Here is a 1135771-nt window from a genome sequence, read left to right as displayed (position 1 = left end):
AGACAATGGCAGGGCCAGGAATAGAACTCAGGTCTCCTTACTTGCCCATTGGCACTCTCCTTAAAAAATGTGACTTTAAAATAAACAAGAAATGCAAACACTCTCATAGCAACATTGACCTTCCTTCTTTAAAGACCTATTTTCTAGCCTGACTTCTATTTTTATTGGTAGTTTTGCAGCTGCAATAAATTGTGGCTACTGCTTACTAACTGCCTTTTCCTAATCTCAGAGGTGTAGCCATGTTAGTCTATAATTTAAAAAAACAAATAGCACCTTTGAAAAGAGCAAAGTGGGTGCTTCCCAGTGGCCTAATGGATAAGGCATGATCCTGGTACTGTGGGTTTGAGCACCACACATGTTCCTGCCCCAGGAGCAGCTGGGTAGTTGCCACCAGTTTCCCCAAAAGGTAATGCCTCATTTGGCAGTAAAGCCCCCTTTATATTGCAATGTGACAAATTAACTTCTACTCTCAGGTGCACCCCTGCAAATGAGGAGTAATTATGCTGACCTCACTGTCAGTGGAGTTACTTTGAATTTGTGCTGATGTACATGGGATCAGTATTTGGGTCATTAGTTTTGAGATACCCAGAATACCTCATTTCATATTCACTTTTCATTCTTAATTAATGTAGGGTTTGTTTGCCTTCTCCCTGTCCTAACCAGCAACTTTACAATTTCCCCTCTCAGTTGTGCTGCTGTGCATTTGTGGGCCGTCACTGCACGCATCATGAAGCTGCCGGCGTGTTCCCGAGTTTTCCTGCACTTTCTATTTCTCTTTCCTCTCACACTTGTCAGACGTTCCCTAAAGTGTGTGGGGGCGTGGGGTGGGGTTGGCGCTGCAGCGCCCTAGCCGATAGATAGGCAGCGCCCTCTGCTTCCACTTCCTGATGCCTGCAGCAGACATGCAGAGAATGCTGCCCCGCCTCCCGCCAGGCCCTCTGCTGCTCTGTGAAATCTCTGCATCCGGATCCCTCTGGCTGGCAGCCCACTCTAAAGGCAGCACACACAGCCTCGGCCACAGCTTCACCTGTCCCCCGGAGTTAGTGCTCCTGTGGGACTGGCTCCCTGCACAGCTCTGCTTCACAAGTGACATCTGCTAGAAGAACAAAGCCATCATGGCAAAACAGCCCACGGTCACACAGCCCTGTCATCCTGGAGAATGGAAACAGAAATGTTCTTTTATTTGGCCCTACCTCATGACTGACAGCCAGCTATGATTGCATTGCCTTGGTGTTTTCACTCATCTCTTCTATTTTCTTAACCCTAAGGCAGTGGTTCTCAAACTTTTTGGCCCACTCCCACCCCTCTCAACACAAACCTTTCTGTGGCCCGCCTGCCAACCACCCATGATGACAAAACACATTTGCTTAACTCTAAATACCGTAATAACAGAGAGTAGTGATAGAGATGCAGCCCTGTTAGTCTGGTCTAGCTAAAACAAAAGACAAAACTATGTAGCACTTTAAAGATTAACAAGATGGTTTATTAGGTGATGAGCTTTTGTGAGAAGTGGGTCTGGCCCAGGAAAGCTCATCACCTAAGAAACCATCTTGTTAGTCTTTAAAGTGCTACATAGCTCTGTCTTTTGTTTTAATTAGAGAGAGAGACACACCTCAGAACTTTTATTTATTCTAAAATTCGATGCGTTGTGAATGGGCCTTAATTTAGATAAGTACCTTACACATTACAAAGACAGCCTCCCCACCTTTTGATATGCCTAGTAACTCCAGATTAGCCAGTTAATTGATTTTTACAATAAGCAATTTCCTCTTTCCTTGTCTCTTCCTGGTCCTCTTGCCCTTACCTTCTATTCTATGTACCTGATTTGTTTAGTTCTTCATTGTATCCCTCTGCTATATAATGGTCATGCCATTTCACTTTCAGAATATGATCTGAAGAAGTGGGTCTGTTCCACAAAAGCTCATCACCTAATAAACCACCTTGCTAGTCTTTAAAGTGCTCCATGACTGCTTTTTTTGTTTTACGAAGTTCAGACTAGCACGGCTACCTCTCTGTTACTAAATTATTCATATTAGGCGACTGAAGCATAAAAACTGCTATAACATAAGAGGGCATATATGACCAGTAAGAAGGGAAATATTATTAATCAAAATCATTTCATAGATTAAGCACTTTATCTTGTTAGTTTACCCAACTTAATTTTAAATAAAAATATTAATTTATGTCCATACCAAAAGTTTTCAATATTGTCTTTATTTATGGCAGGTGTGAGGAACCGTTTTTTGGGCCGGGGGCCACTGATCCACAGAAAAACCAGTCAGGGGCCACACAAGTGAGAAGCAAAAAACAACAAGCAAACAACTTCCTCCAACTCTCACTTATATGGCCCCAGATTGAGACACCTCACTCCTCTCATGCTTTAGCCCCATGGGGGCAAGAGAGGGGAAGGAAGGACCAAAGTTGAGAGCTTCCCAGGGGCCAGATTAACTCTTCTGGGATCCCAGGGCTAATAGATTTTGTGGGTCCCCCAAGCTCTAGGGTGGAGCCAAAAATGAAGAATCCAGTGTGTGGGGGAGGGGTGGCTGCTGCAAGCACAGGGGCGGCCCATCAATATAGGCAAACTAGGCAGTCGCCTAGGGCGCCAAGATAAATGGCCGTTGAGGGCTTTGGAGGTGGGGGTGCTGATTGTGCGTTTCGCGTAGGGCGCCAGTTGCCAGCAGCTCGGCTAGGGCTGCTCCTGTGCAAGCAGGATAGGGATGAGGTGCAGGGTCTGTGAGAGAGGTGGAGTGTAGGAGGAGATGGAGATGTGGGGTGTGGGTGGGAAGTAGGGTGGATGAGGGGGTAAGGCGGTGAGGTCTGCTGGGGGTGGGAGGTCTGGGTAGGAGGTGGGTACAGATGGGAATACAAGGTCTGGGTGGGAGGAGGTGCAGGGTCTGGGGAGGGGAAGGGTGCAGGAGCAGGCTTATAGGGTGTGGAGTCTTGGTGGGAGGGAGTACAAGAGGAAGATGGGGGTAGGGGTCTGGGCATGAGGGGTTGGGAGGTTCTTACCTGGCTCTGTGCACCCCACCGCCCCCAGGCACACCCCCCCCTGCTGCTCCCATGGGCCACAATTCAAGTCAATGGGAGCTGTGGGGGAAGATTCCAAGTGAATGATTTCCTGTACTGACATTCCCCCAGCCTGGGGCTGGGAGGAGAGAGGCAGGACTGCTTCCTACCCCTGAGAGCTGGATCTGCTCCACCAGGCTTGGGGTTCTCCCCACTTCCACTGCAGGGAGCTAGTGCTGGCACTCCAAGCATGTGGAGGGGGACCATGGGGCTGGAGCACATTGGGGGCAAGCCCCGAGCCTACAGATCACCTGCAAGATGGTCATGGCCACAGACCATACTTTGAGAACCACTGCCCTAAAGGGAGAGGGAGACGTAACCATACTATAACCGCAGGGTCTCTTCTTCCTTAGTATATGGGTGTAGCTTGGAAACTCAAAGTCTTCCCTGTGAAAGAACATAGCTTAGGGTATGTCTATACTAGCTCATTAGTTTGAGCTAGGTAGGGTAATGAGGGCAAGCGGAGTTGCAAATGAAGCCCAGGATTTAAATATCCCAGGCTTCATTTGCATATTCCCGGGCGCCACCATTTTTAAATGCCCCTTAGTCCAAACTCTGTGCCCGCGGCTACATGGAATGAGGAGTAACAGTAGTTCGAATTAGGATCTTTAATTCGAACTACCTACTCTGTGCCGTGTGTAGCCGCGGGCACGGAGTTCGGACTAAGGGGATTTAAAAATGGCGGCGCCCGGGAACATGCAAATGAAGCCCGGGATATTTAAATCCCGGGCTTCATTTGCAACTATGCTTGCCCTAATTACCCTACCTAGCTCAAACTAACGAGCTAGCGTAGATGTACCCTTAGATATTATTTGAGGGGGAAGGAGTAAATGGAGTAAGGTTATGGCTTTCTGGGCGGTTCCTAGTCTATATTTTCATTCTTCCTAGAAGCTTTTAACTCTATTTCCCTAGTGATGTACTCTGTTTTTCCTTTTTTCATTCCTGGTGGTTTGACTGCATCTGGGAACTGCATTTCAGCAGCATGAATGTGTGTACTGAACTGTTAGACAAAAACTCCTTCAGTAAAGGACTTCGGCTGACACCACGTGATATTTGACTTCTCTCCTTTGACAGCTGCTAGGTTTGCCTTTGACCGACACTCTGGCTAGGCCCCCATCCTACAATTTAGGAACTCTGTTTGGGAGACTACTGCGCCCATGTGAGCTTATTACAGCAGCAGAACCTTAAGTGGTAGTGCTCTTACATCTAGAAACAGGAATGGATGAATTGTGGGATGAGCATGATCCCAGTTATGTTCTCCCTGCCCTCTCCACCCCCACACCATTCCTTGCTCTAGAAACATTGTTTTTATAAATCATAAAGTTGTCTTCCCCACAAACTTTACAAATGTTAAATATAAATTTGGACATTATTCATACATGTGACAATGTGGCTGAAAAGAATCAGGAATGTGTACAGATACCATGGCATGGCATTGCAAATCTCAAGAGATCAAATAAGTCAGTCCTCAAAAAATCATTAGGTTAGCCCCCCAAATCATGAGATTTTTTAAAAATGCATTTTAAAAAGTATTTCTTCATGGTTTAACTCCCTTTTACTCCTCTGTCAGAGTGAGAGAGAGACTTTCAGGTTTAATGCACAGCAAAAATACACTCCACTAGCAGGCTGCCCAGATGGAAATTTGCAGTTACTCTCACTTCACCCCTAAGAGAGGAATTGTCATTCATTCCCACTTACTATGTTGTTCTTTCCTGGACTCACTATTGCCTTTGACAGAAGAAGGACTGATTGGTAAATACTGTAGTTTAAGAACTACTGACCTAATTGAAGCATCATGGTTCATGCTTACACACAGAACTGATATTACTTCAGAGGGTTGAGTTACAGCTATCCATACTAAAGTGCTTTACAGTAACGCTGCTATCTGAATTTAGCTGAACAGTAAATAGAGGAACATGTCAGTAGAAAGAGGGCTTAGATAAAAGTGTATATTGTACTATGTAGGCAACAGAAATATGCTCTGTTATGATATACAAGTAAGTGCATGTTTATGGACTGCAATAAAAGAACAACTGACATAGTCACAAAAAAGTATGAACTAACTATTGTTAGCTATTGGATAGCTAACTTGTAATCCGTATCCATAGGGACCACAGTGTTCTGTAATTTCTGTTCATTAAATATTTCAAAAATAATTAAGTGTTGAAAGTAATTGTAATGTTCCAAAAATGATCCTATATAGTGACAGTATTTCTACAATGTATATAAATCATTCATGTAAGAGACAATGTCACAGTAAACACACAGTGGGACTGGTTTACCCTTTTGCAAGAAGCAGCTTCTCCAACTGCCTCCGCCTTTTTCTGCCCTCCTCAGTTTTTCAGGGATTCTCCTCTGCTCTTCCAAAGGAAGTTCTGGAGCAGCGTGAGCTGTGTGTGAGCAATGGTCATTAGGGGAATGCTGCCAAGGCTCAGGTGTGGCAGGGATGACTGAGGCTGCAGTAGTATTGTGCTACTGCTGTTGGATGGACACGCTTCTCACATCATTGTGAGAGCTCCTCCTGCAGTCTCCAAAATGCAGTGACTTGTGATTAATTCATGCACCACTGAATTGTTGTGTGCTTAGAAAAGGAGTTTAAAATATTACCAAAAACTGATACTTCCAGGAACTTATGGGAGATTTAAACTTTAGACTGTAAACTTTGTACCCCAGGGAAGAGAACATAAGGGGCGCAGGCTAGAGGCAGAAAAGGTACCAATTTAATGAACTTGGTTTGACATGCTAGAAGTGGGAATTGAGAAAAGATAGACATGAGGGAGAGGAGAGGAGCCTAAGTGTGGTACGATTGTTCCAGATGTAGAGAATGTCATGGGAAAAAGCATGGAAGCAAGACTGCTAGTAGAAAATAAAGGGGGCCTTGCAGCTGGTGTCATTTTGGCATAGTGAAAAAGATGGCATGGTCCTCCTACACATTACAACTGGTTGAAGGCCTGTTTATATTGCCAGAGCATTGTGAAGGAGCTTTACTGTAAAAAGAGATTCAGGACCACTGTGAAAGATACAGGTCAGAGATGACTTATGTAGGGCCTCCAAAACAAAAGGCAATGCAAAGGCAGCCAGAGGAGGTGTTCGTAGAGGGGAGAGGACTTGAACAGAACTCTGGGTGAGAACGACGAGTTTGGGAGCTGATTTTGGACAGAGTAGAAGAGGAGCAAGGTAATACCAGAGAGGACAAGTGTGCAGCAATGACTAGATTTAGGCTGGAAATGAGAAAGTTACTGACTACCCAAGGAATGAAATTCTAGTATAGCCTCCCATCAGAAGTTGTAGAGGCAGAAAATCTAACTTGTTTTAAGAAGTAGCTTGAAAAGTTTATGAAGGGGATTATATAATGGAGGTGCCTGTGATAACAGAGTACTGGACTCAATGACCCAGGAAGATTCTTCCAGTTCTATGTTCAAAGTGGAAAAGGACTGGGATGTGGGCAAGTGCTGTAAACACTGGAAAAGTGAGGAAGGGACAGACAATAAATACAGTATTTCAAAAGATGAAATATGTTTTGAAATACTTTGATCTATTACAATACAAAATACTGTATATATGAAGGAAACTATATTTGAATTATGCATCAATTTTTAAGATTTTTCTTTATTTCTAATTGCACTTTGCACACTCTTTTCCTGTCCTGCACCTTTTGCAGAGATTCAGCTCTTTCCAGATCCACAGCAAGTCATATCTGTCTTGATCAGCAATGCAAAAGTAAGACAATAATTACCACTCTCCAAAAGGGTGGTTTACCAATAAGCAGCTGTGTGGAGAAGCTGTGCAGGAGACTCAGTCATACCCAGGAGGGTGCAAGAAAGGGTGGGGAATGTTGGAAACATAACCAGTGGCAGAGAGGCAGAGAGACTACTTGAAACTGGCACCACATAGTAGCTTGGCAGCCAAAAGAAGAAACTGCCAAGATGTGGCGTGCAGTGCACAGTAGTGCTGACTACAAAGAGGCCCAGGGGGACTGTGCTCCCAGCTGCTGAGTGGTGGGGTGGGATTCTGTCCCTCCTAAGTAGCTTGTGCAAGTTTCCTCTGGAATGTGTCTGTGCTCAGGCATTGGGAATGAACAAGTGTGACTCAGATAACATAAGCCAGGGGTTCTCAATCTGTTTCAGACTGTGGACCTAGGCTGATGGGAAGGGGCCTCTTGCTGGCATAGTTCCTCCACCTCCATAGCAGGAGTTTGGTCTGCATAACAGCATTGCTCAGGGGCATGGAAAGTGACGTAGTTATACTGACTTAAGTTGCTAGTGTTATGTAACCAAGCCTCACACGTTGCGGCCCTGGCGTGCTTGTTGATATCTCAGCTGCAGTTGCATGTGTGATATATTTGGTAGCCTGTGGCAGTTTCTTCTCTTGGCTGCCAAGCTACTATGTGGTGCCAGTTTCAAGTAGTCTCTCTGCCTCCCCTATCTGTGCTTCCCCTGCTGGCACAGTGCTAAGTGCAGGGTGAAGATAACCGGTAGAGAGGTAAGGTGAGCAAGTCAGAGAGGCTGGGGGAAGGCTGTTGGGAATATGAACCGAGAGAGAGGGGCTGTCAAGATTCAATCCCCACTCTGGCATGATGAATGCAGAAGTGGGGGCCCGCAAAAGTACCCCCAAACCTTATCTTTCCAGGCTTTGGTATAAAACTTCCCCCCAAAATCTTAAAAAACCTAGATTTTGGGGATAAAAATCCACTGCCAACACCCAAGTAATGATAAGGAAACCAGGGGGGAGAGCGCTTGGAAAATCTCACCCCTAAAATAAAATCAGGACACAAAAAAATTAACCAATACCAAGTTAATAAAAAAGAGAGAGAACTTTTATTATTACCACAATACTCCTGTTACAAGCATAATGACTAGATCAAAAAGTCACCAATTAATATACTCATGAGGGGACCCTCTATGGGCCAAGAGCTTAGTTACAAAGGACAGGAAATTTTTAAATGCACAGACATCAAATTCCCATTCCCAAACCATAAAACAATAAAACCTATTGGATTTATCTAAACTTTACCCTACTTACAGATAGTGAAGAGTATTTTCTTGGACAGAGAGACGTGTCTGTCCCCCTCAGTAGCTGGAGAGAAACTGCCCAGAGACAAAGGAGGGAAAAACTCAAAAATTCCTTTGTCCCAGTTTGAAATTCCTACCTACATTTCTATTGGCTGCCGGCTACCTGGTTAGGTAAGGGACATAGTTAACCCTTTAGTCCCTAGGCTGCTGGCTAACCCTCATGGTCATTACAGGGGCTATTCTTGTTTCCGCCTCACCCCTAATAATCTCCAACGGCTCTCTCCAGCTAACTCAGTTTAGGGTTGCCAGGTGTCTGGTTTTGAACCAGACAGTCCGGTATTTGAGCTTTCTGTCAAGGAAACAAATTGAGAAAATACCGGACACATAAATGTCTGGTATTTTCTAATTAAGTAAGTTTTATTATTATCATGAGTATCAATATGCAGTTGCATACTGCCTGGCTGGTAGACACCGTCACACTGCATAGAGAGGAGGGGGGAGGGACCAGGGCGGGATGGAATCCCCGAGGTTGGACTTGCCTGTGCACCCCGCCGGGACTATGAGCGAGACGGGCAGCACTCTGAGATCTGAGTGAACCCGGGCCAGCCCCGCTCTACGCCAGCCAGTCCCGCCCCCCCAGCAAGCCCCACTACCCCCAATCCCCTCCCAGCCAGCCCTGCTTCCCGCCAACTTTCCCACTCCCACCCCCAATCTCTCCTGGCCAGCCCTGCTCCCCCCGACCTCCTCCCAGCCAGCCCCACTCCCCTCCCGGCCGCCTGCCGCCCCCCATCTTAGATCAAGTGTGTCAGGTATTTTTTTGAAATCATCTGGTAACCCTAACCCAGCTCCTTTCACTCCACTGACTCTCCAGCCTCTTCACACGACAGCCCATCTTTCAGACTCTTCCAAAGCTCCCCCACCTAGGATTGCAGAAAACAGCACCCTTGCCTTGACCTCCTCCCCACCTCTTTCCCATCCCTTCCTTGAGGTCCTGACTTTCATTCACTCCATCCTCTTTGCCCCCTCCATCGCTCGCTCTCCCTGGCCTTGCATACTTGCTCATTTTTACTACAAGGCCCACGTAGGCATGAGGAAAAGGTCAGGACAGGAGCTACAATAGATTGAATGTGGGAGATTGTGATGGGATGGACCAGACCCCAAAGCTCCTTGCTGGAGGCTTGTAGCCTTGCCTCCCATTACCCCAAAAAGACAATATAGTAGTCCTCCAAGGAGGCTAGAGTGGCTGCAGAAGTGGTCAATCAGAGGCCCTATAAAAAGCTAAAATGTTCCCCTGCTGGTTTCTGTTTGTTACCATTTCTGTTGTCTGTTTTGTGTCCATTAATCCTTTGTCCTCGTTTGGCCAATATACATGGCAGAGGGGCAATGCTGGCACTTGATGGCATCCATCACATTGATGGATGTGCAGTTGTATAAGTCTCTGGTCTAGTGGTGTATGTGATCAGGTCCTGCGATGGTGTTGCTAGTATAGTTTTGCGGATCGAGTTGGCAACGGGGTTTATTGCAGTGGTAGGTTCCTGGGTGGGTGGGTGTGATGGGCGTCTGCTTTTATGTTTTTCTTTAGTATATGAAGTTTCAGTCTAGAAGAAAATTGAAAATGAACTGCTATTTTTTACTTTAAAAAAGTTGTTCACTCATATTAAAATACCCAAAATATTAAAAATGCAAACTTCTCACTGGAGGAGTGAGAAGTAAGCAAAACAGTCCGAGAAAACCCTCCTCTTTTAAGTGACGTGCTTTTGGGGTGGAGCTGGAGAGACTGGAAATCCAGACTCCTCCTCTCTGAATCTGGCTCTCTCACTGCCTCCTCTTCCCCTCCCCTCATTTCCTAGTAAAGAGGACTGCGAGGGATCTGAAGTCCAAAACATTCTGACTATTGGATCGCAGGCAGCAGACTTGAGTGAATCCCCCTGCTGGGACCCGAGTAGGTGAGAAGGAGCTGAGATTGTTCTTCTGTGTACATGGGAAGGGCCAGGAGAGAAAAGGGCTGTGTAAATATTTATTAGCTGATTACTTTCCGAAAGGCAGAGTTTGTGTTAGAACTGGTCTGCACAAAGCACTGGGCAGTACTCTGCCATGCAATCTTACCCTGGCTGAAGAGGGGAAAGGGGCTGCACTTGGTGTGATTTAGGAGTAAACCAGCTCACTTTCACACTTCTGGGATTGTGTTGTCTCAATCGCTGGGTGACTTCTACATATAAGGGGACTGTTGTTCCCCTCCACCCCCTTGCTAAAATTCAGCAGGGATTGTTGGTTAGTTAACTCCCAGTTTCTAAGGGGAAAGGTCTCTGAGAAATCAGGGTCCTGAGAATGACAGCCCCCAGGAACAATGGGAAGAGGCCAGTACTACAGGTCAGCCTGATTGACAAGTGTGGGTAGGCCAATGAGGGAGTGAGGAGTCCGGGGAGAGTCCTGTCAAACCTGTAAGCTAAATTTCTTGGGTCAGATTGAGTGGGGCTGAGCTAGGGAGATAACATGGGCGTGAACTGAGAGGAGAGCTACAGCTGGGGCCAGAGCAGCAGCTGGATGCAGCACAATAGAGAGTGGAAGTGGGTGTGGTGAGCAGCAGTGGGAGAGCAGGGGGGGACCCTGGGGAGAGGTGCATGGGGATTTCACCAGCCAACAGGCCTTTCAAGCCAGGCTGGGGAGGGGCTGATGCTGGGGAGAAGGGTCCTGCCACCCAAAGCAAGCGTCTGACCCGCAGCATCCCTGCAGCACAGCCAGGGACTGGTCAGGAGGCTTGTGATGTACACGGAACAGACTGTGACCTGCCCTGACGTTCCCGGGTCTCTGCGCCATAGAGCGGAGAGAGGTGTTTTCCGGTCACTTTTCCTTATTTTCTTTTTAACATTTGATTGTTTAATAAATTGCATTTGCTTTGAACTGTACGTAACCGTCAGTGGGCCAGGGAGGCCTTCAGTGTGAAGAGAGCACCCCAGAGTGGGAACATTCAGCCCCTTCCTAGGTGACCACAATAAAGTTAGGGATGGAGTTTACTGCAGCTCTCAAGGTCAGGGAGGCCTCTGGGTAAAAGAAGAGGGAGCGGGGACTTGGATCCTTTCACTGGCCCATTTCACGTGAATAGTGTAGAAGTCAGGAAAGTTTCTATCGAGTGGGGGGCCATTCCCCCCTCTTACATATGGCCAGGCTGAATGACAGACAAATGGTTTTGGCCCATTAAGGTGTTTTTTTCTTTTCTGACCCAAGAGTAGAACTGACCTGGATGAGCTTGTGCTTCATCAAAAGATTCCCCTGTTGTTGTTCGGGACGATTGCACCAGGAGGGCGATGCTGCTGCTGTCCATCTGCCCCTTCTTCACTCTGTGCACTTCCTAACCCATGCTACATGGTTATTAATAAGACCGTTACAATGCGGTGAAATAGCTCATCAAGTAACCACTGAAAATCTCAGCAGTTCCATGCTGTGGGCTCTGCAGTATAATGCTCATTTAAGCTTTTTTTTTCAGCGCCTGCAGCAAAGCCTCCCTGAAGGTGGGCTCCTGGGGAGGCGGCTTCCCTACTGCAACAAAGCCTACTCCCCAGGAGTGGAACAAGCAGCTCTTGCCCGCCAGGCTCCTGGGAAGGAGGCTTCACTGCCCTGCTGAGAGTAACCAATACCATTAACCGATAAGCATCAGCAGCAAGCTTAGAGGTTGACCAAGATTAGGGCTAGCACCAGCCTATAGATTAAATGGTTAGTCGGTTTCACTCTAACATCTGTAGTTATTACTTATTATTTGTATTTCCAGATCAATTGGGAACCCATGGAGATTGCAGTCCTGCATCCATTTTAACAAAGGGGGTGGGTAAAGCAAATGCAACATTAAAGGTATCTTTTTACATATATGAAAGTCAATAAAACTAAGTTATGATGATAGAGTAATGGAGTTACTGTTAAGCAGTTCCCAACTTGTCCACGCTGCACTGACATGCAGTGTTTTGGGTAAGCGTCTGGGTGTGCAGATCCCTTGGCTCTGGAGCAGGCCCTTGATGCCATTTTGTATTCCTTAAAACAGGAAGAAGCACAGACTAAGGATTTAGGGCCAAATATTGGCAATTGTACCCCAAGATGGTGAATACTTTATGAGTAGTTGCATACAGTACTCCTCAGTTTGGATAAGGCTACATAATCTGACCACTGAGTAAATGATAGGGAGCTCTATTCTCCTCTCACTTATTCCAGTGTAAATGTCAGTGAAGTTACAGCCATGTAAAAGTGGGGTGACAAAGTGGAGAATCCAGCCCAGAGAATGATGACTACTTGGTTGCCTTCCAGTCCCTAGCTCTGACACTGGCTCATTGTATGACCTTGGGCAAATCACTTAACCAGAGTTATGCAAAATTTGCTGGTTTCAGTCACAGATTGTGTCAAACTTTTATCCTGTTATATCAAACCCTGGTATTTACCATTCAGTTTAGGGTTCATTGAAACACAGCGTGGCAAAGGTGGAGTTCAGAATGACATCCGTAAACATGGTCAAACTCATGGATTGGGCATGGTTTCCCTAGGTTAATTAGTACTACAATTACTGAATTCACTTTGCAAAGGTTTGGAATAGCAAGAAGATCTCTGGTATGTTTGTGCAAGATGGGGAATGTTCCTTGCACGTCCAAGGACAAGCAATGAGTTAATAGTCCCATGACTCTTGGCTGGGACGCCATTTCCCTAGGAGTGAGTGATAAATGAATCCGGGTAGAAGATCCTGCTCCTCTACCCAAAGCCAGTTCTCCTCTGTTAGCAGATCAGTGACTTGCTTTCAGGGAAGCCAAATATTACATGACTGTTCAATGTTGATTGTGAAAGCCATCTAGGCGCGGCTTCAGTGATTTGTTGGCACACCACCATAGACTAGAGTGAGGGGGAGCAGCCCTGCTCGGAAGCCTGCTGGTCTCTCCCTCTCCATCATTCCTTCACCCTGCACTGAGTCAGCACTGAGGGCTCCTGAGTGGCAGGAGCTGATTGGCACTGACTAACACCCCTAAGTTGTGCTGTTTGGACAGTTGGGTGAGAAGGAGCATTGGCATAGCCAGGAGTGTAAGTTTGATTAAGACTTCAGCCAAACTTTCCTAAGTTGAATGCCTATATGTAAGGGATTTAAATAAGGGTCCTGCAGAGGTGCAGACCACAGCTCCCATTGTCAACTTCAGGAGCATTTGTGGGTGACCAGCACTGCCTGAAAATCAGGTGGCTTTTATTTAGGTGCCTAACTTTGGACGCTCATGTTTGACATTTTACGTCAGTTCTCTACTGCCTGATACAGGAGGAAAATTTGTTAAATTTCATGTAGGTCCTACAGTATGTCTCCTGGGGATTAAGTCTTTAACTGCAGACAGCTCCATCTGGCTCTCTATCTCTTTATCTAGCTCCAGGGTTTAGACTGCCACCTGGCAGTATAGTATCTGAGTATCTTACATGTAAAATCAATAGCCCAGTCTCTAATGCAGTCTTTAGTACCTCTCCCCACCACAGTCTGAATGGGAAATCTTCATTGCTGCTTGGGCTTATTTTTTGCTTTACCTCTTCCACACTGTGTAATGGGATGAGTTGTGTCAGTAATTTTTTCCATGTCAAAACATTTTTCTCTGGTTAGAATTGATTCTTTTCTTGTCATGTCTTTCTGTTTCAGTGACAAACATCATGCTTAAAAATAACCCAAACAGATAAAGAAAATCCCCTTGCCCACCTGCTGAAAAAGGTGTTGTGCTCATAAAGTGCTGGAGGAGCAGAAAGCCAGAAGGCAAAGAGAAGATGGCAAGCCTGAGATACGTCCAAACAGCACTTTGAAGCCTACAGGAGCAAGCTTCCCTGTCTGAGCTGAGCAAGTCAAGCTAGCAGGGTTCATGCAAGTGCTCTAGAATTAGCTGCATAGACAGCCTTTCAAAGTTGTGGCGAAGGCACTGAAATCCACCTCCATCCCTGAACTTCAGGGCCTGAGCCCACTTCCATGGGTTTACGCAGCTATTTTTAGAGCCCTTCTGACCCACATCTGTCAGACTAGGTGGGGAGGCAAGCTGCTGTGGGCTCCAAAATACTGTGTACACACTCTCTGGGCTTGTCTACACTCAAACAGCTAGAATGGCACACAAGGTCTCTGCTGTAGCACTTCAGCATAGATACCACCTCTGCCAATGGGAGAGAGTCTGCTGTCACTGTAGGAATGTCACCTTGCTGAGAGCTGTGTGCGAGGTTAACAGAAGAATTCTTCCATCATCTTAGTGCTGTCTACACAGGGCATTAGGTCGGCTTAACTATGCCAGTGGGGGAGGTGGCTTTTTCACACCCCTGCAGAACTAATTTTTTTCTGCTGTAAAGCAGATCCCAGTGTTTGCAGTGCTGGCCCCTCTTTTGTAAACAAAGCCCATTTGCTGAGGGCTCCCTGTGGGACAGTTAACTGGTCATGGACAGTCACTTTTCAGTGTCGAACTGCAATGTAATATTCCTTTTCCTTCCCATCAGATAAAGAAAACTGAAGATGAAGCCCTCTGCCACCTATGAGCTGCTTGTGGATGGAGTTGGGCAGTGGAATTTTACTGGAGGTTTTGTTCCTTGTGAGCTGTTGCTCACAGGAGATGCTGCGTTCCCGGTGTTGGTAGGCCCTGAGAAGCAGGTACTCGTCGCTGTCTCTCAGTATGGAAAAGGCCGGATGGTGGTCGTTTCTCATGAGGCAATCCTGAAGAATGCCAACTTTTCACAGTTCCTCAGGAATGCTGTGGACTGGCTCAGACCCTCCGCGGAGGCACAGGTCGGAGTCCATAAGAGCCTGGATCCACTCTCTCAGCTGCTCCTCAAGTCCAGCACTAATGTGCAGCCGGGCGTGGGGCTCAATGCCTCCCTGGGGGTTTACTGTACAAATGCCTATGATGACACTCAGACAGAGGAGCTGGTCCAGTTTGTAAAGGGAGGTGGGGGCTTGCTTATTGGTGGTCAGGCCTGGTACTGGGCTAGTCAACATGGGGTGGAGAAGGTGCTGTTCCAATTCCCTGGGAACCGAGTGACCAGTGTGGCTGGCGTGTACTTCACAGGCAATACAGTAGAGCCAGGGATCTTCAAAGTCTCTGGGAAGATACCAAAGATGCCCTTGATTGTCCGGTAAGTAACACTTACCTTTCTCATTAATGACTTTGGCCAAGTAAAGTACAGCCATCAGAGATTTACATAAATGCCCAGGAAAGGAGGGAAACACCCCCATTTCCTGATAGCCTCTGAGGGTGCAAGTCATTATCCCAACAGGGAAGCAGGGATCCTTTAGTTAATCAAATCCTCAATGGAAAAAGAGCAGAGATGTTCTGGGTAGTCATTTGGCACTGGGTTAATCTATGGAGTCTAGAAGGACTGCTTCCCACCCAAGAGAGATTACCAGCAGGGCCATGAGAGGGTCATGTCTGTGGGCCCTGAGCACTGACTGTCTGGAAGGCTCTTGTAAGCCTACTGCACATAGGATGAGGTGAGTACTACCATGGGTGGCAGGTTAATATAGTTTTTGGTGGTGCCCCATTAGCCACGCCCCCTGGCAACACCCTCCTCCCCCTGTTAGTCATGCCTCTGGAGGTAACACACTCAGGGCAAGATGGACAGATGACCAGAAGTAAAAGGTGTCATGTCACCCCTCTTGAAGGGCTTTTCCCACCATCCTCCTACCAACAGGGATTAGTTTGGCCCCCACCAAACCCCCCCGCATGCAGCTATCCTGCAGTTGTATTAACCCAATGTGTGTGACATTAACTCGGGGGCAGAGAGTTGGGGGAAGTGTTCCCTCCAAGGCTATGTCTACACTCGCGGCTTCTTGCGCAAATACAGCCGTTCCTGTGCAAGAACCCACAGAGCATCCACATTGCCCGCCTGCTCTTGCACAAGGAAATTTACAGTATGGAGTGGTAAGAGAGGGTGTCTTGCGCAAGAGCTACGCTCTTTTCTAACAGGTGTAAGCTCTCTTGCGCAAGAGGGCAGTGTGGATGCTCAGCAGGGATTTCTTGCGCAAGAAACTCCTATGGCTAAAATGGCTATCGGAGCTTTCTTGGGCAAGAGAGCATCCACACGGCCGTGGATGCTCTTGCGCAAAAGCACAGCTCACACGTGGTAGTGTGGATGTGTTCTTGCGCAAGACTTCTTGCATAAGAACCTTTGCGCAAGAAACTGCCAGTGTAGACATAGCCTAAGAGTTTCCTCCCATGAGCAGAATGAATTTTGTGTTGTGCACAAGTACTGAGTTCATGTGGCTTGTTTGGATGTGCCACTGTGGCACCCAAGTTATTAATAAATATCGTATAAACCTCTACCTTTTCCCTTTGCTGCCATGTCTCCTCCCCTTGCTCCATCAGCTCCCCTGGTGCCTGCTGACCCCCCCCCCAAACCCCTCACCCTCTTCTGCTGTCCTGACTCCTGCCCTTCTCACTGCCCTCAGCCTTCCTGAGACCTGCCCCCTCCATCAGCCCTTCTCTCCCGCCAGTGCCCACTCCTCCAGTAGCCCCACTCTGATCATGTGAGCTACCCCTCCTCATCCCCTCTCCTAAAACATCCCTCTACACACCTGCCCTGCCTCTCTCCTCTGGTGCTGGTCCCTCCCCTGCAGGTGTCTGCCCTTCTGCTTCACCCCAAAATCCCCTGGCGCCTGCATCTTCCCTTAGCCCTGTACCCTCCTGGTGCCTCCCCCTTCCCTCACTGCCCTGCCCCCTTTTTTCCTGATGCCCACCCCTCACCACCCTCTGCCCCCATTCCCCTCATGCCCCTCTGTGCCCTCACACATGACTTGCTCAATCCCCACCTTCCTCATGCTCACCCCTTCTTTCAAGCCTTCTCCCAGCACCTCCCCCTTCCTCCTCTAGCCCCCAGTGCCCTTACCCTCTCCTCTCCCAGCATCACCCTGTCCCCCTTCCCACTGACACCTCCTCTCCTGGCCTTTTCCTCATTGTCTCCACTTGGTCCCCTGGCATTTGTCTCTCCTGCACCCTGTCCCTTGGTGCCTTCCCCTTTCTTCTCCTGCCCTGCCCCCCTCTCCTCCCCTCCCTTCAGCACAAGCCCCTTCCTTCCTATTTTTCCCCTTCCCCTCCCCAACCTTCTGCCTTCCAGTTTGCCGGGGTGGAATCTGTGGAGCTGCTCCAGCTACTGGCCCAGGGCCAGGCGGAAGGTTTCCAAGAGACATGTGAAACCGTAGTAACCACAGAGCTCCAACGCTCTGAGCAGGACCCACACACAGAGGCACCGGAAGCCACATTTATCCTCCAGGTTCAATATCCCACCTGCCCAGGAAATGTAGCTCCCCAGAGCAAGCTGTGTGGGGCCGAATTGGTGACTCCTGGTTGAGTCTGATGCTTTGGGGTGGAGGAGAAGCCCTGTCCCATCCCGAGTGAGTTGTGGAGCTGCCGCCGGACTCACTCATGATTTGCCGGGACCATGCGCGGGACTGACAGTGTCCCAGGATCAGCATGTACCGGGGTCAGTCCCGCTCCCCACTGGCCGATTTGCTTACCACCCCCCATTGCTTTCCCCGACCCTTCCCAACCAGCACTGGTGCCCCCAACGCCCTCCCAGCCACCCCTGCTTCCTGCCTCCCAGTTCTCCTCCCAATCTCCCCTGGCCAGCCCCGCTGCCCCCGACCCTCCCCCCCCATATCTCCTCCAGCCAGCTGTACTGCCCCTCCCCCCCATCTTCCCAGGCTAGCTACACTGCCCGCACCTGCCAGCCCCGCCCCGCCCCCCCATCTCCCCTGCACAGCCACGCTGCCCCCCCCCCACCCGGCTGGTATTTTTTCCCTGGGTGGGCTCTGAGCAGCGGGCCCCCACCATGTGGGCAGCTCTGGAGCCCGGCCGCCAGCAGCCCAGCTTGGGGCCGATCCCAGCGCGCAAGGAGCGGCTGCTGCTGCCCTGCCCAGCCAGTCAGTCCTTCCAGCGGCGCGGCGCAGCCCGGCCAGTGGCGAGACTCCGGGCTGTAGAGCCCCAGCACCGAGGGGGCGGCTCTCGGGCTTGGGGTGCACGATTGGCCGCTGGGGCGCAGGCAAGCGAGGGGCGCTGGTGAGGTAGGGAGCCCGCCTGCCCCCTGTGAGCTGCTCCGGAGACGGCTGCCAGCAGTAGGGGTACAAAGGTGAGGTGGGCCCACAGGCGGGGAGGGGGAAGATGCGGGGGTGCGCACGGGAGGGGGTGGCCGGCCGTAGGGGGCACATGGGCAGTGGGGAGGGGCCGCACTCACCCGAAGGCCTCCCACGTCCTGCACCGGCTTCATGGTGTGTGGCCCCGGCTTTTGAAGTGCCCGGGGCCGCCAGAGCATGTGCAGCAGCGCCGAGGCGCGCCGGGCTGCGCAGTTTCTGACACCTCGGCCGCTGGCATCTTCTTGCAGGGGTGGGGGGGATAGGCAGTTTTCAGAGCCAGGGAAGAGACCCAGCTCCAAATATTGGTGGAGTAGGGCCCCTGGCTCTAAATATTGCGGGAGCCTGGGCACCACGAGCCCATATAACTCACCACCCATGAGAACTACAAGTTGTTTTTGGACCTGACTCTTTTCTCAGCTGTGTACTCCAGGACTGTGTGATATTACAGGAACCTTAGATGGAACAGGGAGTGTTGTTGGTAGGGTCTCCAGATAGCAAGAATGAAAAATTGGCACAAGGGGGGTAAATAGGTGCCTAAATAAGACAACGCCGCAAATATTGGGACTAATTAAAATTGGGACATCTGGTCATCCTAGGCCTGAGGCATTCATAGTGCCCTAAGCTGTCCCTCAGCTTTGGGGTGCCCTTGCTGCTGCTGCAGCTCCCTTGCCAAAAACAGGCAACTAGCTGTTTCCCTACTCAGCTTTCAGGCCAATTGGTCCCTTGAACTCCACCTGAGCCAGGCCCTCTCAGCTCTCAGGACACTGCTTCCTTCCTTCAGTCCCCACTCTGTTGGCTGAGTACTGAACTGAGTAACCCAGCATCCCTCACTGAGCACCTCTTTCTCTGCAGCTCAGCCAGGGAGAGGGGAAGGTGCTGAGTACCAAGCCAGCAGATTCATTGCAACACTTGTTTAAACCACAGTTGCAAGAATTAATGGGTTTAATTGGCTGCAAGGGGATTTACATTAGATGATAGGAAAAAACTTTCCAGCCATCAGGATGGTTAAACATTGCAAGAGGCTTTCAGAGGAGGTTGTGGAATCCCCATTCTTGGTGGTTTTTAAGAACAGGCTAGACCTGTCAGGGATGGGCTAGAGAGGTCCTGCCACAGGGCAGGGAACTGGACTAGATGACCTCTGGAGGTTCCTTCCAGCCCTTCATTTCTATGAGTCTGTGTTTTAAAAATCCAATCAATGAATTTGCTTTAGAAAACAGATACTGAGAATTAATTGTGTTACTTAGATAATGCACCATGCTTCCAGAGTCCCAGTCATCTCCACTGAAGTCTACGGGAAGTCTCCTGTTGGCTCTGGCAGGAGTTGGATGGGGATTTTATGTGATGTGATGACACATGAAATGCAGCCATCCTATGGATGGAGCTTGGACTGTGTGCAGCAGCAGGCTAAGAACAATAGGTGTAAAGCTTTAGGCTTGTACCACAAACCAGACAAGCTCCCAGCTGGCTCCAGAATCCAGGGTATGTCTAGCCATTTTCTTTCTGCCCCTGCTCCCAAGTTGTGCCTGGCATACTGTAGTTCAGAATCTGGGCTTTTGACTTAAACAAAGTGCAATGGGGTCTTTAATGACCACAGCTGTTGCTTTGCTTCCATAATGTGGCCACTTCATTTTGCTGTAGTTGAAACCACAGCAGTTGTAAGAATATTTTCCTCTCAAATTTTTGTCTCCCCAGTCCCTTCCCCTTCCCACATCTCTTTTCCAATTGGGTCACTGCTTTTGTTGCTCTCTAGATGCTGGGTTTGTTTTGCTACAAAGGTAAAAAATCTTTCCAGTAGGATGCAGAAAGGTGCTCAGAACATAGCTACAAATTAATGCAATTAGGTTATTTATTACAAGTTGCTGATTGCCATGTTCTCACCTGGAGAACATCTGCAATAAGGTGGGTATGAGGCTTTCCTCTTAGGAAACTTATATGGAGATTATCAAAACCAGTGAGAATTCCTTTGGCACCTTAAAGACTAGCCGATTTAGTTGGGCATAAGCTTATGTCCAAATAATCAGTGAGTCTTTAAGGTGTCATAGGACTCGTTTCTGCGGCTAACACAGCTACCCCTCTGATACATGGAGATCATCTTGTTTTGTTAGGATGAAATTCACCCTATTTTGAGAGTTAAAGTAGGGCTTAAATGCTGCTCGCACCTGGTTCTGGCCCTTAGCATAGGAATAAATTTCATCCATTGCAAATAAAACTGAGCGTTAAGGCCACAGACATGCCACAGGAATTGGTGCCATGTGTGACAAAAGAAGCTGGGGGAAGAAATCAAATGAGGAGCCCTGAGATTTTAACTTCTGCCCTAACGACAATTGAACATTATTTATTCTCACACTCTAAGCATTGTTTGTTTGTTTGTTTGTGTGAAAAATTCAGATGTTCCAAATAGCAGAAGATTCCTCACAAGTGACAAAGAGACAATGAAGTTTGGTAAAGTTGTACAGCAGCACTCCTTAGAACTTTAACTGCAAGAGCCATGCAAGGGCAGCAAAGGGTAAAATGATACGTATGAGTGATGCGAAATAGGAGTACTGGGGAGCAGAGGTTAATGGCTAGGAAAAGTGGCTTATACTTTACAGAGATCGAGCTTTGTTTCAGCTTGAGTCACTGATCTATATATAGAGAGAGACAGAGGCAGTCATCTCTTCTGAGCAACAGTAGCCACAGAATAATTAAGGAAAAGGCGCACTGGCAAATCTTTCAGGCTGGATTTAGAGGATGCATTTTTGAGATGGTTTAGGCATGTTATGCCTCTGCTATAATGGTTTTGCCAACCCCAGGGGTTCAAAAATCTTGAGTAAGGCCAGAGGAAATTGGCTTAGACATCAGAGTTAAAACAGCCGAAAACACAACGTAAAGATGGGGTTCTTTTTCTTTGGTCTCCTGGGTTCTGAGCTTCTTGATCACACTTGACACATGCTTTCAAGCTCTTCTTTTCAAGCTCTTCTTTATCCCTGGTATCCCTTATGATCCTGTGATTTATACAGGATGTCAGTATTGGGCCTAAGCAGGATGCCCCTTGATTTTTGCAGGCACGGGGCTAATCTCAGCCAGGATGCAGAGCTTCTCCTCAGTGGTGTGTCGGAACTGGATATAGTGACGGGCGGGGTGCCCTCCTCACTGTTGGTGCACGGGGTGCTGGCCTTCCCCCTTGGCCTGGACAGCTCCCATCGTTGCTTCCTTGCTGCAGCACACTATGGCCGAGGCCGGGTGGTGGTGGCGTCTCACGAGGGCCAGCTGTGTGCCCCGAAGCTGGCAGCATTCCTGCACAATGCTGTACGCTGGCTGGACGCTGGGAGGCAGGGGCTGGTTGGGGTTGCTGACCACCTGAAGGGGCTGTGCTCCCTGCTGTCCCAGGAGGGGTGGAACCACCGGGTATCGGGGCTGACCAGCGACATGAGCGTCTTCTGCTGCTCTTCTCACAGCGACCACGAGGCAGAGAAGATCCACACCTTTGTGGCGGAGGGGGGAGGGCTGCTGATTGGGGGGCAGGCCTGGTACTGGGCCTGCCAGAATCAAGGCCAAGCTGCTGTTGCTGGATACCCTGGCAACAAAATCCTCAACCCCTTTGGGATCAGCATCCTGGGCATGAGCATGAAGGCAGATAAATACCCAGTGCTGCTCCCGGAAGAGCTTCTCCGTCGCTACCACTTCCGCCAGGCACTCTCCCTCTTCCAGAGGCATGTGGACAAGGAGGAGGCCCTCGGAGTCCCCTTGGCAAATTGGCTGCAGAAGCTGGTGCAAGACTGTTCTGCCTTCCTGAGGATCCCTGCTGAAGACTGCCCCGCATACTCCTCGTTCCACCGCATTCTGCGCAAAGTGCTGCGCAGAGGTGGGATCCCGCAGGTCAGCAAGAAGAACCCAATCAAGAGCAACTCCAAGGAGGCAGCCCTGCTGTGCCTGGCAACACAGCTCTCCCAGACCATGACGGACTGTTCTGTTCTGCTGCAGAACCCCGACGATGGGGTCTGCATCCTCCCGTCCCCCTCTCCTATCACCCTGGAAATTGATGGCACAAATGCAGGTGAGAGGAGCATAATTCCACTTCCCCCAGGTAGAATCACATGGAAAATGTAACTGCAGTCTCTCTCTCTCACTCACACACCCATGCACTCCCACGTTTCTGAGATGGCACTTTAACACCAACTGCATGCTTTCTCATGTGCCCATAGCACGCAACCCCATTCCACCAGACAGACAGGTTTGGTGTCAGACCGGGGTGTTTGCACGTGATTTTGGGGAACCGCATGAGTGCACTGTGCATGGTGCCATATTAGAAGTGACAGAGCTGGGGAGCTGCAGTCTGTGAGTGTGTGTTGTGTGGGTTGTAAGGAGTGTGAGTTGTGCTTCCTAGAGGTGTGAATGGTGGCTTAGTTGGCAATTGCATAAGGATTTTTTTGGGGCCAGATGTGCAATGCTGTGAATAAAGTCTTCCCACTTGCACAAGTAATCCAGTTACTCTCAGTGAAGTGGGGTCGCTACAATCTGGCCCTTAGGGCTATGTCTACACTGCACGCTTAACTCAAAATAAGATACGCAATTTGTGCTGCGTAAATTGTGTAACTTATTTCGAGTTTATTTCAAAATAAAGTGCTATTTTAAGCATCCCTTAACCCTCGTGGAATGAGGGTTACCGGTGTTGTTTTCTTCCACACCGGGATGCCAAAATAGCATGCCTGTTATTTGGAAAAATATTTTAAAATAACGGGTGGCTTGTGAAGATGTTGGGGTAGCTATTTCAGGATACCTCTGGTATTCCAAAATAACTTTGATGTGAAGATATACCTTAAGAGTCTTGCTGAAGTACACTTGAATAACCTTAACTGCAAAGTAAGGGAGGGTTTCTGCTTGAGCACTATAAAGAGCTCTGTGAATTCAGCTGCTTATCACAGCTTTACCATCTCTGCTGGGCAGCTGATGCTTGCAGCTCACTAGGGTGGCTGTCCAGAAACAAGTCTCGCTGTAGTGAAATGCTAGGGTACCCATGCTTTAGTTAGGGCTAGAAAGAACAAGTCCTTTATGTTAAAATGTCTTCTGTGTTCAGCCAAGCAGCACATTGCCAGCAGGTCTGGTAACAGGCTACTTCTGAGAGTTTGGAGCAAGAACAAAATATTGGATTCTTTCTTAGCATTCTGGAAACCCCAAACTGCATGACTCTAGCCAGGCAAATGGGCAGGGGCGGAGAGTGCCCAGTAAGGCTCAGGTTGTCAAGGGTATTTTGGTGTCTAACTCCCATTATTTTCACTGTAAGTTAGGTGCTTGCATGCCTTTGAAGACCTGATCCGAAGTGCCCTGTAATCAAGCCTTCTGCCATTCCCTACAGGTGGAGCAGCATGGCTGAGTACAGGACTTTACCTACCTGATGGGAACACAGCAGTGATAACGTTTCCTTGCATGGCGATCAGTGCTGGTCTGCAGGTGATTTCTGTTACACTGGTTGACATGTGTCAGGGACCTACACAAATGAGATGAGCTGAAACTGTCCTCAAGAATCGTTTTGTTATGCCTAGCCCTGCTCCTTTCTCATCCCTTATCTTCTGCTGCCATTTGCTCACTGTTTCATGCCATCACATTTTAAAAAATCAGTTCTTCTGCCCTCTCTCTTGACTGTCATATTCCTCCCCATTTTGCCTTGCTGGTTAGAGTATTTCACAGCTCTTGCTGCTCCTTGGGGTGTTGTGCTCTGCACTGTGCGTCTACTTCATGATAGCAGTGCACAGAAGTCGGGGAGAGGATCAGGCAGCCACTGATGCTGCTCCAGGACCTTTTGCTGTAATAAATTGCAGTGCAGACATCAGTGCGCTATGTTACTGGAGTCTGAGATTGGGTCAGTGTTTCTGGAGATGCCAGAGGCAGCAGACTGTCAGCATCCCCCTCATCTATTGCACTTTCTCCAGCTTGCATCTGCTTTGCTCTCAAGGGACAGGGGCATTCAGTCACTACGACTGTGTCAATCAGTGGCCTCTGTGCTGAGGTTCTGATGAGGGAGGCATTCCAGCCTGGGTCCCCAAAGGTGCCAACACCTAGTGACAGCAATCAAGCCACCTGAAATACCTTGAAGGACCTTAGCCTCAGTGCTGGGGAGGCAGGTGGCTTTGTGAGGGGCATAGCTGCCCTGATAACTGCACTGAGCTTTATGAACCTGCTTCCTGTGCAGCAGCCAGACAGCAACTGCTTTTGGGCAGCTCAGGGCAGGGCTGCAATCAGTGCCCTGCAGCTGTGTGAGTGCTATTGCAGGCAGGCCTTAAGAGGGGGTGGGGAGGCTGTAGTTGGGAGACTGGAGTGCCTGACCCTGCTCTTCCGGCCCTTCTATTCCCCAGGTGCAGATCGGGTGTCACTCGGATGACCTCACTGCTGCAACAGAGCTGAAACGGCCCCCCATGGTGATACACAAGTGCCAGGTCAGCTGCCAGAAGCAGTCAGTCTCCTGCCTCTGGGGTGGCCTCATTTACATCATTGTGCCAGGAGGAAGCCGCCTGGGCAAAGTGTCCATCACAGTGCAAGGGGCAGTCAAGGTTCCCTACTTCCGACTGGGTAGGTGTTTATCCCATGGGGCCTGTCCCCGAGTCCTCCCTCCAAGCGCTGCGCAGGGACACCCAAATCAAAATGCACAGCTTTACATAAGACTGGAATCCAACACTTACAATCCAGATTGACTAAAAAACAACAAACTGCGACGGTCATTTTTTCCTTTTTTTTTTAAAAACTTTGCTGAAATTGTCAAAATTTTGTATTGCCCTTTTGAAAGATTTCCACCAGCCCTAGGTTAGCATTAAACAGATCTGCCCTTTCCTTATTCCTCTCCTCTCCTGCCCCTGTGTGGCAATTTCATGTCACTACAATAGGAATCAATAACTGCTCCTTTAATGTGCTCCATTTTTCACAGCTGGGTATTTGCTATTTAAATACATGATGGGAAAATCAGTACTAGATGTGGATGCAAAGAACAGCGGTTCACGTAAAGGTAGGAGATAATCCGAGGTGAAAGTAGGCTGATGGGGTGCACCAGATTCTGGACCAGCCCACATACAGCTGACTTTTTGCTCCTCCTTGTTGGTGGCCATACTAATAGGGTCTGGTAATGTTGCCATGGCAGCACCTTAACGTCACTGCTCCTGCAGCGCTTCCAGACCCTATTGGCCGGGCAACCAATGTGGGAAGCTAAAGGGACAGCTACCCCAGGGCCCAGAAATTTAAAAGGGCCTGGGGATCCCAGCCATTCGGCAGCATCTGGAATTCCCAGGGTCCCAGCCTTCTGGCTATGAAGGACTGGTGGGAGGGGTCTACCCCAGCCATGCCCCTTGGGCCCAGAGCCAACCCCCTGCCCTCCTGCTAAGGATACTAGGCCCAGTGCAGGGTGCACTAGTAAGTCCTGGTATCTAATTTCACTCCTGGAGATAATAACTAGACAGGAGGCTCAGCAGCAAAATGAGCCAGGATGATCTTGCACTTAAGCCTGAGAAGTGGAAAATTTGAGTACTGTCCTTGGCTCTGTCAGAGCTTTACTGTGTGACCCTGGGCAAGTCACTTAATCACTCTGTGCCTCAGTTTCAAGGGAGAATAGGCAGAAGGGATGGATCAGTCGATGATTACCTGTTTTGTTCATTTCCTCTGGGGCCTTGACATTGGCCACTGTTGGGAATCAGGATACCGGGCTAGCTAGACCGTTGTTTGACCCAGCATGGCCGTTCTTATGCTACTACCGGGGGTAAGAGGATAATGATACGTTTTAGGAGCATTGTGAGGATTGAATGATTAATGCACTTGAAAGTGTGAAGTGCTCTATACATGCCAAGGACTGCTCTCCTTCCTGAGAGGAGCTCAGGGTGAAGTTGCACATTTGCAGTCCATACTCAAGGCATGTAACTGGGAGACTGGGGTATGTTTAATGTGGTTTCCATGTTGTTACAGGAGATACCTGTAAATGCCAGTGGCTGGCCAGCATCCGGCACTACCCTGCTCCTTGGGCCGAGCTAGCTACTGAGAACCTTATCCTGACGGTGCCAGCTGACAGCATCCGCCATATAGAGAACCCAGAGCCTCTTCTGACCATCTGGGACCAGATCATGCTGGCTATAGCTGAGTTGGCAGCAGCCCCCACCAAGTTCCCACGGCCAGAGAGGATTGTAACAGACGTCCAGATCTCAGCTGGTGGGTCTATGGCCATGTGGTCTGAGCAGGGTTTCCAAAAGAAGTGGCCTTAGGCAGTAACTTAATTCATTCAACACTTTTGTGTTAAACCAAAAGTTCAGACAAATGCAGCGAGTCAAATAAACGTGCAGCATTGCACGTTTCTAGTCCCTCCTAGTGCTTCTCGGTGTCCATCAGGGTGTCCAGGATGGATCTGCTGAGGCAGAGTTCTGTTTGGCTTTGACGAGGGACTGTGACCCTCTTCTTACCGGGCAGTTCTGCTCCCTGGGCTTGGTCAGAGTCAGAACTGCTGACACTAGTGCTCAGCTACATAGTTGTTACTACAGTGCAGCTTGGCGCGAGCGCTCTGGAGTCTGTTTCCCCCATCTGTCTCAGCAACAGGATTGTGTGTTAAATGTCAGCGATGGGGCCTTCCCGTTACACCTGCCAAACCTACTGAAAATAAGGTTCAGCAGCAATGTCACCGAGAGAAGAATATTTTTTTGCCTCTTTCTGGTCTTGATCTCTTGCATAATGTTGCTGGGGGCCATTGAACAGCTTTGCGCGCTTCCCAAGAGGTGATAGAGCAGGAAAGGAAGCGATTCCTAAAATGCAGATATAAGGAGTGTGTGTGGTTTGTGAAGTACGTCAGGACCCATCCGGAAGACACCTTGTCCAGGGCTCTCAGAACTGGACCTGGGTCTTCCTGCTCTGCTACAGACTTTGTGTGACCATGGGCAAGTCACTTAGACCACATGGCAGTCAGAGGGTATGATTGCAGCTCATGCAGACATACCCGCACGATCATTCATCTACCTCGCTTAAGTACTGAAGCTGCAAGCAGTACAGAAATTAGTGTGGGCTTTGTGCGAGCAATAAGCCGGAGTCAAGAGCCAGCTTGTGAAGCCTGCAGCAAAGCACGTTGTGGTGCAGCCTCATAGTGCCAGTACCTGCCCTAGGGAGATCCCAGCTTGCTAGGGTATGCGCGCATAAGCTGCAGAGGCATGCTTCAACTGCAGTGTAGTTTCTGTGTCTGAATTCCCATCCATACAATGGGGATCACAGTCCAGTCCTGCCTCATGGGGTGTGGTGCAGAGAAAAACATTAGCGAGGGTTGGGGCTCCTATAAATATCTGACCTATGTTAAAGGCGCTATGGATATGGGCAGGACCTGCAGTTTAAAATAATTGCATCCACAGTGATCAAATGCACCACAAGCATAATACTGGCCATACCGGGTCAGACCAAAGGTCCACCTAGCCCAGTGTCCTGTCTGCCGACAATGGCCAAGGCCAGGTGCATGTCTAAGATTGATCTGGGGGTGAGCTCTCACACTGCCTGTGGTACTATGTCTTCCCTCCAGGCTGGATGCATGCTGGCTACCCCATCATGGGCCATCTGGAGTCAGTGGAGGAAATGGTGAACACGGAACACATGCGAGCCACCGGCCTGTGGGGTCCCATCCATGAACTTGGGCACAACCAGCAGCGGGCAGGCTGGGAATTTCCCCCTCACACCACTGAGGCCACCTGCAACCTGTGGTCTGTCTATGTGCATGAGAAGGTGCTGGGGATCCCCAGGGACCGGGCCCACCCAGCCCTCCAGCCGCACAGTCGGAAGGAGAGGATAACAGCTTATGTGAAGGAAGGGGCACAGCTGAAGGACTGGAGCGTGTGGACTGCACTGGAGACATATTTGCAGGTAACCAAGGGAAACACGGAGTTGGAGATGGAGGGAAACACCTTCAGGGTGGAGTCTGCAGCTCATGCAAAGATTGGTCAAGAGCTTAGGTCTGTAAAACACCTGCAGGCACATGAATGGACCAGTCTGCCCTAAGCTTTCATGGGCAAAGACCCACTTCATCAGATGCATGTAGTGGAAATTTCCAGAGGCAGGTATAAATATGCAGGCCAGGATCAGGCTGGAGATGACGAGGTGGATCCAATCAAGGAGGATGAGGCCCACTTCTAGTAGCTGATCTGGAGGTGTGAATTCCAAGAGAGGAGAAGCTGCTTTTGTAGTTAGCAAGCCATTCACAGTCTTTGTTTAATCCAGAGTTGATTGTGTCAAACTTGAAGATGAAAAACTGAGCTACAGTTCATCTTCAAGTTTGACACAATCAACTCTGGATTAAACAAAGACTGTGAATGGCTTGCTAACTACAAAAGCAGCTTCTGCTCTCTTGGAATTTACACCTCCAGATCAGCTGCTAGAAGTGGGCCTCACCCTCCTTGATTGGATCCACCTCGTGGCCTGCATATTTAGACCTGCCTCTGGAAATTTCCACTACATGCATCTGACGAAGTGGGTCTTTGCCCACGAAAGCTTATGCTCCTACACTTCAGTTAGTCTATAAGGTGCCACAGGACTCCTCGCTGCTTTTGCAGATTCAGACTAACACGGCTACCCCTCTGATACTTGACAGTCTACCCTAGTGTTTCTCCAGGCACTCCCTCTGCTGCTGGACTTTGGCAGACAGCATCGGCTGCTTTCCTTTGGTGGGCAGGAAAACGGGAGCTGTTGGTCTGGTTCTTTGAATGTTATGCTCTATGGGTGGTTAGCACCTAACTACCTTTGAGGACATGGGCCTGGTTTGTGTGTGCCATCAGTGAGATGGGCTAGCACCACTGCCTTCCTTCTCAGGGCAGAGTGAGGAGAGACACACAATGATTGTGAGGTGCTCAGTTACTAGGGGAGTGGGAGCCAGATGCATATTGTGGGCAGATAAGAGTGGAGGAGCTGCAGAAGATCTGCCTTTCCCTTCTCCCTTACCACACCTAGAGTGGCCTGAAAAGGAGCCATTGGTTGGACTGGGGGGGAGTAGTGGTGGCAGGTCTTCCACAGCTGGGCGAGGAACATAAGCCAGTGTCCTTTGCAGAAGCTGGAGTCTGGCCTAGGTAAGAGCAGCTTAGGTAGTGGGGACAGCTGTGGGGAGTCATGGACCCTCCATCCACCTGGGGTGGGGGCGGGGGGCGGGGAGCGGGGAGGACATGAGAGCAGCCCCAGCCAGTGTTTTCACCCCTTCCCTAGGACAGATGGAGGGTCTGCAGCTCTCCACAGCTGCCTGGGTGTCTCTTAACATGGCTTGGCTGTGGTCCTTCAGCACCCAAGGCCCCACCCCTACATCTGGCCAAAAACTGGATCTGAATTGGGATGAGGGCTACTAGGTGTCTGGTTTTTTTACTGGAATACAGGATCAAAAAGGGACATGCTAACCAGGCCTTTATAATTGTGGTTGGCGGTGCAGCAGGATCCCCGGGCTAAGGCAGGATCCGGTCCCTCCCTGCATAGGCTCCACACGGCTCCTGGATGGAGAGGTTCCAAGGACCCCCCTCCAGCTCCACAGCTCCCATTGGCCAGGAACTGTGACCAATAGGAAGTGTGGGCGCAAGGGCGGTGCGTGAACACTCCCTCTGTGGTTGTCTGTGTGTCTAGGGGCCACAGGGGCCGGACGGCCACTTCCAGGGAGCCACAGTAAGTGCTGCTAGGACCAGACCCCAATCCTGAAGTCCCTGCCTGCACCCGTAACCCCTCATGCTTGGCCCAACCCCAGAGCCTGCAACTCCAGCTGGACCCTGCCCCCCAAGCTCCTGCCCCAGCCCTGTGAAAGTGAGTGAGGGTGGGGGGACCAAGCCATGGTGGGAGGGGGGATGGAGCAAGTGTGGGGTCCAGCTGGGGCAGGGGTAGAGTCTCAGGGAAGGGCGGGACGAGGGTGTTTGCTTTTGTGTGATTAGAAAGTTGGCAACTTTAATAAGTGTGAGCGCCAAGTGAGCAGCTCTGAGGAGCAGCAGATCCTCCATGTGCTCTGGGGGTGGGGGGTCCTGGGTATGGGGACACAGGCCAGGGACTGCTTTGCTCCCCCAAGCACATAGAAGGGAACCCAGGCTTCCTGGTGTGGGTCAGTTTCCAGCTTGTCCAGAGGGGCAGGGCCTTGGGGGGAGGGGGAGGCAGTGGCAGACCATGGAAGGGGTGGGGCCTCCTGGACCCCTCTACCCAATTTTAGGAAGAATCCATCATCCCTGTCCTGAGGCTCTCATTTGTTGAGGTTCCTTGCCTTTGTGAGGAGTCGTCGGAGTCAGGGCTCATGCATAGCCCTCATCTGAAAACCTACGACTTGTCATGCTGATCAGAGCTGAGGTCCCTCATGTGTGGTGCCCTGTCTCTGACCTGGGCCTCCCCAGATGCTACAGAGGATGGTGTAACACCCCCTCCCCCATCATTTATTGCCGTTTATTTATATAGTGCCCAGGAGGTGCCTTACACATATATGAGAAGACACGTATGGGCCCCAAAGACCTATCAGTCTCTTTTCCTTTACCTGGGCAGGGTCTGTTTAGGAGAGGATATGACATGCTTTCTGTATGATCCCTGCTATCACCCAAGGATGTGAAATTGCGGTTACCAAGCTAATCGTATAGTCAATACAATTTATCACGGATCGTGTCGGTTCTGGGAGCCACCCGCGCTGTGGCTCTGCATTTTAAATGTAGTAAGAGCTGCCGGGCTCTTCCTACGTTTAAAATCCAGAGGCGCAGCATCCCGGACCAGCGCGAGCCAGGACTGCTCGGTCCCGACTCTTGCTGAGTGCAGCGGCCTCGGTTCACGGCAGACAGCCCTGGCTGACAGGAACAGGAGTTGCTTGGCGGCAGCAGCCCCTGCCCGTGGGGGGGGGGGGGGAGAGCTCCCCACTGTGACCCCAATGGACAGGGGCTGCTTCACAGCAGCCTCCCTTATTTCTGCCCCCTGGTGCCTCTGATAGAGGCAGTGGGGGAGAGGGAAGACAGCACCCTGGAGACGGTGCTGGGGCTTTTAAGCTAGCTCCCCCCAGCACTGGGCTCCTGTTCCCCCACCCTGCTGCTGTGGGGGGCAGGGGAGAGAAAGACACAGCCAGGAAACAGCACGAGAGGAGACTGAAGCAGTCCCTGTTTGCCCCATGCTCCCTGCGGCGCTTTTGCTTTTGAAATATAACAAAAGCCCCAGGGGGCTCTTGCTGCATTTCAAAGGCTGAAGCCCCACAGTGGGAACCAACATGAGTGGGGACTGCTTCAGTCCCCTCTCGCACCTTTCCCTGCTGTGCCTCTGCCTCTCCTGTCCCCACAGAGACAGTGGAGGAGGGGAACTGGCTTTTAAGCCCACTTCCCCGTCACCCGCGCCTACTTCTCCCACCCCTTGCTGCCTCTCTCTGATAGAGGCAGCAAGTGGGGGGGGGGGGAGGAGTGACTGGTCGAGTCACTACTCCACTGTCTGATAAGCTTATGCTTATCGGATAGGTGACTAGTCACTTACATCCCTACTGTCACTTCTAATTTAACCTAATCTTGATCATTTACCCAGCCCATGCCTGATCACCCTTTTCTTTGTGTTAAATACTCAATCATTTTTATTTTTGAAAACAAGCCCCCAAATTCCCATTCCATGCCAAGGTATTCCCCATCTAATTCTGCCTTCCTTTCCTCTCTCTTCCATCCGCTATCCCCCTACACCCAGCCTTTGTACTACCTCCCTCTGACAGTCCTCTCCTTCCCTTGTGCAAATCACCTTCCATTGTACGTATTAGCAGTGGGCCCAGAAGGCTGCAATAGATTTCTAGGGCTAGGAAGCCAGGTCACTGCTGCTTCCACCGCAGCTTGGACGGAGGATGTTTCTTCCTGTCCAGAGCACATTGTTGTATGCCCTGAAGATTTGTCACCCTTATAAGTTTTTCTCTTGCCTAAAGTATCTGCAGGTACCATTTTTAAATGAAAGCTTCTGCCATGGTGGAATAATTCATGCCTGTGACGTGAGAAGCACACATAATCACAGAGGTTCCATTTAGATCAGCAAAGAGTTCCTTCTTCATATTCATGAGGTGTTCATTAATATTGCTGATTGCATTTTGGGATCAAGTACAATGTCTCATGTTACAGTCTGGGACCACTATGATATTTTTAACCCTCTTCCTTCTTGCTTCTCAGCTGCAAGAGGGCTTTGGCTGGGAACCATTCATCCTCCTCTTCTCTGAATACCAGGCAATGCCCAATATTCCCCAGGACAACTCTGCCAAGATGAACCTGTGGGCAGAGAAGTTCTCTCGTCAGGTGAAAAAGAATCTGGCTCCTTTCTTTCTGGCCTGGGGATGGCCTATCAAGGAAGAAGTCTCCTTGGAACTGGCTTCTCTACCGAACTGGGAGGAGAGTCCAATGAAGCTGTATAGACGTGAGAAGAAATAAAATCGGGGCACGTACAGGAAACCTTTGCATTACAACGGACTAACTTGCGACGCCCCGCACTTACGACCATTTTTGTAAGCCGACTTATGTCCTCAGCCCGCATTGTCAACGAGGGTTCAAGTTATGATGCCCCTGACTTGCGACGCTTCCCCAGGAATTGATCGCATCGCAAGTCGGGGGCTGCCTGTAGTCTCTAAAATGAATCCAACAGCCTCTTACATTTTTTAAAGATCTACCACAATTTGCATTAGTTTAGATCAATGGTTCCCAACCTTTTTTATGCCAGGGACCGGCAAATCCATTCACAAATCTTTGGCAGACTGGTAACATTTTATTTGCATATTTACATATTCATTATGCAAATAATGAATATGCAAATCAACATTACCTGATCACCTAGCCCCAATCCAGCCCCTTGTTCCCCAGTGCCTAACACCCTTTGACCCGCACCCCTACACCCCATGCCCTTTGACCCTTTAACCTCTGACCCCTCTTGCCCTGTGACCCCACTATGCCCTCACCCAACACCTATTTGGCTCCCCACCCCAACACTCTCCAGAGCGAGGCTGCCCACCCTAAGGAGTGTGGCTGTTACTGCCATGTAAAAAGGGGAAGTGGCTATTGGCAGCGCACGCACTCCTGCCTCTTGTGTGATCCTTCCCTTCTCCAAGTGCGTCTTGTGCCCCCATGGGTAGAGGGCGGGGAGCATGGAGCCCCAACTGGGCTGCCATTACAGAGGGGGGAGGAAGGAGAGAGGCGCCTCCTCCCCTGCCTCCTCCTGCTGCCACCAGCAAAAGTGGTCACACGGGCGGAACACGGAGCCCTGACTGACTGCCATTTCCAAGGAGGAGGGAGGTGCCTCTTCCTCCTGCCGCCACCTCAGGCGTAGTGCTACCGACGGCAAAAGCGGGCAGGGGGAGGGGCTGTTGGCAGTGCACATGCTCCCTCTTCTTTCACACTCCCTCCGTCCCCAAGCATGGAGGAGAGAGGAAGGCACCTCCTATTCCGCTTCCTCTTGCCATGCCTCAGCCACCATGGCTGCTAGAGAGGAGCTGCTGCGAACAGCTGGCTTGAGTTTCCGCAGCTGCCATGGCCCAGCAGGCAGCGGTCTACAGCCCAATGGTTGGGAACTGCTGGTCTAGGTAGCTTCTGCTGCCTCTGTGCAGTGGGGTGGTCAAGATGACATCTCAAGGTCCCTTCCACCCAAACGTTTCCATGATCATGCCAGCACACTGACTGATTCTGATTTTATACCCACAACCTTTGTCCTTTACTGAATGGTGGGACATATTCTTGCTATGCCCTGAATTCTATAGTTTGTTACTCTCACTGTGTAAAGTTCCCCCTGTGTCTGCAAACATCTAAATGACACTTAACGTCCACATAAACCCTAGTTTGAGGACTTAGAGCACAGGCTTTGTGCCAACCCTCTACCTAGGAGTGAATTTAATTCTTACTGTGCTTACTTGCTGCATAACGTGTCTCACCATGCTGATGGGTGGAGTAATCATGGGGTTCAAGGATTACACAAAAGAGATTCATATCCTTAATGCTAACAATGGCAAAGACAATATTGATTTCTAGTGTATTGTTTTTAATGTAAGTAGCAATAGACCTTCAGTATACATTTCATTGTTCTTAGTTCTTTTTAAGACTGTATTTCTCTAATACTGAGTAAGATTCCACACGCAGTCAGAAAATCGCATATGTTTTTACAGTGGCCCTTATCTGAAATCCCAGATACTCATAACTCCTTTCCACTGTGCCTTGCTGATTTTCATTTTTCTTCTGACTTGGATGAATTCCTGATTTTTCTGGGATATCTTCTTGGCAATGCGTTGGCTTAGATTTCTGTGTCATGTTCCAAAGTTACTTTCTATTCTTTTTCTTCCAGACTGATATGAAGTGTTCTTCCAGTAGACCATTACCCCTCGTTCTCCATGCAAGAATTCAGCCACTGAAATCATACTTTGACCTTGTTTTTAAGACTCAAAATGCAATTTAAATGGTGTTTAGATTTTTGTGCTGACTCTACATAAAGGGATACATTTCACTCTTTGTGAGTTAATAAGCAGAAAACAAAAAATGAATGGATATAAACAAATTGCTCACAATTCTGCCAGTTGTATTATAGGACTTTCTTGCTTAAGATGGGATTATTTATTTTTCCTCACCAAAATGAGCTTGAAAATTCAAAATAGAACAGAGCCACATTTTAGCTGATATGAATCAGTGTAACTGTTCATTTCAATAGGGCTATGACAAATTATGCCAACTGAGGGTCTGACTTGAAGTGTTTGGAGACTTACTTGGATGAAATCCAAATTTAAACTGACCGATATCATTCTACCCAAAGAGAGAGATCAGTTTTTTAACCAAAATATGCTATACTACAAAGTGGGGGATAATTCTGAGTAATACTGGCATATCAGGGAGTTGAACACTGAAGTTCAAAGATGCTTTGCTGAGCACTCCCAAGTGCAGGATTGGGCCTTTGTCAGGAAAGCAGGAAGCCTAATCAGTAATTGCAGCAACAAAACAAGAAAATGTTGGGGTAGCAGCCAGTCTCAAATAATAAACAAACATTTTATAGCTACTATGAAACACTACGTTAGGGAGTAGGATCAAACCAAATAATGTGCTGTCCAGAAGAAGACTGCATTCCTGCTGAGAATAGCCCTTTAAGGAATTGAAATGGACAAAATAAAATTGAGCTAGAGGCTCCATTAACTTCAGACTAAATAAAGCCAGTGACTAAAGACCTTACCCTTCCAATAAACTCTGCAAACCAATACGTTCACTTATGAGCTGTTCAAATTAAATATAGATTTACTGGCTTCATTCGTACAGTCAGCTTGACTTTGTTGAAAGATTACTTGCTAGTGTCTGTTCTTGGTACCTATTCCCTTGCTACCAAAACAAACAGTACCTCTTGATACTGGCAAATCAAGGTTGATTTTACTTCCATAGTATAAATCAGAATCTAGCCAGTACGCTTGCTGACTGATGACAAAATATATAGGCACACTAATTCTTCAACACCAGGGCATGTAAAACAAAAAAATCTTTGAGACCAACAACATTAGAACTCTTATTAGATTCTTTCCTGGCAATTTTTGGCTAGAAACAAATTGCACCTAAGCAAGGCTTTCCTCCTTAGTGATTGTAAAGCATTTGATATCATTGAATGAACTGCTGCTTTAATTATAGTTCTAAGCTCTGTACCATAAACCTCAGGTATCCATAGCCTCAGATTCTGCTCATTCAGGTGAATCTAAAATAAGAAGGCAAAATTCCTCCATTTTTCCAGTTGATTACTCCAGTCCTTGAACTTCTGGCAAGAACCATAGAAAAGGATCCTCAAATTTAAGGTTTAGTAGATGAAAGAGTTTGCAGATTAAATTATTATACCAATCATCAGATATTTGAATAATTTATACATCCATTAACCATTTCCCAAGTCCTTCAGGGCAGGGGGCTGGCGGTGTGGAGGGTGCAGGACTTAGGGCAAGGCCTTGGGAATGTGGTGTGTGTGTGTGAAGGAGGCTGAGGGTGTGTGTGTGAAAGAGTGAGTGTTGGGGAGAGGCTGATGGGGGGGGGATGTCCTATCAGGTACAGGCCTTTTCTCTCCCCCCAGTTCCCTTCCTGGCTGTTAGGGGCATCTTTTCTCCTCCCCTCAAGTGCTGCAGCCAAGGCCCGAGAGAGGCAAAGAAAGGATTTGGGGCAGGGGAGCTACTTACCCAGTGTGCTGTCAGGCAATATGGTGGAGCTCCAGCCCTGAGGGCCACTCCCTTGTTGGTACAGCTGCCCCCTGTGGACACTCTGGAGCAGTGTTTCCCAACTGGGAAGCAAAAGTAAGGGTTCCATGAGAACTCGGCACTCCCGCACTCCTGTTATTTTGGAATAGACATACCCTGATTCCCCTGTGCTAGACCCCATCTAACTCTGATATTTTACTGTGGACCAGAATCACAAGATGGACTTAAATGCCATGCTGTCCAGCAGAATTCACAACTCTGACTTAGACACCCCAGCTCGCTATATATTCAATGGGGAGAATAAGTCAATAAAAAACATATTTGCAGAAGCCAGCATGTTGAGCAAGGAGATGCCTGCCACCCATCCTTAATTCTTATCCCTTTACCATCTGGGTACTGTAGTTAAATACAGATTGCTGATGTTTTAACTTTTCAGGAGTTGTCCCCCGTTCTTTTCTATTGCCTTATTAAATTCAACCTCTCCCATCAGAAAGTTAGTCATTGCTTTTTGTGTATGTGTTATTGGATGGTGTTTTTATTGCACTCAGGATAAACAGAAAGGGTATGTCTAGACTACATGCCTCTGCCGACAGAGGCATGTAAATTAGACTACCCTACAGTCAATGAAGCAGGGATTTAAATATCCCCCGCTTCATTAAAATAAAAATGGCCACTGTGCTGTGCCGTCTCAGCTGATGGTCAGCACAGTGTGGCAGTCAAGGGAACACTAATTTACTTTGTGCAATCTCCACAACATTAGACATGTTTATGAAATTTTATGTTAAATATGTTTCCAAAGATTTTAGGCATAACAAAGGCTTTTATATGTTACTAAGCTATTGATTTTGGTGGAGGCTTTTCTTAAAATTAGTTAATCAAATAATCAAGTATTGTACCAATGTGGACACAAGAACAAATGGATATAAGCTGGCTATTAGGAAGTTTAGACTCGAAATCAGATGAAGGTTTCTAACCATCAGAGGAGTGAAGTTCTGAAACAGCCTTCCAAGGGAAGTAATGGGGGCAAAAGACCTGTCTGGCTTCAAGATAAAGCTAGATGGGTTTATGAAGGGGATGGTTTGATGAGGTAACATGATCTTGGCAATTAATTAACCTTTCACTATCAGTGGTAAATAGGCCAATGGTGGGAAGATAGGAGTTGCTATAGAGAACTTTTTTCTGGGTGTCTGGCTCGTGAGTCTTGCCCACATTCTCAGGGTTCAGCTGATCACCATATTTGGGGTCGGGAAGGAATTTTCCTCCAGGGTAGATTGGCAGAGGCCCTGGAGGTTTTTCGCCTTCCTCTGTAGCATGGGGTACGGGTCACTAGCGGGAGGATTCTCTGCATCTTGCTGTCTTTGAATCATCGTTTCAAGGACTTCAATATCTGAGATATAGGTGAGAGGATTATTCTAGCAGCGCGTGGGTAAGATTCTGTGGCCTGCATTGTGCAGGGGGTCAGACTAAATGATCAAAATGGTCCCTTCTGACTTTAAAGTCTATGAGTCTAAGTAAAAAGAAAGGAAAACTTATTTGTCCAGCTATCTGGAAGAAAAGGGATGTTGTCCCTTTTAAGGGCTTTCTTCAACATGGGGGTGGAAGGAGAGCAGGGATGGACAGAAAGGACAGGAAGACTTTGGAAGCAAGTTTTTGGACTATAGTAATTAAAATTAAAATGTGTATTTGTTATATGGGCGGTCTTTTGAAGAATTTATTTAAAAAGCTGTATGTCTGAAGAGCCAAGCATTTAAGGCTAACACTGAATATTCAAAGTGTGCATCTAAACATCTAGAAATGTGCTTTTTATAATTTTCAGCAACAAACTAGTGAAATATTTAAAGTGAGGTCCGATAGAAATATTGCAATAATGCAGGACTGCACAACTGTTTTTGTCAGTACATTCAGAAACTGATAGTATATACACCTCCAGGGGGGCACATGCCTGTTAAATGGCCTAATTATCATTTAGTGTCTCTTTCACAGCTTCATTGTTATGCTAATAGATCTGGCAAGCTGGAAGCCTTTTCGCTTTTCAGTTATAAATCCACTCTGAGGGAAGACTCACCAGGTTAGAACAGCCTGCTGTGGGAGCCTGTAGGAATGGTCATATCAGGGATAGGAAGGGGTAACAGATAGAGCACTAAGATGCAGGGAAGGTAGTGCCTCCCCTTTCCTCTTATACCCACCACCCCTGAAGGGAGATATGGACCAGAGTGCCCTCCTCTGGCAGCGTCACGCCCATTATTACCTGTCCCTTTCAAGATCACCGTCACTTGGGGCCCACGTCCCTCCCAGACCACAGAACCCCTTTCTTCTGAATACTGCTGTAGGGCGGTGCCCACATATACATTCCTCCCCTCCTGGGAGACCTAATTCACTTAAGCCAACCACTCATCTCAGGGTACGTCTAGACTACCGCGTTTTGTCGACGGAAGTTTTGTCGACAGATACTGTCGACAAAACTTCCGTCGACAAAGAGCGTCCAGACACATTGAGTTCTGTCGACAAAGCAAGCTGCTTTGTCGACAGAACTCCGTAGTCTGGACGCAACGTTACAGGCAATAACACTTTCTGTCGACAGAATTCTGTCGACAGAAGGTGTTATGCCTCGTAAAATGAGGTTTACCAGCATCGACAAAACTGCTGAGTTCTGTCGACGTTATGTCGACAGAACTCAGCAGTAGTGTAGACGCTGGTATAGTTTTGTTGACAAAAGTCCACTTTTGTCGACAAAACTAGGTAGTCTAGACACACCCTCAGTGACCTTCTGCTGTCCTTCATCTCGCCCCTCCTCTCAGGGGCAAACAGCAGTCAGAATTGTCTATTCTCGCTGGCCGAGGGGGTGGAGCCTGCTGCCTATTTCTTTCGCTAGCTACATCTCTGCAACCCCCAGCAGCTCTTGGGTCCCTGTGTCAGAGCCGGAGCCTGGGTGCTAAACTCTCTGGAACCCTGCTGGCTTGCTTGCCTCTCCCAGCACTGCTCTGTCTGTGGTACCTAAGGTCCTTTAGGCAGCAAGTCCATCTCTCTCCAGCCCTGGAGAGAGATTTAAGTTCCCTTGGCCCTGCAGCATTTTTTATAGGGCCTAGCTTGGCTCTGATTGGCTGTCATCTGCCTCGTCCTGATTGCCCCCCAGCCACAGCCCTCTCTACGGGCTGTTTTAGCCACCTATGTTCCAGTGTGGGGCAGCTGTCCCATGTTACCCCTGGGGCCTGGATAAAACTCAAAAATAATCTGATAGTGTAACCCCAGTCAAAAGAAAACAGCTCTGCCCCCTCCCTCAGGGTCTATCACCTGTGAATTAGGCAGATAAAGGAAAACGGACTCCAATTAAAGGTGAAAACAAAAAGAAACAGTATTAGGGATATTATACAATATCAAGGGAAAAGCAGGGGAGTAACCCGATGCAGACGAATAACCTTTAACAAAACTGTGGACGTGAACAGTAAAACCCTAATGTCCCAACTGGACTGCGTGAAAATAATTGGTAAGTTTTACCCCAAATACAAATGGTCACTTTACTCTTCTGGACTGGAGTGGCTGAGCCAGAGAGTGTGTTGCCCACGACCTGCAACTTTTGGACTGATTGAGAGCCCTCTGGGAGGAACGCTGGGCAGTCCCTTGCCGGTGGTACAGGAACCTTGAAGAGGACGGCTGGCAGATGGCACTCGTGTAGATGGAAGACAGTGGACGGGTGCCTCTTCTATTCCTCCGCCTGGTTTGCAGCTGGATCAGATCCCTTGGTGATCTCAGGAGAGAGAGAGCTGACGACCTGCGCAAACAGTGCCACTCAGATGGACAGCACCCCCCGTGGGCTGTGTCTTGGCTTATAAAACCTTCAGGGTGGGAAACCCCTGAGGTGATGTTTACCACATGACCCTTCAGTGGGGACCAGTTCTGAGGTAAATATGAAAAAGGCCGGAAATTCTGGTCTATGCCAGTTCTTGTTTATCACTCTAAGGAGGAGAGCCTCTCCCTGACCTGAGGTCACCTGGTATACAGACTCCATTTTGTTTTTCACAAACAGCCTAGAAATATCATTTAACATTATCAAATAAACATACAATTAATGTAATTAACATATTTAAATAATTGATTACCATCACCAGAAGGTCAGCCTACACCCATCTTACATTGTCTTGCCCCCTATTCCCTCTCCCTCCCTGGGACCACCTCTCCTATAACCCCGCTGGGATTCCCTTCTGGAGTCCCCCTCTGTAAAGGCCCCCTCTTGATGTAACCCACACAATGAGAGAGAATGTGGCTCTTTGTTCCCCTCTAAAAGGTTAATTAATCAGGCTGGAAACTTGCTGACCAAACTCTGTGTCAGGAAATGCCAATCTGTTGAAATTGAAACATTCGGTGGGTTTGCACATGCTTATTTAAATGAAACTCATGATGAAAGTGGGCAGATTTCCATTGGACACACTACCTGGTTCCTGCCAGTTGGTCTACCTGCTCGTCTGCCTCCCTGTCACCTGATAAATCTGGGCTTCCAGACTCCCCAGCTCTATGGACTCTGGCTTCTCTGCTACCCACACTCTCAAGCTCTCCAGCCACTTGGCAGCCTGCTTTGTGGGCTGCGTCAAAGCCAGGGCCCCCTGGCTTCCCATCTTCTTACGTTCTTGGTAAGCTGCCTGGCAGGCCACTGGGGAACCTGATCTCTCAATCTCTCCAGCAACCCCCAAAGCAAGCTGGTGCCAAGCCTGGGCTTTGTGGGCCGAAGGCTGACTCTTGGGGCTCCCTGAGTGGCTAGCTGCTAAAGGCTCCTTGGGCTGCTCATCTGGAGGTGGGCTGGCTGCCCCGACTGACTTGGCACCTAAAGAGCTGGCCAGCTGTGTATGAAAACCTCCATTCTGGGTCTTCCAAAACAGAATGTTTCGAACTTTTCTCCTTCGTGGGAAATGACCTACAAACATAAGAACAGCCATACTGGGTCAGATTGCCCAGCTGCAATAACAAACACTGGGTCAGACCAAAGGTCCATCATACCCAGTATCCTGTCTCCCAATGCCAGGTGCCCCAGAGGGAATGAACAGAACAGGGAATCATCACGTGTCACCCATTCCCAGCTTCTGGCAAACATAGGCTTGACCATGCAACGTGGGATGTTTATCGGCTCTGCCCTTCCTGGCTTTGTTTTCTGGCTGTTCTGCTTTTAAGGAAGCAAAGAGCAGCAGTTCCTGCAATTTGATCTAAGCAAGCAAACAGATGAAGAAGGATTTGTATGGAGCATTAACAGGAGATTTACTGGTCTTTTTTGTTATGGTTCATCTTTCCTTTGGTTTTCCCTTCCGCACAGAGCATGCCTTATGCAATGCAATTGAGGTCACCTTGATCTTTTGAATAGTAATAAATAATTCAGTGCTCACCAATGCTGCCAAACTGAAATCCTTTATTTAGTCACAGAACTGATACAAAACAGGCACTTTTATTGGTACACTCACAACTAGAAGGTCCAGCTGAGATTAAGATCCTTGTGGCAAGTGCTATACAAACATGCTGTTAGAAATATTTAAAAGGATTTAAAATCTGAAAAGACAGGACAACGGTGGGAGGGGAAACAAGCACAAAAAGCTAAGGATAAGGTCACTAGCAGAGTCAGGAACAGAACCCACATCTCTGAAGGTTAGAGCCCTGTCCATTAGAACAGCTACAATCTACCTGCTGTTTTTAGTACTGTGCTCCAAGCACATTTTTCTCAAAGGACTAAATCTAGGAGTGAGCTGGGAGGTCAGGCTCAATGGCACATTCAGTCTCTGTGCTGATGAAGCTGCCAACAAGAGACCACCTGTGATGTATGTTATGGTGCTTTGCACCCTTGTCCCACTATGAAATGGATTTAGACCAACTTTTTATTTCACAGAGGTCACAAAGGACAAGTGTCAGATGGCAATGCCATTCCCTTACTGCTAAACTGGGGTGGATTTGAACCCATGTCCTAGAGATGAAAAGCTATCGGAATCTAAGCTCTGTGGCTACATACTTGTCTCCATCACTGTACTATTTCCAGCCCCATCTCTCTCTTTAAAAAATAAATGACCATTACTGAGTGCCTGCATGTGTCTTTAAAACACATGAATTTCTCAAATTCTAAAGTGAGAGGTGACCTAATGCCCAGTCTCCTGAGCCTTCTGTCCTTCCTTTCAGCTGCTTTGACAGCAAAGTCATGGTGGTATTTTTTGCCATGGGGTGGAATATTTCTGAGTGCCAGGCTCTGCTCCCTAATTGACATTGGGGGACCGCTTAGCCAAAAGGCCTCCATTGATTTCATTAGGCCTGCCTACTTTACTATAGTACTACTCAACACCAGAGACACGCTGACCCTAAATCACTCTATTGATGCAAATCTACCTTTTGTTGCCAGTCCCTCCCCTTTGGGCATTCAGCAGTAGAGCCTACTGCCTCCACCTCTCTCTCCAGGTGAAAAGGGAGATCCTGCCATCAGAATCCCCTCCCCAAGCCAGAATCCAGGGGCAAAAGATCAGTCTGGTCCATTCCCTCCCCGTCCTGATGCTTTGTCACATGGAAGTTGGCTGGGAGTACAAGGGTTGTCCCCATCACAGCTCCACTCTCTGGGCACATATGTAAGTGTGCACACACAAGCGCTGGCTATGGGCTTGTTTGGGTTCCTTTCAGATCCATGCGCTTCCCTGTCCCCCTTCTCTTCCCATGCCATGTCCCATCATATAAGATAATAAGTTGTCACTCCACCACATGACTTCATACAGTGAATTGTGGGCACTATTGGTGAGCTTCCCTTCCTGTACTCAAAGTAAATGCTGTACTCAAAGTAAATGCTGTAATTTTGGGGAGAATATGATGTGTTTTCCATGCTCAACAAAGTGGTCAGAACCCTTCTGTAAATGGCAAACTCAACTCCACCATAACTGTGAAACTGCAAATGGAGCTTCTGTAACTGGGATCTACTTTAGCGCCGTAATGTGACTCCATTTGCATCCATAGAAAAGCTCTTCTATCATCCCACCTGTTTGCCCACCCATGTCCTTTGGCCATGCTGCCTAACTATGTTTCTACCCATTCATGCTGGGAAAATCAGGGGACTTGCCCCATGGCATATAGCAGAAGAGGTGGCTCAGAGGACCTGGCTGCAGAACAATGCCAGCAGGACAGGGGATGCTACACACCCAGATGTCCAACTGCACACAGAGCTGGGAGGACGGTGGTCAGATCAAATTGGTTATGTGGGCATGTGTACGTGAACCCAGAACATTACAAAAGGGTGGTTGCTGTCTAACCCTGCTGTGTTACATACAGTGCATTTCTTCTTTAGGGGACTGACACTTTTCTCCCACCCAATACACATTTTGTAAACCCCAGTGACTCCACTGGTGTCTGAGAGAGAAGAACCAAGCCCCAGGATCCCAAAGACACCTGAAAGCTTTTGTCTCAGGGTATGTCTACACTACCCTCCTAGTTCGAACTAGGAGGGTAATGTATGCATACCGCACTTGCTAATGAAGCCCGGGATTTGAATTTCCCGGGCTTCATTAGCATAAGCGGGGAGCCGCCATTTTTAAATCCCCGCTGCTTCGAACCCCGTGTAGCGCGGCTACACGGGGCTCGAACTAGGTAGTTCGGACTAGGGTGCCTATTCCGAACTACCGTTACTCCTCGTTTCACGAGGAGTAACGGTAGTTCGGAATAGGACCCTAGTCCGAACTACCTAGTTCGAGCCCCGTGTAGCCGCGCTACACGGGGTTCGAAGCAGCGGGGATTTAAAAATGGCGGCTCCCCGCTTATGCTAATGAAGCCCGGGAAATTCAAATCCCGGGCTTCATTAGCAAGTGCGGTATGCATACATTACCCCGCTAGTTCGAACTAGCGGGGTAGTGTAGACATACCCCCCGTGAGTAGCTCAATGTTCAATGTAAACACTGATATGTAAACACAACAACCTGGGGAAGGTGGGTTACAAGCTGTGGTTTGCAAGGATGTAGATTTTACTAATATTTAATTATAATTGTTTTTCTGCAACTCAGTGGGCACAGTGGGTGACAAATCAATGTAATTGGTCTTTGACCATGGCAAAGCTTACTTGAGGTTATCTTTATCATGCTGTGGAATTGTCTCATGGCCTCTGTAGGTGTGTACTGCATGGATGGTCATGATGATGTAAAGGGAGGTAGGGGACTGTCCATTGGTGGATAGGCCTGGTACTGGGCTAGTCAGCACAGTGTAGAGAAGGTGCTGTCCAAATTCCCTGGGAACTGAATGACCACTGTGGCTGGTGTGTACTTCATAGGCACTTTAGGAGAAATTGGGACCTTCTGTGTCCAAGGACATGCCAAGGGTCCTCTGATCACCCAGTGAGAATATTAATCTACTGCCCCACATGTATTCTTTCAGGCGTTACTAGAGCAAAAATTCAAGGAAGGGGGGAAATGTCAGGAAAACAAAGCCTCCCTTTGAAGAGCAGCCCTACTGTGAAAAGTAACTGTGTCAAACAGCCCCATCTTTATTGACCCTTGGTGAATCCAGAGAAAAGGTGCTTGCTTGATTTACAGGTAAAACAACTGCCTCACAAACTCAGCTTAGGATCTGAGAGTCAAGCTGAGCTTTTCCTTCTCACCCATCAGCAGCAGTAATTAGTATTCTACAGACAGGCTGTGTCTACACTGGGCCACTTATTCCAGAAAAGCAGCTGCTTTTCCAGAATAACTTGCCAGCTGTCTACACTGGCCACTTGCTTTTCCGGAAAAGCAATGACAATCTACTGTAAAATTGTCAGTGTTTTTCCAGAAAAACTATGCTGCTCCCGTTTGGGCAAAAGTCCTTTTCCGGAAAAACTATTCCGGAAAAGGGCCAGTGTAGACAGCACAGTAGTCTTTTCCGCAAAAAAGCCCTGATCACAAAAATGACGATCGGGGCTCTTTTCCGGAAAAGCGCGTCGACATTGGCCACGGACGCTTTTCTGGAAAAAGTGCTTTTCCGGAAAAGCATCCTCCCAATGTAGACGTGCTTTTTCCAGAAATACTTATAACAGAAAACTGTTCCGTTTTAAGCATTTCTGGAAAAGGGTGCCAGTGTAGACGTAGCCGTAAATTCTACCCTCAGTGACTCCTGAGGAACCCAAGTGTAGTCAATAGGGAGGACACGTGTACGTATGGACAGAATTTGGCCATGCAGTTAGAGCGTAGAGCAGCTAGCAATGGTGGCGACAGGCACAAGGAGGGAGAGACTCCTGCTCCCTCCCCTGGAGCTGTGATGGCTCAGCAGCCTGAACAGGAATAAAGACCAGTGCCATTACAATAAGCAGATTGACCTCTGGATATACTCCAGGAGCAGATTTGCTGAATTAAAGGGTGCTATTTTTTCAGTCACTTTTCAAAGAAAAGGAAGAATCCCAAGCCTTGTTACAGGCTGGGGACCGACTGGCTAAGTAGCAGTTCAGCAGAAAAGGACCTGGCGGTTAAAGTGGATGAGAAGCTGGATATGAATCAGCAGTGTGTCCTTGTGGCCAAGAAGGCTAATGGCATATTAGGATGCGTTAAGAGGAGCATTTCCAGCAGCTCTAGAGAAGTGATTATTCCCCTTTATTTGGCACTGGTGAGGCCATATCTGGAATATTGCATCCAGTTCTGGCCCCCTCACTACAGAAAGGATGTGGACCCATTGGAGAGGGTCCAGCAGAGGACAACCAAAATGATTAGGGGGCTGGAGCACGTGACCGAGGAGAGGCTGAGGGATTTGGGCTTATTTAGTCTGCAGAAGAGAAGAGTGAGGGGGGATTTGATAGCAGCCTTCAACTTCTGAAGAAGGGGGTCCAAAGAGGATGGAGAAAGGCTGTTCACAGTAGTGACGGATGACAGAACAAGGAGCAACAGTCTCAAGTTGCAGTGGGGGAGGTCTAGGTTGGATATTAGGAAAAACTATTTCAGCAGGAGGGTGGTGAGAACTGGAATGGATTACTTAGGGAGGTGGCGGAATCTTTTCAAGAGATTTTTAAGTCTTGGCTTGACAAATCCCTGGCTGGGATGGTTTTGTCGGGGTTGGTCCTGCTTTGAGCATGGGGCTAGACTTGATGACTTCCTGAGGTCTCTTCCAGCCCTAGGATTCCATGAAAGCAAAACCACATTCAAGTGACTATACAGCTGAGGAGAGGTGCTTGTAGGAGACCCCAAGCAGCAGCACTACAAAAGTCTCTCAAATAGCATCTTTCACTGGTGTGTTCCAAATTGTAGGGAAAGAGGCCATCTATAGCACAGGTGGGCAAAATACAGCCTACGGGCTGCATTTGGCCCTTCAGCCTTTCTAATATGGCCATCTAGCTCTCGCTACAGAGTGAGGTCTAGGGCTTGCCCTGCTCTGCACACTTCCCGGAAGCAGCAACATGCTGCCTCTCTGGCTTCTATGCACAGGGACAGCCAGAGGGCTCCGTGCGCTGCCCTCACCCCCAGCACTGTCCAGGCAAGGCTAATTGGCTGGGAACTGTGACCAATGGGAGCTGTAGGGGTGGCACCTACAGACAGGGGGCATGTGTGTGCCTAGCCACACCTCCTTATAGGAGCTGACCTGTTACCAAAACCGGCAAGCAAGGGGTAAAGGGAAGAGTTCAGGCCAAGCCTTGCATGTGCCAAAGCCCTATACAGTGCAGGCATGGGCAAGCTTCTTCGCCCCTCAGCTTCCTTCCTACCACTCCAGAGCTTAGCTATTTCCAGCTTGTGTGCACCCTAATGGTGCAGGCCGGGGTGCTTAGAACCTGTTTACATGCTGCCCCTCTCCTAGGTTCTCCCCTCAGGGTGTGCAGGGCTGCTCTGTACCCTAGCTACTCTTCCCCTCTTGAGCCACCTCTCTGGCCAGGTTTGCTGAAGCCCCTGCAGCCAGGCTCTTGGGCTGGTGCTCAGTGCATCCTTAGGGCTTATTTCTTTCCTGCTGGCACTGTCACCAGAGCTTAGGAGGGGACTGAGTTATGTCTGTGGCTAACTGCAGTTTGGAGGTGTTAGCTGCATTTTGATACTGTATGGGCAAGAAAGGGACAAGCTGTTTGCAGCCGTAAGAGAGCGGGGAAGGGAGGTGGTGGCAGGAAGGAAGGGATGACCTCTGGAAAAACATGGGCCAGGTCATCCCCACTCAGACCCTTCTGCAGCTGGAAGTGGCTCCTATCCCTTCTCTCCTATACAGTGCTGAAAGGCTGCTATTTGTCATATGCTGGTTTGAACCCCAACAGAAATCTAGGAAGGAGGAAGAGAGGTCAGATCATTAAGTCATCCCCATTCCCATGTGAGAGAGAGGCACGGGACTATGTGTGTGTGTGATTTCTCCCCTTGGAACCTTAAAGAAGGTAAATACAAACTCCAGCCATGCAGTATTTCTTTTTGACAGGAACTCAGTCAACTTGATGTTAGTTTGAATGTTTGTGCTGCAGAATTCTGATTGTAATTGAACTCGCTTGAATATGAGTAATTTTACCAGGTGTCATGTATTCAGCACAGGGAAATATGGTTAACTTACTCAAATCCTGTTTCCACCCTAGTCCTTTCTTTGTGTTTCTTAACTTTACCTACACTTGTTATTCTTCAGTGGTATGGACTACATACACTCCCCAGACAATATTTCCCAGTGGGAAAAAGTATTTACCAGACTCCTTAATATTTGGTGGCAATGGCAGTAGTACGGAGATGTAGATTATACTAGCTCACTGAATACTTAGCAGAAGGGAAGAGAGATGCCTGTTCACACCCTTCCCTTCATTAATGTGCAAGTGGGACCAAATGTTTCTCCTATTCCATTTTGACACCTATTAATCACTAAATTTAAATCTACCAATCAGAGCACAGGGCTTCCCCCTGATTCCCGCCAATCAGAAGGGAGCATGTTCCAACGTTCTAAACCCCTTGCTCCTACACAATGCGGAATCCTCATATTCAAAGAGACGCAGTGAGGCCAGGCCTTTGGGAGGGGTCGTTATAGTCTCAGCCCCAGGGAGAAAGATGGGGCAGAATAACTCCACCGAGCTACCAAACCCACTAAAAACAAGTGCTGCCCCCAGCTCACCCCAGCAGGTGGGAATTTCCATGGGAAACAGTGGCTGGCAGAGGCTGTGCTGGGAACCAATTCTCATGCCCTCAGGAGAGGAAGAGATCCCTGTGGGAAAGTATTGGGGTCTCACAAGGGAGAGATACATTTGTGCTGAGAGGGAGGGTAGGAGTCCCACCCAGTGGATTTAGGCCAAGTTACCTATATGTATATTGGGGAAAGATCCCAATGGAGAGCACTGTGAATTAGGGCTGCGAACAACAGGCTCTGGGGTGGCTGGGACGCTCTGTGGGTGGTTTATTGGGACCTGTCAGAGGAAAGGTGCCAGTGTGGCAGCAGTGCAGGCAAAGTAGGAGTGGGGGTGGGGTTTCAAGCTAGAGACCCTGCATTGAGCTACGTTGAGCTTCAGAATTACATTTCAAAATTGCTCTTTCTCCCAGGAGTTGGATTCTTCCCAGGAAGAGCCCTCTGGCTCCCCTCAGACCTCAGCTTCCTCAGCCAGTGGAAGTACCATTCCCAGAAGCCCGCCCCAAAAACGCAGGCGCACGGCCAAGGGAGAGACTTCTCAGAGCCAGAAGGAGACCGGCATGTATCTGGGTGGTGACAGTGAGATGAGATTTCACATTCATCCAAGAGATGGGATTAAGATCTGCGACCACTTCCTGCTGGGGCACTGCACTAAGAGGGAAAGCTGCCCCCTCCACCACACCCGCTATCCCTACCATTGGCAGATAAGGCAGAGGGACAGCAAAGCTTGGCAGAGTGTCAGTGAGTCAGCGCAGCGGCACCTAGAGAAATTGTATTGTGACACTGGAAAAGAGCAGATTAAGTTTGTGGACAAGTGAGTGATGCAAAGCCAACCGCCAGTGCTGGAGTCTACCAGCAGGAGGAGCTGTAGCAAACAGTGCGAGAGGTTCTGGGGTGGGGAGCTCGTGGTGTCTCAAGTCCCAGCCCCAAACCCAGCATAGGGAATTCCTCTCACATGTCCCTCTTTCATTCATTCAAGTCCCCTGTGTCCTACACGTGTGGGACTCCCCTCACTCTTATTGTGGAAAATTATTTACATCAGAAATAGACTCAAGAAACTAAGGTTACAGAAGGGGTCATTTGCATTAGAGGTGCAGATCCCAAATTGAGGACTCTGGGGTAGGCCACAGTGCTGGCTGCTAGGAACTCCCACCCCACTGTTGTCCTGGCTTTGCCTTCCAGGAGGTACGATAGGGAAGGTGGCAGGAGCACTGGGTGCAGGTGGCACTCCTAGTTACTCTGGTCCTGGCCTCTCGTAGTAGGAGATAGTGAAGGAATTATTTACTGTTTCCTCCTCTTTCTCACAGGGACGGTGCTGTCGGGAGCATTTTTCTGCACTCTATGAAGCTGGTTTGCTTTGGACCCTACGACAAAGTGCGGCGGCTTTCCAACACCAGTGATCCGAAGGAGAACCCCCACTTCCCCACAGAGTGGGCAGCCTATTGGAACAGAAGTGGCAATTGGAAGAAGTATGAGGAGGTGAGGAAAAGGGAAAGGCAATCCAACCTGCCTCCGGAATCTCGTACTATGCATTCCCCTAAAAATGCCTCACTGCAGCACACAAGGGAATTACATACAGTAGTTAAACCAAAAACAACAGCCGCAAGCGAGACACACCGAGGGGCTCAGGCAGAGGCGAGAAGGTGTGTGGGGTCAGTGGCACAGCGGGGGGGCCATGCTAGGGAGGCACCAATTTAGTCCCCCTCCACTCCCCTGTCATCGACTTGCCTGTTCCTCTTCTGCCTGCTGCCACCGGCTGGAGCCTCCTTCCCACCTCTCCTCCTCCAGCCTGACCCTTCTCCATCTCTGCCAGCGGGTTAGTGCATGCAGGGGCCTGGCCCCAAACTGGAGGGGGCAGGGGAAGACGCAGTACAAACTCCGCCCCTTCCTCCCAGGGTTGGGCTCAGTCATGTGCCAGGTTCGGGGCCCCGTCGCATGGCAGTGGGAGGGTGGGGTGCAATTTTTGCCTTTGTTCCAGGGTGCATAACACCCTTGCTACTCCACTGTGTGGGGGGAAATGCTGAGAAAGGGGAAGGAGCCTTCATCAGTGGGAAGTGAAGGGGCTATTTCGGCCTTAGGGAAAACCAGGCTGAAAAGGATAACGGGTTCTTTAAAGAAATGAAAGTTTTGAAACCTGGTCCTAGGTCAGGCATGTGTAAAATATGATCTGCGGGCCAGATCCGACCCGCCAAGCCACTGGATCCGGCCTGCGAATGCTATGGGGAACCCCAAACAGGCTCCCTGCTTGCCTTGCCCCAACCAAATGCTACTCAGAAATGCAGCCGTGGGGCATTTTTTCTTTAAAAGCTGTGAGCCCGGAAAGGAGAGGGGAAGCTTTAGGAGCTGTTCCCATCCCTAGCACAATCCCACTGGCTGGTTTCTGGCCAGAAACTGGCCAACGGAGCTGCGTTGTTCAACAACAGGCAGCCATGAAGCACAAGAGGCCTCAGAGCACATGGCTGCAGCCTGTGCAGGGGGCAAGGCAGGCAGGAAGGCTGATTTAGGAACCACCGCTGGCTAGTAAGTCTCCTTGCAGAGCCTGCCTCTGGCACCCCAACCCCTTGTTTCCCCAACCCTCTGCCCCCCACTCCTACTCCCTACTCTACATACCCAAATCCTCTGCCCCTCTCCTGTACCCCAATTCCCTGCCCTAGGTTACAAGCCAATCCCCTGTATCCCAGTCCCTTGTCCCAGGTCACAACTGCCTCCTTCACCCAAACTCCCTCCCTTACCCCAAGCTCCCTTCTGCACCCAACCTCCATCCCAGACCCCACATCCATTACTACCATTACTACCATGGAAGAGTGCGGCCCCCGGCCACTTTCCAAATACTTAGAGTGGCCCTCAGCAAAAATTATTGCCCACTTCATCATAGCTAGTCAGGATTGAAGAGAAGCTGGATTTTTGCAGAGCTTTGCCTCTGGTTCCCCCATGTGTCTAAAGAATCATTGATGAAGGTGGCAGCCTAAGGAGCCGTGTGTGTGGGTCCTTGGCCTTCCTCTTTGGAGCACTCTCACCGTACACCTCCCCTTCCTTTCCCTCTTTCTGTCTGTGATCAGCCCATCTCCCAAGGTCTCCTGGCTGCCTACGAGCAAGACAAGGACAACTACTCCTTTGAACACCAGGGCCACTTCTTCACTGTGGATGTGAAGCGTCGTGTGCAACGTAATCGGGACAAGGGATATGTCCGCCTGGTCCAGCGCCGGCCTGCCTATCGCTCCCTGCTCAGCATGGTGCCACATCTGAGGTAAGTGATCCCCCCCAGCAACCATGTTTCTAACAGAACGCAAGCAGCATTCAGAGGAGATCAACTCTTGTCTCCCTATCTTCTCAGGACGCTCCCTAGAAGAACCTGGGGAACTGACATCCTTGGGGAGAATCCAAGGGATGGCTACTGTGGCTCCTACCCTGCAGCCTCGGTCCCAAAGCCCGCAGATGGGCAGGCTTTCCTGAAGATGGAGGTGGCACCAACAGAGGTTGCATACCACAGAGTTTGTGCACTCTTCCACCAGACTCTCTCAGAGGAAAAGACACTGGTGCTGGGGGTGTACCGAATTCGGAACGATGATCTCTGGGAAAAATATGCCAGGTACAAAGAGAAATGTTATTGGGGGGGGGGTGTGTGTCTGTGTGTGGAGAGTGCTGAGGAGGGAATGTTGGCACTAGTGCCTGCACTTGTGGAGCTCTCTGTAAGTGTAAACTTAATGCCAGTGCCGTGGAGTGCAGAACCCATAGTGCTGGAAGCCTATAAGTGTGAGCCCTGGAGCTAGTCCTCTAAGGTCTGCACTTATAGGAGTATGGCTGGAGTGAGTGTTCTAGGGGATGAATATTAGGGCTTGTTTCCTCCAATGGGGTTTTAAGCACACCAGTGTGAGCATGACTGCTTCTTGTCTGACTGTTCCCTGTGCTGTTGGGTAGGTAGCTACAGCTACACTGGAGTTTGCATATTTGTATGCATCCTCAGGAACGGGTGCGTGGATCCTAGTGCACTGGGTTGCATGTATTTGTTTGCAGTGCACAGATGTGAGTCTGTGTGCTGTGATGGGTAGAGCCTAATGTATTCAAATTACTTTGAATGAACTAGTGTGTCATTATTGGGGCTGGGGGAAAACTAACTCCTCCCTAACTCCTGGCAATTCATACTTTTGGCGCTTATCTATTGAGTAAGTGGAGATGGAGGCAGGGTGGGTGGAGCTGGCCTCTAAGTTTCCCCAAATATCCTCACTGTGCAGGAACTAACCCTGCTTTTCCCCCTGGCATCTCATTCAGACAGAAGGCTGCCATGTCCCAGGCATGCTCACTGCAGGAGAAACACCAGCTGGAGAAGCACCTCTTCTATGGGAGCGCTGCTGACTTCCTGGAGCCCATCTGCCAGAAGAACTTTGACCCCAGCTTCTCAAGGCTGCAAGCCCCCATCTACGGCAAGGGCTGTTACTTCTCCAAGAGTGCCCTCTATTCACACCGCCATGGCCTGGCGTGCAAGGCTGGGCTACGCTACATGTTCCTGGCCAAAGTGCTAGTGGGCAAGACTGCTGTGGGGAATAAACTTTTCCGGCGCCCCCTGCCTGTGGTGCCTGGTGGGCAGCTCTGTAACTCCCGGGTCAACAGCAAAAGCAATACCAAAGTGTATGTGGTCTCCGACAACTGCCAATGCTACCCCTACTTCCTTATCAAATACAAGATGCTATCTGACCCTGTGGCAGTGGATGGCTGATGGTGCCAGGGGAAGGAGCTGCTCATTACAAAAGATTTGCTGAAGCTGCTTTTCTGTTCAAGCGCCACTTCCCCAGGTGGAGATAGGGGTCACTTTTTGTTGTCACTTACAGCCGTCCTGTGCTACTTGCTCTGTAAAAGCCCCTTGTGCATCCAGTCTTAGCCACAGCTGAGCCTCCCAGTGTATGGGGAAAACAAGGCCATGTAGGTTCAAAAACACTCTAGTTTCTGCCCCACCTCATCCTATTCCATCTCCCCAAATGTCCCCATTCTGTGGTCAGCTTCACCCTGTCATGTTCACTGCCTGTCCAAATGCAAACATCCCTGCAGGCTGTGCTGTCAGATACTGCTCCTGGCTCTGAATGAGAAGCTGCTCCATTACACCAAACAAGTCATCACCCTCCATGACCTCCCATTGCATTTGTGGACTATAATATATGATTCACAAAAAAAAATGCCTCTTTGTTCATGGCTCCTCTTCTCTTCCACCTTCTAATGGAGCCTTCTGCCCAGGAGTAATTGGTTTGTCAAAAACTGTTTACATGGGGACTTGCTGTGGTGGATGCTAAGTTTTCTAGTAATAATTTAGTATTCTAACTTATACTGTTAGAATACTCCCCCTGAATCAGAGCACTCTGGTGTGTTTGTAATTATTTAACTTATGTTATACAGAGGCAGGGTGGCTGTGTGCATCTGCTATGTCTAGTCTATTGCATGAAAGTCCCCAGTGTCAAGGGTCAGGGGATGGCTATTTAGGCTTTGCTCCCAATGAGAGTATGTCTCCTGCCTCTGAAAGAAACCCCTGTGATCCTGTTTTTGGACCTAAGAACTGGTCAGTTGTTGGTGAGTTAATATGTCCCAATGCCTATGAACCTGCAGATTGTTCATGTATTCATATAAGCAATAATTGTTTGATTTTGCATTGTGTTATTAGCATAATTACTGTTACTTTGTTTGCTGAATTGCTTTGCCTTCCTAATTTGAGATCACTTGCATTATACTTTCAATTATTTTTCTTGTGTTTAAAATTAAAGAAATAAGAATGTTGTTTACTACACCATATCCATGTGACTTGGATAGCTCAGTGGTTTGAGCAGTGCCCTACTAAAGAGAGGGCTGTGAGTTCAATCCTTGTGATAGGCCATTTAGGGATTTGGGGCAAAAAATTGGCAGACATGGTACTTGAGCCTACTGTGAAGGCAGCAGACTGGACTTGATGACCTTTCAAGGTCCCTTCCAGCTCTAGGAGATAGGCAATCTCCATTAATCAATGATCTTGGTTAATTAGACCATTTATTTAACTTGGTTAAACACCCCAGCAATCACAATTAATGTAGTTTAAGAAGTTACTCTGTATATAATTATATAAATGATTGGAAGGAACCTCAAGAAGTCATCTAGTCCAGCCCAGCATGACCCACACCACACCACACACCTGCATTTTCAAAGGTGCAGTCACCCGAGATGTTAAGCAGGTGACACCCTTTTTTTAAAAAGGCCTGATTTTCACAGAGCAATGGCTCATCACTTTTGGAAAATTGGCAACCTCTTAAAGTTTCAAGTCACATAACTAAAAACTAGTACACTCAGAGCATGTCTACACTACACAGTTTTGTCCACAAAAGTCAGCTTTCATCAACAAAACAATGGAGATGTACACCCTGAAATGCTTATCTCACTGATGTAACTCTCTTGCTATGCTGATATAAGCAGCAGGTTTAAAACAAAAGGAAGTTTTTCTTCACTCAATGCACAGTCAACCTCTGGAACTCCTTGTCAGAGGATGTGGTGAAGGCTAGGACTTTAACAGGATTCAAAAAAGAGCTAGATAGATTCATGGAGGTTAGGTCCATCAATGGCAATTAGCCAGGATGGGTAGGAATGGGGTCCCTAGCTTCTGTCTGTCTGGAAATGGGTGACAAGAGAAGGATCAAGTGAGGATTACCTCTTGTATTCCCTCCCTCTGGGGCATATGGCATTGCCCACTGTCAGCAGACAGGATACTGGGTTAGATGTACCTTTGATCTGACCCAGTTTGTCCGTTCTTATGTTTTAAAATAATGAAACCACCTTTATAAGATATAGAGCTTTTTGTGACATAGAGTAATGCAGCATTAGTGTAGACACTGCTTTGCTTATGTCACCCTAAAGCAGTGGTTCCCAACCTTTTCAATCTATCAAAATTTCAGGACTCACCCAAACAATCCATTTTTCTAACAGCCCAGCTAAACCCTTCCCTCCACTCTTAATAGCTTTTGAACATTTAGAGCAGGGTGACTTATTCAAAAAAGTGAAAAAAATGGTAAAAAGTGACTGACCCGTTGATAAACCAACTCCAGAGTTGCAGCTTGTCAGCTTCAGTGTGGGCTGAGGGATGTGCAGACTGAAGAGCATGGAGCTTCTCAGATACCATTGGCTGCTGTTTGCCCAGGCTGCTTCCTCAGCTCCTGGCCCCTCTGTCCTCTGCCTAGCCATGGAAAGAGTGGGCTTTCATGACCAAAGGGAGTTCTGGAGCTGCCAACTCCTCAAGGGCAAAACTTTGGGAGGGTAGGGGGCAAGGGCGGAACTTGGGGAGCTCAGGGCAGCAGCTGTGGGCACCGGGTCATGGCTTGAGGGGAAAGTGCTTGCATCCTCTGTATGCCTCTCACACACCAGCCAGGTGTGAGAGGTATGCACAGCATGCAAGCACTTTCCCCATGCTCCGTTAGCTTCCAGAGAACGAGGTCAAAAGCACGTCACCACCTGGCATGCACTGCTATTGCTTCTCCCCTCCCCTGCACTCCAGAAAAGGGGAGGCGGGGAGGTGGAGAAAAGAAAACGAAAAGTAAGGATCAATGGGCCTGATCTTTACTTTTAAAAACTTTCCGCAGACCCCAGGTTGGGAACTGCTGCTCTAAGGCATCACCAAAAAGAGTCCCATGATGCCCATTGTGACTGCTCTAGTTACCAGTTTGAACTAAGCTAGCTGGAAGCCAGGTACACAAGCATGTGTCTCTCCCTCTTTAAAGGCCTGGCAATTTTTGAAATTCTGCTTCCCGTTTACTTGGGCTAGAGAGCTTACATTGTGGCTTCCTGCTGACCAAGCCCCACTGCAACTGTACTGCTGCCTGGCAAAACCCAAGTTGTTGGAACTTCTGAGTCTACCGGGAGAGGAGGCTGTGCAGTCACAGCCAAAGGAACTTGGAAACCTATTGGCAGATTGCTCATGGCATGGTGGAGAAGGGCGCAGAACGGACAGACAGGGTCATCCTAAGATCAAGAAGCTGAGGCAGTTGTACCTGAAGGCCAGAGAGGTCAATCATCAGTCTGGTGCATCACAGAAGACATGCTACTGCCACAAGGAACCGCACACCATCCTCAATGGTAGCCTCCCATCCATTGCCAAGAGCCCCCTGGGGGGCTGGAGGCCGCAGCAAGCATGAACCTTAAGGGAGACAAGGAAGTGGAGTTGGATGAGGATGAGGAATGGGTGACAGGAGCATCCAGGGGCATGGAAAGCCAGGACCTCTTTAATGCTGGAGGGATTTAGTCAGTCGCAGCACTCTGGGATACCCGACGCAGGAGAGGGGACTCTGCTAAGGACTCATTGTGCTTTGATATTGCAGGGAGATATGAGCACGAGCTCAGTTTTTTGTTTTTTTGGTCCCAGGAGAGGTGAAGGTAGCCAACACTAGCACAGTATGCACCTGTTTCTCATTCCCCTCTGCAACTAAGCAGCTGGGACCCTGTGGAAGTGTGTTGATGTGCGCTGGGATTTCCTGGGAACCTTTAGAGAGAGCTCTAGGACTTTCCTGGAGTTACTCTGCAAACTTCTGCTGAAGGTTCCTTGGATAGGCTGCCTTGTTTCTTCCTCCATGGTAGAAGACTTTGCCAGGCCTTTTGGCAATTCCTTCTGTAGGGACCAAAGCAGCACCCAGGCAAGCAGCATACAGACTTGGTCTGTAGCCGCTCCACACATGTAGGAGCTGCATCACTGCATTTTCAGTTACCCTCGGGAGTGAGATACCAGCTGCTATCACCACTGCCCGTGGAAAAGGTGCCTCTTGTCATTCCGTGTTCTGAGCCCAGGCGCCCAGCTCCCCGCAGCCTGCCTGGTACTCCGCTGGCCCTTACGCCGGGGCAGCAGGGCAAAGCAGAAGGTAAATGAATCACTGGTGAAAGGTAAATGAATCTTGGCAGTTCCAGGTGACTTTGAACTCAGCCTGCGGATCAAATGTTCATTGATCCAATCACAGACAAACCCAATCACGGCCCAGGGGACGCCCTCCCAAACCGCTTTTCTAGTAAGTTGTGCAGGTCGATACATCAAGCAATGGAGAGATTTAAAAATGCCAGAAAATCCTGTCAGTGACTAATCACAACCCACTTCGAACCGCCCTTGTCTTGACTGGCCAGAGCTGGGCAGAGGGCGGGGCTGCCTTTCTCACCTCCTTGAAAGGAATGGGAGGCAGAGTTAACACGGCATTGGGGGAGACAAACCGTCCCCTTTCCAGCTGCTGTTTAAAGTAGGACAATGTCTGAGGAAGCCCCGTTTGCAAAGTGGAGGCTGAAACGCTCCCTGTATTTCATAAGGGAAACCGAGACGCTGCAGAATCAGAAGGGTTGCAGCTGCACAAACACCGAGCAGAAAGGATCGATGGGTTTTTTTCCTTTGCTGCAGTCAGCTGCGCATCCTGGAGTCCTTTTTCCAGCGGAAGAAATACCCCAACCTGCCTGAGGCTGAAATGCTGTCGGGGATGAAGGGAATCACTTACCAACAGGTACGTCCAGCCCCGCACTCTCGGGCTCTGCTTTCCTCTCTCTGCGGCAGGGACAGTTTGCACGTGCGGTTCCTCCAGCCAGGGCACAGTGCGGAGCCAAGGCCGAGCGCGGGGGCCGTGCTGGGCTCTCAGGGAGGTGCAGACGCTGGGGCTGGGCGGACAGTCACTGGGACCTGGAGGGAGCAGGGGAAAAGGTCTGGCGGGACAGAGGATATTTCATGCGCGGGGACAGCGGCGAGGGATCCTTCCTTCTGTGCTGGCCTCCCGTTACCCATCCAGGGTCATCGCCATCTGCAGTGGTACCCGGGCCTCTGCCCTTCTTCCCAGGGCCTGGGGGCGGGCGGGAACAGGGCCCTTCACAGCCCCCCAGGAGGAGGGCAGAAGGGACGGACATCGCGGGGTCCCTGAGGTTCCTTCTCCTTCAGCCCCTCTTCTCCCCCCTTCCAGATCCGCGTCTGGTTCCAGAACAGGCGAGGGAAGCACCGGAGACTTTACGCTGGAGACAGGACCCCTGGGAGCAGCCTCTCCGCCCTGCAGGTGAGACCCCCCCCCCCACTCACGCTCAGCGCCCCCCGCTCCGCTCCGCGCACACACACACACCCGCACCTGCCCTCCAGCAGGCAGGCGGGGCGCCCTGGCAGGGAGCGAGGGGAGATCCCCGGGTGTCTCGGCAGCGCTTTGCGGAGCCCAGCCCCGATGCCCAGCGTGGGGAGGCCGCGCAGGGCCAGTGAACGCGGTGCAGCTCGGCTGCTCGCCAGCGGCTGGGGCCTGGCTGTGGTGCGCGGGGACCTGCCGGGCTCGCAGCCTCACACGGCCCTGCCCTCCGGCCGTGGCCGCTTGCCGGGGGGGGGGGGCTGGTTTCTGGGCTATTGGACCCGGCTTAGGGGTCAGGTCTCCCCTCAGAGCGTCCCAGGCGCAGGCAGAGTCGCCTCCTGCAGGTCACTTTGGGCTCCTCGGGGGCAGACGCTCCTCCAGCGCCGCCCGGGCGGGTCTGGCAGTGCGGCCGGCAGCGAGGGGAGCTGGGCCCCGGGCATCGGGGCGGGGTCTGGGCTCCCTGAGCTGTGACTGAACGTTCTGCTCTCTCCTCCCTGCAGCCCCGGCCCTACGCAGAGCCCGCACACGGCCCGTTCTCCCCGTTTGACTGGCCAGCAAACCCTGTGTGCTCGGGGCCTGACCCAGCCCTTCCGTGGGCTCTGCAGGGACCAGCGAGCTCTGCCTTTGACTCCAGAGTTCACCTGCCTCCTCGCCAAACAGCTCCCAGCCCTGGTTCCATGAGTTCAAAACACAACCCCCAGAAGCCAGTAGAGGGACCTCGCCCCCTGCTGTGCAACCTGTGGCTAGTGACTCTACCTCCTTGTAGCTTCCTCCACTCCCTCAGGTCCAGGCCCTGGAGTATCTGGAGCCTTGTGCTGATTAAACTCTGCTCTCTTCAGAAGCACTTGTGGCCACCCTGGGTAACGTTACCTTCCTGTCTCTACTCCTCCCTGGCTCTGTTTCCCTGCCTGGGTCAAGGAGTTCTCACACTTTTCCATTCCTGAGAAGTCTCTGACGCCCTTAGCTCATGAAAACACCACGATTTCTTCAGACTCCAAGCTGAAAGCTTGAGAGAGGGTGGGGGGAACGCTAAGGTCTCAGTATTTGTAGAATGTTGTGCGTCCTCTTTTCAGTGATGCTTTTCTGCTGTCAGGATGAATTCATTATCTTATTTGCTAATTTATAATAAACCAGTTTAAAGTGATCTGTACAGTGTCTGAGCTGTAATCAGTTCCAACTCTCACAAGCTCTCCTCACCATGAAAAAATTACCCTCCTGCCCCCCATTCTCCTAAAACCCACGAACGGACCAATATAAATTGTGTGGGATTACCAAACGTGCCGATAACCCTTCTCTAGGACAGAGGTTCAGCTATAGCTGGAGGGAGGACCTGTCACACTAAGAAAGAACATAATAATCTGCGGCCCTTACAGGGGATCGAACCGGTGACCTTGACATTATTATCACGCAGCTTTAACCATCTGAACTAACCACTTAATTTTCATACACACGTGATATTTACTGGTCATATTAATCTTCCCAAAGACTGTAACAGCAAAGTTGTTTCACTGAGGCTCTGACCCACAAACTTCATAGGAACAGCACCAATAGAGCTGGCAGCAAAGGTCCTGAACCAAAGTGAAACAAAAAACAGGACTGTGTAGCACTTTAAAGACTAACAAGATGGTTTAATAGGTGATGAGCTTTTGTGACAATTTTCTTCCACTATTTGATCTGAGGAAGTGGGTCTGACCCACGAAAGCTCATCACCTATTAAACCATCTTGTTAGTCTTTAAAGTGCTGCACAGTCCTGTTTTTTGTTTCAGCTGCACCAGACTAACATGGCTACATTTCTACCACTGAACCAAAGTAACTGTCCTGGGACGGGGCTCTCATTAATTTCTGTAGCTAGCACTGTGCTCATGTGCAAGGGAGCAGGGCGTGGTCTCTAAATAGAAAGGGACTTTGGACCCGAGCTTCACACCACTCAGTGATCTTATTAACAGCTAATGTGATTATGCTTCTCCTTTCCCAGGGACTGAAATTCTGCTTAGTCACATGCAAGGGAAGCTGCCTTGGTGCAAAAATGTATCTCTGATAATTTTCTTATCTAAAAAGAAACTATTAAATAAATTAAACTTGTATTACTTACAAACTGCTATTCCAGTGGACGAAATCAGCACTGATGAGAATGCTAAACCCGTCACTTCCTTTATTAATGTGTGTCCCTAGTTTTCTCATGGATTTTAATGGGAACTGCATTCCCAAAGTCCCAGCTTTCATTCTCATAACTGTGGGATGGCAGGTGCTGGTCCAGATTCAATATAACTAGAGCCCCATTTTAGAGAAGGCTTTATATTTTGTGTCCCTACAGCATCAGACTGTAAACTCGCTGGGACCGTCTCATTTTCTCTTTGCTCAGATCCCAGCACTGCAGAGCTTTAGGCATCTACTATAATATAAACAGTAAGCCAATGATGTAAGCTTCTAATTCCTTTGAGGTTTACACACAGCAGCTGTCAGTCTGGTTCTGACAGAATCACACTTAGCAGGGGAAGAAAATATTTTTTCACTCCCAAGCAGCGGGAATCGTGCTGTGGGCTGAAGCTGAAAAGGGAGGGGGTCTATGTAGAAGGAGGACCATATGCGAGTCCCTCTAGTTACAGTATAGAAAAATGCAGGACAATGTAGCACTTTAAAGACTAACAAGATGGTTTATTAGATGATGAGCTTTCGTGGGCCAGACCCACTTCCTCTGAGGAAGTGGGTCTGGCCCACGAAAGCTCATCATCTAATAAACCATCTTGTTAGTCTTTAAAGTGCTACATTGTCCTGCATTTTGCTTCAGCTACCCCAGACTAACACGGCTACATTTCTATCATTACAGTATAGAGTGAGCTTGGTTCCTGTGGCAAGGGAACAGATGCTGACTGAATACATGGCGGGGGGTGAAATGACCAGTATGAAGGGTAGCACCAGAATAAGATGGCTTCTCCAAATCCCTCCGCAGCACGTAGTTTCCCCGTGCCCTATCCTAACTTCTGCGCCTAATTCACAGGGTCCCCCTGCAACTTCCTTCCTGGGGCAGTCTGTGGGCATTACCAGTTCTTATTGTCCGCGCAGGACAAGTCTGGGCCCTGCCGTAGCTAACGCATGTTATGTATGAGTTATCCCCTCCCGGATAGAGAACGAAACCTAAAACTGCTGGTTTTGGTAAAGGACTTTTCCCGACTCCTCCCTGCTCTCTCTGTGTCAGAGCCATAGGAATGGACAGCGCTGTCTGGGCGCCATATCAGATACTTGGAGAGAAGTCAGCAGACTGTGTCTTCTAACGCTATGTGGGCTGCATCTACCCGCAAAACAGCCTTTGGCAGCTATGTTGTTGTTATGGATATACCGTGCAGGAGCTGAGACCACATGAGAGGACTAACTGGAGTGCATCATGCTCATAGCATTATTATCCAACTAAAAGCCATTCCCTCCTTTTTTGTTCTACCCACAATATCCCAGTGCATCCACATCACCAATAGCATGGCATCAATGGCACAAAATTTAAATGTATCATTTAAATCTTGCTAATTCCAGAGATAGATGTTAGTAAAATAAGCTGTAACAATACATAAACTGACATCTATGGCATTTAAATCTTGCAAATAGAAAGAAAGAATTTGGCTGCTCACTTTTCTTCTCAATGTTATCTGACTGTACTAGAGCAGTTTCCATGACCTGCACCCAGGCAGAATTTCAGTTACTGGAAGAAGAAATGATCAAGCACAGTAACAGACAACAAAACCATTCTGCAGAGGGCTGTGGGGGCTCCTTGTCAATTCCTTCCTGGCTCCCATGGTAAGTGGCTCTCAAAGGAAAGTGGAGCAGAGTTCAAGAGGTATGTGGTTCTCTTCAGTTCCTGACCTAACTGATCAGCAGGCTTAGCCTTTCCCCTGAAGGGCCCCTTTCAATAGAAGTCCAATCTTCATGGCCTATTAAATTCTCTGCCTCTCTTTGGTGTCTGGGGGAGATGAACTCCTGGAAGAACCCCTCTTGCTCTAGCAGTGTGAAGCTCCTTCTCTTGAAGATAAGTGAAGCTGCACAACCCTCCTGTGAGGCAGATGAATATTACTCTCTCCAATTCAGAGTGTGAAAATGAGGCACTGAGGGGTGAATGATTTGCTTAAAGCCACAAAGCGATCCCATATTAGAACAATAAATGAAACCAAGGGTTCCAGCTCTCAGCCCTTGTTCTAAGCACTACCCTACACTCCCACTCTGAACAGATGATGAATATCCTGACAAACATCTTCTGGATGATGTCAGTGGATCCCTTCTCTAGACCCCCATTCTGTTGCAGCTACACTCAAGTGTGCAGCAAATAGCATCCGAGTTGATGGAGGAGCCTTTTTAGACCAGGTATCCCATTAGTCCTCAGTCTCCACAAACCCTACATTGAATTTGGAATGTGAACCAGGCACTGGGTGGGGAAACAGGTGTAGTGTTGAGCACATGTGTGCAGGATCAAGTTGGGTCTGTATTTGTGAGGCACAAGTGTAGTGCACTTCTGGGACGGGGGATACATTTACAAAACAGACCGTTCTATACCTTTGCTTATACCACCAGGACTATCCTAGCTGAAGAAATGTTTAACCCAGGCCATGACTGGTCTGGCACTGATCCCAGTACAGGTAGGGCCTTAATCCATTATTCCTTCTCACTTGAGAGGTAGGAGCCATCTTGAGCTGCTATTGTAAATTTGTGTCTGAGGGCAAATCAAAGCCTCTCTCCCTGGCTGAGAACAGAGAAAACCAACTGGAAGGCCAAAAGGTTTCCCTGGAAGCAGAGAGCTCATGGGGAAAACATTGGAAATGTGCAGGAAGAGATGTTAGAGCTCTCAAGGCTAGAATATTTGGTTCAGAACTTCTGCTCTGAGCCCCATTGATGTTACTCCTGTGCAGTTTGTGAAGCAGGGCCTTAGTAAAAAAAAGCCCAGCTCCCACAGCCTTTGGCAGCTTTATTATGTTCAGTAACTGTCTGGGGATTAAAAACCTGAGTCACTTTGACACTCTCAAAAATATACCCGGTCCCACCATTAATATAGAACCCAGCCTTAGCCAAGGGCTGGGAGATGGGCTAGGGCTGCAGGTTGGGAAATGATCTGGTCCTTTCTGGGAGTAGCAGGGACATGAATTTAATTTTTTATGGCGATAAGAGGTTCTGGAACTTGGGCCTGTTTATAGCTCAGGAGTAGTACCAGAGACACTCTTGATTAGTTAAAATGGCTTCCTTGGAAAATAACACACATCAATGAATACAATAGATTCATTCTAATATTAGGAAAATATCACACGTACAACATTGTCCAAGCATTGAACCCACAGCTTTGTCTGTCTCTCCCTGTCAGGTTTTCACCTTAGAGTGCAAAGGCATCTTGGCAGTTTCACTAGTGAAGGATGCCAGCTATTCCTCAGGAGTGGAGGAGCCTAAGACATATATGACACAGGCTGGGAAACAGCCAGAAGGGAGTCCAGACATGTACTGAAGTTACTCTTTCTGTCACCAGGGCTTAAATCCCCATGGTTAGACTCCCACTGTGAAGTCCCCTGGGAGTCCACACAGAATGAAGAATGAGTCACCAGCATTGATTAACTGTGACAGCTCCACACTCCATGGACTGAACCCCAGAGAAGTGGAGGAAGCTGGAGTTGATGGTCACAGGTTGCATAGCAGGGGGCGAGGTTCCCATGATGCTCTGTGGGGCCCATGAGTTGTAGGCCTGGAAATCCGTCGGGCTGGGAGCTGTTTGGCGAGGAGGCAGGTGAACTCTGGAGTCAAAGGCAGAGCTCGCTGGTCCCTGCAGAGCCCACGGAAGGGCTGGGTCAGGCCCCGAGCACACAGGGTTTGCTGGCCAGTCAAACGGGGAGAGCGGGCCGTGTGCGGGCTCTGCGTAGGGCCGGGGCTGCAGGGAGGAGAGAGCAGAACGTTCAGTCACAGCTCAGGGAGCCCAGACCCCGCCCCGATGCCCGGGGCCCAGCTCCCCTCGCTGCCGGCCGCACTGCCAGCCCCGCCCGGGCGGCGCTGGAGGAGCGTCTGCCCCCGGGGAGCCCAAAGTGACCTGCAGGAGGCGACTCTGCCTGCGCCTGGGACGCTCTGAGGGGAGACCTGACCCCTAAGCCGGGTCCAATAGCCCAGAAACCAGCCCCCCCCCCCGGCAAGCGGCCACGGCCGGAGGGCAGGGCCGTGTGAGGCTGCGAGCCCGGCAGGTCCCTGCGCACCACAGCCAGGCCCCAGCCGCTGGCGAGCAGCTGAGCTGCACCGCGTTCACTGGCCCTGCGCGGCCTCCCCACGCTGGGCATCGGGGCTGGGCTCCGCAAAGCGCTGCCGAGACACCCGGGGATCTCCCCTCGCTCCCTGCCAGGGCGCCCCGCCTGCCTGCTGGAGGGCAGGTGCGGGTGCGTGTGTGTGCGCGGAGCGGGGGGCGCTGAGCGTGAGTGTGGGGGGGGGGGGGGGGTCTCACCTGCAGGGCGGAGAGGCTGCTCCCAGGGGTCCTGTCTCCAGCGTAAAGTCTCCGGTGCTTCCCTCGCCTGTTCTGGAACCAGACGCGGATCTGGAAGGGGGGAGAAGAGGGGCTGAAGGAGAAGGAACCTCAGGGACCCCGCGATGTCCGTCCCTTCTGCCCTCCTCCTGGGGGGCTGTGAAGGGCCCAGTTCCCGCCCGCCCCCAGGCCCTGGGAAGAAGGGCAGAGGCCCGGGTACCACTGCAGATGGCGATGACCCTGGATGGGTAACGGGAGGCCAGCACAGAAGGAAGGATCCCTCGCCGCTGTCCCCGCGCATGAAATATCCTCTGTCCCGCCAGACCTTTTCCCCTGCTCCCTCCAGGTCCCAGTGACTGTCCGCCCAGCCCCAGCGTCTGCACCTCCCTGAGAGCCCAGCACGGCCCCCGCGCTCGGCCTCGGCTCCGCACTGTGTCCTGGCTGGAGGAACCCCACGTGCAAACTGTCCCTGCCGCAGAGAGAGGAAAGCAGAGCCCGAGAGTGCGGGGCTGGACGTACCTGTTGGTAGGTGAGCCCCGTCAGCCCCGAGAGCATTTCAGCCTCAGGCAGGTTGGGGTATTTCTTCCGCTGGAAAAAGGACTCCAGGATGCGCAGCTGATTGCAGCTGTACAAGTTCCTCTTCCTCTTCTTTCTCCCCTGCTGCCCTCCCCCCTGAGTGTGGGGATGATCCCTGTCGGGGGCAACAGATACCGCTCGGGGGCCAGCAGCCGTGGTCGGGAATGGGGGCAAAGCCATGGCATCCATCCCTGCTGTAGATACAAAGGGAAGAGTCAGAGGAAGGTGCAAACCCCATGGAGGCGGAGACACGGCCTAGGGGGCTTGAGCAGGTAGGGCAGGGAGGAGGAATCGCCCACAGACTGCCCCAGGAAGGAAGTTGCAGGGGGAAGTGGTGGGAGACGCGTCATAGAGAGTCTGGCTCTGGCAGAGTTACAGCATAGCCTGTGGCGCGACGCGGCCAGAGCAGCCCGGCCAGAGCAGCCCTGAAGAAGACCTCCTTAGCCCCAGCTCCAACCCTGAGAACCAGCCCCGGAATCGCTCACCTGAATCCGCCAGGCCTGGCTCTGCTCCAGCCACCGGGCCATGCCTGGAGTTAGCGGGCCCCGCAGAGAGAAGCTGGCTTGCAGCCCAGTCGCTATAGCTGTTGAGATGCGCTCGGTCCAGCGCGAGTGGGATGAGTTCCCATAGCTCTGGAGTCATGGCTGAAAAGGCTTCCTGCAGCTCGGGGGCAGAGTCCATCTTCCTTCTTGGTGTGTCCGCTGCGCTCTGCTCCCCGGCTGCTCGGGCCCTTATAGCCAAGAGCAGGCCATTGTTCTCCTAATTAGGGAGGGGCCAAGGGGCTCCATCAAAGGACCATTTCAAACGGCTTCTCCTAAGGCGCGTTGGCCAGGGAGGCTGAGTCACCCCAGCCCAGCCGGCCGAGGTCATTGCAGGGAGCAGGCGGTGAGGCGCTGCCCAAATTCTGGCGGGATCACTCTGGGGTTGGGATTTCAGGGCTTTGAAAGAGAGAGGAACCTTGGGGCCCGGTTCCCACCCCTCAATTCCCAGCCCTTAGCATGTGTTCATGCTGCAAGGAGCCCTTGAGCCCAGGCCCCCAACGCATGGCTGCGGAGCCAGAGGGCTCCAGTCCCAGGTTCCAGCCGCGAACAGGGCTCTCCCAACGGGCCAGGGTCAGGCACGGAGCCGTGGCTAGTGACCCAAGCGCACGCAGCTGGTGCCTTCGCCCGGGCGCGCACAGACTGGCCGGCTCAGTACCGCGGCCATCTCCTCTCTCCCGCCTGCTGCTGCGCCCTGTCAGCACTATGGCCAGCTCCCGGGGCGTGCGGCAGGGCCCAGGCATGTCCGCAGGGAGGCCCCCAAACACAGCTCGACCGGCCCCGCCCGGACACTGGCAGGGAACCGACGTGTCTGCTCTCCGCGGCGCGGCGCGCTCCCAGCCAGCCCTGCCTCTGCGCGCCCCGCTGCCTGGCAGGGCACCCAGGGCCAGGCTCTAGCCGCCCCCCCAGGCCTGTAGCCCGCCGTCAGAGGCCGCTGTCGCTTCCACAGGCCTGTGTTTGGTACAGTCGAAGGAAGGCCCGGTGCTCGGGGCAGGGGCAGTGTATTGCAGCAGGAGCGGCCCTAGCCGAGCTGCCAGCAACTGGCTCCCTCGGCGAAACCGCGATCGGAGCCCCCGCCTCCAAAGCCCTCAACGGCCCTTTATCTGGGCGCCCTAGGCGACCGCCTCGTTCGCCTACATTGACAGGCTGCCTCTGGCAGTAGCGATCACACCTGATTGCGCCGATGTATGTGGCCAAAGGCGGCTGTCGTGCCATGCAGAGCTGAGGAATGCAGCTCCCATTTGATGCCATGAGAAAACCAGGGCTCCATTGTAAGAAGGCAGCAAATAGCAATGGACAAACCCCGGCCATCTCCATGCCAATTGATAGTAGGTGTGAAATCAATGCATTAACCCAGGTCTTTATTTTTCCGTACAGCTCAGTGTTAGGAACCCAAGATCCCTTCTCAACACTGCAGCGACCCTTTCATTCCGCTGACATTTGTTTCTGGGAAAAGGACAATCACACCAGCAGATTAATGAGTCACCGGTTCAAAGTCTGCAACAGGTTACACTGCACTCACCTTGTGCATCAAATACTCATTGATTCAATCACATGCACCTGAGCACATTCCAATAGCTGTTCTCATTACATCCAAATACTGCCACCTGACTAGTAAATTATTTAGGCTGCCAGGCCAAAGCATTGGGGATTTGATAAATGTATCATTTGTGGTGGATTGTGCAACCTTAATTTCGTTCTCTTGTGCATATGCATTATGAGACAGTTGGTTATTGTGTGATCACTATTTTTTCCACACTGGGCCCACAAGTAAATGTATTAAATGTAGCAGGCTGTACATTTTGTGTGTCAAGGTCACACAGTTCAATGTTACTTATTAGATAGTTCAGTCCTTTGGGTGGACAGTTCTCAGGCAGTTAGACAACTGTGAAATACTTGTGATGGACATAATTCAATGTTTAGCTCCAAATCATATTGAGACTAGTAACTGTTGCAATATCTGAGTCTTAGGATACTACACAGCACTTATTTTGAAATAGAGCGCTCTTCCTCTGACTTCCCTTACTCCTTGTACAATGAGGATTACAGGAGTCGGAGTAAGACGTCCTCCAGCTTGACAGTATTTTGACACTATATCTGCTGAGGGTAGCATCCTGCAGGGGTTCAGTCCATGGTGACCTGAGAGGGCAGCTGTTAAGATGGCTCAGCGCCTCCCCCAGTCCCAGTCCCCACAGGTGCAAAGACTTGAAAGGCATTGATCCCCCCCCAGCTGTGTCCTGTGTGTGCAGGTTCCTCAGCCCCAGTGCCACCTCCTTCCCCCTGCTACACAGCCTAACCTTCTGTGGGGGAAGGAGGAAGGGGGAAGGCACTGGCCACTTGTGCATCAGGAGAGCCTGCCCTGCTCAGTCAGGCTCTGCACAGCCCAACCTGCTGCCTGCCCCACAGGAGCAACTGAGGGAAGGGCTGGTGTTACCATGGTGACTGTTAGCTGGGTGGGGCCTAGGCAAGGTGGACTCCCAGTGGCAGGTGGGACTTTCTTATGGAGGGAGGTGGGGTGGCACTCCTTCACCTGTAGCTCCATGGCCCACATGGGGGGGGGGGAGGAATGAGTTTGCTTTCTTCACCTCCCCCTACCACCTCCCAAGCTGGAAGCCGGAGCTGGTGCTGCAGCCTCCCTGTGCACTGAGTGCAAGCTCCCCCCTGGTGGGGAAAAAAGGGGGGGGGGACTCAGCTTGAATCACAGACCACCTGGTAGGCAGCAACAGACCACTAGTAGTCCCTGGACCACACTTTGAGAACCACTGCCCTATACCCAGGGGCAGCTGCTTAGGGGATGTAACTATAAACCTGAACATATTGCTCTGAAATTGATATAGCAAAACCTTCAAACAAATTTTTTAAAGGCAATGAACAAACAAACCAATACGTTCCTGTTTGAGGATCAGCAGACAGAGAATATCAAAATGAGAGAATTGTAGATTTTTTCTGTTAAATTTGTTTGCAACATTAGGTTCCTTCGAATTCTGCCAATTCTAAATGATCATTACAAAATGAAATGTAGATGTTTCACTTTAAAAAACAGCTGTGTGCTGCAAGGTTTATTTGACCTTGAAAAAACTGTTCCTGACTGAAAATAGGAGCAGGAAAGGTGATAATTTGTCTCACATTCATCTTACTTCAGTGTTAATTCTGCCTCCTAATTCATTTCCGTAAGGTGAGAAATCCAGCCCTACTACTCTTCACCAACACAACCATATCAAGAAAATGGAGAGTTAAAACTGATTATTCAGGTATATGCAGTGTAGTTGTCACTCTGTCGATTCCAGAATATTAGCAAGACATGGTGAATGAGACTTGAGTTCTGTGTGGCTCAAATGCTTGTCTTTATTCGTATATATTCACACAAGGTTTTCAGGCATTTTTAAACTTCCAAGCACCTGTAGACTACAAATTGGTTCTTTGTTTCAGTACAGCTCCTAAAAAATGCAGTTTCTTTGGAAGGGTGGAATGTTATACCCTGGACTTCTTCATTTCACTTCCTCAAAGTTCAGGTAGAAATGAAAGGGAAACCAAGGCTGTTTTTATTATCTGAGTGAACCAAAAAGGCTATTGAAATACTTGAAGAAAAGGACTAAAGGACAGAGATGCATTATCAGGGCAAGTACAATTACCAGGAACTTAGGATGGAGAGAAAGGTAGGTTATCAGTGGCAAATGAACATTGTTATGGAGGTGACATCTTTCTTATTAATGTGTATCTTTAGATATTGGACAAGTCAATTAATCCTTCCATTTACCCTTCACACAATGGGAATACCTTTTCCTTCACTGCACTTCTTGTCTATTAATTTGCAAGCTCTTTGGGGAAAAACTGCCTCTTATTTTGTATATGTACATCTCTGGGTATGTCTACGCTACAGTGTTATTTCAAAATATCTTATTTTGAAATACCGTATATACTCGAGTATAAGCCGAGTTTTTCAGCACAGTTTTTGTGCTGAAAAATGCCCCCCTCGGCTTATACTCGAGTCAGCATCTCGAGAACTGAGGCGGGCGGGCTCAGCGCGTCTCTGCTGCTGGCCGGGTCTAGCCGGGTCTAGCCCCGGAAGTCGGGGCGAAAGCTGCTCCGGTGCCCCTGGTCTGCTGGAGACCGTCTCCAGCAGACCAGGGGCACCGGGCGGGTTCCCGCGCTTCTGAGGCTTTGCCAGAGCAAAGACTCAGAGGCTCTGCTCCCCGTGTCCCTGGTCTGCTGGGGAGGGGGGGGGTGCAGCTAGTGTGCTCCCCGCCCCCAGCAGACCAGGCTTTTGTTTTGGACTCTGGGGCAGAGAAGCTGGGGCGCTGCCGATTGGTCCTGCAGCGCCTGCTCTGGGCACTACTGGACCAACCCGGCAGCACCCCAGCTGCTCTGTCCCAGGTCCTGATTCAGCCGCTGCTGATCAGTTTCAGCAGCGGCTGAATCAGGACGCCTGGGGCAGACCAGATGGGGTGCTGCTAGGTTGGTCCAGTAGCACCCAGGAGCGGAGCTACTGGAGCAACCCAGCAGCACCCCAGCTGCTCTGCCCCAGTCGTCCCCAAGTCAGCTTCTGCTGAAACTGACCAGCGCTGACTACAGGAAGCCCCAGGCAGAGTTGCTCTGCCCCGGGCTTCCTGGAATCAGCTGCTGATCAGTTTCAGCAGCAGCTGACTTGGGGACGCCTGGGGTTCTTAAGTTGATTCTGTATGTAAGTCAGAACTGGCGGTCAGTTTCAGCAGCGGCTGAATCTGGACGCCAGTTCCGACTTACATACAGATTCAACTTAAGAACAAACCTACAGTCCCTATCTTGTACGTAACCCGGGGACTGCCTGTACTGTTTTATTAAAAATATTTAATCTGTCAAACTGCTGAATAGTTTCATATTAGTACAGTAACTTACGCCAGATTGTTAGTGCACTAAACACAAGAAAGACTGAATACTAGGACAATTGTCTGAAGAAATGTATTTAATACAACTGAATATTGGAAGGTACGTAGGAACAATTAAAGGGTTCTACTTTAAAAGAAATTACTGCCCTTCCCTGGTGGATTTGACTAAATGTTGTAGATAGAAATTCATTATACTCTTGGGTCTCGTTTATATACCAGTTGAATGACAATTGGTTTTGCCAGTATTTCACAATAAACTTTTAAAGAGAATTTATAATCCAGAGCATATTAAAAGTGCTCAGTTCAGTTCCTAAAACTTGTGAAAAGAAATGAAATGCCACATGTAGCTTTATAGGAACTTTTTAAAAAATGATATATTAAAAGGGTATAAAACATTTCTAAGATTAAGTTGGAAGTGTTTTACTTAAACTTTCATGTACTTGAATAGCTGCTGTAGATTGGCAATGATGCTACATTAGGTGCTATTTTTACTTGTTGTGGAAGAGGGCAGATTTACTATATTTTTCTTTCAACTTTTTCTACATACTGCATTTTGATGTTCGTAGAGCTGGGACTGCTTCTAAGTGAGTTAAATACATTCCAATATGCTTTCTTAAAAAACTACTCCATAATAGTTTGTCAGTGATGATGACAATGTCTATGCTGATAACCTCACACCAGCTGAAGCTCTGTTTGGACATACAGATGATGAGGAGGAGGACTCCAGTTTTGAAGGATTTTAGCTCTTGTGTGTTAGCTTGGTTGCTGATTGAGCTAAGGTTGTTGTACTTTTAAAGTTACGGTATTTTTGATACCATATTGTTTTTGTTGACCCCCTTTTGCACTTACAGAGCTAGGTTATTGTTTTTCTTTGAAATAAATATTCATGTAATTTTATTGGTATCTATCTTCATTTTTTACATTTACCAGTAGCTGCCTCATTTCCTACCCCAGGCTTATACTCGAGTCAATACTTTTTCCCAGTTTTTTTGGGGTAAAATTAGGTGCCTCGGCTTATATTCGGGTCGACTTATACTCGAGTATATACGGTAGCTTATTTCGAAATAACGCATCTACACACAAAATGCATTTCGAAATAGCATTTTGCTATTTTGAAATACCATGTCCACACTGAGTGGACACTGATTCGGAGTTAAAGCCGGCTAGAATCAGGTCAGGGTTAGGGCATCAGGTGAGGAGTTTCTTTGTGTGGCTGTTGCCTGAGGCTATCTGAGGCCTGTGCTTAAAGGGACACTCTCCCCCCCACGCCCCGGGCAGCTGGTTCTCAGGTGTCCCTGCTTGCTTGCCTGCCTTCCACTTACTCCTCCCTAACCCCCTTCCTGATGTCAAATAAAATACACGTATTTTCAAAAATATAAACTCTCTTTATTTAACAAAACTGGGGGGGATGAAACTCTGGGGAGACCGGGGAAAGGAGAGGGGAGACGAGAGGGTGGGAGAGGGGAGGGGGAAAACTGGGAGGAGGGGGAGGGGAAGCTCAGGACTCAGGGGTGGGGGTCTCGCTGGGCCAACTGTCTCCAAGCATGGCGGGTGCGGGGGCCTTGGAGTCCCTGGGGGAATGGGGAGGAGGGAGTGAAGGTTGAGGTGGGGGGGTGTGGAGATTGAGGAGGAGAGTGTGGAGGTTGAGGAGGCAGAGGCAGGAGGGGGAGAAGGAGTGGGAGGAGGAGCAGGAGCTGGGGAGACAGCAGGCGCTCGTGTGGCATAAGGCAGCACGCTCTGCACCAGGGTCTGCAGATGGGCACAGATGGCACGACCCTGGGCAAGCAGCTCCCACAGGAACTCCTATTCGTCCTGCACCCACTTCCCCATGGTGCGGTGCAGGGCTCGCAGGGCCCCCAGCTGCTGGTCTCGGTAACCCTGCAGTGTTACGGTGGACCTGCCAAGCCCTTGGGTGCGGGAGGATGTCCTGGGCGGGGTGGTGCGCCCTGCACGTGCAGCTGGTGCGGCTGTGGAGAAAGAAGAGATGTGGTCAGTTCTCCCTGGGGACACAGTGGGTGAAGCCCAGCCCCCCTCTGCGAGGTGAGGATGATCGTGCCCTGCACCATCAGAGCCGATGTGCTTGCACAGAGGCCATGGTCGGAATGTCCAGATATCCCCGGGAGTGGGAGCTGCCCCGAGACTGCACCCATGCCCCTGTGCTGTGTATAGTGTGGCCGAGGTTGAGGGGGGAGGAGCTGTCCCCTGCCTCTGTGTAGAGGAGGCTTGTTAAGGGAGGGCATCCTGCTCTGTCCAGCCCTGGGGTCAGGAGCATGTCAGGTCTCTTTACACATGCGTGTGGCTATCAGGCCACGGCCCCTGTGTACCACGCAGCTGGAGCCACCTGCTCAGGGGTGGCACGGCATGTGCTCGCACGTGCACAGGTTGCTGCGTGATCCATGGTAAGCAAGGCTCACGTGCGCGGTCCCCGCTCCTCCACCCAGGAAGGGGATAATGATGGCACTCACCTAGTGTGGCCTCCCCGGACAACCCTGGTGACTCCTCTGCTGGGACAGTTTGGGAGTCCTGTCGGCATGGCACGCTCCGTGGCGGCTCCTGTGGATCCTCCTCCACACCCTGATCAGGGCCCTCTGCTCCCAGATTGCTGACCTCCGCAGTGGCATGGTCCCACCCCCCATGATGCAGTCCAGGGTATCAAAATATGGGCAGGTGTTTGCCCCTGTTGAGGAACTGCCCCGAGTGGCCCTTGTGTACGCCTGCCGCAGCTCTTTAATTTTCATGCGCACCTGTTCTTAGGTGCGCATGTGGCCTTTGGTGGCCATGGTGGCAGCTGTACGGCTGTATATGGTGGTGTTCCTCTGTCTAGTGCAGAGATCATGGACATTAGAGGCCTCCCCCCAAACCTCAATGAGGTCCATGATCTCCGCACTAGTCCAGGAGGGCGCCCGCCATCTCTGGCTCCTGGCTGGCTCCTGGGAGCTGGGGCACTGGGCGGGGAACTGCTGGCTGGCTCTGGCTGCCTGGCTCATACTGGGGCCACTGGGTGAGGATCAGTGACTGCTGGCTCTGTGCTGGCAGGCCTGTAGCTGGCACATGCACTATGGCCAGAGTCTACCCCTTTAAGGGCTCTGGGGCTGGGGGAGAGGAGAGGAGAGGAGTTTTCCTGGTTTGGCCCAGAGTGGCCACCAGGGGAAACTGTGAAGGGCTGGCGGCCCCCTATTTCGAAATAAGCGTCTACACAACACTTATTTCAAATTAGCTATTTCAAATTTGGCATTATTCCTCGTAGAATGAGGTTTACCAAATTCGAAATAAGCGCCCCGCTATTTCAAATTTATTTTGAAATAGTGGTTTGCCTGTATAGATGATATTAAAGTTAATTCGAAATAATAGCTGTTATTTTGAATTAACTTTGATGCGTAGACATACCCTCCCAGCCCAGTGAGGTCTCAATCTCAATAGGTACTATTGTAATACAATTAGTAATAATAATGAAAATCTCTTGTCTACTTATTTCAAAGGACAATCTCATTGGTTTAGGGCTTGACAAATAGTGTAATCGATTTACCCGTGGTGAGTAGATTACACCCGGAAGAGCCGGCGCAGAGCGATCTGCGCATACACAGAGCACAGAACTGTGTGCCTGGCGAGCGGGGCTTGCTGCCGCTCGGCGAGCCCTGTTCATGATTATTTCCTGGTAACACAGTCCCGCACTGACAGTATCGCAATTGCAGTGGGCCTACTGATACCAATACCAGACTGCCTTGTTTTCTTTCTCTGCAGAATGACCACTGAAACACACAACCTGAAAATGAGTCTCAACAAGTGGATCAAGCCACCAAATCCCATTTTTGGGAAGCCTGTACAATAAATGGATCGGCATATGGACCAATGAAACAAGGACACTGGTGCATATTTGATATGAACGGTTGTTCTCTTTATGTAGCTATACATGAATAAGAACTTGAAAATGAAATAAACGTTGGTACTTAAGTTCACATTGTTAGTCTCAATGCTTTGGACTCATAGCTTAAAAACAACTGATTTCCGAAAGAAAAAAACAGGGGGAAAAGTGTAGAGATATGTGATTTTTTTTTTAATTATAACAAAAGCAGCATTATCTCTCATGACTAATGCCTTGTGTGCTGAGCTTGTCATGGTTAGGGGAAGCTTTTAGCATAATTTTGAAAAATATGGCACTACCTATTGTCCTATGTTTCCGAATATTTCCTACAGCTGAAATAGGGGGTTAACAAGTAGCATGGGAGAAGGCTAGTTCTAGTCCAGGAACATTTGTGATGTGCCAGAAAAGAGCCACAAAAAAGAAACAGAAGCCGCTTTGTCACCAAGGTATCTGTGAAATTATTCATCCAGTTCAGCACTAGGCTGGCACTGCAGAGATGATGCCATACTTTGGTTTGCTATGTCACAGAGGACAGGACCTTGTTGCACAACACCCTTGCATTGCAGAGTGGTCTGTAGCAGTAAGAACTATGTTCTATCTCAGCATCATCGTGCTGGCATCACAGAATGTAATCCTGTCATGTTTTATAATCCTGTCAGCCTGATTGCACTGCCCTGACGGTGGCCCAACACCCATTGTGCTATTGCAATTTCACTGAGCTGTGTGCCTTGTCATCAGTGCATTAGCAGGTTGCAGCACTCTCGTGCTGACATTATGTTGAGGATTAGCAGTGTGATCTGCACAGCATCATTGCAATGAAGTCTGACAAAGGTGTGAGCTGCTTGTCACAGCTCAGCACAACTGCACCTGCATTTCCCCTCTGTGGCCAATAAGGGCACTCAGTCTAACTCCTCACCCATCACCTCTCTTGGGTGGGGACCTGCATCTCTCTCCATCCTGACCATGTTTTTTCCAGGCTGCACAGCTCCCAACCTATATTGTGACTCCCCTCAGAAAATTCAGGGACCCATCTCAGTAGGGCTGGGGATGGTGTCAGCATTGACAGTCTTTCCTGAATTGATGACTGTGTTAGAGAGTGTCTCAGCTTTGAGCTGGAATTCTCTCCATCCTTTGTCCTTCCTGAGGACTTCAGTCTCCTGGATGCTATCTTCAAGTGCCTCTTCCTCAGTACCCAGGAGAGCAGCTCAGCCCCGAAGGCTTAGCTGATGGATGCAGATGTTCACAGTACCTGCTCTGAATGAGAAGACTCTGAAGGTGGCTGCGGAGATCCTTCCATCAGAAGAAATTCAAGTCTGACCTCCCTGTCGTTCTTGGTTCTAGGCTTAAAGTCTCTGCAAATTTTACACTAATTACTGACAGTAGGTCCCTTAAGATACTTCAGGCAACTGGAGTGTGAGTCACTCACTGGCATTGGCTTTTTACAGGAGTAGCATGACTGGAACCCCAAGGATGAGGCATACCATGGCACCAGTACCAGTACCCTGCAATGTGTAACATTTGACAGACACTTGAAAAGAAAACTACAGCTGTATGTGCTGCCTTGATGTGTACTGATGAGGGAAACTCTCTGACAACTGCGTGATGGGTGTGTGTGCTCTAAAAGGGGAATGGACATATGCAGTCACTCAGAGAACATATCCCTTGACCCAACAGTTCTTAAACGGGGCCACATTATCATATGTGGTCAGGGCCATCCTTAGATTTATAGGTCCCCACATAGTACTATGAAACTGCCCCATGACTGACTTGCTCTTAGCAACTGTGCAGCCCGAAATCATAGGGCTGCAGAAACCTGGTGGAAGGCAGGTACAGGGGGAGTTGGGTATGGGGGTTTATGTTTCCTGAGTAGGCTGCCAGAGACTGCAGCCCAGCCATTTGGACACCTGAAGCCCATCTGGAGTCAGCCTGGAGGGAAGCCTGATTAGAGCACCTGCTGCCAGTTAAGACTTATGAGCACAATAAAAAGCTTCCCTCAGGAAAGGCAGGGGGAAGGAGAAAAAGGATGGACTAGAGGTAGGGCCCAAACCCTGAAAGCAGCAAGCTAACAGAGCCTGTTTGAAGACACCAGGGAGGAGGTACTGAGGGAGTGGTTGGGGAAGTGGCCCAGGGAGTGGCTGCTATTCAGTAAGCAAGGGCCAGGTCTCACAGCTCCACTTGGGGCTATCACATTGGGCCCTGGGCTTGACTCTGGAGCATGGGGGTTGGAGCATGTTCCTCCCTCCTCCTCCCAGCTAGTGGGATGCCAGCAAGGAAAGAAGGATCCTTGGACTATCAGAGGGACTGATGTCCAAACCCCTGACTTGCCGATGATGAAAAGGGCTTCTGGTGTGAGGTATCTTTGCCTTCTTGGCAGTGGTAGGGACACCGCAAGTCTCTGAGGCACACACAAAGACCCCACCAGGAAGCACAGGAGCATAGCCCAGACTTGACACACAACATAAACATAAGCTTACAGTTAGATCCCTTGAGACACTCACATCTACACTGGAATGATTTTCTGGAAATGCTTTTAATGGAAAAGTTTTCTGTTAAAAGCATTTTTGGAAAAGCGCATCTAGATTGGCAGGATGCTTTTCTGCAAAAGCACTTTTTGTGGAAAAGCGTCCGTGGCCAATCTAGACGTGCTTTTGCGCAAAAAAGCCCCGATTGCCATTTTCGTGATCGGGGCTTTTTGCGGAAAACAAATCTCTGCTGTCTACACTGGCCCTTTTGCGCAAAAGTTTTTTGGAAAAAGACTTTTGCCCGAACGGAAGCAGCATAGTATTTCCGCAAAAGCAGTGACAATCTTACATGAGATCGTCAGTGCTTTTGTGGAAATTCAAGTGGCCAGTGTAGACAGCTGGCAAGTTTTTCTGAAAAAGCGGCCAGTCTAGACACAGTCACTACAGGGTGTTTTTTTTTTTTAATTTTTAAAAAATTTTTTAAAGTGGCTTTTTTTTTAAAAAAAAAAAATCACCTGCATCTAGACTACTGCTGCATTCTTTTGAAAGCAAATTGAAAGGACACAGCAGTTTTTTTGACTGTGGAAAACCTCATTTTATGAGGAATAATGCCTCTTTTTAAAAGCGCTCTTTCAAAAAAAGGTGCTATGTAATGCAAACTGTGCTTTTTCGAAAGAGATCATCCAGACTGCCTGGGTGCTCTTTCGATAAAGTGGCTTGCTTTTTTGAAAGTACCAGTTGTAGTCTAGATGCTCTCTTTTGAAAGAAGCTTTCAAAAAAGCCTCTTTCGAAAGAGGCTTGCAGTCTAGACGTAGCCTCAGGTATTATGGTGAGGGCTATATGAAATGAAAATAGGAGAGAGGGCTCACCAGCTCTGGAGATTGGATGTTGAAGTAAGATGGAGTAGCTTGTGATGGGACATATCATAGGTAAGTGAATGTGGGGGGAAAGGAACAGAGGAATCTGGAAAGGGCCCATATCCTCAGGCAGGTTTGTGGCCATGCAAATACCTCTGTGTGTACACTGGTGCATTCAGAGTGTGGAACTTTGTAGTGAAACATTCCTTGAATGCCTAACCCTCTTCCACAGCTGTAGAATTTCAGAACTGACAGGGCTAGTCTTTCCCCCCAGTATCACCAATGCAGCAGTGCGTACCAGTCTGCAGAGAACCTGAAATAAGTAGCTGAGAGATGTGACACTACCCCATTCTCCTTAATAGGTTACTAACTCTAAAGCCAACTGCTCTGGGTTGTACCTTGCCAACACAAACCCAAGCAAACGACAGGGTCACAGGATAAGAGGCTTCATGCTGCAGGTTGTCTAATACCCTGGATTGCATTAATCCAGAAGGGGATCTTGGAGAATGCCTGAAGGAGGGGAGCTGAATTCCTATCAACCCAGGAGGAGAGGGTCTCTCTCAAGCTGCAGTTTAGCAGAGATTACCATTTTATCTGAAAGTTGAGAGACCTTCCTGCTCTCTCCTGCCATTCCCAGCAGGCTCCCCATTCTGGGAGCATTCTGAAGGGTAGTAAAGTTTAATTACCAATTAGAAATAGAAGTTTTCCATTCCTTCAACCCCGCCCCCCAGCATTTTTTACACTTCCTTAGACTTTCATCTTTCAGGGCAATATCAGCCACCTCTACATTTATTTATTTATTTAATTTTCTTTTATTAACTATACCCCCCTCAACCGAGCTGAAGATCTTATTCATGCTGCGAAGGTATATTGAGGCATCCTGGATTGTATGCACCCACAGTATTAGGCACCCTGCAGCATGAAGCCTCTTATCCTGTGACCCTGTCGTTTGCTTGCGTTTGTGTTGGCAAGGTACAACGCAGAGCAGTTGGCTTTAGAATTAGTAACCTATTAAGGAGAATGGGGTAGTGTCACATCTCTCAGCTATTTATTTCAGGTTCTCTGCAGACTGGTACGCACTGCTGCATTGGTGTATAATGATCACTGTACTATTAGATTAGAAGGAAGGATGATCTTGTTGAGTCAGAAGACATGGGATTAGGTTCTGAGTATGCCATAGGCTTCCTCTGTGACTTTAGGCAAGTTGCGTAGTCCCTTCAACAGGAGTCAGGCACCCAAATAGCTTTGAAGATCTCAGTCTGAAATGCCGTGTCTCAGTTTTTCATCTGTAAAATGATTGTTTGCCTTGTCTATATCAGTGTTTCTCAACCTTCTTTTTTTTATAAAGTACCCCTTTTAAAAAAAATATAAGTACCCCCTTTAAAAAAATTGTAAGTACAGTTTTCAGACACACAACATTTTTTTTTCTACCATTGCAACACATTTGTTTAATCCACTTAATTGTAGTTGGGCAGGCGAAGACATTTTTGGGTGTAAAAAGGACAAAAATAATAAAGTGCTCTAAAACTTAAAACAAAAATTCAGTCTTCTACAATTTTCAGTTGTGTTGACACGCCCTCCAGACTTCTCTTGAGTACCCCTAAGAGTACTGTACCACTGGTTGAGAAACACTGGTCTATATGAACTGTAAACACGATGTAGCAAAGGCTGTTTTCTTCTAACTATGTGTAGCTCAGCTAACACAGTAGGACCCTAATTTCAGTTCTGGCGTCTAGGTGTGAGATAAGTAATAATAAAAACAATAGATTTAATACCCAAAGGGTGATTCCCTTAGAGGAATGCAGTGCTAAATTTTAATTCTTTATGATCTCTTTTGCTGTCTACTCAGACAGAAACAAGCCATAAAAGTACATCCTACATCTCTAATCTGACATACTGTGAAATTAAGTCAGAATACATTTATCAAGCCATATCAATCCTATACCGATCATATTAAGTATTATCTATTTGTATGTGGTGGGTCAGGGAAATAAAAAGCTTCCTGAAAAAGGAATAATTGTGTCTTGGTGTAATGATAGAGACACCACTTTTAAAAACCCATTCTATGATATATAATGACCTTGGAATAATCAGTCATACAAAATAAGAACTAATCTCATTACAGAATACCTCAAATCTGAATTTAGCTAGGCATAATTCCCACTGGAGAAATATCCTCTGGAGTAGTAGCTTCTTATGAGAGGAATGAATCTGAGACACACTTAGCGTATGTCTTCATGTACGGCAGAGCAGCTCTGCCACTGTAGTGCTTTAGTAAAGAGGTTCCTATGCTGGTGAGAGAACTTCTCCTATCGGTGTAGTTAATCCATCTCCCCAACAGGCTGTAGCTATGTTAGTGGCTTCATCATAGCACCCTCTGTCTAACAGGGGGATTAACTAGGTATAACTAGGTCGCTTCTGGGTTGTGATTTTTCAAGCCCCCAATCAACACAGTTATATTGATATAGGTCTGCTGTGTTGGTCTCTCTTGTACTATCAAGGCCCAATCCAAAGTCAACGAGAATCAGTGGGAGTCTTTCCATTAATTTCAATGGGTTTTGGACCTGTCCCCTGGAGAGCATCTTGCCAGGCTAAATATGGTATTTGAGTCAAAATTCTGACTACCTACATTTCTCTTGTTTCCAAACCTAATACTTACCCTGCCCAATAACTTGTATTTCACAAATTTCTTCTCCAATTTCCTCTCTTGACTTCTTCATTGCTCTCAGAATTCATGTGATAAGAGACTACCACACAAAGCAGATATAGGCTGGATCTCCCTGGTCTAGTACTCTTGGGACCTGACCAGTCCCAGATGAGGGATTTTGCTGGACCACGGGAGGTCATTTCTGGCTCCCCTGCCATCAGACCTTGCAGCCCTGGCCTGGCCTGCTGGCCTCTCCACCTGCTGCTAGGTCCCAATGAGCAGCTGTGCATTGCAACTCTCGACCACACTGTGCTACCGCCACTGCTGCTCCCAGCCTCACCAGGCAGCCATGCACCAGGTATCTCAGCCTCACTGGGAGGCTCCATTGGCAGCTTGCTGTGGGCAGCCCCCTGCCCTGCTGGCCCAGCAGGGCTCCCTGCTGCTGGACCTCCACTGGGGCTCTCTGGTCCTGCAACAACCATGCCAGCCAATGGATGTTGCTGGAGCACAGTCCTGGTTTAGAGAGTTTCAACTGTGGTGCCCCTGGTATTTGCTTATCCCTATATTTCCACTGCTAACAGAAATAAAATGGGGGCAGGCCAGAACCATGGCACAGTGGTTATCCCCTTTTCTAAAACATAACCCAAGGTGAAAATTATACACCACAGCACAGATAAAGTGATTTCACAAATTCAGACTTTTGGAAGGATCAAGAAATATCACTTTACAATATTTAGCTAATGGTACAAACACAGAAAGGAAGAATTACAAGAAACAAAACATCAAAAAATATCTAGTTAGCAGGGTTTGCTCTCACTGGAACATTTGTGACCAACTGGATCTGCCTTTTCAAGATCCATAAGTAAAGCTTTTAGAGGGCCCAATCTAATGTTTATTGCGTTCAACAGAAGTCTTGCTGTTGATTTCAATGTTATGTAGAACTGTGCCTACAGTGCGCTTCTACTTTGAAAAGTGTCTATATAAAAACGGCACCTTTTTGCCCCACATATCTGCTCCCTGCATGTGTTCAGAAACATAGCTGCTGACCTGCATAATTAAAGTAAGTTTGTACTGCTCTTTACTTGTCTTGGTACAGCAGGGCAGCAAAATGAATCTATGGGAGAGTTAGCTGGATTCTCTTCTAGTTTGTGCAACAACGGAATTGTAAACCAAGACCTGACCGCAGAGCTAAATTCTGACCACAGATACTCCTTTGAACAAAATGATCTGATTGTGCAAGCATAACTGAGTGCACAATCTGGACCACAGAATTTTTATTACCAATGATAATTATGATGTACAAATCAGAACTCAGATTTGCTCACATATACCACACTGACTCTGCAAGGCTAACAGAATAGCCACTTTTCAACTTGTAAATGGAGCAAATTTGCTCTAAAATCACTGAAAGACAATGAGCATGGGACCTCATAATACCATTTTTATAGAGACACTTTTCAGAGCAGAATCAGATTTGAAATAAAACCTTCTGTTGATATTTTCGCTTATGGCTCTCCCATCCCGGAATGCCAAACTCACCTCGGCACAACCTCTCAACACAATATGGAAGACTCTTGGAAGGCCAACCCGTTACACGAAACAACTGCAAGGAAGTTGAAGAAGGAAAACAGAATGGGTTTGTGGGTAGGATGGAGACAGGATGTGCAGACTCCTGACACTTTTCTAGGACAGCACGGTAATGGAATAGCTACTGGTGAAGCCCCTCCACATTATTCAGAAACTCTTACATTGGACCAGCAAGGTAGCGTTGGCTCTGGGAGAAGACGGGCTGAATGGATTTCTCAGATTCCCTCCCCTCCATTCACATCACTATATACACACACACACATAGCAGACAGCGAGGTGCATTCCAGCCTCCTACGGTTTCAATCTCTGCTGAATCCTCTGAAGTTTCACCAGAGATGATTTTTGGATGAAGCTTTTGTCGCTATGGGGCATCTGCCTCGGGTGAGCTTTCAGGTGCTCCACCAGGTCCAACTGTTCGCTGAAGGTCTTGTCACAGTCAGTACATTTGTAGACTCCTTTCCCTATGTGGCTTCTCTGGTGTGCAGAGAGGTGTGAGATATGAACAAGGCTCTGCTTGCTGTGGGGCCAAGGATCAGGCCTCTCTCCTGGGTGAGTTCTCAGGTGCTTGGCCAGATTCGACTGCTCGCTGAAGCTCTTGCCACAGTGTGGACAGATGTATGGCCTCTCGCCTGTGTGGGTCCTGCAGTGGGTGTTGAGATTGGAGAGCTGGCTGAACCGTTTTCCGCAGTGGGGACAGGGATAGGGTCTCTCACCCGTGTGGGTCCGGTGGTGCTTCCTCAGACTCGACTGGTCACCAAAGCTCTTCCCGCAGTCAGCACAGATGTAGGGCTTCTCCCCCGAGTGTGTCCTGAGGTGGGTAGTGACATTGGAGAGCTGGCTGAAGCGCTTCTCACAGCCAGGACATTTGTAGGGTCGCTCCCCTGTGTGTGTCCGCTGATGCGTAGTGAGGTGGGATCTGTGGATGAAGCTCTTCTGGCAGTGGGGGCAGGGGTAGGGTCTTTCCCCCGTGTGGGTTCTCTGGTGCTTGGCGAAAGTCGATTGGTCGCTGAAGCTCTTCTGGCAGTCAGGACACACGTAGGGCCTCTCCCCAGTGTGGGTCCTCAAGTGGGTGGTGAGGTTAGACTGGTCCCCAAAGCTCTTCTCACACTGGGGGCAGGTGAAGGGCCTCTCCCCTGTGTGGGTCCTCAGGTGGGTGGTGAGACTGCTCAAGTTACTGAAGTGCCTCTCACACTCAGGGCAGCTGTAGGGCCTCTCCCCTGTGTGGGTTCTCTGGTGCCTAGTAAGGTTCGAGAGGTGGCTGAAGTGTTTCCCGCACTCAGGGCAGGAGAAGGGCCTTTCCCCCGTGTGGGTTCTCTGGTGTACAGTGAGATGGGAAAGCCGACTGAAGCTCCTCTCACACTCGGCACAGGGGAAGGGCTTCTCTTCTCCATGGACTCTCATGTGTGCTGAGAGCTCCTGCTTTTGCCTAAAGCTCTTCTCACAGGCCCTACAGGTATACATTTTCTTTCCTGTGTGAATGATGCTCTTGTGGCTATTCAGGTCTTTCTGCCCCTCAAAGCTTTCCTCACACACTGGACATTTGCATGGCCCCTCACTCATCTCTGGCCTCTCTGGCACAAGAGGCTTGCGCAGTTCCCTTAAAGTCCTTTCACATTTCTTTGTGGTTCCTCCCTCATCTCTGGCTGTTTCTCCCTTCTGCTTTTGTGGCTTATGCTGCCTCTTGGAGATAGTTTCCTGGTCCGGTCTCTTGGAAATTTTCTCCTTGGATTTCCCCAATAACATTCCCAGCAGCTTCAGGTTCTCACAACCTTCTCTGTGATGCTTCTCAGTTCTGCTCAGGATCCCACCATCTGCAGGAAGGAGAAAATCTAGATGTGACTTCCTGTGCTGCTGGCAGAGGGAAACCACTCACCATTCTCAGCAGTACAATCTGATGGAGGCATTCCTCACTTCCCCCAGGATATTCCCCCAAAAGGCCCTTACTCCAGCTGGCATATTATGCAAGCGGCTATTGGAATCTTTCATGCCATACTTTTACAGTTATGCTGTCCTCCCTGTTGGAAGTCTTTTGTTCAAAGGGAGATATGTTGCAAGATGGGAGCAACAACATGATCTTAGAGTCCACTTCTGCATTAGTGGGAAATGACTTCAAGGGAAAGCTGTCTCTCTTCAAACTAGCTGTGCTTGGTTGCTTCTTTTGGCAACACACTTCAAAAAATACAACATGCTCTTAGGGAAGAATTGTGTTGCCTCATATCCTACATGCATATTTTGACCATGGGAGACACAACTATGGGACCCTCCCATTGTGATGTTATCTGCACAGTTCAGTGTTGTGTTTCAGCATGAAAACTGGATCAAAGGAAGAAACAAATGCTAGGGACTGGGAAAGATGAATACTAAGGCTCCATTTCCTCAAATGATATAATCACAAACACAGAAAGATGACGGCAAAAATCTCTTCTGGCACGGTGCTAACAAAATCAATGGAATTACACCTGAAGACTTTGACTCACTAGGGGAAAGGAGGAGTGTGAATTAAAAGAGAGATGTGGGATGCTTGTCAGGCATTGGCCAAAACACAGTGAATCTTATTAAGGAAACCCAGTGCAGCATCTTAGAAAGGGTCTCTCTCTTCACTCTTTTACCTGAGTATTTTGAGAAAATGTGACTATCACTCACCTGGGGAGGGGCTTTCAGAAACAGCTCCATTCACTGATTCCTGAAGATCCATAACCCGCAGCTCTGATTCCCTTTGTTCTATTGGAGATATCCATTTTGGTTTTGGACTTTTATAGCCTATTTTTGGAAAATGAGATTGGGAGACATTATAGTCTGTTGTTGGTTCCCATGAGCTTATTATAAAAGGCTGTCAATGGCTTTACACCAGCACCCTTTGCTGGAGTAGATATGTGCTCTGCATAACTCCAAACATGCTAATGGAGGCCATAAGGACAGGGAAAGAAGATGATCCAGTGGACGGACACAAGTCTAGAACTTGGCAGATCTGGGCTCTTGCATAACCTTGTGCAAATGTGTGCCTCTGTTCTCCATCTGTACAATGGGGACAATAGCACTGCCATGCCTCATGGCATGTCATGAGGCTACACGCAGTAAAAATTGTGAGGCACTCATATATATGTTAATGGAGAGCAATGTAAATAATGAAGAGACAGAAAATCCAGATATTTAGAGCTGTGTGTACTCTGAACTAAAAGAAAGAAAACCTACATTTACCCAGTGAAGGCAACCTTGTACATTCTTCTCCATCAGGCATTGCTACAGCTCCTTCTGCCATTCCTTCAAAATCTCTCTCCTCACAGGAGAGGCAGAGGAGACATCACCAGACTTCAGCAGGCTCTGAAATGACAAGTATTACAATTTCAGCACCTTCTGCTTCCATCTTATCCTGACACCTGCAGCCCTAAGTCTCAGCTGGAGTAATGGTCCCCATGGGAGTAATTCACAGTGATAACTCACGGATAGAACAGAGGATTTATCTATCTCTTGGATATTTCATCTGTGATGTGGGTAATTTCAGCATTCTATAGGAAAGTAACAGGAGCTGCCCTTTTGTTCCCATGCAGATTAGGAAGTAAAATCTGAAGGGCTCTGGATAATTCCAGATGAATGAGAAGAAACAAGCTCCTTCTTTCTTTCCCTTTCTTCACTACCTTCCATCTGCTTCTGGGTGAATTCATGGTGGTGGTTTTTTTTATTTGTAGCGATCTCCCTCTTTGGAACCTAGCTACCTTAATGGCTGTGTCTCTGTTCATGCATCACCACAACATCTTAGATCATGTCTTCCTTTGCTTTTGTTACCCTTGCATTCCTGGGGACAGGGAGCAGGATGTCTCAGAGTAAAGTTTCACAGCTACAGAAATGCTCCTCTTCAGTGTCACATCAGAGCTTAACTTTACTGTCCTTCAGAGCACAGTGCAAGACACATCATCTTGGACAAATATTTCCTTCACTATGGACCATTAGCAGGTGGGTGTCTGGATGTTTTCTTAAATGATATCCTTAAACAGGAACTATTTCTGGGAAGTCCTTACACATGTCAGATTAGATGATGATAGTAGTCCCATCCCAAACTGCTCTTAAAACCTATGAATCATTAATAGTTGGCTGGGTCTATACAAGGAAGAGTGGTGCTGCACAGGTGTAGACATATTGAGGTACGGACCAATTTTGTTCAGCATAACTCTGCATACCTACTTTGCAATCACAGTCATGTAAGCTGAATAAGGGCCTCAGTTTGTACATGGTCTTGGGTTTCTGTCTTTTGGTTCTTAAATGTCAGAATTAATTTACTTTATGCTATGAACCCAGATGCTATGCTGCTGTGTACCTAAAAAAGTCAATAAACGAATAACCTCATATTTCTGCACTAGTTCAGTAATTACTTATTTAATATGTGCCCGCTTAACATGTTTTTGCAATAGAACAATTTTTTTTAAGGGAACATTTTTTGAACTGGACCGTCCCCGAAATAACACGAAAATAATCAAGTGTCCGACTATTTAGCATGGCGGTATAAGTTGGTGAAAACAGTGGTAATATACATGAGCAGATAAATACACATGGTCACAGTGCTCCTACACTCACTCGTTTATCTTTGTGTTTTAACAAATCGTGGTGACTAATGTTGATGTTAACGACCCACCAACAACAAAAAATTGTCTTTGCCACCACCACCTGCAATGCCACCCCCTCCTTTTCCATTATTTTTAATGGAAAAATTGACCATGCAGAGCATGTTTTCACTTAGCACAAACATTTTCAGAAACACATCTATAGTGTTAAATGAGGAATTACTGTATTATCAAAATGGGGGAGAGAGAAGAGAACACACAGAGCCCTTGGCATCGTATGAAGACTGTGACACAATGGTAGATGGGGTGGCAGATCCGGGGTGCACATAGAGCCCCTGGTATATGCCAGAGGTTACTGGGGGGGGGGGGGGGGCAGTATGGTGAGAAGGGAAGAAAGGGGAACGATCAGAGCCCAGGCATGAGGAAGGAGTAAAAGGGTTGCAGAAGGTCCCTGAGATAGAGGGGATGGCAGGGTGGGAGCTTGTTTGGGAGACTGGAGGGATGAAGGAGCTGCTGGCGTGTGCAATGAGCGTTGCCTACCCAAAATAAAAAGCCTGCAACCCTCCAGCTACCCCGACACTTTCCCACCCTTGTCTTCCATGAGCCAGGCCTTCCTCCTGCCTGGGAAGCAGCAGGGGGGACGGGACAAGCATTTCCTGTCAGTTCAGCGGGCAGCTCAGCCCCGCCCCTGCAGATGACCGGGCAGAGACGGAGAGGAGGAAAATGGAGAGGCGAGCGAGCCGGGCGGAGGGAGACCCCGGAAAGAGCAGCAGTGACTGCCGGAGCGGCTCTGGGCCCTGGGCCCCCCGCGCTGCCCTTAAGGAGCCACTCACTGGGCCACGGCCCTGCAGATGAGTGACCACGCGGCGTGCCGGGCGCGCTGCCCCTCTCCTGCCCGCTGGGTGACAGTCCCCGCGTCCCCCCGGAGCGCCCGCCCCCCTCTGCCCCGGCCGCCCGCCCCGCGCAGCTGGGCTCACGCACACGGTACCTGCGCCCGCCCGGAGCCCCCGGCGCCCCGAACGCCATCAGCAGCTGGCTGCAGCGCCGCGCGGCTGTCCCGGAGCCAGCTGGCCAGGCGCGGCGCTGCTGCCCTCTGCGGGGGAAGGGGGAGCTAGGCAGACCCAGGGATTCCCGAGCCGCCGCTCGCGGGAGAAGTGTCTGGCTGCAGCTGCCCACACGGGGCAGCTCCCGCCTCCCGCCGCGGGGCTGTAACTGCCCTGCGCGGGCCAGTTCGCTGCCCCCTTTCCCTGCCAGCCCCACTGCAGGCTGCGATGCCCTTGTCCCGGCGGGGCTGTTTTGCTGGGATGCAGAGAGCTGCTACCCCTGGCACTGTCTGATTCCTACGCTCCTAAGGAACTGCTCCTGTAAGACATTGCTGCTGGACGTAGCACAGTCCTACAGGGAGCACTTCCCTACAGTTCTTTGTGTAGAACTGCTCCTTGTAGGAATGTGCTATTGGTAGCAGTTACTGACACACTGGATCGTAATAAAAAACTGCTATTGTAAGGCTTTGCTACCGAATGTAGCACAACCCTTCAAGGAACAGTTACATACCTATAAGTAAGAAACAGCTACTGTAAAACACTAGTACCAGGTCTAGCAAATTCCTGTAGACCTAGTGATTGTTACCATGATTCAGGCTTCTCTCCCAGTGCATAAGAATTACGTCTTTGTGTCTTGTTTACAACACTGATGTTGGCTTTTTTATGGGAGTTTTACACTGTTGACTCATATTTACCTTGTTATTCAAAGCACTTGCAAACCCCTCTTAATGTACTTACAATAGGATTATCTGGCTATATTGACTCTCTCAGACCCTATGCTGCCAGCACTCTTAGCTATCTTCCAGACACCGCTGTCTTCTTGAGGAAACTACAGAACATCAGTAATCTTCCTCAAAATACCATCCTGTCCACCCTGGACATAGAAGCTCTTTACACCAACATTCTACACAAAGAAAGATTACAGGCTATCAGGAACACCATCCCTGATGACACCACTGCACACCTGGTTACAGAGCTCTGCGACTTTATCCTCACCTACAACTACTTTCGATTCAGAGACAATTTGTATCTTCAAGTCAGTGGCACAGCTATGGGCACCTGCATGGCACCACAATATGTGGTCTTTATGGCTGACTTGAACAACATTTCCTCAGCTCTCACGCCCTAGTACCTTTACTTATGCTACATTGATGACATCTTCATCATATGGACCCACGGGAAAGAGATCCTTGAAAAATTTCACAGGGATTTCAACAACTTCCACACCACCATGAACCTCAGTCCGCACGAGAGGTCCACTTCCTTGACGCTACAGTACAATTACATGACGGACATATTTCCACCACCTTATACCGGAAACTTACCGCTACACTTACCTTCATGCCTCTAGCTTCCACCCAAGACACATTTCTCAGTCTATTGTATACAGCCAAGCCCTAAGATGTAATTAGATTTGGTCCATTTCACAGACAGAGACAAACACCTACAGGATCTATATAGAGCATTCTTAAAACTGAAATACCCACCCGAAGAAATGAAAAAACAGATTCTACAACCTATCCTGGAAAATGACCCTTCACTCTCAGAGGCCTCGGGGGAAAGGCTAATTCTCGCTTACAGACAACCCCCTGACCTCAGACTAATTCTTTCCAGTAACCACGAAATGGTTTTGTCCACGAAAGCTCATGATACCATCTACATGTTTTGTTAGTCTTTAAGGTGTTACTAGACTATTAGTTGTTTTTTAAGTTTTTCCTGTTACAGACTAACTTGGCTACCCCTCCGTAGCTTTTTATCATTTTTATAGTTGGTGGAAATTCAGTAGTCTAAAGATAAAAGACACACAGATGCAGGTTAATGGTTATATATTTTTAAATTCCTTGGTCTGAGATTTAATATCATAAGCACATTCTTTTCTCCATTCTATTTAAATTAAACAGTCACATGTAAATTTGGCAGAAAAAGCCAGACTATTCTTTGAAAACATGGCAATTCTCAATACTGTACAAAAGTATTTTCTAAATAGCTCTTTCCAATTAAATATTATTTTGTTTTTCCCTGTTCTTAACAAAAGAAAATTGTCAAATGATAAACATACCTGGGGAAACAGAAACTTCAAAAATCAGCAAATCCATATCCTGGTAAGCAATAAAACTTCTACGACAGCTGTGATGTACTATGAGTTGGCAGTTTATATTTAACAAAAATCTGATAGCTGTATATCATTTGGGGATTTGCGATGTCATTATATACTATTTATTAATCCATAAGGTCTCTTACCTTATTTTAAAACTATTTTTAAGTAAGTAGCAATATTTATTTTACTAGCCCTCAATAAACACTAACTTTTCAGACTGTCAGATGAACAGACATTGTTCGGCGGGCATACATGTACAGTAGCTCTTTTTGCTAACTTTATTGTTGAAAATACTTTCTCGTGGCAAAATATATTAAAAAATGAAGTGAAACGGTTTTATCATTCCAAACCAAATAGTTTTAAATTCTGAAGATCATTGTGTAAACTGAATGGACTAGTGATAAAAGTTTCTCAGAGGGGTAGCCATGTTAGTCTGTAAACTTGAAAAACAAGTAGTCCTGTGCACCTTAGAGACAACTAAAACATTTTCTGTTATAAATTCTGATAGTCTCCCTTTTTTCAGGCTGGATGTCCCCCATTCATCACATTTGATGTGGAAATGCAAATATAAAATTGTAATTTCCCCCATCTTTGATATTCACATCCATCCTGACTTAATCAGCTTCATTAACATTGGCCCTACAATAGACAGTTAATGGCTTTTGCTGTTATATGTGCCCTGGAGTCTGTAATTTCCACTCCAACTCATCTGATGAAGTGAGTTTTACCCACAGAAACTCATGATCTAATATATTTTTTAGTCTATAAGGTGACACAGGACTTTAATTTGTTTATAAAGTTACAGACTAACATGGCTACCCATTTAAGACCATCAACTGGAAAAGAGCAACTTCATAGATAAACACATGTACAAAATATTCTACCACCTCCCTTTCATCCTAGCTCATGTGAAACAATTAGGCAAAAAAAAAAATTGCCTTTTTGCCTCTGAATATACTTGAAATATACATCAGTAATGATTCTTGGAAAGTCATTTCCTCCCAATTTTACAAAGCACCTGCTCCAAAATCAGGTGATGCGACCAGATCCACATTTATTTAACAAGAAAAAAATCTTTAAAATGCCTCCATAGGCTGCTTCCCTTTCAGTCGGAAAAACAAAAATCAACTAAGTCCAAGCCAAGCCTCTCAGCAGTTTCCCATACTTAAGTACATTCATAACTAAAATCTTTGATAAAGGAACTTTCCTCCCAGCTGCTGGGAGAGAGTAGATGCAGCTCTTCCCACTCCTGAGTATATCTGGCTCTCCATTCCATGTGTCTTGCTTTTGTCCCAGTTATAGGAGCATCTGTAGGGTGGTAGAGCATAAAGGGGCAGAAAAAACATTTTTCCTCTTTCTCATGGCTTCTAGATGTGGAATTTTCCCTCATTTTGGATCATGGCTACTGTTAAGAAATATTCTCTGAAAGTTACTCCAGAACATCTCTAGCCTCACAGCAGGTCTCACTTTACATTTTCCCTGTACTCCCCATTGGGCCTGATAAGCAGTGAGTTCATCATGTCTATGAGTCACATACATTTCAGCAGGGTAGGTTGATTTTAAATCAAGACCTTTTAAATCAGAGATTTAAACACTAAGTGGAAAGCCTTGATTTAAACTTTTGATTTTAATCAACTTTACCATTTGTGCATCAGTTAAGGCCTGGTCTACACTAGGGCTGCGTCTAGATTGGCAAGTTTTTCCGCAAGAGGGCCAGGGTAGACAACTGAGAACCGTTTTGCGCAAAAAAGCCCAGGTGGTGAAAATGGGGATCGCGGCATTCTTGCGCGAAACCACGTCTAGATTGGCATGGACGCTTTTCCGCAAAAAGTGCTTTTGTGCAAAAGCGTCCATGCCAATCTAGACGCTCTTTTCCGCAAATGCTTTTAACGGAAAAGCTTTTCCGTTAAAAGCATTTGTGGAAAATCATGCCAGTCTAGATGCAGCCTAGGAGTTTATAGCAAATTTAAGGTTGCATATGGTCGATTTTCTAAACAATGAGTCCAAAAATACAGGGATTAATCCACATTAAAGGCTACCATCTTGGAATTTGAAAAAACAAAATAAAGTGTTTTTTAAACTATAGAACTAAAGAAAAGGGTGTTAAAGTATCAAGATGAAGTTCATTATTGTTTTGCAATACCTAGATGGATATCTTTTTTTCCAAAATTGGTAAAATAATTTGTTTCCCAAGTTCCAGCAAAGATGTTGCTATAATTCAGCTGTATATTCTAGAACAGTGTTTTTCAACCTTTTTAAATAAAGTACCCCTTTAAAAAAATACATATGCCCCCTTTAAAAAAAAATTATAAGGACCCCCAGTATCTACAGTTTTCAGACACACACAATTTTTTCTACCATTGCAACACATTTGTTTAAACAACTTAATTGTAGCTGGGCAAGCAATGAAATTTTTGGGTGTAAAAAGTACAAAAATAATGAAGTGCTGTAAAACTTAAAATAAAAATTCAGTTTTCTCCAAATTTCAGTTGTGTTGATGTACCCCCCCAGATTTCTCTTGGGTATACCTAGAGGTACTTGTACCACTGGTTGAGAAACACTGTTCTAGAATACCTCCTTTTCCTCCCTTCAAGTCATGTTTTATTTTTTTTAAATAGAAGATGTTATATATTTCCTCTGTTTCAGCTTTGCTGACGTATTACAAAGCTATTTTGTTCTTAATTTTTCAGAGGGGCAGCAGAGTTAGTCACATGTTTTGTTAGTCTTTAAAGTGCTATACAACTATTTGTTGTTTTTAAAGTTGTTCTTAATTGATTATTGAAAGCAATTTTGTTTTTATATTTTTGAGGGTTTAATAAAAATTGTTCTGTAAAGAAGTTTAATGTTGAGGATTTTAACTGACTTCTCACATCCTACATTTTAACCTCTTACAAAGTGCTTCACACACTTGGTTATCCGTGTCTGAGTCTGTGACTTCCATAGTCCCATTTCTAGATTATAAGGTTTTCTTGTATCACTTCAAAACAAGAAACCAGATTCATCTCTGATGATACAGGCAAATTGTAACTTAGTGCTCCAGCTCCCCTTCTTTTGTTATTATCACATTAAAGGTTTCTACTGGCAGAGGCAGATTAAATCAGCGCTGTGGACTGCATAGGAACTCCATACACAGAAGTTGCCTTGGAGAATATGCTGCCTACTTTTGGGGCAGGATTAGATGGTTTCTTTGCACAAGGACGCTATACCTGGGAGAGGTTGACACCTTAATTCCAGGGCAGAAACTCTGCTGTTTGAGGCCCTGCATCAACATCTGGGTAAACTAGATATTAATTCATAGGGTCAGATTATTTCTTACAAATTGACATCCCTGTGCAAAGTGGGGCCCAGAAAACAGCTGGCTCTGGCCAGCTAAGAATTCCATTTCTATAGGGGTGATTTCAGCTGATGTAATTGTCTTTTTTTTTATAACACCCTTGTATGGCCTTGGCGTAGGAGCAGTATTTGAGGGGTGAGAGGGAGTAGAGAAAGTAGAGAAGAGGCATGGCTTGCACATGGGTTTGCCGTTTGCACTGATAATCTTTGATGCTAGCTACTCTAATCTGTGCTGCAATGGTAAAGTTCAACCCAGAGGATCTGAAAAACAGAACTGGCTCCCTAACACTTTTGCCAGGCATAACTCAGTACAGGAAAGAGACGTAGGGTTCCTTTTCTTATTCTTTATATGATAATCACATGGTCATTTTTATTTTAATATAATGTGTGTCAAAGAAGAGATAATGTTGTAGTTTACAGTTTTTGAGCCAGGAGAATTAATGTTAATGGCATTAGAAAACCCCCAGCAGCAGCGGTCTACTCACCAGCCAGTGGCGCCAACCCTGGCAGCCTTGGTTCCCAGCAGCAGCCACCAGTCAAGCTCACCAGGCAGCCACAGCCTTGGTCCCCAGTGGCAGCTGTCCACTGAGCCTGTTACGCCGCTGCAACTTCTGTCCCGATGGCAGCGGCAGCCACCCGCCGAGCCTGCCACGCAGCCTTGACCCCTGGCGGCAGCCACCCACCGAGCCCACCATGTGGTAGTGAGTTCATCCCACAGTGGCAGCGGCCTGCCAAACCTGCCACATGGCCACAACTTCGGCTCCCGGCAGCAGTGGCAGCTGCCTACTGAGCCTGCCACACAGCTCAGTCTGCAGTGGGAGCAGCTATCCCCCAACGTGGCTCCTGTCACCAGAGCAGCTGCCCGAGCAGCCACCCTCCAACGCAGCCCCACCTCTGCCAGCCATGAAGCCCAGGCCCTGCAAGTAGCCACGCCACTCACCTTCCAGGTCCAGCAGGAAGGTGAGTGCTGCAGTGAGGCTCTGGGAAGGAGGTGGGCAGGCTTAGAATTTTTTGTGCAGACGTGCATTTTAGAGGAAACACTGCCCAGGAAGCAAGGCCAAGCTCAGCAAGTCTGAATATTGGACTCCTGAAATAATAATGACAACATTAGTAAAAGCATGATTAAGAAGGGGAGTGTAACATATGTTTTTTCTGAGCCCTATTGGAAGGCCTAAAGACTTCCTCTACAACCAGATTGAAGAGCAGCAACCATTAGCTGTGAAGCTTAGAGTCACATACTCCTATTCCATCTAAATTGCACTAAAATAGTGTCACACAAGGCTGTTAAGAAGGAGACCTGTCTTAATCGCACCCCTGTCACCAGATAAAGAAACAGATCTCAAGATGGGTAAAGAAAACTTAGTTTAACAGCATTGCATCTGTCAAGAAACTATTTATCAATACTTGAGGTTGTGGAATCCTCATTCTATGATTATGGTCCTCACTTTCCTATTGTTAGTCTGTATAGGTGCAACTACACAGCAAAGTTATTTTGGAATAATGGATGTTATTCTGAAATAACTATTCAAGCATCTACACAGCAATTCCGTTATTTTGAAATTATTTCAAAATAACGGACGGCTTATTCCAACATCTGTAAACCTCATTCTATGAAGAATAACACCTATTCCGAAATAGCTATTTTGAAATAAGGCGTGTATAGATGCTCCACTTTTGCTATTTCGAATAGCCCCTCACCAAAGCCATTCTAAGTTCTTCCCTCTGGGGGTCTAAATCAATATAGCACATCTGCATTAGGGAAGCCTGCCTCAGATTAATTTTGAGGCTTCCCTGCAGCGTAGATGTTATATTTTGAAATAAGCTATTTCAGAATAACTATTCTGGAACAGATTATTCTGAAATAACTGTGCAGTGTAGACATAGCCTATGATCTCTGTTTGTTTTTTAATTGTTTCTGTCTGCTGTATAATTCATTTTGGTAGGTGTAAATTAACTAAGAGTGTGGAGTATGATTGGTTAGGTAATTCCGTTACAATAGGTTATGGTTGGTTAGTAAAATTTTACTAAAATAATTGGTTAAGGAAGAGCTAAACAGGACTCAGTTTTCACTACATAAACTGGGACCCAAAAGGAAATTCCTTGGGAACCAACTCCAGGATACAGCTCCAAGATCAGAGCTGCCAGACCTCAACCCTGTGCCAATGACATCGCACAGAGACTGGAGTCCTCCAGATGGACCTGATCCTGACTGACCTTGAAGATGAGTTCATCTGTCTCATTGAAAGTAATGAGTACTGTCTGCCTGGTATGTATGTAAGGGTGGGTGCCCCATGCCCTGCAGGCACGCCCTCCCCCCAGGCCCTCAACCTGGGTCCTATAGCCCACTTGGGCCTGCCTATCCGTTTTACAATTCAGTACTCCAGCATTCGTATGGAGGAAAAAGTGTTTTAATATCATCAATAGTTCTCTGACTCATACAAGATCGCTCCCACCACGTTTCGCCTCATGCCCGTGGGACAGGAGGTAGGGGGACCCGGGCCCACCCACTCCACTGGGTCCCAACCCGGGCCCTGAAGGAAGGGAGATCTCTCTTTCTCTCCGCTCCCTATGGTCGACGGTGCAGCCGTTCACAACACGTCGACCCACAGGCTCCCTGCCTTGCCCTGGGACACTTCCTACCCCCTTCCTCCTGGGCTACTTCACCCCCATTCCCAGTCCCTGCTGCTTAGCTCACAGTCACAGCCTGACCGCCCTGGCGTTGAACTTATTCCTCCTGCTCCTTCTCCCTCTCTGCTCTCCCATCCAGCAGCCTCCCCCTCCTGACTGGCGGCGTTCCGTTTTGAAACGCTGCACCGCAGCGTCGCCACGCCCCCCTGGGGTGTGCGTCGGCATGTTGTACACCCCCATTCCCCTTACATGGAGGAAGGACAGGCCACACGTAAGCGCCCACCCCGACATGCATGTGTGGGCAGCCCCGGGCTGTGCCTCCATCCTCATCTCTGCTGGTGCTGCTTCATTCTCCGGTGTGTGGTGTCCGGCGGCTCCGCTACAGGTGGCCGCCGCTCTGGGAATGCGGAGCCCTCTGGCTCCATCACAATGTGCATCTGTTTTTGACGATTTTTAATAAATAGAAATTAAATACGATATTACTGTTTAAGGCTCTTTCACAGGTAAAAGACCCTGCAAACCCACAAAGTATAAGGTTACGCCTAAGCCTGCAGAAGGGTAAGAGTGGGTACCTATATTGGAAAGGTTACACCTGAGCCCTAGGAACAGGTAAGGGTGGGTGCCACCTAGAGTGTGTGAGTATTTTGTGTGGGTAACAGCCCAGTGTAAATAACTGTTATGGGAATGGGGGTGGGAGAGCAGCCACTGTACATATCTCTCATTGAGAAGAAGGTGGACTTTGATCTTTCTCTGTGTAAAACTTTTACACAGGGTGTGATGGATAGGAGGAGTGCTGGCTATCATTCGGTGACTAAAGTGCAGCTAGGGAGTGTTGGCAGGGAACCAGGAGAGCCAGTGGGAGAGGGTGTTGAAATTTCAATTGAAAAGATATACCTGCCTGCTGTTTTTCATTGGGGAAGTTGTAAGCTAGGAATTGGGGAAACAAGATGAATTGAACCAGGCAGAACTATCATGCCTACAAGAAATACTGGGCATGGAAATGGACTGAGCCTTGAAGTACAGATTATAAGTAGATAGGAAAATGTCTATTTAGTCATGATCAGGTTATTTTCTTTGTTTTGTTGTTTGGTTAAACTTCTCTGTGCTAAATCCATGTTCCTCTCCATACCTAAGTATCTAAGCTGTAGCCCAGAGATACCATTTTCTCTGTGTTTTAATCTGTTCTTTTCTCAGTTGCTATGTAACACCTAACAACAAAGTATGCTTTACCAAGTATATCTTTTTGTTTTGTTAATAAAATCACTTTTTTTTAAGGTGATGATTTGATACTTGTGTTTTGGAAGGTAACAGAAGGTCTGTGTGTGCTTAAGAATGAGAGGTCAGTTACCAGAGACTATAGTTTTTCTCTTTTTATTCCCAGCTCTCGTGTGATAAAAGAGCTTGGGAGTACCCTTCTGGAAGAAGTCCAAGTGCTTCCTTCCTGGGTTCAAGAAGAAAGGGGTTTTGGGGTCACTTGGTGGTGGCAGCTACCTCCCAAAGCTTCGGAATCTGTGATCTTGGGACGCCTTTTAAACAGAAGCCTATAAAGGCAAGGCAAGGTCTCTTGAGGGTCCCCACCTTCTGCACTTGGAGTTCTAGAGTGTGGAACAGTCTTGACACAGGGTAAGTGATTTGTGTGGAGTTTTGGTCCCTGTTGGGGTTTGGTTTCCTTAGAGCTGAGCCCTCCTGGAGTTGAACTGGTTCAGTGTCTGTGTTGCTCTGCAAGGGAGGGGTGGTAACTCCAACTCTGTGCTTTGTCTGGGGGAGACCAAAGGATTTGGCCCAGTGGGACAGGTGGGGAGCCTCAGACAGCAGGAAGGCAGGTGTCAGTGGCATGATCAGTACACCATGGGACAACCCCATGGGGACTTCTGTTATTCAGCCCATCACAGGGAGGTTTTTGGTAGTAGTGCCTGTTCAGACCTGACATGTGCCCGGCACATACTCGTGCCTGCACCAAGGTTACATGGGGCTGTGACGGACTGGGCCGGGTCTGGGTGCAGCTGAGGGCATCCGCTCAGGGAAAATTGCTCAAACTCAGGGCTCCTTACAGCCCCAGACTGGAAACCTTCCCAAATAGGTCACAAACCAGTCAAACCGAATGCTTCAGCTGCCAATCTGGCCCACCAGAAGCCTCACGAGCAAAACCCCTCAGACACCTCAGCTCTTCCTGTGCCCCAATAAGCCCTGGGCCTGCACACAGGTGAGGGGTTTTAGAACCCAATCTCACCTACTCCGAACAGGTTCTTCCGGTCCCAAGAAACCAGCCACAGATCCCAATCAATTTACATCCTGGATCTTACCCACAAGCCCACGCTGAGCCAATCCTTTAGAATCTAAAATCTAAAGGTTTATTAATAAAAGAAAGAAAAGCACAAGAGTAAAGTTGTTAAGGAGAATACATTACATGCATCACATCACCAAGTTCTCAATGCAGGCTCTTAGCAGAGATGTTACAACTGCTATGTTAAAAGTCTCTCGCGTACATCCTATGTCAGGATGGGTCCACGGTTCTTCCCGGCTCATTGTTCCCTGCAAGGCTGCATCTGGGATCAAAAGCTGAACTCAAGACAAGATGTAGGGTGCCACATGGCACTTACATACCTCTCCTGGCATCTTCCAAGCTGCAGCAGGTCATATGGTCAGTGGCCTATCCTTGTGTCCCAAGTCAGCAATCATTATTCTGGCTGGTCTGCAGGCATCTAGATTCATTCCCCAGGTGTGTCTTTGGCACCTAAAGATCTATTGTCCCTGGAGCTTTGCTAATTAGCATAGCCATTGAACGAACATTCCTGGCACATTGCTCTGTGTGATGGGGCGGCCCTGCCCCCACTCAAGCCCAGGGAAACCACCTGGCACAGGAGGCTGAGAGGGTCCCACCCACGCAGCCCTACTGAGTATGCTCCCAGGGGAGCCAAGGTATAAAGGGCTGCAGGCCTGCTCAGAAGGGGCAGACCGCTGGCAGAGCTGGAGCTAGCACCCAACCTCCAGAGTCACAGACTGGACCGCGAGAGAGGGAGTCACCAGGGCTGCTGAACATGCTGCTGCCAGGCCCACGCCGGGCTCAACTCCAACGATGGAGCTGCCGGCCAACCCCCTGCAACCCAGGCACCGGACCGGCCACTGCAAACCCCGACGCTGACTTCGGAAGTGCCACTACCGCCACCCGACTCACGCCAACAGGTGGGACTGTTACGGGCTGGGGGAAGGAGGTAGGAAGCGACCCAGGGCAGGGAGATGAAAAAGCCCCTGGGGGCTTGGTGCGTTGTGGGGAGGAACACCCGCTGAGCCAGTGGTAGGAGCCGCCCGCCATTGATAGGGCCCTGGGTCGGGGCCCGGTGGAGAGGGAGGGCCTGGGCTCCCTTACCCCTTCTGCCCTGAACCCCGGTGAGTGGGGGCTCGGCTGAAGGAGGTGTACCGGTAGTACGGATTAGAGAGCCTAATCCGAACTACCTACTCTGTGCCGCGTGTAGCCACGGGCACGGAGTCCGAACTACCGGGGCTTTAAAAATGGCGGCGCCCGGCAAGATGCAAATGAAGCCCGGGATATTTAAATCCCGGGCTTCATTTGCAACTTCGGTTGCCTATATTAATCACCCTAGTTCGAACTAGGGTGGTAGTGTAGACATACCCTAATAGATTAGTAAGACAGGATTTCCCTCTTTACAGAAACCATGTTGACTTTTGTCCAACAAATTATGTTCTTCTACATGCTTCACAATTTTATTCTTTACTATTGTTTCGACTAATTTGCCCGGTACTGAAGTTAGATTTACCGGTCTGTAATTGCCCGAATCGCCACTAGAGCCCTTTTAAAATATTGGTGTCACGTTAGCTACCTTCCAGTCATTAGGTAAGGAAGCCAATTTCAGGGATAGGTTACAAATTACAGATAATAGTTCAGCAATTTCCCATTTGAATTCTTTTAGAACCCTTGGATGAATGCCATCTGGTCCCGGAGATTTGTTAACATTAAGTTTTTCTATTTGTTCCAAAATCTCCTCTAATGACACTTCAATCTGGGACAGTTCCTCAGATTCATCACCCACAAAGGATGGTGTAGATTTGGGAATCTCCCCAACGTCCTCAGCCGTGAAGACTGAAGGCAAAGAAATCATTTAGTTTCTCCGCAATGGCATTATTGTCCTTGATTGCTCCTTTTATAGCTCGATCATCTAGGGGACCCACAGGTTTTTTAGCAGGGTTCCTGCTTCTAATGTACTTAAAAACATTTTGTTATTTTTTTTTGAGTTTTTGGCTAGCTGTTCCTCAAAATCTTTTTTTGCTTTTCTTATTACATTTTTACACTTGATTTGACAGTGTTTATGTTCTTTTCTATTTATCTCACTAGGATTGGACTTCCACTTCTTAAAAGATACCTTTTTGTTCCTCACTGCTTCTTTTACATGGTGGTTAAGCCACGGTGACTCTTTTTTAGGTCTCTTGCTATGTTTTTTAATTTGGGGTATACATTTAAGTTGGGCCCCTATTATGGTGTCTTTAAAAAGTTTTCATGCAGCTTTCAGGGAGTTGGCTCTAATCACTGTGCCTTTTAATTTTTGTTTAACTAACCTTCTAATTTTTCTGTAATTCCCCTTTTTGAAATTAAATGCCAGGGTGCTGGACTGCTGAGGTGTTCTTCCCACCACAGGAATGTTGAATGTTATTATATTATGGTCACTATTCCCAAGCGGTCCTGTAATGGTTATTTCCTGGACCTGATCCTACGCTCCACTCAGGACTAAATCAAGGATTGCCTCTCCTCTTGTGGGTTCCTGCACCAGCTGCTCCAAGAAGCAGTCATTTAAGCCATTGAGAAATTTTATCTCCACTTCACTTCCTGAGGTGACATGTATCCAGTCAATATGGGGGTAATTAAAATCCCCCATTCTTATAGAGTTCTTTATTTTGGTAGCCTCTCTAATTTCCCTCAGCATTTCAATGTCAGTATCGCTGTCCTGGTCAGGTGGTCGTTAATGTATCCCTACTGCTAATTTCTTATTATTGGAGCATGGAATTATTATCCATAGTGATTCTATTGAACATGTTGATTCACTTAATATTTTTATTTCATTTGATCCTATATTATCTTTCACATACAGTGCCACTCTGCCACCTCCCCAGCCTGCTCTATCCTTTCGATATATTTTATATCCCGGTATGATTTCCCACAGATTTTCCTCATTCCCCCAGGTTTCAGTGATGCCTATTATGTCAATCTCCTCATTTAATACGAGGTACTCTAGTTCACCCATCTTATTAGTCAGACTCCTAGCATTTGTGTAGAAGCACTTTACAAATTTGCCACTGCATATTTGTCTGCCCTTCCCTGATGCATTGGATTCCTTTGTATGCGGTTGTTTGTCAGCTCTGGCCCATGGTTTGCCCTCTCCCCTTCTCTCTTTCTGGATACAGCTTAGAGAATCTCTATCAATGGATTCTCTTCTAAGAGAATTCTCCCTCCGATTTACGTGCATCTCCACACCAATCGGCTTTCCCCCATCTTTTAGTTTAAAAACTGATCTACGGCTTTTTTAATGTTTAGTGCCAGGAGTCTGGTTCCACCCTGGTTTAGGTGGAGCCCATCCTTCCTGTATAGGCTCTCTCTCTCCCAAAAGTGTCCCCAGTTCCTAGTAAATCCAAACCCCTCTTCCCGACACCATCGTCTCATCCATGCATTGAGACTCTGAAGCTCTGCCTGCCTACCTGGCCCTGCGCATGGAACTGGAAGCATTTCAGAGAATGCCACCATAGAGGTCCTGGATTTGAGTGTCTAGGAGTGAAGGGGAACTGCAATATGACAATACCAGTAAGAAACTTATTTACTTTCACCCTGCCCTCCCCCCCAGGGTAGTCAGATTGCGATAGGAAAGTACCTGTAAGAAATTTAAGTTACTTGCACCCTTGTTCATAAGGCTGTTAAGTACTAGGCTCAAGTTGCAGCTCAATGTAGGATCTCTGATTTGAGGGGAAATATTCAATAAACTGTTTAAGAATTTTGTCTTCATTGATTGAACTGTGAGACCCCCTTGTGAGTGACAAGCTGTTCTTCGAGTGCTTGTTCAAGTTGATTCTAATTCAGGTGTACAAGTGCCATGTGCACGAACGTTGGAAACTTTTTCTCCTAGCAGCTCCTGTAGGGTCAGCTGATTCTAGTAATCAGAATGAATGAACTTATGTATTTTATGAAAATGCGAGGATGGCTTTTTTAAAACGGTTTTTACCACATATTTATTCTTTTACTAGTTGCACAGTAAAGTTCTAACTTTTAATGTATTTTAATGTACTTTAACATCACCGCCTCTATTATTTAATTAAAATATGCTGCTATTATCGAGTAAGCGTCCGTCTTGTCTTCCTGTACTTCCTGTATGTTCAGTAAAAAAAAAACCCTGTATAACACGCAGATGCGTATACCCACGGGGGAGGCAGGGCGGGGTTTGTAAAACTTTGCATAACCCACGGATTATATATGCTAAAACACGGTAAGCAGGGAAACCTGAGAAATGGCTGTCAAGGGAGGTCCCTTTAAGCACGAGCTTCAGATACCTTCTGTGGCTGTTGCTTGAGGGGCAGCAATACTTGGGGAAGTCACAGACAGCAATACAGTCTAAAGGCCATTAGGGCCTGCAATGGGACATACAAAGCCTCACCTCCCCGCTGGTGGCCTTTCAGTACCCTGACTAGCAGCACGAGCAGTGGAGAAGTCCTCCGAGCAGGGTAGAGGGGCAGTCCTCACTGCAGCCAACCAGAATGCGGCAGGCTGCTATATAAGGACCTGTTTAAAGGGGAGGAGAGTTAGCAATGGCATTGGGGGCTCAGAGACAGCAAAAGAGACTAATGGTCATTAGCGGCAGCAATGCTTGGGGAAGGCACAGATGGCAATAAGGCCTAAAGGGAATGACTGACCGCAGTACAGCCTAGTAGCCAGTAGAGCAGTGGTCTCCAACCTTTTTACACCCAAGATCACTTTTTAAATGACAGAACAAGCAGAGATCTACTGCCCTGCCCCCTCTAGTATCCTCCTCTCCATCACTTGCGATCCCCAGCCATTATACTGCTGCTTTTTCCCCCCAGTTCTTCTATAGAAAGAAGTTTTTCCAACATTTGGCCTATGTAGACTTGACCGAATGTCAGAAAAACCCCTTCTTTTGGAAGCCCCTTATTCCTTGTGGAAAGAGGAATATAGGGGTGACCGAAAGCTCATGTTTGCTCTTCCACTAAAAGAAGTGGACGAACAAACGCATCCCTGGATGAAGAAGAGTTTTTCTGGGATATCTCTGGACTCCTGAAAAACTCCTGCAGTCTAGCCGTACCCTCACTGGGTTGAGACAGGATGTGTAGGCTCTGGGGTGGGAATGAGGGATTTGGGTGTGGGAAGGGGTGAGAGGTGCAAGCTCTGGGAGGAAATCTGGATGCAGGAGGAGGTGTATAAGGGAACGCTGGCTCAGGGAGGGGGCTCCAGGTCGCGCAGTGTTGGGGTCAGATGTAGGGTTAGGGTACTAAGTAAGCTACAGACTTCTGGATGTGAGGGTTCAGAAATTTGGGTTGGGGTATGTGAGGGGCTCAGGACAGGGGGTTCCCGTGTATGATCGGCTCAGATGTAGGGTCTAGCGGAAAGGGGAGTGCAGGAGTGTTATGAGGCTGTGGCCAGATGGGGGCTTGGCCCCAATTTGGGGTTTGTTGGCCAGGCTTGATTTTCAAATAAAATACCATGTCAAACACAAAAAGTCTCTGCATTGTCTTTATTTCTGAGAAAGGCAGGGAACCTGTTTTGAGTCAGGGGTCACTGACCCACAGAAAAGTCAGTTGGGACCACACAAAAAACCCTCCTCCAACCCTCCCTCCCCCAAATGTGTCCCCCAACAGTGTTGGTGGGAACAGGGGACATAGTACTGAGGAAGGGTGCTAGTGGGTGCTTCGGCAGGGGACAGGGTGCCAGTGTGGACAGAGTTCTGTGGCTGGGGATGGGAGAGGGGACAGGGTGCTAGTGCGGACAGGTTTCTGAGGCTGGGGAGAGGGAACAGGGAAGCTGCTGCATTCCTCCTCCGGGGCCGACGCCCCCGCCTGCAGCACACCACAGAACTGTGGGAGTGGAGCAGCCAGTGCACTTCCAGAACCCCCGGAAGTGGCGCAAAGCTGCAGGCAGGACTTCTGTCCACCCTGTGGGAAGCCGGCATTAGGCTGGAGGTAGGTAGTGGGGCTTCTCGGGAGTTGGGGGGGAAAACGAAAGGTGGCGGTGCCCGAACGCCTCATGATCGACTGGTCGAGGCATCGCGATCGACCGGTTGGTGACCACGGCACTAGAGGCAGCAGTGCTTTGGGACAGTAGTACAGCCTAACGGACACTAGGGGCAGTAATGCTTGGGAAAGGCAGAGACAGAAATACAGCCTATTGTCCATTCGTGGCAGGAATAATTGGGGAAGGCACAGGCAGCAATAGAGCCTAAAGGGCGGGAGGAATAGCAATGGCATTGTGGGCTCAGAGACAGCAATATAGCCTAACGGCCACTAGGGGCAGCAATGCCAGGGAAAGGCTCAGACAAACACACACCCATTGTCCACTAGTGGCACGAATAGTTGGGGAAGGCAGAGACAATAATAGATCTGAGGGGTCACATTAGCAGTGACGTTGGGGCCTCAGAGATAGCAATACAGCCTAATGGCTGATAGGGGAGCAATGGCTGAAAAGGCACAGACGGCATTAAGGCCTAAAGGGCACGACAGACCTCAATACAATCTAATGGCCACTAGGGTCAGTAATGCTTGGGGAAGGCTTAGTCAGCAATAAACTCGAAAGGGGATGAGGTACAGCAATGGCGTTGGGGGCTTAGAGACAGGAATACAGTCTAATGTCCAGTAGGGGCAGCAATGCTTGGGGAAGGCTCATAGAGCAATACAGCCTAAAGGGAACAAGGTATGCCAACGGCATGGGGGGCTCAAAGACAGTACTAGGGGATGTCTGTATTGCATTCCTCCTTTGAAAGAGGACTGCAAATGCAGACAAACATAATTGCAAATGAAGTGCAGATTTGAAATTCACGCGCTTCATTTGCACAATCATAGCCAGCCGCTTTTCCGAAATACCCTATGTTTAGGAAAAAAACGGGGTTATTTCGTAAAGAAACCTTTCCTTTAAAATAACCCTTACTCATTAAAATATGGGGTTTAAGGGTTATTTCGAAGGAAGGGTTTCTTTTCGAAATAATCCCTTGTGGACTGTGTGGTTTTTTCTCTCAGAATATGGTATTTCAGAAAAGCGCTCAGCCACAATTATGCAAATGAAGCAGGGGAAATTCAAATCTGCGCTTCATTTGCAATTTCATTTGTCTGCATTTGCATTCCTCTCTAAAAGGAGGAATGCAAGGTAGACATACCTATACAGCCTAATGGCTAGTAGGGGCAGCAGTGCTTGGCGAAGGCACAGACAACCCTACAACCTAACGGCCACTAGGGGCGTAGAGGTGACAATGGGTAAAGAGCTGTTTATATTGCACAAAGGCAAGGAGGGGCAGGGTGTGTGAAGTAGTGGGGCAGCGATCCGGGGCTCTGGGAAACTGACAATGCTGGCATTGGGGTTTGTGGAAGTGAAGTGCCCCGAGATGCCATCAGGGCACATTAGCAGGCCCTGCTCCTGTCATATTCTGCTGTATGTAATTCCACCAGGCCGTCTGTGAGTTAGGCTGTTCTTAAACCAGTACTCTTCCTTGGAGCCTGCTAGCAGCTGTATTGGAAAGAGCCTCTTAACAGGTGTGGCTGGGTTTTTTTCCACTGCATACTTGTACTACTTGGCATACATGTTTTCCCGAGTTTGTTCTAGAAATAAGAGAGAGGGGAAGAAAGAAAAAACTGCCGGTAGAAGAAAAGAGGATGAAGACCAAAAGGAGAGAGTAAATGTAGCGCGAGAAAACTTCACAGTGATAGAAACAGGGTGTTTTGGAATGTAGAGTATACTGAAAAAAGAACCGCCTGCAGAAATTCCCCGGGGAGATGAAAACAAGCTGGGGTATCAGCAATTCATTAAATCATTGTGGACTTGAAGACGAAACTGCAGCATATGCTAGTGAGAGATACAAATATTGGATATAATCTGGGAGGGAGAGCCAGACCCTGACTGATTACTCTCTTAAATCAATGATTTAAGGATACCTGTTAGTCTATAACTAAACCCCCTCCACCCTCCACGAATAGTCCTGCAGGACCTTAGGGAGTAATAACATTTGCAGATGGTATGATTATGAGCTTTCATGGGCACAACCCTCTTCTTTCATCAGAAGAAGTGGGCTGTGCTCCCAAAAGCTCACGCTACCATCTCCAAATCTGGCAATCTCTAAGGAGCTGCAAGACTATTCCTCATTTACGGTTTTGTTTAAATAAATGATGCTAGACCGCAAGGGACAAAGGGCTTTTAATTACACTGATGTAACCCACTCCAAATCGGAGGAGCTAGTTCAGATTTATACCAGTGTGGGAGAACAAAATGTAAAGTCCGAAAGATTCCCGCCATTTGACTCTTCTCTGGCAAGGAAGGGGCGGCTAGACCATCTCAATGAGCACGAGACATTCACGTGACCTAGAGACGCGTATGCAAATCGGCCAACGCCCGAGGCTCGGCAAAGCAGCCAATCCGAGCCCAGCAGGGAACTATAAAAGGAGCTGCAGTAGCACCCGAAGCCATTTGCTCGGGGGACGCCGACAAGGAAAGCGTCCGTGCTCGGAAGGCTCAGAGCGGTAAAGAGTTTCCAAGGCGTGTCTGGGAATTAGAAGCGCCAGTTCCCATCCTGCTGTTCGGTGAGTGTTCCCGCCCCCGGCCCCGCCCGCGGGTGGGGCCTAACCCTGCCTGGCTCCGCTTCGGCCGTGCCCCCCTCCAAGGGCCGGGCCCCGCTTTGCTCTCCCCTGATGAGCTGGGAGCGCCGGGGGCCGCGGCGGCGTTCTCCCGCCCTGTGTAGGGCGTGGCCCAAGCAGAAGGGGTGGGGCTCAGGAGCCTGTTGGGGGCGGGGCCCGTGTAAGCGGCTGTTGCGCCGTTCAGCCTTTCCTGTCCCGCTCCCCCTCTGCCGCCCCCAGAGTCCTGTGATGCTGGCTGCGCCCACCAGCTATTGCTGCTCTTGGAGACCATGAAGCGGGATCGCTGTCCCTCCATCACAGCGGTTGCTGGCCGGCAGGGTGCTTGTTCAGCTACATCGCTGTCCCTTCTTCCCCAAGTCATTGCTGCAGTACTTAGACTCCGTTGCTGCGCCTCGCTCTTCCCCCTCCCGCTCCCCCATTACTGTCTCCAATGCCCTTTTGCTTGTATTTGCTCTCCCGGGCGTTGGCATGCCTATTACCTGTTAGCGTTATTGCTGCTTCTAACCCCAGCCGTTCCTACCTCTAGTGCTTGTTAGGCATTATTGCTGTCTGTGCCCCCAGCCATTGGTGCCTCTAGGGCCCATAAGACAGTGTTGCTATCCCTGACCCCTAGCCGTTTATTCCCCTAATGGCCATTAAGACATAGCTACTGCTGCCCCATATGCCTGTTAATGCAGATACTTTTTGTTTCCCACCATTTGTTCTCCACAAGAACTAAGCCCGTTTTTTTAAGTATTCCCTCACAGGTGCTATTTCTAGGTCTTCAGCCCCTGGATCACTGAGGACTAGACGAGAATAATGATGCTAAGGCTGCTTCTTTTCACTCCTTTATTCTATTGCTGTTAATGACCTTGAGGGGTATAGCTTTCTGCTCCTTCCTGTCTGACATCCAGTGCCCCTATTAGAGGCTATAGCCACCCCTTTCATTCTCTGTCACTCCTGTACTTATGTGGTATTGGTGATCCTTTCCCAAGTTCCCGCTTCACTTTTTCTCATGACCTTCTTCACTATAACTGCCCTTTACCTCTTTAACCCTTTGTTGCTGTTGGTGTAATTAACAGCTGTAGCCATCCTTTCCCCCTTGTCTCCCATAGTGCCGCTCCTGCCAGTAGAGCTGTCTGTTTTTTCCATTTCATGTGTAATATCCGTTGATCCCCTGGAGGGGATAGGGCAGCTACAGTCATTGTTTGTGGTGGGTGTTACAAGCAGCAATGTACTAAGGGAGACCTCCCCTTTCCAAGTTTTCTACCCATATTGGTGTCCCTTGTGCGTTAGAACTGCCCCTTTACCCCCCCTCTTGTGTCTGGTACCCATTGTGCAGCATAGCTGCCCCTTTTCCTCCTCCTCTCCCTCCTGTTGTCCTCTGACCTCCCTTGTTCCCATTGTATGGTATAGCCACCCTTTCCCGTCCTCAGTCTGCTACCTTTAGTGCTCATTGGCTGTGAAGAGGGACATGGTGGCTGAACTGCATAACATCCACAGGCATGTAGAGAGTAAAATGTGTGTGTGGGGGGGAGGAGGGGGAGTCACTGCACAGTGTACACTAGGAGCAGTTAATATAGTAAAGGGGCCTCTTTCTCCTCTTAACTCTCTGCTGCCCCTAGTGCCCGTTAGCCACCCTTTCCCCTCCAGTCTGCTACCTCTAGTGCCCGTTGTGTGGTGTAGCAGCACCTTCACACACTGCTGGCTATTAACCAAGATGGCCACTCCTTCCCACTTATTCACTGTCTGCTTATCCCTAGTGCATGTTATGCCTCCTAGCCTTCTCCCCTTTACTCTGCCGGCCGGCCCTCGTGTCTTTCATAGGTTATCGCTGTCTCTTCTTCCCCCTACCCTTTCCTATACTTGCTGTTTTGGGTGTTACCCAGCATAGCCTCCGTTTCAGCTCCTCCATCTCTGTTGCCTCCAGGGGATTTTGTCCAGTTTAGCCACCACTGTTTCCTTTTACAAACTCTCCTGCCCCTCCTGTGCATTTTGCAATCTCCTTGTCCCATTCCCTCTTGTAGATTTTTCAGTCAGTTTTGTTATTCTTCTCTAGACTTCCCGTAGTTTGTCAGCATAAAATATCATGCCCCCAACTGGGCACAATACTAGAATTGCCACATAAGCACTGTGGACGAGAGCCCAGAATTTTGGTAAGGCTTCTCTTTTCTTAGCCTTACCATTCCTGCTAGTTGTACCCATTGGGAAGTATAGATGCCCCCTTCCGCTCTACAGAATCTGCTACCCATAGAGCCCCTGTTATAGAATGTAGCCGCCCCGTTCCCTCCTTGCATTCTTTCTCCCCTATTTTGTGTTGTGCAGTATAGCTGCTCCTTCACAGTTTTCCCTTCTGCTGGTCCTGATGCCCTTCAGCATAGCTCCCCCCTTGCTCCTTTCACTGTTCTGTGCTGCTCATGCCTATTAAGAACTGCAGCCATCCTTTCCCTACTTCTTCCCTTTACAGCCCCTGAGGCCCACTATTCAGTGTCTCTGCCTTCCCCTTTTCCCTCTGTAGCTCTTTGTGCCCTTCTGTGCCGTATTGCTACCCTTTCCACTTTTCAGTCTCTGTTTCTCTTTATTGCATTTTAGGCAGTTTAGCCACTCCTCTCCACCTTTCGTCTTGGCTAATGCTCGTGGCTTTCACAAAGCATAGCAGCCTCTTGCCGCCTCTTTCACCCTCTGCACCTTATGCAGAGTGCTGACTGCTCCCTCTCCCTGCTTCGTGTGTTCCTTCCCTTCAGTCTGTTATGCATTTTAAAGCTGCTCCTCTTCTTTCCATTGATGGCCTTTTATGCTGTTTCCCACCTGTAACCCTCCTTGGCTCTTGCCTTTCCCCACTATTTGTGAAGAGAGATAAGTGCCCCTGTCGCCGCCTTGCTCTCTGCTGCTCCTTAATGGCTATTCTAAAGTATAGCCTCGCTTCTCCTCTTGATGTCTGTTAGGCAAAATGAGCGCACTTTTCTCTTTTGACATTGTGCTATCCATGCTGTCTGTTAGGCATTACAAATGCCCTGTCCCAGCTTTCATGCCCTGCAGCCTTTTGGTGCTTAGCAGGGCAACAGCATAACGCTGTTTTAACCTTCATCTGTCCCTGTTGCCCTTTCTCCTGGACACTCTCCTTCCCCTCAGAGCCCTTAAGCAGCATTACTGCCTTCCCCAGCCTCTTTTCCCCTCTAGTGTCCATTAGGCAAAAGAGGCGCCCTTTTCTCTTCCACATTACTCTTTTGTCTACAGTGCCCGTTGGGTGTCAAAACTGTCCTGTCTCTCCTTTTACTCTCTGCAGCCCCCCTTTTACTGTCTCCTTACAGCTGCCCCTGTCAGCCTTCCATCTTCTCTGGCCTTTAGAGTCTGTTACGTAGGTCGGCCACCTCTTCCCCCCCGCTTGGACCTTCTGCCACCTGTAGTGGGTTTTATGCAGTGGACTTGCACTTAGTCCTTCTCGGGGTCAACGGGCATTAGGGGCTGTGGATTGGCAGTGTGGAAAAGGGCAGCTATACTTCACAAGAGGGTTTGGGGGCAGCTCTGCTTCCCAAGAGCTAAAAGAGGCAACGGAGGGTGAAGAGACCACAGGAGCGTCCAAATTGCCTAATGGCCACTAGGAGCAGCATCATAGTGAAGGAGGGCTCCTTTGTCTCCCATTTCCTCCTCCAAGTGTTGGTCTGGAATTCCGCAGGGCCCTGTCACCTACTGCCACTCTGCTGCTCCTAGTGCCCGTTATTCCGTTCGGGTGCCCCCTTACTCCCTTTCCCCCTTTCCGTCTCTTCTCCTACTTGTATTGTGTTCCTTAGGCGGGATAGGCATCCCCTTTCCTCCTCTTCTGTGATGCCTTATTGTATCCATATACGAGGCACTCTAGTTTACCCATCTTATTATTTAGACATCTAGCATTTGTGTAGAAGCACTTGAGAAATGTATCCCTATTTATCTGTCTGCTGTTTCCAGTTGAGTTGGGCTCTTGTTTTATGTGACTTGTTTGTGTCTCGTGTGATCTTAGTCATACTTTGCCATCTTCCATTCTCTCTTCTGTATTAATAGACCTTCCCCTAAAGAGATGCAGGACAATGTAGCACTTTAAAGGCTAACAAGATGGTTTATTAGATGATGAGCTTTCGTGGGCCAGACTCACTTCCTCAGATCAAATAGTGGAAGAAAGTAGTCACAACCATATATACCAAAGTATACAATTAAAAAAAAAAAAAGAACAAATATGAAAAGGACAAGAAACTGTTTTCTCTTTGTGATCTTGCCATTTTAACCAGAAAGGACACTCTCTCAATGACTTAACCACCTGCATTCTGCTACAAAGACCTTTTACATCTGCACTTGAAAGGGAATCGTCTGAACTGTCATTCATGTTAAAATTCGACACTTTCCAACAAGGACTTAACAAACATTTGAACTATCTCACCCATTACCAAGACAGTTTCCCCAATTATCACCTCTAATACCATTAACTCACAAACATCCCACTCTCCCTACCTCTAATATCATCAATTCACAGACACTTACCTTCCTTCCTCCCCCCCCCCCGCAGCCCCCTCCTGTTCTGCAATGTGATTTGTCCTTTTCATATTTGTTCATTTTTTAAATTGCATCCTTTGGTATATATGGTTGTGACTACTTTCTTCTACTATTTGATCTGAGGAAGTGGGTCTGGCCCACGAAAGCTCATCATCTAATAAACCATCTTGTTAGTCTTTAAAGTGCTACATTGTCCTGCATTTTGCTTCAACTACCCCAGACTCACACGGCTACATTTCTATCACTACCCTAAAGAGATGTCTGTCTGTCTCCGTGTGTTTCACTTGACTGATGCTCGTTGCAGGAACTGCGTGACCACGTGTGTGGCAGGCTTGAAAAGTGTGAATTGGTAGCACTTTGTTGCAGGTGGAGTCCTTCAGGGTTTGTGTGGATTGGAGGGAAGGCTTGGAGACAGCAGACTTATGACCAAGGCAGCCAGAGCGAACCAAGTGAGCCGCGAACAGGGCGGCAGGCCTGAGGAAGGTCTGAGAAGAGCTTGCGTAAGTGAGGCTTTTTTGGGGGGGGCTGTGTCGTGACCTGGCTGGGCTACGCATGCAAGTGTCTGTCTTTGGTTTTGTTCACTGGTGCTGGTGCATGGACTGTTTGAATGCTGTGAATTGGAAGTGCTGTTTTTCAGGAGGCCTTTCAATGGCTGGTTGAATTTGAAGCATGGCTTTGAGATGGGAACGTTCCTGAGCCAGCAACCTTATAACGGAGGCAGCCTATGGAACGGAGCGAGCAGTGAACGTGAGAGTCGGCCTGGGAAATGTGCGAGAGGAGCTCAGGTAAGTGTGATTTTATGGGGGGAGGCGGGCTGTGCCGTGAGCTGGTTGGGCTAAGTATGCAAGCGTCTATCAGTCGGTCTATGTGCGATCGCTTCCTTCACTGGTGCTGGTTCAGGGACTGTTAGACCATGTTTTTAGCTGTTGGAAAAGTATTCAATGGCAGGTGGGCTTGAATTGAGTGCAATACTTGGAGCAGGATAATTTCTTGTAGCCAGCGGACTAACAGAGGCAGCCAATGGAACTGAGTTTGCAGCCAACGTGAGAGACTGCTTGGGAAAGGGAGTACAGATTCGGTAAGTGTGCCTTTTGTGTGGCAGTGTTGCGAGCTGCCTGGGCTAAGTATGCAACATGTGTCTTTGTTTTTCTTTGCTGGTGCAGAGACTGGTGTTTGAATGCTGTGAACTGGCAGTGCTTTTTAGGAAGTGGCTGGTTGAATTTGAGGTAAAGCTGCAAGCTGGGCACATTGTTGGAGCCAGCAGCTATTCTAACGGAGGCAGCTGAGAGAACTGAGTGAGCAGTGAACATGTCAGCCTGGGAAACACTGGAGAGGAACTCGGTAAGTCTGTAATTTTGGAGGGCTGTGCCATGAGCTGGTTGGGGTAAGTATCCAAGTGTCTGTCAGTCGCTTTGTGTGCAGTCACTTTTTTCACTGGTGTACTGGTGCAGGGACTGTTTGACCATGTGTTTAGTAGTCGGAAAAGTATGCAATGGCAGTGCTCTGTTGCAGGTGGGCTTTCAAAGACTGATTGAATTGTGGGCAACGTTTGGAGGCAGACACTTTCTTGTATCCAGCAGATTAACAGAGGCAGCCAAGGGAACGGAGTGAGCATCCAACGTTAGACGGCTTGGGAAACATTGGAGAGCAGATCCGGTAAGTGCGGCTTTTGTGTGGCAGTGCGGTGAGCTGCCTGGGCTAAATGTGTCTTTAGTTTCCTTCACTGGTGCTGTTGCAGAGACTGTTTGAATGCTGTGAATTGGGAATGCTTTTTAGGAAGTGGCTGGCTGAATTTGAGGTAAAGCTGCGTGCCGGACACATGCTTGGAGCCAGCAGCTATTATAACAGACAGCCGAGAGAACCGAGTGAACAAATAAACATGAGAGTTGGCTTGGGAAATGTTGGAGAGGAGCTCAGTAAGTCTGGCTTTTGTGGGGCTGTGCTGTGAGCTGGTAAGGCTAAGTATCCAAGTGCCTATCAGTTGGTCCATGTGCAGTCACTTACTTCACTGGTGCTGGTGCAGGGACTATTTGATCGTGTGTTTAGCAGTTGGAAAAGTATGTAATGGCGGTGCTCTGTTGCAGGTGGGCTCTCAAAAACTAATTGAGCTTCAGGCAAGACTTTCAGCCGGGCACTTCCTCGCAGCCAGCAGACTCCCTCGGCTGCCTCTGTTAACTGAGTGAGCAGCCAACATGAAAGTTGGCTTGAGAAACTTAGGAGAGGAGCTCGGGTAGGTGTGGGATTTTGGCGGGCTGTGGCCTGAGCTCGTTGGGGTAAGTATCCAAGTGTCTGTCAGTCAGTCTATGTGCGATCACTTCCTTCACTGGTGCTGGTGCAGGGACTATTTGATCGTGTGTTTAGCAGTTGGGAAAGTGTGTTGGGAAAGTGTGTAACGGAAGTGCTTTGTTGCAGGTGAGCCTTTCACGGCTAATCGGAATGGAGGTAAAGCTTTGAGCTGGGGCCCCCTTTTAGAGCAAGTAGCTTTTCAACAAAGGTAGCCGGAGGGCATCGATTGAGCAGCCAGCAGTGGAGTTTGCCTGGGAAATGTCGGAGAGGATCTCAGGTAAGTACTGCTTCTGTGAGGCTGTGCTATGAGCTGGCAGGGCTAAGTATCCAACTGTCTTCTCTTTAGCTTCCTTCACTGGTGCTGGTGCAGAGACTGTTTGAATGCTGTGAATTGGGAATGCTTTTTAGGAAGTGGCTGGCTGAATTTGAGGTAAAGCTGCGTGCCGGACACATGCTTGGAGCCAGCAGCTATTATAACAGACAGCCGAGAGAACCGAGTGAACAAATGAACATGAGTCGGCTTGGGAAATGTTGGAGAGGAGCTCAGGTAAGTACTGCTTCTATGAGGCTGTGCTATGAGCTGGCAGGGCTAAGTATCCAACTGTCTATCTTTCGCTTCCTTCACTGGTGCTGGTGCAGGGACAGTGTGACTGCTGTGAATTGGGAGTGGTTTTTAAGAAGTGGCTGGTTGAATTTGAGGGAAGGCTTTGAGCCGGGCATATTCTTGGAGCCAGCAGGTTTTACAGCGGAGGCAGCCGAGAGAAGTGAGGTGAGCAGTGAACGTGAGTCGGCCTGGGAAACATTGGAGAGGATCTCGGGTAAGTGTGGTGTGTGTTGGGCTGTGTTGTGAGTATCCAAGTGTCTGTGTCTGTCTGTTTGACTTGACTAGTGTTCGTTGTAAGGATTGCATGACAATGTGCGTGGCAGTCTGAAATATGTGAATAGAGAGCACTTTGTTCCAGGTGGGGGCCTTCAGGACTTGTATGGATTGGAGGCAAGGCTTGGAGGCCAGTAGCCTTACGACCAAGGCAGACGGAGCGAACAGGGCAGCAGGCCTGAGGATGGTCTGAGAGGAACTTGGGTAAGTGTGGCTTTTTGGGCGGCTGTGCCATGAGCGGATTGGTCTAAGTATGCAATTGTATGTCTTTGGTTTCGTTCACTGGTGCTGGTGCATGGACTGTTTGAGTGCTGTGTATTGGGAGTGCTTTTTGCAGGTGACCTTCCAGTGGCTGGTTGGATTTGAGGCAAGGCTTTGAGACGAGTATATTTGTAAGCCAGCAGCCTTATAACAGAGGCAGACTACGGAACGGAGTGAGCAGTGCAGATGAGAGTCGACCTGGGAAACATTGGAGAGGAGCTTGGGTAAGTGTGGATTTTTGGGTGCTGTGCTGTGAGCTGGTTGGGCTAAGTATCCAAGTGTCTGTCAGTCGGTCTGTGTGTGATCGCTTCCTTCACTGGTGCTGGTTCAGGGACTGTTAGACCATGTTTTTAGCTGTTGGAAAAGTATTCAATGGCAGGTGGGCTTGAATTGTGTGCAATACTTGGAGCAGGATAATTTCTTGTAGCCAGCAAAGACTAACAGAGGCAGCCAATGGAACTGAGTTTGCAGCCAACGTGAGAGAGTGCTTGGGAAACGGAGTGCAGATCCGGTAAGTGTTGCTTTTGTGTGGCAGTGCCGTGAGCTGCCTGTGCTAAGTATGCAACGTCTCTTTGGGTTTCTTCACTGGTGCTGGTGCAGAGACTGGTGTTTGAATGCTATGAACTGGCAGTCCTTCTTAGGAAGTGGCTGGTTGAATTTGAGGTAAAGCTGCATGCTGGTCACATTGTTGGAGCCAGCAGCTATTCTAACGAAGGCAGCTGAGAGAACTGAGTGAGCAGTGAACATGAGTCAGCCTGGGAAACATTGGAGAGGAACTCGGTAAGTCTGGCATTTTGGAGGGCTGTGCCATGAGCTGGTTGGGGTAAGTATCCAAGTGTCTGTCAGTCGGTCTATGTGCGATCACTTCCTTCACTGGTGCTGGTGTAAGGACTGTTTGACCACTTGTTTAGCAGTTGGGGAAGTGTGTAACGGAAGTGCTTTGTTGCAGGTGAGCCTTTCATGGCTAATCGGAATGGAGGTAAATCTTTGAGCTGGGGCCCTCTTTTAAAGCAAGTAGCTTTTCAACAAAGGGAGCCGGAGGGCATCGAGTGAGCAGCCAGCAGTGGAGTTTCCCTGGGAAATGTCGGAGAGGAGCTCAGGTAAGTGTTGCTTTTGTGAGGCTGTGCTATGAGCTGGCAGGGCGAAGTATCCAACTGTCTTATCTTTCGCTTCCTTCACTGGTGCTGGTTCAGGGACTGTTAGACCATGTTTTTAGCTGTTGGAAAAGTATTCAATGGCAGGTGGGCTTGAATTGTGTGCAATACTTGGAGCAGGATAATTTCTTGTAGCCAGCGGACTAACAGAGGCAGCCAATGGAACTGAGTTTGCAGCCAACGTGAGAGACTGCTTGGGAAAGGGAGTACAGATTCGGTAAGTGTGCCTTTTGTGTGGCAGTGTTGCAAGCTGCCTGGGCTAAGTATGCAACGTCTGTCTTTGTTTTTCTTTGCTGGTGCAGACACTGGTGTTTGAATGCTGTGAACTGGCAGTGCTTTTTAGGAAGTGGCTGGTTGAATTTGAGGTAAAGCTGCAAGCTGGGCACATTGTTGGAGCCAGCAGCTATTCTAACGGAGGCAGCTGAGAGAACTGAGTGAGCAGTGAACATGTCAGCCTGGGAAACACTGGAGAGGAACTCGGTAAGTCTGTAATTTTGGAGGGCTGTGCCATGAGCTGGTTGGGGTAAGTATCCAAGTGTCTGTCAGTCGCTTTGTGTGCAGTCACTTTTTTCACTGGTGTACTGGTGCAGGGACTGTTTGACCATGTGTTTAGTAGTCGGAAAAGTATGCAATGGCTGTGCTCTGTTGCAGGTGGGCTTTCAAAGACTGATTGAATTGTGGGCAAAGTTTGGAGGCAGACACTTTCTTGTATCCAGCAGATTAACAGAGGCAGCCAAGGGAACGGAGTGAGCATCCAACGTTAGACGGCTTGGGAAACATTGGAGAGCAGATCCGGTAAGTGCGGCTTTTGTGTGGCAGTGCGGTGAGCTGCCTGGGCTAAATGTGTCTTTAGTTTCCTTCACTGGTGCTGTTGCAGAGACTGTTTGAATGCTGTGAATTGGGAATGCTTTTTAGGAAGTGGCTGGCTGAATTTGAGGTAAAGCTGCGTGCCGGACACATGCTTGGAGCCAGCAGCTATTATAACAGACAGCCGAGAGAACCGAGTGAACAAATGAATATGAGTCGGCTTGGGAAATGTTGGGGAGGAGCTCAGGTAAGTACTGCTTCTATGAGGCTGTGCTATGAGCTGGCAGGGCTAAGTATCCAACTGTCTTCTCTTTAGCTTCCTTCACTGGTGCTGGTGCAGGGACAGTGTGACTGCTGTGAATTGGGAGTGGTTTTTAAGAAGTGGCTGGTTGAATTTGAGGGAAGGCTTTGAGCCGGGCATATTCTTGGAGCCAGCAGGTTTTACAGCAGAGGCAGCCGAGAGAAGTGAGGTGAGCAGTGAACGTGAGTCGGCCTGGGAAACATTGGAGAGGATCTCGGGTAAGTGTGGTGTGTGTTGGGCTGTGTTGTGAGTATCCAAGTGTCTGTGTCTGTCTGTTTGACTTGACTAGTGTTCGTTGTAAGGATTGCATGACAATGTGCGTGGCAGTCTGAAATATGTGAATAGAGAGCACTTTGTTCCAGGTGGGGGCCTTCAGGACTTGTATGGATTGGAGGCAAGGCTTGGAGGCCAGTAGCCTTACGACCAAGGCAGACGGAGCGAACAGGGCAGCAGGCCTGAGGATGGTCTGAGAGGAACTTGGGTAAGTGTGGCTTTTTGGGCGGCTGTGCCATGAGCGGATTGGTCTAAGTATGCAATTGTATGTCTTTGGTTTCGTTCACTGGTGCTGGTGCATGGACTGTTTGAGTGCTGTGTATTGGGAGTGCTTTTTGCAGGTGACCTTCCAGTGGCTGGTTGGATTTGAGGCAAGGCTTTGAGACGAGTATATTTGTAAGCCAGCAGCCTTATAACAGAGGCAGACTACGGAACGGAGTGAGCAGTGCAGATGAGAGTCGACCTGGGAAACATTGGAGAGGAGCTTGGGTAAGTGTGGATTTTTGGGTGCTGTGCTGTGAGCTGGTTGGGCTAAGTATCCAAGTGTCTGTCAGTCGGTCCGTGTGTGATCGCTTCCTTCACTGGTGCTGGTTCAGGGACTGTTAGACCATGTTTTTAGCTGTTGGAAAAGTATTCAATGGCAGGTGGGCTTTCAAAGACAGATTGAATTGTGCGCAAGACTTTGAACTGGACAATTTCTTGTAGCCAGCAAAGACTAACAGAGGCAGCCAATGGAACTGAGTTTGCAGCCAACGTGAGAGACTGCTTGGGAAACGGAGTGCAGATCCGGTAAGTGTTGCTTTTGTGTGGCAGTGCCGTGAGCTGCCTGTGCTAAGTATGCAACGTCTCTTTGGGTTTCTTCACTGGTGCTGGTGCAGAGACTGGTGTTTGAATGCTATGAACTGGCAGTCCTTCTTAGGAAGTGGCTGGTTGAATTTGAGGTAAAGCTGCATGCTGGTCACATTGTTGGAGCCAGCAGCTATTCTAACGGAGGCAGCTGAGAGAACTGAGTGAGCAGTGAACATGAGTCAGCCTGGGAAACATTGGAGAGGAACTCGGTAAGTCTGGCATTTTGGAGGGCTGTGCCATGAGCTGGTTGGGGTAAGTATCCAAATGTCTGTCAGTTGCCCGTGTGCAGTCACTTCCTTCACTGGTGCTGGTACAGGGACTATTTGATCGTGTGTTTAGCAGCTGGCAAAGTGTGTAACAGGAGTGCTTTGTTGCAGGTGGCCCTTTTATAGCGGAGGCATCTGGAAGGAACTGAGTCATCAGCCAATATGAGAGCTGGCCCAGAAACATTAGAGAGGAACTCGAGTAAGTATTGCATTTCCTGGGCTATGCTGTGAGCTGGCTGGGTTAAGTATCCAAGTGTTTGTCTGATTTGTTTGAATGATTAGTGCTCGTTGCAGGCATTATGTGCATGGCGGTTTGAAAAGTGTGAATTGAGAGGGCTTGGCTGCAGGTGGGGGCCTTCAGGGCTTGTATGGTTTGGAGGCAAGACTTGGAACCAGCAGCCTTCTGACCAAGGCAGCCAGAGCGAACCGAGTGAGCAGCGAACAGGACAGCAGTCAACAGGGGAGTTTGCCTCGGAAGGGTCTCCGAGGAGCTGGGGTAAGTATCCAAGTGTCGGTCTGTGTGCAGTCACTTCCTTCGCTGGTGCAGGGATTGTTTGACCATGTGTTTAGCATTTGGGAAAGTGTGTAACAGGAGTGCTTTGTTGCAGATAAACCTTTGATGGCTGATCAGAATGGAGGCAAGACTTTGAGGTGGATATCCTTTTAGAGCAAGTAGCTTTTCAACAAAGGTAGCTGAAGGGAGTTGAGTGAGAAGCCAGCAGGTGAGTTTGCTTAGGTAACATTGGTTATGGTGTTTTGGGGGGTTTATGGTGTGAGCTGCCTGGGCTAAATACCTGTGTGTCTATTTGTGATGTCTCTCTACTGTACCGCAGCCTAGTGGCATTTGCAGCCTTTTCCTCATCCCCTCTGTCAATGGCATTAAGGGTGTTTACCTCGCCCATCCCTCGTGGCTCCTTGGCTGCCTATCGTCTTTGTGAGGCCATCTCTGTGCCCCTGTTGCTCTCTGCGCACCCCTTGTGGCCATTTCCAACTAGAGCCTCTTTCTCTACCCCCCCGCCCTAGTGTCGATGAGGCAAAATAGGCGCCCTTTTCTCTTTCATGTTGCTCCTTCTTTGTCTCCAGTGCCCATTGGGTGTTTACAATTGTCCTGTCCCTGCTTTCACTCTCTGCAGCCCCCCTGTACTTGGCCCTGTGCTTGTTGTGCAGCATTGCTGCCTTTCCCCCCTTTACTTTCTCCTTAGGAACAGACCTTCCCCTAAGAGATGTGTCTGTCCGATCCACGTGCTCCTCTGCACTCGTGTGCTTTCCCCTAGCCCATAGTTAAAAAAACTGCACTATGACCTTTGTAATGTTAAAGACCGGCGATTTGATTTAGGTGGAGCCCTTCCTTCCTGAACAGAGTCGCCCTTTCCCAAAAGTTTGCCCAGTTCCTAATCAATCTAAACCCTTCCTTTCTACACCATTGTCTCATCCACGCATTGAGACTCTGATGCCTGCCTGCCTGCCTTGGCCTGCGTGAGGAACTGGAAGCATTTCGGAATGAGTTTGCCTGGGAAATGTACGGGAGGAGCTCGGGTAAATGTGACTTTTTGGGGGGCTGTGCAAAGTATCCAAGTGTCTGTCTCTGTCTGACTTGATTGACTGACTGGTGCTCGTTGCAGGGACTGTGTGACCGTGTGCGTGGCGGCTTGAAAAGTGTGAATTGGGAGCGCTTTGTTGCAGGTGGGGCACCTTCAGGTCTTGTATGGATTGGAGGCAAGGCTTGGAGCCAGCAGCCTTATGAGCAAGGCAGCCAGAGCGAACCGAGTGAGCAGCGAACAGGACGGCTGTCGACGGGGGAGTTTGCCTGTGGAAGGTTCGAGAGGAGCTCGGGTAAGCGTGGCTTTTGTGGGGCTGTGTTGAGAGCACAGGTAGGGCCACCCCAGTCGTGTTTTTATAGCCCTCTCTCCTAGCCTCCCTTAGTCATCTCTTTGTCTACGCTGAAGAGTCCCAGTCCTTTTCATCTGTCTTCTTATGGGACCCGTTCAAAAATCTCTGCATGCATGCATAATAAAGTTTTCCTTCTAGATTTCTCTCCTGCCTCACTGCTTTGAGCTCCAGCCTCGGACCCTTATGGGGACTCCAAGGGAGCGAGATTTCCCCAACAATTTGGTGTTAGAAGTGGGATGGCTTGGCACTCCAGCTGGAAAGGCTGATGGGGAATGGGAATGGACTACAGCGCGCATCTGTAGGGTAAGGGATCCATTTAAAATCCCCCAGTCCGCCTCCCTGTTCTCACCAGCTGGACCTGCTGGTGGTAAGAGTCATCTTTTGCTCCAAAATTTTCTTTAAGAGGCTTGAGGGAGATTTAAAAGGAAAACGCTGAGTATAGCCAAATAGGGGTTGGATTTTGTTGCTGACTGATTGGTGGCGAGTCCAAGCGCATGGTTTTGAGTGAGTGAAGTCCGGAACGGGACCGCAGCCGCACCGGTGCTGTCAGTGTCACTGAACAGTTGCCGAAAGCAAGGGCGGTTTCCCCCGGCACATAAGGAGTGTGTGTGAAGCTGACAGTTTGTGTGGACTCCCACACTGTCCTTGGAGGAGGGTAGTGTTGCTGGACGCCTGTGCTATCCTTGGAGAGGGTAGTACTGTTGGGCTTCTGTGCTGTCCTTGGACAAGACAGTGCTAACATGGGTGGGATTGCTCCCTGAAGTATGTCTCCGACCGAGAGGAACGGTTTCTCTCAGCCTGGGACTCCCTTGTCTCAGACGATAAGAATTTACAGTCAGCTAGGTAAATTGGCAGCAGGTTTGAAACTAATTTCTTAAGTCTCCTTAATGAGCATTTGGAATGGCTATACTCAGGGGAATTCCCAGAAAAAATGGCCACTAGAGGGTAGCTTTGACATAGTAAAGCTTGCTTATCTTAAAGATTTCCTCGAGGAAAAACATCCAAACCAGATGGAATAGTGGGTGCCTCTGGGAGGATATAGCAGTAAGAAAAAAGAATCAGAGCATAATGGCTAGCCAAAAAGATTCTATTGAAAAGCTGCAGCAACAATTGGCTACTCTAAAGAAACAACATGATTCCCCAGATGTGCCATCTGCACCCCCATCCCCTTTGGACCCTTGTCAGCTGAACATTCTTTCCTGTTATCTCCCTGTTCTCCTGTAAACCTTATGGGACGTGACTTGTTGTGTAAATTGGGTGCAAACCTTCTCTGTAGAGAGGAAGGGATATTTGTTGACCTTCCTCCCCTCCCCCATCAGGCTCCAAATTTGATGGCATTACTACTCTGAGGAATCTGATGAGGCCTCCAGACATACATCCTTCCTGGACCTCTCAGATGTCCCAGAGACATTGTGGGCAGCCCATGCGAATGAAGTGGGGTTGCTAGCCTCTGCAACACCCGTGCAAATAACATATAAACACAACAAGTCTTTCCCAAGGGTACCGCAGTATCCATTGTCTAGGGAGGCACAAGAGGGCATTAAGCCTGTAATCTCTTCCCTCCTTGAACAAGGGATACTTGTTTATACAACTTCACCATGTAATACACCTATATACTACCTGTGAAAAAGGAGGAAAAATTTGACAGCCAGGGTAAGCAAATCTATAGATTTGTACAAGAGGTAAGAGCCATTAATAAGTTTGTAATCCCTAGATTTTCAGTAGTACACCTAACCCTGCTACTATTCCACCCACTTCTACATGGGTCTCTGTAATAGATTTATGTTCTGCCTTCTTTTCTATTCCAGTGCATAAGAATTCCCAATTTCTCTTTTCCTTTTCCTTTCAGAGTCGTCAATTAACCTGGACACGTTTTCCCCAAGGTTATTGTGAAAGCCCTACTCTGCTTTCTCGGTTTTTAAAAGCTGACCTTAATTCTGTCCCTCTTCTCTGCAGCTCTGTGTTGGTTCAGTATGTTGATAATGTGTTAATTGCTAGCAAAACTGAGACGGGGCGTAAAACTGATGCCTTGCATGTGTTAAATTGTCTTGCTGGAAAGGGTCACAAACTTATCCCTTTAACTCGTGCTTGCCTTTTAGCTTCCGGACAATCTGCTGCTATTTATACTGACTCAAAGTATGCTTTCTTTGTCTGTCATGCCACAGGACAAATTTGAAAACAACGAGGTTTCCTTACGTCTTGTGGCTGCGCTATCTCTCATGGTCCCCTTATCTCCAAACTTCTTGATGCCATTCAGCTATCCACATCCCCCTCTATTACCCATTGCCCAACCCACACAGGTGCCACCGCTCCTGTTTCTGTGGGTAATGTGAGTGCTGATGCAGCGGCCAGACATGCAGCAGCACATGGATCTCCGGCTCCCTTTCAGATTCTGGTCTGATTGTTTGGTTCATTTAAGGTTTTTACTTTACTTGATTCTGCATTTTTTTGCCTGTCCAGTGCCGCTGCCCCAGTAGCACGAGCTGTTCTGTCCTTCCGATATGTACCCTGGTATGACTGTGTCCCATTGATTGTCCTCTTTCCACCAGGTTTCCGTGATGCCTATTGTATCCGTATCCTCCTGTAATACGAGGGAGGCACTCTAGTTTAGCCATCTTCTTATGTAGACGTCTAGCGTTTACGTAGAAGCTCTTGAAAAATGTGTCCCTGTTTTTCTGTCTGCCGTTTCCAGTTACGTTGGGCTCATTTTTATGTGACCTTTGTTTGTGTCTCGTGTGATCTTAGCCATACTTTGCCATCTTCCATCCTCTCTTCTGTATTGACAGACCTTCCCCTAAGAGATGTGTCTGTCCGATCCACGTGCTCCTCCGCACCCGTGGGCTTTCCCCTAGTCTTTTAGTTAACAAAAGAAAACAAAACTGCACTACAACCTTTGTAATGTTAAGGACCGGCGATTTGATTTAGGTGGAGCCCATCCTTCCTGACCAGAGTCCCCCTTTCCCAAAAGTTTGCCCAGTTCCTAATCAATCTAACCCCTCCTCTCTACACCATCGTCTCATCCACGCGTTGAGACTCTGAAGCTGCCTGCCTGCCTTGGCCTGCGTGTGGAACTGGAAGCATTTCGGAGAGAGTTTGCCCGGGAAACGTGCGGGAGGAGCTCGGGTAAGTGTGACTTTTTGGGGGGGCTGTGCGAAGTATCCAAGTGTGTCTGTCTGTCTGTCTGTCTCTGTCTGTCTGACTTGATTGACTGACCGGTGCTCGTTGCAGGGACTGTGTGACCGTGTGCGTGGCGGCTTAAAAAGTGTGAATTGGGAGCGCTTTATGCAGGTGTGGGCCTTCAGGGCTTGTATGGATTGGAGGCAAGGCTTGCAGCCAGCAGCCTTATGAGCAAGGCAGCCAGAGCGAACCGAGTGAGCAGCGAACAGGACGGCCGTCGCCGGGGGAGTTTGCCTGGGGAAGGTCCGAGAGGAGCTCGGGTAAGTGTGGCTTTTGTGGGGAGCGGGGCTGTGTTGAGAGCACAGGTAGGGCCATCCTGGGTCAGACCAAAGGTCCATCTAGCCCAGCATCCTGTCTTCCGACAGTGGCCACTGTGGGATGTCCCAGAGGGGGTGAAGAGAGAAGGGAATCAAGCGATTCCTCTCCTGTCCTGTCCTCCATTTCCAGGCTGTGACTGACAGACAGAGGCTAGGGACGCCCTTCCTACCCATCCCGGCTACTAGCCTTTGATGGACCTAACCTCGATTGACTGTATGGAGTTCTTTTCTGTAGCTTGTTAAAGTCCTGGTCTTCACAACGTCCTCTGGCAAGGAGTTCCACAGGTTGAATGTGCGCTGCGTGAAGGGAAAAGCTTCCTTTTTGTTTGTTTTAAGCCCGCTGCCTGTTAATTTCATTTGGTGACCCCCTAGTTCTTACCTTATGGGAACAGCTTTTCCGTACTGACTTTTTCCACCCCAGTCGTGCTTTCATAGCCCTCTCTCCTAGGCTCCCTTAGTCGTCTCTTTGTCTACGCTGAAGAGTCCCAGTCCTTTTCATCTGTCTTCCTATGGGACCCGTTTCAAAATCCCTCCTCATTTTTGTTGCCGTCCTCTGAACTTTTCCAATGCCAGTTGATCTTTTCGGAGATGAGGCGACCACGTGTGTTCGCCATCTGCCAGATGTGCCCGTACCACGGGCTTAGCAGAGGGGCGCTAAGATAGTCTCGGTCTTCTTCTCTATCCCTTGGGAAAGGATTCCTAACGTTCGGTTTGCTTTTTTTTTTTGCATGCTTCTGCACATTGCGTGGATGTTTTCAGAGAGCTCTCCACAATGACTCCAAGAATCTCTCCCTCGAGTGGTTGTAGCTAAATGAGTCCCCGTCATTTTGTATGTGGAGTCCGGGATTCTTTTTTCCAATGTGCATTACTTGACGTTTATCAACATGAGCTTTCATTTGCCATTTGGTTGCCCAGTCACTTAGTTTTGTGGGATCGTTTTGAACTCTTCAGTCTGCTTTGTTCTTAACTATCTTGAGCAGTTTGGTACACCTCACTGTTTACCCCTTTCTCCAGATGATTCCTAAATAAGTTGAATAGGATTAGTCCGAGGACGGAGCCGGAGGGGGAAGAGAAGTGTGTACCGCTAGTTACTTCTCTCCAATCTGAAAACTGACCATTTATTCCTACCCTTGGTTTCCTGTCTTTTGCGGATTGATAACTGGCTAAGAGAGGACCTTCTCTCTTATCCTGTGACAACTTACGTGACTTAAGAGCCTTTGGCGAGGGACTTTGTCTCCCCCGAGGTCCTTTAAGGGTGTTTACCTCGCCCATCCCTTGTGGCTCCTGGGCTGTCTGTCTTTGTGAGGCGATCTCTGTGCCCCTACCGCACCCCTGGTGGCCATTTCAAACTAGAGCCTCTTTCTCCCCCTTCACCTCCCCCCTCAGTGTCGATTAGGCAAAATAGGCGCCCTTTTCTCTTTCACATTGCTCCTTTTTTGTCTCCTTTGTGCCCGTTGGGTGTTTACAATTGTCCTGTCCCTGCTTTCACTCTCTGCAGCCCCCCTGCAACCGTCTTTTGGCCCGGTGCTCGTTGTGCAGCGTTGCTGCCTTTCCCCCCTTTACTGTCCCCTTATAGCTACCCCTGTCGGCCTTCTGTCTTCTCTGGCCCCTAGAGTGCACTAGGCAGGTCGGCCACGCTTGAAGGGTGACGTGTACGCTTTCAATATGGGAATAGTTGAGATCTCCCGCTAGTATTGAGGTTGTTATTTTTATAGCCCCCCCCCCCCTTCTGTCCTGTTGCATTTCTTGGTGACTATGGCTATCCTGGTCAGGTGTGGTGGATAATAGATCCCTACAGCTATATTCTTCTCCTTAAAGCATGGAATGACGATCCAAAGAGATTGTTTGGTTCATTTAAGGTTTTTACTTTACTTGATTCTGCATTTTTTTGCCTGTCCAGTGCCGCTGCCCCAGCAGCACGAGCTGTTCTGTCCTTCCGATATGTACCCTGGTATGACTGTGTCCCATTGATTGTCCTCTTTCCACCAGGTTTCCGTGATGCCTATTGTATCCGTATCCTCCTGTAATACGAGGGAGGCACTCTAGTTTAGCCATCTTCTTATGTAGACGTCTAGCGTTTACGTAGAAGCTCTTGAAAAATGTGTCCCTGTTTTTCTGTCTGCCGTTTCCAGTTACGTTGGGCTCTTTTTTATGTGACCTTTGTTTGTGTCTCGTGTGATCTTAGCCATACTTTGCCATCTTCCATCCTCTCTTCTGTATTGACAGACCTTCCCCTAAGAGATGTGTCTGTCCGATCCACGTGCTCCTCCGCACCCGTGGGCTTTCCCCTAGTCTTTTAGTTAACAAAAGAAAACAAAACTGCACTACAACCTTTGTAATGTTAAGGACCGGCGATTTGATTTAGGTGGAGCCCATCCTTCCTGACCAGAGTCCCCCTTTCCCAAAAGTTTGCCCAGTTCCTAATCAATCTAACCCCTCCTCTCTACACCATCGTCTCATCCACGCGTTGAGACTCTGAAGCTGCCTGCCTGCCTTGGCCTGCGTGTGGAACTGGAAGCATTTCGGAGAGAGTTTGGCCGGGAAACGTGCGGGAGGAGCTCGGGTAAGTGTGACTTTTTGGGGGGGCTGTGCGAAGTATCCAAGTGTGTCTGTCTGTCTGTCTGTCTCTGTCTGTCTGACTTGATTGACTGACCGGTGCTCGTTGCAGGGACTGTGTGACCGTGTGCGTGGCGGCTTAAAAAGTGTGAATTGGGAGCGCTTTATGCAGGTGTGGGCCTTCAGGGCTTGTATGGATTGGAGGCAAGGCTTGCAGCCAGCAGCCTTATGAGCAAGGCAGCCAGAGCGAACCGAGTGAGCAGCGAACAGGACGGCCGTCGGCGGGGGAGTTTGCCTGGGGAAGGTCCGAGAGGAGCTCGGGTAAGTGTGGCTTTTGTGGGGAGCGGGGCTGTGTTGAGAGCACAGGTAGGGCCATCCTGGGTCAGACCAAAGGTCCATCTAGCCCAGCATCCTGTCTTCCGACAGTGGCCACTGTGGGATGTCCCAGAGGGGGTGAAGAGAGAAGGGAATCAAGCGATTCCTCTCCTGTCCTGTCCTCCATTTCCAGGCTGTGACTGACAGACAGAGGCTAGGGACGCCCTTCCTACCCATCCCGGCTACTAGCCTTTGATGGACCTAACCTCGATTGACTGTATGGAGTTCTTTTCTGTAGCTTGTTAAAGTCCTGGTCTTCACAACGTCCTCTGGCAAGGAGTTCCACAGGTTGAATGTGCGCTGCGTGAAGGGAAAAGCTTCCTTTTTGTTTGTTTTAAGCCCGCTGCCTGTTAATTTCATTTGGTGACCCCCTAGTTCTTACCTTATGGGAACAGCTTTTCCGTACTGACTTTTTCCACCCCAGTCGTGCTTTCATAGCCCTCTCTCCTAGGCTCCCTTAGTCGTCTCTTTGTCTACGCTGAAGAGTCCCAGTCCTTTTCATCTGTCTTCCTATGGGACCCGTTTCAAAATCCCTCCTCATTTTTGTTGCCGTCCTCTGAACTTTTCCAATGCCAGTTGATCTTTTCGGAGATGAGGCGACCACGTGTGTTCGCCATCTGCCAGATGTGGCCGTACCACGGGCTTAGCAGAGGGGCGCTAAGATAGTCTCGGTCTTCTTCTCTATCCCTTGGGAAAGGATTCCTAACGTTCGGTTTGCTTTTTTTTTTGCATGCTGCTGCACATTGCGTGGATGTTTTCAGAGAGCTCTCCACAATGACTCCAAGAATCTCTCCCTCGAGTGGTTGTAGCTAAATGAGTCCCCGTCATTTTGTATGTGGAGTCCGGGATTCTTTTTTCCAATGTGCATTACTTGACGTTTATCAACATGAGCTTTCATTTGCCATTTGGTTGGCCAGTCACTTAGTTTTGTGGGATCGTTTTGAACTCTTCAGTCTGCTTTGTTCTTAACTATCTTGAGCAGTTTGGTACACCTCACTGTTTACCCCTTTCTCCAGATGATTCCTAAATAAGTTGAATAGGATTAGTCCGAGGACGGAGCCGGAGGGGGAAGAGAAGTGTGTACCGCTAGTTACTTCTCTCCAATCTGAAAACTGACCATTTATTCCTACCCTTGGTTTCCTGTCTTTTGCGGATTGATAACTGGCTAAGAGAGGACCTTCTCTCTTATCCTGTGACAACTTACGTGACTTAAGAGCCTTTGGCGAGGGACATTGTCTCCCCCGAGGTCCTTTAAGGGTGTTTACCTCGCCCATCCCTTGTGGCTCCTGGGCTGTCTGTCTTTGTGAGGCGATCTCTGTGCCCCTACCGCACCCCTGGTGGCCATTTCAAACTAGAGCCTCTTTCTCCCCCTTCACCTCCCCCCTCAGTGTCGATTAGGCAAAATAGGCGCCCTTTTCTCTTTCACATTGCTCCTTTTTTGTCTCCTTTGTGCCCGTTGGGTGTTTACAATTGTCCTGTCCCTGCTTTCACTCTCTGCAGCCCCCCTGCAACCGTCTTTTGGCCCGGTGCTCGTTGTGCAGCGTTGCTGCCTTTCCCCCCTTTACTGTCCCCTTATAGCTACCCCTGTCGGCCTTCTGTCTTCTCTGGCCCCTAGAGTGCACTAGGCAGGTCGGCCACGCTTGAAGGGTGACGTGTACGCTTTCAATATGGGAATAGTTGAGATCTCCCGCTAGTATTGAGGTTGTTATTTTTATAGCCCCCCCCCCCCCCTTCTGTCCTGTTGCGTTTCTTGGTGACTATGGCTATCCTGGTCAGGTGTGGTGGATAATAGATCCCTACAGCTATATTCTTCTCCTTAAAGCATGGAATGACGATCCAAAGAGATTGTTTGGTTCATTTAAGGTTTTTACTTTACTTGATTCTGCATTTTTTTGCCTGTCCAGTGCCGCTGCCCCAGCAGCACGAGCTGTTCTGTCCTTCCGATATGTACCCTGGTATGACTGTGTCCCATTGATTGTCCTCTTTCCACCAGGTTTCCGTGATGCCTATTGTATCCGTATCCTCCTGTAATACGAGGGAGGCACTCTAGTTTAGCCATCTTCTTATGTAGACGTCTAGCGTTTACGTAGAAGCTCTTGAAAAATGTGTCCCTGTTTTTCTGTCTGCCGTTTCCAGTTACGTTGGGCTCTTTTTTATGTGACCTTTGTTTGTGTCTCGTGTGATCTTAGCCATACTTTGCCATCTTCCATCCTCTCTTCTGTATTGACAGACCTTCCCCTAAGAGATGTGTCTGTCCGATCCACGTGCTCCTCCGCACCCGTGGGCTTTCCCCTAGTCTTTTAGTTAACAAAACAAAACAAAACTGCACTACAACCTTTGTAATGTTAAGGACCGGCGATTTGATTTAGGTGGAGCCCATCCTTCCTGACCAGAGTCCCCCTTTCCCAAAAGTTTGCCCAGTTCCTAATCAATCTAACCCCTCCTCTCTACACCATCGTCTCATCCACGCGTTGAGACTCTGAAGCTGCCTGCCTGCCTTGGCCTGCGTGTGGAACTGGAAGCATTTCGGAGAGAGTTTGCCCGGGAAACGTGCGGGAGGAGCTCGGGTAAGTGTGACTTTTTGGGGGGGCTGTGCGAAGTATCCAAGTGTGTCTGTCTGTCTGTCTGTCTCTGTCTGTCTGACTTGATTGACTGACCGGTGCTCGTTGCAGGGACTGTGTGACCGTGTGCGTGGCGGCTTAAAAAGTGTGAATTGGGAGCGCTTTATGCAGGTGTGGGCCTTCAGGGCTTGTATGGATTGGAGGCAAGGCTTGCAGCCAGCAGCCTTATGAGCAAGGCAGCCAGAGCGAACCGAGTGAGCAGCGAACAGGACGGCCGTCGCCGGGGGAGTTTGCCTGGGGAAGGTCCGAGAGGAGCTCGGGTAAGTGTGGCTTTTGTGGGGAGCGGGGCTGTGTTGAGAGCACAGGTAGGGCCATCCTGGGTCAGACCAAAGGTCCATCTAGCCCAGCATCCTGTCTTCCGACAGTGGCCACTGTGGGATGTCCCAGAGGGGGTGAAGAGAGAAGGGAATCAAGCGATTCCTCTCCTGTCCTGTCCTCCATTTCCAGGCTGTGACTGACAGACAGAGGCTAGGGACGCCCTTCCTACCCATCCCGGCTACTAGCCTTTGATGGACCTAACCTCGATTGACTGTATGGAGTTCTTTTCTGTAGCTTGTTAAAGTCCTGGTCTTCACAACGTCCTCTGGCAAGGAGTTCCACAGGTTGAATGTGCGCTGCGTGAAGGGAAAAGCTTCCTTTTTGTTTGTTTTAAGCCCGCTGCCTGTTAATTTCATTTGGTGACCCCCTAGTTCTTACCTTATGGGAACAGCTTTTCCGTACTGACTTTTTCCACCCCAGTCGTGCTTTCATAGCCCTCTCTCCTAGGCTCCCTTAGTCGTCTCTTTGTCTACGCTGAAGAGTCCCAGTCCTTTTCATCTGTCTTCCTATGGGACCCGTTTCAAAATCCCTCCTCATTTTTGTTGCCGTCCTCTGAACTTTTCCAATGCCAGTTGATCTTTTCGGAGATGAGGCGACCACGTGTGTTCGCCATCTGCCAGATGTGCCCGTACCACGGGCTTAGCAGAGGGGCGCTAAGATAGTCTCGGTCTTCTTCTCTATCCCTTGGGAAAGGATTCCTAACGTTCGGTTTGCTTTTTTTTTTTTGCATGCTTCTGCACATTGCGTGGATGTTTTCAGAGAGCTCTCCACAATGACTCCAAGAATCTCTCCCTCGAGTGGTTGTAGCTAAATGAGTCCCCGTCATTTTGTATGTGGAGTCCGGGATTCTTTTTTCCAATGTGCATTACTTGACGTTTATCAACATGAGCTTTCATTTGCCATTTGGTTGCCCAGTCACTTAGTTTTGTGGGATCGTTTTGAACTCTTCAGTCTGCTTTGTTCTTAACTATCTTGAGCAGTTTGGTACACCTCACTGTTTACCCCTTTCTCCAGATGATTCCTAAATAAGTTGAATAGGATTAGTCCGAGGACGGAGCCGGAGGGGGAAGAGAAGTGTGTACCGCTAGTTACTTCTCTCCAATCTGAAAACTGACCATTTATTCCTACCCTTGGTTTCCTGTCTTTTGCGGATTGATAACTGGCTAAGAGAGGACCTTCTCTCTTATCCTGTGACAACTTACGTGACTTAAGAGCCTTTGGCGAGGGACTTTGTCTCCCCCGAGGTCCTTTAAGGGTGTTTACCTCGCCCATCCCTTGTGGCTCCTGGGCTGTCTGTCTTTGTGAGGCGATCTCTGTGCCCCTACCGCACCCCTGGTGGCCATTTCAAACTAGAGCCTCTTTCTCCCCCTTCACCTCCCCCCTCAGTGTCGATTAGGCAAAATAGGCGCCCTTTTCTCTTTCACATTGCTCCTTTTTTGTCTCCTTTGTGCCCGTTGGGTGTTTACAATTGTCCTGTCCCTGCTTTCACTCTCTGCAGCCCCCCTGCAACCGTCTTTTGGCCCGGTGCTCGTTGTGCAGCGTTGCTGCCTTTCCCCCCTTTACTGTCCCCTTATAGCTACCCCTGTCGGCCTTCTGTCTTCTCTGGCCCCTAGAGTGCACTAGGCAGGTCGGCCACGCTTGAAGGGTGACGTGTACGCTTTCAATATGGGAATAGTTGAGATCTCCCGCTAGTATTGAGGTTGTTATTTTTATAGCCCCCCCCCCCCTTCTGTCCTGTTGCATTTCTTGGTGACTATGGCTATCCTGGTCAGGTGTGGTGGATAATAGATCCCTACAGCTATATTCTTCTCCTTAAAGCATGGAATGACGATCCAAAGAGATTGTTTGGTTCATTTAAGGTTTTTACTTTACTTGATTCTGCATTTTTTTGCCTGTCCAGTGCCGCTGCCCCAGCAGCACGAGCTGTTCTGTCCTTCCGATATGTACCCTGGTATGACTGTGTCCCATTGATTGTCCTCTTTCCACCAGGTTTCCGTGATGCCTATTGTATCCGTATCCTCCTGTAATACGAGGGAGGCACTCTAGTTTAGCCATCTTCTTATGTAGACGTCTAGCGTTTACGTAGAAGCTCTTGAAAAATGTGTCCCTGTTTTTCTGTCTGCCGTTTCCAGTTACGTTGGGCTCTTTTTTATGTGACCTTTGTTTGTGTCTCGTGTGATCTTAGCCATACTTTGCCATCTTCCATCCTCTCTTCTGTATTGACAGACCTTCCCCTAAGAGATGTGTCTGTCCGATCCACGTGCTCCTCCGCACCCGTGGGCTTTCCCCTAGTCTTTTAGTTAACAAAAGAAAACAAAACTGCACTACAACCTTTGTAATGTTAAGGACCGGCGATTTGATTTAGGTGGAGCCCATCCTTCCTGACCAGAGTCCCCCTTTCCCAAAAGTTTGCCCAGTTCCTAATCAATCTAACCCCTCCTCTCTACACCATCGTCTCATCCACGCGTTGAGACTCTGAAGCTGCCTGCCTGCCTTGGCCTGCGTGTGGAACTGGAAGCATTTCGGAGAGAGTTTGGCCGGGAAACGTGCGGGAGGAGCTCGGGTAAGTGTGACTTTTTGGGGGGGCTGTGCGAAGTATCCAAGTGTGTCTGTCTGTCTGTCTGTCTCTGTCTGTCTGACTTGATTGACTGACCGGTGCTCGTTGCAGGGACTGTGTGACCGTGTGCGTGGCGGCTTAAAAAGTGTGAATTGGGAGCGCTTTATGCAGGTGTGGGCCTTCAGGGCTTGTATGGATTGGAGGCAAGGCTTGCAGCCAGCAGCCTTATGAGCAAGGCAGCCAGAGCGAACCGAGTGAGCAGCGAACAGGACGGCCGTCGGCGGGGGAGTTTGCCTGGGGAAGGTCCGAGAGGAGCTCGGGTAAGTGTGGCTTTTGTGGGGAGCGGGGCTGTGTTGAGAGCACAGGTAGGGCCATCCTGGGTCAGACCAAAGGTCCATCTAGCCCAGCATCCTGTCTTCCGACAGTGGCCACTGTGGGATGTCCCAGAGGGGGTGAAGAGAGAAGGGAATCAAGCGATTCCTCTCCTGTCCTGTCCTCCATTTCCAGGCTGTGACTGACAGACAGAGGCTAGGGACGCCCTTCCTACCCATCCCGGCTACTAGCCTTTGATGGACCTAACCTCGATTGACTGTATGGAGTTCTTTTCTGTAGCTTGTTAAAGTCCTGGTCTTCACAACGTCCTCTGGCAAGGAGTTCCACAGGTTGAATGTGCGCTGCGTGAAGGGAAAAGCTTCCTTTTTGTTTGTTTTAAGCCCGCTGCCTGTTAATTTCATTTGGTGACCCCCTAGTTCTTACCTTATGGGAACAGCTTTTCCGTACTGACTTTTTCCACCCCAGTCGTGCTTTCATAGCCCTCTCTCCTAGGCTCCCTTAGTCGTCTCTTTGTCTACGCTGAAGAGTCCCAGTCCTTTTCATCTGTCTTCCTATGGGACCCGTTTCAAAATCCCTCCTCATTTTTGTTGCCGTCCTCTGAACTTTTCCAATGCCAGTTGATCTTTTCGGAGATGAGGCGACCACGTGTGTTCGCCATCTGCCAGATGTGGCCGTACCACGGGCTTAGCAGAGGGGCGCTAAGATAGTCTCGGTCTTCTTCTCTATCCCTTGGGAAAGGATTCCTAACGTTCGGTTTGCTTTTTTTTTTGCATGCTGCTGCACATTGCGTGGATGTTTTCAGAGAGCTCTCCACAATGACTCCAAGAATCTCTCCCTCGAGTGGTTGTAGCTAAATGAGTCCCCGTCATTTTGTATGTGGAGTCCGGGATTCTTTTTTCCAATGTGCATTACTTGACGTTTATCAACATGAGCTTTCATTTGCCATTTGGTTGGCCAGTCACTTAGTTTTGTGGGATCGTTTTGAACTCTTCAGTCTGCTTTGTTCTTAACTATCTTGAGCAGTTTGGTACACCTCACTGTTTACCCCTTTCTCCAGATGATTCCTAAATAAGTTGAATAGGATTAGTCCGAGGACGGAGCCGGAGGGGGAAGAGAAGTGTGTACCGCTAGTTACTTCTCTCCAATCTGAAAACTGACCATTTATTCCTACCCTTGGTTTCCTGTCTTTTGCGGATTGATAACTGGCTAAGAGAGGACCTTCTCTCTTATCCTGTGACAACTTACGTGACTTAAGAGCCTTTGGCGAGGGACATTGTCTCCCCCGAGGTCCTTTAAGGGTGTTTACCTCGCCCATCCCTTGTGGCTCCTGGGCTGTCTGTCTTTGTGAGGCGATCTCTGTGCCCCTACCGCACCCCTGGTGGCCATTTCAAACTAGAGCCTCTTTCTCCCCCTTCACCTCCCCCCTCAGTGTCGATTAGGCAAAATAGGCGCCCTTTTCTCTTTCACATTGCTCCTTTTTTGTCTCCTTTGTGCCCGTTGGGTGTTTACAATTGTCCTGTCCCTGCTTTCACTCTCTGCAGCCCCCCTGCAACCGTCTTTTGGCCCGGTGCTCGTTGTGCAGCGTTGCTGCCTTTCTCCCCTTTACTGTCCCCTTATAGCTACCCCTGTCGGCCTTCTGTCTTCTCTGGCCCCTAGAGTGCACTAGGCAGGTCGGCCACGCTTGAAGGGTGACGTGTACGCTTTCAATATGGGAATAGTTGAGATCTCCCGCTAGTATTGAGGTTGTTATTTTTATAGCCCCCCCCCCCCCCCTTCTGTCCTGTTGCGTTTCTTGGTGACTATGGCTATCCTGGTCAGGTGTGGTGGATAATAGATCCCTACAGCTATATTCTTCTCCTTAAAGCATGGAATGACGATCCAAAGAGATTGTTTGGTTCATTTAAGGTTTTTACTTTACTTGATTCTGCATTTTTTTGCCTGTCCAGTGCCGCTGCCCCAGCAGCACGAGCTGTTCTGTCCTTCCGATATGTACCCTGGTATGACTGTGTCCCATTGATTGTCCTCTTTCCACCAGGTTTCCGTGATGCCTATTGTATCCGTATCCTCCTGTAATACGAGGGAGGCACTCTAGTTTAGCCATCTTCTTATGTAGACGTCTAGCGTTTACGTAGAAGCTCTTGAAAAATGTGTCCCTGTTTTTCTGTCTGCCGTTTCCAGTTACGTTGGGCTCTTTTTTATGTGACCTTTGTTTGTGTCTCGTGTGATCTTAGCCATACTTTGCCATCTTCCATCCTCTCTTCTGTATTGACAGACCTTCCCCTAAGAGATGTGTCTGTCCGATCCACGTGCTCCTCCGCACCCGTGGGCTTTCCCCTAGTCTTTTAGTTAACAAAACAAAACAAAACTGCACTACAACCTTTGTAATGTTAAGGACCGGCGATTTGATTTAGGTGGAGCCCATCCTTCCTGACCAGAGTCCCCCTTTCCCAAAAGTTTGCCCAGTTCCTAATCAATCTAACCCCTCCTCTCTACACCATCGTCTCATCCACGCGTTGAGACTCTGAAGCTGCCTGCCTGCCTTGGCCTGCGTGTGGAACTGGAAGCATTTCGGAGAGAGTTTGCCCGGGAAACGTGCGGGAGGAGCTCGGGTAAGTGTGACTTTTTGGGGGGGCTGTGCGAAGTATCCAAGTGTGTCTGTCTGTCTGTCTGTCTCTGTCTGTCTGACTTGATTGACTGACCGGTGCTCGTTGCAGGGACTGTGTGACCGTGTGCGTGGCGGCTTAAAAAGTGTGAATTGGGAGCGCTTTATGCAGGTGTGGGCCTTCAGGGCTTGTATGGATTGGAGGCAAGGCTTGCAGCCAGCAGCCTTATGAGCAAGGCAGCCAGAGCGAACCGAGTGAGCAGCGAACAGGACGGCCGTCGCCGGGGGAGTTTGCCTGGGGAAGGTCCGAGAGGAGCTCGGGTAAGTGTGGCTTTTGTGGGGAGCGGGGCTGTGTTGAGAGCACAGGTAGGGCCATCCTGGGTCAGACCAAAGGTCCATCTAGCCCAGCATCCTGTCTTCCGACAGTGGCCACTGTGGGATGTCCCAGAGGGGGTGAAGAGAGAAGGGAATCAAGCGATTCCTCTCCTGTCCTGTCCTCCATTTCCAGGCTGTGACTGACAGACAGAGGCTAGGGACGCCCTTCCTACCCATCCCGGCTACTAGCCTTTGTTGGACCTAACCTCGATTGACTGTATGGAGTTCTTTTCTGTAGCTTGTTAAAGTCCTGGTCTTCACAACGTCCTCTGGCAAGGAGTTCCACAGGTTGAATGTGCGCTGCGTGAAGGGAAAAGCTTCCTTTTTGTTTGTTTTAAGCCCGCTGCCTGTTAATTTCATTTGGTGACCCCCTAGTTCTTACCTTATGGGAACAGCTTTTCCGTACTGACTTTTTCCACCCCAGTCGTGCTTTCATAGCCCTCTCTCCTAGGCTCCCTTAGTCGTCTCTTTGTCTACGCTGAAGAGTCCCAGTCCTTTTCATCTGTCTTCCTATGGGACCCGTTTCAAAATCCCTCCTCATTTTTGTTGCCGTCCTCTGAACTTTTCCAATGCCAGTTGATCTTTTCGGAGATGAGGCGACCACGTGTGTTCGCCATCTGCCAGATGTGCCCGTACCACGGGCTTAGCAGAGGGGCGCTAAGATAGTCTCGGTCTTCTTCTCTATCCCTTGGGAAAGGATTCCTAACGTTCGGTTTGCTTTTTTTTTTTTGCATGCTTCTGCACATTGCGTGGATGTTTTCAGAGAGCTCTCCACAATGACTCCAAGAATCTCTCCCTCGAGTGGTTGTAGCTAAATGAGTCCCCGTCATTTTGTATGTGGAGTCCGGGATTCTTTTTTCCAATGTGCCATACTTGACGTTTATCAACATGAGCTTTCATTTGCCATTTGGTTGCCCAGTCACTTAGTTTTGTGGGATCGTTTTGAACTCTTCAGTCTGCTTTGTTCTTAACTATCTTGAGCAGTTTGGTACACCTCACTGTTTACCCCTTTCTCCAGATGATTCCTAAATAAGTTGAATAGGATTAGTCCGAGGACGGAGCCGGAGGGGGAAGAGAAGTGTGTACCGCTAGTTACTTCTCTCCAATCTGAAAACTGACCATTTATTCCTACCCTTGGTTTCCTGTCTTTTGCGGATTGATAACTGGCTAAGAGAGGACCTTCTCTCTTATCCTGTGACAACTTACGTGACTTAAGAGCCTTTGGCGAGGGACTTTGTCTCCCCCGAGGTCCTTTAAGGGTGTTTACCTCGCCCATCCCTTGTGGCTCCTGGGCTGTCTGTCTTTGTGAGGCGATCTCTGTGCCCCTACCGCACCCCTGGTGGCCATTTCAAACTAGAGCCTCTTTCTCCCCCTTCACCTCCCCCCTCAGTGTCGATTAGGCAAAATAGGCGCCCTTTTCTCTTTCACATTGCTCCTTTTTTGTCTCCTTTGTGCCCGTTGGGTGTTTACAATTGTCCTGTCCCTGCTTTCACTCTCTGCAGCCCCCCTGCAACCGTCTTTTGGCCCGGTGCTCGTTGTGCAGCGTTGCTGCCTTTCCCCCCTTTACTGTCCCCTTATAGCTACCCCTGTCGGCCTTCTGTCTTCTCTGGCCCCTAGAGTGCACTAGGCAGGTCGGCCACGCTTGAAGGGTGACGTGTACGCTTTCAATATGGGAATAGTTGAGATCTCCCGCTAGTATTGAGGTTGTTATTTTTATAGCCCCCCCCCCCCTTCTGTCCTGTTGCATTTCTTGGTGACTATGGCTATCCTGGTCAGGTGTGGTGGATAATAGATCCCTACAGCTATATTCTTCTCCTTAAAGCATGGAATGACGATCCAAAGAGATTGTTTGGTTCATTTAAGGTTTTTACTTTACTTGATTCTGCATTTTTTTGCCTGTCCAGTGCCGCTGCCCCAGCAGCACGAGCTGTTCTGTCCTTCCGATATGTACCCTGGTATGACTGTGTCCCATTGATTGTCCTCTTTCCACCAGGTTTCCGTGATGCCTATTGTATCCGTATCCTCCTGTAATACGAGGGAGGCACTCTAGTTTAGCCATCTTCTTATGTAGACGTCTAGCGTTTACGTAGAAGCTCTTGAAAAATGTGTCCCTGTTTTTCTGTCTGCCGTTTCCAGTTACGTTGGGCTCTTTTTTATGTGACCTTTGTTTGTGTCTCGTGTGATCTTAGCCATACTTTGCCATCTTCCATCCTCTCTTCTGTATTGACAGACCTTCCCCTAAGAGATGTGTCTGTCCGATCCACGTGCTCCTCCGCACCCGTGGGCTTTCCCCTAGTCTTTTAGTTAACAAAAGAAAACAAAACTGCACTACAACCTTTGTAATGTTAAGGACCGGCGATTTGATTTAGGTGGAGCCCATCCTTCCTGACCAGAGTCCCCCTTTCCCAAAAGTTTGCCCAGTTCCTAATCAATCTAACCCCTCCTCTCTACACCATCGTCTCATCCACGCGTTGAGACTCTGAAGCTGCCTGCCTGCCTTGGCCTGCGTGTGGAACTGGAAGCATTTCGGAGAGAGTTTGCCCGGGAAACGTGCGGGAGGAGCTCGGGTAAGTGTGACTTTTTGGGGGGGCTGTGCGAAGTATCCAAGTGTGTCTGTCTGTCTGTCTGTCTCTGTCTGTCTGACTTGATTGACTGACCGGTGCTCGTTGCAGGGACTGTGTGACCGTGTGCGTGGCAGCTTAAAAAGTGTGAATTGGGAGCGCTTTATGCAGGTGTGGGCCTTCAGGGCTTGTATGGATTGGAGGCAAGGCTTGCAGCCAGCAGCCTTATGAGCAAGGCAGCCAGAGCGAACCGAGTGAGCAGCGAACAGGACGGCCGTCGCCGGGGGAGTTTGCCTGGGGAAGGTCCGAGAGGAGCTCGGGTAAGTGTGGCTTTTGTGGGGAGCGGGGCTGTGTTGAGAGCACAGGTAGGGCCATCCTGGGTCAGACCAAAGGTCCATCTAGCCCAGCATCCTGTCTTCCGACAGTGGCCACTGTGGGATGTCCCAGAGGGGGTGAAGAGAGAAGGGAATCAAGCGATTCCTCTCCTGTCCTGTCCTCCATTTCCAGGCTGTGACTGACAGACAGAGGCTAGGGACGCCCTTCCTACCCATCCCGGCTACTAGCCTTTGATGGACCTAACCTCGATTGACTGTATGGAGTTCTTTTCTGTAGCTTGTTAAAGTCCTGGTCTTCACAACGTCCTCTGGCAAGGAGTTCCACAGGTTGAATGTGCGCTGCGTGAAGGGAAAAGCTTCCTTTTTGTTTGTTTTAAGCCCGCTGCCTGTTAATTTCATTTGGTGACCCCCTAGTTCTTACCTTATGGGAACAGCTTTTCCGTACTGACTTTTTCCACCCCAGTCGTGCTTTCATAGCCCTCTCTCCTAGGCTCCCTTAGTCGTCTCTTTGTCTACGCTGAAGAGTCCCAGTCCTTTTCATCTGTCTTCCTATGGGACCCGTTTCAAAATCCCTCCTCATTTTTGTTGCCGTCCTCTGAACTTTTCCAATGCCAGTTGATCTTTTCGGAGATGAGGCGACCACGTGTGTTCGCCATCTGCCAGATGTGCCCGTACCACGGGCTTAGCAGAGGGGCGCTAAGATAGTCTCGGTCTTCTTCTCTATCCCTTGGGAAAGGATTCCTAACGTTCGGTTTGCTTTTTTTTTTTGCATGCTTCTGCACATTGCGTGGATGTTTTCAGAGAGCTCTCCACAATGACTCCAAGAATCTCTCCCTCGAGTGGTTGTAGCTAAATGAGTCCCCGTCATTTTGTATGTGGAGTCCGGGATTCTTTTTTCCAATGTGCATTACTTGACGTTTATCAACATGAGCTTTCATTTGCCATTTGGTTGCCCAGTCACTTAGTTTTGTGGGATCGTTTTGAACTCTTCAGTCTGCTTTGTTCTTAACTATCTTGAGCAGTTTGGTACACCTCACTGTTTACCCCTTTCTCCAGATGATTCCTAAATAAGTTGAATAGGATTAGTCCGAGGACGGAGCCGGAGGGGGAAGAGAAGTGTGTACCGCTAGTTACTTCTCTCCAATCTGAAAACTGACCATTTATTCCTACCCTTGGTTTCCTGTCTTTTGCGGATTGATAACTGGCTAAGAGAGGACCTTCTCTCTTATCCTGTGACAACTTACGTGACTTAAGAGCCTTTGGCGAGGGACTTTGTCTCCCCCGAGGTCCTTTAAGGGTGTTTACCTCGCCCATCCCTTGTGGCTCCTGGGCTGTCTGTCTTTGTGAGGCGATCTCTGTGCCCCTACCGCACCCCTGGTGGCCATTTCAAACTAGAGCCTCTTTCTCCCCCTTCACCTCCCCCCTCAGTGTCGATTAGGCAAAATAGGCGCCCTTTTCTCTTTCACATTGCTCCTTTTTTGTCTCCTTTGTGCCCGTTGGGTGTTTACAATTGTCCTGTCCCTGCTTTCACTCTCTGCAGCCCCCCTGCAACCGTCTTTTGGCCCGGTGCTCGTTGTGCAGCGTTGCTGCCTTTCCCCCCTTTACTGTCCCCTTATAGCTACCCCTGTCGGCCTTCTGTCTTCTCTGGCCCCTAGAGTGCACTAGGCAGGTCGGCCACGCTTGAAGGGTGACGTGTACGCTTTCAATATGGGAATAGTTGAGATCTCCCGCTAGTATTGAGGTTGTTATTTTTATAGCCCCCCCCTTCTGTCCTGTTGCATTTCTTGGTGACTATGGCTATCCTGGTCAGGTGTGGTGGATAATAGATCCCTACAGCTATATTCTTCTCCTTAAAGCATGGAATGACGATCCAAAGAGATTGTTTGGTTCATTTAAGGTTTTTACTTTACTTGATTCTGCATTTTTTTGCCTGTCCAGTGCCGCTGCCCCAGCAGCACGAGCTGTTCTGTCCTTCCGATATGTACCCTGGTATGACTGTGTCCCATTGATTGTCCTCTTTCCACCAGGTTTCCGTGATGCCTATTGTATCCGTATCCTCCTGTAATACGAGGGAGGCACTCTAGTTTAGCCATCTTCTTATGTAGACGTCTAGCGTTTACGTAGAAGCTCTTGAAAAATGTGTCCCTGTTTTTCTGTCTGCCGTTTCCAGTTACGTTGGGCTCTTTTTTATGTGACCTTTGTTTGTGTCTCGTGTGATCTTAGCCATACTTTGCCATCTTCCATCCTCTCTTCTGTATTGACAGACCTTCCCCTAAGAGATGTGTCTGTCCGATCCACGTGCTCCTCCGCACCCGTGGGCTTTCCCCTAGTCTTTTAGTTAACAAAAGAAAACAAAACTGCACTACAACCTTTGTAATGTTAAGGACCGGCGATTTGATTTAGGTGGAGCCCATCCTTCCTGAACAGAGTCCCCCTTTCCCAAAAGTTTGCCCAGTTCCTAATCAATCTAACCCCTCCTCTCTACACCATCGTCTCATCCACGCGTTGAGACTCTGAAGCTGCCTGCCTGCCTTGGCCTGCGTGTGGAACTGGAAGCATTTCGGAGAGAGTTTGCCCGGGAAACGTGCGGGAGGAGCTCGGGTAAGTGTGACTTTTTGGGGGGGCTGTGCGAAGTATCCAAGTGTGTCTGTCTGTCTGTCTGTCTCTGTCTGTCTGACTTGATTGACTGACCGGTGCTCGTTGCAGGGACTGTGTGACCGTGTGCGTGGCAGCTTAAAAAGTGTGAATTGGGAGCGCTTTATGCAGGTGTGGGCCTTCAGGGCTTGTATGGATTGGAGGCAAGGCTTGCAGCCAGCAGCCTTATGAGCAAGGCAGCCAGAGCGAACCGAGTGAGCAGCGAACAGGACGGCCGTCGCCGGGGGAGTTTGCCTGGGGAAGGTCCGAGAGGAGCTCGGGTAAGTGTGGCTTTTGTGGGGAGCGGGGCTGTGTTGAGAGCACAGGTAGGGCCATCCTGGGTCAGACCAAAGGTCCATCTAGCCCAGCATCCTGTCTTCCGACAGTGGCCACTGTGGGATGTCCCAGAGGGGGTGAAGAGAGAAGGGAATCAAGCGATTCCTCTCCTGTCCTGTCCTCCATTTCCAGGCTGTGACTGACAGACAGAGGCTAGGGACGCCCTTCCTACCCATCCCGGCTACTAGCCTTTGATGGACCTAACCTCGATTGACTGTATGGAGTTCTTTTCTGTAGCTTGTTAAAGTCCTGGTCTTCACAACGTCCTCTGGCAAGGAGTTCCACAGGTTGAATGTGCGCTGCGTGAAGGGAAAAGCTTCCTTTTTGTTTGTTTTAAGCCCGCTGCCTGTTAATTTCATTTGGTGACCCCCTAGTTCTTACCTTATGGGAACAGCTTTTCCGTACTGACTTTTTCCACCCCAGTCGTGCTTTCATAGCCCTCTCTCCTAGGCTCCCTTAGTCGTCTCTTTGTCTACGCTGAAGAGTCCCAGTCCTTTTCATCTGTCTTCCTATGGGACCCGTTTCAAAATCCCTCCTCATTTTTGTTGCCGTCCTCTGAACTTTTCCAATGCCAGTTGATCTTTTCGGAGATGAGGCGACCACGTGTGTTCGCCATCTGCCAGATGTGGCCGTACCACGGGCTTAGCAGAGGGGCGCTAAGATAGTCTCGGTCTTCTTCTCTATCCCTTGGGAAAGGATTCCTAACGTTCGGTTTGCTTTTTTTTTTTGCATGCTTCTGCACATTGCGTGGATGTTTTCAGAGAGCTCTCCACAATGACTCCAAGAATCTCTCCCTCGAGTGGTTGTAGCTAAATGAGTCCCCGTCATTTTGTATGTGGAGTCCGGGATTCTTTTTTCCAATGTGCATTACTTGACGTTTATCAACATGAGCTTTCATTTGCCATTTGGTTGGCCAGTCACTTAGTTTTGTGGGATCGTTTTGAACTCTTCAGTCTGCTTTGTTCTTAACTATCTTGAGCAGTTTGGTACACCTCACTGTTTACCCCTTTCTCCAGATGATTCCTAAATAAGTTGAATAGGATTAGTCCGAGGACGGAGCCGGAGGGGGAAGAGAAGTGTGTACCGCTAGTTACTTCTCTCCAATCTGAAAACTGACCATTTATTCCTACCCTTGGTTTCCTGTCTTTTGCGGATTGATAACTGGCTAAGAGAGGACCTTCTCTCTTATCCTGTGACAACTTACGTGACTTAAGAGCCTTTGGCGAGGGACTTTGTCTCCCCCGAGGTCCTTTAAGGGTGTTTACCTCGCCCATCCCTTGTGGCTCCTGGGCTGTCTGTCTTTGTGAGGCGATCTCTGTGCCCCTACCGCACCCCTGGTGGCCATTTCAAACTAGAGCCTCTTTCTCCCCCTTCACCTCCCCCCTCAGTGTCGATTAGGCAAAATAGGCGCCCTTTTCTCTTTCACATTGCTCCTTTTTTGTCTCCTTTGTGCCCGTTGGGTGTTTACAATTGTCCTGTCCCTGCTTTCACTCTCTGCAGCCCCCCTGCAACCGTCTTTTGGCCCGGTGCTCGTTGTGCAGCGTTGCTGCCTTTCCCCCCTTTACTGTCCCCTTATAGCTACCCCTGTCGGCCTTCTGTCTTCTCTGGCCCCTAGAGTGCACTAGGCAGGTCGGCCACGCTTGAAGGGTGACGTGTACGCTTTCAATATGGGAATAGTTGAGATCTCCCGCTAGTATTGAGGTTGTTATTTTTATAGCCCCCCCCCCCTTCTGTCCTGTTGCATTTCTTGGTGACTATGGCTATCCTGGTCAGGTGTGGTGGATAATAGATCCCTACAGCTATATTCTTCTCCTTAAAGCATGGAATGACGATCCAAAGAGATTGTTTGGTTCATTTAAGGTTTTTACTTTACTTGATTCTGCATTTTTTTGCCTGTCCAGTGCCGCTGCCCCAGCAGCACGAGCTGTTCTGTCCTTCCGATATGTACCCTGGTATGACTGTGTCCCATTGATTGTCCTCTTTCCACCAGGTTTCCGTGATGCCTATTGTATCCGTATCCTCCTGTAATACGAGGGAGGCACTCTAGTTTAGCCATCTTCTTATGTAGACGTCTAGCGTTTACGTAGAAGCTCTTGAAAAATGTGTCCCTGTTTTTCTGTCTGCCGTTTCCAGTTACGTTGGGCTCTTTTTTATGTGACCTTTGTTTGTGTCTCGTGTGATCTTAGCCATACTTTGCCATCTTCCATCCTCTCTTCTGTATTGACAGACCTTCCCCTAAGAGATGTGTCTGTCCGATCCACGTGCTCCTCCGCACCCGTGGGCTTTCCCCTAGTCTTTTAGTTAACAAAAGAAAACAAAACTGCACTACAACCTTTGTAATGTTAAGGACCGGCGATTTGATTTAGGTGGAGCCCATCCTTCCTGACCAGAGTCCCCCTTTCCCAAAAGTTTGCCCAGTTCCTAATCAATCTAACCCCTCCTCTCTACACCATCGTCTCATCCACGCGTTGAGACTCTGAAGCTGCCTGCCTGCCTTGGCCTGCGTGTGGAACTGGAAGCATTTCGGAGAGAGTTTGCCCGGGAAACGTGCGGGAGGAGCTCGGGTAAGTGTGACTTTTTGGGGGGGCTGTGCGAAGTATCCAAGTGTGTCTGTCTGTCTGTCTGTCTCTGTCTGTCTGACTTGATTGACTGACCGGTGCTCGTTGCAGGGACTGTGTGACCGTGTGCGTGGCGGCTTAAAAAGTGTGAATTGGGAGCGCTTTATGCAGGTGTGGGCCTTCAGGGCTTGTATGGATTGGAGGCAAGGCTTGCAGCCAGCAGCCTTATGAGCAAGGCAGCCAGAGCGAACCGAGTGAGCAGCGAACAGGACGGCCGTCGCCGGGGGAGTTTGCCTGGGGAAGGTCCGAGAGGAGCTCGGGTAAGTGTGGCTTTTGTGGGGAGCGGGGCTGTGTTGAGAGCACAGGTAGGGCCATCCTGGGTCAGACCAAAGGTCCATCTAGCCCAGCATCCTGTCTTCCGACAGTGGCCACTGTGGGATGTCCCAGAGGGGGTGAAGAGAGAAGGGAATCAAGCGATTCCTCTCCTGTCCTGTCCTCCATTTCCAGGCTGTGACTGACAGACAGAGGCTAGGGACGCCCTTCCTACCCATCCCGGCTACTAGCCTTTGATGGACCTAACCTCGATTGACTGTATGGAGTTCTTTTCTGTAGCTTGTTAAAGTCCTGGTCTTCACAACGTCCTCTGGCAAGGAGTTCCACAGGTTGAATGTGCGCTGCGTGAAGGGAAAAGCTTCCTTTTTGTTTGTTTTAAGCCCGCTGCCTGTTAATTTCATTTGGTGACCCCCTAGTTCTTACCTTATGGGAACAGCTTTTCCGTACTGACTTTTTCCACCCCAGTCGTGCTTTCATAGCCCTCTCTCCTAGGCTCCCTTAGTCGTCTCTTTGTCTACGCTGAAGAGTCCCAGTCCTTTTCATCTGTCTTCCTATGGGACCCGTTTCAAAATCCCTCCTCATTTTTGTTGCCGTCCTCTGAACTTTTCCAATGCCAGTTGATCTTTTCGGAGATGAGGCGACCACGTGTGTTCGCCATCTGCCAGATGTGCCCGTACCACGGGCTTAGCAGAGGGGCGCTAAGATAGTCTCGGTCTTCTTCTCTATCCCTTGGGAAAGGATTCCTAACGTTCGGTTTGCTTTTTTTTTTTGCATGCTTCTGCACATTGCGTGGATGTTTTCAGAGAGCTCTCCACAATGACTCCAAGAATCTCTCCCTCGAGTGGTTGTAGCTAAATGAGTCCCCGTCATTTTGTATGTGGAGTCCGGGATTCTTTTTTCCAATGTGCATTACTTGACGTTTATCAACATGAGCTTTCATTTGCCATTTGGTTGGCCAGTCACTTAGTTTTGTGGGATCGTTTTGAACTCTTCAGTCTGCTTTGTTCTTAACTATCTTGAGCAGTTTGGTACACCTCACTGTTTACCCCTTTCTCCAGATGATTCCTAAATAAGTTGAATAGGATTAGTCCGAGGACGGAGCCGGAGGGGGAAGAGAAGTGTGTACCGCTAGTTACTTCTCTCCAATCTGAAAACTGACCATTTATTCCTACCCTTGGTTTCCTGTCTTTTGCGGATTGATAACTGGCTAAGAGAGGACCTTCTCTCTTATCCTGTGACAACTTACGTGACTTAAGAGCCTTTGGCGAGGGACTTTGTCTCCCCCGAGGTCCTTTAAGGGTGTTTACCTCGCCCATCCCTTGTGGCTCCTGGGCTGTCTGTCTTTGTGAGGCGATCTCTGTGCCCCTACCGCACCCCTGGTGGCCATTTCAAACTAGAGCCTCTTTCTCCCCCTTCACCTCCCCCCTCAGTGTCGATTAGGCAAAATAGGCGCCCTTTTCTCTTTCACATTGCTCCTTTTTTGTCTCCTTTGTGCCCGTTGGGTGTTTACAATTGTCCTGTCCCTGCTTTCACTCTCTGCAGCCCCCCTGCAACCGTCTTTTGGCCCGGTGCTCGTTGTGCAGCGTTGCTGCCTTTCCCCCCTTTACTGTCCCCTTATAGCTACCCCTGTCGGCCTTCTGTCTTCTCTGGCCCCTAGAGTGCACTAGGCAGGTCGGCCACGCTTGAAGGGTGACGTGTACGCTTTCAATATGGGAATAGTTGAGATCTCCCGCTAGTATTGAGGTTGTTATTTTTATAGCCCCCCCCCCCCTTCTGTCCTGTTGCATTTCTTGGTGACTATGGCTATCCTGGTCAGGTGTGGTGGATAATAGATCCCTACAGCTATATTCTTCTCCTTAAAGCATGGAATGACGATCCAAAGAGATTGTTTGGTTCATTTAAGGTTTTTACTTTACTTGATTCTGCATTTTTTTGCCTGTCCAGTGCCGCTGCCCCAGCAGCACGAGCTGTTCTGTCCTTCCGATATGTACCCTGGTATGACTGTGTCCCATTGATTGTCCTCTTTCCACCAGGTTTCCGTGATGCCTATTGTATCCGTATCCTCCTGTAATACGAGGGAGGCACTCTAGTTTAGCCATCTTCTTATGTAGACGTCTAGCGTTTACGTAGAAGCTCTTGAAAAATGTGTCCCTGTTTTTCTGTCTGCCGTTTCCAGTTACGTTGGGCTCTTTTTTGTGACCTTTGTTTGTGTCTCGTGTGATCTTAGCCATACTTTGCCATCTTCCATCCTCTCTTCTGTATTGACAGACCTTCCCCTAAGAGATGTGTCTGTCCGATCCACGTGCTCCTCCGCACCCGTGGGCTTTCCCCTAGTCTTTTAGTTAACAAAAGAAAACAAAACTGCACTACAACCTTTGTAATGTTAAGGACCGGCGATTTGATTTAGGTGGAGCCCATCCTTCCTGACCAGAGTCCCCCTTTCCCAAAAGTTTGCCCAGTTCCTAATCAATCTAACCCCTCCTCTCTACACCATCGTCTCATCCACGCGTTGAGACTCTGAAGCTGCCTGCCTGCCTTGGCCTGCGTGTGGAACTGGAAGCATTTCGGAGAGAGTTTGGCCGGGAAACGTGCGGGAGGAGCTCGGGTAAGTGTGACTTTTTGGGGGGGCTGTGCGAAGTATCCAAGTGTGTCTGTCTGTCTGTCTGTCTCTGTCTGTCTGACTTGATTGACTGACCGGTGCTCGTTGCAGGGACTGTGTGACCGTGTGCGTGGCAGCTTAAAAAGTGTGAATTGGGAGCGCTTTATGCAGGTGTGGGCCTTCAGGGCTTGTATGGATTGGAGGCAAGGCTTGCAGCCAGCAGCCTTATGAGCAAGGCAGCCAGAGCGAACCGAGTGAGCAGCGAACAGGACGGCCGTCGCCGGGGGAGTTTGCCTGGGGAAGGTCCGAGAGGAGCTCGGGTAAGTGTGGCTTTTGTGGGGAGCGGGGCTGTGTTGAGAGCACAGGTAGGGCCATCCTGGGTCAGACCAAAGGTCCATCTAGCCCAGCATCCTGTCTTCCGACAGTGGCCACTGTGGGATGTCCCAGAGGGGGTGAAGAGAGAAGGGAATCAAGCGATTCCTCTCCTGTCCTGTCCTCCATTTCCAGGCTGTGACTGACAGACAGAGGCTAGGGACGCCCTTCCTACCCATCCCGGCTACTAGCCTTTGATGGACCTAACCTCGATTGACTGTATGGAGTTCTTTTCTGTAGCTTGTTAAAGTCCTGGTCTTCACAACGTCCTCTGGCAAGGAGTTCCACAGGTTGAATGTGCGCTGCGTGAAGGGAAAAGCTTCCTTTTTGTTTGTTTTAAGCCCGCTGCCTGTTAATTTCATTTGGTGACCCCCTAGTTCTTACCTTATGGGAACAGCTTTTCCGTACTGACTTTTTCCACCCCAGTCGTGCTTTCATAGCCCTCTCTCCTAGGCTCCCTTAGTCGTCTCTTTGTCTACGCTGAAGAGTCCCAGTCCTTTTCATCTGTCTTCCTATGGGACCCGTTTCAAAATCCCTCCTCATTTTTGTTGCCGTCCTCTGAACTTTTCCAATGCCAGTTGATCTTTTCGGAGATGAGGCGACCACGTGTGTTCGCCATCTGCCAGATGTGCCCGTACCACGGGCTTAGCAGAGGGGCGCTAAGATAGTCTCGGTCTTCTTCTCTATCCCTTGGGAAAGGATTCCTAACGTTCGGTTTGCTTTTTTTTTTTGCATGCTTCTGCACATTGCGTGGATGTTTTCAGAGAGCTCTCCACAATGACTCCAAGAATCTCTCCCTCGAGTGGTTGTAGCTAAATGAGTCCCCGTCATTTTGTATGTGGAGTCCGGGATTCTTTTTTCCAATGTGCATTACTTGACGTTTATCAACATGAGCTTTCATTTGCCATTTGGTTGCCCAGTCACTTAGTTTTGTGGGATCGTTTTGAACTCTTCAGTCTGCTTTGTTCTTAACTATCTTGAGCAGTTTGGTACACCTCACTGTTTACCCCTTTCTCCAGATGATTCCTAAATAAGTTGAATAGGATTAGTCCGAGGACGGAGCCGGAGGGGGAAGAGAAGTGTGTACCGCTAGTTACTTCTCTCCAATCTGAAAACTGACCATTTATTCCTACCCTTGGTTTCCTGTCTTTTGCGGATTGATAACTGGCTAAGAGAGGACCTTCTCTCTTATCCTGTGACAACTTACGTGACTTAAGAGCCTTTGGCGAGGGACTTTGTCTCCCCCGAGGTCCTTTAAGGGTGTTTACCTCGCCCATCCCTTGTGGCTCCTGGGCTGTCTGTCTTTGTGAGGCGATCTCTGTGCCCCTACCGCACCCCTGGTGGCCATTTCAAACTAGAGCCTCTTTCTCCCCCTTCACCTCCCCCCTCAGTGTCGATTAGGCAAAATAGGCGCCCTTTTCTCTTTCACATTGCTCCTTTTTTGTCTCCTTTGTGCCCGTTGGGTGTTTACAATTGTCCTGTCCCTGCTTTCACTCTCTGCAGCCCCCCTGCAACCGTCTTTTGGCCCGGTGCTCGTTGTGCAGCGTTGCTGCCTTTCCCCCCTTTACTGTCCCCTTATAGCTACCCCTGTCGGCCTTCTGTCTTCTCTGGCCCCTAGAGTGCACTAGGCAGGTCGGCCACGCTTGAAGGGTGACGTGTACGCTTTCAATATGGGAATAGTTGAGATCTCCCGCTAGTATTGAGGTTGTTATTTTTATAGCCCCCCCCTTCTGTCCTGTTGCATTTCTTGGTGACTATGGCTATCCTGGTCAGGTGTGGTGGATAATAGATCCCTACAGCTATATTCTTCTCCTTAAAGCATGGAATGACGATCCAAAGAGATTGTTTGGTTCATTTAAGGTTTTTACTTTACTTGATTCTGCATTTTTTTGCCTGTCCAGTGCCGCTGCCCCAGCAGCACGAGCTGTTCTGTCCTTCCGATATGTACCCTGGTATGACTGTGTCCCATTGATTGTCCTCTTTCCACCAGGTTTCCGTGATGCCTATTGTATCCGTATCCTCCTGTAATACGAGGGAGGCACTCTAGTTTAGCCATCTTCTTATGTAGACGTCTAGCGTTTACGTAGAAGCTCTTGAAAAATGTGTCCCTGTTTTTCTGTCTGCCGTTTCCAGTTACGTTGGGCTCTTTTTTATGTGACCTTTGTTTGTGTCTCGTGTGATCTTAGCCATACTTTGCCATCTTCCATCCTCTCTTCTGTATTGACAGACCTTCCCCTAAGAGATGTGTCTGTCCGATCCACGTGCTCCTCCGCACCCGTGGGCTTTCCCCTAGTCTTTTAGTTAACAAAAGAAAACAAAACTGCACTACAACCTTTGTAATGTTAAGGACCGGCGATTTGATTTAGGTGGAGCCCATCCTTCCTGAACAGAGTCCCCCTTTCCCAAAAGTTTGCCCAGTTCCTAATCAATCTAACCCCTCCTCTCTACACCATCGTCTCATCCACGCGTTGAGACTCTGAAGCTGCCTGCCTGCCTTGGCCTGCGTGTGGAACTGGAAGCATTTCGGAGAGAGTTTGGCCGGGAAACGTGCGGGAGGAGCTCGGGTAAGTGTGACTTTTTGGGGGGGCTGTGCGAAGTATCCAAGTGTGTCTGTCTGTCTGTCTGTCTCTGTCTGTCTGACTTGATTGACTGACCGGTGCTCGTTGCAGGGACTGTGTGACCGTGTGCGTGGCAGCTTAAAAAGTGTGAATTGGGAGCGCTTTATGCAGGTGTGGGCCTTCAGGGCTTGTATGGATTGGAGGCAAGGCTTGCAGCCAGCAGCCTTATGAGCAAGGCAGCCAGAGCGAACCGAGTGAGCAGCGAACAGGACGGCCGTCGCCGGGGGAGTTTGCCTGGGGAAGGTCCGAGAGGAGCTCGGGTAAGTGTGGCTTTTGTGGGGAGCGGGGCTGTGTTGAGAGCACAGGTAGGGCCATCCTGGGTCAGACCAAAGGTCCATCTAGCCCAGCATCCTGTCTTCCGACAGTGGCCACTGTGGGATGTCCCAGAGGGGGTGAAGAGAGAAGGGAATCAAGCGATTCCTCTCCTGTCCTGTCCTCCATTTCCAGGCTGTGACTGACAGACAGAGGCTAGGGACGCCCTTCCTACCCATCCCGGCTACTAGCCTTTGATGGACCTAACCTCGATTGACTGTATGGAGTTCTTTTCTGTAGCTTGTTAAAGTCCTGGTCTTCACAACGTCCTCTGGCAAGGAGTTCCACAGGTTGAATGTGCGCTGCGTGAAGGGAAAAGCTTCCTTTTTGTTTGTTTTAAGCCCGCTGCCTGTTAATTTCATTTGGTGACCCCCTAGTTCTTACCTTATGGGAACAGCTTTTCCGTACTGACTTTTTCCACCCCAGTCGTGCTTTCATAGCCCTCTCTCCTAGGCTCCCTTAGTCGTCTCTTTGTCTACGCTGAAGAGTCCCAGTCCTTTTCATCTGTCTTCCTATGGGACCCGTTTCAAAATCCCTCCTCATTTTTGTTGCCGTCCTCTGAACTTTTCCAATGCCAGTTGATCTTTTCGGAGATGAGGCGACCACGTGTGTTCGCCATCTGCCAGATGTGGCCGTACCACGGGCTTAGCAGAGGGGCGCTAAGATAGTCTCGGTCTTCTTCTCTATCCCTTGGGAAAGGATTCCTAACGTTCGGTTTGCTTTTTTTTTTTGCATGCTGCTGCACATTGCGTGGATGTTTTCAGAGAGCTCTCCACAATGACTCCAAGAATCTCTCCCTCGAGTGGTTGTAGCTAAATGAGTCCCCGTCATTTTGTATGTGGAGTCCGGGATTCTTTTTTCCAATGTGCATTACTTGACGTTTATCAACATGAGCTTTCATTTGCCATTTGGTTGGCCAGTCACTTAGTTTTGTGGGATCGTTTTGAACTCTTCAGTCTGCTTTGTTCTTAACTATCTTGAGCAGTTTGGTACACCTCACTGTTTACCCCTTTCTCCAGATGATTCCTAAATAAGTTGAATAGGATTAGTCCGAGGACGGAGCCGGAGGGGGAAGAGAAGTGTGTACCGCTAGTTACTTCTCTCCAATCTGAAAACTGACCATTTATTCCTACCCTTGGTTTCCTGTCTTTTGCGGATTGATAACTGGCTAAGAGAGGACCTTCTCTCTTATCCTGTGACAACTTACGTGACTTAAGAGCCTTTGGCGAGGGACTTTGTCTCCCCCGAGGTCCTTTAAGGGTGTTTACCTCGCCCATCCCTTGTGGCTCCTGGGCTGTCTGTCTTTGTGAGGCGATCTCTGTGCCCCTACCGCACCCCTGGTGGCCATTTCAAACTAGAGCCTCTTTCTCCCCCTTCACCTCCCCCCTCAGTGTCGATTAGGCAAAATAGGCGCCCTTTTCTCTTTCACATTGCTCCTTTTTTGTCTCCTTTGTGCCCGTTGGGTGTTTACAATTGTCCTGTCCCTGCTTTCACTCTCTGCAGCCCCCCTGCAACCGTCTTTTGGCCCGGTGCTCGTTGTGCAGCGTTGCTGCCTTTCCCCCCTTTACTGTCCCCTTATAGCTACCCCTGTCGGCCTTCTGTCTTCTCTGGCCCCTAGAGTGCACTAGGCAGGTCGGCCACGCTTGAAGGGTGACGTGTACGCTTTCAATATGGGAATAGTTGAGATCTCCCGCTAGTATTGAGGTTGTTATTTTTATAGCCCCCCCCCCCCTTCTGTCCTGTTGCATTTCTTGGTGACTATGGCTATCCTGGTCAGGTGTGGTGGATAATAGATCCCTACAGCTATATTCTTCTCCTTAAAGCATGGAATGACGATCCAAAGAGATTGTTTGGTTCATTTAAGGTTTTTACTTTACTTGATTCTGCATTTTTTTGCCTGTCCAGTGCCGCTGCCCCAGCAGCACGAGCTGTTCTGTCCTTCCGATATGTACCCTGGTATGACTGTGTCCCATTGATTGTCCTCTTTCCACCAGGTTTCCGTGATGCCTATTGTATCCGTATCCTCCTGTAATACGAGGGAGGCACTCTAGTTTAGCCATCTTCTTATGTAGACGTCTAGCGTTTACGTAGAAGCTCTTGAAAAATGTGTCCCTGTTTTTCTGTCTGCCGTTTCCAGTTACGTTGGGCTCTTTTTTATGTGACCTTTGTTTGTGTCTCGTGTGATCTTAGCCATACTTTGCCATCTTCCATCCTCTCTTCTGTATTGACAGACCTTCCCCTAAGAGATGTGTCTGTCCGATCCACGTGCTCCTCCGCACCCGTGGGCTTTCCCCTAGTCTTTTAGTTAACAAAACAAAACAAAACTGCACTACAACCTTTGTAATGTTAAGGACCGGCGATTTGATTTAGGTGGAGCCCATCCTTCCTGACCAGAGTCCCCCTTTCCCAAAAGTTTGCCCAGTTCCTAATCAATCTAACCCCTCCTCTCTACACCATCGTCTCATCCACGCGTTGAGACTCTGAAGCTGCCTGCCTGCCTTGGCCTGCGTGTGGAACTGGAAGCATTTCGGAGAGAGTTTGCCCGGGAAACGTGCGGGAGGAGCTCGGGTAAGTGTGACTTTTTGGGGGGGCTGTGCGAAGTATCCAAGTGTGTCTGTCTGTCTGTCTGTCTCTGTCTGTCTGTCTGACTTGATTGACTGACCGGTGCTCGTTGCAGGGACTGTGTGACCGTGTGCGTGGCGGCTTAAAAAGTGTGAATTGGGAGCGCTTTATGCAGGTGTGGGCCTTCAGGGCTTGTATGGATTGGAGGCAAGGCTTGCAGCCAGCAGCCTTATGAGCAAGGCAGCCAGAGCGAACCGAGTGAGCAGCGAACAGGACGGCCGTCGGCGGGGGAGTTTGCCTGGGGAAGGTCCGAGAGGAGCTCGGGTAAGTGTGGCTTTTGTGGGGAGCGGGGCTGTGTTGAGAGCACAGGTAGGGCCATCCTGGGTCAGACCAAAGGTCCATCTAGCCCAGCATCCTGTCTTCCGACAGTGGCCACTGTGGGATGTCCCAGAGGGGGTGAAGAGAGAAGGGAATCAAGCGATTCCTCTCCTGTCCTGTCCTCCATTTCCAGGCTGTGACTGACAGACAGAGGCTAGGGACGCCCTTCCTACCCATCCCGGCTACTAGCCTTTGATGGACCTAACCTCGATTGACTGTATGGAGTTCTTTTCTGTAGCTTGTTAAAGTCCTGGTCTTCACAACGTCCTCTGGCAAGGAGTTCCACAGGTTGAATGTGCGCTGCGTGAAGGGAAAAGCTTCCTTTTTGTTTGTTTTAAGCCCGCTGCCTGTTAATTTCATTTGGTGACCCCCTAGTTCTTACCTTATGGGAACAGCTTTTCCGTACTGACTTTTTCCACCCCAGTCGTGCTTTCATAGCCCTCTCTCCTAGGCTCCCTTAGTCGTCTCTTTGTCTACGCTGAAGAGTCCCAGTCCTTTTCATCTGTCTTCCTATGGGACCCGTTTCAAAATCCCTCCTCATTTTTGTTGCCGTCCTCTGAACTTTTCCAATGCCAGTTGATCTTTTCGGAGATGAGGCGACCACGTGTGTTCGCCATCTGCCAGATGTGGCCGTACCACGGGCTTAGCAGAGGGGCGCTAAGATAGTCTCGGTCTTCTTCTCTATCCCTTGGGAAAGGATTCCTAACGTTCGGTTTGCTTTTTTTTTTTGCATGCTTCTGCACATTGCGTGGATGTTTTCAGAGAGCTCTCCACAATGACTCCAAGAATCTCTCCCTCGAGTGGTTGTAGCTAAATGAGTCCCCGTCATTTTGTATGTGGAGTCCGGGATTCTTTTTTCCAATGTGCATTACTTGACGTTTATCAACATGAGCTTTCATTTGCCATTTGGTTGGCCAGTCACTTAGTTTTGTGGGATCGTTTTGAACTCTTCAGTCTGCTTTGTTCTTAACTATCTTGAGCAGTTTGGTACACCTCACTGTTTACCCCTTTCTCCAGATGATTCCTAAATAAGTTGAATAGGATTAGTCCGAGGACGGAGCCGGAGGGGGAAGAGAAGTGTGTACCGCTAGTTACTTCTCTCCAATCTGAAAACTGACCATTTATTCCTACCCTTGGTTTCCTGTCTTTTGCGGATTGATAACTGGCTAAGAGAGGACCTTCTCTCTTATCCTGTGACAACTTACGTGACTTAAGAGCCTTTGGCGAGGGACTTTGTCTCCCCCGAGGTCCTTTAAGGGTGTTTACCTCGCCCATCCCTTGTGGCTCCTGGGCTGTCTGTCTTTGTGAGGCGATCTCTGTGCCCCTACCGCACCCCTGGTGGCCATTTCAAACTAGAGCCTCTTTCTCCCCCTTCACCTCCCCCCTCAGTGTCGATTAGGCAAAATAGGCGCCCTTTTCTCTTTCACATTGCTCCTTTTTTGTCTCCTTTGTGCCCGTTGGGTGTTTACAATTGTCCTGTCCCTGCTTTCACTCTCTGCAGCCCCCCTGCAACCGTCTTTTGGCCCGGTGCTCGTTGTGCAGCGTTGCTGCCTTTCCCCCCTTTACTGTCCCCTTATAGCTACCCCTGTCGGCCTTCTGTCTTCTCTGGCCCCTAGAGTGCACTAGGCAGGTCGGCCACGCTTGAAGGGTGACGTGTACGCTTTCAATATGGGAATAGTTGAGATCTCCCGCTAGTATTGAGGTTGTTATTTTTATAGCCCCCCCCCCCCTTCTGTCCTGTTGCATTTCTTGGTGACTATGGCTATCCTGGTCAGGTGTGGTGGATAATAGATCCCTACAGCTATATTCTTCTCCTTAAAGCATGGAATGACGATCCAAAGAGATTGTTTGGTTCATTTAAGGTTTTTACTTTACTTGATTCTGCATTTTTTTGCCTGTCCAGTGCCGCTGCCCCAGCAGCACGAGCTGTTCTGTCCTTCCGATATGTACCCTGGTATGACTGTGTCCCATTGATTGTCCTCTTTCCACCAGGTTTCCGTGATGCCTATTGTATCCGTATCCTCCTGTAATACGAGGGAGGCACTCTAGTTTAGCCATCTTCTTATGTAGACGTCTAGCGTTTACGTAGAAGCTCTTGAAAAATGTGTCCCTGTTTTTCTGTCTGCCGTTTCCAGTTACGTTGGGCTCTTTTTTGTGACCTTTGTTTGTGTCTCGTGTGATCTTAGCCATACTTTGCCATCTTCCATCCTCTCTTCTGTATTGACAGACCTTCCCCTAAGAGATGTGTCTGTCCGATCCACGTGCTCCTCCGCACCCGTGGGCTTTCCCCTAGTCTTTTAGTTAACAAAAGAAAACAAAACTGCACTACAACCTTTGTAATGTTAAGGACCGGCGATTTGATTTAGGTGGAGCCCATCCTTCCTGACCAGAGTCCCCCTTTCCCAAAAGTTTGCCCAGTTCCTAATCAATCTAACCCCTCCTCTCTACACCATCGTCTCATCCACGCGTTGAGACTCTGAAGCTGCCTGCCTGCCTTGGCCTGCGTGTGGAACTGGAAGCATTTCGGAGAGAGTTTGGCCGGGAAACGTGCGGGAGGAGCTCGGGTAAGTGTGACTTTTTGGGGGGGCTGTGCGAAGTATCCAAGTGTGTCTGTCTGTCTGTCTGTCTCTGTCTGTCTGACTTGATTGACTGACCGGTGCTCGTTGCAGGGACTGTGTGACCGTGTGCGTGGCAGCTTAAAAAGTGTGAATTGGGAGCGCTTTATGCAGGTGTGGGCCTTCAGGGCTTGTATGGATTGGAGGCAAGGCTTGCAGCCAGCAGCCTTATGAGCAAGGCAGCCAGAGCGAACCGAGTGAGCAGCGAACAGGACGGCCGTCGCCGGGGGAGTTTGCCTGGGGAAGGTCCGAGAGGAGCTCGGGTAAGTGTGGCTTTTGTGGGGAGCGGGGCTGTGTTGAGAGCACAGGTAGGGCCATCCTGGGTCAGACCAAAGGTCCATCTAGCCCAGCATCCTGTCTTCCGACAGTGGCCACTGTGGGATGTCCCAGAGGGGGTGAAGAGAGAAGGGAATCAAGCGATTCCTCTCCTGTCCTGTCCTCCATTTCCAGGCTGTGACTGACAGACAGAGGCTAGGGACGCCCTTCCTACCCATCCCGGCTACTAGCCTTTGATGGACCTAACCTCGATTGACTGTATGGAGTTCTTTTCTGTAGCTTGTTAAAGTCCTGGTCTTCACAACGTCCTCTGGCAAGGAGTTCCACAGGTTGAATGTGCGCTGCGTGAAGGGAAAAGCTTCCTTTTTGTTTGTTTTAAGCCCGCTGCCTGTTAATTTCATTTGGTGACCCCCTAGTTCTTACCTTATGGGAACAGCTTTTCCGTACTGACTTTTTCCACCCCAGTCGTGCTTTCATAGCCCTCTCTCCTAGGCTCCCTTAGTCGTCTCTTTGTCTACGCTGAAGAGTCCCAGTCCTTTTCATCTGTCTTCCTATGGGACCCGTTTCAAAATCCCTCCTCATTTTTGTTGCCGTCCTCTGAACTTTTCCAATGCCAGTTGATCTTTTCGGAGATGAGGCGACCACGTGTGTTCGCCATCTGCCAGATGTGCCCGTACCACGGGCTTAGCAGAGGGGCGCTAAGATAGTCTCGGTCTTCTTCTCTATCCCTTGGGAAAGGATTCCTAACGTTCGGTTTGCTTTTTTTTTTTGCATGCTTCTGCACATTGCGTGGATGTTTTCAGAGAGCTCTCCACAATGACTCCAAGAATCTCTCCCTCGAGTGGTTGTAGCTAAATGAGTCCCCGTCATTTTGTATGTGGAGTCCGGGATTCTTTTTTCCAATGTGCATTACTTGACGTTTATCAACATGAGCTTTCATTTGCCATTTGGTTGCCCAGTCACTTAGTTTTGTGGGATCGTTTTGAACTCTTCAGTCTGCTTTGTTCTTAACTATCTTGAGCAGTTTGGTACACCTCACTGTTTACCCCTTTCTCCAGATGATTCCTAAATAAGTTGAATAGGATTAGTCCGAGGACGGAGCCGGAGGGGGAAGAGAAGTGTGTACCGCTAGTTACTTCTCTCCAATCTGAAAACTGACCATTTATTCCTACCCTTGGTTTCCTGTCTTTTGCGGATTGATAACTGGCTAAGAGAGGACCTTCTCTCTTATCCTGTGACAACTTACGTGACTTAAGAGCCTTTGGCGAGGGACTTTGTCTCCCCCGAGGTCCTTTAAGGGTGTTTACCTCGCCCATCCCTTGTGGCTCCTGGGCTGTCTGTCTTTGTGAGGCGATCTCTGTGCCCCTACCGCACCCCTGGTGGCCATTTCAAACTAGAGCCTCTTTCTCCCCCTTCACCTCCCCCCTCAGTGTCGATTAGGCAAAATAGGCGCCCTTTTCTCTTTCACATTGCTCCTTTTTTGTCTCCTTTGTGCCCGTTGGGTGTTTACAATTGTCCTGTCCCTGCTTTCACTCTCTGCAGCCCCCCTGCAACCGTCTTTTGGCCCGGTGCTCGTTGTGCAGCGTTGCTGCCTTTCCCCCCTTTACTGTCCCCTTATAGCTACCCCTGTCGGCCTTCTGTCTTCTCTGGCCCCTAGAGTGCACTAGGCAGGTCGGCCACGCTTGAAGGGTGACGTGTACGCTTTCAATATGGGAATAGTTGAGATCTCCCGCTAGTATTGAGGTTGTTATTTTTATAGCCCCCCCCCCCTTCTGTCCTGTTGCATTTCTTGGTGACTATGGCTATCCTGGTCAGGTGTGGTGGATAATAGATCCCTACAGCTATATTCTTCTCCTTAAAGCATGGAATGACGATCCAAAGAGATTGTTTGGTTCATTTAAGGTTTTTACTTTACTTGATTCTGCATTTTTTTGCCTGTCCAGTGCCGCTGCCCCAGCAGCACGAGCTGTTCTGTCCTTCCGATATGTACCCTGGTATGACTGTGTCCCATTGATTGTCCTCTTTCCACCAGGTTTCCGTGATGCCTATTGTATCCGTATCCTCCTGTAATACGAGGGAGGCACTCTAGTTTAGCCATCTTCTTATGTAGACGTCTAGCGTTTACGTAGAAGCTCTTGAAAAATGTGTCCCTGTTTTTCTGTCTGCCGTTTCCAGTTACGTTGGGCTCTTTTTTATGTGACCTTTGTTTGTGTCTCGTGTGATCTTAGCCATACTTTGCCATCTTCCATCCTCTCTTCTGTATTGACAGACCTTCCCCTAAGAGATGTGTCTGTCCGATCCACGTGCTCCTCCGCACCCGTGGGCTTTCCCCTAGTCTTTTAGTTAACAAAAGAAAACAAAACTGCACTACAACCTTTGTAATGTTAAGGACCGGCGATTTGATTTAGGTGGAGCCCATCCTTCCTGAACAGAGTCCCCCTTTCCCAAAAGTTTGCCCAGTTCCTAATCAATCTAACCCCTCCTCTCTACACCATCGTCTCATCCACGCGTTGAGACTCTGAAGCTGCCTGCCTGCCTTGGCCTGCGTGTGGAACTGGAAGCATTTCGGAGAGAGTTTGGCCGGGAAACGTGCGGGAGGAGCTCGGGTAAGTGTGACTTTTTGGGGGGGCTGTGCGAAGTATCCAAGTGTGTCTGTCTGTCTGTCTGTCTCTGTCTGTCTGACTTGATTGACTGACCGGTGCTCGTTGCAGGGACTGTGTGACCGTGTGCGTGGCAGCTTAAAAAGTGTGAATTGGGAGCGCTTTATGCAGGTGTGGGCCTTCAGGGCTTGTATGGATTGGAGGCAAGGCTTGCAGCCAGCAGCCTTATGAGCAAGGCAGCCAGAGCGAACCGAGTGAGCAGCGAACAGGACGGCCGTCGCCGGGGGAGTTTGCCTGGGGAAGGTCCGAGAGGAGCTCGGGTAAGTGTGGCTTTTGTGGGGAGCGGGGCTGTGTTGAGAGCACAGGTAGGGCCATCCTGGGTCAGACCAAAGGTCCATCTAGCCCAGCATCCTGTCTTCCGACAGTGGCCACTGTGGGATGTCCCAGAGGGGGTGAAGAGAGAAGGGAATCAAGCGATTCCTCTCCTGTCCTGTCCTCCATTTCCAGGCTGTGACTGACAGACAGAGGCTAGGGACGCCCTTCCTACCCATCCCGGCTACTAGCCTTTGATGGACCTAACCTCGATTGACTGTATGGAGTTCTTTTCTGTAGCTTGTTAAAGTCCTGGTCTTCACAACGTCCTCTGGCAAGGAGTTCCACAGGTTGAATGTGCGCTGCGTGAAGGGAAAAGCTTCCTTTTTGTTTGTTTTAAGCCCGCTGCCTGTTAATTTCATTTGGTGACCCCCTAGTTCTTACCTTATGGGAACAGCTTTTCCGTACTGACTTTTTCCACCCCAGTCGTGCTTTCATAGCCCTCTCTCCTAGGCTCCCTTAGTCGTCTCTTTGTCTACGCTGAAGAGTCCCAGTCCTTTTCATCTGTCTTCCTATGGGACCCGTTTCAAAATCCCTCCTCATTTTTGTTGCCGTCCTCTGAACTTTTCCAATGCCAGTTGATCTTTTCGGAGATGAGGCGACCACGTGTGTTCGCCATCTGCCAGATGTGGCCGTACCACGGGCTTAGCAGAGGGGCGCTAAGATAGTCTCGGTCTTCTTCTCTATCCCTTGGGAAAGGATTCCTAACGTTCGGTTTGCTTTTTTTTTTTGCATGCTGCTGCACATTGCGTGGATGTTTTCAGAGAGCTCTCCACAATGACTCCAAGAATCTCTCCCTCGAGTGGTTGTAGCTAAATGAGTCCCCGTCATTTTGTATGTGGAGTCCGGGATTCTTTTTTCCAATGTGCATTACTTGACGTTTATCAACATGAGCTTTCATTTGCCATTTGGTTGGCCAGTCACTTAGTTTTGTGGGATCGTTTTGAACTCTTCAGTCTGCTTTGTTCTTAACTATCTTGAGCAGTTTGGTACACCTCACTGTTTACCCCTTTCTCCAGATGATTCCTAAATAAGTTGAATAGGATTAGTCCGAGGACGGAGCCGGAGGGGGAAGAGAAGTGTGTACCGCTAGTTACTTCTCTCCAATCTGAAAACTGACCATTTATTCCTACCCTTGGTTTCCTGTCTTTTGCGGATTGATAACTGGCTAAGAGAGGACCTTCTCTCTTATCCTGTGACAACTTACGTGACTTAAGAGCCTTTGGCGAGGGACTTTGTCTCCCCCGAGGTCCTTTAAGGGTGTTTACCTCGCCCATCCCTTGTGGCTCCTGGGCTGTCTGTCTTTGTGAGGCGATCTCTGTGCCCCTACCGCACCCCTGGTGGCCATTTCAAACTAGAGCCTCTTTCTCCCCCTTCACCTCCCCCCTCAGTGTCGATTAGGCAAAATAGGCGCCCTTTTCTCTTTCACATTGCTCCTTTTTTGTCTCCTTTGTGCCCGTTGGGTGTTTACAATTGTCCTGTCCCTGCTTTCACTCTCTGCAGCCCCCCTGCAACCGTCTTTTGGCCCGGTGCTCGTTGTGCAGCGTTGCTGCCTTTCCCCCCTTTACTGTCCCCTTATAGCTACCCCTGTCGGCCTTCTGTCTTCTCTGGCCCCTAGAGTGCACTAGGCAGGTCGGCCACGCTTGAAGGGTGACGTGTACGCTTTCAATATGGGAATAGTTGAGATCTCCCGCTAGTATTGAGGTTGTTATTTTTATAGCCCCCCCCCCCCCTTCTGTCCTGTTGCATTTCTTGGTGACTATGGCTATCCTGGTCAGGTGTGGTGGATAATAGATCCCTACAGCTATATTCTTCTCCTTAAAGCATGGAATGACGATCCAAAGAGATTGTTTGGTTCATTTAAGGTTTTTACTTTACTTGATTCTGCATTTTTTTGCCTGTCCAGTGCCGCTGCCCCAGCAGCACGAGCTGTTCTGTCCTTCCGATATGTACCCTGGTATGACTGTGTCCCATTGATTGTCCTCTTTCCACCAGGTTTCCGTGATGCCTATTGTATCCGTATCCTCCTGTAATACGAGGGAGGCACTCTAGTTTAGCCATCTTCTTATGTAGACGTCTAGCGTTTACGTAGAAGCTCTTGAAAAATGTGTCCCTGTTTTTCTGTCTGCCGTTTCCAGTTACGTTGGGCTCTTTTTTATGTGACCTTTGTTTGTGTCTCGTGTGATCTTAGCCATACTTTGCCATCTTCCATCCTCTCTTCTGTATTGACAGACCTTCCCCTAAGAGATGTGTCTGTCCGATCCACGTGCTCCTCCGCACCCGTGGGCTTTCCCCTAGTCTTTTAGTTAACAAAACAAAACAAAACTGCACTACAACCTTTGTAATGTTAAGGACCGGCGATTTGATTTAGGTGGAGCCCATCCTTCCTGACCAGAGTCCCCCTTTCCCAAAAGTTTGCCCAGTTCCTAATCAATCTAACCCCTCCTCTCTACACCATCGTCTCATCCACGCGTTGAGACTCTGAAGCTGCCTGCCTGCCTTGGCCTGCGTGTGGAACTGGAAGCATTTCGGAGAGAGTTTGCCCGGGAAACGTGCGGGAGGAGCTCGGGTAAGTGTGACTTTTTGGGGGGGCTGTGCGAAGTATCCAAGTGTGTCTGTCTGTCTGTCTGTCTCTGTCTGTCTGTCTGACTTGATTGACTGACCGGTGCTCGTTGCAGGGACTGTGTGACCGTGTGCGTGGCGGCTTAAAAAGTGTGAATTGGGAGCGCTTTATGCAGGTGTGGGCCTTCAGGGCTTGTATGGATTGGAGGCAAGGCTTGCAGCCAGCAGCCTTATGAGCAAGGCAGCCAGAGCGAACCGAGTGAGCAGCGAACAGGACGGCCGTCGGCGGGGGAGTTTGCCTGGGGAAGGTCCGAGAGGAGCTCGGGTAAGTGTGGCTTTTGTGGGGAGCGGGGCTGTGTTGAGAGCACAGGTAGGGCCATCCTGGGTCAGACCAAAGGTCCATCTAGCCCAGCATCCTGTCTTCCGACAGTGGCCACTGTGGGATGTCCCAGAGGGGGTGAAGAGAGAAGGGAATCAAGCGATTCCTCTCCTGTCCTGTCCTCCATTTCCAGGCTGTGACTGACAGACAGAGGCTAGGGACGCCCTTCCTACCCATCCCGGCTACTAGCCTTTGATGGACCTAACCTCGATTGACTGTATGGAGTTCTTTTCTGTAGCTTGTTAAAGTCCTGGTCTTCACAACGTCCTCTGGCAAGGAGTTCCACAGGTTGAATGTGCGCTGCGTGAAGGGAAAAGCTTCCTTTTTGTTTGTTTTAAGCCCGCTGCCTGTTAATTTCATTTGGTGACCCCCTAGTTCTTACCTTATGGGAACAGCTTTTCCGTACTGACTTTTTCCACCCCAGTCGTGCTTTCATAGCCCTCTCTCCTAGGCTCCCTTAGTCGTCTCTTTGTCTACGCTGAAGAGTCCCAGTCCTTTTCATCTGTCTTCCTATGGGACCCGTTTCAAAATCCCTCCTCATTTTTGTTGCCGTCCTCTGAACTTTTCCAATGCCAGTTGATCTTTTCGGAGATGAGGCGACCACGTGTGTTCGCCATCTGCCAGATGTGGCCGTACCACGGGCTTAGCAGAGGGGCGCTAAGATAGTCTCGGTCTTCTTCTCTATCCCTTGGGAAAGGATTCCTAACGTTCGGTTTGCTTTTTTTTTTTTTGCATGCTGCTGCACATTGCGTGGATGTTTTCAGAGAGCTCTCCACAATGACTCCAAGAATCTCTCCCTCGAGTGGTTGTAGCTAAATGAGTCCCCGTCATTTTGTATGTGGAGTCCGGGATTCTTTTTTCCAATGTGCATTACTTGACGTTTATCAACATGAGCTTTCATTTGCCATTTGGTTGGCCAGTCACTTAGTTTTGTGGGATCGTTTTGAACTCTTCAGTCTGCTTTGTTCTTAACTATCTTGAGCAGTTTGGTACACCTCACTGTTTACCCCTTTCTCCAGATGATTCCTAAATAAGTTGAATAGGATTAGTCCGAGGACGGAGCCGGAGGGGGAAGAGAAGTGTGTACCGCTAGTTACTTCTCTCCAATCTGAAAACTGACCATTTATTCCTACCCTTGGTTTCCTGTCTTTTGCGGATTGATAACTGGCTAAGAGAGGACCTTCTCTCTTATCCTGTGACAACTTACGTGACTTAAGAGCCTTTGGCGAGGGACTTTGTCTCCCCCGAGGTCCTTTAAGGGTGTTTACCTCGCCCATCCCTTGTGGCTCCTGGGCTGTCTGTCTTTGTGAGGCGATCTCTGTGCCCCTACCGCACCCCTGGTGGCCATTTCAAACTAGAGCCTCTTTCTCCCCCTTCACCTCCCCCCTCAGTGTCGATTAGGCAAAATAGGCGCCCTTTTCTCTTTCACATTGCTCCTTTTTTGTCTCCTTTGTGCCCGTTGGGTGTTTACAATTGTCCTGTCCCTGCTTTCACTCTCTGCAGCCCCCCTGCAACCGTCTTTTGGCCCGGTGCTCGTTGTGCAGCGTTGCTGCCTTTCCCCCCTTTACTGTCCCCTTATAGCTACCCCTGTCGGCCTTCTGTCTTCTCTGGCCCCTAGAGTGCACTAGGCAGGTCGGCCACGCTTGAAGGGTGACGTGTACGCTTTCAATATGGGAATAGTTGAGATCTCCCGCTAGTATTGAGGTTGTTATTTTTATAGCCCCCCCCCCCCTTCTGTCCTGTTGCGTTTCTTGGTGACTATGGCTATCCTGGTCAGGTGTGGTGGATAATAGATCCCTACAGCTATATTCTTCTCCTTAAAGCATGGAATGACGATCCAAAGAGATTGTTTGGTTCATTTAAGGTTTTTACTTTACTTGATTCTGCATTTTTTTGCCTGTCCAGTGCCGCTGCCCCAGCAGCACGAGCTGTTCTGTCCTTCCGATATGTACCCTGGTATGACTGTGTCCCATTGATTGTCCTCTTTCCACCAGGTTTCCGTGATGCCTATTGTATCCGTATCCTCCTGTAATACGAGGGAGGCACTCTAGTTTAGCCATCTTCTTATGTAGACGTCTAGCGTTTACGTAGAAGCTCTTGAAAAATGTGTCCCTGTTTTTCTGTCTGCCGTTTCCAGTTACGTTGGGCTCTTTTTTATGTGACCTTTGTTTGTGTCTCGTGTGATCTTAGCCATACTTTGCCATCTTCCATCCTCTCTTCTGTATTGACAGACCTTCCCCTAAGAGATGTGTCTGTCCGATCCACGTGCTCCTCCGCACCCGTGGGCTTTCCCCTAGTCTTTTAGTTAACAAAACAAAACAAAACTGCACTACAACCTTTGTAATGTTAAGGACCGGCGATTTGATTTAGGTGGAGCCCATCCTTCCTGACCAGAGTCCCCCTTTCCCAAAAGTTTGCCCAGTTCCTAATCAATCTAACCCCTCCTCTCTACACCATCGTCTCATCCACGCGTTGAGACTCTGAAGCTGCCTGCCTGCCTTGGCCTGCGTGTGGAACTGGAAGCATTTCGGAGAGAGTTTGCCCGGGAAACGTGCGGGAGGAGCTCGGGTAAGTGTGACTTTTTGGGGGGGCTGTGCGAAGTATCCAAGTGTCTGTCTGTCTGTCTGTCTCTGTCTGTCTGACTTGATTGACTGACCGGTGCTCGTTGCAGGGACTGTGTGACCGTGTGCGTGGCGGCTTAAAAAGTGTGAATTGGGAGCGCTTTATGCAGGTGTGGGCCTTCAGGGCTTGTATGGATTGGAGGCAAGGCTTGCAGCCAGCAGCCTTATGAGCAAGGCAGCCAGAGCGAACCGAGTGAGCAGCGAACAGGACGGCCGTCGGCGGGGGAGTTTGCCTGGGGAAGGTCCGAGAGGAGCTCGGGTAAGTGTGGCTTTTGTGGGGAGCGGGGCTGTGTTGAGAGCACAGGTAGGGCCATCCTGGGTCAGACCAAAGGTCCATCTAGCCCAGCATCCTGTCTTCCGACAGTGGCCACTGTGGGATGTCCCAGAGGGGGTGAAGAGAGAAGGGAATCAAGCGATTCCTCTCCTGTCCTGTCCTCCATTTCCAGGCTGTGACTGACAGACAGAGGCTAGGGACGCCCTTCCTACCCATCCCGGCTACTAGCCTTTGATGGACCTAACCTCGATTGACTGTATGGAGTTCTTTTCTGTAGCTTGTTAAAGTCCTGGTCTTCACAACGTCCTCTGGCAAGGAGTTCCACAGGTTGAATGTGCGCTGCGTGAAGGGAAAAGCTTCCTTTTTGTTTGTTTTAAGCCCGCTGCCTGTTAATTTCATTTGGTGACCCCCTAGTTCTTACCTTATGGGAACAGCTTTTCCGTACTGACTTTTTCCACCCCAGTCGTGCTTTCATAGCCCTCTCTCCTAGGCTCCCTTAGTCGTCTCTTTGTCTACGCTGAAGAGTCCCAGTCCTTTTCATCTGTCTTCCTATGGGACCCGTTTCAAAATCCCTCCTCATTTTTGTTGCCGTCCTCTGAACTTTTCCAATGCCAGTTGATCTTTTCGGAGATGAGGCGACCACGTGTGTTCGCCATCTGCCAGATGTGCCCGTACCACGGGCTTAGCAGAGGGGCGCTAAGATAGTCTCGGTCTTCTTCTCTATCCCTTGGGAAAGGATTCCTAACGTTCGGTTTGCTTTTTTTTTTTGCATGCTTCTGCACATTGCGTGGATGTTTTCAGAGAGCTCTCCACAATGACTCCAAGAATCTCTCCCTCGAGTGGTTGTAGCTAAATGAGTCCCCGTCATTTTGTATGTGGAGTCCGGGATTCTTTTTTCCAATGTGCATTACTTGACGTTTATCAACATGAGCTTTCATTTGCCATTTGGTTGGCCAGTCACTTAGTTTTGTGGGATCGTTTTGAACTCTTCAGTCTGCTTTGTTCTTAACTATCTTGAGCAGTTTGGTACACCTCACTGTTTACCCCTTTCTCCAGATGATTCCTAAATAAGTTGAATAGGATTAGTCCGAGGACGGAGCCGGAGGGGGAAGAGAAGTGTGTACCGCTAGTTACTTCTCTCCAATCTGAAAACTGACCATTTATTCCTACCCTTGGTTTCCTGTCTTTTGCGGATTGATAACTGGCTAAGAGAGGACCTTCTCTCTTATCCTGTGACAACTTACGTGACTTAAGAGCCTTTGGCGAGGGACTTTGTCTCCCCCGAGGTCCTTTAAGGGTGTTTACCTCGCCCATCCCTTGTGGCTCCTGGGCTCTCTGTCTTTGTGAGGCGATCTCTGTGCCCCTACCGCACCCCTGGTGGCCATTTCAAACTAGAGCCTCTTTCTCCCCCTTCACCTCCCCCCTCAGTGTCGATTAGGCAAAATAGGCGCCCTTTTCTCTTTCACATTGCTCCTTTTTTGTCTCCTTTGTGCCCGTTGGGTGTTTACAATTGTCCTGTCCCTGCTTTCACTCTCTGCAGCCCCCCTGCAACCGTCTTTTGGCCCGGTGCTCGTTGTGCAGCGTTGCTGCCTTTCCCCCCTTTACTGTCCCCTTATAGCTACCCCTGTCGGCCTTCTGTCTTCTCTGGCCCCTAGAGTGCACTAGGCAGGTCGGCCACGCTTGAAGGGTGACGTGTACGCTTTCAATATGGGAATAGTTGAGATCTCCCGCTAGTATTGAGGTTGTTATTTTTATAGCCCCCCCCCCCTTCTGTCCTGTTGCATTTCTTGGTGACTATGGCTATCCTGGTCAGGTGTGGTGGATAATAGATCCCTACAGCTATATTCTTCTCCTTAAAGCATGGAATGACGATCCAAAGAGATTGTTTGGTTCATTTAAGGTTTTTACTTTACTTGATTCTGCATTTTTTTGCCTGTCCAGTGCCGCTGCCCCAGCAGCACGAGCTGTTCTGTCCTTCCGATATGTACCCTGGTATGACTGTGTCCCATTGATTGTCCTCTTTCCATCAGGTTTCCGTGATGCCTATTGTATCCGTATCCTCCTGTAATACGAGGGAGGCACTCTAGTTTAGCCATCTTCTTATGTAGACGTCTAGCGTTTACGTAGAAGCTCTTGAAAAATGTGTCCCTGTTTTTCTGTCTGCCGTTTCCAGTTACGTTGGGCTCTTTTTTATGTGACCTTTGTTTGTGTCTCGTGTGATCTTAGCCATACTTTGCCATCTTCCATCCTCTCTTCTGTATTGACAGACCTTCCCCTAAGAGATGTGTCTGTCCGATCCACGTGCTCCTCCGCACCCGTGGGCTTTCCCCTAGTCTTTTAGTTAACAAAACAAAACAAAACAAAACTGCACTACAACCTTTGTAATGTTAAGGACCGGCAATTTGATTTAGGTGGAGCCCATCCTTCCTGACCAGAGTCCCCCTTTCCCAAAAGTTTGCCCAGTTCCTAATCAATCTAACCCCTCCTCTCTACACCATCGTCTCATCCACGCGTTGAGACTCTGAAGCTGCCTGCCTGCCTTGGCCTGCGTGTGGAACTGGAAGCATTTCGGAGAGAGTTTGCCCGGGAAACGTGCGGGAGGAGCTCGGGTAAGTGTGACTTTTTGGGGGGGCTGTGCGAAGTATCCAAGTGTGTCTGTCTGTCTGTCTGTCTCTGTCTGTCTGACTTGATTGACTGACCGGTGCTCGTTGCAGGGACTGTGTGACCGTGTGCGTGGCGGCTTAAAAAGTGTGAATTGGGAGCGCTTTATGCAGGTGTGGGCCTTCAGGGCTTGTATGGATTGGAGGCAAGGCTTGCAGCCAGCAGCCTTATGAGCAAGGCAGCCAGAGCGAACCGAGTGAGCAGCGAACAGGACGGCCGTCGCCGGGGGAGTTTGCCTGGGGAAGGTCCGAGAGGAGCTCGGGTAAGTGTGGCTTTTGTGGGGAGCGGGGCTGTGTTGAGAGCACAGGTAGGGCCATCCTGGGTCAGACCAAAGGTCCATCTAGCCCAGCATCCTGTCTTCCGACAGTGGCCACTGTGGGATGTCCCAGAGGGGGTGAAGAGAGAAGGGAATCAAGCGATTCCTCTCCTGTCCTGTCCTCCATTTCCAGGCTGTGACTGACAGACAGAGGCTAGGGACGCCCTTCCTACCCATCCCGGCTACTAGCCTTTGATGGACCTAACCTCGATTGACTGTATGGAGTTCTTTTCTGTAGCTTGTTAAAGTCCTGGTCTTCACAACGTCCTCTGGCAAGGAGTTCCACAGGTTGAATGTGCGCTGCGTGAAGGGAAAAGCTTCCTTTTTGTTTGTTTTAAGCCCGCTGCCTGTTAATTTCATTTGGTGACCCCCTAGTTCTTACCTTATGGGAACAGCTTTTCCGTACTGACTTTTTCCACCCCAGTCGTGCTTTCATAGCCCTCTCTCCTAGGCTCCCTTAGTCGTCTCTTTGTCTACGCTGAAGAGTCCCAGTCCTTTTCATCTGTCTTCCTATGGGACCCGTTTCAAAATCCCTCCTCATTTTTGTTGCCGTCCTCTGAACTTTTCCAATGCCAGTTGATCTTTTCGGAGATGAGGCGACCACGTGTGTTCGCCATCTGCCAGATGTGGCCGTACCACGGGCTTAGCAGAGGGGCGCTAAGATAGTCTCGGTCTTCTTCTCTATCCCTTGGGAAAGGATTCCTAACGTTCGGTTTGCTTTTTTTTTTTGCATGCTGCTGCACATTGCGTGGATGTTTTCAGAGAGCTCTCCACAATGACTCCAAGAATCTCTCCCTCGAGTGGTTGTAGCTAAATGAGTCCCCGTCATTTTGTATGTGGAGTCCGGGATTCTTTTTTCCAATGTGCATTACTTGACGTTTATCAACATGAGCTTTCATTTGCCATTTGGTTGGCCAGTCACTTAGTTTTGTGGGATCGTTTTGAACTCTTCAGTCTGCTTTGTTCTTAACTATCTTGAGCAGTTTGGTACACCTCACTGTTTACCCCTTTCTCCAGATGATTCCTAAATAAGTTGAATAGGATTAGTCCGAGGACGGAGCCGGAGGGGGAAGAGAAGTGTGTACCGCTAGTTACTTCTCTCCAATCTGAAAACTGACCATTTATTCCTACCCTTGGTTTCCTGTCTTTTGCGGATTGATAACTGGCTAAGAGAGGACCTTCTCTCTTATCCTGTGACAACTTACGTGACTTAAGAGCCTTTGGCGAGGGACTTTGTCTCCCCCGAGGTCCTTTAAGGGTGTTTACCTCGCCCATCCCTTGTGGCTCCTGGGCTGTCTGTCTTTGTGAGGCGATCTCTGTGCCCCTACCGCACCCCTGGTGGCCATTTCAAACTAGAGCCTCTTTCTCCCCCTTCACCTCCCCCCTCAGTGTCGATTAGGCAAAATAGGCGCCCTTTTCTCTTTCACATTGCTCCTTTTTTGTCTCCTTTGTGCCCGTTGGGTGTTTACAATTGTCCTGTCCCTGCTTTCACTCTCTGCAGCCCCCCTGCAACCGTCTTTTGGCCCGGTGCTCGTTGTGCAGCGTTGCTGCCTTTCCCCCCTTTACTGTCCCCTTATAGCTACCCCTGTCGGCCTTCTGTCTTCTCTGGCCCCTAGAGTGCACTAGGCAGGTCGGCCACGCTTGAAGGGTGACGTGTACGCTTTCAATATGGGAATAGTTGAGATCTCCCGCTAGTATTGAGGTTGTTATTTTTATAGCCCCCCCCCCCCCCTTCTGTCCTGTTGCATTTCTTGGTGACTATGGCTATCCTGGTCAGGTGTGGTGGATAATAGATCCCTACAGCTATATTCTTCTCCTTAAAGCATGGAATGACGATCCAAAGAGATTGTTTGGTTCATTTAAGGTTTTTACTTTACTTGATTCTGCATTTTTTTGCCTGTCCAGTGCCGCTGCCCCAGCAGCACGAGCTGTTCTGTCCTTCCGATATGTACCCTGGTATGACTGTGTCCCATTGATTGTCCTCTTTCCACCAGGTTTCCGTGATGCCTATTGTATCCGTATCCTCCTGTAATACGAGGGAGGCACTCTAGTTTAGCCATCTTCTTATGTAGACGTCTAGCGTTTACGTAGAAGCTCTTGAAAAATGTGTCCCTGTTTTTCTGTCTGCCGTTTCCAGTTACGTTGGGCTCTTTTTTATGTGACCTTTGTTTGTGTCTCGTGTGATCTTAGCCATACTTTGCCATCTTCCATCCTCTCTTCTGTATTGACAGACCTTCCCCTAAGAGATGTGTCTGTCCGATCCACGTGCTCCTCCGCACCCGTGGGCTTTCCCCTAGTCTTTTAGTTAACAAAACAAAACAAAACAAAACTGCACTACAACCTTTGTAATGTTAAGGACCGGCGATTTGATTTAGGTGGAGCCCATCCTTCCTGACCAGAGTCCCCCTTTCCCAAAAGTTTGCCCAGTTCCTAATCAATCTAACCCCTCCTCTCTACACCATCGTCTCATCCACGCGTTGAGACTCTGAAGCTGCCTGCCTGCCTTGGCCTGCGTGTGGAACTGGAAGCATTTCGGAGAGAGTTTGCCCGGGAAACGTGCGGGAGGAGCTCGGGTAAGTGTGACTTTTTGGGGGGGCTGTGCGAAGTATCCAAGTGTGTCTGTCTGTCTGTCTGTCTCTGTCTGTCTGTCTGACTTGATTGACTGACCGGTGCTCGTTGCAGGGACTGTGTGACCGTGTGCGTGGCGGCTTAAAAAGTGTGAATTGGGAGCGCTTTATGCAGGTGTGGGCCTTCAGGGCTTGTATGGATTGGAGGCAAGGCTTGCAGCCAGCAGCCTTATGAGCAAGGCAGCCAGAGCGAACCGAGTGAGCAGCGAACAGGACGGCCGTCGCCGGGGGAGTTTGCCTGGGGAAGGTCCGAGAGGAGCTCGGGTAAGTGTGGCTTTTGTGGGGAGCGGGGCTGTGTTGAGAGCACAGGTAGGGCCATCCTGGGTCAGACCAAAGGTCCATCTAGCCCAGCATCCTGTCTTCCGACAGTGGCCACTGTGGGATGTCCCAGAGGGGGTGAAGAGAGAAGGGAATCAAGCGATTCCTCTCCTGTCCTGTCCTCCATTTCCAGGCTGTGACTGACAGACAGAGGCTAGGGACGCCCTTCCTACCCATCCCGGCTACTAGCCTTTGATGGACCTAACCTCGATTGACTGTATGGAGTTCTTTTCTGTAGCTTGTTAAAGTCCTGGTCTTCACAACGTCCTCTGGCAAGGAGTTCCACAGGTTGAATGTGCGCTGCGTGAAGGGAAAAGCTTCCTTTTTGTTTGTTTTAAGCCCGCTGCCTGTTAATTTCATTTGGTGACCCCCTAGTTCTTACCTTATGGGAACAGCTTTTCCGTACTGACTTTTTCCACCCCAGTCGTGCTTTCATAGCCCTCTCTCCTAGGCTCCCTTAGTCGTCTCTTTGTCTACGCTGAAGAGTCCCAGTCCTTTTCATCTGTCTTCCTATGGGACCCGTTTCAAAATCCCTCCTCATTTTTGTTGCCGTCCTCTGAACTTTTCCAATGCCAGTTGATCTTTTCGGAGATGAGGCGACCACGTGTGTTCGCCATCTGCCAGATGTGCCCGTACCACGGGCTTAGCAGAGGGGCGCTAAGATAGTCTCGGTCTTCTTCTCTATCCCTTGGGAAAGGATTCCTAACGTTCGGTTTGCTTTTTTTTTTTTTGCATGCTGCTGCACATTGCGTGGATGTTTTCAGAGAGCTCTCCACAATGACTCCAAGAATCTCTCCCTCGAGTGGTTGTAGCTAAATGAGTCGCCGTCATTTTGTATGTGGAGTCCGGGATTCTTTTTTCCAATGTGCATTACTTGACGTTTATCAACATGAGCTTTCATTTGCCATTTGGTTGGCCAGTCACTTAGTTTGGTGGGATCGTTTTGAACTCTTCAGTCTGCTTTGTTCTTAACTATCTTGAGCAGTTTGGTACACCTCACTGTTTACCCCTTTCTCCAGATGATTCCTAAATAAGTTGAATAGGATTAGTCCGAGGACGGAGCCGGAGGGGGAAGAGAAGTGTGTACCGCTAGTTACTTCTCTCCAATCTGAAAACTGACCATTTATTCCTACCCTTGGTTTCCTGTCTTTTGCGGATTGATAACTGGCTAAGAGAGGACCTTCTCTCTTATCCTGTGACAACTTACGTGACTTAAGAGCCTTTGGCGAGGGACTTTGTCTCCCCCGAGGTCCTTTAAGGGTGTTTACCTCGCCCATCCCTTGTGGCTCCTGGGCTGTCTGTCTTTGTGAGGTGATCTCTGTGCCCCTACCGCACCCCTGGTGGCCATTTCAAACTAGAGCCTCTTTCTCCCCCTTCACCTCCCCCCTCAGTGTCGATTAGGCAAAATAGGCGCCCTTTTCTCTTTCACATTGCTCCTTTTTTGTCTCCTTTGTGCCCGTTGGGTGTTTACAATTGTCCTGTCCCTGCTTTCACTCTCTGCAGCCCCCCTGCAACCGTCTTTTGGCCCGGTGCTCGTTGTGCAGCGTTGCTGCCTTTCCCCCCTTTACTGTCCCCTTATAGCTACCCCTGTCGGCCTTCTGTCTTCTCTGGCCCCTAGAGTGCACTAGGCAGGTCGGCCACGCTTGAAGGGTGACGTGTACGCTTTCAATATGGGAATAGTTGAGATCTCCCGCTAGTATTGAGGTTGTTATTTTTATAGCCCCCCCCCCCCCCCTTCTGTCCTGTTGCGTTTCTTGGTGACTATGGCTATCCTGGTCAGGTGTGGTGGATAATAGATCCCTACAGCTATATTCTTCTCCTTAAAGCATGGAATGACGATCCAAAGAGATTGTTTGGTTCATTTAAGGTTTTTACTTTACTTGATTCTGCATTTTTTTGCCTGTCCAGTGCCGCTGCCCCAGCAGCACGAGCTGTTCTGTCCTTCCGATATGTACCCTGGTATGACTGTGTCCCATTGATTGTCCTCTTTCCACCAGGTTTCCGTGATGCCTATTGTATCCGTATCCTCCTGTAATACGAGGGAGGCACTCTAGTTTAGCCATCTTCTTATGTAGACGTCTAGCGTTTACGTAGAAGCTCTTGAAAAATGTGTCCCTGTTTTTCTGTCTGCCGTTTCCAGTTACGTTGGGCTCTTTTTTATGTGACCTTTGTTTGTGTCTCGTGTGATCTTAGCCATACTTTGCCATCTTCCATCCTCTCTTCTGTATTGACAGACCTTCCCCTAAGAGATGTGTCTGTCCGATCCACGTGCTCCTCCGCACCCGTGGGCTTTCCCCTAGTCTTTTAGTTAACAAAACAAAACAAAACTGCACTACAACCTTTGTAATGTTAAGGACCGGCGATTTGATTTAGGTGGAGCCCATCCTTCCTGACCAGAGTCCCCCTTTCCCAAAAGTTTGCCCAGTTCCTAATCAATCTAACCCCTCCTCTCTACACCATCGTCTCATCCACGCGTTGAGACTCTGAAGCTGCCTGCCTGCCTTGGCCTGCGTGTGGAACTGGAAGCATTTCGGAGAGAGTTTGCCCGGGAAACGTGCGGGAGGAGCTCGGGTAAGTGTGACTTTTTGGGGGGGCTGTGCGAAGTATCCAAGTGTCTCTGTCTGTCTGTCTGTCTCTGTCTGTCTGACTTGATTGACTGACCGGTGCTCGTTGCAGGGACTGTGTGACCGTGTGCGTGGCGGCTTAAAAAGTGTGAATTGGGAGCGCTTTATGCAGGTGTGGGCCTTCAGGGCTTGTATGGATTGGAGGCAAGGCTTGCAGCCAGCAGCCTTATGAGCAAGGCAGCCAGAGCGAACCGAGTGAGCAGCGAACAGGACGGCCGTCGCCGGGGGAGTTTGCCTGGGGAAGGTCCGAGAGGAGCTCGGGTAAGTGTGGCTTTTGTGGGGAGCGGGGCTGTGTTGAGAGCACAGGTAGGGCCATCCTGGGTCAGACCAAAGGTCCATCTAGCCCAGCATCCTGTCTTCCGACAGTGGCCACTGTGGGATGTCCCAGAGGGGGTGAAGAGAGAAAGGAATCAAGCGATTCCTCTCCTGTCCTGTCCTCCATTTCCAGGCTGTGACTGACAGACAGAGGCTAGGGACGCCCTTCCTACCCATCCCGGCTACTAGCCTTTGATGGACCTAACCTCGATTGACTGTATGGAGTTCTTTTCTGTAGCTTGTTAAAGTCCTGGTCTTCACAACGTCCTCTGGCAAGGAGTTCCACAGGTTGAATGTGCGCTGCGTGAAGGGAAAAGCTTCCTTTTTGTTTGTTTTAAGCCCGCTGCCTGTTAATTTCATTTGGTGACCCCCTAGTTCTTACCTTATGGGAACAGCTTTTCCGTACTGACTTTTTCCACCCCAGTCGTGCTTTCATAGCCCTCTCTCCTAGGCTCCCTTAGTCGTCTCTTTGTCTACGCTGAAGAGTCCCAGTCCTTTTCATCTGTCTTCCTATGGGACCCGTTTCAAAATCCCTCCTCATTTTTGTTGCCGTCCTCTGAACTTTTCCAATGCCAGTTGATCTTTTCGGAGATGAGGCGACCACGTGTGTTCGCCATCTGCCAGATGTGGCCGTACCACGGGCTTAGCAGAGGGGCGCTAAGATAGTCTCGGTCTTCTTCTCTATCCCTTGGGAAAGGATTCCTAACGTTCGGTTTGCTTTTTTTTTTTTTGCATGCTGCTGCACATTGCGTGGATGTTTTCAGAGAGCTCTCCACAATGACTCCAAGAATCTCTCCCTCGAGTGGTTGTAGCTAAATGAGTCGCCGTCATTTTGTATGTGGAGTCCGGGATTCTTTTTTCCAATGTGCATTACTTGACGTTTATCAACATGAGCTTTCATTTGCCATTTGGTTGGCCAGTCACTTAGTTTTGTGGGATCGTTTTGAACTCTTCAGTCTGCTTTGTTCTTAACTATCTTGAGCAGTTTGGTACACCTCACTGTTTACCCCTTTCTCCAGATGATTCCTAAATAAGTTGAATAGGATTAGTCCGAGGACGGAGCCGGAGGGGGAAGAGAAGTGTGTACCGCTAGTTACTTCTCTCCAATCTGAAAACTGACCATTTATTCCTACCCTTGGTTTCCTGTCTTTTGCGGATTGATAACTGGCTAAGAGAGGACCTTCTCTCTTATCCTGTGACAACTTACGTGACTTAAGAGCCTTTGGCGAGGGACATTGTCTCCCCCGAGGTCCTTTAAGGGTGTTTACCTCGCCCATCCCTTGTGGCTCCTGGGCTGTCTGTCTTTGTGAGGCGATCTCTGTGCCCCTACCGCACCCCTGGTGGCCATTTCAAACTAGAGCCTCTTTCTCCCCCTTCACCTCCCCCCTCAGTGTCGATTAGGCAAAATAGGCGCCCTTTTCTCTTTCACATTGCTCCTTTTTTGTCTCCTTTGTGCCCGTTGGGTGTTTACAATTGTCCTGTCCCTGCTTTCACTCTCTGCAGCCCCCCTGCAACCGTCTTTTGGCCCGGTGCTCGTTGTGCAGCGTTGCTGCCTTTCCCCCCTTTACTGTCCCCTTATAGCTACCCCTGTCGGCCTTCTGTCTTCTCTGGCCCCTAGAGTGCACTAGGCAGGTCGGCCACGCTTGAAGGGTGACGTGTACGCTTTCAATATGGGAATAGTTGAGATCTCCCGCTAGTATTGAGGTTGTTATTTTTATAGCCCCCCCCCCTTCTGTCCTGTTGCATTTCTTGGTGACTATGGCTATCCTGGTCAGGTGTGGTGGATAATAGATCCCTACAGCTATATTCTTCTCCTTAAAGCATGGAATGACGATCCAAAGAGATTGTTTGGTTCATTTAAGGTTTTTACTTTACTTGATTCTGCATTTTTTTTGCCTGTCCAGTGCCGCTGCCCCAGCAGCACGAGCTGTTCTGTCCTTCCGATATGTACCCTGGTATGACTGTGTCCCATTGATTGTCCTCTTTCCACCAGGTTTCCGTGATGCCTATTGTATCCGTATCCTCCTGTAATACGAGGGAGGCACTCTAGTTTAGCCATCTTCTTATGTAGACGTCTAGCGTTTACGTAGAAGCTCTTGAAAAATGTGTCCCTGTTTTTCTGTCTGCCGTTTCCAGTTACGTTGGGCTCTTTTTTATGTGACCTTTGTTTGTGTCTCGTGTGATCTTAGCCATACTTTGCCATCTTCCATCCTCTCTTCTGTATTGACAGACCTTCCCCTAAGAGATGTGTCTGTCCGATCCACGTGCTCCTCCGCACCCGTGGGCTTTCCCCTAGTCTTTTAGTTAACAAAACAAAACAAAACAAAACTGCACTACAACCTTTGTAATGTTAAGGACCGGCGATTTGATTTAGGTGGAGCCCATCCTTCCTGACCAGAGTCCCCCTTTCCCAAAAGTTTGCCCAGTTCCTAATCAATCTAACCCCTCCTCTCTACACCATCGTCTCATCCACGCGTTGAGACTCTGAAGCTGCCTGCCTGCCTTGGCCTGCGTGTGGAACTGGAAGCATTTCGGAGAGAGTTTGGCCGGGAAACGTGCGGGAGGAGCTCGGGTAAGTGTGACTTTTTGGGGGGGCTGTGCGAAGTATCCAAGTGTCTGTCTGTCTGTCTGTCTCTGTCTGTCTGACTTGATTGACTGACCGGTGCTCGTTGCAGGGACTGTGTGACCGTGTGCGTGGCGGCTTAAGTGTGAATTGGGAGCGCTTTATGCAGGTGTGGGCCTTCAGGGCTTGTATGGATTGGAGGCAAGGCTTGCAGCCAGCAGCCTTATGAGCAAGGCAGCCAGAGCGAACCGAGTGAGCAGCGAACAGGACGGCCGTCGCCGGGGGAGTTTGCCTGGGGAAGGTCCGAGAGGAGCTCGGGTAAGTGTGGCTTTTGTGGGGAGCGGGGCTGTGTTGAGAGCACAGGTAGGGCCATCCTGGGTCAGACCAAAGGTCCATCTAGCCCAGCATCCTGTCTTCCGACAGTGGCCACTGTGGGATGTCCCAGAGGGGGTGAAGAGAGAAAGGAATCAAGCGATTCCTCTCCTGTCCTGTCCTCCATTTCCAGGCTGTGACTGACAGACAGAGGCTAGGGACGCCCTTCCTACCCATCCCGGCTACTAGCCTTTGATGGACCTAACCTCGATTGACTGTATGGAGTTCTTTTCTGTAGCTTGTTAAAGTCCTGGTCTTCACAACGTCCTCTGGCAAGGAGTTCCACAGGTTGAATGTGCGCTGCGTGAAGGGAAAAGCTTCCTTTTTGTTTGTTTTAAGCCCGCTGCCTGTTAATTTCATTTGGTGACCCCCTAGTTCTTACCTTATGGGAACAGCTTTTCCGTACTGACTTTTTCCACCCCAGTCGTGCTTTCATAGCCCTCTCTCCTAGGCTCCCTTAGTCGTCTCTTTGTCTACGCTGAAGAGTCCCAGTCCTTTTCATCTGTCTTCCTATGGGACCCGTTTCAAAATCCCTCCTCATTTTTGTTGCCGTCCTCTGAACTTTTCCAATGCCAGTTGATCTTTTCGGAGATGAGGCGACCACGTGTGTTCGCCATCTGCCAGATGTGGCCGTACCACGGGCTTAGCAGAGGGGCGCTAAGATAGTCTCGGTCTTCTTCTCTATCCCTTGGGAAAGGATTCCTAACGTTCGGTTTGCTTTTTTTTTTTTTGCATGCTGCTGCACATTGCGTGGATGTTTTCAGAGAGCTCTCCACAATGACTCCAAGAATCTCTCCCTCGAGTGGTTGTAGCTAAATGAGTCGCCGTCATTTTGTATGTGGAGTCCGGGATTCTTTTTTCCAATGTGCATTACTTGACGTTTATCAACATGAGCTTTCATTTGCCATTTGGTTGGCCAGTCACTTAGTTTGGTGGGATCGTTTTGAACTCTTCAGTCTGCTTTGTTCTTAACTATCTTGAGCAGTTTGGTACACCTCACTGTTTACCCCTTCTCCAGATGATTCCTAAATAAGTTGAATAGGATTAGTCCGAGGACGGAGCCGGAGGGGGAAGAGAAGTGTGTACCGCTAGTTACTTCTCTCCAATCTGAAAACTGACCATTTATTCCTACCCTTGGTTTCCTGTCTTTTGCGGATTGATAACTGGCTAAGAGAGGACCTTCTCTCTTATCCTGTGACAACTTACGTGACTTAAGAGCCTTTGGCGAGGGACTTTGTCTCCCCCGAGGTCCTTTAAGGGTGTTTACCTCGCCCATCCCTTGTGGCTCCTGGGCTGTCTGTCTTTGTGAGGTGATCTCTGTGCCCCTACCGCACCCCTGGTGGCCATTTCAAACTAGAGCCTCTTTCTCCCCCTTCACCTCCCCCCTCAGTGTCGATTAGGCAAAATAGGCGCCCTTTTCTCTTTCACATTGCTCCTTTTTTGTCTCCTTTGTGCCCGTTGGGTGTTTACAATTGTCCTGTCCCTGCTTTCACTCTCTGCAGCCCCCCTGCAACCGTCTTTTGGCCCGGTGCTCGTTGTGCAGCGTTGCTGCCTTTCCCCCCTTTACTGTCCCCTTATAGCTACCCCTGTCGGCCTTCTGTCTTCTCTGGCCCCTAGAGTGCACTAGGCAGGTCGGCCACGCTTGAAGGGTGACGTGTACGCTTTCAATATGGGAATAGTTGAGATCTCCCGCTAGTATTGAGGTTGTTATTTTTATAGCCCCCCCCCCCCCCTTCTGTCCTGTTGCGTTTCTTGGTGACTATGGCTATCCTGGTCAGGTGTGGTGGATAATAGATCCCTACAGCTATATTCTTCTCCTTAAAGCATGGAATGACGATCCAAAGAGATTGTTTGGTTCATTTAAGGTTTTTACTTTACTTGATTCTGCATTTTTTTGCCTGTCCAGTGCCGCTGCCCCAGCAGCACGAGCTGTTCTGTCCTTCCGATATGTACCCTGGTATGACTGTGTCCCATTGATTGTCCTCTTTCCACCAGGTTTCCGTGATGCCTATTGTATCCGTATCCTCCTGTAATACGAGGGAGGCACTCTAGTTTAGCCATCTTCTTATGTAGACGTCTAGCGTTTACGTAGAAGCTCTTGAAAAATGTGTCCCTGTTTTTCTGTCTGCCGTTTCCAGTTACGTTGGGCTCTTTTTTATGTGACCTTTGTTTGTGTCTCGTGTGATCTTAGCCATACTTTGCCATCTTCCATCCTCTCTTCTGTATTGACAGACCTTCCCCTAAGAGATGTGTCTGTCCGATCCACGTGCTCCTCCGCACCCGTGGGCTTTCCCCTAGTCTTTTAGTTAACAAAACAAAACAAAACTGCACTACAACCTTTGTAATGTTAAGGACCGGCGATTTGATTTAGGTGGAGCCCATCCTTCCTGACCAGAGTCCCCCTTTCCCAAAAGTTTGCCCAGTTCCTAATCAATCTAACCCCTCCTCTCTACACCATCGTCTCATCCACGCGTTGAGACTCTGAAGCTGCCTGCCTGCCTTGGCCTGCGTGTGGAACTGGAAGCATTTCGGAGAGAGTTTGCCCGGGAAACGTGCGGGAGGAGCTCGGGTAAGTGTGACTTTTTGGGGGGGCTGTGCGAAGTATCCAAGTGTCTCTGTCTGTCTGTCTGTCTCTGTCTGTCTGACTTGATTGACTGACCGGTGCTCGTTGCAGGGACTGTGTGACCGTGTGCGTGGCGGCTTAAAAAGTGTGAATTGGGAGCGCTTTATGCAGGTGTGGGCCTTCAGGGCTTGTATGGATTGGAGGCAAGGCTTGCAGCCAGCAGCCTTATGAGCAAGGCAGCCAGAGCGAACCGAGTGAGCAGCGAACAGGATGGCCGTCGCCGGGGGAGTTTGCCTGGGGAAGGTCCGAGAGGAGCTCGGGTAAGTGTGGCTTTTGTGGGGAGCGGGGCTGTGTTGAGAGCACAGGTAGGGCCATCCTGGGTCAGACCAAAGGTCCATCTAGCCCAGCATCCTGTCTTCCGACAGTGGCCACTGTGGGATGTCCCAGAGGGGGTGAAGAGAGAAAGGAATCAAGCGATTCCTCTCCTGTCCTGTCCTCCATTTCCAGGCTGTGACTGACAGACAGAGGCTAGGGACGCCCTTCCTACCCATCCCGGCTACTAGCCTTTGATGGACCTAACCTCGATTGACTGTATGGAGTTCTTTTCTGTAGCTTGTTAAAGTCCTGGTCTTCACAACGTCCTCTGGCAAGGAGTTCCACAGGTTGAATGTGCGCTGCGTGAAGGGAAAAGCTTCCTTTTTGTTTGTTTTAAGCCCGCTGCCTGTTAATTTCATTTGGTGACCCCCTAGTTCTTACCTTATGGGAACAGCTTTTCCGTACTGACTTTTTCCACCCCAGTCGTGCTTTCATAGCCCTCTCTCCTAGGCTCCCTTAGTCGTCTCTTTGTCTACGCTGAAGAGTCCCAGTCCTTTTCATCTGTCTTCCTATGGGACCCGTTTCAAAATCCCTCCTCATTTTTGTTGCCGTCCTCTGAACTTTTCCAATGCCAGTTGATCTTTTCGGAGATGAGGCGACCACGTGTGTTCGCCATCTGCCAGATGTGGCCGTACCACGGGCTTAGCAGAGGGGCGCTAAGATAGTCTCGGTCTTCTTCTCTATCCCTTGGGAAAGGATTCCTAACGTTCGGTTTGCTTTTTTTTTTGCATGCTGCTGCACATTGCGTGGATGTTTTCAGAGAGCTCTCCACAATGACTCCAAGAATCTCTCCCTCGAGTGGTTGTAGCTAAATGAGTCCCCGTCATTTACTGTCCCCTTGTAGCTACCCCTGTCGGCCTTCTGTCTTCTCTGGCCCCTAGAGTGCACTAGGCAGGTCGGCCACGCTTGAAGGGTGACGTGTATGCTTTCAATATGGGAATAGTTGAGATCTCCCGCTAGTATTGAGGTTGTTATTTTTATAGCCCCTACCCCTTCTGCATTTCTTGGTGACTATGGCTATCCTGGTCAGGTGTGGTGGTCTCCAATCTGAAAACTGACCATTTATTCCTACCTTTGGTATCCTGTCGTTTGCGGATTGGTAACTGGCTAAGAGAGGACCTTCCCGCTTATCCTGTGACAACTTATGTGACTTAAAAGCCTTTGGCGAGGGGTCTTGTCTCAAAGGCTTTCTGGAAATCTAAGTCCACCGTTTGGACTGGCTCCCCCTTGTCCGCATGTTTGTTTCACTCCCCCGCTTTCCCTCCCTCCCCCTTCAAAGGACTCTAGTAAGGCAGGATATCCTTTTACAGAAATCATGTTGACTCTCCCCCTCTCCTGCTCCACCGACCTCCTACAAAAGGTGTTCACCTCTGTGTCAGACGGCTTTATTCTTGACCATAGTTTCAACTAATTTGCCCGGTACTGGCATTAGACTTACCGGTCTGTAATTTCCAGGATGGCCTCTAGAGCCCTTTTTAAAATAGTGGCATCCCATTGGCTATCTTCCAGTCATTAGGTACGGAAGCCGATTTAAGGGATCGGTTACAGACCACACTTAACAGCTGCGCAGTTTCACATTTGCATTTTCAGAACTCTTTGGCGAATGCCATCTGGTTCTGGTGACTTGTTACTGCGGATCAGTTGATTCCAAAACCACCTCCGGCTTGATAGCTGTCCAGCATGGAGAGTTTCCAGAGGGCTATGGCAACATGCTTCTGGAGGGGAATGGCAGGCCTCATTTGCATGTTCCGTCACCTCAGGGTAGGGAAGGTGTCCTTCTTCATCCTAAATCTCTGGAGCCATTGTTGGTCTCCCCAGCACTCCAGAACTATGTGGTCCCACCAGTCAGCACTGGTGCCCAGATGTGGTGGGGCATGCCAGTGTCCAGATTCTGTATCCGCTCTACCACATACCCCAGGAGGGTCTGCAAGAAGGCCTGGGGTTGGTGTTATGCAGAGCCTGTGAGGTAGCCTGCACAATGTGCCGAATGACTTCCAGCAAAATCTCCAGCAGCTGCAGAGTGCTCAGGGGCAGCTCTGGCTTCATATCAGAGTGTACTGTGGTGTCCTGAGTCAGGGCAATCAGAGAAAATGCTTTGCTGTCCTTCAGAGAGGTCGGCAAGTACCATAAATTTGTGCATATAACCCACACACGTGTATTCCCCGCATCCGTGCATAACCCCTGGGTTTTCCTGATTGTGTTAAAAAAGTCTTAGATAACCTGCACACGAGTATAGCCCGCAGGAGGTGAACAGCACCTGTAATGAAGTGTTAATGATCCACAGCTGATGACGCTGAGCAATAAGTACGCTACAACTCTTATTGCTGATATATAACCCCTTTGAACCACACCGTTTTATCATTCATTTATTCCTTTAGTAGTTTTAACTTGTACTGAATTTTAAAAAAGTATTTTAAACTTAAAACTTTTTAAACATGCCTAAGCGCAAATCCTACACAGCCGATTTTAAATTCTGTGTTATGACATATGCAAAGGACAATGGAACAGAGTGGCAGGGAGAAAATACTCTGTCAATGAAAAGTCAATTTGGGAGTGGAGAAAGGAAGAAGCAGAGCTTGAGAAATTACACCCTAGGAAAAGCAACAGTCTGGGAAGGAGTATGGCAGAAAGGGATCTAGGGGTTATAGTGGACCACAAGGTAAACCTCATTCCACGAGGACTAAGCCTAGTTCGAACTTACTAGTTCGAATTAAGGGGTGTATAGCCCCTTAATTTGAACTAGTGGGAGGCTAGCCCTCCCCAGCTTTCCCTGGTGGCCACTCTGGCCAACACCAGGGAGACTCGTATGCCCCCCTCCCGGCCCCGGACCCCTTAAAGGGGCACGGGCTGGCTACGGTGCCAGTGACAGGTGCAAGCCTGCCAGCACCCAGCTAGCAGACCCTGTGCCTGGCACGGCTCGAGCCAGCCACCCGATGCCCCCCCAGCCCTCCCCCTCTTCCCGGGACCAGGCTGGCGGCTCCCGGGAGCTTGCCCGGGACTGCAAGAGGCGGGCACCCACCTGGTCTAGTGCGAACATCGTGGACCTTGTCCACGACCTCAGCACTAGGCACAGGAAAGTGGCCGTCTAGGGCAGGAGAGCTGCCAGCCTGGCCACCCAGGAGCAGGTGTGCATGCAAATCAAGGTGGTCCACTGAGACCCCCGACCCTTAGCCCTAAGCTTACAATGGCCGTAGTGGGTCAGACCAAAGGTCCATCTAGCCCAGTAGCCTGTCTGCCGACAGCGGCCAACCCTAGAGACCCTGGAGAGGATGGACTGAAGACAGTGACCAAGCCATTTGTCTCGTGCCATCCCTCTCCAGCCTTCCACAAACTTTGGGCAGGGACACCACTCCTACTCCCTGGATAATAGCACTCCATGGACCCAACCTCCATGACTTTATCTCACTTCTCTTTAAACTCTGTTCTAGTTGTAGCCTCCACAGGTTGACTCTTTGCTTTGGGAAGAACAATTTTCTGATACTAGTTTGAAGCCTGCTACCCATTCCTTTCCTTTGGTGTCCTCTAGTCCTTCTATTATGGGAACTAATGAAGAACTTTTCTGTATGCACCCTCTCCACCCCACTCATGCTTTTATAGACCTCTATCATATCCCCCCTCCATCTCCTCTTTTCTAAGCTGAAAAGTCCCAGTCTCTTTAGCCTCTCTTCATATGGGACCTGTTCCAAACCCCTCATCATTGTAGTTGCCCTCCCCTTTCTCTTCCCCTCTCCCACCTCCTTTTCCCAGTCTCCCCCAGTTTTGTTCAATAAAGAGAGATTCTATTTTTGAACACAATTGTCCTTTATTTTGTACATCAGGAAGGGGGGCTAAGGAGGGGTAAGTGGAAGGAGGTGAGGGAGGAATGGGGTATGAGCCCCCGATGGGGAGAACTGGGCTGGCTCTGTGGGCTTCTGGGGGTGGAAGCTCTCCTGCAGCCCCGCAATTGCCCCCTCTCCCCAGATGGCAGCCTGCGGCAAGTGCAGCCGGTCTGATGGCCGAGTGCTGTGATGTGCCCAGTGTGGGTACTCCGGGCAATCCAAGCAAGGACTGTTTTGCAAGCGGGGCACCCCTGAGAACTGTCTGTCTGGGGTGGGGGTCGGGTCCCTTTAAGCACAGCCCCCGGCTAGCCTGAGACAGCAGCTCCACGCTCTAAGTCCTCATCTGATGCCCTCCCGGCACTGTTTCCGGCCATCCTTAACCCCGGTTCAAGGTCCACTTAATGTGGACATGCTAGTTCGAATTAGCGAAACGCTAATTCGAACTAGTTTTTTAGTCTGGATCCGTTAGTTCGAATTAGCTTAGTTCGAATTAACTAATTCAAACTAAGTTAGTTCGAATTAGCGCTGTAGTGTAGACATACACATAAGGAGGAGGGAGAAAACTTGTTCATCTTGGCCTCTGAGGATAGAACAAGAAGCAATGGGCTTAAACTGCAGCAAGGGAGGTTTAGGTTGGACATTAGGAAAAAGTTTGTAACTGTCAGGGTGGTCAAACACTGGAATAAATTGCTGAGGGAGGTTGTGGACGCCCCATCTCTGGAGATATTTAAGAGTAGGTTAGATAAATGTCTATCAGGGATGGTCTAGACAGTATTTGGTCCTGCCATGAGGGCAGGGGACTGGACTCTATGACCTCTGGAGGTCCCTTCTAGTCCTAGTATTCCATGAAAAGAATGCAATGCGGAAAGAAAGCCAAGTGGCCAAATCTATAAGAAAACCTGTTGAAGTGAATTCATGCACAGAGAGGGGACAAATGGGCGGTGTCAACGGTAGCCATACAGCTCGACTTATAGCTATGGAACAGAAAATCTATGATTTTAAGGGGGGCTTGGGAAGTTGGGTGTACAAATTTATGCAGAGAAACAATCTGTCAGTTCGTGCACGGACATCTGCTGGCCAATGGCTTCCCAATGAATGGGAACAGAAAATGGATTATTTTAAAACTTTTGTACATAAAGAAATTCACCAGCTGGGCTTGAAACCAAGCAACGTTATTAACGTGGATGAGGTGCCCATGTCATTTGATATACCTGCTACTCGGTCTGTTGCGGAAAATGGATCAAAAACAGTCTGTGTAGCAACCACTGGTCATGAATGCAACTGTTTTACTGTAGTATTGGCATACATGGCTAATGGTGATAAATTAAATCCAATTGTGATTTTTAAGAAGGCAACTATCCAGACATATGTTGGGAAACTAACACAGCGAGGCACAGGCTATCCAATAAGTTCTGGACTGCATTGGAGACAACTTTCTGTTTCAGAAGGTTGAAAAAGCTACCAGAGGAGAAGCTGTTCTGGATTTGGTTTTAACAAATAGGGAGGAACTAGTTGAGAACTTGAAAGTGGAAGACAGTATAGGGGACAGTGATCACGAAATAATAGAGTTCATGATCTTAAGGAAAGGTAGAAGGGAGACCAGCACAATTGAGGTTATGGATTTCAGGAAGGCAGATTTTGATAAGCTCAGAGAACTTGTAGGTAAGGTCCCATGGGAAGCAAGACTGAAGGAAAAACAACTGAGGAGAGTTGGAAGTATTTCAAAGGGACGTTGTTAAGGGCCCAAAAGCAAACAATTCCGCTGTGTAGGAAAGATAGAAAATATGGCAAAAGACCAGCTTGGCTTAACAAGGAGATCTTGCATGATCTCAAAATAAAAAAGGAGTCATATAAAAAATGGAAACTAGGACAACTAACAAAGGATGAATATAGGCAAGCAACACGGGAATGCAGGGGCAAGATTAGAAAGGCAAAGGCACAAAATGAGATCAAACTAGCTACAGGCATAAAGGGAAACAAGAAGACCTTTTATAAATACATTAAAAGCAAGAGGAAGACCAAGGACAGGGTAGGCCCACTGCTTAGCGAGGAGGGAGAAGCAGTAACAGGAACTTGGAAATGGCGGAGACGCTCAATGACTTCTTTGTTTCGGTCTTCACCGAGAAGTCTGGAGGTGTGCCTAACGTAGTGAATACAAGCAGAGAGAGGGTAAGTTTAGAAGATAGGATACACAAAGAACAAGTTAAAAATCACTTAGGAAAGTTAGATGTCAGCAAGTCACCAGGTCCTGATGAAATGCATCCCAGGATACTCAAGGAGCTGATAGAGGAGGTATCTGAGCCTTTAGCTATGATCTTTGAAAAATCATGGCAGACAGGGGAGATTCCAGAAGACCGGAAAAGGGCAAATATTGTGCCCATCTATAAAAAGGGGAATAAGAACAACCCAGGAAATTATAGACCGGTCAGTTTAACGTCTGTCCCAGGGAAGATAATGGAGCAGGTAATTAAGGAAATCGTATGCAAACACTTGGAAAGTAATAAAGTGATAGGGAATAGCCAGCATGGGTTTGTGAAGAACAAGTCATGCCAAACTAATCTGATAGCTTTCTTTGATAAGATAACGAGCCTTGTGGATAAGGGAGAAGCGGTGGATGTCATATACCTAGACTTTAGTAAGGCATTTGATACGGTCTCGCATGATATTCTTATTGATAAACTAGGCAAATATAACTTAGATAGGGCCACGATAAGGTGGGTGCATAATTGGCTGGATAACCGTAGTCAGAGAGTTGTTGTTAACGGTTCTAAATCCTGCTGGAAAGGGATAACAAGTGGAGTTCCTCAAGGATCTGTTTTGGGACCCGTACTATTCAATATCTTCATCAATGATGTAGATATTGGGATAGAGAGTACTCTTATTAAGTTTGCAGATGATACCAAACTGGGTGGGGTTGCGACTTCTTTGGAGGATAGGGACATAATTCAAAATGACCTTAGCAAGTTAGAGAAATGGTCAGAGGTAAACAGGATGAGGTTTAATAAAGAGAAATGCAAAGTGCTCCACTTAGGAAGGAACAATCAGTTCCATACATACAAGATGGGAAGCGACTGTCTAGGAAGGAGCATGGCGGAAAGGGATCTAGGGGTCATAGTGGACCACAAGTTGAATATGAGTCAACAGTGTGATGCTGTTGCAAAAAAAGCAAATATGATTCTAGGTTGTATCAACAGGTGTGTTGTAAGCAAAACTCGTGAAGTCATTCTGCCGCTCTATTCTGCACTAGTTAGGCCTCAGCTGGAGTACTGTGTCCAGTTCTGGGCGCCACATTTCAAGAAAGATGTGGAGAAATTGGAAAGGGTACAGAGAAGAGCGACAAGAATGATTAAAGGTCTAGAGAACATGACCTATGAAGCCAGGCTTCATGAACTGGGCTTGTTTAGTTTGGAAAAAAGAAGATTAAGGGGGGACATGATAGCGGTTTTCAAATATCTAAAAGGGTGTCACAAGGAGGAAGGCGAAAATTTGTTCCTCTTGGTTTCTGAGGACAGGACAAGGAGTAATGGGCTTAAAGTGCAGCAGGGGAGGTTTAGATTGGACATTAGGAAAAAATTCCTAACTGTCAGGGTGGTCAAATATTGGAATAAATTGCCAAGGGAGGTGGTGGAATCTCCCTCTCTGGAGATATTTAAGAACAGGTTAGATAGACATCTGTCAGGGATGGTGTAGACGGAGCTTGATCCTGCCTTGAGGGCGGGGGGCTGGACTCGATGACCTCTCGAGGTCCCTTCCAGTCCTATGATTCTATGATTCTATGCCTAGGGAAAAACTGCCGGCTGGCGTTTGTCTTGTTTGCAACAAAAAGGGCTGGATGAACACAGCTGTTATGAAGACATGGACAGATAGCTTCTGTCATGGATGAAAAGGTGGTTTTTTTTTTTTAAAAAAAAATCTTAAATCTCTGCTGGTTTTAGATTCCTTTGCCACCCAAAAAGAAACTTCAGTTCAGAAACATATAAATGCCATGTGTGCACATATCACCATAATTCCAGGTGGACTGACCTGCAAGTTGCAACCACCTGATGTGGCTGTCAATCACCCGTTCAAGTGCTTCATCCGAGAGGAATGGGACAATTGGATGACAAATGGGGAACACACATTTACTCCGGCATGTTGACAGTGCTGTGCACCTTTCGTGGAAGTTTGCAAATGGGTTTTGGCTGCTTGGGACTGAATAAAACTGGCTACTATTCTAAATGGGTTCCGTAAATGTGAACTTCTTCCCAATGTTGACTCTTCTAGCTCTGAATCTGACTACAATAGCAATTCTGATTCAGCACCACAGACCTCAACTGTCACCGAAGCCCGCCTAGCCTTGGTTATGGATTTAATGGATATTTTTCAAGACAGCGACTATGACGAAAGTTCTGACGGTTTTGAAAACTCAGATGCTGAGGAGGATGCTACTGGCACTGATTCTAGTAATCAGAATGAATGAACTTATGTATTTTATGAAAATGCGAGGATGGATTTTTAAAACGGTTTTTACCACATATTTATTCTTTTACTAGTTGCACAGTAAAGTTCTAACTTTTAATGTATTTTAATGTACTTTAACATCACCGCCTCTATTATTTAATTAAAATATGCTGCTATTATCGAGTAAGCATCCGTCTTGCCTTCCTGTACTTCCTGTACGTTCAGTAAAAAAAAAAAAACCCTGTATAACACGCAGATGCGTACAGCCCATGGGGGAGGCAGGGCGGGGTTTGTAAAACTTTGCATAACCCACGGATTATATATGCTAAAACACGGTAAGCAGGGAAACCTGAGAAATGGCTGTCCAGGGAGGTCCCTTTAAGCACGAGCTTCAGATACCTTCTGCGGCTGCTGCTTGAGGCTAATCACTGACCTGATGCCCTGTCTGAACTGGTTCCAGGTGGCCTTAAATGTGATTCAGCTTCCAATCAGTGTGGACGCACTATTTCAAAATAGCAAAACACTATTTTGAACTGCATTTTGTGTATAGATGAGTTATTTTGAAATAAGAAATTTTACTTCAGAATAACGCTGTAGTGTAGACATGCCCTAGGAGACCAAAGGGTGGGGTGAGGGATAGCAATGCAAACAGGAACAAAGGGCAGCAATGGTTGGGAGTCAGGAAGAGCAAAATAACCCAATGGGCACTAGGATGAGCGATGGCTGAGGCCCTGGGACAGCAGTACAGTCAAATGGCCACTAGGGGCAGCAATGCCTGGGGAAGGCGCAGATGGGAATACAGCCTAACTGCCACTAGGGGCAGCAATAGCTGGAAAAAGCACAGACAACAACACAGCTTATTGGCCAGTAGGGGCAGCAATACTTGAGGAAGGCACAGACAGCAGTATAGTCAAACGGCCACTAGGGGCACCAATAGCTGGGGAAAGCACAGATAGCAATTCAGCCTAACGGCCACTAGGGGAAGCAATGCTTGAAGAAGGCAGAGACAGCAATTCAGCCTAATGGCCAGTAGGGGCAGCAATGCAGAGGAAGGCATAGACAGTATTATAGTGGACTGCAATACAGGTTAACGGCCACTATGGGCAGCAATGCTTGGAGAAGGCACAGACAGCAACACAACCTAACGGCCCTGTAGGGGTAGCAGTTCTAGGGTAGTTCTAGGTAGACAAAAACACAGCCTATTGTCCAGTAGTGGCAGGAATACTTGGGGAAGGCACAGACAATAATAGAGCCTAAAGGGGCTGAGGGGTAGCAATGACGTTGGGGTCTCAGAGACAGCAATGCTAGGGAAAGGCTCAGACAAACACAAACCCATTGTCCACTAGTGGTACGAATAGTTGGGGAAGGCAGAGACAATAATAGATCTTAAAGGGTATGAGGGGTAGCAATACAGACTAATGGCTAATAGGGGAGCAATGGCTGGAAAAGGCACAGATGGCACTAAGGCCTAAAGGGCATGACCGACCACAATACAGCCTAATGGCCACTAGGGGCAGCAATGCTTGGAGAAGACACAGGCGGCAGTACAGCCTATTGTCCACTAGTGGCAGGAAGACTTGGGAGAAGGCAATGACAGCAATAGAGCATAAAGCAGCATTTCTTAAACTGTGTTCTGCGGCACACTGGTGTGTGGTGAGGTAGTCGGATGCGTGCCGCGGAGATATGGTGACTATATGTCCCTTTTTTTCCGAGGTAGTCCCAGATTTAAAAACACCCAGAGCTAGCGCAGCGCAGCACCTCCCCGCCTCCACCCAGCACATAAGTGCTTTGCACGGGAAGCCAGGGCTGCTGCCAGTGGTGCACAGTGTCCAGAGCTCCCATGAAGCACGCGCTGCTGTCCGGCAAGCCCCTCCCCCCACCTCATGGCCTTCTCTCCCACTGTGTGCCACCAGCCCGGCCTCCTTCATTCACAGGTGGCCACCACCACTGCAGGATGGGAAGGGGCGCTGTTTGGAGCCAGGGATCTGCTCCTGGGAGCTGCCGCCAGAGTCCAGGCAGAGACCATGCAGCACTTGGCTGGAGCGCTGCAGAGTGGGGTACACGATACACTGAAAAAAGAGAGTTCAAATGGCTGTTCATAAAAGGGGCAAACTTCCTTTTTTCTCTCAACAAAAATCCTTAGCGTTCCCCATTAAAAAATTATTATTTGGTGTTCCTCGGTTTTAAAATGCTTAAGAAACACTGACTTAAAGGGCATGGGGGATAGCAGTGGTGTTGGGGACTCAGACAGCAATACAGCCTAATGGCAAGTAGGGGCAGCAATGCTTGGAGAAGGCACAGGCAGTAGTACAGTCTATTGTCCACTACTGGCAGGAAGACTTGGGGGAAGGCAAAGACAGCAATAGAGCCTAACGGGCACAAGGCACAGCAATGGCAGTGGGGGCTCAGAGGGAGCAATACAGCTATGTGTGACTCATTTGTGACTTGTTTGGGAAGGTCTCTGTTCTGGGGCTGTAAAGAGCCCTTGTTTTGAGCAATTTGCCCTAAGAGGATGCCCTCAGCGGCCCGGTCCGTCACACCATTAGAGGCAGTAATGGTTGGGGAAGGCATAGACAGCAATACATGTTAAAAGGCATGAGGGACAGCAATACAACCTAACAGCCAGTAGGGCAATTGCTGGAAAAGCAATACAGCCTGACGGTCATTAAGGGGAGTAATGCTTGGGGAAGTCTCAGACAGGAGTACAGCCTAAAGGGCACAAGGAACAACAATGACGTTGGGGGCTCGGGCTCAGCAATACAACCTAATGGCCAGTACGGGCAACAGTGGCTAGAGAAGGCACAGACAACAATACAGCCTAATAGCCATTAGGGGCAGCAATGTTTGGGGAAAACACAGAAAGCAATACAGCATAACGGCCAGTAGGGGCAGCAATGCTTGGGGAAGGCACAGACAGCAATACAGTCTAAAGGCCATTAGGGCCTGCGATGGGACATACAGAGCCTCACCTCCCCGCTGGTGGCCTTTCAGTACCCTGACTAGCAGCACGAGCAGTGGAGAAGTCCTCCGGCAGGGTAGAGGGGCAGTCCTCACTGCAGCCAACCAGAATGCGGCAGGCTGCTATATAAGGACCTGTTTAAAGGGGAGGAGAGTTAGCAATGGCATTGGGGGCTCAGAGACAGCAAAAGAGACTAATGGTCATTAGCGGCAGCAATGCTTGGGGAAGGCACAGATGGCAATAAGGCCTAAAGGGAATGACTGACCGCAGTACAGCCTAGTAGCCAGTAGAGCAGTGGTCTCCAACCTTTAGATCACTTTTTAAATGACAGAACAAGCGCAGATCTACTGCCCCGCCCCCTCTAGTCTCCTCCTCTCCATCACTTGCGATCCCCAGCCATTATACTGCTGCTTTTCCCCCCCAGTTCTTCTATAGGAAGAAGTTTTTCCAACATTTGGCCTATGTAGACTTGACCGAATGTCAGAAAAACCCCTTCTTTTGGAAGCCCCTTATTCCTTGTGGAAAGAGGAATATAGGGGTGACCGAAAGCTCATGTTTGCTCTTCCGCTAAAAGAAGTGGACGAACAAACGCATCCCTGGATGCAGAAGAGTTTTTCTGGGATATCTCTGGACTCCTGAAAAACTCCTGCAGTCTAGCTGTACCCTCACTGGGTTGAGACAGGATGTGTAGGCTCTGGGGTGGGAATGAGGGATTTGGATGTGGGAAGGGGTGAGAGGTGCAAACTCTGGGAGGAAATCTGGATGCAGGAGGAGGTGTATAAGGGAACGCTGGCTCAGGGAGTGGGCTCTAGACTGCGCAGTGTTGGGGTCAGACGAAGGGTTAGGGTACTAAGTAAGCTACAGACTTCTGGATGTGAGGGTTCAGGAATTTGGGTTGGGGTTTGTGAGGGGCTCGGGACAGGGGGTTCCTGTGTATGATCGGCTCAGATGTAGGGTCTAGCGGAAAGGGGAGTGCAGGAGTGTTATGAGGCTATGGCCAGATGGGGGCTTGGCCCCAATTTGGGGTTTGTTGGCCAGGCTTGATTTTCAAATAAAATACCATGTCAAACACAAAAAGTCTCTGCATTGTCTTTATTTCTGAGAAAGGCAGGGAACCTGTTTTGAGTCAGTGGTCACTGACCCACAGAAAAGTCAGTTGGGACCACACAAAAAACCCTCCTCCCACCCTCCCTCCCCCAAATGTGGCCCCCAACTGTGTTGGTGGGAACAGGGGACATAGTACTGAGGAAGGGTGCTAGGGGGTGCTTCGGCAGGGGACAGGGTGCCAGTGGGGACAGAGTTCTGTGGCTGGGGACAGGGTGTTAGTGCGGACAGGTTTCTGAGGCTGGGGAGAGGGAACAGGGAAGCTGCTGCATTCCTCCTCCGGGGCCGATGCCCCCTCCTGCAGCACACCACAGAACTGTGGGAGTTGAGCAGCCAGTGCACTTCCGGGACCCCCGGAAGTGGCGCAAAGCTGCAGGCAGGACTTCTGTCTACCCTGTGGGAAGCCGGCATTAGGTTGGAGGTAGGTAGTGGGGCTTCTCGGGAGTTTGGGGGGAAAATGAGAGGTGGCGGTGCCCGAACGCCTCATGATCGACTGGTCGAGGCATCGCGATCGACCGGTTGGTGACCACGGCACTAGAGGCAGCAGTGCTTTGGGACAGTAGTACAGCCTAACAGACACTAGGGGCAGTAATGCTTGGGAAAGGCAGAGACAGAAATACAGCCTATTGTCCACTTGTGGCAGGAATAATTGGGGAAGGCACAGGCAGCAATAGAGCCTAAAGGGCAGGAGGAATAGCAATGGCATTGTGGGCTCAGAGACAGCAATACAGCCTAACGGCCACTAGGGGAAGCAATGCTTGAGGAAGGCAGAGACAGCAATTCAGCCTAATGGCCAGTAGGGGCAGCAATGCTTGGGGAAGGCACAGAAAGCAAAAAAGCCTAATGGCCACTAGGGGAAGCAATGCTTGAGGAAGGCAGAGACAGTATTATAGTGGACTGCAATACAGGTTAACGGCCACTATGGGCAGCAATGCTTGGAGAAGGCACAGACAGCAACACAACCTAACGGCCCTGTAGGGGTAGCAGTTCTAGGGTAGTTCTAGGTAGACAAAAACACAGCCTATTGTCCAGTAGTGGCAGGAATACTTGGGGAAGGCACAGACAATAATAGAGCCTAAAGGGGCTGAGGGGTAGCAATGACGTTGGGGTCTCAGAGACAGCAATGCTAGGGAAAGGCTCAGACAAACACACACCCATTGTCCACTAGTGGTACGAATAGTTGGGGAAGGCAGAGACAATAATAGATCTTAAAGGGTATGAGGGGTAGCAATACAGACTAATGGCTAATAGGGGAGCAATGGCTGGAAAAGGCACAGATGGCACTAAGGCCTAAAGGGCATGACCGACCACAATACAGCCTAATGGCCACTAGGGGCAGCAATGCTTGGAGAAGACACAGGCGGCAGTACAGCCTATTGTCCACTAGTGGCAGGAAGACTTGGGAGAAGGCAATGACAGCAATAGAGCATAAAGCAGCATTTCTTAAACTGTGTTCTGCGGCACACTGGTGTGTGGTGAGGTAGTCGGATGTGTGCCACGGAGATATGGTGACTATATGTCCCTTTTTTCCGAGCTAGTCCCAGATTTAAAAACACCCAGAGCTAGCGCAGCGCAGCACCTCCCCGCCTCCACCCAGCACATAAGTGGCTCCCTTGGTGCTTTGCACGGGAAGCCAGGGCTGCTGCCGGTGGTGCACAGTGTCCAGAGCTCCCATGAAGCACGCGCTGCTGTCCGGCAAGCCCCTCCCCCCACCTCATGGCCTTCCCTCCCACTGTGTGCCACCAGCCCGGCCTCCTCCATTCACAGGTGGCCACCACCACTGCAGGATGGGAAGGGGCGCTGTTTGGAGCCAGGGATCTGCTCCTGGGAGCTGCCGCCAGAGTCCAGGCAGAGACCATGCAGCACTTGGCTGGAGCGCTGCAGAGTGGGGTACACGATACACTGAAAAAAGAGAGTTCAAATGGCTGTTCATAAAAGGGGCAAACTTCCTTTTTTCTCTCAACAAAAATCCTTAGCGTTCCCCATTAAAAAATTATTATTTGGTGTTTCTCGGTTTTAAAATGCTTAAGAAACACTGGCTTAAAGGGCATGAGGGATAGCAGTGGTGTTGGGGGCTCAGACAGCAATACAGCCTAATGGCAAGTAGGGGCAGCAATGCTTGGAGAAGGCACAGGCAGTAGTACAGTCTATTGTCCACTACTGGCAGGAAGACTTGGGGGAAGGCAAAGACAGCAATAGAGCCTAACGGGCACAAGGCTCAGCAATGGCAGTGGGGGCTCAGAGGGAGCCTAATGGCCACTAGGGACAGCAATGCCAGGGAAAGGCTCAGACAAACACACACCCATTGTCCACTAGTGGCACGAATAGTTGGGGAAGGCAGAGACAATAATAGATCTGAGGGGTCACATTAGCAGTGACGTTGGGGCCTCAGAGATAGCAATACAGCCTAATGGCTGATAGGGGAGCAGTGGCTGAAAAGGCACAGACGGCATTAAGGCCTAAAGGGCACGACAGACCTCAATACCATCTAATGGCCACTAGGGTCAGTAATGCTTGGGGAAGGCTTAGTCAGCAATAAACTCTAAAGGGGATGAGGTACAGCAATGGCGTTGGGGGCTTAGAGACAGGAATACAGTCTAATGGCCAGTAGGGGCAGCAATGCTTGGGGAAGGCTCATAGAGCAATACAGCCTAAAGGGAACAAGGTATGCCAACGGCATGGGGGGCTCAAAGACAGTACTAGGGGATGTCTGTATTGCATTCCTCCTTTGAAAGAGGACTGCAAATGCAGACCAACATAATTGCAAATGAAACGCAGATTTGAAATTCACGCGCTTCATTTGCACAATCATGGCCAGCCGCTTTTCCGAAATACTCTATGTTTAGGAAAAAAACGGGGTTATTTCGTAAAGAAACCTTTCCTTCAAAATAACCCTTACTCATTAAAATATGGGGTTTAAGGGTTATTTCGAAGGAAGGGTTTCTTTTCGAAATAATCCCTTGTGGACTGTGTGTTTTTTTCTCTCAGAATATGGTATTTCAGAAAAGCGCCCAGCCACAAGTATGCAAATGAAGCACGGGAAATTCAAATCTGCGCTTCATTTGCAATTTCGTTTGTCTGCATTTGCATTCCTCTCTAAAAGGAGGAATGCAAGGTAGACATACCTATACAGCCTAATGGCTAGTAGGGGCAGCAGTGCTTGGCGAAGGCACAGACAACCCTACAACCTAACGGTCACTAGGGGCGTAGAGGTGACAATGGGTAAAGAGCTGTTTATATTGCACAAAGGCAAGGAGGGGCAGGGTGTGTGAAGTAGTGGGGCAGCGATCCGGGGCTCTGGGAAACTGACAATGCTGGCATTGGGGTTTGTGGAAGTGAAGTGCCCCGAGATGCCATCAGGGCACATTAGCAGGCCCTGCTCCTGTCATATTCTGCTGTATGTAATTCCACCAGGCCGTCTGTGAGTTAGGCTGTTCTTAACGCAGTACTCTTCCTTGGAGCCTGCTAGCAGCTGTATTGGAAAGAGCCTCTTAACAGGTGTGGCTGGGTTTTTTTCCACTGCATACTTGTACTACTTGGCATACATGCTTTCCCGAGTTTGTTCTAGAAATAAGAGAGAGGGGAAGAAAGAAAAAACTGCCGGTAGAAGAAAAGAGGATGAAGACCAAAAGGAGAGAGTAAATGTAGCGCGAGAAAACTTCACAGTGATAGAAACAGGGTGTTTTGGAATGTAGAGTATACTGAAAAGAGAACCGCCTGCAGAAATTCCCCGGGGAGATGAAAACAAGCTGGGGTATCAGCAATTCATTAAATCATTGTGGACTTGAAGACGAAACTGCAGCATATGCTAGTGAGAGATACAAATATTGGATATAATCTGGGAGGGAGAGCCAGACCTTGACTGATTACTCTCTTAAATCAATGATTTAAGGATACCTGTTAGTCTATAACTAAACCCCCTCCACCCTCCACGAATAGTCCTGCAGGACCTTAGGGAGTAATAACATTTGCAGATGGTATGATTATGAGCTTTCATGGGCACAACCCTCTTCTTTCATCAGAAGAAGTGGGCTGTGCTCCCAAAAGCTCACGCTACCATCTCCAAATCTGGCAATCTCTAAGGAGCTGCAAGACTATTCCTCATTTACGGTTTTGTTTAAATAAATGATGCTAGACCGCAAGGGACAAAGGGCTTTTAATTACACTGATGTAACCCACTCCAAATCGGAGGAGCTAGTTCAGATTTATACCAGTGTGGGAGAACAAAATGTAAAGTCCGAAAGATTCCCGCCATTTGACTCTTCTCTGGCAAGGAAGGGGCGGCTAGACCATCTCAATGAGCACGAGACATTCACGTGACCTAGAGACGCGTATGCAAATCGGCCAACGCCCGAGGCTCGGCAAAGCAGCCAATCCGAGCCCAGCAGGGAACTATAAAAGGAGCTGCAGTAGCACCCGAAGCCATTTGCTCGGGGGACGCCGACAAGGAAAGCGTCCGTGCTCGGAAGGCTCAGAGCGGTAAAGAGTTTCCAAGGCGGGTCTGGGAATTAGAAGCGCCAGTTCCCATCCTGCTGTTCGGTGAGTGTTCCCGCCCCCGGCCCCGCCCGCGGGTGGGGCCTAACCCTGCCTGGCTCCGCTTCGGCCGTGCCCCCCTCCAAGGGCCGGGCCCCGCTTTGCTCTCCCCTGATGAGCTGGGAGCGCCGGGGGCCGCGGCGGCGTTCTCCCGCCCTGTGTAGGGCGTGGCCCAAGCAGAAGGGGTGGGGCTCAGGAGCCTGTTGTGGGCGGGGCCCGTGTAAGCGGCTGTTGCGCCGTTCAGCCTTTCCTGTCCCGCTCCCCCTCTGCCGCCCCCAGAGTCCTGTGACGCTGTCTGCGCCCACCAGCTATTGCTGCTCTTGGAGACCATGAAGCGGGATCGCTGTCCCTCCATCACAGCGGTTGCTGGCCGGCAGGGTGCTTGTTCAGCTACATCGCTGTCCCTTCTTCCCCAAGTCACTGCTGCAGTACTTAGACTCCGTTGCTGCGCCTCGCTCTTCCCCCTCCCGCTCCCCCATTACTGTCTCCAATGCCCTTTTGCTTGTATTTGCTCTCCCGGGCGTTGGCATGCCTATTAGCTGTTAGCATTATTGCTGCTTCTAACCCCAGCCGTTCCTACCTCTAGTGCTTGTTAGGCATTATTGCTGTCTGTGCCCCCAGCCATTGGTGCCTCTAGGGCCCATAAGACAGTGTTGCTATCCCTGACCCCTAGCCGTTTATTCCCCTAATGGCCGTTAAGACATAGCTACTGCTGCCCCATATGCCTGTTAATGCAGATACTTTTTGTTTCCCACCATTTGTTCTCCACAAGAACTAAGCCCGTTTTTTTAAGTATTCCCTCACAGGTGCTATTTCTAGGTCTTCAGCCCCTGGATCACTGAGGACTAGAAGAGAATAATGATGCTAAGGCTGCTTCTTTTCACTCCTTTATTCTATTGCTGTTAATGACCTTGAGGGGTATAGCTTTCTGCTCCTTCCTGTCTGACATCCAGTGCCCCTATTAGAGGCTATAGCCACCCCTTTCATTCTCTGTCACTCCTGTACTTATGTGGTATTGGTGATCCTTTCCCAAGTTCCCGCTTCACTTTTTCTCATGACCTTCTTCACTATAACTGCCCTTTACCTCTTTAACCCTTTGTTGCTGTTGGTGTAATTAACAGCTGTAGCCATCCTTTCCCCCTTGTCTCCCATAGTGCCGCTCCTGCCAGTAGAGCTGTCTGTTTTTTCCATTTCATGTGTAATATCCGTTGATCCCCTGGAGGGGATAGGGCAGCTACAGTCATTGTTTGTGGTGGGTGTTACAAGCAGCAATGTACTAAGGGAGACCTCCCCTTTCCAAGTTTTCTACCCATATTGGTGTCCCTTGTGCGTTAGAACTGCCCCTTTACCCCCTCTCTTGTGTCTGGTACCCATTGTGCAGCATAGCTGCCCCTTTTCCTCCTCCTCTCCCTCCTGTTGTCCTCTGACCTCCCTTGTTCCCATTGTATGGTATAGCCACCCTTTCCCGTCCTCAGTCTGCTACCTTTAGTGCTCATTGGCTGTGAAGAGGGACATGGTGGCTGAACTGCATAACATCCACAGGCATGTAGAGAGTAAAATGTGTGTGTGGGGGGGAGGAGGGGGAGTCACTGCACAGTGTACACTAGGAGCAGTTAATATAGTAAAGGGGCCTCTTTCTCCTCTTAACTCTCTGCTGCCCCTAGTGCCCGTTAGCCACCCTTTCCCCTCCAGTCTGCTACCTCTAGTGCCCGTTGTGTGGTGTAGCAGCACCTTCACACACTGCTGGCTATTAACCAAGATGGCCACTCCTTCCCACTTATTCACTGTCTGCTTATCCCTAGTGCATGTTATGCCTCCTAGCCTTCTCCCCTTTACTCTGCCGGCCGGCCCTCGTGTCTTTCATAGGTTATCGCTGTCTCTTCTTCCCCCTACCCTTTCCTATACTTGCTGTTTTGGGTGTTACCCAGCATAGCCTCCGTTTCAGCTCCTCCATCTCTGTTGCCTCCAGGGGATTTTGTCCAGTTTAGCCACCACTGTTTCCTTTTACAAACTCTCCTGCCCCTCCTGTGCATTTTGCAATCTCCTTGTCCCATTCCCTCTTGTAGATTTTTCAGTCAGTTTTGTTATTCTTCTCTAGACTTCCCGTAGTTTGTCAGCATAAAATATCATGCCCCCAACTGGGCACAATACTAGAATTGCCACATAAGCACTGTGGACGAGAGCCCAGAATTTTGGTAAGGCTTCTCTTTTCTTAGCCTTACCATTCCTGCTAGTTGTACCCATTGGGAAGTATAGATGCCCCCTTCCGCTCTACAGAATCTGCTACCCATAGAGCCCCTGTTATAGAATGTAGCCGCCCCGTTCCCTCCTTGCATTCTTTCTCCCCTATTTTGTGTTGTGCAGTATAGCTGCTCCTTCACAGTTTTCCCTTCTGCTGGTCCTGATGCCCTTCAGCATAGCTCCCCCCTTGCTCCTTTCACTGTTCTGTGCTGCTCATGCCTATTAAGAACTGCAGCCATCCTTTCCCTACTTCTTCCCTTTACAGCCCCTGAGGCCCACTATTCAGTGTCTCTGCCTTCCCCTTTTCCCTCTGTAGCTCTTTGTGCCCTTCTGTGCCGTATTGCTACCCTTTCCACTTTTCAGTCTCTGTTTCTCTTTATTGCATTTTAGGCAGTTTAGCCACTCCTCTCCACCTTTCATCTTGGCTAATGCTCGTGGCTTTCACAAAGCATAGCAGCCTCTTGCCGCCTCTTTCACCCTCTGCACCTTATGCAGAGTGCTGACTGCTCCCTCTCCCTGCTTCGTGTGTTCCTTCCCTTCAGTCTGTTATGCATTTTAAAGCTGCTCCTCTTCTTTCCATTGATGGCCTTTTATGCTGTTTCCCACCTGTAACCCTCCTTGGCTCTTGCCTTTCCCCACTATTTGTGAAGAGAGATAAGTGCCCCTGTCGCCGCCTTGCTCTCTGCTGCTCCTTAATGGCTATTCTAAAGTATAGCCTCGCTTCTCCTCTTGATGTCTGTTAGGCAAAATGAGCGCACTTTTCTCTTTTGACATTGTGCTATCCATGCTGTCTGTTAGGCATTACAAATGCCTTGTCCCAGCTTTCATGCCCTGCAGCCTTTTGGTGCTTAGCAGGGCAACAGCATAACGCTGTTTTAACCTTCATCTGTCCCTGTTGCCCTTTCTCCTGGACACTCTCCTTCCCCTCAGAGCCCTTAAGCAGCATTACTGCCTTCCCCAGCCTCTTTTCCCCTCTAGTGTCCATTAGGCAAAAGAGGCGCCCTTTTCTCTTCCACATTACTCTTTTGTCTACAGTGCCCGTTGGGTGTCAAAACTGTCCTGTCTCTCCTTTTACTCTCTGCAGCCCCCCTTTTACTGTCTCCTTACAGCTGCCCCTGTCAGCCTTCCATCTTCTCTGGCCTTTAGAGTCTGTTACGTAGGTCGGCCACCTCTTCCCCCCCGCTTGGACCTTCTGCCACCTGTAGTGGGTTTTATGCAGTGGACTTGCACTTAGTCCTTCTCGGGGTCAACGGGCATTAGGGGCTGTGGATTGGCAGTGTGGAAAAGGGCAGCTATACTTCACAAGAGGGTTTGGGGGCAGCTCTGCTTCCCAAGAGCTAAAAGAGGCAACGGAGGGTGAAGAGACCACAGGAGCGTCCAAATTGCCTAATGGCCACTAGGAGCAGCATCATAGTGAAGGGGAGGGCTCCTTTGTCTCCCATTTCCTCCTCCAAGTGTTGGTCTGGAATTCCGCAGGGCCCTGTCACCTACTGCCACTCTGCTGCTCCTAGTGCCCGTTATTCCGTTCGGGTGCCCCCTTACTCCCTTTCCCCCTTTCCGTCTCTTCTCCTACTTGTATTGTGTTCCTTAGGCGGGATAGGCATCCCCTTTCCTCCTCTTCTGTGATGCCTTATTGTATCCATATACGAGGCACTCTAGTTTACCCATCTTATTATTTAGACATCTAGCATTTGTGTAGAAGCACTTGAGAAATGTATCCCTATTTATCTGTCTGCTGTTTCCAGTTGAGTTGGGCTCTTGTTTTATGTGACTTGTTTGTGTCTCGTGTGATCTTAGTCATACTTTGCCATCTTCCATTCTCTCTTCTGTATTAATAGACCTTCCCCTAAAGAGATGCAGGACAATGTAGCACTTTAAAGGCTAACAAGATGGTTTATTAGATCATGAGCTTTCGTGGGCCAGACTCACTTCCTCAGATCAAATAGTGGAAGAAAGTAGTCACAACCATATATACCAAAGTATACAATTAAAAAAAAAAAAAAGAACAAATATGAAAAGGACAAGAAACTGTTTTCTCTTTGTGATCTTGCCATTTTAACCAGAAAGGACACTCTCTCAATGACTTAACCACCTGCATTCTGCTACAAAGACCTTTTACATCTGCACTTGAAAGGGAATCGTCTGAACTGTCATTCATGTTAAAATTCGACACTTTCCAACAAGGACTTAACAAACATTTGAACTATCTCACCCATTACCAAGACAGTTTCCCCAATTATCACCTCTAATACCATTAACTCACAAACATCCCACTCTCCCTACCTCTAATATCATCAATTCACAGACACTTACCTTCCTTCCTTCCTCCCCCCCCCCCCGCATCCCCCTCCTGTTCTGCAATGTGATTTGTCCTTTTCATATTTGTTCATTTTTTAAATTGCATCCTTTGGTATATATGGTTGTGACTACTTTCTTCTACTATTTGATCTGAGGAAGTGGGTCTGGCCCACGAAAGCTCATCATCTAATAAACCATCTTGTTAGTCTTTAAAGTGCTACATTGTCCTGCATTTTGCTTCAACTACCCCAGACTCACACGGCTACATTTCTATCACTACCCTAAAGAGATGTCTGTCTGTCTCTGTGTGTTTCACTTGACTGATGCTCGTTGCAGGAACTGCGTGACCACGTGTGTGGCAGGCTTGAAAAGTGTGAATTGGTAGCACTTTGTTGCAGGTGGAGTCCTTCAGGGTTTGTGTGGATTGGAGGGAAGGCTTGGAGACAGCAGACTTATGACCAAGGCAGCCAGAGCGAACCAAGTGAGCAGCGAACAGGGCGGCAGGCCTGAGGAAGGTCTGAGAAGAGCTTGCGTAAGTGAGGCTTTTTTGGGGGGGGGCTGTGTCGTGACCTGGCTGGGCTACGCATGCAAGTGTCTGTCTTTGGTTTTGTTCACTGGTGCTGGTGCATGGACTGTTTGAATGCTGTGAATTGGAAGTGCTGTTTTTCAGGAGGCCTTTCAATGGCTGGTTGAATTTGAAGCATGGCTTTGAGATGGGAACGTTCCTGAGCCAGCAACCTTATAACGGAGGCAGCCTACGGAACGGAGTGAGCAGTGAACGTGAGAGTCGGCCTGGGAAATGTGCGAGAGGAGCTCAGGTAAGTGTGATTTTATGGGGGGAGGCGGGCTGTGCCGTGAGCTGGTTGGGCTAAGTATGCAAGCGTCTATCAGTCGGTCTATGTGCGATCACTTCCTTCACTGGTGCTGGTGCAAGGACTGTTTGACCACTTGTTTAGCAGTTGGGGAAGTGTGTTGGGAAAGTGTGTAACGGAAGTGCTTTGTTGCAGCTGAGTCTTTCACAGCCAATCGGAATGGAGGTAAAGCTTTGAGCTGGGGCCCCCTTTTAGAGCAAGTAGCTTTTCAACAAAGGGAGCCGGAGGGCATCGAGTGAGCAGCCAGCAGTGGAGTTTGCCTGGGAAATGTCGGAGAGGAGCTCAGGTAAGTACTGCTTCTATGAGGCTGTGCTATGAGCTGGCAGGGCTAAGTATCCAACTGTCTATCTTTCGCTTCCTTCACTGGTGCTGGTGCAGGGACAGTGTGACTGCTGTGAATTGGGAGTGGTTTTTAAGAAGTGGCTGGTTGAATTTGAGGGAAGGCTTTGAGCCGGGCATATTCTTGGAGCCAGCAGGTTTTACAGCAGAGGCAGCCGAGAGAAGTGAGGTGAGCAGTGAACATGAGTCGGCCTGGGAAACATTGGAGAGGATCTCGGGTAAGTGTGGTGTGTGTTGGGCTGTGTTGTGAGTATCCAAGTGTCTGTGTCTGTCTGTTTGACTTGACTAGTGTTCGTTGTAAGGATTGCATGACAATGTGCGTGGCAGTCTGAAATATGTGAATAGAGAGCACTTTGTTCCAGGTGGGGGCCTTCAGGACTTGTATGGATTGGAGGCAAGGCTTGGAGGCCAGTAGCCTTACGACCAAGGCAGACGGAGCGAACAGGGCAGCAGGCCTGAGGATGGTCTGAGAGGAACTTGGGTAAGTGTGGCTTTTTGGGCGGCTGTGCCATGAGCGGATTGGTCTAAGTATGCAATTGTATGTCTTTGGTTTCATTCACTGGTGCTGGTGCATGGACTGTTTGAGTGCTGTGTATTGGGAGTGCTTTTTGCAGGTGACCTTCCAGTGGCTGGTTGGATTTGAGGCAAGGCTTTGAGACGAGTATATTCGTAAGCCAGCAGCCTTATAACAGAGGCAGACTACGGAACGGAGTGAGCAGTGCAGATGAGAGTCGACCTGGGAAACATTGGAGAGGAGCTTGGGTAAGTGTGGATTTTTGGGTGCTGTGCTGTGAGCTGGTTGGGCTAAGTATCCAAGTGTCTGTCAGTCGGTCCGTGTGTGATCGCTTCCTTCACTGGTGCTGGTTCAGGGACTGTTAGACCATGTTTTTAGCTGTTGGAAAAGTATTCAATGGCAGGTGGGCTTTCAAAGACAGATTGAATTGTGCGCAAGACTTTGAACTGGACAATTTCTTGTAGCCAGCAAAGACTAACAGAGGCAGCCAATGGAACTGAGTTTGCAGCCAACGTGAGAGACTGCTTGGGAAACGGAGTGCAGATCCGGTAAGTGTTGCTTTTGTGTGGCAGTGCCGTGAGCTGCCTGTGCTAAGTATGCAACGTCTCTTTGGGTTTCTTCACTGGTGCTGGTGCAGAGACTGGTGTTTGAATGCTATGAACTGGCAGTCCTTCTTAGGAAGTGGCTGGTTGAATTTGAGGTAAAGCTGCATGCTGGTCACATTGTTGGAGCCAGCAGCTATTCTAACGAAGGCAGCTGAGAGAACTGAGTGAGCAGTGAACATGAGTCAGCCTGGGAAACATTGGAGAGGAACATTGGAGAGGAAAAGTATTCTGGCATTTTGGAGGGCTGTGCCATGAGCTGGTTGGGGTAAGTATCCAAGTGTCTGTCAGTCGGTCTATGTGCGATCACTTCCTTCACTGGTGCTGGTGTAAGGACTGTTTGACCACTTGTTTAGCAGTTGGGAAGTGTGTAACGGAAGTGCTTTGTTGCAGGTGAGCCTTTCCTGGCTAATCGGAATGGAGGTATATCTTTGAGCTGGGGCCCTCTTTTAAAGCAAGTAGCTTTTCAACAAAGGGAGCCGGAGGGCATCGAGTGAGCAGCCAGCAGTGGAGTTTCCCTGGGAAATGTCGGAGAGGAGCTCAGGTAAGTGTTGCTTTTGTGAGGCTGTGCTATGAGCTGGCAGGGCGAAGTATCCAACTGTCTTATCTTTCGCTTCCTTCACTGGTGCTGGTTCAGGGACTGTTAGACCATGTTTTTAGCTGTTGGAAAAGTATTCAATGGCAGGTGGGCTTGAATTGTGTGCAATACTTGGAGCAGGATAATTTCTTGTAGCCAGCGGACTAACAGAGGCAGCCAATGGAACTGAGTTTGCAGCCAACGTGAGAGACTGCTTGGGAAAGGGAGTACAGATTCGGTAAGTGTGCCTTTTGTGTGGCAGTGTTGCAAGCTGCCTGGGCTAAGTATGCAACGTCTGTCTTTGTTTTTCTTTGCTGGTGCAGACACTGGTGTTTGAATGCTGTGAACTGGCAGTGCTTTTTAGGAAGTGGCTGGTTGAATTTGAGGTAAAGCTGCAAGCTGGGCACATTGTTGGAGCCAGCAGCTATTCTAACGGAGGCAGCTGAGAGAACTGAGTGAGCAGTGAACATGTCAGCCTGGGAAACACTGGAGAGGAACTCGGTAAGTCTGTAATTTTGGAGGGCTGTGCCATGAGGTGGTTGGGGTAAGTATCCAAGTGTCTGTCAGTCGCTTTGTGTGCAGTCACTTTTTTCACTGGTGTACTGGTGCAGGGACTGTTTGACCATGTGTTTAGTAGTCGGAAAAGTATGCAATGGCTGTGCTCTGTTGCAGGTGGGCTTTCAAAGACTGATTGAATTGTGGGCAAAGTTTGGAGGCAGACACTTTCTTGTATCCAGCAGATTAACAGAGGCAGCCAAGGGAACGGAGTGAGCATCCAACGTTAGACGGCTTGGGAAACATTGGAGAGCAGATCCGGTAAGTGCGGCTTTTGTGTGGCAGTGCGGTGAGCTGCCTGGGCTAAATGTGTCTTTAGTTTCCTTCACTGGTGCTGTTGCAGAGACTGTTTGAATGCTGTGAATTGGGAATGCTTTTTAGGAAGTGGCTGGCTGAATTTGAGGTAAAGCTGCGTGCCGGACACATGCTTGGAGCCAGCAGCTATTATAACAGACAGCCGAGAGAACCGAGTGAACAAATGAATATGAGTCGGCTTGGGAAATGTTGGGGAGGAGCTCAGGTAAGTACTGCTTCTATGAGGCTGTGCTATGAGCTGGCAGGGCTAAGTATCCAACTGTCTATCTTTCGCTTCCTTCACTGGTGCTGGTGCAGGGACAGTGTGACTGCTGTGAATTGGGAGTGGTTTTTAAGAAGTGGCTGGTTGAATTTGAGGGAAGGCTTTGAGCCGGGCATATTCTTGGAGCCAGCAGGTTTTACAGCAGAGGCAGCCGAGAGAAGTGAGGTGAGCAGTGAACGTGAGTCGGCCTGGGAAACATTGGAGAGGATCTCGGGTAAGTGTGGTGTGTGTTGGGCTGTGTTGTGAGTATCCAAGTGTCTGTGTCTGTCTGTTTGACTTGACTAGTGTTCGTTGTAAGGATTGCATGACAATGTGCGTGGCAGTCTGAAATATGTGAATAGAGAGCACTTTGTTCCAGGTGGGGGCCTTCAGGACTTGTATGGATTGGAGGCAAGGCTTGGAGGCCAGTAGCCTTACGACCAAGGCAGACGGAGCGAACAGGGCAGCAGGCCTGAGGATGGTCTGAGAGGAACTTGGGTAAGTGTGGCTTTTTGGGCGGCTGTGCCATGAGCGGATTGGTCTAAGTATGCAATTGTATGTCTTTGGTTTCGTTCACTGGTGCTGGTGCATGGACTGTTTGAGTGCTGTGTATTGGGAGTGCTTTTTGCAGGTGACCTTCCAGTGGCTGGTTGGATTTGAGGCAAGGCTTTGAGACGAGTATATTCGTAAGCCAGCAGCCTTATAACAGAGGCAGACTACGGAACGGAGTGAGCAGTGCAGATGAGAGTCGACCTGGGAAACATTGGAGAGGAGCTTGGGTAAGTGTGGATTTTTGGGTGCTGTGCTGTGAGCTGGTTGGGCTAAGTATCCAAGTGTCTGTCAGTCGGTCCGTGTGTGATCGCTTCCTTCACTGGTGCTGGTTCAGGGACTGTTAGACCATGTTTTTAGCTGTTGGAAAAGTATTCAATGGCAGGTGGGCTTTCAAAGACAGATTGAATTGTGCGCAAGACTTTGAACTGGACAATTTCTTGTAGCCAGCAAAGACTAACAGAGGCAGCCAATGGAACTGAGTTTGCAGCCAACGTGAGAGACTGCTTGGGAAACGGAGTGCAGATCCGGTAAGTGTTGCTTTTGTGTGGAAGTGCCGTGAGCTGCCTGTGCTAAGTATGCAACGTCTCTTTGGGTTTCTTCACTGGTGCTGGTGCAGAGACTGGTGTTTGAATGCTATGAACTGGCAGTCCTTCTTAGGAAGTGGCTGGTTGAATTTGAGGTAAAGCTGCATGCTGGTCACATTGTTGGAGCCAGCAGCTATTCTAACGAAGGCAGCTGAGAGAACTGAGTGAGTAGTGAACATGAGTCAGCCTGGGAAACATTGGAGAGGAACTCGGTAAGTCTGGCATTTTGGAGGGCTGTGCCATGAGCTGGTTGGGGTAAGTATCCAAGTGTCTGTCAGTCGGTCTATGTGCGATCACTTCCTTCACTGGTGCTGGTGTAAGGACTGTTTGACCACTTGTTTAGCAGTTGGGAAGTGTGTAACGGAAGTGCTTTGTTGCAGGTGAGCCTTTCATGGCTAATCGGAATGGAGGTAAATCTTTGAGCTGGGGCCCTCTTTTAAAGCAAGTAGCTTTTCAACAAAGGGAGCCGGAGGGCATCGAGTGAGCAGCCAGCAGTGGAGTTTCCCTGGGAAATGTCGGAGAGGAGCTCAGGTAAGTGTTGCTTTTGTGAGGCTGTGCTATGAGCTGGCAGGGCGAAGTATCCAACTGTCTTATCTTTCGCTTCCTTCACTGGTGCTGGTTCAGGGACTGTTAGACCATGTTTTTAGCTGTTGGAAAAGTATTCAATGGCAGGTGGGCTTGAATTGTGTGCAATACTTGGAGCAGGATAATTTCTTGTAGCCAGCGGACTAACAGAGGCAGCCAATGGAACTGAGTTTGCAGCCAACGTGAGAGACTGCTTGGGAAAGGGAGTACAGATTCGGTAAGTGTGCCTTTTGTGTGGCAGTGTTGCAAGCTGCCTGGGCTAAGTATGCAACGTCTGTCTTTGTTTTTCTTTGCTGGTGCAGACACTGGTGTTTGAATGCTGTGAACTGGCAGTGCTTTTTAGGAAGTGGCTGGTTGAATTTGAGGTAAAGCTGCAAGCTGGGCACATTGTTGGAGCCAGCAGCTATTCTAACGGAGGCAGCTGAGAGAACTGAGTGAGCAGTGAACATGTCAGCCTGGGAAACACTGGAGAGGAACTCGGTAAGTCTGTAATTTTGGAGGGCTGTGCCATGAGGTGGTTGGGGTAAGTATCCAAGTGTCTGTCAGTCGCTTTGTGTGCAGTCACTTTTTTCACTGGTGTACTGGTGCAGGGACTGTTTGACCATGTGTTTAGTAGTCGGAAAAGTATGCAATGGCTGTGCTCTGTTGCAGGTGGGCTTTCAAAGACTGATTGAATTGTGGGCAAAGTTTGGAGGCAGACACTTTCTTGTATCCAGCAGATTAACAGAGGCAGCCAAGGGAACGGAGTGAGCATCCAACGTTAGACGGCTTGGGAAACATTGGAGAGCAGATCCGGTAAGTGCGGCTTTTGTGTGGCAGTGCGGTGAGCTGCCTGGGCTAAATGTGTCTTTAGTTTCCTTCACTGGTGCTGTTGCAGAGACTGTTTGAATGCTGTGAATTGGGAATGCTTTTTAGGAAGTGGCTGGCTGAATTTGAGGTAAAGCTGCGTGCCGGACACATGCTTGGAGCCAGCAGCTATTATAACAGACAGCCGAGAGAACCGAGTGAACAAATGAATATGAGTCGGCTTGGGAAATGTTGGGGAGGAGCTCAGGTAAGTACTGCTTCTATGAGGCTGTGCTATGAGCTGGCAGGGCTAAGTATCCAACTGTCTATCTTTCGCTTCCTTCACTGGTGCTGGTGCAGGGACAGTGTGACTGCTGTGAATTGGGAGTGGTTTTTAAGAAGTGGCTGGTTGAATTTGAGGGAAGGCTTTGAGCCGGGCATATTCTTGGAGCCAGCAGGTTTTACAGCAGAGGCAGCCGAGAGAAGTGAGGTGAGCAGTGAACGTGAGTCAGCCTGGGAAACATTGGAGAGGATCTCGGGTAAGTGTGGTGTGTGTTGGGCTGTGTTGTGAGTATCCAAGTGTCTGTGTCTGTCTGTTTGACTTGACTAGTGTTCGTTGTAAGGATTGCATGACAATGTGCGTGGCAGTCTGAAATATGTGAATAGAGAGCACTTTGTTCCAGGTGGGGGCCTTCAGGACTTGTATGGATTGGAGGCAAGGCTTGGAGGCCAGTAGCCTTACGACCAAGGCAGACGGAGCGAACAGGGCAGCAGGCCTGAGGATGGTCTGAGAGGAACTTGGGTAAGTGTGGCTTTTTGGGCGGCTGTGCCATGAGCGGATTGGTCTAAGTATGCAATTGTATGTCTTTGGTTTCGTTCACTGGTGCTGGTGCATGGACTGTTTGAGTGCTGTGTATTGGGAGTGCTTTTTGCAGGTGACCTTCCAGTGGCTGGTTGGATTTGAGGCAAGGCTTTGAGACGAGTATATTCGTAAGCCAGCAGCCTTATAACAGAGGCAGACTACGGAACGGAGTGAGCAGTGCAGATGAGAGTCGACCTGGGAAACATTGGAGAGGAGCTTGGGTAAGTGTGGATTTTTGGGTGCTGTGCTGTGAGCTGGTTGGGCTAAGTATCCAAGTGTCTGTCAGTCGGTCCGTGTGTGATCGCTTCCTTCACTGGTGCTGGTTCAGGGACTGTTAGACCATGTTTTTAGCTGTTGGAAAAGTATTCAATGGCAGGTGGGCTTTCAAAGACAGATTGAATTGTGCGCAAGACTTTGAACTGGACAATTTCTTGTAGCCAGCAAAGACTAACAGAGGCAGCCAATGGAACTGAGTTTGCAGCCAACGTGAGAGACTGCTTGGGAAACGGAGTGCAGATCCGGTAAGTGTTGCTTTTGTGTGGCAGTGCCGTGAGCTGCCTGTGCTAAGTATGCAACGTCTCTTTGGGTTTCTTCACTGGTGCTGGTGCAGAGACTGGTGTTTGAATGCTATGAACTGGCAGTCCTTCTTAGGAAGTGGCTGGTTGAATTTGAGGTAAAGCTGCATGCTGGTCACATTGTTGGAGCCAGCAGCTATTCTAACGAAGGCAGCTGAGAGAACTGAGTGAGCAGTGAACATGAGTCAGCCTGGGAAACATTGGAGAGGAACATTGGAGAGGAAAAGTATTCTGGCATTTTGGAGGGCTGTGCCATGAGCTGGTTGGGGTAAGTATCCAAGTGTCTGTCAGTCGGTCTATGTGCGATCACTTCCTTCACTGGTGCTGGTGTAAGGACTGTTTGACCACTTGTTTAGCAGTTGGGAAGTGTGTAACGGAAGTGCTTTGTTGCAGGTGAGCCTTTCCTGGCTAATCGGAATGGAGGTATATCTTTGAGCTGGGGCCCTCTTTTAAAGCAAGTAGCTTTTCAACAAAGGGAGCCGGAGGGCATCGAGTGAGCAGCCAGCAGTGGAGTTTCCCTGGGAAATGTCGGAGAGGAGCTCAGGTAAGTGTTGCTTTTGTGAGGCTGTGCTATGAGCTGGCAGGGCGAAGTATCCAACTGTCTTATCTTTCGCTTCCTTCACTGGTGCTGGTTCAGGGACTGTTAGACCATGTTTTTAGCTGTTGGAAAAGTATTCAATGGCAGGTGGGCTTGAATTGTGTGCAATACTTGGAGCAGGATAATTTCTTGTAGCCAGCGGACTAACAGAGGCAGCCAATGGAACTGAGTTTGCAGCCAACGTGAGAGACTGCTTGGGAAAGGGAGTACAGATTCGGTAAGTGTGCCTTTTGTGTGGCAGTGTTGCAAGCTGCCTGGGCTAAGTATGCAACGTCTGTCTTTGTTTTTCTTTGCTGGTGCAGACACTGGTGTTTGAATGCTGTGAACTGGCAGTGCTTTTTAGGAAGTGGCTGGTTGAATTTGAGGTAAAGCTGCAAGCTGGGCACATTGTTGGAGCCAGCAGCTATTCTAACGGAGGCAGCTGAGAGAACTGAGTGAGCAGTGAACATGTCAGCCTGGGAAACACTGGAGAGGAACTCGGTAAGTCTGTAATTTTGGAGGGCTGTGCCATGAGGTGGTTGGGGTAAGTATCCAAGTGTCTGTCAGTCGCTTTGTGTGCAGTCACTTTTTTCACTGGTGTACTGGTGCAGGGACTGTTTGACCATGTGTTTAGTAGTCGGAAAAGTATGCAATGGCTGTGCTCTGTTGCAGGTGGGCTTTCAAAGACTGATTGAATTGTGGGCAAAGTTTGGAGGCAGACACTTTCTTGTATCCAGCAGATTAACAGAGGCAGCCAAGGGAACGGAGTGAGCATCCAACGTTAGACGGCTTGGGAAACATTGGAGAGCAGATCCGGTAAGTGCGGCTTTTGTGTGGCAGTGCGGTGAGCTGCCTGGGCTAAATGTGTCTTTAGTTTCCTTCACTGGTGCTGTTGCAGAGACTGTTTGAATGCTGTGAATTGGGAATGCTTTTTAGGAAGTGGCTGGCTGAATTTGAGGTAAAGCTGCGTGCCGGACACATGCTTGGAGCCAGCAGCTATTATAACAGACAGCCGAGAGAACCGAGTGAACAAATGAATATGAGTCGGCTTGGGAAATGTTGGGGAGGAGCTCAGGTAAGTACTGCTTCTATGAGGCTGTGCTATGAGCTGGCAGGGCTAAGTATCCAACTGTCTATCTTTCGCTTCCTTCACTGGTGCTGGTGCAGGGACAGTGTGACTGCTGTGAATTGGGAGTGGTTTTTAAGAAGTGGCTGGTTGAATTTGAGGGAAGGCTTTGAGCCGGGCATATTCTTGGAGCCAGCAGGTTTTACAGCAGAGGCAGCCGAGAGAAGTGAGGTGAGCAGTGAACGTGAGTCGGCCTGGGAAACATTGGAGAGGATCTCGGGTAAGTGTGGTGTGTGTTGGGCTGTGTTGTGAGTATCCAAGTGTCTGTGTCTGTCTGTTTGACTTGACTAGTGTTCGTTGTAAGGATTGCATGACAATGTGCGTGGCAGTCTGAAATATGTGAATAGAGAGCACTTTGTTCCAGGTGGGGGCCTTCAGGACTTGTATGGATTGGAGGCAAGGCTTGGAGGCCAGTAGCCTTACGACCAAGGCAGACGGAGCGAACAGGGCAGCAGGCCTGAGGATGGTCTGAGAGGAACTTGGGTAAGTGTGGCTTTTTGGGCGGCTGTGCCATGAGCGGATTGGTCTAAGTATGCAATTGTATGTCTTTGGTTTCGTTCACTGGTGCTGGTGCATGGACTGTTTGAGTGCTGTGTATTGGGAGTGCTTTTTGCAGGTGACCTTCCAGTGGCTGGTTGGATTTGAGGCAAGGCTTTGAGACGAGTATATTCGTAAGCCAGCAGCCTTATAACAGAGGCAGACTACGGAACGGAGTGAGCAGTGCAGATGAGAGTCGACCTGGGAAACATTGGAGAGGAGCTTGGGTAAGTGTGGATTTTTGGGTGCTGTGCTGTGAGCTGGTTGGGCTAAGTATCCAAGTGTCTGTCAGTCGGTCCGTGTGTGATCGCTTCCTTCACTGGTGCTGGTTCAGGGACTGTTAGACCATGTTTTTAGCTGTTGGAAAAGTATTCAATGGCAGGTGGGCTTTCAAAGACAGATTGAATTGTGCGCAAGACTTTGAACTGGACAATTTCTTGTAGCCAGCAAAGACTAACAGAGGCAGCCAATGGAACTGAGTTTGCAGCCAACGTGAGAGACTGCTTGGGAAACGGAGTGCAGATCCGGTAAGTGTTGCTTTTGTGTGGCAGTGCCGTGAGCTGCCTGTGCTAAGTATGCAACGTCTCTTTGGGTTTCTTCACTGGTGCTGGTGCAGAGACTGGTGTTTGAATGCTATGAACTGGCAGTCCTTCTTAGGAAGTGGCTGGTTGAATTTGAGGTAAAGCTGCAAGCTGGTCACATTGTTGGAGCCAGCAGCTATTCTAACGGAGGCAGCTGAGAGAACTGAGTGAGCAGTGAACATGAGTCAGCCTGGGAAACATTGGAGAGGAACTCGGTAAGTCTGGCATTTTGGAGGGCTGTGCCATGAGCTGGTTGGGGTAAGTATCCAAATGTCTGTCAGTTGCCCGTGTGCAGTCACTTCCTTCACTGGTGCTGGTACAGGGACTATTTGATCATGTGTTTAGCAGCTGGCAAAGTGTGTAACAGGAGTGCTTTGTTGCAGGTGGCCCTTTTATAGCGGAGGCATCTGGAAGGAACTGAGTCATCAGCCAATATGAGAGCTGGCCCAGAAACATTAGAGAGGAACTCGAGTAAGTATTGCATTTCCTGGGCTATGCTGTGAGCTGGCTGGGTTAAGTATCCAAGTGTTTGTCTGATTTGTTTGAATGATTAGTGCTCGTTGCAGGCATTATGTGCATGGCGGTTTGAAAAGTGTGAATTGAGAGGGCTTGGCTGCAGGTGGGGGCCTTCAGGGCTTGTATGGTTTGGAGGCAAGACTTGGAACCAGCAGCCTTCTGACCAAGGCAGCCAGAGCGAACCGAGTGAGCAGCGAACAGGACAGCAGTCAACAGGGGAGTTTGCCTCGGAAGGGTCTCCGAGGAGCTGGGGTAAGTATCCAAGTGTCGGTCTGTGTGCAGTCACTTCCTTCGCTGGTGCAGGGATTGTTTGACCATGTGTTTAGCATTTGGGAAAGTGTGTAACAGGAGTGCTTTGTTGCAGATAAACCTTTGATGGCTGATCAGAATGGAGGCAAGACTTTGAGGTGGATATCCTTTTAGAGCAAGTAGCTTTTCAACAAAGGTAGCTGAAGGGAGTTGAGTGAGAAGCCAGCAGGTGAGTTTGCTTAGGTAACATTGGTTATGGTGTTTTGGGGGGTTTATGGTGTGAGCTGCCTGGGCTAAATACCTGTGTGTCTATTTGTGATGTCTCTCTACTGTACCGCAGCCTAGTGGCATTTGCAGCCTTTTCCTCATCCCCTCTGTCAATGGCATTAAGGGTGTTTACCTCGCCCATCCCTCGTGGCTCCTTGGCTGCCTATCGTCTTTGTGAGGCCATCTCTGTGCCCCTGTTGCTCTCTGCGCACCCCTTGTGGCCATTTCCAACTAGAGCCTCTTTCTCTACCCCCCCGCCCTAGTGTCGATGAGGCAAAATAGGCGCCCTTTTCTCTTTCATGTTGCTCCTTCTTTGTCTCCAGTGCCCATTGGGTGTTTACAATTGTCCTGTCCCTGCTTTCACTCTCTGCAGCCCCCCTGTACTTGGCCCTGTGCTTGTTGTGCAGCATTGCTGCCTTTCCCCCCTTTACTTTCTCCTTAGGAACAGACCTTCCCCTAAGAGATGTGTCTGTCCGATCCATGTGCTCCTCTGCACTCGTGTGCTTTCCCCTAGCCCATAGTTAAAAAAACTGCACTATGACCTTTGTAATGTTAAAGACCGGCGATTTGATTTAGGTGGAGCCCTTCCTTCCTGAACAGAGTCGCCCTTTCCCAAAAGTTTGCCCAGTTCCTAATCAATCTAAACCCTTCCTTTCTACACCATTGTCTCATCCACGCATTGAGACTCTGATGCCTGCCTGCCTGCCTTGGCCTGCGTGAGGAACTGGAAGCATTTCGGAATGAGTTTGCCTGGGAAATGTACGGGAGGAGCTCGGGTAAATGTGACTTTTTGGGGGGCTGTGCAAAGTATCCAAGTGTCTCTCTGTCTGACTTGATTGACTGACTGGTGCTCGTTGCAGGGACTGTGTGACCGTGTGCGTGGCGGCTTGAAAAGTGTGAATTGGGAGCGCTTTGTTGCAGGTGGGGCACCTTCAGGTCTTGTATGGATTGGAGGCAAGGCTTGGAGCCAGCAGCCTTATGAGCAAGGCAGCCAGAGCGAACCGAGTGAGCAGCGAACAGGACGGCTGTCGACGGGGGAGTTTGCCTGTGGAAGGTTCGAGAGGAGCTCGGGTAAGCGTGGCTTTTGTGGGGCTGTGTTGAGAGCACAGGTAGGGCCACCCCAGTCGTGTTTTTATAGCCCTCTCTCCTAGCCTCCCTTAGTCATCTCTTTGTCTACGCTGAAGAGTCCCAGTCCTTTTCATCTGTCTTCTTATGGGACCCGTTCAAAAATCTCTGCATGCATGCATAATAAAGTTTTCCTTCTAGATTTCTCTCCTGCCTCACTGCTTTGAGCTCCAGCCTCGGACCCTTATGGGGACTCCAAGGGAGCGAGATTTCCCCAACAATTTGGTGTTAGAAGTGGGATGGCTTGGCACTCCAGCTGGAAAGGCTGATGGGGAATGGGAATGGACTACAGCGCGCATCTGTAGGGTAAGGGATCCATTTAAAATCCCCCAGTCCGCCTCCCTGTTCTCACCAGCTGGACCTGCTGGTGGTAAGAGTCATCTTTTGCTCCAAAATTTTCTTTAAGAGGCTTGAGGGAGATTTAAAAGGAAAACGCTGAGTATAGCCAAATAGGGGTTGGATTTTGTTGCTGACTGATTGGTGGCGAGTCCAAGCGCATGGTTTTGAGTGAGTGAAGTCCGGAACGGGACCGCAGCCGCACTGGTGCTGTCAGTGTCACTGAACAGTTGCCGAAAGCAAGGGCGGTTTCCCCCGGCACATAAGGAGTGTGTGTGAAGCTGACAGTTTGTGTGGACTCCCACACTGTCCTTGGAGGAGGGTAGTGTTGCTGGACGCCTGTGCTATCCTTGGAGAGGGTAGTACTGTTGGGCTTCTGTGCTGTCCTTGGACAAGACAGTGCTAACATGGGTGGGATTGCTCCCTGAAGTATGTCTCCGACCGAGAGGAACGGTTTCTCTCAGCCTGGGACTCCCTTGTCTCAGACGATAAGAATTTACAGTCAGCTAGGTAAATTGGTGGCAGGTTTGAAACTAATTTCTTAAGTCTCCTTAATGAGCATTTGGAATGGCTATACTCAGGGGAATTCCCAGAAAAAATGGCCACTAGAGGGTAGCTTTGACATAGTAAAGCTTGCTTATCTTAAAGATTTCCTCGAGGAAAAACATCCAAACCAGATGGAATAGTGGGTGCCTCTGGGAGGATATAGCAGTAAGAAAAAAGAATCAGAGCATAATGGCTAGCCAAAAAGATTCTATTGAAAAGCTGCAGCAACAATTGGCTACTCTAAAGAAACAACATGATTCCCCAGATGTGCCATCTGCACCCCCATCCCCTTTGGACCCTTGTCAGCTGAACATTCTTTCCTGTTATCTCCCTGTTCTCCTGTAAACCTTATGGGACGTGACTTGTTGTGTAAATTGGGTGCAAACCTTCTCTGTAGAGAGGAAGGGATATTTGTTGACCTTCCTCCCCTCCCCCATCAGGCTCCAAATTTGATGGCATTACTACTCTGAGGAATCTGATGAGGCCTCCAGACATACATCCTTCCTGGACCTCTCAGATGTCCCAGAGACATTGTGGGCAGCCCATGCGAATGAAGTGGGGTTGCTAGCCTCTGCAACACCCGTGCAAATAACATATAAACACAACAAGTCTTTCCCAAGGGTACCGCAGTATCCATTGTCTAGGGAGGCACAAGAGGGCATTAAGCCTGTAATCTCTTCCCTCCTTGAACAAGGGATACTTGTTTATACAACTTCACCATGTAATACACCTATATACTACCTGTGAAAAAGGAGGAAAAATTTGACAGCCAGGGTAAGCAAATCTATAGATTTGTACAAGAGGTAAGAGCCATTAATAAGTTTGTAATCCCTAGATTTTCAGTAGTACACCTAACCCTGCTACTATTCCACCCACTTCTACATGGGTCTCTGTAATAGATTTATGTTCTGCCTTCTTTTCTATTCCAGTGCATAAGAATTCCCAATTTCTCTTTTCCTTTTCCTTTCAGAGTCGTCAATTAACCTGGACACGTTTTCCCCAAGGTTATTGTGAAAGCCCTACTCTGCTTTCTCAGTTTTTAAAAGCTGACCTTAATTCTGTCCCTCTTCTCTGCAGCTCTGTGTTGGTTCAGTATGTTGATAATGTGTTAATTGCTAGCAAAACTGAGACGGGGCGTAAAACTGATGCCTTGCATGTGTTAAATTGTCTTGCTGGAAAGGGTCACAAACTTATCCCTTTAACTCGTGCTTGCCTTTTAGCTTCCGGACAATCTGCTGCTATTTATACTGACTCAAAGTATGCTTTCTTCGTCTGTCATGCCACAGGACAAATTTGAAAACAACGAGGTTTCCTTACGTCTTGTGGCTGCGCTATCTCTCATGGTCCCCTTATCTCCAAACTTCTTGATGCCATTCAGCTATCCACATCCCCCTCTATTACCCATTGCCCAACCCACACAGGTGCCACCGCTCCTGTTTCTGTGGGTAATGTGAGTGCTGATGCAGCGGCCAGACATGCAGCAGCACATGGACCTCCGGCTCCCTTTCAGATTCTGGTCTGATTGTTTGGTTCATTTAAGGTTTTTACTTTACTTGATTCTGCATTTTTTTGCCTGTCCAGTGCCGCTGCCCCAGTAGCACGAGCTGTTCTGTCCTTCCGATATGTACCCTGGTATGACTGTGTCCCATTGATTGTCCTCTTTCCACCAGGTTTCCGTGATGCCTATTGTATCCGTATCCTCCTGTAATACGAGGGAGGCACTCTAGTTTAGCCATCTTCTTATGTAGACGTCTAGCGTTTACGTAGAAGCTCTTGAAAAATGTGTCCCTGTTTTTCTGTCTGCCGTTTCCAGTTACGTTGGGCTCATTTTTATGTGACCTTTGTTTGTGTCTCGTGTGATCTTAGCCATACTTTGCCATCTTCCATCCTCTCTTCTGTATTGACAGACCTTCCCCTAAGAGATGTGTCTGTCCGATCCACGTGCTCCTCCGCACCCGTGGGCTTTCCCCTAGTCTTTTAGTTAACAAAAGAAAACAAAACTGCACTACAACCTTTGTAATGTTAAGGACCGGCGATTTGATTTAGGTGGAGCCCATCCTTCCTGACCAGAGTCCCCCTTTCCCAAAAGTTTGCCCAGTTCCTAATCAATCTAACCCCTCCTCTCTACACCATCGTCTCATCCACGCGTTGAGACTCTGAAGCTGCCTGCCTGCCTTGGCCTGCGTGTGGAACTGGAAGCATTTCGGAGAGAGTTTGCCCGGGAAACGTGCGGGAGGAGCTCGGGTAAGTGTGACTTTTTGGGGGGGCTGTGCGAAGTATCCAAGTGTCTGTCTCTGTCTGTCTGACTTGATTGACTGACCGGTGCTCGTTGCAGGGACTGTGTGACCGTGTGCGTGGCGGCTTAAAAAGTGTGAATTGGGAGCGCTTTATGCAGGTGTGGGCCTTCAGGGCTTGTATGGATTGGAGGCAAGGCTTGCAGCCAGCAGCCTTATGAGCAAGGCAGCCAGAGCGAACCGAGTGAGCAGCGAACAGGACGGCCGTCGCCGGGGGAGTTTGCCTGGGGAAGGTCCGAGAGGAGCTCGGGTAAGTGTGGCTTTTGTGGGGAGCGGGGCTGTGTTGAGAGCACAGGTAGGGCCATCCTGGGTCAGACCAAAGGTCCATCTAGCCCAGCATCCTGTCTTCCGACAGTGGCCACTGTGGGATGTCCCAGAGGGGGTGAAGAGAGAAGGGAATCAAGCGATTCCTCTCCTGTCCTGTCCTCCATTTCCAGGCTGTGACTGACAGACAGAGGCTAGGGACGCCCTTCCTACCCATCCCGGCTACTAGCCTTTGATGGACCTAACCTCGATTGACTGTATGGAGTTCTTTTCTGTAGCTTGTTAAAGTCCTGGTCTTCACAACGTCCTCTGGCAAGGAGTTCCACAGGTTGAATGTGCGCTGCGTGAAGGGAAAAGCTTCCTTTTTGTTTGTTTTAAGCCCGCTGCCTGTTAATTTCATTTGGTGACCCCCTAGTTCTTACCTTATGGGAACAGCTTTTCCGTACTGACTTTTTCCACCCCAGTCGTGCTTTCATAGCCCTCTCTCCTAGGCTCCCTTAGTCGTCTCTTTGTCTACGCTGAAGAATCCCAGTCCTTTTCATCTGTCTTCCTATGGGACCCGTTTCAAAATCCCTCCTCATTTTTGTTGCCGTCCTCTGAACTTTTCCAATGCCAGTTGATCTTTTCGGAGATGAGGCGACCACGTGTGTTCGCCATCTGCCAGATGTGCCCGTACCACGGGCTTAGCAGAGGGGCGCTAAGATAGTCTCGGTCTTCTTCTCTATCCCTTGGGAAAGGATTCCTAACGTTCGGTTTGCTTTTTTTTTTTTGCATGCTTCTGCACATTGCGTGGATGTTTTCAGAGAGCTCTCCACAATGACTCCAAGAATCTCTCCCTCGAGTGGTTGTAGCTAAATGAGTCCCCGTCATTTTGTATGTGGAGTCCGGGATTCTTTTTTCCAATGTGCATTACTTGACGTTTATCAACATGAGCTTTCATTTGCCATTTGGTTGGCCAGTCACTTAGTTTTGTGGGATCGTTTTGAACTCTTCAGTCTGCTTTGTTCTTAACTATCTTGAGCAGTTTGGTACACCTCACTGTTTACCCCTTTCTCCAGATGATTCCTAAATAAGTTGAATAGGATTAGTCCGAGGACGGAGCCGGAGGGGGAAGAGAAGTGTGTACCGCTAGTTACTTCTCTCCAATCTGAAAAATGACCATTTATTCCTACCCTTGGTTTCCTGTCTTTTGCGGATTGATAACTGGCTAAGAGGACCTTCTCTCTTATCCTGTGACAACTTACGTGACTTAAGAGCCTTTGGCGAGGGACTTTGTCTCCCCCGAGGTCCTTTAAGGGTGTTTACCTCGCCCATCCCTTGTGGCTCCTGGGCTGTCTGTCTTTGTGAGGCGATCTCTGTGCCCCTACCGCACCCCTGGTGGCCATTTCAAACTAGAGCCTCTTTCTCCCCCTTCACCTCCCCCCTCAGTGTCGATTAGGCAAAATAGGCGCCCTTTTCTCTTTCACATTGCTCCTTTTTTGTCTCCTTTGTGCCCGTTGGGTGTTTACAATTGTCCTGTCCCTGCTTTCACTCTCTGCAGCCCCCCTGCAACCGTCTTTTGGCCCGGTGCTCGTTGTGCAGCGTTGCTGCCTTTCCCCCCTTTACTGTCCCCTTATAGCTACCCCTGTCGGCCTTCTGTCTTCTCTGGCCCCTAGAGTGCACTAGGCAGGTCGGCCACGCTTGAAGGGTGACGTGTACGCTTTCAATATGGGAATAGTTGAGATCTCCCGCTAGTATTGAGGTTGTTATTTTTATAGCCCCCCCCCCTTCTGTCCTGTTGCATTTCTTGGTGACTATGGCTATCCTGGTCAGGTGTGGTGGATAATAGATCCCTACAGCTATATTCTTCTCCTTAAAGCATGGAATGACGATCCAAAGAGATTGTTTGGTTCATTTAAGGTTTTTACTTTACTTGATTCTGCATTTTTTTGCCTGTCCAGTGCCGCTGCCCCAGCAGCACGAGCTGTTCTGTCCTTCCGATATGTACCCTGGTATGACTGTGTCCCATTGATTGTCCTCTTTCCACCAGGTTTCCGTGATGCCTATTGTATCCGTATCCTCCTGTAATACGAGGGAGGCACTCTAGTTTAGCCATCTTCTTATGTAGACGTCTAGCGTTTACGTAGAAGCTCTTGAAAAATGTGTCCCTGTTTTTCTGTCTGCCGTTTCCAGTTACGTTGGGCTCTTTTTTATGTGACCTTTGTTTGTGTCTCGTGTGATCTTAGCCATACTTTGCCATCTTCCATCCTCTCTTCTGTATTGACAGACCTTCCCCTAAGAGATGTGTCTGTCCGATCCACGTGCTCCTCCGCACCCGTGGGCTTTCCCCTAGTCTTTTAGTTAACAAAACAAAACAAAACTGCACTACAACCTTTGTAATGTTAAGGACCGGCGATTTGATTTAGGTGGAGCCCATCCTTCCTGAACAGAGTCCCCCTTTCCCAAAAGTTTGCCCAGTTCCTAATCAATCTAACCCCTCCTCTCTACACCATCGTCTCATCCACGCGTTGAGACTCTGAAGCTGCCTGCCTGCCTTGGCCTGCGTGTGGAACTGGAAGCATTTCGGAGAGAGTTTGCCCGGGAAACGTGCGGGAGGAGCTCGGGTAAGTGTGACTCTTTGGGGGGGCTGTGCGAAGTATCCAAGTGTGTCTGTCTGTCTGTCTCTGTCTGTCTGACTTGATTGACTGACCGGTGCTCGTTGCAGGGACTGTGTGACCGTGTGCGTGGCGGCTTAAAAAGTGTGAATTGGGAGCGCTTTATGCAGGTGTGGGCCTTCAGGGCTTGTATGGATTGGAGGCAAGGCTTGCAGCCAGCAGCCTTATGAGCAAGGCAGCCAGAGCGAACCGAGTGAGCAGCGAACAGGACGGCCGTCGCCGGGGGAGTTTGCCTGGGGAAGGTCCGAGAGGAGCTCGGGTAAGTGTGGCTTTTGTGGGGAGCGGGGCTGTGTTGAGAGCACAGGTAGGGCCATCCTGGGTCAGACCAAAGGTCCATCTAGCCCAGCATCCTGTCTTCCGACAGTGGCCACTGTGGGATGTCCCAGAGGGGGTGAAGAGAGAAGGGAATCAAGCGATTCCTCTCCTGTCCTGTCCTCCATTTCCAGGCTGTGACTGACAGACAGAGGCTAGGGACGCCCTTCCTACCCATCCCGGCTACTAGCCTTTGATGGACCTAACCTCGATTGACTGTATGGAGTTCTTTTCTGTAGCTTGTTAAAGTCCTGGTCTTCACAACGTCCTCTGGCAAGGAGTTCCACAGGTTGAATGTGCGCTGCGTGAAGGGAAAAGCTTCCTTTTTGTTTGTTTTAAGCCCGCTGCCTGTTAATTTCATTTGGTGACCCCCTAGTTCTTACCTTATGGGAACAGCTTTTCCGTACTGACTTTTTCCACCCCAGTCGTGCTTTCATAGCCCTCTCTCCTAGGCTCCCTTAGTCGTCTCTTTGTCTACGCTGAAGAGTCCCAGTCCTTTTCATCTGTCTTCCTATGGGACCCGTTTCAAAATCCCTCCTCATTTTTGTTGCCGTCCTCTGAACTTTTCCAATGCCAGTTGATCTTTTCGGAGATGAGGCGACCACGTGTGTTCGCCATCTGCCAGATGTGCCCGTACCACGGGCTTAGCAGAGGGGCGCTAAGATAGTCTCGGTCTTCTTCTCTATCCCTTGGGAAAGGATTCCTAACGTTCGGTTTGCTTTTTTTTTTTTTGCATGCTTCTGCACATTGCGTGGATGTTTTCAGAGAGCTCTCCACAATGACTCCAAGAATCTCTCCCTCGAGTGGTTGTAGCTAAATGAGTCCCCGTCATTTTGTATGTGGAGTCCGGGATTCTTTTTTCCAATGTGCATTACTTGACGTTTATCAACATGAGCTTTCATTTGCCATTTGGTTGGCCAGTCACTTAGTTTTGTGGGATCGTTTTGAACTCTTCAGTCTGCTTTGTTCTTAACTATCTTGAGCAGTTTGGTACACCTCACTGTTTACCCCTTTCTCCAGATGATTCCTAAATAAGTTGAATAGGATTAGTCCGAGGACGGAGCCGGAGGGGGAAGAGAAGTGTGTACCGCTAGTTACTTCTCTCCAATCTGAAAACTGACCATTTATTCCTACCCTTGGTTTCCTGTCTTTTGCGGATTGATAACTGGCTAAGAGAGGACCTTCTCTCTTATCCTGTGACAACTTACGTGACTTAAGAGCCTTTGGCGAGGGACTTTGTCTCCCCCGAGGTCCTTTAAGGGTGTTTACCTCGCCCATCCCTTGTGGCTCCTGGGCTGTCTGTCTTTGTGAGGCGATCTCTGTGCCCCTACCGCACCCCTGGTGGCCATTTCAAACTAGAGCCTCTTTCTCCCCCTTCACCTCCCCCCTCAGTGTCGATTAGGCAAAATAGGCGCCCTTTTCTCTTTCACATTGCTCCTTTTTTGTCTCCTTTGTGCCCGTTGGGTGTTTACAATTGTCCTGTCCCTGCTTTCACTCTCTGCAGCCCCCCTGCAACCGTCTTTTGGCCCGGTGCTCGTTGTGCAGCGTTGCTGCCTTTCCCCCCTTTACTGTCCCCTTATAGCTACCCCTGTCGGCCTTCTGTCTTCTCTGGCCCCTAGAGTGCACTAGGCAGGTCGGCCACGCTTGAAGGGTGACGTGTACGCTTTCAATATGGGAATAGTTGAGATCTCCCGCTAGTATTGAGGTTGTTATTTTTATAGCCCCCCCCCCCCTTCTGTCCTGTTGCATTTCTTGGTGACTATGGCTATCCTGGTCAGGTGTGGTGGATAATAGATCCCTACAGCTATATTCTTCTCCTTAAAGCATGGAATGACGATCCAAAGAGATTGTTTGGTTCATTTAAGGTTTTTACTTTACTTGATTCTGCATTTTTTTGCCTGTCCAGTGCCGCTGCCCCAGCAGCACGAGCTGTTCTGTCCTTCCGATATGTACCCTGGTATGACTGTGTCCCATTGATTGTCCTCTTTCCACCAGGTTTCCGTGATGCCTATTGTATCCGTATCCTCCTGTAATACGAGGGAGGCACTCTAGTTTAGCCATCTTCTTATGTAGACGTCTAGCGTTTACGTAGAAGCTCTTGAAAAATGTGTCCCTGTTTTTCTGTCTGCCGTTTCCAGTTACGTTGGGCTCTTTTTTTATGTGACCTTTGTTTGTGTCTCGTGTGATCTTAGCCATACTTTGCCATCTTCCATCCTCTCTTCTGTATTGACAGACCTTCCCCTAAGAGATGTGTCTGTCCGATCCACGTGCTCCTCCGCACCCGTGGGCTTTCCCCTAGTCTTTTAGTTAACAAAACAAAACAAAACTGCACTACAACCTTTGTAATGTTAAGGACCGGCGATTTGATTTAGGTGGAGCCCATCCTTCCTGAACAGAGTCCCCCTTTCCCAAAAGTTTGCCCAGTTCCTAATCAATCTAACCCCTCCTCTCTACACCATCGTCTCATCCACGCGTTGAGACTCTGAAGCTGCCTGCCTGCCTTGGCCTGCGTGTGGAACTGGAAGCATTTCGGAGAGAGTTTGCCCGGGAAACGTGCGGGAGGAGCTCGGGTAAGTGTGACTCTTTGGGGGGGCTGTGCGAAGTATCCAAGTGTGTCTGTCTGTCTGTCTCTGTCTGTCTGACTTGATTGACTGACCGGTGCTCGTTGCAGGGACTGTGTGACCGTGTGCGTGGCGGCTTAAAAAGTGTGAATTGGGAGCGCTTTATGCAGGTGTGGGCCTTCAGGGCTTGTATGGATTGGAGGCAAGGCTTGCAGCCAGCAGCCTTATGAGCAAGGCAGCCAGAGCGAACCGAGTGAGCAGCGAACAGGACGGCCGTCGCCGGGGGAGTTTGCCTGGGGAAGGTCCGAGAGGAGCTCGGGTAAGTGTGGCTTTTGTGGGGAGCGGGGCTGTGTTGAGAGCACAGGTAGGGCCATCCTGGGTCAGACCAAAGGTCCATCTAGCCCAGCATCCTGTCTTCCGACAGTGGCCACTGTGGGATGTCCCAGAGGGGGTGAAGAGAGAAGGGAATCAAGCGATTCCTCTCCTGTCCTGTCCTCCATTTCCAGGCTGTGACTGACAGACAGAGGCTAGGGACGCCCTTCCTACCCATCCCGGCTACTAGCCTTTGATGGACCTAACCTCGATTGACTGTATGGAGTTCTTTTCTGCAGCTTGTTAAAGTCCTGGTCTTCACAACGTCCTCTGGCAAGGAGTTCCACAGGTTGAATGTGCGCTGCGTGAAGGGAAAAGCTTCCTTTTTGTTTGTTTTAAGCCCGCTGCCTGTTAATTTCATTTGGTGACCCCCTAGTTCTTACCTTATGGGAACAGCTTTTCCGTACTGACTTTTTCCACCCCAGTCGTGCTTTCATAGCCCTCTCTCCTAGGCTCCCTTAGTCGTCTCTTTGTCTACGCTGAAGAGTCCCAGTCCTTTTCATCTGTCTTCCTATGGGACCCGTTTCAAAATCCCTCCTCATTTTTGTTGCCGTCCTCTGAACTTTTCCAATGCCAGTTGATCTTTTCGGAGATGAGGCGACCACGTGTGTTCGCCATCTGCCAGATGTGCCCGTACCACGGGCTTAGCAGAGGGGCGCTAAGATAGTCTCGGTCTTCTTCTCTATCCCTTGGGAAAGGATTCCTAACGTTCGGTTTGCTTTTTTTTTTGCATGCTGCTGCACATTGCGTGGATGTTTTCAGAGAGCTCTCCACAATGACTCCAAGAATCTCTCCCTCGAGTGGTTGTAGCTAAATGAGTCCCCGTCATTTTGTATGTGGAGTCCGGGATTCTTTTTTCCAATGTGCATTACTTGACGTTTATCATTATGAGCTTTCATTTGCCATTTGGTTGGCCAGTCACTTAGTTTTGTGGGATCGTTTTGAACTCTTCAGTCTGCTTTGTTCTTAACTATCTTGAGCAGTTTGGTACACCTCACTGTTTACCCCTTTCTCCAGATGATTCCTAAATAAGTTGAATAGGATTAGTCCGAGGACGTAGCCGGAGGGGGAAGAGAAGTGTGTACCGCTAGTTACTTCTCTCCAATCTGAAAACTGACCATTTATTCCTACCCTTGGTTTCCTGTCTTTTGCGGATTGATAACTGGCTAAGAGAGGACCTTCTCTCTTATCCTGTGACAACTTACGTGACTTAAGAGCCTTTGGCGAGGGACTTTGTCTCCCCCGAGGTCCTTTAAGGGTGTTTACCTCGCCCATCCCTTGTGGCTCCTGGGCTGTCTGTCTTTGTGAGGCGATCTCTGTGCCCCTACCGCACCCCTGGTGGCCATTTCAAACTAGAGTCTCTTTCTCCCCCTTCACCTCCCCCCTCAGTGTCGATTAGGCAAAATAGGCGCCCTTTTCTCTTTCACGTTGCTCCTTTTTTGTCTCCAGTGCCCGTTGGGTGTTTACAATTGTCCTGTCCCTGCTTTCACTCTCTGCAGCCCCCCTGCAACCGTCTTTTGGCCCGGTGCTCGTTGTGCAGCGTTGCTGCCTTTCCCCCCTTTACTGTCCCCTTATAGCTACCCCTGTCGGCCTTCTGTCTTCTCTGGCCCCTAGAGTGCACTAGGCAGGTCGGCCACGCTTGAAGGGTGACGTGTACGCTTTCAATATGGGAATAGTTGAGATCTCCCGCTAGTATTGAGGTTGTTATTTTTATAGCCCCCCCCCCTTCTGTCCTGTTGCATTTCTTGGTGACTATGGCTATCCTGGTCAGGTGTGGTGGATAATAGATCCCTACAGCTATATTCTTCTCCTTAAAGCATGGAATGACGATCCAAAGAGATTGTTTGGTTCATTTAAGGTTTTTACTTTACTTGATTCTGCATTTTTTTGCCTGTCCAGTGCCGCTGCCCCAGCAGCACGAGCTGTTCTGTCCTTCCGATATGTACCCTGGTATGACTGTGTCCCATTGATTGTCCTCTTTCCACCAGGTTTCCGTGATGCCTATTGTATCCGTATCCTCCTGTAATACGAGGGAGGCACTCTAGTTTAGCCATCTTCTTATGTAGACGTCTAGCGTTTACGTAGAAGCTCTTGAAAAATGTGTCCCTGTTTTTCTGTCTGCCGTTTCCAGTTACGTTGGGCTCTTTTTTATGTGACCTTTGTTTGTGTCTCGTGTGATCTTAGCCATACTTTGCCATCTTCCATCCTCTCTTCTGTATTGACAGACCTTCCCCTAAGAGATGTGTCTGTCCGATCCACGTGCTCCTCCGCACCCGTGGGCTTTCCCCTAGTCTTTTAGTTAACAAAACAAAACAAAACTGCACTACAACCTTTGTAATGTTAAGGACCGGCGATTTGATTTAGGTGGAGCCCATCCTTCCTGACCAGAGTCCCCCTTTCCCAAAAGTTTGCCCAGTTCCTAATCAATCTAACCCCTCCTCTCTACACCATCGTCTCATCCACGCGTTGAGACTCTGAAGCTGCCTGCCTGCCTTGGCCTGCGTGTGGAACTGGAAGCATTTCGGAGAGAGTTTGCCCGGGAAACGTGCGGGAGGAGCTCGGGTAAGTGTGACTTTTTTGGGGGGCTGTGCGAAGTATCCAAGTGTCTGTCTCTGTCTGTCTGACTTGATTGACTGACCGGTGCTCGTTGCAGGGACTGTGTGACCGTGTGCGTGGCGGCTTAAAAAGTGTGAATTGGGAGCGCTTTATGCAGGTGTGGGCCTTCAGGGCTTGTATGGATTGGAGGCAAGGCTTGCAGCCAGCAGCCTTATGAGCAAGGCAGCCAGAGCGAACCGAGTGAGCAGCGAACAGGACGGCCGTCGCCGGGGGAGTTTGCCTGGGGAAGGTCCGAGAGGAGCTCGGGTAAGTGTGGCTTTTGTGGGGAGCGGGGCTGTGTTGAGAGCACAGGTAGGGCCATCCTGGGTCAGACCAAAGGTCCATCTAGCCCAGCATCCTGTCTTCCGACAGTGGCCACTGTGGGATGTCCCAGAGGGGGTGAAGAGAGAAGGGAATCAAGCGATTCCTCTCCTGTCCTGTCCTCCATTTCCAGGCTGTGACTGACAGACAGAGGCTAGGGACGCCCTTCCTACCCATCCCGGCTACTAGCCTTTGATGGACCTAACCTCGATTGACTGTATGGAGTTCTTTTCTGTAGCTTGTTAAAGTCCTGGTCTTCACAACGTCCTCTGGCAAGGAGTTCCACAGGTTGAATGTGCGCTGCGTGAAGGGAAAAGCTTCCTTTTTGTTTGTTTTAAGCCCGCTGCCTGTTAATTTCATTTGGTGACCCCCTAGTTCTTACCTTATGGGAACAGCTTTTCCGTACTGACTTTTTCCACCCCAGTCGTGCTTTCATAGCCCTCTCTCCTAGGCTCCCTTAGTCGTCTCTTTGTCTACGCTGAAGAGTCCCAGTCCTTTTCATCTGTCTTCCTATGGGACCCGTTTCAAAATCCCTCCTCATTTTTGTTGCCGTCCTCTGAACTTTTCCAATGCCAGTTGATCTTTTCGGAGATGAGGCGACCACGTGTGTTCGCCATCTGCCAGATGTGCCCGTACCACGGGCTTAGCAGAGGGGCGCTAAGATAGTCTCGGTCTTCTTCTCTATCCCTTGGGAAAGGATTCCTAACGTTCGGTTTGCTTTTTTTTTTTGCATGCTGCTGCACATTGCGTGGATGTTTTCAGAGAGCTCTCCACAATGACTCCAAGAATCTCTCCCTCGAGTGGTTGTAGCTAAATGAGTCCCCGCCATTTTGTATGTGGAGTCCGGGATTCTTTTTTCCAATGTGCATTACTTGACGTTTATCAACATGAGCTTTCATTTGCCATTTGGTTGGCCAGTCACTTAGTTTTGTGGGATCGTTTTGAACTCTTCAGTCTGCTTTGTTCTTAACTATCTTGAGCAGTTTGGTACACCTCACTGTTTACCCCTTTCTCCAGATGATTCCTAAATAAGTTGAATAGGATTAGTCCGAGGACGGAGCCGGAGGGGGAAGAGAAGTGTGTACCGCTAGTTACTTCTCTCCAATCTGAAAACTGACCATTTATTCCTACCCTTGGTTTCCTGTCTTTTGCGGATTGATAACTGGCTAAGAGAGGACCTTCTCTCTTATCCTGTGACAACTTACGTGACTTAAGAGCCTTTGGCGAGGGACTTTGTCTCCCCCGAGGTCCTTTAAGGGTGTTTACCTCGCCCATCCCTTGTGGCTCCTGGGCTGTCTGTCTTTGTGAGGCGATCTCTGTGCCCCTACCGCACCCCTGGTGGCCATTTCAAACTAGAGCCTCTTTCTCCCCCTTCACCTCCCCCCTCAGTGTCGATTAGGCAAAATAGGCGCCCTTTTCTCTTTCACGTTGCTCCTTTTTTGTCTCCAGTGCCCGTTGGGTGTTTACAATTGTCCTGTCCCTGCTTTCACTCTCTGCAGCCCCCCTGCAACCGTCTTTTGGCCCGGTGCTCGTTGTGCAGCGTTGCTGCCTTTCCCCCCTTTACTGTCCCCTTATAGCTACCCCTGTCGGCCTTCTGTCTTCTCTGGCCCCTAGAGTGCACTAGGCAGGTCGGCCACGCTTGAAGGGTGACGTGTACGCTTTCAATATGGGAATAGTTGAGATCTCCCGCTAGTATTGAGGTTGTTATTTTTATAGCCCCCCCCCTTCTGTCCTGTTGCATTTCTTGGTGACTATGGCTATCCTGGTCAGGTGTGGTGGATAATAGATCCCTACAGCTATATTCTTCTCCTTAAAGCATGGAATGACGATCCAAAGAGATTGTTTGGTTCATTTAAGGTTTTTACTTTACTTGATTCTGCATTTTTTTTCCTGTCCAGTGCCGCTGCCCCAGCAGCACGAGCTGTTCTGTCCTTCCGATATGTACCCTGGTATGACTGTGTCCCATTGATTGTCCTCTTTCCACCAGGTTTCCGTGATGCCTATTGTATCCGTATCCTCCTGTAATACGAGGGAGGCACTCTAGTTTAGCCATCTTCTTATGTAGACGTCTAGCGTTTACGTAGAAGCTCTTGAAAAATGTGTCCCTGTTTTTCTGTCTGCCGTTTCCAGTTACGTTGGGCTCTTTTTTATGTGACCTTTGTTTGTGTCTCGTGTGATCTTAGCCATACTTTGCCATCTTCCATCCTCTCTTCTGTATTGACAGACCTTCCCCTAAGAGATGTGTCTGTCCGATCCACGTGCTCCTCCGCACCCGTGGGCTTTCCCCTAGTCTTTTAGTTAACAAAACAAAACAAAACAAAACTGCACTACAACCTTTGTAATGTTAAGGACCGGCGATTTGATTTAGGTGGAGCCCATCCTTCCTGACCAGAGTCCCCCTTTCCCAAAAGTTTGCCCAGTTCCTAATCAATCTAACCCCTCCTCTCTACACCATCGTCTCATCCACGCGTTGAGACTCTGAAGCTGCCTGCCTGCCTTGGCCTGCGTGTGGAACTGGAAGCATTTCGGAGAGAGTTTGCCCGGGAAACGTGCGGGAGGAGCTCGGGTAAGTGTGACTTTTTTGGGGGGCTGTGCGAAGTATCCAAGTGTCTGTCTCTGTCTGTCTGACTTGATTGACTGACCGGTGCTCGTTGCAGGGACTGTGTGACCGTGTGCGTGGCGGCTTAAAAAGTGTGAATTGGGAGCGCTTTATGCAGGTGTGGGCCTTCAGGGCTTGTATGGATTGGAGGCAAGGCTTGCAGCCAGCAGCCTTATGAGCAAGGCAGCCAGAGCGAACCGAGTGAGCAGCGAACAGGACGGCCGTCGCCGGGGGAGTTTGCCTGGGGAAGGTCCGAGAGGAGCTCGGGTAAGTGTGGCTTTTGTGGGGAGCGGGGCTGTGTTGAGAGCACAGGTAGGGCCATCCTGGGTCAGACCAAAGGTCCATCTAGCCCAGCATCCTGTCTTCCGACAGTGGCCACTGTGGGATGTCCCAGAGGGGGTGAAGAGAGAAGGGAATCAAGCGATTCCTCTCCTGTCCTGTCCTCCATTTCCAGGCTGTGACTGACAGACAGAGGCTAGGGACGCCCTTCCTACCCATCCCGGCTACTAGCCTTTGATGGACCTAACCTCGATTGACTGTATGGAGTTCTTTTCTGTAGCTTGTTAAAGTCCTGGTCTTCACAACGTCCTCTGGCAAGGAGTTCCACAGGTTGAATGTGCGCTGCGTGAAGGGAAAAGCTTCCTTTTTGTTTGTTTTAAGCCCGCTGCCTGTTAATTTCATTTGGTGACCCCCTAGTTCTTACCTTATGGGAACAGCTTTTCCGTACTGACTTTTTCCACCCCAGTCGTGCTTTCATAGCCCTCTCTCCTAGGCTCCCTTAGTCGTCTCTTTGTCTACGCTGAAGAGTCCCAGTCCTTTTCATCTGTCTTCCTATGGGACCCGTTTCAAAATCCCTCCTCATTTTTGTTGCCGTCCTCTGAACTTTTCCAATGCCAGTTGATCTTTTCGGAGATGAGGCGACCACGTGTGTTCGCCATCTGCCAGATGTGGCCGTACCACGGGCTTAGCAGAGGGGCGCTAAGATAGTCTCGGTCTTCTTCTCTATCCCTTGGGAAAGGATTCCTAACGTTCGGTTTGCTTTTGTTTTTTGCATGCTGCTGCACATTGCGTGGATGTTTTCAGAGAGCTCTCCACAATGACTCCAAGAATCTCTCCCTCGAGTGGTTGTAGCTAAATGAGTCGCCGTCATTTTGTATGTGGAGTCCGGGATTCTTTTTTCCAATGTGCATTACTTGACATTTATCAACATGAGCTTTCATTTGCCATTTGGTTGCCCAGTCACTTAGTTTTGTGGGATCGTTTTGAACTCTTCAGTCTGCTTTGTTCTTAACTATCTTGAGCAGTTTGGTACACCTCACTGTTTACCCCTTTCTCCAGATGATTCCTAAATAAGTTGAATAGGATTAGTCCGAGGACGGAGCCGGAGGGGGAAGAGAAGTGTGTACCGCTAGTTACTTCTCTCCAATCTGAAAACTGACCATTTATTCCTACCCTTGGTTTCCTGTCTTTTGCGGATTGATAACTGGCTAAGAGAGGACCTTCTCTCTTATCCTGTGACACCTTACGTGACTTAAGAGCCTTTGGCGAGGGACTTTGTCTCCCCCGAGGTCCTTTAAGGGTGTTTACCTCGCCCATCCCTTGTGGCTCCTGGGCTGTCTGTCTTTGTGAGGCGATCTCTGTGCCCCTACCGCACCCCTGGTGGCCATTTCAAACTAGAGCCTCTTTCTCCCCCTTCACCTCCCCCCTCAGTGTCGATTAGGCAAAATAGGCGCCCTTTTCTCTTTCACATTGCTCCTTTTTTGTCTCCTTTGTGCCCGTTGGGTGTTTACAATTGTCCTGTCCCTGCTTTCACTCTCTGCAGCCCCCCTGCAACCGTCTTTTGGCCCGGTGCTCGTTGTGCAGTGTTGCTGCCTTTCCCCCCTTTACTGTCCCCTTATAGCTACCCCTGTCGGCCTTCTGTCTTCTCTGGCCCCTAGAGTGCACTAGGCAGGTCGGCCACGCTTGAAGGGTGACGTGTACGCTTTCAATATGGGAATAGTTGAGATCTCCTGCTAGTATTGAGGTTGTTATTTTTATAGCGCCCCCCCCCCTTCTGTCCTGTTGCATTTCTTGGTGACTATGGCTATCCTGGTCAGGTGTGGTGGATAATAGATCCCTACAGCTATATTCTTCTCCTTAAAGCATGGAATGACGATCCAAAGAGATTGTTTGGTTCATTTAAGGTTTTTACTTTACTTGATTCTGCATTTTTTTGCCTGTCCAGTGCCGCTGCCCCAGCAGCACGAGCTGTTCTGTCCTTCCGATATGTACCCTGGTATGACTGTGTCCCATTGATTGTCCTCTTTCCACCAGGTTTCCGTGATGCCTATTGTATCCGTATCCTCCTGTAATACGAGGGAGGCACTCTAGTTTAGCCATCTTCTTATGTAGACGTCTAGCGTTTACGTAGAAGCTCTTGAAAAATGTGTCCCTGTTTTTCTGTCTGCCGTTTCCAGTTACGTTGGGCTCTTTTTTATGTGACCTTTGTTTGTGTCTCGTGTGATCTTAGCCATACTTTGCCATCTTCCATCCTCTCTTCTGTATTGACAGACCTTCCCCTAAGAGATGTGTCTGTCCGATCCACGTGCTCCTCCGCACCCGTGGGCTTTCCCCTAGTCTTTTAGTTAACAAAACAAAACAAAACAAAACTGCACTACAACCTTTGTAATGTTAAGGACCGGCGATTTGATTTAGGTGGAGCCCATCCTTCCTGACCAGAGTCCCCCTTTCCCAAAAGTTTGCCCAGTTCCTAATCAATCTAACCCCTCCTCTCTACACCATCGTCTCATCCACGCGTTGAGACTCTGAAGCTGCCTGCCTGCCTTGGCCTGCGTGTGGAACTGGAAGCATTTCGGAGAGAGTTTGCCCGGGAAACGTGCGGGAGGAGCTCGGGTAAGTGTGACTTTTTGGGGGGGCTGTGCGAAGTATCCAAGTGTGTCTGTCTGTCTGTCTGTCTGTCTCTGTCTGTCTGACTTGATTGACTGACCGGTGCTCGTTGCAGGGACTGTGTGACCGTGTGCGTGGCGGCTTAAAAAGTGTGAATTGGGAGCGCTTTATGCAGGTGTGGGCCTTCAGGGCTTGTATGGATTGGAGGCAAGGCTTGCAGCCAGCAGCCTTATGAGCAAGGCAGCCAGAGCGAACCGAGTGAGCAGCGAACAGGACGGCCGTCGCCGGGGGAGTTTGCCTGGGGAAGGTCCGAGAGGAGCTCGGGTAAGTGTGGCTTTTGTGGGGAGCGGGGCTGTGTTGAGAGCACAGGTAGGGCCATCCTGGGTCAGACCAAAGGTCCATCTAGCCCAGCATCCTGTCTTCCGACAGTGGCCACTGTGGGATGTCCCAGAGGGGGTGAAGAGAGAAGGGAATCAAGCGATTCCTCTCCTGTCCTGTCCTCCATTTCCAGGCTGTGACTGACAGACAGAGGCTAGGGACGCCCTTCCTACCCATCCCGGCTACTAGCCTTTGATGGACCTAACCTCGATTGACTGTATGGAGTTCTTTTCTGTAGCTTGTTAAAGTCCTGGTCTTCACAACGTCCTCTGGCAAGGAGTTCCACAGGTTGAATGTGCGCTGCGTGAAGGGAAAAGCTTCCTTTTTGTTTGTTTTAAGCCCACTGCCTGTTAATTTCATTTGGTGACCCCCTAGTTCTTACCTTATGGGAACAGCTTTTCCGTACTGACTTTTTCCACCCCAGTCGTGCTTTCATAGCCCTCCCTCCTAGGCTCCCTTAGTCGTCTCTTTGTCTACGCTGAAGAGTCCCAGTCCTTTTCATCTGTCTTCCTATGGGACCCGTTTCAAAATCCCTCCTCATTTTTGTTGCCGTCCTCTGAACTTTTCCAATGCCAGTTGATCTTTTCGGAGATGAGGCGACCACGTGTGTTCGCCATCTGCCAGATGTGCCCGTACCACGGGCTTAGCAGAGGGGCGCTAAGATAGTCTCGGTCTTCTTCTCTATCCCTTGGGAAAGGATTCCTAACGTTCGGTTTGCTTTTTTTTTTTTGCATGCTTCTGCACATTGCGTGGATGTTTTCAGAGAGCTCTCCACAATGACTCCAAGAATCTCTCCCTCGAGTGGTTGTAGCTAAATGAGTCCCCGTCATTTTGTATGTGGAGTCCGGGATTCTTTTTTCCAATGTGCATTACTTGACGTTTATCAACATGAGCTTTCATTTGCCATTTGGTTGGCCAGTCACTTAGTTTTGTGGGATCGTTTTGAACTCTTCAGTCTGCTTTGTTCTTAACTATCTTGAGCAGTTTGGTACACCTCACTGTTTACCCCTTTCTCCAGATGATTCCTAAATAAGTTGAATAGGATTAGTCCGAGGACGGAGCCGGAGGGGGAAGAGAAGTGTGTACCGCTAGTTACTTCTCTCCAATCTGAAAACTGACCATTTATTCCTACCCTTGGTTTCCTGTCTTTTGCGGATTGATAACTGGCTAAGAGAGGACCTTCTCTCTTATCCTGTGACAACTTACGTGACTTAAGAGCCTTTGGCGAGGGACTTTGTCTCCCCCGAGGTCCTTTAAGGGTGTTTACCTCGCCCATCCCTTGTGGCTCCTGGGCTGTCTGTCTTTGTGAGGCGATCTCTGTGCCCCTACCGCACCCCTGGTGGCCATTTCAAACTAGAGCCTCTTTCTCCCCCTTCACCTCCCCCCTCAGTGTCGATTAGGCAAAATAGGCGCCCTTTTCTCTTTCATGTTGCTCCTTTTTTGTCTCCAGTGCCCGTTGGGTGTTTACAATTGTCCTGTCCCTGCTTTCACTCTCTGCAGCCCCCCTGCAACCGTCTTTTGGCCCGGTGCTCGTTGTGCAGCGTTGCTGCCTTTCCCCCCTTTACTGTCCCCTTATAGCTACCCCTGTCGGCCTTCTGTCTTCTCTGGCCCCTAGAGTGCACTAGGCAGGTCGGCCACGCTTGAAGGGTGACGTGTACGCTTTCAATATGGGAATAGTTGAGATCTCCCGCTAGTATTGAGGTTATTTTTATAGCCCCCCCCCTTCTGTCCTGTAGCATTTCTTGGTGACTATGGCTATCCTGGTCAGGTGTGGTGGATAATAGATCCCTACAGCTATATTCTTCTCCTTAAAGCATGGAATGACGATCCAAAGAGATTGTTTGGTTCATTTAAGGTTTTTACTTTACTTGATTCTGCATTTTTTTGCCTGTCCAGTGCCGCTGCCCCAGCAGCACGAGCTGTTCTGTCCTTCCGATATGTACCCTGGTATGACTGTGTCCCATTGATTGTCCTCTTTCCACCAGGTTTCCGTGATGCCTATTGTATCCGTATCCTCCTGTAATACGAGGGAGGCACTCTAGTTTAGCCATCTTCTTATGTAGACGTCTAGCGTTTACGTAGAAGCTCTTGAAAAATGTGTCCCTGTTTTTCTGTCTGCCGTTTCCAGTTACGTTGGGCTCTTTTTTATGTGACCTTTGTTTGTGTCTCGTGTGATCTTAGCCATACTTTGCCATCTTCCATCCTCTCTTCTGTATTGACAGACCTTCCCCTAAGAGATGTGTCTGTCCGATCCACGTGCTCCTCCGCACCCGTGGGCTTTCCCCTAGTCTTTTAGTTAACAAAACAAAACAAAACAAAACTGCACTACAACCTTTGTAATGTTAAGGACCGGCGATTTGATTTAGGTGGAGCCCATCCTTCCTGACCAGAGTCCCCCTTTCCCAAAAGTTTGCCCAGTTCCTAATCAATCTAACCCCTCCTCTCTACACCATCGTCTCATCCACGCGTTGAGACTCTGAAGCTGCCTGCCTGCCTTGGCCTGCGTGTGGAACTGGAAGCATTTCGGAGAGAGTTTGCCCGGGAAACGTGCGGGAGGAGCTCGGGTAAGTGTGACTTTTTGGGGGGGCTGTGCGAAGTATCCAAGTGTGTCTGTCTGTCTGTCTGTCTGTCTCTGTCTGTCTGACTTGATTGACTGACCGGTGCTCGTTGCAGGGACTGTGTGACCGTGTGCGTGGCGGCTTAAAAAGTGTGAATTGGGAGCGCTTTATGCAGGTGTGGGCCTTCAGGGCTTGTATGGATTGGAGGCAAGGCTTGCAGCCAGCAGCCTTATGAGCAAGGCAGCCAGAGCGAACCGAGTGAGCAGCGAACAGGACGGCCGTCGCCGGGGGAGTTTGCCTGGGGAAGGTCCGAGAGGAGCTCGGGTAAGTGTGGCTTTTGTGGGGAGCGGGGCTGTGTTGAGAGCACAGGTAGGGCCATCCTGGGTCAGACCAAAGGTCCATCTAGCCCAGCATCCTGTCTTCCGACAGTGGCCACTGTGGGATGTCCCAGAGGGGGTGAAGAGAGAAGGGAATCAAGCGATTCCTCTCCTGTCCTGTCCTCCATTTCCAGGCTGTGACTGACAGACAGAGGCTAGGGACGCCCTTCCTACCCATCCCGGCTACTAGCCTTTGATGGACCTAACCTCGATTGACTGTATGGAGTTCTTTTCTGTAGCTTGTTAAAGTCCTGGTCTTCACAACGTCCTCTGGCAAGGAGTTCCACAGGTTGAATGTGCGCTGCGTGAAGGGAAAAGCTTCCTTTTTGTTTGTTTTAAGCCCACTGCCTGTTAATTTCATTTGGTGACCCCCTAGTTCTTACCTTATGGGAACAGCTTTTCCGTACTGACTTTTTCCACCCCAGTCGTGCTTTCATAGCCCTCTCTCCTAGGCTCCCTTAGTCGTCTCTTTGTCTACGCTGAAGAGTCCCAGTCCTTTTCATCTGTCTTCCTATGGGACCCGTTTCAAAATCCCTCCTCATTTTTGTTGCCGTCCTCTGAACTTTTCCAATGCCAGTTGATCTTTTCGGAGATGAGGCGACCACGTGTGTTCGCCATCTGCCAGATGTGGCCGTACCACGGGCTTAGCAGAGGGGCGCTAAGATAGTCTCGGTCTTCTTCTCTATCCCTTGGGAAAGGATTCCTAACGTTCGGTTTGCTTTTTTTTTTTGCATGCTTCTGCACATTGCGTGGATGTTTTCAGAGAGCTCTCCACAATGACTCCAAGAATCTCTCCCTCGAGTGGTTGTAGCTAAATGAGTCCCCGTCATTTTGTATGTGGAGTCCGGGATTCTTTTTTCCAATGTGCATTACTTGACGTTTATCAACATGAGCTTTCATTTGCCATTTGGTTGGCCAGTCACTTAGTTTTGTGGGATCGTTTTGAACTCTTCAGTCTGCTTTGTTCTTAACTATCTTGAGCAGTTTGGTACACCTCACTGTTTACCCCTTTCTCCAGATGATTCCTAAATAAGTTGAATAGGATTAGTCCGAGGACGGAGCCGGAGGGGGAAGAGAAGTGTGTACCGCTAGTTACTTCTCTCCAATCTGAAAACTGACCATTTATTCCTACCCTTGGTTTCCTGTCTTTTGCGGATTGATAACTGGCTAAGAGAGGACCTTCTCTCTTATCCTGTGACAACTTACGTGACTTAAGAGCCTTTGGCGAGGGACTTTGTCTCCCCCGAGGTCCTTTAAGGGTGTTTACCTCGCCCATCCCTTGTGGCTCCTGGGCTGTCTGTCTTTGTGAGGCGATCTCTGTGCCCCTACCGCACCCCTGGTGGCCATTTCAAACTAGAGCCTCTTTCTCCCCCTTCACCTCCCCCCTCAGTGTCGATTAGGCAAAATAGGCGCCCTTTTCTCTTTCACATTGCTCCTTTTTTGTCTCCAGTGCCCGTTGGGTGTTTACAATTGTCCTGTCCCTGCTTTCACTCTCTGCAGCCCCCCTGCAACCGTCTTTTGGCCCGGTGCTCGTTGTGCAGCGTTGCTGCCTTTCCCCCCTTTACTGTCCCCTTATAGCTACCCCTGTCGGCCTTCTGTCTTCTCTGGCCCCTAGAGTGCACTAGGCAGGTCGGCCACGCTTGAAGGGTGACGTGTACGCTTTCAATATGGGAATAGTTGAGATCTCCCGCTAGTATTGAGGTTGTTATTTTTATAGCCCCCCCCTTCTGTCCTGTTGCATTTCTTGGTGACTATGGCTATCCTGGTCAGGTGTGGTGGATAATAGATCCCTACAGCTATATTCTTCTCCTTAAAGCATGGAATGACGATCCAAAGAGATTGTTTGGTTCATTTAAGGTTTTTACTTTACTTGATTCTGCATTTTTTTGCCTGTCCAGTGCCGCTGCCCCAGCAGCACGAGCTGTTCTGTCCTTCCGATATGTACCCTGGTATGACTGTGTCCCATTGATTGTCCTCTTTCCACCAGGTTTCCGTGATGCCTATTGTATCCGTATCCTCCTGTAATACGAGGGAGGCACTCTAGTTTAGCCATCTTCTTATGTAGACGTCTAGCGTTTACGTAGAAGCTCTTGAAAAATGTGTCCCTGTTTTTCTGTCTGCCGTTTCCAGTTACGTTGGGCTCTTTTTTATGTGACCTTTGTTTGTGTCTCGTGTGATCTTAGCCATACTTTGCCATCTTCCATCCTCTCTTCTGTATTGACAGACCTTCCCCTAAGAGATGTGTCTGTCCGATCCACGTGCTCCTCCGCACCCGTGGGCTTTCCCCTAGTCTTTTAGTTAACAAAACAAAACAAAACAAAACTGCACTACAACCTTTGTAATGTTAAGGACCGGCGATTTGATTTAGGTGGAGCCCATCCTTCCTGACCAGAGTCCCCCTTTCCCAAAAGTTTGCCCAGTTCCTAATCAATCTAACCCCTCCTCTCTACACCATCGTCTCATCCACGCGTTGAGACTCTGAAGCTGCCTGCCTGCCTTGGCCTGCGTGTGGAACTGGAAGCATTTCGGAGAGAGTTTGCCCGGGAAACGTGCGGGAGGAGCTCGGGTAAGTGTGACTTTTTGGGGGGGCTGTGCGAAGTATCCAAGTGTGTCTGTCTGTCTGTCTGTCTGTCTCTGTCTGTCTGACTTGATTGACTGACCGGTGCTCGTTGCAGGGACTGTGTGACCGTGTGCGTGGCGGCTTAAAAAGTGTGAATTGGGAGCGCTTTATGCAGGTGTGGGCCTTCAGGGCTTGTATGGATTGGAGGCAAGGCTTGCAGCCAGCAGCCTTATGAGCAAGGCAGCCAGAGCGAACCGAGTGAGCAGCGAACAGGACGGCCGTCGCCGGGGGAGTTTGCCTGGGGAAGGTCCGAGAGGAGCTCGGGTAAGTGTGGCTTTTGTGGGGAGCGGGGCTGTGTTGAGAGCACAGGTAGGGCCATCCTGGGTCAGACCAAAGGTCCATCTAGCCCAGCATCCTGTCTTCCGACAGTGGCCACTGTGGGATGTCCCAGAGGGGGTGAAGAGAGAAGGGAATCAAGCGATTCCTCTCCTGTCCTGTCCTCCATTTCCAGGCTGTGACTGACAGACAGAGGCTAGGGACGCCCTTCCTACCCATCCCGGCTACTAGCCTTTGATGGACCTAACCTCGATTGACTGTATGGAGTTCTTTTCTGTAGCTTGTTAAAGTCCTGGTCTTCACAACGTCCTCTGGCAAGGAGTTCCACAGGTTGAATGTGCGCTGCGTGAAGGGAAAAGCTTCCTTTTTGTTTGTTTTAAGCCCGCTGCCTGTTAATTTCATTTGGTGACCCCCTAGTTCTTACCTTATGGGAACAGCTTTTCCGTACTGACTTTTTCCACCCCAGTCGTGCTTTCATAGCCCTCCCTCCTAGGCTCCCTTAGTCGTCTCTTTGTCTACGCTGAAGAGTCCCAGTCCTTTTCATCTGTCTTCCTATGGGACCCGTTTCAAAATCCCTCCTCATTTTTGTTGCCGTCCTCTGAACTTTTCCAATGCCAGTTGATCTTTTCGGAGATGAGGCGACCACGTGTGTTCGCCATCTGCCAGATGTGGCCGTACCACGGGCTTAGCAGAGGGGCGCTAAGATAGTCTCGGTCTTCTTCTCTATCCCTTGGGAAAGGATTCCTAACGTTCGGTTTGCTTTTTTTTTTTTTGCATGCTTCTGCACATTGCGTGGATGTTTTCAGAGAGCTCTCCACAATGACTCCAAGAATCTCTCCCTCGAGTGGTTGTAGCTAAATGAGTCGCCGTCATTTTGTATGTGGAGTCCGGGATTCTTTTTTCCAATGTGCATTACTTGACGTTTATCAACATGAGCTTTCATTTGCCATTTGGTTGGCCAGTCACTTAGTTTTGTGGGATCGTTTTGAACTCTTCAGTCTGCTTTGTTCTTAACTATCTTGAGCAGTTTGGTACACCTCACTGTTTACCCCTTTCTCCAGATGATTCCTAAATAAGTTGAATAGGATTAGTCCGAGGACGGAGCCGGAGGGGGAAGAGAAGTGTGTACCGCTAGTTACTTCTCTCCAATCTGAAAACTGACCATTTATTCCTACCCTTGGTTTCCTGTCTTTTGCGGATTGATAACTGGCTAAGAGAGGACCTTCTCTCTTATCCTGTGACAACTTACGTGACTTAAGAGCCTTTGGCGAGGGACTTTGTCTCCCCCGAGGTCCTTTAAGGGTGTTTACCTCGCCCATCCCTTGTGGCTCCTGGGCTGTCTGTCTTTGTGAGGCGATCTCTGTGCCCCTACCGCACCCCTGGTGGCCATTTCAAACTAGAGCCTCTTTCTCCCCCTTCACCTCCCCCCTCAGTGTCGATTAGGCAAAATAGGCGCCCTTTTCTCTTTCACATTGCTCCTTTTTTGTCTCCTTTGTGCCCGTTGGGTGTTTACAATTGTCCTGTCCCTGCTTTCACTCTCTGCAGCCCCCCTGCAACCGTCTTTTGGCCCGGTGCTCGTTGTGCAGCGTTGCTGCCTTTCCCCCCTTTACTGTCCCCTTATAGCTACCCCTGTCGGCCTTCTGTCTTCTCTGGCCCCTAGAGTGCACTAGGCAGGTCGGCCACGCTTGAAGGGTGACGTGTACGCTTTCAATATGGGAATAGTTGAGATCTCCCGCTAGTATTGAGGTTGTTATTTTTATAGCCCCCCCCCCCCCTTCTGTCCTGTTGCGTTTCTTGGTGACTATGGCTATCCTGGTCAGGTGTGGTGGATAATAGATCCCTACAGCTATATTCTTCTCCTTAAAGCATGGAATGACGATCCAAAGAGATTGTTTGGTTCATTTAAGGTTTTTACTTTACTTGATTCTGCATTTTTTTGCCTGTCCAGTGCCGCTGCCCCAGCAGCACGAGCTGTTCTGTCCTTCCGATATGTACCCTGGTATGACTGTGTCCCATTGATTGTCCTCTTTCCACCAGGTTTCCGTGATGCCTATTGTATCCGTATCCTCCTGTAATACGAGGGAGGCACTCTAGTTTAGCCATCTTCTTATGTAGACGTCTAGCGTTTACGTAGAAGCTCTTGAAAAATGTGTCCCTGTTTTTCTGTCTGCCGTTTCCAGTTACGTTGGGCTCTTTTTTATGTGACCTTTGTTTGTGTCTCGTGTGATCTTAGCCATACTTTGCCATCTTCCATCCTCTCTTCTGTATTGACAGACCTTCCCCTAAGAGATGTGTCTGTCCGATCCACGTGCTCCTCCGCACCCGTGGGCTTTCCCCTAGTCTTTTAGTTAACAAAACAAAACAAAACTGCACTACAACCTTTGTAATGTTAAGGACCGGCGATTTGATTTAGGTGGAGCCCATCCTTCCTGACCAGAGTCCCCCTTTCCCAAAAGTTTGCCCAGTTCCTAATCAATCTAACCCCTCCTCTCTACACCATCGTCTCATCCACGCGTTGAGACTCTGAAGCTGCCTGCCTGCCTTGGCCTGCGTGTGGAACTGGAAGCATTTCGGAGAGAGTTTGCCCGGGAAACGTGCGGGAGGAGCTCGGGTAAGTGTGACTTTTTGGGGGGGCTGTGCGAAGTATCCAAGTGTCTGTCTGTCTGTCTGTCTCTGTCTGTCTGACTTGATTGACTGACCGGTGCTCGTTGCAGGGACTGTGTGACCGTGTGCGTGGCGGCTTAAAAAGTGTGAATTGGGAGCGCTTTATGCAGGTGTGGGCCTTCAGGGCTTGTATGGATTGGAGGCAAGGCTTGCAGCCAGCAGCCTTATGAGCAAGGCAGCCAGAGCGAACCGAGTGAGCAGCGAACAGGACGGCCGTCGCCGGGGGAGTTTGCCTGGGGAAGGTCCGAGAGGAGCTCGGGTAAGTGTGGCTTTTGTGGGGAGCGGGGCTGTGTTGAGAGCACAGGTAGGGCCATCCTGGGTCAGACCAAAGGTCCATCTAGCCCAGCATCCTGTCTTCCGACAGTGGCCACTGTGGGATGTCCCAGAGGGGGTGAAGAGAGAAGGGAATCAAGCGATTCCTCTCCTGTCCTGTCCTCCATTTCCAGGCTGTGACTGACAGACAGAGGCTAGGGACGCCCTTCCTACCCATCCCGGCTACTAGCCTTTGATGGACCTAACCTCGATTGACTGTATGGAGTTCTTTTCTGTAGCTTGTTAAAGTCCTGGTCTTCACAACGTCCTCTGGCAAGGAGTTCCACAGGTTGAATGTGCGCTGCGTGAAGGGAAAAGCTTCCTTTTTGTTTGTTTTAAGCCCGCTGCCTGTTAATTTCATTTGGTGACCCCCTAGTTCTTACCTTATGGGAACAGCTTTTCCGTACTGACTTTTTCCACCCCAGTCGTGCTTTCATAGCCCTCTCTCCTAGGCTCCCTTAGTCGTCTCTTTGTCTACGCTGAAGAGTCCCAGTCCTTTTCATCTGTCTTCCTATGGGACCCGTTTCAAAATCCCTCCTCATTTTTGTTGCCGTCCTCTGAACTTTTCCAATGCCAGTTGATCTTTTCGGAGATGAGGCGACCACGTGTGTTCGCCATCTGCCAGATGTGGCCGTACCACGGGCTTAGCAGAGGGGCGCTAAGATAGTCTCGGTCTTCTTCTCTATCCCTTGGGAAAGGATTCCTAACGTTCGGTTTGCTTTTTTTTTTTGCATGCTTCTGCACATTGCGTGGATGTTTTCAGAGAGCTCTCCACAATGACTCCAAGAATCTCTCCCTCGAGTGGTTGTAGCTAAATGAGTCCCCGTCATTTTGTATGTGGAGTCCGGGATTCTTTTTTCCAATGTGCATTACTTGACGTTTATCAACATGAGCTTTCATTTGCCATTTGGTTGGCCAGTCACTTAGTTTTGTGGGATCGTTTTGAACTCTTCAGTCTGCTTTGTTCTTAACTATCTTGAGCAGTTTGGTACACCTCACTGTTTACCCCTTTCTCCAGATGATTCCTAAATAAGTTGAATAGGATTAGTCCGAGGACAGAGCCGGAGGGGGAAGAGAAGTGTGTTAGTTACTTCTCTCCAATCTGAAAACTGACCATTTATTCCTACCCTTGGTTTCCTGTCTTTTGCGGATTGATAACTGGCTAAGAGAGGACCTTCTCTCTTATCCTGTGACAACTTACGTGACTTAAGAGCCTTTGGCGAGGGACTTTGTCTCCCCCGAGGTCCTTTAAGGGTGTTTACCTCGCCCATCCCTTGTGGCTCCTGGGCTGTCTGTCTTTGTGAGGCGATCTCTGTGCCCCTACCGCACCCCTGGTGGCCATTTCAAACTAGAGCCTCTTTCTCCCCCTTCACCTCCCCCCTCAGTGTCGATTAGGCAAAATAGGCGCCCTTTTCTCTTTCACGTTGCTCCTTTTTTGTCTCCAGTGCCCGTTGGGTGTTTACAATTGTCCTGTCCCTGCTTTCACTCTCTGCAGCCCCCCTGCAACCGTCTTTTGGCCCGGTGCTCGTTGTGCAGCGTTGCTGCCTTTCCCCCCTTTACTGTCCCCTTATAGCTACCCCTGTCGGCCTTCTGTCTTCTCTGGCCCCTAGAGTGCACTAGGCAGGTCGGCCACGCTTGAAGGGTGACGTGTACGCTTTCAATATGGGAATAGTTGAGATCTCCCGCTAGTATTGAGGTTGTTATTTTTATAGCCCCCCCCCTTCTGTCCTGTTGCATTTCTTGGTGACTATGGCTATCCTGGTCAGGTGTGGTGGATAATAGATCCCTACAGCTATATTCTTCTCCTTAAAGCATGGAATGACGATCCAAAGAGATTGTTTGGTTCATTTAAGGTTTTTACTTTACTTGATTCTGCATTTTTTTGCCTGTCCAGTGCCGCTGCCCCAGCAGCACGAGCTGTTCTGTCCTTCCGATATGTACCCTGGTATGACTGTGTCCCATTGATTGTCCTCTTTCCACCAGGTTTCCGTGATGCCTATTGTATCCGTATCCTCCTGTAATACGAGGGAGGCACTCTAGTTTAGCCATCTTCTTATGTAGACGTCTAGCGTTTACGTAGAAGCTCTTGAAAAATGTGTCCCTGTTTTTCTGTCTGCCGTTTCCAGTTACGTTGGGCTCTTTTTTATGTGACCTTTGTTTGTGTCTCGTGTGATCTTAGCCATACTTTGCCATCTTCCATCCTCTCTTCTGTATTGACAGACCTTCCCCTAAGAGATGTGTCTGTCCGATCCACGTGCTCCTCCGCACCCGTGGGCTTTCCCCTAGTCTTTTAGTTAACAAAACAAAACAAAACAAAACTGCACTACAACCTTTGTAATGTTAAGGACCGGCGATTTGATTTAGGTGGAGCCCATCCTTCCTGACCAGAGTCCCCCTTTCCCAAAAGTTTGCCCAGTTCCTAATCAATCTAACCCCTCCTCTCTACACCATCGTCTCATCCACGCGTTGAGACTCTGAAGCTGCCTGCCTGCCTTGGCCTGCGTGTGGAACTGGAAGCATTTCGGAGAGAGTTTGCCCGGGAAACGTGCGGGAGGAGCTCGGGTAAGTGTGACTTTTTGGGGGGGCTGTGCGAAGTATCCAAGTGTGTCTGTCTGTCTGTCTGTCTCTGTCTGTCTGACTTGATTGACTGACCGGTGCTCGTTGCAGGGACTGTGTGACCGTGTGCGTGGCGGCTTAAAAAGTGTGAATTGGGAGCGCTTTATGCAGGTGTGGGCCTTCAGGGCTTGTATGGATTGGAGGCAAGGCTTGCAGCCAGCAGCCTTATGAGCAAGGCAGCCAGAGCGAACCGAGTGAGCAGCGAACAGGACGGCCGTCGCCGGGGGAGTTTGCCTGGGGAAGGTCCGAGAGGAGCTCGGGTAAGTGTGGCTTTTGTGGGGAGCGGGGCTGTGTTGAGAGCACAGGTAGGGCCATCCTGGGTCAGACCAAAGGTCCATCTAGCCCAGCATCCTGTCTTCCGACAGTGGCCACTGTGGGATGTCCCAGAGGGGGTGAAGAGAGAAGGGAATCAAGCGATTCCTCTCCTGTCCTGTCCTCCATTTCCAGGCTGTGACTGACAGACAGAGGCTAGGGACGCCCTTCCTACCCATCCCGGCTACTAGCCTTTGATGGACCTAACCTCGATTGACTGTATGGAGTTCTTTTCTGTAGCTTGTTAAAGTCCTGGTCTTCACAACGTCCTCTGGCAAGGAGTTCCACAGGTTGAATGTGCGCTGCGTGAAGGGAAAAGCTTCCTTTTTGTTTGTTTTAAGCCCGCTGCCTGTTAATTTCATTTGGTGACCCCCTAGTTCTTACCTTATGGGAACAGCTTTTCCGTACTGACTTTTTCCACCCCAGTCGTGCTTTCATAGCCCTCTCTCCTAGGCTCCCTTAGTCGTCTCTTTGTCTACGCTGAAGAGTCCCAGTCCTTTTCATCTGTCTTCCTATGGGACCCGTTTCAAAATCCCTCCTCATTTTTGTTGCCGTCCTCTGAACTTTTCCAATGCCAGTTGATCTTTTCGGAGATGAGGCGACCACGTGTGTTCGCCATCTGCCAGATGTGGCCGTACCACGGGCTTAGCAGAGGGGCGCTAAGATAGTCTCGGTCTTCTTCTCTATCCCTTGGGAAAGGATTCCTAACGTTCGGTTTGCTTTTTTTTTTTGCATGCTGCTGCACATTGCGTGGATGTTTTCAGAGAGCTCTCCACAATGACTCCAAGAATCTCTCCCTCGAGTGGTTGTAGCTAAATGAGTCCCCGCCATTTTGTATGTGGAGTCCGGGATTCTTTTTTCCAATGTGCATTACTTGACGTTTATCAACATGAGCTTTCATTTGCCATTTGGTTGCCCAGTCACTTAGTTTTGTGGGATCGTTTTGAACTCTTCAGTCTGCTTTGTTCTTAACTATCTTGAGCAGTTTGGTACACCTCACTGTTTACCCCTTTCTCCAGATGATTCCTAAATAAGTTGAATAGGATTAGTCCGAGGACAGAGCCGGAGGGGGAAGAGAAGTGTGTTAGTTACTTCTCTCCAATCTGAAAACTGACCATTTATTCCTACCCTTGGTTTCCTGTCTTTTGCGGATTGATAACTGGCTAAGAGAGGACCTTCTCTCTTATCCTGTGACAACTTACGTGACTTAAGAGCCTTTGGCGAGGGACTTTGTCTCCCCCGAGGTCCTTTAAGGGTGTTTACCTCGCCCATCCCTTGTGGCTCCTGGGCTGTCTGTCTTTGTGAGGCGATCTCTGTGCCCCTACCGCACCCCTGGTGGCCATTTCAAACTAGAGCCTCTTTCTCCCCCTTCACCTCCCCCCTCAGTGTCGATTAGGCAAAATAGGCGCCCTTTTCTTTTTCACATTGCTCCTTTTTTGTCTCCTTTGTGCCCGTTGGGTGTTTACAATTGTCCTGTCCCTGCTTTCACTCTCTGCAGCCCCCCCTGCAACCGTCTTTTGGCCCGGTGCTCGTTGTGCAGCGTTGCTGCCTTTCCCCCCTTTACTGTCCCCTTATAGCTACCCCTGTCGGCCTTCTGTCTTCTCTGGCCCCTAGAGTGCACTAGGCAGGTCGGTCACGCTTGAAGGGTGACGTGTACGCTTTCAATATGGGAATAGTTGAGATCTCCCGCTAGTATTGAGGTTATTTTTATAGCCCCCCCCCTTCTGTCCTGTTGCATTTCTTGGTGACTATGGCTATCCTGGTCAGGTGTGGTGGATAATAGATCCCTACAGCTATATTCTTCTCCTTAAAGCATGGAATGACGGTCCAAAGAGATTGTTTGGTTCATTTAAGGTTTTTACTTTACTTGATTCTGCATTTTTTTGCCTGTCCAGTGCCGCTGCCCCAGCAGCACGAGCTGTTCTGTCCTTCCGATATGTACCCTGGTATGACTGTGTCCCATTGATTGTCCTCTTTCCACCAGGTTTCCGTGATGCCTATTGTATCCGTATCCTCCTGTAATACGAGGGAGGCACTCTAGTTTAGCCATCTTCTTATGTAGACGTCTAGCATTTACGTAGAAGCTCTTGAAAAATGTGTCCCTGTTTTTCTGTCTGCCGTTTCCAGTTACGTTGGGCTCTTTTTTATGTGACCTTTGTTTGTGTCTCGTGTGATCTTAGCCATACTTTGCCATCTTCCATCCTCTCTTCTGTATTGACAGACCTTCCCCTAAGAGATGTGTCTGTCCGATCCACGTGCTCCTCCGCACCCGTGGGCTTTCCCCTAGTCTTTTAGTTAACAAAACAAAACAAAACTGCACTACAACCTTTGTAATGTTAAGGACCGGCGATTTGATTTAGGTGGAGCCCATCCTTCCTGACCAGAGTCCCCCTTTCCCAAAAGTTTGCCCAGTTCCTAATCAATCTAACCCCTCCTCTCTACACCATCGTCTCATCCACGCGTTGAGACTCTGAAGCTGCCTGCCTGCCTTGGCCTGCGTGTGGAACTGGAAGCATTTCGGAGAGAGTTTGCCCGGGAAACGTGCGGGAGGAGCTCGGGTAAGTGTGACTTTTTGGGGGGGCTGTGCGAAGTATCCAAGTGTCTGTCTGTCTGTCTGTCTCTGTCTGTCTGACTTGATTGACTGACCGGTGCTCGTTGCAGGGACTGTGTGACCGTGTGCGTGGCGGCTTAAAAAGTGTGAATTGGGAGCGCTTTATGTAGGTGTGGGCCTTCAGGGCTTGTATGGATTGGAGGCAAGGCTTGCAGCCAGCAGCCTTATGAGCAAGGCAGCCAGAGCGAACCGAGTGAGCAGCGAACAGGACGGCCGTCGCCGGGGGAGTTTGCCTGGGGAAGGTCCGAGAGGAGCTCGGGTAAGTGTGGCTTTTGTGGGGAGCAGGGCTGTGTTGAGAGCACAGGTAGGGCCATCCTGGGTCAGACCAAAGGTCCATCTAGCCCAGCATCCTGTCTTCCGACAGTGGCCACTGTGGGATGTCCCAGAGGGGGTGAAGAGAGAAGAGAATCAAGCGATTCCTCTCCTGTCCTGTCCTCCATTTCCAGGCTGTGACTGACAGACAGAGGCTAGGGACGCCCTTCCTACCCATCCCGGCTACTAGCCTTTGATGGACCTAACCTCGATTGACTGTATGGAGTTCTTTTCTGTAGCTTGTTAAAGTCCTGGTCTTCACAACGTCCTCTGGCAAGGAGTTCCACAGGTTGAATGTGCGCTGCGTGAAGGGAAAAGCTTCCTTTTTGTTTGTTTTAAGCCCGCTGCCTGTTAATTTCATTTGGTGACCCCCTAGTTCTTACCTTATGGGAACAGCTTTTCCGTACTGACTTTTTCCACCCCAGTCGTGCTTTCATAGCCCTCTCTCCTAGGCTCCCTTAGTCGTCTCTTTGTCTACGCTGAAGAGTCCCAGTCCTTTTCATCTGTCTTCCTATGGGACCCGTTTCAAAATCCCTCCTCATTTTTGTTGCCGTCCTCTGAACTTTTCCAATGCCAGTTGATCTTTTCGGAGATGAGGCGACCACGTGTGTTCGCCATCTGCCAGATGTGGCCGTACCACGGGCTTAGCAGAGGGGCGCTAAGATAGTCTCGGTCTTCTTCTCTATCCCTTGGGAAAGGATTCCTAACGTTCGGTTTGCTTTTGTTTTTTGCATGCTGCTGCACATTGCGTGGATGTTTTCAGAGAGCTCTCCACAATGACTCCAAGAATCTCTCCCTCGAGTGGTTGTAGCTAAATGAGTCGCCGTCATTTTGTATGTGGAGTCCGGGATTCTTTTTTCCAATGTGCATTACTTGACATTTATCAACATGAGCTTTCATTTGCCATTTGGTTGCCCAGTCACTTAGTTTTGTGGGATCGTTTTGAACTCTTCAGTCTGCTTTGTTCTTAACTATCTTGAGCAGTTTGGTACACCTCACTGTTTACCCCTTTCTCCAGATGATTCCTAAATAAGTTGAATAGGATTAGTCCGAGGACGGAGCCGGAGGGGGAAGAGAAGTGTGTACCGCTAGTTACTTCTCTCCAATCTGAAAACTGACCATTTATTCCTACCCTTGGTTTCCTGTCTTTTGCGGATTGATAACTGGCTAAGAGAGGACCTTCTCTCTTATCCTGTGACACCTTACGTGACTTAAGAGCCTTTGGCGAGGGACTTTGTCTCCCCCGAGGTCCTTTAAGGGTGTTTACCTCGCCCATCCCTTGTGGCTCCTGGGCTGTCTGTCTTTGTGAGGCGATCTCTGTGCCCCTACCACATCCCTGGTGGCCATTTCAAACTAGAGCCTCTTTCTCCCCCTTCACCTCCCCCCTCAGTGTCGATTAGGCAAAATAGGCGCCCTTTTCTCTTTCACATTGCTCCTTTTTTGTCTCCTTTGTGCCCGTTGGGTGTTTACAATTGTCCTGTCCCTGCTTTCACTCTCTGCAGCCCCCCTGCAACCGTCTTTTGGCCCGGTGCTCGTTGTGCAGTGTTGCTGCCTTTCCCCCCTTTACTGTCCCCTTATAGCTACCCCTGTCGGCCTTCTGTCTTCTCTGGCCCCTAGAGTGCACTAGGCAGGTCGGCCACGCTTGAAGGGTGACGTGTACGCTTTCAATATGGGAATAGTTGAGATCTCCTGCTAGTATTGAGGTTGTTATTTTTATAGCGCCCCCCCCCCTTCTGTCCTGTTGCATTTCTTGGTGACTATGGCTATCCTGGTCAGGTGTGGTGGATAATAGATCCCTACAGCTATATTCTTCTCCTTAAAGCATGGAATGACGATCCAAAGAGATTGTTTGGTTCATTTAAGGTTTTTACTTTACTTGATTCTGCATTTTTTTGCCTGTCCAGTGCCGCTGCCCCAGCAGCACGAGCTGTTCTGTCCTTCCGATATGTACCCTGGTATGACTGTCCCATTGATTGTCCTCTTTCCACCAGGTTTCCGTGATGCCTATTGTATCCGTATCCTCCTGTAATACGAGGGAGGCACTCTAGTTTAGCCATCTTCTTATGTAGACGTCTAGCGTTTACGTAGAAGCTCTTGAAAAATGTGTCCCTGTTTTTCTGTCTGCCGTTTCCAGTTACGTTGGGCTCTTTTTTATGTGACCTTTGTTTGTGTCTCGTGTGATCTTAGCCATACTTTGCCATCTTCCATCCTCTCTTCTGTATTGACAGACCTTCCCCTAAGAGATGTGTCTGTCCGATCCACGTGCTCCTCCGCACCCGTGGGCTTTCCCCTAGTCTTTTAGTTAACAAAACAAAACAAAACAAAACTGCACTACAACCTTTGTAATGTTAAGGACCGGCAATTTGATTTAGGTGGAGCCCATCCTTCCTGACCAGAGTCCCCCTTTCCCAAAAGTTTGCCCAGTTCCTAATCAATCTAACCCCTCCTCTCTACACCATCGTCTCATCCATGCGTTGAGACTCTGAAGCTGCCTGCCTGCCTTGGCCTGCGTGTGGAACTGGAAGCATTTCGGAGAGAGTTTGCCCGGGAAACGTGCGGGAGGAGCTCGGGTAAGTGTGACTTTTTGGGGGGGCTGTGCGAAGTATCCAAGTGTGTCTGTCTGTCTGTCTGTCTCTGTCTGTCTGACTTGATTGACTGACCGGTGCTCGTTGCAGGGACTGTGTGACCGTGTGCGTGGCGGCTTAAAAAGTGTGAATTGGGAGCGCTTTATGTAGGTGTGGGCCTTCAGGGCTTGTATGGATTGGAGGCAAGGCTTGCAGCCAGCAGCCTTATGAGCAAGGCAGCCAGAGCGAACCGAGTGAGCAGCGAACAGGACGGCCGTCGCCGGGGGAGTTTGCCTGGGGAAGGTCCGAGAGGAGCTCGGGTAAGTGTGGCTTTTGTGGGGAGCGGGGCTGTGTTGAGAGCACAGGTAGGGCCATCCTGGGTCAGACCAAAGGTCCATCTAGCCCAGCATCCTGTCTTCCGACAGTGGCCACTGTGGGATGTCCCAGAGGGGGTGAAGAGAGAAGGGAATCAAGCGATTCCTCTCCTGTCCTGTCCTCCATTTCCAGGCTGTGACTGACAGACAGAGGCTAGGGACGCCCTTCCTACCCATCCCGGCTACTAGCCTTTGATGGACCTAACCTCGATTGACTGTATGGAGTTCTTTTCTGTAGCTTGTTAAAGTCCTGGTCTTCACAATGTCCTCTGGCAAGGAGTTCCACAGGTTGAATGTGCGCTGCGTGAAGGGAAAAGCTTCCTTTTTGTTTGTTTTAAGCCCGCTGCCTGTTAATTTCATTTGGTGACCCCCTAGTTCTTACCTTATGGGAACAGCTTTTCCGTACTGACTTTTTCCACCCCAGTCGTGCTTTCATAGCCCTCTCTCCTAGGCTCCCTTAGTCGTCTCTTTGTCTACGCTGAAGAGTCCCAGTCCTTTTCATCTGTCTTCCTATGGGACCCGTTTCAAAATCCCTCCTCATTTTTGTTGCCGTCCTCTGAACTTTTCCAATGCCAGTTGATCTTTTCGGAGATGAGGCGACCACGTGTGTTCGCCATCTGCCAGATGTGGCCGTACCACGGGCTTAGCAGAGGGGCGCTAAGATAGTCTCGGTCTTCTTCTCTATCCCTTGGGAAAGGATTCCTAACGTTCGGTTTGCTTTTGTTTTTTGCATGCTGCTGCACATTGCGTGGATGTTTTCAGAGAGCTCTCCACAATGACTCCAAGAATCTCTCCCTCGAGTGGTTGTAGCTAAATGAGTCGCCGTCATTTTGTATGTGGAGTCCGGGATTCTTTTTTCCAATGTGCATTACTTGACATTTATCAACATGAGCTTTCATTTGCCATTTGGTTGCCCAGTCACTTAGTTTTGTGGGATCGTTTTGAACTCTTCAGTCTGCTTTGTTCTTAACTATCTTGAGCAGTTTGGTACACCTCACTGTTTACCCCTTTCTCCAGATGATTCCTAAATAAGTTGAATAGGATTAGTCCGAGGACGGAGCCGGAGGGGGAAGAGAAGTGTGTACCGCTAGTTACTTCTCTCCAATCTGAAAACTGACCATTTATTCCTACCCTTGGTTTCCTGTCTTTTGCGGATTGATAACTGGCTAAGAGAGGACCTTCTCTCTTATCCTGTGACACCTTACGTGACTTAAGAGCCTTTGGCGAGGGACTTTGTCTCCCCCGAGGTCCTTTAAGGGTGTTTACCTCGCCCATCCCTTGTGGCTCCTGGGCTGTCTGTCTTTGTGAGGCGATCTCTGTGCCCCTACCACATCCCTGGTGGCCATTTCAAACTAGAGCCTCTTTCTCCCCCTTCACCTCCCCCCTCAGTGTCGATTAGGCAAAATAGGCGCCCTTTTCTCTTTCACATTGCTCCTTTTTTGTCTCCTTTGTGCCCGTTGGGTGTTTACAATTGTCCTGTCCCTGCTTTCACTCTCTGCAGCCCCCCTGCAACCGTCTTTTGGCCCGGTGCTCGTTGTGCAGTGTTGCTGCCTTTCCCCCCTTTACTGTCCCCTTATAGCTACCCCTGTCGGCCTTCTGTCTTCTCTGGCCCCTAGAGTGCACTAGGCAGGTCGGCCACGCTTGAAGGGTGACGTGTACGCTTTCAATATGGGAATAGTTGAGATCTCCTGCTAGTATTGAGGTTGTTATTTTTATAGCGCCCCCCCCCCTTCTGTCCTGTTGCATTTCTTGGTGACTATGGCTATCCTGGTCAGGTGTGGTGGATAATAGATCCCTACAGCTATATTCTTCTCCTTAAAGCATGGAATGACGGTCCAAAGAGATTGTTTGGTTCATTTAAGGTTTTTACTTTACTTGATTCTGCATTTTTTTGCCTGTCCAGTGCCGCTGCCCCAGCAGCACGAGCTGTTCTGTCCTTCCGATATGTACCCTGGTATGACTGTGTCCCATTGATTGTCCTCTTTCCACCAGGTTTCCGTGATGCCTATTGTATCCGTATCCTCCTGTAATACGAGGGAGGCACTCTAGTTTAGCCATCTTCTTATGTAGACGTCTAGCGTTTACGTAGAAGCTCTTGAAAAATGTGTCCCTGTTTTTCTGTCTGCCGTTTCCAGTTACGTTGGGCTCTTTTTTATGTGACCTTTGTTTGCGTCTCGTGTGATCTTAGCCATACTTTGCCATCTTCCATCCTCTCTTCTGTATTGACAGACCTTCCCCTAAGAGATGTGTCTGTCCGATCCACGTGCTCCTCCGCACCCGTGGGCTTTCCCCTAGTCTTTTAGTTAACAAAACAAAACAAAACAAAACTGCACTACAACCTTTGTAATGTTAAGGACCGGCAATTTGATTTAGGTGGAGCCCATCCTTCCTGACCAGAGTCCCCCTTTCCCAAAAGTTTGCCCAGTTCCTAATCAATCTAACCCCTCCTCTCTACACCATCGTCTCATCCATGCGTTGAGACTCTGAAGCTGCCTGCCTGCCTTGGCCTGCGTGTGGAACTGGAAGCATTTCGGAGAGAGTTTGCCCGGGAAACGTGCGGGAGGAGCTCGGGTAAGTGTGACTTTTTGGGGGGGCTGTGCGAAGTATCCAAGTGTGTCTGTCTGTCTGTCTGTCTCTGTCTGTCTGACTTGATTGACTGACCGGTGCTCGTTGCAGGGACTGTGTGACCGTGTGCGTGGCGGCTTAAAAAGTGTGAATTGGGAGCGCTTTATGTAGGTGTGGGCCTTCAGGGCTTGTATGGATTGGAGGCAAGGCTTGCAGCCAGCAGCCTTATGAGCAAGGCAGCCAGAGCGAACCGAGTGAGCAGCGAACAGGACGGCCGTCGCCGGGGGAGTTTGCCTGGGGAAGGTCCGAGAGGAGCTCGGGTAAGTGTGGCTTTTGTGGGGAGCGGGGCTGTGTTGAGAGCACAGGTAGGGCCATCCTGGGTCAGACCAAAGGTCCATCTAGCCCAGCATCCTGTCTTCCGACAGTGGCCACTGTGGGATGTCCCAGAGGGGGTGAAGAGAGAAGGGAATCAAGCAATTCCTCTCCTGTCCTGTCCTCCATTTCCAGGCTGTGACTGACAGACAGAGGCTAGGGACGCCCTTCCTACCCATCCCGGCTACTAGCCTTTGATGGACCTAACCTCGATTGACTGTATGGAGTTCTTTTCTGTAGCTTGTTAAAGTCCTGGTCTTCACAACGTCCTCTGGCAAGGAGTTCCACAGGTTGAATGTGCGCTGCGTGAAGGGAAAAGCTTCCTTTTTGTTTGTTTTAAGCCCGCTGCCTGTTAATTTCATTTGGTGACCCCCTAGTTCTTACCTTATGGGAACAGCTTTTCCGTACTGACTTTTTCCACCCCAGTCGTGCTTTCATAGCCCTCTCTCCGAGGCTCCCTTAGTCGTCTCTTTGTCTACGCTGAAGAGTCCCAGTCCTTTTCATCTGTCTTCCTATGGGACCCGTTTCAAAATCCCTCCTCATTTTTGTTGCCGTCCTCTGAACTTTTCCAATGCCAGTTGATCTTTTCGGAGATGAGGCGACCACGTGTGTTCGCCATCTGCCAGATGTGGCCGTACCACGGGCTTAGCAGAGGGGCGCTAAGATAGTCTCGGTCTTCTTCTCTATCCCTTGGGAAAGGATTCCTAACGTTCGGTTTGCTTTTTTTTTTGCATGCTGCTGCACATTGCGTGGATGTTTTCAGAGAGCTCTCCACAATGACTCCAAGAATCTCTCCCTCGAGTGGTTGTAGCTAAATGAGTCCCCGTCATTTACTGTCCCCTTGTAGCTACCCCTGTCGGCCTTCTGTCTTCTCTGGCCCCTAGAGTGCACTAGGCAGGTCGGCCACGCTTGAAGGGTGACGTGTATGCTTTCAATATGGGAATAGTTGAGATCTCCCGCTAGTATTGAGGTTGTTATTTTTATAGCCCCTCCCCCTTCTGTCCTGTTGCATTTCTTGGTGACTATGGCTATCCTGGTCAGGTGTGGTGGTCTCCAATCTGAAAACTGACCATTTATTCCTACCTTTGGTATCCTGTCGTTTGCGGATTGGTCACTGGCTAAGAGAGGACCTTCCCGCTTATCCCGTGACAACTTATGTGACTTAAGAGCCTTTGGCGAGGGGTCTTGTCTCAAAGGCTTTCTGGAAATCTAAGTCCACCGTTTGGACTGGCTCCCCCTTGTCCGCATGTTTGTTTCACTCCCCCGCTTTCCCTCCCTCCCCCTTCAAAGGACTCTAGTAAGGCAGGATATCCTTTTACAGAAATCATGTTGACTCTCCCCCTCTCCTGCTCCACCCACCTCCTACAAAAGGTGTTCACCTCTGTGTCAGACGGCTTTATTCTTGACCATAGTTTCAACTAATTTGCCCGGTACTGGCATTAGACTTACCGGTCTGTAATTTCCAGGATGGCCTCTAGAGCCCTTTTTAAAATAGTGGCGTCCCATTGGCTATCTTCCAGTCATTAGGTACGGAAGCCGATTTAAGGGATCGGTTACAGACCACACTTAACAGCTGCGCAGTTTCACATTTGCATTTTCAGAACTCTTTGGCGAATGCCATCTGGTTCTGGTGACTTGTTACTGCGGATCAGTTGATTCCAAAACCACCTCCGGCTTGATAGCTGTCCAGCATGGAGAGTTTCCAGAGGGCTATGGCAACATGCTTCTGGAGGGGAATGGCAGGCCTCATTTGCATGTTCCGTCACCTCAGGGTAGGGAAGGTGTCCTTCTTCATCCTAAATCTCTGGAGCCATTGTTGGTCTCCCCAGCACTCCAGAACTATGTGGTCCCACCAGTCAGCACTGGTGCCCAGATGTGGTGGGGCATGCCAGTGTCCAGATTCTGTATCCGCTCTACCACATACCCCAGGAGGGTCTGCAAGAAGGCCTGGGGTTGGTGTTATGCAGAGCCTGTGAGGTAGCCTGCACAATGTGCCGAATGACTTCCAGCAAAATCTCCAGCAGCTGCAGAGTGCTCAGGGGCAGCTCTGGCTTCATATCAGAGTGTACTGTGGTGTCCTGAGTCAGGGCAATCAGAGAAAATGCTTTGCTGTCCTTCAGAGAGGTCGGCAAGTACCATAAATTTGTGCATATAACCCACACACGTGTATTCCCCGCATCCGTGCATAACCCCTGGGTTTTCCTGATTGTGTTAAAAAAGTCTTAGATAACCTGCACACGAGTATAGCCCGCAGGAGGTGAACAGCACCTGTAATGAAGTGTTAATGATCCACAGCTGATGACGCTGAGCAATAAGTACGCTACAACTCTTATTGCTGATATATAACCCCTTTGAACCACACCGTTTTATCATTCATTTATTCCTTTAGTAGTTTTAACTTGTACTGAATTTTAAAAAAGTATTTTAAACTTAAAACTTTTTAAACATGCCTAAGCGCAAATCCTACACAGCCGATTTTAAATTCTGTGTTATGACATATGCAAAGGACAATGGAACAGAGTGGCAGGGAGAAAATACTCTGTCAATGAAAAGTCAATTTGGGAGTGGAGAAAGGAAGAAGCAGAGCTTGAGAAATTACACCCTAGGAAAAGCAACAGTCTGGGAAGGAGTATGGCAGAAAGGGATCTAGGGGTTATAGTGGACCACAAGGTAAACCTCATTCCACGAGGACTAAGCCTAGTTCGAACTTACTAGTTCGAATTAAGGGGTGTATAGCCCCTTAATTTGAACTAGTGGGAGGCTAGCCCTCCCCAGCTTTCCCTGGTGGCCACTCTGGCCAACACCAGGGAGACTCGTATGCCCCCCTCCCGGCCCCGGACCCCTTAAAGGGGCACGGGCTGGCTACGGTGCCAGTGACAGGTGCAAGCCTGCCAGCACCCAGCTAGCAGACCCTGTGCCTGGCACGGCTCGAGCCAGCCACCCGATGCCCCCCCAGCCCTCCCCCTCTTCCCGGGACCAGGCTGGCGGCTCCCGGGAGCTTGCCCGGGACTGCAAGAGGCGGGCACCCACCTGGTCTAGTGCGAACATCGTGGACCTTGTCCACGACCTCAGCACTAGGCACAGGAAAGTGGCCGTCTAGGGCAGGAGAGCTGCCAGCCTGGCCACCCAGGAGCAGGTGTGCATGCAAATCAAGGTGGTCCACTGAGACCCCCGACCCTTAGCCCTAAGCTTACAATGGCCGTAGTGGGTCAGACCAAAGGTCCATCTAGCCCAGTAGCCTGTCTGCCGACAGCGGCCAACCCTAGAGACCCTGGAGAGGATGGACTGAAGACAGTGACCAAGCCATTTGTCTCGTGCCATCCCTCTCCAGCCTTCCACAAACTTTGGGCAGGGACACCACTCCTACTCCCTGGATAATAGCACTCCATGGACCCAACCTCCATGACTTTATCTCACTTCTCTTTAAACTCTGTTCTAGTTGTAGCCTCCACAGGTTGACTCTTTGCTTTGGGAAGAACAATTTTCTGATACTAGTTTGAAGCCTGCTACCCATTCCTTTCCTTTGGTGTCCTCTAGTCCTTCTATTATGGGAACTAATGAAGAACTTTTCTGTATGCACCCTCTCCACCCCACTCATGCTTTTATAGACCTCTATCATATCCCCCCTCCATCTCCTCTTTTCTAAGCTGAAAAGTCCCAGTCTCTTTAGCCTCTCTTCATATGGGACCTGTTCCAAACCCCTCATCATTGTAGTTGCCCTCCCCTTTCTCTTCCCCTCTCCCACCTCCTTTTCCCAGTCTCCCCCAGTTTTGTTCAATAAAGAGAGATTCTATTTTTGAACACAATTGTCCTTTATTTTGTACATCAGGAAGGGGGGCTAAGGAGGGGTAAGTGGAAGGAGGTGAGGGAGGAATGGGGTATGAGCCCCCGATGGGGAGAACTGGGCTGGCTCTGTGGGCTTCTGGGGGTGGAAGCTCTCCTGCAGCCCCGCAATTGCCCCCTCTCCCCAGATGGCAGCCTGCGGCAAGTGCAGCCGGTCTCATGGCCGAGTGCTGTGATGTGCCCAGTGTGGGTACTCCAGGCAATCCAAGCAAGGACTGTTTTGCAAGCGGGGCACCCCTGAGAACTGTCTGTCTGGGGTGGGGGTCGGGTCCCTTTAAGCACAGCCCCCGGCTAGCCTGAGACAGCAGCTCCACGCTCTAAGTCCTCATCTGATGCCCTCCCGGCACTGTTTCCGGCCATCCTTAACCCCGGTTCAAGGTCCACTTAATGTGGACATGCTAGTTCGAATTAGCGAAACGCTAATTCGAACTAGTTTTTTAGTCTGGATCCGTTAGTTCGAATTAGCTTAGTTCGAATTAACTAATTCAAACTAAGTTAGTTCGAATTAGCGCTGTAGTGTAGACATACACATAAGGAGGAGGGAGAAAACTTGTTCATCTTGGCCTCTGAGGATAGAACAAGAAGCAATGGGCTTAAACTGCAGCAAGGGAGGTTTAGGTTGGACATTAGGAAAAAGTTTGTAACTGTCAGGGTGGTCAAACACTGGAATAAATTGCTGAGGGAGGTTGTGGACGCCCCATCTCTGGAGATATTTAAGAGTAGGTTAGATAAATGTCTATCAGGGATGGTCTAGACAGTATTTGGTCCTGCCATGAGGGCAGGGGACTGGACTCTATGACCTCTGGAGGTCCCTTCTAGTCCTAGTATTCCATGAAAAGAATGCAATGCGGAAAGAAAGCCAAGTGGCCAAATCTATAAGAAAACCTGTTGAAGTGAATTCATGCACAGAGAGGGGACAAATGGGCGGTGTCAACGGTAGCCATACAGCTCGACTTATAGCTATGGAACAGAAAATCTATGATTTTAAGGGGGGCTTGGGAAGTTGGGTGTACAAATTTATGCAGAGAAACAATCTGTCAGTTCGTGCACGGACATCTGCTGGCCAATGGCTTCCCAATGAATGGGAACAGAAAATGGATTATTTTAAAACTTTTGTACATAAAGAAATTCACCAGCTGGGCTTGAAACCAAGCAACGTTATTAACGTGGATGAGGTGCCCATGTCATTTGATATACCTGCTACTCGGTCTGTTGCGGAAAATGGATCAAAAACAGTCTGTGTAGCAACCACTGGTCATGAATGCAACTGTTTTACTGTAGTATTGGCATACATGGCTAATGGTGATAAATTAAATCCAATTGTGATTTTTAAGAAGGCAACTATCCAGACATATGTTGGGAAACTAACACAGCGAGGCACAGGCTATCCAATAAGTTTCTGGACTGCATTGGAGACAACTTTCTGTTTCAGAAGGTTGAAAAAGCTACCAGAGGAGAAGCTGTTCTGGATTTGGTTTTAACAAATAGGGAGGAACTAGTTGAGAACTTGAAAGTGGAAGACAGTATAGGGGACAGTGATCACGAAATAATAGAGTTCATGATCTTAAGGAAAGGTAGAAGGGAGACCAGCACAATTGAGGTTATGGATTTCAGGAAGGCAGATTTTGATAAGCTCAGAGAACTTGTAGGTAAGGTCCCATGGGAAGCAAGACTGAAGGAAAAACAACTGAGGAGAGTTGGAAGTATTTCAAAGGGACGTTGTTAAGGGCCCAAAAGCAAACAATTCCGCTGTGTAGGAAAGATAGAAAATATGGCAAAAGACCAGCTTGGCTTAACAAGGAGATCTTGCATGATCTCAAAATAAAAAAGGAGTCATATAAAAAATGGAAACTAGGACAACTAACAAAGGATGAATATAGGCAAGCAACACGGGAATGCAGGGGCAAGATTAGAAAGGCAAAGGCACAAAATGAGATCAAACTAGCTACAGGCATAAAGGGAAACAAGAAGACCTTTTATAAATACATTAAAAGCAAGAGGAAGACCAAGGACAGGGTAGGCCCACTGCTTAGCGAGGAGGGAGAAGCAGTAACAGGAACTTGGAAATGGCGGAGATGCTCAATGACTTCTTTGTTTCGGTCTTCACCGAGAAGTCTGGAGGTGTGCCTAACGTAGTGAATACAAGCAGAGAGAGGGTAAGTTTAGAAGATAGGATACACAAAGAACAAGTTAAAAATCACTTAGGAAAGTTAGATGTCAGCAAGTCACCAGGTCCTGATGAAATGCATCCCAGGATACTCAAGGAGCTGATAGAGGAGGTATCTGAGCCTTTAGCTATGATCTTTGAAAAATCATGGCAGACAGGGGAGATTCCAGAAGACCGGAAAAGGGCAAATATTGTGCCCATCTATAAAAAGGGGAATAAGAACAACCCAGGAAATTATAGACCGGTCAGTTTAACGTCTGTCCCAGGGAAGATAATGGAGCAGGTAATTAAGGAAATCGTATGCAAACACTTGGAAAGTAATAAAGTGATAGGGAATAGCCAGCATGGGTTTGTGAAGAACAAGTCATGCCAAACTAATCTGATAGCTTTCTTTGATAAGATAACGAGCCTTGTGGATAAGGGAGAAGCGGTGGATGTCATATACCTAGACTTTAGTAAGGCATTTGATACGGTCTCGCATGATATTCTTATTGATAAACTAGGCAAATATAACTTAGATAGGGCCACGATAAGGTGGGTGCATAATTGGCTGGATAACCGTAGTCAGAGAGTTGTTGTTAACGGTTCTAAATCCTGCTGGAAAGGGATAACAAGTGGAGTTCCTCAAGGATCTGTTTTGGGACCCGTACTATTCAATATCTTCATCAATGATGTAGATATTGGGATAGAGAGTACTCTTATTAAGTTTGCAGATGATACCAAACTGGGTGGGGTTGCGACTTCTTTGGAGGATAGGGACATAATTCAAAATGACCTTAGCAAGTTAGAGAAATGGTCAGAGGTAAACAGGATGAGGTTTAATAAAGAGAAATGCAAAGTGCTCCACTTAGGAAGGAACAATCAATTCCATACATACAAGATGGGAAGCGACTGTCTAGGAAGGAGCATGGCGGAAAGGGATCTAGGGGTCATAGTGGACCACAAGTTGAATATGAGTCAACAGTGTGATGCTGTTGCAAAAAAAGCAAATATGATTCTAGGTTGTATCAACAGGTGTGTTGTAAGCAAAACTCGTGAAGTCATTCTGCCGCTCTATTCTGCACTAGTTAGGCCTCAGCTGGAGTACTGTGTCCAGTTCTGGGCGCCACATTTCAAGAAAGATGTGGAGAAATTGGAAAGGGTACAGAGAAGAGCGACAAGAATGATTAAAGGTCTAGAGAACATGACCTATGAAGCCAGGCTTCATGAACTGGGCTTGTTTAGTTTGGAAAAAAGAAGATTAAGGGGGGACATGATAGCGGTTTTCAAATATCTAAAAGGGTGTCACAAGGAGGAAGGCGAAAATTTGTTCCTCTTGGTTTCTGAGGACAGGACAAGGAGTAATGGGCTTAAAGTGCAGCAGGGGAGGTTTAGATTGGACATTAGGAAAAAATTCCTAACTGTCAGGGTGGTCAAATATTGGAATAAATTGCCAAGGGAGGTGGTGGAATCTCCCTCTCTGGAGATATTTAAGAACAGGTTAGATAGACATCTGTCAGGGATGGTGTAGACGGAGCTTGATCCTGCCTTGAGGGTGGGGGGCTGGACTCGATGACCTCTCGAGGTCCCTTCCAGTCCTATGATTCTATGATTCTATGCCTAGGGAAAAACTGCCGGCTGGCGTTTGTCTTGTTTGCAACAAAAAGGGCTGGATGAACACAGCTGTTATGAAGACATGGACAGATAGCTTCTGTCATGGATGAAAAGGTGGTTTTTTTTTTTAAAAAAAAAATCTTAAATCTCTGCTGGTTTTAGATTCCTTTGCCACCCAAAAAGAAACTTCAGTTCAGAAACATATAAATGCCATGTGTGCACATATCACCATAATTCCAGGTGGACTGACCTGCAAGTTGCAACCACCTGATGTGGCTGTCAATCACCCGTTCAAGTGCTTCATCCGAGAGGAATGGGACAATTGGATGACAAATGGGGAACACACATTTACTCCGGCATGTTGACAGTGCTGTGCACCTTTCGTGGAAGTTTGCAAATGGGTTTTGGCTGCTTGGGACTGAATAAAACTGGCTACTATTCTAAATGGGTTCTGTAAATGTGAACTTCTTCCCAATGTTGACTCTTCTAGCTCTGAATCTGACTACAATAGCAATTCTGATTCAGCACCACAGACCTCAACTGTCACCGAAGCCCGCCTAGCCTTGGTTATGGATTTAATGGATATTTTTCAAGACAGCGACTATGACGAAAGTTCTGACGGTTTTGAAAACTCAGATGCTGAGGAGGATGCTACTGGCACTGATTCTAGTAATCAGAATGAATGAACTTATGTATTTTATGAAAATGCGAGGATGGATTTTTAAAACGGTTTTTACCACATATTTATTCTTTTACTAGTTGCACAGTAAAGTTCTAACTTTTAATGTATTTTAATGTACTTTAACATCACCGCCTCTATTATTTAATTAAAATATGCTGCTATTATCGAGTAAGCATCCGTCTTGCCTTCCTGTACTTCCTGTACGTTCAGTAAAAAAAAAAAAACCCTGTATAACACGCAGATGCGTACAGCCCATGGGGGAGGCGGGGCGGGGTTTGTAAAACTTTGCATAACCCACGGATTATATATGCTAAAACACGGTAAGCAGGGAAACCTGAGAAATGGCTGTCCAGGGAGGTCCCTTTAAGCACGAGCTTCAGATACCTTCTGCGGCTGCTGCTTGAGGCTAATCACTGACCTGATGCCCTGTCTGAACTTGTTCCAGGTGGCCTTAAATGTGATTCAGCTTCCAATCAGTGTGGACGCACTATTTCAAAATAGCAAAACACTATTTTGAACTGCATTTTGTGTATAGATGAGTTATTTTGAAATAAGAAATTTTACTTCAGAATAACGCTGTAGTGTAGACATGCCCTAGGAGACCAAAGGGTGGGGTTAGGGATAGCAATGCAAACAGGAACAAAGGGCAGCAATGGTTGGGAGTCAGGAAGAGCAAAATAACCCAATGGGCACTAGGATGAGCGATGGCTGAGGCCCTGGGACAGCAGTACAGTCAAATGGCCACTAGGGGCAGCAATGCCTGGGGAAGGCGCAGATGGGAATACAGCCTAACTGCCACTAGGGGCAGCAATAGCTGGAAAAAGCACAGACAACAACACAGCTTATTGGCCAGTAGGGGCAGCAATACTTGAGGAAGGCACAGACAGCAGTATAGTCAAACGGCCACTAGGGGCACCAATAGCTGGGGAAAGCACAGATAGCAATTCAGCCTAACGGCCACTAGGGGAAGCAATGCTTGAAGAAGGCAGAGACAGCAATTCAGCCTAATGGCCAGTAGGGGCAGCAATGCAGAGGAAGGCATAGACAGTATTATAGTGGACTGCAATACAGGTTAACGGCCACTATGGGCAGCAATGCTTGGAGAAGGCACAGACAGCAACACAACCTAACGGCCCTGTAGGGGTAGCAGTTCTAGGGTAGTTCTAGGTAGACAAAAACACAGCCTATTGTCCAGTAGTGGCAGGAATACTTGGGGAAGGCACAGACAATAATAGAGCCTAAAGGGGCTGAGGGGTAGCAATGACGTTGGGGTCTCAGAGACAGCAATGCTAGGGAAAGGCTCAGACAAACACAAACCCATTGTCCACTAGTGGTACGAATAGTTGGGGAAGGCAGAGACAATAATAGATCTTAAAGGGTATGAGGGGTAGCAATACAGACTAATGGCTAATAGGGGAGCAATGGCTGGAAAAGGCACAGATGGCACTAAGGCCTAAAGGGCATGACCGACCACAGTACAGCCTAATGGCCACTAGGGGCAGCAATGCTTGGAGAAGACACAGGCGGCAGTACAGCCTATTGTCCACTAGTGGCAGGAAGACTTGGGAGAAGGCAATGACAGCAATAGAGCATAAAGCAGCATTTCTTAAACTGTGTTCTGCGGCACACTGGTGTGTGGTGAGGTAGTCGGATGCGTGCCGCGGAGATATGGTGACTATATGTCCCTTTTTTTCCGAGGTAGTCCCAGATTTAAAAACACCCAGAGCTAGCGCAGCGCAGCACCTCCCCGCCTCCACCCAGCACATAAGTGCTTTGCACGGGAAGCCAGGGCTGCTGCCAGTGGTGCACAGTGTCCAGAGCTCCCATGAAGCACGCGCTGCTGTCCGGCAAGCCCCTCCCCCCACCTCATGGCCTTCTCTCCCACTGTGTGCCACCAGCCCGGCCTCCTTCATTCACAGGTGGCCACCACCACTGCAGGATGGGAAGGGGCGCTGTTTGGAGCCAGGGATCTGCTCCTGGGAGCTGCCGCCAGAGTCCAGGCAGAGACCATGCAGCACTTGGCTGGAGCGCTGCAGAGTGGGGTACACGATACACTGAAAAAAGAGAGTTCAAATGGCTGTTTATAAAAGGGGCAAACTTCCTTTTTTCTCTCAACAAAAATCCTTAGCGTTCCCCATTAAAAAATTATTATTTGGTGTTCCTCGGTTTTAAAATGCTTAAGAAACACTGACTTAAAGGGCATGGGGGATAGCAGTGGTGTTGGGGACTCAGACAGCAATACAGCCTAATGGCAAGTAGGGGCAGCAATGCTTGGAGAAGGCACAGGCAGTAGTACAGTCTATTGTCCACTACTGGCAGGAAGACTTGGGGGAAGGCAAAGACAGCAATAGAGCCTAACGGGCACAAGGCACAGCAATGGCAGTGGGGGCTCAGAGGGAGCAATACAGCTATGTGTGACTCATTTGTGACTTGTTTGGGAAGGTCTCTGTTCTGGGGCTGTAAAGAGCCCTTGTTTTGAGCAATTTGCCCTAAGAGGATGCCCTCAGCGGCCCGGTCCGTCACACCATTAGAGGCAGTAATGGTTGGGGAAGGCATAGACAGCAATACATGTTAAAAGGCATGAGGGACAGCAATACAACCTAACAGCCAGTAGGGCAATTGCTGGAAAAGCAATACAGCCTGACGGTCATTAAGGGGAGTAATGCTTGGGGAAGTCTCAGACAGGAGTACAGCCTAAAGGGCACAAGGAACAACAATGACGTTGGGGGCTCGGGCTCAGCAATACAACCTAATGGCCAGTACGGGCAACAGTGGCTAGAGAAGGCACAGACAACAATACAGCCTAATAGCCATTAGGGGCAGCAATGTTTGGGGAAAACACAGAAAGCAATACAGCATAACGGCCAGTAGGGGCAGCAATGCTTGGGGAAGGCACAGACAGCAATACAGTCTAAAGGCCATTAGGGCCTGCGATGGGACATACAGAGCCTCACCTCCCCGCTGGTGGCCTTTCAGTACCCTGACTAGCAGCACGAGCAGTGGAGAAGTCCTCCGGCAGGGTAGAGGGGCAGTCCTCACTGCAGCCAACCAGAATGCGGCAGGCTGCTATATAAGGACCTGTTTAAAGGGGAGGAGAGTTAGCAATGGCATTGGGGGCTCAGAGACAGCAAAAGAGACTAATGGTCATTAGCGGCAGCAATGCTTGGGGAAGGCACAGATGGCAATAAGGCCTAAAGGGAATGACTGACCGCAGTACAGCCTAGTAGCCAGTAGAGCAGTGGTCTCCAACCTTTAGATCACTTTTTAAATGACAGAACAAGCGCAGATCTACTGCCCCGCCCCCTCTAGTCTCCTCCTCTCCATCACTTGCGATCCCCAGCCATTATACTGCTGCTTTTCCCCCCCAGTTCTTCTATAGGAAGAAGTTTTTCCAACATTTGGCCTATGTAGACTTGACCGAATGTCAGAAAAACCCCTTCTTTTGGAAGCCCCTTATTCCTTGTGGAAAGAGGAATATAGGGGTGACCGAAAGCTCATGTTTGCTCTTCCGCTAAAAGAAGTGGACGAACAAACGCATCCCTGGATGCAGAAGAGTTTTTCTGGGATATCTCTGGACTCCTGAAAAACTCCTGCAGTCTAGCTGTACCCTCACTGGGTTGAGACAGGATGTGTAGGCTCTGGGGTGGGAATGAGGGATTTGGATGTGGGAAGGGGTGAGAGGTGCAAACTCTGGGAGGAAATCTGGATGCAGGAGGAGGTGTATAAGGGAACGCTGGCTCAGGGAGTGGGCTCTAGACTGCGCAGTGTTGGGGTCAGACGAAGGGTTAGGGTACTAAGTAAGCTACAGACTTCTGGATGTGAGGGTTCAGGAATTTGGGTTGGGGTTTGTGAGGGGCTCGGGACAGGGGGTTCCTGTGTATGATCGGCTCAGATGTAGGGTCTAGCGGAAAGGGGAGTGCAGGAGTGTTATGAGGCTATGGCCAGATGGGGGCTTGGCCCCAATTTGGGGTTTGTTGGCCAGGCTTGATTTTCAAATAAAATACCATGTCAAACACAAAAAGTCTCTGCATTGTCTTTATTTCTGAGAAAGGCAGGGAACCTGTTTTGAGTCAGTGGTCACTGACCCACAGAAAAGTCAGTTGGGACCACACAAAAAACCCTCCTCCCACCCTCCCTCCCCCAAATGTGGCCCCCAACTGTGTTGGTGGGAACAGGGGACATAGTACTGAGGAAGGGTGCTAGGGGGTGCTTCGGCAGGGGACAGGGTGCCAGTGGGGACAGAGTTCTGTGGCTGGGGACAGGGTGTTAGTGCGGACAGGTTTCTGAGGCTGGGGAGAGGGAACAGGGAAGCTGCTGCATTCCTCCTCCGGGGCCGATGCCCCCTCCTGCAGCACACCACAGAACTGTGGGAGTTGAGCAGCCAGTGCACTTCCGGGACCCCCGGAAGTGGCGCAAAGCTGCAGGCAGGACTTCTGTCTACCCTGTGGGAAGCCGGCATTAGGTTGGAGGTAGGTAGTGGGGCTTCTCGGGAGTTTGGGGGGAAAATGAGAGGTGGCGGTGCCCGAACGCCTCATGATCGACTGGTCGAGGCATCGCGATCGACCGGTTGGTGACCACGGCACTAGAGGCAGCAGTGCTTTGGGACAGTAGTACAGCCTAACAGACACTAGGGGCAGTAATGCTTGGGAAAGGCAGAGACAGAAATACAGCCTATTGTCCACTTGTGGCAGGAATAATTGGGGAAGGCACAGGCAGCAATAGAGCCTAAAGGGCAGGAGGAATAGCAATGGCATTGTGGGCTCAGAGACAGCAATACAGCCTAACGGCCACTAGGGGAAGCAATGCTTGAGGAAGGCAGAGACAGCAATTCAGCCTAATGGCCAGTAGGGGCAGCAATGCTTGGGGAAGGTACAGAAAGCAAAAAAGCCTAATGGCCACTAGGGGAAGCAATGCTTGAGGAAGGCATAGACAGTATTATAGTGGACTGCAATACAGGTTAACGGCCACTATGGGCAGCAATGCTTGGAGAAGGCACAGACAGCAACACAACCTAACGGCCCTGTAGGGGTAGCAGTTCTAGGGTAGTTCTAGGTAGACAAAAACACAGCCTATTGTCCAGTAGTGGCAGGAATACTTGGGGAAGGCACAGACAATAATAGAGCCTAAAGGGGCTGAGGGGTAGCAATGACGTTGGGGTCTCAGAGACAGCAATGCTAGGGAAAGGCTCAGACAAACACAAACCCATTGTCCACTAGTGGTACGAATAGTTGGGGAAGGCAGAGACAATAATAGATCTTAAAGGGTATGAGGGGTAGCAATACAGACTAATGGCTAATAGGGGAGCAATGGCTGGAAAAGGCACAGATGGCACTAAGGCCTAAAGGGCATGACCGACCACAATACAGCCTAATGGCCACTAGGGGCAGCAATGCTTGGAGAAGACACAGGCGGCAGTACAGCCTATTGTCCACTAGTGGCAGGAAGACTTGGGAGAAGGCAATGACAGCAATAGAGCATAAAGCAGCATTTCTTAAACTGTGTTCTGCGGCACACTGGTGTGTGGTGAGGTAGTCGGATGCGTGCCACGGAGATATGGTGACTATATGTCCCTTTTTTTCCGAGCTAGTCCCAGATTTAAAAACACCCAGAGCTAGCGCAGCGCAGCACCTCCCCGCCTCCACCCAGCACGTAAGTGGCTCCCTTGGTGCTTTGCACGGGAAGCCAGGGCTGCTGCCGGTGGTGCACAGTGTCCAGAGCTCCCATGAAGCACGCGCTGCTGTCCGGCAAGCCCCTCCCCCCACCTCATGGCCTTCCCTCCCACTGTGTGCCACCAGCCCGGCCTCCTCCATTCACAGGTGGCCACCACCACTGCAGGATGGGAAGGGGCGCTGTTTGGAGCCAGGGATCTGCTCCTGGGAGCTGCCGCCAGAGTCCAGGCAGAGACCATGCAGCACTTGGCTGGAGCGCTGCAGAGTGGGGTACACGATACACTGAAAAAAGAGAGTTCAAATAGCTGTTCATAAAAGGGGCAAACTTCCTTTTTTCTCTCAACAAAAATCCTTAGCGTTCCCCATTAAAAAATTATTATTTGGTGTTTCTCGGTTTTAAAATGCTTAAGAAACACTGGCTTAAAGGGCATGAGGGATAGCAGTGGTGTTGGGGGCTCAGACAGCAATGCAGCCTAATGGCAAGTAGGGGCAGCAATGCTTGGAGAAGGCACAGGCAGTAGTACAGTCTATTGTCCACTACTGGCAGGAAGACTTGGGGGAAGGCAAAGACAGCAATAGAGCCTAACGGGCACAAGGCTCAGCAATGGCAGTGGGGGCTCAGAGGGAGCCTAATGGCCACTAGGGACAGCAATGCCAGGGAAAGGCTCAGACAAACACACACCCATTGTCCACTAGTGGCACGAATAGTTGGGGAAGGCAGAGACAATAATAGATCTGAGGGGTCACATTAGCAGTGACGTTGGGGCCTCAGAGATAGCAATACAGCCTAATGGCTGATAGGGGAGCAGTGGCTGAAAAGGCACAGACGGCATTAAGGCCTAAAGGGCACGACAGACCTCAATACCATCTAATGGCCACTAGGGTCAGTAATGCTTGGGGAAGGCTTAGTCAGCAATAAACTCTAAAGGGGATGAGGTACAGCAATGGCGTTGGGGGCTTAGAGACAGGAATACAGTCTAATGGCCAGTAGGGGCAGCAATGCTTGGGGAAGGCTCATAGAGCAATACAGCCTAAAGGGAACAAGGTATGCCAACGGCATGGGGGGCTCAAAGACAGTACTAGGGGATGTCTGTATTGCATTCCTCCTTTGAAAGAGGACTGCAAATGCAGACCAACATAATTGCAAATGAAACGCAGATTTGAAATTCACGCGCTTCATTTGCACAATCATGGCCAGCCGCTTTTCCGAAATACTCTATGTTTAGGAAAAAAACGGGGTTATTTCGTAAAGAAACCTTTCCTTCAAAATAACCCTTACTCATTAAAATATGGGGTTTAAGGGTTATTTCGAAGGAAGGGTTTCTTTTCGAAATAATCCCTTGTGGACTGTGTGTTTTTTTCTCTCAGAATATGGTATTTCAGAAAAGCGCCCAGCCACAAGTATGCAAATGAAGCACGGGAAATTCAAATCTGCGCTTCATTTGCAATTTCGTTTGTCTGCATTTGCATTCCTCTCTAAAAGGAGGAATGCAAGGTAGACATACCTATACAGCCTAATGGCTAGTAGGGGCAGCAGTGCTTGGCGAAGGCACAGACAACCCTACAACCTAACGGTCACTAGGGGCGTAGAGGTGACAATGGGTAAAGAGCTGTTTATATTGCACAAAGGCAAGGAGGGGCAGGGTGTGTGAAGTAGTGGGGCAGCGATCCGGGGCTCTGGGAAACTGACAATGCTGGCATTGGGGTTTGTGGAAGTGAAGTGCCCCGAGATGCCATCAGGGCACATTAGCAGGCCCTGCTCCTGTCATATTCTGCTGTATGTAATTCCACCAGGCCGTCTGTGAGTTAGGCTGTTCTTAACGCAGTACTCTTCCTTGGAGCCTGCTAGCAGCTGTATTGGAAAGAGCCTCTTAACAGGTGTGGCTGGGTTTTTTTCCACTGCATACTTGTACTACTTGGCATACATGCTTTCCCGAGTTTGTTCTAGAAATAAGAGAGAGGGGAAGAAAGAAAAAACTGCCGGTAGAAGAAAAGAGGATGAAGACCAAAAGGAGAGAGTAAATGTAGCGCGAGAAAACTTCACAGTGATAGAAACAGGGTGTTTTGGAATGTAGAGTATACTGAAAAGAGAACCGCCTGCAGAAATTCCCCGGGGAGATGAAAACAAGCTGGGGTATCAGCAATTCATTAAATCATTGTGGACTTGAAGACGAAACTGCAGCATATGCTAGTGAGAGATACAAATATTGGATATAATCTGGGAGGGAGAGCCAGACCTTGACTGATTACTCTCTTAAATCAATGATTTAAGGATACCTGTTAGTCTATAACTAAACCCCCTCCACCCTCCACGAATAGCCCTGCAGGACCTTAGGGAGTAATAACATTTGCAGATGGTATGATTATGAGCTTTCATGGGCACAACCCTCTTCTTTCATCAGAAGAAGTGGGCTGTGCTCCCAAAAGCTCACGCTACCATCTCCAAATCTGGCAATCTCTAAGGAGCTGCAAGACTATTCCTCATTTACGGTTTTGTTTAAATAAATGATGCTAGACCGCAAGGGACAAAGGGCTTTTAATTACACTGATGTAACCCACTCCAAATCGGAGGAGCTAGTTCAGATTTATACCAGTGTGGGAGAACAAAATGTAAAGTCCGAAAGATTCCCGCCATTTGACTCTTCTCTGGCAAGGAAGGGGCGGCTAGACCATCTCAATGAGCACGAGACATTCACGTGACCTAGAGACGCGTATGCAAATCGGCCAACGCCCGAGGCTCGGCAAAGCAGCCAATCCGAGCCCAGCAGGGAAATATAAAAGGAGCTGCAGTAGCACCCGAAGCCATTTGCTCGGGGGAGCCGACAAGGAAAGCGTCCGTGCTCGGAAGGCTCAGAGCGGTAAAGAGTTTCCAAGGCGTGTCTGGGAATTAGAAGCGCCAGTTCCCATCCTGCTGTTCGGTGAGTGTTCCCGCCCCCGGCCCCGCCCGCGGGTGGGGCCTAACCCTGCCTGGCTCCGCTTCGGCCGTGCCCCCCTCCAAGGGCCGGGCCCCGCTTTGCTCTCCCCTGATGAGCTGGGAGCGCCGGGGGCCGCGGCGGCGTTCTCCCGCCCTGTGTAGGGCGTGGCCCAAGCAGAAGGGGTGGGGCTCAGGAACCTGTTGTGGGCGGGGTCTTCCTTATTCACGGTGGTGTTGGGGGCGGGGCCCGTGTAAGCGGCTGTTGCGCCGTTCAGCCTTTCCTGTCCCGCTCCCCCTCTGCCGCCCCCAGAGTCCTGTGATGCTGGCTGCGCCCACCAGCTATTGCTGCTCTTGGAGACCATGAAGCGGGATCGCTGTCCCTCCATCACAGCGGTTGCTGGCCGGCAGGGTGCTTGTTCAGCTACATCGCTGTCCCTTCTTCCCCAAGTCACTGCTGCAGTACTTAGACTCCGCTGCTGCGCCTCGCTCTTCCCCCTCCCGCTCCCCCATTACTGTCTCCAATGCCCTTTTGCTTGTATTTGCTCTCCCGGGCGTTGGCATGCCTATTAGCTGTTAGCATTATTGCTGCTTCTAACCCCAGCCGTTCCTACCTCTAGTGCTTGTTAGGCATTATTGCTGTCTGTGCCCCCAGCCATTGGTGCCTCTAGGGCCCATAAGACAGTGTTGCTATCCCTGACCCCTAGCCATTTATTCCCCTAATGACCGTTACGACATAGCTCTTGCTGCCCCATATGCCTGTTAATGCAGATACTTTTTGTTTCCCACCATTTGTTCTCCACAAGAACTAAGCCCGTTTTTTTAAGTATTCCCTCACAGGTGCTATTTCTAGGTCTTCAGCCCCTGGATCACTGAGGACTAGAAGAGAATAATGATGCTAAGGCTGCTTCTTTTCACTCCTTTATTCTATTGCTGTTAATGACCTTGAGGGGTATAGCTTTCTGCTCCTTCCTGTCTGACATCCAGTGCCCCTATTAGAGGCTATAGCCACCCCTTTCATTCTCTGTCACTCCTGTACTTATGTGGTATTGGTGATCCTTTCCCAAGTTCCCGCTTCACTTTTTCTCATGACCTTCTTCACTATAACTGCCCTTTACCTCTTTAACCCTTTGTTGCTGTTGGTGTAATTAACAGCTGTAGCCATCCTTTCCCCCTTGTCTCCCATAGTGCCGCTCCTGCCAGTAGAGCTGTCTGTTTTTTCCATTTCATGTGTAATATCCGTTGATCCCCTGGAGGGGATAGGGCAGCTACAGTCATTGTTTGTGGTGGGTGTTACAAGCAGCAATGTACTAAGGGAGACCTCCCCTTTCCAAGTTTTCTACCCATATTGGTGTCCCTTGTGCGTTAGAACTGCCCCTTTACCCCCTCTCTTGTGTCTGGTACCCATTGTGCAGCATAGCTGCCCCTTTTCCTCCTCCTCTCCCTCCTGTTGTCCTCTGACCTCCCTTGTTCCCATTGTATGGTATAGCCACCCTTTCCCGTCCTCAGTCTGCTACCTTTAGTGCTCATTGGCTGTGAAGAGGGACATGGTGGCTGAACTGCATAACATCCACAGGCATGTAGAGAGTAAAATGTGTGTGTGGGGGGGAGGAGGGGGAGTCACTGCACAGTGTACACTAGGAGCAGTTAATATAGTAAAGGGGCCTCTTTCTCCTCTTAACTCTCTGCTGCCCCTAGTGCCCGTTAGCCACCCTTTCCCCTCCAGTCTGCTACCTCTAGTGCCCGTTGTGTGGTGTAGCAGCACCTTCACACACTGCTGGCTATTAACCAAGATGGCCACTCCTTCCCACTTATTCACTGTCTGCTTATCCCTAGTGCATGTTATGCCTCCTAGCCTTCTCCCCTTTACTCTGTCTCTGCCTTCCCCTTTTCACTCTGTAGCTCTTTGTGCCCTTCTGTGCCGTATTGCTACCCTTTCCACTTTTCAGTCTCTGTTTCTCTTTATTGCATTTTAGGCAGTTTGGCCACTCCTCTCCACCTTTCGTCTTGGCTAATGCTCGTGGCTTTCACAAAGCATAGCAGCCTCTTGCCGCCTCTTTCACCCTCTGCACCTTATGCAGAGTGCTGACTGCTCCCTCTCCCTGCTTCGTGTGTTCCTTCCCTTCAGTCTGTTATGCATTTTAAAGCTGCTCCTCTTCTTTCCATTGATGGCCTTTTATGCTGTTTCCCACCTGTAACCCTCCTTGGCTCTGGCCTTTCCCCACTATTTGTGAAGAGAGATAAGCGTCCCTGTCGCCTTCTTGCTCTCTGCTGCTCCTTAATGGCTATTCTAAAGTATAGCCTCTCTTCTCCTCTTGATGTCTGTTAGGCAAAATGAGCGCACTTTTCTCTTTTGACATTGTGCTATCCATGCTGTCTGTTAGGCATTACAAATGCCCTGTCCCAGCTTTCATGCCCTGCAGCCTTTTGGTGCTCAGCAGGGCAACAGCATAACGCTGTTTTAACCTTCATCTGTCCCTGTTGCCCTTTCTCCTGGACACTCTCCTTCCCCTCAGAGCCCTTAAGCAGCATTACTGCCTTCCCCAGCCTCTTTTCCCCTCTAGTGTCCATTAGGCAAAAGAGGCGCCCTTTTCTCTTCCACATTACTCTTTTGTCTACAGTGCCCGTTGGGTGTCAAAACTGTCCTGTCTCTCCTTTCACTCTCTGCAGCCTCACTGCAATCGTCTTTTCTCCTGGTGCTCTTTGTGTAGCATTGCTGTCTTCCCTCCCCCCTTTTACTGTCTCCTTACAGCTGCCCCTGTCAGCCTTCCATCTTCTCTGGCCCTTAGAGTCTGTTATGTAGGTCGGCCACCTCTTCCCCCCCGCTTGGACCTTCTGCCACCTGTAGTGGGTTTTATGCAGTGGAGTTGCACTTAGTCCTTCTCGGGGTCAACGGGCATTAGGGGCTGTGGATTGGCAGTGTGGAAAAGGGCAGCTATACTTCACAAGAGGGTTTGGGGGCAGCTCTGCTTCCCAAGAGCTAAAAGAGGCAACGGAGGGTGAAGAGACCACAGGAGCATCCAAATTGCCTAATGGCCACTAGGAGCAGCATCATAGTGAAGGGGGGCTCCTTTGTCTCCCATTTCCTCCTCCAAGTGTTGGTCTGGAATTCCGCAGGGCCCTGTCACCTACTGCCACTCTGCTGCTCCTAGTGCCCGTTATTCCGTTCGGGTGCCCCCTTATTCCCTTTCCCCCTTTCCGTCTCTTCTCCTACTTGTATTGTGTTCCTTACGCAGGATAGGCATCCCCTTTCCTCCTCTTCTGTGATGCCTATTGTATCCTTATACGAGGCACTCTAGTTTACCCATCTTATTATTTAGACATCTAGCATTTGTGTAGAAGCACTTGAGAAATGTATCCCTATTTATCTGTCTGCTGTTTCCAGTTGAGTTGGGCTCTTGTTTTATGTGACTTGTTTGTGTCTCGTGTGATCTTAGTCATACTTTGCCATCTTCCATTCTCTCTTCTGTATTAATAGACCTTCCCCTAAAGAGATGTCTGTCTGTCTCTGTGTGTTTCACTTGACTGATGCTCATTGCAGGAACTGCGTGACCACGTACGTGGCAGGCTTGAAAAGTGTGAATTGGTAGCACTTTGTTGCAGGTGGAGTCCTTCAGGGTTTGTGTGGATTGGAGGGAAGGCTTGGAGACAGCAGCCTTATGACCAAGGCAGCCAGAGCGAACCAAGTGAGCAGCGAACAGGGCGGCAGGCCTGAGGAAGGTCTGAGAAGAGCTTGCGTAAGTGAGGCTTTTTTTGGGGGGGGGAGGGCTATGTCGTGAGCTGGCTGGGCTAAGCATGCAAGTGTCTGTGTTTGGTTTTGTTCACTGGTGCTGGTGCAGGGACTGTTTGACCGTGTGTTTAGCAGTTGGAAAAGTGTGTAACGGGAGTGAGAGGCTTCCAGAAGGAACTGAGCGAGCAGCCAATATGAGAGCTGGCCCGGAAACATTAGAGAGGAACTCTAATGTTTGAATTGTGCGCAAGACTTTGAACTGGACAATTTCTTGTAGCCAGCAGACTAACAGAGGCAGCCAATGGAACTGAGTTTGCAGCCAACGTGAGAGACTGCTTGGGAAACGGAGTGCAGATCTGGTAAGCATTGCTTTTGTGTGGCAGTGCCGTGAGCTGCCTGTGCTAAGTATGCAACGTCTCTTTGGGTTTCTTCACTGGTGCTGGTGCAGAGACTGGTGTTTGAATGTTGTGAACTGGCAGTCCTTCTTAGGAAGTAGCTGGTTGAATTTGAGGTAAAGCTGCAAGCTGGGCACATTGTTGGAGCCTGCAGCTATTCTAACGGAGGCAGCTGAGAGAACTGAGTGAGCAGTGAACATGAGTCAGCCTGGGAAACATTGGAGAGGAACTCGGTAAGTCTGGCATTTTGGAGGGCTGTGCCATGAGCTGGTTGGGGTAAGTATCCAAGTGCCTATCAGTTGGTCCATGTGCAATCACTTACTTCACTGGTGCTGGTGCAGGGACTATTTGATCGTGTGTTTAGCAGTTGGAAAAGTACGTAATGGCAGTGCTCTGTTGCAGGTGGGCTCTCAAAAACTAATTGAGCTTCAGGCAAGACTTTCAGCCCGGCACTTCCTCGTAGCCAGCAGACTCCCTCGGCTGCCTCTGTTAACTGAGTGAGCAGCCAACATGAAAGTTGGCTTGAGAAACCTAGGAGAGGAGCTCGGGTAAGTGTGGGATTTTGGAGGGCTGTGGCCTGAGCTGGTTGGGGTAAGTATCCAAGTGTCTGTCAGTTGGTCTATGTGCGATCACTTCCTTCACTGGTGCTGGTGCAAGGACTGTTTGACCACTTGTTTAGCAGTTGGGAAAGTGTGTAACGAAGTGCTTTGTTGCAGGTGAGCCTTTCACGGCTAATCGGAATGGAGGTAAAGCTTTGAGCTGGGGCCCCCTTTTAGAGCAAGTAGCTTTTCAACAAAGGGAGCCGGAGGGCATCGAGTGAGCAGCCAGCAGTGGAGTTTGCCTGGGAAATGTCGGAGAGGAGCTCAGGTAAGTACTGCTTCTGTGAGGCTGTGCTATGAGCTGGCAGGGCTAAGTATCCAACTGTCTTATCTTTCGCTTCCTTCACTGGTGCTGGTGCAGGGACAGTGTGACTGCTGTGAATTGGGAGTGGTTTTTAAGAAGTGGCTGGTTGAATTTGAGGGAAGGCTTTGAGCCGGGCATATTCTTGGAGCCAGCAGGTTTTACAGCAGAGGCAGCCGAGAGAAGTGAGGTGAGCAGTGAACGTGAGTCGGCCTGGGAAACATTGGAGAGGATCTCGGGTAAGTGTGGTGTGTGTTGGGCTGTGTTGTGAGTATCCAAGTGTCTGTGTCTGTCTGTTTGACTTGACTAGTGTTCGTTGTAAGGATTGCATGACAATGTGCGTGGCAGTCTGAAATATGTGAATAGAGAGCACTTTGTTCCAGGTGGGGGCCTTCAGGACTTGTATGGATTGGAGGCAAGGCTTGGAGGCCAGTAGCCTTACGACCAAGGCAGACGGGAGCGAACAGGGCAGCAGGCCTGAGGATGGTCTGAGAGGAACTTGGGTAAGTGTGGCTTTTTGGGCGGCTGTGCCATGAGCGGATTGGTCTAAGTATGCAATTGTATGTCTTTGGTTTTGTTCACTGGTGCTGGTGCATGGACTGTTTGAGTGCTGTGTATTGGGAGTGCTTTTTGCAGGTGACCTTCCAGTGGCTGGTTGGATTTGAGGCAAGGCTTTGAGACGAGTGTATTCGTAAGCCAGCAGCCTTATAACAGAGGCAGACTACGGAACGGAGTGAGCAGTGCAGATGAGAGTTGGCCTGGGAAACATGGAGAGGAGCTTGGGTAAGTGTGGATTTTTGGGTGCTGTGCTGTGAGCTGGTTGGGCTAAGTATCCAAGTGTCTGTCAGTCGGTCCGTGTGTGATCGCTTCCTTCACTGGTGCTGGTTCAGGGACTGTTAGACCATGTTTTTAGCTGTTGGAAAAGTATTCAATGGCAGGTGGGCTTTCGAAGATGGATTGAATTGTGCGCAAGACTTTGAACTGGACAATTTCTTGTAGCCAGCAGAGACTAACAGAGGCAGCCAATGGAACTGAGTTTGCAGCCAACGTGAGAGACTGCTTGGGAAACGGAGTGCAGATCCGGTAAGTGTTGCTTTAGTGTGGCAGTGCTGTGAGCTGCCTGTGCTAAGTATGCAACGTCTCTTTGGGTTTCTTCACGTGCTGGTGCAGAGACTGGTGTTTGAATGCTATGAACTGGCAGTCCTTCTTAGGAAGTGGCTGGTTGAATTTGAGGTAAAGCTGCAAGCTGGGCACATTGTTGGAGCCTGCAGCTATTCTAACGGAGGCAGCCGAGAGAACTGAGTGAGCAGTGAACATGAGTCAGCCTGGGAAACATTGGAGAGGAACTCGGTAAGTCTGGCATTTTGGAGGGCTGTGCCATGAGCTGGTTGGGGTAAGTATCCAAGTGTCTGTCATTCGGTCTATGTGCGATCACTTCCTTCACTGGTGCTGGTGCAAGGACTGTTTGACCACTTGTTTAGCAGTTGGGGAAGTGTGTTGGGAAAGTGTGTAACGGAAGTGCTTTGTTGCAGGTGAGCCTTTCACGGCTAATCGGAATGGAGGTAAAGCTTTGAGCTAGGGCCCCCTTTTAAAGCAAGTAGCTTTTCAACAAAGGGAGCCAGAGGGCATCGAGTAAGCAGCCAGCAGTGGAGTTTGCCTGGGAAATGTCGGAGAGGAGCTCAGGTAAGTGTTGCTTTTGTGAGGCTGTGCTATGAGCTGGCAGGGCGAAGTATCCAACTGTCTTATCTTTCGCTTCCTTCACTGGTGCTGGTTCAGGGACTGTTAGACCATGTTTTTAGCTGTTGGAAAAGTATTCAATGGCAGGTGGGCTTGAATTGTGCGCAAGACTTGGAGCAGGATAATTTCTTGTAGCCAGCGGACTAACAGATGCAGCCAATGGAACTGAGTTTGCAGCCAACGTGAGAGACTGCTTGGGAAAGGGAGTACAGATTCGGTAAGTGTGCCTTTTGTGTGGCAAGGGTTGCAAGCTGCCTGGGCTAAGTATGCAACGTCTGTCTTTGTTTTTCTTCGCTGGTGCAGAGACTGGTGTTTGAATGCTGTGAACTGGCAGTGCTTTTTAGGAAGTGGCTGGTTGAATTTGAGGTAAAGCTGCAAGCTGGGCACATTGTTGGAGCCTGCAGCTATTCTAACGGAGGCAGCCGAGAGAACTGAGTGAGAAGTGAACATGAGTCAGCCTGGGAAACGCTGGAGAGGAACTTGGTAAGTCTGGCATTTTGGAGGGTTGTGCCATGAGCTGGTTGGGGTAAGTATCCAAGTGTCTGTCAGTCGCTTTGTGTGCGTGCAGTCACTTTTTTCACTGGTGTACTGGTGCAGGGACTGTTTGACCATGTGTTTAGTAGTCGGAAAAGTATGCAATGGCTGTGCTCTGTTGCAGGTGGGCTTTCAAAGACTGATTGAATTGCGGGCAAAGTTTGGAGGCAGACACTTTCTTGTATCCAGCAGGTTAACAGAGGCAGCCAAGGGAACGGAGTGAGCATCCAACGTGAGACAGCTTGGGGAACGTTGGAGAGCAGATCCGGTAAGTGCAGCTTTTGTGTGGCACTGCGGTGAGCTGCCTGGGCTAAGTGTGTCTTTAGTTTCCTTCACTGGTGCTGTTGCAGAGACTGTTTGAATGCTGTGAATTGGGAATGATTTTTAGGAAGTGGCTGGCTGAATTTGAGGTAAAGCTGCGTGCCGGACACATGCTTGGAGCCAGCAGCTATTATAACAGAGACAGCCGAGAGAACCGAGTGAACAAATGAACATGAGAGTCGGCTTGGGAAATGTTGGAGAGGAGCTCGGTAAGTCTGGCTTTTGTGGGGCTGTGCTGTGAGCTGGTAAGGCTAAGTATCCAAGTGCCTATCAGTTGGTCCATGTGCAGTCACTTACTTCACTGGTGCTGGTGCAGGGACTATTTGATCGTGTGTTTAGCAGTTGGAAAAGTACGTAATGGCAGTGCTCTGTTGCAGGTGGGCTCTCAAAAACTAATTGAGCTTCAGGCAAGACTTTCAGCCCGGCACTTCCTCGTAGCCAGCAGACTCCCTCGGCTGCCTCTGTTAACTGAGTGAGCAGCCAACATGAAAGTTGGCTTGAGAAACCTAGGAGAGGAGCTCGGGTAAGTGTGGGATTTTGGAGGGCTGTGGCCTGAGCTGGTTGGGGTAAGTATCCAAGTGTCTGTCAGTTGGTCTATGTGCGATCACTTCCTTCACTGGTGCTGGTGCAAGGACTGTTTGACCACTTGTTTAGCAGTTGGGAAAGTGTGTAACGAAGTGCTTTGTTGCAGGTGAGCCTTTCACGGCTAATCGGAATGGAGGTAAAGCTTTGAGCTGGGGCCCCCTTTTAGAGCAAGTAGCTTTTCAACAAAGGGAGCCGGAGGGCATCGAGTGAGCAGCCAGCAGTGGAGTTTGCCTGGGAAATGTCGGAGAGGAGCTCAGGTAAGTACTGCTTCTGTGAGGCTGTGCTATGAGCTGGCAGGGCTAAGTATCCAACTGTCTTATCTTTCGCTTCCTTCACTGGTGCTGGTGCAGGGACAGTGTGACTGCTGTGAATTGGGAGTGGTTTTTAAGAAGTGGCTGGTTGAATTTGAGGGAAGGCTTTGAGCCGGGCATATTCTTGGAGCCAGCAGGTTTTACAGCAGAGGCAGCCGAGAGAAGTGAGGTGAGCAGTGAACGTGAGTCGGCCTGGGAAACATTGGAGAGGATCTCGGGTAAGTGTGGTGTGTGTTGGGCTGTGTTGTGAGTATCCAAGTGTCTGTGTCTGTCTGTTTGACTTGACTAGTGTTCGTTGTAAGGATTGCATGACAATGTGCGTGGCAGTCTGAAATATGTGAATAGAGAGCACTTTGTTCCAGGTGGGGGCCTTCAGGACTTGTATGGATTGGAGGCAAGGCTTGGAGGCCAGTAGCCTTACGACCAAGGCAGACGGGAGCGAACAGGGCAGCAGGCCTGAGGATGGTCTGAGAGGAACTTGGGTAAGTGTGGCTTTTTGGGCGGCTGTGCCATGAGCGGATTGGTCTAAGTATGCAATTGTATGTCTTTGGTTTTGTTCACTGGTGCTGGTGCATGGACTGTTTGAGTGCTGTGTATTGGGAGTGCTTTTTGCAGGTGACCTTCCAGTGGCTGGTTGGATTTGAGGCAAGGCTTTGAGACGAGTGTATTCGTAAGCCAGCAGCCTTATAACAGAGGCAGACTACGGAACGGAGTGAGCAGTGCAGATGAGAGTTGGCCTGGGAAACATGGAGAGGAGCTTGGGTAAGTGTGGATTTTTGGGTGCTGTGCTGTGAGCTGGTTGGGCTAAGTATCCAAGTGTCTGTCAGTCGGTCCGTGTGTGATCGCTTCCTTCACTGGTGCTGGTTCAGGGACTGTTAGACCATGTTTTTAGCTGTTGGAAAAGTATTCAATGGCAGGTGGGCTTTCGAAGATGGATTGAATTGTGCGCAAGACTTTGAACTGGACAATTTCTTGTAGCCAGCAGAGACTAACAGAGGCAGCCAATGGAACTGAGTTTGCAGCCAACGTGAGAGACTGCTTGGGAAACGGAGTGCAGATCCGGTAAGTGTTGCTTTAGTGTGGCAGTGCTGTGAGCTGCCTGTGCTAAGTATGCAACGTCTCTTTGGGTTTCTTCACGTGCTGGTGCAGAGACTGGTGTTTGAATGCTATGAACTGGCAGTCCTTCTTAGGAAGTGGCTGGTTGAATTTGAGGTAAAGCTGCAAGCTGGGCACATTGTTGGAGCCTGCAGCTATTCTAACGGAGGCAGCCGAGAGAACTGAGTGAGCAGTGAACATGAGTCAGCCTGGGAAACATTGGAGAGGAACTCGGTAAGTCTGGCATTTTGGAGGGCTGTGCCATGAGCTGGTTGGGGTAAGTATCCAAGTGTCTGTCATTCGGTCTATGTGCGATCACTTCCTTCACTGGTGCTGGTGCAAGGACTGTTTGACCACTTGTTTAGCAGTTGGGGAAGTGTGTTGGGAAAGTGTGTAACGGAAATGCTTTGTTGCAGGTGAGCCTTTCACGGCTAATCGGAATGGAGGTAAAGCTTTGAGCTAGGGCCCCCTTTTAAAGCAAGTAGCTTTTCAACAAAGGGAGCCAGAGGGCATCGAGTAAGCAGCCAGCAGTGGAGTTTGCCTGGGAAATGTCGGAGAGGAGCTCAGGTAAGTGTTGCTTTTGTGAGGCTGTGCTATGAGCTGGCAGGGCGAAGTATCCAACTGTCTTATCTTTCGCTTCCTTCACTGGTGCTGGTTCAGGGACTGTTAGACCATGTTTTTAGCTGTTGGAAAAGTATTCAATGGCAGGTGGGCTTGAATTGTGCGCAAGACTTGGAGCAGGATAATTTCTTGTAGCCAGCGGACTAACAGATGCAGCCAATGGAACTGAGTTTGCAGCCAACGTGAGAGACTGCTTGGGAAAGGGAGTACAGATTCGGTAAGTGTGCCTTTTGTGTGGCAAGGGTTGCAAGCTGCCTGGGCTAAGTATGCAACGTCTGTCTTTGTTTTTCTTCGCTGGTGCAGAGACTGGTGTTTGAATGCTGTGAACTGGCAGTGCTTTTTAGGAAGTGGCTGGTTGAATTTGAGGTAAAGCTGCAAGCTGGGCACATTGTTGGAGCCTGCAGCTATTCTAACGGAGGCAGCCGAGAGAACTGAGTGAGAAGTGAACATGAGTCAGCCTGGGAAACGCTGGAGAGGAACTTGGTAAGTCTGGCATTTTGGAGGGTTGTGCCATGAGCTGGTTGGGGTAAGTATCCAAGTGTCTGTCAGTCGCTTTGTGTGCGTGCAGTCACTTTTTTCACTGGTGTACTGGTGCAGGGACTGTTTGACCATGTGTTTAGTAGTCGGAAAAGTATGCAATGGCTGTGCTCTGTTGCAGGTGGGCTTTCAAAGACTGATTGAATTGCGGGCAAAGTTTGGAGGCAGACACTTTCTTGTATCCAGCAGGTTAACAGAGGCAGCCAAGGGAACGGAGTGAGCATCCAACGTGAGACAGCTTGGGGAACGTTGGAGAGCAGATCCGGTAAGTGCAGCTTTTGTGTGGCACTGCGGTGAGCTGCCTGGGCTAAGTGTGTCTTTAGTTTCCTTCACTGGTGCTGTTGCAGAGACTGTTTGAATGCTGTGAATTGGGAATGATTTTTAGGAAGTGGCTGGCTGAATTTGAGGTAAAGCTGCGTGCCGGACACATGCTTGGAGCCAGCAGCTATTATAACAGAGACAGCCGAGAGAACCGAGTGAACAAATGAACATGAGAGTCGGCTTGGGAAATGTTGGAGAGGAGCTCGGTAAGTCTGGCTTTTGTGGGGCTGTGCTGTGAGCTGGTAAGGCTAAGTATCCAAGTGCCTATCAGTTGGTCCATGTGCAGTCACTTACTTCACTGGTGCTGGTGCAGGGACTATTTGATCGTGTGTTTAGCAGTTGGAAAAGTACGTAATGGCAGTGCTCTGTTGCAGGTGGGCTCTCAAAAACTAATTGAGCTTCAGGCAAGACTTTCAGCCCGGCACTTCCTCGTAGCCAGCAGACTCCCTCGGCTGCCTCTGTTAACTGAGTGAGCAGCCAACATGAAAGTTGGCTTGAGAAACCTAGGAGAGGAGCTCGGGTAAGTGTGGGATTTTGGAGGGCTGTGGCCTGAGCTGGTTGGGGTAAGTATCCAAGTGTCTGTCAGTTGGTCTATGTGCGATCACTTCCTTCACTGGTGCTGGTGCAAGGACTGTTTGACCACTTGTTTAGCAGTTGGGAAAGTGTGTAACGAAGTGCTTTGTTGCAGGTGAGCCTTTCACGGCTAATCGGAATGGAGGTAAAGCTTTGAGCTGGGGCCCCCTTTTAGAGCAAGTAGCTTTTCAACAAAGGGAGCCGGAGGGCATCGAGTGAGCAGCCAGCAGTGGAGTTTGCCTGGGAAATGTCGGAGAGGAGCTCAGGTAAGTACTGCTTCTGTGAGGCTGTGCTATGAGCTGGCAGGGCTAAGTATCCAACTGTCTTATCTTTCGCTTCCTTCACTGGTGCTGGTGCAGGGACAGTGTGACTGCTGTGAATTGGGAGTGGTTTTTAAGAAGTGGCTGGTTGAATTTGAGGGAAGGCTTTGAGCCGGGCATATTCTTGGAGCCAGCAGGTTTTACAGCAGAGGCAGCCGAGAGAAGTGAGGTGAGCAGTGAACGTGAGTCGGCCTGGGAAACATTGGAGAGGATCTCGGGTAAGTGTGGTGTGTGTTGGGCTGTGTTGTGAGTATCCAAGTGTCTGTGTCTGTCTGTTTGACTTGACTAGTGTTCGTTGTAAGGATTGCATGACAATGTGCGTGGCAGTCTGAAATATGTGAATAGAGAGCACTTTGTTCCAGGTGGGGGCCTTCAGGACTTGTATGGATTGGAGGCAAGGCTTGGAGGCCAGTAGCCTTACGACCAAGGCAGACGGGAGCGAACGGGGCAGCAGGCCTGAGGATGGTCTGAGAGGAACTTGGGTAAGTGTGGCTTTTTGGGCGGCTGTGCCATGAGCGGATTGGTCTAAGTATGCAATTGTATGTCTTTGGTTTTGTTCACTGGTGCTGGTGCATGGACTGTTTGAGTGCTGTGTATTGGGAGTGCTTTTTGCAGGTGACCTTCCAGTGGCTGGTTGGATTTGAGGCAAGGCTTTGAGACGAGTGTATTCGTAAGCCAGCAGCCTTATAACAGAGGCAGACTACGGAACGGAGTGAGCAGTGCAGATGAGAGTTGGCCTGGGAAACATGGAGAGGAGCTTGGGTAAGTGTGGATTTTTGGGTGCTGTGCTGTGAGCTGGTTGGGCTAAGTATCCAAGTGTCTGTCAGTCGGTCCGTGTGTGATCGCTTCCTTCACTGGTGCTGGTTCAGGGACTGTTAGACCATGTTTTTAGCTGTTGGAAAAGTATTCAATGGCAGGTGGGCTTTCGAAGATGGATTGAATTGTGCGCAAGACTTTGAACTGGACAATTTCTTGTAGCCAGCAGAGACTAACAGAGGCAGCCAATGGAACTGAGTTTGCAGCCAACGTGAGAGACTGCTTGGGAAACGGAGTGCAGATCCGGTAAGTGTTGCTTTTGTGTGGCAGTGCCGTGAGCTGCCTGTGCTAAGTATGCAATGTCTCTTTGGGTTTCTTCACTGGTGCTGGTGCAGAGACTGGTGTTTGAATGCTATGAACTGGCAGTCCTTCTTAGGAAGTGGCTGGTTGAATTTGAGGTAAAGCTGCAAGCTGGGCACATTGTTGGAGCTAGCAGCTATTCTAACGGAGGCAGCTGAGAGAACTGAGTGAGCAGTGAACATGAGTCAGCCTGGGAAACATTGGAGAGGAACTCGGTAAGTCTGGCATTTTGGAGGGCTGTGCCATGAGCTGGTTGGGGTAAGTATCCAAGTGTCTGTCATTCGGTCTATGTGCGATCACTTCCTTCACTGGTGCTGGTGCAAGGACTGTTTGACCACTTGTTTAGCAGTTGGGGAAGTGTGTTGGGAAAGTGTGTAACGGAAATGCTTTGTTGCAGGTGAGCCTTTCACGGCTAATCGGAATGGAGGTAAAGCTTTGAGCTAGGGCCCCCTTTTAAAGCAAGTAGCTTTTCAACAAAGGGAGCCAGAGGGCATCGAGTAAGCAGCCAGCAGTGGAGTTTGCCTGGGAAATGTCGGAGAGGAGCTCAGGTAAGTGTTGCTTTTGTGAGGCTGTGCTATGAGCTGGCAGGGCGAAGTATCCAACTGTCTTATCTTTCGCTTCCTTCACTGGTGCTGGTTCAGGGACTGTTAGACCATGTTTTTAGCTGTTGGAAAAGTATTCAATGGCAGGTGGGCTTGAATTGTGCGCAAGACTTGGAGCAGGATAATTTCTTGTAGCCAGCGGACTAACAGATGCAGCCAATGGAACTGAGTTTGCAGCCAACGTGAGAGACTGCTTGGGAAAGGGAGTACAGATTCGGTAAGTGTGCCTTTTGTGTGGCAAGGGTTGCAAGCTGCCTGGGCTAAGTATGCAACGTCTGTCTTTGTTTTTCTTCGCTGGTGCAGAGACTGGTGTTTGAATGCTGTGAACTGGCAGTGCTTTTTAGGAAGTGGCTGGTTGAATTTGAGGTAAAGCTGCAAGCTGGGCACATTGTTGGAGCCTGCAGCTATTCTAACGGAGGCAGCCGAGAGAACTGAGTGAGAAGTGAACATGAGTCAGCCTGGGAAACGCTGGAGAGGAACTTGGTAAGTCTGGCATTTTGGAGGGTTGTGCCATGAGCTGGTTGGGGTAAGTATCCAAGTGTCTGTCAGTCGCTTTGTGTGCGTGCAGTCACTTTTTTCACTGGTGTACTGGTGCAGGGACTGTTTGACCATGTGTTTAGTAGTCGGAAAAGTATGCAATGGCTGTGCTCTGTTGCAGGTGGGCTTTCAAAGACTGATTGAATTGCGGGCAAAGTTTGGAGGCAGACACTTTCTTGTATCCAGCAGGTTAACAGAGGCAGCCAAGGGAACGGAGTGAGCATCCAACGTGAGACAGCTTGGGGAACGTTGGAGAGCAGATCCGGTAAGTGCAGCTTTTGTGTGGCACTGCGGTGAGCTGCCTGGGCTAAGTGTGTCTTTAGTTTCCTTCACTGGTGCTGTTGCAGAGACTGTTTGAATGCTGTGAATTGGGAATGATTTTTAGGAAGTGGCTGGCTGAATTTGAGGTAAAGCTGCGTGCCGGACACATGCTTGGAGCCAGCAGCTATTATAACAGAGACAGCCGAGAGAACCGAGTGAACAAATGAACATGAGAGTCGGCTTGGGAAATGTTGGAGAGGAGCTCGGTAAGTCTGGCTTTTGTGGGGCTGTGCTGTGAGCTGGTAAGGCTAAGTATCCAAGTGCCTATCAGTTGGTCCATGTGCAGTCACTTACTTCACTGGTGCTGGTGCAGGGACTATTTGATCGTGTGTTTAGCAGTTGGAAAAGTACGTAATGGCAGTGCTCTGTTGCAGGTGGGCTCTCAAAAACTAATTGAGCTTCAGGCAAGACTTTCAGCCCGGCACTTCCTCGTAGCCAGCAGACTCCCTCGGCTGCCTCTGTTAACTGAGTGAGCAGCCAACATGAAAGTTGGCTTGAGAAACCTAGGAGAGGAGCTCGGGTAAGTGTGGGATTTTGGAGGGCTGTGGCCTGAGCTGGTTGGGGTAAGTATCCAAGTGTCTGTCAGTTGGTCTATGTGCGATCACTTCCTTCACTGGTGCTGGTGCAAGGACTGTTTGACCACTTGTTTAGCAGTTGGGAAAGTGTGTAACGAAGTGCTTTGTTGCAGGTGAGCCTTTCACGGCTAATCGGAATGGAGGTAAAGCTTTGAGCTGGGGCCCCCTTTTAGAGCAAGTAGCTTTTCAACAAAGGGAGCCGGAGGGCATCGAGTGAGCAGCCAGCAGTGGAGTTTGCCTGGGAAATGTCGGAGAGGAGCTCAGGTAAGTACTGCTTCTGTGAGGCTGTGCTATGAGCTGGCAGGGCTAAGTATCCAACTGTCTTATCTTTCGCTTCCTTCACTGGTGCTGGTGCAGGGACAGTGTGACTGCTGTGAATTGGGAGTGGTTTTTAAGAAGTGGCTGGTTGAATTTGAGGGAAGGCTTTGAGCCGGGCATATTCTTGGAGCCAGCAGGTTTTACAGCAGAGGCAGCCGAGAGAAGTGAGGTGAGCAGTGAACGTGAGTCGGCCTGGGAAACATTGGAGAGGATCTCGGGTAAGTGTGGTGTGTGTTGGGCTGTGTTGTGAGTATCCAAGTGTCTGTGTCTGTCTGTTTGACTTGACTAGTGTTCGTTGTAAGGATTGCATGACAATGTGCGTGGCAGTCTGAAATATGTGAATAGAGAGCACTTTGTTCCAGGTGGGGGCCTTCAGGACTTGTATGGATTGGAGGCAAGGCTTGGAGGCCAGTAGCCTTACGACCAAGGCAGACGGGAGCGAACGGGGCAGCAGGCCTGAGGATGGTCTGAGAGGAACTTGGGTAAGTGTGGCTTTTTGGGCGGCTGTGCCATGAGCGGATTGGTCTAAGTATGCAATTGTATGTCTTTGGTTTTGTTCACTGGTGCTGGTGCATGGACTGTTTGAGTGCTGTGTATTGGGAGTGCTTTTTGCAGGTGACCTTCCAGTGGCTGGTTGGATTTGAGGCAAGGCTTTGAGACGAGTGTATTCGTAAGCCAGCAGCCTTATAACAGAGGCAGACTACGGAACGGAGTGAGCAGTGCAGATGAGAGTTGGCCTGGGAAACATGGAGAGGAGCTTGGGTAAGTGTGGATTTTTGGGTGCTGTGCTGTGAGCTGGTTGGGCTAAGTATCCAAGTGTCTGTCAGTCGGTCCGTGTGTGATCGCTTCCTTCACTGGTGCTGGTTCAGGGACTGTTAGACCATGTTTTTAGCTGTTGGAAAAGTATTCAATGGCAGGTGGGCTTTCGAAGATGGATTGAATTGTGCGCAAGACTTTGAACTGGACAATTTCTTGTAGCCAGCAGAGACTAACAGAGGCAGCCAATGGAACTGAGTTTGCAGCCAACGTGAGAGACTGCTTGGGAAACGGAGTGCAGATCCGGTAAGTGTTGCTTTTGTGTGGCAGTGCCGTGAGCTGCCTGTGCTAAGTATGCAATGTCTCTTTGGGTTTCTTCACTGGTGCTGGTGCAGAGACTGGTGTTTGAATGCTATGAACTGGCAGTCCTTCTTAGGAAGTGGCTGGTTGAATTTGAGGTAAAGCTGCAAGCTGGGCACATTGTTGGAGCTAGCAGCTATTCTAACGGAGGCAGCTGAGAGAACTGAGTGAGCAGTGAACATGAGTCAGCCTGGGAAACATTGGAGAGGAACTCGGTAAGTCTGGCATTTTGGAGGGCTGTGCCATGAGCTGGTTGGGGTAAGTATCCAAGTGTCTGTCAGTTGCCCGTGTGCAGTCACTTCCTTCACTGGTGCTGGTACAGGGACTATTTGATCGTGTGTTTAGCAGCTGGTGTGTAACAGGAGTGCTTTGTTTCAGGTGGCCCTTTTATAGCGGAGGCATCTGGAAGGAACTGAGTCATCAGCCAATATGAGAGCTGACCCGGAAACATTAGAGAGGAACTCGAGTAAGTATTGCATTTCCTGGGCTATGCTGTGAGCTGGCTGGGTTAAGTATCCAAGTGTTTGTCTGATTTGTTTGACTGATTAGTGCTCGTTGCAGGGACTATGTTATTATGTGCATGGCGTTTGAAAATTGTCAATTGAGAGGGCTTGGCTGCAGGTGGGGGCCTTCAGGGCTTGTATGGTTTGGAGGCAAGACTTGGAACCAGCAGCCTTCTGACCAAGGCAGCTAGAGCGAACCGAGTGAGCAGCGAACAGGACAGCAGTCAACAGGGGAGTTTGCCTCGGAAGGGTCTCCGAGGAGCTGGGGTAAGTATCCAAGTGTCGGTCAGTCGGTCTGTGTGCATTCACTTCCTTTGCTGGTGCAGGGACTGTTTGACCATGTGTTTAGCATTTGGGAAAGTGTGTAACAGGAGTGCTTTGTTGCAGATAAACCTTTGATGGCTGATCGGAATGGAGGCAAGGCTTTGAGGTGGATATCCTTTTAGAGCAAGTAGCTTTTCAACAAAGGTAGCTGAAGGGAGTTGAGAGAAGCCAGCAGGTGAGTTTGCCTAGGAAACATCGGTTATGGTGTTTTTTGGGGTTTATGGTGTGAGCTGCCTGGGCTAAATACCTGTGTCTATTTGTGATGTCTCTCTACTGTACCACAGCCTAGTGGCACTTGCAGCCTTTTCCTCATCCCCTCTGTCAATGGCATTAAGGGTGTTTACTTCGCCCATCCCTCGTGGCTCCTTGGCTGTCTATCGTCTTTGTGAGGCCATCTCTGTGCCCCTGTTGCTCTCTGCGTACCCCTTGTGGCCATTTCCAACTAGAGCCTCTTTCTCTACCCCCCCGCCCTAGTGTCGATGAGGCAAAATAGGCGCCCTTTTCTCTTTCATATTGCTCCTTCTTTGTCTCCAGTGCCCATTGGGTGTTTACAATTGTCCTGTCCCTGCTTTCACTCTCTGCAGCCCCCCTGCAACCGTCTTTTGGCCCTGTACTTGTTGTGCAGCATTGCTGCCTTTCCCCCCTTTACTTTCTCCTCAGGGACAGACCTTCCCCTAAGAGATGTGTCTGTCCGATCCACGTGCTCCTCTGCACTCGTGTGCTTTCCCTTAGCCCATAGTTAAAAAAACTGCACTACGACCTTTGTAATGTTAAAGACCGGCGATTTGATTTAGGTGGAGCCCTTCCTTCCTGAACAGAGTCCCCCTTTCCCAAAAGTTTGCCCAGGTCCTAATCAATCTAAACCCTTCCTTCCTACACCATTGTGTCATCCACGCATTGAGACTCTGATGCTGCCTGCCTGCCTTGGCCTGCGTGAGGAACTGGAAGCATTTCGGAATGAGTTTGCCTGGGAAACGTACGGGAGGAGCTCGGGTAAATGTGACTTTTTGGGGGGCTGTGCAAAGTATCCAAGTGTCTGTCTCTGTCTGACTTGATTGACTGACTGGTGCTCATTGCAGGGACTGTGTGACCGTGTGCGTGGCGGCTTGAAAAGTGTGAATTGGGAGCGCTTTGTTGCAGGTGGGGCACCTTCAGGTCTTGTATGCATTGGAGGCAAGGCTTGGAGCCAGCAGCCTTATGATCAAGGCAGCCAGAGCGAACCGAGTGAGCAGCGAACAGGACGGCTGTCGACGGGGGAGTTTGCCTGTGGAAGTTTCGAGAGGAGCTCGGGTAAGCGTGGCTTTTGTGTGGAGTGGGGCTGTGTTGAGAGCACAGGTAGGGCCATCCTGGGTCAGACCAAAGGTCCATCTAGCCCAGCATCCTGTCTTCCGACAGTGGCCACTGTGGGATGTCCCAGAGCGGGTGAAGAGAGAAGGGAATCAAGCGATTCCTCTCCTGTCCTGTCCTCCATTTCCAGGCTGTGACTGACAGACAGAGGCTAGGGACTCCCTTCCTACCCATCCTGGCTAATAGCCTTTGATGGACCTAACCTCGATTGACTGTATGGAGTTCTTTTCTGTAGCTTGTTAAAGTCCTGGTCTTCACAACGTCCTCTGGCAAGAAGTTCCACAGGTTGAATGTGTGCTGCATGAAGGGAAAAGCTTCCTTTTTGTTTGTTTTAAGCCCACTACCTGTTAATTTCATTTGGTGACCCCCTAGTTCTTACGTTATGGGAACAACTTTTCCTTACTGACTTTTTCCACCCCAGTCGTGTTTTTATAGCCCTCTCTCCTAGCCTCCCTTAGTCATCTCTTTGCCTACGCTGAAGAGTCCCAGTCCTTTTCATCTGTCTTCTTATGGGACCCGTTCAAAAATCCCTGCATGCATGCATAATAAAGTTTTCCTTCTAGATTTCTCTCCTGCCTCACTGCTTTGACCTCCAGCCTCGGACCCTTATGGGGACTCCAAGGGAGCGAGATTTCCCCAACAATTTGGTGTTAGAAGTGGGATGGCTTGGCACTCCAGCTGGAAAGGCTGACGGGGAATGGGAACGGACTACAGCGCGCATCTGTAGGGTAAGGGATCCATTTAAAATCCCCCAGTCCGCCTCCCTGTTCTCACCAGCTGGACCTGCTGGTGGTAAGAGTCATCTTTTGCTCCAAAATTTTCTTTAAGAGGCTTGAGGGAGATTTAAAAGGAAAACGCTGAGTATAGCCAAATAGGGGTTGGATTTTGTTGCTGACTGATTGGTGGCGAGTCCAAGCACATGGTTTTGAGTGAGTGAAGTCCGGAATGGGACCGCAGCCGCACCGGTGCTGTCAGTGTCACTGAACAGTTGCCGAAAGCAAGGGCGGTTTCCCCCGGCACATAAGGAGTGTGAGTGAAGCTGACAGTTTGTGTGGACTCCCACACTGTCCTTGGAGGAGGGTAGTGTTGCTGGACGCCTGTGCTATCCTTGGAGAGGGTAGTACTGTTGGGCTTCTGTGCTGTCCTTGGACAAGACAGTGCTAACATGGGTGGGATTGCTTTCTCAAGTATGTCTCTGACCAAGAGGAAAGGTTTCTCTCAGCCTGGGACTCCCTTGTCTCAGACGATAAGAATTTACAGTCAGCTAGGTAAATTGGCGGCAGGTTTGAAACTAATTTCTTAAGTCTCCTTAATGAGCATTTGGAATGGCTATACTCAGGGGAATTCCCAGAAAAAATGGCCACTAGAGGGTAGCTTTGACATAGTAAAGCTTGCTTATCTTAAAGATTTCCTTGAGGAAAAACATCCAAGCCAGATGGAATAGTGGGTGCCTCTGGGAGGATATAGCAGTAAGAAAAAAGAATCAGAGCATAATGGCTAGCCAAAAAGATGCTATTGAAAAGCTGCAGCAACAATTGGCTACTCTAAAGAAACAACATGATTCCCCAGATGTGCCATCTGCACCCCCATCCCCTTTGGACCCTTGTCAGCTGAACATTCGTTCCTGTTATCTCCCTGTTCTCCTGTAAACCTTATGGGACGTGACTTGTTGTGTAAATTGAGTGCAAACCTTCTCTGTAGAGAGGAAGGGATATTGGTTGACCTTCCTCCCCTCCCCCATCAGGCTCCAAATTTGATGGCATTACTACTCTGAGGAATCTGAGGCCTCCAGACATACATCCTTCCTGGACCTCTCAGATGTCCCAGAGACATTGTGGGCAGCCCATGCGAATGAAGTGGGGTTGCTAGCCTCTGCAACACCCGTGCAAATAACATATAAACACAACAAGTCTTTTCCCAAGGGTACCGCAGTATCCATTGTCTAGGGAGGCACAAAAGGGCATTAAGCCTGTAATCTCTTCTCTCCTTGAACAAGGGATACTTGTTTATACAACTTCACCATGTAATACACCTATATACTACCTGTGAAAAAGGAGGAAAAATTTGACAGCCAGGGTAAGCAAATCTATAGATTTGTACAAGAGCTAAGAGCCATTAATAAGTTTGTAATCCCTAGATTTTCAGTAGTACACCTAACCCTGCTACTATTCTTTGCTCTATTCCACCCACTTCTACATGGGTCTCTGTAATAGATTTATGTTCTGCCTTCTTTTCTATTCCAGTGCATAAGAATTCCCAATTGCTCTTTTCCTTTTCCTTTCAGAGTCGTCAATTAACCTGGACACATTTTCCCCAAGGTTATTGTGAAAGCCCTACTCTGCTTTCTCAGTTTTTAAAAGCTGACCTTAATTCTGTCCCTCTTCTCTGCAGCTCTGTGTTGGTTCAGTATGTTGATAATGTGTTAATTGCTAGCAAAACTGAGATGGGGTATAAAACAGATGCCTTGCATGTGTTAAATTGTCTTGCTGGAAAGGGTCACAAGCTTATCCCTTTAACTCGTGCTTGCCTTTTAGCTTCCGGACAATCTGCTGCTATTGATACTGACTCAAAGTATGCTTTCTCTGTCTGTCATGCCACAGGACAAATTTGGAAACAAGGAGGTTTCCTTACGTCTTCTGGCTGCGCTATCTCTCATGGTCCCCTTATCTCCAAACTTCTTGATGCCATTCAGCTACCCACATCCCTCTCTATTACCCATTGCCCAGCCCACACAGGTGCCACCGATCCTGTTTCTGTGGGTAATGTGAGTGCTGATGCAGCGGCCAGACATGCAGCAGCACATGGACCTCCGGCTCCCTTTCAGATTCTGGTCTCTTTCTCTCCCTGTTTCTTTGCAGGACCTGATAGAACTACAGCAAGCTGCTCAACCTGCAGGGAGAGAGCAGGCTGCTCCTTATCCCCAGCTGGGATAATGGTTGTGCCTGATGGCCGCCCCAAGATCTCTCACATGGCAGCTTGCTCAGGTGTCTCATCAAATGACACACATGAACAAAAGGAGGGTGCCCTCTCAGATCCTAAAACAATGGTATGCCCCAGGATTGCACCTAGAAGCTGCAAGCATATCTAATTCCTGTTTGATTTGTAAGCAGTTTAATGTTGCAGGAGGAGACCCACAGGCTAGCGGCCACGCGGAAAGAAGAAACCTAGACCTAAAACGACGGTTAGGAAAACTTGCACCTGCAGGTGAAGGAAGCCCTCCCAGTACCTACTGATGTACCGTGCCACAACATCCAACCAGGCAACTACATGTTTCTGAAGGAAAATCGCAGAAAGACCTGCCTGGCAGTTCCAAGTACTGCTCGGCACCCGCACAGCAGCAAAGGTAAAGGAGTTTGCATGGGGAAGGTCCGAGAGGAGCTCGGGTAAGTGTGGCTTTTGTGGGGAGCGGGGCTGTGTTGAGAACACAGGTAGGGCCATCCTGGGTCAGACCAAAGGTCCATCTAGCCCAGCATCCTGTCTTCCGACAGTGGCCACTGTGGGATGTCCCAGAGGGGGTGAAGAGAGAAGGGAATCAAGCGATTCCTCTCCTGTCCTGTCCTGTCCTGTCCTCCATTTCCAGGCTGTGACTGACTGACAGACAGAGGCTAGGGACGCCCTTCCTACCCATCCCGGCTAATAGCCTTTGATGGACCTAACCTCGATTGACTGTATGGAGTTCTTTTCTGTAGCTTGTTAAAGTCCTGGTCTTCACAACGTCCTCTGGCAAGGAGTTCCACAGGTTGAAGATGCGCTGCGTGAAGGGAAAAGCTTCCTTTTTGTTTGTTTTAAGCCCGCTGCCTGTCAATTTCATTTGGTGACCCCCTAGTTCTTACCTTATGGGAACAACTTTTCCGTACTGACTTTTTCCACCCCAGTCGTGCTTACATACCCCTGTCTCCTAAGCTCCCTTAGTCGTCTCTTTGTCTACGCTGAAGAGTCCCAGTCCTTTTCATCTGTCTTCCTATGGGACCCGTTTCAAAATCCCTCCTCATTTTTGTTGCCGTCCTCTGAACTTTTCCAATGCCAGTTGATCTTTTCGGAGATGAGGCGAGCACGTGTGTTCGCCATCTGCCAGATGTGCCCGTACCACGGGCTTAGCAGAGGGGCGCTAAGATAGTCTCGGTCTTCTTCTCTATCCCTTGTGAAAGGATTCCTAACGTTCGGTTTGCTTTTTTTGCGTGCTGCTGCACATTGCGTGGATGTTTTCAGAGAGCTCTCCACAGTGACTCCAAGAATCTCTCCCTCGAGTGGTTGTAGCTAAATGAGTCCCCGTCATTTTGTATGTGGAGTCCGGGATTCTTTTTTCCAATGTGCATTACTTGACGTTTATCAACATGAGCTTTCATTTGCCATTTGGTTGCCCAGTCACTTAGTTTTGTGGGATCGTTTTGAACTCTTCAGTCTGCTTTGTTCCTAACTATCTTGAGCAGTTTGGTACACCTCACTGTTTACCCCTTTCTCCAGATGATTCCTAAATAAGTTGAATAGGATTAGTCCGAGGACGGAGCCGGAGGGGGAAGAGAAGTGTGTACCGCTAGTTACTTCTCTCCAATCTGAAAACTGACCATTTATTCCTACCCTTGGTTTCCTGTCTTTTGCGGATTGATAACTGGCTAAGAGAGGACCTTCTCTCTTATCCTGTGACAACTTATGTGACTTAAGAGCCTTTGGCGAGGGACTTTGTCTCCCCCGAGGTCCTTTAAGGGTGTTTACCTCGCCCATCCCTTGTGGCTCCTGGGCTGTCTGTCTTTGTGAGGCGATCTCTGTGCCCCTACCGCACCCCTGGTGGCCATTTCAAACTAGAGCCTCTTTCTCCCCCTTCACCTCCCCCCTCAGTGTCGATTAGGCAAAATAGGCGCCCTTTTCTCTTTCACATTGCTCCTTTTTTCGTCTCCAGTGCCCGTTGGGTGTTTACAATTGTCCTGTCCCTGCTTTCACTCTCTGCAGCCCCCCTGCAACCGTCTTTTGGCCCGGTGCTCGTTGTGCAGCGTTGCTGCCTTTCCCCCCTTTACTGTCCCCTTATAGCTACCCCTGTCGGCCTTCCGTCTTCTCTGGCCCCTAGAGTGAACTAGGCAGGTCGGCCACGCTTGAAGGGTGACGTGTACGCTTTCAATATGGGAACAGTTGAGATCTCCCGCTAGTATTGAGGTTGTTATTTTTATAGCCCCCCCCCCCTTCTGTCCTGTTGCATTTCTTGGTGACTATGGCTATCCTGGTCAGGTGTGGTGGATAATAGATCCCTACAGCTATATTCTTCTCCTTAAAGCATGGAATGACGATCCAAAGAGATTGTTTGGTTCATTTAAGGTTTTTACTTGACTTGATTCTGCATTTTTTTGCCTGTCCAGTGCCGCTGCCCCAGCAGCACGAGCTGTTCTGTCCTTCCGATATGTACCCTGGTATGACTGTGTCCCATTGATTGTCCTCTTTCCACCAGGTTTCCGTGATGCCTATTGTATCCGTATCCTCCTGTAATACGAGGGAGGCACTCTAGTTTACCCATCTTCTTATGTAGACGTCTAGCGTTTACGTAGAAGCTCTTGAAAAATGTGTCCCTGTTTTTCTGTCTGCCGTTTCCAGTTACGTTGGGCTCTTTTTTATGTGACCTTTGTTTGTGTCTCGTGGGATCTTAGCCATACTTTGCCATCTTCCATCCTCTCTTCTGTATTGACAGACCTTCCCCTAAGAGATGTGTCTGTCCGATCCACGTGCTCCTCCGCACCCGTGGGCTTTCCCCTAGTCTTTTAGTTAACAAAACAAAACAAAACAAAACTGCACTACAACCTTTGTAATGTTAAGGACCGGCGATTTGATTTAGGTGGAGCCCATCCTTCCTGAACAGAGTCCCCCTTTCCCAAAAGTTTGCCCAGTTCCTAATCAATCCAACCCCTCGTCTCTACACCATCGTCTCATCCACGCGTTGAGACTCTGAAGCTGCCTGCCTGCCTTGGCCTGCGTGTGGAACTGGAAGCATTTCGGAGAGAGTTTGCCCGGGAAACGTGCGGGAGGAGCTCGGGTAAGTGTGACTTTTTGGGGGTCTGTGCGAAGTATCCAAGTGTCTGTCTGTCTGTCTCTCTGTCTGACTTGATTGACTGACCGGTGCTCGTTGCAGGGACTGTGTGACCGTGTGCGTGGCGGCTTAAAAAGTGTGAATTGGGAGCGCTTTATGCAGGTATGGGCCTTCAGGGCTTGTATGGATTGGAGGCAAGGCTTGCAGCCAGCAGCCTTATGAGCAAGGCAGCCAGAGCGAACCGAGTGAGCAGCGAACAGGACGGCCGTCGATGGGGGAGTTTGCCTGGGGAAGGTCCGAGAGGAGCTCGGGTAAGTGTGGCTTTTGTGGGGAGCGGGGCTGTGTTGAGAACACAGGTAGGGCCATCCTGGGTCAGACCAAAGGTCCATCTAGCCCAGCATCCTGTCTTCCGACAGTGGCCACTGTGGGATGTCCCAGAGGGGGCGAAGAGAGAAGGGAATCAAGCGATTCCTCTCCTGTCCTGTCCTGTCCTTTCCTCCATTTCCAGGCTGTGACTGACTGACAGACAGAGGCTAGGGACGCCCTTCCTACCCATCCCGGCTAATAGCCTTTGATGGACCTAACCTCGATTGACTGTATGGAGTTCTTTTCTGTAGCTTGTTAAAGTCCTGGTCTTCACAACGTCCTCTGGCAAGGAGTTCCACAGGTTGAAGATGCGCTGCGTGAAGGGAAAAGCTTCCTTTTTGTTTGTTTTAAGCCCGCTGCCTGTTAATTTCATTTGGTGACCCCCTAGTTCTTACCTTATGGGAACAACTTTTCCGTACTGACTTTTTCCACCCCAGTCGTGCTTACATACCCCTGTCTCCTAAGCTCCCTTAGTCGTCTCTTTGTCTACGCTGAAGAGTCCCAGTCCTTTTCATCTGTCTTCCTATGGGACCCGTTTCAAAATCCCTCCTCATTTTTGTTGCCGTCCTCTGAACTTTTCCAATGCCAGTTGATCTTTTCGGAGATGAGGCGAGCACGTGTGTTCGCCATCTGCCAGATGTGCCCGTACCACGGGCTTAGCAGAGGGGCGCTAAGATTGTCTCGGTCTTCTTCTCTATCCCTTGTGAAAGGATTCCTAACGTTCGGTTTGCTTTTTTTGCATGCTGCTGCACATTGCGTGGATGTTTTCAGAGAGCTCTCCACAGTGACTCCAAGAATCTCTCCCTCGAGTGGTTGTAGCTAAATGAGTCCCCGTCATTTTGTATGTGGAGTCCGGGATTCTTTTTTCCAATGTGCATTACTTGACGTTTATCAACATGAGCTTTCATTTGCCATTTGGTTGGCCAGTCACTTAGTTTTGTGGGATCGTTTTGAACTCTTCAGTCTGCTTTGTTCCTAACTATCTTGAGCAGTTTGGTACACCTCACTGTTTACCCCTTTCTCCAGATGATTCCTAAATAAGTTGAATAGGATTAGTCCGAGGACGGAGCCGGAGGGGGAAGAGAAGTGTGTACCGCTAGTTACTTCTCTCCAATCTGAAAACTGACCATTTATTCCTACCCTTGGTTTCCTGTCTTTTGCGGATTGATAACTGGCTAAGAGAGGACCTTCTCTCTTATCCTGAGACAACTTACGTGACTTAAGAGCCTTTGGCGAGGGACTTTGTCTCCCCCGAGGTCCTTTAAGGGTGTTTACCTCGCCCATCCCTTGTGGCTCCTGGGCTGTCTGTCTTTGTGAGGCGATCTCTGTGCCCCTACCGCACCCCTGGTGGCCATTTCAAACTAGAGCCTCTTTCTCCCCCTTCACCTCCCCCCTCAGTGTCGATTAGGCAAAATAGGCGCCCTTTTCTCTTTCACATTGCTCCTTTTTTGTCTCCAGTGCCCGTTGGGTGTTTACAATTGTCCTGTCCCTGCTTTCACTCTCTGCAGCCCCCCTGCAACCGTCTTTTGGCCCGGTGCTCGTTGTGCAGCGTTGCTGCCTTTCCCCCCTTTACTGTCCCCTTATAGCTACCCCTGTCGGCCTTCCGTCTTCTCTGGCCCCTAGAGTGCACTAGGCAGGTCGGCCACGCTTGAAGGGTGACGTGTACGCTTTCAATATGGGCATAGTTGAGATCTCCCGCTGGTATTGAGGTTGTTGTTTTTATAGCCCCCCCCCCCTTCTGTCCTGTTGCATTTCTTGGTGACTATGGCTATCCTGGTCAGGTGTGGTGGATAATAGATCCCTACAGCTATATTCTTCTCCTTAAAGCATGGAATGACGATCCAAAGAGATTGTTTGGTTCATTTAAGGTTTTTACTTGACTTGATTCTGCATTTTTTTGCCTGTCCAGTGCCGCTGCCCCAGCAGCACGAGCTGTTCTGTCCTTCCGATATGTACCCTGGTATGACTGTGTCCCATTGATTGTCCTCTTTCCACCAGGTTTCCGTGATGCCTATTGTATCCGTATCCTCCTGTAATACGAGGGAGGCACTCTAGTTTACCCATCTTCTTATGTAGACGTCTAGCGTTTACGTAGAAGCTCTTGAAAAATGTGTCCCTGTTTTTCTGTCTGCCGTTTCCAGTTACGTTGGGCTCTTTTTTATGTGACCTTTGTTTGTGTCTCGTGGGATCTTAGCCATACTTTGCCATCTTCCATCCTCTCTTCTGTATTGACAGACCTTCCCCTAAGAGATGTGTCTGTCCGATCCACGTGCTCCTCCGCACCCGTGGGCTTTCCCCTAGTCTTTTAGTTAACAAAACAAAACAAAACAAAACTGCACTACAACCTTTGTAATGTTAAGGACCGGCGATTTGATTTAGGTGGAGCCCATCCTTCCTGAACAGAGTCCCCCTTTCCCAAAAGTTTGCCCAGTTCCTAATCAATCCAACCCCTCGTCTCTACACCATCGTCTCATCCACGCGTTGAGACTCTGAAGCTGCCTGCCTGCCTTGGCCTGCGTGTGGAACTGGAAGCATTTCGGAGAGAGTTTGCCCGGGAAACGTGCGGGAGGAGCTCGGGTAAGTGTGACTTTTTGGGGGTCTGTGCGAAGTATCCAAGTGTCTGTCTGTCTCTCTGTCTGACTTGATTGACTGACCGGTGCTCGTTGCAGGGACTGTGTGACCGTGTGCGTGGCGGCTTAAAAAGTGTGAATTGGGAGCGCTTTATGCAGGTATGGGCCTTCAGGGCTTGTATGGATTGGAGGCAAGGCTTGCAGCCAGCAGCCTTATGAGCAAGGCAGCCAGAGCGAACCGAGTGAGCAGCGAACAGGACGGCCGTCGATGGGGGAGTTTGCCTGGGGAAGGTCCGAGAGGAGCTCGGGTAAGTGTGGCTTTTGTGGGGAGCGGGGCTGTGTTGAGAACACAGGTAGGGCCATCCTGGGTCAGACCAAAGGTCCATCTAGCCCAGCATCCTGTCTTCCGACAGTGGCCACTGTGGGATGTCCCAGAGGGGGTGAAGAGAGAAGGGAATCAAGCGATTCCTGTCCTGTCCTGTCCTGTCCTCCATTTCCAGGCTGTGACTGACTGACAGACAGAGGCTAGGGACGCCCTTCCTACCCATCCCGGCTAATAGCCTTTGATGGACCTAACCTCGATTGACTGTATGGAGTTCTTTTCTGTAGCTTGTTAAAGTCCTGGTCTTCACAACGTCCTCTGGCAAGGAGTTCCACAGGTTGAAGATGCGCTGCGTGAAGGGAAAAGCTTCCTTTTTGTTTGTTTTAAGCCCGCTGCCTGTCAATTTCATTTGGTGACCCCCTAGTTCTTACCTTATGGGAACAACTTTTCCGTACTGACTTTTTCCACCCCAGTCGTGCTTACATACCCCTCTCTCCTAAGCTCCCTTAGTCGTCTCTTTGTCTACGCTGAAGAGTCCCAGTCCTTTTCATCTGTCTTCCTATGGGACCCGTTTCAAAATCCCTCCTCATTTTTGTTGCCGTCCTCTGAACTTTTCCAATGCCAGTTGATCTTTTCGGAGATGAGGCGAGCACGTGTGTTCGCCATCTGCCAGATGTGCCCGTACCACGGGCTTAGCAGAGGGGCGCTAAGATTGTCTCGGTCTTCTTCTCTATCCCTTGTGAAAGGATTCCTAACGTTCGGTTTGCTTTTTTTGCATGCTGCTGCACATTGCGTGGATGTTTTCAGAGAGCTCTCCACAGTGACTCCAAGAATCTCTCCCTCAAGTGGTTGTAGCTAAATGAGTCCCCGTCATTTTGTATGTGGAGTCCGGGATTCTTTTTTCCAATGTGCATTACTTGACGTTTATCAACATGAGCTTTCATTTGCCATTTGGTTGCCCAGTCACTTAGTTTTGTGGGATCGTTTTGAACTCTTCAGTCTGCTTTGTTCCTAACTATCTTGAGCAGTTTGGTACACCTCACTGTTTACCCCTTTCTCCAGATGATTCCTAAATAAGTTGAATAGGATTAGTCCGAGGACGGAGCCGGAGGGGGAAGAGAAGTGTGTACCGCTAGTTACTTCTCTCCAATCTGAAAACTGACCATTTATTCCTACCCTTGGTTTCCTGTCTTTTGCGGATTGATAACTGGCTAAGAGAGGACCTTCTCTCTTATCCTGTGACAACTTACGTGACTTAAGAGCCTTTGGCGAGGGACTTTGTCTCCCCCGAGGTCCTTTAAGGGTGTTTACCTCGCCCATCCCTTGTGGCTCCTGGGCTGTCTGTCTTTGTGAGGCGATCTCTGTGCCCCTACCGCACCCCTGGTGGCCATTTCAAACTAGAGCCTCTTTCTCCCCCTTCACCTCCCCCCTCAGTGTCGATTAGGCAAAATAGGCGCCCTTTTCTCTTTCACATTGCTCCTTTTTTGTCTCCAGTGCCCGTTGGGTGTTTACAATTGTCCTGTCCCTGCTTTCACTCTCTGCAGCCCCCCTGCAACCGTCTTTTGGCCCGGTGCTCGTTGTGCAGCGTTGCTGCCTTTCCCCCCTTTACTGTCCCCTTATAGCTACCCCTGTCGGCCTTCCGTCTTCTCTGGCCCCTAGAGTGAACTAGGCAGGTCGGCCACGCTTGAAGGGTGACGTGTACGCTTTCAATATGGGAACAGTTGAGATCTCCCGCTAGTATTGAGGTTGTTGTTTTTATAGCCCCCCCCCCCCTTCTGTCCTGTTGCATTTCTTGGTGACTATGGCTATCCTGGTCAGGTGTGGTGGATAATAGATCCCTACAGCTATATTCTTCTCCTTAAAGCATGGAATGACGATCCAAAGAGATTGTTTGGTTCATTTAAGGTTTTTACTTGACTTGATTCTGCATTTTTTTGCCTGTCCAGTGCCGCTGCCCCAGCAGCACGAGCTGTTCTGTCCTTCCGATATGTACCCTGGTATGACTGTGTCCCATTGATTGTCCTCTTTCCACCAGGTTTCCGTGATGCCTATTGTATCCGTATCCTCCTGTAATACGAGGGAGGCACTCTAGTTTACCCATCTTCTTATGTAGACGTCTAGCGTTTACGTAGAAGCTCTTGAAAAATGTGTCCCTGTTTTTCTGTCTGCCGTTTCCAGTTACGTTGGGCTCTTTTTTATGTGACCTTTGTTTGTGTCTCGTGGGATCTTAGCCATACTTTGCCATCTTCCATCCTCTCTTCTGTATTGACAGACCTTCCCCTAAGAGATGTGTCTGTCCGATCCACGTGCTCCTCCGCACCCGTGGGCTTTCCCCTAGTCTTTTAGTTAACAAAACAAAACAAAACAAAACTGCACTACAACCTTTGTAATGTTAAGGACCGGCGATTTGATTTAGGTGGAGCCCATCCTTCCTGAACAGAGTCCCCCTTTCCCAAAAGTTTGCCCAGTTCCTAATCAATCCAACCCCTCGTCTCTACACCATCGTCTCATCCACGCGTTGAGAGTCTGAAGCTGCCTGCCTGCCTTGGCCTGCGTGTGGAACTGGAAGCATTTCGGAGAGAGTTTGCCCGGGAAACGTGCGGGAGGAGCTCGGGTAAGTGTGACTTTTTGGGGGTCTGTGCGAAGTATCCAAGTGTCTGTCTGTCTGTCTCTCTGTCTGACTTGATTGACTGACCGGTGCTCGTTGCAGGGACTGTGTGACCGTGTGCGTGGCGGCTTAAAAAGTGTGAATTGGGAGCGCTTTATGCAGGTATGGGCCTTCAGGGCTTGTATGGATTGGAGGCAAGGCTTGCAGCCAGCAGCCTTATGAGCAAGGCAGCCAGAGCGAACCGAGTGAGCAGCGAACAGGACGGCCGTCGATGGGGGAGTTTGCCTGGGGAAGGTCCGAGAGGAGCTCGGGTAAGTGTGGCTTTTGTGGGGAGCGGGGCTGTGTTGAGAACACAGGTAGGGCCATCCTGGGTCAGACCAAAGGTCCATCTAGCCCAGCATCCTGTCTTCCGACAGTGGCCACTGTGGGATGTCCCAGAGGGGGTGAAGAGAGAAGGGAATCAAGCGATTCCTCTCCTGTCCTGTCCTGTCCTGTCCTCCATTTCCAGGCTGTGACTGACTGACAGACAGAGGCTAGGGACGCCCTTCCTACCCATCCCGGCTAATAGCCTTTGATGGACCTAACCTCGATTGACTGTATGGAGTTCTTTTCTGTAGCTTGTTAAAGTCCTGGTCTTCACAACGTCCTCTGGCAAGGAGTTCCACAGGTTGAAGATGCGCTGCGTGAAGGGAAAAGCTTCCTTTTTGTTTGTTTTAAGCCCGCTGCCTGTCAATTTCATTTGGTGACCCCCTAGTTCTTACCTTATGGGAACAACTTTTCCGTACTGACTTTTTCCACCCCAGTCGTGCTTACATACCCCTCTCTCCTAAGCTCCCTTAGTCGTCTCTTTGTCTATGCTGAAGAGTCCCAGTCCTTTTCATCTGTCTTCCTATGGGACCCGTTTCAAAATCCCTCCTCATTTTTGTTGCCGTCCTCTGAACTTTTCCAATGCCAGTTGATCTTTTCGGAGATGAGGCGAGCACGTGTGTTCGCCATCTGCCAGATGTGCCCGTACCACGGGCTTAGCAGAGGGGCGCTAAGATTGTCTCGGTCTTCTTCTCTATCCCTTGTGAAAGGATTCCTAACGTTCGGTTTGCTTTTTTTGCATGCTGCTGCACATTGCGTGGATGTTTTCAGAGAGCTCTCCACAGTGACTCCAAGAATCTCTCCCTCGAGTGGTTGTAGCTAAATGAGTCCCCGTCATTTTGTATGTGGAGTCCGGGATTCTTTTTTCCAATGTGCATTACTTGACGTTTATCAACATGAGCTTTCATTTGCCATTTGGTTGCCCAGTCACTTAGTTTTGTGGGATCGTTTTGAACTCTTCAGTCTGCTTTGTTCCTAACTATCTTGAGCAGTTTGGTACACCTCACTGTTTACCCCTTTCTCCAGATGATTCCTAAATAAGTTGAATAGGATTAGTCCGAGGACGGAGCCGGAGGGGGAAGAGAAGTGTGTACCGCTAGTTACTTCTCTCCATTCTGAAAACTGACCATTTATTCCTACCCTTGGTTTCCTGTCTTTTGCGGATTGATAACTGGCTAAGAGAGGACCTTCCCTCTTATCCCGTGACAACTTACGTGACTTAAGAGCCTTTGGCGAGGGATCTTGTCTCAAAGGCTTTCTGGAAATCTAAGTCCACCGTATGGACTGGCTCCCCCTTGTCCGCGTGTTGGTTTCACTCCCCCGCTTTCCCTCCCTCCTTCCCTCCCCCTTCAAAGGACTCTAGTAAGGCAGGACATCCTTTTAGAGAAACCATGTTGACTTCTCTCTCCACCCCCACCCCCCAGCCGACCTCCAACAAAATGTGTTCTCCGATGTGTCAGACGGCTTTATTCTTGACCATAGTTTCAACTAATTTTCCCGGTACTGACGTTAGACTTACCGGTCTGGCCTCTAGAGCCCTGTTTAAAATAGTGGCGTCCCATTGGCTGTCTTCCATTCATTAGGTACAGAAGCCGATTTAAAGTATCGGTTATGGACCACACTTAATAGCTGCGCAGTTTCACATTTGCATTTTTAGAACTCTTTGGCGAATGCCATCTGGTTCTGGTGACTTGTTACTGTGGATCAGTTGATTCGGAAACCTCCTCCAGCGACACCTCAGTCTGGGACAATTGCTCTGGCTTGTCACCTAAAAGGAATGGCGCAGGCTTGAGAGTCTCCCTAACATCCTCAGCTGTGAAGACGGATGGAAAGGATTCATTGAGTTTCTCCGCAACGACCTTATCATCTTTGAGTGCTTCTTTGGCATTTGGCTGGTCAAGTGGCCCCACTGGTAGTTTAGCAGGCCTCCTGCTTCTGATGTTCTTGAAGAACCACTTTGCTATTATTTTAGAACGTTTGGCTAGCTGTTCTTCAAACTCCTCTTTTGGCTTTCCCCGTTGCTCTCTGCTGCACCCCTGGTGGCCATTTCCAACTAGAGCCTCTTTCTCCCCTTCTCCTCCTCCCATAGTGTTGATTAGGCAAAATAGACGCCCTTTTCTCTTTCACAGTGCTCTTTTTTTGTCTCCAGTGCCTGTTGGGTGTTTACAATTGTCGTGTCCCTGCTTTCACTCTCTGCAGCCCCCCTGCAACCGTCTTTTGGCCCGGTGCTCGTTGTGCAGCGTTGCTGCCTTTCCCCCCTTTACTGTCTCCTTATAGCTGCCCCTGTCAGCCTTCCGTCTTCTCTGTCCCCTAGAGTCCACTTGGCAGGTCGGCCATGCTTGAAGGGTGACGTGTACGCCATCAATATGGGAATAGTTGACATCCTCTGCTAGTATTGAGGTTGTTATTTTTATAGCCCCGCTTATGCCCCGTTTCATTTCTTGGTGACTATGGCTATCCTTGTCAGGTGTGGTGGATAATAGATCCGTACGGCTATATTCTTCTCCTTAGAGCATGGAATGCCTGTGTCCCATTGATCACTAAGTTTGTTCGTCATAGTAAAAGGTCACACACACCTATGCTTATCTTCTTCAGCTGTTGAACCAAAAGGACACTAGCTGCAAGTTAACTAGTTTAAAAACCAGCTTCCCTGCGCAGACAGTCTGCACTGCTGCTGCCTGTGATAGAGGCATTAGCATGGGGTGGCAGCATCCCCTGTTTTGTGGGGGGAGGAAAGGGAGGTGTCTAGGCTGCCCCCAGACAGAGGTTGCTCCATGGGATGCTGGATGTGATGCATTCGTTGAGCATCCCTGTTTGAGAGGCCGCAGCGGCGGGGGGTGGCGGGCTGCTGCTTGTCCCTCCCACTTCCTCTGTAAGAGGCAGCACGGGGGTGCCGGTAGGGTTCAGAGAGCTGACTTTGCTTATCTAAACCAATGTTTCAGTACAAATCCGTGTACTGCGTGTGAAAATGCAGAATCCGAAATTCTCATCTCTGACATCTGGGCACTGCTACTGAAGTCAACAGGACCCTAAGTGTGAAACTTGGGTGCCTGTAATAAGGTACCCAAATTCATACTGAGGGATCTAATTTAGTGGCCTGAATTGCAAAGGTGCTGAGCACTTGTGAGATCTTGCCTATTTAATGGGAGCTCTCAGGGCTCTGAAAATCAGGATACTTATATGGGTGCATGAATATGAATGTAGATGCCCAAGTTCAGTATTCCAAGATTTAAAAAATACCGGCTTTGGGATGTGTAGATGTGACTGAAGGGAGAATCGGGCTAAGTACTTTTAGCAGTAGCTAGTATCAATTGGCTGAAGAATGACAAATTGAACTGTTTTCCTCTAACCTTTGGTAATTGCCTCTCCCTGGTTAAGCTGAGTATACAAGGCTGAGCGAGATGTGCTTGCTCCATCCTTTCCATTTTCTGCATCAAAGACAGGAGGAGGTGGTTTAGATAGCAGAAGTGGAGGTGGTGGAGGGAGGCACTGCACTCTTGTTAGAGTGGACAACACAGATGCTGTTGATGCAGTTGGGCCCTGTGTGAGAGATGGAAAATTTCAGTACAATTTTTCAGAGAACCCTCTACTATGAAATCTCTTCTTTTTATCCTTGGTTGGGAGTTGGACTTTGGCCATCAGTGGACTTGGGGAAAACTGCTGTTACTAATGAATTAACTGACATATGAAGAGAGATTTCTTCTTTTCCCCAAGTATCCTGCTAAATTAAAACCCACTACGGTGCACATTCAGTACAGGCCAGTAAGCATTTCACTTTAATTTCTAGGGAAGATAGCACAATGAATAGCAGGGTGAAATGTGGCTAATCCGTTGAATATGCAACGTGGGCATAAAATGTGGCTTTTGCATGTACTTTGCAATACTGTATCTGTTGAATTCAACCGCCTGTATCAGATTTAACACTATTTCAGTTCTGATTGGTTTGAGTTTATTTTTAAACGTTTGTTTCTAACACAACAGCTCCAGGTACATTCGTAATACAAGTTATAGACATACTATAATAAGGGATATGGTTTGTAGTAAGTTGAGGGTCAGTAACATGGAGTCAGCAGGTCTAAATAGAGGCCTGTAACATGAAAACAGCAACAGACCTGCAATCTAGTGAGCAAGACTTTGGTTCAGTAACAGGAGCCAAGAAAGAGGCCCTATTGATAACTGTGCGATTGTGTAAGTTAGGTCGAGCATGGAAGGACACAGGGAGGCACTGGGTACAGACTGTGAGCCAAAGGGGAGTAATGGAACATCTTAATAAGAAATGTCTTGGTACAAAAACTCCCTAAAAACTAATGCACATACCGACCTAGGTTCAGGACCGGGTCAGAATTGACAGCATGAAGGATAGTAAGCAAGCCCCCTTCCATAAGGTGAGGGGTGGTAACTAGGCAACAGAGGGTGGTAACCTGGTACGTAAAGAAATGATGTAAGTTGTTTGTACCTGTCTATAAAAGGACACCGCAGAGGGTGCTCTGTGGCCGACCTTGGAGGGGGCGCACTAGGCGCCTGAACGGCAGGTGTCATTGCCTAAACTTAGAGTGCACAGTAGCTTAACTTTGACTAACTGCTGTTAATATCTGTTATATGGCAATAGGCCTGCCCGGTGTTGGTACCTTGTCAACGCGGGCCATAGTGCCCAGTGGTGTAACATTGTACTGATCTCTGTTACCAACTGGTAGAGCTTCGCATTTGACAATAAATCTGCTCGATTGATTTCAAACCTTGCCTGCATCTGTCGTTTCCGGGGCCTCTCAGAGATCTCTTGTGTTGACCCAAGTGCACGGGGTCTAACACTCTAGATAAAGGGAGTACCGATTGTTACGCATGCAGCCGAAAGTTTATCAACGGAGTAGAGGTCCTGTCAGGAGCGCGCCAGGACAGCCCTGACCAGACGACGCTGACACTGACAGTCCAGACCACCAAAGGTACCGAGGTACGAAAACACCGAGGTACGACATGGTTATGAGGTGAATAAACTGATCTTTCTATCAACTGATTTATATGGCATTGGTCTGTTTGAAGGATATGTCTATGCCAGTGAAAAGAAACAGAACAACTTTAATTAAAAAAAAAAAAAATCAGATGCTGATCTTAGATTTCCGATTGCCTGACTCATAGGAAGGATCTAAGGAATGGGAATTAATTTTTTCAGCCTCACCACTGTGTCACTCTGATTCCAATAATGCTTAATCTGGACAGCACCTCGGCAGAGCAAGACAAAGTCTATATATTATATAGGATCCATTATGAAGGATCCAAAGTTTAGAATCTACACCTGAAAATATCATCGTTCAAGGGTAACTATTACCTATAGATAGTATCATGAGTTTTCATGGGCATAACCAAGTGGGTTGTGCTCACAAAGCTTATGACGCGGACACACCCACCTACACATTTAATAAACTTAAACAATGTCTGGTAGCTCTTTATAGACTAACAAAACACGTAGATTGTATCATAAGCTTTCCTGGGCACAGCCCACTTTAGATGACTGGAGTTTTGAGTTTAGTATGTGCAGACCCAAAATAGGGGAAAAGGGAGGGGGTGGAGGGGGGAAAAAAGGAGCAGAGAGTATGAAAATATCAAAGGGAAAAACAAGTAGGCAGAGCTGGTAGTCTATAAGCACCTAAAGATTGGATAGTTAAAAGAAGCAGATAAGGATCATAGGATAGCAATTAGAGAGGAAGGGTACTAACACGAGAATCTACACAAATAGCTGTTGGCACCTTCATTGAATGTTAGGATGATGTCCCAGACATCCCTTTTCTCGATTGAGGAGGCCATCAGTGTGGGTAAGTCTACACTTGCTCCCTAGTTTGAACGAGGGATGCAAATATAGGCAACCAAAATTGCTAATGAAGTGGGGATCATTAGCATGATCTCGCTGGTGTGTTACTTCACTCAACAGCTGTTTCAAAAGTGAAAGTGTGCGGCGGGATGCGTTAGTTCGAACCAAACCCCTTGGTTCGAACTAGGGAGCAAGTGTAGACATACACTGTGAGAACTGAATTTGTGGATCAGTTGTAATTCCAACGCCTCTGTGTATTTGGCTTGTAGAATTGGTTTGTGTCAAGACAGCCACCTGGAGATCTTTTAAAGAGTGATAAGGTAGATTGAAGTGTTCTGTAACAGGTTTCTGTATGTTCCCTTTATGTATATATGTATATCTGATTTGTATCCATTGATTCTTTCCCATAGGGACTGTCCAGTTTGCCCAATATATATATATATAGCAGTGGGGCATTTGATGGTATAAATCAAATTACTGGATGTGCAGTTAAATGAGCCTTTGATTTGGTAGCTTACGTTGTTGGTTCCAGTGATGAATTCGCTGGTATAGATATGTGGACAGAGTTGGCACTGTGGCTGATTGCAGGGCTGGGTTCCTGGATGCTTATGAGGTGATTGTGTAGCATGATGACCGGAAAGAATTTGTTTCAGGTTGGGGGTTGTTTGTAAGTGAGAATAGGCTTTCCCCCACGGCTTCTGAGAGTCAGGGATCATTTTCCAAAATGGGTTGCAGATTGTGTATAATGCATTGGAGGGGTTTGAGTTTTGGACTTTCATTTCTAGTTCAGTCTTTAGTCTTCCTTAAATAAACCTACTTTTGTTCTGTTAGAAGTGCTCGGAAGTGCTGTGACTTACAGGAATGGTGGCTTGCAGTAAAGTTGCTTAATTGGGGTTCTCTTCACCTCTGGGTGCTGAGAACTTGGAGTTTCTAGGAGTCGTTAGTGTCAGAGGCTGGCTATTACAGGGGAACAATTGAAAGGGATTCAGGGCTTGGGTGCACTGATTGTTAATCGGCAAGCAAGGCTGTGTCCTTACCTGTATGCTAAATATGCAGCTGCATTGGGGTACCACAAAATTTGGAGCGCCAAATTTGTCCCAGATTTCATGGTGCCCTAGGCATTGCCGACTCTCACAGCCAGCCCATTCTTCTGGCTTGCCCTGCACAAGCTGCACCCAACGGTGCCATACCTGGTGGGGTGTGGGGCTGGGATCAACTCCTCCTCTCCCCTCCTCCCCCATTCCGCCTCTGCTTTGCCCCTGCTCTGCCCAGACCCCCCACTCCTTTCCTTAAGTCCCACCCCTGATCTGCCCCTTCCCCAAATCAGCTTTTCCAAGCAAAGTGACTCTCCTTACCGCTTGCGGTGAGTGCAAGGGTTGTCCTACCCCTTCTGCCAAGCTCCCTGTCATGAGCCATGTGGCTGGAAGCCAGGGGAGTGGAGCAGGCTTTGGGGCTGGGTTGCTCTGCTTCCTATCACTACCAGTGAGTGTGGGGGTGGGCCTGACTCCTGCCTTCCTGCCCAGCTGCCCTGCTCCTGCCTCACAGTGCACTTGGCCCTCCAGCCCTTGAGTGCAGCCTCCCTCCTCCCATGGGGGGGGAGGGGGAGATGTGTAGGGCACCAGAATGGCTAGAGATGGCCCTGCCTGCAAAGGAAAACAGGGCTGGCTTCTAATGTAGACAAATCTAAAGCACTCTTGAAGAAAAAAATCACTTTTCAAAGCATTGAACATATACAAAATGTTCTAGCCTATAATTCGAATTTGTACTAGCATGTGCTTTAAGTTTTAAAAGTTAAGTATTTTGGTGGCTAAGAAACATCATTATAGCCTCAATAATTTATCAAATTATTAAAACTTAAAAAGCTTTGTAGTTAAATGTCATCTGGGAAACAGGGACCATTCTGGTCATACTAAGCTGCTTGAGCCTCTCTTCATTGCCAGAATTGGTGGTGATTTAGTCTGTAGTCTCACATCGCTCCACTTCTCTTTGAAAGCAGAAATTACCTAGTTCAAGGGTTAGCTACCTTCAGTGAAGTTAGTTTACTCTGTACATTTGAGCTATTGCCTCATGTTAGCTAAACTCATGTGACTGTGGCTGCACTAGAAAACACTGACATACAAAGTGAGTGGATTAACAGCAAGTAGCTACCTTTCCCCTATTTTATTAAAGCCAGGTCTATGTTGGGAAGTCTTAGCTGGAAAAGCTGGACCAGCATATCCGATTGGCACAGCATTCGTACTAGCTATGTCTACACTGCAGAGAAGTTGGAAAAAAGATACACAAATTACGGTTTGCAATTTGAATATCTTTTTCCACTTTTTCTAAAATTTGGCCCATCTACATGGGGCCAAATTTCAGAAAAATGTCCTCTTTTGGAACATTCCTTATCCTTCTCACTGAGAGGAATATAGGGATGCCGAAAACGCATCCACTTCTTCGGAATCTGTTCTGAAAAAGTGGACGCATTCCTTGGACATAGCAGAGCTTTTCTGGGATACTTCTGGTATCCTGGAAAAGCTTTGCAGTCTAGACATAGCAGTTATACCAGCAAAAGTGCACTTTTGCTGGCATATACTCTGTTCACAGTGGCTATCAGCTGCTGCTATGTTGACCATTTCTCTTCCATGGAAGAAAGAGGATACTAGTACAAGTGCTATTTTACTGGTATAAGCACATGTGTGAGGTGTGTTTTTTGAACTGGCCTAACCTGAGCTTGAGTTCATAGCATACAAAGGGCTAACTTGCTTGAGTTTTAAAAGCAACTAATTCAAACTAGAACTGTGTATGGGCAGGTGTTAGATTAAAGCCACACAAAGTTGCATATAGAGTTAACACTTCAATAAAGATAACTCTGTTAACTAGAGTAAAACAAAGGAATTATTTTTCATCCTCCTCCTCACTGTAGGTTTAAAAAAAAAAGTGGTCTCAGTGCAAGAAGGAGGGAAATTGTAGCAGCTTCTAGTGTATGTGCCTACAGTGTAATTAATCCATTTAAATAAACACCCTTTTTATCCTAGCCAAATCATACTTACACGGGAGATCTACTTATGCTCTACAGCAGGGGTCAGCACCTTTTCATACCAAAGAGCCAAACTACATCAAAATTCAGAACAAGTGGACAACAAAGAGCCAGTATAAGAATGCCCATTTGCATGACTGAAAATATGCAACTAATATTATTGATAATTGACATGCTTAGTAATAGAATGAATGAAACATTCTACTCTCAGACTTTATTTAATGGGACTTGTGCTGCGGTATCTTTTTTGCGATTTCTTTCATGTTTACATCATAACTGGTCAAATTCAGGTTCATGCACGCATTCAAGCTATGTGAGTAATTATGCATGTTTTAAATTTTGAATTTTTCATTTAATTAAAAAAGTTACAAGCATTTTGGGAACGACAAAAAAGCCATATTTGGTTCCATACTGACCATTGTTTGGGTGGGGAGGGGGAGAGAAATCGGCTCGTGCCAGCTACCATCACCTTCCAACTAGACTCCTATAAGCTCTGTGGCTGCACAGCTATTAATTTAGCCCCATGCAGGCCATGCCCAGCAGGAACCTGTAGCAACTGGGGAGGGCTGACCAACCCCTGCTAGAGGCAGGGCAGAGGCGCCCAACTCTGGCCTAACCTTGCTGCAGCCAGGGTGGCATGGAAACCTCTCTTCCTCAGCTGGAGTGGTGAGCTTGCCCAGTCCTCCTCACTCTCGTGCCCCCCCATCCTATCCCCAGAGCCCTTGCACCCCGATCCCCTGTCCCAGCTAGGCTTGTCAACGCTTCCTGACTAGAGGGAACTGGCACCATTTGCAGCAATGGCATCTAGTTCAATGGAGTTGGCAGCCCTAGTCCCAGCCCTGAACTCATCAGCCCCTCCCCTATCCCAAACCCTCACACTCCTGCACCCCAACCCTCTGCCCCCTCCCACACTAGCTACATGAAATTTGGTTACGTGCATCAATATGAAGGTAATGGGCCACACATCAGCCACATGTCGATGTACAAAAAATTCATTCTGCTCAGGGCTGTGTGGGAAATATTAGTAGGAACACTGCCTTCCAGAGCTGCAACTCCTCCCATTGCTGTCAAAAAATTTTCCTCAAGACCGTTAACCTTCGTATAAACCACAGCACGCTCCTATCGGGTCACTTCTTCAGAAAGCAATTTTCAACCTCCCACCTTTGATTAGTCTCCTTGTTCATAGAACTCCTGAATTCATCCAGGGTGAGCTTATCACTCCTTAGGATTCAATTGCAGGTCCCTACTCAGACACTTCTCCAGAAGCAAAAATACACGTCAGTCCATGACTCGTTTGTTCTTTTTCCCCCTTTCACTCTTTTTACCTTGAATCTTTCAGACCTAATGCTTTAGCTGAAGTAGGAATCCAAAACAGCACTTGTATTTTATGCAATTAACAATTAACAAAACTATCCAAAGCCCAAGATTTGGTGGTGATGGGGGACTTCAACTATCCAGACATATGTTGGGAAACTAACACAGCGAGGCACAGGCTATCCAATAAGTTTCTGGACTGCATTGGAGACAACTTTCTGTTTCAGAAGGTTGAAAAAGCTACCAGAGGAGAAGCTGTTCTGGATTTGGTTTTAACAAATAAGGAGGAACTAGTTGAGAACTTGAAAGTGGAAGACAGTATAGGGGACAGTGATCACGAAATAATAGAGTTCATGATCTTAAGGAAAGGTAGAAGGGAGACCAGCACAATTGAGGTAATGGATTTCAGGAAGGCAGATTTTGATAAGCTCAGAGAACTTGTAGGTAAGGTCCCATGGGAAGCAAGACTGAAGGGAAAAACAACTGAGGAGAGTTGGAAGTATTTCAAAGGGACGTTAAGGGCCCAAAAGCAAACAATTCCGCTGTGTAGGAAAGATAGAAAATATGGCAAAAGACCAGCTTGGCTTAACAAGGAGATCTTGCATGATCTCAAAATAAAAAAGGAGGCATATAAAAAATGGAAACTAGGACAACTAACAAAGGATGAATATAGGCAAGCAACACAGGAATGCAGGGGCAAGATTAGAAAGGCAAAGGCACAAAATGAGATCAAACTAGCTACAGGCATAAAGGGAAACAAGAAGACTTTTTATAAATACATTAAAAGCAAGAGGAAGACCAAGGACAGGGTAGGCCCACTGCTTAGTGAGGAGGGAGAAGCAGTAACAGGAAACTTGGAAATGGCGGAGCTGCTCAATGACTTCTTTGTTTCGGTCTTCACCGAGAAGTCTGGAAGAGTGCCTAACGTAGTGAATACAAGCAGAGAGAGGGTAAGTTTAGAAGATAGGATACACAAAGAACAAGTTAAAAATCACTTAGGAAAGTTAGATGTCAGCAAGTCACCAGGTCCTGATGAATTGCATCCCAGGATACTCAAGGAGCTGATAGAGGAGGTATCTGAGCCTTTAGCTATGATCTTTGAAAAATCATGGCAGACAGGGGAGATTCCAGAAGACTGGAAAAGGGCAAATATTGTACCCATCTATAAAAAGGGGAATAAGAACAACCCAGGAAACTACAGACCGGTCAGTTTAACGTCTGTCCCAGGGAAGATAATGGAGCAGGTAATTAAGGAAATCCTATGCAAACACTTGGAAGGTAATAAAGTTATAGGGAATAGCCAGCATGGGTTTATGAAGAACAAGTCATGCCAAACTAATCTGATAGCTTTCTTTGATAAGATAACGAGCCTTGTGGATAAGGGGGAAGCGGTGGATGTCATATACCTAGACTTTAGTAAGGCATTTGATACGGTCTCGCATGATATTCTTATTGATAAACTAGGCAAATATAACTTAGATAGGGCCACGATAAGGTGGGTGCATAATTGGCTGGATAACCGTAGTCAGAGAGTTGTTGTTAACGGTTCTAAATCCTGCTGGAAAGGGATAGCAAGTGGAGTTCCTCAAGGGTCTGTTTTGGGACCAGTACTGTTCAATATCTTCATCAATGATGTAGATATTGGGATAGAGAGTACGCTTATTAAGTTTGCAGATGATACCAAACTGGGTGGGGTTGCAACTTCTTTGGAGGATAGGGACATAATTCAAAATGACCTTAGCAAGTTAGAGAAATGGTCAGAGGTAAACAGGATGAGGTTTAATAAAGAGAAATGCAAAGTGCTCCACTTAGGAAGGAACAATCAGTTCCATACATACAAGATGGGAAGCGACTGTCTAGGAAGGAGCATGGCGGAAAGGGATCTAGGGGTCATAGTGGACCACAAGTTGAATATGAGTCAACAGTGTGATGCTGTTGCAAAAAAAGCAAATATGATTTTAGGTTGTATTAACAGGTGTGTTGTAAGCAAAACTCTTGAAGTCATTCTGCCGCTCTACTCTGCACTAGTTAGGCCTCAGCTGGAGTACTGTGTCCAGTTCTGGGCGCCACATTTCAAGAAAGATGTGGAGAAATTGGAAAGGGTACAGAGAAGAGTGACAAGAATGATTAAAGGTTTAGAGAACATGACCTATGAAGCCAGGCTTCATGAACTGGGCTTGTTTAGTTTGGAAAAAAGAAGATTAAGGGGGGACATGATAGCGGTTTTCAAATATCTAAAAGGGTGTCACAAGGAGGAAGGAGAGAATTTGTTCCTCTTGGTTTCTGAGGACAGGACAAGGAGTAATGGGCTTAAAGTGCAGCAGGGGAGGTTTAGATTGGACATTAGGAAAAAATTCCTAACTGTCAGGGTGGTCAAATATTGGAATAAATTGCCAAGGGAGGTGGTGGAATCTCCCTCTCTGGAGATATTTAAGAACAGGTTAGATAGACATCTGTCAGGGATGGTGTAGACGGAGCGTGGTCCTGCCTTGAGGGCGGGGGGGCTGGACTCGACCTCTTGAGGTCTCTTCCAGTCCTATTATTCTATGATTCTATGCAGGAAAGCTACACATGTATTTGTCATAGCTGCAGTTTACATGTTAACAAAGGGCTGAATTCCAAAGAATTAATTTCAAAACTCATATGTTTGTGATGTTAACTCTTCCAAAAAAGGCACTTAGATTTTTATTGGGGAACTGAATGGTACAAATTGTCTTTGTTTGGAATTGGTCAGGGTATTCAGTTGATTGATACTTCAGAGTGGCAACTACAAGCCCATTTGAGTGTTGAGAAACAGACTGAAGCCTGCGGCAGTGACATTTGTGACATTTGTAAAAAAACAAACTTCTATTTGAGATAAGATTAAATAATATACAAGAGAAAGTAAATGGTTAATTACAACTATTCACCATAAATTCTCTGAATACATGACTGACAGCTTGAGCATTTAAAAGTAGAACCTTGACATGAGATGTCAAGTTTGTGTTTTCCTTATTCTACAACCCATTTTGAAGTTTTCTTCTGTTACAGCCTCCCTACTTTGCATTGTGTGTTGCACTATACCACCTACAGTCAACTCATCAGTGCAAGGTAACATGCAGCTTTCTGTGATACACAGTGGCTGTCTACACTGGCACCCTTTTCCGTAAAAGGGATGCTAATGAGACCCTTCGGAATTGCAAATGCCACGGGGGATTTAAATATCCCCTGTGGCATTTGCATAAACATGGCTGCTGCTTTTTTCCGGCTCAGGGTTTTGCCGGAGAAAAGCGCCAGTCTAGACGGGATCTTGTGGAAAATAAACCCTTGCAAGTAGGAATAAGGGATCTTCCGGAAAAGGGTTTATTTTCCACAAGATCCCGTCTAGACTGGTGCTTTTCTCCGGCAAAACCCCGAGCCGGAAAAAAGCGGCAGCCATGTTCATGCAAATGCCGCGGGGATATTTAAATCCCCCACGGCATTTGCAATTCCGAAGGGTCTCATTAGCATCCCTTTTACGGAAAAGGGTGCCAGTGTAGACACAGCCAGCATGAATTGCTTTATATAGAGGAAATTAGATTCCTGTTCAGAATACTATGAGCCTTTCAGAAATCTTTGAGTTGGGTGTTAGTAAATAGGAAGTTGTACTCTTGATAGCTGGTAGAATATTTTATCTTAACTATACTATGCTTACTGTTAAATGTATTAAAGCTGTACAGTTTGACAGGGTTTTTTTGGGGTGGGGGGTGGAGAGCATGTGCAAAATACACCTTACAATGCTGGCTCTTTTAATGCTAACAATTTTTTTCCTAAGAAAGACAACCTATCTCCATTTCTTTGCAACAGACTGTAATATAAGACAACCCCACTCATTTTTTTTAATCTTGTCTGCTTAGATTGCAGTTTCTTTGGCCACAAGTCAGACTGTTTGTACAGTGCCATCATAATTTAGGAGGGCAGATGGAGAGGTGCTCATTTAATACAAATGAAGCCTGTGTAATTTGTGATGGGTCTAGGTTTGAAATCTGTGTCTTAGCTGACAAAGGTTTGATCAGTGTCATAATGTAAGATACAGCAGCAGGAGGCTGCCCATCAAGTCAAATAGCTACCTAATACCTGAAAAGCAGTGGCCTGAGCACAGTCCTCTATCTAGCAGTATTTCCTATTCTGTTGGCTGTATTTAGACTTGTCATTCTTCCAAATCTGTTCAGTTATGGAACTATGACCAACTCAGCTATAGTATTATGAGCTTTTGTGGGCAAAACCCACTTCTTCAGATCCAGCTCATCTGAAGAAGTAACTTTTGCTCATGAAAACTCATGATACTGTGTATATATTTGTTTGACTCTAACCACTGCTCATTTTTTTTAAAGTTCCAGACAAACATGGCTACCCTTCTGAGACTTTTTTAAGTCAGCTATTCAAATTTGTTGTATAGGTTTCTCCAAGCTTTCAGTTGTCTAGCCTATTCACACTAGTATTGTATCCAAATGTTTCTGCTTACAGCATGTGCAGAACAGAAACTACTTCTCAAGGAGAGCGGCAGACACCAGACCCAGTTTTGTCAAAACCTGCTGTCCTCCTACAGTGATACTAGAAGAGAAAGTTGTATTTGTCCTTTGGCCGAACTCTGTATTCTTCCACTTTATTAGCTCTAGGGGTATGTCTACACTTGCAGCCTAATTTGAACTAGGGCTGCAAATGTAGGCATTCGGAATTGCAAATCAAGCCCGGGATTTAAATATCCAGCGCTTGATTTACATCTTCCTGGCCAGGAGCCATATTTTGAAATTTACAAGCCCAAAGTAACTGCCCGTGTTTACATGCAGCAGTGAAACGGGTGTTCGAAATAAAGCCCTAGTTCGAACTACCTGTTAAACCTCATCGCAGGAGGAAAAACCGGTAGTTCGAACTAGGGCTTTATTTCGAACACCCGTTTCACTGCTGCATGTAGATGCGGGCAGTTACTTCGGGCTTGTAAATTTCAAAATATGGCTTCTGGCCGGGAAGATGTAAATCAAGTGCTGGATATTTAAATCCCGGACTTGATTTGCAATTCCGAATGCCTACATTTGCAGCCCTAGTTCAAATTAGGCTGCAAGTGTAGACCTACCCTAGGAATAAGTATCAGTTGGGGTTCAGATTTTAAACAGTGGTTCTTCAGTTTAAGAAGTGGGCAGCTTCTGAGTCAGAAGTTCTCAAACTTCATTGCACCCTGATCTTTTTCCAACAAAAAATACTTTGACCCCCAAAGAGGGGATGGGAGGGTGGGTGGGGAGGGAGAGCTACAGCCTGAGTCCTATGGCCCTTAGCAGTGAGGCTCTGGCTTCAGCCCCTGATCTCTGCAAGTCTAAGTTATCCCAGTCAAACCCATTCAAAGGGAGTCCTGACCCACAGTCAGAACTGCTGTAATCTGAACTGCAGTTAGTAGGTAATACTTTAAAATTACAGTAAGGGTACGTCGAGGCTAGATCTCTCTGTCGACAGAGATGTAGATTAGGCACGTCGAAATTGCTAATGAAGCAGGGATTTAAATATCCCATGCTTCATTAGCATAAACATGCTTGCTGCTTTTTTTGAAACAGAGCTTTTTTTAAAAAAAAACTGCAGTCTAGACACAGATCTGTTGGAAAATAAACCCTTTTTCGACAGATCCTGTATTCCTCAAAAAATGAAGTTTGCAGGATCTGTCCAAAAAGGTTTATTTTCAACAGATCCGCGTCTAGACTGCCATTTTTCGAAACACCTCCATTTTGGAAAAAAGCGGTGGCCATGTTTATGCTAATGAAGCACGAGCTATTTAAATCCCTGCTTCATTAGCAATTTTGCCATGCCTAATCTAAATCTGTCGACTGAGAGGGGTAGTCTAGACACAGCCTAAATGGAAAATGTTACAAGAAGCACTGAGCACATTTGAAAGGAAAAAGTATTTGTCATGTAAATGAATATCCATTTATCTAAAGCAGAACTATTAACTGTGGTTTGTAACTTATCAGTTAAATCAGCTTCCCTACCTAATGAATGGAAGATAGCTAATGGGATGCCAATATTTAAAAATGGTTCTCAAGGCCATCCTGGCAATTCCAGACCAGTAAGTCTGTCAGTACTGGGCAAATTAGTTTTAAACTAGGGTAAAGATTAAAATTGTCAGACACATAAATGAACAATTTGTTTGGGGGGAAAAAGTCAACCTGGTTTGTGTAAAGGGAAATCAGGCCTTCTGAGTCTACTAAGAGAGTTCTCTGAGGGGGCCAACAAACATGTGGACAAAGGGGATCCAGTAGATACAGTGTACGTAGATTTAATAGAAAAGGAAGTTACTCACCTTTTGCAGTAACGAGGGTTCTTTGAGATGTGTGTCTCTGTGGGTGCTCCAGTCTAGGTGTCAGGCTTGTCCCTGTGCTGTAGATTGGAGATTCACAAGCAGTGGTCCAGCTGGACTGCACATGCAGGCCAGCCCTCACACCATTTGCGCCATTTCCAAGCACGCAGACTGGCTCCTGCCAGTTCCTCCTAAGCGGAGAATATCTGAAAAACATAAGAAGAGGCTTCAAAGTGGGGAGAAGGGTGGGTCATGGAGCACCCACAGGGACACATCTCTAAGAACCCCTGTTACTGTACAAAGTGAGTAACTTCCTTTTCTTCGAGTAGTGGCCTGATGTTTGGTGGCAGGATTTGGAGCTATGGCTTCCCCGCCGAGGACAGTACTGCAGTGGCAACTGCCGTGTCCCTTATTATGATAGAGATGGCGTAGTGCTTTGCAAACGTGAAGTCAGATGACCATGTAGCTTCATGGCAAATGTCTTGCAGGGGAACACCCTTGAGGAATGCCATAGATGTTGCCTTCACCCTAGTAGAATGGGCTCTCGGCATGTGTGGGAGTGGTTTATTTTGCAATGAATAGCAAAATAAACCACTCCTCCTACCTCCTTTTACCAGCTCCCAGACTGGGAGTTGCTAAACTAAGCCACTGGGCAGTGAATAGCAAAATAAACCACTCCCCCACCTCCACCATGTTAATGAGGTCTCTACCGGCCTGGGAACAGAAATGGTCCTGTGTACATCATGATTATCTGGATGGTAGATTGAGGCTATCCAATGTTGGAGGCACCTGAGGTATAACCTAGCATGTGCTAGAACATATGTTGTGGCTGCCATGGGACCCATAAATTGTAAACAGGTGAGTATGGGGGGTGTTGGGACATGTGGAGAGGATCTGTATAAAGTCCTGAATAGTCTGAAACCTGTTCAGAGGCAGGCATGCTCTGGAGGTTGTGGAATCCAGCCATGCATCAGTGAATTCGAAAGACTGCTGCTGAGTTGCTGCAGACTTGGTAAAATTGATTATCAGACTGAGGGCCTCTAACACTGCCCTCGTCGTGTTGATAACTTGAAGTGCCTCATCAAAAGAGGGTGCTTTGATCAGGCGATCATCTAGGTAATACGGGAATACGATGATGGTGTCTGCGAAGGTGGGCTGCCATTACGGCCAATGTTTTTGAGAACGCTCTGGGTACTGTGGAAAAACCGAAGGGCAGAACTCTGTATTGAAAGTGATCCATGCCCATTACAAAATCTTACAAATCCCATTACAAATCTTAGAAATCATCTGAGCAGGGTGGATAGTCACATGAAAGTAAGCATCCTGTAGGTCAAGGGACACAAACAAATCCCCGATACTGAGTGCTGGAATAATGGAAGCCACTGTCACTATCTTGAATCTGCATTTGCAAAGGTAGTGATTGAGTCGGTGGAGGTCCAAGATTGGTCTCCCCTCTCCTGATTTTTTTTTTTCTGGGTCAGGAAGTAATGGGAGTAAAATCCCCTTCCCACAAATTGTTCGGGTACACTCTCCACTGCACCAATTGTAAAGAGACAGAGGACCTCTTGTTTTAGGAGAGTCTCACGAGAGGGGTCTCTGAAGAGGGACGTGTGGGAGGGGAAAGGAGGGGGAAGCGATGAAAAGGGAATTGCATAGCCGGATGTCACTAGCTCCAAAACCCATTGATCGGTGGTAATTGAGGCCCATCGGTTTTGGTATAACTTCAGTCGATGGTGGAATAACTTTGAGTTGTCTGGCTGATATAGCAGGGGAATGGTTCGCAGGCCCTTGACCAACACATCAAACCTGCTGTCGGGTATTCTGTTGATTAGGCGCTCTGTTCCTTTGCGGATGCCATTTCTGTGGCCATTACTTAGGTCGTTGATGGTCATATTGCCTAAAATGAGATGGTGCATACGAAAAGGGCCTCTACGTATGATAAGGCATGTACTGATTCTGGTGATACGGTGGCATATACGTGCCCGATGTCTTAAGCGTTGTATGGGAGTCTTTGCCAGAATGTTGCACTTGGTCAGTCTTCTCAACAAAAAGACTTCACCTATCAAATGGCAGGTCCTCTACTTTAGACTGTAATTCCCTAGGGACCATCACTAGCTGTAGCCAGGATGCTCTGCGCATAACCACTGAAGTGGAAGTTGTTTGTGCCGCAGTGTTAGCGATGTCCAGCACGATTTGCAGAGCAGTAAGAGAGGTGGTATGCCCTTCCTGCACCACTGATCTTAGACTCTGGTGTTTATTGTACGGCAGGTGCTCTAGAAGTGCCACTAACTTCATGTAGTTATCAAAGTTATGGCTAGCTAGGAGGGCGGCGAAGTTGGCCATTCTCAAAGTGAGAGTGGCAGATGAATAGCCAAAGAGCTCTAGATGTTTGCTGACCTTGTCGTTGGTGTTCCTATATTGCAGGGCTTTAGCTCTCTTCTGGGCTGCATTAGCCACCAGCAAATTAGGCTGTGGGTGCGTGAACAAGAAGTCCATGCCTTTTCAGGGGACAAAGTATTTCTTCTCCGCCCTTTTGTTGGTGGCGAGGGCAGATGCAGGTGTTTGCCAGATGTCGTTGGGCAATTTTGAGGATGGCTTCATCGAGTGGTAATGCAACTCTGGATTTCTGGGATGGCTGCGGATTCTTCAGCAGATGATGTTTCTGCTGTACCTTGGTAAGCTGTACCTCTTGTCTCCTCACTTCGCTTGAATAGGTCCTGAAATTGCTGGACGCCATCTGTAGGTGGGGAATCTCCAGGGAATACCACGTCATCCAGAGAGGATGAGGATTGGGCTGCTCCTCATTTGACAATTGGGCTTCCTGAGGTTCAGGGTGCTGAGTACAAGCTGGCACATCACCGGTAGGGTTGGGAGGTCTTGTAGCAGAGGTAATAGGCAAGGTGGTAGTGCTGTATGCCTCTTGCATCTGATCGCAATGTGGTGAACATGAATGGCCCCACTCTACAGAATAAGAGTGACATTGGTCAAGATAACTGTGTTCATATCATCAAGTGTAGTGATATGTCCTTGGGGAATGTCTTTAGGAGTATCTACTCCTACTCCTATGGTGGTAGTGGGAGTAAGTCAAGAGTTGGTGACCATGATCTGCCTTGGGTACGCATGGGTGACAATAATAGCCGATGTCGGTAGTAGTGTTCCAGTGAGGAGGAGTAACGTGGTGAGCGGTATGCCCTGGTGAAACTGTGTCGCTGCCTGTCTCTGGAGTGGATTGAGCCAGGAGAAAATGGCTCTGGAGGGAAAGGAGTAAGCTCTGGGCTAGGCAAAGGAGTAGTGATTGTTTGTGACTTATGTCTTGCTTTTGTTGGTGCCGGGATGGCTCATGAAATTTGTGCCATGCATGAAGATGTTAGGGCAGTTGATGGCGCCGAGGCTGGTGGTGCCGATCTATTTGTCCCTGCACTTGTGTTTCTCGAGAGCGATATCGTCAGTGCCGGAGTTCTCGGTGCTGCTGCCATTGCTGACTCTGCTTTTGGTGCCGAAGGGGCTAGCGGTACCAGTTCCCTGACAAGGGCCACACTCAGTACCGATCTGCTACACCTCGTTTTATGCTCGTCGGGCACAGCTCTTAGCTGCCATTCCAAAGTGCCCAGCTTATCCACCGCACTCATCTGCGTTGGTGGCAAAGAGCAGGATGGGGAAGTTCTCTTCCGAGGAGCACTCGTACCAGGCTGGCGTGTGTTTGTCTGGCGGGGACGCCGCGGGCCGAGAGTCCTCTTCGGGGGCTGTCGGGCTTTAATGAAGAGAAGCATTTTCAGTCTCATGTCTCTGTCCCACCTGGCTTGTGCTATCAGCTTCGAGCAGCGTGAACATTTTTGAGAGATATGACCATCACCTAAGCACTTGATGCATCAGGAATGCCTGTCCAAAGCAGGCATAAAATCCCGGCATATAGAATGCTTTTTAAAACTGGGGGGAGGGTGTATCCCAGAATCCTTGGCAACGGTTTCTTCTTCTTTTTTTAAATATAACAAACTACTCTAACTATAAAGTGTAATGAACTATGAAGTAACTAGATAACTATGAACTAATAACTATAAAACATACTCTGTCTCTTCAGGATCTGAGGAGAAGCTGTTCACTCCATCTGTGACAGAGGATGGTTAGGAGGAACTGGCAGGAGCCGGACCGCGCACTTGGAAATGGTGCAAATGGTGCGAGGGCCAGTACACATGCGTGATCTGGCTGGACTACTACTAATGAATCTCCGATCTGCAGCACTGGGACAAGCCCAACAGCGACAGTGGAGCACCCACAGGGATACTACTTAAAAAAGAATCATAGAATACTAGAACTGGGAGGAACCTCGAGAGGTCGAGTCTAGTTTCCTGCCCTCTCAGCAGGACCAAGCACTTTCTAGATCAGTGGCCTCCAACCTTTTTACACCTAAGATCACTTTAAATGTCAGGGCAAGCCAAGATCTACCCCACCCCTTCCTTGAGGCCCTACCCTCTCCATTCCCCTTCTCTCCATCACTTGCTGTCCCTATCCCTTATTCACACTCACTGGGTTGAGACAGGAGGTGCGGGCTCTAGGGTGGGAATGAGGGATCTGGGTGTGGGAAGGGGTGAGAGGTGCAAGCTCTAGGAGGGAATTTTTGTGCAGAAAGAGGTGGAGAAGGGGATGCTGACTTGGGGGGGTTCTGGGCTGGAGAGTGTTGGGGTCAGATGGAGAGTTGGGGTGCTAGAGCAAGCTGCAGGCGTGTTGTGGCAGAAGACTGGTGATGTATGTGGTGCAAGACTTTGGGGATGTGAGGGGCTCAGGGATGGAGGGGGTGCAGGAGTGTAATGATGCTGCAGCCAGATGCAGGCTTGGCCCCAATTGGGAACTTGTTGGTCAAGGCTTCATTTTTAAATAAAATATTATATCCAACACACAACCTTTCGGCACTGTTTTTATTTATGGCAGAAGTGGGGAACCTGTTGAGGGGCAGGGACCACTGATCCACAGAAAATAAGTCGGGGAGTGAGATGCAAAAAAAAAAAAAAACCCCAACTCATCCAAAACTCCCCAAGCCTCAGTGATGTAGCCCCAACTGAGACACCTCACTGCCCCGGCACTCGAGCCCTGTTTGTGTGTGTGGGGGGGGGGGGGAAGGGGAAGGGTGAGGTAGGACTGAGGTTCAAGGCCTCAGGCCAGATTAACTCTTCTGGATTCCAGAGTTAGTGAAATTTATGGGCCCCTCTATGCTCTGAGATGAGGCCAAAAAGGAGGGCTGCCAGTGAGTAGAATAGAGATGGGGGTGCAGAATCTGGGTGGGAAGTAAGGTACAAGAGTAAGCTGGGGGTAGGTGTCCGGTCAGAAGGGAGGGGCCAGAAGCAGGATGCTGGTGGGTGTTTGGGAGGGAACAGGGTGCTCCTGGGAGTCGGGGGAGGGAACAGGGTGCTGCTGGAGATCTGGTCATTGCCAGCCGGTCAGGCAGCTGCCCCTCTTTTTGCTCCAGCTCATGTGGAGTGTGGCACAGGCTGAACACCACTGCCAGCTGGTTGGGCAGCTGCTCCTCTTTTCTCCAGCCCAGCTACAGCAAAAAGGGTCATCCGCCTGACCAGCTGGCCATGGTGTTCAGCCCCCACAGGCTGCACTGTGCCCCACGTGGGCTGGCGCAAAGAGGCATGAACGGATGCCCAGGTAGGTGCCCGTGGCCAGACCTCCAGCAGCACCCTGCTCCCTCCCCCTAGACAGATATGTTTGCTGTTTTGTTTTTGTTTTGGTTGTTTTGCTTTGCAACAGTGTTAACTGTTGACTCATGTTTAACTTGTGGTCTAATATGACTCCTAAATCCCTTTCAGCCATACTCCTTTCTTGACCACCACTTTCCATGCTATATGTATGAAACTGATTGTTCCTTCCTAAGTGGAGTACTTTGCATTTGTCCTTATTAAACTTCATCCTAGTTACCTCACAGAGGGTACGTCTACACTACAGCGCTAGTTCGAACTAACTTAGTTCGAATTAGTTAATTCGAACTAAGCTAATTCGAACTAACGCGTCTAGAACTAAAAACTAGTTCGAATTAGCGTTTTGCTAATTCGAACTAGCAAGTCCACATTGAGTGGACTCTGAACAGGGCTTAAGGATGACCGGAAGCAGTGCCGGCAGGGCATAAGAGGAGGACTTAGAGCGTGGAGATGCTGTCTCAGGCTAGCCGAGGGCTGCGCTTAAAGGGTCCAACCCCCACCCCGGACACACGGTTCTAAGGGGTGCCCCGCTTGCGAAGAAGTTCTGGCTTGGAGTGCCCGGAGTACCCACACTGGGCACATCACACCACTCGGCCATCAGCCCGGCTGCACTTGCTGCAGGCTGCCATCTGGGGAGAGGGGGCAATCGGGGGGCTGCAGGAGAGCTTCCACCCCCAGAAGCCCGCAGAGCCAGCCCAGTCCTCCCCATCGGGGGCTCGTACCCCATTCCTCCCTCACCTCCTTCCACTTACCCTTCCCTAGCCCCCCTTCTTATTGATGTACAAAATAAAGATAACGTTTCTTCCAACATTGACTCTGTCTTTATTGAACAAAACTGGGGGAGACTGGGAAAAGGAGGTGGGAGAGGGGAAGAGAAAGGCTGGGAGAGGCGAGGGCAACTAACATGATCAGGGGTTGGGAACAGGTCCCAGATGAAGAGAGGCTACAGAGACTGGGACTGTTCAGCTTAGAAAAGAGGAGATGGAGCGGGGACAGAATAGAGGTCTCTAAAAGCAGGGGTTGGGTGGAGAGGGTGCATTCAGAAAAGTTCTTCATGAGTTCCCATAAAGAAGGACTAGAGGACACCAAAGGAAAGGAATGAGTAGCAGGCTTCAAACTAGTAAGAGAAAGTTGTTGTTCTTCCCAAAGCAAATAGTTAACCTGTGGAACTCCTTGCTGCAGGAGGCTGTGACGGCTACAACTAGAACAGAGTTTAAAGGGAAGTGAGATCAAGTCATGGAGGTTGGGTCCATGGAGTAGTCTTAGCCAGGGGGTAGGAGTGGTGTCCCTGCCCAAAGTTTGTGGAAGGCTGGAGAGGGATGGCACGAGACAAATGGCTTGGTCACTGTCTTCGGTCCATCCCCTCCAGGGTCCCTAGGGTTGGCCGCTGTCGGCAGACAGGCTACTGGGCTAGATGGACCTTTGGTCTGACCCAGGACAGCCATTGTAAGCTCAGGGTCAGGGGTCTCAGTGGACCCCCTTGATTTTCTGGCACACCTGCTCCTGGGTGGCCAGGCTGGCAGCTCTCCTGCCCTAGACGGCCACTTTCCTGTGCCTAGTGCGGAGATCGTGGACAAGGTGCCCGCCTCTTGCGGTCCCGGGCAAGCTCCCGGGAGCTGCCAGCCTGGTCCCGGGAAGAGGGGGTGGGCTGGGGGACATCGGGTGGGTGGCTCGAGCCGTGCCAGGTGCAGGGTCTGCTGGCTGGGTGCTGGCAGGCTTGCACCTGGCACGGGCACCGTAGCCAGCCCGTGCCCTTTAAGGGGTCCGGGGCCGGGAAGGGGGCATAGAGTTTCCCTGGTGTTGGCCAGAGTGGCCACCAGGGAAACCTGGGGAGGGCTAGCCTCCCACTAGTTCGAATTAAGGGGCTACACACCCCTTAATTCGAACTAGCTAGTTCGAACTAGGCTTAATCCTCGTAAAATGAGGTTTACCTAGTTCGAACTAAGCGCTCTGCTAGTTCGATTCAAATTCGAACTAGCGGAGTGCTAGTGTAGCACCTATTAAAGTTAGTTCTAACTAACGTCCGTTAGTTCGAACTAACTTTGTAGTGTAGACATACCCAGACTGATTCTCTAGTTTGTCCAGATAATTCTGAATTTTGACCCTATTCCCCAAAGCAGTTGCAACCCCTTCCAGTTTGGTATCACCTGCAGACTTAATAATCGTATCCTGTATGCCATCTAAATCGTTGATATTGATATTGAATAGAACTGGTTCCAAAACATACCGCTGCAGAACCCTACTTGTTATGCCCTTCCAGTAGGAGTGTAAACCGTTAGTAACTACTCTCTGAGACTGGTTATCCAGCCAGTTATGCACTCACCATATAGTAGCCCCATGGAAAGAGGAATATAGGGGTGACCGAAAGCTCATGATTGCTCTTCCACTAAAAGAAGTGGATGAACTATTGCATCCCTGGATGCAGAAGAGTTTTTCTGGGATATCTCCAGAATCCTGAAAAACTCCTGCAGTCTAGCCGTAACCTTGCTGGGTTGAGACAGGATGTGTAGGCTCTGGGGTGGGAATGAGAGATTTGGGTGTGGGAAGGGGTGAGAGGTGTAAGCTCTGGGAGGAAATGTGGATAAGGGGACACTGGCTCGGGGAGAGGGCACCAGGCCAGGCAGTGTTGGGGTCAGATGTAGGGTTGGGGTATGTGAGGGGCTCAGGAGGGGGTTCCCGTGTATGATCGGCTCAGAAAAGGGAGTGCAGGAGTGTTATGATGCTGTGGCCAGATGGGGGCTTGGCCCCAATTTGGGGTTTGTTGGCCAGGCTTCATTTTTAAATAAAATACCATGTCAAACAAAAAGTTTCTGCATTGTCTTTATTTCTGAGAAGGGCAGGGCACCTGTTTTGAGTCAGGGGTCACTGACCCAAGAAAAGTCAGTTGGGGCCACACAAGTGAGATGCAAAAAAACCTCCTCCAACCCCCTCCCCCAAACTTCACTAATGTGGCCCCAACTGTGTTGGTGGGAACAGGGGCCATAGTACTAGGGAAGGGTGCTAGTGGGTGCTTCGGCAGTGGACAGGGTGCCAGTGGGGACAGAGTTCTGTGGCTGGAGGCAGGGGAGAAGGTACAGGGTGCTGGGAGGGCAGAGGACGGGTTTCTGCAGCTGGGGACAGGGTGCCAGTAGGGACTGAGTTCCGTTGCTCGGCACAGGGGAATGAAGACAGAGTTCAGAGAGTGGGGATGGGGACGGGGACAGAGTTCTGTGGCTGGGGAGAGGGAATTGGGCAGTGGGGACAGGGGTGGGGTGCCAGTGGAGGCTGAGAGTCCCCTGCATCTGCCTCCTCCCAGGATTCTATCCCCTCCTCCCCCACCAGGGAAGCCAGCGGGTGCCTCCTCCAGGCCCAACTCTCCCCCTGCCCCGCCCCCAGTTCAGGGAAATCCTGCGCGTGCCTGCTCTGGGGCTGACTCACCCCTCCTGCGTGGTGCAGGGAAGTCACCGTGCTCCTCCTCCGGAGCCGATGCCCCTTCCTGCAGTACGTCCGGCAGAGCAGCCAGCGCACTTCCGGAATCGCCGGAAGTGGCACTAAGCTGCGGGACTTCTGCCCTTCTGCGGGAAGCCAACACTACCTCCATTTCCACTTGAGGTAGGTAGTGGGGCTTCTCGGGGGTGGGAGGGAAATGGGGGGGGGGGCGCGGGCCGGGCCGCACACCTCGCGGTCCATCGACCTGTTGGTGACCACGGGTCTATATGCAACAACTTGAGAGAAGTAAAAATTTTTATTCCCCAGCAAATAGAAGCAACAATTTTTGCATTTTGTTTACCAAGATCTATTCTGTTAATTGTATGGCTTTGACATTATTGACACATCTAATTCACAAATACCACAATAATTCATTCTTCTCGCAAAGAGGTAGTAACCTGATTTACCTCTTCAATGGATAGTCATAAATAGTAAGTGACAATGCTTAACACAGTCATGCATAAAAGCTGCTACAATACATGTTTAGATAAGACATTTAAAAAGTAGTAAAGGAATATAATGCTTGGAATCAAGACATTCACTAAGACTTTTAGGGATTGATACTCAACCCTACAAAATGTATTGGCCAAACAGACACCTGTTGTTAGCTAGATTTTTGCCTCCATCCCCCAAAGAAACACCACAACCCTCTCTGTGGTCCATGTTGGTGTTTACAAAACATGCTACACAAACATCCTCTCAATTACATTCTCCTTTGAATTTTTCCTATAAAATTATTAACATTTAGAACTCGATGGCAATATTTCCAAGTATCTCCTTTCTGGAGACTGAGAGAATTGGTCCTCTAAGTATAAATATAACATTTCCTTCCTGTCCATGTAATGTTAATATTTCCATATTGAAGAGGGACTATTTCTTTCCAACTTCTTTGGCATTTATGAAAAAAACCAATACTTTCAAGATAATCACTTGCACCATACAGAAATGGCTCATTTTGTTTATTGTCTGAATCTGTCTCCAGTTAATTAGGGCAACCAATACAGATGGTCTTCTCTTCTTTTTTTTTTTAAACAAGTTCAAAGAAGTTTGGTTATCTGGGCATTGGTATCATCTGACTCCATTTCTTATCACAGTAGTTCCTGCTCCAATGTCATAGGCTGTTCTGTTATGCTGAAAAAAATAGCACTGTAATGAATGCAGGAAGAAAGGAAGCAATAGAAAAATGATTCATCAAAGCTTGAATTGTAGACCTAGAATGAGAAGGAAATCTGTTTAATTTTCAGTCCCTGCCCACAATAGTTTTGCCACTAATCCAGTACCTCAAATTAATGCAACACATGGATTTAGAAATAAAGTATTTTAACATGAAAAGCTAAAATATGCTTTTGTTTAAGTGATTAGATAACCAGGACTTGATTCTTGGTCACTGCAGCAGATCAGTCAGGATTTTGTCTGATAATCAGTACCACAAACCAGACTTTAAAGCCAGAAAGGACTGACATGATCTTCTAGTCCACTTTGACTTCCTGCACACTGCAGACTTCAGAATCTTGCTCATCCATCCTGCAACAGAAACATATCAGACGGAATAGATCCCCTCAATTCTTTAGTGGTAAGAGGCAGACCAGACCCCCTCATTGCCAAGTATGTACTGATAGATTTCTCATTGAACATGATAGCTTTAATAAGAAAACAAATTTACAAAATGTTTGCAAAGTATTCTTATTTCAAATTATGTAATTGCAGTACATAATTGTACATTATTATATCTTTAATTTGTTAAAGATATAATAAAATGAAGAATACTTATGTTGCTATGCTAACATTGTAATAAAATCACCCTTCAGGAGGCGGTGCTTGGTCAAAACAAGAATTCTTCTACTGACCTAGCTTCAGCCACAGGGGGTGTTAAATTGGCCAAATACATGGCAGAAGGCATAAGATTTTTCACAGCCCTTGGCAATGCAGCTAATTTGATCTAATATTTAGGTGCAGACTACCCTTACAACTCTCCTACTGCAAAATAAATGTCCACACAGAGATTTGCATTAAAATTTTTAAAAGATGCACGTTCAAACTAGTTTAGTTACAGTACTGGTGTGTAGGCAGTCTGAGAGATGATTCCACAACACATGCGCTCACAAACTGTCCATCTTTTCTGGCTTTTTTTCAACAGAACTTTTGAATCCAGCAGAATATTTCAAAATCAGTTACATTGATGGGTGGTGGAGAAGGAGTGTCTGTGTCTTCCCTATTCATTTACCAGTACAAGGCTGCCCGTAATTTGTTAGAGATGTTCGTGTGTATGTGAATTAATTCCTGCCTGGGTGATGTTTTTATCCATTCTGCCCTGCCTGCACTGGGGCTTTGCTCTCTGTGTTGCTCCAGCAGCGGAGTTTACCTGCTGCTCCTCCCCTAAGCTCAGTGCCCCTAAATTCTCCATAAGTAGCGCAGTTTCATAGGCTATGTCTACACTACCAGGTTATTTTGCAATAAGCTTATTCCTCTTCACAAGCAGGAGTTATTTCAAAACAACACGCTGGGTAGTGTGGACACCTGTCTTATTTCAAAATAAGGGGAGTTATTTTGAAATAACTCCCCAGTGTAGACATGCACATAGGGAGCAGTTTTCTATATACCACCATCCTAGGTGGGACTGGGGCATGTGGCAGGGGCAGCTCTGCCTAGTGGGTAGCGGCCCCTGGGCTCAGAGCGCTGTGCCCCCAGCAGGAGTTATCCAGGTTGTGGGTGTGGGCAGCTCGGTACCCACCCAGGGGCAGGGATTGGACTGGACTGGCTATGAGCCTGGCTCAGCTGCCAGGGGGAATAGCCAGGTGGCCCGGCCCCTGAGGAGAGAGGTGAATTTGGGCGTCACATCAATGCGGGCAGGGGTGGGAGATGCGTGTTCTGATGGGGGAGGGGCCCAGGCCGCACTGGGGTGCAGTGGCAAGATGAGGGGGCAAATGCAGGGGAAGTCCTGTTGTGCTGGGGGGGGGGGGGAACTGGGCAGGGAATTCCGGGCGCTGCAGCGGCTCAGTGGCAGTTGGAGCCGTTGGGAGGTGATGTCTGTTCAGGGACCAGGGATCTCCCCTTGGTCCCCCCGCCATGCCTCTGCTGCTCCCCAGCCTTCTTCTGCAGCTCCTGGGTGGCTGCAGCCCCCTGTGCCAGGCCGCTGCGGCCGCCCCACATCTCCAGCTCCCGCCACTGCTAGTCACCTGCTCTGACCCGCATGGGCGCGTCTATCGGCGCCAGGACACTGAGGTCTGGGTCTCGTGCCTATGGGACGGTCCCATCGAGCTGCATTATACTCGGGCCCCAGGAGCAGTGTCCAGAACCCAGGAGGGCGACACACAACTCCCACCCCCACCACGTTGCCGCTGGTACCGTGACTCGGCCTGGGTGCAGGACACGTCTCGCTGGGCGGGCAGGGCAGTACTGGGCCCAGGCCCGGGGCGGGGAGGCCCTGCTCCACCCTGGGCCTCAAGCCACATCACAGTGCAGTGTGTGTCAGCCTTGTGTGCCATGCCTATGTGTCTGTACCGCAACCTGAGCATCGAAGTGTCCGGGCAGGATGTGCGGCTCTTCCTGCTTTGGCCACCTGAACCCCCTATCCTTGAATGGCAGCCTGTGCAGCTGGGCTGGTGTGCACGCCTCAAGAGTGCACGCTGGCGCTACCGCTTCAGCAGCCGCGGGGGCAACCCTGCTGCACTCCTCATTCCTAGCAACCAGCACCACAAGCAGCCCCCACCTGCTGCCTACCCAAGAGCCGAATTGCACCAGGTCTGTGCCTCCTATTACAGTTACCGCCTGACCGTGCACTATACACACCGTGGCCTCTACGTTGCCTCAATCACCATGGAGCGGGGGCCACCGATCAGCCTCAGCCTCACCCTGAGAGTGGAGCCTGCTCTTCTGCATGTCCTCAGTGCCCACTCCAAGCTGTTCAGCCTTCCTTACCAGTCCCTGAGCCTTTCCTGGAGCCTGCAGCCCCTTGGCCCCAGGACACTGGCCTATAGGCTGCTGGACATGCAGGGCATGGAGGGCTGGTCAGCCTCCTACAATCCTTACGCTTTGCAGAGCAACTTCTGTGTTAACTCCATGCCCCGGCAGGCTAGTGAAATGGCACTGGCCAGCATCTACTTCCACACTGATGGAGAGTGGTTTGGGGAGCTGACAGGGGAGCTGAGTTTTTCCAATGCTACATTGGGTCTGGCAGTGAACAGCAAAATTCCAACCTACCTCTCCCTCAATGCTGAGAAGACCAAGATGGGCACTTACATTTTTAGCCGCAGCCATGGACTCTATTACACCATCCAAGAAAAAAATGCAAGTGCCCCTGATGATGACTTCAGCACCCATTATATATTTTTCCGGCAGCAGAGCCTTTCTTTCTTGCTCACCATTGAGTTTCTGAAGTTGCAGTGGTACAAGTTCAACATGCATTTATATCTGAACCGGAAAGGGGCCTTGTTCAAGTCTCTAGTGGACAGAGATATAGAAGTCCACATTTTCAATAGCGGGCCTTCTTTTTTGCGGAGTTCGATCTACATTGTGTGGTTCATTCCTGTGCAACATCCGATGCTGCAGTGTGAGTGGACCTTCAACCTGCAATTGTTTGGCTCGAGGAAAGAGTACCTCATCCAGAACAATACTTATACTTATGATGATCATGTCAGAAATGCAGCTCACTTTGTCCGTCGCTCTGTTTTACCTTTTAATCCTGACCTGTACACAGGGTTTGTGGCAAAAGTGAATTGTACCAGAAGTGGACTTACACCAGCTGTTTTAAAAGTCACAGTCAACACTTACGCTTCCAAGGTTATGGAGTCACTAGTGTCTTGTCAGAAAAAACCTTGTTTCATAGAGCGTTTGAGAATCCAGAAGCCTGATCTTGTTTACCCCATAATACATACTAAAAAAGGGGGACAACTTTACCTGTATGCCAAGATGCAAGTCAACTGCACAGATCTTATACGTACTGAACAAATATGGAAAATCTATAGTGTTCAAAATTTCACAACCATTCCAGACTGGACTAAACCTTTGAATCCACCCCTCATCTGGAGAAGACATATGCTCATTTTACAAATTCCTAGTTTTAGTTTAGATTATGGTTTGTATCTGTTTCAGTTCTCTGTTAAAATAACCACAACTGAGGATGTTGTGGAAGGCTCAGATACAGTTTTTGTTCGGGTTGAGAAGAGTGACCTGGTGGCAGTTTTTGCTGGAGGTACTTTCCGGACAGTGGGTTTTTCTGATAAATGGACTTTGGATGGATCTATGTCTTCTGATCCTGATTCAGTGGACCGACTAGAGGGGCTCACATTTACTTGGTACTGTACAAAACATGTATCAGATTATGCAAACATGATAGTGAGTACAAATGGGACCTGTCATCCCAACCAAGTAGATTTGAAATGGATACATTTTTCTGGTCCTACTCAGACTGTTTTGCCAGAGACCCTTCGAGGAAATGCTACATATCATTTTCGTTTGGTCATTCAAAAGGATAACAGAAAGAGTTATGCTGACCAAACTGTAAGTGTGCGACCTGGATCTCCACCTCTTTTGAATGTTATATGCATTGAAAATTGTGGTAAAATTGTAATTCCAACAGATAGATTTACACTATCTGGAAAATGCCTAAACTGTAGGATGACTAGTCGACCAGTCTATCACTGGTCCCTTTTTTCAGGAAGTTTCACTGAAATACAATTTGATTGGGCTTCAAAAACCTCAACAGGGAAGTCTAGTGCATACCTGTCTATACATGCGTTGACTTTTATAAAAATTGCAGACCGGTCATACACTCTTCTCCTAAAAATAAGCACTTGGGGTGGTAGGTCATCAACCTTCAGGTACTCATTTTATGTAAATTCACCACCTAAGATTGGAAAGTGTGCCATCAATCCATCCAGCGGTGTTGCATTCCAGACAAAATTTGTTGTTCAGTGTAGTGGATTTTCAGATAACAATTTACCTCTTATGTATAAAGTAATAGCAGCCTCAGATTTATCGAAACGTAGTAGAATAACTTCTTTAGAAGAAAATACATCGGGGACAATAGTGTATTTTGGCTATCTGCCTAAATCTCCTCCATCTTTTCTCCCTATTGGTATACCATCTAAGAAGTATACTTTGATAATCTATGTTCAAGTGTATGATTCCCTTGGGGCATTTTCCCAAGTAACTTTATACCCAACAGTGCAGGATCCAGTCAAAAGTAGACCACCTAGTATTATGCTTAATGAACTGCTTACTTTGACTACTGGTTCAAATGCAGCAATGACATCTTTGCTTCAAATTGGAGATTATTTAAATGTAGGCTATTTGGTTTATATGGTAGCTACAATTTTAAATGATATTAAAACTGTACCAAGTATCCAGGTGTCTAAGACTGAATTTAGGGAAAGCCTTCTTAATCAGTCTCTGCATATTCCCACTACCAACATCATGGAAGTAAATCAGATAGTTGCTTGTGTTTCTGAATTAACACAGGAATCCACTGAAGTAAACAGAAAGTCACAAGAGCTTGCCATTAGAAAATTGAAAGATGTGAGTGAAGCTCTAAAAACATTCAGGAATAAAAGCCTGGGGTCTGAACAAACAGAGCTTCTGAGCACTGGTATACTAACAGGTCTGTCCAATGTCCTGAAGGCTTCTCTTTTAGACCTTAGAAATGTCAATGTGAATGCAGTTAAACAATCCTTCTCTGTCATGGAGACTTTAACAGAAACAGTCTTACAAGGCAAAGTCCCTGGAGAAAATGAAACTGTAATGGAGGCCCAAACCTGGAACATTAAATTAAACAAAGATGAAAAGTGGGATGTCACAAATACTTTCTCTGCCAAAAAAGATTGCAAGAATTGCTTTTATCCAACACTGAATCAGGGGGATCATTCAGAATTGCCAGTAGATGCTGTGATTGCCACAGTTTTTTATGAGTTTGAAGAGAACCCCTTTCCTTGGTTGGCATATAGGTCAGATATTGTAACAACAGTCACTGGGTTCAAAATGACAGGAACCAAGGTGAATGGTGATGTAATAGGGATCATGCCTGCAGTAGCAGAAGTGATTCTTGCTAGAAAAGACAAGGAGTCTGCAGCTTTTAAACTGACACTAGGGCCTGATAAAACCCTCCCAAAAACAACTGGAGGATTTAGTTTTGAAGTGGATAGAAACTCCAAGGACATATTTGTCCAGATTTTGACTAAATTAAAAGTTTCTTTCCATGTATTTATATACTTAGGTGTTAATGTTACCCACACCTCTCCTATAGCTTCTTTTTTTGCTTCTCATAATGAGCCTGCTGTTTCAAGTGGGAATAAGTCAAATAACACAGATTGTGCGATTAAGGCTCCTTATGTTATCTGTCTTCCACAGTCACTGCTCAGGGCCACAGCCCCAGGCAGTGGGACAGATAAATGGAACATCTCCATAATCTTGCAATCACCCCCTATTGTGAGGTCCCGAAACAGAAGATTGGTAAGCATATCCCTTTTTAATGCTGCATGCTTAGACTTAGATGGAGTGCAGAGTCAGTGGAAAGAAGGTACATGCATTCTTGGCCCTCATACCAGCTGGCAAAGGATACATTGCATCTGTAAGACGAAGCAGCAGACCAAGAGAACAGCAAGTCGCCCCGGACTTGGTTCCTCCAAATTCAATATCAAGTTTTTGGCCTCCAAGGTATTTGTGGTCCCTAACCCAGTGGATCTGGAAAAATCACTTTTAGCAAAAATACACAAAAACACAGTGACCCTCCTAACAGTGCTTTTCATTTTTTTAGTCTATTTTCTCCTAGCTCTCTGGGCCCTGAGAAAAGATAGGATTGATAAAGCTAGCAGGGACAAAGTTATAGTCCTGCCAGATAATGACCCCTTTGATAAAGTATGCTTCTTGGTAACATTATACACAGGCAGTCGCTTGGGAGCTGGAACCACAGCAGATGTTTTTCTCCAAATCATAGGCCAAAATGGCACCAGTGATATGCATTGCTTACGGCACCCAAATTATCATTCATTCTTTCGAGGAGGCACTGATACGTTTCTACTAACTACCAAGAATGATTTAGGAGACATTTATTCCCTTAGGGTCTGGCACAATAACGGAGGTTCTTCTCCTAGTTGGTTCTTAAGTAGAGTAAAAGTTGAAAATATGTACACTAAAGAATTCTGGCTGTTTATCTGCAGGAAATGGCTTGCTCTTGACAAAGATGATTGCTTACTAGAAAGGACATTTGTTGTCACACATCCAACAGTACCTTTGGCCAAAATGGACTATTTTTTGATAAATGTTGCCAATAATCTGGTAGATAGTCACATATGGTTATCTATTTTTGCTCAAGTTGTCACTGGATCTTTCAACAGACTCCAAAGATTATCTTGTTGTTTAGCGGTACTGTTGTGTACGTTGCTTATTAACATTATGTTTTTTAATATCGACAAGAATAAAGATGTTATTTCAATACATTTACGATATTTTAGATCAATAATAATAGGAATTGAAAGTGCTTTGGTTACCATTCCTGTGCAAATGATTATAACTGCCTTGTTTAAGTATTCCCAGAAGGAGCCTTTTCCACATTGTGCAGCTCAGAATCACCCAAAGGAAAATTCACCCTTCATGTCTGGAAACCTTAGGAATTGGAAGGAACGCCTGCAAAAATGGTACCTTGCAGAGGCTCCTACTCAATCTGTAAGTAGCAATTGTCCAGAGAACTGTTCCAATGCCAATGATTCATCTAGCTTGCAATATTTTGATAAGAAAATGAATCAAAGAACACCAAAAATGTGGAGTAATTGCACAATCTCGGAGGGTGCTGCCAATACAATTGCAGCAGAAGAGGAAAATGCATCTGGTACATCAACTGCAGAAGCTAAAGCCAAACAGACCCAATCACCAAACTCCAATTTCAGTAATAATTATGCAGAAGAAAAGAATGCAAACATTCAGGAAGAAAGAAAACCATTAAACATCCCCTTCATGCTTTTTCGCAAAAGGCCACAGATAACTTTTTGTTGGTGGTGCATCTATGTCTCTTGGATATTGGTCATTGCCGTAGCTGGGGTGTCATCATTTTTCATTGTATTATATGGGCTGTCCTATGGCTACAAAACATCAATAGAGTGGCTTTTAGCATCAATAACCTCATTTTTTGAGAGTGTGCTTCTTCTTCAAACCCTAAAAATCATTATTTTCTCAGCTCTGAGTTCAGTTTATCCAAAGTACTGTGAAAACATCCCATGGTCAACCAGGGATAATTACCTTGAGATTGGGTTGGATGAAGTTACTATGGATGCAGATGAGATGAGAGAAATGCACTATGAAATTATCAGACTCAGAGGCTCTAAGCAGTATCAGCCCTTACAAGAGGATGAAGTCACAATCATGAGGAAAAGAGAGAAAATTAAAATCAAAGCTTTCATCTTCCTGAAGGACGTTGTCAGTCACTTTGTCTTTTTAACTCTAATATTAAACATTGCCTACTCCACAGAAAGCACCAACAGCTTTTATTATAATCAAGTTATTCATAAACAGTTCTCTCTCAAGCTGTCCAGTGTGGATAAAATAGAACACATTTACTTGTGGGTAAACAATGTCTTTTTGCCTTTGATCCACAATAGCCAACAACCAACTTTTATTTCTAACAGCTGGTCCAAAATTCTAGGTTTGCCAAGGATGAGGCAAGTAAGAGCAAAAATTACTGAGAAAAAATGTTTCCAGCCTCACAGCTTTGTAAATAAATTTGTGATCAGTAAAAGCCATTGTCTTCATAAATATGGCAGTGACCCCGAAGAAAGAGGTGACTATATTGGTTCTTGGACAAAGGGGCCCAATACCTCTGTTCCTCATGACATCAGCAGCTATGCAGGATTTACATACCAGTCAAACAGAAATCATTGGGTGTATTACTCATATGGAGAATTACACACATATGGACCAGGGGGATATACTTTTTACTTTTTCCCTGCAGAACAGCGGCCTAACTCAACAAAAAGGCTGGATGTTTTACAACATAGCAATTGGCTTGATGAAGAGACATGGGCTGTGATTATTGAACTAACTACATTTAACCCAGATGTACATTTATTTTGCAGCATCTCGGTCATATTTGAAATTTCTTATTTTGGGCTCATAAACACAAGCTTGTCAGTTCATTCTTTCACGCTCCCAATTTTCCAGCAGCAAAGCAGAACACAAATTTTTGTGTTTGTAACTGTTCTTGCTTTTCTCCTCATTTATATCACAGATGAAATTCACATCATACGCCAAGAACAGACCATGTATGTTAAAAATATTTCCAATTTAATCAATTTTGGCCTAAAGTCAGTGTTTTTCTTTTTTGTTTTCCTGCAAGTCATCAAATTTAAGATGGGGGCTGATATAGTAAAGTTTTACTTACTTAATCCAGATGATTTCATTCCTTTCCATACAGTTTCTCATGTGGATCAGACCTTGAGGATAATTATGGGCTTTTTGGCATTTCTCATAGTTTTGAAAACTCTCAGATATTCCAGATTCTTTTATGATGTGCGCCTGGCACAAAGATCTATCTTAGCAGCTCTTCCTGGAATCTGTTCTATGGCACTTGTGGTGGCAGTGTACTTTTTTGTATACATGGCTTTCGGCTACCTAGTATTTGGCCAACATGAATGGAATTATAATAATATGATTCATTCAGCTCAGACGGTCTTCTCATATTGTGTTTCAGCTTTTAAGGACACTGCTTTTACATCCAACCGGTTGCTGGGTGGTCTTTTCTTAGCCTCTTTTATGCTGGTGATGATCTGTGTCTTGATCAATTTATTTCAAGCTGTGATTATGTCTGCCTATGAGGATATGAAACAACCAGTATATGAAGAACCATCTGATGAAGCAGAGGTCATCACTTTTCTAGTTCATAAGATCAGAAGGCTGTGGTATTTTATCACCTGTAGGACACCATCAGCAAGTGATCCAGATCTTTTTAATAGTGTACTGTATGGCCAAGCAGAAAGGTATAGCCACCAACACTTAGGGCTAAAGACAAAAAAAATAAATGGCAAGAAAATGGTTTATCTTGTAATATAAGTAACGTAAGCTTTTATGTGCAGTAAGACTGATTTGTAAAAAAGAGCAAAATAATTATAATTCTCCTCTAATACTTATTTCACTAATCAGTGCTCCTAAATATTCTGAATTATCTAGTTACATTAAGGAATTCTCAGCATAACAGCCATTCACTGCAGTAATGGTCCTCAGATTCACCTCAGAACCCTTTGAGACGGCTCTCATAGCATTTTAAATAAGACATCAGTTCATAAAACATTTCATAAGCAGCAATCAGGATTCAGTTCACTAGTTTTCAGGGTCACCCTTGCCTCTGACAACAACCCAGCTGAATATGACTGAGCAAATACATTAAAATGAAAGACTGGAAAAATGGTCAGGTGGTAGGGTCATGACATGTATACCCATGCCCAGAAACTGCTGTGAGGTTCTTCATGAAATACAGCCTAGAGGATGAAAAATGTTACACTAAAGAAAAGACAGGACAATCTATAATGATTTGATCTGGCAAACAAACAAATAAAAATGCTTTCAAAACTAAATTTCTCTAAGAAGGAAAATTTAAATACAATATTATAAGGTACTACAAAGAATCAACAAATACCCTTTGCTATGTATTCAGACTGCATGCAGTGGAATTCTGGTATATTTTGCTACTTTGTTTGCATAGGTGGTCAAATGTTAAGTTTTACTAAGTAATGAATGTCAGATAAATTGGGTGCAGGCAAGAAGGATGGACTTGCTTATCACATCAAGCATTATCAGATAACCTCATTTCTAATGGAATGTGTTTCAAGTATGTGCTTTCATTATATGTTCATCTTTTGCATGGACTCATTCTCTTTCTTAGATGAGTCCTTATTTATCTGATAAATTCTAAATTCCTCTTTCTGCTTTACTATACTAATCTGTCATTATTGTATATTCATAGAATACTTTTGCGTGTGAGCCAATTATATTGTGGGAACACATGCAAGTTTATATTTTAAATGTGTATCTTATCATAAACATTCAGGAATAAACCAAACTTGACAAGCCTCCTTAGGATATGTGGCTATTTTTTTTACCAATATAACTGCATAAATTTACCAAATATACCAAATTGTAATTGGCATTGAATACAGATTCAAATATCATCCTTTGAACGGCAAGCTTAATAGATCTTGTGAATGCATCTACAGCAAATACACATATATGTAATTCAATCTGGAGGTATGACTGCAGAATTTTCCCTTTTCTCCTCAGGGATATGGGTTTTGGGTTCACTTTTGGTTGCCTGGTGACTACACCCAAGGATACTCCCAGCATAGAGATTATAGAGAGCCTGCACCTTGAAAAATATTCATCATACAATTTAATGCATAGGAGTGTTAGAACACATACCAAAATTATCATAAATCCTGGATTATGCCTACACTACACTATTCTTCTGGAAAAAAGGACGCAAATTGTGAAGAGGAGGTTACTCAACTCCTGTAACTGACATTATTCTAGATGAGCATCCCTGGGGGTGCTCCACATCAAGTGTAGGGCATCTCTGTGCCTCTGGACAGAGTTTCTTGAAACAGTGTCTTAGGGGGCTGTGCGTGTGTGGCATGCAAAGCACATGGCCTCCGTTGGTAACTACGCGCACGCATGGCCCCCTCCTCCCTTCAGTTCCTTTTCTTTCTGGAACCCGGCAGAGGAGCGTGATTTACATGTTTGCTTTTTGCTTTTTTTTTTTAAAAGGGGACGAAGAGAGGGTAGTGGAGCACCCCCAGGGATGCTCATCTCAAAGAACATCAGTTACAGGAGGTGAGTAACCTCTTCTTTGTCAAGAGGCATCCCTGGGGGTGCTCTACATCAGGTGACTACAAGCAGTCTATCTTATGGAGGTAGGGACTTTGGATCAGGTAAGTATGCCATTTGGAAGACAGCTTTTGCTACTTTAGTGTGTCTTAAGGGACCTGAAGCAAGAGAGTAGTGTTTTGTGAAAGTGTGATCCGAGGACCATGTTGCTGCTGCGCAAATGTCCTCCAGTGGAACTTTCCTGAGGTATGCGACCGAGGTTGCCACTGCTCTTGTAGAGTGCACTCGGATTGGAGCAGGTGGAGGTAAGTCATTAAGTGAGTAGCAAATGTTGATGCATTCAGCGATCCAATGGGATAATCTTTGTGATGATATTTCCTTCGCCATGTTATGGTTTGTGATGGAAACAAACAGGTGTGTGGAGGATCTGAATGATTTTGTTCTGTCGATATAGAAGGAGAGAGCTCTTTTGACATCGAGAGTGTGAATCTGTGCGTCAAAGGTGTTGGCATGAGACTTTGGGAAAAACACAGGTAGGTGTATTGTCTGGTTGATGTGAAGGGCTGTGTGGACCTTAGGTAAAAATTTGGGATGTGGCCGCATAGACACTCTGTCTCTAAGAAAATTGGTAAAGTGTGGACTGGACATGAGCATGGCCAGTTTACTTACTCTGTGTGCTGAAGTAATAGCCACTAGGAACGCTATTTTGAGCATTAAGTGGAGCAAGGAGCATTTGGCCATAGGTTCAAAAGGTGGTTTTGTTAATGTTGTCAAGACTAGCTGGAGGTCCCCTGGTTCTTGTGGTGGTGACACGTCAGGGTATAGCGCTTGTAGACCCTTCAAAAAACATTTAATTATGGGGTGTGCAAATAAAGTGGTGTCATCCAGTGGTGCATGGAATATTGTTATAGCTGCTAGGTGTACTCTAATTGAGGATAAGGAGAGGTGAGACTGTTTTAGGTGCAGCAAGTATTCCAGAATTACTGTGAGTGGGGCTGTTTGCAGTGATATATTGCGCTCGCTGGCCCAGTATGTAAAACACGTCCATTTACTGATGTATGTTTTCCTTGTTGCAGGAGCTCTGCTGTGCAGGAGAACCTCTCGGACTTGCTGGGAACACTGGAGTGCTATGCTAGTGAACCATTGAGGTGCCATGCTTTTAGGTGGAGCATCGGAAGTTGAGGGTGAGATGTTCTGATTTGTGGGTGATAAGAAGATGTGAGGTACTTGTGGTAGCATGATTGGATGGCTTTGTGTCATCCTGAGTAGTAGGGGAAACCAAAGTTGGCGCAGCCAACATGGGGCTATGACAATGATGTTTGCTTTGTCCCTTCGTATCTTTATGATGACTTTGTTGAGGAGGGCGAAGGGGGGGAATGCATATAGCAGGGGTTCATTCCATGTTAGAATTAGAGTGTCTCCTAAGGATTGTTTGCCTATGCCTGCTTTGGAGCAATACGTTGTGCATTTTCTGCTGGATCTCGTGGCAAACAGATCTATACAGGGGTGACCCCATTGGTTGAATATTCCCAGCATGATGGTGTGGTCCATCTCCCATTCATGTTCCTGGGGAAGGGCTCTGTTTAGGGCATCTGCTGTCATATTGAGAGCCCCAGGTAGATGGCATGCAGATAAGTGGATATCCCATCCTATGGCCCAGTTCCAAAGGGTTATGGCTTCTCTGCACAGGGGCTGTGATCGTGCCCCGCCTTTTCAGTTTACATAGAACACGCATGCTGTGTTGTCTGTGTAGATACGGACATGTATTCCTTTACTAGAGGGAGCAATTTTTGACATGCTAGGTGGACAGCTCTGCATTCTAAAATATTTATATGCAGAGCACAGTCCGCAAAAGACCATACGCTTTGAGTTGTTCTCCTTCCATGTGAGCGCCCCAGCCTATAAGTGAGGCATCCGTGGTGATGACCACTATGTGCTCTGTGGATTGGAAGCATGTGCCTGTAGTTAGGTTGGATGCTTTTGTCCTCCATTTTAATGATGCCTTGACTGATGGAGGCCTTGTTAGTTTTTTGTCAGTGAATGGATGCTTGGCTTGTACTGAGTCAGGAATCAGCCTTGAAGACACCTCATAAATAATCTTGCGTTGGTTGCAGGAAGCCATATGGCCCAGAAGTTGGAGGCAGTCAAGTGCAGTGACTGTAGTCATGTCCTGGAGGGATAGTGCTAGGTGCCTGATGTGAATGGATCTGTTGGGTGGGAGGGAGGCTCTGGCTGTGACAGAGTGAGGTGTGCCCCAATAAATTGGATGGACTGTGAGGGTGTAAGCATTGACTTGGGGCGGTTCACTAGGCGTCCTAGAGAGTGAAAGCTGTCTAGCACCAAATGAGTGTGTTGGTGGCACTCATGTCTAGACCTTGCTTTTACTAGGCAGTCGTCCAGGTAGGGGTTTATGGTAACTCCTTGTTTCCTGAGGTGGGCAGTGACTGCCGCTAGGATCTTGGAGAATACTCTCAGAGCTGTAGAAAGTCCAAAGGGTAAGACCGTGTACTAAAAATGGTTTGGACCTAAAATAAAACAGAGAAAATGTCTATGAGATGGTCTGATAGAAAGGCATTACCACCTAAAACAGAGGAGGAGAAGCCTCGTACCCCCAAGGCTGGGAGGTCTGCTGCCACCACTGTGAATAGGAAATATAGGGTAGTGGTGGTCGGAGACACTCTTCTGAGGACGGAGGTGCCCATCTGTCACCCAGACATTTCACCTCGGGAGGTATGCAGTCTGCCAGGGGCCCATATTCAAGATGTTAGGGAGGCATTGTCCAGGATTATCCAGCCCTCTGACTACTTACCCCATGCTACTCATCCATGTGGGCACAATGATACTGCAAGGTGTGACACTGAGTGGATCAAGAGTGACTACAGGGCTCTGGGAGTATGGGTGAGGGAGTTTGGAGTGCAGGTGGTATTCTCTTCGATCCTTCCTGTCAAAGGTAGGGGCCCGGGCAGAGACAGGTGCATCCTGGAGGTGAATGCCTGGCTGCGAAGATGGTGTTGCCAGGAGGGCTTTGGCTTTGGCTTCCTTGACCACGGGATGCTATTCCAGGAAGGACTGCTAGGCAGAGATGGCGTTCACCTTTCGAGGAGGGGGATGACCCTATTTGGACACAGAATGGCTAACCTAGAGAGGAGGGCTTTAAACTAGGTTCAATGCGGACAGGTGAGCAAAGCCCACGGGTAAGTGGAGAACATGGAGACCTGGGAGATGGGTTGGAAATGGGAGAGAGCATGGTCTATAATGGCAGAGAGAAAGGAAGGTCAGGGAAAAACTGGGAGGCAAGGTCAAATCAGTATCTTAGATGCCTATGTACAAATGCGAGAAGTATGGGTAATAAACAGGAAGAACTGGAAGTACAAATAAGTACAATTATGACATTGTTGGCATCACAGAAACTTGGTGGGATAATACACGTTTGGAATGTTTGTATAGAAGGGTACAGCTTGCTCAGGAAGGATAGACAGGGGAAAAAGGGAGGAGGTGTTGCCTTATACATTAAAAATGAACACACTTGGAGTGAGGTGGAGATGGACATAGGAGACGGAAGTATTGAGAGTCTCTGAGTTAGGCTAAAAGGGGTTAAAAACAAGGGTGATGTCATACTATGGGTCTACTACAGGCCACCTACCCAGGTGGAAGAAGTGGATGAGGCTTTTTTAAACAACTAACAATATCATCCAAAGCCCAAGATTTGGTGGTGATGGGGGATTTCAACTGTCCAGATATATGTTGGGAAAATAACAGAGCAGGGCACAGACTATCCAATAAGTTCTTGGACTGCATTGGAGACAACTTTTTATTTCAGAAGGTTGCAAAAGCTACTGGGGGAAGCTGTTCTAGATTTGATCCTAACAAATAGGGAGGAACTGGCTGAGAATTTGAAAGTGGAAGGCAGCTTGGGAGGAAAGCGATCATGAAATCATATAGTTCACAATTCTAAAGAAGGGTAGAAGGGAGAAGAGCAAAATAGAGACAATGGATTTCAGGAAGGTGGATTTTGGTAAACTCAGGTCCCATGGGAATCAAGACTGAGGGGAAAAACAACTGAGGAGAGTTGGCAAAGGGACTTTATTAAGGACCCAAAAGCAAGCTATTCCACTGCGTCGGAAAGATAAAAAATATGGCAAAAGACCACCTTGGCTTAACCACGAGATCTTGCATGATCTAAAAATAAAAAGAGTCATATTAAAAAATGGAAAGTAGGACAAATTACAAAGGATAGGCAAACAACACAGGAATGAAGGGGCAAGATTAGAAAGGCAAAGGCACAAAATGAGCTCAAACTAGCTATGAGAATAAAGGGAAACAAGAAGACTTTTTATAAATACATTTGTAGCAAGAGGAAGACCAAGGACAGGGTAGGCCCACTGGTCAGTGAGGAGGGAGAAACAGTAACAGGAAACTTGGAAATGGCAGAGATGCTTAATGATTTCTTTGTTTCAGTCTTCACCGAGAAGTCTGAAGGAATGCCTATCATAGTGAATGCTAGTGGGAAGAGGGTAGGTTTAGAAGATAAAATAAAAAAAGAACAAGTTAAAAATCACCTAGAAAAGTTAGATGCCTGCAAGTCACCAAGGCCTGATGAAATGCATCCTAGAATACTCAAGGAGCTGATAGAGGAGGTATCTGAGCCTCTAGCTATTATCTTTCGAAAATCATGGGAGACAAGAGAGATTCCAGAAGACTGGAAAAGGGCAAAAATAGTGCCCATTTATAAAAGGGGGAATAAGAACAACCCAGGAAACTACAGACCAGTTAGTTTAACTTCTGTGCAAGGGAAGATAATGGAGCAGGTAATTAAGGAAATCATCTGTAAACACTTGGAAGGTGGCAAAATGATAGGAAACAGCCAGCATGGATTTGTTGATGCATGATGCAAACATGATTCTGGGATGCATTAACAGGTGTGTTGTGAGCAAGACATGAGAAGTCATTCTTCTACTCTACTCTGCGCTAGTTAGGCCTCAGTTGGAGTATTGTGTCCAGTTCTGAAGGATGTGGAGAAATTGGAGAGAGTCCAGAGAAGAGCAACAAGAATGATTAAAGGTCTAGAGAACATGACGTATGAGGGAAGGCTGAAAGAATTGGGTTTGTTTAGTTTAGAAAAGAGAAGATTGAAGGGGGGACATGATAGCAGTTCAGGTATCTAAAAGGGTGTCGTAAAGAGGATGGAGAAAACTTGTTCATCTTGGCCTCTGAGGATAGAACAAGAAGCAATGGGCTTAAACTACAGCAAGGGAGGTTTAGGTTGGACATTAGAAAAAAGTTCCTAACTGTCAGGGTAGTCAAACACTGGAATAAATTGCACAGGGAGGTTGTGGAATCTCATTCTCTGGAGATATTTAAGAGTAGGTTAGATAAATATCTATCAGAGATGGTCTAGACAGTATTTGGTCCTGCCATGAGAGCAGGGGACTGGACTCGATGACCTCTTGAGGTCCCTTCCAGTCCTAGTATTCTATGATTCTATGACTGTATTTTTAAATTTGCTTATTGGATTGTCCTGGACGGTTGGGGGTATTACTCTGGAACCGTCTTCTCTACTGCCTATTTCGTCCCTTTTCTTGGTAAGGAGGTTGTTCTTATCTGTGGTACTGGAAAGGGGGCTGCTGGTACCTTGGTCTGTGGTACGGTTGGTACCTATATTGTCTCATTCTTGTTGCAGGAGTCTGGATACCCAAGGATCGAAGAATGGCTCTGGAGTTGTGAAAGTAGAAAGAATTATACTATAAGAGAAAGATGAATTATGCTGTAATAATTGAATAAATTGAAGGAATACTGTTTGTCTCTGAACAGGAAGAAGAAAAGTATGTTAATGTTGTTTGTAGGAATGCAGATTACAAAGTGCTAGCCAGAGTTAATAGGAAAAGGAACATTAGGTGTTAGGGAGACAACAATTGAGATAACCAAGCAATTGGACAGGAGATTGCTGTGTGCTTGATGTGGAAATGAAGAATACTTGAGTAGCCTCACACTAATTATGTGAAGTTTTGCCCCCCTTTTAATCCTGTTAATTTTGGCTTTCTTTTGACTGTATAAATCAAGGGGTTTAAACCTTGTATGGCACTCACATTTTCTCCATGCATTTTAGCAAAGCTTTGCTGAATAAACAGAGCAGTCTGACAAATCTGTGAGTCCTGTCTGACAGAGTCCTTCATGGACTGAAGAACTTCATTAGTCTTTGAGGAGAAAATGTTTTCTCCTTCAAATGGCAAGTCTTCCACAGCTGGCTGTAGCTGAGGGAAGGCAGAGAAGTTGTACCAGGATGCCCACCGCATAGTAACAGCTGTAGCCATCGCTCTTGTGGCTGTGTCTGCTGCATCGAGCGCCGCTTGTAACACTCTATGTGAAATTGTTTGCCCCTCAGAGACAAGGGCTTTGAAATGTACTTTTTTGCTTTCGGGCAGATCATCAATAAATGTGTTCATTTTCATGTAATTGTTGTAGTTGTATTAGCAAGCAAGGCTGAATAATTTGCTACCCTCGGCTGGAATGTGGCTGAAGCATACACTCTTTTACCAAACGAGTCTAATGTTTTGCTCTCTGTCAGATAGGGTTGAGTGATTTTGCTGTTTGTTTCTTTGCTGTGCAGCATCCACCACAAGGGAATTGGGGAGATGTGTGAAGAGAAATTTGGATCCCTTGGGTAGCACATAATACTTTCAGTCTGCCTTTCTGCTCGTAGGGGGAATCGAGACAGGTGTCTGCCATAAAGTTTTTGCAGGCTGAAGAATAGATGGATTGATAGGAAGAGCAATTTTTATTGATGAGCCGGATTGTAGAATGTTAGATTTATTGGAGCATAAGCTTTCGTGGGCAAAGACCCACTTAGATGGATGTAGTGGAAATTCCAGGGGCAGGTATAAATATACAGGCATAAGAAAAGAGTACCAATCAAGAGTAAGGCTGGAGATAACGAGGTCAATTCAGTCAGGGAGGATGAGTCCCACTTCTAGCAGCTGATGTGGAAGTGTGAACACCAAGAGAGGAGAAACTGCTTTTGTGTTTGGCTAGCCATTCACAGTCTTTTGTTTAATCCTAAACTGATGGTGTCAAATTTGCAGTGCTGCTGCCACTGTTGGGGGTTGCTAGCCAGAAAACTATTGAACTGGCTTTCAGGCCCATCCCCACACCCACTTTTATCATTGGGAATTATTAGGACCTTTTTAAAAAACCAGATCAGGCAATTGAGATGAACTAACAAGGTTTTTATTAACAATTCTAAACAAGGCAAGTAAACTACAAAAGGATTTAAGGGGCTCCACTAACTTAGGAATGTGTTAAAAAAAAAAAAAAAAAAAAAAAAAAGAACAGCTGAACTGTGACTTAAAGGTAAACCAAGGTAAAAACCTGGTGACCAGGTGTACGGTCACCAAGACTGTACAATATCTTGCAGCTTTTAGTCCCCCTTGCAGCAGCGGCACGGTTCTGGATCCTGTCTCAGGTGGATGTAACAGGTAACTGGAACAGCTGGATCCTTCTGTGGTATTGCTATGTTTGGCCCTAATCCCTTTCCCTATGCCATCATGGGTGCAAGCGAGTCTGGTCTGGAGAGGGGTCAGGTGACTGCTCACCCCTTGCATGCAAGAATGTTACCTCCCACAACCCAGAAATTCTACAATGTGTGGTACTGGCGTACCTGTCCGAATGACTGAACACTCTGCCATTCAGATGGGCAGCCCCGGGCGGAGCCAGAGGCAGCCCTTAAATAACCTGCTGTTGCAGGGCAGACTTAGGCCATGTGACCACCAAGTTTCCTGCCAAAACTCAGAAAGGGCGGGAAAAGGGGAAGGAAAAAAGACAGCCAAGATGGAGTCCTAGTTGTTGTTGGGCTCTCCAAAGTGGCATTCGTGTCCAAGATGGTGGCTCACGGATTTTATTCCTACAGGGTGTACCGGTTTCAGTAAGGAATTCTTAGGCAGAGTAGGTTGAGGTAAGTCTGTCTCCTCAGAGTCACTGAAACATGGTGATAAAGCCCCAGGAGTAGTGGAAAATGAGGACCTAGAACTAGCTGGGGTGCCATCGGTTCCTGGCATTGAGGCTATAGAGAGCTCCGCTGCTGTGGTGAACTGCAGAAACACAAGAGGCAGGCCCTCTGGAGGTATAGCACTGTGTTGGTGCCAGTAGTGTATAAGGCACCGGGAGCGTGCCAGGTGCTTTCGAGTGCTTGGTCAGTGCTGGCTGCTCAGTGGGTTGTCGGCGCCTGCTTTTTTCTGCCAGCGTTTTAGCCGGTGCCAAAGCAGCAGCTTTATGCATCAGCCCTGCTGTGCAGCTGTGTGAGGAGGGACAAGATCCCTGTTTGTGGTTGCTGCTTTTATGGGAGCGGGAACCTGAACTCTTAACTGCCCCCCCTCGATGGTTTAGGGGCGGCAGTGTCAAGTCTTGAATTAGTCACTTTCCTTGCCCGGGATGTAGACCTGGAAGAAGTATGACACCTTTTCCTCACTGAGGCTACATCTACATTGCATCCCTCTTGTGCAAAAGCCTATGCAAATGAAGCACAGATTAGCATATTGCTGTACTTCATTTGCATAATTAATTAGGGATCTCATTTTTTCAGGAAGAACAACTCTTGCACAAGAGGGGGGGTTTTGCACAAAAAGGAGCTGGGTTGATGGCTCCTTTTTGCGCAAAAACGGCCCCTAATTAATTATGCAAATGAAGCAGGGCACTATACTAATTCACGCTTCATTTGCGTAGGATTTGGCATAAGAGGGATGCAATGTAGATATAGCCTGTGGGAGATTTCAGTTTGTTGCTCAGGCTTTTAGCTGGAATAGGCCGCTGCCCCGCCTCTGCCCCTGGTGGGCTATGCCTGAGGGGAGAATTGAGGGGAGCATCTGAAGGAGGTTTCAGTGCTGACTTCATCTGCAACACATGGAGTTGTAGCTGCCTGGCTCTCCTTGTGCGCTTAGTCAGTTTCTTGCTGTCCTGACAGCGATCTGTGCTGTGGTCTTGTCCCAGACAGCAGACACACAGAGGCTATGTCTGCACCTCAAGTGCACTTTTGCACACATAAATTGGCAGAAGAGAAGGCTTTTGGCAGTAGTTATTCCTCTCCCCATGAGGAATAACTTCTTTTTGTGCTACAGCTCTTGCACAAAAAGGCAAGTGTGGATGCTCCACAGGGGTTTTTGTGCAAAAACTGGCCTCCCAGAAAAAACACAGGTGGCCTCTTGGATGCTTTGAAGCAGGCAATCACAACTGTCGTTCCTGTCTGTGGACCCCTCTCAAAGCTGCAGGCATCCTGCACAGCCTTTGTGGCAGGAAGCTTGCCTTAGCCGTGGCTCTGTTTGTCAAAGAATGGCAGAGTAGCAAGGTGCCCGAGACCCCCCTGGCCCTGCCAGGGAGCCCAGGACCTCCCACCCCAGGGGCAGCAAGCGCTGTGCCTCAGCCTGGTCATCGGCAGAAACAGTGACCCTCTTCGAACTGCGGGGCAAGGAGTTGCTGCTCCAGGAAACCTGGGCAAAGTGCCGGAATGCCACCATCTATTCCCGCATGGCCACGTCCCTGACGGAGGGAGGTCACCCTGCCCAGACAATGAACAGGTCTGGGCAAAGATAAAGGTGCTCCATCAGGGATATGTGAGGGCAATGGAGCAGAGGGGGTGCTCAGGGCAGGACCCCATACCTGTCCCTACTACAAGGAGCTCCACCACATCCTGGGTGGGGGACCATCTTCCCCCTCCATTGTGATTGACTCTGGCCTGAAGCAGCCAGTGCACGGAGCCTGTCCCTGACCCGGAGGAGATGGAAGAGCAGGTCCAGCTCCTGACGGAGGAGGAGGAGGACGACCAGGACAGTGGGACTGTCACCCTGTCCCTGGAGCCAGTCCCTTCCAGCCTGGACATCTTCCAGGCCTCTGTGGAGGATTGGGAGGGATCTTCAGGTACGTTAGCACACACACAGGGTAAGGGAGGTGGCTGCAACAGGTGGGGGGCACAGTGTCACGTGGGCTACTAGGCCAGCACATGCTGCTACAGGCTGGGCACGTGCAACCATGTGTAGCGGGAGGGTGCAGCACGCGGCCTCAACATGCCCAGGATCCTGCTGCCAGCCTCATGCATGGCCACACGAGTCCTGCCCCCAGGGAGGAGGGGGCATAGCCAGTTGCAAGCAGGCTAGCCACAAGGGCGCAGGCACAACCTCAAGTGCTGCACACTGCATGTGAGGAAGAAGCTGCTCACACATACACCAGAGCAAGCTGCAGCTGTGTGCGCACCCCTCTGGGAGGGGCAAGCTGTACACGGCTCCTCTGCTGCTCATCAAAGGATCCCACTCTGGCCACACACTTCCCTTGCCTGCCTGGCCATGTGTGTGTGGGAGGAATGGGTGGGAAGGGGAGGTGGGCAGCATGGTCCTCTGGCAACCTCGGGGCCCCTGTGATACAGGGTGTGCTGTGCAGGCCACATACGGCCTTGCACCCGGAACATCCCCCTCCTGTGGGCTGTGCACTGGTGCGGTCACTACTCAGAGGGCACAGCCACAGGGAATGTGTGTGCAGGGAGGACTGACTGCCTCTCCCTCCTGTGTCTTCTCCACACTGGACCAGCCGGGACAGAGGACCATGCCATGCCACCGCAGCCTCTTGCCAGAGTCTGGGGAGGAGCTGATGCGCCAGCACATCGAGGTGATGCACGACATCCACACCACCCTGTTGCTCTGGCTGAATGCCAACCTCGAGTGGAGGCAGCAGGCCTGGAGTGACCTCATGGAGCGCTGATGCACCATGTTCAGTATTCTGTCCTGCGTGGGGGAACAGCCACCTGCTGCTGCTGCTGCTCCCTTCCACCCTCCTGCCCATGGCCCATCCGTCTGCTCACCCTGCCATGCCTCCCCTTCCTCCCCTCCCCATGGCCATGCCTCCTGCCCACCTGCTGACCCTGGCCCCTCCCCAGCCGCCCCTCATGCCTACTCCTCTGGGGTCCCCAGGCACACCCAACCCCAATGACATCCCCGCACCTGAAGGTGCTCAGCAAGCTGCCCCAGCACACCTCCCAGTCCGGATCCCCCAGCTCACTGATTTCCCCCCTCCCGTTGCTCACCCTCATTTCTATTTAATAAAGAAAGACTTGTTTTGTTGGAAAACCAAGCATGTATGTTTATTCATAGGTCGGGATAGGGGCAAGAGGTGGAGGTAAAAGGGAGATGGGTGAGAGGGGGGAGAGAGAGAAGGAAGGGCAAAGCCCCTGTAGTGGAGGCCCTGGGGAGATTTACACTGGTTCCTGTGAGAACCTCTACCTCATGGCCTCTCAGATGAGCCTGGCACGTTACAGCAGTCTAGGTTTGCTCAAATCCCTGGCCCTCATGGGAAGCCTCTGCCATTCACCCCGGGAGAAAGGCCTGCCCCTTGTGCTCCACCAGGTTGTGGAGTACACAGCAGACGACCACCACCACCTCGGGGATATTCTGCTCCCCAACATCCAGGTAGGTGAGGAGGCAGCAGAACCGTCCCTTCAGACGCCCAAAGGCGCACTCCACCTGGAGGCAGGCTTTGAAAATGCCCTTTGTGCGATCCAGCTGGCTGGTGTAAGAGTGCATTAGCCAGGGCATGAGAGGGTATGCCGCATCCCCCACTATGCGCACTGGTATAGTCAGGTCGTCCACTGGAAACTCCCGTCGGGAAGAAGGTATCTGCCTCTAGCGAGGCACACAGGCTGGAGTTCCAAAATACTTGGGCATCGTGAGCCCTGCCCAATCAACCCACATAAATGTTCGTAAAATGGCCCCGGTGGTTCACCAGAGCCTGCAGGGAGAAGTAGCCCTTGTGGCTGACAAACTGGGCTGCTCTATGTTCCGGGGCCCAGATGGGGATGTGCAAGCTATTGATTGCTCCCACGCAGTTGTGGAACCCCAGGATAGCAAAGCCACCCATGATGGCCTCCAGGTCCTGGAACCGGATGACTCTGCACAGCAGCAAGGAGTTAATGGCCCGGACGACCTGCAGAAGGAGAGACAGAATCACACAAAACAGAGATTGAGAGAGGGATTGTGTGCTCCCAGTGGGATATGTCCACCCCCACCCTCCGACCAGGCCAGTGTGAGAGCGAGAAGGCACCAGCCCCCCTGTCCTGAGGGTTCCCCTTATGCAACATGCCTCTCCCCCCCCTGCAGGGGCTGCATTCTGTGATTTCCTTACCTGCATCTGGATGGCCCTGATGGTGGACCTCCCCACCCCAAACTGGTGTGCCACTGAGTTTCACGAGGCATACCTGCGCCGGTCGACAAAGGCTTCCTTGTCGACAGCGGCGTGTCCAGACTTCCCCGATCTGCCGACAAACAGCTGATCATCAGCTGGTCGGCAGAGCGCAGCAGCCATTTAAATGTAAATGAAGCCGCGATTATTTAAATCGCGGCTTCATTTCCCTCTGCCAATCAACCTAATCTACAAGGCTCCATTGATGGAGCCATGGGCTGTGTCTAGACTGAAAAACTTGCCAGCTGTCTACACTGGCTGCCTGATTTTGTGCAAAAGTACTGACTTTCTGCTGTCTGAAATCACTGCTTCTTGCGCAAATACTATGCTGCTCCCGTTCGGGCAAAAGCCCTTTTCCGGAAATGCTTTTGTGCTAAAGGGCCAGTGTAGACAGCTGAAAACTGTTTTGTGCAAAAAAGCCCCGATGGCGAAAATGGCAATTGGGGCTTTCTTGCGCAAAATCACGTCTAGATTGGCATGGACGCTTTTCCACAAAAAGTGCTTTTACGGAAAAGCATCGGTGCCAATCTAGATGCTATTTTCTGCAAATTCATTTAACGGAAAAACTTTTCTGTTAAAAGCATTTGCGGAAAATCATGCCAGTCTAGAAGTAGCCATGTAGGGGCCCGGGCAGAGAGAGGTGCATCCTGGAGGTGAATGCCTGGCTGCGACGATGGTGTCGCCAGGAGGGATTCGGCTTCCTTGATCACGGGGTGCTCTTCCAGGAAGGACTGCTTGGTGGAGATGGAGTTCACCTTTCCAGGAGCGGGAAGGCCTTTTTTGGACACAGACTGGCTAATCTTGTGAGGAGGGCTTTAAACTAGGTTTGTTGGGGGCAGGTGAGCAAAGCCCACAGGTAAGTGCTGCATGTGCGGGACTGGGAGATGGGTTGGAAATGGGGGGGACTACGGCCTATAATGGCAAGGAGAAAGGAGGGTCAGGGCACAACAGGGAGGCAAGATCAAATCAGTATCTTAGATGCCTATATACAAATGCGAGAAGTATGGGTAATAAGCAGGAAGAACTCGAATTGCTAACCAATAAATACAACTATGATATCATTGGTATTACAGAAACCTGGTGGGATGGGACGCATGATTGGAATGTTGGTATGGAAGGGTACAGCTTGCTCAGGAAGGACAGACAGGGAAAAAAGGGAGGAGGGGTTGCCTTGTATATTAAAAATGTACACACTTGGACTGAAGTGGAGATGAATGTAGGAGATAGCTGTGTAGAGAGTCTCTGGGTTAAGCTAAAAGGGGTAAAAAACGAGGGTGATATCATGCTAGGTGTCTACTACAGGCCATCTAGCCAGGTGGAAGAGGTGGATGAGGCCTTTTTTAAACAATTAACAAAACTATCCAAAGCCCAAGATTTGGTGGTGATGGGGGACTTCAACTATCCAGACATATGTTGGGAAACTAACACAGCGAGGCACAGGCTATCCAATAAGTTTCTGGACTGCATTGGAGACAACTTTCTGTTTCAGAAGGTTGAAAAAGCTACCAGAGGAGAAGCTGTTCTGGATTTGGTTTTAACAAATAGGGAGGAACTAGTTGAGAACTTGAAAGTGGAAGACAGTATAGGGGACAGTGATCACGAAATAATAGAGTTCATGATCTTAAGGAAAGGTAGAAGGGAGACCAGCACAATTGAGGTAATGGATTTCAGGAAGGCAGACTTTCATAAGCTCAGAGAACTTGTAGGTAAGGTCCCATGGGAAGCAAGACTGAAGGGAAAAACAACTGAGGAGAGTTGGAAGTATTTCAAAGGGACGTTGTTAAGGGCCCAAAAGCAAACAATTCCGCTGTGTAGGAAAGATAGAAAATATGGCAAAAGACCAGCTTGGCTTAACAAGATCTTGCACAATCTCAAAATAAAAAAGGAGTCATATAAAAAATGGAAACTAGGACAACTAACAAAGGATGAATATAGGCAAGCAACACGGGAATGCAGGGGCAAGATTAGAAAGGCAAAGGCACAAAATGAGATCAAACTAGCTACAGGCATAAAGGGAAACAAGAAGACTTTTTATAAATACATTAAAAGCAAGAGGAAGACCAAGGACAGGGTAGGCCCACTGCTTAGTGAGGAGGGAGAAGCAGTAACAGGAAACTTGGAAATGGCGGAGATGCTCAATGACTTCTTTGTTTCGGTCTTCACCGAGAAGTCTGGAGGTGTGCCTAACGTAGTGAATACAAGCAGAGAGAGGGTAAGTTTAGAAGATAGGATAAACAAAGAACAAGTTAAAAGTCACTTAGGAAAGTTAGATGTCAGCAAGTCACCAGGTCCTGATGAAATGCATCCCAGGATACTCAAGGAGCTGATAGAGGAGGTATCTGAGCCTTTAGCTATGATCTTTGAAAAATCATGGCAGACAGGGGAGATTCCAGAAGACTGGAAAAGGGCAAATATTGTGCCCATCTATAAAAAGGGGAATAAGAACAACCCAGGAAACTATAGACCGGTCAGTTTAACGTCTGTCCCAGGGAAGATAATGGAGCAGGTAATTAAGGAAATCGTATGCAAACACTTGGAAGGTAATAAAGTGATAGGGAATAGCCAGCATGGGTTTGTGAAGAACAAGTCATGCCAAACTAATCTGATAGCTTTCTTTGATAAGATAACGAGACTTGTGGATAAGGGAGAAGCGGTGGATGTCATATACCTAGACTTTAGTAAGGCATTTGATACGGTCTCGCATGACCTTCTTATTGATAAACTAGGCAAATATAACTTAGATAGGGCCACGATAAGGTGGGTGCATAATTGGCTGGATAACCGTAGTCAGAGAGTTGTTAATGGTTCTAAATCCTGCCGGAAAGGGATAACAAGTGGAGTTCCTCAAGGGTCTGTTTTGGGACCCGTACTGTTCAATATCTTCATCAACGATGTAGATATTGGGATAGAGAGTACGCTTATTAAGTTTGCAGATGATACCAAACTGGGTGGGGTTGCGACTTCTTTGGAGGATAGGGATATAATTCAAAATGACCTTAGCAAGTTAGAGAAATGGTCAGAGGTAAACAGGAGGAGGTTTAATAAAGAGAAATGCAAAGTGCTCCACTTAGGAAGGAACAATCAGTTCCATACATACAAGATGGGAAGCGACTGTCTAGGAAGGAGCATGGCAGAAAGGGATCTAGGGGTCATAGTGGACCACAAGTTGAATATGAGTCAACAGTGTGATGCTGTTGCAAAAAAAGCAAATATGATTCTAGGTTGTATCAACAGGTGTGTTGTAAGCAAAACTTGTGAAGTCATTCTGCCGCTCTACTCTGCACTAGTTAGGCCTCAGCTGGAGTACTGTGTCCAGTTCTGGGCGCCACATTTCAAGAAAGATGTGGAGAAATTGGAAAGGGTACAGAGAAGAGCGACAAGAATGATTAAAGGTTTAGAGAACATGACCTATGAAGCCAGGCTTCATGAACTGGGCTTGTTTAGTTTGGAAAAAAGAAGATTAAGGGGGGACATGATAGCGGTTTTCAAATATCTAAAAGGGTGTCACAAGGAGGAAGGAGAAAATTTGTTCCTCTTGGTTTCTGAGGACAGGACAAGGAGTAATGGGCTTAAAGTGCAGCAGGGGAGGTTTAGGTTGGACATTAGGAAAAATTCCTAACTGTCAGGGTGGTCAAATATTGGAATAAATTGCCAAGGGAGGTGGTGGAATCTCCCTCTCTGGAGATATTTAAGAACAGGTTAGATAGACATCTGTCAGGGATGGTGTAGACGGAGCTTGATCCTGCCTTGAGGGCGGGGGGCTGGACTCGATGACCTCTCGAGGTCCCTTCCAGTCCTATTATTCTATGATTCTATGTAGTTTAGACACACCCTGAGATAGGATACAGATTGGCAGTTACATTAGTACAGTTATGGTCTGGAAATGTTTCAGAAATCACAGCTATTCCTTTTAGACCATTAAAGTAATCTGTGATAAGAATGATTTCTCCCAATATTCAACAATTATGTCCCAGATAATTTTTTTTCCACATTAACACTATTAACTGTTAACTCAAATAGTGCCCATGAGCCTTGATTAATATATTACTTTAGGTGTGAAATAATTTACATTAAGAACTCAGATTTTCCATATTACAGTGTAGAGAGATGATTTTAAAATCACTCTCAGGAGAGTATTTTACAAATATAATGTGCCATAACTTGATCCTAACAATACCCACACCCTGAATAAATGGCCTGCATGCTAATGAGGTCATAGGCTTTTGGAGAGTTCAAATTCCTCCCTCCAGGCTACAGCAAAGCTCCACAGTTGCTCTGCATCTGCTACTGCAACATTAGGTCTGTAGCAGACTTCACAGCTGCTCTGTCTACATTGAGAAGAAAGGGGTTACTAGTCCAAGGAATACTACAGTGGGGGGGGGGGGATTGAGGGAGAACGACGCCATAGAGCCCTACAAATCCACCGCCAGTATCAGCATCCCTGGATATGCTCGCAGATATCCCCAGCTCGTTTTTGCAGATACAGATGTGGATACAACTTTTGTGCCCGCCCAGCGCTCTGAAGCGCCATTCCTGTGCTGCTCTCGTCTGCAGGCTCTGCCCCCTCAGCTCCCATTGTCAGAGAATCGCGGCCATTGGGAGCTGCGGGAGGTGTGTGTGTGTGGGGGGGGGTGGGGGCTGAGAAGGAGGCAGGGAGAAGGCGGTGCCTGCAGAGCCGCGTGAGACACCTGCTCCCCCCACCCTCTGCCCTAGGGGAGCTCCCTCGCGTAAGCGTCCTGCGCTCCCAGACCCCACACGCCGAGCACGGGTCCTTACGTCTTTGGCTGGGAAGCGCAGACCCGTGCAGATGATGTGGGTCCTGGCCTCAGGCAGGTTTCCGCCTGTGCAGTGTAGGGTGCACCAGCGCCTGGATCCGCCTGAGCGCTGCTCCTTTAAAGAGCGGGAGGAGGAGCGGGCAGGAGCCGATGATGTCAGCACGGGGCAGCGCTAGTGAACCAGGAAGCGTGAAGCTCAGGCTGCAGCTGGCTGCAGCCTGCAACGCGCCAGGGGGCTGCCTCGGTGTTAGAGGGGCTGCGCCCTTTGCAGGCACTTTTCAATGTCGCAGTCCCACGGGGCTATTCTTAGTGACGAAGGTAAGTTTCTTTTTTTCCTCTCTCTCTCTTTTTTTTTAAGCCCCATCCGTACATGATCCCTTCTCTTTGAACTTGTGCCACAGCTCCAGCCTGAATGTGCAGCAGCACGTTGGGTTCCTACTGCTAAATAGATTCCGACACACTGCGATGTATTGTATGTTAGTCGCAACTTATGCACAGGCAGCTGGCATTGCCCTGTGAGTTAAAATCCAGGCCTCCCAATGGGCAATTAGACAACAGGCATTCATGCTCACTTGCCCTGGCGTTAGTACGACACCGATGTGGGTAACGTTATTCTAGAAGGGTGTAAACACCTCGGTCAGCCGGGAAGGCTGTTGTAAGTGATGAAAAGCCAGTATTGGCTAATAAGAGAAGGGCTTACAGAGAAGTCAGGATTTTCTAACCAAAGATCTCAAGAAGTCTCCCTCTTGTTCCAACACTTGGGCCTGGTTATTTTCATTGATTTATTTAGTTCTTGCTCTCCTGCCCATGGACAAGAAGTATGTCCTGTAATCCATTATTTTACTAACTGTATTGTCTCCATGAAAAGAACTGGGACAGACAGTATTAAGAAGCTGGCAGGGGAGACTTTACACATCTATTACAAAATGACAGCAAAGTACTGTACACTTAGGTATGATCTGGTCCTAGATTTTATATTGGCAGTGCTATAATTATTTCAGTTAGGTACTTACAGCTTTCATTTAGCACAGAGGCTCTAATTGACAGTATTTTCCCTTCTGTTTCCCTCCCCATCCCCTCTCTTTCTCTGCTATTTATTTGTACCCTGGATCCCTTACTGCATTCATCTGAAGTGGGTTGTGCCCACAAAAGCTCATGATGCCATCTATGTTTTTTGTTAGTCTCTACGTTACCAGAGGACCATTCTTTTTTTTTTTCTTTCAGTTACAGAATAACATGGCTGCCCCTCCGAGACTGTTTCAGTTATGAGTGTGATTTTGTTTTTTAAGGATGATAGGGGGCTGTGCCCCAGGCTTGCTTCACTCACCAACACCCGTCTCTCTGGCTGCTTTAGCATCACTGGGAGAGCCTGTTGATGCTGATGATGTCATTCTGTCCTCTGGCAGGAAAAGCTTTTTTTATATAGATAGATAATAATACTAGTAGAACCCCTAGCTTGGACACAGTTACACCAGTATAAAAGTTCTTTAGAGCTTTTTGTTTTTCCTCCTGTACAGGAATAATCTATACTGTCCTGTGTTTCTTTTTGCCAATATAATTGTACCCATGTTACTATATTATACTGGAAGAGTTAAAGCATCACAATTTTTAAGTAAAGACATGCTTTTGTCTGCACTCAAGTTCCTCAGTCCTACAGTGCAGTGAAAAATACTGCTACCCCTTTGCTCTGGCTGAGGATGTGCTGTGGTTTTCCAGGCTAGAAGGCAGCCCCAGCGATTGGCACATGGAGGATTGTCACTTTGCAGCCTGGGAACTAAAGTGCAAAAGTGAGAAGAATGTAATGCGCCTCTCAAACGAATGCAAGAAGGCAAGGCCTTGCATGCCCCACTGTATGGGGGCACAGCAAGCTTGTGTTTTTCAGGGAGTAGAATGGGGTTGGCTGAAAATATGAACTGATTAATGGAGACAACATGCGAGAATCACAAGGTAAAAAGAGAATTCCCCTTTGATGTTTACTCTTCAGGCCCTTTGCACTGCTATCCAAAATTCTTCCTCTGATATTGGCAAGGCTAGACAGGGCTACAGGAGTAGCTCAGTTTAATTACCTTTAATAAATGCTCCTACAACTGCATTTGCAATCTAAAGGGATTTTTTTTTGTGCATGTAGCTTTACAGATGGATTCCCACAAAGAAGCCCAGCCAAAAGGAGTCTTTGAATGCCAGCTATGTGGGCTAACAGCCCCATACAGCTATTATGGGCAGAAACCCCCATACACTCATTCTGTAGTGTAAGTACAATCTCTTACTCTCATTGAACATGTTTGGATTTTAGAAATCTCACACTGTGGAATGATGCAGTAATGTACAAAATGCCCCGTGTGATGTCAGCTGCTTGGTGTCTGGGTTAAATGCGTCTGGTATACCACACTTTTTGTAGGATTGCTTAAGCTGTTTTCCATATAATATGTAACTTACATTTCTAAAGATCTTTATTTGCCCGAATCTCTGGTAGAATATGCAAATTTGCATGTGATTTTTAGCACTGAGTAGGTACCATATTTGCATCCTTAGAGAATGAAGAAGTCCTTTATTTTTCCATCAAATAGGTACAATATGACCCAACTGCTGTGCAGTGAGAGTTCAGTCTTACCCCATCCTAAGCACTCCAGAAAACCACTTAAACATGTGCTTAACTTCAAGTGCAGGAATAAATCCATTAAAGTCCATCAGACTACCTGGAAGAGGCCTTGAATTCAATAGGATTTAAGTATTGAATATGCTTCGTGCTTGGCTGGGCTGAGGCCAGTTTGCTGATCACATAGTAAAATGCTAAATGTTGATCAGTACCAGGTTGACTTGGCATTGAATCATGACTGATGGAAGACAGTCTTGCCTCATCAGGATGGTCCCATATATGAATCTATGTGCCAGCAGGCTTCCAGTTTCTCTGTAATCAGAATTAAGAACCATCTTTTTGCAATAGGGACATTAAGCATCTGCGGACATAACTGTGTTTTCAGTGAATTAGAAGCATAGTACCAAAAAAGGTATTTCCCCATCTCTTCTTTTTCATACTTTTCTGTTCTGCTGTCTGTTTCTAATACAACCCAGCTACGTCTGGACTGGCGTGATTTTCCGCAAATGCTTTTAACGGAAAAGTTTTCCGTTAAAAGCATTTTCGGAACAGAGCGTCTAGATTGGCACGGATGCTTTTCCACAAAAGCACTTTTTGCAGAAAAGCGTCCGTGGCCAATCTAGACGCGCTTTTCCACAAAAAAGCCCCGATCACCGTTTTCGCAATCGGGGCTTTTTTTGCGGAAAACAAATCTGGGCTGTCTACACTGGCCCTTTTGCGCAAAAGTTTTGCGCAAAAGGACTTTTGCCCGAACGGGAGCAGCATAGTATTTCCGCAAGAACACTGACAATCTTACATGGAATCGTCAGTGCTTTTGTGGAAATTCAAGCGGCCAGTGTAGACAGCTGGCAAGTTTTTCCGGAAAAGTGGCTGATTTTCCGGAAAAACTGGCCAGTCTAGACACAGCCCCTGGGTAAAATTCATGCTAGAGCAGAAGACATGCCCAAAGATCGGCATTTGTATCAAATCATAGAATCCTAGGACTGGAAGGGACCTCCAGAGGTCATCTAGTCAGTCCCCTGCCCTCACGGCAGGACCAAGCACTGTCTTAAATAAAGCATTTACATTTTCCTTCTGTTTTCCAAAAAAAGTCTGTCTTGAGTTAAGTAAGCAATGCAGGGTAAATCTGCTAGTATGCTATAATGTGTAACTTTCTAGGATAGTTCATTGTTTAAGTAAATACCTTCCTTTCCCCACACTGGAGTTACATAAAAAGAATAGCACGGGGTATAAGACTGCTTTGGGGTTTGGTTTTTTTGTTCTGTTGTCCATTTCACTGTGAAATTAATTCCAATTTAAATCGAACTCATCCAATGATGAGCCAGTCTTGCAAGGCTGTGAGCAGGCATGTAACTGACTTCCTTGAGGAGCTACCTGAACTTCTTGGAAGATCAATTCAAGGCCTTAGTCTTTCACCTTTGTGAAATTGCCAACTTCTTGAAATGCACCATCCTAATTCTCTTGAGCAACAATGTGCCTGAGATGGTAAGAGTTAAAGCAAGAGTATTTTAGATCAATATTTTCTTGCTTGCCAACAACTCTTCCCAATGTGAGTTTAATTTTTATGTTACAGGCGTGACATAGCTAATAGTAGTAAATGTAGAACTTTATATGTAAATACAGAACTCTTGAAACAGACTCAAAATTAAAACCTGCACAGCAGAAAGGATTCAACTGAAGAGGGTGTTTCCTTTGGCTAGGGATGTAAGCGACTAATTGACTTGTCAACTATCTGATAAGCAAAACGCTTATTGGATAGTTGACACACTAGTAGACTAGTAGCCGTGTTAGTCTGAATCTGCATAAACAATGGGAAGTCCTGTGGCACTTAACAGATTTATTGGAGCATAAGCTTTCATGGGCAAAGTGACGAAGTGGGTCTTTGCCCACGAAAGCTTATGCTCCAATAAATCTGTTAGTCTCTAAGGTGCCACAGGACTTCTATTTTTTTATACTAGTAGACTAGTCACTTATGCCCCCCCTTGCTGCCTCTATTAGAAAGAGGCAGCAAGGGGGAGGGAGAAGGGGGTGTTGGGGGGAGCTGGCTTAAAAGCTGGTTTCCCCTCTCTAGCTCCGTGGGAGGAGGCAGTGGTGTACATTCCACCTTTGAAAAGTCTGCTCAGAGTTCACTGCTGGCCCCAGGTTCCATGTAGTGTTTAATCTTTGAAATGCACAAGAGCCCATGCTGGGTCACTTGTACATTTCAGAGGTGGAATGCTGCAGGGCACTTCTGCCTTTGAAATGTAGCAACAGCTGGGCAGGCTCTTGCTACATTTCAAAGCAGAAGTGCCCTTATTGACTAATCAAATAGTCGATGGAAATACCATCAAATATTCGATTAGTTAATCTAATTTTTACATCCCTATCTTTGGCCATGTAATAATAAAAATGTAGGTCAAAACAATTTAGTTAAAAGTTGTGTGGAATACTTATTAAGGCAATAATTAATTGGTTGCTAAGATCTTCATATGGAAAGAACAGGCGCAGTTTTGTTTTTTGAAAGCATGGAATTATTCTCTTCTAGCCTCCTGGAAGAATGCTATGTCATGAAGGATCCTTTCACCCCTGACAAGGACAAATTCCTTATTCTTGGATCTCAGTGCAGTTTATGTAACAGACGGGTGTGTGTGGGCACAGTAAGTGACATGGTGCATTTTCACTTCCATTTTTGTTTCAGCCTCAGTGAGCTATTGGTGAAAAAAATCAAACAAACAGCAACAGCGGAAAAGCAAAGAACTTGGTTTGAGTTTGTTTTAAATGAGCTACCTATTTGTTTTGCCAGTTCTCCTAATCATTGTTCCATGAATTAAGTGAGAATGTGAGCAACTTGCTTCAGATTATGCTTACAAAAGAATTAAATCCACACTCCCAACTGAAATGCTAGCTCACTGAGTAGAACTGCTAGAGAGTTCATAGATCTCTTTCCAAACCTTCAGATCCCTTTGTGATTACAACAGACTATAGGAGAAATTCTTCCCCCTCTTTACTGCCCCAGTGCAGCCCCAGCATAGTGCTTCTGTAGGTCCTTTCTGTTGACCTTCCTGCAAAGTGCAGTGCCATATGGGAGCAGGGGACAGAGCTGAGATTGGAGCATAGTATGATAGAGAGCCCAGGTGAGCAATTGAGATACTTAAGAGTCTCATGGAAGATGGCTTTGGTGAGGAAGCAGAGGAAAATATAGAATATTCTATAGGACAAAGGAGATGGAGTCAAATTCCTCTTGTCCTACTGATCAAGGTCACATGATTGCAGGAATGTAGAAAAGATTAACTTGATCCAATGTTACTGATCCAAATTTAAGTGTAACCCCTTTAACTTTGGGGATGCTACACTAGGGATGATTTTGGATCCCTCTGAAGTCATAACATTTACAAATTTTCTAAGATTTTATTCTGATAGCTTTATTTCTCCTGAAATTCTCTGTCCATTGCGTAGATTTATGGAAATATCCGATGATAAACAGGTATATTTCTTCTTTAGAAGATGAATCATTTGAAGGCTTCAGTGGGAAATGGATTGAACCTTTGAAGCTTTTTGTGTGCTGTTAAGTTCTTTAGCAATGTAAAGGAGTAACTCAAGCACACTTAACTGATTACAACCCTAAATTGAGGATATTTTAGCTGCTGATATACATAAGAGCTGTGTCTACATTGGCATCCCTTTCCGGAAAAGGGATGCTAATGAGACACTTTGGAATTGCAAATCCGCAGGGGATTTAAATATCCCCCGCGGCATTTGCAAAATTACATGGCTGCCGCTTTTTTCCGGCTCGGGGTTTTTGCCGGAGAAAAGCGCCAGTGTAGGTGCGGGTCTCCAGAAAATAAGCCCTTTTCCGGAAGATCCCTTGAAAGTAGGAATAAGGGATCTTCCAGAAAAGGGCTTATTTTCCGGAGAATCGCGTCTACACTGGCGCTTTTCTCCGGCAAAAACCCCGAGCCGGAAAAAAGCGGCAGCCATGTAAATGCAAATGCTGCAGGGGATATTTAAATCCCCAGTGGATTTGCAATTCCGAAGTGTCTCGTTAGCATCCCTTTTCCGGAAAGGGATGCCAATGTAGAGACAACCCACATGTTCGCTTCCACCAAGTCATTTTGTTACAGATTTGGAGTTTTAACCAAACACGCTACAATGAATTTCTTAATAGGAAGGTGAGGGCTACCCTTTGTAATCTTAGAGGATAATGTAGTTTAAGTGTTTGAACTCCTTTGGGTATAACAATGCATCTAGGGCCATGAGCAGTGTTGTGGTAAAAGACTTTTATAATCTTCAGAGAGTTATGGGTTTGTTTGTTTTTAAACTAGTAGATTAGATACCTTCTTTCATAGCTTTCAAGATTTTTCTTGATAGTCTCTCCTAGCAAAAACCCGGAGATTCTTAGTGACAGTAATACACATGCCCACACTGAACAGCTAATCTGAACTGTGTGCAAGGAATTGGGATTAAGTTTCCTACCAAACTAGCCTAACCATGGAAAAAATCTGTGAAGATGGTTACTGAGTGCATTTAGTAACTATCAATAACATTCAGCACTTCTGTAGAACTTTTCCACTGATACTTAACTAATCCTTTGGCTGTCCATGCAAGATAAGTAAATATTCCTCTTTCATGTAGGGGAAAATAGAACACGGAGGTTAACTGACTTACCCAAGGCCATACATGGCGCCAGAGCTAGGATTAGTGCTACATGACTAACTCCAGTTTAGCTACAAGTGTTTTCTCCCCTCAGTGTCACCTCCTTCCTCCCCACTCCAGAACTAATTTAAGAAAGAATTATATTAAGCTGTGCTTTATAGTTTATTGTTCAATGATGTAAAGCATGTCTGTGGAGATCACCATGACAGTATCTGTGAACCTAGATCTGTACATAAAATAGATGCGTACATAAAATAGCACATTTTATAGTGGGCTGTGGAACAAGGTACAGCTGAAGTCACACTATATCTAGACACTGCCCTATGAAATGAACTCTTACATGTGGAAATGTGTAAGAACCACTACTGCCTTTAACCTTTAATTGGGATGGCGGGAGAAAGCTTCCTATGGCTTTCGACCCCGTGCCCTGGCGAAAAGACCGAGAATGATCTCCTCATTAGTGAGGAAGCTGCATGAACTGAATGGAGAAGGGAGAACGCTAATATAAAGTCTGATTTATAGCAGTGTTTTTCAGTGACTGTTCCTGGGACAGCACTGGCCCCTGAGATTTCCCTAACACAGTTTAGGAAGGCAACAAGCAAGACTCTGATATCAAAAATGTTGAGAAACAATGGCTTAGAGAAGCTATAATGTAACCAATTCCATTTCTGTATATTGCTTTTTTTTTATAGGAATGTAGTCTATTCTACTCAAAAAGGTTCTGCCTCCCCTGTGTTAATGAAAACCTACTGGAGTTTCCATTGGAAATACGACAAGACTTGGATAAACGGAAGTCTCATTCGAAATCCCACTCCTCCAAAAAAACTGATGCAAGAACTTAAATTACAAGGCACCGGAAGAGACACTGCTCAGGGTTTTATAGTGTTTGTGGGGGAAAAAAAAGTATTTTTGTGACAGGTTTTTAAGTGGGTTTGGATTTAGGTATTCCCATGCAATGCAGCATTGGGCTAATGCACTGACCAGGTTACATGTAGTACACACATTAATCAGCATAAAGGATGGGAAAATATCAGACTTTTATAGGGTTTTTTTTTTTTTTTTAAATTTTCAGGCGTGAGCATGTTAGATGTTTTCTTGCAAGATTTATTACAAATATAGGCAAGATCCCAGATTTGATGGTATAGTTCCATTGATGTCCAGATGACATTCTGACTCAATTGTTAATTTGACAGTATCACATTGCTAAGATTATGGCAGATAACATCATGCCTTTTGCCCCTCCCTCCAAGTTTCGGTGCTATAGCAAGAGATCACTGAGCATAATCAGAACTGATATTCATAGAAAAATATATGGTCTGGAGGTCGTGGCATCAAGATTAATGCCACATGACATCTGCAAGCCAATAAAGTTGCAATGGTACGTACATGGTGATACTTACAAGACTGCAGACACCACCTTCCAGTGAGTTGGAAAGAGCCATTTTAGAGTGGGTGGGTAGTGCTTCCTTTACAAATTAGAAAAAGATAATGCTTTCCATGTCACTTTTTTTATCTTGACTGGACAATATTATTTACTTAGAAATAATAAAGTTCAGCCAGTGAACTGACAGATCAGCCTTAGCCTTTCTTGAAGAGAAGCTCAAGAGCTATTTTTAAATTAGGCTTTGCAGCTTTAAACTACAATTGAAGTGATGGCCTTTAATTTTTATATAAAATATCCCATGTAACTAAAGCAAAAATAATAAAAGTTCATATCACACATCAATAGTCATCAATTTTGTTTTTAAATCAAGTAAATGGTCAATTTATTAAAATAACCTACTACTGTGTGGAGTTAGCTGTTCCCAGCAAACTGAAATCATTGCTGAATGAATATTTAGAGATGTCCACTGAGTGCAATATTTTAAAGTGGGTAGGGCTGCAGTTTACTACTAGCCTGGCTAATGTGGTCAGAAACATGTTGACAGCACAGAGTGCTGGACTACCCATGTATTCATAGTGTAAATTAAACAGATAACTGTCACTCAGTGCTCATCCAGATCAGATTTGAGCTAGTGACCTAGAACAGGGAGTTCTTAACTTTTTTCTTGCAGAGACCTCACAACCTGCTGTAAAAATTCTATGGCTCACCTGTGCCACAACAGTGTTTTTCTGTCTATCTTGTAGATTTAAAAGCTTGGGGTGGCTCTGAAGGGTAGCAAGCTGGGCAGTTGCATGCCATAGAGAGCTCCTCAAAGTTAAGTTGTTCAAACTTTGGCTTTCTGCCCTGGGCACCAGTGGGTTTAAAGCCAGCCCTACTCTTTGAAGACCCCCTGAAATCTGCTTTTGAACTACTGGTCTAGAGGTCAAACTCCATATCTTGTTATTATTTTGCTGAGCTATCCATACCCACAGAAAACATATCTTAAAACATAGTCAATTCTACATTGCTTGTAGGAATAGTAGACAGCGTCCAGTCACCTTAAGCAGCAGAGCTTTTCAGTTACAACAGTACAGCTGTGTCTAGACTGGCAAGTTTTTCCGCAAAATCATCTGCTTTTGCGGAAAAACTTGCCAGCTGTCTACACTGGCCGCTTGAATTTCCACAAGAACACTGACAATCTCATGTAAGATCGTCAGTGTTCCTGCAGAAATACTGTGCTGCTCCCGTTCGGGCAAAAGCCCTCTTGCGCAAATGATTTGCGCAAGAGGGCCAGTGGAGACAGCACAGTACTGTTTTGCGCAAAAAAGCCCTGATGGCTAAAATGGTCGGTGCTTTTTTGCGCAAAAGCGCGTCTAGATTGGTACGGACGCTTTTCTGCAAAAAGTGCTTTTGCGGAAAAGGGTCCGTGCCAATCTAGATGCTCTAACGGAAAACTTTTCTGTTAAAAGCATTTCCGGAAACTCATGCCAGTGTAGACGTAGCCTACCTGTTTATTTCAGCCTTGCAATTCAGTAGTGATATTGCTCTCACAGCATAAGTCATCCGTATGTTGTCATAAAGTGATTACAACACAGAGGCTGTGTCTACACTGGGCCACTTATTCTGGAAAATCAGCCGCTTTTCCAGAATAAGCTGCGAGCTGTCTACACTGGCCCTTGAATTTCCGGAAAAGCAACGATGCTCTACTGTACAAAATCAGCCGCTATTCCCGAAAAACTATTCTGCTCCCGCTCGGGCATAAGTCCTTATTCTGGAACACTGTTCCAGAAAAAGGCCAGTGTAGACAGCCCAGTAGTCTTTTCTGGAAAAAAGCCCCGATCGTGAAAATAGCGATCGGGACTCTTTTCCGGAAAAGCGCGTCTACATTGGCCACAGACGCTTTTCCAGAAAAAGGGCTTTTCCAGAAAAGCAGCCTGCCAATGTAGACACTCCTTTTCTGGAAAAACTGAAAACGGAATAGTATTCCGTTTTAAGCAGTTCCGGAAATTCATGCCAGTGTAGACACAGCCAGAGTGCAAGGATGACTTAATGCAACAACTCATAAGAACAAGACTGGTACAATTGGGTTCTTAAGCCCCATACAATTCTGGAACTGGTTCTGTGTGGACACCTTTGGAACCTTATGGAGTTCCCAGTTAGCCAATACATGTGTGCTGATCAACAGACCTTTGTTTACAACTTTGCTCAGAAGTTTGCAAGGTAGAAGCTATTTTAGGGAAAAAATCTGCTTTTGCAGATTAACAGCACTCCACATTGCTACAGCATCACCCAAGCAAGAGCAGAGACTGCATATGCATTCACATTATCTACACTTGTGTATAGGCCTCTTTGTATTTTCTTATTAATCATAGGAAAAAACCTCATTAATAAAAGGTGTTCCTATCCAGCTCACTTTACTCTGGTGGTGGCTATTTAACAAATTTGAAATGTAAACACCTTTGAAAATTTTAGCTAATCACAGTCAGTCAAACAATTTAGGTTACTGGAGTCAACAGGAAAGTGCTTGGTGATTGACTTACTGCATGCTACTACACACATGCCTCTATTCCTGGCATGAGATGGGGTGAGGCCTGACCTGGAGTGCATTATTAAGTTCTTTAGTAGCATGAACATCCAATGAGGCCCATCTGTTGTCAGATGTGTTTTTCATCCACATCCCATCCTTTATACTGCCCTTGAGGAAAAAGTTTACTAACACATATAGACCTTGAAGCCACCCTCCTCATAAGCATGGAGGATTACTCTCAGGGCTATGATTTAGATACAGAAAATGCAAATTTGAATAACACCTGTGAGCACAGGACTGAAGCACCACTCAGGTTTGACCCATCTGCCCCTGGAAGGGTGACCAGCCAACACTGAGTGGCACTGTGACCCTGTGCACCAAGTCATAATTTTTATTGCTCGGCCCAGTCCCAAAGCACATACGCCATGGCTGTAGGGGGAGTGTGAAATGGATGGTCTCCAACACCCTTCTCTTGAGTTTTTAATTACTTTTCCACATACACCCACACCTACCTTTACTGTGAAATTTACTAAAAGTTTAAGTAAAAAATTATAGCTAGAGCTTAACCATCCTTACTACCCTATATGGATTGCAAAATTGGCACAGTCTTATGCTCACTATGAATTACTTTGAAGGTTGCCCTCGATTTTGGTTTTATGAAACTATATGCACAAAAACAAACACCACCTTTGAGAGTGCTCCACCACACGACCAGCTATTTTAACTGTCATTGTTTTCAGTGGCTCCTCAGCACTGCTGAAAGGCCATTAGCTCACCACTACATGGCTGGAGGAGCAGCATGGTTCTTCAGTCTTCTTTTCTAACTAATGAACACTTCAGCTCTGCCAGTAGTGAACTGACTATCAGGGATCTTAGTTTTCAGTGAGCAAACCAAACATTCAATTAAAAAAACCTCATCAAAATCCGTGTTTGAAAACAAAGCACTAGCCACTATGAACACAATGTTTTAATTATTTAGAGTCAAAAAACAATGCAGTAATCTTATCACATTGCATTGTTTCTTTACTGCTGCTGCTGGTCCTACAGTTCCAGCCTCTTTTGTTTCTTTTCATTCAGTTTGTTTCATGCTTTCTATGTATTCAGCAATTATCTGACTTCAAACATAAGCTACACCCTTGCTGCCTACAGAACAGCACATTACCAGCAACATGAAATCTGTCCTTTTCAGAGACAGTTTTTTTTAAAACTCTCTACCCCTCCCCCCATTCTGTTCTGAAATTTGATTTTCATATGTGTTCATTTTTTTAATTGTATCCTTTGGTATATATAGTTGTGACAATTTTCTTCCACTATTTGATCTGAGGAAGTGGGTCTGGCCCACGAAAGCTCATCACCTAATAAACCATCTTGTTAGTCTTTAAAGTGCTACATAGTCCTGTTTTTTGTTTTTTTTAAAGTTTGTCATCTTTTCATAACTTGAACTATTTATAGCCAGAGGCTGAAGTGAAATTTGAGATGCCTTAAAACAAACTCCCACATGCCATTAAGTAACCTGTATATGCTTGAAGCAGTTTATTGGAGTATGCTTAGTTATGTAAATTCCAAAAATCAACCACAAGAGGGGGCGGTTGCACACTAAGACTTTTTTTTTTCCCCTTCACAAAATATAAAATGCCATGTTGTCCCAGGACATTCTGAGGGTCCCTGAGGTTTATGTAACAGGATATTTAGCATGGAACAAGTGAGCCTGAGCAAAAATCCAGGCAGATGGGAGAATACAGTAACTTGTAATGATATAAGTTAACTCTGGGAGAATAATTGACTTGATTAAAGTTTTGTCATTAGTAATTACCCTCAGAGAGGTTTCAGGGAATCTCCTCACTGTTCCTCGAATAAAAGGGGCCTGACCCTGCCAATACTTACTACCCAGCATATGACCTGATTCAAAAAGCTCAGCACATAGTTAACTTTAGGGATGTGCATAAGGGTTTACTGAACAGGTGTTACCTCAGGGACAAAGGCAACTATGAAAATTAAGCAAACCCTGACTCTGGGTTGCCCCTGTCTCAGAAGTGCAAGCCTCCTGGCCCATACCGTATCTATCACCAGCAAGGCTCTTACCCAATTAGTGTAAATCAAAAACAGACACTGAAATAAGTTAATACATGCATTGAGGGATAATTAATTAGGGAAAATAATTATTATTGTTTAGACAGCCAGCATCCAGAAAGTATAACACCTTAAAACACAGTACAGGAACTATTAATCAGGCATGAAGCCTAGAGCCCACAATATCCTAGGTGGTAAAAGGAATAAAAAAGCGATAGTACAGACCCCGGACAATAAGGAAGTTTGTGGCCGTGCCCATGGAAGTGAAGTACAGCGTGAAGCCTGGGACCTCAACCACTGAGCTATCTGAAAGCTTGGAAGGAGGAACACCAGGGAGATCCTAGCCGAGAGATGGGCGACAACTGTGGGTCCTGTGATCGTAAGTATCTGCTCTGTCCTTCACTATAGCGCTACTGGAATCCCTCAGTGGTGGAGGCCTGGGCCACCAGAAGAGTTGCACTGTCTTCGTTTGTACTCAGATGGAATGAGGGGGAGTGACAGTTACTTTGACTGACAGGCGCAGGGCTTTTATTAACTCAGTGGCATGAAAGTTCCTATGATTGACAGCCCTGCAGCACACAACATCTGAGGTAGAAATATGTCCAGGAGTTTATGGTGGGAAAATGCAGCTGTAGCCAGATTGACCTAGCTCTGTCCTTGCTGATGGGATCAGGCCCTTTTCAAAATGGAGTCGGTTTCTGTTAGACTCCATTTGGAGAGACCAATTATATAACATAACATTACATTACTTCACAACTTACAAAAAAATCACTCAACACAGGGATGAATGATAAGTTAGTAAGCAGTATGGCCCCAGTTCAACAAAGCTTTTAATCACATAAATAGTGTCATGCATTTCAGAAGCAACCTATTACTTTATTTCTAAGTTTTTAGATCATATTTATCAAAATGCATCCTCTCTTGATATTGTTCTTTTAAAAACTGTCCTCACAGTGCATAGTGTTATGCAATAAGCATATTCAGTATATATCCTTTACTAGTATGACATGTTACCACAAAAGACTTGGACCCCAAATCCTGCAAACACTTGTTTATGTGCTTAGCTCCACATATAAGCAGTATCACTGAAATCAGTGAGATTCACTAGCCATTCAAGTGATTTCTGCAATGGTGTGCATATCAAAAGTTAAAAGAAGCAAAAACCATTGGAGATAAAGCTCTATTACAAATTAAACCAGTTCTAGTATAGCGGTGCAGGATGTTGCAAAGGAACACTTTCCCCCCCAGTGTCACCTATCTGTCTGAAAGTTTTATGAGATACATACTACCCTATGGCCTGATCTCTGAAACATTTATGCATGTGAACAACTAAGGTAGTTTCATTGAATTTAAAACATATCTTCACATGTGTAAAACATTTATATGTTATTTTTTTATCAGAAGAAGCAGACAGTCCTAACTGGGACCCTCGTTCTGTGAAGTACCCAATGTAGACAGAAGGTGAGATAGATGTTAGTTTACAAATGTGTCTAGTTTTTTTTTTAAATCACTGTGAATATGTCTTATCACCAAATACATCAAAACCATTCATGACGCACTACTCAGTAAAACATGTGATCCAATTTTAAAATTTTATTTTTGGACCATTAAGGCAAAACCATATTTTTAAATTAATCTTTACATTCATCAGTCTTACAGTATTACTTTTCAAGCACATATTGTTTTTACAAGTCATGACACATTCACTAATCAACTAAATCCCTTATTCTTAAGGAGAGAAAAATCAGAACATAAAATTAAAATAGGAAAAAACCTCTATTTACAAGCCTGTTTCCTGTCTGTTGAACGTAGAACATTCAGAATCCATTCTATTTAGTACTTTTTAAAAAAATGTTTTTTTGCTTGCACAAGTGCAAAACCTTGTAACTGTGTCTTTCTTACAAGCCCCTGTATTGCCAAAGCTTTCCACTCCCTCTTTTAAAACACTACCTGCATTGCTGTGACTAAAAAGTACAAAAGAATTTAACCTGAGTTAATCATGCGTTACAAGAAGACTCGGTGATAATTATTTTTTACTCTTCCCCATTTAGCAATTTCTGCTACTGAGTTCTAGCCATTTTCACTACAGTTTTGTACATTTAATATAGTAAAAGGCACTCAAGAAAAGTTTGACAGACACTTAGAAATCATGACAAATTTTAGCATGCTAAGATTTTAATTAATGACAGCATTGATAAAAGTGATAATTTGGGGTGGGGGGAATATTAGACATGACAGACATTTAAAAAATGATAATGAACACCATTGTGTAAGTATATTGCTGTGTTATCTTAATAAAAATAATTCAACAGCTGTTTCTACTCCTGTTACACTTTTAATCTTCAATATAAATAATTTGATAACTCAGTAAAACTGATCGTTACTGTTCGACAGTTTCTTTTGTTAAATCAGTAATATTACAACTTTGACTATTTGTCTGTAATTACTAAGGAAATAAATCAAGAACTGCATGCTCTCTTCCACTTCTCCAAGCCAAGGGGAATATGTAGTAGCTGTCTGTGGACCAAGGATACAGAGAAGGAGCCTTGGCTCATCAGCATGATCCCCTTACTCTCCCTGTAGGAATTAACTTCAGGAGTACGAATGATAGCCTTTTTCCATGCCATCATTGAATGCTGATTAGTAAAAGCTTCCAGGTAGGAATGGGGGGGGGGGGGGGGGGAGAGAGAGAGAGAGAGAGGGAGAGTGTGTGTGTGTGGGGCGGGCGGGGATAGAGAGAGAGGGACATGACAAAGACTAATCAAAGACATTCTGCTTTATTCCTGTGGAAAAGCTGAATGCAGTGCAAAGAGGTGGGGCCTCCATGAAAGTAGTCCTGGCTTCTATAAGGCAAAATATAACCTATGCTTTGTAAATGTGTCAGAGGTATTAAGTACAGCTATGCTATATTTGAAGTTGACTTGTATACAAATCCAGCAGTTTTGCTACAGAAATCTTACAAAGCCAAGTCAGGCAGAAAAACAAACAATAGATTGTGGATACTTTCACTGAACTCATATGCAGGCAATTAGGATGTCCCATTTGCTTACTGTCAATGTTTCAGCTGGTTAACATTGTTTCAAACCCAAATACTCCAGTCTCTGGGAAGTAACAGACAAAAATGTTGCAAATCACCACATAACCTTTTATGACAATCATGAATTAGTCTATTTCAAAAGTGTATCACAATGGAAGTCAACATGCATATCAAAAGCAGCACATACACACATTACATAATTTGGGCCAAATCTTGCAGCCTTACACAGGAGCCCCTGCAACTAATATTCCTGTGAGTAATCATTACTTAGGCATGTCATCCCAATGGGTAGAGGTTATTCACATTGTTGAGGACTGGACCCTTAGGGTGTGTCTAGACTACAGGGTTTTGTTGACAAAAGTGGACTTTTGTCGACAAAACTAAACCTGCGTCTACACTACCGCTTACTTCTGTCGACATAACGTCGACAGAACTCAGCAGTTTTGTCGATGCTGGTAAACCTCATTTTACGAGGAATAACGCCTTTTGTCGACAGAGTTCTGTCGACAGAAGGCGCTATTGCGTCTAAACTGTCCTTTGCGTCTACACTGTCATGTCGACAAAGCAGCTTGCTTTGTTGACAGAACTGGATGTAGTCTAGATGCTCTTTGTCGACAGAAATTTTGTCGACAGTATCTGTCGACAAAACTTCTGTCGACAAAAGCCTGTAGTCTAGACGTACCCTTAGTGTTTACCATGGCAAATCAGACTAAAGGATTTGGCTCTGCATCTTCAGCATTATCTAATCTGTTGCTCCATTACATCTTTTCTTGCAATTGTGATTTGACAAACTTAAAAGTAATAGAGAGCAGGATTGAAATATATCTGGAGACTGAAAAGTCTTAATAAAAATATTAAACATATTGATATTGCTTAGAAAGCACTTTGTCTTGGAATGATTTTATTTAACAGGAAACATCTATTATGCAGTTGCAGTATAATATGACATAGCTGAAGTAGCTCTTCACAACTTTTACTTTCCTGCTGCCTCAGGCTGTTAAAATCCAGTGCAGAAAAAAACAAAACAAAACAGATGACCAAAGGAAAACAGTGCTTCTTTTACAAATAAATTCTTAATAAAAATTTGACACATTTGCCAGTCTAGACTGGCAAGTTTTTCCACAAAAGCAGCTGCTTTTGCAGAAAAACTTGCCAGCTGTCTACACTGGCCGCTTGAATTTCCGCAAGAACACTGACGATCTCATGTAAGATTGTCAGTGTTCTTGCAGAAATACTATGCTGCTCCCATTTGGGCAAAAGCCCTCTTGCGCAAATGCTTTTGCGCAAGAGGGCCAGTGTAGACAACGTGCTATTGTTTTGTGCAAAAAGCCCTGAAAGTGAAAATGGCAATCGGGGCTTTCTTGCGCAAAACCGCGTCTAGATTGGCACGGACGCTTTTCCGCAAAAAGTGCTTTTGCGCAAAAGCGTCCGTGCCAATCTAGACGCTCTTATCCACAAATGCTTTTAACGGAAAAACTTTTCCGTTAAAAGCATTTGCAGAAAATCATGCCAGTCTAGACATAGCCATTGAGTACATTTAACATGGGGTACTTGGATGATGATACCTCATCTGTGAAGTTGCAACACCATTATAAGATGTTTGCAGTACATAATATCACAAAAACAGCAACAAATATAAATCACTGCTAGAACAATTAGAACATACTGTGCTTGTCCTAGGTGTCACTTTTTAATTCTTCAAAATAAAATTCAACTATCACAAATAATTAACTTAGTGTCTATGGCCTGATCCTGCATCAAGATTTGCTAGCAGGGATTGCTGCAAACGTGGAATTCTACATAAATCGTAAGATGCAGAACCAGGGCCTATATTGGGGTGGGCATTTTTTGCCTGGGGGGCCACTTCAAAAAATTTTGAAGTAGCCTCAGGCCACCTTGGAAGAGACGGAGCCTAAACAGGAAGGGGCAGGGCCACAATTGGTCTGGGGGTCGGGGAAGCCCCTTTGCCCCTCCCCTTCCCACTAGGCACTCATGCCCTGGAAGAGGCTTGGCACTCTCCCCCACCCCAGGCCAATCAGGGCCTGGGGCAGAGGAGCATGGAAAGCCTCCTCCTGCCCTGCGAGGAGCACGTGGCACTTTGAAGTGCCGTGGGCTCCTCGCAGGGCTGAGGCAGGCTGAAGGAAGCTTCACACCCTGATTGGCCTGGGAATGGGGGAGTGCACAAAGCCTCCTCCACTCTCCCCCCACGCCCTGTGAGCAGCGCTCGGTATTTCAAAGTGCCACATGCTCCTGGCAGGGCAGGGGGAGGCTTCACATGCTCCCCTGCCCTCAGGCCCTAGTTGGCCTGGGGGCGAGGGATCAGCAGGGTCTCCATGGGCCGGATCCGGCCTGCAGAGGCCCTTTTGCCCACCCCTGGCCTATATAGAGAGTCTGTCTTAGTCAATCTCTAAAGTCATGGTTTTCAACCTTAAGTTTGCAGGTAAGGGGGGGGTCTGAGAAAGATTGTTTCCACTATACAATGTGGTTTTCAACCTGTAATCAGCAGATCCCTGAGAGTCTGCAGACTATGTCTAAGATTTTCAAAGTGATCCACAACTCTATTTGAAATTTTTAGGGGGGGGGTCTACAACTAAAAAGTGATTGAAAACTACTGCTCTAAAGTCATACAAAAAAAGGAATGTTCCTATAGAAAATAACAAATGACTTCCAAGTTATTACATATTTTAATTGCTTCATTTTCATTGTAATGTCTAACGGTTACATATTTTGAAATTGCTAATAAATCATAGTTCAACCTCAGTATGTATGGCACCAAAATTATGTTATGTACAAACATTCAATAGGGCTGTTTTATTCCTGTTAAGCCAAAGATCACCGTCTCACAAAATTTAAGTATAAATTATGAGAGAAATTTATATCTACAGGAACGTTATAGAAATGATCTCGCTTTAGTTCTTCTGCTATACTTGCATGGAAAGATAAAAGTGTTTCTGAAGTCCACCGTAAACCTTTGGTGCATTCAAGCCATAAATCTTAATTACATTATTTTACAACTACAGCTTATTCTGTGCTAGACTTACTTGTATAAAGAGAGAAATAAAAGGAAGTCTACATTCTATGTACAAATATTTTTGAACCTTGTTTACAACTGTGAATGCTCACACACTAATATGCCTCAAAGTTTTGCACAACACTTGCCCAACTTGCCGTCCACCACTTGTGAACTACGCTTTGGAGCAATTAGGTGCTCCATCAAATTAGTAATGGAGCAGCTCTACTCTACAGTCTAAGCAATATAAAAAGGAAGCTAGCCGAAACAGTTCTGTCTGGGGAAGGCTTGAGACCTCTATAGGTTAAAAGGTATCTAGCAGGGGAAAATGCTGATCTGGAGCTTGGACGTAACAGGGAGAATCCCAAGGGAAACTATGAAAAGACTGTAGAGAAATCCTATCAGCTCCGTGAAGAGGGCTTGTGGGTACCTCTAGAGGGGAAAGGCTAGCAGCTCCTGGGGAGGGAACAAGAAGATAGATTAGTCCTTTGAAAAGGAGTAAGTTTGTGGGAGGAAAGACCAAAACAGTCCTGGGGTATGTCTGCACAGAAACATTATTTCTAAATAACTAGTGTTATTTTGAAATAACGTAGTCCTTGTCTACTAAGTAGTTATTTTGAAATAATGTCAAAATACTGTCAAGCTGGAGGACTTCTTACGCTGACTCCTGTAACCCTCAGGCTACATCTACACTGGCACCCTTTTCCAGAAATGCCTAAAACGGAACAGTTTTCCGTTATAAGTATTTCCGGAAAAAGCACGTCCGTGCCAATGTAGACGCGCTTTTCTGCAAAAAAGCCCCGATCGTCATTTTCGCGATCAGGGCTTTTTTGCAGAAAACACTACTGTGCTGTCTACACTGGCCCTTTTCTGGAACAGTTTTCCGGAAAAGGACTTTTGCCCGAACGGGAGCAGCATAGTTTTTCCGGAAAAATACTGACAATTTTACAGTAGATTGTCAGTGCTTTTTCAGAAATTCAAGGGGCCAGTGTAGACAGCTGGCAAGTTATTCCGGAAAAGCAGCTGATTTTCCGGAATAAGTGGCCAATGTAGACACAGCCTCATTGTACGAGGAGTAAGGGAAGTTGGAGGAAGAGCGCTCTATTTCAAAATAAGTGCTGTGTAGACGGTCCCAATTTCAAAATAAGCTACGCAATTGATGTAGCTCAATTTGCGTAGCTTATTTTAAGTTAAGCCCTGCTGTGTTGATGCACCTGTAGAAAGAGTATGCTCCCTGGAAGAAACTGACAGGCAATTTTGAACAAGAGACCGATAATCCCAGTGTGGCTGGGGAACAGCAACTAATGCTGAGGTGGCAGAGGGCTCATGACTGTTTTGCAATGAGAGAGGAATGAGAATTTGGAGAAACTATTGACAGACTTTTTAAATGTTAAATTAAATTACTGAACCCTGAATGAGGGGCTCTAAAATGGTAAAATCTAGCTCAGAGTTTCTTTATACATAGAATGGAAACTGATGCAGGGCTAAGGACAATGGCACACTCCTTTATAAAATACATGGCAATTAAGTCTGGAAACAATAAAAGTTCATCTTTAACTTGAGAGTTTGTGGCCTTTATTCATGCAAGTAACCACATAGTGAAGAAGGGTTTGCAAAAATCAGGCCCATAGTGTTTCACTTAAAAGCTTTTAAGGAAATATGTAAATTATTTATGTCTTTTGAGTCTTGCAATTATATTTTTATTTTACAAACAGAGGTTTAAAGAAACACAATCATTCAGTTTTAAAAAAAAGAAAACAGAATACCAAAAAAACCTTAGGTCAAACTTCCATATTGCAAATATAACCATTCAGTACCTGAGGGTTAATAAACTTGATTAAACACATTCAAAATTGAATTCAGTTATTAAAATTGCACTGAGGTATAGGCAAGCCTTATAGTTTGGGCACTACCAAATTCACATTCCATTTTGGTTAATTTCATGGACATGGGATTTTAAAAATAGTAGATGTCATGGTTCGTTATTTAAATCTGTTCGTTATTTAAATCTGCAATCTCATGGTGTTATAATTGTAGGAGTCCTAACCCAAAAAGGAATTGTGTGGGGCTTGCAAGGTTATTTTGTGTGTGGGGTGAGGAGGGGAGGGTCTGCAGTACTGCCATCCTTCTGTGCTGCTGCAGGCAGCAGTGCTGTCTTCAGAGCTGGGCAGCTGGACAGTAGTGATTGCTGACCAGAAGTCCATCTCTGAAGGCAGAGCCACTGCCAGCACAGCACAGCACAGCAGCAAAAGGTGGCATGGTATGGTACTGCCACATTTACTTCAACACTGCTCTCTGCAGAGGTATACCTTCACTCAGTAGCCCTCACTCTCTTGGCCCCTAGATCAGCAGTGAAGAAGTAAGGGTGGCACGGTGTGGTACTGCCACATTCTAGGCTACTGCTGATGGGGCGCTGCCTTAAGAGCTGGGCACATGGCAACAGCTGCCACCCAGCTATGAAGGCATTGTGGTAGTAAAAATAGCAATACAAGTCTCCTAAAATAACATTGTGACCCACTGCAATTCCCTTTTAGGTCAGGACCCCTTATTTGAGAAACTGCTCTCCCCATGTAGTGTAGAGTAAAAGCTCACAAAAAAACCCATTTCACAGGGAGAGACCAGATTTTACAACTCATGACACTTTTTCACAGTCGTGAATTTGGTAGGGCCCTACTCATACTGTGTTTTACAGTTCAACACATCTTAGTAAAGGATTATGTCTTTGAATGAAGTACCAGTTTTAGACACACTCAACAATTAATTAATTATACTATTTTATAATATAATGGCTATAAGTGCTTTTAAATAATTGCTGATTTTTTTCCTTTAAAACACTTTGATAGAAGCTTTGTGACTGAAAATTAAGGAACAAGCTACACCCAGACCAAAGAGTCTGCAGGGCCCCAAGTGACACACTGTGATTAGCTGTGCTGCATGACTTCCAGCCAGGACTGAAAGTGAGCAGCCGAGTGCTAGACAGTGCACAGCCCTGAAGGCAAGGGGCCCAAGGCAATCACCGTGCTTGCCTTGTCCTGCTCTAAGACTGGGCCTGAACAAAAAGCTGAAACTGAAGAAGACCAGAAATATAGGCAGCTACACTGCACTCTTCTCCAAGACTCCTTATCCTAAAAGGTATCTATTATAAATGAAAAGACATGTTAGGTTAGTGCGGGACCTAATTCTAGCAATGAGAAAACTTCCACAGATTTAGGATTTCAGATAAACAAACCTGTTTAGATGCTTATCTTAACCCTTTGAGTCTGTAAACTTGTGCTATAAATCTCATGAGAATGGACTCTGCAACAATTGCTGGTATTTCCTAAATCTGCTTGGGCCAGAATTAGTGCAAACAAGTTCTTTGGAAGCATTTCAACACTTTAGCAGCTGGTTGGAACCAGAAACCCAAAAGGCACAGGAAAATTAAGACATTTTTAAATGCCAAAACATTCAATTTGAGTAAATGAAAACATTCTGATTGAGTATTTTAATGTTAGAATAGTGATAGAAATGTAGCAGTGTTAGATCTGAGGAAGTGGGTCTGGCCCACGAAAGCTCATCATCTAATAGACCATCTTGTTAGTCTTTAAAGTGCTACATAGTCCTGTATTTTATTTTAATGTTAGTGCATTTAAAATAGAGATGGGCTCCTGAAATGACTATTTTGGTATCCATAAATAACTTCCATTTCTATTAAAGAACGCTGCATGCACTCACTTTGAAATCAGAATAAAGCCTTGAACAGAATACCCAAATTAATTAAAATTAAGGTTATACAAATTCCCCTAGAACCTTTTGCTAGTCAGAGTAATGAGGCACCAAAACAAGTCTGTAATACAGTTTTCTTTGAAATAAGGGCACTTTTTCCTGTATACAATTGATTAAAAAAAAAAATAAAGCACAGATGATTTGACATTCTTGTACATGATGAAAGTTACTCGGGAACCTGTTAGCACTTAGCCCAAACTGTAAACTTTCCCAAAAGTATTACAAAAGCAGCCATCTTGAAAATCTATTTGCTAGTGTCTACTGTGATAATCTGTTGAGGTAGCTGATCTATATCTGTGAAAAATATTATGCTAAAATAAAGTGCTGTAAACTAATGTTGAATTTACAGTTGACATTGTTCTGTATCTTGTATTCTTTGAAGGTATAGGTATCGCTGTAATACATCCTTAGAGAAATCTCCCAGAATTTCAGGATCTGTTAACATCTTCAAGTTTTGGTGACTCTTGCAAGTATCTTTCTGTACATGTATTTTAAATGTTAATTTTAATGGAAGCTCATTAAAACTCAATACAAATTAAAGTAATTATAGAAACTATCCAAAACATTAGCTGGTCTTGAAATGCTACTGCTGTTTTTTTTCCCATTAAAAAAAAGTTTAGCTGTTTGGTGAATGGATTTCTAGGTCGGGAACTTTGCTGACAAACAGAAAGATCCTAACTAAAATACTAAACAGGCTTTAGATATGTATCATTGCTACCTTTGTCATCAGGTTCACAGAAAATGTGCTGTTCACACTATTATATATATGCGGGTGCTGCATACATCAAAAAATACTCAGATGCAAACCGCTGCTGTAGAGATTACCAGTAGATAGTGCTATTGCTGTGTCAAAGTACATAGGCATGGGTGCTGATGCAGTGAGACATTTGTAGCCATAGCATATACAAATAGAAGTGAGACAGCATACTGCTTCATCTGGAACAATGTGTGCACAGCTGCTATGTAACTAAACAGCATTAATTCTGTTCTACCTTTTGTACTTAGTATCAGACAAAGAGGCATTAGGAAGATCTAGAGCAGGGGTTTCAAACTCAATTTATCTTAGGGCCAGTGCCAGTCCTCAAATCCTCCTAGGGGTCTTGTGGGCACCCTCCTCTGGCAGAGCTCTTGGAGGGTTGTGGTCTCTGCACATTCTCCCCCTCCCCAAACACACACATCTCCTGGCCTCACTTGCCAGCCTGACCACTCCTTTCCCCCACGCGTTCCCTGGCCCTGCCTGACCTCCCCGGACGATTTAACACAGCTCCCATGGAAACCCTTTGTACCATCATCGGTAGCACAGCAAGGCTAGAGCAGCTTTGTGTTCTGCAGCAGCTGTCCTAACCATTCTATGGACAAGGTTCTCCCCCTCAGGTTAGTCTGCGGGATCCTGGGCAGACTGGGGCCACTAGCAGGGGCTGCCCTCCCTCCTGTCCACTCACCCCAGTGGCAGGAGCTACAGGAAAGTGAAGCTATGCCGCAACTTGCTTTACTCTGCCACCATCTCCCAGGCCATCTTGGTTGCTCCTCTTCCCTGCAGCGCCGGCCACCACGGTGAATGGGGGGCCCCCAACCCCTGCTGCCACCCAGTGCCAGATCTCCCGGTAATCCCTCCGCTTGGGAGAAGGGGCTTGAGGAAAGAGGTGCAATGTGAAACGGAAGAGAGCAGAGAAGGGGTGGGAAGAGGGATGTGGGCAAAGCAGGGGCTGGACTCAGAGGAAGGATATGGACACCTCTGTGTCAAAGGGCATAAGGATTCATGTGCCAGTAGCCATGGGCAGGATGGATTGTGAAACTGCTTAGGCTGCAGATGGCCCATGGGCTGTAAGTTTGAGACCCCTTAAGGAAAGTGAGATGGTTTCATTCAGAAGATGAAGTGAGAATAGGCAAAACAAAAAGCCAGGCAGCAAAGAACTCACTCACTTGTTGGACTCCTCGTAGAGGAGGCATTTGTAATGGCTGATGGCAGACTTAACTATGGGGACTTCTATTAGTCAAACAATGTATTCACTTAATATCGAGTCAGCTGCATCACACCCCCTTACTGGATAAGCATTCTGAGGGTTTGAGTTGCAAGGAACAAATACATTAATCTATTCTTTATAAACAGTAGTAATGCCATATGCATACCCATCTATCTGCTGAAGCCATTCTAGCATTGCATTGAAGTCTCTCCCTCCCTCTAAAAAAATGCGATTCTTGCTCAACCATTCAGGCAAAAAAACATTATCTCAAACAGCAAAGCCAAAAATCCATCATCTACTGTCATAATTACTTATCCTGGACCAAATCCTACCTCACTTTCAATGGAAACATGGCAACTTAAAATCATTAGAATTACTGTGATTTTTCTGTACTGCATGCATTCTGAGCAGCTATGAACTTTGCTCTACACAAGCTTCCTCCAAAGCAGCACAGTCTAGTAGTTTGTGGTAAGAAGGGTGGGGGATGGGCAAGTGCATAGCGTGACACTGATTATAAGGCTCCATCAGACTAATCTGCATAGAGTAAAGTGGATACAATGGATGCTGCTTAATAAGGAAAGAATGCTACTGTCACCGACTCCTGTGGACACTTACCTGAGCAGGATTTGTTTATTCAAATGTCTGTACCGAGGTTCAGACTTGCGCCCTAGATGAAAATGTGAAGGCCCCTCCCCTTGCATCCAAGGGCAGTGCACTGGAAATGCTATGAACCTGGAATAAGTCTGAAATAAATTTCTAGAAAGACAGATAACAGTAACAGGAAGCTGAAATAGTTTAAAAGATACTGGCAACTCTTACGATTTTATTATGAATCTTGCAATATTTGATATTTTATTTAAAGCCCCATCTTCTAGAAAGAAGTGATTAGGTGAGAATCAACTTTCCTTTAAAACACGGCTACTCAACATGTGGCTCGTTCGTATGCAGCCTGCAGTGCAGTTTGGGTTTATGGTGCAATTTAGGTTGTGTGTTTTAGTAAAATTCCTGGACTGTTGTGAAGCCAAAACAAAAAAGCAGTCAATATAACGGTCTTCTGTTGATATGCATTTTATTAGTTAAATTCCTGGACTGTCATTGCTCATTAAAAGTGCTGGCGCATGGGTAGAAATCGGGTAAATATTGCATTTTATTAATATCAGCAGAACTGACTTAAGCGGGGCTTGCATGTTAAATAGTCTTGCCTTAATGTTTGTATGCATGCCCGTCAGTGTGAAAGAAGCTATTTGCATATATATGCAACCACACTTAAGTTGCAGCGCTGGGCACGTGCTGAGAGTATCATTGTGGCCCCCACGGCTTCCAGAGTTGAGTAGCCCTGATTTAAAAGCTTCTAGCCTTTATTCCTGGGAGTAGTTTGAAAATGTGATCCAAAACCTCAAACTAAAAGACAACCCCAACTAAGATACTAATTATATACCTTACAGTTTTTAAACCAATCTCATGATTTTTTGGCATCTGACATGATTTTTTGAATTTTTGGAGTTGTCAATATTGGATACTAGTGATTCCAGTTTTGTGGGTCTCTTCTGGGGAAGGGTAGGTGACTATTGCCCGCAGCTCTAAAATAAGTCAACTGAGACATTTTTAGTTGCAGAAAGTACAATTACTAAAATCCTTTCATTTTTCTTGAAGACACACAGTATACTGCAATACTACATAAGAGGAGATAATTTCTCAATCCACTATTTTCTGATAATAGATTTTCATGTTTTACCTAGTTAGACATTTAAAAGGTAAATTGTATAGCAGCCATACTTTTCACCGCAGCTGGTTGTGAAAAAAGAAAAATAGTGGGTGCCAAAGGTAGCATATATACTATCATTTTGTTTGCATTCATTCTTTACTTTATCCCTCCCTCACCCCAGATACACACCAGTTTGAGATGTGCATGCATGAGACATTTCCATAAACACAGAAACTACAATAGATTCCCCACACACTGATGAAAGGACAGATCATTTTTAAACACTTGTAATGTGCAAGTAGAAAAAAAAATCTCACATTATTTTACAATATATAAGGCTCAAATATACAAAACTTTGACTGCATCAACAAATCTCCAACAGAAACATGTACTATGATGAAAACACAGTTCACTGTCCTGTGTTCTGGGATTTATCAAGCCTTACTCCTAAGCTAGTGAGGGTTTATGATTGAGGCTTTGACATCACGCTGCAATAAAGCAGGCCTCAAAACTGATCCTCTCTCTGCCACAGAAAGTTTTACTATGAAAGTGGCTTTTGTTTTGACACCCCATAAAAAGATCAATAAGAGAAACTGTCAGGGTAAAAAGGAAAAAGAAAGATAAGCAAGCAGAAGGAGAATATCTTTAATAAATAAATTAATTACTCCCAAAAGAAACTCATGGCCAGCAATTGTTTTCATTCTTACACAGCAGTCTGAGAAGTGGTATGGTGGCGCTCCATGTCTATTATGTTTCAATGATTTTTAGATTAATGCACTCAGTTTACTATAAACATGACTGTTCTAACTGCCAGTTTTGCTTACGTCAACAGTAAGTAGTATTGTATAGCTCAGATTCTGCCCTCAATTACATGAAAATATTTTTTCCAAACCATACCCTCTTCCTTAAACAACTATGCAATCTGTCTTCAAATTTCTCGCTGCATCGAATACCTCCAGTGTGGTAGAGCAAATGAGGGCAGAATATAGTGCATTTTGAATTTAATAGCTCTGTTGACAATACGGAATGAGGAACAGAAGGCATTCAGTCAGCCAGATTGGCTTTGAGGGGATAATATAAGCAAAGAAGGTAAAATAACATTATTAGAACAGTAAACATGCATGACTTTGAACACATATGGGAGCAGATCTGTTAAGAATCAAGGTGCCATGTTTACACAATCATTTTTTTGAATAGAAACTATAGTATGACAATTTAGAAATCACCTTCTTTGAGACAAGAATCAGACTTCTGGGAAACTCCCTTAGTCCTGCTACTTCAAAATGGCATTTTAAAATAAAAAAAGTCATCTCAAGTTATTCAGATGTCTCCAAGATGCATACAATATACCATAGATTTATCCAAAAGGGATTTTTTTCTGGTTTTATTACACCACTTTTGCAAAAGCATTCCCCCACTTTGACAAGCATCTTGCTAAGATCTTTTCTGTACTGTATAGAGCCCAAAGTTTAAGGCCACAAAGGATCACTGGATCAACTAGTCTGACCTCCTGTATATCACAGGATACCAACGCCACCGAGGAGAAATACCACCACCTAGGAAATTAGGCCAAAATATTACATCCCACAGAAGACTAGATTATTTTGTGCCATAGGCAAAGAACAGGAGGGACCAAAGTGCAAGAGTGCTCAAGGCCCCCGCAGTGGCAGGTAAGTGATTATGGGAGATACTCCACGATAATCCTTTAATTAACTTTTTAAAAGTTTTCAAAAGGCTAATCCTCAAGTTACTTAGTATACTACTAGAGAAATAGTATACTACTATTTCTCTCATAATTCAGACAGCAACAAAGTAAATCTCTTTCAAATAAATATATTTTACCTGTGCATATACAGTTACACCCAGCTACTTGATACATCTAAGACTGACTACCTTGAGAAAAAATTGAAAGTGCTAGTTGGCTCTCAATAATGAACATGAAAGTATTGAAACCAATAGTACATAATCTATGGCAGTTAGTGCATGTATCTTGAACACATTTTGCCCTGTTTGGTAAATTAGTGCTCAATGATCAGTCCAATACAGAATATAATTGTGATCAATCAAGATCTCTGTTAGTTAAATTCAGATTTGTCAAACATCTACTTATTCAATACATATAAATTCTTGCTAACCCTCAAATCTCAAATTAACCAAAGCCTCTTCTGAGGAAATTCATGAGCAAGTTCTGAAATACTTAAAAGAACCCACGACAAAAAAAGTGTGACTTTCCAGTTATCTACATTTTAGATTTTTTGTTTTCTGGCATTAAAGCAGAGAAATTAACTGTGCAATGTAATTTTCTCCCATCTATCATTAATATTGCTCTTGGCTTTAAACACTGTCAAAAATTACAAAAACCCCTTAATACATATCACTGTAGATTTCTTGTAGTAAAGGATGCAAGGGTGCATCAGATTCAGTCTTTTTGATTATCTGAACAAGTTCAGCATGCTCTGTGACAAGTTGTCGGAGGTCAGCCATTTTCTGGAGGAGTTTTGGGAAGAGGAAGATGTCATCAGGATGGTTGTTTTGCAAGTGAAGTTTTAGTACATGCACAATGCTCTCCTGCATCTTTTCAATGTATTCTACATTTACAAGACCAGGACGATCTGTTCTCAAAACAAACAAAAAAAGTACATGTCATACAATTATACCATAGTTCACACTATTTGCATATAGGTTCTGATTCAGAGTTCACTGAAGACAATGACATTTTTCCAAATTACACCGACAATCTTGGATCAGGGCCCAAGTAAAATCAAAAGAGAACTTTTGAAATACAACTGAATGACCATGGTATACTCTCTCAGGAATACTGGTATAGACTGTTACTATATTAATAAAAAAAATAATTCTTTGTGACTTTTAGCAATGTTTGTTCAAGACTGTCTGAAGGCAGAATTCTCCACCTGCTATACTGCTGAGGAATTGTCCAGGCTCAATATCTGATTTTGTGTCTCTATATGAAGGTTGGAGGATCGGGGATCTTCAACACAGATCAGAAGGGTGAATAAGATTAAGCATTTGGGTGTTTTTAGTAAGCTCTTTGGAACAGGAACGTAATTTAACTATATAACAACAGTGATAGAACAAGTCACAAATCCTGATTGCATTATGATAATACCTGTTAAGTACCAAATAATCAAAGGGCCTGGCAACAACCCTTCTTAAGACACTTCTCATGATCAAATCCTGTTTTCAATTGCTTATAACTTCAACAAGCTTTAAAATATGGACTGAAATTTCCAGGCAGTTGTGTGCGCGCGCCCATCTCAGGCTGGAACTTCTGCCATTTCCAAGTATGAGGCTAGGGGAAAAATATATGTTGTCTATTTAAAAACATTACTCAGTCCATACGGACTGTGAACTCCTCCCAGCTTGACAAAGTCTTGTCTTGACAAAACCCTGGCTGGGGTGATTTAGTTGGGATTGGTCCTACCTAGAGCAGGGGGGCTGGACTTGATGACCTTCTGAGATCTTTTCCAGCTCTGTGGTTCTCCCAAGACTTGAGTAGTTGTAGGTTTCTTCGTAGAGGTTTCTGTAACTTTTTTTTTTAAACAGATAGGGTTGTTAACACTAAGCCAACCCCTTTTACCTCGGGGAGAGGTGATCCAAATTTGTCTGGTCTCTATGCTTTGACCTGCCCATTTTGGTGACCCTTCCAGAAGCTATAGCTCCCGCTGGCATAGTTCTCCAGGTCATTGAGACACACAAGCCATCTCACCACAACAAGGAATGGACAATGAGGTTAGGCCACATTCTCAGAAAACCATTTTCCAGTATAGTCAGTTAAAAGCTCTCACGTGGAACCCACAAGGAAAATGCAAAAGAGGAAGACCTCGGACAACATGGAGAAGATCTACTGAGACAGAAGGATGACAATTGGGGCATGCCTGGAGTCAGCTAGAAATTTTGTCTTGAGACAAGTGTGAAGTGGAGGAGACTTGTAGATGATCTATGCTCCTAGGAGTACCAGGGTGTAGTAGTAGTAGTAGTAGTAGTAGTATTTTAAAAAATTCTTTTCTTTGAAAAGATATAGCACATCTGTATTGTGGAACAGGGAGTTCAAGTGTGGCAAACAAAGCGAAAACTTGTGTTAAGAAAGCTTATGATGTGCATTTGCCAGCACCATAAAAATTAACCCTAATTTCACAAAGTAATAAGCCTTTGTTGGGGGGGAGGGGACATGAGTGGAACTGCAGCTCACACATGCTTGCTAGTTTTATAAGGTTTTAGCAGCCAAAGTCCCCAAAGATTGTTTCCACACTGAACAGACTTCAACCTGGGGCTGAGTAGAATTTTTCTTTCAGTTACAACTCTGGGCTCCTGCAGGACAGGCCTGATTCAGACACTTGAAGTAGGGATGTAAGCAAGCAGTCGAGCCGACTACTTGCTACTCACTCCCCTCCCCCTCTTGCTGTAAGTGGGCAGTGAGGCAGGAGCCGGTGCTGCCTCCCCCATCCTACATGGGGGAGAGGACGGGGAACCTGTGGACAGTTGCTGCTGTTGTGAAGCAGTTTCTGCCCATGGCAGCCCAGATTGGCCGCAAACGGGCTGCTGCTGAAACAACCTCTGCCTGCAGCAGCCGGGGCTGGCCACAAACAGGGAATACTGCTGGAGCAGTCTCTTCCCGTGGCTAACCCAGGCCATTACAGACAGAAGTTGCTTTGTGGCGGCAGCCTGTATCTGCAGGGGGTCCCAGCTTCCTGTTGAGAAGCCCAATGGACAGGGGCTGCTGAATCCAGAGTGAACCACGACTGAGCAAACCTGGCTCTTACTATATTTAAACTGCAGAGCCACAGCAGCCTTTCCTTATCAACTACAGATTAGTGGATTTCCCACCTCTTAACATTCTTAACCTGAAGTAAGAGGTGAGAGTCCATCTCGTCTGTGCTCTCTAGGACTTTCCAGTTGGATCCAAGCAGGAAGGAAGAAGAAGATGCTAGATTTGAATGTAGAGGTGAGAAGAGCTCAATCTGCACTGTGCGCAGAAAATAGGACTACCAGCTAGCTAGGGAGGGAAGAAGAAAATTGGGATTTGGATGGAGGGTGAATATTGGGATTGGCAGGGCAAGGAACCTGAGAGGGCAGGGAGGAGTGTAGGGAGTCTGGGACTGAGAACAACTGGCATGGGAGAGAGGCATGGGAGAAGGAGAGATAGATCTGATGAGGAGCTTTGGTACATAGGGACAACTGGGACTGGCAAACAGATTTGGAAAAGGTGCGTTGGAGAGAAAGGGTAATAATGAAATTGGACATGGCTCCTGGGTAGGAAAATTTGAACTGCTAACATCAACTGGAAGCTATGGTGGAGGAAGAGAGACCAATTAAATGAAGAGCTAGTAGAAGTGTGGAGGCAGGAACTGGGGCATGGGTTCAGAAGGTGACTGGGACCGGTATGATGAATCCAGAAGGGCAAGATTATCACTTGCTGGGCCAGGAGACACCTCAGGAGTGAAGACAGATTGGATAGGATAGGACGTGAATGGGACTTATGATTAGGCTTGGAAAGAGCAGATCACCATACACACGAATCAACAAAAAAAAAAAAAAAAATGTTTCCATTGGTAAGAATCCAAATGGTCAGGCAGTCAGAGTAAGAAAAGCACTACTTGAAAACTCAAAAGTTTGATTTAAGGATATTTATTTTATATAGTAGCATTTATATAATATTTATTTTACATGTAGTATTGGCAATTTGTATTTTAACTGTTATAAAACTTTAAGTTTTTTACTCTACTGCCATTAAATTGTTGACTGTCTACTGTCATTAAATTATTGCTTGCCCCTGCTCCCTATAGTGTCCCACAATGGTGAAAATTTAGTGAGACAAAAATCAGGCAAAAAAAATTTACACATCGGTATCATTCTGTTAGTCCTTTGGGCTGCTAATGGAGTATAAGGCCTCTATGGTGATTCTCCATCTCTTGTGATCCTTGCATCTCTTGATTTGATCTCACCATAAGCCAGCTGCTTTTACTTCATCCAGGAAGCTTCATCGCCATGTTTGTTTGGGATGTCCCCTTTTCCTCTTTCCCTTTGGTTCCATTCTAACTCTTGTCTCTCGATACATCCCTCACAGTCCTTATGCAGGATGTGGCCTGCCCATCGCCATTTTCTCTTAATCTGGGCCTCCATTGGTTTCTGATTTGTTTTGGTCCACAAGGTTTTGTTTGCATTCTACTGTAACACTTTAGCTGGAGACTGTCTCTAAGGCATTTATTGACAAATGTCTGAATTTTCTTAGTGTTGCTCTGGACAATGCACCATGCCTCCAAGCAGTACAGCAGCATTGATTTCACATTGGAAGTAAAAATGCATAGTTTGGTTCTTATTGAAATGGCTCTTGTACCCCAGACTGGTCATAGTATGGCAAAGGCCTTTCATATTCTTGCACTGATGTCCTCTTCAGTTCCCCCATTCTTGCTGATAATACTCCTCAAGTATACAAACTGGTCAACCTCTTGCACTGCTTTTCCTTCGATTGTCATTTTACCTTCCTGTCTATTGTTAATGCGCATCAACTTGGTCTTCTCTTGACTAATCTTGAGGCCCACTTGTTCAGCTGTTTCCTGTAGGGCATCTGTCTTCTCTTGCATATGCTCTAATTTATCTGCAAGCAGGGCTAAGTCATCTGCAAGCTCTAGATCTTCAAGTTTCCTAGTCTGAGTCCATTGGAGTCCCCTTCCTAAGTTGGCATATGCTGTTTTTGTGACCCAGTCTAAGACAATCAGGAAGAGTAATGGAGAAAGAAGGCAGCTTTGGCGTACACCTGTTGTGACCTGGGATTTTTCCGATAATTTTCCATCATGGATGACTTGGCAGGAGTATTCTTCATACAGTTTCTTGATGTTGGTAAACAGTTTGCCTGGAACTCCATAATGTTGCATTATGGTCCAGATGCACTGCCTGTCCACACTGTCAAAGGCTTTCATAAAAAGTCTATGAAGGTGATGTAAAGTGGTGCTTGCCATTCACTGCATTGTTCTACGATGATCTGAAGTGTTACTGTGCAAGATCGTCCTCTCCTAAAACCTGCCAGTTCTTCTCATAGTTTGTGGTCTATGGAACAGTATCATTGGTTGAAATTAAATATAACTAGAATTCTGCCAAGCCTAATTATGATACCATCCATCTTTACTTACATGATCACATTTCCTTCCTTCCACCTTCCTATCCATAGAACTCTGTTATTCAGTGTACTGGGTGACTGAGCAGGTATTTACTGTTTTGTTTTCTCCTTGTTGCTCAGCATGTTGCCTCAGACCTTATTTACTGCACACTATATAAACCCTGCTCTGAAGACAGAATTATTAACTTTTTCCATGAACTTTTTTTGTGGCACTCATCACATAGTATCTGAGTATTGCACAATCATTAATACATTTATTTTTGCAATGCCTCTAAGATGAAAGTTAGTATCTGCACTTTACAGAGGAGAACTGAGGCACACAAAGAATATAGTAAAAAGTATCCACTAATTTTAGATGTCCAAATTTGAGACAGATAGGCCCCGATTTTTCAGTGTAGTTAAAATTAATGTGTTTAAAGCATAGCTTCTTTTTATTTCAGTTGCTCAGGTTTTTTTGGAAGATCAGACCCCATGGTTTCAAGTCAGGCACCCAGAACATGAGGCACATTGTACGCACAGTTAGGGACCACCTGGGAAAAGAATGGTTTAACTTGCCAAGCATCACATTGGAACTCTTTGGCAAAGGGCAGGGACAGAATCCAGTTCTTCAGGATAGCAATCAACTGCCCTAACCACGATACCATCCCCTCTCACTTTCTTGTCCTTCGTTTCACATTTTCAAACTTCTGTAACAAATACAGCAGGACTCCTACTCTCATTCACTAGGCAGCCCTACTTTATCTCCAAAGCACTATCTTGTGCACTGAATGAGGCAGTAGTCCCATGAAAAAATACCTATTTGATCATGTATTAAAAATTGTTCCATATTACATATCCACAGGAGCACTGTTAATTCCAGTATTTTCTAAACTGTGAGTGCTTGCTTTTACAACCTTAATATTAGTCTTTTAACACAGTTTGTGTGCAGTAAATTATTTTCACAGGATAACTTGGGCCTTATGTCTTACTGTAAATGATGATTGGGGGCAGGGGCGTATTCTTGGAGTGCACATAGAGGGTATCAGGTAAAACTGTGGTATCTTGATGATGGGTAACAGGTTGGGGCAGAGGTTTTTGGTCTTTCCATGAAATATAAAAGAGACAGGATGTAGGCTGGGCATGTGGCTTCTATGTAGTGAATGAATTGATACAGTATGTTAAGTATGGGATAGTACATGTGAATGCTGGGAAAACAGGTGAAAGGCTGTCCTGTTAATATGAGCGGTTGAGGATCCAGAGATGGGATGGCAGAGTTTGTTGTTTGGACCACTTTTACTGTGCAATTCCAAATGTTTGTGAGGAGTTTTAAAGTGCAACCTACAATTTTTCCTCCCCCATTTTTTTTTTAAAGTTACATTCTCTCCCACCTAAGTTATTACATTTGGACTGCAAACAATATTGGATAGAGGTTTTTGCTTTATTTGTTTGAGGTCATCTGTGAATCATCTAACACAATGGTTCTCAGCCTTTCTACACGGTTGTTCCCCATTAAGGAGTCTAATTTGTCTTGTGTACCCCAAGTTTCACCTCACTTAACTACTTATGTAAAAAAAATTGTTAAAATATGTCACAGCACAATATTATTGAAAAATTGCTTACCTTTTCATTTTTAACATACAATTCTAAAATAAATCAACTGACATAAATTATGATTGCATGTCAGTGTATAATATAAAAGCAGAATAAAGAAATAATTGCATAAAATTTTAGCTTGCACTGACTTTTTGCTAGTGCTTTTTATGTAGCCTTTTGTAAAACTAGGCAAATGTCTAGTTGAAGACCTCCACGTACTCTTGAGAACCACTGATCTAGCACAACTTTAGGCATTATAAAATAGAAAGCATTCATAATCTTAACTCAAATTTAGGAATGCTATTTTTTTTAAAATAAACATTAAAATTAAGGTCACAATCCTGCAATGTAATATGCCTGAGCAGAATGCTATCCCTGTATAAAACCCTTTGATTTCAATGAGGATCCACCTGTGCATAAAGAAAGCCACATCAAAACTATAATTTTATCTGCCTCCAAGGATGAGATTAGAAGAAACCAGAATAGCCAACTCCACTATCAATCCCATAGTTGCATTTCTCTGCCTGTTTCAGAGTTTAGAAATATATCTTCATGCCCAACTCTATGGGAACTAATCCAACAACATGTTGTACACGTACAGACCCTTGCACAATACATTGCAGAATTAAGGCCTTAATGAGTATTTGTCTTGTAGCAAACATAAGACAACCATAAGTTGTGTGTGGCAGAACTGAATTGTCATAATTTCCTAAATTGCAACAAACATACATTTCCATTTTTAATTATTAAATGACAGGAGTGAAATCCTAAATATTATTTCAAAGAATATCTATTCAACTCTTACCTCCACAGCAAATGATAGCTGCCACAAAAAGGGATATGTCACTATCATCCAGCTCCAGTGCATTGAATTTCATTGCAAAATCAAACTTTGGCTCCATAATATCACAAAATGGCTTTCTTAGGCTTTTCAGGAACTCCCGAGTTATAAATCCATTTCCATAGGCTACCAGCATCCCATCTTTGTTCATGACAGAAGCTAGCATGGCAAAAATGGCTTCATAAACGCCGTATTTTAACAGAGTCACCTGATCATTCAAATCAAGATTTGAGAAGCCAGGGATAGATTTGGCAAATTCAGTAAGTTCTGTTACAGTCTCTACAGATGTACACTGGCAACAATGGAAGATTCGTACTTCTGCTTCCTTGTTCTGGATTCCATTGGCTACCAGTTTTGCCACCAGAGTCTTCTCTGCCATACACAGCGTTTCCATGTCATGTATAACAAATGGCTACAGAAAAAGGTACCAGTTAGTTCATTTAAACTAAATATTTTGAAGAATATGTAATTCCCACACTGATCAGACATTAGTAAAGATAAGGACCAGACTAGCATTTCTTATTTGGCATTTATGCAGCTCACATCCTCTGATGACTGGGGAAAACTGTCTGTACAACTTACACATTCTGGTTGAAATTGTCAAGTTGTTCTTAGGAATGTTCTTAGGAATCATTGAATGTTTCTTTGTCTATGTGCATATAACTATTGTTGATGAGCTTATCTGCACAACGCTCCTAGATCTAGGTCTACATTTAAAGCTTGGATTGACATAGCTATGGCACTCAGTGGTGTTAAAACAAACAAACAAACAAAAACCCCACATTGTTGAGCACTAGTGTTACACCAGTCTCATTTTTTGTGTGATCACAGCTGTGCTGAAGGAATACTTCTGTTGGCCTAGCTACCATTACTCAGGGAATGGAGTTCCTACAGTAATCAAAAACTTCCTTCTGTCAGTGTAGCCTGCCATACTACTATAGGACAGCCATTGCCCCAAGAGAGCAGAGCAGCTAACCTTAAAGACTGTACTCTGGTTAATAGGTACGTTATGGAGGTTGGCTGGAGTGAGGACAAGTCATTTCCTCCAGCTCTTCTGTAAGAGAAACATATGAACTTGAGACACTTACAGAACAAACTAATAAGTTCTGGGTTGGAGACAAGGAAAGTTCAGGTATGCTTTCATAATGGGAGGGTGGAGAATTAAGCTATGGGATCTGCCAAGATTAGAGAAGGCAAGCTGATTTAGGGAGAGAAAGGCTTATCAGGAGTCAAGCCATAAGCTGCATCAGAGGATCTTGGACATCCCTAGAGTATTCTGACTCCAGTCCAATGAACTCTCTGGAGTGACAAGAAAAATGGATGTTTTATTTTAATATAGATCTATGTGTCTTATGCAGTTAAATAAAGAGCAATGGTGGCTTAGAATTCTTTGCAAAAATCTGCATGTTTGCTATGTACTGCCCCTCTAATCTGCTCTTCAAAAAAGTGTTAACCGATTGATCCAAAGCACCCACATGGTTGCAGTTCTGGGATAGTGTGTGTTAAAGTATGGGACATTTGAGGGGTAAGAAGTGATCCCCCCACTTCCAGTGGCTGAGCAGGTGGACTACAAGGCCTGTTCTATGGAGGAAGTGCTAGAAAAGGGGTCTGTACTGCAAAAGCGTTCCTGGGATGACTCTATTCAGGCTCTGATTGCTTAAAGCACATGGAATCCAGTTGCTGAATCCTTCACAGCAATATGTTTAGTAGTCAAGAGAAGGCATCTGACAGGATGTGCCACAGATCTCATTCACCTCAGTGGGATATTAGGTATATGAGCACTAAAGACTGCATGGTTTGACTAAGATGGACACTTTCAGTTATTTAAATATAGGTTGGCACTTCACATATTTACATAGTCCTCTTACAAGTATTAGAGGAATTGAACTTTTGTACCGTTCTTGTACTTTGTTATTGGATTATTTATTTTTAATTACATCTGTGCAACTGATCTGCAAGAGCTCTAACTCTTATTCCTATTTAAGGTTAATGCTAGAATTCTACTGTCCTGAAAACCATTATCTGTAATAAGTGTCTCACAAAGTAATAAAACTATTCAGTATTAAGCAAGAACCTTCTTCATTAAACAAGGTAAAACAAAATTCACTTTCTGAATATGATCTGAAGAAGTGGGTCTGCCCCATGAAAGCTCATCACCTAAAACTATCTTGTTAGTCTTTAAAGTGATACATAATTTTTCCCCTTTTTTTCCCTTTTGTTTTACCAAGATCAGACTAACATAGCTACCTCTCTGTTACCTATCATTAAACAAGGATACTCTTAATAAAGGAATCTGTGCTACTGCAAAGTGAGATGACTCCTTCAAAAATTTAATTAAAATCTACAATTTCTTAAACAGTTATCAGAGTTCAGGAAAACGATAACCAGACTACAAAGCCTCAAAATATTTTTGTAGAGCAAGAATTAAAAAAAAAGGTATCCATTAAGGAAAAACTAGGTCCATGAAGTCAATGAAGTTGACACTCTTTATACATTTGATTCCTTAAGTTAATCAAACTATATTCCATCTACTTAAGTAAACAATTGGGTGAAGTCCTTATCTAGTTCTCCTTCAGGCAAAACTGACTCCTTGTAATCAGTGAGTTTTACTTGAGTAAGGAGTTCAAGATTTAACAGAGTGAATAGGTTAAATCTCTACCTTGATAACAGCACATTTTTCTGAGTCCATGACATCTGATTGGAACATGTACATCTTTCAACTGCTTATGGAAGCTACATTCTGCAACATTTCAGTATTTCTAAATATCATGCCTTCATGGAGGGGGGCAATAAAAAACCCTAGTTTCTAAACCATTTAAAAGGTTTAGCCTATTTTTTTAAAAATCCTTTGGGCCACTGGAATTTAACACCTTTTCAGTACAAAAGGCTGTTCTTTGAATTCGTGTGTGTGAGATAAATTGCCAAATCCATCTTGGCACCCAAAGTTAACATTGATACCTTGTCACTAGGTAAAAATCTTGTAATTTCTGAAAATGAACTTCAGTTGTGCCAAAAAAAAAAAAAAAAAAAAAAAATGGTTACTCACCCCATGCAGTAACTCTGATTCTTTGAGATGTTTGTCCTTCTGCGTACTCCACTTTAGGTGTGCTAGTGTCACATGCCTTTGTTTGGAGATTTCTCATAGTTTGGCCCATGCATCTGTCTTACACAGGGCAGTTTGCCCATATAGTGCTCAGTTCCTTCTCTATTGTGAAGCCCCATGGCTAAGAACTCTGAAGCAGAGGGGATGGAGAATGGGCAACCTTGCACCAGTAGGACATAGGTGTGTGTGCTTGCTACATGCACTGGTGCCGGAAGATTTTCCCTAAGTAGTACTTGTAGGGGCCCAGGTTTCAGCACCCCCTGGAGTGGTACACATATGACATGTTATATAGGGTGCTCCCTGGCTCCTCCTGCCTCAGTCTCTTCTTGCCAGAAACTCCGACAGAGGGGAGGAGGGTGGGAAGTTGAATGGACCTGAGCAACACATCTCAAAGAACACAAGTTATGGAAAAAGGTAACTGTCTTTTCTTCTTTCATTGATTGCTTGTGTCCATTCAACATAGGTGACTGCAAGCAGTATCTACGGAGCTGGGTAGGAGCTTATGGGCATGCTCTGCCAAACGCAGTGTCATGTCTGGTGTGCTGCGTAAAAGAATAAGGAGACGTTGCTGCACAGCAGATGTCCTGGATTGGGACATTGTCAAGAAAGACCTACAAAGGGGCTCAAGCCCTAGTCAAGTGGGCACTGACTAATATGGGAGGCTGAGCCCTTCTCAACTAAGGATATTAAAAGGCGGACAACTGGGTAATCATGTAGTCAATACAATTTGTATCAACTACACAATGAGTTGATTAGGGAAGGTACTCAGAAAGAGTTACCCCCCACTGCGACTCTGCAGTTTAAATGCAGCAAGAGCTGGGCGCGCTGGGTCCAGCAGCCTGAGAGGAACAGCAGGAACCCTGAGAGGAACAGCCTCAGTTCAAGGCGGCTGAGGCTGGCTGCAGACAGGGGCTGCTTTACTGCAGCAGCTCCTGTCTGTGGGTGGTCTCAACTTCCCACAGGGATGATTCTTTCCACCCCTCTTCCCCGGACAGGGGTTGCTGCCAGAGCAGTCTCCTTTGGCCCCACTCTGCACTGCTGCCTCTGTTTTAAGCCGGCTCCCTCAGCACTAGCTCTTACTTCTGCCCCCTTGTTGCCTGTGATAGAGGCAGCAAGGGTGGAGGGGAAAATGTGCAGAGTTGACTTGACTACCTGATAAGCCTAGGCTTAATCAACTACTCTTACATCCCTACTGTCAACACATGATCCACTTGGAGAGCCGCTGGAAAGAGATCTGTGAACCCTACATATGCTCAGCACAGGCCACGAAGAGCTGCATGGAATTTGCAGAAAGGTCTTGTTCTCTCCAAGTAGAAAGCCAGTGCCCTCCTGACATCTTGAGGATGAAGACACCTCTCCTAGTTATGTGTGTGAGGCTTAGGTTAGAAGACTGGCAGGAAAACATCTTACCCCAAGTGAAAAACTGAGTCTACCTTAGGGAGGGAAGACTAGATAAGGTCTAAGCTGGATCTTGTCATTGAATAGGCAGGTGTATGGAAGCTCGGAGGTTAGCACATGGAGCTCAGACACCCTTCTAGCCGATGTAATTGCCACCAGAAAGGCAACCTTGAATGAAAAGGAGTATAAGGGGACATGAGGGGAGAAGCTCCACGAGGGCCTTAAACTCCTTTCTGGCACCTTCTTAGAGGAAGGCCTCAAACTTTGTCATTGCCTGCCACATACTAACATTGTAGCGGGCAAAGATAGTCTGATGGTTCACCATCCTAAGCTGGAAGCTCACTGAGAAATAAAGCTTACGTCCAAACAAAACTAAACGTTTCGCATCTTTATTCTTTGGGGTGGGAGCAGGCTGGCCCTGGAATTCCTTATGGAATTCACAACCAGGGAATTAGGGGTGGATAAGTGTAGAAGTACTGATAGCCCTTAGCAGGCACAAAGTATTTCTGCTTAGCCCTTTTTGATATCAGGGAGATGGATGCAGGGGTCTGTCATAGGGTCTTAACTATTTTGGCTACTCCCTCATGCAGTGGTAGGGCCACTCTGGCAGGCACTGCATGTCCCAGAACCCCAAACAAGGAGTCCGAGGTCTCTTGTACCTCTTATGCCTCAAAGTCCATACTGCCTGCAACCCTTTTTAAGAGGTCCTGGTGGATTTTCATAGCATCCAGTGTGACCATTGGTAGGGATGCCACTATCGTCTCATCCAGCAATGAGGACTAGGAAGCCTAGGCCAACTGGCCCTTCTCAGCTGAGGCCTGCTGGTCACCTACTGACTACTCCACCTGAGGAGTAACAGAACTGACCTGATGACACTCCAGCAGCTGAGCAGGTGACCGGACGCTGAACAGGGAATCCTCAGTGGGTCCATGGGCACCACTGGGTCTGCCACTGCGTCTGGGGCTATGATGTGCCCTGCAAAGGCACCCATTGTATCAACTGGTGTGGTATCGTTTGCAGTATGAAGGTCTGTGCCAGAGGAATGGAGCAAGTGTCTGATGAGATGCTCTGCAAGCAAATGAGGACTGAAGCCCAACATGGGGAACATGTGGCACACTCTCTGGTACCGGAACTCTGCAACCAACTGATCTAAAGGACCAAGAGGAGTGGCAAGTCAATGAGAAACTCGATGCTCAGGCGACCTTCTCCTACTCGGCAGTGGGAAGGTGAATATCCAAGACGTTGAGTAGGACTAATAGGTCGTGCTGCGATACCTAATATAGCTTAGCGCCAGTGAGTAACTACTATAGCTTAGCGCCAGTGAGTAACTACAACACTATGAGCACTGGGGAAACATCCTTTGAGTGGTGATGAGCAGGGCTCGACAAATTATACAATCTACTCGCTCGTGGTGAGTAGATTGTAAACTGGAAGAGCCGGGTTCAGGCGATATGCGCGTGCGGGGCTCGCTGTGGTTCGGCGAGCCCTGGTGATGAGTATAAGAGGACTGACTCTCCCTTTGATGCCACTGTTGCCGGGGTGCATGCGCCTCTAAGTCTGCACTCTGACACTGAAGACCTAGCATCTGGTCTGGTTTGTCCCTTACTGACCATACCTGGCTGTGGAGTGCTCTCCCTTCTGGTTGTGGGGGAGGGTGAAACATGCAGTACTCGGCAACTGAGGGGCAAATGGTGGCTTCCCTCTATGCCGAGGCCCGACTGGTGCCATAGTACCAGGATGGCTAGAATGCCCTGGGCTGCCTGGAAAGCTTCCAGCATGGAAGGGACTTGAACGTCTGATACAGGGGATGGTGATTTGGCTGGTGAACCTGGTGCGATCTGGAGTGCCTTGTCCTGAGGCCTATCCTCCATATCAGGGGTGGCCAACCTAAACCTGAGAAGGAGCCAGAATTTACCAATGCACATTGCCAAAGAACAACAGTTATACGTCACCAGCCCTGATCATCTCCCCACCACCACTTTCAGCGCATCCCGCCCACAGTCAGCCCCACCGGTAAGTGCCTCCTTCTCCTTTTCCTCTTGCCCACTGTGACCAGCTTTTTCACAGTGGGAGACACTGGAGGGGGGGAAGCATAGGTATGACAGGCTCAGTGGAGAGGGTAGGAAGTGGTAGGATCCTAAGGGGAAAGCGTGGAGAGGGACAGCGCCCATGGCAGAGCTGGGGGTTGAACAGTGAGCACCCTCTTGCCCAATGGAAAGTTGGCACCTGTAGCTCTAGCCCTGGATTTGGTACCTATGAAAGGAGCCGCATATTAACTTCTGAAGAGCTATATGTGGCTTTGGAGCCACAGGTTGGCCACCCCTTCTCCATCTGAGCCCTTCTTCTCTTTTCCTTTCGAGGGCCTGGGGACTTCTCTGGTCGGCTTGCTTGCTTGGCTGGAACCAGAGACAGAGACCAGAGTTATGTTGCTGGCACTGGGGCAGCACTCCTCACTGATGTACTGGTGCTTGGTGCTGATTCTGAATGCTGGTACTGGGGAGCGAGCACTGACTCCATGACCAGCAGATTTAGAAGGATTACTGAGTTCTTTATGGTTCTTGGACAAAAGGCTCTGCAGATACCGCACTTCTCCAAGATGTGAGTTCTCCCAGACAGCAAAGGCAGTCAGCATGTGGGTCACTGAATGGCATAGGCTTATGGCAAGCAGTGGAGGCTTTAAAGCTAGGAGACCTGGGTATTCCCTGTCCCTGAGCTAAGCCCCTAAAGATGACTAACGAAGTGCTAAGTAGAACTATTTAACTAAGGGAGACAACTATACTACAATACAATTGGAAAGGAAGTTAAGGTGCAGCCAAGACTGGAGCATACTGCTCCTAACAAGCAACAAGAAGGAACTGAGCAGGGAGGGGCCTGGGAGCACTCTATGCTTTGCAGCATATGGTCACCACTCCAGATGACATTGAGACCCAGGCCCCTACAGGTCTTGCTTAGAAAAAAATCTTCCGGCACCCGTACATGTGGTGAACACACACACCTATATTGAACAGACATGAACAACCACTCAAAGAAGAGCCTATGTTATAGGAGGCAGGTTACCCCAGCCATGAGGGGACACTCAAGAGGTGGTCAAGCCTATTTTGCTGCTCTCCATTATCTAGCAGTTTATTGTGATTTTTCATTTGTAAGTTAACTTTGTTTTCTAAAGTTTCCCATTATATTGATCTTGTATATCAAAGACCAGATTTACTACAGATACTTCTTTCGCATATTTCATGTCTCTCACATAGTAGTAACCCTAAAAGATTTAAGAATTCTACAGATCATTGCATTACTATCAATACATTTTAGCTCTACAATAAAATTAAAGCGAAAACACCTACTGGGTTATTATTGGTTTTCCCTGCAAGAATGACTCTGGCTTTGACCTTGTTCATATTGAAGTTTTTCAGATAGGCCTCATATATTCCCTTGGCAAGAGATTTAAGATCTGCCATTTCTGAATCTTCCACATCCTGTTCACCTGTTAGAATTTCTGCTTTCAACTTTGCCTTCTCAGACCTTGGCATTCGTCCAAAACGGATTGCTAGTAGAAAGACAATTATGAAACAAATACATAAATTCTACGTAAGTCCATACAATTTTTCCTATCTGAATACAGCATACAGACATCTATCTAGAAAGTTTGACTAGAAGCAGAACTTGCTGACTCAAAAAAGTCATGAATTAAATAAGACATCCCACATAATTACTGCCTAATTATTAAATCGCCAATCTTCAGTGAAGATAATCGAATGTCATGCTTCAGAGCATAAACTGGTAACTGCAGTAGTTCAGAATTAATGCACTCTGCTGTTTGCAGAGGGGAAAGGGCAATGTACCACTAACTGTTTGCCTTCAGCAGAAGCTCCCTATTCTAGTCATAGCTGTTGGCAAGAGACTAAACCAAACTAGATGTTTATTTAATGATTATACACTTGTTGTGAAAGTGAAAAACAGCTAGCTCACAAAAAATAATTTAGAACACTCAGATCTAGTACTACCTAAAGTTACTAAATGCACTATATTTCATATAATATTAAGGACAGTTACAGGCATGAACTCTAATACGTGAAGCTTTTAGTGACCTTTCATTTTGTTGATCAAATTCAATTATACTTTACAGGGAAGTCTCACAAACATGCATTCTTAAGCTAGCCTTCTATTTTTTTTCTCGTTTCCAGTCAACCAGACTCTTCTACACTTAATTTCTGAAAGAAAGTCTTTATATGTGTGCGTGTGTGCGAGCACACGTGCAGCAGAAGAATGTCCTTGAAAATTTGTCCAGACACTATGCACCTAAACCCTAATCACTCCAGAACAGACAAAAAAAGTGGAACGCAAACAAACAAATCCCATTAATAAGGCCTTGATCTGTACTGAGAACAAAATCCAGCATACATGCATTCTCAATACAGGATTAGGGCCTCGTTCTAATATGCTATAAAAACTCAGGACTCAGCCCCGTAACACTTCCTCACATGAGTAACTGTGGAACAACTCATCTGAATAAAGTAATTCACAAGCCTGCTTCAGGAACCGGGAACAAATGAAGGGAATTCTTACCTACCATTATGTGACATTCCAACTGAAAGGCACTTTTGAAAACGACAGTATTGGCACTTGTTACGATTTTTTTTCTGAATTTTGCAGGTACGATCACATTTATCATAGGTGAGTTTAAGTCGAATTGTTCTCCTAAAAAATCCCTGAAAAAAAATTGAAAACATTGTTAAAAAAAATGTGAGCTAATAGAAGTCTTCCAATAAACATTCATCTTACAGCTATGTTTTCTCTTTTGTTTATTGTCTTATTCACAGTTGAAACAAAGAAAAATTAAAGGTAAATATTTTAAGTATTTTATCTAGATAAACAAGTATGATGTGCCACAGGAATGGGGACAAAGTAGAGAAGGTAACCTTAAACCCCCTTTCTAATTCCTGCTCCATTTCTGGCTGGGAGGTCAACATAGCCCTTAAAAGATGCTCTGATATTACGTTAAGGATCAAGGTGAACAACCACCAAGCACTCTGCCCTGCATTCTCTTGTTCTAGTATATACCTCCCCAGTTACCCTCTCCCCATCAGAGGGAATCCTCTTCTGCCATACACGTAAATTCACACACACACACACACACACACACACACACACACACACACACACACACACACACACACCTGCAATAGATGTGACACATCTTCTATGTTAAACAGCAGAAAGAATTGGGGAGGTGGAGGACGGTGCAAAAGTGTACAGAATGAATGAAGGACATGCACATGAGCATCAGAGAAAAAGCCTAAAATGATCTTAGTAAGTTGTTCTGAGCGACACTGCAATGAAATACTATCTCTACTGTGACAAAGCTCTGGCCTTGCCACAGGGATCATTCACTTCTGGGTCAATAGCGTTTGCCTCAGAGGCACGCTGTGACCCTCCACATAGCCTCTTGCCTTTCACTAGAGGAAAAAGTCACAGCCTTCCTAGCCATGCTCAGCCAGTCAAACAGGTTTGGGGTGAATCCCTCTTTAGTACCAAACTCCCTCTTTAGGGAATTACCTCCATAGTGGTACAGGGAAGGGTGGGGGGGGAGAGGGGGAAATCCAGGCCTGCCCTCTGCTCCAGGTTCCAGCCCAGGGACTCTAATGGCACTGTCAGATAATAAATTTTCTACCTCCTAAGCTTCAGCTTTTCCCTGAGTCCCAACCAACTCCTCCTAATACCTTCTTCCTGGTATCTAATACCTTCTTCCTGGTACCTCCACAGCACACTTCCTCACTCCCAGTCCTTAACTCCCCAGCCTTCTCTGAAGGGAAGCTTTTTCAAGCAGTCTCTGAATGGTTCTTAATGGGCTGTAGGTGAGCTAATTAGACTCTCTTTTGCTTTAAGCAGGCTCCTAATTGGTTCCAGGTGTCTAATATGATTGCTCTCCAGCAGACCCCGCTGTGGTCACTCAGAACAAAAAACTATTTATCCAGTTGCCTTTATATTTACCCTTCAGAAGCTACTGTGGCCAGCTGGTCTGGGTCTGTCACACTAAAAAACTGCTACTCAATGCTATGTCATAAGACACTTTTGATATGTGAAGCAAGATGTTGCAGTGCCAGCAATTCATGAAGTACCACATTTGATCATGATCTAGTTATCTTACCGCTGGCAGGATTACAAATCTTCAGGTTTGAGACTAAAATTATTCTAACAATTCAACAATATTAATCCCCAAATTCTACATCTGAACCTTATTATCTGAACCCAAGAGATTAAGGTTGAGTTCCTGTAACATTTTGTGAATGTTTTAAAGTTGCTTCACTTTCTCAAATCCTGTCATGTGATGTAGACAAAATGCAAAACTAGACATAAAAAATAAAAAAATAAAACCTTTATGGTCATCTATCAAAGGCTAATGATAAGCAGGTTTGCCTTCAAGACCATATACTGGCTCCAAATTTAATAAGGAAGACACTGTACTAAAAGTCATTCAGGTAGGATGGAGTGATGATGAGCATTCATGATTTGTTCACGAGAAATATAATGGAAAATTATCAAATTCACATGACTCCCATAGCATATTCTCAACACAAATGAAACACTAATGGAGCAATTTTGTAATCCCTTTTAAATTAATTTCAATCTCAAAAGATAACTAGTTCTTGTCAACTGCTTTTTCTTGAGGAAGTTCTAGTATCAAATTATGATGCCAGACAAAAGTACTTCTTGAGAAGATCACAAGTGACTGTATTACTTAAAATTACATTTTATTTTTACAGCTAGACTGATTTTAATTAAGCATTTACAAAGCAACTGTTTTTTCTTCAGATGAGCCTGTAAATAAAACAACATGGCATAGGCCATTAAAAAAATCAACTGTACCTTACAACCTTCACAAGCATGTACTCCATAATGGAAGCCTGAAGCTTTATCCCCACAAATTCTACATTCAATGTTTAATGCTCCACTGGATGATTCATCTATGCTATTTGGAACTGTGGCAACATTAATGGATGAGGGACTTGATGCTGGTGAAAGGGTGTCTAAAAGAAAAAGGAACACTTCATAAATTCTGTACTATTAAAATCAGTAGCCATTCTGTGCTACATTTCATCCACATAGGAAAGAGTTTATTTTAAAAGCCTGAAATAAAATAAAAAAATCATTAAAATGCACTATTCATTTAACAGTAACAAATCTGCTTGAAAAATAACTCATGTAGCAATTTTAGTACTACATTAACAGTGTAGCAAACAAATGCAGGGTCTGTACTGTTAATGTCAATGATGATGCACACACAAAAGGAGATGAGAGAAACTAACTAAAGGAAGACACTACTCAGCTAAGAGCCAGAGCCAAAGAAGTTGTAGTGATATTTCAACAACAATTCAATAAGTACACTCTGTTTTAATAAGCACCAAACATTTTAGGTACATTCACAATTAATTTAAATGTACAGAAAAACTGGAATAATTTAGACAGTGATCCAAAAAGCATCAAACTAACGCTTTGAAATAATGAGTATTTTCTAAATCATGATTATTTCCTGTTTGCAATGGATGTATTCATTATAATTATCTACAGTTATCTATTTCTCAGATGTTTTATGACCATAAAACAAAATAATTTAAAAAAATGGAAAAGTGACATTGGCCTAACAGACTGGTCCTGCAACATGAAGCAAAGCCTATGGACCAGCTCCTCAAACTAATATCACAATGCCCATCCTTTCTCTGTGGTAATAATCAGCACTGCTAGTCATTACGTTTTCTGCCCAGGATACCTCTGCTACTATGGAAAGATAGCAAGCACATGTTCCTGGTTAAAGTTCCCAAGTCAGTTGTGCATTTAAGCAAATGCTTATCTTTAAGTGAGTGTATAAAGTTGTGAAATGAGGCTTACAGGATCTGATGATAAAGGGATCTGGAGTCGGCTCATCTCTGTCTAGACTACTGCGCTGTGCCGACAATCAGCTGATCGGCACAGCGTGGCAGCCATTTTGATGTAAATGAAGTGGCGATTATTTAAATCGCCACTTCAGTTCCCTTTGACGAGTACACTCATCTACATGGCTCCGTTGACGGAGCCATGTAGTCTAGACACACCCCCAGTGATCCAGTTTTATGAGATCCTAGAAGACAGAGTCCCCTCTCTCAGAAATTCATCTCTATAGGATGTCTTTGCCCAACCTTGTGTTTCTCCACTCCAATCCTGTACAATAGTGATACTGAGAAGGCAGCCTATGGACTTCCTGTGTGACCCATCAATTCAACTTAAAATGTTTAGAATTAAATTCTCAAACATTTGCCTATGACTTCCTTAGTAAGTAACTTACTTACCCTGGGTAAGCTCTTGTACAAATTAAGAACCACTTCCCGAATCTTCAGTTCTTGCAAGAACATTGGCTACAACTGATGTAGGCTACCATCTATTCTTCATTAGTGATGGAAATAGGAGTTTAAAAAGAGTGAGAGCTGGAGTAAATGTTGCAAAAAGTTGCAAAATTGAAAACAAAGCTTTTAACCTAAACTGGACAGTGGATTTTCTTATTATGCCACCTCATTTAGATGCAAAACCTTTGGTTTAATATGCCAAACCACTGTACCCATTTGTAAAATCATCAATGTGAGACAACTTCGAATGAAAGCACAGTAACTTTACCACGTTCTATGTTTTTGGAAGTGTTGCAAGACATGACAAAACTGAAAATCTGAAGTTTTCGTATCACACTTCAAATGTCACTCACATTAATGACTGTACAGGAAAAGTAACAGCTACTTCTCTTCGGATAATGTTGGTACTAGCTAAAAAGAGGAAGTCCTTCCTGCATGTCTAACTTGTGAAGGAGTGTACGTTAGAAATGCTAGAGGAGCTTTTTGCCAGAGATAAAAACAAAGATGACATTATGAACCATGTGATGGAAGTGCCCTGCTTGAATCCATAGTCATATGGAGACTGGAGATAAACTTACGATTGTCAGTCATCACTGCTTTCTGATTTAAAAAACACCAGATAAATCTCTTGCGGTGGATAAATCAAGCAACTTAAGTGAAAGAGCCCAGTTATTACTATTCGTTAGATTTTATGACAGTGAAATTTGAGGAAGAATTTTTATGCTTAATACAATTAGAAGCCTACAGAAAAGACCATTTTGGAAAAAAATGGTTCAGATCTTCAGAAAGCAAGCTTGCTTATTAGATAGAGGTCTCCCTATGATAAAAAAAGAAAAAGGCTTGGCTTTGCACTTGGCAGGGATCCACTTCACTGCATCGGTCACCGGAATGTCCTGTGTGTTAAGTAGTCTGGGGACTTGGAAAAAACCCCAATAGATACTATGACGAAATTACTGAACTACAACTGCTCAACTTGCAAAAGATCTTTAAAAAGATGTTGCTGCAAGTCATAAGACATTTCAGTCAAATATACTGACCTGTTGCAGCAAAATGAAGTTCACTGGTGAAGTAGAGAGCATGCATTAGAGAAGTTTTATGCGGTTCAAAAATAAATAGCTACAAGACCAATAAGGTCTGAGTGTTCCTGAAGTTTTCTAAATGATGTTCCCTCTATATCATAGGTAGTTTTGTTTACAGGTCACTTGAATGCTCTCAACTTGCATCTCCAAAGCCATTTGTCAGGGACTTTCTTGAAACAAAAAAACCCCACCCCTTTCAAAAGAATCTCAAAAACTTTTCAGGCAAACTGTGTGTGTTGTTGCTACAGATGAAACTTGGATGAAACCAATGCAAGAATTCCCAAACAAGTAGATCATAATTTAAAAATGTGATTTGAGGATTTAGAACTCCAAAAGGCTTGATTTTATTTGTTCGTGATCCATCTGTTGTGTCTAGTGATGGACCTGCCCTTTTGAAACAAAGAACATTTTTGATTCAATTGATGAAGTTGCCTTTCAAATAGAAGTTGTAAGACCCCAGAGTTCAGCTGTCTTGACGGCAAAATTCAGAGAAGTGCGACTTTGTGATATCTGGACTCAATATGCTGACCAATTTCAGTATAGCCAGAATATAGCCATTTTACCTTTTAATGTTGCTCAGATCAATGTACTTCTGCAAATCTGGGATTTCTATCATAACTATTATAAAAAACCAACACCATTATCACTGGACAGATGAGCATCTTCCCCAATGCATACACCTTGTCCTGACTTCCTACAAATCACTCTTAACAAAACTTGCCAAAGACTGTCACTGGCACCTCTCCTATTAGAGACTGTCACAAACACAGGCAACAATGTTGACATACAAACTTTGTTAAAAGATAGAAACACTAATACTCATGTTCCAATCAATTTTGGTCTTTATTGACAGCTGACATCTTGTTTTTCTTCAATTCTGTCAACCTTGCACACAAATGGCCCACCTCATTATAAAATTCTTAAGTCAGCTCATGGGTATATCTCAGTGTTTCCCAAATTATGGTCCGTGGCCTGGTAGCGGGCTGCAAAAATACCGGGCCTCAGTGTGGTTGCCGGGTTGTTCTGGGCTCCCAGAGTGCCCATGTGGCACTGGGTCCGCCAAGCCCTTGGCCGGCCTGGGCATAACCTGCAGCCCGATGTTCTGGCTCCGGGCAGAAATGTAGCTATCAGAGGTCGGGGGGGGGGGGGGGGGGAGGAGGGAGAGGGAGGAGAGGAGGAGAGCCGGCCACCAGAAGCAGCACTGGACAGGGGAATTGGGACGGGCTTTGGAGATTTGGGGCAGGGGGCAGCCAGCAGAAGTAGAGCTGGCCGGGGGGTAGGGGGCTGACGGGGAGGAGTAGGGGAGAAGCGGCTGCCGGAAGCAGGGCCTGCCTGGAGCATCAGAGCTGGCTGGGAGATATTGGGGGGGCCGGCAGAAGCAGGGCTGCCGGGGAGCGTGAGGTCAGGGGTGGGGAGCGCGAGGTTGGGGGTGGGGAGCTGGCTGGGAAAGATGGCGGGGGGGGAAGAGAGGGAGGAGGAAAAAAGAAGCGGCAGCCGGAAGCAGGGCTGGACGTGGGCAGCGGGGCTGGCTAAGGGAGATTGGGAGAAGTGGGGGAGAACTGGCTGTCCGGGAGGGGGTCAGGGGAAGTGGGGCTGGCCAGAGGCGCAGCGGGGGGAGCAGGAGGGCAGCAGGACTGACCCGGCCATACGTAGATCTCGGGGTGCTGCCCCTCCTCCCCCCCACAAAGCACGAGTGAGTCCAGCCTGGGGATTCTATTGTGCCCCCCCCTCCCTGAACCCTCTCGAGTAGTTGTGAACTGGCTGGCTAGTAGACACACTCATGCAGCCTGAGCACATTTACCAGCCAGGCAGTTTGAAACTACAAACTGATACATCTAGTAATAATAAACGTACCTAATGAGAAAATACCAGACATGTTATATGTCTGGTATTTTCTCAGTTTGTTTTTTGTGTTTATATTTTCGGGCTGCAAAAAACAGTACTAAAAAAAAAAAAGGTTCCAACTAAAGTAAAAGTTTAGGAAACCCTGGTCTAATCAGCTTTCTGTCGGTCTTATACTCCATTATCCAATCTATATTCTTTAACTTGCTGGCAAGAATATTGTGGGTGACCATATCAAAAGCTTTGCTAAAGCTGGCACTGGGGGCTTTGGGAAGACTAGAAACAACTTATTTGAATACTCATCATTTGATTAATGAATATGCAAATATGCAAATGAATGTTACCAGTCCTCCAAAAGTTCATGAATGGATTTACTGGTCCCTGTGTCAAAAAGTTTGGGAACCCCTAGTATAACTAATTGAGTATCACTGCTCTAGAACCTACACTCCAAACTTGAAATTTTCTGAAGATAGAAAGATTTCTTATATATTGTAGTAGACTGTATGATTTTACCAAATTCAGAGTGGTTTTATTTGAATAGATACGTTAAAACAATTACACAGATGTAGGTCAATGGATAGGTTAATAAAAGGCTGACTCAGAACTCTTGCCAGTTTGTATTGCCACAGTATTGACAATTCCTACAGCTTCAAAAATCATGACTCAGACCCTCCCCCCCCCCAAAAAAATAACATGATTAAAAAAACACCCTAGATTATTTTTATTTGCTTTCTAGATTTTGAGACTTTGGGTTTATGTTTTCCATCTTTTGTTTGCAACCAGGAAGGCTATGAGAAACTCCCCCCCCACCCACAACTCAGACACTTTTAAAAATAATAAAAGCTGACATTCTCATCTAAGTACAATACACCAACAGCTGATCCTAATATCACAAGACTTGCGATAAAATCATGATGAGTTGACAACACCATGTCACAAACTCAGTCCTGTTAAGTCTCTTGTTATGGCCAGAAGGATCCTATTTTTAATCTGCTTTATAAACTATTCCAGCATGGAATTTGCAGAGCTAACGAGATATTCTAAACTGCATCCATAGGCTATGGGCTATTTTTGTTAGGATTTCAATGGCAAATCGCTTTTGCTCTAGGTTACATCTCTGATCAGAGTCTACCAAGCCATCCAAATGACACTGGGCAACACTCTTGTATCTCTCTCTCTTGCCACAGGAACAAGTGTGCAGCGGCCCCAACTGCCACCCTCCACTCAGAGAACAGTAGATGGGTAGGGTTGCCAGGAGTCTGGCTTTGAACCGGACAGTCCAATATTTGAGCTCTCTGTTTGGGAAACAAATTGAGAAAACATAAATGTCTGGTATTTTCTAAATAAGATGTAATGTAGATTGTGATTTAGTGTCAAGTGTGTCCGGTATTTCTGTTGAAACAATCTGGCAACCCCATAAAGGGGTCAATGAAGAGCAAGGAGAAGCCAGAGCACTCCTCAGTTGACAGCAAGAAACAACCATCCAAGGGCAAGAAGCAGTCAGCAACAGAGGAACAACCCAGCCACAATAAATTTGTTACTCTTCTGTTCTGGTAATCAGAACATTTACTCACATTTATGATATTTATTCAATAGATAAGTTAGGAGATTAATTCATTTGCATAAACATGCCTGATTTAGCACCTTCAACATTAAGATTTGCTATTTCAAACTCCATTCTAAAGTAAATTAATCTTCATCGTCTTGTCCTCCAAAACTGGTAAAAAGTATCCCATTGTCACTGTACAGGCAGTCCCCAACTTACGCGGATCCGACTTATGTCGGATCCGCACTTACAAACGGGGCTTTCTCGCCCCGGAGTTCGAGGTAGCGGATTGCTACCTGCGAGCTCCGGGGCGAGAAAGCCCCGTTCGTAAGCTGCTCCGGTGCCCCTGGTCTCCTGGAGAACGTCTCCAGCAGACCAGGGGCACCGGGCGGGTTCCCGCGCTTCTGAGGCTTTGCCAGAGCAAAGCCTCAGAAGCACGGGGAACCGCCGCTGCTGCCGCTTCAGTCCGGGTGCCTGTGGTCTGCTGGGGACCGTCCCCAGCAGACCACAGGCACCGGGACTGAAGCTGCAGCCGCGGCGGGGTCCCGCGCCTCTGAGGCTTTGCCAGAGCAAAGCCTCAGAGGCGCGGCACCCCGCTGCCGCTGCGGCTCTGCTCCCCGTGTCCCTGGTCTGCTGGGGGGGGGCGCAGCTAGTGTGCCCCCCCACAGCAGACCAGGCTTTTGTTTTGGACCCTGGGGCAGAGCAGCTGGGGCGCTGCCGATTGGTCCTGCAGCGCCGCTCTGGGCACTACTGGACCAACCTGGCAGCAGCCCAGCTGCTCTGCCCCAGGTCCTGATTCAGCCGCTGCTGGTCATTTTCAGCAGTGGCTGAATCAGGATGCCTGTGGCAGAGCAGATGGGGTGCTGCTGGGTTGGTCCAGTAGCACCGAGGAGCGGCGCTACTGGAGCAACCCAGCAGCACCCCAGCTGCTCTGCCCCAGGCGTCCCCAAGTCAGCTTCTGCTGAAACTGACCAGCGCTGACTACAGGAAGCCCGAGGCAGAGTTGCTCTCCCCCGGGCTTCCTGGAATCAGCTGCTGATCAGTTTCAGCAGCAGCTGACTTGGGGACACCTGGGGTTCTTAAGTTGATTCTGTATGTAAGTCAGAACTGGCAGTCAGTTTCAGCAGCGGCTGAATCTGGATGCCAGTTCCTACTTACATACAGATTCAACTTAAGAACAAACCTACAGTCCCTATCTTGTACGTAACCCGGGGACTGCCTGTACTCGATAAGTAAAAATGGGACAGAATAACCTTAATGCCAGCAATATATTCCTCAATTGTATTTTTATATAATCAAAACCTCACAAAGTCAAAGATCTGAGGATTAATGGTTCCCCCCCCTTAACTATTATGTTACTTGTTTCAAGAGAAAAAAACAACATGTTAAATTAGGGCATTTTGGAGAGGCAAAAAGTTACAGATAAACCTTTTCACTGCGTTCTAACAACTTTTTAGGAGTTAGAATGGGGAAAAATGGTGTACACTATAAGTAGTCAAAACATTTTATTTTAAAAGGAGAACAAACTTGTACAAAACAAGCCAAAATACTTTTATCCCCCAGGTCAACCAGTTAAACTAATAAAATAATTTTAAATAAAAAATTGTGTTTTAAAAAAATATTTTTTCTAAGGAATAACACTTCTCAGGAATTTCAGGTTGAAGTTACTTATTAAAACTATAAACAGCGAAAAGGTTTTTCTTCACTGTGATCTATACATCTGAAACAACTGTTGTAAAGACAGGATATGCTTAGGTCAATTAAAAATACATCTTCTCAACTGATAACAATTTACTATATTCTACTCTCTTACCTGTAATGACCGATCCCTCAGATCCTGGACCATTTCCCAAAGAATGGAGCTCTGTTACGCTTAATGCTCCAGAACTATCATCACCAATAGATAGAGAAGTCCTGTATGTTTTCCATGACTTGTAGGAACTCTCTAGATAAGGGGTTTCTGAGATCATCCTCCTCTAAGAGGGCAAAGCTGGTTTTCCGTGTCCACCATTTAATCCTCATATCAAACTGCTAAAAAATAAACATATATATATTAAGATACTACACATATATTTAGAGTCTCTATGAACTGAATCAATTACATACAGCATATAAAATGCATGAATCCATAATATGTAGTAAAATATTTTGTACTAAAATGTTTTTTTCAGAAGTACCATGGAGAATGAAACACTGAAGAGATGGTAAAAATCCCCATAGGTTGCCACACAAAAGATGATTATGGCTAAGTAAGGTCGATGCTACCTTCTCTCTCTCCTACTATTGATAGCGGCAAATTACGTTTCTGTAGCAGACAAGCATTCCAGCCTGAATTTTGCTAGTTAAAAGGCAAATGTCTATGAATAAACCTACAAATTAAGAGTATGCATCAAAACACTTCAGTGATCAGTTTATCCACAGCTATTGTTTGATAAGAATCAGAAGACATGCATCAGGTGCTCTCTTCATCCCTCCCAAATTGGTTCAGTATGCCCTGTGATATCACAGGCATTACAACTTTGTCGTATGGAAGTATTGCTCACACTGGGTTCTGTGGCTCCGCTTCTGATCCACTCTCTTTCTCCTCTCTCCCAGTACCTCCTAAGGCCTGGGGCTAAGGCAGGCTCCCTACCTGCCCTGATTCCATGCCACTCAAAATGCTGGCGAGGTCCCTGCAGCCCTTATGTTCAAGGGCAGCCAGGGAAATTGAGAGCACTGACCTCGCCTGAGTGCCAGTTCCACATCTCCCAACTGGCCAGGAATCAGGACCAATGAGAGCTGCTGGGAACCATGACCAATGTGTGCTATGGGGACAACAACTTTTGGCGCACTCATGAGCCTAGGTGCTGCAGGAACCTGATGGCGGCTTCCAGGAGGTGCAGTAAGTGCTACCAGGACACTGCACCCTGAATCCCCTCCTGCTCCCACAACACCCTGCACCAGCCCAGCGTCTCCTCTGGCACCCAAACTCCCTCCCATAGCTCCCCCATGTATCTCCTCAATCTCCTGTTCCACCTTGGAGCTCCCCTTCTGCAACCCAAACTCCTCATCCCTGGCTCCATCCCAGTACCTGAACCCCCAGCCACAGCCCTCAGATCCCTCCTACACGCTAAGCCCCTCTCTCAACCCAATGAGAGTGAGTGTGGGAGGGCAAGTCTGCGGGAGAACGGTTGGAGCAAGTGTGTGTGTGTGTGGGGGGGGGGGGGAGAATTAGAGAAAGGGCACGGCAGGAGTGGGGCCTTGAAGGGGCACAGGTTCTCCCAAAAAAAGTTTAAATCCAAATGGGGGTCCTCAGTTTGCTATACTTTGAGAACCGACCTGTGGTATAAAAATCACCAGGAAATAACAAGCCACATTAATTCAGGATGCAAATATGCTGAAGTCAGTGAAGTTACCTTGGAATAATCTCACCACAATGTACGCAATACAGAATACAAATGCTTTCTAGAGCTAGTTTTAATTGACCTATTGCAATGTAGTTATACACTTCAAGAGAAATATATACTTTCTTTGAAGAACCTTTGTCCTCAGCAGTTTGAAGGAGGATGCGTTCTCAAGAAGAGAAAAATTTCACATTTTAAAATTTTCTTTAGTTGAATCTGCCAAAAAAGGAAACAATGGCACATATTGTGTAATGTTGCTACTCATTCCAAGAAGTACTGCTGCTAAAAGAAGCTATTCTTTAAGGCTGAAACTATACTTTTAGCTGCATTTTTTTCAACTGGTGTAAGAACACATACAAACGCAGAATGCCTATGCACTGAATGTGCCAGTTACAGAAAAGCTTTGACATTTACAAATACCATATTCTTATCAATTTTTACCTCTTCTAAGTTTGAGAACATTTTGATAGGACAGCAAATTAAGTTTTAACACATACCCAATGCTAAAATCATTTGCTTATTTGGCATTGTTTAAAGTTGCGAACAGAGGAAGTTACTCACCTTGATGCAATAATGACAGTTTTTCAAGATGTGTCCCCCCCATGGGTGCTCCACTGTAGGTGTCAGGCTCGTCCCAGGAATTTTGAGTAGCAGTAGTCAGCTGGAGCACGCATGCGTGGTAGACGTCTTGCGGCATTAATGCTGTTTTGCACACGTGTGCAGTCCAATTCCAGCCAGTTCTTGTCTACTTGAATACCTGAAAAAAATGGAAGTGAAGAACAAGAGACCCCGGAGTGGGGAGGAGGATGGATAGTGGAGCACCCATGGGGACACACATCTCAAAGAACCGTCATTACTGCACCAAGGTGAGTAACTTCCTCCTCTTCTTCAAGTGACGTCCCCTGGGGTGCTCCACTGTTCTGTTCTGGAATCATGCTTTAATTGCTGTTGAAAGCACTGCTGAGGCTAATGAGGAGTCCGCAGCCAAACGGTGCACAATCGCATAATGCTTCATGAAAGTTGCATTGGATGACAATGTGGCTGCATGACAGATGTCTCGGAGGGGAACTCCTCTAACAAAGGCTGGGGATTTAGCTACAGCTCTTGTGAAATGAGCTTTGATTTCTGTTGGAAGTGGCTTATTGCGTATAGAATAGCAAGTGGTGATGCATGAAACTATGAGCTTAGCAATGTCTTGAGATGATAGTGCTTCGCCCTTGGAGCGATCGGCTAAGGAGATCAGTAAGAGTTGCATCTTCTGGAAGGCTCGAGTGCTATTAATGCAAAAGGCAAGCGCTGTTAGTAAGTCGAGGGAGTGGAGGGTTGTCTCTCAAGGAGAGGTATAGGGCTTGGCATAAAAGGAAAGGAAGGTTCAAAATGTGGTTGTGTAACTAGGTTGAGGACCAGGTCCAGGCTCTAGGATGGAGGTGGAGGTCTGTGAAGCAGATTAAGGTTACTCAACCCCTTTAGGAACCTCTTTGTAGTTGGGTGGGCAAACACAGAGTTTCTGTCCATAGAATGCCAGAAGGCCATAATTGCCAGGAGGTGTACTTTGAAAGAGGCAATAGCTAGTTCTGAGTGTTTTAGGTGGAGGATGTATTCAAGGATTTGATGAGAGGGTGCTGCATATGAGTCAATGTGTGTGGTGGTGCACCAGGAGATGAACCTACACCACTTATGGAGGTAAGTAGAACAAGTGCTGTGCATCAAGACCTCAACCTGTGCAGAGCAGAGATCTTTAGATGTGCAGAACCAATTAGGAATCAAGATGTTAGGTGCAAGCTCCGGGGCTGAGGGCGTAGGAAGATGCCCCAGTCCTGGGTCAGTAGATCACGGAGTTCAGGAAGGGCATATGGTGGGTGCAGAGACATTTGGTGAAGAAAAGGAAACCAGGGCTGGCGAGCCCAGGAGGACGCTATGAGAATCACCGTGGCCCCATCTCGGTTTGATCTTCGAGGACCCTGGGAATAAGCACGATGGGAGGAAATGTGTATAAGAGGGGACCTTCGCCCCCAGCTGAGGAGAAAGGCATCTCCTAGGTATCCCTGACCAATGTCTGCTCTTGAACAGTAATATCAGCACTTTGTCTCCTACAGAAATACAAACAGATCTATTAGGGGAACGCCCCAGAGATGGAAAATATGTTGGAGTATATCCTGTCAAAGTTCTCACTTGTGATCCGGTACAAAATGTCTGCTCAGGGAATCTGTGGCAGCATTGATGATGACAGTAAATAAGATGCTATTAGAGTGATCTTGTTGTGAATGCACCAGTTCCAGAGGTGCACTGCTTCTGCACAAAGGGATTGGGACCAAGTGTCCCCTTGGTGATTTATATAGTACATTGTGGCAATATTGTCAGTGAGTATTTTGACCACGGTGCTGTGAATATGCATCTGGAAAGGTCTGCAGGCGTTGAAGACCATCCTCAGTCCCAGGATGTTTATGTGGAGAGCTGTTTCTCATAGGCTGTGTCTAGACTGCAGGGTTTTTTCGAAAAAAGTAGCCTTTTTTCGAAAAAACTTCACCTGCGTCTAGACTACAGCTGCGTTCTTCCGAAATTAAATCGAAAGAACGCGGCTTTTCTTTCGACGACGGTACTCCTCATTTCACGAGGAAGAACGCCTTTTTTTGAAAGTGCTCTTTCGAAAAAAGGCATTCTTGAATGCAAACAGGGCTTTTTCGAAAGAGCATCCAGACTGCCTGGGTGCTCTCTTTTGAAAAAGTGGCTTGCTTTTTCAAAAGTACTGCTTGCAGTCTAGACACTCTTTTTCGAAAAAGGCTTGCAGTCTAGACGTAGCCATAGTGATCATCATACTTGGACAGACATGCTGTCCATGTGGGCACCTTAGCACAAGGGAGGCATTTGTAGTGGGCAGAAGGTTGAGGCTGATGAAATGGCACTCCTGCAAAGAAATTGCATGGTTCGGTCCACCATCTGAGGGCAGTTCAACCATCAGATGGTGGGGTCATCCTTTTGTGGACTTTGTGCCTTGTCGGAGTAAGCAGACGCTATCCAGTGTTGAAGGTAGTGGAAGCATAGTCGTGGACTACATAGGTTGTGGCTGCCATGTGGCAAATCAGTTGTAGGCATGTACGTATCAGAACTGTAGAGCTTGTAGTAACCACTACAAAAAGGTCCTGGAACCTCTGGGTAGGTGAGTAAGCTCGTGTTGTGGAGGAGTCGAAGCGAGCTCCTATGAATCTCAAAGTTTGGGAGGGGTTGAGTGTGGATTTCTTGTTGATGATGTTCAGGCTGAGAGAATCAAAAGTTTCTCTGGCTATAATTCTCATATGGTGTGTTTCCACTGAGGACTGGCCTTTTATAAGGCAATCATCGAGACAGGGGAAAATAATGCACTGTCAACATAAGTGTGCTGCTACCACTGAATGGGTTTTTTAGAACACCCTGGCTACGTCTAGACTACATCCTTTTTCGGAAAAGGGATGTAAATTAGACGTATCGCAATTGCTAATGAAGCGAGGATTTAAATCTCCCGCGCTTCATTAGCATAAAAATGGCTGCCGCTTTTTTTCGGCACGGAGCTTTGCTGGAGAAAAGCGCCAGTCTAGATGCTGATCTTTCAGAAAATAAAGCCTTTTCCAAAAGATCCCTTATCCCTCTTGAAATACGTAGCCCCTGGGTGCAGAGGCAAGGCCGAAAGGGAGCACGCGATAATGGAAGTGCTTCATGCCTACTTTGAAATCAAAGAAACTACCTCTGGGCAGGGTGGATGGTGATATGAAAATAGGAATCCTGAACGTCAAGGGCTGCAAACCAATCCCCATTGTCTAGCACTGGGATTATAGATGCAAGAGTTATTTTGAACCTGACTCAAAAGATAATGATTGAGCTTCTGGAGATCAAGTATGGAGCTCCACCCTCCTGTTTTTTTCTGGGTGAGGAAATAGTGGGAGTAGAAGACTTTTCCCTTGAATTCATCCAGTACCCTCTCTACCGCTCCAACTGAAAGGAGTCAACAGACCCCCTGTTTTAACAGATCCTCGTAAGAAGGGTCCCTGCAGAGGGCTGGAATAGGTGGGGTGGTTTGAGGTAGAGATATGAAAGGGACAGTATAGCCAGATGAGACGATCTCCAGAACCCAATGATCGAACGTGACAGTGGACCAGTGATGGTAAAAAAGTCTTAGGTGGTGTTGGAAAATGGGAGCCATGTGATCATTCGAACTCGGAAGAGGGAGGGTTCGTAAGCCCTCAACCAAGAAGTCAAATTTGCTGTTTGTTCAATGGTTGATTAGAGGCACAGCTGGTCTGATTACGCCTTTTCTGGGCTCTCTGCCTTGCTCGTGGCTGATCATAAGAACGGCCGTACTGGGTCAGACCAAAGATCCATCTAGCACAGTATCCTGTCTGCCGACAGTGGCCAGCACCAGGTGCCCCAGAGAGTGTGGACAGAAGGCAATGATTAAGCGATTTGTCTCCTGCCAGCCCTCTCCAGCCTCTGACAAACAGAGGCCAAGGACACCATTTTATCCCCTGGCTAATAGCCTTTTATGGACCTAACCTCCATGAAATTATCTAGCTTCTCTTTAAAATCGATTATAGTCCTAGCCTTCACAGCCTCCTCCTGCAAGGAGTTCCACAGGTTGACCACACGCTGTGTGAAGAAGAACTTTCTTTTATTAGTTTTAAACCTGCTACCCATTCATTTCATTTGGTGTCCTCTAGTTCTTCTATTTAGGGAACTAATAAATAACTTTTCTTTATCGGCCCTCACCACACCGCTCATGATTTTATATACTTCTATCATATCCCTCCTCAGTCTCCTCTTTTCTAAACTGAAAAGTCTCAGTCGCTTTAACCTCTCCTCATATGGGACCCGTTCCAAACCCCTAATCATTTTAGTTGCCCTTTTCTGAACCCTTTCCAAGGCCAAAATATCTTTTTTGAGATGAGGAGCCCACATCTGTACACAGTATTCAAGATGTGGGCGTACCATAGTTTCTTACAGGGGGAGTAAGATATTCTGGGTCTTATTTTCTATCCCTTTCTTAATAATTCCTAGCATCCTATTTGCCTTTTTGACCGCCGCTGCACACTGTGTGAAAGTTTTCAGAGAACTGTCCACGATAACAACAAGATCTCTTTCCTGATTTGTCATAGCCAAATTAGCCCCCATCATACTGTACGTATAGTTGGGGTTATTTTTCCCCCGATGTGCATTACTTTACACTTATCCACATGAAATTTCATTTGCCATTTTGTTGCCCAATCACTCAGTTTGGTGAGATCTTTTTGAAGTTCTTTACAGTCTGCTTCTGTCTTGACTATTCTAAACAGTTTGGTATCATCTGCAAACTTTACCACCTCACTGCTTACCCCTTTCTCCAGATCATTTATGAATAAGTTAAACAGGATTGGTCCCAGGACTGACCCTTGGGGGACACCACCAGTTACCCTTCTCCATTCTGAAAATTTACCATTTATTCCTACCCTTTGTTTCCTGTCTTTTAACCAGTTCTCAATCCAGAAAAGAACCTTCCCTCTTATCCCATGGCCATGTAATTTACACAAGAGCCTTTGGTGAGGGACCTTATCAAAGGCTTTCTGAAAATCTAAGTATACTATATCTACTGGATCCCCCTTGTCCGCATGTTTGTTAACCCCTTCAAAGAACTCTAATAGATTAGTAAGGGTATGTCTACTCTACCCTCCTATTTTGAAATAGGAGGGTAATGTAGGCATACCGCAATTGCAAATGAAGTCTGGGATTTGAATTTCCCGGGCTTCATTTGCATAAGCCGGGCGCCGCCATTTTTAAATCCCAGCTGGTTCGAACCCCGTGCCGCGCGGCTACACGCGGCACGAACTAGGTAGTTCGAACTTGGAAGCCTAGAGGAGTAACGGTAGTTCGAACTTCAAAATTCAAAATCCTGTGCTTCATTTGCAATTGCGGTATGCCTACATTATCCCGCTAGTTCGAACTAGCGGGGTAGTGTAGACATACCCTAAGACAGGATTTCCCTCTTTACAGAAACCATGTTGACTTTTGTCCAACAAATTATGTTTTTCTACATGCTTCACAATTCTATTCTTTACTATTGTTTCGACTAATTTGCCCGGTACTGAAGTTAGACTTACCGGTCTATAATTGCCCGGATCACCTCTAGAGCCCTTTTTAAATATTGGTGTCACGTTGACTACCTTCCAGTCATTAGGTACGGAAGCCGATTTAAAGGATAGGTTACAAACCACAGATAATAGTTGAGCAATTTCCCATTTGAATTCTTTTAGAACCCTTGGATGAATGCTATCCAGTCCCAGAGATTTGTTAACATTAAGTTTTTCTATTTGTTTAAAAACCTCCTCTAATGACACTTCAATCGGGGACAGTTCCTCAGATTCACCACCCACAAAGGACAGTGCAGATTTGGGAATCTCCCCAACGTCCTCAGCCGTGAAGACTGAAGCAAAGAAATCATTTAGTTTCTCCACAATGGCTATATCGTCCTTGATTGCTCCTTTTATAGTTCGATCATCTAGGGGACCCACAGGTTTTTTAGCAGGCTTCCTGCTTCTAATGTACTTAAAAACATTTTGTTATTGCTTTGAGTTTTTGGCTAGCTGTTCCTCAAAATCTTTTTTTGCTTTTCTTATTACATTTTTACACTTGATTTGACAGTGTTTATGTTCCTTTCTATTTATCTCACTAGGATTGGACTTCCACTTCTTAAAGGATACCTTTTTGTCCCTCACTGCTTCTTTTATATAGTGGTTAAGCCATGCTGACTCTTCTTTAGGTGTCTTGCTATGTTTTTTAATTTGGGATATACATTTAAGTTGTGCCTCTATTATGGTGCCTTTAAAAAGTTTCCATGCAGCTTTCAGGGATTTGGCTCTAGTCATTATGCCTTTTAATTTCTGTTTAACTAACCTCCTCATTTTTGTGTAATTCCCCTTTTTGAAATTAAATGCCAGGTTGCTGGACTGCTGAGGTGTTCTTCCCACCACAGGAATGTTGAATGGAATGTTATTGTATTATGGTCACTATTCCCAAGCGGTCCTGTAACGGTTATTTCCTGGACCTGATCCTGCGCTCCACTCAGGACTAAATCAAGAAATGCCTCTCCCCTTGTGGGTTCCTGTACCAGCTACTCCAAGAAGCAGTCATTTAAGCCATTGAGAAATTTTATCTCTGCTTCTCTTCGTGAGGTGGCATGTATCCAGTCAATATGGGGGTAATTAAAACCCCCCATTATTATGGACTTCTTTATTTTGGTAGCCTCTCTAATCTCCTTCAGCATTTCAATGTCAGTATCGCTGTCCTGGTCAGGTGGTCGGTAATATATTCCTACTGCTAATTTCTTATTATTGGAGCATGGAATTACTATCCATAGCGATTCTATTGAACATGTTGATTCACTTAATATTTTTATTTCATTTGATTCTATATTATCTTTCACATACAGTGCCACTCCACCACCCACCCGGCCTGCTCTATCCTTTCGATAAATTTTATATCCCGGTATGATTGTGTCCCACAGATTTTTCTCATTCCACCAGGTTTCAGTGATGCCTATTGTGTCAATCTCCTCATTTAATACGAGGTACTCTAGTTCACCTATCTTATTAGTCAGACTCCTAGCATTTGTGTAGAAGCACTTTAAAAATTTGCCACTGCTTATTTGTCTACCCTTCCCTGATGCATTGGATTCCTTTATATGTGGTTGTTTGTCTGCTCTGGCCCATGGTTTGCCCTCTCCCCTTCTCTCTTTCTGACTACAGCTTAGAGAATCTCTATCAACGGATTCTCCTCTAAGAGAAGTCTCCCTCTGATTTACGTGCATCTCTGCACCAATCGGCTTTCCCCCATCTCTTAGTTTAAAAACTGCTCTACGGCCTTTTTAATGTTTAGTGATCGAAACCACTTTGTTGTTGTCTGCCATAGAAATAGTCGTGGCATCTCTGGTAAGGCATGTACCATTTACGCTGGTATGGAGGTGTGTACATACCAAGGGTACAGAGAAGAGCTTCTGTTCATCAAACAGGAGGTCTTTGACTTTGTTCTGCAGCTCCCACGGGACTCCTGGTTTACAGTCAAACTCCACATTGATATCAAAGCACCCCTCCCGTTCTCATTTAGATCCCTGAATAACTCTGGCTCATCTTACTTTCCACACTCCCTCATTCTGATCATAATGGATGATTAGGAATACATATTCTAATCCTCAAAGTATGCTTCAAGTTGGAGTATGTGTCCATAAATTAGCATGTTATTTGTTTTCCTCTAATTATGATCTGTATGACCTTGGGCAAGTTATTAAACTTCTCTTCTTCAGTTTCCCCATCCATGAAATGGAGAAATAATATCCACCTTTGTAATGCACTTTCAGGTCCACTGAAAATAGACATTACATAAGGACAAAGTATTTTTTAAATTGAGATTTTCTTCCCTGCTCTGCATGCCAGGAAAAAGTTTGGCTACTACTGTAGGGCTCTCTCTCTCCTCTTGAAAAACCCCTCTGTCCCCAGCCCTGTGGAACGGCATCAAGGAATTTGGTGATCTTAGCTCTTACTGTTTAGGAGGAGTTCTTGGACAAATGGACTTGCTGACAGATCACTCACACTCACACTCACACCCTCAAGAAAGGTGACAGACTGATGGCAGTATAACTGAGCTCTCAATATCAATTCAGGCTGTTCCATGTGAGTGAACCTCATTGAAGAGGGATGGGCTTAATAGAATAACTGAACAACCCTTTAAGAGTACTAATTGAGATTAATTGTAATTACTTAGATTAATATTAGAACTGGACAAAGATAACATTTATTTAAAATAGGGCTATGATGGACAATGACTATCAAGTATAAGGTCCCTGTAGATCTGAGGAATTTGAAGTGGTTATTTAGTAGTAAATGTCTCTGTGGTGCTGAAGGAGGGTCTTATTGTTCCCTCAACAATCAGCTCACTCATGATACAACTGGTCTTCAGTCTCCATAGAAGTACCTTTACAGCATTTTTTTTTTTTTTTGGTAACTGAAACAATCTGGTCAGTTTGCTGAGAAAAATAAAATTTGGTGTCCACCAGACTTAGAGATGATGTAAATAGATACGTACAAGACACAATAAATGGTTATAGTATGAGTAGCTCACATGCCCAAGAGGGCATAGTTATAACAAGAGATGCAACTAAGCAGCAGCAACAGAGTAAGGGTTGCAGAAACAGCACTATAGTCAGGACTGTGCTTAGAAACTTTAAACCTAAAGCTTTGAGACGAGAGGTCTATGTACTAAATAAATGTGGCAAGGATGATCATCACCATTATCAATAGACATGGATTTTATGACTATAGTCATGCATGTTCAGAATAGTATTTCCAAACTAAAAGAAACTCAGATGTGTTGTATATTTGAGGCATTGAAAAGACAGTACTTCTCTAAAGAAGCCAAATGGACTGCATTTATTTGGTATTAATGTCACTTATTTTCTGCCAATAGGAATTTTCTCCAGATTCCTTTGCATAACTCTGTGTAGCAATGCCTTCCAATTTAACATTATCTTGAATTTAATGTGCCGTTTACTACTACTTCTACGTCATTAACAAATATGTTAAATAAAACTAGGTCCAACACTGGTCCTTTGGGGACTACACTAGGCACACCTCACCTTTTACAGCATCAAGTATCATTACTCTAGTTCAGGAGTTCCCGACTTTTTGACACAGGGACCAGTAAATCCATTCACGAGCTTTTGGAGGACCAGTAACATTCATTTGCATATTCATTAAGCAACTGATGAATATTCAAATATGTTGTTTCTGGTCCTCCCAAAGCCCCCAGTGCCAGCTTTAGCAAAGCTTTTGATATGGTCACCCACAATATTCTTGCCATCAAGTTAAAGGAATATGGGTTGGATAAATGGACCGTAAGATGGATAGAAAGCTGGCTAGACCAGGGTTTCCCAAACTTTTTACTTTAGTTGGAACCCAGTTTTTTTTCAGTACCGAATTTTGCAGCCCAAAAATATAAACACATTAAAAAACGAATGAAAAATGAATAAATTTTCACTGTTTCTCCCAGCTGCATCCTCCACCCAGCCCGGGCCAGGGCTTGGGGACCCAGCACCGCACAGGCACTCCGGGCGAGGCAGGAACAGACTGGAGGTAGGGTATCTGACTAGGAGGGAGGGTGCAAGGAGGGGTAATGTTGCCAGGTGTCCAGTTTTGTACCGGATAGTCTGGTATTTGAGGCTTCTGTCCAGGAAATGAATTGAGAAAATACCAGACATATAAAATGTCTGGTATTTTTCTCATTTGGTAAGTTTTATTATTATTAGGCGTATCAGTTTGTAGTTGCAAACTGCCTGGCTGGTAGATGTGCTCATGCTGCATGAGTGTGTCTATCAGCCAGACAGTTTGCAGCTACTTGAGGGGTTTGGGGGGCGCCCCTGATTTGCTCCCCCCACACCCACTGCCCCTCCGGCCAGCCCCACTTCCCCCAACCCCCTCCCAATCAGTCGGTTCTCCCCTCCCGATCTCCCCCGGCTAGCCTGCCTGCCTGCGTGCGTGCGTCCAGTCCTGCTTCTGGCAGCTGGTTCTCCCCCTTCCCCCCCCCCCCCCCATCTTCCCTGGCCAGCCCTGCTACCCCCAACCTCATGCCCCTGGCAGCCCTGCTTTCCCTGACCCCTTCCCAGCCAGTGGGTTCTTCCCCGCTTCTCCTCCCGATCTCCCCCGGGCAGTCCAACCTTGCTTCCGGCCGGTTCTCCCCTCCCCACCTCTTTTCCGCTGGCCGGCCGATTTCCCCATCTCCCTGGCCAGCCCCATTGCCCCCGTACAGCCCTGCTTCCAGTGGCAGGTTCTCCCCTCCTCCCGACCTCCCCAGGCCAGTCCCGCTGCTCCCAAGCCTCTCTCCCCCAGCCCTGCTTCCTGGTGGCTAGTTCCCCCACCTGCACACACTTCCTCCCAGCCCAGCCCACTCCACTCCCCTCCCGGCCAGTCCTCCCCTCTACCCCCATCTGAGATCAAGAGTACATTTCTTTTAAACTCACCCTGTAACCCTAGCTATGCCTCTGCCGGGAGACTGGAATATCTGGCTGCACACTCTGCCCAGCCTGGTCGAGGGCTTGGGGGAACCGGTGCCAAATGGGCACTCCAGGAGCCTGGAACACCCCTGCAGCCACGCTGAGGCCCAGTATTTTTTTCCTGTGGCCCAGTACCGGGCCGTGGCCCAAAGTTTGGAAAACGCTGCTCTAGTTAATGTAATTCTTTTACAAATGAAATTCATAGAAAATATGATTGCAACCCCCTCATACATGGTCATGCAGTAAGAAGAGGAAGTAATAAGCCTTCTCCCTTTGCGTGGCCCATGTATGGGTAACTCAGTAATAGCAATACAGCCCTGGGAACTACAGGTAATGTTCTGCACAGAAATGACTCACAAGAAAGGAGTTGGGGAGTGGTAGGGAATTAAACAGATGTTCTGCCCCCACAGTCTGCCAGGCATAGAGCTGTCTCTATGAGACAGAGGCCACACAGCAGAAGTACTTGTTTGTACAGGTTGGACCTCCCTGGTCCAGCACCTTGGGACCTAACCAGTCCCAAAGGAGGGAGTTTGCCAGATCAGGGGAGGTCAGCCCCTCTGCTGACAGACTCTGAGTTCTCCCAGGTTCTGTCAGCAGATTGCTGGCTGCTGGGGCTCCATGGCCCTGAGCCAGGGCTCTCTGGACCAGCAACATCTGCACTTACAGTAGCCAGTTTCAAATTACAAGATCCCTCTCAAACTACCTGTTTCAAGGCATAAGATAATCACCAGGTAAAGATAATTTTTGCAAAATTGCAAGCATCATGAAAAAGTTTATTATTTCTCCTGAGGTACAGAACATTAGCCTATCAGTGAAAGGATTAAGTTTTTTTCTCCCCAGCCTGATAACTGCAGCAGATCAATTAGCATTACTTGGAGCTCTGTATGCCACCAAAATATTTGTATAGAAAATTGCATTCATTGTATACATTGCAAGCTTTCACAGAACGAGAATTCACTGTGGATAAAGTGAAATTTTAAAAAATTAGTTCCCCTTCTATGGCTGCTAGTTACATTGCTAAAAAATAAAACAGCTACCTAATATTTCTTTGTTTTCAATTAAATTTTTGTAAAATATTTTAGCAATAACTCAACCCAGCATTTAGGCAGGTCATAATCTCAATCTCACTCACACACTCACACACTTTAATTCCATTATTCTCTCTTCTACCTGCCCCCAATCCAAAACACATTAACTCTATATTAAAAGAACACCAAAGCTTCAAAATCAAGTACATGAAAACAAGGAAAAGCCAGAATTTAGATTGCTCGTGCACTGTGAAAGTCTTTAATGAGGTCTCACACTAGTTTTTCCAATAGGATGAACAATCAACTCAGAAAATAGGGGTCTTTAGAATTCACAGTGAAGCTTGATCTGCAGGACTAGTTACATTTAACTAGATACAGGAGAATCTTTACTTAAGGGGATGCAGGTAATTTCTGGCCTATGGGTAAAAGGGACAAAGATAATCCCCAAACACTTTCTGAGAAGTGTCAGCAGCTTCTCTATGTAATATTTTAGGACGGGCAGGAATAGGGGAAGAGATGGCTGATGTGGTCCACCCTGCATCCCTGAGAGGCTGTCTAATCCTGAGGATCCAGAACATTGTTTGAGGCTATTGCTATGGTAGTGGTAACACTGACCCGATTTTAGATTAAAATATTCATGTTCAGTTACGATTTTGGCATGCATACTGAAAACAAAATTGCTGACACAACAAAATAGACAGAAAAAACATAGGAATACAGCTGTTCTTCCAGGGTTTGAAATACTTTTGATAAACCATAGACAGGTTTTGTCACAAACCTTGCTGATTTACTGGGAACCTAAGGTCTTCCAGGAACCCTGCTCTGAGGGAACTGTGCCAAAATGACTGCCCTGGGAACCTCTATACTTCCTGACTCTAAGGAGAGCTAGCTCCTTGATTCTCACACTCATCCAATCCAGAGCAGTATTTCATGGGATTATGGGGGCCAACAGGATTGCCAGGCCTCTGGGCAGCGTGAGAGAGAGGATTGGGTCCGCACTTCTGGAAAGGCTGGGACCTCAGGCAGAAGGGGACAGGCTGGGGCAGCCAATACTGCCCAGACTGTGCTGCAAACCCTCTCCCAACCATCTGAGCTGCGTCGCATGCTCCAAAGCACTGCACAGCACTCCAGCAGTGATTTAAAGGGCCCAGGGCTCCACCCTCTGCCAAAAATCAATGGGCCCAAGGGTAATTGTCACCTTTACACAATAAGCGGGCCTGCACAAGACAGAGAACAGGCGCTCCGTTGGCTATGTCCCCAACCCTCTCAAGCAACCACATGCAACAACTCCTGCAGTTACTTACACTGAAAAGGAAGTAGAAAAGAAATGAGCTTTCAGTATCTGGAGTCAAGGTTCCTTCACTACTGACCAATAGCAGGTGTCCACAGACCTTCAGAGAGTAGAAAACTCATTATAGCTTCAAACTCTTGGATGCCATACATATTTCTACCACTAAAAGTCTCAAATACAATTGAAGTCCTTTGCATAAGAGAATCGTGATTTACTCTGAGATGTCATTCTGTACTGGAAACTTTAGCTTAGAACTATCATGTGTCTCAAACAGAGTTCAACAGCTTGGCAGAGTGCATCAATAACCCATGAGATTTTTTTTTTTTTTTTTAAAGGACACAACAAGACCCTAGAGCCGTGGTCGCCAACAGGTCGAACGCGATCAACTGGTCGATCGCAAGGCGTCCTGTCCGCCCTGTCCCCATTTCCCTCCCACCCCTGAGAAGCCCCACTACCTACCTCAAGTGAAAATGGAGGTAGTATCTGCTTCCCAGTGATGGATAGAAGTCCTGCAACTCAGCGCCACTTCTGGCGATTCTGGAAGTGCGCTAGCTGCTCTGCCGGGTGTACTGCGGGAGGGAGCATTGGCTCCTGCACCGCACAGGAGGGGTGAGTCAGCCCCAGGGGAGGTGTGCGCAGGGCTTTCCAGTGTGCGCGCAGGGTCAGTCCCTGGGTAGGTACGCGTGGGGCTTCCCTGCGCTGCAGGGCTCGTCCCCGGGGCAGGCACGCGCTCGTGTCACTCGGGAGGGGAGGGGGGGTAAGGGGGATCCTGGGAGGAGGCAGATGCAGGGGACTCTCTGCCTCCACGGGCTCCTCACTCCCCAGACCCCACTCCCCAGCCACAGAACGCTGTCCCCACTCCCCAGCCACAGAACGCTGTCCCCACTCCCGTTCTCAGCTGCAGAAACCTGTCCCCACTAGTACTCTGTCCACTGCTGCAGAACCCTGTCCTCTGCCCTCCCAGAACCCTGTTCCCTCTTCCCTGTCCCCAGCTGCAGAACTCTGTCCCCACAAAATGTATAATTATAAATGCTTCATTTTAGATTTAAATATCATGAATAAAAAACAGACCATTTATTTCATAACTATAAAAACATTTTAATATTATATATCACATAATTTAAAAATAAACTGTTTATCAGAGTGTGTAAGTAAGGGCTGGGGATAGCAAGTGACGGACAGGAGGATAATAGAGGGCGAGGCTTCAAGGAAGGGGCGGGGCGGTAGATCTTTGCCTATTCTGAGATTTAAAAAGTTATCTTGGGTGTAAAAAGGTTGGAGACCACTACCCTAGAAGACCTGGAAAACAGGAACTCAATTGTAAATGATTTTCCTGCTACATGTTGAAAAACAACAGTAAATTAAACCAGAAGATCATGGATATTTTAAAACATGACTACATAGTTTATAAAACAAAGGATAGATTCCCTTTGCCTCTCCACATGAGAATTTTTTTTCACTAGATGTATAGACCTCCAAGTAATTAATATCACGGCTGAAGTGTCTAAAATCTTAGAATAGCTAAGCTTTCAGGAGCTGAGCACACAGGACCACATCCTGATTTAGGATATAAAAAAAAAAATCCTGGTTTGGAGTTACCAGATGTGATAAGACATTCAGCTTGCTTTTGGATTGTCCAGTACCATCCCCTACAGCAACAAGAACCGGTTTTGACTTGGTCAACAAGGTGCTGTATGATTTATGCAATCTTTGTCTTGGCGCTCCAGGGAGTAGCCATACAGGTCTATCGCCAACTAGCCGAGCCTGCCTGCAAGCATTCTTACTTTCCGCTTTCGTACACAACAGAGAAAAAACCTGTTCTTTCTAGACTGTTTGAATAAAATCTTGCGGGTCACTTGTGCGAGCTGGTATCATCCAGTCATGGAGCCTGGAGGAAGGGGCTTAAGTGACACTGTGTGGACTCACATCATGCACGGTAGATGCTGAAGTTGTTCCTATAATTAAGAATAAAGGGATTTGACTTCCATTTTAATAGTACATTTTTCATTAACTCTTACTAAGTCAGAATATTTTGGTGGGAGTCCTTCAAGCAGTTGTGCTAGAGAGCCAGAAGTCTGATGCTCAAAGACTGATGTCATTAGAGTTAGAAACATTGTATTTGGTCATTTAATCCACTTGCCTCCTCACTTAAAAATTCAGCATTGTTTGAAAAAAATGTAACTACAATATATATTATCCAATGCCTTCTCCATAACAATATTTAGATCACCCATGATACTTTTGAACAGCACTTTAAAACTGACAAGACACAAGTATTTGCAAAAAGCAGAAATTCATCACTGTGGTCACTGAGGATTTTGTGAAAACAAACAGGGGCACCAGACCAAAAGAAAAGTACCTTAAACTTTCCAATCTTCTTTCAAGCAGTGCTCAAATTATTCCCAATTCATTCTTTTAACTTCTCTAAGAAAAGAGTTAGCTTTCTAAAATTTTTTGGAATCATGAAAGAGCAGTAGACTAACTTCTTTATGTATGGGGGAGTGCACTGGAAACTTATTTCCCCAGCACCAAGATCAGATACTATTTAACTTATTTAACGGAGGAGGGGGGGGGCGCGAAGAGAGGGCGAGGAGCAGGCTTCAGCCTGACACCTGCCAGGCTGCAACTTTGAGACAAGGGCCAAAAGGTGCAAGGGTCACAGGGAAGTGTCCCACACAACTGGGGCAGGCAAAGGGAGAGAAAGAGGGCAAGAAATGGCTGCTGCCAGAGGATTCCTGGGTCAGGAACCAGAGTAGCGGGAAGGCCTGGTTCTCCTTCCTTGCCACACCACACCTTGCCACATGGAGTGTGGCTTTCAGACTACAGTTTGCCCTGAGGAAAGAAGCTAGACTTTGGGGCAGCCGTTGGCCACTACAGCAGGTATGAGTTCAGAAGGCAATGCACTACAACAAACTAATTCCTGATGTGACGAGCAGGAGGCGCCATAGCAGTGAGTCGGTCCTGTAACAACCCACTTTAACTTTGTAAATAACTCTTTCTTCCTTTTCCTATTTAATAAAGCTTTAGATGACTTATTATAGGATTGGTTACAAACATCTTTGGTGTGAGATCTGAAGCGTCATAGACCTGGGGTAAGCCACAGGACAGGGAATAACCTGATTTATGGTGTAAGGAGCCATTACCACAAAGATGGGTGTACCTAGGGGACAAGACGGATCAGAATACCCCAGGGGACTGTCTGTGACTCCACGTCAAGGCTGCAATAGCAACTAAGGAATTTACATTTGATAACTGGTTGCTGAAATCTAGGTATAGAATTCTCAACTTGAGGTTTCTACCCTGGTTCTTAACAGTCTGCCCTGAGGTAGTAGGATTATTTCTCAATTTCTACATGAAATTGAAACAGCTGGCTTGAGACAAGTGTACCCATACCATTTTCTGTAGCTGTGACCCTATTCTTCCAGCAATCAGTACCCTCTGATGCTCACTCTTCTCCAGTTCAGGTACAATACATTGAGAATTGGAGGACAGTGAGCAATGCAAACCGTTAAGAACGAGGGTAGAAACTTCACGTTCTCAATGTACCACCATCTACAGGATGCCCCTCCCCTACTGGCCTTTTCAATTCTACTAGTTTTCTCATTTCCCCTCTCCATATGTACATTTTCTGATTCTGCCTCTTCTCTCCAATGATGTTTCAGGTTCCTAGCCCCTAATAATGCCCCCAACACTCAAGTTCCTCCAAAACTAGAGCCAACTTCAAGTGATTGTACTTGATTAAATAAAACCTCTTGTTCTAAAATCCCCAGTTTACCTTAGCAATAATACCCTCGTCATTAACATTTTTAAAATTCAAAATTGTATATAAACATGCTTCTGCACACACCTACTAGATCAGGACCAGCACATTAGTTAGGCAGCTGAATGCTTATCTTTCCCTGATTCATGAATCATTGTGTGGCTCAAGTGGGAGACAGGAGTCCAAACACCCAGAGGGAGATAGAAATGAGCACACTCAGAGAAAGAAAGAAACAGGCAACTAGAGAACTTTTACTGAAACAATGTAGGCAGAGTGAGTTTAGGCATCTTCAGGTTCCCGTGGGAGTTTTCTGAATCACAGTAGAGTCTACGTCTGGAATTAGCCGTCCAAGTCTGAAGTTTAGGCACCAAGGCACTTTTGTGAATCCAGGCCAATGAGACTATTCAAGCACGTGCATAATATTACATAGCTAAGTCTTGAGGGATCAAGCTCTTCAATGGCATATAAAATCTGCAGTTCAGTGGTGATTGAAATTATAAAGAGTTTACCAACAGTATAATCACTTAAAATATGAAAAAGTAAACCCTTTGTGACACCAAGGCCTAGACTAACACTAACCAGCAAAAGGCTACTGCCCTTTAAGAGCAGCTCCTGTCTCAGACCTGACAAGTTCACTAAACCTAATACACCATTTTCTATTTGAATCTCTTCTTTTGTAAAATAAGATTATTTTTCTGTACTACCCTCTAACTGACGAGCTGTGCAGAATACAGGAGCAGTGGACTAAGGTAAAACTTGTAAACTACATTACACTGCTTTTTTGGGGTCAGAGAAATCCAAAATCCCTCTAAGTATCCACTGGTCAGGGGCCTGATACGAAAGGGGGATACTGTTAAGGGACTGGGACACATCTACTGTCAATCTGCAGGGCAAAGGCAGGGCTGGTATAGCTCACAAGAGAGTGGATGAATGGCAGATATGTCTCAGACACCACAAGCCTAACTCCCACAGAGAAAGCAAGCATCACACCCTCCAATTTTGCTATGCTGGTAAAAAATGTACATCTTATACAGTTTGTTTTCGTTACATTTGCTCAAAATATGTTCAAATGGCACTGAATATACATATTTGACAATTACAAAGTATATTCATCAGTCTCAGAGGCAATGACACAAAATATACTATGAAAACAAACATATTTGATTATTTCCCATTACCTATGTGTAGTAGGGATGTTAAATTTCAAGTAATTGACTAATCAAATAGTCGAGGCAATTTGCATCGACTATTCAATAGGGCACCTCCTCCTTTGAAGAGTAGCAACAGACCTAGAGCTGTTACTACACTTCAAAGGGGAAAGCACTGCAAGGAACACGGGGACAGAAGGTCAGTCCCCTACTGCCCTGTGCTCCTGACAGTATTTCAAAGCAGCAGCAGCCGAGCATCAGGATCCGTGAGGTGTTTCAAAGTGGCAGTGCCGCACGGATCCCAGGGTCAGCGGGGGAGTCCCCAGCTGATCCCGGGCTCCACACAGCACTGCTGCTTTGAAACACCATGTGCAGCCTGGGGACACCCCAGCTGGTCCCAGGCTGCACACGGTGTTTCAAAGCGGCATCGCCACATGGAGCCCAGGGTCTGGCTCCAGACTCCACACAGCACTGCCATTTTGAAGCACCCCCACCACTTCTCCCCCCTTGCTGCCTCTTTCTGATAGAAGCAGCAAGGGGGGGAGGGTCAGGAAGTGACTAGTGTGTCAATTATCCGATAAGCATTTGTTTATCAGATAGTTGACTAGTCGTTCACATCCCTAAGGTGTACTGTCTCAGCTTTGCCTCCCACTGATCCAGAAGGGGAAACACTGCCTAAGGACCCTGGCGGGCAGTGCCAGAGCAACCCAATCCCACCCACAGAAAGTAGAAGGGCGGGGCTGGAAGTATAAAAGCAGGAATTCAGAGCTCAGTTGGAGCTCAGCAGCAGAGCAAACCAGATGCACTGCCAGAGTCCCCAAGGAGGAAGGTGAGGCCACCCCATCCTAGGAGGGAAGACCAGGGCTGCTGCCGGGACCCAAAGACTGGCCTGGGCCACCTCGTTCATTGCTCGGGCCAGAAGACTGGCCTCAAAAGCCAGGGCTCCTGCCAGACCAAGAAGATTGGGCAGCGCCGCCAGAGCCCATAGACACCCTGCCAGCACCAGCATCCAAGGTGGACCACAAGAAGCAGACTCGAAGCCAAGTAGGCCCACAGGGAGAACTGGGAAGTGCCCAGGGACAGCCGACACTATCAGCTGAGGAAATGGAGGTCAATTGGGCATCGTGTTGCAATCAGGATCCTCACCGACCTAGTGACCTGATCGGTGTGTTCCAAGGCCCTGGGTTGGGATGCAGTGGAATAGGAAGGTCTGTGTCTCCACCTGCCACTCCTCACTCTGGGTGGCAGTCTCCCTCCCGCCCGCCGCCCCCCCCCCCCCCCCGTTGGGGTAAACCCCTGCGCTTGTTGGCTCTCCACCCGAGAAAAGAGAACCAATCTCCGCTCAGACTGCAGCCAGGCCTGAGCCCTTAAACTGCTTACACTATTGTTTGTAAAATGTTTGTTTGTTGCCCTCCCCTGCCCAAGAGCATGGCTTTATAAAGTCCTGTTAAGCCTCTGAACTACTATATTGTTTATCTGTTGCCCCGCCCTGACTCTGGGCATGGCCTTATAAACTGCTGCTCAGCCGACAAAGAGGTTTGAGCCCATAACTGTTTGCAGACTCCACCCAGACCAGGGCCAGGTTACTGAACTACTGCTCCGCCTTCATTTTATTGTTTGCCCTGCCCTGAGCAAGAGTTGTGCCCATGAACTGTGACTCTGCCAACACATTGGCCAGAGCCCCAAGACTGCTGATAACCTCACCCTGAGCTAGGGCCAGGACACTGGATTGCTATTTTGCCAGGCCAAAGCCCAGAACTCAGACTGTGACTGGGCTCCCTAGGCCTACTAACTGGTCAGTACGCCGTGTAGTGAGGCAGCGTGGCCTCTATCCAGTCAGCGACCAGTGCACTATGTTTACTACATTGTTACATATACTCTAGATCAGTGTTTCTCAACGTTTTTATAAAGTACTCCTTTAAAAAAAAAAAAAAAGTTAAGTCCTTCCAGTACCTAAAGTTTTCAGACACACACGCTTTTTTCAGCCATGGCAAAACATTTGTTTAAACAACTTAATCGTAGCTGGGCAGGTGATGAAATTTTTGGGTGTAAAAAGTACAAAAAGTAATAAAATGCTGTAAAACTTAACACAAAAATTCAGTTTTCTCCAAATTTCACTGGTGTTGATTTACCCCCCCAGACTTCTCTCGAGTACTCCTAAAGGTACTCGTACCACTGGTTGAGAAACACTGTTCTAGATGGAGTATTAGTCTGAAAGACATTAGAACTGCAAGATGTACAGATGACACAAAGTGTCTTGGTTATTCTTACTGAAAACAGGAATGATACAGTGCTGAGAGAGAGACAGAGAATGTGTTGATTTTGCTGATTTTAAAAATTCCAGATAATTAATTTTGTTTACTTAATCTAGGATTCAGAATATTTTTCAACTTGCTTCTTATTCACCCACTATAATACTGCATACCAATAAAACACTTTTCAGGTCATATACACTTGCACAGATATCTAAAAAAATTGCCTAAAACTAAATCTGAATGGAGGTGTACACTTCCTGCTTTGACTTGCAAGTAACTATTTTCAGCAGCACTGGATGTACAATATAATGCAGAGATTCTTTGTTGAGGTCCTGAATCATTTATTCTCAGAACCAAGAACTCTTGATGCTATAAAAAATTTTTAAAAACTGTTACAACATTACTTTTTTACTTCTAAATTATGAATAAAATGAAAATTACACTTTACAGCTGTACAAAGACAAATCCTTTCCTGCTAAACAAGTTTACAATATGAAGGCTTTGTGGGTATACCTATTATGTCTACTTGATTGCAGCCATTTTCACTAACATGTAGGGAAAATTGCTTAGGAAGATGATCATGGTGGGACCCCCCCGAAATTCAATAGCTGCTGTAGTTCCTATATTTAAATGCCTCCCCCAATCTTTAGTCAACAGCATACACTCCGCTCACAACTAACTTGTCAAGAAACAACTCCATTAATAGAAACTTTTACAATCTTTCTTGAACATCTAACTTCAGACCTCAGAACATCTGAATGCATTTGTGTAAGAAAGGTTTCAGTTCATACTGGTGGACCAAAATACGTTTCACTATGGTACTTAGCTACAAAATACTGCATCATAATTGTATTCTCAAATAGCTGTTAATGATTTATGGATTTTCCCAGATAATTGTTTATTTAGATAGTAAAATTGTAGGAGTGTGGAAACCTGCCTCTAAAGAATTACTTAAATTCTGAATATTTTGCAAGTTGTAGTAAATAAGTAATAAAGGAAATGACTGTATTAATTTATTGTATAAGACTATGCAAGTATAGAAAGCAGGATTTTCATTGACCTTTTACTCGTATTTGTTTTGATATACAGTACTGTATTCTGTACATTTGAGATGATGTACTAGCTCAGAGAACATACTTCCAACATTGAGTACTGGCCTCTGGTTCATAGAATGCATAAACTGTTCTCGGGAAGCCTGAAGTTAATACTAGAAATACGTTATAGCTGTCTGTGGTTCTTGTTTTTGCCTTTCTAATCTCATGCCCTATTGGGAGAAAAGATTATTGGTTGTCCTTGGAAGAGTGGTTAAATATTCACTTTTGATTTAGGACTTCTGACCTGAAAACAAAAATACTAGGCTTGACACAATCCCGTGGCAACATTTTTCTGAATAAAGGTCTTTGGATTTTGTTTTGTTATATTTATTATTACTTGTTCCATTCTATATAATGGTCAGGGAAAACTAAGAAAGATACATTAGGTAGTATGTTTAAAACAAACATTTCAGAATGAACTATGGTATATTTCAGGCTACAGCTACACTACAACACTTACAATGGCACAGTCGTGGTGGAGATGCTCTAAGCAGATGGATGAGTGCTCTCCCACTGGCTTACTAACTCACTCTTGCCTCCAAGAGAGGTAATAGTTATTTTGGCATGAGTTATGCTATACCGGTGCATAGGTCAGTATAACTTGTGTCACTCAGAAGTGTTGATTATTCACACCCCTGAGCTACTAAGTTACAAAGAAATATTCTGTAGACCAGCTTTCCTACTCTTATGGAATTAAATAATTTTCAATATCCCCATACTTAACAAGTTTTACTCAGTCTTTCCACTCCTACCTATTCCCCTCCCATAACCAGGAACTTCAGTCTAGTCCCCACTTTCAGAGCAACTAATGGCATAACATCCCTCTCAAATCTCTCTCTTCAGCACCCCTTCCACTCAAAACAGCCTATTACCACTATCATGGTTCTCATAAGAATGACCATGCTGGGTCAGACCAGAGTTCCATTTAGCCCAGTATCCTGTCTTCCAACAGTGGCCAACCTCAGAGGGAGTAAACAGAACAGGTAATCATCACATGACCCTTCTCTTGTCATCCATTTCCAGCCACTGATAAACAGAGGCTAGAGACACCATTGCTACCCATCCTGGCTAATAGCCATTGATGGATCTATCGTCCATGAATTTATCTAGATTTTGTTTTTTTGAACCCTGTTAAAGTTCTGTCCTTTCCAACATCCTCTGACAAGGAGTTCCCCAGGTTGACTCAGTTCAGCTCTTGCTCCGCTTCCTCCCACAATGTGCTATAATATTCCCTATTGCTTTCATCTTAGCCTTCCTTCCAGATACTGCAGATTTACTTTTAAGTTAGGACAAATCACACTTTCCCTTTTTCCTCTTAGCTCACATCACAATAGCAGATTGATGGTGAAGGGGTAAAGTTAAGACTGAGGTTGCGGGCTGGAGACGGGAAGTGAAGGCTGGGAAGGAGTACTGATATAAACATATCAGCTGTGTCTACACTGCACCCCTTTTCCGGAAAAGGGATGCAGATTAGACACTTTGGAATAGCAAAATCCGCAGGGGATTTAAATATCTTGAAAGTAGGAATAAGAGATCCTCCGGAAAAGGGCTTATTTTCCGGAGAATCACGTATAGACTGGCGCTTTTCTCCGGCTTATCCCCAAGCCGGAAAAAAGCGGCAGCCATGTTAATGCAAATACCGCGGGGAATATTTAAATCTCCCGCGGATTTTGCTATTCTATAGTGTCTAATCTGCATCCCTTTTCCGGAAAAGGGGTGCAGTGTAGACACAGCCTATATGTTTATATCAGTACTCCTTCCCAGCCTTCACTTCCCGTCTCCAGCCCGCAACCTCAGTCTTTACTTTACCCCTTCACCATCAATCTTCTCTCTCAGCTGCCTTCTTTCCTCTCCACTGGCATGCCAATCTACACTTAGATCATCATCATCATCTTCCCCCAGTGTACTCCAGTCTTCTCTCTCAGCTTTTCCAGTCTCTGCACAGCTGCACTCTTCCCACCATCTGCAACCTCCTGCATGATTCATCACTAAACACAACACACCATGATTATTCACAATTTGAAAAGCTATAGTGGAATTTACATCTTTTTCTGGAAAGGACTCAAGAAGACTGAGGAGAGAAAGACTGCACTGTGTACTTTCTGTGGCTGTATCCTACTGGTAAATTGTATTTCTTTATCTACTGATATTAAATGGCATGCTTGATTTCCTAAACTCGGTTTAATAGTGCATAATCCCGCTGCTAGAGTTACCATCCTTCAAATATTTGACCAGTTGGCTTGGTGGAAGTTAAAGATCTTATAGTACTTTTCAAAATGAGGACGAGTAAATTGCAGCCATCATTCTCCTCCCCCTCCTAAACAAATTCTACTGTCCAAGGCAGTACAAAAAGGTTGCTTGGTTTGCTTGTGCTTTCCTGTACTGCTAGTTTAACTCATTCCTGCATAATGTACTTGTATAAAACACACTCACTGAAGCCTGCTATATTCACTATATTTAAATATATTTTAAATGAGGAAACTTTCCTCTCAGAATGTGAAACCCATTTTCCCCTTTGAATGAAGTCTTCTTTGTAAGGGAACACCCATTTTGTTTCAAGTAATCTAGAGATTCTTAGCATAAGAATTTTTCCTCCAACATAAATAAACTATCTGAAAATAAAGCTTATATTAAAATTAACATTGCTGGGATGATGGATGATAAGTGTAATAAAGCCACATTTTTAGCAAATGGACACAATATAATCAAACTTTCCAGAGCAACCAAGACGTCAAATGGAGGATATGGTTCTTGGTCACCTGACATCACAGTTCTACATTATGTCACTCAATACAGAGATCACAAGACTTCCTTCCCTCCAGAATCAATGCAGAGTCTGGGCATAATCTAAATGTAACTTGTTTTATTTATACACATCCCCTAGTGCTCAAAGCAGATATTTCATTTCCAGTTCCCATGAGACAACTTTGCCTCAAGAATCAACACCAATCAGAGACTAAGAATGAACTCTTTCTAGTCACACAAACTTCTGCCAGGACTATTGCATCTATAGAAAATCTGCCATATTGAAATCTAACTCCATCATAGCACACCTTCCCAAAACTGAACATTTTCTTGGACAATAAGAAAAAGAACTTGGAGGACTATCAGCACCACCTGATAATGCCTGCTGCAACAATTTGACACAATATAGAAGCCTAATACTAGAAATCAGTTTTTAACCCTGTTTAGAAAGTGTCAAATATTTTTTAAAATAGATGGATTAGATAGATTATTTTCACACCTGTATCAAGAGCCAAATCCATTTCTCTTTACTAATCTCAAGTAAATAAGATTTTTGCACTGGACCCAGACAGTGTTTAAAATCTTCCCTGGAAAGCTACGGGCATGCACAGGACAACCACACAACTACAATGCTGTTATACTGGAGAAGGCTGACAAGTGGACTCACTTAATATAACATTTAACCCTGCTGTTGAGAAGAAATCCACTGAACACTGCTCCCCCTATACAAGCTGGTATAAAGTCTCCCTGGACAATCACTAACAAACCTGCATCGTCCCTGCTCTCCCCATATACATACAGCAGAACCAGTGTGGTTCTTCAATGTATATGTAGCATTCTGCAGCCTAACCATGGCAGGAAGCACTTCTCCTAGAAACAAGATATAGAAATTTTATTTTTGATATAGGGCCTACATTATGACTCCAATGTCATAAACTGACACCATTTCAGCAAGATTGTTAACGCTGGCTGGAGGCTGAGAAGTGTCAACTATATTATAGAATCATAGAATACTAGGACTAGAAGGGACCTCGAGACGTCATCGAGTCCAGACCCCTGCCCTCATGGCAGGACCAAATAAAAACTTGATTTTCAAATAGACTTTATAATTTGATATTGGAAAGAAGTATTTCTGACCATGTGAATTTTCAGCTTCCTAGGTTTCAAGTTGGTATTTTCCTTCAGCAGACTGCTAACCACACTGAATTGTCTATTACCTGGGAAAGTGGTCTAAAAATAACATTTAAAAATAAATTTGGGTGCTCTCCCTCATCTAACAAGAAAATCAATTCTAATATAACAGTACAGTCACATACCATAGATAATATAATTACTGTTATTGGGTAGGAACCTCAAATCAAGAGTTACAGGCATTGTATATACATCCACACAAGAAGACTGTTCCTGCCACAAAGACCTAGTCATATGCTACAAGTCATTTCAAATTATCGTCAATTTTTATTTTCAGTCCAAATAATTTAGGATACCCTTACTAAGCAAGTTGTCACACTGATGCCAATGGGACTATTCATGAGAGTTTCCACTCACCAAAGCAGGTAAAAAAGTTAATAAATTGTACCTCCTGATATTTTACATCACTTTGGATAAGTATTGTGAAAACTTGAGCCTGTAATTGGTTCATATGCATATAATACAGCAATTAATGTCCTCTTACCAAATTACCAGTGGGTGGGGTATTACTTTATTAAAAACAGTACACACAATGCTTTCTTGTGTGTTCCAGGAGGCTAGAGCCATCTGCCCACCCAAATACAAAACTTCTAATTGCCATTACACCTCAGAAACTTAAGTGGAATGTGATTATATTTTAAATCAAAATAGTAAGCTCAGAAAATACATTCCTTACCACGAGGAGTTCACAATGTTAAAATAAACTCAGATTTCAGTTCATGCAGTTACATACAGATCCCTGGTCAATGTAATTTGTATTATCCTTTGCATGGGAGTACATAGCTTGATTCAAGAATTATTTTGAAATCTATGTCATAGTGTTATCATTTCCACGTGCATAACCTGAAATATTGTCTACTACTCCTATATTAACAGATTCTGCTTCTAATCTTTGGACTCCTGAGTGGTAGAAAAGTCAGAATGGGATCTTTTTCCGCATTATTCATTGAGAGTAAACGTCAAAAACCTACACAAGACATTCAAATATCAAAAAAGTTACTCTACACCTAGGTCAATTATCAGAAACCATAACCTGCCACAACAGCAGGAAGAAATTTTTAAACATTTATAAAATATTTTATATATTGTAAAATTTAAGCAGTACTGATATGGAGCACAAACAATCGTGTACCATAAGTATATTTAAAAAGAAATAAAAAGCTCAATTCATATTTAACACTTTTTAATAAAGTGGTGCTTTATGACTCAATCCTACAGGGTGAAGAAAACTTTCAGTATAGTTGATGCTCACAGATTTAAAATTTCATTTACTAGGCTTGAGACCATGCAACCCTCAATTCTGGTTAATTTAATGAAAAATTAGGCATGTTTGGAGTTTCACAGAAATCAAATATTTACTTAACTTCTGCAGAGGAAACAAAAAGAATTGTACTGCAACAGGTTTATAGAAATCAGAAAATCTATTTACATCCATTTAGCTCTTTTTCACCCTTTAACAATTTATTTTTATCTCTTGCTCACGCTTCTTCCCTTGTAAATTAATGTAACTACTTTGTATACAAATTCTCCCTCAACTATTTTCTCCCTTAAATCCTCAAAGTATGCTGTCATGGTAGTTCTTAATTTATAAGAATAAATTTTACTCACTGTTTATAGCAACCACTTGGAAGATTGAAACAGAAATCAGTTGCCATAATCTGTTCCCCTTCCATTTCATGTGCAAACTGGTTACTGTGGAGCTCTTCATAAATTCTGGGCTGCTGGTGCTCTTTCTATAAATACATAAATACAATAAAATAGTCAATGCTTTAGTGTATTTTTCATTCACAAAACAATTTAAGCAGGAAAAACCACTTGTAGCTGTTTATAGTAGCTCATATACTTTCACATTCCTCATTATTTTCTCCATCCACTGTAGCCAGACATAAAATACACACATGCAAAGTGTATCTTTTCACAGATATGCCCACAAAACAGATATCAGACAAGATCACAAAGAGAAAACAGTTTCTTGCCACTTTAACCAGAAAGGACACTCTCTAAATGACTTAGCCACCTGCATTCTGCTACAAAGACCTTTTACATCTGCACTTGAAAGGGAATCCTCTGAACTGTCATTCATGTTAAAATTCGACACTTACCAACAAGGACTTAACAAGTCTTTGAACTTTCTCACCCATTACCAAGACAGTTTCCCCAATTATCACCTGTAATACCATTAACTCACAAACATCCCACTCTCCCTACCTTTAATATCAGCAATTCACAGACACTTACCTTCCTTCCTCCCCCTTCCCACCCCCCCGCATCCCCCTTCTGTTCTGCAATGTGATTTGTCCTTTTCATATTTGTTCATTTTTTTAAATTGTATCCTTTGGTATATATGGTTGTGACTACTTTCTTCCACTATTTGATCTGAGGAAGTGGGTCTGGCCCACGAAAGCTCATCATCTAATAAACCATCTTGTTAGTCTTTAAAGTGCTACATTGTCCTGCATTTTGCTTATCTTTTCACAGGTTCTTCATACTTCCGCAGACCTCAAACAGATATACTTCATCTGCTAGTTTTCTTAAGTTAATATCTACAACACTGAAGCCTTAATCACTTTCACAGTGTTGCCAACTCTTGCAGTTTTGTTGAGAACCTCATGATAGCTGGTGTTTTTTGAAGCCCAAGCTTTTCGAGTCAAGTGATTATAGAAATCACAAGTTTCTAGCTCCCCTGGTTATAAGTAAAAAATTGAAAACATGAACTAAATGAACCATAAAAAACCTCAGCATCTGAAATTAAAAATACTTAAAAAGATCACAGGACTTATTAATGCTTGAGGTTGGCAACACTGCTTATGCAGTGTTTATTTTACATGAGTTGACCCAATGAAGTGCACAGGATGTCAAGAATCACATATTCTGATTGTCCAATAAGGCAATCAAACCCTTCCATAATGAAATCCTGGTGACTTTCAGCTATAAATCCATTTCCAGCCCAAAATGCTTACACTCACATGAAACATCTTTCCTCAATACTGGAGATTATATATAAACCACTATAATAACTCCCCCTCCCACAGACCTTTGGAATACCAGTCACACCCCTAAGCTAGGTTTTCTAAAAAAATGCACACACTTTATAATGCCTGTTAAAATACACATACCTATGTTAAAGTAAATAATGAGTTGATTAAATCCACTCCCTTATCCACCCAAACCCAAAAGGGAAAATAATCAAAGTTGAGCCTTTAAAGGTAATTTGTAAAAACTGCTTTAAAATTAAATGTGAAATGCATAGAATATCAATTAATTTAAATTATAAGCACCTTTTAATAAACTATTTTAACTCAATTCTTTATACCGTACTTGCCAAGACAAGTTCATGGTCCTGTGTTTTCCTTGTAACAAATAGTTGTGTGGCTTTTTTTTTTTTTTTTTTTTTTTGCGCATGGAAAATAGAATCTTGAACTCAAATCTCAGCAGGAAAGTGAAAGAAGAAACCAACTGAAAAAATAAAAGTATTTCGAGTGTTGACATTTTATAGGAAGAGGATATTTCTTGGAATCACACACCTCTCAAGTCACTGTAAACCATCTCCAAAAGAAACTGGCAATGGCTTGCTCCTACGCTTGTCTGCTATTCTACTACAAAACATACTGGAATATTTATGGCACCAATCACATAAAACATTCATAGAACCACTCAGCCAGCCAGAAAAGATTAAAACAAGGCAATATGAAATCACAAGCAAAACACAGCCACTGCTCCATGCCTTGAACTTCATATCTCCTTTTAAGAAAAGTTTGTAGTTATTGTAACATAGCCGGAAGGGGAGAGGGGGAGAAGAGGAGAGGAGGAAGGGAATAAAAATGTAACCTTTTTGACTATGCGAATCCTGATATAAAAAATCCCTACTCCATCTGATTATACAGGATGTGATTATTATAATTCAGGGCATCAGTAGCTTGGCAACACACACTTTTTTTTTTTAAATGACTTCCTCAAAGCACTCCTCCCCTACATGGAGAGAGCAAGCATGCTGCCTGTGCAGTGCTCTCAGACACTGCTTGCAAGAGAGGAAGGTTGGTTTCAGACTTTCAGCCTTACAAAAAATATAATGTAGAACTTGAAGACTAGAAAGTGCCTATACAGTTGTATTAAAAGTCACTAAATCAGATGACTATGTGATTGCGTTGCCTAAATAAGCCACAAATATATGCTCTTGATCTATTTTCTAGCCAAAATATTACAAAAGTCGCAAGTGGCATCTGGTCTCCAGAGGACACCAAATTATTTTCCAAATGCTGACAGTCAAGGTAGTTACAAGGGAAGCCCTGATTACAGTTTACCAGGTCCTTATGTGCTAATTACTAGCCTAGTGATAAAAGTTTTTAAAAAAATCTATAGGTTTTTTTAACTCTCTTTAAACAAGACGCAACAACGTTGTGCATACCTCTTACACAGATTCAGAGAGTGGCTTCGAGTACTAAGAGGACAGAAGCATCTTAATTCCAAACAATTCCACTTAACACATCCCGTTCAACTTCCCTCTCGCTAGTGAGATTCTGAGCACCAGTAAGAGCAGCTAGAAACTGCCTAGTAAGCGAAGCCCCTTCACGCGCACTTCCACTGCCCCTCTGAGCCCCCACACTGCCCCGCAGACAGCAGGGAACGCGTTTTACTTGTCAAACCGCCGGAGCAGGCCCAGGGCTCGACCGCCGCTCAGACTGACATTGCACAGGCGGGGGGGGGAGGACACCCCTTCCCCCTCCACTACAGCGGCGGTCACACGGCTCCTGCCCCTGGCCAAACCTGCTTGGCCAAGTCATTCAGCCCCTCCGGCTCCGCACCTTCCCCCAGGTGCGCACCGCGCCTCCCGCTCCAGGAAGAGCCGCTCACTTACGGGTGCCACCCCCTGGATCGTGCCAGGCAGGGCCACCCTGGGTGCCAAGGCATGGACCCCCCTCCCCCCCCCGCTCCGCGCCCGCCCTCCACGTTCTCATCGACCGCTAGGGACACGCGCTGGCCGGGCCGGCTGACCCCGCGCTGCTACAGGGGCGCCGAGGCAACGTCTGGGTGGCAGAGCACCGCTTCCATACAGAGCAACCCCCCCCCCCCCATCCCCTCACCCCGAACCAACCGCCCGCCCCCGCCACGAGACACCCCCTCGGGACAGGCGGCGAGGGAGCCGCGGGCCCCCACCCCACTCGCGTTCGCAGCCCGCGTGGGAGGGAGCCCAGGGCCGCCCCCTGAGCCCGAGCCAGCGAGCAAGGCTGCCCCGCCAGTACCGTGAGCGCAGCTGCCCCGCCACGGCCCCTCAGACGGAGGCGAATGAGCGAATGAGCCGGCGGCAGAATTCTGGCGGCGACGTGCGGCTCGCGCTCTCAACCGTCGTCCCCCCCCCCTTCTCCCAGCTCCGGGCGCGCGCGAGCCCACCAGCTTGTCCGTCCTCTCTCGCTGGGTCGGGAGAGGCTGGCTGACAGGTACCGGAAATGAGGTAGCGGCACACACCTCCCGCCACGGCCGCCTGTGATTGGCTGCGCGCGGGGAGAGACGGGGAGTGGGAGGGGGGATGGAAGGGACGGATTGTCCTGGGCAGGAGCCCAGGTCCCGTGTGGTGTGACCCCTCCCCCTTCTAGCCCCCCCACTCTTGTCCACAGCACCCCGCCCCCCCCCCCCGCGCCTGACACCCCCAGCCAGTGGTGCGGGAACCAGGCGTGTGGCTGCACCCCCGGGCTAAAAGTGGTGTCCGTCACTACAGGGGTTGCAGCTCAGTTCGGTGACTCTCAGCCCCTGCCCCCTCCTTCCCGCACTGTTTCAAGGGCAGTGACCCCCGCCAACACAGCACAGCTGGGCGGCAGACAGCAGCCCAGAAACCACAGCAACGCTCCCCCCTACATAACTCCAGTCCCACCCTCCAAACCCAGTGTCAACTTTATCCAAAACAACAGTAACATCCTATCCCAGCACACCATTTTTAACACGTACTCCCCTTACACTTTTTAAAACAGATTGTTTGGTATAAGCAGACGCCTTGCATCCCATGTAGCCAACAACTTGGGTGATCAGATAGCAAGTGTGAAAAATCAGGACAGGGCCTGGAGGATACGAGGTGTCTATATAAGACAAACCCTTGAACATCAGGCCTGCATAAAATTGGTACCTCTGGTCTCCCTAACCCCCACTCCCTTATGCATAAGCACCAATAGACACATGACGTGCCCCACTGGCACCCATCTCTCCCATACCTATACCATATACCCTTAACACACATTACACAGCAGTGGGAAGAGTAAAGACAAAACAGATTTGCCCAAAAGACTTTAACAGAGACAGACAAAACAGGCATCCTAAGTTCAGGAAAATAAGTGCAAAGATGTACTCTGGGAACAAAATCTGAGCTCTTTCTTTCTTATTCCCTGCCTGTTCTATTTCTGGTGCTTGGTGGCAGATATGAAACATTCACATAGGGCAGTAATGTGAGCAGACTCTGCAGGTCACAAGCAAAGATTATTCAATTCACACCCCTATGTTAACCGTGTGTCTGTAGGATCCAAGTGTCTTTCAGCCATCTGTAAAATCTGTCACATATAGTTCCTTCTCTCTCTCATTCTTTCTCACAGTGAAGAATATCATGCAACCTGAAGTGTTTTATTTTCTTGGAGTTTTGGTTTTAAGTTGTACACATTGCTATGTGTTTATATGAGAGTAAGCAAGGATAAAGAGGTGCAACTTGCACTTGGAGTAGATATCAGAGATGTTTGTGATTATCCTTAGTTCTTCTGAGATTTTATTCCATGATGTCAGACTGGCCCCCAAGAAAGCTCCATGTCCCTCAGAGGCCAGCTTTACCCTTATTGTGGAGTTCCACTACTCCTAAGAATTAACCAGAAACCGTCTCCCAAAACTTTAGGCAATCTTTTCCACATCCTGAAGCCAGGCCATTAAACCTCTCTAAGATAAAACTTGAGACGTGGCTTGAATTTGACATGATATTCAAGGGAAAGCCAGTGTAGAAAGCAAAGGAGTAACCTGGTTGTTGCTTAATAGAGATGCTGCAATACCCTGTACTAGTTAGAGTCTTTTAATAGCTGAAGGCTTCGTGAGGTTCGACGAGGAGTAACGGTAGTTCGGAATAGGAAGCCTAATCCGAACTACCTAGTTCATGCCGCGTGTAGCCGTGGGCACGGAGTCTGAACTAGCGGACATTTAAAAATGGCGGCGCCCGGCAAGATGCAAATGAAGCCCGGGAAATTCAAAACACAGGCTTCATTTGCAACTTCGGTTGCCTACATTAACCACCCTAGTTCAAACTAGGGTGGTAGTGTAGACATACCCTATGGTAGTTAGGTGCCCAGGCTAGCCCACAAAATCCTGTTTAAGCCATAAAGTAGCTGAAATATAGTATGTTTGTAATGAAAAATAGTAGAAATAGTTTTTTTATTTAGCCTTGCATGCTGGTGCTTGAGGAAAGGCAGGTTTAATTGGAGGAGGATGTAGAGGTATTACGTGAAGATTCTAAGTGGACTTCTGGGTGCACCACCCTTCATGAGCTCTGCACAGGCTCCTGCAACCAGTCCCATCCCTGGCCACTGCATCCCCCCCGCAGGCTCAGCACTGGTTCTGGAAGCCCCATTCCCTTCCTTCCCCCTCCAACACATGGGTTACACCCGGCCCCTGCTAACCTGGAGGCAACAAGTGGCACTAGCATGGGCCAGAGAGCAGAAGGCAGCCATGCAGCTGGCAGTTGGAGAGAAGTAGCAGTTTCCCCTTCAAAATACCACTTCTCTCCAGCCACTGGCTGCGCTACTGTCCCCTGCTGCTCCGGAGTCCTCTAGCCAGCACTTGCACGACTGGCCACCACCTATACCTCTTGCCTGCTCCCTTAAGGCTTAGGTGCACTTTTGTTTGTATGCACGGATATTGGTAAATTGGATATTTGTAACTTGGAAAGTGACTATTATTTTTTAAGATGAGCATGTGTCTGAAATTAGTAAAAATAAACTGATTCTCCCCCTTTCATCATTCAGGGTAATTGTGGTCAATGGGGATGCTCTTGTTTTCAGTTTCTTGGCTGACCTTGTAGGAAACAGTAGTATGTCATTCTCTGAAAAGGGTTAGATAGCCAATTTGGATAAATGCTCCAACCATTTTTCCCACTGGTGGAGTTGTGCTAGTATTACAGCAACCATAAGAAATTTCCCCCAAAAATTCTTCCAGGTGTCAGTTCTATAATTTACTTCTGAGAGACATACATCAGTCAACATTTTATCATTTTTAGGGGACTATGTACAAGTGTTCAGACTTTCTCCTAACTATAGGTGTTGTGTTCCTGGTAACAGCTGGACTCCTAGCTCACTCTCTTATAGACATGGTTTCCTGAAGATGTCGATATTATCGGGGATATGGAGAGAGATATCCTAATTTGAATCCTAATTAAATAAATATATTTTTCTTTTCAGTAAATTGTATTATTGATGCTCATAAGCTACAGTAACAGGCACTCCAAAATGTGCCTAATACATAAAAAATGTCTGCATTTAAAATGTCTATTTAATCTGAAGACCATATTCATTCTTTTGCAGCCTATTAGTCTTTGAGGTAGTTATATATCTACAGAGGTTTTGCAGTGCAGATTATTAATTTGATCAGATAAGCATACATTTCAGTTTAAATACATGTTATTAACATTAAAGTCCATCAGCTAAATATTTGTTTATTAAACTTAAGAAATATGAAATCACCATATATTTACTGATTTAAAAAGAAAACCTGCATTGAGCCAATAAGCCATAATTAGTGTTGGTAGTCAGTTAATACAGATCACTTGTTTCATAATGCTTTTCAATATGTTGATTAGGCTTGTGAACTAGCCAGTTTTCCAACATTAATAACTTGGCTGATCCTGACACAGCCTGAACCTCTGGGTCACGAGTAGCAGCTCCATAACATAATATTTCTGACTGCAATTTTAAAATCAATAATGTAGCAAGTATGAGGTTTTGCAACAATGATATAGAACTATATAGAATAAAGAGTAAATTCTGGGCTTTGCACAAAAAGTATATAATTGGGGAAAACTGGACTTCATGGCACAAACTCACAATATGCTGGCTGTTCCTAGAAGGTGCTGAGCACCTTGTAGAACAGGGCTATAGAAGAACAGTACAACCTAAACTATGTACTGCTATTTGTTCTGTCAAATATGTGTCAGATCTGATTATACCTTTATAAATATACAATATGTGCCTCTTTTATGGCTGTCTAGTGCAGACAGGGCTTCCGAATGTTTTTTTATTTGGATATAACAAAGACTCTCCTAAGTATGATAGATTATTTCTCACATAATGCTACGTTTTGGCAGGAACTGTAGAGTCTCACCAACATATCCAATATTTTTAGAAGCAGAAATACATATCTATATTTCTCATATCCTACTTGTGACTAATGCAATCACAAATTGCATATAAACCAGCATATTTGACCAATTTGTACTGAAGCATTGTTACTGGGGTTTTGTTCTGTCACATTATGAAACGAAGACACTTTCCAAAATATATATTTTAAATTGTATTCAGTTATTTCTCCTACATGAATATTTGTGTCCAGATTATATATCTGTCACAAGTTTTAAAAAAATCTGAGTGTAAATATTGGTGAATATATGCAAAATACTTCAGAGGGAATTAATATTCCACATAGTATCTTCAGATGCTGAAGCCTGGCTGTAGGCAGGTTCACTTCTAGACAAGTTCCTAGTAATTATTAATCTGTGGAAGCTCATGTATGGGTTATTTCCATGTGGAATATGTTGCATCAGGTATTTATATGCCACACTGATTTCCAATAAGAGTGTGCAAATAACCTAGTGTAAGTCTAAAACCTCCATTCCTCTCCAACCCCCAAAACATGCCTCTTTTTCAGATTGATAGAACAAAGGCGTACTGAGCATGCTTATCCACCCTTGCACTCCAAATACTCCTTTTGGGAGACAATACTATCTCAGTAAAGCAAAAATACAGGTGTGTACTAGAAATTATCTTAAGGCTGATCAGTGCTAATAAAAGAAAACCTATCCAACAAAGATTATATCATGCTCACATGACTCATTGTACTATGGCAAGTCCTTGATAACCTACAAACTAATTAGCAGGTTTCCACAAGTTTCTTTTCCACAAAGATGTTGCAACATCAGGATTTGTTTAAACATTCCCCATGGTTTATTTTTGTATTTATGTTACCATTTTCCCTTGGCTTCACAGCTTTGTAAAAGCACAATTATGCAAAACTTACTATAGCATTGAAACTGTGGGTTTTGGACATGACAGCAAGCAAATAAGCTTGGTATTCATAAGTTTTATAAATAAATGTATACATTTTAAAGAATAATATTTTTCTCCTTATTGTCTGAATCACTGTAAATCTTGCATCAGGATTGACAATTGTTCACTTACAATGCTAGGTCTAGTATACTCTTTAGCTTTGAACAGTACACAGATGTGCAATGGGACTTACATATATGTTTTACAGTATTCAGGTGATTTGCAGAATGCTCCAAATAGTCAGTGTGTATTTACATACGGAGGCAATTTTAAGAACACCTTGCTTGTCACCTCCAAGATACTTGAACATTAAATACTTCAAGGAGATATATAAAAGGTATATTTAAGGAATTGGTTGCTCACTTGTTTTTTTTTTTTCAAAAACAATTTGAGCCACCTATATATTGTCAGGTACGATTCGTCTAGCAATTTTGGTTATTAGGAAGAGACCAATATTAATATTGGGGACTAAGAGGTAACCTTCAGCTAAGGCTGATATGGCTATTGTATAAGAAGACACAAGAAAAAACAGGAATATGAAAATCTCTTACGCAGAGATAAACATCTAATTTAAAAATTAAACTCACCCTCAGATCAAGCAAAATCACTTTACAGTAGCAGAATTAATTATGACTTTCAAAACCTCTAAACTATGCAAAAGACTGTAAATAGCATTTCATAACTTAGAATCACTAATCACAGAAGCTACTCCAGTCATGCAGATGAAAACTCGGATGTGACCGAAAAATTGGTGAATGCCTGAGGTCCCACAATGATTTAAATCAATTTTTGCAGGTACATATAGCTTCTTTTATTGTCTCTGTTATAACTGCAAGGTGTATAATAAATTGAAATGACTTGGTAGAAAAATGTCAAAATTTGAGGCCCTTTGTCTCCAAGAAAACTGGGACAAATGGCCTTCCTGTCCCCTCCCCCCCCCCCCCAAGCTAGGGCCTGAGTGAGGGCAAGCAGCAGCAAATAAACACATCTGAACTCATTTACATAAACATTATCTATCCAAGGGTACGTCTACACTAACTCATTAGTTCAAGCTAGGTAGGGTAATGAGGGCAAGTGGAGTTGCAAATGAAGCCCGGGATTTAAATATCCTGGGCTTCATTTTCATGTTCCCGGGTGCCGCCATTTTTAAATCCCCCTTAGTCCAAACTCCGTGCCCGAGGCTACACATGGCACGGAGTAGGTAGTTCGAATTAAAGATCCTAATTCGAACTACTGTTATTCCACGGAGGGATCTTTAATTCGAACTACCTACTCCGTGCCGTGTGTAGCCGCGACACGGAGTTCGGACTAAGGGGGATTTTAAAATGGCGACACCCGGGAACATGCAAATGAAGCCCAGGATATTTGAATCCCGGGCTTCATTTGAAACTCCGCTTGCCCTCATTACCCTACCTAGCTCGAACTAACAAGCTACTGTAGACATACCTCAAGATATTATTGTAGGGAGTTGAATGAAAACTTCTACTAAATGTTCAACAAAAACAACATAAATTAAATTAACTCATAGATCTTATTGCTACAATACATAACCAAATCCAAGACTTTATAAGGTTTACAAAATTAGACATTTATATAGATAATGAGAACATCCACAATAACAAAAGATAGAATAAAACTTTAATTCTTTAGGGTATAAGGCAATCACTAACTGCCTGATTCTAGGACGGAATTTTCCCCTACAGGCATATTACTTCATAATTTTCTATTATGTTTCTTATCTCTTTCTCTGAAGTATTTGGTAATAGTCACAGATACTTGACTAGGTGGACCACAGAACAGCAATTCCTTTATTCATTTGGAAGATTTGCAGTTTTGTTCATTTAGGGTGGGCAATAATTTTTGATGGGTGGCCATGCCAAGGTTTTGATAAATGGTCAAGAGCCACACTTTTCTACGGAGGAGGTGTAAGTTCTAGGACGGAGTTTTGGTGCAGAAGGGAGCTTGGGGTAGGGGATTAGGGTACAGGAGCGGATGTGGGATCTGAGAGGAAGTTTGGGTAAAGAAGGGGGTTGTGACCTGTAGCAGAGGATTGGGGTGCAGAGTCTAGAAGAGAGTATGGGTGCAGAAGAGGATTCTGGCCTGGAGGATGGGAGGTACAGGAGAAGGGAGGAAGTTGTGACCTGGGGCAGAGGAGAGGGGAAACTGAGGAGTTGGGTGGTGACTTGGGGCAGGGAGTTAGGGTGTGGGACAGGGTGGGATGTCTGATGCAAGCTCTGGCCAGCAGGGTAGGGGGACCCTCAGGTAGGCTCCCTCCCTGCCTGACACAGACCCAGGCTGCTCAAATCAGCCAGCTGCTGGGGCTATGTGCCTTTCTGTTTCACATACCAAGGAGAGAGGAGACATTGCATGCTGCCCTCACTCCAGTACAATCCTCACAGCTCCCATTTCCTATTGGCGGAAGTCTGTCCCCAGCATCACAAGGGGTGTGTAGTGCAGAGAGGCACATGGTCCCAGCAGCGGGCTGCTTTGAGTGGCCTTGGACTGTGACAGGCAGGGAGCCTTCCTGAGGGTCCCAGTGGGTTGTGGGCGAGATCCAAAGGCTTGACAGGCCAGATCTGGCTCACGGGTTGGATTTTGCCCATCCCTGATTTAGGGGATTAAAATCCAAGTTGGGGGGCAGTTATCTGCTAGCCCTGCAAAAAAGGAACCTCTGTCCAAAGTGAATAACTCTGGTCTTTAATGTGTACCTGACTACTGGGAGCTCAGGCAAATTGACACGCTCATCTTTCTGAGAATATGGATGAGAAAGTATAGCATTCTCTCTGCCTTTTATCTCTCCCTCTCTTTTGGTGTCCCTGTGGACTTTGTCCTTGGTTTCCTCCTCTTTTCTCCTCTACACTCATTCTCTGACTGGTGATGATTTCAACTACTTTTCATCCTTTATATGGAAAATGCACGTTTGCCTTTCTGCCCTTGAGTTCTTGTCTGTTTCTGCATCCCCTCTTGAATGTGCCACTCCCATTTTGAAAACTGATTTTTTAAATATTTCTTTCGAACCACTCACTGCTCCGTTTTCTCTCTCAGTACTGGCAACATGATTATCTTTATCATAACCTCATCTTTATTTTCAACTTGCTATGTGTCAGCTCTAGGATCTACCCAGCTGTCTTTTTCACGTTTGCCAAATCTGTGTTCATTTCTTACTTATCACTTGTTTGACTATTGCAGCCTCCTCTCCCAGAGCTCTGTTCTTCCCCCTTCTCCGATCTCCAATCACTCCAAAATATTGCAGCTAAAGTTTTCTCCCACCACTCTATGCCGACTTTCCTTTTCTAGCTGAAGGACAATTATGAACTTGGTGCAAAGTCTGCACAATACATATCTAAGCTACATACATTTACACACTTATTTCTTCTTCCCATACTTTATGATTGACCCAATATCCTTTTGTCACCACTATATCTACACTTCAAATTGTAATTTCCAGCTCAGGTAAATGTACACACATTAGGTTTGAATGACCTAGTAATGGGATGGGCTAGCTGTCCCATGTGCAATCCTGTCCCAGACCCTAAATACTTATTCAGGTGGCTGGCCCATCCTGCTGCCTGCACCACTGCAACTATACTTCCCTTTTTAGCACACTAGCTAGATCAAAACTACCCAAACTGAAAATTACAAAGCACAAAGTATAGACATGCCTTAAAAGAGTGCTCCTTCCAAAAAGCCTACAGTCTTAACATGTGAAAAGAAACATCTTATGAATGAACCAGACAAACTGTAGGGAATGAATGGAAGCATAAGGGCAAGGTACAATTAAATTAAACTGTTTAGTTTGATAATAAGCAGTGTCGGCAGACTAACTGCCTTTCTTTAGAACAGCTTTTATGACCTTGTTCCACATGGACCTTTGTAACTTTTGTTGATACTGCCACACATGCCTACATTATCTCCCTTCTTTCTGTGTCAAGAGACTTTTCTTGCTTACTTCAAATCCGCATCAGTACTAATATTTTTCTCATTTGGACTGGCTTCTAAAATTAATCTCAGTTATGATGTTCTCTGTTCCTTTGCTTATACATTATATTAAATCAAAGATATCAGGTAGCATGAAATAATTGCCTCCAATAAGATGAATCCTTTGTAAATAATTGTCGCCAAATAATTCTCTTGAGTGCGTCTACACACGGTAGTGCTATTTTGGGATAACAGACTGTTATCCCAAAATAGCTTTCTGCACTGTCGACACAAGAAGCCCATTATTTTGAAATACATTTGAAATAATGGGTGTCTTATTCCTGCTTCCTATAAAACTCATTGCGTAGTTCAAATTGCGTAGCTTATTTTGAGTTAGCCCCGCTGGGTAGATGAACCCCTTGTTTTCTTCACTCCCTGCCTCTTTCTGTCCAGTTTAGATCCCAAAACTGGATGCTTTCAAGTATGCATTTATTGCAAGCTCCTTGTCCTCTTATGTGTCTATCCAACACTTCAATGGTGCTATATAAATAATGATAAAAAACATTGATTATTGGACATGGCAGAGAATCACCTACACTGTGGGTACTTTATAGCACCTATATATTTTTGTTTTGAATTTCCAGGGTGTTGCAATTCTGATAATTGCTCCAAGTGATACTAATAAGTTTTATTTTTTTCCCGGCACAGCTTCCAGGCTATGACTAACACTATCCTTCTAGCACACCTAAATCTGTTCCTGCCCTCAACATATATTGATAAATATCGCTGATTTTATAATTATTTGTAGAGCCCTGCAAATCCACAGATATCCACTTTATATCTGAGGGTATCTGCATCCGTGGATGTAAATGTGGATATCTGTGGCTTATTTTTGTGGATATAGATGCAGATAAAAATTTTGTATCTAGCACCCTGCAAATTTGCAGATAGCTGATATATATCTGCAAGTATGCACATCTGCGGCTATCAATACAGATATCCACAGCACATTTTTGTGGCTATGGATGTGGATACAAATTTTGTATCCATGCAGGGCTCTACTTATTTGAATCATATATATTTCAACTTAATTTGTGTGCTCACCACTCAGGTATTCACTATTTGTTACAAGTTGGGGTTTTTATTTGTTTTAAAATAACTGCTATTAATTTGATACTTTTCAAGTATCCCTACTTTAGCCACACTGCTGTCTATATTATATTTACATAATGCATATAGTGAGAGATACACTGCTCAAACTGATTGGTTGTATTATATGAATCAAACCTCTATGATTCACTTCTGAGTCCGGTTTTGAAGAAAACTTACGAACTAAAATTTTATTTTGTATTAAGTCTTTCATAAAAGCTGTTTTCAAACTACATGGCAAATATGACAAAAATGCCATATGGGTAAGTGAAATAGCTATAGGCTGGAGAGAAGTATATTTTCAGATTAGATATGAAAGTAGATGGAATCACTATGGCAAAGAGAAACAAGAAAGTTGTCCTAGAAGACAGGAGTGCAGAAAAAAGCAGCTCTTATCTCAATAATGGCAAGTTAGATAAAAGAAAATATAAGAAGCCAGCTGGGTGGAGTTGTGTTTAATAGTGAGGAGGTGAAATGTGATAAGACTATGTGGAGCCTGAGTAAAAGGACTATGATTCAACAAAAGTCTGTGACTAGCAAACAAGAGAAGCAAACAGGATAATTTCAGAGAACTCCCAAATACCTGGAATACTGCATTTATTTGTGGGCACATTTATTTCAGGAAAATACTGAAAAATTGCACTATAGAAGATGTAGTAGATTTAAAAACTATTTATCAGCTACAAGAGTATATAACTAAGGGCATATCAAGCCTACCTCTATTAACTCAAGTTAGTTGATTTTTGGTTAAGTGGAGTTAGATAATGGCTTTAAGTGTAGTACTCCATAGATGTTTGTTCAATGACACAAATATTTGTGGTTCACTGTGGGGCTCAGTAAACTATAAATATTTGTGCAATTTCTAGACTGGTATTTTAAAATGTGTTGGCTAACTCAAATGAACTGGAAATCAATTAACTTGAATTAAAATAGGAGCAACACATCTTGTCTAGACATGCCGTTTGACAGAGTTGGTCTTAGGGGCGGGTGAGCTGGGTAGTCGCCCGGGACCACCAATTGGTTAGGAACAGCCTTCCCCTTTGGCTGCATGTTCAGTGGGCTAAGTTCCCTTTCCCCTTTTTAAAATCTCTTCTTAAAGACTTATTTCTTTTGCAAAGCTTTCCTGCACTAATCAATACTTCTCAGATTTATTGGGACCTCTTTGCACTGAAACTAATTCCTCCTGTTTATGTGAGTTAGCTTGTAAGCTTAAAGCATGGATCTTTTCACTTCACATATTATTGAAAGTGCTTTATGTACACTTATAGTGCTATATATCTATATTAGAAGATTTACCTGGTCTTGCTCCGGTCCTTAACTCAATTATTTTTTTTCTTCAGTTAAATCATTGCTCTGTGGTTGTGGTGGGGCTGGGGGTGAAGGGTTCTGTATTCATGCTGCCATGGAGAGAGAGATAAACCCCAGCCTTCTCTCACCAAAACAGTTTGGGGGCAAAGTAAGAAGCACCTGTCCATGGCAGCTGCAGCGGGCACAGCTAGGGACGGATGCATGTCCCCCACCTGGGGGACAAATGGACACAGACAAACAGACACACAAAGAAGTAAACTCTCTGAAATATATAGTATATAACTGTCCCTTTAGAACATAAGAACGTAAGAATGGCCATACTGGGTCAGACCAAAGGTCCATCCAGCCCAGTACCCTGTCTGCCAACAGTGGCCAATGCCAGATGTCCCAGAGGGAGTGAATTGAACAGGTAATGATCAAGTGATCTCTCTCCTGCCATCCATCTCCACCCTCTGACAAACAGAGGCTAGGGACACCATTCCTTACCCATACTGGCTAATAGCAATTTATGGACTTACCCTCCATGAATGTATCTAGTTCTCTTTTAAACCCTGTTATAGTCTTAGCCTTCACAACCTCCTCAGGCAAGGAGTTCCACAGATTGACTGCACTGTGTGAAGAAGAACTTCCTTTTATTTGTTTTAAACCTGCTGCCCATTAGTTTCATTTGGTGGCCCCTAGTTCTTATATTATGGGAACAAGTAAATAACTTTTTCTTATTCACTTTCTCCACACCACTCATGATTTTACATACATCTATCATATCCCCCTTCATGTCTCCTCTTTTCCAAGCTGAAAAGTCCAAGTCTCTTTAATCTTTCCTCATATGGGACCTGTTCCAAAGCCCTAATAATTTTAGTTGCCCTTCTCTGAACCTTTTCTAATGCCAGTGTATCTTTTTTGAGATGAGGAGCCCACATCTGTACACAGTATTCAAGATGTGGGCGTACCATGGATTTATATAAGGGCAATAAGATATTCTCCATCTTATTCTCTAAACCTTTTTTAAGGATTCCTAACAGCCTGTTTGCTTTTTTGACTGCCACTGCACACTGCATGGATGTCTTCAGAGAACTATCCACGATGACTCCAAGATCTCTTTCCTGATTAGTTGTAGCTAAATTAGCCCCCATCATATTATATGTATAGTTGGAGTTATTTTTTCCAATGTGCATTACCAGGGCTTGACAATTTAGGTAATCTACTTGCCACAGGCTGTAGATTATAGCCTGGCTCAGCACCGCATTGCAGGAGGAGTAACGGTAGTCCGAATTAGGGGCTTTAGTTCGAACTGCCTAGCCTGTGCCGCATGTAGCCGCGGGCAGGGAGTTCGAACTACCGGGCATTTAAAAATGGTGGCGCCCGGGAACATGCAAATCAAGCCCAGGATATTTTAATCCTGGGCTTCATTTGTAAGTTTGAATGACTACATTAGCCACCCTAGTTCGAACTAGGGTGGCAGAGTAGACATACCCTCTGAGCTCAGCCCTGCAGTCAGGTTAAATGGCAAACAGTAGGGCTCCTAGTTCTGGCAGAGTGCCAACAAGCACAGGCTTCTTGCCTAGGAGGGTGAAATTGCCACCTGTGGATGGGGGAGACAGCAGGGTTAGAGGCATAAATTAGGAAAGACTACTCTTCCATAATAGGTCAAAAGCCAAAGAAAACCCCAAACCATAAATTGTATCATTGATCAAAGTGACCACTAAATAGATCCTACAGCACATTACAGTCTAAATATTTTCAGTTGTAAATCAATTTATAGACTATACTAACTGTGTAATGGGAAAAGACATTTATCAATTAAAATGATAAAAGATAAGCATTTGTCAAAATCTTCATTTTGACCATTTTGGCCATGTCATCCTTTTTTGAGGACAAGTGATCTATTTTATGTATCAAATCCTTTATAAAAATACTGCTTAACTTCTAAAACCCTGATCCTATGGTTGGCACATGCACAGGATAGCTTGTAAATATCAGCCCTTAATTTAAGGGATAGGGACCCTCCGGCATGCTGTCTGCACACAGTTCGTCAGGGCTAGCTGCTGGCAGGTTGTGAAATGGCTTGTTTACCTGACCATCTGCAGACACAAAGCTCCGGAGTGGTTGTAGGTTGCTGGTTGCTATTCCTGGCTAATGAGTGCTGTGGGAAGCCGCAGCCAGCATGTTCCTGCAGCCCGTGCCAGTTCCTGCAGCTCCCAGTATCCAGAAAAGGGGAACCACAACCACTGGGAGCTGCGAGGGGCTGTGCCTATGGACGGTCAACATCAGCAAAATGTCTTGTGGCCCATCAGTGGATTACCTTGAAGGGCCGAGAGCCAAAGGTTACAAGAAGCATTGATGGATCCAACTTCTTATCAAATATCTATTCCAAAAGATTTAATAAAAGTGATAATTATGTTAGCACCCTTTAAACCCTGTTTCATTCCTTACATTCACAGATCAAGAGGCTTATTTATAAAATTACTAAAAGACTTACCTGGCATTGCCCACGTCTGGGGCCTGCAGGAGGGGCTGCACAGCCTGCCTGCTGGCTTCTTCCTGGGGCATGCTCGGGGTGGGGTGGAGGACTATGCAGACCACCTGCTGGCTTCTCCACAGGAGTGGCCTGGGGGTCTCCAGCTACTCCCTGAGGGCTATCCTGGGCTTCAGAGGCAGCATGGTATGGTGGCCAGTGGGTGGCCCTGGGTGGTGGGGGCTGCATATCAGCCGGCAGCTGCTGCCCAGGTCAGGCCAGGGTGGTGGGAGCCATGGTGCCAGCCAGCAGCTGCTCCCTGGGGCTAGGGCACTTGCTGCCCCCTGTGGTCACTCATGAATATAACTGTCCCATCTATCACACCCTTTCCTTTCCATTTGATAATAAACAATCACATCCCAGTGTCCTGGCACAACCAAACCTTGACCTTTCTTTGAGTTATGATAAAAGGCAGTAGCATACCAAATTTAGTTGTCCTAGCTCTTACCATATAGGATGAATTATTGAAGAAATGGACTTTCAGATGGATGGAAAGACACACAGAAAGACAGATGCACAAACTCTCTATAATATATAGTAAATTGGTTTAAATTGGATAGCAACATTTTAAGCTAGAAGTAGTGGACAATGTTACTATTATGTTATTCATTGTCATGTGATCATGTTCCTTTAAAACAGATCCTTTAAACATGTTCCTTTTTTGGGTCAGGGGCCACTGACCCACAGAAAAAAAATCAGTCGGGTCCAGGCTAGCAGATTTTGTGTACTCCAGGTCCAAGGGGGAAAGGGGAGACTACAGTGCCAGCATGGGCTTCCCAATCCTGAGGGGGAGCCCCAAATCCTCACAGGCCAGATTCAGGCAATCCTTAGGTTCTCTGCCTCTACTTTAGAAGACTGATGTTGATTTATAAAGAATCATTTCACTGCTAGTACTCTGATGCCAGGATTGTGAACAAAATATAAAAAACTAGCTAGCTAAACAGGGCTTTGCAACTTTTGGAATTAAAACATATAACTTTTTGTTTAAAAATAAATCAAAGTAATTCCTCCATCCTTTTAAAGCTAAACTCATTAATTATACTTGTCTGGTATAAATGTGAAGCTAATACTGTAGGGGGAATATTTATATCCAAGACTTTAATTCTACTCATTCCTACTCTTAAAAATTGTTCAAGTGTTTTTTGCTGGCAGTATTTCTCTGGTGATTTATGCTATATAGGAGCCATTGATTATAAATGAGAATTATTTCCAGAAAAGTAAGGCCAAGAAACAACCAATAAATCTTGGTGAGAAAAAATATACTATATACAAACTGGATGTCACAAGTTAGCAAAGAACCCTAACCAATTAAAACTAGATAGGAGAGATCTCAGCTAATAATACATTGTATGTCCACTAATCACAATCCCTGTTCAACTCAACTTCAGATTGAAAGCACAGTTATCCTTCAAAGGTGTACTCTCTTGTAGCTCGTCCAGCAGCGATCTCCTGAGAAGCAGACAAGCCTTCATGTCAGGAAACTGAGAGGCAGCAATGCTGCCCCCACCCGCCCCCCGCAAAATCCCACTAAAGCACAACAGTTTCTGCAAATTTTAAAATTTCCTGTACCAATTACCAGTAGGCAGTTCAAAATAGTACCAGGACAATTGTGCTAAGCATTGCATTCTGTGAAATAGTGTGTGTATTATTGTAAATAAAAATATTTGCCTTAAGTAAACAGCAGCGAGTAACTCAACTTTTGCAACATCAGTTACATTGCATCAGGCCATGTTGAGCATATTTACCTTGTTTAAAAAAAATGATGAGACTGGACAGGAAGAAAAGACCACTATGTTTTCCTTTTTTTTTTCATTACGATGCTGGAAGAAAAGGGAAAACCCAAAATTGAATTGTTTGGCAAAGTTTTCATTTTTGGACAGAAAGGGATGAGTGGGGATATTTGTTTATGAAAGTTGTTTCCCCTTCCCCCCACACACATACACAAGAAGAGGCGATCTGAACAGCTCTACTTCTGTGACTTTTCTCTTTCCTTAACTCATTGGCTAGGAGAGAAATGTCTAACAGTGCACTTATTCCATTACCAGTGTTTTTCAAAGAGGGCCAATGCTGGGAGTGACACTTTTGAAAAGAGGTGGTCAAATTGGAGAGTCCAGAGGAGAGCAACAAAAATAAAAGTTTAGAAAACTTGGCATATGAAGAAAGGTTTAAAAAACCTCAACTGGATGTGTTTAGTTTTGAAAAAAGACTGAAGGGGGATATTGTAACTGTCTTCCAATACACTGAGGACTGTTTAAAAGGACTGTTTTTGGTGGGAGAGTTTAACACAATTCATTTTACTGTTTTTGTCCTTGTACTAAATTGATTGTTTTCACTGTTAGTGTAGCTGTGCTGGTTCTAGGATAGTTGAGAGATAAGGTGGGTGCAGTAATATCTTTTTTGGACCAACTTCTATGGGTGCAAGAGACAAGATTCTGAGCTTATGATTGAAGAAGAGCTGTGTTTAGCTCAGAAGCTTGTGTCTCTCACCCACAGAAGTTGGTTCAATAAAAGGTATTACCGCACCCTTCTTGCCTCTGTTAAATTTACTGCAATGACTAATAAATACCTGTTTGTACAACATATCATGTGCCTCTACTTACCATCTGACATCAGCACATGAAAAATATTCAGTGAATATTTTTTCAAGAGTGTATGATAGTTGTAGCTTGATGTCTTGTGGGAGCTGTATCATATGGGTGGAATTCACACAGAATCAGACATAGTTGGGATGATCTATCACCTACTTGAGCTGCTTCAATTAATTGGTGTAATTAATTTTATTTTAGTAAACTCAGTTCTTGCTTTTTCTAACTCAATGTCTGAACATTTTATTAGATAGTCTAGCAGTCACAACCGCTCTACTTTGTAAAAAAAACAAGGGGCACGATTCTCCATTATCATGGGTATCATTATCTCCTACTATACACTGGTGTAAATCACTACACAAAGTCAATGACAATGGACAGTCAACACTCAGGACTTTAGTATTTCAGAGTAATGGGGCAAAATACTGCAGTTTATAACAGTAGTTATGATTAAAATAATCACAGAAGTTCTAACTATTGTTATTTGCATGATGGTTTGTGTGACTACTATAGACTTTTAAGATTAAGATAGTCCATCTTTTTGTTTTAAAAACTTTACAGAGAGATCATGCAATATTTAAAAATAATATTTTAGAGGGCTTCCTTAGACTTTTGTTTGATGTAGTCCCCTTCGGAGGGAGAGAGATAGGTACTGTAAATGGGCACAAACGCCAAGTACAGAGAGAAATTTCAGTGAAATCATGGTGCCATATGAATTTGCTGTTAGTTCTTTGAATTTTAGTCTCCTGTTATATATTCTAACTCTTAAAAGGTGCAATTTATAACCTTTGCATATGTAAAACAATAAACTTAAATAGCTTCTGGCTGTAGCTGGAGGTGGTAATATTTCTGAAAAGGACCTGGGGTTGTGTAGTGGATTACAAATTGAATATGAGTCATCATTTAGGTGATGTAGTTGCAAAAAAAGCAAATGGGTCTCTGGGATGGATTAACAGGAGTGTCGTATGCAAAACATAAGAGGTAATTTTTTCACTGTATTTAGCATTTAGTGAAGCCTCTGCTTGAGGTCTGTGTCTGATGCTGGGAGCGACACTTTAGAAAAAGATGTGAACAAATTGGAGAGTCCAGATGAGAGAAACAAAAATAATAAAAAGTTTAGAAAACCTGGCCTATGAAGAAAGGTTAAAAAACCCCAACTGGACATGTTTAGATTAGAGAAAAGATGACGGAGAGGGAACATTGTAACTGTCTTCCAAATACACTGAGGATTGTTAAAAAGAGCACAGTGATCAACTGCTCTCAATGTCCTGAGAAGATAGGACAAGAAGTAATGGACTTAATCTGTGGCAAAGGAGAATTAGGTTAGATATAAGGAAAAACAAAGTAGTTCTGGAACAAGCTTTTGAGGGAGGTTATGGAATCCCTATCACGTGTGGTTTTAAGTACACTTTGGACAAATACCTGTCAGGAATGGCCTAGGTTTACTTGCTCCTGCCTCATTGCAGGGGGTTTGACTAGATCTCCTGAGGTCCCTTTCACCCTTAGATTTCTATGGTTCTATGAATCTATATTATTTTCAAACAGTATGGTAGTAAATAATGACACTGGCAAACATACGACCTCTAGTGGTAACTATAATACTAATAGCTATAATGCTTTAGCTATATTTTAGTTTTATCTAAGGGGAAAGGTCAAAAGACTATTGAGCTTATTGGATGGAAAAATGAAAGACAGCAGAATGAAGCTGAAGAATGGAGTAGACACCTTACCTTGCTAATGGCTTGTTTAGTTTGAAGTAAATACATTTAAATACAAAGATCACAGTGCTCAGAATCCTATTATTTTCTCTGTGAAACTTTAGTGACTCTCAAGAAATTCAGTTTAAGAAATATGTTCATTATCTAGGAATGTTCTAAAAGGTTTTATGTGCCCTTATGAAGAGAGGTCAGTTAATGTAGTCAAAATTCATTCCATTTCTGATGTGGCCACATCTCCATCCCATTCCACACTGTCATTTAAAATTTTCACAATGGAAATCCACAGTACGTTGAGCCCTTCGTACACTAGAGCAGGGGTTTCCAAACTTTTTTACACGGGGACCAGTAAATTCATTCATGAGCTTTTGGAGGACCAGTAACATTCATTTGCATATTTGCGTATTCACTAAGCAAATGATGAATATTCAAATAAGTTGTTTCTACTCCTCCCAAAGCCCCCAGTGCCAGCGTTAGCAAAGCTTTTGATACAGTCACCCACAATATTCTTGCCAGCAAGTTAAGGGAATATGGGTTGGATAAATGGATTGTAAGATGGATAGAAAGCTGGCTAGATCAGGGTTTCCCAAACCTTTTACTTTAGTTGGAACCTGGTTTTTTTAGTACTGTTTTTGCAGCTCAAAAATATAAACACATATAAAAAAAGAATGAAAAATGAATACATTTTCAGTTTTCACCCTGCTGCATCCTCGACCCAGCCTGGGCCAGGGCTTGGGGGACCCAGCACTGCATGGGCACTCCAGGAGGTGGGAGCAGGAGCAGACTGGGGGTAAGGTAGCTGTCTAGGAGGGAGCGTGCAAGGAAGGGTAGGGTTGCCAGGTGTCCAGTTTTGTACCGGACAATCTGGTATTTGAGGGTTTTGTCTGAGAAACAAGCTGAGAAACTCCAGATATATAAAATGTCTGGTATTTTCTAATTAGGTAAGTTTTATTATAATTAGGTGTATCAGTCCTTAGCTGGGAACTGCCTGGCTGGTAGATGTGCTCATGCTGCCTGAGTGTGTCTACCTGCCAGGCAGTTCGCAACTACTCGGGGGGGGGGGGGGCCCAAAATGGAATCCCCAGGCAGACTCACTCCTCTGCCAGGGTATGTAGGGTCTGCATGTGCCCATGTCAGTACCGCTCCCCCCCCACACTTCTCCTTATCTCCCAGTCAAGCCTTGCTTCCAGCGGCCAGTTCCCCCCACCTCCACCAATTTCCCCCGTCAGCCCTGCTCCCCCAACAACCCCTCCCCAATCAGCCCAGCTGCCCCCATCCAGCCCTGCTTCCCGCAGCTGGTTCTCCCGTCCTCTTCCTCCTGTTCTCCCCTGGCCAGCCCCCCGTCTCCCGGCCAGCCCTGGTTCTGCCGCCTACCCTCCCTGATTTCTGCTGGACAGCCCCACTGTCTCCAACCCTGCTTCCGCCATCTGCCCGCCTGCCCCACCCCCCATCTCTGCGGGACAGCCCCACTACCCCCAACCTTGCTTCCGCACTCCCACCAGTCCCCCCCATCTCCGCAGGACAGTCCTGCTGCCCCCAACCCTGCTTCTGCCAGCTGCCCACCCGGATTTCCATGGGACAGCGCTGCTGCCTCCAATCCTGCTTCTGCTGCCCACTCGCTCCCTCTCCCCCATTTCAGCAAGACAGCCCCGTTGCCACCAATCCCGCTTCTGCCACCCGCCCGCCTGGATCTCCGTGGGACAGCGCCGCCGCCCACCCATCTGGATCTCCACGGGACAGCCCTGCTACCCCAAACCCTGCTTCCACTGGCCACCCACCCACCTGCCCTGATCTTCATGGGACAGCCCCGCTGCCCCCAACCCTTCTTCCCAGTGGCCGGTTCTCCCTTCCCCCCGCCGCCACCTCCTCCCAGCCCGCCCCGCTCTGCTCCCCCACCAGCATCCACGCTGAGGCCTGGTATTTTTTTTCCGCGGCCCGGTTCTGGGCCGCGGTCCATAGTTTGAGAAATACTGCGCTAGAGTCTTACTGCCTATTATACTAAAAATACAGCAGCTGTTCTACAATCAAGGCTCATTAGTTTACTAATTGCCTGGATAATCCAGATATTAAATCTACAACAATGAAAAACAATGGGGCTACGTCTAGACTGGCAAGATTTAGCGCAAATACTCTAAATGAAAGAGTTTTTGCGTTAGAGTATTTGAGTATGAGAGCATCTATACTGGCATGTGCTTTTGCGTAAAGGCATCCGTGCCAGAGTAGACGCTCTCTTGCGCGAGAAAGCTCCGATGGCCTTTTTAGCCATCGGGCTTTCTTGCGCAAGAAATTGATGTTACCTGTCTACACTGGCCTCTTGCACAAGAACACTTGCGCAAGAGGACTTATTCCTGAGCAGGAGTGTCAGAGTATTTGCGCAAGAAGCACTGATTTCATACAGTAGAACGTCAGTGTTCTTGTGCAAATACTCGTGGCCAGTGTAGACAGGCGGCTAGATTTTGCACAAAAGCGGCCACTTTTGCGCTAAATCTTGCCAATGTAGACTCAGCCTGGTTTTTTTTTGACCCATCTCTGGTCACATTTTAGGCCATCAGTTTACATGTGCAAACTTTTCTGAGATTTCAAGCCAAAACATTTTCCCATAAGTTTCTGTATGAATACTATTTTTTTCCTATTGTAGAACTGTGGAATCTTCAGAAAAGCTAAATCTTTATCTATAGATGTATTTTAGAGATTTGGGCATCTGTTTGTCTGTGAGTCTGTTTGTTCAAGAACTCCTCTTAAACAGCAAGAACTAGGCCCACCAAATTTAGTATGCAGCTTCCTCTTATCCTAACTAAAATCAAAGTCAGCGTTTGGGTGTGTCAGGAAAATAGGATGTGCCTGCAATTTGATTGTTTTCCATAAAATGGAAAGGGAAGGGGCTGATCAAAGCAACAGCTATTCTGCAGAGTGACCACTTGGGGCAGCAAGCACAAGGAACAGTTATACGGAAGTGCAGCCTCTCCCCTGTGGTCACTCAAGAGAGTGGTCATCTGGGCCCAAGGTTTGCCATCTTGCCAGTCACTGACCCAGGTAAGTGACACCCCTGTCCCAATCCCCTCCCCCACCATTCCTCAGTCACAGCACCAGACCGAGGGAAGGGGAAGAAGCCCCGCTGGCTCCCCTCTAGAAGCACTACCAGGGCCAGGCAGTTCAGCCTCCCCAAGAAGCCACAGCCCACCCCTCCCCCAAAGAACCACAGCCCACCCCCAGGACTGCTGTGCCATCCAGCATGCTCAACCTCCAGCCACTCTGCACACACCCCTTGCCTCTCTGACCTGGGGAACCTGTGTGGCCCCTTTCTTTCCTGCCTCCCAGATGGGGCCCGGGGAGCGCCAGCAAGGCTGGTCTGTGCATCCTCCTGCCACCCTGGAGAGAAGTTGGTGGGCAGGGTGCACAGTCTCCACTGCCCTGGGCTGCCCTTGGGGAGAAGCCAGCAACCACCCCAATCCCTGTCCTGAGTTCCTACCCCTACCCTCTCCCCTGAACTCCCCCTTCTAACTCCCTGCCCTGACTTCTATACCCCCCAACCCCTGCCCTGAGCCCCTATTGGACTCTCCCCATACAGCTGCACCCCCCACAACCTCTGCCACCTGCCGTGAGCCCCTACTCAACTCCCCCACCCTGACTCCCATATCCCCAGACTTCCGTCCTTCTGCCCCTCACCCCTCACATTCCCATGGTCTTGCCTTGACTCCTGCATTCCCACTCACTGCCAGTCCCCTGCCCTCAAGGACCCTGGCAATACTGGATAAGTCTTCTAGTTTTATATATGTAAGAAGATGGTGATGGGGAATCTGGGGCATAGCTCTAACAATATCAACTTTTAACATTTTATTTTGTGACAAAGTTTATTTTATCACTTCCTGAAGCCAGGTGTAAAAAAATGCTCTGACCCAAACTATTTCACATGTTAAACATTTCATGTAACAGCAAGCCAGTTTAGTCATATAAAGATGTGAGTTTTATAACAGCAGCCATGGTAGAAAAACTTTAGACAGTTAAAGAATCGCATTAAAAAGCCATAACTAAGGTGTAAATCAATTATCTCAAAATTTATAAGCTTAGTCATGTTTTTAATAGAGTATTTTCTATATTGCTTTTTGTTCAAAATGTTTCCAGAGAATCAAGTTCTATTATGTCCACTAAATCAAGTTCAAAGTCTCTCTAGTTATCTTCGTGGTGCTCAGTGGCCTAGGCTCAGCATACCTAGAAGATGTTGTACCCAGGAAGTTAATTTGAATTAACTAAATTTAAAGTTCATCAAGACCCTTTGTGGATGCTCTAATTCAGAAGAAAAAGTGTCCTGGATTTGCTTTAGGTTAATACACTTCTTGGTAAAGGGCAAAGTGCTGAATCAGCCCATTTAGCACAACTCTTCACTTAGTTTGGATTCATGGCTATCAGTCTTTATTACTGAATTCAATTGAAATGGATTTTAATTCTAAATACCACCTGTCTGTTTTTTTTCTTAATTATAAAGTAATAAGGTAACAACAGGTTGGAGCTTTTATCTGCAATGTTATAGTTTAATTTAATCAACAGGTCCAATCACTGTCCTTAATCTGGCTGTTACTATCTGATAATAAAAAAAACGTGTGTGCTTATTTGTTCAGACATTCCTGATTATTGTCCGGGAAAATTAAGTGTTTCACTGCAGCTTTCCTTTTCTAGTTTGGAGTCTTTCCAATGTATCTGATGAGCATATTAACATTGCTCCTGTTCACACACTATAGTCTGCCAGTTCTGTCTATTTTTAGTTAAATTGATATTTAGAGTTAGATTCCTGTGTTCTCTTGTAAAAGCATTGTAGTTATCAAACACAAACAAGGATATATTTTTATACTGTTGGAACTGGCATATTAAAACAGCACAAGTCTAAGATGCTTTGTTCCAAGATACCCTGCACACTTCCCAAAAGAAAAAGCATTGCCCCATTTAATAGGTATACAGAAAAATATTGTGACAGACACTTGGCGGTAACTACAACATATTTCTTGGTTATTAAGGCACATAAACACCACCCTATATCAGAAATCTACTGACCACTATTCTTACCTGAATGGCTTTAGTTTCCCTTCAGGACATATCATATGATCTGGTGTCTACAGCCAAACCCTAAGATACAACCAGATTTGCTCCAGGCCCACAGACAGAGACAAACACGAACAACTTCTTTATCAAGCATTTTTAAAATTTAAATACCCATATAGGGAATTGAGGAAACAGAGTGAGAAAGCCAAACAAGTACCCAGAAGTTACCTACTTCAAGACAGGCCCAACAAGTAAAATAACAGAAAACCTTTGATCATCACCTACAGCACACACACACACACAAACACACACACACACACACCCACCCCACCCCAACTTAAACCCCTCCAGCGCATCATTGACAATCTACAGTCTATTCTGGAAAATGATCCCTTACTCTCACAAACCTTGGGAGACAGGCCAATCCTTGCCTATGGACAGACCCCAAGCTGAAACAAATACTTACCAGCAGCCACACATCACAGATACACTCATTCAGGAACCTACCCCTGCAATAAACCTCATTGGCAACTCTGTCCACATATCTATCAAAGGATCTAATCACATAAGCCACAACATCAGAGGCTCATATACCTGCATATCCACTAATGTGATATATTCCATCAAGTGCCAGCAATGCCCCTCTGCCATGTATATTGGCCAAACTGGATAGTCTCTGTGACAAAAGCTAAATAGACACAAATCAGACATGAGGGATGGTAACACATAAACCTGTCGGGTAACATTTTCACCCCCGCTCTCCCCAGGCCTTCAATAATGGATTTAAAAGTAGCCATTCCTCTACAAAGGAATTTTATCACCCAGATACATAGGGAGACAACTGAACTGGAGTTCATTTACAAATTCAACACTATCAACTTGGGATTTCATAAAAATACTAACTGATTAACACACTACAAAGGCAATTTCCCCTGCCTTTGATATTCACAGTTCCACGTCAGATGTTATGAATGAGATACATCCAGCCTGATTTAAATAGTTTCATTAACGCTGGTCCTACAATTGACAGGTAACTTCTTTTGCTGTTATATATATCCTGAATTCTGTAATTTCCACTCCAACTCATCTGATGAGGTGGGTTTTATTCACAAAAGCTCATGGCCTAATATATTTATTAGCCTCTAATGCACCACAGGACTGATGCACTGGAGAGTTTCAAGTTGTTTTTACATAAATATTTAGTGAAAGGAAAGTCAATAATATTTTAAACTTATTTTCATTATCGGACATTTTATTAAAAATTGTATATGTAGAGAGGTGGTGGAGTCTGTATTCTTATTGCTCTGTTATTTTATTCTTTGTGCCTTGGTTTCCCATCTTATCGGCGGTATTGGGATAATTCATCCATTAATGTTAAGTGTGTCATAGGTGTTAAGTGCCAAGTTCCCAAGAAGTGTGCATACATATTCATGAAAACCCAGGACTAAGAAACTCTGAATCTTTCATATAACATCAAACATTGCTTAGGGAATGCACAAAGGTCTTTCATCGCTGTCTGCCCTGGGTTGCACATTCCCCCAGCTGCCCAACAGCTTGCGGCCGGAACGAGGTGTACCGGTAGTTCGGAATAGGAAGCCTAGTTCAAACTACCTAGTTCGTGCCCCATGTAGCCGCGCTGCACGGGGTTCGAACCAGCGGGGTTTTAAAAATGGCGGCTCCCCGCTTATGCAAATGAAGCCCGGGAAATTCAAATCCCGGGCTTCATTTGCAAGTGCGGTATGCCTACATTACCCTCCTAGTTCGAACTAGGAGGGTAGTGTAGACATACCCTTGGTGAGTAGGTCAAAAGGGAAGCCAAATTGTACTTTATTTTTAATACTGCATTCTGGTTTTTGGGAAAGGATTATTAATTATAGGTCCCTATATGTGCACAGATTAGTGATCCTCAACCTGTGGGTCTTCTGCCATATCTTCCTCTTTTGGAATTCACATTTTGATCATATTGCCTTGTTGCTTTAGCATCCATTTGGAAAGGTGGAAGGACAGAATAGAGATTGTGTGGATGTGTGGGATTAACCACTGCTGCACATCCCATTCTGTGCATTGCTCTTCACTTTAAAGCACTTGTTCTGACGTGATAGCTTTCTATTTGACTCACTGTCACATCTCCCACCTCATATTCCATATCTTTGCTATTTATAACTATGCTGTTTGCTTATATTTTAAGACTTAGTTTGGTTTTTAATACTCAGTTCTATTTTAATGCTTTAATTGTGATTTACTTAGTGTAAATGGAAATTAGTTGTCTCTGCAAGACCCTGAAAACATTAGCTGGCACTTTAATAAAACAGGGCCAGATTCTGTCACTGGTGTTCATTTTGAGTAGTACTATACTCCATAAGTAAACACACTGAAATCATTGGAACAGCTTGTAGAGTAAGCGATGTCTCAATGTGAGTAAGGGTGGCAATTTCAAGCCTAATGTGATTATTATGTCAACACTTATTTTGCCTTCAGAAAATTTGTCATAATGGGTATCATTTTACTTTGAATTATGCTGGTGAACAAAGAGAAATGCCTCTAATCAAACCCAATCATCATCAGTTTCTGATACTGTACTTAATACTATAAAAGAGAAAAACGGAGTCACAAAGATTCATACAGAATAGTGGTAGAAATGTAGCCGTGTTAGTCTGGTGCAGCTGAAACAAAATACAGGTCTATGTAGCACTTTAAAGACTAACAAGATGGTTTATTAGATGATGAGCTTTCGTGGGCCAGACCCACTTCCTCAGATCAAATAATGGAAGAAAATAGTCACAACCATATATACCAAAGGATACAATTTAAAAAAAATGAACACACATGAAAAGGACAAATCACATTACAGAACAGAAGGGGCATGTAGGGGGACGGGACGGAAGGAGGTGAATGCCAGTGAGTTAATGGTATTAGAGGTGGGGAAGGGGAGATGTCTGTGAGTTAATAGAATTAGAGGTGATAATGGGGGAAGCTATCTTTGTAATGGGTAAGATAGCTGGGGTCTTTGTTAAGTCCCGTGCGGAGAGTGCGGAGATTCATACTACATTCATACCATCAATACAGCTAGTACTGTTGCCATCTAGTGGTTTAAATTGAGTTTTGTAAACAAATGTATACCGATCTCTTTTTTTCCTGTTACATCTAAATTCTCAGCCCAGAAGACTCTTTTACATCTCGTTCAAACATCTCAAAAGCTTTAAACGAGTCAAAAGGTAGGATGTGTTGCTCATTGAACTATACAGTACAGTACTTTAATTACAGCTTATAATTTCTGGCAAAGGCGTGGAGGATGAGGGGCAGAGTGAGGGCACCTAGCTTCCCTAATTAAAATCTAGGGGAGCATGTGACCCCTCATACCTCCTCCCCAGCCTCAATATGCTTTCAGGTATAACTTTGTGCACTCCAATACAGTGGAAAAGATGAATTTCATCCAGTACTTTATCAAAACTCTGATATTTCAAGTATTGCTCAGTCACTTGGCCTATGCAAGGAACTATGAAAATAATTGAGAGCCTCCTGACAACTGAATTACAATAACTTAATAGAATAGTTTTTAAATAATGATCCATCCTAAAAATTATGCTTTTAATACATTTAGGATAATTAGGTCAGTGGTTCTCAACTGAGAGTATGTAGAGGACTTCATTAACTCATCTATATATTTGCCTAGTTTTACCACAGGCTGAATAAAAACCAATAGCTAAGTCAGTACAAACTAAAATTTCATACAGTTACTTATACTGCTTTATATACTGCACATTGAAATGTAAACACAATATATTCCATTTGGTTTATTTTATAATTATATGGTTAAAGTGAGAAAGTAAGCAATTTCACTAGTAGCATGTTGTGACATTTTTGTGCTCAATTTTGTAATAAGTAGTTTTTAAGTGAGGTGAAACTTGGGGCATGTGAAACAAATCAGACACCTGGAAAGGATACAGTTCTGGTCTGCAAAGGTTGACTTTGCTAACTGTTCAATTTCCAGATGGAGAATAGTTGGGAACTCACTGTTTTATAAGGGATGGCTGTTTGGTGCTGAGTGAAATAGGTACTTTGGAGTACAGAGATCAAAGATGTATTTCTACTAGTTGTTGAAGTGAGGCATCATGTCTGTAATTAATTCCTGCCATGTCCCTATGGTAGCAATAACCTACTGGCAGCATAATTTGAAGATAAGGAGAATCAGATTGCAAGTTAAAATTATTTTTTTGTTTTAGGACTACATTCATCAATACAAGCTGTCCTATTTATCCCTCTCTGGGCACAGTAGAAAGCGTATAACCAGAGGCTACATCTAGACTGGCAAGATTTTCCGGAAATGCTTTTAACGGAAAAGTTTTCCGTTAAAAGCATTTTCGGAAAAGAGTGTCTAGATTGGCATGGACGCTTTTCCGCAAAAGCACTTTTTGCAGAAAAGCATCTGTGCCAATCTAGATGCGCTTTTCCGCAAAAAAAAGCCCCGATCGCCATTTTCGCGATCAGGGCTTTTTTGTGCAAAACAAATCTCAGCTGTCTATACTGGCCCTTTTGCGCAAAAGGGACTTTTGCCTGAACGGGAGCAGCATAGTATTTCTGCAAAAAGCACTGATTTCTTACAGTAGGAAGTCAGTGCTTTTGCGGAAATTCAAGCGGCCAGTGTAGACAGCTGGCAAGTTTTTCCGGAAAAGCGGCTGATTTTCCGGAAAAACTGGCCAGTCTAGACACAGCCAGAGCGTATAAGTCAGATTCTTCCTCTCTTTCACCCAACCACATTTCCATGCACACATCTATGTCTCAGTTTTTTTTCTCTCTTGTCTCCCTCAATACGTTTTCCATCCAACATTCCTCTTCAGTTTTACCTCACTTTTTGCCTTCTGAATCAATGTTTAAGATTCATTGTTATACCCTCATTCATCACACATGAAAGTACCCTTTAAAAGGAAACTGTAGAACTCGTCAATGAAGAATTATCCTCTTTCAAAATAATTGCCACTTCTCATTGTTTCTTAACAGGATGTAAACTAAACTGCTGTTAGCTGAGGGTGTGGTTCTGTATGTGGTCATAGGCCACCACTTTAGGTGGATGACCCTTTAATTTTATTCCTGCTGAACAGTAGGAAGCAATTCCCAACATAGCACTGATGTAATTTAGACAGACTCACTATTTTTCATATCTAAAAAAGTGGTCAAATCTCCATTTCAAGTGTAAAAGTGAACTCTGTTAATTATGAAACCACAAGTGGCATCTCCATAATGGATCCTGTAAAATATAATGTTGTCTGAGGTGGAGATGGAGACTTTTTCAAAGATACAAGTGTGTACATATATTGTGAACTATCTAGATGTGCATATAACTCTTTGTGTAACCTTACTCTTGTGCTTCCTTCCCCTTGAGAGCATTCATCTTTTGTTGGTTTTATTCACTGCGTTATAAGAATGCAAACTCTTCTGGACAGTAGGCATATCTGGAGTTACCCTTTCTTAGCATGAGCAGTTAGTCAATATTTGGGGGATGTGAGGCATGTGTTGGAAGGAGAAATTGATAAATGGAGTTGGATATTCTTATGATGCAGTCCTGGTTACTTCCCAAAAATATATAGAAAGACCTGCTTTCTTAAGCACAGTGAGGAACAACAACAACAACAACAGGCTCACAATTCAAAACCTCTTTCCAACCAGCACTCGCTCCAAAAAGGTCTCTTGCCATTCATTAAGCTATGTTAGAAAAGCAAGCAGAAGGCTAGAAGACCCAAGAAACATTGCTGCATCAGATGAGACTGCACAAAATAAATATCCAGCCCCTGCCCATTTGCACGGAGATCTCCTGATGTACATATCACATAGCCCAGTTCTTACTCCATGGTTGCCATGTTTGTCCATGACTTGGGCAGTGGTTTCTATTGTTTAAGTTATCATTAACCAAAGGGGCATTTAATTGCTCCCTCACTTATCCTTATGACAAGTGGCCATTTTGCCAACCAGCTTCAGAGAGGTTTATGACTGCCTATAGATTAAAGACAGCTTTCCTGGAATCCATCTAGCTTTCAGCATAATACTCTTATTAGTCTAAAGCCTCTTGCAAAGTTTGACACATGAAATAAATACCCAGAAATAATTAAATGCCTTAGCAAGAATATTAATTCTATAACTCTTCCAAGGTCTCTTATTTCTTAGGTTATCCATCACCAGAATAGCACTACGATGGATACCTGAAGGCAAGAGAAAATGAGGCCACCTGAAATCCACACGGCAAAGAGCTGTGGAAGCTAAGCTGTAAAGCCTGGGGCACAGCTGGAGAACCATTGACAGACTTGCCAGAAAAAGACAGGAGTGTCCTAAATGCCAGAGGTGTAATGGATACTAACTAAGCTTACTCATTTGCCTCATTCTGACTGTGCGAAGGTCATCTTATTTCCCCATCTAGAATATCACTTTTGGGTCTTTTTACCATGAGGCAAAAAAAAAAATCATTATGCATATTGGACCCAAGCTTTTAAGATTTCATGCTGTGTAATTCATTCAAACAAACAAACTCTTCCTTTGCAAAGTTAAAATTAAATCAAGAAGCTTACTGCTTACATCAAAGCTGATACAAATAGGACTCCAGAAGGGACTGAAATGAAAATGAACAGCATGGCAACTCACGTCTTAGGGGGAAAGGAGCACAAAGTTAAAACAGAAATATTTACAACAGCCAAAAGGGAAAATGACTGATTTTTAAGTGTTTTTTTTTAAAATGAAGTCAGTAACACTTGCAGAAGAAGCATTGAGGAACTTAGGTAAAAAGTGCTGTATAAATGTAACCCTTCTGCCAGGTTGTTGCTGTAACCCTTCTGCCGGAGCTGGGTTCAATATCTAGAGGTCCCTTTTCATTCATCTCACACACAACTGGCTTGAGCCCCCAGCCAGTAGCCTGGGAAATTCACACACCTCTGGGTGCTTCTGAGGCAATGCTTCCCCACTCACAAGCACAGAGTCTGAGCGTAGAAAAGAAACTTTTAATAGCAGAGAGAGAGAAGTCACATGTCATTAGCTTGGGAAAATATTATAACCAGAGTTCATAACCAACTCATGAGTAACCATCCCAGCTCAAATGGATTGAGCAATGTCCCTTGCCTCTCAGGCTCACCAGTCCAACAATGTAAGGGTCTCATTCATATACCCAAACTTTCTCTGTACCCCACTTCAAATACCCCACTTGCAGCTCTGTCCAGTCAGTGTGGACCCAGACACACCACCCTGATGACTTCCCTCATACAGCCTGATGTGATGCCACCTGTGTGCTGCCCCTGATGGCTAGTTGCTCCTGCCAGCCCCCTGCTGCTTCCCCTACTGGTCGCTGGCCGGTCGCTCCCACCAGCCACTCTGCTGGCCGCCTGCCACTGCTCCTACCAGCCGCTTGCTGGTTGCTCTGCTGGCCGCATGGGTCTGGCTCAAGGCCAAACCAGTGACTTCAGCTCTTAGTGATTTCAACTCTTTAGTCACCACCTAGGCTGGCAAAAGATTCCAGCTTCCACTGGAATAGCAAAAAGACTCTTGATGAAGTCTGCTTTAGGTCTATCCTTAGAACAAGGGCAGGGGATGGGAGCGGGGGCGGGGGGAGAGAGGCAGGTTGAACAAGTCTTACAGCTCACACCTGGAAGGTATGAAGCAGGCTCACTCAAGCCCTTTGCCCCCAACTCAGTTCACCCAACTCTGGAAGGGGAAGGCTTGTTCATCTGAGACCTCTTACAATGATGGTGTCTCTCCTTCAAGCACTGGTGTAATATTTTACAGTTCCCACATTTAGGGGTAGCATGATTTGTGACCCCACAACAGCCCAAATTAGTTATAATACATCACATTCCATTCTAGCAACCAATCCTTCACCAACCCTGGCTGAATTGGATTTACATAACCACACCCCAGATTCCTTCCCCATCCCAGTATGAGCTGTATTTACATATCAAACGTTAATTATCTTGCAGGGCTAAACAATCTGGGTGAGCATATCCACACCCAGGGCTGCTCTCTTCTTTTAGCTGGCTGATTGCAAGCCGTAGTTCAGCCCCTGTTTACATCAATACAAATATAAATGCTGTTTATAATGCCCAGAAATCAGGCATATCAAAGGCAGTTCTAGTCAATGGGCAGAGTTCAGAGAGCTTGCCAAGAGAGCCAATGCAAAGGAAAGGTATAGCACAGGAGGTTCAGGTAGGCTATGTCTAGACCGCAGAGTTTTTCCGAGATACTAGAAGTATCTCGGAAAAACTCTGCCACATCCAGGAAACATGTTTGCTTTTTTGGAACAGTTTCTGAAAAAGTGGGTGCATTCTTTCAGCATCCCTGTATTCCTCTCAGTGAGAGGAATAAGGGATGTTCTGAAAGAGGAGGTTTTTCCGATATTTGGCCCCATGTAGATGAGCCAAATATAGATGGGCCAAATGTCAGAAAAGCCTCTTCTGGAAAAAAAATGGGGACAAAGATACACAAATTGCAGTTTGAAATTTGTGTATCTTTTTCCGAAACCGCCCCTCCTCCCCCCGCAGTCTGGATGTAGCTGTAGATCCAAGCAGAACAAACAGACAATTTGCTACCTAAACAAAGCTAGAGGTGAACAGGAAGTTTATAAATAGCCACCCATGAATACAGGATCAAGACCATCTGGCCCATCAGGAAATGATTTGCAAAATTCTAGAAGCTGACACACTCAGGAGCTGTGTCTAGACTGGCAAGTTTTTCCACAAAAGCAGCTGCTTTTGCAGAAAAACTTGCCAGCTGTCTACACTGGCCTCTTGAATTTCCGCAAGAACACTGACTTCCTACCGTAAGAAATCAGTGCTTCTTGTGGAAATACTGTGCTGCTCCCGTTTGGGCAAAAGCCCTCTTGCGCAAATCATTTGTGCAAGAGGGCCAGTGTAGACAGCACAGTACTGTTTTGCGCAAAAAAGCCCCGATGGCTAAAATGGCGATTGGTGCTTTTTTGCGCAAAAGCGCGTCTAGATTGGCACAGACGCTTTTCCGCAAAAAGTGATTTTGCGGAAAAGCATCCGTGCCAATGTAGACGCTCTTTTCCACAAATGCTTTTAATGGAAAACTTTTCCGTTAAAAGCATTTGCGGAAAATCATGCCAGTCTAGACGTAGCCAGGTGTGTCTACACTGCAGGGCTTAACTTGAAATAAGTTACACAAATTGAACTACATCAATTGCGTATCTTATTTCGAAATAGCTTATTTTGAGTGGCTACACAGCACTTATTTCAAAATAGAGCACTCTTCCTCTGACTTCCCTTATTTCTCATACAGTGAGGGTTATAGGAGTCAGAGTAAGAAGTCCTTCAGCTTGACAGTATTTTGACGCTATTTTGAAATAACTGCCTGCTGTGTTATTTTGGAATAGTGCTAGTTATTTTGAAATAGTGTTGCAGTGTAAACATACCCTCACATCTGAATTCCTTGGTAATCTATTGCATTGGTGTAGCATGACAATCAAAGCTGCTCCTCAAAACCCCCTAGTGTCCCAATAATATTACTTCTGAGTGGGATATGGGGAAAGGAGAGGTTACAAAACAGATTAATATTTTGTCCTGTTATGTGTAAAATACAAAGCCAAATTCACTATACTTTTTATTGTGTTTTTCATTAATTATTTAGGATAGTTAAAGGTATCTCAAACTTTTTCAAAAATAAAATGTCTAGATTCATATAATTTGAAATAGCTGGTCCTCACTTCTCACTTTTTAACAGAATCTGTAGCATCCTTGGAAGACTTGAATATAGACTTCACATTAAGCTGTAATCCAATTTCTCAACTTTTAGGGACTGGAAGTCCTCTCATATGTTTGGGATGAATCTGCTCATGGACTCTCCTTGTCCCTCTGCCATCATTGCCACCTCTCACCTGTTCTTTATCTATTCTCTCTCCCTCTTTTTCCTCTCCTTTTCTTTCCTATTTATTGTTGAAATTCAACATTCTATTCTTCATTCTGCCCCTTTTTATAGATTTTCTGGTAAAATGTTCTTCTGATCTGAGTGGAGATAAACTGGCAAAAAATGTGGCCCTGTGTGTGGACCTCCTTTCCACATTCAGTCAACAACCCTTCCAGTGAGCAGAAGAGACTTACCACCATAGAGAGCTCTGTGGAAGTTTTTTGAATGCAGATTCTCCATCCCAGGAGTTTTCACTGCTTTTCCTGCCTAGACAGCTTTTGATTCTTGTATGTACATAAAAGCAAGGGAGCTTTATATACTTCAGTGTTAAACCTATCCAAGCCTCCAATGCAGACTACACTAACCAAAAAACTGGGAGAGCATGAGCTGAAGAATATGCTCTGCATTCACATGCAAAACTGTATCCATTAAAGCAAGGAAGACTTTTGTTACCTTTAAGTTGAAAGTTCATACATTATCTCTGTGGGAAACTAGCTCCATGTTTACAGTATTCCCTCAGCAATATTTTACTGCTCCACATCTTCAACACTAATTTAAATAGCAGTCTTACAGCATGAACAGAAGGAATGAGACACATAAGGGACAGGAAATCAGCCCACTTTAGGAAAAGGCCTAAAACTGTGGGAACTAAAGTGCATCAAGTCTAGTGCTGAATCAAAATAGAATGAAAATTTGCATTTCTCAAGTGACAGGTTGAGTTTTGCAATTAATTCTTCTTTTGGATTAATTCATTCAAAGTCAAGAAACTGATTGGAGTTGAAAAGCAAGAAAACTTGTCTCTATCTCTTCCAGTTTATAAATAAAAACAAGGAATAAGCAGATGAGATCTACTAGTTTTAAAAGTTTAAAGAACAGCTTAAGTAACCTTGGAGACTTGTCTCATTTTCAAAAGACGTATGCCTAAGTGACTGGCATTTAAATTCCTATTAGCCTATTTGAAGATTTTCCCAGACTGAAATGAAATAATCAGTTTGACTAAAGTTGTTAAAAGAACAGAGGGATCAAATCATTTCGCTGTAAGCATGTAACACGGTTTCACAAAAGTGGTATGTCTCCCAAACATTTAAGGTTGTTCTGTGCAATACAAATAAATGTTATGTACTGTTGTGTTTAAAATCCAGTCACCGTCCTAAAGCAGCTCAATGCAAATCATGAGCAAGAAGTTAATTATCTAGAAATAAGCAACATATCATTCATCACTTTCTAATATATACTAAAATGTACAATTAAGAGCCTGAAAAGATGTAAACAATTCTATAGATTAATAAGTTTATTCTGTAGTTATAGGCCACCATCCTTGTAGCAAAAAGTTGCATTAAATCTAGTATAAAGCTTTTAGTTAGTTGCAAACTGTTTTAATGGTTATATCAACCAATGAGAATTTCTTTCTTTAGAAAATAACTGAAGTATAAATGGAAAAGTTGATTATAATTGATTATTTAAATCAAGGCAATTTAAAAATCACAAAGTGGAAAGCTTTGATATAAATTTGTCCACTCTGGTTACAGATGAAGATTACAGGTGCCCATAGTTGTAATGACACTGCTTTTAGACCTTCTCCTAATAAATACATGACATACGGGACTGGCAAAAAGTACTCTTAAAATAAAATTTAAGCTATGACCTTTCACTTTCATTTTTCTATAAAAGCTGAATTATGTGTCTTAGCAGAAGCTCTTTGAAGATTGCACTATAGGCACAATCATTCACAGATCAAGCACAAAGATTGAAGATTCCTGACAGAGGTAGCCATGTGGTCAAAAGAATCTTTGTAACTTGTATTCCGCATGCAGCGTTTTATTTTATAAAGGCATTGAGCCCTCCTGCAAAAAGCAAACAAACCCTCCCTTCTAGATCTGTTAACAATTTAAGAGACTATATTCAGTTTGAAGAAACGCAAACATAACAATTGTGGGATTTGTTACATACTGCTTTTTTATATCCTCAGCTCCTTTCACCTCCTGTCATTACTGGGAAATGAGAGTAAATCAAGTGTAGTCTTAAAAGGCCTTTGAAAGAGAATCCTCTGAACTGTCCATTCATGCTTAAATTTGACACTTTACGCCTAAGTTTGAATAAAGACTTTAATTATCTTACCCATTACAAAGATAGCTTCCCCAATTATCACCTCTAATATCATTAGCTCATAGACATTTACCTCCCCCCCCCCCCCACCCCCCTTCTGTTCTGAAATTTGATTTGTCCTTTTCATATGTGTTCATTTTTTTAATTGTATCCTTTGGTATATATTGTTGTGACAATTTTCTTCCACTATTTGATCTGAAGAAGTGGGTCTGGCCCACGAAAGCTCATCACCTAATAAACCATCTTGTTAGTCTTTAAAGTGCTACATAGTCCTGTTTTTTGTTTTAACTTGATTAGGAGCATAATAAAAATCCCACCTCAGCATCTTTAGGTGCCTAACTATCTTTGAAAATCTAGCCTTAAGAACCTGAGTGTGATGCAGACTATAATAAACTCCCCAAACCCTAAATTTCTGTGATTTCTTATTGCCAAAGTAAACAAATGTAAAGAGAAATTTGTAAAGGAAGAGGAATGTGTAAGATTTTGTATCAATGTTAGTTACGACAACTAAAACAAAGGATATAAATAGATTTAATTTTTTCCTTCATATTAATGTAGATTTCTATTAATACTACAGGTAAAGAAATTTTTAAACGGTTGATGTTTCATTAAGTACTAGGTACACATGTCATATATATGCTGAATAATTACCTATGTCATATATATGCGTGCTCCCATAGGGTGTGTCTAGTCTACAGGGTTTTTTCCGGAAAAAGTGGCCTTTTTTCCAAAAAAACTTCCCTTGCATCTAGACTGCTGCCATGTTCTTTCAAAAGTAATTGAAAGAATGCAGCAGTTTTTTCGACCTCATTTTATGAGGAATAACTCCTTTTTTTGAAAGTGCTCTTTCAAAAAAAGGCACTATGTAACACAAACTGTGCTTTTTCAAAGAGAGCATCCAGACTGTCTGCATGCTCCCTTTTGAAAAAGTGGCTTGCTTTTTCGAAAATACTGGTTGTAGTCTAGATGCTTTTTTTCTAAAGAGGCTTTTTCAAAAGTATCTGTGGCAGTCTTGAAAAGCAGATTAATATCAAGTGTATTTACAAAGACATCCATTGTAGACTTCAAAAGTGAGTCTGCAAAAAATGTATGCATGAGCTTACCACCAGTTCAGTTAAGCAAGAGCACAGGATTGGGTCCAGTGTTAGTTACAGAAAGCTAAATAGGGATTTTTCATTAGAAGTGTGCATACGGTCGTGGCAATCACATAATGCATTCATCTTATGCTTGTTCTCATTTTAATTTTGGACTAGGATTGTTATTTGAGTTAATGCCACCACACAAAGAAATAAGGATTCCCCATTCAGTACAATACTGCTACCCAGCACCTAATGTGCATCTAATGTACTGTCCCCTGAGAGTAAGTGGATGGGGAGCATAGGCAGATGTATGGCATCAGCCAATGGAGCACTATGCTACGTCCCATAAAATGAGGTCTGAAAATTGTTCCTTTTTCCCATCCAGTGAAACAAATGCACCCTGGAAGGTACTGTGTGCCCTCCTCCTTACCAGAACACCACCTCTTCCACAGGGCTGTGCCTTAACGTCATAATCTAGCCCTTCTGTTGTAAACATTTCTGGGTGAGGAAATCAGTGGTTTTCTATGTCTAGGGACATTGTGGCCTTACATAAATAATAATTATAATACACCATGTATTATATAATTTACATATGTTAAACCATAAAAAATAATGTCCACCCATAGGAAAGCAGATTCCGCTTTTGCCCATTGGTTAGCAAATGCAGCTGATGCCTACTTGAGCCTGAAAAGCTATGATCAGTAAACAGGATCCCCCACATAATGTTAAGCTCTACCACTTCAACTTCTTTTGGTCCTTGCTATATCCCCCCCCTCCCACCCAGATCATGCTTCCTTATGTACTGCCTAGCTTAAAAGCTATCATATATCTACTGAACATACTAAGAATAACAGAGGAGGCTCCATGTAATATACAGGACTATGATTCCATTGAGGGGGGTCAGAAGGCATCATAAATCAGCTGAGGAGACGATTCAGATGAGAGAACAAGAGCGCTGTGGATTGAGACAGAGCAGTGTTCTGGCTCACAGCAAATAGTAACCACACAGCCTTCCCACAGTTGGTCAGATGTTAAGCTCCTTTGGTTATGATCTCACTAGCATAAATATTTATTTTGCTACCAGTAAAACAAAATACCTGGAGAATCAACAGATGCACAAGTGAATTTAAGGAAGGGACTGAATTAAATGAATGTGTTGGAGTTAAGGAGGAAGCCTGCAGTGAATGGAATAATGTGTGTGAGAGAAAAGATGTAGGTGCTCTGTGTGCATGTGATGACTTGTGTAATGAGACCTACAGCAAGCCCTGGAGCTTGTTTTAAATGACAGTACACTCTGTCGACATACCTCCAGCAGGGCAGGGAAGCAAGGGAAAAGATTGCAGTACTATAGGACCAATACAACTTCAAAACATTTGTGGTATAGAAGGGGGGTTAAGGAGGAAAAGAATCAATGGGTAGCTATTTAAAAATGCTTGTAAATTCACATGTGGCTTTTTTAGTTTGTAATACCTATGTAGTACATTTCGTGAACTATGATTGTATTTTAATTGTGGAGTACAGGAGTATCATGATATTGATGGCTTTATAAATAATTCTGAAAAGACCCAGGATTTTCAATGCAATTCCAAATTGGGCCACAGTTATCCATGGTGTACCATGATTTGAACCAAAGCTCCATATATTTTTGCTATGGCACATCCATGATCCTCTTCCTCCCTAACCAAATTTACCATCATGCACCCTCCCTCTCCTCTCCTGGATATAACACATGCACCAGGACATAGTTCTTGGAACTAAGCGCAGTGAAAATAACTATTCATTCAGCCAGTAGAGGTCTCTGTACTCTTACATAGCCACTGCTTTGTATGCTACAAGAGTTTCTTTTAGTTTATATAGAGAGAGAGGCAGCATCTGTGCAATTCATTTAATTAATACCTTTACATCTAGAAAAATATAATGGAGAAAAAAAAAGAGGACAAAATGACAACATTTTTAAAGATTTTATACTTACGTTTACCTCCTGTTTACAGTTACTTTTAGGCTCAGGACTGTTGCGTGTATGTACTGTTTATAAACAGCCAGAGCCCTGTAGATGGGGAGTGGGCAGACAGCTGCACCCAGGGCCAGATAGTTGCAGGATCCATGGCCTTCTAGAGCTCAGTTGGTACCTAATCTTGCCCCACATTGTCTCTCAAGAGTAAAGTATGTGGAAGAACATTCATATAGACTTACCTGCAGCTCTTCTTCCTGCCCTCTCTCCAAACAAATGCATCCCCCAACCTTCCCCATATACTGAGGCCATTTTCCCCATATCACTGAGATCAATATTTTCACTTCAGTTTCCTTGTCCACCTTCCCAACTGTCCTCTTGCAGATTCCCACAGATGTGCATTCAGATTAGGCTTGCCTCACAGCTGTGAGTTCCCGGCCTGACAGAACCATCTGGAAATGGGGGTGAGTGGCCCATGTGAAATGACTGCCTGAGGCATATTAGGGGTTTGGAGTTATTTGGTATCATCACCCCATTGTTAGACAACTCTCTCCACTCTCCAGAACTAGAAAGCATGACCTGCTATCAGCCCCGTAAACATGCAGGTTTTATGGTGTAAAAATGGCCAGTTTCCTAAGTGTTACTTTACATTAGCAGGAACAAAATATTCTTTAGATATAATTGGATAGCTAACACTTCTTACCATCGCTATTTCCAATGGGGAAGGTTTCCAGTTACAACAGTCCCTTGTGACATGCTGCATTGCAAAGAGTGCTAATTGGCACAGGGATAGAGAGTAAAATATGCCCTTGTCTTTGCTAGGGGAAAAAAGGTATGTTTTTACCTTGTGGAAAAAAATGTAGCAAAATCCTAGTCAGTTTGTAGTTTTAGCACAAGCAGGCCAAGGTAAACTGTGGGTTCCCCCTCCTAATGTTTACTTCAACTATTTACCACATGGAAAAGCTACAAGCTGCAGTCTTTTCACTAGGATTTTAGAAAGTATTAGTTATGATGCATTAATGAATATGTGGTAAGAAAGAATATATATGATATGTCCACACTGTGAGAATCATTGCATAGCCATGACTGCACAATTCCAAGTAAACTAATTTTTCCTTCAAAGATGTATTTTTAGTTGAATCTTGGCAACAACTGTTTCTTACATTGGGTGCAACTGTGCAAAATACTATAACTGCCATTTAAGAAACAAGGAGTAGGGTGAATTGCAGATATATTACCACCTATTTAAAAAGACAATTTTTCATTGAAAAAGAAAAAGAACACTTTGTCAGGTTCATCTCCCCTTCCAAATTTTCCAGTTTGTTGTTAAGATGAAATTTTGAATGTCTGCATCTTTTCCCTTTCTGCTCCTCAATGTGATAGATGCATGCTAGGGTTCAGCAATTATTTAGTAACTAGTGTATTTGCCCGGTGTTGTTCGGGTCCTTAACTCAAATAATTTTGTTTTCTTCATTTGAATCATTGTTCTGGGGTGGGGTTGGAGGATTCAGTATCCAGATTGCCCCAGGGATAGGATAACCCTAGCCCTCTTCCAGCACAGTGCTTGGGGCCAGGTGAGAAGGGCCTGTCCATGGCTGCTGCAGCTGGAACAACTGGGGGAGGGGTGCATGTCCCCTGGCTGGGGGACAGACAGGCACAAAGTCAGACAGAGTGAGGCCATATCTGTACTAAGTGGAGGATGACGCTGTGGAGGTCGACCATCGGACGTTCAGTTTAGGGGCCCTCACTAGAATACTGAGGGCGCCCCCTTCGACTCCAGAACTCCTTGCAGTCATGAGGAGTAAGGGAAGTCGATGGGAATGTTTCTCCCATCAACTTCCTACTCTGGCACTCCTGGAGAAATTCAGTTTAAGGTATGGTGATTCCATCGATGTTATCTGTGTAGCTGGAATTGTGTATCTTAAGCCAATCGGCTGGTAGAATCCAGACCTGCCCATACAAAGAGATATATTCTCTGAAATATATAATAGATAGTTGTCCCTTTCTACACTCTTGTCCCAAGGGGTTATAGCTGTCCCTGTCCCCGTCTCTTGCTGGCCTCTGTGGTCATTCTACAATATAACTGTCCCTGCTACCAGAACCCTCTCTTTCCATTTTATGAAAATCACATCCCATGCATGTCCCATTGTCCTGGGACCAATCTCTTACATTGCTTTAAATCAGGGGTGGGGAAACTCAGGTATGGCCACTGATGCAGCCCCCACCTTGCCTGCATCCAACCCCCAAGGCTTAGGGCCACCCCAGCATTGGGGAGCCCATGCTGGCTCTGCAGCCCCATCCCGCTGCCCCACTGCAGGGCAGGCACATACAAAATCTACTAGGTGGGACCACCTAGGCTCTGGTGTGCGAGGGGAATGTGGGAAGTGGCTTGCTTCTCAGATGGGAGCCGCATCAGCGAGGGTTTGGTTTTTTAGCTTCTCACTTGTGTGCGGGCACCCACTGATTTTTCATTTTTACAGCGGCTCCAAACCCAAAAAAGGTTCCCCATCCCTGCTTTAAGTTATAATAAGAGGACACTGCATACCAGATTTGGTGGCCCTAAGAATACCATTTAGGAGGAGTTCTTGAGCAAACGGACTCACATCTATATAGTACATTTGTAATTTTTTGCCATTGCATAAGCTTTCAAAACTTTCTAAAGTTTGGAAAAGTTACGAAGTAGCAAAAGGTTGAAAATGAACCTAACGCTGCTGCTCTAATTTTTTTCAAAACCTGGAGAAATTTTGAAGAGTAACAGAGTTGCAAAAAGAAAAAAAGAAGAAGAAAAGAAAAAACAAATCTAGAATGCCCTTCATGTTATTGCACAGTATGGCAAAAACAGGCTAGAAAGGGAAACAAATGAAAATGTTTTGAAATTTGTTTTGAAATGAAATTTTGCCAGACAGATGTCTGCATTCTGACTACTGTAGAGCAATGTCAATATAAGGCACTGTAATAAAACAACAAACCAAACCATGCCATGCCAAAAAGCACCCCTGCACTGCCTGCCTCCTCAAGAAAAACCAGCAGAATCCTGGTGCAGTCATTCCACACCTTAGTATCCAGTAGTCATTCACAAGTTCAGGAAGTATGTTTTCAACAGATGTAAGAGACAGAACTGCATAAAGGTTACATCAGAAAGACAGAATGTGTGGGATGGGGGAGGAGGGCGAGTGAGAGAACAACCCATCTGGGAAGGAGTGTGAAGATGGAGATTAGGCTGAAACACCTTGGCCCCTGGAGTGCAGTAAGCTATATTACATGCTTAACAGTTCCAGCCCCGACAAAAGAGCGATGTTCTGAAAAATCTGTCCTGTCATTTTATAAAGATTAAGCTGCCATTTTTCACAATAGACTAGAGTTCACGGCAATTATCTTGTGTGAGAGCAGAAACTATTTTCACTTCCAGTTGAGATGTTTACATTGAGAATATAAAAAAGCATTTTTATTTAATTATGTTGATTCTAAGTGCACTGAGTGTTACTTCATCTTCAAGTGTTAATTACAAACATACACTAATACGTAAACTGCTGCACACTTTCAGCTGATTCAGAGGCTTGTTTTTATACACATTAAAGCATTTATTTACATTCAGATCTTTCATTTGGTGCTCCTTGAGAGTGAAAGTTTTATTGTTTACATTTGAATACACCAGCCTTGCTAGCTTGATTGAAAAAAAACCAAACAAAACAACCACTAACAATACCCCCACACACACACTCTGCTGAGAGCCTGAGGCCATGGCTGCAGTACAAAAGCTTGCCATTTCTGGGATCCTAGTTACAATTTGGTTGGCTCTTAACTTGCTTGCTCATGTAGTTCTAATTTTAGTGGAATCTGGACATTAATTGTATTCCATAACCACGCCACGGTTCTGGTATGACCATTTGATCACATCATTTGCTTACCCTTATGAACAAGGGCAGAACATTCTAAAGTGGCTCAGTGATTTCGGAGTGTAAGTCATGTTGAAAATCAATGGGGACTCATGGCCCAGATTTTTAAGCTGTCAAAACAAACATCTAATCAATGTTGTGCCACGCAGCACTGTACATTCTAAGTCCATAGTATCCAGCACACTAGCCATTAGCTACATGTGGCTAGTTAGCTGGTTGAGTGTGGTTAGTTCACTATAGCAATAGTCACTATAATGGCTACTACTTCAAAACTGGTTGGACACCATATTCTAAGTAATTTTGAGAGCTTAGTCCCCTTTTAAAAAATGACTTGGGCATCTAAATTATCCAGGGGCTTTGCTCCAAACTACTATTTGAGGCACCTCAGACTCAAATTTAGATCCTGAAAACCCCTGATTGGATGTCACGTAATCCCGTAGGTGCCTAAATTCTCCAGGTGCCTTTATAACACTGGTAAAAGCCCCAACACCCCAACATTTCTGCCACAGTGCAAGCTGCCTCTCTCCTGATATTCAGTGCCTTGTTCACTCCTAGGCTTTGGTGGGCTCTTCAAACGAGGAGCAGAAAACACAGGAAGAGGCGCTTCCTCTTGTATTCACAGGTCCAGTGGTTAAAGCACTCACCCAGGATGTAGAAGACCCTCATTCAAATCCCTTTGTGCCTTACAATATATAATTCAAAACGAACACATTCTACGTCTTATGTTTAGGCTCACACTGTGCTTAATACTGGTGCTGTAACTGGGAGCAGGACTTGAACACAGGGCTCGCACTTGTAATCCACTGAGCTGTAGGGTATTCTGTGGTGGGCTTTCTAGCACTACTGTTGAATCTGTTCTGCTTTGCAGAAAAATACTCCAAATTGATTCCCAGTAGCAGTCTGGCATTGCAAACTTTCATGGGCTGTCACCACTCACTTCTCCACTGTCAGAGCAGTTCTTCTTTTGGTATTCCTTCACTTCAGGGCAATTCACAGAGTTCCATGAAAGTGGCCTCATGCATGAACAAGTTTTGCAACCATTGGTCCTAGCCTCATAGCAGAATAACTATGCTTCCCTGTGTACATCTCTGCGTGCTAAAGACACCTGTGCCCACCTTGAAGCTGTGTCAGGTAGGTGCCCCCATCCCCTGCCTCTCCCACACTCTCCCTCTGGCCCATATCCTGCAACCTCCCTCACTCCCAGATGCTGCCCTTAAGCTCATTCCTGTACACTCCCTTCCTTCTAAACCCTGTCCTCCTCCCCTAGCCCAATCCTGCATCCTTCCTCCTCCCACCCAGAACCTGCACCTCCACCCCCAACCCAATCCTGCACCCTTCCTCTTGCCCAGACTCCTACCTCCAGCCTGCTCTCTGACAGTCCCCTCCTACACACTGAACCCCTCCTTTTTGGCCGCACCCCAGAGCTCACAAAATCTATTAGCCCTAAGTTTATGAATTTCATTCCATAATGTTTTTATTTAAATATATAATTCAATAAGTTCTACATCTCAGGATCACAATTTGTTTAATGCTGGTGCTGTAACTGGAAAAAAGTTAACTAGATCAAGCAAATACACATAGTGTTTTTGAATGTTATTAACTGGATAAAAAGTAGCGTTATAAACCTCAGCCATCCCTTTCTAGGAGGCCACTGATTGTTCTGTCCTAGGGCCCGGAATTGCTGTTGGCAGGCTTGTCTATGGGCACCAAAGGTAAATACAGACAGGGCTGGCACTGCTTGTTATTGAGATTGCCTGATCCTTCCCATTACCTGACCCTGTTCTCTGTTGCTTATAACTTTGTCAGACTTCTGCCATTTGGGCTGAGAGTTTTTATGCCAGATGTTTTTCAAAAACAAACTCGCTTCTGCTGCACTTAAGTTTCAGCCAAAATAGCTCAGATTTTCTAAGAATGAGGCTAAAGAAAAATGCCCATGTTAAGACAATTTTGGTGCCCTCATGCTTTGGAGCAAGGGCGTCACGTTTCGTAAGGTATAGACATGGAGTCAGGCAAGTGCCTTTTGTAGTTCTCATGAAAATCACCCAAGAATGGCCAAGTTATAAACCTTTGACTAGATCAGTTTGCACTTGAACATTAGAACTCCTCAGATTTTTAGCAGCTAGGTTCTCCAGGGATTCCCACTGTATTTCACATGTTTCAACCCAGGCCCGAGCACAACAAGGCCTGCAATTACACTTCTGGGCTGGTGCAGGCTGTGGTAGTGATGGACACAGGAACTGAAAGCTGAGGGACTCTCTCTCATGCTCACTATGATTCCCTGCAGCAAAGATAAGGAAGTTGTCTGATTAGAACGCACAGAGAACAATCACTATGATTGCTGCAGAGTGAATATTATGAGCTAGGAGATGAAGTGACAGCTCACTCGGTAGCACACAGGTCTTGTCCTGTAGCAAAGTGGCAGTGGCTGGCAGAGCAGAGTATGAACCTGCTGCCATGCCAACCTCATACAAAGAAGCAAGAGAGCTGACCTTTCCCAACTCACCTAGGTACTCTTTGTAGCACTGGCAAGGAACACAACCCTTCTATGCCCCTGCCAAAGTATTAATAGCTAAATGGGGTGGCCCCTGCATGTCCCCTGACCCGTCTGGTGCCCTCTTCCCTGCTGACTCAAGCCTGATACTAGGTAGCAGAGCTTTATGCTAGAGCACTCACCACTCTGGAGCCTAGAATGGAACCCATGGTTTCGGAGTTTCATCATTTGCTGTCAGCAAATATCTGTGAAACCCACTGGCAAAATGGGTGCCTCACTCCCTGTCATGCTTGGCCATGAGAAGATAGAATCATAGAATAATAGGACTGGAAGGGACCTCGAGAGGTCATCGAGTCCAGCCCCACACCCTCAAGGGAGGACCAAGCTCCGTCTACACCATCCCTGACAGATGTCTATCTAACCTGTTCTTAAATATCTCCAGAGAGGGAGATTCCACCACCTCCCTTGGCAATTTATTCCAATATTTGACCACCCTGACAGTTAGGAATTTTTTCCTAATGTCCAATCTAAACCTCTCCTGCTGCACTTTAAGCCCATTACTCCTTGTCCTGTCCTCAGAAACCAAGAGGAACAAATTTTCTCCTTCCTCCTTGTGACACCCTTTTAGATATTTGAAAACCGCTATCATATCCCCCCTTAATCTTCTGTTTTCCAAACTAAACAAGCCCAGTTCGTGAAGCCTGGCTTCATAGGTCATGTTATCTAAACCTTTAATCATTCTTGTCGCTCTTCTCTGTACCCTTTCCAATTTCTCCACATCTTTCTTGAAATGTGGCGCCCAGAACTGGACACAGTACTCTAGCTGAGGCCTAACTAGTGCAGAGTAGAGCGGCAGAATGACTTCACGAGTTTTGCTTACAACACACCTGTTGATACAACCTAGAATCATATTTGCTTTTTTTGCAACAGCATCACACTGTTGACTCATATTCAACTTGTGGTCCACTATGACCCCTAGATCCCTTTCCGCCATGCTCCTTCCTAGACAGTCGCTTCCCATCTTGTATGTATGGAACTGATTGTTCCTTCCTAACTGGAGCACTTTGCATTTCTCTTTATTAAACCTCATCCTGTTTACCTCTGACCATTTCTCTAACTTGCTAATTGCTAAGATGACAACCTACTACTGGTCTCAGTTACTGCTTTAGCTCTCAAGTGGCAGATGCCTGTTAAGTGGAACTAAAGGCTGTTGCTGGGCCCTGCAGATATTAATATGCCCCCATGATTCAATTGCTTTTCATTTGGCTTTTAATGCTCCACCCACACCGTAGAACATTACATATTAAAATAAAATTACATTAAAAGAACATTACGAGGAGTACAAAGTTAAGCACTTAGAAGGAAATTAACTGATACTAGAATATGGTTGCCTGCAAGCCTTAATCTGACCCCATTACACATCTGCATTATTGTAATCATTTACACATGCTATGATGTCCCAAACATGGTGTTACCACCACCTCACTGTGTGATTCAGAACCAGATAACGGGTGGCTCGGGAAAAGCTATTGTTCAGTTTCAAGCAGCAATAAAAAAGCATAAACTTTCTAGCTATGTATATTGTTAGCATACTTGTTTACTTTTCTTGTATTTGCAGTAAGGCAAGTCTCTAATGACCCAGTCCAATTTTCAATGGGACTCCTTCCATTGGCTTCAGGTTTTTTTTTAATCAAGTCATTTACTGCATAAATATGCTTGTGTGGCTCTTGCAGAGCAGCACTGCACCCCCAGTCCCAATATGAGCTTATCTGCCATTATATTATGGCACTAGATGCTGAAGATTAACATAAGCCCATGGAAAGAAAGCTATTTGATGCCTTAATTGTGCATTGAGGAACTGGGTCAGTGTCTCAGATTCTTTCTTGAGGTTCATATCAATAGGTTTATGACTAAGATTTCTCCCTGTGAAAACCTTGCCAAAGGAAACCCCTGTAAGTAAGAATAATGCAAGTGCCCATCTATAACCTGTTAACCCAGGAATTGACAAATACTGGGAAACAAACTATTAGCTAAAGGAACCCCCAACAGCTGAAATGTTTAGAATATTTAATTCCATGTTATTTTTTCCATAGGATCCCTGCCTCTTTCTGTGTATGGAATGGACCTGCTCTGAGGATGAATTTAGGTTGTCTAGTGAATGAGTATGGGGTTTGTTGGACCTACTTCATAGGTGACAGAATTTGTCAGGTGAGTGGTGAAGGAGGCAGGGGACTGCAGGAAGACACAGGACAGGTTCACCATTAAGGTAGTTGAATGCTGTGTTGAAGAAATGATTTATTGGAGTATTGTGAAAATTCCTTTATTAATATTTGTGAAACTCTCTGCCCTGTAGCTGTGAGAGTCATAAAAAAGTCTGAGGAAATTAACAATTTTGTCTAGAGGACAAGGTCTGAATAGTGAGCAGTAAATAAAGCTTGGAGCAATATATTGAACAATAAGCACCCTCCATTCTGCATACTGACTGAGGTCCTAGGGAAAAGTAGTATGTGATGGTGTGATTAAAGGTTGCATCGGAATGCAGATGCACAGAGAGGCCAAATTAAGGTTCCACTGACAAGCTTCATCCGGGCATTTCCTAACTTGTGTGATGACTTTGCAGGCTTAATAACGTTCTTATAACATGTGTGTAATCATATATATATATATATATATATATATATATATATATATATATATATATATATAGTAGCCCAATGTCTGTGACTCTAATGCTGAAATACTGGCTGTTCCCTCTGGGCGGTGCTGTTGCCTAAGTCACGTCCTTCGCCTCCCACCGTGGCGCTCAGCTGACTTCTGCGCCACTCAGCCAGGCTGCTGCGGGGGAGCAAGCGGCGCAAGTGGCCGTTTGGGCGCTGCGGTCCCCATGCAGCACGGTGGGGCCCAAACAGCCGCTTGTGCCACTTGCTACCCCCTGGCAGCCCAGTTGAGCGGCGCAGAAGTCAGCCGAGCGCCACGGCGGGAGATGAAGGGGGGCGGGGTGGTGATGTACATGGCCAGAGTGCGGGGCCCGGCCTTGTACGTCACCGCCCCGCCCCTCTTTGTGCCCCGCTTTGCCTCCTACCATGGCGCTCGACTGACTTCTTTACCGCTCAGCCGGGCTGCCACGGGGGAGCCGAAACAGCTACTTGTGCCACTTGCTCCCCCGTGTCGGCCCAGCTGAGCAGTGCAGAAGTCAGCCGAATACCACGGCAGGAGGCGAAGGGGGTCAGGGCAGTGATGTGCAGCATGACAGCAGCTCCAGGCCCTGTCCCCTGGCCGTGAACATCACCGCCCCACAGTTATTCTGTCAAGTTTAGCTGAAGTTGATGCCCATCTAAAAATGGTCCTGATATCAGTTAAAGAGCCTTTCTGGACTGAAAAAGTAGGCTCAATCTCTTAGATCCCATTCAGATGAAGAGTAGAACATATAGTTGCTTGCAATACACAATATAATCAGGTTTATTGTCTCAAAGATTACTCTTATCTTCCCCTTTCCCCAGGAAAACGTGGCCCCTTCAAAGTCCGTGGTAAAGTTTCCTTTGACTTCAATAAGTTAATATCTAAAACTACAGGTATTGTTACAGAAAGACCTATGCAATTTCTCTGGCTACAGCATTAATCATGCTGTTACATGGAAAAATGTAAATTTTACGAGAACATACATTAGAAAACTAAACTGACTTTGATGTCAAGTTGTGCTATTTCTCTATTAGGTAACTCTCAATGTTGTTTCCTCCAACCTAATTTGTGCCACAGAATACTATAGCAAACAGACAAATCCTGCTGGCAGGATTTTTTTTTAAATGACCATTTTCTAATTCAAGCTACTTGTACTTTTACATAGGACATTTATAAGTTTAGAAAATATTCCATGCCATAACATTGTCCGTTAAAGTTTCTATTGCAATTCCCATTGGCTGTAATTATACCTAGGACAGACCAGGTTAGAGCCTGCTTTTGCATTTATTCTCAATTTTAGCAAAGAGAATTGTATAGAATTTTTTGGCCCTTCTTTTGAGTGGGATTGCCAGAATGACTAGAATCTGAAAGCTCACAGCTCATTACTGAGAACAAAATGCTGACCCAAGCAGAGCCAAAAGACTTTTAACAGAACTTCACAGAAGAAATCTAACAGATGGTTGTAGAACGTGCAAAGCAGTTCCCTACCCCTTGACTCCTTTTTCCATATTTAGCCTTCAGTGAGTAGACAGTGTGTGCAATGAACCTGGGAATTTCATACCCAGCTGTCCTGGAGATGATCAGGATGTTTTAATATATTCATAATAGAAGGTGTGACTTGTTTGCAATCTGAGATGTTCGCACTGCAGCTGTGACTCTATGCATTACACTGTCAGCAGCAGCAGAGGAGTACAGAATCTGTGGGGTGGCTCCCTTAGCCCTTGATGTGTGGCTAGCATCAGTAAGAGTAGTTTTAAATTATGAGACACTCTTTTAAAGAGCAAAAAGGAAGAAGAAAAGTCAAAGCCAGTATCACCAGCAATGTTTTCAGACTTGCAGAGGTTTTAATTCCTCTGTCAACTCCCAGCTTCCCATTCTATTCACTCAAATCAACTATATTTCTAACCCTTGTTTAGAGATAGTAATGAAAAGGACCTAGTCTTGTGTGAGGTGTTGAGTGTCCTCAGCAGGGAGGCTGACAGAATTGCCAAGCCACCTGGGAAGGTGGAGGGGAGAAAGACCTGACTGCACTTCTGGAAGGGGTTTGGCCTCAGGTGGAAGAGCTGGGGCTCTTATTTCCCTCCCCCCAGCACTGCCCAGAGCTCTAACAGCCATTTAAAGGGCCCAGGACTCTGGCTGCCACTCTAGTAGCTGTGGTGGCTGGGAGCCCCAACCCCTTTTTGATTCAGCAAGCCCTGGGACAGTTGTCCCATTTGCCCCCTTCATCAGCAGGCCTGGTGGGTGCTCAGTTGCCAAAGTCCAGAACTACATTATTTGATGTCAAGTGGAACTGAGGGGGCTCAGCACCTCACAGAGCCTTGGTCTACATTAGGGGTGAGTCCAGACTGGCAAGATTTTGCGCAAAAGCATCCGCAAAAATTAAGGTGCCTGTCAACACTGGCCGCTTGAATTTGCGCAAGAGCACTGACGTTCTAATGTAAGAATTCAGTGCTTCTTGCGCAAATACTTTGACACTTCCACTCAGGGATAAGCCCTTTTGTGCAAGAATACTTGCACAAGAGGGCCAGTGTAGACAGGCACCATAATTTTCTGCACAAGAAAGCCTGATGGCTAAAATGGCCATCGGAGTTTTCTTGCGCAAAAGCGCGTCTATATTGGGCACGGATGCTTTTGCGCAAAAGGGCCAGTGTAGACAGCTCAGATTTGTTCTGCGCAAAAAAGCCCTGATCGCGAAAATGGCAATCAGGGTTTTTTTTGCAGAAAAGCACGTCTAGATTGGCACGGACGCTTTTCCGCAAAAAGTGCTTTTGTGGAAAAGCGTCCGTGCCAATCTAGATGCTCTTTTCTGCAAATGCTTTTAACAGAAAACTTTTCCGTTAAAAGCATTTGCGGAAAATCATGCCAGTCTAAACGTAGCCCAGGAGTAATGCTAATTCCATAATAGCTATTCTGGAATAACAGTAGTGTGGATACTCCAATGCTGCTATTTCAAAATAACTACTCACAGAGTCATTCGAACTAATCACTCCCCAGTGTTTCCTGGGGCTCGAAGTCTGAGGTCATACTTCCACATTAACTGACTAATTTTAAGGCTTCCTCATAATGTGGACACACTAGTTTGAATTTGTTAAATGAGGAGTTAAGTCAAATTTAGTAATTTTGAAGTACTTTCCTAATGTAGACGTGGCCAGAGTGTTACAAAGGAAGTGATGTGTCTACTGAAACCTTTATTGAGAACTTGTCCAAGGCTACGTCTACACTGGCGCGTTCGCACTCAAAAACTCTTTTGCAGAAGAGTTCTTCTGCAAAAACTCTTCCAGAAGAGAGCATCTACACTGGCACGTGCTTTTGCGCAAGAGCATCCATGCCAGTGTAGATGCTCTTGTGCAAGAAAGCTCTGATGACCATGTTAAGCATTGGGCTTTCTTGCGCAAGAAATTCATGTTGCCTGTCTACACTGGCCTCTTCTGGAAGAGCTCTTGTGCAAGAGGGCTTCTCCCTGAGCAGGAGCATCATAGTTCTTGTGCAAGAAGCCCTGATTTCATACATTAGAACGTCAGTTTACTTGCGCAAGAACACGTGGACAGTGTAGACAGGCAGCAAGTTTTTGCGCAAGAGCGGCCGCTTTGGTGCAAGATCACGCCAGTGTAGACACTGCTGGAATGTACAACACAGCTGGCTTTAGTGAAAGCTGCTACTTTGCTGACAGGAGAGCTTCTCTCACTGGCTTAGTTGATTCACCTCCCCAAGAGGCATATCTGTTGACAGGATAAGCTCTCCCATTGATATGGTGCTGTCTGTACCAGGTTAAAGCAGTACAGCTACATTGCTCAGGAGCATGGATTTTTCCACACTTGTGTGACACATAGTTATACCAATACAGGTCTGTAGCATAGACCTGCCTTTAGTGAAAGATGCCACTTAAACAGGCTCCTTTCACTTTCAGCTCATCCTTATGGGGGTACTTAGAAAAGTTAAAGCAAATTAATTTTAAGTAAATGGCTTTAAGTCTCCAAATGGGTGCTTTTATGCAGAACTGAAGTTGCCTTAATTCACTTAAGAAGCAAATTATGCTTATGTTCCTGGGTTAACAAGCCTTTTGCCCATTGGCCTGGCTAGATTGGAACTGGAAGTATAATTTGAAGAGCAGAGGCTAGTTTTGATTGAGCTAGTGCTCTAGCCCATACCACACTAGCTATCTTTAATCACCTGAGTATAAACCTAGCCAAGACTGTGGATAAGTCCTTGAGTAGTTGACTCATGACTTCTGTTGCACTGTTACAGTGACACTAATCCCCCCCCCCCCACACCGTGGTAGCTGAAATATACCCAAGCTGGCAGTTTATACCAGTTCAATATAGACAGACTCAAAGGCATGCAAAGGTGCGTCATTGCAGGTCCATCATTTTGCTAGTGATGGTTTAGCAGCTGAGCTGATTGGTGTGCCTGCATTACAGAAATAAATGACAACGCCTGTAGAGAACCAACCTGGAACAATTTCAGGGCTATTTAGCCACATGCATAACTCAATGTTTGCAACACTAGGACTTGTCTCAGGTTATTCTCATCACTAGTGCTCCTCTTCACAGATGCTCTGGCAATTAGCTACTTTCAAGTCTAATACTCTTATCACTCATTCATAGCCTCACAGAGCACCCCTGAGTTTCAGAGAGAGGCTATCTTCATAGCCCCCACCCAGTCACTACAGCCCTCCCTTTCCAAAGCAACAGCTTCCCCTCAAGTGGCCAGATCACACCCAGTGCCTGGCAGGGGAATCCAGGCCCATCCTCTATGCTGGGTTCCAGTTCAGTGACTCTCTAACCAGCAGCTCCCATTTCCTTAAGTCATACCTCCCCTCTGCCAGGCTTCTGTTCCACCAGCCTTCTAGAGAAACCCTCATTCAGGGCTTGGATCCCCCAAGGCTTCTACACTCACTCTGGCTGGATTTCCTTCTCTAACATCCAGGCAGTAGGTAGCACCTCCCTCACTACCATGCCCTTCTGCTGCCAACTTCCTGGCTTTATGCTAGCACCACCTGTTTCTTCTCAGCTGGGCTCCATCTTCAATCAGACTTTCAAGCCCTAACTCTCCCCCAGGTACCGTCTATCAGTTAATTAGCCTAATTTAGCTTGTTTTCCTTGTGTGAAGTGGACACCCCATCATAGGGTCTTCAGAAGTGATTGATATCTCACATTCACTGACATTCCCATGTTAACATCTGCTATCATTGCTAGTGTGATAATCCTTTATTTTCTTACACTACTACCTGACATTACTAGTTATCACTGTTAACCAATGCTAGTGGTTGAAAGTGGATTGTGTTAACCTGGCAAAGCAGAGTAATAAAATCATAATATTGCCATTTCTTTCAAAATCATTTGATAATTTAATTGGCTGAGGGATGCAAGGTTACCCACTCTACTCCATGGCATTTGTCTGTCTGAAATGTAATAATTGACTGCACGTCAAAGAATTGTGTGATGGCAACCTCCCAGCATGACAATATTCGCTTCTCAGATCTGCCCTTCCTTCCAATATAGTGTAAAATGTTGGCACTCGGAATGACTTAGCTCTCAGACAGAATGAAAAAAAAAAAGAATGGGGTAGGAGGGCACACAAGGAAATCCCTGGTTAAGGGAGCAGTATGAGGCATACAGAGCATCTGGCACTAGAGGAATATGGGGGGAGGGAGAAATGAGGGACACAGAGAATCTGTCATGTTTTGAAGGGTGGAATGGGGGGGCACACAGAGACCCAGGGCTTGCTGGTAAGAGAGGCATGGGAAAGAAGGGGGGATGAGGGGAGCCAAATGCAGCTTTGGCATGGAGGAGGGTACATGTGAGGTTATCAGGGAGTTCTTGAAATAGGAGGGGATGGATGGGGAGGAGGTAACCACAGAGCTTGTGGTAAGGAATGATGGGATGCAAGGGACACCGGAGTGTACAGTGTGTTTGGCCTACAAAACTGGCAAAGTGTTATCTAATCTGTTGGTGTTTACGTTGCACTCTGGGAATAACAGCTTGTCTGGCCAAAAAATCTGAACCTCATTTTCGATTCATTCAATGTTTACGTCTCTCAGGAGGGGCCAACAGACTTGTCGAGCCCCTAGGCAAGGTGAATGGTGGGGAGGGCTCTATGATTCTGGAAGGGGAAGGGCTGGAAGCAGTCAGCCCTCAGCACTGTCCAGAGCATGCTGTGACTAGGGTTGCCAGGTGTCCAGTTTTTGGCCTGTCTGTCCGTTATTTGGGTTCCCCATCCGGTAAAAAAACCAGAAAATACCAGACATGTGAAATGTGAAATGTCCGGTATTTCTTGTTTCCCTTGGACAGAAGCTCGGCAGGGACAATTTTCCCCGGCTGCGTCTGGCGGGGGCAGGGGAGTGAGGAGCACGGCAGAGGGGTAATGAAAGGGAGCAGGAGGGGACACTTGCCAGGCACTACGGGCTGGGGGTGGGAGTGGAGCGTACGCTGCTCTGGCCCACGTGACCTTTTGAGCAGAGACCTGGGAGCCGGCCACGTGATGCCTCCCTCTACGCACTGCGAGCCGAGGCAGCCGGGCTGGGTGGTAGAAGCGGCAACTTTAAAAGTAAGATTTCCTTACCTGGCCATTCTGTTCCCCCAGTGCATGGCTCTGTGGGGGAGTGGGGAAGGTTTGATTGGGGTGGGGCACTCCCGGTGCTTGGGATGCCTGGCTCAGGGGGAGGGGTAAGTGCACTGGGATGGGGGATGCTGTGGGGCGCCTGGTTCTGAGGCAGAGGTGAGTGCATTGGGGTGGGGGGCATTGGGGTTCCTGGCTCAGGGGTGAGTGCATTGGGATGAGGGGACTGGGGGGCCTGGCCCAGGGGTGGGGTGGATGCATTGGTGGTTAGTGTGTGGCCCTAAACTGGAGAGAGGGGTGTAAGATGCGGTACAAGCTCTACCCCCCTCCCAGGGTCAGGCTTATTTTTTTTTTTTGCTCAACAACTTCTTTGGTCTCCCTTCCCCCCCATCTTTTTTTTTCCCCTCAACAGAATTTTTTCCTAGTGGTTTTTTTTTGGGAGGGGAGGGAGGGTGTCGGTATTTTTTGCTAAACCATCTGGTAACCCTAGTGGTGACCTCTCTCCCCCAGCCCTCAAAGCTGCCCAGAGCATGTTGTGCAGCACTCTGGTGGCAATTTAAAGGGCCTGGGGCCCTGAATTGCCATGCCATGTCTCCCCTCCCACTCATGCTTTGTCTCCCCTCCCACTCACCCCCAATTGGTGGGCCTGGTCTTCTTTTGTGTTGCATATGACTGAGAAAAGGTACAGAAGATTGTGATAAGCTTCATTTTCAGTCCAGTATGTTGTTGGGAAATGCTATATAACCAAAGTTTGTTGCATTAGTTGTGTATGAATGGTGTATAATAATACACATGCTTTTCAATGTTAACTTTACTCTTCCAGTTCCAGCTGTAATCTGTTTCTTGATTTAGCATTTTACACCAAAATAAGGATGGTTTTAAAGGACAAGACTAGGATTCAAGGACCATGCAGTCTAATTCCTTCTCTTTCACAGATTGCCTGTGTAGGACCCTCTGGGCCTGCTTAGGGTTGCCAGGTGTCCGGTTTTGAACTGGACAGTCCAGTATTTGAGCTTTCTGTTCGGGAAACAAATTGAGAAAATAGAAATGTCCAGTATTTTCTAAATAAGATGTAATGTAGATTGTGATGTAATGTCAAGTGTGTCCGGTATTTTTGTTGAAACCATCTGACAACCATAGCGCTTGCTTCTTAAAATGTTCTCAAGAGGCTTCTTCATTTTTGCCCAGAATTTTTCAGGTTTAAATCATGGCATTTTGATATCTAGCTGGATGTTTGATGGCACCAATTATCTACATAATCATTTAGATTCAGTGAAATGAGTCTGTAGTTTACTGCATAAAAATTAGTGAATACATGTGAGGCCCTTTATTGCTTGTGCCATAATTCTTTAATTATAAAATGAATATAACACTGACCTAAGACAAGGATGTTGTGTAATTTAATTCAACAGTGTTTATAAAGTACTGAGAGATTCTTGGAGGGAAGGCAAAGAAAGTACTAGCCTGTTAAACATGATGTAGATAGTAAAGTTTGTTTCACTGAAATGCCAAAGAAATGGAAATATGCAAATCAAGGATATGAGGTTACAGTTCTTCAGAATCAGTTCCCACAATAACTTCACTCAACTGAAATGAACCAGAAATTAAAAAAAAAAAAAAAAAAAAAACCAGGACAAACTAGAATAAACAAAAATTATTTTATTGACTTTCTTGTGATAAATGGGACTTTAAATTATTCTCAAAACCAAACAATTTTGCAGGCAACTATTTAGCATAATGTGATCAATAAAATTAAAAGCTGCTATGGGCAGGATCATACCACAGTTACGTTTAGACTTACTTTGCTCGTCTTGGAGGTATATTTAAATATTGCTTTGCTTAGACCTAGAAAGACTTAAGAGTTCATGGAGTGCTGCAATGCTGCTCATCAGGGAAGGCAGTAGGTTGTATAGTTATCTCCTGATTGGGGCAAAATCACTACCCTGAAACCACACAACCTACTACCTCACCCTGCTAGAGCATCAGGTAAGTTCTTTTCAAGAAGGTTAACAATTCAGTGGCCTTTGCATCCACAATTCTCAAGTAGAAATCTCCTGTGCACTATTAGTCCATATATCCTTTCTTTATTAGCTATAGAAAGAATAACACACTTGTGAACTTTGCCATCAGTCTTTCCTGACAGTCTCAATGCAAACTGGGAGAATGTCTGAAATAAGAGTTGCAGTCAGTAAGGACTCTTCCTCTCAGTGAAATGTTTGCAACAAGAAAATTAGCAACCAAAAAACAAACTGAAAAACTCAAATGAATACTATCATCATTGCTCCGGGGGTGGAACCCAGTGCTCTCTGCTTTGGGTCCATTTCTGCTTGGCACCTTAAACGGACAATTGCGCAAAGTGGATGTGAACTGCCACTAAGTTCCAATGGTAACATTTTACATCACTTTTGCACTGGATGCAAATGACTGCACATAGTACAGGGCAACGCAGATTCAGACCATTCTGTCTTCCAAGTGGCTACTCTTACAGCCTTTCTCCTGAGCCCATCTTCTAAGGGAAGCAATGACTGAGCTGGAGTTAACATGCTGTTCATTGCAGATCATGTATTGCCTCTGCACCCTGTGATACAAATTCTACGTGTACACTGGCAGCTTCTTGAGGAAGAACAGCTGTTCTTCCGCAAAAACTTGCTGGCTGTCTACACTGCACGAGCGTTCTTCCAGAAGTAAATTTACAGTATAGCATTGTAAAACAGGGCTTCTTCCGGAAGAGTTATTCCTCTTCCCACGAGGAATAAGCCCTCTTGTGCAAGAGTTCTTCCAGAAGACGGCAGTGTAGACAGGCAACATGAATTTCTTGCACAAGCAGCCCCTATGGTTAAAATGGCCATCAGAGCTTTCTTGCACAACAACTTTGGTCTCCCCCTTTTGTTTACTCAACAGAATTTTTTCCCCAGTGGGGTTTTTTTCAGGGGGTGGGGAGAGTGTTTAGTATTTTTGGTTAAACCATCTGGCAACCCTACCTGGAACTCATTCCAATATTAAACCCTAGCAAGCAAACACTCCTGGCTAAAGTAAAGGTATCTTCATATTCTGCAATCTGGCTTGAACTCTAACAATAATTTCAGTGTGTTCAGTGTTGGTGAAAGATGTTAAAATGACAGTCATAGAAACCAGCATCCATTTTTAGCTATAGATAGGTATCATACAGGCAGCATCCATTCAGACTCCCAGACTCACCATCCTATAGTTATGAGGCCTATTACATCCAGGGTTTTAATATTTCAGTCTCCAAAAGATAAAATGTAATATGATTAAATCCATAAATGTATAGACATGAAGAATGTTGTACAATCCATACCATAGCTGACAATATTTATAATGTTTAAACCAAGGAAAGACATTTTATTACAGAATTTCAGTACTTGTTACAGTGTTTCATGAAAAGCTTCTAGGCTAACTGAAGCTAGTTCTTGCACTTTATTTGAATCCAGCTGCAAAACTGCTCACGAATGGATGAAGTCAGGGACACTCCAACTTACGAATGTTTTTGCTTTATGTTTTGAAGACTCATCCAGCGTTGATATTACAGCCACTTCAGGAAAGACAGTAGATTGTATAGTTATCTGACAGGCAGGGGATAACCCTAAAACTATACAACCTACTACCTCACCCCAAAGGACAGTCAGACTGATCAGCCGAATCTTAAGCAGTCTTCCCAGATAGTGGAACTGCACGTTGATGACCTAGAAGACAGAAAATTCTAGAGAAAAATATTAATGGTTATGAATTTGAAACAGAATTTATAGCCTCAGTCAACATTTTGCTTAACCAGATGCAGTGTGATGTCTGAAACATATCTAATGGACGTTCAGCCCTTAAAGTGATGCCAGTGGCATGAGGAAACAGATTACAGCTTTCACAGTTAATAAATGTCACTTATGTATTTTGAAGTCTAACTCAAGTACATCTAACAAAACCAATCTGGCTCTTTCAAAAGGCATAAATCACCAATACCTAGAATGCTGATGACCATTTAGTGAGCTTGTTTCATAATGCACTTTGATAATCCTTACCAACCTTAATAGGCAACACATGAGTTTCCCCAATTTACTTTCACAAGCACTGAATGGATAAATCCATAAGTCTGAACCAAAAATTTGTCATGGCTAATTAGGAAATTTTATGGCTCACTTAAACAAATACACTACCTTCCAAAGGATAGTAATAATGGCCAAACTAAACATTCCCCGCTGTATTCTTCACCTACCCCTCATTGTGAGGATGATGTTTCACAAAGGGGTCCATTGATGGCTTTTTAAGTGGCCAACAAGCCCAATTTGTGTCTTGCAGATTTTCTCACAGAAATGACAGTTGTAATCTTGAAAAGAACATAGTTGTTGGCTGGCCTGTTCTGTCCATTCTTTCCTCCTTTGTTGCGTCTTTGTCTCATGAGCACATATGTTCTCCTCAAGGCAAGCTGTGGCTTGGTGTATGGTATGGCACCACTGTGTTGTATGCCATGCTAAATTCCCCCAGTTTGTTACTATCAGTATGTCTCAGAAGTGCTTCCACTGCCCTCCATGAGCCCTTCTTGCTTGCCTTTACTGAAGGAAGAGTATTTACTTCAGGAGGCGAGTATCAGGCCTACATACACCATGGCCTGCCCAGCAGAGTTGGTATCTCATGACTTGTGCCTCTATACTGCTGATGTTGCAGAGAGAACACTGATGTTACTGCGTCAGGCTTCCCATCTTATCCTAAGAATCCTCCTGAGGCAGTGCTGCTGGGACCACTCCAGACATTTGAGATGTCATCTGTAGGTTACACAGGTTTCAGACCCATCAAGAAAGGTGAGGATGACAACTGCCATGTAAATCAAGACCTTGAAGCCTGTTTGCAGATCCCTATAACTCAATACTTGTTTGTGTAGTCTTTTAAAGGATGGGTGTGATGGGGTGACCAGGCCCCGCACTGAAGGACTGGGAGTAGCCCAGGCCCAGCTGGCTGAAAAAGCCCCGCCCCACCAGCCCTGCTGGGCCTGCTCCCAGCAGAGCCAGAGTATAAATGCAGAGGGAACCCTGCAGAAGGGGAGGCAGCTGGAGGGTAGAATGGCACAGGCAGCAACCCCGGTGTCCCTGCAGCAGCTGAGGCCAGAGAGAGGGCCAGCATCGGACTCTGGGAGTGAAGCCAGCAGCCAACCCTGCCTGAGGGACTGGCCCACCTACAACCCCAGCTACAGCCCCGGTAAGGACCGACACCGAGGCAGAAAGACTATAGGGGCGCCAGGGTGGTAGGAAGCAGCCCAGGGCAAGGGGTTGCTATCACAGCTCGGTGTGTATCGGCCGGATTCCCCACCGAGCAGGCAGGAGCCATAGACCCTGCCTAAAGGGCCCTGGGCTGGGACCCGGTGGAGAGGGAGGGCCCGGGTCCCCCAACTCCCCCTTTCCGCACCCTGGGCAATCACCCCCAGCTGGGAGAGGCTTTTCCCAGGGCTAGGCCTCTGGTACCATATATGCCCTGATAGAGGGGCCTGGACTTTATATTGGAACTGTTGGTACCATATAGGCCCAGATAGAGGAGCCTGCACTTTCTATTGTGACTGTTAGCACTGTGTATGCTGTGATCGAGGGGCCCGAACTGGGGCAACGAGACCTAGGAAGGGGTGGGTGCATCCTACGCCAGGGGCGTACCCCTCGACAACGGGCTATATTCAATTTTTGTGTCAATGTGGATGTTAAGGAGAGGTGGCTGCCAAGGTATGAAAAATGGTTCACATTTTTCAGGGGTTCTCTGCTGATGGTGATTTGTGGAATTTGCACAGCTGAGTGCACTGATATTGTACTTTGGTTTTCACAGACACCCAGGCTGTGATAGGCTTCTGCAAAAGGATTCTGCAGGTCGGCTTCTCTGCGTGCAAGAATGACGCTGTCATCTAATGATGTCAGTTCTCATTATCTTAGATTTTGTTTGGAGATGTCAGAGATTGAAGAGTTCGCCATCCACACAATTCTCAATCCTGAATCTATCAGGAAGGCAGTCATGGATGAAAATCAGGAGCACAACATGGTAAATGAGAAGAGTGCTAGAGCAATTACACAACTCTGCTTTACACCAGCATGAATGTTGAATGGTTTGGTCTTTGAGCTATTGCACAGAATGATGGCAGTCATCCCATCATGGAGTAATCTGATGATGGAAATGAATTTCTGTGGACAGCCAAACCAGCACAGCTCCTTCCATAGGGTTAGGTCGATGAATGCCATGAACAGCTCCCAGTGTTGCTCTCTGCACTTCTCCTCAGTCTGTCATGTCATAAATATTGTATCAGTCATGCCTTGGGATGGTCTGAATCCATACTGATTTGGGAAGCATTTCCTCAGGAAGGGATAGAAGTTTGTTTAGTAGGATTCAGGCAAGGATCTTCCCTATGATGGAGAGGTGGGCATTACCTCTCTATTTCCTTCACAAAGAGATGTCTCCTTTCCTGAATTTTGTAACAATGTTGGCCTTCTTAGAGTCAGGTGGAATTTCTTCACTGGTGAAGATTTTGGCGAGGAGATGGTGAAACTTGTTCTGGATTATTGTTCCACCAGCTTTAAAGACCTCAGCTGGGATGTTCTGATGCCTATAGTTTTCTGTCTGGGTGATGGGATGCTAGACTTCCTCAGACGATGGGGGATCAGCGAGGTGTTCCACTGCTGAGCATTGCCGAATAGACTCAATGGTGTTGTTAGAGACTGTGGATTCATGGTTTAGTAGGCTCTCAAAGTGCTTCTTCCAGTGTTGTTTAATGGCTATATTGTCCTTGAAGGTGGATCCATCCTAGGAATGTAAAGTGGTTGGGCCATTGGAGGTTGGCCCATACATTTCTTTTGTTAGTTGAAAAAGGCTTCTCGTCATCCTGATCTATGAACCCCTGGATATTGGAGGCCTTCTCTTAGCACCATTTATTTATGATGTTATATAGCCTCTTTTCGCCTTCAGCTTTGAGCAGGCATTAAGCCTTGTGTTTCCATTGGTTAGAGCAATTATTTTTCCAGTTACAGAATACAGTTCCTTTGTGTTGAATTAATGCTAGGATTTCCTCATTGGTTTTCTCAAACCAGTCCTGGGGCTGATGAGTAGAATATCCTATAGTTTCAGGACATGCACAGTGAAGGGTATTTTTAAATTGATCTCAGTTCTCTAAAATGTCAATGATATTATCAGGCAAGTTAGAGAGCTTCTCAGGCTATGTCTACACTGTAGAGTTTTTGCGCAAAAATGGCCATTTTTATACAAAAACTCGCAGAGTGCCCACACCTCAAGCGCATTTTTGCGCAGAAAATTTACAGTGAATTGACAGAACAGAGGGGTTTTTGTGGTGAAGCTATTCCTCTTTCTACGAAGAATAACTCCTTTTTGCGCAAGAGCTCTTGCGCAATAAGGTGCGTGTGGATGGGAAACGTGGGGGTTTTTTTTGCACAAAAACAGCCTATCGAAAGAAGCACAGGTGCCCTGGTGGCCATTCTGTTAATGGCAATCAGAGCTTTCTTGTGAGAGAGCGTCCATGCAGTCTGGATGCTCTCTTGCGCAAAAGCGCATTGCTTTTCCATTGCTTTTTGCAGTGTGGACGTGGTCTTGCGCAATAAGTTTTTGCGGAAGATCTCTTCCGCAAAAAGTTTCTTGCACAAGAAGCCTGCTGTGTAGACGTAGCCTCAGAGAGGTGTGTGCATTACTTTCTAAGCGTTAGAGTGAATGCCCAGAAAGAAGAACTGCCATAATTGTCAGAGAACAGACAAGCACAACATTGATATTGCAGCTCCTAGTGAGATCTATTGGGCTGATGAGGGCCGATTAAAAGGGGATGAAGGTGGGTACACCTTCTTTCGAAAGGAAAGCCACCTGAAGAGAGAGACATTTTGGGAACTGGCTTTGCCATAAAAAAAAGGTCTTCAGTCAGCTTTTGGAGAATCAACAAGTGTCACATGATTCTTTGGCTCAAGCTCAGCAGCAAGCATTTATGCCACAGTTATAAGTGCATATGCCCCAACACTTGATGTGGAAGACAAGAAGAAACAGTTTTGTAATACTTCTAATACAGTCTTTACAGCTATACTTAAAGTTGGCAAACTACATCCTCTTAGGAGATTTCATTATCAGAGTTGGATGCGACTCTTAACACTGGAGTGGCACAATAAGCAAAGAAGGGGTGGCAAATGTAAGCCCCTCTAATATTCTCTTCCTCAGTAAATGTATTGAGCATGACCTGCTCTTCATAAATACCATCTTTAGGCAAAGTAACACATTTAAGACCATCTCAAAACATCCTGGGTCCAAACTCTGGTACCTCCTTGATTATGTCATAGTCAGAACATGAGATTATGCCGGTGTCCGTATAACACCGTGGTCCCCAACACGGGGGGGGGGGGCGCGCTCGGCGGGGGGGAGCGCCGGCCCCGGGCGCGTGGCGCTCGGAGGGGGGGGGGCGCTGGCCCCGGGCGCGCGGCGCTTGAGGGTGGGGGCCCCGCCCCTGGGTGCCCATGTGTCCCAGCCCCCAGGCGCCCGGCGGGCGAACGGCCACGCCCCCTGGCGCCCGACAACCTGAAAAGGTTGGGGACCACTGGTATAACACAAACCAGGAGAGATATAGATCATTGCTGGACAGGCCATCGATTAGTAAGATCAGTCCTGTATCTGCAGCTTTTTCCACCTCACTGCAAATGTCCAAAGATTAAGCAAAAGTGATACCATGTCAAAGCACTTCAGGACCAAGTCAGCTGTGAGATGATCCAGCAACACCTGTCTCCCCACTGTATTACATACTCTTTGGTTACTGTGACTAGAATAATTGCCACTGTGGTATAATTTATTCCTAATCTCACACTTATGCTAGAGTTTGAGGAACTGTTAATTCCCTCCACCATCTGGCCTTACTGAACACAACACTCCTCATTCAGTAAAACCTGGGAGTGGTAAAAATGACTGTGATATCAGTCCAAATTTTATTATAAACACTGGCTTAATAAATAAACAAACCTTTTAAAGTATACTCTAATTTAATTATATTTAATGAATCCAAGGTAATTTATATTAGTAAATGACTAGTAGATGAGCACATAATAATTACTAATTGAGAAACCTAAAGGTGTATTTCAATATAAACCTGGTCTCACCCCATTAGACACTAATCCACACTAGGGTTTGTCAAAAGGGTCTTCTGCTTCCAGAATAATCAATATTGAGACCCAAAAAAATCCTAATAAAAAACACATCAACTTCACTCAACTGCATATTGAGAGAAGTAGGTGGAAAAATACAGAAAGAGAGGTTTCTTAGCAATAAATCTCATGGAAAATCATGCATAGCAATCACTCTTACACCCAGTATTATGCCATCATAGTTCAAGGAACAGCCCTACTGTGCAACAGATAGACAAGAGTTAGAGTGTAGTGCAAAAAAGGTTTACTTTTTTTTCGAGATCTACTTCAATAATAAATAGGGGCACGTCTAGACTATATGGCTCTGTCGATGGAGCCATGTACATTTGTTTACTAGGCATAGGGAAATGAAGTGGTGATTTAAATAATTGCTGCTTCATTTAAATTAAAATGTCTGTCTTGGATGTCAACCGCGGAGCGTCCAGACTACAGCTCTGTGCCACCAAACAGCTGATCGGCACATTTAATTTAAATGAAGCGGCGATTATTTAAATTTCCCTTTGCCTAGTAAACAAATAGACGTGCCCTAGGAGCGCTGTAGCATAGCATGGCAGGGACAACCAGGCATCAGCTACATTACCTTCTAGGGACAAACACACTTTTTAAAGAGCCACAGAAAGGAAACAAACTAGAGATTTCTAAACAAATCAGATAATGTGTTGATCTGTAAAAGCCAATGTTAAGTAATCAACTTCAAAGATCATTTCATTGTAGGAGACTGAAACCATTTATGGAAAAAAGGCAGCTGAATACTGAATTGTGCAGCTGAATATCTGTTGTATTAAGTGTTGATGGTGCAATTCTCCGAACTCTTAACATCTGGACAGAATGAGATATTGTATGTAGCGTACACATATTTATTTTTGTCATTTTTTAGATAATTAAAGAGATAGCTATAATATTAATATTGAAATTGACAAAAAAGGAAATTAAATAAAACATGATGTACACTATATATAAGTAGTACATTCTATATTTCAGTGTTGTATTACTGTAGATTTGCGTACAGTGGTAGAGTATGCACTGAAATCAACTGCAAAAACGTATCTGGAAAACTCTGAAACATTATGGTTCTAAGCATTATGGCTTAGCACTATGTTTTATATATCCAAATCCCTGGTAACTGTAGGTTCAAATTTTGGGAAGGTCAATTTGGCCATTCAGTCTTCCAAAGGTAAGTTGTGCTTCATGTGTCTTTGAGGTGATGTGTTGAAAACAGTGGTCTTTTCTTATCCGTGTAGCAATCAAAGATCATGTAGCACTTTCCTTAATATCACAGGCTTGTAATAATGACTTTGGCCAAAACTCCACCTGCATCATTATGCTTTTTTTTTCACTGGCTATTCATTTAACTTTCATCTTTATATCCAGAGTGTGACGGGGTGAGGCAAGCCCGCCACTATCCCCAGCAAGCGGGTCGGGTCGGTGCCGGGGTGTGTGACTGGCCGACTCGAGCAGCGGGGGAACCGGTGCCGCAGAAACGCGGAAGCCGGGGGTTACCAGGGGAATAGGAGAGTACTCGCAGCCAGTGGCGTTATATGGCGTCACCGGAGCGACGGATGGGCAGGAGAGGATGACGTCACATGCCGAGCGGGAGATTGGGGAAAGGATAAAAACAGGAGGGGGAACACAGGCAGGGGAGACGGTGGGGAACGGAGGAAGGAATGGGGGCCAGAACTCGGGGAGGGGCGAGAGGGGAGGATAACCCCGACAGGGGTTCCGGTGGCAGGGTTGACAGAGGCCCAGGGTAGGGTTGTGGAGCCCAAGAGTGGCCACGTTTAGGGGTAAGCCCCTGCCTGCTACCACTGGGGATGAGATTCCCAGTGTTAGGGCCCTGGGCCTGGGTCTGGGAGGGCCCGGACCCCCTTACCTGCCACCAGTAGTCGAACGGCATATCACACTGCGAGGCAGAAGCTTGGCCCCGCTATGGCCACATGACTGTGGGGGACGTGGGTAGTACGTGTAACTTGAGGTAATTGGGGCGTGATAGACGTGTAAAATAACGGGACCCAGAACCCGAATAAACATAGATTCGTGACACAGAGGTAGCTGCACTTCAGTGATGCTGTGTGCATATATATTATGCTCATCTACCTTGTAGAAAGTGCTTTCAGTTTCAAAAATCCCACACTTACATAAATGGGGAAAACCTGGTTAATATTAATTATTTTAAAGAGCTATATGGGGATTTGTTTTATCCAATGAAGGATTACAGTTAAAAAGAAGGTAACCTTTAGACATGGCAGGCCTTTGAGCTGGCTGCCTTATTTAAAAGCAGAATAGTGTACTAAACAATCTGGCATTTAAAAAATGTATATTCACTTCACAGTAATGGAGTAAGCTCCAAGGTCTGGAAAGTTTTAGATTCAGATCCAACCTGTGACGTTGATTCCTATGAATATTATAGGCTGAATGAAATCCCCCTACCTAAGCATTACTTAATTTGGGAAATTTTGGACTGAGATTGCCATTTCACAGCTCCTGCCCTTTTGTGTGATGAGACTGCAAATATGTATTTTTTCCTCTATTGAACTTGTGAGTTGTTTGGAAAACAAAGCAACATTTTTCATAATAATGTTCATGAAAATTTGATATGCCCCTTTAACAGAAATTCCGAAACTCTGAATGTTTTGATTGGCTGTACTTGGGTTTAGTTCAGTGGTTTCCAACCTGTGGTCCACAGACCTCTGTGGGTCCGCAACGGTACTGTAGGGGGTCCATGGAAAGTTTAGGAAAGGAAAGGAAAAGAAAAGAAAGGATTGGGCTCAGTGCGGGACTGGGATTTCCTCCAGGCGATTCTTGCCCAGGGCTTGCCATTTGCAACCAGCCACATGCATGCTGTCTCCCACCCGTGGGATGGGATCTTGATATCCCAGGAGGCACCATCCCTCCCTCCTGTCACCAGCTGCATTACTGTTTATGCTCCAGCCATCTCCATCCTCCCAGTCTTGCAGTGGGCCCGATCCTTACTTTTCTTTTCCTCGTCCTTTTTTTTCTTTCCCAGGGCTCCATGCCTGACCAAGGGCAGAGTGCCAGGGCAGGAGCTGCCTTTGGCCACAAAAGCCCCCTCACCATATCCTCCATGGATAAGCAGGGGATGGAGGGGGTGGGAGCTGAGGAAGCAGCATGGGCCATAGGACATGCTGGCTGCCACTTCCTGCCACCCCCCTTGGAGGGGAGGGGTTCCATTACATTTTAACAGATTGAAAAAGGATCTGCATGCTCAAAAAGGTTGGGAACCACTGGTTTAGTTTATTGTCCAACAGATGTAATTAAACATAGCAACTTTGCAAAGCCTCTCCTCTTTGTAGTAATTAGATACTATATTGCCCTAACACTGCTTTCCTGGGTGAATTCATTGAGGTAGAGGAGAGGAAATTACTTCATGACTCAGTTTCCCTACCTGTAAAATGGGGGAAATAATCATAGAATCATAGAGCTGGAAGAGAACTCAGGAGGTCATCAAGTCCAGCCCCCTGCCCAAGACAGGACCAATCCCAACTAAATCAACCCAGCCAGAGCTTTGTCAAGCCAAGACTTAAAAACCTCTAGGGATGGAGATTCCACCACCACCCTAGGTAACCCATTCCAGTGCTTCACCACTCTCCTAGGGAAATAGTTTTTCCTAATATCCAACCTAGACCTCTCACTTTACAACAGAGTTGTGTTGATTGTTCGTAAAGTGCTTTTAATAAGGGCAACAGCGTTAAAAGATGTAAAGTACTATTTTCTGTGTTATGGTTATTAACAACTGAAAAGAATTTCATTGGGAGACAAAAAGATTAAAATTTAAAAATGTGCATAAATGTTCAAAACTTTCATTCAAAAATTCCAAATCATTATTATTTTGCTTTTACAAGCTGCTAATGACTTTATTTTAGTTGGCTAACCTACCAAAAGAGGATAATCTTTAACATATTTAGTGCAACAAAAATGCATGTTTGTTTTCTCTGTATCAGGGAAACATGCATATGAAATAACTGTTTGGCAAGAGCTACATTTCCAGTTCAACAACTGTTTCATACCGGGGCAATTACATTGGCATGTGAACCAATGTTAACAAATATCTCAGTCACTCTCAAAAAAGATGCTGAGCCAACTTAGTTATTTTTGTGATGTAACGGGAAATATGACAGTTTACAGTAGGTTTCTTATGTAACTCAATGCTTTAATAATGAATGGAATGGCCCTTTGTAATTATAAAGCATCTTCCTTCCGATGAGCTCTGTATGATTTACAAATAGAAGCTTCACAAGGCTCCTATGAGGAAGGTAAATACCACAAGTGTCTGCTTTATGAAGCTTAGAATATATAATATAGGAAACTGATGGCTCCAGAGGTTGGTGATAAGGACGTTTCCGCATGTAGGTTGCTGGTTTGAATACTGACTATCTGAATAGTTACCAACATTGGTCAACATCCAAAGCCTCTTCAAGTGGCTTCTGTGAAATGACTAGGTGGTCTCTTCCCAGTACTTAATAGCTATTTAGTCACTGTCATAAATGGTACCAGTTCATACCCTTTATTGGCCATTTTAGCAGAGGCAAAAAAAGGACTGAGTGTCTGATCCAGTGTCTGTTGAAGTGAATGGAAGGATTCCCACTGGTTTTAAATCAGGACCTGGAGAAGACTCTAAACTGTTATCATCGCCGAAGTCAGGCCTGGCCAAATTGGGCACGTGGTTTGAATCCAGCTTGCTGAACCACTGGATCTGGCCAGTGGATGCAGTGGGAAGCCTCAGGCAGACTTCCTGCCTGCCCCACATGCTGCTCAGAAAAGTGGCAGCCAGGCTGCTTCTCTTTCATAGTTGTGGGGGATGAAGGGGGAGAGGCTTCATGCACTGTCCCCACCCTTAGCACAATCCCATTGGCTAGTTTCTGGCCAATGGGAGCTGCCCAGGCAGCACATGAAGGACCCTCTCTGCTCCAATCAGGCATATGGAACACTACATAACAGTTTGGACAGGCAGTGAAGAAGAATACCACATCCAACTGAACTGAAGGAAAGATTAGGTAGACAGAACACAAAGTTTAACATCCCTACTCCGAGGAAAATACTACAGGGTCTTCAGTGATGAACTATGGTCATAAAATTAAGTTTTATGTCTCAACCTAAAGTATGCATGACATTATTTTGGACTAGAAAACACAGGAACATAGTTCTTCTGGCTGAGAGCCCTACTGGCTCTCCACACTTAGTAAAACTCTGACTTCACTGGGTGTTTTCATGAAGAAGCAACACTGAATATGGTGAGGACTTGATCCAAAGTGTACTGAAATCAATGGGCATTTTTTCAAGTGACTTCAAAAGCTCTGGATCAGGATTTAAAGCCTCAGTACAGTAAAACACTTAAGTTTTATGCTTGATATTAAGTGCTTAGCTGTACTGGGTGGTTGTCATGACCAATGGGTCATGACTCAGGCCTTCAGGATTCCTGGGAGTAGCCCCACTTCAGCCGTGCACCTGTCAGCCTGCTGACAGTGGCTTACCTAGCCCCAGCATAAGGCTAGACTCTGGGCTCAAGAACTCTGGAGTAGATGTTTGGCCCTAATTAAGCCAGCAGCAGAAACACAAAGTTGTCTGACCTGGGCTCCACACTGCTCCTTCAGACTGACCTCCTGGTATCCCATCTCAGCTTGACTCCTGCCGTCTGACTTGTGGTTCTTGATCTTCAGTTTGTCTCCTGCTTCTACTTGCCAGTATTCTCACCCCGCTTACATATGACTCCTGTCTTGTGACTCTGGACTCAGGCTCAGATCTGGTTGCCTGTCCATGACAGCTTGTTTGGCCCATAATAACCTTGCGGGACTGAGTCCAGGGCAAGAAAGATGGACCCACCACAGCCACCAGTATAGGCCCACCCACATATGATGCAAGCTAAGCTTTTTGTTATGGCAGCCAACACCTCTGGTATGATGATTGGGGCATTCATCTCCCAAAGGCACAGACCTGAGCAATTATTGCACTCTGTTACCTATCACTTGAGTGATATAAAACCCAATGACTAATGTGCCATTTATTCTAGTGGCCTTGTGTGTGCCCCATGAGAGCCTCCTGCTGCACGTGAGCCTGAATTGAGATTCTCCCATCAGAAACCCTGATGTCTCCTCCGATCACTGTACACCCCCATCTCAGCCCTGGAAGACTATTTCCTTGGGTTTTGTGGTAGAACTACCAAAATCTAGTGGTTTCAGAACCATCCTGATGGTAGCATGTTACTTTTCTAAGATGTCTCACTTTATTCTGTGTCTATGGGGAAAGTTGTCTGGCTCTGGATGAACAATGTAACCAGTCTTCATAACCTCCTGGCTCATATCACTTCTTGCCAGGGGCCACAATTTATTACCTGTTTCTGGCACGAGTCTTACATTTGTTAGGGAGACTACATGCACTAGTCTTCTCCCATTATTCTCAATCAGTCTGGAAAGAAATAATCAGATCCTCAAACAATACAGGCAGTCCCCGACTTACGCGGATCCGACTTATGTCGGATCCGCAGTTACAAACGGGGCTGCCTCAGAGTACACGGACTGCAGGACCTCGCGGTCCTGCCGCCCGTGTACTCTGGGGCTTTGCTCTGCGTCTCCCTGGTCTGCAGACCAGGAAGACGCAGAGCAAAGCCGCGGAGGGGCTCGGGCAGCGGGGCAGCCCAGGCGCCCTGGACTGCTCCGCTGCCGGCTTCCCCGAGGCTTTGCAAAGCCGAGGGGGGGGCTCGGGCAGCGGGGCACCCCAGGTGCGCCTGGGCTGCTCCGCTGCCGGCTTCCCGGAGGCTTTGCAAAGCGGCGGGGGGGCTCGGGCAGCGGGGCACCCCAGGCGCGCCTGGGCTGCTCCGCTGCCGGCTTCCCCGAAGCTTTGCAAAGCCACGGGGAAAGCTGGCAGCGGGACAGCCCAGACGCCCCGCGGCTGTCCCGCTGCCGGCGTCCTCAGAGGCTTTGCTCCCCTGTCTCCCTGGTCTGCTGGTCTCCAGCAGACCAGGGAGACGGGGAGCAAAGCCGCGGAGGACCCAGGCGGCGGGACCGCGGTGCGTCTCGGTCCGCCGCCAGTGTCTTCCTGGTCTGCTGGGGTGGGGTGGGGGGGGGGGGCGCAGCTAGTACACCCCCCCCCAGCAGACTAGGCTTTTCTCCGGACGCCTGTGGCAGAGCAGCTGGGGTGCTGCTGGTTGGTCCTGCAGCGCCACTCTGGGTGCTACTGGTCCAACCCAGCAGCACCCCAGCTGCTCTGGTCCTGATTCAGCCGCTGCTGGTCAGTTTCAGCAGCGGCTGAATCAGGACGCCTGGGGCAGAGCAGATGGGGTGCTGCTGGGTTGGTCCAGTAGTGCCGAGGAGCGGCGCTACTGGAGCAACCCAGCAGCACCCCAGGTGCTCTGCCCGAGGCGTCCTGATTCAGCCGCTGCTGAAACTGACCAGTGCTGACTACAGGAAGCCGGAGGCAGTGTTGCTCTGCCCTGGGCTTCCTGGAATCAGCTGCTGATCAGTTTCAGCAGCAGCTGACTTGGGGACGCCTGGGGTTCTTAAGTTGATTCTGTATGTAAGTCAGAACTGGCGGTCAGTTTCAGCAGCGGCTGATGCCAGTTCCGACTTACATACAGATTCAACTTAAGAACAAACCTACAGTCCCTATCTTGTACGTAACCCGGGGACTGCCTGTACTTAAGATACTACACCACCTATCACCAAAATGACTATTCTTCGTTATTACCACATGCTAAGTTCTTGTACGATAATGCAGACCATATCCCCTTCTTTATTATCAACTATTCTAACCACCCCGATCTCATGACAACTATCCACATTCTCCCCCAACCCATCTGCCTTGGAGCTCAAACAACATTTCCATCTCATTGAAGAGGAGGTGAAGGGGCATCATGGAAAGTGGAAGGAGGACTACAAAAGGCATGCTGACAAGCACAGACAACTCGATACCACTTATTTGGTAGGACAAAATATATACCTTTCTGCAGAACATTTACTCATGGATAGACCCTAGAGGAAACTAGATGACTGGTTCCTTGGTTCTTACTGGATATGACGACTAATGCAGGGATTCTCTACCTTTTTCTTTCTTAGGGCTTCCCAACATGTTATAAGAACTTCACGGCCCACCTGTGCCACAACAACTGTTTTTCTCCATATAAAAGCTAGAGCCAGCATTGAGAGGTAGCAAGCAGATCGATTGCCCAGGGTCCCAGACCATACAAGGCAATCTAAAACTAAGTTGCTCAGGCTTCAGTTTCAGCACCAGGTGCTGGAGCTCAGGGCCTTGGGCTGCACTCTTACATGGTGGGACTTCAGCTTTACGCCCTGGGCCCTAGCAAATCTAATGCTGGCCCTCTTTGGTGGACCCCCTTGAAACTTTCTCTCAGCCTCCAGTGGGCCCAGATCCCTGGTTTAGAACCAGTGGACTACTCAACCTAATCACTTTTGAGCTCCACTACGTCGATCCCTAAGACTCCACCCTGTTTTGTACATCTCACCTTTAAAACCATATACCAAGAACACATTTTCCATGAAACCCAGTTCCTGCCTCCACTGGTGCAAGTACAAGATGAGGAGGAAGACTCTGCTCATGAGCTTCTTGACTCTGAGATCAAGTGTGGCAAATTATGGTACTTGGCTGACTGGGAGATTTATGGCCCAGAGGCACACACCTGGGAGTCATCTGAAAATGTTCAGGCCTTTATTCTGGTTTGGGACACCTATAGGAGCTTCCCTGGACACACACCATCTGGAGCACATCTTTAGGGGAGGTGCTTTTGTAACCCACACACCTAGTATGGTTACTGAGTACTACAAGTGGCACCTAGACCACTGCAACAGTTACGATCAAGAGACCTCTACAGCATGGGCTAGAGGCCAGCTGGCTTTTAGCTCAGAGGGTAAAAGCTCCTATAATCAGCTCCTGAGGTCCCAGGTTCAAATCTGCCGTGGTGGTGGTTACACTTTCATGCCCCAAATGTCTCAGACACAGATCTTATGGGAACAGCCACCCTACAGATCAGGAAGCTATCTGAACAACTAGGCTCCACCATGCTCTGGACTGTGTGCCTTGTGCTTCCTAGTCCTTCAGCTTGATCTCCTGGCATCCTGAGCTAGCTTGACTTGTAGTTCCTGACTTCCAGTTTGGCTGCTGCCTCTGACTTTCCAGTATCCTGTCCCAACTACCTCATGACTCTGGACTCTGGTTCTAACTATTAGGTTTGGCTTCCCATAACGGGCATTAAGGACCTGATTGAAAACCACTGAAGTCATTAATATGTACCAGAACGGTGTTTTAGAAGCAGTCTACCTGCTCACATGGGACAGAAAGACCATTAATCAGTTACTTAAATTTATATTTTTTCTAAGGAGCCAAAATCATCCTTTGTGTAATTCTGGCTAATAAAACTGGAGTTACATGAGGAGTTAATCTGGCCCAAACAGTACATATTCTGACACCTTTTTTAATGCTATTTCATTATATGCCTCTCCTGCATTAGCTAGACCAGTTTTATTTGCTTTTATAATTATATAGGATATTATATGGACTGCAGCAGGGTCCTATTTATAGGTTAGTTTTGAGTGCTCACTTCAATGCCAGTTACCAATTTGGTGGAGAGGCATTGGAAAAGGGGGCAGTTATGAAATTATCTAGAAAACACGTATAAGTTATGGCCAATACTTTGGTTCCCTAAGTGACTCTGAACTCTTTAATAATTTATGCATGGAAGAACAGAGGTTTTATTGGTCCTAAAAGCCTGAACATATCAGTACTAAATATAAAGGCAACAAGGTGTCAAAATATGGAAATATGTTAGCTAACTAATACCATCTGCGATGATCTCACATACTGTATACTAATTTGATTAATGGCCTGAATCTGCACAGGGTCATCTACTCCCATATGGAGTCATACTGAAGTCAATAGAATCCCTTTGTAGGAATGGGACCTAATTTATGTTTTCACAAAAGAATCATGATGGACCCCAAAATACAACTTTGCTCATGAGATGCTTTTCAAACTGCTGAATACGAAGTCCAAAAGCAGTTCAACTTTTTAATGGAAGTGGGCCAGATCCTTAGTTGCTGTAAACTGGAATAGTTGTAATGTCTTCAATTGGCAGTTCAATCTGTAACAATGTTAATATTTAGTACAAAATCTCTGTTAGTTCTATTGATATAAAATGCCTAGACTGAATAAAATAGAAGAAATATAATTATATTTCAAAAGAAATAAACACTGGACCAGATCCTCAGCTGATGTAAAGTGGAGTAACTCCACTCACTTGAACTGCATTTAATGATTGTATTTATTTCAATTTATGTGACCCTTATCTAATGCTCTGTGTGTTGTAAACTACTGTACATTTCAATACAATAATTAACATGCTTATAGACAGAACTACCCAGAGCTTCCACAGAAGACAAGCCACCAAATAATTAGGACTGAACAATGACTCCTTTGAATGTTTTTATTATTCGGTACTTTACTTTATAAAGTAAAACTGTTTAATTTATTATGGGTTATCTGTTTTTATAGGAATTATCATCCATGCTTTTTTAAAAGCATAATCTGTAAGTCTACTTACTTATCAGTTGATTGTTGCATTAGTCCTGATGGGCTTTCTGCCCAAATCTAACATGGCTGCCAACCAAGTATGAAGCATATAGCTGATAGCAGTAGCAGGAAAACAAGCTCAGACTCTTGTGTTTTTCTGTGATCTCAATGTAGTAAATGATGATTTCTCAGATGGTAACTTTCAGAAATCAGGATAAAGCCAAAATTCAGAAGAAATGAGAAACCTGTAACAAAAATGACAACGAATAATTTGATTAGAAATATATTTCAAGGGTATTTTTGACACTTTCACTGGAAAAAGAAAATGAGACAACTGGCTGGTTTGGGAGAGCAGTGCTACAGTATATGGAAATGTGGTTGGTCAGATTGTGTCAATTCAGCAATGAATTTGGCCTGTGATTACTAAAGAGGTTAACACTTAGTTTTCTTTTTTCTTTTTAAAATTAGTTAATTTACTATAATAGTTAATCAGATGATGCTTGTCCCTTACACAGCAGCCTTCCTCTCATAAGTGCTTCCCAAATATGAAGAAGAATGATATTAATATTACATGGAAGCAATTAAGGATCATTATCCTCTGGCAGCTGAGTCAAAAGAGGACAAAAGTTGAAATCTTAAATTTCCAAAATGTCCAGTAATTTTGGGTGTCCTAAAAATTCCTAGGACCTGATTTCTAGAGGAGATGAGTACCCACAAGTGTTCCAACTTTGAAAAATCAAACATTGCTCTAAATTCAGCCCACGATCTCAATAAATTTGTAGGCACCCTATTGACATTTCTCTTTGGAAAAAATGAATGTTCATGTTGAAAACAAATTATGTACCAATACTTTGAAAAGTTTTAACTACGTACAATAAACTAGTACATGCAAATTTAAGGTAAGCATCTATAAGATATATGGGACAAAGAGCACCCAAAGCCTCAGCTTACAATTATTTTCCAACTATTCAGGTGCAGTAATATTTTCAGTTTGTAGAAGAAAAATTCTCTGCCTTTTGCCTCATAGTTTTCACCTTACACTTTGCCTATTCAAAAGGTCTATGCAAGTGAGAACAAAGAATGAAAAAACAAGTAGTTTGGATTAGATTGAGTAGTTGCTTGTTAACCCTATATTAGATTTAGTTAGCATAAAAACTGGAATCTATACTTCCATCAGTGCATAAGCTTATCTACTATTACCACAAGTAGCACAGACTCACAAACTTTTAGATAATAGCCTTGAATGACAGCAGTTGAAATGAAGTCCATCCAACACAAATCATCCTACTTGGAATTATTGTCCATGTATGAAATATTGGCAACAACTCCCTGCCCCCAACATTTTGGATTAGTCTGCTTTATAATTGTATTAGGAACTCAAAAGGGTTAATTAAACCCTGTTTATGGGGTTCACAGTGTCTTATAAAGCAGTCAGATGTCATTATGAAACAGAGAGAACTTCTGAGGTCTTGACTGAATTTTGTTTTGTGCTCTTGGGATTGTTTAAACCAATAATTCAAAGCATAACATAGGGCTGAAACTCAAACAGAACAACACTCAAGAACACATTTGTACAAGCTACTGCAAATCAAAACTACAGGATTTTTGTGCAAAAATGGCTGGTTTTGCACAAAAACCCGCAGAGCGTCCACACCTCAAATGTGTTTTAGTGCAAGTAAATTTACAGTAAATCAAAAGAATAGAGGGTTTTTTGCTGTGAAGGTATTTCTCATTTTATGAGGAATAGCTCCTTTTTGCACAAGAGTTCTTGTGCTAAAAGGTGTGTGTGGATAGGCAACAGGATGTTTTTGCACAAAAAGCCAATCGACAAAAGCACAGGTCCTCTGATGGCTATTCTGTGAATAGCAATCAGAGTTTCTGTTGAGAGAGTGTCCATGCAGACTGGACCCTCTCTTGCGCAAAAGCACATCGCTTTTGTGATGTGCTTTTGTAGTGTGGATGCACTCTTGCACAAGAAGTTTTTGCAGAAGTTGAGCAAGAAGCCTGCAATGTAGACATAGCTTGAGAGATCATCTAGTCCAGCCCTCTCATAATGGCAGATTAAGCATTATTGAGACCAGGAGTGGAAAATCCATCTTTGATATATGTTCGTCCTGTGGGCCATATGTTCGTCATCTCTGATCTAGCTCATCCCTGACAGGTGTCTGTCTAACTTGCTCATAAATATCTCCAGTGATGGAGATTCCACAACCCCCCTAGGCAATTTATTCCAGTGTTTCACCACTCTGACAGGAAGCTTTTTCTAATGTCCAGCCTAAATCTCCCTTGCTGCAGTTTAAGCCCATTGCTTCTTGCTCTATCCTCGGTGGCTAAACAGAATATTTTTTCTTCCTTCTCCTTGTAGCAATTTTTTATGTACTTGAAAATTGTTATTGTGTCAATCAATTATCTCTTTTCCAGACTGAGCAAAACCAAAGTTTTTCAACCTTCCCTCATAGCTCATGTTTTCTTGGCTCTTAAACATTTTTGTTGCTCTTCTCTTGACTTTCTCCAATTTTCCCATATTTTCCCCGTAATGTGGTGCCCAGAACTGAACACAATACTTCAACTGAGGCCTAATTATTGTGGACTAAAATGGATGAATGACTTCTCGTATCTTGCATAGAACATACCTACTAATAAATCCCAGAATGATGTTTGCAGTTTCTGCATCCATGTAAGTTTTCAGGCCCATACACAAGAATTTCTCTGTGTGTGTGTATGAGTGCTTTTTATGTAAATGTGGACCACAAGGGTGCGAACACCCTCCTATGGTCCCCCATGTAAGCGTAGGGTTGCCAGATGAAAATACCGGACACACTTGACATTACGTCACAATCTACATTACATCTTATTTAGAAAATACCGGACATTTCTATTTTCTCAATTTGTTTCCCACACAGAAAGCTCAAATACTGGACTGTCCGGTTTAAAGCCAGACCCCTGGCAACTCTACATAAGCGTGCTCTGGTCGATTGCGGGAAGGCAGGAGTGGCGCACTACCTGAGCTTCTCTCCCCATGCTTTGGTTGGCCGGGGAAAGGCTCAGGCTGATTCCCCCCTCTTCTCCAGAAGCAAGGCCCAGTCCTGCCCCCAGCCTCAACCCTGTGGGAGGGAGGCGAATCAGCCCCAGTCTTCCCCCAGCCAGCCAGAGCATGGGGAAAGGAGGCTTGGGCAACATGCTGTTCTTGCTTTGCCCCGGTCAGCTGGAGCATGCTTATGTGGGGCACCATGGGGGGGGGGGGGCGGGCATTCGCACCCTTTGCACCACCCCCTGCAGTCACCAAACAGCCAGGTTCTGTCAGTTAGCAAACTGACAAAAATATGAAAGACAACAGGAGTATCTTCATTGACTTCAGTGGGCTTTATTTCATCCCACAGGCTGTGTCTAGACTACATGCCTCTGTCGTCAGAGGCATGTAGATTAGACACACAGGCAAAGATAAATGAAGCTGCGATTTAAATGATCGCGGCTTCATTTACATTTACATGGCTGCCGCGCTGAGCCGACAAACAGCTGATCAGCTGTTTGTCCGCTCAGCGCGCTAGTCTGGACGCTCCCCTGCCGACACCAAAGCCCTTTGTCGGCAGCCCCGTTATTCCTCGTGGGACGAGGTTTACCGGGGCTGCCGACAAAGGGCTTTGATGTCGGCAGGGGAGCGTCCAGACTAGCGCGCTGAGCAGACAAACAGCTGATCAGCTGTTTGTCGGCTCAGCGCGGCAGCCATGTAAATGTAAATGAAGCCGCGATCATTTAAATCACGGCTTCATTTACCTTTGCCAAAACAACAAATCTACATGGCTCCGTCGATGGAGCCATGTAGTTTAGACGTACCCGTAGGCTACGTCTACATTGGCCCCTTTTCCGAAAGGGGCATGCTAATTTTCCAGTTCGTAATAGGGAAATCCGCGGGGGATTTAAATATCCCCCGCGGCATTTAAATAAAAATGTCCTCCGCTTTTTTCCGGCTTGTAGAAAAGGAATTCCTTTGAAGTAGGAATAAGAGATCCTCCGGAAAAGGGCTTTTTTCCGGAGGATCGGGGCCAGTGTAGATGCTCTTTTCCGGCTTTTCTACAAGCCGGAAAAAAGCGGCGGACATTTTTATTTAAATGCCGCGGGGGATATTTAAATCCCCCGCGGATTTCCCTATTACGAACTGGAAAATTAGCATGCCCCTTTCGGAAAAGACGTAGACGTAGACGTAGCCTAAGTGTCTAACGTTTAAAATGATAGCAATAATAGCAAAGTCCAGAAATGGATACTATTTATAGTCTCCGCAATTGTTCAAAGATACAAGTTCTGTCATTTCACCTGGAGCTAAACTGTTGCTGCTAAACCACAATGTGATGTTGGAAGAGAGGTGCCGTGGTAGTGGGTGCCATGTAAAAATCAAAATAGAAAGCAACAGAATTCTGCCTGAGAACTCCCATCCAGACTTTTCCTGGGCATAGGCCACCAGTGTTGCTGCGGTCTAGAAAGAACTCATGAAGTAGAGTAGAACAGATTGCAGTGACATGGTTTTACAGGCCTTTTGTGCACCAGACAGCTATTTGAGAGCATCACTTCTGGGAACTTATGTCAAACTGGGGTCTATGTTGCAGCAAAGGCCTATGCCTCGGGTGGGCAATAATTTTTGCAGGGGAGCCACTTAATAAATTTTGTAACATGGTCACGGGTTCCATGACCCAGAAGGGGTGGGGCCCAGAGCAGAAGGGTCAGGGACTAGCCTCCTCCCAGAGTTGCTTGGGGCTGGAGGATTTGAATTAAAAATACAGGGAAGGGTTCGCAGTTCCCAGCCTCACTGCTACCACATTGCCTGACAGCCACCCAGGGTTGCTGCAGCTATTTAAAGGGCTCGCTGTTCCAGCCCCTGCCAGGGAAGTGCTGCGACTCAGAGCCATGAACCATTTAAATAGGATCCTGCTGCTTGAGCCACTGGAAATTTGGTGGCATGGGCAGCAGGATAAAAATAGAAAATGGCCAGATGTAGTCTGCAGGCCGGATCAAAGTGGTATGTGGGCCAGATCCAGCCCCTGAGCCACATATTGCCCACCCCTGGCATGTGCTGAGGACTTCCCCAAATACAACTTGGAAGCATTGTACTTGATCCTGTCCTCTGAAGGCATTAAGCCTCCCAAGCACATCTGTGAGCCCAGGGCACCTCCGCCCTCCCTTTGCCCAGAATCGTTATTGCATGGCCTCTTGAAGCCTTAATTTGGTCCCACATGTTTTTCTTGGATATTTCAAGGATGACATCAGTTAATTTGCCAGGAACGTTATTGTTAAACTGGATCTCTTTTTTTGTTTTTATGTGATTAGTTATTGTTTCTCTTTGGTTATTGGCATATGATCTATATGCACAATAACAGCTTTGTAAACATGAGGCTTCACTCAGATAATGGCTCAAATTGTGTTATGATTAAAAAAATGTTTGTGCTTTGGTCATGATTATGTTATCTCTGCTACAATCTGTTATTTTACATTCAGTGCACTTCAGGCTTTGAATACAACAAAGAAAATGTAACCAGCAATATATGACTTGTATATATTCTGTACATTCTGTTAATATAAGCACACCAACATGCAGGGGGACCTAGACATAGGAGATGATAAAGGTTAGGAGATATAACACAATAATATGCTGTACACAATAAGAGCCCAGTTGGCACCCTCAGTCACTTGTGATATTTTCCACACATTCTTACTGTTATGAAGCCAGTGAGACTACTTATGATAATAGACTATACAAAGTGAGCAGAATTGTGTCCCGGATCTGTAGGGAAGTTTTAAGAATCAGGAGAGGCTGTGCACCTAATATGGTTGTGGTGGTTCTCACAGCGGACTGAACCAAAGATGGGGCGCCTTCCTTGGCTTGTGGGAGAGAGAAGGTGGTTACTCCAGTACATGGGGCTCTCAGAACACTTCAGGATGATCTATCCAGATCATGATAACAGTACTGAGCTCATTTGCACAATGAGCTCTCGTTATGAATTAGAAGTAAAGCATTCAGGTCCTCAGTCACAAAACTGTGTCTGTTTTCAACTCTCTTACTGTAACTTTTTGTTTTCTCAGATGGTTAGGGCTCTAAATGGACTTATTCAAGTGTAAGTCTTTATACTGAGAATAAAGCTTTTAGTAGTTAAACATTCATTAACAGAGTTAAACCACAGCTTCAGGTGATAGAGAGTAAGCAGATCTTTGCCAGTGTTCAATGGTGTGTTAGATTCTCTGTGTCAATTATTCATGATGCTGTTGCTGGAGGCTCTAATTTTACATAAGTGAAAGTCACAAGGGAACTGTTATGATACTCAGCTAAGAACAGCACAAAAAGAACACTATATCAGACATACAGATGTAGTTAGCTATTATGTGTTTGTAGTTTGGAATTCTTAGAGTGGAGATATAAAATCTCTTTCATAAACAGAGTCTCTCTGAAGAGTGGTAAATGGAAAACTAAAATCTATTTGCTTGAAGAGACGTTAAATGGTCTCTAAAACCATTTTCTTCATGTCTCATAAGCATTTCCCTACAAAGAATGTAAAAATGTTTACTTTCCCAAAGTACTTGCTCCAAAACCTTAATTATGTATAAAGCATAACTATTTATTTTTTTATTTCGGTTTAGATAAATTTGCTACCACCCATCTAACGAGTGATCCAGCACTGAGTCAGTTTGTTCTGCAGTGTAGTGTGTATGTATGTACACATGCATGCACATGCACTCGCCTTCAGAAGGTAAGAACTTTTGAGCAGGAGCCCACTAGTCATTTGGTGCAGCTTAGCTATTGTGTATCATTATGCAGGCTTATGGCACTTCTACACTAACTGGTGCATCAACAGCAAACAGTACTTAAAGTTAATTCTGACTGAAGTTATTTCCCCCCCCTGTCAACATAAAATGAACGATGTAACTTAATAAAAGTCAGACAGTAAAGAAGTTCAGTAATTCTGAAGTGCAATAATGTACTGCAAGTATTTGGACATATTCCTTTAGGTAAAATGATTCTGAAATCAGCTTCAAGCAAAAAAATCCACAATAAATGTAAATTAAAATAATACTTCCGTACAATGTGAAATGTTCTTTCTCCTGTATAATATGACAGTAGGTCATGCATTTGGTAAGAGATTTCCCAACTTTTTTTTCTCTTGATGTAAATACATTGAAATATTTTCCAGGAAAATATTTTAATTATTTAATCTTTAAGAATGATAAATGAACAAATATTTCCCTTCCCCTTAATGACTTTTTAGAACCAGAGTTATAAATATCTTTTTCTAATCTAAGTATTCAGGTTAGAACCATCTATATTTTTATGGAGAATGTGTTAAATTGTTTGGGGAAATGTTTCTTCTATTTCCATTCCATACTTAAAGAACTGTACAAACACAGTTTCATGAATAATACAACTTAAATGCATCCCAAATGTCTGAAAAGATTGCCCATGCATAATAATGTAGTTTAGTTTATATGAATTATGGGATATAGTAGAAAGCAAACCTGTAATGTAATAGCCATTCAAGATCTATTTGACATCTATAGAAGACGTTGCATAGTTATGGATCTTGATCAAATAGCAGGGTGGGTATTTAAAACACTTACTCCTATAAACTATTCGGGAACTGATTTATTTTCTTTTCAAATGTGGTATTGGACATATATTTATCCACACAGTAACTACCATGGTCAGTAAAGCTAAATATACATCAAGTTGGCAAAAAAAGATAGACAAGTTTGTATGAATGGAGTTTCCAGAAAAGAACAATTATCAACAATCTCCAAATGAGACAAAGCCACCAGCACTACTATCAAGTTGTCCACTAGGTGTCACAAAATAATCATACAAGCAAATAAGAAGCAATTACACATAAAATGCATCAGTGTTCTACATAGACAAAATGCTGCTTTGATATAAAATCTGTTTTAAGGGCAGATGTGGCAAAATGTTATGAATCATGTGAATATGCTTACTGTCAGAAGTGTATGGGGAACCCGTACTATGAAAAACAAATGCTGCTGTTAATCATATTATATGCCATGTAACAGATTCACAATAAAAAATGTAAACGTTCCATTAAAAACAGAATTTCTGAATCAGACAAGCAGTGATGGCAACTCTCATGACTTTATTACAAATCTCACAATATTTGTTCTTTTTTCATGCCCTAGTTTTAGAAATCATGAGAGTAACGCAAATATTCCTTTGATGTTCCCTCATGTCCCAAAAAAGCAAGTTTGTAACATTCATGGTTGCAGAGAAAAACATGAAAACATGAACCCTTGTGGCTCAAAAACCTGAAGTTAAAAAAAATTACTTTTTTAAAAACCATGCTGGGATTCACAATAATATGCATGCATCAGATTTGTTGTGTGTGTGTGTGTAAATGCTGGGAGAGTGTGGGGTGGGGTGGTTGGCCTGTTTGGGAAGGTCACTAGTCTGGGTGCTGTAAGGAGCTCCGAATTTGAGCAATTCGCCCTGAGCGGACGCCTCAGCTGTGCCCAGACTCGGCCCGGTCTGTCACAGGTGGGGTAGAGGAATTGTCAGAAAAATTTATAGTAAAGGTGAATTATGCCTGAGTAAGAGCATAGTAATAGCCAAGGAAAGGACAGGGGCCCAACCCCAAACTCATACGCCTGTAGTCTCACAGAAGTCAGTCATGTTGGCCCCAATCCTTCCATCATGTCTGTGCAGGTGAATCATTGCACCCACACAAAGTAGCATTGACTGCACTGAAAGACAAAGGCCTTGTGTTATAGAACAGGGACTTTTCTTTCCACATAATGATTTCATTGATAAGACACTGATTTGTAGGAGATACATTGAACTTTAAGGGCCAGGCTGACTCCTATGTCAGCTATGTGCACCTATCCATGTGCACAAAGAAACTTGTTCTTTTTTCTATTTATAAGTATAGGTTATGTAAGTGTTATATGTTAAATTAAGTACATCTAGACTACATGCCTCTGTCACCAGAGGCATGTAGATTAGGCTACCCGACATAGTAAAATGAAGCGGCGATTTAAATAATCGCCGCTTTATTTAAATTTACATGGCTGCCGCGCTGAGCCGACAAACATCTGATCAGCTGTTTGTCGGCTCAGCGCGATAGTCTGGACGCATGGGTGTCGACATCAAAGGTATTTGTCGACCACCCAGGTAAACCTCATCCCAGGAGGTTTACCTGGGTGGTTGACAAATACCTTTGATGTAGACACCCGCGCGTCCAGACTATCGCGCTGAGCTGACAAACAGCTAGTTAGCTGTTTGTCGGCTCAGCGCGGCAGCCATGTAAATTTAAATGAAGCGGCGATTATTTAAATCGCTGCTTCATTTTACTACGTCGGGTAGCCAGAGGCATGTAGATTAGGCTACCCGACATAAGACAGACGTGGCAGATAAAAGGCAGAAAAGCCTGTCTGAAAAACTCTTTGACCCCAAAGTTTCATTGTGGTATGAATATGCAGATAGCATTGCTACCTCTTAAATGAAAATTTTAAAAAATTAACTACAAATGATTTTTAAAATTTTCTCATCATTGAAGAACAAGTGCTTTAACATTGTATTCTAGCTTTTAAAATGTTTTATTATAATTAGTAATAAAAACTGCTACTCACTTAGTTACACATAGTATATTAAGTAAATATGTCTATAAAATATGTGCACAGGAAATATCAGAGCAAGTCAACATTTCTCAAAAACCTGACATTTTAAAATTTTAAAATTGTTTTTTTTTTTTCAAAATGACCTTCTCTTTTTTGATCAGCTCAGTTAAATACCCTCCCATTCACACACGTATGTGGGACCAAATAGTGTAAGTATAAATAAAGTATTAAGGTGACTCTGTCTGGATGTGTTACAAACAAGTATGTGGTCCTGAAACACTGGTTCAGAAAACGTTAAAGGCACAACTTTTTTAATGCCAATGATATTATTTTGGTATTGAGAACCCTGAAATGGTCTCTGTTTAAACATGTAAAACAAAATCCTCCCCTGTTGAAGTTAATGAGAGTTTTGCCACTGACTTCAAAGGGCCACGGTTTCACCCAGAGTATATTCATGCAGATACAGTTCACAAGACCGACATCTGAGGTAAATATTTCCTGTATAAATTCCTATCTGCTAATGGAATTAACATTTACTGGTGTACAGCATTATTCATTCCCTTTCCACTGCTGATGTGCCATTGGCCCATGAAGCCCAAAAAATCATGAATACCCATTTTAGTCCCAATTATTGTAATCATATTGATTGCTGCATATTATATATTTTTCCAGAGGACTAGTTAGCCATAAAAGCTATTTATTTATTTTTTACTTTGAAAGCTGGTCCACAGTAAGCTCCATAGCTTCTAAATACTTAAAATAACATAAAAACAGCCTTGGAAATGTGAATGCAGAAGAAATATGTTTTGCTTAACCTTAGCCTTTGATGTTATACGTCTAAAATCCTTAATACTAAAGAAAGGCAGTCATTCAAACTTCATGTCAGAAAAGCCTGAATGTCCATGGGATGAGATTAATTCTAAGAAGCAGTCTACAAGGATCCCAAATTTGTAAAGGAAAGGCTTATAAAAGCACAAGAGCTAGAGTTTAAATGTCACAATCATCAATATTTCACTTACAACACAAAAATTTTAAATGGCATTATGAATACCCACCAAATATTAAGATCGTGCATTCTTGTTTTATCCATATAGATTCATATTAGAAATTGTCATGAACCTAGATCCTAAGACTCTAGGACTCTGGATTCAGATCAAAATGCTGTTGCTCAGTCCTATATCTAGTTATTACTAAGCTACACTTTGAATGAGGGGTTAGATTTGGCCTCTATCCATGAGTGAACACGGGAAGGAATTGGTTAATCATTGTTCACCATCTGCTTTAGCGAATCAGCACTTTAAAGAACCTTTTCTGCAGCTTGTGTAAAACCACAGTGCACAAAGAGTGACAAAGGAAAATCCTGTTTTCAGCTACATTTTTCTCCAGCACACACTAGAACGGTAAATATTTTGTGGTTAACCCCTTCTCATTCTCTCCCAGAATTTTCCTCTGGACAGTGGTCTCTGTGGTGCACACCACATCATTTAACATTCCCAATAAAGGTGTTGCAATAGCACTGTGGAGAAGCATTAGTGGTCTGCCTAATAGCAACTTACTCGTACAAAGTCAACCCATCAGACCACAAGGTCACCTTTCACATGGAGCGCAAAAACCTGGAGACCTTAATCTAAGCTGCCACCTGTGGCCTTTTCCGTACTATGCACAGTTAGAACAGAAAGCCACAGTGAAAGGGTGTAGACTCCTGCAATCTACATTTTGCCATGCTTTTCAGTTTGACAAATTGGAAACTACAATTCTCCACACTCTTTGGCTCTACAGGATAGGAACCTTGATCCTGAGGGCCCATAGAGATTCACAGGAGTGGGACACCCTCTAGACATCTGTTTGCTCTAGACTGCACTAGGGGGTTAGTTTTAAGATTGGGGCAGTGCAAAGAGCACCTTTGTGCTCCCTTCTTCCACTGGGCCTAATGGTCATTTGCCTCCTACCTGCCCCAATGTGTTTTGTTTCCCTTTTAGATATGTAATAGAGTAAATACAAAAATACAAGTCAGAGACTTTCATCCCCTCACTGCAATTAAGGGGTCAGTCACTAATAGCCACAGCTGCTTATTGAAGAAATCCAGATCCTAATTTCGAGACATTAAAACTGGCAAGACAAACCTATACACAAACTATTCTCTTAGTGTAGATTTATCTCTCATGAATGTCTAAGGTTCAGTATTATATCTCCAAATATCTTTCAATCAACAAACAACAGCTATTTCTGTAAACAAATCATGATATTCAGCTTGCTATTCCCTCTACGTGAAGTCACTAAATCAACATTTATTGAAGTACTAATGGAAGCATTGCATTGAAATTTAACAAGCACACTCATTCCTGGGCAGTACTGCATTAACATTTGGTTTAACCCATTACTATTTATCATTCGCTTTGTCTTAGTTCCATCTCTCTATATTGAAAATAAAATATCCTCTGTTAGCATGACCTCAAAACTCCCAGGAGCACTACAGGCAGTCCCTGGGTTACGTACAAGATAGGGACTGTAGATTTGTTCTTAAATTGAATTTGTATGTAAGTCGGAACTGGTACATATTGTAGGGGAAACTCTAGCCAAACATTTCTCCAGAGCTCAGTTTTATTCTTCCACACCTCACTTCCCTCAGTTCTTTATTCTCAAGCTGAGGTGTCTGCTGAGAAAAGCCGCTCTGCGTCTGCCTGGTCTCCTGCGAGGGGGGGGGGGGGCGCTAGCTTCGCGTCTCCCTGGTCTTCTGGGGGGAAGCAGCTAGTGCGGGGTTGCCTCACCCCGTTTGTAAGTAGGGATCCGATGTAAGTCGGATCCATGTAACCCGGGGACTGCCTGTATTTGCAAAACTGGTGGAAAAGAAATAAGTTCTGAGTAGTGGGACAAGGAACCATCTACAGTGTATTGCTATATATTGCAGTCTGGTTTGGGTGCCAGATGAGGGGGGCTTTTAAAAAACAGCAGTAGTTATGTATTATATTGTAAAAAGATGTTTTCCAATACAAACATTATAATATTTCCTTTTAGTTGAGAAGACAGGTTCTACTTTGTTTTTAGAATAAAAGCAGCTGATATATTACCTGACTTTTGCAAGGAAAATCAAAAGAAAGATACAGTAGATATACAAAAGCAAAGCCTACAATAATTCACCACCTGCAGTCTTTTCAGAAGGATACATTGAGAAAAAATTCATGTAGTTTCTCCATGCTAAAAGGGTGTCACATTAAATGATGTCCCTAAAAACATTTTAGTCTTAAGTTGCTCAATTTATCAAGGCTTCGGGTACTATCTATGGTGATCTTTTTGCATTGTATATCTCAAGCTTTTCTTGTTGGAGGAGCTTGATCTTTGCTTCATACTAGCTGAGAGTATTATGTCTTTTTGTTGTTAATGCTACGTAAAGGACAATGGAGAGCTAATAATGTGCACATTCAATCTACAATCAAATGCTGAACTCTCTAAGTGCAGTGAAACAGTCACTAATGCAGGATGGTAAGAATAGTTCTATTCTAAAAGACTGAATGATGGATCAAGAAATACAGGTTCCTTTCTGACTCTGTTACATACTTTGTGTATACATCTAGCTTTCTCTAGTTCCTCTGTGCCTTACTTTTACTATCAGTTAAATGGGTATAGCTACTTCCCTAAAGGTGTTGTGAAGCTTAATTCTTTAATGAGTTAAAATTCACTATTGCGCAGATGGTTAATAAAAGGCCTATGCAGCACTGGAGTCCCACTTATCCCTCAAAGCTTAAGTAGAACCTGAGTGGTGCATAGCATAGTGTTAGCTCCTGTTTCCACAAGGTCTGTTTTCATTCTAATGTTTGTAAAGCCCCTTGAGAGCTTCAGAAGTCTCTATGTAAATGCAATAGATTCATGTTATCATCAATTTGAAAGATACATCTTTTAGAAATGCTGTTTTGTGTTCCTACGAGGGTAAATTTGCAGGATCACAGTACTCCTTATTAAACAATGCAAAACAGCTTAGAGCAAGAGGTCTTAGTAGCACGCCCGATTGTAAAGAATACCAATGAGAGAAAGAAATAATATTCACTGGAGAGAGTCTGTCAAAATACAACAGGCCACACTGATTTAATTAAACCCACAAAATGATTATTTTGAAACCTCATAGTGACTGTGAGGAGGTGTTTTGTTTTGGTCTATACAACTGCCATTATTACCTATAAAAACAAAAATTAATACTCTAAAAATGAACATTAATTTAAAGCTATATATGGATGCCCACTTCGGTAATGAGACAAAATATGACATCATGCCTTGATGAATAAGGCTGAAGCAAATGCTCAGAGGTTTCTGAGATGATACCAAAATCATTTTTTGCACTTTATTGCTAGAAACAATCCACTATGAATGTCTATGCCATTGCAAAAAATTAATCTTGAATGTCATTTCCTTTGTATGTATGATTAGTCTAACTTCTTTTATTTTATAAATTTCTATTAGTGAGATTTCCATAGGTAGCGGACACAGATTTGTAATAAGTCATACTTCCAGTTTTTAAAAAAAGCAAAAAGAACATAATATCATTGGGAAGAAAAAGACTAAAAAACACTGATAGAATTGTTAAATGCAGACCTTTCCATAATGTTTTCTGCATATGTGAAATTGTTCTAACACAAAATCAACAAATCACTTAAATCCCATTTTGAAGTATTTAAGTTTTATTAAATCCCAAACCAGACAAAAATGTCCCAACCTGTCCTCCCTGTTATCAGCATAGATACATTGTTTTTAATCCTTAAAAAACAAAATTTCAGTACATGATGGAATACACAAAATAACCAGTAAATAAACTGCAGTCATCTTAATCAACCAAGCAAGATAATTCAATGCAGCTTGTATAAATGATTCATTATACGTACTGTTCAGCAACATGCCGTCATACTCTTAGGGTGCGTCTGCACAGCACCCTCAAATCAAAATAAGATACGCAATTTGCACTATGCAAATTGTGTATCTTATTTCAAATCTATTTCAAAATAGCTTATTTTGAAATTCGGTGCATCTATACAGTGCCAGATTTCGAAATCATGCACTATTTCAAGTCATCTCTTATCCCTTGTGCAATGTGGTTTACCGTGATGACAAAATAGTGCACCTGTTATTTAGAAAAATATATTGAAATAACGGGTGGCTTGTGCAGACCCAGGGTAGCTATTTTGGGATACCTCTGGGCATATAGACATACCCTTAGTAGCTTGGGATATTATTTGTGGATAACACTTCTGAAAAGGTTTTAATTAGATTTACCTATATAAATCACTAATTATATACATAAATACATACACAGCATATTAAAAAGTGAAATGGTTTTATTCTCTTGCATTTGGGGTAACCACTCAGCAGTAATGGTAAAATAATCCAGCAGCAATGGTAAAATAAAGCTCCGAATACGTTACACTGGGTCATCCTAAAGAAGGTAGCGGGTGTCTACAGTATAATCCTCTAATTGTTCTTCATTGCTGCTAGTTTTCTAATGCCCAGTCCACACTATAGAAACATTTCATTTAAACTATAGTGACCTATACAAATATCTACAGATTTGTAAATTAATTGATTGTTTTCATCCATGCTAAACTGAGAAACTGTGATAGCCCTGTATTGGTGTAAAGAGGCCTAGCTAAAATGACATAATTATACACACCTGCTGCTTCCTTCATATTCTTTCTTGATAATTATGATCCAGGTACTAAACACTTTGAGACAAATCTAAGCCTCCTGTAAGTAGGCCCATCTTTTGTTTAAGTCCATGGCATTTCACCGGGCCTGATTTGGACCACAATTGTTTCATTCAGAAGGAGGAACAGATTCTGATGTGTATATCAGATTACTGTGCTGTTATTTTATAACTGTATAGAATGCTAGAATGGTGTAATTTACATGGAGCAAACAGATGTGATGAAATTCTGGTTCCATAATGATTTCAATAGGGCAAAATTTTCATCCATGTTTCCTGCTCTTGAAAGCTGCATTCTGTATCCTAAGGCAATCAGAATACAACTGAAACCTTTGGAACGTCCTTTATGATGAGATTTTTCAGCCCTGATATCCCTTCTGTACACTGCCATCACTGGGAACATGCTTTAACAGGGAGACATCCTGGCTAACACTATACTTGTTCTTTTATGATTTCTTTCTTACTCTTCCACATTTGCAACTTTCCAGCAGAAAAGAATATGGTAATTTTGCCTTTACCAGAGCACAAGCATCTATTTTTAAAAGTGCCAAATCTTTTTCTAAGCCATTTTGGCCAGATATGGTTTATATCCATATTCTGTTCAAAACCCTCATTTCTCATTTCAGCTTCTGCAAAGGTATCTGCCATGTTATGATTTTTAAAGCTTTTCCTCCCCCCCAGAAACTTCCAAGCTCTTTATTTACAATTTTGCTTCATGTGATTCATCATTGCTCTTTCCATTCCATGAGTTTTCTTGGTACATCTCCCACATCTTTCTTTAGGCTGTTGTCTTTTGTTGTTGCATCTATAAGGTCTCTTAATAACTATTGACGTATTCTTCTTACGGGCTTGCCATCTTAACAGCAAATTTTTACTATGCTTCTCTGGTGATAGATCAGCTCCTCCCTCTCCTTGCTTCTGGTGACATAGCACTATGTAAATACTTAACATGCTGTCAAATGTGCCAGTGTATCTGTGCGCCATTGAGCAGCAGGATGTATGCTATACTATTGGTGTGTTTTAGGATAGAATGGTCTCCAAAACGGAGGTGGCAGTCACCTGGATCAGCCTTAGTCAGACGTGAACATAGAGATGCCACAGGACGATACTCTGAAGTGACATGGGGTCAAGATATCACTAATAAAGAAATTCTTCCAGTTTAACTAGACTAAATAAGTAGAGAGAGAGTATATATTGTTTTAATATTGCTAAGTTATTGAAGAAGGGGACAACACTACACACACACAAGTAAATTTACTCATATATGTGTCAGTATTTTCATGATCAGTATTTTTAATTTCTCTTTCATAATTTTAGCCATTAAACCAAAAACTAAAACCCAAAAACACACTCTCTACTTTTACATTCATGATAGTAGACTAGAGTTTGCCAGATATTTTTGTTGAAACCATCAGAATGTTTGTAACAATAAACACAGAAATCATTCTTTTGTTTTCTGATTCAGGAAAGCACCTCTGTTCAGCAATGCATGTACTTAAGCCTCATTGAACTCAACATAAATGTGGGCTTTAAACACATGCTTATGTGCCTTCCTGAATGGGGGCCTTGGTGAACATCAACATTTATTGTTTCACAAAGGAAATTAATGTTATTGTTGAAAAAGTATTACATTCTTTAACGGGAATTATGTGAACTAGATGATAAAACAGGATACTAGGCAAACAGCAATGGTATAATTATAGTATCTGAGGGTATGTCTACACTCCAAAGTTTTTTCGGAAAAACGGACGTTATTCCAAAAAAACTTCATTTACATCCACACTGCAATCGCATTCTTTAAAAAAAAAATCAAAAGAACAGAGGGATTTTTCCAACATTGTTAAACTTCTTTCTACGAGGAAGAAGCCTTTTTCCAAAAGAGCCTTTTCAGAAAATGGCGTTTGTGGACGGGGAAGAGGGAGTTCTTTCGAAAGAAGAGGAAAGAGGAAAAAGCACAGGTGCCCTGGCAGCCACTCTGTCCATAGCAATCACAGCTTAAATGACAGATACTGTCCATTCAGTGTGGATGCCATCTTTTGAAAAAGCAGATTGCTTTTTCGATTCGATTTGGCAGTGTGGATGCTCTCTTTCAGAAGATGTTTTTTCGGAAGATCTCTTCTAGAAAAGCTTCTTCCGAAAGAAGCCTGCAGTCTAGATGTAGCCTGAGACATGAAAGTGACATATGCTGAGACGAGAGAAAAAGAGAAATACAGAGACAAGCCAGACAGCTAAACAATTTGTTTAAGAAAAAACCCTCAATAATTAATACAGTATGCAGTCCAAACATGTAACAAAATAACTTACTCTATTTAATAACTGCCCATTGAGATACTGAGAAGAGACAAGATTTAATTTTTAGACAAATCCCCAGAGTTGGTGGCTCTTCACTAATCCAACATACCAAAAAGATGATAAATTTCAAGTTTAGGATTAATGGTTGAGAGTGGAAATCAATGCGCAATTTTAACTTAAATGGAGCAAATAAGTTTTGGAGGCAAAAAGGTTCAAGCGACAAGAAGATGAAAGAAAACGTTTTTCCTTTACAGTTTAAATTATGAAAGCTTTTTGCTTTTTTACTCCATGAAAGTTTATGAATAACCTGGATTTTCACGTGTTTGTTCCATTCTTAAATACATATCTGATCTGAGAAATCACAGAATCATAGACTCATAGGGTTGGAAGAGACCTTGGGAGGTCATTGAATCTAACCCCCACCATCGAGTCCAACTCTCCAATAGCTAAGCCAATTTATCAGATTGGCCCCAAAGAAGGGGTTTTAAAATGAATATGTACAAAGATGAGCATATTCACATCTTTTCACTCTCTCCCATATGCACACAATGTATGATGGAAATGTGTGTTTGTTTGTGTGGGTGTTATATAGATGAAGACAGATTTTTCCACTAAATTTAAATCAATAAATGCGCTCTCTCTCTCTCTCTCTCTCTCTCTCTCTCTCTCTCTCTCTCTCTCTCATAGGTACTATATATAATTTTGACTAACACAGCTCAGGTATTTCTGATGTAGGAAATAGTCTCAGCTATATACCTTGCAGGACTTACATTTTTCCGGTGCATGAGTCCCATTTATGTAGAAAATACAGCACCGTCTAAGGCACCACTTCTGCAAAGACTGATCCACATACTTACTATATGCACTGACAATAGTTCCTTTGAGACTTTCCACAGTCTGCAAATTTAAACTTTGTACAAATCTTTAAAAGATCAAACCCCAAATATATTAAATTCTCCCCTTACCCCAAAAGTGTCTCTAAGGTACATCACAGGCCTTTGTCCAAGAATTTTAATATTTCCCCAGGTTATTTTTTAACTAGTGTTTGTAAAAAGGCTTTTGGGAATAGACTGATGAGTATGTAAGCAGAGATCCAAGCAGAAAATGCAGTATTTATAGATACTTGACCACCTTTCAGTCCAAAGATATTTCTTGATTATATTCCACGTAAAAGAGCATTTGCAACAGAACCGTTTGTCCATTTATCTTGCTAGTATTACAAGGAGAAAGACAGAATTTACTGTGGCCACGGGAGGAAAATGAGAGGAAGAGGAGGTTTATTTTTGTTTTGTTTATCAAGAGATGAACTAGGAAAGAAAATAAAACAGAAAGGTCCCTTTTATTTATAAGAAGAAAGTAAGAAAGGCAAGGACATCAGCAAATGTCTATCTACCCTTTCCTGAGGCAGGCTGAAGACAGGATGGGGAATGTTTAATTTCTTAGCTTCTTACCTCAGCTCCTACACTATGCAGGTCAAGAAAGTCAAGCAAAGGAACCAAGAAAAGTGACATCATAATTAATCAGAGAAGAATTATGCCACTATTAGCACTAAGTAGACTTAGCATTCAAATCATGCAGGGACAAAATTTGCTCTCACATGGCACTCACAATTCCCTCCCCTGTGAGAATTGTATAAATCAGACACAGGCTTTTCCTCAGAAGATTTAGTTAGGGATCTACTTTTGATTTAATAAACTCATTCGAACAATGTATCACATAACATTGCTTTACTGTGTTTTACAGAATGTTTACAGGATTATCGCTTAATTTTTGCAGCAGCCCCCTCTCACTGCCAAGCCTAAAAAAACACAACTCCAAATGAATATAAATTTCCATTTTGTAAATGGGCAAAGACCTGAAATGCTCTCTCTGTGGCTGGAATATATTGGAAAGGGGAGAGGGAAAATATAATATGTGCTAAATAGGTAACATCTAGCACTGCACATTGCAGCACTGATGGTAGCCATTTTTCGCCTCCATAGCCAGCATAGTAAAAATCGTTATAAAAATTAAAAAATGACCAGCTTCTACAAGGCAAACTTTAACTGAATGCCCATTCCCAGAATGGTAAAATGTGCTAACGTCTAGCTCAAGTGTATAGTGTCAGAGGAAAGTTGTACACTTTGTACTGTAGGGGAATAAGTTAAAAGAAAAGTTTGTTGCTTTCTTTGGACCTGAAACAAATCCTTGTTTTGAAAGTCTATTTGAGAAACATAGTGTTTCATGAAAAAAAAAAAAAGACAGTTATGTTCCTGGGGCCAAGGCCATACTCGGACAAGGAAATCTGCTTCAAGTGAAGAAGCATATAGATATCCTAGCTGGAGCACATTAAAGCCATTTTTATACTTTGTGAAAGCAGCATAATACAAAATGCCAGAGAGATTGTATGTCTATCTCACTATATGCAATGAGGCAGGCTACCTCATTGTTTTATGACGACAGAACATTCACTGTGCAGAGAGAAAAGAGTCTGAAAAGAGAAACTATGATTTTCTAATTGATGCAAAAGCAACAAACTCCCACTACTGTTTCCATTTGGGTCCCTGAAAAGCAGCATGTAACAGTTTTATAAAGGCTTCCAAAAAACGCCAGTATTTTTCAACTTACACAGTATTCCTCAACTGACCCTTGAAAGGTGGGACTCCTCTGTCCCACTTTTACATTTATTATTTTTCCTTTCCCATGTAAAATGTTGATGTTTAAAGTGAACCATAAACGCACCACAGTGCTAATTTTCACTGTCTTAACACATTCTCCTTCCCTTCATCTATGAGGCTGGTGGGGTTTATTTACTTGGGCCATGTCTACACTTGGAAACTATTTCAAAATAAATAAATTTGATTTAACAACTCACAATTTAACAAAGCATCAAAATTATTTTGAATCAGTCCAAAATAGTCCACATTGAATGAAGCCTACCTCAGACTTAGAGCCCCTGGAAGCACTCTGGGGAGGGCACCAGGAGGGTGGATACTGCCAATGGCAGCTTTGTCCAGCGTGCTTATAAGGGCTTCTCTCTACAGCTGGTCTCACAAGCTACTCTTCTACTGCCTCCCCCCCCCCCATTGCAGGACACAAAAGGGACACAAAGGGCACACACTTTCTTGTGCTCTGGTCGCCCCTGTGGATGCCACGGCTCTCACACCATGGAGTCAGAGCTTGTGCAAAGCATTGCCAGGCTCACAGGTCCCGTGATGTGCCTCATGGTGCAGTATTTCCAAACTGCCTGCATGTTGCTCCAGCAGGACAAGGACAAGAACGAGGAGGATGAACCCCAGTGTGGCGCTCAGGCCCAGTTCACCCAGGTCCAATGCTCCTGCTGCTGCGCATGCCCCTCAATCCCCTGGTCACTGTGGAATGCCACTTCTGGCAGAGGGAAATGAGCCAGGCTGGTGGCACCTCATCATCCTGCAGGGATAGGACGATCAACAGTGGCTGCAGACAGGGCCAGCTTTAGGAAGTCCAGGGCCCAATTCGAACAATTTCGACGGGGCCCCGCAGCAATTTTGGTTCACCAAAAAAAAAAAAAAAAAAAAAAGCACACAAAAGTTTCAATGGGTGGACCCAGGAATTTTTTTAATTGAGCAAGCCTCTGGAGGTAACACGCTCGAGGCAAGATGGACACATGACCAGAAGTAAAAGGTGTCATGTCACCTCTCCTGAACGACTTTTCCCACCATCCTCCTACCAATAGGGATTAGTTTGGCCCCCACCAGCCCCCCCTCATGCAACTATCCTGTAATTGCATTAACCCAATGTGTGTGACATTAACTCGGGGGCAGAGAGGCTGAGGGAAGTGTTCCCTCTAAGGCTACACTCGTGGCTTCTTGAGCAAATACAGCCGTTCTAGCATAAGAACCAACAGAGGAGCCACACTGCTGGCCTGCTCTTGCGTAAGGAAATTTACAGTATGGCGTGGTAAGAGAGGGGAGCCGAAAGGGGGGGATCCGGGGTCTGGGGCCAAATATTGCTGGAGCAGGCCCCAGCTCTGAATAGTAACTCACCGCCCATAGCGCCCGGCACACTTCTGGGTTCAGGGTGCGGGGCCCCAATAGGCGCGGGGCCTGATTCGCGGGAATCGGTAAATTGGCCTAAAGCCGGCCCTGGCTGCAGAACTTCTGCATGCACAAGGCCACCTTCCTAGAGCTCTGCAAGTGGATCGCCCCTGCTCTCAGGCAACAGGACACTGGCATGAGACCCGCCATCCCCCAGCAGAAGCACGTGGTGATCGCCCTCTGGAACCTTGCCTCGCCAGGCAGCTACTGCTCCATCAGGAACCAGTTTGGCTTGGGGAAAGCCAAAGTCGGGGCTGTGCTCTTGAAAGTAGCCAAGGCCATCAACCATATGCTGCTATGGAACGTTGTCACTCTGGGAAACATGAACAGCATCTCTGAGGGTATGTCTACACTACCCCGCTAGTTCGAACTAGCGGGGTAATGTATGCATACCGCACTTGCTAATGAAGCCCGGGATTTGAATTTCCCGGGCTTCATTAGCATAAGCGGGGAGCCGCCATTTTTAAATCCCCGCTGCTTCGAACCCCGTGCAGCGCGGCTACACGGGGCTCGAACTAGGTTGTTCGGACTAGGTTCCTATTCCGAACTACCGGTACACCTCATTTCACGAGGAGTAACGGTAGTTCGGAATAGGCACCCTAGTCCGAACTACCTAGTTCGAGCCCTGTGTAGCCGCGCTGCACGGGGTTCGAAGCAGCGGGGATTTAAAAATGGCGGCTCCCCGCTTATGCTAATGAAGCCCGGGAAATTCAAATCCCGGGCTTCATTAGCAAGTGCGGTATGCATACATTACCCCGCTAGTTCGAACTAGTGGGGTAGTGTAGACATACCCTGATGGCTTTGCTGCCATGGGCTTCCCTAACTGCATGGGGGCGGGGGGGAGACCAAAGATGGCGCATACATCCCCGTCCTGGCCCCCGACCACTGTACCTCAGACTTTATCAACAGGAAGTGGTACTTCTCCACGGTACTGCAGGCCCTTGTGAATCACAAGGGCCGCTTCACTGACATCAACATCAGATGGTTAGGAAAGATGCAAAACTCCCACCTCTTCTGAAAGATGCATGCCAGCACTTTTTTCCCCAACTGCACCATCAGAGTCAGGGCATGCCTGGGGCAGGAGGGGAAACCAGCTCTAAAGTGAGGAGCAGGTCCTAGCTGGTGGGCATGGTTGCCTGGCTGGCCTCCTTCTCCTCCTCATTGTCATCCTCCTCTGCCACCCCACCCTCCTGGAGGCTGATGCTGGGCATGTCCTGGCTGGACTCGATGATGGTGGGGGGGGAGGTGACCAGCCCCCCACCCTCCCAGGATGGTACCCAGCTGCTCATAATAGTGGCAGGTGTGTGGTGCTGCCCCAGAGCATCCTCTCTGTTCCCTGGCCTTGAGGTAGGCCTGCTGCAGCACTGTGATTTTCATGTGGCACTGGTTCAAGGTCCTGATGTGCCCATTATTGTCCAGGCTGGCAGCATTTCAGCCATAGATGCCCATGTTTCTTTTCCTGGAGGTTGGACTCTTCCCCCTACACATCCATCAGATCCAGGGTCTCCACACCAGTCCAGGACAGAGCTCTCCTGTGTCCCTGGGCAGTGGAGGCCATGGGAGCAGCAGAAGTGCTGGCAGCCATTGGAGGGTCTGAGGGAACATGGGGGTGCTTATCTCTGCCTTGGGGTCTGGTCTCTCACACAGGGCTCATGAAGCTGGCCATGTGCAAGAAGCCCTTCTCCTCTTGCTGAGACTTTGAGAGATCTGCAGGAAGAAGGGAGCAATGGAGATGCCTGGTGTGGCCAGAACGATTACAGCTGCAGCTGTGAGAGGCCTCCAGAGGCCAATTATTTCAAAATAGCAGCACCGGCATGTCCACACTACCATTATTTCAAAATAACTATTTCAAAATTAGCATTATTCCTGATGAAAAGCAGACGTACTGATTTTGATTTAAGTAGCCCATTATTTCAAAATAACGGGCTTGGTAGTGTGGACACTCCACTTATAAATTCGATTTTAGGGGGGTTATTTCAAAATAAAGTCCTAGTGTAGACCTGGGGTTGAAGATTTTTGATATTTTTGTTCTCCAACATTCCAAATATCATATCCATTACACCTGATGTGCTGCTTTAAACTTTGTGATGACTGTCCAAAGAATATCTTCTTAGCCATCTACTTCACTGAAAATTTTGAAAAGTATAACCACAAGCAAATACCCATAAAGAATACAAATAGCTGGTGTTAGTGGTTCATTGCCAAAAAATGTTTCCTTCTGGAATTTTATTCAGAATGATAACACGGCTTATGCTAACCTGCTTTGAAGTCCAATATGTCATAGGATTATTTAAATACAATCAGATTTTTGTAGATAGTCCTAGAATTGCAGGAGAGGACAAGTTCCATATACGTATTATTATTATTAGACATATTAATTATTAGAGATATTAAAAACCATTTCCCCCATTTACAAAGTTACCTGTAAGCTGTTAAAAACATCCTTACAAAGGAGCACAACACTTATTCTCTCAATTGCATATGACACACAAACATTTGTTGTATGAAACATTTAGACAAAGTCCTAAACACTATGGCTATGTCTATAACTGTGCTCTCTTGTGCAAGAAAATATGCAAATGAGGCAAAGTGGTAAATATCGCCGTGCCTCATTTGCATACTTAATGAGACGCCATTTTGCGCAAAAAATCCATCTTGCGCAAGAGCTGTTCTGCTGCATTTTTTCAGGCAGAACGGCTTGGGGAGAGGGGAATTGCGGAAAAAGGAGCAGTGTAGATGACTCCTTTTTGCGCAAAAGCCCCTTGCGCAAAAATGGTGGTTCCTTAAATATGCAAATGAGGCACGGCAATATTCACCGCTTCGCCTCATTTACATATTTTCTTGCGCAAGAGAGTGCAGTATAGACGTAGCCTATGGGAATTAAAGATCCCATGATACTATTTGAAAGAAATGGGGTTCTGAGAACATTAAGATAGAAAAATCTCATTGCCATGGAATATTGATCATTCCTGCACTAAATATCAGTTGCTGTATCATGCTTTTTGGGTCTTTTTGCTTTGTCATGACTATGAGCAAAATGTGACAAACAGTTCCTGAAAAAAACCATGAAATAACACCTATTGGGAATGCAGTTAAGACTTAAACTCTGCTAATTTATGGTTCTTTCTATTGCAAGATGATGACTCAATGAAAAAGGAAAGAAATGACCACTAAAATTTGACTCAATGGATGTCTTCCAAATGAATAACAAGTAACACACTAACTACAAGCTAGGTTTCATTCATATAACCACAACAAAAAGGAAATGATGTAATTCATGCACATTTTTATTCAGCCTTCTTAATTCCATGAAAACAAAGCAAAAGGCAAGGCACTACTAACACGAAAACAACATTTACCATTTTCTCTATTCAAAGTTAATTACACTAGGTGGAATTTTCAAAAGTTTTAACTCTACTCCCATTAAAACTGGTGGGAATTTACTCCATTGACTTCAAGAAGAACAGTGTAAGGCTAGTACTCAAACTGGGTGCTTTTGAAAATCCCACCTAATATTACATGCTTACTCGTTAAAAAATGGAACTAGACAATGGAAGTGAGGAAAGGGTGCAGTGAAATGCTGTATGTAAAGCTATGCAACACTCAAAAGGATTCAAGTGTTCATGGCACTATAGAAATGTTATAAAAACCAAAATAATAATAATTAATAATAATTTGTGATTTTATAACATTTATTATCTGAGGATCTCAAGCATTTTGCAAATAGCAATCAAAATATCCCTGGGAAATACAACAGGAGTTATTAAAATCAACATTTGCCAAGTTACCACAAATATCTCCTATTGTAAGTACAGGTTGAATCTCTCTAGTCTGGCATACTTTGGTCCGGCAACATCTGTGGTCCAGCATGATTTGAGTTAGACGGATGTCCACTAATCATGGGTGTGGCCAAGTTTCCCACAGTCCCATAAAGTTTGTTTACAGCCACCAGTCCTGGCTCTCAGGGTGTGTCTAGACTACCTAGTTTTGTCTACAAAAGTGGACTTTTGTCGACAAAACTATACCAGCGTCTACACTACCGCTGAGTTCTGTCGACATAACGTCGACAGAACTCAGCAGTTTTGTCGACGCTGGTATACCTCATTTTACAGGTACGTCTAGACTACCGCGTTTTGTCGACGGAAGTTTTGTCGACAGATACTGTTGACAAAACTTCTGTCGACAAAGAGCGTCCAGACACATTGAGTTCTGTCGACAAAGCAAGCTGCTTTGTCGACAGAACTCCGTAGTCTGGACGCAACGTTACAGGCAATAACACCTTCTGTTGACAGAGTTCTGTCGACAGAAGGTGTTATGCCTTGTAAAATGAGGTATACCAGCGTCGACAAAACTGCTGAGTTCTGTCAACGTTATGTCGACAGAACTCAGCGGTAGTGTAGACGCTGGTATAGTTTTGTCGACAAAAGTCCACTTTTGTCGACAAAACTAGGTAGTCTAGACACACCCTACGAGGCATAACACCTTCTGTCAACAGAACTCTGTCAACAGAAGGTGTTATTGCCTGTAACGTTGCGTCCAGACTACGGAGTTCTGTTGACAAAGCAGCTTGCTTTGTCGACAGAACTCAATGTGTCTGGACGCTCTTTGTCGACGTAAGTTTTGTCAACAGTATCTGTCGACAAAACTTCCGTCGACAAAACGCGGTAGTCTAGACGTACCCTCAGTGTTCTGTGCTGTTATTTAGCTTTAATTTACCCCTAAATGTCTGCTAATAGCACAGTAAGCCGTGGAAGAGTTGGTAATATTTCTAGACAATATCAATCTTCCATGGTCTGGCAAATTCTCTGGTTCAGCATTGATCAGGTCCCAAGAGTGCCCGACTAGAGAGGTTCAACCTGTATAACTGTGGGATCACAGATATTATGTACAGTAGCTACCAAGAAACATTAACTTTTTAATGACAACCACCTCAGGCTTTGAGTTTGCAAAGGTTTACACATGCACTCGCCTATAGGCACAATAAGCAGACCCACTGACTAGAACAGCAGTACTCACAGTGTGCAAAGTTAAGCGCATGTATAAGTCTTTTCAGGCTTGCAGTCTTAGTTAGGTATTATCATCGGGGTCAAAGGCTACTGTGGGCCCAGGGGCAAGGTGTGGGGGGGCCCAGTTCTACGCCACCAGAAGACCTGGAGCCTCAGGTGAAAGGGGTGGGGCTGAGGGCAGTCAGTCAGTCCTTAGTGCTGCCCAAAGCATGGTACTGGGCCTTCTCCCTAGTCCTCAGAGCCACGTGGAGCAGGAGTCCCATAGCAATTTGAAAGGGGCCCAGGGCTCCGGCTGCCACCGCTACCACAGTAGAAGTGGCCAGGAACTCCAGGCCCTGGAGCAATTTCCCTCTTTGCCCTGACCCTGATCAGAGGGCATTATATTCCATAATTTTCAGGGAGGACCGGCAGCATGGGGAAGTTAAGAATGACTTGCCTAAACCCACATATCAAGTATATGAAAGAAATGGAAAGAGAATGTATATGACTTCTAGATCTAGTGTAACATTTGCAAAAGCACTTACATGACTTAGGATATTATGTCCCATTTTCAAAAATTGAATTAGGCACTTATGAAACTAAACCTTATTGAAAGGCAATAAGACTTAGGCAAAAGTCACTTTTGAGAATAAGATGTAGGCTCTTAAATTACTTAAATGCATTTGAAAATTTTACCCCTAGACTTTAAACAAAGAATACATTCTCTTCCAGAATTTGCTTCAATAGAAATTAGGAATGATTCTGATCTGTGGTGTTTCCTGCAGAATGGTGTCAAAGGTTAATCATACAGGTCTACATCTTGCATTCATGCTGAAAAGTGTAAAAACTTATCTAAAAGATTTCTTGAAGTTTGGTACAAAAACTTAAATTTCCTTTCTGGTATGCACTCTTATGGCACAAAAATGGTTACACACAAAAGATATATGCAGACACTGAAAAAGTCAGTTTAGCTCTGATGTAACATGGGAGATATTGGAGCAAAGTCATACGTATACCCCCATGACAAAATGCAGTACACTACTACAGAAAACTGAGATAAATTAATATAGCTTTGAGCAAAAGGCTGAGAAGTTGCTCTTAGCAAAAGTACACTCTCTGGGATAGCAAACTATACGGCTACGTCTACACTGGCATGATTTTCCGAAAATGCTTTTAATGGAAATTTTAATGCTATTTTCGGAATAGCATGTCTAGATTGGCAGGATGCTTTTCCACAAAAGTACTTTTTGCGGAAAAGCGTCCGTGGCCAATCTAGATGCGGTTTTCTGCAAGCCCCGATCGCCATTTTCGTGATCGGGGCTTTTTTGCGGAAAACAATACTGTGCTGTTAATACTGGCCCTCTTGTGCAAATGATTTGCGCAAGAAGGCTTTTGCCCGAACGGGAGCAGCACAGTATTTCTGCAAGAACACTGACGATCTTACATGAGATCGTCAGTGTTCTTGCGGAAATTCAAACGGCCAGTGTAGACAGCTTGCAAGTTTTTCCGCAAAATCAGATGATTTTGCGGAAAAACTTGCCAGTCTAGACACAGCCTACATGTATTAACATAAAGGGTGCATCTACACTGCACTGTTATTTCAAGATAACTAGTGTTATTTTGAAATAACAAAGTGAGTGTCTACACAGCCATTCTTGTTATTTCAAAATAATTTCGAAAGAACGGATGGGTTAATTTGATATCTGTAAACCTCATTCTATGAGGAATAACACTTATTCCAAAATAGCTATTTCAAAATAAGGCGAATGTAGACGTTCTCTGACTGCTATTTCGAAATAGCCCCTCATTGCAGGAGGAGTAACAGTTAATTCGAGGGAAGGGTTTTGGATCGGACTACCGCGTCTACACGCGGCAAGTTAAATCGGGCAACCGGCATTTTAAAATGGCGACTGGCCGTGAATATGCTAATCAAGCACAGAATATTTAAATCCCGTGCTTCATTAGCAACTTCGGTATGCTTCATGTGCCTCCCTAGTCCGAACTAGGGGGCAAGTGTAGACATACCCATTTCAGAATAACTATTCTGGAATAGCTTATTTCAAAATAGCTGTGCAGTGTAGACATACCCAAAGTGATCATTTGCAAATGACTGGGATGTTTGGGCTTAACCACAGGCTACAAGGTACTTGGCAAAATGTACTGTACACTTCTGCCTTCTAACATACCTTATTACAAATTCTACCATATGAATTGTCCTGCAGGGCTCCACATCTCCCCTGGATCATGGTACTGGTAGGACTTTTTTGTTCTGAATCGGTTTTACCTTTTCTGTTAATCAACCTACGGTCGGTTGGTTACCACAGACATTTTTTTCTTTCATGGAAAGCCTGAAGTTTCAGAGCTCAGGTTTATAGTACTTGGTGGATGAAGTTAACACTTTCTGCCAATTTTCACTTTAAAGACCAGCATATGACCATAGCTAATAAAAAAATGACCATCTTGTATTATTTCTCCATAACACTACTATAACTAAAGACCAACACCATAAAAACAATGACAATTCTATTGGGTAGGATTATCCCTCAATATCAGGGGTGGGTAAATAGTGGCCTGTGGGCTGGATTCAGTCCACTAGGGTTAGCTCCTGCTTGCTCCCAACCGCTATATTTACCTGCATGGTGACTGCAGCTCCTATTGGTGGTGGTTTGCTGTTCCCTGCCAATAGGAACTGTGGGAAGTGGTGTCCAGGTCCATGCCACTTCCTGACACTCCCATTTGCTTGGAACAGTGATCCAAAGCCAACAGGAACTGCAATCACCAGTACCTGCAGCTGTGCATGTAAATACAGCAACAGCGGTTTGCCAGGGTCTAACTCTGGTGAACCGTCGCCATGTTATTGCCCACCCCAACCTAGGATCCACATGCAGAGGATATGTATCACATACAAATCTTCTTCATCCTGGGTAATGTTGAGTCACACTGCCATGTGTGGGGGTTGAGGGCTAGAACAACTGTGAAGGCAAATGGCATCCAGATCTCCCAAAATCATTCCACACAGACCATGACACAAAGGAGAGAACACCTCTCCCAGAAAAAAATCTCTTTCATATTTGATCCAAATTGTCCAGTTCTCTATAAATATAAAAAAAAGAACCTGGCAGAGGTAAATTTTCAAAGTAGAGCATGTGAATTTAACTACACAACTTCCCATCACATTAAGAAGTAACTTGGATAAGATCCTTGCCTAATGCTTTGAAAAGTTACATTGTAGTATAATAATTGTGCCCGTTTCATACAATACTTATGGAGCAAGCTGTATGGCTTTTTAAAGCTATATAGTTAGTGTCATGTGGTAAATTAGCAAGTTGCAGCTGGGCTCTGATGGCCAGATCCTTAGCTGGTATAAACCAGCATGGCTCCATTGACACCAGTAAAGCTACACTGATTGAAATCAACTGAGAATCTGTTCTTGAGTGTTTTTTATAATAAATAAAATAATAACATCACCAACACAGAAATCTTATACAGTGCTTTTCATCTTCAGATTTCACAGTGCTTTTACTACACAGGCCACTGCGCCCTATTTCAGATGAGACTCTGTGTGGGAAGAGACTTGCCCAAGTTTACCCAGCAGGTGAGTGGGGAACTGAACCAATATAATAATCTCTTAATTGCCCCTCCCCCCCCCCAAAAAAAACCCTGTATATGTCACAAATCACTATAGCATTTGCAGCAGGGCAAGTGCATACACAACCCAGCTACTATAAATGATGTAGCATGAATGACTATAGTACAGCTCACTAGCTATTTTCAGTCTATCTTTCTGATTTATAATCTTCACAAATGCTGGCTATTGTTACTCCTCAGTATCTAGTACTAGGATACCTGCTGCATTATACATTTCCATGAAAAAGGCTTCGGAAACAAATATAGAACATAACCGTTTCTAGAGTGGGTTGTGAGAATAATTTTAAAAACTGCTAATAGCAGACATATCTCCTTTTAGCATTTTAATTCCATGCAGATGCAGTAGTACTGCACAATCACACAGCAAGCATCTGAAGAAGTGGGTTTTGCCCACGAAAGCTCATGATACCATCTACATGTTTTGTTGGTCTTTACAGTGCTACTAGACTATCGGTTATTTTTCCTACTGATCACGGTTTGCAATTTGAGTATTTTGGAAGGCTCTGTCCAGACTAGGATCAAAATCATGCTAATTCCAAATATATTTGATCCTGGCTATTAACGGGGAATGAGTACTGTTTCCGTGACCAGCAGGAACAATTTATTTTTTCCTGAGACCTGTGCTAACTCCTGCAGTTGCTCCTGCGTGCAATCTACAGCATGGTTTTATATTCCTGGTTCTAAAAGTACTTACACAAATTATCCCAACCATGGTAATCAGGGAAACTGAGCAAGATATTAATAAGAAAGAAAGGAATAATAAGTTAGTGGGGTCATCTAGGATTTTGTTCCAATTGTTTTAAGTGAGCAGTTGTACCCCACAATACTGTAACCAAATATTATTCCAGAACCTCTTTTTGCATTAAACCCAGTTTCTGGAATGTACTGAACAAATATTTTACAAAAGGGAAAGAGGTTTACTTTGGAGCAATGTTACTGTTGAATGATTTGTGGTGGTTGTAGCTGAATGGTGGAGCAGCCTTAATGGAGTGCTGTATTTTACAAAGGGTTCTACCAAGTACAGGAGTTAAACTTATTATGTGCAGAAACAGGAAAGTAATAATAATTATTATTTTGCCAATTAGATTAATAAATAGTTAATAGAATAAATCTGGTATACATCAGTTTATGTCAATGCCATTTCCTGCTGGATACCTGAGAAAGGAGCAGGCATTTCAGAGAAATCCATACTTAATAAGGCTATGCATTTATGAGGTTTCTTTTGTGTCACAAAGTCTGGGTTAGTCAATGAAGCTTTCAAACTATCTCACTTGAAAATTAGCACTTGGCAAGGTCCACTGACATCTGTTTGCCTCCACTTTATATAGCCCCCTTCTACATTCCCTGGAGGTATCACATACAAGCTGCCCTGCAGTACCACACTAGAGCAACTGCAGACAGAAGGGAATGTAGACGGACATGCAAAGTGTTTAAAATAGGAAACACAGGCTCTGTGCTGAGGGCTAACATAACAGGTGTCTATAGACTGGAAGCTTATATTAATGAGGCTTCTGTTACACATGTACTAGACTGCCGTCAGTCTTTTCAGAAGTAGATGGGTATTTTGGTGAAAGTCAGACAGAGTAACCTCATAGTAACCTCTAGTCTGGCTCACAGCCACTAGGGAGGATTCTGAAAGACTGTCCCTCAGTGCTGCATTGATTAGATTTCTTCCCATAATACTTCCAGTGTTTTTGCTCAGTAAACCTTACTTACAATTGCATCTCGAATAAAGGGTGATGGGGGGAATAAAAGCTGATCTCCTTGTGAAATGGGTTATAAAATTATCAAAGTTTTAAAAAGCAAATAATGCTTTCTGCTCTACTATGGACAGAAAATGAAAGCCTGTGAAAAACATGAGGGGAGTGGGGTGGAGCTAAAAATATAATCTCAACCCTAAGAAAAAAAAGAGTAAAAAATAAATCCAGAATCAATACAATTTAACACACAAAACCCAGGAATATGACAGTCAAAATCCCTTGAGCAATATTAACTTGGCCATATGCTGCTTAAGTAAACATTTTCATATTCTGTTTTTGTTGATAAATGCTATTTTAGTACTTAGTTTCACATGCTATTTGTATTCATGAAAATATATTCAATACTTTTAATACTATACTCTGACTTTATGGTACTATGGGAACCTTAGTATTGATTTTGTGACTTTAATGTGTTACAATACCCCAACCTCAACATTGCTCCAACCGAAGATTTCTTGAGCTGGTGATGGGGAATAAAACAAATGAATGTTTTTTTTTTTTTTAATCTATGTTCACTCAAGAAAAGTAGGGATGGGAACATATGATTTACTAGAGTGGTGGTGGGGGTGGTGTTTGTTCTGCTGAGGATATTATCTCCAGTGTGTTCGGGGTGCATACAAAAATCACAAATGCAGTTGCTATGAATTGTTTTTAAAGCCTTAAAGTGCACATATGCCAGGTGGAAGAGTCAGTCAACTTGCTAATGCTATATTAGCTTGTCATGATAAAGAGATATATAAATGTAGAACTGCATGATTACATTTCCAAATTAATTGTCATATAAACCAGTGTTTGGCACTCCATAAAGCACTGTTCTCTAAAAAAATAAAAATAATGTACAGTGTGAATTTATAGGTACCAGGAGTCAGTCAAAAGGTATGTCAGGCTGGCTGCATCCCTTTCTTATGCTACCTTTCTGATTTGGGTTTTTTACAGCAAGCCAATATGAGTCTTCTATATGTGGCTGAGATTTTCTTCTCTATGCAGCAGTTTGGTTTACTGCAAAACCTGGGACTTGCCTGACTCAGCTGTGGCCATGAGCAATTTTTGCTGAACAGAGGCCCTTATTTGTAAAAAGAAAAATAATAGCTGGCAAAACAAGTGAAAAGTTGAGAGTTCTCAGACTACTAGATGATAAGAGGGGGACACGATAGCTTGAGTTAAATTATTGTCTATCCATTAATCAAAACTTTGAATAACACATAGCTGCTCTCTGTTACAAAAATGTACTGATTGTTAATTCCTGGAAGAAAAAGCAGGATCATACTAATGCAAATGAAATTGCTAGGCAGAGTTAAGGAAAAAGAATGAATAGACTGTCATGACAACAACTAGTTGCATTGGAGTTGAATGATGCACTAAGTAAACTATAAATCATATCTTAGGGTATGTTTGCACTAGCCTCCTAGTTCAAACTAGGGAGGCTAATGTAGGCATTCGAAGTTTCAAATCAAGCCCGGGATTTAAATATCCTGCGCTTGATTTGCATCTTCCCGGCCGGTCGCCATTTTTTAAATTTACAAGTCCGGACTAACTGCCCATGTCTACGTGTGGCAGGGACCTGGTATTTCGAATTAAAGCCCCTACATTGAACTACCTGTTAAACCTCCTTGCAGGAGGAATAACAGGTAGTTCGATATAGGGCTTTAATTTGAACTACCGGGTCCCTGCCGTGTGTAGACGCGGGCAGTTAGTCCGGACTTGTAAATTTCAAAAATGGCGACGTGCTGGTTAGATGCAAATCAAGCGTGGGATATGTAAATCCCGGGCTTGATTTGCAACTTCGAATGCCTACATTAGCCTAGCTTCCCTAGTTTGAACTAGAGGGCTAGTGTACTTGTAATGAGTTAGCGACAAAAAAACAAGGGGCATGCTGTACTAAAAGTACAAACAGTGAGTTTATATTTTTTTCTCTAATAAAATACAGATTTACAATACAACATCTTTTGAATATATCATGCAGGGGTGGGCAATAAGACAGCCGTGGTTCACCAGGGTTAGTCCCTGGCAGGCCGTCACTGCTATATTTATCTGCACAGCCACAGGTACCGGTGATCACAGCTCTCATTGGCCATGGATCACTGTTTTGGCCAAAAGGAGTGGTGGGAAGCAGCGCAGACCCAGACACCACTTCCCGCCGCTCTTTTTGGCTTGGAACACTGATCCATGGCTAAGAGGAGCGGTGATGACTGGTACCTGGGACCATGCAGGTAAATATATCGCTGGGGGCCTGACAGGAGCTAACCCTGGTGGACCAGATCTGGCCTGGGAGTCAGTATTTGCCCATCCCTGTTGTAATGCATCTCAACACATATCAGTTTGCTGACAATTCATTAGTCTTGTAATAGTATCTGGATACTAGGACACAATATTTAAAGGATCTATTAAAGTATTGAAAGTATTTGCATATTTGGGACCAATGGAAGCACGGAAGGGAGTTAACACCAAAAATATCAAATGCTCTGTTAAACAGTTACATAATTTGACATTATCTGTGAAATGGTGGCAATGATCTCTAACTTTTATGTTTATCTAGGGTTTCACACCATTCAATAGTTTAAATGCATGTATGTATGTATGCATGCCAAGAAGGGAATCCTAAGAAATCCAACTCCATCCAATAATAACAATAAAAAAAGGAATATTGACACTCAAAATCTAATGCAGATGATACTGCTAAATGTTATCAAGATTTACTTCTGGTGCTGTATTCTTTTAATCTGTTTCAAAAACTGAACTGATTATTTCTAACACTTTGATGCTAAGTATGAGCAAGGATTGAAAGATGGCTAGTCACTTTGTATAAGCTTACAGTCCTACCCATTATTGGTCAAGTGAAGCCTGTTGAGTTTCTAAATACAGTACATATAAAAACAAAAGAGGGTGCTGCAAGCCAATCTGCTTGTATCTTCATCTAGAATACAATTTTTTTACTGAAAAATCCTAAAAAGCCAGGATAAAATAAAATTGAACATTTTTTCCAATAAAGAAAATAAACCAAACAGGATTACATTTTTCTCTGCACAGGTTATCTAAAGATTTTGCACATTCCTCGAGACCTCTGATTAATTGCAGTTGCAATAAAGCTTTAGAAATATACTATATTTTAAAAAGAACAACATTGTAAAAATAGCACCTCTGAACATTTCAAAGGTCATTTAACCTACTGAGTACCATAGCCCTCTTACCCCCAACACCATCCTTTCAGAGAGAGCTCAGAATGAACATTTGGAGTCCTGCACAATAATTGACTGTCCACTGCCACTGATGCATGCAACTCATGGAACTTGTATGACTAATTCCTAAATACATACTAAAACATACCTCATTAAGAGCTTGGCACTTTCTCTTACAACACAAACATGTATGTCTGAACAATAAAGATACATTGCTGGCAATGACTCTAGAATGAAATACAAATGAATTTATAAGCATCATAATCTTTGAAAAGTTTCTGAAAACCTGCTCACATATATATACAAAAATGAAACATTCTTTCAGAGGTGGTGTCAGTAAAAACTTGCAGGGAAACTAAATGACAGTTTTACAGATTTCTCTCCTGCCTGCTAGTATGGAAAATTACAGTCTTTCCATAATTTTGGGCAGAACACTGATCCAAATTCTCTTCTTAGAATTACTGAGCAGATAGGATAGTCAATGGAAAGACTTCTTAGGTCTAGAGATGGAAGAACTAGATTGTCTGATTTCAAAAGCGTTCAGACACGATTGGTTTTGAAAATTCAACTCAAGTGTTACTGGCTTCATGTCCTGCACAGGAAACAATTATGGAAGACGTAGTTGAAAAACAAATGTACAGAGAGCCATGAAACATGATCTGGGTTAAGCGAGAGAAAAATTTGAATGAAAAAAATGTAGTCATAATTTCTATAAAAATCTTTACAGTTCTCTTTGCATGAAATTGCCTTACAATTGTATTGAGGAAAATCCCCATGGACTATAATCTCTATGATGAGTGTAGAAAAACTGTACAGTGCTAATGTTAAATAAGTAAATGAGAGAAGGTTAAAGATTTTAAAGATTACTGCATCAAAATTGTTATTATTTATTTGTATAGCCCCTAACAGGATCAGGCCCCTTTGTGATATGCACTGTAGAAACACACAGATAGACATGGGTCCCTGATGTGAAGATTTTTCAATCTAATTTGAAATAAGGTGAACCAAAGCCCAAATTATGCAAATGGCAAGACATGTGGCAAGACACATATGAGTATTGTACTGCACTCAATAGAAAACCTTGGCCTGGTCTACACCATAGAATTATTTTGAAATAACATGCGGAGTGTTCACTCTATCAAGCCCATTATTTTGAAATAATGGGCTGGTTATTTCAGAATAATAACTCCTGGCTTCCATGAGGAATAACGCTTATTTTGAAATAGTTATTTCGAAATAGCCACTGTATGGACACTCCACTGCTGCTATTTTGAAATAACTCCCCAGAGTCAGTCAAAAGTAATTACTCCCCAGTGCTTCCTGGGGCTCTAAGTCGAGGTAGCGTATCCACATTAAGGGAACCTGTCTCAGACTAATTTCGAGGCTTCCCTGTAGTATGGACTCGCTATTCCAAAATACTTATTTTGGGAGTTATTATTTTGAAATAAGTTATTTTGAAATAAATTCTTAGTGTAGACATGCCTCTTGTGTGAATAAAGTTAAGCAGGAGCATAAGTGACAAGTGAGCATAACAAATAACAGAGAGGAAGGGGGAAAGGAGGTAATGAGAAGAAGATCTCATAGGGTGTGTCTAGACTGCATGGCTCTGTTGATGGAGCCATGTAGATGAGTTTACTAGACATAGGAAAACGAAGCAGCGATTTAAATAATCGCCGCTTCATTTATATCAAAATGGCCACTGTGCTGTGTTGATCAGCTGATTGTCAGCATAGTGCTAAGTGCATAGTGTAAGCCTCGTTTCACGAGGCATAAAGGATCTGATGACAAAGGGTTCTGGGGTTGGCTGATCCCCATCTAGACTACCGCGCTGTGCCACAATCAGCTGATCGGCACAGTACAGCGGCCAATTTGATGTAAATGAAGCGGCGATTATTTAAATCACTGCTTCATTTTGCTATATCTAGTAACCTCATCTACATGGCTCCATCAACAGAGCCATGTAGTCTACACACACCTATAGATACAAAGATACCTTATTGCATAACTTGTGGGTTCTAAACAATTGAAAAGTTTTTTTTTTCTTTATAAATGATGAAAATCAGCCCTGACTGACTGTTGTTCAGCATAGACATCATTGGCAGGCTGATTTCTTGTAGACATTACACAAAAGTGGTTCTTGAACAGGGATTTAAAGTAAAAGAAAATAATGTATTTATAGATTCCTTTAGGGTGTGTGCACAGTTTACGTTTGGTATCTCCTTGTTCCAACCTAGGTTTTAGGGGAACTTCTATTTATAACACACTAACCATTTTCTCCTTTTACTGCAATTTTTTCCCCCTGTTTTAAAAAATGCATAATCCTTAGGGAAAATATGTTTTTAATTTTACAGAATATTAAGGTTCACCTGCTTGAACTAATTTTTCAAACACAAGAAATTATTTAAAAGTTTTTCATCCCTCGTTAGGATGGCGTGTCTATCTCCTCACCTGGATAGCCACATCAGATATTGTATTGGTAATATACTTGGTCTTAGCAAAAAAATGAAGAGCAGTAATAACAGTTTAGTTTTATATACAGAGTACAAAGTTTTGTTAATAGCATGAGCAGCATGCTAGATATTTAACAGATAAGTAAAACAAAAGAGGGTATGGTAATTTCCCAGAAGAGTTTACAGTCTAAGGCTTCATGACTGCAGGGTGCTCTTTGTGGGTGGATCTCTTCAACAGATCACTGTGCAGATGCTTATTGGATGATCAGTACCTACATACGCTGTCTAGTGGCAACATGTCATTGCCTCTTACTGTCACTTGCTTGTCTCAAAATCTATATCTCTTTTTGATTTACCTATTGTGGCAGGGTAAGACAGTTTCCTAAGTGAATGCTCAACTTTGAGCAAATTAGAGTAGAAAAGACAACAAAGACAATTTATTTAAAGATACGCTGTTTCACTGTAAAAACAAGTAGTCCTGTGGCACTTTAGAGATGGTAGATTGTTGTTCTTTAGAGTATGGTGCTACTTGATATGCTAGGCACTTAACTATGATGTCAATATCTCATTAAAACAAGGGAGAGATGTAGTTCACATCTTTAATAATCATACTTTGCACTGTTGAAACATCTTCTGTTAAGGATCACAAAGTAATTTATGAACTCTGCTTGGCAATTGCTTAAAGTTTGGAAGAGAGTCAGGAACTGAATATGAGTCCCCTAACTGCCTGGTTTTTATCTATATGAACAATTTTCTGAAAGGGTATGGCAGATCTCATGGCAGCAAGAGCAGCGCTGGCAAGTTGTCTTTTCAGTGGAGACCACTATAAATAATAAATAGTAAATAAACAAATAAACAGGGAAGCAAGCAAGCAATTTAATTTTCCTAAATGAAATCTTGGTATCTGTATGGGGAAAAAACCTGTGCATTCTGTTTTTCCAGGGAAATCTTACAATCACAAACTTGCAAGTTTTGTGCCACTCCTCCTCAGGAAACTGTTGGCTCCTGTACAGGTCAATCTGCTTCATTTAGTAAATTTACTCCTTGTTACGTTATTCCAAATCTTGCTAATAGCTCTGAGTCTTTATTGTGTGTATTCAAGAGAGAGAAAGAGAAATGAAAGAGTGATCCCTAAAGAACTAGTTTAATGTGCTTTATTTTATTACTGTACATACAATGTTCTAAGGTGTTTGGCATGCAGGGCTGCTACATAAAAATGATTGAGTGAATCCACTTTAAAAAAAGAAGTACTGTACTGATACTGGGAGTAACTAGCTACTATTATGAACATATGGCACAATTTTAAAAAGCTTTGTATCAACATCCTACTGTGCATGTAAAGCATCCCTCACCATCCCCCTCTTACCCACATACACTCAAAAGAAGCTTTTTAATAGCTTATAAAGTAAGCAGATAAATGCCATTAAATTGATTCTTCACTGGTCTCCAAACACTCTAAATGCTGTGTCCATAAGGTAATAATAACATTTTCTTACAATCCCTTTTAATTTCTGTTTTGCGTTTTTAGAATATGACTTTAAAAGACAAATGCTAGCAACAAACTCAAACTGCACTAGTTTTTTTAAACATTACATATAGAATTCCATAAATATCATACATACCCGCCTGGATATTGCTCTATAAAAAAAAAGCTTAATTTGGGGATTCTTATTTTTAAAAATCTTAAGTCTGTGGATCGAGTCCTGAATACTATAGAAGCTGCAAGTAATATTCAGAATAAATGACATAATTTGGTGGCCTTGTGCAATGTAAGCAGGTTTTGATTCAGAGCTGGGATAGAGGCTACAGCTACAGGGAGACCCTGCCAGCAGCACATTTGTGCCAACAGAAAAGAACAGTTGATGGCGTCTACCCAAGGTCAGCTCCTCGAGTTCGGGAGCTGGTCTTCTTCCAGATACTGTAAAGTCGCTTGTTTAAATGCAGCCAGTCGGCAACAATTAAGCATCTAAAAAAGCATGCAGATTTTGTATTCCTATTGAAATCTCTTCCATGCCATGCTGTTTATTTTCTATTTCTCACAGTCTTCTTTTATCCAACAATCAGCTACAAAATGGCGGTGAGAGGAAGGCAGACATTTTGTAACTGTCACATTAAAAGCTAAATAGAACAACCAAAATGCACTGAAAGAAAACAACCAATCCGAGGAGCCAAAAAGGAGATTGTGATAGGAAATATTAAGACTTTGAAAAAAGTTTTTACATTGTTTTTTGGCAAATTTTTAAAAGAAACCTTAAGTAAAGAAACAAAAGCAATTATGCCCTTTACCTCCACCAAAACACCCTTCCCCATCTCAGGCACAGTATAGTCTGAATTCCCCTCCTTATACATTTCTGTTACATGAATTCTGTTCTCTACCTGTCTTAGCCATTTCTAGCTCCAATTCTAGTGTGTGCCATATGGGTTCTGGACCACCCATTGATAGTGACCCAGTCACTATAATCTTAACCACATTATTCCCTTGCAAGTCCAGACTAATGTTTTCTATTACACCTCAAGGATCTTTACATTTTTCAGCACAGCTTTTAAAATACTTTCACCATACTGGCAAATGTATTTTTGAACAATGGAACCCCTCTCCATACATGCTGATACTTCTACATGTGAACTAAACTATCTTATGGGTAATGAGCCTGCACAACAAAAACACTGAGTATCATAGCTCTTGAAAGCATAAAAATCTACAAGCGAGGAAACACTTTTATTGTCTGGAACTATGTAACTACCAGATTTTTGACTAGAGTTAATATGTACAGCAATTGATGAATCCAAAAGAGCAAATATGCTAATCTTTAGGAAACATAGCAAAACACATGCTATTTATTAAAGATTTATGTACCTGCCAAATTTTAGGTTCAAGGTCAGTCATTTTTGCATTATTCACTTAGGGAAAAGGGCACTTTTTTTAAACCGAGAAAACTGTTTTAGTCACTCTCCTCTAAATCACAAAAGATAGAAGACATTTTACTTAGACCCACTTAATTATACAGGATGACAACATGATTGGATTAATATTAGTTAGGTAAGTGTATCTTAACATTTAAAAAACAATAACATCATACATTTTTGGGACAAGACCTTTTGGATAATTATTTTTCGAAAGCTTCTAGTTTCTAGTGATTTAGCATTTCATAAATAAAATTCTAAAGTCTTTTTTAAAACTTCCTGGACAGTTAAGGAGTGACTCATGTACGGTGTTCAGGTCTTGAATTCAGAGGTCAGTGGGCCAAACCAACAGAGTTCTGCACTCACTCCCCTCTCCTACAAACCTGAAATAGGCACACTAAAATCTGGTGATGTGAGCTGGGATTAGCAGACAGGAAATACATCTCTAGGAGCCTGTGTCTGAAACATGAACAGGGAAAGAGAACTAGCTGCATGGGAAAGTGACTGGTCCAAAAGAACCAAAATTGGATACCTGTCCCTGGAGCATGAGTGGTAGGTAGAGTTGCCAGGTGTTGGATATTGACCCTGACAGTCCAGTATTTTTACCTCCTGTCCGGTAAAAAAATTCAGAAAATAATGGACACCTAAAATGTCTGGTATTTTCTGATTTTCCTTCCACTAGGAAAATCAGAGCAAGGAGACAAGATGGCCGGCAGCCTGTTAGGGCCAAAAAGCCTCAAAAGCATTTCTTAAAGGGGCCATGCTCTTTTTTAAAAATAATAATAATTATTTTATTTTTTTGCTTAACAACTCTCGGGATCTTTTTTTTCCCTTCAACAACTTTGGTCTCCCCCTTTTTTTTCCTCAACAGATTTTTTTCCCCCAGTGGTTTTTTTTTTGGGAGGGGGGTGTTCAGTGTTTTTGGATAAACCATCTGCCAACCCTAGTGGAAGGAAAAATGTCAGGTATTTAAAAATAGTGGTCTGCACTGCCAGTTTTGAGACCATGTCTCCAAATGGCTATGGGAAGGAGAAGTGTGATGAATTACTGTGGTTGACTGAGCTGGAAGAACGCAACTCTGGAACGCTGACCCCAAAAGAGGGAAGGAGAAGACGTTTGGACTTAGAACAGTTAACTTTATTTATATAGATACACTTATCAATAACCCGACATGCCCCTGTAGTGAAAAATTTCCAGGTTGTATATTGAAATTTTCCTAATAGGTTCAAGAGATATAGGAGTTTTTAATGTGTCAGACTGCAGCTAGCCCCATGCTGGCGCACAAAGGAAGAAGAGGTGAAGTGCCATAGCAGTTCAAACTGCCAATGGAGAGAAGTCTATCAAGCATGAGCATACAGTGCACCTTGTTAATGTATGGAAGAGCTCCCGCTCCAAACTGTGCTCTACTAGGGCCCCTTGAGGAATGCTTCTGAGGAGTCCAGCTGCTGTGCAACCCCTAATCACTCCAGCACGGACTGTAGCTTAAAATACAATATAACCCTCTGTGTTTTATAAGAGATGTTTTCCCCTGTGACATTTACTTTGCAATGGTCTGTTTATCTCTCCAGTGGTGCTAGCAAGCTGTAGGAATGCTATGACAACAGGTGGGGCAACTCTTTCGGAACTTGAACTGTGCTGCCAAGATCAGGATGCCTGCCAAGCTTAACACACATACTGCACATTCAAAGGTTATGAACCATCTCTAAACCCACTGATTTAAAAACTAGGTTAATTTCAGCCATGCTTTGCTTTTGCTACAAAAATCACGAATTCTGAAAAGCTGGTGAGTTCCAAGCTTTGTTAAAAACTTGAAACTGGATCAAGGTTCATGAACAAGTTCACTAAGCACCATGAACTTCTGAGAAAAGCTAGCCCCAATTTGAGTTGTGGAGTGGGGTGGGGGGGATTCTCAGTCTACTTAAGGTTTCACAGTGAAAGTGTGGGAAACTCGTGATTTTACGAGTCCAATGAAGTTCAGTGGTTTCAATGGTTTTTCACAAAGAATTGATAGATCCTTTGAATTTAAAACTCAAGCAAAATGCAGCAGCTGCACACTCACATAGAACAAGATGGGGGGAGAATAGGAAGTGTGTACATGTGCTTGAGAATGGAATCTCTTGTCTTTCACCAGCTGACCTTTTTAAAGACATAAATCTAAATACCCTACTGCTCATTTTTATTCTTAAATCTACAATATTTAAGGAAATATGTAATTGGCACAGTTTATCTTCCCCTTTCATTTACCTGTGTTAGATAAGCAGAGCTCAGGTGAATAGCTCATGCAGTGAACACTACATCACATCTATATTAGTAAAGCCACTTCTCCACTTGCAGCACCGGAGAGCTATCTTCTGGCATTTGATTTAGCAGGTCTAGTAAAGACTCATTGAATTGAACACTGAGGGACTCCCCGGTTGACGCTAGTACTTCGCATAGTCTGAGTAGTACGGGAAGCATTTGCTCTCATAGCCTTCCATTGTGAAGATGGCGCCAAGCTTGGCTGAAGGTATGTTTAGTCCAGCTATGTTATTTATGTAGCTAGCATTGTGTACCTTAAGCTGACCTTCCAGATGTAGTACAGACCTGGCATAACTGTTGCATAATCCTCCCCTACACAGGCAAAGTTGGCTCAAGGGGCTCATAGGCACCACCTTTTCCAATTCTTTGGATTCCATAACTGTCACAGCCTATCTCAGCCTTTCTTTTTTAAGAGTCAGTTGCTAGCCCTTTAAAATGTGGAGTTGGTTTTAGAAATAAAAACATTACAATAAAAGCTTGTATTTTCCTTAAAACTGTATATTATTCAGTCTCTACTGCAACTTCCCATGACACCAAAGGCTGGCAGTTCTTCAAAGTTTTTGTGAGGGGGACACTACATCAGTTCACAACTGTGTATATGAGGGAAGTTTGAGGGAATTACCTGAACTGTTTCCTTTTCATCACTGCCAACCAGCTGCTTCACCTAATCTTCTGATTAGCTTAAGTCTTCCGGTCAGAAGAAGGGGCTGGCAGGAGAGGAGAGTTGTCTAGAATGCAAAGGACTTAATGATTCTCACCTGAGGAAGGGGGGTTTGCCCATGAAAGCTCATGATACTATTGCTTATATATTCTGAAGAGTTTGGTTTTTTGTGGATTTGTTTGTGCAAATAAAGTCATACTTCAGGATTACCTACAGGTACCAAATTTTTCATAAACAGTCCCGCCACTTAAATTAGCAGAAAGCACTTCTTTTTACACCAGAAGATGCTGAGTAAAAGGTTTAAATAATTATTTTTATTTTTCATCAAAAAAGTCACAACTATTATGATTAAAGTTCATAAAAATATTTGGTAACAAAATTAAAATCGAGTCACCTATTCAACTGTCATTTTAGTGCAAAGAAAATGTTTACTGTTACAAATCACAAAATAATTCAAATTAGTTACGGAAAGAGTAATGGAAGCTTTATGAGTTTCTAATTCAATTTATGGTGTGTGGCAATTATTCAATACAATGAATAATGTTTGAAGTTGAAATCCTACACATTTAAAACTGTTCTTTTACTTCCCTTTTGAGAGCACATTAATTAAAAATTCTATTACATACATTTAATTTCTTGAACTGTCCTACAAGTGTAATATACACAAAATGACTTTGCCTGGTCAACAATGGGCCTCATCTGCTAATATATATATATATTTGTTAGTCTCTAAGGTGCTATAGGACTACTTGTTTTTTTTAAAGGACTTTAGGGGTATGTCTAGACTACATGCCTCTGTCGCCAGAGGCATGTAGATTAGGCTACCAGGCGTAGGAAAATGAAGCGGCGATTTAAATAATTGCCGCTTCATTTAAATTTACATGGCTGCTGTGCTGAGCCAACAAACAGCTGATCAGCTGTTTGTCGGCTCAGCGCTGTAGTCTGGATGCGCGGGTGTCGACATCAAAGACATTTGTCGACCACCCAGTTATACCACATCCTAATCAGCTGTTTGTCGGCTCAGCGCAGCAGCCATGTAAATTTAAATGAAGCGTCGATTATTTAAATTGCTGCTTCATTTTCCTATGCCTGGTAGCCTAATCTACATGCCTCTGGCGACAGAAGCATGTAGTCTAGACGTACCCTAGGATTGCTATGCTTGTATGGTAATCAATAGTGTGACACAGACTTCTGTAGTTTGGTTAAGTTATTTATTGTGTCTGCTTTGTTTTCTCCCCATTTTAAAATTGGGATAATAATATTCTTTCTTTTTGGGGTTTTAGAACAATTAATTACTTAATACTTGAGAAAAGGGATATATGGGTAATATTAGAAAGATGCGGAGGGCCTTGGATGAGCATGGAACATTGATGAAAACAGGAGGGAGAATGGAGAAAATAAAGACTAATACAAGGAAAAAAGAAGAAATGGACTAAGGGAGGCAAAACAATATGAGAGAAGACAAGACAACATAAATATGAAAGGAAAATGAGAGGATTGAACTTGGAAGAAAGAAAAGAATAAAGTATAGAAAGAAAATGGTTTAAACATGAACTTCAAATGTCAGAAAGTGGGGACAAAATCAAGAAAGATAAATTATATGTTAATCATTTTTTTGTTTACTGAACTTCCCTGGCAAACAATCTGTACTTTTAAATGTGGTAGAATGGGATGGGAGCACTATTTTGATGTAATATTATACTAGCAGCTACTTTGGATTGTGGGATCACTGGAAGAAGAAAAAAAATAAGCTGCAATTTGGTACCATGCTTATGACCATTGGACTTCTGATTTTGGGGAAGTGTTTTTAAATGCTGGAAATTATGTACAGATCCCAATATAGAAAACTGGTTTCCAATTCTTCTGTAGTATAAGAAGACTGAATAATAACTCATTTATATACCAGAGCCGTTAGTCTAGTAGCAGATCCTGAAGAATGATTTCAATGATTCTTCCCAGAATTCTGAGATCAGCTGTGTGCCTAAGGTTGCAATCACTGCATCTGGCTAAGTTTGGGGAAAGAGCAGTGGGAAATGTCTTGCAGGCATATATATGGCTATCCTCATTACTGCTCATTTCTATACCCAGCCTCAGAAGAACTAAAGTTATATGAGCCATGATGTGGCTTGCTAATGAAAGAGTTCAATAGCCACATATATGCCCAGAAATTCAAATCCCCACAACAGTCCTATAAGGCAGGAAGCACTGATACTTCCATTTTGCAGATGGGGAACTAAGGCTCAGAGAGATCAAGTGACTTGCCTAAGGTCACCCAAAAAGTCTGTAATGGAGCATGAAATAGACCCTACATCTCCCATTAACACCCTGTGATTTCCATGATGAACTGGGATATATGAACTGGGATGAAACTGGGCTTGTAAACACTATCTGTAATAAAAAGGTCAACATCACTACCCCAACGTGTTTCTTAGTTATTTTCAAAAGTATTAGAGTTACCATAACAACCCAATGTATCTTTTCATATAAATTCCTTTTCTCTTCATCATTTATGTAAGCACAGTTGCCTTGGCAACTAAAAGAATTGTTTTAATAAAAAAACATCTTTTTTTTCAAACTGCATGCTCCTGTTTCACTGAGAGAAGGTTCATCTCAACCCTCTCTTTTCACTCCGCAAGACATGCAACAATGGAAGAAAAGAAAAGAAAAGCTGAGAATAATGAAGGAAGAGACCCTGAATCACCTCTTCACCGCAATAAAACTCCTTTCGTAGACATATGTGGTCAAAATCTAAAACAATGTGCAACTGGATGCTCATATGCATACTGTATAGGTGATGCCACTAAATACTTGTTCATGCATCTCCATAAAGACTGTGCTCTGCTATTGCTTCAGTATGGGAATCTACCCCCAGGATCTAGGATAGTGAATACTGAGTGCCAAATCTATGTTTAATGGTGCCAAATCTATGTTGAAAAATCTGCATTACAGTGTGACCATGAGGCTCTCAACTGTTTTATAATGGATACATAAGATGCCACAAATGCTAAAATTCAATCCATGATTTTGACATTTATAACACCCTCCTCCCCATCTGTGATATATATCTTCTCTTCACAGGGGTGAATTACCCGTAGAGCGTAACACCTGTCTCTTATTTTACTTGATATTTTTCTTCTTTGCACTTTAAATTTAGGGCCAGATTGTACTCTATCCTACTGCATGTTGAGGGGGAATATCTACCCGACTCACCTTAGGTAGAACAGAGGAGAGAGAAGTGTGAAAGTGGTTAAATATATTTCACGTCTCCTCCACCCTTTGCTACCCCCTCAATCCCAAATAGCCAAATTACTCCCTTCTAAGTGAAATAGTATGAAATATAGTCAAGCCCTAAATTTAGAGTGTGAAGGGAGAAAAAATTCAACTAAAGTAAGATACAGGTTTCTCTCTCTGGGTGAAATTCGCCCCTGTTTGCAGAAGGCCTATGTACATCTTAAGTCTTCTTTTCAGAGCTTGCATAGGATCTAATTTGATCAAAAGTATGGCAAAGGCAATGTGTTGGACTTCTGCACAGAGATGAATGTTAAGCGAAATTGGTACAGTCTAAGGATATGAGCACCATTTCCAATCCCGCTGTGACCATGACTTATTTTTGTGCCGTTGGCAAATCACCTAAAACAATTTGTCTCTGTTTCTTAATATATAAAATGAACATCACAATGTTACCTGCAGTATGTTCTGTGGATGTTCAGATGACACATTTATAAATGTTAAGGAGGTGCACATGCAGTGTTGCTGTAGCCATGAACTCCCAGGACATTAGAGAACAAAGGTGGGTGAGATAATATATTTTATTGGACCAACTTCTGTTGAGGGAGAGAGTCAGGCTTTCAAATTTATATAAGAGCTCTTCTTCAGATCTGTGAAACTTACTCAAGTCCCTTGAAATAAGTATTAACTATGGATGATAAACAATCTCTTCCACCTTGTATTTAGCTGTGAAACTTTGAGTAAACATCCCAAACCTGAGGAAGAAGAGCTCTGTGTAAGTTTGAAAGCTTGTTTCCATCACCAACAGAAGTTGGCCCAATAAAAGATATTATCTCATTCACCCTGTCTCTCTAAGGAGGTGCTCAGACATTACAGTGATGGGAACTACACAATCACCTATACAGATAAGACTAGTCTGCCAAATAGTTAAAATTTGAAAAGAGTTTTAAAGATGAAATATTCAATTAGTGCTACATGAGTCAAATCTTCCAAACAGACATTTAAATGAATGTTGACTTCACTAGGATTTCTCAGCTGAGTCAATTTATGTGAATCTTTGTAGGATCCTTATGTTGTACGTAGTTGTTATGCTGTAGCTCAGTCTTGGTTACAAAGATGAACATATACTATGCTGATGAGTATAAATGTTAGGGAGCTGGGAGGAATTACTGTTTAGTAAAGATTAGAAATAACTAAATATATACATGCTTTAGTTTAAAGATATCATTGGGAAATGAAGTGGCATAGTAAATCTTCAGATATTTGAAGGCTGTAAACTTCAGCATGGGGCATGTAAAACAGACTGGCAGGGACATACTAAACTAATAATTTTGGAACTTTAAAGATTGTCAAATCACTAGAAACCCATCAACTCCGGATCTGCAACAAAACTTTTGTAATTGTTTCTCTATAAAGAGCTAGTCTTAAGACAGCTGCCACTATCCTATAATTGTTAAGAGAGGCTATTAAGATGGTATTGACAGGCAACTACTTTTGCTGTCATATACACTCCGGGATCTGTATTTCCACTCCAACTCATATGATGAAGTGGGTTTTATCCACAAAAGCTCATAAAATAATACAGGATGAACCTCTCTAGTCAGGCATTCTCTGGTCAGCAACATCCATGTATGATTTTAGTTAGCAAGATGTCCACTTCTCATGAGTGTGGTCAAGTTTCCTGCAGTCCCATAAAGTTTGTTTACAGCCACCAGTCCTGGAGCTCAGTGTTTTGTGCTGTTATTTAGCTCTTATTTACCCCTAAATGTCCTCTAAGAGCCCAGTAAGCAGTGGAAGTGTTGGCAATGCTGCTAGACAACACTGACCTCCTGCAATTAGGCAATTTTCTGATTCAGCACTGATCAGGTCCCGAAGGTGCCAAACGAGAGAGGTTCAATCTGTGTATTTGTTGGTCTCTAAGGTGCCATAGGACTGCTCGTTGTTTCTGCTGAGATGGGTTATTCATACATAGTGAAATTCAGGAATCAAAAGAAGACATATGTAGCTTGACTTTTTCCATAACTGGCTTCTATAATTAGGTAGTCAGCATCAACAGCTATCTATAGACTTACTACAGGCTGTCCCGAATACAATATAACAGTAGCAATATTGATTATTTTCATCAATGGAATTCTAGATTGATATGTATGGAATGAACAGTTCAAATTTATGGTATGGCAGTAGTTGTCTGGAATCTGCTTCTCTGCAAGGAAACAACAATAAAGAAAAAATGTCAATGGCTTGAAGCATAATGGTTCAGGGCTTGTCTCCCATGCAATACATTGCTTGAGGTACCACCTTGTCTCTAGTTAGCTAAAACACTCTATGCATGCAGCTGAAGTGCCATGGCTGCTCATATTCCAGCTAGAGCAGCCAAACAACTTTGGATCCACATAGGGTGTGTCTACACTAGAGCTGAAGGGTGTGATTTCTAGATTGAGCACACATACCCACACAAGCTCTGATCAAGCTAAGATAGTAATGCAAGTAAAATGGTAGCCAGGGCTGCAGAGGAGGCTAGCTGCCATGTGTATGGTACTGCCTGAGACCTTAGCTATGTGCTCAGCTGACTAGCTCATCCTGGTGCTTTTGCCACTGTGACTTCACTTCTGTTTTTAAGGCACTAGCACAGTCAGAGCTAGTGGTGGTGTGCCTGCACAAGTGGGAAATTACACCTCCAAGCTCTAGTGCAGACATACCACAGAGTTTAAGTTTGTGTATGATAAACTGTGCTGCAAACAAACTTGAACCTATAGTCTATAAACAAACTTGACACTGTGGCCAGTTGCTGCAACTTTACAGGATTACTAGCTTCAGCAGAACTTGAATTTCAGCCCCTACCCTCTTACGGGCCATTTGGTTTTAATTAAAATTAAATCCAACCCAACCTGGAGATATCTGTTTGAGGACAGGGATTGAGTTGGGGCAACTCTTGAGCTATAATTTGAGCTAACACACAAGTGAAGATAAGCCATTATAATGCATCCACACATGTTTTATGTGATTTTAAATTTTCCTTTCCCCCCCATAAAGTATTTCTTTTCAGAACTACTTTTGCTAATACATAATCAATAGTGTGCATCTCATTTTACATGAAAGGTAAAGCTATTTTGAAACCAATTTCGCATAAATTTATCATCTATATATTTTTATGTCCCTAAAAAGTTTCTTCAGACACAATTTCTTTCTCAGTAGGAATCGTATACAGATTATTTAGATTAGAGTTTAAAAAAATCCTATTTATAAGTGGGTTTTGGAAGCACAGATTTAGCTTTTCACTTCTATACCACAATAAAAGGTTTAATTTCACATCTAAATGGGAGTTTTCCTTTAATAAGGAAGCAATCAAGCAAGCCAACAATAATGAAGATAAATGAAGGCCATTCTTTTGCCTTTTGTCAATATTTTTATATTGAGAGAGCAAACAAAATATTGTTAAGGTTTTTATTTTTCTCTCACCTTTGTAAATCATAAATACTTCGGTATATTTCATTTCAGAATGAATTCCCAGTGGACTCATCTAAAATGGTAAAATAAAAAAACCCCACTAAAATCAACAACTCCAAACTCTTTGCTGTATCTTACATGGAAAAGTAAACAACTGCTACTTTGCTACTTTCCTCCTTCCCTGTTTTCTAATTGACCCTCTTTCCCTGTAAACTAAACACACTGAGGTGTCTGCCTGAAAGAGGTTGGGTCTACACTAGGGGAGAATTTCTAATTAAGATCTGTAACTTCAGCTATGTCAATTGCATAGCTGAAGTCAACGTACCTTGATTTGAATGTTGGGAGGTTGACAGGAGAAACACTTCCTTTGATGTCTCTTAGGCTATGTCAACACTGCCGAGAAAAGTCGGAAAAAGATACCCAAATTGCAAACCACAATTTGCATATCTTTTTCCACTTTTTTCCCCAGAAAGAGGCTTTTCCGAAATTTGGCCTGTCTATATGGGGCCACATTTCAGAAAAAACTCCTCTTTTGGAACATCCCTTATTCTGCTCACTGAGAGGAATACAGGGATGCCAAAAGAACATGTCCGCTTTTTCGGAAACTTCCGAAGAAGCAGATGCGTTTCTTGGATGCGGCACAGCTTTTCTGGGATATGTCTGGTACCCAGAAAAGCTCTGCAGTCTAGACATAGCCTTACTCCTTGCAAGGAGCAGGAGTACTAGCACTGATGGGGGGTGCCCTCAGAGTTTGATTTAGCGGGTCCTGACTAGACTTGCTAAATTGAACGCCAGAAGATTGTCCTGCGGAGCATTGATCCACCAGTAAGTATAGACATGGCCTCAGAAATACTTCATGTTCCCTCTTGAATTAAAGTTAATTTCTGTGACTTAAAAACACTTGAAGCAACATATACATTTCAATTAAAATGAAAGATGTCATAAGCTATTTATTTGTTATCTGGAACAGGACCCAAATATTTTCTATGCTGCACAAATTTAGCTGGCATTACACCTGTGAAAAAAGGCAGTGAATTCATCTCCAAAACATGAACTCAGTACTTCCAGGCTATGGACAATTTGAGAATAGCTGTGCGTGTATGTGAGAGATAGTGTAAGTTAAACTTGTAGTTTGTGTGTTTGTGTGAGTGAGAAAGTGATTTGAGGTGTCCTTGAAGACCCCACAGTCTGCTATTCTTGAACTTGTTTCAATTTTAAAACAATCTCTTATGCATGGTCAGAGGAAATTTTTGCCCACTGAGCAATATTCGTCAATAAGGCCAAATTAAATTTTCCATGCAGCTGCATAAAGGCAATAGCTTAGTGGCCAAATTCCCAAAATACTGCCTTACAGTACTTTTCAATGGGGATTTAACTTGTAGAGACTTAAGACCCCTGAATGTTATTTCCCCAGTATTTTTGGCTGGTTTGGGTTATATTATTACTTTCGCGGGCTCCTGAGTGGAAGGAACAGGACAACAGCTAACTAAAGTCAGCTGGGAGGGGCTAAAGCCTTCAGATAATGCACATTTTTTTCTTTTAAAGTTATCTGATAAGTTTCTCTCTTGGAAACAGTTTGAATATAAATGGTTTGAAATTCTGCTCCATCTGGAAATGAGAGTGAAAGCAGCGATGGTGGCTAGGAGACAGCCTGGAGTTCCATTTGGATTGGATCACTATCATGGACTCAATCCCAGTTCTTTCTGGGCTGCTTCTTTCTTTCATCCCAGTTTGTCACTGAGTCAGAGCACAAAGTTTGAAAACAAAGACATAGAACAGCACTGGGAAGGAACTGAAAAGGAAATCTCCCTTTTCATTGGGAGCCTCTACTTGACAGACAGATACCCTTCCAGCAGATCCAGCCTATAATCGTGTCTATCAGCAGGAAGAGCGCACACCTTCAGTAAGAGCCTGCTCGCCAGGCTCCTTCAGTATCCCCTATGTGGGTTTCATTCCCAGCTGAAGATATTATGCAAAGATGGTAAGAGAAGAGCCCCAAATCACTGATGAATGGAGACTATGTTCTAACAAATCTGTTGGGAACCAGTATATTCAGCATGAGCACAACTTATTTTTATATCTCAGAGAAGGGAAAGCCCAGTTTACAGGTCCAAAAAGGATTATGAATCCCAGCTATAGCATGGAAATGGCTTTGGTTACTTAGCATGTGTGAAACAATTGCTTTTTTTTTTTTTTTTTGGCTGTGTTTATTTTGGAGCCTGCTATTTTTGAGGTCATAGTCTCTGCTGAAGAAGGAAACCATATCTCCAGGGTATCCAGAATTAAATAGAGGAAAGAAAAAAGCCATAAAGAAAGTAGCTGCCTTAAATAGGCAACTCCACTGTCTTGTTTCCTTCCTTGTTCAGCTTGTAGTCAAAAAAGAACCCACAATAAACATTAATTCATGTTTTTTTTTAAATGAATGTAGTATTGAATTTCACAGGAGTTCTCTTTTAACCTGTGTTCTACTGAAATGCCTTTTGCGACTGCTATGCCTTAAATGGACTTTAATGGGATTACTATAGGTCAGTTTTTACCTCACTTTTAACTGTTAGATTCTCCAATATCTTCAGCAACAAAATGGGACCTATGTACGACTGACTCTCTGCACAAAGAACAGAGAAATTAAGGGCAAAAAAGTTTTCAGAGACAAACAGAAAAGAAGAGTCAAGGAGGCAGTGAGATGCAGGGTAGCTGTGGCAGAGGACATGCCTTTTGCACAGAGTGGTGAGATCCTGTAGCAGTGCACAGAGAAGAGACCAGTGCTAGAGGAATCCTGCATAAAGGCAGGGGAATGAAGAAAGATGCCTGGAGCAAGTCTATAGATGGTAAGAATTGAGCCCATTATTAATACTAGTCTACAAGCACTCTCCATTTGCATGTGTTTGAGAAGGTGAGGAAGGATGTACACTGTATTTGACAAAACAAGTTCACTCCAGAGACCAGCACATATGTCTATGTGTGAGGGGAGGGGGATTATCTCATCTGTCAGAAGGCAACATTATTTAACTTTATTTGACCTTTTCTGAGTTTATTGGTTCTTTAATGTTCATAGGCAGGTAAGAGAAAACAACAATGATTAAATACTAATACATTAGCTACATTTTCTATTGTCAAACATGCACTGAGAGAATTTCTGGCCAGGACTCTAGCATTACCTCCTACTCTTTTGTGAAATGTCACCGGATGTTTAACATCTATGTGGGCAGCCACCGGAGATGCCAGGAGGAAAATCGACATCACAACTCATCCAAAGGGTTGCACTTTCACACAGCTGCAAAGGATCACCAAGCCCAGGTCACAGTGTAATCTGATGTTACAGACAGTGCACAACCAGCCTCGCCACACTAAGGTAAATTTCCCCTTCTTTGATGATTTAGCCATTTCATTTTAAAACTGCCATGATGTGCTTGCTTTTAGCAAGGTCACACTATGGTTTTCTTGACACATCCATAGTATGGTAGGTGCTGAGATACCTTGCACCCTTTGGCAGCTCCAGGAAGCACCATGCTCAGGTACACACAATGCTCTCAGAGGTTCCAAGGGAGCAGGGGTAGCATGTGGACACTTTTACACAGAACAAAGAATGGCCAGCTCTACTCATTAGTGGACTGGGATGGTGGAAACCTTCCTTAGGGAGGCTACTGCAACAGTCAGTACAAGCTCTGAGCAACCTTTGCCAACTGTGGACACGAGGACTAGAACTGTGCTGGACCCCGACCTAAGCCACAGAGCAGGTGAGAAGGAACATGCTCTCTGTTTCCCCTCCCCCTCTTCAACAACACCAGACACAATCTGCCCATAGGCTTTTTATACACATGGTAGTGGTAAGACACAGTGGCTAATGTGAATTCTTTATTATTTGTACTACTGTGGTAGAGCCCAAATGGCCCAATCAGGGTGGAGAACAAATGAGGAGGAGCCTCCAAACTGAAGAGAGGGGGAGTTTTAGATGTGGAAAGAGAGCAACAATTGGATCCGAGGAATCTCACGGAGGAAAGAATGGCAAGAGTTCTACACATGGCTGTGTGGAATGGAGGTGTGAAAGATGAACCACAGTCCAAGGAGCTTTTTGTCAGGGAGGATGGTGGCACTATCTACACTGAGGGTATGTCTACACTACAGCGCTAATTCGAACTAAGCTAATTCGAATTAGCGCAGCTAGACTTAAAAACTAGTTCGAATTAGCATTTTGCTAATTCGAACTAGCATGTCCACACAGAGTGGACCCTGAACAGAGGTTAAACATGGCCAGAAGCAGTGCCGGCAGGGCATCAGAGGAGGACTTAGAGCGTGGAGCTGCTGTCTCAGGCTAGCTGAGGGCTGTGCTTAAAGGGACCCGACCCCAACCCCGGACAGACAGTTCTCAGGGGTGCCCCGCTTGCAAAGCAGTCCTGGCTTGGATTGCCCTGAGTGCCCACACGCGGAACATCACAGCACTCGGCCATCAGCCCGGCTGCACTTGCCACAGGCTGCCATCCGGAAGGGGGGTCAATCAAGGGGCCTCAGGAGAGATTCCACCCCGAGGAGCCCGCAGAGCCAGCCCAGTCCTCCCCATCGGGGGCGCGTACCCCATTCCTCCCTCACCTCCTTCCACTTACCCTTCCCTAGCCCCCCTTCCTGATGTACAAAATAAAGAAAACGTGTGTTCAAAAATAGAATCTCTCTTTATTGAACAAAACTGGGGGAGACTGGGAAAAAGAGGTGGGAGAGGGGAAGAAAGAGGCTGGGAGAGGGGAGGGCAACTAAAATGATCAGGGGTTTGGAACAGGTCCCATATGAAGAGAGGCTAAAGAGACTGGGACTTTTCAGCTTAGAAAAGAGGAGACGGAGGGAGGATATGATAGAGGTCTATAAAAGCAAGAGTGGTGTGGAGAGGGTGCATAAAGAAAAGTTCTCCATTAGTTCCCATAATAGAAGGACTAAAGGACACCAAAGGAAAGGAATGGGTAGCAGGCTTCAAACTAGTAACAGAAAGTTCTTCACAAAGCAAAGAGTCAACCTATGGAACTCCTTGCTGCAGGAGGCTGTGACGGCTAGAACTAGAACAGAGTTTAAAGAGAAGTTAGATCAAGTCATGGAGGTTGTGTCCATGGAGTGGTATTAGCCAGGGGGTAGAAATGGTGTCCCTGCCCAAAGTTTGTGGAAGGCTGGAGATGGATGGCATGAGACAAATGGCTTGGTCACTGTCTTCGGTCCATCCCCTCCAGGGTCCCTAGGGCTGGCTGCTGTCGGCAGACAGGCTACTGGACTAGATGGACCTTTGGTCTGACCCAGGACGACCATTGTAAGCTCAGGGCTCAGGGTCGGGGGTCTCAGTGGACCACCCTGATTTTCATGCAAACCTGCTCCTGGGTGGCCAGGCTTTCCTGTGCCTAGTGCGGAGTTCGTGGATGAGGTCCATGATGTCTGCAGTAGACCAGGCGGGTGCCTGCCTCTTGCGGTCCTGGCCAGGCTCCCGAGAGCTGCCAGCCTGGTCCCGGGAAGAGGAGGAGGGCTGGGGGGCATCGGGTGGCTGTCTCATGGCGTGCCAGGTGCAGGGTCTGCTGTCTGGGTGCTGGCAGGCTTGCACCTGGCACGGGCACCGTAGCCAGCCCGTGCCCCTTTAAGGGCTCCGGGGCTGGGAGGGGGGCAGATGAGTTTCCCTGGTGGTGCCCAGAGTGGCCACCAGGGAAAGCTGGGGAAGGCTAGCCTCCCACTAGTTCGAATTAAGGGTCTACACAGCCCTTAATTCGAACTAGTAAGTTCGAACTAGGCTTAGTCCTCGTGCAATGAGGTTTACCTAGTTCGAACTAAGCACTCCGCTAGTTCGAATTAAGTTCGAACTAGCGGAGCGCTAGTGTAGCGCCTATGAAAGTTAATTCGAACTAACATCCGTTAGTTCGAATTCACTTTGTAGTGTAGACATACCCTGACAGACAAAATGGGGGAGCTGGGAGGGTTTGAGATGAAGGGAGAAAGTTCATTTTAAGCCATGTCAAAGTTTAGTTGACAATGAGACCACCACAAGCAGACTGACAGACTGTATGGAGGGGGACAGGTCAGCAGTGCAAAGGTAGATGTGTTAATCATGGGTGTAAGAGGGCAATAAAGCAATGTGAGTACCCACTATCCCACAGGGAAAGGCTGTAGAGCCTGAAAAAGAGTGGGTCAAGGACAGGGCCCTGTGGCATTGTTGTGGTGGGTGGCCATACATGGACAATAAAGGAATAAATCAAAGAGATTTTTCAGGCCTCAAGGATTCGTCAGTCTATAAACAATGAAAGCCACACTTTGCTTCTGTGATAGTCAATACCATTCTATTCCATGTTAAATTAGCCTCAGCTTAATTAGCATAGGCACAGGAACTAGAGGTGCAGGAGGGCTGCCTCACCCTCAAGACCCTGGCCTAATGCCCAGGGTCCCACCTGCCTCCCTGCGTGATGTGGGCTCTGCTGCCAGCCCCATGCCTGGGAACCCAGCTGCCACCCTGTGCTCTGGGAGGGCTGTGCTGCTGACTTAGCACCTGGGGTTTCGGCTGTTGCCCCGTGCACCTGAGACTCTGTTGCCACCCTTGCGTACTGGGGTCTGCTGCTGCTCTGGGCCCGGGGTCCTGGCTGCCAAACCTGTGCGTTCATGGGGCTGAGGAGGGAGAGGGGGCGGGAGGGGGAGGGATTTGCTTCAGCTCTGCATGCTGGGGCTGGGGGGCTTTGCTGCCATCGCCATGCTCTGGGTCCTGGTTGCTGGGCCCCACATGCCAGGGCTTTGCACCCAGCCTCAGAAGTAAGGGGTGTATGTAAGTATCCCCACTCTCAAAATGTTCCCATGCCACTGCTAATTAGTACCGCAGTATACCACACACTGCACCTGTCATGTGTGGATCATTAAGCTTTAACTACTGAAAATACAAAGAAAGTAAGAATCCCATGCTCCATAGTACAGCAGCCTTTTCTCTTTAGAAATTGTTTACTAAATACAAGGCCAAACCATGTGCACACAGACTGATACAATCTATCTGAAAAGTGCAATGTCTCTCTGAAGAGTAAAGACTAGGGATCTTAATTCACTACTGGTATGCATGAAAGTTTTGGCCCCTGCCCACTACCTTAAATATATTATGCTGCTGTTAGATTTCTTTGAATGCAAATTAAGTAGCACTTGATTTCTGAGTGAAATAAGCAGATACAAGCTAGCATGAGATGCAAAACAATAACAGAGTTAAGTATGCACAGTTATGTAACAAACAGATATTACGTTAAAAAGCCAAGTCTTTAGAAACAGTTCTCAAGAGCTTGCAACCCATATTTAAACAGTGAATCTGCAAGGACTAAGTATGCCTTAGGAGGGGGACTTACATTATTTGCACACTGTTCCAATCAATACCCGATTGTTAAGGCTACCAAGTAAAAAAAGAATCCTGAAAAGGAGACATTATTCAATTGATCTCTTAACACAAGAATCTTTTTTTCCGACAAGCTGTATAATGCAGATTTAACAAGAAGGATGTTGTAACTGAAAAACGGAAGAGTTCACTCTGAAGGAATATAGATGCTTTGTAGATCTGAAAGCAGGTAGCTTTAGAAGTGTGGTGTACAGTGCCAAATTAAAAAGAGAATGCAACTCTAATGGACTTCAAAATCTTTACAGAAATTTAGACTACACCAATGTATTGTAGCTAATTGTACTCTGCAAACTCTGTGCTGAGTTTGATTGTCTATTCTATCACAAGTATAAATATTGACCAAAATGTGAACTGATTTATTTTAAAAATATTTTTAAAGAATATCTTACCTTTAATAAAGTAGAAAAGTCTGTTTTCAACAAAAAATCCGTTTCCCATCTGTCTCCCACTGTCCTCCAGATGTATGTTGCAGCCGGGTCCCTTTCCTGTTAGCTGTGATATCAGAACACGCACAGGCCTAAGGAAGCTGAGAGTGGATTCTGATTGGTATGACTTCAGAGTGCCTAAAATAAAGAGGGTTTTTTACTCAGAATTACTTTTATCCTCTTTGTCTATAGCAACTTAAGAATTGATACATTTGATCACACCAGTCAGCCCCCTTATACAATATCATATCTCTGATAAAGCCAGTACCAGATAATTCTGTGGAAGGTATAAGTAAATAAAGGCATTTTAGAATAACTTGACTATCGAAAAAAAAATCAATCCATTCGCCCCAAAGCAGTAGAGTTTAGATTCCATCCACATTTTGATTTCTACCTATTTTTAAATGAAAAGTGCCAAACATTGGTCCACTTTCAAGAATTTGAAGCAAAATGCAAAATGTTGTAGTTTCTGAATTTCACTGTTAATAATTAACAAAACTCTCTCAAAAGGAAAAATGTCACAGTTAGAATTATCTATAGCATTTTTACCACACCTTTGTGTTGTCTGGAAGATTCCTATGCAAATGTAATTCCCTGATGCAAGTACTGTGTCCTCAGTGCGTTGATGTTGTAAGATCAGATGGGTTATCTGCCCAAAATGCTGCATCATCTTCTATATGTTTGACATGTGGACTAAATCTGCTCCCATAACTTTTAATATGTAAGGTCCATTATTACTGTATACATTCCATAAAGAATTACCTGATGTGACAGTGGAATTATGATCAATATTCAAACAAGTGCTCCATGCCTAGTGACTGAAGACTGTACGGCTACGTCTACATTGGCATGAATTTCCGGAACTGCTTAAAACGGAATACTATTCCGTTTTCAGTTTTTCCGGAAAAGGAGCGTCTACATTGGCAGGCTGCTTTTCCGGAAAAGCCCTTTTTCCGGAAAAGCGTCTGTGGCCAACGTAGACGCGCTTTTCCGGAAAAGAGCCCTGATTGCCATTTTCGCGATCGGGGCTTTTTTCCAGAAAAGACTACTGTGCTGTCTACACTGGCCCTTTTCCGGAACAGTGTTCCGGAATAAGGACTTATGCCCGAGTGGGAGCAGAATAGTTTTTCCGGAATAGCGGCTGATTTTGTACAGTAGAGCATCGTTGCTTTTCTGGAAATTCAAGGGCCAGTGTAGACAGCTCGCAGCTTATTCTGGAAAAGCGGCTGATTTTCCGGAATAAGTGGCCCAGTGTAGACACAGCCTACAGGTGTAGAGAATGTTTTTACAATATAATGCTGTTAGTTTCACATTTTATTTTCCAAGATCAATTAGTTTCTAGGTTTTCAAGTGATGTGTCAAAAGTATTTAAAATAAAGAAGTCACCTATCATGGGTTATGAATAATGAACTGTTGGGAAAAGACAATCATACACCTTTTGAAACTTCAATAATACATTACACATTTTATACCCCATGCTCTGGAAATGATCACATATCAAATCCCTAGATTTTAAACCTCAGCTGTTATGGTACAAACACATTTAATATTCCACCATTCAGTGGCCAGATCTGATTCTAGCCATGACAGGGTAATTCTAACCACATTGAACCCTATGTATCACTCTAACCAAAATGAGAAAAACATTGTTGCTTAGGTTGTGTTAGTCACAGGATTCCATATGTTAATAAGGACATGTTCACTCTTCTGTTAGAGTCTTTATAACATTAACAAATTATGTATAACAAACTACCATTAGACAACATCTGCTGGAGGGAAAGAGTTGGTGTCAGAAACCTTTAATGGAAGTCTCTGATTGTCTTTGTGTAAATATATCCAGAATGTAACACTTTTACCTCTTTGGTGATTAAACTCTCACTTTAAATACCTTCAGAAAGTGCTGCAGAAATACATTTTCTGATACTTCACACATGAGAGTTATGTACAAGAGTGACATTTCTTCAGAACTTTAGAAATTGTGCCAAATTTGCTGCTCATTAACACAAGTTGCACACCTAAAGTAGAGATGTGCCTGGCCTGTGTACATCAGCAGCAAAATTGGCCAAACGTGTCTAAACATACCCTTTCATTAAAAGAAAAATACAGTTATCAGTTGGCATTCAATATGCATTTTATTGCTTGTGAAACTTGGTGACTTCCAATTTCAAGTAATGATATGCAGAGTTTTGACAGAGAAAATAACCCTCTTACGTATATCATCACTAAGTTGTGTGTATTAATGACATATTTTGTTTGTCCTCCCTCATGTGCAAGTTATTAAAGGGAGAGCTTTCACAAGGGCTGTTATTTACAAAAACCAAAAGTAAATAAACCCATAGCAACACATTATTTCTTCTCTGTCAGTATATGCATGTATGTTTTTAAATAGCAAGGCTTAGGACAGCATTAAAGAAATACATTAAATTGCATTTGTTGTAATTGTTCAATGCATTTGAAAAAATAGCAAAAAAGTTCCACAAAAGTTTAGTATTCTCCACCATTTAAATTACATAGAGTTGCCCCAATGCTGCTCTCAAAATCAATGGGATTTACGATCCTATAACTGAGTACAAAATTGGGTCCTACTTCATATGGTGCTACTTTCGACACACTACAGATTTCATTGAATAGCTGCTGCAGCAGCCCCCAATATGAAAAGTGCTGGCTATTTCTCCAGGCATTGCACTGGAAAAAATGCAACTGAGGATAGTTATGTCAGATGATGAGGAGCTGGGTGTCACGAAAGTTACCCTCTTTTGCTGAGAACATGGGGCAGACCTCTCCCAGACTTTCAGTGACTTGTGGGCAGATACAATATGGCATGGCTATAAAGAATGAAATATCTTTCATAGAGTGCTCTATGGCACTTGTTTTAAGTACGAAAAATAGTATTTACTCTTCAACATGAAATATATATTCCAAATATTGTTTCAGACACATTCAGTCCCTCTCGAAAAAGGGAAGTTACTTACCCTTTGTAACCGGAGCACTTCAAAATGTGTAGTCCCTATCTGTATGGCACTGTGGGTATGCATTCACTCCATGTGTCTGAGATCAGAGAATTCTAGTGTCTGTTGGACTGTGCCTGTGCCCTTGCTCTCCTTGTGCTTTGTGCTGAGAGTATGAGGAGGGATGAGGACTGATGCTTTTCTAGTTCCTCCTCCTACCACAGATCAGAGAGATCCAAAGCAGAGGGGAAGAAGGGTGGGCAGTGGAATACAAGAAAGGGACAACATATTTCAAAGAACTCCAGTTACAAAGGGCCAATAACTTCATTTTTTTTCTTTTGAATACCACTCCTTATGTATATTCCACTGTGGGTGTCTGACAAGCAATACTCAAATAGAAGGAGGATCAGTTCCGGACACCGGAGATTCCAACTCAGGCCACACGGTGCTAAGAAGGAACTGGAGAGGTGTTGGTGCCCACTACCTCTTATACTTTTGGCAAGGACCACAAGAACAGCAAGTACGTAGGTGTGCAGCAATGGACACTACTTGCTAGAATTCTCCAATGCCAGGCACATGCGTGCCCTCTAGTGGAATACACACAGGGACCAGCAAAAATTAGTAACTTGGGAATAAACTATTACATTGTCAAGTGAAGCTTGCCAAAGTCTACTTTGTTTTCTTCCCTTCTTATATTTATACTTGATTTACAGCCAGGGCCGGACTAAGGGGTGGGCGAGCAGGGCAGCTGCCCAGTGCGCCAACCGATGCGGGGGGCACCTGATGGCAGCTGTAAAGGGTGCGCGGCATCCCTTATAGCTGCCATCAGGCGCCACGCGCCCGGCTCCCGCAGCGCTGCCCTCCCCACCCCTGGCGCCAGCCAGCAGCGCACTTCCACCCACGGCCGCGGAGCCCTGCAGCAGTAGTTGCATGCCAGCAGCAGTAGCCAGGCCGGGCTGGGCAGTGCATGCGCCGTGCACCCCGGGGGCGGGACCGCACATGCACCGTGCACACTGGAGGTGGGCCTGCGCATGTGCTGTGTGTCTGGGGGTGGCGCCACACACCCGGGCCTGGGGCACCAAAATGGCTCAGGCCAGCCCTGTTTACAGCGTATATAAATAATTATTTGTATAATTCTGTACCACAAAATACGAATATCTCTATGTTCTTTTATTTTAAATACAAATATTTCAAACAAATACTCAGTTTCTGTAAGAAAGCCCATAGCAACAAACAAGCTTGTAGAGTTCTATAAAATCATGATAGGTATAGAGAAAATGAATAAGGAAAAGTTATTTACTTGTTCCCATAACATAAGAACTAGGGGTCACCAAATTAAATTAATAGGTAGCAGATTTAAAACAAACAAAAGGAAGTTTTTATTCATACAGCACACAATCTGTGGAACTCTTTGCCAGAGGATGTTGTGAAGACAAGGACTATAACAGCGTTCAAAAAAGAACTACGTAAAATCATGGAGGCTAGGTCCACCAATACTTATTAGCCATGATGTGTAGGAACGGTGTCCCTAGCCTCTTTTTGTCAGGGTCTGGAAATGGATGACAATCACTTGATGATTTCCTGTGTCTGTTCACTCCCTCTGGGGCGTTGACTACTGTTGGAAGGCAGGATACTGGGCTAGATGGACCTTTGGTTTGACCCAGAATGACTGTTCTTATGATGTTTATATCTACTGAAGAATAAAAAATTCACGCTTCTAATACCAAGAAAGATGTTTTTGGTCGCTATATAAAAACCCCTCCAAAATAATATTTACTCTTACTCACACACATAAAATTTGCCTTCCAGAAGACTATCATCATCTTCTTGTTCCTCTAAAGTATGTGTCAGTGTATATACAGTATGCCCACATCCACACCTACAGAGAGCAAGTTTTTATTTTAAAGAATATCTTCACTCTAAGCACTCTAAGGAACAAGAAGATGATAGAAATTGCAATACTATGTAGTGCAGTGCAATAAAATATGTTAGGCGTTTCTTTCCCCTTCATTTTACAGTTTTCGCTATATCACAATTCATTTTAAGCGGGTTCTAATGTATATTTATCTATCGATGGACTTGCATACAAAGCAAGATGATGTGCAATTTGCTGTATTAATCTTCAGTAATATGAATCATGGAACTGTCTTTGTTAAGGTGACAGCCTGCCTTTACAACTGTACATTACTGGTAATATAGCAACAATAGTAAATGGATTTCAATTAAGTACTAAAGAGACAAGTGGCCAATGAATGAAAAATGTTTTACTGATTTTCCTCTCAGAAAACAATAAAGTTAGCTGTGCTCTTTGTTAACCTAAAGGAATATTGTTGACTCAAAATAACTCCTTTCTGTCTCAAGGAATTGTACCTCTTATGGTTACAAATAATTCCCAAGGCCTGGTCTACACTGGGAGTTTAGGTTGAACTTAGTCACATTAGGCTGATTTTCTAAACAATGACAGAAAACCACCAAACCCTTACTCACCCACCTTTAAGGGTCATTAAAGTCTATTTCAGTATTCCTGCTTTTCATGAGTTATAACAATAAATTTGACCTCGCACGGTCGAATTTAGGGTAGTGCAAATGCAGTGCTGTGAAAATCAACATTCTTGGCTTCAGGGAGGTGTCCCACAAAGTCCCAATGTGACTGCTCTGACCAGCACTTTCAACTCTACTGCTCTCCCAGGTACACAGGAAAAGCCCTGGAAAAACCTGAATTTAATTTCCTGTGTGGCCAGCATGGCGAGCAGACCTCAGAGCAGGCAGCACATCTCATCAGCACACCTGACCATGAATGCTTAGGATTGCAAATGAGTTTCAGCATGGAGTGAGCAAGAGATCCTGGACCAGATTACTATGTGGGGAGAAGGTCAGTTCAGGCAGAACAATGAGCAGCAAAAGGAATGTCGATATCTATACCAAGATTGCACAAGGCATACAGGTAAAAGGATACACCAGGGATACCCAGCAGTGCCTCGTGAGCATAAAGGAGCTCAGGCAAGTGTTCCAGAAGACAAAAGAAGAAAATGGACAGTCTGGGTCAGTAATGCAAACATTCTGCTTCTATGAGCAGCTCCACTGGATTCTTGCAGGGGAGAGTGGAAGGACCTGACCAGTGTTCCAGCCAAGTCATGGATTCCTCCCAAGAGACTCTTCAGGAAATAGCCTTGAGCATCAGCAGAAATGGTTTGGCATCATTGCAGCACCAAGCATTGCAGCATAAGGTCCAGGTTTCTGGCCATGTTCAGTCAGCATCTGCTCCCTGTCATGCTCTGTGTGATTTGGAGAAGCCTGATATTGTGCATGGCAACATGAATGAAGCAGGGGAAGCTCTGTAACTGATACCACAGCAATGCACCTCCATTTGTTCATCCCCAACAAATCTTGGTTTGAGCCCCTGCCTTCTGCCACACCAAGACCCCTCCCACCCGCAGAAGCAAGGAGTAGGTTGGGTCGCCAAGGATCCCTATTGGCATTTCAATGCCTCTGATGTTTATTTTCCAGTTTGGGAAGAAAGTTCCATCTTGCAGCTTTCTGAAGAGACTGGAGTTCCAAAAGATGCACCTTCCCCAACCATCTCACATTGAAATGGCCCTTGTGATACACTAGTGCCTGCAGCCCATAGAGAAATACACCTTGCGTTTTATGTATGCCTTGGCAAGGTGAACGTGGGACAAGATAGGGATGTGCGTTCCGTTCCATCTATCACCCCACTGCAGTTAGGGAACCCCATCATGGCAAAGCCCTCCACTATGTCCTGCACATTTCCCAGAGTCACTGCCCTCCGTAGCAGAAGTGTATTGATTGCCTTATCTATTTGGATCCAATAGCCCCATTGTAGATTTTCCCACTCCAGACTGATTCCCAACTGACCAGTAGCTATCTGGCATTGCAAGCTTTCACAGAGCTATTGTCACTCACTTCTCAAGCAAGTCCCATTCTGATATTCTTGCACTTTGTGGTGGGGGAAAGCAATTCATAAACTTCCATGAAAGTGGCCTTACGTATGCGAAAGTTTTGCAGTCACTGCCAATTGTCCTGTAGCTGCATAACTATGTGGTCTCACCAGTCTAGTCTTTGCTTGTCTCATGGCACCAGGACCAGAGTTCCACTGTGTCAAGAGGATCAACTGCCACCACCAGCTACTAATTGCTCAACTCAAGTGTTTCACACAAGTGTCAGTTCATGGCCACCTCATAGTCTCCTTTACTCTGGCAGGCCCTGGATAGGCTCTGGACATAGTGCAGCAAAGGAGCTAGATGTTTGCTATGATTACCCTAGCACTTTGCTGCTGAACGGGGTCCATGCTTGCTGTGCTGTGGAATCTACATGAATAACCAGGGGAAAAAGATGCCAAAAGACTGTTTGCTATTGCCTTCAAGCAGAGGGGGAGGGAAGACACAAATGCATTATGGGAGGCTGATGACATGTACCAAGAACCACCCCCTGCACTGTTTTGGTCTCATTGGGCACTGGGAGCCTAATGCAGAATGCAATGGGGCAACAGGAACTATGGGATAGCTACCCACAGTGCATCGTTGTCAAAGTTGATGGAAGCCACCTCATTGGGAATGCACTACATCCAGCTACATCAGACTCTTGGGCACAGTAGGGACATGCACCTTCAACTTTACAAAATCGGGTATTAAAAAATCTAGGAATTATTAAGAAAGGGATAGAAAATAAGACCCAGAATATCTTACTCCCCCTGTAAGAAACTATGGTACACCCACATCTTGAGTACTGTGTACAGATGTGGCCTCCTCACCTCAAAAAAGATATTTTTGCCTTGGAAAGGGTTCAGAAAAGGGCAACTAAAATGATTAGGGGTTTGGAACGGGTCCCATATGAAGAGAGGTTAAAGCGACAGGGACTTTTCAGTTTGGAAAAGAGGAGACTGAGGGGGGATATGATAGAGGTATATAAAATCATGAGTGGTGTGGAGAGGGCAGATAAAGAAAAGTTATTTATTGGTTCCCTAAATAGAACTAGAGGATACCAAATGAAATTAATGGGGAGCAGGTTTAAAACTAATAAGCGAAAGTTCTTCTTCACACAGCATGCAGTCAGCCTGTGGAACTCCTTGCCAGAGGAGGCTGTGAAGGCTAGGACTATAATAGAGTTTAAAGAGAAGCTAGATAATTTCATGGAGGTTAGGTCCATAAAAGGCTATTAGCCAGGGGATAAAATGGTGTCCTTGGCCTCTGTCTGTCAGAGGCTGGAGAGGGATGGCAGGAGACAAATCACTTGATCGTTGTCTTCGGTCCACCCTCTCTGGGGCACCTGGTGCTGGCCACTGTCGGCAGACAGGATACTGTGCTAGATGGACCTTTGGTCTGACCCAGTACGGCCGTTCTTATGTTCTTATGTAAAAATCAACCTTAATAAAAATTTGACTTTATCTCATAGTTTAGAGTAGGCCTGAGATTGCCACCATACAAAGAAGTTATTTGTGGTTGTGGTGGTAGGGGGAACTTTTCTATTGTTTCAGTTAGTTCACCCTGTACATTTGACAGCACTTTTTCTTATCAGTTTACCTTGTGACAGGAAAAACAAAACAAAACAAAGCAAGTCATGCTATTTAAACAGTACTAACAATAGAAATCAAAATTTTAATTAGTCCATTTTGGGGGGAAATCAAGCTGTCAGTGTACTTTTAGTTTTCACGTGTTAATTTAGTGCCAAGGCATATATCTACAAAAGAATTAAGTGAATTTCTTGATCATTTTAACTTATTCCCAGGCAATACTAGTTTATAAGGGAGCCATCCCATTTAAATATGTTCTCATTATTTTCTACAAGCCATGTAATTGCTTCTTCCCTGGAAGTACAGTGCGTTGCCCTGAGAGTATAACATGGGTAACATGTCACTATAAAATATTAAAATAAAGGTAGCATTTATCATGTTGAACTCCACTGGAACTATTAGTTCTCACAAAATATATCCATATAATTGTAGCCCTAGTTAGGATTCCCAATAGCTGAAGAAAAAAGAAAGTTTAATTTGCATGAAAACTATTCATCACAACAACAGAAAAAATCTGTCTCAGTTCTGTAGGGCTATGTCTAGACTGCAAGCCTCTTTCGAAAGAGGCTGTTTCGAAAGATACTTTCGAAAAAGCCTCTTTCGAAAAAGAGCGTCTAGACTGCAAGTGGAACTTTCGAAAAAGCAAGCCGCAGTCTGGATGCTCTCTTTCGAAAAACCCCTGTTTGCATTCAAGAATGCCTTTTTTTGAAAGAGCACTTTCGAAAAAAGGCATTCTTCCTCGTAAAATTAGGTTTACCGCCGTCGAAAGAAAAGCCGCGTTCTTTCGATTTAATTTCAAAAGAACGCGGCTGCAGTCTAGACACAGGTGAAGTTTTTTCGAAAAAAGGCTACTTTTTTCGAAAAAACCCCTGAGTCTGGACACAGCCTAGGAGAACTACCCTTTCCACAGTATGCCATCACTGGCCAACAGTGTGCTGCCAACAGACTCTCAGAAAAACACAGGTCAACCCACCCTCCATAATAAACTCTTCAATATCATACACATATGGAATGCCATTTTGTTTAACTGTAATTTCCCACTAAAGTTGCATTTATTCAACAGCAAAACAGCTTAATAACTGCTAAAGCTTAAGATAAAATCAGTTTTCAATTTCTGATTTTCCTTACCCAATTCTCATTAAAAATATAATCATAATCTCCCAAAGTACAAGTTACTTTGGTATTCCATTACATGTCTACAAAAGAGGAAAGCCAGAAAAGAAACATGGAGCTAGGAACAGACAAGAAACTTCAAACAAGGTGATTCAACAAATAGGTTGATATGTGTCTGTACAGTATATTTAGCAAAATAAAGTGCCCAAAGGCCAGTGACTTTCAAAATTACAAATAAAATTCCATCTAAAATAAAATCAGCATCTTTCTTACTTTGTGCTGCTTTGTTGCTTTTGTTTGAAACATTCTGCTATGTTTGCTAAGGCATTAAATTGAATGTAGCTGATATTTTATTATATGCACCATCATCAATATATTGGCAGACATATCAAAGCAGATTATAGGACTGCACACGCAACTGGGAATCAGCAACTCCTAAATTTTACTCCTACCCAGTATATGCTGAATTCCAGTCTTGAAAGAATGAGGCCCACATTTTATTCATAGATAAATGCTTTTACTTTAGCTTCACCAATAACATTAAGAGCCTAGTCCTGAAAATACTTGTGCAAGCGAGTAAAGTTAGGTATGTAAGTAACTACACTGGTTTCCAGGCCTGACCTTAGGGCAAGGCGAGCAAGGCGGTTGCCTTGGGCCCCGCACCTTCAGGGCCCCGCGCTGCCCAGCGCCTGCCCACCTGCCCCACCCTGCCTAGCTGCTTGCTCGCTGCCCTGGCTGGGAGCCGCCTGGCCACGCAGTGCAGCCAACCACAGCATGCCACCTTGGGCCCCGCAAACTCTTTGGCCAGGCCTGCTAGTGTCCTACTTAGTGGCCCTTTCTAGCTAGTCACCATGGTTACACTACAGAGGAAGATCCAAGCTGACACTGTTGATCTTCCAAGATTCGAACTAGCGGTCTAATTAAGAGGGGAGAGGGGAGTGCCAGTCGATGCCGAAAACCCTGCTTTCACAAGGAGTAAGGGAAGTCAAAGGGAGAGTGTTCTTCCTTTGACTTCCTGCTGGGTGGACAGCGCCAAAAGCTGAATTGAACTATTTTGACGTAGGTACGCAATTAACGTAGCTGAAGTTGCGTATCTTAATTCGACTTTGTCCTGTAGTGTAGACGTACCCCATGATACTTCTCTAAGAAGGGTCCAGTAATCAAATGAAGTCACTGCCATGACCAGAAACCATTTCTAAAACAGCTTCCAATCCTCCTCCTAACAGTAACCAGCCATGTAAGCCTGCATACATTTCTGCATCCTGACAATCAATCATATTGCATTCCCTTCTCTCCCTCTCTCACTTAGAGGCCTAGGCAAGAAACACCTAGCTGAAAAGCATATGTGAATTAGACAAAATTAAAACCCAATAAGAAATATTACCATGATTAAAAAACAAACAGTGGGTGCTGATTTGCCTCTCAGTTGGGACTTATGCCCACTTAACTCTGTTGGGACTAACTCTCCTCAATTACACCAGGGTAAAACAGATGTAACTTTATCAAAGCTAAAGAATGAATATGGTATAAAACTAGCATAAAGAAAGACTTACAAATATTTCAGGTTTATTGACAGTCAGGCTCATTGACTTCAGTAACATTGCTCTCAGTTTACTCCCACATAATTGAGACCTTAATCTTGAACACACACAAAAAGGATTTTAAAAAAATAAACATGTTCCTGCAATGTTTGTGGGAACAGTAGAATTTTAATATGCGTGAGTAGCTGAAAGTGATATGCCTAGAAACTATAAAGAAAACTGAGACTATTCCATTCTATTTTAATCATTCAAGTAAAAGAAATGCCAAAATAAAATACACAGTACACAATGAAAAGTAAATATATTTTTAAATAAAAATACTTTCAATTTTTTAAATTAATTTAAGTGCCTGTCAGTAACATCGTGGAAATTTGTATTCAATTTTACTGTGACAACAACTGTTTAAATGGTATTTGCCAGTTTATGTAAATATTTTATTAGACATTCTACATGACATATTTTATCCTTATAATTTTATCCTTATAATTGTATTATTTCTACAATTTTTATAGAAACTGAAAGTTATTAAAAATAAATTTAATTTAAAAAACTTAAAGCAATGTTAGAGCTATAATGTCTCCTTTATTCTACATCCTTCTCTGCTTTATCCAGGACTATTTTCATCTGCAAATAATTCCTTAAGCTATAAATGCACAGTAAGATACATAACATACAACATAGCTGAAATGGCTTCCGGAAGGAGAATGAAAATCCAAACTGTCATCTCCATGTCTGTTTCTCAGTGACACTGAGACAGAGTTCCACAAATAGCTGGGAAGTTATATTTAGTGACTGTCTGATGTCCTGCCAAGGTCTTTGATAGTTGTCCAGAGTACATAGGTCAGATATTGTTTATTAATAGAGAAATGGGTACTGTGTAAATGATTGAGATTTGAGTAGGTCCAAAATACTGTACTGTACATTACATTTTGGTAAAGGGGGCACAAATGAATAAGACACCATAGAAACATCCTTTTCTCATCCTTTTCATATGTCGGGAAAGCATTTAAGCACATATTTACGCAGGCCCGGATTTCCAATTAATCACAGTAGACACCTGCCTAGAAGTGTCAGTGTTCTAGAGGCACCTAAAAGTTAAAAGTGGGTTAAAAGTTGTAGTTTTTTTATGGAAAACATTAAGGTCAGCTGAAGGTGGGAGTACTAAAGGTCAGCTGAAGAGAGGGGCATTAAAGATGCTGTGCCTAGGGGCGAGTAAGGTGTAAATCTAGCCCTGTATTTAAGTCTATTTAGGACAGCACTTAAGCAGGTGTCAAACTTTGATTACGTGTTTCAGTCCCATTGACTGGTATTTGTACCCACCATTGGTAGGTCCATAGAAATGAATACATTGGTGTAAAAAAGTGTTTTTATCCTACCCTCTTTCTCTCTTGTCTATTTTGACTGAAAGTGAGGACTCTCTCTTATTTTGTGTTTGTAAAATGACTAGCACAACTTCACCTCAATCTGACTTGGGATAACTAGATGCATAAAATAACAGAATTTCTTCTCTGAATCTTCAAAGCATACGTAATGAAATGTCTGCTATAGTATAAACATCACAGCAGTATTCTATTTATTTTAGAGGAGCTGGACTGTTGGGTTCTCATCGCCATTCTGCTTCTCAGCTGCCATATCTGTAAAACTGAATAACAACTCAACTTTCTTAGGAGGGTGTTATGTGTGGAATTACACTCACCAGATGCTACAGAATTACTGTTAACCTTAGGTGTGTAATGATGATAGAAAAAGATCTCACCATAACTTTTTTAGATTGAATTTCTTCAAACATATACAAGTTATGTCAATAGTATCAGCACAGGAATCTTTGGGATATATAACACAAACTCAGGAATTTTCTATAAATGTGACTTTTTTCTGATTTAAATCACATAAAGTACCCAAAAAGCATTATTTAATATGTTGAACATTGGTTCCTTCCCACTCCTCCCTACCCGGGTCTCATCATATGAACAATCTGGAAAATTAAAATGTATTAATGCCTCTTTCCCTTGGCATTGCTTTTATTTTAGCTTTGCACATTTTCTAACTTGACAGAGCACTTAATAAGACATAATAGTGAAAGCTGTGTGTCAATTCCAAGAATGAGAAAAACATTCAGCTTTAAGCTGTTTGAAACATAGAAAACACTTAAAAGAAAGAATCCTAATAGACAGAATTACTTTGCTAACATATTTATAACATTGTATCAGTCCCAACTATGATCTTGGGCATTCTTATGAATGTCCATGAAGTCAATGATTTTAAAGCTTAATTTTGATTACAGGTTGACCCTCTTTAGTCCAGCACCCTTGGGACCGGACCAGTGCCGAAGCAGAGAATTTGCTGAACCACGGAAGGACAATATTGTCTCGCAGCATTACCAACACTTCCATTGCTTACTAAGCTATTAGAAGACTTTTAGGGGTAAATTAGAGCTGAATAACAGCACAGAACACTGAGAGCCAGGACTGGTGGCTGTAAACAAACTTTACAGGACCACGGGAAACTTGGCCACACCCATGATACGTGGACATCTGTCTAACTAAATTCATGCTGGACCATGGATGTTGTCTGATGAGAGAGTGCTGGACTAGAGAGGTTCAACCTGTACTATTTTGTAATTACCTGCATTTTAATGAAAACAATGTTTTACCAGACTGAAATTTTAATTCTTTTCTATGTTGGCCTCCAACGTAGTTCCTCATGCACTGAATGTTAGCCTCATGCACTGAATGTTAGCTAATGTCTCTCCAGTGCTTACTATAAGCCTGGTACTTTGGCATTGAATGAATGTTAATTACAGCTCGTCAACAACCAGTAAGAAATGTTAAGGAATTACTTATGCTCTTTTTTTTAAAGATGTCAAAATTTTGGAATGTCCAAATATTCAAAACATAGCTCAATAGTCGGGCATAAAAACTGGTTTTTTTTTTTACAAAACTTTTGATTGAAAAGTGATAGATGTTCCTTTCTATTGAAAATAGGTGGTTTTTTTTAAACAAAAATAAATTGAAAACTTTGGAAATTTCATCCTTTACATTTCACTTCTGTCTTGTTTTCATAAAACTGTACTTTCATTGATTTTTAAGAACCAAAAAGGTAATTATGACCATCATGGGCCATACATTTCATTGGTAATTAACTTCTTGTTTCTAGAGGACAGAAAAGCAGAACTGACAGAATACCATGAGAAAGGCTATTCTGTGTGTCTCACACTATTCCTAGCATCACCAGAAGCAGACAGGACCAGAAATCTCATTAGAGAGCCTGTTCTCAGAATATTGCCAATCTAATTTTGCAGATTCAACAGATTGAGCTAAATAGCCAAACTTTTTTATACTTGTCTGAACAGACCATCTGAAACAAGAAAAAAGGACTAAAAATGTGACAGGTGGATAAAGGAGGACACAGAGATATTATAAATCCGTATGTGTCATTTAATGAACTTAGAGGCAATTAAGTGTGTTTTTATTTTTAGGTGGAAATTTTAAAATGTTGAATTTTATAATGGATTATATTTCTGCCATCTGAAATTGGCTTTAAGTATACTTGGCAATCAATACTGCCATTTATAGTCCATAATAAATACTTTGGTTGCAGTGCAGCACAAAGCAGGCAGTCAATTACTTAGAAACATGCTTTCAGTTTCTGTAATGGGAGGTAATTTTTAACATTTTAAGGAAAAGACTGCATTGTTTAGACTGAAGACAAGAATTTTGCCTTGTCTTCGATCTAAACAATACAACCGTTTCTTTAAAATGTTAAAAAATTACCTTCCATTATCTAAATTGAAAGCTTTTTCTGTGGTTTTAACTAGGTAGGGTTATCACTAAGGGGTCAAGTTTTTCAGGTTTTATTTCACTTGAAATTGAAGTAATACTGTTTGCTGTTTCTTTGTTTTTAGAAATTAGGGAGAGGGGATCTAACTTTTTATGCCACTTTTATATCTTTTAAAATCTAGCTCTCCTAAGGCTTAATCCAAAACATGATGAGCCTATTGGGAATTGCACTGATCCTTCATCTTTTACTCTTAATATAGTGTTGGTTGGTTGGTTGGTTTCTGTTTTGTTCTGTTTTGGGTGATTTCATGCTCTCCTGTAGCTTTAATTTCCATCTTTATCAAGATCAGAAGTCTGGTAACTTACAAATCTCTTTTTCCACTCCTGACCTGTCTCCCTCCATCTCATCCTGTCTCTCTGACAGCTCTTCTGGGATGATCTGATGCCTTTTCAAACTTGTCACAGCTCAAGGTTAATTCACCTCTGCAACTCTCTTCACTATTCATATGTTCAGTTACCACTGAATATCTTCCCTCTTATCGATTGCAAGAAAATGTCAACCAGTTCTGTAGATGGTCTATAAAAACAGAGGAATGATTGTTTTTTAACAAAACTTTTCACTGGAAATTTTGAAGTTTCCTTTTTCACTGAAAATCATATTTTAGACAAAATAATTGGAAGTTTCAACCAATTTTGATGAAAATTTCTCTTTAAATCATCCCTGACTCCATGCTCCAGGTTGCATACAAATCTGAAGATTTTTCTTCCACTGCAAGTGTAAGATCCATCTTTTTTAATTCCCTACTGCTATCATTTTATATTGTCCTAGCCTCCAGGACTGTTCCCTTCTTCTCACTGGCCTTAACACCCACATTTCCACCAGGCCAACATCTCCATACAAAGTACAACTGATGAGCTGTTCTTATTGGAAATGTAACCACATGGAACAATCACAAGGAGAGAGATGAGAAAAAGAGGTTTGGATTGAGAAGTCAGGGAAGCCAGCAGTGATGCTAAAAATCTGGGGTCACCTTTGATGATGCATCTCTCAGGAGGGAAAAGTGGCTTTCCCTTTGTACCGCCTAAATATCAGGTTGTTGTGAGAATCAGCATGACTGCAGTGAAAACTGAAACCTTCAGTTTATAGTAGCTTTATCCAGCTTCTGATGAGCTGCTCCAAACCCCAGAATTGCTATAGCATGATCTGGCTGCTCCTTATCCAGTCTCCTCATTCCTTTAGCCTCACCCCTATGCTTGGGCCCATGTGGAAGAATGCTATTACACTCCTCTTCCATGGTAGTCTCCTGAGGGATTTTGTAGGCAAGTATTGTAAAGGGGACACAGCAGGGACTGTAATCTGACTTCTGATCTTGATTCTGCAGTGGGATCTGCTAGTACATGGACTCTGCAGAGGGGCAGAGATCTGTAGGAATGGTACTTTGGGCATACACTAAATGTTAATACCATCCAAACAATTTCCAAAGCAAGATCACTCTATATCATGTCAATCAACACCTCTGCACCATTTTAAACTCTGAACTTTGGCTACATCTACACTACAGACTGCATTGATGTTCTGAGATCAATCCAATGGTGGTTGATTTAGCAGGTCTAGTAATCTTATTTAAAAACTATAACTGCTATATTAAGAATATCAATAATAATAAATTAGAGTTCACACATATGTAGCAAAACTTTTATCCCAGGATCTCAAAGAGCTTTCAAAGGGAATCATTATTACTATTTTTATTTTACAAATAAAACACACAGATTGAAGAGATTACGGTTTTAAATCGATCAACCTACTTTTCCCTATTAGTACTTGTATAAGAAACTTCTAGTTTGGCAAAATCCAGTGATTAACAATCAATGGTACTTCTTTAAAACTTGCTTTCAGCACAACCTTCATACCCTAATGTATTGTACCCTCTGCAGTAGAGCCTAAAGTTCTGCAACTGCCTAACTTGTGTTCCTTTAGTATGTGGTAACAGGTGCAATTCATCTCAGTGTAGAGACCCTTTGCACCACTTACATGCCATGGAAGTCCTTACTGCACAGATTTAGACTGGGTCTTGTGCAGTCTCATCTGCCCTCTGTATTGAAATGCATTTCACCTTAATCCACTGGTTTAATTTAGGAAGTTCCAAAACACTTGTTATACTTAGGACCTAAGCTAATGCCTGCTGGTGTCAGTGGGAATCTTTCCACCGTGTTCAATGAGTACTGACTTGGCCATTAGTTAGTAACAGGGAACCTAGTCAATTTGAGTGAAAGTCAGAAAAGACTCCAGCTGATCCCTGTGATGGCCCTGTTATGCTCACAAGAGTGAAAGGTGGTACAAACACATTCAACTAGTAAATACACACAGATATCACTGAATATCCATATCTGTTGATTTTTAAGGCATCACTTTTATCCACTCTTATCATAAAAACAATGCTAAAATACATTGTGATATTTAGATTAAATAGCGCTAGTTTTTTTCCTCCTTTTCAGGGTATTTTCATCCTCACCTTTCACGGGTCAATAGAAGCTGTTTTCTTCAAGCTCATTTGTGAACATGCTTGTATAATGCCCCAAACCACACATAGACTATTGATGTGCATAGAGAGCTCATAAATACCTGAAAGTCTATCACTGTATTCTCAGAAGCTTTTTCTTTGTCAGCCTTGATTTCATCTTGCTAAATAGCCACAGCAACCTTTTGGGTGAAGTCTGAGATGGACATACTGTGGGGAAGGGAAAAAGGCAATCCTTAGTTAACATGAATTTGGTAGGAATCTAAAGACTATATAAAGCTAAAGGTGATATATTATAACATAAATATTTAAATATAGTTCACTCCCCCTACTGTCTGTTTCACTGACAAATACAACATTTCATGTGGAGCATATAAACAAGAAACTTGAAACAAATTTTTTTGTTTCATGAAGTATATTTTCCATAAAGCGTATGGGTTCTAGGAAAATATACTACTGATTAGGGTGACACCACACAAGGCTGGCCTGAGGGCCCTCCTGTACCGGATGACTGGCCGAGGCTTCTCCTCAACAGAGCTGGTTCCAGCTACTCACTGAAACCCTGTTGCTTTCCTCACCTGCCCACCCCCAGTGCCTGGCTATCACATGTCTCTTGAAGACTGTCGACCTCTTGCGCCAGGCTGCTGCTGATCAAGTTGGCATGAGCAAATGGGACAAATGCCTACTTTTGCCAAAAATGGTGGCATGGCTGAGCAAAAGCTGGACATATGGCCACCCTCACGAAAACTTTTCCTAGATTCATGTTTCCAGACAGTACTTTTCCTCAGAGTTAGTTTGATAAAGAGACCAAATATGCAGGCATTGTAAATTGGTATGGCTGCACTGACTAGAATAAAGCTTAAACCAGCAGAGAGTTTGGTTCCTAAGTGTGTAACAATCTGTGCAGGATTTCGTTAACCTGGTGAAAGTAAGTATCATGAAGAATCAATTAGGTTATTGGGGAAGAGTTCTGTGTTGTCTCTAAGAATTGTCTGCTTCGTTTTTCTTAAAGAATAACATCTGTATCATAGTAACACAGAGATCTGAGAAGAGTAGAGATGAGGAAGTGTCCTCATTGGTCCGTCTGCTTTTCTTTCTCCAGCCCATTCTCCAATGCCTTTTTTCCTCCAAACTTTTTCTCTCATCCAAAGGTGGGTCCTGTGCCCTTTCGCTGGCAAGTCAATAGTGATGTGCTCACTGTTAAAAGCATTTTAAAAGCATTACTGTGCACATGAAGCGTCTTTTTAAAAGCATTACTGTGCACATGAAGTTCTTTTCATTGCATGCCAGTTATTTGTCCTTCTCTGTCTACAAACACGCTATCAGTCCTGTTACCCATAAGCATTTTCAAAATGTGTTACCCTTCCCTCTCTTCCTCTTTCCTGACCAGATGCCAGTGAAACTTTTCACCTCTGAAGGAGAGAGCAGCTGAGCAGGCCAACACAGGTACTAAACTGGTGGGATTTTAGGAGAAGACGGTGTGGCACAAGTAAAACACCTATGGATTTGATCCATTTTAATACTACTTACATGGTACTTCACATCTTAAAAGCACCATATAAACATTTAACTAAAGTATTGCCATATGCCCTTTTGCAACAGTGAGGTACTTACTGTTCCTAGGTTGGAAAAGAGACACAACGAGAGTACATGGCTTACACTAAGTTACACTGTGAATCAGTGGCACAGTGGCAATTCACAAGAATTCCTGGCTCCCACTCTCCTGCCTAGACCCCTTGAGCATGTTTCCTTTCTGAAACTAATTGTGCTTCAGAAGGCTCATTTACTTTTTCCATAGCAACTTCTCATTTAGAAAAGGACTACAAGTTCCGTTATTGGGTAACATACACCTCGCCTGTAAGAATCTAAGATTCATTTTCCTGACATGATTATTCTGCATACAGAGCTAGCAGTTATGAGGATTTCTTACTAGAAATTAACATGATCAGCTTGCTTCTTCCTGAGGCTCACTCTCCCCGCCCTCCTGCAAGCTAATTTGCTGTATTGGAAGGATAGGCAGGTCACTACCAAATCCTGTCTATAAATATTCTAGGCAACAGTGAGCCAGGTTAGCTTTCTACAAAAAGCAAATTCTTGTTGTACAGAACAACTCTTAGAACTGTCTGGAGAAATACAAATTTCCTTGAGATATTTTAGTAGATACTTGTTACAGCTGCTTTCAGGAATCAGCCATTTACTGGCTTCCAAAAGCAAATATTCAGGGACTAAATTGCACTAGGGAAGAACATACCTAACTCACATTATATGCACATATATATGTGCATAGTATTATGGGTTAATATTTTCCCTTCATCCTAACTGAAACAGCATGCAGGGGTCCAATTGAAAGCAATATGAATTTTGCACTAACATCACTGGGTACAGAATCAGACTTTATGTGTTTGTTTCCGTGTGCCACAACTGCATATAATATTACACCTAGGATATAAAAATTATTCTGACAGTGAAAAAACATCAAAAGCCCTTGTTCAATGTCCCCAGTCCTTTCATTCCTAACTACTGTCTATGATATATATATATTATACAGATTTGTGCAACTGTCTGTCCGTGTGTCCATCTGTGAGTCTGTTTGTTCAAGAACTCCTCCTAAATGGTAAGCGCTAGGTCCACCAGTTGTGGTAGGCAGCTTCTTCTCATCATAACTTAAAGCAGGGTCAGGGTTTGGTTGTGCCAAGGCAATGGGATGTGTGTATTTCACAACAAACATAAAGGAAGGGGTGTAGGAGAAGGGACACTTATACTCATGAATGGCCATGAGGCAGCAAGTATGGGGGATAGTTATACCCACAAATGACCACAGGGGGACAGCAAGTGCCCCAACCCTGGGGAGCAGTCGCTGGCTGGCAGCATAGCCCCAGTACCCTGGCCTGCCCCAGGGAGCAGATGCCGGCCCAGCATGGTCCCTGCTGCCTCAGGCTGCCCCTAGGGAGCAGCTGCTGACTGGGCCTGAGCGGCTTCCCCTGGCCTCAGGGCCACTTCCAGGGAGAAGCCAGTTGATAGCCTGCACAGCCCCTCTTGCCCCAGGGATGGACTTGGGCCCGGGCAAGTCTTCTAGTAGTAAATAAAAGCAAAAATTACCATTGTAACTTGACTACAAGACAGTGACCTAATCTACAAAATGTGTCCACTACAGACATGATTCTGCCCCAGCTCAATCTTCAATCAAAGATTCTACCTGTATGAAGCAAAGCATCACTCACTCGTAGTGTTACATGCTTAAAACATATGAATATGAGGGCATCAGATTAGAAATTATATGCAATGGCATGGTTTTCAAATTTCCTAAAACTTCAGTGCACTATAAAGCTGTAAAATGAGAGTACTTCAGGAAGCTCTAAAGATAATTAACTCTGGCATTATGTCTTTTGGTTACATGTTAGTATTTAAACAGTGTCCCTTAATATGAGCTCTGAAGTGGGTTCTCTGCTTCTATTTACATGTACAGTGCACTGAAATGCTAAACTCTCATCCGTACAGAAATGCAACTTCTGTGAGTAGTACAATTGGCTACAAATGTTAGCTGTACAGTTTTAAGTTTGATGTAAGTAAGCTGTAAGTTTGATGGATTTCTTGTGGGGTTTTACATAACTATACAAATACTTCAAAGAATCACTGAAATTTCCCACTTCTGTTGTGAGACTGTCATTAGCCCTCTCAGTCTTGATTTCATTTCTAGCAGAGAAGTATCCATTCTTGTTATATTTAAAAAAAAAGTTGGAGAGAAAGGAAGTCAGGGATTTTGATTGCTTTGTGCTCCCATTTCATGAACAGATGATAGGTTTTATCATGTTTATAAGATAAAATCTTGTTAGTTAAGTTGTTGTTACAGCTGCCTCCCCTTTTAACTTGCTACTAATATAGCAAACATAACCCCCCAATAGAAACAAGTCTCTTTTTGCATACCCTGCAAAAGAAATGATTACCAGTTGGGGAAAGCACATGGACCAAAACTGGAGCTTGTACTTCTTTCCTGGTTTGTACAAATGCATCCACATTGCAAAACAATACAAAAATTCCAGGAACCAGATTGTGCCATCCATTTTTAAACAAGACACTACAAGGAAATCAACAAGGGGTTTCACTTAAACAGTAGTTCAACTCTGAAAAATGTGTAAAAATAGTGCCTTCTAGCTCAGCTAATCTGCTCTCAGTGGGTATCCAATCTATACACTAACAAACACAGTAGGGAATTGTGTTTCAGAAATTATGAGAACCTGCAAAAGCCACCGAGGCCAACAAAAATTACTCTGCATTTTTCAGCGCAGGGCCAGGTAGACAGGCAGAGCTCCAGAGTCTCAATGCGTGGATGAGACGATGGTATAGGGAAGAGGGGTTTGGATTTATTAGGAACTGGGGACACTTTTGGGAAAGGGGGAGCCTATACAGGAAGGATGGGCTCCACCTAAACCAGGGTGGAACCAGACTGCTGGCATTAAACATTAAAAAGGCCATAGAGCAGTTTTTAAACTAAGAGATGGCGGAAAACCGATTGGTGCGGAGATGCATGTAAATCGGATGGAGATTTCTCTTAGAGGAGAATCCATTGATAGAGATTCTCTAAGCTGTAGTCAGAAAGAGAGGAGGAGAGAGGACGAACCATGGGCCAGAGCAGACAAACAACCGCATATAAAGGAATCCAATGCATCAGGGAAGGGCAGACAAATAAGCAGTGACAAATTTTTAAAGTGCTTCTACACAAATGCTAGGAGTCTGACTAATAAGATAGGTGAACTAGAGTACCTCATATTAAAGGAGGAGATTGACATAATAGGCATCACTGAAACCTGGTGGAATGAGGAAAATCTGTGGGACACAATCATACCGGGATATAAAATATATCGGAAGGATAAAGCAGGCTGGGTGGGTGGCGGAGTGGCACTGTATGTGAAAGATAATGTAGAATCAAATGAAATAAAAATATTAAATGAGTCAACATGTTCAACAGAATCGCTATGGATAGTAGTTCCATGCTCCAATAATAAGAAATTAGCAGTAGGGATATATTAATGACCACCTGACCAGGACAGCGATACTGACATTGAAATGCTGAGTGAGATTAGAGAGGCTACCAAAATAAAAAACTCTATCATAATGGGGGATTTTAATTATCCCCATATTGACTGGATACATGTCACCTCAGGAAGAGAACCAGAGATAAAATTTCTCAATAGCTTAAATTACAGCTTCTTGGAGCAGCTGGTACAGGAACCCACAAGGGGAGGGACAATTCTCAATTTAGTCCTGAGTGGAGCACAGGATCAGGTCCAGGAGATAACAGTTACAGGACCGCTTGGGAATAGTGACCATAATATAATAACATTCCTGTGGTGGGAAGAACACCTGAGCAGTCCAGCACTCTGGCATTTAATTTTAAAAACGGGAATTACACAAAAATGAGGAGGTTAGTTAACAGAAATTAAAAGGCACAGTGACTAGAGCCAAATCTCTGCAAGCTGCATGGAAACTTTTTAAAGACACTGTAATAGAAGCCCAACTTAAATGTATACCCCAAATTAAAAAACATAGCAAGACACCTAAAAAAGAGTCACCGTGGCTTAACCACCATGTAAAAGAAGCAGTGAGGGACAAAAAGGCATCTTTTAAGAAGTGGAAGTCCAATCCTAGTGAGATAAATAGAAAGGAACATAAACACTGTCAAATCAAGTGTAAAAATGTAATAAGAAAAGCAAAAAAAGATTTTGAGGAACAGCTAGCCAAAAACTCAAAAAGAAATAACAAAATGTTTTTTAAGTACATTAGTAGCAGGAAGCCTGCTAAAAAACCTGTGGGTCTCCTAGACGATCGAGATATAAAAGGAGCAATCAAGGACGATAAAGCCATTGCGGAGAAACTAAATGATTTCTTTGCTTCAGTCTTCATGGCTGAGGACGTTAGGGAGATTCCCAAATCTGCACCGTCCTTTGTGGGTGATGAATCTGAGGAACTGTCCCGGATTGAAGTGTCATTAGAGGAGGTTTTGGAACAAATAGAAAAACTTAATGTTAACAAATCTCCGGGACTGGATGGCATTCATCCAAGGGTTCTAAAAGAACTCAAATGGGAAACTGCTCAACTATTATCTGTGGTTTGTAACCTATCCTTTAAATTGGCTTCCATATCTAATGACTGGAAAGTAGCCAACGTGACACCAATATTTTAAAAGGGCTCTAGAGGCGATCCTGGCGATTACACACGGGTAAGTCTAACTTCAGTACCGGGCAAATTAGTTGAAACAATAGTAAAGAATAAAAATGTGAGGCACGTAGAAGAACATAATTTGTTGGACAAAAGTCAACATGGTTTCTGTAAAGGGAAATCATGTCTTACTAATCTATTGGAGTTCTTTGAAGGGGTTAACAAACATGCAGACAAGGGGGATCCAGTAGATATAGTACACTTAGATTTTCAGAAAGCCTTTGACAAGGTCCCTCACCAAAGGGTCTTGTGTAAATTACATGGCCATGGGATAAGAGGGAAGGTCCTTTCCTGGATTGAGAACTGGTTAAAAGACAGGAAACAAAGGGTAGAAATAAATGGTAAATTTTCAGAATGGAGAGGGGTAACTAGTGGTGTCCCCCAAGGGTCAGTCCAGGGACCAGTCCTTATCAACTTATTCATAAATGATCTGGAGAAAGGAGTAAGCAGTGAGGTGGTAAAGTTTGAGGATGATACCAAACTGTTTAGGATAGTCAAGACAGAAGCAGACTGTGAGGGACTCTAAAAAGATCTCACCAAACTGAGTGATTGGGCAACAAAATGGCAAATGAAATTTAATGTGGATAAGTGTAAAGTAATGCACACTGGGAAAAATAACCCCAACTATACGTACAGTATGATGGGGGCTAATTTGGCTATGACAAATCAGGAAAGAGATCTTGTTGGTATCGTGGATAGTTCTCTGAAAACTTCCACACAGTGTGCAGCGGCGGTCAAAAAGGCAAATAGGATGCTAGGAATTATTAAGAAAGGGATAGAAAAATAAGACCCAGAATATCTTACTGCCCCTGTATAAGACTATGGTACGCCCAAATCTTGACTACTGTGTACAGATGTGGCCTCCTCACCTCAAAAAAGATATTTTGGCCTTGGAGGGGTTCAGAAAAGGGCAACTAAAATGATTAGAGGGTTGGAACGGGTCCCATATGAAGAGAGGTTAAAGCTAAAGGCCTCCTGAACAAGCCTCCACTGTCTTTAAATTATGCAACCAGATACAGCAGTGGCACCCCAGTGAAGAAACAAATGTAAATGAGAGTAACATTAGGACCCCAGAGGAAGCACTGTCTAGCGATTTATGTGCTAACTTAGAATATGGGAGACCCGGGCTTCACCAGGGTAATTCTGTACACATCCCTTAGTCTCTCTGTGTCTCAGTCCCCCTCCTTGGAGACAACAGCATGACCCTACAGGAGTGTTATGAGGATAAATGCATTCAGGATTGTGAAAAACTCGGATACTATGATAATGGAGCAATATAAATATCACAGATACAACAATGTTCTGCATGAATCAGAAAGAATCCAACTTGACATTCAGATGACAGGCTGAATTTGCAGAACTGCCACTTAAGGTATGTCTAGACTACATGGCTCCGTTGACGGAGCCATGTAAAATAGTTTACTCGGCATAGTCAAAGAAGTGGGGATTTAAATAATCTCTGCTTCATTAAAATATAAATGGCTGCCGCGCTGTGCCGACGATCAGCTGATCCGACAGAGCGCGGCAGTCTAGACGCAGAGCGGTTGACAAGGGAAACCTTTGTCGACTGCTCCGCTATGCCTCGTGAAACGAGGTTTACCGGAGCAGTCGACAAAGGCTTCTCTTGTCGACCATGCAGCGTCTAGACTACCGCGCTGTGCCAGATCAGCTGATCGTCAGCACAGCGTGGCAGCCATTTTTATCTTAATGAAGCAGGGATTATTTAAATCCCCGCTTCTTTGACTATGCCGAGTAAACTACTTTACATGGCTCCGTCGATGGAGCCATGTAGTCTAAATGTAACCTTAGAGAAAACATTTTTTCACCTATACACTAAGCAAATTTCATGCAAAATCAACAAGACATGTGGAGGCCACAGTGTAATTTTTACTAAGTGATATTTCAGACAAGCATTGCCTCATAAAAATTATTTGCATGAAGATAGCCACAAATGATAAGATACAAGTAAAACTATAAAACTAGCACAAATTTTAAAAAAACCCAGCTATTCAAAACCACACTTTACTCAGGAACCTTCCAATAAGACAGCCGACAAGATGTGGCAGGTCACTGTATCCTGAAGGTTAAACTCAATATTCAGATAAAACAGGGCTTAGTTCAAACCATTTTGGGTTTGGTAGATAAGAAACCTAAGCAATATTTGTAAATGCATAACTTTTCTAAGTTATGTGCCACTCTAAAGAATATATAACATGACAAGGCTGCTAAAGAAAAAAAATCCATATAATATCATTTGACTTTTGACGCAAAATCTTTCTCTCTTATTCCCCTGATGACTGTGACATTACTAGAGTAAAACCTGTGTTATCTGGCATGTTCAGGTATTAGGGCATTCCTGTTATCTAAAAATTCTGGTTATCTGAGTGTCTCATCAACCTAGGAAAAACCAATGGACAATAGTAGTAAAACATAAATTTTTAATATTGTTAGTTTTGTAGTATGAGGCAGCTGGTCTCACATTTCTATTTTGAGTTAAAGATGATTAGTACTTCTTAAATAAAAAATTGTTAAGGCAATCACGGTAAACCAAGCCATGCCTGTGCCCTGAAGATGTGACAGTATTGTGGCTGGGGGCAATGCTGGTTAACAAAGTTTTCTGGTTAACAGAATGCCGGATAGCAAAGATTTCACTGTATTTTAATAAACTGTTCAAGGCTAGACTCCTCACTCTCCATAAGCCTCAGAACAAAATCACATCAGTCAATATCAGTTACTATAGAAAGTCTGTTTCTCTAACATGGCTCTCTGTTTTTCTCACCACTCTGGTAGTAGCTTTACTAAGGAGTTTAAGTCATCTGCTCTGGCTGAGGCACTCATCACTAGAATGCAGAAGATCAATCACTTTCACTAACCGGAAGTATTAACATACCACAAATTCTATTTAGAAACTAAACACAGTGTTATCTAAAATGATTCAGAGAAGGAGTAAGTTGATGCATGTTTTAGGAATCCTTCTTGTTGCACAGTAGTTAGTGATAACACTCACCTCACAGTTCATTAGCAAATCAAAATATTACACTGTATAAATATTACTTTGCTCTTTTATGTTTAACAGAAGTCCAGGATCTCGTAAGCCTCCATTACAGAGTAGATGTGATTTAGTTATATTGGAACATCGTAGGAAATGGAAAACAGACCTGATTGTCCAAAAACAGCAAGAGGGAAGCCAATATATGTATACTTTGGTCTTCCCTCTGTACAACTTGCACTACTCAGCCTCAGGACATTCAAAATGCTGAAATAAGTACTGGCAGAAAACAAAGAAACTATATATTGTACAGCTCGGTACATGAATTCTCAGTACCTCACTGCTGGATTGCTTTACCCCTCCCCCGAAAACAATGCAACCCATCATAAATCTACACAGCACTAACTTAAAGTTTAACTGAAAATATGACCAGAAGGCTAAAGAAAACTGGCACAGAACTAAAATAAAAATATAAATGTTTAATAGCAAAAGAAGGATACGAAAGGACATGCAGCTGTTTTTCTGCACAATTTCTCAAAATGGGAACCGGAGAGCATGTCACAAATGTAGACTGTGCTCTCACTTCTACTTGAGATAAACATTTATACTCTATTCATTTTAAACAGGAAGACATAGCACTAGGACATGACCTTTAATTTCACTGAGCCTGTGAAAGCAAGCCACCCCAGCTCCACTGCAATGCAGTTAAATATCTAAGAAGAGATGCATGGTATTTCACTGCTTTGTTATTACAGGTGTACTTCATTTTACATCCAATGAGGAAGGTGTAGTTTTATGGCTCTGTGGAAAAATCTTTAAAATGCTTGCGGGTGAATATCTAATGATGCCAGATTGGTGTTGGAAGATAAAGTATTGAAGAAATTATCTACAAGCCAATGAACAAGCGGTTAGGTAAATAATGATAAACCATACATAAATAGATTTGGTTTCTTTTTATTGTTATTACAGATGTGTGCCTCCTTGTGTTCTTTTACAAGGGTAAAAGTTCTGTTGCTTAAAAACTAACCCTCTAGGTTTCTGTAGACTGAAAACTGATAGTATTTATAGGATATTAACAAAGACAAGGGAAGATTAATGTGCAGGGGTAAATATACATATTTTGAACAAATTGGTTTGTGTGGCAAAGCTGGTAGTGAAATTTGTTTCTTCTTTGTAAACCCCCCCATTTACCCCATAAAAATAAAAGCAGAAAAATGATTAAAAAGTGTACAACTAAACATTAGATGAGTTAATAGACAAGTATTTATAGAAAACTTTTGTTGAAATAAAGAATGAAGTAGGCCAAGTTTTCAAAAGTGACTTTAGTGATTATGGTTCTTTCAGTTTTTTGGGTGCACAATTTGACACCTATTAAGGAGAGGCCTAATTTGTAGAAAGTGAAGAGCCCCTACTTTCCGAAAGCTCCTTTATGTTGTCTCAAGGAGAGTAACCAAAAACAGAGGCACTCCCAAATCAGTGCTCACTTTTGAAAATCTTGTCCCCAAGGTTTAAAGAAAAGTTCTCCATGATCTATTATATATAGTTTGATACTTGCATGAGAAAAAGCACAAAAACAGAACTATGCACAAAAAGGATGAAATCCTGGCTCTATTGTGAGGCTTCCTTGCATATAACTGCCTGAAGTAGGAGCTCTGCTTTCATTTAGTTTGACCTCTCATCACGAAGGGGCCCCTTCATGAGCTACTGAGGGCTCAACACTGGTTGTATTAGAGTTTTACCATCCCAGAAACACACAACTCCAAAAGTCAGTGAATCACTCAAGGTAAAACTGGCTAAACATCTACCTACGTAAGTAACATGCCTGGAAAAATATGTATTAACTGCATCAAACTATACAGTTTTACTCTGCATTTTTCATAACACAGGAACATTAAAATGTCATACTGTATTCAATAATATTTATAATATGTCATCTATGAAAAAGAAACTGCAATATTATCTTATATAACAATAAAATATGCTATTATATGAGGCTTTGTGCTCTTCAAATAGATCATCAGTTTTAAAGAAATCTTAATAAAATGTTTTGTTTCAAACCAGCTTATGTCATTGCCTCTTCTTTTCCTCATGTGATAATATGACAAAAGCAAAATTTTGGTTGCTAACAGTCCCAAATTACATGGAAATTGAGAGCTGGATTAAAACACTGCAATTTGAACACCATCTCCATAAGGAAGTTGACCAGATCCAAATACAGCTGAACTTTTATCAGACCTTTGTGAGTTAAGTCCATCTCTAGATAAAACTTAATTTCTTAGCAGTTGGAAAGGGCTCCAGACTGGAAAGTACATCTGGAAATATTTTGCCACTTTTCACAGCCTTCCATCTGAGAATCAATGAATTAATCCTCCGAACACTAACACTCCTCTGAGGTATTACTATCCCAATATTGCTTATGGTGAAATGGAGAAACAGAGAGATCAAGTAACTTATTACAAGTCACACAGGATGCATGTGGCACAGCTGGGAACAGAATAGATGTTACCTGACTCCCAGTGCTGTGCTTCAGACACAGGACCAATCTTCCTGTCTGGAAAAGTGCATAGGGTGTGTGACAGTTACTTGCCTTCTGTGCTACCTTTGAGGAGCAGAGCTGAATGAAATTTTAATAAAAAAGCCAAAATCAAATTCACTTCATTTCAAGTTTTGTTACTCATCTAAAATTTGAAAACTCTGCTGATGCTTCTGAAAATGTTGATGTATGTATCTAGATAACCTTTAATAAAAACTTGGGTTGGAATGAATAGTTCCAAGTAAAAATCAGCCTGAACTTGGCTCTGAATCATTTTGACCTGAGACAAGACAATATTCAATTATTTAAGCTCTTAAGTTTAAGATCAATTGAACCCAAATTTAAAACAAAACTCAGGTGCAGCTGAATTGACAACTTTGGGTATTTCCAATGGTTTAAATATTTACATAATAAACTCATGTTGATTAAAAAAAAGAAAAACCAGTTCAGCGAAAAATCCTGTGAACAGAAATCTTTTAGCTCTTCTTACTTCTAATTGGGTGAATTACAAAAACAACAGCAAAGTAAGCTAACTCAGTACAAACTCTTCAAGGACAGGAACTATTGTAATCTATGTTTGTCTTGTCTGGGACTCTACTTGACCTATGGGTACTACAGAACTACAGATAATAAAATGGGGAGATCTAGTATTAGCACTCAGGTGAATATGGCTTTTATGAAATCCTCAAATGCTGACCATGTCGACAATGACCACGTTTGGTTTTAGTATAAAATTCCAGTCTAACTACAATGTCATGTCTAATACTTACATCCTCCATTAAAGTGTTATTGTAAATTAAATGCATACATTAGCCCCCAATTAATGTGCAAAATATTTTATAAATTAATAGGATCGAGCTACAATGTAATTTTTATGGATAGGGCCCACTGAGGGGTATCAAATGAGAGGTGAAATTAGTAGGCATCAGAAACCACTAAAGAAAGTATTCTTCACATAGCACACAGTCAAACTTTTGGACTCATAGCCATGGGATGTGAAGGCCAAAGACATAACTGGATTAAAAAAACAATTGGATAAGTTCATGGAAGATGGCTAATAGACATTGACAGATCTAAGATTATCAGCAAAGTAATCCTATGCCTCATGTGTCCCTAAAACCTCTAACTTCCAGAAGTTGTGACTCAGTGACAGGGGATGGATCAGGTGATTATTCTCTTGTTCGTTTAATTTCCTCTCAGGCACCTGGAATTAACTGCTGCAAGATGACAAGATACTGCACTAAATAGACCATTGGTCCAATACAGTATGGCATTTCTCATACTGAACTATACTACAGCGAGTTTGCCTGTTGGCAAAACAATATGGGCATACAGTAGTTTGCAAGATGTATAAAACCAGATGATCAGATCTGGTTCTGTGCCTTTAAGGTAGAAAAAAAAATTATAAACAAAATAGCAATGGAGGCATCAAGAGAGCTCTTTGTGGAAATTTGCCCAATGCCTGTCCTCATGTACTGCTTGAACCAATGCTATTTTAGTTGTTTGTTTTAATGTGTCACAGTTACTCACATTTTTTGAGACGAGACTTTAGTACTTTGAAAACAAAATTAATTCAAAGAATGCATAAGGCAGAAAATATCAGTTTTTGGGAAAATATATTAAGCAGTGGCTGGGTAAGTCTAGTCTGGTGTCACAGCACAGTTAATTTGTCAAATAATATTAGAATCTGAACTTAGGCTTTGCATTTTTTGAGAAAAAATAAACTAAATATAACAGCTTTCAAAGTGGAGCTATATGAACACTGTCAGTTTTTAAATTATTTCTCTTTCTAAAAGCCAGAAAGTACAATAGTCACCATTAATTACTAGGAAAGATAAAATTGTGAAGAATTTAATGTTGCTACAATAAATACAATAAATACTGTGATAACATTAAATAGTTACGAAAGTAAAACTGTAAAGGTTTTACTAGCAAGTGCATTATTTCCTGATTATAAATAGTGCACTGAAAGACTTTTTTTCCATGTTCACTTTTAATGTACATCATTAATTGAAGTTTCCTTATAATTTCCATGTAAAAAATTGTATAACCCATAATTTATTCCAGTTAAGCTTTCACATTTATTAATGGATGTTCTGAGTTGAACCACTTTACCCACCAGGAGGTTACCAAGACAAATACTATACTTAGTTTTCCAGAAATCCTGTTTGCTTGGTTTTATTTGGGTGGCAACATTTCAACAGTGAGAGCAAATGGCCCACATCTTTTCAGAATAAAAAGGAAATAAACCTGCAGAAAAGAGGGATGCTGTGGAAATTACTGTCATGAGACATTCTGGGAGACTTCAAGGATTAGCTTGTTAGGGTAAGCCTGGCTCCACCTCTACCTCCAATGGATATGCTCCCTTTTTATTCACATCACTGCAAACTTTGCTCCGTCATGCCCCAGCTTATGGCCAGGGAACATCAGGCCACATCAAATTCTTTTTCCCTCCTCATGTTTAATTTCCTTCTCTATCAGTATACAAGTGCTTGGCACAATAATTCCACATTGCATCTCTCTCTCTCCCTCTCCCTCTCTCTTTCTCTGTGTATATGTGATAATATTTGTAAATAGGAAATATTTTAATTAATCAAAATATGTTCTTTTAAATAAATGTACTGATTATAAATGTGACTATTTATTGCAACTAATACAGAATAGGGTGCTTTTAACTCCTTCAATAACATGCCACCTCTCGGAAAATAGCTGCATCTCACATCTACTGATCATAAAAGTAAAGTTCCTTGTTCTTTCTATAAAGACTTTTCCTCAGCCATATGCAGCCTCAGATAGTTCATCTAATCTTTTAAAACCCCAAAAAACAAACAAACAAGCAAAACACCCCTCCCCCACCTGCAGCTATCTAAATTGGCCCCAGGGATACAGACCAACATATGGTAACATGCATTACACTACAAATGATTAATTTATTAAAAGTCTTGTGGTCTAGAAGGAATTTTTCCAATACTCAAGTTCACAGACATTTGAGTATTTTGACAATATTAGAAGGATTATGCAATGTTATGACACAAGCAGAAATATTTATAAAGAAAGTGTGGGGAAAGCCTCCTTAACAAAAACATATTTATATGAACATAAGAACATAATCAGCTTCTGTACTGGAAGATAGCTAATATGATGCCAATATTTAAAAACAACTCTCGAGGTGATCCTGGCAATTACAGACGGGTAAGTCTAACATCAGTACTGGGCAAATTAGTTGAAACTATAGTAAACAATAGTAAAGAATAAAATTGTCAGACACAAAATGTGGACAAGGAGGCTCCAGTGGATATAGTATACTTAGATTTCCAGAAAGCCTTTGACAAGGTCCCTCACCAAAGGCTCTTAAGTAAAGGAAGTTGTTATGGGATAAGAGGGAAGGTCCTTTCATGGACAGATAACAGGTTAAAAGACAAGAAACAAAGGGTAGGAATAAATGGTAAATTTTCAGAGTGGAGAGAGGTAACTAGTGGGGTCCCCCAAGAGTCTGTCCTGGGATCAATCCTATTGAACTTATTATAAATGATGTAGAGAAAGGGGTAAATAGTGAGGTGGCAAAATTTGCAAACAATACTAAACTGCTCAAGATAGTTAAGACGAAAGCAGACTGTGAAGAGCTTCAAAAAGATCTCACCAAACTAAGTGATTGGGCAACAAAAAGGTAAATGAAATTTAGGTTAGATGTCAGGGATGGTGTAGACGGAGCTTGATCCTGCCTTGAGGGCGGGGGGCTGGACTCGATGACCTCTCGAGGTCCCTTCCAGTCCTATTATTCTATGATTCTATGTTGATAAAGGTAAAGTAATGCATATTGGAAAAAATAATCTCAACTATACATATGTTATGATGGGGACTAATTTGGCTACAACTACTCAAGAGAGTCATTGTAGATAGTTCTCTGAAAACATCCACTCAGCCTATGTCTAGACTACATCCCTCTTTTGAAAGAGGGATGTAAATTAGACATATCAAAATTGCAAATGAAGCCGGGATTTGAATTTCCCGTGCTTCATTTGCATAATTGTGTCACAGCATTCTTTTGAAAAACATTGTTTTGGAAGTGAAACCACGGTCTAGAAAAAAATGAGGAATACAAGCTCTTTCAAAAAGGCTTTTCTTTTTGAAAGAATCACATTCAGACCGTGGTTTCACTTTCAAAATAGTGTTTTTCAAAGAACGCTGTGATGTGATTATGCAAATGAAGGGCGGGAAATTCAAATCCCGGCTTCATTTGCAATTTCTATAGGTCAAATTTACATCCCTCTTTCGAAAGAGAGATGTAGTTTAGACATACCCTGTGTGTGCAGCGGCAGTCAAAAAAGCAATAAAATGTTAGGAATCATTAAAAAAGGCATAGTAAGGGGGGATATGAAAGAGGTCTACAAAATCACAACTGGTGCGGAAAAAGTGAATAAGGAAAAGTTATTTGCTTTATTCCCACAATATAAGAATTAGGGGTCACCAAATGAAATTAATAGGCAGCAGGTTTAAAACAAACAAAAGAAAGTTTTTCTTCACTCAGCACACAGTCAACCTCTGGAATTCCTTGCCAGAGGATGTGGTGAAGGCTAGGACTTTCACAGGGATCAAAAAAAAGCTACACAGATTCATGGAGGTTAGGTCCATCAATGGCTATTAGCCAGGATGGGTAGGAATGGGGTCCCTAGTCTCTGTTTGTCTGGAAATAGGTGACAGGGAAGGGATCATGTGAGGATTACCTGCAGTGTTCCCTCCCTCTGGGGCATCTGGTATTGGCTACTACCAGCAGACAGGATACTAGGCTAGATGGACCCTTGGTCTGACCCAGTATAGCCGTTCTTATGTTCTTCAACAGGAATTGAATCAGGTCTTAAGAGAGAGAAATGTAGAGAGTACATCTTTAGCCTAGAGCTGGTTGAAATAAGTGTGCAGTTTATTTGTAAATGCATTTTTCATATCTGGCCAGTTCTTACAGATAGCCAAAAGAACTCACTAAATAATCTTATGATTCTGCCCCATGAATTACTGCATATTTTATTCACAAATAAGATTTTCCTCATTAGACCTGCATTTTAGTCTTCGTATGCACCTATAGTTTAGCACCATATGCTGATTTTGCTGTAGTTTATTTGCTTGTATCACATACTTTTAGGTTTTGAATAACTTTTAAAGTGCTACCAAAAGTCACACAGCAGTGCTATGTGATAACTTTTTGGTACAAAGATTGAGGGTTTTCCAAAGCTATATGGTAATTCAATACAAAGTGCATTTTTCTTCACTTTCAACATCTTCCAACACTGTAACTGTTAAAAATACTCCTGTGGGAATTCTGCACCACTGAACAATGCAGAATTTTGCAGAAATTAATGTTGTGAGTGCAGAATTTCCTTTTTTCCCTGCACAAAAATGGACTGCAGAAATGCTGACCGCAGTAGGAACTGCTGGACCTGGAAGAGTCCAGCTCACAAATAGAAGGCAAGGCCAGGGGAAGGGGAAGGGAACTGGAAAGTTCATAGTAGCTGCAGTTTTGAGCCTGGGATCCCAATCAGGCTGTTTCTCGCTCTGGGGGAAGGGGTAAAGAGTAAGAGCTTCTGTGCTGGGGGTAGTGGTGGGGCTAGGCTCTGGGGAGCATTTGGGGTGTGAGTGCTTGGGCTGGAGAGGCCATAGCTGGGCTCTGAAGGTGAGCGTGTATTAGTGTCTTTCTCCCCTTGTGGGCTCTGATGGGAAAGGAGTTGTAAGAGTCTGGAACAGGGGTGGGCAATAATTTTTGAAGGGGGACTACTCCAAAGTTTTGGAAAGTGGTCGAGGGCCACACTCTTCCATATTAATGGAAGAGGTACGGGGTCTGGGATGGAGGTTGGGTGCAGAAGGGAGCTTAGGGTAAGGGACTGGGGTACAGGATGGAGACTGGAGTTGGGAAGGGAGTTGGGATGAAGCAGGCGGTTGTGACCTAGAGCAGGGAACTGGAGTGCAAGGGTTTGGGATGTGACCTAGGGAAGGAGGGGATTGTGATCTGGGGCAGGAGACTGGGGTGCCAGATCTGGGAGGGGGTATGGGTGTAAGAGGGGAACAGAGGGTTTGGGTATGTTGAGTAGGGGGGCAGAGAGTTGGGGTAGGAAAGGGCTGGGGTGCCAGAAGCAGGCTGTCGCCAAGAGACTTACTTGTCAGCTGCCAAACTTGCCTGCCTGCAGAGCTTAAAATGTTTCCCAGCCAGCCTGCTTGCTTGCCTGGCCATGTGCTTCATGAATAACTGAGCCCAGGAGAGAGGGTGTGATTCTTCTTAGCTGCCTGTTATTCCAACAAGCTGCTTCCATTGGCCAGTTTCTGCCAGAAACTGGCCAATGGGAATGTGCTGGGGGCAGGGTGGCTCCTAAAACGTCTGCCCTCTCCTCCAGTTTTAAAACAGAAACAGAGCCCAGCAGTCGCATTTCTGCATGGTGCACAGGGCTGCAGGGCAAGCTAGGGAGCATGCCTGGGGCTCCCTGCTGCCTCCGTGGGCCGGATCCGGTGGCTTGGCAGGCTGGATCTGGCCCGTGGGAGGTATTTTGCCCAGGCCTAGTCTGGAAACTCCCACCCCCTCACATTTGGTTTCTGGTGGAAAAGGGGCAGAAAAAGAGGAACTTTGTTGTCATAGGGGTTTCTTTAACTCTCTGCTCCTGGGGAAATGTGTTTGTACTGTTACATACTTGATGACAGGTATTTTGAAAGTTTTAATATTTGAAACTTACCAAAATAATTGAAACTGGTATGTGTGATCGGGCTGAATCAGACCTCCCTATTGTCTTTTCCCTAGCCCAACGGACTGTCCCGAACATCCCACCACCTCACCCGTAGATTTGTCTTTGATTGGCTTCCCTAGCCAGTCTGTCTATATTCTTCATGGCGTAATGCCCTCACCCGGAGCAGGAAAGGGAGGCTTGGAGGGGTTGCGACCTCTCTTCCCCAAATTGCGGGGTACTCGTTCCTTCGGGGGTGAGCGGGGAGAGGGGGGCCTGGGCCTGCCCTCACTCACAGGCCCCAGCCCAGGACCCTAAGGACGCGGACCTTATGTGGTCCGGTCTGGCTGACGGGTCTCTGCCAAAACTTGCCAGCCCGTGGGCCTAGTACGGCCCTGCCCTGGGCCACTTCCTCTCTCTCTCCCCCCCCACTGGTCCTACTGTCCCCGCAAGGGGCCTACTTGGCCTCCAGCAGCACGGCCACTTGACTTTTCCTTCTGGGCTTGGGCCCCCGTTGTTTCACGGGGGTCCCACTGGGGATACGCCCGCTCCTGCGCCCCCCACCCGCCAGGTTTGGGCCCCCGTTGCTCCTCGGGGGTCCCGTTGACTGGCATCCACTCCCGCACCCTCACACCCTACCTGGCACAGAGCAGTGTTTAAATCACCCGCTGCTCCCAGCGCCTGATGTGACATCACTCTGACGTCACGGGGGTGGCTCTGCCCACCCCGTAGCATCTAGGCCACATCTCGGCCACCGCTCCTGGGGCTGCCAGACACTCAGTGACCCATAAGCACCCGGCACAATGCTGGTGCCTCGCCTTTCGCACCGCAAACAAGGCGCTTGAGGTGGGGGTTACAGTGCAGGGCTGTGGAGCCCCGTCACAATATGCTTATAAAGTGTTATTTTGATAAATAAACTTTGCAGAATTTTAAAATATTGCGTAATACAGATTTTTGTAATGTTTGATACAGAATTCTCCCAGAAGTATACATCTGAACTTCTAAATCAGGGGTCTCGGACCAACAGCCCACAGGCCCTCTACAGATCAGAGCATATCCGCAATCCAGTAGGAAAATATGGTGGCCTAGATGGTGGCATGTCTGAACCTGTCCTGCAAACCCTGCCCCTTCCCACACCGCCCTGCACTCTGTTCCCCATTACACCCTGCCCTCTGAAGTACATGGACTTAGGGATTACTAGGAGGGTCCTGGTTCAGGGCAAAAGCAGTGGTCGCTCCTCCTCCCCCCACTTGCTTTGGCTTCTGCTGCCGGAGGGAAGCAGAGCTCATTTGGCGCATGCCCCCACTCCTCTTCCGAGCAAATTCTGCCACTGCATTGAGTGTGGAAGGAGCCTGACTGCTGCAATAGAGAGGAGAGGACAGTGTGGGGCAGGAAGGGGTAGGTGTTGAGAGACAGATTCAGACATTCCCCCACCCCCCACCCGGGCCACTGGGCTTCCTGGGCCAGATGGCGAATATGCTCCAGCCTGTAGAGTGTGAGACCCCTGTTTTAAATGTTAGCTCTAGGCAACTATGTTGAAAGGGACTTTCATTCACTTTTTTAAACACACTTTTGTCAGAATGTTTCTGATCTATGATTGTTAAAAGTATACAGTACAAGAAGGTGAACAGGAAAATATTTTGCTATTTGTTCAGTTTTTAAGTTTGTATATTTGACTGCACTTTGTGTATAATCAATTTCATTGCTTTCCCCGTGGAGGCAATCTGTTGATTCCCTGACTGATGGTAATGAGTCTTTTACAATGAAACATTTCTAGATTAGAAATATCTGACTTTAAAATAACAAAAGTTGGCAGAAATATTCAGCAACTATGTAAAGACTGAAATAAATTTTAATTCTTTTTTATTTGTTTTAGCCTGTAAGATTTCATGATCTGATGATCTTGGTGACTAAAAATTCTGAGTACAGGCAGTCCCCGACTTACGCGGATCCGACTTATGTCGGATCCGCACTTACGAACGGGGCTTTCTCGCCCCGGAGGTCGAGGTAGCGGATTGCTACCTGCGAGCTCCGGGGCGAGAAAGCCCCGTTCGTAAGCTGCTCCGGTGCCCCTGGTCTGCTGGAGACCGTCTCCAGCAGACCAGGGGAACTGCCGCTGCTGCCGCTTGAGACCCGGTGCCTGTGGTCTGCTGGGGACCGTCCCCAGCAGACCACAGGCACCGGGACTCAAGCGGCAGCAGCGGGCGGGTTCCCGCGCTTCTGAGGCTTTGCCAGAGGCCAGCCGCTGGGGGGGGGGGGTCCCGCGCCTCTGAGACTTTGCCAGAGCAAAGCCTCAGAAGCGCGGAGAACCGCCGCTGCTGCCGCTTGAGACCCGGTGCCTGTGGACTGCTGGGGACGGTCCCCAGCAGACCACAGGCACCGGGACTCCAGCGGCAGCAGCGGGCGGGTTCCCGCGCTTCTGAGGCTTTGCCAGAGCAAAGCCTCAGAAGCGCGGGAACCCGCCCGCTGCTGCCGCTTGAGTCCCGGTGCCTGTGGTCTGCTGGGGACCGTCCCCAGCAGACCACAGGCACCGGGACTGAAGCCGCAGCCGCGGGGGGGGGGGGGAAGGGTCCCGCGCCTCTGAGACTTTGCCAGAGCAAAGCCTCAGAGGCGTGGCACCCCACTGCCACTGCTGCTCTGCTCCCCATGTCCCTGGTCTGCTGGGGAGGGGGGCGCGGATAGTGTGCCCTCCCCCAGCAGACCAGGCTTTTGTTTTGGACCCTGGGGCAGAGCAGCTGGGGCGCTGCGGAGTGGTCCTGCAGCACCCGCTCTGGGCACTACTGGACCAACCTGGCAGCACCCCAGCTGCTCTGCCCCAGGTCCTGATTCAGCCACTGCTGGTCAGTTTCAGCAGTGGCTGAATCAGGACGCCTGGGGCAGAGCAGCTGGGGTGCTGCTGGGTTGGTCCAGTAGCGCCGAGGAGCGGTGCTACTGGAGCAACCCAGCAGCACCCCAGCTGCTCTGCCCAAGGCGTCCCCAAGTCAGCCACTGCTGAAACTGACCAGCGCTGACTACAGGAAGCCCGAGGCAGAGTTGCTCTGCCCCACGGTTCCTGGAATCAGCGCTCATCAGTTTCAGCAGCAGCTGACTTGGGGAAGCTTGGGGTTCTTAAGTTGAATCTGTATGTAAGTCAGAACTGGCGGTCAGTTTCAGCAGCGGCTGAATCTGGACGCCAGTTCCGACTTACATACAGATTCAACTTAAGAACAAACCTACAATCCCTATCTTGTACGTAACCCGGGGACTGCCTGTACTTGACCGAGACATTTTAAGGAAGCCTGATTTTCAGAGAGTAGGTTTTGTAAGCTAGTTTTTAACCAATATCGGTGACAGTGTAGTCATGTGCAACTGTTAGCATCATACATATTCACCATAAATATAATACAGACTAACACATTTTAAATATCAGTACAGATACATCAGAAATAGTGCTGTGTCCTTTAAAAATATGGTAGACAGGTGCCTTTTAACTCAACAACATATACACTATTTTTACAGCCTGGCTAAGCGACTTCAATGCAACAAGTGAGGTGACAGGCTTTACGTTAGGTAAGCTGAGAGAAAGGCTCTGAGGCAAGAGCTAGGGACTGGAAATCTTCAGATGGTACTTCCAAGGAAATAAATAACTTATTTGTGTTTGTTCTACATCAGTCCTTCAATATTGAGATGGGAGGGTCAGGGCAAAACTGGGAGGCAAGGTCAAATCAGTATCTTAGATGACTATATACAAGTGTGAGAAGTATTGGTAATAAGCAGGAAGAACTGGAAGTGCGAATAAATAAGTACAATTATGACATTGTTGGCATCAGAGAAACTTGGTGGGATAATACACATGATTGGAATGTTTGTATGGAAGGGTACAGCTTGTTCAGGAAGGACAGACAGGGGTAAAGGGGAGGAGGTGTTCCTTATATATTAAAAATGAACATACCTGGAGTAAGGTGGACATGGGCATAGGAGATGGAAGTGTTGAGAGTCTCTGGGTTAGGCTAAAAGGGGTTAAAAACAAGGGAGATGTCATGCTAGTAGTCTACTACAGGCCACCTACCCAGGTGGAAGAAGAAGATGAGGCTTTTTTTAAACAAATAACAATATCATCCGAAGCCCAAGATTTGGTGGTGATGGAGGACTTCAACTATCCAGATATATGCTGGGAAAATAACACAGTGGGGCACAGACTATGCAATAAGTTCTTGGACTGCATTGGAGACAACTTTTTATTTCAGAAGGCTGAAAAAGCTACCGGGGGGAAGCTGTTCTAGATTTGATCCTAACAAATAGGGAGGAACAGGTTGAGAATTTGAAAGTGGAAGGTAGCTTAGGTGAAAGTGATCATGAAATCATAGAGTTCACAATTCTAAGGAAGGGTAGAAGGGAGAACAGCAAAACAGAGACAGTGGATTTCAGGAAGGCGGATTTTGGTAACCTCAGACAGCTGATAGGTAAGGTCCCATGGGAATCAAGACTGAAGGGAAAAACAACTGAGGAGAGTTGGCAGTTTTTCAAAGGGACATTATTAATGGCCCAAAAGCAAGCTATTCTGCTGCATAGGAAAGATAGAAAATATGGCAAAAGACGGCCTTTGCTTAACCACGAGATCTTGCATGATCTAAAAATAAAAAAGGAGTCTCATAAAAAATAAGAAGTAGGACAAATTACAAAGGATGAATATAGGCAAACAACACAGGAATGCAGGGCCAAGATTAGAAAGGCAAAGGCACAAAATTAGTTCAAACTAGCTATGGGAAAAAAGGGAAACAAGAAGACTTTTATAAATACATTAGAAGGAAGAGGAAGACCAACGACAGGGGAGGCCCACTAGTCAGTGAGGAGGGTGAAACAGTAACAGGAAACTTGGAAATGGCAGAGATGCTTAATGACTTATTTGTTTCGGTCTTCACCGAGGGTATGTCTATACTAGCCCCCTAGTTCGAAATAGAGAGGCATTCGAAGTTATAAATGAAGCTCGGGATTTAAATATCATGGGCTTTATTTGCATGTTCCCGTCCCGTCGCCATTTTTAAATTCCACTAGTCCGAAGTAACTACCCGTGGCTACACGCGGCAGTGAAACGGTAATTCGAACTAAGTCCTTAGTTCGAATTAACTGTTACACCTCATGGAAGTAACATGCTGCGGTCAGTTACTTTGGACTAGTGGAATTTAAAAATGGTGATCGGACGGGAACACGCAAACTTCGAATGCCTACATTAGCCTCCCTAGTTTGAACTAGGGGGCCAGTGTAGACATACCCTGAGAAGTCTGAAGAAATGCCTAACATCGTGAATCAGTTTTACACATACAGAATGGGAAGCGACTATCTAGAAAGGAGTATGGCAGAAAGGGATCTAGGGGTTATAGTGGACCACAAGCTGAATATGAGTCAGCAGTGTGATGCTATTGCAAAAAAAGCAAACATGATTTGGGATGCATTAACAGGTGTGCTGTGAGCAAGACATGAGAAGTCATTATTCCACTCTACTCTGCGCTGGTTAGGCCTCAGTTGGAGTATTGTGTCCAGTTCTGGGCACCGCATTTCAAGAGAGATGTGGAGAAATTGGAGAGGGTCCAGAGAAGAGCAACAAGAATGATTAAAGGTCTAGGGAACATGAGCTGTGAAGGAAGGCTGAAAGAATTGGGTTTGTTTAGCTTAGAAAAGAGAAGATTGAGGGGGGACATGATAGCAGTTTTCAGGTATCTAAAAGGGTGTCACGAGGAGGGAGAAAACTTGTTCATCTTGGCCTGTGAGGATAGAACAAGAAGCAATGGGCTTAAACTGCAGCAAGGGAGGTTTAGGTTGGACACTAGGAAAAAGTTCCTAACTGTCAGGATGGTTAAACACTGGAATAAATTGCCCAGGGAGGTTATGTAATCTCCATCTCTGGAGATATTTAAGAGCAGGTTAGATAAATGTCTATCAGGGATGGTCTAGACAGTATTTGGTCCTGCCATGAGGGCAGGGGACTGGACTTGATGACCTCTGGAGGTCCCTTCCAGTCCTAGTATTCTATGATTCTATGATTAAAAGAAAAAGAAGACAATTAAATCTACAGTACTAAGCCATCGTAGCCCAAAGCACATATTTTGAGAAAAGAACCAGGGCACACCTGTTACAGCTGCCCTGACAATAAATTAAAGACATAAATTAAAATAATCAAGGAAATTGAAAATAATAATGGAGCCCCAAACCAATTCTATTCTCAGTACCAGGAAAAAAACCTTCATTAACTTGAAATTAAGGCTGAAAGAATCTATCGTGTATGTGAACAAAAATGTACTCCAGCACAGTAATTTGATCAAGAAATTCACAGACACTGAAAAGCCTGGAGAGTCAAAACAGGTTACATTTTACAGACTCCCCAAACACATTTGTAAATGGGCAAATACAGAGTTATGGTTACCTAAGCCACATTAACTACATCCATTTAGGCCATCATCCATTCTTCATCACTCCTCTGCTCCTTGTAGTACAGAACTACAGAAGTACTAGAGACGTTTTGTTGGTTTTGGACTCAACAGCTTTTCCTAACAGCTTTAAGTAGTTATCAGTTTACTGATGAGATGAACATGTGTGATACATGGATTAGGACACTTCACAGTGTATGATTATTGTCTGGCCCAGTGTATGGCCCATTTGTTTGCCGCCTGGGGTACGGTTTGGGTTTATGTGGGGCTCAATACACAGCCCGCGGGTGGAATCCTCTGAACATGGCCTCCACTGGGAACATGCTCCACAACAGGGAGGCGTCTCCCAGGCAGAGTGAGCATTGAAAGACGCAAGTGGACAGGCTGACTGGAACAGACTGGTACGGGATGTCAGCATTTCTAGCCCTGGGGAGGAGGTGTCGGGAGTGCTGGGGCATTGTGGGAAGTGCTGGCTGCTTAGCCTTGTGGGCAGAGCCTGAGAGACGCTGATTGGCTCACACTGGCCACATTTGGGTCCGGCACCACGGCCGGGCAGCCCTGCCTCTGTCTTGCACATTACAACTAACTCTCGCATGGGGACGTCAGCTCTGCTGGGAATCCAGTACGGGGCTCCCGGCAACCTGTCCTTTTTTGCTTCTCATGTCTGGCCTAACTCATCCAGCTCCCCGCCCACTGCAAGTTGGAGCACTCTGGCTTGGAAACTTTTTCTGAGTAAAATCACTTCATGAAATGCACAGCCTGAAGCTTCAAGCTAAGCACCCAAAACACTGGTATACAATTTTCTTTTTAATAGGAAACATTAAAAATGGCAACAAAGAAGAGATACTTGTTAGATGAACACAGGGTTTTCAACTCTGTTTTGGATGTGGAATTCGCTTTTGCAAAGATAAATGGAACACCAATGTGTCTTTTTTGTCAAAAGATTATCACTGCATTAAAGAAAACAAACTTGCAACGGCACCATGAATCTTGAAGCTATTTGCATTTATATTAGCATGAATATGCAATTACACTTAAGTTGTGGCCCTTGGCATGTGCTTTAAGTATCATTGTGGCCCCTGGGGCTTCCAAAGTTGAGTAGCCCTGAACTAAACAAAGACTTTCAAAACTTGTAAAATAGTCTCTCTATATTTTTAAAGTGGAATCTTAACTTTGAATTTCTATGCTTTCTGAAAATTATGTTCAAGAAAACTGCCGTGTTCTTTGAAGGAAAGTTGGCTCAAGTAAAAGTGACAAAGTCTTTGAATCATGGCAACAGGATATATATATATATATATATATGTGTGTGTGTGTGTGTGTGTGTGTGTGTGTGTGTGTGTGTGTATATATATATATATTTATTTTCCCCTGGAGATTTCCAGAGATTTTGTTTAAATCTATCAAGGCACCCGCCAGTGCACTTTCTCCTCCTCAGGGTCTCCCTACTACTCATGTCTCTGAGGAGCACCTGAACTCTATAAGGGTATGTCTACACTACCCCGCTAGTTCAAACTCATTGCACGAGGAGTAACGGTAGTTCGAACTAGGAAGCCTAGTTCAAACTACCTAGTTCGTGCCCCATGTAGCCGCGCTGCATGGGGTTCGAATGAGCGGGGATTTAAAAATGGCGGCGCCCCGCTTATGCAAATGAAGCCCGGGAAATTCAAATCCCGGGCTTCATTTGCAATTGCGGTATGCCTACATTACCCCGCTAGTTCGAACTAGCGGGGTAGTGTAGACATACCCTAAGGGTATGTCTACACTACAGAGTTAGTTTGAACTAACGGAAGATAGTTCGAACTAACTTTCATAGGCGCTACACTAGCGCTCCGCTAGTTCAAATTTAATTCGAACTAATGGAGCGCTTAGTTCGAACTAGGTAAACCTCATTCAACAAGGATTAAGCCTAGTTTGAACTTACTAGTTCGAATTAAGGGCTGTGTAGACCCTTAATTCGAACTAGTGGGAGGCTAGCCCTCCCCAGGTTTCCCTGGTGGCCACTCTGGCCAACACCAGGGAAACTCGTCTGCCCCCCTCCCAGCCCCGGAGTCCTTAAAGGGGCACGGGCTGGCTACGGTGCCCGTGCCAGGTGCAAGCCTGCCAGCACCCAGCCAGCAGACCCTGCACCTGGCACGGATCGAGCCACCCACCTGATGCCCCCCAGCCCTCCCCCTCTTCCCGGGACCAGGCTGGTGGCTCCCGGGAGCTTGCCCGGGACCGCAAGAGGCGGGCACCTGCCTGGGCTAGTGCGGACATCGTGGACCTCGTCCACGATCTCCGCACTAGGCACAGGAAAGTGGCCAGCTAGGAGCAGGTTTGCATGAAAATCAGGGTGGTCCACTGAGACCCCCGACCCTGAGCCCTGAGCTTACAATGGTCGTCCTGGGTCATACCAAAGGTCCATCTAGTCCAGTAGCCTGTCTGCCGACAGCGGCCAACCCTAGGGACCCTGGAGGGGATGGACCGAAGACAGTGACCAAGCCATTTGTCTCGTGCCATCCCTCTCCAGCCTTCCACAAACCTTGGGCAGGGACACCACTTCTACCCCCTGGCTAATAGCACTCCATGGACCCAGCCTCCATGACTTCATCTCACTTCCCTTTAAACTCTGTTCTAGTTCTAGCCTTCACAGCCTCCTTCAGCAAGGAGTGCCACAGGTTGACTCTTTGCTTTGTGAAGAAGAACTTTCTGTTACTAGTTTGAAGCCTGCTACCCATTCCTTTCCTTTGGTGTCCTCTAGTCCTTCTTTATGGGAACTAATGAAGAACTTTTCTGTATGCACCCTCTCCACCCAACTCCTGCTTTTAGAGACCTCTATCCTGTCCCCCCTCCATCTCCTCTTTTCTAAGCTGAAAAGTCCCAGTCTCTTTAGCCTCTCTTCATATGGGACCTCTTCCCAACCCCTCATCATTGTAGTTGCCCTCCCCCTCCCACGCTCTCTCTTCCCCTCTCCCACCTCCTTTTCCCAGTCTCCCCCAGTTTTGTTCAATAAAGACAGATTCCATTTTGGAAGACACGTTATCTTTATTTTGTACATCAAGAAGAGGGGCTAGAGAAGGGTAAGTGGAAGGAGGTGAGGGAGGAATGGGGTACGAGCCCCCGATGGGGAGGACTGGGCTGGCTCTGCGGGCTTCTGGGGGTGGAAGCTCTCCTGCAGCCCCCCAATTGCCCCCTCTCTCCAGATGGCAGCCTGCGGCAAGTGCAGCCGGTCTGATGGCCGAGCGCTGTGATGTGCCCAGTGTGGGTAGTCCGGGCAATCCAAGTCAGGACTGCTTTGCAAGCGGAGCACCCCTAAGAACTGTCTGTTCGGGGTGGGGGTCGGGACCCTTTAAGCACAGCCCTCGGCTAGCCTGAGACAGCAGCTCCACGCTCTAAGTCCTCCTCTGATGCCCTGCCGGCACTGCTTCCGGCCATCCTTAACCCCGGTTCAGGGTCCACTCTGTCTGGACATACTATTTCGAATTAGCAAAATGCTAATTCAAACTAGTTTTTTAGTCTGGAACCGTTAGTTCAAATTAGCTTAGTTCGAATTAACTAATTCGAACTAAGTTAGTTCGAATTAACATTGTAGTGTAGACATACCCTCATAAGAGAAAGAGATCTGAGGGGAAATTATGCTGATGGGAAACTGTGCTCTAATGAAGGACCTAAGCTCTAAAAAGAAGACTGAGGCTCTGCTTCTGGAAAACAACTAAACTCTACTAAACAACAGCTCCCCTTCATTCCTTCCTGCTGAGCTTAGTTGCGTTACCTATGCAGAGCTGTGAATGCCTTCCTTATTTAGAAGAAGAGGGAATCATTCCAAAGTATGTACCTGCCATTAGGGTATTCTTGGGTCATCTTAATTTGTTACTATATGAAAACCTTAGTTAACATACAAACAAATTGTTACCCAACACTTCAGTTGCACTATCCCTCACAAGAATCACTAGAATAAAACTCACATGAACGTTTCAAGTCAAACCATTGTGAAAATACTATTTTGTTAAAAAGTGCAGACATTTTGGTCCAATTTGCTTAAAACTTAAAAAAAAAAAAAGATCCTGCTGAACAAATATCTGACAATAGAAATTATGGTGCAAGGCTAAACCAGGTTTTATAAATAGGGTTTAACCTTAGCCATAGAGAAACTAGTCCCTTACCGCAATGAATGTTGTTTTAAGTTTTTTCTTAATATATGAGGGTATGTCTACACTACCCCGCTAGTTCGAACTAGCGGGGTAATGTAGGCATACCGCACTTGCAAATGAAGCCCGGGATTTGAATTTCCCGGGCTTCATTTGCATAAGCGGGGAGCCGCCATTTTTAAAACCCCGCTGGTTCGAACCCCGTGCAGCGCGGCTACACGGGGCATGAACTAGGTAGTTTGAACTAGGCTTCCTAGTTCGAACTACCGTTACTCCTCATTCCACTTGCAAGTGCGGTATGCCTACATTACCCTCCTAGTTCGAACTAGCGGGGTAGTGTAGACATACCCTAAGAGATTACATTATCTGAAAGGTACTCAAATCCTGATGCATTGTACTGTGGGATAAGTGGCACAGATATACAATTTATAATGGCCGAGACATCACACCTGATTTCCAGCAACACTCTTTAATGTTACAAGTGCAATTATGAGTCTGCAAATAATTATGTTCACAGAGTAGGTAATTAGAAGGGCTCCAATTGCATTTATAGTGAACTGGAGGCACAATTATTTGAGGGTGCAAAATTGCATCCATGAAATTAGAGTGAATTGAAGCTTGGCTAAAAAATCAAGTGCTTTTTCTTTGGAGATGGAATTTTTAATAGAGTTACAACTTTTTTAACCAGTGCCTACTGAACAAGTTAAAATCAAGTGTTTTGCAATTCAGAAATGAGAGACCCCGTACCAAGATATGGTACTTTTTTTTATCACAACAAAGACTTTATAAGTTAGAGTATAGTGCACTCCTGAGTGAAAAAGGACACAGTTTTCAGACAGAACTCATGAAAGATAAACCAGAGATTTATTCTAAAACCCAACCACCTGGAAATCTTGAGCACAATCTTGCAATCCTCAAGCAAGCAAGCAGTTCCACCGAAGTCTATGGTAATACTGTGTAAATAAGGTTTAAGCCTGCCTTACATTCCAGCAGAGTCAATATTCTGGAAAACTTCAAAGATGCAACTATTGTGTGATTCCCTCCTGCCCTGAACCCCAACTGTCCTTCCTGTTGGTGTCTGCAGATGATCACCTCAATAATCTCAATTCAGGAGATATTGGTAGTTTATCTTCCTTTTTTTTCAGCTGTCCCAAATACAAAAGATGAAGAGAGGTCCCTATGTGTTGCAGGGGACTTCCAGATTATGTCCATCCTTCTGTGGACTACTGAAGCTAGATACACTGCTGGTCTATGGAGCACTTGCTAAACAATCCAAAAAGAGCTAACTGGTCACATAGTGCTGATTTCCTCATTTTCAGATGCTAAACCACATTTTCAGCATCTAAAAAAAGGCTAAAATTGCATTATACATTTTACAAATATTCTAATTTAAGCATTGGCACAGTGATGTTGTGCAGTTGCCTATGAAATGGCCTGTATGATCATGTCAATTTCACATTCATTTAAGAAATAAAACCTTCTGCATTCCCACTTCAGCAAAAGCATGGATTCTTTAGCACTTGTCCCACAATTTAAACAATTTACTAACAGTCAACACGATATCTTGTATACAGTGACAGCCCGTCAATACAGGTGAACAAGGTGGTTGCGTAGGGCGCCAAGATAAATGGCCGTTGAGGGGTTTGGAGGCGGAAGCGCCGATTGCGTGCCCATCGCATGTTTCGCCTAGGGTGCCAGTTGCCGGCAGCTCGTCTAGGGCTGCTCCTGCTTGTATATGAGTATCATCAAAGGCCATCAGAGATCCTGCATCCATGAGGTCCCCATATCCACATAAGATACTTCTCTTCCCTCATCTTCCTGTTATGTGTATTATCAGCCATAACGTTAGTTATAGTTTTTGATTGGACAGCTCAGGAAGAAAATGTTTTAACAGTTTACAAAAACAGTAAGTATTGCAATCCGGGCAGAGTTCTGGAACACTATAAAGTGCCTAAATCTGTCCTTTTAAAAATGCCCAGAAATAGCCAAAATGTTCCTTTTCTTTATTAAAGACTCAGTGGAAAGGAAAATACATATTAGCTTGCAGGTAATATTTGTGGACCAGATTCTCTGATATAAATGCCCCTGCTTTGCACTGCACAGCTGGAGTACTATAGGCTTCAACTGGCACAAAGCCAATTTAGGGCTTTTACTACACTTGTCTGCAAGTTACCTTGGTGATGCAGCCAGAATGACTACAGAGCTGCATCATGGGGAAACCAACACAGTGCAGCATGTGGAGTGTGTGTGTGTATATGTGTGTGCAAAAGTGAGCGTTAAGTCTCTTCTACCTGACCAGTGTTACATAAAGATGATATATGTGCCAGGTTCTCACTTCATATCTATATTATTTTTCCAAGACGTTCCTAATAAAAAGCTGACCATTATCCTCAATAACAACCACGCACAGGAAGAGGTTTATTGCTGCAGAGAATATTTCTGTTAACTAGTGAGGGGAGGGGGGGGGGGAGAAATGACATTACAAGAAAAATAACTGGATAATCAAATAAGATGTGAAAGGAAGTTGTGGAATCCCTTTGACTGGAGAGAAACCAGAGCTGGTTTAGTGATAATGAAATACATTCTGTTGTGATACAGGGAAGTAGTGCGGAAGTCATATCCAAAGGGAGGGCCTTATCCGATAAAAAGGTGATCCCAAAATGATTCTTTTTCAAACTACATAAACCCAATAGGCTCTAGACAGCATGCACCTACAAAGATGCACTGCGTTTCCACTCTACTAGGAATTCTTCTGGGAGGTAATTTACCCAAAAAATCATAAATTCCAAAACACATAAAGAAAATTGCCAAGCTACTAGCTAAAATACAGTCCTCATGACTAAGGGTTTAGTGCCTAAGGGTACGTCTAGACTACATGCCTCTGTCGCCAGAGGCATGTAGATTAGGCTACCAGACATAGGAAAATGAAGCGGCGATTTAAATAATCGCCGCTTCATTTAAATTTACATGGCTGCCGCGCTGAGCCAACAAACAGCTGATCAGCTGTTTGTCGGCTCAGCGCGATAGTCTGGACGCGCGGGTGTCGACATCAAAGATATTTGTCGACCACCCAGGTAAATCTCATCCCAGGAGGCATACCTGGGTGGTCGACAAATACCTTTGATGTCAACACCCGCGTGTCCAGACTATCGCGCTGAGCCGACAAACAGCTGATCAGCTGTTTGTCGGCTCAGCACGGCAGCCATGTAAATTTAAATGAAGCGGCGATTATTTAAATCGCCGCTTCATTTTCCTATGTCTGGTAGCCTAATCTACATGCCTCTGGCGACAGAGGCATGTAGTCTAGATGTACCCTAAGATAGTAGATCCCAAATTTTCCCCCTAGAAATCATTTTGCTGATCAACTGAAGTGAATCATCATTAACAACAGCATATGCTAATTTTTCTATAAACAAAATTTGACCAGAGTTTTTAGTTTTGAGAGAGCCAGTTCAGAAAAGGCTGCAAAATGTGCAGCCACAGTACCTCCTGGATACCTGCACCCTGCACATGGCCACCAATAGAGGAAAGAGAGGGGGGAGGAGAAAGGGGCCAGCTGCCACTACTACCTTAGCAGCTGCAGCAGGGCTCTTTGAATCACTGCTGGAGCCCCAGATGGTACACACCCTGTCACCTTAGCAGAGCTGAAGGGCTGGCTGGGGGGACACTAGTCCTCAGCCCCACCCCTTCTGCCTGAGGCTCTGTCCCCTTCAGGGGGCCCAGAGCCATCTCCTCTGAAGGCCTGACAAAGTTTCTTGTCAGCCATGACACAGGGCCAGCTCGAGCCATTCTTGCGCCCTGGGCAGCGGGCGCATGATGCATGCGCGGCTCTACCCCCGGGAGCACGGTGCATGCGTGGCCCCGCCCCCCGGCATGCTGCACACCTTACAGCTGCAATCGGGTAAGTAAGAACAGCTGTACTTGCGCAAGAAGCTGCGAGTGTAGATGTAGCCTTAGAGGGAACACCTCCCCCAGCCTCTCTGCCCCCGAGTTAATGTCACACACATTGGGTTAATGTAATTGCAGGACTGTTGCATGGGGGAGGGGAGAGGGGAGTTGGTGGGGGCCAAACTAATCCCTGTTGGTAGGAGGATGGTGGGAAAAGTCTTTCCAGAGGGGTGACATGACACCTTTTATTTTTGGTCATGTGCCCATACCTCCAGGGGCATAGCTAATGGGGGTCGGGGACGTGGCTAACAGGGTTGGGAGCATGGTTAATGGGGCACCACCAAAAATTATATAAACCTGCTGCCCCTGGGCACAGTGCCTAGCCAATGATTATGAGCAGCTAAATACCAGGGCCGTCAGAAAAGGACAGCAAATGGCAATGCAAGTCAGAGAGGGTTTGAAAGACAGTTCTATGAATGGCCAGATTTCGGAGTCATGTATGTTGCTCTCAGTGAGATGACCCTGCTTTTAATATGCTTTGTCTGTGAACCCTCCCACCCTCCTTCAGCACCAGCAATAAAGAGACTATTGTTCAAAAAGTATGCATTTTTATTTAGGGAACACAGCAGGGACAGAAGAGGAGTTTGTGGTAGGAGCTTGGGAGGGGTAATCACAGTTGTGAGGAGGACAGCCTTTTGCTTCAGGACACATCCCTGGGAGTTGTGTGTGAGGCTGCCCTTGACTCTTCCTCACCCCATGTTCTAGTGCCTCTGGGAGAGGAAGCCGTGGAACCTGGTGAGGAGGTAATATGTTTCTGCAAGAGCTGGAGGAGGTGCCTGTGCAGGAAGCTGGCTAGGGAAGATAGTTAGGTCCCTCCTTAGGATTGTATTCAGCTGCTCACAGAAGCAGCATGATTGCATCAATGATCCAGACCATCCATTTGCCTCCTTTATGTTCTGGTATGACTGCCTCAGCTCCTTTATTTTTACATAGCACCACTGAGTTTCCCTGGCGTACCGTTTCTCCTCCCATGCCCCTTATGATGTTGGCATAGATATCGGCATTCCTTTTGCTAGTTCATAGTTCTGTGAGAACAGATTCCTCTCCCCACTCAGCAATAAGGTCCAGGATTTCCTGCATGCGCCATGCTGGTGCTTGTTTGCGATCCTGGGAACTCATGGTCGGGTGTGCTGTCTGCTGTGAGATCTGCTCGCAATGCTGGCATCACAGGAAATGAACTTCAAATTTTTCCAGGGCTTTTCCTGTTCACCTGGACAATAGTAGAGTTGAAAGCCCTGGCCAGAGCAGTCACTGCAGGGCTCTGTGAGACACCTCTTGGAGTCCAAAACTTTGTCTTTCACTGTGCTGTGTCTGCTTTACTGTAGAGTTGTCCATGCAAGATTGAATTTAATGTTATTCCTCATGAAAAGCAGGAGTACTGAAATTGACTTTAACGGCTCTTAATGTCAATGGAACGGGCCTAGTGCTATAGATTCATTGTTTATAAATTTGACCTAATGCAGCTAAGTTCAACCTAAACTCCAGTGTCATTTCACTAGATGGGTAAAGATGCAGTACTAACAATATGCATTATGGGTAGCCAGCTCATATGATAACAATAGTTTAAGAGTCATTTGATCTTCAGTCTGATGTCTATCAGGGATACTCAACTACTATCATCTCTGATTTTAAAAATCAGGTTGCAAGTGAAAATAAAGCACGGCAGCTTCCACATCTAGACACTTTAAATGTCAGGGCTAGATAACATACTATAATTATATGTTGACAACATTCTTTGACTCATTTGGATCCTTTCATTCTTGACACTCTGCATATAATCACATAGAATGAAAGGTTTTAATTTTGTGACTGAATGCAAAATTAATCATCTTAAATGTCCCAGTCCCCACCACTTTATCTTCCAGTGAAATAAAGTAACAATGTTCTTTTGTTTTAGTTTTGTTTTAAGAAGATATTCATCCCCTTCATGATTCGTATTGCTCAAGTGGACACAAACAGAGAACTGACATTTACGCAAGTGTCGGTCATGCTTCAAATCACATACACACATAGAAGTGGCTATCTTGGGTCAGACCAATGGTCCATCAAGCCAAGTAATGTGTCTTCTGACAGTGGCTGGTGTCAGATACTTTGGAAAGAGTGAGAACAGGGCAATTTATTGAGTGATTCATCTCCTATCACTTAGCCCCAGCTTCTAACAGTCAGAGGTTTAGGGACAATCAGAACACGAGGTTATGTATCTGACCATCTTGGCTACTAGTCATTGATGGACCTCTCCATCAGCATAGCTAATTCTTTTTTGAACCCAGTTACACTTTTGTTCTTTACTATATTGGCTGGCAAAAAGTTCCAAAGGTTGACTGTGTGTTGTGTGAAGAAGTACTTCCTTTTGTTGTTTTAAACTTGTTACTTATTTATTTCATTGTGACTTCTGGATCTTATGTGAAGGTGTGAATAACACTTCCCTAATTAGTTTCTCCATATCATTTATGATTTTAGAGACTTCAATCATATCCTCCTCTCTGTCATCTCCTTTTCAAGCTGAAACAGGCCCAGTCTTTTTAATCTCTCCTCAAATAGAAGCTGTTCCATGCCCTAAATCATTTTTGTTGCTCTTCTTTGTACTTTTTCCAAATTGAATTGTGTCTTTTTTTGAGATCGGGTAACCAGAATTGCACACAGTATTCAACGTTTGGGGGTACCATGGGTTTATATAATAGCATTATGATATTTTCTGTATTATTATTTAACCCTTTCTTAATGGTTCTAACAATCTGTTAGCTTTTTTTACTGCTGTGCACAGCTGATGTTTTCAGAGAACTATCCACAATCACTCCTAGATCTCTTTTTTAATAATAATAATTTAAACACCATCATTTTGTATATTTAGTTGGGGTTATGTTTTCCAAGGTGCACTAGTTTGCATTTTTCACCACTAAATTTTGTTTGCCAGTTTCTTGCCTGGTGATGCAGTTTTGTGAGATTTCTTTGAAAATCTTCAGTCTGCTTTGGACTTAGCTGTCTTGAGTAATTTTGTAACATCTGAAAAATCTGCCACCTCATTGTTTGCCATTTTATATATATGTGGAACAGTATAGGTCCTGGTACAGACCATTGGGAGACTTTCTCCACTCAGAAAAAGATAATTTATTCCTACTCTTTGTTTCCTATCTTTTAATCAGTTACTGATCAATGCAAGGACTTTCTCTTATCCCATGACTCCTTACTTTGTTTCAAAGAGCTTTTGATGAGGGACCTTGTCAAAGCTTTCCGAAAGTTCAAATACACTCTGTCCAATGGATCATCTTTATCCACATGTTTATTGATACCCGGAAAAAATTCTGAACAGCTCAGTGAGACATGATTTTCCTTTACAAAAACTGTTGACTCTTCCCCAACACATTGTATTAATCTATGTGGCTGATAATTCTGATAACCAGTCCTTCTCCTATCAAAGTCAATGGAGTCTTTCCATTTAATTTAATAAGCCTTGGATCAGGCTATGGTCATCCTTTTGCAAGAGGGATGTAGTTTAGACATGTCCTATAAGCACATTGTTTCTGTAAATTGAGTAGCTGGACTATTATTTAAAATAATAAACTGCCTAGATATGATGTTTTCTGTTGAGAATGTGGCCACAGGAGATATTAATTCTCAATTATGACCTCTAATATAATGACAAACCCACATGAAAGATACTATTGTTTTGCTTTTTTCAGTCATCCTCCATTTACTTTTTTATCTAAACAAGATACTGGAGCCACTGCACAGATTGCAAGAATGTGGAAATATTTGATATCCATACTGGTAATTTATATAGGTATAATATACACAAAGCAAATAGTATGATTAACATCTAGCTCTCTTATCCAGCACTTTAATATCCAGAAAACTCAGTTAACTGGTATCTGTCATAAATGGCAATACATTTTCTCCTTCAGTTAACTGGAAAAATTCTGATTGCTAGCCAGCATAATTTTTTGACATTTTCCAGGGCCTATGGAAGTCAAATTTGTTTGTGTTGTGCTTCTGTATATAATACCATTATCGGATATTATCTGACCCAACCTGCAACTATGGCTAGTATATGGTGAAAAATTCATGAAACATCAATGGAAAGCTTGAGTAACCAGCACATTTGATTAACCAGCAACCCCCATTCCCCAAGAATGCTGGATAAAAAAGCTTGTACAGTACTTCAAGGGAATATTCCTCCTCTTTTTTGTTCTTCTCTTGGGAAATGTAGTTCCCTTTATACTTTCAATCTTTCAACACAACTCTGAAAAGTATTTTTTTTTTCCTGTTTTGGAAGTAGCTGGGATTTCCCCCTATTCCCGTGGAACCATGTCTTCTTGTGCGGGAATATAATATATAGAAATATATTATATATAGAAGGGTGTTGTAATATTTTGTCTAGCTTTTTTATCTCTGTGCAACTTTTTAGAAAACATGATAAAGGACTACTTTTTAAGGAAAGTATTTTGATGTTACTTTGAAGGTGACAACATATTAGACAACTGAACAGAAATACAACTGTGTTTAGAGGACCTGTTTTAAGTTTACAAAAAATTACACTAGAAGAAAATTATTAAGTTGCAATGTCATGCATTCAAAAGTTTGCAAAAACAGAAGAAAACTTATTTTTCCTTAGCCTTGGTCTTGGAAACGGCTGAACTGTTTTGCCTGAAGTTTTCCAAAACAATTCAGCCTATGGCAGACAACCAAGCATGGAAAATTTCAGGCAAAGTTTAAATCTGGCAAAGTTATAAGCAACTGAAAACAAGGCCTTATAATGGGAAGTGTCATGCAACCCTAATAATAGGTATTGTTACCAGCCTACTATTATTCTGGCTTAATATCATTATATTTAAGTTGGAGGGTCAGTTCCTTTAAAATAAATTAGATATCTTGAGGACACTATTTATTCTTTATGTTACTTATACTATTTAAATTCCAGCATGCTTTTTCTCTGAACAAAAGAGGATTATCAGACATTTCATGTGAACTGCAGAATAGCCTAGATTAAACTGATAGACTTGCAAAATAAATTTAGTATTGTTTCAATTGCACTGTCCATTTTCCATATGTATTTCTCACCAGCCAAGTTTAGGTCCCTAGTGTACAAAAGAATTTACTTTTTCACAGATGGGACCAAAAGTCTTGGTATGAATAGTTCAAATTATATAATTTATTGTGGAATTATAAAGGAAATTGCAGCTGAGAGGAAAAGCAAAGCAACCTAATATATCTCCTGCTATAGATACATTTAAATTTACATCAAGAAATACAGTGTTGTTGCTGGTCCCAGGATATTAAAGAGAAAAGGTGGGTGAGGTAATATCTTTTATTGGACCAACTTGTTGGTGAGAGAGACAAGCTTTTGAGTTTACAAAGAGTGCTTCTTCAGATCACATTAAAAAGAACCATGTGTAAATTGGAAAGTTTGGTTCACCAACAAATTTGGTTCAATAAACGATATTATTCCCTCCTCCTTGTCTTTCTTGCAAGAAATATAGCATGTACTCTCCTCCTCTCTCTACAATTTCATTCTTGATTTAGGGAATTAAGAACATGCCTCTGCACAACCAAATACATCTGATTTGATGTTTGCAGCAGTTTTCAAAATGTCTCATTGCTCAGTTTACAGCAGGTGAGAAGTTTGGATACACAAACTTCCTCTTCTGTTTAGCTCCGTAACAGTGCAGTTTTGATTTGTGGTTGTTGGGAGACTAGACTTCACTTATGCTGAGAACTTGAGGCATAGAAGAACATTTTTGTCCCTCAAGAGTACCCAGGGTAAACATATTTTAAGAACGATTTATTGAACAGTAATGGCATTGGAGGTGTTCAGCAAAAGCCTCTTATGAATACACAAGAGAGAAGCATTAGAAGAACCATTTGAAGAAGAAAATGCATCTGTAAGTAGGAGAACACTGAATGTAATATATTTAACCCCAGAAACACTAGCTAGTTTTTCAAGCAATGAGGAAAGCTGAAGTATCAAAAAAGAAAGAGTACTGTTCTGCTACTCAATGTGTCAGTACTCACTCTATATGTTTTTGTTATTTACTGCTTGCAGTAATTTTTTTATTTGGGGGGGGGGGAGGGGGATATTGCTGGGCATTTTCTTTGGCTATATTGTTTACCAGAGTGTTTTTTTCTCCTAGGATTGAAATTCAATATTTTATAGATGGCCAACTCAAAGCCTCTGCATGATGGAAGTTCTCAAAATAATTTACCTGATTGCAGTTTCTAATAAGCCTAATAAAGATATGTTTTAGAAGATAGCAATTTATTCTCTGATCTTGCATTAATATGATGTGTATTTTTGGACTAACATATATTGAAAGGTGGCAGTATACTTTGAAACACACTTAAAAATTATATTCCTACTTTGGGCTTAAATTTACCTCAGGCCCAAACAATTCTAGTTATAACATGATTGTTGTCAACTATTTCTTTTTTTTTTTTTGCTTTGATTTCAGTGTGTAGACAGAAATAAATCTCAGGCTCTAGGCACACCTTTAACAGTTAATTAAAAAAATATAATCCAGATAAGACAAAACATGCTAATTAACAATCTTTCAGTGGCAAAAAAGCAGCCGGGTCACAAAAATAAAATTTCCATGCCTAAAAATCCCACAGATCCCAAATTGTACCAAATAAAAATCCAGGGCCCCACACAAACTCCCCCAAATGCCTGCACAAATACGTGGCTTATCAGTGTGGTCTAATGGTCTACATCTTCATGCCTTTTTGAATGAAGTGGAAAGAATTAATTTACAGAGCCAAATGGTCCTCCCAGAGACTGCTTTCACACCAGTTCTCTTTCTTCTATATCAAGGGAGATCCAGCAGCAGACTCTTTGCTGATCTCAACTATTGCTGTACTGTCCAAGGAGCCTGTTAATAAGTAAAGAAGCCTCACAGCGCATTTGGTGTCATTTACACTGATCAATGAGTCTTGTATAATGGTGCTTATGTTAAAGAAATTAATGCCACTGTAAACCAAGCTTCCTATACACCTTTAGTTTTATTGTGTTCTTTTTAATGTATATTTGGGCCCTGGAAGGCACAGTAATAGTGTCCAAGGGTTTACAGACTGATTTATTTTATTTATAGAGACTTCTGTGGAAATGAGATTTACAAACTGATCTTGCAAGTCTTCATTAACATAAATGTGGGTTCTGGGCATGCAAGAAATGTAGCTCTGAATTCATAAATGGTACAGCTACCAACTGCATTCAAAATAATTATCAGACAATATGGATGCATCTCTTTTTCTTACAGAGATACACAGAAGAGGATAACCAGACAAAAAAATACAGATGAGAATGATACTGTGAAATGATTAAGTAATCTCAGGTCTCAATCCTTGAATCACTTACTACTAACAACAATGCTATATCCCATGGATAATCCCATTGATGTTAATGAAAACCAGGGGAAGTCCAAAGACTGAGGGTATGCTGCAGGCAGTATGTCTCTTATTTCTGTCTGGCTAGGAATAAGTCCATTGCCCATAATCTATAGACATTGTTCCTTTGTCTGCTGAGGTCAAAATATGGAAGATACAAAATGAGTACTAATGTATCTTTAGAAACTTTTTTTTTGCAGTGAATGGCAGTACAAGCTGTAACATACACAATGCTCAATAAGTAAATTTTTACAAGATCAGGTCCTTGGTTTGTTTTTCCTGAATGTATGCACTGAGCAATAAGTGGAAGAAATACATTCAAGAATATGGAGAAATCTGGCTATCCTTTTGAAACTATATCCTCCCACCCCCATACATAAACGAAGCCCTGAGATGCAGTAACAAACAAAAGCTCAGGTTTTTAACACCCTGCTGTACTTAGGAGTGCAATCAATTACTGATTTAGAAAATGTAATTTCATTTTCCAAAGCGAGCCTGAAGCCCATGCATGTTGATGGGATTTTGGCTCCTTAGTGCCTAAATCCTTTTGAGAAATGAGACTTAGGATGCTAAATCAGATAGGTGTTGCAATGCTGACCCCTTAAATACCAGTGTCTTGTTCAGAGTCACAACAAACAGACCTTAACTGATATATAGACCATTAAATACAAGGGACTCAATTTCACCCATTAAGCATAGAAAAATGGATACGACCAGGTTCAAGTTATGTATATTTTGTCATTATATTCGATTTATGATCAAATAAAAATAAAATGGGAATTTTTGTATTTTCTGTTTTAAACTACACAGCAAAATATTTGTGCAATTATCTTAATCTATCTATATCTATGCATATCTCAGCATGAGGATTTCCTGGAAATAATTTTGCAATTACTGTTGCTTCCTTTTTCATGTACGAAAAAAAAATTGCAATCATTTTCTTAACTGGAATTGCTGCAGTGGACACTTTGGTATAGATGTGCATGCAGAAACCATCTCTTCTCTACAATTACACAACCAAGCTAGAGATCTATTTCTGCTTTAGGACTAGGTTATTTTCTTATCTTCAAAATTTCAAAGGAACTTTCCTAGAATGCCTGCAGGCAGCGTCAGTGAAACATCTTCTCTTACTTTAAGTTTCAGTTTGTGTCTTAGATGAAGACTGAGATGTGGTTTGTTAATTTAAAACAGGAATAATTAGGGTTCCATAAATTTCATTTTTAAGGGAAATTGTTCCCATATCTTCAGATTAATATACTGAAATTTCAAAAGATAGAAAGCACCTCTCAGTACAAATAGACTCAGAAATATATGTATGGAAATGCATTCATCAATACTTTAAAACAGATTCTGAGAAGAATTAAAATTTTGCATACCGTTTTTTTGTGTTTTTCAACTTCATAGGATGAATTTTCTAGAAGAGTGCTAATATAGTATATCTAAATGCTGCATTTAGGTGCTCAAATATACATGTAAGCACACACACATTTCTTTTGCAACCATAATACAAATCTGAACATTCACACATCATATACAGGTACCTACATTTAAAACCTGGGCCCTACATTTGAGAGCTCGAGTCAAGGTAGGAATGTACAATTTATTCTTTGGTGCTCAATTTTAATTTCTCACAAGCAACAACTCTTAAAGTATTCTTAGTAGGGAATTTTCATTCTTCATTAGGCCTTTTATTAACACACTGCTAGATCTTTCTCTAACTGCACCCACTCTCTTTGTGATCATACTGTGTGTAATGACAGGTCTGCCCCAGGAGACTGTAGTTATACCATGGAGCAGAGAGCAACAGAACAGCCAGCGTGCATATAAATTTCAACCAGCCAACTATACAAGAGAGAGAAAACATAAGAGAGTAGAAATTATCTGCACTGTAAAGCAGAACAGCAGTATTACTTGGTACTGTGCATGCAGCACAGCAATGTGAAAAGAATATTACATCCGCTTTACATACATGTCAAGTATGTTGTAAAATAATACAGTAAGCCTAACCTGGTACTGCTGTGCTGGACAGTCCAGTATAACATTTTTTGTGGTGATCATCATGTGGATTATCTATTGTTCACCTTGTCTTCCACCCAACTGGGCTCCAGATGATGATAGTTTCTCCCCATTACAACTATATAGCTTGTAAATTCAAGATAGAAATTTACTAAGGAGCCTGCTCAAGAAGCCAAAATCAAGAACCCGGAATAAACACCACTAGTTTATGCAAGACCCAGATAAGCTAGCTAGCTACTAGAAGAACAATGATCACATTATTTAACTAGACATTGGTCACAGCCACAAAGCTGAGAGCTAAGATTTTAATCCAAATTTTCCCGAAGTTCAAGAGAGCGTGCGATCAGGTCTGATATTGTGGGTCAGATACATTTATATTTGTACTGCATATGTGGAAACCCAATCCTAGTCAGACAACAATGTCACAAGAAGAGAAGAATTCAACTTGATCACACATAGATATTCACACAGACAACTGAGAGAACCACAAAAGGATCTTCCAGTTTGTAGAATTTAGTTTTCAGTGCATCTACAATCTGAGGATTAAAAATAAACAGGAAGAGTCCAGACAGATTTTTTTAAATACCATTGCATTCACCTGACAAATTATATGATACCAAGTAGTTTGATTTCACCTTAAAGTAAACAAATGAGTTCTAAACACCTTAAAACAGCAGCTTATGCCTTGATTACTTTACCAAGCAGATACCAGAAGATGGCCTAGATAGAATTTTAGAAATATACCAACATCGATCTTTGCCTGATTTCATAAAAAAAAATGTTAGAGGACTATGTGTCTCATGAAAGCATGGCCTACTACAACAGATTACAGCCTGCTCATGGTGCTACCAACTCTCCAAATAATTATTTGTTTTTCTCAGCTCCTGAAATCAGGTGAATCAGCTACGTTATTTCCATCCCCTCCCCATCTCTATTCCTCGTGCTTGTGGAGAAAAATTTCAAAATGTGAATGCTAAAGGCTCACAAAACAGATGGAAAATAAAAAAGAACCCTCAGATTATTATTAGCATGTTCTCATATTTAAACCAATCTCATGATTTTTGAATGAATATTTGAGGTTGGCAATGCTTTAACCTGAATCTTGTATTCCATTCTCAGAGCTATTTTGAGCATTGATCACAAGCTGGGCCAAACTGTGTGATAATTTTGTGATACAGTTTAGTGTCTGCCATGGCAGGTTCAGACCCTGAAATCCATTTTCACTTTGGACACAGATCTCTAAAAACATAAGAGCCATGTGCACTAACCTAAAGCCTAATTTATTAATTTTAAAAATAAAAATTCAGTAAATCCTCCAGTATCATCCAGCAGTTCTAGTTCATTATGGCCACAATCCTGCAAAGTGATCTGCAATGTGATCCACATAGTCAGATTCTCGGGCCTGCATGGGACCTCAGTGAAATTAATGGGGCTCTGCACAGATGTATCAATTTACCTGCACAGGTCCCAAAACTCAAACTGTGCATGAATAAAATTATTTAGTTGGTTTCCTCTGCTTATCTCCGATATTCTCCTCCCCTAACAGGCACAGTTTAGGTCAGAAGGCCTATGTATAATGGTCTGGGCTTTAATGGATAACACAAAGCCAGAGTAGCCATTAAGTCGTGACATTTGAATGACCGCCTATGAAATAGGTCTCCTCCATGCAAAAACATTCACTAAAGAAGCCAACAGATCTAGCAACTTTTGTGATGTTACAATACCCAGAAATTAAAGATGCTAAGCTTCTACAGTTTGACACTGTACGGCTGTACAGGAAGGAAAGGAGACACTAGATGAAGCTTGATTAAGAAGGCCTCATCTCTCCTTTCTTTAGCTCCTGCACACAACCTTGAAATTAAAGCGTTTTAGGTGTTTTTTAGAAATTAACACACACAATATTTAAAAATGTAGTTAAATTCATAAAAGGAACTATTCTTATTAGGAAACATACAGTCATAACAGACAGGGCCAAAGTAATCTCGAATACAAGTAGCCCAATATACTATATTTTGTTATTGGACCATTTTTCAGCAACTCATTTCCATCAGTTCCTTGGAAAGGTTTTCTTCATTTCTTTTTCTTCTCAAGTTGCCCCTAAACTTTGTTTTGCTAATATGTTTTCTCCCCATGAAAAAATTCAGGTGGCCCAAATGCCTTCCTACTTTTGTTACAAGCTATTACAAAGCTGCAGTAAGCTATTAGGCAGTTCCAAACTCTGCCAAGTCTTCCTGGCTCTTTAAAAAAAAAAAAAAAAAAGCTAGGTCCAACCCTGCCTGCCTAGCTGTCAGGTTCACAGAGAACCGCCTCAAAAGAAAAATAATTCCTTATTATGTAAGAGGAACAGACCATCTTCAGTGGGCTTAGAGAGAGAATGAAAAAAAATAAAAACCCCAGGAAAAGGATGGTCCATGGCTTCCTTCACAGTCATTGAAGAACCTGAGATCCAGGAACTGGTAGAGAGACACACACAGGAAGACAGACAAACTGGGGCAAAATTGGAAGCATGATGTATGAGAACTGTTATTGCACAGGGAAAAAGTCTAAAAATGTACAGTGGTGTCAAGATCCAAGAAAGTATGAAAAAATGAATTAAAAACAACTTATGAAAATGTGTTCTCGAAGTTCTACTAATCCTAAGATGGCTAAGGTACAAAGATGGATGCGGAAGATAAGGAAGGACGATAAAATCATTCTAGCACCAGATGGTCTGCAGGAGACCTTGCCAGCACCAAAAGTTACTTCAGAGGCAAATGGGAAAAGCAGAGAACAATGGAGAATTCAGAATTTTTTTTCTTTTAAATAAATAAAGCTAGTTTGTTAATATTGTTCTGTAAATTCTCATAGCTTTCACAGTATTTGTACTAAACACAAATAGTTTACTTGCAGAAACAGCTGTTTGAATGCATATGAATCAGATTATTCAGTGGAGGAGATAGGGAAAACTGATTTTATTGTAAAGGATGCTGTGTGTACATGCATGCCCATGCTAGAACAACGTGTCCACCTCAGAATAACAATAAAAAGAGATCATTATAATTTTTAAAAGCCAAGAAAAGAAACATAACTGTACCATGACTAGGCAAATCTTAGTAGCTAGCTATAAATGAATGTGGTTATAGAAACTTTTCCTGAGCTGAAGAAATGTAACGATTTATGTCTCTACTCAAGCCAAAAGTTATCGTAAGTATTTGTCCCATTATATGGAAACTTTTTGGGCTTTTTTAAACACTAGGGATGAAATCTTTGCATCACTGAGGTCAACTGTAGAACACACATTTGTTTAAAAAAGACTAGAATTTTACTCCTGGTCCTGCAAACACACTTCTAATTAATTTTACTCATGCAAGAGATCCCATTGACATTGAAGTGACCACATGTGTAAGTGTATTTGTGTGTCTACTTGCAGGATAAGATCCCTATCAAGGAAACATTTTCAACATGATTATTTAAAAATGCTCTGCATCTACCATAACATCATCACTGCTTTACTCATGCTTAGAGAAATTTTGCAAGGGTGTTATATATAAATTTCATTTGGTACTTAAAATAATGGATGTGTTGCATTGCATACATATATATGTGTACATCTAAACTTAACTGCATATGTTCTCTACCAAATAAAAGAAATGGCAAGATCTTGTTATAAAACATGTGTGCCTATCTAAATATATATTTATGCTGATGCAGTGCTTTTTTAGATTATTTTCCAGATTGTTCTTGTATCCAAGTGCAACCTGTTTATTTTGACCTCATTTCTTAGAAATTGTTGATGCTACGATAAAAATATGCTCCATGTTCCAACAAGCAACAAACAGTTTTAATGACAGAATACTCCATCTGTGCTGTTAGAATGCACAATTTCAGTCTATAGCTTATATATGCTCATATAAATGTAAATAAATGTTTTATGCTTTCTTTAAAAAAAATACAAAGTTGAAAATGCACATTGTACAACCAATACTGTACCTTGAAATGAACTGTATGTTTTAACAAAAACATCAATTAAAATATTTTTGTTAATCACCATGTTCTTTTCACCATAGCATAGCACGTAAATACTATTATTTTTTCTTACCTATTTCTGGCAGTATATTTAATCTTTAAAATTAAGGAGAGCCTATCTAAAATTATCTATTACCACCAGAAAGAAAGGATAAAGAATGCAAAGCAAACTGTGTTATTTACAACACACCGTCATACTGAATTAAAAGGATTTTTTCATCAGTCTCATGCACTGATGAAAAGGTATGCTCTGAAGGAATGCATGTTCCAGACCCTTCAATTTCTCTTATATCTTCTCTTTTTATGTGATGCAGCTGTAGAAAAACACCCACTGGTACTGGTAGGATGAAAATGGCAATCTTTTCCTCTACTAAGATCTGGTACCAATTACTTTGGATTTAGAAGCACTTTATAAAAGACACTGCTGATTTGTTTCTGGATTTGTATCTTGATTAAACTGTTAGACTGTGGCACAACTGCAAAGCTTACCTGATATTAAAATGTTACTTTATTAAATTATCCAAGAAATGTCATACATCATTTTTTAAAACTCTCCTGACTGATTCTAATTCATGTTTTTATTTAAATTTTAGTTATGCCAAGCATGGTACTATTCAAAAGACATAGAGGAAAAATAATTATTTTATAGAAGATTCAAACTGTAAACTCCAAACAAAACTGTCTACATGAAAATATTGTGCCGCATCACTTGAAAGCCCAAGTGATGTGCACAAACAATTACAGATGTTTTATCATTTTTTAAAATTAATTTAAAAGACATTTTGTCACATAAACAATTAAACACAAAGGCCCTGTTAATTTCTCAGTTATAGTGGTGTGGACCCGAAATAGCTTCACTGAAGTCAGGGGCATTCTTTTGGATTTATCCCAGTAAATAGAGCAGAATTTGCTTTGGGGTCATTAAAGTGAATTATTTCCCCCCCAACTAGCTTGAATGTTTATCAATATATTTAAATATTCTAGAATTTATATTAGTCAAAAGAAGGAAATGTATTAGATTTTTTCTCCAGTTTTAAATGTGAAACTTGGCTGCTACAGCTTTTTTCCCACACAAATAAATCCTTAGCTCTTTTGAATTGAAACAATATGAGCTGATTGTTGTGGGAAATTGTATTGTTACCGAAATTTAAAACTTTTCTGTCCTCAAATCTACATTTTCTGTAAGTCAAAATCAAAACCCTATTTCACTTAGGGCTACAATTAAACAGAGGAAATCAAAGACTAAGTTCCAAGCAAGTCTTGCTATTAATCATTGGAAAAAACTAGTAGTCCAAGTAATTTTATTGCAGTTTCTTTCTGCTTGAAAACTAAATTTTAATCTAAAACTTCAACTCTTTAATACAGAGTGCACCACAGATGAGGCAAATTAAATAAATTATACTACAACAGTATAGTATTGCATACATTTTAGTATATTATAATAGCATTGCACTACATAGTCTGTATATGACTCCAAAACAAAATTCTGACTAACTATGTAATCAAGGTTATTTATGGACTTATTTTCCACTTTAAACTCAATAGTCACTTGTTGAAAAGTACAGTTGTGACAATGTTTGAGTTGACACAATACCACTTGACAGTTAGTTAGAGCCTGATGCTACAACCATTGAATTTAATGTGTTTTACTTTTTACAGCAATGGATAGAGGACCAGGACTTTTACTGAATGTATCTGAAATAAGCTTCTGTGCATTTTAAAATATATATATATAACTTAAAAATAACACTTTATATGAACATGAAAATTGATGTCCAATGGGTTTCTTATTTATAGACAATCAAATAAGACATATTATTTAAACAAGGAAAAAATGTAGTGATAACAATGCACTGAATACATGGTTTTAGGATAAATGTTTACTACCCCATTCCAAAAAAATACTTCAGTTTTTTAACAAAAACCCATAGTGGACTTTACAGAAAACAAAATATGCACTGGTAACACAGAATAAAAAGATTAAAAACAGGGGAGTATTTCATATTTTTGCCTCACCATCTCACACTGATATTTATAAAAACGAGGAGTTTGGTGGCACCTAAATGACAAACAGATTGATTTGGGCATAAGCTTTCATTGGCAATGACCACTTTGTCAGATACATGGAGTGGAAACCCAATTGGCAAAGTGGTTTTTATCCACAAAAGCTTATGCCTAAATAAATCTGAAAGACTCAAAGTGCCACAGGACTTCTTGTTGTTTTAGCAGACTCAGGCTAACATGACTACCCCTCTGTGACTGATATCTATGTTGATAGTTACTGAAATTACCATTTCTATACTACGTGTGCAATCACAGCATGCTAGCAGAGTTTTGCTTTAATGATGGAAATAAAGTAAAGTATGTACATTATTCAGTATGATTAGCTTTATAGATTTGTGGTCTATTGGATCCTTTCATTGGATTTCTAATTCAGTGGCAGACTTGCCACAGTGGCAGAAATCCCATCGCTGCTGGAACTGAACTCTTGGTGTCCCGTATCTCTTAGAATATAAATTCAAATTCCAAATCTGCCAGTCAGCCTCTGAGGCAGCGTAGTATTGCGGGTTTCTCAATCTCCAGTTCAAAGCCTGGTGGAGCAAGCTGACCACTTGGAGTGTACCACTCATCTACCTGAAGGAGGTGAAAAATACAATGTGGTCGTCTTTTCTGATATGAGTGGCAGGCACAGACAAACACTGACACAGGAGATGCAGGAGCTAAAACAATCCCTGCATCCATACTCTTGCCTACTAATAATTTTGGGAATAAATATGGGACTATTCTGAGAGGAGGAGAAAGAAAAAGCGATGCAGCCATTTAAAAAAAATACAAGAGTTTAGGGCAAGTGTGCGAACAGGACAAAACATGGCAAAACAGGCTACCCTGGACACAGTCATAAAATCTGTCCAAATGGAACAGTCCTTCAGCCTCCCGCTCCTTTCTTTCCTTGGGTTTATTATACCCCATTAGTCTCAAATTGACTTTACGCTCCAAAGTACAGGGACTGTGTTTACCTTAAGTTTTATACAAGTCTTACTATAACAACTGTAGCGGGTGCAAAAATACAAATAAATAATTATAAACTTGAGTCAATTTTTCAGAATGTGGTGCTTCCAATCTGAGACACATAGATGCTGATTCTTGGAAGTTTTAATAACCCAAAGCTCCCAGAAGATTTTTAACATCTCTAATAATCAGGCCCTAGATATCTCATGTATAGCACCCAAAAATGAGTGGGCAAATTCTGAAAATTCTGGCTATAAGCTTTCCATATTTTAGATTATAAATATAAGATGAACTATTCTCAAAACAGATCTCTTTATCTAGTCATTGAAGAAACCCTACTTATTTAAGCAAAGGCATAATATACACTTCATGGGAATTTTTCTGAGCTTGAATGGACTGCTAATGTACGTAAAGTCACATCACATGCATAACCATCTGCAAGATCTGGATGTAAGTAACATACTTAGCAGAAAGACAGAAAAATGAATTAATTGTTAAAACTGTAATTAAAATGCATTTAGCTTTATGTAATAACTTAAAAATAGTATAGGTTTTGCTAGCTGGTTTGAAGCCGAACATACTGAGGAACTACTGATGCTCCCTTCACTAGGTAAAATTCTAAGCAGTGCAAGCCTGTTTTTTAATCATGCGTCACATGTGTGTCTGGGAGCATACTTCAGAGTAGTTGTGCCCTTGAGAAGAGAAAAACCAACAATAAACTGGAGACAGAATGACTGAAGAAGCCTGTTCATTTGAGCTGACTGTAATTTCCGACACAATGCCAACACTGTACTGAGCAAGTACTCATGCTAGTTGTACTAGTACATCTATATATATGAAAAAAGTGTTTGTCTGTTTTTGTTGTGCGTACACACACACACACACACACACACACACACAATGAGAACAGACAAGTACTAGGCAGAAAAGAATGGAGTTACCGGGGGGAAAAATCACTAAACAACAGATCTTTTAATATATGTCAGAGGACATTTTTAACAAGTTTCCTCCCAGATGGCTATACTAGAGGAAACATTTGAAATGCATCCTGCAAAGGATATGTTTGTAATCAATTATCTCATTTATTTCCTTATGCTTTAATAGAATCTTAACAGCACACTGTATTTTAATGATTTGTAAGTACTATTCTTCACTGGAATGGGATTGGATTTTGTGATTTAATCATTTCTCTCCCCTGTTCTTCTGATTTACGTTTAGATTTTTGATTTCAGGTATCTGTGTGCAAAATACTGCATGTCTTGTAATCACACTTACAGCTTATATATGTACAAAACACAGTAATGTACAAGATGGTGGTGGAAAGTAGAAACTTGTAGCTTAGGAAGAGCCCCAACTAATCTTCCATGTATGAAAATTTAGTTTCATAGTCCACTTTAGGCCAAGATTAACATTGATTTTTGGAAGGAAAAGGAGTGTTCTTTTAGATCCCATCACAAAATTACCGTAGTTATGCATAATCAGAAGTGCCTACCCCAAATAAACCAAGGACTAGAATAGCAGCTAAGATACATTGTAGCCACATGCAATCTAATGTAGCTAGTCAGGCCCAGCCAAAGAGGATGCTCCAGTTTAAAGTCAAACCCGGTTGAGGGGTTCTAGGCTACATCTGAACTACACTCCTCTGTCGGCAGAGGGATGTAAATTAGATGTGTCGAAAGTGCAAATGAAGCTGGGATTTAAATACCCCGCACTGCATTTGCATAATGGTGTCCGCCGCTTTTTTCTGAAATGGGGCATTTCTGTTGAAAATGCCCCGTCTAAACTGCCGGGTTTTTTGAAAAGCCCCATTTTGAAAAAAAGTGGCGGCCACCATTATGCAAATGAAGCACGGGATATTTAAATCCCGGCTTCATTTGCACTGCCAACAGCGGGGTGTAGTTTAGACACACCCATAGAGTCCAGCCCGGGCAGCCCCACCAGCTATCACTCACAATGGAGAACAAGTTTGACCATGTTTTTTAATATTTTTGTTTACCAAAATTTTGCTTTAAAATGTGCAAAAACAGAATTTTTAGGAGTAGCGAAGGGCCACGGCAGAGCAACGTGTGACTAATCCCAAAAAATGTATTATGGCCTATTAAGTAGTAACCCATAAAACTTGTTAGAACCATTAAATACACTGTGGGGCAGAGCTTGGGCCGTGCGCTGTACTTGGGAGCAGCAAGGGGTCTGGGCCGGCACCGCCCTCACCCAGTTCAGACGGGTGTGGGCTCCGGCTATGACCTGCCCCACAGAACTCCATGGCCTAGGCCTGGGGCTCTCAGAGGTTGGGGCCGGGGCTAATCTCACCCTAAACATGAGCCCGTCAGGATGCAAGCAGGGGCAAGTCCTGGCTTTGTCTGTCCTGGGCTCCACAGTGGCTGGTTCCTCAGAGGCCTGGAAGCACGTTGGCTGCAGGGCACAGCTGAACCGCGGGCACGCTGGGCTCTCTGTCACTTACTGTGTTCCAGCTTGCCTCACCTCCAGGTTCCACTTTAGCTGAACTGCACTGTCACAGCTCCGACAGCATCCCCAGTGTTGGGACATGGTGCAGAGTGGGCCCTGGGCCCTGCAGGAGTTCCGCTGCAACCCTCACTCTCACCCCCACCTCCAGGCTCCTGGGCTGCCCAGGTCACAGAGCGCCAGGGAAGAGGCTTGAGGAGCTCACACAGATATGGTGTACGGTCCCTGCCCAGAGTTCAGACCATGGCCTGGGCAAGTGGAGCCTGCTGGGTTGGGGCGCCTTGGTCCGTGCAGCCTCTAGGGGCCTGAATTTTGGTGTAGGACCCTGTAGGCATGGGGCCCAAGGCAACCACCTTGCTCACCTTGCTCTAAGGCTGGGCCCTGTTACTAGTCCTCAATTTCATGAATATTAATTGCACCCACACATTTCATAAACACCATGCACCTTTCATAGAGCTAAAACAAACAAACATACATACAAACAAACAAACAAACCAAGAAAAATAAACTAACTGCTCTAAGGCCACATCTTCACTTTCTGTACCAAAGATCAATCTTCTGACATTAGATTTAGTGGGTCTAGTTAGACCCACTAAACCAAACACTGAATGTGGCTCCGGTCACTGGTACTTAACTTGACCTTCCAGGTCTAGTATAGACCTGGCTTAAGATATAAAATGTAGCATTAATTTATCAGGCTTCAGCATGTTCAGCCATTAACGAGTTCTCATAACACACCTGTGCAAAAGGTAAAAATTATGATCCCCACTTTATTGATGGAGAAACTTAGAAAAAGAAGTTAAATGACTTGACTGAGGCTACAGTGAGTCAGGTCTACAGATAAGTTTAGAATTTAGAATCGCCCTACTTTCAGCCCTTTGCTCATGTCTCCAAATCACTGGCATCAAAAACACACCAATATATGAGGAATTAGGGCCTGGTTTTAATTAGTGTGCTCTACTTTTTTATGAAAGTTGGAACAGCAAAGAATAAATCTCATTATGATTTTCAAAATAGTACCACAATCTATTTGCTGGCCCAATCATACAACTAGCCCCACAGAAATCGATGGGACAGTGAGATTGTTCATAGTAATGAGCACTTCACCCATTAATGAGCATGAACAGGTTTGGGTCCTAAACAAGAAATTCTCCCCTGCACACAGGGCCAGAATATGGCCTATGCCGTTGACATTAGTGAGACTTAAAAGATGTGTAAGCCAGGAACTAGCCGGTTTGACAATAGAAAGTTACAATTTCCGATTTTGTTTTGGAATTTAATACTTACTTATCACCTTTTTTTTTTTTTTTGGCGCACTCTTTGCTTCATTCTGTTAAGCAGATATCAGAAATACAAAGGCCTAAGATGGAATTTTGATGGTCATGTATCTAACAAAGTATTTTGAAAATGACCATTGGGTTTGAATGTATATGATATAGCCCTCTCTTACTCACAAAGGAAGGCCTATTTTGGAGAAAGAATGTATTTATGTTCAATTCTTTTTGTTCTTTTCACTCAGTAGAGTGCAGATACTGTTGTATGGAGTATGGTACGACCTGATGCTGACTCTCTAATTATGGAATATGGATTTACAATGTCATCAGCAACTATGAGATCATTCTTCATATGTTACAGAAGTCACAATAGAGGAATCCCTCTTTTCATAGTAAAGAAAAACCTCCACTGGATGTACTACAATGCTTGCTGCATGGCTTGCTCTCCCATACTAGAAGCAGCTTCCTGCACATCTGCTGTAATAACTCAAATTATTACTCTTTAGTAAATTCAAGAAAGGGATGTATAAACCATGTTGGTTGAAATCATTGAACCAGGCTACAGTCCAGTAGGCTTTTTCTTGCCTTTTTAGCTTAATTCAGTGAATTGTGACTCTTAAAATTATTTTTGGGGCCAAAAATACAAATATGTCACTTAATATTTTAAACTTGGTAAACAGGAAAAACATCCCTTATAGGTTATCTTGAGGTAAATCATTAACTTACCATTTTAAATACATATTTTACATATTCAATATGATATTCCAGACATGTATATATGCACACATGCTAACTAATAGTGAAATTAAATGTAATTTACACCCACTGAAAATGTGTGTGTCCATGTATATGCAGATCTATGCACATAAATGTGTGTGTATATGACAGCAAAGATATATCTATACATATACAAATGTAGGACACACACATTCTAGTGGGGTAACTTATATTTTATTTTAATTAATATTAAAGCCATTAAACAGAACTGAAATATCAACATTTTATTTGTAATTTAAAATGTGAAGCCATACCTAAAGTATGTCATTGAAAATCTTAATTTAAGAAACAAAATGTATAGGTGACCATTTCAGCAAAATTTGTCTTTTTGTATAATTTAATATAGAATTTTTTAAAATGAGAAATTTGCATCCGTTAGGGAAAAAAATCAGTCACTAACTTTGCAATATTAGATTACGTAAACTGATAAATTATTTACTTAAAATTTCAATTAAAAAACGAAATGTGCTGTTTATCCGAGAGATGGAAAAGCTTTAACTTTCACATAGCATTAAAAAAAGTCACAGCAAAGTTTATAATGAGACTATATGACCCTTGGGTCTTTGGAGCATAAGGCCTTCCTTTGGCCATTTAATGTACTTTTCATTCATTTGGGTGCATACACATCCCACGTCATGATCCTTACTACAGAGAGATGCATGTTAAAGGCAGGAGAATATGGAATCCATGTCCTCTATAACAAGACAGCTGCATTCTGGCACTCCTTTGTTTAAATAAGTGAAACCACACGAACACAATATGCACTGTGTAAGTCTAGACAGCACTTAATATTAGTTAGATGCACTTTAAATGCTCTCTCTCTTCATTCGAGTTTAGGTTTTCTCTATCACTCATTTAAATAGAAGTAAGTGTTACTCTGCTTCAAGGGCCCTATCCAACACTCACTGACACCAATGAGAGGTTTTCCATTGACTTAAATTGGCTTTGGATCCCGCCCTAACAGACTGGACATAGTTTTTCTACAAATGAACAAGACAATAAACATAAATTGTTGTGTGTAACAAATGTCAACATATAAAATCTGATAAGAATTAAAAAAAAGATGGTAAAGGACAACAAACAGAGAACAAGAGCTATAATATTTAAAATATTTTTTTAAATGAGATGTAATTCTAAGAATAAAGTAATTCTAAAATAAGAATCTTTTGTATATGAATGTAGAAACAAAGATACAAATCAAGAGTCTGTGACTGCAATAAAATAGTGTTCCCTATCCTTTTGTACATTAACGGAGTTACAATTAAAAACAAGACAAAATATGAAAAGGCTGCCAATGAATTCAGAAGTCAAAAAGACATTTGTGTATCAATGAAGCAACTACTAGACTGAAATGATTTTATCAATAAAGCACATACTAGACTGAAATTATTAATTAATTGTCAATAAAATGTTTGTGAATATTTGTAATTTTGAATGTTGATTATACCAAGTAGGTAAAAATTTAAGTTTTGAGGGAAAATTTGAGTTTTATGTAGAAACCCAAATATATTTTGTGTCGAAAAATGATTGCGTACTTTAACCAAAAAACAAACAAACCCCAAAACCAAAGCCAGACTTCAACATTCTAACTCCTCCATGGTGATACAGAACACATACTGACTTCAATTATGAATGCAAAGTGACTTGACCTACCATGATTGCAAACCACCAAAATACTACCAAATATTTTTCTACCTTAGCCACCTCACCAAACAATAAAATGACACCTGTTTGCAATTTCTTTCCACCTTTTTTCAACAATTCTTTCTAGTACATTTTCCTTTTTGCTTCCATTAGCAGAAACAAGGAAAAAATAAAATAAGGATATAAGAAAACAAGACTACATATGACAAATATTTTTCTAATCTTAACCATGTAAACAGATTTGTAGTTGTAGTTATACAAAGTAACTCACATTTTCTCTCAAAATATAAACAAAAAGAATATGAAATTTTTGATCACTAAAAATGAGGATGTATTTCCTCTTCTTGATTTTTCCATGAAACATGCCGAGATATTCTTGCCTTTTGTTACTATATATACACACTGATATGCATACGTACATAATTGTACAACATGCTAGATACACACACGAGACTTTAGCGAGCGAGAGCAATGCTGCAGAATTATCAGCCCGCAGTTATATATAATCAATCAAGAGCTATAGAAAATGAATATTTTCTAAATTAATATTTAATAAAGACGAAAATAATATGTTCTTATGTTTTCTTATGAAAACTGTGATCAGTGTCTAAAGCAATTTACTTTTCTATTTTTTTTAACGAGTCTTAAAAAAACATATCATTTGAATTCTTCACAAAGGCCAGGAAGGAGCTGGCTATTTCCCTGGTAGATAACCGGACATGAAGGCTGAGGTAATGGTATTCTTATAGACAGCCAAGGTTCAATAAACAGTAATTCAAAGGTGTCAATAATATTTAGAATTCCTCCAAAAACCTTGCTCTAATTTAAATAAAGAATTTCTTTGTAGGAAGCCACAGCTTTAATTATGTCCCTAAAGCCTCTCCCGCTTCTTTCCAAAACTCTAATTTAGTGCACCAGAGGCATGAAGCTCCTTGGATCATCCTTTATAATCTTTGAAGCTACACTGTAGACACACAATGTCTTTTAAGAAATATTTGGGAATGATGTTCCTGAATAAATTCCATCTGAGTCCTGAGAACAGTAAGAGTACATAGAAATTCACTCTAATGGTCTCATTGTAATTTAAAACTGCTATGTATGCATGCTTGATCCAAAACCTGAAGTTAATAGAAAAACTTTCACTGATTCCAATGGGCTTTGGGTCAGACCCTTTAATTCCTGCAGTCTGACATAACACATTTCAAATGTATTGAACAGGAGAGTGTATAAGTATTAAAATTAGAAACATTAAGCTTCAGAAAATAATGGTTCTCAGAAGGGCTACCCAAAATGATGAGGATTTAGATTTAACCACATAAGAAAGAAACTCATGTAACTCTGACTACTCCTGCCCACACAAAAAAGATTGAAATATGAATGGGTCCGATTCTGAAGCTCTTATTCACATGTGTAGTCTCATGAGTAAGGCCAGTAGGAGAGGAAGTCAAAATCGGAGTTGTGTTCTACCTTACTGATTAAATGAAATACTTTACCAAGATCTTGATCCTACTGAAGTAACTAAGAGTTTTGTTACTGTCTTAAGTGTGGGCAGGAGTAGTCAGAGTCTACATGAAAATTCATACATGGATTTAAAGTCTCTTTAGAAATTCATACATGGATTTATTCATGAACACAAACTTATAGGTCAGATTTACAAAAGTGCCTCACAAAATTATTGTGCCCACTGACTTGCAGGTATGCAAACTCCAATGCACTAAAACCCCTGATATTTGTACACAAACGAGCCTGATCCAAATCCCATTTAAGGCAAAGAATATCAGTAGACTTTAGAACAGGCCCAATAAATACAGACATGAGAAAACTGAGGTTTACACATACTTTAGAGTTTATGCTAATAAAAAACTTGCAAAAGCACATGCACTTAAAAATCCAGCCTTGCTCTTTTCAATCTACCTATTTGCCAGCAGCTATGTACCTATACATGTTGAGGATGTCTACCACAGTGGTTCTGTGTAGTACGCCATTGTCTAAGTGCTTTTGCTGCAATCGATAGTTTATCTAGCTGGAAGCATGCAGAATAACTGAATGAATATCTTTGCACAAATCAAATACCGCGTGCAGTGTATCAACGCACACGTAACACATTTCTTCATTTTAAGTTGTACAGCATGTACCATTTGAAGAATGAAACGTGTATCTGTGATTCTCATTCAAATGTAGCTCTTCCCAGACAAACTATACAAATAAAAATTAAAATTTTGACAAAGTGTTACATTGTTACAGCTCTATCAGAACATTCACTTGAGCAGAGAATGATGATTATCTGCACCTGTTTCAAGTTGAGAGCAAGTGATACACTTAAGGAGCAAAATGTCTCGTTACAACACATTTTAGATTGCTGAGGAGGAATCACAGACCTTCCAACACTTTAAGCAGGTATGCATAAGGGACTTTGAATCTTGCGGTCGAGCCATCTAGACACCACACAGCTTGATTATGTCACAAAAGCAAGTGTCACATGGAATGAAGGTTGATTACAGTGAAGTCATTCCATTTGCGAGGCAGGCACTGAAAACACACCACTGATTCAATGATACTGTGTTTTATATGCAGATCTCAATGAAAGAAAATATTCCTTTTGTTATTTTTTAATTTTATTTTTAGTCTCTAAAGAATGTTTAATAATATTTGGCATGTATCAAAAGAGCCCTATGTCAATCTCTCCATGTTTCTATATCCATTATGAAATAAAATATTGGTAATATCATACTAGATTTGTAATGAGGGCAAGAACAAGGAACTATAAGTACGTTTCAGAGAAATGTGTAAAAACCAAACAAAATTTAAAAAACACAAAAACCCTCCTTAATTTATACTGTCCCAAATCCTTCAGGACTCAAACAGGCAAAATTCCAGTAATTTCTAAGGGCGTTTTGCCTAAGTAAGGAAACCAAGATTTGGCTCTCAATGATTTAAGTATAATTTATTACTTTTGAAAGTTATTGTCACATCATAATCCATCAATTTGTGTAAAATATTGTGTACTTTCCTCATTTTGTTATATTGCAATCTACGTGCAATTGTTTACATATTATTGGCTCTCAGGCCAGCATTTCACAGTCCTAGGAGATATTTACCTTTAGCTGTTGCATCTCCTGCTCTCCACATATCAGTATTATTTCAGAGAACATATATTTTGTAGTGAGATATATGAAAAGGGAATGCTGGAATTTTTATATGTATCTCATTTACATACACTATCAACAAGAATCAAACCACTGGAAGAAGGATTTTTTTAAATTAGTCACTTATTATAAACAGCAGCATACCCTAAATTATTTAAAAATTTAAACTAGTACATAAAAATGTACAACTTGATTGATAGTAAAAAAGATATATTTTAATTAAAGAGGGTATTATCCATCCTTTCATTTTACATCCATATGCCATAAGCTTCAGGTCAATACCTCTCAGCCAAGTATAAAATGCTTTCACAAGTTAAATATTTTAGCTCATGAGCGTAATTTTTAATATGCCACTAATCTACGGGTCCTACTTGTTTTTTTTATTACTGATTTTATTTCAAATATTAGTAAAAAAAATCATTTGAAACTTAAAAACTCAGATGAGAATAGTTGCATAATGAATGAATTTTCATGTCTTCTTCCTTCAATTAAAGTACAAAGCACATGATTTTATGCTTTACTAAATCAAGTCAAAGCATGCTCGAACATTGTTCACTATTAAATAAACCAATAATGAATCAATTCTGCTTTTATTACTTTTTTCATAGCTATAAACTATATCCAGCCAATGTAACAATTTACTGTAAACAACAATAGAACATTAAAGTATTACAAGCTAGTGAAAAAAATCTATAGATATAGAACTATTAAAGTAACGTATCATGTGGCCGTTTGAATTTCCCTTGGTGTGAATTTTATTTTAAGTACCTTTTTTCTGATTCTAAAATTACTACAAATAATAGAGCTTTAAACTCCCCAACTATTTTTTTATTTGCATTGTTCTATGGAATGCACACAAGCCTCTAAAATGATACTTTGAAGAATTTAATTTTATCTTTGCTATTATTAAGTCATACATTCCAGAACTCCTTTCTTGATCTATATACTTCACCAATACATACTCTGCCTGGTTTGGAGTTTAATCAGCTTTTCTACTAAAAGTTATTAGTAGTTTTTGTTGCCATAAAAGAGCCCGAATGCAATGTTATTATGTGGAGTGTTTCAATCTAGTATTGTCAGTGGCTTGAATTTAAAACTAGCTTTGCACAAATTAGTTGGTATATTCTAATTATTTTTGTTTAAAAAATAAATCATTTCAGGTTCAGTTGCTTTTTTTTTTACTTAAGCATACTAACACAAATAAAATAAAAATGAGCAAACATTAAAATATTTTACTGAGCCTTCGCATTTGGCAGTGTAAAGGAAAGCATTTTCTGTTACACAACTATACAGAAGGAATAGGTTTTGCACAAAATGTCTTTAAAGTGCATTTCTTTCCAACAGAACAATAATATATTCTTGTGTATTGCAACATGTACATTTTAGCTGGCTGCATGAATAATACAAACTAATTATGATATCAGCCTTTTCATAGTATTAAAATATCTTAAGTGTGAAGACTTTGCCAAATTGAGAAGAGTTTCAGGGTTATGACAAGAACATCTACATCCACATGTTGTTCTGGTCTATATATGGCATTACATTATAAAGGTATTATAATTGTATAAGTTAATTCATTAATATTTAGTGTCCCCTATACTAGAACAATTCTGAGTAATTGGAAACAATACATAGGAAAGCCGAAAATGCGTATGCCAAAATGCACATTTCTAAGACAATCTGGAAAAATTTAATTGCAGTAGGATGCAATTACCAAAGGCCATCACTGAGTAACATTGAAAACTATCAGTTAATAAATGCACACACATGCACACACAAGCACACACACACAAATGAGAGAGGCTAATATAACTAAAGATTGGATGTATTTATAATTGGTCTGAACATAACAGTTTCAGCAACATATTAGTAATTAAAATATAAATCTGAATTTGCCCCACACAACTTTGTTTTGTTTCTTTTCAGGTTTCAGCTGCCTTCTGTTAAAAAAAACCCCCACATCTAAAGGGGAAAATATAAAAGTGCCATTCAACAAAGAAGCTACAGTGTAATCAATGAAGGCAAGACTGGCACAAGTCCTAGAACATTTGCATTCAGAAATAAATGCTGTGATCGACCTTTGTCTGGTTTTAACAGACTGTTGATGGGAGGTATGGACTTGAGAGGGAGAAAAAATGACCCACCCCAAATTAATAACTGTATTGCATCCTTAATAAACTGCAAGTCATCATTTTAAATTAATCTAAACCTTGATGGTCTGACATGCACTGAAGGTTAAAAATAAACAAATACATAGTCAAAAGGCAACCTCCTGATATCCACTAAGAGTTTCTGAAACTTAATTTTCCTGCTTGGTAATTACTCCAGTTGCTCACTACATTGTGGAAGCAAATAAACGTGAAATGTTACCACATGTCAATCAAGATGCATCTAAGTGATGAGAAAGAATCTTACCCTGTGAATGGTGGGGAACAAGCCTCAGGAACCAGATATGGAGAGAGGATGCCAATGCGTTCACCTTGCAGTTCTGCAGTCTCCTGTAAAAGCAGATGGAAGACACTGAGTGAGCTCCACGGTATTTCTTGATTGTGCAAGTGCATGCAGGCCTGGAAGAAGGGAAGGCGGTCCTTACCTAGCAACGGGTTCCAGTTCTCGTCCACATGCTTTCCCTGCCACAACTACCCTTGGCTGCCAGCTCCCAGGAACAACAATAGGAGACTAAATGGGGTGGCATGAAGGGAGGGGGGAGAGAAAAAGGGAGAGAGAGAGAGAGAGCACGAGAAAGAAAGGGGAGGGGGGAAAGAGAAGCGTGTTAAGCTTGTCTGGTAGTTAACAAGTCTTGAATGAAGAATGTTAGCAAACAGACAAACAGCATGTCTGATGCATGCTAATGGTCCTGGCTTCACTGCTGACACTATGAATAATTCAATAGTCCAAAAAAAAAAAAAAGATCGCCTTATCTTTTCAAATGCCTATAGAGAGAAAAAAAGTATACCTAAACTTTCTCTTTTAAGCCTATATCTACAAAATTCACAGAAAGGTTGGGTAGCCAATAACACTTCTACCAGTGTTGCCGCTTAACATTTCCAATGGCTATTTTTGTTGGCTATTAATTTTCCCCGTTTACCGCCTATTTTATTCCTTTTGTCTTGGAGCTGGCACCTGTCCCAGAGACAGCATTTTACTGCACACCCCTTTTCCCTCCTAAACAGTGAATGAAAGGGAGAGGAGGAACCCTGCAAGGACAAAAATGCCTCACAGTATTTTCCATTTCAGCCATAGTCAGATTACAAGGGGGTTAGAGAACTATCATCCGTCCTTGTTCATATGGCACAGATACCTGAAGCAATTAAAAAATATACCGAAAGAAGCTGATTCCATGAGCAGCACAGGGTTTTGGTACTTAGAAAGAAAACCAACCCACAAATAAAAGCCATCATTCTCTCAGCATATAAACTAGCAAATCCTGATTCATTGCTCAGTCAAATAAATCAATTTCTTTAACCAAGACGGAAAAAAAAAAATGAATCAGCAGGGTGGTGGTAAAAATACTTGTAGCTTTAACCTCAACATTGCGATATACTCTAAAGCCAAGCTCAGCACAGAAAACAAGAAAAATACGTCCTTTTTTTTTTTTTTAAAGGAGAAGGCTAAATAAAGAAGAGAAAAAGAAGATCCTATGTGTAGCGTTTTAAAAGTTCTGCTCTGGCAAAGGCCGACTGAAGAGGAGGCCCTTGCAGCAGGAATGCAAGCTGCAGCAGCAACCTTTTTTCATAGTCCAATCTCCCCCTTGTGAGCGACTACAGCAATCTGGCTAGGAAAGAGGAGGAGTGTATGAGCTAGCGAAACAGAGAAGACTAGAGCTGATGATGAAACGGAGGCACGGCCCTGCGTGAGCAGGCTAGTTTTCATCATACGCAGACACACACACACACATGCACGTACACGGGGGCGCGCGCGCACACACACACACACAGACACACACCACAAGCAGGCATACAACAATGAAATTAAGCACCCCTCCTACAGCAACATTTGCTTCAGCTCTCCTACGTTTGCCTCCAAATCCAGCAAAGCTATTTTTCTTCAACACAATGCAGTCTTGTGTTTAAGATGGGGGTGGGGAAAGACGGAGGGAAAAGGGGAAAAACATGGGAAAGGAATTTTAATACATGCACAATATGACAATAAGTTTAAAAAGGCAGTTCTGCATATTCATCTCTTAATTACAGCCTTTTTCATGAGAAAATATCTGCAGGGATAAAAAAAATGAGGCTCTGTTTCCAAAATTATAAAACGTATTTACAATATTAAGCTATCCATAAACACCATCAAAATGCCTCACAGAAAAATCAGTGTAGTAAATGGGGATTTAGAAAAGCAAATACTGTATGTGACAAAAACTTAGTGATTTTGTTTTCTCATGCCCTTACTTCTAAACCAGCTGCACAGCCAAGCTGAGACTGCTTGGCCCTTATAACTATCTTGGCACAGTGTCAAAAGCTGATAAGCATTTGGGCGAGACAGCTCAACTGCTGTGCTGGAAGAAAAACAGCTGCCATGATTGCTGTTTGATTGAGAGCGCTTACACTCACACAAAAAACACATCGGCCGGCAAAGACGAGCTACAAATACCCAAGGATTCAGCTTTAGAGGATCAACACACATTTCCTGTAAAAAAAAAAACCCTATTATAAGGTCCCCCCCTCTTTTTTTTAAGAAAACGTACTACGTAGAATTGCTTTTCTTCTTCCCATCCCCCTTCCATAACCTCAAGCAAACTCGAGGAATCATGCCAAAAGTCCCGTTGCTAGTTACCAAGTGCATTTTTTAAACGTCCCTTTGATACTTCTTTCTCTCATGCTTGCTGTGGAATATGCAAGTGAGATAATCTTTCCATTACTTAGAAAAGCAATTAAAAATCAACTTTCAGCTGAACTTTCCTTTTTATTGCGGGGCAAAAGAAAGGGTTTGGGGGGAGAAGAGAAAGAATATTTTTTCCTCTTCCCAGAGCCCAACATTTGGCTTTTTCCATTTGTGGCAGATCACTGTAACTCTATTGTAAAACAACTTCCTGCCCCTTTTGGCACAAGTTCCAGAAGCTGCTAGGCTAAGTTCATAGCACAAACTTTTTCCCCCTTGCTGAAGAAGCAAGACAAAAAAAAAAAGGTCCTTGCTAATTATTTTGCCCTCTTTTTTGCTAATGGATTTATAAGATGAATTTATTGCAGTTCCCTTAAGAATGTGACAAAAGAGACGCCTGTATTCCAGCTGGACATTTCATAAGCTTAAAAGGTGGGGTTATTATATATATATTTTACATTTTTGTTTTAATTTGTAAGTCTTAACATCAGCACTGATACCATACTGAGTTGCTTCATTTGCTGTATTTAATTTGTATATCTACCATAACTCAGATGGCTGACTCAGAATATGCAGCTCCTCTCTACTTTTCATCTGTTTTATACTTTAAGCTACCTCTCCTCTCCCTCTGTCCCTCAACTTATGCTAATGAAAATATCCATCCAAAACCTCTCTCTCTCTGCTAAACACCAGAGATGTTTGCAGTCTCTCTGGTATAACCAAAAGATAAAAAATAAGGCCTCCCCAACTTGCTCTCTCTCACTCTCTCTCTTTCTCTCTCAGTCTGTGTGCTTCTCTCATAGCAACAGCATTTCCTGGTACGCCTGCTTTGGCATCCATCAGCATTTCTACTCATCCAAGTGTCCTTTTGCGTCACATCTCGCCATTTCAGTTAACCAATGAACTCTCCCTGTTGTAATAATGTGTGTGTGTGTGTGCGCGCGCTTTCTGTTATTGGCATATTCAAAAATTGTTTTATATGCTTTTTTTTTTTTTTACAAAAATGCTGTTTAAACATTTGATTTGCCCTACCATGAGAGAGAGAGAGAGAGAGAGAAAAAAAAAAGAGATCTTGCAGTGTTCAACCTCAGGGTGTCCTCCGCCTGTAAGTATTATCACATGAGAAAAGAGGTTAGGTGATCAGTTAAGGAAAGCCATAGCTGTCCCTGTGATTTAATATTTATTCTGCATATGCCATCATCGCTTTCATGACTACCCTTTAAACCAGCTATAAAGTTTCATGTCATTGATTTCAATGGTTTTATGAAATACTTCTGATAAAAATATTTAATGAAGTTTTGTTCCTTAAAATATGGATCAGCAAATAGTGGCAGGAAAAGAAATATGATGGAAAAAAAAAGAAAGCTGAGTTGTAACATTTTATTCCCTTGCAATAACTGAATTCCCCCCAAAGAGACTTTTCTCCAGGCTTCTCTGAAAAACTCACTGTCCTGCAAGATGGAGTAAAGGTGTTTTAAGTCAGAGTTTTTCTAAAAGTTAGCCCCATTTACATTTTTCATAAACTCAGTGACTCAAGCGTCCATTATTTCAATGGTCTGACCTACTGTCACTTGCAAAGATAGGTGAACATATTTTATAATTGATTCTGTTTAAAAAGAACATAACTTCCAAAATTACCAAACTCCTAGGATGTTCCCTGCCTGAGTACTCACTCACAAAAGCCATACTGGTAAAATCACAATCTATAAGGTACTTGACAGAACATATTTTCCTGCTACACATAATACAGAATATGAAAACCATCTTCCCTTTTGCAAACATAACTTTTATTACATTTGATCTTTTAAAGCAATGCATCAGCCAGTTCTAGAAAGTCTAATTCAGTATATGTGGTTTTCTACCAAATGAGCCATAGCTGAGCTGTGCTGCATCCTGAATGACTACTGAAATATTTAAAGACTCACTTATAACCAACTTTCCCAAACAACTTCAAGATCTTGAGAAAGAACTCACTCAACCACTAATATCCTAAATAAGATAATATTTCTTTCTTTAAGTCAAATACACACTTTATAATATATGCTTACCAATTTTTTTTATAGTGTGAAACCACAAAATGTTTTTAATATTTGTTTTGGGCGCATCACAATACAAAAATGTCTATGTGAGTATCACATCGCAGAATGACAAAACATCCAGATACTCTCTTCTACCCTTCTTTTTGCTGAAGATCATGTTTAAGAATCATGAGCCAAGTGTGTAGTAGTTTATAAATAATATGCCAGTGCATACAGAGTGCATACAGGCAGATACATGGGTCATCAATTCGGACAATTAAAAACTGTAAGAAAAATAAACTTGGGATGCTAAACACATTGAACATTAGAACAGTTTTTGTCCAGTTTTGTATTGCTAATCTTAAACACTGACATGACATTCACTGTGTCATGCATTTGTCAGCACACACAGGGAACTGTTATAATCCACATACAAAAGAAAGCAGACTGTACTTCACTGTGTATCCAACAATTTTGTACTTCTGACACACATACAAATAAGATTTCCCATTTTTTTGAATGGCTGGACTAAATTATCCAAAGGTAGTTGCTTTCACTTATGTTCATTTAAGATGATTCTCTAAATGCATGTTAGTTTTTGTTTCTCAACATCTTATTATTAATTTTTGTCCATTCAATGCCACAATAAAATGCCTCTCCTCTCTGTCTTCCAACTTTTAGTAAAGTAAGAAACTGAAGACAATCAAGCACATCTTTATTCTGTGTCTGAACTGGGAGAACTTTTGGGGGATGGAAGAGGAAGAACTAAAATGTATCTTACATCATGAAACTACGGTGACAACTGCAGAACTGACGTTAATTTGAATTTATCTCAGAACTTACATCTGTTACCATAACCCTAACTTAAGAGTGAAAGTAATCAAATTTTAGGTCACTGAACAGAAAAATTAAGGTTTGGAAGAGATAAGGGCAAACAATTTAATTCCATTCACCATTCTGAACGGAGGAAGGATTCCATAAAGGGAAGTGGAAACATTATTTTAAGGTCCATTATCTATGAATGAATTCAAAAAATATAGTTAACATGAAGGTGATATTTTGATATTCAAAACTGTATACATTGTATAATTAAAATGAATATGCATATACATTGGGAAAGCTGACCCAATTAAGCAAATTATTTTTCTACAGGAAGTCTCTGTAAAAAGGTTTAATTGCATGTCTTAGAAAATCCATTTTTAATAATGTCCAAGATAATAATTTTTGTTATAAGTGACAACACTGAGAATTCTTCCTATATAACAGAAGGTTTTTCTTTTTAAAGACACTTCCCAAAAGTTCAAACTAAATTTTAGAAAAGCAAAGCAGCCTTACCACTTGTCCTCCTAAAACTCAAGGTAACATGCAAAATCAAACTTACTGGTCATTTTACAACCTGTACAGTATTTACATATTATTCGGTCCTGTTTTAATAGGCTTCTGACCTAGTTTTATATAATACCATTTAACATCAATGGAACAGTGGCAGTTTAGTGATGGGGAGAAAGGACCCCTAAATACCTACATAACAAATAAAAACAATTTTAAAACAAGTGTTTCCAAATGTGTAAAGGTAGTTTGAATAAGAATAAATTTCAACGATATTTTCCTTAAAAACAAAATAAAGCATTTTGCAAAGTCTTTTTCTTCATTACACTGTATTTTAATAGAAATGTTTTATAGAAAACTTGGCATTAAAATGATATCAACACAAATGAAACTCTGGCAGGAAGACAATTTTTTTCAGGAAGAAAGCATTAAACAGTGCATTGCATTAGCAGTTTTGAAAAGTGTGCTAACCAATATGTTTCTGGTTCTTTTGTAATTATTTTTAAATGTACACAACAGTGTGCTTAAAACTGGAAGTACTGTATCAACATTTTGTCCTATGTACTGTATTGATGAGTGCTCTCACCACAAGCATAGAATCAAAACACAAGATCAAATGTTGCTTACTGGCTCCTATTTAGTTGTCATAAATATACTGCATATTTTGCATCTGGTAATTTCATTGCAGTGGATATCTGTGAGGGAAAGCTAACCTTGAAACTGAGAAACTATATAAAGTAGTGTATTTTTGACTTTTAAAGGACAAGGGAACATCTGAAAACTTACAGCATATGATCAATTTTTAATCAATAACTGTACATGCATTTTTGAAATTCAATATGGCTTTTCACATTATATATTAATTCAAGATCTGATGAACTGAAATTTATTTTTAATTCAGGAATTAGACTATATAGCTTTGCAGGATGGGTTAGTGTCATTGATAGTCTAAGTCATTCCTTTAAATATCTTTTAATAGAAAGCAGCATACCATAATAAAATATATGTTAATTTTTATATAATGTTTATAGAACATACACATCTGCTCTGAAATTTGCAAACAGTCTATTCCACAATCCTCACTCCGGTTTGAGTACAAGATGTGCTACTGAAATCAACAAATATTTAAAAAAAATAAAAAGTCAATCTACACACACAAAAATCTGTTTCCTTAATTTTGTGATTTTAGTTGTAATAAGTTTCAATACCCAAATTAGTCAAACAGGAACAATTATCATGGATTTACAGTGTAAGAATTAGCTGCTTATATTATCAGTGAAGGGATCTATGTAGTTATACAGAATGATAAGGGAGCCACATTGCAAGTTCCAGAACACTGTATTTCATGCATAAAATGTGACTTTGCTAGTTGTTAAAATGACTCATTGTGGTATTCACTATTTCTCCTTTGAAAGCAAGTGATTGTTGAGGGGCATTGTTAGTTTTATATAGGTGTTTTTGTTACAATTTTTAAATAGAAGAAATAGAGCACACTGTTTGCTTTTTTTTTTTTTTAAATAAACACTAAGGGGCCAAATTCTTTTGCCACCCTTACTCTTGTTCAGAAACACCCTATTCAGCAAGTAGCCCACGGCAATCAACACATATTTAAAGAAGATGAAATAAATGCTGCAAAGCCCAAGTTTAAAATACTTCTTCACAGCTATTGAAGGTCATATTTTATGCACCAAGCTTAATATCTTCGAAATGTTGAGTGATCTCTATTATTCTGTACAATAATACTTTTTCACCTTCACTGGTAAGTGACATGAACTAATTTTTATGATGTATGTTTTCTACTCTATGTTAGTGCCTATGGCAATAATTCTATTGTGATATCATTGGTGAACTTAGGATCACAGTATGTTACTGGTTTTTAAGCAGAATTCTCCACTGATTTAAATAGGAGTTCTGCTTAAAATGATATAGCATTTTAGCTAGTCTACAGAAACAAATTCCGAAGAAGGAAAAACTCACTGTTAAACAATTCATAACAAGCAAAAATGTGTTAGCAAACATATATGCTTTAATTGTTAATGAAGTCCATAAAAACAAGATTTAAAATATTTTAATCCTGTAAATTACCATATATTTTCATGAAAGGTAGTAAATTCTCTGAGAATATGATTGCAGTGAACTAGAGTTTGCATCTTTAAATTATAAGGAGAGGAGTAGCATTTTCCAGGATAGTTATAATAAATGAGAAAATAAGGTACAGTACCAATTATTAGAAATGGCTATAAACAAGAAAATTTCAATAATACCTGGATGGGCTTTAAATAAAACATATATTAAACAATAAAATATTTTTTATTTACAGATATTTGTATTTATGCAAGATTCTATAAACATATAGTTAATGTTATCCAGTTGCAAACTGATTATTCAAATTCTTTATGTATTATATGTTTAACTTTAGTTTTATAAGTTCAATTAAGTATATATCGTTCTTTACCCAATATATAATATAGAAGATGATACACAAGATTAATTTTAATTTTATCTACCTAGCTTTGTTGTATAAAATGTTGAAACTCAAATCCAAAATTTTAAAGAAAGAAATATTTAGTAGTGGTGGAATTAAGCTTTTTTTCACAAAAGAGAATCTCTTAATGACACATAGCAGTAAAACCTGTTAGACATATTATTTTACCTACTTAAATAATACTTTAAAATAATCATGAATATTTTCACGTTTTAAAAGTCTGTGCTCAATTTTCAACAGAGACAGCAATTAAGAAAGGTAGGTGTTGATCAAAGGTCACCTTATTCATTAAATCATATTTATAATCTGACTTCTATTATGTTATCAGAGAGGGGATTTATTTTTCAGTTTAGTCATATTATACATACTAAAGTTATTGAATGTTAGCAATTTTAGCCATTACTATAACCCTTACTCTTACTAGGAGATATATGAATTAAAGTTTGTGAATTTTATACTGTGAGATGTGCTTCAATAAGTAAGAATATATACACATATGTGACCAGATTTTTTAATATGTAAAGGTGTCTCCATACAGAAAAAATATACCATAGCTATTAAATGTACCCACACATTTCATATTTAGCAGATATGGTAGAAAACATAAAAAGAGCATTAAGAATTGGGAAAAATGTCCCAAAAAAGAAAGAAAATATGAATAGAGGATCAAATTCTGATCTGAGTTGCACTGGTATAAATTCAGAGGAACTCTGCTGATATTGACGCTACTGATGGATTCACATCAGTATAATGAAGAGCAGTTTTAGCCAAAAGGCCTCAACTCAGCCTATTCTATTTTGAAACTGCAAAATGTATTGTCCTACAAAATGAAGTCAATTACCCAAATCAATGTTGCATATGAATATGTTTTCTAAAAGTGTTACAGCTCCAACAGAATTTTTATTCTGCTATAATATTGCAGCAAATCTTAAATGAACTGCAAAGAATTCTGTTTCCTAATTATTCTTATTTTAGTTTTATTGAAAATTAAAACAGCAACAAACAGCATCTATATAATTTTAAAAGTATTTGATATTTTAATAATGGTTACTGCAGCACAAAATCCAAACAAAGTTATCAGAACACTTGATGTACAGAAAATTTTCACAAACTTTTTCTATGCTACATAAATTGATAATATTTATTATGAAATGGCATTAGCAATAAAAAATGCCATGAAAACTGGTTAACTGATTTTATTCAGACAACAGTCAACAGTTATTTCAGTTGTTTCAAAATAATCCTTTTCAACATATGAAAGCTCTCAGAGTACATTAGTGACAAATACCATGACATTTAAAAATTAACCATTTTCTGCTAGGAATAAATCCATCTCTTAATTGTAGTAAAATAGATTGTACGTGAATAAAAGATAAATTCAAAATTGCACCTTTCAATATTTTTATTTTAACATAATTATTTTCACTTTAGCAATAGTATCCCATCATTTGGGTCCACCAAAGAAGTTCCAAAACAACTGTGCTGTCAATGAGCTAGTGCAAGTGACTAACATAATAAAGAAATCTAGTATAATTACAGAAACACCTTTGTCTCTTGGCAACAAGGCAGTGATTATTTTTGGTAGAAAAACAGACTTCTCTCTGATTCATTTATAAATACATCACCTTTTTAGAGAGCTTTCTATGCTAATTCTAGTATCAAAATTGTCCTCTAACACCATTATCAATAATTCTGTGATAGTAATGGAAGGAAATTTACTATTAACTGCTTTAACAAAACATTGTGATGATATTTTATTTTAAAAAATGTGTATTTACACACGTCCATTATATATCCTACATGTGTGTACATATATTTACATACATGCAGCATTTAACCAATTACATGTCTACACTGACACATTTTTATATGTTTATACATTTTTGAAGCATTTCCTAGTATAAAGGCCTGTGGGTGTACAATCCTGTTTAATACAAATTAAAGTATTTCGCTAATACTTCAAAAAAATACTAACAATTTACATTTTTTTGCAAAACCATAAATACAAATGTACTCCTTCTTAGTCCTAATTCCACCATACATTCCCTCCTCACTATATTAAAAACTAAAGTTAAAAAAAACCCTGAATATTACCATGAAGCTTTCAGGAATGTTCTTGACCTATAAGAAGCATAGGCAATTTCAAATAAAGAGTGTACAAGTTTTTAAACATGGCACCTGAATTAGTGCATGTATTATTCCCAACAGCTAATACCTAACATCATCACAAATTAACAGATTATACTACAAGAGGAATCTTTTAACCCTTGAACACTAATTTAACCTGTTTGGTCCTAGATCCATAGTATATGTACATTTTGCTATTAAATTAATGGCACTTATGAGCTCAGACTTTTCAGCAGCACTGTAGCAATTAAGGCAATTGGCATAACTCAGAAATTTTTGTTTAATGGAGTATTCCACATACCTACACGTGCAGAACAGAATTTTATTCTCAGTTCCACAAAACAAAGCTCAATAACAATATTCTGTTCTCCTTTTGTGCACAGAACTTCCATTGGCAACACTGAGTTTTCTTCACGTGGAAGGAGACTGGAATATTTGCATGGAGATTAATAATGTGGAACCTCACATTTTATTGTGTTTTGATAACATTTGATAAAATGTTATTGTATGTTTTGTACTTATATGGATTCCAACACATAGAAAGATGTGTGGACATGTGTGTTATTTACACATTGAATGATTTTTATAGGAATATTAACCAAACTCATGCAAATTTGACCCCTTCTGTACTGTCAGAGCATAGCCATTAAATGGACAAGCACTTAGGTCAGTCGAAAAAAAATTAATCTCTCAAAAAAAATATTCTGTGCTTAAATCCCTGTATGATACACCATTCTTTGAATGTATAGGCCCTAATAGTAACATTGTCTTTTTTTTTTCCTGGAAGAGAATGCCATTTGACTAGTGTATACCATTTTTCTTGACAAAGCAGGGTGAATCTCTGCAGTAGAAAAGAAGCATGTAATTATACTACTACAGAAAAAAATCCCAGAAATGACAGCACTTATATAGAATACTATTTTATTTTCAACTATGAAATGGCACAACTCTATGCAACTATATGCACATGTAGCATTTTAACTCAATTCACAGGAAAAAAAGGCAAAGGAACAAATTCCATCCTGGGATAAAAGTGGATAGACATATTTCCCTTAATTTCAACAGAATTGTGCCCAATTCTAACAGACCTAAATGTATTCCAGGCAGTTTAGCGTTCAGGAAACCGTTTACCACCCTTAAAAAAATACTCAGCAGTTTGTATATTAAAGCCAAAACCTCACCAAATTCCCAAACTAACAGTAATTTTTCCCTTTTTTTCCTCCAGGTCAAGTACAGTGAAAATAACTACTCAAGGGACCAACAAAAGTCAGTTGCATAATAGAGCTGGTCATCAAAATAAGGTGGAACCACAGTGAATTCAATACATTTGGGGATTGTTTTGAGGAGAGAGTCGCAACTGATGAAGCTGCATAACAACACTGGCTCCTTCATAAGTTTCACTGTGTAAATCACATTTAGAATCCATAATGTTGTTAAAGTGCTACGTATATTTATTTTTGTAATCTGTATAACATTTATCGCTGTAGTGGCAATTAATTAAATGTCAGATTATCTTGAAGGAGAACCAACCTTGCTATTGAGATCTACAATGCATATGAGATTATTAAATTGTTAACAGTGACACCAATACTACAGAATCAACTTTAACATCTGCAATGGAGTGTTTGTCACTTTCGTTCACCCTGACAGAGATAAAGTTATTTTGAAAAGAGTGAAAACTACGGTTGAATCAACTACTAGGAGAGGAGGTTAAATGTTCAGAAAGCACTTCAGCAAGAAAATATCCATAATGTCCCCATTCAGTTTGATGATTTAAGAGGTGGTATCTTTTGGTATGTACCAAAAACACTTAATACTACATAATACTGGATAGATTATTTACTGAGAAAATTGAAATTAACTGTAAGACATCTCTTAATGAAAGAAAAACTTGTTTACTAACAGAAATCTTAATGTGACATTGTCAGATCAACTGAGGTGCTCATTTTAGTTTTTAAAGAGAAAGGAGCATTTTACAAAACTTAGATTGAAAGAAATATTTTCTTTATTTTTCTAAAAGTTTCAGTTCTAGAAGTCTTTTTGTTTAGATCAAACATTCCCCTATAAAGTCAGCACCCCACACATTGTATCTCTGTACTAGTACATTACAACTAAAATATGAAAAGTCACTAAACAAAGCACATAAGAACTCGCTCATCTATTTTCACTCCCCAAACTAAGCATACAGCAAAAAGGCAAACAATATGACTGCCTGTATGCAAAAGGTGAAAAGTTATTTTCTATTTTCAATATTCAGTATTCTAAATATAGCTTGTTAACACTGGAAAGGAACTTAAATATATAAGATTTCTGACCTGACAGTGATCCTCCTATTAGACAACATAGGACATAATACACATTTTTAAAAATTCTGAATTGTGTGAAAACATTAGGTTATTGAACAGAAAGATTTTAAAAATCTTTTTATGTGTCACTATCTAAATATTTTATTTTTGCACTTCTCTTCATTTGGACAAGGAAAAGTTATTGGCAAATTTCAGTGTTTTATATAGTCACTTTTATTTGCCATTTCTCATGTACTAGCACCAGACTGTTTGCTTGGTTCCATAGCAGAACCATTCTCAGTAAGATCAAATAAAAAAATCATAAACATTCTATTTGTAATGGGTTTTGTTTCAATCACCTTATTTTCTGTTTTATTACTCAATCCAAATTTTGGACCTAAAGTAGCTGACAGTTATCATTTAAATACACATAATTCCCAAAATACATTATTTTGTTTTAAAGACAAGAATTTTTTTTTAAATTTGAGATTGATAGAATTCAAAGAAAAGAAAGTTTCAAAAGGAGTGAACTGAAAGGATCAGGCAAAAATAAGTGACAGATTATTTGCAGTCTTGCTGAAGCATTACATTTTCTAGGCTATATTTACCTTTGTTCAAATAGGTCAAATTCTTACTATATCATACAGCTCAATCACATGGCCCTGGTCCACTGGAGGGAGTTATTTCAAAATAATTCCCTTTATTTTGAAATAATAAGCGGAGCGTCCATAGTACCATGCCCATTATTTCAAAATGACAGTCTGGTTATTTTGAAATAACTACTCCTGCTTTCCATGAGGAATATCGCTTATTTTGAAATAGTTATTAGATGCTCCACTGTTGCTATTTTGAAATATCTACTCCCCAGAGTCATTCCAAGTAATTATTCCCCAGTGCTTCCTGGGACTCAAAATCAAGACATCGTGTCCACATTAAGGGAGCCTGCCTCGGACTAATTTCGAGGCTTCTCTGTAGTGTGGACATGCTATTTTGAAATAATTATTTCAGGAGTTATTTCTAAATAATTTCCCAGTGTAGACATGTCCAGGGAGAGTGTTGGTGAGGAATGGAGCACTTGATAGAAACCAATCCATTACTGGTACACTCCCTCCTCCTCAAGGAGAAGAGTCCTGCACAACTGACAAATTTATGTTGAAAATCTACTAGCACTGCTCTAACCTCTCTGTCAACCCCTGTCCAAAGCCCCTCACTATTCAACTTTTTGGCAGTCCCAACGTAATTGTGCACTACTTGACTTTGGGGGTCTCTAACTTCTGCACAGACTCTCCATATTCTCCTCCCGCAGTATTGCATGAGATTACTATGGACCAGACCTCTATATGCACCCCCACATTCACTCACCCACCCATGGTGGCATGAACAAATGCAAGCAAGATTGACCCAGATTATGCCAATGACACAGACATACAAGCACCCAATACAAGGTGTAGAGCATATTAATGGAGTGGTCCAACTGGAGTCAGTAGAAATACTTACAAGTAGCAAACACAGCAGCTGCTAGTGTTGTCAGGCTCAAATCCTTCACCAACAGCAACATAGTGAATGCAATTCTCTGCTCCAATACACCAAATATAGCCAACATACTCCATGGTTTTTAAGTGGCATAACGGGGTGGAGATTCAAAGTCAGTAAGGCTTGATTTATCAACGTTTGAGGGTAAATAATTATTTTAATACATATTTTAGCCCTGTGCTTGCACTTGAATCTATTCTTGTAGACAGGCACACAGATCATTAAGCTTCATCACTGTGATAGTATTATATTTTTATGAGTGTAATATTGCAAGTTTTTATTCAATGCCTTTCTGTGCAGTTTTAATCCTGCTGTGTTTTAGACAATTTGGTTAAGTCATCAGAGACTAATGGCTTTATCTTTGCAAAGAAAGAAAAATTTGTAGTATCATATTTTTATTCAAGATATATGTGTTCACAGGTTGAAGAATTATTTGGTGATCTCACTACTTTCTTTAATAGATTTCATTAATGAATGGAGAATATCACACAGAAGAAACAGATGGCTGTACATAACAACATATATATCTTTCAAATGCATGAAATTTTTTGTAGGAAGTAATAGCTCTCTATAAAGTAGTTGAGAAATTTCATAGTGGTTACTGATTCTGCTTTCAATCATGTAAATCAAGAGTAACCTTTTGAAGTCAACAGGGTCACATTGGTATAAAACCAATTTAAGTGAGAAAAGAATCTAGTACACTTATGCGCCATCCTTTACATTTTACATAGTTATCCACTCTATTTCATATGCTCCCTCATTATTTAGGGAGTTCAATGGCTGTGTTGGCCAAATAAGGACCCTGCTTTTGCATGCTGGTATATCCCATACATTGAGGATGTCTTTGGGCATAGGTGAAAAATCTTCAGACAGAGTATATACATATACTGACACATTTCTTTTCAAGTTGTATTTTGAGATAATATCTATGCCTCCAAATGCCCATCTATAGTATCTCAGTTACCATATTTTAGGTTTCATTTTTTAGACAAATTCAGTAATTTTCATTAATCTAATAATGCTCTGATGAGAGAATCAAGACTAACAAATTACAAAAATAATGTTAAAGTAATTGCAAGTTCTTTACCATCAGTTAAAAATGTGAACAGCTGTAAGTTTGTCAAATCAGAGAAATAAAGCACTTGCACATGCTGCACTGGAATTATCCGAACAATGTGTTTTTGCCAGAATAAAGCTAACAACAATGAAAAAGGAGTAATTATATAAACACGGGCAAATGAAAGGGTTAATCCAATTTAAAAAGATATTTTTTTGTTTGGTATAAGTACAAGTATTCAAGAGTTTTACATGAAGTAAATGTGATACTGTGCCATTCTATGCCAGCACGTGCCTAAATTAGTTCTCCATTTTGTGGTGGCCCATTGAGAGCAATTCCTATTGAGAAGTGAACAAAGGCCATGACCTCTGGGTCAGAGTGTAATGCAGGAAGCATGACCTCCTCTTTGTTCAGTATAGCACTATTTACTTTGCCTAAGTAAAGATCACCAATACATTAACTAAAGAGGATTAAAAAGGTCATATCCCTAGGGCTGTAGCTCAGGCAAGTGGCAACTCTCTTTAATCACCAAATCATTTGACTTATTTTTTTTCAAATACAAGAACATACAATTAAGCTTCAATGAGATATAACTATAAAAGCATCAAATACATTTTAAAAAAATCTAAAACAGAATTGCCTTTTAAAAATGTGTATGTCTGCACTGCTAGCAGATCTAATTGTTTTATTTTTAAAACAGCCAAAAGTATTTTTAATAAAAAATATAATTTTTCACCATTATCTTCTGATAGATTCTGAGTTGACTTGTAAAACTTGTTCATATCTCATAGAAAATAATTATTAGAAACTGAAAAATGTTTTGGTTTGGTATCATATTAATTTATATATCTTTAATACCTAAACAGTCAATATAAAGTGTTCCATTTGTAACAGACAAATACAACTTGTATTACAAAATAATCATCTTGCTAGTTTGTTTTAAGTAGGCTAAATTAATTTCCGTCGCTTTTGGTGTTAAATTTTATGAAATGTGACTATTTATTTATAATATTATGCATAAATGCCCTTACTGATAATACTGTCTTACCAAACCGTGGAGTGAATGACTCACTGTATTGTATTTACAGTACATGGGAGGCAGTGTGGCATAGTGGAAAAAGCACCAGACTAAGAGCTCAGGAAATCTGGCTCTACGCAGCTGCAAAATGGGGATAAAAATACCCTTTTTATAGCGCTTTTGCTTTGAGATCTATGGATGAAAAGTGCTATGTAGAACTATTTCAATTATTTACTACTCTGTAATTAAATTTCAGTGGGCCTCCATGTTAAATAGTTTCTTGCTTTGCAAGCAGTTTCACTGAAATTATGGATTACTTGTGAAGAAAGGTGCTATGCTGGGTGAATATGTTTATTAATGCTAGGCCTGTACCAGCTCTGGATTTTTAGAATTAATTGTACTTTGGATACCTTAACATTGTACATTAGGAAACATCCTTGCAATATATTATCAGTAAAATACATTTTATGGTGATATGGTCCATCATGTTCTAGGTACTCTCATCAATTACACAATATGGAGAGGAGTCAATATATAAGGGGGAAAAGGGTCATAAGATTGTGTGGAGGGGAGCAATGCCTACACAAAATACTTCTACTTCTGCCACTATTGCACAGATAATCTTTACACAGTTGAGGTCCTAGTAGAAATTGACAGGAGACAAGGCAGGGGACCTGCACTGGCACAGAGCCTGTAACAGTGAGTATAAAAATGACAGCAAAAATCCAGAGCTTAATTTTGGCTACAATTAGCATTAGTTATACAAGATACCCATGAATGAAGTTTAGAACATCCAGCTCTAGAGACAGACAGAGAGAGAGAGAGAGAGAGAGAGAGAAAGCTACTGGAAGCACCAGTAAAAGAGGTAGCCATACTGTTCGATGTGAGGAGAGACCCAAATTCACAGATATCTGCTCCATACATCAACTTTGGGGCTAAGGTTTCCTGTGTGATCCCGATCTGAACATAGGAGGCCCTGTCCCTGGTTCTTCCATGAGGCTGCTCACTCCATACACTAGAGGGAGGATGTTAGAGAGATGTCATGCACTTTACCTCAAGAGGCTTCACAAATAAGTTTTTCCTCTTTCACAAGGTTTTCCATAGGAGGTGCCCATGCATTTAATGATACTCCAAAATAATATAAAAATAAACAAAATTGAAAAGCTATTTAAAATTATAACTATCTCTCTCTCTAAATATATATATATATATTTATATAAACTCAAGATAATGACATTTGTTCCCTCTTTTACCCACATCCATTGCTACTAGGAAATTAAGGGAGCAAATAAGGAGGATAAAAGGCATTGCACAAAATACTGATTATGACCTTGAGCTCTATTTGATCACACAGAAGAGTAAGCACACCATCTCTCACTCACCTCCATAACCATATTAGCTTGGCTTCTTGGTCAGGTATCAGGGGCTGCACTTCTGATACTGTACTGCAAGTGTGAGGGGAGTGGGTGGGTTTTTGTTTTCTGTCCCTCCAACACCTTTACACTGTCCAGCAGATGTTGCTTGGTGCCAGATGGGAAGGGGAAATTAAATTGCATCTCAAAAAGCAGAGAAATAAAATATTCTTCCCTCCCTAGATCAAGGAAAACCCAGGGAAGAAATATGACTATATGAGACATAATTCTTGCCAGAGCTGTTTTGGGGATGGAGCAGTTTCCATATAGTCTCTAACTCTGGACTGAGCTGAGCCTCATGGTTTAATCTTCCATTTAAAAAATTATTTGTATCTGCCTGAAGCACATAAGTCAATGGGATGACACCTATCTCAGACCTGAATACCTTTTTGGAAGATATTCTTTAACCAAACACAAATAGGTGATTTGTGATATAGAAGAAGTCAGACTACAGGATCTTTTGGTCCTTCTGGCCTTAAACTCTATGGCTGCATCTAGACTGGCATGATTTTGCGCAAATACTTTTAATGGAAAAGTTTTTCCGTTAAAAGTATTTGCGCAAGAAAGCGTCTATACTGGCATGTGCCTTTGCACAAAAGATTTGCTTTTGCACAAAAGCATCCATGCCAGTGTAGACACTCTCTTGCGCAAGAAAGCTCCGATGACCATTTTAGCCATTGGGCTTTCTTGTGGAAGAAATTAATGTTGCTGTCTACACTGGCCCTCTTGCGCAAGAATACTTGCGCAAGAGGGCTCATCCCTTAGCGGGAGTGTCACAATATTTGCGCAAGAACCACTAATTTTGTACATTACAAAGTCAGTGTTCTTGTGCAAATACTCGCAGCCAGTGTAGACAGGTGGCAAGATTTTATGCAACAGCAGCTGCTTTTGTGCAAAATCATGCCAGTCTAGACACACCTGTTAGTCTCTCCCTTTATTACCTGATTTATTGTGCCAAACAGGAAGTGCTGTAACAATCTTTATAGAACAAGAAGCCATCAGGACTAGATTATATATCTATATCTAGATATCTCTACAAACACATACACACAAATTACATGCCACTGACCCTTATGCTACTACCAGGTACACTGACTAAAAGGGTTACTCTACAAAGTATAACTTTTATATCTAAATGAAGATAATTTAATCAGGGGAAAGCAGCCTGGTTTACAAAAAGGAAACATGTGCCTTTCTTATCTACTAGATTTTTTTTATCAGGTTAACCAAAGAATATGATATTATTTGTGGATTTTCAAATATGCTTTTAACAGGCTGCATAGAAAACAGAAGACTAAGATTTAGAATTAGAAACTGGCTAAGAGACCGTAAACAAACAGTAGGAATAAAAGGTCAATTTTCAATAGGGCGAATGTTTACCATAGTATAGCCTAGGAATTTTACTCAGATCAGTGTTTAAAATACTATTCAATGGTTTGTAAAAGTAGGTGAATGAAGTAGCAACATTTTCTGATGAGATTACTCAAGACTGTGAGGAACTTTGGAGGAATCAGACAAAGCTAGCTGAATGTGCAGCATGGTGACATAATGAATTCCTATGTTGACAAATGCCAAGTAATTCATATTGTTGGGATCTAAATTAAGCATAACTATTGAAGAAAAAGACCTGGCAGCTCAGAGAAAACCCCATTAATTGTGGAGCAATGGTTCAAATGCCAAGCATTAGGCTGAAAAAGAAATAAGGCAGCAAGCAACATTGATAATGTTTGAATTCCACCATGTATTAATCAATGGTAAATTCTTTTAAAGTCCTGTTGATCATCTAAAAAATATAACAGGACTGCAGAGGCAGGCAACAACAATGACTTAGAGGCATCAAAAGATATCCATATGAGTAGAGAGCAGAAAAATCAAAACTATTTAGATTAGAAAGGAGATGGATAAAGTGGGACATGATAGAGATACACCAATTATTGCACTGGGAGAGAGAAAATAAGCACTGTATTCATATATTTTTCTGAGGCACACAATTAAATTCAATCAAAGCAATAAACTAAAAACTTTTACAGTGACTATTTTTAACACAGCACATAATTGACCTTTGGAACTCATTGCCACTCCATAATATGTCATTCGGGAGTTCAGTAGGATTAAAAAAGGATTAGACATTTACATGGATTATGAGAATATCCACAGATATGTTAGGATAATTATTTTTAGAGGGGATATAAACCCCAATACATTAGGGCATAATACAATCACTGACTAACAGGGGTATGAAGAAATTTCCCGTATCGACAAGTTATTCTAAAGTGGTCCACCATAGGGTTTCTTGCACCCCCTTCTGAAGCACTTGCTAATAGCTGGTCAGAGAGAGGATATCGAATTAGATGGACCACTGACCCAATTTAGTGAAGTAATTCCTATGTTTTAATGTCTTATATGGCCAATGGTAATTAAAGAAAGATGAAAAAATACTTTAAATAATTGAATCCTTTGTATTTGAAGTATTTAAATTTAACTAAAATTAATGTTTTTTTTGTATTTAAATAAAACAGGAAAAATTATTAAATTAGTGGCTACTACTGCATTAATAGTTTCTGACTGAATACATTAATTTATTAATTACTAATTATTATTATTATTATTGTTGACTTCCTCCCAATGTTATTTGCACTGGGCCATTTTATAAAAACAAGCGATTCCAGGTGTGTGAGGCATACTGGGAAATTGCCACATCCAGGATGACTTGTAGCATTTGGCTTTCAGTATTATGCTTAACACTTTACACAACCTTTGACAGCACCTGAGCACAACCCACACCCAGTTCCATTCATAAGAGCAAAAAGACACAGAGCTCAGAGGTGAGATGTTCAAATATAAGGAGGAAGATGATGAAAGGAGATGCCAGAATGCACAAACACATGTCAATAGCTATACAAATGTAATAGCCTTGTTAGCTTCAGTTTGACTACTTCTATGAGTACAGCTATTCACGTTTGCAGGACCAGTGCTCTGAGCATTTATTGGACTGAAGAAAATAGTGAGAGGATAAGATTGAAGTTACTGCAGACAGATGCCTTTTAAAGCTATCCCCTATTTAAACATTTAAAATTACCATTCTGGAGAGGAAAAAAATCTGTTCTTAAATATTATTTCTTTTTAAATGTAATTCTCTTTCATTCCAATCCCTTAGCTTTTATATTCCTCCAACTGACATCAGGAATATACTGAACTGAACATTTTGTTTGTGATTGGAGATCTTGGTTGTTTGTGGAGCTGATGTGGTTTTCTGTGGTGCGGTGTGTGTATGTGGTTGCAGGGCTCTTTCTCTCTCTCTCATGGAGGGATCAGATCCTGCAACAGTTCTGTGCTGGAATAATGGGAAAGCATATGTGAAAAGATAGTTACATACGTGCTATTGTTTGCAGGATTGATCCTCTAGTTGATAATTACAATAAATAGACACTTCCTTATTAGTGTAAAAAACTTGGCAATGTTCTCATTTTGGTTTTTTTTCCATAATTAATGAAATAATTGAAAAATCAGAGGCAAAATAAAATATACAAGAAGCTGCCACTCTCAAGTAAGAACAATTGACAACCTTGAAGACATTTACACTAAGAAGTATTAGGAATGTACACGTATTACTTTGTTTCTAGTAAAAAGCATTTTTGTTTCAACTGTAGCAGAAACTGCAGCAGGTTTTCTTTTTGTCATGATCAATGGTCGGATCTCCAGAAGAGCTCAGGCCCTCCTGTTTATTTACCTAAATGAATAGCCAGAACAGCAAAAGCAGCAGCATCCATTTTCCCCAATAAATGATAAACATTTTTAAAATTCAGACCATAAAATTTACATTTGGTATTACACAGGAGATTTTGTGTCACTGATTTAACCAAAAGATAAATTCACATTATGTTAATAAATTTTAAAAAATCGCTTTAATTATCCCAAAATATTTTGTTTGTTTAAATCAGAAGTAATTTCATGAAAGCAATGGAGCTGCACTGTGGGGAGAGGAGAATGAAGCCCTCTCTCCTTTTTCTGTAATTTAATTGTAAAATTATCACTATTCTATAGATATTGGAAGAATTCATATATCCAGAAACCTTTCAGGAGAACAACTGAAAAGCCCAAACACCAATACAGTGGACAAGATAAGTCTCATTATTTTAGTTAATGGGATTGCATTGATGTAAATAGGCAGATTTTTTTTATTCATGCTTGATAAAAGCAAAATTATTAGGCTACATCGTGCCTTACCTAACTTCCCATACAATACCACTGGTACAAGTTACGTACTTGAATATGTGTGTTGCATAACATCTATTTTTCTAATTATATTTCATGTTGTTGCAATTATATTTAATATAATTGTAAATATCACTATATACTATAATTTACCTTCTTTAAATTATAGTATGTGTAATATTATAATAATTATATAATTAAATTTCTCAGGCAAACCAGATATCTTGAAGATCTCTAAATACTGAACAAAAGACTAAACCTTCAATTCTTAGGGTTAATTAACCCAGTGCAATTCCTGTAGCTTAACCGACAAATAAAGATTATATTATTCATTTATCATTATCTCTGTGAATGTTGATATATGTTAAAAACTGCTTTGTCTTTGTTTGGATTTAAAACAAGCCATGTAAACATACAAAATACAGAGCTTTCTGCAATTTTAGTTTAATTGCTGAAAAAGGAGCATACGCTTCCACAACTAAATCAAACATTTAAGAATGTCATGATATATATTATGAATATATGGTCTACAGATATATACCACATATAATTATATGCATAAATATGCCAGTTTTTAAAGTTCCTATAATCTTATTGCATACTGTTTAGCTACACCGAAATATTTCTATACCCCACAGGAAAGTAGTCTAATTATTTTATACCCATAGTATGCTTAGCTTTATCTATTTTTTTAAATACTAAAATGTTACTGACTAAAAGTAACAGTTTCATTACAGAACTTTGTATGTGTTGTACTCTTTACATACATATTTTCCTTAATGTAGAAGTTATGTTCCTTTAAAACTCTTTAAAAGAATTACATGGGCGTCAGCATTCTGAAGCATTTTCTCAGCTCTGATCCTCTATTCTTTTTAATAAACAATTTAATTTAGTTTTATATATAGACTAGATATAAACTATATAAATACTATACATTGGGGGGGGGGAGGGAAATAACAGTATTTTGCATATTTTGCCTAATCAATGACTATAACATTCACCCCCTACTTGCTTCCATACTTCCTAGACCTCAAATTCCCTTTCAAAGTCGGATTTTTGCTACATATCATATACAAAGAAAAAGAAATATAAGGGTTAATGAAAAAACAGATGGACAGGAGCCCTTGTAAGAAAAAGAAAGTGTTCAGCAGACAAAAATGTTCAGCTAATGAAAAGTGAATCCAGAATTTAGTGTCTAAATATTGCCTGGATACTAGTGGAGGCTCTAGACAGACATAGGTTGCAAAGACTATCCCTTGAAAATCAAACCCATAATTCCTGTACTGTTTTCCCCTAACACCACATTCAGACTGTGACTAACTACCTCATTATGCTTCTCCTGGCTCTTTCTGAAGTAAACTTATCGTACATTTCTATGGAACCTAAAAGCAAGTGGAAAAGGGGCTATTTACCCTACATGACAGTGGTCTAATAGACAATTTTTTAAATCAGTCTAACATGTATGTAAAATTCTGCATGACCATTTAGAGAATTTTTTCCACTCTCTGAAGGACAACAGGTGAGAAAATATTTTTTAAGGAATGAGCTGGGGCCATAAGAAACCTTAGCTACTGAATGAAATGCCTATAAGATCCTACAAAACTTGAAATCAATTGAAGTTTTAGTAAAGAAAGAGGAATGTCAGACTAGGTCCCCTAAATAGTTTTATATAGAAAATACATTTCTTAATATTTATTTATAAATTGTAGATTCATAATTTAGAGAAAATAGACAGTTCTCAGATTCAAAACAAAAAACAAAATCACTATTTAATATAACAAAACCACAGAATTTACACCTCTTTCAATAAAACATGAAAACGATTATTAAAGGGTTTCTAAAGTAACGATGTCTCCAAAGTGAAATAACAGTCTCAGCTTCTTTCTAATTTTAAATATAAGAACACATTAAGAGTTATTAAATATTTAGTAGAACAATAATAATTACTATGAAACTTTAACCTTGCCTTTGATTTTCTTAAATTTTCCTCTAATGGTACATTTACAAACCTCTTAGGATTTACTGATATTTTATCCTTTATTCACAGTTGCCAGACCTTAAATGGTTAATAGAATTTCTACAATGTTAGAAAGTCATATTTCAGCTCTATTTAGAAATATCTGTATTTTTATAAACTAGGGGATGTAAATGCAGCGAATGATGCGGTGTTAATGAAACAGTTTCTTTGGATGTGCCCTTTTTTATTGATATTACAGAACTTGTTAACCAGTATAAACAGCTAGCCCAAGTACATGGAAATGACTTTGCCACGTAGTCTGCTTGAGAAATGTCCTGGACCCTTAAAGTCGGATACAAATTCTTTAAAATGTCCTGATTAAAATAAGAAAATGATTATCAGCTTTCATTATTGTATCTTGCCTGAATAATGTTCTACTTTATTAGAACTGCCCTTCCTCCTCTCTTTCAGATCAGCAAACTCCTCTTGATTTTTGTGGTAGGGCTATAAGAGCAGGGTATCTATTTTCAAAACATTAGATACATTTTTTCAAAGGACTTTGTTAAACTTTATCCCACATGCAAACACATCAAAAGTAAACTAAATAATTTCTTATGAAATGTAAAGCTATTGTTTTTATTGCATTTTAAAATACCTTCAAAATAGTGTGATCATTTAAATCATTTCATTTATCTCCTTGCAAAATCAGAATTCCTAATACCAGGGAAGAGCATCCAGTCCACTAGATGGTTAAAATTCTGTATAATTTTAATAGTCTTAAGAGGAAGCACTGCCTTTTTTTCAAAGGGAGGGGGGAAAGAGAAGGAGCTGAGAACAGCAATTTGCAGACCTCTTTTTTTTTTTTCCTTGACAGCATCTAGCCACGCCTCACTCGGGCCCTTCCTCCAGCCTCTGCTAACCTAAAAAACAGTGCCAACCTAGCAGCAGGCCTTGTATTCAAAAGTAAACATTATTCTCCTGCCATTTTTCTTCATTGTTTATCATATTATAATCTTCCTGCCCTTTTCTCCTAACTATAGCTTAAATCACTGCCTCTGCTCCAGTTTATTTCACTTTGAAACTACAACAAGACAAAGTTGTGCTTTTATTTAACATAGCAAACTTTTAATAGCACTAAAAGGATTTTACCTTCACACATCAAAGTGCAAACTACTCTGGAGAAAAAAAAATCGTCAGGCATCTCTTTAAATGTTTACTCTCCTAATATATAGATTGATCTATTCTTATCCAGGATACAGAAAGAGTCTGGTTGTGGACTAATACACATGTCTTTCACAACCTGTTGTTGAAATAAAAAATCTGACTTTTGCTTGCATCTTTTTCTCTCTTTTGTTAAATTTAATCTTAATAGAAAGCCTTAAAATCTAAACAATGCTAATTATGAACACACAGTATTGCACCTGGCTCTTTATTATGCTTTTCCCATCACCCATCGATCCTGTCTACCTTCCTTTCTACTACTCACCCCAAATTTCCTCCAGATAAAAAGGGTCTTGGAAAAATAGGTATATAACTACTTGGCAATTTATTATTTTTACATAGTCACACTGCAGTACAGTGGCTGATCACATACCAAAATAAAAACAAAAAGAAAGGATACTGCAATTTTAATTCTAAAAACCATCACCTTAATTTTCCCACTGCAGCAGATGCAAACTGGCAAAACCTTCATGACACTGGAGAATTGCTCCTTCCTATTAAGGTCTTAACAGTGTAGACTAAACAACGGCCATGTTGTCAGTGCTTTTCTCTACCCTCCTGCCCTGTCTTATCGGGTGAGAAATTGGCGGCATGCCAATCCTACCGTTTTGAGGCTGGTGTCAGTCAAGGGCACGGTTTTTGGCTTTTTGTTTTATTTTTTAAAAGAAAGTCTCCCAAAATATCAGCAATAATCAGAATGATGAACAGATTCCCATTATTTGCAGCATTATTTGTAGCTGGGTTTAGGGATTTTTCCCCCCATCTTCTTCTTGTTTCTCAGCACCGCAAAGTACAAAAAACATGGAGTGGTTTAGTCAAAACAGTCATGTGCAAGTAGCCTGGCAAACAAAAGCCTTTATTTATTTATTTAGTTCACGCATAGATAAGGAGGAGCCTTTGTGCACATAAATTTCACACACATCAGAAAGGAGATGCCATGCTGCTTTCTGCAGGCTGACACAGCTTGTCTTGAGACGCCACAGGACAGCCTGGAGGCTCATTAATAATTGCGGATGGCTTTCCATTTCCATATTTAAATTGTGAAGCAGCGTATGATTAATTAAGAAGAAAAAGGCAAAAAGGAAAGCCCTGTGCTTTCTGCCCAATCTGACTTGCCAGAAAGTCTGCCTGCTTTAACTCATTGTTTGCTACATTCAGGGGTGTCAAGAGAGTTTGCCAAGATCCTTTGCTTCTGGTTGGCTTATGGGAAACTCAAAATGAATTTTAATTATGCTATTTTCAGCAGTTGCAAATAGCCGAATACTAATGAAGAGACTTTACTGCAGCCCAATTCTCATTAACTTTTTATTTGAAAAAAAATTGCTTACAAATTTTAGCAAGACAGCGGTGTTAGAAGATGAACTATTTTATGAAAAGAGATATTGCTATTCAATTCCAGTAGAACATATAATTTAAACTCTTCTGAGTACTCGAAAATAATGACAATATTTAATACCAGAACAGTGACTAACCTGTTTAGAGACTCTTAGTTTCATTAAATATTAGCTATGGCATGTAATAAACACACGATAGATAGATACGAAAACATGTAAACAATAATTTACTTGCACTTCAGATTATTCTGTTTTTCTATAACCATAACATTTCAATATTTAACTGCTACAGATGTTTAGGGGAAAAGACTGTATTTCTCAGTACTAGTCAACCACTGAAATAGTAAGTAACATTTCATACAAGCTCATGATAGTGTTACCAAACTATTTGTTGTTTTTTTAAGTTTATTCTGTACATATTAACTTGGCTACCCTCTGAAGCTTTTATATATTTTTATTAGTCTCTAAGATGCCATAGGACTACTCATTTTTAAAGTTGCAGACTAATATGGCTACCCTCCTGAGACATATAATCCAAAAACATTCAAGTGCTAGATTGATTCAGCACTTTGTATTATTGCTAAGAGAGAAATCCAGGGAGCCCTGGTCAAATTGCCCATGCTGGCCTAAGGGAGATAGATGAGTTCCAAAGATTATGAGCTCCATCTCTGAAATGATTCTTCATATATTAAATTTGAGGTTAAAACTGGAGATATACCTCCAGAATACAATTTCTTTAATACCATCCCTATGGGAAGTTGAACAGTTGTAAGTAGTAATCAGAATACATTCAGATCTGAGTTATTTGGTGGCACATCCATTGTAGCAGGGAAGATAGAAGTGGAGGGTATGATTGAGTCTTATGAGATGTCTCAATGGGCTATCACAGTTCCTCAATGGCTAGACTTAGACACTTGTCACATGACTTGTGTGATTCAGCATTTTGTAGTTATACTGGGGGAAAAAAAAGAAAGCCTCAGTACTCCATACTGCCCCACTTACTGTTGCTACCATGCTAAGTTCCCTGCCCATCATAAATTAACATTTTAACCCTTTTATTTCTACAGTACATTTTTCCAGATTCCAGATGTTCCTAAATGTCATCTAAGTCTGTGCATTTGGGTATTCATTATTAATGTTATTGAAATACTGTTGACCAATCAATGGTACTGTGCAGCAAAAGTGAAAACTTGAATTCCTCCTTGACTGATTTTTTACTCCATGCAGAAAATCACTTAAGCACATGTTTACATCCATCATTAACTCCTTGGCTTAACCACGAGATCTTGCATGATCTAAAAATAAATAAGGAGTCATATAAAAAATGGAATCCAGGACAAATTACAAAGGATGAATATAGGCAAATAACACAAGAATGCAGGGGCAAGATTAGAAACACAAAGGCACAAAATGAGCTCAAACTAGCTACGGCAATAAAGAGACACAAGAAGACTTTTTATAAATACATTAGAAGCAAGAGGAAAACCAACAACAGGGTAGGGCCACTGGTCAGTAAGGAGGGTGAAACAGTAACAGGAAACTTGGAAATGGCAGAGATGCTTAATGACTTCTTTGTTTCGGTCTTCATGGAGAAGTCTGAAGAAATGTCTAACATAGTGAATGCTAGTGGGAAGGGGGTAGGTTTAGAAAATAAAATAAAAAAAGAACAAGTTAAAAATTACCTAGAAAAGTTAGATGCCTGCGAGTCACCAGGGCCTGATTAAATGCATCCTAGAATACTCAAGGAGCTGTTATCATCTTTGGAAAATCATGGGAGACAGGAGAGATTCCAGAAGACTGGAAAAGGGCAAATATAGTGCCCATCTATAAAAAAGGAAATAAGAACAACCCAGGAAACTACAGACCAGTTAGTTTAACTTCTGTGCCAGGGAAGATAATGGAGCAAGTAATTAAGGAAATCATCTGCAAACACTTGGAAGGTAGTAAGGTGATAGGGAACAGTCAGCATGGATTTGTAAAGAACAAATCATGTCAAACCAATCTGATGGGTTTCTTTGATAGGATAACGAGTCTTGTAGATAAGGGAGAAGAGGTAGACATGGTATACCTGGACTTTAGTAAGGCATTTGATATGGTCTCACATGATATTCTTATCAATAAACTAGTCAAATACAACTTAGATGGGGCTACTATAAGGTGGGTGCATAACTGGCTGGATAACCGTACTCAGAGAGTAGTTATTAATGGTTCACAATCCTGCTGGAAAGGCATAACAAGTGGGGTTCCGCAGGGGTCTATTTTGGGACCAGCTCTCTTCAATATCTTCATCAACGATTTAGATATTTGCATAGAAAGTACGCTTATTAAGTTTGCAGATGATACCAAACTGGGAGGGGTTGCAACTAATCTGGAGGATAGGGTCATAATTCAAAATGACCTGGACAAATTGGAGAAATGGTCTCAGGTAAACAGGATGAAGTTTAATAAAGAGAAATGCAAAGTGCTCCACTTAGGAAGGAACAATCAGTTTCATACATACAGAATGGGAAGCGACTGTCTGGGAAGGAGTACGGCAGAAAGGGATCTAGGGGTTATAGTGGACCACAAGTTGAATATGAGTCAGCAGTGTGATGCTATTGCAAAAAAAGCAAACATGATTCTGGGATGCATTAATAGGTGTGTTGTGAGCAAGACACGAGAAGTCATTCTTCCGCTCCACTCTGCACTGGTTAAGTCTCTGTTGGAGTATTATGTTCAGTTCTGGGGATTTCAAGAAGGATGTGGAGAAATTGGAGAGGGTCCAGAGAAGAGCAACAAGAATAATTAAAGGTCTAAAGAACATGACCTATGAAGGAAGGCTGTAAGAATTGGGTTTGTTTAGTTTAGAAGAGAGAAGATTGAGGGGGGACATGATAACAGTTTCCAGGAATTGAAAAGGGTGTAATGAGGAGGAGGGAGAAAACTTGTTCATCTTGGCCTCTGAGGATAGAACAAGAAGCAATGGGCTTAAACTGCAGCAAGGGAGGTTTAGGTTGGACATTAGGAAAAAGTTCCTAACTGTCAGGGTAGTCAAACACTGGAATAAATTGCCCAGGGAGGTTGTGGAATCTCGATCTCTGAAGATATTTAAGAGCAGGTTAGATGAATGTCTATCAGGGATGGTCTAGTCAGTACTTGGTTCTGCCATGAGGGCAGGGGACTGGACTCAATGACCTCTCAAGGTCCCTTCCAGTCCTAGTATTCTATGATTCTGTGATTTTTCAGTTAACATATGCTTCAATTTCATTGTCTTACACATGTGCTTAACTTAAAGAATATTCCTAGGTATTTTCCTGAAACAGGGCCTTAGAAAGGAACAGTATTAGTAAGATGATGTTGGAGTACTAAGATGTAGACAAACCATTATGACTGCACACTGTTTAGAAAGAAGAAAGGGATAAAGAAACAAAAACAAACAAAAAAAATTTGTTTTAGCCATTAAAGTCCACAAAGATCAAGTCCTTCTATGGGCAGTACTTACTGGATTTACCATAAAATGCAGTGGTGAGCGATATGAAGAGCTCTGGTCCTATCTGTCCACTCTTTTCCTGGTGAGCTCACCCCTTTTGGTCACTCTGCAATAAAAGGGTGTGTCTACAGTGCACCCGTAGCTTGAAATAAGCTATGCAATTTGAGCTGTGCAAATTGCATAGTTTATTTTGATTGTATTTTGTAATAGAGTGCTATTCCAAAACGTCCTTTAAATCTTGTGCAACGAGATTTACAGGGATGTCGGAACAGCGAGCCCATTATTTCAAAAGCTATTTTGGAATAATGGCTTGTTTAAAAGACATGGAATAGCTATTTTGGGATACTGGAAGTATCCCAAAATAGCGCCGCTGTTAGATGTGCCCTCACTGTCCCCTGTGTTCACTGTCCCCAGTGGTCATTGCAGAGCATAGCTGTCCTCTCTCATTCCATGTTATGGAAAACAATCTGATTCCAGACACATCCCATTTTTTTGGCATAACTGAACCCTGACCTTGCTTTAAGTTACTTAAAAGGATACCAAAATGATATAAGCATACCAAATGTGGTAGTCTTAGTTCTTACCATTTAGGAGTAGTTCTTGAAGACATGGATTCACAGATGGATAGAAGGATGGACTCATAGACATACATCAGAGGGGTAGCCGTGCTAGTCTGAATCTGCAAAAGCGACGAGGAGTCCTGTGGCACCTTATAGACTAACTGAAGTGTAGGAGCATAAGCTTTCGTGGGCAAAGACCCACTTCGTCAGATGCATCTGACGAAGTGGGTCTTTGCCCACGAAAGCTTATGCTCCTACACTTCAGTTAGTCTATAAGGTGCCACAGGACTCCTCGTCGCTTTCATAGACATACAGATTTTTTAAGATAGATAGATAGATAGATAGATAGATAGATAGATAGATAGATAGATAGATAGATAGATAGATAGATAGCAGTGTTCCCTGTAAGCTGAGTGCTTTGGTGGCCACCTAGGAGAGATTCAAATGCCACCCAGCTGATTAGCAGAGCACTCACAGCTACCTACAGTTGGCAGTCTGTGTTTCTACTGGTGGTGCACATCCACACATGCCTTGGTGCACATAACACAATTTATTCTGCACATGGATGGAATAAATTAGAGGGAGCATTGATAGTAAGTACCATGGAACACAAAGCCCCTACACAAATTCTGAATCAATACATAAGAACAGTCTGTTCAGTAAATAGGCAATCTGAGGATGAGAAAGTCAGACCTGGTATATATCAAGGTACTCCCAGCATATGCACTTTCACCAAATCTGAATTTGGCTAATGGTGCCTGTGTTCCTGATGTGCTCAATTCTGAGCTTGAATTAGCACAAGTATGAGTACCTGGGAATGGGAATCACACCAATAGCTCATACTGAATACATGCTCTGAAACATTTGGTAACTGGTCAATGATGGAGAAAGGATATTCAATAAATTAACAATTGTGGTTTGAGCTAACAGACGAATTTCTATGTTTACATCCAAAGTACTACTATAACATAGAAGTTACTCTTTCGAGCAATCTTGTTATGTATGCTTTGGTCATATTTTACATAGAGCTACCTGGGGCAAATGAGTGAAGTCAATTCATAGAGATATAAACATCAAGAAAGTTCTCGACATCTTTTCTTACTAGAAGAGATTATATGTTTATGTAACAGGGACAACTTGTTTGTATGCGTCCTTAATATTTGAATTAAAAAAATATATATACAAACCCATACCCAAAAAGGTTTATGAAGGCTGAAAGATTCAAAATGTAATCTACTTTTGCAATATATATTTGTTTGTAAAGTTCATCTAATTTTATATACCGTATTTTCTGGCGTATAAGACGACTTTTTATGCTAAAAAACATCCCCCAAAAATCGGGGGTCATCTTATACGCCGGGGCTTTTCTCGCCCCAGAGGACACAGACTGTGGGACCTCGCGGTCCCGCCGCCCGTGTACTCCAGGGCGAGAAAAGCTGCTCCGCGTCTCCCTGGTCTGCAGACCAGGAAGCTGCGGAGCAAAGCCACGGAGGGGCTCCGGCAGTGGGGCAGCCCAGGCGGGCCTGGGCTGTCCTGCTGCCGGCTTCCCCCAAGGCTTCGCAAAGCCACGGAGGGGCTCGGGCAGGGGGTCAGCCCAGGCGTGTGGGCTGCCCCACTGCCCGAGCCCCTCCGCGGCTTTGCGAAGCCTCTGGGGAAACCGGCAGCGGGGCAGCCCAGACGTGCCATGGCTGTCCCGCTGCCGGCGTCCTCAGAGGCTTTGCTCCCGGTGTCCCTGGTCTGCTGGAGACGGTCCCCAGCAGACCAGAACAACCGGGAGCAAAGCCAGAGCAAAGCCTCAGAAGCGCGGCATCCCGCCGCCGCTTCGGCTTTGCTCCTGGTGCCCCTGGTCTGCTGGGAACCGTCTCCAGCAGACCAGGGACACCGGGAGTAAAGCCGGAGAGGCGCTGCCGGTTGGCCTCTTAAGGGGGGGTAGTCTTATACGGCGAGTATAAGATGAAAACCTATCTTTTAACTAAAAAATTAGGGGGTCGTCTTATATGCCCAGTCGCCTTATACGCCGGAATATATGGTATTATATTTCAATAATGAATGGCGATGAACTACACACTTTGTTAAAATTAACTGAAAGCTCGTCCTTATCACTTATGGAATTTACTATGTATAGTCACTAGAACAAACACTTCTTTATGCTCAACTGCAACCACATCTCCAGATGCTTTTCTTATTGTTAAGTTTTATGCCTCTACTGTAACTCCTTCAAGTTAAGTGTGTTAATGCTCTTCTTTCCTTCTTATCAGCTGCAGCAACCTAACTCTCATACGCAGGTTATAATAATAAAACAGTCAGTGCACATAGAGAAAACATGTTTTAATATTAGGGTTCTAATTTTTCTTTTAATAAATAATGTGATAACATGATTTAAAACTAATAAAAAATACTTTGACAGTGTTAAGACTGCACAAACCAATGACTACACATTTTACAATATTTTCTCTTTCTTCTTTTAGGGTATGTCTACACTACCCTCCTAGTTCGAACTAGGAGGGTAATGTAGGCATACCGCACTTGCAAATGAAGCCCGGGATTTGAATTTCCCGGGCTTCATTTGCATAAGCGGGACTCCGCCATTTTTAAATCCCTGCTCGTTCGAACCCTGTGCCGCGCGGCTACACGCGGCACGAACTAGGTAGTTCGAACTAGGAAGCCTAGTTCGAACTACCTAGTTCGTGCCGCGTGTAGCCGCGCGGCACAGGGTTCGAACGAGCAGGGATTTAAAAATGGCGGAGTCCCGCTTATGCAAATGAAGCCCGGGAAATTCAAATCCCGGGCTTCATTTGCAAGTGCGATATGCCTACATTACCCCGCTAGTTCGAACTAGCGGGGTAGTGTAGACATACCCTTAGATATGGTACAGGCAGTCCCCGGGTTACGTACAACATAGGGACTGTAGGTTTGTTCTTAAGTTGAATCTGTATGTAAGTCGGAACTGGCATCAGCCGCTGCTGAAACTGATCAGTTTCAACTGTGGCTGAATCTGGATGCCAGTTCTGACTTACATACAGATTCAACTTAAGAAACCCAGGTGTCCCCAAGTCAGCTGCTGCTGAAACTGATCAGCGGCTGATTCCAGAAAGCCTGGGGCAGAGCAACTCTGCCTCGGGCTTCCTGTAGTCAGCCGCTGGTCAGTTTCAGCAGCGGCTGACTTGGGGACGCCTGGAGCAGAGCAGCTGGGGTGCTGCTGGGTTGCTCCAGTAGTGCGGCTCCTCGGTGCTACTGGAGCAACCCGGCAGCCCCCAGCTGCTCTACCCCAGGGGTAGGCAAGAAAAGCCTGGTCTGCTGGGGGGGGGCACCAGCTGCACCCCCCCCCCCCCAGCAGACCAGGGGGACAGGAGTAAAGCCGCGGAGCACGCCCGCAGCGGGACAGCCCAAGCATGCCTGGGCTGTCCCGCTGCGGGCGTGCTCAGCGGCTTTGCTCCCCGTCTCCCTGGTCTGCAGGGAGACGGAGAGCAAAGCCGTGGAGCACGCCCGCAGAGGGACAGCCCAAGCGCGCCCGCGCTGTCCCACTGCGGGCGTGCTCCAAGGCTTTGCTCCCCGTCTCCCTGCAGACCAGTTCTTGCGCAAGAGGGCAGTGTAGACAGGTAACATCAATTTCTTGCACAAGAAAGCCCGATGTTTAAAATGGCCATCGGAGCTTTCTTGTGCAAGAGAGCATCTACACTGGCACGGATGCTCTTGCACAAAAGCATATCTTTTGCGCAAAGGCACATGCTAGTGAAGATGCTTTCTTACTCAAATACTCTAATGCAAAAACTCTTGTGTTAAAGAGTATTTGCGCAAAATCTTGCCAATATAGACGTAGCCATAAAGCTTAGGCAGAATTTCAGTTCAGTAGCTCAAGGGAGCACTGGGACTGCTCACTTTCTACCAGCTGGGGGAACATGCTGCCCCAAAAGATGGCAGAGAGAGTTGGCCAGCTCATCAGGAGGAAACAGTATCCAACACCCAGCAGTACATAAGTTCCCCAGGCACAACAGGGGATCTCTGTGGGGAAATGCTCCTCCAAAGCCTCCCTTCTTACACAGACTGTTTGAACAATCTAGAAAGTTCTCTGTGGGAAGGAGAGAGGCTCATATGAAAGAATTCTTTTCCATCTCTAAATTCACGCTCTTTTAATTTTGTAGTTTGCTTTAACTAAATGTAGAGTGCTAGTGTAAATATACCTCTTTGAAGCATTTAACATTTAAAATGTGTTACACAGCATTGCCAACCCTCACAAGCCCCAAAAGTCATGCCAATATGCAAAAATCTCAGCTCTTACTTTTTTTTAAAGTTAGTGTCTAGCCTTCATGGAAATGGATGAAAGCTTGAGTACATAATCTGAGTGCACCTAAAAGGATCAAAAAACCAAAAGGTAAATAAACAGAACCCAAAAGATATTTAATAGCAATGATTTTAAAGCCCATTATTATTTCTGGTGCAGGGACTGACTCATGATTTTTGAATGTTAAAGGTTATCGATACCGGTTAAGTCATGTCTTACCGCCCTAGAGTTTTCCATTCTAGGCTCCCTGTCTGAATCTGGCCCAGACTGGCCTTCGGGTTTTCACATCTGATGACTGTTGAATGATCTGCGTGAAGATAATCTAGTGATTTCAGGTCAGTGACTAATGGACATTTGCCCATGGCACAAATTGACAACCACATCTGCTGTAGGAACATGACCAACCATTTCAAAAGAAGATAGTGGCAGACACTATCAATTAATTGAGTAAACCCATTCATGACGCTTCATTAACTATATTAAAAATACTTAATATTGCTGCTTTTTAAGAAAATTTTGGTGTTCAGTCAATGTGTTTTAATAACATCATGGATTGTATGTGAGTGATACAATCTACACACATTAAAAACAGGCTTAACCAACATAGAAATAAAATGTGACATTTTGTCACCACAGAAATGTTAAAAAAAAAAAAGATTATAAGAGCAGTGACATCAGTTGGTGCAAACAAGAAACAAGGTTCAATACCAGGAAGTTAAATGTGAACCCACAGTAGCCCACATGATATGGAAGAAGTTTATTTTCCCTCCTCAAATACTGTTCCAAAACAATGCCCCAGACTCATTCTGCTGTTCGCGGCTGGGGGATAATCACATGTGCAGGTATAATGTGTTACAGACAGCCTTGTTGGCATGTGACTTCACTCTGAGGGAACAGTCTGTACTATACGGTTCAAATGCTGAGATATTGGTAGAGTAAAAACTGCCCATGTAGTAATAACAAACAGAGTGTGGTGACTGAAACTGACCACTTCCAGTATGGTTCCGGGGACTTGTTATTTTATTATATTTCACACTTAGCTTCCCTGTGATAATAAATAAATATATTTTGTACCAGTTTTTTATAAAGTAATTAAAATAAAAAGTTCAAATTACAGGAGGATGGTTTAAAGGCAGAACTAATTCATATTGTGGAATTAAACCCCAGTATGTCATCTCACAGATTGTGATTTTGTACCCCTGGATTCATCCTTTAAGTTAGTGTTTATGGATGTTCACATGGTTACTGCTACTCTCATCTTGGGAACGTGTTACTGGGTAATAAACTTTAAAAAAGTAGAGAGGTAGGAATATAATGCAAATTAAACAAATTATTATGTAGAAAAGGAAAAGAGCCATGGAATGTAGGACTGATTTGGTATGAATAATTAAACATGGGAAAGGCCTCATTTCTTGGAAGATAGGGCTTAGGAAGGTAACTAGACCAGCAAGCTGAAAATGAAATGTTTGTGCTAAGATAAGTAAATAGGTCAGTAAACTAAAAGACAGAATGCCTAAGCTAGCTGAGACTAGAGAGGGAATACTCAGGGAATCATTTACAAAGAACCAAGGTAGCAATGGATAAGATAAGTGGGTAACAGAAAGATGAGGTAAAGAGTAAGTCATGCATGGATAAAACAGGCTGTACAGGGATTGGTTCCTACACAGTTACCAAGCCAATCCCCAAAGAATGATGCAATATAAAGTAAATGACAGTGCATACCTGGGATTGGCATGTGTCTGTTAAATGGCCTAATTACCACTTGAATGGCTCTTTCACGGGTTCAGTGTTCTGGTAATAGGTCTGGCAGGTCTTTTCACTTTTAAGTTAACTAGATCTTCTCCAGAGGACGCAAAGCCTCAGAACAGGGATAGTAAGAGGCGGATGGATGGAGATTAAGACCCAGTGGTGCCCCAGATTTTTGGGTGCCCTATACAAGTGCACAGTCTTCAGATCAGTAAGGATGGCCCTGTGCATAGTGTCCCATTCAACAGCATTGAGGCATTGCTATTGCATTCCTGGAGGAGTAGCTCTGCATTCTGACCCAGAACTTAAGGATGAATGTCATCTTTCCAGCTTTCTTGCGCCATACCTACAAAAAGCCTCAATATTTGGGCTTCAGGCAGGTGGAGTGAATTGCACCGGCAGAGCATGTAGCAAAAATCATCTGTTTTCCTGACCTTTTATTGAGAATGGATGATAAAAGGGGGAAATGAAGTGTTTAGATAAAGGGAACTGTTATTTCAGGGAAATATTCTAGTTGGGGATAACTGCCAATAGCTCTTGGGGATCAATACTTGAAATAAATCTGAACAAACATCCATGCCAAGGTGTCATTTTGCTATAACCCTTTGAGAGTTTCTAATTATAACAGTGCTTTAGATCAGCAGAGAAGTAAAGTTAACAAAGGGGTAAACTCAAAATGTGAGGACAACTGAACAAAAGGAAGCGAGTAAATCCAAACCAGAAAAAGAGTGTCAAGATCATGCAACAAGGGTGGCAGAGGGAATCAGGCAGCAAGTACTTACATGAGGGTATCAATCCCAAAGGATAGGTTGGAGACTTTGATAGAGTAAGGAATTAAATCTAGGTATAGATAGTCAGGTGGAGATGAGCAAGCATCTCAGAGAGGTGATTAAGAAAAAGCAGAAAGCATATAAGAAGTGGAAAATGGGAGGGATCAGTAAAGAAAGCTACCTTATTGAGGTTAGAGCATGTAGGGATAAAGTGAGAAAGGCTAAAAGTCAGGTAGAGTAGGACCTTGCAAAGGGAATTAAAACCAATAGTAAAAGGTTTTATAGCCATATAAATAGGAACAAAAAAAAAAAAGAAGTAGGACCACTAATTACTAAGGATGGAGTGGAGGTTAAGGATAATCTAGGAATGGCCCAATATTTGAACAAATACTTTGCTTCAGTCTTTAATGAGGCTAATGAAGATCTTAGGGATAATGGTAAGTTAACAAATGGGACTGAGGATAAGGAGGTAGATATTACCATATCCGAGGTGAAAGCCAAACTTGAACAGCTTAATGGGAGTAAATCGGGGAGCCCAGATGGTCTTCATCCAAGAATATTAAAGGAACTGGCACATGAACTTGCAAGTCCATTAGCAAAATTTTTTAATAAATCTCTAAACTCAGGGGCTGTACCATTTGACTGGAGAATTGCTAATATAGTTCCGATTTTTAAGAAAGGGAAAAAAAGCGACCCAGGTAACTATAGGCCTGTTAGTTTGACATGTGTAGTATGTAAGATCCTGGAAAAATTTTTGAAGGAGAAAGTAGTTAGAGACATGGAGGCTAATGGCAATTGGGACAAATTACAACATGGTTTTACAAAAGGTAGATCGTGCCAAACCAACCTGATCTCCTTTTTTTAGATAAAGGAAATGCAGTGGATCTAATCTACCTCGACTTTAGTAAGGCATTTGATACAGTACCACATGAGGAATTATTGGTTAAATTGGAAAAGATAGGGATTAATATGAAAGTTGAGAGGTGGATAAGCAACTGGTTAAAGGGGAGACTACAGCGGGTCATACTGAAAGGTGAACTGTCAGGTTGGAGGAAGGTTACTAGTGGAGTTCCTCAGGGATCAGTTTTGGGGCCAATTTTATTTAATCTTTTTATTGCTGATCTTGGCACCAAAAGTGGAAGTGTCCTAATAAAATTTGCAGATGACACAAAGTTGGGAGCTATTGCCAATTCAGAAAAGGATCGGGATATCATACAGGAAGATCTGGATGATCTTGTAAATTGGAGTGATAGCAATAGGATGAAATTTAATAGTGAGAAGTGTAAAGTTATGCATTTAGGGATTAATAACAAGAATTTTAGTTATAAGATGGGGACACATCAGTTGGAAGTAACGGAGGAGGAGAAGGACCTCGGAGTCCTGGTTGATTATAGGATGACTATGAGCCGCCATTGTGACATGGCCGTGAAAAAGGCTAATACAATCTTGGGATGTATTAGGCGAGGTATTTCCAGTAGGGATAAGGAGGTGTTAGTGCCATTATACAAGGCATTGGTGAGACCCCATTTGGAATACTATGTGCAGTTCTGGTCTCCCATGTTTAAGAAGGATGAATTCAAACTGGAACAGGTACAAAGAAGGGCCACTAGGATGATCCGAGGAATGGAAAACCTGTCTTATGAAAGGAGACTCAAGGAGCTTGGCTTGTTTACTTTAACCAAAAGAAGGCTGAGGGGGGACATGATTGCACTGTTTAAATATATCAGAGGGATAAATACCAGGGAGGGAGAGGAATTATTTAAGTTTAATACCAATGTGGACACAAGAACAAATGGATATAAGCTGGCTAGTAGGAAGATTAGACTTGAGATTAGACGAAGGTTTCTTACCATTAGAGGAGTGAAGTTCTGGAACGGCCTTCCAAGGGAAGTAGTGGGGGCAAAAGATCTATCTGGTTTCAAGATTAAACTAGATGGGTTTATGAAGGGGATGGTTTGATGAGATAACATGATCTTGGTAACTAATTGACCATTCATTATCAGTGGAAAATAGGTCAATGGAGGGATGATAGGAGTTACTACAGAGAACTTTCTGGGTGTCTGGCTGATGAGTCTTGCCCACATGCTCAGGGTTTAGCTGATCGCCATATTTGGGGTCGGGAAGGAATTTTCCTCCAGGGTAGATTGGCAGAGGCCCTGGAGGTTTTTCGCCTTCCTCTGTAGCATGGGGTACAGATCACAGCTAGAGGATTCTCTGCATCTTGGGGTCTTCAAAGTATTTGAGGGCTTCAATATCTGAGATATAGGTGAGAGGATTATTCTAGGAGGGGTGGGTGAGATTTTGTGGCCTGCACTGTGCAGGGGGTCAGACTAGATGATCATAATGGTCCCTTCTGACCTTAAAGTCTATGAGTCTATGAGATGGGTAATGATTTTCAAACAGATTAACTGTTCTTTTCAGTTGCATGGCAGATGTTCCTTTCAGAGCCAGTTTTCTACTCAAGGGATGTCATGGTAGATGTGTGGATTTTATAATATGGTACCAGAGAGTTTGCACCTAATTTAAGTTTCTAAATAAAAGTGTACCGATAAGCAGGTACAACTCACAATAACTTTTGCAGCTGAGAGGGCTCAGTGTCTCTGGAAATCAGGCCATTTTTATTTAGGCTTCTAAATCTGGATTTAGGTGCCTACCTTTAAGGAGCTAGTTTTGAAAATGTTGAACAATGTTTCCTTAACTAGATTGTGGTTAGTTGTTCAGTGTCGAGCATCCATAGCACAGTCCTGGAGCCTGAAAGGAACCCTGCTAAATGCAAATTTACACAGTCCTAACAGTGTCTCTAGAGGAAAACAGTTCTGGAAGATCTTTAACTCAACTATATGAAGAGCTACAGAACGGAACTTTAAAAGAGCTGTTCTCATAGTCAGCAAATAATAGGTTACACGCTTTCCTACAATGTTTCTTTATTTTTACTTTTATTGAATGACTGTAAAACCTCCAAGGAAATTCACTCTTGAAAAAATAAGCTCGCATTACATTCTCGGGTTCAGATACACACAAGCCAAACTGCTGATTTAAAAAAAGATTGAAGGAACCCAAACTAAACTGAAGTGTTGACTATTTGGTGATTCTGAAAAATTTCCAGTGAACAAAATAGCCTTTTTAAACTTACATGTGAAAGCAGTTCTCCCTTCTCTGTCTTTTAAAATTACAGGAATTTAATATGTTTCCAATGAAGTGTTCATGTTTGAAAGTCAGCTTTTTTGAAAAGAGTACACTGGCTCATCAATCTGGAGCCTGGTAATTAAATAAAAATTAAATCAGATGAATGAACCAATCAAGGAAAGCAAGAGAACTCACAGTTAAAGCTGATATTATATGTGTTCATGCATACAGTATATTTTATTTTGGAGAGAAAGAGAAAGTATGAGCAAGAGATGTGAGCTTGCAATCATCTCTGGAGCAAACTACTTCAAGCCATTCCTGACTGGGAAGGGTTGATTCAATATGGACTCTTAGGCTGTATCTACACTGCACTCGGAGCTCGAAATAAGCTATACAATTTGAGCTACACAAACTACATAGCTTATTTCGAGTTAATTTCTAAATTTGGCACTGTCTACTTAGCACTTATTTCGAAATAAATTGCTATTCTGAAACATCCCTTACTCCTCATGGAATGAGGTTTACAGGGTGTGATGGCACGTCAGGGGGCCCCTGATCCTGCACTCCCATCCGCAGCCAGATGTGAGACTCAGCCAGCCAGTGGAGTAGAAGGTTTTACTGTTTCTCAGGGACACAGCATAGCATAGGAGCAATGTTAGTACAGACATCGAGAGCAGACAGCCTTATTCCTCCAGGGGGGGTAGGGGCTCATGGGCCCTAAACCCCCCTTTCCTGCTCCCAGTCTACTCTCTTCAGCCTATCCAGCCAAGACTAACTCATACTCCCAGCAACTGGTCACTCAGCCCCCAGGCACCCCCGCCTCTTGCTTTGTTCAGATTACTCCACCTAACCCAGGTGTCAGGCCGGCTGGGCCATTGCCTACGTGCCTTCCCTCAGGGACCCAGCCCCGCTGGGCACTGTACACACAGACACATACAGTCTCTGCAGACCAGTATAGGGCAGTAGGGATCACACACAGCACAACACAGCAACCAGTGAATGCAAAAGCAGAGTGGATCCTGGGCCACATGAGTGGACAGCACCCACACTATGTCACATCGGGACATCGGAATAGCAAGCCTGTAATATTTCAAAATAACGGGCATGTTCAAAAGATACAGAATAGCTATTTCAGGATACCTCTGGTATTCCCAAATAGCGCTGCAGCGTAGACACAGTCTCAGTGGAAGTTGAGGAAGGGAAATCACAAGATTCTCAAAGACCCCTCCTTTATATAAAAAGAATTCCTAAGACAATGCAGTCAAACATCAGCTTTAAAGTTGCATTTCCTGGCTCTTGCTGCTTTTTGACACAACTTCAACATTACTGAAATATGGCTTCATGTTTATAAATTACCTCTAACACGGGACTGCTTGACGAGCAATATTTATGCATTGTGTTAGATGTCGTTAGTTTGATACATCTATTTATATGTTGGGACACTACAAAGCTCTCTTGCAAACTTATTTTAGACCAGAGAAGTTGAAGGGTTATTGGTTACTGAATTACTTTAAAATGAAAAAAAATAATGGCTCAGGAGAGTGGAAGGTGCAAAGATCAATGTTAATTCAATAGCATTTGCAGCATTTTTACCCATACAAGTAGTCAAATACCTTCTGTTTACTTCTTTTGCACACAACTATATGTCAAGAACTCATGGGCAAGCTTGTACTGGGACCCCGGTATCCTGTGTGTTGTAAAATAAATCTGTGTTGGTCTACTCCCAATCTAAATATACTTTTAAATGGAGCTCTCACATGCAGATATAAATCTTGCAAATCAAAATCTGTTTCCAAGAGCTGTAACTTGTTGAATTTATATTTGCAAAATAAACAGGTGATGAAAAACAATACATTAAAGATTTCTTTAACTCTACCATAATACACTTCTGTTAGATCTTATTTTATTGAATGATTAATGTCTTATTGGTTTTTCTACTGTTTTAAGATGCTTTTTTTAAATCCAAAAAATATGTACCCATGTCTAGTTACATGGCTATATAAGGAAACCTCATTAAGTGAGAATTAGTGAGAATTATGGGGCTTTCACTGCCTATTCCGAGGAAACATATTGACCAAGGGTCAATCTAACCTAGAAAGGTATTACTAAAGTTATGGTTGAAATATGAAGATTTAAAGCTGGATACATGAGGAGGTTTATTTCTTGGAGGCCAAAATAAGAAGCAGCAATGCTTTTACACAGCTCTGCATAATGGTGTTCACAGCACACAGTTACTCAGCACAAAGCAACAGTATTTAGGTAAACATACTTATGGAGAAAGTGTATTACAGATGCAAAACGGTGCACTCTCTGCCTCTAGAAAGGTGCTAATGTGGATTCAAATCTCAGCATAATAGGGCCAGACAAAGAACAAAGCCAGATTGCCTTTCTAGAGACTGCTCCTATTCAGGGCAATCACAGAAATTCTGCTGTACGCAATCTGCAGCTACTCACCCACAATTACAGAAGTGGATAGAAAATCTGAATTAACTGGAGGCGGCTATGGCAACTAATTCTAAAATCACTTATGGTTTTAATACATTTCTGTTTGTGCAAATTTAGATATGACCTTTCTTCTGCTCTCATCATTTTAAATAACAGTGTACCGGCGTATAGCATGCTGTTTGAAATTATAATTACTTAACATTTATATTGCAGTAGTGTATAGAGGCCAATAAGGTTGGTCCACGTTGTGCTTGGTGTGGTACAAACATACAACAGACTCCAGTCATTGCCTCAAAATGTTTACAAGAGAGAAGGGAAACAGAATCAATGTCCAAGATGGTTACAAAATATAAATGATCATTCAGGCTAGAGTGAATTTTTGTTAATAAGGGCAAATCTTGCAGTTTTTACTCAAACTCATTTGAACTGGGTTAAAACTGAATAATTTCAGTTTTATTATGAGGAATAAAAAGCCATTGTTGTAAGGATGTTCCTCTGCAATTCAAAACAATTTCTAAAGAAAAAGAGCAGCAGCTAATTAAAACAAACAAACAAACAAACTCTAAGCATATACACAAAGGGGACCATCACTTGGGAATGTTACAGGTTGACCCATTTAAATCTTTTCAAATTATGGACCAAGTTATTGTGAATATTTTTCAAACAATTTAAAACAGTTTTCAGTGTGGTTGTTTGATTACAGGCAATCCCTGGGTTACATGGATCCGACTTACATCAGATCCCTACTTACAAAAGGGGTGAGGCAACCCCGCACTAGCTGCTTCCCCCCAGCAGACCAGGGAGACGCGAAGCTAGTGCCCCCCCCCAGCAGACTAGGGAGACGCAGAGCGGCTTTTCTCAGCAGACACCTCAGCTTGAGAATAAAGGACTGAGAGAAGTGAGGTGTGGGAGAATAAAACTGAGCTCTGGAGAAATGTTTGGCTAGAGTTTCCCCTACAATATGTACCAGTTCCGACTTACATACAAATTCAACTTAAGAACAAACCTACAGTTCCTATCTTGTACGTAACCTGGGGACTGCCTGTATTTGAATTTTTGACCAAAATGTTTGCAATACTTCTTTTTTTCTTCAAATTTTGTTAATGATTTGTTTGTGTTGCCTTTTGCAAATAGCTTAATTTCTGTAAAACCACTTCTTCCCCCCCCCTCAAAATAAAACCCAAGAGGATAGCTACATCAGGTTCTTGTACTTCTTCCTACTCTCACTCCGGTCAAATTAAATCATGTCTTTTTTGTGAAGAAGAAGAAGATGATCAGAGAATATGTGTGTTTCTGAAAGGGTTTCTGCTTATTGTTGCCATTTGATATGGTGAGAAGGAAAACAGTTCATCTCATTTTGAAACCTGGAAATTTCTTCTTGACAAGTAGGAAATTTTACTATGATTGTTGTGGCACTGTAAGTCCTTGGTATACTGAATAGGGGAGTAAGTAGTCACAGAAACTATGTAAAGTGCATCCAGCCTGAATTTTAACAGGCTGCTTTTTGCCAGAATTTCAAATGTATTTCCCTGAATAAGCATATTTTGGACATTACAGAAGAGAGTAATATTTTCTTCATCTGTTCTGTTCTTCAAGTGTATTTTATTACAAAAAATATGGTGAAAAGGCAGATTTAATGGAAGACAAAATAATACATTATTCAAAAAACATTTCCCACTGCCCCAATCTACCCAGTAAAGTATTTGAAAACCTTTCCTCCTACGGTCAACTTTAACAACATTCTTTTCTGAAGCTTCCCCAGCACTTGTTTGCTACTCTTTTCTGCGTGAAATTTAACATGTTGGATTTTGATCTGTAGAGCCCTAAATGAGACTTTTGAGACTTGCCTGTCTGAAAGACCGTCTCTCACACATGCAACACTATCACAGCTGAATTCAGTGAGGTGCTACAAATGAGAGGAGAGGAAGCTGCTGATTCTAGAACTTGCTCCAATACTTGGTCAGAAATAGCCAAAATCTATCGACCTTATGTCTAACTGCCAAGTTTAACTATTTGCAAGAGTTTCTAAGGATAAGGTGTGATGGTATACACAAGATTGAGCTAATGTATCTCTATGCATAACTCCATAAACTCAGATCAAAGGTGAAATCCCAGTCCTGCTGAAGTCAATGGCAAAACTTGCATTAACTTATTAGGGCCAGGATTTCACTCTATGAAATTACAGTCTTATGTGTAAAGGACAGTGGATAGTGCAGTGACAAAAAGCACAATTTGTATCAGAGAAATATGTACGTATATAACAGCTTTCTGTGGTACACCTTTTCAGTTCTTCACAGCTGGCAAAAAAACAATGCTGGTCCTTTGAAAGTAGGCTAATTTACATCAGCTGAGAAGTGAGCTGTATCCATTCAAGGAAGTGAAGACAGACAATGGACTGGGCAATTTAGATGTCTTATTTAAGAAATGTGACTTCAACTCTTTATGTCCTAATCTTGCATTTGGATGCTTTTGCTATTAAATACTAATGTTTTCAAAAGTAACAATCACTCAAACTACTGCTGGGATCCTACACTTTCAATTTAAGTTTTTTGTGTTAGAATCCTAAACTCATTTATACCAAAGCAAGGAGATATACAGGGATCTCTGCTTCTTTCCAATTGTTTTAGTGACATTAGCAATTAACAGTTAATTCAGATGTTTCCCCTTTTATTATAATCAAGGGACTAACAATGGGTGGGCCTCAGCCCAGCTAATTAGCGCTTAGATATGCCCAAATCTGAATGCACCTGTGTAGGGGTGACCAGACATCCTGATATTAGCAGGACCATTCCAATATTGGACTCCTGGATGAATATAAACAAATATACCCCACTGCCCATGAAAAAAGTGTCCCAATTTTTCACACTTGCTATCTAGTCACTCCATGTCCATGTAGTTTGGGACCAGGAACTCTTAGGTTGTGTGCAGAATACCATGGCTGAGAGGGAACAGTATGAAGTGGCCCTGCCAACTGTGCTGCTGCCTTTGCTTAGTGCCACAAACTTCTAGCCCTGGTCAACTTCAGTGAGAACCAGGCTCCTGCAGACGCTGGTCAGCCTTCCCACCCCAGTTTAACTCATTCCTGCCTGCAGGTCTGTGGGTACTGTCTCTCTGCACTGGCCTGCCCAGCCCTCTTTGCCGTTAAATCCCATCTCCGCACCCAGCTAAATCCCCAGTGGGGCCAACAGACTTGCCAGGACCCCGGGCAAGGTGTGGGGGTAGGAGTGGAAGGACAGTGGCTTTGGGCAGTAGGGGCGGGGCTGCCTGGAGCATGCTGCCCTGATTCCCAGCCCTCAGAGCCTCCCAGAGTGCACTGCACTGCGCTCTGGTGGCAATTTAAATGGCTCAGAGCTTCCGGCTGCTGCCACTCCTATAACAACTGTGGCAGCAACAGCCAGGAACCTTGGGCTCTTTTGAATCGCCAGGTCCCAAGGCAATTGTTGACTGTTGGAGGGCCTGTACATCCCCCTACAATCCTGCTTCCCAGCATTCAAATATAACATGCAATAATATAAATGATTTGCTGTGACATCAGACCTCTGGTCATTGTCTATCTGCCATAAGTTGGAGACTATCCAAATTTCTACTCTTAGTTATGCTAGTCCCTGGAATAATTTTAAAAAAGCTAATTACTAACTGATCTTCAGAAACCAGAATACTCCTGTATTTAAACACAGCACTCAGATCTGGAAAACTTTATGGAAGTAGTTTCTTTGACATCAATAAAGATAATTTACATGGATAATGATTATTCTTCACATAATGTGATTATTCTTCATATGTTGAAAATATATGAAGAAACTGAACATGTACTATATATAGTTGCTTCATTCCTGTTTCCATGCATCTACATTTGAACAGAAATTTTCCTTTTTTGAAACTTTAGAAAAATAGAGTATTAATACAAATTCAGCTTTTCTTCTTTTTATGTGAGCATAAAGCTAGCTGGAATTCATTTGTGAATCCAATATTGTAAAAAAATAGAGGAAACTGCAATACATAACCAGCTGATATGCATTGCTTGTAGCTGTGGCAGGTTCTTACAGGTGGCCACAATAATATAACTCAAACCTTTAACTGTGTTGGGGGGTTTTTTCGGTTGTTGTTTTGTTTGTTTTTGCAGGAAGCAGTCATTCCAACTTTAGCCTGCTTCAGTGATGGTTTTTGTTTTTTGCTTTGTTTTGTTTGTGGATGTAGGCTAATACTGCCATTCAGAACTTGTTCAGTTATCCATCTGGTTCAAAAACAAGTGTTTGTGGTAAACCATGGGTGGGGAATCTAAGGCCTAGAGGCTGGATGTGGCACCTGGCTTGTCTGGATCTGGCCCCCAGGGCTCAGGTCCTCCCCCCCCCCAGCACGGTGTGAAAGAATGTGGGAAGTGTCTTTCTGTTTATCAATCAGAGGCCACATCAGTGAGGGGTTTGGGTTTTTTTCTTTTGCTTCACACTTGTGTGTGGCCCCCAATGGATTTTTCTGTGGGTCAGCAGCCCATGACTCAAAAAAGGTTCCCCAACCCTGTGGTAAAGGAATACAAGCTGATACATGTTTATAAATGCTCCCTGGCCAGAAGTTGGATGCCCAGTGCAATAATGAAGAAATCAAATACTTAAACAAAAGTTGTGCCAAACAGAAAGTATTACTATTTAGTGCATAACATTATGTATGAGTTATTTGAAGTGTGGGTTCAATGCAAAACAGCATGTTTTGAGATGTGCACCACTCAAAGACATCTACCACTTAGTAAAGTCTCAGAGAGAGGATGGTTTAACTGTGGGGGACTAGATGGCAAAGAGGATTGATACAATGAGGTTTTCATCTTTATGTCACAGGTTCAAATTTGGATTGTGTTGGCAATAAATTACCTGTTACTAGCTGCTGAGCATTCAGTAATTTAGTATTGATTACTGTTAGCATTATAGTGATGCTTTAAGGCTCCAGCTGATATTAGGGCACCAGCATCTTGGTAGGCCCTGTCCTGAAGAGTTTATAATCTAAATAGACAGTGTAGAGAAAGGGCTGGAGGGGAAACAGAGACATAATTAAGTGAAATGACTCACCCAAGATCACATAATAGGTCAGTTGCCGATAGAGAAATAGAAGCCATATCTTTTGAGTGCCAGCACAGTGCACATTGGACCATGCTGCCTCTCAAGGAGCGTCTAGTCACAGAACAACAGTTCTTAGTCCTCACACAAAAATCATGAACACAATTGAATCTCATACTAGCAGCCTCAGTGTAGAAGCCCATGGCTGAATTAGTATAGTGACTGAATTATGCCTTTGCCCCAAATGATGGTCTCTTCAGGGTCAAGATTTGGGCCCACTGGAATAGGCCAATATAGGGAAGCTTGCAGTCTCTTAACTGCCTCTAAAAAGTGCTTCTTTGGGGATAAAGAACATTATTAATTGGGCTTTAATCCAGTACCATCTATTTAGCATCTTTCATTAGAAGCAAATTCACTTTACAGGTTCAGTTGTCATAGTTCTTCATCTCAACCCTCTTAGAATATCTCATGTGCAACTCTGGTCAGAGCCTGGAAAAAGGACAAGAACTTTGCATTGACAAAGTAATGCCAGTACTGCTGGCATTAGCCTTGCACATAGCTTTAATCTATTGCCATTACCTACCCACACTGTATTACTGCAACTGTTTTGTAGTGTTGTACTGTAGGAAGCAGTGACAGTCCCTATTTGATTAATGATGTCCACCCCAAAATAGGGATATGGCAGTAATTGAATAAGGAGAAGGGGTTTACAAGGGCTGTTGGGTTCTACAATTTCAATGATTTGGGGCAAGCCGAATAAGAAAGAATGAAAGATTAAAAGGAGAAGAGGGCAAATTAAAATATTTCTTTTCACAAAACTTATTGCTCTGGTAGTGTTAAGACACCATAAAGTGGGGATAAATTATATTGATATCTATTTTAAGACTCCTGCATACTATCAGAACAGGGTCCTAATGTATGAGAGAATCAGTCTACAAATGTTTTGTGGGTTGTTGTTTTTTTAAACGAAAGAAGTGGAAAACTGGGATAAGCAGATGTGTTTCTGCTAATCACCCAAGTCCTCAATATTTCCAGAAAATAGTGATTTCTTCATAACTGAAAATCAAACCTAGCCACTAAAGCTTGACATATGGCATTTTGAGTGTTGTTTTACTTTTCTGACTAAGGTCAAGTTGTGCAAATGTCTACATCTGTGATTGCTGATATTTCAAATTCTGGGTTTGTATGAGGAGGGATACTAAGAGAAATTAAAAAATGCCTGCTTTTTGTCACCCTTATTGCAGCAGTGTTTGTAAAAATATAAATGTAACGAAGTGTTTTTCCTTCCCATATCAGTGGGGTTTTCTTGACTGTGAGGAACTGAACATTTACCGTTTGTGTATGTGACATGCACCCACGGCGTCTTTGTCAGACGACACATGTGACATCATCATCATCTCAGTGTGCCAGAAACATTCGGTTTCTATGGAAACAATGGCATGCAGTAACAGGCCACTTAACCTGTGTCACCACTGTACTTGTACAACGCTCCTTTCATTAAGACTTTCTAGAAGCTGAAAGGAGGTAGGAAGTCATTCTTATAACATTAGAAACCAGTATTTTTACTTTTAGATGCAAGCAAATGTATCAGAGACTCTGTGCAGACCCTATTGGGTAAAGCAGGAAGTTCTTGAGCAGATAACCTTCCTAAAGCTATAGTAATGTTCTCCATATTAAAGAATCCCCCTGAAGCCAAACTCAGGATGCACGAGCAGAAAACACCCCAGAATCTTAGAGGTATGGAGGTGTTGCTCTGCTCACCGCTGCTGTGCCTAAGTGATTTAGGAATGTATGTAATCTTCAAAAGCGAATTAGGAGGCTAAATGTGACTGAAAGTGCTTACCTTCCTATGTCACTTTTGAAAATGAGACATAAGCGCCTAAGTCAGTTGGGCAATACAACATTCTTTAAAAATCTAGGCCAATACAGCATTTCACAGAGAAAACGAATGCTACAGAATCTACAAAACTGGAATCTCCCTCACAGCTACAACTATGTTAGATACGAGACCACTCCAGGGCAGGCGAGTGGGGCGGCCTCCCTGGGCCCCGTGCTTCAAGAAGTCATGTGCTGTGTCAAAGGGGGGGCCCTGCAAAATTGTGCTGCCCTGGGCCCCGCAAAATCGTCATCTTCCCCTGCTCCAGGGTGACCCTGTCTCACCTCCTCAGGGCCACTACTCCCCTTCACTAGTGACTGCCATGGTGGCTTTGAGGAGGGTGACCAGATGTCCCATTTTTAAAAGCATAGTCCCATATCTAAGCCATACTGCAGTTGGAGGTGCTCACTTTTTCTTAAACACAGGGTAATTGTCCTGTATTTTTCTCACCCTTCAGCATTACCGGCAGGTCCTGCTGCTGGCCAATCCCTGCTTGCCAGCTGCCCACCCACTAGTGGTGGTCCAGTGGTTAACAATGCCACTTCCGCTGCTGGTCCGTCAGCACTGCCTCCACTACAGGTGGGCTCTCAGCTAGCAGGACCCCACCTCCTGCCCTGTTTCATGCTGCAAGCTGCAGTGTTTGGTTAGTGCAGGATGGCATCAGGCAGCAGCCAGTTATATGTCACTTCTGTTGCCCACCCATGGGCCTCCTCCCCCCTGCTGCCCACCCATGGGCTCTCCTCCTCTTGCTGTTCTCTCCCTGCTTTGCCCCCTCAGCCTTGCTGTTGCTCCATATCCCTAGCCAACGGGGCATGTTCTGCTCCCAGCACTATGTGGAGAATTAGCCCCTGATTTAAGCCCTCAGCCTGGCCAGCAGACGCCTTCCTTCTCCCACTGCCTTTGACTGGGCCTGTGCCTCCCAGAAAACCCAATATCCACTCCAATATCCAGAATCTCCATGTCAGATGGTGAAATGTGGATGTCTATGGCCACATGGCAGACAGCCTGCTCCAGAGGGGGCACAGCCGCACTCTGGACCAGGTTAGAATGAAAATAAAGGAACTCCTCCAGGCTTATGCCAAGGCCAGGGAAAGAAGTTCCTGATTGGGAGGGCCACCCAAGACCTGCTGCTTCTTCACCTAGCTTGATGTCATCCTGGGAGGGAGACAGGTCACCGCCCCTCCCCTCTTTGTCGACTCTGGCTTGGACAAGCCTGTCGTCAGCGTCCCAGAGGGCGTGGCTGTGGAGGAGGATGATGAGGTCAATGATGAGGAGGAGGTGGCCAGCACAGACACTATGCCCACTACCCAGGAGGTCAGCCTGTCCCTGGAGCTGGTACCCCCTCCCAGGGTTGGATGAAGCCGGGAAAGGACCATCAGGGGAGTTGAATTACTTTCCCTGGACACACGGGGGCGGGGGAGGAGGCGATGGTGGCAAGAGGCTGCACACTCCTTGCCTGGCCTTCTTGGCCTGGGGATCGCATAGCGGCCTGTGTACGTGGGTGCACGTGCAGCGCTAGTCTGGGGCAGACAGCAGCAATGAGGCAGCTGCTCAGGAACCTTGAGCCCCTGCCAAACCACCCCATTGTCTCCCTCCCACCTGCCGGTTCCCAGCCTGGCTAGTACCTTCTCATGCCTGCTTGTCCCTGGGATGTGGGGGAAGAAAGGCTTCCCTGGGACGTCTGTTCCTCTGCAGGAAGGGGCCCGCTTTCTAGGCCGCAGATGGCCTTGCTCGAAGCACATTGCCTTCGTCTGGCTCGAGATCTTTCGGTGTCAGCTCAGAGATGAGGGCTGGACTTCAGGCAGCCTGCCTCCTGCGATGACCGCCCTTCTCACTTTTCCTCACAGCTGGACCAGCTGAGAGTGAGGTGTGAGCCACACTTCTTGCACCAGCCTCCAGACTCCGCATGACCCGCAAGCGAAGGCAACCCCAAGCAGGATCACATTGCCTGGCTGCATGCCCTGCAGCCATCTTTGGAGTGGCAGGACTGCAGACTGGAGGTGGGCCTGGAGCTGCACCTCACCACCTGGCAAGAGCTACTGCAGCAGGCCTGAACCGTGTGCATGGCTTGCACCGCCACTGTCGACCGTCTGGTATCCGCTCCTGCTGCCACTCCCGTCCCAGCTCCTGCGTCAGCTCCTATTCCTCTGGCTTCTCCCTCTAGCCCCTTGCTCCATGGCTACTGTGGGCTCTGCACACAAGGCAGTGGGACCACCTGAGGCAGGCACCACACCCAGCCCCAGCCCTGAGCCTCTCCTTCTCCCTCCTCTTCCCTCCTTCTCCTTCCCCACTCCAGGTTCTTTCCCCAGTCACAATGATCCCAATTAAACCAAAATAGAGTTTCTTGTTCCAAAACAAAAGGTCTGGTTTATTTTATCAATAGGAGAAGGTGAGGGGCGAGGGGAGAAAGGAGGGCAGAGGAAGAGAGGGGTGTGGGAGAAAAGGCACAGAGAGGTAATGCACAGGCCCCTTGTAGGGAGGCCCAGGGGAGAGTGTCACTGGGGTCCTTGTGTGAAACTCTTCCTCAGGACCTCCTGATGGGTCTGCCAGATAGCAGCCGTGCGTGGATGTCCAAAGGACCTGGCCAACTGCTTGGCCTCTGCCCTCCACCCTGGCAGGAACATCTCCCCCTTATTTTCATATGTATTGTGCAGGACACAGCAGGCCACCACCACTTGGGGGATGTTCCACTTGCCAAGGTCCAGGCAGGTGAGGAGGCAGCAGAACCTCCCTTTCAAATGGCCAAAGGCGCCCTCCACCATGATGCAGGCCCTGCTGAGCCGTCTGTTGAAATGTTTCTTGTGTTTGTCCAGGTGTCCTGTGTAGGGTTTCATTAGCCAGGGAAACAAAGGGTAGGCAGCGTCCCCCACAATGAACATAGGCATGTCCACTTGTCCAACCCTGATGGTGCAGTTGGGGAAAAAAGTGCAGCATGTAGCTTCTGGAAGAGGCTGGACTTGCTAATGATGCAGGCATCATGTGCCTTCCCCGAGCACACAACGTTAATATGGGTGAATCAGTTTCGGTGATCCATGAGGGCCTGCAGGACCATAGAAAAGTACCTCTTCTGGTTGATATATTCAGACACCCAGTGTTTAGAGGCATGGATGGGGATATGGGTGCTGTTAATGACCCCCTTGTGGTTGGGGAAGCCTATGGCAGCAAAGCTGGTGAGGATGGGGTCCGCGTTGCCCAGGATGACGACCCTGCACAGCAGGATGTCGTTGATGTCCCTCACCACCTATAGAAGACAAAAAGCGAATCACAGGGTTGCTAGGGTCCTTGGGAGGTCCTGGAGCCATACCCTTCCCCACACACACTAGGAGCAGCTCCCAGCTGGGCTTTGTGAAGGTGGGACTGAAAAACCTTCCAGGGAGGGAGCCTCCACCACTCCCCCGCTTCCTAGCAAACCCCATTCCAGCAGTTCACCACCCTCCTGGGACAATAGCAAGAGGGAGCCATTCCTGCATGATCATGGCCTCAATGGTCGATCTCTCCACACCGAACGGTTCCTGACAGAGCAGTAGCTGTCCAGTGTGGCGAGCTTCCAAAGTGCAATGGCGGCTCACTTCTAGAGGGGGTGGCGGGTCGCATGTGGGTGTCCTGTCACCTGAGAGCAGGGACGAGCCACTTGCACAGCTCCAGAAAGGTCTCCTTCCTCATGCGGAAGCTCTGGAGCCACTGCTGGTCATCCCATCACTCCATGATGATTCAGTCAGAACTGGTGTCCAGTCGCCAGAAGCCACAGTGCACGGTGCGCGGGGGGGAGAGGGGGGGGGCGGGAGCAGCACCTGTAGAGAGGAGAGGAGGTGCCCTGCAATGAGCTGGGGGTCCTCCGCTTGCAGAGCCATGAGGGCAGCCTTCAGAAACTGTACCAGGAGGTGTGGCATGAAGTCTAGGAGCTGTTGACTGCTTGAAGGCAGGTCCGGTTCCATGGCTGAAGAGCTGTAATGACCACAAGGGCAAATAGCGCATGCAGTGAAAAGGCTTTGCTGTCCCTCAAGGAGATAGGCAAAAGAGAAGAGCCTGAGACACGGCTGTACAGGGAGGTCCCTTTAAGCACAAGCCCCAGATAGCCTCAGGCAGCAGCTCCAGGAAGTGAGTGCTGTCCTTATGCCCTGCCTAACGTGCTTCTGGGGGGGCTTTAAATATGTTTCAGGCTCCAGTCAGTGTGGATGCTCTATTTTGAAATAAATCTGCACTATTTTGATGGGCATTTGTAATGTGGACACGCTATTTCAAAATAACCTATTTCTGAATTTTTATTCCAAAATAGCTTATTTCAAAATAAGTGTGAAGTGTAGACATACCCTAAAATGTCTACAATAGTTCTTATGCCTCAAAATGTCAATTTTAAAATCTTATATCTCAGGACCTTCAAAGGTTAGAAACAATAGGGTTGTGTGTCCTTCTGGAAAGCTACCCCTCCAAGGGTACAAAAGCTCCCATTTCTCTCTCTAGAATGGTATCACATCTTATGATTTTGAGCATTAGTAGTAGTTCTTTGAAGAAAAGATTAAAGTGATCAAAGATGCATGATAAATGTAGTTTATCACATGGCTCTCAATTAGATGGTGTATACTATTGGATAAGAAAGATATGTGTATAATAAATTCATACCATATAAACATACATTTCAGAAATATAGCTCTATAAACATATATACTGTATATATAAACGTAATATAAAATATTTTTGTCCTTTAGAAGAGAACACATTAATTTATTTTTTAGACATTTAGACTTGAAAGTGAAAAGTTTTAAAGAGAAGCATCACAATGTACCTTTTACTGCTAATATTTCTCCCCCCCACACACACACACACATACACAATGGTTGCAAAATTTAGTCCTATGGCTATCAATGTAACTAAAAACTGAATATGATTTATTAATGGAAATTATTAACCTAACCAAACATACTCTTTCAGCTACAAAATTAAGCAGGTAACAGAAAAACTGATCTTTCCCTCTAGGAACAGCACCCTAATTCAACATTACCAAATAAAATAGTTCTTTCAGTATGTGGCAGAAGTAGCCTTCACCAAGCATTGTGCCTTCTATTTCACAGACACACAAAATTTATACAAAGAAGTCAGAACTGGCCACCTGCTGGACCAACTCTCCCTGTGAAGGAAAACACTTTGGATATGTCAAACAAAACCCCTAGGGCACTATATACAATATCTAACATGATCCCTCATCTGGAATATGTACTTCTTCTAACTATGAGTGTAATGCTTTTTTCTATTGTTTAAAATATGAAACATAGAGGGAAGTGGCTATCACTTACTACTATGCCTGCCTATATTACACACCTACCATTTAGAGTCTCTCTGTGCTTTTACCTTCTCACAAAAGAGGTCCTTTCAAAGATACTGAAGCAAGCTCTTGTGAACAAGGATCTGGGGTTCAGCAGCACTATAAGGTATAAGGAAGGACAGAGGCTTTCAACATTATTGATATATTGACAAACCTCATTACCCTGTCTTTCCACATCTATCTTCAGTTATCTCCACAGTGATAACACGTACCTAACCAGTTCACCAAACTATGCACAAGAAAGAATCTTAGATACACTGAAAACCTGCTCTGCAGGTTTTTCAACTCAAATGAAGGAACCAAAGCACTTCCACAAAATAATGTCTTCTGTCCAAAATATTCAAGCTTTGAACCCAGAATGTCTGTGTTACGCAATGCAACATCATTAAGGCACTAAATTCATCAAATTCTCAAATTCCTCTCAAATTCATCATTCTAGATTAATAGTTGTTACACAATACTTTACAGAAGGCATTATGATGTCACATATTGCACAGAACAAAAATTGTAATACTTAAGGGATGTTAGGGTAGATCTTCTTAAGTGGAAAAGTTTCAAATCCATGGGACCTCAGCGGTACCAATCCAGTCCATTGAATTAGATTAAAAAAATACAGGCCCATCCAGTCTCACATGGAGAACAAGCAGAAGAGAACAGTTCCCCACAACTGCCCTTGAAAGAGAGGCTTAATCTTTATTTTTTCCATACCAAAGAATACACTGTACCAAGTATTTATAACCAAAGTACATGCAGGCTTGAAATGAAAAATATGTATTGTATTTTGTTTTGTCTGAATTATGTACTTTATTTAATTATAGCCGCATTTCATCATTTGACTTCAGTTGTGCATTTTTGTGAATGTCATTAAATGGAAAATGCTTTAAAAATAGGAAAATTCAGCTTTTACATTTCTGAAGAATTGAGACAAGGTTCTCACTTAAAAGCATTTTTCTTTCATAATCATGGTATCATTTAAAAATTAAGATTACACAAAACAAAGCTGAAATAGTCTTTCCAGCACACCATTTACATATAATTACAAACCCATTCAGGTATACTTCATATTTTACAGTATTCTAATATGGTCATATTTAAAAAACATTTGTGGATGAAGTCTCATGTAAATTCATGGAGGCCCATACGTACAGAAATGAAAACATGGCCCTTTCTGTTTAAGGGTCACTATTAAAATATTGACATTTACCAACTCTAGGGGTGTGCCTAAACTACGCCCCTCTGCCGACAGAGGGATGTAGATTAGGCACATTGCTATTGCAAATGAAGCGGGGATTTAAATATCCCGCACTTCATTTGAATAGAAATGGCCACCGCTTTTTGCCGCCGCGGCACTTTGCTGGCAAAAAGCGGCAGTCTAGATAGGGATTGGTCGACAAGGAAAGCCTTTTCCGACCAATCCTATAAGGCTTTCCTTGTCAACTGATCCCCATCTAGACTGCCAGTTTTTGCCGGCAAAGTGCCGTATCAGCAAAAAGCGGCGGCCATTTCTATTCAAATGAAGCGCGGGATATTTAAATCCCCACTTCATTTGCAATAGCAATGTGCCTAATCTACATCCCTCTGTCGGCAGAGGGGTGTAGTTTAGACACACCCTGGCTGTGTCTACACTGGCCTCCCTTTCGGAAAAGGGATGCTAATGTAGCACTTTGGAATAGGCAAATCCGCCGGGGATTGAAATATCCCCTGCGGCATTTACATTTACATTGCTGCCGCTTTTTTCTGGCTTGGAGATAAGCCGGAGAAAAGAGCCAGTTTAGACGTGATTCTCCGGAAAATAAACCCTTTTCCGGAGAATCTCTTATTCCTACTTGAAAGCTGGAATAAGAGATTCTCCGGAAAAGGGTTTATTTTCCGGAGAATCACGTCTAGACTGGCGCTTTTCTCCGGCTTATCTCCAAGCCGGAAAAAAGCGGCAGCCATGTAAATGCAAATGCCGCGGGGGATATTTAAATCCCCCGCGGATTTGCCTATTCCAAAGTGCTACATTAGCATCCCTTTTCCGAAAGGGAGGCCAGTGTAGACATAGCCCCTTGGTGTGAAACTGTACTTTTCTGAATTATTAACTGGGGTGTATTACTTTCAAAATAGTTAGCAACAAAAATAACAACATTCATTAGGGTTCATCAGATCAAGAGTCCCCTCTGGTTAACCACTGACTGAACGGTTAGATGGATCCTATGCCTAGAATGGGGAGATCTAAGCTATGGTTATCAATCAAATTTGCCTGCAAGTCTCCCACCATATCCTGGCAAAAGCAGCAGGGGGGACAAAGAGGATGAGGCTAACCTGTAAATTTGCCTGTTAAACACAACTTAAATCTCCACACCAGAGGCACATTCTTCATCTTGTGAGCCTCCCTATGGATCACTATGGAGGAGCCCTGGCTGCTAAAAACCTTTGCTATCCAGGACTCCTCCGGGTGATCCGTATTGTCTGTAGGAAACCAGATGGGCTGGGGAAACACAAACGAACTAAGGAAGAAAGACCAAGGATCAAAATTGGAATGGGTCTCTCACTGACTACAAGAGCAACATGTTAGTATGATGGCCGTCAGGCTTACAGAGACACAGAGAAAAAGAGAGAAAGAGAGAACACACTGACCTCACTTCATCAGGAACAGTAACCTGGAGAGCCAGGTTATAATCACAGCTTTGTGCCTAGGTTAGGGACAATGGGATATATGAGAGAACTGGAGCTAGCTACAGAGTCTGGCTGCATTAGAACATGTGAATATATGGCAGCTACTGCTTTGTCCATTGCCTTTTCTTAATGCCTTAACTTTTGTCCTGTTCAACATAAAATTTCAAAAGTTGCCTACCTCTGAAATGCAATAGCAATGTGTGTGGGAAATGTGGAGTTAGCAACGAATCTGGTAGCTTAGTTTAAGGGAGAGAAGGAGGGCTGAGAGCGACAAGGCCAAATTTTTGGGGAAAAGACTGATTTTTAATTTTGTTTTCTTGAAAAGCAAAGCACTCAAACTGATATTAACTATAGAATCTCTCCTCATGTTTCCAAAACACACACATCTCATTTAAAGGTATACATTTTCAACTAAACATATTACAATGTTCAAGTGTTTTGTTCTTGCCTCTTTTCTACAGCACAAGAAACACAACGAACAGCTTTTGTTCTTTTCCATCTCCACTCATGGGTGACCCCATTTAAAAAAAAAAACAATTCTGTTGGCATCAGTGGCAACTTCTGAATGATATGCTAATTCCTGGGCACCCAGCTGCACCTCAGGCATCCAAACAAAGTCTGCCTTCCATTTTAGTCTTCACTTAGCAGCAAGGTAATCCAGGAGTTTTGTAACTCACTGAACCTGTCTGAATTGAGAGCCACAGATAAGAACAGGGCAGATGTTTTTACAATACAGAGGCCTTAAAAATTAAGTATTTTTCAGATCCAGTCCAGAAAATGGTGTATATTAAAAAAACACAACACTTTTTGTACAGTGAGCCATTATGCGGTATAAAACTATTTACCATGTGTGCTTAATGCTGCCTTAAATTTCTAAAAACATTGGAGTTTATACACATACACATGTTTTTTCTTAAAGAGTAATACCAAGTAGTTAACTTGGCACACCTGATCAATTGAGTAGGAAATATTTTGAGTTTTGAGAATAAAAGGACTGCTGAAGAAAGCTACTTCTAAAGTCTAGTTTACCCAGCAGAGACAAGCAATTTAAGATGAAAATATGATTTACAATAATTTAAATGATATGTTTATTAAGGGTTCTTTCCATGGCAATTGATGTCCTTCTCATGATTCTAAGACAATAAAGAATAAGAGATACATTTTTAATAAGTGAGCACAGAGACATTTATTTTTACGTTTGATTTGCAGTCTGAATTTCTTCTCTTTTTGATCTCAAGCTATTTCCAAAGCTAGTAAAAAGGAGCCTCCAGCAACCCTGAATTGCATCCATAATTATGAAAATATTTCAAACCACAGCAAGGATATATGGCTGTGCAGACCCACTTTCTGATTTATCAAAACACATTTTAATTACAATGAACACTTTATAGATATCCCACCACTTACATGAATCTAAAACTAATGCTAAATGAAATTATTAGTAAATGAAACGACTGTTTTACCACATGTGAAATACTGTGCTCCCTATACCTGTTGGAGAAAACAAGCATTTTAAACATTCTAACAAGAAGCAGCACTGTAATAGTCATGGTAATTATAGTGGGACTTAATACAGCTGCAAGCAAAAGTACAGTAATATCCATATATCACAGTGTGTCATAACAGAGATCCTTATAGGAATTATAAGGATGAAACATACAATTGGGAGTATGGGAATATTTAGTAAATATAAGAAAAAAACATTATTTGGCAAAGGGCCTGCACATATAAATTGTAAAATAGCATATGCCTCATGTCCATATATTAACCTTAATAATAGCTGGGGCCAATGAGACTCAATCCCCGCTCCTATGAGGCACCAGTGTCTGGATTCTAGTCACTCATAGATCTAGATTAAATTTTTATTTGTACACTGATGAAACTAGGACTCAAATTAGAGTTCAGAGTGTGACTACATTTAAGTTTAAGCTTTTGGAAATTCCCTTACTACATGTTAAAGTCAAAAAAACAATTTGCACCTTTCAGTATTCAAAGACAACAGTTAAAATATTCTAAAATCACGGTCACATTCCCGAAATGAGCTCCTGTACATGATAAAGTGAAAACAGCCAATAACTAACTACTGTTTTTTTCCCCTGAAGCAAACCTGCAATTGACAGAATTGAAATTATTAAATAAAATAAAAATTAAAAATTCAGCAGACCATTGCATTCATGCAAGTGTTTTAATTGCAGTTGTGTTCTTTTTTTCACTTCAAGAAACACACAGAAAGTGACACCTGTGTATTTAAACAAAGAAAGTATATAGGCAACATGATAAATTAGGAGGGATTTATGGCATGCTCATTGTATTCTTTTACTAACGCTCACTCTCACTGATGCATATATCCAGGGTAGATAGATAGTCTGATTTTAACATAAAAAAATCTTATTTTTATTGCACACAATGGCACACAGGTTTAATATTTGTTTACGTTTCCATCTTAAACACGGTTATATTATTTGCATGGGTTCCATCAACTGTAGCATTTTAAACAAATATGCTCAACCATATTTTTAAATGGTCAAATGCATCTTGGAATGGACATGACAGTCTACTGATTATACCTCAACATTTTGTGGGAGTGGGCGGGGGGAGAGCTAATTGTTTGCAGCTATTGCAGCTGAAAAGTTAAAGCCATGTGCTGAATTTAAATCCATAAACATGAAAGACAGAGCCAACCTGGCAGCAATTCATACATTCAAATATAAACAGGTCTTCCTGGATGTTTCAAATGGAGGCATCCATATGAAATTTAGCCACAGTCTCACTAGTTTACAGATGTAACCTTCCTTGTCTATGCAGCCTCTTTTTCAAAACTGTCTGTATCTTGCAGAAAACCTCTTTCAAACAGAGAATGGGGAGAGGGTACCGTTTACATATAAGTGAGAGTATTTAAAGCAGGTTTGGCACATTTTAGTATAACTGTAAGAAAAATCTCAAAACTCCTGATACGGATATGAGATTACCAACTTTTGTAACTGAAATTGATGAGCTCAACTTGATATTTATTTAAAAATAAAACTAAAGAAAATAGAGTAACTTAGCTTAAGCACTCGTGGATATTCGATGCCAGACTCTTTGAAAGACCACCCCTTCAAAATGAGCTTGATGACACATTTAAATTCCAAGACACAGCTTCTAAGGAATCAAATTACAGGGCATAAAGGACTATAAAAAATAAATAAGACTGTCACTTCTGTTAAAGACTAAACATCCTTTAAAACTGGCACTGTGAAAAACACTGCATACTGGGGGGTGCTATTTTATTACAATTGTGTTGGAAATATCTGCTTGCAAGCTGTTTTCCCAAGATGAGACAATTGGTTGTATCATAGCCTAAAATTATTTTAATTAAATATCCTCACATGCACTTGATGTTATGGACATAGCAATGTGAATTACAGTTGGAATGTAATTTTTTAGAATATATCTGTTATTACTTTGTCATTTCAGAAAGGATGAGATGAATGTAGCTTTTGTACCTAGTGAGCAGGAAATACTTTGGGATACAACCTGCATGTATTTAAATACAAAGAGGAAATAATAGAAGGGAGATGAAACTAGTGTAATGTCTTCTGAAAGGAAAAATGTTATTCTTTATTCAGCTGTAACAGTGCACTGGTGAGCACTGCCCTCTCACTGCCTCCAGATGTACTGACATTCGACTTGCTACTAATTAGAGTGGGCAAAAGAAGAAACTGCGGTGGGGGTGGAAGCTGGCATCAAGTCACGTCCTCCATCTTAGTCCCAGCTGGTACCAAGCTCACAAGAAACAAAGCAACTTCAGACTGTGCTATCATATATTCATGACCAAGAAGAAATATAAAAACCAGCACGTTTAAATTCCTGACAACCATAGAAGAATAGTGCATTGGCATGTTGAATTTTTCCAGCCCGCCTTTGCTGACCTATAAACCTTTGTGACTGGAACAAATGCAAATAGAGCTGACTTGCCTCACAAACTACTGAAGGGTATTCAAACTGAGTTGTGTCTAACAGACTAACAATAACCCACTGTCCCACCCATGCAAAACACACAGTCTGGGAAAAAACAGCTTTAGAAAAGCACTTGACAGACACAAAATGCAGAATGCAACAGGGAACAGCCATATTCCTTCATCCCATTTTTTTTAACCTAAAATGCCACAATACAAGCATGGAAACAACATAAAAGTATCTGAAATTTTTTAGAAAGTACACCATTTTAAAATAGTTTGAAAATATGCAAAAGACAAAGCAGAAATTGTATCTGTGAAAGCCCTGTTGAACTTCAGCAGCCAAATATTGTGACATAACTGCAAACCCAGAGTAAATAATGTAACAAATATAAAGTAATTTAGTTGAATTCCAGCGAACTGTATTAGAATTTTGCTAAATTACACTTTGGGGAAATGTGTGTCGGTTTAAAAATACTATTTTTTAAAATGATCGTTTGTCCTTACACTTTCTTACAAGGGATAAAAGATACCCAAAGGCTTCGACTGTAATGGCCTTGAAAGGGTCTCATTTTCAATAACAGTTACAGATGGGGCGGGTCACTTGCCACAGGTTAGTTATGGGCTCATCTTTCACCACAGAATCCAACCAAACTAATGCACACAGTAACACAGGAGATGATCTAATAAGTTTATGTGAAGGAGACAAAATAAGGTACCACTGGGATACATTTATTATGTGAGTGAGAAGAGTGTTTTTCTGGAGGGAAATAGGGGATCCTGCACATTTTTCCTCAAGATTTCAATGCCCTTCTATTTTACCCTCAAATGCTCTATACAATAACAACCATTCCTGGAGATACATCCATCTGCGGTTGGTATAAAAATTCATGTTTTGGGCAAAGAGATGAAAAAGGGCAAGACAAAGTATTCATGACTATACCCTACAGCAGACTGCAGTGTCACCTCGGAGCCCTCAGCATTTGCCAGCTGGAGCTGTGTTGGCCTCCCACACATTCAAACTTCAAACTTTACACTAGACAAATCTTAACATGGCAATTACAAAAATTAAGGCACGGTCCTTCAAGCACCCTCACACTAGAGGTTACACTCACTTCAGTGAGATTATTTGTAGGTACAAGTGTAATTGAACATATGCCCCTGGCCCAAGGTCTGTACCCTTTTCAATGTTTGGCTGTAAAGAACAGGCTGGTAAGAAAGAATAGTTAAGGGTGTTTTGCAGAACATGTTCCAAGCCTTCATTATGTCACATATGATACACAACTGTTTTATAAGTACATTTTCATAATAAATATAAAAGCAAGCAGCATCTAGAATAGTGTGTAGAAGATTTGGAGCACAAGGTAAAACAAACACTACTCTTCATCTTACAGCATAATGTACATGCAAATAATTCCACAAGATTACAGAGTTTAGATGAGGAAGTAAGAAGCATCTTCCACCCCAAAAAATAATATGAACATGAATTAAAAGTTTTGAAGTGGAATTTAGGGAGGTGTGAAAGTGGTTCATTGCCAATTTGCATTAGCAAAGACAATAGTGTAGTTAATTCAAAAACAGTTGAGGCAAAGTCTTCCCATAAAGGAACCTCTAATGACAAGCAGAAAACACCATACTGGTATGTGGAGCTCAAGCAAAAGTGCTGGGAACCCTCAACTCCAAATTACTTTACTGGGACCCAAGGTACTTTGCAGCCTGCAGGATCAGGCGCATAACTTTCTTTTAAAAACAACAACCAGCAGCAAGCTAATGAAATTCAGCTTTCCTTGAAATTATAAATGAAGAAACAGTCCAATACTTCCATGAAAACTGGTATTTACTGAGATGTAACCAGTATTTACTTTGTAATTTAACTCACTTAGATGGCCATACATTTCATTTTCTAATTTTTTACTTGGTCTTTATATCCTTTCTCAGTTACATCACTATTGATTATATTGTTGATTATATTTCACCTGGGTTTGCAATGTTTAAAATTAGTGCTGGGCCAAAGCATACAGCAAGGCAAATATGAGAAGAGGAAGAGGTATGTCTCTCCTCCTCTGACCTTTCGAGATCAACATGTTAGCTGTTTGCTAAGACAGTCAGTGTTGCAGAAATTTGGCAGTGTTGTAATATGGTGATAAAATCAGGGATTCACCATGTATTTCTGCAGACCTACAAAGAAGTAGGGGGAAATGCTTTACAGGAGCACTTTCTTTCTATTCATTAAAAAAATTACGTAAAAATGTAAAAGGTAAGTGTACAGACATGATATCTTATGCACTTCTTATATGGAATGAATTTCACCAAAGGAATGTTGTCAGCTTCTTGCAGAACAGCAGTGCTACTGCTCAGAGCAAAACATGGGTAACTGAATCAACAGCCAACTGGACAAATATTCTACAGCTATTTATTTATATCTTAGTTTATGTATACTGTAAAGGGGAAGAATATACAATTACCAGAAAAGTCTGCTGTTTTAACACACTTAGGCCACCTAACCCCAGTTATTCTGTAGATTTTTATTTTGCATAAGCAACGGTGTGTGGTGGATAATTCCAGGAAAATGAGCTTGTACTTTTGACTATCTTTCACTGTGTTCTTCTCAATCCTCACTACTATAATTCCTGGCCTCTTTCCTTTTAAAAAAAAAAACTCTGCAAAAGTGACATCTTATGGTGAGCAAAGAAAAAGAAAAGATACATCCATTTAAGGTATCATGAATGATGTTCAGAAGATAAGCTGGGGCACACACAATAGATATTCCAAACCTCTGAAAATCTGGACACAGGAACATGCTGTGACATTGAATATGGCTCATGGAAGAAATAGATTCAGTGTTTGCAGAAACAACTGATTGCTACACAGCAGTCACATTTGCTAGTTTGCCATCAGAATATTTTTGAGTAGTTCTTTCAGACAAGCTGTTTACATCTTAGCTCTGAGTCCAGACTCAAGGTGATTCTCTCCAAACGATCTGTAATTCTCTTGCCTATATCAATTAAAGCTCTTTGACACCAAGGAATCAGAGCCTGTTCTATTGACCATCTCACCCTGAATTCTTACTCTACCCTGCCATAACTCCTGACCTCTCCCTTTTGTCATTCACAATAGCTAGATATAATACTATGAGTTGCATTAGAATTTCAGTAAGGCAGAAAGATATAGAGCAAATGAAGCAAAAGCAAAAAGGTAACATTCGAGATTTTCAAATGTGCTGAGTTCACAAGCACAAAATCAGGTTGCCTACATATGGACCTAGAAGCCTAATTTCAGGCTCTCACTTTAGAAATTCCTATCCTATGATATTACATTTTTATAATGCCTTCCGCCCCAAAAGAAAAAGCACATAAACAACAAAAGTATATACAAATTATGCACAGGGTTTGCTTCATCTACCTCTGCAATACAGCCGCCTCTGAAAATAAATATTGCAACAGTCACAGATTTCTGTAGTAGAAACAGAAGGATTTTCTTTGGGTTAAAGGTTCTGCTATAGGACTCAATATTCAGTGCAGTTCCCCGATATGTTACAGATTTCCAGGATGATCCTGGAATTATGTAATCTCCCTTTGCTTAGTTCTCCATCTGTAAAATGGGGATAATACACTTCCCTTTGTCTATGTTTGGGGAAAGGATTTCTCCGAGCTCTCTGGAGCTACAGAGAAGCACTCTGATTGCTACCATTACAAATCTCTTTGCTAATCTCCTTCATGGGATGGTGCTTAATGACCATACTGTGCATATTCCACTGAATGAGCATTGTGCCAATTCCCCTCAAATTAACTAGGGAGGGAACAGTCCCTTGGTGCCATAAGTGCAGAGTGTGTGCTGGCTCTTGCACGGGCAAGGAAAAGGAGTTCAATCACAGTATGACCCTCAGTTACTTCATAAACTCTTTGCTAGCCTACTAAGATCTACTCTTACTAATTTAGTAAATTTTGTGAGTTCAGTAAAGTGTAAGTAACGGTGAATTAAGTATTAACTTTAAATTGCCCACTGAAGTTAGAATTTAAATAAAAATATCATGAGGCTGGTGGGAACAGACCAAAACAAAACTCCACTGGTGATTATTAATTCAGTACTAGATGGGCTGGATTCACAAAGGAATAGAGCTTCAAATCTCAGCATAGACTGTCTTGTTTTAAATTCCAAGTTGGAGGGGAAACAGAGAAGGCCAAGAAGAAATCTATACCATTCTTCTTTACAAACAATAGATATCACTTAAGAAAATGGATCCTGAGAAAATGGACAAGCAGTATAATCAAGAGAAACATTTCCCCAGACTTATCTAAGATATCAGTACAGAACAAAGGAAACTTCCAAATCATAGAATCATAGAATACTAGGACTGGAAGGGACCTCGAAAGGTCACTGAGTCCAGTCCCCTACCCTCATAACAGGACCCAATACTGTCTAGACCATCCCTAATAGACATTTATCTAACCTACTTTTAAATATCTCCAGAGATGGAGATTACACAACCACTCTAGGCAATTTATTCCAGTGTTTAATCACACTGACAGTTAGGAACTTTTTCCTAGTGTCCAACCTAAACCTCCCTCGCTGCAGTTTAAGCCCATTGCTTCTTGCTCTATCTTCAGAGGCCAGAAAGAACAAATTTTCTCCCTCCTCCTTGTGACACCATTTCAGATACCTGAGAACCGCTATCATGTCTCCTCTCAATCTTCTCTTTTCCAAACTAAATAAGCCCACTTCTTTCAGTCTTCCTTCACAGGTCATGTTCTCTAGACCTTTAATCTTTCTTGTTGCTCTTCTCTGGACCCTCTCCAATTTCTCCACATCTTTCTTGAAATGTGGCACCCAGAACTGGACACAATACTCCAACTGAGGCCTAATCAGCACAGAGTAGAGCGGAAGAAATGTATAGTGTCACAGCTAGAAATGCTGTATACAATGCTACCCCCTCCAACATACCGCTTACTTTATAAATCATCTTTACATTTTAATCAACAGCAAGGCACATTTCCTTTTCCCAATCCCTAAATAACCAGAGCTCTCATATTCCTACCTATCCCAGCTGCTGTATGTTACTTATCTTATTCACGACATTAATTTGCACATAATATTGTCACAGTTCTTATTTGCTAATACTTTTCTAAGAATGAGTTTATTCTTCTCAGTTTTTTCCTGAGCTGTTTATCTTTGCTTTGCAAGGCAAAGGGAATATCAGAGTTCTTCAGAAAGACAAATCACTGAGTCATTCCTCAAAGATGTTACATATTATTTTGTCACATTTCTGTGGCAGTTTTTACATGGGCAGTGACAAAGGAATTCATTGCCATTAGATCACATAGAAATATCTTTTACTGAAATATGCTTTCATCTGTTCCTAAAAATCCTACCACAAGCTCTGACCGCTGTACTCAGAGGAATTGGTACTGCCATTTGGTAATGACCCTGCAATTGAAATTTGTGACTGTAGGACATGTGGTTCATGTGACTCCACAGGCCCATCACATTTTTAAAGTTATCAAAATACCTGCTATTTGCCAATACTATTGATCTCAATGTAATTATATACTCGAGCAATGTCATAATATCACAAGAATGCCCGAAGTGGTGAAAATATTCATGAAAATGATGACAATATTAAAATTTTTCTAAGACCTCAGTGCTGTTCTGCTTAAATCAATGAGAATTTTGCTTTTGACTTCAGTGGCAGTAAGATGTCACTTCTGTCTGCAGCTGTGGCTTGCAGAGCTGATCTTCTAAATCCCATGGTTAGCATTCAGACAGTGTTCATCTCTGGGCCCAGAGTTAAGCCTTTTTCTGCTAATTCAAGATGCCTTTCCTTGCCAAACTACTTTCCCTAAGAGGAAGTATTATTGTCAAAATCACATTTATGATTTTACTATGAGACTAGTTTCATCTGATAATTTGAAAAATTAAAATTAATGATGAATATTACAAATATATGCTAAATGACGTAATGGGAAGGCTGCGTATAGTATAACATGAGAAACATCACGGTATTGTATATGCAGAGGTGCAAAAGCCTTTTACAGACTTTGCCCCAGCATCAGCCTAAAACGTTTTGAATAGATAATTAGGATGCTTCCAAACACTGAATTTAACAGACAAGCAAGACAATATACTCAATTGTTCTACACTGAAGCAGTGTGTGGCATGTCTGTGAAGTGGGAGGCATTTCCCACGCCTGCTTGCAGGCTGTGGTAAATCACCTAAGCTGTTCTATTACACTGCAAGTTTATAGTTTGTCATTGTGTATTGCTGGTGCCATGACAGTGGGGTGAGGGGTGGGCAGCATGCATTTGACATGACTCACATTTTGCTCATATTGATGACTAACAACAAAATATTGCAAAATTACCTTATATTTATTACATGCATTTTTCATTTTAGAGGGGTTGGGTTTTTTACAGTACCACCTGTAAATAATTTTTTTAATACCCTTCCTCTTGGCGGGGGGGGGGGGGGGGGGGGGGAACCTCACACAACAAACAGCTTCAAGGAAGATAATTTCATGGACATAAGGTTCAAATTTAACCCTGGAATAAGATAGTGGATTTGCATCCTATTCCTGCATGGATTATTTTGACTAGTTGGTTCCCTTTATTTAGGAAAGCGATACAATGAAACACCCCTGCCAGAGCCAATCTTCTGGTTTACTTTGCATGCAAACTTTATTTACCTGACTTCTCATAAATGAACACTTTCCTGTAAAAATACATAGCGGAAGTGATTTAAAAGCTTCCACTGAGATTTCTAATTTTAAGTATAGGGGTATACTGTAGTAATCTCAGATTTTACTGTGTGCTGAAGTTGGATATATCATGAACACAACCACTCTGACACATTCTTTTAGTCTTGGAGTAGTATATTCATTTATTTTACTTGTTTATTGCTCTGCACTGTAACAGCAACACTGCACAGCCTACTTTCTGGAGAAATTCATTTTTGCTTAACTTCCCATGCTGCTTTGTAAGATTGCTTTCATATTACTACATTCTTTTTGAGGCCTTTTTGTGTTCTGCGTGTGTGTGCATGCGCATGCACACACACAAACACACACACACAAAGGATATTTGTGTGCCTTGCTCAAGGCTCATATCAGGAAAAAGAATTCCATATTAGACATTGGATCAGGTCCTATATTTGTATATCACAATAACTGTTAGTACATAAGCGCATCCATGCACACTGTTCAGATTTTTCAGCTTTAGTCTCTCATATATCCAAAATATACATCCAATATATTTATAATAATGCTAGAGGGTGGCACTCCATTGTTTCTTCTCCTCCCCTTCTTCACCAGTTCAGGCCCTTCTTCTCCCTCCTCCCCCATGTGTCCCTTCCACCAGTCTGGGTCCCACTTCTCCCTCTCCCCTCCTGGGCCCCTTCTCTCCCTCCCCCATTTCCACACCATCCCAGAATCCTTCTCCACCTCCACTCCACCTCCCTACCTTCAGCAGGTCTCTTATCCTGCCTTCCTAATGGGAAAGCCAGCTCCATCCCTGGGGCAGCCTGTGTTGGCTGTCTGGCCACTCCCAGGGTGGGGACGGGACTTGAACCCACCACTTGGCGCTCCTCAGGCAAATGCTCTATCCCCTAGTCCACTCTACCCTGCCAGCCAGGGTCACTTCTCCCTGCCTCCCCTGGCCACGCCAGCCCAAGCCTCCTTCTCTCCCTCCCCAACCCTCACCGTGGCCTAACGCTAACCCTGGCAGCTGGGATAGGCCAGGCCACAGCATGCACCAAGCCCAACTCTAACCCTGGTGGCTAGGGCAGGCTGGGCCATGCACCCTAGCCTCAGCTCTTCACATGGTCACTGGAGAGGGCCAAGCTGGTGGTGGGTGAGGCTTGGCTCCAAAGATGGGGCCTTGGGCAGAAGGGGTGGGGTTGGCAGTGGGTTTAATCACCCATGACTACTCCCCAGCCTGTGGGACACAGAGGGATGTGACGACGTCACTTAGTCATTCCAAAAGAAAAAAAATATCTACAGAGACAACATAAAAACTACCCATAGGCACACATTTTGCTCAGCCCCAAATTAAAGAGGTTTTAAAACAGATAGCCAAAATAACTGCTATATTTTAATTTTATTAATGAATAGATGTATTTCTTGTGTTTGAATCTTCTGCATACTGGTCTGAAGGAAACAGGCAAGGTTTTCCTCCACCTCAAAAATATTATAAGATTATATATCACAGAGTTAAATACTATTTTAAAAAATACTGCATGCCACTTTTTCTCTGAATTATGGACCCCAAAATACATAGGAATTGTGACAGACTATATACAGTGATGTAACAGACTACATTTTGCATTTCATTCTTTGATTTAGAAGAGCTATGGAAAAGCAATACAAAATAAACATGCAGTTCAACAACTCACCAGTATAGGCTATAGATGGATGCAGAAGAGCAAAGTTTCTTTCAGCTAGACCAGTCATTAATATATGTTAAAAACATTTCTATATGCCTTGTTTAGATGACAGAATGCATTTTATTTTATTATTTTCCTAGCTCTCTTTTGGCCAGACCCTGGGAGGGGATGTCCCCCAAGTACAGACAATGTAAGAATTTGGAGTTCTACCCTTCATGTGGAACAGAAAACGTGAGGCTCTTGAGGGCCCAATTCTTTAAATGTTCGATGCCCACTTAAAGGACAAAATTTCAGATAAGCTAAGCTCCCACTGAGGCATCAAATGAAATGCCAAGTTTCTCAAAATACCCACAGTATTTTAGATGCTGTGTTGTTTTAAAAATTCTGAGCACTTTAAATATCCAATCCCAAACTCTTTGGTCAATCTGACCTTTAGTACACAAAAGTAGATCCTCAACTAGTGTAACTTGTTGTAGCCCCACCAACAGAGCTAGGACAATTTAAATCATTTGAAGATTTCCCCTGTATTGATGCTGGCAGACCAGGTGCCAGCTCTTGCCAGGGCTTTAGGTGTCAGCTGGGCACTAAAATATTTATAACTGGAAACCAGACCAGTTTATCTGTATGTTAGTTTTGTTCAGGACAGGTATTAGACTAACAAGAATGTGTTTTAACTGTGAGTTGCTGCATGCATAAATTTCACTTGTGATGTCTCTATCCCTCTTTATAAGTTTTGCTTTATAACCATCAAAATACCTGTTCTGCATCTACACAGTCTGAAAGACTGGTCCACCATCAAGGACTATCACTAAATTGTCCATTGTGGAACATCACGATACAAAGACTTCATTAATAGTGCCCTTGTATGCACGAAGTTGCTACGTGCAAGAAAACTCATCCCAACTGCTTGAATTCTGGAAGAAGGAAATAGGGTAGCTGACAAGAAACTTTTTCATCTCTTTGCTGCCTGAACTCTCCCAGGGCTAGATCTACTGGATCAACCTGGGTTAGCCCTAAAAGACATCAGCACTGACAGATAGATGCAACTCTGTCCACTTTTGGAACCACCGACTGACTGTAAATCATTTGTGTAACAATGTTGCCTGCTTTAAACTGTAAATAACTCATTTATTTTTCCTAGTCAGTACATCTTTAGTATTGGCTACAAGTATTGTCTTTGGTGTGAGATCAGAGGTACAAAATGACTTTGTGAACGTCACTCTAAGCAACCTGAATCATTTACAGGACTCTGAGCAACCTGAATCATTTGTGATCTTTGGTGTAAGACAACATCTACCACTAAGTCTAGCTTGCCTGGATGAGAAGATGCAGGGAGACTGTCTATGACTACATTCTAAGAATAGTGTAGTACTCTGGGAGTTCATATGTACTACTGAGTTGATGAAATCTAACTATAGAACATAGAACCAGTTTGGAGTGTCTGTCCTGCTTTTTGATAGTTTTCCCTGAGGCTGGCACTCATAGCCATGAACCACTTCAAACAGTGTGACAATATCATGCAAACCACGCATTAAGTCCTTGTATACACACACACACCCAACACACACTAATTTTAGAGCAATATGAATTATTTACCAATTGTGTGAAACCTTTTGAAAAGGGCAATTTCGTCATTGTTTGGCACAATGGAGTGAATTAAAACACCAACTCTCACATGCTTGACTCAAACAAATGTTTATGATTCACTGCAGTATATTTTCAGAATATCTATCCTGCAAAAGTGTTTTTCTGTCACTGAAAAATATTTTGCAGTGATATCTACTGGATGAGGCAACCAGATACTTTGGTGAAGAGTGCAATATGAATATTTAGATTGGGTAGGTAAATTCTGTTCACCAGTGATAAGCACATGCTAATTCAATACTGTATTTGTTTCTAGTTATTAGAACACATGTTCACAAAATGCATTCAACTTAGGTAACATACTATTTGGCTGAATATGTTTAGAAAGTCCTTTAAGAATGTTATGACCTGAATAAGAAGTCTCACAACTCAATTACAACTTCTTGTTACAGGCATCGAAACTTCATAACAGACAATGCAAAGTGTCAGTGATATGTATCCCTTATTTAGGTGCAGAGTGGGCATTTCAATAATTAAATGGAATACACACAAACCTCGTAAAGTGATTGTAACTACAATAGTTTTAGACAAGTAAGTCACTGACAAAAAATAGACGCAAAGTTCAGCATACTGCTTTTAGAATGAAAATTACCAATCTGATATATCTGAATTAACTATTTAGACTTGCCAATTTGTATCACAAAGGAATTTAAAGGAATGTCTGTACTTACTGCCAGCTCATAAAGTGCACACAAGAAACCAGAGATAATATCATCACCCTTGGAGACTAGAAAAATGGAACATTTGGCATGTTGAGAAAAATTAAGTACACGCCTTAACTTTATCCTTTGGAATTCATCTTTCATAAAATAATTAGATTTAAATTAAATATACTAAAGTTCATCTGGCATATCTATTTATATCCTGATACTTGCTATATAGCAGCTAGCTTTCAACTGCCATCATATGAGATTCCCCTTCACATCATCTGTATTTCCCGGCCTTCTCATTCTTTAAAAAAAGAAGACGACTTTTTAAGTGGGAAAATTGTTCACATTTGTATGAAAAGTTAGTTTCATCACACAGGTTAGTTTGAAAAAATGGTGATTTTGCTAGAGACAGGGTGGATTGTCCGTAATGCTCTTACTGGGGTGATCCAAGGTTGTTACTCCAGCCATAACTCCTTTGCTCATCGATCATCTTCCTGCAGTTCCTGCCTGAAATTCTCAAAATTTGGGTTACCCATTAAAATAATTTAGTGTGTGATTTTCAGTGCATATGAAAATTATTTAAATGATAAATCTAGAGACGGCATTTCTCCATTTAACTACAGAGAAGTCAAAGCAGGAGCAGTTTTTGTGAACCCCGTTTTTGTGAAAACAACTCAGAGTGGTGAAATGTGTAGCAGAAGTAAGATAGCTGCCATTGTTATCATCACTCTTCTGCAGAGAAGAAAAATACAAAAAATGTTTTCTCCTATTAATTGTATAATATATACACTAAGCCCTATAGGCACACTGTAAACATACCACACAAAGATATTGCAAAATTCTGTGGTATAATGGCTTTATATGTATTATTCTGGGACAGCCACAAATGAGTAATATCACAAATGTGTGCCAATGAAACCTCATTGTCATAACACACTATCATGTATTCTACATAAGCTACATATTTTATGGAAAAAAACCCATGTGAGGTATATTTTGGAATTAAAAACATATTGAGATATATTGTAGAATTTTAAAAAAATATCTTACATGGCACTATTTTTTGTATTACTTTGTCTGCAAGGCCAGAATCTGACAATATCATAAGACCTACTTTGCAGGCTTTCGTAGAAGAGAAAAATGACAAATATATTTTTAAAATCAGTAAGTGTATCCCAATATCGTTTTCTGGTACATAAAACTCTGATGATATTAAAGCTCTATTTCTTTAGCTTTACCAGAGCCAGTAATAAATGTTATAAGTCTGACTGGAAGACTGAAATTCTACCCTATGTACTTCTATAAAGTATTTTATGTAGATCTTAAAGGTGTCACTGAGCCAAAATTAACCATTGCCGCTTTCTGGGCATTGGGACAATGTAATGTTTGCATTAAAAAAAAAGGAAAAAAGAAAAAAAAGAGAAAAGAAACAGTTCACTGGTAGTGTTGTGGGAGTGGGGGATGGTTCTTTGCTTTACTTTTAAATAGTAGATGTTTATGAAAATTCTCTCAGGCTTTGTCTACACTGCAGGGTTTTAGTGCAAGAAGCTTTTTGTGGAAGAGATCTTCTGCAAAAACTTATTGCACAAAAGCACATCTACGCCTCAAAAGCACATCGCAAAAGCAATGTGCTTCTGCACAAGAGAGTGTCCACACTGCACGGACAATCTTGCTCAAGAGAGTTCTGATTATCATTCTCAAAATGGCCATCAGAGCACCTGTGCTTTTCCTGACAGGCTCTTTTTGTGCAAGAAACCCCTGTTGAGCATCCACACATACCTTGCTGGGCAAGAACTCTTGCTCAAAAAAGAGTTATTCCTTGTAGAAAGAGGTATACCTACACCGCAAAAAGCCATCTGTTCTGCCATTCTACTGTAAATTTTCTTGCGCAAAAACGCGCTTGAGGTGTTTTTGTGCAAAAACCCTGTAGTGTATACATAGCCTCAGGGAACATGGATTAGTGAGCAGATGAGCTGATGAGAGGTACTTGACAAGTGTTATTTTCAAAGGGGTGCCATCACCACATGCATGTACCTTAAATATGTACAAAAGCACCTACCACTGCTGCTGAGGAAAGCTGAAATTGTTCATGCTGTGGCCTGGGAAGCGAGTGAGGCTTCTCTGCCTTTTCCCTGCAGCAAAGTTCTGAGATCTGGGGAAAAGAAAGCTAGCAGTCATGTAACTAGAGAAGCAGCGTCTACTAGTCTTAGCAATACAAGAGCAATAGCCCTTATATGGTGGACTGAATGAATTACAGACAAAATTCTCTGAGACCTGGTTAGAGGGCAGATTGGGGAGCTTGAGGCAAAATAAAAAACATATGACCATCCTGTCCAAACTAAGATTACTGGCAAAAATGCTCTCCTCTTGTCTACCCAATGCCACCTTCCCCAACATAGTGCTGTCTTTCTTCAGTGGGGTAAGGAAGAGCAGTGGCCTGTTATAACATACAGAATCTTTGCTGGGTGGCAAGGCTTCCCCCAATACAGAGTAGCTGTTTTTGTTATGTAAGGATGTGGGCATAGCTGCTGTGATCAAAGGTGATCCTCCATTTTGTGAGATACCAAGCTCTGGTTGCTGCTGTGGTAGAACTGCATAATATTTAAATAAAAATAATGTGGTTTTTAAAATGCAAGTCATCTGTGCTATAATGAGGAGAACACCTCAACTTTCCCCCACTCAGGTCATTTTTCAAGAATATATCTCCTCCCATACACAGGCCTGAGATAAGAAACTAAAATGGCTTCTGATAACCCTCCACAGACAATGCACTCATGACCATGCAAGGAAGGCTCAGGCAATCAGGAATACTGAAGAAATACCATGTGACTTCACAACCATGTGAAACAAACAGCCAATATATTCTAAAACTTAAAAACACACCGGAGAAATAATAGATTGTATGGTCCTCAGAGCAGCAACAACCTCTTCAATGACATCAAGTTCGGCGTGAGAGAGGAGAGCATGAAATTTTGCTCTCCACTTCAATGAAATTCTTGGTGTGAAAAATCTCATATCATTTTAATAGAGTTACCACAACACGATAAAGGTTGAACCTCTCTAGTCTGGCACTTTCTGGTCCAGCAACATCTGTGGTATGGCATGATCTTATTTAGCTAGATGTCCATTTATCATGGGTGTGACCAAGTTTCCTGTGGTCCCATAAAATTTTTTTTTGCAGCCATCAGTCCTGTGTGTCAGGGTTCTGTGCTGTTATTTTGCTCTAATTTACACCTAAATGTCTTCTAACAGCCCAGTAAGCAGTGGAAATGTTGCTAAAGCTACTAGAGAATATTGACCTCCCATGGTTTAGCAAATACTCTGGTTCAGCACTAGTCAGGTCCCCAGGTTGAACACTAGCAAGGTTCAACCGGTAGAGGGAAAAATGCATGTGGTTTTTAATTTCAGTGCCAATATTTCACACAGTTTTAACTCCCATGTTTTCCTGGAAATGTTTATATTACAACTAGCTGAGGAACAGAGGTGCAGAGGAAAGGGAAGACTCTAGAAAATTACACTTTCCCTGAAATTTTCCAACCACCTGTAGCTTGCATAGTAATATAAAATGTAATATAAAATGTGTATTACAATTTATGTCTAATGATGATGAAGAAAATCATAGAAATGTAGATAGTATCAACCATCTCTGACAGGTGTTTGTCTCACTCTTTTTTATAAACCTGCAGTGAAGGAGATTCCACAACCTCCCAAAGTAATCTGTTCGAATGCTTAGTTATCCTGACAGTTAGGTAGGATTTTCCTGTGTCTAATGTATCTCGTCCTTGCTGCAATTTAAGACCCTTATTTCTTGTCCTTTTCTCATTGATTAAGGTTAACTATTTATCACCCTCCTCTTTATAACACTCTTTTATGTACTTTAACTGTTACCATATGATAGAATCATAGAATCACAGGGTTGGAAAAGACCCTCATTCTTCTCTTCTGCAGACTAAATAAGCCCAAACCCCTCACCCTCTCTTTATAAGTCATGTGCTCCACCCCGCTAAGCATTTGGTTGCCCTCTGCGTCCAGGTCCTTTCTGTGATGGGGGTCTCAGAATTGGACACAATATTCGAAATGTGACCTCACCAGTGCTTTTCCTAATGCACCCCAATATGTCGTTAGCCTTCTTGGCTACAAGGACACACTGTTGACTCATATCTAGCTTCTCATCCACTGTAATCCCTAGGGTTTTGTTCTGCCGAACTACTGGTTAGCCAATTGGTCCCCAGCCTGTAGCAGAGTGTCCACACTCAGTCGTCTTTTCTCCAGACTAAACAAACCCATTTTTTTCAATCTTTTGCCAGTGGTCATGTTTTCTAAATGTTAATAACTTTTGTTGCTCTCCTCTGGACTATATCCAATTTGCCTGCATCTTTTTCAAAGTGTGGCACCAAGAACTAGACAAAGTACTCCATTTGAAGCCTTATACAATGCAGAGTAGAGTGGAAGAATTACTTCTCATATCTCGCTTACAACACTCTGACCAACATATCCCAGGAGGACATTTGATGTTTCTGCAATAGTGTTACACTGTTGAGCCATATTTAGTTTGTGGCCCACTATAAAACCCAGTTATTTCTTTTTTTTTTAAGTACTCCTTCCTACGCAGTCATTTCCCATTTTATACTATTAATTCTTTCTCAGAGAAAGTAACTTTATGAAGTGAACTGGAGTTCACACATGCAGTTATCAGAATGAGGATTAGAAGACAAACGTCTTGATTCCCAGGCCACTGCTTTAACTACTTTGTTATAAAAGTTTCACATTACACTAATTCAGACTTTGCAGAGGATAAAACCCACGTCCTTACTGACAGTTGAAGAATCAATGTCCTATACTAAGAGAACACACAGGGGAATAAGAAAATCTGAGAAAATTATTTACTTTGTTTACAAGAACCATGGTGAAGGGATCTCTGCTTGTGTCTGACAGCAGTACAGTATGAGCAAAACAAAAGCACCCACTCAATACAAAATTCACTTACATTGTCAAAGCAGAGTAAATAACTTCAGAAGGGGCCAAAAGGTCTTACTCTAAAATACTTTATTTTTTAAGTGAAAAAAATGCAAGCATTTGGTATTTACACATAATACAACTATGTTCTACACAAGACACTGCTGGAGAAAGATAACATGGAAAAATATTCTTACTATTAAAAACTCAGGTTGGACATCCCTTGTCTGGCACCCTTGGGACCTGACTGGTCCCAAACAAGGAGATTTGCCGGACCAGGGAAAGTCCCTGCCAATATGGCCCATGCTGTCCTGCTGTCCAAGGCTAAGGCTCCAGCCTAGGTCTGCTGCTGCCTGCCCAGCCATGGCTGTCACTGGGGTCGGAACTCCACAGCCAGGAATAGACTGGAACTCCATGGCTGGGGCCGGAGCTTCACAACTGCCGCTGCCAGGCCACTCCTACAGCCTAGCCGCAAGGGCCAGAGCTCCCTGTTCCACTGCCTGCCCCACCACACCCTGTCCCCTCACTCCTGGCTGAGTCTCCATGCCCCCCCTTTCCCGTGCCCAACCTTCCTATACCTGGGCTCTGTGGTCCAGGAATATCCATGGTCCTCCTGGACCATGGATGTTGCCAGACTAGAGAGTCCCGGTTAAGGGAGGTACAACCTGTATTACCATTCTTAGCAAGGTCCTATAAACTATGTGTATCCTCCCATGATCCCAGACTGAATTTGATGATCATCCCTTTGTGAGCAGAAGAAAGAGAACTTCTAGGAAGGAACTGTCAAATGTGTTAGTCCATGAATAATATTCAAGGAAAAGAGGGAGCCAGACTACATTACCGTGCTACATCGGCTATTGGGAGCACTCTTCTGTCTATAATTACTCCATTTTCACTGATATAGCACAGTATGGATGCTGTTCTAAGCCAATGTCACTTATGTTGCTGGGGGCGGAAGGGGGGGTGTGGTGGGTGGTGGGGGAGAATAATTTATATCAACTTAAGCAGTATCATAGACAAGTCCAAACAATCAAAAACTCAGATACCTACCAGAAACAGTTATTCAAAAGTGTGTCTTGCACAGCTGTTATCTCCAAATGACAAAGAATGACAACCACATTTGCACTCAATTTCTGCTGAATGTATTAATGCCTTCCTATGCTGTGTTTGTCTATGTATTTTTGTATAGCTTTCTTCACTGCTAGAAGACACTGGATCATGTACAAATGTGTTTTAACCAAGGTGTTTAGCTTCTTGATTCATCTGATGTTGTGGTAAATTGTTTTGCTGCCCTAACCCAGTCTTAATTATTTTTTAGTACAGAACAAAAAACTGTACATGTCCACACACAGAGTATGTGTTAAGTCCTTCCACTTTTTGAATATTACCACCATAGGAGATCATGTTCCGAGAAAGCTTAAGAAATGTGCCAAACCCCAAGTACATACACAGTCTGAGTGTCAGATACCTTAGCACGTAGAGTAAAGGTTCTTCTGCTGCTGCAGCTCCTGAGGTTTGTAATTTTATATAAAAAGTTTCCTAAAAATGTTGTTGGTTTGCAATGTCTTTAACAAGGAATGAGCAAAAAAGCACTCACTCGATACATAATTCACTTACACTGCCAAAACATAGTAAATAGCTTTAGCAAGGGCCAAAATGTCCCCTGCTAGATATTACTGAACCTGAAAACCCTTACTTATATGCCAAGTCCCACTGACAATATTAGCATAAGGATCAATCATGAATAAGGATTTGCAAGACTGAGTCCTAAATAGTAAGGCAACACAGTACATATACGGAGACCCAAGAGGGGGTGAGCTACTTTTGGAACAGTAAATTCAGTGTGGAGAGAAATAACTGAACATTTTTGTTCTGTTTTTAATTGAAGCGCTAACATATTCTGGCCTTGCAAAATATGAGAGTCCTCTGTGAGTCCGTTGTATTCTCTGTTAAAAATGTACCACAGGAAGAAAAATCTGATAATTCCACTGCAACATTGTTGTAATTAAAGAGCAGTATCAGTAACCAATAAAAGTATTTTCTTGGCAGAAAATAAAGAAGATAGAAAGAGAACACTGTAATTTGTTCGTGAATGTTGATTTTTACAAGGCATAAGATCCAAAACTTACAAAACTTCTTGTTGCCTAAATACAGCAGTTATTAAAATACTAAACTATAACATCTGCAATGATCTTCTCTAAAAAAATTTGCTTCCTGGTGGACACCCAGAGGACAGAAATGAGTGAGCACAGAATGTCTATCGCTATTCTAGGATGTTGAAGGCATTTTGATCAATCTGATAATAGGCTCATACTTCTGACTGGTCAGAAAGACTGGTGACTATTAAAAAATACAATATCTAAAGCAATACTAAGCAGAAAGGACATCTCAAGGTAAAAAACTGCCAAATCTACAGAAATGAAAGAAGCATACATTTTCCTCTTCGCCTACTAATATGATTTTCCCCGGCTGTCCAGACCACTTAGTTTAGCCATTAGAAACTTTCCATATCTGCATTTTTCTTGATATTATCAAAATAATAGAACCTCTGTTCCCAAATCTTCATACTCTTCCATTTGATCATTCCTAGCTGGCTGGTCTGATAGTTTATTTTAACAGATTTTTTGCTTGTTTGCACTCTATTTCTTATTGTCACTAAAACATGCTGAACAGGAATATGGCAGAGAAATCATTTAAAAAAGAACCATAGAAAAATCTTTAAGCAACTCTTCTGACACCTCCCTGAGCATAGAGGGAGAAGCAAGTATACTACCTGTCACCTGCTGTACTCCTTTCTCACCATGCCCATCATTCCTAAGGCAAAGGATCAGGGGTTTTTCCCCACATGGCTTACTCTTGAGGTACAGCTCTAAGTATCATCACAATTGGCTCTTTACTTATTCTGCTGCCTGCACTGGTTCAGTAAAAGATGAAAAAAAATGTGCACAATATTTCCTTATGCATTTTTTGAAGTCCAGAAGTGGGAATCCCACTAAACCAACTCCATCCAAATCCATCAATTACTTTCAAGTATATTCATCTTCCCTCATGGGATATCAATTCTCTGCATTCCAATCACTCTGATTTTCCCTTTTCCCGCAGCCCATTAATCCTTTTCTCCTCAAGTCTTTGGAGAAAGACTGTCAGCTACGTATTTTTGGATATGTCTACACTGCAGGTGTATTTCAAAATAAGCTATTCTGGAATAGTTATTCTGAAATAATTTATTTCAAAATGGAACATCTACACTGCAGGGAAGCCTCGAAAGTAGTCCGAGGAAGGTTTCCCTAATGTAGATACATAAGAACATAAGAACAATAGATATGCTATTTTGAGTTAGAGACCCAGGAGGCACTGGGGCGGAATAAGTTAAAATGGTCCCAGTGCAGGGCCAGTTCGAAACAGCAGCAGTGGAGTGTCTACACACACCTTATTTCAAAATAGCTATTTCAGAAGAGGAGTTATTCTGCATGGAATGAGGTTTACAGAAGTCAGAAGAAGCTGTCCATTATTTTGAAATTATTTCTAAATAATTGAATGGCTATGTAGACCCTCGCATTGTTATTTTGAAATTACATCCGTTATTTCAAAATAACGCTGCTGTGTTGACATTTCCACTCTCAGCCTACTCCATTTGTCTCACCTCCCAACTCAATTCTTCCCAAATTCTTTGCCTTCAATCCTCTCTTCTTTCCCTCTCCTGGCCTTCCAGTACCTCATACACAGGCAAGCTCTTTGCTTAGCATTAGCATATGTCAGCTTTTCCCTCTTTTTCTCCTCTTTCATCTGCCTGTCCAGCAGTCCCAACTGGAGGTTCTGCCCTGACTCACTCTGTCTATCTCAAGACAGGAGAGGAACTAAAGGAAGGGAGAGGGAAACACTTTGGCTACGTCTAGACTGGCATGATTTTCCGGAAATGCTTTTAATGGAAAAGTTTTCCGTTAAAAGCATTTTCGGAACAGAGTGTCTAGATTGGCACGGACGCTTTTCTGCCAAAGCACTTTTTGCGGAAAAGCGTCCGTGGCCAATCTAGACGCGCTTTTCCGCAAAAAAGCCCCGATCGCCATTTTTGCGATCAGGGCTTTTTTGCGCAAAACAAATCTCAGCTGTCTACACTGGTCTTTTTGCACAAAAGTTTTGTGCAAGAGGGACTTTTGCCCAAACAGGAGCAGCATAGTATTTCCGCAAAAAGCACTGATTTCTTACAGTGGGAAGTCAGTGCTTTTGCGGAAATTCAAGCGGCCAGTGTAGACAGCTGGTAAGTTTTTCCGGAAAAGCGGCTGATTTTCTGGAAAAACTGGCCAGTCTAGACACAGCCTTTGTGACTTGTCTTCTCCACCCCACTTTGGGCAGTAGTCACTGCTCAAGAAAGCTGAAGAGCAGACTGGAAGGTTGGGGATTAGGCAAGTCTGACTGGAATGCTCATTAGCACCTTGCAGAAGTAGTTTGCTCACTTAAGCTAAATTCCACTGCCAATTACTGTAGCTGCAAAGTCATGGAATAAACAATGCACCGACTCTGGATCTAATAACTAGTCTATATATTGCACTGTGTTCTTACATTTCACAGTTCAAAAACAATTTAATTTGACACTGATTAAACTATGCAACCAAACAGAATTAAATATGTTCAAATGAACTTTACAAGCCACAGAATCAGTAGCATTAACTTACGAAAAAAAGAAAAAAACTCTAGTTCATGCTGATTTGTAAGAAGGAAACAAAGTAGTCTTTTTTTTTTAAAAAAAAGTGTTTATTACAGTTTCAATTAAATGCAGATGGTTTTGTATAATATTCTGAATGCACAGCACTTCACATACATGCATGTACCTGTGTCTAGTCGAATGACTGTTCATTCAACTCGGATAAATGTAAATGCGTTAACTGAACATGTGATCAATCTCTTTGTGAAGCTCTTGGTTAGAAAACAAGACCTCTGCAAATACTTAGAGAGCTCCCAGAAGTAACACATTTCTGTAGAAAATCTCAAAGCCCTGTCAGACAGCTAAACCCTTGTAAACTAAACTGAGTTCCACAGCAGTGTGCTCATCCGAACCCCCAACAGAGCTCAAACTGGATTTATAACAAAAGTTGTAAAACGCTTTTTAAAATTGTCAGTGTTGTTACAGGCCTTGATGGCTAACGTGCAACGCTGGAACTCAAAAGCTATGAGGACAGATCTTCAGTCCCATTCTCCCCTTTGTGTCACTCCAGTTGCACACAAAGGACTTAACGATGTTCTAAGTCTTTGCCTAGACTTAGAAAAAAGAAAAGGATTTAAAAAAAACCATGCTAGCTAACATGTTTTAATTAAGGGCAGCTAACAAATATCCCCAAAGGTATAGGGAGCATGTTGGAGTTTGTCAGGGGCAGGATAGGACATAGCCACAGCATACAGCACTCTTCCTACACATCAGCATAACAGCCTCTAGGGAGTCATCACAACCTGACCCAGTTTAAAGCAGCCCTAAAGCAATAGGCCACACTGATCTGCCAGTTAAGATTGGGGGAATTAGATATATAGTACACAGGTATATTGTGTGTTGGTTTGACATCCCCAATAGTTCTATGCCATCTCTGACACAAACTCCTTATGTGACTTTGCCCAAGTCACAGCCTCTCTGTGCCTCAATGTTCTCATCTAAAAAATGTGGGCGCTGCTAACTCTATTCCTTCAAAATGGGCCGGCACCTGGCCATCTCTGCCACTATAGAGCTGACAGCTGTGGTGATGGGGACAGAGATGGGGTGCTGAGGGAGGGCTGCCCCCAGCCCTATACCTTTTCCCCAAGGCCCCACACCTTCTGGGAGCCTGAAGTTGCCCCCAAACTCCGCTTTGCCCAGCAATTCTTTTTTTAAGTACTTCTTTTTTTGTTAAGCCAATCATGGTAAACCAAGCCAGGCCTGTGCTCCTGAAGATGTGACAGTATTGTGGTTGGGGGCAATACCAGTTAACAAAGTTTTCTGGTTAAGAGTGCCAGATAACAAAGGTTTCACTGTATATTGGACAAACTGCACAGTCCCTATGGGAAAGAATCAATGGACACAAATCAGATATACATAAAGGGAACATACAGAAACCTGTTGAAGAACACTTCAATCTGCCTAATCACTCTTTAAAAGATCTCCAGGTGGCTGTCTTGTCACAAATCAATTCTACAAGCCAAATACACAGAGAGGCATCTACATCCACAAATTCAATTCCTCCACTCAGGGGCGAATATAGGGCAGGGCGAACGGGGCGGCCGCCCCAGGCCCCACGCTTCAAAAAGCCCCGCGCATGCACCGTGGCAAAGGGGGGGCCCTGTGGAATTATGCTGCCCGGGGCCCCGCAAAACTGTCATCTGCCCCTGCCTCCACTGATAACCTTCTCAATCAAGATAACGGATGACTGGGACATTATCAACCTAACATTCAATGAAGGTGCCAACAGCTCTTTGTCTGTGTAGATTCTTGTGTTAGTACTCTTCCTATCTAATAGCTATCTTTTGATCCTTATCTGTTTCTTTTTAACTATCCAATCTTCAGGTGCTTATAGATTACCAGTTTTTCCCTTTGATATTTTCATACCCTCTGCTCCTTGTTTCCTGCCCCCTTCCTTTTTTTCTTCCCCCCGTCCCCTATTTATTTTGGGTCTGTACATCCTAAACTCAAAACTCCAGTCATCTGAAGAAGTGGACCATGCCGACGAAAGCTCATGATACCATCTACATGTTTTGTTAGTCTATAAAGTGCTACCAGACCATTTGTTGTTTTTAAAGTTTATCCTGTACAGACTAACTCGGCTACCCCCTGAAGCTTCTGTACTCACTTGAGTAAGCCCCAAGTGAAATACTCACATGAGTGAAGTGAGCTGTATGTATTTGCAGGATCAAGGCCTATAATATTATATTATTATTGCAGAATTTAAATTTGAAGTAGAAAGAGCCTAGCATCTCACTTCCAATGTAATAGTTTTAGGTGAACATTAATTAAAGAGATAAAATAATCAGATTCTACCAGATCATAAAGCACTAAGGCTTCTGCAAGCTAATTTTCTCAAACTATGCCCCTCAAGCTGTCCACATTCAACATCCATTTTTTTCAGTTGGCTTGCTTTTGCCTGGACCTCTCTCATACACCAGCTGGTATTTATCCCTAGTATAACACATTAAAGATAAATTGACAAAGAGCAAACCCCATTCCTAGATCACAAACACTTCCTAATAAAAAATAAACAAACAAAAAGATGCCATGCAACCGATGTTCAGATATTTGTGTTTGTTACACTGAAAACCACCTAAAAAATTTAAGTGTCATTTTTTACTGATGGAATGTCTACTACTTTTAAAAGAAATTTCAGTAATTCAGTAATATAAGACATGGTAACCCTTTTTTTTTTCTTTTTTTTTTTGCACTCTGAATTCTTATTTAATTTCAAGTTCTCTCTCAATAAGGAACACAAACTGCCTCTCTAACTCAGACAAAATTCTTTTTGACATCAAAGGGAGCCTTGCCAGAGTAAAAAACATAGGCTTGGTCCTAATTTTCCACATCTAGATGAATGCTTGGATACAGTGACCTCTAGTTTTGCTGCGCTTCTTGCTCTTACTGCATTCTGCAATCTTCATCTTTCACCAAGAATGTTTTTAAACTTGAGTGCTTTATTTCCAGTTCCCACTGTCTAGAGACAAAATCTGAAAGAGCTTTTGGCTTTCATTAGCAAATCATAAGAACCAACAAAACAACAAACAAACAAAGCACAACAGCATGCTTTTCTGCAGTCACTGCTGTCATCTTTCCTGCTCTATTTTTTTTAACATCAGTGAAGCTGGACAATTTAGCTTCAAGAAGAAAAAGAAAGCCAGTCCTTTCGTTTTATAATTAGTGGAAATTCAGTCTTAGCACTAACAGCTGCCTCTTTCAAAGAAATATTTAGTATCATGTGTGTAGTAGTTGTAGCCACAGACAGGGAAGAAAAACTAGCAACCACAGGTTTCACATCCTCACTAGTGGCAACCCTAGAAAATGGTTTTGGTAGAGGAATGGTCCAAAATAGGGTTTTTTATGGCAGGCTAACAATGTTTTTTTTAATATAACTTTTCACTTTTTCTCTTTTCCAATGTAGTAGTGAGAAAGTACAAAAGAGATAGAAAGAAAAAACAGACAGTGTCCCACATGATAAGATCAATTAGGCAATCATTTTGGACATGTTCAGACAAAGAAGGTGGTCTCCTTGGAAACTGAAATCACATTCACACACACTCAGAATAACTTCTCCACATTCTATTCTCTCTTCTGTATAGCAAACTTGTATGGACGCTCAGAGGGACAATCAAATATCCAGTGTCTACAGACTTGTCAGCATTTCAAATAGCACAAAACAGAATTCCCAGACTCCTCTCCAACAATTTTGGCAAAGATCACAGAATTAGAAATGGGTCAAGAGGGTAGAAAAGAGGTGGGTAGAGTAGCCTCTAACATTTAAAGGATAAAATTGTGACTTTCTGGAAAACAGGCGGGAATAAAAACCCTCTTAAAATCTCAACTGGCTTCAAAATGTTTTAGTCTTGAAATGTAAGGGAAATGGAGCTGGGAAAGTTATTACTTTGTTTTCTAGAAGGAAGGAAGTTTAGTACATTTGGGACAATAGAAATAAAAGAGGAAATATTTGTGCTAAATATACTTGTCCTATAAATCCCAAATATTTGGTAATTATTTTTTCCAATTTTAAAAAATAAAATACTACTATGATATGAAAGAATGCTACTTGGGAGTCTCCAAGTATTTACAGTTGCTATATAAGTGACTGATGAGATAATACACCTCACTTTTACATTTATGCTCATATTTGAAAAAATTGTGCCTCATGGCTGACAGAAGCTGGTTTATTACTAATGCAAAAAATGTCCTGATCAGCAGTGATACGATACTAAAGCTCATGAAAAAAAAGAAGAAGAAGAAAGAGAAATTAAGAAAGAATAGTAAATCTAAAGAAGAAGGAATATCTGAAAGATTACTTGTCAAGAGAAAACACTATTTCTATACACTAGTCACATAAAATACACTATTTCTTAAAGCTAGGGGAAACGTATAATATTTCTGAATGTTTTATGACATTACCATGTATATTACATTTTTAATTATGTAATAGTATTCCAAAGCTTCATGCTATCTTATCTCTTTCAATTGACAACACAACAGGCTCAAAACTTGCATCTAAAACCAAGGGTTTTATGTTTTTTACACAAAAGAGCAATGAACAAATGATTTTTTATGCTGATAGTCTGTAAACCGTGATTAGAAAAAGTCTTAGGGAGTCATAATTCTGGAGTCTGTTCTTAGCTTTGTGACTAACGATCTATGTGGCCTTGGACAAATCACTTATCCGCTCTATCTTGTTTTCTATATTCAGAGATAATGATACTTATTCACTTTTTCTCTGCTTAGCCATCTCTGAAGTATGTATAACAACATGCATCTCACAGGAGTGTACTGAGGCTTAATTAATATCTGTGAAGGTGCCTTAGTATTAGTACTTGGATGAAAGGCTCAGTGAAAGTGTAAATGATTATTAAAATATTACTATTTTGTGGTATTAGTTGAAATCTCTTCATTAAATTGGCCTTATTTTCCAGGCAAAAAGGAAAAATTCTATAACTGGAAGCAACTAAAGTAAAACAGCCAAAGAAAGCAAAGTGTAGAAAAAGTAAACTATCTCCAAAAGAAGAATTAAACTTACTACACTCATATTGTTGTTCTGTACATTTTAGTTAAGAAAGTAGGGGCAATCAAAAAGTTTCCATGCTAAAAAGCTCTCTGCTGCAAACATGGTACTCCCATGACAGCAGAATAGCAGTTGCTACTGTAACATAACATGGCTGCATGCACACACAGCCACTATTGTCAGGGTGGAGCAAAGCTGGGACCTTGAGCCCCCAAAATATAATCGTATACTAAATTAAGTTAAAGGAGAACTACTCTAACCATGTGATAATAGTGGATAGTATAGTTTCTCTCAGCCAGAGAGAGAAAATCCTCAGGTAGTCAGGTTAAGCCATTGTATGACTTTGTGCCACTAGAACTAGTGGCTAACAAATTGGCTAGCATCAGCTCTGACCCAAATGGAATAATTTATTTTGATTCTCCAAGCAAAAGGAAATGCTATAAACATGAATAGTAAGTTAGATTTTTAAAAGTATTTTTTAAAATAATTAAACATGCTATTCTTATCACAAAGTAAAGTTGTTTGTTTTACAACATACTTTTTTTTTTTTTTACAGCAACACATTTTTTGCAAGGAACAAAGTCAAAACATAAAAGTTCTGCTTCATTATAGCTTTAATTTTATGATTTAATCTATTTATTTTTGCAACTGTAAGATATCCTGCCTCTACAACATAGCTCAGAAGATAAGCCTAACACCTCCAGGAAAGCATAAACCCCTAAATTAATACAAACTGGAGAAGAAAGCAATTTCATTAAAGGGAATATTCTGGGAGAATGAAGCTCCTGGTCATTTCAATGGGAGTTTGTAGGTTTTTGAGCTCTCCCATGACGCTGAGGAAATCCTTTAATCAACCTTTACCTTTATTATATCTGGTATGTTTTCTACTTATTTTAAGTATCTGTAAAGGGGATTTGGTGGCCTGATTTTCAGAGGCTCTGAGCACTCACAAGTCCAATTTTAGTCAACATAAGTGGAGACTGATTTGCACATCTGAAAATCAGACCTCTTAAGTTTTTGAGTACAGCTTTAACTGCCTCAGAATGTAAGCCACTGAATAATCAGTAAAATGTTAAATATTTTTGGCATTGTACATTTTAAGGCTTTAGTGAGTGCACATTGCAATGGAAATCTAATTTAAAAGTAATAGTGTGCTTGCTCGCTCTCTCTCTCTCTCTCTTTCTAAAACTCTGCAGTACAGAACTAGTCATATCATAGGATCAAAGAATTGGAGGGTGCTTTGAGAGATCTTCTAGTCGAGACCCGGGCATTACAGTACGACTAAGTATTATCTAGACAAGGAGTCTCAAACTCCTGGCCAATGGTCCAGCCCCAGCCAGAGTGACTGTGCATGTGTGTGATGGCTGTCCATTACCAACCCCCTAACCCTGCCCCTTTCTGCCATCACCCCAACCTCTCCTCCCCATGGCACCCCGTCCCCTGAGCATGCAGTTTGGGGATCACTGGTGGGGAGGAGTCTGGTGCTGCACAGCAGCAGCGGTCATGTCTCCCCCATACTTCCTATGGTGGCAGGAGCTCCTGGGGAATCAGAGCACACTGGGTGTGGGTGCGCTTGCTCCACTTCTTCCATGGCTCCTGCCACTGCGGAGAGTGCGGGGGAGAATGACCGCTGCGGACAAGAGGCACCAGATCCACCTGCATGATGGGGTGCCATCAGGGAGAGGATAGAATGATAGTGGGAAGAGAAAGGCTTAGAGACCTCCCCATCCTAGCTTGCAGGGAGTCCCGGACCAGACTCACAATTGCTTCAGCCAAGACTGGCCCGCAGGCCGAGACTTTGAGACCCCTGATCTAGATCATCCTTCACAGGTAATTGTCTAACCTGCTCTTAAAAATCTCCAATGATGTAGATTGCACAACCTCCCTAGGCAATTTATTCCCGTGTTTAACCACCCTGACAGGAAGTTTTTCCTAATGTCCAAGCTAAATCTCCCTTGCTGAAATTTAAGCCCATTGCTTCTTGTCCTACCATCAGAAGTCAATGAATAGTATTTTTCTCACTCTTCTTTTAGATTCTTAAAAACTGCTATCATGTCCCCTCTCAGGGTATGTCTACACTACAAAGTTAATTCGAACTAACAGCCGTTAGTTCGAATTAACTTTAATAGGCGCTACACATACAAACCGCTAGTTCGAACTTAATTCGAACTAGCGGAGCGCTTAATTCGAACTAGGTAAACCTCATTCTACGAGGACTAACGCCTAGTTCGAATTAAGTAGTTCAAATTAAGGGCTGTGTAGCCACTTAATTTGAACTAGTGGGAGGCTAGCCCTTCCAGCTTGCCCTGGTGGCCACTCTGGGCACCACCAGGGAAACTTGTCTGCCCCCTCCCGGCCCCGGAGCCCTTAAAGGGCCACGATCTGGCTACGGTGCCCGTGCCAAGTGCAAGCCTGCCAGCACCCAGCCAGCAGACCCTGCACCTGGCACGGCATGAACCAGCCACCCGCTGCCACGCAGCCCTCTGCCTCTTCCCGGGACCAGGCTGGCGGCTCCCAGGAGCATGCCTGGGGCCGCAAGAGGCGGGCGCCCGCCTAGTCTAGTGCGGAGATTGTGGACCTCATCAAGGTTTGGGGGGAAGCCTCCAACGTCCATGACCTCCACACTAGACACAGGAAAGTGGCCGTCTAGGGCAGGATAGCTGCCAGCCTGGCCACCCAGGAGCAGATTTGCATGAAAATCAAGGTGGTCCAGTGAGATCTCCGATCCTGAGCTTAGAACATAAGAACGGCCGTAAGGGGTCAGACCAAAGGTCCATCTAGCCCAGGAGCCTGTCTGCTGACAGCGGCCAACACTAGGTACGCTGGAGGGGATGGACCGAAGACAATGACCAAGCCATTTGTCTCATGCCATCCTTCTCCAGCCTTCCACAAACAGAGGCCAGAGACACCATTTCTACTCCCTGGCTAATACCACTCCATGGACACAACCTCCATGAATTTATCTAACTTCCCTTTAAACTCTGTTATAGTTTTAGCCTTCACAGCCCCCTGCAGCACGGAGTTCCACAGGTTGACTATTTGCTTTGTGAAGAAGAACTTTCTGTTATTAGTTTGAAGCCTGCTACCCATTCATTTCATTTGGTGTCCTCTAGTCCTTCTTTTATGGGAACTAATGAAGAACTTTTCTTTATGCACCCTCTCCACACCACTCATGCTTTTATAGACCTCTATCATATCCCCCCTCAGTCCCCTCTTTTCTAAGCTGAAAAGTCCCAGTCTTCTTAGCCTCTCTTCATATGGGACCTGTTCTAAACCCCTCATCATTTTAGTTGCCCTCCCCTCTCCCACCCTCTGTCTTCCCCTCTCCCACCTCCTTTTCCCAGTCTCCCCAAGTTTTGTTCAATAAAGAGAGTTTCTATTTTTGACCACACGTGTCTTTTATTTTGTACATCAGGAAGGGGGGCTAGGGAGGGTAAGTGGAAGGAGGTGAGGGAGGAATGGGGTACGAGCCCCCGATGAGGAGGACTGGAGTGCCTCTGTGGGCTCCTCGGGGTGGAAACTCTCCTGCAGCCCCCCGATTGACCCCCCTGGATGGCAGCCTGCGGCAAGTGCAGCCAGGCTGATGGCCGAGTGCTGTGATGTGTCCAGTGTGGGCACTCAGGGCACTCCAAGCCAGGACTGCTTTGCAAGCGGGGAACCCTTGAGAACTGTCTGTCCGGGGTGGTGGTCGGGTCCCTTTAAGCATAGCCCTCGGCTAGCCTGAGACAGCAGCTCCACGCTCTAAGTCCTCATCTGATGCCCTGCCGGCACTGCTTCCGGCCATCCTTAACCTCGGTTCAGGGTCCACTCAATGTGGACATGCTAGTTCGAATTAGCAAAATGCTAATTTGAACTAGTGTTTAGGTCTAGATGCACTAGTTCGAATTAGCTTAGTTCGAATTAGTGCTGTAGTGTAGACATACCCTCAGTCTTCTATTTTCTAAACTAAACAAACCCAGTGTGACGGACTGGACCAGGCCTGGGCACCACTGAGGGCATCTGCTCAGGGTGAATTTCTCAAAACCAGGGCTCCTTACAGCCCAGGGCTGGAGAGCTTTCCCGAATAGGCTACAAACCAGTCACACATGAGTGCTCCAGCTGCCAATTCAGCCAGCAGGAAGCCTCACGAGCAAAACCCCTCAGACATCTCAGCTCTCACTGTGCCACAATCAGCCTTGGGCCTTACACACAGGTGAGGGGTTATAGAACTCAGTTTTACCTACCCCGAATGGGTTCTCCTGGTCCCAAAGAACCAGCCACTAATTCCCAGGCAATTTACACTTTGGATCTTACCCACAAGAGCACACTGGGCCAATCCTTTAGAATCTAAAATCTAAGGCTGTCTTTTCACTGCACCCCTTTTCCGGAAAAGGGACGCAGATTAGACACTTCGGAATTGCAAATCTGCGGGGGATTTAAATATCCCCCGCGGCATTTGCATTTACATGGCTGCCACTTTTTTCCGGCTTGGGGATAAGCCGGAGAAAAGCGCCAGTCTAGACGCGATTCTCCGGAAAATAAGCCCTTTTCTGGAGGATTTCTTATTCCTATACTTGAAAGTAGGAATAAGAAATCCTCCGGAAAAGGGCTTATTTTCCAGAGAATCGCGTCTAGACTGGTGCTTTTCTCCGGCTTATCCCCAAGCTGGAAAAAAGAGGCAGCCATGTAAATGCAAATGCCGCGGAGGATATTTAAATCCCCCGCAGATATGCAATTCCGAAGTGTCTAATCTGCATCCCTTTTCCGGAAAAGGGGTGCAGTGTAGACACAGCCTAAAGTTTTATTAATAAAAGAAAAAATAGATTGAGAGTAAGGTTGTTAAGGAAAATTACATGCAACCAATCACCAAGTTCTTGATGCAGGCTCTCAGCAGAGATGTTATGAACTTAAAAGTCTCTGGTGTACATCCTATATCAGGATGTGTCAACAATCCTCCTTGGCTATCTGTTTCTTGCAAGGCTGCATCTAGGATCAGTAGCAGAATTGAAGACAAAATGGAGACCGCCTCATGGCATTCTTATACTCATTCCTAGTCTCCCAAGCCAGAGTGGGTCACATGGCCAAGTGACCTACCCCTGAGTCCCATGTCAGAAGCCATGATATTGGCTGGTTTGCAGGTCTCCAGAGCATCTCTGAGGTGTGTACTGGGAACCTTGGGAGCCATTGTTCCTGGAGCCTCATCAATTAGCAAGTCATTGGCTGAACAATTGCTCCTTCCAACAGGCAGTCCAGAGCCCATTGCTCTGTCTCAGACAGAGAACATTCACAGTATAAGCCCAGAGTCCATATTGATAACTCCACATACAGATATCACACAAGTACATGAATAGCATACATAGAATCAGTAGAACATAAGCTTTCATTTGACACCTCACATAGCCCCCTTTGTACAGACTTTGGGGCAAACACTCCCCCCCTCATGGGTGCAGCCATGATCTGTCTGCTCCCCTTAACATCAAATAATGCAACACCCAGATCTTTCAGTTTTCCCTCATAGGTCACATTTTCTAGAGCATTAGTCATTTTTGTTGTTCTTCTCTGGACCTTCTCCAATTTCTCCACATCTTTCTTGAAACGTAGTATCCAGAACTGGATTCCAACAAAGGCCTAATCAGTGTAGAGTAGAGCGGAAGAATTGCTTCTTGTGTCTTGCTCACAACACTCCTATTAATGCACCCTAGAATCATGTTTGCTTTTTTTTTTTTTTGCAACAGTTTCACACTGTTGACTCATATTTAGCTTGTGGTCCATTATGACCCCTCGATCCCTTTCTGCAGAACTCCTTCCTCCATAGTCACTTCCTATTCTGTATGTGTGAAACTGATTGTTCCTTCCTAAGTGGAGTACTTTGCATTTGTCCTTATTGAACTTTATCTTATTTACCTCAGACTATAATTCCAATTTGCCCAGATCATTTTGAATTATGACCCAATCCTCCAAAGCAGTTGTAACCCGTCCCAGCTTGGTATCATGTGCAAACTTAATAAACATACTCTCTATGCCATCATCTAAATTGTTGATGAAGATATTGAACAGAACCAGTCCCAAAACTAACCCTGGTGGAACCCCACTTGTTATGCCTTTCCAGCATGACTGTGAACCATTAAAAATTACTCTCTGAGTACGGTTATCCAGCCAGTTATGCACCCACCTTATAATAGCCCCATCTAGGTTAGATTTCCCTAGTTTATTGATAAGACCATGCGAGAAGGAACAAATGCTTTACTAAAATCTAGGTATATCACATCTACTGCTTCCCCCTTATCCACAAGGCTTGTTATCCTAGCAAAGAAATCTATCAGTTGGTTTGACATGGTTTGTTCTTTACAAATCAGTATTATTCTGAGTGAAGAAAATGGTTTAGTAAAACGGTGTAAATTGTCCCTTCACTAGAGTCTCATATATGTACTACTGTACTGACTTTTTCAGAAAAGCTCTGAAGTGAAGGAAATAATAATGAAACCAAAATAAATTTATCAGCACAATATAAACTTTACTGTAAATTCAATACAACCAATGAAAAAGTCCATCATTCAAATAATAACATTAATGGCTTTAAGTCAGTTCCCAGGAAATTGTAATATATCACATTCTCACATGGCCCTGTATCCATATGTTTAGTTACTGTAGTTCTTTACATATGGAAAAAATAAGGAGAAGATTTTTTAAAAATAATCTGTACACTTTCCAGTCTCTTCAACATGTTTTTGTTTTGAGTCAGCTGAACAGACAGTCTTTCCAGCTTTCCTTTGTTTGAAGGAGGAAGGTAAAAGATATGACTAATCCCAATATATATTTGAAATATTTTTTCTGCATTTTCCACAGAAGAAACCTGAAATGTGCTCTGTTAATACTTAAGAGTAATGGGCCTCCTCCTGATGCTCTATGGCCTTCTAAAGTCTAGTGAAATCAGAAAGATTCCCAAAGATTTCAATGAATGTTGGATCAGGCCCCATATGACTTCCCACATTAATGTTCAAACCAAAAACATATGAGGTAGTATTTTTTCCTCAAAAATAATTGCAAAAGTTAAACTGTTAATTAAATATTGTATTGACAAGTTCTTTGTTAAAAAAGAAGGATTTTTGCATTAATGGTCAAGTACAAGTACACTTGAACAAATAAAATGCATAAGAAACTGGACCCCTAGAGAAGCAGTGCACATGACTTAAAGTATAAAAATGTAAAGATATACTACAGATGGGATTAGGAAGTTGCATTTCAGTTAGAAAGAACACTTTAGGGTTTAATCAATTTTGAAAATAACCAGAATAAATTCATGTCTGTCATTTTTTATTTTAAATCAGCAAAGCATGAGATTAAAAAAAAAAAGAATCTAGCATGAAAATCCTTTGCATAGTTTCACAGATCTAATTAGTATACATTATAATATACTATATTTATTTACAAATAGTTCAATGTTTTGCAAAGTGCACATTTTGAAAAATAAACATAAGCCAATGTTTGCAAACCTGGGTGTCTACAACTAGGCACCTAAGTACACATTTAGGGCATATCTACACATCAGGGCAAAAGTCAAAGTAAGATACTCTCCTTTAGCTACATCAATTGTGTAGCTGAAGTCAAAATAGCTTAATTAGGCTTTTTGTGCTGACTACAAAGCAGAAAGTCGAAGGAAGAACACTCTTCCTTCAACTTCCCTTACTCCTCGTGAAATGAGGGTTACAGGAGTCGGAGTAATAAGTCCTCCAGCTCAACAGTGTTTCGAAATAATGGTTCGCTATGTACACTGGCATTTTATTATTTCAAAATAATTTCGAGGTACCCATAGGTATTTCAATAAAAGTTAAAGGTGCTCTACACCTCTGAAGATCTGCTGTTTTATTCAGACCCCTAAACACATATTTTAGTGTGGGATTTTATAAAGCATTCTGCATTAGCCTAACTCTGCTCCCACTGAAGTCAATGAATGTTTTACCACTGATTTCAGTGGGAGAAGAGTTAGGTCAATACAAATGCTTTTTAAAATCCTATCTTGAGTGTCTACCTTCAGGACCCAAATTTGAAAATTTTGACCTTTGTTTCTATAAGTTTCCATTAAAAAGATCTTCCCTCACAATTAATCGAACATAAGCCTCACAATTAATCGAACATATTATAGTCATAGTGATCATTTCCCATACAACACCAAGTAGATTTTTTGCAATCAGGGCAAAACTAAGAAATAATTTTACAATAATAGGACTAGAACAGAATTATTTAAATGCAATATTTACAGAGAAAATACATCTAATCTGCAAGCAATGTGCATGCAGACTCTTAAGAACTTCCTTAGAGTTTCTCACCAAGGCTTTGCAAGATCAAATCCCACTGCTTGTGACCAAAATAGTCTAAATGAAGTGTTAAGTCATATGGCTGTTTAAAGAAAAATAAATGCAACTCTAAAAGCAAGTCCAAATATTGCATATTCCTACTCCTTAAATCCTTTCCTTGTGGGTGTTCTGCACCATATCTGACTAAGGGTAAGCTTTCCAAGGAGTTAGATGTCCTACTCCCACTGAATTTCAAATGGAGTGTGCCAGTTTTAGGCTTCCTTGCATAGTCTAAAATTATATTTTACTATTCTTTATTCCTCTGATCCCTGTAGGAGTGTAGGGTCAGGGATGGGATATGGGTGCAGGAGAGGATTCTGGGGGTAGGGGATGCAGTGGGTTTGGATGGTAACCTGGGGAGGGAGTTGGAGTACAGGAAGAGCTGGGGTGCCAGAGGCAGGCTGTGGCAGGGAGGCACTTACCTAAGCCAGCAGCCCTGCAGCACCCCCAAGGCGGGCTGGGCTCCCTGCCTGCTGCAGCCCCAAAGCACTTAAAACTGCGAACTGCAAACCCCACGTGGCTCTCAGCTCCTGGAAGGGGAAGAGACTTGCACTGCTCTCATCCTCCAGGTCAATCTCTCAGCTCTTATTGGCTGTCTGTTTCCAGCCAATAGGAGTTGAGAGATTGGCAGGGTCGGTTCCTATTGGCCATTTTTCTTTCTGGCCATGAGAAGCTGAGGATTGGGCTGGGGGCAGGGAGATTGCATGAAGCTTCCTCCCTCCCTGCAGAGCACAGAGACGTGTGAACTGAGCTTTAAACTACGTGGCTACGTGCCTGAGGGTCCTGGCAGGATCCGGTGGCTTAGCAGGCCAGATCCGGCCCGTGGACCGTATTTTGCCCAGCCTGATATAAGGGGTTAATACAACCCCTATGGAAATAGTCTATACAATGTAATAGAAGATAACCTATAGATTTTTTTAAAGTCATCTGACAGAATTTAATTAATCATACCTATGCTTTTGAATTCCACAGTATCATTAAAAACTACATTTAAAAGTAATTTCTATAGAAACCTGTATGTTTAAAACACATTTTTTTTCATTGTGTTAATAATGTCTATGAAGTTTTTCCATAAGTGTTTGTGACCACCCAAACATTCTGTCTTGTATAGCAGTCCTTACACCTACAAGCTCACGAAACAACACTTTTCATTCCCTGATGGTAGATGTTAATTTGTATTCAAAATATGGAACAGACCCTCTAATAAGCATTTTCTAGGACAACAAACAGCTACCACTCGGTAAACAGAGATAAATTTTGAATATCTGGGTATCACAGTATGAAATGGTAATTTAAAACCATGTTTCGAAGTACAGTAAAGTATCCAGAAGAAATCATAGGTCCTAGCATAAAACTCTGTAAGATCCTGTAGTATCTGAAGAGTATATGAACCACTGCCAAAGATGATAAACTGATACTATGAAAAATACAATATAGAATAATTGAATTTTGATCTCACTCATCCCACCTAAAATTTCTCCAAATATTTAACATGCCATAGGATTTTTTTCTTTAAATATTAAAATGTGCTGAAAGAGCAAGCAATAAGAGCAAAGTAATATGCCTTTTTTCTCAGTACATATTTATAAATTGTCATTAAGCATAAACACAAAACAGTTGTGCCAAATTAATCTCTCACATCTGTGTAAATCCCCAGAATTTGAATCTTTAAACTCTGGGGAAGACCAGAATTAGTCTTATTGCATCATTCATCACTGTTATAACTCTACTAACGTCTATGAAATAATACCTCTTATTAATTTTTCCAATGTCTTTAACAGTCAAATTATAATAAGACAAATGGCAATATTAATAGGATACCTTACACAGTATTTCTGTTTTTCACACATCTTTGAATTGTATGTGGTTACTTGATCAGCAAAAACAAGTTTTAAATTAATTTTGGTACTGAAGTGTCATTATGGCTATGGAAGACAGAACTAATTTTTATTCAAGTTCACATATTAGCAACAAGATAAAATAACATTAACAACATTGGTTGAATGTGTAATTAGGCCAAGTCCACACTATATGGACTATAGGGCTGTGTCTATAGCAGCTGCTTTTGCGGAAAAACTTTCCAGCTGTCTATACTGGCTGCTTGAATTTCCAGAAGAACACTGACGATCTCATGTAAGAAATCAGTACTTCTTGCGGAAATACTATGCTGCTCCCATTCGGGCAAAAGTCCTTTCGCGCAAAAACTTTTGCACAAAAGGGCCAGTATAGAAATCTCAGATTTGTTTTGCGCAAAAAAGCCCCGATTGCGAAAATGGCGATCGGAGATTTTTTGTGCAAAAGCGCGTCTAGATTGGCACGGATGCTTTTCCGCAAAAAGTGCTTTTGCGGAAAAGCATCCATGCCAATCTGGACGCTCTTTTCCACAAATGCTTTTAACGGAAAACTTTTCCGTTAAAAGCATTTGCGGAAAATCGTGCCAGTCTTGACATAGCCTAAATGTATATCTCCAGCACTGCAACTTAGCTGGTGTAACTGAACACTGGAGATGGATGTAGTCTACAGTGACCAGAGGGGTGTTTCCTTCGTTGTATGAACATCACTGCCCCAAACAACAGGAACTAGGTAAATGGAAGCATTCTTCCTTTTACTTACTGTGACTATGCTGAGGGTTATGTTGGCATAGCTACAGCACTCAGGAAGGTGAATTTTTCATACCCCAGACAACTGTAGACCTAAAAGGTTAAGTGTAGATTAGTCCTTCGTGATGATGGTGTAAGAAAAAAAAGTATGTAATTTGTAATTGCAGTAGGCTAGCACAATAAACACACCCCTGTTGCTTTTTAAACTAATCAAATTAATATTACGTACTCATTGATAGAGTAAATATGGAATCTCCATGATATATATTAATATAATGAAACAATTTTTAGTAAGCTCCTCAAGCTTTTAACACTCATACTCACAAATTCTAGTACTGATGAAATTATAGTCAGAAAAGTGACTGTTATATACATATTTTGTGATATCATAGACTTCTATCTTTTATGTTCTGAAGGTTTCCATTAAGCTTAGGATCTGAAGATGACAGATAGTACTGATAAGAGTATGTGGTTGAAATTATACCACTTTTTTAGCTATAATTTTTCTTTAAGTGCAATTGTTAGTGTTGTGCATTGTGATTAAGCAAAATGTTTTTCAGAAGTTTGGGCTATTAGATTCTCTAAGTAAAAGTTTTATTTCAAAACTGATACTGACATTTCAGATTTTAAACTTTTAAAACATTTTATTAAGTTTGCATGCAATGCAGCATCTTCGTACTTGCAAAGGCATTACAGGAAACAAGACTGAGAAACTGATAAGTACTGAGAGGATTCAATTTTATTTTTAAAAAGTTCAGTTCAAATTATAAAAATAATCAGATCCATTTGTGATTTATGCCTTTTCTGTTAAAGGGTATAATTTTAAGAGTCAGTCTTTTCTGTGGACATCAGCTTCTAACCTTAATGGAAACAATGATGCTTTATAACACGATATCATATTGTGAATGTATTCCCTTAAAAGCCTTATTGGCTAAGGTTTCATTCAAAACAGCAGCATCACCCTCTTGACCTGCTCTGAGCAAAGGAAGATCCACAGGGATTTGCCAAGACTGTGTAAGAGTTAGATCACCAGATATATCAGCAGAATGCAGCTCCACAATCTAAAGGTGAGAGGGCTTTGTCTGGACTGACAGCGAAAAAGGCAGTGGCTCTTTTAATAGTCACCCGTGCGAAGTTCAGGAGTGGGGATGAGAGGGGAAGACATGACCTGAGCTGATGGAGATGCCAGTAGCACTCAGGTAAACTACTGCCTCTCTGCACCGTGAAAAGGGTTACCCACCATTTGAGCCCAATCCTCCTCCTAGGCTATACCTACACTACCAGGTTATTTTGAAATAAGTTATTTAGAAATAATAATTCCTGAAATAACTATTCTGAAATAAGCTTGTTCCTCTTCACGAGCAAGAGTTATTATTTCAAAATAACAGGCTTGGTAGTGTGGACACTTGCTTTGTTAATTTGAAATAAGGGGAGTTATTTCAAAGTGACTCCCCAGTGTAGATGTGCCCTTACAGGAAAAGGGGACACAGCTATGCAGAGTAGGTCATCAGTCTGCTGATGTTGAATTCCATGTGTTTTTTAAACCCTCCCCTCCCTTTCCAATTTGCAGGTGTGGTTCCCATCAGGATGGCAGAATGTGACAATCATTTCAGTAGCACGGAGCTGTGGCAATCCTCCAGAAGTGGGGAAAGGAAAGCAATCAATGCAGAGGCAGAAAGGAACAAAGCAAACAAGTTGGATAAAGAAGGGCAAGAGCAAAACTATACATATCCACAATGGCCCTGATTCTGCTTCCACTAAACCCACTGGCAAAACTCTCCTTGACTTCAGTGGTGTGAGTCCAAGTCCTATATTACTGATAGCCGAAGACCAAAGTTTTGCCAAATCATTTAATCTATTTGTTTATTTACTACTCTGTTTACATGTAGCAGAATTCTCCGGCTGAACAGGGATATTGCTGTTACAATTATAGTGTGCTTCTTTCATGGTGACAGATCAACAGCACTACCATTTCAATAGTTTCCTGCTCTCAGTGGTCTACAATTCACAATTAGAAAAAAAAAATACTTAAAACAAACTTAAGTTGTTACCTTTTTAACCTGACTAAGCGTATTCTCTCTTTAAATAGGAGGAAATCTAGAATTTGGTTAAACTCCTCAGGCACTTCAGATTCCTGCAGTTTGTTCAATGGAACTGCCATTCTTTTCAGCAGATGACACAATGGTATTAATCTCTTATGGTTTTCAACTTGATAGGAGTGTCAAATTAAGTACAGATCTAAGGCATGAACAAGAAGTTAATGAGGTTGACAAATGGCAATTTGTACAAGGTCTTAATCCTTTTAAATGTCATAGGTTTATAACTTAAGATAAATCTTCTCTGTCAGTTTTAATTAGATGGCCCACCTCCCCAAACATCTATTACTTTAAAATGGGATCTAGAGAAAGTTTACATCCATTTAATCTCTGCTGATTCCTGTTAACTACAACTGGTCATATTTGCAGACCATTTTCTAGCATGCCAGCTGCTATACCTTCCATGTTTTCACAATTCATAATTTTCCTTCACATTTTTACTAATTGCCAAAACTACATGGTGTAAAACTCTTGTTTAACCATCTCACAGTCTCTTCCAATTATATCTGATCCTGCAGTGAATTCATATTGTTTAATTTGCAACACAACAATCACTACCATAGACTCTCTTCAATTGTTAATGCATGCTTTAGCACAACAGACATGATCAGAGATTGCAGATTAAAATTAGGTACAGAATTAAACTGCTTACAAACAGAAGATGACTCCTTTTGAAAATCCTGATAATCAGCGGCAGCCAGCTGGAAAGCTTGGGTTTCAAATAGCCACTCTGCTTTCCAAATGTCAGTCCTATCAGAAGCAATTATTTATTGCAGATAGATACCATGTTTTGGAAAAATCATACACATATGATGAAAAATACTAGGTAAAGACTATTCCAACCACTGCCACTAACACTGATCAGAAGTTTCTAAAATGTTTTTTAATTTCTTATTTTTAGTTGTGTAGGAAGAAACATAATGGATTTGACTTCATAACAGTGATTATGGCCACAAATTCATTTGGCAAAACAACTACTCCAACCACTCTCAGGATAATCTTATAAAACAATGAATGTTCCTGCAGCACCTTAGAGACTAGCAAAAAATGTAGTATCATGAGCTTTCGTGGGCACAACCCACTTCTTCAGATGATCCAGAGTTGCAAATAAATACCAGAAAAAGAGGGGATGGAGAGGGAAATAGAAGGGAAAAAATCTTGCCAATTAGGGTGCTAAACATGGCTATTAGAGTGGGCTGTAAGTGTCCAATACTTAACTTTTGATGTCATTAGAGTGTTGAATGTATCAGCTCATCCAGGTTAGGTCTTTGTTCAGACCTTGATTAAAGGTGTCATATTTGCAGGTGAAGGCAATTTCTGCAGCTTCTCTTTCCAGCTGGTTTTTGAAATTGTTTTATAATAGTGTAGTCACTTTTAGATCCATTAATAAGTGCCTGGGCATCTTAAAATGTTCCCCAAAAGGTTACCATGTGTTACCATGTTGAAATGTTAGTCTCTAAGGTGCTACAGGACCATTTGCTGTTTTTCATTTTTTTTCAGTTAAGGGTACATCTACATTACAGGACAAAGTAGAATAAGGATACACAACTTCAGCTATGTTAATTGCATAGCTGAAGTGGAAGTAACTTAACTCAGTTCTTGATGCTGTCTATGCTGAAGAAAATCAAAGAAGGCCACTCTTCCTTCAACTTCCCTTACTTCTTGTGAAAGCAGAGTTACTGGCATCAACTAGAGTGCCTCTCTCACTTCAAATTAGCTATCTTAACTACACTGCTAATTCAAACCCTGGAAGATTGACAGCGGCAGCTTCAAATTTCCTCTGCAGCATAGATGTCCCCTTACGGACTAGCATGGTAACCCCTCTGAAACTTTTATTCTCAGGATGTTTTACCAAGAAGCCAATAGAGTAATATTGTCTTCTTTGGAACACATTTGAGATACAAATGCCTCCTTCTCCTATAGCACACAAACAGGCATGAAGAAAACTAAGGGCTCAGTCCTACTTTCAGGCAGGAATCACAACACAACTTGTGAAATTAGTTCAATTTGGCCTGCATGAACAATACCTGAGTATAGACACTGTAATGCATGTGCACTTGTAACACCAACAGGCAGAACCAAGCATGGGATCTTTGGAGCTTATCGCATGAGTGTCTACTGCATGTGGAATAGTAATAGAAATGTAGCCGTGTTAGTCTGGTGTAGCTGAAGCATAATGCAGGACTATGTAGCACTTTAAAGACTAACAAGATGGCTCTCAGCTGAGGCTGTAGAGCAGACTCATTATTCTTTCTGTAAATGGTCTTGGTGTCACTAGGTGGAACAGTACACCACCTCCAGAAGGTGTGTAGGTAACACACAGATCTAAAAACATAATGAAGCTTTAAAATAGATTGGCATTTCTGGTTTATGTGAATTCCCACTGGTGCACTAGGGCAGGTCTCTTAGGGCAGGTTTCTCAACCTTTTTCTTTCTGAGTGTCCCCTCTTCTCCTGCAATATATTTTAAAAACTCTGGGGTCCAGCAGGGAGGAAGGGGCCCATGGGGCACCATACAGGGAGAGGATATCTCTGGGACAGCCATAGTTTTACTTCTGTTTTGAAGGGGCAGGGGCCGGTGGGGCACAGACTGGTTCTACACATCGGTATCTGGGGAGGGAGTGCCAACCACCTTCACCCTCTGACTCACCTGGTTGGGTTAGGGGGGAGGGACACCCAAAAATGTGAATCCAAAGGGGGTGTGTGGCTTAGCTCAGAAAGTCTGAAAACAGCTCAGGATGAAGGGAGGGAGAAATTAGGGGCTGTGTGCAGGCAGGGGGTGTAACTCAGGGTGCAGGAAGGGGAGTATCTAGGGACTATGCTGAGAGTGCTCCCTGCTTCCTTCGGGCTCTGCGGGGCCCCAAGCTGGGTCCCCCTGCCCTTGCTCTGGGCAGCTCTTACCAGCTTCGAGTGCAGTCAAAGGAGGCTGGGAACTGAGGAGCAGCTGCAACTCCAAGCAGCAGGAGATGGGGGAATACAACAGATGCCAGAGAAGTAGCTGCCCCCACCTCCACTGTCACGCTCCAGCTTTCCCCCTCTGACCTAGCTAGGGAGCAGGGCTTCAGGGCAGAGGAGAAGAGGAGGTAGGGGTTGTATGGAACTGGCCCCAGGACTGCCTGGCTCTGGGTAAACTATTGCAATTTGGAGGGGCAATGTCCCCATCTCCCCAACTCCCAGAGCCGGCCCACAACATTTTGGCCCCTGAGGCGGGGAGCTCAAACGAAGCCCCCATGCCACCTTTTCTCCTGCCTGCCTGTTATGTCTCTTGTGCCCTCCTTCCTCTAGCACAGCACTCCACCATCTCTGTGCATCTAGAGCAGAGAGAATACATATGCACCAGCAGCAGACACAATTTTCTACACTCTGGGTCCTAGTGGCGCCCTCTCCCCCCCACAGTCTGGCACCTAAGGTGGCTGCCTCAGTTTGCCTCATGGTAAGGCCAGCTCTGCCAACTCCAGCCACAGGTTCAGAGCCTGAGGACACAGGGCTCCATAATCTCCCTAAGGGTCTCAGACTCCTGGTTGAGGCACATCTACACAGCAATTAAGAATGTGTGGCTGGTCTGTACAAGCTGACTCAGGTTCATGAGGACCAGCTTAAGGGCCCATTTAAATGCAGTGTAGATGTTCAAGCTCAGGCTGCTGACTGAACCCCGGGACCCTCCCACTTGTCAGGGCTCCAGAGCCCAGGATCCAACATAAGCCCAAAAATATATATACCACATTAAACAGTCCTTGAGCCCTGCAAGCCCGAATCAGCTGGCATGGACCAGCCACAGGTGTCTAATTACAGTGCAGACATACCCTCATATACTGGCACACGTGTTATATGTATCTTCTTATTTCCCTTGTGAGGCTGTGCAAATCAAATCCAGGCTGGCATATTTTCAACATGTTAAGTTGATAAAGAGAAGTGGTGGTTCACTGGGCACTTTCCCCCAGGGCTACAATGAAAATTGTGCACCAGTTTCAGAACACCTCAGTTGTTTGGTGCTTATGTCAGCTGCAATTGGCGTGCACTGCATGCCCCACTGTGTGTTGTGACTTGCCCTTAAAGCAAGCAATCCTGAGATATGAAACAGAAACAACAGGGGATAGTTTCCTCAACCACCAGGGAAAAGGCTCAATTTCTGCATATAGATACAAACGAGAGGGGAGAGGAGAAGAGATAATTATGAAATACTTAAGCTCTACTAAGGACCATTGTACCAACTACAGGTTGGACCTCCCGGCTTCAGCACGCTTGGGACCTGACTGGTCCTGAAGGAGGGAGTTTGCCAGATCAGGGGAGATCGACTCCTCTGCTGACAGACTCCGGGATCTCCCAGGATCTGTCAGCAAATCACCAGGCTCCCCTGTCCCTGGGCCATCAGGATCCCAGCTCCTTGGCCAGCCCCAGGGCTGCTGGAGCTCCACTGCCCTAAGTTTGCCAGAGCTCAGCTCCGATGGGGCCACTGGCGCTCTGCAGTCTTGGGGTCACCAAGGTTCTGCTACTCTTGAGCTGCCAGGACTCCACTGTCCTGGGGCCACCAGGGTTCCATGGCCAGCCGCAGGATCACTGGGGCTCTTTTTCCCTGGGCTGCTGGAGCTCTGCAGTCAGTTCCAGGGCCGCCGGCACCCTGCAGCCCCAAGGCTGCCCCGGGGACCCAGGACTCAGCTGTACCGAGCTGGGGCTCTCTTGTTCAGAGGCTTTCTATCCAATAACATCCATGGTCCCGCCAGAAAATGGATGTTGCCGAACCAGAGAGTCCCGGACCAAAGAGGTTCATGCTGTAGAGTGATGGAAGTTGGTGTAGCAACAGATAACATGTAGTGAAGTTCCCAGATCTGGGTCAATCCTGGAAACCCAAGAATCTCTGGGGTGACCGTGCGGGTGGTGACGGGCAAGTACAGACATGCATCCAATTGTACATCAATGGAGAGTTTGAGAGCACTATATACCGAGCATTTTTGTCCATCTTGGCTACATCCAAAGAACATGCAAGGCTGCTTTGAATATAATGAACCACAGAAGGAAGGCAAGATCTCTGTGAGATTATGACATTTTGCACAAACTCAAACCACTTGATGTCAGGATTTGGTGCAGACTGCACGTATGGGATGCCTCTAGCTGCTTCAGATCTGCCTATGAGGGGGTCCAGGTTCCTCTCCTGTTCAGCAATACAGATAGTTTTGATCGATCCTTAACTTTGTCTCGGTGCAAAGATGCATTTGTGTCCAGAAGTGAGACATATGCTCCATGCAGAGGCAGCAAAACTATTAATCAAAGAATGTTCAGTGTGCTGTAACCACTTCAAGTTTGCTTGCAGCCTAGGTAGATGGACTAATCAAACACTCTCTGTGGTACTCAACCCCACCTGTGCCAGGGGTTCTGGTGTCCCAGTGCTGATGTCTATATATGCCACATGAAGCAGGTAATTACATTCTCAATGCAGCCTTGCCAGAAGCTGGAGAATAAGGGTAGATTCCGTTGTCCTGTAGTGAAACCTGATTGTTGTAGGTCACAATGCCTCTTAAAAAGCAGCTGCAGCCTACTAAGCAGAATGTGAGCAAAGACCTTTCCAAGGCTCAATACAATGAAATCAGCTGGTAGCTGCTACACTTAATGACAAATTCTTTGCCCTTGTTTAGGGACACTTTGATGCTATCTTTCCATTCTCTGGTTCTTTGCCTAACTCCCTCACTTTTGAGTACAGCTGATGCGAGCTGACTCTTGTCAATTCTAAGGCATCTTTGAGCAGCTTGGATGGAATATCATGAGGTAGGTCCAGTGGCATATCCATTTCATAACTTTGAGTGGCCTTTCATACTTCGTAGAGTGACAGAGGATCAGTGTTTGTCCCTGTATCTGCAGCTGTGCAGTTTGCCAAAGCACGTAGCTCTAGACAGTCATCCGCAGATCCATGGTTCAGGGTGCTTTTATAATGTGTTTTCCATCTGTCCAGGATCTCATCTGTCGATGAGCTGGGAGAGCTGTCTGGTTTCATAATGAGGAAGTTAGAAGGCTGTTTATGGCTATCAGCCAGGCACATGATAGCTCTGTAGGCAGGATGCAGATTGTTGTGCTTTAGGCTGTCCTCTGCTTCATCAGCCAGGGAGTTGATGTAGATTTCACAACCATGTATTGCCATGGCCCTGAAAATACATTTCAGCCATTTACATTTTTTGATCATATATCAAAGGCTTCAGAAAGCCACAGTTTCTTGCCCATCTATTTGAAGCTGATTATTCCAGAGGCAGCATGCAATATGGCGCTACCTATACCACTCTAGGCAATCTCCTTCCCATCTGAGGGGGTACCAAGGTTACGTGTCTGATCCTTGACAGCTCTGTATTTCATGACTACAATAGGAGCCTTAGAAAGATGCTATACTTTGTACTGATGGTGAATGTCTGGCTTGTGAGAAGTCAGAAAATCCAGTGAGAGCTGAGTGACAACTAAACTGTGGTCTGAATTGGCTGATGCTTCTGCATTGCCAAAGACTTGGTGAAATTTCACTGTTGAGTCATTTCTGACAAAAATTTGGTACATTTCCTTCATGTTGTGCCCATGGTTTGGAATCCAGAACCAGCGATGGTTTTTAAGGCACCCCAAACCAGGCTCCTGTAACAAACAGGCCCTTGGCAGTACAAAATGTCAAAAGTTGGATGGTGATGTCATTTGGGGAAACACACATCAAAAGTGACCTATCACAGTTTCATACCCAGTTTGACTGGAGCCAGTCACAGCACTGAACTTTCTGAGCACCAACAGTGTACCATGAGGCAGAGCTAACTGGATTTCTGCTATTAGCAGGTGGCAGAAAGTAAGATGAGACATGATATGAGATGGCAATATTTGAGTGCGAGATAAACCAACTGTCCTGTTAGAGAAGTAACAGTGACAACAAAACATTTACCTCCAGGCGGAACTGAAAAAGAACGTGGAGAGTCAGGTATGGCCTAGTTATACATTATGCAGTAGTATTCACTCAAAGCCAAGCTACCTTAGTAGTTGTAGCTACGCGATCATTCCACAGAACAAATGATGCTACGTTCCTAACTGCCAATCCTTGTCCTTTCAAGACTTGTGAGAATTGGTGGTGCTCAGCATCTTAATGGGAACATTAGACACTTCAAAGGATTGGGCTGACGCTCTCACAGTATGACACCTACCACACCTTAATAATGCTGTAAAATGTGAAGTGCATGGGAAAAACCTGTTAGGAAAAGGTGTAGAATGTATCATATATCAGGTCAACATAGTTCCTTTATTAGAGTGCATGTCTGTCCTATATGCAAATGTTCATCAGCTCTGGAAACATAGCAGAAACAAATTTGGATGTGAAATTGAAGATAGTCTAATAAATTCACAAATCACAAAATCTGAAAATACAGATAATTTGGACATGCACACTCTGTCACTTTAATTTGCCATGTACATGTTGGTTTTCAACCAAAATAAACATATTACAAAAAACAAAAATCTTGTGTCTCTCTTCTCCCACACCACCTCTTCCCAAGTCTCATCTGTCAAAGCTAGAAATACTAACCAAAAAGTTATTTTGCCCCACAGGAAAAGAATAACTGTAGTTATATTTAATGGAAACTTTTAGTTTCTGCTATAATTTACTGCCTATCTGCCAATTTGAATAACATTACCAATATATATTATGGTTTTGTTTTGATTGTTTGTATTTTACGAAGCTCAGCACAACTGAACTACCTAGAAGAAAAGGATCAGCGGGGTAGCCATGTTAGTCTGAATCTGCAAAAGCAACGAGGAGGATTACATACTTGCACAAAATGTGCATTTGGCTGAAATTAACAATACATTTATATTTTAACTGTAAATCATAATTTAGTAAAACTTAATTTTTTAAGATCATTATTGCTCATCCAGTAACATTTGGGGCTATTTCAAATAGCATTAAAATGACGACGACAACAATGAAATTACCTTTTTGCTCTGAGATGTGAGTTTCTTCTTTCTACAAGACTTCATGTATTCAAAATTTTTCAGGCAACCAGCAAAAGAAATTCTCAAAGCCTAAATATTAGATCTAAAACTTAAGCCAAACCATACATTTTAAATGCTGTACCATATTGCAAGCCCTTTGTGTCTCAGAAATCAGGTATTGCAGAATTGTGTTGCCTTAAAACATGACAGTAAAATCAAATGCTTTCTTCTTAAATACTACATACTATTTCATTACTTTACTTTAATCTCTCACTTTAATATATTAAGTACTCGAATTAAACATTGCCCTGCTATCTCAGTGCTTTTGTGAAAAATCACGAAGATGAAAATATGCATTGCAAAAACTTGGCAAAATGACAAAGTATTCATCAAACTGTAAAGGAACATCAGCTCTCATTTACTAGTCACTTGCCAGGGCTGTGAGAGAAAGGGAGTACAAAAAATGAGGAGTACAGGATCTTTCGAAACAGGACATTTCTGTTGAAAATGCCCTATCTAAACTGCCATTTTTTTCGAAAAGCTCCGTTTTGAAAAAAAGCGGTGGCAGTCATTATGCAAATGAGGCACAGGATATTTAAATCCCGGCTTCATTTGCACTTTTGATACATCTAATTTACATCCCTCTGCCCACAGAGGGGTTTAGTTTAGACGTAGCCACAGTGTAAAGTTAACATCAGTACCAGGCAAATTAGTTGAAACAATAGTAAAGAATAAAATTGTCAGACACGTAGAAGAACATAATTTGTTGGGCAATAGTCAACATGGTTTCTGTAAAGGGAAATGATGTCTTACTAATCAGAGTTCTTTGAAGGGGTCAACAAACATGTGGACAAGGGGGATCCAGTAGACATAGTGTACTTAGATTTCCAGAAAGCCTTTGACAAGGTCCCTCACCAAAGGCTCTTATGTAAAGTAAGTTGTCATGGGATAAGAGGGAAGATCCTTTCATGGACTGAGAATTGCTTAAAAGACAGGAAACAAAGGGTAGGAATAAATGATAAATTTTCAGAATGGAGAGGGGTAACTAGTGGTGTTCCCCAGTCCTAGGACCAATCCTATTCAACGTATTCATAAATGAACTGGAGAAAGGGGTAAACAGGGAGATGGCAAAGTTTGCAGACGACACTAAACTCCTCAGGTAGTTAAGACCAAAGCAGACTGGGAAGAACTTCAAGATCTCACCAAACTAAGTGACTGGGCAACAAAATGGCAAATGAAATTTAATGTGGGTAAATGTAAAGTAATGCACACTGGAAAAAATAACCCCAACTATACATACCATAGGATGGGGATTAATTTAGCTACAACTAATCAGGAAAGAGATCTTGGAGTAATCGTGGATAGTTCTCTGAAGACGTCCTCACGGTGTGCAGCAGCAGTCAAAAAAGAAAACAGGATGTTAGGAATCATTAAAAAGGGGATCAAGAATAAGAAGGAGAATATCTTATTGCCCTTATATAAATCCATGGTATGTCCACATCTTGAATACTGCGTACAGATGTGGGCTCCTCATCTCAAAAAAGATATACTGGCATTAAAAAAGGTTCAGAGAAGGGCAACTAAAATGATCAGGGGTTTGGAATAGATCCCATATGAGGAGAGATTAAAGAGACTAGGGCTTTTCAGCTTGGAAAAGAGGAGACTAAGAGGGGATATGATAGAGGTCTATAAAATCATGAGTGGTGTGGAGAAAGTGAATAAGGAAAAGTTATTTACTTGTTTCCATAATATAAGAACTAGGGGCCACCAAATGAAATTAATGGGCAGCCGGTTTAAAACAAATAAAAGGAAGTTCTTCTTCTCACAGTGCAGAGTCAACCTGTGGAACTCCTGGCCTGAGGAGGTTGTGAAGGCTAGGACTATAACAGGGTTTAGAAGAGAACTAGATAATTTCATGAAGGTCAAGTCCATCAATGGCTATTAGCCAGGATGGGTAAGGAATGGTGTCCCTAGCCTCTGTTTGTCAGAGGGGGGAGATGGATGGCAGGAGATAGATTGCTTGATCATTACCCTTTTCCATTCACTCCATCTGGGGCACCTGGTATTGGCCACTGTTGGCAGACAGGATACTGGACTGGACAGACCTTTGGTCTGACCCGGTATGGCCATTCTTTTGTTCTTTTGCTACACCTGACTACGCTGCATGCATATTTAGCATGCTTGCTCGCACAGCTAGTGCACGTCAGTGCACCAGAGCTGAGAAACGTGCTCTCAGGTGCAGAGAAACCTGTGAAAGGTTTGCTGTGTTTCCAGCTACAACTGCTCATGGGCAGTGGTGGATAATAGAGAGGATACAGTGCCCAGTGCCAGCCCCCTCTGCAAACTGATGAAAAAGGAGCCCCTCCCTTCTCACAAGCAGCAGTACCTAACTGCCCCCTTACATACGTATATGCATGGGCACACAGAGAGAGACATGTAAACATGCCCCGAAAGAAGTTGCTAGCTCAAAATATGGAAGGAGGAGGGACTGCTGCCTAACATTAGAGATTTTATGATCCTGACACCAGAACAAACAAAAAAGAGCTTCCTTCATACTTCATAATGATGTTTTATTCTGCAACACAGGGCTAAATGGGGAAACCCAGAGCAAGACGGGAAACTGATCTGGGAATAGAATACCCTCTACAGGCATAAGCTAATGCACAAATATGAAACAAACATTATTTTTTGTACAGAACCAATCTTATGCTAAAAATAGTTCACTAAGTAAATCACATGAGCTGATACAGGCAACCTCTGGCATATGACATGAGCATGTAAGATAGTATTGGATTCAGAAAATTATTGCTTTTCAAAATGTGAGGGATGTGAATGATTTGACAGAAGCCTCTCTGTTTTAAAAAAATCAGAGATAACAGATGCTTTTCAAAAGAAATGCATGGTTAAGCGAGGGATGAACAGATTTCACAGATTAGAAGAAAGCTTTTTAAAACTGATTTTAATTATTGAAAAATACAAAGTTTTCCTTATCAATAGGGTGACCAGACATCCTGGTTTTAAAGGGACAGTCCTGTATTTAAGCCTCATGCAGGTGTCTCTGCTTCTTTTTTAAAATGGGCAAATTGTGCCATATATTCTGTCTCTTCCCTCCCATCAGTACTGGAGGCCAGATGCTTGCTCGCCAGTCACCCACCCACCAGTGCTGAGTGAGGGGATCCAGCAGGTGACAATGGAGGCGAGTGTGCTAGGCTAGTCATCAGGCAAAGCTGAAGTGTGAGGGGCTGGATGCTCCCCCTGCTTCTCCCTCAGTGCAGTCCCTGCTGTGTGCCAGCTCTTGGCCAGCAGATTCCTTCCTTCCCCCCTTGCCCCATTTCCAGCCAACATTGGCTGCTTGCTGCGGTGGCTGGTAAGTGCAGGCAGGCAGTAGTTGGTTATGTGTCACCACCGCCACTACTCACCCATCAGCCCAATACAAGTTTCCCCTCTGACTGTCCTCTCCCTGCTTTGCCCCTGCATGCCTTCTCCCCTCCCCCATCCCACTGCTCCTTCATATCCTGCCTCCTCCCCTACCTCACCCCCAGCATCCCACTCCCGGTGCAGAGAACCAACCCCTGGTCAGATCATTCTGCTCACCAACAGGCTGGCTGGCAGGCTCCTTCCTTCCTCTACCACTTCTGGCTGGGCTGGCACCCAGGGAAAGGTCAAAATTCTCTGGCCCAGGGTGCTGGCCAGGAGGAGCCAAGCCCTGCATGTGCCAAAGCCCCACACAGAGCTGGCATCGGGAAGCATCTCCACCCCTCAGCTAAGTTCTGGGGTGGCAGGGAAGAAGCCATTTCCAGTCTGTTTGCACCCTGACCCTGCAGGTCCCCTGGCAGAGGTGGTTAGTGCCGTCTTCACTTACTAGCTCCCTGCCTTAGGTCTTGCCCCAGAGAGTGGGGGGTTGCTCTGTCCCCTCCACACACTTGCCTGCTAAGCCACCTATCCCGCTCAGTTTGCTGAACCCCCTGCAGTCAGGTTCCCTGGGACCTGGTGCTTAGTGCATCTTTTGGGTCTAACCCCTTCCTGCCTGCGCTGTAACCAGGGTTCAGGTTGGTGTCTAGCAGAAGCTCAGAGGTGGTAGGTGCCTTTCTACACTGCGCCAGCAGGAAGGGACAAGTTGCTTCTAGCCACAGGAGAACAGGGAAGGACAGAAGGGAAGTGACCTCTGGAAAAACATGGCCCTGAACCCCCACCTCCACCTTTCAGATAGAAGCAGCTTCTATTCCTTCCTTCCTGCACAGGGCTGAGAGGCTGCTCCATGCTCTTATGTGAACCCCAACAGAAATCTGGGGAGGGGCCTACGACCTTGAGTTTCCCCCACATACTGTCTTGAGAAGACACAGCACCAAATACGAGGAGAAGCAGGCCTTTCATGGGGGCCCGGCCGGGCATGAAGAATAGAGAGCACTGGGTAAGGAGGGATGTTAATCTGAATATTTGTACTTCATAGTTCTGAGTGACTGCCATTGAACTCACTTGAGTACAAGTAATTTTACCAGGTCTCCTGAATTCAGCACATGGAAATATGGTCACCCTCCTTATCAATACCAAGGGGTAGGAGGGTCTCCTCATCGAAGAAGATGATGAGGTAAGTAGTTTTGGGGCACTTCAGATGGATGGAACCAAGACATTCAGCAGAGTGGGTAAACTGGGAATACATGAGGAGGGCATAAAGCAGCTCTCTTTTGATGGCTCTTTGTGAATGATCAGAATAGAGTGACAAGGCATAGAACACAGAGTACAGTGTTAAGGAGTAGCAAGCTACAGACACAGTAGAAACTGCATGAAGCAGATGAAAATGAAAAAGCAATTAAAAAACAGAAATGCAGGTGTTCACCCACTTAGATATTTTAAAGCTATTGAAAGATATATTTACACACACAATAAATTTGCAAGTTCACCATCAAGTGAATGCATTACAGCCCCAGAACTGTTAGTGTCTCCAGTTTTCTATTTATCCCCTTCCTTGCCTGTTTGGCATACACCCCTGTCATGCTGGCATTGCTACTTGAGAGACTCCCAAATTCAAGGCTGACCTTTCATCTTTTGTTCTTCTGTGAATATCTTGAATTTCCACTAATAAATGTATATGTCCCCTAGTGGGAGGCCTTTGTTGTTTCCCACAATGTACAGAAAAGGACCACAGAGCCATTCTCTTTACCCTAAGCTAGAAGACACCCCACAAGAAGAGTTACAGTTGTGGAATCAGGAGAGGCTTCTTATACAGTGACAAACTCCTTTTTACATGGTAGAAAAGTATATAAAACCATTAGGTCTGGTCATCTTGCAACAGTTCTGTAGCACTCTAGTGGCAAAAAAACAGTGAGATGTCTGACTTCAACAGCTAGGGTACGTCTAAACTACATGCCTCCGTCGACGGAGGCATGTAGATTAGCCAGATCGGCAGAGGGAAATGAAGCCGCGATTAAAATAATCGCGGCTTCATTTAAATTTAAATGGCTGCCCCGCTCTGCCGATCAGCTGTTTGTCGGCAGATCGGGGCAGTCTGGACGCGACGCGCCGACAAAGAAGCCTTTCTTGATCGGCACAGGTAAGCCTCGTGAAACCAGGTTTACCTGTGCCGATCAAGAAAGGCTTCTTTGTTGGCGCGTCGCGTCCAGACTGCCCCAATCTGCCGACAAACAGCTGATCGGCAGAGCGGGGCAGCCATTTAAATTTAAATGAAGCCGCGATTATTTTAATCGCGGCTTCATTTCCCTCTGCCGATCTGGCTAATCTACATGCCTCCGTCGATGGAGGCATGTAGTCTAGACACACCCCTAGTGGAGATTTCCCCTCTATACAGGGACCTAAAGGTGGCACAGAATAGCTACTGCAGCCCCCTACCCTTGTCCCCTCACCCTGGCACAGAAATCAGTGCCGGGGTATCTTTATGCTTTGGCTGCCAGAACAACTGCAGGGCCTGTAGGCAGCCAATGTAGGTTAGAGGAACCTCAAGGCACCAGGGAACCAGACTGGAACTGAACTACTCTTGAGTCACATAGAGGATTAGGAGGGCACAAATACTATCTTTGTATCTCCTTTAGTTTCCCTGAGCTGCCTTGACAGCCGCTTTGCCACAGCTCAGGATGTGGCCCTTTGATGCTAAATTAATCTTCTCATAATAGTAAATATGGGATTATGAGTTATTTTCGTATTTACATGCCATTGAGACATCTCATTTTATAGAAACCTTGACCTTGAGATTTTTAGCCAGCAGAGCTGTCTGGGTTATTGAAAAACCTTGCAATCTTTATATTCTAGAGAGGGCTGATAGTGCTTTTATAAATAAGCCCAGTAGCAACTAGATGCTGTATTTTTTAAAACTGCAAAATAGGTTAAATATGAAAATCCTCCTTGGTGAATAAAAAAAGCTCCCTATAATATTATTCATCATCAGGCCTTAGTCCTATTTTCACATTCTATCACTCTGTGTACTAGACTTCCTCATATGTATAAATGTACAGTAAGGGCCACTAAATATGCATTTGTAGCAATACATCACAGAAATGTACATGTAAACAACTTTGTGACAATTCATTGTTACTGACTGACAGCACATTTATCAGAATGTCTTGTGCACACTTATCAGAATGTAGTGGTTTGCTGGAAAGCAATCCATTGATCTGAGTATTGAGACATACTGAACCAGTGATTCTACCAATCTTGATGTCTCCAGCACCTCTTCACTATATTTACTAGAGACTAGTCAAAGAAATCACAATTCATCTAAAACCTCAGCCCTAACTTGAAAGTTCAGACAAAATCTAAACCACCCCAGTTCTGTTTTTAAGCCAGAAGCCCTTGTTGTAAGATACTTAACTTAAACAATGATCATTCCGCTTATTTAGACTGCTTTGAAATCCCATCACAAATACATTTGCAAAGGGGGCAATTGTACAGTAGTAAAATCCCTACAGAAACACTAGTTTGGTAGAACAGTCAGGGTGTAAGCTCATTGACTATGTCTACACTGGCACCATTTTCCGGAAATGCTTAAAATGGAACAGTTTTCCGTTATAAGTATTTCCGGAAAAAGCACGTCTACATTGGCACTTTTTCCGGAAAAGCGTCCGTGCCAATGTAGACGCGCTTTTCCGCAAAAAAGCCCCGATCGTCATTTTCGCGATCGGGGCCTTTTTGCGGAAAAGAAATCTGTGCTGTCTACACTGACCCTTTTCTGGAACAGTTTTCCGGAAAAGGACTTTTGCCCGAATGGGAGCAGCATAGTTTTTCCGGAAAAGCACTGATGATTTTACAGTAGATCGTCAATGCTTTTCCGGAAATTCAAGGGGCCAGTGTAGACAGCGGGCAAGTTATTCCAGAAAAGTGGCTGATTTTCCGGAATAAGTGGCCAGTGTAGACACAGCCTATATGTGTAACAAAACAAAACATTCCAAAAAGCCCTAACAGTTTAATATTATATTTCAAAAGTACTTCTGCTAAGGACTGCTATAAATATGTCAGGGTGTTTAATAAGACTGAAACTACTAAATAAAGCTTTTGATGGGACCAGGATGTATTTTCCTTGAAATAATTCAATCTAATGTGTATTTAATGTAAGGGAAGTGTTGCCTATAGCTGTGATAAATAAATATGAAAAAATTAAAGGAGTATTCATTTGGAAAAGCTAACTGTTACTCTTTGTGCTTCAGAAAGGACTTCCTAGTCTCATTAAAGAACACCTAGTTGGAGTGAAAGACTGCCACTAGCTGTGCTTTTACCAAAAGACAAATGTAATTTCATGAAACGAGGCTTACAGGATCTGCCAACGAAGGGTTCTGGGGTCGGCAGATCCCCGTCTAGACTGCCGCGCTGTGCTGACAAACAGCTGATCAGCACAGCGCAGCAGCCATTTTTATGTAAATGAAGTGGCAATTATTTAAATCGCCGCTTCATTTCCCTTTGCCGAGTAAACTCATCTACATGGCTCCGTCGATGGAGCCATGTAGTCTAGACCATACCTGTCTCTAGGCTGAAACTGAACAATTTCTGCTTAGCATTGTAGAAGATACAAATAAAAATGACCTGGTCTCCAGGTTCTTGCAATCTGAGGGCCAAATCATCCAAAGACGCATCAAGGGGCATAAAAGTGCTGCCTAAATTGAGAAGTTCCATTAATAGTAAGGGAACTGTGATGTCATTCCCACTAGTACGCATTAAATATCCATTCCTTAAAAACAGAAACAGATAAGACAAAATACAATGAGACCCAAAGGGGGGATTATTAATTTTGAATTTTAAATATTTTTTTTAATTGTCCCGTCATGGCTCTGTTCTTGGCTTTGTTCTCTATATCTTATTTCTGGGTGATCTTATCCACTGTTACAGTTTTCACTACAAGACCGATGCTGTTGGCTCACAAATCTACCTTCCTCCGTCGTCTGCATTTCTCCACCATACCACTCTAGATGGTATGGTTGCCAGCTCAACCTCAACAAGACAAAAGTAATTTCAGTATTTCCTTCTCACCAAGGCTGGCGAAGTCACTACCATCTTCACCTTCTCTCAGGAATTTTCAGAATCACATTTTTTTTTTCTTTCCTTCTCCCCAGATATTCTGAGTATCAACAAATATCCCTTCATGGGCAACATTCTGAATCCAATCTGCCATTTCTGCCTTGCAAGCTCCTATTTGTTGGCCCATCCCTCTCATTACTCTCCTATTTCTTTTATATAGCTATATCTATATATCTATATAGATATATAATTTTTTTTAAATGAACAACACTGCCCAAAACTAACTCTAGGATTTTTGTCTCTAATTAGGACATTAAGTTTTTAGCACATATTTTAACAATTATTTCCACCGTGTCTAACTGAAATATCTGTGTATTCTAAATGCATTTCAGAAAATTCATTGTAATTTGAATAGATACAGAATATTAATTTGCATACATGTGTGTGCAAATTAATATTCTATATCTATTCAAATTACAATGAATATATATATATATATAGGAAACAAACATTTTATAATCATAGCCTAGGTTGGGAATTATCATGCAATAATCCATAATGTTCTAGGTGTGAATTATTATACCATAATTAAATATTGTATTTCTTATAGGTTCGTTATATTGTACCTAAAAGGACAAAAAGAAAGCGTGTTTCAAAATTAACTAATAATTAAAAGCCCTAGCTCGGCTGAGGTATACTTTTACAAGCCAGTCAGCCTGGAAATCCAGCAATATTATCTGTAGTTATTCTAAGACAGGAGCAAGAATAAGCTGTCCTGGAGATGCCCAAATCAATCACTTAAAACCTTTACACTGAGGTTTCAGTCAGAAGCTAGGTAACAAACGTATGCAGTTGGGGAAAAAGAGGTTTAGAAGAATGCATGTAGACTAAGCTCCTATGTTCCATTAGGGTCTTTCCTAGAACTGTTCCACAGCAGTTCCCAAGGCTGGGTCTGAAATCCTCTGTAGTGGGTTCAAGAAGGGCAAGTTCCCTGGGTTTTGGGGATGCTGGGTTTTGGGGAAGGAATGTATTGCATGAAATTCTCCCCCATATCTGTTCCTTGAAGTCCTGGGTGCCTTTTCCCCTCCCTCTTAAAAAGGTAGAAACAGGAGCAATCTGAAATCTGATAGACATTCTTTTCCTTCATGCTGAGGCCTGAAATACCTATTAAACAAGGAAGAATCTAATTTTTCCCTGAGGATGCTCCAATCCCTGAGCACCCACAGAGTCGGCGCCTATGGTAAACACCATTATATTTTGGTTTATAAAATTCACCGTTTGGTAGCAAATGTCCAGCTAACCTTAGACTATAAACAATGAAGTATAGAAATAAGTGATTAAATATTACACCCACCCACCATGGTTCTCCCACATCATCTTCCACCTAAACACCTTACAAATACTAATGAATTAATCCTCAAAACACTACCCATGAGATAAGAAAGGGCAGATTTAGGCATCTTGTCACCCACAGTTCATGCCACTTATCTCTGAAATAGAACAGAGTTTAAGTATTGAACAATTTAGGGCAGGAAGACAATATTATATCCAACAGAAACAGAATTGAACTGCTGGAGGATAGAAAGTGGGAAGATAAGTACCCTGTTTCAATTTGCCCAGGACAGAGGAGTTAACAGCCTTGTTTTTAAGAAAAGTGCAGTTGGGGTCTTCACTCACCTATATTAAGGCCATGGTTTTACAGCATATCCAAAAGGTAACAACACTTACAGCAACACTATCACCATGCCACAGCATTGATTCAATAAACAATGAAAACTATTTGTGGTGAAAAGCTACCACTTTAAATTATAAGGGGGGTTTCCTGATCCTGCTTGTAGGCTAAAGGGCACTGAGGGAATCCATAGAATCGGACTTCTCTTGGTCCCAGTCTACAAAGAACTGGTCTAGAGTAAGGTAGGTTGCGTTGTGCCTCTCTTCTTTGGAGTGCAGCCTATGACGTCTCCCTGTTTGGATTCTTGTGTTAGGGTTCTCAACATTGAGCAATAAAGCAGCATTACATGGCAACCTTCCAGCAAGAATGTTTTTTTATCTAACTTCACCATTTGTATATGCCATGACTGTAACACTACTGCATCACAAACATCACTTTCTGCACTACTTAAGTGTTCCTTAGAGCTCTTCCATTCCATCACTGGCCCAGCTCAAGTCTGTTCCAGTTGCAAGATCTGGTGGGAATCACAGCACACAGGTGACATGATGGAGGCAGATAGCCATAAACTCTGAAAAATTATCTGTCCCTTGTGATTTTACCAAAGATTTGTTACAACTAGTTAATTCCTCTTTCATAACTCACTGCTGGGGCCCTTTTGAACTAAGTATATCAGAAGCATGTGGTTTTATGTTGTTGCACATTTATCAGCTAGGAAGTGGGCCAAGCCCATCTGAATTTTAATTTCACAGGCATTTCTTGCAGATTTTTTTTACACCTCTTCTCCCTGGATAGAGTTTTGGTTTGTTTTGCATTAATAAAAAATATTCCACTTTGGACAGGATTTTGAAACCAGTTCCCAGAGGTAAGAGACTGGAGCTATGGACCACTGCAGGAAACCATGTTTCTCACATAAGACATGCAGATCCCTGTAGATGGATGAGGGCTTAGTTTGTCTGGTTCACATTCATACTACTAAGAAGGTTTATTAGTTCTGCAGTGCCCTGTATCTGATTAACCAGATATTGCCAGGGCTAATATTTTGGGGATTCTTCAAGCTCAGAAGTTTCTTACTAGGTTTATTTTTACTATTCCCAATGTAGCATATAAAAAGGTGAAGAAGAGTTAAAGACTAGACCACCTGGAAAGCACCTGCTACAATTTGTGTGGTGCTGCTATTTTCACTATTATACTTTCAAATAAACACCAGCACCAAAAAGCACAATGTGAATGAAACTTTATTGCCACTGGGTAATGGATGTTGTTGTACAGTAATGCTCAAAACACTGTGGGATACCTAAACTAAGCTTTATTCAGAAGGTGTCTAGAATTTTAGAAGCACCTCTCTTTGATCTCCTTAAGTTATCTAGATTCCATTTAAACAACAATAAATTTTAATTCAAACCCTTCTACAAAGCACAAGCCTATGAATTAAAAAACAAAACATCACAGAAAATTTCATATAACTATAAGAATAATTTTTAAAAATCACATATGAAATGCCCTCCACCAAGGCACAATACTTGTATAATGCATGCTCAGGGAATCAATTTGTATCACCATATGTATTCAGGAAAAGGAAGCAATATATGGTTAATGACTAATACTGGTTCTTGGCTAACCAAGCTGGAGAGTTTCCCCCCATAATAAACATCTCAATCAAACACTGCATGAATCACCTTGAAGTCAGGTGGATCAATATTGTCTACATATAGGCAACGATAATGCTACAAGGTCACCCCAGCTGCAAAAAGGCAGGTGGGTGAATGTTTACGGCTTTTGTTCTGACCTACTCTTGTGTACTGGATCAAAGCACTGCAGTTAGTTTGAGCAAATCCAAATGCTTTGTTCCTAGGTGCTAAGAAGGGGGGAAATAACTCATTCACTAAAGTAACAGATTCACTGAATCAACACAAGTGCAATTTTATGCCCTCCCCAAAACTGGATAAGAACGTATGCTAATGAGATGTATCTAAAATATTTGCCAAACATGAATGTTTTATTTAAAAGTAATTCAGATCAGTTATTCACAAATACTGTATCTATTGCATGCCTGTGTTTACTTCATTTTTTATTAATAAACCATGATAAATCTTGCAACACTCTGCATTCTTGTAAATGGGTTGTTTTCAGAATAAGAAAAGAAAATACATTTAAGACCGATGTGCTCAGGCCCACTGACAAGGAGCAGGGGGTAGAAGAGGGGGCTACTGCCCTGGGGCCTGGCAATTCTAAAGAGCAGAGGTTCCTGGATGTCACCCCTGTACTGTAGCAGTGGTGGCACCTGGAGCCGCAGGCCCTTTAAATCACCGTGCAGTGTGCTCTGGGCAGCTCTGCGCTCCAACAGTGCTGAGAGCAGTGTGTGTGGAGGGGGAGGGTGGAATAGTGTGCTCACTGACCCTTCCGCTCGAGGCCACGCCCCTTCCAGGATCACAGAGCTGGGTCCCCCACCACTTGCCCAGGGGCCCAGTGTGACTGTCAGCTACCCTGCACACGCTCAGATAATAGGGCCATATATGTCTCTAAATTAGAGAGACTGGCTGACAGGATGCCACATCCAAGATCAGCCCTCATAATGAATGGCCTGGAAGCCTTACAAATTGACCTGGAGAAAAAAAAAGTGAGGCTCCTTTCTCCTGTCTTGTCTGAGAACACATCTGCTGAAGACTCACCTGGAACTTTCTCCATTACAATGGCGCATCAGTGGCAATAGCTGATTAAACTACCTCCGCTGGGAGACCTGCCAAGCACACAGTGCAGCTGCACGGTTCCCTAACCTGGGAAATAATGCCAGAGTGTAGCAGGCTCTGTAAGACTGCTCCAGTTTTGAAGGACAAACCCAACATCCCAGATATTTTTATTGAACACCAGCATTTTTTCCAGGTGAGAAATGGATGCAGAAGAACAAAAATAAAACCATTGGATGAATTTACAGCTGTCAAACTGAGCTGTGTGAAATACAAATAGCATAAACGGTGAAAAGTAAATTAGGTATCAACATTTCTCTCCGCTTGATTGCTTCAGGAGTGGAAATTTACACATGGAAAGTGCTACCTGTCCGATATAAGAGCTAAACATTATCATGTTGTTTAGAGCAATTAAGCTAGTGTGACATGGAGGGGAGCCTCCTTTTGAAAGCTTTTTTTTCCTCCGGCTTTTTCTAACCTACCACTCAAATAAAAATAGCCTCCAGAAACATGCCAGAAGAGAAGGAGTTTCAGAAAGGGAAGAATGGCCAAAAGGTCTGAGCTTTATACAGCATATACCACGAGATACCCCTTAAGTTCTTCTCATGCTTCTTGGATGGTAAGAAAGTCCTCCAAATTTATGTTGGAAAAACCTAAAACTTCCAGTTCCAATGGTGAAGGGAGAAAAAAGTGTCCAGGTCAAAGTGGCCAATGAGGAAGTTGTGTGTGTGTGTATATATATAAACACACATACACACACACACACTGTGCATCTCAATTTACCTGCTTCATATCATCTTGCCTGGCTACATAGAATATAATCAAAGGAGGCAGTTAGAGGAGGGAGGCAGAAGAGGAAATGAAACAATGACAGAGACAAAACTCCATAAGAAAACAATGGAAGGAAGGCCTGTTGTCACCTAGGATGGCAAATTTTTTTCTCCATAGACCATTTGTACCATTTAAGTTAGATAGTCCTGTCTCCCAAGGTTTGTCCCCTGTCCCGTATGGATATCAAACCAGATGTGATTTGCTCTAGTTTAAAGCCATATACGATAAAGAATGCCATTTTGAAGAGAGTGTTGCTCTGTCTGGGGAAGCATGCATCACATTGGCACTGCAGGGTCATGCAGGCTGGGGCAGCAGCACACCATTCCCAGACCGGAATTTCTAGTGTTCTGTGGATGCATCAATGGTCACCCCACTTGATCATTGGAGTTAAGAGGATACTCGTCCCTTAAAGATATTGGCCTAGGGCAGGACTACTCATCTCACAGCCCATTTGTTTGCAGCCCACGGTGCGGTTTGGGTTTATGTGGGGCTCAACATGCAGCCTGTAGGTGGGATCCTTTGAACGTGTCCTCCACTGGGAACATGCTCCACAACAGTGAGGCATCTCCCAAGCAGCATGAGCATTGAAAGACGCAAGCAGACAGGCTGGCTGGATCAGAGGGGTACGGGGGTGTCAGCACTTCTAGCCCCTGGGGAGGAGGTGCTGCGAGCACCCAGGCATTGTGGGAAGTGCTGGCTGCTTAGCCATGTGGGCAGAGCCTGAGAGGTGCTGACTGGCTCACAATGGCCACATTTGAGTCCAGCGCCGCAGCTGGGCAGCCCTGCCTCCATCCCGCATGAAGTGACAGACTCCCACATGGGGATGTCAGCCCTTTCTGGGAATCCAGTACGGGGCTTCCAGGCATCAGTCCTTTTTTGTCTCTTCCATCTGGCCTGACTTGCCCAGCTCCCTGCCTGCCACAGGTTGGAGCACTCTGGCTTGGAAACTTTTCTTTTTACAGTAAAACCACTCCAAGAACAGACAACCTGAAGCTTCAAGCTAAACACCCAAAACACTGGTATACAATTTTCTTTTTAATAAGAAGCATTAAAAATGGCAACAAGGAAGAGACGCTTGCTGGGTGAACACAGGATTTTCAACCCTGTTTGAGAGATGGAATTTGCTTTTGCAGAGATAAATGGAAATGGAGATAAGTGTGAAAGACACTATTTGCATATATTTGCATATACATTTGCAACCACACCTAAGTTGCGACCCTCAGCATGTGCTGTGAGTATCATTGTGGCGCCTGGGGCTTCCAAAGTTGAGTTGCCCTGGCCTAGGGTCTTCAGTGTGTTGTCATCAGCTGCCAAGGGTGGGAGTGAGAGGACAATGCTGACAGAGATGCACTAAGGTGGAGACACAAACTGTAGGAAGCAGGCTGTTTCTCCCAGCTCAGAGATGGAGATAACTGTGCTGTATGGAAATTATTCAAATTTGCAAGGAAAGAGTAAGGTGAAGGGAAGCATTTATCTAGGCCTTTGCCTCTTGTACAATATGCTTCATGTGCCATGTACCTTTGGGTGAATAAATAATGCTTGATTTGAAAAGGCTGTTTGACTCACTTGCTGCCTCAAGCTCCCAGAGAAAAGGATTTACAGATTGCAGATGCTGTTGGACCCATCTCAGAGGGGTTCAACGGCATGAGTTTACACTGGAGAAAGGCCTTGAAGGAACCTAGGCCTGCCACCTGTGAGGTATACACAAGAGGGACAAAAAAATTATGCAAGCAGCTTGCCTTGTAACTGTGACAGCTGAGCTAGGCTGGTCAGTCTTGCAGGAATAAAAATTGACCAGATACCAAAGTGAGGCTATGATGAAATATAAAAACCCCAATCCCATCAAGATAACTGTCCCCCTGTGGGCAGAGAGTTAATACACAGAGGAGATGTAGAGAGTCAAACAGGCTTGAGTAAAAATTACTAAACATCTTCACTAAACAAGTAGTGACTTTGGGTGCCTTTGTTTTATGACATTCAAATTTCAGATAACCCAAAGAAGCCTAGTTCTAAGCACTCTCACTCTGAAAGAAGGCTCAAGCTGTGTACTCAAAATGTTGAGGCATTCAAACACTACTTAGCACAGACAATTTTAGACCCTAATATCTCTATGTCAGACACATCATGTGGATGGTATATAGTGAGTGCTTTAGTAGGAAACAGAGGCACTGTTTCCTTACATCATCAGTGAGGAAGGACTTAGCAGACACTACTAGTTAATTGACCAGTAAGTTAAGATTTTTCTACCTGCATTTCGGCAAAGTTACTACTTTGTCCTGTGGTAAAGTTAAACTGTGGTTATGATTTGACTAGTAACTATGTAAAATTACATCTTTTTATACAACATTTAGGCTCCTCATGCATCTTTGAATGACATCTGCCTTTTTAACAGATAAAAAGCAAGTTTCCATTAGTTATCACAGAGAGGTAATATAGCTATGGAAGAACATGCTAGACTCTAATCTGCTTCATACATCAAAGCTGTCAGCTAGTTCCAACCAAAAAAATGTTTATTAACATGCAATCTTGAAAATTTCCTGTTTTACTTACAAACCCCAGCTTGAGTTTTCAGGGCTCGTGGTTAGCAGAACCACCTGGGTTGTGAACTGAGGAAACTGGATAAATCGTCGACAAAAAACCCTCTATCATTTCCTTTTAGTCAATTTCCCAAATATTTCTACATTTTAAAAATAATTTGTATAGTCGTCCAGGGCAGAGAAAAAGCTTACCTTTACTAACTGCTATTCTTCATGACAATAACCAACAGGAGTCTCACAGGAAGAAGAGTATACCCTAAGGTGAACCTATACTAAATAAACTGCTGTACTGAGACATAAGTTGAACTGTAAAGGGTTACAATACAGTCACTATATTCCAAACTTCCAGCCCTACCATGGCTGTCGGGTTTTGCCCCTAGGATTATGTTTAAAATAGGTTGCTACCATGTTGGATTACATTTAACATGATGGCTGTGTCTAGACTGGCATGATTTTCCGCAAATGCTTTTAACGGAAAAGTTTTTCCGTTAAAAGCATTTGTGGAAAAGAGCGTCTAGATTGGCACGGTCGCTTTTGCGCAAAAGCACTTTTTGCGGAAAAGCGTCCGTGCCAATCTAGACACAGTTTTGCGCAGGAAAGCTCTGATCGCCATTTTCGCCAATGGTTTTTTTTGCGCAAATGGTTCTCAGCTGTCTACACTGGCCCTCTTGCGCAAAAGCATTTGTGCAAGAGGGCTTTTTCCTGAACGGGAGAGTCATTGCATTTGCGGAAGAACACTGACAATCTTACATTAGATCATCAGTGTTCTTGCGCAAATTCAAAGCAGCCAGTGTAGACAGCTGGCAAGTTTTTCTGCAAAAGCAGTCACTTTTGCGGAAAAACTTGCCAGTCTAGATGCAGCCAACGTTGAGTTTAAATTCCATGTAAGAACTTGATGGGAAATTTACCTATTGAAGTAAATACTAGGCAGAGTGAATTGGGAAAAATTATGGCTTATTACTATTTATTAATATTAGGGAACTGCTTTGATGCCTGTCACATGGCAAGCACTCACCCCCACAGCACCCCCTACTGGCCACCCAGGGAATTAACTCTTCAGTCTTGGAGTGCCCCCTTCCGGACAGTGTCTTGCCTGCTGTTACCTTTTATCCTCTACCACTTTGTGTTAGGACCCACGTCCCTCCCAGACTGTGGTGTCCTCCCTTCTGAGTACTGCCCTGCTGCAGTGCATCCACACCCTGGGATCCTCCTCCTTAGGGAACCCCCAATCCTCTATACCCACCTTGCCTCACTGCCAGTCATCATCTAACCCCTTACCTCAGGGGCGAACTGCAGTATGAAAAGGCCACTCATCATAGGCAGGGGGTGTGGACCTGCTGCCTTCTCTGGCCCTGGTAGCCTCATAGGTAGGGTTCCCTGTTTGTCATGGAGATTGTGGAAATCCCAAAATCTGTGACTTTCCACAACCTCCTTGACTTCTGTAGTGGCCAGTGGCCCCAAAATCAGGGGCTCAGATAGCCTCAGGGCTAGCCACACCAGCCATTGCTCAAGCGAGGCCTGGGGCAGCTGCACCAGCCACTACTTGGGCTGCTGTCCCTTGCACCAAGCAGCGGCAGGAGTCACTGGCCCTGGGAACTGCTGGAGCAGCAGTCCCTGGGCAGCTAAAGCAGATGCCCCTGCACTGCTTCTCTCCTCTCATACCTGCTGTTCCTCACAGACTCATTCCTACTGTTTGTTAATTCCCTCTTTTCCTTAGATCTTCCTAATCTCACTTTGACTTCTCTTACCTTCTCTTTCTGAGAGTCTGGGCACATCATATTTTCCTAGGAATATGAGGTGCAGATTATCTGGGAAAGGAGAAAGCAACACAGTATGAAGGGGAACAGACAGATTATAGGGGTGTTTTGCAGATGCTGATCTCCTCTTATACATACCTTGCTTGGCCTTTGGGTAGAAATTAATTAAGAAAATCTCTTATTGGTTTAATTTATCTGTCTTGAGTTATAAATTCACCCTTCCATGTGATATAAGCAAAGAGGTAGCACTTAGTCATAAACCACATGCAAAAAGGTTTTTTTACAGCAACACAGATTCAGTTCAGGTCAATGTAAAAGGGAAAATTGAACATTTGTCCATTTCCAGTATGCCAACTCCATTTCGTCTTAACGACAATGTGAAAAAAGAAACTCTGGGATAAGAATGTTCTTCTCCTCCTCATCTTCTTGGTGACTTGCCATGGATGATTGCTATTTGACCTGTAACCGAAATGTGTGAGGGCTAGCTGTCATATAATTATTAAACCATGTATTAATTATTATTATTAAATAAATTTATTAAACCAGTTATTTAGCAGTTTCTCCTCTCTTGGTGTTCACACCTCCACATCAGCTTCTAGAAGTGGGCCACATCCTCCCTGACTGAATTGACCTTATTATCTCTGGCCTTCCTCTTGATTGGTACTCCCTTCTTTTCATGTGCCTGTATATTTCTGGAATTTCTGCTACATGCATCTAATGAAGTGGGTCTTAGCCCACGGAAGCTTATGATCCAATAAATCTGTTAATCTATAAGGTGCCACAGGTCTTCTCATTGTTTATTCAGATTCAGACTAACACGGCTACCGCTCTGATACTTTAAATCATATTATGTAATGCAAGAACATTTGTAATTTACACTCTATGGGTACGTCTACACTGCATCCCCTAGTTCGAACTAGGGATGCAAATGGAGACAACCGAAGTAGTTAATGAAGCGGCGATTTAAATATCCCGCGCTCCATTAACATGATCTCGCCGGCGTGCTAGTTCGAATCACAGCTGATTCGAACCAGGAAGTGCGCGCCGGGACGCGTTAGTTCGGACTAAAGCCCTTAGTCCGAACTAATGTTACTCCTCAAAAAACTAGCGCACCGGTGAGATCATGTTAATGGAGCACGGGATATTTAAATCCCCGCTTCATTAACTACTTCGGTTGTCTCCATTTGCATCCCTAGTTCGAACTAGGGATGCAGTGTAGATGTACCCTCACTAATCACATCTGTTCCTGCTTTTTGTCATAGAAAATGACAAAAGATCCAGGTAGCTTTACCAATTGTCGGTTGATTTATTCAATATAATATTAATATTGTAGTATTTTCTTCACTACAGTTTAAAGCTTTGGGCAGAGGACTGGGCTTGATGACCTCCTGAGGTCTCTTACAGCCCTAGGATTCTATGATTCTAAAGTTTCCTGCTTTAAGACAGTACGCACAGGAATATGAGAAAAGACAAAATGTGGTATAGACATGAGTGTTCACTCACTGCTGCTTCCATCATATATACTGTCCAGACAATAGATCCTGAGGCACATGCATTTCCTTTGTGTATGTATGTCCTGCAGTTCTTTGTGACTTATGTCAAAGGTCACATTTTACTAAGGAAAACCATTCTGCATCTGAGGCAGACTAAAAAAGGTTTAAAATTAGCTTTATAATCCACATTTTCACTATTAAATTTAAATGATGGCAACTCAACCATTGTACCCAAAGCCCAATTGTGCTCCCCTTAAAATTAGTGGGAGTTTTCCCTTGACTTAAAGGGGGCTTGGATCAGAGCCAAAGGGCTCATCTACATTCACAGTTGGACCAAGTTAGCTTAAAGGTTTAGTTTTTAAATTCACTTCATTAAACTAGTGCAAGATGTTGTGTGGAGAGACATCTTCTGCCACGGGGCAGCCTGTCTGCAGAGGGCCTGGGCTTGCTGAGGACAGAGGCTGCTCTATGGGATGCCAGAGCTGGGATGACAGGGTTGCTGCTGCCCCGTTCTCCTGCCTCTGTATCAAAGGCCGCAGTGCGGAGTGACAGGCTGGAGCTGGGAGTGGGGCTAATACAGAGGCATCAGCACAGGGTAGCAGGGGACTCCCTGAGAGTGGGGCCAGGAGTGCACTAGTTTCCAGCTATGCCCCTGGGGGGCCATTGAATAATCGTGTTATCGCTAAGAACTGTTGTGGTTACATGATTACTAAATTCAATTATTTCTAACATCCCAATACAGTACTAATAAAAGAAGGGAAAGCAGCATTTTCTTCTGTAAATTTGAAATGTTGTATTAAGTCAATGTTCAGCTGTAAACTTTTAAAAGAACAACCATAACCTTTTGTTCAGTGTAATGATCTTTTCAGAGTAACAACCTCCATTCCGGAGGCATTCTTAACTCTGAGGTTATACTATAAATGTATCCACAAAGGGATGAATCCATGGGCGGCTGGTACGTTAGACAGGGGAAGGCACAGCCTTCCCAAACCTCTATCCTGGCCCTGCCCACTCTCAGCCTCCAGAACACCTGCTGTAGGTATTCTGGACATGGAGTGTTGCTGCCCCCAGCACCTGCCCTCCCCATGCTTCTGGCCGGGGAAGCTGGGCATGTGTACCGTCTGCCCTCCTTGTGCTCCAGGCTGGGAAGGCTGGGGCGTGCACACCCACCTGCCCTCCTCTCCTCCCCATGGCGGTGGGAGGCACACAGCATGCTGACCAAGCTCCCCATCGTGGGGGGCAGGGAGGTGGCTTGGCTCCTAAGGGAGATGGACCTCACAGGAAGGGATGGAGCTCAGGTGGAGGAGGGCTGGAGGTTTGCCTTCCCCAGCCCTACTCTCACTGACCACCCATGGATGTATCCACAGAGGATTTTCCACTGGTTCAACTAAAACAGCGTAGTTTAACCAATGCAAGTGTGTGCAAACATAGTATATGTAAAGCTGTCATGGTCCAGCAAGCTAAAGGCACTAGTCTATATATGAGAAGCTGTAGTTTTGTTTCTCAGAGTGGTGATTATGTATTGTAACTACAGTAATTATTAGCAAATTCTAGGATGTCACAAGGCTAATTTTAGTACAGAGCACTTGATTTTCACAGCAGCAGCTGTCCACTGAGAGAAGGGGAAAAACAATGTAAAGGGATGAGATTCAAAGTAACATGGAACCTGGTTCATCTTCAAAGAGGAACTCGTTAAGTGAGTTACTATCAGCTTCAATAGCTGTATAATTTCAAACCTGATAAATGCCAACAGTCAGTAATGTCAGTTGAAAATCAGCTTGAGAATAGGACTACAGAACTAACATCTTCAGGTATCTGGCTCAGCACAGTGGACCTTCAGCAACAAAAGTCAAGCACATGAGGAAAGGAAGTCTATAATCTTATCAATGTCCATTTAACTTTTAGTGACTAATATTAAAAAAGACAGAAACATCAAACTCAGTGCAAAAATACTTAAGCATCATCAAACCTAATTTATGTGCACAATTACAAGGGCACATGCAAATTATACCATAATATATGCACAAGTCACATACATTGGTCAACTGGATGTCTACCTTGCCAACTATGCACACAAAATGGCCAGCCTAAACATACTTACTATATATACACATGCATTTGGTATCAGGTTTCTGCCTGCCCTTTCAAAATGTAGGAACAGGATTTTCAAATCTGAATTCCTAAAATCAAGATGTAGCCACATGCTGTATCTTGAGACTTCCAGTAGCGAAAGCCTTGGTCTAGACTCTTAGCCCTGGTCTACATTAGGGAGTTTTTTTTCAAAATAAGTCCCCTTATTTTGAAATAACAAGCAGAGTATCAACACTACAAAGTGCATTATTGCAAAATAAGGGGCTGGTTATTTCAAAATAATAACTCCTGCTTTCCACAAGAAATAATGCTTATTTCAAAACAGTTATTTTGAATTAGCAGTAGTGTGGACACTCCACTGCTGCTATTTCAAAATAACTCCTACCCAGAGTCATGCTATTTTGAAATAGTTATGTCGGGAGTTATTATTTCAAAATAAGATATTTCTAAATAATTTCCTGGCTTAGACATGCCCGTAAGGTGCTTTCCAGCATTGATCAGGCTATTACTGCATTTGCTGTTTGCATCTTTAACAGGACAAGGGATGAGTCCTTTAAAAGTAGTATTTTAAAACCAAATAAAAAAATTAAAAAACAAACAGTACTGAATAGGGAATATCTAGCTCAGTTGCAGCTTCTGTTATGATGCTTGTGGGTTAGCAAATGTGCTTTAAGTACTTTGATGCTTCAAAAACATTCATAAATATATCATTGCTATTAGTTACCAACACAAAAAAGCCCAATGTTACAGTTGATTATCAGGGACATTGACAAAATTTGTCAAGACTGCTGCTTCTCCCTGTCTCATTGAAGCAGGCAAATATATCATTTTGTCCCCAGCTGACTTTTAGCTTCTATAAAGCAAACTCAGAAACTCACTAACTGGACTGAATTAGTACAATTGTTCAGGAGCTAGATGCTTGATCTGTTCAGTGGTCTGATGATTTATTTTGCCATCAGTCACTGCATGTCTTTGTTTTTGGTCATCCTTTTCTCATATAAATAACCCTTTTGTCTACCATTTAGCATCAGAAAGCCCATGTGATGCTAAGGACTATTTTACCACATTCATACCCTTCTCCTCTACAGTGACTTCATACTAATAATAGTGCATTGTTTGTATGAGATGATATAATTGATACAATGTGACTATAGCATAGTACTCGTTTCTGTTTCTTCAGATACAGACAACTTGGCTTCCATGTTTATTATTTTGAATCACTAAAAAGTCAGTACAATTCATTAGTATAATCAGTTTTCTTTAACACAATTTAGCTAGTCAGCTGAAATTCTTTATGGGAGAAGATGTGTTGAGGTTTTAGTAAGGTTACTGATTCTGATGCCTTAACATGTTTTCAGCCTTTGACTGCCAAACTAGAAAGTATTTTGGGGGGCAAGTTTTGTGGAATTATATATCACTTATTTGCCTTCTGTTCCACCTCCTGGTTCTGTCCCACCTCTTCCAGCTCTATACTTCTTTCACATTCTCCCTCCCTTTTTTCTATTCCCCTCTGCCAAAGCCATTATCAATGTCAGGGATTAGGGCATGCAGCTGAGCTTGAAACTGGCTAGCTCCCTCTCCCTTGCAACTGAATCACAGTTGGCTAGCAGCTGGAGCACCTGATTGGCCAGACTGCCCGACTGACTGGAGGAACACACAGGCATGCTCTCTTAAGTACAGTCAGCAAGATTAGGCCCACAGCTGCTCAAAGCATTCAACCACAGCTGCATTAGGCCCTGCACCTGCTTGTTCTCAGCTCTGTTCCAGCTTCAGACTAGCCTTGCCCCTGCCTTGTGTCACTCCAGGTTACCGGGCTCTGACCCTCAATTCCAAATCCTGACTTTGATTCTGGCCTCTAACTCAACTCTGACCTTCGATTCCTATGTATGGCTATCCATTCCTGCTCCAACCACTATGCATGACTTCTGTTCTGTCACTAGGCAAGGCATGACCACCCTTGTCCTGGTCTCTGACAGTTTGAGAAGCCCCAAAACAAAAGGAGGTAGCTTCTCCTTCCACAACGGATCCTACTAAAGCTAACATCTCCTTGTTGGGGTTGGTAGATGCCTTGCTGAATTTACAAACCCAGGTTAGCATGCTGCAAGAGCATAACTCTGACTTACAGACTTAAACCTTGCCCCAGGTTCATAGAGAACCAAAGATTCCTTTAGCAGACAAATTTGAAGGGGTCTGCAAAAAGTTCCATGGTTTCCTGAACAAGTGGCAGCTTCTGTTCCTGTTATGCCCACAAATTTACCCCATGGATTTGTCCAGGATGGGGCTCATCATCAGTTTGCTAACTGGAAACTTGCCAATCTCACCTAGTAGGGGACAGTGTGGCGGGGCATGCTAGAAGCACTAGGCTGGGATTAGGGGCACAGGTGGGAGGAAAGTGCAGGGGTTAGGATAAGGGGGGCACTGTGCAGGGGCTAGAGGCAAAGGAGGCACATGATGAGGGTGCAGGGGTTGAGGATCCCATGGGTGCCAGGGAAAATGGGTGGTGCTATGCCCACAAGGGTCAGGGCCCTAACACACAGGCTACGTCTACACTGGCATGATTTTCCGGAAATGCTTATAACAGAAAAGTTTTCCGTTATAAGCATTTTCGGAAAAAGCACGTCTACATTGGCAGGATGCTTTTCCAGAAAAGCACTTTTTGCGGAAAAGCGTCCGTGCCAATGTAGACGCACTTTTCTGCAAAAAAGCCCCGATCGTCATTTTCGCGATCGGGGTTTTTTTGCGGAAAAGAAATCTGGGCTGTCTACACTGGCCCTTTTCCGGAATAGTTTTCCAGAAAAGGATTTTTGCCCGAACGGGAGCAGCATAGTTTTTCCGGAAAAGCACTGATGATTTTACATTAGATCGTCAGTACTTTTCCAGAAATGCAAGGGGCAAGTATAGATAGCTGGCAAGTTATTCCAGAAAAGCGGCTGATTTTCCGGAATAAGTGGCCAGTGTAGAGACAGCCACAAAGTTTACCCAGGGTGCCATTTTCCCTAAGGCCAGCCCTGCATGGCAGACTGAGGTCCACAGTTTATGGAGTGCATTCCTTCAGTTTCTTACCATGGAATCCTTTCCTTCAGCCCAACAGACAGATGGAACAGTTAACTAGACTTTGGAGCAAAACCTCAGCTGCTTCTTAAATTATCACCAGAATAACGGGGTTCCCTTGTTAGAGCACACAGAGTGTGTTTATAAAAATTCCATTTAGATCTTTACTAAGCAAATCCTGTGTTATCCCCTGTCTGGATTCCATCCTTGCTTCCATTCAGCCACATCCATTGGCTCCCCAGTACTTACAACAGCAGAGCTGGTCACTAGTCTGCACAAAATATAATGAGAGCACATAAGAACCAAAAAGGAAACCTACAACTGTTATGCCAAGCAGGGCTGCCAGGACATTCCCAGCCTTGCCTTGAGAGACAAAACCTTGTGTCCACCTACAACTTTAAGTCTATTCTCCTTTGAGCTACCCAGGATAATTGATACATTGCTATCTTCATGAACACAGAACAGATCAAGCTGGAGACATTCAAGCTACAGCTTCTCTTGATTCCTTCCTTCCCTTGATTCATACCATGTGCCAGGCCTCATTTCTTAAGTCTTATACAGAGAATCCATTCCCAGTGTGCTCGCATACCCCATCTTTGTCCATATTTGTCCAGGGACAAGAAGAGTAAGTAGTCTGAGGAAATCCTTGATTCCATGTGAGTCTGAAGGAAATCCAATACCTACTCTTTTGCCATCAATTCTGGAAATCAACTGAGACTATTCACGCACTTGTTATGCTGTGAACTTTTCACTGGTCCCATGCCAAAAACCTGGGTCCAACAGCCCTAGAAGGAGCCCTTTAAGAGATGTGTGGAGTGGTAACTCTCAGGAACCAGGGCTTGCAGTTGTGTTTCAGGGTTTGTCTACACTTAGAAGTTTAAAGTGCAGCTGTGGCGAGATCTCTCCCAGCACTCTATGTAAACCACTTCCATGAGAGGAGCAGTTAACTGTGCTGGGAGTATTAGTGTTTTACAGCACTGTAACTTTCTGCACTTGGAGCGGGGCAGTTTTTCACACCCCTGAACCAGAAAGTTATAGAGCTATAAAGTACAGTGTAGACAGGGCGCTGCAGCGGAATAACCTGATTGGCCAGACTGGCTGGAGGATCAAATAGGCATGTCCCCTTAAGCATAGCAGCAGTGTTAGGCCAATGGCTGTTCAAAGCATTCACACACTGCTCCTGCCCCTGCCCCTGCTTTGTTCCTCATCTTGCACCAGTGTTGCTCCTGCCCTGGATGCATCCTGGACTCTCTCACTCTAGGTAACATGGTTCTGGCCCTTGATTCCAGTGCCTGATGTCTGCCTTCGGCTCTGACCCTTGGTTCTGGCCTCTGACTCCGGCTCTGACCCTGGCATACTATTCCTGGTTACTGATTCTGGCTTCAACCGCTCATTCTGACATCTGCTCCACACACGAGGCAGGACACCCCCCGTATTCTGGCCTTTGACAATCAACTGAAGAACAGTTATCTGTCCTGCACATGCACATGATCACAATCTCATGTGGCAAGTCTGCTCCCTCCAAGGGCCGTAATTGGCTGTAACCAGAATTTTTCTTTTCTTTTCAGCTGACTGGCAATCATCAGGCTAGAAGATCTGCTTTTAGTGGGCAATAAGGGAAAAAATTATTTGAAAGGGCAGCTGGGATGGAAGCAGAAGAGGGAAAAGCTGGAGTTGTAGAGAGAGCGCTGCTTGTACTGCACAGCATCTGGTGCTCAGTGCTCATGAAAACTGTGGGTCATAAGAAATGCATTGGAGGGGAGAGGAGAGAGGGAGAGTGCAGTGCATGCCACCCAGATGTTGTAAACCTGTGATGTACAGCTGTGGAACAGTATATCCAGTATCGTGAACACTTTTTTTTTTTTAAAAAAAAGGTCCAATTTACAGTCATTGGTGGTAAGCTTACTATGCAGAATAAAAGCTGATTGGCAGCACATATGGATGTTGTTTATTGAAAGCAGGAGCTGGCTTTTGAAAGATCAAATGAAGAAGCAAGTTGGGTTTTATTAAATTAATCCATAAATTAGCAAGACCACTTTTCATCAGACTTTTACAATTCAATTCTCCATAGTTAAATAGTCTCCACAGATGTGTGTTTTGGGGTCACATGACAGTTATGGCTTATGATGAATTTTGTCAAAGCTTCCAGAAGTTTCTTGTTCCCCCACAATCACTTAAACACCTATTATGAATCACCAGAAGGGGTGTTCTATTGAACATAGCTATCAGCATGTCCCCCCTTCCTCATTTCCACCCACCCACCCACCATACTAATTATTCCAAATTTAACACTAGCATCTTTAAAATGTTACATTCATATGGATTTCATTTTGTTGGATTTAAATAATTCCCCTCAACTCCAATACATACATTTTAAACACACGCTTCAGGGGATAGCCGAGATGGTCTGTACAGGATAAACTTAAAAAACATTAAATAGTCTGGTAGCACTTTAAAGACTAACAAAACATGTAGATGGTATCATGAGCTTTCGTGGGCACAGCCCACTTCTTCAGATGACCAGAGTGTTGGATGTCTAGAACTAAAATAAATAAGAGAGAAGAGCAGGAGCAGAAGGGAGGAAAAAAATGGGACAGGGGGGAACAAGAAGAGGCAGTGGGGAAATATCAAGGGGAAAGCCGAGCTGGAATGTAACATGAAAAACAAATAGCCTATAAGCACCTAAAGACTGGATAGTCAAAAGAGGCAGATAAGACTACTTTATCCACTATTTATTTTAGTTCTGGACATCCAACACTCTGGTTATCTAAAGAAGTGGGCTGAGCCCACGAAAGCTCATGATACCATCTACATGTTTTGTTAGTCTTTAAAGTGCTACCAGACTATTTGTTGTTTTAAATACAGGTAGTTTTATATCATATATGTGTATATATAGGTCTCATATATATTCACCTTGAAGAAAACACTGCATTATAATGCATATACTCAAAGCTGCTAGGCCAACCTTAATTTTCACATTTCTTTCTTTCATCTTCACTTTTGAGTGTTTCACTTTGCAACCTTAACACTTGTTTAGAATAGGTTTGATTAAAATATTGTTTCATTATTTTATTCCCCCCACTCTAGTTAACCAGTTTTAAAACCTTCAGCTAACAAAACAAGATGGTATCATGAGTTCTAGTGGGCATATCTAACATCTGAAGAAGTGAGCTGTGCCCACGGAAGCTCATGATACCATCTACTGGTTTTGTTAGTTTTATAACAACAGGAGTCACAAGGTGGGTGAAATAATATCTTTTATTGGCTCAGTTTCCACTGGTAAGATAGACAAACTTTGAGTTCTTCAGCATATTCCCAGATGTGTTCTATGTAAGTCTAAAAGCTTGTCTCTCTCACTCACAGAAGTTAGTACAATAAAAGATTTTACTTCACCCATCTTGTCCCTCTGATATCCTGGGACCAAGACTGCTAAAACAACCGGCTGTGTCTAGACTGGCAAGTTTTTCTGCAAAATCATCTGCTTTTGCAGAAAAACTTGCCAGCTGTCTACACTGGCTGCTTGAATTTCCGGAAAAGCACTGACGATCTCATGTAAGATTGTCAGTGCTTTTCCAGAAATACTATGCTGCTCCCGTTCGGGCAAAAGTCTTTTTCCGAAAGACTTGTGTGCAAAAGGGCCAGTGTAGACATCACAGTATTGTTTTCCGCAAAAAGCCCCAATTGCAAAAATGGCGATCAGGGCTTTTTTGCGGAAAACCGCATCTAGATTGGCCACGGACGCTTTTCTGCAAAAAGTGCTTTAGCGGAAAAGCATCCTGCCAATCTAAACGCGCTTTTCCGAAAATGCTTTTAATGGAAAAGTTTTCCGTTAAAAGCATTTTCGGAAAATCATGCCAGTGTAGACGTAACCACACTGTTTTAAAGCAAAATATTTACCTGACTTAGATCCTGAATACCTGAGAAATTTCTGGTCTGAGCCTAGCCCTAGACAATCAATGGGGACTGCAAACTGACTATCTCACTAGTGGTGTCTTAAATTCACCTCCAACAAGGTCCATGTTTGTTAATTTGTGTGGCATGGTGCAAGGCTCATCTTTTTTTTCTTTTATTGAGTTGGTGAAGAGAATGTGTTGGGACTACATTTACTCTGGGGGGGAGAGAGACATTTCCTATTGTTTTTGTGAAAACTGCATGTGTTACATTAAATATATATGCACCTTGACATGAATAACTGGCAGCAATTTCGAAGTATAAAATATATTACGTATTTTTTAGGTAAAGGTTATATGGATTTGGAACGTTGAAGATGTCCACATTGTTGCATGTGGCAAGTTCGGATATTATAAAGCAGACATATCCCTGATGCTCTAAGTAGTATTTTGATTTCAGCTAGAAGATGTCACAATGGAGGCTCATAACTAGAGTATTGTGTGACCAGTTGTAGGCTACAATATCCCCAAAGGCAAGATGTACATGCAGGTGCTGTCTTAAGCCACTGAAGCTCTGGAAGAGGTTTCAGTCACTCTTAGCTTTCCCTGAGTTTCATAATTCTAACTCATCAATCAGTCAGAGCACTCCAAGGCCAATGTGAGTAATCCACTATGAGTCTGGCTTCAAGGTCAATATTGTTCTTCCTGTTTTGGCTCAGTACAGTGACCCAAGAAGTTGGGTGACCTTATGCATATTAAATGAAATATTTAAGCCTGGTTCCAGAAAAACTGCAAAATATCACTCTAGGTTTACATAAATGCTGTATATTTATGCAAACAACCCAAAAATACCACAACACCCACTTCTAGCCCTTAGGACATTCTTTGATGATCTATCAGTATAGCTACATACTATTCACACCTCTTTTTTTCATGGCACATTATTGGACAGGTAATTTTTGTACTTTGACAGATTGATGCCAGCTATTCACACCTTCCTTCTGCTATATGCTTTTGGTTTATTCCAGTGGTATGGTCAAATTCTTCTTTCACATCTGGATTTCTCTTTTACAAGCTTGATTATATATTAGAAATATTGAAACTTTCTTTTCATAAATTCTAGAATGTGAAATAAAAGATTTTCATTCTGGCGTCAAAAGCAACTTTTGTATATTTCTCTTTATCCCTTTATTCAATACTCACAATGTCCTTGCTTTTTTTAGACTATTTCAATTTTTTTTCCTAGACTGTCAACTCTAAGACAAGGAACATGACTTTGTAAGTGTTTATGCTGTACCTAGCATAAAGGTACAAAACGTAAATCCTAATCGTGACCTCTGAGAGCAACAGTAATATAAATATTATACTGTACTTTGCTCACTCTGACAAGTATGTTTCCCTGAAACACACTTATGATCCTATTTTAAAAAAGGGAGGGAAAACCAGTAAGTTGCTGCAAGTTCCTTCTACAAGCCAAGCTAATGAATCACTTAATGGATAATTAATTTACAAACTTTTTCTTAGGCATTCCATTAATTATATAGTGGCGGTCAAATTCTACCATATCAAGTTTCTTATTTCATGTTTCTTCCCTAGACCTCCTGCTTCTGAAGGAATGAGGTTATTTTGCATATATCACATATAAAAATAGATTGTTAATTATCACTTTCTGATACTGACATGTCACTTTACAATAAAACCTTTTGGGGTAGCAGGCTTTAGCGTGACATATTTTAGCACTGAGCTAGAGCCAGTAGGCAATGAGTGGGGATTCAAAAACACCACTGGTTTGGCAATTTAAATGGGAATTCAGTCCAATTTTTAAGCAAATTTTAGAGGTTCAACCACATTCACTGATAAGTAGGGACATAACTGCCTGTAATGTAAACTATGGTAATCCAATTAATATTGATTAGAATAGAACTGACTTTACTGGATGCTCTTATAATTAGTGGCTTTCTCCTATCAGAAAAATTGCCTGTGATACGAACAAGAGCTTTCTCCCTTCAGAGGAGATACTTTGTATAATTTGCATGGTAATATTCTTCATTAAGTTTTTAAAAATCAAACAGTTCAACCTTATGCCAGACATTACTTAAATCTATATTATGGGGATAGGGGAGGGGGAAAGAATTGTTTCTTCCTTAGGAATGCACGCACATAAGGGATTCCCAGACCTGAAAAAACAGGTATATAGGTTATTCATCACTTACTTAAATAAAACAAAAAACAGGACTACATAGTCCTGGTTTTTGTTTCAGCTACACCAGACTAACACGGCTATATTTCTATTACTTAAATAACTGATTTTTAACATGAACTCCTTTAAGACACGCCCAAAAGAGAAAACAACAGAATTCCACTTGTCATCACCTACAGTCCATAACTTAAACCCCTCCAAAGCATTATCAACAATCTACAACCTATCCCTGAAAATGATCCCACACTCTCCGAGGCCTTGGGGGAAACATCAATTCTCACTTATAGACAACCCCCCAACCTGAAACAAATTCTTTCTGGTAACCAAGCAACACAGCTACATCATAATCATCCAGGAACCCACCCCTGCAATGAGCCCTAGAGCCAACTCTGCCTACACATCTACACAAGCTTTTTCATCACTGGACTCAACCACATTAGCCACCAAATCAGAGGCTCATTTAACTGCACATCCACTAATGTGATCTATGCCATCAAATGCCAGCAATGCCCCACTCCAATGTATATCGGCCAAACTGGACAGTCTCTATGGGAAAGAATTAATGGACACTGATTAGATATCTGAAAAGGCAACACACAAAACCTGTTGGAGAACACTTTAATCTTCCTGGACACTCATTAATGGATCTCCAGGTCACTGTTTTGTTTCAGACCAATTCCACAAGCCAAATACACAGAGAAGGATTGGAACTTAACTTCGTTCACAAGTTTAATTCTCATGCTAATGGTTTGAATCGTGATATGTGATGGATCTCACATTATCAACCAACCAAACAACGAAGGTGCTAATGGTTCTTGATGTCTGTGTAGAATCTGGTGTTGGTCATCTTCCTTTCCAAGTGCCAACTAGTGGTTCTTATCAGCTTCTTGTAACTATTTAGTTTTTGAGATGCTACTAGACTAATTGTTGTTTTTTTCAGTTTTTCCTACTAAAGACTCACTCAGCTATCCCTCTGAAGCTTATCTACTCACTACCTTTATTTTTGTTTGTTCCTCCCATTCATTTTTTCCCCTTCTCCTCCCCTGACTCATTCCCTTATTTATTCTTAGATCTGGACTTCCAACACTCCAGTCATCTGAAGAAGTAAGTTGTGCCCACGAAAGCTCATGATACCATCTACATGTTTTGTTAGTCTTTAAAGTACTACTAGACTATTTGTTGTTTTTAATTTTTTTCCTGATTTTTAACTGTAATGCATTATTGCAGACACTAAGAATCAGTAATCTGAAATGACACATTCAAGTTAAGGACTTCAGGTCTCTACAAAACTTTTTAGGACTAGTTCAGTGAGAGAGATTCAAATTCACACACCTGAATAAACTAGAATAATCAGTACAACTGATTTCCTGGTTATATTAAATATTACTTTACACACAGTAAGAGACTAAAAAGCAATGGTAAAGGAATTTATCTTAACACACTGTATTAACACAGAGCTATTTAGTTGTGTGAGTAGTGAACAATCCATTTTTCAAAAATGTAAATACCAAAATATAGACACAAGATGTTTTTGAATGGATTTACCCTTGTTTTGAGAATGAAAAAATATATATCATGTTATGATTCTGATATACATGCTACTCACCTATCTTTATATTTACAAAAGGTCACTTAAACGCTGCTTGGATGCAATGTTTATACATTTTATTTGAAAAACAATAACTGCTTGTGAATACCATAATGCCATACCTTTTACAGTTACCCTACATTTCTCCTGACATAGGCTACGTATAGACTACATGCCTCTGTCACCAGAGGCATGTAGATTAGGCTACTAGGCATAGGAAAATGAAGCAGCGATTTAAATAATCGCCTCTTCATTTAAATTTACATGGCTGCCGCGCTGAGCCGATCAGCTGTTTGTCGGCTCAGCGTGGTAGTCTGGACGCGTGGGTGTCGACATCAAAGGCATTTGTTGACCACCCAGGTAAACCTCATTCCAGGAGGCTCAGCGCGGCAGCCATGTAAATTTAAATGAAGCGGCGATTATTTAAATCGCTGCTTCATTTTCCTGTGCCTGGTAGCCTAATCTACATGCCTCTGGCGACAGAGGCATGTAGTCTAGACGTAGCCAAAGTGAAATATCTTGCAATTACTGTTAGCATGACCCCTGCTCAAACTACTTTTCACCATGTTTGCTGTTAATTTATTTTTTCCCCTTTCAATCAACTTTGGCAATATAACTAGGATGGTCTGTTTTTACTTAGCAAATTTCAACTTCCTGTTCTCAAGCACTATGGGCTAGACACTGCAGGGAAATGTTTATTTCCACAGATTTATTTCCATCAAAATTTCAATTAAAAGTGTTTCTTTTTAATTCACAGACCCCCTCCAACAGTACCCTGTCATGTATTTCACTCCCAAAACTGAACGTGACAATGTCACTTAATTGTGATTTTTTTTTCATAAAATGTATATTGTATGATGATACTTTAGCAGTCTATTAACTTACTACATGAATTTTATATAATCAGTTTGTTCTTGGAAATCTGAATTTTTTTTTATTTATGGAACAACATAGGGCAAAATTACTTCTTTGGTTTACTAGGCTAATTCCTGGTGACTATTCATGGTAATTTAAGATTTCTGTTTTATATATTCAAAGCTGCTGTTTTCAGGACCTATTGGGAATCTCTCTTTCCCACTCCTGGCCTCTATCTCCTTCCAAATTGGCCACCATTACACATGGATTACTAGTTTAAACCAACATGGGACTAGAATGTGCCCTAAAGAATAGCTCCTGAGCCGTGAGAGATAAACAAGATGGCTGTGTCTAGACTGGCCAGTTTTTCCGGAAAATCAGCCCCTTTTCCGGAAATCTTGCTAGCTGTCTACACTGGCCGCTTGAATTTCTGCAAAAGCACTGACTTCCTACTGTAAGAAATCAGTGCTTTTTGCGGAAATACTATGCTGCTCCCGTTCGGGCAAAAGTCCTTTTGCGCAAAACTTTTGCACAAAAGGGCCAGGGTAGACAGCTCAGATTTGTTTTCCGCAAAAAAGCCCCGATCACGAAAATGGCGATCGGGGCTTTTTTGCGGAAAAGCGCGTCTAGATTGGCATGGACGCTTTTCTGCAAAAAGTGCTTTTCCGTTAAAAGCATTTCCGGAAAATCATGCCAGTCTAGATGTAGCCGATGGGTTTCGAGGGGATAAAGTGAGGATGTGGTCCATGAATTGGCCAGAAGAATTGATTGGGGACCCAAAGGAGCTTAATAGTTGCTTCTTCACTTCCTCATACACACCCCTTCACTGTGGGGCTGGGTCTACATGGGACCCTTAATATTGCATATGTGCAAAATATTTCATTCAACACTTTTGTGTTGAAGCAAAAGCAGAATACATAATAGGCCCAAATCTGAAGTCCCTAAGGCTACATCTAGACTGCACGCCTTTTTCGACAAAGTCCCACTGATGGGACTGGTGGGAGAGCCTCTTGTCGAAAAAGAGTGTCTAGATTACATTACGTGGATCGAAAAATTGATCCACTTTTTCGAAAAAGAGCGTCCAGACTGCCGGATGCTCTGTCGAAAAAAGAAGGTACCCAGAGCCGCTTCTGGCAGGGCATGGGGGTATCATGTACTTCCTGGTGCTGCTGCCGGCCCTTTGCAGAGACGTGTGCTTAAAGGGACTCCCCTGAACAGCAGTTGCTCTGCTCCTGCAGCTGCCTTGCTTACCTCCTAGAGGGACAGAAAAGGTTTTGCAGTGCTTGCTGTGAGTGCCCTGCTTCCTGGGACACCACAGCAGTTTGGGTTTTTTTTTTTTTTGGGAGGTTTTTCTGATTTTTATCCCTTTTTTTGCCAAGGAGCCAGAGCTGCCCCTGGGCAGGCAATGGCCCCACACCATCATTCTGCAAATTCTGCTGCATCTGCATGACACAGTCATGATGCTCCTTCCCCATCTGGACCTGGACCAGAGATATGAAAGCTTCACCTGGCATGCAGGACCAATGCCCTTGCCTCCAAACTCCTTTCTGGAGAGGCATTTTTTGAGGCTTGACACTGGCTCTAACTGGTGGGACTAGCTCATTATGGAGTTGTGGAATGACCATATCTCTGGTCCAGGTCCAGTGGCTCTGCAACTTCCGGATGTGGAAGGCCACATTCCAAGAGTTGTGTGCCTGGCTTGCCCCTGCTCTCCAAAGACAGGACATGCACCTGAGCCCCACCATCCCCCTGGAAAAGAGGGTCGCTATTGCCCTCTGGAAGCTCTCAACGCCCGACAGCTACTGCTCCATGGGACACCAGTTTGGCATGGGCAGGTCTACTCTTGGTGCCATCTTGATGGAGGTAAGTCATTCTAGGGAGACAGTCACTGCTGGAGGGGTGAAAAAAGGGAACTGTCAGGAAAGGGCAAGGAGGAGTGGGGGATGGGGTGGAGTGAGAGTGGGAGGGAGCTCCTCCACTAACCCTGCACTGTTCGGGGTGGGGGGCCTGAGGAGGGGATTCCCAGGGTATTTGGGGGGGCAGGTTGGAGGTGTTCTAATCCCAAGGTTTCAAGCACCCTGCCTAACATTTTTTTGGTCTGTCTATTTGTCTCTTTCTGCAGGTGGTGAGGGCCATCAATTCAGAGCTGCTGAACATGTTCATCCATCTGGGAGACCTGGACACTGTTGTGGCCAACTTCACTGCCCTTGGCTTCCTGAACTGTGGAAGAGCGCTTGATGGGACACACATCCCAATCCGTGCACCGCCCCATTGAGCAGCCCAATACATTAATAGGAAGGACTACTTTTCAATGTTGCTCCAGGCCCTGGTCAACCACCGGGGACAATTTACTGACATTTGTGTTGGGTGGTCGGGGCGGGCACATGATGCCTGCATCTTCAGGAACTCCTACCACTACTGGAGGCTGCAGGCAGGAACATTTTTCCCCGCATCGGGACCTTGCCTTGGGGATGTGCACATACCAATGTGCATTGTGGCTGCTGCCGCCTACCCCGTGATGCCATGGCTGATGAAGCCCTACACCGGCCACCTGGATGCGAGCAAGGAGCAGTTTAATGCTCATTTTAGCCGAGCTCGCAAACAGGTGGAATGTGCATTCGGACATTTAAAAGGGAGATTCCATTGCTTGCTGTGGCGTAGTAGAGGTGCTGTCTGCTCTGTGACCCGGGATCCCCCTGCTCTGTGATGGGAGATTCTCGCTGACTCTCCCAAATGTGTATTAACCCAGACACCCAGGCTCAGCCTCCCAGGGAGAAACAAAGGAAGGAGGGCGGAGACCAGCACCTGGCTGGGGGGGGGGGGGCAGAGCTGGAAGAGAGTTGTAGTTTCTTTCTGGTATCATGGAGGAAACAGCCTAAGCAGCAGGCTGGGATTTAGGGGCCCAATCTCCCCCATCTCAAGGGGGGCTGAGGCATCCTAGGCCTGCCCTGTAACCAGATTACATCTGTGCTGTGCTGTATCTTGGAGAAGCAATAAACTCCCTCTATTCTACTGGCTGGCGGAGTCTGTTCGTGCCACTACGGGGATGCAGGAGGCGGGGGAACCCCTAAGCGCCGCCACACTTGCTCACACAGCTAGAAATGAGGGAATGCAACATTCCCTGAGAAGGTGGCCACGTGTTGCATTCTCCTTAACCTCATGGAGAGAAAAGGGGAAGCCTTCCTCCCAAGATGGGATACAGGTGTTAATGGTGTGGAGAGGCAATTTGAGCAGCCCCAGACAGCTGCTATCCGCCAGGCTCACCACTCTGGCGTTCACATCCGGGAAGCCCTTAGGGAGCGATTCTCTGAAGGAGCCCACTGAGTCTCCAGAGGATCTCCTCTATTGGGGGTTGGCCCTGGCCCAATACAACTTTCCCTCCATAACCCTCATCCTGACCCTCTTTCTAGAAATAATAAACTCCAGGTTTTGTTTGAAAAGAATAAGTTCTGTTTTATTGTTATCAATATCATTAACTGAAAGCATCTAGAAATGTCGCTAAAATATAAAATCTTTTGTTCATTGTACCTAATTTTCTCTCAAAGCATAGTTTCTGATTCAAAAATAAACATTTTCTTAAATAACCAACATTGTCTGTAACTGGGGTGGTGGAGGTGCTTAACACCTGGAGGGGGAGGAGGTTCACATGGGGCGGTGCTTCCCTGCTCGCAAGCTCTTGCCACCTCGTGTGCGGGGACCATCATGGCCTCGGTGTCAGGTGGGGTGACTGACAGAGTGCTGGACAGGAGAGGGGAGGTGCACTTGGGTCTGGGAGGGCTGGGGGAGAGGAGGGCCAGGGTCATGGCATGCCAGAGGAGCAGTACCAGGGACAGGAGCAGGCAAGCCACAAACCTCATGGATTGTGGCACAAATGGAAGTGCGCTGCTGTACAAGCTCTTCCAGCAGGTGATCATGCCACAGAGCCTCTGCCTCCATCCACATGCATCTTCAGAACCTCTGTATAAGCACATCAGTGCCTGTGGCTCCCGTGTCCCCGAGATGGAGGTGGGGTTGGGGTGCTGTGGCCTTGTTCCACAGGTGGTCCAGCTGTGGAGGAAAAGAGGAAGAGACAATCAGTCATGTGTGCAACAGCTGTCCACAAGGGCATGTCCTTGCTGGAAGGGACTCTCCTTCAGACAGGGGACTCAGAGGTTCTAAAAGTAACACCATGTGTAAGCTGGGCATTAGCCTGAGCATCACAGGGGCCCATACATACCAATGGGACCATATAGCTCCTCACACTGCTAACCCACCCATGTGTGTTCTGGAAATATCTCCTGGCACCACGTGGCGCACACCCAAGTGTCACACTCTACCACTGCATGTGTTTGCACATGCACAGCCAGCTGCATGATGTCCAGGCTGAGCATGAAACGTTTCGCTTGTGCATCATCCACTGTGCACCCACCTCCCCCAACCTGTGTGCGGCTGTGTGTGGCACAGCCTCACAGCACTCACCTGCTGGTTCTTCCCCAATGTCTGAAGACACCTGGAAGGCCTCTGGGATCTGGATGACCGGCTCCAGGGTGAGGGTCACAGTGTTGTCGTCGTCCTCCTCTTCCAGCAACAGGTCTTGCTCTCCAGATTCCCTGGACTGCTCGTGCTCCTGCTCTGGTTCATCCACCACAGGCTCCAATAACCCAGACTGCACGAGACGCAATGGAGTCCGGGCTTCCCATCCGCCAAGAATGTGTGCCAGTTCTGCATAGTACGGGCAGTAGTGTGGGGCTGCCCCAGAGTGGGAGCTCTCATCTCAGGCCTTCGCATACCCCTCGTGCAACTCTTTAACTTTGGTCCGCACTTGCCCCAGGGAGCAGGGGTAGTGCCCTCTCCCGGCCAGTCCCTGGGCCATGCAGCTATACATGTCCTCATTCCTGCGGCGTCTGTGGTGTGTGTGTTGCCTATAGGAGACCCATCCAGAACACACCATACGAACCATCGTCTATAGCCAAGCCCTTTGATACAACCACATCTTCTCTAATCCCACTGACAGAGACCAGAAACTTCAGGATCTCTACAAAGCATTTATAAACATCAACTATCCACTCGGAGAAATAAAAAAACAAACTGAAAGAGCCAGACAAATACCCAGAAACCATCTACTTCAAGACAGACACAGGAAAACCAACAATAGAACACCACTTGTCATCACTTACAGCTCCCAACTTAAATCCGTCCAACACATTATCAATGAACTACAACCTATACTGGAACAGGATAATAAACTCCGAGAGACTCTGGGGCTGTGTCCAGACTCAGGGGTTTTTTCGAAAAAAGTAGCCTTTTTTCGAAAAAACTTAACCTGCGTCCAGACTCAAGCCGCGTTCTTTCGAAATTAAATCGAAAGAACGCGGCTTTTCTTTCGATGGCGGTAAACCTCATTTCACGAGGAAGAACGCCTTTTTTCGAAACTTCCTCTTTCGAAAGAAGGCGTTCTTCAATGTAAATAGGGCTTCTTCGAAAGAGAGCATCCAGACTCACTGGATGCTTTCTTTCGAAAAAGCAAGCCGCTTTTTCGAAAGTTCAACGTGCAGTCTAGACGCTCTCTTTCGAAAGAGGCTCTTTCGAAAGTATCTTTCGAAAGAGCCTCTTTCGAAAGAGGCTTGCAGTCTAGACATAGCCTGGGAGACAGACCCATAGTCTCCTATAGACAACCACCTAACCTCAAGATGATTCTTACCAACAACCACAGGACATACCACACTAATACCACCCTGGAACTTTCCCTTGCAACAAACCCCATTGCCAACTTTGTCCACATATTCACTCTGCTGATACCATTATTGGATCTAACCAATTCAGTTATAAGATCAAGAATACATATTCCTGCTCATCCAGAAATATAATTTATACTATCATGTGCCGACCGTGTCCGTCTGCTATGTACATTGGACTAACGTTTCAGACACTTTGCCAAAGAATCAATGCACACAAAACAGATATTAGGATCACAAAGAAAAAACAGTTTCTTGCCATTTCAACCAGAAAGGGCATTGCCTCAAGGACTTAGCTACCTGCATCAAGCTTCAAAGACATTTTCACACCAGACTTGAAAGAGAATCCTCTGAACTGTCATTCATGCTTACATTTGACACTTTACACCTAGGTCTCAACAAAGACACTAATTATCTTACCCATTACAAAGATAGCTTCTCCAATTATCACCTCTAATATCATTAGCTCACAGACACTTACCTCCCCACCTCATCCCTCCTCTGTTCTGAAATTTGATTTGTCCTTTTCATATGTGTTCATTTTTTTGATTGTATCTTTTGATATATATGGTTGCGCCAATTTTCTTCCACTATTTGATCTGAGGAAGTGGGTCTGGCCCACTAAAGCTCATCACCTAATAAACCATCTTGTTAGTCTTTAAAGTGCTACATAGTCCTGTTTTTTGTTTCAGCTACACCAGACTAACGTTTCCATTATTCTTCTGGAAGGGCCAGGATGGTCTTGGTGCTGGCACATGCCTAGGATCCTGTGGGACAGGAGTAGCCGTGTGCTGTGGCTGATTTCCTGCCACTAATGGCTGGCACAGTGCCTATTCCTTTAAAAGATGGCTGCAGACAGGAACAATAGAGGTGCCAAGCATGCAGATGGACTGTCCACCAGGGTTTCTTCCTGGAGACCTTTTTTTTGACAGAACAGGCTCCCTGCATCCACACACACCCTTTTGTCGACAGATCTCTGTCAACAAAGGCATTCTTCCTCGTAAAACCAGGTTTACTGCTGTCGACAAAACTGCTGTGTTCTGTCGACTTACTGTTGACAGAACACCGCAGTAGTGTAAACGCAGGTATAATTTTTTCGACAAAAGTTGGCTTTTGTCAAAAAAAACCTGTAGTCTAGATACACCCTAAGAGGTAAATGACAGATTTAGTGAGAGTTTTGCATGACCAAGGACTTTAAAATTAGACAAATTATTATTATTATTCATAATTTCTTACAAGTGTATATAGTTCATTTTCTCCTGAGGAATCCCAAAGACATTTGCAAATGTAACTCAAAAGCAATCAACTGGGGTGAAACATTTTTTCACTGACAAATACCAATTCATTGGTAAAGTTCCTCAAGTCCAGGACATAATTTCTGGTCAAAGTCAAGCATAGGTAGGCCCACACCAGAATAGCAATATGCTAGTGGTTATGGCACTCAATAACATTGGGAGAGGTGCAGATTAAAGTACCTGATATGGGTCAGGGCTAGCCAAGACCTGAACTTAAGTCCTATATATCCCAGGTGATGTTTATTATCAGGCTATTCTGTGATGGGTCTCTTTCATTCTTATTCCCCCCCCCCCCCCCTCCCATGCATATATATATTTGGTTTCATTCTCCTTGGGAACATATATATTTAATCCCAAGGAGAATTAAACCAAATGCTATCATGGAATGAAATTCTTGTTTTCTAACCTAGCCTAATCAGAAGGTGTGGCCGTGTACAGAGCACTACATAACATCTTGGAATACATTGCTTTTATCTTTTTTCCTGTTGGAACAATATTAAGACTATTTGATACCGTTTTGCTTTGTACTAGCAGAGGAAAGAAACAGGTAATAGACAAGGGAGGAAGCTGCAAAAAGCAAAACTTCAGGTTTTAAATGTCCAACTGTCCATGGAAACAAACCATCAGCATTATGATAAATCTCAAAGGGGAGTGATTCTAAACGCACTTACACAAATATAATACATCAAATCAAGAGCACCCACAACTGGATAAAGGCAAAAACTGTTCCATCAATTGCCCTGACTCAGCAGCTCCTGTCCCCCGAGCAATGGCCCCAACCTCCCCCTCTCCTGCCAGACAGACAGAGGCAGTGGCAAAAAGGCTCCATTGTTCTTCTTAAGAGCTGCAGCAAGGGACCCTGCTTTCTTCCTTCCAAGCCCAAGGAAGCAGTTAGTTTTGGCTCTCCAATATTTACTTTAGCAGATATGGTGTTTATTCCCCGAGATCAATGAGTTTTGGTGTTAACACTCTGTTGAGATGAATGAGGAAAGTTCAGAACCTCTCAGAGGCTTTTTTTTTTTGGGTTGTCTGCTGACTCAGACAGACATCACTACACTTCTTAACATTTTGTTTCATGTTTTCAAGTTTTTCTTTTCTACTAGTAGAGCTAGAAGAAAAACACATTTTTAAATAAAAGGTGAGATTCTGATGTATTCACATGACTCCAAGATCTGGGTCCTTTTTACAAACCCATAGTGCTTAAGCATTAATTATATGATATACTGGCCTGGGTACACCAGTGTAAAATCAGTAAAGGGAGAGAGGAAATCAGGAAAGAATACTTTAATCAATTGAAAAATCATATCTCCAAGAGATCTGGCAACCTCAAAGTCAATAAATGATATTAAATAGTTGTTTTTTGAACTAAAAATCTCCTTCAATATACATTTACATTATATTATATGCAACCTCATCAAAATAGGCTTCTAGTTTTCATAACACTCTGCAGAGTATATAGGTGTTGGTAATAATTAATTTCCAAGTGTCTTTTTGCATCCACTTCACACACCTCCAATTCTGATACATTTGTAGTTTATTTTCTTTTTAAAATGTGTGTTACCAAGGAACTTAATAAACTTGTCATGGCCATGTGTTGCAGTAAGGTCATTGCTAGAGGTTCAAAAGGCAGTCTTGTCAACGAGCCTAACATGAGGTTTAGGTCCCATGATGAAACAAGTCAGCATATATGTGGATGTGCTTTTGATAAACCGGGTAGGAACCACTTGGTGATGGGATAAGTGAACATTGAGGCGTCCTTAGCAGTGCCTGCTAAGGAGACTCTGTTTCACTCTCTGGGAGCAGGTAAGTTCATCATTCTGGAACCATGGAGAAGCCAGGCAGTAAATTTCAGAGTCTGCGGGTTTGGATGTGCATTTATCCATTGTGCTGAGTTAGCAATTGAGAAGTGATAGGAAGGGGAATGGGCTTGGTGATCAACAGGTAATGGAGGTAAGGAAACCAATCCTGACTTGGTCAGCATGGTGCTATTAAAATAATCTTCACTCAGTCAGCTCGGATTCTGTGGATTATCCTGAGAATCAGGGGAAAAGGGGGAAATGCATATGAAAGAGGAGCCGTCTACAGTATGGTGAACACGTCCCTTATGGAATGTTTGCTCTACCTGCTCAGGAACAGAAGCGGTAACATTTGTGATTGATTGTTGTGGCAAAGAGGTCTATGACTGGAAACCCACTCTGTCGGAAAATAGGCAGAATGACTGTTAGGCTGAGCTCCGACTCATGCTGCTGGGAAAACTGTCTGCTCAGTTCATCTGCTCTGTTATTCTGGTCATCTGTCCATCTCCATCATGCGGTCTTGACTTCTGCGCTTGCAGTGCCGAGGTACGCTTAGGTGCTGCTACACACCGAGATTCTGCTGATCGCAGCGGTGCCATCATGTCCATTGGCACTGGCAGAGGTGGCATGTTTATAGGTGCTGGTGTTGTCGGTCCTGGAGCAGTGCCCTTTTTTTTTTTTTTTTTTTTTTGGTTCTGGCTTAGCAGCTTTCGTCAGTGCCTTCATTTGTTTATGTGCCACACTGGATGTTTATGGCACAGGAGAGCGTGCAGCACATGAAGTTGACAGCATGGCTGGTAAAGGGACATACACAAATCCATACAGGATTAATTGGCACTTGTTCTTAGTGTTATTAGTTCTGAGGGGGAAATCATCTTGGCTTCTGGTGGCTGAAGAGATTTCTGCCAAAGTAGGTTTTTAAGTCTCATCTCCCATCGCCCTGGTCATGCTTTCGCAGTGTAGGCATTTCTGCCACACATGCCCTTTGCTTAGGCACTTTATACATGAAGTGTACCCATCTGACATGGGCATTGAGTCTCTGCAGGTTTCACATTTTTTAAAACTAGGGGAGCTTGGCATAATGCTGAAGAGCTTGGACCAAGGGAAAAGAGAAAAGGAAAAAAACAGGGAGTAACTTTTTTTTTAAACAAAAACGAACTAACTATTGAACACTAAACACACTAAAACCTATGAACAACTAATTAAATTTGTGTATCTTTTCTCAGTGAGGAGAGCACTGCTGCAACCTCCATCTTCTGCTGAGGATGGTAGAAAAGGAATGGGGGAGACTCGCATTGCACGGGTAGCTAATGGACAAAGCCAGCATGAGATAGCTACTGCACATGAGCAGCGCAGGAAAACACTGCTAGACTCAAAATCTCTGATCGCTGGCAGTAGGACGCATGCACACCTGAGTGGAGCACCCACAGGGACACCACTTGAAAGAGAAAGGAAATTACACTGGGCCTGATCCTCAGAGATACTGAGCAACCACAATTCCAGTGGGAAGAATACCTATGAAGACCAGTATCACTGTATTTAATACCTAATTTCATTAACAAATAGAAAAATGTGCCATGTAAAAGCTGTATCTATTTAAACCTACCACATTACAAAAAAAGTTTCCACTGAATAGATCTTTCCTTAAAATGAAGCAAATTAAGCAAGCATAAACTAAGGCTAAATTGGTTCCTTCTCTCCAACTCATTGTCCTTAATAAAGGGATTTAAGAATGTTAAGGGGAAACAACAAGCTAACCTTAATCGTTTCTTGTTTAAACTTGCTAAATTTAAATGGATAACTCTTCTAATGTGGTTGTTTTAATAGATATCACATCTTTATATGGATCAACTGTTTTTATTTATTTTTATGGGGAGGGGCTTGGTTTTTGTTGTTATTTCCTAACTTGACTCTTTGTACATGGGAAATGTTTTTGTTCAGCTAGAATGTAGTCAACGTGGATGCAATTAAATAATTACATTGAGAGCTGCTGTTGTATTCTGAAACAAAGTTAAAAAGATCCAGTAACTTGACTTTGTCCTTAGAAAATTGCCATGCTCTTTCTAAAATGGGAAAAAAACCCAAATGTACTTGATTCTTAAGTTTCACCATTAGAGAGGTGCCAGATGCAGCTCCATAATTAAGGTTGAGTTGAGTTTTGCCTTAGGGTACGTCTATACTAGCTCCCTGGATCAATCTAGGGAGGCTAATGAGGGCGACCGAAATTGCAAATCAAGCCCAGGATTTAAATATCCCTCACTTGATTTGCATGTTCCTGGCCGGTCGCCATTTTAGAAATTGACTAGCCTGAAGTAACTGCCCGTGTCTACACGTGGCAGTGAAACAGGATTCCAGAATAAAGCCCCTGAGTAGAATTAGCTGGTAAACCTCATTGCTGGAAGAATAAAATAGATAAAACTCAGTGAAATCTTCTGCACTGATACATTTAAATCATTGTGTTCGGATTAATAGTCTTATTTGAGACTATGCTTCATAATTGAAAGTCTCTGCTTCAGCACAGGCTGAAGTTGTTCAGAGAATTCCATTAAACTGCCCTTCTTTCAAAATGGCTCTCATCTCCTACAGTTCCCAGTGGGATTGAGGACACATCTCCATTTTCCGCAATGAGATTTAGGACAGGGGGTTTCCTTAGCCTCCTGGATGGCCCCTGCCTCCATTCATTTGCTCCTCACAGTGTTCCACACCACTTCTTGATAGCACAGGGAGCTATGTGCTACCCTGAAGGTAGACTAGATTCACTACCATTGGGGACAATGCAAGACAGTGGCTCTTTTCAAAATGATCCATAATCCTGTTTCTTCCTCAAAAAGTTATCTAGTGAACAAGTTCTACTCAACAGTGAGGGGTAAACTAAAAAATGTACAAATGTAGGAGAATGTGGGATGCAGAAGGGAGCAGAAAATGTGGGTGTGTTTTGTGGATGCTGAGTAACCTTGGGTGCAGAGGGAAGGGAAACTAAAGAACATGTACACAGGGGAAGCAGAGAGAGAGAGAAAAAAGAGTAAAACTTTCGCTGCAGAGCTCATGTGCAGGGAACATAAGTGCAGAAGGAAGAAATGAGCATACATGGGAAGGCAAAGTTCAAGAGAGAGGGGAGACTGTTTCAGGGCCCTCACTGAGTAGTTCCATAGCTTAACATGTGTAGATTTTTTTCTAGTTCAATTTCAATTCTGAATTATCTTAGTTTGTAATGCTTCTTTTTAGGATATTTAGCTCCATTTTAATGTAGATTTTGTCTGGGAACACACCTTGTGATAGTCAACTGCTAAATAACTCACTTGGGGGGAAATTATTTCTCGAAACATAGTGTTTGACCTGAAATAATCACAAGATAGAGCTGTGAAGTCTGTAGACTATAACAGGGATAGGGCAGAGGAACAGCTCTATTATTCTTTCTTGAAGAGACTCCAGAACAGGGGTTGGAAATAATTTTCACAGGAGGGAGGGAGAGGGGGCACTTAATGAATTTTGGTATGTGGTCACGGGCCAGCACCACCTCTGGAAGGTGCAGGGTCTGGGTGGGGGGGCGGTGGGAAGAGTGGGGCTGGGACAAGAGGGTTTGAATTAAAAACACAGCAAAGGGCCTGTGGCTCCCTGCCCTATTGCTAATGCATTGCCAGGGTTGCTTCAGCTATTTAAAAAGGCTTGTGTCTATAGCCCCTGCTGGGGTAGCACCGAGACTGGGAGCCATGACCCATTTAAACAGGATCCTGCTGCCTGAATCACCACCTGGAAATTCAGTGGCATGGGTTGTAGGATATAAATACACTCTCTACATCTCTTTAAAATATAACTTTCCATTTTTTCAACAAGTCTGATTTAAAAACATTTAAAAAACTCCCAAAGACCCAGTTTAAAACCAGTCACTGTAACCAAATGAACAATACTAGAAAAAAGTCATAAATGTTTAAAAAATCCTGTATTAGGCTGTTAGAATGCAAGGCAGATCAATAGTTCATAATCTACATTTTCTATACAATTTAAAGAACAAAAAAATCAAGTGACGCTCTCTTTTTGGAAAATTCAACTCCTACCCAACTTTACTCTGCAAAGTTATAAAATTCTGTAAGACAAGATTGATTGCTTTCTGGATTATGACTCTGCAAACCTGATGAATTTACCAACAGAAAATAACTGAATTGAAGACTCAGACTTAAAACTCTTGCATTATATCCTGCCTTAAGTCACTAAAGTTTGTGGACGGTAAAATGAATAAGGCACAAATAGAGCAAGAAATATTCAACCCATTTCTGTCAGCACAAAGCATCCTGGTGTTGTGGTGAGAGGCTACAAAAGCCCCCAAACAACTGCCCCCCTGAAGCAGTGGATTTTGCAGTGCCCCATGTTACCTGATGTATTATTGTACCAAAATTAATATAGATTTGTATCGTCTTCTTTTCCAAAGCTTAGTGCTGACCTTTACAATGTTGATCAATGCCTTAGAGAACCATGTGCATTTTGCAATGCACATTAAAGCATGAAAAGATGAATTGCATACTGAGTTGAGGCAACCACCACCAGTTCTTTGGAAAGATGTCAGCAAATCCCACCCATGTCTTTGAACCATTTATAAAGGAAGTTGACATTTATGCTGTTGTTTTACTTAGGAAAAAATTATTCCTGTCAATACTTTCAACGACTAGCTTTCAAATGTTAATTATGACAGTTCAAGGGGAAAATCAACTCTTTCTAGTAATGTGAAGGCTACACTTGATGAGTTCATTCATCACAGATTAACAAAGCCTGTTGCTAATGAGAATACAAATTACATTTTGTATTAAAGTTTTTATTCAGCCCCTTATATGCATTGAACTGGATGCTATAATCATTTTTGTGGCCATTGATATTTGTACTTAAGAACTTTTGTGGTTCCTGTAATAATTAGTATGAAATCCATTATTTTGCCATACATTTGCACTCTTTCAATATCTAATATCTGCTTTATTCACCAATTGAGCAATCAGAGAAAAAGCCAAAAGAGATCAATACCATTTCTTGCCATGTTTATTCACATACTTCCTTTATTTATGGTAGTGCTGTCAGATTGTGGCCACAGACATATCTGCTCAAAACTTTATAAAAGATTTTTTGAAATATTCCATTAGTTTCTTATATTGAAAAAATAATCCATCTTTTTTTTAAGCAAATACAGCCGATTTTGTATGTATTGGGAATCTCTGAGTGCAGAGTGCTAACGATCTGAGAACTCAAAAAGCATACTTCAAAGCCTCCCAGGGATGCCCTTACTGTAGACTGATCGCAAGGAGAAAATACATAAGGCCAGGTTATACATAGCAAAACAAACAATTTATTAGAAAGTACATACACATACAATACAATGTAAAATTACATCTTGTTCATTTAATGGAAGGATTCATCAAAGTTTGTTTATAGATCAGTTACACTCTTCAACTGTCAGCACTGTTTTCCCAAAGTGATGAATGGCTAGGATCAGCATCTCTTCTTGGGTTTCTTGCTTGATTCTGCAACAGTTCTGATATTACTTTTTGTCTGATGCTTTTCTAGCTTCTTGCAGTTCATATCAAACAATCTGAAAACTGTAATGGGAATTTAGCTTTGATAAGCACCATAACACTAGCACAGGGTTGTGCTATAAAAAAAGGGTCTTTTAAGGAAGTAGTACAAATATCTGATGGCAGAGGCAGTATTCACATGGGTGAAGTACAAATCCAGTTTATTTACTGAACCTAAATACCAGCAGCAGCAATAGCTGCATGTTTCAAGTCATCATCTGAACAGAAAAACAAAATAGATGATATAACTAGTGACTCTGATAGGCTTTTGATATTAAATAGCTGTGTTACAGTAAAAAAAGAAAAGAATAAAGAAAGATCTCCTTTATAATATAATCTCTGAGGGCCAAATACCCTTAAAAAGCCTAGCATAAAGGCATTCTGAATGATTTTCTGTTCAAAGAATTTTCAATCCACTATCCCTGTAAAAACAATACATATAATTTGCTGCTTCATTATGACTCTCATATAGGATTTAATTCACATACTTGAGGCTAGTGATCTATTATGGGAAAGTACATTAAACTATTATGATAGGACCAGAAGGAAACATGTGGATTCTATGTTGTATATTATGTCAAAAATTATGCAAAACTATTGACCAATGTCAGTCCTGCGGTACGTCTAGACTACAGGCTTTTGTCGACAGAAGTTTTGTTGACAGATGCTGTCAACAAAACTTCTGTCGACAAAGAGCGTCTACACTACATTCAGTTCTGTCGACAAAGCAAGCTGCTTTGTTGACATGGTGTGTAGACACAAAGGACAGTTTACATGCAATAACACCTTCTGTCGACAGAAGGCGTTATGCCTCGTAAAATGAGGTTTACCAGCGTCGACAAAATTGCTGAGTTCTGTCGACGTTATGTCGACAGAACTCAACGGTAGTGTAGACGCAGGTATAGTTTTGTCGACAAAAGTCCACTTTTGTCGACAAAACTCTGTAGTCTAGACACACCACTAGTTTGCTTGCCAGTACAAAGACTGTTGTTAAATAACAGTGTTGTCATCCACCAGTTATGAAGTCTGGCAATAATGACAGAAAATTACAGTCTATCAAACCAAAATCCCCTGTGCCAATAAAATTATCAGAGAGATTAGATGGTTCAGAAAACAGAACTATGATCTCCAGAAAGTAAAGGAAAATACAGAACCTAGGGTACAAGTGTCATTGCTGGCATAAGCCTAATATTCAGATCCCAATACAGTCCACATTGCAGCAGATTTCCACAGGGGTATCCCAATGCAACCACATGTATTCATCACAAACATTCACAAAATGGGTGGCATTAGATTGCATTCCACCAGTAATCTCTAAGGACACAGAAGGATGATGGCATGATGTACATTAACAAAACCAGCTGATGCCTCCTTTGAAAAGGCCAAGTATGAAAAAGATGGTTGATTACATCCAGAGAGACTGAGGCAGGAGAGTAGCATAAACTTTAGTAGACTGGAAAAAAAAAACTGTACATCATTCTTCTGATGCTAAAATGGAGGTATTGTCATTCAATGTCAACGTCTTATATCATTAGGCAAAAGAGCCCTCCCTCAACCAGGATCTCTTTAGGGAAGTCCAAGGGGAGTTATCTATCTATGCTTTTTCTGTATTGCATGCCAGTTCCTCAACACTTCGCTGTTAAGCTGGGCAGACCAGTTCCCAGTGCCCTGGGCTTCTGACCTCACTAGGCAGCACTGCTGGCACATGCCAGGCTATGGCCCTGCTAGGCTTCTGGTACCTCTGGGCAGTCCAGCTGGGGTGCACCGTGCTACAGCTCCACAGGATAGCCTAGCAGGATCGTGCCTGGCAGCCCAGCTGCATGAAGCCCAACCACTAGCCCTCCACCAGGACTCTCTGGTCCTGGTACATCTATGGTCCTTCTGAACTACAGATATTGCCAGACCAGACAGTCAGAGGTACAAACTGTATTACCCCCATTTTATAGAAGGGCAAACAGAGGTGCTGAAATGTGAAGTGCCTTCTCCAAGATCATCCACTGTCTCTTGTCAGTGGCGGAGCCAACAATATAGAATCCAGGTCTCCCAATGCTCAGCTCAGTGCCCTCTCCACAAAGGCCATGCTGCCTCCCAAAAGGATCATTTTGAGGGAAACATAAATACAAAGGCAATCTTCTAGAGAGATCGCAGAGTAATCAGGTGTGATTAAATGGAGGTTTACAAGCCTCAACAAAGAACAGCACATACTTCGAAGCAAAGAAAACTATTTTATGTGTGGATCTCCAACTGGGTATTGATATACAAGTAAATAGTAGCCTACCTATAATACAAGTTTATTTGGTACATTACGTCCCTTTCCCTAATTTTTTTTTTCTGTATGTGTGCTGGTGGTGGTGGGGAATGTGTTTTTATGTTCTATACTATAGGTTAAGAAGAAGAAATGAAGTCCTCTGCTTTGACAATCCCAAATCAAATGCAGCAAATAATACTGCTAACTTTAGACCAACACCTCTATTCATGAATGAGATAACATTAAATCCCAAAGAAGTACATAGTTATTAAATGTTCTGCACATGTCGAATACATACAATGACTAAATTGCCATGATCATGATCCTGCATTTCCAATGATTTCCCCACACACTATCGGTCAGTAGAGTATTGGAAAGGGAGCAAGAGAAGTACGGAACATGCTCCATTAGGAAGGAAGCTATTTTTGGTTGGGGGGAAATCAGACCCTAGTTCTTTGAACTTTCACTTAGAAGGCAGCTAATGAGTATTTTATCCTTTAGAATTGAGTGATTTCCTAAAGCCCTGAGCCAAGCTCCCATGGTATACTTGACAGAAAAAGATAGTGTGCACACTTGTATGGGTTTGAATACACAAAAGAGAAGGTTACTCATCCTGTGCATAAACTGAGGTTCTTAGATGTGTGTTCCTATGGGTGCTTAACTGTTCCACCTCTCACACCATGAGTGACACATATATAGTGCTGTATAGTCCAACCGTGCTCAGTTCCTTCTTTACCAATTTATATATGATCTCTGAAGAGGAGGGGAGGAGAGTATGTAGTAGAGCATCTATAAGGACACATCTCCAAGAACCTCAGTTACTATACCACTGACTTCCTGAGGAAACTAAGGCGCATCAGTGTTCTTTCTGAAAACATCATCCTGGCCACCCTGGGTGTAGAAACTCTTTATACCAACATTCCACATGAGGATGGACTACAAGCTGTCAGGAACACGATCCCCAATGATGTCACAGCATACCCGGTGGTTGAGCTTTGTGACTTTGTCCTCCCCCACAACTATTCCCAGTTTGGAGAAATTTATACTTTCATGTCTCTGACACTACTATGTGTACCTGCATGGCCCTACAATATGCCAACATTTTTATGGCTGACATGGAACAACATTTCCTCAGCTCTTGTCTCCTAGCATCCTTCCTCTACTTATGCTACCTTGATGACATCTTCATTATATGGACCCACAGGAAGGAGACCCTTGAAGAATTCCATAGAGATTTCAATATTTTCTACCCACTATCAAACTCAGACTGAACCAGTTCATACAAGAGATCCACTTCCTTGACACTACAGTGCAAATAAACACCATCCTATATCAGAAGCCTACTGACCGCTATTCTTACCTACATGCTTCTAGCATCCAACCAAGACACATCACATGATCAGTTATCTACAGCCAAGCCCTAAGATACAACTGTATTTGCTCCAATCTCATAGACAGAGACAAATACCTACAAGATCTTTATTTAGCACTCTTAAAACTTAAATACCTATCTGGGAAAGTGAGGAAACAGATTGGTAGAGCCAGACAAGTACCTTGAAGTCAACTATTTCAAGACAAGCCCAACAAGGCAAATAACAGAACACCACTTGTCATCACCTATAGCCCCCAGCATAAACCCCTCCAGTGCATCATTGACAATCTACAACCTATCCAGGAAAATAATCCCTCATTCTCACAGGCTTTGGGAGACAGACCGATCCTCACCTACAAAGAACCTCCCAACCTGAAGCAAATCCATTCCAGCTACCACACATCACACCTCAGACACCCTCGCCCAGGACCTACTCTTGCAACAAACCTGTGACAACTCTGTCCACACATCTCTATAAGCGACATCATCACAGGACTTAACCACATAAGCCACAACATCAGAGGCTCATACAACTGCACATCCTTTAATGTGATATATGCCATCAAAGCCCCTCTGCTATGTATATTGGACAATCTCTACGACAAAGGATAAATGGACACAAATCAGACATCAGAAATGTTAACACACAGAAACCTGTAGGGGAACATGTTAGCCTGCCTGGTAACTCAATCATGGATTTAAAAGTAGCCATTCTTTTACAAAGGAATTTCACTAGCTAGTTACAGAGAGAGTCTGCAGAATTGGAATTTATCTACAGATTTGACACCATTACCCTGGGCCTAAACAAAGACATTAACCGATTAGGACATTACAAAGCCAATTTCTCCTGCCATTAACATCTGCATTTCCATGGAGAAAGCTATCTTTGGGACACATTCAGCTCACTTAATTAGCCTCATTAATATGGGTCCTACAATTGACAGTTATTTCTTCTAATGTTATATATAACTTTTGGTTTCTGTTATTTCCACTCCAATTCATCTGATGAAGTAGGTCTTGCCCACAAAAGCTCATGATTCTATATATTTTGGTTAGTCTCTAAAGTGCCACATGATCACTCATTGCACAAGTTGAGGGACTTTTGCTTCTTGTTTGAGAGATGTTTCAAAATGGAGTTTCATTATTGGTGACTTAACACCCTTGGAGGGTAATGTAGTGGCCCATTTCATCCCAGCTGAGAGGATTTCATTCTGGATGTCTGTGGCGAACAGAGATCAGCTAATGACTGAGCTCAGGGTGCTAACTACACTGGAGCGATATCATTTTCCAGCTACTAAATGTGGCCATAAAGAGTGTGGCCATGAAAAGAATTTTCAGATTGAGACCATGGCCTTTTTGGCCCTATGTCATCAAACTGATAAAGTGGATGCACTTCTGTGTGACATGACCCTCAATGAGGCAGTGGCTGAACTATGATTGATCATCATTCTCAGGAAAGGCCTCATGATAAAAGAGACACCTCTTGAATCCAAAGGAGCCCAGGAGAAAGCACCCTATTGGGGAGTATGGGAAACCAGGAATAACAAGGAGGGAAGAGTAGCTAAAATATTTTTTGGAGAGGAGAAATATTAATGGAAAGGGCTAATTGCTACCAGTGAAAGGTGAATGAATTAAAATCTCTATGGGATAAGGAGGTAGAAGGGCTCTGCTCTAGATTCCACCCCAGACCAATGGCAGTTGTGATAGAACTGAGGACTGTTGGGCTGCACAGCACTGTATAGACACCATTCACTGTGCAAAATGGGAAAGAGTGCATGTGTGGTCCAACAAACAGATCTCTGAAATCCCAGGCACAGGAAGTGCTGCTACACCTACACTGAAGCACCCATAAAAACATGACTCAAAGGAGAACTGTAATTTCTTGCAACAAACCAGAGAGTAACCATATAGCATATGCTAACCTAGTGTTAGCTTGGCTGAAAGAACAAAGAAGGAGAAGAGATGAAGGAAGTTTGGAAGAGTGTTGCCAAAATAGCAGAATACATTTGAATGGAAGTTAGAGGATACAAAAACAAACGTGACTCAAGATGGGAGAAGGATTTGGGAAAAATAGGAGAGCGCTATTCAAAATGGAGCAACTGCAGACAAAAAAGAACCAGACAGCCCCAAGCAAGGTGTCTCCAAAGATCATAAGCACGTCTTGAGTTGTTCCATGCATATGACACTCAAAAGAGAAACAGTTGCTTTGATGCACATAAGGGAAACCCAAAAGACATTTGGTTTCTCTCAACAATAAAAAGTGCAATGCCTGCATATTTAATGGACTTTAAAATATCATCTAGAACTAGCTATAATTAGAAACTATGGAAGCCCATGAAAGTCAGGCAGCAACTGGATGTCCTGTGTTAAGGAATAACAGTAATCTATCTCCTTCATGCACCTCCCTGCAACACACCCCAGAAAAAAAGGGGGAGGGGGGAAGCAGAGCAATATATTGGGACATAAGAACATAAGAATGTAAGAATGGCCATATTGGGTCAGACCAAAGGTCCATCTAGCCCAGTATTCTGTCCCTCGACAGTGGCCAGTGCCAGGTGCCCCAGAGGGTTGGATCGAAGACAATGATCAAGCAATTTGTCTCCTGCCATCCTTCTTCAGCCTTGACAAATAGAAGCCAGGGGCACCATTCCTTACTCCCTGGCTAATAGCCTTTTATAGACCTAACCTTCATGAATTTATTCTAGTTTTTTAAACTCTGTTATAGTCCTAGCCTTCACAGCCTCCTCTGGCAAGGAGTTCCACAGGTTGACTGTGCACTGTGTGAAGAAGAACTTTCTTTTATTAGTTTTAAACCTGCTACCCATTAATTAGGTGTCATTTGGTGTCCTCTAGTTCTTATATTATGGAAAACAAATAAATAACTTTTCTTTATTCACCCTCTCCACGCCACTCATGATTTTATATACCTCTATCATATCCCCCCAGACAGAACAGAAAACAGCATAACACTGAAGGATGAAAGTGTTCGGGTCCTTTGGATATGCTAATCTATAGGCATATGCTTAGTTTGCTAGAGAATATTCATGAAACAGGCATAGTGCTGCAACTTTGGTATGGCATTCCAGTGGAACAGTATGAATTGACTGACAAGTCCATTTCTTTCACCACCAATTGTGCAAGGATAACTTGTGGAAAAAAACTGATGCTGAACATACAACTTTTAAAATGTGCCCATTGTGTTTCAGGAATTTTTTTTAAATTGATCTGTTGAGTTTATTTTTTTATCATTTACTTTGTAAACCAAGGTACATCTGCCATAGGCCCAATTCTCTATTGTCATGACAGCAACGAATTTTACTCAGTGAATCTAATCATGCATGGCTCAGAGAGAAGAAAAAATTAAAATTAAGACATGAAAAATACTACTAACACAGCCATAATTTTTTTTATTTTATGTTGGAAAATGACACACAATTAAATTTAACACCTTGGAACCCTGCTAAGCTAAAATCTGCTAAGAGTTTCAATGGGAAGCTGAGAAGCTTCTCTTCACTATGGTATAAAGCTCTCATTTCTAGCAATCAAAGGGCAGTACTATCTTTGAATCTATGATATATAGACTTTAAATCTATGATATAAAGATATAGATAGATCTATATCTCTATATATACATACACACACACAAAAGTGGTCATTGGTCAAGGAGAAAAGATCTGTGGCAGGATTTCTTGAAGTTAAAATATTAGTATAAGTCTAAAGATGTACTAACAGGCAGATAAAGCAGCCAAAGGTACAATTAATAACCTACATATTTTATTTATGGATGTGGATGTAAATAGCAATGGGCACAGAGTTTCAGTTCAATCAGACATTTTGAACCATTACCTTTTTTGTTTCACATTCCAGATAATCACACCATATAAGCAATTGAGACCCATAATTACAAAGAAAAAATTAGGGCTGAACCCTGGATCCATGTGGGCAGGGTGGTCTGCTGGCACAGATTCACCTGCAGTATCCAACCCTTAGACATTTTTTCTTTTAAAGATTACGTTCTTTTGTTTCTCCCTGTGCTAATTCCTCTACTGCCTACATGGCAGTTCTTGTTCTAGTAAGAAGTATGTAACAGTTTTTCTATCGTTTGTCTGCTATTAGATTGCCTTAACTTCTGCACTAATAGAGGTATTTTACTGGCTAGCTAAATTAAATTATATAAAATGTTTAATCCATCAGCCTTGTACTTTTGCATTTCTACAGATGTCTAAATATTTGGAAAAAGAAAATAATTAAAAGGTTTCTTTTAAGAGCTTGGGAAAAAATTGCTTAAGAGAAACATCTTTGAGACCAATAATGATGAAAAACATCCCCAAAAGTATTTCTGTTTGAATAAATCCAAAAAGAGTACTTTTAACAATAGTAACTATAAAACTAGTAATGCAATTCGTGTCTTTACTTTAAACAAAAGCTTTTCAAACATGTGTTATTAAACACACAAAAAATTAAGCCACAACAAAAATCAAAACAAACCCACATCAGTCTTATTGAAAATAATGAAAATTTAAGGCCATTTAGGAGAGTAAAAGGCTACTGGCAATATAAAATAAAAGTAAATGAGTCATGGGACACCTATTATAAACACATTTTATAGAAAAAAGTGTCAACTTCCCATTTTCTACATATTAAGACAACCAGTCAATGACTATTACATTAAAAATATAAAAGCTGTGCCCTCAACTGTTACACAGCACATAAAATCAGAAATCTGACCACAGTAATTAAGATTAATTACCAATAGAATTATGATCACTTTCATTGCTAAACTTTTTAAAAAATGCCTAATGTCTTCTGAAGCTATAAATACTTTCTGTGGGCTGGATCCTGGTAACCTTGTTCATGTTAATACAATCCCTCAGAATGTTCCCCCCCCCCAAGTCAATGGGAATCTTCATAAAGCAAAGTGCCACACAAAAAGTGAATAAAGGTAACAAAAGCCTTCACAAATCTAATTTAAAAGTTTGATCATGCCAATCTATATATGGACTATTTTATTATAATATTATGCCTGACAGAAAGGTTGTATGACTGCTCTATGATGACACCATCAAGGTTTTAATGGTGGTATTCAACAGTCTTTTGTGTGGAAAAAGTTATTGTTGTACAACTACAACTTAGATCACATGCTGTAGCAGCAATTTAGGACTGATATTAAAATACAAATACTAAGTAAAGAGTACACTATAACATTAGAATTTTTTTGGATAATAGTAAAATTCTATTTATAATTCTAGTTACAATTACTATTATTGAACAATAATCCTAGTCTAATATGACATCTTGACCACAATGATAAAAGTAGCAATCAACATCTTAGTGTGAAAAATATGTATCTGACTCAGAAGGTCCAACCTTGTTCCTATTTCTACTTACTTTTCATTTCATGTTTATATATCAAATTATATTTTGCCATCTGTTGCATGTAATTAAAATCTCTATTTGTACATTTTCCTCTATTATTATACAAAACCTGGTATCTTCACTGTCTTCTGAGGTTACATTAATATCTGTGCCTCAAAATTAGTAAGATTAATAAAAAGCTATCTTAAATTGTCCAAAGCCATACCTTACTTGTAGTCTCTACTTACAAGCATTTCAAAAACATCCAACCCCCCCAAAATAAACAAATGAAAAATATTTTACAAATCCAAAATATTTCTGAATTGCTAACTTTTTAAATAAAATATGTTCATTTTTCCTATCTGCTTGCTATTGGTAGCAATTCTCAAATGTAGAAATAAACAAAGACTAAGCATGGTGCTTACAATATAAAATCTGATTACTGGTGAGGACCACAAAGAAAAATAATTAATTCAGGCTGAAAGCCTTAAAAGCAATTCAAACTTTCTGGATTACATCACTGCAAGCAGTATGTAATTTGTTCCAATTGATGTCATTTGCTCACATAAAGCCATTATTTTACAAAGCACCTCAGCATATTGGCTGTTTCCCGCCTCCCCAAGCCCCAAAACAGACTTACTTGCACCTGACATATCAAACATATAAAGGAAAGACTATCCAAAAAAGTAATCAAGCCGAACATACTTTCATCCAAAATCAAATTAATATGTGAAATGAAGAATAAAGTATTACATCACTTGAGAAAAGGTATATTTGCAATTGAAAATGTAAAAAACACTTGTTCATGTCCTGTTCATGCAATGACCTTGGATAACTCAGATTTGTTCTTGTGGGATTTGCAACTCTTTTCCTGAATGAATTCAAGATGAGGTAATGCCATTTTGAAGAGGCTAAGCAGTGAAACATTACATGTAGAACTCAAACATCCTGGCCCCAATTCTAACCTCTGTAATTATATTTAACTGGGTCGATGGAATTTCTTAACTTCCGCTACTTGGTTCTCTACTTCTAGATTTGAAAAGTGCCAGGTTCACATGATTAATATATTAATATGCAGTATTTCAAATTATCAATAGAAAAATGCTCAAGGGAAAGAAATCTGAATATGTGCAAATGCCACATGGTTAATGGTAAGTATATTTTTGCCACTCTGCAGTGTGGCAAGCAGCCTGCAGCCTGATAGTCACTGTGCACTGCTTACTGTACTGTTGAAAGAGCAGGCCCTCATTGTTTCACTTTCCACGTCTAAGACGGCAGTCCAATTGCAGATTCTGTTTTTGATTACCAAGCGATGTTCCTTCTTTCAAGTACTTTAAACAACAGAATCTTTATGAAGCAATGTAGGCTAATAACTTGTTAAAACTGAATTTAGGATCAGCTAAAATAAAGCAAATCTACACTATGCTTTTAGAATAAAGTTATGGAAAAAATATGTTCTCCGTCATTAAAACAGCCCAAAAGAAAAATCTTTAGAAAAGACAGTGTACACAAGAAGTTATAAAAACTGCACTCTCACAATCTAATAAGACGGACACAATACATGAGTTAAGATTTTATGTTCATCTTCTGTATGTACTAAATAGAACAGAGGGCTTGGTATGTATGTGTGTGTATCTATCTATCTATACCTATATCTATCTATATAAATATATAAATATATAGATATATATCCCTCCTCCTTTCCCTCCCCCGCCCCTGAATCCTATTCTGAGCTACATTTGGAAAGATGACCATGTTACAGTTAACTAATCAATATAATTCCTTTACTTATGTGTTCTTTACACCGATCTCCATGGAAAAAATCACCATAATGCTTACTTTGAAGATTAAAAAAAAATCCAAATCCACTTGTTTACCTTTGGAAGAGTTCCTTTAATTTTAGTACATGTCCCTTGTTTCTAGAAAAAAGACGGTGTTCACAAGGAACAATTAGGTGTAATAAGATATCTTCCTTACCTTTCATATTTTTGCTAAGGACGAGGGTCTGGAGAGTCATGTGGAAATTTTCTTCTGTGCCTCAATCCTGTTTAAAAAATATAAACTATTAGTTTCGAATGCATGAAAGGATGACTCACACATTCTAAATTACAAATGCAATCTGAATAATTGAGTTTGTACGAATACATGCACATTTAAACAAAAAAGGCAAATACTGATGGCAGTGCTTTGTCTTCTTTAAAACTCCTAATACAGCACAACATAAAAGTGATCAATATTGTGCATTATTCCAAAAGTGCTCATTACTCAAGTAGATTTTAGATCAGGGGATGAAATTAATCTGATTCACTTTTTGTTGTTCCTCTTTTGGGGTTCCACTTTCACAACCTATACAGTTATTTATAGCTAACAAAACTTGAGGGTTAATTGCTATTCTGCTTTAGGTATTTACTTACAGAAGCATTACATTAATATATTTTTTCCAAAGTAGAGTTAAGATCAAAACCCATTTTTAAATAACTTGGGATAGTTTCTTCAGTATAATGAACTTGCTTTTTGGGAATCAATCATTTCTGCACATTATATGAGCAGTGAAAGGTCAGAAGTTTTATGGAAAAAGTAGTGCAAACATATTCAGAAATTAACCTTTTGTTAAAAGTCTCATCAGAAATCTTGTATTCACAGAGATACAGTTCAGTTCTTTGGAGCTCAAGGATATATGATATGGGCTGAACATGAGAAGTTAGCATGCCCGGAACATTTTCCCTTTTCAATTAAACCCTAACTTACCTTGCATAGTCAAAAACAGCTAGTGAAACTAGGCTGTTAGAAATCTGAATTCTTTTGTCCACAGTCTTATTTTATGTGACTAGTTTTCCATTCTGCTGCCATCTGCTGGCAGCTGTTTTAGTCTACAAAACAGACAGTCTAGTCTCCCTGTCGTACTGCTCACGTACAGTACAGTATGAACCTCATTTTCCGTGTTCTATGGCCAACCAATGAGGTACTGTTACACTTCCAGGTCAAATATTTTGAACATCAACAGACTGTATCCAGAGTTCAACATGATTTTTCATGACTCTGAAAAAGTATGCCTCTAAAAATGCTTGCACACAAAAATACAGCATTTAATAATGATAATTTTATCATATTAAAATGAATTGCTTTTTCAGATCATTTGAATCATGGAGTTTTAAAGCACTAATTTAAATGAAGGCTTTTGTTTGAACTTCTCAAAGCACACATTTTACCAGGAGGCTTATATATAATTGCATCATTTTATGACAAACTTAGCAAGAGAAGTTATTCTGTGATCTGTAAAGTAAATAAATAAAATGGGAGGTAAAGCCATTCCATAACAAAAAATTCATTTTAAAGTGGTAATGCAAATAGGAAACTAGTTTTGTTACTAACTAGCTTTTAATTAAGGGCCTACACCTTAAGAATGTTGTCATGACAAAATATTGCATATTTGTTGTGATTATTTAAATAGTTACAATATTTGTATACTGTGTAAGCCATGAGCCACACAAATAATGGTGATGACCTCATGTAATCAAAGTTATTAATAATATTTCTGTTTAAAAGTACCAGATATTCACACACGAAGGCAACGAAGAAAAATGTCACTGAAATGTTATCCCCAGTAGCATTTTACTTTAAGGAATCTTACAACTGTGCCACTATTGCATATTAAGAATAGGAAATGTCACTATGGCTGTGTCTACACTGGCGGGATCTTGCGCAAAAGCAGTCGCTCTTGCACAAAAACTTGCTGCCTGTCTACACTGGCCGCATGTTCTTGTGCAAGTAAACTGACGTTCTTCTGCAAGTAAACTGACGTGTATGAAATCAGGGCTTCTTGCGCCAGAACTCTGACACTCCCACTCAGGAATAAGCCCTTTTGCGCAACTGTTCTTGCGCAAGAGGCCAGTGTAGACAGGCAACATGAATTTCTTGCACAAGAAAGCCCTATGGTTAAAATGGCCATCAGAGCTTTCTTGTGCAAGAGAGCAGCTACACTGGCATGGATGCTCTTGCGCAAAAGCACATCTGTTGCGCAAAAGCACACGCCAGTGTAGACACTCTCTTCTGGAAGAGTTTTTGCAGAAGAACTCTTCCGCAAAAGAGTTTTTGCGTAAGAACGCGCCAGTGTAGACGTAGCCTATGATTACAAAGAAATTACAACAAAAGAAGAATAAACACCACAATAAAGTTGTCTTCCCTGTAGAGTTTATTAAACCCTAAAAAAGTTAATATTACTTTCCCACAAACTCAATGGTTATTTTAGAGGATTACTCCAAATCTTAACATTACGTGATTCATTGTTTGTAATGTAACTGACTGAAAGATCCACCTATGAAGTGCTGCTGTAAGGAAAGTTATTACTGCTTTGCAAGCAGTGAGAGGGAGTTTATTCAGTTGGAGGTTTTCATTACTCAGATTTGTCATGCAACAACAAATTATTAAATGACATGAGTTACAAAGTAAATTCTCATCTCTAGCTGTAAGTTCTCATGGTAGCAAACCCTGGTAGCAAACCTTGGTGTTTATCACTGTGGAAATTATATAAGGATAACAATGCACAAAAATCCATTCATTTAAAATATTGGAAACTAACACATTCTGTCAGCCTTATTAACCTGGCTGAAAATGGAGGAACCCTGCCACAGGAAAATGAGAGGAGAAGAATCCTCCCACTAAATGGCAACAGAGCTATTTCATAAGAGTTGCTCCAACCCAATTGTAATAGCTTCTGCAATCCAAATGGCCCCCTATCCATGATGCAAGAACCAAAAGGAGCCATAAATTGGCACATCTTCTATTCCTGACAATTTTTCAACACAAAGGAAGTGTCCATGAGGTTTACTCCAAAACTCTGCATGTAATTTCCCCAAATTTTACCACCTCCTTCACTTCCTCCCACTCCATAATACACAGTAGAACCAAACCAGTTCTGCAACAAGAGGGCATTTCTGCATTCCCAGTAAAGATGCAGAGTTTGCTCCTAAGAATCCAAATGAAGCTTCAGTCAGTCAGAAGGCATGAGAAATCCATACTGAAAATTCTGTCCATCTGTATCTACCAATCCTGAGTACACAGACTAACCAGAGAGTCCAATCAAAAGTGCAGGAGCCTCCAATTTTGGTTTCTTTGAGAATACCACTGAATTATAACTGAAACCCAGACAGCCCCTTGGGGAGACCATGTATATATGTGCACACATCTTCAAGTACAGCATGGAGCAACAGTGCCTCAGGTGAGCCAACAAAAAAACACAGCTCAAAAGTGGAAGCCAGATTTCACTTTATTATTATTTACTATCTATATTATATTGTTGTTAAAGGTCCCTAAAGAACCAAAGCCTATTGTGCTAACTGCTGTACAAATGCATAGTACAGAGATAGTCCCTGCCTGCCTACCTTACCAAGCTAATAATCAAAGTTAATCATAAAATGAAACAGTTTAATGAAATAAACAAGCAAACTGGTAAAGCTTAGGGAAAGGGAAGTTTGTTCTGACAACATTTATTTACATGTTTAAACATATGAATAACCCCATTGAAGCCAATGACAGTATTCCTGTGCTCAAAATAAATCTTGTGCTTAATGGTTTGTAAGATTGAGGATATGAACATGTGTCCCTGTGCACTAATTCTGAATACAATGTGGCTTGCCACCTGCTAAATTCTTATCAATTGTTATGTCCTGTGGGCATCATGGCAGATGTGAACTTGAACAAGCATGTGAAAGGGGACTGTAAGTGGCTATGCATTTTTTTCAGGAAGTTTGAATCATATATGAAGGACAGAAGGGAAGAAAACGTGAGGATGTTTGTTGGATAAGTGGGTGAATGGGCAGGAAATGCCTGTGGGAAAATGGCAAATGTTGATAATGTGATCAAGGTAATGTATCAGATAGCAAGAATGAGACCAAGCTATGAAGTGCCTTAGGAGTAGGGCTATTCGTGGAACTTCCAAAAGCATCTGAACAGTGGGGATTGTGCACTCTGGACCAGATGTTTAAAAGCATTTAGGCATTTACATCTAATTTAAATCAAAGGATGTTAGATACGTAAATACCTTTACAAATCTGGCCTTTAAGTCCTTTTGAAAAGTCCACCCAAAAGCTCATGTCTTATGCACTGAAGGAGCAGCTGCCAGTGGAGAGATTCAAGACAGAGTCAATGGAATGACTTCCAATGAGTTCAGTGGGTTTTGATCAAGTTCACAAAAAGAACATAACGTGACGAGCAAAGATGATTTGTAGAGCAGTGTTTTGAATGGATTTACAATCTCAGTTCAGAAGGCCTGATTGGTCTTTAGACCCACCTTATTATTAACATTCTTCCAATTTATTTTTTTAGAAAGACAGTAAACATGAAAAGAACTCCAGAGTCAACAATGAAAATAAAATGGAGCATCCTAATTTTTGTAATGTGGATTAGATAAGGGTACACAAGCATACAAGCACAGCACACACCTTCAAAACTTCAAAGACACTGTGAACTCATTTTGATCATAAATAATTAAGGCCATAATATGATATAGGGCCAGGATTTCGTCCTTTGCCGGGTATCTGTATGAAAATAAATATTAATCTAACTTAACACTTACTCAGAGGACATTTAAATCACCTGTTCTTGTTTTCAAGATAAACACAGATTTTTTTTAATTTGAAAAAGACATGATGATGTAGAAGAAATCTTTATGCCCACATGATTATATCACGTACAAACATACTTTTCCATATTTTAGACAAAAGGTGCGCTGTAAAGTACACTGGGTACCAGCCACGATGGTTCTTCAACCATGCATGAAGCATCCCATGACTTCACAGTTCCCTTTTGTCTGGTTCTGAGACACGCTGCGTTTTAAACCTGAATAGCAGTTACACAGACCAGATGCCATCATAAATATAAAGCCACTTGAATCTTAATAAAATACACAGTAATGAAAATGATGCAAGACAGATATTAAAAACAAAATCCTAACAAGCTTAATCACAATGAAACAGTGTCAAAGCCACCAAGTCTGGACATTTTTTGCACAAAGCCAGCACACACCAGATGTATTTGCATTTTGCTTCTGGAGCAAAGGGGGAATGAACTATCATGAGCATGAGGATATAGTTACAATAGTTGAAAGGACAAGCGTATATTTAATACTCCACAAACATGTATCGTTCAGTTTTGTACTGAAATTAACTCATTATAAAAGATTACACTGCCACAGTCTATACAATAAGAGACATCTGGTACGTGTTAAGGGACACTATGACATAGCCATCTCTCAAAAGCACGTCCAGTTAAATGTAGGTCTAAGGTACAGACCTAGTTTTTAAGTTATAGGTATTTGTCACTCTTAATATTTCCTTAGATGCACAAAAGGCTATAGTTTTGACTCTCTGTGTTAAAGGAAAGCAAATTATTTATCTGCTTGCAAAACCTATACTTTGAATGCCACACTCCAAAGGAGACTATCCGCTTGTGGGGTACCATTCAAAGCTTTGTAAATGCGATTTCTAAGAGGAATGTGAACAGTATTTTTTTCTTAGCCATATGTTTCATATTTATTTGAATTTTGTTCCACTTTTAAATACACTTGTCACAAATATTTATGCACTACTTATATTCAGGGCTCCAAAAAGGTCCGTCAAGAAGATCAGGCACACCCCTGCATTTGCAGAGCCATATTTAACTCAATAGGGTTTTTACACAAACATATGGGTTTGCCAAGGTGGAATCTGTAATGTTGCCAACCCATAAGCTGTTAAGAAAAAAAGTCTAGCCTGAAAAAAAAAACAAACAAAAACAAACAAACAAACAAACAAACCAAACCCAAGCGATCAGCTTAGAAATCATGGGACTATTTATAGCTATTGATTTTGGGTTCCTTTTATTTATCTTCTGGTTTCAGAGCCTTTTCAAGCTCTCTCTGCTACCATGAGGGCTAGAATTTAACATGAAAGCTATAATTCATCACTCTGGAGCCAGGATTTTAAGAAAAATACCAAATATTACGAGAGACACAAGAAAATACTGAGAGCACACAACACTGTGTCACAGCAGAACTGGGGTATTAATTTGCCAAAGTAAGTCTAGACAGTTATTTAGCAGCCCAATTGCTAATACAGCTTTATAAAAGTAAACAGAATTATGTTTCTGACCCAAAGCATCAATTAATAGGGTGAACCATATGAGGAAATGGGGAGAAATGACCTTTTAGGATACGGCTAAAAATTAGCTAGGAAATCAAAATTTGCCTCCATCCCAGGAAATGTACTGTTTAAAAAAATCAGAAAAATAAAAACTTTCAGTCTTATAAAACACTACATTGCCACATCATTTTTCTCCTGCTCCTTATATATAATTTACTGAATTTCTCACTGTAATGCTATGTATGATCATGAGTGAAAGGAATATTTAAATTCTGAATCTTCTAACAATTAGAACCTATTATATATTTTGTATATTATGCAATGGAAAGTTCCTTTAAATGCTTTAGAGTTGACTTTAAAATATATGTAAAATGAATTATTATTCCCTGCAGGGCTAATATTTTAACACACATCACCTTGTAAATCTGCCAAAACAATTTTGTTCCTTTCAGGTAACACTCTTTATTTTTAAGTGTCATTATTTAATCCTGACTAAAAGCGGTTACATCTTTAACTGTAATGATAAACTTACTACGCCAATTTATATCTATATAGATTTATAAAATCTTCTTTTGGTGACCAAAATAAAAAAGATAGTCTATATAAAAAATATACCTAAACACAGAACATGACGTGAAGACCAGTTCACCTCTGGGGCAAACACATACAAATCCATCAATGAGAATGGAGTTGTGCTCATTTATGCCAAGTCTGAATTTGGCTCTCGGTTTGACATAATTTCCCTGTAAACTTTTCTTTAGTTCCCTCTCCCTCCTGCTCTGCAAGAACAAAACTCACTGAAACTCAAAAGAGAACTAAGGTGTGAAAGGGTAAATCTAACTGCATAACCCCAAAAGATAAAAATGGACTGAAGAGTGGTGTCTTCCTGGAATAGTGTTAGGTTCCACCTAAAGGACTTGAAGCAGCCAAGGCTGAATTGATCCATGAAGCACTAACTATGAAATCTATAAACGAAAGGGCAAAAAAATCTTTGTAATATGACATTTCATATGCCTTATATGAAAATATGCTTATGATGTAAATATGATGTAAACAGGATATGCTTTATGCAAGATAGCTCATGTAAGGTATCATTGGAAAGGATTTCCCAAGTACAGATTAGACCTCCCTGATCCAATAAGCTTGGGACCTGAGCTGTCCTGAACCACAGAATTTGCTGGACCAGGAAAGGTCAGTGCTCCCTTGTTGACTGCTCTGCTGCCAGGCTCCTCTCCCTTGGGGTCCCTGCCCTGCCATTGGCCCCACTAATGCTGGCCTGGCATAGGCTCCCCATCCTGCTGCCCGCACAGTGCCCTAGAGTCTCCCAAAGTTCCCAGCTGGGACAGCCTGGCTGCTGCCAGCCATTCTGCCACATGGTGTTGCCCAGGATTCTTGGGCTAGGGCCACTCGGTCGCCGCCAGTCCCACTGCTACCTGAGATTCCATCGTTGGGATCACCTGGCCACACTGCGCTGCTGCTAGAGCCAACCTCGCGGCCTCTGGGAATCCTCTGGGGTTCCCCAGCTGGGGCTTCCAGCCCCACTGCCTTCAGAGGTATCCTGGGGTTTCAAGCTAGGGCTACCTGTCCACTGCTGGCCTTGCTGCCATGGGGGGTGGGTGTCCTCAGCTAAGCCACCTGCCACTGGAAGCCCTGCTGCAGCTGGGGTTCCCCAGCTGGGTCAAGGATTCCCCAGCTGCCTGGCCCAGCTGATTCCAGCTGGCTGGAGTGGGAGCTCCCCGAGCCGGGGCTCTCCAGCCCCATGTTCTCTTAGGTGACTCCTGCTCCCACCTCTGGGGCTCTTTGGTCCAGCAACATCCATGACCCTGCCGGACCATGAATGTTGCCGGACCAGAGAGTCCCGGATTTCAGAGTTCATCCTGTATTATCCCATTCACATTCATGTATCATTTTCATATCTGAAGTTAGGAATATTGACCTGTGTATCTGTATTTCTTATTCGCTGCTTTGGGCCACTCCCACTGCTGACACTTCAGGTGCTACAAAGCAATAGCCAGATAGGGATAATGACCTATCACCTAGTACAATAGACCATGAATAGGCGTGGCCTGCCAGTGGATGCTCCATAATGCAACTGGGTCATGGATGATGGAGTCAGGTGTTCTGGCCACCTGATACTAACCTGCAACTTAGATTGTTAAACTATTCCAGAAAGGGATTGGAAGAATCAAACAATGATTTCCTACCTTATAGAAATTCTTTATAAGGTAGGGAAGGAAACGAATGATTGCCCTCAGCTTGCTTTACCTCTGCCTTCTACCCTAAAGAGATACTTGAAAACACCTGGAAGCTAAAAGATTGTAACACGTGTGGGTGGAGGGGAACTACTGGATCCAGGCTAAAAGTTACCTGGCCTATGAAGGATTTTACCTGAAACAATAACTAAGGTGAGAAATTATTATTTGTAACCAGTATTTTTAATGACTCTAACTTAGATTGCATGCTTTGTATTATTTTCTTAGGAATCTCTTTTGTTCTGTTTGCTACCACTTTGACCACGTAAAATATATCTTTTTATAGTTAATACACTTTTTTCTAGTTTATATTATTACTCAGTTAATGTAATTTCTAACTGGGGGGGGAGGCTGTACATATCTTTCTTCCTGTTGAGAAAGGAGACGAACTTCATATAACTTTGGGTTTGTTCATCCCCAAGGGAGAAGGGGTTGAACATCAGGGTTCTGCAGTAAATCCTTAAGCTGAATCTTCCCACAGTTGATCTAAGTGTCTGTATATGCAGCTGGTTGTGGCTCTGCCTACATACTTTGCTGGAAGAGGCTGGAGAGCCTGGATCAGCAAGTCCAGGTAAAAAGTGGCCCAGGCTGGCCAAGAATATGGGCTATGTGGTATTTTAGGCACCTCATTTAGCATCCCAGAGGTTCCAAACCATCACGCTCTCTACACATCGGATCCTGGGAAAAGCTCAGCCTTAGTAAGTGGACTGTGTAACTAGGGGGGGGGGGGGGGAGTATTCTAAATGATTCATAGACTCATAGACTTTAAGGTCAGAAGGGACCATTATGATAATCTAGTCTGACCCCCTACACAGTGCAGGCCACAGAATCTCACCCACCCCCTCCTAGAATAATCCTCTCACCTATATCTCAGATATTGAAGCCTTCAAATACTTTGAAGACCCCAAGATGCAGAGAATCCTCCAGCTGTGGTCTGTACCCCATGCTACAGAGGAAGGCGAAAAACCTCCAGGGCCTCTAGCAATCTACCCTGGAGGAAAATTCCTTCCTGACCCCAAAAATGGCAATCAGCTAAACCCTGAGCATGTGGGCAAGACTCACCAGCCAGACACCCAGAAAGTTCTCTGTAGTAACTCCTATCATCCCTCCATTGACCTATTTACCACTGATAATGAATGGTCAATTAGTTACCAAGATCATGTTATCCCATCAAACCATCCCCTTCATAAACCCATCTAGTTTAATCTTGAAGCCAGATAGATCTTTTGCCCCCACTACTTCCCTTGGAAGGCCGTTTCAGAACCTCACTCCTCTAATGGTTAGAAACCTTCATCTAATCTCAAGTCTAAACTTCCTACTAGCCAGCTTATATCCATTTGTTCTTGTGTCCACATTGGTATTAAGCTTAAATAATTCCTCTCCCTCCCTGGTATTCATCCCTCTAATATATTTAAAGAGTGCAATCATGTACCCCCTCAGCCTTCTTTTGGTTAAGGTAAACAAACCAAGCTCCTTGAGTCTCCTTTCATAAGACAGGTTTTCCATTCCTCGGATCATCCTAGTGGCCCTTCTTTGTACCTGTTCCTGTTTGAATTCATCCTTCTTAAACATGGGAGACCAGAACTGTACACAGTATTCCAAATGGGGTCTCACCAATGCCTTGTATAATGGCACTAACACCTCCTTATCCCTACTGGAAATACCTTGCCTAATACATCCCAAGACCGTATTAGCCTTTTTCATGGCCATGTCACAATGGCGGCTCAATCATCCTATAATCAACCAGGACTCCGAGGTCCTTCTCCTCCTCCGTTACTTCCAACTGATGTGTCCCCAGCTTATAACTAAAATTCTTGTTATTAATCCCTAAATGCATAAACTTACACTTCTCACTATTACATTTCATCCTATTGCTATCACTCCAATTTACAAGGTCATCCAGATCTTCCTGTATGATATCCCGATCCTTTTCTGAATTGGCAATAGCTCCCAACTTTGTGTCATCCACAAATTTTATCAGGACACTTCCACTTTTGGTGCCAAGGTCAGCGATAAAAAGATTAAATAAAACTGGCCCCAAAACTGATCCCTGAGGAACTCCGCTAGTAACCTTCCTCCAACCTGACAGTTCACCTTTCAATATGACCCGCTGTAGTCTCCCCTTTAACCAGTTGCTTATCCACCTCTCAACTTTCATATTAATCCCTATCTTTTCCAATTTAAGCAATAATTCCCCATGTGGTACTGTATCAAATGCCTTACTAAAGTCGAGGTAGATTAGATCAACTGCATTTCCTTTATCTAAAAAATCTGTTACTTTCTCAAAAAAGGAGATCAGGTTGATTTGGCACAATCTACCTTTTGTAAAACCATGTTGTAATTTGTCCCAATTGCCATTAGCCTCAATGTCTCTAACTATTTTCTACTTCAAAATTTTTTCCAAGATCTTGCATACTACAGATGTCAAACTAACAGGCCTATAGTTACCCGGGTCACTTTTTTTTCCCCTTTCTTAAAAATAGGAACTATACTAGCAATTCTCCAGTCAAATGGTACAACCCCTGAGTTTAGAGATTTATTAAAATTTTTGCTAATGGACTTGCAATTTCATATGCCAGTTCCTTTAATATTCTTGGATGAAGATTATCTGGGCTCCCCGATTTACTCCCATGAAGCTGTTCAAGTTTGGCTTTTACCTCGGATATGGTAATATCTACCTCCATATCCTTAGTCCCATTTGTTATGTTACCATTATCCCTAAGCTCTTCATTAGCCTCATTAAAGACTGAAGCAAAGTATTTGTTTAGATATTGGGCCATTCCTAGATTATCCTTAACCTCCACTCCATCCTTAGTAATTAGCGGTCCTACTTCTTTTTTTGTTTTTTTCCTATTTATTTGGCTATAAAACCTTTTACTATTGGTTTTAATTCCCTTTGCAGTCCTACCCAGTAATGATCATCATGAAACAAGGCTGCAGTTTCTACTACAAGGTGAGGGAACGCAAGTACATCAGCTAGCTGCTATGTGGAGTTTTGTGGTGGTGGGTGCCTGCTATGCAGAGGTTCCATGTTCCTGGCCTACCCATAATCACACTTTCTCCAGTCCTGAATGGAGAGCTAGTGTAAGTGCTCATAAGTGCTGTGTGATTTTACAAGAGAACTCTCATCACCCACCTCTGAAGTCACGCTAATTCTGTTATAACTCTGTGGCCTATAATACCCAGCATACCACATGAGAGTGAACCCTTCATTTATATATACAATGACATAATATTTGTTCACCATTCCTTGTATATGGTCACAGAAAGTCTCTTCCTGCTTTTCACTGGCTTTATTTTTACTATTAGGAAGTCAGGTCCTGATTTGCTTATAAATTTTATTCAGTCTGCCTCTCTTTGTAACAAAGACTTCCCATAAAGGAATCTAATGCATAATTTTTGGCATTTCAATTTCTGTTTGTATTATTTTTATTTCATATTTCCTATGCTGTAAAATGTAGATCTTGTAAAATTTAACCAATACTAATTAAAGACAATGGTCAAGTGTGCAGTATCCCTGTTTCTTTTCAGTCTTTTGCGCCCTTCCAAATGGAAACTGTTGGGAAATATAAGAATTAATAGGAGTCTGGGAGGGCAATAAAATAGTGGTGGGGGGGGTCTGGCCAGAGCTGGCATTGTCCTTTAAACATGTTTTTTTCCCTTTGTCCTTTCAGCCTAGAAAGGTAATGGGTCTGGCCTGAGCAGGTATTGTCCTGCCTTATGTATAAACATGCTCTTTCCCTTCGTTCTTGCACCCTAGAAAGATAGACAAGAAAACTAACTTTTTTTTCTTGCTTGTTCTGTAAAAAATACTTTCAGGGTCACGTCCTTTGTAATCTCTGTAACCTACTGACTCGGAAAGTAGATAGTGTAAAAAAGTGCTGATCCAACTGAAAATCCTGTAAACAGTAAATAGGGGTGGGTATAATAATATTCATCACCTGCCTATTAATATTAATTGTATAGGCGTTAACATTACTAAATAAGAATTATGGGGAAGTAGTGATAGACGTGAATTAAAATACTAAAATGGATGAAGGTAACTGATGCCAAATCATTGCTCACTGGGAACATTGTGTTGGGGGTCTGAGGAGAACGTCTATCTGCAATAAAGAGGTCTGTTTACTCCATCCTCTCCCGAGTCTTCTATTTCTTCTCTAACCAAAACAATTCATTCAGGAGTAGCAAAATTAGCAATTTCAGTGTCATTTTTCATTATAAGAGCTGATGAGTGGTCAGCACTTTTGAAAGTAGAGCTACTTATTTTTGTGTCTACCTATCAACTTTTGGCACCCATGTCTGAAAAGCTTGAACATAACTTCTAACTGATATATCTGACCATTCATTCCTCTACAGAAGTTTTATTGTACAAATGTAGATTTTTCTAATCCAAACTGGAACACGCTGACTGCACTTTTATAATCACTAAATTTTTTGCTGCTATATTAAAAGTAATTAAGAATTCCACAAGGTCCTCATGAAAGGTACTCACCAAATCCTCTCTGTCTCTATTGAAGGATGAGAATACAGCCTACTGACCAACATCTCAAATTTTTGTGATTAATTCTGAAGTGGCATCACTTCAGATCACTGAGATTATCCACACAAATAAAGGCCCTGTGCCATGGCTGGGACCTTATGTTTGTAAATGTTATGCTTTTCCTTATGCTACAAGCAACCGGTCAAATGCTGCCCCCAAATACTAGTACCAACTTGCAATATCTCACTTAATGTCAATTGAGTTATTCCAGATTTATGTCAGAGTAACAAAGCAGAACTCAGTTCAGTTCCTCATCAAAATTAGCTATCATTCACTATTAAAACAGAAATGTACTTCAAAACTATGTATGCAAATGATGCTTCTTTTATCAGGGTAGTCTTTCCCCATATGGCACAGACAGGAAGCCATTTGTATATCTTTCTGGACTTCAGCTGAAAGCATAATTATTTTCCTGCTTATGGCAGTAAGAAAAAAATCATTGTATTTATACTTCATTATTAACTTGTTTAGTCCTATAAACATGCATTCCTTCCATGCCCCAACATGTGATTTCATGGAAAAGACCATGACCTATTCCATAATACAACTAAAACATAAAGTACACTAGATACTCCCTATATCCTGCCTATGAAAACAGCCCATTAATTTGTGTCAGCTGTATTTTCCTGACAGCGAAAAAGCAATCTGACAGACAGGAAAAATGCAGAGTTGGTCATGGTTAGTATCAAAGGATTATTGAAAGCATGTCATATGCTTTTAAAATTACATGAAATGTTTCTGTTAGCTTAGGCAAAAGAACTAACCAGAGAAAGGACATACATTTCCTTTTATAAATGGGCCATACATTTCCTTTTATAATTAGCTGCACCATTGCCAGTCTCCCATTAATTCACATTTAACATTTTTGAGAAACACTATGCTCAGGCTGACCAGAAGGACAACACCTCGTCTAATGGAAACCATTTTGTGAGAGGCCACATGATTCACTCTTGTCCCATCTCCTACATTTATATAACAAAATGGTGACCCAGATGGTCAGTGATATTGGAGCTTCTAAAGAGCACAACTCAAATGAGTGCGTACTTGTGAACTTCTTCTTGAAGCACCTGACAGAATCCTGCTGCTTCTTCTTTGAGGACATCTCAAATAGCCCAAAAATGCCATCTGCTTACATTAGCTTTGCTCCATAAAAGAGGCAGCACTATTGGATCAATGAGAAGCTACTTTCCCAGCCCTCACACTAATCTCAACTGACCATTAATCTGCTGAATTAAAAAGGCAAGTAGCCCTCCTGCCAGACACGCAGCCTCTCCAGCCATCACATTGCCTACAACATCAACCAGAGCTGGCTAGACCAAGAGATAAGAAGAAAAAAGGTCCAGGCAGCCTCTCGGAGTATGTCTGTGCTTGAAGCTGGCAATGTGATTGCAGCTCGTGGAGACCCAACTCACACTAGTTCTCACTGACATAAAAATACTAGTGTAGCCAGGATAGCTCAGGCAGTGCTAAATGATGGTGCAGTCTAGCTTTGACAAGTATATAACTATGGGATTCAGGGTACAGCAGATCAATGGCACTTGGTTGCCACTGCCCATGCTACTGTGAACACTGGTATTTTAGTGTAAGTATGTCTGCACAAGTTTGGAATCAACCCCTCAACCTCACTCACATAGCAATGTGAGCTTCCATCACTGAGGTTATCTATTTTAGGTACTTTTGTGTCCCTCTTTACCTTTGTATCTGATCGCTTCACAATCTGTAATGCATTCACCCTGCAATACCTCTATAAAGTAGGGAAGTACTATTACCCCCATTTTACAAAAGAGTCAAAGACCAGGGGTCAGCTTTTTACAGATATTTAGGCACTTAGCAATATAGTTAGCCCCCAAACAACTAATTAACAGATTTACCTGCAAATTCCCAGAATGTGTACTCTGTAATACAAGATAAAGTTCTGTAAAGTGGGGAGGATATTTGTATTTTCAAAATATAGCAAAGAGGTTGAATTGCTACTTTCTGTGCAAAATGGAACTCATTTCATCACTGGCACCTCAATAATAATCATACAAGCTACAAGCAGGATAAAGTTAACAATTCAACTAATTTTTAAGTGGGACTACTGTGACATCAACCAATCACTACCCTGTCTCCTCACCCATTCCGCAATCAATAGTTCAATTGGCTGTAATGGCTCATCAGCCTGAGGAAGAGTGGGCCCATATTTCAAGAGGTCTAACTGATCCATTATGTGACACAACTCTCGTTGTTCTTTAAAAAATATATGACCAGATACTAGCTTCAGGCATCCATGTTTGATGAAACTGCTGTCTACTATATATCCTCATATTATTAGAAATATCGTTACAATATTTGAGTTTCTTGTTAGTATTCACATACAATTTTTAGTTAAGTAAAAAACCAAGACATTTCCAAGAGAAAAACTATGTTAAAATGAAGCACAGATTCAGAGTACATATCAATAATTTTCAATAAAATACATTACATGTATGTTGTAGTTATCCCAAAATCAAGTGTTATAGATGTAATGACAAAGACTAAAATATCTCAATCATATAATAATTGTACTGTCAACTGCCTTAAATGTGCATTTATTTCCTTTTCTTGTTGGAATTTCTCTTTGGTGTAACTCTGAGATAACTCTGAATTCCCAAGCTTTGTAAATGATTGTTTTGGGGATAGTTACAACATCCCTGTAATGTGTTGTATTCTAAATTAGAGATATATACTATCAGCCTTCACTCTATTTTAACATAGCATTTTTTCTCTTGAAATTATGAAATAGGTTATGAAACGAGTACCCTAACTGCTGATAAAAATTGTGTAAAATATTTATCTTTTATAAGGGTAGGAAATTCTCTATATGCAACTCCATTGCTGACTGGGAGTAAGATGGATTAGGAACATCTGCAAAAAGTACCACTACTGCAAATAATGCATGGGATGAAGAAACATATCCATACCTAGTAATCTTACATTACCATAGGAATATTAACATTTGAAGTCAGTGTAAAAAAGCACGAGAAAAGGAAGTTACTCGCTTTTTGCAGTAACGACTGTTCTTCAAGGTGTTCCCCCCCCCCCCGTGGGTGCTCCATAGATGGTGGGAATCGGGGTCACTGCTTAGAGGCTGCAGATAAGACCACAACAGCCAGTGCTGAATCTGCTGCCAGTTGCAGCATAATGACGTAGTGTTTAGCAAAGGTTTGGTCTGAGGACCAGGTGGCTGCTTGGTAAATGTCTTTAAGTGCTACATTGCTTACATAGGCCATGAAAGTTGCAGTTGCACAAGTAGCGTGTACCTTTGGTGGAAGTGGCAGAGGTCTGTTATGGAGGGAATGGCTCTGTAATATACACGATGAAACCCATTTGGAAATACATTGCGCTTAAATAGGCATGCCCTTTGAGCATGGTGCGATGGATATGAACAGATGCAGGGATTTCTGGAATGGTAGTATTCTATCAACATAAAAAGTCAGAGCTTGTCAGATGTCAAGTGTGTGAAACATAGCATCCCTGGGGGATGCGTGAGGCTTAGGGAAGAACGCTGGTAGTACTATAAGCTCGTTGATGTGGAAGGACGTGCAAACTGTGGGTAGAAATACTGGATGTGGACGTAAAGTTACATTGTCCTTAGTAAAGACTGTATATGGTAGATCCACCATGAGGTCCCCTATCTCACTAACTCTCTTCACGGAGGTGATGGCTGTGAGAAATAACACCTTCATTAGTAGGAATGGAAGTGGGCAAGTGGCCAAGGGTTCAAAAGGAGGCCTCATGAGGCAGTACAAGATGAGGTTCAGACCCCAGGTAAGGGCACATACTCTAACAGGAGGGTAGAGGTTGTGGAAATCTTCTCGTTGTGGGGTGTGCAAAGACAGATGAGCCCTTTACACGTTCATGAACAGCTGATATTGCTGCAAGGTGTACCTTCACAAAGATAGGCCACCAGTTTTAAGATGATGCAGATAATCAAGGATCTGGTGGATCTGCGAGTATGACTGGCATTTTTTTTAAGCCATAGAATCCCAGCATTGAGCCAACTGTGAGGGTCATAAGGTGAGTGTTTCACTGGAGTTTTGCCCCTGTATTTACTGCATCTGTTACTGTCATTTTCAGGTTTTTTTGTTTGTTTTTTTAATGAGGGAGAAAGCAGCGGGGTTACTGGTTGCCTGAGGGGCAGGCGCCAAGACAAGTGGTGGCTCCGTGAGGGGCTGACAGGAATTTTTTTTAAAGGATGGAACTCAATGAAACGCAGTGTTGAGGACATAAAAGAAGTAGTAAGGGAAGAGAAACCAAGAGGTCTCTCTCCCCTCTCCCCGAGGAGAACAAAGAGCTCCATCCGTGACCGAGGACAGCAGAAGAGGAACTGAAAGGGAGTCGGCCGCATGCATGAGGCGCCAACCTGATCGCAGCATGAGGCTCCCTTTGCGCAGGCATGGCCCACTGACAACTGCTAAAAAAGCTCTGCTCCATGGCTTTGGGATGTCCCTATACCTTACGTGGAACACCCACAGGGAAATCACCCCAAGGAGCAAACTGGCATTTTAATTTTTCATTTCTTGTAAAGGATGCTGTAATTTATACCAGATTTAATTTCTTGTAACTTAAAGAATTGAAAATGAGTAGCGAGTGGTTTCAGTAATGACTGGTCATATAACTTCTGTAATTACTTAGGTGTTTACTACTACAGCCATATTGGCTTCTGGATGAGGGTATTAACCTTTTACAATTCTGACCCACGACAGATTATAGGGGCCAGGAAATAAAGTTGTCTGTCTTACCAGAAGCCATGGGTGCCATGCCATTATTACTGCTGCATTCTGTTTTCCTCTGCAAGATGTCCTCTGAATTCAGAAATTTAATATCAGCAGAATTTTCTATTTTGATATCATAAGTAAAAACAAATATGGATCCACTCTCACGCACCTAACACTGCTTAAATTCTATCATCTTTCAATATTTGCTAGAGAGAGAAAAAGTGAAAAATGTGTCTCAAAAGAGGATGTTGCTTCTGTTCTAATACTAAGAAAAAATCTGTATTATGGTTCAACAGTAGCATATTAGTTATTTAAATAGTGCACAAAATCAGATGTTTGTATAAGTTATTAATATTGAATGCAAGGTAATGTATTTCAATGGGGCAATAGCTGTTCTTTTTGCTTTTTGATTAATAACAAGGTCAAACATTAATGGCTGACACGCCAACCATAGAACCAAATAAAGTATCTATTTCTATTGAACACTAGCCTGAGCAAATCCATTAAGAAACAATATTAGTGGGAATAAATGGCTTTTGCAATTACTTAATCATGCTTCTGAAACTACAGGGGTACTCGAATGCCATTAATATGACTCCTAATATACAGTATTGAAAAACAGGATTTTTCCCCCCAATTTAAAATTTGTATTTCTTCTCATAGGGTATGTCTACACTACCACCCTAGTTCGAACTAGGGTGGTTAATGTAGGCAACCGGAGTTGCAAATGAAGCCAGGGATTTGAGGAGTAATGGTAGTTCAGAATAGGAAGCCTAATCCGAACTACCTAGTTCGTGCTGCGTGTAGCCGCAGGCACGGAGTCCGAACTAGCGGACATTTAAAAATGGCGGCGCCCGGCAATATGCAAATGAAGCCCGGGAAATTCAAATCCCGGGCTTCATTTGCAACTTCGGTTGCCTACATTAACCACCCTAGTTCGAACTAGGGTGGTAGTCTAGACATACCCATATGGATTTAAAAGTAGTGAGTTGGGTTTTTTTTTCCACTCTTCTCAGTTACATTGCATTGACAATAAAAAAAAATGAGTAGACAAACTTTAGCTCTTAAGGACTTGATGCTATTCCAATTAAAATCAATGACAAAACTCTCATGGAGCGTAAAGAGAGCCAAAACAGCACATATGTATATATGGGTATTATGCATCTTGTGACAAATAAATCGAACCTGTACAACAAATTAAGTTGGTGAGCAAGAAAATAGAATCCAGGCAGAGCTATTGCAGCAGCAGTGCTGGAACAATTTGTATAGTGGGCATGTTGAGAACCAATGAACCATACTGTAAACCCTGTGTATAATGGAAACTACTTCAGACCAGGGGCTACTTAAGTACCCCCTCTCCCACACTATTCCTAATTCCACCATCTATGGATTGCCATGGCCTCCAGGCCTGTCAGGAGAGAATCACTACAGACACTTAGTTATTTGAGCACTGCTGGTAAAGCAGCTCTCACGTGGCTAGACAGTAATGGATGCTGCAAATCAAGAGCTCATGAGACACCCTATTTACATACTAACCTAAAAATGTGGTGGCCTACAGAGAGTCACCTGATTGAAATATGATTGTAACTGTCAGTCTCATAATTTTTTTTAAAGAGTCCTTTGTAAAAGAATGCTTTTTCCTCTTGGGCTTTTTTTTTATTGGCTGAAACTCTCATAACAAAATAATATCTACCCATGGTAATGCGTTATTAATGCTAATCCACAATGCCCATTATACAGGAAAATATGTACAGGAAAAGTAAGGGATTAGAAAAATCAGTGAAGTTCTCTTCTGATATAACTTTTCAAAACATATACCAGGTACATTCAGAAAGACCAGGAATGAGACAGAGATGCAACTAGCCCTGTAAACATGGCAGGGTAATACTACAATTTTACCACATGAAAATTGTAATAGGATGGTGCCATTACATTGCACATTACTTATAAATAAATCTGGCCTGTCTTTACATCTTGAGTTTCATGCATTCAGCCTGTTCTATAACACCTTATAACAGTTCTCCTGCTGTAACAGCTAACATTTGCTTTTTTAAAAGGTAATTATTGTGCAGTGGCGTGCAAGTTCCTACTTGCATTAACTTCAAATGAAGGAACAGGCTTAATAGCTTCTCCTTCTTTGTTTTGACATTATTTTCCAGTAAGTCGCCCCAGGGAAAAAAATCAAATAATCAGGCATGTTGCTAGTTTTATTCATAAAAGCTTAAATATCTAGCTAAACATTTCTAGTCTTCATGAATGTAGTGCTGCTATTTCATCACATCTGTAAATACAAACTCATGGTAACTACATTTCTGCCACTGAACAAACAAGCTTTCATGCAGTGTACTATGTAACAATACCCTCTGGAGGCAGTGGGTACTGGTCCAGACCATTTGACTGGATATATTATTTTATAATCCTGACCTATGTCCTGAGACTGGGGCCAAGAAATAAAATTCAGTCTCTTACCAATATTCTTGAGTGTAATACCCTTATCGGAACATGCTCCTCTAAATATCTGACATATCCTATATAGGCTGCCTCCAAAATAAAGTAGAAGATTTCAACATGTAAAATCCATAGTAAACATAAGAAACAAAATTACTTAAGGACACTTTCTCCTCCACAAATTAAAAGAGCTCTCATCCTCCCTTTTGAATTCTGGTCCTCGGAGACCTACAACCACTGGTTGTGTGGGGATGGATGTGTGTGACTTGTGGTTTCAGGTAGATAGACTGGCTGTTCACATCAGATGCGGGTGGGTCATAACTGGGGAGAGTAAAAGTAGGAAAATATCAAGGAATTACTTTAGATAAGGGAAGTAATAAGGGGAATCAATGGGTTAAGGGGTCTTGAAAATGAAGGAAATGTTGCTGGGAAGAGGAAGGGAAAGAGAGATTACATGGAAACATGGAAGGGGAAGACAACACAAGTTATCACAATGAAAACAAAAATAAAGTAAGATACACAAGAGATATAGGAAAAGTGAATTAAAGGAAGGGAAAGAATGAATCACAAAAGCAAAGGTGGCACAGTGAAAACAATTTTTCTAAATATCTGCTTAGTAGAAAATTAAATGTCAACATATGTCAAAGATTATTTTTAAAAAAGATAGGAACCTAAAGTTAGACTCCATGTCCTTATTTAGACACCCACCTGATCTTTAGGAGTCCTGAATATCCAATATCCCCTATTAACCTGAATGGGAGAAAGGGTTACTCTGCACTTTCAAAAAATGAGACCCGTGTCTAAGTATGGACTTATTAACCTAATTTTTGTAAATGTTGGCCTACAATAAACATTCATGTTAGCAAAAATAATACAACTCAGGGTGAACTTCATCTCATCTGAGAGATTCTAGCAGTTCCAGACATAGTTCTCATCTTAAAAATGAGAATTCGAGTACAAATAGTCTTCTTCAGCTACCCCTCAATATTAGGATGTCCAGAAAGGGGGTTCATTGGTGGGATTTTAAGTGGCCGTGGAGCCCATTTCGTGCCCTGCAGATTTTCCCACAGAAGTGGCAGGTGTAACTTTGAAAGCAACATAATTATTGGCTGGACTAGTGTCTCATTTCTTGCCTCCTTTGTTTGCTTCCCTGTTTCATGAGCACATCTGTCCTCCTCAAAGTGAGCTGTGGCTTGGTGTATAGCATGGCACTACCATGTTGTGTGCCATGTCAAATCCTTCCAGTTTGTTGGGTAGATGCCTCTCTTTACAAGGTGTACTTTCAGTCTTCCAAGTGCTTTCATTACCTTCCACAAGCCCTTCTTCCCTGATTTAACTGAGAGGAGAGCACTTCCTTCAGGAGGTAAATGTCAGTGCACCACAGACAGCCCAATGGAGTTATTTCATGGCCTGCACTTCTATACTGCTGATGTTGGCTGCAGAGAGAACACTGATGTTAGGATGTTGGTATTCCCAGATGATCCTGAGACTCCTCTTGGGATTGCGCTGCTGGGACCACTCCAGCCAACAGATGTCATCTGTTGGTTACCTAGGTCACACACTCATAGAGAAGGGCGGGGATTACAACTGCCTTGTAAATCAAGATCTTGGTGCCTGTTTGCAGAAGACTTGTCTGAGTAGTCTTCCAAACGATGTGTTGTTACAGTGAATCGTCTATTCAATTTCTCTGTTAGTGTTGGCTGTTTGGGAGAGGTGACTGCCATGCTATGGAAAACGGTCCACATTCTCCAGGTGTAATCCACTATTGGTGGTTTGTGGAGTACAAAAATAATGAATACAGGTGAGGTCTGGTAGAGTACTTTGGTTTTCTCAGTGCTGAGAGAGACATCTTGTCTGCTATAGGCATCTTCAAAGAGATATAGGGTTTTTTTCAAGGAGCAGTTTTGTAGCACTCTTTCTGCAATCCTCACAGCCACACCTAATATGGAGAAACTCATCCTCCTGGGAGATTTCAATGCTAGTGTCAAATGCAAATCTGGAGTGATAGGCAAAAAAGGGGTGGCAAATGTAAACCTCAGGACGATTCTTTTCCTCAGCAAAAGTGTGGAGCATGACCTGCTCATCACGCATACAGTCTTTAGGGAGAGTGCATCCCACCTGGGCTCTGAGAGGGGCTCCTCCCCATCTGCCTCACAGCACTCCTGCTCAGTCTCTCCTGGGGAATCAGCTTTGGCCTGATTGGGTCAGTCCATGCCCACAGTACTGGGCTTTGGCCTTGGGTCAGTCCATGCCCACAGTCACTACGTCTAGGGGGTCGGGGCTTATGGTCAGGCCAAACCAACAGTTAATTGTGCTGAACCCTCACTGTGGATGGGTCATGATAGTCCAGGGGCTCAGGCCAATGACTGGGCCAAGCCAACAGTGTCTAGGTCTCGTCCCAGCCTCAGGGTGTGGCAGAAAGCAAGAGAGTTCAGGAATTAACAGTCATTAGGCACAGGCACAGTTCTGGGAGGGAGGGGAAGGGAATACACAAACAGACAGGTTTCCCAGCACAGGCAGAGAGATCTCTCACATGGACAGTTGGCCTACAATCGTGGAGGGGGTGAGAGACTGCCACCCATAGGTTGGTTGGCAGAGGTGAGACACAAACCCATCTGCTCCATGCAGTCCCAGCCCAGGGTCCTAACAACTGCAGCTCATTCTGCCACTCAGTCAGCAAGGATCCTGACTTACAGGCTCTGGTCCAGCCAGACTAAGGTCAGCACTCCCTGGGCTACTTCCACACTCTCCCTTCAAGCATACCTGGCTCCAATGCAGATTGTCTGGTCACTGGGGGGGCTGGAACCTCTGGCAGGGTGGGCAGTTTTTCCAGGTCATAGTCCATTGGTGGTCTGGGCCAGTCCTCAGCCTTGTTTAGATCCACCTCCACCTCCCAGCTTGGGAGCACAGGGAAGGCATCTGGCTCCTCTGCTGGCTGGGGGCTGACTGGCCTCCCGGACTGGCCTTTTATAGCTCTAGCCCCACCTCCTGATTTCCAGTCAGGTGATATGCTAGAGCCAGGATCTGCCCACCAGAGCTCTGGGAGGGCCTCCTCCCCTGGCCACTCCACCTCACTAGAGAGAGTGACAAATTGAAGACCACCTGAAAACATCCATCATTAAAAATCTGGAACCTCCTTAACTGTGTTATAGTCAGAGTTTAAGATTACATCGATGTCCATGTAACATGAGCCATGAGAGGAACGGATCACTGTTGGACAGATCATCATTAGAAGGTTCCGTCTTGTACCTGCAGCTCCCTCCACTGCACCTCAAACACCCAAAGACTAAGAAAAAGAGATTTAATGTTAAAGCACTTCAGGACTAAGCACACTGTAAGCTGTTGCAACAACACCGGTCTGAGGAGCTCTCTAACTTGTCTGATAATGTCATTGACATTCAAGAGCACTGGGATCAACTTAAAAATACCCTTCACTGTGCATGTCCTAAAACTAGGATATTCCACTGATCAGCACCAAGGATGGTTTGACAAAAAGGTACTCCTAGCATTAATTCAACAGAAAGGAACTGTATTCTGTAACTGGCAAAATGACTCCTCTAACCAATGGAAATGTGAGACTTATCGCCTACTCAAATCTGAAGGCCAATAGAGGCTACATTACATCAATATAAGTGGTGGTGAGACAAGGCCTCTGAAATCCATGGTTTCAAAGATCAGGATAACATGAAAAGCTTTTCTTTTTTAAGTAACAAAATGGTCCAGCCCCTTTACATTCCCTGGATGGCTCCACGTTCAAGGACAACATGGCCATTAAACAACATAGGAAGGAGCACTTTGAGAGCCTATTAAACCACAAAGCCATGGTCTCCGAAGACACCATTGAGTCAATTCCACAACACTTGGCAATGGAACATCTGATAAGGAAATCTAGTGAACCATTACCCAGACCCTCCATCCCCCCTCCTAAAAAGAAGAAAAAGAAAAATCACCTCGCACCAGGTCACAGGGGCATCCTAGCTGATGTTTTTAACGCTGGTAGAACAATGCTTCAGCACAAACTGTGCCAGCCCCTCAACAAAATCTGGACCATTGAAGAAATCCCACTTGACTTAAAGAAGGCCAACATTGTTACAATATTCAGCAAAGGAGACATCTTTTTGCACAGGAAATACAAAGGTATTGGCCTCCTCACCGTCACAGGATCACTTTTATAAGGCTTTAATGTGCAAGTCACTTTATATCACATATCAAGATTGATCTCCTGTTCCAGAGAACATACAATCTAAGAAAGTGACCTAGAAACACTTATTTGGCATGCTGCGTGTGATGGGTGCAATAATGCTCATGAGCACATTTAAAACTATAAACAGTCTCATACTTCATATTCCTAACTTTACATACAAGAATGATACATGCAGCAAAAGAGGGATATACATATCCAACATTACAACTGATACATTACATGAGGTATTTTGTTTATGGCATCTCCAATTTATGCATATTTATACTGATAAACCAATTTTCATAAAGCAACAGGGGTTGTCACACTATGTTTACTACTAACTTCAGAAGGGGCTATTCATAATAGTGATCACTGCATTTGTCAAGAAAGAGTTTGCAGGCTCAAATCCTAAACTAAGATAAGAACAACAATCAGGAGATAAAAACAAGGTGGAAATTCTTATATGCCTCCAAATATATATAGTACTTACAACAGGTGCTGTAAAATAAAGTCCTTGCCAAAATAATTTATATTCAATGGCCCAAGCAGATATAACTTATATATCACTGTTCAATTTAAGAAGAGAAACAGAGAAGGTATTTTCTAGTCAAATTGGAGTTTAGCCTCTCCCTCCTTCCTTCCACTCTGTCTTGCTTAACCCAGTCTTACCAAAAATGACTTGTACACCTGCCTTAGAAAAACACCTTCTGAAAAGTGATTTGTTTGTATGTGTTGGGGAGAGGGGAAGGGAAGGGAAGAGAAGGGAAGAGAAGGGAAAGGTAGGCATCTTTTTGAACACACCACATTGCACTAAAAGCAGGCATGTCTTAAACAAAAAAAAAGCCCACTGGGGAGAGTGCCTCTAAACTTGCTGTCTTCCCACCACCAAAAACTTTTATTGTCTCCAACAAAATAACTTAATATTTTTCTGGCCTCCTCTAAATGTATTGCCCAATTTACTGGAGCCTGCCAGTACACAGAAGCTAAATAGGTCTTACCATGTTTAGGATACTTGGCCTCACATGTATCCACTGAATCATCTAGGTTGGCACCTGAGCAATTGACACTCATAAGCCAAAAAAGGGGGAGTAAAGCATTCTTCCTTCTCAACAACCTTTGTACTTGTCCCTGAAACCGGTTCTTGGTAAAGGCTATTTTTAGTAACTATGGCAACAGACAGGTAGTGTCTGGATTACTGGGTAAAAGTTAAACTCAGAGCAGGAGAGAAAGCAGATCATCTGTCATTTATCAGGTTAGGTGCCCATATGTGCCAATACCCCTATGTGTTCACTAAGTCAACATGCAGCTCTGTAGCCCTTCAACTACACCTATTCAAGTTTTCATTGATTAAATGTGGGATTAACTATACTTTGTTGTGACATTATTTGCTCTAAAGCCACAAACCCTTATCCAGATTTGTTCTCCATCTAACTAGCTGGCCTGGGAGCCCTTGTATATGTATAATTTGTTATTTAATGTTAAGTAAGTGAGTTATTTACACTGACAGCCATGACAGAAGGTTCCTATATAACTAAAAAATATCTGCTTTTTGGAATATGTTAGAAGTAGCTAACCTTAAAGCAATGAACAGTATGAATCCAAATAAAAGCACACTATAAAAGCAGTGTAGTTGGAAATCTCAACAATCTTTTAATCCCCTCTCAATTCTTTATGTTACCTTAACCCTTCAGGAAATCCAGCACCAAAATTAGCCAATTGCAAACAGATGTGTAACATATTTTAAACCCTTGTTGATATCCCTGGTTATTAAGCTAGAATCCCACATAGCACAAAATAAGTAAAACATAAAGGTCAGACAACTAACTGCTTTAGTGCTACTTGATTTACTCAGCTAATGTAACCAGTGCTGTATACTATAAATTTCATTGGGCATGACATCACTTCTATATCCAAATGATACATCTTGGTTTTAGAACTTGTTTCTTTCTCCTTGTAATAGAACTCTATCTTTTTCTTTAAATTCACCCTGTCTGCCAGAAACTGATCTTTCAAATGCATCATCGGTGGATGGCTACTCTTGAATTGGTTCAGGCATGCTCTTTTGAATACAACTGGAGATTTCTCTCCTTCAAGGTTGCACCTCTAACTACTAAGGAGAATATACAACCAATATAAATTACACATTTTTGACACCTGAACCAGAGGAGATAGATGTCCCATGGGATGTATCTGTCCTATGTCCAGTACTAATCAATGTATTCATTAATGATCTGGATAATGGAGTGAAGGAGTATACTTAAAGTAATTGCAGATGACACCAAGCTGTGAAGGCTAGAACTTTGGAGGACAAACATAGAGTTCATGATGACACTAGCAAATTGTACAAATCAAAAAGGTGACATTCAATAAAGACAAATGCAAAGTAGTGAACTTAGGAAGGAAAATTCAGCTACAGAATTACAAAATGGGGAATAACTGGACATTATTACTGCTGAAAAAATCCTCGATCACAAATGGAATGCGTGTCAACAGCATAATGCAGTTCTGAAAAAGAATAATATCAGTCTGGGATGTATTAACAGGAATATCGTATGAAAGACTAGTGAATGATAGGCCCCACTCTATTTGGCATTGGTGAGGCCTCTACTGGAGCACTGTGTCCAGGTCTGGGTGCTACATCTTAGGACAGATGTGGACAAACTGGAGAGAATCCAGAGGAAAGCAACAAAAATTATCAAAGATTTAGAAAACCTAACCTACAAGGAATGGTTAAAAAACTGAGGTCAGAAAAATAACTGATGGAGCACATGGTAATAGTCTTTAAATATGTTGTTGGGTGCTATAAAGACAACACTGATCCACCGTTCTCCATACCCATTGGCTATGTCTACACTGCCCCCGCTTTGCGCAAAAAATATGCAAATGAGGCAAAGCATGGAATATCGCCATGCCTCATTTGCATAATTAATGTAGCTCCACTTTTGCACAAGAGGCTTTTGTGCAAAAAGGAGCCATCTACACAGCTCCTTTTAGCACAAAAAACCCTTCTTGCGCAACAGCAGTTCTTCAGCATTTTTTTCAGGAAGAATGGCTCTTGCGCAAAAGGGATTTTTGCACAAAAAGGAGCCATGTAGACAGCTCCTTTTTGCACAAAAGCCTCTTGTGCAAAAAATAGAGCCTCATACTTATGCAAATGAGGTGCAGCAATATTCCATGCTTTGCCTCATTTGCATATTTTTGTGCCAAACGAGCAGTGTAGACATAGACATTGAGTATACACATGCAACAGTAGATTATATAAAAGTGGCTAGTTTTATGGTATTAGAAATGGTAAAAGAAAAAAGAAAAAAAGAAAGCCCATCAGGCAGGTAGATACTTCCCTTAAACAGAGATATCTCCCATATTTTATTCTGGACCAACTTGTTTTTATCCAGCATTTATCGATTTGTGTGCAGATAAAAAGAATATAAAAAAAATGAAGTTCACATTTAAGATACTTACCCATTTCAAGTGCAAAGGCTATAGAAAAGAATTCTATCTGGCTATGTTTGAAATATAGTCCCAGGCAATATGCCAAACCCTACGCATGGTCTTGGCACATGCAGAGTCACATATTTTTATATTTTGACTTGATAAACACTGCCTAGTCAATATATCCATCTGTCTATGCAAATGAAAATAGCCCCATGCAAACCAGATAGTAGAACATATATATATAAACTCCCATAAATCTGTTTTTCCAAAAATAACATTTGAAGTTTATGAACTCATAATCTTAACAGAAATAACAATGATTATGCATTATCAAGTAAGATGATTGGCTGCCTGAAGGACTCTTGGCAATATACAATACAGGTGTAGCTTTACAGGACGTTACAGCAAGGAAATGTAAGTAAAATATATTGGCATTAGTTAAACAGAAAAATAGCAGTGCCCCTTTCAGTGAAACAAATCACTAAAATTGAATTGCTCTCATCTGTATCATAATTCAGCCTTGACCCTTGAGATCACAAGACTACTACCACAAAATGTATCTATTACAATAAATCTAAAAAAGTGAACAGCTCATGAGCAGGTTGAGCCCCAGGCTAATTACATGGAAACTTTTGGGAATACAGGCAGTCCCCGACTTACGCGGATCTGACTTATGTCGGATCCGTAGTTATGAACGGGGCTTTTCTCGCCCCGGAGGACGTGGGCAGCGGTACTACCCAGACGCACTGCGGTCCTGCCGCCCGCGTCCTCCGGGGCAAGAAAAGCTGCTCCACGTCTCCCTGGTCTTCTGGTGCTAGTGCGCCGCCCCCTCCCCTCCAGCAGACCAGGCTTTTCTCGCGACGCCTGGGGTAGAGCAGCTGGGGCACTGCCCGGTTGGTCCTGCAGCGCTGCTCCTTGGTGCTACTGGACCAACCCGGCAGCACCCCAGCTGCTCTGCCCCAGGAGTCCTGATTCAGCCGCTGCTGGTCAGTTTCAACAGCGGCTGACTTGGGGACACCTGAGGTAGAGCAGCTGGGGTGTTGCCGGGTTGGTCCCCGCAGCGCTGAGGTGCGGCGCTGCGGGGACCTACCCGGCAGTGCCCCAGCTGCTCTGTCCCAGGCGTCCAGATTCAGCCGCTGTTGAAAATGATCAGCGGCTGATTCCAGGAAGCCCAGGGCAGAGCAACTCTGCCTCGGGCTTCCTGTAGTCAGCCGCTGGTCAGTTTCAGCAGCGGCTGAATCTGGACGCCTGTTCCGACTTACATACAGATTCAACTTAAGAACAAACCTACAGTCCCTATCTTGTACGTAACCCAGGGACTGCTTGTATTCTACAAATATTTACACATAATATTCTGATTCAAAGTACCTCCATGACACATGCAGACATAGCTCTGTGTTTCAGATTGTAAAGGCTTTTGCTTTATAGCATAAAACAGTAAATGCAGCAGCCCTTAAATGATCTGTTTTGGATGCATATTTGGATCTGCACCATCCCAGAGATGTTCATCAGCTGTGTTGCATTTTTCAACGCAAAATTCACTAGGAAACTCTAGCTTAACTTTCCATTTTTAAAGTTATGTTTTAGTCAGGCGTATGGAGAAATGTTTTATCCAAAAACTGGAAGTTATACATTTTTATTTCAGTAACAGAAGCTACTTTATAACAATGACGTTTTAAATTGGTTTCAGGCTCTCCCTTATTGACAAAATAAATATTAACATACCATGGATACATTAGGAATCTCAAAATGGAATGAAAAGCCTCCCATTTCCATCAGTTGGAATTCAGCCTGGCCTGTTAGTGACATAAAATTCATACAAAAGTGGTGGCTCTTCAGTGATCTGTGTGGAGTGGATAGTCTCAGTCCTACTCTTACTAGATATCTGTGTAAGACATATACAATCACTGTATTTGGCAACGTCATGGAGTAGTCTAAGAGGAGAGGCCACGGACTCACCAGGCACTGGGACTATCTCTCTGTATTCTGGGTTCTCTTACCTTCTGTGCGCATTAAAAGTTCAGTTTAAAATACTAAACATTCTGTATAGACAAAGGTCAACATTACCTAAATTACAAACGATAAAAGTTGTATTTAAAAAAACCTGTTTTAATCTCTCTTGCCCACAGTTGTACAACTATTAAATATAGTGTACTAATGCTGTTGAGACACTCATATTACCAGAGTGAAATTCATCCCAGCAGTTCAGCGACTGTTCACACCACTTAAGTCCTTGGGCTGGAATTCTCACTGATAGCCAACGGGAATTGGATACTTAACTCAATGAGGCCCCTTTGAATATCCCACCCTTAATGTTGCCTTGCACCGGGGTCCTCTACACTGACTATGCATTTCACTCTCTGCAATTGAGTATGGTTGTCTGAAATCTCTTCCGAGAGAAAAATCATCACTGATTCAAGTTGCAGCTATGGAAATTGTACTTTGTAGCTATGTTCCATTGGCAATAGAAGTGCTCTGATTGCAAGAGCCTGAGAAGACATAAATGTTATTTGTTTCCAGCTGTTCTCATTAAAAGCCTTCACAGCAGTATTCAAAACAAAGAAATATTACTTTTCAAAGAGTATGGGAAAGGCCCTTACACTGTAGGTCAACATTCCCTCTCATTATAAAATATTTATTTGGGAGAGGGGGGGATGCAAGGGATCAAAATGAGCTACAATGATGAGCAGACAAGCTTTGATTGTCAACCACTATTGAGAAGTAATTGTTCAAACCCAGTACAAAGTAATAAAAGTAGTCTGGGTTTTTTGTGTTATTTGTTTAATTATTTGCTGGATTGACAGGTGATAATTTGATTATATATTCGTAGGTTTTAAACTACAGTCCAAACAAATAATAACGTGTCTGGCATGAATGAAAAATATAGGTAAGTGACAAACTTCCCTCACAAAATAAAAACATAAGTCTTAATGCACAGACTATACACTTCCATTGTTATATAATTCTGCTTGCAGCCCTGTAATAAAAGAACATTTGTTAAACGTAATTAAAATCAAGACACTTGCCAAGAAGTACTTGTCAGTTAACAGGTGTAGGTGTCCCAATTATTCTAGGAATATTTTTTTTTTAAGATTTTCAGATGCATTCCATCTATCAACCTACCTACCTATAAAAATCTACCTATTCAAAAAACATAACTATCTCCAGAACATTACAGGGCAGAGCAAAGCATAGGATCCATGGCAGAAGACAGACAGAATACATGCACCTTTGTCGGCCATACTGGTGTATTGTTTTTAAAAAAAATCTTGTACCAAAGCACAACTGGCAGTGTTTAAGATGACTTCATTTAAATTTAATAAAAGAACATATATCATATCAAGCTATTTTAGTGCAACTTAGAGGTTAAATGGAGCTTTTACTTACAAAGGTCACAGAAAGCATGCAATAAGGAAAAAAGCTGGAAAAGGAAAACACAAAGTTCTTGATGTGTAAGTAAAGTCTGTTTGTTCCTATGTATAATGGAGAATTTTTTCAAAATCTATTCTCTTCTAGGGAACCATGACCATTGTAATTGCTGCCACGGTCAAGGAGATCTAGAATGACTTGTTAAATAAGCACTGGAAAGGCTAGTTAGAGCAGATTCAAGAGGGTTTTAACCTGTGCATCAACATTTTTCTAAGTCATAAAATTCTACAGAACAAAATACAGATGACATTCCTTATTCAGGTCTGTTTGACCTCTTTTCCTGCTTTAAACTTCACTACAGCCTTTTCCAGTTTCCTTGTCCTGAGCCCAGATGTACAGCAAATTCCAGACGGAAGAACACTGAATTTGCATAATTAGAATGAGAACTGCATGGCATCATTCTTGCCATTCAAATTATGTACGAAATCAGGATACGGAGTGTTGAAGAGCAAAGAAAAAGCCAATCACAGTAATTTTACTTCCTCACTACTGTTGGATGTATATTTTATTTAATTAGTTAACTTTTATTATTATTTATTGATTTTAGCTAAACCATCCACATTTTTAACACATGGGCTACACAGTGAACACAGGTTCAGTCTCTGGGCCGCATCTGTTAGCAAATTGCTGTTAACAGAAAGCAGATTTATGTAGCTTAGAAGGGAATGTGTTGTGTAGGCTCCCAATGGATTCGAATCCAATAATCAGACTGGGGAGGGGGGCGGGACCACAAATAGCTGCAATGATGGAGTCTGATTCAGTATTAAATCGCCATGGGGTAAGAGAGAAGAGGGATTCCCTTCTCCAATCTTAAATTCCTTTAAAGCCATCTGTACCCTTTGAACCCCCTTTAGGGGAAAAAACTAGTTTGCTGGTGTTCAGAATGTGATTTAAACAGCCACCAAGCATCATCCACCTTAATTTGAAACTTTACTTCAATGCCAGGTAGCAGCAAAACCCGAGCAATGAATCAGAAGTAGAGATAGGAAAGATCGGTTCTCTCCTGCATGAATATTTCCAATACTTCCTGGTTTGGGTCAGGTAGGAAAGAGCCTGTTCTCTCACTATTTCCTGTCAGGAAGGGGCCAATAAAGTTTTTAAAATGTATTTTAAGTCACCCATTCAGGATGTGATACAGGGATTTTTACCAGCATTTTCATTTTATCTGAACTAGGGATGTTAAGGACTAGTTGACTATCCAAAAAGCAAATGCTTATTGGATAGTCAGTTAACTAGTTAACTAGTCAATTCCTCTCCTCCTCTTTCCTGCCTCTATCAGATAGACAGAGCAAACGGGGGGGGGGGAGGAAGAGGAGGTACTTCAAATGGGCAGCTCTACACAGTTGAGCCTGGGAACAGCTGTATGGCGCTGCTGTGCGTGGTGCCAGGGAGCAGCTGGGAACTCCCAGAACCCGGGATCGGCTGGAGAGTCCCCAAATGACCCCAGGTTTCTGGGGAAATGCCACATGGAACTGCAGTCAGCTGGGGAGTCCCAACTGGGAGTTCCCAGCTAATCCCAGGTTCCGCTGAAATGCCACGCAGAGCCTGGGATCAGCTGGAGAGTCCCCAGCTGACCCCAGCTCTGCGTGGCATATCAAATTGCCAGTGAGGCATTGTAGCCAGACAGAACCACCCCCCCGTCACATCCATCTTGCTTGCCCCTCTAAGATGCCTCAGAGCACACAGGGCACAGAGAGCAATAAAATCAGCATAGTCTTTGATGCCTTGACAGAAGGCCCAGATATGCTGGCTCATCATGACCCTGGACAACTGTAAACATAGATAAGAGGGTGATCAAGCCAGTCATCGACCAAGAGGCTGCAGAAACTGCCCTTGGCTAACAATAATATTGATACGATCACACAACCGTCCCGGGAGAGGAACCTCCCGCTGAGTAAAGAATGTCCAGTACTCCCAATTTAGTTATCTCTCTCTTACAAGTGTAAATTACGTTCACAACTCCCTTGTAAGAACTGGCGTCATAAAGACGAACCAGCACAATTTGGCACCTTAGATAAGAACAAGAATACATGACCCCACGGATATAAAGATGGGCCCAGCAGCACACTCACTCACTTTGAGCATCGATCTACCATCTACCTGCTGGTCGGGTTATGTGATTGTCTCCTGAGGTCCACATGGGGACACCCAGCCTCCTATTCATCTTTCCGAGGAACTGAGTGACCGGTCCTGGCCTGACACACTGGAATCGAGAGACACAGAAGGGGGTAAAAATTGTACCTGTATGTGTCCTTTTGCATGCATAGAACTAGAGCCCTTTAAAGATTAAGCTGTCACTTGGTACTGTTATTTTATCTTCCTTTTCCTTTGCAACCATTTTAAGATCTGTATTTGCTAGAAGTTAAGAAGTAGAACAATAGCCACTGTAATCATTTGCTTTATAAGTCTCTTTAATAAACCTGTAACTGTTTAAGCTTTAACCTGACTCCTCCTGTTGCTGTAACAGAACCAGACACAATTAAAAGAACTAGCCAGTCAGGGGGCAGACGCAGTAAGAGCTGGGTATTGGGGTTCTGCCACCTCCACAGGGCAGACCCTCGGGGCACCCGTCAGCCTCCCCTGGCTGACCATTGCAAAGGGACTCTTGTCCTAGCAGTCAAAGACTTGGGTGTAAAACTTTGGGGCACCCGTCAGCTTTCCCGGCTGCCCGCTGCAAAGGGACCCTATCCTAGCAGTTGAAGACTCGGGTGTTTAATAGGGCTCACAGACCACACACACTGCCCCAACCATCAGCTGACAGGCATGGAGCCTGGGGTAAATGGATGACTCTGAGTCCCCTGCTGACCTCAGGCTCCATGCTGCACTGCCGCTTTGAAATGCACCAGAGCCCCCACTGGGGACTCTTATACATTTCAAAACTGGCACCCGTGTGTAGCCCAGACTCAGCGGGACTTCCCGCTGGCCCTGGGCTGCATGTGGAGTTCCGCATTCCTCCTTTGAAATGTACAAGAGCCCCACCAGGGGCTCTCGTACGTTTCAAAGGAGGAATGCAGAAGTGCTTATCAACTAGTTGAGTCGTCAATGGAAATTCCATTTACGACTCAACTAGTAAAATAATCGATAGTTAACATCCCTAATCTGAACCAGCCTACTCCTAATAATGTGTAACAGGCAATATTGAGACCACGATGGGGGGGGAGGAGCTCAAATCTCTCTAAAGTCTCTTCTGCTCACAAATGATTGTATAGAAAATTGTGTAGCAATTTCTCAAGTGGCAAGAGCTCACAGCAACCAGCAAGAGGACACTTCCTCTCCCCACCACCAAAAAAAAATCCTGGATCAGAACACAACAGAGGAAGTCAATGGAAAAATCAGGATTATGAAGAGAGTAGCAGCAAAACTATTTCTTGAAACATCTGGACTTTGTCAACAGAACAAAACTCCAATCTGGCATAAGGCCAGGCCCTGGCAGTGATTCACAATCTCTGCATAGGTGAGAAAAAAAGTCACCATTCATACTTCTCCATTGTTCAGTTGCTTTTGATACTGTTGATTGTAAGTTTTGCTGACCCGTATATATCCTGACAGGAATCAAATTAACTATGCTAAACTGCTTTCACTGGTTTCTTTCCAATAAATCCCAAGATATCACGATGGATAACTAGTCATTATCCTCAAAAACTCTCTTTCATAGAGTCCTTAAAAGGTTAGTCCTGTCACCAGTCTTATTCAACAACTTTTTACATCCCATTTGGGGCAATAATATGACAACATAAGCTAGATGTCAGCAGAACAAAAATAGCATACATCTTATCAACCAAAAAAATCCTGCAGTATCTGAGATATAGCAGTGTTTGGGCAAAACAAAACAAAACCAACCTCCCCACCCCCAAAAAAGCTGGATAAAAAAAATGGAGATTTACTATAAATGGACGTTATTTAAGATGTGTGGTCATTATTTTTATTTTATATGTAAGCATGCATGCCCTCCATGTGCCTGGGGACAGATATTTCTAGCTAGTAGTGTCCAGTGGTCTGTGCCCATGCAGTTGCCCAACTTATGATCTGAACCAAGGGTCTAAGGTGTGGGATAGACCAACACCTCTCCAGTTCCTCTTCTTACTGCAAAACAGAGATTAAAAAAGAAGGGGGGACAGTAGGTAGAGGTACATATAGGAATCGCACATCTTGAAGAACCTTTGGTTACAGTCAAGTAACCTACATTTCTTCTTTGACTGCCCATCCCTATGTGTATTTCACAAGTGGGTAATTGGTAAGCAAAATTCGAACAGGATGTAGGTGCAAGAACACAATTGGTATAATGTATGTTATATTACTGTAACAACTGCTGTATCTGCAGAAAATACCTGGATTAATGTTTGAGGGGGGTAACTGAATTAGTCTGTTGGAAAAACTTAAAAAACATAAAACTATTCATAAAACTTTGTGAATGTACAGACAAGTAGATGCCCTACAGATGTTCAGTATAGATTATTTTCAAAGACATGCTGCTGAGATTGCCTGGCTGTAGTGGACTGGGCTTTCTCTGTAGCAATAAGTAATCTTGTTGATTTTATCCATTTCATTTTTTGCAGCTAAAATGCCAAAGTTCATCTGACATCAAGGGAATGAAGTCTCCTCTACTCATTGCCAGCATGAAGTTTTGGAAAGAATACTGGTAAGTGATTACGTTGATTCATGAAATTTGGAAATACATTTGCAGAAGAATTTCAGGTGAAGCTGAAGGTGAGTCTGCCATGAGGCTCCTAACTTCTTCTAGCAACTAAAAAGATGACCTTCAAGAAGTGGTGGGACATTGAACATGGGGCCAATGGTTCAAAGGTGATTCGGTAATAACGTATAGTAAAAGTGGAAAATGCCATCATGATGTAGGTTTCACTATCACATGACCTTTCAGGAATCTAGCTGTTGTTAGGTGAGTGAAAGTGGAGTAATCTACTACCAAAGCATAGAAAGCACTGATAGATTCCTAGGTGGACACCCAGTGAATTAATGCAAACCCCATGAAATCTTCAGGGATGAGAGAGATCTGCTGATTCTGGGAAATACTGAGTATGTTATGTCCATTTAACCAGAAAGCATTTGTTGGCAGTCTTTCCTAGTTTGAGAATAGACTGACTGGCCTCTAAGCATGAATTTTTTAGGTCTGATAACCATCAAAATACAACAGAATGAGGTGAAGACTTGCCATTCTCATGAGTGACTACATCTGGGAAGGGTCAGATGCTAATAAGAGGACAGGGTGACATTCACAAAAGGCCCAGAAATCAGAACTGTCTCGGACAATTATAATGAACTCACCTCAGTCATAGCAAATCTTGCGGTAGTGTGGAATAGAAGGGAAGGCACTTCTAAGATGCTATGTCCAGGGTAATAAAAGGACATTACCCCTAGCCCAGAGGAAATCCGGAATAATATAAAAACTTCTTGATCATCTGGAATTCAAACTGCTTCCAGGATGGGGTTCCCTATTAGGTGAACATTTCATACACAATTGCATCCTGAACCTCCCACAAGTAGTCTGTGGAGAGGTGCCTGCTGAGATTACTTACAGGTGCACAGTACACTCTGTGGACAGATAGCAGAGAGTTTTATTTGGTTTCCGATGCACCAGCTGCATAAACTGACTAACTCTACACAGAAAGAAAAAGGATTTTGCTCCATCTCATTTATCCAGCATACAGTTGTCATATTATATGACGTCATCTGGATATGGCAGGATGCAAAAAATGGAAGGAATGACCTGTAGTTTGGGCAAAACTTGCATGGTGTTGCTGTCCACATGAACTCCCCTTTGAATGAGAGAGGAGTCTGAAGCAATGGACATGTTGGGACTAGGGAAAGAACCCCATATACACTTGTTCCAGGTTCATCTAACAAACAAGTAAAGTCATGACCTGGGCAGGATTTGTTCACTTAGCATTCATATTGTCTCTGTCTGATGAGAAAATAGATCAGAGCAAGCCTGTAGGTGTCAGAGGTGGAGGGGCCTGGAGAACAGCATTACATAAGTACATATAGGGAAAGTCAGACCTTGGCAGCAGTGATCCCACTCATTTTTTATGTCTGTGTGTGGAATGAATTTTACTACGTGCACCAGTATGGAGATGAAGTGCAACACATCCCCTCCATATTGATGCACATAACAAAATTTATTCTGCACATGGACAATCTGTGGCAGATATGAGGGCTCTGGGGTTCGGCTACAGACTGGGGCCAAAGAGTTTTGTGGCAAGAAGTTGGGGTGGGGATGTGGGGTCCAGGTAGGAATTAGTGTGCAGGTTGGGGTTCAGGATTTGGGTGTGGGGTCTAGGAGGGAGCTAGGGTGGTAGACGGGGGCTCAGAGCTGGTGACTGGGGTGCGGGGTACTTACCATTGTGGGTAGAAACAGGTGGCTCCGTGCTGCTTCATGCTCACCTGGCAGGCACCGCCCACCATAGCACCCATTGGCCAAGGTCTTGTTGGATCTGTCGTTTTGTGTATATAACATATGTTGTGTTAACACTTTTAAAAGCAAGAACTAGGTTTATAGGCATCACAAAAGAAGTATGTTTGAAAGGAGAAACTTGGTCAAGTCAAGACAGATGAAGTCAGGAAGGAAAGACTAAGTATATTGGAACAGATGGAAGAAGGCACAAACAGGAGACCTGGAAAAGGAAACAAAGAGAAACGTCAGTCCTACCACTTGCATTAAGCAAACTGGACAACTGATAAACAGTAGAAAGAGACCAGGTCTGAGAGGTAACAAGAGACTTAATGTCAATCTTCATTGAAGACTGTAAAATACACTTTAGCGAGGTATAGTATATGCGGTTTATGAAGAACAACTAAGCTTCTTAAAGGAGGTCCCACCTAATGATGCTGACTTTTGAATGCAAAAACAAAGTAAAGCCTTGAATATGGTCTTTGATTATTATCTACACATTAAGAGCTGTTCTAATGCCATACTTCTATGCCCATAAAAGGAGAGGTGAGAAAGAAACTGCATTCCAAAATTAATGAACGACAGCTAAACAAACAGACTTCTTCAGAGAAAGGGAGCCACATGCAGGCATCAACTCAGTGGTAGTGGATCTTCTCGCGGCATATCTGAATTTGACTCAGAACACTGAAGTGGAAGATAAAGTTATTTTCAATTTGTTCTATTAGATATAGGGAATTTATTTCAAGTCAAAATGGGGATCGCTATTCTTGGAAAAAAACGCAACCTTTGCACTTGTACACATTTTGCCTGAAGATCTGGAAGCATCTTACAAATATTATTTAAGCATCAGCACACTGTGAAGTAAATATTACATTCCCTTTACATAAAGAGAAAACTGAGATCCGGTGAGGTAAAGTGGCTTGCCTAATATTTCACAGTAAGTCAGTGGAAAAACCAGGAATTCTGAACTCCTTGCTGACATTCTATTGCTCTGACCACTCATGCAAATGCCCTTTCTCAATAGTGAGGTAAAATACAACTGTAACAGAGAGCATTTCAGCTAAACAGGCACAGAAAATGTTCAGCTCTACAGTAGGAATGAGAGCAGATCTATCAGTGAGGGAAAGAGCAAGAAAAACTGAACAGCTGGTGTGACAGACAGTTAATTATCTATTTCCTGCTTTCATCAGTCTGTGTCATGCTGTATCATTTAAATATAGCCATTTCGGAAGAGGCGGCTTTTAGACATCCTGAAAATAGTGAGGAAGGAGAGGGATGCCTTTTACATCCTTGCTATTGTAACTTGTGATGGGGCGTCTTCCCCACAGTGACCCTTTGAGGGGTTAAAACTCAGCCCTGGATGAGGGCTGGAAGGCTAGAGCCATGGAGCAAGCAGCTGCAGCAGATAGCTGCCAATTAGGGCCCAGCTGTGGGCTGTATAAATAAGGGCTCCAAGAGGGAGAAAGGGAGAGACTCACTCTTGCTTAGGGTTGCCAGGTGTCTGGTTTTCACCTGGACAGTCCAGTATTTGTGGGCTCCATCCTGTAAAAAAAAAAACAGGAAATACCGGACATGTGCAAAGTCCGGTATTTCCTATTTCCTTAGGACGGAAGCCTTGCGGGGACCATTTTCCCCTGCTGCGTCTGGTGGGGGCGGGGGATTGAGGAGCATGGCAGAGTCTAGCAAAGGAAGGGAAGGAGGGGGCAGTTGTCAGGCGCCATGCTAGGGGGGGCATCAGGCTGGGGTGGGAGCAGAGCGCATGCTGCTCTGGCCCATGTGAGCAGCAGAGACCGGGAGCTGGCCATGTGATGCCTCCCTCTCTCTATAATATGAGCCGAGGCAGCCAGGCTGGGTGGCAGGAGCAGCCACTTTAAAAGTCAGATTGTTCCTCCATGCCTGCCTCTCCTGGGGGGGGGGGAGAGATTTGATTGGAGTGGGGGCTCCGGATGCTGGGGATGCCCACTGGGGGATGGGGAAGTGCACTGGAATGGGGGGACGCTAGGGGTGTTTGGGTCTGAGGCAGGGGTGAGTGCATGGGGATGGAGAGACTGGGGGGTCTGGCTCAGGGGAGGCGTGGGTGTTTTGGTGGTTAGTGTGTGGTCCTAAACTGGAGGGAGTGGTGCAACTTTTGCTTAACAACTTGTGCCCCCCCCGCTTTTTTTTTTTTTTTTGCTTAACAACATTGATCTCCCCCTTCGCCCCCCAGGAGAATTTTTTTTTCGGCGTAGGGGGTGTTTGGTATTTTTTGTTAAACCATCTGACAACCCTACTCTTGCTCTGACCAGGACTTGGGTCCTAACTGACAAGGAAGCTAGAGGCTTCCTTAAAGCAGATCTGGGGAAGCTCTGGCCAGGCAAGCTCTCAGGCTGCAGGGGCAGAAGCAAGACCTTAGGGTACTAAGGCTGCAGGGAGGCAGCCAGGGTAGGCAAATGCAGCAGGTCCACACCCCTTTGCCAATAATGAGTGGCCATTTCAGACTGCAGTTTGCCCCTGTAGCAGGGGCTAGATGAAGACTGGCAGTGGGTCACTGAGGCAAGGTGGGCATATGGTGATTGGGGGTCTCCAGATGGGGAGGATTCCAGATTATGGGGGCACCATGGTAGGGCAGTACCCAGGTAGGAGGCGCCATGGTCTAGGAGAGACGTGGACCCTGATCTAAGCTATGACTACATTGTCTCTTTTTTGTGGAAGAGGCAATGCAAATGAAGCACTCATTAGCATTTTCTCATGCTTCATTTGCATAATCTCTTCCAACGCTTTTTGTGCAAGAGGTTTTTGCGCAAAAACTAGCAGCGTAGACGGATCCATTTTGTGCAAAAAAAAACCCTTTTGCGCAAGATCCTTATGCCTAAAAAAAGGAGAGTAAGTAACAGTGGGTAAGACAACAGCCAAAAGAGGGTGCTCCAGTACCAAAAAAGCTAATTCCCTGAGTGACCAGCTGGAGGCGCCATTGGCGGTGAGTCCACCTTATTACATAACTAAACAAAATGAGCAAAATGTGTGAGAAATGTAGAATTTAGTAGCAGTTGGAATCTGCTTTGATTTTTCTGCTTTTCTGGAAAACAGCATGAAACCCTTAGTCTAACATATAAAAAGACCAAGGACCCAAAGGCAGTTTGTGTCAAAACCTGTGGAGCTGCAGAACACAACTTTGCTTTTAACTGCAAAATGAAACAGATTATTGGTTTCATAAATCCATAATGTACCTCCATTTCAAAATCCATAAATGTTAATGTTATGCCTTTATATAACAAATATTAAGGTAATGGGTAAGATTTACATGGTTGTCTAACGGCTGTGTAATGACTTACAGCCAGTATTAGCATTTTTGGTTGAACCTGCACGCTACCTTTCTCCCCACACAAAAAGCACTAGTCACTTGTGAACACACCACTGTGCCAAGGACAGACCCTAGAATTTGGGGGGATAGCTAGAGAGGTTACAATCAAATCTCATTGCTTCTGAAAGTGGAGTCCAGCTGATCCTGCTAGAGTCCATTCATAGCTGCCCATGTTTTCAATTTCCCCTCTTGTCCAAATGAGTCGGAATCTGGAGAAGCTAGCAGTTATATACTTAGTTTGGTTACTTTTAATATTGATTAAAATTTTAATATTGATTAATTTTACAAACTAATTCTGATTGTCTAGTCATCATCATAAATGGTAATTAAGTACAAAAGGAAGCTTTGTTATCCCCCTTTTACAGATGCACAAACTAAAGCAAAAAGTTTGTGATGACAAATCAGCAGATCTCCTGGTTACAAAGAAAACCTTGAAAATGTCAACTGAAAAATGGATGCAATATTGTCTTCCTAAACTGGCTATAACAATAACTCTGACAGGTGTCACTATCTTTGTTGCATATCTCATTATTTCAACTCAAAAACTGAAAAGGAAAATAGATATAATTTTACATCAATAGAAACAACTTTATTGATTACATTATATAACTTCAGATTAATTTAATTAAAATGTCCATTTTTAAATTAAAAAGCTGTTCAACAATTTGCAAATTGTAGCCAAATCCCACAATGTAGCCATAGAACTGAAGTCTAGTATGTTGCGCAATACATAAGAATTTAATCATGACCACAGTCCATAACTTAAATAAAATATATTTTATTTTTCCCAAGTAGAATAAATTACATAATTTGTGTTTGTTGTGTGTGTAAAATGTGTACTCAGCAGCTGGCGAGTAGTGGCTTGTCAAAGAAGTGAAACATATGCACACCATAATTATTAATTTTCTCCTTATAAGGAGTAGCTATTGAAGTCTGATTGGGCAGGATCCAGGACATTTGCAAGGAAGTGGAAGTGACCTATGCTATGCTACTCAATTAGTGCCTAAAGAGTAGGTTAAATACTGAACAGCGACAGAAAGATCCATTGAGCTGATGGTAGTCTTCAAACAACTAATTAATTTGGGGGGGTGATGGATGGCACCCTCCCCAAAGGACATGCTGACAGTCTCAGTAAGCTGGGACCCAGTGTGGTCTAGGCTCTCTTCCTAGCCAAGAAAGCCAGGGCTCAGAGTCAAAGAAGATAGCTCAGCATTTCTTCAATACTTCTAGACCTTCATGATGTGCAAATGGGATGAATTCATTGAACAATAGTACTGGATCATGCCTATATCTGCTGTTTGGTTTTGGGTGTTATGATAGTCCATGTTGGTTATGAATATATTTCTTTTGATAAATACAGATGCTAAGAGTTCTTTGCAGAAGAAAGTGCTTGGTTATGAGGCAGAGGTAATCTGGATTCAAAATGATATGTGTGGTCCATTAGGGCATAATCCAGTCATTGCTATGAAGACAAAGAATGGGACTTCTTTATTTCTCCCATGCCAAAGGCATAGGCTTGCAAGAATTCCTTGTGCTGGAGTCTGTTTGTACTTACTCAAATGTTCACCTCTGTTAGTCAAATGTTGTGCTTTTCCTGCCCATAACTTCATGTATCATGGTTTGTTTGAGTACTGTAGTTTTTGGCTACAGTCTATTCTATTTAGTATTCACAATGACTGGTCACCTAAAATAGTGTAATTTTACTCCCCAGTTGTATGCCACACTTTCATTACTAGCAGGAGAAAAATCAAAGATTGCATGATAGAGTTAGACCATTAAAGCATGAACCTTTGCACAAAAATATATATTCTAAAAAGTATTTAAAAAAAACTATTGTTTCATTCCATGAACATTCCTGCAACATAAATCATTTCCAGAAATGTCTGCAGAACATTAATAGAAAGGTCATGAATACCAAAGCAAATTCATAGTTTTCATTTAAAATTATGTTTACTGATAACTGCGTGTAGTGTTTACCAAGTATTAATTAGGAATATCTATTGTAAAGATCATAAACTTTTGAACTCCTTACTGATTGAGACTTCTGGACAGGAGAATATATAATATTTTATTAAGTATATTTCATCTATATGGTTATACATTTCTGTTTGTAACAACCAATCTAAAAAGGATTAAGCAGGATTTGTGATAGTGTTGTAAAGATACAGTTTACAAAAGAAAGAAGATAAAAGGAGGAAATCAATTAATAGAGTAGAGAAAGAGGTAATAATGAACAGGAGTGAGAACAGAAAGAGAAAATGAAAGGAGAAAGAAATGGTAGAAAGAAGTCATAACAATTGAGTTAGTAAATGTAATATATTTATACTCTTATTTTATTGAACTTCCCTGGCAGATACCCTATTTCTCTAAGGTTTATTCTAAGCACTTACATTACTGGAACTCAAGAGTCATAAAGGCATTCAATTCGCTCATTCTCCTGGCTGACATGATGGCAACAATGAAAACCATTTTGAGAGATAAATGATAGAGAACACTTGGCCAAGGGTTCAAAGAATGGTTTCATCAATATGGTCAACATCAAAGTCAGATCCCACAAAGGCACAGGACCTGGGAAATATATATTCGATAAATGTTTCATGGCTCTTTTCTCCAAATAATTAACCAAGAGCAATCTGTCAACAACTGAAGTATGTACATGGATAGGATCACCAAATGAACTTTTAATTTTGATTTAAATAATCCCAAGACTGTAAGTATATTATTTATTCACGAATACCAGGAAATGGATGCAGCTACAGGGAAGTCAGGTTTCCCATTTATCCAAGCCTGAAATCTGATTCACTTTAAATACTAACAGTTTCTGATAGACTGCTTTTAGATTATTATTATTATTATATACTACACAGACATAGAACATGACTAATGAGAGGCAAATTCAAGTCATCATGCTGGCAGGTGAAGAGATTGTAGGTTCAGGTGAAAAATCTTGCCCTCCTGCTGAAACAAGAAGTCTGGAAACAAAGGAACATGCATAAAGACTCCGCTATATAGTTGCAGATGATGTGTAAACCACTACTCATGTGGAATAATGAGAATCGTCCTTGCCCTGACCTGATGTATCTTTCTCACTACTTTTTGGAATAAGTAGAAAGGGGGCAAACTTTTTCCCCAGTGCAGCAGGAAAGTACTTTCAAGAAGAATAGTTTCCTGTGAGAAATTCATGAAGAGGGAAGTGCAATAGAATTGAAGGACAACAATTTTTTTCCATAGAGGTCCCAGAATCCATGACTTCAGCCCCTGGCTACTGTGGGTGGTATGGGGATTCCACATCTGAGCTCCCCATTTTGTCAGGGATATTTTAAGTAAAAGTGAACCAAGGATATTACCAGACCGATATGATCCAGAGATCAACAACTGATCTGAAGGAGTGGAGAATGTGGAATCTCTTGTTACCACAAATGTATCTCCTACCCTACTGAAGCCAGGGATGGAACAGGTCTTTGCTTCAGCACTGCAGCAGTATTGTCAGAATGAGACAAATCCAAAAACTCTGAGGTATGGGAACAGGCACTGCTAACGGCAGCCCTTTTGTCCCTATGCTTCTTGGTCTTCAACCCTGGGGCAGATGGAACCAAAGGTGCTAATGGCCCCAGTCAGCTGTCTGGAAGTGGAAGTCTGAACCAATCCTGGTCCTGCAGCCTCAGGAATTCCATCAGGGTTAAGTATCTGCAGGGTATAAAGTACAGCATTGGTGAGAGTGGCTAAAAGATCTCTCAGCCTCTGTCCTGGAACTGAGGCAGTCAGATGCAACAACATGGCCCTCAGTTCAGACAGGCATTGCCTTGTGAGCATGACTGAGGAAGGTGCAGGAATCAGATCCAGCACTGACGGGGTTTGCAGCTTCTTGACACCAGTAAAAGCCCCAGGAAATAGGATGACCTCTTAGACCATGAAGCTGAGGACTGATCAGATCCAGAGGGTCTAGGTTCCCTAGGAAGGAAGAGCTGCAAACCAGTCTCCTTGTCCTTCTGGGCTCTGGAAGTGATGGTCCAACAACAAACTGAACATCCAGAAGGTGAGTGTCTTTCTCCCAGGTACTTGAGGCACTGCATGTGGTCATCCAATTCTAGGAAGACAGCCTGGCAGGAAGCATACCTTTTGAATCCCAGCTTCTTCAATTCTCTCATAACCTGGAAGTGGGAAAAAACACTGACTGTACTAACAAAACTAACACACCGACTATATAAAAAGAGATAGGCACTGGGTTCACATCTGTCCAGGCACACAATTGGGAGGGATTCTACCCCCATACAGCCTCAACCTCAGAAAACTGATGATGCTGAGGGCAGGAGTGGGGGGCAGAAGATGCCTCTAGATAACACAGCTAGAAAAAAGTTCTACCACAAGACAATGCAGTACAAGTAAGTTGGGGATATGCAGAGCCACTTAAAGATCTGTGATCTTATTCATGATGTATTAGTTACAGTTGAATAAAATAAAATAAAATTGGGGTAAATTTACAAAGTAAATGTAACACTGAGCCCAATTCTGTAAGGTGCTAAGCACCAAGGGTTCAATGAGATCTGAGGATACTCAGCAGTTTACAGGGTCAGGTCTTCAAAGTATATAAATGTGCTGTATAACTGACAGTTATCCATTCTGTATACTTAAGAGCAATGTACTTAAATTAAAATTTCTCCAGAGCAATTAGTGCAGTTTTATGTTTTCCTTAGGCAAATGCTTTGCTATGTCAAATTGCTCTCTTCTTCTCTCAGTTTAGTCTATATTGATCTTACCCTTTCAGTATAAACTCCTATTATTATTTATAAACTGTAATGACAGTGCAACTTCCCTGTCTTATTAAGAAAGTTATAATCTATCAAAAAAGAAAATCCAGTCAAATTTATAACACTGTTTTAAGAAGAATGAAGTAGATAGAAAAATACCAAAGATAGAGTGCTGCCAGAAAATTACCAATTCTGTTTTGTTCTTCAACATCAATAGTAGGCTGGTTTAGGACAGAGACAGTATCAACTACTCTAAGATAATGAAGTACATTAGGCATCATTAGTCATACATGAACCCTCCTCCCCCCCAAAAAAAAGACCCGATAAGCAACTCTAGAAACTCTACACAGCACCCTAAACTTGAAATAAGATATGCAATTTGAGCTACACAAACTGCATATTCTATTTTGAAATTTGGTATGTCTACACAGCGCCAAATTTAGAAATATCACACTATTTTGAGCCATCCCTTAACCCTCATGCAATAAGGCTTACCGGGATGGCAAAATAGCGCACCCATTATTTTGAAAAATATTTCAAAATAATAGGTGCCTTGCTTAGACTTTGGGATACCTCCGGTATCCCAAAATAGCTGTGCAGTGTAGATGTACTATTCGTGAATTCAACACAGGAGTCCTCCAGAGGCCTACAGTCTGTTAAAGCTATTTTCCTTCTATGCACAAAAGCAGAAAACATTAACAGCTGTATTTTCAGACAAATTTATAGTTATATGAAATCCTGGTGAACTCATTTTGCTAGACTTAAGCACAGCTTTGTGTTCCTGACTGATGTATTTCATGGATTATATTGTACACATTTATCATGTTAAAGATTTTGATGGTTTTTTAAAGTGCAGATTAATTTTTTAGAAATAGGTTTTAAGCAGTATAGGAATGACCAGCATATTAGGCTGCTGATGGATTGGCTTTCATTTAGTAATTAAATCTCTTTAAATTAAAGCCGAGTTTTTGTACTTCTAACAAACAAATCCAAGTTTTCAACAGCAATTAAATATGATCTTACTGAAAGGTCAAGGACACTGTCTAGGCCTTATATTGTTAGTCTTTTCTGAATGCCCAACATCCAGACCAACTTTTCCTTCTCTCAGTTTGCCTTCAAACATTCATCTCAGTAGGGCTAACGCACGCAGCTACTCAATGGACATTTGGAAAATATATTTTTCCACAGGATCTGTTGCAGGGATTTAGGGCTGTCCATACTCCTTGTCATTTGCTCCTTCCCTTCTCCTTTTCCCCACCTTCCCAGCTTTTTCCTCTCTCCAGATCCAAGAAAAACAGATAAGTGCTTGTAATCTAGACCAGTGGTGCACAACCTGTGGGTCGTAACCCCCAAGTGGTTCGTGGAAGTCTTCCTTGGGGATCACTGTGCCGGGCCCCATCCCCAGTCGCCCAGATCTAAGCACCGCGCTGCGTGACCGCCAACAGCCAGGCCCAGCCACGGGGGTTGCAGTTGAAAAAAAGATTGTACACCACTGATCTAGAATATATTTTTTTCTTCCAATGCTGAAATTAAAAAAATCTCTTAAAATTAAATATTGGAGCTTTGCACTTTAAATTTCAAAAGCAGAACTTTTTATACAACTATCAGCAAGGGGATAATGTTCTAAAAGAGATTGCTTTGAATGCACAGCATATTGCATCAAAGTTACATTCTTACAATTCTGGTATTCAGCTAGAATTACTAAGTAACAGATTGAGAGAGTGTTGCAGAAAATTAACAAATTAGCCAAATCAAAGAGAAAAAAATTAAAACAGTCATAAGTTAATAGTTATTACACCATTCCTGCATCTGGAACTTCTTCTCTGTCCCATTGTTTGGTGTCCACCTCCTCTGACGACAAGGAGCAATCATCAGGTGAATGCTCGCAGTTTTCCACACACACGGAGCGGGGGAGGTGGGCACAGAAGGGATAGGGTGCGATTGTCACTTGGCCTTCTCGGCCTGCACATCGTGCTGCAGTTGGTGCACATGGAAGCGCATGCAGCACCAGTCTGTGCCACCTGGCCTCAGGAGGCAGCCCCTGAGCATCCCCAGGATCCTGCTCACAGGCTCAGAGGAGGCCCCACACATATGTCTGGCCCTGTGCGGGGGAGGGGATCACTACCAGCCATGGCTGGAAACAGGCTGGGCACAAGGGTGCAGGCACGACTCCATACATACCGAGAAGTGCCACAGACAGCACACAGGCATGCCTGCCCACGCGAGGCACCCCCTGCTTCCGCAGACAGCGCTACTAGGCGCAGGTGTGTGTGCGGGCCCCATGGACTGCCAGGCTGCTACAGGCTACATTCAATACCCTTGTAAAAAAAATCACTTTTTCTATAAAGCCATAAATATTTGCCCATCTCAGAAAAATTCTGCCAACACCCCTTAAAGAAAATATTTTAAATTACTAGCACCATCTGTTTGATCTAGTGTTTTGGGGTCTTATCAGCATCCGATGTAGGACCTGATCCTGGATACATTTCTGGCTATAAAACTTTGACTTCAAAAATTCTACTCACATAAGTCTTATGCCGAGAAGTCATTGTTTACAGGGCAAGGCTCAGAGACTAAATTCCTTGGGAAGGAACTCTCTCTTTTGAAGCACAGTGTCAGCATAAAACAATCACCATCAAGTCAGAAAATCTTTCCAAGGTGATTTTTCTTATTCTGTATATTTTGCCAAATTAGGAAGCATTACAGAAATATCTAATTTAATTAGACAGCTATCATCAAGTTACAGGGCGTCCCCGCTGTAAGTCGCCCCTGTATACATCCGTTCCTCACTAAAAGTCATTGATGCTTGTAGGAACTGATGATTATAAGTCCTCCCATTCCTCACTCTTAAGTTATGCAACAACAAAAAAAAAACCAATTTGCACAAATAGAAGTCAGCTGCAGGAAAAAAATTTCCTGCTTTAAGTTGTTTCTCTGTAAGTCCAAGGTTTTTAGAACATATCTTGGACTTATAGCAAGGACGGCCTGTATTCCTATCAGACAAAACATCGCACAGGGCTACATTGCTAATTTTTCATTTTGCCATAATGGATGGGGGGCGGGGAATGATTTCACCCAGACTGTTCTTGAGCTGCCTAAGGAACAGCTTAGGAAGGGGACAGTGAAACTTGGAGCTACAATCTCCTCCCCAGGTTCCCTGATGCTCCCAGCATTGGTGCCAGTGGGCAGGTACACTCCAGTTCTCTGTACCAATATAAGGTGCCCTTTACTTTGTTTTGAGGGGGGAGGGAGGGATTGGGCAGATTTAACAAGTGTACTAGAAAGACTCCTTGCTGCTGACCAATTCCAGCCCCTTCACCGCCTTCTGCATTTCTGAGTACAGGGCTGGCAGCATGGCTGGGAGTGCTAGGCCGCCAGAGGAACTGCCAGCATTCTGCTCCTTTCCCCACTGTCTCTCCCATCCAGGAAAGGAGCAGACGGGCCAGCCTTGCACCCCCCAGCTCTTTACACAGACACAGCAGCTCTGTGGAGGGGCAGGGCTGGAAGTTCTGCTCCATTCCCTGTTGGGAGGTCAGCAGGGAAAAAAGCAGAACTGCCAGCAGCTCTCTGGCTGTCATACAGCTGATAATGTCAGATGGGGAGGGGAAGAGAGGAGAAGAGTCGAGCTTCCTCAGGTTGGAGGGAGAGCAGAGTCATGTGGGGGTGGGGAGATCATGTGAAGAGGTCACATGCCCCCATCTTACCTGGTGTGCCCTCCCCCTCCTCTACTGGTAAGAACTTTTGTTTTCCTATACCACTGGCTCCCGTGAAGGAGTAAACAGTGGCCCATGGCAGCATAAGTTCCCCAATATACTGGTTCAACTATGCCTCATTAAGGGGGGGCAGAACCAAGGCTCTGTCCAGTCCCCACCTACCCCCAGAAACAAAGTAAAGGGCACCTTATTCCGCCCCCTCCTCCCCCCTCCACACTCCATTTGCACTGGCATGCAAGTCAAGTCACAGTTACAGCCCAGGGATCAGATTAATTAAAAAATACGTAGTAGTCTGCTGGCCCTTTAGTTGTTGCTCTGCAACTTCCTCTCAACTTGCACCTGAAAGGCTAGCCCTCAACAATGGTCTCAAACAAAGGTGGTAATGAGCAAAAACATGAGATTCTTAAATTTCAGGCAAAGGCATGAGAGGATGAAGCTTCAGGTTTACCAGACATGTGGAAGACCTAGCCCTCATTACAAGAAAAAAAATTAAAATTTCAACAATGTTTTCATACTCAAAAATTACAACCAGTTCCTATATAATTTTCCTTTTCTATAGCAGTGAAATTAAAATGTACACAAAAAAATTATTAAACTAATAAACTCCAATGAAATGTTCTCATGTTCTTGCCTTTATTTTCCTAACCAACAATAACCAGCCTCTCCTGATCTACTTCAGCAAGAGATTGACATTTCCTTTAAGATCCTTAAAAAAAATAAAGCTGTTTTTTCTCTGTGAGAATAGTTCTCTCTCTCTCTCTCTCTCTCCTTTCTTTTTTAAGTAAAGTCTGCTTTAGATTAGACTTTAAAAATAAATAAATAAATGCAACAGCATATTCCAGGCAGTATGTTATACAAAACCATCTCTCAAGTGCTGGAAATATTCAGGCTACAGACTCAGGCCTCTACAGCGTCCTCATCGTGTGTTAATGATTACACATTCATTCACTATCAAAACCAGTGTCCTCTAGAATTATGCACAAAGAACAGTTCTCCACAGTACATCTTTACTCTGCTTAGGGTACAATTACTTTGATTTTACAATGGCAAAAAAATGAAAGGGGGAAAAACCCACCATAACCTGCTATGCATTTGCCATTTATCTACTATATTAAATGTGTTAATTTAGTTCAATTTTCTTTCTATACTAAGAAATTAACATCTCTAAATATTCAAAATTTACTTTCTCCACAGAGGAGATTGTCAAGATATGCAGGTCACTACACTGCGACCCAAACTCTGTTGGAAAGGAATTGCCTTTATAAACTCAAGCTGATCTTGATAATGAAATTTATCCCATCAAATTTTTTGGTACTCGCAGGCAATATAACATTATTTTCCTCTAAATATGCAATTTTTTTTATCCTGAAATATTTGCTACTTAAATAAAAACTATACCATGATAGCCTAGCTGCAAAACCACCTGGTAAGTGAAAAATTTATTTAAAAAATCATATGCTGTTTTTAAATGGTTTATCTTATTATAATGCAGAAAATATGAATGCAGAATTTCTTCCTGCAGGAGAGTTTTCAAATTGAAGCTTACATTAACCAAGATGTAAATTTAAAAAAACCAAAACCGTATACACTAAACCTTTAGATGATTTCTTTTTTGTTGCTTTGAAGCACTTCATTCCTCCCCTCCTTTTTTTTTTTTTTTTTTTTTTTTGATGTGATGAAAAATTGCTCTAGTCCTACTTGGAATTCAAAAGAGAACAGGAAGGAACGTCTGAGTTTCATACAGATTCATTTTTATTTGCTTACAGGACGTGGCGGATTCAAAAGCTGGCTTCATTTTTCAGTATCCTTAAAGGACCTAACTTTTTTTTGGCAAGTATCTTGGTTGGAACTTCAAGTTCAGCCAAAATAGACAATAAAACAGTAAGGAGGCATAATGCCAAAAATGCAAAGGAATCAGCATCCAATCCAGAACCTAATTCCCCTCCTCCCAGCCCCAGCGATTTACACAGGAAGACGTTAAAAAATAGAAAACCTTCTCTTTGTCCTAGAATGAACTCTCCATATTTTAAAACAACTTATGAACATATTAGCTCCACTGGAGGCAAGTTAAGAGTTCTATTGCTGCACTTGAACTGACGGATTTAAAAAAACACACATTTTTTATCATTAGGCTGGTTTGAATTTCATACCGTTTCTGCTTCTTGGGAAGAATTCTTTTATGTATTAACATGTGGAAACTCTCACACAAGATAATGTGAAATTTAATTGAAGAGTAACTTCATGTACTTTTTCACAATGCCTAGCCTTAAATCATTTTCCTTGTTGGCAATAACCTTCTATTAGCCTCTGAGCTAGAAATGTCCCAGTGACAAAAAACTTAGAACTCATTCATTGCAGAAAATATTTTCCTTGAAATAATACATTTTGGAAAGTCAACTATGAACAATACTACGGAAACGAAAGCCAATGAACGATACAGAAATATAAGCCTTTCTGTGAGGGTATATGCAATGTTCCCTTATATATGTATTAGGAAGACAGGCAGGAAGAGGAGGAGGGAATTTCTTGAAGCTTTACAGTATAGTAGAAAATGTTTTACTTCATAAAGTCCTCCTTAATCTTAAACAAAAAACAAGACTACATAGCACTATAAAGACTAACAAGATGGTTTATTAGGTGATGAGCTTTCTTGGGCCACGCCCACTTCCTCAGATCAAATAATGAAAGAAAATTGTCACAACCATATATACCAAAGGATACAATTTTAAAAAATGAACACATATGAAAAGGACAAATCAAATTTCAGAACAGAAAGGGGGGAGGTAAATGTCTGTGAGCTAATGATATTAGAGGTGATAATTGGGGAAGCTATCTTTATAAAGGGTAAGATAATTAGAGTCTTTGTTCAAACCTAAGTGTAAAGTGTCGAATTTGAGCATGAATGACAGTTCAGAGGATTCTCTTTCAAGTGTATTCTTAAAAGGCCTTTGAAGCAGGATGCGGGTAATCAAGTCGTTGAGACAATGTCCTTTCTGGCTGAAATGGCAAGAAACTGTTTTTTCTTTGTGATCCTGTCTAATATCTGTTTTGTGGGCATTGGTCCTTTGGTGAAGTGTCTGAGACATTTGCCCAATGTACATAGCAGACGGACACTTTCGGCACATGATAGCATAAATTATATTTCTGGATGAGCAGGAATATATGTTCTTGATCTTATAACTCACTTGGTTAGGCCCAATAATGGTATCAGCAGAGTGAATATGTGGACAAAGCTGGCAACAGAGTTTGTTGCAAGGGAAGGTACCAGGGTTGGTATTAGTGTGGTATGTCCTGTGGTTGTTGGTAAGAATCATCTTGAGGTTAGGTGGTTCTATCACTCCTTAATCTTAGGCCTCATCTATACAAGTTTTGCCAATAGACATGTCACCTAGAACTGCATGTGTGTGGGGTGGCGTGGGGAGGGGGAATCATATCTTGTGACCAATTCAGTTATGCCAACAAAACCCTGAGTGCAGCAGATGCATGCAACTATGCCAACACACGTTTGTTGTCACAGCTAACATCATTTGTGGAGATGGTACAGCTACACCAACAGAACTCCTCCTGTTGACATACACTGCGTCTTCATTAAAGTGGCTCAGCTGGTGTAACCGTGTCAGCACAGTCTCTGTAACACACATATGTTCTCTGAAGAAGCTTTTTTGTGCTTCCTTGCTAGTACACATGATGTGGTATTGCAAGCTGAGTTACTTTGAACCTGGGATTTTATTTTAAGAAGAAAATAAAATGCCAAAAAATGTTGATAAGTCTGATGAGTCTATAAATGGACAGAGAACTTTCCAGAATTCAAACTGCAGCTAATCTTTACACAAAAAAAGAGAAATACAGGTTAGCGCATTAATGTATGCAGTGCAGAATAAAGCTGAAATTATTTATTATACCTTACTTTTCCCAAGGAAGGAAATAAAGAATAACTATGGTATTAAAAAGATTAACAAGTGTGTAATTCCAAAGAGGAAGAATACAAGAACGGGTGTGGTTTTTAACCAAAAAGGGCCCAGAGAAAGGGTAGAAGCATTTATAAGGTTGATCATTGTTAACTTAGGTATTAGAATGAAGAAAAACCCATACGTCTGTCCAGTACTGGGAATTTTAAATGGGACTCACAAAAGAATCATAGTCTGAAATAACTCTGAAAGAGGAGAGATATCTGACCCAACACAGGAATCTAGTAAAAATACATCAGACTGAAGGAGTAGTGGAAGCATACTGCCAACAAAAAGACATGTCAAAATGGAAAGAGAAAAGCAACATGACATTGCATAAAATATCACTAAATTCCCTGAGCAGAAACACAGCAAGTATGGTAAGTGAATATAAAAGAGAATCAATCTCTTACATTTCCAGCCAGTAAAAACATGCTGGAAATGTAAGTAGTTTAAAAAAAAGGGGGTGGTAAGAGGGCAGGTTGGGAGCATGACTGTGAAAGCAAAGAAATCAGAGAAATAATCCAAGCTACAGTGTCTCATGGGAGTTGCAGTTCCAATCCTTGCGCCTCCACTCTTCTCTGAGGCCTACTTTCTGGCTTGACTATATTTCCCATGATATACTGCTATCTCCCTCCTGTGGCTGAGCTTCTAGGGTTGCCAGATGGTTTCAACAAAAATACCAGAAACACTTGACATTACACCACAATCTACATTACATCTTATTTAGAAAATACCGGACATTTCTATTTTCTCATTTATATTTTCTCAATTTGTTTCCCGAACAGAAAGCTCAAATACTGGACTGTCCGGTTCAAAACTGGACACGTGGAAACCCTATGAGCTTCATAGAAGTTCAGAGAGGCTCAATGAACCAATAAGGGAAGAAAAGTCTATTCTTTCACTGTGAAAGACATGGGACTAAATCCTGGCCCATTCTATGGCCTTTCTGTACCTCTGGCAGTACAAGGGGCCAGGCAGCTGGATAGCTGAATATTCCTAGCACAGAGAAATCCCCAGCTGAAATACAGCTTGTGGTGTGACTCCTTTTCTACCCTCCCTTACTGCTCAAATACTCTGTAGGGATATGTCAGGGAAAGAATGTGACTGAAGTCACATTGGTGCACAGATCACAATGGTGCACAGATCCTTTTGGCTGCTCTTATACAGGTGCTAAACTGACCCCTACCAGTCCGAGAACCAAGAAACTGTAAAGGGATTTGAGAGCCACCTCTGAAGTCCATTGTGGGTGCTGTGCTAGACACAGGCCCACAGATGGGGAGTGGGGGGTGCAAAGAGGGCAATTGCGGAGAGCCTGGAGATTCTAAAGGGCCTAGAGCTCCTGACCACTACCACTGCTACTGCAGCAGCAGCGGCTATGAATCACCGTCAGGGCACCGCATGGCCATGCGCACCAGCTGGCTCTAAGGGCCAGCAGGGGTGGGGGTTCACACTGTCCACCCACCCCTTCTGCCAGAGGCCCTGCCCCTTCCTGGAACACAGAGCTCCCCCCCACACACATTGCCCAGAAGCCCAGCGATCCCATCTGCTCCCCTAACAGTTAGCTCCGTCTTTAAATCAAGATTTTAGAAGATATGTGGTAGTTCAATTGGAAGTTACGGACCCAATGGTGGGTTAAAATCTGGGGACTGGAATTATGCAGGTGGGCAGATTGGAAGATCATGGTTCTCCTTTCTGGCCTTAAAATCTATCAGTCTATGATAGAGGCCATAATACTACAATTTAATGGATGCAACAATATTCCTCTCGCTAGATGCAGCTAGCAAGTTTCACTCCCCCTTGCCAATGCCAAGCCAACAACTTCCATAATGACATTCAGATGATATTTCTTTCATCGCCTCCCATTGGTCTTTACAAGTGCCCTAGAAATCTTCCACAGAAAACTGCATGAGGCTCTGCAGATTCTGTCAGGACTCCAGGACATTTATTTGTATGACATTTTAGTCAAAGGAAGCACATAATGTAAGCTTACAAACGTGCAGAAGGCTGCTGGACTAAAATAGAGAAACAAATATTATGGCAACTTTTTTTGAGCATTTGCTTTGTGACAACAAAGGGCATATGACCAATGAAGAGGGTGGATTCAGAAGAACCAAAGGTACAGTTGAAATGCCATCATGTAAAAGTGTAAACTGATGCATTTCTCAAGCTTATAAAATATTGAAGTAAATTCTTAACATACTTGCCCTATAAAGTCCACACTTTTTACAAACTTATTAAGACAGACAATGTAGATTAAGCTCAGGAGAACATTAATACACCAGTTGACACCAATACAGTCATTTTATGAACTTCCCAATTTTTCAGAGTTCTGAGAGGATGCCATTCACCTATGGTCTTGATGCTATTCCCTCTAAATGGAGATGATGATTGGAAGTCTGTAGTGTTTTGTTGCAGAGAAAAAAGGATGCTTGGCCACCATAACATTCCCAAGATATTGTACGATTTTCATAATTTCTAGCTTGCAACAAACTCCCAGGCATCTGTGCTGTTAATAAATAGTAGAGATCAGGAAAAGGTGGTGCTACGTAAATACCACACAAGCTCCAGTGGCAGCTGACATCTCATCAAGGAATCTTATTGCTCACCAAGATTCACCCGGGGCTTTGACTGATGAAGATGCCATTTGGAATGACCTGCTATCTCCACTACACAAATTATGATGGATTAAGACTGCTGAAAACCAAACAGAAGTTTGTAAGCAGCATCACCCATAGGGAAGTGTGGGGCCTGAGATAATTCCCCATTCCATACCCCACATCCTGGCCCTGCCCTACCACTTTCCACCCCTGCTCCACCCCTGCCCGACCCCCACTCCACCCCTTCCCCCAAGCCCTGCCCCTGCTCTGCCCCACCTCTTTCTTCCTCTGCCCCACCCTTTTTCACCCCACTTGCATCCCTTCCTTCAAGCTCTCTCCCCTAAGCAAGCCAGGGGTTACTGGGGGGACTGGCACCAGCAGCAAAAGTGGGGCTGCACCCCCCTTGCTCACCACAGTGGCCAGAAGCAGAGCAACTTGGTCCCAACCCGCTTCGCTTCCCTGAGCAAAGTGACTGCTTCCCACTGCTAGGGTGAAGTAGATCAACCCAGAGGGAGATGGTACAGTGGAGCAGGCTGGAGTTGGGTCATTCCCCTTCCTGCAATTTCCATCACCACTGGTGAATGTGGGGGCAGACCCAGCCCCTGCTGCCAGCCAACACCAGGCTCCTTGCTAATCCCCTATGCCACCTTGTGTCCTGCGCACCCTCCCGAAGTGTGGGGTCCAGGACGACTGCACCAAGCCATCCAATGGACAGGCTGGCTGTTTGCAAGACATGGTTGCACCAGTTACTTCACAAGAAATCATCTAGCCTGTGATTTCTAACAAGGGAGTGGAACTGTCCAAAATTAATGTACGGCATTTGTACTGTAGTCTAACTGTCCCTGAACAACAACAATGTAGTTAGAATATACTACAGCTTTACAAAATATGAGGATGAAGCTTCTAGATTGGAATGCTGATTTAACACAAGTCAACATTGAAAACATAAAGGTGGAGTCATGTAAGTCTTGCAGAATGACCAAAATGAAAATAGGTTAGAAAGCCTCTCATCCTCCAACATGATCTGGGAGTCCTTGGAAGAGTTAAAAGGCGTGTGTGTTGTTTTGGCATTCTAAAAGAAAACAGAGATTGATGACAAGTCTCGACTTGCCAATGCTAAATTCCAAACGCTGAGGATATAGCATATTACTTCCAGACTCCACTGCTCCTGGGTAGAAAGGGCAGTATGGCTCCTCAGTTCATCAGTTTATGGACTAATAGTCCAGAACACCATCAATCCCATAGAAATAAATCTTTTTACTAAGTAGAACAGCAGCTCCCAACTGCCAGGCTGCAGACCAGTGATGGACCACGAATCGCTGGCTGCCGGGCCACGGTGGCTGTCAGAGCTCAAGCTGCCTGAGGAGACACAATGGGGGAATGAAGGGGTGTGAAGGAGGAGGAGTGTGCATGCTGCCAACTGCCACTCCCCCTGCCCGTGCAGCCGCTTTTGCTGCAACTGAAACAGCAGCAGGAGGAGGAAAAGCAGAAGGCACCTCCTTCCCCCCTTGGTAATGGCGGCCAGACGGGGCTCCATGATCCCCTTCTACCCATGGGAGTGCAAGATGCGCTTGGGGAGGGAGGGACCACAAAGGAGAAGGCCGTTCCTCCTGCCCTTGCAGCAGTAATGGCCATGCTCCCTAGAGGGGGCAGCCTTGCTCTGGGGAGGGTGGGGTGAGGGCAAAGGGGTGTTGGGTGAGGGTGTGGTGGGGTCATGGGGCAAAAGGGTGTTGGCATGGGCTGTAGGAGTGGGAGTCAAAGGGCTGTAGGGATGGGGGTCAAATTTGCATAATGAATATATATGCAAATAAAATGTTACCAGTCCAACCACCAAAAGTTTGTGAATGGGTTTGCTGGTCTGCAGCATTAAAAAAAAAAGTTGGGAATCACTAAATTAGAACGTGCTGTTGGAGGAATGGACAGGATTTGGGTGAGAGGGTGATAATTTGGCATGTAGGCTGTCCTGAGTCAGCCTTGTAGGCATCGCATAAAGAGACATGTGTTTGGCACTACTGGGTTGCATGATACCATATGGCCGAGTAGCTGAAGACAGTCATGCACCATGACTCATGGCATTAAATGCAATTTGAGATCCAAGTCACGGATTATTAAGAATCTGTCTCATGGCAGGGAAGCTATGGAGGCTGTTGAATCAAGCTGTGCTCCAATGAGTTGTATGGATTGTGTTGGTGTGAGCAATGATTTTGTTTTGTTTATTAACAAGCCCAGGGAGTGGAAGCATGCCATGACCAGGTAAGTGCTTCAATGAGAATCCACTTCAGTTTTTGCCTTGATGAGGCAATCATAAGGGTAAGGGTATATCACCATGTCTTGTTTCCTCAGGTGGGCAGTAACTACCATGAGCATCTTGGAGAAAACTCTTGGTGCTGTGGAGAATCCAGAAGGTTGGATGGTATATTGGTAGTGCTGGGTACTTAAGGTGAAGCGGAGAAAACGCCTGTCAGGAGGATTGAATCGTAACATGAAAGTAAGCATCCTGTAAATTGAGGCAGGAGGTGCATACCCTCCCTTGCCTGGGCTGATCTAACCTGCCTCTCCTCCTCCCTCCTGCCCCCCACTTCACTGTTCAAAAAACAAATCTTTAATAGGCATAATTAAAAGCCTCTTTTTTATGTTAATTGTGTTGGGAGTTGTATTTCTCCTATCGTGTTTGCTAAGAGTGAAATCACTGGGAGCTGAAATCATTTGAGACTGATGGGCAGAAGTCACAGTCAAGAGGTGGATGGCAGTGGATGGTCACTAACAGCCAGCAACACAGTGGCAGAGAGATACAATGAGAGACCAGCAGGGCAGTGGTGGCACGACAAGTGGCCAGCCTAATGGAAGTGGAGAAGCATGACAAGTGCCAGCAGGGCAGTGGCAGAAAAGTGTGATAAGCAGCCAGCAGGGCAGTGGTGAAAAGCAGTGAGCAGGTGGTTGATGAGTGACCAGGAAAGTAAGATGCCCCTTTACCTCCTCCAACCCCAATGGGAGGTGAACTCTGCAGATGCACTTCTGAATTCTCAGTCTGTCCTGACCCAGGGCAGCAACTCTGAGTGGGGTGCAGAGAAAGTTTGGGCATGTGAAGGGGTTATTAGGTTCTGAAGACAAGCAATGTGAGAGGAAAAGAACACTGCCCAAACTACTTGAACAGGGACTTTTACTCATAGTGCTTGTTTATGAATCTTGTTTGTGGTATTTTTCCAAATTAATGCCAAGTTACTTCCTTCCCTTTTATTAAAAGTTCCTTTTCTACTCAGGCTCTGTGCTTGCAAGTGGGGAAGCATTGCCTCTCAGAGGTGTCCACGGCTGGTGTGTGAATTTCCTGGGTTACTGAGTAGGGAGTCTCAAGCCAGTTCTGTGTTGGGTGAATGGAGAGGAACTCCCTCATACTGAACCCAGCCCTGGCTGCTGCTGGCTCCGCCTGGAAGAACAGAAACATGCCATGTGATTTGGGTGTCAATCAAAAGAGTTTGTATTTCACTATTGATTATTCACAGCAAACAAGTGGCAAGAATTATTTGCAGAAATTGTTCAGTGAATATTTCTGAACAAATAAATATGAGAAAATTGCATTTGTTTAATCTACAAACACAAAGGAGATGTTGATATTTTGAGCTGTGTCTCAGCTTAAGGAGACATACTAGCTGTCACTGAGTTATCACATTAAGAAAAATAGAACGTGGGCTCTGGCTACTTGCCTAGGGTTTTGGATGGGAACATACTGAAAACAGGTAGCCCACCCATGACTGCTGAAGCTACATTCTATTTTTGACATCCTAGTTCAATGACAACTATTGCAGGTATGTATCCTCGAGCTGGAAAAAAATCACATCCACAGCACCAAGCATAGATATATCCAAAGAGGCAACATTTGTAGACTGATTTATTTATTAACAGATTCTAATGGACACAACATACATTAGAAAATATTGCACAATAAAACTATGGTTTTTGCAGTGATTTGCCAAGTTACAATGAAAAGGGTAATGAGAAAATACCAAAAATGTCCATAATTTTTACACTGCTCAATAAGCTTTGCTCTATTTACAAGAATTATTTTGTAACATGATTTGGCATATTTGTTTTAAATGAATGGCAGTATGACAAAAACATCAGTACTGATAGTGTACTGAGCCAGTAAGCTAGAGCTGAATTAAACCATAACCACAACAGCATATACCTTATACTATTTGGGTGAAATTTTCCCATAGCATGGAGGGCTAATGCAAAGTCCTCTACATTGCTGAATTTCAGCACACAGGCTGGAAGGTGGTTTCGCTGTTCTCTCTGAACTACATAGCACTACACAGGCCAGCATGTAAGGGCACAATATGCATGAATCAGAGATGAACCCAAAATGATTTACATTTACACATATCCAGTTTCCCAGTTCTTTGTGCCACTGACATGTAGAGGCTATAATCATAACATGGAACAGCAAGTATGTGGGGCAGGAGGAGCTTTGCAGCTATCACAAAACAAGAGTTGGCTTGGGGAGTAGTTTAGTTAACCTCAACAACCACTCCACACTGAGGGCACAGAAAGCTCAAATCAATACCCTGGCTTTATGTGGATGGAGTAGATTTCATTCTTTGTTCAAAACTCAGATACTATACATGCAGCACAAGGCCAAATGGTATAAGCTATATACTGAGCATAAAATAAGGAAGGGGGGGGGAAACAGAAGACAATATCAAAGGCTTACACTCTATTTCACCATAGTTTTCTTCAAGTTCATCACAGAGAAATGTGTAGACTTTCAACATCCTACGGCAGTTAATGATATCAAGTAGCCACAAACTCACTGAAATGGCTGGGGGAAAAAAGTGAGAGAAAACAAAGAAACTGAAGTTACCTAGTACAGGGAAATGATATGCCCTGGGTTTCCAGGAGCACAAGTTATATGAACAGACAGAAACACATTGGCAACAGGCCAATTATTAACAGAACACACCCCTCAAAAGACTTGGGCTCTGTTTCTAATTTTAAAACCATGAAGTTGAAGTGGATTTGAAATTAGGCAAAATGTGTTCACCCAATCCTGTTCAGAATACCAAAGACAACGGGCAAGCTCCAGCCTAGGGTCAAGAGGCAATGGTGTGTGCAACAAATCATCCCCAATTCCCAACCTGAAGTGGGATGAAGCAGAGTCTACAACACCCTCCCACCAGAACAGCAAGAGGGAACAGCTCGCACTTTGCCTGTTCCTCCGGGAGAGTTGTCAAATGGGAGGGTCTGCTTGCTGTTTCAAAGACTCTCTTTTGTTAGCTATTTTGTTTTTAAAGCTTCAAAAAGATTGCCACTCGACAGGGCAAAGAAGTGGCTTGTGGGATGAGACATCTCCTTTTCCAGAAAAGAAGGATGTCAGAATTTCAACCAATCAAGGAGAAAACACGCCATTATTTGTGTGTTGGATACCTGTATTCTGCCTTCCAACCAAAGACTCTGCCCTTTATCCATGAGACTGAAACACATGGGCTATGCCTACGCTGGCGGCTTCTTGCACAGGAATATCTTGCGCAAGAATATGTCCACACTGGCCATAACCACATAGGAACGCTGAGCTCTTGCCCAAGAAAGCGTCCACACTGGCGGGAAGCCCTTGCACAAGAACGTGTCTCCAGAAGAAACTCAGCCATGTCAAGAGGTCACCAGCAGCATCTATGGGCATGCACCGGACCCCCACTGGGAAACGTACTTAAAGGGACTCCTAGACAGCCATTTCCCTGTGGCTGCATGCTCACGCACCCTTTTGAGGGAGTGAAAGCCACAATAGCACCTGTCACCTCTGTTCCTGGCAAGTGCCCCTGGGCACCCTCGCTGCCACCATCACAGCCATGGAGCTGGAGGAGGACCCCAGCCAGCAACATCCCCTCCTCATGGCCATTACAGAGGCTATGGAGCTCCTCCACCAGGGAGCCACATTGCTCCAGCCGGAGCTGGAGACTGGGCAGCAGGTGCAGGACCTCGCCACAGCTGCAGCTGGGCTTGGGCACCCGCCCCCCACCACTGACAGGCGCCTCTGGAGCTACGACACCAGTAGGGACTGGTGGGAGCGCCTGGTGCTGGGACAATGGGGCGACCAGCAATGGGTGCAGAACTTTCAAATGCGCAGGGCGACATTCCATGAGCTCTGCACCTGACTCACTCCTGCACTCCAGAGGCAGGACACCTGGCTGCACCCCGCCATCCCCGTGGAGAAGAGGGTCGTGATTTCCCTCTGGAAACTGGCCACCCCGGACAGCTACTGCTCCGTGGGGAACCAGTTCGGGGTGGGCAGGTCCACCGTTGGCACGGTCGTCCGGCAGGTAAGGCCCTCCGTGGACCACGGGCTCATCCTGGGGGAGGGAAGGGGCCAGACCGGGCGGGGGAAGGCTGTAGGGGCAGAGGGAAGCCCCACACACAGGGGGTCACGCTGTCCCTCCTGCACACAGCCCTGCTGGTGGTGGTGGTGGGGAAATCCCGGGGGGCAGATGGCCCTGGCCTGCATGGGAGGAGGGCCCATCAAAGGAGGGTGAGCACATCTCAGGGGCCCTTGTACGCACTGTGTCTCATTCCATGCATCCCCTGTGCTCCCATGTGCCCCTCTGCAGGTCGTCCACACCATCAATGACGTGCTGCTCCAGATGGTGATCCGCTCTCGTGACGCGGACACCACCATTGCTGGCTTTGCCAGCCTCAGGTTCCCGAACTGTGGGGGAGCCGTAGACGGGACCCACATCCCCAGCCAGGCGCCAGAGCACCGAGCAGCCCGGTTCATAGACCAGAAGGGCTACTGCTCAGTGGTGCTCCAGGCACTAGTGGACAACCAGGGCCGGTCCCAGGATATTTATGTGGGGTGGTCCGGTCGGGCCCACAATGCTCGCATCTTCAGGCACTCAGGCCTGTGCCACAGGCTGGAGGTGGGCACCTACTTCCCACAGTGGGAATTCACCATTGGGGATGTCAGGATGCCAGTCTGCATCTTGGGGGATGCGGCCTAACCCCTAATGACCTGGCTGATGTGGCCATACACCGGCCACCTGGACCACAGCCAGGCCACCTTCAACAACCACCTGGACCGGGCTTGCAATCCCATCGAGTGCGCCTTTGGGTGTCTGAAGGCATGGTTTAGGTGCCTCCTGACCCGCCTGAACATGGGGATGCAGCACATCCCGGAGGTCATCTTGGCATGCTGCATGCTCCATAATATTATTGAAGGGATGGAGGAGGCCTTCCTCCCAGGGTGGATGGCAGGTGAGGGCCAGGCCTACCAGCAGCCCCAAATGGCCACCATCCGGCAGACCAACCGCCATAGGGTTCGGGTCCGGGAAGCCCTCCGGGTGATGCTGGACCAGGCCCCACAATAGGCTGCCCTACACCTCTGACCGCAGGGATGCCCCCATGCCTCCACTTCCCACTCCCATCACCACCCCTTCTCACCACCCTTCCCTCACCTCCCAATAAATAAAATGCACTTGCTGTAGATAAGGCACTTTTTTATTTACATGGGGAAAGGAGTGCACTGTGGGGAGGAGGAAGGAGGGGACCCTGAACTGGGAGGGCCTCATGGTTCTGAATGGAGGCCTCTCCCACCCCCATGGGTGCAGGGGCGCCTCTGCCCCTCGTGCCGGGTTGGGGCAGGCTGCACCAGGAGGTGCCAAGGGTGGGGGACTTTGGGAGGGGGCCTGGGCAAGGCAGGGAGAGAAGCGGGTGGAGAGCTGGGAGTGGCAGAGGGGGGCCTGGTAGCACTGGGCTGCTGCACAGGGCCCATCCAGTCAGCAATGGTGCCCAGGAGAGTGCAGACACGGTCGCAGCGCTCCAGTACTGGCCCCACACCCATTCCTGCCACTCCGCATCTGCGTGGATCTTCTCGGTCAGAGCACGCTCCATGCACTCAATCACCCAGATGTGGCGGCGGAGCAGGTGGTGGCGGTCCCGGGAGTGCTGCGACGGACCTTGGATCCTTTGTGCTGGCGAGATGGGACTGGAAGGTCCCTCGCTGCCAGGGGGTCCCACAGCAGGAGAAGCAGAGGAGAGCAACATGATCAGTGAGCCCTGCCCCAAATCATGTCCCAGAGCCCTGTGCCCTCCTCCCAGCACGTCACAATGCCCGGGGACAGGTGTGGCTGATGAGGGGGAATTCCCATGGGGCAGCGGGAGGGGAATCCCAAAGTGGCCCAGGAGCCCCGAGGGGGGCCACATGTGCTGGGGGGGGCCTGGTGTGCTTTCCCCAGGGGAAACTATAGTGTCCCAGAGGTGGCCATGGATGTGTGCTGTGTACAGCACCCTTTAGGCTATGTGGGGTTAGGCCTGCAACCTTGGGGCTGGCCTACTTCTGGCCAAACCTCTCCCCCCCATCCTTTCCCCGGTCTGGTTGAGCAGAATTCCTGGGGTCCCAGGCGTTTGCTGGGGCTAGCTGCTGCTTCTCTGTGCCACTTGGTTTGGCTGCACATAGGGTTGCCAGATGGTTTCAACAAAAATACCGGACACACTTGACATTACATGACAGTCTACATTACATCTTAATTAAAAAATACCAGACATGTATATTTTCTCATTTTTATCCTCTCAATTTGTTTCCCGAACAGAAAGCTTAAAGACTGGACTGTCCGGTTCAAAACTGGACACCTGGCAACCCTAGCTGCACGAGGTTGCACGTGCTGCATGCCTCTGCGCAGCATGTGGTCAGGCTGAGCAATGTGCCGCTACCTCTCCCCAACCCTGTGGCCCTCCTCTCCCCCCCACCCTCCTTCTCCAGCATACTTGCGAATGGTAGCCACTGCACTCACCAGACAATCTCTCGCCAGCTTCTGAGGATGCCCGGGACACATCCTGACTGGTGCTGGGCCAGGATGGTGAGGTCTGGCTGCTGTCCTCTGCCACCTCCTCCTCTTCCTCCTCTTCCTCCGGTGGCCTGAGTCAGACCACTGGGGTGGCCACTGCCATGTCCACCTGGGCCAGCAGGGGACTGGCCCCTTTGTCCCCCAAGATCTGGTGCAGGCGGTGATAATGGGAACAGGCAGTGGCTCTGCCACCCGCATGCTCGCTGGCCCGCACGTACGTAGGTGAGGCACAGGTCCTTCATCGTGGCCCAGACCTGTTCCAGGGTCCGGGCCGGGTGTCCCTGTGCAGCCAGCACCTGGGCCATCTGGGCCAAGACGTGCGCATTCCTCCTCTGGGACTTGGGGTCCCGGAGGGCCTCCTCCTTTCCCCAGAGTTCCAGGAGGGCAGTCACCTCAGCGGTGCTCCAGCATGGAGCCCGCCACTTGGTGCCCCTTTGGGCCTGCTGGGTGCTCTGGGGTGGCTCCTCCGTGGGGTCTGAGGGACCTGGCTGAGGCTGGACAGCTGCCATTCCTCCCTCTGGCTGCTACCTAGGCTGCACGTGGCAAATGGCTGTGCTCCGTGCCTGTGCCTTTAAGGGGGGGCCAATTAGGGAGAACCAACGAGTGGTGATTGCCTGTACAGAGTGTCGGAGACGCCACCTATGTTTTTCACTGGAGGCCAATTCTTGTACAAGTACGCGCAAGAGCACCTGCGCAAGAGGGCTTACACCTGTTTAAAAAAGAGTGTAGCTCTTGTGCAAGAAGCCCTCTCTTACCATGCCGTACTGTAAATTTCCTTGCACAAGAGCAGGCAGGCAGTGTGGATGCTCTGCGGATTCTTGCACAAGAACGGACGTATTTGCGCAAGAAGCCGCGAGTATAGACATAGCCACATTGTCCTCAGAGAAGACTATTAATACCACTGCATGAACTCACTGCATGAAAAAAGAAGATACTAGAAAAAGGCATTATCAAGCCTTGCACACTATGCCACCTCCCCGTTTATCTCTGTCCCTCCGACACCCCACTAAATCACCCTCTGTAGAATACCCTGCATCACCAGAGTCAGGGAAATGATACATATTATTTAATGCATTAAGCACAGAATGCCAGATCTGTTAATGACAATGAAAAGCATTTTTCTTCAGCTCTTGTCCTCTAGTGAGTTCGGTAAAAGCCAATTTTTGGCAAGAAAATCACCAAAAATATTCAGGGATTCAAACATACATCTAGTACTGTGCCACTGTGTAAAAAAAAGTTTTGAATTAGAGGAACACAGTCCAGCAGTTTATGCTAAGTGTAAAATTGGTCATAAAATTAGCACATTTGATGGGGAATTTCTCTGTGTTCTATTACTTTTTTCTTTCTTCTCCATTCCCCCTCTTTTAAATGTTGAGGGGAAAGTAGGAGGGAATATACAAGCAGCTTCAAATGAGAATTTTTTTTCTTTCCTGCTCTAAACCACAGGCACACTCTCTGCATCCTCTTAGCTAATTTTAGAAATTGTTTTTAACTCTTTAATTGCTGTACAACTTATCCCTTTGTGGATAAAATGATCCCTTAAAATGCCAAAGTGATAACAGAATTAGTTAAGAAAAAGATTTTGAACACTAATCAGTCAAGAGCCTTCATTTTCTGTGACAAAAGTCTTGGAACAATCCAAAGGCAATGGCAACTAAAGGAAAATACTTACTAATGGTAACATAAAATTAATAGATTCACAGAGACTTGACACTATGGAGCAGTCTGACAATAATTGAAGAGACTCAATATTTCTAAGAAAATTTAGTAATTCATAATAGTACTTGGTAGGGAGGCTACTTCATCACAATTTGCAGCTGGTTTCCAAAACAGTTAAAAAGATAAGAGGAACAGTTTCCAGAAATAGAAGATATAGGAATTTACCGACCGGCCTGGTGCTCATGAGATAGAAGACCCTGTGGCAGGGACATGATTTCAGATTTGTTTGGGGGGAGAAGGGACCTGTGCATGCCCTGAGGGGAGGGGGAAGAGAGTGAAAGCATATGGGGGCAGATGAGGACAATGGCTTCAGCAGTGTTACTGAACGTGCTCAGTACAAGCCAAGTAGGAAATTGGAGGGGGAGGGGCTGATTCCATTCATCCTCCCCACACATACATATCACCTCTTTCCAGGGCTACTAAGGCACTGGAAAACTCTAGTTTTGGCAGTGGGGCAGATAACTTAGCAATTAACTGACAGGAGCACTGTATCTAATTCCTACATAAAAGAAAGAAAATTTAAATATTAGACCCACTCAGCTCTAATATTAACGTTCTGACACCTTGTGGCAAGTCACTTAAGGAACATTGATTAGCCTGAAAATTTTAATATATATTCTTACTTCCTTACTAACTGCAGAGAGAGAGAGAGAGAGAGAGATTGTCAGAACTCTTGGGCTTTATCTCAGCTCTGGAAATAGAGTGGAGTGGAGTGCAGTGGTTACAGCAGAGGGCAGATATATAAAGCCCAAATGTAAGATCAGAATGGCCATGCTGGGTAAGACTAATGATCTATCTAGCCCAGTATCCTGTCTTCCAACACTGGCCAATGCCAGGTGTCTCAGAAGGCATGAACAGAAGAGGCATTCATCAAATGATCCATCCCCTGTTTCCCATTCCCAGCTTCCAGCAAACAGAAGCTAGGGATACTATTTCTGCTCATTCTAGCTAGTAGCCATTGATGGACCTAAACTCCTTGAACTTATTTTGTTCTTATTGGAACCCTGAGTTTGGACCTTTCCACCATCTCGTGTCAAAGAGTTCCACAGGTGACTGTGAAGAAATAATTTGTTTTAAATCAGCTGCCTAGAAAGTTAATTTAATTTTGTGTTGTTAGTAAAGGAGTACATAACATTTTTGCTTCTATTTTTCCACACCATTCATAATTTTCTAGACCTGTAACATAGGCCCTCAGCCTTTACTCATTTTTCCAAGCTGAAAAGTCCCAGCCTTGTTAATCTCTCCTTATATGGAAGCTGTTCCTTACCTCTAATCATTTCTGTTGCCCTTTCTTTATCTTTTCAAAATCCAATAGATCCTTATTAAGACAGGATGACCAAATCTGCATACAATATTTGAGATATGAGCATACCATGACTTTATATTGAGGCAATATATTTTCTGTCTTATTATCTATTGCTTTTTTAATGATTCCCAATATTATGTTAGTTTTTAGACTGACACTGCCCATTCAGCAGATGTTGTCAGAATCCACAATGATTCCAAGATCTTGTTCTTGATTGATAACAGCTATTTTAGATCTCATCAGTTTTTGTATTTATAGTTGGGATTATATTTTTCCATTTGCATTACTTTGCATTTCTCAACACTGAATTCCATTTGCCATTGTGTTACCCAATCACCCAGTTTTGTGAGCTCCCTTTGTAATTCTTTGCAGTCAGCTTTGGATTTAATTATTTTGGGTAATTTTGTAGCATCTGCAAATTTTGCCACCTTGCTATATACCCCTTTTTCAAAACATTTACAAGTTTAACAGTACTGGTCCAAATTCAAATCCCAGCAGCAGAACACTCATTGCTACTCTTTTCCACCCCATCTTTTAAGTATCTGGCAATGTTTTCATGATGATCTAACGATCCTTTAATTACTGGAATGCCAAGTCTTTTGTTATTCTTAATCACCTTCCTCCCTTTTTTTATATCAAACTCCCTGCCTCAAAGGCAAAGCTGCAAGCAGCTCAAACTCTGTTTTAGTTAAGAGCATGCTTTGGAGAATGCAACTTTAAGCAGACCTCAAATATGAAATCCAAGGGGTTCAAACCTTCAAAGGGGACTACTACCCTCCCTAGCCCCCCTTTAGATGCAACCCATGCTTTGTGGACTGAGCCCTTTCTGCCTCCTTCCTACTTTTAGCATCCACAATGCAGCAGCATTGTGTTTACCACAGGCTAGCAATGAGAGTACATACCAGGGATTCTAGCCAGGCTTGTACATCCCCATATCTTCACTGCTATTTTTAGCTGAGCTAGCTAGATTAAAGCTAGTGCAGGTATACCTAATCAATTACACTCATACCTCTGATCAGAGTCTCTGTCCCAAGGAGCATACATTCCAACATCCTGAAAATACTCGCGTGATTAAGTAACTCTGTGAACCAGTGTTTGCAGGATTTCAAAGAGGCAATGAGTAACACATAATAAGATGTAAAGGGAAGGGAGGACAAGGTTAACAGTAATGAAATCTTACAGATACTTTGTTAACTAGGGCAGAACTTGAATATTTCAATTCATTTGAACTATTAACTAACATTCAAAGTATTTTACCATTAAATCCACCACTCTTTTTAGGGTTGCCATCTTTCTAATTGCCGATAACTAGACCCCGAAGGGCTTGCCTTCTGCACCGTCTCTTTCCCTCAAAACCCTGCCCCCAATCTGTCCCTTCTCTCATGGGGACAGGTGCATAATTTGCTCCTCTTCTCCCCCTCCCTCTGTTGCTTGATGAATCATCTCCACTCTTGCCCTCCTCCCAGCTCTCTCTGCTGAAGCATGGACCAGGCCTTAGCGATCCTTCCAGTGGAAAAAGAAGCCTATGAAATGGATTGTATGTACATTCTTTACCCTCTTATGTATTCTTCTCCAATCTGTTTTGTAGAACTTGCGCAATTAAGATTCTTTTAAATTTACATAAGGACAGGGCAGCACTGGCTATTGGTACATAAAGCCAGTGCTTTCATAGGTCAGGCTAACTGGCATTCTAAATAGCAGAGAAGAATGAATGGATAAGGAGATTGAACTCCAGGCTTCTGAAGTTGACACTATATACTATAACCAATACAATAATAACCCCTGGTTAGATGTGGTCCTGAGAGGACTTCACTCACCAAACTGACAGTCTTTCACTTTATTAAACAGCATTATATTTCAACTCATCTGTTTGTTTCTAAAGATATGCATCCTAGATTGAAGGAATCAGAATATACAATGCATCTTCAATATTATTCTTTATTGATGACCATGCTGTCATTATATACATAGAAGATACTTCAAGGACTTCAGAACTTTAAAAGCTATCACCTGGGTGACTCTGCACATAAACTTAATTTAGGAAACTATTAAATTCTTCAAAGTGAAATTTCAGAAAAGTTTAAATATTATTTTCCATTGTAGGAGAACACAACAAATCATTTTGACCTTGTTCTTTACTATGTCATACCACAAAGTGATTTTTGTTTCTATGTTCAGTTGGCTTGTAATAGAGAATTTGCATTGCCAATTTTGATTTTAAATGATCAACAGATGCAGTTAACAACTGTTAAACTATTTCATGGAAAATATTAACACATTGCAAGCTATGTTTTAAAAAAGAACAAAGGAGTAGCTTACAGTTCCCTGAGTGAAAATAATGTAGTCTTTGCATGGACAAAACTTACCGGATCCAGACATAGATATTATATATATAGTTATCATAGAATGAATCACTTACTGTTGACATATTACAAACAGTAATTTAATAACCTCTGACTTGCTTTGGCTGGTGTCAATAAATCTCCTGACCAAGCAAAGGGTAAGTGAATTTACTGTAAGTGCATCCTTAAGAAAAGTGTAAGTTTAAAAAAAATAGCATCTATTTAGATTGTATTGAATTTTTTCTCCTTTTTATGGCCATCACAAAATGTTCTCCCTGCTGGGACTGAGTGAGAGCTACTACTTGGATAACCTGCAAAAAGGAGACTGTACTGTAAATATTCCACAGAAAAAAAACACAGAAATAATGCTCAGAAAAATCTTTCCAATCTGAATGATTAAAATCACAAGTGAATCCACTCATCACTGCCCAGGCACTATGTGCAGCAAGCATTACAAAATGTGAAGCAACTTGGTGGCATTTATATTAGAGCTGAACTGTCTCCATTAGAATAATATTTTGCTTCATTCACAGTAACTTGTCACTTTTTATACAGCAGTTGTCAATGTCTTTGAGGAACTAAACAGATTAACATACACGAGCAGTTGGCTCTTTATTACATGTTCCATTACTTTATTACGTTCAGGGTCTACATTACTATTTATATAATACACTGAAAGCTGGCGGGCTTCCAGTAGTTATTCAGTTGTGGCCATAGTAGCACCTCTTTTGTTATGGTGATAGTGGATACTTAATAGCCAGCTGAAGGTTATTTATTGGCAAGCTGGACAATATCCAGTACTGAAAATCTAAGTCACTTACTTTTCTGATTAGTTAACAGATAAAATAGCAGCCAGCTACAAGAGGATTTTTTAATTGTTTAATTTTTCAAAAATTAAATAATTTTGAATTGAGTTTTTGTAATTGGTTTTAATCTAAATGCAGAGCCCATGTTAAATATAACCATGGAAAAAAGTTGTGGGCTTATTTTGTTGATATATCAAAAATATAAACAGAACTTTCGTAATTAATTACAATCAATATTATTGTCTGGTTCCATATTTCCTCCATTCACCTATACATTCTGAGACCTTTTCCCCAGTAAAAGAAATAATTTACTGATACAGGCAGCAGTGGCTCACTCATTGATATTAATAATTTCATATTGCTAGGCCATAGGTTTTTTTAAAAAACAACCAATTGCATTACAAAAGAAACAAACAAATTAACATTTTTCACTAAAATATTTTCTAAAGTGACAGTAGAGTCAGTTATTTGCATCAGAAGCAACGGTCCAGTATGGTGCTGGTTTTTTTATGGTGATTGTATTTCTAAGACAACCAAGTCAGACACACTTCACATGGTTCTGGTGCAACTTACTGTCAAATATAACGAAACAAGAGTCCAAAGGACTGAATTATTTCAGACCATAGCGCTTGTCAAGGTTTCAAAATACTTTTCTATCTCGATATAACAATAGTGCATATTTTATTTGAGTGTCAGAAGACATATGGCTATTTAAGCAAGAATTATGATGATCGACCCTGATTTTGCACAGCTTTATGCTCTTAAAACCTGAATGTTTGACTTAGTGAAAACACATGTATTATTCTTTCATGGAATCTTCATTGTTCCCAGACAAGGAACAGGCTAACATCATCCAAATGATGGTTAGCAGGAAATAGGTAATTTAGGGACCACTCCTGGAAGACATGCAGATATTACAGAACCTAAAATAATTTGTATTTTTAAAATGAATCTCCTCCCTCACAAAATGTGTTTTAATTTATAAATGGGACAGAGATTGTCTGACAGCTTAAACATGCTACTATTATACAGAGTAACTTGATTTTTCCCCCCTGTTTCTGCCATGTAAAGCAGTACATTTTAAAGATCAATATAGCTATGTAATAGTTCATGTTTACTCTCAGGTAACAGGGGTTATAACACAGCAGAACAGTATGCAGCAGCAGTGTTTAAAGTTCACTGCACTGTAGCCTCAGAAGTTATTTGTAGGCATTTTGTTTCTTGGTCAGCCTAGCAACATGACATTTTCTATATTTTTACTTTTAAAATGTATGGACATATCAATAAAAATTATAAATAGATTCTTGCAATTTCTGGCAAAAATGTTCACAAGGAAGACACTAACAGGACATGTAACTAGCTTAAGAAAAGACGGGTAGCTATGTTAGCGTGCATCTGAAAAACAACGAGGAGTCCTGTGGCACCTTAGGGACTAAATCTGTTATTTCCTAAGGTGCCACAGGACTTCTCATCTTTGTTTTATAAGAAGTAGGTGACTCATTTAGAACATTCAGGGCATGTCTATACAGCAGTTTTATTTTGGAATAACTGATGTTATTCTGAAACAACAAAGTGAGCCTCTACACAGCAAGCCCATTATTTTGAAATAATGTCAAGCTGGAGAATTTTTTACTCTGATACCTGTAACCCTCATTTCACAAGGGGTAAGAGAAATTGAAGGAAGAGTGTTCTTCCTTCAGCTTCCTACTGTGTAGACAGCACCAACAGCCGAATTAAGCTATTTTGACTTCAGCTATACAACTGACATAGCTTAAGTTGCGTAGCTTAATTTGACTTTTGCCCTGCTGTGTAGATGTGCCCTCTCTTCTGATGCAAAATAGAATACTGAAGGCATACTCTAGGTTGAGCATCAAAAGGAATAAATCACATTGTGTGTACAATACTGGGAAATGTTGCATTTTATATACACTCAGCACAATTGGCTTTAAATAGACTGTATCACAATGATGGACAAACTGTGGCTTGCGAGCCATGTGAGGCTCTCTTACAGTTAAAGTGCAGCTTTCAGAGCCCTTTTCCCCCCATTCATCACCTGCCAGACTGGGGGTGGGGAGCGTTTGGGATCTCTGTCTTGCAGCTGAGTGGCATGATAGGGGTTTTTGCTCACTAGGGACAGGGGTCTCAGGGACTGAGGCTTCAGCAGAAGTGAGGCTGAGGTCTGGAGCCCCATCAGGTGTTATCTGTGGGGCTGAAGCCATAAACTCCAGCAGGCGTGTCCCAGCTCTCAAACATCTGAAGACTGTTGTGTGCTGCTTGGAGGGTCAGGCCACACCTAGTATATCAGATTTTTGTTATTGTTGTAACTATTTTACAAGTGCACTTCTATTTTCAGCACATCCCCATCCTTTATGAATACAGAAGGTATTCATAGCATTAATCCGAAATTCCCAACTCCTAGCTATGCCATTTTGTCAGAATGTAAAAATAATTAATAAGCAGGTCATTAATATTATTTTTTTTAATTCTGACCATCTAATGAAAAGGATAAAGGCAAAGGGGGCTTATTCTTAAACCACTCGGTTACTTTCAAACACACAAAAACCTATTTGTATATTAGACTGTTCACCCTTCTGACCTGTGATGCACACAAGAGAGGAAAATTATCTGTACTATCATAATGACAAAGGCCCTAGTGATGGAGTTCATTGTGTTAGGTGCTGTACAAACAGAACAAAAACACATTCTCTGCCCCAAGGAGCTTACCATCCAAACATCAGGTAACAGATGGTATAGAAATACAGACAGTTGGAGAAGTATAAGAAAACAATGAGACTGTGTTGCTTTTCATTTGAAGATCATGTCAAGGAATCTCTTTCAGAATAAGACTGTCTTCACTGACACAAAGGTGTGGGGGTTTTATTTCAAAAAACACCCCGTGAAATAACTAATACGTAGGGTCCTCCCAAATTCATGGTACATTTTGGTTAATTTCATAGTCATATCATTTAAAAAATAGTAAATTTCATGATTTCAGGTACTTAAGTGTGAAATTTTACAGTGCTGTAATTGTATGAGTCCTGACTAAAAAGGAATTGGGGGTGGTTGCAAGATTGTCTTAGGGGGGTTTCAGTACTGCTACCTTTACCTCTGTGCTGCTGCAAGCAGCAGCACTGCCTTTAAAGCTGGACAGATGGAGCGTGATGGCTGGTTGCCAGAAACTCAGCTCTGGAAGGAGAGCCACAATCAGCAGCAGCATGGAAGTAAATATGACATGATGTGCTATTGCCACCCTTACTTCTGCACAGCTGCCTGCAGAGCTGAGACCTCCATCAGCAGCCGCCCGTCTCTAGCCACCCAGCTCTGACGGCAGCAACACAGAGGTAAGGATGGCAATACTATAATCCTCCCTTAAATGACCTTATGACCCCTCTGCATTTCCCTTTCAGGTCAGGACCCCCAGTTTGAAAAACTCTGGTCTCCCCATGCAATTAGTATTTATAGGGTAAAAGCACACAGAAGGCTAGATTTCAGGGTGCAGGAAGAGTTTCACAGACATGAATATGGCAGACCCCTACTAATATGGGATAGCTATTTCACCACAAAACTCTAAGAGGAGACAAGGCATTGGTAGTGTTTACTTCAAAGTAGTTACATGAGATCTACACTATACCCTGCTGCCCATAGTTGACCTAATCTAGTTTATCTAATAGTAAACACTATAAATGCCTTGTCTGCACTGTGTTTTTACAATAGAATAGCTAATATGCTTTCAGCTGAACTAACTCAAGCTGTAGTTTATATCCCTGACAGTGTGCCCATCTCAAGTTAAAAGCACCATAAGTGGTGTGTGTGGTTGTAGAGTTAAGGGCAACAATTCATTTATAATTCAAGTTAACTCTACAGTGAAGACAACCTCTAGCTATCTGATATAGTAACAATTTATTAGTAGAATTTTAAAAACCCTCTGCACAATAACTCTGGGTTTTATTTTTAAAGTCACATTTAATGTCACTAAAGAATTTCTCCAGCTAAAGTCATGCTTTTATTACATACATCCACAACATATATTTACAATATTATTCTATGACTGATCAAAAATATAATTACACAAACATGTTACACTGTATGGCTGTGTCTAGACTGGCAAGTTTTTCTGCAAAAGCCATTGCTTTTGCAGAAAAACTTGCCAGCTGAATACACTGGCCACTTGAATTTCCGCAAGATCACTGACAATCTCATGTAAGAAATCAGTGCTTCTTGCGGAAATACTATGCTGCTCCCATTTGGGCAAAAGTCCTTTTGCGCAAAAGGCCAGTGTAGACAGCTCAGATTTGTTTTGCGCAAAAAAGCCCCGATCGCGAAAATGGCTTTTAACTTTTCCGTTAAAAGCATTTGCGGAAAATCATGCCAGTCTAGACGTAGCCTATGAGTGGATACACAAATAGTGAGATATTTGGCTAATTTTAAACAGAAAAAGTCAGGAGAGCTACCTAGCAGAGAACAGAAGACAGAGCAGAAGTTAAGTCCAGGCAGAAATAGATATATTAGATATCCTCCACACATGGGCTGTTCTTGCAGCAGGTGTACTTTATATACCTCTTCACTTTATCACCAACCGATATACTTAACTGTTGAGCCTCTTCCAAACAAAGGGAAAAAATAACTCAGAAGTAGACTTTAGAGAGCAGAGTTAAACTCTATTAAAAAGCAGCAAAGACTGAAGGAGCCAAAAAGAAATTGCTCCCACACTGCTGGCAATAATTAGGAGTTACAAATCAGCCCAGATGTATTAACCCAAAGAAATTAGGGAGGGGGTGTGAAACAGGGCAAGGAGAGGGGTATCATTTTAACATATTCCCTCCTCCTCCTCTCTTTTCAGCTATTAGATCAAACTTATGTTGAAGATGATGGAGAAATAATACACTCTCCATCAACCCACCCAGAGCAGGCAACAGGAATTCCCAGAAGAGGAAATTGCAGTATCCAGTCAGCCTCCTCATTTCCACTGGCAGAGCCTGCTACAAAGAGTCTCACCCCCTTCCTCACAGACCTTAGCACAGTTTGCTTTCACCCGGTCTTGTCATCAGTCATCTTGTTCCTGTTCACCCACTAGCCGCTCAACCCCTTCTCTGCCAGTCACAAACCATTCAACAGACAGCCATTCTCATGCTTTACCACCACCTCTTCTCTCATGGATACCTTTCTCCAGTCACCCTTCCTCACTCTATGTCTGACAGCATTCTCGCCTGTAACCCTTCTATTCCAGTCAGACACATCAGTCCACCCTAAACCCCATCTCCCCAGACAGCCCCTTTCCCATTTTCCTTAGCCTTCCCACCAAATCATCCGGTCAGGCCCCACCCTCACACTTGCCCTCCCCAAGCCAGCCCTGTGACCTCCTCTTCCCCCCCTAGACAGACAGCTCTGGACATGGGCAGGAGGAGAATAGCTCTCAAGCTACAAGCCTCTACAGTAGGAGTTAGGCTTCTTGTTTTGCTCAGCATCTGTGGGAAGGTCACTTCAGGACTGCAGCTGTCACTCTAACCCCATCCCAGGGCTGCTCAGCACACACGGCCCAGCCCCACTGCAACCACCCCTCAAGCCCATTGCAATTTCCCTCAAAATCCCCAGTGCCCCGCCCCACAGCACCCCCACAGCTCAACTCAGCCCACCCAATTCCACAGCACCCAACCCCATACCCAGCCCTACTGCAACCATCCCCCGTGCCCAGTCCACCTCACCCAGCGGCACTGCAACTGCCCTCCAATGCCCAGCCCCACAGCAGCTACCAGTTACCCCGCTGCAGGGGGGTGTCCCAGGCCCTTCGCACCCAGCCTGCCCCGCTGCGCAGCCCGCGACAGGCTCCCAGATACCCCCGACGCCCCCTTCCAGATACAAATCCCTGGGGGGAGGGGCTGTCCCTGCTCCCGTCGAGCCCCCGCAGCAAAGTCCTTCGCAGCGCGTCCCCCCTCGCCCCACCACCGAGAGCGTCCCAGCGTGTCCCGGGCGGGCTCGCCCCACGCCCAAGCCGCGCAGCTCGGCCTCAGCCCCCCGCCGAGGGGCGGGCTCCTCCTCGCCCGCCCGGGCTGCAGCCCTGCGGCGCCGCTCACCTTTCTCTGCGCGCTCGGGACTCGCCGCCTCTCGCCGCGCTCCCCACCTCCGCCCGGCGCGGGGGCGGCGGCAGCTCCGCCCTGCACCTGCCGCGCTTGCTGCTTCCCCGCCCGCAGCGTGGGGAGAGAGCGGCCGCGGGGTCCTCCCCGGGCACCTGAGCAAGGGAGCCCGGTCCACCCTCGCCTGGGGCCGCTAGGTGAAGGACAGGTCGTACGCCTCCTCCCCGCCCGGGAGCTGGGCTGTCAGAGCCCTGCCGAGCACACCCCCGCCACCGCCCCGCGGGGGGAGGGCAGGCCCGGCTGATTTAAGGAGCTGAAAATGTGGGGACGGTGAAGGGGGCTTAGAAAGCCCCACGGCGAGGTTTGGAGCGCCCCGTGTTGCTGCTGGAAGCAAGGTTCCCGGGGGGATTAGAAGGTACCTGTATAGAACGAAAGTCGGCTTGAGGGCTAGCCAGAGAGGGGAGCCTAGAGGCAGAGGTGCAAGTGTCAACCTATTATTCAGCCACATAAACTGTAGGAGACTGAATGCAATTGACGTGGCTCCAGCTTTTCATTCCTTGGCGGGGCTTGCTTTTGTTTGGTTGTAAGGGTAGGACAGGACTCTGAACTTGTCACTGCCGCGTGCTTTGTGTTTTTAAACAAGCTTTGGACCGATCCAGAGGCCAGGGAAGGGCCTTTGGCGCGTTTTGTATAAATGGAATAAATATATTTGAAAAATAATGTCATACAGTACCTGTAATCCTAAAGCACTTCCCAAGTCTTGGCCCTGATCCTGCAAGCACTTTTGCAAATGTGTAAGAAGTGTGTGAAGGGCATACACTAAGGACATACCTATACTACAGAGGTCGCTCATCTAGCATTCGATTCAGGGGGGTCTAGTGTAGACCCGCCCAAATTGAATAGTGAGGGTAGACCCCACCGCCGATTGGTACTCCTCATTCTTCCAGGACCAAGGGAAGCTGATGGGAGCATGTGCTCCTATCGGCCTACTGCAGTGTAGATGCTGCTGTGGCTTGGCTTATGATCAGTCAATTCCAGCTACGCATTTTGCATAGCTGGAGGGCTTACCTTAAGCTGATCTAGTATAGGCCAAAGCTAAGTGTGTATAGTATCGGGGCTATATATATATATATATGTTGCCATATTGATAAAATGTACAGCTTTAGGGGGATGCAGGGCCTGGGACACCCCCCTTTACCCTAGACCTCTCCCCACCCTGCTCTGCCCCCACTCTACCCTCTCCCTTGCTCCACTTCACCTCCACCTTGCCTCTTCCCATCCCTGCTCTGACCACTTCCTCAAAGCCCCTTTCCAAGTGATGGGGCCTTAGAGTCAACCATGGGGGCCTGGCACTGGCTTATTTCGGACTGGTTATTTCAAAATAGCAGTAGTGTGGATTGCTGCTATTTCAAAATAGCTATACCCCAGAGTAATTCAAAGTAATTGTTTCCCAGTGCTTCCTGGGGCTCTAAGTCAAGGTAGCATGTCCACATTAATAGAGCCTGCCTTGGACTAATTTTGAGGCCTGCCTTGGACTAATAGCATGGACACTATTTCAAAATTATTATTTGGAGAATTACTTCAAAATAAATTGCATCAGAATAATTTCCCAGTGTAGACATGCCCTTGTGTTACTGTAGTAATCCTACTGAGTTACCACTGTTGTTAGCCTGAACAAATGACTTATTTTTAGCAAAACATGGGGTTTTTTTTGTTATAACAATAAATCGTATATACTAAGGGCACTTAAAATCAAGATTGGCTATTAAGCATTTTATGGTATATTAATTTATCTTACTTTGTATTTTAATTAGCAAAACTGAAATTATGCAGCTGTTTGGCCTTGCTTTTCAAAGCCATAACAATTATTCGTAGTTATATGATATTTGGTTTTCAGCTAACAATAGCATGATATACAAAATGGCACTGTTAATTATTCCCCAGTGCTTCCTGGGGCTCTAAGTTGAGGTAGCATGTCCACATTAACGGAGCCTGCCTTGGACTAATGTCAAGACTTCCTTGTATTGTGGATACACTATTTTGAAATAATTATTTTGGGAGTTACTGTTTCAAAATCATTTCCTAGTGTAGACATGCCCTTTGTTTTGAAGAATATCAGGAACATAAAGAATCCCAACTAAAATAGTATTGGTCCATTACTAGATAAAAATGATAGAATTATCAACAATAATGCAAAACAGGAAATAGGATTGATAAAAATTTTGGTTCTGTATTTGGGAAAACAGTATATAATATTATATGATGATCATGAAAGACTTTCCATTCCAATAATAACTCAGGAAGATGTTAAACTGCATCTGCTTCAGTTAAATATTTTCAAATTAGCTAGTCTGAATAATTTGCATTTTAAAATAGTTTTAATTTTAAAAGCATGTCCCATGGAGCTCACTGGACAGTTTGTGTTGATTTTTCAATAACTCCTGCAACACTGGGAAAGTTCCAGAAGACTAAAGAAAGCTAATATTGTGCCAATATTTAATAAGGGTAAACAGAATGACATGAGTAATTATAGGCCAGACAGCTTGACATCTATCCTAGGCAAAATACTGCAGTGGTTGATCAAGAAAACTTTATTATTAAAGGATTGAAGAATAGTATCATTAATGCCATCAACATGGTTTTATGGAAAATGAATCTTGTCAAGGTAACTTGATATCCCTTTTGGGTGATAATGGTAAAAGTGTTTAAATGACCTATTAGAACAATGGTTTGCAAGTAGGGGAAAGAACACCTGATGGTACACAGAGGTCTTTCTAGGGGTGCATCAGATGACCTAGCTTTTTGTCTAGTTTTACTACAGGCTACATAAAAAGCACTAGTGAAGTCAGTACAAATTAAAATGTCATGCAAGGATTTGTTTATACTGCACTATATAAAATATGCTAAATGGAAGAACAGTATTTATATTCCAATTAATTTATTTTGGTATTTTATATATGGTAAAAAATGAGAATACAATTTTTTAGTAATATTGTGATGTGATACTTTTGTATGTTTATATCTGATTTTGTAAGCAAATAGTTTTTAAGTGAGGTGAAATTTTGGATATGCAAGACAAAAATCAGACTTTACTGTAGTCTGAAAGGTTGATAAATGTTGTAATAGACTTTTGTGTAAGGCATTTAACTTGGTACTGAAACATTTTGATTAAAAATTAGAATGATGTAAAATTCGAGTGGCGCACATGGATTAAAAACTAGCTGACAGATCTCACATTGTAACTGTAAATAGAGAACCATCATCAAGCACAAAGGGATCAGTTCTTGGCCCTACATTATATAAGATTTTTTTATCAATGGCCTAAAAGGAAACAATTATTTCTGGTAAGGTCTGCTGATGACACAAAGATGGGGGGGGGGGGGGGAGGATGGTGGTAAATAACAAAGAGGACAAATTGCTGTCATAGAGGAATTTGGGTTCCTTATGGAATGGTGGGTTCTATTCTGGGAATCAGCAACTGAGAGACTTGAGGTTCATGGAAGACAATTACGGAACACAAACTCCCAGTGTGACACCCTGGCCAAAAGTGGGTAATATGATCTTTGGGAATATAGACAGAGAATCTTAAATATGAGAAGGATAGTTACATTATCTGAGTATTTGGCACTAGTATGATAACCACATGAATACTGTATCCAGTACTGGAGCCCACCAATCTGGAAGGATGTTGATAAATTAGAAAAGGTTCGGAAAGAAAAGCCATGAGAATGATAAAAGGATTAGAAAAAACTTCCATGTGGGGATAGATTTAAGCCTTTCACTATTTAAGTTAACAAAGAGAAGGTTATCTTTAAGGGATCACTTGATCACAGTCTTTAAGTACATACATAGAGAACAAAAATTTGTTAATGAGCTCCTCACTCTAGCAGACAAAGATGATCATTGGATTGTGATGCTTTTCCTAGCACTGGCCATTTTAAAATCAACATTAGATACCTTTTCTAAATGATATGCTGAGTCTAGTTCAAACAGGAATTAATTCAGGGAAGTCACCTATATAATATGGTTGATCAGCCTAGATAATCACATTGGTCCCTTCTCACTTTATAATCTATGAATCTGTGGAAAACTTCAAAATAGTAAATTGATTTCTTTACTTAACTAATCGTATTGGGCCAATCCAGCTCCTATTATGCGCAACAGACTTCCACTGATTTTTATGAGAGTTGGATTGGGATCATCACACATGGACCAAAGTCTGTAAACTATTGAGTACTGAATAAAGAGCGTATCCTATAATCATTGTTAGAATTTAAGAAAAACAAGTAATAAAGTTTAAGAAATATATAACCTGCATTCTGAGATATATTGCTCTTTAAATGGATTTGTATACTTGTACTGATTAACTAATTTTTCCTATGAAAGTTTATGTGGTGTTAAGTAACACCAGCAGGCCCCTATGTATACTACATTATCCTCCAGCAATGTATATTTCAGACTCAGCCTTCCAGGTATATATAAGATGGAAGCTTTACCTTCCCCATACATGGTTTAAAATACATTTTTAAACTCATTGTGCTTCATATTTTATTGATTTTTTAAAAATATATATATTTCAAAATAATCTCAATTCATTTTTTGCGGTGGTAAAATGTCAATACCCAAATATGAACGTCCATCCATTTGACATCTAAAAGTCACTTGTTCAACAAAGATTAGATTTCACTCATATCATGCCAGCTTTTCTTCACATGCAGGCATCTACAATTCAAGAGAAATGTAGCCTAATCCTGATTCATAAAACAGTATCAGGTGGATATTGTTGGGAATAGAGAAATGTACATAAATTCAATTCCATCTTAACTTTCAGCACATGGATTCTGTGGTTCAAATGAAATCTTGCTGCCTAATTTGTAAAGAGATTTGAAACTTTCTATAGGAAAGAAGCCAGTTCTGCAGTCTATAAAACTAAGCATATCTAATAATGCCCATTAATTATCTTACTCTGTACATCTTTTGAAAATGTAAATCATAATATAGGTGCTAAGTATTATCATTAGTAATCTTCAATCTTAGCAAGTTAAAACCTTGAACATATTAAATACATTGAAATAAAATATTCTGGGGGGAGAGGTTATTCAAGCATCTGTGATGTCATACTCTAGAGAATAGTACTGAAATTTTTGCCATGTGTACAAGCTAAATTGGTTTCCATTTTAAAGATGTTTTCATTCATTCAAATTAAGTTTAACCATTTGTTTTTGTCTAGACATGATTTAACATAAGATTTATGAAAGATTTTTCATTATTGCAAACAAACATTTGTTCAATCTAAGAAATTCACACAGTAAACAACAAAATTCTGCTAACAATTTTCAAATAATACAGTATAGTCTAGGTTATCAAGACATGGGGGGATCTTTGCTTATATCTGAGTCGTATGGATGTTCATAGTGCATAGCTGGAATTTCATAGAGATATGTTAACTGACAAATGAGTACACAAATATCTCCACATCATCATGTTTGATATCTTCTCTGTAACCCCCATAGCCTTGTGTTATATAGCAAGTTCAAACATAATAGTGAAGACTAAGATTTAACTTCCTTAGAACCACTTTTTCTGTTGCTCATAGCTCTCTCTCAAATTCCTTTAGGGCTGATAGTCACCATGCTTGGATCTAGTGCAAAAGTGTATTTCTTTTTAAGATTGAGCTTTTTGACTTAAACAAGACTAAATAAAAACAAAACATGTCATGTTACAAAGTTACCTTTTTGTATTTTTATAGCTCAAAATGGTTGAAGCTAGAGACTACAAGTATGTTTTATTGAAGAATGTCATATTGAAGAATAAAACTACCCCAAGTTTTGAGACTGATTCAGTGGTTTTATAGTGATATATATTTATAAAATTGTACTGTCCATACATACTGTATTTTTTTAATCACCTGGTTTTATGGTTATGAATGTGAAGCAATACTGAACCTTTTGTATTAGGCTGTTCTTATCCATATAAGAGTTTAAATAGCTGAGCATCGTTTGGCAGCTCATCTTAAGGGCTACTCATCCTTTAAGGTTGTCTAAGAAGCTGTGCCGCTTTGCAGTCTATACTAATAGCCCTACTCATGATGAAAAGATGCAGCAACATACAGGGGACCTACAACAGATCTAAGCAGTAGTAGTTTGCAGGCACTATTTGCAGCAGTGGTCTGTAATTGCATCCCAGTTTCTCTACTACCTGCTGCACTCCCATTCCCAAGCCATAAATCTGTGAAAAGACTTCTACGGGGCCTAGGAATGATGTTTGAGAATGCATTACCGTAGCTGCTCCCACCTCTCTCTGGATTACAGTCCCTTTTGGGAATATTGTGCTACCTTCATTTCATTCAATGGAGGTCATCATATGGCCTTTTAGGACACATCTATACAGCAGGGCAAAAGTCGAAACTAAGCTACGCAATTTGAGCTATTGTAGACATTCCCTAAGTGTGTATACTATAGTAACCCTACTGAGTTACCAGTGTTTTTAGCCTTAACAAATGACTTTTTTTTAGCAAAACATATTTCATTTGTTTGTTAACAGTACCTCTTATATACTAAGGATTTGCTGGGCATAGAGACTGCGACTGGAATGAGAAATGAAGTTTGGAACTAACACAGGAGTCATGGATGGGAAACATAAATGAAATGGGGGCATGTCAGAGGGCCCAGGGTCAAAGGGAACACTGGTTGGGAGGGAAGAAACAGAAGGATCTGTGCCCACCAAAGCACACTTCCTATTAGTTCCTGGAATGGAACCCAAAATTCCAGAGTTTCACTGTTCCTTCGCAAGTGGGTTTCAAGATATTGACTGTCAGTCAAAGCGTCCTGGCATCCCCTGCTAGTGCTGAGCTAAAGAGAGGATAACAACCTCTCCGTTTCTCTGTTAGCTGAAAGTAGCGCTGATCTGTATGGTGGAGCTAAATGTTCCCGCCCCGATGAAGACCTATGCGGATGTCAACATTATGCCATCTGATGGAATTTCAGGGGGGCAGAGAGGTTTTGTAGGTTGCCTTTCTTTTAAAAACTTGGAAATTAGACACAAAACCACGTAAAAACCATTAAAGTTTCAAAGCCAAGGACTCAGAAGTTAGTAAATGCCAGAATTAACGCTGTGAGTCCAACCTTGTACATGTGCACTGTGAAACAAATCTTCAATTACATGATCAAATTCTCCTTTTTCCACCTGATCCCTACTTCATTCAATGCACAGGATGGACCTGGCTCTGAGAATGAATCGAAAGGAGACTGTAGTCTGTAAGATCCTGACTTCATGTAGAAGTTTGAAGAGTGTCTAGTGCATGAGGCAGAGGATTGCAGGAGAAGGAAGGATGGTCTCATGGTTAAGACAGTTGAATTCTCTAAGCAAGTCAGTTACACTGAACTTTTCCTAATTTTGTAGTCCTCATTTCCCTGACTGACTGACTCTCTAGGATGTGATTTGCAAAAATGATGAGCACTCACAGCTGCAATTTAAATTAATGGGGACTGTGGTATGATCATATAAAATGCTAAGAACTCAGAAAACTCAGGACCTAGGTAAAGATAAAGTAAGGTTGTTTTAGACTTTCTGTCTCAGTTCCTTATCTGGGAAATGAAGATACTACTACACACTCATTTCACAATACTGCACACACACCCTACCTGTTTGTTACGTTAGTTTAAGACATCACATTTATGAGCTCATCTACACGTTTTGCTATGCTTTAGGTTCATTGGTATGTTTAAGCATAACATCCATCCTAGTGTGGATGTAATTATATTAGTGTAGATTTAGACAAGGCATTTATACCAATATAGGTGTGTCCACACTAGGATTTATAGCAGTATAACCATGTTGGCAAAAAGCCAATCCCTTGACAGTTTTTATACCAGCAAAATATTAAACTTGTGTAGCCCATGTCTAATATTATATTGCAAGCAGAGGATATATTTTCATATTTATTCTGTATAAATACCTAGCAGTTTTGGGTGATGTAAAGATAAATAACAATATTTGGAAAAATGGAGTACTAAGGGTCTTTAAATTTTCCCTATAGAAGGAATATTTTGCAGTGTTTAAGTTGTATTTTCTGTATATTGTATCTGGTGTAGACTGCTGCTTCTGAAAGCATATTCTGCTTCTCCTTTTTTCTGTAGAATTGTAACTTAGATACATGGGAGGCAGACCCAAAAGCACTACCAATAGGTCCACTGATCATTGTACTTCTATCATCTCCTTTATGAGTAAAACAAACTTTCTTTAATCAAGGCAAATGCACTTCTCCATATTCATGTCAAGTTTGACATTTTAAAAGACAGTCAAATTTGAGCAGAGCCCAGGAAAAGCCTGTGAAACATTTTTCAGGTGAAAAACACTTTTTCTTCTTATTTGAGTAACTAAAAACCAGCTAAACAGATTTTTATGACACATTAACAAATACCAAAATACAGAATTTTACACCCATCTTCCATTCTTTTGGTAAATTATAAAAAGCTGAAAACAAAGGTTTACAATGGTAATGCCAGCAATGCGACCTTAGCTTTAGCACTGTTACCATAAAGAAGGCCTACTGAGTCATTTAAAGATTATATGTAATCAGAATGGTTGAGACAGGTTTACTTTACTTTTATTCATTTGACAGGTACATTTTTCATTAATGTAGCAAATGTGAATACAAAATCATTTTATAGTCCAAGAGGCCAGTAGTTAATTTGACATCAACTACTTGGTCAGCCTATTTAAACAAAAGGCACTAACTATACAGTCAATAAGCCACAAAGGAATGCATCTTAAAAGTAAAAGGGAGGACTATAGACCATCCATGATAAAATTTAGCTGTAAAAATGCACCTAAAATATTAAGTCAGTATAATATTACTGTAAACTTAATAATTATTTATTGGAAGAGTGATTTTTTTTTATTATAAATTGTTAAGCAGGAAGAGGCTTTCAGAAGCATGTAAGAAGTTTAGGAGACCAAGGACTTGTGCTCTTATATCCCTTAGGGATTTTTGAAAAATCACCCCGTAACATTTCAGCAACTGTGGTGCTAGTTTTTGAAGTGTGGATTCTTGTTCCCTGGGAACTGGACTGTGACCATCAAACTTATTGACCTATAAACAGCTGAGAATAGGTTTCAATATATAGGGCTTCCTCTTCACGTTACAAAACAAAACTGGCTTGTCTCTCTCCCTCAATTATCTGCAAAAAATAACCACCACCCATGGGCACCTAAAAGAGGCAACTACTCACAAACCATGAATCTGTGTATAACAACAGAGGGAATGGAGCATTAACTTGGAAAAATGCTGTAATGATGATTCAAAAGCATATGAACCATAAGGAAACATCTATTTCACAGTATGTTGGACAGTTACTTTTACCTCGGTCTCCTCCCTTGTGATGTGAAAGTCTGATGGTCAAGTGTCCCTTTCACATACCACTCCTGTTTTGTCACTGCAGCCCACTGACAGTTGGTTATCTAAAGTCAGTGAGGTCCCCTGGGTTCATTCTACTTCCTGTCTCTGTAAGAGAGAAGGAGAGAGTTGAGCAATGCTTCTGCACCTGTTATCTTTACTGCCTGCTGTTATCTCTACTGCTGCTTGGCACTCACTGCTGCCTCTGCAATACCATGCTCTGAGGTTCCACAACCTAGCCCAGTTGTTAGTGATTTCAGCTCTTACCAGGTTTGGGTAGCAGGAAACCCCACTACTACCACAGCCTCATTACTACCACAGTAGTGTGGGGGAGGAGAGTCCAGAGCAGGAGGTCTTAGAGTTAACACCCCAGTTGAAAAGCGTGGGGCAGTTCACACCTGTAAAAATGAGCCATTGCTACAAAGTGTCTGCAGACACACACAAGTGTGTCACAAGTGTGTGAGCAAAACACGAGAAGTCTTCCGCTCTACTCTGCGCTGGTTAGGCCTCAATTGGAGTATTGTGTTCAGTTCTGGGCACCGCGTTTCAAGAAAGATGTGGAGAAATTGGAGAGGGTCCAGAGAAGAGCAACGAGAATGATTAAAGGTCTAGAGAACATGACCTATGAGGGAAGGCTGAAGGAATTAGGTTTGTTTAGTTTAGAAAAGAGAAGATTGAGGGGGGACATGATAGCAGTTTTCAGATATCTAAAAGGGTGTCATAAGGAGGAAGGAAAAAACTTGTTCATCTTGGCCTCTGAGGATAGAACAAGAAACAATGGGCTTAAACTGCAGCAAGGGAGGGTTAGGTTGGACATTAGGAAAAAGTTCCTAACTGTCAGGGTAGTCAAACACTGGAATAAATTGCCCAGGAAGGTTATAGAATCTCCATCTGTGGAGATATTTAAGAGTAGGTTAGATAAATGTCTGTCAAGGATGGTCTAGACAGTATTTGGTCCTGCCATGAGAGCAGGGGACTGGACTCGATGACCTCTCGAGGTCCCTTCCAGTCCTAGTATTCTATGATTCCAAGCGTCCATAATTGTCATTCCTAAGCACTCAACTATGGTGAGTCAGGATTAAAAATATCCTGGTTTTAAAATCCTCATGATTTTAATACTAAATAATAATGTTGGATTATTTTCTTTTGCTTTCTACTTTGAGCCTTCAGGTTACATTCAAGTCACATTTTCTTTCTTTCCTCCTTTTTTTTCTTCATAACCACGAGAGTCAGAAGCTTACTATTTTTTAAAAATGAAAAGTGAGATTATGCCCTCATCATGAGAGTTCAAGAGATGGGGCCCTAATGTGTGTCAGTCTTAATCTGTGCCTGCTCCTAATTAAAGAACTTTTCCTGGGGTCAGTTATTAGAATGGATGATTGTGTTATACCCTTTATTTAACTAAACTTGATTGAATTACCCTCATTCTAACTCACTAGCTATCTAGCATGGTCAGTCTGTGAGTGGAGTGTTTTCTTATTTAGACAACTGCATGTTTGGTCTCTTGACTTTATGGAATATCAGTTACCCACCCACTTGTTTCTGAGAGTTGGGATGCCTACAGTGCTTGCCACTGGAGGTTTATATCATTGTTATTATGGCTACCACCTAACAAATTCCTGTGCATCACTGTTCAAACAAGATCAGGCGGGGGTCTGCCTGGAGCAAGAAAAGGGAAGTCATCACCAATCTTTATTGTACTTAAACTTCATACCTATTATACTGATCCTTTCATGCTAGCAACTAGTATTTTTTATGAAACTAGAAAAAATGCAAAAATGAGTAACAAAACATTTATGTATTTTAAGTATATATGCAATGGTTGGATAGGAGGTAGAGCTTACATCATATTTTGAAAACCAAGAGGGCAATATGGAATTAGATTTAATGATAGATATTAGGACAATAAAAGTGGTGGAATGAAGATTATAGGATCTAACCCTCTAAATAGTCAAGTGTCAGTATTATGAATTCCTTATAGTTCAGCGGCAGGCATTTAGTACATTCATAATACACAACCACTGCTTTGTATGATATGGGCAATGATCACGACTATGGGTTTTAACAAGGTCAGGGTCAAGATAAGGATGAATTCTTGCAATGCTCCAAAGGTGTAGGCAGACTTAGAGACTAACAAGGAAGGCATGAGAGAAAATTAAGGGTCCTTGAGGGCAAAACTAAAAATGTGTGTCAAGCAGAAACTAACTCTTTTGTATATTGCCACTATAAATGTCCCACTACATAAACATATCCGCTGTCTTCCATGAGCTCTCTGAATAGCACAAGTGACTGATAATCATGTTAACAGTGCTTTGCTAATATGGTGATAAGTGCTTTGACAATGTAAACATGCAGAAAGTAAACATGCAGAAAGTGAATGTTATTCCTGAAAGTAGGAGTATTTTTCAGAAGACAGTATGTTTAGGAATACTGCCAGCCAATTCTGATTATATTATATACTAGAAGATTTACCTGGTGTTGCTCAGGTCGTTAACTCAATTTATTTTTGTTTTTCTTCATTTAAATCTTTGCTCTGGGGTGGGGCTAGGAATGAGGGGCAATGTTTGCTGTAACCTATGTGCTTGTGCAGATGCTCAGGAGAAATTCCAGGAGAGGTTAGTAGAGCTGTCACATTATTGAATTTTAAGGGGAGCAGCCAGATCACTGCTGTGCCGACAGGAGGTGGGGGGGGGGGGTGTTTGCCCCAAAGTCTGTACAAAGGGGACCATGTGAGGTGTCAGATGAATGCTAATATTCTACTGATTCTATATATGCTACTCAGGTACTTGTATGATGTCTGTATGTGGAGTTATGAATATGGACTCTGTGCTGATATTGTGAATGTTCTCGGCCTGGATTGCCTACTGTAAGGAAGGACTGTCCAATGAATGACTATGCTAACTAGCATGGCCCCAAGGACAATGGCTCTCAAGGTGCCCAATACACACCTGAGGAATGCGTCCGGAAACCTGCAAACCAGTCAGTATCTAATAGCTGCTGGCATGGGACACAGCGATAGGTCACTTGACCATGTGACCCGCTCTAGCTTGGAAGGTACCAGAAATGGATATAAAGTGCCATGAAGCAGACTCTATCTTGTCTTCAATTCTGCTACTGATCCCAGATGCAGCCTTGTGAGGGACAGGAAGCTGGGAAGGATTGTCGACCCATCCTGACATAGGACGTACACCAGAGACTTTTAAGCTAGCGGTTTGTAACATCTCTGCTGAGAGCCTGCATCAAGAACTTGGAGATTGGTGCATGTAATGTATTCTCCTTAACAACCTTACTCTCATACTTTTTCTTTCTTTTATTAATAAACCTTTAGATTTTAGATTCTAAAGGATTAGCCCAGAGTGCTCTTGTGGGTAAGATCCAAAGTGTAAACTGACCTGGGATCTATGGCTGGTTCTTTGGGACTGAAAGGACCCATTCGGGGTAGGTGGGATTGGGTTCTATAACCCCTCACCTATGTGTAAGGCCTGGGGCTGACTGTGGCTCAGAAAGAGCTGGGGTCTCTGAGGGGTTTTGATCGTGAGGCTCCTGCTGGTTGGATTGGCAGCTGAAGTGCTCAGAGTGACTGGTGTGGGGCCTATTTGGGAAAGTCAGGGGCTGTAAGAAGCCCTGGTTTTGAGCAATTTGCCCTAAGCAGATGCCCTCAGTGGTGCCCAGACCTGGCCTGGTCCATCGCAGAAGTTCCCACTAAGTTTTTGTTTTGGTGCACATAAAGAATTACTCCGCACATGGATGCAAAAAATCTTACATGGAAGAGATTGGAGGGAACATTGATGAGGGGTTCAGTATGTAGGCTTCCCCAGGGACTGAGCACTACCTCAGCCCTCTTTCATCACAGTAGCTTGGGGCTAGGTGAGAAGTGCCTGTCCAGGGCCGCTGAAGCTCCAGCAGGCACAGGTGGAAGAGGGATGCATGTCCCCCCGCTGGGGCAGGTCTAGGTTTGTCTGCCCCTCTGCTCTCCTCAACCAGAGTGAGAAACAGCCAGCAATGTTCCCGTACCAATGTGGGGAGGGGAGTATGCCCCCCAACCAGCCTCTTTTATCTGCCTGGTGATTCTGTCTTTTTTCTGTTTAGTTTTATGAGAAACAATCCCATTCCAGGCACATCCCATGTTCCTGGCCCAACCAAACATTTACATTGCTTTAAGTTATGATCAGAGAAAGCTGTATACCAAATTTTCTGGTCCTACCTCTTACAAATGGTCTGATCTGTGTACGAGGAATCCAACTTTAAAGTTTGTCAGATTAATGGCTCTCTCTCAATTAAGCAGCCTTGGTTTTTTTAAAAAAATAATATAACTATATAGAAATAATTACATAAACTGTAATCCACATTTTCAGAGAAGAACCTAATCTTAATTCTTTTACCATGCTCTTTTTTTTCCCCCTAAAAATTTGGGAACGTGAGGAGATATGTACTTCTAAGAGTGAGGAACTAGTTTAGGAGGAGGGACATGGGTTATGTTACATTACTGCACTTAATTTAAGAAATACATATTAATCCAGGGCAGCAAAAACATATGAATAGGCACTCTTTTGGCATCTTTATCAAAGTTCAATAAATAAATGTTTTACTAATATAAATCCAGAAAAACTCCACTAACTTTTTTACAGTTACTATAGATTTATGCCAGTGAAAATGAGATCATCATGCTATGTCCCACAGTCATCTTACACAAATTACAGCTGGCATATGGGGTTGTAATCAAACAAGTATGTTATCTCCCTTCAGGGTTTTAATACACTGAGAAACTTTTTTCACTGAGTTGACATGATGATAGATAGTCAGCAGATCTTTATAATTTTCACACCTGCACTAGAAAATTATCTGTATTTAAGACAATATTTTAAAACACATTTTCTGAAGTTATTTAGGGGTTAATTACAAATAACTAAGGTTCATTATACATTCTAGAATGTTGTTCTCTGAGACAAAAGGAGCTCTCATTTGTTAAATGAAATTGCATTACTCTCCTCCCACCTCCCCCCTCTTCCAGGACTTTCATACCCTAGCCAACCCCCCTCTATTGAGAGTCAGTAATTAAACACTAAAGCCTCTCAGTTTCTGCAGCGCTGCAGGGAAACTCCTCCCTGTAATAAGCTCCAATTACTGGCTGCCACTGCAGTTGATGAAGGATTATCCTCTCACTCAGCTACGGCAAACTCTAGAGTATAATCTTCAATTAGTTCAATTCACGTAGCACGCTGGCAGGCAGGCTGGCCACTACGTTTCCCACGATTTACACAAATAGCCTTTCTTTGACACCCCCCAACACTGCACAGATGGTCCTGGGACTGTCTGTTGCAAAGTTCAGTGCATCTGGCCCTTAAACCCACCTAATGCAGGCAGCAAAACAAAGAGGGTGACTCAAGTGTTCTATAGTACCTATTTGTTTCAGTAACAGCAGGCTTTAAAAAAAAATTACTGGAGGAGTCAGAAAACAGGTGGGTAAACAAACACACCACAGCTTTCTGATCAACACTTTGTTACTACCTCTAGTCACTTTTCAATTATATTTAAATACAAAACAATAAAATAAAATTAATGTAAAAGATCTGCCTTACACTGGAAAAAGGCAGGAATGTCAATGTTAAGGTTGTAACTCCATCTTTTAGCTCTCCTGATTGTGGGTAAGCACAGATGTCTCCAAACAAAGGCTGATTCCGTATGCCATGTGTGCTCAGAATCTAGGCATAATGGAAGGCATTGAAGATCCTCAGCCTGAACTCAGATTCCTGGCTTCCTCATCTTTATGACTGATCTGTGATGTGAGATTGATTTTTATGGATGTTAGTCCCTTTAACTGATGAATAACAAGAACTACATTTGGAAAATAATTAAGAGCAGAAAGTATAAATTAATACCTTTCCATGTTTATTTTTGGCCCAATTTTAAAATGACATATTATTGCTTTGATTGGTCGTGACTAAAAGAGTTGACTATTTGACCTAGCCTATAATTGATTAACAGTCCAGTTCAGGGGACAGTTGTCCATATATTACAAAACACTATCGCAGCTGACATGCTAACTGGCAGTCGGAGAGGTGCACAGGACAGAATGGATGTATAGGTTGATCAGCCCTTTTAACCAACAAAAGGGGGCACTTTGGCCTCAGAAAGTTGGAAAACTTGAGCTGCTGTAGCTTGTACAGTGCCAGATTTATGTAGAGACGCCTCCAGTCTCCAGGGTGTTAGTCTGAGGCTTTTCAAATAAAATTGACATTAAAAACAGTTGTCAATCGGTTATATTAACATGATTATATTAAAATCATGCTGCATTAAAAATGATTCAATACATGTAGGGAGCATTTACTCTCTTAGGATATGTCTACACTACCCTCCTAGGTCAAACTAGGAGGGTAATGTAGGCATACCGGACTTGCAAATGAAGCCCGGGATTTGAATTTCCCGGGCTTCATTTGCATAAGCGGGGAGCCGCCATTTTTAAAACCCCGCTGGTTCGAACCCCGTGCAGCGCGGCTACACGGGGCTCGAACTAGGTAGTTCGAACTAGGCTTCCTATTCCGAACTACCGGTACACTGAACTACCGGTGGAACAAGGTGTACCGGTAGTTCGGAATAGGACGCCTAGTTCGAACTACCTAGTTTGAGCCCCGTGTAGCCGCGCTGCACGGGGTTCGAACCAGCGGGGTTTTAAAAATGGCGGCTCCCCACTTTGCAAATGAAGCCCGGGAAATTCAAATCCCGGGCTTCATTTGCAAGTGTGGTATGCCTACATTACCCTCCTAGTTCGAACTAGGAGGGTAGTGTAGACATACCCTCACTTATGCTAAGCAGGCCTATACTCCAGCATTAACTCTAATAAAAGGAATGGGGGTGTATCTGAACATATGAGCTTGTAGGACTGCAGCCCGTGTGACCTGAGAGTGGTAGCATATGGCTCTTGAACAATTAAAAATAAACCTGACAGATCACAACTTCTTTTCAAGATTTTCCATGCTTACGTGTACTTATATAGTTTACATACTCAGATTATATATTACTTGCCATCAACTTCTCAAGAGTTGAAAATGAGAACTTTGGACACTGTTCTGTTAAATACTGCATGTTTCGTGCAGTGTTCAAATTAAAAGACTATTCCAATTCAGAAATTGGTCCATATATCTAAAAATCTGCTTCAAACATTCTTTATGCGATTGCTATAATATTTGTATACAATAACGCAGATATGCAGGTCTTTTACATATTGAATAGAGAATGTGGTTGCTACCTTTAAGGCACATGCTGTTTGCAAAAGTACTTCTCATGCTAGAAAATACTGCAGCTACTAAAGTTTGCAGGTTCTAGTCCCTATTGTAAATTTCTTAAGCTAGGCAGCCATAGATTCCTATACATAGCACCATGCACATCTATGGTTCTACATAGAAATGTTAGAATACTAAAGCACCTCTGAAGTAGAAGTGTCTTCACAATTCCCAATGAACCTAAAGTTAAAGGAATTTTAGGGTGGTGGATTTCTGGCATTTGGCAAGTTTTCTGCACTTCTCAGTGAAAGAGCAAACATGAAAGTGGAAAAACTCTGTAAAATTAATATTTATTTCTGTTGAATACTCTGGAAAACCTACAAAAATAGCAAACAATCCCACTTCTCTGTTCTGCTTACATATGTGCACAGGGTACATTTTTTAAACACAAGGACTTAAAATTGAAGTCCCACAACTGGATGCTCAAATTGGCACACAAGCACATACAATTATAATTATGTCCCTTAATGAAGGCATGGGTACTCAAATGCGGGAGTCAGGAGCTGAAAGAGCTATTCCTGCTGATTGAACTTGGGCAAGTCACTTTACCGCTTTGTGCCTATATTTTAACCTTTGCCTTGTTGATAGGGCAGGGACTGTAGCTTATTGGGTGTATATTTATACAATGGAGACTCAATAGCTTTCTGGGCCTCTAGGCACTTGTTTAATGCTGATAATTACTAAGTAGAGATTGTTCCTCCTCCGAATGCTGTGATATCTGAAACTTGATCAGATTCAGAAAAAAATAAGAGTATTAATATGAAGAACAGAACTAATAGCTATTTACTTATATTGCCCAGTCATGGGCAGGAAGAGGAGTAGGGTAGAAGTCATGATGTCCATATCAAGGCATGATCCGGATGACTGATGGAGGATGGAATGGTTCAGATGGCAGATAGGCTATCTTGCATGAGTTCAGTACTTCCTCTTCTTGCACAAGAGAACATCAGCTACCCCACTTCCAGTTCCCACTTGACAGAAAGAGAGCAGTAAAAGGGAGGACTTTGATGCAGAAGAGAAGAGCCCTCATGGCGCCCGCGGGGTCATTTGTGTGCACCCGCCAAGTGCTCGGGGCTGGCTGGGCCCCGGGCACGTGGTGCCAGAGCCGGTCGGGCGCATGGTAAGCGCCGGCCTTGGGAGCGCCGCGAATTGGCTGCTCGCGCCCTGGGCGCGCGGCGCTGTGGGGGAGGGCGCCGGCCTCGGGCACGCGGCATTTGGAGGGGGCGCCGGACCCCAGGGCGCGGCGCTTGGGAGGAGCACTGGCCTGGGTGCGCGGCGCTTGCAGGGGGGGGGGGGGGCCCGGCCCCGGGCGCGCGGCGCTTGCGGGAGGGCGCCGGTCCCGGGCGTGCAGCTTTTGGAGGGGGCGCCAGCCCCGGGCGCGCAGCAATTGGGAGGAGCACCAGCCCCCGGAGCGTGGCACTTGCGGGGGGGCCCGCCCCCGAGCACGCGGCTATGGGGGGGGGGCACCACTGGCCGTGCATTTGTCCCCGCCCCCTGGTGCCCGGCAGGCGAACGGCCACGCCCCCTGGCGCCTGGCAGGCTCTAAAGGTTGGGGACCACTGCCTGATGGTCTCTGAGGACAAGTATCTTAGGCCTGTAATGTTGACTTTAAAATTCAAAAGAATGATTTATTTGATCCTATTTTCCCTTCCCAAAATAAAAGAGCTAAACTTTAAAAATTAAATTTGTTACATGACATGGATTTTTAGTGTTCACTAACGGCAGAAATTAAAGTGTATATATCAGACAAGAAAGGTGTGGTAGGCATGGTATTTGTTGGGGGTATATGCAATGGTTGGATCTAAGTCCAATTTAGTCTTAGGCCTTGTCTGCACTGAGAGAGAAAGTCAAATTTTTTAAGGTTGATTTTCTAGCACTCGATTTTGGGAAGTCAAAGTTACATGTCTCCACTGTAAGCAAGAGTTTGATATAATGCCTCCCCATTGACTTTGACAGTAGTACACTGTGGGTAGCTATCCCACAATTCCTGCTGCCCATTTGCATTCTGGGTTATGCTCCCAGTGTTCACTGGGACCAAAACAGTGTAGCAGGAAGTTCTGGGTATGTGTCTTCCATGTCCCATAATGCACTCATCTCCTCCCTCCCCCCGCTGGAAAGAAAAGGCAATCTTTTCAGACCCTTTTTTCCCCAGTTATCCAAGCACATGCCGGGTAAGCATGGAAGCTGTTTACCAGCAAAGAACTACCATGGCAATCACATTAACCATCTTGCACCTTATGCTTCAGTATGTCCAGAATGTATCCAGGGTCTGCTGGACAAGGAAGAATCTCGAGAGGCCACGAACATACTCTTCTGACATGTGTGATTGGCAGATGATGGTGGCCTTTGATCCTCTTGACACAGTGGAATTCCTGTTCTGGTGCCATGAGACAAGCACACACAGGTGGGACTGCATAGTTGTGCAGCTATGGTATGATGAGCAGTGGCTGCAAAACTTTTGTATGTGTAAGGCCACTTTCATGGAAGTTTGTGAATTGCTTTCCCCTGCTCTGAAGTCCAGCAATACCAGAATGAGACCCACTGTGACAATGGAGGACATAAAGGCATATTTATGTCTTCATGAGGCATAAAGGATAGGTCTAGACTGCTGCGCTGTGCCGACAAACAGCTGATCGACATAGTGCGGCAGCCATTTTTATTTAAATGAAGCAGCGATTATTTAAATCGCCGCTTCATTTCCCTTTGTCATCCTGCCTCATCTACATGGCTCCATCGATGGAGCCATGTAGTCTAGACACACCCCTAGAGGCTGAGCAAGCGCAGGATGGTGGTAGAATGGGCTTCTGGATGTTAAAAGGACAGTTTCACAGTTTATTGATTAGGTTAGATCAAAGCAAAAAGCAACATTCCCATTGTTGTGGCAGCCTGTTGTGCACTCCATAATAGCTGTGGAAATAAGGAGGAAGTTTTATGCCAGGGAGGGAAGTCAAGGCAGAGCACCTAGCCACTAACTATGAGCAGACACACAACAGAACAATAAGGAGAGCATATGGAAGGGTGCTGCAAGTCAGAGTGGCTTTGATAAATAGCTTTGTGGATGTCCAGACAGCTGGAGGAGCCAGGGGAATGTGCTGCATGCTTGCTGCTGCACCCACTGTAACACAAAGTGATGGGCAGACTTCACAGGAAATAAACTGGGGAGTGCAAAACCTATTCTCTATTATTAACAAGACCACAGTCACGCTTTTAAGTGCCCCCTATGCAGAAGGTGCATCACAGAGATCTTAGGGGAGCAGTTGGACTTGGTTTGGTGGTAGGCATGGTGAGGGACAGGCCAGGGATTGAGCCTGAAGGGGGGAGGGAGTCCAGGCATGATGGCAGGGCAGGATAGGGGCTCACACAGTGCCTGTGTGTTCAGTATTCCCGACTGCAGGGAGCCTACAATTTTCCCTTCCCACGGTAGCCTGCTGGCAAGAGGGGATCCAAGTGAGGCAGAAGGGCAGAGGCTCACGCAGACACTGAGGAGCCTCCAAAGAAAGCTCGGCATGGTGTCATGGCAAAGGCTCAAATCGTGCATCATTGGGGATAAGCAAATGGAAGTTTACTGCTCTGGTACCGGTTACAATAATAACTTCCCCTGCTTCATCCAGGTTGTTATGCATGATATCAGATGCTGATTGAATGTGGCCAAGAAACCTAGACTTTATGCTGCAATTATTTGTGATGCAATGACACCAGACCACTTACTGCTGGATTTGTGTGGAAAGATGTCCTGCAGTGGAGGATAGAATAAGGGAGGCCTCCCCAGAAGTCTTGTGAGAAGGATTAAAGCGTTCCTCTATGAGATCTTCATGCAGATGAGCAGGGAGGATTCCTTCTCCATCTCCAGACATGTTAACAAGCTGTTATAGGGACCTGCACCCACCCACTGTACCCAAATCAGGAACATTCCAAGCACTGAATAATGGATATTTAGCAAGCCAAGCCGGCTTTGTATACAGTCCTTCCCAAAAGGCTTATTCAAGGGTCTTATTGATCACATGAAATTAGGCCAACATTTGTATTGTATATACACATTATCTTATATATTATTCCCTAATGTAAGGTGTATTTGATTAATTAAATGCACATAGGTCCCTACCACCTTTCATGAGGTAGGTTCACCTACTTACAGTTTCACTTCCTTATACTCCCCCATTTGAGACCTCACTGGTCCCTAAGGGTGTGTCTACACTGCACTGTAACTCAAAATAAGCTACACAATTTGAGCTACACAAATTGTGTATCTTATTTTGATACTATTTCGAAATTTGGCATGGTCTAAACAGCACTTATTTCAAAATAAATCACTATTCCAAAGCATCCCTTTCTCCTGGTAGAATGAGATTTACGGTGATATCAGAATAGCAAGCCCAAAATAATGGGCTTGCTAGTAAGACATGGGATAGCTATTTCGGGATACTCTGGTATCCCAAAATAGCATTGCAGTGTAAACGTACCCCAAGAGACATGAGAGGTCTCACATTCTTTTTCTAAGAACTGCTTTGACTTTGCATCACTGGTTTTAGTTGCCAGTCTTCAAATTACAATTCTTACTTGGCAATACATTGTAACAACGCTATGACAATTACAAGCTAAAGCATAATTAATATATATATATATATGAATGAACTTATATAAACATATGGATATATCCCTATGTTAAGTGTATTCACAATCTTGTTTCACATGTTAGGCAAATACAAATTTGTTGGTTTTTTTCTGACTCCCCTCCCCTCTCCCCCCCCCCCCCCCCCCCCCCCCCACACCCACGCACACACACACACACTATCCTTCTTTATAAATACCGTTATAGATTAAGGCTTAATGAAGGACTAGGCATCATAAATTGTGGGTGACTATCATTCCAAAATACTGCCTTACTGTCTTCAACCAAATTTAAGGTAGGTTTAAGATATATGCCTAAAGGGTAGCTTTGTCAATCTTAAACATTTTGTCTTCTTTCATACACGATGCCATAATAGGCTTTTGCAGGTGAGATCAATCCAACCACAATCCAACCCTAAGTACTATTATGTTTTCAGATACATTTTGTGTCATTACTGACATGAACCAGATCCACAGATCTTGGATGTCAATATGACAGGTAGACTGAGCAGTTCGTGCTCCCTACTGCTCCACAAAGTGGATTGCTGCATCACAGATGCAAAGAAAAGTAGATTTTAACTTCTGGCTGCATTCCACATAGGGTTTGACCCATGGATCATTTTTCTTCAACATTTGCACCAATGGTAGGTATCCCTTTATTGTCACAGTATCATTAACCTGCTGTAACTGCCTGTGAGAGAATTTGCGTGTGTCTAGACTACAGGGTTTTGTTTACAAAAGTGGACTTTTGTCAACAAAACTATACCTGCATCTACACTGCCACTGAGTTCTGTCGACAGAACTCAGCAGTTTTGTCGACAGCCGTAAACCTCATTCTACGAGGAATAACGCCTTTTGTCGACAGAGTTCTGTTGACAGAAGGCATTATTGCATCTACACTGTCCTTTGAGTCTATCCTGTCATGTTGACAAAGAAGCTTGCTTTGTCGACAGAACTGGATGTAGTCTAGATGCTCTTTGTCGACAGAAGCTTTGTCGACAGTATGTGTCGACAAAACTTCTGTCGACAAAAGCCTGTAGTCTAGACATTTGACTTACCACAAATTTCTGAGTCAAGGAGGCTGACAGTTGATTTTTTAATAGTATTGCCATCAACTTAGATTTCTTTCTGAACACATTTCTGAGATTACCATTGACTATTGTTTATCTTTGTAATTTTATTTAATAAGAATAACTGATGAAAAGGGGGATAACTTCCTGCTGAATGTCAGTGGGTTCGAGCCCCAGCTGAGACATCAAATAACATTCTTGATGTACATGTCATAGCAGCTGAAACATTTGTAAAGCCACCTCCTTTTATATCGACTATTTCATTAAGCTTACCTACAGTTAATATTATTTGGGCCAAATTTTTCCATTAAATGCACATCTATAATTTCTTCCTTTGCCTCCCCTACTTTTTATTGTCCCATCCTCATAGGATTTGTCTAAGAACTTGTTTATCTCATGTTGATATTCCCACAGAGATTTAGTGGGATAGGTATTAACGCCAGAACCAGCTAATGCTAATCACCCACTGAGATCCTTTTCTGTCTTATAGGTCCTTGTTCTTTGATCCAGTGCAACCCAGATGCTCTTCTATCCAACATTCAGGGTTGGGCTGAGAATCAGAGAGCTGTAACTGGCTCCCTGACAACTGCTTCTCTGCTGCTTCAAGCATAAGCTGAATGCTTGCAGAAAAGTCTGCCCTAAATTTTAACATGCATTAGCCAATCTCACTGTCCAATGTCACAGAGAATGTTGAGATACACCAGTCCTCTCTAGTACTGTAGTATTGTCTTGGTACCACAAGCGTGAAGTCCAATGCTGCAGACCCTATCAGCATTAGGCTCTAAAGCCACTACCCTAAGTGGGATTCCATGAGCACATACATTTCCTTGTAATGGGTAATTACTTTACCAGGGCTGGCATAAACTAATGGTGAATCTTCACTGCAGAGTTAACTCAAGTTATCTATTCTCAGAAGGGTAGTCATGTTAGTCTGTAACTGTAAAAACAACAAGTAGTTCTGTGGCACCTTAGGGCATGTCTACACTATGCACTTATTTCAAAATAAGCTTTTTTGGAATAATATTTCAAAATAGCGCATCCACACTACAAATCCATCAGAATAGCACAGAGCTCCATCAAAATCTCAGCCACACTGATTGGTGCCTGAATCATATTTAAGGATCCCTGAAAGCACTTTGTGCAGGGCATCGGGACAGTCTCAGGAAGTGACTGCTATCTGAGACTCATGTTTAAAGGGACTCCCCTCTACAGTCATGTCTCATGCTCTTCACCTTTGCCTACTTCCTTGAGGGACAGCAAACTCATCTCACTGCCTGCTCTGGTTGCCCTTGAAGACACCACAGCACTCCAGCCATGCAGCCAGACCTGCTGCAAAGCTCTCGCCAGCTCTGACACCTCATGCTGCACCTCCTGGTGTAGTTTCTGCAGGCTGCCCATGTGTCACTGCAGGACCAGGACATGCAGCTCACTCTGGGGCACCTCCTGACCCCACTCCATGCGCTGCTCATGCAGCACAGCCCCTCCCACACTCCCCTGCACACTGTGCGCTGCTACTTCTGGCACCAGGACACCTGACTGGTGGGACTGAATCATCATGGAGCAGCCATGGATGACCAGCAGTGGCTCCAGAACTTTTGCATGCAGAAGGACACCTTCCTGGAGCTGTGTGAGTGGCTCGCCCCTGCCCTCCAGTGACAGGACAACCTCATGCAACCTGCCATCCCTCTCCAGAAGTGGTTCTCCATTGCACTTTGGAAACTCACCACATCAGACAGCTACTGATGCATCGGGAGTTCAGCATGGAAAGATCAACCATCAGGGCCATGCTCCTGCAGGTATGGCTCTTGTGTTATTGTTCTAGGAGGGTGGTAAAGCACTGGAATGGGGTTCCTTAGGGAAGGGGGGGTGGATTCTCCCTCCCTGGAGGTTTGGCACTTCCTCCTTCACAGAGCTGTGCCGGGGATGGGGTAAGTTGAGATTGGTCCTGACATGGGAATGAGATTGGACTCAGGGAACTCCCAAGGGCTCTGGCAACCCTGTGATGCTCTGTTTGTGTCCTCTCACAGCTGGTGAGGATCATCGACACCATCCTGCTGTGCAGGGTCTTCACCCTGGATGATGTGGACTTCGTCGTTGCTGGCTTTGCTGCCATGGGCTTCCCCAACTGCGGGCGGGGGGGGGGGGGGGAGCGGCATTTTCCCATGACTGCTCCATCAGGGTTGGGGCATGGACGTGCCAATGTGTGTCGTGGGCGATGCAGCCTACCCCTTGCTCCTGTGGCTGATGAAGCTCTACACAGGGTACCTGGACCCCACAAAGGAACCTTTCAACAGCAAGCTGAACAGGGCCCGCATCATGGTGGAGGGCGCCTTTGGCCATTTGAAGGGGAGGTTCTGTGGTCTCCTCAGCCACCTGGACTTTGGCAAATAGAACATCCCCTAGGTGGTGGTGTCCTGCACAACCTATGTGAGAACAAGTGGGAGAGATTCCTGCCAGGGTGGAGGGCAAAGGCTGGGCAGATGGCCAGGGCCTTTGAACAGCTGTGCACCGCTGCCATTCGGCAGGCCCATCAGGGGGCTGTGCACATCCGAAAGGCCCTGAGGGAGAGTTTCAGACAAGGCCAGCAGTAAGACTCTCCCCTGGGTATCTTCCCAGGGTGCTTCTGCATAGCCCCTCTGTGCCTTTCCTCCCCACCACACCCTTTTCCTGCCTTCCCCTCCCACATTCTCCTTACCTGCAGGTACTATAACCCGAGTTTTTATTTTGAAAGAATAAAATGTTTTATTTATTTGGGGTAAATTAACTGGGGAGGAACTGGGGAAATAACCTGGGAGGGGGAGGAAGTGGGAGGTGGGCTCAAGGATGAGGCTGGGACTGGCACCTGGCATCTGTGGGTGGGACTTGGGAAGGAGTGGGTGAGAGGAGGGAGCAGCTGGACTGCTCAATGGCAGTGACCAGGTGGTTGACAGTGGTGTGTATGTCACACACAGGCTCCAGGCCTGCTGCAATAGCTCCTGCCAGGTGGTGCGGTGCAGCTCCAGGTCAGCATCCAACCTTTGCTCCTGCTGCTCAAGAGACTGCTGCAGGGCACATAGACAGGCAGGCAGGTGAGCAATGTGCTCCTATTCCAGGTCATCCCAGGATTACCAGTGCCTGCGGGTCTCACAGGGTCGGGAGGCGGATGTGGGAGGTGTGGTTCGTGTTCCACTCGCAGCTGGTCCAGCTGTGCACAACAGCGAGAAGGGCAGTTATCCCAGGAGACAAGAAGCCTAGCCATGTAATTGCCCCAAGTCTCCTACTTGCAGACTGCAATGCTCTACCCTCCAGTTTGCTACAGCTGGCCTCCTGCCAGCCCAGCCTGCTTTCCTGCCCAACTCTCAGCTTTCTAGTCCTAGCTCAGAAGCTGCCTGCTACTCAGCCAATCCTCTGCACCCACAGCCCTGGGTCGTTACTCATGCTCATAAACAGGAGTGGCCTTGGATGAGCTGCCGGCAACTGGCGCCTTAGGTGAAACGCGCGATTGGCACTCCCACCTCCTAAGCCCTCAGCAGCCATTAATCTTGGCGCCTTAAGCGACCTCCTAATTCACCTGTATTGACGGGCCACCACTGCTCATAAATCATCTCTCGATTATGCTAAATCAATTGCCTCTGACCTCCTCATGCTGCTGCTTTTTCCTGTAGTGTAGAGATTATGGTGCCCTCTACTGGCTAGACATTGACACAGAGTAGCCATTGGTGCCAACTGGCAAAAATTTCACTGTTCATTACAAGCAGCTTCTGTTCTCAGATCTGACACACTCATTACATCCAATATCATTCTCACGGCATTTATCTATAAAAGGCAGCATGTTAGGTCTTACTGAAATTTGGTAACTTATCGATACTCATAAACCTTGCAAGATGCATTAAATAACTTTCCTTACATGCAATTGTATTGAAAATTATGCCCTTTTGATCTTTGAGTAAAATTGGTCCCATGTCAGGACCAATCTCAACTTACCCCATCCCCGGCACAGCTCTGTGAAGGAGAAGTGCCAAACCTCCAGGGCGGGAGAATCCACCCCCCCCCCCCCCCCCAAGGAACCCCTTTTGATCTTTGAGTTGGCAGAGAATTATATGTCTCAGTGGTGGTTTAGTCAAGTGGGAGAGAGCTGTCAACCCTCCCTGTCTAGCTGATTATGCAATATATTACCCAATTTTCCATCATTGCAACAACACAGAAAAGTCAATGGAGAACCATGAAAGATAATGATAAACATCTAAGTCACCCGGAAGTGAAAAGAAACAAGACAACAAGGGATTCCCTGTCTGTGACTAAAGATGACAGATGGATTCAGTATATCACAGGACTGAGAAAGACACTCTAGATCCAGTCACTGGAGGGATGAGCAGGGGTGCTCCAGGAAAGCCCAGCTCCTGGCTTCTCAGTGCCAGCAAATGCTGCAAAAGACTGAACATCTGGAGTGAGAATTTACTTTACTAGATAGGAAAGAAAGTAACATGTGTAGGCCCTAACTGAGGGGATTGTAAATGGTTTGCAGTAATGTGGCAGCCAGGTTAGATCCAGGATCTTAGAGAGACACGGGGAGTGAGAGGGTATCTTTATTTGGATGAGCTTCTTTTGGTGAAAGACAAGATTCTAAGTCCCAATCTAAAGAAGAGCTTGTCTCTTTCACAAACAGAAGTTGGTCCAATAAAAGGTATGGCCTCACCCTCTTTTTCTTGACATTACAGATTTAAAAACTGTACAGATTAAGAAACTATACTCATTGAATAAAGAATTGCTATGAAGGTGCTTTTGAGAATTAAGGTACTAAACACAATCAGAATTGCACTCATCACTGAAAATGCTATAGTACTTACTGTATGCTATGTCCTTAACACACCATACTGTCAGGGAGACTGGATGCCTCAGCAAACTAGGTAATAGACTGTAAACCTTTGCCAGCTAAAAGCCAGTTCAGGTCAGTAGTGGCTAAAAGTTATCAACAGTTATTCTGGAAGTAGAATTTATTGGTGAGTCTCATACTGTGGCCAAGTAGAAAAGCTAAATATATAGGATATTTCCCTGCTCGTGGTGGAAAAAAGACAATTGTGTTTTAGAAATAAGTGGGAAGGAGGGAAACACTTTGCTAAAAGAATAACAGTATTTCTAGATGATTATAGAGATATAGAATACTAGAATTGGAAGGGACCTTGAGAGATCATCAAGTCCAGTCCTCTGCCAGCATGGCAGGACCAAGCTCCGTCTCAATCATCCCAGAGGATATGTCTACACTAGCTCGTTAATTCGAGCGAGGTAGGCAAATCAGGCAACCAGAGTTGCAAATGAAGCCTGGGCTTTAAATATCCTGGGCTTTATTTACATGTTCCCGTCTGGCCGCCATTTTTAAATCCCCCTTAGTTCGAACGAACTGCCTGTGCCTACACGCGGCAGTTTAAAAGTTAATCCGAACTAAATCCTTAGTTCAGATAAACTGTTACTCCTCGTGAAATGTGGTGCCCAGAACTGGACACAATACTCCAACTGAGGCCTAAAGACATGAATTATTAGATGTTTGCCTTGTGACAGATCGTTCTAAAAGTCTTGATCTGCTAGACATTAATATCTCCTTGGATTGTATAAGCTGTCATTGTATGTGAAGTTTGGCTAGGGATAGGCTACTGTTTTGATGTTGATAACACCCACACAGAGCCTTTCAGGTACAACAATAGAAAAATCAAACAAACCATGTTAATAAATTATTGAAGAAATATGCACAAGCAAAAGGATTATCCTGGGAACTGTGTGCAACAGAGACCTCTGAGAGAGCACTACAGATTGGGAACTGTTTGACCCAGGTCATAGCAAAAGAGCTTTACAGCAAATTGGAAGAAGATATAAATGGGAAAAATGACATCATGATGGAACCTCATTCTCTCTACGAGAAACACCTGGAAATACCTAAGCAACAAAGACTGAACTGGGGAAAGTGCTGGTCCAAGGCTAAAGGCATTTTTAGCCTGTGTGTGTAACCTTGGTGGACTGCTTGTACCATCAGACAGGGTGAGAGATTACAGATTCAGCTCCCATCTAGTATTTTAGGCTTAGTTTTCATTTTTGTTTTACTTCTTATGGTTATCTACTTGGATCTCTTTTTCTCACTTATCACTTAAAACCTATTGTCAGGAGGCGTCCCCGTCACCGCCTCCCCCGCACCATGCCTCAGTGCCCCTGTTTGACTGTCTTCACTCGGTCCCACGTGGGGCCACCTACAGTCCGTCTTGGGTGCTCATCACTGGCCACACCAACCCCCTTTCCTATGTCAGTCTTGCCCTCCTAAACCCTGTTTTTAGCGCCGCTGCGGTCTCCTCGGTACGACAAGAGGGGTACCGCGGAAGGGAGAAGGGGGGGGCCCGGACCCGCCCTCGCTCATGGGCCCCAGCCCAGGGCCCTAAGGACTTGGATCCCTGTGAGGATCCAGTCCGGTCAATGGGGTGAGTAGCCTAAACGCACCGACCCGCCGACCACACCGGGTTCTTCCCTGGTCTATTTCCCTTCCCCCGAGAAAGCCTTCCCGCCACTGCTCCTACCTTCCCCTTTGCGAACAGGATTGCTGGTGGAGCCGCAATGGCTCCTGGCAAGTGCAGCTTGTTTCATCTCTGGTTTGGGGCTTGTGCTCCTGCCCGGGCCCTCCTACCAGGGTCGGACCTTTCTTCCCTGGTCTGGACCAGCGTGCCCTTTTTAAATGGCCGCCGCCTCCCTGACCGGCCTATCACGGGCCGGGGCCAACTCGAGGGCTTACTCCGGCCCCGCCCAACGCTGGTGCCCCCGCGTCCTGTCCCAGGACTTTGAGCACCCCGCCTCCTTCCCCGGGGGCAGGGCTGTTAGTTGCTCCCTCCGCTTGCCCCGGGGCCTCCCCGACGTCGCCCCTGCTGACGTCAGCCTGGAGCGACGCCTGTGCGGCGTGGGAGCAGGCGGCGCACGGGCGAGCCTCCCCGCCGCGGCGGCTGCCCAGGGCTTCCCCGGCCACGGATAAAGGACGGGGCGAGGATGCCCCGTCACACTATCTTTCTGTAGTGAATAAATCTGTTTTATATTTCACCTGTGTGTCCTTTAAAGTGCAAAGGGGACACATCTCAGCTCATGAACAAGAGAGTTATTGCATATCCACTTTCCTTTGCAGAAATGGTGAACTGGGTAATAAATTCATATTGGTCTGTGTCGGGGGCCCCCCCCCTTGCCGGGGGTTGCCACCCTCCTCCGGGGCATCACTCACACAGCTTGGGCCTCGGCCCGAAGCGTGGTGCCCCTTTTTAGGGGGAATACGACCTCCCGGCCTAACCCCCAAAGCTCACTGCCCCCGCAACAGGGGAAATACAGCCTCCTGGCCTAATCCACAGCTCGCAGGCCCAGAGGCCTAATCCAAAGTTCTTTATCCCAGCCCCCACTCGCCGGGGGTCAGGGCAGCAGGGGTGGGGGGGCCTGGGCCCTCCCTCTCCACCGGGCCCCAACCCAGGGCCCTAGTAGTGGCGGGTGGCTCCCACCACTGGCTCGGGGGGGCTCCTTCCCGCAACGCCCTGAGCCCTCAGGGGCTTTTCCAGCTCCCTGCCCTGGGTCACTTCCTACCCCCTGCCCGTAGCGTCCCACCTGTCGGCGTTGGTCGGGTGGCTGTAGTGGTGCTTCCCCGGTCAGCGTTGGAGTTGGCAGGGTCCGGTCCGGCACTCGGGTCACGGGGGTTGGTCGGCGGCTGAGGCGTTGGGGCCGAGCCCGGCTGAGGCTTGGCAGTGGCACGTTCAGCCCTCCTGGCGACTCCCTCTCTGGCAGTTGGACGCTAGCTCCAGCTCGGGCCACAGTCTGCCCCTTCTGAGCAGGGCCGCAGCCTTTTGTACCTGCGCTCCCCTTGGAGCATGCCCAGTAGGGCTGTGTGGGTGGGGCTCTCTCCGCCCCCAGCACCAGGTGGTTTCCCTGGGCTTGAGTGCGGGGCGGGGCTGCCCCGTCACAGTCTGGTTTTGACCAGACCAGGATGGTACGGCTCTGGAGTGATAGGCTGAGTGTATTTTGGATGTAGCCTCTCTGTTGTGGGCTCATGAGTGGTTGGTCAGAACCCCCATGAAATAGCTAGTTGCAGTCCCTTCATGTGATTGGTGTGCGTGCACGTTTGGAGGGCTTTTAAGCTCAGAACAGTGACACAGGGTAAGAGAAAACCCAGGGCATGTCTACATTGCCAGGAAGATTGATGCTCCAGCAGTTGATCTTCTGGTGTTTTACTAAGAGGGTCTAGTGGGGACATGCTAAATTGAATGCTGAAGGCACCCCCATCAATTCTGGTACTCCTTACTGTTGCAAGGAGTAAGGGAAGTTGACAGGAGCATTTCTCCTGTTGACCTCCCACAGTGAGGACAGTACACTAGCTCAGCTTAAGGTATGTTGGCTCCAGCTACATTATTTACGTAGCTGGAATTGCATACCGTAAGCCGACCTTCCCCAGTAGTGTAGACCTGCCCCCAGACTCATGAGACACAGGGTTCAGCTGTATCTCAGTTCAAAGTGACTCCTGAGGGGAGGGACTTGCCACAATGATCCAAGGTAAAAAGAGCACATTAGATAAACAGAGTTTGTCTTTCTGAATATTAAAGTTTAAGATGATTGTTCAATGTTTGAACAATCAAGTATTTGATTTTTCTAAACTCCAATGCAGCAAAGTACAGCAAAACTACAAGGATCTACTTCCCTACTTAAAGTCAGGCATATGCTCAAATACTTCACTGGATAAATCAGCTGCTAAGATAAACATTGGGAAACTTTACACAGTAAGTCATCTAAAGAACATAATGGATTAAGATGCATGAAAAATCACATATTTTAAATGAGTTCTAAAGTTGCTGATGTAGACAATTATAATGCTTGTTTTAAACAATGCTCTGTTTTATGTTAACACTGTATATAGGAAGTAAGCCTAATGAGAAGTCAAGTTGTATATTCATATTTGATTTTGAAAACAGTGAAGAATTGTTAAATTCATGGCATTATAAAAGCCATGACTCTTTTGCTTCAGCATCATCAAAATGCAACTTGCTCTCTCTACCCCCTCTTAGAAATACAAATAATTCATGCTGTTTATGACTGCAAATGTTTGTAGGACTTTAACAAAGTTTGCAATCAACATCAACTGCACAACAGGGGCTTTGTTCATCAAGATGCCTATGTAATTTATTCCATGTAAAATCATTAACACAAATATTGAAAATTCCATGGCTAATAAGTGACAGCACAACAATAAACAAAACTGGCTTTGTTCCACCGCATAACAGAGAGGTGACCCCTCTCTGACCTATTTGTTTTTGTCTAAAGGACAGAAATGCTCATTTAGTAGTTTGAAAGCTCAACAGAAGTTGAATGAGAAAAATCTTAATAAAGATGGCCCTTGTTAGAAAGATAAACGTATAGAAACATAGTAAATGAGTATGATGCTGGCAAAGCAGCTGAAAGCTCTTGCCAAAGCGTTGGGGCTCAGCTGACTACTGACAAGTTTATTGCTGGAAACCAGTCTGTTTCATCTGTTTCTTAAGTATGGCTAAGATGGGTACCGAACTTATAACAATATATTTCCTGTATAGACTTTACAAAATGCTTCTCAATAGCTGCATTAATCTCGCTTATCAGGTCTATGTCCCAGGCAATAAGGCAGAGATTCTCAAACTTTTTTTGTTGTTATTGACAGATCACATTTCCAATGCAATGTTAATCATGGAACCCCCAAACTGAGAAACTGATTGACAAATGTATGTGGGTACTTCATATAAACACGCACTGTTAGTACTGCTTTAAAAGTGTAAGAGTACTTATACTCTTACACTGAGATGGGTGTGCCTGCATCTCACTACATTGCTGTGCATTATTGGTGGGATAATTGACAAGCAAACTTGTAAATCACTGTACCACTCCTATAAGGTAAAACTTAAATGTTTGCTAGATAGCTGTAGAATGCTTGTTCTATACAGTGTAATTCACCAAGCAAGAAAACAAACTTTATCTTGTGCAAAATCCCTATGAACAGATTGCCTCTTGCCCATGAGGAAAGACATCAAAACTAAAATGTGCCATTGTGGGACATCACTATACAAAGACTTTCCCAATTGCCCCTGGACACTCATGACATGACTACACAAAAGACTTCTCCCATCAGCTTGAATTCTGGAAGAAAGAGTTAAAGAAAAATGTTTCCTTCTCTCTTTTGCAGTTTGGACTCTCAGAAGGATGGAGTTACAAACTGGAAGAAGAGAACCTCAAGGTCAACTAGGGGTAGCTCTAAAAGACATTCAGTGCTGAATGATTGCTACAAATCTGTCATCTTTTGGAACCATAGACAAACTCACTTGTGTATACACGTTTGCCTGCTTTAACTTTTAAATAACTCACTCATATCTTTTTTTCCTAGTTAATAAATCCTTAGTTTACTAAAGGATTGGTGGCAAATATTATCTTTGGCGGGAGATCTGAGGTACAAATTGATCTGAGGTGACTGGTCTCTTGTGACTGGAAGCAGTCTAAAGATCGATGGGTCTTTCCTGTTACAAGGACCTTGCTAGGGCTGGTCTCTTTACACCTTTTGTTCTCTGAAGTCATTCTCTGTTGCATGAGGGCCCCAAGGATGGACTTGAAGGTGAACAATGAGAGTTTTCCCTGACATTCATGGAGAGTGCTACCCAAGCTGGAGGGAGCAACATGAGAAAAGGCACATAGGTACTATTTTGAAAATGTTACAAGTGAACAATTCAGGCTAAAGCCCCAAGTCCTGTCAGGTGCCTCCCACAGGACTGAAGTCCTCAGCCCCAGCAGTCCTCATCCCCAGCGCCGGCTCTCAAACTTCTGAAGGTTGTCATATGCAGCTCAGAGGGTCAGCAAGTTTTGGCCACCGCTGCCCTAAATATGTATACTCAGGGAAGCCAGCCTGTCCTGCTGCTCATACAGCTGTGGTACAGTGCTCTTATTAGCATACAACCTCTCTGACTCAACTACTGTGGGAATGTCTCCTGAGTCAGAATTTACACCCCTACCTCCAATATTGACATGCCATTGTCAGCCAAGATAATTCCTTAATTTTAGGGACTAAAGGAGTTCCTTGCAACTAAATTCTCAAAACTTAGAACAGGCACTGGGGTATTTCAAACAAGACAGAAAACTAGCCACACAGAGCTGACTATGCAAAGGGATGTGTATTCTGAGTAATGTCCTACCTACTACAGATACCTCAATTACTCCACAATAAGCTTTGAAAGTTGTTGAGAGAGTTTTCATATGAATGTGGACTTGACAGTTTGGAATGAAACCTCTGAATTAGTCTTAGAAAAAGCTGTCAGACTTTCCTAATGCTTGAAATCTAAAAACACTAAGGGGCCTATTCTCCTGTCATTTCTGCCACATGCAGCTTTGGGTGTCATTAAAGCATGAGTCATCTTGTCAGTTCCAGTTTATTCAAATCAATATTCTTCTATTAGAAATATGAACAAATCTCACATTATACTTGTGCAACAAAAGGAGTAGAGTTGCCTCCCAACAGGGTCATTTCTCCATGTGGACTAATTATTGACATTAGTTCTTCCAAAAGTTAATATTAAAGTTTAGTTTAATTTCCTGCCTCCTGCTTAGGTGTGTACATAAGCAGACATCAAGATACTATTAAAGTGGAGAACAATATGTAGATCTATTAAAAAAAAATCACACTCAAGGCAAATATGCAATCAGTGTCATTTTGCAAAGTTTGAAATACAGATGTTGTTTCAGTAAATGTATGTATTCTGCATCTGGCTTCTATGGTGCGGGGAACTGTTGCTCCATCATTTTCTGAACAAGGCAGGATACTCAGTCAGCTGTCCCACTCATATTCTCCTTGTAAGTTCCCCATAGTGTCTTATCCCCCCTCTATAAGTCCCCAACCTCCCTACATTCACTTAATCCCCATTTTTCCTCAGTTTCCCCTTAGTCTCCTACTCATCATATTCTCCTCTGTGCCTTGCCACATTCAATGGTGTGCTTCTTTCTTCCTCTAACATCCTTCTCAACCTGTATCCTCCTGTTCCATCCACATGAGCTGACTCCTGATTAATTCTTGAACAGATTGTATAACACAGTCCTCTCTTTTCCTCCCCCAGAGTCCCATTCCTTGGCACCTCCACACTCTCCTGTCTTCTGTCTGGCCTTCACATGGAATGCATCTACACAGCAGCATTATTTTGGAATAACTGCCATTATTCCGAAATAACAATGCGAGCGTCTACACAGCAATTCCATTATTTTGAAATAATTTTGAAATAATGGACAGCTTATTCCGACTTCTGTAAACCTCATTGCATGAGGAATAATGCCTATTCCGAAATAGCTGTAGTGTGGATGCTCTATTGCTGCTATTTCAAAATCACTCATCCCCAAGGCCATTCAAACTAATTACTCCCCAGTGCCTCATGGGACTCTAAATCGAGGTAGCATATCCACATTAGGGAAGTCTGCCTAGGACTAATTTTGAGGCTTCCCTGTAGTGTAGACGTGCATTTCGAAATCAGCTATTTCAGAGTATTTCTTCCGGAATAGCTTATTTTGAAATAAGCATGCCAGTGGAGATGTACCCATGGTGATTAACAGGCTACCATCTTCCTTGGCTTCAGCCCCACTAAAAATACTATTTAGGTACCTAACTTTAGGCCCTGAGGTTTAATACATTTGGTGTATGCTTGTTGTTACTGCTCATGTTAACAATGTTCATTAGTTGAGTCCTTATGTAACTTATCAAATGCTGTGCCTTTACAAGCAGATTTAGCAATAAATTACATTTTTTAGCAATAAATTACAAACTGCATACTTGTTAATGTTGCTTCATCCACAACTTGTACAAGACTTGTCTAAGAGTGTAAACTATATTAAATCAGTAATAATAATATTGATTTCACAATACATTGTTATTTTTAAATTGCGTGTAATGTGATGTTTTGAGTTTTACAGCAGTTCACTTGTGCATACCTTCAAACAGAGGTGAAGTTTACTTAAATGTCAGATATACTGGAAAGATGTTTTATAAACAGGTAATTTTGCTACTCCAGTCCCAGTGGAAGCTTCAAGGGTGCAGTGAGCTTTTAAATCTTGTTAGGTGTAATATGCCAGAACCAACATTTTAAGATTTGACCCAGAGCACCAGAAAGGGTTAATCCGTTAGCATTTCCAGAACTATAATGGACTTTCTGGCACTGAAGAAATCAAACTGGTTCTGTTCAGAGTTGTTTAATTACTTGGCATACTTTATTCCCCTTTAAGTTTTAATGGATCGTCTCCAAAATAAACAATAAGTCAAGGAGAGGACAAAGCAAGAAAGCAAGCAAGCAAAGCAAAGCAAAGAAAGAAGTGCTCTATAAATCTATCAGCATATAAATCTGTTCAAAGCACATCCTTCTAATTAGCATCAAGGTCTACCCTTCCAAACAGAAACATAGGAACTACTCACAGAAATCTGAAATTTTCAGGCCAGTGTTTTAAAGAGCCCATCTTCAATTCAGACACCCAAATAAGTGGCCAACACATTGAGTCCTGAACTATTTTGGGAAATCTGCCTGCAATTGCCACAATGGGAACTGAAGACGATTGAAAAAATCTAACTCCAATTGTGGGTGCACTAAGTCCTTGGAAAATCCAGCCTAATATCCATCAAGCTATGGCATTTCTGAACATGTGATGGAGAACGGAAGCAGAAGGAGAGACTAGATGACCTAACAGATCTTTTCCAACGTTAAAGGGCTACTACTGCTGCCATGGTAGCGGTAGTGGCCACCCTTTTAAATCACTGGTTTCTGTGGCAAAGTCAGCAACACTTAAGAGAAGATTTAATGCTAGGCTCCTCCCATCAAGTTCCATGAAGGTTGGTAAAGCCATCATTTCTTGCTACCAGTAGAGGGGCGGTCAGCATATACCCCTGACCCCAGCTCCCAATACACTGTAGCCCCCTCGTGGAGCAGCTCTGAGCCCAAAGTGTCATTGAGTCCATTTGCTTTTCCCACATAATTGGCTCCATATCCCAAGTGAGAACCAATGGACCCTAGGTTCTTTGTTCTCTTTGTTAGACCTCACATAGCCAGCTGCTGGAACTAACTGGATTCTCAATATGCTCTACCCAATTAATTAAATGGAAAAAAATACATTTACACCTTTCCATTCCCTCAGCTTCCAGAATAAGGAGACCTAGCAAAGTGAAGCAGGATGACACACCTCTCTCTCAGTACATGGAACCTGTGGTTTCTGTCTCCATGCTGATCCCAGCTTATAGCTAGTGATGGATTGGCTTCTCCCTGTGTGTCGCTTTTAACAACCAAACCATGTAAGTAACAAGTAGCAGAAGGAGGTGCCCCATTTGGAGCAGGAATTCTCTGGCCAAGGGACAAAATGGAGTTCTCTCACCTGCATTAGAGAATGATTGAGGAGTGGTTTCACCTTCTCCTGCTAACATACTGTTCAAACAGTAGGTCAGTCCTTGTTCAGAGCACATGTCTAGACGGAATCACTCATATGCAGGCTATCCAGGCTTGTCAGTTGGGCCTCTGGATTGGTAACTCTCAGTTTCTCCAGATTTATAATGGTGAATGGGGGGGAGGGGTGGAAAGAAGAATCCCGCCTAGGATATATGTATTCTTTGGTCTCTAAACTCCAAGGGATAGATCAAATTACAGCAACACTAGAACCATATGCAAATGTAAACCATTGTCTTTTCCTAGGTATCCCAATTAGATGTTAGTAATGAGACATGGAATCTTTAAAATCTAAAAATCACCAAATCTGAAGTCAGTGTGCCAGTGATCAATAGTTATCTGATAATGTTTTTATGTCAAGAAACCAACCAGTTAACTGAATTGGTGTTCCTAGATAACTTCATATATGTAGTCTACAATGGAGTTGCTCTGGATTTGCAGTGATGTAAGAGACAGCAGAATTCATATCTCAAACCATAACCCTCCCTGACAATGCCTCTCAAAAAATATCTCTTAAAGGAAATGAAATAGTCTGAAGAGCTTCAGTGTCAAGGCAGACCTACCAGTAAACAATGCTTCATATAGGGAATTAAGAATATAGCCCCTTTCCAACAACTGAGATCTCTTGTTCAGGTATGACCTGATCAAACTTAATACAGTCCCAGAACACACCTAGCTTTCTGTGACCCCGTTTTGGAGATGGGACAGACTTATAATGTTCCAATAGCAGTACATGGTGTGATTGTGACACAAATAGAATGGAAAACAACATGTGCCGTGCCTTCCCTTCCTCCATACTAATGGAAGGAGAAGCCTCAATCTAGCCATTGGCAGGGTTCGGTGATGGACTATGTCCCTCATCACCATCACCAGTAGGTTTTCCCCATCACTTATGACATTGTGATTATTTAGAACTCTGGCCAGTACATTCCGTATGGTGGCCATTCCTAAATCCATAACTGAAGTTATCATACACATCACAGCTGTCCAAAAAGTCTTGCTGCTATCCCTTGAAAGACTTTGGGATAAGGCTAAAACCAATCTACATATGTTAAGGCAAAGATCTGCTAAATCTATGTGTTGATTTCTCCCCCTCTCCCCTTTCTGCTTGGCAGTGATGACTTAACAGTGACTATTCTCTGGATAATGAAAAGTTGGGCCTCAGGTCTCTCACACCAGATTACTACTTTATCATAGATTTTATCTTGAACATGTCACCAAAATTGATGAGCATGGTGCAACATTAGTCATCTCTTTCTTTTTAACATACTGTATACTTCTAGAGATCCTTAATTGCAATAATTCCAGAGGATGACCTCAACAGCTATTCATTGCAAGTAGTAATTACAGCTCAGGTGCAGTCTCCTCAGTCCCATTACATTATAGATCTTGCCACTTGCACTTCCATCATGTCAACAGCACCAAGGGATCACAATAACAACTAGTTGTTTTCCTTTATCTCAGGTTGTGTTGTTAGTCTTGTATCTGGTTTCAAACTCCCACTCTTTTGTCTTGCTGTTTTTACCTACGAAACAGCTACTGCTTATTCACCTACTCCCATATCGTTATCAATATAATCCTACGGCATTACTATATGGCCTATCAGTTAAGTCCTCTCTACAAGATCATTCTTACCAGATTCATCACCTCTAAGAAATAGTGAGCCTTTATACACTCTACAGTGAGGCAAAGAGCCAGAACAATAACTTGGTTCTGATGACCAAATAACTCAAGAGATATGTTTTTCCCGTACTGAGTGCATGTTCAGATTCATCTGCAATTCTTTCAGCTCCAAGTTATGAGATAACAAGGCTGCCGATGCAAATGTTGAAACTAATGCTATCTGTGAGAAAACATAAAATGATTTTAAAAATCAAAGTAAATTTTACTTTTACTTCAAGTGCAATAACGACAGAGAAAGTTACTGGCCATTTGCAGTTATGATTCAGATATTTTACTGGAGCTAGCCAGGAAGGTGCAGGTTTTTCAGTGCATTCGGTTAATGCTGAAATCTTCATGCTTTAAAATATTGTGTGTAATGTGTATGATCTGTTCAACAAATTAGCACTGCTGTTCTAGTGGATTAGTCTCTTGTTTTAGCAATAACTCCTTGCCCTCATCTTGTTAAGAATCACCTTGGATGATCTTTGTCTCGTGGGTAGCATTTGACAAGACTCCATTTCAAAAGGGCACAGTAGTTAAGCAATAAAATAAGACAGGCAGTCCACAGCTAAATATCTACTATATACCTAGGTTGGTGTCAGGAGGCCAAAAGACAAGTGATTTGACCACCCAAAAAGGGTAATACTCACCTAGCAATGCAGTGCCTGGGATTCCAATTGATATTATAACATCTAAGCTTCAGAAAAGAAAAATGGGGAACTGAGAGATGACAGAGAACCAATCAGGGAGCACCATTTATAAAGCCATTTTAAAAACAAAAAGCCCCACCTTCTTCAAGAGCATAGCTTGAGGCAGTTCTCTGAGGGTATGTCTACACTAGAAAGTTAGTTCGAACTAACGTCCGTTAGTTCGAACTAACTTTCCTAGGCGCTACACTAGCGCTCCGTTAGTTCGAACTTAATTCGAACTAACGGAGCGCTTAGTTCGAACTAGGTAAACCTCATTTTACGAGGACTAACGCCTAGTTCGAACTAGCTAGTTCGAACTAAGGGCTGTGTAGCCCTTTAGTTCGAACTAGTGGGAGGCTAAGGCTTCCCAGGTTTCCCTGGTGGCCACTCTGGCCAACACCAGGGAAACTCTATTGCCCCCCTCCCGGCCCCGGAGCCCTTAAAGGGCCACGGGCTGGCTACTCACTTTGTGCCAGTTGCAAGGCTGCAAGCACCCGTGCCTGCACAGCCTGCACCTGCCACAGGATGAGCCAGCCATCCGAGGGCTCCCAGCCCTCCACTGCTCCCCACGACCAGCCTGGCGGCTCCCGGGAGCCTGCCCGGGGGCGCAAAAGGCGGGCGCCCGCCTGGTCAAGTGCGGAGATCGTGGACCTCATCGAGGTTTGGGGGGAAGCCTCAAATGTCCACGATCTCCGCACTAGCCACCGGAACGCGGCCGTCTACGGACGCATGGCTGCCAGCCTGGCCGCCAGGGGCCACCAGCGCAGCCGGGAGCAGGTGCGCTGCAAGATTAAAGACTTGCGGCAGTCCTACTCCCGGGCCTGCCTGCCAGGGGCTGACCTGGAGGCCTGCCCCCACTTCCATGCCCTGGACCGCATCCTGGGGCCTCATGCCGTCCCTGCCCCCCGGGACGTGATTGACCCCGGGGCAGAGGGACCGCTCCTGGAGACGGAGGAGGAGGAGGAGGGCTCTGAGAGCCAGGAGCCTGCTGCCAGCCTTCCCAGGACCCGGGACCCCCGAGGCACCCCACAGAGCCGCTCGCCTGCATCATCAGAGGCCGGGGAGGCGTCCACCTGTGAGTACCCTCATGTTCCCCTTATGTGTACGGGGGGCTGGGGCGAGAGGGAGCCCCGGGACCGTGCGCCTGGGCCTTGCCCACCACGGAGCAGCAGCTGGGGATCCTGCAGGGGCCCTGGCCTTGCAGAGGGGAGCTGGGTTTCACACACCTGGGCCCCTGGGGTAATTGACCGCTGGTCTTCTTGCACCACAGCTGCAGCACCGGGGCCTGCAGGGCGCACCACCCCGCCTGCAGCAGCCGCCCGCGCCCGGGCAAGCAGGACAGCCAGGAACCAGGAGGACTACCAGAGGCGGCATCTCCGGTTCCTGGACCGACAGCTCCGTCTCCAGGACCACTGGGTCCAGGAGGACCTCAGGCTGCGCCAGAGGAGTCTGGAGGCCCTGGAGGAGCAGGGCCGTGCCCTGCGAGGCCACCTCCAGAGCCTGCTGGACCGCTTTCCATTTCCTCCTCCCCCCCCTGCTCCCCCTCTTGCTCCCCCTCTTGCTCCCCCTGCTCCTCCTGCTTCCGCTCCTGCTTCCTCCACACCCCCTGTCCTCTCTGCCCCCCCCTCCACAACCATTCCCCACCGACGCCCCCGGACCCGCAGTGTGGCGAGACGGGAGAGGCAGCCGGACTCCCACCCCTGAGCTTTCCTTTCCCTTCCTCCCTTCCCTCCCCTCCCCTTCCAGCTCCCTCGTCCCAGGTTTCCCCCTCCCTTCTCCCACCTTCATTCCTCCCTCCCCCACCCCAGTTCTGTGAAATAAACAGACGTTTTTGTTGGAAAAACAGGTGTCTTTATTTGACAGTAGGTAGGGAGGGGAAAGGGGAAGGGGGGGGGGGTAGGGTGGAAGAAGGCCCCGGTGGGGCATGCAGGGAGAGGTCAGTCCTCCTCCTCCTCCACCAGGAAGCTCTCCCGCAGGGCTTCCCGGATCCGGATGGCCCCCCGCTGGGCTTCCCGGACAGCGGCGGTGCGGGGCTGACCGTAGTGTCCAGCCATGCGGTCAGCCTCAGCCATCCAGGCTGGCAGGAAAGCCTCCCCCTTCCGCTCACACAAATTGTGGAGCACACAACATGCCGCCACCATGGGAGGGATGTTGTGCTCGGCCAGGTCCAGACGGGTGAGGAGGCACCGAAAGCGGGCTTTCAGTCGCCCGAAGGCCCCCTCCACCACGATGCGGGCCCTGCTCAGCCTGTTATTGAAGGCCTGGCGGGAGGGATTGAGGTGCCCCGTGTAGGGCTTCATGAGCCACGGCTGCAGTGGGTAGGCGGCATCCCCCGCCAGGCAGACGGGCATGTCCACGTCCCCGACCCTGATGTGGCGGTCGGGGAAGAAGGTCCCGTCCTGCAGCCGCTGGCACACGGAGGAGTTCCGGTACACCCGTGCGTCGTGTGCTTTGCCGGACCAGCCCACATTTATGTCCGTGAACTGTCCCCGGTGGTCACACACGGCCTGCAGGATGACGGAGAAGTACCCCTTGCGGTTCACGTACCGGGACGCCTGGTGTTCCGGGGCACGGATGGGGATGTGCGTCCCGTCGATGGCCCCTCCGCAGTTGGGGAAGCCGAGGGCGCCGAATCCCCGGATGACGGCATCCGGGTCGGCGAGGCGGACCACCCTGCGGAGCAGCACCCGGTTGATGGCCTTGACCACCTGCGGAGAGAGACACAGCAAAGCGTCAATCAGTGGGGCGCCCGGGTGGCTGGGAGCGTGCGTGCCCTGGCAGTGCCCCGCGCCCCACTCCCGGAAGCAACCCCCCTGGCGGCGTGTAGTACGGCCGGGACAGCCCAACCCCTCCGGTGCGGGGCGCTTTCGCCTCCTCCCGCCCCCCCCTTTGTCCCTGGGGCGGCCCATCCCCTCCTCGCAGCCCCCCTCCCCCCCGGCTCGGTGGCCGACGAGCGCCGTACCTGCATGAGCACTGCTCCGACAGTGGATCTCCCCACGCCGAACTGGTTCCCGACGGATCGGTAGCTGTCCGGCGTGGAGAGCTTCCAGAGGGCGATGGCCACCCGCTTCTGGAGGGGGATGGCGGGCCTCATGCGAGTGTCCCTTCTTTGCAGGGCAGGGGCGAGCCACTCGCAGAGCTCCAGGAAGGTGTCCCTCCTCATCCTAAAGTTCTGGGTCCACTGTCGGTCGTCCCAGTGCTCCAGGACGATGCGGTCCCACCAGTCGCTGCTGGTGTCCAGACGCCAGATGCGGCGGGGCACGCCGGTGCCGGGGCGCCGCCGCGGCTCCTCCACGGCCCCCAGGGCGGCCAGGCGGAGAGGCAGGGGGCTGACGTTCCCCAGGTGGTGCCAGGCAGCCTCGAGCCATTGGTGGCAGGCTTGCAGCAGCAAGTCCAGAACGTGCACCAGAAGGTGCAGGGCGAGCCGTGGCTCCATGTTGCCACCTGCGGCGGTCCCCCCCGAAGGGAAGCACCGACACAGACGGGCACAGAGACCGACGCTTTGCTGTCCCTCGGCGAGGTTGGCAAGCAAGCAGGAAAAGCTGAGAACCGGCTGTCCAGGGGGGTCCCTTTAAGCACGAGCCTCAGATAGCCTCAGACAGCAGCCACACAAAGCAACTGCTGACCTGATGCCCTGCCAGAACCGGTTTCAGCTGCCCTTAAATGCCCCCCTGCGTCCAATCAGTGTGGACGCGCTAGTTCGAACTAGCAAAACGCTAGTTCGAACTAGTTTTTAGTTCTAGATGCGCTAGTTCGAACTAGCTTAGTTCGAATTAAGTAATTCGAACTAAGTTAGTTCGAACTAGCGCTGTAGTGTAGACATACCCTGAATGTTATTGCAACAATTTCTTCAGTTTTCACTGCACTTTCTCTGCCTTGTGCTGATTGGCTATTGGCTCCCATCTTTCCCCTCCCTCACATTCTTTTCACCTCAACTTCACTCCACAGTTACCTCTCTTCCCCCCATCTTGTCTACCTCAGCCCACACCCCTTTTCTGTTCAAGTGATTCCCTCCTAACTAAATCCATCTGTCTTGCCCCCTTCCCAACAAAGAATATAAGTGTGGCACTAATGAGGCATTTGATGTCATCCACTACACCTGTGTGCCATATGCCTTTTCCAACCCCATGTCTGTTTTGTCTATTGGATTGTAAGCTCTTCACAGCAGGGACCAGGGCAGGGCAGAGGTAACAACTGATTCCCATTCTTGGTTGATCCTGAGGCACTACCATAAAAACATGATTAACAATAATATGCAATGAAAACTGATGTAAAAAGTGGGTGTATAGTAACAGTGATAAACATACAATAGGCTACTGAAAGGGTATGTCTAGATGGTGGCACTATTTAGGGATATGTCAGGTATCCTGAAATAGCATTTTCTATGTCTTAGCAACAAGCCTGTTATTTCAAAGTAATGGGTTTGCTATTCTGACATCACGGTAAACCTCATTCCATGAGGATTAAGGGACTTGTCAGAACAGCAGTCTATTTTGAAATGTGGCACTGTGTAGACAGCACCAAATTTCGAAATAAACTCTCTCAGAATAAGCTATGCAATTTGTGTAGCTCAAATTGCATAGCTTATTTTGAGCTACACAGTGTTGTACAGACATATAGAATTGTACTGCATCCATCCATTTTTTCTTGCAGCTTCAGCAATTATAAACTTTCTCTTTCCATGACCTACTGGTGCAGTAAAATGTTTCCTTTCACTTACAGCTACCACTAGGACACTGTGTGTGTCATAAATAACCTTAAATGCCTAAGAGAGAGTGTACTTTAGCAATCAACTCAGGCAACTGTGAATTTCTGAGTTCCAATACAAACACAGTCTGGCTCACTCAACAGCCCTGAGGATGGGTACCTTTGTTACCTATGCGTAAAATTGGGGGTGATAAAACTGACCACAGAGGGACAGTGTGTAGATAAAATAGTTACTGTTTGTACAGTGCTTTGAAAAGGAAAGAACCATATACATTATTTGTCTTTGTTTGTCTTTGTTGGGGAGGAAAATTGTAAGTAGGAAATAAAGCCTCTCATGCCATTTAACTGTCATGGGAACTGGATTCATTAGCCACTAAAGTTAATAGAAAGACTCCTTTGATTTCAGTGGAACAGGTGCAAGCCTATAGTTAAGATATACACTGTGGAAGTAGGGCAGCATCACAGGAAGTGTTGCAGTACCACTTGCCATCAGACCTGAACCCAGAAAATGCCTGTTCTGTGGTACTTGACTTTCCAAAGTTCCCCGTACTTGAAGACAGCATATTTATCTAAAGAGAGTTAAGCATGTTGCTTCCTAAATTCCTAGCCACATAACTTCAAAGATGTCCCCACTAAACCCCTCAATCACAGAGGATGCCTGTTCCACACATTGTTTCGGGTACACTGTAGAACAAACAGTGGCAAATATTATTCTGGGATGAATTAGCGGGAGTGTTGAAGTAGTAATTCTTTCACTATACTCCATGTTGATATAGCCTCAACTGGAATTTTGTGCCCAGTTCTGGGTGCCATATTTTGGGTAAGATGTGGACAAATTGGAGGAGGTCCTGAAAAAAACCAACAAAATGATTAAAGGTCTGGAAAATGTGACCAATGAGAAATGATTAAAAATGTATTTGTTTAGTCTGGAGAAGGGAAGTCAGGGGACATGACAAGAGTTTTCAAATACATAAAAGGTTGTTACAGGGAAGATGGAGAAAAGTTGTCATCCTTAACCTGTGAGGATAGAACAAGCAATGGGTTTAAATTGCAGCATGGGAGTTTAGTTTGGATATTAGGAAAACCTTCCTGTCAGGGTGGTTAAGCACTGGAATAATTAGTAATGCCATAAATGTAAGTGACTGGACAAGATGACCTCTTCAGGTCCCTTCCAGACTTACAATTCTATGATACTTTTAAAATAGTCTGCTTACCACCTTGCTCTTTTAAAACCTCTCTGGAAGATTTTTGTTTTCCTTCTGCATTCACAGCAATTATTCCACTTCATTTCCATCTAACAATGGTCCTGGACCCAGTTTATTCTCCTATGAACATTCAGTTCAATGCACCAAAATCCTGTTGCTGTCAGCTATACAAAATAGCTCATACAAAGCCAGGGACTACTGTTTCAGAGACTCAAAGAGAAAATGTTACCTGGGCTGATATTGTTAAATTATTCTTTTTAAGGAGATAGCCCTTCACGAAAACATCAGCATGAGTGGAACTATTCTGATTTATGTTAGCTAAGGATGGGTATGTCTACACTACCCTCCTAGTTCGAACTAGGAGGGTAATGTATGCATACCGCACTTGCTAATGAAGCCCGGGATTTGAATTTCCCGGGCTTCATTAGCATAAGCGGGGAGCCCGCCATTTTTAAATCCCCGCTGCTTCGAACCCCGTGTAGCGCGGCTACACGGGGCTCGAACTAGGTAGTTCGGACTAGGGTGCCTATTCCGAACTACCGTTACTCCTCGTTTCACTACCTAGTTCGAGCCCCGTGTAGCCGCGCTACACGGGGTTCGAAGCAGCGGGGATTTAAAAATGGCGGCTCCCCGCTTATGCAAATGAAGCCCGGGAAATTCAAATCCCGGGCTTCATTAGCAAGTGCGGTATGCATACATTACCCCGCTAGTTCGAACTAGCGGGGTAGTGTAGACATACCCGATCTGTTCCATGGACATTAAAAGACAAGCAAACAAAATAACCCACCAGAGTTTGGTCACCTTCCAAGAGAATTAGAGATAGTGGGTCTCTCTGAAAAGAGGGTAGCCAGATAGTTGTCAAGTCAAAATGCACATGGAAAGGTGGTAAATATAGCCAGGCCCTTTGCATCATTACTAAAAACCAACCTGTACGGAGAACACAGGGCCCATCAGGCATAATATGATCATGGCTGCTCAGTCTAGTAAACAAGCATGCTGCTTGCTGCAGAGGAACACTGGAGGAAGCCTGACTAATTACCCAAGAGGAAAGCCTTCCTGCTGCAGAGATGGCATTTGTAATGTTTTACATGTGGCCGATCTAAACCCATTATTGCCTGATATGGATTGCCTGGGACAAAAGTGCAACCAACCTCTGACTGGGCATCATGCCATCTGAACAGATGGGTAAGAATGTAGGCAGCCAGGAACCCATGTATGTGCATTCATTGTGGGTATTGAGAGCAGGATTACTAACTGGAAATAGCCACATGGCTATTCATCCTGAGCTTACACAACCATGGACTTAGAGGGGGGATTGTGAGCATTTTCATTATTTTAATACAGAAAAATGAAAAACATAATAACAGTGCTCGTGTACACCAAAATAGGGACTATACACATCTGTCTCTCTCACACACCCTGAACAAGACATAACCAAGGTCAACTCATTTATTTTCTGTCTTTTCCCGTATTTGCGAAAGGGTCAATTCTGGCCAGCCCTTATGCATATAGGCAGTGCCTGTGACAGCGAGCCGAGTCCTCCCTTGAATGGTCCATGTAATAGTCCCGTGTCCATGGGATTAGTCAAAATTACAGCCCTTTTGTTCAGGGGAGTGCATGGAACCAAAACACTTTCTCCCCCTCATCTTCCTCAGAACAGCAGTTCACAAGAAAGGTGGCTAGAAGGGTCACAGAGTGGGCAGAATTGAGGGCCCCTCTCCTCAGTTGTCAACCCACACAGAGGCTGGTTGGGCAGGGTACTAAGCACTGAGTTTCACTTGGCTCAGAATTCTGTTTTGGCCTCATTTTGGATTTGTATTGAAACTAGGAAAGTGTTATCAAGCTATCAGCTTCATTACAAGCACTCACACAGCTCTAGTTAGGAGGAATAATTACTGCCCTTATCAGATAGCTTATACAAATGCCCTAGTAAGTAAATTGTCTGATTAAGAGGAAGGCTAGTGTGCTAGATTAAACTGACACATCTATTTACTTCTGACCAGAAGTCTAAAGAGCAGCGCCATATCATTTCTGTTACTTCAGTAGTTAACCCTGCTTCAACTGCAGCTCTTACCACTGCACATATTGCATCTCATCAGTCTGGTATCGTATGTGTTCATTACGCAGTCTGATTAAATAATTGACCCACTGATGTTTTTAATATAATACTTTGTACTCCCACAAGGGCCTTCCCAGGGACAACTTCAATGCACTTTGCTGTTTCTAATTAATTCAGCCTGCAATACCCATAAAGTATTACTACTCCCATTTTACAGATATAAAATCTGAAACAGAAATTAAGGCCAAACCATCCCAAAGTCCGGGGGCCCAGCGAGGGGGCCCACCGAGTTTGTCGGCCTCCCTGCTGCCATGCAAGACTTTCTCTTGCTAAAGCGTAGCCCAGATTGTGCTGTCTAGCTTTGCTGCTACTGTGAGACATGAAAGCTAGTCCATCTGCGCACGTTCCCATATGCTTCAGGATGCTCTTGCAGTGGCAGAAAGAAAGCAAGGTGTGGACTTTACTGCTGCTGTGTGTGTCATGCAAGACAAGTGAGAGGTCTGCTGTCAGGGCTTCTGATCCCTATCTGGCTGCAGCATCTATTTTCCCTACTAGGGCTTGTTTACTGTATTTCATCACAGATCAGTAAGACTGTTGTGCATAGGAATAATGCCTAGCTCTTGATCAGTAGATCTCAGAGAGCCTTCGGAAGGAGGCGAGCAGCATTATCCCCATTTTACAGAAAGGCAAGAGAGAGGGGAAGTGACTTGGCCAAGGTCACCAAACAGGATCAGTGAAAAAGCCAGGAACAGAACCACATATCCTGCATCCCACTCCAGTGCTTCAGCCACCAATAGACAGTGTCTCTTTGTACACGTTTATGTGTGGAAACCCTTTACCAGCCAAACTTAATAATAAAGAATAATCAGAATGGGCAAGATCTTGAGGCCCAGTTTAAGCTAAAAGCAACGTGCTAGACACAAACAACACACCACTCACACCACTCTAAATAGACAAGATAGACATAGGAAGGAACAGTGACAGAGGAGGGAAGTGACTTGCACAAGGTCACCCAGCAGCTCGGTAGCAGACCTAGGGACAGAACCCTGGTTTCCTGACAGCCACTCTAGTGCTCTGCATGGGTACGACTACACAGCAACAGTATTTTGAAATAACTTGGGTTATTTCAAAGTAACTTAGTCTGCATCTTTACAGCAGGCAGTTATTTTGAAATTATGAAATACTGTCAAGCCGGAGGACTTCTTACTCTGACTCCTGGAAACCTCATTGTACAAGGAGTAAAGGAAGTCGGAGGAAGAGTGCTCTCTCTCAAAATACATGCTGTGTAGATGTTCCCAGTTTCAAAATAAGCTATGCAATTGTTGTAGCTCAATTTGCATAGCTTATTTTGAATTAAGCCCTGCTGTGTATAAGAGAGACAGGCAACCCATTGCAGCAAGCATCCCTCTGCCTATGTATTCCCCTTCTGCTTTTTCCAAATGTTTCTCTCATTCAGGGCTACCAAAAGAAAATGATCTTCCCTTAAACACCTAGTAACCTGCCTTTGTAAATACCCCTTCAAGCACCTATTCAAAGTTGCACAAAAAGTCAGTGGCATAAATGGGAATAGAGTGAAGTCTACTGCCTCTGTGTTCTGTGAATCAACCATAAGATCATCCTTCCTCCTTCACAGACTCTATCCCACACACATCTGTTCTTCCAACATCCTGGCCCCAAACAGTTTCTATATTTATCTAATTTTATTATAGGAGGAGAAGAGACATGTATAAATTACACATGTGGTGTTCCTTATTTGAGCGGAAGTTTCCAGTAGGCTTAGTTGTTTTGGGATAAAGTCCCAGGCAAGATTTCTTTGCTGCTTTGAATGCCAAACAGAGCTGTAAGTATTGCCCATGGTTTGTTCAACTTAGATTGAGCAGTTCATAGGATCTAATGAAAGGAAGGAAAATTCCATCATGAAATAGCCGATTTAAAGCACTAAATCTCATAGCCAGCATTTAAGGGTATTTGCTAATACTAATCCAAGTTGCAGATAAATTCAGACTTTCAAAATTTAGAGCTTTCTATTTCTGCTAGAAAACCCCAATGTTTGGGTGATGTTTCAAAACACAAAAACCAATTTCAATTTTGCAGCTGACTCCTAATGTGTACTCCCTTGAAACTTTGCATTATGTAAAATCCAAGTCTACTGGTTTATGGTTCTGGTGCCTGGTGAAACTCAGGAGGAATGGCTGGGGTAAAGAGACAGATTAAAATGCAGTATCCCCCCACTTCATTATCCAGGTAGGATATATCAAATAAAGATGGCAATGCTTCACATTAATATGCTGGTAGTGGGCATGCAAACCTGTCCCCATCCTTCTGTGGGATTCTACATATTGCAGGAAAATAAGATGACTTTGGGGGTATTTTAATAACTTTTACAGGAAAAAGTCCAAATAAATAGTCTCAGCTCATGATGTTACATTTTGATACCTTGCTAATGTACAAAATGGTAGAAAACTTCTGTACAATTCCAACAGATCATACAATATTCTATAATCATAGTGAATAAAATAAGCAATTGAGCACAATCACATATTAATCACTAAACTAGTGAATCATCATACACACAGAGTCCACTCCCTCCAGCACAAGAGGATAAAAAAAAGTAAAAAATAAATCCAGAGACTCCAAGTAAGAACGATCTTACCTTGAATGAGTTAAAAATATGTACCATATTTTATGTGCTGTAACTGCAAAGTATTCTCAATTGAGATAAACATTAACTGTGTTTAGACTGTAATGTCACATTTGACATATTAGTACAAAACATTTACTAAAAAGAAAAATATGAGTAACCACATCTTAACAGTGAAATGACCATATGCTAGTGCAAAGGTAGGTAAAAAGTGGCTAGTGAGCCCAATTTGGCCGCTTCACTGGCACCCTTACTACAGAGCAGCTGCAGCTGCTTTAAATAGCGGGCTGCTAATTGCTATGCAGTCTGGACAGGGAGGAGAAAGCTTTGCATGCTGACCTCGCCCCCTACCAAAATCCCTTATCTCCCATTGGCCAATTTCTGGCCAATAGGAGCTGATAAATTTTGCTGACGGCTGGGACGGGGATTGAAGCTTCTTCACTCCCTCTGCTGGAGCAAAGCCACATGGAGCAGCCTGCCCCAGCACACAGGCAGCTACACGGTCTCAGGTTCCTGCAGAGCTGCTGGCTCAGAGCCACCTAGGTAAGTGCCTCCCAGCTAAAGCCTGCCTCTGACATCTTACCCCTTCTTTACCCCTCCAGCTACCTGCTCCAGGCCACCACCCACACCCTCTGTATCCCTTCTCCCCACCTCCTCCAGGTCACAACTCCCTCCCAGACCTTGCACCCCTCCCCCAGGAAAGAATCCTCTCCTGCACCCATAAACCCTCCTGGACCCTAAGCCTGTGCCCCAGATCATAACCCCCTCCTTCACTCAAACACCCTCTCAGACCCACACTCCCTCCTCCCCCCTAATTCTCTATCCCAAACCTCCTTCTACAGCCTACCCACAGTCCCAGACCCTATGCCCCCTCCACAGAAGTGCAGCCCTTGACCACTTACCAAAATCTTGGAGTGGCCCCCTATCAAAAATTATTGTCCAGCCCTGTGCTAGTGAGAAGACTGCTTTAAAAATACTTTATCACAAGTCCATTGAATCAATGGGAGCCCTTCTTTGGCTTCTGATCAGGCCTAGTTTTATTAATAAAAATAAACTGATAAATTAAAAGGGTAGGAGGAAGGTCTGAAGAAGTATTTTTAAAGTATGAGGCCCAAACTAATTTGCTCTGCTTCCATCAGTAGGGAATGTGGTGACTTCATGAGACGAGAGATTTGGCCCTAGAAACCGAAACGTTAGATGCAGAAAAAGAATGCTTTGGGGCCTAGGATGAGGGGGCAGGATCAAAATAAATGCTACAGAATTTCAGATACTATCTGGGCTTCCAGTGAAGTCAATGGAAAGACACATATTGACCTTAATTGCAATTGGACCAGGTTCATATAGATTGGCTCTTTAAGACCAATAGGAATTTTGCTACTGAATTCAGTGACAGCAGAATTAAGGTTCCATGAGTAAGATATAAATACACAGGCCAGGCATTTCAAAGGAAATGAGGTGTCAATGACTAAATGAATATCAGTTTTTAAAAGGAAGCAAATCAGCTCTGCAGGTAGTGGGAAAATGTTTTTAAAAGTGGGAAAGTAAAGAAAGCAGGATGTTTTAGAGGACTGATGATGGTATATAATGCCTTTTACCACTATACAGACATCTTAAATCCAGCTCAGGTTGCTTGTGGATGAAAGAAGTTACCCAGACGTAGCCTATTTAAATAAGTTGATGTTTAAGTCCACACTGTGAAACCTTCTCCACGTACATCATCAACTAACATTTTTGGCAACCAAGTCAGAGAGTCCAAGAGCTGAATGGACATGAAGAATGAAACATCCTTTCCTGACTAAGTATGATCTCGGAGTAGGAACTGAGGAATGTTGCACACAAAAAAGCAAAACAAAAAACCCACACCTAAGTTGAGTCTACCATCCTTATTGAGGATGAGTATTAGCCCCTACTCCATGAGTAATCCCAATAAGTTCAAGTTTACCGCTCAATACTATAAAGGTGGTAGAATGTGGCTCAACAAATTTTGCTGCGGGTTTTTTTTTTTAAACAAATATATGGTCCAATTCAGAACTCCCATAAAATATAAGTAGGAGAGAAGAAAATTGAGGCAATGTACTTTTGATAATTAATGGGCATGCTACAGTGGGAAAGGGAGAAGAATATTCTATCCTTTGTAGAATGTTGCACAAATAGAAATAAAAAAAAAAAATCGAAGAATTAGATCACCTCTCTCTTCATTCATTTTAGGAACTACCTTAAGCTCTTTCATGCCTTAGGATAGTTTTGGATTGATACCATCAACTTCTTGTAACAGGTCAGCTAAATCAGATCACGTGTCTCAGGTTAGGTAGCATACCACAACAGAACAAATACAGCTGCACTTAATGATTTATGTTTCTCCCCTCCTCCTCAAGCATAAGAGTCTAGTTCATAGCATTTTTTAAAAAATCATTTGTACTGATATATTTTGAGGATCAACCCAATTGCATCAATTGGGTTAAAAAACCCTCCATGAGTTGTAAACACATTTAACTGAGAGATTTGCAGTTCGTCAATTATAGCATTCCCTGAAATGTATGTTTTTACTGGTGGGTAAAATGCATATATGTATTACTGTTAAAAGAGCAGCTAAAACAAGCTTAGCACAGACTTACCATAGCTTCCATTGGCCGGGAATGGCAATCCAAAGCCAATGGGAGCTATGAGTGGCTGTACCTGCAGACAGTCAAGTAAATAAAGCACCAGCAGCCAGCCAGAAACTAACTTGGGTGAATTGCATCTCGCCTGTAAGCTGCTTGTTGCCCACCCGCTTGTTGCCCACCTATCTTGACTAGAGGCCCACATCTCTCTCTCTGCTGACCATTGTTTTTCCAGGCTGTACAGTTCCATGCCAACTGTGTGATATTCCCAGTGATTCAGACTGCCTCATTGGGCCTGCATTAGTGCTTCGCTTTCTCTCCAGAACCTATGAATAGCTGTAATTACAGCAGTTCTGAGTTACCAAACTGAGTTTTATAAGCAAATACATTTATTCTGAAGCTGAACGCATTACAGAGATAATATATTTTTAAAAGACAAATACCTATACACATGCTTAAGAAAAAGTCTTACCAGAGATCACCCCAGCTATAATCTTGGACTCCGGTATGGGTCACTCCTCCCCACCTACAAGTGAGTTTTCCCTCTGATTACAAGTTCATAACTGTCCCACAGTCTGAGCCAGACCAACCACAACAGTTCAGTTTTTCTTTTATGCAACTTATTCTTTGATCTTGACCTCATGTAAGAGTTGATCAACAGAGTGGTCTATTTCCCATAGCATAGCTTCCAAAAGCCAGAGGCTTTTGTTTTGTTTTGTTTCTTGGGAGTGTGACACTCTCTACACCGTGGGGGAGTGCTCTGTACCCTCCATATTCCTCATTTATATATAATTGTGACATTGCATATAAAGCATGCCATGTGAGGGATCAGGTTGTGATCTAATAAAAGCTATTGTTTTCTCTCACTCATATATAGCACATATGAAGTTATGACAGCATGTTGTATGGTTATCACTACAATATGCGGTGAGTTGGGAGTCCCCCACCCCGAGACAAGCACAAGGGAGCTAACCAACACGCAAGAGGGAGTCGAACAACTATTGTCCTGCAAAGGAGTTACAATTCAATGACTCACTTGCCCAAAGCCACACCAGGCCACTTTTTCCATTGACCAAGTGGTGAACCAATTAATACATTTTCATTGTTTTCATTCAAAGGATCTCAAGAGAGTACATTCTTGAAGTACAAGGCTGGGAGCCGGGGGGAGGGTGAGGTGGAGGTTTTGGATAATGCCTTTCTTTATGAGTTTAATGGTTTGTTCTGGTAGCATTCGTACAATCTAGCTGGGAGCGGGGCTCCACGTGCACTTGTGCTAAGCAACAACAGTACCTGGAGAGGTTTCCTGCTGGTCACTAGCAAAGGACTGCGAGAAAACTCTCCAGCCTGGGCTCTAAGAGTACACAGCAGTCCCATGGTCCTAGTTTGCACCCCAGGGATTGTGTCACGGGGGGGGGGGAGGGTTGTGCATAACTGGAGATATGGAAATTGCATTCACCTCCCCTTAGATATTTCCGAGGAAATCCACTTTGTGTGTATTATCCCAAAAGTCCATTCTTGTCTGGCACATCATTCAATGTAGTTCTTTGACCAATATCTTACACCACATCTCCCCACCATGCTGGACCACTTCACCTTTAACATAACAGACTTCCAAGTATGGTTGCCAGGCATCTGGTTTTTAACCGGAACACCTGGTCAATCATGGCCCCTGGTGACTCCAGTCAGCACTGCTGACAGGGCCATTAAAAGTCTGTTTGGTGGTGCACTGTGACTAAGACAGACTCCTTGCCTGCCTTGGCTCTGCATGGCTCCCAGAAACAGAAGCATGTCCCCATTCCACTTCTGCCACTCGGCATGTTGTCTCCATCCCAAGCGCTGGATCTGCAACTCCATTGGCTGGGAACTGTAGCCAATGGGAACTGTGGGGACAGCGCCTGTGGACAGGGCAGCTCATAGAGTCACCTGACCATGCCTCTGACTAGGAACTAGAGGAGAGATGTGCCTACTGCTTCCAGGAACTGCTTGAGGTAAATGCCACCACCAAAGCCTACACCCCTGAGCTCTCACTCTGTCACCCCGCAACCCCCTGATCCCCTCAGAATCCCTCCATCCCAGCCCAGAGCCCTCTCCTGCCTCCCAAATGCCTCATCCTCAGCCTTACCCCAGAAGCTGCACCCCCAACCAGAACACTCTGTACTCTTATCCCCTGCCCCAGCCCTGATCTCCCTCCCTCACTCCAAGCCCCTCTCTCCCAGCCTGGAGCACCCTCCTATACCTTAGAACCTACCCCCCCTAGCCAGAGCCCTCAAGTGAATCTCCCTTTAAACACAATGGGAGCTACAGGTGCTCAGTACTCATTACTCTTCACCTAATGGACTCTTACACCACATTATCAATTATTACAATCTAAATTGATAAAATATCAGGTTCCAAAGAACACAGACATCAAAGCTTAAGTTAGAGCAATGTCTAGGCTGCTCTAATTTATACCAGAGTGTGAGTTGGGCTTTGCACAGCCTCAGAATACTGAAGAATCAAGACCCCACTGAAGTCTAGGGGATTATGTCTGACTTCAACTGGTGTGTGTTATGTTAACTTCTACCATTCCAATTCTTTTAATCAAAATGTCATGTGGCATTAGGTCAAATGCTTTCCTGAAATCAAACAGTGTTGCATCAGCATTATTTCATTGTAATTCCTGCCAGGCATGACCTTGAACAGTTACACAGTAACTCTTGAGCTCTGAGAGCCAGGGTGAAAGAGTTGTGAGTGCAGGTTATGTACTAACCCCTTGTCTCCTGTTGAGTGTTAGACCTCAGATAGGGTCATGCACATCCAGGAGATGAACGCATAGCTGTGCAGATGGTGTCTATGAGAAGGATTTGGCTTCCTCAACTATAGGATGCTATACCAGGAAGAAAGTCTGCCAGGAAGAAATGGATTTGGTCTGTCTGTATTACAAAACTTAGGCATAATGGGTTAAGCTGAGAACACTTTATCCTTATTTTGTGGCAATAGCACTTTAAAATAACTGTTGACTGCCAGTTTCTTTAATGGCATTTTTTAAAAAAATCTCTTGTGTACTCAAGTTCTTCTAGAGGGTTAAACCATGTGCTTTATCACATGCAATGTGCTATATAATTATGAGAGAACTTTAATGACTGTAGTGATTAATGTCAGAAATGATTATAACTATTACTGCAGCATTATCATACTAGTGATAGTTTAGGTGTGGTTAATCCCTTTTTATCCCAAAGTAATTATAATTAGCCACTTGAGCTGCAATGCTGACTTTACTGTACTCATGTCCTTTGTTGACATAATCCAGAAAACGGAACCTGAATCGTCATAAAAGAAGTTTATTTATTCTGGTCTGACTCCTACCAAAGGGTCTCAATTATCCATCAGCTTTGATTTAACTTGCAACACATTTGCCATGCAACACGCGCACGCGCGCGCACACACACACACACACACACTTCTAGTCATTCACTCAAATTAATTGCTGAACTGAGTACTATTTTATTCTTCCCACTTTCACAGCTCAGACATTTTTCCATCTTAAATGCAGTGTGGAAAGTGGGACTGTATGGTTCAGGGAACCAAAAGAGACTGATTATCTAGTCTAACATCCTCTGTAACACAGCCCGTAACATTTTCCCCAAATGTTTTTAGCATATTTGCATATTCTAAAGCATATTTTAGAAAGATTCAAATCTGGATTTTAAAACGGATCCCTTTAAAAAAAAAAGAAAGGAAAAAAAAAAGAAAGTGATGGAGAATCTACCACTATCCTCAGTAAACTCTTCCAGTTGTTAATTATCCCATTAAAAGTTTACACTTTATTTCCAGTCTTAATTTGGTTAATTGTCGAGCCATTGGATCATGTTATACTTTTCTCTGCTAGACAGAGGAATTCATTATCAAATTTTTGTTTCCTGTGTAAGCAGTGCTTTTTTTTTTCTTTAACAAAAAGTGTCGGTACTCCAGAGGAAAGGTGTTGAGCTCTGACTGGAGGTGCCAGTACTGCATCTGGAGGTGCCAGTATTGCGTACCGGGCAGTACCATCACAAAAAAGCACTGCTTACACACTGGACAAGGGAGGTTCTACCTGTACTGCATAGGCTCTGCTTATAATTAGTTTGCATTAAGAACAAAGAGAGAAGAAAATACATTTTTGAAGAGAACCACTCAAATGAAATAGGGACTGCAAAAGTCATAGACTTGACATCTAAACAAAAGTGTTGTGGTAGTTTTTGCTGTAGCTACCTAGAGCTCTCAGTAGTATTGGATTCTCTTGGTTACGTGCACACTGCTGGTTTGAGGGGAATTGTTTTCATCTGTGGTCTTAAAGTGAATAGATACAGAAGTTATCAATTACTTTCTAGCTAGGATAGAGTGTATCTTAGTTTGTGCCAGCTAAGAATAACTCAACATCAGCACCAACAATCCCACTATTCAGAAATCAAGCGTGCCTTAAAAATTATATTGAAAAAAATGAGTTTTCATTTGTTGTCTGGGTTTTTTTTTCCAATTATTAGGCTTCACCCTTATCTCCACAATTTTGTGTGAGCTATACATGTACTCTTCAAAAAACAAAAGCTAAGTCACATGATTTCAAGAGCTGGAGGAAAAACTCCAAATATTGCAAGATTTGTGATAAGATCTTGCGAGTTAGCAACACACCTGGAACTTTTAAATGGTTGTCCAACTGCTGCATTTTTTTCTTATTTAGTGTTGCTGGGTCAACAATTATTCTACTCAGCTCTTCCACTCCCATGCTCCAGAGTGAAGTGGTGAGATGTTCCCAGGAGCCATGCCATTGCTGAAGCGTTTCTGAATGGGAGACTTTAAAAGAGGTCCCTTGCAGCATCAGTCTTGTTTTGTCTGTCTTTCTTCCCTTCACACGTGGGATTAGAGCTTCCATAATCTTTGTCCCAGCTAGGTAGGGAAGAGGACTCACTGTACTAGATACTTCAACATGCCAAGGAGAAAAGATTGGCATGGAAGATTGTATGACAAGTTTAAGGAGGCCAAAAAAAACCCTGCTTCTCTGAAGACATCATTTCATCCAAACCAACCAAAGAAATTATCCAAAGCAGCTGTTGTCACTTCCTCCTCCCCAGCTGCAGTGAGAACTTGGCACTCATTACAGAGGAAGGAAAACAAAATAATCATTTTAAAAAACAAATCAAACTAATCCACAGCCGTCTCTTAAATCCTGAGGGGACAGCAGAATGTGGCAATCATGTGGCTCATCTTAAAGTTTAGGCAGTCCATGCAGCCATAAATGCTTCAATCCCTAGATCTCTGTACTGCCACATGTGAAAGGTTCTACATCACTTCAGGCTGGAGAAGGACAGTGAGAAGTGCCTTAGTCCATTGCTGACAAAGCTCATTATCGCCTTTCTAAGGGAAGGATTCCCCACTACCCTCCAACCACTTCGAAATACGTGACAGTGTTGCAAACATGCACACCCCATCCCTCTGGGTGCAGATACCTAAGGGTGCAGACACCACCTGGTCAATCACCAGGTTGTTGGCAATCTCTTTTAATCGTGAAACAACCCTCTGTCTAGGGTAGCTCAGCCTAAAGGCTATCATTAACAGGGCAACCCTCAGATCAGGTGAGCCCAGTCCTCTGGCCGGAGTCAATAAAGTGGGATAGCCCTTAGTTCAGAGCAACAAGGCTTACTGGCCACAGTCAATAGGGAGTGGCCTTTGGCTGTTAGACTGTGTTGCTCTTTATTAGAGTCAATAACGGGGGAGCCCTTAGCTCAGAGTAGCATCAATACATGGAAGGCTGCTAGTGGGGCCCGCCCTACTCCACTGGGTCCTGACCCAGAGCCCTGTGAGCAACAGAGTATTCTACCACTCGCTCGGTGGGGAATCTTGCCAAAACACACCGAGCTCACCTGGATGGGAGATACCACTCCAGCACCTTCCTTAAGTCACTTCCTACTGGTGTTTGTGGAGCAGCGACTCATGTAGCTTCTGGGTCCCCTGCGGCTACTTCTCCCTGGGGCTCCTCCAGTGCCAGTAGCTTACAGCGGTCTCCCATGTTCCTGGCTCCTGTCTTCTGGGTCTCTGTCTGGCATGGCTCTGGAGCTCCCACTGGAGATCCTTCTCCTCTGGTGGCTGGCCCAAAATTAGCAGAACAGCTCTCATTTGTACTGCTCCAGCATTTGGAACATGCCCAGTCTGGGTGGAGGGGCGGGATTTCGTCTGCTCACAGGATTTTAACCCCACCTGCTTTAAGTGTGGGGTATGCACACCCCATCACAGACAGTCTTACCTATTCAGAGATGCTGCAGGTTACTAATTCAACTGCCAGAATCTTGTGACTATTAGGACTAAGAGGGAACAACATTTGATGGATGAAATAAATCAGAGCTGCTGGTTTTGAAAACACCTTATGCCCAAGTAGTTTATTTGGGAACCTAACTTTACACACAGAACCTCCGATTCATAAATGGAGTCAACATTATATGCCCACTTTTGTGAAGCACTTGGAGATCACTGGATGAAAATCTCTATGAATAAATGCAAAAATAGTACTATTTCCAATTCCTCCTCCTCCCTCCCTAAAGTAATGTGCAGTGCTTCCAAAAACATGCCATGCCTTAATCCCAAGATGACACTGATGTTTAAAAATCCAGAGGGAGAATGAATGATCAGGCATACGTTACAGCTGAGGCACTTGGTTACTAAGAATGCATCTATACTGCACTCAGAGCTCGAAATAAGCTACGCAATTTGAGCGACGCAAATTGTGTAGCTTATTTTGAGTTAATTTTGAAATAGCTTATTTCAAAATTTGGTGCTGTCTACACAGCACTTATTTTGAAATAAACTGCAATTCCAAAACATCCCTTACTCCTTGTGGAATGAGATTTACAGGGACATCAGAATAATGAGCCCATTATATTTTATATAATGGGCTTGCTGTGAAGATGCAGAATAACTATTTTGGGATACCTCTGGCATTTCAAAATAGCTACCTCTATACTGCAGCGTTAAGTAAGAAATTAAAAAGTTCTTTTATTGAAACATTGATACTGGAAATAGATTACCATAACATACTACTACTTAAATTACAAGCATTTCTACTGCAGTATCATACCAATATCTCAAATGCAATGCCCCTCAACCTTAGTTCAAAAGAAAGTTTTATCTAAGCTTTAACAACAGAGCTGAAAATAATCAAGATGATATGGACAGCATTATAGCTGCCCATTTTTATCTTCTTTAAAAGCAACTATCATATGATAGTTAAGGTCCAAATTGGGATTATATGGAGAATGTTAAACATATACCGAATCTGGTTTGAATAAGAAACACTGCACAGAGACCTACTTCACTTTAGTTAAGTTCTTTGCTGCATGTGTTCTGGCTGCTAAATGAAATCATGCAGCAAATAAATACATCACTTGAGTAGCAGACTGCTAAAATTAGTTGTCATATTTTCTAGAATGTGCTGGGAAAAAAAACACATACAAAAGCCTTTGCCCATATGTAACAAAAATGTTTCAAAATGCCAAATTCCAGTGGTTCTCCAATGCCCCAATCTTTCACCTGTTAAGTTTACCGAAGTGTTAGATCATTGTCTTCCATGTGTGCTGGGTCAAATGCTATGTGTAGGAGGACTAACAAAATTTATACCAGAATTTCTACTCCTAGCTGTGAGAGGTATTTCTGAATCTATTCTTCAAGAGTTCATGTAACAGCTGAACCTGCAGCTGGGGATATATTTAAGCATTTATTGTTAATTCAAAGTTACCTTTCTCCTCCTCCCCTTGTGTTTGCTAGTAACAATTATTCCCCTTTCTGAACTGGGACCAGCATAATCTGAATCCACTCTATCTGTGCCATAAATCCATGCTGCCAAGGATGAAGTGGAAATGTTGTTCTACAATGGATTGTCCTGCACTGTATGCAAAGGCGTCACATCAAAAAATGTACAATACTCACATGCAGCAGGAAGGTTAACTACGACCATATAGCATTAGGGAGAGAACAGTGTTGTGGCTCTCAAATTGTAATATGCCAATATGTGCTTTGCTACAGCATTCAAGCATAACTCCTTCACTGTTTTTCCCTTTGGCCAATTAAATTGCTTCCAAACACTGAATCATATAACCCTAATTTTACAGTCCAGTATAACTAACTGTATGCATTGAATGACTGTGTGACTGGGAAGGAAACTAAGCCTACCTTTAATATCTCATCCTCCAGTCTAGGGGAAGGGAAGCTTTTTTTGTGTCGGGGGCCACTGACCCACAGAAAAAAATCAGGCAGGGGCCGAGGTCTGTGTGGAGGTGGCAGGGGTGCTGGAAAACCATCATGGGCTTCCCAATGCTGGAGGAGGCCCTAAGCCTTGGGGGGGGGGGGCAGCCCCTGGGCCTTAGGTTCCCCATCCCTGTTCTAATCTGTACCCATCTTCCCCATTTTTGGGTGCTGAGTTAAGCAGAGAGTTTAGAAAATTGAATTTCCATTTTGTGGAAAATTCCAGCACTGAATTTATTTAAATTTTAATTGGTATAAAAGACAAGTGACAAAATTTCCCACAGAATGAAAATTTTAAAAAAATTGATTTGGAAATATCATTGTTTCATTTTGATAATGTCAAAACAGAAAAAAATTACATAAAAATTAGACATATTCAAGTAGTAATTTTAATGTTAATATAAAAGTGGAAACAACATGAAATGAAATGTAAGGTTTCAGCATTATCTAAATGAAACGAGAAAGTTCTAAACAACTTGTATGTTTTCTGGGTAAAAAATGTAGTTAAAGTCACCAGATTCAACAAAATAGTTTCAATGCTGATGACATTTGATTTTTTTTTTTTTGACTGAACACCAGTATCTTACTGAAAAGGTTTAAAGTTGAGCAGTAGAATCCTAATGAGAGAGCAGAAGGGCTGTAGAACTGCCTATACTAGAAAGGGATCTTATCTCCAGAGTGCGGATTTTGCTGCTTATCAGATATGAAGCTGTTCCAGGGTTTGCCTTCAGTCATTGTGGCTGGATCATTTGCTCAGGGTGGAGGGCATCGTAAATCCAACAAACCCTCAGGCACACAACCAGAGATGCACTACGCAGGAGCCCAACCCTGCTGGAGGTGCCCCTTCAATAACCAAAGGATCAGTACCATGTCTAAAATGCTAAAATACTGCTTTCTGGGGAAATGAGAACAGAAAAATTAAAAGTAACATTCCCAAAATGCCCTCAGGTTTCCCAAATCCTAGTTGTCTTGGATGCATAGATGCATATCAGAAAGACACACGCTCCCAGGAAAAGGGCCAGGCATTTGTTACTGATTCCTCTTCCTTCTTCTGAGTAAGAAATTCAGAGGGAGTCACCAACCCAAAGTTTGTTAATAGTTGCTAGGTTTCTCATGAATAAAACCACGATTAGAACCTGATCTTCAGCAAGGCACCTAAGTTAGTAGGGTACTTGTAGCAATCATAGTTCAGTCTTCCTTGTGTACCACATCCCTGAACATTGCACTGATGGATGTCTACAAAATGAAGGGAGGGGAAGGATAGCAGAGGTGAGAGTGGTGTGCTACCTCAGATACTGGGGACTTCGACCGCTAAAACAATGTTTCAGTCTCTAACTCAACAGTCCACTTTAGGCATGCACTTCAGTGCTTTTCCTGCATAGGAGCCATACTGGGTACACCTAATCTATAAATCTCATGTCACAGTGACTACATTAACTTTAAAAGGTGTTCAAGGTTCTTCAGACCCTTACTGACTTCTTACTGGGCTTTGCAGGGCCAGTTAGACTGGGATGTAGGCAATCAAAAGTAGTACATAGTCAGAGCAAGAGTTAGGAGTCAAGCCAAAGGTCAGAGATAGACAGTAGCCTAGGGCATGGATAAGAGCAGGGATGTGAATCAGGACAAGAAGTCAGGAGTAAGGAACAAGGCCAGGCTCTGAAGTCAGGAAGTCACCTACTTGGTCAGGCAACTCGCTGTGCCGCCTTCTGTCTCAGACAGTGAATGAGCCAATAGGATAGGCTTATCATCTTTCCCATTGAGAATTTTGTAAGCAGTGCCCAGAGTGAGCTAGGGTACACTAGCCCACACTTCCTACTAGTACAAATGAACTGTCAGATGGCGGCTACAGTCAAAGAACTGCCTGAGAATCCATGAACCCAGGATTGATTCCCCCAGTTATTGGCAGCCTCCAAGATCGCTTTACCAAAAGACCACAATATTTGTTTGGCTGTTACAAGTGAGCCAAAGTATAAATATCCTGGGTCGTGGGACTCTTCTACATTGTCTCGGGACAAGCCACTGTCCCCAAACACACAGTGGTGATTTTTGATCTAGGCATGTGTCTTGGAGAGATCATCTTCATATATGTAATCACTCCAAACACAGATAAGGCGTGTCTCATCCCAATCAGGGATGAGGAGCAGCCAAAAGAGTCTATGCCCCCTAAAGACACATGCAACTTACAGACTTTCCAGTTTCCTGGTGAAGAACACTACCTACCTCCAGCACCAGAGTTGAGAGTTTAGCAATACACAATTGTTGTCTGTCATTCCTGCACTGGCCCTTTTAAACACCTCCTCTCTGCCATCAGTGTCATAATCCTCTATAGTTTTTCTCACTGCCTCATACAGATGCAGTGTGATGAACAGCACCTTACTTTGAACCTGATTTACCGCTGCCTCAGATATTTGTACAATCCTCTACTGTGACTGAAAAGCACGCAGACAGAGGTTTTTCATCTGCCATAGATCTGTTCAGTCTTGATTACCAGACTTGTTCTGTCATCTAGCCCACTAAGATCCAGCCACAGACCCAAGTAACTTTCACACAGGGAGCGATCATCCTATTTTGCAAAGAAGAGTCAGAGTCCTCTTGGCCTCAAGGAAGTGGCCAGAGAATCAAGGTATATGTGCACCACTCTCCCCAAGCAGAAGTCCTGAGAGCCAGTGGCAATTTGGCACATGCAAGATGTGTAAGAGTGCCCAAAACAGCTTGATTCATGGAGTGTGAAAGTTCCAAAGGGACATACACCTCAAGTCCTTCAAACAGCCCCTGCCACTGTTCTTAGTGTCTGCACCAAGTTAAAACTAAACAAATAGCCATTGGCCTAAGCATTCTTCAAACTTACAAGGAGCATGTTACAATTTGGGGATCCATCAGCCAAACTCTCAGGGACTTCAGTAGGGCCAGAATTTCACTGCACGTGTCACTGAGCTGCAAGCTAGCCATGGTTTTGCTAGCCTCTGAGCATTTCCTCCCAGAACCTGGCCATGTGCAATAAGATGGTTACCAAATGCAACCCATGTACACAAAGTTCCTGGAGCACAAAATGCCCAAGACATACAAAGTGGTGATCAGAAGCAATGACATTGCTAACTGTTAATAACCAAAGGAAGGGAATGCAAAGGCAGCCATCACTTTCATGACCACGCCCAAACTATAGGTGCTCTGAAACAATGGCTATACATTCAACACTTTTACAAGCAGATTTTTACCAACAAGAATCCTGGCATTCAAACTGTAATGCCAATGAAGAGCGTCAAGCTCACAACATCTGATGGATCCCTGCCCCACTCTGCATAAAGACAGCTTCCCTGAGGCTGCCCCCACCCCTGCTGCATTTAGAACTAAATCCCAGATGATCCAGATTAGGAAGAATTAAAATCCATATTAAATACCACTGCCATTCAACATGCACACCAAGAAAATTAATATTAGTAAACCACCCAGGTTTGTGTAACAAACCAGGCCTGTCTAACTGATGTAAGAAGTCTAAGAAATCATAGAGCAACAAACTAAAATGAATATTTGCATAATCCCCAGTAACAATTATGTTCCCCCTGATCTTGAGATGCATTCCTCACAGGTCTGTGGAAGCTTTGTCTATTTTTTCCCTTTGCTGGTCTTCTATTTTAGGCCTTTTAAGAAGAATTGGAGCAGTATTCTGAAGAAGTGCTGTCAACATCAGATACACGTCTTGAGATTGTTTTAGGCTGTTACAGTTTTCCCATTTCTGCTTGACACTAGATGATAATCTTGAATTGTATCAATCATTCTATACATGCATAAAAATCTTGGCTCTGGATAAGTTGTTTATCATAGCTCCTTTGAATTATTTCTAAACATAGCCCAAATCCATACCAATCACTTGCACAATTTAAAAAAAAATGTCTTGCACGATATGGTTTACTCCGAGTATATTAAAGCAAATCTCACAGTTGCATATATCATCAGCACAACCAATGAAAAGAAGAGCAGTCATTAAAGCAATATTATAAGGTGAGCAAAAAGGAAAACAGTTCATCATCGGGGCGGCCCGTCCATATAGATGAACTGGGCGGTCGCCTAGGGTGCCAAGTTAAATGGGGTGCCAAATGGTGGCGCAATATCATTGAGGGGTTTGGAGGAGGGGGCGCCAATTGCATGGTTCATCTAGGACTCCAGTTGCTAGCAGCTAGTCTAGGGCCACCCCCTTCATTAGTTAAGAGCAAGTAGGCCATTTCATATTTAGATTTCACATACATGCTGTGGATAATGGACTTGAGTCTTTCAAAAAAATTAAAATTATTAAAAGTATCTTATACAAAGTTTCTTAGATAATATATTTTCTGATTCCTCACTGATAAAATACATCTGGGAGAGGGGAAACTTGGCAAAGTTAGTGCTTCAAAACAGAAAATAGATGTTAAAGATAGAGAGGGAATAATTATCTTATTTTGAAGATAGAAAGAAACTAGCTGGAGCTTTGATGAACACTATAGGTTAAATTCTGCCTTTTGTTACACTATGTAATTCTGGAACAACTTTATTAACTCCAGAGAAGTTAAGTTGAAATTATACTAATGTAGCCTAGTGCAGAAATTGGTCCTGGAGCTTTAGATCCTATTCACCTGGGGGGGGGGGGGGGGGGGCTAATTCAACTCTCAGAAATCCATAAGAGCAGGTCACCCTCACATCATAAGATGGAAGAATTGCTTCACAGGAATAGTCCTCACTAAAATGTGCTGCTTTTTAATACTGGTGAAAGAACTCTACCCTAGAATGTTATGCAAAAAGTTCCATGGATATCAATAGGACATATATGCACAGAATAAGCACAAAGAAATTATTTAAGCATCCAGCGAAGAAAGTGTTTAAGATCACCATGAGGTGGATCATTTGTGCTAGAAGCCCATCACTTCATTGCAGAGGAGATTTGAAGGGAAATCTAACGAACAGAAGTCATTTTGGAACAAGCTCTTGAATAGTATCACTGTCATAAAATACTGCAGGAGAAGTAACAGAAATACCTGTGATTTAGCCCTTAAGCTGGATTTTCTCTTGTAGGTGTTTGAGAGATGAAGAGAGATTTCAAAGCAGGTGTTCAATGTTGATTGGACAACAAGTCTGTGTCTGGAGTGGGGGGAAGCAAAATAGTTTAAGCACAGTTAATTCTTCTGCATAAAAATAACTACCAGAACATTTTTTCCAAAAGTTTTTATACTTATAAATCATCATTCTTTGGTTGAGTGTGTCAGTTCCACTCACTTTTCTCCTCCCAATGACATTGGAACATTTTTAATAGTGGGAGATGACAAAAGCCAGTCTCTTTAGCCTTGCCCGCCCCTCATACTTCTAGAGCTGGGGCCTGGAGCAGGGCTATGTCTGACTCTGGGAGAAGAGGTTCTTACAGAGGTCAGGGGGCTGACCCAATGTGGAGACTGATATTCTAGACACTGGACCCCATGCAAAACCCAGGGGGTGCTGCAGCACCCCCATTCCCACTCCCATCTCTCTATATTTTCAGTTGGAACCTTCCAAAAGGTATTAATAACTACTTTCTTCCACTCCGAGAAACCTGAGGAAATTGTGTTGAATACAATTCAATGTATGCTATACAGGAAAAGTGCTTTGGAAAAATATTTCAGTTCATAAAAGTTTTAGGAAAATTAGTCTTAATGTGAGGTATACATCATTCATGAACTAGGCACTTAATTTTTATTGCCTTGTTGGTTAACCGAATTGCTTTATAACTGCTAGCAATTTTTCATCAAAACAGAGAATTAATTTGCCACATTTTTTTCCATTTTGCTCCATTGGAAAGTATCACAAATACAGACAGGAGATCATTGTTGTATAATGGAATTTGTGCTAGCAGTTTTATTGTACAAAAGAATTGCTGTAAATTCAGAGTAGAATGATATAAGAACACCACCGAGGAAAGTGGGTAGAATGGTTCAATGGATTAATGTAATTTAGCTAACTGATGGGTTATTTATCTTCTTTGTGGTAGTGTGAGCCAGTGTAATAGCAACCTCTCTGTTCTGCTTCACAGAGGATAGGAGTTGATAGAGTCCGCACCTAAGGGTCTTAGCTCAAATTTTAGCATCTTTTGCTTTTTAAGGCCTAGGCTTTCAAGTAGGAAGTCCCTTGTTCAAACCCTTGTCAGACACAATGGCAGCTCACAGTAACAGTTATGGATTCCCGTCATGGATTATGGCCCCACTGTGCTGAGAGTTGATCCTGCACATGTAACAAAAACATGGGTCCCACTATGAAGAGTTTTCTGATTTCAGGGAAAGTCTGCGTGTCTTGTCCTGCATTGCTTACTCAGGTCACAATCAGTGCTCGGGGGGAGAGCTGTCCAAGTTATCTGCTCAGCTGCCACCAGTTTAAGTAGCATGTGTCCCAAGTCACAATGCCACTCACTGAAATTTGGTCCAGCAATCCCTGTCATTGTGACAAGGGTAGGGGATGAGCTTCAGTGAGTGTGTAACTCATTGCAATCTGCCTCAGGTTTTCCTCTCCTGTCCCTCCATCAGAACAAAGACACAGGCAGGTGGGCCACATTTCAGTGCAAACTGCTGCATGGGGTAGCAACACCACTCAGATATGGCCTGGTCCCCTTCCACTGTCCAGTCCAAGATGGGGCTGGGCCCTCTACCCCCCTACTCCCATTGGCTATGGTAAACACTGCAGATGTTGGAACAGCTAATACCAGACCCCTACTATTCACTGTTCAGATAACTACTACAATTTATCTTCGCCACAAGAATGTCAGCCACTGAAATTTGTCCCATTCCATTTGTTCTGGTATCTCCTCACTTTCCTCTAATGTATGTAACCTCCCCCTATGTAAAACCTCTAAGGAAAGAGCCAATATAGCAATTTTCCCCTAAAAATGTTAGAAAATGTACATGAGAAGGTAAGGTTATCAAAAATCCCTCCTTCTTTCTTTGTGCCTACAGTTATACACAGATGCAACTGATGTCATTTAGATGTCTATGTACAGTATCTGACATGCAGGTGGGTAGGTTATCTAAATAGCATTTATTATACTAGTACCGAAGTATGGGAACAATAAAAGAGGCCTGGTTAGAATGCTCTCCAGACATCAGTCCCAGAGTAGAAATATATTTTGTCACTTTTATAACAATATTAAGAATATATACTCAATATCTTCTCTATCCCTCCTTTCAAAAATCTTGGCTATTTTGGTAGTACTTCCCAGCCAGAGTGAGGAATGCAGCAAACTGTGTACTTTCCCCTCACTCCCTGATGAAAGGGAACAGTCAGAAATGTCCCCCTATGAATTGGGGGGGGGAGGAATTCAGCCCCACCCTCACTAAAGGGTGCTTGGAGGATGGGAGGCTTTGGGCTGGAGCAGTCCCAGATGGGAGCCTGCCTGGTGATTCTGTCTCATTTCTGTATGGTTTATGAGAAGCAATCCCATTCTAGGCACATCCCATTATCTTGGCACAGCTAAACCTTTGCCTTGCTTTAAGTTATGATAAGAGGAAGCTGAATACTGAATTTGGTGACCCTATATTTCAGGTCTGTGAGGGTAAGGCACTGGCATGTTGGGATGTTTTGTCTACTTAGAGCATCCACAAAATATGGAGTCATGAAGCTTCCAGTATCTGCGATTTGCGGCTAATGGGAGCTGCGTGAAGTTGTGGTCAGCATGCCCTTCAGCCCACACTGCTTCCTGTAGCTCCTGTTTTCCAGACTGGCAAAGTTGGTAAAAGGTGGAAATCTATAAAGCCCAAAATTAATCTGGTCACCCAGTGGGTCAAGGATGCATAGGAGTCCATTCTAGGGAAGTCAACGTGTAGCCGACTACATGATTAACCAATAAGCCTGGGCTTATCAGTTAATCCTCTTGACTACATGCATTCCCCCCCCCCTTGCTGCCCCTGTATCAGAAGCAACCAAGGGGGGTGAGGGAGCCAGTGCCCCCCACCTGCATGTTGCTGCCTCTGATAGAGAGGCAGCAGTGTGGATGGTGAGGGGAACGGGCGGGAGCCGACACATATAGGGAGCCAACTTTTAAGCCGACTTCATGCGTGCCGGCTCCATTGACCTGCCTGCACCCTGTCCCTTGCTGTCTCCTATAGAGGCAGGGGGCAGGCAGGAGCCGGTGCTGGGAGGACCCAGGTTAAAAGTGGACTCCCCCAGTACTGGCTCCATGAAGCTTCTTGCCTCCTACCCTAGCTGTTGCCTCTTTCAGACGCAGCAGCACGGGAGAAGGGCAGGGGAGGCTGCCAAAAAGTAGTCTCTTTCCACAGTGGGCCTGGGCCCACTGTAGACAGAGGCTGCTCCATGGCAGCAGCCCTTCTCCATGGGGGTCCAAGCTCCCCGCCAACAGGGACTGCTGCATGCTCGAGCAGCTTTTGTCAGTGGGGAGCTCAGACCCCACCAGGGACAGAGGCTTCCACCACCCTGTGTTGCTGCCTTAGTGTCAGAGGCAGCAGCATGGGGAAGCAGGCAGGAGCTGGTCTGCTCAGGGAGCTGGTTTTTAAACCAGCTTCCCTCATGGACTGGGTCATGCCTACCCTAGTGCCTCTGATACATAGGCAGCACTGCAGGATGACGGGGCTCCTCAGAAGTGGAGATGGAGTGGACTGGCTGCAGGCCCCACTCCTGAGGACTATCAAATAGTCATGTCACCATTAACATTTCATGGTGACATGACTATTCAATTACACTCTACCTAACATCCCTGGTCCATTACCTCAGAAATGATAGAGGGGGAAAAAAATCACTTTGGAAATGCTGTATCAGCAATGTACTCAGCAGGTCAGAAGATGCATCATATTTGCTGGTGACACAACGGAGGCAGATAACGAGAAGGAATCCGAGTTTGAAGATGCTGCTGCTGACGCCGCTATGATGACAATGCAGATGCAGCTATGACTGAATCAGACTTTAATGAACTGTTTGGTGAATTGGAGGCGGAGTTGGACTTTGAAGGATTTTAATATTTTTAATAAATATATTAGAACTACGAGAGACTTTAAAATCAGTGTATGGATATTTAAAACATTGACTGTAATTCTGAGGGTATGTGAATGCATATTTGTTCCGTTATTACAGCCACCGATTTTTCATTAGATTACACTAAAATAATTCTAGCAAAATTTTTGCATGTTTCTTGTGATGTCAACTTTTAAAATAAAGCAGGGGTCTGCAAATTTTGGCTCCTGGCCCATTAGAATAAGCCTTTGGTACACCAGGATGTTTTATTTACCTGGAGCAGCCACAGGCGCAGAGCTCCTCAGCACCTCGCAGCTACAGTTCACCATTCCCAGACAACTGGAGTTACAGGAAGCGGGCTGGCACACATGCTGGCTGCCATCGCCAACTCCTGTTTACCAGAGGGATTTTCTTCAAGGAGGAAGGGGTGGGGGAGGGAATGGCTGTTAGGAAAAAAAATATGTATTATTGACATTTCTGTGGTAGTTGTATCACTGTCCCTTTTTTCATAGAAAATGATTCCCAGGAAGGATAGCTGTATAGGTAAGGCACTGGCTGGAACACAGGAAATCTGGTGTCAGTTCCTGGCTGTGCCACAGACTTCCTGTTGAGCTAGGCAAGTCACTTAACCTCCAATTTTGTTTCCCTGTATGTTTAAAAAAAAAAAAAAAGAGCAATAATAGGACTTCTTTTCTTCTACCATTTGTTTAGAATGTATATTAAAATTATAAGGAGTTTTTTTAGGGGAGGAGGACATGAGTCAGATTGATTTACTATCAATGTGTACTCTGCCTAGCTAAGCAGGACCCCTGTCTTTGTTGATGCTGTTCAGAGCTATTGTAATATAAATATGATTTTGGTGAAAAATAAGTCAAATATGTAGCTGTCCATGCTAACAAGTAATTTTATAAACAGTGGAAATGACTGTCTGTCATTCTATGCAGATGGGTATAGTAGGATTCACTGCATGGCAGTTTTACAGTCCTGTAAGTTTTTTTTTCTTAACATGTGAGCGGAGTACAGTCCTTGAAGAAATATATGCAGTGCTTCAGAGATGAAGCTGTGTGTGCATTTTGCGGGGGCTAGAGGGAGAAGAGCCATGGCAGGCAGCAAGAGAATTTACTGTCTGCCTGAATCTCAGCAACTGGAGTCAATTCTTGGGGAAGAATTGCTTCCTGGAAAGCAGACCTTGGGTTGTTGGACTAAGATCCTTGAAAGAGGGGGTTTCCTGTGTGTTGTTCATGACCCCCTGATTCAATGGACGATGTATATAAATAAAACACATGCTAAGCAAATTTCTAGACTCACTATCCTGAAATTTGATGGAATTTTTGCACCACTGCTCAGCAGAGTGGAAGCCATACTTACATATATGCAAATAGACAAACTGGATGAAGTAATCTGTTTTACTGGACCAGCTGGTCTCTCTAATATCCTGGAACCAACATGGCTACTACAACACTGCATGCATATATGCAGATGCACAGGCATTGTGTTGTAATTATGGTTTATAAGACCCTGTGGAGGCTTTTTATAATTTTTTCCAAAAGGGACTTTGTGGGTTGAAATTACTTATCCCAAAGTTTGCATTTAAAAAAAAAAAAGAGAGAGTTTAGTAAACCTTCATTTAACCTGGCACCTCTTGTCTTGGCAACTGAGTGTGAATTCCCTGCTCCATGCCCATTTAAAAATACACTGAATGAAAGACACAATAATAGCATAACAGTATGGTTGAGGTTGTAATCATTCCAATATAAGGAATAGCAACAGACACACTACAGATATTTATTAAGACATGAAAACCAACACCATACAGAACCAATACAAGACACAAATATGACGTAACTCAGGCAGACTATAAATACAGTTGCTATGGGAAACCTAACTTTGAATTTCCTGAACTGTGTGTGTTTAAAATCTCAAAGCGCAGGGTGCGAGGGGAAGGGTGTTTGTTTTAATTTTTTTTTTTTTTGGCACATTACAGCAGCACGAACAAACGCAGGTGCTCAAATAAACAAATATTTGCTTCTGATGATTTTCCTTTGGTCTTTGTATCTTACTTTAATATTGCTCTCTTTAGAAAGCCCTAAGTGACCCTTAAGCTTAAATACAACCAGCCAAACTTTTATCCCAGACACTTAAGAAGGAAAATGCGGTAATGTCACGCAAACGTGATCCAGTAACTTAATTGGAGCCAAGTTAGCAAACTCAGAGGCAGTAAATCGTTTGAGCTTCCTTTTTGTGCCTCTGAATGAAACCTTGTTAACTTGCATCAGAGACAGCAATCCATATGTGACAACTCGTAAGTCTTTCAAAGAAAGGATACTGAAGATCAACTGGGTTTTAAGGAAAAAGCGTAAATATCAACCAATGCAGGAACCCAACGAGTTAACCTGCAGCACCATACGAAAGCAATTCTGAGACACGAATCAGTAATCAGCCTTTGAAGGAGCCCTGCGCCCTCTTCTGGAAAAGAGCCTATGATGGAAATTTCCTTTAGAAACCAGCTCGATTTGAAGAATACACAGTATCAGACGGACTGCATCTCACTGTGATGAGAATTCATTTTGCAGAGGGGAAAAACTCCCGTTGCTTAAGCTTGTTAGGTGTATTACGCCCATACATGATTCTGGTGCGCGATCAATACACTTTGGAGCTGGTAAAGATATGGATGAGTGGCGCTTTCTTGTATTGTTGCTTTTAAACACCTGCCCTCGATTACAGGTTATCTAGTTCAAGAGAGAAATACGATCTGGGGGAATAATATACGCTCTCGAAAACCAGGGAATGAAGTGAAAAAAGCTATCACTATAGACTGCTATCAAAATCTCACACAGTGGTGACTAATAGGTTTTAAAATCTTGTGTGTCCATTTTCTGAGTCTGTAGAAAATACTTACTAACCTATATTAAAAAAAAATCAAGGCTGTAGATTTTTTTCTCTTAAATTGTTTTAATACTAAAGTGACCCTGAAAAAATACTGAACTAGAAAGTACTAAATTTCAAACTCTCTCTTTTCGTTACAGTTTAAGAATAACTTGTAACACATTCAGTTTAACAATCCTTATCACTTTTCTCGGAACCAACAAGAGTTTTCTGTTCAGAAAGGGGGAAACGCCCTTTTTATGTAGTTTTAAAATGGAACAGGCAGTGATTAAACCATTAACAGTCATTTTCTAGCAAGCATTTTATAAAATTAACTACAATGTAAGGGGGAAGAGAAAGCTGGATAACAAATCACAGGACCGTTCTTACCCAGGAAATCCTTAGAGCCGATTTAAGAAAATGATTTAAAAAGGCAGACTAGAATGGCAGGAACGCCGTTTCTCAGCTCATACTCTTTTTACTGTTCAGTTCTAGTGTTGAATAAGACGGCCCGATTTCCAGTAAACACAGCCTGCGAACCCAGGCTTATTTACGAGACGTTTAACAAAATGCAATTATGCAAACTCGCTTTCCTCTGTGCAAAAGGACAGAAGTGGAAACCACCCTCCCCCCCTTCCCCGTGCACGCACCTTTGTGTAATTAGGCGTAAATACATACGATATTTTTGATAATGAAACCGTCTAAGTGCATAGTTTTGAGATTGAGAATTTTTCATTAATATATTTTAGTAGATAAGGTGCTAATAAGAGTTTTAGCCTGATTTGTGTATGTCTGTTGCTCTCATTCTATTCAAACACACCAGATTAGCTTTCTTCTCCGTTCAAAACCCTTTTAAGGAGATTTATCCTCAATATACATTTTTTCTCTCTCCTTCCAATAATATTAGAAAGTTTGAGAAAATAAACATCAAATCCCTTATGACCACTCTACTTCTGGACACTAACCAAAATGCTGAAAGATTTCTTCAGGCAATGCATTTCCAGCATTAATATGATATCCGTTAAAACCTAAAAAGATTTCATCTTTCCAGTCGTGAACATACTCACTATGTAACGTTATGTTTACATATATATGCAGCCCTTTATCAGAAATACGTATTAATAATTTTAAAAGGGAATTTTGTGTTTCCATTAAAGGTCCCAATCCATAGGTAATACAGATATCAACACAAACTATCACCGATTATAAATAGGAAAGGTCATGAGCAAGCAGATTTGGCCTATTAATATGAGTCAGGAAGAGAAACAAGCTCTGAAGACAACGTGGGAAGTTACCTTGGGGAGTGAATTAACAAGGAACATTTAAGATGCAGTCGTCGAAAAGTTCTTCAGTATGTGCGCAGACATGACGTGTGCCATTCTCACGCAGCAGAAATTTGGACTAACCGTCTAATATAATTTTTCTGCGTGTTATTTTGTTTAATAACTTGAATCATTAGTAAAAAAAGAAAACCCCGTGAATCCAAGGGGTAGCTGTGTACTCGGAACTAATCAACATTATTAATCGTAAACGTTGAGCTGCTGCCAGGGTCTTTGTTTGAACAGCACACGGGATCTAATTAAGGTCTTTATTTTTACTTTGAAAAGATTGGAAAGCTTTTGAGATGGTTTCAAAACTGCTGGTACCTTAAAACCCCAATGCCTTTTAGTGAGCTCTGTAGATACCCAAGGGTTTATCACCTATCCCCTCCCACCACCACCCAGCGATTAGCAAGAGGCACATTTAAGAAAATTTGATTTCCTATTTTGGAATTGCACATGCCATATATTACTTTCATCTGAGCATACTGTCTGTTCATTTTTAATGGAATATTATAAAATAAGTATGCAAATGGAGACATTCAAGACTCCCTAGGAATACATTAGTATAGATGTATACTACGATAGATGTATCGTTTAACCCTATAACAGTCACACTAATGGAATATAGCATGTTAGATTTTTATACTTAAGCCAAGCTAACTCGTCACTGACCTTGGAGAGAACGGAGATGTTTTCAAAATGTACTCCAATGATTTATGCGGGTCGGTCAATATTTCTGTAACTCAGAAATATTTATGTGTTTTGCTTCTTTTTTAAACGTAAGCTTCTCTTCAGTTTTTAGTTATTTCCAATATTTGCATTGCTGTTTTAAGGGCTCGATCCTGTTCCTTTACTAAGTCAATGGCAAAAAAAACCCAAAACCCATTGATTTAAATGGAAGCAGGATGAGAGAAGCGCTGCTGAAGTTCCCTGGAAAAAAACAGATTTTGTCCTCTTCCCCTCAGTTCAGTCTTTGGAGAGACCCTCTAAAAGGTCCAAATACAAGCTAATTATCATGTCTTGGCGGACTGAGCCCGAGCATACCTTCCTGGACAAAATACTCTGTTTTCGGACATGAATTTGACTGCATCCTTTATTACATAGAAACGACAAACCTCTTCTGCCCTCTCTGCAAAAATCTTTGATTTGTATAGCGCTGAGGGCGTTAGGAGCACTCCAGCGAACAGAGAAGACATGCATTGCACCTGCACCCTTTAAGGACTTTGTCGTCTCCATTTGCCTGAGGCCCAACCCTTCAAATCAAGTCCAACTAAAATCGATGGTAGCATTTGTAGGCTCACACTTTTTAAAGCAGGATGTTCACATGGGTAACCAAATCAATTAATATGCTTTTTAATGTTGTTATTTTTACCTGTTCAAGAAGAAAAAAGACAATTTTGCAGCCTTATAGTCTAAATAAACTACACTTGTTCCTCACCCATATTTTAAATGAATTATTACAATAAAGAACCTACACTATTAACTGTCTATTAATCCATGAAGATTATGCATCTCAACACATATTGCCAGTCTCCAACCTTAAAGCGGAATTTATCCAAATAAGTAATGAAGAGTGGTGCTCAAAGATAGAAGAGGCAAACATTTAAAAAATGTAAATACTGAAAGCAAAGCTCCTAAATCCATATTTGGACACTCAAAATAAAATTATTTTTCATAACTGCTGAGCACCCATCTTGCCTGTTGGCTTCAGTGGGAGCTAATGGTTACCCAGCAACTGTGTTTGTGGGGGAGGGGCAGAGATCAGATTTTTTTTATTTATTTAAAAGGCCTAACTTTCAGCACCTGCTATGAAAATTTTGGCTGTAAGATTGTTCAATACAGTTCTGGATTCAGAATAGCCAGCTCAGGAGATGAGACAAACTAATAGTGAGACTACAGAAGCTGTGTGCAAAAGCTGTGGCATGTATGTAACATACTATAATGAAAGCTCCCATTGGTATGATTTGCATTCTATGGTCCTGATCCTGCAAAGTCACACATGAGTAACTTATGGTGTTTCTACAACTATCAACAATGTATAAAGTTTATAAAGAACTTAAATGTATACAGTGTGTAAAGAACTTAAATCCCAGTATATAAAGAACTTAAATGTATGTTGAAAACTTTGCAGGATCAGGGTACCTCAGTTCCAGAGCAATAGTAACTCAGTATCAGGGCCTAAGCCTTAAGGAACAATGGCTGTAGATCTGAATTTTACAGATAGCTCCAATGTTTCTATAAAGGACTGAACTAAAAGCTCTGGGATCTCAATACTCCTGAATTTGAGGCATATGAAATCAAGTTTGGCTCTAGACCGAAAAATTAAGATGGGTCTTTAGTAAAATCAGTTCCATCAAACTCACATGGAATTGAAGCCACAAACTTAATACAACTTCAAGAAAATTGTAATTTTTAAACAATCGGATTCATGGGCTCATTCTGCTTCAAAAAGCCACCAGGAGTTTGGTTGTCCAAAGGAAGCAGGATCAGGTCCATATGAGGTGTTTTTTTTCTTTGATTGCAAATCTATGAATGAAAATATAAGAAGCAAAAAATACAATATTTTCTATATGTTCTTTGTAAAGAAAAGATTAAGTCCCCAGTTCAGTAAAACACTTCAGCATGTTGTTAAGTACTCTGCTGAATCACTGCTTTTATTTTGTTCCCTTTGCTTCCATCTGGGAATCCTTTACTTGCCAGTTTTTCCACAATTTTTCTCGTTTCCTACACAACAAAGCACGTACATATTAGGGTGTTAGGCCTCTAAGAAATGCCTAAAATAGATATTTAAACATGGAATTAAGAATTTGATTGAGGATTTAAAGAGGTGTACAGGGAATAGATATTTTTATGCAGTAATTTCTTTAATCAAATACATTTTGGGACAAATTCACCATGGACATTATTCAAAGGTAATGAAGTTACTGCAGGGCTCAGAGTGCAAGATCTTCAGGGACCAGACTGTGTTACATGTGTATAGTGACTAATGATCTGGGTTAGCACATGGTTTCAATCCTAGAGGACCCAACCAAGAATCAAATGCAATACAAATTAATATAGTTTCATTCTGAACTTGCCCTCGTTGTAATGCATTTCTGATAATAGCCCTTCCCCTGACTAAAGATTATGCTGTCAAGCTATAACATCACTTTGCGCTCCAGCAAGGAAGTATTTGGTTGTAATGAAGAAAGCTTTATGCAGTCTGACTTAAAAAATAGTTCAGGGGTACATGAAACAACCTGTGTACGTTTCTTTTTATCCGTATTTTCATTCAGTTTTGCCAATGAAATATCTTTCAAAATAGAGTGTGTTTTGTTACTCAGATGGTAAAGAATGGAGAGAGAGGCTCTGAATTTTCACATATTGATTAGTGAGGTAGAATTTAATAAATTATGCAGGTTATAAAGAAAAAGACCCTACATCCCAATATAAGGAAGTCTTTGAAATTTGGGAGCAGGACCCAGATAGGCCTTAATTCTGAGTTCCTCACACACACCCAAAGGAAAAGTAAGATAGGATAGTCTCACTACAAGGTATTTGCAGGAAAAGAAGGGTTTTGGCTTTTTTTTTTTTTAATGGTGGTCTTGTAATAGTTGTGGCATCTTTACACTGTGTTAATAAAAACAAAACAAAAACACCCAAGAAGCCCAAAGACACAAAATTCAGATCTAGATTTGGATTTTAAACACTCTACAATTTGAAGGCATTTGCATCTCACAGATACAGGTTCTGGGCTCAGAAACAAAAAGACAAATTTGCAGCATTATGGTCTAAGTAGGATTGACTTCTGGGTTCAGAATCTAACCTCACCTTTCTGAGCAAAGTTTATGATGGTTAGCACATATGGTTCATAACTTCTGGGATTGCGCTGATACCCACAATTATAATTTATAGGAATTTATGTTTAATGTCTGCATATAGAATATTTTAAATACACATATCCTCTCATGAGCCTCATGATAATGTTTTCCTTAAAGCCCCCACTCCTGCAGACAAGTGCCTATGTGATCATGTTAGGGAGCATTCTTTAAAAAAAGTTAAGGGCTAGCCCTCTTCTCTATAAAGAAAGCTTCCAAATGTGCCTCCTCCCCCACCAACAAAAGGCAGAAGGTAAATCCAGAGACCACTGATTCTATTATTTTTACATGACCTTATGATTATTAAAGCCAAAGCTCATGATTTTTGTGAGCTTGACCTGATTTTTGAGTATTTGGGGTTGGCAATACTGCCTGTGAATAGCAGGTCTCCCGCACTCTCTGGCTGTGTCTACATTGGTGCGATCTTGCGCCAAAGCGGCCGCTTTTAAGCAAAAAATGCTGCCTGTCTACACTGGCGGGGAGTTCTTGCGCAAGAACACTGACGTTCTAATGTGTGAAATCAGTGCTCCTTGCGCAAGAACTATGATGCTCCCGCTCAGGAATAAGCCCTCTTGTGCAATTGTTCTTGCGCAAGAGGCCAGTGTAGACAGTCAACATGAATTTCTTGCGCAAGAAAGCCCGATGGTTAAAATGGCCATGGGAGCTTTCTTGTGCAAGAGAGTGTCTACACTCACATGGATGCTCTTACCCAAAAACACATCTCTTGCGCACAGGCACGTGCCAGTGTAGAGGCTCTCTTGCCCAAATACTTTAAGGCAAGAACTCTTTCATTAAAGAGTATTTTTGCAAGATCATGCCAATGTAGAGGTAGCCTCTTAGCTTAGTGCCATGGGGAAACGTCCCTTCCCTCTACCAGGTGGGGAGTCACTGCCCTCCCTCCCTCCCCCAGCTTTCCCTGGGGCTGAGGCAGGAAGACGGAGCCTCTTGGGGACATCCATTCCTGCCGCGTGTGGGCAGCTGGAAGCGGGGAGGACGCGGCGGTGAGCTGCCGCAAACAGCCTTTGCAGAGCTGGGGTTCGGCACCTTTCGCAAGCCAAGAAACGCGCCCTGCCCCGCAGCGCGGGAGAACGGGCTGGCGCGGGGGCGTCATCCGCTTCCCCAGTGGTCCCCGGCCCGGCTGGAGGGGCGGCGCCCAGCGCAGCTGGGACGGGAAGCTGCAGACAGAGGCTGGGGCTGGGTAGCTCGGGAACGCGAAGGGCTGCGGGCGGGCAGCCGCGTTCCCGCTCCCCACGGGACTCGCACGGGAAGGGAGGCGGAGCCGGGGTGTACCCGCCCCCAGCTGGCAGCCCAGCAAACGGAGCGTGTGCGGGCAGGGGCTGCGCGGCAAAGCCCGGGGGAGGGAACTGGCCTGCGCTTGGTAACAAGGCGTCAGCGCTTCTCGCGGTGCCGGTGCGGACCCCAGCGGGGGCAGACGCGCCTTTCCTCCGCCAGCGCGCCACGCACCCAGCAAGCTGCAGCCTAGGGCGTGCACCAGCCCTTTCTACGGCGCCCCTCAGCCTGTGGCGGGCTAGCGCGGCAGAGCGCCCTCAGGCCGGGAGAGGGCTGGGTTGTGTCCCGTGGGGCCGCTTCTAGCTTCGGCCCGCCTCCCCGCTGTGCCCGGGAGCCAGTCTCTGTGCTCAGAGCCGCGCTCCCCGGGCTGCCCGCCCTCTTCCCCGAAAGTGCCTAGGATCCGAGCCAGCTGTGGGTGGGGACGTTTGGCAAGGACGCACACCCGCCCCGTGGCCCAGCGTCTGCATCGGGGCGGCCCCGCTATGTGTGTGTGTGGGGGGGAGGCTTCAAAGTAGGTAGCGGGTGAGCATCAGTTTCACAGGATGCTGGAGAGGCTGACGCGTCCTGCTTCTTGGCAGAAAAAGGACACAGCCCCTTCGAGAATCTTCTGTGTGCTGGGACTGACAGACTTTGAAGTCAAACCAGCGCCGGGCTCCCTCTGCTGGCTTCAGTCTTCTGCAGAGCTAGAGCCTAAGAGCGAGCTCTCCCTTTTTTAGACAGTGTTTACACGCAAGCGATGGAAGCCTTTCTTTCTACGCCAATATCTGCCACGGAGTTAAATGTCAAGGACAGACTGGCAGCTGGAAGATAGTTTTGCTTTTAAGGCATCAAGGCTTCCCCTCTCCCCCTCTCCCCCCCCGAAAGGGGCTGGCCAAAAGCAGAGGGAAAGGGGAAAATGTTACTCGACACTGCATAATAGTTTGTAGAGGTAAAGAAGGAAACTTTATTTAAATGAATGCAATTTTTAGGACTGCTCCTGAATTTCCTTTGTACATTTCCACTCGGCTTTCAGTACAATCTCTTTCGTGAGAGATGGATTTGGGCTTGCATGCCCCTTCATTTGGAATCTGAACAGTTTACAGATGTAAAAGGAGCCTTTATCACAGCGCTCTATGCTAGTGTCCCACAAATTAGGATGAAGGGAACAGTCAATATAGAAATGTGATTAGCTTTTTTGAAAGAAAAAATGTGTGAAATTCCTGTGGTACTTCATAGTTCAATGAAGGTATATTGGAAAAAATCTTTTTGTAGCCTATCCAATCCATAATTTAAAGAGTTCCTGATGGACACAAAAATGATGGGTTCTAGGATATTTTTAAATCAAAGAGTACTAAGGGGATTTCAAGATGAAAAAATGTGAGTGAACTTTATTTCTGTGCTAAATGCACCAATACCATGTTAGGCATCTGAGTTTTACTGATTTTTCATTTTTAGGCCCTGCTTTTTCAAATATTATGCTTGTTTGCACAACTAGAGCCTTATTTAAGTCCACCTTTAAGAAACACATTATTTGACAACATACTAAAATGGAATATAATTTTGACTCAAAGCTCACATACAGTGTTATAGGCTCATTATAGTATAGAAATATTGTCTGGAATTACACAAAACAGATTGCCTGTATACAGCTAGAGAGGCCCTCCCCACAAACTTACAAAAACAAAGTTAAATTGTAGCTTAAACCCCAATAGCTAACAGAATGCAATCTTTTGCAGAACATGACTCCACTGTATGGAAATACCCTTAATTAAATTTCCTTCCTCTAGCTGCATGTGTACCTTGAAGGTTAAAAGACCAGGATTATTTTGCATGGGGAAGAGTTGGTTCATAAAGCTGAGGAGAGTGGTCCTAACTTCAAGAGAGTTTTAAAACCAGGCTGATACCTACCCAGGATGCCATCAACACCTGAATACCAATCTCTTTCAAAAGGCAGTGTATTGAATAAACAGGTAGCAAATCAGCAAGAACTCAAATAATGCAGGGGCAAAAGAGGTGTCCCCCAGTCATTCTCCCCCACGTCAATGCTAGTCAGTAATATCCCTATGGTTACACCACTGACTTTAAAAGCTTATGTTTTATTGCCAAGAGGCAATGGTTTTTCCATTAAGGGATTCAGAGGCAATAAGCACACAAATTGGGTGAAGGCTTAAACATTTTACTAAGCAAATATTAAGGTAAAATACAATGCTTAATATTAGAGTAAAATACAATAAAGCAACTCTTAGAATAAAATACAATACTTATTAAGCCTAAGCAAACCTCAGAATAAAATGCAATGTCTACGTCCGTTCTGCTGCCAGGAACCCCCTGAAGGACAGCAGACGGACCCCAGTGGCCAGTGCGTAGCACCTTCTGCAGCTTTGGTCTACACTGAGGTTCCAATGTTAGGAATATCCCTAGCACCGTTAGATCTACAATAATCACTCCTGTTGTTTTGAGAACCTAAGAAGATCGTTGATACATTGCATATTTTCCCACATCCAATTAGCTTGTTGATACTTTCCATGTTTTCCCAGGCCAAATAATTAGCATTATCAGGTGGGAAACATTCAGCAAAGATATGTCATCTTCCCAAGCACTCCTGCACTCCCCTGCCAGGTGCATGGCCTTGGGACCTGTCCCAGAACTTGTTGAAAGTCAATACAGGCAGTCCCCGGGTTACGTACAAGATAGGGACTGTAGGTTTGTTCTTAAGTTGAATCTGTATGTAAGTCGGAACTGGCGTCCAGATTCAGCCGCTGCTGAAACTGACTGCCAGTTCTGACTTACATACAGAATCAACTTAAGAACCCCAAGCGTCCCCAAGTCAGCTGCTGCTGAAACTGATCAGCAGCTGATTCCAGGAAGCCCGGGGCAGAGCAACTCTGCCTCGGGCTTCCTGTAGTCAGCGCTGGTCAGTTTCAGCTGCGGCTAAATCAGGACGCCTGAGGTAGAGCAGCTGGGGTGCTGCTGGGTTGCTCCAGTAGCGCCTGTGCTGCCCCGCTGCCCGAGCCCCTCCGCGGCTTTGCTCCGCGTCTTCCTGGTCTGCAGACCAGGGAGACGCGGAGAAAGCCCCAGAGTACACGGGTGGCAGGACCGCGAGGTCCCGCAGTCCGTGTACTCCGGGGCAGCCCCGTTCGTAACTGCGGATCCGACATAAGTCGGATCCGTGTAAGTCGGGGACTGCCTGTACTGAGTTCCTACTAATTTTGAATAATTATTCAAATCCTGTAGAGAGGCTTTGGATGACTCCCTCCCAATCCTACCCAAACAAATGCATTTCTAATTAAGAATATAAGAACAAGCCATACTGGGTCACACCAAAGGTCTATCTAACCCAGTGTCCTGTCTTCTGACAGTGGCCAATGCCAGGTGCCGTGCCCCAGAGGGAATGAACAGAACAGGTAACCCTGAGGTAGTCCTTCCTTGTCACCCATTCCCAGCCTCTGACAGAGTTAGGGACACCATTCCTACCCACCCTTCCTTAAACCTGTTTTGAGAGGAACTGAGGAAAAGGCAGCGGTAAGTGCTAGGTAATTACTACCTAGCAAGCAAACATCTGCACACATACAACTATTAAGGAAGCGTAGGGGCTCACGGTCAAACTTGCTCTCAATTGCGAGGATTCGTATCCAGGCACTGCTGCAGGACCAAAGACCTCTGCTCCTGGCATTATGCACAGGGGCAGGGAAATTCCCCAGTCAATGGTGCCGCAAGGAGAATGGACAGGGGCAAGGCAGACCTGTGCTGAAGGGTGGAGGGGGAGCGGGCAGACTCAGATGCAGTAAGCGCCGGCGAGAGCTGGAGACGCGGGCAGGGCGGAGAGACAGAGCTGGTGTCCCTGTGCTCAAAGCGCGGGGGAGGAAGCGGGGGGGGTGTTAAAAACGCTTCTTCGCCAGCAGCAGCAGCTGGTCCCAGCAACCTGGCTCGCGGGGCAGGGGGCTGCTGCCCTTGTCCAGGCTGCCTCGCGCTCTCGGGGCGCTGGTCCCCGGGCCTTACACGTGGCAGACGCGCCCCTCGCTCCGGGCGGGACTCTGCGGGGGGCCGGCCGTGCTGTTGCTCCCGGCGCGCCTCGCACGAGAGGGAGCAGGCGGGCAACTGCTGCCGGCCGGTGGGCTGCCCGCGGCGCGGACCCAGGAGCGGAGGCGGCCGCGGCGGCTCCGCTTGTTGCAGTGCTCTGGGCAGGGCTGCCCCCGGGAAAAGGGCTGGAAGCCCGGCTCTGAGGTCGCTGCTTCAGCTCCCCCCCCCACCCCGCAGAGGCGCCCCCACCTGGCGGAGCTGGGAGGAGCCCAGAGCCGGGCTGCTGGGTCCTGGTGACAGCCCCGCTGCTGCAGCTTTTCTTGTCGGGGAGTACACGGGCGGCGGGACCGCGCGGTCCCGCAGTCCGTGTTCGTAACTGCGGATCCGACATAAGTCGGATCCGCGTAAGTCGGGGACTGCCTGTAGTGCATTCCTACACTGTACCATCTTGAGTAAACAGCTAACTCTTTCTTTGAGAATAATAAAAGAATAATAAGAAGCAAAAAGCACAAATGGCTGCCTAGAGCATCCAGGCCTGTAAGAAAATGCAAGCACAAAAGAAACGATTGTGGTACACCACCTAACTTCCTCGACCTCACAATCGTCTTTCGCATTTCCACTACATATGTACACTAGACATTTTTTCCAGCTAAATTATTCTAGTTTAGGTAAATTGGCAACTTCTTCCCTAGTATGGACATAGTTATGCTAGTATAAAGTGTTACAGCTTGTTTTAGTTAGGGAAACAATAAGTTGCACCAATATAACAGCATTCACATTGAGGTTTAAGCTGGTATAACTATATGTTTAAAACGGTACGTCTACACTGCGCAGCTAGCTGCCCCGCGTCTTAACAAGCCACCCATTATTTTGAAATATTTTTCTAAATAACGGGTGCACTATTTTGGTATCCCTGTAACCCTCATTCCACGAGGGTTAAGGGATGTCTCGAAATAGTGCATTATTTTGAAATAAAAATAAGATATGCGTTGTACAAATTGCATATCTCTTAATCACACCCCTAACATACCTCTGTAAACTACACTTTTAAGTAAGCAGAACCAATATGGGTCGGAACATAAGTACAGTAAACTTCCGATAATCTGGCACCTTTAGGACCCAGGGGGTGCTGGATTATCAGATATGACGGACTATCAGAAGGGGGGGCTATGAGGGGTCTGGAGTGCGGTGGGAGGGGATGCCACCATAGACCCCTCGTAGCCCCCCCTTACGATAGTCAGGCTCTGCCCCAGGAGTCCCTGATTCAGCCGCTGCTGGTCAGTTTCAGCAGCAGCTGAATCGGGGATGTCTGCAATAGAGCAGCTGGGGTGCTGCCAGGTTGGTCCCGCAGCGCCGAGGGGCGGCGCTATGGCACCAACCCAGCAGCACTCCAGCTGCTCTTGGGGACGCCTGGGACAGAGCAACTGGGGTACTGCCCGGTTGGTCCCATAGCGCTGCCCCTCGGGGCTGCAGGACCAACCCGGCAGCACCCCAGCTGCTCTTGGGGACGCCTGGGGCAGAGCAGCTGGAGTGCTGCCGGGTTGGTCCCGCAGCGCCAAAGGACGGCGCTGTGGGACCAACCCAGCAGGACCCCAGCTGCTCTGCCCCAGGGGTCCCCGATTCAGCCGCTGCTGAAACAGATCAGTGGCTGATTCCAGGAAACCCGGGGCAGAGCTGCTCTGCCCGGGGCTTCCTGGAATCAGCCACTGATCTGTTTCAGCAGCGGCTGACTTGGGGACCTCTGGGGCAGAGCAGCTGGGGTCCTGCTGGGTTGGTCCCGCAGCGCCGAGGGGCGGCGCTACAAAACCAACCCGGCAGCACCCCAGCTGCTCTCCCCCAGGCGTCCGGATTCAGCCTGCTGGTGAAACTGATGCTGCTGGTCAATTTCAGCAGCGGCTGAATCCCGACACCTGGGGCAAAGCAGCTGGGGTGCTGCCGGGTTGGTCCCACAGCCCCGAGGAGCAGCGCTACCAGACCAACCCGGCACCACCCCAGCTGCTCTGCTCCCAGCTTCCCCGATTCAGCTGCTGGTCAGTTTCAGCAGCAGCTGAATGGAGGAAGCCTGTCCGGCTGCCCCAGCACTTCCGGGTTCCTGATGGTGCCGGACCATCAGGAGTCCCGGAGCATTGGATGCCGGACTAATGGAGTTTTACTGTAGCAATGTGTCTCACGGAAGCTAGAAAACCAGATAGTTTCTGTAACACAAACCTGTTGGGGAACCTTTTAACTTGCCTGGGCACTCATTAATGAATCTAAAAGTGTCTATACCCTTACAAAGCAATTTAAAAAAATAGCTGGAGGGAGAAGCTGCGGAACTGGCCTTCATTTGCAAATTTGACACATTTAATCATGAACTGGATGGGATGCTATATTCAACACTCTAATGACATCAAAATCTAAGTATCGGGCTCTATTAGCCTCATTTGGCATGGACACTCTAATTGACAAGATTTTTTCCTTTCTCTTTCCCTTCGTATCGATCCTCTTTTTCTGCTGTTTATTTGTACCTCTGGACCCCTTGCTCCATTTATGTGAAGAAGTGGGTTGTGCCCATGAAAGCTCATGATACTATCTACATTTTTTGTTAATCTCTCTGGTGCTGCAGGGCCATTCATTGTTTTTTAAGTTTTTTCTATAACACATATTATAATAAACTCTAGCACCATCTTGTGCTGGACATAGGAAAAAGCTGATACACTTACCCTTCTTAACCTGATTGAATTTATCAGTCACTAATGTTTTTGGCTGAAGACTTGTTATCAGATCAGATGATCTGAATTTACAGATTTTGAATACTGCTTAATCATAAGTTTTTTCAATTAGTTAAGGAAACAAAATCTCAAATTACAGTCTGTAAAAACTACTGTCTGCGGGGTAGGGGGCTGGGCAGGGAGAAATAATTGATTCCACTTTCAACAGGACTAAACCTGATGAAAAAGGAGTGGTGTTACTTTAACAAGGGTTCTGAGGGGAAAAATGTAAATGCTGAAGGCAGATTTAAAAATAATAAGACAAAGTGCTAGAGGTCTGTGAAATGTGGTAGCTTGGATTCTTAAGAGGTTTAGTGAATTCTTCATTTTGATTCATGCCTCCAAGTCCAACAGTCAAAGACACCCTTGAGGCAATAGGGAGCGGTCCAAGTCATTAAAGAACTATTTTATTTAAATTTCAGACTAGCAGAAATGCACCATGACATGTCTCAGTGCACATACAACAGATAACCACAACTTTTAGCCCCGTGTTCACATAAGAGGTTTTTTTAATGAAAAATAATCCTCATCCACACCTGGCAAATGCCTGCAAAAAAAAAAAAAAAAAAAAAGAGAGAGATGGGCCTCACTCTTAAGGCCAATACACTCAGACTCTAGAGAGTATGTGTACACTACTGAGTTTTTTTCGGGAAAACAGCGTTTTTTCAAAAACAACTTCAATTACGTTCACACTGCAGTCACGTTCTTTCAAAAAAAAATCAAAAGAACTGAGAGGGTTTTCTGACATTGGTAAACCTCTTTCTATGAGAAAGAAGCCTTTTTCCAAAAGAGCTTTTTCGGAAAAAGGTGTGTGTGGACAAGGAAGAGAGAGTTCTTTCACAAGAAGAGGAAAGAAGAAAAAGCATAGGTGCCCTGGTGGCCATTCTGCCCATAGTAATCACAGCTTACATGTGAGATAGCGTCCATTCAGTGTGGACGCTATCTGTCGAAAAAGCAAATAGCTTTTTCAATGCAATTTCGCAGTGTGGAAGCTCTCTTTCAGAAGAAGTTTTTTTGGAAGATTTCTTCCGGAAAAGCTTCTTATGAAAGAAGCCTGCAGTCTAGACATAGCATCAGACAGTGGAAGAAGCAAAAGCATGAGTGAAATTGGTGCATCAAGGAAAATCCCAAAACATTTTATGCATGCAGACAAATTCAGTTAATTCATCATATGGTAATTAAAGGTATAGAAACTGATTCTAGCTAACTTTTCCATGTTTTGGTTCAGGTCAGCCATTATCCTCAAAAGATAGGGAAGAAATAATAACATTAGCTTCTGGTTACAATTTTCTCAAAACTATTAATAGAGATGCTTTCCCTGGGGAAAAAAAAAATCTCTAAACACTCCACTGTGAACTAGATGCACAAGGCCAAACATCCTTAATTCTAAATATAAAATGTTTATAATGTAGAAACAGGCTGCACAGAAAATTAAAATGATTAAAAGAAACCATTACTGGAGAACCTGTAAAGTCTGGTGGCAGACTTTCAAAACAATAGGAGGGACGAGGGGAAAAACACCATTTCTCTTCTTCTCCCATCCTACCAAAATCATGACTGGATGATTATTCTGTGATGACATGATAAAAAATGAATCAAAACATAAATTCCAATCAAATCTCTGTAATGACATAATTCCCAATTCTGATGTGATACATTAAATTCACTTCAATAAAATAGCAAGATATATTTTATTTTCTTCATTTCTGTTAGATAGTTCACATTCTGTAAATTAGGCCAGAGTTTACATAATTTGCTCCTCTGTGCAGGTCTTGCTGCCACAGGGAGTGGGGGGGAGGGGCTTGACCATTGCCAGCCACAAACTCCTGGTGATCCCTGAAGCCACATCCTCAGGGAAAGGGTGCCATGGAGAAAAGAGGGTGGGGTGATGGCAGGAAGGGGGAGGGCTTGGGGGCTGGTAATAGACATCTCACTCCTTCCCCCCAGCCTGCCAGGACTCCCAGGCCAGATTACGCAATCCCTCTGGCCTGTGGACCTGGAATTTGAGATGCCTTGTTGTAGACCGAAGCCAAGTCTGCACTGGAAGTTACAGAACAGTAAATCAGCTCACAGAGATGTAATTCCTGAGGTGTCCACACTGGCAAGGAACTTTCTAGCTCTGCACTTGCTGAGCTCTAGTTAAACGCCCTTGATGAGAAGCATAGAGCTTGCTGCACTCTGGATACAGCCCTGGGTGCCAATGTGGATGCTGTCGTGTACTACAGCACTGTGACAGTGTCCTCCTGCCCCGTAATACCTGTTCTCACCTCTCCACGATACCTGTTCTTGCCTCTCTGGTCATCGGTTTGAACTGTACTGCCCTGCCCTCACGTGACCTACCCTCAGACAAGCACTCTGCATCCCTTTGGAATTTTGAAAGCCCTCTTCTTGTGAACTCGGGGGACATGCAGGGTGATCTCACTGCATATTTCCAGGTGATCATGCCTGTGTGACAGATCAGGCCGTGTCTGTGCACAGCTGAGGGCATCCGCTCAGGGCGAATTGCTCAAATTCGGGGCTCCTTACAGCCCCCAGACTGGTGACCTCTCCAAACAGGCCACAAACCAGTCTCACAGAGCGCTTCAGCTGCCTGCCTGAAGCCTCACGAGCAAAACCCCTCTGAAACCCCAGCAATATCCATGCCCCAGATGGCCCCGGGCCTCATACACAGGTGGGGGGTCCTAGCACCCAATCCCACCTACCCCGAACAAGTTCTGTCCGGTCCCAAGAAACCAGCCACAGATCCCTGGTCAACTTACCCTTTGGACCTTACCCACAAATCACGCTGGGCCAATCCTTTAGCATCTAACATCTAAAGGTTTATTATTATAAGAAAGAAAAGCATGAAAGTAAGGTTGTTAAAGAATAGTACATTACATGCACCGAATCTCCCAGTTCTCGATGCAGGCTCTAGCAGAGATGTTGCAGCTGCTGGTTTAAAAGTCCTTGTTGCGCATCCTAGGATCAGGATGGGTCCACAGGTCTTTCTGGCTCTTTGATCCCTGCATTTCTGCCTCTGGGATGAAGTGCTGAGCTGAAGAACAAGATGGCGTCGACCACATGGACTCTTTATACATCCTGCCTGGTCTCTTCTTGGCTGCAGCAGGTCACCTGGCCAGTGGCCAATCTCTGTGTTCCCTGCTGGCAGCCCTCAAGTGTCAGCCCTCATTCTTTAGGTGTGTCCTTGGCCCATTGAGTGCCATTGTCCCACAGGGCCTCGCTAATTAGCATGTCCATAGGCCGGGCTCTGCCCAATGCTCGACCAAATGCAGGGAAATATTCAGTATTCATACAAAGTACATGCTTATAATTTCACACACAGGCATTATACAATCACATGAACAGCGTACACAGGATTAGCAGACAGTGAGCTTCTATTCAACACCTCACATGGCCCCCTTTTATACCATTTCTGGGGCCAACACCCCCACCTGTGGGTGCAGCAGTGATCTGACTGCTTCCCTTAAATTCAGTAACGTGACAGCCTGCTGTACGCACCAGGAGATCCCCTACTTGGAGCCAGGCCAAGGTGTTGGACCTCATCAGCATTAGGAGAAAGGAGGCTGTCCAGGCCCAGCTGCATGCCAGCCATAGGAATTATGGTACACACAGGCAGATCTTGAGATGCTTGACTAAAAGAGGCCATGACCAGGACACTGCAGTGCAGGGTCAAAGTTGTGAAATGCCTATCACAAGGGGCAGGAGACAAACCACCATTCTGGTGCTGCACTCAAGACCCACCAGTTTTACAAAAGAGCTCAATGAAATACTTGGGGGCCACCCCACCTCCTCTGCAAACTTACCTGTAGACACTTTGGCACCTCAGTGGCCATCTCAGAGTAGATCGAAATGATGATGCAGAGAGGACAACTCTACATCCACAGGATGACCCAAATCCAGAGGATGGCTCAACATCCACAGAAGCATGCAGTTAGGAGCTATTTTCTACCCTACAGGAGGCTAGCTAGTCACAGCAGTTGGAGGTTCGGGAAGCACAAACAGGTGAGGATGGTAAGTAGCTTTGATTTTTGGAAGCACTGAAGTAAGCTCCTGAGGGTGAGAAGGCTATGGAAAGCAGGCATGAGTCTGTGTGATGCTAGTACTGACACAGGGCTGGTCAGATGTGGGACAGGATGTTGATGGATTCTCTCACTTCACGGTAATCAGCCTTACAGATCTTATCCAAAGTGTCATGGTGATGCTGGACCATTTGCCTTCACAGGTTCAGTGGCAGAATAGGTGTGTTCACTGTGCCACTGTGGGTAGCATTCCCATGCCACTGTGCCTGTAAGGGAGTGGTTGGAAGGAGACTGTAGCTTCACACAGGCAGGACACGTAAGGGCCAGGATGGTAGCTGCAGTTATACAGAAGATCCTCCTTTGTTTCCCTTCTCACCCTCAGCAGCAAAATATCTTCCAGGATGAACACAGCCTTTGGAAAATGTATGGACATTAGTGATGATAGGGCCCCCCTGCAGTTTTGGCTCTCCCTAAAACACACCAGCCCAAACTACAATAAGATTCTGTCCAAGTGGTTAACTCACTATTTTGGGGGTCTTGTGTCTTATGTGCGCTCGCTCTGGGACAGCCAGTCAGAGATAGGGATGCGAAAGGCTAACTGAGAAGCATCATCCTAAATGGGTAATGCTTACCGGTTCGGGTTAACTGGTAGAGGCTGGAGCAGGTCCCCACCAGCCTCAGGTAGGGGGCTGCTCCAGTCCTGCGGCGCCCAGGCAGTGGCCAGCCAGAGCAGCCCCTGTCCGTGGTGGGCCCAACTTGCCTTCCACCCCCACAGGTTACTCGCTGGCTCCTGAAGAACAGGGCCGGCGGCCCTTGCCAGTTCTGCTCCCAGAGAGGAGGCTTCGTTGCTGGTACTGCAGTATAATGTTTAAATAATGCCTAATCAAGCCTCACTGCCATCAGGGGTATCCTGGGGTTACCAGCCTCTGCCCCTGCTGCCGTGGGAGGCGGCTGTCCCCGGCCAGGCTGCCTGCCATCAGAAGCCCTGCTGCAGCTGACTGCCCCAGCTGACGCCACAGGTTCCTTGACTGGGGCAGGAGTTCCCCTGGCTGCTGCATTGTCCTGCTTTGGCTGGCCCAGGCAGGGCTCCCCAGCTCCACATTCTCTCAGGTGACCACAGATGTTGCCAAATCAGACAGTCCCGGATTTGGGAGGTTCAACCTGTAGCTTTTTGGCTCATAGATTTAATCTTGGAGTCCCAGCCTTCCTTGTTATTGCCTGCTGAATTCCTGTGCAGGGCAAGGAAACATCCTTGGAGAAGTAAAGATGACTTTGTGTGAGAGGTTCTGCTGCACGCTGTTGCTGAAAAATAATCGAAAGAGTGGAAGGAGAGTGCTGAGCGCAAGAACAAAGCCACAGAGCGACTCTTCAATACTATGGCATGCCACGCTGACACTACAGGCACAGCTAGCACTTCAGATGGAGCAGATCTGCAATCGCACCCCCATGCAGCTGGTGTCCCAAAACTGATTTCTTGTGGTTTGGAGAGAATCAAAGTAGAGGATGACACTTTTAGTTTGTGTGGGCAGGAGCATCTTCTAAACTGAGAATGAAGAAATACAGAGAGTGGTAAAAGCAGTAACAATGAAAGAGAAATGGAAAGCAATAGGCTTAACAAAGCATATACAAACAAGACCCATTGAATGAGTTGTTGAGATTTACATAGCGACAGAAGCATTCAGTTACACCATCAAAATTCTGTACATGAAAGATTGTTTGCCTCTATATGCATAATGGCTAATATAGCTCATGAGCAGGGAAATGAAAGCAAAGCATGAGCCAAGAACTGCTTTGACATAGGATGAAGGTGCTCACACTTTTATCGCCTTTCAATAGATGGCCCATTAATAGAGCAGTGGCTTGGAGATGGCACTAGATATATTCCACCTGGTCTACGAAGAGCTTTGCTTCCTCACATAGGATTTGTATGGGAATGGTGGTTCTTGCCAAGACACAGTGGCTTTTGATTGAAGTGTGACATTTGTTTCTCTTAACTGAAGATACCCTCGTCACTCTGACTCATTTTCTTCCATGTGTTTTTACCTACTTATCTGAAGTAGGTTGATGTTCATGTCTCAGACTTTCAGCATAGAATCTTTTTTATTAGCAGTTTATAGATTGAAAGTGAGTAAGGGTTACAAGATGTTACCCAACAGAACTCCACTTGTGTGCCCTCAGGCAGCATTGAGTACATTCTCATTACCACTCTTTTGTGTACCTTTGAGGAGAAGAAATGGACCCAGTGAAAACGCTTCCTTTCCATACCCACAATGCTCCCTGAATAAGTCATCAATAACCTACAGTCTATGGTATCAAAAGCTATTGATAGATCTAACATGGTCAGCAAGGACACATTACCAGGTTGTCAGCAATAGGGATGTAAAAACCCATTTAAAAAGTTAACAGGTTAAATTATATAATTTTAATCATGTAACCGGTTAACTAGACCTGCTGTTCTTGCAGAGCCTGCTGTGGCTAGGGTCCTGCTGGCTGGGTCGCTGTGGGCAAAAGGCTGTCAACACTTTGGCACCTCAGTGGCCATCTCAGAGTGGACCGATTAATCTTCCAATTAATCAGTCAGCAACCGTTAAACTTTTCACCGGTATTGTATCCATATCCATGTAATCAGACTAAGGGCCAAAGATACCTATTAGTTCAATATGTGACAATAATACAATTCTTTCTCCTAAAAAGATAGATTAGGGTCTGGCAATAATTAGGGAGGGTATTAATTTCAAGAGATGGATTTTTGAGGAGTGGGCTCACCCTCAATTATCCAATGAAGGATGCTTTTAATAAATATAATCACACCAGTTTCAATTATTTTGGACATCTATTTCAAAAGAAATTTCGGCAAGTATGTCTAACAATGCAGACAACACCAAAGATTCAGATTTTTTTTTGACAAATAGATTTTGACTAGGTATATTTATACAGAACTGAGTAATAATTCATTTAAACTACGATACAGTATTATATTTCCCCACACAACCTTGGAAGCAGTGCAAAGGCTGAGGGGAGGAAGAGACAGGAGTAATAGCAGAAGTGAGGGAAAGAGAGTAATTGCTGGGAAGGAGCCTAGGTGTGAACTTGGAGCGTTATTGAGCGTGGATGGGAAAAATATGGAACAGATTTGGGGGAGGAGGGTCTACTAGGGAGCTTCCTATATGCAGAGCCTGGCCTCTTGCACTTGGTCAAGCACATGTATCCCTCCACTGCCACTCTGACATCCACTCCCCATATGGCCCTGTATACTTCACTCCTGTCCTCATGTATCTCGGTGCTGCCACTCAGTCCCCCCCATTCCTATATGTAGTGCTGCAGCTTCACCTCTTCTGTCCATGTGGCCCTGCACCTCCACTCCCATTCAGCCTCTGTCCCAGTTTGTCTTCCCCCACTAGCCCTTGTGAGCCCCTTTCTGACCCCCAACACTTCACACTGTCTGTCTACACATAGCCCCACTCTCCTGACCTTACCTGACAGGTGCTGTGAAGAAGAAAAGCAGCCTTTTTCTCTCCCCTTGCTGTCTGAGAGCAGCTGCTGTGTTCTATTGCAACTGCATCATCTGATGGGCAAAAGGCAGAACTGCAGCAACTTTTCAAAAGGTTTTTTTTTTCCTCGCAAAAAGTTAGAAACTTGTGTGTCACAATTATGACCATGCACAGTAGCACAGAATTCCCCCAGCAGCAAGTTATCTAGAGGGGCATTAACAGTACCTGTCCAAAAAGGGCTCAAAACATTCACATTGCTCTTCACCAGCTATGAAGGGCAAAGATTCAGCTCATGAGAAGTTGGCCACCACTTCAGCACATCACATTTAGCACAGCTGGAAGAAATAATCAAGGAAGATGGTGCATTTCTTAGTGAACTCTTCTAACTTTTAGCTCAGTAATTAAGAACTCACCCACAATGTGTGACCCCAGTTCAATTCCTCCCCTCTGCCCGATTGGTAGAAGGTTGAGGATTTCCCATCTCTCAGGTGTGTGAGTGGACTCAGAAAAATGGACTGTCTTGAGCTTACTCTGGGCCAATGCATATTAATGTAGGTATGTGACACAGCTTCAACGGGAGAGCTTAAGAAACTCACATCAGAATATTCTATAGTTTAATGGGATCTTCGGTGCCTCCAGTATTAGGTAGCAGCAGCAGAGGAGGGGGCTGAGAATCTCAGTGGTACCTAACTTCCTAGAGTGGGAGTTAATTACTTAAGTCCTTTTAGGGAATTGGGCCTTGGTGTCTACAGAAATGTTGTACTGTGGTTAATCAAAATTGGATTAAAATCAAACAGTTAAGTCATTTGAAATTGAAGCATGCAATTTTTAAATGTTTCATAAGTTGCTTATAACAGCACAACATACCTCAGAATGCTAAGCATCCCCAATACTTAACTGAGTTGAAGTGAGATATGATCAGCTCAAACCTCTGCTGATAAAAAGAGAGGCTTCGTATAATATAAAGCAAATGATTAAATGGTTTGTAGGTGAGTGATTCTTGTAGTTCAGGGATTTTAAACTGCACACATGTAAAGGAACAAATAGGTGAAAACCTAGATGTGAGCTTTAGGCTACAAGTTCCAGACCCTCAAAAGGTATTTAGTTTCTGAGCCTGAATGTTTATGTTTGTTTGTGATGTCATTGAGGAAGAACTCTTTATTGTTTTATTGTATTATGAATGATTATTTTGCTACATTTCTACACTTCTCCTTTTTAAAAGTGGTGGTCTTACATATACCTTCTCTAATCCTCAGTAAGATATCTCAAACTCTCAAAGAGAAAATTCCCTACCCTATCTTCCCCCAGCATGTGTTATCATAGAGTGAGCCTGCAGGATCATCAGCATCTGCACCTCATAATCTAGCCAAGCTGCCCTGGTTGATTTCTGGGGATACTGAAGTGACAGGAAGGGTATGGCAGAGGCTGCTACTGATTGCCATTTCTAAAAGCCAGGCAGGGGAGAAAAGCCTCTTTATGCTTTGAGTGGCCTTGGTGCTCCTGCCAAAACCCTCGAGTGGTAGAAACCTGATTTACTCCCTCTTACTCTCCTATCCCCATTCATGGCTCTGGGAAGTAGTGGTGAATTGACCACCCAGGCATCATCTACACTGCACATTTGCCTCATTTATCATCATTCATGCCCATCCTTCGACGTGGCCACACCAATGCAAACTCCTAGTGTAGACAGATAAGGCTGTTATTGGTGAAGGTTAGTCTACTTGTTCCAGTCACACAAAACAGCAACTTTCCTTATAAACACTAAGGGTATGTCTAGACTACATGGCTCCGTTGACGGAGCCATGTAGATGAGTTTACTAGACATAGCAAAATGAAGTGGCGATTTAAATAATCGCTGCTTCATTTACATCAAAATGGCCACCGTGCTGTGCCGACGATCAGCTGATCGGCACAGAGGGGCAGTCTAGATGTGCCGTGGTCGACAAGGGAAGCCTTTGTCGACCGCTCCGGTATGCCTCGTGAAACGAGATTTACTGGAGCGGTCAACAAAGGCTTCCTTTGTTGACCATGGTGCGTCTAGACTGCCCTGCTGTGCCGATCAGCTGATCGTTGGCACAGCACGGCAGCCATTTTGATGTAAATGAAGCGGCGATTGTTTAAATCGTCGCTTCATTTTGCTATGTCTAGTAAACAATGATAAATTATCTAACTGTTTCCAGAGGTTTGACAACATTTTCCAACATTTGAAAGACTGATTTTAAGAAGACTGTATAATGTAATGATAATACAGGCTCTCTATACCCTGGATTTAGAGGCCTAAGTAACTGAAAGAGCCCATAATCCAATGGAAAACAAAGACACCAGCAAGTCACCAAGATATGAATAAGGAACAAATAAAAGGAGTGTTTCATTCTTATCAGAATGAACTTTACAAAACTAAGTAACCCCTGTAGGGTGAGTTTGGGTCACTGATTAACTAGAAGGTATATAAACACTGCTGTTACGAGATGACTTCAAATTTCTTTTATGTGAAGAGGGATAGAAGAGTTAGCCATTACAGTAATAACAGCTAGGTGTTATATGGTGCTTTTCATCAGGAGATAGCAAAGTATTTCATAATCATTGATGCATGTAATAAATTATCCCCGTTTTACAGATGGGAAACTGAGGTACTGGGAATCAAGGCCCACATCCACAAAGGTACTTAGACTTTTAACTGATATCAGTAGAAATCAGAAGCTTAAATACTGCCATGGGTCTGGGACTCAGTGACTAGCCTTGCCAATGATGACAAGCAAAACTGGAGAAGAGAAGAGTGGGCATACAAAAAAGCAAGGCCCTAAGCCACGTAATTATGTCTTCAACTTGAAGGATATAAAGAATCTTCTTGCCTCTACTAGGATGCTTCGCATGCTATAGTGAAAAGGTGTCAAGTATATGCTCCCCATGTATATTTATTTGGCCTAAATTACACATCTCAGCTTTTATTTTATTTCTAAATTCCACCCTTGAGCTTTGTGCAAACTTTCCATTGATATCAGTGGGCATCCTGCTGTGTACTGTGGGGACTGTGTCATCCTACATTTTTACCTCAGCCTGTGGCCCATTACTACATGTGGCGTTCACTCTTCTCCAGCAAATGGGTTTGACATCCTTTTGCTGAACTAAGCCCCAAGAGAATATCATTCTGGAGTGGAATTTGGCAGCAAATGCTAACTAAAAGAAGTGAGCTTTAAGGAGTGAGTTGAAGAAAGGTAACTAGGTGCACAAACCTGACAAATGGCATTAAGTAAAAGGTGAAGAGCAGGAACACAGATACTATATACACATATACAGTTAAGCATAGATAGTACGTAATGATACATAGCTAATAAACATGCATAGGCATTACCTTGTATATTAGACAAATCCAACATTCACACATAGCATTAAGCACCCGTTAGTGTACAAATTAGGTGACAGAGGCCATTAATCTAGAAAGATTTATTGAGAATAAGATTTTTCTCAATGCATATATACATAACTTCACGTTTCTTTTGCAGGTTGAACTGTCACTGAAGTACATGGGATTACTACTTGCGAAAGAGCACAGGAATTAATGTCTGTTGGGGTTATCTGGTTGCATCAAAAGAATACAACTATCTCCAGGAATAAACTCTAGTTATAGAAAAGATCTGGTATAAGACGCTAGCCCATTTTGTCTGTCTTATTTTCACTTTCCTTCTTTTAATTCATAGCTATCTTTTTTCTTTCTTTAATTTTAATCTTTATATTTTCTTCAAGAAACATTTTGTGTGTTTTTGTTTTCTTAGAGCTACATAATAATTCCTCATCTACAATTGCATTGAACAACTGTGTAAGCCAGTGGTTAGCTTGGATAAATGCAGATGGAGATTCCTCTGTCAGGAACTAACCCAAGGTTTTTTGGCAACCTCAGCAAACTATGGCTTTGGCACCTTCCCATTCAATATAGAAAAAAATCAGAAGTCTAGAATAAAATTTTACCTTTATTGACCTGGTATTTGAAACAAACAAATATAAAAATAAAAAAAAATATTTTTTCTAGTTTTCATTCATCCTAACACAGTTATATTGTATAGGACAGGGCTACTCAACTTTGGAAGCCCCAGGGGGCCACAATAATACTCACAGTACATGCCACGGGCCACAACTTAAGCGTGGTTGCATATACATGCAAATATATTGCAAATATATGCAAATAGCTTCTTTCACACTGATGGGCATGAATACAAAGATTAAGGCAAGACTCCACAACACACAGGCTCCATATAAGCCAGTTCTGTTGATATTAATAAAATGCAATATTTACCTGATTTCCACACATATGACAGCACTTTTAATGAGCAATGACAGTCCAGGAATGTAAATGGTAAAACACATATCAACATAAGACCATAATATTTTTTGCATGTTGAGCCCCACATAAATCCAAACTGTACCACAGGCTGCAAACAAATAGGCTGCAGGCTGCAGGCTGCATGCAGCCCATGGGCCATGTGTTGAGTTGCCCTGATATAGGGTAAGCCACTCAGTAGCTGAAACTTTAAAGTTTTAAACATTTTGAGTTGTACGCGTTGTTTCTGGTCAGCAGTATAAACAGTTGCATTTCAAGCTGCAGCTGCTTTCTTTCCAAAGGAACTGATTTTTGGAAAGCTATGAACATCTTTATTCATTATACTTAATGAAATCTGGTTTTGAGCTGCAATCCTTTTACATAAGTTTGTGTAAACATTTAGAACTTTGCTTTTCTTGCTTTTGCTTTTGCTTTTGTAAATTGGGCAATAAATTGTCTGAGACAAAATTTTGATTCTATATTGTGTTCTATCAACATAGTAGCCAGTCCAACAAGTCTCTCTTTCGGCATGGAAGAACGAGGGTATGTCTTTATCAATATTAATTTTGAAAAGCTTTAACTAAATTATCAAAATAGAGGACAATGATAGTAAAGTAGAATACTTTTTACCTTTAAGTTAAACTAAAAAGGTAAGGGAATCAAAATGATAATGATTAAATATGAAGTAAATAACACATTGAAAGAGAAAAATTATGAATTTGCAATGCTCCAGAACTATATAGCATGTAGCTCTCTTCCTATTGAAATCTTTCCTGGTGAGTTACTGTGCAAGCGATGACGTTATAGTAACAAATCTAATAAATTGTAAATAATTTTATCATTTCAACATTCACTTAAAATATTTGAAATATTAAATAGAAGGCCAGAATTTCTATTGTCATTGAACATTATTGCAAGTAGAATGGAAAGGAATGTATATGTTAATTGGTATTTATTAACATTAGCAGTCAGCTGTTTGAAAATCAGAGATGTACTATTACTTTCACTTTAACAGTAAGAGTCTACAATAAATACACAATCTTAATCTTACAAGTTCTTGTGATTCTTCTTTTACAATCTTATTAAAACCTCTTACCAGATTTTTCAAGTCCAACACAATACAAAAATTGTTCATCAGCACAGCATCTTTGGGATCACAGCTTGTTACACAGCAGAATGACTGTTGCAAGTCCCTGACCAGTCTTCACTAAGTGGCAAGTAACATTGACTCAACTGTATGACTGGCCAATACTTGGCTCTTGAAAATAATTGACCTGCCATACCCTGCCCCCAAGCAGCAAACCCAGATGGAGCTCTTTTGAAGCTATGCCGTTACACATTTTAACTGTATTTAAATACATAGCAATGCTCCACAATGTGAAATAAATAAACTTCTGACATGGCAATGATGCACTGTTATGCAAGTACAATATATGATACTTTCATTTACAAAAGATAACATATTAATTATATTTTTAAATATTTTAAATATATTTTTAAATAGAGAAAAAAATTCACTTCCATCTTCTTTGGCACTCCTTAAAGCCTTGGTGGTGTAGGCAACTGCGTACTTCACCTATATGGTCAGGCCTACCCTGTCCTCTGACTATCCCAGGCCTAAGACAAGAGGTAAAAGTGCTCTGGGGTAAAGGCAGCTACTGTGTTCCTGCCAGTTGTGTATTGAATAGGAGTAGTTATGAAAGGAAAGAGGAAGCTGATACTAACCAGGGGAGAGACATATTCTCTCACCGCCTACTGAGATAAAACTTGATTTGTTATTATCCCGTAGCTTGAATTGAGGTGTTCTGATTTTGAGTCTTATTCTTGAAAATAAAGTAAGGCCAGTGAAAATGGATGTGACATGACCTGTGGTTGGCATTTTAAAGTTTCTCCCCACAGCTACATGCTGGCTTATGGAACCCATGCTCCTTTCTGCTTCCACAAACTGAAACCCCCAGGAATGAGCTCAGGAAAGTGTTGGGATTGTCACTCTTGCCCAAAACCTGGGGAATCCAGATCCACTGGTAATGAAGAAGAAGCCAGCAATGTTCTACTATATTCTCCATTAGCCTAGCTCTCTAATTTTCACCGCCTCTGCCTAAAGGAATATTTCCAGCACACCAATGTACAACACACTGACCTTGCAGCTCCCCACCCCACCAATCCCACAAAAGAAAGGGGACCCCTATGGACGGTCGTAACAAGAATCTTGACTTCTATGTCGATTGCTTCCGCAAACATGGGCTGACATTGTCATCAAACAACAACATGTAACATATAACCTTAGCCATGCAGAACGCAATGCTATACACAGCCTCAAAAACAATTCTAACATCATAATCAAAGAGGCTGACAAAGGGGGTACTGTAGTCATCATGAACAGAACAGATTATGAAGAGGAGCCGACCAGACAACTCACCAACACCAGAGTCTACAAGCTTCTCTCCTCTGATCCCACTAAAGCTGTGGTCCCCAACACGGTGCCCGCGGGCGCCATGGCGCCCGCAGGGGCATTTCAATGCGCCCGCCAGGTGCTCGGGGCTGGCCTGGCCCCAGGCACAAGGCGCACGGGCGCTTGCGGGGGGAGCACGCTTCGCGGGGGGAGCGCCGGGCGCGCGGCACTCGGTGGGGGGGGGCAGGGGCGGGCGCGCGGCACTCGGCGGGAAGGGGGGAGCGCCGGGCGCGCGGCACTCGGCGGGAGGGGGGGAGTGCCGGCCCCGGGCGCGCGGCACTCGGCGGGGGGGCGGGGCGGGAGCGCCGGGCGCGCGGCACTCGGCGGGAGGGGGGAGTGCCGGCCCCGGGCGTGCGGCACTTGGCGGGGGGGGGAGCGCCGGCCCCGGGCGCGTGGCCCTTGGAGGGGGCCCTGCCCCCGGGCGCGTGGTTATGGGGGGCCCCCGGGTGCGCAACTGGGGGGGGCCACCCCCAGGCGCGCAGCTGGGGGGGGCGAGCGGCCAGGGGGGGGGGGGCCGCCCCCGGGCATGCATCAAGCCACGCCCCCAGGCGCCCGACAACCTCAAAAGGTTGGGGACCACTGCACTAAAGAATACAAAACTAACTAACTAAATAAAACAACTGCTCATGAAGCTCCCTGATACTACCCAGAACCATATCCACACAAACACCCCCACTAAGCCCCAATCAGGAGTTTTCTATCTGCTACCCAAGATACACAAACCTGGAAATCCTGGATGACCCATCCTCTCAAACATTGGCACACTTACAACAGGATTATATGGCTATATTGACTCTCTCCTCAGATCCTATGCTGCCAGCACATCTAGCTATCTTTGAGACACCACCGACTTCCTGAGGAAACTACAGAACATCTGTGATCTTCCTAAAAACACCATCCTGGCCACCATGGATGTAGAAGCTCTTTACAGATCGTCAGAGCCAGAAGAATACCCAGACATGAACTACTTCAAGACAGGCCAAGAAAAGAAAACATCAGAATTTCACTTGTCATCACCTACAGCCCACAACCTAAACCCCTCCAATGCATTATCAACAATCTACAGCTTATTCTAGAAAATGACTCCTCACTCTCATAGGCCTTGGGGGACAAGCCAATCCTTGCCTATAGACAACCCCTTAACCTCAAACAAATTCTTTTTAGTAACCATGCAGCACACCTCCATCATAATCATCCAGGAACCCACCCCTGCAATCAACCCCGGTGCCAACTCTGTCCACACATCTACACAAGCAATATCATCACAGGACCTAACCACATCAGCCACCACATCAGAGGCTCATTTAACTGCATATCCACTAATATGATCTATGCCAGCAGTGCCCTTCTGCCATGTATATTGGACAAACTGGACAGTCTCTACGGGAACGAATTAATGGACACAAATCAGATATCTGAAACGTCAACACACAGAAACCTGTTGGAGAACATTTTAACTTGCCTGGGTACTCATTAATGGACCTCCAAGTCACCATACTGTTTCCGGCCAAATCCACAAGCCAAATCCACAGGGAAGCCTTGGAACTTAACTTCATTCACAGGTTTGATTCCTATCACAAAGATATGAATAGAGACATTGGCTGGCTGGCCTACTATATTCCACATCCTAATGACATAAAAAAAACCAAACAATGGGTACTTAAGAACAATTTGCAACTTCTCTATCAGCTTCATATAGCATGGAGACTCTAATTAACTATTTCTTCCTCCCGCTCCCCTATCCACTATTTATTTCTAAACTGGACCTTTAATAACGCAATTCATCTGAAGAAGTGGGTTATGCCCACGAAAGCTCACAATACCATCTACATGTTTTGTTAGTCTTTAAGGTGCTACAGGACTATTTGTTATTTTTTTAAGTTTTTCTTGGGACTTCAGTTAGCTACTACAGACTGAGTCTGGTAACTTTATTTGTATAGTTTCCTCCTGCTAGGTATGGGGAAAACCCCTCTGATCCAGGAGGTATGTGTGTTTGTGGTGGCTCTGGCCTATGGTCAGGGCTCGCCGAACTGTGGCAAGCCCCTCTCGCCAGCCACGCTGTCCGGCGATCTGCGCATGCACAGATCGCCCGAACCCGGCTCTTCTGGGTTGCAATGTACTCGCTATGGGCGAGTAGATTTCATTATTTGTCGAGCCCTGGCTATGGTGATTGGGGAACCCTTTGTAGTATGGCTTCTACAGGAGCCTTGCTGTCAAGAGGCCACAGGGGCCAGGCTGCAGTGTGATATGGCTGGCCCATCCTTCTGTGGGCTACAGGCTGAATTTCAGGTCTGTTCCACAGAGGTACAGCTCCTCTATCCAGCCCTAGATGACAGAATGAGTAGAAAACTGCTAATTGAGGTTCACCTAATTTCAATTCCCCTATGGGGAGTAACCTGAATTTTTAGAGAGGATTCAGTTCATTATTCTGGGTAAATATAGTAAACCAAATGGAATCTGAGTATTATAGCAAAGCCTTTACCAATGAAGTTCAGTGTATCTCTATCAGCTATACTGAATTTACATGGTGTACCACACACTCAAGAATGTTCCCACTGTTAACAAATTGGCTTGTAGTCTAAATAGTTCCACATGTTTTGGGTGGTTTTTTTTTTTTTACTTAAACTGTTGAAATCAATATATGAATTTGTGAATATCAATTTGAAAAGACCCTTTGGAATTTCAGCCTCAAAAATGTACCTAAACAAGTTTAGATTTAAACAGAAACCTTCTATTTTGAAGTAAAACTAATTTTAAACTTTAGTCTCCTATCATCTCCAGTAAATTAATATGAAGAATATTCTACGGGAAGCTGATAATATATGGGATGCAGTCAGGCAGTGCAATCCTTTTATTTTCAAAAGGACACCATCAGGTCACATATGGATCTAAATTTAAATTTTGTGATGAGATTTTAATACAATTTAAGACAGATATCAATGTTTCTATGTATATATATATGAAACAACCACACAACAACAAATGTTTATAACCAAAACTTTGCAGAATTCTGCTAGTCAGTGCCCCAAAACCAGGTGAGGACTAGAAAGTGTAGCCATGTAAAAATAAAACTAGAATTAACTAGTCTCTCTTTATTGTCCATGATAAGAGATTCATATGTAAACAAACACCATGCAGCTTAACTATTATATTATAAAGATGTTCCATTCCCCTTCCAGAGTAAAAATTTTAAAAGTGTTTTATACCACGTGACAGCTAACAACTGAACAGAGAGACAAGGTGGGTGAGGTAATATCTTTTATTAGACTTCTGTCAGTGAGAGTATCTTTCCAGCCACACAGACTCTCCTTCAGGTCTGGGAAAGATACTCAGAGCACATGCACACTGCTTAACCACTGGAGCAGTGCATCAGTGCTTTTAGCTAAATAAACCCTGTCTAGTCATCACAAACAGCAGTCTGAGGATGAATGTCTGCAAACAGAGAGGTGCTAATAAATAATCATTTGCTCTCTCTGTCATGGCCTTTTTACTCCCCAGCCCTCAAATCACTTTAAAAAGATGGGCATCGCAGCTTAGCAGCCTGATACAAACAGAGCTCATGTGGATTGTGCCTTTGGAAGCTCAAGATACAATCTACATGTTATATTAGTCTCTTAGGTACGTCTACACAGTGAAGATATTTCAGGATACCAAGGTATTCCAAAATAGATACCCTGTGTCTTAGGGTACGTCTACACTGCATGGCTATTTTAGGATACCAAAGTATCATGAAATAGCTATCCTGCATCTTAACTGCAAGCCTGATATTTTGGGTTCGCTATTCCGATGTCCCTGTAAACCTCATTCTACGAGAAGGAAGGGACATTTTGGAATAGCACTTCATTTAGAAATTTGATGTTGTGTAGACAGTGCCAAATGATGAAATAAGCTATTTCAAAATAGCATTGAAATAAGATATGCAATTTGCGTGGTTCAAATTGCATATCTTATTTTGAGTTATGGTGCAGTGTAGATGCATCCTTAGAAATGCGCCCATTATTTTGAAATATTTTTTTAAATAACAGGCACGTTATTTCGCCATCCCTTTAAACCTCATGTCACAAGGATTAAGGGATAGCTTAAAATAGCACGTTATTTCCAAATTTGTCACTGTGTAGACAGCACCAAATTTTGAAATAGCCTATTTCAAAATAGACTTGACATAAGATATGCAATTTGTGTAGCGCAAATTACGTATCTTGTATGTCTACACAGCAGGGCTTATATCGAAATAAGCTATGCAAATTGAGCTACGTCAATTGCACAGCTTATTTTGAAACAGCTTATTTCTAAATTGGGAGCATCTACACAGCACTTATTTCAAAGTAGAGCACTCTTCTTCCGACTTCCCTCATTCCTTGTACAATGAGGCTACGTCTACACTACAAGGTTTTTGCACAAAACCAGCTGTTTTTGCACAAAAACCTGGGAAGCATCCACACCTCACATGAGCTCTAGTGCTATTAAATGGGCAGTTAAATGGCAGAACAGAGGGCTTTTCCTGCCCTAGGTAAACCTCCTTTTCTGAGGCATAACTGCTTTTAGTGCTACAGCTGTTGCACAAGAAGGCAAGTGCGGATGCTCCAGAGGGGTTTCTTAGGCAAGAAACTCCTATGGAAAAAAGCACAGGTGCTCTGATAGCCATTCTGTGAATGGCCATCAGAGCTTTCTTGCGCAAGAGTGTCCAGTAGCGTGGACGCTCTCTTGCGCAAAAGAGCCTCGCAAAAGCGAGGTGCTTTGATGTGTGGACTGGTCTTGCATAAGAAGCCTTTGCACCAAAAAACTAGTGCTATAGACTTCTTGCAATAGAACATAAGAATGGCAGTACTGGGTCAGACCAAAGGTCCATCTAGCCCAGTAGCCTGTCTGCCGACAGTGGCCAGTGCCAAGTGCCCCAGAGGGGGTGGACTGAAGACAATGATCAAGTGATTTGTCTTGTGCCATCCATCTCCAGACTCTGACAAGCAGAGGTCAGGGACACCATTCCTACCCTCTGGCTAATAGCCTTTTATGGACCTAACCTCCATGAATTTATCTAGCGTCTCTTTAAACTCTGTTATAGGTCTAGCCTTCACATCCTCCTCTGGCAAGGAGTTCCACAGGTTGACTATGCGCTGTGTGAAGAAGACCTTTCACTTATTAGTTTTAAACTTGCTACCCATTAATATCATTTGGTGTCCTCTAGTTCTTCTGTCATGGGAACTAATAAATAACTTTTCTTTATTCACCCTCTCCACATCACTCATGATTTTATATTCCTCTATCATGTCCCTCCTCAGTCTCCTCTTTTCCAAACTGAAAAGTCCCAGTCGCTTTAGCCTTTCTTCATATGGGACCTGTTCCAAACCCCTAATCATTTTAGTTGCCCTTTTCTGACCCCTTTCCAAGGGCCAAAATATCTTTTTTGAGGTGAGGAGACCACATGGCTACGTCTACACTGGCCCCTTTTCCGGAAGGGGCATGTAAATTTCAGCAGTCGTCGTAAGGAAATCCGCGGGGGATTTAAATATCCCCCGCGGCATTTAAATAAAAATGTCCGCCGCTTTTTTCCGGCTTTTAAAAAAGCCGGAAAAGAGCGTCTAGACTGGCCCCGATCCTCCGGAAAAAGTGCCCTTTTCCGGAGGCTCTTATTCTTACTTTGAAAGGATCGGGGCCAGTCTAGACGCTCTTTTCCAGCTTTTTTAAAAGCCGGAAAAAAGCGGCGGACATTTTTATTTAAATGCCGCGGGGGATATTTAAATCCCCCGCGGATTTCCTTACGACGACTGCTGAAATTTACATGCCCCTTCCGGAAAAGGGGCCAGTGTAGACGTAGCCCATCTGTACACAGTATTCAAGATGTGGGCGTACCATAGTTTTATACAGGGGCAGTAAGATATTCTGGGTCTTATTTTCTATCCCTTTCTTAATAATTCCTAACATTCTATTTGCCTTCTTGACCAACACAGCACACTGCAGTGAAGACATAGCCTGAGGGTTCTAGGAGTCGGAGTAAGAAATCCTCCAGCTTGACAATATTTTGACATTATTTTGAAATAACTGCCTGCTGTGAAGACATGGACTAAGTTATTTTGAAACAAGGCTCCTTATTTTGAAATTATGTTGCTGGGTAGACGTACCCTAAAGTGCTGCAAGACTGTTGGTTGTTTTTTAAGTTTCTCTGTTGGAAAGTCACCGCTTCCAGTGCTATAACCCCGGAGGAACCATTCTCAAATCTACAGGCCCATATGTCCCCAGCGATCAGCCAGGCTCCCATCCAAGACGATTTTAAAACCCCGCCTTTCACTGCATGTCCCATTTGCCCGCCCAGCACTGAGTGCGGGGAGTGGGCGTGCAGTGGGGTATCTAGGGAGAAGAACAGTTGCTCCCCTTACTTACACTGGATAATGAGCCTTCTTGGTCCACGCACAGCTTCAGCAAAAATCGCAGACAAAAAGGTGTCAAGAGTGTGGGGAGCTACGCAGGAGAGAAAGTCACGGGCTTATTCTCTGGCCTCTGTTCTCTTCTTGGTATAACAACACACAGAGGCGCTGTTTATAGACAACTTGTCAGCACCAAGGCTGCGGCGCTGAACGCTGCCTTCCTCTAGGTGGCAGTGCTATCCCATAGCTCTCAGACTCGGGCCGGTGAAAAGCAGAATGTGTCTCATTTCCATCGGGGGGTGGGGGGCGACGAGCACCCAACCCAACCTCTGCCCCCCCGCCCCTACGGCTGCTAAACGCATTTTGACGGGTTAGGAAACCGAAATCTTGTGAGCTATCTACTTTCAGCATCTCCGCTCCTGCCACAGTCCGCTGACGGTCTAAATTACCTTTTTCAGTCAGCCCTGGTTGTTCTGGAAAACTTGCTAACTGTGTCTGTCCAAGCAAGGAAGGGACATTTGCATCTCCAGTATGGACCACCCATCTACCCGAGGGCTCCAGAACATGCCCAGCAGAAAGGCTAGGTCTAAATCCGTGTGTGTGTGTGTGTGTGTGTGTGTGTGTGTGTGTGTGTGTGTGTGTGTGTGTGTGTGTGTGTGTAATTACAACTCTATTCTGAAAAGCTCTGACAATTGTGTGTGTGTGTGTGTGTGTAATTACAACTCTATTCTGAAAAGCTCTGACAATTGTGTGTGTGTGTGTGTGTGTGTCTAATTACAACTCTGTTCTGAAAAGCTCTGACAATTACAAAACCTGGGAGAAAGGGTGGTGCAGACTGAAGGATGTTTTCCTAACAATTCTTGGTTGAAGATTTGAGGGTCTGAGCGATCAGCAGTGTGGATCAGAATACGAAAACTGTTTTACCCGCATGTCTTTTCAAAGAGGCGTCTGTGGTCACCTTTGTGAGAACAAGTACTGAAACCAGTTACAGTGAGCATGGCAGAAAATCAGTAAGGACAAGATTGCCCAAGATATTAAAAACAGCATTAAAAGAAATGATCGCAGATAAGGAAATACGTGCAAGAAGCTACCTGGGGAGGACTGGTTGCCTATAAACATTCAGGTGGTTGCTTATTAAAGAATAAAACGTGAGGCTTTCCTGGGGGAAAGACGGAATAGTTTCACTGAGCAGCAGCGAGGGATAATTGAGCTTAATCCTGGAAAAAAAACGTTAGGCTCACTCACTGTCTGACTGGTTTCTCCCTCACTCCACACGAGCTAGAGAAATATAGAAAATCAACACCACTGCACGGTTTTCTTGTTTCACTTTGCTCCATTTCTGTGGTCATTTTGTTAGCACCTTGCTGCTCATGCCTCCTCTAAAACTGATGTTCTTATACAGGGGCAGCTCTCCGAGAGTTTTAACGAGAGCTGCCAAGTGGGTGCATGAATGAAGTTACCATTGATTGTGACTCAGGGTACGAAAACCCAGAGCTTCTTAGCTAGTTAATGTTTCGGGTCACCTCGAAAACGATGTACAGTTTGGCAGCATATGCAAGCAGCGCAGACTGATGCATTTACAAAAATGCTTTATCAGTCAAAGGAAGATGGTTTACAATTAGTTCTGTGTTCACTCTCTGCTCTTGTTTACATTTGTATCGGTATGTGTGTCTCTGTTTCGCTTTGGAAAGTGCAGACAGGTTTAACATATGCGCATGTGTGTGTATGCATAGGTGTGTGTATGGATATCGTAAACACACAGCTGAGTGTGTATGTGAGTTATTTATATATGCACATGCCTACAGATACAGGCATAGAGACAAATACACATATATTACAGTATATCAGACCAGCCATTCCCACAGATTGTAAATCGAACAGATCTAAAAATTAGTGAGATTAAATAACTCGACGCCTACATAGGCTTGCGTATCAATGACTGAACATACGTTGCGAAGTATTCATCTCTATGCACCCTGAGACAAACCGAACTGGCTAACTGAAACCTCACTGCGAAACAGGGAAATGTTTAAAGGAGGAGAATGCTTTCTGGTTTTGCAAGACTGTATATAGCTACCACCCCATTCAGTGATGGGCGTGTCAGCCGGTACACACATATTCAGGTGTCTAGACACACTCTCTATTGTATAACATCTACACAGATACGGAAGAGCTGGCTTTCTCGGATATTTTTAAAACGCACGCTTCTTCCATCTGTTATGCGAAATAAATAAACAAGCAAGCCACCCTGCTCTGCGAGAGACAAATGCTTTAGTGAATGCTTTATTGCATTGCATCTGTGTGTGGAGAGATGAGATGCGGTAGATTCTGAAACACATGGGGTGGGGACAGGAGGGGAGGAGAAAGAGAGAGAGTGAAAGTGTGAGTGAAAGAGATCCTCCTCCTACCTGGAGCCACAGCTTGCAAGATACGTAGTGTCACCTGGGGAAGTCAGAACAAGTAAAAACACATTGAACTTGAGGGCGCTATAAGGTAGTTGATCAAGATTAGAGCTTGCTCATTTTCTCCCCCAGACTGTCCTGGGTTTTTGTTTTGACTTTTTGAGAAACTCTTTCTGCCCCCTTTTCCTCCCCAGTATCAGAGTCAGTTTTGGTCACCATGGTTTTAGAAAAAAAATCTTGTCTGAACGTTGTCGAGTTTTTAACACAGTTCGACCGGCTCAGTTTTTGGGTAGCCTCCGAAATGCTCTTGACTGGGATTTAATCGGCAGAGATCAGTTCTACTTTTTGTGCATTTTTATGGCTCAGTCCATTCTCTAGATCATGCACAGAAACTTTCGCAAGTGGATTTTCTACGTGTTTCTATGCTTTGGAGTCATCTATGTCAAATTAGGGTAAGTCAAGTGTTTGTGCACAGTAATGCTCTGCTTTGGGGATCAAATTTGTGGGCAAAATATAGTGCCAGAAATGTGTAACGTTTGTCTCTCCTTGCCTGTGAAGAAGGATTGAAGGTTCCCATTCATCCGCAAACAAAAAAAGGGAGAACGTGTATTTCTGTTAAGTGCTTTTTTTGTGAATCGCATCAGACCGTCCCTGCTTTAAAGGAGAGCGAAAGATAGAAGCGACAGTAACTTTCAGACTCCAGGGACCAGCCGGGCTGTGAGGAGAGATTCTTTTATTTCGTACTATTTAATCGAGTCTAAATATTATCTCTGGCACACAAGCCCCGTCCCTCAGAAATCTGACGGAGCGAGCCCAGCTCCTGTGATGAGACAATAGAGTTTAAATAGTCGACAGAAAAGGAGGAGGGGGAGAGGAGGAATCCCTGGTCTGAACCTGCTCGCGGGGAATTTTTTTTTAAATGCAGGCCTAGACACCATTTGCCTTTCTATCCATCACCCGGACGTGTTGAAATTAACTTGACAACTGGTCCGTCTACCTCCCTGATAAAACAACCCCGGCCCACCCCAGAAACGAAGAGCAGCCGCGCAGCTGATTGACTCTGCAGCCCCGCCAGGCCACGTTTCAGCAGGGCGACTGGGAAGCCAAATCTGCGCTTTGTTGTTTGACCACAGCGATCTAGATCGCTATGTTATTTGAGTTGCCAAGTTTCCCTCGCTCGCTCTCGCTCACCTGGAGAGCCTTATGAATATCGCTCTCGCAGGAGGCTGACTTGAGTTGTATTTCCACATTCCTGAGTCCCAGCCGAGTTCCTACCTGTCGAGCTGCAGCCTCTTAAAAGAGCCTGCCTTAGCATAGCTGCGGGATTTTTTTTAAGTGATCAAGAATGCATAAGGTGAGTTGTAATCTGAAAATTCTTGCTTCTCGGCTTGAAATCAATGGCGGTGGGGGGGGGGGGGGAGCTGGGAGGCGCTGCTGCTGCAATTATATTAAATTGAGGATAATTACACTCAGCGCAGGCAGAAACACTCAGCCATACGTCGCTCCACACGCGGTGCAGAGTGCCTACTGGTAATAGACAAGCGATGAGCTCCCAGCCCCGTCCGCCTCTAGCCAAGCCAGGATGTGAGCGAGTCTTGGAGCACACGCTGCCTCAGGTAGCCCTCGCCCTCCTCTTCCTTTGAGAGTGACTTTTTAAACAGGGCCACAACACCCAACATGCTACTGAGCAGCGCGCCCTGCAAGCGGCGCAGCTCCAGAAAGTGGTGCAGTCCCTTGCAGGGCAGAGACCAGAAGTCCCAGCCCGAGGTAGATGGTAAGGGGGGAACGTAACCAAGTGAACCGAAAAGCAGCGGGTTAAGTTCACACAAGGATCAGCTCCAAAAACCAGTTTGCTGAGGGGAAAATTATTAGTCCAGGTACCGCTGACTTACTCTCTTCCATCACCCAGCTGGCCACCTCCCGCTGGAAGGAATCGGATGGCTACAGCAGGTAACTGGCAGTAGGAGAAGATGCCCTTTAATGACAGTGAAAGAGGAAAGTCAAGAGAGGTGGCCCACTGGACCGGCTTTCCGGGGTGGTTCCCGCATGTGGCTTAGTGGTCAGAAGCTAGTTTTTGCCAAGGTCGCCATCATCAATAGCTCCGCTATTCACAGGTGTCTGTTTCACCAGACTCATGTGCTGTCTTTACTGAAATGCATCATAAGAACATAAGAAGGGCCACACTGGGTCAGACCAAAGATCCATCCAGCCCAGTATCCTGTCTTCCCACAGTGGCCAATGCCAGATGCCCTAGATGGAGTGAACAGAACAGGGAATCATCAAGTAATCCCTCTCCTGTCATCCATTTCCAGCCTCTGACAGAGGCTAGGACACTATTCCAACCCATCCTGGCTAATAGCCATTGATGGACCTAACATGAATTTAGCTAGTTCTTTTCTGGACCCTGTTAAAGTCCTGGTCTTCACAACATCATGTGGCAAGAAGTTCCACAGGTTGACTGTGCGCTGCATGAAGGGGAAAAACATTGTATTTTGTTTTCAGCCTGCTATCTATGAATTTCATTTGGCGACCCCGAGCTCTCCAGGAACGTGCAGGAAGCAAGGTACAGAACTCCAGTAGCTGCATATGGCAGGGCTCGGAAAACACATGTAAGACTGCCCGTTAGTAGTGCATTGCAGAGAGAGACAAGTAGCTGGGACAATATAATCTTATATTGGACCAGCTTCTGTTAGTGGAAGGTCCAAGCTGTTGAGAGAGAGACAAAGCTTTTCTTCAGGTCTGGGAAAGGAAGCGGAGTGTTCCTTAATAAGTGAAGAGGCGAAGCCCCACTCAACAATAAGAAAACATTGAAAGTAACAAGAAGTTGAAAGAGTTATAACTAGACACACTGGCACGGCAACAACGGAACGAGGCAGAACTGGAGTGGCTGGCTATCTTTCATGTACTTTCACGTTGCTAAGTCGTGCCTTGGCGAAACAGTCCCTCGTCTTTAACAGAATTTTTCTGCATTGGCCTATATGCACATGGAGGGGGCGGAATTAGCTGGTACTAATATTTCCCAAGGGTGTCTGCTGGATATATTTTAGATTTCCCGATTAATACAGTTGCAGTTTTTTTATTAGAGAGTGTCATATTTTGTCATCATATAATAATAGTGCTAACTTCTATCATCCTAGAAGTTTAGAATTACAAGTGAGGAACGAATCTGACCTACACCTGTATCCAGGTTAGATACTACAACGATAAGAACACTGTACATGCCTAACTCGCTAAAGAAAGATCTCTCATGGCGAAACAGACATATAGTGTACAGTACAGGGCAATGACTCTGTTAGCCTAGACGCCCTTGCAGAGTAGCTTTATAATGTGAAGTGAGCAGAAGATTTGAGAACACGGTGAAGTTTGGGGGGCAGGTTTCTTTGCTGTTAGAGATGAAACATGCAACTCTAAAAAAGAATTCAGAACAAAACCCAACGGACATTGATGAATTGTCTCTATAACTAAGAGCGAGTGTGTAGCAAGCACTGTAAAAGCAACTCCATCTGATCTTTCACCATTCCTTGAAGGGGATGATGATACTTCACTTTCCCTGAACAATAGCAGAGAAATTTGCTCCGAGATACTGGGCTGCTTCGAGGCTAGACATGTGGGATGCAATTATTTCCTCTTTCATCAAGCACTGGAACTACCATTTTGTTGAAACTATATCCCTTGGCTGTAATGATACCTTTTTGGAGTCAGGCTTTTGCACAAAAAGGAAAGTCTGGGTTGATAAAGTAGAAGTCTGCCTTCCAGGGCTTTTGGTTTAATGCGCAGTATGAATACCAGTGTTGTTTTAGCAGCATAGCAAAGAGTTTATATTTTGCAATTATTTTATTTGCCATGGGGGAAAAAATACTAACACCTTAATAAAGTGTTGCAAAATCCCCAGTTAAATAATGGATGTTGGCAAACTCACGTTTCAGAGAGGAAGCATCAAATACACATCTGCTTGCCCAATGATAAATCTGGAAATTGGCTGTCGGCGCGTTTGATTTAACAAAGAAACTGGCATTTGTCTTTAGAAGTGGCAGCAATACTGACTCAGGCAAAATTTCCACTGACTTCCATTTTCATTCTGTGACTTGACAGTGAGTATTGCTAGTGACAGGGACCAGGTCAAGCATTATTTAATATTAAGACCAATAATGAGTCTTGTTCTTAAAGATTTCTCCAATTATTTAACACAGAAAATCAGAGTATAGGCGATTTATGGAAAAATCCCATTTTAAACAATATTGCATTGTTATGTCATGCACTTTGCATGCAGCCCTGGAGATTAAAAAAAAGAACCAACTTTTTACCCTCATTCGAGATTCAAAAGCCAAAATTTAAAAGAGAGAGAGAGAGAGAGAGAGAGAGAGAGAGAGAAACCAGCCCCTTTAACTGTGGCAGATTAAAACGACCCATTATAAAGCAAATATTTTCTTTAGATTTCAACCAGAATAAAGTCCATTCATCTGAAGAAGCTAGTTGTACCCACGAAAGCTCATACGCCATCTACATGTTTTGTTAGTCTTTAAGATGCTGCTAGGCTCTTCGCTATTTTTTTAAAAGATATTAACGTCAGGTGCATTGCAAATAAGTATCGCAGGCAAAGTTGCACAAGGACAGGCACTGCTAGGGAACCATGCACATTAAAAACAACAGCTGTGCAACAGCTGCAAATGAAGAGGTAAGGTCGGAGAATAACGGATACAAGCTGTGTACAGGTGAGGTCCGTTGATGGAGCTCCAGGCTCAGTGGAAACCAGGGCTATCAATAGGATGCTTCTTTTCGTTGTCTTCTCTCGCGGAGAAGAGGTAAGGACCATATTTAAGCAGGAACAAACCAAAAATCAGGGTAGCCTGGGGCAGGGGGCGCGAGGGGAAAAAAGGTCGAGATCCATTTAACCATTAGATCACAGTAGAGCCATTTAATCCCCTTGGATACATTCTGGGAAGCCAGTTCCGCAGGAGAGGTGGTTCACCAGGACACAGCATGAACCCACCATGTGCTGCTGGCTTACCCTAGAAACGGCAACAGGGCACAGCCAGCCTGCCGTGGCTTTGTCAGCTTTACATGTGGCACCCTTGCCAGGACAGCATCAGCTAGGCTAGTAAGCTGAGGCATGTGTGTGAAAAGGCTGCAAGACATTCCTTCTTTCATTCTTAGCGCGGGCGATCAATAGGAAGGAGAATGAACTGATGAGCAGAAACCGAATAGTTATTGTTGAGAAGGTATTTTGCTATCGGGGCAGTAGACGGAAAACGACAACGAAACCGCGCCTGCTTTGGAGGTGCGCTTCTAAACTTCGTTACTCTTGGGCATATACAAGGTCTGTGGGCCAGATCCTGCAGTCAGTGGGATTGTGGGCTGAGGGTGCCGTCCCGGAACGAGAGAAATGAATTCTTGCATACTTCTTCCCCTGATGAACTAATCTATAAAACAATAATGATGGGGTAGCAAAGGACACACCCTGTAGGCTCTGGAGCGAAAAAAACCCTCTAGCTGATTGTCCTTCTCCTGCGCTTTATCACTGCTCAGGGAATTGATCACACCTCGCATTCTGTTTGTAAGTACAATAAATAAGATGCTTCCTCTTCTACAGAAACCAGGTGGTGGGGGTATTTGGGATTTGCATCTTATTTATTGGAACGTGGACTTAGCTGTAAATGAAAACGAACCGCATCTGTACTCTGGAAAGCCTATAAAGTGAGCCAGAATAACCGAGTTTGGCACGATAACTAATTTAAAGTGAAAAGAACATTAAAATACAGATTTTAAACTGCATAAGAAATATTCAAATTTAAGTAAGAGCATTCAAACAATCTCGGGGCTAGTCCAAGCAGCAGTTCCAAAAGGGGTCCAAATACCGGATAGCTAGTCAACTTTAACCATAGTTTAACTTCTCGAGTTTCAAGAAGAATCTCAGTGGAAATTTCAAAATAGTCCCCGGGATTTAGACCCATTGATTTTACGTGAGAAGCCCCGGGTCTAAATCCTGTAGACTATTCCATTTGTACTGAAATTTCCATTGAGATTCTTTATTTTTGTTCTTGACACTGACAGGCTATACCTTCCTGCCAAATAAACAACTACTAATTCTAGCCAAGTCATTTGCTATGCCCCATACTCCTTTGCGAGATACACGAAACGAATATTCGCCGGAATAAATCAATTCTTTGTCTTGCAAACATACTTCAAAAGTTTTTTTCAGATTTGGATGTACACTTAGTCTGCCAGATTTGCCCATTTTTCACTCAGTTTTGTTATAAGAGAGAAATTGAAGCTCGGAAGAGACAGATAAAAGAGAGGGAAAATAGTTTATTTACTATCTACCCTCTGTCAGATTCATTTTATAGGACGGGGATGGTAACCATTTCATTGATCTTCTGACTCTGGTATGTCTAAAACACATTTGTGGGAGAACCGGTACGTGCTCAAAATGTCATATTTGGGGTTACAGATAACACAATCGTATAAATTATAGTATCATTTTATTAAAAGGAGAGTATTCGGCTTTAAAACACAATAGGAGCAAATGCATCTCTCTGTCTCTGTCTCTGTCTGTTTCTGTCTCTCACACACACGAAGATTATGGAATTTAATTCCATGTATATCTTCGTTTTACCATTTCGTAGTACAATATTAGTCCAAAAGAATAAATTGCATGACCTTGTTTTGTAGAGAGTTAATCTATCCATGTGTTGTAAATTAACTCTCTAGATAATACCGGTCCCAATTCTACAGTTATAGATGGGTACATTCTAGGTTAAATGTTACCACTTTGTTAAGAGGTTTCACAGTGCCAAGTGGGAAAACTGTACTGTTGAAACATAGATCATCTGACTCGGAAAACATTTAAAATGTATCTGAATGGTCAATTTGTACAAGGATGCTAGAAATAAAATTATAAAATTGTTAAACTCTTCTGATTTACTTTTATCATAGTTACCCGTAATGAAATCATTCCTTGCATACATATAAATATGCATATGAGAGTGTCATCCTTACGCTACAAAGAAATGACAACTTTATCGGATCTAAATTCAACTTCAAACGATTTAAAGCGTTCCCCATTACGTCTTAAGATCCATATGTTTCAAGAGAATGTTAATTACACTCACAGACGATACTGAACTTGTAGAAGAAAGTGACTAAATAAAACAAAAATAAAATAAGTAATGATTCTTATTTAAGCAGGGAAAACGTAAATATTTTGGATTCATTCTGTCACCTTAACTTCATTTGGAGAAGTCTTTTATGGCATAACAAACACCTACAGCTATTTAGCTACCTGGGTAAGAAATGCTTTCACGATATTTGGAACACTCACGCTTAAGAAGACTCGTGCAATTATTTGGGCACTAACATGGGGAATCACATCCTTTACATGTGAACTAAAGGAAACGTTAAAGATGAGCGATCGGATGTATTTCCACTGCATTTATGTTCAATTACCTGTTGTCCATATTTCTCTCCCGAAGCTCTCTTTCAAATTCTAATTCTTGGAAGCTAAAGTGTTTTTTTCCCCTTACCCCACAGTTATCTTTAACAAAAACAGTGCCCGATGATTTTCCTAAATAAGGGAAACGCCCAGCAGCAAAAAAAGTGAGAGTAAATATTCGCCACAGACTTTTCACTGACATATTAGTTACAGACTGACTTTGCAATATGTTCAGAAACACTACAGGTGTAAATATTATTTGTTTATTACCTAGCGCTATGCAAACATAATGTAGTACACAGCGGAAACACTGAGAAAGCACATAGCTTGCCCCAAACAATACAGAAGAAAGCAACTAACTACTCCTCACACTTCCATCTTCTGAGGAAGAAAATATTATTCTACGTGAAATGTGAGGTGCATGTGTGTGTGTGAAGATGTCTCCAGAATCGCTCACAGACACTATGCATGTTGGCAATAGACTGCACCCCCCCCCCAATATATCCCCACCACCCCAACTTCAATCCAGTAAAAAACTAGGATTCAAATGATTCAGGCGACTATATAAACAGTTGTATAGAACCCTTTGAAATAATGTTTAATGTTCAACGGGGGTGGGGGGGGGTTATAATATCAGATTCTTCCCCTCCACCAGCTTCCCCCGCCACAGTTTCAGGTGCATGGGGGCAGCCTTCTATGATAAAACAATGTATTCAGGCTAATTTTTGAGTGTGTAACTGTCCAGTCCCTTCGGAATCCTCTACACTTTGGGTCTCAGGCAGTGCCGGCAGCTAGAATGCGGAGCTTTGGCTAGATCAGTGTCTTTCCATTGTCATCCTCCCCTTTAACAAAAAAAAAAGGAGGCGGATTGCAGTGACTGACTGCCCAATGGCAGCGTGGAGTCTCAGGAGAGTTAGAGAGGAGAGAGAGAGAGGCACTTTCTGCCATCCAAATCCCTTAAACCATCATCATTCCAACAAGAGAACCCGCTCTCTAACAGCTTCCAACCACTGAGACATGACAGGCAGCATTCCAGAGCCAGAGGCAGCAGCAGCAGCAACAGCAACATATACGCTGCACAGGGAGCAGCATTAGCACCAAGGGAAAACTAGGCACAACAATTCAACCCAAACAAACAAACAAACAAGCCCCCCCACGCCCAAGGGACTGGATGCCAACTCAGATTTCCAGCAAAAAAAGGCCACAGCTGACACCAAAACGGGTGGGAAATAACGGTTTGGGGGGCCAGAAAGGAATAACCAAGGAAGCGAACGCCAAGAGTATAAACGGGATTCAGCCATGCTCCTTTTTTCATCTCGCAGTGTTTTACTCTCAGTGTATTACCCTCAGATTTTCCTCATCCTTACCAGTGGGAGTTACCTGTAAGTGATCCAGATTTTTTTTTCATACTCTTTAAAATGACCCCGGTAGCTACCTCGGGGCAGTTTGACAGGAGGGAGCTGGGATACAGAGCATTGTGGCGGTTCTGTGAAATGTGTGATGATGCTGATGTTGTAAATCGGTCGGGGGGGGCGTGCGCAGCAAGGTGGCTGTAGACACGGGTTGATCATTTCTCCCCAGCGAGGGGATGCGGCTTTAGCTGAGACCCAGCAGAGCACCTAACCCCCCCCCTCCCATCCCCGCTTATTCTGCCTCCGCGTGTTTTACGTTACCGTGGGAAGGTGACATTTTATCACCCATCGGATGATGGGCAAACACACCTGATCTCCCAGGAGGCAAGGCCCTGGGGTACAGCTTTTCCCAGAGGCATTGCACAGCCCTCCGGGAAGGTAATATTTATGTATGTTCATCTAATCTATCTAGCTATCTATCGAGACAGACAGACAGACAGACATGTCCGGGACATCTGTATAGACTAAAGCAGGAGTCACCAAAAAAATTTTTTTGGGGGGGGGGGAGTTAGGTTGGGCAAATGCACCCTTCGGTACGTTGCTACAACTGGAGACTTTTTTTTTTCCAAATGACTTCTCGCTGATCGGACTTAGGAGTTAGAACTGGCTCCAGCATCTTTCTCGTGGCCGGGGAAAGGGGGGAGGGGAAGGGTGTGTGGGATTGGCATTAGTTTGGGTCTTTAAATAAAACCCCTATAATCACATACGTGCTTTCTTGGCTGGCTCCACGTTAACTCTGGAGTGAGTGCCGGCTCGGGTGTTGCTAGAGGTCTCCAGTCAGGTTGGCTGGCTGTGCCTAGTGTTAGAGCGACAGGTGTTTCCGACTGGCAAAACCAAGCGCAGGACCTCGTGGCTTTCCTGTCCGCGGGAGAGTCAGTCCGCAGGTGGCTCACACGTGGAAGGGGCTGGACACGAATTGCGCCCTGGATGAGGGCAAAGACTGTCAGGTGCCTGATCTGTCAAGGGCCACCTGAGAGCTGACCAAGTGTAATGCGGAGAACAGGAGTAGCCGAGGCCAGGTTTAGGGGCCGATCTTCCTACATTCCCTGCGCCCCCTAAACTCCTCTGACTGCACTGAAGGTTGGCACGTCGGGGGCAAAGACTGTTAGATCGGGCCCGTGGATGGGTGGGGGACATGAAAGACGACGTAGGCGCGTTTCACTAGGCAGCTGCCAGGGTTACCTGGCTCCGTGGTTCAGGGAGGCTGCGGGGTTTGCCAAAGCCGTTACCAAATCCGCTCAAGAGATACCTTCAACCCACACCTTCGCCTAATAAGGAAAACCTGGTTTAGGACTGCTGTTTCACGCTTACTTCAACTGTACGGGGGTCCCCACCAACGTCTAGTTTTTATGATGACACGAGTATAGATTTTAACGCTTGCCTTTTGCATTGTGTGTACATATATCACTGTAATATGTTTGCCCTCGTTTTAGTTACACACACGTAACCACCCCCCAAAATACCTCTTGTAGCCCATGAAAAAACCCATAACCCACCCCCACGCAAGGGAAGAAAGCATAAACACCCCCATCAAAAGAAACTAAACATGTCCGTTTCTGCACTCTTAATTTTTAATGAAATGCATATGCCTTGGCTTCTGATTTTTACAGACGCTTGATTTATGGACCTATGTTCGGTTTAATTTAGTTGGCTACTATTGATTAAACCAAATAGCGTAAAAGCGCTCTGTTTTCCCTATGCTGGGCATGTCTACGAGCAGGCAACCATTTGCTTATATAAAACCCAGCATTGGTTTCTCTTCTAGAAGGTCAAAAGTTATAATAAATAAATAAAAAAAACCCTTTTAATATGAGCGTAGCCAGATTTTCTCAAAACCGTAGGAAATTACTAGCCTACAAAGTTTTCCTTCTATAAATAGTTCACATCTTGAAACAAAAGTTTTCAACCACACACCAGATGCTGGGATGCTGGCGGTTTCCCTTGCTGTGTGACATAATTATAAGGTCCGAATGCAAACGCTATAGAAGTATAATAATAATACTAAGGCAACTGCGGAGGGGGAATACAAGGCGAGCAAGGCAGGCTTTATTTAGAGCTCGAAGAGCTTCTGAGCGCTCATCTGTGACCATGAGAATTTGCTGGGGCAAAATAATGCCCTGTCCCTACCCTGTGCCCGTCCGTCCCCAGTTCAGCTGATCCGCCGCCTACCGTGGACTCGCTGAAGGCAGAGCGAGAGCGGGGCGGTGGCCCCTATTGCAGTCAGAAAGGGACAGGATCAGGAGGTGACCCACAGCGCAGCAAAGGCGAAATCAACTCTGCTGGAGAAGCGCACAGGAGCCCTCCAGCCCTGCGATGTGGGGAGAACGCTGCGCGTTCCGCGCGGGGCTGCTCCAGCAAGTCGCACCTCGGCTGGCGAGCAGGCAGGTTTCGCCTCTCTCCTCGCCCCCTCTCCTCCCAGCACGCCGGCCTGAGCGAGCCCGGCCCGTTGGGTAGGCCGCAGAGAGCCGGGTTTGCGCAGCTCAACTTCTCCTCCCCGATCCAGGGTGAGAAATGAGGCGACCCAGACGCACTGTGAGCCCTTGCGTGGGGTTTTTTTTGGACAGTTAAAATAGAGGTTAGTTGAGTGCCCGCTGGATCTGTGTTGTTTATCTTGTGGACAAACGTACGCCTCTGGTTTCCTAATGATAGCGTGTGGAGATTAAAGCGCGGTAGAGGCTCCTCTGAGCATTAGCCACGGGGGTCTCTTCCCGTTTGCATTTGCGTAGGAGGCCGCTTCCCCTGTTGCTAGAATCAGCTGGACATTCCCCCTACGGATACTTGGAGGCTACTCCGGTGCCCACAAGACTATGGCCGTTGTAACAGCTTCTAGTTCTAAGAGAACGGAAGGGTTCAAAGCTCTGCCTTCAAGGGTGTATGCCTGTTCCTAAGTGAAGCAAAATGCAGGACAATGTAGCACTTTAAAGACTAACAAGATGGTTTATTAGATGATGAGCTTTCGTGGGCCAGACCCACTTCCTCAGAAAGCTCATCATCTAATAAACCATCTTGTTAGTCTTTAAAGTGCTACATTGTCCTGCATTTTGCTTCAACTACCCCAGACTAACACGGCTACATTTCTATCACTGTTCCTAAGTGGGCACCGCGTTTCTGTCTCCAAAAGCACACACCATACAAGCAAACACACGCCGAGAACCAGTACTGTGTTACCGAAGTGATCTAGTGCACTGTAGGCTCGGAGATTGGGGTTCAGTGGTTAGCTGAGCAGAAAGTAGGTTACAATTAGTTAGACCAACTTTTTTTTTATCAAGTACCCCCTTTAAAAATTATAACTACCCCCAGTATCTACAGTTTTCAGAGACACACAAACTTTTTTTCTACCATTGCAACACATGTTTAAACAACTTAATGGTAGCCGGGCGGGTGATGAAATTTTTGGGTGTAAAAAGTACAAAAATAATTAAATGCTGTAAAACTTAAAACAAAAATTCAGTTTTCTCCAAATTTCAGTTGCGATGACATACTACTCCTCCAGTCTTCTCTCAAGTACCCTTAAAGGTACTTGTACCATTGGTTGAGAAACACTGAGTTAGACCCACAGCTGGTTTGAAAAGGGGCACCTTATCAAATCCATCTGTATTTGGGGAATATGCTCTATAGCAAAGTTGCTGTGACTATTTTGGTGTGCATGCCCTGTAATAATTAGGACAACTGCACTTCTGCAGACCTGCATGACCAGAAACAATTAGCTCATGGTTTTTTTAAAAAGAGACATGATACATAAAACTAAGTTGATGATACTAGGGCAATCAGTGCATTTTCATGTGGTAGTCAGGTTTTGGAACAATTCTGATCAAATTAAAAATGTAAAATAAAAACAGGTTCTTAATGATATCAATCCAATTAGTGTAACTGTCCTAGAGACAAGATCAAACAGAATACAAGATGGTGTCACCTTTTCCTACAATGGGGATATACATAATTTCTTGGTAGTATCTTCTATAATAAGAATAGCTATATTCTAATGTTTGGAGGTGACATTTGTCATTTTTTTTCACTTTTCACCATCTGTATAACAAGGTGAATGCATTGATTGGGGACTTTATTTTCACAGCGTGTGGTGAACATCAGGTTATGTATTAGTATGCAAGGAGAGTTTGGACAGTCGGACGTATTTGACAAGAGCTGACATATAGAGTAACAGCACAAGCCTTCATGCTGACTGTACATTAAAAACAGCAAGGAGAAACATCTACATTAGAAAGCAGCACACACTGCTGCCTGCTTCCATAGTGTAGAGAGAGAACACTGAGATTTGTAGGGGCTCGGGACCAAAGCTGAAAGCCAAAGCTTGAGGGCTTTAAGTTTCAACTCTTGATGGCAGGGCTAGGTTACTGGCCCTCTGCTGGGGTAGAAGCCTTTGGGCTTTAATTTTAACTACCTCAGCCCTCTCTTCTCCTCCCCCGGACCTGTGGTGGTGATGTGGGTGAGGCATTAGCCCCCGTGCCTGTGGTCACACAGGAATTTTATTGTCAGAAGATAGTCATGATGGCATGAATTTTGAGATCCCCTGAGTTAGTCGATGTTCCTGATGGTCTTACTTCTGATACCCTAAAAGTTCATAATTCCACATCCTCTACTACTGGGGTCACCCCATACCCCACTAAGGGCATTTCTTGGTTTTTCATGTGGCAATAGGAGAATAATAATTCCAAACCCTTAAAGATTGAGGTTGTTGGTCACTAATGATTTTCATCTGCTTTGTATAACTTTGTAGGAAGATGCAGAAACAGCATGGTACATTAGACAGGGTACTAGATTTGGATTTATTCCTGGCTCAGTCACTGAGATGCTGTGTGAATGTGGACAAGTTACTTCCTCTGTTTTTTCCCATGTTCATACATTGTCTAGCTACTGCATGCTCTTTGCGGCAGGAGGGGTTATTTTTACTGGTGTTTGCCAAGTGCCTAGTGCAAGTGGGTCCTGATAGTTGTCAAGATCTCTCTCTACACTATTGTAATACAAATGATAAATAATTAGAGGTTTTTGAACGAGCTTCCACACTGCTTGGTTGTTGTGGGATATGTTGTCTCATAGCCAGAGGGGAAATACACAGGTAGAAAAAAGTGAACTGTTGGTAGCATGGGCTACAGTGAATACTTTCTTATGAGAGAGATGACTAAAGAAGCCTTGCATTGTCCCTGTTTGGTTTACTGGATTGTTACCACACCTTACAGCTGGCTGTCACATAAAGAGATGAAGTCTAATTTCAGCAACGGTGAACAGTCAACTGCTCCAGATGAAAGCCATGGAAGTTGTGGGTTCTTAGCACACATGAAAATGAGCTCCCTGTTTCTTTTAGAAGTAGGCCAAAATTAAACACCTTGCTGCTTTGATGAGGTTTGGATTTAGATTGTAAATTAATGACTGGCCCTTCTGGTCAATCTAGACCCAACCCCCCAAATTCCTGGAACTTCAGGGAAATGCAGTTATGGAAACAGAGTTTTTACTTTTAATATATACCTAACAGAACAGACACAGTAGATAATTGAGTCAAGTATTAAATAATTAAGAAAAGGGAGTGGCTACATTCATTGTTCATTATCTAGCATGCTCAATACAAGCACCCTCCCATACATGCTGTATGACCTACTGGCCAGAGTCAATGCAATCACCCTTCTCAGGAGAACCATGCAGCCTAGTGGCCAGAGTCAGGGAAATGAGCTGCTACCAGGTATGTGTGGCTGGAGTAAGAGGACCTGGGCCTTACCATTCCACTGGATCCCAGCCCTGGCAGGGGCTAGTGTACAGGCCCTGAGTCAGCAGGGAATCTGCATGAAACATGCTGACTCAAGGTCCACTGTCAGATTTCCCTGGTTACTTCCTACCATTTTCCCCAAACGTTTAATCCAGCCTGCAGCCCTCCCTGCTGTGCCCCCGCCCCCATGTCTAGAGAGAACTGCCAGCTGCTCAATATGGCTGGCGGGGTCCCCCTGCGTGCTGCATGCCCCTGGTAGGTGGGGGCCAAGAGATTTCCCATGCTCCCCATCCCTGTGGGGGAGGCACGCAAAGTATCCTCTGCCCCCTTCTGTGTCGGTCCCAGCCCTTCCCCCTGATGCCCTGTCCTTTCCTGGGGCAGAGCTGACCTGGGAACCACTACCAAAATTGGTGAAGTGGCCTTCCGCTACAAAAAGTATTGTCCACTCCTGGCCTAGAATGATATGGGCTGCTCCCTTGGATATTGAGCATGCTCAGTAGCGGTGAAGGGGCGTGATTTCTCTGCCCAGACTGTGGAGTTAACCCCTTCCTGTCCAGTGTGGGGCTAGTATACCTTGCCACATCACCTGAAAGCTATCATCTTGTAAAATCCCTGTGAAGACAGGGAACTGGTGAGTTCTAGCATGATGCAGCTAGGCAAGGTCAACATTGTGGCCTTCCCCTTGGTCGGTCTCACCAACCTAGTTCATGCTTATGCATTACAGAGCCTGGACTCTACTAGGATTTACAAGGAACTAACTAAACTGCACACATTATCATATTGTAAAAGCACACCTAACTGTGGCAGTGAAGACATGGCCTCAGTTGCAGTGCTATGCAGCTTATCTTGGAATCAGTCTTAACTAATAGAACAGACAATCTGTAACCAGCTACCAACTGCACTTTTGATATTCATTTTATTTCCAGCCAATGACAGATTTAAATGGAAGCTGAGGTCTCACATTGGGTAAAATTTACCCACTGCAAAAGTCCAGCAGAATCACACTTAAGCATTATGGCTGATGCTTATGTATTGTATTGACCTAACGTTCCTACAGACCAGATCTTCAAAGGTGTTTGGGTACCCAGCTCCCCTTGAAAGCAATGAGAGTCAGGTGCTTCCATTCCGTTAAGGATTTGGGACTAAGTAACCAGTAAAAGGGCATCACGTGGGATTTCAAGAGTGTAACTGAGGCCAGACGTTAGTCTCATAAATTTTAAATATGACATAAGAACTGACCCTGGTAAAGTGATAGCATGTCCAGTGGTGATGGTTATTGTGCTTCTAAATATTTCAATCTATTACGAGAAATGTTCCGCTGCCATTAAAATGCATTTCAGTGTTGCATGGACTTCTGCCACAAAACTGCATGTGCCTTTAAGTCAGGAGCGGGGCTTGCCTGGTTCTGGCTCAGGGCTTCTCCCCACCAACAGCAGGAAACCAGTGTTATTGCTTAAGCCCTGTGTCTCTCCATCCACCCAGATCCTGCACTCCTATTTCGCTCTTGCACCCTCCTTCCTGCCCAAACCCCACACCCCAAATCTGCTTACTGACAGCCAGCTCCCACACACTGAGCCCCTCATTTTGGCCCACCTGAGAGCCTTGGGGGGGGGAAGCACAAAACGTACTAGACTGCCCCCTCCCCTCAGCTCTGGTGTGTGAGGGGAATGTCTTTATGCTTCCCAGAGGTTTTTTTTTTTTTTGCCTCTTACTTGTGTGTGGCCGCTGACTGATTTTTCTGTGAGTCAGTAGCCCCCGACCCTAAAAACGTTCCCCTCCCCTGCTTTAAGGAGTGTTTTGTGGTTTGATCTCCTGCAAAGGTTATGGGAAGTGTTGATGTCCTGCTGATCCATTCCTGGTCTGAACAACAAAACCCTTCAGGAAATATTCAGGGAGGTCTTTTGTCACATCACAATAAACCTGGGTACAACTATGGTATATACTCACATTGTATCATCTTAATATCAAGGGCCTAATTCTGATCCCACCTAGAGCCTGATCCAAGTCCCAGTGAAGTGAAACAGGACTGATGTTGGTGAGGGTCAGCCGGGTTTCCATCCTGCAAGTGAGAGACCAATCAGAACCAATATCAACCTCAAACTTGCTCTTCTAGTAGTCCAGGATAGCCTTGACTCAGGCTACCATATTATGGACTAGGAATATAGCAACAATGCAGTATTTATAGAAAGCTATTCCTCCATGTCAGACTAAATCTCAAATCAGTTTTTGGGCTATTGAACTGATCATTGTGACTTCTGGAGCCAGGAGGAGATGACATGAATATGACACATTTTTAAGGGGGAAAAGACACAGCATTTATTCTTGATGTGCAAGTCATTGTGGGGCAGTCCAGCCGTCCCATCTGGAAGTAAGCACAAGTCATAAAAGGTATAACTACTACTTGTCTGCAAATAAGGCATGGAAAACTAATTGAGGTGTATTTCATTTATAATTACTTAAACATTACAGGCCTGGAACTGGCTATTAGATCCTCTTGCCTAGCTGAGGTAAGACATCATTATACCTTGCTACTAATATTGGTGTCTTTCATTCAACGATCTCAAATGAATTAATCCTTCCAATATTCATGTGAATGTGGCAAGGATCATTTCAGCCATCACTTGGGTGGAGTGCAACAGCTGATTAATAGCACACACCACCACTGTACATGCACTTCACACCAGAACTGAAGAGGATGACTACCCCCTGTTAGAAAGGAAGGAAGAAATTAGGAAGCCCAAATACAATGCCCTATGCTGGAATCTGGTGAGGCTGATGAGCTTAACACCACCTAAAGATACAACTTTACCCAACTGGTTAAATCCTAGCCTAGGAATGAACAAGTTCTGAGTTCTAATTCTGACACAGACATTGAATAACTCTAGCCCAAGACAATTTCATTTAAATTTACCTTAGTTTTCCTCAGTTGTAACATGGAGGTAACACTTACTAGGGCATTTTGAGAACTAACATTTGCACAGTGTTTTGAAACGGTAAAGTACAATATTACTGTTAAGTCGTTACTTTTAATAAGATATCTGAGGAATCATTAATGACCGAAAGGGGTTGGGTCTTCACTTCAATCTCTCATCTGAAGCATGGTGCCTCCATGCTGGTGTGGTGGAGGAGCACTCATCCAAGGAGAAGAGTGGCCACCACCTGCTGAAATCAGCAACATTATTTCCGGTTGCACATAGCTGGTTATTGGAAATCACCCATCCAAGTATTGACACAGTCAGGTCATACTTAGCTCACAGAAAATGACAGAATCACAGGACAAGATGGATAGTGTAATACTGGATAACAGCCATGACATAGTTAAAAGAATTGTGAGAGGAATGGCAGAATCTCCCATGACTCCGCTGGCAGGATGCCAGTTTGCCATGTGACTATTTGGTGAAAAGAACCCACTCAGCCATGAGATCTTTTTTTTTTTTTTTTTTTTTTTTTTGGTATTGTTTTCTTTTATAATGTTAAAAAAAAAGAAAATAAAGTTACCACCCACATTTCTGCAATAAAGTTATATTGAAGTTGGATGACATAGGAAGAGAAAATTAGGGGAATTCAGAGAAGGGAAAGAGCGTTCTTTAACAAATGTGCTGTAAAGGGAATCCTGGAGCATTATATAATTTTATATATTGCATGATGATCTATACTGCCAAAGAACACAGCACACTAAGGCTGGAGAATGAGATATAAATCTGAGTTTTGTGAGGAGTAATTCTAATATAAAAAAACCTAACATTGCTGTCATTGCTAGGTATTTGTAAAAACAGAATTAGCTAGATCCATGCTAAGTCCCTCTTCATGCCCAAAGGGGATATCACTAGCATTAGAGCTTTGGGTTGTTTTCTTTTATTGTTGCCCATCACTTTAGTATCTGAACACTTCCCACATTATTTAGATTGGCAAAGTAAAGTCCCTAGCAGAACTCAGGGAGTCTTTTTCTCTTCTTATCTGATTATGGGAAGCTCTTCTTTAGGATGGTGGGGAGATGGGGGAGGTTATTGTCATTAATGTCATTCTAGTGCTGTTGAAAAAGATTTATCAAAGGGGATATCCTTGCACTGTGACCTAAAGGTCATCAGACTCTGGATTAAGTTAAGATCCTCTGGAAGTTTGTTCCATAGTCAGATCCTCTTGAACAAGAATGCCTTGCTTCTGGTTTTCTTACCCCAGTCTTGTTTTGTGCTTTACAACATGCGTTGTTCCAAGACAGTGATATGGTTTCTAATGTAGCTGTGACCTACTCCATTCATTGCTGTGAACTTACAGTGGAAATGGACTGGGAACCCATTGAGAGACTGGAGCAAGAAGGGGATACGAATATAGCAGTCAGACTAGTGGAAGAGGGCAGGCAACTGCCTTCTGCACAAACTGGAGCCTTTTTTCACAAGCAGCTTCACCTACAGTGAGTTACAGCAATCCGGTCTGCACGTGATAAATGCAAGCATCACTGTGCCCAAGTTCTCATTGGTGACAGAAGGGCAAAGGTTCTAAATGTGCAGGAGAGGATTTCCTGAGGTGTCCCGGGTTTGTTGGGGGCTGTGCCCAGGGCGGCAGAAGCTATGGTAGGTGTGTGCTGAGCCCATGAAATCTTTGGCTAGATTAATGACCCTTCAAAAAGTCATTGAAACCCTTTGTAGCTCAGAGACTGCTCTAAACCATGGCCCAACTGTGTCACACCACCTCTTTTTCTGCATATAAAAGCCAGAGCTGGCATTAGGCAGTAGCAAGCAGGCAACTACCTAGAGCCCCACGCTACAAGGACTGCCACAAAGGTAAGCTGCTCAGGATTTGGCTTCAGCCATGGGGCCCTGGTCTGCAGTCCTGTCCAGTGGGGCTCTGGCTTTCTGCCCCTGCCCCTAGTGAGTCTGATGCTGACCATGCTTGGTAGACCCTCTGAAACCTGCCTGAGACCTTCCAGGGGGCCTCAGACCCTTGGTTGAGAACCATTGCTCTAAACAATAAGGGTAAGACTGCCTTAGAACTAGCTCCATGATTGTGAAACTACGCATGACTAGTTTGCAGCTCCCTCAAACAGCTACGCAAACTGACAATAACTGAGGGTTCAGCTCAGTGTCAATACACTAGTGTGAAAGAACATGCTCCCAGTGGCCTGTGTGCACATGCACCTATAAACGTGTGCGCGCGCACACACACAGTCACTCAAGGTTTCACGACAGCCAGACTACTCAGCTGAATAGTTAAGCAACAAGACTTGGCAGGTGACATCTGAGGAGATAATCACACCCCGGGGCATGAGAGGCATGAGGTGCAGCCAGGTGCCTCTAATCTTTCCATGGGTATGATTTTCTTGTGGTAACCATAACCTCAAGTATTGTCTTATTGCCATTACAAAATCCATTCAGCACAGGACCACAGGGGTTGTGACATCTTTCATTTGTTGGCATTGCAATAGCACCCAGAGGCCCTGCTCAGTAGTCCCTTGCGCTAGGCACTGTATATGGATATAGTGAATATGACAGCTTTGTTTCATGATTTTCTTTTCTTTTTTTTTACTCTGCTTAGCTAGCATCAGAGTGAAGCACGGGTCTGGAATAAATATTGAAATGAAATCAGTGGGACCTGCTAACTGCAACCTTTTAAGCTACTGCCACTTTGTGAGCCCTGACCCTTTCCTTTTACAATGGGTGTCATTAAAAAACACACAAACATTGCACCACGGTATTTGACCCTTCAGTCTCACGCAGTATATGCTTGCAAAGAAGCGGTGTGTGTGCGCAACAGCAGATAAGACAGCTATCACACAGCAGAAAACATTCATATTAACCTCACCATTACAATTCTTGTTAAGAGCCCTATGCTGGGAGGTGCTGAGAACCTCCTCCATGATCACGAGCCCACTTCCAATCCTACTGAAAAACAGGAATTGGGGCTCTTTGTACCTTGCAGAACTGAACCCCATTGTCCTTTCCCAGTAAAATGATCACTGACTTCAGTGAGAATTTTAAAAGTTTGAGGACAAAGATGAGAAAGAGACAGCATGGCATGGAGGATTGGCAAAGTTCTGTTTCCAGGTCTGTTAAAGGCTCACTAAGGCTGTCTCTACACTACAATGATCTATCAGAAAAAGGTACACAAATTGCAGTGCACAATTTGCGTACCTTTTTCGAATAGTTTTTTTTTTTGGAAGAGGCTTTTTCGAAATTTGGCCCGTCTACACCAGGCCAAATTTAGGAAAAGCTTCCTCTTTCAGAAGAGCCCTTCTTCCTTGTGAGAGGAGGAAGACATGGCTTCTGAAAGAGCATGTCTGCTTTTCCACAAAAAAAGCGGAAGAGCAGATGTGTTTCCTGGACGCGGCAGAGTTTTTAAAACCCCGTAGTGTAGACATAGTTTAGTGACCAAATCACTTCATTTCTCTCTGTGCTAGTTTGTTATCTCGAGATAGTAAGCTGTTCCGAGGCAGGGTAGGGCTCAATCTGCACGTGCGCCACACTTTAGCACAAAGAGGCTATTTGTCCTTTAATACAAACAATAACAGGACCCCATAGAAATGTTGGCAATGTAACATTGCAGGGTTTAGGTCACAGAGTTTTGTTCTTCATTAATTGTAAATAAATACGAAAAGGTAAAGATAAAGGTGAGGAAGATGTTGTATGTGGGTAGTGAGGCTGCATGCTCCTGGGTTAGATACTGTTCAGTACATAGTGGAAGTAAACATTCATTTAGTGGGAACTGAAAATCCTTGTTTTGCCTTTCTTAGTATCACATAAATATGCATTCCAAGGTGTATAATCTCGTTGCCTACAAATTAGCCCTTTAGTTGCCACTGAGTAATTAAAGAAGTCAGCCTCAGGTTTATGCATTCGCTGGCACAGGGTATGTCCCCCGTAAGATATCTCCAGACATAATTAAAGCGATGAGTGATGAAACTTAATGCAGTGAGAAGACGTTTTTCTGTCTCCGTAGCCTCTAATAAGGCTGCTTATGGGCATTTTGTCAAATCCATTTCTTGTGTAACTTCTTTGACTTAGTCAATCAAACATGGAATGATCTTGGCCCCTTATTTTTAAGCAATGATTCTGAACACTGGGTGGTTTTTTATGAATAATTGTTATACGTGCCTAAGTGAATTTAGTGTTCATGAGGGGTGCCTGAATCACAGCCTGAACTTCTCCCCTTCCCCACAAAACCAGTGTAGCACAAGCAGAGGGTGCGTGAGCGTCTCCACTCCACCTCAACCATGACCTAGAGGGGCAGCCTCCAGGCATGAGCGGGTAGCTCAGTCTCTGTACTTACTTAATCCTTGGCCAACCTGCTAAGACTGACAATAAGTGTCCCAATTGTGGTGGTGGTTTCTGTGATGTGGATCGCAGTCCACTGGGAACTGGAGTAAGACCATCAACTCATTTCAAGTACTCTAGGCCACAAAACATTTGCCAAATGGTAACTGTTCTTTTGGTCACTTCTGACTTGGCCCATGTTTGTTTCAGTGATGAAAGGCTCCCTATCCCAATGCCAATCCCCTGAGTCATTCAGTTTCCTGGAATCATTTATAAAAACAACAACATTATATTGTCCACATTTTCTTTGATGTGCTGGTTTTAAGTGCATGAATTGATCCTTTAGGTGTACAGTTCTCATTATGTGAAGACTAGAAGATTTACCCAGCCTTGCTCAGGTCCTTAACTCACATAAGTTTTGTTTTTCTTCATTTAAGTCATTTTCCTGGGGGTGGGCCTGGGGATGAGGGGTTTAATATGCAGACTGCCCTGGGGAGAGGGGACAACCCCAGCCCTCTTTCACTGTAGCCGGTTGGGGCCAGGTGAGAAGTGCCTGTTCATGGCCACTGCAGCTGCAATGGGAACAGCTGGAGGGTGGGGAAGAGAGCATGTCCTCTGGCTGAGGGACAGATAGACACACAAACAGGAAAACAGACAGACAAACTCTCTGAAATATATAGTAGATAGTCCCTTTCTTCACCCCTGCTGGCCCAATGGGGTTATAGCTGTCCTGGTCTCCACCTCTGACTCCTTACTGTCCCCCTATGGTCATTCTACAGTATAGCTGTCCCTGTTAAGAGAGCCCTTATTTTCCATTTTATGAGAAACAATTGAATTCCAGACACATCCTATTATCTTGGCACATCCAAACCCTGACTTTGCTTTTAAGTTGTGATAAAGAGGAAGCTACATACCACATTTTGGTGATCCTAGCTCTTGCCATTTAGAAGCAGTTCTTGAACAAATGGATGCACAGACAGATGGATGGACACACAGACAAGATTTCTTAAATCTATAGTAGTTTTAGGATTCAAACACAAGTACAGACTTTAGATGATGGTAGGGGACACCCACAGACCACTGTTCCAAACTGAGCACTGACATATGGGTGATATTTCCCCCTTCAAAATGAATAGGAGTTGTGTCTGCTTGCACCTGGGTGTACATAGTTACCTCATATAACTGAGTCCACAACCAGGCTCTCGGCTGGGACATTTTCATTCCACAAAGAAGATATGTATTTGTTTAGTCTTGTTTAGCTCACAGAATGCTTGCTCACAATACCTTTGCCTGCAGATATATGAACAGCTGATTTTACAAAACATACTCCATCTAAAGTCCTCATTTCCATAGCATTCACGCACAGACGTTAGTGTATTTATCCTCATAACAGCCCCGTAAAGTAGGGAAATACTAACAGTCTCAGAGGAGACTGAATAACACAAGAGATTTGCCAAGGTCTCACAGGAAAGTCTAGACATTTGAACCCAGACCTCTGGCTAATACCATAACCCCATGGCCATCCTTTCCTGATGCATAGGACAAAGGGGATCTAGGGCCAGTTGGAGTTATACATTTAATAGAAAGTGATTTTTCATGTTTTCTGACTCTACGCTGATGTTAAACAGACTCAGACTTAAAAAGTACCTTGGGACCTTTGGGTTAGGATCTGGACGGAAGCACGTAGAGAGCATTGCTGCTGAAGTAGGTTCATGTTGACCTTTCCTGGCTAATGTGAAGTGGTACAGCAATGCAGCCAGCTCCTTCTAGCTGAAAGAGACCATAAGAGGTGATTGGGGTTTTTTTCCAGGGCATAATTTAAATTTGTTTGTGCTGGCACTAAAACACAACTTTGTGTAAGTTACTCTGGGCAAAGAGTTTTCTGCTTGGTTCTTTTCTGTCAGACACGAAAGAGAAGCATGTTGCTACATCAAGGGGGCATTTGTTAAGCTGGAGTCTCCTGGTTAGGACCTATTATAGGTGTGTCTGGTCAGTTACCAAAGTTAAGAGGAAATAGCAATGAGCCACAAAAGGTGCATGTGAGTAGGGTAGTGTACATGCTTTGAGTGTGCTGTGAGACTTTAGACTTGGTGTTTTCTACCACCCAAGAAGTGCATCCAAAGCCTACAAATGAATATCCCCAATTCAGCTTTTGGTTATTAGATTATGCAGTATTCATTTAAAATGTATTTTTATTCTTTTTTTAGGTAAAAAATTAATTATAGGCAGCTCATGCAATGTATCCTTCTGCTATGAAAAATGGTTCCTGTGAGGAGAAAAGGAAAGAGCTGACAGATTATACAAGCCTTTCTTCTACTGTTTTGAATATATTAGTCACTTAAAAAAATTAACCTCTCTCTTGTTAAGCCGTGCCGGTCTATTTGGGGTCCTTTTCTCCTCAGCTACTACTCTGTTGTTGTCCTTTCAGCAGCAGTTTGCAGCCAGCAGCCACATTTCAACTCTCTTCCTTCCATAAGCACGAATGGTCCCAATTCTGGAGGAAATTTAATAGCATATTTGTCCAGGACAGCACTTAAGTAGCTGCTTAGCTTCAAGCATGTGCTTAAGTGGTGCCTTGAATAGAGATGGACATAAGCACTTGATTAATTGTCCCATATTGGGGCTAAATTTGGGCAACTGCTCCTGATGTAGCTGGTACATTAGAAAGTGAGTTATAAGGGGGCTGAAAGGTCTGTACATTGCTGACAAGGTGGGTCTTGGCCTGGCCCTTTTTAGGGAATTTACACACCAGTTTTTCTCTTTTAGCTCCTTCCTCTTTATTTCCCTTAACTGCCTCTTTTTGCCATTATCCCCTCACCCTTTTCTATTTATCAAATGCCAACAATGTGCTTGGCTTTGCAAGAGAAACAGAACTGCCTTGCCCAAAGAGCTTACTCTCCAATCCAATGTAAGGCATTTGCAAGAGCAAAGGCAGCATGCTGGTGGTGGTGTGTGGTGCAGAAAGGAAGAGAACAGAAGCTGGGAGAGGAAAGGGGGACAGCACGTTCAGCACAGGGAGGGAATAGATGGAAGATAACAATAGGAATGGAGGCAGCATGACTTGGGCATTCATGGGGGAGGGAAAAAGTGTCAGGCTTGATGTAATGAAAGGGAAAATAATAGGACACGGAAGGAGAAGGAAAGGAGCTGGACAGTGAAATAACAAGGGACATGTGGACAGCTTTTGGCATGTTCAGCTTCCAGGATGATCTTTTTGCTTGAAAAAGAAAAGATGTCTTTGGGTCTGAAGTCTCGCTGTTTGAGTTGTTCCTTCTTGTGACTCGGGTGGCCACTTCAGTTAGGTACAGACCATATATACTGAACTCAACAAGATTTTCCCGTTGTAGCAGGTAGAGGAAACAAGGGTGGAATGCAGGGTGCATAAGAGTAACAGATTAATCGAGCAAAGTTGGCAAAAATTGCACCAAACCCAGCATTATGCATTTGGGCGGAGACTTTTTGCACAGCTGCTTCAAACAACACAATCCATGGCTGAGTGCAGCTGCAAGATTTAAGGACTCAAAATACAAAGGACAGACCCTGCACAAAGGGGTAGCAGTAGTTGTTAGGATTCTCCAATATAAGCCTTTTAGGGCAGAATAGTGATAGAAATGTAGCCGTGTTAGTCTGGGGTAGCTGAAGCAAAATGCAGGACAATGTAGCACTTTAAAGACTAACAAGATGGTTTATTAGATGATGAGCTTTCGTGGGCCAGACCCACTTCCTCAGATCAGAGGCATTCTTGTAACATATGTCTGTAAAGCATCTAACACAATATGGCCCCAACCTCATTGAGACTCTAGGCACTACTGTGAAACAAACAATCCTCAGAGAATGACAGAGGCCCAAGCCACTTAGAGTTTACAGGCCCCAGCCCAGCCCCAGGCCCTCAACGTATCTAACTTCTCACCCACAGGGTCATTCTAAAACTAAAAGAATATATGAAAATGAACACTGGAGACATTTATTTATTAACAATTAAGTCATTATACCAATAGCATGTATATTAAAAATGTCACTTTAATTGTGAGTTTCCACTGCAAGCAAAACTCTTAATTTTAGGAATGCTTTTCTGGCTTTGTTGTGTGCAAACTTGTTTATAATTGAAGAACAATCTAATTTACGTGCAACATCACTGTTAATGTTAAGTATTGGAAACCCATTCAAGCACTTGTGTCCCGTCACAGAATGATGATAGTTCTTTACCTTTAACATGTTGAATGCGCATTCACTTGAAGCCACTGATGCAGGGAGACTGACAAAAATACGTAATGCAATTGTGATATTAGGAAATACAGTTGACAGGTCAAGATTGAATATTTCTTGAAGCAGTTCTTTTGGTTTGCAGTCCAATTTAAAGTTGGTGGAATGTATACATTTCAGGAACACAATCTTGTCACAGAGATCTCTTGAAATTTTATTGTTGCACCTTTGTTGAAATTGTTCAGCTGCTGAATGTAGATTTTCATTACTAAGTTCCCTGAACTCCCAAAGGAATCCAAAAAGAGTACAAATTTTCACAATCAAATTGACGTGTAAGATCAGATTTGATGGATTCAATAATAACAAAAAAACTATTGACTCGATAGTGCATTTCTGCATCATATTGAGACGTTAGCCTGCGATTGGTGGAAAACTCAGATGAAATTTTAATACCCTATGCTACTGATTTGGACTCAGAAAGGATTGCATCCCATTCACCATGAATCTTTTGAATATCTTTAAGAAGTCATTCAGTGTTATCCCTCTCAACATCTAATGTAACGTTGCATGCTTCAATTACAAGATTAGTTTCATGGATGATTTTTAGCAGCAGCATCAACATGGACAACATTAAAATGCATTGAAATTTGGATGTATACTTCTGAATAAACTTAAGTTTAGTGCAAGTCTGTGCTGTGAGTGTAAGAGATTCAAGCTCCCTTAAAGCCTCTCTCAGAGTCCAAATGCTGTGCAAGTGATTTAACTCCATCAATTCATGTTGACCTTCTCATTGTCGACATGCCATGAAGGGAAACAGGCAGATGCTGCTTCAGAATTTCCCACTTTCGAGGACAGCTACTGAAGATGTTGTACAATTGCTGGATTGTTCCAAAGTATGTGATTGCTTCTTTGCATGATTCAGCACAATCGATGGTGACAAGATTTAGTGTGTGGTTGCCACAAGTGGAGAAAATACAGTTTGGGTTTTGCTCAAGAAGGACTGCTTATACTCCACTGTACTTCACAGCCATATTAGATCCATTGTCACATGCTTGGTCAATGCAGACTTGAAAATTTAATTTGAAATATTCCAGATTTTCTAATACATGAGCAGCGATTACTTTTCCAGGTTTTTTCATGAAATTATTGAACAAAATGAATTGTTCTTCAATTGAAACCTTTGAACTTCCGGCAATTGTAATGTATCAAACAACCAAGGTCATCTGTTCTTTATGAGAACAGTCTGGAGTTGCATCAATAAGAATCAAAAAGTACTTCACATGTCGTATCTCTTGAAGAATTGTTGTTTGCACTCAGCTTAATAAACTTGTTTTGTATTCTGGTAGATAGATAATGGACTTACATGCTTTTCTATTCTCTTGTGATTCACAAACACGCTTAACATGGCCTGACAAAAATGGGTCATACTTGCTAAGAAGCTCAAGTATACCAAGAAAGTTTCCATTTTTAGGGTCACCGATATGTTGATTGGAACCAAACAAAGCCAATCCCCATTCAGAAAGAAAAATAACTTACTCCTGAGTGAAATAAACACAGAAACTGATAACTGGAAAAAACTCCTTAAGTGCATATTGAATGCTTAAGGAGTTTTTTCCAGTTATCAGTGTCTGTTTATTTCACCCAGGAGTAAGTATTCAATTGAACTGTCAGCTAGTACTGGTTTAATTGCTGATTTCCATGCAGCATAGTTATCTTTATGCGATAATGAAGTTTCATATGTAGGTATTCAGTCTTTCAACTTCCTTCAACCTCTACTAATGCTCCAACCGCAGGGATCAGACAGTACTGATGCATTTGAAGTATTACTGTTAAAAATGAAACAGGGTACACAGTATAGAGCCTGCTTTTCCATGTTCCAGCAGAGCCAGCCTCTTGTGTAGATCTCTCCATTTGGAAGAGCTTTTGTCAGCAGACGTGGGAAAAGCATGATTTTCAGCATCTTTTGGTATATTACTTGGAATCTGAAAACAACTAACTTTGAGAAATGACTGCATTTGAGCAACATTGTTCTTATGAAGAAGTCCATTATCAGATTCTGATGCCACTATTGTTACACTGTTTCATGTGCTAGTCATGAGTTCTTGCTCTAGCTGTGTAGCGTCTCTGAGATCCTCATTTTCTGCCTGCATAGTCTCTAAATCGAGCATAGATTCTGCATCAATCACTACTGTTGGCATTCCTGTGTCTTGATTAATGACCTCCTCATTCTGAGGCAGTGGAATTAGTGGATATAAAGTTTTCATTGTTGATATATTGTGGACAAATTGTGTGCTACTAACTACACTGCCTTCCCTTCACAAGTGGGAGGAACAATTTGAGTAGCAAGTGGGCATGTCTCAGTTCCAGTATGCTGATGTGCAATATTTTTGCCCTGAGAAGACCAGTGCCCATAGCTGTTAAATTATTCACATGTGCCCCTTCCCACATCCGTTAATTGACCCATCCAAAGTCACCACCCAGGATGGCCCCAGAAGACTGAACTGTACACCTTTATGAACATTCATTCTGCTTCTCCACCAGGCTAAAGAGGCTATGATGTTTTGAGGCATGGAGAGCCGGTGCCTCTGATCCGAGGCAGATAAAGACTATCCTGAATTGGCCTGTAGACCTGGGAAATCCATTGCTGCATAGGTCTCATTCTCAGATGGGCAGAGTCATGTCTGTTGAGGCTACAATAAGCCTTATCAGACCATGGAAGAACCTAACCCTCTCTGTATAGAACAACTTTACATCTTTAACAGGCATTGTTTCATTCAGTGAAACCAGTCTTCTGGCAGAAAGGCTCTTCATACTACTGAGTCCAATAATGGCACCTACTAAAGACAATTTTAGTATTGGAAGGAAAATTGACTTCAGAAGGTTCAGAAAAATGTCAAGGTCTAAGAAAAGGCTCAACAGGGTCTTTATGCACACTGGCCTTCAGGCGTCAAGTAAGGGTAAAAAAGAATATACTACTTCTTCAGTTATGCTGCTGCTGTAGAGAGGCTCTCACAAATCCTGGGTGCTCTGTAAAGGCCAAATGGGAGTGCCCTGTACTGGAAATGATGCCCAACTACCATGAATCAAAGGTACTTTTGATGTGTTTGACTAATTACAGTACATAAATAAGCAACTTTTAGGTGAAAAGTCACGAACCAATCCAGAACCAACAGGAACGGGATTCTGGAGGCCAGGGTCATTATGTGGAACCAAAACTTCTTGATGTACTTGCTTAATTCTCTCAGCCTAATATCAGCCAACACCTCCACACCAATTTTTCTTTTGCACTAGAAAATATCGGGAGTAACAACATTGAACCCCTCACTAAAGTTGGAACTTCTATGACTACTCCCATCAGAAGCAATTTCTCTACTTGTGTCAGACAAAAAAGACCAGTAAGGGGAATCAAAGGGAGGCAATCTTTTGGATTTTATGGCACAGCCCTTTCCCACAATCTCTAAGACCTATTGATGAGATGTAATCTGCCTCCATGTGTTGAAGAAATGGACTAACCTGTCTCCAAAGGAAGGGGTAGAAAGGTTTTGGTTGTCTGGATCTAGACATGTGATTGTCTTGTCAAAACTGAGGCTTGGTGTTTTGGAATGAGAATGACAAGAACATGATCTATTAGGGTTTGAACCCCTCTTTGACAGGCCTCCTCCTGCAATAACTCTGAGGTGGCAGGTTGTTGATATTATTGATGTCTTTGACAGGAAGAGAAGTGGGACATTGAATGCTAGAGGTAGTGTTACTCCTGATACCCTGAAGAGGGAGAGGAGGGTCTCCTTCGAGTAGAAGGGAGCAGCCCCAGAGAAAGGGCTGTTGATGATATTTTCTTGAGTTTTTTAAGAATCCATCAGTTTAATTCACTAGAAAGAGCCTCCCCTTTAAAGTGAAGATAGTTAACAAGTTTAACTGAAGCTATATATGACACCTCTGGATGGTCACCAGTGTTCTGGAAGCAGAATCCAAAGCATCCAAAGGAGGCCCTGAAGAAATGTTTAGCTACTTTCTAACACTCCAGTAGATGAAGTTGGCCAACTTTTTCCTATTAATGGGTAAATCTTCAAGGCAGGATGACATTATTTCCAATAGATGGAACTGATAACAGGCCATGACTACCCAATAATTTGATACCCCAATATTGAGGGATGAGAAGAACAACACCTTTTTCCCCAAGAAAGACTGAAAAATGAAGAAAAGAAGTGGAGGAGTTTATCTGTAAAGTAAGACCTATAAATCCTTACAAAGAGGGACAATGGCTGCAACATTTGGGACTATTTCACCCTTTAATCCACAACACCAAAATTGGGAAGGATACTGAAAAACACTATCTTATTTTTCCAGTGTTAATGATATTACAGACGAAGGTCAGAAGAACGCTATTAGACACATAAGTGTAGAGACGAAGACTTACCGTTCAATGAGAAACCTGTTAATCCCTGAAAAGTCAGGAGACAAAACTTTTAATGACCTAATAAATGTGTTAAAACCACAATTCTACTATTCCACTGATGTTTTAACCCAACATCAGTGGAATAGTAGAATGATTTAAATTTAACTCTGGGGCAAGGAAATCTTGGGAGACAGTAGGAGGATTTGTGGCAGAACTGAGGAAGTTCTCTCAAGGTCATAATTATGGTGTGACTCTGATACAAATGCTAAGAGACAGATTAATGTGTGGCATTTATGATGATAAAATGCAAAGGAAATTACTGTCTGAGCCACAGTTAACATATGAAACAGCTCTGAAATTAGCCGAGGCTATGAAATTTGCAATAAAAATGTAAGGGATTTACAGACACAGGAGTTGGAGGAGTTGAAAACACCATGAAGAAAAGACAAGATATTATTCACGAAACACCATGAAGCAAACACAGGGCAAGCTGGGAAACAGATCCAGTCCACTAGCAGAATGTGCTATAGGGATGTAATCACACCTCAAAGTTCTGCAGATTTAAAGATTGAAAACATCACTTTTGCAAATTGGGCATATTCAAAGAGTGAATTGAAACAAAACCCAGAAAACAGGTACACAAAAGCATGATACAAGGCCACAACCATGGACTTGAGGAGGACAATAAAAAAGGAAGAGAAGGAGGTAGCTTATGTTATCTGTAGAGCAACTCAACTCCTTCACTGAGAAGATAACTGATTTTTTTTTCAGTAAATCTAATCTATATAGATTTGTGTAAGGCATCTGATTCAGTTCCACATGGGAAAATATTAATTAAATTGGAGAAGATAAGAATTGAAAGTTGGATAAGAAACTGGTTAAACTAGTCCTACTGAAAAGTGAACTGCCAGGCTGGAGGAAGGTTACTAATGGAGTTCCTCAGGAATTGGTCTTGGGACCAATCTTATTTAACATTTTTGCCAATATGGAAGAAGACTGGGATATCATACAAGAATATCTGGACAACCTTGAAAATGGGAGTAATAGAAATGGGATGAAAGGTAATAGTGCAAGGTCATGCATTTAGGTTCTAACAACAAGAATAATTGCTCTGAGCTGGGGACTGATCAGTTGGAAATTGCAGAGGAGGAGAAAGATCTGGGTTTATTGGTTAATCACAGGCTGACTATGAGCCACCAATGTGATGCATCAGGCGAGGGATTCCCAGTAGAGAGAAGGAAGTACCATTGTACAAGATACTGGGGAGATCTCACCTGGAATACCGTGTGCAATTCTAGTCTCCCATGTTTAAGAAAGATGAATTCAAAATGGAACAGGTGCAGAGACGGGCTGCTAGGATGATCCAAAGAATGGAAAACCTACCTTATGAGAGGAGACTCAAAGAGATTAGCTTGTTTAGCCTAATCAAGAGAAAGCTGAGGGGAAATTTGATTGCTCTTTGTAAATACATCAGAGAGATAAATACCAGGGAAGGAGAGAGGTTATTTAAATTAAGCACCAGTGTGGACACAAGAACAAATATAGACTGGCCATGAATAAGTTGAGACTTGAAATTAGATGAAGGTTTTTAACCATCAGAGGAGTTTAGGTCTGGAGAAGCCTTCCAAGGGGAGCAGTGGGAGCAAAAAGCTGACTGACGTCAAGAATGAGCTTGCTTCATTTATGGAGGGGGATACTTTGATAAGTCTGCTGCAATGGCTGTGACTGCTGGCAGCAAATATCTCCAATAGCCAGTGATGCTGTCACTAGTTGGGAGGGCTCTGAGTCACTACAGAGAGTTCTTTCCCAGGTGTCTGGCTGGTGGGTCTTGCCCACATGCTCAGGATCTAACTGTTCAACATATTTGTGGTCAGGAAGGATTTCTTGCCCGGGTCAGACTCATGGATCCTGGAAGGTTTCTCTTTCCTCTGCAGCATGGCCCAGAAGTCACTTGCCGGTTTAATCTAGTATACATGGTAGGTTTTCTATAATTTGAAGTCTTCAACTCACGATTTGAGGACTACAGTAACTCAGCCAGCAGGGAGGGATCTATCACAGGAGTGGGTGGGTGGGTGAGGGTCTGTGTCCTGCAATGTGCCGGAAGGTCAGATTAAGTGACCAAGATAGTCCCTTTTGTCTCTTCATGATAGTTCCTTCATGGTAGTCCTTTCTGAAGAGATAGATGTTAATAGGAAGGAAACTAAGGTTAAGGTTATTATACCTTATGCATCCATACTTACTGGTAAAACAACAGGGGGGGGGAAACAGGAATAAAAGCATCAACATGACAAACATGCCACACAATATAGTTTTATTACTGAAGATGCTGATAATACTAATAAAAATTGTCTTCGCCCCTACTGGATGCCAGCAGTCATTCAAGATACGACAGGCCCAGTCTCCTGCACAGTAATTCTGGAGAATGGTAAAGGTGTGCTCTGACATGTGAATCAGCTGAGCAAATAAGGATAGTGGGTAACTCTGGAAGCATGAGTACAGCAACAATGGAGTTGCCACTTAAGGTGGCCTAATTAGGCTGATCCTAAGTTTCTGGCAGTCTGGAGGGGCAGTTGCCAGACACTCTATTCAGACAGGCCTCCTGGACGGAATGTTGAAGTTCCCACATCACCGAACAAGTTTGAACCAAAAGTTGATCCTGAAAACGCAAAACTGATGACAGAAGTACCTGATGCAGAGGTTGCATTGAGACCTCTTGCATGGGAGAAATAGCCATCTACGTATTTAAAAAGATGATGCAGTGTAGCAGGGATGGAATGCTTGTTTTATTGATTTATTATCACTATTATTGTTTGCAATTTGAAATGCATTATTGTTTGTTTCAGTAAGTTGCGTATTTCATATTTAAAGGGGGGAAATGTTACAATGTGTATAATAAACAAGACACTAGGAGGAAGAGCAGGTAGCTAAGCAAGGAAATGTGGCTGTTTCAGGGTAGTGTGGGGTGTTCTCAGCAAGTGTGGAGAGTGGTAATGTGTGGTGCTATTGCCACATTATATGCTTGTTGCCTGAATAAAAATAACACTCTAAGAAGCTGGAAAATGTTGTTTACACTACAAGAGATATTATCCGGTGCCACTGTCTGCAGTGTCACTGCATCCACATGGATTGGATCCTAGTATCTTTGGGCTCTTACATTCCTATGTTTCTTTTCTCTTGGTGCAGCAGCCATTGGCCATTGTTCAGGGGCATCACTGGCATTCATCTTCTGGGACCTGGAGGAAGCAGTTAGAACTGATCTTTGTCTTTCAGTGGCAAGAATGATGTCTGGAGTAGATCACTGTGAGGCACGAGGTATGGCACTGATGATGGCTGCACTGGTTCTCAGACTTTCTTCTGGAAGTGGAGCAGTGAGATCCAGCCATGTGGCTTGGCTCAGGAACATATTGCCTTGTGGATCTGACTGAGGAAAGATGCAGGAACCATGTCTGGGGCTGTTGCCTCTCGTAACCCTGCAGTTACAGGGTTAAGGAACCAGCGGAGGCTATAAGAGCCGAGGCTAACTTTTTAGATCTTGGAACCAAAGTCTGAATGGAGGCTTGAGCAAAAGGAGCTGCAGATGAGTTTCCCTGTGCTTGCAGGCTCCGTGAGGGTAGGATGGGTGAAGGTCTGAAAGATGGAACACCTAGGCTATGTCTAAACTATATTCCTCTTCTGAAAGAGGAATGTAAATGAGCCCGATCAAAAATTCAAATGAAGCACAGATTTACAAATCTTGTGCTTCATTTGCATAATCGCGCAAGAACGCTTTTTCAAAAAAGAAACCGCAGCCTAGACAGGGTTCTTTCGACTACAAAACCCTTTTTCGAAAGAACCCATACTTCTCATTTTTTCAGGAGTACGGGTTTTTTCAAAAAAGGTTTTTTCCCCCCCAAAAGAACCCCATCTAGACTGCGGTTTCTTTTTTGAGAAACCTTTTTTCGAAAAAGCGCTTGCACACAATTATGCAAATGAAGCATGAGATTTGTAAATCCACGTTTCATTTGAATTTTCCATTGGGCTCATTTACATTCCTCTTTCGGAACAGGAATGTAGTTTAGACGTGCTCCCAAAGAGTGGGTGGCCTTCTTCCAGACACTCCAGGAAGCGCACTGATTGTCTGGGAATTAGTGTTTGTATAGTTAGTCACTGAGCAGTTTTGTCATTTCCCTGGTTCTGAGGTATGGTGGAACCGAACAAGCCAGAGTTGCACTTCCTGCCCAGCGGTCTTGCAGCATAGTTGATTGGAAAAAGGGTGACTGATACATGTCGGGATTATGCAATTTTAAGGGCCTTTCAGTCACTTACCGTATTATATGTGTTATCACTGGTCAGTGTTTTAATGCAGCAAGGAAAATGTGAGAAGGATCTAAAAAAGGGAATGAGCGCTGTGCAGTAAGACGGGATGCTGATGGGGGAGGCAAGGGGGGCAACTGCCCCGGGGCCCGGCGATTCAAAGGGGCCCAGGGCTTCCAGTTGCTGCCACTGCTAGCAGCAGTGGCCGAAGCACTGGGCCTTTTAAATCACAGTTGGAGCCCTGTGCAGTGTGCTCCAGGCAGTGCTGAGGGCTGCCTGAGGGAGCCACAGCACACTCCAGACTGTGCTGACGGCTGCTTGGGGGATGCTAGCCGCAGCTCTGTCCCTTCCCTTCCACCTGAGGCTCTGCCCCTTCCAGGAGCAGGGAGCCCACCATCCTGCCTTGCCCAAGGGCCTGGTGAGTCTGTCAGCCCCACTGCAATAAGTCTTCCATGACCTGTGGAGATGCCCCACATGCTGTACATGGTATACAGTCTTTGATTTCTATGGCACACTTCTTGCTGATGGCAGCCACAGAGAACCCAAGGACAGGGCAGTTGCTGGCTCCTGATACACAGAGGAACAATGTTTAGGACTTCATTTCTATATATTGTTTCTGTTCCTAACAAAAGGTTCATCTTGACACTGGTCTGCTCACTGAGAGATCTTTTGGCTTTTCCCTCACTAAGTCTTGAGTTCATACACAAAATTAACCCTGTAGCATGGAGTAGCATCAGTGTATAGCTGCACTATAAGAGGTTTTCTCTTCAAAGTGGAACTGTACTTCCTTCTGTCCCCCTCCATCTCTATGACTCTCTTGGCTGGCGGAGGTTAGATTTCTATTGTACTTTTTTAAAAGCACAGGGAATAATCTCCAACATTTTGACTAACATTGACTCATAGACTCATAGACTTTAAGGTCAGAAGGGACCATTATGATCATCTAGTCTGACCCCCTGCACAGTGCAGGCCACAGAATCTCGCCCACCCCTCTTAGAATAATCCTCTCACCTATGTCTCAGATATTGAAGCCTTCAAATACTTTGAAGGCCCCAACATGCAGAGAGTCCTTCAGCTGTGATCTGTGCCCAATGCTACAGAGGAAGGCGAAAAACCTCCAGGGCCTCTGCCAATCTACCCTGGAGGAAAATTCCTTCCTGACCCCAAATATGGCGATCAGCTAAACCCTGAACATGTGGACAAGACTCACCAGCCAGACACCCAGAAAGTTCCCTATAATGAATGGTCAATTAGTTACCAAGATCATGTTATTTCATCCAACCATCCCCTTATCATAGAATCATAGAACTGGAAGAGACCTCAGAAGGTCGTCAAGTCCAGCCCTCCGCTCTAGGCAGGACCAATCCCATCTAAATCAACCCGGCCAGGGCTTTGCCTCTCTTGTTAACTAGGTTCCAGTCACTGAACATGTATCTGAGCTTTTGCTCAGTATATCACATTGTTTTCTTATAGTTTCAATGCACTATTTGTATCTAACTTCTTGCTTTGTGTAAGTACTTTGAGATACAGCATGTATATGACAGGCAGTATATAAACCTAAGTCCCATTCCATGCACTCTCATTTTCTTCATAAATTCACTTATAAAGGGAATTCAGAGACTGAGAAAAATATTCTGGAAAATTCCATAGAATCATAGGGCTAGAAGAGACCTCAGGAGATCATCGAGTCTAGTCCCCTGCCCGAGGCAGGACCAATCCCAACTACTGTAAAATCTCGAATATAATGCGCACCCATGTATAATGCGCACCTGCCTTTTAAACATAAGAATTCTTGAATAAACTAAACTCATATTTATAATGCGCACCCCCATTATACTCACAATTTTACGGTATATATAGGAAGGAAGGGGCTGCTGCCTGCCGTGGGGCCCCCTTCCCAGCTGAGCTCATGCCTGCTGCAGGGCCCCCTGCCTAGCTGCCCACGCTGAGACCAGGCAGACAGCGAGCCAGGGCGATGCAGCCTAGCGGCACCACCGGCTCCTCGCTTCACCTGCCGTGGGATCCCCCTGCCCAGCTGAGCTCACGCCTGCTGCGGTGGCCTCTTAAGGAGCACCGGGAAGGCAGCGAGCCAGGGCGCTGCAGCCTGGCAGCACAGCCGGCTCCTTGCCTTGTCTGGGACCCTGGTGGGGCTGCGGCCCTGCGCCGCGCTGCCGCGGGAAAGTTTCAGTGTGGAGGAGAGAGGGAGTTTAAAACTTTAAAAAAATAGCTCTTATGTATAATGCGCACCCCGGCTTTGACCCTAAAAAACTGGGGGGGGGGGAAGAGTGCGTTATACTCAAGATTTTACAGTAAAGCATCCCAGCCAGGGCTTTGTCAACCTGAGACTTAAAAACCTCTAGGGATGGAGATTCTACCACCTCCCTAGGTAACCCATTCCAGTACTTCATCACCCTCCTGCTGAAATAGTTTTTCCTAATATCCCACCTAGATCTCCCCCACTGTAACTTGAGACCATTTCACTTGTGACTAAGCAAATTTTGTACCCCACCTTTTTTGCTTGGTTTCAGACTTTGTTGCAAAAGTATTATACAGACGTTGGAAATGCAGAATGTGTGTGTAATTGTGTTTACCGTATAAACCCTATGGGCCTGATTTACAAAATTGCTCTGTACTAGCATCCCCCTTTGAGAACAAGTATGATTATACATATATACACAGACAAATGTTTAGATATGTTAGCTACTGTTTCTTGTACTTCTAAGAAGTTATTTCAAACTGCTTAAACTACAGACAGCCAGATTTTCAGCTTATGTAAGTGAAGCTATCTCAGTTTACACAAACTGATCCATAGAGTGTCCAATCTTTCTCTTTCTCGTCTAATAAATGAAAACTGCTAGAGAGATAACACAATGTAGTATGTATTAGATGTAAAGTATTTCCCAGCTTAGTCAAATGAGGGTCAGAAAACACCTTCCCATCCCTATCAGAAGGCCTTCTCCTCTTTGACGAAGTCTGCTAGTTTTCACTTTCAGTGAGAGCTGATGTGATATAGGCACAGACAACAGGCAAACAGATCTCAGATACTAAGGCATTCCAGACAATTAACTAGACACAGTCACATGCCCAGCGACACATGCTTGCACACACGTGCTCTCAGCCAGGCAGAAGAGTAAATGCTAACCACAGTGCTTCCAAGTTGAGAACACATGTCTGGGCATACAGTGTAGAGGTTATTATAACTCTGGACAGCAAACCTCAAAGGCATTCAAAGAATCACCACCACAACATTTTACAGAATATTATTACAACTGTCACCAGCAGCTCTGTCAGAAATCTGAAAATTGCAAAGGACAAAATTTAACTACTAAGAGGCAAGGGAATGTTCACACTACATGGCAGCTAGCAGACATCTCCTGTCAACTAGCAGAAAAATCAACATTCGCATAGCACCCTGGAGAACACAATGAAATACCCCCCCACCTCCCAAATATTGGAATGTTATTAGTATATAGCTTTCACAAAGCCAAGGATCTGAAGCGAAATCCAAACAGTCCAATTACTTTGTGAAAGTTTGAATCTCTTCTGAGCTTTGTGGCTCAGACCCATCTCTACTATTATGAAAGGAGAGCATATCTGATCATTTGGTATGAAGCTTTTATTGGAAAGATCATGTTACCAAAGAACAAACTCACAAGTGAAGTTAAATTATGTGGCAAGGGGGCTAAATATGTGACAGATTCCCTGTCCCCCTCATTATCCGTGTCCTGTCCAGTTCAATGAATAGATTATTCCATGTGTTTAGTTTTATATTGCATTCAATATATGTTGCATCACTCCAAGTTTTCATTGTGGTATCATGAGAACATCGCAGAAGATTGCTGGGGACAGGTGACTAAGGTATAATTGAGGCTTCTGACACCACAGAAGTTGTGGGTGGTATTTTGGGTTTGGGAACGGGATGTAACTCCTCTTTCCTTTACCCTTCTAAACAGGAAAAAGAGATGGTATTACAGCTGAAGGAGTAGGGTTTTCATTCCTTTCCCCCATCTCAGTAACTATAGCAGCTATTGGCTGCTTACTATTCTGCCCCAATGGCTGCTACTTCATCCAGCAATGAGAAAAGAGCATATTGCCAGGAGATTTCTGCTAAAATTAATCAGCAGCAGTACAGTCAAAATACTGACAATTTCATTAAATTTCAGTATGAACAACCAAGTGATAGAAAAAGGACAGCCTACACTTTATTCAGAACTGTTGTCTTGGGCTGGCTGCAGCCTTAGGAAGTTGCCACCACATCAGTTACATTGTGCTGATACTGTAAAAAGGCTCAAGATGACTTTTTAAAAATTTAGATTTAGATTCTGGAGCACAATTATGCTGCAATTTACAAATAATTTGCAATGATGTGGCCATGCAACCATCTCACATGTGGTTCTGTTCACGAGTGGCAAAGCCACAAGACACTTATACAGATTGGTGCCAATGAAATTATGGTATATCATGATGCATTCTGTTAATGGGCCATAGTTTATATTTCCAGAAATATATGAGGTTTTAAAGGTTTGATTGTTACTATAGTTGATACCCCTTTTTCCTGTACCACTAATTCCAAGGCTGATGTGCATAAGCCCAGTTGTGAGCAACTGAGTTCACTGCCACCATGCTGCAGACTTTGTGATCAGTGCAGACCAGGAAAATTAGTTTGGCATCATGCCAGCTAACATTGGTCCTAACTACATAGTGCTGAATGTGATTTATCCTGGACCAAATTACTTAAACCATTTGTTTGCCATCATGTTCAAGCACAATTACATTTCTTAACATGTACAGGCCAAAGAGGGAGTGAAAATATATAGCTGAAGTAAGAATTTATAAAATGAACTAAAGCAGCCTACCTGTAATTGATAGCATCACAGTTTTAAAATGTATCAGGACTAGAAGTAAAGGCTGTATATTTCCCAGTAATCCAACATTATAAAGTGCACATTTCTCTACATGATGGTTTGTGAGATATTAGACCTTACACCTATTATTGATGCAGGATTGAATATTGCCTTTTGACCTGAGAATTTCCACATTTTAGGGAAATACGTTTGTTTGTATTTTGATGGTTCTAGGAGGGCTGGATCATTAGAAGTTGTCCCAGCAGACATGGATTGGCAAAAGGTGCATGGTAACTACAGCTGCAGCCAAAATGACTGCTTACGTGCTTAATGTTAAAAACTTGGTTACGTTTTCTATTGGATCAGGGCCATGCTTCTCAGCATCTTGTAGAACTGAGCCTACAGCTAGAGTGCTTTGTGTGTCAAGAAGCAGAAAGTTGAGTGCCATCAGCAACCACTTATAACATAACTTTCTAGAGTGTGCTACTGCTGTTGCAGATTGGATTTCGTTACATTTTTCTGACATCCTAACTAGTGCAGTTATGTTAGAACCCTACACTCTCTCAGAACCAGAATTAGGGCCAGATTTCAAGAATTTAGCACTTTGGGTTCTAAGTTCTTTAGAAAATCTGGCCAAAGCTATCACAAAGGGGGATGCTGGCCATTATTTAGGTTCCTGAATAAAGTTGGAGCTTTTTAGAAAATCTGCACACAGCTGCAGATAGGCTTAGAATTCTGTCCCTGAGCTTTTCGGAAAATATGGCCATTCAACTCCTCCTTTCACAATCTGTCTCAACTGACCATCTATGTGACTAGCAGAAGCTTTGTAGAAGTCCTGAGGATCTCTCACGTGTATGCACCTGTATCCATGATGTACATTTAAGTAAATAGCATCACTCAATGGCCATGAGCCGGTTCGGCAGGGAAGGCGTCCCTAGCTTGTTTGGTAGAATCTGGGAATGGGTAGCCCCTTGAGTGGGACAGGAACATCATCCTTGACCATCATGTACACCAGCACAGAGCTGGTGTCACCACTGATTTCTCAGGCATGTAAGTAACGTGTTACTATCGTGGAGTGCCCTTTTCACATGCAATTATGAGCACAGTTATGTCCTATGGATGTGACCCAAAGCCCCAAAGGTTCCCATGGACTTCAATAGGCCTTGGATAGGGCCCTAACTGTTTTATGAGATTGTTTTAGTTAGAGGACTACATTCTTCCAGATCCATCACTATTTGAGAGCTGTCTGAAATGGCTGTGGGAGTTTCCTCTGAAAGAAAATAAATGTTGTCACTTTTGCAAACTGCATAAAAGCCAGTGTATCCCTGAGATTAAACTACAACCTGCTATCCAAATGCAGAATGTGGTGTGAGGCAGATATAATCGAGTTTAGCTATAAAAAAGTCCATTATCTTCTCTTCTTAGACCACTTATGTTATGACCCTTTGCCCAGCAAATGAATGCCCAGACAGTGAGAAAGGAGCAAGTTGCAAGATCAAGGTACAGTCCCAAATCTAAAAAGATAGTCAGCCTTGTGATATGGGACAATATGGGCCACTTATATCAGCCTAACATTGAAGTTCTCCTTGGCGGCTTGTGCCTCGTTAGCAGATCACAGAGTGGATGGCAGAGGATGGAGAATATGTTGTTATGTGAGATGTATATGGTGATTGATTCAACAGCTGAGTGGGGATAGAGTTCCTAATGGATGTAGCAGCACACAGATGCTTAGAATTGAGTCACAGGGAGGGGATAGATTCAGAAAGCCAAAACTGAAGTGTTAGAGGGAGAGGGTAAGAGATGAGAATCATGGAGGAGCAGCAAGTTACTCTAAGAGCCATCTGGGTGGCATTTACTATAAATGCCAAAAAGATTTTAGAAACCACAAGCTGCTGGAGGGTTGTAAGTCAATACGTTTCTAATGGGTTGTTGAAAAAGTGGTGACCAAGAGAGAAAATGTTAAAAGGAATGCACACTTGGGAAAGATTGAAAAGTTTGAAGCAGGGGTAACAGTGGAATGTAGATTAGTGACAATTCTTTGGAAGGGGTAATAAAATCAAGTGCCTACTTCCTCCAGAATCAACATGTTGATGGAATTGGTTTTTTAGTCCCTTCAAAAAAGGAAGTTCATTCACCACTGGATCTTACAATAAAATAAGAACATTGCTGTAATGGCTGGTCTTCCCAGAAGTCACTTAGCTTTGCACATGATGTAGCTTCAAAAGGTACTTTTTGAATTAAGTAAATACTGCTGGGGTTTTTTAGCATTATGTTGGGGTTTTTTGATTTCTACGTGGCATAATTTAGGAAATTTACTCTTTTATGGTGATAAGTTCTAACACTTTGTGTATTGTTCCGGAATCTGACAACGTGGGACTCCCCACCTACTGTTTTCTACTTCACTGCAATATATTTCCTTTCACAATGAACTGCTTCTTATACTATGCCCTGGAAGGTTGTACTGTTGTAGGAATTTATTTCTGTTCTTTCCTGGACAAAAATTATGAGCATAACCAATTTCTTAGGTACCCTCCTCCTACAAATGCTCTCTGGATGCTACACAAAAATTAAAACAGATACTCATAATACAGTCATTGAAACAAAAAAATAATAGAAGTAAAAATCTGAATGCAAGAAAGAGTAATAAAATGTAGCGCATAAGACAAGGACCTTCCCACCACAGGGTGAGAGGGAGGCTTCAGTTATAAGTTATTAATAAGCCTGAGGTAGAGAGAGCATTTACACAGGAGGTGAATTTCACTCAGCCCTGCTCCCACCCCATCAAGGCTTTCTAAATGCCATGCTATACTGCAATGAAGAGAAAATAATAGAGGGCCAGATTCTGATAATCCTACACAACCACGCCTACTGAAATCAAAGAGATTATTCCAGATGTAAAGTACAAATCAGTGTGGGTAGGGGTAATACAAATCTGGACCCTTAATAATGATCTGTATGCATTTATATATATCCGCATATACTTCGATAGAATTGTTTTATTATAGGCAGAGCTGGTAGCACTACCTATTATTATGGTTGCCTGATGCTACCTATTCTAAGACTGTACTCAGTTATAACTTAGCCAGCCCTGATGTGGTTCAGCTCAATTTTTCTTTGCCAGGTGCTTTGATTTTTTTTTAAATTTCAGCCATTTCTGAGATTGAAAATATGTTTGGACCCTTGTTAAAAATTCTGGTGACCTTTTATTTGGAAAGATCCAGGACTGGTTTCACAAAAGGAATTAGGTCCCTTGCTGCCACTTCAGCACCTAAACGACAGAATCAGCCCTCACTGATTCACAAAATTCCCTTCTCAGTTGCCCCCAAGCCCTGTAAGTACCCAAACTTGCCTGGCATCTACATTTTTGCAAAGTTCCCAAGTCACTTATGTCTGTGCCAGGTGAGTCGGCAGACTCATTGGCCCCCTTGGGCAAGTGGGAGGGCCAGCTCCATGCTTCTGGAAAGGGTGGGGCTGAGGCAACAGGTCCACAGCGCCACCCAGACTGCACCTCCCCCCCCCACCTCAGCGCCATCTGGAGCGTATTGTCTGAGGCTCTTCAGCATGTCATGCAGGGCTGCAGTGGCAATTGGAAGGCCTGAGGTCCCTTTGAATCACCAGGCCCCAGGGTAGTTGCCTCTTTTTCCCCACCCCCGCATTGACAGGCCTAGTTCGTGCCCTTAAAGAGTCAAACTGCTGCCCCACATTAGGCATCACTAACCCTGGAGTGAGGCACAAACCAGGAAAAAAGAGGAGCCCCTAACTCACCTATGGGGCCTGAGCCGGTGAGTGAGCTCAGTGTGCCTAGCAGATTAGGCCCTGAGAAATGCACTTACACAAAAGAAGGGGGAGGCCCTCCCGCATAACTATGGTTAGAGTACTCACTTGGGTTATGAAAGACTCCCGGTTGAAGTTGCCTCCCCCTGTGTAAAGGGGAAAAGAGTTTGGAATAGGGATCTTTGGTGAGCACTCTAGCAACTGGGCTAGAAGTTATATAGACAGGAGCTCCTCCTCCCCCTTCTATTTCAGTCCACAGACCACGGGACAGGCCACAGAGACTGAATAATCATCCTCAGAGATAATACCTCAAGATTCTGGCTGAGGCCCTTAGGGTTGGCAACGTAGTAAAAACTTACCCAGTCATTTAATGTACTTGCTTGTCACAGATGTCAGTCTTCAGGACAGCCATTCCTTCACAAACACTCAATGATGGTAGGTGTCACCGAATACTGGGTAAAAATGGCTGCAGGAGGGAGTGGGCAGAATGCATTAAGGACCCCACAGCCAGGGCCAAAGAGCTGGGATAAATCTCAACTGGGGAGATTTCAGTTTGCTTTCTCATTCCATTAACTTCATTTACTTACTTGTTACAAACACCAATATCTGAAGACAGGACATTGCTGGAGGCATATTTTTCTCCTGCTGGGTCATTCCAACTGTTTAAAATGTTGCTTATTCTGACCTGAAACTATCATGGAGGAGGAGAAACTCTGGTAAATATAATAATTCATAGATAATGATTAACGGTAGTAATTAATTATTAACTCTAATAATTAATTAAACTTCCATTATTTTTATAGGCAGGTTATAAAGTACAACCCTCTAAGATCTTATTTCTTGTAAATCTGCCACTTTTAGAAGTGGAACCAGACTAGTGTCTAAGTCAAACAGATTCATGTATTGGGTAAAAAGCTATCCTAGCTTCGACTTTCATCTGAGTATAGCCCTCAAGATCTGGCCACTTGATGAAGCCCTTTAAACTTCTGGTAAACCAGGCTAAACCATCAAATTACCTTCGTGAAGTCTGTAACTGGAAACCGTGACATGACGTCAGTGAGGCTGAAGAAGGTGGTCTGTTGCCAGACTTGCCATGTGGAGAGAGTTTAGGCTGTGATTGTTGAGCTCAGCCAGCAGGAAGCACATGGACAGTTACTAAAATCAAAGCAGACAGACAGACTCAAGATCTTTTTTCGACAAACAAAAATGGCCAAAATTTTAACAAACATAACCGATGCAATGTAACATAGAAATAGAGATATCCGCCTCGTTCTTTAGTACTGCCTTATTTTATACTGCAACCTGTTATTTGTTCTGAAATGCATCTGTTGACAGCCTCTTGCAGCAAATACTAGCTTCTTGTCTCTTGTCTAGAAGCCCCAGCTGAAGCTGAGGCCCTGTTGTGACTGGCAACATCTGAATGCATTGTGAGAAAGCGTTTCTATCCTGAAGAGTGTGGAAACAGAGCCTGGGAGGGAAACAAAGGAGCAGAGAAAGGGAGGGACAATGTCACATACCAAGTCAGGAGTACAGTCAGCAACATAACCCATCTGTCTCCATTCCCAGTTCAGCATCCTCTCCATCAAACCATGTTGCCTCTATAGTAATGTAAGCACCTTGCTGTCCTTGCTATTTGGCAATGTATTGCCTACATCTCAATCGCCTGGCCACTCCCATTTTACTTCTTTATTATAGTGTTTCATATTGGCTTTCCTGTTTCACATGTATGTTCATGATGAAACCAACTCATTCCTTTTCTATGATTGTTTAAAAAAATCCCAAAGGAAATTCCCCTGGGTGGCCAATAAAATACTTAGTTTGTTGGATGATCTTGCCTATTATCTTCCAGAACGGACAGTCTAGTAACATGGAATTTCATTCAGAAAGATAATTCACAATTGTACGTGGGATGGAGTACATTTCTCTCCCTGCCATGCTAAGGTGCACCTTCAGCCCTGTTTAGTAGTAGGAAGTATTTAAGGGACTGTTGTGACTGATGGAGCTGACAGCATTGAATTCAGAGAATTTAGTCTAAATGTCTAGTGTCTGCTCATTAGTTTGGTTGTGCCTAAAACTATGGATCAGTTGATGTCCCAATCCATGGTGCATGGAGAGTTACCTATTGGTCAAAGCAGGAGTCTGGTCTAGTGGTCAAAGCACAATCAGCCGACAGAACTGGAGGGGTGATCAGCAGACAAATCAAGGTTTAGATCCAGGGGTCAGAACTCAACCAATGGCTCGACCTGGAGTCATGATCAGAAGACAAGCCAGTGGTCAGAGCCAGGAACCAGAAGTTCAGAAACAAGCCGGATTAGAGATGGAGCAGAGCAGGCAAGAAGTGAATCATGGGATCTCACTGGACTGCTAGGCAACCTGCCTAGAGGCAGCTGAGTTCCTGACAGTTGGCAATGGAAGCTAACAATTTTCAACAAACTTCAACATGCGGCTGTGCACTTTCCCCTTGGCCAAAGCAGAGAGGGCAAACCTCAACAGTCCACAAATTTCACCAGAACACAGTTTTCACTTCTCTGGAGACAGAAATAAAGTTTGCATGAAGATTCAGGGAAACCTTTAAGTCAAAAACGGTTTCGGTCTGAGTGGGCAAACTTTTTGGCCTGAAAGTCATATGTAGGTATGGAAATTGTACGGTGGGACACAGTCTGGTGAGCCTCCCAATCGCTGGCAGGAGCGCCTGAAAGGGGTGAGCCCCTGACCCCGCTCCTTAGCAGGAGCATCAGAGTTGGGCAAGCCCCAACTTTACTCCCTGGTAGGAGCACTGGACCAGAGACAGCCCCTGACCCTGTTCCCCAGCGGTATTGCTAGAGTTCTGGGCTAGTAAAGCAAGGTAACCTTTGCCCAACCTCGCTCCCCAGTGGGAGTACTGGAGTGGGACAGTGGAGCTTGCAAGCCAGATTAACTGTGATGGGCCAGACGCAGCCTGCAGGCCACAGTTTGCCCTGGTCTAGGTGAACCACAACACTCGAATGCCAAACTAGCTGATATTTACATGGTTTTGTGTTTGATTGCGAAACATTTGCAAGCTTCCACACTACCTTTTCAGCTAGTGCTGTTTGCTGGGAGGATTCTTTTTAATTTGTGGCTTTTAAAAATCCTGCTCCCCCTCCATCAATACTTATTATCCAGAATGGGTAGAAATGGTGTCCCTAACCTCTGTCAGGGGCTGGAAAATGATGACAGAAGAGGGATTACTTGATGATGACTTGTTCTGTTCACTCCCTCTGGGGCATTGGCCACTGTCAGAAGACAGGATACTGGGCTAGATGGACCTTTGGTCCGACCCAGTGTGGCCATTCTGATGTTCTTATGTTCATTATACAGGCAGTCCCCGGGTTACGTACAAGATAGGGACTGTAGGTTTGTTCTTAAGTTGAATTTGTATGTAAGTCGGAACTGGTACATATTGTAGGGGAAACTCTAGCCAGACATTTCTCCAGAGCTCAGTTTTATTCTCCCACACCTCACTTCCCTCAGACCTTTATTCTCAAGCTGAGGTGTCCGCTGAGAAAAGCCGCTCCGCGTCTCCCTGGTCTACTGGGGGGGTATTAGCTTCGCGTCTCCCTGGTCTGGTGGGGGGAAGCAGCTAGTGCAGGATTGCCTCACCCCGTTTGTAAGTAGGGATCCAACGTAAGTCGGATCCATGTAACCCGGGGACTGCCTGTACCTTAAAATACGAGGGGGTCTAAAATGATTTGCCACCATGATTGTATGTTGGTTGGCCTGTGTTTTGGTTTAAGTGGATGAATGAGGATCCCACTGATTCGGTCATGCTACTTTTGTAGAAATCAATACAATAATTTTTTTCCCAGCAGGAATATGTTTAGTGCTGGTGATTCTAGCTTGGTCGGGGGTTGGAGGTAAGAGCAAGGGGAGAGGGTGGGGAAGTTCTTTTGGCAAAGTCACCATCTAGGTATCATAAAGGTCCATGATTGGATCTTGGCTCAGATAGCCTGCAAGACATGTACCTGGGACTCAATTTTATACTACCTTCTATAGCTACTATTACAGGAATACATATCCTTTGCCAGTACTTATCTGGCAGCCTTCATAGCCTTCCAATTCACTTTGCACAGTTGAAGTGGATCCACAATACACAACAGTGGTGAATCAAACCCAAGGATTCCAGACACTGAGAAGGCAATCCGAAGGACAAAAATAACCCTTAGGCTACGTCTACATTGGCCCCTTTTCCGGAAGGGGCATGGTAATTTTTGAAATCGCAATAGGGAAATGCGCGGGGGATTTAAATATCCCCCGCGGCATTTAAATAAAAATGTCCGCCGCTTTTTTCCAGCTTTTAGAAAAGCCGGAAAAGAGCGTCTACACTGGCACCGATCCTCCGTAAAAAGCGCCCTTTTCCGGAGGATCTTATTCCCACTTCAAAGTAGGAATAAGATCCTCCGGAAAAGGGCGCTTTTTCTGGAGGATCGGTGCCAGTGTAGATGCTCTTTTCCGGCTTTTCTAAAAGCCGGAAAAACGCGGCGGACATTTTTATTTAAATGCCGCGGGGGATATTTAAATCCCCCGCGGATTTCCCTACGACGACTCGTGAAATTTACATGCCCCTTCCGGAAAAGGGGCCAGTGTAGACATAGCCTTGGTGTCCTCTAGTTCTTCTATTATGGGAACTAATAAATAACTTTTCTTTATCCTCCCTCTCCACACCACTCATGATTTTATAGACCTCTATCATATCCCTCCTCAGTCTCCTCTTTTCTAAACTAAAAAGTCCCAGTCGCTTTAACCTCTCTTCATATGGGACCCGTTCCAAACCCCTAATCATTTTAGTTGCCCTTTTCTGACCCCTTTCCAAGGCCAAAATATCTTTTTAGAGGTGAGGAGACCACATCTGTACACAGTATTCAAGATGTGGGCGTACCATAGTTTTATACAGGGGCAGTAAGATATTCTATGTCTTCTTTTCTATCCCTTTCTTAATAATTCCTAGCAACCTATTTGCCTTTTTGACCACCGCTGCACACGGTGTGGAAGTTTTCAGAGAACTATCCACAATAACTCCAAGATCTCTTTCCTGTACATATAGTTGGGGTTGTTATTTTTCCCTCAGTCTTCATGGCTGAGGACGTTAGGGAGATTCCCAAATTTAGAAAAGAGGAGACCAAGGGGGGATATGATAGAGGTACATAAAATCATGTGTGGTGTGGAGAGGGCGGATAAAGAAAAGTTATTTATTAGTTCCCATAATAGAAGAACTAGAGGACACCAAATGAAATTAATGGGTAGCAGGTTTAAAACTAATAAAAGAAAGTTCTTCTTCACACAGCGTGTAGTCAACCTGTGGAACTCCTTGCCAGAGGAGGCTGTGAAGGCTAGAACTATAACAGAGTTTAAAGAGAAGGTATTTAATTTCATGGAGGTTAGGTCCATAAAAGGCTATTAGCCAGGGGATAGAAATGGTGTCCCTGGCCTCTGTTTGTCAGAGGTTGGAGAAGGATGGCAGGAGACAAATGGCTTGATCATTGTCTTCGGTCCACCCTCTCTGGGGCACCTGGTGCTGGCCACTGTCGGCAAACAGGCTACTCGGCTAGATGGACCTTTGGTCTGACCCAGTACAGATGTTCTTATGTTCTTATGAAGACTGAAGCAAAGAAATCATTTAGTTTATCCGCAATGGCTTTATCATCCTTGATTGCTCCTTTTTGACTAAGCTGCAGCAAAAGCCAACAGGGAGCTATTTAAAGAGCTGGCAGGGACCCGGGTTTCAATAGGACAGTACCTGTAAGAAATGTTAAGTTATTTTCATTGCTGAGTATAATTGTAAAATACCACAGTTATTTTTATTAACTCTTTCCAAGATAGAAGCTTTTTTAAACTATTGATCAAAGACATGTTAAATTTTTTATTTTTTATTACAATAATTTGCAAAGACTGAGAAGAAAAGGAGGCATTTCTTTCTTCAAGAGACGTAAGTGTGTTGGTTTGCTTATTGCAGAAGGCTTTAGTATCAGTCAGGCCCTATCAGAGGTGGGCTCAGGAAGGCCATTTGGCGTGGGCCTCAGGAGATCAAGGGGCCTCAAATGTTGGCATTTTTTTACCTAGTCATTTCAGTTTATTATATACCTTGTGGTTATAACAGAGTTAACAAATGAAGCTATATGTACCTGCAAAAATTGATTTAAATCATTGCAGGACCTCAGGCCTTCGTCAATTTTTTGGTCACTTATGAGTTTTTATTTGCATGACTGGATACTGCAATAGCTCTTGTGATTAGTGATTCTACATTATGAAACACTGTATACAGTCTTTGCATAGTTTACAGGTTTTGAATGTCGTAATTAATTCTGTTACTGTAAAGTGATTTTGCTTGGTCTGAGGGTGAGTTTAACCTTTAAATTACATATTTATCTCTGACTAGGAGATTTTCGTATTCCTGTTTTTCTTATGTGTCTTCGTACACAATAACCATAACAGACTCAGCTATAAGCTACCTCTTTGTCCAGTTTTAGATTCACCTTTAAAGGCTTATTTGGTGATAATAAACTTTTATTTCTAGTTGCTTAATACACTTTATATCTAATCTGGTAATCGCCCCATGTTTGTATTCATAATAACGCACCAATTATTAGAGAAAGTGAATAACGGGAACATGTTAGCAGTCGAAATTTCAAGACTTTGAAATAAGGCGATAAGGGCCATAGTAAATAACATCCCCAAGCTGTTGTTGTATAATATTCATTGGGAAGTATATACAATTAAAATGCAATTCCATTATCCGTCTACCAAAATACAAAATGAGTTTATTGAGCTGCGTGGGACGTCTGTGCAAACAACAATTCTTGACGAGATACGACATGAGAAGTACTTTTCAATTATGTTTGATGCAATTCCAGATTGTTTTCATAAATAACAAATGACGTTGGCGGTTGGATATTTTAAAATTGCAGGAAGTTCAAAGGTTTTAGTTGAAGAACGATTAATTTTGTTCAATAACTTCACGAAAAAACTAGAGAAGTAATCACCACTCATGTATTAGAAAATCTGGAAGACTTCAAATTAAATTTTCAAGTCTGCATTGACCAAACCTATGACAATAGATCTAATATGGCTGGGAAGTACAGAGGAGTACAAACAGTTCTTCTTGAGCAAAATTCAAACTGTATTTCTCCAATTGTGTCAACCACACACTACATTTTGTTGGCGTTGATTGTGCTGAATCATGCAAGAAAATAATCACATACTTTGGAACAATCCAGCAATTGTACAACATCTTCAGTAGCAGTCCTCGAAAGCTTCCCTTCTGGCATGTTGACAATGAGATGGTCAGCATGAACTGATGGAATAAAACCAGTTGCACAGCGTTTGAACTCTGTGAGAAAGGCTTTAAGTGAGCTTGAATCTCTTACTCTCACAGCACAGACTTGCACTAAACTTAAGTTTATTCAGAAGTATACATCAATTTTTGAATTCATTTTTATGGTGTCCATGTGTATGAAGCTGCTAAAAATCATCCATGAAGCTAATCTTGTAATTGAAGCACACAATGCTACATTAGATGTCGAGAGGGATAACATTGAACAACTTCTTAAAGACATTCAAAAGATTTGTGATCAATGGGATGTAATCCTTTCTGAGTACAAATCAGTAGCGCAGGAAATGGACATTTCATCTGAGTTTTCCACCAATCGCAGCCTAAAATCTCAATCTGATACAGAAAGGCGCTAACAAGTCAATATTTTTTCTTTTTTTGTCATTGATTTAATCAAATCTGGTCTTACACGTCAATTTCAGTCACTGCAACAAATTTGTACCTTTTTTGGATTCCTTTGGGAGTTAAGTGATGAAGATTTATGTTCAGTGACTGAACATTTTCAACAAAGGTACAATAATTAAATTTCAAGAGATCTCTGTGACAAGATCATGTTCCTGAAATTTATACATTCCACCAACTTTAAGCCAAAAGAATTGCTTCAAGTAACATTCGATCTCAGCCTGTTGACTGTATTTCCTAATATCACAATTGCACTACATATTTTTGTCAGTCTCCCTGCATCAGTGGCTTCAGGTAAATGTTCCTTCAGTGTGTTAAAACAAGTAAAGAACTAGCATTATTCTACAATGGGACAAGAGCATGTGAGTGGACTCGCAGAGGTGTAGCAAGAGTGTTACGCACCCAGGAGCAAAGGAAAAATTTGCACACACCCCCCCCTTGGGGCCTTAAACCTGGTGCACAGCTGAGCCGGATCCTTGGGGGGGGGGGCAGCTTGTACCACGTCTTCCTCCACCTCCTCCAGTTTGGGGCCAGGCCCCCGCATACACTAACCTGCTGGTGGAGATGGAGGAGGGTCAGGCTGGGGCTGAGAGGCAGGGAGGAGGCTCTAGCTGGTGGTGGCGGGTGGAGGAGGAGCAGGCGAGCCCAGGGATGACAGGGAAAGCATAGGGGCACTAAACTGGTGCCCCCCCCCAGCATGGCGCCTGGGGACAACTGCCTCCTCTGCCCCCATTTGCTATGCCACTGTGGACTTGCAATACTTAACATTAATAGTGATGTTGCACATAAATTAGATTTTTCTTCAATTAAAAATGAGTTTGCACACAATAAAGCCAGAAAAGAATTCCTAAAATGAAGAGTATTACTTGCAGTGGAGACTCACAATTAAAGTTCCATTTTTAATATACAAGCTATTGGTATAATGACTTAATTGTTAATAAATAAATGTCTCAACTATTCATTTTCATATATTCTTCTGGTTTTAGTATGACCCTGGGGGTGAGAAGTTAGATATGTTGAGGGCCTGGGGTTGGGGCTGGGCTGGGGCCTCTATATTCAAAGTGGCTCGGGTTTCTAGCATTCGCTCCAGCCACTCTCCAGAACAGGGTTGAGCCATGTGAGTGCACTGAAGCACAGTTTGACTGAGGTGTGTAGGGATGAAGAGGGTGAGAATTCATGCCAGATCTTCTGTATTGATTATCTCCTGCGTTTAGCTCCAAAGGACATCAGGGTACTGTTTATGGAGCCCTTGCTTATGTGCCCTTGGTGTGTGCTACCACCAGTAGAGGATTGGCCTAGCATAGCTCTGTCACACCGCTCCCTGTACTCCAAACATTCCCCTATGCTGGTGTATAGAGCAGTCTACTCAGGTGCCATCTCCACAGCTTTATGCCACTGGCATGTTCCCTTTCACTAGGAGAACTGTCTAATGGTGAGTTATGGCCAGGATTTAGCCACTTGATACTTTACTCCAACACTCAGAAAAAAAAATTTCAAATTGAACACATGTATCTATAAACAATTTTTCCTGAGTTGTTTATAGATCCATACTATTATCTACACAGGATATACACAGTAAAAAGATATATTTTATGCACTAGCATGTCTTGCATTCTGAAGCACTTGACAAACCTAGGTCATGATTCTGCAAAGACTCATACTTAATGACAAAGACTGCACTTAACCTTACGTCGTGTGCGTATTCCCTTGTGTCTGTAAAGTAATATACAAAACTGTATCCTGAGCTCACACCAATTCCCAGGTAAACTCATCTGGTTTAGCAGGGCACAGCAATAATACACAACAGCTTAGACAGGAAATGAAGAATACTCTATTCAGTTAAAACTTAAGGGAGATTTGTGTAAACAAATGTAATTACCTGATTTTACAACAGCTCTACTCTCATAAAAGGTGTCAGGACAACATAAACACCACAAGAAATCTGGGCTTCTGTTTTATTTCGCAGCCAAACAGCAACATTTGAAATTGCTACATCTAATTATCATCCATCGTTGTGTAAATGCTAGTACGAAGTATGCCCATAAAGACATTCTATAGTTCCAGAAGACCAGACTTTTGGGTTAGGGTGGGCTTGTGTTGTTCTGTTCTACAACAAAGACACAGATTCCTGCCTGTAGTTTGGGAATTAGTTTGTGATGTTTGGACTGTATTGCTAGTGTAGCACACTGTATGGATTAGTTATCAGATCCTGCGTGAGGCTGTAGTTCTCCAAACACCCAACAATAAAACAAAACAAGGTGGTTCTTACCTTAGCACTTATGCAATGCAGAAAGAATGCTGCGGAATTTTTTTTCCCCTAGGGTGGGGGAAGTTTTGAAGCATGAAAAACACAAGAGGCCAGTTAAAGAGAGTCTAAAGTATACTTTAAGACATGGCATTAAGGTATTATTTTATAATAGCTTTTAGTGAAAGCATTCAGAACATTTACTTTTATTTGCTAAAGTTACTTACTGAACAAATAAACATGATGTACACCCACTGCATTTATTTTTTCCTTTATAATACAGATCATTAAAACATTCTTGAAATATTTTTCTTTGGGGTGCCTGAAAAGTAAGAATAAAAGCTTCTTGAGTGGTGTGAATCAACTTGGAAGACGTTAACTACTGCAGAAGGAGATGGGGGGAGGATGTATTTTAAATGGGGATTTTGCAGTTTATGGGTGCTCATGGGGTGGGCCTCCATACACAGACAACATCAGTCTCACGGTCAAATTTCCCCCAAAAGTGGGAATGCTGCTGACCCTCTGAATGGGTGGCCAGCTTATCACAAAGATTTGTCTGTCAACTCAGTAGATTTGTGACAGGGGTGAATGGGCCAGGTTAGGGACTGAACCCATGACCTCCTAATCCTATCGCATGGGTAGTGCCTCCTAGGATGTTCAATGGTTATTTGACCTGGGTGAACAATGTAGAAGAAAATTTGAGCCATTCTAGGGATTAAGGGTTCAAGGAAATCAAAATTCAGTGTTCAAACTTACATTTAACTTCAGCTTTTGGGTAGCACTGTATCTCATTGTGACACTTCCCAACAACCATTTGTATCCTGCCATTACAGCCATCTCAAGCCTAGAGACCATAGGATAAATTTTTAAAAATGCAGAATATTGCTTACGCCGTTCTCGTTTGGGCTGGCAAAGCTTGATTTTACTGGTGCACTTCACTGCTGTGGACTAATGTAAGCTGTTAGCATCCAAAAAGTATAATTAGTATAATCTTCAATAACAATTAAATACCTTAACGTTGATTAGGAAAATGTAAACATTGGTTTAAATCTGTAGGTATTTATTTAAATAGTGTTGGTAACAAGGTGCAGAGTATGTTGAATAAGATATCCAGGAATGACAGGATCCTGACTCCTATCTTTGCAGGATTAAAACTGGTGATGGAGTGCCTAATAGTTTGGGTGTTTAATTCAAACAAACAATCTGAATCTCTTTAGTCTACCAAACCGGGCTAGACATCTCACAAGTAGCAGCTCTCTGGAGAGATTTCTCACACTTTTGGTCATGGTCAAAGCCCAAAACTTCTCATGCAAACATGTCATGGTCTTAGAAATGGTTCTTCTTTACTTTGTTTTGAGAGACAAATAATGGTTCAGTGATGCAGAAGCTAAAGGGTTCTTAATTTCTTTGAGCCAGTTCACATGGCCTTTCTCAGAGCAGCCTTCTCAATCACAAGCATGATTGACCTAAAATATTATGAGATGAAAACATCTGCACACTGATTTTGCTATGGGTCAATGGCAAACCTTTTTCTCTTATGTAATTCTAGGGATTCAATACCCCAACCAAAATTGGTTTAGATTTGTCCAGATATTATTTACTGTTAGAATCGAGGGTGTTTAATAGATAAAAGATTCTTCAAATAGAATTGTTTCACATTTTAAATATTATGTAATGATCTTTGTTTTACAAGCCAATTTATACCCTATTGCAGACATCAGTAGCTTTTATGTGGATTTCAGGCATAGACTATGGATACGTCTAGACTACAGGCTTTTGTTGACAGAAGTTTTGTCGACCGATACTATCGACAAAGCTTCCATCAACAAAGAGTGTCTAGACTACATCCAGTTCTGTCGACAAAACAAGCCACTTTGTTGACATGACAGTGTAGATCCAAAGGACAGTAGATGCAATAATGCCTTCTGTCGACAGAATTCTGTTGACAAAAGGTGTTATTCCTCGTAGAATGAGGTTTACAGCCGTCAACAAAACTGCTGAGTTCTGTCGACAAAACCGTGTAGTCTAGACACACCCTATGTGATCCACATTTTTGTGCACTTTGTTGTTCTCTCTCCTTCCCTCCCCACACCCTATCTAGCCCTGAATATCAGTTCAGATGCTGCCAATCTAGAGTAGCAGCAAATAGCTGCATAATTATTGCACAACTGGCACAAATCACCTGCTTTTAGTGAAACATTAAACTTCAGGATTCTAAGATTGAAACAAAGGGTCCTCTCTCCCACACAGCATGGAAATACTTCAGCTGGGGCTCATTTTATACAGCTATCAGTAGCATTAATACAGGTGTAATTCTGATGTAATACTCCTCACAATATAAACTCTTCTTCTGCCCTTCTCATCCTCAGCCCTCTATTGTTTCCTCTCATCTCTTTTCAGATTCAACCCTTTGTTTTTTCCTAATATAGCTGTAGCTAAAATGTAGCAATATTAAGGTAGTAGCAGTCATGAGGTACGGAAAATATGCTTATTTATGCTTAAAATCAGTTTAACCTAGCTGGTCCATCTTTCATCTAATAGGGGCAGTGGTTAGTTACATAAGGGCATTAATTGGCTACATTTCTCTGAACTGGCCTGGATTTTCTGCTCCTTAAAGCTACCAGAGATTGTCAGCAAACCAGATAATTCCTTGGAGGTAGGACTGTCTGTGAACTTTCCGTTCATGGAAATCCAAGGGAAGTGGCTTTGCTGGGAAGGAGGGGAAAGAGGAGCCATATTGGGTGTGTTCTGGAATGTAGCGGGAGTGGGACAAAAGAGTAAGAGGGTGACAGATCAGAGCTAAACTGTACCCAATGCTCCTCTGGCATAAGGTCCCGGGCATATATTAGAGCTGCTAAGAGGCAACTAATTCATGCTGGCACCAACCTGTGATCAACCCCCAGCTCCCTGCTGTAGCTCCTCTGTGCTATGTCCGAGTACAGGTTGAATGGAATGAAATATAAGAGCCAGTTATTCCATTCTTATCAGTTACCTTTTTCTAACTAGTGGTAGTTTTTGCAGCCGGAGCAATGAAATACATTTGCTGGCTGCAGTCACACAGATTCCCAACAGGGATCTCTATGTTCAGTCACAGTAAGTCAAGACATGGCTGTAATACTAGCATACCATGTGGTTAGGGATATATCTCCGAGATAACTCTTGGATTGATTCTCTTCTATTGCACCATTACATTTGAGACAATCCCAGAAGATCTGGGTCCAGAGCAGAGTTGTGTCTAAAATAAAGAAAGCTGCATAGGTGTCACACAGCCATCTTGCCCTATCCCACCCACCCCCTGGGCTTGGGCTGAACATAATGTGCTATACCAGGGGATCCAGGCTATGAAGAAGATTCTCTAAATATAGTATCCCCTGTGGCATTTTGCTATGAAATTTGTGTTTATTTGGTTTTTGAAAGACTGTGTGCAAATATCTAATGACTTCTGCTACTATTCTCTCCATTTGTACTGCTCACAATGGCTAGCATTGTATCTTTCCCTTCCTTTACCCTCTCTTCTTGTCAATAATGCACTGTAGTTTGGTGAAACAAAGGGAACAAACTGGCCCTTCCTCCTCAAACATCTGATTATCTTGTCATATTTTTACATACCTCTTTCTTTTGGGGAGAAGTCTAGTTTAAATTCTTTGGCTTTTGTGATTTTATAATATCTTAATTGAATTAATTGGTTTTCCCCAAGGCTGATTCCATTAAAAATTGTGTTTCTAAAGTAATGGTTCTCAGCCTATTTATCATTATGGGCCACATATAAGATACAGATACATCTCTGTATGTAGTGTGGGATGCAGCCACACAATATATATGCTACTTGTATGGCCTAGAGCATAGGTGACTGGTGCCTGTGGGAAGAGGATGTGCAGGGACGGCCACCCAGAGAAGCAGGCAGGGGGCATGAAAGAGCATCCCATTTAGCCATTAAAATTTTGGTGGGGGCACAAGGGGTGCAGTGTACTTCCAGAATGCCTCCACGAGTCACCTAGGGCCCGGAGGATATTCTATGGGCTGCAGCTGTGTGTTGATTGGGCCGTGGTTGAGAACCACTAGTCTAAAGAGATGAATGCTGTTATTTGTTTAGCACCAAACAGAGAGACAGACCTACTTTGAAGAGTCTACACTGGGAAAGACAGACACCTAGGTCTCTATCCTGATGGGTGCTGAACTCTCTGGCACACATCTAACCAAGAACATAACCATTTATTTCCATTGTAAGCCCCACTGATTTCAGCAATACTACTCACATGCTTAAAAGTGAAGCACATGCTCTGCTATATTATGGGCTGGAATGCTCGACCCCTTGCCGAGTGGCAAGGGGACTTGCCAAGATCACAGAGCGTATCAGTGTCAGAGCTGAAAATAGAATGCAGATCCCCTGACTTCCAGCCCAGTGCCCTGTTGGGCAGACAGTGCAACTTCACAGGAATCCTTATCTCATCCATAAGAGTCTTTCATTGGAAAATTCAACTTTTTTACTAGAAATGAAACCGGCAGGATTCTATAGGAGCCCCCTACAGTCCTATAAAACTTAATGGGAAATTGTACCCTTTCTGTAGGGTTTTTATTTTTTAGGGTGATTAAAAACAACCCAGACAGAAAAGTTAGAACTTTCTGTTCAATTCTATGGGACTTTTCTTTAAGGTGAACTTGTAAAAGTAATGAGCTATGAATACATGTCTTGGAGGTGGGAGTGGGAAAAGACACGGAATGTTTAATTAAAAGGAATTTAATAAATGCCTGAGGGCATCTCTAGATGAATACCTCAACTAGTTCCAGTTTGACTCTTACCGTTAACACAGTCTTTCTAGTTCTCATCCAGGAATCATTTCAGCATCACTGAAGCTGACCTTGCACATGTCACATCTTCTGCGTATACACTGGGAGTGAGGTGAGCAGCTCACACAGCAAGTTTCAGTAGTGCAAGCCACCATTTCCCCTGTCTGAGCTGTGACTTCCAAATTGAATAACCACCACTATTTCCCTTTAAATAACTCTCCAAAATACTAGGAGTACAAAGGGAATACAATTTTTAAAAATGCAAATTCCAGCGTTACAGGAGACAAACTACATAGTAAAATAGCATCCCCGCTGCAAAAACACCAGTAAAACTGCAGGAATCCAGATACACCATAGCACAAAAAGCATATAGGTACAGTGGTGGAGAATCTCCAAAGGATTGGTGGATTTCCTGTTGCACCAAGAAGCAGACATAGCTACTCCATGAGGCTTTCACCAACTCATAGAGATTTGCAAGGGACTCAGACCCCAGACATACACCCAGCTCAGACCAGCTTGGGAAAAATAACAGAGATGCAAAATACTTTCTGGGGGGAAAAATGACTTCAGCTAACTCTCCTGAGACACTGGAGTAAGCTCAGCCAGTCAGGAACTAGAAGAAATACAGTGTTATTTTTACCATTGAACTTACATCACTTTAGTCTTAAAATAATTTTCCTGGCATTGTGCAGTAAACCCAGCTTGTCTTCAGAAAATTTATGAACTAAAAAACAAAACAACAAATAAAAACAAAGAACAAACCTGATGCAGAGGGGTTTGAACTGTGCATAAAATGTCTCTCATTGGGATTCTATAGTATCCTGAATGTTCTTTCAGCAGGTAGCAAAGTCACAATGTTCAGTGTCTGAGTTCAGGCAACGAATATAAAATTTTGGGGAGTGCTCGTGGGTATACTGAGTAACAGCTAAAGCCCGGTCAGTGTCCTTTGACCTCAACTGGCTTATTCATTAAGCAGGTTTTTTAATTGTTACAGGATCAGGACCTAGGGTTGCATAATTATCAAATGATTTCAAATTTACTGGATGCAAAGACAGCAGATATGGGTCACAAAAGCAATGTGGAGTTTTACTTACAACAGGTTATGATATTGCAGGTCTAGAAACTAGTGTCTCCAAGATTACTGCGTAGACTCTAAAACGAAACAGATTAGCAATTAGTGAACACACAAACAGATAAAAATTGCTTTATTTAAATGATAGTTTGGTTACATACTTCCTCATAAAAACTATGTAGCATTAACAAATATATTTTATTGTTCATCAGTTAGACAAATAGTTGTTGGAACTGTCATAAACATTACAGCATTTGTCTCTAATTGGTCCGATATGTACACTGGAATTGACGTTTATTACTACTTGTTTCTGTAGGGGCACACCAGCAGTTTATTTCACTAGTTGTCGCATGCATGTAGACAGGCCCGTTTGGGGAGTAAGGTGATATTACATTTCAGTTAAAGTGGCAAAATCTGGCTCACAATGTGTAATGAGAGAACACCTATGTTGTTGTTGTAAATGATTTAGGATGATTATTTACTATGAGTATTGTCATAGCACACAGCAGCAGCAGCCGAGGAGCAAAACCACATTGTGCTAGATGCTGAACAAACACAGAACAGAGACACACCTCTCTCCTTATCCCCAAATGGGGGTAAACAGTACAAGTCATAATGAAGAGTTTTGGTTCAACAACAGTCACCAGTAGAGGCCTTGATTGTAACAAAAGGGGGGCAGTAACTCTGTGCTGGCTCAACTCTGCAGCCTGGTGTTCTCCACTGAATGGTGGATACAGACCCTTGCCTCTATCATTCCTCACCGCACCTCACCAGGGGTGAAAGTAACTGAACATTTCTTATAGGGACTGTCCTATTGCAACCCAGGTCCCTGCCTGCTCTTTAAACAGCTCCCTGCTGGCTCTTGTCTGAGCTGTGCACCAGGGCACACGTGCTTACTTTCACCCCGCTTACTTTCACCTACTTCTGATCCACCTACTTGGATGGAGTAGCACCAGCAGCCTTGTAAAAGCGGCTCTCCCCCTTACACTGCACGGGGAGTACAGACGTGCCTTCTACCTCCTAAGCTTCCCTGCCAGCCATTTAGGGCAAGGGACAATCTTCTTCTCATTATTAACATAGAAACTGAGCACGTTTGTACAGGTTTTATTGTTCCATTTTGCAGAATTTGATTCCAAATTATATTCCATCAGATGGTCCCAAACGTCCTTTTAAAAAGCCATGTGCATAGGTGTGCACTAAGAGGTTTGCTGTGCTGGGTGGATAAGTGGGTATTCCTTGGCCACCAAGGTTGTAGCTTACCTCCATCTCTGAGAGGCAGTGCAGAAGAGCATCAGTCTGTGCAATCTGCAATGGGGAAAGACTGACACTGTTTGCATCTGCATCGCCCGCAGCAGGAAGGGAGCTGCTTCTGCACCCATCGACAGATGTGGTTCTGTTGTTAAAATGAACTTGTTCCCGAGTTGACATGGAGAGACTCTGTCTGGCTGAGCTTACTCACTTACAGGATGAACGTAATGTTGCTAGCCGTGCAATGTAGTTTTCTTAAGAAAAAATCTTGGGAAGTGTTAGTAGAGATGGTGATATAACAGTCTGCTCTGAGGAAGGACGGAGCATAGCTGTGCTGACTCTGGGAGAGACCAGAGAAGTGATGTGTGACTCTGGGAGTCAAGGTGCATTTCTTGATCCCTCTTTACTCCAGGAAATCATCTACAGTTCATTCTTAGCTAGTCTGGTCTATACTTATGCAATGATAGCTGATGTATTTTGGAGCTCCATCCACTTCTTTCCCCTGCATACCTTCCCCCTGGCTTCTTAGACGGGTGGCGCATCAGTGGAGGCTGCTTGGCTCCTAGTGCAATGAAAGTTGCTCAGGGAAACAAGGTGAAGAACTTATCCCCCAGCTCCTGTGCACCAACATAAAGCAAGCAACAACCTTGCTGGAGTGTTGTTACTAGAGCAGAGACTAAAGGGGCATGTACAATATTAGAGTTACTGCTGCATTAGGAATATGCCGTTAAGAGAAATCGCATTAATGGTTTTTTATTCATGCCACAGCCAATAAATGAAAAACTGAATCAATCTAGGCATAGTCTTCCTGGTGTAGTCACAGAACCAAGAAGCTAGTGGCATTGATAAAGTGAATGTAGTTTTTTCTCTCCTACTACAAATTCAAAACCTATGAGTCATCATGCTGTCAGGCAAATAGCTTGATTGGTGTCTATGTATCTGCACAGAAAAAGCAACCTCCAGCAGTCATTTAGGCCAAATTACATAGTGTGTGTGAGGTCACTTTTCTTGCTTAAAGGAAACCCTTAGAATAGAGTTTGGGTGGTAACTGAGCTCTCTCAGCCTCATTTTAAAGTCACATGTATACTGTCATCTTATTTTACTATGCACTGCAGATATATCCTTAAAGTTATCATAGAAGTGTTAAAATATCCAGAAATGGCAGCTCAAATCCTCAACGAGTGTAGATTAGTTTAACTCCATCTACTTCGTATGTCTCAACTTTCATGGACAGATTCTTGCCTAAAGAGTATTTACCTGAATCATCAGACCAGAAAGGCAAGAGTATTTCAGTTTTAAAAGCAGAATTCTTCTCCCACTGCAGATCCAGTCTCAGACATCCAGCTCTATTCACATGCCTTAAACTCCCAACGATAGCGATGCAAATTCCAGGCACACAAGAAATCTGAATATATAAAACAAGATATATTGTATGCAAGTGAGAGAAGAATTTAGCCCTAATAGTTATTGAATGAAACTATTACAAAACCCATGGATTTTTGCTGTAAAATAGGCTCCACTCAGAGTCTATCTTTCATGCTTCAAGAAAACAAAAGTGTGTTTCCAACTTTTGAAAAAGTAAAACTAAATAATGTTTCACAGTGAACTATTCAAAACAAGTGTCCTGTTTTTATCCACTCCTGTCCTTCAGTGCTCTGACTTAACACCTCAGAAGGTGATCTCATTAGATCTCACAACTGAAGCAGAATAATGTCTAGCCAGTTTTTGGATCACAAGATTTCCTTCCCTTTCTCCTCATCTTGCAGCTTCTTCTGCAGGAGGGAGCAATCTGGTCCAGATTCAGAGCACACACTCAAGTTGCATTCCAATTAGGTTCAATGAGGATTTCAGGGCTGATAAGATTTTGGAACATATCAAGTTAGATGACGTGCACTTTCTTGCATGTTGACTGTCTTCTGCCTAGAAGTATAAAATATGTGGCTCTTCTCTTCCAAAATGAGGGAGAAAGCAAATAATAGGTGTAAACATCATTGCCAACTGTAAATGGTGTGTTGGTGCATCAGTATTCAGGAAGTGATACAGACATTATTGAGCAGTGATGGTATTTAGAAATTTGCAGGCATGGCCCCTTCTAATTTATAATATGTAATCTGGACCCAAGGGATTTTCTAATGGCTGAAATGGCGCAGTCTGTAAAAGTTATAAAAATATACGTAAGAATAAATTGTAAAACAAAAACAACAAGGAGTCCAGTGGTATTTTAAAGAAACAAATTTACAAGCGCATTACGGCACAAGCTTTCATGAGATACAACTCACTTCCTCAGAAGTTGAAGAGAAAAAATAAAGAAAAAAGGAAGGGGTACAGAGATGGGAGTGGGACATCAGTGCTAATTAAATCAGAATGGATGTGGCTCTTCTTCAACAGGGTTGAGAAGCAGAGAGTACCCGAAGAAGAAATTGCCTATTGTAATGTGAGAACCACTCCATGTTTCTATTTAAACCTTTCAGGGTATCAAATTTGCATTTCTATTTCTGCTCATCAGTTTCTTGTTGCGGTCTCTTTTTGAAGCATTTTTGCCTGTGAATGGCAACTTGTAAGTCAGAAACTGTGTGCCCACGGAGGTTTAAGCGCTCCCCCACTGAAACAAAGATTCAAATTTGATTTTGATTCTTATCAGATACTGTTGTTGGCTTTAAAAAGGGACTGAATAATTTTATGTACAGTTATGTACTGTCTGTATGTCCAGTGAATTTTTAGTTACACTTGCTAAGAGAATAGCGATAGAAATGCAGCCGTGTTAGTCTGGTGTAGCTGAAACAAAAAACAGGACTATGTGTCGAATATAAGCATGAATGAAAGTTCAGAGGATTCCCTTTCAAGTCTGGTGTGAAAATATCTTTGAAGCAGGATGCAGGTAATCAAGTCGTTGAGACAATGCCCTTTCTGGTTGAAATGGCAAGAAACTGTTTTTTCTTTGTGATCCTGTCTAATATCTGTTTTGTGGGCATTGATTCTTTGGCGAAGTGTCTGAGACCTTTCTACACAAGAGATCCATTTCCTGGACACCACAGTACAAATCACCAATGGAAAATTAGACACCACTCTCTGCAGAAAACCCACTGACTCATACAGTTACCTACATGCCTCCAGCTCCCATCCAAAACACACCATACGATCCATCGTCTATAGCCAAGCCATTCGATACAACCGCATCTGCTCTAATCCCACTGACAGAGACCAGAAACTTCAGGATCTCTACCAAGCATTTATAAACCTCAACTACCCACCCCGGAGAAATAAAAAAAACAAATTGAAAGAGCCAGACGAATACCTAGAAACCATCTACTTCAAGACAGACCCAAGAAAACCAACAATAGAACACCACTTGTCATCACCTACAGCCCCCAACTTAAACCTGTCCAACACATTATCAATAAACTACAACCTATGCTGGAACAGGATACTAAACTCTGAGACGCTCTGGGAGACAGACCCACTGTCTCCTAGGCTGTGTCCAGACTCAGGGGTTTTTTCGGGAAAAGTAGGCTTTTCCCGAAAAAACTTCCCCTGCATCCAGACTCAAGCCGCGTTCTTTCGAAATTAATTCAAAAGAACGCGGCTTTTCTTTCGATGGTGGTAAACCTCAATTTACGAGGAAGAACGCCTTCTTTCGAAAGTTCCTCTTTCGAAAGAAGGCGTTCTTCAATGTAAATAGGGCATCTTTGAAAGAGAGCATCCAGACTCACTGGATGCTTTCTTTCGAAAAAGCAAGCCGCTTTTTCGAAATTTCTCCGTGCAGTCTAGACGCTCTCTTTCGAAAGAGGCTCTTTTGAAAGATGCTTTCGAAAGAGCCTCTTTCGAAAGAAGCCTGCAGTCTAGACATAGCCCTATAGACAACACCCTAACCTCAAGATGATTCTTACCAACAACCACAGGACATACCACACTAATACCAACCCTGGAACCTTCCCTTGCAACAAACCCCGTTGCCAGCTTTGTCCACATATTCACTCTGCTTATACCATTATTGGACCTAACAAATTGAGTTATAAAATCAAGAACACATATTCCTGCTCATCCAGAAATATAATTTATGCTATCATGTGCCGACAGTGTCCGTCTGCTATGTACATTGGACAAACGTCTCAGACACTTCGCCAAAGAATCGATGCCCACAAAACAGATATTAGACAGGATCACAAAGAAAAAACGGTTTCTTGCCAGTTCAATCAGAAAGGGCATTGTCTCAACGGCTTGATTACCTGCATCCTGCTTCAAAGTCATTTTCACACCAGACTTGAAAGGGAATCCTCTGTACTGTCATTCATGCTTAAATTCGACACTTTACGCCTTGGTCTAAACAAAGACATTAATTATCTTACCCATTACAAAGATAGCTTCCCCAATTATCACCTCTAATATCATTAGCTCACAGACATTTACCTCCCCCATCCATCCCCCTTCTGTTCTGAAATTTGATTTGTCCTTTTCATATGTGTTCATTTTTTTTATTGTATCCTTTGGTATATATGGTTGCGCCAGTTTTCTTCCACTATTTGATCTGAGGAAGTGGGTCTGGCCCACGAAAACTCATCACCTAATAAACCATCTTGTTAGTCTTTAAATTGCTAAGAGAAGTGCATCTTGATCCCTGAACAGGTCAGGAGATTTTTTTTTAAGCCCTTCCTTCACACTACATTGTGTAATAACTGAAGGTTAGCTTCTGACATTCTTTCTTACATTAAGTACCACCTTACTACATGAATAATGCCATTGATTGCAATGGGCTAGGTTATGACTTTAGGCACAAACCCATGCACTGCCTCAAGCAACACTGATTCAGACACCTCTGACTCACAGCTCCTCCCCACTCTCACCTTGCTGTAGATGGCATCAATTTACTGCTGGTTTATACCAGGAACAAATTTCAAAATCCCTTGTGACAGATCATATGCGGTTAAGAGGGTGGATCACAGGCTCTTCCCACTCCCTTCCCACCTGCTTGGGGTGAAGTGGTAATTGGATGTGGGATATCCCCTTACCCTTATGCACCCACATCTGAGTTCTGGGTAGCCTGCACAAGGTTACAAGGGCAATTATTAATGCCTCTTGCATAGACATGTAGTCTAAGCCACAACCTAGCCCTATGGGACTAGTTGTGGGGTAGAATTCACTACTTAGCATGAGCAATAGTGGAAGAAGCTGGTCTAGAGTCATAGGATTTTGACATTTCCCATTGGTCTAAGACGACTCACACTTTGGAACATTTCTTCTGCTATTCAGAATATTGGGGGAGAGGGGGAGGAGGGTTGCAGTGCATTTGCTAGGCTCCTGATGATAGTGGAGTGCAACATGGATTTTATACTTTGTAAAGTGTGATCACCCAGTCTGTGAAGCAAGGGACTTGATAACACTTCTTGTCTGAGCTACTGCTAATGGCTAGGGCATAGCTTGTGACTTGAGGTGAAGCCCTCGACCAGTGGGAGTGCACTAGCTGCACTGCCATAAGCGTTGTCCTGGGAGGCAGTATGACTCAGAGGCACACCTTTCGAGACACAATTTCTCTTCTATTTCCTCCTGGCTCCTAAGGAGCAATAATTTATTGCTGTCTAATTGCCACAGCCCTTCCCAGTGCAGCTTGGCTGTCTGGCATGTAAAGGGATTGAATCCAACACTCTGCCCTTTTCAACCAATCTATTGCATGTAAACCAGAACAGGCTCACAAGGAGCCTTTTCACTCCTACTTATCCTTTCAACAAGCATGTCCTCACATCTTCCCCCCATGTGACTCATCCCCCTCAAGTGTCCCTACCCGAGTAGCACCATTTTCGAGTGGCAGGTGAACGATGGCACTGAAGTGAGATGGGATTTGTTTGCTCATATCACTTAAACTGTCTTAATAATCTCTCCCCTCCTGCGTATTGAGCGTGATAGCCTTGCGATGGCACCAGTTTCAGGTGTCACGCTGGAGTCCAGTGGGGATCGACGCACTGCAGGACAGAACTGAGCAGGCTTATTTGATTTCCATTTCAATATCACATGCACTGAACAATGAAGCCCGCCGTGGAAAACCAAATTGAAAGCACAAATATATGCAGATGGAATTCAGAGCTGGGGAAGCTTCTGCCAATTTCGGCAACTTATGCATGCTCAAATTATTTACTTAGGAATTCTTAATTAAATAAACCATTCAGTAGGGGTGTCCTATTTCAGATATGTCACAATGTCACCACAAAATATGTCAGTGGTTCTTTTCAACAAAGATTCCATTATAGAGCTTTTTATCAGACACCATGGGGTAAGTTTTCAGTACAGTGCACAGGGGATTTTAGCCATGCAACTCCTTTTCTAATGGGATTCATGTGGCTAAATCTCTTCATTCCAGGCTGGAAATGTATCCCTACCTGACAGCGACTTAAGGTTAGCATTGAGCAGCACAGTTTGGGGTGATGATATAGAAACCAGAAGGGCATCTAATCAAAGAATATACAGTCAGGCTGGTCTAGTGAGAAGTCTTGTGCATTGTACTGCTAGGCAGAAAGAAAGTTAGATTAGCTTGCTTCTTCAGATTCAATGGAGAGGGATTCAACTGCCCCATGAGCATCACAAAGGAAGCTAGTGCACCTTGGGCTCTAATGCCATTTGTTCTAGTGGCATCTATTCTCTGAAAGAGAGCGGTCAAAAGTAGGATTTTTTAAGTATATTGAGGGAGCATGAATTACGGAACCAGATGTAGTATGTCTGCATTAAATGCTGTGACCATTTCCTATCTCTGACATCTGCTTTGGTTAGATATTTCTCAGAGCCAACCTCCCCCAGAACTTTAGGGAAATTCAGATGAAGACCTGGGTCTGTATTTCAAGGCTTGGTAACATCATAGTTCTCAGGATCGGATCCTCCAAACACTTATTCATGTGGTTAACTTTATATACGTGCACTCATAGAATACTAGGACTGGAAGGGACCTCAAGAGGTCATCAAGTCCAGTCCCCTGCCCTCATGGCAGGACCAAATACTGTCTAGACCATCCCTGATAGACATTTATCTAACCTACTCTTAAATATCTCCAGAGAAGGAGATTCCACAACCTCCCTGGGCAATTTATTCCAGTGTTTGACTACCCTGACAGTTAGGAACTTTTTCCTAATGTCCAACCTAAACCTCTCCCGCTGCAGTTTAAGCCCATTGCTTCTTGTTCTATCCTCAGAGGCCAAGATGAACAAGTTTTCTCCCTCCTCTTTATGACACCCTTTTAGATATCTGAAAACTGCTATCATGTCCCCCCTCAATCTTCTCTTTTCTAAACTAAACAAACCCAATTCTTTCAGCCTTCCCTCATAGGTCATGTTCTCTAGACCTTTAATCATTCTCGTTGCTCTTCTCTGGACCCTCTCCAATTTCTCCATCTTTCTTGAAATGCGGTGCCCAGAACAGCACACAATACTCCAATTGAGGCCTAACCTGCGCAGAGTAGAGCGGAAGAATGACTTCTCGGGTCTTGCTCACAACACACCTGTTAATACATCCCAGAATCATATTTGCTTTCTTTGCAACAGCATCACACTGCTGACTCATATTCAACTTGTGGTCCACTATAACCCCTAGCTCCCTTTCTGCCGTACTCCTTCCCAGACAGTCGCTTCCCATTCTATATGTATGAAACTGATTGTTCCTTCCTACGTGGAGAACTTTGCATTTGTCTTTATTAAACTCCATCCTATTTACCTCAGACCATTTCTTCAATTTGTCCAGGTCATTTTGAATTATGACCCTATCCTCCAGATTAGTCGCAACCCCTCTCAGCTTGGTGGTATCTGCAAACTTAATAAGCGTACTTTCTATACCAATATCTAAATCGTTGATGAAGATATTGGAGAGCCGGTCCCAAAACAGACCCCTGCAGAACCCCACTTGTTATACCTTTCCAGCAGGATTGTGAACCATTAATAACTACTCTCTGAGTACGGTTATCCAGACAGTTATGCACCCACCTTATAGTAGCCCCATCTAAGTTGTATTTACCTAGTTTATTGATAAGAATATCATACGAGACCATATCAAATGTCTTACTAAAGTCTAGGTATACCGCATCCACCGTTTCTCCCTTATCCACAAGACTCATTATCCACAAGACTATTAAAGAAAGCTATCAGATTGGTTTGACATGATTTGTTCTTTACAAATCCATGCTGGCTGTTCCATATCACCTTGCCACTTTCCAAGTATTTACAGATGATTTCCTTAGTTACTTGCTCCATTATCTTCTCTGGCACAGAAGTTAAACTAACTGGTCTGTAGTTTCCTGGGTTGTTCTTATTTCCCTTTTTATAGATGGGCACTATATTTGCCCTTTTCCAGTCCTCTGGAATCTCTGTCTCCCATGATTTTCCAAAGATGATAGCTAGAGGCTCAGATACCTCCTCTATCAGCTGAGTATTCTAGGATGCATTTCATCAGGCCCTGGCGACTTGCAGGCATCTAACTTTTCTAGGTGATTTTTAACTTGTTCTTTTTTTATTTTACCCTCTAAAACTACCACCTTCCCACTAGCATTCACTATGTTAGGCGTTCCTTCAGACTTCTCCGTGAAGACCGAAACAAAGAAGTCATTGAGCATCTCTGCCATTTCCAAGTTTCCTATAACACTTTCTCCCTCCTCACTGACCAGTGGGCCTACCCTCTCCTTGGTCTTCCTCTTGCTTCTAACGTATTTATAAAAAGTCTTCTTGTTTCCCTTTATTCTGGTAGCTAGTTTGAACTCATTCTGTGCCTTTGCCTTTCTAATCTTGCCCCTGCATTCCTGTGCTATTTGCCTATATTCATCCTTTGTAATTTGTCCTACTTTCCATTTTTTATATCATTTCTTTTTATTTTTAGATCATGCAAGATCTTGTGGTTAAGCCAAGGCGGTCTTTTGCCATATTTTCTATCTCTCCGACACATCAGAATAGCTTGCTTTTGGGCCCTTAACAATGTCCCTTTGAAAAACTGACAACTCTCCTCAGCTGATTTTCCCCTCAGTCTTGATTCCCATGGGATCTTACCTATCAGCTCTCTGAGCTTACCAAAATCTGCCTTCCTGAAATCCATTGTCTCTATTTTGCTGTTCTCTCTTAAAATTGTCCTTAGAATTGTCAGCTCTACGATTTCATGTTCACTTTCAGCCAAGCTGCCTTCCACTTTCAAATTCTCAACTAGTTCCTCCCTATTTGTTAGGATCAAATCTAGAACAGCTTCCTCCTGGTAGCTTTTTCAACCTTCTGAAATAAAAAGTTGTCTCCAATGCAGTCCAAGAACTTACTGGATAATCTTTGCTGTCTCATTGACAGCAAACTGCTCATGTGCAGAAGATAAACCCATGAATAAGTGTTTGTTGGTCAGGGGATTGAGAAAGCAACCTACAAAACAGCAGTAAATCTTTCTTCTATAGGTAATGAATGCTTATAGTGGAGAGGATGAAATATGTTCAGAAATACTAGCTCAATTTTGCTTGAAATTTTACAGCTTTCCATTTCACACACTTTTTCAGCCTTCAAATTTCTGTAAAATTTCAAGGGGCCGCAAAATTTGTATGACTGGCATGTAAAATTCACTTACTCAAGATGCTATGATTTTACAGTTTTGCATAAAACTTTGTGGGAAATTACTATGAAAGTAGTGTGGTGGAGAGCTAGGTGAATACAACTATTTTGGCACTGAAATTGGAATGATTAGTAATGCTACTTCACTATTGAAAAACACAATTTAAAATAACAAGAGGAGGCATTGTTTAAGAACATTTGGCTTATATCTAGCCTAAGGGGCATAGTTATGATTTCAGATTGATTTTTCAAAATCTTAACACTGAGCTTGAGGTTTCAAAGTCATGATGTGACTTGAAACCTTCCCAAACATAAGGGTATCCCTCAACTGCCAAGTAGATTTGGCCTGTTGTAAGGTTGAACTTTAAATTCACATCCAAACTCAGATCAAGAGCCAGGACTTTTGATTTTGACCTCCCTTTAATTTATAATAAAAATAATCACTTCGAGCAATTCCTTATGGATTAATGGCTAAAGTGAAGGTCTCACCTCCTCCCAGACTGCTGTTAATCTCACAGGTCATGTCTACACTGCAGGGCAAAAGTCAAATTAAGCTAGGCAACTCCAGCTGCGTCAATTGGGTAGCTGAAGTCAAAATAGCTTAATTCCCCTTTTGGTGTTGTCTACATAGCAGGAAGTTGAAGGAAGAACACTCTTCCTTCGACTTCCCTTACTCCTCGTGAAAGAAGGTTACAGGAGTCAGTGTAAGAAATCCTCCAGCTTACCATTATTTCGAAATAATGGCTTGCTGTGACAATGCACTCTGTGTCATTTCAGAATAATATCTACACTGCTGTGTAGACATAGCATCAGACATGCCACATGGTTCCATTGATATTGCCTAAGTGCATAGGTCAGATTATGAACAAATGGTGATCTCAGAACTGTGCACCATTCCACATGGTTACATCAAAACCCTTAATAAAACATTGCACAAGATTTCCTAGTGATAAGAACACAGTTCTGAGAGGAGAGGTTAGTTGGAAGCAGTGTTCCCTCTGAGCTGCGTGCCTGCACAAAAGAAATTTGGGGTCAGCCCACTTCATTTGCAGAGTTGCACAGCTGCACTTGCTAGACTCACTTTCCGGCTGGAACAGAAGGCGAGTGGTGGTGGTGGCTCCCTGGTGGGTTCTGGCCGGCCATGTGGTGGCAAGCGGCGGCCCCCTTTGTGCCAGCTGGAGCCGGAGTGCGTACAGTGAGGCTGTCCCTGGCTGGCCTTGGGCAGCCTCACCAGCCCTGGTTCCAGCTCTGGCAGATGAAACGTGATGGCAAGTGGCTGCCTCCTTTGTGCTGGCTGTCCTGGGGCAGTCTCACTGACCCCAGTTCTAGCTCCGGTGGTGTAATGTGGCAGCAAGCGACTGCCCCCTTTGCTCTGGCTGGGGCAGTGTCACTGGTCCTGGTTTCAGATCTGGTGGATGGGTCATCATTTGCACTTCAACGAGGATATCACTCGAACTCAAATGCACAGTAGTTTGAGTTTCCCTATTTTCTTTGCTGACTCAATTAACCATTTTAAATTCATGAACAGGTTCTATTAAAATGGCTGAACTTCAAGTATGTCAAAACTCAGTAGGCTCATTCATTTTAATTAGTTTTAATTAGATAGATGGCCTGCCTTTCAATTTTTTAAAATTCATATTTAATCTAAACACTTTTAATGCAACATTTTCAAATAGCCAACAGTTACAAAGATCTCAAATAGTATCTTTTTTGAATATACTTTTAACTAATAATCTACTGACTCATCACAAAATGAGGAAGACATAGTGTAGAGCAAGGCATTTATAATCGATGTCAGGGCTGCCCAAGATACAATAGCTGAAGAGATCAGAATACAAATAATCAAGCATGTAATTCACAAATTCAGGAGCCCAAAAAGGACTATTAAATCAGTTATTCTCAACCTTTCAAGTCTACTGTACCCCTCTCAGGAGTGTGATTTACCTTGTGTACCCCTAAGTTTAAAAGCTTTTTGCTTACAAAGTCAGCTATAATCACTGAAACATGTGACTCAGGGATGCACAAAATCCAATGAATGAAGTTGTGTGTGTGGGGAGGGGGGGTGAAGTAGTGTGTGTGGGTGGGTATGGTGGCAGGCAGATATAGGAGGGCAGTAAACAAACACTTATATCAAGCAATGAACTGCACAGGAGAGCAATAGCTGGATTATATCCTTTTATTCATAATTATAGCTTCTTTGATGTTGAAAGTGAAGAAGCTCAATGTGTTTTCAGCTGTAGGATTTTGAGTCACATTAGCAGGAAACTCAATATAATTGACACGTCAGACTGAACAGATTTGTAATTCCCATTGTTTGGCAGACATCTAGTTTCCTTCATGGTTACTGACAATTTTGCAGTATTAACTTAATTTTTTTTATTTCACATTATCTAAAGTTATTTAAAGTTGTTAATTATCCCTTGGTTTAGTATTCTTTTATCCATAACATTTAAACACATAAAAATATATGTTAGTAACTGATGGGTGCAACAGTGGCACACATCCGAACAAGCAGACATGACCCCAATATTGGTGCACAAGACAAAATCTCACTCTGCTCACAGATGGAAAATGTTAGCGGGAACACTGGTTGGAAGGAGATGGCTAAAAGTAGCATTTACATTTTGATTTTTTGACAGGTGTTATAAAGCAAAACATTCTCAGTCGAGTTACAGATACAGCATTTAACCTGGCAAAGCCCAAATATGCAAACAGCTGCTGAGGAAGCTTGACATGCTGTTGGGTGCATTTCTTTAATATAAATAAAATTTTCCAAAATCTCAGTTTTGTTATTCACCATTTCTATTGGCAATACATTAGAGTAACTATTTAAGCTAACAACAGGTCTGAGGGATGTGGTAGTAAATTTAGGCTAAAGAAAGAGGGAAAGTCCTTCAAGTACTACCAATAAGTTCCCCTCCCAGTAATTATAGTTTGCATTTATATAGTGCCTTTCATCAAATGTATCTCAAACCACTTTATAAGCATTAACTAATTAATTAAGCCTCACAATGCCTTTGAGACAGATAGGATTCTACTTATTTTACAGATGAGGAAATTGAGGCATCCTGAAGAAAGTCATTTGTCTAAAGTTTGACACGGAGTCAGTGGAATACCATTATGAATATTAATTCCACACTCTTAACTATTAGACAGCAGAGAGGTATAAACCAATGCACATCTTAATGCATGCATATACACTGCGGCTGAAACTATCTTTTGATTTTGGGTGCCTCAGGCTTTGGGAGCTCATATTGAGATGAAGACCACGAGAGCTGCTAGGGGCTTAGCCCTTCTGAAAACCATATCAAAAGCAGTCTGAGATTAGTCATTCAAAAATGGAGGCACCAAGATTATAGGCCAAATCTGAAACATTTGGCTCATGAGAGTGAGATGCGCATACTATTCTCTGAGGACTTGTCTACACTACAGAGAAGATTGAAACTGCTGCAGTTGATCTTCTGGGGTTCAAATTAGTGGGTCTAGTGAAGACCCACTATTTTGAACTGAGAGGGTGGCTCGTGTCAGTGCCAGTAGTCCTACTTCTCATGAGGGGCAAGGGAAGTTGATGGGAGCCTGTGCTCCCATCGACCTCCCACTGTCTGGATGACTACAAAACACAATTTAAGATACTTCAAATCCAGCTACGTAATTAACATTGTTGGAGTTACAAATCTTAAGTCAACTTTCCCCTGAAGTGTAGACCTCGCCTGAGCAAAACTTGGCCCTGTAACATCAGTGGCAAAATTTCTACTGACATCAAGGCAGCCAGAATTTCACTATTTGTTTGCATACATATCTGTCTTTGACCCAAGTTATAATGTGGGGTGCCTTCACTGAGATCCCAAATTGAGACACCTTTTGGACTTGATATTTAGAAGTGCTGCTGGGATCTTATATATATATATATATATATATATATATATATATATATATATATATATATATATATATGAATGAGAGAGAGAGAGAGAGAGAGAGAGAGAGAGTCTGTGCTGTGCATAATACAACTTCTGCTGGTGTAACCTAGGAAACAGAGCCCACAGGAGGGAAAACTCTACAACAGGCCCACAATCCATACTGCACAATAGGGCTCAGAGATAGCCAGAGCCAGTCTAAAAAGGTGGAAGGCACTGAGTAGAGAAGGGGCATGCCCAGTTCACCTACAGAGGTGCTGAACCAACCCCATCTTCTGATGCCAGGAGCCCCACACAGTCAAAAGTATAGGTCTGTACTAACAAATGAGTAGTGTGAGAACATCATCTTCTTGTTTAGCTAATCTGCTCCCTACGTTTGTTTAGTGTCACATCTGCTGGCTCCAGTGGGGGGAAAAAAACCAAAGTTTTTACACTACCAGCCTTGCACATACAATACAGCTGATCTAGATTCTTTCGACTAGTCCATCAGTAGCAAAATGGTTGATTCGATTCCAGTTGTGGATTCACTTGTGTAACCTCAGTGTCTCCATGTTATGCCTCCATTTGCAGCCGTGTAACTTGTTTAAATGCAGTGGGGTTGCACCTGTATTACGTACAGGTAATGAGGTTGCACGGATGTACAGAATGTGGCCAGTTGAATCTTTATTTCAGGTGGTGATGCTCCATTTGATTTTGAGATTCCAGGGCTTGAAGACATGGCATTACCATATGAACTAGAGGGCTGTGAACTGCAGAGTGCTCTAACATGCTCTGACTGTCCTGGGCAGATCCCACTGGCACACTAGAAAAGGGTCCCTCCTTCACACTGATGTCATTATGTTTCATACAGGACTGCATTAATGGGCACTAAGCACCTTTTGATGTGCACCTGCAGGTCTACATGGGACAGTTAGTGCACAACATGTTAGAACGCTCTAGAATTCATACCCTTCTAATCTGTACTGTGGTGCCATGTAGACAAGCCCCCAGACTTGAGTTTGCTGAGCTGGCAGTTGTAAACTGAGCAGATTTGTTCTGGAGCCATTAGAATGAATACACGACACCCTGTCAATGCGGTGTATAATAAGTCATTTTCAGAGTAAAACCACATTTGAAAGTTGCCCTCCCTCCATTGTTTTACATTACAGCAAATCCCTTCTGTGAATCCCCCTGCAGTCAACTGTGGTTTTAGTAGTGATCCATCATATAAGCGGCAATATTGATTTACTTAGCTGGATATTAAACAGCAGCATTCTGGCACTCACTGGCTGCAGCATCCTAATAATGTCCTTTATATTCATGCTTTAGAATTTCATATGATTGACTGTACACAATGCACATAAAATGTCTTTTCATTATTGCCACTTGAATGGCATAGAAGGACAAGACCTGCAAATTAACAATTCAGAAAGTAGACCCAGCATTTATGTGTTCATAACAACCACAGGGCAAATATTTTGAGACTATAATTCACCAGTAAGTCACATAAGACTTTTTTTTCCCCTCTTTTTTAGCCATTTTGTACTACGACATGACCACATCTCACACACTACCAGCATCGCCGGTCATGATAGTCAGAGGGAGAAAAACACTATAAATAATGAAAGAAAATGGATTAGTTGCTCTGTAGCATTAGGAATTGCCTGTATCCCAAACCAAATATTCAGGTGTCTGTGCTTGATCCAAATATTCAAATTCTTCTCTATATGTTTTTTTCAGATTCATAGATTTTAAGGCCAAAGGGGAGCATAACGATTATTTACTTACCCCTCCTGCATAACATAGATTGGAAAACTTTATCCAGTAATTTCTGCATCAAGACCATAACTTGTTTGAACTGCAGCATATCTTTTAGGAAAACATTTAAGCCTTGATTTAAAAGCATCAAAATTTAAAGATTAAGCAAGACCTTGGTAGAAATTTGGGGGATTTTTGGACTCAGTCGAAGGTTTGTGTATGGACTTCTAGCACTACTGAGCCAAAACTCCAGATCTGAACCTTCATGTCTCAGACTTTGGGAGGGGTCAGATCTGGATCCAAATTTTGTACTTCTGGCCCATCTCATTTTACAGTACAATATACTCTATTATCACATTAACTCTTCTCTGGTCTCCTAAAATTCAAACAATTCAATCATATATAAAAGCCGGGGATACATTTAATGGAATGTCCATTTAGGAATCTGCTGAATTGACGATTAAGGGTAGAACTGGTTGAAATGACAAATCTCTGCTCTGTGGGAAATTCAGATATTTTGTTTCATAGTATAAAAGTCAAAATAATAAAGTTGAAACAATATGCATCAACCTGAGAGAATGTGCCAATAGGGTATCATTAAAATATTAGATTAAATGGATAATGCTACTGCTCTAATCAATGGCTAAACTGTTGCTGCCCTGAATGAGTGTGCCAGGCGGTGAGGAAAAAAGTTCACCCTTTTATAGGCCAACATAGGAGGCAGCTTCAGTTCTTGTGGTCACTGTGCCACATCCCAGTGCTTTACCCATCAGCAGCTGGAACTCCTACTTTGCTGAGGTGGTCAAAAATGGTGTCTCTTTTGAAGGTGGTAAACACTTGACTTCTAGGAAGTGAACAATATTTTTTAAGTGTACAGTAAGCTAGCTTGGTAAATGGCACATAAAGTCCTTTCCCTGCAGCATGAACCCAGAAAGGAAGCAGCCATCAACTGTGTACCAGCATGCCAATTTGCATGTATGAGGAGAGGACAGTGGTCTTGCTACCAGCTTTTACAAGGTTAGAGAAAGTGTGTCTAGGTGCATTGATGCATGGAACAGGCATAATGCCTCAACGCACCACTTACCATCAGCAACCTCCTCCCTGTGAATCTGAATTTAAGCAATATAATCTGAAACTTTTTCACAGCAAATAGTCTACTATTCCTAACCATCTATTCTAGCCCATGGGTAAAAGCACCTAACTGACTTAGGAGCTTAGGAGTCATTTGCAAGAGTGATTTAGGAACCTGACATTTAATGAAAGCTTTTGAAAAATTAGACTATTGAAAATGTTATCCCATGTCTTTTATAAAAAACCACATTGCTTTAAATGCATTAGATAAAGATGTTAAAAAATGAATTGTAAAATAACGAATGTATCATCATCTACACTGGAAATGTTGTGAATCTTAAACTGTTAGTTGGCTTACATTGGGCAGACGCAAAGTACGTGCAGTCTTGATAATGAATTATAACTTATGAGATCTTGCTCGGAAAATGTATTGAAAAATAAAATTACAAAAGTTTTAGATGTTGCATGTTGGTGAGCACTCATATGGTCCAAAACATCTGCCAAATCTGAAAATATGATTTTGTGCCATATCTTGATGAATGCTCATAAACTTTGGTTAATTGCTGAGTACTTTAAGTTAATAGGAATGGGCAATGATGTTAGTAGAATAAAGTCATTCTGTAAATTTTATTCCATGGTTTAAAATTGGAGATGGGTAAACTAGCTCTAGTAAATTAAATACAGAGGCTGAACCTATGAACAACCCTTAATATGAACCTGAAATTTTGAGACTCTATATGATCTGTTGACTTACATTTTTCCATATTGCTCTCCACCTCTCTTTACTTCCTGGTTTTATCTGGTACCAGATCAGCAGTGAAAGTAATTTAAAATTTCTTACAAGTACTGTCCTATTGCAGCCCGAGTCCCTGCCAGCTCTTTAGATAGCTCCCTTCTGGCTTTTGCTTCAGCTCAGCCATCTCTTGCTGGAGTTGTGCACCTGGGTGCACCTGCTTACTTTTACCACTGAATCAGATGAAGAATTGCCAATATTCCATGAAAGAAACTGTTCCTGTGGGCTTTTTGGTCCAAATGAAACCAGAAATTACTGGAAATGGTGCCAGATTTCCCACCCTAATTGCCCAACTAAAGTGAGTGGAATAAGTCTGCATAATCATAGGAACAAAACTTCCAAACCTTTTGCTGTTTGCACATTACCTTGTTGGCCACACTGCAATGTGGAGCAAATGGAGTTAATGGTGTCAATTAGCGTCTAACTCCTCTTTTTGCTTTTCTTCAGAGCTTTGTCATCTGTGGTGGCTTTAGGAGCAAATATAATCTGCAACAAAATCCCAGGCTTGGCCCCTCGGCAACGAGCGATCTGCCAGAGCCGCCCTGATGCCATCATAGTGATCGGAGAAGGGGCACAGATGGGAATCAATGAATGCCAGTATCAGTTCCGCTATGGCAGGTGGAACTGCTCAGCACTAGGCGAGAAAACAGTCTTTGGACAAGAGCTTCGAGTAGGTAAGGGATTCTTTACAATAATGTTAATAATCATACATTGGGGCTGTTTCTCTTTTAGCTCCTTTCTTATAGTGCTTTTTTCACAGCCCACACAAAGTAAACCAACGCACACTCCAGAACAACGCACATACTTTTTTCTGATTTTGTTCAACCCTATTTTCTAGTAGTTGAAAAATGTCTAGAGATTTCTAGGTTAAGCCTTTCATTATCCGTCCCACGCCCCATGTGATGATGACTGGAATGTTCTGTATGGGCAGCAATGACCCTGAGTCAGTTTCACAACTTACTTTTAGGCATTTAGGACTTCTTCATTGTTACTGTGTTGCACACTAGAATCAGAATTCCACAGTAATGGTGCCAATGTAACAAAAATCAACTCCAAAAACACACAGGCCCCTACAGCTGGAGCAACAGATGAACCTTATTTAGCTGTTAGCAAAAGCTTGACGATGACCATCCAGTTGAGAGCAGTAATGCATAAATATTCTCCTCAGACATGATCACGTAAAGATAACTCTACAAACCACCTGAGATGGAAAGCATGTCCAAAGAAAATAACTTGGCATAGAGGACTGTGGCCTAACAAACGTTTACAGGGCAGTCAGTATCATGTGTTATAATTTTCCATCAATTCTATAATTTTCCATCAATTCTATGTGTGATATTATTTCATACGTGAGATCTTACAAAATACCTGCCTATTATCTACATTTTATGTTAGTCTCTAAGACGTGGTGGGACTATTCATTGTTTTTTAAGTTTTTTCAGTTACAGACTAACATGGCTACCCCTCTGAAACTTCATCGTCATTATGAAGTTTCATAATGGACATTGTCACGTTCATCTTCAGCGAAGCTCAGGATTCTGGTTAGATACCTTTCCTTTTTATCTGGCCCTCAAAAGTTGCCCTGGCGCCATCAATAATTGCACAGTGCTGTTGTTTATTTGCAGGATTACTGGTTTGTTGTATATGGTTATCAGAATGTTGCACTGACTGAATATGCTAGAAAGGAAGCATATAGTTCCCACACATCTCTGAAAATACTACAGTTGTCTTCCATTGTGTACCTTTAATATATCTATAGCCTGGGTCAAATTCTGCTGCTTGGGTTCTCTTGGGCGAGTAAGGCCTCCTTCTGACAGTGAGGCGTGAATGTCAAAAGTCTGCTGTTTGCTTCAAACAAGGGCTGAGTGGAAAGTTTACCCAACAATTTGAGGTTGACTTTGAATCTGAAGCTGGGCTGAAAATCTCCTGGGCCCAATGAGCTATTTAAACCAACATAACTCCACTGACTTTAGTGGAGCTGATTTTCATCAGATGAAGATCTGGCTCAGTTTGGTTTGGCCCTTTCATGTCACACAAAAACACAGAAGAGCAGGAGTGCACAGATGGAAACACATGGGAGAAACAATTATCTGAACTTTTCTGAACCTCAGAAAAGGTTTGGTTGGATTTGAATTTGTCAGAGGAAGGCCGGGATGGAAAGATGATCTTATATGTGAACTGTTTTGCTCAACCTTTCCAAGTATTTTAGCATTTGTACAATCTCACTTCTTTCTATACTTGTACATTGCTTCTTTCTATACTTGTACTAAAATATTTCAAGTTCATCTGGATAAAGCAGTTTTTCACCTGTAGCAATGTTCTGGTAATGAAAAATGGAGGATACACTGCTGTAATTTTGTTAGCATAGCCTTCCAGTTCTCTCACTTTTACAAAAAGAAGGAAACCAGAAAAGGAAAGCAACTGCTAATCTTCAAATTAGCAAACCTCCACGTAATTAGGGTAGTAAGAGCATTATATCCTTAACATTAATTGAACGGGAATGACATCAATTCACATAGTTACCCAGACACTTCCTTACTGGGGAGAGAAATGCCTGAAGGTCTTAACATGCAAGTGGTTTGGGGGTTTAATGTTTAGGGGGAAGCATTTCTGCTACCTCCTTGACACCTCTGTTCTCCAAAGGTGAAATTATGATACATGGTGGATAGGGAAGATACACGACTACACACTTGTAGAATTTCTTCTGTATCAATTCTAATTTATTTATTAGATGTGATGCATTAGATTAGGGCCAGCAAAAGACATGGCAAGATCTAAATAGGTAAGCACTCTTAAAACATTGAGCAAGCTCATCTGAAGAAGTAGGTTTTACCCAGTTCATGATACTATATATTTTTTGTTAGTCTTTTCAGGCGCATCTCACAGCAGGGCTTAACTCGAAATAAGTCAATTGCGTAGCTTATTTTGAAATAGCTTATTTCAAGTTTTGGTGCTGTCTACACAGCACTTATTTTGAAATAGAGCACTCTTCCTCCGACTTCCCTTACTACTCATAAAATGAGGGTTACAGGAGTTGGAGTAAGAAGTCCTCCAGCCTGACAGTATTTTGACATTATGTCAAAATAATTGCCTGCTATGTAGACACGGACTATGTTATTTCGAAATAACACTAGTTATTTTGAAATAATGTTGTTGTGTAGACAAAGCCTAAGGTGCCATAGGACTACTTGTTTTTGAGCAAGCTATAGTGAGCATATTCAAGAGAAAATCATGATAGGGAGTCTAAAAATTAATATAAATAGGAACAGACTGAGAGACTGAGTGCTGACGATATGAACATACATTATTACAACCTGAGACAAGGACAGCAATGAAGAACAAGCGAAGTATATAACTCAGCAAAGGGTTCATGTAAAACATCTCAGCCCTTCTTTATTCCTGCTCACTGAGACATATTTTGCTTACTTTTTGACAAGCTAGAGTCAGTAGGAGTCAGACTATCCAATGCCAGCATGTTGGCCTAATTCCTTTGTTCCGGCTTAACCAGGGGTATCTGGTTATTGAGTTCTAACAAGCTATTTACATGTACTCTGGAACTTAAACTGGGTTGTGAACACATGATGATTTTGCAACTTGAGGCTCCATTTAAGAAACTGATGGCAAAAGTGCACATGAAAGCAGCTGCAGCATTCACAAGTCCTACCGATAAAGCCCTGAGGGTTCCCGATTTATTAGCCCTCCCTACCCCTCTGTCTTGGCAAGTAGTCAGATACTGCTCAAAACAGACTTTTGTATATGTGGCAAGTATAATAAAAGTGCTGCAATGAAAGAGAGCTCTCTTTTTATGCTTGCAGGCTTTGATTCACCAAAGCATTTTAAGCATATGCTTGACTTTAAGCATGTGAATAGTCTTGATGATGTCAGTGGAATAACTCTTAAAGATATGTTCTTAAAGATATATCACGCTCAAATGCTTTGGAGCATCAGCATTTTGTCTGTGGTGAAAATACTTCTAGCCCAGTGAAATTGCTGTAATAGTTGAAGACTAGAAAACGTATGAGACCTCAACTTTCTGGTTTTGAGCAGCTTTTGGTTTGTCATTTTGCTTTCTTCTTTGCTCATCATCATAGGGATTATTTTTTCTGTTAAGTACAGCTGAGAACGGCACTTTTAGAAGCCTACTTCTTGTCAAGGGTAATACTAATAATTTTAGGGGACTGTGATAGGGTAGAGATGGGTCCAAATAGCTTCTATAAGGGGGAGAGGGGACATTTCTCTGTAATCTGCTAGAATTTTTGGTGTGTGTCAACAAAACAATGGATAAAGAACCACTAGCTGTCCTAATTTATTTAAGGCCATAATTTCCTTTGTGGCCAGGGTTAGAGAGTGGATCAGAAAGGTGAGAGATAGTAGCAATGGGTGGTCAATTTTTCAATATGGCAAAAAGTTAACAGTGGGATGCCACAAAGTTGCATGCTAAGACCTGTGTTTTTTCTGGGGGAAAGGGTGAGTAGTGAAGTGAAACTTTTGCAGGTGACGTTTTATTTAGCAAGGATAGAGCTAAATGGACAATATGAAAATAGACAACCTCTAAGCCAGTGGTTCTCAACCAGGAGTATGCAGGGGGTACATCAAATTAACTAGATATTTGCCTAGCTTTACAATAGGCTCCATCTAAAGCAAAGTTGGTGCAAACTAAAATTTCATGCAATGACTTGTTTATATTGCTTTATATGCTATACATTGAAATGTAAATACAATATTTATATTACAAATGGGTTTATTTTATTAAAAGGCGAAAGATTTATACGATATGAAGAGAAACCAGAGTATAATTACAGAGTCAAAAATGAAAAAATCAGCAATTTTTCAGTAACTGTGATCTGACATGCTTGTGTTTTCATGTCTGATTTTGTAAGTAAGTAGTTTCTAAGTGAGGGAAACACGGGGTTATGCACAACAAATCAGGCTCCTGAAAGGGGCACAGTAGTCTAGAAAGGTTGAGAGCCACTGCCAAAGCCAGGGCCCACTACAGGGCTGGACCTCTGTTCCTCCCATGAAACTGACCAACCAGCCCCCTTCCATCCTGCTCACTCTAGGAGTATGTCAACCCTGGAATTAGAGGTGTGGTTGTAGCATGTACAGATAGATCCAAGATAGGTTTAATCCAGCTAGCTTAGATAACCCTAGCAGTGACTCTGTGACAGCATGTACGGTGGCACAGGTTGTACAAGATCTATGGGGGCCCAAGTACATACTCAGGCAACAAGCCTGTGCTGAAGTCTGTTCTACCACAACACCACTCGTATCGTTACCAGAGTGAGCTTGGTTAAAGCTAGCTTGGGTACAACTACATGCTCTACAATCACATCTCTCACTGCAGTGTGACCAGAGCCTGGGTGAGGGTCTTCAACTTCAACTCTCCGTTCCTGCCATTTAGTTCACTCTACAGCTGCTCCTACTCCAGATGTCCCCTACCAGGTTGGAAGAGAGAAAAGCATCCCTCCCCCCCTTGATGGAGGTGGGATAGGGAGGTAGCTCAATGGGAAGGAGAGAAGTTACCTTGCTTTACTTGGGGTGAAAGGAAATAATTGAGGGTTCTCTACACCTCGACTGGGGAAATGTTAGAATATTAGATCAGGTCTCTTGATTTGGGGTTGGAAATCATGGGCCCTTGTTCCCTGGCTTATGGGGGAAGACGGGGGAGGGGGATATTGTAGATAGCCCTTGTCTGCAGAGTTTGTGGCACATAGTATGTGTGAGAGAGAGAAAGATATGTGGAGGCACAATGTTCATACAAAGACTTATACATCTGTGGCGGAATATTATGTTGGAAATGGGAGACAAGAGAAGAATCTCTTGATGATTACCTGTTCTGTTAATTCCTTCTGGCGTACCTGGCATTGGCAATTGATAGAAGACAGGATACAGGGTTAGATGGCCCTTTGGGATCAACATATCTTACATAGACCTTTGACAAGGTCCCACACAAGAGGCTATTAAAGATTACTAATTAGTCACAGGATGAGAGGCATAGCATAGCCATGGAACAAAAATTGGCTAACAGATGAAAACAAAGAGTAGGATTAAATGGTCAATTGTTATCATGGCAAAATGTTAATGGGGGAGGGAGCCTTGTCCCATGTTGTTTAATATATTTATTAATCATCTGGGGGAGGGGAAAGCTGTGAGGAAGCAAAATTTGAAGAGGACACAAAGTTATTTAGGTTACTCAGAACCAGATTCCATAGAGCTCAAAACAAGCAAGATGAATGGGCAACATGATGGCATATGGAATTCAATGCCAATAAATACAAAGTAATGCAGATTGGAAAGAAAAAGTTAAAGTACTCACCTACCTGTCAGGAAGCTACTGCAGACACCTTAACAAATACCTGTGCTCAACACGCAGTTGGAGACAAAAAAACCAAACGTGATGTTAGAATGCACAAGGGATGGGATGGTGAATAATATGGAAAATAGAATGGCTTTCAAGAAATCAATGGTGTATCTCATCAGGACAGTGGTCTGCAGTACTGGTCACCCTATCTGAGAAAAAGGACACTGCAGAACCAGATAGGATTTGGGGAAAAGTGGTGAGAATTATCAACAGAATGGTAAAACTCTTCTACAAAGAGAAATGGAGAAGACTGGACTTGGGTACCACAGAAACTAGACAAATAAGCTAGGACTCGATGAAAGTATATAAAATAATGAATGATGTTGAGCCAACACTTCAGCTGCCCCTTCCCCCTATTGCTGCACATCTCCTGCCCTTTTCCTTGGAGCTGCCTCCTCCCACCCCTGGGAGTTTCCTGCTTGCTATGCAGGGCAGGGGAGGGAGAAGACGGGTGCTGATGTCTAGGTGCCCCCTCTCCTATCCTATCTCTACAGAGCAGGGTGGGGGGCACAACAGGACTTGGGATGGAGTTTGCTGGCTGCTTTTGGGAGTGGTGCAGGGCCAGGGAGGGGTGAGCCTGCCTAAGCCCCATTTCGCTGCCACCTGAGGTAAGCAGTGCCAAGTCAGAGCCCACATCTTGAAACTCTACCCAGTCATGAACCCCCTTCCTGCACCCCAGGTCCCTGCCCTAGCCCCAAGCAGCTCTGCATCCAAACACCCTCCCAGATCCTGCACCTAGAACCCCCTCTGACACCCCAACATCCTTCCCCAAGCTCAGTTCAGAGTCCTTCTTGCACTCCAAATCCCTTAATCCAAGACCAGGGCCTGTACCCCAACCCGCTGCCCCTGCCTGGTGAAAGTGATGGAAGATGGGGGAGGGAAGATGGAGTTAGCAGTGGCAGGGTCTCAGAGAAGAGGCACAAAAGAGGGGGAGGGGTATTTGGGTTTGAGGTAGATCTTGGATTGCCCTTAAATTCAAAAAGTGATCTTGGTGACCACTGAAATATAGCAATCCCTATGCAGCTGAAAATGTAAACATCTGTATGTATGAATATTGCTCAATTCATTGCTCTTTAGGAAACTTTTGAGACTATTAAATTAAAATGGGTTAATTATGCCACTGTATCTTCTTTGACTTTCTCCCCAGGATTAAAATTTAGGGATGAGATTTTTAAAAGAGCAGTAGGAGGCAAAATGGCTTTTAAATTAAAGTTATTACAATTAATGCATGATGTGTGGTTACATTTTTTAAACTGCTTTCAAAAGCTCAGTATGGACACTCAGTTTCTTATATTATTATTTCTGTGCCTTGCCCTTTTATGGAACTCTCACTGAAATTCTCTCACTGTTTGCACTATGTCTGGTGCAACAGGGCTCTGATCACAGTTAGGAACAAGAGTCACCAGTGTAGTACTACAAATGAGAAAGTCTGATGAATGTAGAGAAGTTGATATTTTAGTGTCTGCCTTTAAACAGAGTATCTGTGCTTTGTTTTGAAGAGACACATTAAAATCTCTCAGGTGGTATTCCAATGCCCCGACCTCTCAGTATGAAACTCACTGATCACTGTTTGTAGAGTTTTGCAAAGGGAATATAAGCAGAGGTTCAACTAGACACCTTTCCCCTCTCAAGCCATGAATTTAAGATCATTGCTCAAATTCTGGGCAATCACTGAACATTTTGTGGAGATGGCTGTTTCTCCCCAGCGTTTACTGCCAACCACAGCGAGGAGGAAAAGAGTGAGCACCTTAGGCAATCTTGTCAGGGTCACCTTGGGTATGTTGACACTACAGCACTAATTCGAACTAACTTAGTTCGAATTAGTTAATTCGAACTAAGCTAATTCGAACTAGCGCATCTAGAACTAAAAACTAGTTTGAATTAGCGTTTTGCTAATTTGAACTAGCGAGTCCACACTGATTGGACGCAGGGGCGCATTTAAGGGCAGCTGAAACCGGTTCTGGCAGGGCATCAGGTCAGTAGTTGCTTTGTGTGGCTGCTGTCTGAGACTCATGCTTAAAGGGACCCGCCCTGGACAGCCGGTTCTCAGTTTTTCCGCTTGCTTGCCAACCTCGCCGAGGGACAGCAAAGCGTTTTTCTCTGCGCCCGTCTGTGTCAGTGCTTCCCTTTGGGGCCGCCGCCGCAGGTGGCAACATGGAGCCAGAGCTCGCCCTGCACTTTCTGGTGCAGTTTATGGACTTGCTGCTGCAAGCCTGCCAGCAATGGCTGGAGGCTGCCTGGTTCCACCTGGTGCACGTCAGCCCCCTGCCTCTCCGCCTGGCGACCCTGGGGGCCATGGAGCAGCTGCGGAACCGCATCGTCCTGGAGCACTGGGGAGACCAACAGTGGACCCAGAACTTCAGAATGAGGAGGGACACCTTCCTGGAGCTCTGCGAGTGGCTCGCCCCTGCTCTGCACAGAAGGGACACTCGCATGAGGCCCGCCATCCCCCTCCAGAAGCGTGTGGACATCGCCCTCTGGAAGCTCTCCACGCTGGACAGCTACCAGTCCGTCGGGAACCAGTTCGGCGTGGGAAGATCCACCGTCGGAGCGGTGCTCGTTCAGGTACGCCACTCACTGTCCACTGGGCCGGGGCGAGGGGGGCTGCAAGGAGGGGATGGGCCACCCCAGGGAAAACGGGAGGTCGGGGGGGGGAAGGAGGCAAAAGTGCCCCGCACCAGAGGGGCCAGTCTCTCCCGGCCGTACTACACGCCGCCTGGGGGGGGAGGGGTGCTCCCGGGAGTGGGGCGCGGGGCACTGCCAGGGCACGAGCACTCCCAGCCACCCGGGCGCCCCACTGATTCGCGCTTTGCTGTGTCTCTCCACAGGTTGTCAAGGCTATCAACTGGGTGCTGCTCCGCAGGGTGGTCCGCCTCGCCGACCCGGACGCCATCATCCAGGGGTTCGGCACCCTCGGCTTCCCCAACTGCGGAGGGGCCATCGACGTGACGCACATCCCCATCCGTGCCCCGGAACACCAGGCCTCCCAGTACGTGAACCACAAGGGGTACTTCTCCGTCCTCCTGCAGGCCGTGTGTGACCACTGGGGACAGTTCACGGACATTAATGTGGGCTGGTCCAGCAAGGCACACGACGCCAGGGTGTACCAGAACTCCTCCGTGTGCCAGAGGCTGCAGGCCAGGACCTTCTTCCCTGACCGCCACATCAGGGTCGGGGACGTGGACATGCCCGTCTGCCTGGTGGGGGATGCGGCTTACTCCCTACAGCCCTGGCTCATGAAGCCCTACACAGGGCACCTCAACCCCTCCCGCCAGGCCTTCAATGCGAGGCTGACCAGGGCCCGCATCATCGAGGGGGCCTTCGGGTGACTGAAAGCCTGATTTAGGTGCCTCCTCACCCGCCTCGACCTCGCCGAGCACAACATCCCTCCTGTGGTGGCAGCATGTTCTGTGCTGCACAATTTGTGCGAGAGGAAGGGGGAAGCTTTCCTGCCAGCCTGGATGGCTGAGGCTGACCGCTTGGCTGGCCAGCACGCTCAGCCCCGCACCACCACCATCCGGGAAGCCCTGCGGGAGAGCTTCCAGGTGGAGGAGGAGGACTGAACTCTCCCTGCATGCCCCACTGGGGCCTTCTTCCACCCTCCCCCCCTTCCCCTTTCCCCTCCCTAACCTCCCTTCCTAATGTCAAATAAAGACACCTGTTTTGGCAAAAAAACTCTCTTTATTTTACATAACGGGGGTGGGGGAGGGAGGAGTGAGGGTGGGAGAGAGGAGGGGGAAACCTGGGAGGAGGGAGCTGGAAGGGGGTGGAAGGGGAGGAAGGGAAAGGAAAGCTCAGGGTTGGGGGTCCGGCTGGCTCTCCCGTCTCGCAACACTGCAGGTGCGGGGACCTCTGGGGAGAGCGGGTGTGGAGGGTGGAGCAGGAGGGACGGGGGGTGCGGAGGAAGTGGGAGAGGAAGCAGGGGCAGCAGAGGGAGCAGGGGCAGCAGGGGTGGGAGGAGGAGCGAGAGCTTCGGCAGCCGCAGGAGCCGGAGCAGGAGGAGGCAGGAACCGGTCCACCAGGGTCTGGAGGTGGCCTCTGAGGCCACAGCCCTGCTCCTCCAGCGCATCCACACTCCGCTGGCACAGCCGAAGGTCCTCCCGGACCCAGTGCTCCTGGTTGTGGAGCAGCTGCTCCATGAACTGGAGGTGCCGCGCTGGTAGTCCTCCTGGTTTCTGGCACGCCGGCTGGCCCAGGCACGGGTGGCTGTTGCAGGCGGGGTGGTGCGCCCTGCAGTCCCAGATGCTGCGGCTGTGGTGAAACAAGAGCAGCGGTCAGTTCTCCCTGGGGACAAGGTGGGTGAAACCCAGCCCCCCTCTGCAAGGCCAAGGCCCCTGCATGACACTCAGCTGCTGCTCCATGGTGGGCAAGGCCCAGGCACACGGTCCCTGGGCTCCCTCTTCCCCCCACCCCTCTGTACACATAAGGGGAGCATGATGGTACTCACAGGTGGAGCCCTCCCCGGCCTCGGACGACACAGGAGATGTTGTCTGTGGGGTTCCTCGGGGGTCCTGGGCAGGCTCCTGGCTTGCAGCGTCCTCCGGCTCCTCCTCCTCAGTGTCCAGGACCAGTCCCTCTGCCCCAGGGTCGATGACCACCCCGGGGGGTGTGGACGGCGTGAGCCCCCAGGATGCGGTCCAGGGCCTGAAAGTGGGGGGGCCTCCGGGTCGGCCCCTGGCAGACAGGCCCGGGAGTAGGAGCGCCACAGGTCCTTTATTTCACAGCGGACTTGCTCCAGGGTCCGCTGGTGGCCTCTGGCGGCCAGGCTGTCAGCCATGCGGCTGTCGACAGCCGCGTTCCTGTGGCTAGTGCGGAGATCGTGGACATTGGAGGCTTCCCCCCAAACCTCGATGAGGTCCACGATCTCCGCACTAGACCAAGTGGGTGCCCGCCTTTTGCGTCCCCGGGCAGGCTCCTGGGAGACGCCAGGCTGGTCCCAGGAAGAGGGGGAGGGCTCGGTGGCATCGGGTGGCTGGCTCATCTTGTGGCAGGTGCAGGGTCTGCTGGCTGGGTGCTGGCAGCCTTGCAACTGGCACAAACTGTGTAGCCAGCCCGTGGCCCTTTAAGGGCTCCGGGGCCGGGAGGGGGGCAGACAAGTTTCCTTGGTGTTGGCCAGAGTGGTCACCAGGGCAAGCTGGGAAGGGTTAGCCTCCCACTAGTTCGAATTAAGCGGCTACACAGCCCTTAATTCGAACTAGCTAATTTGAACTAGGTGTTAGTCCTCGTAGAATGAGGTTTACCTAGTTCGAATTAAGCGCTCTGCTAGTTCCAATTAAGTTCGAACTAACGGAGCGCTAGTGTAGCGCCTATCAAAGTTAATTCGAACTAACGTCTGTTAGTTCAAATTAACTTTGCAATGTAGACATACCGATACCCCTTTTTAGTAATGGGCAAGAACACTATTCTTCATTCTGTGGATGGATTTGATATCCCTTTTACTATTCACTACTTGAGAACTTGCAGATGAGCATGTCCAAATGCCAATGAAGTTTTACTGTTAATAGGGGAGCTGTACAACCCTTTTAAATTTTATTATAAATTATATAGCAATTTTCATTGGAAAATTTCTATACAAAAGAGAAAAAAATGGCTTAATATCCAAATTATTCTGCTTAAGGATGCACACAGATGCCACATTACTTTTTGGTTACAGGCAGTAACGTAAAACCCAGAAAAAAATGGTCAAAACTTGGAGCATGTTTTCCAAAATGTACCTCAGCTCTATGAAGTTTCACCTAACTTGGGTGGCAGTTCAAGCATTTCTTAACTGACATGGAATTTGGTGAGGAAGAGGGGGCTGTGGTTTAACAAACTCAGACTCAACTTGGCAGTTTTGCTTTGAGATTTCAGGTTAATTTGAAATCAAACACTAGGTTAAATAGTAAGGGTGTGAAAACACATGAATTATGTGTGATAGAAAAGGGCCACATGGCCTCTGAAGACTGAACCAGATGAGCATCACCAAGGCTAGTGTCAAGGCTGTTCCCCACTCTGGCATGATGAATGCTGGAGTTGGGGGCCCACAAGAGCACTCCAAAACCTTGCCTCGACAGGCTCTGGTACAAAAGCTTCCCGCAAAATCCTAATACCCAGATTTTGGGGAATCCGCTGCCACCATCAAGTGCTTCTGAACTCACAAACTTGAAACCAACCCTAGGGGTACCCCAAGCTTTTTCCCCAAAAGAGCTTGAAAAAGAAAAGAGAAAAACAAGCTGCAGTCTCTGGTAGCTGACCCCTCAGTCAGGCATGCAGATACACACAAACAGACCTTCTAGGATACAAAAATAGACCAATACCGGTTAATTAGGAAAAAGAAACAATTGTTTATTATCACAATAAAACTACAGTTGCAAGCATAGTGAATTGGCTAGATGGAAAGAGCCACCATTTGATATAGATACTCAGGGAGAGTCCTTGGGCTGAAGACTTAGTTACAAAAGAAAAAAAACACTTAAGCTCAGACATTATTTCCACATCCCCAAACAAGGAAAACAATAAATCCTGTTGGACTAGCTAAGCGTTTCCCTATTTATACATTGTAAGAAGTCTGTTCTTGGAGATAGGAGTGTCTCCCATCTCCCTCAGTACTTGGAAGGAACTACTCTCAATGTTAAAACAAAGGAGAGAGAGAGAAAACCCCTCTTTTCCAGTTTAAAATTCCTACCTTCATTGTTATTGGCTGTCCACCCGATACCTGCCTAGGTACAGAGCTAACCCCTCAGTCACCAGGTGCTGGTTAGCACTCATGGTTATGACAGCCGTAAAGGATTCCACAATGTTCATATATTTGTTAAAAAAATGTGGCAATGTACAGAAACTTATATGCATACCAATTCAGAGTGGCAATATAATTTTAAATAAGGTGCACAGAAATATCGGATCACATCTGATTGAACTGACGTGGGATTGCAGAATCAGAGCTGTTCTAACATATGCCTAGCTATAAAAGGTACCTGACAGGTTTTTCCAGCAGCTGGGGATCATTGGCGTGCCAGTGTGTTCCAGACATGTCCCTCCTTTGGCCGTGTTCTGGCATGATGCATACACCAGGAAAGACTGAAAGCAGTGGCATAGAGCCAACTTTTGAGTCTTGAGACAGCTGGGGATTCTACAGTGCAGCTGGCTATGCACTGTTCTTTTGCACAGATGTATTTCAGTGATCTCGGGGCCAGCATCTGGCTCACTGCACCAAGAACACTGCACCAATTTGTACAAAGGGGATAATAATGATGATGTCACAATTATGTTGAATTGTACAGGTGAGGCATTCGGGTTGAAATGGATTTGTTAGAGACAAAGGACAAAGTGATTCCGGTTGGTAGCAGGAGCAATGGATTTTGCATGGCTGGTCCATTGGGATCAATTATCAAAGTAATTGCATAATTTTTGTATACTTAGAGCTCTGACGTTTTCCAAAGCCATGATCCCCCCCCCCCAGTCAAAAACTCATTCATTGGCACAACCCTTTTACTCAACCCACCTCGCACTCTGCTCCACATTCCCCCGGTGGACTTGACAGCATATAAATGGAGCTTCACAGAATCCACTCCCTTCCATTCCTGCAGCAGTGACTGCATCTGACCCCCATTTGCGCTGTTACTGCCTTACCCAACTCTTGAAGGCTGGTGTTCCAATCTCTCCCCCTAACTCCTGCTATCTACATCACCACCTAGCAGACAGAGATTCCCTTTTGTTCCAACTGATTCAGGAATGACCCACTTAGTTATTTTTACACAGTGAGTTATTCATTGATTGGTATTATTCAGATCTATGAAGACCTTATTTAAAACCCATCCCCAATAGGACCCCTCTTCCCCACAAGCCTACCTCAAGGAAAAGTCTCTTGCCCTACCAGTTAAACTCTAGTTCTATCAGATCATTGGTAGATGGGAACTCCAGAATAGAAGGGTTATTTGCTACAAGAATGCATGGAGATAGAAGCAATTTCTCAGGAAGCTAGGATCTAAACCAGATCAGACTTAATAGATCATTAAAACACCTGAAAGAAAATCATCACCTGGAAGAAAAGAAGAAATCAGTGAAACCTCTGAAGCAAAGAGCCAGAATGAATGGCAAAGAGCGAGATTTACTATTGTTCTTTGAAAGAAGATTATTCAAGCTAATGCTTTGTGTATTGACCATTCCAGCTGGAACTCTAAGCTCTAAGTATCGCAGGGCTCATAAATTACGTCTCTTATCAGGGCTAAATCCATTGCAAAAATGAGGGCTGGAAGATGAAAGTATCTGTGGAGGGTGTAACTGACAAGATGTCAGAACTGATCTGTGGATGACCCCTGTACCAGACTTGGAAAATGATTGACTTTAGAATTGTTCATCTGACTGTATTTCACATCTTTGAATATATTTCAAGGAAAACCTTTAAGATTTGGTTGGTGGGGGAGGAGGCACAAACTCAAATGGTTGAGACAGCCACTTGATAGTTGTAAAGAATCAGCAAATTACAGGGCAAGAAACAAGAGCATTTTGAAGGCTTTTAAATCTATTAACTTTTGTGAGGATTTGTGAATCTCTGACATCTTGAAAGGATGCCTGTGAGGGGACATTAAGCTTTTCTGCTGTGTGTGTGGTTTAAGAGACTAATAATATCTGCAGAGTTTAGAATCCACACACCTCCTCTGTCCCTCACACAAACCCACTCACCTATCCTCTGCTCTACCCGCAAATCAATCAATGAATAAAAGGAAATGTTCTAGGATTTTAACACCCGCAGTAATCAGGACGTAGATTTTATTGCACCAGCATTGCTAGGTGAACCAAATCTTGCAAACCATTTGGAAAAAAGTAGGCACAAAGTAGTGCAAAACATGTGTGTATATGCAGTAAATAATGAAGATGACCACAATTACAAATTGTGGGTAATGAGTGAAAGGGGAAGAAGCTCAGAACTGAAGAAACCAGTAAGGAAAATGAGGATTGTGCAGATTCAATGGGACTGGATGGCAGAATATATGTTTAAGAATAAAAACTGTTTTGAGAACACTGGTCCCCAGAAAGAACATGGAAAGTGGGCTGAAGATGAGTCAACAAGAGCAGGAAAAATTAATGGCATGTTTCCAGATCTGTGGTAGAAGTGCCAGCCAGAGAATTATTTTTGGATGTAGGCCATAGATAAGCTTGATTTAATTCTGGATTCAGACCTGCAGATGGATTCAGTAATCTTTATTCGTGGCTATGATGGGAGTTTCACTGACATGTCAAATGTTCATAACACTTGCTACTAAGAGTGTTGCAAATAGTAAATAATATTACTTTCTAGAAAAAAAATCTACTGCCTAAAATCACATATGTATCAAGTATAATGGTGCTTTCAATCAGCTAGTCAGTATGGAAAACATGCCTTTATACAGGAGTGGAAGACTTCTAATACATGAGGACAATCAGCGCTAATAAGAAATGTATTAGAATCACACTTGTATTACAACAGTGATATTAGCAAATCAATCAAGTGATTGATTGAACCAGTCTGTCTGGATTCATTTAATGTGATTAAGCTTCTACATTTCTATTTTCTTTTCCATTTCTGGTGCCATTTCTTTGTCCCTGATCTTATTTTCGTTTGTCTCATTTTTATTTTCTTATTTACATGGTTATTTATATGCTATTATACTTACTACATGGCAATAGGTCCAATTAATTGAATGTTTGTGATAATAAAATCTATCTTCCTACGTCTACACTTCAGAGTTTTTGCGCAAAACGTTCTTGTGCAAGAAAAAGTACAGTAAATCGTAAGAACACAGGGCTTTTTGCGCAAGAGTTATTCCTCTTTCTATGAGGAATAAGACTTTTCGCACAAGAGCTCTTGGGCAAAAAGGCGTATGTGGACAGGCAACAGGGATTTATTGCTCAAGAAACCCCCTATGGCTAAAATGGCCATCAGAGCTTTCTTGCGCAAGAAAGAGTTCACACTGTTATGGGCGCTCTTGCGCAAAAGCACATGGCAGTGTAGACGCGCTCTTGTGCAAGAAATTTTTGCACAAGGACTCTTGCACAAAAAGTTCTTGTGCAAGAAGCCTGCAGTGTAAACGTAGCCTTTATGTATTTGTGTTTAAGTCAATAAAACAAGCAGTGTGAATGCTGGATTCTCTGCGACAAAGTCTTTACATCATGATTTGAGGACTTCAGTAATTCACCCAGAAGATAGGGCTCAATTATAGGAGTGGGTGGGTGAGATTCCGTGGCCTGCAATGAGCAGAAGATTGGACTTGATTTCCTATTCTGGCCTTAAAGTATGTAAGTAACATGGGAAGAAAAAAAAGGAATCAATTAGAAACAAAATGGAGGGGAGAGGGAGCAGTAAGTTAATGAAATATAGAAAAGGACAGACTTTATCAAAAGAAAGAGAAGAATCATCTTTAACATACAAGTAGAAGCTATAGTGATTTCAGCATTTGCCAGTCATTTGAGGAGTGCACTGAATCACTGGGTGCAATATTTGCCCGGATCTTTTCTTATGTTCTGATGAGTGGAATCAAGAGGCCAGCCAATTAACAGTCAAGCAAACCATCAGTAAGAAACTTCATCTCAACGATCTGAGCTTGACACCTGGATTGGTACTATCTAGTGGCTCCCATTATTCACCCCAAGAGGTGGGTTCGAAGGAAATGACATACATTTTCAACAGTATGATATCTGTAAAACTATGATATCTGAAATATCAGCATAAAAGCATACAACACATATTCATTCAGTGTAAATCTCCACTAATTCAGAGCTTTTAGAAAACAACATGGTGCCAATCTGAATTAAATCTTCAACTTGAGTTCATGGTTATCTTAACAGTAGCAGGGGCAATTGCACAAAAATGGATCTTTACCATGGTATTTACCATACTTGGTGCCCTTCAAATAGAAATTAGAAAATTTTAACAGCTGTGAGTGAAAAAAATGCTAGTTTTTAATGACCTCCAGTCGATATAATACAAGATACACAATCCTGGAACTTTAGCATAGTCTTCGTGAGAATGTTTACAGAGACATCCTTCTGTTAATTTGACTCAGTCAAAAATAGCAAGACACCTCTTAAAATAGGCACATAAAGGCAGGCAGGTTGTTGAATAGAAGCAGAAATAAAAGTTGAGGTGATTCTCAGTGTCACCTATTGGCCAGAAAAAGAAAATATCTTTAGTACTCACTGAAACATCTTCTAGTGATGGTTCAAAAATGCACTTCTTTCCCTAATCAAGGGATGATGCAGGAGAATATGAATTGTGTTTACAATATATTATTGGGACATATGATTTCAATCATACAAAGGCGGGCACCTTTAAGGTAGGATCTCTAAAAGCAATCTAAAGCATGTCAGAATAAAGAAGGACTTTCCCATCCAAAAGAACAGGGAAGCCACTGCTTTATTTTAATTGCTCAAGAAGTAATACATTGGTGTAAAGTAGGCCAGCTACGAACTTGAAGCTTTCTCCTACCCAAAGACTGTACTTAAAGTGTGATTTAAGGCTACTAAGGAAAACTATCATGTGTGTAAAAGATAAGATAAAAGAGAAGGCTATTCCTGTTTCTAATTTATATTGTTTTTGCTCTGGAGGGAGTTTAAGAGAAAACAAACAACCCATCTGTTCTGAGAGGAAAAAGATAGGGGTTCTTTCAAGGAAGTAGCCAAACTAGAAAGCATCTGAACTTTAGTTGTAAGATAGACTCGTGAGAAGTAATTGTCTCTTGAAAGAATCTAAGACTAGGTAAGGAAAAGCATTCAGCAATATTATTTTACGATAAGAGGTATTCTGACTATCTCTAAACCTCTAGAAAACAGATATGCATTTAGTCACAAACATCACAATAAATTAAGGTAATTTTTCATAGAAAGTCTATTTAGGAGAATGTACAAATTCAATTCAGGATTTTAAAATTATCAAGGCATATGTCTGGGTGGAGTATCCAACGACAGGTGATACTGTCTAGTAATCAGAAATGAAGATTATAGGGTTGTGTTTCCAGCTTTGCCATCTCGTTACACTATGTCTTCAGGCAAATCAGATTCCAAAGTTTTCAAGAGTGTCCACTAGTTGTGGGTGCTTTACAATTTGGATGCTAACTTGAGATTCCTTTTCCCACACGTTCCCACATGCAAAGTACCCAGAATACCCAATGAAGTGTAATGTGAGCTCTAGGAACTCAGCATTTCTGAAAATCAGGCCCCATGCATCTAAATTTGGGTACCCCAAAATTGAGAATTCGCATCTTAGTGAGCATTTTTGAAAATGTGAGTACAGGTTGAACCTCTCTAGTCCGGCAACCTGGTCTGACAACATCTGTGGTTCAACATGATTTTAGTTAGCTGGATGCCGACTTATCATGGGTGTGGCCAAGTTTCCTGTGTTGCCATAAAATTTGTTTACAGCCACCAGTCCTGGTTCTTCTCAGTGTTCTATGCTGTTATTTAGCTCTAATTTACCGTAAAAGTCTTCTAACAGCCCAGTAGGCAGTGGAAGTGTTGGACACTATTGACCTCCCAAATTCTTTGGTTAAGCACCAGTCAGGTATCGAGGGTGCTGGACTAGAGAGGTTCAACATTTATTGATGTCTTTGTACTACAGTTAAATCTATAAGATGACAATCTCGTCATGTGTACTGAGGTTAGATTAGTATTTATAAAATTCTTTGAGATCCACATGTGAAAAGGGACTATGGAAATTCTCAGAATTTTAAGCAATGATTTCACTATTAGTAAAGTTATGATTGACTTCACTAGAAACTGTATTTATTTGGCTTCAGTTACATCATCCTCCCCCCCCCCCCCCCCATCTAGAATGGAATTCTCTATAGACCAAACTTTTTCTCCTGATCTTTAAATTAAACATTTCCTTTACATTCCTTGACTTCCTCTACAATGAATTTTGGTAATATGCTAATAGCTATTTAAACTGGATTTCAACAGATTTTGTTTTCAAGTGTCAAGAGTTTGAAGAAAAATATAGATTGTCTTTAGAGGAAATTCCATTACTTATCACCTTACTACCTTCTAATATTTGATGCTGAATTGCAGTCTGATTCCTAGGTCCAAACGTTGGGAAGTTGAATGGTTAGAAATATGGATTTAGTTTCATATTTTGCAGTTTGGGCAGAATTCAAAATTTAAATAAATCTCCAACAACATTAACTTTAGTTTCTTTTCAAAAACATCTATTCACAGATGGTAACTGAGGGTACTGTGAGAAGCAATTTATGATAAAATAAAAAATAATGCAGCTAAATTTCCAATAATTATATTAATAACCATATCTATGTAGGTTTTGGGAGTACTAATGATATTACAAATCAGTTAAACTTTACTCTTTTGGTTTCTAGGTTGTCAAAATCTCTTCCCCAGAATTACAGATGATAGGTTTGGTCACCCAATTCAACCCTCTACATCAAGCAGGAAAGACTAAACATAGCATTACAACTCTTAGTTACATGTGTAGTATCCTCCCTTTTCTTCTCTGTTTTTTCACATGTATCCTATTTGGCAAACCATACATTCCTAAAGGGAAATAATATGAAAAAAAATGCAGCAGAAATGTATGCCCATGTTGCAGAATAATAATGCAACGCAAAAGGAGTGCCATATATACACAACACTCAACTTTTAGTCACCTCTTTGGCTGATATAAGGCATTTTCCTTTCCTTTCTTAAATAAAATAACAGAAACAAAGAAAGTGACTGCATCAGAGGAGTGTGTGTATGTGTCTTGTGCCTCCACACAATTATGTATGAGAGAATATAAGGGAGTATACTCTGATTGCATTGCATCACTTTATTTAGTAATTGGATTTATTGATTAGTGCATTTGAGTTTGCAAATCAGTGTTTTATCTTATGGGCTCAGATCCCTGATCCACCCAGGCTACTGTAACATCCAAAAGAATCACAAAATGAACCATGACAAACATATTAGGCCAAATTTTCTTCCTGCGCCCTGCATTTCCGCATGAGATTTGATTACCTGTCCCTTTATTTTATTTCTGGTTTAATAATATAGCTATCTCCAGAGCATCCATATTTTCATTGTTAGGGACATAAAGGAACAATGATCAAATCAGACCAAAAAAAGAGAAGCGAGAATGAGAAGGCAGTGCCATGGAACCCCTGAAGACTTGTAAAGATGAGCCAGACAGTGTGTGGCATTCTGAGACATGCACTGCATTTTTAGGGCTGCACTGTGCTCTGAGGCTAGCAGCTCAGCAAAGCACTTCTGCATACTCTTAAAAAGTCAATGGGGAGCAAGCATGTGCTAAACTTCATGCACACGCGGAAATGGTTTGCTCCATAGGGATGTCTGAATGAACTCGAGTTAATACATTTGGGAAGAGAGTATCTGCTGATGGAAACTCAGTTTCTACCCTTAGCATTCAGATCAGAACTGGGAGTCTGCTCCTTAGCCTCTGGTCAAAACTGATCTTAGCTTTTTTGAGTGGATCTAGGAAACAACTTTTAGTCACTCGCAAATACAGGGGTACCGTGAGGATCTGGGGGTAGGTAAGTCAGCGAATGCCTATGGACAGAACTCTCAACAAATGTTAGATAGCAGCTGAGTTTGCATGGGCAGGTTCTGTTCAGACGACTGCACCCCAGAAAATCAGTGGGTGGGAAAGCAGAGGGAAGTTAGCACTGGATAGGAATCTCCAGCTATTCATGCAAAATAGGCAGACTGGCTCTGAAATCAATTCGTAAATAAAAAGAACTTGCCCTGGCATTTAAAAGCTTCAGGCAAAAGTCAGGAAGACATTTTACCACGAGCAATATTTTATTGCTACTCCTCTGCCTCCACATGTCAGCAGGAAACCCTGCCCTCATCCAGCTGAGCCTCCATCCCATTCAGGGAAGGCTTCCATGCAAGGTCGTGTTTGACAGGGTCAGCATTATCTTGTGGATTCTGAGGGGAATGATGTCACAGAGAGTGGCAATCCTGCTTCTACCACAAAATTAATGGGTTTCAAACCACGGAGGGAGAAAAAGTGGTGAGTTCTAAAAATCTCCCCCACCCTCTCTTTTTTAATGTCCATTTCTAACTGCTACCCATGAGGCATTGCCACCTTTCCACATGCTCTTCAAGGGGATGATTAGGCCCTCCGATAAGGTTTTACAGGCACACTCTGTATGCTAAACATAGATGTTTATCTCAATTAATGTTCGTCACCTTTAGGGACCCCAAAATCACAAGCAAAGAAATCTGAAATGTGAAGGCTTTGTGACAAAGCATTAAACACCACAACCCCAGAATTAGCTGCAGATTAAAAATAGAAAACAAACCATCACTGATGTCTGAGAATTTAAAAGCAATTGAGAGTTCAAAATTAGCACCAGACTGAACTCTTTGACAAGGGGCTGACATACACTTCAACTGCAAGGGAAGCCACAAAACCCACCAATCCATAAAGTTGCCTCCCCTGATACACAGTCTGAGTTGCTATCTACATTCAATGCATTTGAAACATGAATCTGTTACTCAGTTATACCTATACTGTTTCATTTAATGTTGAGAATGTTTTCCGTTTTTAAAACCTTCAAGCTGTGACAACTTATGGTGGGGTGTGTGAGAAGACTGTGGGATGGTCCAACAAATAGCAGTGGTCAGTAAAGGGGTCCTATAAAAGGGTATTTGGTAAGGGGGGTGGTTCATGGCAGTGATACATGGGTAGCTGGCAGGGAGTATTTAGCACTAGGAAATTTGTAGGGGATAGTCAGCATTAGGGAAGATTATCAACTCCAATAACCTAAACAGAAATGTGTGGAACCTTATGTTTAGGGACTAACACCACCCGTGCTGTGTACCTGAAATGTGAACTGATTTTCTCTTCTCTGTATATAAGCATTTGAAGTAAATGATGATCTCCCCTATCACTGCTCTGCTAAGGATTATATATATTCCACATTGATTTGATCTAAATGATATATTATGATAACTAGGACACTAACATGAATAAACGTGGGCATGTACTAATTCCCCATCTTCCTTGTTCCCAGGTTTCTCAAGACAATTTAAAAAGAAGTTGGTTATTAGAATCTTCACCCATAAACTACAGAATATCAGGGGAAAAGAAAACATTGTGGTGATTTGATTTTATCAATTTCTTTGCAAAAATCTGCTATATTGCTTTGTTTTTGATTGGTAAGCTTTATAGAATTCTGTAGAAAAAGAACCTGAAATATTATTGGGGAGTTATTTTTAAACCACGATGTCACTAGTAGAGAAGAGTTAGCAATAAAAGTTTATTTTAAGTGAAGATCAACATCATCATCAATACTGATTAAAGACTGATTAAACTCGCTCTGAATAAATAAAATAATTCTCCTTCTCTTCTGTTTCAATCTGCTTGCCAACCCCAAACTGAACTGATGCTGAAATTTCAAAAAAAAATTATTAACTTCCCTTCCTTTTCATTTTCACATGCTCCCAGACTTCCTAGTTCAGCCTGTGGAAAGATTGTTTTACGGATGAACCACAGACTAGGAAACCCTGATTCAATTGCCAGCGCTGCAACTGACTTCCTGTGTGACCTTGGGCAAGTCATTTCACTTATCCGAGTCACACTTTCCCTGTTGGTCACTTCAGATTATAATTGTTATCTCAGTGGGGAGCAGTGAGGCTTAATTTATGTTTGTAAGATGCTTTGGCATTCTCAGTTGAAAGGTGTTCTATAAATGTAACAGCTTATTATCTGAACAGGAGGAAAGAAATACCATGAAAGGGCTTGTTCTCCCTTTGTGCCCTACCTGAAAGTGGGATGATTGTAAAATCCCATGAGAAAGCCTGGTCTAATAAGATTTCCAGAGCAGTTTCTGTAGGCAAGAAATTTGGACTGTCAGTATTAGTATCCATAAAGACACTCAAATTCACAAAGTTTGCCTATTGCTGGTATTTATAAGGCACACACACAAAAATAGAGGACTAGATCCAAGCTACAGGCAAGGAAGCTAGTGATTACTGTATCCTCATTGTTCTATCTCTGTGCAGTCATTCTTTGAGTAACTTACTGTCCAAGAAATTCTTTTTCTAGCTACTGGTGCACAGTGACATTCTGACATTAGCAGTGAGGCTTGAACATTTTCTCTCTTTTTTCCTTTCTGTCTCTGATTTACTTTTACTTCAGCAGTTCAGTAATGCTGAAACCATGTTCCCTTCTCTTTTGTTTGCTTTTCTCTTGTCCAGTGATCAACTGTGTTGCTTTATTACAGACACTGTAATATTAACTACAATATAAACAGAAGCTCTTAGCAGGAGAGTTAGCTGGGATTTCCCTGACCTATTACACAACAGGATTTTCTGCAGCAACACTTTTTTGTTTGTTTTCGGGGATTAGTGGCAATATTCCACATACTACTGACTAATGAGGCATGAGGTTTATACAAAAAGGCCAGAAACTCATTTTTAAAAGATCCCAGACAGACTGTATTACTGGGGATATACACTGAAGTACTGAAAGGCAAAGGACAGTGTCTGAAGTTTACAGCCAAGTAAGGCTGTCTGCAAGTCTTTACACAATTTAGGCTATATCCATGTGTACAATATCTTAATCAAAGCTAACTTCAAACTGGTTGCCTTGAATATATTTTATAGAAGCATAGGCATGTTGTCACATTATGGTACACAGAGTAACATTACATCACATGAAAGAATAAAACGCAAGTTGGTACAATGTAACCTAATCCAGACTTTTCACGTGAAACATTTGTTTTGTTTTGGTTTTAAGACATTTGCCTTTCAAACTGGTTTGTTTTAATTAGAGATCAACCTGAACCACAAAAGTTGGATTTGAACTTTCCCAGAGTTCAGCGGTGTTCAGATCTGGCTTTTGGTTTGGCCCATCATCGAGAGAGGGGTCAGCTGCAAAGTTCAGATCTGGAGACAAATGTCACCAAAGTGCGGGTCTGTTAAGAGTGTTTGGAGTTTTGATTCAGATCCATCTCTAATTAAAATTGTGTGTTTAGAATAGAAACACTTGCTAACACTTGTAAAAATGGTTATTTAATCAGTGGCTAGCAGTTGATGTTAATATAAAACCAATTATTTAATTGTTAGCGTATGCCTGAAATGGACTGGGTGTACTATTTCTGGTGAGAGGTGGGGTCATGCCACAAAAACTGAATCCAGGCCTCAAGTCTCAACACCCTGAAGTCAAGGGTGTTTGCATCTGAGGTTTGGTTAAAGCAAGCCTCCTTCTCCACTTCTGAGATATTTCTCCTGAAAAACATCTGGTAGTTCTATACAGACTAGAATGCTATTTCCTCATCCTTCTAATGGTTTAATTAAAGGATCTACTTGTCTCTTGTCTTTTACTGAAATTATAGAAGAGGGGCAGGGACCATCTTTGTGTCCTGGGTTTGCACAGCATCTACTACATTGCAGCCCTAGTCTATGACATGGACTCCTAGATGTTGCCACAATAAATAAAAAATAATAATTACAACTGATCTGAGAGAATGACAGCTAGGGATAGGCATGTTGATCCAGATAAAGTAAGAGGCAACCCAACCTGTTTTCATTAAGTCTAAAAATATTCAAACAACTCTTTGGTGAGGCTGCTCATTTCCTAGTCCAGTCAGAACCAACACTCCCATTTATCCAAATATCCTAGTTATCTGAATGCACAGTGTGTCCTCCACATAGACCTATATCAATCAATCACCTGCTAATAAGCTCTCAAGCCACCTCTCACGCCAGTTCTACACTAGACCTGGAAGGTCAGCTGAAGGTATACAACTCCAGCTATGTAGAATGCGAGGAGTACAAATGTTGGCTGGAGCTGCCCTCAGTGTTCAATTTAGATTCACTAAATTGAATGCTAGAATGTCGATCTCCAGGGTGAAGACGTGCTTTCAGTGTGGGTTAATGACTGTGCTATTAATGCTTAGCACTCTGTATTTATTAAAAAGTAAAAAAAGCTTGAGTTTATTAAATTGCCAGAAATGTATTAAAACTACAAGGGGCATAATTTTAATGCATATCTAGTGTTTTAATAAATTCAGAGATTGATTAGCACTTACAGATGTTATTAAATTAACTGAGAAGCTATTTGCAAGTGATTAACTAACGTAGGCCTAAATGCAGGGAAACTGCAATTCAAAGTAGAACTCCGTCTATTTAAACACCCAGTTATCTAAAAAGTTTTGGACGTCCTCCAGACCATTCAGATAAGTGGAAGTGTACTGTACTGTAAAAAAATTGGTCGTGAAACTTCCAGACCCTTTTTACAAATTAGAATGACTGGATAAGCCCCCAAATTTTTGAGTGTTTATCAAAAAATTGGGAATTTTTCCAAGTAATTAATGGTTTGTTTATTCTTTCAAACTGGGAAAATATTTATTTTTTCTAAAGTGGGAAAACATTTCCACTAACTTTTTTTTCCCCTAATTTTAAAGTAAATTTTGATTTGGCCATGCTCAAAACTCATTCTTGCTTGCTTCGCACACAATTTGATTTAATTACAATGAATTCTTAAGAAAAACAGTTTTAAAGATTAAATGTAAAGTCATTCATTTGTAAAATTCACAAATCATGCTGTGTTAGTTATAGAGGCAGCCAACCAGACAACAAAAACAATATCATGTAACTTATGTAATCAATTCACTATGCACAACACATTATTAATGAAAAATCTGTGGAATTAACCACCAGAGAAATCTGAGAAAGATTTCAAGCACAAACACCTGAGAATGTTGTGATAATTTCATTATTTAGAATAGAAAAGGGCAAAATTCAAATATATTATTTTTTGCATATTAATCATCTATCAGAAAATAAGACATGGTGACAACCTAAACAGATACCTGTCTCAGTTAAAAGATAAATACCCCTAAGGTATTCAGAATCAAATGCTATTTTATAACCATTTAGAACACAACATTAGGACCTCCTGATCACATCTTTTTATGTAGGATTAGAGCTGATTAGAGCTCTAATAGATTTACAACAAATATCCAACCAATGATTTTCCACCAATGCAACAAACATGTAGGGGACTGATTTTTTAGTCCTTGCTCATACAGAAATGTCCATGGAATCCCACTGTTCTCTAAAATTAGTATTAATATATTTTAACTTGTTTTTGCAGACAGATATTTTCAATAGGCAAGACCATTTTGGCATCAGCATTATGTTGAACCCAATGCAAACAACTTGTGTACAAATTGTTTGGCTTTCTTTAACCAGCTATTCTAGAGTGTTTCTCTCCATTAGTTAGTGGAAGAGGGTATAATGCACTAGATGTCAAAAAGAAACCACTTCCCTTAAAAATATGTCTAGCTTTGTATAATGGAAATGCAGGCATCTAATTTGAAACCAGCAGCATCTCATACATAAGAAACTTTTTAGAGGTTTGGATTTCCTTGTGATTGGTATTGTTCATAAAAATATTTCATTTGCAAAAATATGTCAACAAAGGAGCTCTCTCCCATCGGTATAGAGAGGCCTCATGAGTGCTCTTATAGCAACACAGTTATATTGGTATAGCATTGCCGCTCTACGCTTGTAAGGGTAGACGTGGCTTTAGAGCGCATCTCAGTCTGAGGGAACTAGGAGTCCTGCAATGTTAGAAATAGTCAGCTTCAGAGCATGCTCTAGCAAGAAGTTTATACTTGGTATTTTAAGTCAATAATCTACTATATATTTGAGAGAATTTGTCTGAGAGAGAGCAGGCGAGCTTGTCTGTCCATCCATCTTTTTTTGAAGAATCCCTCTTAAACAGTAAGAACTAGGACCACCATATTTGGTAGGCAGCTTCTTCTCAGAATTTAAAGCAGGGTCAGGGTCTGATTATACTAGGACAAAGGGATGTGCCTGGAATGTGACTGGTTTTCATAAAATGGAAAAGGAGGGGATTGCTAGCAGGGACAGTTATACTATGTAATGACCACAGGGAGGTGCCAGAGATGGGGACCAGGACAGCAATAATCCCAATGGGGCAGCAGGGAAAATGGGTGGAGATAAGTTTCCTGCCCTTCACCTAGGCAGTGCCTGCAGAGCTGCCACCCAGGCAGCATGGCTCCCACTGCAGCTAGTCCTGAAGAGCTGTCACCCTGCTGCAGCCAGGCCCACAGAGCTGTCCCCTGGCAGCACAGCCCTTGCGAGGGCTCGCCCTGGAGAGCCCCTGAAGCCAGCTCCTGGACAGCACAGGTCCCCCCATGGCCAGCCCTGGGGAGCCACCACCTGGCCAGTGTGGCCCCCACCAGCTCCTGCACCCCCACCCCCTACCCTTTGCTCTGAGTCCCTCCTCACTCCCAGTACTGAGTCAAGTACCCCCCCTTCACAGCCCCCTGCCCTGAGCCCCTCCTCACACTCAACCCTGACTCCAGCACCCTCCCATACAACCCCTTCTCTGAGCCCCTCCTCACCCCCACATCTCTAGCTCCTCCTCTCAATACCTCCTTATCCCCTTCCCCTGACTCCTGCACCCCACATACCCTGTTTCAGTTCCCTGCTCATGAAACAAAGATAACATTTCCTTTCTACCATCCTCTGTACGTTTTGTCTTTTCAGACTGTCAGCAGTTTGTGGAAGAGACTGTCTCTTCCATGCACTTTGCTTAGCACAGAGGGGCACCAAATTCAGCTGTGGTTCTTAGCTGCTACTGTAATACAGGTGGTAACAACAATCCTCCTACAAGACACTGCAAAGACCTATTCAAGTAACACTAGTGACTTGACCAAATTCCACATAAACAAGGCATTTTGATGTTAGAGCTGCCTCTAGAATTACCATGCCTAGAAACTGCAGTGTAACACATAAAACTACCCATAATTCAGTGACTCTCTTAAAAGGTGTTATTATTTAACATGTTTTTGCAGCAAGAGTGCAGGTGTGCATGGTGATTTACAGAAAACTAAAGCCATGACCACAGCCCCAAGGAATTTGTTATCTAGGTTACACATAACATAACAATACAGGAAAAAGATGACATCATGCAAATGGCAGCAAAGAATACATAACATAAGGTCCTGCACAATATACATCACTGTGGTTTCATTGTTACTGTTTACATTCATTAGTACATTTATTTAATTATTTAAATCAATTAACATTATTTTACCAGATGATCTATACAGTACAAGTCAGCGATAGGGCTTCAGGCCCGCATTAAAATTAATGGGAGTTGACAGTGTTCAGCACCTTTCGAATTGGGTCCACAGTGACTCAACTATACCGAACTTCCATTTATAATGAAGTAGACTATACAATCTAAACCACTTTTATAGATGACGAACTTGATCCTGCAAGACCCTCACACATGGAATTCTCATGGACTTCAGTGATTTTAGGTAGCTTATTAGCATGGCCTTCTTAAAAACCATCAGGGATTTTTGTGACTATCACCAGATTTTCCTATTTTTAAATGCTGTTTTCTCTGCTTTTCCTATGTGAAAAGCCTATGCAAAAAAGAGATGGTCCATGCATCGAGCATTAGGAGGCTGCAAACCTTGTTGGTGCTGAATGAGTTAGTACATTTATTATTAATACATTTGGTCTTACCTTGTCCCTTCAAGAAAAGCAAAGTATTTCAGTGTGCAGTGTTGCTGTAGCTATGTTGGTCCTGGGATATTAGACAGACAAGGTGAGTGAGCTGATAACTTTTAATGGACCAATTTCTGCTGGTGAGACAAGCTCAAGCTTACCAAGTTCCAGATGCTCTAAACAACTACATAGTGAAACCAGCCAATCACTGAACTCTCAGATGAACATACACAGGAAAATGATAAAAGACAAAAACACCCTACCATCTGTGGATAAAGACTGTTCAAAAACTGATCACTTTATATCTAACCTGTCAGTCCTCTTCTTCAGGAAACCTGCCCAACACTTTCAAAAGGTGAGCCTTGAAGTTTGAATCTATAACTTTGCCAGACACTAAAAATCATGACTAAACAGAGACAAGAGATTTGTGGCTCATTTACAACTAACTACCTGCCTGCCCGCTTCCTTTCCTCTTCTTTCCCCTGCCCCATGACTGGATGAGTGTTACAGGCCACTTCACCTTGAATGGTACATTTAAATGTGTGCTATTTCTACAAAAGAATCTATTCCATCTTGTATTTTGCTGTAACACTCTGGAAATGTTTCCCAGACCTGAAGAAGAGCTCTGTGTAAGAAGAACATCTTGTCTCTCTTGCCAGTAGAGATGCCCAGTGAAAGATCTTACCACATTCACTTTGTCTCACTCTAACATATGTTAGGGCCAAGATTTCTAACTCTCTAAAAATCAGATGTCTCAAGTGGATAGCCAAAGCAACTAGAGGCATCTCAAATCATTTCCAGAAATTTCACTGTAGAAACATTGAGCCCCACAGCAAGTCATTAGTAGAGCTAGGAATAGAAGCCAGGCAAGAATCTCTCCCTGTTCCAACTACTACTTCACAAATTATGCTTTAACTGTATTAGCAGCATTGTAAAAACACAGCAGACTGTGACTGGGACACTGCACAGACTGTCCTCAATTGTACAATGTATTTGGAATCTTTCATCTTATACTTTAGGCACTGTATTTTTTTTTTAAAGTCATGGACTCCTTCCTTCTTTAAAAGGCTGCTTAGCACCATGTCTTGATACACCTCTGACTAAGAAAAGCAGTGTGCTTTTAGGATCAAACTTTGCATTGCAAATGACCTCTTTTGTAGGCAGGTTGTCTTTTAGCTCCGAGTTCACAGGAACAGTTTGCAAAAGCAAGTGGAAGATTAAATATCCATATTTTAGGGGTGAGATTTTTAAAAGCACACAATTTCCTTAAGGTAGTTTTAAAATACCACCCTACATTCATAGCTAATTCACCTAGCTTACATGAGCTGTCGTACAAAATCCACCCAATAAACTCCCAGTGCATAGACTACAATACAACAGAATGAAGCACAGGTTAAAAATGAAATGTTGACAATAGGTTTTGGTTGTGAGTCACTTAATTAATATGGTTCAGACACAAATTATTTGAGTTAGAAATAGACCATAAATTGCTGGAAATCATATTACAGAAGCCGTTGTGCAAAACACTTCAAGACTAAAAAATGATCATGATTTTGGAATAAATGTGGAAAATACATGCATAGCAAGAGGATTCTTATAATGGACATAAGAGAACCTGTAAATGGTGAAAGCAAAGAGCTGCAGGTAGAGAAGTGTGAAGTAAGTATGCTCACATATTGCCCGTTTTTTGAAAGAAAGCCTGACAAACCCAAACAAGCAACACAAAAGTACCCACTTGTACAAGAACTTAAGAGAATAATGCTAGGTGGCTAGCCAGCAGAAAAACGCTGCATCACCAAGCGTAAAAATGTCCTGGGACTGGAGGAATGATAATACTGCATAGGATGCAGTTCTGTACATGGAACATCATGTCATTATACTCCACAGCCTCAGGTTTGAAATGCTAAGCATCATTTGCAGTGGCCACCCATGCATGAAATCTGCAATAAATACAAAGAACAGAATGCAAAAGACCCAATGAAACCACATGCAACTCCTGACAGCCAGTTGTCCAAAGTCAGGGAAGATTTATTTAAACTAAACAGAAAACGGTCTCTACGGACAACTATTGATATTTTTTTAACTTCAGCTGTTGCATATCAAGTAGCGACGTTTGCACGACACAGGATTTGAGAGGAGTTACTCACAGATGTTGGACCACATTTGCAATTGGCTTATTTTGGCGACTCTTTTTGATATATCACATTCAAGCACACCACGCTTCATACCTTTACCATGGACTTTCAAGTAAATGAACAGAGAAAGCAGTACAATGTAACACATATCTTGATTAGAAAAGTGCCTGCTACATTTAAGAGATCCATATTTAGCATGCCTAAAATGTCACTCAACACCACAGACTGCCTTACTAAGATCATAAGCACCAAAGTTCTTGGGCAAAAGATCAAATTCTTCATATCATCATCTAAAAGATTTTTTTTTTAAATAGAACATGTCTACATTGAGATGGAGGCATAATTTCCAATGTAGGCACATACACACACATGCTATATCAATGAAAGCGAGTGCAATAAAAATAGCATCATAGCTACTATAGCTGCAGGGAAGAGGGATGGGTTAGTCATCTTGAGAACAATCCCTTCTGAAATCTGTGGTAGTCAGCCTTTCTTGCTGGTTATGTACACTGCTAACGTTAGCCCAAGTTGGAAATTACACCTTCAACTGTAAACTGAAAAAACAACAAATAGTCTGGTAGCACTTTATAGACTAACAAAACATGTGGATGGTATCATGAGCTTTCGTATCTCATGTAGATGGTATCTCATCATGCCATCTACATGTTTTTTTAGTCTATAAAGTGCTACCAGACTATTTGTTGTTTTTTCAGTTTACTTGTACAGACTAACTCAGCTACCCCCTAAATCTTCAACTGTGTTGACGTACCAGCAGACAATTCATACTAAAATAGTTAGAAAAAGACAATATGTCAGGAAAGTGTGAGGGGGAGAAGGGGATACTGTAACAAAAATGCCAAACAATTACTCCACATTGCAACCAGGAGAGAATATTAGATTTCAAACAGAAAGTGTCTGGTAACCTGTCCAGGTTACATCTAAACAATCTACATCAACTTCCTCTGTTATGTTAAAGGTAAACTGCAGGACATGGTGTAGTGACAGGAGTAACACATACACAGTTACTGACAATGAAAATCACCAGGAGCAGCAAATAGGCTCCAGATGGCAGGTCTGTCTCAGCAGCTGAACAGGCCTGAGCAGAAAGAATTGCTCCGAGAACAAGCTTCTATATGATCAGAACTCCAATGAGGTTGAGAGTTAGTGGTCATTGACAGATATGTAATAAGAGGCAAAATAATCCTCTTGTCTGTCAGGAAGTTTGGGGTCACTTACCTTGACATCCTCTGTAGAGGTCTCCCTGTATTAGTTGCTTGTATTCATTTCTATTTGTTTGTTTTTTCAGTTCACATTCTATTTCATCTGATGTGATTGCCTTTTCTTTCTTTCTTTTTTTTTGGAAAGGGAAGGTGCAACAGCAATGCTGGGGTCAATAGATACTGGCTTGTGACAGGGGTATAACCATTGTAAACTTGACCCTGCTTATCTCACCTTTTAGCATAAATTGGCATAAGGACTGTTAAGTTGCCTGGCTTTGATCTTCTTAGAGATCCAGTGTGCCTTCTTCATTCAATTGTTCTTCACTTGATCACAAGTCAGGCATCATGAAATTAACACTTAAACAAGTTGGTCTTCCATAAGTCTGTTTAGAGCACTCGCTCACTTTTGAACAGAATAAAGAATATGAATATATTCTGTTTGTTCAAATTGGTTATATAGATTTGGCAGTATTTTTTTCCCTATAAAAAAAGGCTGTGTCTAGACTGGCCAGTTTTTCCGGAAAATCAGCCGCTTTTCTGGAAAAACTTGCCAGCTGTCTACATTGACCGCTTGAATTTCTGCAAAAGCACTCACGATCTCATGTAAGAAATCAGTGCTTTTTGCAGAAATACTATGCTGCTCCCATTCAGGCAAAAGTCCCTTTTGCGCAAAACTTTTGTGCAAAAGGGCCAGTGTAGACAGCCCAGATTTGTTTTCCGCAAAAAAGCCCCGATCGCGAAAATGGCAATCGGGGCTTTTTTGCGGAAAAGCGCGTCTAGAGTGGCACAGACGCTTTTCCGCAAAAGCGCATCGTTATAACGTGAACTCCGTGCCAATCTAGACGCTCTTTTCCAAAAAATGCTTTTAACAGAAAACTTTTCCGTTAAAAGCATTTCCGGAAAATCATGCCAGTCTAGACGTAGCCAAAGAGTTTTAATCCACCTTCTGATAAACTTCTTCCCCATTCGTTTGTTGTCAGCAGTCTGAGGCAGTGCTCTTCTCACAAGGATCCTCGAGCTTTGCAGGTTGTTGTTTCTTCTTTTTGTGTGTGTGTGGGTGGGTGGGTGGGAGCAGACCTGTCTGCGCTTGGCTCCTCTTGCAGTGTTGAATTATTTGACTGTTGTAAAACTGTTTCCCTTAACTTTGGTACTACAGTAAAACTCCAGTGGTCCAGCATCCAATGGTCCAGCATTCCTGATGGTCCGGCACCATCTGGAACCCGGAAGTGCTCTGGGCAGCCGGACAATTGGAGCTGCTCTGCCCCAGGCTTCCCAGAGTCGGCTGCTGGTCAGTTTCAGCAGCGGATGAGTTGGGGAAGTCTGGGGCAGAGCAGCTGAGGTGCTGCCAGGTTGGTCCTGCAGCGCCGAGTGGTGCATCCCCCCCACTCCACCCCGGACTCCTCATAGCTCCCCCTTCCTATAGTCCGGCATATCTGATAATCCGGCACCCCCTGGGTCCTAACGGTGCTGGATTATCAGAAGTTTACTGTAATGTCACATTAAGACCATATTGTGGTTGAGGTGTCGGGTGACTGTGGTGATATAGGACATGGAGATAGAGAAAAGCATGAATGTGGTCTAAGAGGATATATTATTGTCCTTCTCTTTTTCCTTATCAGTTTGAGGTTAGAAGGTGAAGTTTGCTAAAAGTTATTCAGAGACAGTTAGGAACTCCTTAAAGCCTGATAGTGGTTTAATCATTTGATGCTGAAGTTAGAGTTTAGGGTACAAAATATCAACCTTAAAGAAACCATGTCCATCCTTGTGTCAATCTTTTAGATGAAAATACTGCTGGATTATTTCTATATATAAACTTTGGAAAATGCAAGGGGACAAAAAAGGCCTCATCTAGAGCCCACTAAAGACAGTGGAAAGACTCCCAGTGACTTCAGTGATCTTTGAATCAAGCCCAAAGAAAGAACGTTTTAATAATCTCTTTGGAAATGTATAATGTGTTCTTCAAAATGGTAAATAAAACATCAACCATAGTCTTATGAAATGAACTAAATTTGCTTGCAAAGATGTCCACCATCTGTACCTTAGTCTGTTGCTTCATGTTAGTTTAGAATACATCTACACAGCCAGCCTTTATTTTGAAATAAAGGCGAGCTGGAGCACTTCTTATTCCAACTCCTGTAATCCTGATTTTACAAGGAGGAAGGGAATCAAAGGAAGGGTGTTCTTCCTTCAACTTCCTGCTGCATAGATAGCGCCAACAGCTGAATTAAGCTATTTCGACTTAAGCTACGCAATTAACATAGCTCAAGTTGCGTATCTTAATTCATCTTTGGCCCTGCTGTGTAAACTACCCTTCATTTTTTAGATCTATCCTTCATCCATAAGAAATTACACAGGATTCTTCCTCAGCCTTCATCTGGGAAAGAAGACACGTGTAAAGTTATATTTTGCAATAAACTAGACTTTCTACCAAGGTTTAGTATTCCATCAATTGACTTTTACAGGAATGTACCACAGCATTGTTAGATTACACAAATATGTTTTGAAATTAATTTAGTGTAGCAATGTTGCCCTGATGCATGACATATATACACACACAGACTTGGAGAATTTGATTTTTATGAATGAATGTTGATAACCATGGATTTCACCATGCATATGCAAAATAGCAAAAAAAATTATTTGAAATGTACAGATAGGCATAAAAAAATACTGTTTGAGAACTTATTGGAGTGTGATTTAAGAATGTTTCAATATTTTTACATGTGATGTTGACAACTTGCGGTTTAATGGTTATAAAACTTATTTTTTTTAACAGCTACTATAATAAAATCGTTATTTTCTCTAGCAGCCCTTATATCCTATTCCCATTAACTTCCCACAAATGTGAACATTTAAATGATAAACATTAAAAAATACTTTTAATCCATGAATTTGCACATCTCTGAAAATGTAAATGGATCTTTATCTGAAAAATTGCTTTAAAATAAACAGATATTAACCATCAAAATTATAAAAAAATAAAAACTGAATTCTATCAAGCTTGCACATATCGCCTCTGAAATGGATAATCCAACATTAACAAAATTACTGTCTTAAAAAGTAAGTATACATCACATAGCCTACTTCAAGTAAAGGCATAATGGCCTATTTTCAGCAGCATCCTTTATTTCCTTACCTCCTGCTGAAACAAATCTTTGAATCATGTGTGAAATAAAATTATTTTAGAAAATAAGTAGTAAAAGTAGTTTTCAACTCTGAAACAGTTAAAGTCAAAACCCTGCACCCTGGCTGAATGATAAGAATACCTATATGGTATATATGAGCCTTTGCTAAGTGCGGTTATGCTGTGAAAATATGCTGCAATGCATATGTACACTAAAATGCAGCAAACTACAGCAATTATGGAACTTGTAATAATTTCCACAATGGACCATACTTATCTTAGTGCCACATTAGCAGTTCAAAAGTTAGTCACAGATTACATAAATGAGGTATGGATTATCGGCTGGCCAAGATTCCAGCAAAGAATAAACAGATTGCTCTCCCCCTATCTGCCAGAAATAGTTGGCTGTGGAAAATATTGATCCTACATCCCTACCCTGTCTGATCAGAATTTACGTATGTTAATGGGGAACTGAGGTCTTTATCAGATTTTGTTTCCTGGTATCAGTTGAAAGTGAGAAAGTAGTGTATAATAGCTGCAATTTTTGTATTACACTTTTAAAAATCTACCATTAGAATGCAAATGTTGGTAGATGCACAATTGCAAAAGGGTAGTGACCCTGTATGGACAGCACACAACAAATCCTATATGCCCTGGTAAATTGCAAGATGTCACCACCTCCTATTGCCTTGATCTAAAAAGATTAAATTCATTTTAGGTTGTGTTGACAGATATGTTCTAGCTGAGATATCAGATAACACCATTTCTATTTGCATTCTAGGTTTTTAAAAATTCAATTAGAAATTGGATTTTCTTCGTTGACACCACACAAAGTATGGTTAACCGTGTTTTCAGTTGAAACTGATGCTTTCTGATGCTTTATTTAAAAAGTTGTATTAGTAGGAATACGAGAATAACTTGATTAAAAATTATGGAAGGAGACAAGGTTTGGGACAGTCTACCCAAAGTATTCATGAGATGACCTTGCTTTTTTCTGATCTGCATTTTATGATAAAGGGTTATTGATGCTCACAAGAGCTGAGACAGTTGCTGAGTTGAGACTAATGTTCAAGATGAGGTTCTCAACATCTCATATTTCCACACTCTCATTCTATGCAGGGTATGTCACATTATCTTGCAAAAGGAGTTCACTAATAGGTTAGTACAAAGCATTTCAATTCAGCTCCAAATGAAGCTAAGTGAGTGTCTTTGGTCTACTTAGTGGGAGCTGGATAAGTCCCCCCTAGTGACAAACAGCTATTAAAAAAAACCCAGCCCAACTTCCAACCTACAACTCTCTCTCAATCAGCTCTCATCCCTGCAAGCACCCCTCTCTCCTTCCATTCGGGCATGCATACCTCCAGCATCCTTCTCCATCCCACAGACCTCCATGGCTCTGCTCAGCATCGTTCCCTCCCATTTTGGTGTTCCTGCTAGACCTCATTCACCATCTTCATTACAATGAGGAATCCTGTTGCACCTTAAGAGGCTGATGGATAATTCCCCATTGATTTTGCAGATACAGACTAACACAGCTACCCCTTTTGAGACTTGTCTTCATTACATTCACTATGTACAACTACAACATACTGAAATGGTGCCAGTCACAATACTTGGACGCACATATTTTCTGACTAACATATACACAAAGTGTAAGTTGGTCAAATGAGAGTGTGTGAGTGTGAGTGGTAGGGGGGTTGGTTTACCTGGGCTGGTTATAAGGCTTTCTATTTTAGTTTCCCCTACTCAGCTCCCCCAAAATGTACACAGCCTCACAAGGTTCAAGTGCTTTATTTCACAAAACAAACAACTCAGCTCAACTCAAGTCTTCCAGCTCTCCTCCCCAGGCTTAACTGTTCCTCCAACTAGATTTTACCGCCCCAAAGTCCTCCTAAACCCAGCCTTCTTCCTAGCCTCACCCAAAGCCTTTCCCAGACAAGTCTTCTGCTCCTGATCTCTGCAGGTGTCTCCCATCAGATGTTCTACCTGGCTGGTACAGAGCTCCTTTCCTGACCCCATGAGTTCCTTCTGTCTAGGCCAGTTCCCTCTTAAAGGAAGCCTCATTTCCAGGTTTCTGTCATGGGATGCTTGGCCACCGGACACGGCTGCCAGTCAAGGTCTGGGCATAGTTTGGTCCAAGTATTGTAATTTTAATGAATTATAAATCATGGATGTCCTGGCTTTCCTAGATCGACCTTTCAAGTTTCATGATATTTTATTTAACTTTCATCTGTATATTTTTGTTTTTCAGCAGCTGCTAAAGTAAAGAGGCATTTTTTTTCATATACTCAGTTTCAAGAAATATTATCATCTTATTAGGACAAGTAGTGATACCATAAAAGCCATTACTAAAACTTCGTGAGATTTAAGACTGTATTTGCACCACAGCATGCCAATTATTTCAAAGTCTTTTTTTATATATATAATGAATGAAATTTACCATGTATAAAGAGCTCCAAAATGCCAGAAGTTTCCTACTCTTTAACACATTGCACCAAGGTACCAGAATTTGGATCTAGGGGATTGGTGGAGAAAGGCTGCAGCTTTATTAGACAAAATGTACAGTAAATAAAACAACACCTAGACAAAACAACAGACCATACTACACCTACACAAAAAAAAAATTCTAAAATCTACATCTTACAGGCATTTCAAGTTATTATACGGATTCAATATCATTGTCACCCTTATCAGGGTGTATGAACAGCCTTCTCCACTTGAGTGGCAGCCTCGTCAAGACACACTCTCCAGCTTAATGAACATGGCATTTTTAACCCTTTGCAACGTATTACTTTCCCAGCACACTGAGAATTACCAGCATCCCCAGTAGCTATTGGCCTGCAACCCACCAGAATTCTATACAGTCTTCGTCTCCTGGTCTCAGTGAACAAAACTGGGATAAACAACGTTTATGAACCTGGTGCAATGCTTTAACAAACTGTCTTGCTTCAAATAGTGCAGCCCTCTAATCAAACTCATTGCCAAAAGGGACCTCAATGTAACATAGGCAAACAGCACTGTTTTATGGCTGGGACTTATGGGACAGCTGGTTACTAGATCCTCAGTTCTGCAAAACACTTCAATATGTACATAACACTCTTAAGGAGGAAGAGTACAGGTTATCGACAGTGCTACCTGCCTGAATCAATACATTACTCTACATAAAGTATGTACTTTGTAGTAAGCCCTGCTTTCTTCCAAACCCATTAGCTGTTGGTTTCTCTCCACAGGAAGCAGGGAAGCAGCGTTCACCTATGCCATTACTGCTGCTGGGGTTGCACATGCTGTCACTGCCGCCTGCAGCCAGGGCAACCTAAGCAACTGTGGCTGTGACCGAGAGAAACAGGGCTACTACAATCAGGAGGAGGGCTGGAAATGGGGAGGCTGCTCTGCGGATATCAAATACGGCATTGAATTCTCCAGGAAGTTTGTTGATGCGCGAGAAATCAAAAAGAATGCCCGGAGGCTGATGAACTTGCACAACAATGAGGCTGGAAGAAAGGTATTCTAGACTAGGATAACATGCTCTGTGGAGGGTGGGGAGTCCTTTTAATTTGAAACTGAATTTAAGTGGGGCTGCTTATAATGAGGAATGCCCCCAGTCTTCACCTTCCTTCTAAGACAGTCATTCTGAACCCATCTCAAAGTTATCTGATGGTGTTTAATGCTTATATATGTTTTACAGATTCAGAAATGAGTACAAGTTCAAGCTCCATTGACTACAGGCAGTCCCCGGGTTACATGGATCCGACTTACAAACGGGGTGAGGCAACCCCGCACTAGCTGCTTCCCCCCAGCAGACCAGGGAGACGCGAAGCTAGCGCCCCCTCCCCAGCAGACCAGGGAGACACAGAGCAGCATTTCTCAGCAGACACCTCAGCTTGAGAATAAAGGACTGAGGGAAGTGAGGTGTGGGAGATTAAAACTGAGCACTGGAGAAATGTTTGGCTAGAGTTTCCCCTACAATATGTACCAGTTACGATTTACATACAAATTCAACTTAAGAACAAACGTACAGTCCCTATCTTGTACGTAACCTGGGGACTGCCTGTATTTCATAGTTTTTCTGCTTTTAACCATTTCTGCTTCCTTAGGCCATCTCCTAAGCTCTGTTGAAATTAGGCATGCTTTTGCAGGAATTATCATGGGGGGTGCTTAATCTTTGCATTTTCCCCCCTTTGACAACAGCTAGCAAGAGGTAAAGGGGATGGTGGTGGAATGTGGAAAAATGTCTATGTTGCTGGACTCCAATAGCTCCAAGAGTTACTCATTCCACCCAAAGGCAAAAGGCTGCTTCAACTATGCCTCTAATCAAATACACACTTTGTAGAAAATGCATAACTCTCAATTTCACATTGCTGGAATGCATATAACCACATGATCACCAGACAAGTGTTACTTAATCTTTCGAAGAGGACACACACTTAAATGTCTACAATCATGATTCAGCTGCTTGCCAATGAAACACTACACTTAGTGGAACTAGGCCAATTGAAGATCTAACTCCGTAGCTCCAAAAGTTTGCCTTTTAAAAATATCAATCTGCCCTTTTTCATAATACACCACCACTCTCAAAAGAGATTTTGTTAAAGCTTTTAAAAATGTTTTCACCCTAAGAAAAAAGGGTGCACATTTTATAAGATGAAGCTTCTGTATTAATGAAATTGTATCATGTATGTGACCATACAGAAAGAGAATTTCGGTCTACAACAGACCAGAAAAAAAATCAGACATTATTCCTTTCAAATGTCCTTCCCTAAACAATTTGAGTTGTCACTTGGTTCTGCACAGTAGCTGTTTTCCACCCCAGAGGTGGCTCATTTTTGATGGAGGCTGAAACAATTCCTATACAAACTGTATTTTGAAAAAAAATACAACAACTTCAATCCATTCACAAACCTCTCAGGAACTGCAGTGGGAGTGCTGTACAAAAACTGAGGGTACAATATGGCCATTAGTTTTTAAAATGCATTTTTTTCCAAATGCGTTATGTAAAAGCAAGATAAAGAAAGTGAAAAATGGAGTGAATGATCTAGAGTCTTCTAGACTGCTGAAATGGCAGTCAGAAATTCCTAAACAGGGGAACAATGGACATTTTTATGTCATAGGTGGAATGCAGGAGGCAAATTAGCTGAAGTGCATGCTAGAAGGCACCCTTAAAAGAGGTAAAGTTGACCTGGGTGGAGCAGTTAGGAAGGAGAGGGCAGCCAAGACATGGCTCCAGGCCCCATTGGGGCTGCTGGTCTGAAGCTAGTTGTCCATTCTTTCCTTCAGCACCTGATGTGTTTGGGGTGTACATACAGAAACCAAGTTAGTCATTGAATTTCTGAAATGAAGCATTTATTTCAGTAGTGGGCTATCTGCTGCCCAAGGGCCACATACAGCCCATCAGAGTTCGATATGTGGCCTGTAAGACATTTTATTTACTGCACAGTGGTGACAGGGAAGGAAAGGGTGCATGAGCTACATGCCCCACTCCACCTGGTGAAGGGCTGGAACAACTCCCTTCCTCCCCAGGCCCCGTCTCTGCTCCCCACTGCTCTGCCCCTTGCTCCATGGGGGGCCTGTGCCATGCCCCTCTGTACTTAACGGCAGCAGGGAAGGCACAGGCTGGGGTCTCCATCTAACCAAGAACCTCCACCCTCAATTCACTCCTGCAACCCAGGCCCCACACCCTCACCCTGCTCCTGCACCCTCCCTCCCAAATCCTCCACACCCACCCTTCTGCACCTGCCCATTCAGACCCCACACCTCCAGTCTGCTCCTGAGCCCTCCCTCCCATCTAGACCCTCCATCCTCAGCTGGCTCTGTGGAATTCCCCTCCCACATACTGAACCCCTCATTTCTGGCTCCATCCCAGAGCTTAGGAGGGCCCCACAAAACCTTTTAGCCCCCCGGTTCCCAGAAGAGTTAATGTGGCCCAGGGGAAGGAGGGGGGGTTCTGAGCTGGGGCTGGAGTGGATGGGATGTTCTGGTGTAGGATGAGAGTGTCTCTTTTTTCCATGTCTGTTAGTTTGGGGCTATGCCCATGAGGGTTGGGGGGAGGAGGAGGGTTAATTTGCTTCTTACATGCATGTGCCCCCAACTGACTTTGCTCTGGGCCAGGGCCCCCCCCCCAACCCAAAAAAGGTTCCCCATCCCTCATCTCAAGTCACAAACTGATATTGGGATTCCATTATGCTGGGTGTTTTACACACTCTTAATTGATGGTCTCTGCCTAGTCACTTACAAATTAAATTATCAAGAACAGACCTGGGCAAAGTGCAGCCCACAGGTCAGACCTGGTCCACCAAGCCATTGGATACAGCCTGCAAATGTAGCAGGGAGCCCCAGAAAAGCGGCTTCTGGGCCGTTTCTCTTTAACAACTGAGGCACGGTGGAGGCAGCTTCAGGGTTTGCCCTTGCCCCCAGCACAATCCCATTGGCCAGAAACTGGCCAATGGGAGCTGCCTGTTTGAATAACAGGCAGCACAGAAAGCACCAAGCCCCCTTCCCTCCAGCTTGTAGTTATTCACACAACCGCACAGTTCCTGCAGCCTGTGCTAGGGCAGGGCTGGCAGGAAGGCTACTTTAAACGTGCTGGCCGGGAGTTGCCAGGGTGAGTCTCCCAGCCACAGCCTGCCTCTCACATCCCAGGTCCCTCCTTTCCCCAATCCTCTGACCCCACTCCTGCCCCCCTTACTCCACATACCCAAACCTTCTGTCCCTCTCCTGTACCCATATCCCTGCCTAGATTTGACACCCCAGTTCCCTGCCCCAGATCACAATCCCATCCTGCCATAGGTCACAACCCAACCCCCTGCATCCTAGTTCAAAACCTCAGGCCCCAACTGCCTCCTTCACCCAAACTCCCTCTGAGACCCCACTCTCCCTCCTGCACCCCAGTCCCTTACCCCAAGCTTCCTTCTGCACCCAACCTCCATCCCTGCATCTCCTCCATTAATATCATGGAAGAGCGTGGCCCTCAACCACTTACCAAATTCTTGGAGTGTCCCCCCCCCAAATCAAAAATCATTGCCCACCCCCGATCAAGACAGATAAAAGGTGTGACTGGCAGAGAGAACTGAAGTGATTTGCCCAGAGTCACATAGCAGGTCAGTGCCAGTGCTGGGAATTGAATCCAAAGCTCCTGACTTCCAGTCCACGTCCTTATTCACTAAACCACACTGCCTTCTCCAAATAAGCAAATAAATAATAGGTGAAATGTCATAAATGGGAGGAAAGTAACCCAAGAACTCCTGAGAGGACCACATGAATAATTCCAGAAGGAATTTTCAGGAAAATACATTTGAATTAGTATTTGTGAGGACTTCACATTCTGCAAACATTCTCACAAACACCAAAGGTATCACATGAATGAATGGTTGTGGACCATGTATAAAAAAGGGTTATGAATATTGTCACCACCATTTTGTTCAAATGAATTCATAAATACTGTTTATGATTCACTTACCCTTTTTCTGGAGATGTGTCAATTAAAATTCATTTCCATTTTAATGATTATAAGCTATATTAATTTTTAAGCCGCTAGTGATAAATTGAAGAATGGTGGCGCCTTTTAATTAATGAATTAAAACAATGTTTTAATTTGAATCACTAAACATCAGGGAAGGGGATCAGAGAAAAGATTCTGGGTTTTGGCCATCTCTATAAATAAGATCAGAGTTATGACAAGATGAATATTCAAGGTTGAGCTGTGCTGCAAAGTTTGGTTCAAGTTTGAACAAAAAGTTCAGAGGTCATATGGGGTTTATGCCCTGGATATTCTGAGTTCAGGGTCTGACTGAAGTTAAAGCAAATCTCAGTCTATATTGATGAGTTTTGCTGTGTTGTGAAACCACTTAGTTTCCCATGTTTTCACTCTGAAATGACAGATCCCTTTTCTGGGAACCCAACGGAGAGGAAAGAGGATGTATTGAAGTCTGGATTGTTATTACCTGACACTTGGCCCTTGTTTGAGAATCTGGGTGAACCTGGACTGAATTTTGAACTTGTAACAAATCTGAAACCAAGCCAGTTTTGTCCACTTGCAGATTTGTTCTGATAAATTTTGCCTGGCCCTACTTCATAGTAATGTCAAAAATAAACTAGCATACTTATCACTGGCCTGTATACTCAGGGTGTGTCTAGACTACTGAGTTTTGTCAACAAAAGTAGACTTTTGTCGACAAAACTATACCTGCGTCTACACTACCGCTGAGTTCTGTGGACATAACGTCGACAGAACTCAGCAGTTTTGTCGACGCTGGTAAACCTCATTTTACGAGGCATAACACCTTCTGTCGACAGAAGGTGTTATTGCCTGAAGGGTTGCGTCTAGACTACAGGGTTTTGTCGACAAAGCAGCTTGCTTTGTCGACAGAACTGAATGTGTCTAGACACTCTATGTCGACAGAAGTTTTGTCGACAGTATCTGTCGACAAAACTTCCGTCGACAAAACCCTGTAGTCTAGATGTACCCTCAGTGTTACGGTAATAGTAATGTTGCACTGAATTTGAAGCCCCTGAGACTTTTGGGAAGCTAGATCGTCTGCATTTGGTAGTTCCGGATTGCAGCATGGAATATAATCAATCCTTCTCAGAGTCTGGAGGAAGCCTGGATCTGATCTGCATGGCTCAAGTACTTGCCTATTAAGAATCAGCCTTGACGTGAGTGCAACCTTCCCTTGCAGTGAACATGAGTAGAAGACAAGCATTACAAGACATCACTCACTATGTCACTTATCTTCTCCATCTCCAGAATTTGGCAGCTATGAGCTCCTTTCTCCGCAGCACTGTCCAGCTACCTGTGTGGTGTTATGGTTACCACCACAGAATCATTGTCAAAGAAAGGGTGTAAGAAACCCCCTCCCCACCTATAGAATCTACAGCCTGATCTAACTCCTTCGCCCCCCACTGAAGTTAATGAAAACACTCTCATTGGACAGGGATCTAGGAATTCATCACTTGGATGGGTGCATTTCTAACTAAACTGATTAATATTTTAGACCTCAGAGGCAGCACTGAGAAGAATTAACTCTACACGAGTGGAGTCTTCTTAGAATGCTTCCAACTCCCCTTATGAAGTGATACACCTCCTCTTTCATATATAGCTAAATTGCTCTGACACTCAACCATAGCACAGCCTATAATGTTATTCCAATAGAATAGCCCTTGAAAGAGGCAGGTATTTGGGTTTTTTCAGGATTTTTTTTAAGCTGGCCTTCTCAAATTGCTATGCATTGCACTTCCAAATATTGTTCAAACTAATATCCAGTTTGTGAATTTTCTGATAAGTGACAGAGTTGACATCAGTGCTGTTTGGAAGAACTAGGTACTCAGGACTGTTGATGAAACAGTAATTTGCTACTGATGAAAGAGCTGAGCTCTATAAAGCAGCACTGAGGTGTGTAAAATACTGAAGTAACTCCAATGTAATTTTTAAAATGATTGCTATGGATCAAAATAGTCTGAACTGTACTTGGAAGTTTAATGTAATTGTTACCACAAACGGCTGAAAGTCATTAAAAGGTTTGGTAAAAATGTAAGTGGTTACAAAAACTATTTATGAACAAAACTTGGGTACAGCAACTAAAAATTAAATGTTGATAAAATCCTGTAAGCTTTTATGCTGTTTTTATGAGACACAGAGCTTTCTGCTATGTATTTTAGGAAATATCTGTATTATAGAATTCAGAAAGAGTAACCTCTAGGAACATATACCATTAATCTTAACTTCTTGTTAAAAGGTGAAAACAACTCTCATGGCATATCTCAATTACAAAAGAGGTTTTTTGTTTGTTTGCTTATGAGGGGAAGGAAAGGAAGATGAACTGATAATATAACACTGCTTTTACCAGACAAATGAAAATAAATGTTTCCAACAGTTTATCAATGCATTGGGTTTATCAATCAATTGGGTTTTTACTCAGTAGTCACTAATTAAGGAAAGAAAATATTGGGCTATTTTTTTTCCCTAGAAACGTGCTCCTAACATTGAATGTAAGAAGCTCCAACCCAAAATGTAGTCTTTTGTAAGGTCACTGGGTTATCTTCTGGCTGCCTGGAAGATTACTTCGTATAGCTGAAACAATGAGGCTACATCTACACTACGAGTTTTCTCGGCAAAAAATATGCTAATGAGGGACTCATTTGCATGAATCGTGATCTCTTTTGCATATTTTCTGCCAATCCATTTTTGCGCAAAAACAAGCAGTGTGGATGTTACCTTTTTGCGCAAAAACCCCTTTTTCTGCAAGACCAGTAAACCTCCTTTTTTGGGGCATAAGGATCTTGAAGAAAAAAAGGGGCTTTGCTCAAGAAGAAAACGTCCACACTGCTTGTTTTTGCGCAAAAACCCCTGCCAAAAATGGATCAGCAGAAAATATGCAAAAGAGATCATGACTCATGCAAATGAGTCCCTCATTAGCATATTTTTGCCGAGAAAACTCGTAGTGTAGACGTAGCCTGAGTATAGAGGGGGAAAAATCAGTTTCTATTTAAAACTGATTATTCAGTTCCTTGGGCAGGAAACAATTACAGGAGTTGGTGGATAAGGCTCTATGGCCTCCTCCTTCTACCTGGCAGGAACAGCTCTAGTTTGATGGGCAGCATTTTTGAGAGCCTACTCTTATTTCCCCACTAAACAGGAGACTTTGGGTGAGAGATGAATGGACCATTTTCACCAGAAAGAGATACGGGGCAGACACAGTGGACTGGCTATTATATTTTTCTGTCCTGCAGAATTTAAGTATTGTTTGGCAGGATGGTGAGGGGTGAGGACAGTTCTGCTTCTTACTGGGGAAACATTAGGAGTAACCATCTGGCTAGAATACTCCTATTTTTCATGCTGATGTCAGACCATATAAGATGGGACATGCACCATTATTTGGTTTACAGAAGCTGGATTTGGTCCCGAATGAAACGTTAGGGATCTCAACCATGATCTTGCAGATACTCCTTGAGATTGGTCATCTGATGGAATTACTAGCTCCACACTTATTCAGTGACAAAGGTATAAACAGTACCCATTCCTACCTCCTAATCAATAGGCTCTACTGGCCCCCCCATCCTCTACAGTCTCAGGGGAAGTGATGATACACTAGTGTAAGGAGTCAGAATCCATCTCTTCTTTGGATGAATATTACTGAAGGCAAAAGTTGACCTCTTGAATATTTTAATCAAAAAGCTATTTGAGTTTTTTATTTCTTTTGATGCTGCAGTGAAAAGTAATATGGGTTTTGTTACATTAAACATTTGAGCCAAAAAATGTGCTTTTCCACCAAGGAAAACCCAAACCAGGAAGGTCAAGCCAAAATAAACATGCAAAATATTACTATATATATTATTATATATATAAAATCCAGATAGAGTTTTAATAGGCACAGATACTGCATCTGATATAATGCACTTGGGCCTAGATTTGAAATTTACAAAATGGGTTTTTGGGAGCTGCATTTTATTTTGGTTTTTATCCATTCAGGAAAAAAGGGAAGGAACCCACAATAATTCTTCCCAGTAAGGCTTGTCTACTAAACTTGAGGAGGGCAACACTCAAAATTGCATTTAACGATATGATTTATATTAGTACAAAATCTGTAGAATAAAACAGTCATTGTATTTCACAATTCATATCTTGAAGTAGCAGGAGTAGTTAGAAAATGATATCTGGCAAGACCCTATTGGGAGTGGACTGCCTATGGAAAGTTGGTCTAAAGAATGTTCTGATATTAGTCTCAGACAGCAAGTCAAGTGATGGGAATTTTGTTTGGGAAGTAGATCTTGCTGTAAACTATTCAAGGTTAGATATGAAGCCCTGACATATGACAAATGGAATTTTTGAAGGAGAGTCACGCAAGCTAATGATTTTTAATCTTTAATCAGGTACCCAACCTGGCAGAGTGTGTAAAATCTTAGTAAATAAGTACCTTTAAGGTTCAGGGTCAGAGCTACAATGTTTTGCTGAGACAAACCAAATCAGAGGGAAAAGTAGGAAGAGGTCAGTTGCTCCTAGTAGTGAGTAGACAGGGCTAGATTCTGCCCCCCTTTGCTCATGTTTGGTACTACCTTACTAAGCCAGTAGGAAGCCAGTGAGGACAGTCAACCAGTAAGGCACTACACAGCATGTGCAAAGGTGAGAATCTGACTCTTAATGAATATGAACACAAGCCACATGGGGCAGGGCAATATTTTGGTTGAGGCTTAGACTCCCTGACTTCTAGTTTTGTGGGCAAAGTTTTGCACCCACCATTAACTGTGGGCCCAAACTTCAGTGGTTAGCAATTTAACTACCTGAACACTGGGCCTCAACAGTGTTGAGCCTCAACCATTCAAGAAGGATGAAGCAGTGCTCCCTCCCACAAAAATAATGAATGAGTTTTAAAATCACAATTGGATGCATTTGGGGTTTTCCTGGGCTTTCAAAGCTTTCAAGGTTTTACTTTCAAGTTTTCTCCACAATAATAAGGTCTAGAAACTGTTTTTTAAAGGAAAACAGAGATTCAGCATTTAAAAAGGTCAAGTAAAACAACAAATATTTCCGGACCAATGATAAAAATGGCAAGCGTTAGCACCACTGTGCATATCAGGCAGCTAGCTGCATAAATGAAGTTGTCTGGGTCCAACATATCAGAGGATACGTCTAAACTGCATGCCTCCATTGACGGATGCATGTAGATTCGTTTATTCGAAAAAGCGAAATGAAGCGGTGATTTAAATAATCGCCGCTTCATTTAAATTTAAATGGCTGCCCCCCTCTGCTGACAAACAGCTGATCAGCTGTTTGTCGGCAGATCGGGGCAGTCTGGATGCGCTGCGGTCGACAAGGAAGCCTTTGTCGACCGGTGCAGGTAAACCTGGTTTCACGAGGCATACCTGCACCGATTGACAAAGGCTTCTTTGTTGACCACGGCGCGTCCAGACTTCCCCGATCTGCCGACGAACAGCTGATCAGCAGAGCGGGGCAGCCATTCAAATTTAAATGAAGCTGCGATTATTTAAATCTTTCCCTCTGCCGATCTGTCTAATCTACATGCCTCTGTCGATGGAGGCATGTAATCTAGACACACCCAGGGTATGTCTACACTACCACCCTAGTTCGAACTAGGGTGGTAATGTAGGCATACCGCACTTGCAAATGAAGCCCGGGATTTGAATTTCCCGGGCTTCATTTGCATAAGCCGACCGGCGCCATTTTTAAATGTCGGCTTGTTTGAACCCCGTGCCGCGCAGCTACACGCGGCACGGGCTAGATAGTTCGAACTAGCAAGCCATTCCGAACTATCTGTACGCCTCGTTCCACGTTCCACGAGGCGTACAGATAGTTCGGAATGGCTTGCTAGTTCGAACTATCTAGCCCGTGCCGCGTGTAGCCGCACGGCACGGGGTTCGAACAAGCCGGCATTTAAAAATGGCGCCGGCCGGCTTATGCAAATGAAGCCCGGGAAATTCAAATCCCGGGCTTCATTTGCAAGTGCGGTATGCCTACATTACCCCGCTAGTTCGAACTAGCGGGGTAGTGTAGACATACCCCATGAGAGGTCACCTAATGCTTGAGATGGAGTATGTGGGTCAACAACCTCCCTTTTCAGGCACAATGGAACTTTTTATCATAATGGAAAAACTCATCTGTGAAAGAATTTTCTTGAGGGTGCACCTAAGACTATGATATAAACTTTCCTAGGAACTAAGAATAATGAGAAATCCCACCACCTTCTGCTCCACGTGCAAGGTGCTTGTTGTGTACCTGGCCTTCCCTAATATAAACACATACAGCATGTACATTTAAAAGTAAAAAACTGCTGAACACAATTATCTCCTGGGAAGAGGAGAACATAAGAAAGAATAAATCATGGTGACACATGCTAAGTCATTTAATACCTAACTGGAAGGCACTCAGATACTCTAGTAATCTAAAGTGAGGGTGGTATAAAATCTACATAGAATATAGATTTCTGTCCGCAATTATGGATTATTTTTTCTGCTGGGTTATTCATGATGACTGTGGATATGTTGATTCATGGTTGAAGCTGCGTTTCAGGGGTGGTCTGGATTCTGATTTCATAACTAAGAATTGTCAGCCAGTGCTTCCAGCAGTGACTAGCGCTTCCTTTTTAATGGATGTGTGTACATGCCTAAATGATAATACATTATTTGTAAATGTACACAATAAAACTGAGGCCCATTGGGAAAAAAAATCAGGCCCTTTTGTCCTGATACAGCACTTAATTTGGAAAGATTCCAAAACATACCATGAAACACATATATCCAGCACTCATGAAGTACCTCTGCCTCTTTGATAGAGGGGGCGGGCACTCAGGTCTCAAAAGGGAAGGGGGAGTTTTGGCCATGGTCACCAGCAAAACCCCTATCCTTACAAAGAATGCAGTGCTCACCCAAAGCAGACTGAAGCCCAGACTGGAAGAACCTCTAGCTTAACTCAGCAAATGACGTGGAAATCACCTTTATCTACCTCAGAAGAATGAAGGGCTAACTTGACAGTGACTCAGTCTGATCCTGATTCCTAAGGCTGGATTTAATGAGTCTAAGGTATTTTTGAACCAGATACTTGACCCACTAGTACTTGCTACGCATGCTGGCAGAAGAGAAACAAAGCTAGATAGTATCATTAATAATGAAACCCAGAACTTTGGGAAAAGAAAACATACAATTTAAGTGAAATTCAAACAACTCAGGAGGGTGCCCTCTATTTGCAGGGCTAACCAAAGTTCTACTGCATTTACTTAAGGCCTTTATTCTTCAGCAGTAAGCACTTTTTGCTTCCCCTCTGCTTCAATATGCTATTGTGCTCAGATTTCGGCCTTTTTATCCTCTGCCCATTTCAACCGTGGTCTGGGACCTGCTGTGAAACCACTGAAGGAGATGGGCCACACTAGTGCTTCGGTGGTGCTTGGGAGCTCAGATTTCCTGACTCTTGTCCTGCTGCGCACATACAAAGGAGTAAGACTGCTTTGTTTTATTATTAGGTCTAGATTTCCATAAAATAATAAGTTGATGATGATTGTGGGCCAGACAGTGGCCAGGTTTGCACCACAGATTTAAGGGATATATGTGAGTAGAAGTGTAGGGAGCACAATAGCTTCTATAGGGTTGCTATGCTGTGTCCCCTGCATTCGTCATAGAGAGCAGCTCCACATCTGCTCTCTCCATCCTCTCCCCCAAAAAAAGCTGAGCAGTGCAGTTATGCCATTGCACTGAGGGAAGTATCTTGTGCCACAGACTTGACGGGCACAGGGTTCTTGGACTACAAAGGAGGATGTACATAAGAGACCACTTGTGTCCAAATAGTCACAATCTGTCTTTGGGTTTGCCCCAGAGATGGTGCAAGAACCTTCAGACTTGGGCTTGTGGGAAAGCCAAAACTGAGCCCTGTCTATGTTTGCTGTGCACTTGGTGGCCATAATCCTGGAACCTTTGGGCAATAATGTAACATAAATATTAACTAATAATAAAAATAATATTCTTGTTTATCCTTGTGTTTGACTCTTAGATTCAGGAACTCTTTGTGGATCTCAATTTGCATGGTGCACGGGTCATGTTTGTGGCCAGCCACTGCCTGGTCTCAGGCTAGATCAAACGAGGGTAGTGTCTTTGAGGGTGGTTTTTTAGGGATTTGCTTGGTCAGTAGGTGGATTTGTAATACAGGGTGATGTTTTGAGTATGTAATGAGCAGAGATGCCATGGCAATTACACAAATTATTCAGCGACTATTAGAGCTGATCAAAATGCTATTTTGTTTAATCTTTTTGAAAAAATGCCATTGAGATTTCAAAAACAAAAATGTATCATTCCATTTTTCCCATTTTCAAAATAGAATTTCAAAAATGAACTTTTGGTTAGTCTCACCACATGGTGAGTTTCCTCCTCTCCTCTCTCCTCTGCAATAATCCATATTGACTTAAAAATTACTTTCAATAATTTATTTGAAAGCAGAAAACATTTTTCTGATGACATTTCTTATGTCACAAAATCTTTTGAAAACTATGTTTTTGTAACAAACAAAATAATATTAAAATGCATTTGAAAAAATCTCAATCAGCTTTAATAAGTACTAACTATAAACACAATATAATTTTTCTCCATTAATAATGTATGTTTATATACATATGTACACACATACAGGTTCTTGAAGAGAGAATGAAATTGGAATGCAAGTGTCATGGCGTTTCAGGTTCCTGTACAACTAAGACCTGCTGGACCACACTTCCAAAATTCAGAGAGATTGGATATATTCTGAAAGAAAAGTACAATGCTGCAGTACAAGTGGAGGTGGTACGGGCCAGTCGACTACGACAGCCAACCTTCCTGAAGATAAAGCAGATGAGGAGTTATCAGAAACCAATGGAAACAGATCTGGTATATATCGAAAAGTCTCCCAACTACTGTGAGGAAGATGCTTCCACGGGGAGCGTGGGTACCCAGGGACGACTCTGTAACCGTACGTCTCCTAATGCAGACGGGTGTGACATGATGTGTTGTGGAAGGGGTTACAACACACACCAGTACACAAAAGTGTGGCAGTGTAATTGCAAATTCCACTGGTGCTGCTTTGTGAAGTGCAACACGTGCAGTGAGCGGACAGAGGTGTTCACCTGCAAATAGTGGCATATGTTTAAATAAACAGAACAAATCACCACATGTGAAGAAAGTGGAGTATGACAGACAACTACAGCATCATTTTGCACATCTATTTTTCTTTGGGAAAATAAGTCTCTCCCCACCTCTTACACTTCTAAGGATGATGCATTTTGGGCTGGCTGGCCGTTGTGACTGCAATGGAAATAAGGGCAACAGGATTAAGGTGATGTTGACAAACACATGCTACTTTTTCTTTTGTTTGTTTTTTACTGAAATTTGGGTGTTATAGAGTTTTCCTATTAGATTTTTAAGTTATACATATCAAAGAAGCTGACTGAATTACAGATCCCAGGAGAGTTAAGGAAAAGACACTTTTTTTCATATTTTAGAAAAAAAACAAACAACAAATTTGAAAACCTGTGCAAATAAGACTTTTTAAAGACAATGAAATGTTCATTGAAAAAACAGCAGCATTGCTGCACATATTAATTTTTTAAAAAGCAGGTAAAGCAAAAACAAACTGATAGTGAGGCAAAAATATTAAAATGGAAAAAAACCACAATCCATTTGAAAAATAAAGTTCACAAACTTACGTCAGCTGCCAGTGACACTGGAACTCTATGAATGAACATTACAAATTATTATTTATGTTTTTAATAGTATCAAAAAATTCTAAGCACTAACGGGTAGCTATGTCTTAATTCTGTACTAAATGTAAACTTATTGGAACTCTGACTTTTTGATTTTTGTATTTGGTTCTCCCTAAGTTCTTTAATGCTACTGATCTATTGTCACTCCACTACTAGAGAGTTCAATTACTGTAGGCCTTAAGCAATGATCAGAATTGAGCAATAACATCATGCAAAACTGTGGTTACAAA

General features: G+C 43.9%; 9 protein-coding genes, 3 long non-coding RNA genes and 1 pseudogene across 67 annotated transcripts; 8 read left to right on the top strand and 5 right to left on the bottom strand.

Annotated features, from left to right (window-relative positions):
- Positions 1-9862: 9862 nt before the first annotated feature.
- LOC102456631 (TRPM8 channel-associated factor 2) lies at positions 9863-38693 on the top strand. 3 transcript variants are annotated; one of them, XM_075900311.2, is made up of 9 exons: positions 9864-10024; positions 11845-11924; positions 14553-15185; positions 21222-22213; positions 23513-23607; positions 24510-24723; positions 26101-26340; positions 27683-28020; positions 32274-38691. In XM_075900311.2, the coding sequence occupies exons 3-9, from the start codon at positions 14569-14571 to the stop codon at positions 32526-32528; spliced, it is 2751 nt and encodes a 916-aa protein (XP_075756426.2). In that variant the 5' UTR covers positions 9864-10024; positions 11845-11924; positions 14553-14568; the 3' UTR covers positions 32529-38691. The 3 variants fall into 3 exon arrangements, with proteins under 3 accessions (XP_075756447.2, XP_075756426.2, XP_075756429.2); XM_075900332.2 differs by lacking the exon at positions 26101-26340 and having other exon boundaries at positions 9863-10024; positions 32274-38693; XM_075900314.2 differs by lacking the exon at positions 11845-11924.
- A 6624-nt stretch (positions 38694-45317) lies between these two features.
- On the top strand, positions 45318-54066 carry LOC102463393 (protein mono-ADP-ribosyltransferase TIPARP-like). Of its 2 annotated transcripts, none has more exons than XM_075900356.2 (6): positions 45318-47588; positions 48724-49124; positions 49618-49789; positions 51370-51557; positions 51645-51899; positions 52580-54066. In XM_075900356.2, exons 2-6 carry the CDS (start codon positions 48871-48873, stop codon positions 53022-53024), a joined length of 1314 nt encoding a protein of 437 aa, XP_075756471.2. In that variant the 5' UTR covers positions 45318-47588; positions 48724-48870; the 3' UTR covers positions 53025-54066. The 2 variants fall into 2 exon arrangements, with proteins under 2 accessions (XP_075756471.2, XP_075756465.2); XM_075900350.2 differs by lacking the exon at positions 45318-47588 and adding an exon at positions 47640-48309.
- A 2375-nt stretch (positions 54067-56441) lies between these two features.
- Positions 56442-59124, top strand: LOC106732007 (homeobox protein DLX-3-like; annotated as a pseudogene). Its single transcript, XR_012900949.2, has 4 exons — positions 56442-56511; positions 57596-57783; positions 58231-58320; positions 58878-59124. The product of XR_012900949.2 is annotated as a homeobox protein DLX-3-like (transcript).
- Positions 59125-61961: 2837 nt separating this feature from the next.
- On the bottom strand, positions 61962-67142 carry LOC102463158 (homeobox protein prophet of Pit-1-like). Its single transcript, XM_075900406.2, is given in 6 exon segments — positions 61962-63937; positions 63939-63974; positions 63976-64268; positions 64827-64916; positions 65364-65614; positions 65906-67142. Coding segments are annotated over 6 exon segments (1011 nt in total). The 5' UTR covers positions 66102-67142; the 3' UTR covers positions 61962-63792.
- An 11712-nt stretch (positions 67143-78854) lies between these two features.
- On the bottom strand, positions 78855-87966 carry LOC102456215 (uncharacterized). 2 transcript variants are annotated; one of them, XM_006123013.5, is made up of 4 exons: positions 87784-87966; positions 85432-85560; positions 84883-84999; positions 78855-84050 (listed from the first exon to the last, which is right to left on the bottom strand). In XM_006123013.5, the coding sequence occupies exons 2-4, from the start codon at positions 85496-85498 to the stop codon at positions 82531-82533; spliced, it is 1704 nt and encodes a 567-aa protein (XP_006123075.3). In that variant the 5' UTR covers positions 85499-85560; positions 87784-87966; the 3' UTR covers positions 78855-82530. The 2 variants fall into 2 exon arrangements, with proteins under 2 accessions (XP_006123075.3, XP_006123076.3); XM_006123014.5 differs by having other exon boundaries at positions 85438-85560.
- A 240928-nt stretch (positions 87967-328894) lies between these two features.
- On the top strand, positions 328895-337944 carry PKDREJ (polycystin family receptor for egg jelly). The gene has a single exon (XM_075900216.2). It carries the CDS (start codon positions 328966-328968, stop codon positions 336931-336933), a length of 7968 nt encoding a protein of 2655 aa, XP_075756331.2. The 5' UTR covers positions 328895-328965; the 3' UTR covers positions 336934-337944.
- Positions 337945-339152: 1208 nt separating this feature from the next.
- On the top strand, positions 339153-344601 carry LOC142826676 (uncharacterized). Its single transcript, XR_012900875.2, has 3 exons — positions 339153-339233; positions 339777-339884; positions 344381-344601. It is a non-coding gene; the product is annotated as an uncharacterized LOC142826676 (long non-coding RNA).
- An 11242-nt stretch (positions 344602-355843) lies between these two features.
- Positions 355844-364633, top strand: CDPF1 (cysteine rich DPF motif domain containing 1). Of its 2 annotated transcripts, XM_006127762.5 has the most exons (5): positions 355861-356003; positions 357402-357632; positions 357814-357934; positions 360806-360917; positions 363606-364633. In XM_006127762.5, the coding sequence occupies exons 2-5, from the start codon at positions 357617-357619 to the stop codon at positions 363753-363755; spliced, it is 399 nt and encodes a 132-aa protein (XP_006127824.1). In that variant the 5' UTR covers positions 355861-356003; positions 357402-357616; the 3' UTR covers positions 363756-364633. The 2 variants fall into 2 exon arrangements, with proteins under 2 accessions (XP_006127823.1, XP_006127824.1); XM_006127761.5 differs by lacking the exon at positions 357402-357632 and having other exon boundaries at positions 355844-356003.
- A 16819-nt stretch (positions 364634-381452) lies between these two features.
- PPARA (peroxisome proliferator activated receptor alpha) lies at positions 381453-443618 on the bottom strand. Its single transcript, XM_089770467.1, is given in 11 exon segments — positions 381453-384966; positions 391867-392314; positions 399745-399947; positions 400971-401109; positions 403268-403428; positions 411059-411150; positions 411152-411226; positions 411228-411276; positions 426002-426088; positions 439790-439914; positions 443422-443618. Coding segments are annotated over 8 exon segments (1395 nt in total). The 5' UTR covers positions 411257-411276; positions 426002-426088; positions 439790-439914; positions 443422-443618; the 3' UTR covers positions 381453-384718.
- A 47665-nt stretch (positions 443619-491283) lies between these two features.
- LOC149525630 (uncharacterized) lies at positions 491284-976146 on the bottom strand. 50 transcript variants are annotated; one of them, XR_016347223.1, is made up of 12 exons: positions 972962-976114; positions 966686-966854; positions 962466-962568; positions 819847-819913; positions 753444-753630; positions 751406-751485; positions 727859-727951; positions 653676-653761; positions 653498-653580; positions 592558-592663; positions 574988-575161; positions 516608-517272 (listed from the first exon to the last, which is right to left on the bottom strand). XR_016347223.1 is itself a non-coding variant. In XM_089770329.1 (10 exons), the coding sequence occupies exons 7-10, from the start codon at positions 727888-727890 to the stop codon at positions 517193-517195; spliced, it is 369 nt and encodes a 122-aa protein (XP_089626455.1). In that variant the 5' UTR covers positions 727891-727951; positions 751406-751485; positions 753444-753630; positions 819847-819913; positions 962466-962568; positions 966686-966854; positions 975920-976107; the 3' UTR covers positions 516606-517192. The 50 variants fall into 50 exon arrangements, 16 of the variants coding, with proteins under 16 accessions (XP_089626455.1, XP_089626468.1, XP_089626462.1 ...); XR_016347221.1 differs by having other exon boundaries at positions 516609-517272; positions 975920-976114; XR_016347224.1 differs by lacking the exon at positions 727859-727951 and adding an exon at positions 688206-688274 and having other exon boundaries at positions 516609-517272; positions 975920-976113.
- LOC102450967 (uncharacterized) lies at positions 655581-670225 on the top strand. Its single transcript, XR_012896307.2, has 3 exons — positions 655581-656338; positions 658606-661012; positions 665091-670225. It is a non-coding gene; the product is annotated as an uncharacterized LOC102450967 (long non-coding RNA).
- A 29311-nt stretch (positions 976147-1005457) lies between the features above and the next one.
- WNT7B (Wnt family member 7B) lies at positions 1005458-1135571 on the top strand. The gene is made up of 4 exons (XM_006127759.5): positions 1005458-1005987; positions 1083460-1083686; positions 1121547-1121818; positions 1134436-1135571. The coding sequence occupies exons 1-4, from the start codon at positions 1005917-1005919 to the stop codon at positions 1134913-1134915; spliced, it is 1050 nt and encodes a 349-aa protein (XP_006127821.1). The 5' UTR covers positions 1005458-1005916; the 3' UTR covers positions 1134916-1135571.
- LOC142826674 (uncharacterized) lies at positions 1049191-1052949 on the bottom strand. Its single transcript, XR_016348699.1, has 3 exons — positions 1049866-1052949; positions 1049437-1049540; positions 1049191-1049315 (listed from the first exon to the last, which is right to left on the bottom strand). It is a non-coding gene; the product is annotated as an uncharacterized LOC142826674 (long non-coding RNA).
- Positions 1135572-1135771: the final 200 nt, after the last annotated feature.

Source organism: Pelodiscus sinensis, chromosome 1, assembly GCF_052426305.1.
Source record: "Pelodiscus sinensis isolate ZL-2025 chromosome 1, ASM5242630v1, whole genome shotgun sequence".
NCBI classification, from domain to species: domain Eukaryota; kingdom Metazoa; phylum Chordata; order Testudines; family Trionychidae; genus Pelodiscus; species Pelodiscus sinensis.
The sequence above is the reverse complement of the archived record's forward strand: the minus strand, read 5'-3'. Positions and strand labels throughout refer to the sequence as shown.

Coding starts and splice junctions, on each gene's coding strand:
- LOC102456631 (XM_075900314.2), top strand. CDS start 14,569: ATGAAGCCCTCTGCCACCTATGAGCTGCTTGTGGATGGAGTTGGGCAG. Junction 15,186..21,221: donor AAGATGCCCTTGATTGTCCG/GTAAGTAACACT, acceptor TGATTTTTGCAG/GCACGGGGCTAATCTCAGCC. Junction 28,021..32,273: donor CACTGGAGACATATTTGCAG/GTAACCAAGGGA, acceptor CTTGCTTCTCAG/CTGCAAGAGGGCTTTGGCTG.
- LOC102463393 (XM_075900350.2), top strand. CDS start 48,238: ATGGGGCAGAATAACTCCACCGAGCTACCAAACCCACTAAAAACAAGT. Junction 49,790..51,369: donor ATTGGAAGAAGTATGAGGAG/GTGAGGAAAAGG, acceptor GTCTGTGATCAG/CCCATCTCCCAAGGTCTCCT. Junction 51,900..52,579: donor CTCTGGGAAAAATATGCCAG/GTACAAAGAGAA, acceptor CATCTCATTCAG/ACAGAAGGCTGCCATGTCCC.
- LOC102456215 (XM_006123013.5), bottom strand. CDS start 85,498: ATGGCAGAAGGAGCTGTAGCAATGCCTGATGGAGAAGAATGTACAAGG. Junction 85,000..85,431: donor GTTGCCTTCACTGGGTAAAT/GTAGGTTTTCTT, acceptor TTCCAAAAATAG/GCTATAAAAGTCCAAAACCA. Junction 84,051..84,882: donor TTCTGAAAGCCCCTCCCCAG/GTGAGTGATAGT, acceptor TCCTTCCTGCAG/ATGGTGGGATCCTGAGCAGA.
- PKDREJ (XM_075900216.2), top strand. CDS start 328,966: ATGCCTCTGCTGCTCCCCAGCCTTCTTCTGCAGCTCCTGGGTGGCTGC.
- CDPF1 (XM_006127761.5), top strand. CDS start 355,967: ATGTCGCAGTCCCACGGGGCTATTCTTAGTGACGAAG. Junction 356,004..357,813: donor GGCTATTCTTAGTGACGAAG/GTAAGTTTCTTT, acceptor TTGTGCATGTAG/CTTTACAGATGGATTCCCAC. Junction 357,935..360,805: donor CCATACACTCATTCTGTAGT/GTAAGTACAATC, acceptor ATTCTCTTCTAG/CCTCCTGGAAGAATGCTATG.
- LOC149525630 (XM_089770320.1), bottom strand. CDS start 654,483: ATGATGGCTTTTATTTGTGGGTTGGTTTTCTTTCTAAGTACCAAAACC. Junction 653,581..653,675: donor GAACTGGAACCCGTTGCTAG/GTAAGGACCGCC, acceptor CTGCTTTTACAG/GAGACTGCAGAACTGCAAGG. Junction 517,273..574,987: donor ACTTTTCTACTTTATTAAAG/GTAAGATATTCT, acceptor TTTTTGTTACAG/GTTTCTCATTTCTTCTGAAT.
- WNT7B (XM_006127759.5), top strand. CDS start 1,005,917: ATGCACAGAAACTTTCGCAAGTGGATTTTCTACGTGTTTCTATGCTTT. Junction 1,005,988..1,083,459: donor GTCATCTATGTCAAATTAGG/GTAAGTCAAGTG, acceptor GCTTTTCTTCAG/AGCTTTGTCATCTGTGGTGG. Junction 1,083,687..1,121,546: donor TGGACAAGAGCTTCGAGTAG/GTAAGGGATTCT, acceptor TTCTCTCCACAG/GAAGCAGGGAAGCAGCGTTC.